General features: G+C 46.5%; 17 protein-coding genes, 2 long non-coding RNA genes and 1 other non-coding gene across 72 annotated transcripts; 10 read left to right on the top strand and 10 right to left on the bottom strand.

The window, feature by feature from the left end:
* Positions 1-1,004: 1,004 nt before the first annotated feature.
* NR1H3 (nuclear receptor subfamily 1 group H member 3) lies at positions 1,005-52,244 on the bottom strand. Of its 10 annotated transcripts, XM_067557700.1 has the most exons (13): positions 52,098-52,244; positions 49,177-49,338; positions 42,790-42,897; positions 38,496-38,581; positions 33,858-33,982; positions 28,937-29,180; positions 27,533-27,799; positions 21,003-21,211; positions 20,456-20,635; positions 19,924-20,023; positions 10,878-10,991; positions 9,959-10,053; positions 1,005-2,838 (listed from the first exon to the last, which is right to left on the bottom strand). In XM_067557700.1, exons 6-13 carry the CDS (start codon positions 29,082-29,084, stop codon positions 2,692-2,694), a joined length of 1,260 nt encoding a protein of 419 aa, XP_067413801.1. In that variant the 5' UTR covers positions 29,085-29,180; positions 33,858-33,982; positions 38,496-38,581; positions 42,790-42,897; positions 49,177-49,338; positions 52,098-52,244; the 3' UTR covers positions 1,005-2,691. The 10 variants fall into 10 exon arrangements, 8 of the variants coding, with proteins under 8 accessions (XP_067413801.1, XP_067413802.1, XP_067413803.1 ...); XM_067557701.1 differs by lacking the exons at positions 49,177-49,338; positions 52,098-52,244 and adding an exon at positions 48,207-48,435; XM_067557702.1 differs by lacking the exons at positions 33,858-33,982; positions 38,496-38,581; positions 49,177-49,338; positions 52,098-52,244 and adding an exon at positions 48,207-48,435.
* Positions 52,245-52,406: 162 nt separating this feature from the next.
* ACP2 (acid phosphatase 2, lysosomal) lies at positions 52,407-62,482 on the top strand. Of its 3 annotated transcripts, XM_067557696.1 has the most exons (11): positions 52,407-52,700; positions 52,896-52,991; positions 53,220-53,306; positions 56,958-57,110; positions 57,469-57,567; positions 57,741-57,830; positions 59,759-59,891; positions 59,992-60,080; positions 60,973-61,079; positions 61,385-61,560; positions 61,645-62,482. In XM_067557696.1, exons 1-11 carry the CDS (start codon positions 52,605-52,607, stop codon positions 61,779-61,781), a joined length of 1,263 nt encoding a protein of 420 aa, XP_067413797.1. In that variant the 5' UTR covers positions 52,407-52,604; the 3' UTR covers positions 61,782-62,482. The 3 variants fall into 3 exon arrangements, with proteins under 3 accessions (XP_067413797.1, XP_067413798.1, XP_067413799.1); XM_067557697.1 differs by lacking the exon at positions 53,220-53,306; XM_067557698.1 differs by lacking the exon at positions 52,896-52,991 and having other exon boundaries at positions 52,408-52,700.
* Positions 62,483-64,211: 1,729 nt separating this feature from the next.
* Positions 64,212-88,225, bottom strand: DDB2 (damage specific DNA binding protein 2). Of its 4 annotated transcripts, none has more exons than XM_067557695.1 (11): positions 88,107-88,225; positions 79,597-79,787; positions 76,420-76,550; positions 74,900-75,091; positions 71,901-72,067; positions 70,713-70,812; positions 68,945-69,122; positions 67,342-67,487; positions 66,924-67,088; positions 65,978-66,023; positions 64,212-65,141 (listed from the first exon to the last, which is right to left on the bottom strand). In XM_067557695.1, the coding sequence occupies exons 2-11, from the start codon at positions 79,772-79,774 to the stop codon at positions 64,897-64,899; spliced, it is 1,548 nt and encodes a 515-aa protein (XP_067413796.1). In that variant the 5' UTR covers positions 79,775-79,787; positions 88,107-88,225; the 3' UTR covers positions 64,212-64,896. The 4 variants fall into 4 exon arrangements, with proteins under 4 accessions (XP_067413796.1, XP_067413795.1, XP_067413793.1 ...); XM_067557694.1 differs by lacking the exons at positions 71,901-72,067; positions 88,107-88,225 and adding exons at positions 73,859-74,004; positions 81,620-82,039; XM_067557692.1 differs by lacking the exon at positions 88,107-88,225 and adding an exon at positions 81,620-82,039.
* On the top strand, positions 87,450-115,289 carry PACSIN3 (protein kinase C and casein kinase substrate in neurons 3). 9 transcript variants are annotated; one of them, XM_067557685.1, is made up of 12 exons: positions 87,450-87,605; positions 103,543-103,615; positions 105,126-105,226; positions 105,674-105,830; positions 106,802-107,037; positions 107,495-107,650; positions 108,356-108,531; positions 109,747-109,867; positions 110,379-110,512; positions 111,340-111,405; positions 111,938-112,098; positions 113,924-115,289. In XM_067557685.1, the coding sequence occupies exons 3-12, from the start codon at positions 105,173-105,175 to the stop codon at positions 114,037-114,039; spliced, it is 1,377 nt and encodes a 458-aa protein (XP_067413786.1). In that variant the 5' UTR covers positions 87,450-87,605; positions 103,543-103,615; positions 105,126-105,172; the 3' UTR covers positions 114,040-115,289. The 9 variants fall into 9 exon arrangements, with proteins under 9 accessions (XP_067413786.1, XP_067413787.1, XP_067413788.1 ...); XM_067557686.1 differs by having other exon boundaries at positions 103,543-103,736; XM_067557687.1 differs by lacking the exon at positions 103,543-103,615 and adding an exon at positions 103,616-103,736 and having other exon boundaries at positions 87,454-87,605.
* Positions 115,290-132,325: 17,036 nt separating this feature from the next.
* On the top strand, positions 132,326-147,943 carry ARFGAP2 (ADP ribosylation factor GTPase activating protein 2). Its single transcript, XM_067557680.1, has 16 exons — positions 132,326-132,413; positions 132,979-133,097; positions 135,625-135,697; positions 136,264-136,395; positions 136,480-136,560; positions 137,435-137,537; positions 138,260-138,316; positions 139,993-140,045; positions 140,630-140,766; positions 141,372-141,503; positions 142,038-142,166; positions 142,253-142,384; positions 144,245-144,371; positions 144,512-144,605; positions 144,777-144,895; positions 145,473-147,943. The coding sequence occupies exons 1-16, from the start codon at positions 132,336-132,338 to the stop codon at positions 145,491-145,493; spliced, it is 1,587 nt and encodes a 528-aa protein (XP_067413781.1). The 5' UTR covers positions 132,326-132,335; the 3' UTR covers positions 145,494-147,943.
* Positions 147,944-158,220: 10,277 nt separating this feature from the next.
* CSTPP1 (centriolar satellite-associated tubulin polyglutamylase complex regulator 1) lies at positions 158,221-279,185 on the bottom strand. Of its 4 annotated transcripts, XM_067557675.1 has the most exons (9): positions 279,096-279,185; positions 261,450-261,552; positions 231,917-232,047; positions 174,795-174,879; positions 167,479-167,564; positions 165,612-165,807; positions 164,376-164,485; positions 160,342-160,405; positions 158,221-159,565 (listed from the first exon to the last, which is right to left on the bottom strand). In XM_067557675.1, exons 1-9 carry the CDS (start codon positions 279,139-279,141, stop codon positions 159,388-159,390), a joined length of 999 nt encoding a protein of 332 aa, XP_067413776.1. In that variant the 5' UTR covers positions 279,142-279,185; the 3' UTR covers positions 158,221-159,387. The 4 variants fall into 4 exon arrangements, with proteins under 4 accessions (XP_067413776.1, XP_067413780.1, XP_067413779.1 ...); XM_067557679.1 differs by lacking the exons at positions 160,342-160,405; positions 279,096-279,185 and adding an exon at positions 273,952-274,006; XM_067557678.1 differs by lacking the exons at positions 160,342-160,405; positions 279,096-279,185 and adding an exon at positions 272,831-273,095.
* Positions 279,186-295,515: 16,330 nt separating this feature from the next.
* LRP4 (LDL receptor related protein 4) lies at positions 295,516-397,225 on the top strand. Its single transcript, XM_067558085.1, has 38 exons — positions 295,516-295,576; positions 343,130-343,276; positions 355,110-355,226; positions 357,489-357,602; positions 358,078-358,194; positions 360,565-360,693; positions 361,216-361,335; positions 361,465-361,590; positions 363,536-363,661; positions 364,112-364,246; positions 364,440-364,565; positions 365,559-365,789; positions 366,051-366,207; positions 366,657-366,874; positions 367,268-367,444; positions 368,074-368,199; positions 368,947-369,155; positions 369,877-369,958; positions 370,616-370,721; positions 371,868-372,069; positions 372,412-372,601; positions 372,840-372,971; positions 373,749-373,889; positions 374,943-375,029; positions 375,264-375,435; positions 375,534-375,696; positions 375,975-376,200; positions 377,903-378,206; positions 378,530-378,748; positions 379,134-379,268; positions 379,465-379,573; positions 379,917-380,061; positions 385,641-385,754; positions 386,097-386,220; positions 387,473-387,540; positions 388,129-388,216; positions 391,496-391,637; positions 393,607-397,225. The coding sequence occupies exons 1-38, from the start codon at positions 295,516-295,518 to the stop codon at positions 393,940-393,942; spliced, it is 5,721 nt and encodes a 1,906-aa protein (XP_067414186.1). The 3' UTR covers positions 393,943-397,225.
* A 3,705-nt stretch (positions 397,226-400,930) lies between these two features.
* Positions 400,931-501,327, top strand: CKAP5 (cytoskeleton associated protein 5). Of its 8 annotated transcripts, none has more exons than XM_067557665.1 (46): positions 400,935-400,990; positions 415,078-415,169; positions 417,210-417,403; positions 419,494-419,700; positions 427,714-427,885; positions 429,425-429,557; positions 429,866-429,969; positions 430,321-430,434; positions 438,635-438,739; positions 444,075-444,164; positions 444,286-444,450; positions 445,020-445,148; positions 446,036-446,218; positions 447,331-447,444; positions 456,643-456,753; positions 457,849-457,941; positions 459,288-459,473; positions 459,936-460,030; positions 465,639-465,696; positions 465,786-465,911; positions 468,618-468,757; positions 468,969-469,143; positions 469,739-469,852; positions 471,902-472,030; positions 472,636-472,830; positions 473,206-473,341; positions 474,694-474,782; positions 475,610-475,720; positions 476,011-476,136; positions 476,938-477,087; positions 477,738-477,941; positions 478,212-478,347; positions 478,816-479,009; positions 487,643-487,815; positions 489,017-489,190; positions 489,744-489,864; positions 490,639-490,818; positions 493,657-493,844; positions 494,982-495,057; positions 495,501-495,689; positions 495,769-495,906; positions 496,445-496,528; positions 496,627-496,786; positions 498,775-498,929; positions 499,190-499,237; positions 500,596-501,327. In XM_067557665.1, the coding sequence occupies exons 2-46, from the start codon at positions 415,113-415,115 to the stop codon at positions 500,848-500,850; spliced, it is 6,276 nt and encodes a 2,091-aa protein (XP_067413766.1). In that variant the 5' UTR covers positions 400,935-400,990; positions 415,078-415,112; the 3' UTR covers positions 500,851-501,327. The 8 variants fall into 8 exon arrangements, with proteins under 8 accessions (XP_067413774.1, XP_067413766.1, XP_067413772.1 ...); XM_067557667.1 differs by lacking the exon at positions 400,935-400,990 and adding an exon at positions 407,364-407,391; XM_067557666.1 differs by lacking the exon at positions 400,935-400,990 and adding an exon at positions 412,213-412,317.
* Positions 489,919-490,029, top strand: LOC137159746 (small nucleolar RNA SNORD67). The gene has a single exon (XR_010921729.1). It is a non-coding gene; the product is annotated as a small nucleolar RNA SNORD67 (small nucleolar RNA).
* Positions 501,328-503,437: 2,110 nt separating the features above from the next.
* Positions 503,438-517,220, bottom strand: F2 (coagulation factor II, thrombin). Its single transcript, XM_067557674.1, has 14 exons — positions 517,070-517,220; positions 515,688-515,851; positions 513,262-513,286; positions 513,017-513,067; positions 512,385-512,490; positions 512,118-512,254; positions 509,137-509,439; positions 508,541-508,642; positions 507,942-508,068; positions 507,197-507,364; positions 506,711-506,884; positions 506,306-506,484; positions 505,094-505,164; positions 503,438-504,655 (listed from the first exon to the last, which is right to left on the bottom strand). The coding sequence occupies exons 1-14, from the start codon at positions 517,146-517,148 to the stop codon at positions 504,512-504,514; spliced, it is 1,830 nt and encodes a 609-aa protein (XP_067413775.1). The 5' UTR covers positions 517,149-517,220; the 3' UTR covers positions 503,438-504,511.
* A 177-nt stretch (positions 517,221-517,397) lies between these two features.
* LOC137159416 (uncharacterized) lies at positions 517,398-521,157 on the bottom strand. The gene is made up of 4 exons (XR_010921625.1): positions 520,999-521,157; positions 519,139-519,191; positions 518,526-518,606; positions 517,398-517,506 (listed from the first exon to the last, which is right to left on the bottom strand). It is a non-coding gene; the product is annotated as an uncharacterized lncRNA (long non-coding RNA).
* Positions 521,158-533,861: 12,704 nt separating this feature from the next.
* On the bottom strand, positions 533,862-539,700 carry ZNF408 (zinc finger protein 408). Its single transcript, XM_067557660.1, has 5 exons — positions 539,348-539,700; positions 538,969-539,195; positions 538,429-538,490; positions 537,426-537,748; positions 533,862-535,904 (listed from the first exon to the last, which is right to left on the bottom strand). Exons 1-5 carry the CDS (start codon positions 539,664-539,666, stop codon positions 533,944-533,946), a joined length of 2,892 nt encoding a protein of 963 aa, XP_067413761.1. The 5' UTR covers positions 539,667-539,700; the 3' UTR covers positions 533,862-533,943.
* ARHGAP1 (Rho GTPase activating protein 1) lies at positions 539,693-573,487 on the top strand. 4 transcript variants are annotated; one of them, XM_067557663.1, is made up of 13 exons: positions 539,693-539,750; positions 545,993-546,175; positions 546,832-546,924; positions 561,242-561,329; positions 561,663-561,794; positions 562,395-562,481; positions 563,140-563,238; positions 564,053-564,160; positions 565,558-565,634; positions 565,987-566,064; positions 566,835-566,963; positions 567,332-567,435; positions 569,407-573,487. In XM_067557663.1, the coding sequence occupies exons 2-13, from the start codon at positions 546,037-546,039 to the stop codon at positions 569,584-569,586; spliced, it is 1,314 nt and encodes a 437-aa protein (XP_067413764.1). In that variant the 5' UTR covers positions 539,693-539,750; positions 545,993-546,036; the 3' UTR covers positions 569,587-573,487. The 4 variants fall into 4 exon arrangements, with proteins under 4 accessions (XP_067413764.1, XP_067413765.1, XP_067413763.1 ...); XM_067557664.1 differs by having other exon boundaries at positions 539,702-539,750; positions 546,005-546,175; XM_067557662.1 differs by having other exon boundaries at positions 539,730-539,810.
* Positions 573,488-575,594: 2,107 nt separating this feature from the next.
* ATG13 (autophagy related 13) lies at positions 575,595-622,170 on the bottom strand. 5 transcript variants are annotated; one of them, XM_067557656.1, is made up of 18 exons: positions 621,387-622,170; positions 613,747-613,828; positions 612,753-612,833; positions 608,770-608,889; positions 608,216-608,262; positions 607,019-607,159; positions 599,934-599,974; positions 598,863-598,959; positions 598,411-598,509; positions 597,415-597,508; positions 591,788-591,886; positions 584,286-584,396; positions 583,648-583,787; positions 582,206-582,323; positions 581,720-581,797; positions 581,298-581,414; positions 580,235-580,363; positions 575,595-578,892 (listed from the first exon to the last, which is right to left on the bottom strand). In XM_067557656.1, the coding sequence occupies exons 2-18, from the start codon at positions 613,813-613,815 to the stop codon at positions 578,815-578,817; spliced, it is 1,659 nt and encodes a 552-aa protein (XP_067413757.1). In that variant the 5' UTR covers positions 613,816-613,828; positions 621,387-622,170; the 3' UTR covers positions 575,595-578,814. The 5 variants fall into 5 exon arrangements, with proteins under 5 accessions (XP_067413757.1, XP_067413752.1, XP_067413753.1 ...); XM_067557651.1 differs by lacking the exon at positions 591,788-591,886 and having other exon boundaries at positions 621,387-622,168; XM_067557652.1 differs by lacking the exons at positions 591,788-591,886; positions 598,411-598,509 and having other exon boundaries at positions 621,387-622,168.
* Positions 622,171-622,274: 104 nt separating this feature from the next.
* Positions 622,275-629,080, top strand: HARBI1 (harbinger transposase derived 1). Of its 3 annotated transcripts, none has more exons than XM_067557659.1 (3): positions 622,275-622,523; positions 624,620-625,352; positions 626,317-629,080. In XM_067557659.1, exons 2-3 carry the CDS (start codon positions 624,683-624,685, stop codon positions 626,691-626,693), a joined length of 1,047 nt encoding a protein of 348 aa, XP_067413760.1. In that variant the 5' UTR covers positions 622,275-622,523; positions 624,620-624,682; the 3' UTR covers positions 626,694-629,080. The 3 variants fall into 3 exon arrangements, with proteins under 3 accessions (XP_067413760.1, XP_067413758.1, XP_067413759.1); XM_067557657.1 differs by having other exon boundaries at positions 624,536-625,352; XM_067557658.1 differs by lacking the exon at positions 622,275-622,523 and having other exon boundaries at positions 623,971-625,352.
* A 1,763-nt stretch (positions 629,081-630,843) lies between these two features.
* On the top strand, positions 630,844-821,293 carry AMBRA1 (autophagy and beclin 1 regulator 1). Of its 3 annotated transcripts, none has more exons than XM_067557649.1 (18): positions 630,844-631,045; positions 649,125-649,379; positions 649,668-649,726; positions 650,500-650,683; positions 651,433-651,605; positions 652,520-652,586; positions 656,185-657,644; positions 684,512-684,598; positions 694,927-695,109; positions 713,128-713,208; positions 713,860-713,960; positions 758,610-758,720; positions 767,654-767,842; positions 768,292-768,446; positions 783,402-783,541; positions 802,570-802,662; positions 804,551-804,744; positions 819,579-821,293. In XM_067557649.1, the coding sequence occupies exons 2-18, from the start codon at positions 649,245-649,247 to the stop codon at positions 820,067-820,069; spliced, it is 3,903 nt and encodes a 1,300-aa protein (XP_067413750.1). In that variant the 5' UTR covers positions 630,844-631,045; positions 649,125-649,244; the 3' UTR covers positions 820,070-821,293. The 3 variants fall into 3 exon arrangements, with proteins under 3 accessions (XP_067413750.1, XP_067413749.1, XP_067413751.1); XM_067557648.1 differs by having other exon boundaries at positions 713,125-713,208; XM_067557650.1 differs by lacking the exon at positions 694,927-695,109.
* Positions 821,294-870,949: 49,656 nt separating this feature from the next.
* Positions 870,950-874,805, bottom strand: LOC137159651 (uncharacterized). The gene is made up of 2 exons (XR_010921683.1): positions 874,693-874,805; positions 870,950-873,606 (listed from the first exon to the last, which is right to left on the bottom strand). It is a non-coding gene; the product is annotated as an uncharacterized lncRNA (long non-coding RNA).
* A 335-nt stretch (positions 874,806-875,140) lies between these two features.
* Positions 875,141-909,964, top strand: CHRM4 (cholinergic receptor muscarinic 4). Its single transcript, XM_067557645.1, has 3 exons — positions 875,141-875,382; positions 902,973-903,014; positions 905,882-909,964. Exon 3 carries the CDS (start codon positions 905,887-905,889, stop codon positions 907,348-907,350), a length of 1,464 nt encoding a protein of 487 aa, XP_067413746.1. The 5' UTR covers positions 875,141-875,382; positions 902,973-903,014; positions 905,882-905,886; the 3' UTR covers positions 907,351-909,964.
* Positions 909,965-911,158: 1,194 nt separating this feature from the next.
* MDK (midkine) lies at positions 911,159-926,131 on the bottom strand. Of its 2 annotated transcripts, none has more exons than XM_067557647.1 (5): positions 925,941-926,131; positions 915,969-916,048; positions 915,608-915,769; positions 914,353-914,514; positions 911,159-913,336 (listed from the first exon to the last, which is right to left on the bottom strand). In XM_067557647.1, the coding sequence occupies exons 2-5, from the start codon at positions 916,045-916,047 to the stop codon at positions 913,311-913,313; spliced, it is 429 nt and encodes a 142-aa protein (XP_067413748.1). In that variant the 5' UTR covers position 916,048; positions 925,941-926,131; the 3' UTR covers positions 911,159-913,310. The 2 variants fall into 2 exon arrangements, with proteins under 2 accessions (XP_067413748.1, XP_067413747.1); XM_067557646.1 differs by having other exon boundaries at positions 925,937-926,129.
* A 4,201-nt stretch (positions 926,132-930,332) lies between these two features.
* Positions 930,333-1,029,691, bottom strand: DGKZ (diacylglycerol kinase zeta). 9 transcript variants are annotated; one of them, XM_067557635.1, is made up of 33 exons: positions 1,018,767-1,019,056; positions 1,005,005-1,005,103; positions 978,802-978,910; positions 977,572-977,667; positions 971,070-971,147; positions 970,644-970,700; positions 967,457-967,525; positions 966,848-966,919; positions 966,405-966,521; positions 966,245-966,316; positions 965,583-965,678; positions 965,243-965,325; positions 964,556-964,616; positions 963,575-963,688; positions 962,662-962,802; positions 961,691-961,769; positions 961,175-961,230; positions 960,061-960,123; positions 959,682-959,755; positions 959,461-959,572; positions 958,618-958,817; positions 957,903-958,003; positions 957,463-957,542; positions 956,142-956,186; positions 955,745-955,814; positions 947,294-947,334; positions 944,466-944,656; positions 941,532-941,563; positions 939,861-939,904; positions 939,203-939,323; positions 938,287-938,323; positions 937,879-937,978; positions 930,333-933,902 (listed from the first exon to the last, which is right to left on the bottom strand). In XM_067557635.1, the coding sequence occupies exons 1-33, from the start codon at positions 1,018,922-1,018,924 to the stop codon at positions 933,786-933,788; spliced, it is 2,985 nt and encodes a 994-aa protein (XP_067413736.1). In that variant the 5' UTR covers positions 1,018,925-1,019,056; the 3' UTR covers positions 930,333-933,785. The 9 variants fall into 9 exon arrangements, with proteins under 9 accessions (XP_067413736.1, XP_067413737.1, XP_067413743.1 ...); XM_067557636.1 differs by having other exon boundaries at positions 971,070-971,144; XM_067557639.1 differs by lacking the exon at positions 930,333-933,902 and adding an exon at positions 936,063-936,519.
* Between the last annotated feature and the right edge of the window lie 20,998 nt (positions 1,029,692-1,050,689).

Genomic DNA, 1,050,689 nt, shown 5'->3' with positions numbered 1-1,050,689 from the left:
GCGCTGGCTACGTGTGCTAAGGCGGGCAAGCGCCTCAGTGAGCAGAGCCCAGCACAGGCTGCGGGCAGCCCGCAGCTCTCTGCGGGGGAGATGCGGGTCACTAAACTACGGATCCCGGCATGCAATTCTCCACCCTGACGATACCAATTAAGGTGCAATATGCATGGTGGGCCCTGTAGTCTCCACATGCTGCATTGGCCCCACTGAGCCACCTCTGGCACATATCACAGCGGTGTATAGAGGCCACAGAAAGATGCGTAGCAAGCTGAGGGCTCTCCTAGGAGATTCATCCAGCATGTGGAAAGGGTGAAGGAAGTTAAATTGGAGCCACACTGTCATTTTCTCAATCACTTCTTCATCCTCCCTATGCTGGGTTTGCCCCTTTTTAATAATTAGCTTGGGGTTTGAAGGAAAATAATTGTTTGCTTGACCACAGTTACTCCATTTTAGTTGTTTTAGTGTTCTGCTTTCTGTTGAAATCACCCACCCACTCCTCTTCAATATGTTTATGGTGCTTATCTCTGCCAAAGTAAAAAAAAAAAAGTTAACAAAAAAAATGAGGAGTCAGCCATAAGTAGTTTTTGCTTTCTCTTTAGTCTTGGGAAATAGACTATACAATTTTAATAAATAAGTTAAAATCTTCTGCCCTTATCTTTTATGTTATGCATATGTTTATAGTTAGAAGAGGTAGAAAGTGTAAAGTTAATAGCAATAATAATAATAATCTGAGTACCAATAAGCATTAAAAATTTATGCATATGTAATTTCTTTGTGTTTGTATAAATATGCAAAAGAGCATGCCTTCGGGGTCTCACACTGACCACTTGCTGGGAAGTGTCCGACCTCTGCAGAAATAAATCTTGGAGACTGCCCAACTACCTGCGTAAATCTCTTTTCTATCTGGTGCAGAGCTAACGAACCTCATTTGGAATATTTTTCCAACAGGTTCAAAAAAATACGACCTTATGCCACCTCTCATAGATGGTAAATCATAGCTAGCCAAATATTTTGTATTAGGCTTTATTCTTTTGTATAAACATTAACATTTCTCAAACAGATTAGTTAAAAATACAGATTTAAACAAGAAATTTTGCAACGAGTTATAAAAAAATGACAGATTATTTTACAGATTGTTACAAGTGCTTTACAAAGGTGCAGAATGAAGGCCAGAGGCAGGGGACCAACCTTGAGTGCAAAACAGACAAAAAGCCCTTGCAACAGGCATGGTGCTCACATACACAGCCCAAAACTACATGAGCCATATGAACTCAGGCTCTCGGATGCTCATTGGGAAGCAAATATACATCTATTAGAGAGAAAATACATGAGACCAGACAACTGGGGACTTGGTGTGTTAAATCTCTAGGATCAAATACAGTTGGTTGTTTCTTGCAGAACAAGGAACACATTTCGCAATGACACTTTTCTCTTTTGTCAAACAAATTATTATTCTAAATACTAAAATACTTATGGACCAAGAGGTGAGTGATTTTCACCATGCATAGGGTGGAGAAGAGAGGATTTAAGAAGAAGGGGGATACTCATCATACAGAGATAACTTCACATCCCATTAATCACTAACAAACAGCCATACATTTGGAAAGACTTTTAGCATAAGGGAGAAGACTTGGGCAGAGCTAGTTATGCTCAATATTCCTGCAGACAGGTTTCTGAGAGAGTTGTGCAGCCCATCAGTTAGGCAATGCCTGCTACTATGCTATAAATACAGTGCATTCTCTGTCCTCAGCTGATAATCTTCACTTTCCCTGGAACCCACTAAACATGCTAAAATTATGGTGATTCTTGATAGACTTCCACCACCTCTACTGCCCAGGCACTGATGCTTACATTCTTCTCTGTTCTCCCACACAAACCCAAACACAAAATCTATTCCATGTTTTTTTAAGTCTTTGCTTCCAGCTGCTAGCAAACTGAAAAATACTATAGTGACTGGCAACCTTATTAAAAAAAACAGCTAGATGATCCATGGTTTCTCTGTGGTACACAGAAGATGCTCCCTGCCCACAGAACAACTTTAAGTAAATGGCACTGCACATTCCAGAGATCTGCTTTCCAAAGAAGGCCCAGAATGAAAAGACAGCTCTAGAGATGAAGCTTCACAAAGAGGAAATGCCACCAATAGCCTCTTCTCTGGGAATCTTTGTGAAGGGCAGCACATAATAGAGACTTCAAATACATGGAATACAAAGAAACACCCAGCACATCCACATAAACTTCCCTGAGTTCCTCAAGTCCACATACACTGGGGACTCTGCCTCAAAAACCTTGGGGAAGCTTCTTGGGCTCTCAGTGAGGATTTAGCAAGTTCCTGCAAATTCACTTTCAGAATCAATGAGAAGGGAAGGATAGGTGGGTCAAATCCCCAGATCATGTACTTAGAAAAATGACAGACATTGAGGGAATATGTGGGTGGGATCTTCATCTTTACCATTCTGAGGTGTTTCACATGTTATCCCCATTCTGGGGGGCACTAAATCAAAGATTACAAAAACATCTGATTTATCCCAGCTGCCTTATGCACAGTCTCATCACATCAAAGAAACCACAGGCTCATCACTCTGCACTGCCCAGCCCACAATTCAGTGCTTTGGAGAGGAGAGGCTGGCTTCTTGTTAGCAAAGGATGGGAGATGGTGTTACTTCAGCAGGTCAATGCCCTGGGAGCACATAGTCACTCATGCACATCCCAGATTTCTGAAAGCAGGGGAGGGAGCTTCTTGTCCTGTAGTCGAAGGGCAAAAACCTGTTCGGAGTGGACACTGCTTAGAGTCCGAAGACTGACCAGTTTCATTAACATCCGTGGGAACATGAGGTGGTCCTGCAGGGTCACACAAATAGACAGTCAAAAGTAAATCCAGAATCTTGCTACAAGGCTAACCACCTACTGGATGCATTACAACACAAGCTAACATCCTTCAACACTAGCATCTCACAGTAGAGAATTGGATGGGAGTGCTCATGTGGAGAGTTCACAGCTACTCCAGATTCAGCCTTTCCAAGAGGGGGCTGCTGGGAGTGGTGCTGGATTATAGGCTGGGGGAGTCATAACTAGCGCTAAACAATAATTTATGTTTTAGTTTGGTGGTCAAAATTAAAAACTGGAAAAAAATCATTTTGGGTTGAATGAAAACATTTTGTTCAACCTGAAACAATTTTTGTTTCAGTTTTTTCATGTCTTTTAGAATCAATCTAACTAAATTTTGACTGAAACACTGTTTCAGAATGAAAAGTCAAAAAGTGTCTGCAGAGATTGTGTCAGCAGGAGGGCTTTGGTTTCCACAACCACGGAATGCTGTTCTGGAAAGGAGGACTGCTGGGAAGAGATAGGCTCCACCTGACAAAGAAGGGGAAGAGCATCTTTGGACATTGACTCGCTAACCAAGTGAGGGGTGATTTAAACTAGGTTCAAAGGGAGCAGGTAACATAAGCCTACAGGTAAGTGTAACAAAAGGCAATCTTAACAGAGAGCTAGATGTTGGGGATGAAGTGAAAAATTACAATAGGTTCATAGGAGGGGAAACAGTAAAGGAATCTGCTCGTCATCTTAAATATCTATATGCAAATTTAAGGAGTATAAGGAATAAACAGGAAGAAGTGGAAGTATTAGTACATAAGTCAAATTATTACTTAACTGTCATCACTGAGATTTGGTGGGATAAATCTCATGGCTGGAATATTAGTATAAAGGAGTATAGCTTGTTCAGGAAGGAAAAGAGGGAGGATATGTTGCATTATACATTAAAAATACACATGTTCTAAAGTCCAGAAGGAGGTGAGGGGCAGAGCAGTTGAAAGTCTCTGGGTGAAGATAAAAGGGGAAAACACAGTGGAAATGTCATAGCACTGGTCTACTATAGACCACCAAATCAGGAGGAGGAGGTATATGAGGTATTTCTAGAACAAATAATAGAAATAGTCAAAATGGAGACTTTAACTGCCCATACCTCTGTTGGAAAAGTAATACAGCAAAACATAAAATTTCCAATAGGTTCTTTGAATGAAATGGAGACAACTTCTTGTTTCAGAGGGTATAGAAAGTAAATAGCAGGACAGCCAATTTAGACTTGATTCTCACCAACAGGGAGGAGAAATTGGTTGAGAATCTGAAGGATGAAGGCGCCTTGAATGAAAGTAATCATGAAATGATAGAATCCGAAGACTGACCAATTTCATTAACATCTGTGGGAACATCAGATGGATGACAGGTGGAAATGATAGATTTCAAGATTCTAAGGACAGGACTGAGGAGTGAGAGCAGTAGAATAAAGACAATGGACTGCAAAAAAGCAGACTTTAACAAACTCAGAGAACTGATAGGAAAGGTCCCATGGGAAGAAGATCTAAGGCAAAATGGAAGCTCAGGAAAGCTCGCAGTTTCTCAGAGACAATATTAAAGGCACAATAGCATACTATCCCAATGCAAGGAAAGATAGAAAGACTAATAAGAAGCCATGACAGAGTGTGCCTGGCCCTTTAAGGCCCCCTGCTGAGGCCCTGTGGTCCTACCACACCCCGACTCAGGAAAGGAGTAGCAAAGGTGGGTCCTCCATGCCTGCCTACAAAGGCTGTGCAGAAGCAGCCAATCAGAATGAAGCAGGCTCATATAAAAGAAACTGCAGGAGCTGAACAAGTCAGTTCCTTGCTGGGAGCAGAGAGGAAAAGAAGGGGGTCTCTAGTCAGAGGCATTCAATGATCTGATTTACTAGCCCTGAGAACAAGAGGACCTGACTACTCTAACCCAAAGATAATGGGTGAAAAGAAAGAGCCTATGTGAAAAATGGCCCACAGAGAATAGCAGTAGCAAACTGGCGGCTGCAGTACATAGCTGCTGTTTACAGGGTCCCAGGGTTGGGACCTGGAGTAATGGGCAGGCCTGGGTTCACCCACTAGGAAAGTGACATAAGTCCTGAGAAGGGGACACTGAAGCCTCAGTGTTAAAGGGCCCAGAGACAGGGGTGACAGTGTGGTGAATGCCTTGTTGCCCCAGAAGGGGTTTGTTCGTTTATATTGACTGTGTGACTTGGCTGGATTGCTGAGCCACTGAAGACCCACCTAATGAGGTTGATAACCATGAGAAAACAGACTGCAGCACCACACCCAGCTGCCTAGAAGTGCTCAAGTTAGGTGAGTAGCCTCTGTCAGAGAGGCCAATATGGCTCAATCAGAAGCTCTCTGATGAACTTAAAATCAAAAAGGAATCCTACAAAATGTGTAAACATGGATAAATTGCTAAGGATGAGCAAAAAATAATGCAAGCATGTAGGAACAAAATCAGAAAGACTAAAGCACAAATGAGTTACGTATAGCAAAGAACATAAAAGGCAATAAAAAGAGGTTTTTATAAACTCCTCAAGAGAAAGGAAAGTGTAGGGCCACTACTTAGTGAGAAAGGAGAGCTAATAAAAATAAACTCAATAATAATAATGGGGGATTTCAACTATCCCCATATTGACTGGGGACATGTCACCTCAGGTTAGGGTGCAGAGAGAGAGTTTCTTGATCCCTTAACTGCTTCTTGGAGTAGCTACTCCTAGAACCCCCAAGAGGAGAGGCAATTCTTGATTTAGTCTTAAGTAGAGCACAGGATCTGGTCCAAGATGTGAACTGCTTGGTAATCGTGACCGTAACATAATAAAATTTAACATCCCGGGGGGAAGACAACGAAGCAGCCCACCATGGTAGCATTTAATTTCAGAAAGGGGAACTCCACTAAATGACAACATTAGTTAAACAGAAATTAAAAGGTACAGTGCCAGAAGTGAAACCCCTGTAAACTGCATAAAAACCTTTTAAAGACACCATAATAGAGGCTCAATTTAAATGTATGCCCTAATTTAAAAAACACAGTAAGAGGACCAAAAAAACAAATTAAAAGAAGCAGAGGCAAAAACACATCCTTTAAAAAGTAGAAGTTAAATCCTACAGAGGAAAATAGAAAAGAGCATAAACTCTGGCAAGTGAAGTGTAAAAATATAATTAGGAAGACCAAAAAAGGAATTTGAAGAACCGCTAGCAAAAGACTCAAAGTAACAGCAAAAAATGTTTAAGTACATCAGAAGCAGGAAGCCTGCTAAACAACAAGTGGTGCCACTAGACTATCAAGATGCTAAAGGAGCATTCAAGGAAGATAAGGCCATTGCAGAGAAACTAAATGAAATCTTTGCATCTTTCTTCACAGCTGAAGATGTGAGGGATATTCCCAAACTTGAGCCATTCTTTTTAGGTGACAAATCTGAGAAACTGTCCCAGACTGAGGTGGTGGTACAGAAAGTTTTGGAACACACTGATAAATAAAACAGTAATAGTCACCAGGACCAGATAATATTCACCCAAGAGTTCTGAAGGAACTCAGATGTGAAATTGCGGAACTACTCACTGTGGCATGTAACCTATCATTTTAAGTGAGTTTTTGTACCAGCTGACTGAAGAATAGCTAATGTGGTATCAATTTTTAAAAACATCTCCAGAGGTGATCCTTGCAATTACAGGCTGGTAAGCCTAACTTCAGTACTGGGTAAATTGCCTGAAACTATAGTAACTAACAGAATTATCAAATACTATAGTTTTTGTAAAGGGAAATCATGCCTCACCAGTCTACTAGAATTCTATGAGCGGGTCAACAAGCATGTGGACAAGTATGAGCCAGTGGATAAAGTGTACTTAGATTTTCAGAAAGTCTTTGACACGGTCCCTCATGAAAGGCTTTTAAGCAAATAAGCTGTCATGGGATAAGAGGGAAGGTCCTCTCCTGGATCAGCAACTGGTTAAAGAAAGGAAACAAAAGGTAGGACTAAATTGTCAGTTTTCAGAATGGAGAGAGGTAAATAGTGGTGTCCCCCAGGGGTCTGTACTGGGACCAGTACAGTTCAACATATTCATAAACGATCTGGAAAAAGGGATAACCAGTGAGGTGGCAAAACTTGCAGATCATACAAAACTACTCAAGATAGTCAAGTCCAAAGCAAACTGTGAAGAGTTACAAAGAATCTCACAACTGGGTGACTCTGCAACAAAATGGCAGATGAAATTCAATGTTGATAAATGCAAAGTAATGCACATTGGAAAACATCATCCTAACTATACATATAAAATGATGGGGTCTAAATTAGCTATTACCACTCAAGAAAGATCTTGGAAACCTTGTGGATAGTTCTCTGAAAACATCCACTTAATGTGCAGCGGAGTCAAAAAGCTAATATAAAGTTGGGAATCATTAGGAAAGGGATAAATAAGATACAGAAAATATCATATTGCCTTTTTATAAATCCATGGCACACCCACATCTTGACTACTACTTGAAGATTTGATCACTCCATCTCAAAAAACATATATTGGAATTGGAAAAGTTTCAGAAAAGGGCAACAAAAATTATTAGGGATATGAAAAAGCTTCCATATGAGGAGAAATTAATAAGACTGGGTGGGAAGTTTCAGCTTGGAAGAGAGACGACCAAGGGGGCATATGATAGAGGTCTATAAAATCATGACTGGTGTGGAGAAAGTAAATAAGGAAGTGTTATTTACTCCTAACACACAAACTAGGGGTCACCAGATGAAATTAATAGGCAGCAGGTTTAAAATGAACAAGAGGAAGTATTTCTTCACACAATGCACAGTCAACCTGTGGAACTCTTTGGCAGAGAATGTTGTGAAGGCCAAGACTATAACAGGGTTTAAAAAAAAAAAACTAGGTAAATTCATAGAGCATAGGTCATCTATCAATGGCAGGATGGGCAGAGATGCAAAACCATGCTCTGAAGTGTCTCTGGCCTCTAGTGTTTGCCAGAAGCTAGGAATGCACAATGGGATGGAGCACTTGATGATTACCTGTTCTGTTCATCTCTCTGAAGCACCTGGCATTGGCCATTGTCAGAAGGCAGAATACTGGGCTAGATGGACCAATGGTCCCACCCGGCATGGCCATTCTTATGTTCTTGTGCATCAAGAAGGCTGAAGTATTTAATGCCTATTTTGCTTCAGTCTTCACTAGAAAGATTAATGGTGACCAGATAATTAATACAATTATTAATAATAAGGTGAAAGAATACAAGTCAAGCCAAGACCAGAAAGAACAAGTCAAAGAATATTTAGATAAATTAGATGTATTAAAGGCAGCAGGGCCTGATGAAATTCAACATAGGCTACTTAAGGAACTAAGCAATCTTGTAACTGTTTGTGATTATCTTCAAGAATGCATGGATGACATGTGAGGTCCCAAAGGACCAAAGAAGGACAAACATAGTATCTACTTTTAAAAAGGGAAACTAAGAGAACCCAGGGAACAATATACCAGTCAGCCTCACTTTAATACTTGGAAAGATTACTGGAACAAATATTCAACCATCAGTTTGTAAGCACCTAAAGAATAATAGGGTAATAGCCAATATGGCTTTGTCAAGAACAAATCATGCCACACAATCTTAATTTCCTTCTCTGACAGGATTATTGACCAAGTGAATAGGGGGGAAGCTGTAGGTGTGATACACCTTGACTTTTAATAAGGTTTTTGACACAGTCCCACATTAGTCTCATAAGCAAACTAGGGAATTGTGGTCTAAATTAAATTAGTGTAAGGTGGACACAACTAATTGAAAGACCATACTCAGAGCAGTTATCAATGGTTTGCTGTCAAACTAGGAGAACGTATCTAATGTGGTCCCTCCAGGATATGTCCTGAGTTCAGTACTAGTCAATATTTCATTAGTGACTTGGATAATGGAATGAAGGGTATGATTATAAAATTTGAGGATGATACCAAACTGGGAGGGGTTACAAGCACTTTAGAGGACAGGATTAGAGTTCACAATGACCTGGAGAATTGGTCTGAAATTCAAAAAATGAAAGTCAGCAAAGACAAGTGCAAAGTACTACAGTTAGGAAGGAAAAAATCAAATGGACAACCATGAAAAGGAGAATAACTAACCATGCAGTAATACTGTTGAGAGGGATCTGGGGGTTACAGTGGATCACAAATTGAATATGAGATGTGATGGAGTTGTGGAAAAAGGCTAGTATTCTGGGGTGTATTAACAGGAGTGTTGTATGTCAGAAACAGTAGGTAACTTGTGGTTGGCACTGGTGAGGCCTCAGCTGGTGTACTGGGTCCAGTTCTGTGTACCACACTTTAGGAAAGATGTGGACAAACTGGAGAGAGTCCAGAGAGCAACAAAATATAAATGGTTTAGAATACCTGACCTGTGAGAAGGTTAAAAAAAACTTGGCATGTTTAATCTTGAAAAAGACAGAGTGGAGACCTGATAAGTCTTCAAATATGGTAAGGGCTGTTGTCTACTGAACCATGTCTGCTGAATGTAGGAAAAGTAGTAATGGGCTTAATCCTCAGGAAGGAAGATTTAGGTTAGATTTTAGGAAAAATTCTTAACTGAGGATAGCTAAGCAGTGGATTAGACTTCCAAGGGAGGTTGTGGAATCCCCCTCGCTGGATGTTTTTAAGAACAGAACAGGCTGAACAAACACCTGTCAGGGATAGTCTAGGTTTACTTGGTCCTGCCTCAGCACAGGGGACTAGACTAAATGATCAAGCAAGGTCCCTTCCAGCCCTACACTTCCATGATTTCATTAATCTATAATTTTTCCCAAAAAATTTGACCTAAACTATTTGCCAAATTTCACCCAAATCATGAAAAGTTTTGATTAACTGAAACTGCATTTTTTAACAAACTATTCATCCAAAAAATTTTGCCCACCTCTACTCACAACTCCTCTAGTTCCAGCCACTGCCAGTAGGAGACACTGTAGGGGAATAGCATGAGGGTGCCTGGCATAGGGGAATAACTAAAGGAAATGATGCATTACTTCTGACTGCAGAGGATTCATTCAGGGAGTGGGGAATTAGAGAGAGGAGAACTTCAATCATTAGTCATCTCTCACACATATACTTGAGTTCAATTAATTTTTAGGGCTCAGACAGGCACTTACATTTGGTCTGTGGATGCAAATGTAAGAATGAAGGGCCTCTACATAGGTGTGCTGCAGTCTCTCCACCAGGGACTGATCCTGCACATTCGGTCGGTCTGCCAAGAAGCAGGTTAGACATTAGTAGATAGCTGTAGGCAGCATGGCCAGTCTTGACATGGCATGCTAAATCTAATCCTAATCCCTGGACACGATGTACCCCTGAGCCTTGTCCAGCACTCTCCCTGTGAAATAGTATACAGCCAAGATGCCTCATGGAAGACAGCAGTTGTGAGAATCTGTTTCTCGTGTCTGTCTTTATCAGCCAAATTTAAAAAGGGTTAATGACTTGACTTTGTGGCAGGAGGCTATAGAGCTAAAGCAGCCTGGTCTAACTCACTGGGTATCACATTCCAGTTCCAATGGAGATGTGAGGGAGGGATAGGAGAAACTCCCCTGCAAGAGAGTCACTGGGAGAAATAATGAAAAATCAGAAAATACTGATCCTTCAGGGTGTAAATCAGAGCCAAGACTGATCCAACAACTTCTTTGTACAGCCCTTTAATGACTCAGAAGCTGTAACGGGCCCAGACTCCAAAATATCTTTCACTGACCAATAAATGTTGCTCCCGTGGGGTAGTAGTGACATGAACATTCCTCAGACAGTAAACTAATGGTTTCTAGAAGAGACAGACTACATTTCAGGTAATTGGGTGCAGGTCATGGAGCAGTGGAGAATTCCCCTCCTTATGGAGGGAACTCAGAAAGATTCTGAGTATGATTACTCAGAGCATATGTGGTACTGTTACTACAGCACCAATATTGGGCTCCTGACCCCTCTGCTATACCCTTGTCTCACCTCCTCAGCTTCTGACCCCACATCTTTCTCCTTCTTGTCCTTTGATTCTATGCTGCTGCTCCCAGCCCCCTTCCTTACTTTTACCTGCAGAGAAAATGTTGATGGCGATTAAAAGTGCATATTCAGCATCGTTGAGCTGTAGATCATTCATTCCCTTTGAAAACTCAAAGATGGGGTTAATGAACTCGAACTGCAGGCCTAGAGAAAACAGAAAAGAAAGGAATGGGAATTAGCACTGGCTGCTGCTCCCTGCCTCTCACCCTCAGGATGAGACTTCCAGTTTTCTTGCAGTGAATTACTGGAGGAGGGGGGAGGTCTGTGCCCATCCCTGCATTGCTGCAGAGTTCATGGGAGCAACTGCTCCCTTTTACCTCAGTATGTTCCAGGGCCAATGGCAAACTGGGTCCCTCCCTCACACTTCTCCACTATTGAGGAGTGTGTGTCAGACCCTGTGACAGAGTATTGAGGCTAGCACTAGAGCCAGCACGCTAATCACTATTAGTACTACTTACCTTCCCTGGAGAAGGTCTAATTGGACAGAGGTGTAGCTGAATACCAGGTCAGATTGGGGAGCCAACTAGTCCATTAAGAGGGAAGCTGTATAAAAGGGCATAGGAAGGTGTGCTTGGGATGGGAAAGAAAGAGTCTGACAAAGGGGGTCCTGTGAGTAGACCTCTTATCCCGCTCCTATTGGATAAGGGGTTAAAAAGTTGAAATATAGTGTGTAAAGGTGTGGAGACGCTGCTATGTATTGGTGGATGGATTAAAACACTGGAAAACTACACAGTGGTGTTGACAAGCAAGAATGTTTCAGTGTGGCCTGAGTTGGTGGAAGAGGTGGGGGTACGACATGCTGCTCTACCACAACTCAGGGCCTCATCCAGGATATTGTCTGTACCCATGTGAATGGAGAACCTGATGAAGAAGCTGGTGTAGATGTTTGACAGTCCAGGCAACGAATAAGCTTTATGTAAAGGATGCCTTCGGGACTTCATAATGGAATGGGCTCAGGGTTGATGAATAATTTCCCATCACTCCCAAAAGGAATAACTGGAGTTGTTAAATTCCATCCACAATATATTTAATAACATGGAAACTTTTTAAAGACACCATAATAGAGGCTCAATTTAAATGTATACCCCAAATTAAAAAACACAGGAGGACCAAAAAAGTGTAATACACTTATGAAATAAACAGCAGGATCTTATTCCGAGGACAAGGCAGTATGCCGCGTTTATCCACTGTGGATAAACAACAAAGTAAAAGAAGCAGAGGCAAAAAGACATCCTTTGAAAAGTGGAAGTTAAATTCTATTTAGGAAAACAGAAAGGAGCAAAACTCTTTAGTAAGTGAAGTATAAAAATATAATTAGGAAGGCCAAAAAAGAATTTGAAGAACAGCTAGTCAAAGACTCAAAAAGTAACAGCAAAATTTTTATAAGTACATCAGAAGCACGAAGCCTGCTAAACAACCAGTGGGCCACTAGACCAGTGTTTCCCAATTGGTGTGCTGTGGCACACTGCTGTGCAGTCAGGCCTGAATAGGTGTGCCACAGAATTTTTTGAAAAACTACTTGAAGAGTTCTGGATTGGCTCATGAATATTCATGAGCTCATTTGGAGACTAACTGGTGGTGTGCCTCAAAATAATTAAAGGTATCAAGGTGTGCCATGGCAGAGAAAAGGTTGGGAACCATTGCACTGGACAATCGAGATGCTAAAGGAGCACTCAAAGAAGATAAGGCTATTGTGGAGAAACTAACTGAATTCTTTACATCAGTCTTCACGGCTGAGGATGTGAGGGAGATTCCCAAACCTGAGCCATTCTTTTTAGATGACAAATCTGAGCAACTGTCCCAGATTGAGGTGGCATTAGAGGTGGTTTTGGAACAAATTGATAAATTAAACAGTATTAAATCACAAGAACCACATGGTATCTACTCCAAGAGTTCTGAAGGAACTCCATTGTGAAATTGCAGAACTACTAACTGGTATGTAACCTATCATTTAAATCAGCTTCTGTACCAGATGACTGGATGATAGCTAATGTGACACCAATTTTTTAAAAAGGCTCCAGAGGCAATCCTGGCAATTACAGATCAGTAAGCCTAACTTCAGTACCAGGCAAATTAGTTGAAACTATAGTAACTAACAGAATTAGCAAACAAATATATGAATACAATTTGTTGGGGAACAGTTACGGTTTTTGTAAAGGGAAATCAACCTACTAGAATTCCTTGAGAGGGTCAACAAGCATGTGGACAAGAGTGATATAGTGTACTTAGATTTTCAGAAAGCCTTTGACAAGGTCCCTCACCAAAGGCTCTTAAGCAAAGTAAGCTGTCATGGGATAAGAGGGAAGGTCCTCTCCTGGATCAGTAACTGGTTAAAGAAAGGAAACTAAGGATAGGACTAAATAGTCAGTTTTCAGAATGGAGAGAGGTAAATAGTGGTGTCCCCCAGGGGTCCATACTGGGACTAGTACTGTTCAACATATTCATAAATGATCTGGAAAAGGGGGTAAACAGTGTGGTGGCAAAACTTGCAGATGATACAAAACTACTCAAGACAGTTAAATGCAAAGCATACTATGAAGAGTTACAAAGGATCTCACAAAACTGGGTGACTGAGCAACAAAAAGGCAGATGAAATTCAATGCTGATAAATGCAAAGTAATGCACATTGGAAAACATAATCCTAATTATACATATAAAATGAAGGGGTCTTAATTAGCTGTTATCACTCAAAGATCTTGGCGTCATGGTGGATAGTTCTCTGAAAATATCCACTCAATGTGCAGCAGCAGTCAAAAAAGCTAACAGAATGTTGGGAATCATTAGGAAAGGGATAGATAAGACAGAAAATATCGTATTGCCTCTTTATAAATCCATGGTACACCCACATCTTGAATACTGCATGCAAATCTGGTCACATCATCTCAAAAAAGATATATCAGAATGGGAAAAGGTACAGAAAAGTGCAACAGAAATTATTAGGGGTATGGAAAAGCTTCCATATGAGGAGAGATCAATAAGATTGGGACTTTTCAGCTTGGAAGAGAGACGACCAAGGGGGCATATGATAGAGGTCTATAAAATCATTACTGGTGTGGAGAAAGTAAATAAGGAAGTGTTATTTACTCCTTCTCATAACACAAGAACTAGGAGTCACCAAATGAAACTAATAGGCAGCAGGTTTAAAACAAACAAAGTATTTCTTCACAGTCAATCTGTGGAACTCATTGCCAGAGGATGTTGTGAAGACCAAGATTATAATGGGGTTCAAAAAGAATTTCATGGAAGATAGGTTCATCAATGTCTATTAGCCAGGATAGGCAGGGATTGCTGTTTGCCAGAGGCTGGTAATGGCCGATGGGATAGATCACTTGATGATTATCTGTTCTATTTATTCCCTCTGAAGCACCTGGCATTGGCCACTGTCGAAAGATAGGATACTGGGCTGGATGGACCACTGGTCTGACCCAGTATGGATGTCATATGTTCTTAACCATAATATGATTAAGTTCAACATTGCCAGGTGAGGAATTTACCAAAAACTTAGCAGGGTGCCACTCACTTTTTAGAAAAAGGGATTTAAAAAATAGAAAAATGAAACAACTAAGTCAAACAGGCCCTAAAACCAACGTGAAAAAATTAAAATCCTTAGATTAAGTGGCTACTCAAGTGACAAAGTTCAAGAGGTTATTCCAGCTATTCAGCCTCTGGAAATGGAAATCCAACCCAAGTAAATCCAATAGAAAGGAACAAACTATGGTAATAAAATGGAAGATAGAAATTAGGAAGGAGTTGGCAGAGCAGATAGACAAAGACATAAAAACAAATACCAAAATAATTATTTAAGTGTCAGAAACAGGAAGTTTACAAGAAAACTAATATCTGCTGGACCACCACAGAGCAATGGGAACAACTAAAGTGCCCAAGGTCACTGAAAAGACGCTAGATTTCTCTACTTAGTCTTCACCACAGGGGAAGATACTCCTGGATCTACTCTTTCCAAGTAGTAAAGATGAGGCACACTCAGAGATTGAGGTGACAGAAAAGGAGGTGCTGGAACAAAACATCACCAGACCAGATGGCAGAGTGGGGTTAATGCATAGGCACTACATGCCCCTGCTTAGCACCCCAGCTTGTGGAGATCAGAATCTCAGCTTTCATTTAAAAAAAGGACATTTCAAGCCCTCACGGTCTCAAGGGAAAGCTTGATAACATCAATTGAGTGAGGATGATGTCCACCTGAGTGTTCAAATAGCCTGAAAAAATAACTCCAAGAGGTATGAACTAGACTTCTTCAGTACAGTATGTCAACAAAATAATAGATAAAGGAGAGTGCCAACTGATATAACTGACTTCCTCTTTCAAATCAGCCTTTGTCAAAGTCCCTCACAAGAGGTTATAAAGGAAACTAATTTGTCATGTGTTGAAAAGCAAAGTTATGTCATGGCTCAAACTAACTAAGATACAGAAAATAAAGAACAAGAATAAATGGGTCCTAACAAAGCTAGATAAAAACATAGTATGGTAGACGAAATGTAGCACTGACAAGTCCAAGTTGGAAAGAATTATCTGAATTACTCATACACACTACTAGATTCAGCGTGAACAGGTCAATGAAGACCTCTGATCAGTGTGCAACAGCCAAAAACACACAAATGTATGGCTGCATAAGGAGTGGAATAGAAAGTTGTACTGAAATTATTATAATAGCTTTATATATATATCAATGGTACACCCTTACCTAAAATATTGTGTTCCATTCTGGTTCTATACAAATGTAATCATGTTGGTATAAATGGGGGTACCACTGCAGGCAGTCCAGAGCAAAGAGATGGGTTTTGCATTTAGCACCGAATGCAAGGATAGTGGTCATTCTAATTGCATTTGGCAGTGAGTTCCATTGTCTCAGCCCAGCTCATATGAAAGTCCAGCTCACAAGCATAGTTTCATGCGATTTGACAACAGTTTCTTTGTTGTTCTGGTTGAACATATCTGGTGTGGGAGACTGTGGTCATGGAGGGACAGAGACTATCAGATAACCAGGGCTAATCCCATGCAGGCAGGACTGATAAAATTTATTATTTTTTCCCCAATCAAAATCAGATTCTTTCTAATTTAAATTAAATACAAGTTTAGTTTTAAAAAATAAAAGTATTTAAAATTAAATGTGAAATTGACACAAACATAATCTATTTATCCTTTAAAATGCATACAAAAATAATACAAAGCAGTACATATTTGCTACCAAATTTAAATAAAAGTCAAACCCGACTTGGTGGTAAGCACCCAGAATCAGTTTGGTCAATGCTAAACCAGCTTTTGACAGCAGCAGTTTCTTCTGCAAATGCAGAGAATATTTTCTTCACTTCAATTTACTCAGTTCATTCAGTTCAATGACTAGTTAAATTCAAAGTTAAGAAACCAATGGGCAGTTGAAAAATCATGAAAGCTTATTTTCCTCTTCCAATCTATGAACAAAAAGTAGATATGAGAGAATGAGATCTACTAATTCTAAAATCTTGAAGGACTTGGTGACCAGTAATAATTATTTCAATTCACTAACTACAGATAATATTTCCTTTGTTTAATTAGTTTTAAATGCAAAACATATTTTGATAAACTTTGATACACTTTTTTCTTATATTTACAGCATATTATTTTATTTTATTTTATTTTATTTAATAAACTAAACTTTTAAAATGTTGTTTTTGTGCATTCGTAATAGAATTTGAATGTCTATCCAAATAGAGCTAGACATAAATCACTGGAAAAAATTAATCCTCTAGTATAAAAGAAATGCACCATCCACCATTTTTCTAAAATAATGAAAAATGTAAACATTAAGAATCTAAATGTAAGTTAAGCTATATAATTGTTTAAATAAGTGTATACAGATATAGTGTATCCCTGTGGTTAGCAAGAAGCAGCACCAAATTTAGTATAAAGGCTATATTTAGTTGCAAATCAACTTCTTTAGGATAACTAAAAAGTACAAATGCAAAACATGATTAAAATCAATTAATTTAAACCAAGGTTTCCTGCTTGCTGATATAAATCCTAAATGAAATTGGTGACTTAAAATCACTCTGATTTAAATCAACCAACCCTGCACATAGGGCTTTGAAAATCAGGACACCAGAACTTGGTTTTATTGGGGTGCCAGTGCAGAGAGTGCAAACCAGGATTCTCTATTCCTGGCAAACTGTGTTGGCTGGGCAGGATCGCTGCTACACTCTGAATTGGCTAGATATTTTTCAGAGCATGTGTCTTTGTTGGTAGAAATAAAGAATTGCCCCATGGACCATTGAATCCAGAACTGACTCTGACAGGATTGGGCATAATCTTCTAGCCATTTGCAAATAAAGTGATGTGTTGGAAGGTGCTGGAGGGCAGGGGAGAGAAGATTTGTAGAGCCCTGCACAGACACAAATATGTGGATCTGCATCTGCTAGAATAAACTTGTATCCGACCCACAATCCGCACTCTGTCTTTTATGGGTATCTGCATCTGCAACCCTAGGGCCTCCAATCAGCTGTTTGGAGGCCAGTCCCACACCCCCCAGATGAGGATATCCATGGACCATTTTTTCCAGATTGCGCATTGGATGCGGATGGTTACAGAAGTCAGGATTCTGTGACTTTCCAGGACCTCCATGACTTCTTGGGACAGGGCTGGAGCAGCTGTCAGACCTGGACTGCTGCCACTGAACAACTGACAACTGCTCCAGCCCTGTTCCAGAAGTCTAAACAGATACCAGAAAGCCACAGAATCGGTGACCTCCATGACAATCTGCATCCAATCCACAATCCACAAAAAATGATCCATGGATATCCACATATGTGGATACCGTGGATATAAAAAGGATATTCGCAGATTTGCAGGACTCTAAAGATTTGCCAACATCAATGTTCAAGCAACACAACTTCCATCATATGCACTAGGAGATGATTCCTGATCAGAAGATGTATTACTCAGTGGAGTTTTCCTGACCTTCAGACTGCTTTTTCATTCTATTACTCCTAGTTATAGCCCAGGGTTTGAAATGAGCCACTTGGGAAACAGGAATGAATAGGGGGCAACAATCACTAGAGAATGGGAGGAAGAGGACAAAGGGCAATGAGGAAGGGACAGAGGAGGGGCAAGCAGGGCAGGAGCAGAAGTCCACAATATTCCTCGCACTGGGTGAGCCTAAGGACCTTCTTATTCAGAACCCTTAGAGAGTAAGGCCTTCAGACTCAAGACCTGTTACTTTTTTTAGTCTGGTCGTCATGTACATGGATGGGATTACAGAAAACATAATAAAATCCATCTCTGACAAGATGCTGCCGATAAACTGCTTTATATAGCCTCTCAGTGAATCTTGCAAGCACTGTGGTTTGCCTCTGGCAAACAGGCGGGAGTCCTCAGGGATGGGTTGGTTTAAAATCCCTAGAACCAACAGTCTTGCAGAGCTCCCCAAGAGCATAAAGGGAAATTCTTAGGCATGGTGAGGTGGGAACTTCCACATAAGGGCCTCTACAAGAGGCATAAGTTAAGGACAGATACTCCTGGGATACAAAATCAGCAGCTGGACAGCTGAAGCCTGAATTTTCAGAAGTGATTAGCACTCTAAGCTCCTACTGGCTTCAAAATGGAGTTAATGGTGCTCAGCATTTCTGAAAAATCTAGCCTTTAGAGTATTTAAAGCCACAGAATAACAATAACAGTTCTGTAGCACTTTGCAACTCGCACAGGTCTCCAAATGTCTCAAACTAAACCACAAATTACTACATAGAGTTCACTTCACCACCACCACCACTGGATAGCCATCATAGTGTCACCTCTCCTATAGCTCCCAGCCCGGGCCAATACAACACAGAATGTTCAAACAAACTAGCCCTACTAAAACCATGCCAGCTGTATCTCCCAACGAGGTCTTCCTGAGACATACAAGCATTGTGCAGCACAGCAGCCTTACACTCTAACAACTCAGCATTAGCTTCAAATAATAAGACAAATCATTAACCTGTGTTCCTTAGTCCTCCCCCCTCCTGCCCCCATCACATGCACAGGCCCTGCACCTGGATAATCAAGCCCCAGAGAGGATGCTGTGAACAGTTCACTGGTAGGTAAGTAACATGGATTTCCAAGCAGTCACAGCACCACACATTAGGTTTCTGAATCTCCAACTCTGCTCACTGAATCTAGGTGCCTTCTACTCAGTGACCATTAATGACAATGCCTGCCCTAAACCTGAGATTTGTAGTCCACAGGGAGGAACATCAGGTAAATCCTTCTCAAACCAGGTATGGCAGCTGAAAGCAGCCATATAACCTAGTAAGAGTTGAGAAAAAGTCCCCCTCATTATTCATTGGGGAGAATGGAGACAGCTGATCCTGTCTCCTACATTTCCCCAATATGGGGTTGGAAGGGGTTAGAAGATCATTAACTGCATCCCAGTTTCCTCTATGATCTTTGGGGCTAGTACCTGAATTGAACTGTGACTGCCTATTAAGTGGGAACTGAGGTCCCAGCAACATGTTGCCAAGTTCCTGTTCCAAACCATCTATACCTCATCCAAACCCCTAAACCCTATATTTGGGTCCAGAAGCCTACAATGGAAAGGGTGGGAGAGCATGGGACAGTGTCTACAACGTCACATCAGCCAGGAGTACCGATGCGCATCGGCAGAACCTTGCTCCTCATCCTCATGCTCTAGTCACCTGGCCAGTGACTATCATGAGCACCAAGAAGCTGGTAACTATGACATCTGGAAGATCCCTATGTATGTTTGTCTGTCTCCCTGTCTGTGTATGCCTGTCAGTCTGTGTGAGTGTGAATGAAAGCATCAATTGAAACATGTGTCTCTGTAATTGTAGTATTGATATAATGTTAATACTGTTTTCCTAGTGTTTACATTATTATTAATGCTATTTCACTAAGTAAAGCACAATATTAATGTTATTACAGTGTTGATACTTTTCTTTTTTTTAATACTATTTACCAAGTTTCTGTGTTCACAATAAATGTGGCTTGTTGCCTTATCCCCTAATAAGATCCTGTAATATTTGTTATTTGGGTAACAACAGAAGAAAGAAGGAAAAATCCTATCTGATGCACCAGCTGGGTTTCAGCTCACCTGCTTTGGCAAAGTCATCCCGATTATAGCTCAGGTCCTTCAGAAAGGTGATGCTTTCAGTCTCTGGATTGTAACGCCGGGATGTCTCCAACAGCATTACCTGAAAGACACAGACCCAGGGGGACACACTCAGAACCTGGTTGTGAATTCAGCAAAAATGTTACAGAAGCTACAGCTTGTCTTGGAGCCTCAGTGTAGAAACATCACCCATCCACTACCACTCTGTAGCCCTTTAAATTACAGAGTAAATCCTGCTCCATCTTCAGCAGTGCCTTCTGAAGAGAGAGGCTGCAACTGGAGTAGCTGGAAGCTCTCCAGAGCCAGCGCTCTTGCCCCATTCCCTACTGTACCCCATGCCCAGAGAGGATGGCAGTGGAATAGTGGTTCCATATCTGAGTTTCCCTCCATCTCTCTTCCCCAGTGCAATGGCTCAAACCTGGCCAGTATAAGCCAACGGAGAAAGGATTCAATCCACCAACCAGAGAGCCACTCTTCTCTACTGGTGTCAATGGTGATGGGGTTGGATTCTCACCTCTATGGTGGACGTCTTCAGCAGAGCAATCTGATCTTCCCTAGTTAGCTCCAGGAAGCCAGGCAGCTGTTTGGCAAAGTCCACAATCTCTTGCACAGAGATGATTGCAAGCTCAGTAAAATGAGCAAAACGTTGCTGCCGTGCCTCACGGTTATGAGGGTCTGGAGCTTGAGGCCATGGCTTGGTGGGAGAGAAGAGACATAAAGGGTGAGAAGGGACAATGAAAGAAAGGATACAAGAAAAACAACCCCCCAACCCTCTATCTCGGCACCCCCCACACATTTAGCACATGCCCTCCCAGCAGCCCCCCTAACCCTAATATATGGCCCCCACCCGTGACACCCCTACACTTAGCGCTCAGCCCCCATCCTCACATACACTTAGTGCATGGCCTTCCCCAACATCTTGAGCACATGGCCTCGGCCCCATGCCACTTCTCCCTACAGTTAGTGCATGGCTCCCCCATGTGCTGCTCCCCTACACTTTGCACACAGCCCCAGCCTCCCTTTTCCCTCCGTATTTTGGAGTCTGCTCTTGGAGCCTGTACCGTCACTTTGAGCCTGTCTGTAAATGAGCGCTGGTTACACTGCTGCTGAGCTGCCACAAGCTTTTCTATCATGCCCAACTGCTCAGATGTCAGTTTATGGGGGGTGTTGGGCGGAGATGGGGGGTTTGGGCGTAGAACCACTGTCCGAGCCTGATCATCCTCCTGTTTCTTGAGCTTTTTCAGCTGGATCTGCTCTTCGGACAAAACACCTAAAAGGGAGGGAGAGACAGAAGAGGCTGCAGTGAGAGAGCAAGCACTGATACACTGGTACACAGTGGACTCCACTGCCAGATACAGGGAAACACAGTGGACACAATCAATGGCAAAGATTACAGCTGCCTTTCTGCGACAACACGCCTGTATTTACATCCTAAATACGACTGTAATAATCTTTGTACAAAATATGCCTTTACAGTATCATTTGAAAACTAGTAACTCACTGTTCAATAATATCATGGTGAAATGTAGATAGCAACATTATATGTAACTTTATGATTTCCCCCTAAATGATGGTGGTGGAACATAACCCACATAACCCAGGTTAGGCAGAACTGGTTGTGACACCCTGTACCCCATGTTCACCACTTTTATGTGGTTATGATATATTTTGTACATTTCTGGGATGCAAGGCTGGGACTAAGAATTTGCAGGTGTCACCCTATAACTAGTTCATAAGTGGCTGGGAAAGCATTCCTGTAACTTTGCTGGGAGTGATTTTACATGCTAATGGCTGTGTGTGAACAGAGCCTGGAGAAGCAGCTTTTCACTAGCAGAGCAGTGTAAAAAGCACCCTGGGCTGGAAAGTTAAAAGGACATCACGGTTCAACAGTCCAGACTGTCCCTGGGGGATGTCACAGTGGTGCAGCAAGTAGGGTGATGTGTACAGCTTGTTGTTTTGAGTGAGGTTTACACTTCAAACGCTGGTGTGGTGATTTTAAGTGAAAATTTAAGTGTGGCGGTGGGAAACACTCAAGAAAAGGTCATAGTTTGTTGTTTTCCGTTTGCTTATTTTGGGAAAGGGAAACAGATACAGAAAAGCATAAAAACGGGCGAGAGCTGTAAAACAATTGCCAAGCTACACATGTTCAGGTTACAGGCATAGGAAAAAGAGAAAAAACACCAATGAGTCTTGGAGCTAAAGCAACTGGAGGCTGAGGAGAAGGAGAAAGAACAGAAACACCAACTGGGACTGTTAGAAAAGCAAAAAGAGATCCCCGTGCCACCAGCATCTCCCTTCACACCAAGAATCTACAACAGGGACCAGCTATGTGCTGCATACAAACAGCTGGCTGGTAACACGCAGAAAGCAGCTGAAAGGATGCTGCTGGGAACAGATACACATAGTCAGCAAGTAGATTCTCTTAACCAAGAGAACCCAGATCATAACCCTCCAGAAAAGGGGGTTGAGGAAGGACTTAATCTGGGGGTGAGAGCAACAGGTTAACCCCAAGAGAGGAAATTGGTTTTTTGCATATGCACAGCCCTGGGATTTGGAGACAGCTCTATAAAGGGCCTACCAATGCACAGGAGAAGTCTGCATCCTTACCTACCCTGAGATACCAAAGCCCCAGAAATATGATTGAATTAAGGATCCACATTGAAGGGAACACTTAAGTGAAAGAAAAGCCAGTAACGGAATACATTCAAAGGTTCAGGAAGGAGTTAGAAAACACAATGGGTATAGACCTAACCAACCTCAAAGACAGACTATTTAAACAAGGCATGGTATGACAAAAATACTTGTAAACATCCTTTTGTGATTAAAAAAACTTGATGTTAATATTAAATCCTGTGAAAAAGTTCAATATGCAAGATTTTTGGGAAGAGCCCTTTGAAATGATAGAAGTGGTAAGTAAGGACACATATCATGTTAAGAAGCCTCATGGTAATGCTGTTTCACAGCTAATACCTGTTTGTTGAGGAAAAATAAAGTCACACTGCTACATTTTAGAGTTGGATCGGGTGCAGCTTTAATTGTGACACACACACAATTACATAACCAGAGCTATGGGGAATACTATAGCCATAGGGAAAACCCAGGTGGCTATAGGGAAGTCAAGCAGCATGTCTGGATGCTGGGCAAATGTACTTCCCCTGGCTACCAGATACAAAAGACTTATAGAGGGGTTGCTTAGGTTCATTTACATGTTGATCATATAGTGGAATTTGATTAACAGTTCAGGAAAGACAATTATATGTACAATGGGATACACCAAATGTTTTCACAGGAAAGACCAAAGAGCCATTTGATTATACAATGTGTGTTCAGGTACCCTGGCTATCACCCGAAGATGGGTGGCTACACAATACATGTTAAAATGCTAATCTGTATGGAGTAAGTTCCTATGGGGCCAGGAAGACGGGGGGCATGTACCCCCAATACTTATCAGAACAGGAGATGTCTGTTCACAGACTTCAAAAGGGCTAGAGTTCACAAAAGGAGTTTGCATTTAAACTGTGGTCCTGAGACATCCTGTGGGATTTTAGCATCTTTATCTCAGTCTCAGTTTGGGGCATTCTGTCAATGATTTAACCTGAGGGCTTCCATCACAGTTCAGGCTACCCAGTTTCAGGCCAGGCCCTCTATAATCAATTCTATGATTAATTCTTTGATTCCACACTGTAAAAAGACTTAAAGCTTGTCACAGCAGAGAAACCATAGTAAACCTGGTTTACTTGTGTAGAAGGGGAAACTCAGGCATAACACTTCATTCATTTGATGCCTGAATGCCAAGATAACTACACTCTGGAAAGCATTAATATCTACACTGAGTTAATACCAGTTGAAAAGGCAGAAGTGTTATCAGTGCTACACAGATACAAAAAGAGTTGTTTTCTAACAAGTCAGGGAAAACACACTTGCTACCTCATGAGATCACTAGACTGGTCCACAAAGTGTTAAATGATATACAGAACTTTCCAAAAGCATATGTGGTTAACCTTATAATGTTTAGCAACACTTGGGAGTTATGTTGTCAAAACTCAAAAGGGCCTTAACACATACTGCCTATGTGTAAGCCATTGGCTGACACTCCTGCAGTCCCATAAGGGGGGAGCTGTGGCACCCTGTACCCCATATGATACCCTGTACCCCATGTTCACCACTTTTATATAGTAATGATATATTTTGTACAAAGTATATCTTGTAAGTTATCATTTGAAAACTCAATCTACTGAACGTCATTCTCCTGTTAAAATGTGTGCATCAACATTGTATGTGAAGCTATGAGATTTTACTTATGATTGTACCTGAAATATACTGTAGCTCTGGTAATGCCCTCAGATCATTTTCTCAAAGACAAAGGCACACTGGCATGCCACCTAGGTGCTAAAAGGGGTTTAATTCAACAGGTTTAAACTTGTTTAACTGAAGATTCATCAACAAGGGAGTTATAAACAAAGTATTTACAATTCACCTGAAGGACAGCTGGCAGAGCATGCAGCAATGGAACGGCTGATCCCATGACCCAGAAAGCACTTTTCCAGTGAAAAGGGTCAGGATATAAGAAGGGGAGGGAAGGCTTCCAGCCACCTGTCCTCCTCCATCTCTACTCACAGCAGCAAGATGGTTTGAAAGACAAAGAACCATCGATGAACTGTGGGGAGTGGTCCTAACTGGAAAGCTTTTCACAGCTAATGGACTGCTGAATGGACTGCTGAAAGCTTTTGGGCGAGAAACATCTTTTTGCTTTCAAATCTTATTTAACTTGGTAAAGTTTAGGAAATAGATTGTAATTTTCTCTCTTTAGTAACCAATTCTGACCTTTATGCCTCACCACTTGTAAATCACTTAAAATCTATCTTTCTCTACTTGATAAACTTGTATTGTTTTATCTAAATCAGCATGTTTGTTTGAAGTATTTGGGAAATCTCTATGCAGGTCAACAGGGCTGGTGCATATTCATTACCCTTTGTTGGTAAAATGAACTAATTTATGCGCTTGTACAGTCCAGCGGGCTACTGAACGATACAAGATGTACATTTCTGGGGTGCAAGGCTGGGACTAAGAATTTGCAGGTGTCACCCTATATGTAGTTCATGAGTGGCTGCAAAAGCACTCATGTAACTTTGCTGGGAGGGACTTTATATGCTAATGGTTGTGTATGAGCAGAACCTGGAGAGGCTGCTTTTCACTAGCATAGCAGTGTAAAGGGCACACTAGGCTGGAGAGTTAAAGGGACTCAGTGATTCAACAATCCAGATTGTACCCTGGGGGATGCCACACTGGTCAAGCAGGTCTTAAATAAAGAAATGTGTGTTTACCTCAGTTTACATATGAGGTGTAAACAGGATCCTCAGACAGCGGAGAGGGGGAAGACAGGAAACAAGGAAAATCTGCATTTCAGCAAACAGAGGACAAGAAGCAAACAAGAAACAGCGTGCAACCTCTTTCACCCCCACACACCATGTTGCCTTCTTTAGTTTGAATGAATTTTAACTAGGGTAACCATCAGGAAAATGCATTTCAAAGGATAACTGAACTATAAAAGTGAGGGGCAAAAACATCCAAGTTATCTCTCCCTGTCTATCTCTTTTCCACCTAAGAAGACAAAGAAAACAGCCAGATCTTGGCATGAAAGTTTGATCAGCAATGTACTGAAAACATGTGGCAAGGGACAACACCTTGAACCAACTCTGGTTTGTTAAGTTTAGAAAGTGTTTTATCTTTATTCTTCTTGTAACTGTTTCTGATGTTAATTTTTCGTTACTTGTACTCATCTCTCTTTGTAGTTAAATAAACTTGTTTTATTCTTTAGTTAAAACTAATCCAGTGTAGTGAATTGTTTGGGTAATTCCATTTAAGGTAGCAGACTGTTGTATGATGATCTCCTTACAGCGGCAACAGACCTAATATATCTGGACTGTCCAGGAGAGGGCTGGGTAGTACAGAACACATGCTGTTGGGGGAAAATCCGGGACTGGGAGTGTGTTGAGGTCACCCTGAAAGTAGTAACCAAGGCTGCTAGAAGCCAGAGTGTGACTGGTGTTTGCTGACAGGCTGCTGGAGTCACAGTTGCTGGACCAGGTCTGTGCCTACACATAGACTCTCAGGGTGTGACCTGCACGCTGTCTGGCTGTTTGTGAGGAGCCCAGTTTGGGAGCTACACAGCAAAGCATTGTGAGGCACCCCAGGTTGCAGGGCAAGTGATGACACAGGCCATCACTGGTCCGGATTGCACCCCGGAATGTCATACTTTCCACATGTATGTATACTGTAGATATATAGTATATTGTAACTTACATGATATAGGTTGTAAGCAATGGTAGAAAACATCCATTTGCACCTGTTCCCACTGCCTATTTCTTATAGTTCTGTCCTGCCAAAGGAGCCATGTGTTCCTGGGTTCAAGGGCAGGGCATCTTGCTACACCCTTGCACAATCCATGCAGATGTCATGGCTGGGGCTCACCAGCTTCCCCATGACCCACTGTCCAATATATTCTGGAATCCATTACTACAAGCACTGTCCCATTTGGGTGGCTCTGCATTTGGGGGTGGGGGAACGGGAGAATAGATGTTATTGTTGCTTTTTCTTTTCTTGATTTTGCTTTATGAGTAGTTTGTATGTGTTTCACTAAAGAATCCAGAGCCAGAAGTGAACTGGGCCCAGGTTTGGCAGGACAGTGCAGATGATGGGAGGAGATGCAACCTAGTTGTTTCTCCCAACTCAACAAGTAGGTGTTGAATCACCAGGAGGCAACGTGGGATTTACTTACTCTCAGGAGTGTGCATGATGGTGCTGAGGCAGAACACACAAGGCCACCCCAACTCCCAGTTCAATCTATACATTGATTTAGGGCATGGTTCTGTGTGTGGTGGATCACTATGCATCCTTCTTCACTGGTCTGGGGTATCGGGAAGAGGGAAACCAGGCAAGCTGAGTACCAACTTAGCTGCTCTTGGGCTTACATGCAGCCAAAAGGTGGCCTGACAGGTGACAGAGCTAGTTCTCTGAGCTATCACTGAAAGGTGGGCAGGAGCACTGAGGGATTGTGCCAGGTGGACTGAGCTCCCAGTCTACACTAGCACCGCAACAGAGCAGAGCAACCCAATGTAAGAAGTAAAACTGAGTGGCAAAACTGGGTGCATGCAAGTGCAGTTGCAACGGCATGGAGATGTTTGTGCACCTGTTACAACTTCTGTGTGTGGATGAAACATGTTATAAACATGGCAAGTGCTTGAAATAGTGCTGACTATGCAGACAACATAGTGACACTTCACACACTTGGAATCACAAGGCAGTCAGCTGGCCAAGAACTTCAGAGACTCAGCACACACACCAATAAAGGTTTTTTAAAATTGTTTCAGAGTAAAGGGTTCCCTCCCTTAGCCACATAGATACCAACCAGCATTGCCACTGTATGCAGGGTGGGCACCCGCAGCATCAACATCTCCGCTAACAGCCTCACCACTCCAGCAGAGTCCACAATGACTCTGCACACAAGTGGCGTCTGCATCCACACTGCTCCCCCATGTCCCCCTCCCCTGCACCCACACAGCATCAACATGTCCCGCTCCCCTGCACTCACACTGCTCCCGCATGCCTGCCTCCTGGCACTTGCGCAGCCGGCACTCCTGGCACTTGCGGCGCATGTACATGTCCATCTCACACTTGCCACCGTTCTTGCAGACATACTGGGCACCCTTGATGACGCTGCGGCGGAAGAAGCCCTTACAGCCCTCGCAGCTCAGCACGTTGTAGTGGAAGCCTGAGGCCTTGTCCCCACACACACTGCACACTTCATTTCCCAGCATCTTGGGGGCTGGACCTTTCTTCCGCTTCAGGGGTGGATTTTCTACACAGATGGACAAAGAGGAAAGAAAAGAGGAAGAATGAGAGAAGTGGTCAGAAATTCCCGTTCCCTAGAGAAGCCAGTGTCCTGGCTCAAATCCACTCCATGGCGGTACAGATGCACCCTGGGGATCAGAGTCAGTTCCAGTCCCAGATCTCTCTCAATGCCCATCTGGATGAGAACTCCTGCCCTTACCAAGAGCTATTACAGATGTCAACTGCTGCCCTAATCTGAGCACAACACTGCTCCCATTTTTATCCCAAATTCCAGGCTTCTGAGGGATGGAAATGGGGAGATGTAGCCCCTGCTGACTCCAACCCCAAGAGTTGTCTGATGCAGGCAGAAGAGTTAGATGTGTTCTGACTAGATCCCCTTTTGCACCTTCCCCTCTCTAGAAGTCTGATAAGGTGGGAGTGACCTTCAGTGGCATATGAAAGAGCTGCAGAAAGGTGATGTTCAAATCTAAAGCCAAATCGCAAACTCACCCTCAGAGACAACAACAGGCAACACTACACACAGGTGTCTGCAGCTTAAGACTTCAGCATCACATTACTTCAGAGAGACTCAAACCACGTAGAGATGATAGGGAAATATGGCTCAGCAGACCAAGAGTCACAGGAAAAGAGGGGCTGAAATTATGGTGTTACAGAAAACAGACTAAAGCAGACAACACCCATGAAGGGAAGCCTTGGAGAACCTGCCAAGAGGGAACATACTAAGTCTGTGGAAGTGGGGACCATGTGGCACTAATTCAACTAATCCTTGGACTCCTGAAGGACCACCTGCACATGCCACTCCATAAAACAACCCTCCTCAGCCAATCCTAAACTCAAAGATCTCCTATGGCTGACAGCAATGGGTCCCTTTTATTCCCTGTGGACTCAGCCACTAGAGGGCAACATCACACGCACATACACACACAAAGCCAGTACATTACAGCACGCCTGCTGTCACCATTTACATCCTGGAGAACCCCATCCTCTCCCCCACCAACTTCCAACCCTTCTTCTCCACCCTTATCCCATCAAGTGCCCTGAGTGTAATGGATCGTACCCTAGGATTTGCTAAGCAGGCATTGTGTGTGTGATTCAGTGAGCACCATGCCTTCACAGTGTGTGGATGTCACCAGGACTGCCTTACCTGTATGCTCAGGTGGGATCTCCGAGCCATGGAAGAGTGAAAACCCTTCCTCCTCCATCTCAAATACACTTGCCACCCTTTTCCCATGATCCTGTGCAGCAAGCTGTGTGGGACCCATGGGGGCTACACTGGAGAGACTCACTATCATCTCATCTCTGTAGTGTGGTTACCGCTGAGCGTGAGGCTGCAGAAGTCTTCAAGATTATTAGATTCTCTCTGCTGCTTAAACACTGACTGGAGATGTCTGTGGAGAAAAAAAGAAGCATAAGAGAAGAGAATTTAATTACAGGGGCTACCAAGCCAGATATATTTTGAGGCCTTGCTCCATCATTCACACAAAGAGATGATCAGCCTTGTTACCTGTTTATTTCCTTAAACCATTAAGTGAATGTGAAGAAAGTTACAAGATCAGCAGACCCGTGAGAATGAATCCTCTGTTTATCCCCAGAATAAGTACCACTGCAGGACAAGTTTTCCCCACCCCACACATCACCAGTGAACCTCGGCCCTGACCTGCAAGGACCTCTCCAGGTGTGTGAGAGGGATATTCCAATCTCCATACCCTTTCTTCTTTGTTCAAACTGCCAATAAGGTGCTGCTAATCCGTGCCAGCTCTGAGGGATTTTGTGGTGTTTATATTATAAAGAATGTAAGGTCTTTACAATTATATCACAAAAAAATCCTCATTGTGGTACTAACAGCTGCCCTGTGCTCAGGACCAATGCCATTTAGAGCACAGGTACATTAAATCCCTTCCCAAACTATAGCAGAAGATAAAACTCCTACATCAAATCTATGAGAAGTAGCTATAATGCCTTCTTCAGACAAATGCATTCACCACCAAAGATGCTGTCTGAAGAGCTCCCCTCTCAGACACCTGAGAAACGCAGTCTATATCCATAATGTAGCACTGTTTAACTCCACTAGCGGAGCAGGACTTCTACTCACCTTACAAGCCAGCAGGACATGTCACAGGAAGCCAATGTAAAGATTAGGGCTAAATTTTCAAAGTGTTGAGGATATGCCTTCCTTTTGTACCAGAAATCGGATAGTTAAGGGTTGTAAGAGCCCGGATTTGCACCTACAACTCAATTACAGCTGTAAAACTGTGAAGCTAATTGTACCTGCAAAAGGAAAACTTTATCTTCCTGATACATCCAGCTGTGATGCCCCACCTGTCTGTCCCAATTCCTGGTGCCAGTTCTGAAAACCAGACCTGCCAAAATGAGAAAAGACAGGGCAACCCCTCACTCCCAAATCCAGCATCTGGAACAGAGAAATCCACTGAGTGCAGCCTCCAATGAGGAAGTTGATCTAGGTGAAAGGCTGAGGGAAGCAGTTCTCCCACAGACTCAGTCATTCATGTCTCAGATCAAGACGCCAAGCACTTCCGAGATGTGCTGGCACCAGTTTCTGTCCCCCACCCCTCCTGGAGACAGCTGAACAACTCAGAGACCAAAAGTTCAGCACTTTGATAATCCTTGTGTTTCAAACTGTAGTCAAAGTACTCATAAAATATCATGATACAAGCCACAGCATTCAGCGTGTTCCCTTCAGTGAGTGCTCTCACCCTCCTACCCACAGAGCCCCTGCAGCCAACATTCCCACTCCTACAACCAGGGCTCCACTCCTGGCCCACACAGAAACTCTCTAACAGCCAGGGCTGTTATCCGTTCCTCCACAGGGACTAACCCCCACAGCGTGAGCTCCCACCCTATCCCACAGACAACAGTCCCATTCCAATTCCCAAGAGAACTTCCCCTCCATTCATTCATTCTGGAAATCTTCCATCTGATCGATAATCAACAGTCACAGCTGCCTTGTATATGTCTAAATTCTGTCCCCAGGCCACATAAGATACAAGTACAGGAGATGACCTTGGGAAGAGTGCAGTGTGTGCACAATAAAACAAGTAGCCCAAATGCAGTCATAATGACTTCTCTGCTAAGCATGACTGGTTTTTCTCTCGCCCCCAATCCCACTAACTCCTTTGTTCTTCCTGGAAGGACCAATGCATTCTGGGAGAAGCCCTGAGCCTCAGCAGCCGCAAGCCTTCCTCAGCAAATACAAATCAGCTTTTTACACACAGTCCCTCTTCAAGGCATGTGTTCCCCTAAAGAAAGCCTGGGAAAATGGTGCTGTAGACTGCAGAAGGAATGAAAGACAAGAGTCAGCAAGAGTTGGAAGAGCCTCTTCCTTCCTAGTAACAAATGCTCAGAGGAAGTGTTCAGGCCTTTTGGGAAGTTTGTGAAAATCTGTGGGGTGGTACAAAACATGGGTGCTGACCAGAACACTATGTCACTGCAGCACTAGCCAGCCACCTGCTGAAAGAGTGGGTGTATATGTGTGTGACAGAGGGACTGTGCCTGTACACCTGGGGCATATATGTGCATCCATCCATATGTCTGTTAGCATAAATGTGCCTGTATGCCTCTGCCTTTGTTAGGGGGATTATTCCTATGTGCATTCCTCTGTGTGCATGGACACTCTGTCAGAGATCTGTGTGTCTGTGCGCGTACATGTGTTAATGTGACTGTGCTCATAGGCATACTTCTTCCCATATGTCAGTGGAATTGTGCCTTTGTGCGTACTCCTGTGGAACAGCAGGACTTTGCTTTTGTGAATATGACCGAGTGAGTGAGTGTCTGATAGGCGGGCCTAGCTTTCAAATGTAGACACTTAAGACATGTGCCCAGATTTTGTATTTAGGCTCTTAAATGGGTTCAAATATGTAAAATACACATTTGGGCATGTAAGAGTTAATTTGATCCTAAGTCTGAAGCTGGGTACAAAAAGTTTCCTGAAATCTTATTTTACAATGGCTCAGCTATGACACCGTCATGTTCACAGAAAACTGGCAACAGGTCCAAACGACTGAGATAAACAGCAAAGCATTAAGTTGGGGTCTGCAGGGATAAGTGTTACAGCACTATACAGGAGCTTGCAGTGTGATAGGGCAGTATAAAAGGATACATAGGCAGACCCATTCTCTTCAGTCAGAAGAGTTGATGGTGCCCCAGTGACCTAGTCCTCTGATGAGCACCTTCTCTTTTATACTATCTAGCAGATTTTCACAAACTTCCTAAAAGGCCTTAGTACTTCCTCTATGCATGTCTCTGGAAGCAAGAGGTTCTTTCCAGCTCTCACTGGTTCGCTTGTTCCTCCTAGACTCTACAGCACCCTTTTCCCAGGCTCTGCTGGTAAAACCAATGTTAGGATTTGTCTGATTTAATATCATCATCAAGTGTCTGTTAAGAAGGTAAAGAGTATGTTAGTGACATACATAGGTTACACTAAATTGGAAGGAGTTACTAACACCCTGGCAGGACAGAGAAATAACCGGAAAGAACCTAGAGAAATTAGACATACAGGCAGAAAATAGAGAGAGAGACAGCCTGGAGAAACACAGCTAGTACTTCAGGGGAAAAATAACATGAAACCCAGATCCTCAATGGGAGGGGAAAACCTGGGAAGCTGTGATGCTCAGTGATAGTGGACCGCACACTGGATAGGTGTTCGCAATGCTGCACAGAGTAGCATAAAAGGCAACTCAGTTTTGAATTGTATAAATATTTGTGGAGCAGGGAAATACTCTCTCTCTGTACAGTTCTGGGGAAACAGAGATGAGCTCTGGGTCCAGGCCTAAGGTTCTGGAGCAGAGAAAGAATAGTGTCTCCTTATACAGCTCTCAGGAGACCCCATCTGAAATAATGTAGCAGTTTTGGCATCTCAGTCTAAGAGGGAGTACAGAGAAAAACAACAGAAGAAAAAGATTGAAACAACTAAATACATTTAAATCAATCTTGTGTTGTGGAGGACTGGAGTGGGGGTAGGGAGATATAACAGTGCACAAGTACTTGAAGGCTGTAAATACTAAGAGAGGAGGACTGACTTAGGGTAAGAGATAGGGTGAGTGAGATGAAACTAATGGGAAATTTAAGCTGAATATCAGGGAAGGGAAATATCTTAATGGTGAGATCTACTGGACTGTGCAGTAGTCACTCAAGGAAAGTGGGGAAGCATCATTACTGGACTTTGGCCACTAAAAAGTAGATTCACTAAAGCCCTGGAACTTTCCCTCACATGCGAACTAGATGAACTAATAGGACTCATTCCTGCCTTTAATACTGGTGAAAAAGAATTGCCCAGTTTCCCAACAGGCTGGTGCAGAGGATGCATCCTCTCCCCAGCCTCCATCAAATGCAGCAGCCTGTCATGGATCACAAAGCAAAGCGAGGGAAGAATGGGACTGTCAAGAAGAGAGTCAGGTTATTCCTCTGAATTTCCACAAACAGGTCTGGCCACTGCATTTGCCCCCTGATAAAGAGAGGTCCCGAGGTATGTATCAATACCCGTCTACTGAGCTGGTGTGAGTGAGAAGTCGCTGGCATGTTTGTTATACGATTATAAAGGGGCAATGAGAACAGATTTCAACCCAGTTTAATTTTATCTCAGCAGGAAGAAGTACAGAACTGAAGTAATAGAGATGGGACTGTTTCTTTGTTATGTTTGCACAGGTCCTAGCACAATGAGGCTGGGCCCTCTAGGCAGTACCACAATACAAATAATAAATATACTAATCCAGACCAGGCCAGGAACAGACTTGGGGCCTTTTCTCCATTCCACTTCCGTGCACAGGCTCACTACTGGCAGCTCCTGCACTTCTATCCCTGCAGGTGTCCCACCAACCATAGTATCTCACATATCCCAAATCTTTCAGTGAGCAGAGGACTCTTCCTCTCCAAGAGAGCCAATGGGCATCTCTGTTCTAGGAATGCTCATTCCCAAACTCCAAAGTAGACTGGATTCAGATGTGGCCAACTCCAATCCCACAACGAAACCCACAAGTCCCCAAAGAAAAAGAACTAAGCCATCCAAGCAACTGCCCTGCAAGCAGCAAACAATTCTCCAGCTCACCTACCTGGTCCTGCAGCAAAGCCTCCCTCCCGCCTGTCTCTCGTTAGTTACTTTTTTCCTTCAGTGCCAATGGCTGAGGTTTTGCCTTTGCCCTGATCTCCCACCCAGGACCTGGATGGCCTGAAGAGCCTGCAGCAGCACAAACAGCGAGAGAGAGAGAGAGTGAACGGGTGAGAGTACTTTCAGGCCTGTGAGTTCTCAGAATGGGCTGTGCTTTTCTGCTCCCTCCCTCCCTCTCCCCCTCTGGGCTGCCAGATGCCCTTGGTCCTGTAATTGAGAGAAAGAGAAAGGAATAAGGGGTTACTCCAGTTCATTCACACTGTACGCAGGGCTCCCTTTAGCCTCTTTTCCTGTTTGCCTATAAACGCCAGCTCCCCTGAATGAGAGTGAGCAAGTGATGACGAGAAAGGCTGATTTGTTCCCTATCACTCAGAGGTTGGGGGTGAGTTAGGGAATAGTGTCAGGATTTCACAGTCACATTTACTGGCCTGGACCTTCTCATCTGCCCAAACATCCCTAGACTCTGTCAGAGAGCTCAATCTAGGTCTGGACAATGGTTGCCTCTACAGGGCTTGTCTACATGAACATTTAGTTTACAGCAACCTGTAGTATCAATCTATCCTGCAATAGCTTGCAGTGCACTGTCCATGTGGACCCTGGTGACGTGCACTAACTGTTCCTTTGTGTGCTTTGATCTACCCCCACTTTGAAACAGGACTAGATCAAAATGCACTGAGGAACTGTTAGTGTGCATCAGAAGGGTCCCCATGAACAGTTAGTGCACAGCAGGTTAGTGCAGGGCAGATTCACACCCTAGCTTGCCACAAATTAAATGTTTGTGTAGACAAGCCCTAAGTTAACTCCAGACTATTCTATTCTAACTGGGTTTTTACTGTACTCATCATTTGGGGTTCTGAGCTTCAGGCAAATCTAGAGCATTACAACTCCAGGAAGAGCAGAAATCAAGGTATGTATGGGACTCAGGGAGAAAGATGTTATAGTGATGAACCCGACCCCTCCCACGCACACACATGTGATGCAATGGCAGTCACCCCTCATCACCTCTGTCTCCACAAGAGGAATTGCTTCCAAAGACATAATCCCAATTGGGTGGTAGAGTCCAGCTGCTGCTTAGAAGCTATATAGGTCCTTGCAGCACCTGCAAGGGAGAACAGCAGCAGAGCCTTATATTTTGAAGCTGAACTGCAGTAACCCTGGGAGCTTGGCTCTGACTTTAGCTCAGCATCGGTTTGACTTCAATATCAACACCGACTTTTGGATGGCAGGAAATGCAATCATGGCTTTGATTTTGACAGGGACTTCAAACAGGAAAAATCCCATCTGTGCTCCTCCCAGGAGGGAGAAGCAGAGAAAAAACAGCAATACACAGCAGAGAAACAAAGACAGGTCTTCTCGGTTGCTTGTGCAGGGAGGAGAGGAGGGGTGTTTAGTCTGGGGCCTTGTCTAACACTAGAAATGTATAGCAATATCAGCAAACCCTCCTAGTGGAGACACAACTTACACTATCAAAATATTTCTTTTGCCAGTAGAGTTTAATATCGGTTCCCCAAACAAAAAATGCTATATTGGCAAAAGGACTTTTTTGCTGGTATAACTGGCATAGCTATGTTGGTTGGGAGTCTGTGTGACTTTTTTCACACACACAACATAGCTATGCCAGCAAAACTTTTAAGTTTAGACCAGACCTAGGAAACCTACAGAAAAATTCTACTAGTAAACAGCCTGGTACAACCAAAATCCTGGTCTGAGAAACTAAAGCTGACCTACTAGGTTCAGTGACAGCTCACCCTGGCCAACTTGAAGGCTGAAAATGAGAACTAGCATCTGCCTCAGTTTTCTTGTAAATTCCATGAAAGAGAGAAAGAATTTGCATGCCCCACTGCTTTGCTAGATTCCTCCTCTAGCTCCATTCAGTCATTCATACCCATTCTACACAGAGGACACAGAGCTAATTATATGTGGCTACAAAACATTGTGACAATCAGTTTTTCTTTGAGGCATCAGTTCTAAGGTCTAGATTTTCCTTGGTCTGTTGTCAGAGAATATTACTTCAAAGGAGAGTGGTAGGAAAGGCTGGGGAAAATGCCCATATTCCAGAATGGTGCAATGGGACATGTAAACAGGCTGTATTGGGAGTTGTTGGCTAGCGACCAAAAACTGATCTCAACATGGGGCTTGCAGAGAAGTGCAAGATTGAGAGAAGATTCCTCATCCATTGTGAAGTGATGCAGACACACCACGTCTTGGGGCAAGGAGGAGACTACACCTAGGATCCTGCACTCACCCTTTCTGACCCTCAGTCCTAGAGGATTCACGTGCCTGCTCTGGGGACTAACAGTTCTGCTCCATAGGGATTTGGGAAAATGCCATCTCAGAACCAGAAAGATGTTCACAAATTGGAGAGAGGTCAGAGAAGAGCAAAGGTTGAATATCAGGAATAACTGCTTGATAGTGAAGTGCAAGGGAAACAGCGGAAACCCCATCCCTGCAGTAATTAGAAAACCAATTAAATAAAGCCCAGAAAAAGAGATTGCAAGGTCCAATCCTGCTCTGCTCCCTGTGGGAACAATGGGAAATGAAGCAGATAGTAACCAAGCTTATTAGTATTTTCATCTGCAAAGCCCTTTAGAAACAAGCAAATTAACCACCCCCCCAAAAAATCCTGGCAGGTAGGGGAGTACTATTATCATGATCATTGCCAGCCAAAGGCCTTCTATAGCCCAGCATTATTCAAGATGAGAAACAGGAGGAAGAATTACAAGAAAAAAATCAAAGATAACAGCATCCTCTGGACTCCCCAGGGTGACAGAGCCCAACTCCTTGGTATGAACTTCTAATTGTCACCTCTGGGAAGAGAGATGGCCCAACCTACCACCAGCTTTTAACAAATGATAGAAAATAAACAGAAACATTACCCCCAATGAAATAGAGACACAGAGAGGGCAAGTGAATTGCCCAAGGCCATCTGGTGAGTCAGCATCTGAGCCAGGAATAGAACTCAGGAGCTCCTGGCTCCTACTCCCATGCCCAGACCTCTCTCAATCAAACAGGTCTATTGCCTCTCTAATTTCTATGAAACTGGACACATTCTGGTGCCCCCAAGGGGTAAGGAATAGGAGGAAAACAGAAGAGAAAGGGATGGGGAGGAAGAGAGAGTGACAGTAATGCTTACTGTGCAATAACATGCTTGCATCTTTTTATCAATTCATCTTCCTTCACGCCCTTCCGCTATCTGTTTCATCAACTTGTGCATCTTAACCTAGATTGTATGCTCTTTGGAGTACAGACTTTTTACAGTGTGTCTGTCTAGCTCCTAACACCATGGGGCCCTGACAGATGTCTGTAGGTTCTGTTGTAATACAAATAAATAATAGTAATAAAGGAGGAGAGAGATTTGGTACTGGGTTGAGAAATGGGCAGGAAAATCATGAAGATTTCTAAGACCAGCAGAGAAATGCTTTTATTCCCATGAATAGAAACAACACCCTGTTTGCATATAGTAGCCAGGAAGGAAGGATGATACCATAGTAACATGGCCTACATAAAAACAAATTAGATAGATACTGGGACTGGGGTCTTCATTCACTAGATAGTCACTTCAAAAGAACTGAGCTCAGCTATTGCTATTGCACATCTTGGTCTAGTCTCCATATGTCCAAAAAACAAATATTTTGGCAGGATTTACTGTCTTTGCACTTAAGATAATGGAACAGTGGGGTGAAGACTGAGGTACAGCAATAGAGCTGGACTGGGGAACCCAGACCTGGATTATCAGGTGCTACCAGGAAGTATTTAGGGTATCAACAGAGCTGTGAAGGTGCAAGCAAACAGGACTGGAATAGGGGAAGGATACACAGCAGGTCAGGAGCAAGGACTTTAGGAGCTTTGTGTGAAGGAAGCTTGCACAACATGTGGCCATATTTTGCCAGGAGTTAGTCAGCATGACCAACCCACTTCTGCTATATGGGCCAAATTCAACTAAACGCTGAAGAGAAGAAGAAACTCCATGTGCTGCCAGAGCTTGTAAGGAAACTGAAAGTCTTCTGTAAAGCTGCATCATGAAAAATAATGGGTGGGGTGCATTAAAAGGTCTGTGCAACTGAGATAGGATCTTTGCGACAACAAGAGAGCATGAGAGATGGCGTGCAACAGACTGCGTTTGTAAATCTAATTCCCTCTGAAGCATTCATCCAAAGGTGGAGTTGAACTTTCTGCAGACTTTGTCCTGCCAAGTCATGTCCTTTCTCACAGCATCTGACATCACCACAAATGCTCAGCTAGAAAACAGTCCTGGAGTCAGGCTCAGTCTGCTGTTTCTGTGCCAGCCAGTGAAATGGCTGCATTCAGGGCACACCCACCAGATGGGAAGCAAGAGCATCCCATTCCAGCAGGATATCATTAAATACACAGGAGGTTTAGGTGCCCTCAAAGGCCCCATCCCTAACGCAACTCAGTCTAGCATGGGCCCCAAGGTCAATAACATTACATTTATCAGTCCTTCAGGAATTCCAGCCGAAATGAGCTCAAATTTCACATTTACATATTAGCAGAGGAACTGATTTGCGGACCAAGTAAATTAAGAACAATTACATCATGGGATCAAAGCAATAGGGAAATTTACCTGAATTTATGTAAAAATGTCTTTTCTTTTCTTTGAGTAATAAGTTCCACAGATCCATTACAATGTGTACTTCATCCTGCTTGCAGCTGGGGAGCAGAACCAGACCTGTCAGTCGCAGGCAGCAGAAGAATGCCCAATGCTTGAACTTCCCTTGAGTTGAGACAACTTCCACAGCCAGGATAATGCAGTTCTATTTTCCTAAATTATAGACGGTGCTAAACATATTCCAAAGGAAAACCAACAAACATTTCCCCTAATGAAATCTTTTAATGTCAATTTCCATCTCTATTCTGGATGATCCTTTTGTATCCAGGGTGCACTGGATCTGTGGCACTTATTAATTGAAGAAAGGAAATTTCCAGGCAAGTACAAATAAATGTTCCTGTTCTTCATCCTGCTAAGAGCCACAGAGCCATTGCAATGGGATTTTCACAGCAGTGTGTCTCTAGAGTAGGAAGTAGGATCATCCTTTAAATATAGACATCTAAAATATATTAAATTATCCTCTAGTCTTCTTTGAGCACTAAGATGTGCAGAAGATTGCTGAAAATTAATAATGGTTAAAGTCTGAATGACCAATATATAGAGTTTTGGTGAATGTATGCCTTGATAGACATGTGGCTGCCTAACAGATTTCATTACAGGAGACAAAACTTCTCTGACCTGAAATTGCTAGTGCTCCTAAAGACCAGATTGTATGCTTAACAGAAGAAGAATATTTCTTGAATTTTACTTGGGAATGAATCCTATAACAGTTGTGAAGGCTACCTGTCTGAATTAAAGCTACAATATTGGATCCCATCCAAAAAAGCTCCCTACTTCTAAAATTCATCTGATTGGCAATAATAGCTATTAAGAAATCTATTTAATGGGTAGGAAGTGTGATATCTGCAACAGATATCCCTTGGGGTAGGACTGCTAAGACCAGAATGAGGTTCCAGAGTGAGGCTCTATAATCTTGTCCGTCTGCCATCACAGTAGTTTACCCTAAGGAAGCATTTAACATCAAGATTTGTACAAAAACTTCCTTTTCTTGAACATATTGAGAACATTATAGTTCAGAGACTTGATCTTTAGCTTGGTCACTCTCATACACCCTCATTACAACCCTTCTGGAGGAAATTCAAGCTTATGCGTCACTTGTTTAATGTGGTAGTTAAACCATACATTTTGCTTCAACCAGTATACTAAATTTTACTTGTTGATGTTTTTCTGGGGTCTATGGGACTAATCACGTCATCCAAGTATCCACTTTGAACCTATCTGGTACTGGCGGGAGGACTGGTTTTTGCTATTGCAGACCTCCTTTGTGAGGTGGGGACATCAAAAAGTAACCATTTCCTCACAAATTGAAAGTCTAGCATCAATCAGGAGTCTATCTCTAGATAGGGTTGCTTGAGAGTCTTGCAGCTAGCTCTGGGACAAGTGAGAGTAGCTAATGACCTCACCCAGGTACCCTGGATTTGCAGTCACAGAATCAGAAATGTAGAGCTGGAAGGGACATCAAGAGATCATCTAGTTCAGCCCCATTCACCAAGACTGGACCAAGTATATGAGACCATCCCTGACAGGTGACACATTGGTACCATACTCTCCAACAATCGGGATTCCACAACCTCTCCTAGAAGCCTCTTCCAGAGCTTAACTATCCTCATAATTAGAAAGTTTTTCCTAATTTCTAACATAAATCTCCTTTGCTCAGACCATTCTTCTAGTCCCACCTTCAGTGGACATGGAAAACAATTGAACAGAAACCTCTTTATAACAGCCCTCAAATTAGTTGGAGACTTCTCAGGTTCCCCCTCAGTCTTCTTTCTTCAAGACTAAACATGTCAAGATTTTTTAACCTTTCCTCATACATCAGGTTTCCTAAACCTTTTATCATTTTTGTTGCTCTCCTTGGGACTCTCCAATTTGTCCACACCTTTCTTAAAGTGTGGAGCCCAAAACTGGACACTTTTCTCCAGATGAGTCCTCACACCAGTGCCAAGTACTGGGGGATAATTACCTACTGTTTCTTGCATACAACAATCCTGTTAATATATCCCAGAATTATATTAGTCTTTTTTAGCAACTGCATCACATTGCTGACTAATTAAATTTGTGATCCACTATAACTCCCAGATCCTTTTCAGCAGTACTACTGAATGGCTAGTTATTCTCCACTTCATTTTTCTTTCCGAACAGTAGTACTTTGCACTTGTCTTTACTGAATTTCATCTTGTGGATTTCAGACCTATTTTCCAATTTGAGAAGGTCATTGTAAATTCTAATCCAGCCCTCCAAAGTGCTAGCAACCCTCCCAATGTGGCATCATCTGCAAATTTTATAAGCACACTCTCCACTCTATTATCCAATTCATTAATGAATAAATTGAAGTACTGGACCCAGGACAGACCCCACTAGATATGTCCCCCCAGTCTGACAGGGAACCATTGATAATTATTCTTTGAGTACAGTCTTTCAACCAATCTTCCACCCACTTCATGGTAATTTCATCGAGATCACATATTCCCTCACATTTCTTATGAGAATGTCATGTAGGACAGTGTCAAAAGGCTTACCAGAATCAATATCTAATCACATCTACACTTTCCCCCTATGCACTAGGCCAGGAACCCTGTCAAAGAAGCAAATTAGGTTCGTCTGACAAGAAGTTCTTTGATTAAATTAAGTTCTAAAAAAGAATTTTTTTTAAATGCAAGATGCAATCAAAAAGGTAGACCACAACCTACATCAGGGCATTTTTGCTGGAATGCAAATATTTGACCATGGCCAAATAATAGGCGGTCGATTTTGACATTATTTGACCAGGCAATTGACTGGCTTGCCAAGCTTAGTTCCAACTACCACTTGTAAAATATTATCCTCCCTCTTCTTGTACTCTGAGGACTGCTTCACTGTGCCACATGATTTGTATTCTTTTCTATAGCGTCTGGAAGGGAAAAAAAATTATAAATCTACTTTATCCGTTATTCTGAAGTTTCAGCTTTCCGTAAGTTTCCCACTGTATCACTAAGAGAGCTGAGAACTGATCTGCCCATGCCCATGATGAAGGCCCCATATATGTACATGAAACAAATTTGTGTCTATCTTTTTCAGAGAGAAGCCCTTAGACTATGGGATTTTTAGGTTGAGGGGGATCATATTTGCAATAATGACCACACAGCTTAGCTTTGTTTGTGAAAGCATGTGGAGAATGTCAAATACATTTCACACTTTGATTTTTATTGTTCTTGAGCTGATGTTGACAGAGACCTTTCATGGCCACGAGACGGGGCTGAAGTGATGCTTGTCTAGAGTCACCTGCCTGTGATGGGCCTGTATAGCGAGGACATGCTTTCAGGTAAAAATCTCCCCAGTTAGAAATGCTGATTCCTGACCACCACAGAATACAGCCACATTTATCTTTGGAAGTGATACTAGGTTAAACTTGGATTGGAGCACACTGAAGAACTTTCTGGCCTTATAAAATGGAGACCAGAGTGCTAGAAAGAAACAGAAGATGGACCAAGATGCTCCTTACTGCCTGCTCATTCTTCCACATCTGGGCTTTTCCTTCACCTCTCATCACTCCATGGCCAGCTGCTAAGGGGAGGAGATGGAGGCAGTGGCAAGGCATGTCAACCTGCAGCAGCTAAGAACAATAACCTGGACATTAAAGTGTTGCAATCCACAGTGGTAGCCAAAGACAACAGCCAGATGATTAGGGCATTGTGACCCAGAGCAGTAACCCGATCCTTTCTTAATCTTTAGGTGAGGCAGGAAATCCTCATTCTTCTATTATGATATCTTCCCTAGGAACATACAGAGGGTTAAATAGCTATAGCATGTTTAGGGAAACCCCAGATCTCCTAAGCACAGTTTCTCAGTACTCCATACTCTGCCTGAAAAAGTCCATCCTCTGTTTTGTTTAATATATATATATATATATTTATTTTATTATTTTTATCCTCTAACTTCCATTCAGAGAATTGGCTTTTTTCTCCTAAGGAGAAAGAGTTGCCTGTGTGTGTGTGTGTGTGTGTGTGTGTGTGTGTGTGTGTGTACACGTACACCCACAGGAATCAAAAGAAGGATCCCTTCTGTCTCTCTCCGAAAAGGTCCTGGCCAGGGGCTGAAGAACGGACTCCTCAGAAAATCTAACCCTCTCTATTTATTACATGGGATCTAGATGGGCCAGATGGGTCTGTGTCTCACCTGGAAGTCCAGCCTGGGAAATCAGCAGGGATTGCTGGAGGCTTATTAGAGAGGTGGCAGCAGGAAAAGTGAACTGGACCCAAAGGCCTCTTACCATGCTTTATGGTGTTCATAAAGTAATCAATCCAAGGCCAGAAGGGACCATTGTGATCATCTAGTCCAGTGTTTCTCAACCTTTTTGTGCTGACGACCCCCTTTGGACCTTAAAAAAAAACAAAAACGTTTTTTGACCACCTACCTTAAGCTTGGAGCTCAGGCTTCACCCCCCATGGCTCAGGGCTTCTGACTAGTGCAAGATGGTATAGTTCTGGGGGTGCAAGGCTGGAGAGCTGGAGGAAATTGGCTAGAGCCTCCCTATTGTTGGTTCATGAGTGGCTGGGAGATCATTCATGTAACTCCCTGGGTGTATCTCTGCCTGTGGATGGCTGTGTAATTGCAGTGCCTATCACAGGTTTGTACCTGGACATCAGCATCACAGTGTGACAGGTAACCCGGATTCGGTGGGGCTCAGTGATCCCACAGTCCAGGTTGCACCCCAGAGACCCTGTCACACCCACTTAAACCTTTCTGGTAACCTCCCGGGAGAGGTTGAGAAACACTGATCTAGTCTGATCTGTATCACACAGGCCACAGAACTTCCCAAAATAATTCCTAGAAAAACATCCAATCTTGATTTTAAAAAATGTCAGTGATACAGAATCCACCATGATCCTTGGTAAATTGTTCTAAGGGTAATTACCCTCACTGCTAAAAATTTACACTTTATTTTCAGTCTGAACTTGCCTAGCTTTAACTTCCACCCATTGGATTGTGTTATACTTTCTCTGCTAGACTGAAGAGTCCATTATCAAATATTTGTTCCCCAGGTAGATACTTATAGACTGTAAACAAGTCACCCCTTAACATTTTCTTCTTAAAATAAATAGATTGAGCTCTTTGAATCTATCAGCATAAGGCATGTTTTCCAATCCTTTAATCATTCTCATGGCTTTTCTCTGAATCCTCTACAATTTATCAACATCTTGAATTGCAGACACTGAACTGGACATAGTATTCTAGCAGTAGTTACATCAGTGTCAAATACAGAAGTAAAATAACCTCTCTATTCCTACTCGAGATTCCTGTTTATGCATCCAAAGATTACATTAGTCCTTCTGGTCACAGCATCGCAGTGGGAGCTCACATTCAGCTGATTAACCATCATGACCCCCAAATCTTTTTCAGTCATGGCTTCCCAGGATAGAGTCCCCCATCCTATAAATATAGCCTTTGTTCCTAGAAGTATATATTTACATTTAGCCATATGAAAATGCATATTGTTTACTTGCGCCCAGCTTACCAAGCAACCCAGACCTCTCTGTATCAGTGACCTGTCCTCTTCATTATTTGCAACTCCCCTAATTTTTGTGTCATATACAAACTTCATCAGTGGTGATTTTAAGTTTTCTTCCATGTCACTGATAAAAACATTAAATAGCGTGGGGCCCAGAACTGATCCTTCCAGGACCCCACTAGAAACATACTTGCTCTATGATGATTCCCTATTTACAATTACATTTTGAGACCTATCAGTTAGCCAGTTTTCAATCCATTTAATGTGTGTCATGTTAATTTTATATTGTTCTGTTTTTTTAATTAAAATATTGTGCAATACCAAGTCAAACACCTTAAGAAGTCTAAATATACTCTATCAATACTATTATCTTTATGAACCAAACTTGTAATCTATCAAAAAATATATCAATTTTGACAAAATCTATCTTCCATATACCCATGTTGATTGGCATTAATAATATTACCCTCCAATAACTCTTTATTAATCGAGACCCGTATCAGCCACAACATTATGTTGCCTAGGATTGACATCAGACTGACAGGCCTATAATCACTCAGGTGATCCCATTTGCCCATTTTAAATATTGGCACATTAGCTTTCTTTCAGTATTCTGAAACTTCTCCTGTGTACAAAAAATTACTGATAATCAACATTAATGATCCAGCAAGCTCCTCAGCCAGCTCTTTTAAACTTCTTGGATGAAAGTTATCTGATCCTGCGGATTTAAAAATGTCTAACTGTAGTAGCTGCTGTTTAACATCCTCCTGAGATAATAGTGGAATGAAAGGAGTGACATCTTGTGGAATGACTGCATAATCTGTTTTTTCCCCCAAATACAGAATAGAAATATTTATTTAACGCGTCCGCCTTTTCTGCATTATCATGGATCATTTTGCCATTTTCATCTAGTAATGTACCAATACCATTGTTAGGATTCTTTTTGTTCCTAATATACTTTAAAAACTCCTACTTACTGTCCTTGACTCAGCTGGTCATAGATTTCTCCATGTGTCTCTTTACTTCCCTTATTAATTTTCTACAATTTCTAGTTTCTGATTTATATTAATTAGTATTGACCGCTTTCTTCCATTCCATTCTAGCTGCCTTCACTTCCACTCTAAACCACGTCATTTTTTTAAACCAGTACAGCCTTTTTCCTTGATTGAGGCTTTTTGGGCATCAATTACAGTGAGTGTTCTTGAGCAATTCCCAGTCATCATTCATATCCTCCCAGCTGATTTGGCTGACAATTGTTTTCAGCATTGTGTAACTGGCCTTTTTAATGCACCAAGTATATATATTACTGGTTTGAACTTCATTCTGTTTGCACATTATAAATGTGATCAAGTCATGATCACTTGTACCTAAGATACCATTAAGCAACCATGTGTTGACAATGTCCAGGCTGTGCCCAGTGCCTGAAGGGAGGAGGTGGCTGAGCTCTGCAGTCAGGAGTGTTGCTGCTGGTATTATTTTTGATCTTCTATATAGTGTGCTGCCCTTCTGACTTCACTCCCCTGATGCAGAGTGTGGAGGGGAAACTGCTTGCCCATGGAGCCAGTTTTCTGAATTCTATTTGGTTCTTTTCTTGCCTGGGGAAGAGATGCCAAGCCAATCCCACCCAGACTGGGCTGATGAGGGGAGCTGCACTCTGCCCATAGAATCAGCTGAGCTCCCCAACAAAACTCAGTCAGGGGATGAAGCAGGAGGCACAGACCCTTCTGCCTCTGGCTTTTCTTGGCCTAGCTCTTTTCTGGAAGCCTGCAGGGTCACCAGCTACTGCAAACACTGCATGAGGGGAAGCAGAGCTGAGATGAAAATCTTCCCAAAAGGCAAATGCAACCCCGAGACACAGCTGGGAATATGGAGACAAACTGTTAGTCAGAAATCTGAAATCAAGTCTGGAATTTCCCTCAGAAAAGTCCTGCAGCTGAGGCACCTGGTTGAGCAGCTGGTAACTGGGAAGACACAAAAAAATGGAGGGAACTGCATGGGCAAGGGCATTCCCCTGCTGCCAGTGACTGACAGGTCTGGTTCAGGCTAAAGTACCCATTGTGAACAACCTGCAGACCTTTGCACAACAAAGAGCAGGTCAAATCGGAGACATTATTGCAAATGTAGGTTAAAATGATCTTTTCTGACCACATATGAATCAGCCTGCAACCAACTCCCAGATGTGCAGACAGCCCATGCCCCACAGAATTCACAATCAAGGTTATGACAAGGTGTAACAGGTGGATGAGACAGACAAATGTTGAGTTCAGAGAAAAGGAGGACAAGGACACAATAAAGTGAACAAGTTATCATACGTTACGCAGAGGTATCTACTCCCCACCTGACTAGGCAGGCAGGGAGCAGAGATCTCTGCTTTGCTTAATGTATAACTAGCTAACTTTACCGATATCTCACCCTTAAACACCATTGCCTCTGACGTGTTTGTCACATTCACATGTTGTTTCTGGTCATAATCTATAGACTGTGAGCTCTTTAGACCAGGGATCATTGTTTATACCATGATGGTGCAACACCTAGCACTGATTCTTGATTGGCGCCTGCAATACAAATTAATAATGTTTTCAACTTTTCATTCAGACTAGGGGATATAATCCCTTTTATTTCACTGGGGACAGGTCTACACTAAAAAGATAAATTAACCCCTCCCCTGTCACTCGGAGTGTGAAAAATCTACATCCCTGAGTAGCATAGTTAAGTCGACCTAAACCCCAGTGTAGACAGGGCTAGATCGACAGAAGAATTCTTCTGTCAACCTAGCTACCACCTCTCAGGGGGATGGATTAACTATAGTGACAGAAGAACCTTTCCCATCGCTGTAGTGAGTGACTACACTGAAGTGGTACTGCAACTGTGCGGCTGTAGCGGTTTAAGCATAGACATTGCCTTAGAACGGAAACAGAAAGGATCCTATTTATAATAAAAGACATTGCAGGGGATTGGAGGGGAACCAGTGTTAGAGAGGTGGAAATTAAATCTGAAGACTTTCATCTCTAGGTCACCAGTTACAATCTGGCACAGGTTAGTAATGACTTGGAAGCTGTTTATATTGGATGATCCCTGTTTGAAATGAGTTGTGGTCTCAGTCAAGTTCCTAGTGAGACTGGTGTCCACGGCACAAAAAATGCTACTACAATTGGCATTATTTGGCACACTCAGAAGAGAGGCAAGGATTGGACAAGTCATGGCAGTGCCTCTACATGTGATCCCTCCAGATCAAAGATGAGGCATGTTTGACTGTGGTGTGAGGAAGATCACCTAGCACTGCCTGGGCTATACCTGTCATGGGATTAGAAGGACCTCCCTTCCTAATGGCTGTCAGTCTAGAACCTCTTACCAGCACAAATGCACATGAATAAATAAAAACTCCTTACAGAAAATAAAGGAGGGTTCAGGCAAGAGTCCAGCTACCCCCTGCCTTGAATAGAGAGTATGAATAAAGTACGGGAGTACAGCAACCATCATCGCAGATCAGAGTCTGTCACTTTCCCCCACCACTGGAGCAGCAGCAATACACTGAGGCAGGGCTGTTGGATCAATGGGGGCCAAGTTGATGTGATATCCCCCAAAAACACGAAGAGGTAGAGCTTGATCTAAGTCTGTAAGAGAGAAATCTTACAGAGTATCTCTTAAAGAAAGACCACAGCCTGGCTCAATGGACCCCCCCAAGCATTCTCCATTCCTGCATCCTACCACTGAAGACATGAGGAAATTGGTATCTTGCAGTTTGGCAATAAAATTACACTAAGTGGGTGCAAAAAGCACCCCCCTTTGACACCTTTCTCCCTCCACTTAATCTGCCCTCCCAACTGTCCCCACGTAGACAGAACAAGATGCATAATAGTCACATGAAAAGTTCAGCTCCTTCTTTATGCCAGAACACAATATGCCATGAAACAGGCCAGAATGGCTTTCTCACCACAGTACCCAGCTGCACATAGGGTGCACAGTCCACACCTATGCTCCAGCAATATATCAGGTTTTTTTCTCAGTCACCTCAAATCTCCTGGTGCCACCACAAACCCATAATACCAGCCACCCTGATGAGATTCCTGGGACAACATACAGACAGCATGGGGTAGGCACAGCCTTGTAGAGTCAGAACAAGAAGGTGCCTGCACATCCCAAGATTCCCCGGGACAGGGTGAAAAGAAAGAAGTTACCAGTGTGAGCCCCTGCAGCTCCTCCGTGGCACAGGAACGCCAGCAACCCCTGGAGTGGAGGTGCCCTGCTCAGTAAGAGAATAACACAGGCCACAGAAGAGGGAGTGACCCGTTCAGTGCAGCCCAGTCGCTCCCACGGGCACAGGAATGCCGGACTATCGAGGACTCAGGAGAGGGGGTGACCGGGTCAGCAGCATAGCCTAGCCGGCCCTCAATATTTACTTCTTGGAGCTGCTGCTGAACTTGCAGTGATGTAATGTGAGCAGCAGCAGCCTCAGAGTCACATGCTTGAGCTTTCCCCAACTCCACCCCCATGGCGTTCCTCCCCCCGCCAGTCCCCCTGACCTCTACATCCTGGCAGCATGGCTTGCTTGACAACACAAACAGAGAACCAGATCCTCCCACCTGGCCCCTGGCCAGAAAGGCTGGGACCTAGCTGAGCTCAGCCAGGGGAAAGAGAGCAGCAGCAAAACCACTGCAGCTTCTGAGCCTGAGCTCTAGTCAATATACTTAGTTTCCCTGCAAATATTTGGACCACCACCGCTGGAGGTCAGGAGCTCAGCACTGAGCCCACTGCTGTCCTCCTTGAGCTCTTCTTCTGAGATACAGGGACAGTTAGGAAGCAGAGTGCATGCCCTGTGCTGCACCTAGAAAAGTCTACAGATGTATTTATTTTTACATTTGGGGAGTATTTGATCTCCATTAAAGTAAAAGGCCAATAATACCAGGCACAGTGATGCTTCCCTTCCCCGCTAGTTCTCTTGATGGACCTCACTCCTGACCATCAGCACCTCCTGCTATTCTAAACATGCTCCCCACACATATCTCCTGAAGACCTTCAATCCTGGCCAGCAGCCCCCTGGCTATTCCAGTTGAATGCTGTCCCCATTGGCTATGCCAGGCCTGCCCCACCTCTCCTGCCAGCTCTGTAGATACGACAAGAAACAGATAATAAATGTGATTTACTCACTTCTTGCTTCACCTTCATTTTTGGTCTCCAACCACATCTTTTCCCTGACCTGCTGTCAGTCTATTGTCTGTCTCCCTTTCATTATGTTCTGTCTTGTTCCTTCGCAGTTCTCCTCGGCTCTCTTCCCCTTCCTCACTTAGGTCCCTCAAGTTCTCCCCATCCCTGAAATGAATGAGGAGAAAAGTTGATGAGCCAATCCCATAGCAGGTAATGCAGGAGGCAGAAAGGATCTCCTTCTATCTGTTTACCTTCAAAAGGATTTAAAAAAAAAAAAAAAAAAAATCAGCTGAAAATGGATCTCAGAGTTGCGGCCAAATCTGGGATCAATTGGTCCTTAGTTTAGACAGGACTCGGAAAACAGCAGAGGAAAAGGAAGGAGGAAATGGGGCTGTTTGTTTAGAGAGAGTCTGTAGGAAGATCTGGTTAGTTAGAATATAGGTGCTGGAAATCTCTAGCCACTACCACCACCTGAGCCCAAAAGAAACAACAGTTCCTTCTGAATGGCCTCACTGAAATCAGCCTCCTTCCACTCTCCAAGCAAGTATAGGATACCTCCAAGACCTTGTCAATACAGGAAAGTTGCACATGTTTAACTTAAATGAGTTTTTAAACCATTTTAGTTAAACTGGTACAATCCCTTGTGTGGACACATATTTCAGCTGAAGAGTGGCTTATTTCAGTTTAGTTTAACCAATTATTAATTGCCTTAAATGGAAATGAAATAAGCCAGGTTTAAACCAAAATAAGAGGATCCACACAGCTTTCTGCACCAGTTTGATTAAATTGGTTTAAACAAAAATCACTCCTTAAATTAGACTGATACAAATTGCTCAGACAGACAAGTTTCAGAGTCATATTAACCAGAAATGAAATGGTCCCTTTAGGACACACCCAATCCATTCTCCCCACCTTTCAAGAGCAGGGTGGGATTGCTCGCTAGTATATTATGAAGAGAGAGCAGCCTATCCATAGGTAAGGCTGCAACCAGTCCAGTTTTAGACATTCTATAATTTTCATTTGGAAAATTGGTTTGGCCTGAAAATTGCTAGCTTCACCCATAAGCCAAAGCAAATTCAAACAAACTGCTTTTGAGTTACAAGTCAGTAAAAAACAAACAAACAAAACCCACAGATTTGAAATGTAGATTTTGTCTAATGTTTCTTTGTGTCCCAGCATTGATCAATAAAAATCACATCACATCACAATATAAATACTATTTTCCCCACCAGTAATCTCAAAATAGAAATGCAGCCCAAAACCTCTCTGACAAAGAAACATAAAAAGTGTATGTACACAGCAACGATGTATATAGGCCTTGTCTGCAAAGAATTTTTAAGCAATTCTCCCACTACCATTGGCCTAGCACCAGTGAAATTAATAATACTAATATACAGATAACAATATATCTACAATACAATATTACATATTAAAAACCTATATTAAAATATTAACAGTGATTGACTAAACACACTTCTTCTTGTGTGGCATCTCCATTACTAGAGATGCAACCATGGTAACCCATTCTATACAATTCTCTGCTAATCTCTTTGTGGATTAATAGTCCTTTTGATCCACCCAGGATACCACATCATCCATCCATGATCTTCTTTTTCAGCCTTGTGTTCTTTTGCCATCAACTTTCCCTTCTAGTGCCTGTAAACATGTATCATCCACTGAGCTTCTTAAAATGTCCTGTGCAAATCAAATCTATATTTTCATCAAATCTCTAACTGGCGTTTGCTGAGTTGGTTCCAATCATCTCCAATACTTTTTCATTGGTTATGGGATTTAACCATGGTATTTTCAGAATTCTTCTATAACACCAAAACGCAAAGGACTGCAGCTTCTTTATTATCCATGTTTGATATCAGGTCTCAGCGCATGTTAATTGAGAAGTCTCACAGCTTAATTGAAGGGGCTGAGGTGCTGATTCTCATATAACACGGTCTTCAAATTTTTTCTTATTAATTGAAACAGTTGTTAACAACATTTTTAAACAAGTGACTACAAATCCCTTCATCTTTCATTTATTCAGCTTTCACTCTTAGCTATTGTAATATCATAATTTTACAGTTCTCTAGCCAGTAGAGTATACCAGGCTACACGAGAATAGACATTTTAATGTACAAAGCAAGCACCTTTTTTTTTTTTTAAATTCAGGCCTTCTTTATAAGTAATAAAAAAAAAGTGCACAATCCCAATTTTTTTCTTTTTCTTTCTTTCTTTTCTATAATGAGGGATAGAATTTTTTAGGTTTCTAGCAATTCTGTTTGAGCTCAGCAAAAAAAAGTTTACTGTATATGCTCAATATAGCAAATCATTCTAAATCAATTTTCTGACACTCCCAAAGACACTGGTTGCTCCACTGTGAGAGTTATGCCATGTCAAAGTTTAACTTTTTAAAGAACTGTTAAAAAAGTCAATGTCGTTTTTTTAAATGGGAAATATGTATATTCTCACACACACATATAATCTCATTCTCAAAAACAACAATCATTTTTTGCTAAAATTTTCAAACAGAGACAATGCCTGGGAATTTTCAGCCAAATTGATGAATGCACCAGAAAGTTATGCAAAGAACCAAAGAATGGAAAAGGGAATTTTAGGTAACCTTCACCATAGACATCACTACAAATTCCATGTTACTGGAGTCAGTCCGATACTGGTGTTAAATTCCTGCTCCCACTGTTGGAGCTAAGAGCATGCTGGATGCCAGCTCTCTAGGCTCAACAGTCTGTAATTTATTTGGCTGGACTTCAGCCAGTACTAGCTGCATCTGTCCACTGGTTTGGGGTAGCCATTAGAGCTGTCACACAGGTCTAGGATCCAATGGACGGCACATCCATGCAGGAATCCTGGCACACTTTTCAGACCTAGACTCCAGCTCATTGCTCTTCTAGGGAGATAAGCATGAGCAATACCTTGGCACCTGTATGTGACCCAAGCCAGCTAGACACTGGCCCAACCCGTCCATGGCCAGTCCCAATGGACACTAGGGTCCGCCTCCTGGGTGAATGCACACAGACTGGGAACCAGACAACCGCCAAGTGGGGGGGGGACCGGGAGCCTCTTGGAAAGAAGTTCCTGAGTCCCCTATGATGAAGGGTGACAGCCCATGAGCAGACACTCCCTCCCCCCCCCCACATACACACACACACACACACACACACACACACACACGGCACTTCTCTAACACTTCCGGTATGCTGGTGCTTCCTCCCTTTACTGATACTGTCCCATTGCTATGGTGCTTCCCCCTCTACCAAGATGGCGGATCTCTTTTTCCGGTGTGCCCTAGAATGTGTGTCCGGCGGCTCCTGCGGCCGGCAACGCCGGGGTTCCGGCCGGCGGACCGGGCCGGGCGAGCCAGGCGCAGCGTCACAGTTTCACACACACAGCGATAGGCTGCGGCTGGGTGGGGGAGAGCGATGGCGGCTCCTCTCGCGCTGCTGCTGTTGCTGGGCATCAGCCTCGCGCTGGCCCCGCCACTGGCCCAGGCCCGCAGCCTGCGCTTCGTTACCCTGGTGAGGGGCGGTGGGCGGAGAGCTCGGGCGGGGCTGGGTGCAGCGGCGGGGCTCGGCCCGGACTGGCAGCGCAGGGCGGCGGGGGCGCGGGGTGACGTGACGTGCCGTGCCGGGCCGCGGGGTGACTGGGGCGAGGCGGGGAGCGCGGGGCGGGGTTTGGGGCTCCAGGCAACTCCAAGGTGTCTCCTCTTGCAGCTGTACCGCCACGGGGACCGCTCCCCGGTGAAGGCCTATCCGCGGGACCCCCATCAGGAGAGCGCGTGGCCCCAGGGATTTGGGCAGCTCACCCAGGTGGGTCCCCCGGGAAGCAGCGTTGCACGGGGGGTGGCGCCTCACGAGGGGTCTGCTTTATCTGCTGCCATTTCCTACGAGCGAGTGGGTGCCAGCTGGGGGGGGGAGCCCAACCCCTCCTCTCCCCTCCCGCAGCCATTTTATGTGGCCTTTGACCCCAGGCTCCCCAGCGGCCTTTGCTGGGATTGGCCCAGAATAGGGGCAAATCCTGTTTTTTGGTGTGTGCAGGTTGGGATGTTGCAACAGTGGGATCTGGGCCAGTCTCTGCGGAAGCGTTATCATGGATTCTTGAATGCCTCATACAACAGGCAGGAGGTCAGTGCAACAGGACCCCACTCCCATAGGGTCATCACCCCCTAACCCTCTCCTGTAACCACTCTTTCTTCCTGTAAGGAGCAGCTGCACTGTCTTTGGGACCCCTTATGTCTTCCCTTTGTCATATTCATGCTATTGTGCCTTGACATATTAGAATATGATATGACCATAGTAAATAGCATCTTTTGTAGGCACTGTTATGATATCACTTGGGTTACTGTGAATACCAAAGAAATGCAGTTATGTAAAAGTGGAGGGAGAGAGTATGAGATAAAGGGCAAGAAGGAATGATGACTACATCTGGGCATGACAAGATATTATGCGAGAGGAGGCCTGAAGCCACTAAACAAAGGGAGGTAGAAAGGGTAATATAGAGACCTACAAAAACACCCATGACATCTGCTGAAATTCATCTGATCACTTCCCACTCCTGGTGAATACCAGGTGAATCAACAGGTCTCTGGTAAGCAGGCCTCAGGCCTCTGGAACTCAGGCTCCAAAGGAAATTAACTCAGCTAAATAAATAAATGCAGTTCCTCTATCTGGCATTCTTACTACTTTTTTGTTCCCCACACCAATCCTAGCATGCTTTTGCAGTTGAGCAAAGTGTTGGAGAGCAGATGTTCATGCAAGACTTTCTAGTACCTGGGGTTACAGAGACAGTACCTTTTTCATACTTAGTAGATTCTGCCTGGTTCCTCAAATATTCTAACACCTCAGAAACTGTCAGTCATAGTAAAGCTCTTAAGAAGTACCTTATCTGGATCTAGTTTCCTTGGCAGAGGATCCTGTTGCAACCTAGCTGAGTAAGACTTTGCTTGCTTTCTGGTTCTCTTCCATCATTGAATCCTGCATTGAGACAAAGACACCTGTCCTACTCCCAGCCCTTTATATTTTGTGGCAGATATCCCAGTCCTAAAGGGCTAGTAGGAGTGAGGAAAAAGCTAATATTAGTTCGCATAAATTCTCCCCATTAGATACCAGGACAGATTCAGCCCAGGGATAAGCAGAAGCAACACCATTATAAGAAAGTTAAATATCTGCTCTGAAATTGGTCCATGAATCACAGTTGGAATATAGCACTGAGTACCACTGCCCCGTATCAGAGAATCAAAGACTTGAGCCGTGGGAGATTAAAATGGTAGCTGATCTCCATAGGACAGGGATGCAGCCTGTGTTTGCCTTGCCCAGTCCCAGAGAAGACCAGTGACCAGCTCCAGGCACCATCTAATAAGAAGTTTACACATACACACACACATTATAGTCACTATCCAAGCTCTTCCTTTTTTTCTGTCAGTAAGGCACTGAGGATCTTGTCCCCAAGTAGCTATTTCCGTTTTCTTTGCAAGTTTGATGTTGCTACAGAAGTCTTCACCTTAGTTTCCGATTAGCTGTCTGGGAAGTTCTCTTGTTCAAAGTATGGAGGCATTCAGAAGCCATGTATACATAGAGGTGAAATGGGTTTCTAAAGGAGGGGGTGTGAGAAGTCTCCAAAAATACTTATTACTGTTCTTTGGACGGATTTGATTCAGCAGGAGCGAGAGTTTCAAGATGGAGGGAGTGTTATCTCAGGACTCCTGTCCTAGTCCTGATACTGACTCACAGCTGAGTCAGGCCTTTTAATATTAATGTGGTGCTGGATTGCCAGCTGACCTCTTCTGGTCAAGTGTCCACTGCCTCATTTCCCCTTTTTGGGCTCCCCAATAAATGCAAACTCATGTGGTTCAAGTAACATCCCCTTCTTGTGATTTAGCTTATTAACAAAACCTAACAGTTCAGCGTCAACTCAAATACAAATCTTCCAACCCTCCTACCCAAGCTTTGAGATTCCTTCGCACTTTTCTGTCTCTCCTAAAGCTTTTCCCAGCTGATGCTGCTGCTTCTCCTTTTTCCTGCAGTTGTCTGCCACCTGGCTAATGCAGAGAGCACTCTCCTACTTCCTGACCCTGATCTCCTCTGAGCAAGCTTCCTCTTACAGCAGTGGTGGGGAACCTTTTTTCTGTCAAGGGCCTGATGGTGACCCTGGCGGGGGGAGAGAATTCAGCAACGAGGGGAGGGGGGAATTCGGCAGCGGCGCGGTTTCACGGCGGCGGTGGGGTTCCGTGGGGGGTGGGGAGGAGTGCCCACCGCCAAAGTCCCCCTGCCGCCGAAAAGGGGCAAACGGTGGGGGGTTTCGGCAGGGGGGAGCAGTGCCCACCGCCAAAGTCCCCCTGCTGCCGAAAAGGGGCAAAGGGCGGCAGGGTTTCGGCAGCGGGCACTGCCCCCCCACACGGAACCCCACCGCCGCCGTGAAACTGCGCCGTCGCCGAATTCCCCCCCGCCGCCAGGGCCAGACCTAATGACATTCCCCACCCGTCTTACAGGAAGTACCAGCTCCAGACTGCCATTATGTGACTGTTGGTCACTTGACTCAGACACAGGCTACAGTCTTGTAAAAAGGTGCTGGGACATGAGTATATGCCCAAGGATAAGCAACCTGATATGGTGCTGTAGACTGTTCTTTCTTTATCCTATGTTAAGATACCTTGTATGTGTTTCTTTAGAGCATACCTTGGCTCCATCCTAGCTAATGGGGAAGGGTCTCTCTCTAGCCATGCATCCTGTCAGATGGGTGGAAATATTCAGAGTAAAGGCAGTGAGTAAACTTTGTTTTTTCCAAGAATAAGTTTTGAGGATATTGTTTGTATACAAGATGCTACATAAAGTAAAACTATTATGTTACCATTCACAACACAGGCTGTCTACATCCTCCCCTCCTCAGTCACTATCACCAAATCTCCTGATCTTGGTGTCTTTTTTGATCTCTCTCTTCCTGCTCTTGTTTTATCTGCTTCTTTTCTGATGTCTTCACTGCCAGGATATTTATCCCTGCGTTCAGAATCATCCATCTCAATCACTCAAGCTTTCTACACTCGTGTCTTTACCCTCCCCCAGTTTCTTCAGTACACAGATGCCAAGGTATCAAACTCCCCTCACATTGACCCTCCTTGAATCTCTGCAATTGCTCTTGCTCTTCCTCCCTATTAAGGTCAAGTTTTCCTCCTTCCCCAAGGTCTGGAATGATGATCATCCTCTGCCCCCTTCCCTCCAAAGACCAAAAAGTGCTTCATAGACATTAATAAATGAAATCTCTGCCACCCCTGCTAGCCACGTCACTATTGTCATAATTTTACAGATGAAAAAACTGAGGCCAGAGAGGGCAGATTCTTGTCACAGGTTGCACAGCAAGTCAGTGGAAGAGCTGAGGACTGAACAAAGGCATTCTGCTGTCAGTTCTGTGCTGTAACTACACTGTATTTTCTCTTTGTACCTATCTCTAGCTATATCTCTGGCCTTGTCTCGTACCTACTTGCTCCTTGTATTATTCTGCCTGAGCTCCTCCTTCATTTCTATTCTGTCTCCCTCTCCATGCTGTGTCCCACTATACTCCACATGGCTTAATAGCCTGCTCTGTGATATGCACTTTCTCTTTCCCCACTGTTTGTGAAGTGCTCAAGCTGTAATGGCCTGTGCACATTCCACGTACTCCCTGCCTAACACTTTTTGTATTTGTGGTGTCTGTATTCTGAATCCCTTGATCAGAGCCAAGGTATCCCCACTCCTGTGTACAATAGTGATATTCACAGAACAGGATCTCTATTACCTTGGCAGATCTTCGTCCGCAGCACAGATTACGACCGGACGCTGATGAGTGCAGAGACCAATCTGGCAGGACTGTACCCCCCACAAGGACAACAGATGTTCAACCCCAATGTTTCCTGGCAGCCAATCCCTGTACACACTGTGCCTGACTCTGGGGAGAGGGTGAGTCATTTTCAAGGATAAATAGTGGCAGCTCAGGCATGGGGTTCTCCTTATCTGCAAGAGCCTCCCTTTTCAGTATCCTCTCCCTTCAGTCCTGAGTTTACCCCATATCACTCCTTAGCCTGCCTGGCAGGGGGTTCCCGTGCTCCAGACCTTGAATTCTCCTCATGTCCCTTGTTGATTTAGTTGTTAGGGCAGCATCTTGCTGGAAGGGAGACCCTTCCTCAGAAGGAGATATATAGACCCTGTTTAAGGGTGCATTTTATCCAGGGGTGTGGGAGTGGTGGGGAGGAAGTACAGTCACTGCTGCTTCTCAGGAAGCTTCTCTGACCCAGCCTCTCCTTTTTTCTCTGCCCAGCTGCTGAAGTTTCCATTATCCCCTTGCCCACGGTATGAGCAGCTACAGAAAGAAACTCGGCACTCAGCAGAGTACATGAATAAAACCAGACAGAATTTGGTAAGTAAGAGTTTGTGTGAGAAAAGGTCTCCCTGAGCTTGTGACCAGGAAGAAGACACCTCTATATGATTGTAGGTGACTGGGAGGGATGGAAGATCTTCATTCCACAGAATTGAGGGTGCACTGTGTGATGGAAGAGCAGAAGGTTTGAGTTTCTGCCTTGTCCCCCGCAGGAGTTCTTAGAGATGGTGGCAAATCAGACAGGGATCCAGGATGTGTCACTGGAGTCTGTCTGGAATGTGTATGACACACTTTTTTGTGAGGTAAGTTAGTCTGAGCATCCCCCCAGAACAGTAGGGACCGGGGTCTTGGGATTAGGGATTTACTGGAATGGAGACAATTGCATTTGGTGGCAAATGGATTTGCCTGTTGTACAGCAACCTTCCACTTCTTCCTCCACATAGTTAGCACTAATCTTCAGATTTCAGAATTATAACCCTTCCCCCTCTCCAGAGGCACAATTTAGGAAATCTATCCACTCTAGCACCATAGATCCTGTAGCTGCATAACTCAGACATCATGCCAGAACTGAAAGAATGCCACAAGTGAAATAAGTGTCTCCTGAGAAAGGGATAGTTGTTCCAAAATCTTTACTACTGTTTGGTTTTAGTTAGTTAAAGCAGGAGTGAGATTTTTTTCAAGAGGAGGGAGTGTTCATCTAGTTTGAGCAAGGAAGAGGGAATCAAGTCTCCTGGGTACTATTCTTGACTCTCCCTTAGCTCTCAGTTAACTTGGACTAGTCACTTCCCTACTCTGTGTCTCAGTTTCCCTATTTGTAAATAATACATTCTTACAATCCAGAGGACTGTTAGTTTTTGTTTAGGAATTACTAAAATTACACCACTTTGCTCTTCTCTAGAGCCTTCCTGTGCCAGAGGACCTCAAAACATTTTACAAACAAGGAGAAATAAAACCTATGTTAAAGTGGAGTTAAGGCTGAAAGCACATATCAGTAATACAGGGTAAACATTATAGCTATATTGTAATTATCCCAAAACAAGCATTACAAACCCAAGTAATTTAGAGTTGAAGTTAAAATGAATCCAACATGTTAAATTATGGAAATGAACAGTTAGAACATCCAATAATTGTAACTCTGCACTGTAGTGACATGTTGTAGTAACAATACAATTACAATTCATGGGTTTTTTTAAGTCCCAGATGAGATTAAACTGATTTTTAAAGACAGATTTTTTTTCTTCATAATGTCACTATAGGGCAGAGTTAAACTTGTTTTCTTGGTCATTATTGCTAAGGGCAGCCTGTGGTCCCAGTCCCATTGAATACAATGGAAGATGGTAGCCATTTTGAAAGAGGGCAATTCTTTGATTTTTCTCTGAAGAAAATACTCCAGCCTCTGCAGAAAGTGAAACTTCCAGTTTTTAAGAATAATAGGAAAAGCGACCATTAATTCTAAACATTTCTTTTTCAAACCTACTCCTTGTACCAGGTCTATTCCAGATCCACATCTTTGCCTAAATTTGTGTTGATAGACAGTACCTGAACGGAGATCACTGGGGACAAAAATGGTGTCACACAGGATGTTACATTTCTTAGAACTCATTTTTAAAATGACTTTTAAAACATGAACTAATAGATTACTTTCAAATGCTCAGAAAATCCATTTAGCCCTCAGAGTTTGGCCTTATGTGCACACAGGCTTGCACTAGTTTAACCAATGGTGTGTTTTTAGAACTCTAGTTAAACCAATGCAAGCTCGTGTATAGATACTCTTATTTTGGTTTAGCTAAATCTGGTTTCCCTTGTATGGATGTGCTCTGCCTATAGCAAAAGCTTTGTCTGAATCTTCTTCCTGCTCTTTTGTCTTATGTTTTGATTTCTGGCTGGCTATGGTCTCAATGGGGCAGAATCATTTCTACACATAGCAGATGCCCCAGGATTATTGTATCTGCAACCTGAGCTAACATCACACTGTGGCTGTGTTTTTAGAAAAAAGTAGTTTCTAGTGTTTATTCTTACTATTCCTTAGTGCTTCTTATGCTGAGATTGCAGAATGCCTTACAAACATAATTCTGCAGATTTGGATGAGCCCAGATGAGAAAGGGAGTCAACCATGGTAACACAGTGAGCCCATGGCAGAGCCTGAACTAGATCCCAGGTCTCCTGACTCTCAGCCCTGTGATCTACCCCCTGACTCCCTTTGAATGACCTCTTCCTTTTGTCTTTTCAGCAAACACACAAGCTGCCTCTCCCACAATGGGTGACTCCAGATGTCATGACTCAGTTGAAGCAATTAAAAGACTTTGGCTTTGAATTCCTGTTTGGGATCCACCAGCGAGTAGAAAAAGCTCGTCTGCAGGGTGGTGAGTGAGTGGGGAAGGGAAGGCAGCTCAGGTCAGATGGGAGGTGTCTCATTCAGTCCTAATGATTTTTGGAATCTGATGACCCATTCTCTTTCCTCAGGGGTCCTGTTGGCTCAGATAAGGAAAAACCTGACCCTAGCAGCAAATGCCTCTTCACCTCAGCGTCTGAAATTACTTGCCTACTCAGCAGTAAGTTTGTATCTGGGAGCTGCCCTCCCACTCCATCTGCCATGGGGTTTGGGCCTTGGTGATGGCTCTGCCCCTTTCCATCCTCCTATGCAGTCCCTACGTACTGCATCCGGGATATGTCTCTACCCATGGCAGCATATACTCCACAGCACCTGGCATCATCCCTTCTGCATCCAAGGAAGTAAATTCTCAATCTGCCAATCCAGCAAGTGGCAGAGTCAGCAGGAGCAGATAGACAGACTTGGTGTTACTGCCCCTTCTGATAGATGGGGTCGTGCTGCCCCAATGTGATGTTTCAGCCGATGATAGATGCAGACAGTCGTTCCCTCTCCAGCATCCTGCTGAGTTACACTGTCCAGGATCTGTCCCAGAACTAACATAGAATGGGATCCCTCACAGTGTGTCTACACTGCAGTAAAACACTCACTGTTGGCCCGTCAGTTGACTCAGGCTTGGGCTCCGGAGCTATGAAATTGCTGTGTAGATGTCCAGGGTACAGAGCCTGGGCTCCAGTCCAAGCTTGGACATCTCCACTATAATTTTATAGCCCCATGAGCCTAAGTCAGCTGATCCAGGCCAGCCCAGGGGTATTTTATTGCAATGTAGACATACCTTTAGGGACTCCTAGACTGGTATAGTTCCCAGCAGTGTCTCCCTCTCCCCCTTCCCTGGCACAGTCCCAAGTCACCTTACCAGGATCTGCTTTCTCAGCTCCTCTAGTGAGTTCTCATAATCTATTTTCCCTTCTCTGGCATGTTCCTGGGTCCCTTCAGTGAGCTTCCTCTTGCCCAGCACGGTCCTTGGTCCTGTGCTGAGCACTGCCTTTATTGATGGGCCTAAGCATGCTGTCCTGTTCGTGAAGGTTAATTCATGTTCTCTCCCTCTTTCTCAGCATGACACAACGCTTGTGGCACTGCAGATGGCTCTGAATGTCTACAACGGGAGGCAAGCACCATATGCATCATGTCACATATTTGAGCTGTACCAAGACAATGACAGGTGAGGGCTACTGTAAGGGCATTTGGTGTGGCTTTGCTTCATGAGTTAAACATGTAGGCAAGATTCCAGTCTCAGGGCAGAGCCTCTTGCCCTTGCTCCCAAGGGGAGCACAACAGAACGAAGACCTTAATACAGAAGAGTGGGAAAGGGCTAGCTCTCAGAGCTGCACGCTAAGTGGGTGATAGAAACTGACAGCCACAGGATAGCTGGAGAGGGGGATGGTCCCAAGGGGAGAAATGGAAGAAGGTATATGCAATTACTGACTTCTTGGCATTCCTCTCTATTCACATCTGTTTTGTCCCCAGTAACTTTTCTGTGGAGATGTTCTTCCGCAACGAGAGTGGGAGGGAGCCTTTTCCACTGACACTGCCAGGCTGTGCCCAGCGCTGCCCCTTGGTGGATTTCCTGCAGCTCACTGATCCCATCATTCCCCAAGATTGGGAGCGTGAATGCCAGGTAGCAAGAGATGGTCAGGACACGGGTGAGTGCAGGCTGGGTTGGGCATTGGTGAGAGACAGTGGGAGTTGGATGTTACCACACTGAATGCTCACTTTCTCCCTTGCAGAACTGATTGTGGCTCTGGCCGTCTGTGGATCCATCCTCTTCCTCCTCATTATCCTCCTCCTGACTGTCCTTTTCCGCATACAGTCCCAGCCGCCTGGCTACCGGCATGTTTCCAACGAAGGAGAGGAGCAGCCATGACAATTGCTTTGACCCCTCCCGCTCCCCCCCAGGCAGCGAGAGGGAGCAGTGCTGCTTCTGGGCGTGGTTGGGTTGTCCTTCAGTAACTGAGCATTCTTCTGCTCTGGCCAGTGCACCCCACACAGAAGCTGGATTCTGATTTTGGAACTGATGTGACCAGACTCTGGCTGCTCCTAAGATGAGACATGACATTTGTGGGGGGTGAAATCCCAGGGCATTTGGAGCAAGCTGGGCTGACCTCCTGGAGGCAGTGCATTGCTGCCTTCAATTCCTTGTACTGTGTGGAATGCCTGCCTCTAATACATGACAATTCTGGGGCTCACCTTTTGCAGTCAGCTGCTCTCCAGAAAGAATCTTTCTCCTGTTAATGGTTGTAATTCTACCAATTATCCTAGCAGTAGCACAGGGGACTGGGCCTCTCCATGTAGTTGCCAGCAGCTGCTCAGTCAGTAACTGCCTTGTTCACTAAGATCAAAATGATTTGATTTTAGTGTGATTCCTAATCTGCTTTGAGCACTTTGTCTTGGACCATTGGGCTGATTACTGTGGGATGGCTGCAGCTGGGCTGGAGGCCCTAACTCACACAGCTGAGTAGGGACTGAATCCTCATCTGCTTTCCAAGATGGAGCTGCTGGAGATCACTGGCTTGTTAGGAATGAGGTTGAGGTCCCCTTGTCCTTGCTACTTAATTGCTGCTGGCAGCTGATCACTCCCCCTCCTCCCTCCCACTTCTGTTCTGAGAGGAAAAACTGGCCTTAAATCAGGTAGGATTGCAAACCTCTCATTGGACCCAGGTTTCAGTGCAAGGGTAGGTTGGAGAAGTCCCAGGTATCAACGGATTTTGCTACCTGGATTATCCCATATGATGCCCACTTCCTGATCCTTCAGAGTTATCATGTACCTAGGCTGTTGTGCAATGCTGTATAAAGGAGAAAGTACCCTGCCTGCTCCCTAAACTTGAATTCCATTCATAATCCTAACTTGAAGAGCTACAATTGATAGGTGTGGTTATGAAGTTGTGGATCACTCTCTAAAACTACAGCCTTGTGTTTTGATCACCCCCAGCTGTGAATGCCACAGGCTGCCTTTAGCTACAGCCCCTGCAGCACAGTGGATGCAGATGCTGGCTGTGGGCCAAGCAAATGTGCATGACTGGCAGAAAATTTTACACTGCAATTAAAGAGCACGTAGCATAACTGTTTACCTCCAAAACTGGGACAAGTGCCAACCTAGTTAGTTTTCTTCCCCATCCCCCACATTGATGTCATTTAAAAAACAAATGCTCAGCTTAATGGTGGAGGCATGGTGGTATTTCTGGACCACTATTTACCTGTCAGGGTGGGTCACCTGGATCTTCTAGATAAATCACTAAAGATGATTCCAGTTAGGCCACCTGGGTGGAGTTTGCAGACAGCTCCCTGCAGACTACAGCTGGTGCTGAGAATATTAATGCCTAGTAGTCATCACCTTCTGCCCGCCACTAGTGTCTGGTGAAGGGTGAGATTGCAGCAGCCACCAGAGGCTCTGGCTCCTCATATGGTGATGCTGCACATTCACTTCCCAGTTTTAGTTCCTTTTCTGGGCCAGTTCTCTTCCCTTCCTGGTAGCAGAGGCTACTACCAGGCTTCCTTTTCTTTTCCTCCACTTCACCATGGGGATTTTTACAGGCTTCTACCAATATGGGAACTCTAACAGCAGAAGCAGCCTGCTGCTCTCAGCAACTGCCTCACCTGTTTCTCACTTGGAGATATAACTGAGGTCTCCTGAAGGGCAAAACACAGTCACAAAGAACAAGCAGCTGCTCCTGAGAACAGGCCTGAAGAATGGTGTAGGGAAGTGCCTTCACAGAGGCCTGCATAGCTGGAGAAGGGGCTATTTTTAAAGGCAGCAAATTTTGCACACATGGAGGAAAGGCTTCTATAGTGATTTAGACTTTCTGACTGAATGAGTTTCTGTAATTCTGTTCCATACTTCTTGCCTTTTCTTCATTAAAATCAAATTGAAACCAGGCTCCTGTTACTTCTGATGTCTAGGTTCACAGGGGCCTAGGCCTGTTAACTTCCCCATGAATAGACAGAGCCTATTGCAACATTTACCTTTTCACAGGACAAAAATGGGGCAGGGGAGGCAACAAGATGAGAGGGAGAAATCCCCCTATGAACAACCATACCCACAGCAGGGTGAGAGTAGAAGTCATTTCCCTTAGGTTTATGATTTTCATAGTTTTGGCTCCTGCTACCCTGCAAAAAGCAAATACTTTAGTCTGTAAGTGAATTCATCTCATTTCACAAGAGCTTTTTGTAGGAGCAACATTAACACAAATACCCACCAGCAGTATTACTCCTACGGGGTAGGCTCAAGAGCCCCTCACAACAACAGGCAATTCAACAATACCCCTAAGGTGACCACTCTCCCAAGGAAGAAAACCTGTTATGTATAAAGCTTTATTAACACTTGAATATTGTAAACACCATGAAATGAACAAAGCCTCCCAGCAGGGCCTGAGCCTTAGCCCCAGCCAGCAGTTGGGGGGGAGGGTAGACCCTCCACCTATGCTCCAGTCATCTTTGTAAACAGGCTAACTTTTAAACAAAAACTTAACAGCAGACCTGAGATTGGGCTTTATGAAAAGAGTGTGTGGAAGACAATCCTCAGGTTCCACTCTGAACACCTCTCCCCACATTTTGGGGTACAAGACTGAAAATAGGGCTGGCTGATGCACTGCAGGAGAGAGACTAAAGCTCTGAAGATACAAACTGCAGCATCAGCAAGGGCCCAGCTCAGTTCTGGCTGCTCCCACACTGGCCTCACATCCCATGAGACAGATAATTAAAGAATAAGAATCACACATAAGCATAATGCTGCTCTTTGTGGTCCCATTAAACGGATACAAGCACAGGATATGCTGACATTCAGGCTCCTATAGTGCATGATAAAATGTCACACAGGAGGAGGAGCTGAGCAATGACACCACCCTTTAGAAGAGAAAGCAGAAGAGTACAAGCAGCAGCAACACACCCAGCAAGGAAGGACAAAGCAGAAGGCTGGTGCCCCTCAGGATAGACGTTGCCCACTGCCAGAACTGGCATGATCTAGAAAGCCAGGAGATGCCTGCTCAATCCTCCAGATCCTTCCGCTTCCTGCCCTGTGATTTGGGATCTTTGCCCTTTGTTTTAGTTCCCTCCAGTTCCAGAGCAAGCAGCTTGGTTTTGAGTTTGCTTGCCCCTTGGTTTGACTGCTTTTGCAGCCCACGCCTGGACACGCTCCTGTTTCCAATCCCCTGCTCTGTCATAGCTTTCAAGAGATGTTCCTGTTTCTTGGTCACCATCTCTTCCCGGCTCCAGATTAGAATGTTAAACCCTGTGGGGGAAAAAATTCAACACTCAGAAATTCTGCTGCAGACAGTTTCTAATGGGGGAATCTGTCTCTACCAATTAAATACAAAACTCAGCCACTGCCCTACAAGAGCAAGTAGTATTTTTCTAGCCATGTCCAATCACTAAGCATAGGGTACACCATTTTTTTCTGACATTGCCTCCACATAGTCCTGTTGTAGGAGTCAGTAGCTACTAGCCATGTGGTCATGGAAACTTTTTGAGCAGTAGCTGGCAATTAGGGCATGACCAATTAATTCCCTTACCTCACAATTTCCATAGAAAGAAGAGTTCTACCAAAGATTCTGCCATCAGTTCTAATCAGACCCCAATACGGCCTGCTTCCCAGATCCTTTGGGGCCCAAGAAGGGCAGGGCCTCTTTGGATATAAAGCATGTACAAATGCAGTAGCCCAAAAGAAGTCAGGAAAAGGCCTGTGAGACCAGCAGTAGAGGGCAAAGGGCAGGGACTTCTTTCATCTCCCTTCTCACATGTCAGCAGCACCGCGATACAGCCGACAGATGGCAGCAGCACCCTCTCCTGGAAGGCTGCTTCCCCTGGAAGCTAATCACCACACTTCATGTTTTAGTGGATGTTTTCAAAGCAGTTTATGAACCCTGGATTAATCCTGGGGTCACTAGGGATTTTACAGGAGAGGAAACAGCCTCAGTGAGTATCAACATCAGAACTAGGTTCAGAACTCAGGAGTACATCACTTTCAGCATGTGTCTGAAGAAGCCAATCTACCCTTTTCTGGGAGCAATACCCTATTCTGTCCAACCGCCTCAATAATAAAATAAGGAGAGCCAGAGGCCTACTTACCCATACCAGAGGCCAGTGTATCTCCCATAGGGTTAAACTTATTAAGCTGTAATGTAAACACATTGACAAACTATCAGCCTCATTGCTTATGTAACAGCATCAACTATTTGGGAACTAGAATGTTCCCTAAAGAACACCAGAGAAAGGCCCACAGCTGAACATGGAACTGTTTTGCACAGGTCAGCTGCCTTGGCTGGCATAACCTACACTGCTGCTGCTAAGAGCTATAGATGTCAGGCATTTGGCCAGCGTGACTTTACAATCCCACTCTGCTGCATGTTTGGAGTCAGCAGGCCTGATCCTCCTCTCATGTTGGTGTAAATCAGGGGTAACGCCACTGAAGTCAATGGAGTAATCAGTGTAACACTGGTGTAAATGTGAGGAGAATCAGGTCCAGTCTCCCCGCTTGGCTCAGCTTCTTCTCAGTGTGATCATGCAGGAGAGTCAGCCCTGTGTTTCGGAGCTCTGTGTGCTACTGTGACTGGAATGTCACTTTCTGCTCAAAAGCTGCTAGGGGTGGGGTGGGGGGACACCTGATGTGAGATCTGGCATCATGCTCAGAGAAGTTACTTCCTCTCTGTGGCATGGTTGTATTTCACAGCGACTCCTATGCACGTGGCCAGGAAATGACCAACTAACAGAGGGAGAAGCAACAACCGAGGTGACTTCTCACATGCCCCTGATCCTGGACTCTCTCTTAGGAGACTTCCCCCAGATGTTCAGACATATTAGTCGTCACAGCCAACCTCTCTGAGGCACTCTTTCCCATGGCCAGTATAGAGACTGTTCCCTGCAGCACACCTTGCCAGGATGCCTCCTCCAGTATGAGTTTGAGCCTGTGTCAGGAGATTTTGGGTCTTATTCCTATTGCCCGATTTCCCTGCTCCTCAGATCTTGGCTACAGTTAAGGCACAGTGGCCCTTTCAGCTCCAATGCCCAAGCTCACCGAGATAATGCCAGATGCATTTGGGTCGTGGAGCTGGCACACCATCTCCCCAGTGTTTCCATCAAATATATCAACAGTTCGCAGCTCGTCCACTGTGTATCCTGGGAACTTAGGGTCTGGGTAACGACCAGCCACAATCAGGTCATAACGAGGGTGCCATGTCGCCTAGACATAAAGCAGATGGATGATGGTAAGCAACTCCAAAGGAGCACAGCTAAAGCTGATATGAATCAGAAAGAGCTGGGACTCCGGCAGCGTGAGCATCCACACAACATTACCCACTCAATGTCCAGCTGGAACTCCAGCAATGTGAGCTTTCACACAGCAGTGCCCTATTCTGAAAAGAAATTGTACCAAAGCTTTTTCCAACTCACTGCTGGCATCTGCTGTGAGATCAGACTGCACTCTCCTAACTCACCTTGATAGGTGTGAGGTGCTGAAACTGCCTATGTGGATGTGGGATCAGATGCTGTGGTTTGGTCCAATCTGAAGAGGAGTAGACTCGGATCTCACTGTGCTGGTCTGTGGTCAGGAGCTTAGCACCATCCACTGGGCTGAAATAAGCTGGGAAAAGGGCAATAAAACATACAGAAGATCACAATCCTGCAGCCATCGACAAAGAAGAGGTAAACAACACATGCCACTAATTTGTAAAATCATTAAAACTTCCTAAATGGTTACTTAAAAAGAGCCATGGGCTCAAAGGAACAAGACTCTGCCATTTTCTAGCACCTTTCACTCAAGGAACTCAAAGATCTTTACAAATATTAAATTGAACCTGGGTGGCAGGGAAGTATCATCACCCCCATGATACAGGTGGGGAAAAAGACAATGTGTGTGAAAGGAAATCACTCAAAGTCACACAGCAAACCTGTGAAAGAACTGGAAACAGAACGCAGCAGTTCTGACTACTATTGCCCTGCTAGACCACATCCCTCCACTGTTGGGAATATAACCAAAGGAATCTGGATTCTTAGTCCCTGTTTTTACCACGGGGTAAAAGATCATCAGCGCAAGATGATCAGGAGTATCTGCCCCAACAAATTCCACTCTCTACCCTCAGCAACCTTCAGTGTTTTCACATTAAGCCTTTGAGGGCAGTTCCCCAAGAATTGCAGAGGACTGGGCCACTGAGAAGACATTTTATTAAACAGAAGGACAGTATATTTAAGTTAAATTAGAGAGGGTTCAGAGAAGAGCCATGAGAATGATTAAAAATTAGAAAACATATTTTATAGTGATATACTCAAGGAGCTCAATCTATTTATCTTAACAAAGAGAAGATTAAGGGGTGACTTTATTACAGTCTATAAGTACCTACATGGGGAACAAATATTTGATAATGGGCTCTTCAACCTAGCAAAGAAAGGCATAACTCAATCCAATGGTTGGAAGTCAAAGCTAGACAAACACAGACTGGAAATAAGGCATAATTTTTAACAGAATAATTAACCATTGGAACAGTTTACCAAGGGTGTAGTGATGGATTCTTCATCATTGGCAATTTTAAAATCATAATTGGATGTTTTTCTAAAAGCTATGCTCTAGGAATTATTTTGGGGAAGCTCTATGGCCTATTTTATACAGGCAGTCAGACTAGATGATCAGAATGGTCCCTTCTGCCCTTGGAATCAATGAATCTATAAGTGTCACTCTATCATCAGCAAGAGTTCAGCATGAATTAGCCAGAACCCAAGGAGAAGGTGTTAAGGGTGATACCAACACTTCCGCACAGGATTTTCAGATAAAGTTTATGCTCAGTGAACATAAACTGAACAATTTGAAACTGATCAAACTCAGGCTTGCACCAAAATGATGTCATATTTTAAGAGATATATACAGAAGGACATGAAAGAAACAGGATTGATACACATTTGTGGGAGGAAAAGTGGAGCACAGAGAACCTAAGAGGGATGGACACCGGTCACATAAAGACCAAAATGGACAGACAAACACACAGAATAGATGGGTAGATTGGTGGGAACACAGAGCAGAGAGATAACCCTACCTCACTGACCTACCAGCATTGACAGCTTTGTCATGAGGCAGCACATGAAGGAAACTTGACTTGTCTTTGATATTTCTCAGGTCCCAGATTTTGACCGTCTGGTCCACAGAAGCTGTGGCCAGGAGCCAATCACAGCGAGAGTTAAACTCCACATGATTCACTTTCTTCTTGTGTAATTTCAGCTTCCAAATCTGCAGTGGAGGAAACAGAAGGTGAGATGTGTGCGGCAGCTGCAGAGCAAGGAGGTGCAATACATAGCAGATGAAGAACTTTCCAGCACTGCTCTGGTACAGACAGCCTGGAAGATTTAGACATTAGAGCTCTGAGCACTCCTTAACTTGCATATTATACCACCCCATTTATCCAAAGATTTTGGAGGAGGCAGAAGAGCTGGTTAGCACTGCAAGCCTTAAACCTAGACTCTGCGGCCTAGAGCATGGTGCAGGTGCAGTCTCCATTGCAAACCCCACAGCACAAAGCCAAGACTCAGGGATATGAGGCTGCACTTGCAGTTTCTGACACAGCCCAAACACCTCTCTCTCTGAGACAGTTGCAATGGCCCAAGATCTTCTCCTTGTCCCTTTGCCAATTTCATCACAGAAAGATTCTCACTGTAGGGACATTACTGGGGGTGGGGATAGAGATTAATCTACTCCCAAGGAATTTATTAGGCATGTAACAAGGCACTGGGCCTTGGGAATATAAACACATCCCAGGGCAGCTCTTAAAGTCCTTGGGGCCTTTAAAAGTGAGAGCTGTAGTTGCAGGCACATGACTAGGAGCAAACGTGACCTACAGGAAGCCAGGCATGAGGCTGCCTGCCTCTTAGGCAGGGGCAGCAGACAGAAGAGACCAAAGGTCAGAGTAGCGCAAGTGTAGGTCTCTCCACAGTAGCCAGGAAAGGGTACCTAGGAAAGGATGTGTCCCCCAGAAGGTAGGAAAGGTCTCTGTTACAGAGTGCTTTGTATTATTCTGAACATTTTTGCATCTTCTGTATGTTAATGAACAGACCCAGAGGAAAGGGCAAGGAATTGAACTTGAGCATTTGGGCTTTATTTGGAGTGCCTCACCTAGCGACTCAGCCCACTGGTTTACATGGCCCCCATGCCTACAGCACCTGGGGTGGAAAGTGCCCAGTGCTGTCACCCCTGAGGTCAATGAAGTAATGACTTAGGATTGATTATAATAAAGCAGCAGCAAAAAAGTGGCTATTGATTGACAGGGCTCTCTTTTTGAGACGTTCCAGGCCCACCTTCTCCTAGGCAGCTTTCTTTTCTGTTTCAGGTCCTGGCACTAACGCTCTACCCCCTTGGACAGGATAGAAATGGTTCGTTTCTGTTCTTCTCCTAGCCTTTGCTGAGGTTGGGATTTGGAGCTGGGAATTCGAAGGACTTTGATCCTGCTCGCAACTAGCCCTCCCATTTTTCCAGAGAGGTTTCTGGAGTGTGTCCATTGCTTTCAGAATGTCACAACTGCCGCTCTCCCGAGTAATCAGACATTCTCAATGAAGGCAGATCCCATGATGTGGTCCTTAACTTGGAATCCCTCTTTGGTAATTACTGGAGTGTTCCTCATCTTGGGAGAAGGGCAGGGAATAGAACCTAGCAGATACTGGGTGGACTCACATCCCTTGAGATTCTGGATGCTTGTTCCTCTTTCTAAGGACCCTGCCCCCATCCTGCAGAGAGCCCCATCTAATCAGAGGTAGACAAGTACAAACCATGAGGGTCGCTGGAAAGGGGAAAGTGTGAGACAGGGAAGATGAGAGGAGCCATACAAACCTCTTCACCATCAGTGCTGAGCAGGACCACATTACCCACGTTATCACCCGTCACCACAGCCCGGCAGCTTGCAGATACATCAACACAGCAGTACCAGAAACTAGAGGAAAAGACACAGAGATCAGCACTGATTCCTGCAGACAGGTACTGGGAGGGGAATTCCTGAGTACAGCCTGTCCCTGCCTCTCTACAGAGCAAAATTGCAACAGACTCAGAACTGGGTCTCCCATGTGATGGAGTGGGACTTCCATCCTCAGTCTAGGGGCAGAGCCTACTCAGGTAGCTTTGGGTCAGTGACTGATGTGGCATCACTTCTGAGTTATTTGCCAAGTAAACTTTAGATAGCGGGAACATGCTGGGGCAGTCAGATGTAGCTGAGGCTGAATGATCACTTGGCACCTGCATACTGACACAGCTTGGGAAACATCAGGACCACACCAGAGACATTTACAATGTGCAGAAATGGATTTAAAATGAGTTTTCCCCACAAAGGGGTGAAGAAGCTGCAGGGAGTTGCTACAGACTCTGGACAGAAAATTTCAGGTCTAAAGCTCCCCAGTTACACCATGCCAGGAACTGAATCAAACACAAGCTGTTGGTGGACTCGTGTCCCAACCCAGGCTACGCTGGGTGGGAAGCAGGGTGAATTCTCTGACATCCAGGGACTTGTTTGCAAAGCTTCACCCTGCAGGGGATGTTCACACTAAAATTCCAAGCCCTGGAGTCAGGGTGTCAAGCCTGAAAACCCAAACCACAACCTCCAAAGGGGTAGCAGAGATATCACAATATCGTTACATATGTTTCTGCAGAAATGTTATTTGGTTTAGCCTAAGCTCTCCTATAAGCTTAGCCCAGCTCATGGCATAAAGGAGAATACTGGTCTGACTATCTAGTACCCTGCTCTTCTCCTCACCTGCGCCCTTTTAAAGAAAAAGTACACTCCAAGTACTGCTGCTGTCCAAAAGATGCCAAAAACTATATTACCTATCATGCACTGCAACAGCAGGAGTCTAATTATCCTGAGCTTGCCAAACCCTTGGAGCAGGACCATGTGCCTGCCCCTATGTCACACAACACTGAGCTCTCTGACAGCCCCAGCAAACAGTAAGAGTCTGTCCTAGTGACATCAAAGAGCAGGAGAGGGACGATAGTTTAAATAGATGCACAACCCTGCCTGCCCCTCCTCACCAAACATCATGGTACTCATGGCCACAGCCTGGGATGCGGGAGATCACCTGCGCCGCTCTGCCTTCCAGATGCTGCAGACTAAGGGTGCCATCCCCTGATGCCACATAAAGCTTCACTGCCTCAAACGGGCTGAACTTCATGCCTCCAAGAGAGTCTCCTGGCCCCTTCTGGAACACACAGACAAAGGGAAGGGGCATCAACGTTATTGGGGAAGGGAGGGATACGGTAGAGTGCTGACCACCTGGAAGTGAACCCCTCTCTCCATAGCTGAGCTACTCCAATTCCTGGAGTTTGTTTCCCAACAGGAGTGGCACTACGGAGCCACATTTTATTTAGTCTGTTTCTAAACTGAGTGTACCAACGTTTTGGGCTTGCAGGTTCGACCATCTGTCTTCCCGAACAAAGCAAAGTCTCCTCCAGCAGCACAGTTTTCTCTAGCTCAGACTACAGGGTGTGGCTGTGGTAACCACAGCTTGAACCATCCCCAGACCTGGGAGAACACAAGCAACATTCCATGCAGAAACTTAAGAAACCCCAAACAAATCCTGCACCACATTTTTTTTGCTAGGGTCTTCTTCCACAAAGTCCCTGCAGCTGCTTCCAGTGTGTCAAGTTTGGTCTTTCCCAAGGTGCCAGCAGGAAGGATGAGAACTTTGCAGGGAGAAATCCCCACTGCTGATTGAATGGCAAGGGAGGCAGAGGAATCTTGTTCCAGGAATCATCCCCAGCTGATCTCTACTGAGCCAGCAAGTGAAATCCTCACACACCAACCAAGAGAGAAAAGAGATGGGGCTAAACAGGAGACACAAAACCCTCTAACAGTCAGTGCACTTCACCTGCTGATCACAAAGTCACTTTGTACCAAGGCCTCATCCTCAGTATTGACTTCCAAGAAGCCCCTGAAAAAAACAAGTCCTCTCCAAAGACCCTGACCTGCCTCAAAGCAATGGAATTGGATAGGCCTCCCCTTCAGACCTAGTCATTTTCATCTTGATCAGTAGCAAATTTTACAGTAGGATGTGAGACTTTCCCACTCCAAGGGAAGAGCATGTCTTTTCCATCACCTGCTGATCTAGGGAGAATCACCTGAACACTACACCTGGATCTCCAGCATGGCAGAACCAAACTATCCCAATGGGCCTTTGTAATTTGGTTTTGTCCTCTTCCCCAAGAAGGGCTGCAGCTGGAGTAGACACTTTGGAAACTAGTGGGGAAACATGCTACTGGAAGGAAGCAGGCAGGGAAAGAAAATAACTAGGGCAAAGAGGAGCTGGCATGCTGATGCTACAGGCTCATTCCTAGGACTATCCTCTGACGTCCTAAGCCAACAGGGCTTGCAGAAGAAGTACTGCAGAAACTCCTCAGAAGGCTCTATAGCAGGGGTTCTCAAACTTTTTTTGCTGGGACCCCTTTGAAAATATTTCAGGCTGTGACGACCCCCCACAAAAGTGATGACCCCCATGCCATGCCATCCTTACCAGCATGCATGGGGGGCTGACTGCTCACAACCCCCCATAATAACCTCACAACCCCCCGAGGGGTCACAACCCCCAGTTTGAGAACCCCTGCCCTACAGAGACCCTGTGGCCAGTGGCAGCAGCATTGCTAACAGGCTCAGAGGTTAGTCAGTCACCGTGTGAAGGCTGTAAAGGGACAAAGTGGAGGAATTCCATTGGTGCCCTGCAACAATAACAGGAAGGAGTGAGAGTGAAGAAGAGTCCCTCCTTTAGGGAAAAAAGAAAAGTCAGTATTCTCTCCCCTCTCGCCACACCCTGAACAGGAAAAACAAAAGGAGAAACAGGCTTTCAAAAGACACAGGTTCCAGAATTGAGAGGAGGTGGATGTGGTGGGGAGCAGAGAGTCCAGCTCTCATGTTTCAGAAACAAGTAAAGCTTCCCCTCCCTGTACTGCCACTGCCAGCAGGAGGCAGAGCCCCAGAAAATTGCCATGTTTCTTACTCCCAGTCCTCGGTGCTGGTGAAGACCCGAAGTGTATTGCCAGTAAAATCCTGAAGGGTGGTAGTGCCGGCAATTGACGATGTGTACAGTTGACTAGGATTAAAAGGGTTAAACTTCATTCCTGTGATGGCCCCTCCAGCTCCCATCTACAATGAAGGGGATGAACAAAAAAGAAAAACCACTAAGTGATGGGGAAGGAAGAAAGTCCCTTGTGCAAATTTGCACTCACCACTGTGTTCCCAACATCAGCAGTGACACAAGCTTTGGCCGCCCGAGAGACAAAGGCACCCTTCATCTCTACAAGTCATGCCCTGGCTGAGCAGATGACCTCACCAGGAGAGAAGCTTACAGTTCATGCAGTTCCAGGGCAACACGATCCCTGGCTGGCAGTCATCATGCTATACAAAAAAGAGAACAAGGCAACCAGCAGTGGGACCTAGGAATCTTCAAAGGACAATCCTCCTCCTCCCAATTTGTATTCAGTTGTTAAGCTAAAGAGGCACAGGTGCTGATGTGAAGACTATGAGCCCATATAGAATTGGTGTGTACATGGATTGGCGTGTACATGGAATGAAATGGGCAAGCAAGCCATTCAAAGCTACAGGGAGTCACTCACTCTACTTCATTCCTTCACTTGCGCCCACTCAGAAAGGGGTTTCCTCATCTGACCCAGAATGAGAAGATGAAGAGGGGGAGATTCAAGCCTAGAATAAATAAACCCTCTCTGGACACTTCTTATAGATTTCCTTTCTTCTTCGTTATTGTCTCACTGAAGTGTCTCACCAAACCCCAACTAATCCTCGCCCCAAGCATACAATCTGAGGAAAGTTCACCATAACTTCTACAAACACACCTCAGTTCTGATCTGCCAGTTTGGGGCCTCACCACTGCATCTCAGTCCTGTCAGATCAGGATAGTACCTGCTGCTGTTCCAGTCCTGGACCCCTCACAGTTCTGATAATGCACCTCAATAATGAGCTGCAGCAATCGGTGCTATTCCAGTCCTACACTCCTGTCCACCCCACACACTTAGTGACTTACCCCTTTTATGAAACAGGTTTTATTCAATACTTCGTAGTCCCAAAGGATGATGTCTCCACCTTTGGAGCCCACAGCCACAGTGCTGGGGTGAGTTGGATGCCACTCCAGACACGTCACCCTCCTGTCAAAGGGACTCGCTGTTCGGAAGAGGCGGTATGAGGTAAGAGAACGCACAAAGGGCAGCTGGAGACACTGTTACAAAGAAAATGAGAGATTGGGATCTCTATAGAGCTGGAAGTAGGTCTCTGAATCTCTTCAAAAGCACTGACAGACTTTGTGTGCACACCCCTCTACAAAGCAAAGCAAGGCTGAACCCCAGGAATAGCAGGGAGAAACTCAGACCAGCTTTCTTCACTCTCACACACGGTGGAATTTTCAGCTAAATGGGCTGATCTGTAGGGTCGCTGTCTGTCTCAACTTGCAGGATAAACACAAGTCAATCTGGTAGCGAAGGGGTGCTGCAGATTTCTTTCCTGATCTGTATGGGCCCTGACTCCTACCCTTTAAAGCGTGAGTAGTTACCCTTGTATTAGCATGTTCACATCAAGAGGCTGCTTCCCCCTTTGGAATTAGCTGGGCAATGGGTGGGAGCACAAAGCACCAGGGGAGCCCCAGGCCACTCCAAACAAATGTGCCCAAGCCACAAATACTCAACCCCCAGTGACAAAGCAGTGGGAGAAAACACTCTCTAGATGCTGTAGGGGGAGCTGAGCTCTCTGGGGTGGCTAAGAGGGGAGGATACCTAGTATCATCACATTAACATGATAGCTGAACATGCTCCTCACCGGAAACAGACTCCAGCAACCATGCTGCCTCCTGTTATGTATTTACTGAGCACCCAAAAATGTTATGCTTCATCCATAGACATAAAGACACAGTCCTTCTCTTCCAAAGTGCTTACAATCCAAATGACACAATGAGACAAAGGGCTAACAGACATGGGGCTAGGCAGGAAAGCCAAGACTGTGATAAAATCATTTGGTTATTGAGCAAAAGCGTGTGTACAGACTGGATGAATTTTTAAATAAAAAATATATGAAATACATAAATGACCTAGAAAATAAAACTATCCTGGTTGATTCACTCCTCGTGGACATTACAGGAAAAGTTAATCCTTAAGGAAGGATTGAATGAGGGGAGAATTATGGCTTAGGTGGAAGCAATATTGTGCAGGGCATCAACTGCAAAAGCAAGCTTACCGTTGATGCCGGGGAGCAGAGAATTAGTAGAGGGATTCAAAGGTGGGGGGGTGATGTGTCAGACTGACAAACAAGAAAAATGATCTCAACAGTTGCATTTTGTATGGACTTAGGGAAGAAATATGACAGCGAATCAGACTATCAGCACATTATTGTAAGAGTTTTAGTCATTTAAAGATATGGAAACATTGAGCTCTGGATGGAGCTGGACCCCCAACCCTTTTAATCTCCCTCGTGTGTTCAAGCTTTTGCTGTAATTTTTTAAGGGAAACTCTGTTGGGAGCTCAGCTGTCCACTAGGATGAGAAGCAGATAACCTCACCTGCCTGAGCTGTGCTCGGATAGAGCCCCCCAGCATGTTCTGGTAGATGTAGTGGATGATGCTGCACTGCCTCTCCAACTGATGGAAGCGCACCCCTGCATTTCTGAACATGGAGCCACCTTCAGCCCAGCCTGCCAGACAGCAAAACAGAGAAACTTACTGACAGACAAGCCAAGGCAAGTCATGCTCATTCACTAAACAGTACTGGGGAGGGTAGCTGTATTTGGTGCTGAATCCAGAAGTGATCTCTAGCCACAAGAGAAAGGACCTCAAGCAGTTCCTATGAGTGTAAAGGGGCAACAGCCTCCTACAAAGCCCAAAGCATCCCACAACCTGACAAAACTTCATTTGCCTGGTTTCCTCTCAATATCTCTCTCCTTGTTAAAGGTTCATCCCAGAGCAAAGGAAAGGAGAGAGCTATAGTGAGTTTACAGGGAATGGCTCTCCTGAGCTTCCAGATGCCATACAGATAACCCTGATACAGTAGGACACACAGAGCCTGAAAACAAAACCTGGGGAGTGGGGATAATGGGAGAGAGGAATGAGCATCTCAACCACAGTGGCAGGGGAGAAATCAGATCTGGGACCAGCAGATAAGTGAGAGAAATTTAATAGTTACACCTGAAAACTCCCAAATTGTGAATTCTAAACCACTTCCCCTGCACCTGGATCAGAATATTCTACCAGAATATTGTTTGGTAGTTCATACAGCCTGCCTACAGCTCTATGTGTTTTATTTTTGATAAAAGACCTATTGGTAACTCATAGAAAAGCCTGAAAACCTTTCTTTTCAGGGAGAATCCTGTTGAGCGACACAGCATGTTTTTTATATTTTGCTAGTGCTCCACGTTTTATCATCAGGGACATCTATGTGAAAAGATAATTTGATCAACCCCATGTGTGTGACATAATCATCCCCACAGCAACAGACTGTAACATCCCAGCGGATCTAGGAATCAGATGGGGAAGCAGATAGCAGATGAATCTCTTAAGAAACAAAAATCTTATTTTCATGTAGGATCCCTATTAATAAAAAACAGAAGGAGAGAAACAGAGTATTATATATAACAAAAAAATATCCTTCCTTTGGAAATTAAGAAGTTAACACACCCACCGGCATTCATACACAATTACACCAGGTGCTCATCATACCTGCTGTAGTTATGGGTGCACAAGCATTTCCATTCTAACTCCCACTGTGAGAAAATTCTGACTTCGCTTTTTTAAGCAGAACAGCAGCAGAAGTAGGTTAAGTCTGAAGCATGGCCTAGATGGAGACCTTTTTGAGGACTCAACTTTACTTAGTTAGAGAGGAACATTTTTTAAAAAGTTCTAATGGATTGAAAAATCACTTCTGGGGATGCTCTGTGGCAGAAATTAAGCTTCATCCACTTCACAACACTGTGCTTTCTCCCAGCTTAGCCTGACTAGGAAGCTCAGGAAGGGACATGGCCTACTGCAAAGACAGCTGTAGTGCTATGTGGTTGCATAACTGCTCTGCAGCTCAGTTGATTTTAAACTCAACATTAGGGAAACACAAAATACCTACCAATGGCTCTAATCAGCTCTGCAGTGTATTGCATGCCTACATAATGAGTCAATTATGGAACTTCAAACTCATATTTTTACCATGCATGCACCAAACTCATTTAATTGTTTATATTGCTCAAAAAAGTGAATTATTCTGTCAGGACAATTACTCCTTTTTGGGGACTAATAGCACGTAGAGTCTCACATTTTAAAATTTAGATAATTTCTGAATTATCTATGCACCAAAAAGCATAATCTATTTTTAAAGCAGGAAAATTATTTCCCCACTGGGACTTTCTCCAAACTGGGTAAAAATTAGACTGGGTACAGAATGAAAAGGCTCAGCCTCAAAAAATGTTCACAAAAGCTGTAAGTGAAAATATGATTGGCCTCATTTTCCAAGGTACTGAATACATACAACGCTCACTGAAGCACATGGGAACTCCAGAGGTTCAGCAATTCTGAAAATCAGACCTGGAGTTATTAGGAAAGTCATGTGGTAACATTAGCTACAGGAGACTTGTTCACTACCCATTAACTCTGTAATAAACAGAATTCCTCTAAACAGGATGTTTTGCTTCAATTGCCACTGTTCACATTAGTGCCCGCTCCAACCTTTAGTCATACACCAAACAAACTAGAGCTTATGAAATATAGTATGCATATAGATGCATCTTCAGTGGCACCACTCTACAGATATTATGAGAACTGCCCATCTTCAACAGTTTCTGGGTCCTTAGAAGAGACATCTTCCAGAAGTACTATGAAAGGAAATAACTTTGGAGATCCCATAAGCAAAGTATGGGATTCAAAATGATACCCGTGGACATGAGGAGACACAGAGTCCTTATTCTAATTGTAAGCCTGCACAAGTTCCTTGATACTGGAAAGACTAATACCAGCCCATCTCCCCCATTAAAGGGAGAAAGTGAAACATCTCTTACCCAAAGTTACATATTGGAGGAAAAAATACACAAAGGAGAAATGACGAGTGAGAACACTATCCAGTCTGGAACAATTCACTGATTATAGCTAGAAAGGAACTAGCCCTAGTCTGCCTGAATATGGACACAACCTTACAGAAGATCAGCAGAAAGATTTACCATCTACCTAGAGCAGCCCTCCGGCTCCAACTTCTGTGACGCATCTTGCTAGTGGACACAACATAATCTCCAGAAGAAAATGCTGTTTTGAACTGCATGATGTATAATACTAACCTTCTAATTATGGAACAGCATGAAGAATTATATGATGTCACATGTTACCAGCATTGGTCTGTCCTACTTCAGAAATGAAGCAGAAGTTTAGAAATTCCACAAAGCTTAATTACTCTTCAATGAGCAGTGATGTACACTCTGCTGAGCCCAGTTTTAGGAGAGATAAGCAGTGACTTTCTTAAAAATGCTGCATATGCACACATGTATGCACATGCACACATGCAACTTCAAAACAGATAGCTGGAAAAAAAATGCCCCCACACATCTCCACCCTTCACTTAGAAACATAACCCAATCCAACAAGTCCTGTTTGAACAAGCTGTTGGTTCCTTCACATCTCCCCACCTCAGCTATCTGAAGGTTTGGTTTACGCCCTTCATTCTGGGCAGGCTTGGTCGGCCGAAAGAGTGAGAGTCTGAGGGATCATTACCAATTTTCTCTGAGGGCTTGGCTGCTTTTCTCAGAAACAATCTTTTTGCTAGTGGTTCATTCTCCAGTTGTCCATGTTCTCGTTTCCTTTTCCCAGTTGATTTTGCATCTTCCTCTGGCTGATGATGCCCATGCACCCTCACATGCTTCTTGCCCTTTGGCTGGTTCTCAGGGAACATTATTTCTGCCCCACTAAAAAAAAAAAAAAAAAAAACAGTAAGAAGGATTTGTCATTGCTTCTACCTAAAGACAGAAAGTTGGAGTGCAACATGCCCTGACAGCCTAAAAGTGAAGGACATGCTGTGCCACTCTTCATCTCTGTAATACTGGCTATTTTTGCTTGCACTGTTCTGGGGAGGGAGATAGGGGTTAATAAACTGTTCTTTATGCCTTCAAGAAAATGATGATTAGCTCCTAAAGCAATGGGGTATCTGCTCTGTTTCTATGGAATTCTCAACTTTGAAATCTACTGAGCTGCACAAAGTGCCACAGCTGTCTTTGCAGCAGCCCACACTGCTGGTCAGGTTCAGTGCTTTTTGAAGAGGACAGGGATTCATTAGGCTCCATCACAAAGAATGGTCAAAAATTATTTTTCAGTCAACTACTGACTTCCATGAATCAAGCTCCTAGATATTATAGTGATGGGCAAACTGAAAATCCTGGGCACTCTCTGCTTTTCCATGACATGCTCATACAGATTTTGGGACACAATACAATCTTAGTCCTATATTTTAATGTTCTATAGTCTATACTAAGAAATTAAACTCTTTCCCACCTCCCACTCAATCCAAAGTGAGAAGCCTTTTACTCAGTTTTCCTCCTTTGATCTAGGAGGTTGCAAAGTAGAATATTTCAGTGGTAGATTCCAAGGGGCCTCCATGAAAAAATATAATACAAGTTGATCCTTTGACAGTGACATATTTTATTTTTAGTTTATGAATAAATGTCACTGATGTCTGACTATAGCTAAATATAGTTAGGCAAGCAGTGTGCAAGCTTCCCCAAATAGCTCCCCAGTGCTGTCTTCCAGCACTCTGCTATTCCCATCCGGAAGCCCACACAGTTCTATCAATGCCCTGCCTCTCAGCCCCCTGCTATTCCAGTCCTGATCACCTACCCACCCAGCCCTGAAGTACGCATCCAAGAATTGGACTAGCTAGCAGCAATTCCATTCTGCATAATGGCCTGATTGTTTCCAGAACTGTCCCGCACACCACATTGTTGCCATTGGTGTCATATGACCTGGTTTAGGAAAGAGCTGAAATGTGAATCAGGCACTGTGAATGCCCAAGCACCACCATCCCTAACCCTAGTAGTAAGAGACATACATGTGAGGGAAAGTGTGAGGAGCACCACACCAGTGACTTTGGACTGTCTAAAGCCCCAGGTTGGCAGCATGGTGTGAATGGTCTTCCAAGACAGCTGCCTTATTGGTTGATACGGTTTATACTTGAAAGCAAGCCCTGCTGTGCTAGACAGAGCCTGTCTCCTGCGCCACCCTGGCACCCACCCTGGAGAAGGGAACATTGCAGGGGCAATGTTATGCAGAGGATACACCAGATACATACTGGGAAGTTTCCATGTGTTCTCCGCGCATACCAGAGAGGGACTGGGGACTGTCTACTGGTTGGGGGGGGACGAGAGGGGGACAGCAGCCAAGTCTCGTGGGTTCTATTCCTGACTCTCCCAGTGCCCCCAGGTGTGACCTGGGACGAGCCCTTCCCCCCCTCGGAACCTCAGTTTCCCCATCTGTCTCATGGCGAGGAGAGCGGCTCAGTCAGGACAGGTCAGCGGCGCGCAGCGGGCGCCAGCAAGAGGCCGAGCAGGAATCTTGTGCGTGACCCGGCCCGCCGCCGGGGGCCGCTGCTGCGGCGTGAGGCCCGCTCGCTGCGGGGGCGGTGCCGGTCCCCCGCCCGGCTGGGACGGCTCAGGGTCTTCGCGCTGGGGTTGGGGTGAGGGAGGCCTGGGGGCCGCTCGGCCGCTCAAGGAGGCCGGTAGGGGGGGTCAGGGGATCCCGATCTCACCGCCACGGAGAGTCACGGGGCCCGAGGGGCGCTTTCCTCCTCCTCATCTGGCTCCCGCGCCCTCCGTCCGCAGCCCGGCCTGGCCCAGCAGCCCCCCCGGCAGCCCAGCGCGCAGGGCGGGGGCGTGGCGGGCCCTCCCCGGCTGTTTCATAACCGGGGCGCGGCGTGCGGGTGGCGGTGCTCCGGGTCCGACTCCGACTCCACCACGGAAGGGGAAACCCAAGCGCGAGCTGCTGCCTCCCCGCCAGGGGCTCTCCCGGAGCCCTCCCGGGACGGAGGGAGGAGACACCCGTCCCCCCGTCCCCCCGGAAAGGGGGTGACCCACAGGCTGCCCCGCGGAGACCCCCGGGATACTTCCCCCACCTCAGATCTGGTGGCCCAGGAGCCACCTCAGAGCAGCGGGTCACCCACCAGTGCCACCCCCCGCCTCAAGGACTGGAGGAGGGGCCTCGCTCAGGGCTCCCTTGTGAAGAGTGGTGATGGCGAACTGTCTGATAGCGCTGTTCAGACACCTGCCTGGGGCTACACCAGCCACGGCCCAGCTTGGCTGGGCCTTTTCCTGCTACACCGCCAGCGCCGGCCCCTTACAGGCACTCTGCCGGGCAAACTATTAGAAAACTAGGCCTCAGGCCACCACCCCAGATCTTCAGCTTCCCAGACATGATCCCTAGTCTAATGTTGAAAGTAAGAGAAGTGAACTTGGAACAGTTCTTTTGGCTCATAGACCAGAAAGCGATTGTACATTTATAGATTCAACAATGCAAACTCCAGAAGTTAGGCTTTCTCAAACACCTGCAGTTACAGTTCTCTCTCCCCAGGAGGCTGGGCTAGGCAAACACAGGGCACCCAGTATCTGTCTGACTCTTATCAACACAGTTAGAGAGACACAGACAAATGTAAAGGACAATTACCAAGCTCTACGAGGGCTTGCATGATGCTGGAGCAGAGAAGTCACACATAACCTAGAATCACGATTCCCATTTTTTTGGGTAATCACAGGCAAACGTCCCCCAAAATCCCACAATCTCCCTGTTGTGGAAAGAATTCCAATGGAAAGTAACAACATACACGTTTAGTCTGCACCTTAGTAATCACCAACAAAATGGACACAAACAGCTTCACTCTCTTCTGCAATGGATGTGAGTAGACCTTTTACCACCCTGGGGGCTTATTTTGGACCTGTATATAGATCAGAACAGTCTACCACATAAAAGGTTACAGAAAGACTCTGACATATTTGATAACAACCTATCACATTGTTAGGCATAGGCCCCATAAACTTAATCTCTATCTATTGTATTCCTTTCTAGAGCACCAAACAGGTACAATGGAGCTGCATGGAGAGGTCCATAGTAGATTTTATAGCAACCAAGAATACTAGTACAAAATGTTAACATTCACATGTTATGGTTCATCAGAGAAAAACATGCTTTTAGGCTGAGACTAAAGAAAATACAAGATATAGAACAAATCACAGTTCAAATCTAAATCACAAAATCTGAGATCATTGGACCTTAGTTAATACTCTATTTAACAACATTCAAGAAATTAGGACAAAATAGTCTTGAGTTAAAATTACATTCCACTGCACCAGGTGAGGATATCAGCCTGCTATTCATATGCTGATAACCTTACAGAAAGGTTATACTCCAATCATCCACACAGTTATCTACAAACACAAGGCCTACAACATTTGTTTGTGCATCTCTCAATAAATAAAAATGCTGCAATGGACACCTAGGAATAGTCTTCTATGTAACCATACTATATTAAAAACAAACCATGCTTGTCTACTGGAATATAACAATGTTACTCCAACTGCTTACATACCAAAATTGTGTATAACAATGACATATCAAAAGAAACAAGTATCTATCTCTGTATAAACATACATATCAACCTTAGCACCTCATAATAAATTGTCGTCTTATATGTCTCTGCAAAATACCTACCACACATTTGGGCACTGTTTGTTTGTATAAATAAATAAATAATCTGAACTAGCACCTGCTCCTGCAAGTCATCTGCTCATAGAACACACACTGATGTCTTGAAGGCATGTAGAATTAGTTCTTTAGGAAAGGAAACTACAAGAAAATTATCCCCCAGCTCAAGGCAGGCAAGAAGAGTGAAGTCAACAGTATCTACAGATTCATAGAGATCACAAAAGAGGAGAGAAGGAGCCATGAGATTCAAATACTCTATGTCATTAACAGCCAGCAGAAAATTATAGTTTACATTACTTACATCTTAATCTCTGATGTTTTCCACTGAATTTTTAAAGTGTAAATTTTTAACCTTTTCCATTGGAAAACAGAGCCTGAATTAAACCCAATTGAAGTAGATGGAAAGACTCCTGTTGACTTCAGTGGCCCTGTAGTAAACTATGGTCCTATTACCTCAGCCTTGCAGAAAGTTCTCTCCAGCAAAGATGTGAATGCTCTCCCTATCCTATTCATCTCCCTGATGTGTTAACTTCAGTGCCCAGAGGAGATCACACATAGCAACCTATGGACCTTTCACTTAGCCAGAGTGGAAGTGATTAATAATTATTTCTTATCAAACACTAACACTGTACTTACTTTCACTCCAGAGACTCACAAGATTCCTTTGCAATTATTTTTACTTGCTAAGGACCAAGAATGCTAAATACTGTATAAAGAACAAGATAGAACTGACCCTGCTCCAGAGTTCTTAAAATCTAAAAGGCAGGGCCAGGAATGGATAAAACAGGATGCATTGGGCAATCCAGAGACAGGACTAACTTGAATATAATATTTTTGTTGTCTGTATTTACAATTCTCAGCCTCTCAGGACCCACTGACAGTACATATGCAACCAAGTATGGGGATCCAGTTATAATTTTGTAGCAATTTGTAGTGTGCATGGGATCTTATCCTTATTTTTCTATCTTTTCTAATTGAGCTATAAATCTTAACATGGTTAGGGTCTTTTCTGCTATGTAGTAATGAGATCAGGGGGAAAACATATTGTAACTGTGGCTCCTGACTTGGTGTTGTGGTATGCTTGATGGTATATGTAGTATGAATAGGCCTTTCGCTTCCCATGCCTGGATCTCTGCTATAAGAAATCCAAAGCTCCTACATTTGTCTGACTACATGCTCATACCATTTTAACAGACAATAACATCACAGCAACTTGATTTAGGTCAGTATATGGAAGCAAGTATGTATACCATTAGAAATAAAAGTTGTGTATGACTCTAGGGGAAAGAGACAGTAAGATAGCCATCTGACCTCTTCCTGTCCTAAGATTGAACCTACCAAGCTGCTCCTGTCCCAGGAAAATAAAATGTCAGAGATAATATCACATTCTCTGACCACCTCCTATACCAGGACACTCTGCTCCCATTGAGCCACTCCTGCTCCAGAGGAAAGAAAAAAGACAGCAGAGATAAAGATAGCGACATAGCATCATGTCACTGAATCAGAAATGGATAGTGTTGACAAATAGACACGGGACCAAACCCCAAACAGAAAATGAAATCTCATCCTGGACAAATACTGGATGTTCCCAAACATACTATATAATGGACAGATGCTGGATAAACTATACCCCTAACAATTACCCAAGGTTTATGTCCTTTTCACACTTTGGAAACACATATAGAGTAGGTAATTTGACTAAAATATTGGAATTTAATAGAGCCATGAGTGAGCATCACACTATACTGAAGAAAGTTGATCAAACCCTATTTTTTATGAAAAGGGAAATCCCATTTGCTACCTATTATTTCCCCTGGAGCTAATTTAAGGTTGTGTAAGGATTTTGAAACACTCTTTGTGGAAAGGATGTGCTTTATAACAGATCAGAAACCACAGATCCCATGTGTGGGACCCTTTCAGGGTGACAACTCAAGTTAAAAATAAACATCAAAGTAATGGAAACAAAAAGATGTCTTAGACATCCAATGATCTTTTCTAGAGCAAGGCTCTCAGGAGGCCCCATGATGCAGGAGTTACCATTCTAGCACCCAGGAAACCTGAAGCAACTGTTAATCAATCACTCAATCAATCCCAGGTATCCACAGACATCAGAACACCCAGCAAACAATCAGCACCAAATAACCCTGATTCCCAAGGTTCCTGGGGCTGGGATGTCAAGGGTAGGGATGCCCTTTCCTTCCAGCCATAAGGTCCTCAATTTTTTTCCTTTTACTTTTATTGAATGAACTACATTGTGAACCCATAGCTAGTCCTGCTGTTTGAGGCCCAAATAATTTAGTGAGAAACAAATTAGAGGAGATGGGGTAGTAAGGCTCAATAACCCCTGAAATGTAAAACCTGCCCTCAGAGCCAGTGCTAAGCATAAGCAGACTAAGAAATCATTTAGGGCACAAAGCAGGGGACCCCCCCATTAATAACGGGGGGTGGGGGGAGAGTTGGCCAAAATAATTCCTGCTTAGTGCCTCCAAAGGGCTAGCACCTGCCCGCCCTAAAACCTCATATCAAATCACAGCCAATTGCTTTGAGGGAGAGAAACTTTGATGGCTAAAGCTTGGCGGCTGCACAAGATTAGCCCCAGTTTAGGGACATAAAAGCACTAAAGGGGATTATCTGAATTATTCAGAAAGGAGTTGATGGCATTTTCAGATAAAATGAGAGAGAATGTTGCAGGCTCCTGATGGATTAGATAGAGCCAGGAGGTGGACAAACCAGGGATAGTATTGGTGAAACTATTCCTGTCTTCCTGTTCCTGTCCTAGGGAGAGACTAGAGTGAGAGCTAAAACATGGGAAGACGAAAGGGAATGGCTTCTCCACTTTTTTGGAGGGGATGGGAGCTGAGGGGAGAGAACACATGAGCTTCCTAGACCCGCCCTTGGTCTTCTGTCAGCCAGACAGATTGGTTCATTGCTCCTGCCAGCCAGCTAATTGGCTGAAACTAAGGGTTGCAATTTTGGTTGGAGGTATTCCTGGAGGCTTCATCCCATGACATAATCTTCAATTAAAGATTACTTTTTAATTCCTGAAGACTTCAGAACACCTCTGGAAGGTTGGCAACCCTACACATGTGAAAAACTGTTGAGTAGAACAGAGCCTCTTATTCCAGATTTTACCCCTAGACTCCAGAGATATGGTCTTCCGCCCAGTGGTGATGACCCACCAGGAGCCAGCTGGGATTCCAGCAATGTGAGCTTCTTCACAGCAGTGCCCCCAAAGCCCTGGGCCAGTTGAGACTTGGAGCACTGCTGTTTGCAGTGTCACCTCCTGCTCTCCCCAGCTCTTAAAAAATTTTAAAAAAAGTCAACTCCTAAACATTGTTTAAAAGTTACAGTTAACAATACACGTGGCTAAACACGTTCTGGTGCCAGTGACTCCTGAGCATAGAGTGCACCCTAAAGCCTCTCCTGGGAAAAGCAACCCCCCCTCCCTTGCCCACTCTGGGTGGACACGTGGTTTTGCTCCTAGGCAAAATGTCCCCCCATGTCTGCTCCTCAGTGTGGACAGCACAGCCCCACCTGCTGTCGGACAGGGCCAAGGCTCATCCCCCAGTGACAGACAACTAATTGGATCAAGAGCTCCAGGAACTAGGAGGAGGGGAAGGCGGTGAGAGCTGTCCTACTGCCTCCCTGCTCTCCCTTCCCGCTGTCCCAGCCGGCCTTAGCAGCAGCAGCAGCATCTACTCGCGTCTCCAGCCGCCACCAGCGCTGCGAGACTCCTCTGGAATCCCCGGGGCTGCTGGCTGGCTTGGGTCCGCCCAGCTGGGAGTGGGAGTGGGAGCGGGAGCTCCTCGCGCTGAGAGGCGGGGCGGGGCCCCCTGTGTCCTGCAGCCTGAAAGAAATAAGGGAGGGGGGGGGAGTTGGTGGAGGGCGAGGGGGCAGAGCCAGAGCGCTGTGAGACAATCCCATCGGCACCCCTCCCCCGGTAGGCAGGGCAGCCTGCCTGCCTCGGGAACGCTGCCGAGCGGGGCTCCCTTGCACAAGGGCTTGGAGCCGAACACGTCTCTAGAGTAGCAACTGGAGAGGTAAGACACAGTAACCTGCCTCCGGACTGCGCTGGGACAGGGGGTGGCCCTAGCGCGTGCGGTGCCGCGAGAGAGGGGGGGCCCCTGGCGGTGTGTTGCCTTGCCCTGGCGGAGGTCCCCTCGGCTCCCCTCCTCTAGGGGGGGTCTCGCCAGTCCGCGCCCCCGGGCTCTTTCCGGACCCGTTCCCCAGCAAAGATCGGAGCGGTGCTGGGGTAGTCCGGCCCGCCTGGGGGGAGCTGCGCTTGGCAAGTTGAGCTGGTGTCTTAAAGGTAAAAGTTTCCTAATGGAAAGGGGGGGGGGAGGAGGCGCTCCCTCTTCCCGGCCTCCATCCGGCTGCGGGGCGGGGGAGTAGGGGGTGCCGCCGGTCCGATCTGCATTGATGCCCCCCACCCTGGGCAGGGACTTCGCTCTCCCCGGCTCTGCTAGGCTGGGCCCTGGGCCGCGGGGGTGCGCGGCGCCGGCTGGCTGGTGATTGCTGCGCTCTAGGGAGTGAGGACCCACCATCGCCTCTGCGGGAGCGGGCTGTGCACGGTGCCCCGTTAGTGTCCGGGCCGCAGGGCTGCCCCTGTTAGCTGACAGGACGGAGGCTGGTAGGGGAGCGTTTGCCTTGGCGTTAGTTGGAGACCTCAGGCTGCTCAGCCCTTACAGCCCAGCTACTGAGGCCGCAGCCTCCCCCTCCTCCTGTCCCGGGATTCTCAGACACCGCCCCCCCCACGTCACCTCCCGGGCTCAGAACAAGCCCCTCAGCATTTGAACTTCCCTTACTGCCTGCGCTTCCACTTGGCCCTTTCTCCCCTTGTGACTCCTAGGGTGGTTTTCTGGGAGGACACCCCCTTCCCCCCGTTTGAAAGAGGCTTCTCTCCTTTACAGCCACAGAAGGGGCGGAGGAGAAACCAGGGACAGGGCCCCTTTGTGAAAGTTCCATGGGGAGCTGAGTGTCTTCCCACATTGAAACCGGAGCTGCAGGCCCTACTCTGGAGTCTGGCAGAGCCTCTATTAAAGGGCTAGGCACCCTTGGGCTGCCCGCTGCCAAGTGGACCGTGTGGAGGCAATATCATGGTACTGACACCTCTACCCTATCCAGCTATCTGCCTCTAGTCTCCTAAGACAAATGTATTTAAACAGCAGCAGACCACCTGAATCCAACCCAATCCTTAGCCCAACTCCCATTGGAGGGTCTGGGGAGGTGTTGATGGAAATAGGGTCTCCTACATCCATTCCCAAAACTAAAAGGCCTGTTCCATGTGCTAACCATTCCTGAGGTCCAGCTGGACAATTTGTTTTTCCTGTCCCTTCTTAGGCATTCTCCTCCCATCAGCTGGGGACATCTTGTATTGTAAATTCCTGACTCCCAGAGCTGAGGGTGACACGTTAGGCTATGTCTACATTACAGCCTATATCAGCAGAATTTGTTACTTAGGGGTGTGAATATTCCACCCCCTGAGCAACATAAGTTACACCAACATAAGCACTCATGTGCACAGCGCTATGTCAGCAGGAGAGCTTCTCCCATCGACGTAGCTTCTGCCACCCATGGACATTTTGTGTTTTGTTTGTTTTTGTTTTTTTTATGCCCAGGGGAGAGCTCTCTCCTGTTGGCATAGAGTGTCTTCACTAGATGTGCTGCAGTGACTCAGCTGCATCGGTACAGCTGTAGCGCTGTATATATAGACATGGCCTTAGAGTTCTGTGCTGCAGAAATTTTCACCACTACTGTCCTGGCTATTCTCACATCCCTTAAATATGGCTGCTGGTCTTGCCTTTGGGCTTTCTAGGGCTGAGGGGTGGGTATGTGGTGGTGGTGGTGAGGAGGCTGAAAAATATTTATTTTGGGAGAGTAAGAGGAGCAGTTCTTTTCAACCTACCTGGTTTTGCCATCTGGTAACTGCATAAAACCCCTAGGACTATAATCTCTTTAGCACATCATGGAGAAAGAAAGTAACACAAACATGGGATGTCGGTGTACTGGGTGCTCGCCACCAGGCTTTGTGTGTGCCTTGAGAGCACACACCTGTCTATGGTTTGTCCTTACCTGTGTCAGAAGAGGTCAGACTCCTCAGCAGAAACAGCAACAAGTACAGCTATCCTGGCCCAAATGCTTTAACCAGTTTGTCCACTTTCCATGCCAACTACGTAGTTTTTGCCTGTTGCACTTCCCCAAGTTCTGAACCCTTTAAGTTCGGGGAGGTTGGCAACAAATCACCTTTTAAATGTGAACTTTTGTACTTGTTCTCTAAAATTCCCTCCTCGGTCCTAAAAATAAATCCTTATCCCAAGCAGAGGTTTTCCGTCTTTCAAAACAGGAGGTGAACTAGAGACTCCATGAAGCTCCCTAGGAACTATTCTGCTGCCAGTCTAATAAAGATACTATTATAATAAGTTGCATACAAAACCCTAACATTCTCCCACCCCACTCTGGAATTAAAAAATGTAGTTGAAAAGTAGTTAAGTCGTACAAGAACTCAGGTGTGTGTGTGTGTAATAGGAGTAGCATTTGAAACTGCACTGCAGAGAGTCAAATGACTAGAGCTTTGAATCTTTCTGTCTCTGGGTGTGAGCTGATCTCTGGGTGGGGTCAAAATGGAATTTCCCCTAGTGCATTGCATAATTATGTACACCATGTGCTGGGGAAAGATAACCTGTCTATGTAGTATCAGATGTTCTTCACTGACAAACTACCACCTAGATGGACCAATAGTCTGTTTTGGTAACTCCTATGTTCCTAATGTCCACTTCGGCAGAAAAGATTTTGTTCCCTGAAGTATCCTCTTCCTCAAACATTAGCTTGGAAGAAGGCAAAAGGATAAATGTGGACTGGCCTGCTGTTCTCCACTCTCTGTGCCTTCTTAGTCTTTTACCTAAGAGTTTGCTCCTGTCTGTGGTTTGTCTGCATTTCTTCTTGTGAAGACTCTTCACTGCATAGGAGAGGAAGGAAACAGAGTCCTAACATCTCCATGGCAGCCAAGCATAGGGCTGAGATCTGTTGCCCATTTGGATCTCCCATTATGCAGTGCCAGTGAGTGAATGGTTTGACAGGATTTAACGTGGGATGGTCTATACAGGATTGTGAACTCTGTCACCGCAGTAGGGAACCCCGGGGCAGTTTGTTGGCAGGTGAGTGGCCAATAGTTTTATGTATCCAAGTCATACAGTCTGAAAACTTTGTTCTAAGTGAATGGAATCCCCTCATTGCACAATGTCATGTCTGGTGTTCCTAGCGAAGATTCAGAGCCCTGTGTGCAAGAACCTGCTAAAACTCTGCATGCTGGGTCTGGGCGGATATGGGCTCCAAAATCTACTTCCTTATTCAAAGTTATCATACCATATGATACTGTCTTCCTAGGAGAGGATTGCAAAATTGCATGGACCAGTGATCTTGAAGCAAGAGAAGACATTAGATAGGGCACCATAGTCTCATTTGCTCTGAAATCAAAGAGTCTGTTATGCTACTCTTAGGAGGTGTGCTCTGAGCTCCAGAGGCTTTTGTATATTCTATAAGAAACAATGGGTATTGCCCTGCTTGTCTGTCTCAGGGATTACAAAGTATTTGTTGCATGAGCAATCCCATTTGTGGTGAGTAGTGGCTGGCATCTTGGCCAACATACCATGGATTAAACTGGGGACTTCCAGAGCTAAAAGCGAAAAGCTCTACAACTTGAGCTAAAGAGCCAGACTGTCCAGCTGAGAATTGTAATAGACTGGCTGCATTTCCATCCTGTGTGGATTGGGAACCAAGGGCAATTGGTAACATGGGTTATATGCACATTGCAGGTGAGAACTTCTGGGATCTGCCTAGCCCTAAACAATAATGGCAATGAATAATCCTAGAAAGAAGGGCAAGGCAGGACTCTAGTATTTACAAAAGTGGAGCTTTCTGAACAGGCAAGTTATTTATCACTACTTACAGCATGGTGAATGTACATGGCACTGTAAAAGGGGAACTGTGCAGACAGATAAAGGCTGCCCCCAAAATCTTAGTCTAAAGGCCTTAACAGTAGGGTACAAATCTGAACAAGAAGAGCCTAATGAGTAACATGTCTGGAAGTCTTTATGAAAAATGTGAATTTAGGAGCTCTTTAGAGGAGAGGAGGGAGCCTGGTGTGCTTAAATTAGGAAGCTGTTGCAGGATGTCTCACTGCTTTCCACCCTGCTGCAGCACAGTTATTGTCCTAATCATGGACTGCCCCAAAGGCTGCCTGTCCAGTGTGTGTGAAGTTTCTGCACCATAAGGACTATCCCTTTGCTGGTGCAGTAAGTTTGGTGTGTCTGTTCCTGTGATTAGTCAGCTTTGTTTCACTGAATGGTACAATGGTTTCAAGCTCCCTAGAGCTGTGGACCAAGGCAGCATATGACTGGCCTCCTAATAATATTTTTGTCCTTTAATAGTTCCTTCTTTTCATTAATTATACTAATGGATTGAGCCGCCCAGACCTTTGGGAGGCGGAGTATTATCTAGTGCGTGCCATTGGGGCACTATATAATCTGTCCTAGGTGACCTGCGAGAGTACCTGAGAGTATTTAAAATCTCCGTTAACCTTAGAAACATCAAACATATCAAATCGGACTCCCTGGTTCCCTTGGTCTCCTTGGAGATCTCAGAGGCTATGTATTTTCAGTTCTTGCACCTTTGATTGAAGCTGTAGGAGTGTTTTGAATATCTCATAGATGTCCTTTTCCAAAGACTAGTCTTTGAAGCAGTTAATGAGCCACCTTCTTCTTCCCCCAACTGAAAAAAAATCCTTTCCCTGCACCTTTCAGTTGCTCAGTTTTGACTCTTGTGATGTCATTATTTCTCTAGTCCTCCAATCACCATAGAATCTTCAGGGCAGATGACTTGACTTTCTAACTTCTAAAAAAAAAAATATCAGGAATCTTCTGGGGCAAAAAAACTTCCCAGGCCACTTAATTGGTTAGAAAGAAGCAGAAAGGCACAGTCCCAATGTTCTCTTGCTCTGCAGGTCCTCTTTAATGCTTTTTGTGATGCCCATACTAACTGATGCTCTTCTGTATTTTTCCCTTAACTCTCTTGAGGTTTGGGGTTGTGCCTGAGAAACAGAACCAGCACTAGGCATAAGCAAACTAAGCAATTGCTTAAGGCCCTGAGCAGCTCAAGGGAGATACGTATTTGCTTTTTTAGTATGTGTTGTGGGGAAGAGCTCAAAAGTATTCCTGCGTAGGGCCCCCAATGAGCTAGCACCTCCTCTGCTGAGGAGAAAAGATCTGGGCATACGCCCAATTGAGCCCCAATCCAGAATAGATTAGAATGCCTGCATGGTCTCCCAGAGGAGAGTTTGTGCCTACTTTTTTTTTTTAAAAACCTCTAAAACTGGCTGTGCCTCATAACCAAGGTCCACTACAAACCCTTTTAAATTCACTGTTTGCATGCCATCATCATTACGTGTTCCCTTTGTAGTTGGCCTGTATCTTCCATAGTGGTACCTTCTTTTGCAGAGTAGACCCAGTCAGAGGTGATGCCAAACTCAACCTATTCCTTCCTTATGGGGCTCCTCAGAGGCCAACGCTGGATATCTGAGTGGATATCTCTGGCTATGGCACTCTCTCTCATTTTCATGTAGCCTCTCCACTAAGAGACTGCCACTAAGACAATGGCTTATCCATGTTCCTTGTCAAGATACTAAAATCATTGAGATCTGTTTCTACACTTCTGAGAAACTGAATATGCAGTAGAACTCCATGATACCAGTCAGCAGGGATCTGGCTTGATAGGCAACAGATGGAATAAGTGGGATCTTATGATGTCCCAGGCTCTCCTGGTGGATTCATTTGCTGGGAACCTATCTTAACTTTTCACCACCTCTAAGTAAACTTTCTAGCCTAGAGGATTAGAACAGCCAGCTGGGTCACTATAGGCAGCATAAAAAAATGATGGACTTCATAAATTGCCAGTCAACCACTAGCTGGCAGTGGTGACACCAATGGTCTTGAGCTTAATCCTGCCTCTGCCACTGATCTTTGTGACTTTGCCTGAGTCAAATCACTTCTCTGCTCAGCAGATGTAGATTGTGCTTGCTTTCCTCACAGGAGTGCTGTGGGTACTGGAAAAACTTGTATTCCACATTTACGGATGGCTGAACAACAGTGCTTAGCCACTTTTTAAATAGTTCTCTCTTCTAAAGCAGAGCCTTTCCTGTTGCTGTGCATGCCATTGCCTGGCTGTGTGGGGTCTGCAGAGCAGGGAGGGATGTGGCCCTTGCCCTGTAGAGCTCAGAGGTGTGGCTTTCTGCATGCTTTTTGGTAAGTGCATGGAGAGTTGGGAGATGAGTCACAGCACATTTCTCATTTAAAAAACAATTTGTTCTAGGCACTCCTGGATGCATTTCCATCCATATTTGGCCCTCTGGTATTTTCACTCAGCTCTTTGCTCTGTCCTTGCTACTTCTGGGCCTGTCCACAGGCTGCAAGGCCTGGGTGAAAGCCTGGTGTTGACTCTGAGTGAGCTGGGGTGTGCTGTGCCAGTGCCCACAGAGTCTCCTGTATATAGATCCTGTATACAGAACCTGTCTTGTTTGGCTCTGCTGTGTCACCTTCCAAATGGAGGTGTCTGGGCTCATGAACTGGACTAGTGATCAGAACTGTAAGCCTTCCCACTGAGGAAGCACTCTATTCATAATGAGAAGTAAGGAGAGTCAGGGTGGCTTTACCCCAAATGCAAATAGAAAACTGATCTCTCCAGCTGTGGGAGGGAGCCTTGTTCAGCAAGCCAAGCAAAAGGGCCTTGGATTGCACTAACGCTTCCCAGTGTCCTGCTAGCATGTCAGACTGGGCACTGAAAAGCAAGGGTAAAATTCTCTGCTGTGGGGCATGGGCTGCTGCAAGGGAAGAAGCCAGATTCCACTGATGTTAAACAGCTGAAATATCTTCCTGCAGTGTGTGCATCTCAGAGCTGTCTGTCCCATTCTCCTGTGTCTGTTTTGATAGTTAGGTATCTGTGGTGGATGGTAACATTTGGGTATAAGGCTCCTTTTAAATTAATGTTTGCCCTTTAGGCTGAAGACTCTATTTAAAAAAGATCAGTGAGCCACTATCCGTATTTAAAGGGAGAGGCAGGTTCTGTGCCTTGTTACACTCCCTCTGCAGTGTTCAAGCAGTGTGAAGGTAGCAAAAAGCACTTCTGAGCTTTGTGTAACAATCTTGGTGGTAGGACTGTGAGAGTTTTGAGTATTTAACAAATTAGTCCAGTTCCTAGTGGCTGCCCCAGCTCAACTCTGTTGCCTATGCACGCTTTAGGAAGTACAACCCTATAAATATTCTGAAAGGGCCAGTGAAGATCTCAAAGGGGAGAGCAGGGGTGAGGTAGTTAAATCTCTTCTCCTCATGGGACAGGAGATGTTATGAAAGCTTCTTGTTTGCTGGGTGTTCTTGGTCCCCCCTCCCTTAAACAAAATATGCTCCTTTTTGGCATGCATGACCTCCAAAGACACTATCAGTCCTGCAGAATAGTGCTGTGTGTAGCTGTTGGTCTATAGTCTTGCCTGTTTGTAAGGCTCTGAACTCTGTCTCACCCGGGCCACGGTTGCCTTTCATGTTATTTAGATTTTCCTCTCCAAGGAAGCAATTGGGTAAACTAGTTCTGCTGCCAAAAGTGTGAACAATGAACCTGCACATCATCAAAGCAGAGGAACTGACGGCAACATGTAGTAAAGACACCAAGGTTTGTGACCCCTCGCTCCCCTTTCATTCCCTCTCCCTGCTTATACCAGACCATATCGCCCCAGAATGAGATATCCCAGTTCTCAATCCTGTCTTGTGATCCTGCTTTTCTTTAGGGGGTTGTCTTGTGTTCCCTTAACTTTTCTCTAACCTGTAGAGGAGAAAATGGAACTCTTGAGTTGTGCAGGGAACCAGATGAACTTCAGGAAAACCTTGGTTTTTGACCTGTTTCTTCCAGGCTTTTGTCTCTATTGCATGAGTGTTTGAGAGAACGGTGCTTAAGTGAAAAACACATGGTTAGTAAAATCAGGTGGTGCCAGGCAAAGCCAATAGCCTCTCTGACGTAATTGCTGATAATAGGGGATGCAGTATGTAAAGGCTCTCTGAATTTGTCAGGGCATGACACAGTCACAGACTTGATCTGAACAACAAAGTAATCACTAATGACAAAACCTGCAAGTGGAAACTCAAGCTATAAGTCAGTGTAATGAGAAGCTAATGGAAATAGTTACTATTTGGAAGATGCAGTGGTGGTTACTTGTGTACATGGATGATATAAAACTGAGGGTGGATTAACATCAGTGAAATTTCCCCATTGAAGGAATGGGAAGAAAAGACTCATGAGTCATTTAAAGACCTGTGTGAAGTCTAATGAAAGAAGAAACCACCAAATGTCCAGGTCTAGAATGGGACTAACTGGGCAGTGGTTGTTGTGGAGGATTATTTGAATATAGTCTGTGTGCATAAGGCTTTTTGGTACATAAAGATGCAGTCCTTGCCTGGATGGTTTAGGAAGGTGACTCCATCTCAGTGGAACATTTGCTTTCTGTGATTAATAGGAGTTTCTAGTGTTTAAAAAAAAAAAAAAAATCCACAAATTATTCTGCTCTGCTTGGCACTCATCAGGCCTAGGCCAGAGCAGTCTGCTCAGTTTGGAGTCCCTCAGTTCATAAAATGACACGAACAAACTGGAGAGTTCAGAGAGGAGTAGCACAAATGATAAGCTTTTTATTCAAGGGCTGGATGGAAGCCTGGTGATCAGATGAGATCCCTTTACTGCTCACAGGCAGTTCTATTACAGCATGGGAAATCAGTCCATTCTCCTCACTCAGTGAGTGGAGACAAGCCCATGGATTTGTGCTGTAATAGGAGAAACGTAGGTTAAATATCGGGGGAACAATCTGGAGCAGAAGTAAGTCGCCAAGAGGGAGAGTGTGATAGCTTTCCCTGGAGCTAATTAGGGCTTGGTTTGACACTCGCCTCAGATAGTTGGGGGATGAAATCATTCCTGTCACAATACAGAGGGATGGACTGGATAACTCATTTGAGATCCCTTCCAGCCGAAATGAGTCTACAGGCTGACATGAATTCACTGACAAGTTTGATGCTAGTTGACCCTGATTGGGAGGGCTGGGAAATGCACAGGACAGATGCAAACAGCTAACTGAGCTATGGAGACAAACAGTAGGGTTTGCATGCACTGAGGCATGTATGAATGAAGTCCTCATAGCCAGAGAGGGGAAAACAGGTGTGTGTGGTGGGGGTGGCATCTGGGAAGCAGCATGATTGAGTGGGGCAGAAACTATGCTATTTATGGTGCTGTGAAAGTAGGGAGGTGATAGTGAAGCTCTTTGAAGTCTTAATGGCACAGAGCTGACTGAGCTCCACTTTGCAGATGCCCACCAGGCAACTGCATTTGGGACCGCACACTAGATCTGTGTGCTTCTAAGGTCCCCTCAGCCTGAGGAGGCTCCAGCCGTAGTCTTTGGCTCTGGCCTTGTGGGCGCGCTTTCCAGGCACAGACTCTGTCTGATACCACTTCTAGGAAATGAGAGCTCATGGTCCAGCTGCCTTAGTCCTCCAAGACATCCCAGTTGCTCAAGCACACTCTCCCCAGAGGTCCACTCTCCTGTATCCTCTGGTTTAGAAATTCCTCTGCAAAGTTTCCGTTACTGCATCAGCTGTCACATGTCCCCAAATGGTGAAACTATAAACCAATCATACTTATCTTATGGCCAAAGCACAAGAGATCTATGGAGAAGTAACAAACACCTGTACACAGTTCTGTCCCTCGATCCTCACCACCCTGGAGCATTCTTTGGTTTTGGTCAGTGCCTTCAGGGGCCTCAGATCCCTCCTGTTGGACCCCACTCTGGTCCAGTCTTTTCTTCCTGGTCATGGTCTCTCCCCTGACTCTTGTAGCAGGCCTTCTTTAGCTTGTTCAGGTTAGGCAGTCAAAAGACTTACTTGCTCAGTGAGCATGCCCGTTTGACAGCAACTTCTAGCACCCCTTGTCTTTTTTCCTTTTCTGCTGGGGATTTTCAATTGCTTCAACCTCATCCCCTCCAGACAGTTTGAGGAGGACTAGTTTTGCCCAGCCTCCAGCCATCCTGTTATTCTAGGGTGCTTTATGTGAATGGAAAACTCTTCAGGTTAATGACAGTTAATAGTTGCTGTTGCATCTCCCTAGACCAGGATGGGGAGGTACATAGCAAAAATGGTGTTAGCAAATGGCTGAATCAATATACACTGAGGCATTCAACGATAGAGCAATTTCAAAAAGTGAACCAGAATTTGTAAGTCTTACATAGACAAATTTCCCAAACTGACACACCTGACATAGCTGCCCCTGGAATAATCAGTGCAGATCTTGTCTCCACAACTCAGGAAAGCTGTGGAAATACCACAAGTACCACAAAGCCAACCCAAGGATAGGAAGAGAGATTGGGACTCATTTCTCTAAGAACAACAGACTTGGGAAAGGAGGGAGATAGTCTGGGCATGCCAAATAGCTTCTAAGTGAAGGAAAGGAACTCCTATATGAGGCTTGGTCTCTACTGAAAAATTATATCCACATCAGTAGGTTGGTCACGGGTGTGAAAAACCACACCCTGACCGACGTAACTATGTTGACGAAACCCCTGCTGTAGACACAGGTACACCAGTGGATGGGGGCTTCCATCGATATGACTAACTTTGTTCAGCATGATTGTATTCCTACACCAACATAAAAACTTCTGCATACATAAAAACGTAGCTACGTCTACGTTATGGGATTATGCCAATGTTGTCTCCGTAGTGTTGATATACCCTCAGACAATAGGAGAGAGAGCAGCAGCCTGAAGCAAAAGGAGTATTTGGACATGAGGAACAGCTTTTGGCAGTTGAGAGCAACTTGAGATGGGAATGAGGATTTCCAAGGCTCTGGGTGGTGCAGTCTCCCTGCTATGTTTCAGGATGCTGCCTCAGTCAGAGCTGTGGAGAACACCAACGTAAAGAGCTAAGCTAAGTCCCAACACACAGGAGAAGTTTGAGTTAGCTGCTTGGACCTGTGAATTTGTCCCTTAAGGTCACAGAACCTCCCAACTCTGAAAGAATGTGGGATTCCTTCTGATTCACTTCAAGCATTGAAATCTTCCTGGTGTGGATTTGTCTGACCCCTGCAGGGTGTCTCTCTCACTAGGAGGCTTCCATAAACTGGAGAACCCAGCTGAAACTCTTCTTTAAACTGGACAAGGCAGCTTTGATAGCCTCAGTTCCAAGGGAGCGGCTGGGAAATAGCTCCTTTCCCAGCCAAGTGACTCCAACAAGGGTGTGATCCCTGGATTGGGAAAGTGAAAGTTTGCCCTTGCCCAGCAACAGTCACTTAACATTCCCACTGCTTGTGGGATCTTTGCATTATCAGGCATGTGTACCAGGCTCCCAGCTGAACAGCTGCAAGCCAGAGGGGACCTGGGCATGCCGTGTTGGAAGTGGGTAAGTACTGTGGCAGTTACAGGAAGCTATTATAGAGTGGGAAGAGAGAGCACATCACTAGCTCATAGCAGATCCATGGTTACCACTGTGCTGGTGTCTTCTGGGACCAGCTGGTCCCTTCTGGCAATAGACTGATGAAAAAGATAAAGGGCTTTCTTGGCTGTTGTCTGTAGATAAGATGGCAGGGCAGGCATGGCTTTCACTGATGGCCCTTTATCGAGACTGCCTTAAATGTTTTCAATTAAACATTAATTTAACTATGGATGCTTGATCCTCAGCTTCTCTTGTATGTTTGACTGTTCACATGAAATGTCTGTTTAACTTCGGCTGGGAGTGCCATGGGGTAGGAACAGTGCCTTTGCCTCTCTCTTGTATAGGGCTGAGAGAACTATTTGGGGAACGAAACCATTCACAGAGGCCCTGTTCCCCTTGAAGTGGAACTGAACTAGTCCATAGTCATGGCCTGCTCCTGACAAACATCTGCTAGGCTTGGCTTCAGTGCCTGATGTGGAAATGATTTAAAAATGAGGCAAAACCATTCCATGTTAAAGATGTCTGGCTAAGGTGGGCAGACTAAAACCCCAGTTTCTAGATAGTCGTATTGCAACTACTTCCTGTGTCTGGCTGTAACGGGGGGCACAAAAGACCTAGTGTGGCAAAGGCCATGCTCTCCCATCTGTGCAAATTCACTTCAAAGGTGAAGCTCCTGCAGGGCTGAAGGCACCTGCCTTCCAGAATTAAGGGATTTGGGAGGTTCATTCTCCCCCTATTTCAGTGTGCCTCTTGCTGTACTGAATGGAAAAGTCCAGACCTTTCCACACAAGGATACAGGCATCCAAGGAGGCAATCCAAACAATATACCTAGACAGTGCCCTGGACACACAGAGGGTGGAAGTATCAAAGAGCGGTGCACAGGGAGGAAGCTTCCTCTGTTTGCCTTGGGTAAACACTCATGGTGGCTAAGGATTGCTGTTTCTTCCTGGAAGAAGGTATGCGTTGAAGTAGAAGATGGTCACCTGGTACCTCAGGTTGGAGAAGGACTTCATGCATGGGGGCTGCATGGATGAAGTCATGAAAATGGGTGGGAGAAAGATGCAAAAGCAGGGGATGGGGTCTGAGTGGAGTGAAGGGGCTATGGGCAGACTTGGTTACTGGGGTGTTGACCTGGAATGCATTTCAGAGTTTGGCTATTCTTTTCCTATGAGGGAGAGGAGGGGGCAATTCTCCAGTTAGTCTCCTTTGCTTACAGTACTCTAGTCTTTGCCTGTCCTTGGAGAGCAGACTGAACTTTCTAGGGTCAGTCAATCTTGGTGTAAACCCTATGGAGTCACTGGATTTAGAGGATTGAACTGGCTCGTGGTCTGATAATTAGAAGCTGGAAATGACCAAACACAGAAAAGAAATCTGCCCCGTTGTATTGACACAGGGTAGTCATGCTGGGGACCTTCCTGTCATTTCCCTGGGAAGAGCAGAGGGTGAGCTAGCAGCTCCTCAACAATCTTTTACCCCCATCACTGTGTCTCAGGTGCTGCTCTTTGCCCCTCAATTTGCTATGAAGGCAGGAGCTGCCCTGCCATAATGGATTCTCCAGTGCTGAGCTCTGCTTAGAGAATGCTGTTGGGTAGGTCATCATGATCTGAAGAAACCCTGACCCACTCTAGCACCTTCTCATAACTGAGAGTCTTCAAGCATTTTTAGCTAACTAGATGGTGAGAAGAGGGATATATTGCTCTGGCCACATTCTTGCTATGAGATCTTTCTGAAAGCCCTCTTGATTATGGGGTCTAACTCAGGTGTGGAAATCCGATATTTTTCTCCCCTCCCAACCAGCTGCTCTGCAGATAATTCCACTGAAGTCTCTGATGCCCCTGCATGTAGTTCTCCTGCTGCAGAATGAGATTGAGTCCTGGTCAGTCTAATTCTAGCGCTCTTGGAGCACCAGGCAAGGCAAGGCAATATGTGATCTCTTTCATTATTGGCTTGGAAGGGAGGTGTGGGGGAGACACTTCTTCTCCTGCCCCCGTCCCTCAATCCTGACCTGCCACATTCTCTGCTGTTCCAATACTGCTGTTACTTCTGCCAAGGAACCTTGGTTCTGACCAGCATATCACCTACTATTCTGGTATTGTGGCCTCTCCTGTGCAGCAGCTGCCAATCCTCTGCCATGTTAAAATGTCTACAAAGTACTCTGCTGAGACCACAAAACTAATGTCATTTGTGTCTTAAAGAAACTCCCTAACAGGATAGTCATCTCAGGCATTCAAAAATCACGTTTGGTTTTAAAATGTTTTTAAAATTGCATTTTAACCTTTTGTAGTGCACTTGGGTCATGGTTTTAAGCTTTTATCTCAGCAACTGTAAGGGCTGGGAACCCTTTAAAATGAAAGCTGAGAGTCTCATGTAATAATATTACTCCAGGACCTGCGGCTCTAAGAAAATACCAAATATTCCAAGACTTGCGATAAAGTGGCAGCACTATATCTTCCTTCTGCTTCCAGTTTGTCTCCTTCCCCACAAATTAACGCCCACCCACCAATCCTCAAAGCCACCCTAGGGATTCTCCTACTTGGAGTTTGGGCTGGCTTTGCCATTCCACCAGTCCCAGAGTGTGGTACAAAGAAATACAAAGAAAAGATTTATTTATTTTTGGCTAGTAAACTGTCATGTCCCTGCCCTCTAGCTCTTGGCAAGAGCAGATAGCACACATGATGCTGTAGGAATAACCAACTTGGAGGGCCAGCCTCTTGCTCTTCCTGAGGCTCAGAGTGGCAGCGGTAGCTGCCCTTCTCAGCGCTTGTGTTCATTATGAAGTGTATTCTCTGTCTGCATGTGGGGTCAGTGTGACCTGGTGACTGATGTGGATTCAGTGTGTAGGAGCGCTGGAAAGGGCTTGTACAAAATGGGTCCCTCATTTTCTGATTTTCTCCTACTGAAACAGACCTGCTGGACTCCTGTAGGGCCTATGCTGCTCCAGCTAATCAAAATGCCAGCTACTTTTGAGTTGCAAAGCCTATTATTTCTGGTGTTAAGGCATAGTCAGTCCAGCTGGCTTTGCCGCTCCAGGGTCAATTAATGGTTCTGGCAGCTAAAGAAACCATCTGTCTGACTCCTAAGTTGAACATGTTTGATGTAGAAACTGCAAAGAGAATCCACCTGGGTTCTCTGCGTGTCCTTTAGTCCCTTTTCTGACTGACTGCTCCCTAGGCAAGCATGGCTGCTTCCTAGCACATAGAACAATTTTCAGCCTCCACACCCAAACTCTCACGTGGGGTAGTCAGTCAGGACTGGAAGGCAGAGTCTGAAAACATGTCCGTGATTCATTGTTTCCTGGGTGGTAGGGGGAGGACTCAATACTCTGTTTAAAGGTGACCTGAGAAGGATTTTTTTTTTTAAATTGGGCTTGTGCCTCTTGCTTCTTTATGATGAAGAAATAAGGCCTGGAAGATGGGTTAAAGAGAGATGTTTTTAACTACGTGTGTGTTACCTTAGAGATTTCGGGAGTGTAAAATTTGGTGGTGTTTGGAGGATAACTACGAATTCTCAGGGATGTTTTTTGTGAGTTCAACACTTGTAATTGAAGGGCAGTGAGATGTCTCTTTAACAAACACTTTATTTCTCCAAAATATGACATGAGGAGCCACCACTCATCCCCTTCCTTCACTCCCCTCACCCCCCCAAAAAATCTGTTTTTTGACTAAAATTCCCCTCCTTTCTCAGGTGCTGCAGCTTCCATTCTGTTGACTGTTGCCTCAATTTAATTAATTATCAGCTGTCATAGCCTTCTAGCGTAAACAGAACTCCACTTTTAACACCGAAAAATCAGTCTGAACAAACAAAGCCAAACAGAACAAGGAATGTTATTACAGCTTGGAGTGCAAGCTCCTTGGGGCAGGGATTGTCTTATGTTTGTACCGTGCCTAGTACAATGTGGTCCTGGTCTCTGAACAGAGCTGCTACTGTAATAAATCACTTAGCTCTTTGGCCTAAAGGCACTAGAGAAGGCTTTTGCCTGTTGATTCTCCTGCACCTCATGATAGAGGGCACTAGGCGTAACCAAGAAACCAATTGCGAGCAGCAGTGCAGGAGGCTAGAGAAGAAATGTGGGCTGTACTGTGACGGAAGGGAGGACTGAGCCCAGTGCAGCTGTTGAGCCTGTGAAACCTCATTTAGTTCAGTTCATTCCAGCACTGGGCTGCTCCCTTTGCTCAGCTGTTGGAACAGCCCCTTTCCTGCACAATGCTGTCATGCTGTCCCACAGCTTCTATTTTAAATCTCTGGGACTGGATCTTGTGACACAGGGATTTGGCATCTCCCCTGCGTGCTGGAATGTGGCACCTTGAAAGATGGAGAGTGGCAGCAGCTGTTGTATCAGGGGTGCCCCTCCTTGCCTTGAGCACAGGGGGAGACGCAGGTTCCTATCCTAGCACTGTTACTTGTCAGAACAGCAGTGTCTCTGTGTCCAGAGCTGTGTCCAGGGTTGACTGTCTACTCTCTTCACCACTATGTTTAGAGGAGTTAGAAGAGCCCAAGAAATCACTGCAGGCAACTGGGAGCTCCAGAGTCTTCACTTTTCTGTCTTTCAGGTATGTAGTTACTTGGTTGCTGGGCACAGGAGTGGAACCAGCTGACTTGTGGCCATGCAAAGTTCTTTCACATGATAGTCATCAGGGCTCCTGGTGAGGGCTGGGTCCTTCTGCATTTAAGGTATCATGCACCTGAATCTCGTTTGGTATGACGACTTGCTCCTGTAACTATGGGTTTCCCGGAGGGCAGTGGGGTTGGGGAAATTGGAAATTTCTTGGGAAGCCAGGGGAATTTCATTAATACACCTCTCACACCCTTCATATTCTCCGAATATCCTGCTCAGGCAGATAGTACTTAACCCTCTCCTTGGTTCCCTTTGTGTGTCTTCTAAAGTCTTACCACGGGGCTCTTGTTATGTGGCTCATGATCCCAGAAAGCAGACGCTGAGAAGGACTTGGGAGACCTGGTCTCTTGGACTGATCTCGGGCTTTTTCTGATATGTGAGTTCTGCCGTGGGGCTGGCAGAGTGAGTGGATACCTTTCCAGGGTGTAAGGGAAGCTTTTTATAACTGGGAATGTGCAAGAGGAGAAGAGCAGCAGCGAAGCATATCAATCCTGTGTTAACCAAAACTTGCCTGGGACGTGCCTGTCTGTCCTCCTTACTCAGGCCCTTCTCCTGTCTCCTCGCCCCTCCCTTCCCAAAGGGTGGTAGTGCCAGGACCGAACTGGGCACCACAATCTGCGCAATCCTTGTTTTGGCAGCAGTGTAAAGGATTGTGCAAAAGCAGTGCCCTAGATACTCTGTGCCCAACACAGGAATGTGGTGACAGAGACTTCGGTGTAATATAAGCACCAATTACTCAGCTGGGATGTTCCCAGGAAGGTGGTGCTGCCCGGAAACCCAAGCACATGTTGGGACATCCCCAGATAGATGGCACTGGGGTGTGGCTATAGTTCCTTTCCTAGTCCTGCAGGCTGCACCCCATTCAGGACATGCCTTCCTGGTGACCATTGGATCTTGTTTTCTCTAATCAGTAACTGATGTAATCCCTTAGTCCTCCTCACTCTTATATTGGGAAGCTAAAGTCATCTTTCAACACAACTTATTTTAAGCGTTTCAAGGCTGAGCATACTCAGTAGTTTAATGTTTCTTCCTCTGTTGGCCCTGGTGCGAAAATGAGGAGCCTCTGCTGAGGCTAACAGTGCTGGTGAAAGGTGCTCAACTTCCCCATGTCTCCAGGACAGGTACAGCCTGGGTGGTGTCAGGGGCGGTTTCCTCCACAACATCCCTTCCAATGTGCCCCAGACCTGTCCTGGTTGGATCCCTTCTACCGGGGAGAGGAGTTGAGTCCGTATGGCCCATTCCATCCTGCATCTTTCTGCTGGAACTCAACAAGGGGGGTGGTCAGCGTCAGAGATGCTGTGATACGGATACTTGCCCACTCGCGACTAGAGTGAATCCACCCAACTCCCTTCCAAAAGTGTTTCTTTTGAGTTGTAGGGAGGGAGGGTGCATAGCTCAGTCCCTGACGGCGTCATGCTATGAACAGCTCTTCTCTCTCTTCCCAGCTGCACTGAAATCTGCAAAAATTCTCTGCTGCAAGGAAACCAGGGTAATGTCATCAGAAGATGATGTTGGTGGGGAGGCTCCTGGGGGCAGTTTTTGGGAGGTAAGGAGAGATCATTGGGAGGGAGGAAAATGTCTTTTACTTGCCACCCATAGAGTTAGGGGATGGGTATCAAACTCCCTGGAGGTGATGTGCTGTTCCCCTGGAGTGGAAGGGAGGGGGAGACATTATTGGTCTGTACTTCTCTGGAGGGGGAGTCCGCAGGGTGACCCCTTCCTTCCCAAAAGCTACTGAATAGTGACTCTGTTCTCTGCTGGTGCTGATTCAGGTCTAGAAGGATGTACAGCCAGAACATCATGCATTTTTAATCCTTCCACAACACATCCACTAACTCCTGTGAGAGCGCTGAGTGGGGTCCTAGCCAGGCTGCTGGTCTCAGCAGGACCTGCCCTCATTTTGTGGTGGCCTGACCTGCTGCCTCTAGCTCGGGTGGGTGGGTGGGTGTATGTGAAGTCAATGCAGTGGGACTGACACCATCTGCACTTTCAGGCTGGTAACTACAAGCGGACAGTGAAGCGTGTGGATGATGGGCACCGGCTCTGTAACGACCTCATCTCCTGCTTCCAGGAGCGAGCCAAGATTGAGAAGAACTATGCTCAGCAGCTAACAGACTGGTCCCGCAAATGGAGGACTGCAGTGGAGAAGGGTGAGGCAGGTGGGCTGGGGTGGGCCCAGGCTTCAGGAAAAGCTCTTTGCTCCTAGAGCGCCCTGAGTGTTGGGGCTGTCTGCAGGAGATGAGCACACAAATTGGGCAGCATAGAGCTTGATCTCTTGTATTTTTCTTTACTGGCTCAAGCCAAGTAGCTGTAGGACGGGTGCTCTGCAGTTCCTTTCTGGCCACCAGTTCTCTGTTTCCTTCAGGGAAGGAATGCTCCCCCGGTGTTTCCAGGTGCTCCATTGCAAAAACAGTTTGCCATGCTGGAGTGGGGGGAAGTGTCCCAGATTAGCGTTGGAGGATTCAGGGTTGATGGAGTGGTGTAGAAGGGAAAATATGTAGCCTGATTAAAGGATGACTTGGGAGGAGAGGATGGGGATACAACTGCCTGATAGAATCTAATGGCAGGTGATCAGAAGGTGGTGGAGCTTTAGAGTGTAACAAGGAATGAGGGGGTATTGGAACAAATGCCCCAGGGTGCCCATTAGCCTGTGAAACCAGCCCTAAACTCCAGCCAGGAGCTGCCATTGCTTTCCTTTTCTAAGCGCAGGTCAGACAAAGTTGCTGAGGAATATTTTGTAGGGACCCACTAAACCGATAGGGCTGCTTATTACTAATACCTGACTGCTAGCTGTAACACCCGGTCCTTCCTCTCTCTTTCTGATCTGTGGAGATAACAGTCCACATGGGCCTGTGGTGAGGGTGTCTTGTGTGATGAGGATAGGGATTGCTGGATGCTGGGAATGGCCGATGGGATGGATCACTTGATGATGATCTCCTTCTGTTCATTCCCTCTGAAGTACCTGGCATTGGCCATGGCTGGAAGACAGGAGACTGGGCTAAATGGACCAATGGTCCAACCCACTATGGCCGTTCTTATGAGGGAAGGCTGGTTCCTGAACTTGGCCCCTATATCCATGGGCATGGAATTGTAATGGCCACTCTCATGTTTGCTCCGCCAGGCCCTCAGTATGGCACGCTAGAGAAGACCTGGCACGCCTTCCTGACAGCTGCAGACAAGCTGAGCGAGATCCATCTAGAGGTGCGGAACCATCTTGCTGGTGAAGATGCAGACAAGATCAAGGCCTGGCAGAAGGAGGCCTACCATAAGCAGATGATGGGTGGCTTCAAGGAGACTAAAGAGGCAGAGGATGGATTCCGTAAGGCCCAGAAACCCTGGGTGAAGAAACTGAAAGATGTGAGCAAGGAGTGTGTGTGAGGAGGAGGAGGCTGGGATGCTGAGGCTAGACATTTTGCCTGGAGTACAATTAGTGTGGGTGCGCTTTGTTTAGAAGGCCTCTCCTTGTTTGTGGGGGTTGGTTCTGTCAAGTGTGGCTGGCTCCTTGCCCATGGCAGACTTGCAGCATTCCTTGGTGCAGAAATATCAGGTTGGTGGGCTGGGCCCTCCTGTATGGCAGCCTGTGACTTTAAGGGGGTGACTGGCTGTGTCATTCAGGGGAAGTCTTTCCCTTTGAGCATGGCAGACTGATGGCTGAGCTGGCCTCTCCTGCTGGAGATTGCTCCTCTGTAATGTTTGCTGCCTATAGCAAAGGCTGAAACACAACACCTGCCCACTCACCCCTAGTGACACGTAAAGGGTGGGGACGACTGTGCTGGGGCACATAGCTCCATTTTTACAGCACCACCTGTGTTAGGTGGAGACCTCTAAGAAGAACTACCACACAGCCCGGAAGGATGAGAAGACGGCACAGACACGGGAGAACCATGCCAAGGCAGATTCCTCCATCTCACAGGAACAAATGCGCAAGCTGCAGGAGCGTGTGGAGAAATGTGCACAAGAGGCTGAGAAGGTGCGTGCGTGCGCGCCCTGTGTGGACTCATACCATTAGGGGTCCCTATACTGGTGAGGCATCGAGAGAAACGACTTGCAATGAGTGTGCTGAAAGCAGGAGTCAACTTAATTCCTGGTCCTATAGGGTGCTGAGTAGCCTCACTGCCTGCTGACTTCAGTGGGAGGTGGGGGAGCTTAGTGTACCTTCTGGGACTGACCTGTAGCTAGTCAGGTCCTGGGGACGGACCAGGCAGCGCACCTGGTGCTGTATAACCAATAATTCCAGGCTGTTGCTCCAGAGGGCAGAAGATGCAGAGCAGAAGGCTCTGGCACAAGAGTGACCAGCATGCATGTCTGGAGGAATGCAGCGTTGTAGAGCTGTTCAATGGAGAAAATGGCTGGAGAGGGGTGTCTCTCTCTTCTGCCCCCTCCTTTGAGTGACGGCTGGGAAAGTCACTGCCATTGGAGAACTGGGGAAGATGTCAGAGGTAGAGAGGGGTGGACTGGGATCCTGGCTCTGGAGAGAAAGGGGCTTCCCTTGCCTGGGTTCCACTGATGTTCCCTTTACCCCACATCACACACACCCCCCCCTCCTCCCCCGATGGAGAGGAAAGCAGGAGCAGATGGAGAAGAAGCTCTTGGGTGCCAAGGGGGGGGGGGGGGAGCAGGGGACTGGTACCAGAGCTGGTTGGCTTATGTTTGTTCTCCCTCCTGGCTGCTGCAGTGTAAGGATCAGTATGAGAAGATGCTGGAGGAGCTAAACCGCTACAATCCCCGCTACATGGAGGACATGGAACAGGTGTTTGAGGGCTGCCAGGAGGCAGAGTGCAAGCGACTGTGCTTCTTCAAGGAGATGTTCCTGGATCTACACCAGCACCTCAACATTTCCACCAGTGATAGGTACCGGCCTGTTCACTGTGCCGTGGTCTGTGACAGGGGATGCCCACTCCGTGGCCCCTGGGAAAGGAGAGTGTCTGGTGTGGGGGGGCTTGTGTCCTATTACTTCCCCTGTTAATGTGTCTGAGTGAACATCTTCAGGCTGACCGCAGCTTGTCTCTGGTTTTATTCAGTGGCCATTTTCTCAGGGAAGGTTCCGCCTCGGTCTTTCTCTGAGCCTAGAGGATTCCACCACTCCTATCATCAAGCACCCATCTTGTGGGTGTGAGTCTTTACTTCAAAGCGAAGGATAGAGTAGATTAAAGGCTGTTGAATGCCTCCAAGGGTATGTCTAGGCTGCATCTAAGAGTGAGCCTCCCAGCCTTGGTCCACAGACTTGTACTAGCCAGGCTAGCACTAGTGCACTACAAATAGCTGTGTAGATGGTGCTTTGAAGTTGCGCTTCAGGCTGGTGCTTGGGCTCTGAAACCCATCCCCCCACTCCCAGGCTTCAGAGCCTGAGCCGCAATGTCTACACAGCTATTTTTAGCACTCAGATTCCACTGACACAAGTCTGTGGACCCAGGTTGGGAGGCTTGTTCCTAGATACGGTGTAGACATACCCCAACTCACTGCTCATAACCTTTGCCTGAGGGCCATTGCCATCCCATTCCCTCCAAAAGCTGGAGACACTTAACCTGTTTCCTCGGGTGTGGTGTGTGTTAGGAGATTGTCTTCTGTGGCAGAGATGGCCACAATCCCACATTACACTGTGCAGAGGCATGGGGGTAGCCATTGCAGCCTCCCAGGACAGTTTGTGTGTAGGGTCAGGGAACAGTACAAGTCAAACAACTCCTCTTCCTTGAGTCTCTTCATGGGCTTCTGCCAACTCTTTTCAAGCTCCAGGAGTTACAAGCATGTGTCGTGGAATGAAGATCAGCAGAAGGGCGTTCCCACACCAAACGGGCCCATCCTCAGCCATCCATCCCTTCCTGTGAGCCAGACCAACTAGCTCTCTGCCCCATCTCTGAGGCAATGGTGTTTCCATGGAGCTGGATGTGTGTGGCTTGTGAAATATTTTGGGGTTACAGTTGCTGGAGCACAGCCTCTATAATCTCCAATATTTCTCTAAGGAGGATGATGTGAGGTGAAAGAGAGAACCTTATGCACCTGACTCTACTCTGGGGATGGGGCTGCTCAGGACTTGCTCACTGCTGTTGGTTCTGTTCTTGATTGCAGCTTCCATGCACTGTACCGGGATCTATACCAGGGAATTGTGGCTGCAGATGACCAGGAGGACCTGAAATGGTGGCGCAACACCCATGGGCCAGGCATGGCCATGAACTGGCCACAGTTTGAGGTGACATGCATTTCCACAAATCCTTCCTCCGTGTCACAGGGCTGCTTTACTGAACACGTACTCTGTGGATTCCCAGCCATGTCCCTGCCCTCTAAGACTCTTCCTATTGGAAAGGCTAGGCCCCTGCTCACCTGGGATCATGATGTTTGGATCTTTTTTTTTTTTTCTTAGAGGGAATAGTACTGCAAGTTCCATCTCTGGCAGTTGGGGAGTGAGCATGCCAGCCAAACTGAACCATTCAGGCCCCTGTCCAGCTATGGTCAGGGGTTGAAGTACATGAGACATGCTGCTTCTCCCTTTAAATGCTGCATATTCTCTCCCTCCTCTCAATCCTTGCTGCCTCTGCAGGGCTCTTATTAATGGTACTCCATTGCATTGCTTGGCCATTAGTTAAATATGATGTTGTGTTCTTGTGCCTTGCCCCCTCCCCCAGTCTTCCTCTTTGGCACTAGAATAAACAGTGTAAAGCTCTCTGGACTCAGGGGATTGATGTGCCTTTCCTTCTGGACAGGAATGGGCCCTGGAAACACAGAGGCCAATCAGCAAGAAGGAGAAAAGCAGTAAAAGTGCTGAAGACGTGACACTGACCAGCATTGTGTCCACACGGGATGGTCTCTCTCAGACCCCTCCACCGACACGGCGAGGGTAAGGGCTGCGGCTTGGCACATCGTGCCCTGGGGCATGACCTTGCTGAGCTGATAGGAGTAACCTCATTTGTCTTTCTCTCCCTCTTGTTGCAGCCATTGGGCTGGAAACGGGCACGCCCCAAGCAATACCCTTGCCTGTGCAACTCTGAGATGAGTAGTACAGAGAAAGGGGCTTTCTTGGATCATTGGGGTGGGATAATGGGAGGATCTCCTCTGCTGTCACATGCAGTCTCCTGACGGTGCCAGTACTAAGCCCTTCTTCTCCTATTGGTCCTGCTCAGTGCTGGGGTCTCCTCTCTACCCCACCCTACATGGGTCTGCTTAGTCTGATTCACTGCCGAGCAAGATGCTGCGTGGGGAAGGGTGCTGGCAGGATTTTGCCTTCACCTGCTTTATATCTCTGGGAGATGGAAAAAGCCCATGGGGACTGAGAACTAGAAATCCTTCCCTAGGTAAACCAGCAGTCCTGGATGTTTGAACAAGACTCTTCCCTAGATATATTTATTTTCCATAGTTTGGGGTGGGTGGCACATGGTCAAAACTTGAAAGCCCAAGGATGGCAGCTTACCGAGTTAAGGTAGCTGCTTCTCCTTCTAGGATCTGTAGCAAATGAGTTTAAGAATGGGGAGGAGGCTTAAGAGATCAATGTCCTATGGTGTCCACTTCATTCCTGCCCCAGAAGATGACATCTCCTGCTGGCACAAATGAAGCTTATAGTTAGACAAGGGAGGGAAGGAATTGGAAGCTGAATGTGTGTGGAGCAGTCTCCAGGCTGCTATCCTTTCCCAGTTGGCTGGATTCAGGGCCCTGTTTGCCAATCCACAGGTTTTCCTACCAAGCGGAGCAGAACAGTTTCTTCTATGACACCCTGAGGGCATCAGCCCATGTGAAGTTAGTATGGAACACAACCTACCCAGGGGGTGTCTGGGCTCAAAATATCTGTCTTCTGCTCTTCCTGTCTCCTCTGCTGTGGCCCCTGAGTTAGGGACACCAGCATCCCAGCTGAGTCTGTCCTGGGGGGATGTGGCCTCCTTTCTCTTTCACGGGTTATTTCCAGCTGAGCATGTTTTGGAAGTACCTGGACTTCCTTGTGTTAGAACTGGCCTGTGCTGGGTGGGTGGGTGTGTCTGCTGAGTGGGGATGGGGGTGAGAGGGACAATGCTGTTTGGACCAGTTACCTGCACAGCCCCCTGGGATTCTGCAGTTTCCTGGTCTGCTTTCAGCCAAATCTAGCTTCTCCTGGTCTCTCTCCTTCCCATACACTTCTGCTGTCCTGTTGAGCCTCTCTATCTCCTCCTGGCTCAATAGCATAGTTGTCCCTAGGGCGGTGCATGATTCAGGAAATGGGGAGGCACCTCAGAGGGTCAGTTCTGAATTTGAGATGAGCCTGTGTCTGTTTTGTTTTTGCTTCCCCCACACATAGCGGAGGGAAAGAGGACATGTCAGAGTGGTCTGATGACGACACTCCCAAGAAGTGCCTGGATGGCAATGGGCATGAGGAGGACATAAAGGTACCAGGCGTGCCGGTGCAAGCACTATATGATTACACAGGACAGGAGGCTGATGAACTGAGCTTTAAAGCAGGTACAGAGGCACTAACCCCTTGCTACTACCACTTGGGCTGATGATTGAAAACCTCCCACTGAGAGATCTGGATAGCTCCTTGGGAACTGTTCATTGTCTTTGCATGCTGCTCCTGGAGAAGGGCGTATCACTGGGCAGGCCAGCACCCCATCCCACCACAGCTCATATTGTGGAGGAAGCACTTCATACTTAGTGAGGCATTCAAATGCTGAAAATGGAATGGCTTGGGTCCTGGCCACGGGGTTGGGGAAGAGCAGGCCCATAACCTGGTGGGTGTTTGTTTGGGGGAGGATGGGGACCTACCTGGTACGTGTGTCACAGGTAGAAACTCTAAAGACATGGTGGGGAGTCAAGCAGTCTTCCTGCTGCATGTCCTATGAGACTTTTTTAGCAAATGCTACTCCCTTGGACCAGAAGTGTGAAAATATCCTCTGAACCTTCCTCTAGGATCTTAAACGGAGAGAGTTTGGGTTGTCTTATAAAACGCATCTTGCCTTTATAAAAAGTGGCTAGGAGAGCTAGTTTTTTGGGGGGGATTATGTTCTTGGCCAATAAGCCAGTTAGGTTAGCAGAAGGAAGCTCCACAAGCTACTAAGGTGAGGGAGCTTCCTGAGACTGGAGCAGTTTGCTCCCAGTAGATGATGAGGCTAAGGAGAACCCTGGGACCTCTCTCTCCACCTTAGCTGCTTGTATTCCGCCTGCCCCTCCCCAATCTTCCAATGGGCCGTCTGGATCTTGGGAGTGTTTCTAATCTTGCTTGTATTGACTCGCTTGCAGAAACATGACTCTCTTTGCAGGTACTAAAGTCCCTGGCCCAACAAGGGCCTGTGCATGAGGTCAGCATCTGTGCTGCTGAGTCATCACTACTAGATTTCTTGGCACTAACTCACTCACTGGCTCAGTGCAACATCTTAAAGCAATCCCAGCAATAAGGTGGATCAGGATAGCTACCCAAGGGGCCTGCTGAGGGGTGGAGGGAGGGATACAATTTTTTTCCTGACCCCTGCTGGTTTGGGGGAGAGGAGAGGGAAGATAGCAGGCCCAAGGGCCCCACCCCACCCCAAAAGAAACGTCTCTAACTCAAGCCTGTCAGTCCCTTCAGTGCTGGGGTCAGCTCATTCCACCCAAATGCTGTTATGACCAGCATGCACCATTAGGGCTTGAGCTCCACCCAGCTTACAGGTGACTTTCCTTCCCAGTCTCTGGACAATTGCACAGTCCCACAATGGCAGTCAAATCTCTGTCAGGGTAGAGACAAAGGATTTCTGTTGGTAGGAAGAGATCCCCTTCCTTCCCTTTCCCAAAGTGCAGAGCTGGGGAAAAGAATGAGAGCTCTTCTTGGCTAATCTCGGTGGGAGGATTAGCCCATTCCATAGCTTGCTGACTGCCTGGGCTTTGGCCAATCATTGAATGACCCTCCTTGGGTCCTAACAGCTAGAGCTCAGCAGTTTCTCACTAGTCCTTCCCAACTGCTTCGGAGGAGCCTTGTGGCAGAGAGAACATGATGCAGAGTTCCAGCACTGCTGAGACTTGGTGAGCGCAGTTCTCCCCCATGGCCTTCTCTCAACATCTCAAAATCCTTCATGAGCAACACAGCCTCCTCCAAGAGCTCCCTCTGTCAAGTTGCATGCCTACAATACAGTCCCAGTCCAATGGGAAATGTTGTGATGACTTTAGACTTGTTTGCTACATTTCACCTGTATGGTGTTGGTACTTCTAAGAGGAGGGTCATGCCCATTTCCCTGTAGGGAGCTATCCAGATAATGGGAGGTGAGGGGCTCTTGACTTCTTTCCAGTGGCGAAGTTTGTGCTGTTTCCTCTTTAGGTGAAGAGCTCATGAAGATCAGTGAAGAGGATGAGCAGGGCTGGTGCAAGGGCCAGCTTCGCACTGGCCAGGTTGGACTGTATCCTGCTAACTATGTCAAGAGGGTGGGATCATGATTGCTACCCCAGCCTGAGGGGCGTCTCTCACATGTATACCAGCATCTGCTGCAGAGGTCACCAGGCCACTGCTGAGCTCATAACCCACATCACCAGCATGTGCAACAATTTCTGGACTCTGACTCTCTGGGGACATTTATTTCTTGTAATCAATGCTTCATTTTAAAATTCTAGAGCTGTAGGGATTTTCTAATAAATAAGCACAGATGAATGAAGACTTCTGCTGCCTCTGAGCACTGTAGGAAGTTGGGTGGAGGGAGGGATCTTAAGGGCCTGTGCTGGGGTGGGTCACTGGCACATACTGATATGTGGCCATTGGCGAACACCCTCTCACCTGCTTTCTATGCTTCTGCTTGTAAAAGCTAGCTGAGAGCTCTTGGGTCGACAGGTGGTTGTTGGCTGCTCAGTTACTAAGCTTCCCTCTCTAGGGAAGTTTTGAAGAGAAAATTGCTATGAGGAATCCTTGCTGTAGCTTCCTTTTTTAACCCTTTCAGGTTGGCCTGGGTATGGCTCTCCAGAAGCTTTGATGGTCTTGGCTCCCCTTCTCACAGTGACTGGCAAAAGGCATTGTCCATGATAATTCTTTCAGAGCTGCAGGCAGCTTTCAATACCATTCACCTCTTTGGTCTTATTGATTCCTCTGTAGACTGCAGCTGGAGTAGTTGGCATAGCTTGAGTGGCTGGATTCTAGTCTTTTCTCCTCCAAAGATCCAGTATAGTAGGGCTGTTGATTGCTCACCTGCCTGAAGGGCTATCCCATGTGGAGCATCTTGGGTTCAATTAAGTTTCCCATCCTAGTCAGTATATGCCAGCTACCTGAGGAAAGCAGTGAGACTATTGAGGCTGAGGGTATCACAAAACACAGTTAAGGTGTCATAAGACCAAGGATGGTGCATTGTTTCTACTTTCCCACAATCTGATTGGGACTGGGAAGTCGATGATCTACCTTTTTGGAGCCTCCAGCCAAGATGAAGTTAATATAGTGGGGATGAGGCTTGGTACCTACCCCACTCAGGTCCATGACACTTGGTTTCTAGTGGGTTTTTGGACCCTTGATAACTATAGCCCAAACTACCTCTTCCTTCTGTCTGTAAAAGCAATTATGAGCCCTTTTCACACATTTGAGACCCTCTCTCCCCCATGCTTCAGCCCCTTGACTTGCAGACTAGATGACTGTATTGTCAGCAGGGGGGTGGTGCTTGCAGACCACTTAGAAGCAATATATGGGGTAGAATGCACCTACTTGCTTTGCAACAGAAGCCACTTTACTCCAGTTCCACTAGCACTAGCTTCCCAATTATTTCCAGGTGCTATTCAGTGATGGTGATCTATAAAGCCTTTTATGGCCTAGGTCTTCTCTCCATCTGTTTCAGTGGGGAAACTGGGATTGGCTGAGGGGCTGAAGTTCATGGTGCTGGCACTCAAATGTCATATGGCTAGCCTAGGTCCTTGATTGTGGCCTACATGTGACATACAGAATGGATCCAGAAGCCCAAATAAATGTAACAGAAAGGAGATGGTTGAAGTATAAAGCTAAAGGTGAGATTGGAATTGATTCTTCACTGTAAGATTTTAATCCTGGGCCAGTGCATTAGTGAGATACAGAGGCAAGGCTGTAAAACAGAGCTTAGAATTTCACTGAGGAAGATAACTACATGTGGGTTTACACACACGAGATGCTTGGGCCATGAAAGGTGGTCAAGAAGACACGTGCCCTAGACTCAGAATAACTATTGAGAAACCTGGCCCAATCATGCAAGAGAGAACTGAATCACATGAAGATGTGATCACAGGAGCGGTGTCTCCGAGTGATCCTGATGCTATACAGACCAACAAAAAAGTTCCAAGACTAGAAAAAGAGCAACAAAACATAAGACATTCAAATGAGAGCCAACAGCCAGGTTTGCTCCTTTAACTGTAGAGACAAAAAAGCAGGCAGACTCAAAACTCTGTACTATCTGCTGAGATGGCAGGAACCAAATTCTTCATCAAACTGGCTGCAGGGGCAGGGTTTGGCAGCTATCCCTGGCCATAAAGCTTTGAGATTTACATTTTCAATGCACCAGTTGGCTGTTTCATGAGGTTGCCTTTCAGGATATACTTGGCACCAGGAAGTATTCTTCTGCACAATGTGCCAGGTGCAGGAAGGTGTCTCAGGAGTGAAAATGTACATTGATACCATCATAATGTGGAGCAGTTCTACTCCTGAACTTCATGAACAACTCTAGAGGGGACTGGAAACCACAAGAAGAAACAACCTTCAAGTGAATAAGGCCCAGGTATCCATTTTAAGTTACTCAAAGTGAGCAGAGATGACGACCACAAAAAGTGGCAGACTTAAGATTCAAGCACTAGTGAATATGCGGAGACCCAAAGCTAAAGGAATTCTGAGACTGCAAGGCATGTTTATTTAGGTCCGGAAGCTTGTACCCACCTATGCACCTCAAAGAACTTTCAATAAAACAGCTTCACAGACATACGGAATAGGGCTGGAGGGCAGAGTGTGTCAGAATTAAAGGATTAATAACATTTACTGACTGTAGCAATGCTTTGACACATGGGAAGAGTCTCTAAAGAGGTTTCAAAAGCAGTGGGCTTAAAGGCTGCCTATAACAAGTATGACTGGCAGAAAATGTCCAAATCAAAAGCTGCTAGACCTTCCATTTCACTATACAGTTTGACTAGAGAAAGTTATGAATCTTCAAAGCTGAAATGACCCATAACCACTGATTATGGTCCACAAAAGGACATGGAGAAGTGTAACCCAGGATGCAGCCATTCCTTTAAGTATCATGACCCTGAAGTTCCAGCAAGGGTATTGCTTAGAAATTGCATATGCTCCCTTCGCTGACCTGCAGGCAAATGGCCTAGAACAATAGTGATAGTACACATGAATATGATAGAAGTATCCTGAGCAGGAATATGAGATGAGCTAGTGGGGAAAATAGGCCAAGGATAAAACCCTACAAACCTTAACTATTGGTAATAAATGGAGAAATCTATTCTTCCAATCTACAGATTCCTAATTTATAAATGAGGTTTCATAATCATTCCCAGAAAAGACTGAAAAGGACAAATAATCCTTCCCATAGTGACAAGGAAATATTCAGACAAACATAGGAAGGGCAACTGAGAGTGCTGTCTACAGCTTTCCTTTTTAGAAATTGTATTCTGGCCAGAGCTGAACAGTGACACTGAAAAAAATGGAACATGGTGTGAGGTACAGAGAAGCATAGCAGAAATAACCTGCGATACAGAATGAACAACTTGCACCTCTAGAGGACAAAGTCTGACCAGGTTTTGTTTGTCCTGAGAAAACATGACCACCTGATCAGAATGGACTGTTTGCAACTTTTCAGAAATATCAATACTTAAACATACCACAGCTTGTGTGACCAGGTCCAGAAAATCAAGTTTGCACATCAGGAATGCCATTAATTGCCAAGGACTATAGTAATGGAGAGGGGACCACACATTAAGAATAGGGAGCGTTTCGAACTTACTGGCATCTGACTGTTGGTATGACAGTATGAACTATCTATAAACAAACAGATTAGCAGAATATGGAACCTATGTAGTGAAGAATTTACTTAAGAAACAAACCATCTATGCTTACATCTGCTGGTGATTTCCCCACAGTGCAGAACTCTGTACAAACATCTGTGTTTATACTTGTTTACCAGCACAATACAATTAGGTCTTGACAAACTTCTGATGTTGGTGGAGATCTGACCAATCAAAATGGATACAAAACTATAATGGAGTCAAATGACCTTTATCATAATTGGTTGATCCAGTTTGGGGCTGTTAGATTCCTAAAATGATTTCTGGTTTAAAACAGATACAGAAGCCTGTTGAAATGTTCAGACCTAAATGTTTGGATGATGTTAAACTACAGCCCTATAGTTGTTAGAACTTGTTCCAGCCCACAGCTGAATGGAATATGAGCTTTACTGTGCAGTTTCCCAAGGTCCTGCCCCTAATCAACACTGCCACACTTCGGGGTTGCATGTGATGCTCTAAAAGAGCCAAACAGGAACTAGTTGTAGACACAGATTTCAAATACAGCCAGATTAAACCACAACAGCACCGCCACTGTACTAACTACATTATTTCTTAAATATATGTTATTTGTCTATGCAAGTGTTTTCTATTACCCACACCCCCAATCATCACAGCATGTTAGTGCCTGCCACATGAAATCAATAACAATCGCAAAGCCCTTCTGGGAAAGCCTACTTTGGGTTAGTAGTGAACTATGGAGAAGGCTGCTGTATTCTGAGAACGGGGCAACCTGTGCTTGGCTGCGCTGGCTGGTCTGGGAGGCCCAGTGAGCCTGCTTGGAGGAAGTAGTTCAAGAGTCTGATGGTGATCATGTCTCTTAGCTACCACCTGAGCTGCCATGGTCCATGCCTCATAGTCTCGAGGGGTGAGAGTTGCTACTGTGGAACCCAGAGCCAGCTGGGAAAACTGTTTCCATCTATAGTGGGAGAGTGACAGGGGTAATCAACATACACCAACCATCCCATGGCTAATGTATCATGCCCAGGACTCTTCGTAGCACTTGGTGCTGTTGCTTGTTGCAGATGGGGCTTAAATTTACAACCCACCCCCTCTCTTTTCCCCATACTTTGTGCACTTGTACTTTTGTAGATCGATCAATAAAGTTGATGAGCAGCTGAGCACTTTCTTTTGGGTCTGTAGCAGGCCCAAGCAGGGCCCTATGGAACACTTGCTGCAGCTGGTGTCTGTGTGGCAGGGCTGCTTGACACTAGGATTGAAGCATCACGACAGGTGCAAGTGCATGGAAACCGTGACCCACACCCCAGCAAGCTGGCGCAACAAGCCATGTCTGCCCCTCGTCCCCTGCATTCCTGCTCAGTTTACTGACCTAGCCCAAGGCCATAGCCATTCAGTGCTGGACACTGCCTTTGTCTGACCAAAGGTCAGGCTGTGTTTTTAACTAGGGCTGCCTCAGCTATTTCTAGGACAGTTGGACTCTGCCCATGTGCAGAGGGGCAGCAGAAATCAAATGAACTGGCAGCCAGGTTAATGGGCAGAAGCTGTGCAGGTGAAGTTCTTTTTTTGCCAACAGCATCAGCTGCCCCAGGGCAGGCTGTAACGTGGACGGTGAGAGGTTGATCAGAGGCACTTCATGGAAGGGACTATGCCAAAGCTGGAACTAAAACCATGGTACAGGCCCCAGCGTCAGATCAGTGTGGCTGGGTAGAAAAATCCCTGGAGGGGGCAGCAAGGAGAGAAGAGTGGAGCAGGGATTAATCAAACCACAATGGGCTAGGAAAGGCAGCGAGCAGCAGGACAATAAACTGACAATAAAATAAGGGGGAAAACCTGCAAGCTGGGATTCAAGCCACCAACCCCCAATCACCCAAAAGATTTAAGTAGTGCATGTGAGCAAAGGAGCAACCCCAGTCCTAGTGCAGTGCTGCCATCAGGGAGAGGGGCTGGAGGACAGTCACGCAGCAAGAGACTCCATGTTTGTACCAGGCCACCCAGGCTCTGAGTGAGAGGCCAAGCAAAGGATGAATGGAAACGGTGTTTTCAGAACAGAGTGACCAGACACTTGCTGTTGGGAAGGGGACAGTGAAAGGAAATCAGGCATTTAGCGTGACATATCTTTAAGAGGTCTCTGAGCTAAGCAAAGTCTCTAATGAGCATTTCCTGGCCAAATTTCAGGCCCTTTATCCTTCTTGACCTCCCTGCCACTTTCAGTTCTGTCAACTGCAGCCTCTTTCAACCTTGGCTGGCCTCTACTGATTGTCCCCCTACCTCTGATTGTGTCACTGGGCCACCCTTTTCCCCACGGCATCTCTCACTGGATTTGCAGATTCATGTCTCCCTTTGTCAAAGCCTCCATCTCAGCCCATCTAGCACTCACCTCACTTTCCCTTTTCCACTAGCAACATTCCTGTCCCATCATTCTCCTTGTCATTTGGGGCCATAAATTGCCCTCTTCAATATCTCCCTCTCCCTGCACATCTAGGCTGTATCCAGATTCTGCTACTCTTTCCTCCAAGATCGCTCTGCATCCCATTTGTTGGAACTCTCATGCCAGCCCTTGTCATCTGCTACCTTGATTAGTGTAACTCCTTCCTTTGTGGATTCTGTGCCAGCCCCCATACAGAACATTGCCACCAAAATAATCTTCCTTGCCTATTACTCTGACCATATCATTTCCCCTGGTTTGAATCCTCCTGGCTGCGCCTTCTGCAACACAGAAAATTCAAGCTTGGTCCTGACCAATTCTATCCCTTCCTACCTATCTGCAGGTGCCTCTAATCTCAACATCCCATTTACTTGGTATGGAACATCCATAGATCTGTGAGGCTACTCTCTCCACTCAAATCACTCCTAAAGACCCACTTCTACACTGCTGCTTGCAAGAAACTAAAGGACTAATGATGGTGTACTTGGGGATAACATTTTAAAAGGTTAACTTTGTTATTAAAACATCTGTACATTTACTGCTTTCACCTTTTTACCTGTATGTTACATTCCTGCCCCCTGCTGCTTGCTCAGCCGTTGGGGTGGGCACTGTGCCTTCTTCCTTGTCTGGAAAGTACCTCACACACTGGCTGCTGCTGGAAAATGGGGTGGAGGGTAGATTTGGGGAACTTGGAAGGATGGGGAGATCTCTTTCCCCCTAATAAAAGATTTGGAAGGACTGAGTTTGAAAACAGATGATGGTCTTGTGGTTAGGCCACTAGGCAGATTCTCAGGAGCTCTGGGTTCCATCTTTGGCTCTGCCACAGTCCATATGACCTTGATCAAGTTACTTATTCCCTGTGCTGTAGTTCCCGTCTACACACAGAGATCACTTTACTTCCTGTGCTCCTGAGGGGAGGGGTATTGTGAAGCTCAACTACTAGGATGATGTGGACTACTGAAGTGCCTACGCAACCATATTGCTCTGGAGTTGCTGCATCCAGCTCTAGGAATTGAGTAGCCATTCTGGTTGAAGGAAAGAATCTCTGTACCTGCTCTCACAACAACCATCCTCTCCCCTCTAAAGCAGTTCATTTGATGTTGGCCTATTCCTCCAGTTCTGCAATTAAAGCCCCTGAACAAAGGAAGGTGGATACAAAAATTGTATTTAAAAGGCTGACAGTTTCTACAGGTCTTGTCAAACTCTGATGCTCATGATTCATAGACCAAACGGGATCTGGCCCAGGACTGCAGGCAGAAGTGCAGAGCCCATCCTGCCTCTCCTGCAGCTCAGACTGGCCTTTCTCCCCAAAGTCCAATCAACCTCCCTTCAAGGAGCATGAAACCATTGCTTGAGTCCAAGTGTGTGACAGAGCCAGTTCCTTTGTTGGCTGTTGGCACAGCCCATGCTCTGCTCATTGTTTGCCTCCTTGAAGTGAGTTACCCGAGTAGACTGTCCTGACTCTGGTCCCTGAGCTGCCCCCAACTGCCCTGAATGCAGCTCTAAGAAGATTCGCACAAGGCCCTGGAGGATAGTGACATAGTGATTGGAAACGAGCATGTTGCTTTCAAAGAGATGATCATGAAGGGATGGGAAAAGTCCTGGCTCCTCACTCACATCTGTTAAGATGGCCAGCTCTAGCACTAAGCCCCAACTCCGGTGCTGCCTGGAGTCTCCAAAGAATGGTGTGGAAAGACTAAAGATCTTCTCCGCCCTGCGGATCACCCTTCGAACAGACTCTGCAGGGAGGCACTGCCTTCCTCTGTTCTCCACGCACATTAGGGCACTGCCTGCAGGCTCCATCCCAGAAGGGGACATCAGAGCAGCTCGACATTCAGCGCAGGTGAGGAGTGGCAGCAGTTTCTGCACTACACAGCGGGAAACATAGGTGGTTGTGTCTTCCTCTAGCTGTGAAAGAAGGGATGGAGCTAGGTCTAGGGCACTGGAATCCTGCCTGAAGCCTGGCCACCAGTGATCCAGCCAGACTTGCCCCTTTCCCAGTGGCCAAGAGGCCTGAAGCTGGAGGCTGGCCCGTCTGCTCAAGGACACGTCCAGCAGATTAGGTGTATTGAGTCCCAGCCCAGCAAGACCCTTGCACAGGACATGTCTGTATGCGGACTGGAAAGCCTGTGCTGTGGTAGCCCCTCTTTCCCCACAACCCTGCCGAATGGCTCCCCAGCACCACTCCAGAGGGTCCAAGCTCCACCAGCCTGTGAGCAAATATGGCACAGGCCTGTCTTCTGCCACCAGATAAGTTTTTGCCATCCACTGCAAGCTGCGCAGGTTTATCAGGAAGCCCAGAAACCCCCAGCGATGCCTGCTCAGTCCTAGCAGCTCCCCAGTGCCATTGCGCAGCTTCCGTAGCAGGTTCTCATAATCGTTGCAGAGGTTATTGACCGAGTCATAACTGGCAAGGGACAGTGGTGCTTTGGGCCCTTTACCATGGATGCTCCGACTGCTGCACACATCAAACATTGCACTGAGCAGGGTGATAAAGTGCGATGTGACTTCGTGCCCCAGAAACTGGGACAACCCTAGGCTGGCTGCAAAGTGCAGGGCCCGGGCTGTGCTCTCACTGAAAAGTTGTGCAGCACCGTTCCCCCACACCCGCTGCCCATCCAGGCTGACCCCACCAACCTCACGGGCAGCCTGGAGCACTTCTTGCTCCTGCAGAGCCCCTAGGTGCAGGAGGTAGTCCCAGCAGATGGCCTTGCTGCACACCTGGAGGCTGCCATATGCCTGCAGTGTGTTATGAACCAGCGTGAGCAGGTGGCATGGGTCAAAGAAATATGCGATTTCCAGTGCAGGGTTTGCAGGGTGGAAAAACGTGGATTTTACAGAGACTCCATCCACGAGCACTCCCAACCGCTTAGCTGTGTCCACATTGGGGGCTGTGGCATCTGAAGTAACAGAGACCACCTGCAGGCCAATGCTGTAGAGTTTGAGGATACAGTGGCGCAGGAGCTGGGACTGCACGTCACCAGTGAGCGTGGCAAGGAGGAAATAGCCGAGAGGAGCCATCCAACGCCCCTGGAATCCTACTGCCACAAGCATGAGGGCTTCTCCTGCTGCTGGCACCTCATCTGCATCATAATTCCCAGCACCAAAGTCCACCAGCCCCTGCATGCTGTTGGTGCACTGGTCATACTGGATTCTCCTCTCCAATGGCATCGCACCAATGAGCAGAGAACAGGACTGGAAGTCTTTGTCCCTTGCCTGTGATCTCTCTGCCAATGCACTAAAGGCTTGCTGGCTGAACCCTGGCCTGTAATCTGGGTTTGAGAGCCACCTGCAATAGAGAACACAGGGGAAAATTACTGGGGAGGGAAGCTGCAAGGCCCATAGTGTGATAGGAATAGGACGTCCATTGGCAAGTGACATAGCTTTCAGAGAATTCAAAAGGTGAGGATGCTGCCACACAGGGGAGGGGATTCTTCCCATGGGATTTGAGGGGGAAGAGACATGAGCTGGTGTCTAAGGCAAACTCCCCCATCCTTGTCTTCCGCTCTGAAGACAGGAGAAGCAGAAGCAGCCTGATGCTAAGCTCTCTTCCTTCTCTCACTGGTATTCAGACACCAGGCATGATCCTCTCACGTGTTAAACCTCTTTCATTTAACCCTCCTTGGGCTCGCCTCATCTGTCCTGCCCTCTAATCCCTAGAACTGTCTTTCTGGTTTATTTGCCCTTTTTCTTTCCGTTCTCTTCTCAGGTGTGGGGCTGAGAGCTGCTCTTACTGTTCTGCCTGGCCCAGTGCTATGGAAAGTGGCACAGTAACTGCTTCAATATCAGATGCCATTTGCCTAGAGATGCATCTGAATGTAGCAGCACAGTATCCCAAAACATTTTCCACCCCACCCCATTGGTTCTTCAGGCTAGCCACACAGCCCCCTCCAGTTTATACCTGTGTGTCCTCTCCTCTCCCTGGGTGTAAGGATGTCTGTTATTCAGTCTGATGCATCTTGATGTCTTCAGCTAACACTATCCCAGCCTCTTCAGCTGTTTGCTCCCCCATCTTTCCTATGTATCTGCATCAGGATTGTCAGTAAATCTGATCCCACTTCAGCCTCTAGGTGATTAATGAAAACACTGGCTAGAAAGCCTGGCTCTGCTCCCTGCTGTTTCCCCTCTTTGCTACGGATCCCTTACTTACCTCACCACTTTGTGGCTCTCTATTGATCCCTGTGCAAAGCCCCACTGGTGTCTTGCAGCTCATTAATGGCACTTGGAGGCTGATAATCCCTCTTCTTATTAAGCCTAGTGTCTGCCCATTATTTATCCAAATGTTTCCATATCAACTCCCTGATCCTCAGCCTAAATAACTGGCTGGCAGGTTCCTGTTTCTCCCTTCTTGCCCCTCTTGGAGACTGAAACAATGGTTCTCTGGCCTCTAGCCCTGCCCTCTGGAATAGATGAAGATTGCTCTCATAACTCCTGCACCTTGTTCTCTTGGTTTTGTACGTGTTGCCTACTGCTGTAGGTTTGGCTTGATTTACCACACTCTCCCAGGAGTCCTGAAAGAGATTCCAGACCCCTCTGCAAGACAGCAGGGCCCAGTTCCAAGACCTGGCCTCTTGTTGCTGAGCTGGGAGGTGCTGGGACCTCCCTCCCTCAGCAGTCTTTTAATCACATCTTCCTAGCCTGCTCTGTGGATTAAGAGGATCAAGAGGCTCTGTAGACTTGAGCCCAGTGCTGGTGGAGGTTTCCTAATAGCTCTGTTCAGCAGTGGAGGGTATGATGCACGTAGGAGAAACGCACATGTGCAAGGTGGTGGGTTCTGGCAGCTGGAACGTCTTCCCCACACACTCGTAGGCCTTGGCTGAGAACAGGTGAAGCGAGACAGCAAAGTTGCGCATAGTGGCTGGGTAGCTCCCACGCTGGGTTCCTTCATAGCGCAAGTCGAGCTGCAAGTCTGCTAGAGCAAAGAGATGGGTATTGGGGATGGGGCAGAGAGTAGGGTGAAAGCCCCCTGGGCTGGGTCTGCAGAATGTAGGTACCCTTCCCTACTGCAGATCATGGCAGAGAACAGGGATGAGGCCCTTTCTTTGGGGTATACTCAGGGCCCTAGTAGGTACAAGAGCCTCTCCTTAGAACTCACAAGGGGGGGGGGGGCAAAGTGGGTACAAAAAACCCTCCTCTGAGTTCGCTGCCATTGATGGGGGAGGGACAACATCTAATGATCTATAGGAGAAGAAATGTGCTGTTCACAGGCTGGTACTTCCCAAGGCAGGAGCCAGGTCTCACCCCCTTCACTATGCTGACTCCCACTGTGAGCTGAGCGCTAGAGCAGGACAAGTCTTGTTATTTCACACATGGTCTCTGAAAGGACAGCGAGCTACTTGTCAGTATTCCCAACCCCTCAGTTACCGTCCCCCTTCTGTACCAGTAAACTGGGCTCTCAGCATGTGCTCCGTGTCCTCACGGAGGAGGTGTTGCTCCCGCAGGCTCTCCAAAACACTCCGCAGCTCCAGCCGATAGTAGGTGAGGCGCCGCTGGGCTGCATCCTGCTCCCGCTCGCTCCCTAGCATGGGACTTGGGGACAGAGGGGATTTTGTTCTGCCCTCCAGCAGGCTGTACTGGTGCTCAGCATGGATGAGCTCCACCTGCAGAGACCCAGAGGAGCATCAGTCACCCTTCCAGCATCTTACCTGTTCCTGTATTCCTGCTGGCCCAGCTTGTGGTCTTCCCATCCCAGTCACTTATGAGAGCCAAGGATATTTTCACATAGTTTGAGAACTTAATTTTTAAATCCATCATAATTGCCCATCATTCTCCTCTCCCCTCCCCAATTCCTGTTTTAGGCTGATTTCCTGCCAGAGGCCAGCCTGAGTGCTGAGATCTATGAAGCTGAGAGACAGGAAGCGTCCCTGTTACTGCCGTCTCCACCTCTGTCATACAAAAGTACACCCACGTCATGGGCAATAAGTACTGTCTTAACTGTATGCCCCATAGGATGGGAGCCCTAGGCGTGTGGCATCAAACCTGGCCCTGGCTCCCAGTGGCATTTCTACTTACCACTTTAGCTTGAGCTGGAGAGACATCTGCTGGTGGAACAGACTCACTAGCGCCTACTGTTGGTATATTGGCACCCATGGCTTTAAGGGATCTTTGTGGACGCTGCCCTCTGACTGATTTCTGTGTGGGGTAGAAGTTCGGATCATTCAAGCAGCAATAAATTCATGGCTAATAAACATGTGACCCATGGGCAGGGAACAGGGACTCTCAGGGTACATGGTTGACACTGATCTTAAGAGGCACAGGCAGGAGCGACAGACCTGGGAGGCTCAGCCATTGGGGAGGCCAATGCAGAGGAGGGACTCAGCCAACAGGGCCACAATCCCAATGCTATTCATAATTCTCTGCATTGCTGGAACACATCAATTCAGCCTCCCAACCCCCTGGAGATATTTATTACCCCCATTTTACAAACAGAGAAACTGAGGCTCAGAGAAGGAACGTGACTTGCCCAAGGGGTCCCACGCTGAGTGACTGGCAGAGCTGGGAACAGATCCCACAGGTCCTGACTCTCCTAGTCCTCTACTTTAGTCACAGAACCATCTTTTCTCCTTTACTCTGTAAATCCACTGTCAGCTGCCCTGGCCCAGGTTCTGGATACACCTAAAGAGTGATGTAGAAACCCCAGAGGGTTGTAAGCTGCTGGAAGGACAGGAGCCGTGCTGAAGAGGCGTTTGCTTGCCAGCAGGGCTAAGAATGATTAATAGGGAGACCAAAAATGATTGCTTGATCACCCAATAATCCCCCTCCACAATCATCCATTCTCCCTATAAACATCGGCCTTAGCCTGTTCTAAGATCTTTACAGTACTGAGCCTCACCTCCCTGATCCGCTGATCATTCCCCTAACATCCAGCCTAAAACTCTCTCTCCCTTGCTCTCATTCACATTCTCTCTCTCTCACACACACACACACTCCTTAGATGAAACAACAGCCTGAAGCTATCATCAGAGACTGGAGAGGCTGCTCCTGCCTCCAGCTAATCTCCTTCCAACACTACTTAAATGTCTCTCTTGTAGCTTTCTTCCAATACTTTAAGCAGCTTTGTTGCCATTCTCTGTTTTCTCTCTCTTCCCTGAGTTGCACTGGCTTTTTCCAGGGGCAGCTGCTCCAGGGCTTTGGTGAACAGCAGCATCTCAAGAGCTACCCACTTATTCTGCTTAGCTGGACAAAATCCTCTGACTAAGTGTTTTTGTAAGCTTGGGGTAGATTCCATCCCCATTCCTCCATTTCACCCTTTGCTCCTGGCCTCTGAAGCTATTGTCTCTGATTAATTCCCTGCTTCCTGCACAGGATTCTTGGATTTCCTCTTTACCAGTCATCTTTATAGTGGAATCTCAGCTCAAACACCTATTTACAGTGGAATTTTCATGCTGGGAAATGCCCCCAACCATATGTCAAGCTTCAAGAACAAACCTGGTCACCGTTCACTTGTTTTCCTTCATGTAATGGATACTGTTTGAGGCCATTGCTTCCTGAGCGGGGCTGGAAAACAGCAAGGAGAACTTAGACTGGGAAGCTAAAACTGGCTCATGATCTGCTTTAGTTGCAGTTTGGAAAGAGGTGGAGCTCTAAACACGGAGCAGAGACAGAAGCCAGATGCAATGCAGAGGGACCTGGAAGTCAGGGGCAAGGCACTATCTGTCAGTTTGGAGCTCAGAAACTTGTCATTGAGAGGCTGATCATCTGATCAGGCTGAGATGTGAAAGAAACAGCTGCAGGAAACCGAGAGCTGCTCAGTAATGCTGTGACACTGATCACTTCCAGGGAAGAGTCGTAGGCAAGAGATCTTTCCTCCACCAGTAAAGGGAACATAAAGGAGTTGAATATTTCTACTGCCAGCAACTCACTATTCCTGCTGCTTTCACGGAAAACCAGTAGGTAGGATCAGAAGGTATCACCCAGAGCAGAGAAACTTTGTCAAGAGCTGGGGTCATCAAGAGACAGGAAGCCTTGCAAGGAACTTGATGGAGAGAGACTGGTAAAGTTGTTCTTGTTGGAGCCTAGAGGCCCTGCTACTGCAGCATAGCCCGTGTGACCGCACAGTAAATCTAGGCTAGCCAAAGAGATTCAAGTGTGTAGTGCCTCCTTCCATACTCTCCTTGGGAATATGACATATGCAGTGGCAAAGTATGGCGCTGACTGGTGCTGGATAGTTGTTCTGCTTAAGTGAGCTTAGAAGGTATCAGTGCACTGTCATTTTATGCTGAGTTAGGAACGTACAAATTGTCACATTGGATCAGACCCCAGGTCCATCTAGTTCAGTATCCTGTCTCTGATAGTAGCTAGCACCATATACTTCTGAGGAAGGTGTAAGAACCCCGCAGAAGGCACATGTAGGGTAATACATACATCTGCCTCCCATGTCAGGTCTCACCGGATCCCTAATAGGCAGAGATTAGCTGAAGCCCAGAAGCATGAGGTTTAATATCTCTTCCAAAACTTTTATCATTAACTATAACTCTTGATATTCTTGTCATCCATATAAATGTCCAATCCCTTTTCGAATCTTGTTAAATTCCCGACTCAACTAACTCTTCTGTCAGTGAAATCCAGTCTAATTTACATGTTGTATGAAAAAGTATTTCCTCTTTTACTGGTTTTGAATTTCCCATCTTTTAAAGTTAATGGATTATCTCCTTGTTCTTGTGTTATGAGACAGGGAGAACAGAAGTTCTCAACTTGTCTTCTCTTGACCATTCATTATTTTATATACTTTTATGATGTTCCCTTTTATTCATCTTCTTTCTTAGTAAACAGCCCCAATCTCTCTTCATTGCAGAGATACTCCATGTCCTTGATCATTCTTGTTGCCCTTCTCTGAGCCCCCACTAGTTCAGCAATATTGTTTTTGAGATGGAGTAACCCCTACTGCACTCCCCATTTTATATAAAGGCATTATAATATTATTTCCTATCCCATTCCTTATTCCTTCTCATTATGATTTTCTATTCAAATAAATTCCCTTCAGTTTTCATAAGGAGGCTGGCAGACTCTGACCTTGACTCTATGGTTGGGCTAAATGAACAACTCCTAGGCCATTGCCCCCTGGTGTTGGCACAGGAGTGTTGTGGTGGCATCCCTGAGGATATGTCTACATTGCAATGTAAGCTGAGAGTTAGTAGAACTCGAGATAGCAGACCCTGGATTTGTTAACCTAGGGCTTGAGTGTCTACACTCATTTGTAACCCCAGATTAGGAATTGCTGAACCCTGGGTCGAGCCTGGGGCACCAGCATTTACATTGCATTATGCAGGCCCAAGTCCAACCATCCATATTGCAGACTTCCTAGTGCCCTCCCAAAATGTGGCCCCTCTAGCCCTTTGTTCACGCTGAATTTGTCTGTCCACCAAATTGGACTGTCCAGTGGGATTGTGAATATTTTGGCAGACTCCCAGAGTACAAGTCCAATGGGGCTGCATCCGAGAAGTGGCAGCAATGTCGACCAGGAGTTAGGTTGACCTAACTATGGCTCTCAAGGCATGACATTTTTCGTATCTCTGAGCAAGGTAGCTAAGTCTATCTAATTTTAAGTGCAGACCAGTGACAGCATCCACAAGAAGGCTAACTTACACACGTTGACTTCACACCTTTTTTTGATACACCTTACCTTTCCTGATTGTCCCTGTACAGATGTGACCTAAACCTGTTTCCACTTGCAATGTGCAAGTTTGCAAATGTGCAGATTGCAAACTTGCAATGACTCAAGCCTCTTTTCACCTTTATACCAGATACTGCAATGAAACCCCCCTTGCTGATGCCACTCAGCACTTCTAGCTAGTTCCAAATGTGTCTGCCCCGTAGATGGGGCAGAAGGGAGCATGTTACACCCAGTTTCCTGTAGTTGTTCTGGTGCCTGTGCACTGTCAGGTATTAAGTGACCTCCAGCGTCCTTTGCAATTTGGCTCCTAGGCACCAGACAGAGATCACTCCTTCTGATTCCAGAAGCTGAGACCAGCTGGGGTGCTTTTTTGCAGACCATTTTTAGATTTGAACACATGGGGGCTGCTGGCTGGGTGTTCTCAATGAGAGAGGTCATGCATGTACAGTGCTAATCTTGTTTGGAGTCCACAACCTGCAAGCTGGGTAAGATGATACTTCATTGATGTGATGTTTGGTGCTTCCATCACTATTTTGCATAATGCCCATTATGTGTGGGCTGTAAGGATAGAGTGTCAAGGGCAGTAGCTTCCTTCTATGCCATCAATTTTAAATAATCTCATTATTATAATCTGATCTCTAATCTAATCTGATCACCTGTGGAATGGAGGAATCAGTAGAAGTAATGACATAGACAGCACTCTCATCCCCCCACAATCACTGATGAATGCCTACAGCAGAAAGGAGAAAGAGAAGGAGGAGGACACATTGTATTAGTGTGAGCTCAGCCCCCCTGTGCCAGAATAAAAAACAGTCCTAGAAGAAACTCAGCAAGACGACATTACCTAGGATGAGATCAATGAAATGGTTTGCCTAGGATAATGTGCTGAGGATTGAAAACTGGCTGGTGCATCATAAAAAGGGTAATAAACATCAGGGGCTCAAGCTGCAGGGAGATGGTTAGTGCAGCACTGCAGGAAGCACAGTTAGATTTGATCTGGATCTGATACATCCAGTCAGACTTATACTGGGAGAGAGTACTGGGGCAAGTGATAACAGTTAACACAGCCTCAGGGAGGAAATGGATGGAAGGCCAAGTCTTAATTTGCAATGAAATATGGGGCTACATATTCAGAGACATCTTTCTCACTATACTTTGGCCTTTTCTAGCCTCATTCAACTGAGGATCTCCACACGCTTTCTCTGTATTCTCAGCACATAGGGAAGTATCACTTTCTCTGTGTTACAGACAGGGAAACCATGCCTCACAGACCTTGCTCAAGGTTCCACAGAAGACAGCAGCAGGCTCTGCAATGGAAGCCAGGAGTCCTATCCTTTAACCACACAATCCATCTTTTCTTCGTACTATGAGATTGATCAGGAAGGGAACAGTTGTTCTGCATCTAGTTTTGGTGCCAGTGCAGGCAGAATAAGTGATACCATCTCTTACTCTAAAACTGGACAACATCCCAGAGGACTGTATAGGTTGCAGGGAACACTCCTGCCCTGGGGAAAGGGGACAGATTGGTTGGGGACCTACTAACTAAAGCTCTGCCATTGCTGACTTAGTTTATAAAAACGAAGGAGAAATGCTAAAGCCACACACTGCAATCATCTGCAGGACTGAACATAGGACCATCAGCAAGCAAAGCACAAAGTCCTGTCATATGAGCACAAGTAGAAACTCTGTTAAGTGGGAGTACCAGCAGACTTTAATTGTTGGGGCCAGTTCCTAGGGTAGCCACGATTTCATTCACACTAAGGCCCATTATGCTGTTGCTGGATCTTAATCTGTGAAGGGCTACATGCACATATGGCTCCTCTCTAAGGTGGCTAGATCTGTGACCAGGACCATGCCCTATGCTGGCCACAATACCTTAAAGGAAAACACAGATGGGATCACGCCAGCCTTCAGCCGCTTCTGCCCTCCGTAAAGCTCAAACTCATCCTGAGTGAAGTGCTGTGAGCAGAGGCAGGCTCCAGCACCTGGGATCCACAGTCTCCTGGAACTGGGCTCAACGCGCTTCACAGCCAACATCCACCTCTTCCTCAGTTCATGGGCTTTGGGGAAGCTACAGGGAGACAGGTGAACACGGCCCATGATGGACATCATCCCGGTCCCCAGGGCCAGGCCTGCCCCCTGGCACCCACTGTCCTGCTGGCTATGAAGCCATAGCTATAACCATGGGGCAACTAGCCATAACCCTTCCCACAGTAGTAGTAGTAGCCAGGTCCCACGCCCAAAGTACTAGCCCCACCTCCAGGGATACTAGCCCCAGGAGACCCCGCCCCCAGCGATACTAACTCAGCCTTCAGGGATACTGTGTTCATGAGCCCCCCCTCCGGCATCAGGCCCCGCCCCCAGGGATACTAGCCCCCCGCCCCCCCAGTATCATCCCCGCCTCCAGGGATACTGCCCCTCCCCCCCCGGCTTCAGGCCCGGCCCCGCTCCGACCTGTGGAAGGAGAGGCCCCGGGCGCGGTTCTCCCGGGTGTCCCGGTTCGGACAGTTGATGGCGGAGCAGGCCTTGGGCATCGTCCCGCTGAGCCCCGGGGGCGCGACATCCGTCTCCCGTCCTGGCTACTGTGCCCCGGGTGTCATGGCGGCGGCGTTGGCGGCTGCGGTTGGCCCCGCCAGGCACCCGTCGTCAGTTCCGCCCCTGCGCGGATTGGACCCGGTGGGGACCCGTCGCCGCGCCGGCCGCGGTTTTCTCTGGGAAGGAGAGAGCGGAGAGACCATGGCGGCGGCGGCGGAGCCGAGCAAGGCGGAGATTCAGACCCTGTTCAAGCGGCTGCGGGCGGCGCCGGCCAACAAGGTACCGGGGCGACGCCGGGCCCGAGTTCTCCTGGTCGGGCCCCGGAGGAGCCGCCCGCTTCCTCCGCTCTCTCCTGCTTCCGGTGGCGCTGCGGGGCCCGGCCCCCGCCGGCCTCGGGTGCCTGCGGCCTGGCAGCGAGACAGGCCCGTTCTTCCCTGGGCCCCCAGCCCCGCTGCCAGGGCAGGGGTAGCTTCCCGGGTGGCGATGGGCAGGGAGGGGGCCGGGGGGCGGACGGGGCGCTGCTGCTGCTGATCTGCTCAAGTGCCCCACCACGGGCCCTCCGAGCGGTCCAGGGACGTCACAGCCGGGGCGGTGTGAGCGGGGGCTGGAAGCGGATCGGCGGCGGGGGGGCTGCCCAGCTGCAGGGTCCTTGGTTTTTTTCAGCATCAAATCCGCCAACTCCTCTTCTGCTGCTTTCGTGACAAAACGGGGATAAAACCCCACCCAACTCAGATCTCCATGTGGCTTCTCAAGCTGATGCTAGACCCACCCAGTTCAGGGGGGCTGGTTGGTATAGAGACCCTCTCTGACTTCCTTACTCTTCTGTGTTTTGATTTTCCTTTAGTCCTGCTTTGACTGTGGTGCTAAGAATCCAAGCTGGGCCAGTATTTCCTATGGCGTATTCCTGTGCATTGACTGCTCTGGAGTCCACAGGTCACTGGGTGTGCACCTAAGCTTCATCAGGTTTGTATGTCTAGCACAAGAGTGGAAGGGGGTGAAGGGAAATGTATTGTGGAGAAGGGAGAGATGTTGTGAGCTGAAGATCAAGGATGCATTCACTCACAATATTTGCTTACCTTGTCATTACTGGACTTGATTTAGGTTTGATTAGCAGGAGAGCTTCTGTCAAGCAGGAGGCACTGTATTTTCAAAAGCGCTCAATTTTTTGTGTATCTTGCTGAATGTGTAATCCTTTAAATTTGGGTCTCAGATCTTTTAACGTATGGAAGCTTAAGAAACTTAGTGAAGTAGTCCTCAGAGCACCAATGTGTTACGTTCATTAACCTCATGGGAATAGCATCTGGAGTATTCTGTGTAAGAGCTGGAAGGAAAATGCAGTGGGATACAAGCCTCATTGCTAAAGCAATGCTAATACTAGTGAAGATCTTCATCTTTTTTGGCGATATTAGTAAGAGGGGAAATGAAGGATGAAATTAGAGTTAAGGTGATAAATACCTGGCTGATGTGGATAAACATAAGTGGTTTAGTATGTGACAGGAAGATTAATAGAGAGAGTCTAAAAAACGATGGTCCATCCAGTTTTAATATATGGTGCTAAGTGTTGGGTAACAAAACAGAAAAATGAGCAAATGATCTGTTCCCCAGAAAAGTAAGTGTTAAGAAGGATGAGTTGTGTAAGGAACAAAGGCCATGTTAGGAATATGTGTGTTAGAGACTTACTCCGTGACCCTCACAAACAAAAGATTGAGGGAGTGCAGGCTCAGGTGGTTTGGTCATGTAAAGCGCAGTCCTGACAACTACAGTATGTGGGTAAGAGTCCAGTGGATCAAGACCAACCCAAAGAGTGGAGGGATGTCATAAAGGAAGACGCGTTAGCATGTGGTGTGCTAAAGGATATGGTATCGGACAGAGTGTCCAGAGCACTTTAGAGGGCGAGTGTTTGTAGTGCAGACTCCATTTGGTGGCATTAATGCAAGGATGAAGAAGAGTAAGAGATGGTGATGTATTGGGCCTATCCAGACCAAACCCAATGAGGTAGGTCATCACTGAATATTGTCTAGTATTTTGTTTGTGTCTCAAATGATCCGACTCTCCACCCTTGTAGAGATTATTTCTCAGCCTCACAAGTCATGCTGTCATATTTCTCATGATCTTTAAGCTCCTTCGGACAGGGACTGTCTTTTTGTTGAGTCGGTAGAGTGCCTAGTGCAATGGGGTCCTGGTCTATGATTGGGGTTTCTAGGCATGATTGAAATAGAAATGACTGTGAATTGGCCCAAATTTTCCCACTTCTTCCTGTTACTCTCTTTGCTGTTTACACCCTTTGTAAGTTTACAGGCTGGTCTCTCCTTGAGTCATCTCTTAACTAGACTAGACTGAGTTAGCTCTTAATCTTTCTTATAACTCAGACCTTGGATCACTATATTGCTCTTTTCTGATCTGCATCCAGTTTCTCTTTTTGGCACTTTAATGCTAGACCAGAAGGTAATATTTCAGGTGCAAGTGCACATGCAGTAGAGCCATGGAAAAAAGTTGTTCTCTCCCTACTCGATCATATGAAGCCTCTGCAACCTTTTTGGTTGCTATAGGGAGTGATACTCCTGTTGAACTTGCCATCTACTGTCTCCCTGAGAATTTCTACTTCCCAGGTTTCTCTCTCCATTTAGTATCTGTTCCAGCATGTGTTCCCTCAGATGTGTATTAGCTTCACTTTCAGAGCAGAGTCTTGTTTTATTTTTTTCTGCCCATGTTTGTAACCTTTTGTCTGTTTTTGTTGCACCTACTACTACCAATAGAAGTGTCTTAAACTTGTACTTGTTTCACTGGGCCCCAGGCTAATATCCAGATGCGCAGCGTGTGATCATTGCTGTCTCCAAAGCTTGTATGCTGTGCCCTTCGGGTGGACTTAACACTCATTTGCTGTGATGATTGAATAAGTGCCCTTTTGTGAGACCCACGTCTATCTGATGTCTGACTTTCTTCTAGTTGGGGCCCAAGGGTGTAGCTGATGTCTCTTTGCATACTGTGCTAACATGATGGGGATGTGGCTCTCTCTCCATTTTACTGCCAATGTTTCTGCCATTATGCAATGCCCAATATTTTGTATAGTGTCTTTCATGTGACTTGTATACCCATCCCTATGCTTTAAAACACAGAAGGATGGGCTGAATATATGTGTCTTCTGTGCCGTGATAGGATCAATTCCAGGAGAACGAGAGAGATGCTGGCTGGGATCTCCTAGTGTGAGAGTCACATCATCCTCTGAGTGCAATGCCAGTGAGAGACATTTTTATGCAGGCATTACGTATTCAGTGTGAGGAGCAAGCCAGTGAGATCAGTGATCATTACAAACTCCTCTGAACTCCAGTTATTGGGTGGGAAGTGAAGTAGAAAGGCTGCTGATGTTGCACAGGCCCCCAGAACTGTGTGACTAAATGACAGTGGAATGTCTGGCTCTGCTGGCTGATAACATGCTGCTGAATCCAAGACACCTACACCTTCTTGATATAGCTGATTTGTTCTTGTGCAGGTCTACAGAGCTGGATTCAAACTGGAGCTGGTTCCAGCTGAGGTGTATGCAAGTGGGCAGCAATGCCAACGCGGTGAGGAACCTCTATAGACATTCTGCTTGGTTTCCCTTTCAGTTGTGTGCCCAGCTCTTCCTGACATGGCTTTCCTGGTGCCTTGGATACCATTCTCCTCTCACTATCTCTGGAGACCTGCAGGAGAGAGAGATACTTTCATTTCCCATTTTCAGTTAAGGGATCAGAACAGTGACCCTGGTGGATATTAAAGACTACTGAAATATAGGTCTGTCATTTTCCTAGATCTCCCTTACTTGTGATCTGTGGCTTGTTTTTTTTTTTTTTTTTTAAATAAGAGAGTTCTTCTCAGATAGAGTCTAGAAGTCCCTGCCTCATGCTATGATTCAGAAGCACTTCTCCCTGGGAAGGGCTGGTAGTGTGTTCTTGAATCTATGGATCCTGGAACAGCAGGTCCCAGGTGAAGGCAGGGTTGAACAGTAGCCGGTGTATTTCTGTGGAAAAGCATTTGTTCTCTGGGAAATTCCCTCCTCCTGTTATTGCTGCTCTCAAGTTGGTTACTGATGTCTCATGCTTGTGTGAGTTTGACTTGGCTTCCTGTAGACTATTTATCTGCTTTTCCTCAGACTGCCTTCTTCCGCCAACATGGCTGCACCACCGCAGATGCTAATGCCAAGTATAATAGCAGAGCTGCCCAGATGTACAGAGAGAAGATCCGACAGCTGGCAAGTGCTGCCATGGCCAAGTATGGCACTAGTGTAAGTTCTGACAAGCCTGTACCATTCTGGGAAAGAAGTGTGATGCTGGTTGCTGAGTCCCATGTGATGTCTTCTTCCTTTCAGCTCCTGATAGATGGGCTCAGTGGAGCCCCAGGCCATTCCCCTGAGAAAAGTGATGCTGACTTCTTCATGGAGCACACACAGGTGAGACAACCAGCTAGATATGTGGCTCTCCCTGTTGAAGGCTGCCTTGTCAACTTGCTAGGAGCCTGTTTTCACATCTAGTTTGCATGAAACAAGGCTGATTGCAACTGCCCTCGGTACTCACATGGAGCTGCAGCCTGTGAAGACTTCGGTTCTCAGCCTACAGCAAGGTCAGGGAGTGCAGACTGGAACCTCTGCCAGCTGCCACTCTGCATTGTAGGTGAAGGATAGCTCCGAGAACTACCGGGAAACTCCCCATCAGCTCCTTTTGGCCCATAGGCCATGTTTTGGCCATCCCTTTACTACACAGGCTCTTTTTTAGGCTATTTGCTAGACACAGGTAGCCAGCAGGAGCTCAGGTACAAATCATCCCTGCTGTGTGGAGCCCCATGTCTGTTGATCTGGGCCACTGCTCATACGGTGCTGGTGAGTGGAGTAAACTGGGAACCAGACCTGAGGGGATAGCCAAGATAGACACCATTTCCAAAGAATCATCTTCTGCCCTCCCACAGCGAGTCAGATGGGGGGTTGTTCCCTCAAACATGGACAGTCCTTCATCTCTTAGTCTAAATTGTGATGGCATCCTCTGTTTTTCTCCCCTCTTGAATGAGACTCTTGTCCCTCCACCGCACTGCATCCAGCTCGGCTCCCTTCTCCTTGTACTGATGGTTTCTTGGAACTCCTGAGGAAAGGCTGACTGGTCCCTAACATTATCAGTGTCTCCGGAGGAGCTATGATGTGTGCGGTTTGGGTACATGTTACCCTCTTTCAATCTATAACTGGGTGGAGCCACTATTCACTTGGGGTGGGATTGGTAACTGTACTGGATCATTCAACTCTTTGAGGTTCATTGCAGCATGTTTCAACCTCTAAGCCTTCCAGTACCTGGGATGTGGCAGAGGCCAGTCAGAATCCAGCACTGTCCTTACTGGAATTGGAGAGAGCAGCAAAGCCATTGGAAACCAGCGAGTTGCCACGTGAGTTCCCTGCTGAACAGCTTCTCTTCCCCAGAATCTCACTGGGCTGGGGCTGGAAAGGCTCAGATTCTCCCTTGCTCTCTGCGTGGGTAATGCAACATAGTGCAGGAGTTCAGGTGAAATGGATATGTCTGGGAAACCAGTTCTGTTCCCAAATCAGATATTTTGCAGTTCTCTGCTCTCCCTGTAGCATGTGGAAGGAAACAGGATCTTTGACCCTGGGTTTGCCTGCCCTGTTTTCTTGGTCTCCACCTGCAGACCTCATAATCCTTTTTCCTACAGCCCTCTGCACTGTCCCTCGCAATAGATGGGGTCTACATATGGGGTGCCTGGAGCAGGGGCAGATGAACATTGAGTTACAGAGATCCTTTTTCCCGGCACGTTTCAGGGAGGGAAGGGAACCCCAGAGAATCAGGGATGTGGAAGATGTGCTGCTCCTTGAAAGAGTTTCATACGTTTCCCTGTAAACTGGTGGCTCTCAGTGGTTTCTTGACTCACTTAATGAAGAATCTTTTAGCTGGAGTAACTTGATGCATGGAGACCCTCCATCAGCTGCTGGGAAGAGTCAGCTGTGTTCTGGGGATGTTACAGCTTTCTGAGAAACATCTGGAATGCATCTGGTAGGGGGATTGTCAGTGCCCTGTCTGGGGTGGGGGGCAGAGACTGTAAATCTGTATACTTCTTTCCTTACTACAGTTTGACTGCTGATCTTGTCTCCATAGAGTCCAACCAAGGCCCATCTATTGACCTGTTGAGTACGTCTCCTAAAGCTCCTCTGGGTAAGTGAGAGAGCCTTCTGGTTTCTCCTACATCAGTGCCTCTCCTCTCCCTGTTATTCTGTCCCTGGGAGTGAACCATTCCTGTTGGGCTCTAGCTGGCTCTGAGTCTGGTGCAGTCAGGCACTATAGCCGTCTGTGCAGGTTTCCTCTAGTGAGATCAGTAGAGCTGGAACTGGCTTGAGCCCATTCTTAGTACTGTAGTAGGAATTTATCCACCTGTGGCGTGTGCCCTGGGGAATCTGTTGTTAGTTTTCCAATCACATTACACTCTTGGCTTTCGTTAGGTTACCAGAGGCCCGGGCTCTGCAGCCATTGATTCCCCTCTATGTATTGGAGACATCTTGCCCCATTCATCTCTCCCTCTTCCCCTCAAATTTAAACATGCATCTCATTCCCAACAGCTCGTTTACTTTCTAGGGTTTAGCACAGGTGCCTAGAGCTTGACTGCCCAGGGGCCACACTGGTAACTTCCTAGGAGCCCAGTGACAACATATAACTGGCATACAATCAGCTCACTTCAGTCTCCTCTTCGGTAGTGAGGTGTGGCCTACAGGGATGGCAGGTCCCCCATACTGTCCTCCACCTGGCTCTGTAGTTTGTGGCCGGAACCTTCATCTGTCTATTAGGAAGTGTGCGTGCTCCTGGCCAGCACTGTGTCCAGGCCTGATGTAAACCTTAGTCCTAGAGCAGTGGTTTTTAACCTGCAGCCCAATCAGCACACAGCTGTGGCCCATGTGGCATCCTCAGGGCCGTACAGGCAGCAGTACATATATATTGTATGGATGTGGCCCACAATGGTAAATAGGTCGAAAACCACTGTTCTAGAGTAACCCTTTCATTCCCCATGTTTGTTTCTCTCTCTCCCTCAGACGCATCCATGTGTCTGTCTGCACAAGGGCCTGCTCCTGCCAGAGGTAACTGGCTAACAAATAGCCTGCACTGGCTGCTTGTGGCACCTCAGCCTGTCCCCTTCTGTGATTCTGCCTTCAACCCTAATGTTGGCTTCCTGGGTGGCAGAGCACATCCAAACTTCTGGCCCCAAAGTGGCAGATTCCAGGTGTAAGTGGAGCTGCTGGCTGTCTCTGTGCCCCATTGGGCTTTCGGATCCATCCTGCAGCGTGGGATCTGCACAGCCAGCCTGCTGGGCACAGTTGGGTCAGTGCCCCTTCCAGATGTGCCCCTGGTTGCAGGGAGACAGCTTATGCTGCTTGCTGCTTGAACTCTTCTGGCTTTCTGGATAATTCTCCCAAGAGGCATCTGTGGTGGGTACTGACCCCTCTTCCCCCACCTCTCCTTGGTGCTGCCTTTCCTTTCTGAGACACTGCTGGAGCTCTCCCAACAGACAGATCAAGTCTTTGTCCATTGACCCCACCAGATGTAGGACACCAGCTGCATGACATGTCACTTATTGGTGCAGCCAGAACTTCCCCCCAGAGTGATACGCTCCCCTCTAGGCCCTCAACTTATGGCATTAATCAGCGTGATCTCAGTGCTTCAGTCTTGGCGGAGTGAAGTTACCCGGGCTGCTGCTGTAAAACTGCATGATATGCCCTGGACTCTGTTGCGGCTGGGCTGTGGATTTTTGTGTGTGGGCTGCTGCCCGGGCTGTTATGTACTAACCCCAGCTTGTTGAATGCTTTCACTCCTGCTCACTCCCTCCCTCCTTCCTGTTCCAGAACTAAAATCTTCTCTCATTGGAAAGAAGAAGCCAGGAGCTGCCAAGAAAGGGGTATGTCTGAACTCCTGTTTCAGGAGATTCTCCCTTGCACCTTATGCATCCCTGCTTTCCTTCTCCTGGCCAGTGCTTGTTCCCTGGCACCTCACTTTGCGACCCTTACTGAGGCTGCCTCTGAACCTGGGCCTCCTTCTCAGTGTCTGATGCCTGCTGATCAAATCTTTGCTTTCTGCCTCATTAGCCAATTGATGAGGCTCCACACTACCCGTTCTTCCCCCCTCCACACACACTCAATTCCTTGCTACACTGAAGGCAGTGAAACTATCAAACCTTGGGGTATTATGTGAGTACCGCGGATGGGCCCGGAAAGCACATAGCTAATCCCATACTGCATTGCACAAGTAGCTCAGTTCACTTTCTGTAGGTGCTCACTCGCTCTCTCTCTCTCCTCTGAAACATCAGTTACTTGCTAATTTATGGTGTGCGGCACTGAACTAGAAAGGCTGAAGGCCTGATGTGGCACTGCAGGAAGCAGGATCAGGCTGGATGGCTCAATGGCTTGCTCCACACTTCTGATGGACCCTGAACTCCCTTGGAAGTCCTAGGGAGAAATTCTCATTCTGATTTGTTTTATTCAGCTGGGTGCAAAAAAGGGTCTTGGAGCCCAGAAAGTGAGCAGCCAGAGCTTCAGTGAGATCGAGCGACAGGCCCAGGTGGCTGAGAAGCTGAAGGAGCAGCAGGTGGTGGAGTCGAGGAAACAAGCTGAGGAGTCCATGTGAGTATCAAGCTCTGAGGAAGCCACAGCTATGAGTTGAATTCTTGCTTGTCAGGGCAATGAAATTGGCGTGAGGCTGATGCTCTCTACCCTGAGAACTCAGCCTGTAGGTGCTGGACAAGCAGCAAGGTAGCTGTCTTGGCAGGAGCCGGAAGTAATCTGAAATAGGAGTCATCCCTACAGCAGGACAGAAGCTGCATTGCTGTGATTGTGTTTGAATTTTGTGCCTCTGAGAAGGCTTTGGGTGGGGAGATGTGGCAGTTCCCTGTTGTTATGTAGATCCTAGCTCTGTTCCCCTAATGCCATTTTTTGATCCAAAGACTGGGCTGGGATCAGGACCTGCTCTTTGTGCTCAGAGGCTTTGTACGCTAGTTAAAAATGTTTCTTTTACAAGAAAGCAAACATGATAGAAACCCTAGTGTAGATCAAACTACATCGAGAAAACTACAGCATACCCTTTCTACACTAGGATTTTACAATGTGATCACTTTATTGTTACATAAACCTACCTTTCCCCAGAGTGGTTTTTTTCCCCCTCCAATCCCTCTACAGTATCCATCTGTGGTGAGAGGTGACCTGGTATCCACTACTATTGTTTTCTTTAGAGTTACTTCAATGCGACTGGCCTATCAGGAATTGCAGATCGATCGGAAGAAGGAGGAGAAGAAATTTCAGAACCTGGAAGGGAAGAAACGTGAACAAGCTGAGAGACTGGGCATGGGATTGGTGTCCAGAAGGTATTTGGGTTGGGGATGCATGGGATGGTACTTTGCTGTAGGAAATACTATGTGGGGGTACTTTGCTCTGGCTTAGATTCCTGCGGGAGCCTGCTGCCATCTTAACAGATAAAGGTTTGAATTGTGATTCAGAATGCCTACATGGTGAGAGTCTCTCTCTGGAATCACTCCCATCTGTGGAGAGGATGAGGGCCCTGCACTCTATTCAAAGCCTGGCCCCTATAGGTCTCTGGCCCCTGGACCTTATTGGTGGCAGCTGCCATCCTGCAGCAACATTCGGCTATGGGAAGGGGAAAGAACACTTGGTCTCCCAGTCCAGCAGACTCCTAGGTGGAGTTGGTTTAGGCCAATTGCACCATGGGTTGGCACTTGAACCAGGCCCTGCTGGCTCAAGAGTCAGGACTCTGAGCACCCTCATCTTCTCAGGGTTGGCCAGTTCTAGTTGAAGCAGGCTTCTCTAGGGTTGGGTGGATGCTGCCACCCTCTCGTATGGGTCCCTGAAGCCAGAGCCTTGACTCCCTGTCTTATTGTTAGTTCTGTCTCTCACTCCGTGCTGTCTGAGATGCAAGTGATTGAACAGGAGACACCAGTGACTGCAAAATCTTCTCGCTCCCAACTGGACTTGTTTGAAGACGCTGGAGGCTTCACATCTGGACCCCCCAAGTAAGGCTGAGCCTCATTGTGGTCTTTGGCTTAGGTCAGACACAGGAAACCCAGGACTATCTGAGTACCATCTGCTTGGTCCCTAGGTACAAAGATAATCCCTTCTCACTGGGAGATGCCTTCAGCTCACGATGGGAAACAGACTCCTCCTGGGGTGTGGACAAAGGGGAGGAGGAGGCCGCGGTAACCATCTCCAGCATCCGGCCCATTGGCGAGAGGTAAAGGGCACCTTCTTGCTGCTGCTGGAGCTCAGACTCTGGGTCCAAGGGGTGGGTCTTGTAGCGAGGTGGTACTAGGTTGGTGTCCTTGGGCAGCTTGGCTAGTGATAGTGTCAGTGTCCAAACATAGATGAATAAACCCCAGCCCCACAAGCCTATTCTATGCCTTGTGCTATGAGCAGGATCTATGGACACCTCATCTCCATGGGTACAGCAACCAGAAACGAAGTAGGTCCCTCAGTGTGTGACACAGAGCAGTCCCTTGGGCTAGGTCACTGAGATAGGAAGTACCCAGTATCTGCACCGGCTCCCTGGTGAAAGGGACTCTAGCCTTTGACTCGCCTAACAAAGAAGCCCATGGCCTAATGACACAATGGGAATTCTTGTATGGGTCTTAAGACCAAAAGAGTTTAAAGGAGTTTTATAAACTTCAATGTCTAACGTTAAAACAGTGATATGTAAGTTTGGGGGCTCTTTCTACAGAGGCCGTGGTTTTATTTGGTTCCTTGGTAAACACCCAAAAGCATTCATTCCAGTGTTGTGTCTGATCCCTGAACTTTCAAGAAATTAAAACAAAAGCATTTATAGTGAAAGTGGAATTGTGTGATTATGCAAAACAAGCATGATTAAATCTATTAAAATCTTTCCTTTTGGAGGCAAAATAACAGAGCCTTTTTTTCAAAACAATCTTTTTTGATGAAGAAAGGGTTAATTTTACTCTATCATGAGGTGTAAAGGATATTCACTTCTGTTTCTAACAGATACGAGGGAATAGAAAAGGTGGGGGAAATACGGCTGTTTTTTGGAACACCGGATGGCTGGTGAATTATGAATAGATGCTTTGGCTGTTAGGCTGACCATGGCACCTATTGCTTGGACCCCAGTTCATGTTCCGATCAGGTTGGGTCTCGTCTTAGACCGGGCAGGACTGTCATCTCATCTTGCTGTGCTGATGCAGAGCAGTTGATTTTAGGATTTGATGAAAAGCAGAGATTGAGAGAAGGTAGGAGGAAGTAACAGAAAAGGAAGACAGGCAACACAGGATCTTATCCACCTATACAGTGCTGGTAATTAGGTATCCCCACTGGTGGGCTGAGGACTGGATGTCATGATTTTCAGGACTCAAATGAAAAACTAAGTTCCTTGAACAAGAATAAGGGGTTTAATGGCCTTCCTTTTAGGAAGAAAGTCTTCCAGTTTTTGGTCTGCTCCTTCCATCTGGGGGTCAGGGAAGATGAGGCAAGTTGGGACAGGAGAGTGACTTTTTTCCCCCAAAGTCTATTTTTAAGAACCCCGAAACTGGGTGCCAGGGTTCATTTTCCCCTTCCCCCCCATTATTTTGTCCACCAATTAGGTCTAGCACCCACCACACCAATTTGGGTTCATTAACTTCCAGCTCCACATCTTTTGTTTTTACCAAGTATAATTTCAAAAGTCTTTGAAGTATATCAGCAGGCCATTTTTGTTTTGGAGTAATCCAGTTTCTCTGTATGAGTCTCTTGTACTTTTTTATAACATCCATTATTGAAAACAACTTGATCTATTTTCCATGGTTCGCTTTCAAGCAGGCAAAAAGTTATGCTTTATTGTAACATTTTATGAACTAGCATGTACTTTCTACATCTGAGCTACAACTGGGATAATTTTTTAGGCCTACTAATCACAACAGAACTTCATGACCCTCAGTCAAACTCTGCTTTGCTAAACAGTCCTCCTGATGGGGGATCAGCATTGGCTGTTGCCTGTGGCTTTGTAGATTTGTTTTGAGCAGTGTCAGAAAAGCAGAGCTGATAAGCTGCCTTCCTTACTGCTTCAGTGAGTGAAAAGATTTAGTGAGGTCTCCTGTCTCCTCTCCCTCAGACCAACCAGTAGAAGAGAGGCAGAGAGCAGGACATCTGCAGTGGAATCAAATGAAGCTCGGCAGAAGTTCGCAGGGGCCAAAGCCATCTCCTCAGATATGTTCTTTGGGCGGGAAGCAGATGCTGAGGTATGTGCCACACTTATACCCTGCCCCTGCCTTTTCCTGTTGTACTTGTCCCCTGACCCTCTCCCATTCTGTCTCAAGCCCTGATTTCATCCCTGTCTGTTATAGCTGAGTCTGAGTCTTCTGCTTTCTCCTTTATGCAGTATGAAGCCAGGTCTCGATTGCAGCAGCTCTCTGGCAGCAGTGCCATCAGCTCCGCAGACCTCTTTGGGGAGGCTGAGAACTCGCACTCAGCAGGTTTGTTAGTACCTTGCTAAGAGAGGGGGGTGGGCAGGCAGTGGCAGGCTCCTGGATCTGAGCCCAGAAGGGTCATGGCTGAATCATAGTCCCTTACTTAGCAGGGCCTGCTGGGAGGGGACTGCACTTGCACTCAGGCCCCAACCCACCCTTTTTGCTGGCTTTTGGCAGGTGGTGTGTCCATTGGGAACGTGCTGCCTGCAGCTGACATCACCCAGTTCAAGCAAGGAGTAAAATCAGTTGCTGGCAAGATGGCCATTCTAGCTAATGGTGTGATGAACTCTCTCCAGGTGAGGCAGGGGTGTTCTGCACTGTGGCCAGGGATGGGGATCTGAGTGTCCTACACTCTATGCATGTTCAGATGAATGGCAGGGCAAGTAAGTTAAATTCACACCGTATGGATTTCAGCCTCCTAGCTCTTGCCTTGTCTGCAGGAAGCTGCCTTTCCTTGTCCTCTGCTTGGACTGTGCATATGCCCAGTGGGTTTGCAGAGACCAGTTCCTGTGAAGGCATTTCCATGCCACAATTAGTGACACCTGCCCTTCAGTAGCTGAGGCCATTCCATGCCACTGTAGTGATCAGTCTTTGGGCTGATTTCAGCACACCTTCTTACACTGCTGCAGAAGACCCTTTATTGCCCTAAGGGCTCCTTCCCCTCACAGTGCATCTCTGGGCAGGCCCTTCCAGGGTGGGACTGCTTTCCTCTGACCTGGCCTATGGCCTGGTGTCCTTAGTGTTTGTGATTAGCTGTGTGCTGGCTTCTTGGGTTGCTAGGAATGTTAAGCAGCTCAGGCTGTCCATATCTCCATCTGTCTCCCCGTAATGTGAGTAGTGGGACAGTGACTCAGGGTATATTTCCCTCCCCAGGATCGCTATGGCTCATATTGATGACTGCAGTTCAGACGAATGCCAGCGAGAGGCCCTAATCTCACCTTGGGTTGCCTGGTGTTACGCTGCGGGATTCTGTTTGTTTGTCTGGGGCAGGGTGGGTGAGGTCAGCAGAAACAGAAGGAGATGGGGAGATGGCCATGCCTAGCATCCTTTTCAAATAGCTCTGGAGTCTAGTCAGTATTGGAAACTGATATGCCCTCAAACCAAACCTTCCAGCCACTAGGATGGGAGGCCTTGTCTCAGAAACCCCACATTGCTCTGAACTGTGAGACAGGGAGGTGCAGGTAGCTCCAGCCCTCACTGGCCCATAGCTTGTAGTCTCAGCAAGTGACTGTGTCTAGGGAGTTCCCTTTTGCCCCCTGTCATCAGGTCCACAAGGAAGTGACCCCAGCCATGTGTCTTGTTCAATGCTGCCATCCCTTCCCCATGCACAGGCTAGTATGGCAGAACTAATGTGCTGGGGACGGAAGCTATATTTAGTCACCACGTGGCTGGAGCAGTAGGAAATGTTGTGAAAATAACATTGAGTTTCCCTAGGATCTGCAGGAATGTGTTTTGGTAGCATAGTAAGTGGGAGCATCCCCCTTCTGTAAATCAAGTCACTGTTACTGTCTCTGTAAATCAGCATAGACAGGGGCTTGCAACGCCAGCAAAGGAAGAATTTAGTCTTGTTACATCAGGCACACAAGCAGAGCCCACGCTTAGGCCTAGACTCTAGAGGGAGCTGAGCATTGCGAGGTATCTGCAGGCTAGGTGTAGAAGCCCAGCCTCCTGGTGTTTTGTTTCCCAGGCACACCTCTTGTTCAGCTTCTTTCAGTTCCTAGGGTTGCCAATTTTGGTTGGATGTATTCCTGGAGGTTTCATCACATGACAACTTTAATTAAAGATTAATTCCTGGAGACTCCAGGATAATCCTGGAGAGTTGACAAACCCTATCATGTCCTTGCTATGCTTGAGGAACAGCTTAGAGCCATGGGGATGGGGTGGTGGCATGGAAGAGAGAGGGGAATTGCATAATGTCTGTAGTTTCAAAGCACCTTACCTCCTGATGGCTCTCTACTGCTGACATGGAAGCGTCAACTGTGTTAACACCCGCATGTCTCCCCTAGAGTGGGCCCTTGAGGGCTGGGCTGCAGGCTCTTAGCAATGAAAAAAGGGCTTAACACTTCTACAAATGAAAACTAAAATTCTATGTGAAAGTGGAGGCTGCGGCCATTTGTTCTACTGGCCCGACTTCCACTCAGAGCAATCCAGCTAGTGTAGCTGTGCCCGGGGCCAAGTCTCCCAGCTGTGCTGGGCCTCCCAGACTGGTTTGCACTGACTTTTATTGTGCTTGAATTTCATGCCCTAGCCCCTTCTCTGGTTCCACTTGTTCTGTGCGCTCGGAGATGAAAAAGCTCTCAGTAACAGCACAGGCTGGACCCAGTTCCTCCCAGCACGGCGGCTCTGGGCTTTTCCTTTTTGAAGTCACGTTAGCTGAATAATTCTCTCTGGGGGTAGTAGAGGTAAAGGGCCTTCCTTTCCTTCCTAACAATGCTGCTTTGATGCCCGGATAGCAGGGGCATGGCACCAGCCATGAGCGTAGTGTAGAGTATGCAGCACTCCTACTTGGGAGCATCCTTCATGCTGTGCTCCTGAAGGGCAGGATCTCTTCATTTTGCTGAATTCTCCCTAATTTTAACTGGGGAGCTAAATTATTGTCCAATAAAGTTTTTGTTTTGTTTTGTTTTGTTTTTTCCTGAGTAATTGTTGGCAGAGGAATAGCTGTGGCCTGTCCTCACCTGGGCAGATTCTGCTGTGATTATCAGCCTGTAAAGGGTAGTAGCTCAGTGGCTACAAGTTGGACCGTGTAGGGGCAGTGAATGTCACTCTCTCACATTTTTGTGTTTTGGTGCCTAGATCTTACAGTGATGGGGAGATTTGCTGAAGGGAGGGAAAGCCTGGGGGAAGCTCTAACCATCTGACTTAAAGGCCTAGCAGGGTCTTACCCACCTTCCTTTCTGTGGTTGTTCATTGTATAGTTCAGCCACCCGACCTTCACTTGCACACTTGTACATCATACAGGATGTGAGTGTCTGCTTGCCAGGCCTTCCTGCAATTCTTCCCTTTCTCCCCTCTCCCCTGTATACCTCCTCCAGATCCTGCTCTGGGCTCTGAAATATGCACTGATGCTTACATTTTAACTATTAAAATTGTCTTGGAGCAAAGCAATGTCAGCCTCTCCAGCTACTCCCTGTCTGAGGGAGAAGATGGCAAAGGCTGCTGATGTGGTCTGGTGCTCCTTCTGCTCTGAGATGGGAAGGGATTTCTCTTCTCTGGATTGTTTGTATTGTTTAGGAGATAATGGTATTTAATGAGCTGTGTTTGTGGCCGGGATGGGGTCTCAGCCGTATGAGAGGAGTGGAACTCTTTCTCTCAACTAAATAAAATCAAACACCGGTATGTTCTCCAGCTTGTCTCTTTTTCCAGAGTGGGCCTGGGGTGCTGGGTGGGTTTGTACAGGGAGGAGGGAGAGGGAGCAGGCTTGAGCAAATGTGGGCAGCTCCCCCTTCTGCAACATGGGATACATGAGGAATGCTCTGTACTGGGCTAGGGCTGTGTTCTGATTTGGGTTCTCTCAAAATACTATCCACTCCCTTCTTATCTGATTCTTTCCTGCTGGTTTATGCCTTGGCCATTCAGCTAACTGGAATGAGGCAGCAGAGTGGTGAAGTGGGGGAGGGGGTACAGCAGTAACCACTTACTAGCAACCTTCCTCCCTTGCCATGGAGCTGAAGCTGGGGGTGATTGGTTTAGGCCAGCTCCTGTGTGTTACACACAAGTGGTGTAAATGGCAGCTGCACCAAGCCCAGGCTCTTTCAGTTAACTGCAACAAATGTGCATTCAACTCTTTCTGGATTCCCCCCTTACTCAGCATACCAGAGCTACCTAGATTCTGCCACATCAAGCCACCAGCTGGGGATGGTGATGCCCCACTGTTGGGGGTCCTAGAGAAACCAAGTTTAGGTGGAGCTAAGGTTGAGAGTATAGAGCAGTAGCTTACAATAAACTACATTAAAGGGATTTTGTAATTATCCCAAAACCAAGTGTGTTTATTTAAAAAAAAAAAAAAAAATCCAATCCTCTGACATTCTGAAGTTTAAGTTTAAGCATTAGATGAATTTCCTGGATTTATAATTCTTGTGGTTGAAATAATTACAACATCCCTATGATGTAGTTTAGGGTAAACTATTGCTCTATTCAACCTTACATTTATTGTACTTTTTTTGTGTGTGTTTTTGTTTTGGGCTATGAAACGTGGGGAAGTTCTGCTCCTTGGCTGAGCTTGCAGGATCTCGGCACTGAGTTATGCATTTCTCTGTGTAGAATGGGATGTAATGTGGTAATTTTTTAATGCTGCATTTGATCACTTCCAAAAGTGAGAGACTATTCCAGCTATCCAAGTGCAGAACTCTATTGGTTTTTTTGTTTGTTGTTTTGTTTTTTTGTGCAAATCAGTGAAGTGGAAGATGCATGGAGCTCCTGGCATCCGGCTAGTAGAGCCATTAGCTTCAACCAGGTGTATAATTGTCGACACATAACAGGAGCCTTTCAAAACCTTCCATCATACCAATATTTCCATCACAGCTCTGCCTGTCCTCCCTGAAGAAGGATAAGAATTTGAGGGGTAGGAGAGAATAGGGTGGGGCATACAGAGCCCCTGCCATCAGAGAAGGGGTGGGAGGTTGAAGGGAGTCCCTGAAACAGAGGAAGATAGGAGGCTGGCATGCAGGGAGCTTGTGGGGGGAATGGAGCAAGGAGCTGCTGATGTGTACAATGAGCTTGACCTATAGAAGCTATCACGTGAGCCACCCCCATGTAACATGAACACTGAACAAACTCAATGTTACTGTGGGATATTTCTAATCAATAGAAATGATGAAGTGTTAGCCTTAAATAATCATATTTTTATTTTTTAACTTTTATTCACTGGTACCCTCTGGAAGCAGCACAGCAGCTGCTTCAATTGCTTCAATTGCTTTGTTTTGCCAGAGCAATGCAAATAATCTGGACTCTTCATCCCACTTCTCCCTTCCTTGCTGTTCTCTCTATTTCCACGGTTTCTTGCACCTCTTTACACGCTTGTGTGCACACACCAATTTTCCCCTCCCTTCTCTTCTCCACTTGCCATATTACCCTACGCACATGCACACCCTAACTTCCCCCTCCCTCCTGCCCTATCTGTTGAGGGGATCAGATGCAGTGAAGATTCTTAGGCTCAGTGTCTATATTTGCTACTGTTTTCAAGAAAGGTCATCCTGCAGACCTGTCTTGTTTCAAGATGGCTGCCAGCTCCTAAGTTTTTCAATGGGACGGAAGCCACCGCTAACATCCAGGAACATTCTATTTGAGAACAATGAGCAATACTCAAAATGGCTACCAGCTGAGGGCAACAGTGGCTTGGGCCACTGAGAAGAATAGGAGACGGCAGTCATTTTGAAAAAGGGCAGTTCTTTGGAATTCCAATGGAGACCATTGTATGCTTCAGTTTCTGTTAAAGGAGAAACTTTCACCTGTGAAGAATAACGGGGGGGGGGGGGGATGACTGTTAATCCTAAAAGAAAATATTCAAATACAGCTGAGGTGCAAGTTTTCAGTGAGTTTTAACTATATGGGATGTTTGGAGAGTTTGTTACTCTGTGTCGGATTATTGGAGGCAAAAAAGTCTTGACTCTGCTAAATTTCTGAAGGACCCATTTTTAATTGACTTTAATTCCTAAGATACCGTATTTCCCCATGTATAAGATGCACCTTTTTTTTTGAAAAATTTGGGGTCTAAAAACTGGGTGTGTCTTATACAGTGGTTGTAGATTTTTTTACTTGCATTTATGATGAATAAAACTTGAGTTCAATAACATTTTTTTTTCAAATTTCGGGCCCCAAAATTAAGGTGCGTCTTATACATGGGAGCGTCTTATACATGGGGAAATACGGTAATTAAGTTTTACTTGTAAATTCTCAGGAAATTCATTTTTTACTCAAAGTGCTGTATTTTGGCATACAAAAAACAAAGATTGAATCCATTTTGAGTTGAATTTTGCATTTAAACTGAACTATAGATTTGTTACTAAGCTTATCCATAATTCGGGGGGAGGAGATCTATGTGATGTTGTGTTTAATGGTGCTCATGCTGCCAGTATAGAGGTTTCCAGTGATATGGTGTCACACTGAAGCCTGAGATTTGAACTCTCCAGAGTTCCTAAGTCTCTAGGGGTGTGACTGTCTACAAATATATTTGGTTTTCAGCAACATTGTTTCTTCCTCTAGTCACCAGGACATCAACTGAATATGTTAATATTTAATAGTGTGACCCCGGCACTCTAGAGCTGTAGGGGAGATGAGGAGCAGAATCCATTGCAGAACATGACAGAGAACCTAAGGCCATCCTGTCTTTAATTTGCCCTGCATGCCTCGTTTTGCCTCAGACACCAATTCTACCCCTTCCCGCCATACTCCAGGCTGAGTTCAGTTCTTATTGGGTTTGGATACTATGCACCATGCCGTTGTAGAATACACACTCACACAAATGTGAATGGGGAACTCTTCTGCCTCCATCTCAGCTAGCTGGAGAGCATAGCCAGCTGAGCATTGACCTATCAGAAAAGCACAGCAGAGACACAGCCTGAATTGGGCTGGATGACTCTTATAACTAAAGTCACATGTTTGTTGGGGAGGGAGTTGGGTAGAGCAGTGGTTTTCAACCGGGGTCCATGTATCCCTGGGGGTAAGCAGAAGTTTTCAAGGGTTTCAAGGTTTTAATCTAGATATTTGTAGTTTTACAACAGGCTACATAAAAAGCACTGGTGAAATCAGTACAAACTAAAATTTCATATAGACAATGATTTGTTTGTATTGCTCTATATACTATAAACTGAAATTTAAGCACAATATTTATATTCTAATTGATTTATTTTATAATTATATGGTAAAATGAGAAAGTAAGCAATTTTTCAGTAATAGTGTCCTGTGCCACTTTTGTATTTTTGTCTGATTTTTGGTAAGCAAGTAGTTTTTAAGTGAGGTGCAACTTGGAGGCATGGAAGACAAATCACACTCCTGAAAGGGGGATAGTAGTCTGGAAAGGTTGAGAGTCACGGGGCTAGAGCAAACTCCTAGGCCAGAGATCGAAGAAATGATGGATGGGCCAAAAGGAATCAGCCCTGGAGCCAATATAAGGCTCCCCTTAACTCCAGATCTTGATAAGAGATGCTGTTGCTCCTTAAGTTGTAACAAGAGGCAAGCAGAGGAAGCTGTATGGGAGGACGGTATACCTGGCAGTATCTGCAAACGAACCAAGGCCAGGATTTATTTTTAACTTGGGGCATAATTTTTAGAGGTGTACAGCACATTCAGCTCCAGTTTATTTCAGCTGGGTGCTGTGGCTGCTCTGTATCTCCAAGAACATAACAGCCTCTTTTTGTGTGTGGGAGTGCAAGGGCTAAGACTAGCGAGCTGGATACAGTCAAGCCTGTGAGGGAACAGTGACACTTCTCAGCATTCCACCTGTGCCAGGGATAAAGAGCCAAATCCATTGTAGCTACCCAGCACACCAACCTAAGGAGGGTGGTAGGTAGAAAAATCCCCTGCAACAGCTACACAAAGTAGAAGTTAGGCTGCTACTTCAGCAATTGCAGGACCTTGCTGTGCTAAGATAATTCTGAGGCTTGGTTGGGGTAGGTGGAGCTGCTGCCAGACTTATGGCTCTTGGCACACTGGATGAGGTAGGTGTTGAGCTGGCACTGGACTTAGTGGGGCAGTCCAATTCCTGTGCCAGCTAAGGTCCGGGCAAAGCTATTGAAGATCAAAATGAGGCATGTGGATGAAAACAAGCTTTGGAAAAGGTAGAGGCCCAAGCGGCTGATAGAGCACAAGGGTGTGGCACAGCTGGTTGGGCTTGGCCTCAGTGTGAGGGCAGGAGGAAGCAGTGGGCAAGTGGGGCTACTCAACCGTTTGCCCAAAGGAAAAGAAGGTTGGTTCTGGATGCTGGGAGGAGGGTGCTGGGAACTGTAGGAGGGCAGGTTACTGGGCCAGGGAGGAGGGTCACAGGCCAGCTGAAACTGAGGGTGGGGAAGGTGCGAAGTGGGGAGAATTACTGTCATTACAGACTCAGGGCTGGGCCTGCTTTGTTCTGGGAGGTTCAGGCTCCCCCCGCCGGGGCGCTCAGACCCGGGACCAGAGGGGCAGCTCTTCCCATTCCCACGGGGCGGCCTTTCCCAGGAGCCGCGCCGCGCGCTTCCTCCCGCAGAACTCCCGCCTGAGTCCCGCGCCTGGCGGCCTGCCCGGGGGGGGGGGGGGGGTCCCAATACATAACGCGCGCGCGCGCGCACTGCGGCTCTAGAAGCGATTAACGGCCCCGTGCATGCGCCATTGAGCCTGTTACGGCGCAGCAGCGCCTGGGCGGGAGTCGAGGGAAAGAGGTGGAGCGCGCGGCGCCCCGGCCTGCGCCCTCAGCGGGCGGGGCGGGGCTACGTTCTGTGGGGCGGGGCCGGCTGCTGCTGCCCGCCCGCAGAGCTCGCGCCTCCAGGCTCGCGGGGGGGCCGGGCGGTGCCCGGCGCTGCGCTGCCGTAGTCGGGCTGTGAGGCGGGCGGCAGGGGCAGTAACTGTGGCAAGTGGACGGGGGCGGGGAACCCTCCCGGCCCCGACTCCGAGAGCGGCAACAGGGAGATCCGTGGCCCAGGGGCCTCCACTGAGCGGTGGCCTAGCCCTAGGCAGGCCGCACTGCGCGTAAACAGCCCGCAGCCTCTTGCCTTGGAGCCAGGCTCAGGCTGTGGGGCTGCAAGTTGCAGCGTGAGCGGCGATTTCGACTGGAGCCTGGGTTCTGATACCCCCGCCCCTCCTGGGGTCTCAGAGCCTAGGCTGAGCCTGAACCTCCACACTAATTTTTAGCGCCCCCTCCCCCCCGCCGGAGTCACTTGACCTCAGCCACCCCGCAGTGCCTCGGGCTTTGACTGCCCTATAGACACACCCTAAAGGTACCGGGGTTGGTGGATTCCCAGTGGGTGGCTGTGCTGCAGTATAAACCCAGGGTGTGAATCAGGTGCTACCCTACATTCCCCCACTCACAGTTTACACTAACCCAGGGCTTGGACCCAGCAGTGGAAGGTCTGAGCCTGAGTCAAGTGGGAACCCAGGCTTTAAGCTCTATTGCTTTGCAGTGTTGGCACAGCCCTACTAGCCTAATGCTCTGGGCTGGGAGTGGGTGTCAGGCAAAAGTATCCACAATCCTATGGGCTCACTTCCTTTGTTTTCCAGACTGTCAAATTGGGGGGGAGGAGGGGCGCCCAGTCCCATTTTTCTCCACACTGCACCATGAGTGAAAAACTAGAGCAGCCACATTTTGGGAGGTCCCTAGAAAGTCTGGGATATAGATGGTTGAAGTCAGGTCCTTCCCATAATGCAATGTAGACACTGGAGCCCCAGGTTGGGATCCAGGGTTCAACAATTTCTCATCTGGGGTTAAAAAAGAATACAGAGGCTCAAGCCTTAGGTTAACAAACACAGGCTCTGCTAACTTGAGTTGTACTAGCCCTGAACATACATTGCTATGCAGACATACCCCCAGTGCATGAGTCCATTGGGGGGGGGGGCGGGTTCTGCATCTACACTGCAAAGCAATAAATCTTGAATGCTGGGTCCTGGCTTGACTCAGGCGTCAACCCTCCATCCCTATGGGGTCCTCAGATGCTCACTCTGAGCCCTGAGGTGGGGTTAGGCTTGGGCTTGAGTTTGACCCCTGGCTTTACACTGCAGTATAGACATACCCTAAAAAAAAAAAAATCCCATGGCTCTTCATGAATCTCTTTCCCTGCTGTGGCAGTGGTGGTGGGAGGGGAGGTTCGGAATGCCCAGGAAATCTATCTGAAGACTTTAGTACCTGCCTCACACCAACCCTGCTGATGAAACAATAATGAATCTCTCTCCCTGCCTGAGCCATCTGCCACTCTCCACATACTAAGGATTCAGCTCATGCTGTGTATGATGAGTTCCATCACAGTGCTGAAAAAAGGCAAAAGTTCGGGCCTTCCTGGGTATTTTAGCAGTTGCTCCTTTTGCGCCCTCCATGAGACCTAATGAGGCAGGGTGTCTCCTCACTGCAGAATTTTTTAAGTACATCAGAAGCAGGAAGCCTGCTAAACAACCAGTGGGGCGATACTGGATGATCAAGATGCTAAAGAAGCACTCAAGGAAGGTAAGACTATTGTGGAGAAACTAAATGAATTCTTTGCATCAGTATTCACAGCTGAGGGTGTGAGGGAGATTCCTAAACCTGAGCCATTTTTTTGGGTGACAAATCTGAGGAACTGTCCCAGATTGAGGTGTCATTAGAGGATGTTTTGGAACAAAATGATAAGCAGTAATAAGTCACCAGGACCAGCTGGTATCCACCCAAGAGTTCTGAAAGAACTCAAATGTGAAATTGCAAAACTACTAACTGTGGTATGCAACCTATTATTTAAATCAGCTTCTGTACCAAATGACTGGAGGATAGCTAATGTGATGCCAATTTTTAAAAAAGGCTCCAGAGATGATGTCAGCAATTACAGGCCAATATGCCTAACTTCAGAACAAGGCAAATTGATGGAAACTATAATAAAGAACAGAATTATCAGAATTATTATTTGAGGGGGGTCAACAAGCATGTGGACAAGGGTGAGCCAGTGGACATGATTTTCAGTAAGCCTTTGACAAGGTTTCTCCCCAAAAGCTCATAAGAGATAAGAGGGAAGGTCCTCTCTTGGATCAGTAACTGATTAAAAGATAGGAAACAAAGGGTAGGAATAAATGGTCAGTTTTCAGAATGGGGAGAGATAAATAGTAGTGCCCCCCATGGGTCTGTACTGGGACCTGTATGGAGTGTTGAACATATTCATAAATGATCTGGGAAAAAGGGGTAAACAGTGAGGTGGCAAAATTTGCAGATGATACAAAACTGCTCAAGACAGTTAAGTCCAAAGCAGATTGCGAAGGTTTACAAAGGGATCTCACAAAACTGGGTGACTGGGCAACAAAATGGTAGGTGAAATTCAGTGTTGATAAATGCAAAGTAATGTATACTGGAAAACATAATCCCAACTATACATATAAAATGATAGTTTCTAAATTAGTTGTTTCCACTCAAGAAAGAGATCTTGGTGTCATTGTTTTCTGAAAACATCCACTCAATGTGCAATGGCAGTCAAAAAAGCTAACAGAATGTTGGGAATCATTAAGAAAGGGATAGATAATACCACAGAAAATACCGCATTGCCTCTGTATAAATCCCTGGTACGCCCACATCTTGAATACTGCATGCAGATCTGGTTGCCCCATCTCAAAAAAGATTTAGTGGAATCGGAAAAGGTACAGAAAACGTCAACTAAAATTATTAGGGATATGGAAAAACTTCCATATGAGGAGAGATTAATGAGACTGGGATTTTTTAGCTTGGAAAAGAGACGACTATGGAGGGATATGATAGAGGTCTATAAAATCATGACTGATGTGGAGAAAGTAAATAAGGAAGTGTTATTTACTACTACTCAACACAAAATTTAGCGGTCACCAAATGAAATTAATAGGCAGCAAGTTTAAAATGAACTAAAGGAAGTATTTCTTTACACGACGCACAGGTAACCTGTTGAACTCCTTGCCAGAGGATGTTGTGAAGGCCAAGTCTATAATGAAGTTCGAAAAAGAACTAGAGAAGTTCATGGAGGATTGGTCCATCAATGGCTATTAGCCAGGATAGGCAGGAATTGCTGTTTGCCAGAGACTGGGAATGGCCAACGGGATGGATCACTTGATGGTTACCTGCTCTGTTCATTCCCTCTGAAGCACCAGGCATTGGCCACTGTTAGAAGACACAACACTAGGCTAGATGAACCATTGGTCTGACCCAGTATGGCTGTTCTTACACATCCCCATGATTTGAAGCAAAACAGAACTTGAGCCTAAGTTGAGAGAGGAAGCTGGATTCTGTGGCGTCTAGGTTACTAGAAACTTAAGCCCATGGACCAGCTTTAATGTGACCAATAGAGATAGGGTGTCCATTCCAGCTAGCCTGATTTGAGTGCTAGTACTGTACAACACTGTTGTTGTTACACTGTTCCCACAGTCTTTGCTACAGTTTAATAAAGCAGTGGTTTCTGGAAGCCTTCTGGGAACACAGAAAAATTGTGGGAAAAGGGATCAAACTCTAGGGAAACTCCCATAATTCCCAGAGCAAAGCACATTAAGCCCTAATGTACTAGCACCATTTCTTAGTGCTTCACGCCTCACCCCTAAATAGAGGCTAGAGTGAATGCTGAGCTCATGCTTGGCAAGAGAGGTTTCCTTTGGAGTTGCTGAAAAGCAGTCATGAAGTGTCTGAGGCAGCTGTGGTCAGGCAGGACAGAGTGTTCTGGCAGGATCAGTGGTGAGACAGACCAGCAGTTAATGGAGGTTTTGCTGGAATGGTCAGTGCATCATAACACAGGCCCAAAATTAGTCTTTCATTCGTGAGCTCTAAATATAACACATTGTGGACCCATTCTTAACATGAAACAAAAGGTTATGGGCCAGATTCATCCCTGCACCAATGCTGGGGCCAGTATAGGGACAGAGGGGAGGTTGCTTGTGTCTGTGCTTTTGCCCTAGAGCAATGATGAATCAGACCCTGTAGGTGTCTATATCAATGATGCAGCCTCCCTTAAATCTGTAGCTACCAAAGCCAAGTTAACAGCAATAAATACATTACAGTCACTCTGTAGGTCAGAGTTAAGGTTCTTGTGATGGACTATGCATCTTTTTGTGCTGGCTAAGAATCATGTGTTTAATATATGGAAGGTGTAAGACCCTTAATTATTCAAGCCCTTCCTTGCTTTTAAGTGTGTGCAGTTTATAAATGGTATGGTCGATAAGTAAATTGTTCTCACTCAAGAACTTTACCTGTTTTTTTAAACAAAGTTTTGGTATTCAGAATTATGCTTATCGAGCTCTGTCAGTGCACCCATCCTGTACAGAATATAGAGGAAGACACGGTCCCTCACTAGTCTAGAGCTGACACAGACAGGATAGTCCAGAGACTTTTCATTTCACAGCCAGAGAACTTGGACACCCTCCCATACTTCTGCTTTCCTTGCTCCTTTCATGCTCTCCACACCCCTTGGCTCGTTGATTTCAAGTTTGCAGGTTTCACACTATCACTTTGTGCTGATGCCTTCCTCCACTCAACAAACGCAGTGCAGTGATCTGCATTATCTAATGTGTTTGGGGGTGCTGACTCCTTAGGAGATGACACAACAAAGTGGGAGCCTCCAGATTTAGTATTCACCTTTCACTAAGTGCTTTATTCCCTAGATTGTGCAGTTACTTAAAGACAGGAGTGGTACAGCAGTTTAAATAAAATAAATTACAATACATAAATAATATGCCTCCCATCTCTTTTCAGCTGGGGCTGGTGCAGGGGTACAGGCTGGGAAGCATTTGAGCAAGATTATTTTTATAACAGATTGATCTGGGGCCAAGTCTATCCCCGTGCCATTAAACGGAGCCTGACTTTTGGGCTGCCCAATTTAGCCCCAACCCTCAGGTGAACTGCTCCTGCTGTTTTGCACCTCGCAGACTTTGTGAAGGGGAAGGGAGAAAGATTCCCTGAGAATCAGGTGGAGAGTGAAATCCTGGGAAGGTAACTGGACTGTGGGGCAGACCCAGACAAACTGTGAAATGCCAAACTCAGCTCCACCAGTTTTATCCATGGCAGTGGAGGCCAAACTGCTACAGATCTATAATCTGATTATTCAGAAATAATGCATAAAGGAAGACGGTTCATCCTTATAGGGGCAGAATCCAAATGATGTTGACTCCACTGTTGCTATATTGATGCCTGCACTCACACAACAGACAACTGAGGTTTAATCAAGATCACCACCACCCCTTCTCCCCCGTCTCCCAACACTCCATCCTGTGTAACATAGCAGCTAGGACACTATGTGGGCTGCAAAGTCTGTGGCCAGGGAATTTATATGCTGTGTCATCCTAAACACTGGATTGAAGATAATGGGTTTTTCTCCCTAGATGATGTAATTATAGGGAGGGTGGTCCCAGGGAGACAGGGTCTAAAGAGACCTTAGCGAAGATAATCTAGTACAACAGATGAGCAATACATCTGTAGTAGAACTACCATATGAGTACTACAATGGTGTAGTACTTATTAATTGAAACCTAGGCTCTAACTTTATTTTGGCATCTCTTGGACACTTCCTCTGAGGAGAAAACACAGATGGTGTGGAGAGGACAACAACTTGCTCTTTTGTAAATTTAGGAATGTATGAAACTGCTTCACAGGTGCAGCTCTGCCAGGAATAATTATAGCAGACGCACAAGTGGAGACCAGTTGCTAACCACCAAATTGTCAACACCAGATCTGAGCAGAGTTATACAACAAAACACCAGAAGCCAGTCTACATTAGCACTCCCACTGTTGCTAGCACCTGTCCAGTTGCATTGGTGTGAGATCAACAGTGGGAGAATTTCCTACCATTCTTTGAGTGAGGAAGATTGAATGGAGAGGTCTTCCCAGAGCATACTTCTGCTGGTTTGTCCTATTTGCCAGCAGATGGCAGCATAACTCTACAACTGGAAGTGGCTTCTGTTGTGCCTTTGGATGAGAAATTCCTCTGCTAATTTGGGAATAGGAGAATGGTGGTGTTTTGGCTGGGATACGATTGGTGGGCCTGATAATGGAGAAAAGGGTGGATGTAGCTGCACCTGAGATGCAGGTGCAGAACGGGTGGGATCCATCTTAAGAAGCAATGCCCATCACCTTTCAGCATCTGGGATGAGGTGCTGTTCCCCCACATCCCCATCACTTTGGCGGGAGCCCTGAGGGGGATTAGTTCTCAGAGGAGTCTGTTTCATCAGTGGAGCCATCACTCTCCGTATCCACTTTCTGGCGGTGGTGAGGTTTCCAAGGGGAGCTGATTTTGGGGGAGTTGTGGGTAGGTAGGTTGGCAATGTCCCCACTGGAGCTGGCAGGAGTGGAAATGGAAAGTCCCGAAACCTGAGATAATCTGAAAGAGAAAAGAGGAAACCCCAGGTGGCCTAGTCTGTCATATCCACCGCTCACTTAGCAGCAGGTCTGGGGCAAGCCAAGGACAGAATCACAGATCCAGGGCTGATAACACAGAACTAACCCCATAGCACAGAGGGAGGTGCTTACAGCAGACCAGGGAACACCCTGCAGTGGCAACTGGCAGATGGACCCTGTTTGGGTTTTGATTCTGTCACTCCTGCCTCATGTTTCAGTAGGTCAGCCCCATGCTTTGGGTGTCCCTACATCTCTGACTGCCAGAAGCTGGAACTGGACAGCAGGGGGATGGATCACTCGATAATTGCTCTGTTCTGTTCATTCCCTCTGAAGCATCTGTCACCTGCCACTGTTGGAAGACAGGATACTGAGCTAGATGGACCATTGGTCTGACCCAGTATGGCCTTTCTTAGGTTCCTCTCCCCAAGTCATAGCCTCTGCTTCTCCAACAGTCCTGCTGTTTTCACCATCGCATGAGACTTGAGCCTCCACAATAAAAGATTCTCTGCTGCCTCCATGTCTCCCTGGAGACAGCTCTCTTCTCTCTGTTTGATGATGACCATCTCAAGGATTTTGTCTGCTACACCTAGGAACACGCCACAAAAGGGCCTTTGCTACCCAGGCTGAAGGGCTGCCTCATCAACAGCTCCATTGTCTTAGGGCTGGGTGAGAGAAAAGGGGATAGCTCCCAACCCCAGGTTCCCATCATGCTGCTTTGGATCTGTCACCTTCCTTCCCACCGTGGACAACTGCACTTACAATTTCTCCAGTTCCTGATCCATGGATGGATCGAGAAGTAGATCTCCTTTATCTGGCAGAGCCCCTGGAAAACAGCAGCGAGAAAATGCTCAATGCAGCACTTGACCATGTGGAAACAGGCTCCACACACAATAGAGCTCAAGGACTCTATGCCAGAGAGCTATTCAGTATCAGATCTACAAAGGAGAGAAGGCCCTCGGTTCCACCTTGTCTATAGTTGTATACTGAGGGGCTACAAAAAGGCAAAGAATGGAGAGGACCAGGCTCTACATCCCTTATCTGGGTTGTTCAGTGACAGCCCAGCTCAGACTGAATGTAAGGCACTGTCTGCACTAAAGCATAGGAATTTTTGTGACCTGTGCATGGCACACTCTGCTGATGCTGCACAGCAGTGTTTTTCACAGTACAGCCATGTGTCAATTATGTTTGCACATCCACACGCATCAGTCTATCTGACTGTACAGGTATCAGAGCATTTTGAGAAAATCTAGACAGCTATACCATAGTACTACAGCAGGGGGCAGAACACCCAGAGGACATGCAGAGAGAGCAGTACTACCAACACATGGGGCAATGCTCTCTGGTTATCCTACCACATACAGAGCTGAAGAAAAGCAGACCAGCCAAATAGGTTATATGGGCATGTTTAGGGGGTCCCATCCACTCTGCAAAATAATAGTAAAAGGGTCTGGTTACAGGGAGGTAACCATGTGCCATCCTAGGCCACTGCCAAATGCAGCACACGGTTAGCAGCTATGGTTACTATCCAAGCATTAATCTCATGATGCTGTGTGGGCACAAACCAGCTTTAGAGCAAAGTGTGCCACTGAATGGTTACACATTCAATTAGCAGTTACAGCATACAGACGGCTGATGCTGAGACTCAGAAATTTGGGGCTAGGAGAGCAGACTGAAGCATCTGGGGACCCACATCAGTGCCACCTGCTCTGCTCGTGACAACGCTGAGCTCAGGCCTGCGACTGAACCATTCTGCACCCTAGACAGCACCTCTTCTGTATTCCCAGGGACAGGAAGGCAGTCGGGCCTAATCCTGGGTTTCTGAGGTCTGAGGCAGTGAAGATAAGTGGAGACTGCCAGGGTGAGAGCGGTATATGCCCAGTCGGGTGAGTCAGAGATCATTTCCCACATTTTCACTGTAAGATCAGGTATTGACTAGGGCATGTTACCTGGGGCTTGTATGTCCCTATTCAGGCTGAGGAATGTGCAGTGAGTTCAGGTGACTGTGCTTGTTGAAGCTGCAGGGTTCACTCTGAGTTACACTGGCAAGGAGAGCAGGAGCCTGTTAGGCAGTCCTTTCCATCTAAACCTGTGGTTAACTGCCCCCCCATACAGAGATCCAGGAAGGGTGTGGCCAAGCCAACACAAAGAGGATGGGAACTGCCTCGCCCTGGCCAGAAGAATGCCATGACAAAACCCCAGGTATGACCAAGGCTTCAGCACAATTGCAAAGCTCAACCAATGGCTCAGTGGGGAGTGCTCTGCTGTGCTGGAAATCTAGAAGGCAGCCACAGTCAGTGTCTTTGGTGTAAGTGCTTTATACTGCCATGTGGGAGACCTGGATTTGGTTCATGGCCTTGGTCTCTTGTTCCTCAGGCAGGTAGGGCCTGGGGATTCATGCACTCCTATATAGGAGATTTGACAGAGGCACTCAGCTACTGCAGTGATGGACATCAAATAAGAACCTACTCTGACAGAAAGCTGACCTTCAACTTATTTCAGTTTTGGGGCTCCCCCAATCACCCGAGAAGCCAGATGCTCTAGTGCGCTTGTTACCATGACAGAGAAGTCCACAAGCTGAACAGAGTGCTCCAGCCTGCTCCCTGCCATGAGCTCAATTAGAAGAATAATTCAGATAAAGCCTGGGTTTGTTTCTGCATTTGCAGAACATGCAGAGAGGTCTCTGGGGCACTTGAATTACTTGGGAGAGTTGCTAAATAACACTCAAAGGATTCGTGAATCAATATTGACACTGGAGTTAGGCTGCAGATTCCAATCTGCCTGACAAACTCATCAACGGTGCCCCACCCAGAACAAACCACTCTAATCCCCATCTCTATTCTACTAGCAGGGCAGCTGGCTTCGCAAGGCTCCACTCAGACTAGAGAACACAGGGCCCTGATTGAAAGCTCCTTTGCCTCTGAAGCTCTCGCCTGTAACTACCCTTGCTGCAGGGCACTGGGGAGCCTATGATCCCCTGCAGACCAAAGACTATTCAAATCATCCTGCAAGAAAGCTTAAAAGACAGTAGGAGAAGAATCCTTCTTTCTTGCCAAAATGCTTGCACCTGTTAGACTTGCGGCTACTGCCCCTCCCATGAGGGGCCTCAGCAGGAGGCTGGCAGGAGGCCAGGCCCAGGCCCACATTAATGGAAAGGAAAACCCACACACTTTGAACATGGTACAATGGAAGCTGTGGGCAGGACTTTCTCAGCCCATCTGGTTTTTTTCCACCTTATTGGAAGTGGATTTCATAGAGCTAGGGAAAAAAAGCCTAGCTTGGTGCAATCCAGGCATCATCTTCTCCAGTGAATACACTGTTTTCTAAGCCTGTTTGCAGAGGGGATTGCTGGGTTGTATTCATGTCCCTTTGATATATAATCTCTGTGTTGCTGGGTAAACAGCCCTGCCCCAGAGGAGTATTCACAGCTCAGAAATGGTCTGCAGAGGGTGGAGACTCAGTCAGGGAGAGGACAATTCTGCTCTGCCAAGACACACACCTGTGCAAAGGAGCAGGCGCTTCAGGCAGGGACAGCTTACCACAAAGGTTCTTCTTTGAAGTATGCGGACTACTGGAGACTCAGGCCTGGAACTAGAGGGAGAAACTGTCCAATAGGATGGAAGTCCTGTTGGTTGGATCTTAACATGTGCAGGCTAAGAGGTCAGAGCCCCGGGCTCCAGATATTCCTCCTAGGCCCTGAGACAGCCTTGAAGGATTCAGCCCTGCTAAACTCAGTCAACAACTGAGTTCTCTGCTTGCTTTTGCAGGAAGGGAAGGGTGAGCACAAGCAGGTCTTTATTCTGTGGTCTGCATGGAATAAAGGGTTTGAAGTGTGAAAATGAGGCACAGCCTTTGGACTCCTGGCAAGGGGCCAGTGCAGCACTCCAGTTCTCCTGCTCTTGGATAACACTGACCTGTGCAACAGAGGAATGGGACCGAACTGTGAGGGCCCATGTGCTCTGCATCAATCTGGGCCGACATTTTACAGCCAGCCCTCTGGGTTCCAAGGCAGTCTGGTACAGAATTCTGCAGCAGCTTCAAGTTTATTCACAATGGGAGGATGTGACCACATTAAATATGACCCTGACTAATCCAACCAGCTCAGTTTTCCTGGTGCCTTTTTCTGATATTAAATACCACTGACCCCAGATTTTCAATATGCCACAGGTTTTTGTGCTGACAACATATAACTGCCTTGGAGGGGTTATTTGGGAAAGCTGGAGGCTTAGGCAGTTGAGATCAGAGGCAATTGGGAAGGTCTGGGAGGAGTTCAGTGTTTGGCCCCAAGCAGGTATTGGGGATGGAGATGCATTTCCTTCTTCCTTTTCACTTGTAGCCAAAGACAGAGGTCACTTAACATTTGGGGACTTGAACTCAGTTCCCCGCCATAGCAACTTCTGAGAGCAATCAGCTGTCTTACTTGCCCCCGACACAATACCTGCTCCTTCCAACATTAATGGATAAACACATTAAATTAGATGGATATTTCTGTTAAAACGAACAGCAAATAAACAGTGAACAATATTGCTGTCATAGGTGTCAGAATCAACACCTCAGATCTCACTACCTCCCTAGACCTATTGTTTCAGGCATTCTGCAGACTCAGACAAATACTGCTGCATTGGACTATGTTTTCATTTGTTTCATAAGGTTTCATTTGTGACAATAAGGGAGGGAGACCTTTATTTTCAATGACAGTTTAAAATCTGCTGCATGATTCTAGAGCGAATTCCACAAAAATGTAGAATGAGGAAAAACCTAGGGCCATATCCGCAGGGCTCTCTTCCTCCCCTTACCTATAGCTCTGTTGATCCCATGATGCTTTGCAAGAGCCATAAGGAAGCCATAGAAGGTCAGTCTCTGTACACTGCTCAGCACCTCTTTGACAAGGGCAGATGGGGGGCAGCTAGATGGAGAAGAAGAAAGAGAAAAATGAAACCTGGCACAAATCACAGATCATCATCATCCTTCTAACTCCCTGATGTCTAACCCACCCTGAAGCAGGCCTATCTGTGCTCCCTGAATGTGTTCTCCTGGAATGGACTGGAGGAAGTAAACCTGCTTCCTACCTGTTGCCCTTTTGCTAAGCAAGACCATCAAGCTAGGGTAGATCCCCAAAAGAGCCATAATTGCCTCCAGTCTAGGGCAAGGAGAAAGCCTTCTAGCAGGGCACATTCCACCTACCTTGACATGTAGGAACCTGAGCAGATGAGGCTACAGAAATCTGTATCTGTAAGGCCTGGTGTTCTTCTGTGCTGTGCTGAAGGAAGGATAGCTTTGTTGATTGGGCACCGGACTTTGACTCTGGTGATCTAGGATTCTGTTACCGGCTCTAATAGACTCCCTTGGACAAGTCACTTTTTTTTCCGTGCCTGAATTCCTTATATCAGTACAATGGAGGTAATGATAGTCCCAAACTCCTGGGGTTGTTGTGAGAATAATTTCATTAATATCTGTGGGTGCTCAGATACCAAGACAATGGGTACCATTACTTTCCATAATTAAAGCATCCTTCTAACAGGCATCTTTGTGAGACCTGGCCCCTCCCTGTCATGCCTTTTGCTTCCCCATGAGTTGCCTGGTGTTATACTGTACAGTGCATCTTAGTGACTAGCTACTGAAACTATACAAACCTCTACAAACTACACTGATGATAAGAGGCCTTTCCTACCACTCCCACATCCAGGAAGCCAATAGTGTTTTGGTCATTCCCTTTTGTGAACACACTTTACCTGCTGAGCTTTTCCCATAGGCAAAGAGGTCTGGGCAGAAGGACAATCTCCAGAGGAAAGCATAGCCACATTGGGTATCATTTAACTCGAGGATCAACTAAACCCCCTCAATTCTTCTGTCTGTGAAATAATTTCTCTTTCTTTGTTAGGACTGTTACACAGAGTTCTTTTCCATCACACCCATTCAAGGAGGCTTACAGGGTTCCACAGCTGATCCAAAGCCCTGTAGTTCCTCAGAGCTCCACCCTTCCTAAGACAGTCTTCCAGGTACTGGCTGTGAGTCTGCCCCCCACTCCTTACCTGTATTTTGACCTATCACACAGGGACTCTAGGCACTGGTAGAACAGCGATGCCTCCACCCCATCAAGTGGGCTGCACTCACTCGGAGCCTGGCGTGAACGGTGCTGCCCAGAGGATGATGTTGGCACAATCACAGTGTTCGGATTCTTACCAGTCAACAGATCTTGATAAATGGCAGCAATACTCTCCAGGAACTCTGTGAAGCCAGAGGATGGCTTAGCACTCAGGGCTATGATAGGGATTGACAATTAGAGCATTCACCTGATCTACCAGGTTCCGGCCAGAGCTGGAACTAAACTGTCATTTCCTGCTTCTGCAGTTATATGTCAGACCAATATGACATGAACACATACACCACTGAGGCATCCTGCCTGTTTACATCACATACCATACGGGCCCATGTGCTGCACATAGGCATAAAAACTTCCATATAAACTGCTAGCTTGCAGAGCTGCAAGGGAAGGTACCCCAAGTTACTGCAGGTACGCACTCACTCTAATGTGATTCATCTAAGAGGGAAAGGAAGCTACACATGGGTAAAAAATTAGGGTGTGGGGGCTAAAGTTAATGCAACCCTATCAGCTTAGTTTCTAAACCACAAAAATCTCCCCTCTCCTTCCATTTCCACTGAATGAAACATCACCCAAGTTAGGAACTGAATGTTTGGAATTGCAGTAGGTGCTATGGGAGTGGGTTAACCAGGCTCCAGTCTGCATCCCAGCCTGCCTCAGCACTGCTCCAAAGTAAATACAACATGGGACCTAAAAGAAAGGCCAGGACAGGCCAGAGCTAGAGCTGGCAGAAAGTGCTTTCCTCAGGCTCCCAGTACTTGCCCACTGTTTACTGCAAGAGTCTAATTTTAAACAAGTTTGTTTATGGATGTGGTCAGGAGTTTACAAATCTAGATTCCACTTGGATTGATTTGCATGTGTGTGGGTTGGTGGGAGAGTGCGTGTGTACAGTGTGCATGTGCGAACAGAAATGGGGTGGTGTGTTTTGTGTGTGTATATGGGAGAGGGAATGTGTATGTAGTGCATGTGTGAATGAGAATGATATCATATGAGTGGGGAGGCAATGGAGTGACCTCTGAGGCTGTGCTGAGATATTCTATAGCTCACTGTGGAAATATCTGCTGTAACAAGGAAAGTTTTCCCAACCATATGCCATTTCCCAGACTTTTCCCATCCCAAGCTCAGGGCAATCCAAACCTGGTTCAGTCTGCCCCTCACAAAACTAGTAACCTGAGCTGCTTCACCTTGATGATGTGGTCATGGATAATGCTGGGATCCACAGAGGGGATTCACAGCAGGACAGACCTCATCAGTAAGTATGCAGAGAAGAAGTCTTGAGAAAGGCAAATGTTTGTACTATGGACTGGGGCTGAATCTAACTGCACAGCTAGGAATACAGGAATTGTCATGCTGCATCAGACTAGCAGCAGGCCGTCTAGTTCAGTATTCTGTCTCCAGCAGGGGCCAGTACCAGCTACTTCAGAAGAAGAACCCCTGCAATAGGCAGTTATAGGAAAATCTGTCCCCTAAGCCCCAATAGTTAGAAGCTGACATATGGCCCAAGGCTTGACAATTTATCTCTCTCATAAGGCTCTTTTAAATATATACATATTTACCATTATAACTCAGCATATTCTCTCCACATAAATGTCTAATTTCCTTTTGAATCCTGCCAACCTCCTGACTTCAGTGGTTTTCTGTGTCAGTGAGTTCCACAGACTGTGTGTTTTGAGTGAAAAATATTTTATTAGTTTTGAAAGAGTGCAAGAGGCACTTGGGGGCTCAGAAGCTGCATCAGAAAGAGACAAGCTAGAATAGATGGTGGAGGCACCAGCTTCCCAGAAGACTGGACTCACCTGAGTAGTAAAATTGTATCTGGAAGGCAAAGAGGAAATCAGAAAAAGACATCAAGCAATCCATGGCGTCATCCATGAGCACAATCCTGGGAGCAAGAGGAGGAGAGAGAGCTCAGCAAACACAAGGAGACAGCAGTCTGCTACCAACTCCTTTTCCTTAGAATAGGACAGAAAGTTCTGACCTTGGAAGAGAGTGGTCACTCAAGGGGCCCTATAAAACCCTGGACCTAGTGGGAAGAATCCCCTCAAGGGGAGTTGGGAACTCCCAGATCTGTGTGTGTGAGTCACATGAAAGGATGTGGAAATCCTCAGATGCTGCAGAGATGTCAGATGAGGAAAATTTGGTAACCCAGATTGAGGGGAAGGCCGTGTATTATATTTAGTAGCTCAGCCTCAGTGATAATGTGAACAGGGACTTTATCTCACAGAGCAGAATGAATACCAAGCAGCAATTGATTCAAATTGCATAACAGTACTATGGACATGGTGGAATGCACCTTGGCAACCACACGGTTTATAAAAATTGCAGGCCTGATTCTGATCTGAAACTAGTGTAAATCAGGAGTAACTGAACTAAGGACAATGAAATTACACTGGTGTAAAATTGGTGTAAGTGAAAGGAGCATCAGGCCCTGCATGTGTAAAGGAGTACTCCAAATTAGGCCATTTTCCATCTCATGGTAAACATGACAAGGATGAGTGACTCCCACTCCCAGGTCAAGCAAATCCCATTTCAGTAAAAAGGGAAATAGCATGAGGCACCTGGCACAAGCAGCCTCCTAACTGCACTGTGTGAAAACCTCCCTCCCTTCCTCATGCATTGGGGTGTTTCTCTCTGCATGTTGTCATGACAGGCCTTGTGGAGACTGAACTCCTCTTTAGGTAGGGACAATGTCTTCATTCTTTCTGTAAAGCCAGGCACAGCTATGGAGCTATATATATCACATGTTGAACCACGCATCATAAAAACAGGTAATATCAGCCAAGGCCATGGAGGCTGTAAGGATGAGGCTGAGGTGGCAGCAAAGTCAACTCCTTTTAGGGATACCTCCATTCTGGGGGAACCTCTGGACTCCAGAGTCATGCAAGAATAAAGGCAGCAGGGGCTCAGAGGTGAAACCCCAGGAACAATACTCAGACCACTAGTGCTATGGGAAGAGGAAGAGGCCAGAGGCTGAAGGGGGGAAGGTAGAGGTTGGGGTCTGACAAAGGAAAAGGAGGGAAACCTAAGCTGCAATACCCAGGTAGGCCTGGGAGCCCTCTAAGGGTGCTAAGGGGCTCTGGTGTTTATGGGCAAGTTCATGGAAGAGGCTCTAGGAAGCTGTGTGAGAGGCTGAGTTCAACAAGCTATAGGACCCATCTGTGCAAGAGGCTTCCCTCCCTGCCACTCGGACCAGCTCATTCACTGTGGCATAACAAGCACGCAGAGCAGCTTGAATTAATTACCTCAAAGAAGAAGCACTGGGGCTAAGAGGGCCCCAGGAGAAAAGCCACTGTTTCAAACAAAACCCTTTGAAGACGTCAGAGTGCTTCTGATTTATTTATTATATCCTAGAAACCTCCTCCCATCCAGAGCAGCAGCAGCTTCAGTTCTTAATTCTCACTAATAAGCATGTTCCTGAGATTGTCAGTGCCCACATCAAGGAGATGGCTTTGAAGCTGGCAATCAGAGCATCTTCATCTCCCAGGCAATGCAGCTCAGCCACTGGCATTTCAAACCACTCTTCAAGCACTGGAAATGCTAAAGGCCACATCACAGAAGTGGGACTCCCTCCCTTCACATCATGGTCTCCTCACCAGACACCCTAAATGCCCAGACTCCATAGCTTTTGCCAATACAATTCTCCTTCCTGGGGAAGCACAAGGGGAGCAATGGTAGGAGTATGCTATGCACCTTTTCTGTGGAGAGGGGATATTATATAACTTCTGTGACATCCAACTCATTTCACTTGTGAAATCTAAAGCTGCAGTGTCAGTGCCTTAGCCCGTGCAGCAGCAAGACTCTCTCCCCCACTAACAGAAGAGCAGCAGGGAGTTGGTATTAGTTTGGGAATTTGCTAAGATGTGTGTAGCTGTTAAATAAGGACAAAAAGCCAAGATAGAGAATTCTGCTGCCTGAATCTGAAAGGGGAAGTGTCTAACTGGAAGCAGGTGCACTCTGGTGCCAGGTTACTGACTCCAGTTGGCCATGGTATCTGCACTCCAGAGAGATTGAGAAATGTGTAAATCCAACACAATCACTCTAGCGGAGAGTGCATGCAGCTCTGCCATATCCACAAACAACCAGCTGACGACACAGCCAGGAAGATGGGAAAGCACCATATCCAACATTTCTGCGCATCTCACTGAAAGTGTTTGGTGAGAGCAGAATCCCAGCCACAAAGAGTCTGCAATCCAGGCAGCATGGCCTGAATTTAGGCCAAGGCTGACAGTCTGAAAAGGGACTCACAGGAGCCCTGTTGGGCACTATTTTATTCCCTCTTTCCTGTTGTCTGAATTAGACTGTAAACTTTTCAGGGCAGGGAGGTCTTTTTACATGTATGGGTAGTACTTTGCACTCAGGCCCAGATCCTCAGATGTTAGATGCCTCATTCCAATTGATTTCTATGGAAGTTAGAAACCTAAATAGCTTTGTGGAACTGGCCCTCAGTGAATAATAATAACCATAACAATGAAGATCAAGGGAACAAACACTTTGGAAAGGGATGAAGAAAAGTGCCTCCAACTGAGGGGCCCTGAGATGGGTGTACTAGCCCATCAAGGTTCCAGTGGGTTTGTTGGGTAGGAAAGCCTTGTTACTCTGCCAGTGAAGGAACCTTCTGACCTGCTGACTATGGCTAGGATCTCAGAAGCCCAGTCCAGCCAGAGTCCCCAGGAAGGGCTCTAGCCCAGACTAGTGGGAAGGAGGATTCCTCTCAGTTTTGACTGTGCACTTATCATTGCTGCTATTAAAGACTAACAGGCACGATAGGTTGGTCTACACCGCAGGGTAAGCTCAGGGTTCAAACTCAGGCTCATGCCTAACACCCCTTCCATCTACACAAAATTGTGCTAACCCAGGGCTTGGACCCAGCATTCCAAGACCTCATGGGAGTAGAGGGTCTGAGCCTGAGTCAAGCTGGGACCCAGGATTCAAGTGCTACTGCTTTGCAGTGTAAATGCAGCCCCACTGGACTCGTGCTCTGGCAGACCGCCTAAAGTATCACAAAATCCCGATTTTGGCCAGATTTTCTTTGTCCTCTAGACAGTCAAGTTTGGTGGACAGTCAAGATTTCCTACATTGCACCACAAACAATGGGCTAAAGTAGCCATATTTTGGAAGGGTACTAGGAACTCAAAGGGCATTGATATAGCTGTGCCACTGCACTGTGTCTGGTGAAGACGCTCTATGCTGATAGGAGAGAGTTCTCCCATTGGCATAATAAAACCACCTCTGGAAACGGCAGAAGTTATGTCGGCAGGAGAAGCTCTCCTGCTGACATAGCACTGTGCACATGAGTGCTTATATTCAGTGTAACTTATGTCGTTTGGGGAAATGATTTATTCATACCCCTGAGTGACATAAGTTATGCTGACATAAACTGTAGTGTAGACATAGTCTAAGATACGGGTGGTTGGACTCGGGTCTGAATAATGCAGTGTAGACGCTGGAACCCCAGGTTGGTGGACCCAGCGTTCAACAATTCCTAACCTGTGGTTCAAATGAATGTAGACACTCAAGTCCTAAGTTAACAAACCCAGGGTCTGCTAACTTGAGTTCTACTAACCCTGGACTCACACTGCAGTGTACACATACCAACTTTTTCTAAGGCAGAGAGGGCTTGGGTCTCCTGAGGTTAGGTTTGCTTTCTGCTGATAAGAATTTAAAATAAATAGTGCATCCTAAAATATAAAAACAACAATAAAAATAGCCTTTTTTCAAAATTAAGCATAAGATCTGGTATCTCTGTTTTGAGAGGGGAAGTGTGGGCTCAGATACAATCCTTGGCTCACAGTCTCAAACCTGAAAATCCCTCTCCTTCACACCCTTCTCCAAGTCAAAGACTCTGCAAACTAGACAACACCTCTGAAGATGAAACCCTTCAACTTCCCTGTGGCTAATGCCCTGATGAGCATTAGGGCATCTAAGGCAACTGACTAAGGTATGTAGCCACTAGTCTGGTTTCTCCTTGGATGTGCCAGAGGCACTTGTACTGCACCTAGAACAGAGAAGCTGCATTCCCTGTGTTTTGATGCCAATAAAACCTGTATTGTTGATGCCTCTGTTCTTCTGCCCTGACTTTTCCTGATCTCTTTCCCTTCCAGTGTTTGTTATCAGTGCATAGCAACAGCTCCTGGAAGAGCGGAGTGTACAGTGTCGTGAGATCACAGCTAAACAGCTGTGAGACTACCACAAGGGATAGTCTCTTACTAACTGCCTGTGATTTCAGTCCCCAGCTTTATTAGTGAGTGTTGCTGCTGCCACCACCACTGCTATATCCACTCCTCTTCTCAAAGCAAAGCAATCACAGAGCTGTCTGAGTGCTCAGACTGGGAATGGGGCCAGTCTCATAGGTCTGTATGTGACACCTGCACCCTGCATGGAATCAGTCAAATGGGATAGGAGAAATAACTACATTGACATTTGAATGCAGTGTAGTTGTAGATGTGTGGGTCCCAGAATATTAGAGAGACATGGTGGGTGAGGTAGTATTTTTTATTGGACTAACTGCTGTTGGTGAGAGAGACAAGCTTATTTAGCAGTGACACTCTGAATAAGGCCTGGTCTACACTGGCCACAGATTTTGGCGGCAGTCTACGGGAGATACACAAGCTATGTACAGTAACTTGCGTATCTCCCATCGACTTCCTAATGTCTACTTACTGCAGTGTCTCCACTGTGCTGTGCCGATGGGAAATGCCCTCCTGTCGATGCAGTGCTATGCTTCTTGCCAGGGTGGATTAACAGAGTTGACTTCTGGGTTCGATTGAGAGTCTTTACTGCTGCTCAATCGAATCCGGAAAATTGATCCTGCTCTGCTGGCGGTGTCGCCGGCAGTGTAGACATACCCTCAGTTTCTGAGACCTGAAGAAGAGCTCTGTGTAAGCGCAATAGCTTGTCTCTCACTAACAGAAGTTGATCCAATAAAAGATTTTACCTCATCCACCTTGTCCTATTGAAATTTGTCTTTTTTAATCATGGAAGCTAAAGGGGATAGTGGGTAGAGAGACGTAACTAGAGGAGAATTTAGACAGTGACAAAAAAGAAGGGACAGAGGGATGCAGATAGGGAGGAAAGAAGAAGTTAGTTTTAGATTTAAAACAAGTTTTATTACCCTCACTTAACTAGATTAGTGTGTAACAACAAAATAATATTAATGTGTGTGTTTGTAGTTCTCTAGCCAGGCAGGAAGTGAGGTCATCCCCACCTGAGCCTGGGTGCGTCAGACAGAGATCTCATTTCTCTTGCACACTTGTTCCAAAACCCCAGCCTGCCTGTCTCTAAAACACACACAAACGCACAACAGTGCAGTTGTGGGAAGCCTGCCCCTGAATGGGGCCTCTAGTTTACAATGGCCTTGCGGATTAAATTCCTTTTTGCAAACACACCAAAATCTCCCTTTTATGCCCTGTCCCAAATTCCTGCTTAGCTCAGCTGGAACCTGTATAATACAGGCCCATGCACAGGACAGTGCTTTTGCACCTCCATGAAAGGCAGCAGAATGTCCTTGCTCAAAGTTTAGCATTCCGTCTTGGTCTAATGCTGGAGGCCAGGGACCTATGTTAATAAGCTAGAGGGAGCAGTGCTGCTCTACCTCTAGTTTTACCTGGACTTAACACAGCATTACCTGCAGTTCAATTGTGACAGCAGCATCATGGGAGCCAGGGAGGCACACAAAAGAGCCCAGCAGTATGGAAATGCTGGCAGATAGAATTACATGATTCTTGCTCACTCTCTCTCTCTTTTTTGAATATATATTTTTCATGGCGATATGCTGGTGAAGGTGCTAGACTGATACATAGAGATTGAACATCTCTTCATCCACCGAGCAGGAACAACACAGGCTAGGGTGACCATACATCCCATTTTGGCGAGGGCAGTCCCTTTTTAAGCCGTGTCCCAGTCGTCCCGGCTTTTTTGGTGAATGTTGGCATTGATCAGTTGGCAAGAGCAAACAGGACAAATGCCACTTTTGTCAAAAAAGTAGGGTGCGAAAGAACATGTGGGGCAGGGGCCAGCAGTGATGGGGGTCGGGGCTCAAGCGAGTGGCTGGGACCAGCATCATGCAGGGGTTCAGGTGAGCAGCCCAGGCTAGCCCCACGTGGTGTCCTGTTTTTCCTTTGGGAAATATGGTCACCCTAACACAGGCAGCAGCCAGTGTCCTGCCAGTGTGCTTATAATCTGACCTGGAAGGGCTGGGAAGAGAATTCAGTCTCCCTGACCTCTCCTCTGTGACCGCCAACAAAGAGACCATTTCTCTCTTTGATCTTATTGTTGACATGTAGATATGCTCACTGGGACTGAACGCCCCTGCTTCTTTTCAACTACTGGCCATCTTTGCCATCAGATGTTAATAAACCAACCATTTGGGCTGGACTAAAACTAGTGACTGAGAGATGGAAGGCTCCATATCACATTGTCAATGTCCTGAGCTATCTTTCCTCTTTAAATCTTGTCTAGGCTAGGAAAATAAATTGTTTTAAAACAGATTGCCTAACATGTTTCTAACTAACATGATTTTAATCACTATTGCAGAGAAGGTCTAACATCTTTAAAATGTGTAGCTGGTTGTGATCAACCTTAGGTGGGGCAGAAACACATTTTAAACATCATCTAGAATAGAACTGAAATTGTGTTAGTTAAAAACGTGTTAGCTACCACTGCTTTATACACAACTTATTTTCTGAGTCTAGACAAAGCAACTGACTGCAATGTTGATATATTAGCATCATGCTGGTATATCATTCCCAATACTGTATATCATAATAGACCACTTCTTATTTGCAAAGGAAAGCCCCCCTTCTTAACCCCACATCTTCATGCCTCTCTGCCCTAAAATCATTCCGGCCTTATATCTCAGGATATGTCTACACTGCAGCTGGAGGTGTAATTTCATGCACTAGTTTAGATAGAACAAGTGTGCTAAAAATAGCAGTGTAGCTGTGGTGGCCTGGGCTATCTAGTGTGCTTCTAGTTGAGCTGGAAATTATACCTCCAGCCGGAGTGTAGACATACTCTAAATGTCTTCATTCACATTTTAACCCTTTCAGCACCAGGGACTAAAGTCAGTGTAGGGCTGATCTACCTTTCGAGAGAGGAATGAATGAAGACCCACCTTGCTGCCTTCTGAGTAAGTTCCATTGGGAAGTCAGGGCAGAGCAGCTGCAGCAGACAGTGGTACTCCTTCGCTGTCAGCAAATCTGCAGCAGAAACAGACAGGAGAGCATCAGAATCTTTTTTGAGGTTGTTCCTTCCCCTCCCTCTCTCCCTACCCAGGCAATAGGTCTGCTCTTATTCTCTTCAGGAGTTAGGGTTGGTACGGCTGGTATTAAGATCAGAACTGCCATTTTATTTGGAGAGATGCCTTTCAGATGGAGATTCCAGCAAAGCAGGCAGTCAGGAAGAGGCATGGCAAAAGGAGAGAGCTACTGAAGAGAATCCAGCAGACAGAACTGGTAACAGGTAGTGACCCAGGGTGAAAAAATGGTAATAAAGCAGGGGAAGCTCAAGTGTCATCCCAAGTTCATTTAACTTGTGTATAGCTATCGGAAAACAGGACCATTTCAAAGCTGCTTAAATTTGCTGAAATTCACTGGCATGGCAACATTCACCACAACATGCCTGGAAACCATCCACAGAACATCTGGCAGCAGTAACAAAGGTAAACAAGGTCTTGGGTTGCAGATGGAGGGCTATGGAGTATAAACCCACAGACATTATTATTTTGGCATCCAATAATGCAGCTGGATAGCTTCTTTTGGAATAGTGTGTACAAATCTGGTCACTGTATTATAGGAAGCACAGAACAAAGATCCAAAATATACAAGAAGGGCAACCAAATGACTCATGTTTTAGGGAACTGCTTTGAGAGAGACTGGTCAAAAATGGCCTCTGTGGTTCAGCAGCAGGAGATTGAGAGAGGTGAATCTCAGGGAGGTTTATAGGATCCCAAGGGAATGGAAACAGTGATGTCAAAAAGCTCTACATGATTGTATGTTCACAGTCCAAAAGGCTGTGGACTTAAGTTAAGGCGAGGACTAGCTGAACAACAGCAATTTTGCAGCATTTCTACTTACAGAAGTATGCAAAGTATGGAAGAAAGAGCCAGTGGTAGAATTAGAGCCAAGCAGCAGTCAGGAAGGGAATCCAAAGGGCAAAGACTTCAGCACTGTAGTATAGGGCTTGGGCTCTTTACCACAGTTAGCTGTTAGCCTTCCTTAGCTCACAAAACTTGTGAACCAAATATTCAACTGATGAACTTTCTAATAAATGGCCTCTTCCTTGTCCCTAGTGATGGCCCCAAGCTCCCGTATCAAAGGCTCCAGAAAGTCTGACAGCATCACAAGAGCAAGAGAGACAAAGGGAAAATATTGCCAATTCACTGGACATCAAAGAGGCAGATGTGGTTCACTGTAGTGCCTCAGGCAGCTGAATAGATATTTTCCTATGTTCAAGAATGACTAAAGACACATTTCTAGGGGACTCTCAGCAAAATCAGATCCCAGCATTTTTTCTTAGCACCCCTTACTGGGCTCGGGGGATTGTCCTAACTGGTCTCCCATTTTTCTTCTCAATTTAAGAATCTCTTTTTTGCTGAGAAAGCTGACTGATGCCATCAAAATTCCTCTGCTTCCACTATTGAGCGTCACTAGAGAGTCATGTTAAGTGCTGAATTTTCCCAGGCAAATCATGCGGTGCTCCCAGGGTGTACAGTCCTTCCTGTGTAGCATCCCAGAGAGGGCACCAGCTTCAGCTTCCTTCCACAAAGCAGCTCCTCTAGGTAGAGACACTTTCCATCTGTGACTGGGAGGGCCAGCTCCACAATCAGAGGTTTGCTGTGAGCCAAGAAAGGCAGCCGTTTGCTACCCTGGGATTGTGATACAGTTGTGAAGCTCAATGAAGCTATGACAGCACAGTGATATATATGTGAGAGTCTCTCTGTTCCCAATAGTACTAGGAATGCTGAGCTGAATGTAATGTATTCCTGGGGAATTGCTGTAGCCCATGCAGTTTGGGAAAGTGAGGAAGATGGCTGTGACTGCTTTTGTATAACCTGGATATACCCTACAGCAATTCCATAGGCTCCATTTGCAGCCCCAAGCCAGACACTGCTTGGTTCTTCAGTGAGAGAGTATTTCCGTGTGCAGGTTAATTGTAGCATTCAGTGGAATGGTTTGGATTTTCTACTGCTGTATTAGCCAATCAGCTCCATGAACTTCATCATGGAGGCAGTTCATGAGAATTGAGCATTTTCACAAAAGAATGTTGTTTGGAAAGATACCAGTTACTGGAGGGCATATTGCTTCCCTGCCCCTTCAGATCAGATCCAGCTCATTGCCTGTGTTCTGCGAACCACGACAGGGGGGCAAATTCTCAGCTGTTCCACTGACTTCACCGGAGCTGCATCCATTTACACCAGCAGAGAACTTGGCCGAAGGTTCACCAAGGCTTCATAAGATAATTTCCAGTAGGCTCAGCATACATGGCAGGGTGCAGGGAACCAAAGAAGTTAGATGTGGAAACATCTACTTCATCCTCCTTCCTAAGGGACCAGGCCAGGACTGGTTTCTAGAGTCTATTCCTAAGGACTTTCTCAGTCTAGTTTTAAATGACTCTGCTGAAGGAGTTCCCGCCCCTCCTCTGGAAATAATATTTCACAATCTAAATAGATTGCACTATCAGGAAGCTTTACCTGATATTCAACCTGAATTTTCCTTCACAGTTTCAAATTAATCTCATTTACACCCTTTTCTACCACTCTACATATTTTCTCTCACCCTCTGGTGTTTCTCCCTTTCAAATATTAGTAGGTCTTTATTATAACCCTGTCCCCTATACACACCTCAGGTTAGCCAAGCTATTAGCTCTTTTAATCTCTCCTCCTAAATCTCTCTTTCTGGCCCTGCTGCCCTTCTTTGAACTCCCTTCTGGTTTTGGTACTTAGATGCCAAGAGAGGAACACAGTACAAGATTTGTTCACAGCACACCTGTATATATACAAAGGGAAGATCACCTGCCAACCTTGGACAGGACACTTCTCCACATGCAAGCCAAAAATCTCTACTGGGGAGTCAGAGCAAAGCACCCCCATTTTGTAAATTCTGTATTTTTTACCAGTTTTTTCTTGCAAGTTCTGCCCAGAAGAGGAAGCTGGAATTTGTCCACCGCATCAATGATCCCCAGCCAAGGGAAGCCTGAGGGGCTGACAGAGCCCTAATTAGGCCTCAAGTGAGTCCTCTGACTTGCAGGAGTGAATGTTCTCCAGATTTTTAATAAGCTCATAATTTCTGCCCCTTTTTCTCCTGTTGCGGAGTGACAGCAGCTTTATCATTTCTGCATCACAAAACTATCAAGAACAATGTATAGCAACTGTGAATCTTTGTTCAGAAGAACCCTGAGAACATGCTGGCAAAAAAACTGAATTACTCTCATTCCAGGAGAAAAGATGAGATCAGGGCCATTCTTGGAGACCGCATTCCCAATGAGAAAAATTAACCTTTCCGTCTAGGAGCAAGTGGCCCATATAGGTCAGGGCTGCTTGCAATGAAGACTGCAGAGAAGCTCAGTGTCTGGGAAACAAAAAGACTGAATTCCCTCTAATGCCAGAAGAAGGAGCCCCCCAAAGCCAGCGATCGAAGTGGGGACCAGTATGAGCAGAGCCTTTTGGAATGCAATGCAGCTCAGCATTGGGACATCGCAGGGAACTGACCAACAGATCATATCACTTTCACTGACTTAGATTGGTATCCACTACACAGGAAAGGAATCACCACAGGCCTTAAGAGGTGTCTGAAGTTTGCTGTGATGACTGTTTTCCTATTCACTTTAATGGGGTCACTGAGTGCCATGTGGAAAAATGACACTTGACCATGCACCTATCCTGTCTGCCAAAAGCCGCTCAGAATAAACAAGGGCAGTTTTGGTCCATGACCACACTGCTCCTTCCTGTCTCCAGGGCACAAAGGCTCAAATCCAGGCCACAGCTGAGTAAATAGTCTTCATTGCTGTGCTATGAGGAAAGAAAGAGAAGATGGAAGGAAGGAAGGTACCAGTCAGAATGAATGAAAACTGAAATCCCCAAGGGCCACTTTTGGTTGGTACCACAAATTACTGTATCTAAAATTCCAGTGACAAACAAAGTACATCATGGACTTCAGTCCTGACCCCATAAACCAGGGCAGTCAGCCATATGCACTCTACCATAGCCCCCAAACTGATATGGTCTCTGAAATCCCAGGTGCCCAAGGAGAGAACAAGAGATGCTGGAGTTTGAGTGCTAACCATATTCATTTACAATGTAACACAATAACATTCCGGGGCTCTGGAACCAGGGGGAGCAAAGGATGGCTAGTGCTCCCACAATGGAAATATTGTGGGGCTCTGGCCTCACATAGACACACACATGCCCAAAGGGATAGTGGTGGTGAGATGGAAGCTTGGATTAGGAAGCATTGCATGCTGGGAGTTTCTGCAGGCCAACTTTCTGTAGTAAATCAGTGTTGCCAACCTCAGACACTCAAAAGTCATGAATCAAGCTCCAAAAAATCATGAGACTGTCTTAAAAATAACGAGATATTAAAAATAATTTAGGGTTTTTTTCTTTGCCATCTGAACCCTTTAGGGTGCACTTAAGTCATGGTTTCAGCTTTTCTTCACAACCATGAGGGCTAAAAACTTTTTTTTAATGAAAGATGAAGTATTCTTGTAACCAGCTGCCTCCAGAACCTGGGGCTTCAAGAAAGGCATCAATATTATGATAAAATGATAAGAGATGGTGTAACACTGGCAACTCCATGTGACACTTTTGGCCTGTGGGCTACACTTTGGACACATCTGCTTCACAGGAAGGCTGCAGCATGGCCTCCCCAGCCCTCTGTAACTTTAAAAATAAACAACAATATGAAAACCAAACATTCTAGAAGGAGACTCCATGTCTTAAACTTAAATAGCAAAACATATCTGTGTTTAAAAAAAAAGCTTTAATTTAAAAAAAGTTTAGGATTGATTCCCCCCCCCTTCGCTTTATTATTTATAAAGCTTTGTGTTGAAAGATTTTATGAGCTATCAGATGATAGAACTGTTTCTGTTATATGTATTTTTTAAAAATAAGAGCTCTAAAGAAAATAAAATCATATAAGTGTTCCTTCCTTGACTAATCTGCTTTTTCCACTCACAAGAAGAGTTATAAAATAAATAGAAACCAGAGCCAGAATGTGCATTTGTCTTACTTTAAAAATTGATCTTCCTCCTTTTCCAAACAAACAAAAACAGTAACTGCAGCTCACACAATTAGTCCCACCGTAGAGACTGAAGGTTACACAAACACAAACTAAAAAATTAAGAATAAACATCCACAGCTCTCCCTGGAAGTGTGTATGTGTGTGTGTGTCAGCATATATATACACATGGGTCCACTCTGAACTTGATGCTCACGCATGACGCCCACAATGGCTGGAAAGTAAACCTGAAAGTCTAGGGAAATGAGAAGGAAAACTGAAAAAAGCGAGAGGTGACAAGACCCCCAACTCTAGTTACATTTGAGTTATGGCTGATGCAAAAGTCCAACACTGTTTTCTGCTGCATTCGCTCAAAAACAGCTTTTCTGTTTAAAACAATAGGTCTTAGGTAAATAATTCACCTTGGGTAAAAGTTGACCCTGTGCCAGAGGCCAACACAAAGGCCTATGCAGCACATGGGGTCTTGGGTTTAAGTGGGCCTGAAGTGCTTCTAGTGGCCCTTGGCTCAGGTATAAATTTCACCCATTAAACATAAAAACAAAAGACAGTTTTATTTAGTTGTAATAACAGGATATATTTTCATCTATGCTTTCCTAAGACTTTTCATTCTGCACGTGGAGTACACATTGCACCAGTCACTGTAGTTGTCTGTGAGCTACCACGCTCTAAGTAGCACATCAAAGATCTGTACAGTAATAAGCGGGCTGGGTGCAAGAGCTTAACAGTCATTAGAGGCAACTGTGTGATACAACTCCTCCAGTCCTCAAAACTTTATCCACTAGTCTGGAATATTGCCTTTGGCTTAGAGAACAAACATGCAATCAAGGGGTCTTTAAACTGCACATTAGACAGAACAATATCTTCCTTTCTAACATTAAGAATGAGTGTGAGTTGAAGTCCATAAAAGTCAGGAAACTGCAAATTAAGGGTAGAGCTGTCACATCATCCTCACTCACCCTGCTGTACCTAGATATTGCATCACAATCTGCTGCACTAATGATATAAGACTGCTGCCTGACAGTACAAGTCACGGACACAAAGTAGTTTTTTCTGGCTTTGATAGGATTTTGCATCAGAACTTTAATGTTATTTGTTCACTTTTTTGGGGGTTTGTTTAATCCCTGTTTCAGAATAATTGTCAGAAATACTCCCATAATAACAGATGCCTGAGCAACTAGTTTATTCTTAGGTAAACACTAGTTCAGGCCAGGATACGAATGTGGACATCTCTCTCTGAAGGCAGCTCTTGCACACTGTGTGCGCTTCATCTTTCTCCCATATACTGAGACTGCTGGAAATGACCCTTCAAGTTAAATGACTATTTCCCATTGAATAAGAAATGCATCCAAACTATCCAAGTGGCCTAATTTTCCAATAACATGGTTCTGCCAGCCCAACCATCAGTGAAAATCTGGAGTGAAGTATGTCACCTATACTGAAAATTGCATGATAGCACCAAATGTTTCAAACACATTTTATCTCCCAGAGTCTCATTCAGTCACCTCCATACCTTCTTCTATATACCTAGTCAACGTACAATCTCATTGAGCTCATCTGCAAGGCCCCATCTTATCCATATTTAAGTCCCTTTTAATTATGCACTTCTGCTGTGCTGCCTATAGTGATTCAACTTAACTTGTATATAAAGTGCTTATTATTATTCCTCTTCCCCTGACCTCTGTCTGTCTGCTTGTTTGTCTTTAACCTGTGAGCTCCTCAGAGTAAGGAACATCCTCTTTAAGTGCTTATTAGAAAGTGGACATTATTACTAATTAAATAAAAAATAATAATTATTACTATTTTAACATTTCTGAAAAATCAGAAGTCTACCGAAATATAATCTTAGTATACTTCATGCACAGATTCATAGAGTTAAAACAAGAAAGGACCATTAGATTATCCAGTCTGACCTCCAGCATATCACAAGTCACTAAAGTTCACCCAGTTAACCCTTATTGAGGCAGATAACTTGTATCTGACTAAAGCATAACTTAAGTTTGACTAAAGCATGTCTTCCAGGAAGGCATCCAATCTTGATTAGAAGCCATCAAGAGATGGAGAATCCACCACTTCTCCTGGTAGTTTGTTCCGATGGTTAATCAACCTCAGTATTAAAAATGTGTGCCTAATTTCTTATTTGAATTTTTCTGGTTTCAGTTGCCAGTCATTTGTTCTTGTTTTGTCTTTCTCCACTAGATTAAAGAGCTCATTATTACTGAATATTTTCTCCCCAGGCAGGTATTTATACACTGTAACCAGGTCACCTCTTAATCTTTTTGATAAACCAAAGAGATTAAGCTCTTTAAGCCTCTCACTTTCTTTTCCGCAACCTCTCCAACTTTTCACCATCCTTTTTTAAAATGTGGACACCAGAACTGTATACAGTATTCCAGTTGTGGTCTCGCCAATGCTATATACAGAGGTAAAATCACTCCCTACTCCTGCTGTTAATAGGGTGATGACTAGAAGAGTTATTATTTTTATTCCCATAATATCTGAGTATTTAGCCACACATCTTTCATTAGAATTAATGACTCAAATCCTGCAGATTACTTTGAAAATCTCAACCTAAAGTGTTCAATGACTAAAAGGTTGTGACAGACCAATTCCAACAGCATCTAATATCCTCAAACTCCTTGGATCACACCCAGACCAGTTTTAGACCTGGGTATGACATGTAAACAGCATTAAGTGCAGTGATTGATGATCTTCTCGGGGCAATGAACAGAGACTAGACTTTTTTTTCTGAAACTACTAGATCTGTGGGTGGCCTGTAATTCTGCTAAACATGAGATGCTGCTGATATAACTGCAGTCCTGGAAAGAGTGGCCAAAATGTGGTTCCATTCATTTCTCTCAGTGCAGTCCCAATGGATGCTCCTCTTCCCCAAGGACTCTCAGCTGAAGAGTTACATGGGGTTGAATCTTTGCCACAGTTATCCATGCTTTGGACACTTTGAGACTGGTTCACTGCAACAGTCTGTCAGGCCCCAACCATGAAAGCTACTTAGAAGTCTTAGCTAGTAAAGAATAAGGGTCCCCACGTTCTGGATACGGAGGACCTATCATGCAGAACAGTGTCAAATGCCTTACTAAAATCATGGTATATCATGTCTACCGCTTCCCCACACTATCCACTAGGTCAGTAACCCTATCAAAGAAGAAAATTAAATTGGTTTGGCATGATTTGTTCTTGACAAATCCAAGCTGACTTCCTTATAACCCTATTATCCTCCAGGTGCTTACAAATTGATTGTTTAATAATGTGCTCCAGTATCTTTCCAGGTATTGAAGTTAGGTTGACTGGTCCCTGGGTCCTCCTTGTTCCCCTTTTTAAAGATAGGGTCACTAATAAATATTTGACCCTGAAAGTACAGAGAAAATATGTCGCCTCCCCCTACTACCACAAGCTTTGAACAGTTCAATGAAGTAGAACTGAAAGGAAAGAGCAAAGCTATTCAGCTGTTTCAGAGTTACAGAAGAGATTTTCTAGGCTGGCTCATTGGGCTATAGTTTCTGACTTCCTAGCCCAATGGAATGCTGAGATCCCAGGCTGGTAGGAATAGGGAGCCCTGAGGGCCAAAGCTGATGAGCAATGAACACTGAGGTAACAGTGTTGTGGTCTGAGGCTGGCATCAAGCCTGTCAGGTTATCTGCACTGCATAGAACACATTTGGAAAGTCACTTTCCATTGAATTAGATGTTTATTAGGAGAAAAAGAGATCTTCTCATTATTTACTTCTCCCCTTTCTTTTTAGGAGGAAGCTTTCTGGGGTTTGTCAATGAATAAACAGAGAGCTGGAGAGGAAAGTAGGCTGAAAGCCTGTGTGTATACAGCTCCTTTTCAATCTGTATACACAGCTGTGACTGTCTTGTATGCAACTAGGACAGCCTTTTGCTGTGTGGAGCCCAAAATACAAGCAGATGAGCTATCCCCAACCCCGTGCCAAGTGGTTAAAGCGCTCACCCAGGATGTGGGAGCCTAGATTCAAAGCCACCCTTCCTGATTCAGATCAGGGACTTGAATCCAGGTCTCCCACATCACAGCAAAGTGCCTGACCCACTGTATTATAGGGTATTCTAGAGTAGGACTATCTTTCAACATCACCAGTTGAAGCTGTTCCACTTTGTATAATAGACTACTAACTGGAGCAGGGATAGGAACACAGATCTCCCAAGTAAGTGTGCTAACTACTAGGCTCTGGGAGCAGGGATGAGGACAGGGCAGCAGCACCTCAAGAGAGGGCTGAGGTCACTTAGGCACTTAACTCCAGAAGAGTGTTCAAGGCTGTAAATCCCACATGAAGATAGGTGCCTTGCTTTAGCCTGGATTTAGGATATAATTCCTTCTGAGGGGCAGGACTTAGATTTCATTCCTCTTCTCAGCATTTCCTCCTGGCTAGCTTAAGCAGCTCCCAGCTCACCATACTGGTTTTTGTGAATCCCATTCTTAGGTCCCTAACTCTCCTCATGCATAGCACAGGGAGTCCAGGTGCTTACCTCAGGGGTGAGGTTTCTACTGGGGAGCAGGACGTCTAAAGTTAGGTGTTGCAATACTGAGCCTAAGTCCTCTTTATTGAGCTAACTCAGTCCTACCAGGGATCCAGGTGGAAGATAGAGTAGATATCTGGTAAGCAGGCATGTGGTAGGCTGCTTTATTGTTGCTAAGATCTATATTCCCTGAAATACTTTTGTACTAAGTAAATGATATTTTGTTTTAAGAAGGCTGTTTGATCACTGATTACCATTGTCAACGCTCCTGGACAGAAAAGATCCACAGAATCTGAGCCTAAATCAGACCTGCTGACATAGTCATGGTTGACTGTGATCTAGGGCCTGATCTGATAGAGTAAGAACAGTGCAGTTCTCCTCTGAGCCAGATGAACCTAGAGGCTTTAGACCTGAGAGATGGCATGCACTCAACAGGACTAGGAGGGATCAGAGGTGCAGTTAGCCTATAGTCTTATTGTCCCTTAGTGCCTAGCCAATTCTGCTGCCTTGCACATAGAGGGTAGAAGAGTTAAACTCCTCTTCTGACAACTTCCTCATGCATATTGTGTGTGCAGTCCCTTTTCTATTCCTCTGCACCCCAACCAGAATTAGAGCAGATCCTACATAGCTGAGTAGGCTGGGGATTGGAACTTACCTCCCCTTACTCCACTGCATGGCTATGCAGGGCCAGGGCACAACCTTGTCCTAGTTTTTTAAAGTAAAGTTTAAAAAAAAAGAACTCTGTCCTGAAGCCATGGAGCCCAGGTCCTGGATCACCAGTGTTCTTATGATTCATTTGCTCTGTGAATGACAATCTCATGGACCATTAACTAGGGCTAGACTAAATTTATTTTGTGAATCCCCACCCTTTGTATGAGAAACAGGGCTCTCTAGGAACTGGAAGGTTTGATTAGCTACCTTGCATTAACGAGGATACATCATCTGTAGAAGGCAAGCAGTGAGAGATGTGTTTACACAGAGATTCTAATGTGGGCATGAGGGAAGATGCACTGAGTGCCCTACATAGTTCCTGACTGTGCCAGTGTTGGGTATAACTGAATGGGTTTATGACTCAGCCAACTGTTACCAAAACATTTAATCAAAGCAACACCACTTTACAGAAAGTGTTGTTTTGCACGAGGTCTGTGCTTCTGCTTCACAGCACACCAAAGGCATGAGAGTATCAATTGTAGCTATGGACTTGGCTATGTGTTATTGCCTGTGAAGTATGAGCTATCCATGGGGCACAACTACACAGTCAGACACACCGTACACACAGACACTTAGGTTACAGGTCCATTCTCAAAATAGTGTTGAATTCTTTTCCTCTTCATCTCTTGTGCCAATTATCACTGAAAAGTTAATTGTGTGCTATCACTGACTGAACAGAGAAGAAACTATGCAATAAAAAGAAAGACTCCCAATGAGGAGTTCTGAGAAAATCATAAAGCACGGACACTAGTGGAACACCAAACAAAATCTCCTTTTTTTACAGTTGAATATTTTAATTTTTAAAATCATATGAGTTTCTATTCCAAGAAATAGACTAGAATAGAAAATTAGCATCCACTAGTGCTTGAACCCCCAAAAAGCTGTATAGGAGGACAGCCTTTAAATGATAGTGCATGCTGCTACATATAACCGTGCTCCTCTGCCAGTCCGCATAATGAGTGGAGGATGAAAAGCAACCATTTTTCTTCATGTGGAGCTCAATAAAGAGAGTTCCGGGCCTGCCACACAAAACTTCTTCAATAATGCAATCTAGTGCCTTTGATTAGAGGAACATGCTGAAGAATAAACAAACCTCTTGACTACAACTACTGTACTGAAATGCAAAGCTGCTTCTATCCCCACCATGCAGTTATTCACAGGGAAAAACACAGGAATGATGTTGATGTAGGCTGCTCTATCAGAACATACAATGCAAAGAACTCTGAACCAGGCTTTCTTGTGTTGCCATATGAAGGCACTTGGATGCAACCGGATACTCCTGCGGTAAATATGAGCAGTGCAATGTTACCCAGTAAAAAGCAAGAGCCACCAGGCCAGTCTGTTCTCAGTTTGTTGGCAGGGTCAGGGCTGAGGTAGCCAGTAGTAATTTTGTTTGCTTCACATTCTCAGATTCTTGCTTGTTTTGGGTGGGTTGATATGATCTGCAATTGAACTATATGACTAGTGCCCTGGTTGAGGATGTATGTAGACTATGCTGTAATTTTCACTACAGGCAGACATACCCACATTAGCTCTAGTTGAGCTAGTGTGCTAAAAATAGCAGTATAGCTGCAATTGCACACATAGGGAGCCAGGGCTAGCCATGCTGAGTACAATCCCATCCAAGACTTGTTGTGACTATTGGGCCTACAAAATTTACCCCTACTGTAATAAACTCAAACGTAAGAAGTGAGTGAAAGCTCATAAGATGTTACAATAACCTGTCATTTTTGCCTACTTGGAAATGAACTATGAAAAACAGGCTGAGTTGTTTTCAATTATAAACAGATAAAAGAGAACCAGACAAAGAAAATGGATTAGTCCATACAAAAAAGACTTACTGATATGATTCAAAGACTGTTGAAATCATCCTTGGTAAAAACAGAAAATGTGGAACCACAACGGACCAAAATTGGTGATTGATATTAGGCCTAATTGGACAAAATAATAAGGGGAATGAATTATACTGTCTGTTTTCCCTCTTTTGGGGTTTCTTAAAAAGAAACTCTGACATTTTTTTTTCATCTCTCTCTACTCTCCCAGCCGTCCTTGCATCTCAGCACATCTCATTGTCCGTAACTACAAGGTAGAAGGAGCAGACCAGACTGAAAGATTTTCTTCCCAGGAGAAAGTCCTTCTAGCCTTGCTCTTGTTTAAGGTACTTTATTTTAACCTGTGAGTGCTGAAAATCATGATATCCTCATAACATCCACACTCAGCCAGTCAGAGGGGATACCTAACTGCTAGCATCACAGAGTCACATACAATCCTGTTTTGCCTCCCTTCCCCTGTTGTATTACTTTCTTGGTTTTCATCAAATCCTAAAATCAACGCAATGCATCCACTCCACTCCTGTCTTGTCTAAGGAGAAAGAACCCAACCAGATGACATCAGTAAAAGACGGTTACTTACCTTGTAACTGTTGTTCTTCAAGATGTGTTGCTCATGTCCATTCCATCGTAGGTGTGTGCATGCCTCTGTGCATGGTTATCGGAACTTTTTTCCCTTTAGCACTACCTGTAGTGCCAGCTCTAGCATCCCCTGGATCCCCGTGCACATGCCGCAGTATATGAGGCTCTGCCGGCCCTACACCCCCTCAGTTCCTTCTTGCCGCGACTCTGGCAGCGGGGATGAGGGTGAGTCATGGAATGGACATGAGCAACACATCTTGAAGAACAACAGTTACAAGGTAAGTAACCGTCTTTCCTTCTTCAAGTGCTTGCTCACGTCCATCCTATTGTAGGTGATTCACAAGCAATACCTTGACAGTGGGCCGAAGTTACGGAAGAGCTGCCTGCAGCACCGCTCTGCTGATGCCCACATCCTCCCAAGCCTGCTGGATAATGGCATAGTGGGACATGAAGGTGTGTACAAACGACCAGGTGGCAGCCCTGCAGATGTCTTTTACAGGCACTCTTGCTAGGAAGCTGTGGACGAAGCTTGAGCTCTGGTTGAGTGGGCTGTAATTATCCCCGGAAGTGGCACCTTCACCAGCTCATAGCAGAATTTGATGCAGGAAGTTATCCACAATGAAATGCGTTGGGCGGAAACAGGTGAGCCTTTCATCTGATCAGCCACCACAATGAAGAGTTGCGTAGATCTCCAGAACAGTCTTGTGCATTCGATGTAGAATGCTAACGCTTGTCTAACATTTAGTGTGTGCCACCTCCTCTCCTCCTCCAAGCCATGGAGTTTGGGAAAAAACACAGGGAGAAAAATATCTTGGTTATAATAAAATTGGGAAACCACCTGAGGCAGGAAGGCTGGGTGTGGCTGCAACTGAACTTTGTTTTATATAACACAGTATAAGAAGGCTCCAAGGTCAGAGCCCTAATTACAGAGACCCTCCTTGCCGAAGTAATGGCCACCAGGAAGGCCACCTTCCATGACAGCAGCAGTAAAGGGCATGTAGCCATGGGCTCGAAGGGGGGGCCCTGTGATCTGCAAGAGGACCAGATTGAGATCCCAGGGAGGCACCGGGTCACAGACCTGCAGATAGAGCCTCTCCACCCCTTTCAGGAACCTAATTGTCATAGAGTGGGAGAAAACTGATCTCCCCTCCAAAGGTTGGTGGAATGCCGATATAGCTGCTAGGTGGACCTTCAGGGAGGCCACAACTAATCCCTGGAGTTTTAAGTGCAACAAGTACTCCAGGATCGCCTGTATCAGCGACAACCCTGGCGAAATTCCTTGAGACACTGCCCAACAGGTAAATCGCTTCCATTTTGCCCAATACGTGACCTGTATGAAAAGTTTCCTGCTACCCAGCAGGATTTGCTGAACTTGTGCTGAACAGGCTCGCTTGTCTGCCCTCAGCCATGGAGACCCATGCCATGAGATGCAAGGAGTCCAGGTCCAGGTGTAGCCTCCATGCCGTGAGATGCAGGGAGTCCAGGTCCAGGTGTAGCAAGCGACCTTGGTCCTGGGACAGGAGATCATGCTGTCTCCGTAGCTCCAGCAGGGGGGCAATCGATAGGTCCAGCAGCATGCTGAACCAGTACTCGCGTGGCCAGGCTGGTGCAATTAGGATAACATCCGCCTTGTTCCTCTTGATTTTCAGCAGGACTTTGTGAAGAAGAGGAATGGGCGGAAACACATACATGAAGCTCCCCGACCAGGGCAGAAGGAAGGCGTCAGAGAGCGACCTGGCCTCCAGACCACGAGGGAGCAGAACTGCGGGCATTTCCTTTTCCATACTGATGCAAACAGGTCCACCTGGGGAGAGCCCCATGGTTGGAAAATCATAGAGATCGCATCTGGATGAAGCGACCAGTCATGGCAGGATAAGAACGACCTGCTGAGGTGGTCCGCCTCATTGTTCCTTGCTCCAGGGAGGTGAGAGGCTATTATATGAAAATTGTGCCTCACCGTGAGGTCCCACAGACAAATTGCTTCCTTGCAGAGGGCTGAGGAACAGTCTCCCCTGTGTCTGTTGATGTAATACATGGCCGCTGTATTGTCTGTCAGTACCTGCACCACCTTGCCTGCAATAAAGTGGAGGAACACTCCACAGGCTAGGCGAATAGCCTGTAACTCTCTCACATTAACGTGCATGCGCCTCTCCTCCCTCGACCAGACCCCTTGTGTGCCGAGGTTGGTGCTGATGTGGGCCCCCCACCCTAAGTCCGAGGCGTCTGATACCAGAGTGACGGAGGGGACTAGCTCCTCGAACGGCACACCCCTCAACACTGCCCGGGGGCTCTGCCACCAGTCTAGTGAGGCCAGGATCTGGGGGGGACTGTGATCACCCGGTTCAGGGAATGTCTGCTCGGGGAATAAACTAAGGCAAGCCACGACCGAAGTGGTCTGAGTCTTAGCTGAGCCAGCCTCACCATGTAAGTAGTCGGGCAGAGGTGCAGGCAAGCACAGATTGTAGACATTGCCTCGAAGCGTGGCTGGGGCAGGAAAGCTCTGGCTTGGGAAGCGTCCAGGACCACCCCAATGAACTCTAGCCACTGCACCGGAGTTAATGTGGACTTCTGCTTCCTTCGTCCCAAACTGCTCTTTTTTCACAGTTTAGAAGAGCAAAGAGACCATAAAGTTGCCTTAACCAGCAGCTGAGGATTTCCAGTTTAGAGTTTGTGTAAAATACATGTTACATTATAATCAAAATCCCCCAAATTCCTGTTGTAAATTTTAACATACAGCTGATAGTTGGATGCAAATATAGAGACACAATATGCCTGAGAGGTTCAATTATTGATGGCCTATTGAATTTGTTGTAATGGGCTCTTGAAAAATTACATTGTTCTAGTAGTTTTAGGAAGAGCAGAGGATCCATAATTTGAGAGAGGCCGGGTTACCATATGTTCTGGTTTTCCTCTTTTTTGAGCCTTTGTCCTGGCAGATTTTTCAAATAGCAGGAAATGTCATGTATTTTTGCAGAGCAGATGCTTTAACTCAAAAAGAGCCAGATTAGGTCCCACCCCTGCATACGCAGCTGATTGGTCCATTCCTCCTACAGCCACAGCTGCTGGATCCCACCTACCCAGACCTGGGCTCCCAACACTGGGAGGGGGTCCCGCAGGGATGTGCTGACTTATGGCTGTTGCTGTGTCCTGGATTTGTGCCAGCCACACTGCCACCATATCAGGGCACAACACTGCTCACCCACCTTGAGAGTGAGGCCACAGGTACCCTCTTCAGCACCCCTCCCAGTATACACTCCCTTCCAGAACCACCCAATAACCCTCTCCAGCACCCCTCAAATACTCCCTCCACCTCTCCCTTCCTCTCCCCCCCCATCCTCTTTGGGAACCTGAAATATGCCAACCCTACTCATCATACAGCATTTTTTAACTACCTGTGAACTAAGAAGAACTGATAACACCTTGAAATGTATATAAAGTGCAGTGAAAGTCTCCCGTTGCTGAAATCAGTTTTATTCTCGATTGTTCCTTGAGCCGGTATGCTAGCTGTCTTTCTGCTTTGTCTTCTGCTTCCCAGTGTGATCGGTGGAGCCTAGTCAAGAGAAATTCCATTTGAGGTGACTGCAATTTTCTAAATTTGTAAACAGCAGGTACAAGGTTTATGTATTTTTTCTTGTGAATGGGAAGTGATTTCCATAGTTGGTGGGATGAAGAAATACTGCTGCTTTGGTTGACGTTTACTTCATATAATTTATGTTCTTATGTTTTTAAATATATACCAATGATGCTCTTTGGTGTGGAGTTCATACATGACCAAAATCTAAATAAAGAAACCTGATGGTTTTGTCTAACCCTTCAGTGAGTTTGCCCTGACAGACTCTCTTCTTCACTGAGTAAGCTATCTTCCCTGGAAAGTAGCTTGAATACTTCCCCTAGTGTGGTTTGAAGGTGTGCGTTTGAGCACTGGCTTCTAAATAAATGTGTCTTTCTGGTTGTAGAAATGGTTTTAAATAAAGACTCTGGGACACAGAGGCACCAACTCATCCATATTTAGTTTCTTTGTGTATTAGGGCAAGGTTATCAGAGCACGATGTGATGTTTTGATGGTTCCATTATATGTGACAACTGTCATAGCAAAAAAAACACAAAAAGCCATCTGAAATACAAGAATACTCCTAGCAATAGTGTTATGGACCAGTGAAAAGCAGGAAAAGTCAGTTTAACTGTCTGCTGGATCATGTAATCCTAAATCATTAAGGAGACAGTATTGGGCTATGGTGGCAAGAGAATTAGAGGAGTAAATCATTCCAAATATATCTAACAAAGGATCTACTCCAAGGGTAAAAACTTTAATAAAATTACTGAATGAATGCTCTATGCTTCTTATTATATAGCCAACCTGTGAAAGAATGCAGGGTCTTCTTAATTAAGGGTAAAGAAATTATCTTTGAATCATTCACTTTAACATTCAACAACAACAAACGACCTTTTGTATCTTTTGTAGGATCTGGAATCTGAGTTAATGTTTTTATTAAATAAATAGGAACACCACTTGCCCTTGGCAAAAAAAATCATTAGATCCAACCAGTCCCATCCTGTCTCTCTAAAGCGTTTGGGTTTCTGACTCGGAGAGGTGTGTCTCCTTCAAAAGGGCCATGTCTACTTTAAGGTTTTCTGAATGTGTCAAAATGTGATTTTGCGTAACAGCACCATTTATTCCTTTGAAGTTCCAAGAGAGGATTTAAAAAAAAAAAATTACTTATGATTAACAGGGAGTTGAAAAAATGCAATTAATTTTAAAATGACCAAATTCATGTATTCATAGTGTCCTAACAGGGTCCTTCCAGGCTCCAATACTGTTCAATATTTTCATTAATGACTTGGATGAAGAAGTGGTGAGTATGCTTATAAAGTTTTTGAATTACACCAATATTGATAATTAATAACCTAACTAATAATTTGCCAATAATCAGTAACCTATTAATTGATAACCAGTAAGATATTTTAATTGAGAATATATGTTTAGTTAGAGAGATTTTCTCAAATTTGGATTAGTTTAATAATACCAAAGACTCCAGATTCAAAGTGTGAGATCCACAGAAGTATTTAGATGCCTAAATCTTGGGTTTAGATAGCTAAGACCCAGCTCTGACACTACTGCAATCCACAAAACTACTGCCAAACTCTGTAGGCAACTAAACTCATTCGATGACTAAGTTTTTCAGAGAAAAAGTTTCCTAGGTACCTATCTTTCTGTGTCTAGCATGCACACTGCTGCCTCCCTATAGGTCTGGACACCTCCCTCCCACCTAAGCCCAAGAACAATTCATGAACCAGAGGAAGACACGTGTTCAACTGCCTAAATCGTGTCCGGGGCCAATTCAGTAGGCGTGCTCAGAGGTCACTTAGCAAATCAGAGCCCATTCAAAAACCGGCAGAGTAGGGGATGCTAGTCACTAGTCACCACCTTATAACTTTTAGCCCAGTGGCTAGACCACTTACCAGGGAGGAGTTCAATTCTCCACTCTCTGCTGAAGGGGGAGAAGGAGACCCCTGTTCAAATCCTACTTCTCAGGAGACTGCTCTAACCACCGAGCTATTAACCATCTACTCTAATAATGAATGGCTATTAGCCAGATGGGCAGGGATTGCTGTTTGCCAGAAGCTGGGAATGGGCGACAGAATGGTTCACTTGAAAACTACTTGTTTTGTTCATTTCCTCTGAAGCACCTGGAATTGGCTACTGTTGGAAGACAGGATACTAGGCTAGATGGACCATTGGTCTGACCCAGTATGGTCATTCTTATGTTTTTATAAGCTATGGGAATGCTAATCGTGTGTCAATATTTTAAAAAGGGAAATGGGAAGACCTGGTAATTATAGGCATGCCAGCCTAACATCAATCCTAGATAAAATAATGGAACACTGATACAGGATTCAAAGAATTAAAGGATGGTAATATAATCAATGCTAATTAACATGGGCTTATGCAAGATAGATCTTGTCAAACTAATCTAATACTTTTGATGGGATTATAAATTGGCAAAGGTAACAGTGCTGACATACTATACTTGGATTTCTATAAGGCATTTGATTTCATACCACATGACATTTTGATTAAGAAACTAGAATACAAATTAAACATGGCACATGCTAAATACATTAAAAACTGGCTAACAGATAGGTCCCAAAATGAAATTAAAAATGAGGAATCATCAATGAATGGGTTCATTTCTATTGGGTTCAGGCAGAAATCGGTTCTTGGCCCTATGTTATTTAGCATTTTTACAAATGTCTTGTATAATGACTATATAATCATTACTGATAGAGTTTGCAGATCACAAAAAGATTGGTGGAGTGGTAAATAATGAAAAGGGCAGGTTGCTGATACAGTGTGTTCTGGATGACTTGGTAAGCTGGGCAATACCAAACAATATTCATTTCAAATGTAAAGTCATATGGTAGGGACAAAGAATGTAGGACATATTTACAGAATGGGGGATTCTATCCTGGGAAGCAGTGACTTTTTTACTTGCAGGTCAAGGTGGACATTCAGCTGAACATGAGTTTCCAGTGCAATGCTGTGGCCAAAAGGGCTAATGAAATCCTTGGATTTATAAATAAGATAATCAAGTAGGAGTAGAGAAGACATTATCTCTATATGTATCATTAGTATGGCCACAACTGGAATACTGTGTCCACAATTCAAAAAAGAATTTGAAAAATTATAGACTGTTCAGAGAAGAGCAAAAAGAATTACTGGAAAACATTTCTTACAGTGATAGATTTAAGGCGCTCCATCTATTCAATTCAACAAAAGAGAAGGTTTAAGGGATTTGGAAAAATTGACCTATGAGGAAGGTAAACTCTAAAATAGGCTTCTAAATGAGGTTGTGGAATCTCCATCCTTAGACATTTTTAAGAACAGGTTGAACAAACACCTGTCAAGGATGGTCTAGGTTTAGTTGGTCCTGCCTCAGTGCAGGGGGCTGGACTTGACTTCTTAAGGCGCCTTCCATCCCTACATTTCTGATTCTATTATCATAGTCTAGAAGTACCTATATGGAGAAGAAAAATTTGATAATGGGCCCTTCAATCTAGCAGATAATGGTACATTATGACCCAATGTCTAGAAGCTGAAGCTAGACAAATTCAGACAGGAAATAAGACACACATTTTTAATAATGAGGGTAATTAACCATTAGAACAATTTAACAAGGTTTGTGATGGATTCTCCATCACTGGACAGTTTTAAATCAAAGTTGGATGTTTTTCTAAAAGATATGCTCTAATTCAAACAGGAATTAATTCAGAGAAGTCCTATGGCCTGTGTAAAGTAAGAGGTCAGATTAGATTATCCCTTCTGACTTTTAAACTTAGTCCACATTTTAAGAAGGTTGCTGAAAAAATCAAGAGGGTGCAGAAAAGAGCCACACCAAAAAACAAAAACAAACAAACAAAAAAAAAACACATTTGAGGGCTGGAGAAAATGCTTTACAGCAAGAGATTTAAAGAGCTCAATCTCCTTAGCTCATCGAAAAGAAGACTGAGAAGTGTACAAGTACCTTCACAGATGGAAAATGCTGAGTACTCATGGGTTCTATAATCTAGTGGAGAAAGACATAAAAAGAACCAATGGTGGAAACTGTTGCCAGACATATTCAAGTTAGAAGTGAGGCAAAAAATTGTTAACTGTGAGGGTGATTAATCATTGGAACAAACTACCAAAAGAAGTGGTGGATTCTCCATCTCTTTATGTCTTCAGATCAAGACTGGATGTTTTTCTGGAAGATGCACTTTAGCCAAATGCAAGTTATGCTTTAGTCAAACACAAACTGTTGGGCTCAGTACCAGGATAAGTGGGTGAAATTTAATACATCACTAGATGGTCTAATGGTCCTTTCTGGCCTTAAACTATTCAGACACACAACCCTGATAGTACTCTTCTATGGCTGGACATTGAATAAGCGGTTGTGTTTAGAGTCCTCCTCACTGACTGGGCCCCATGTATTTTAAGCTACTTTTGATCTGAGTAGGCTGCAAGTCTCTTCCCTTGGCCTTTGGGGCACATATCCTTTGCAAAGGGGTTCTGTCTGTTAATCCTTCATGGAAATGGAAGCAGAGAGTCCAGTAGCCCAGCCCTTGAGGATCAGTGCTTTCAGATTCCCCAGAAGCTTAGGTATGCTCTCTCCCAGAACTCCAACCATGAGTTCACAGTTTAACTCTTCAGGGGCATGAGACAGTGAAACAAACAGACAGATAAAGCTTTGCACAGGATTCTAAAACAAATTACTCTTTATTCAGTAGCACAAAAATATACAGATCTAGACAGAATCAACACATTGTCTCAATTTCCTCACCACTCTGGAGACTTCTTTGGGCTTACAACTGGTCAGGATCCCCCTCCTGGTGGTTTCTCTCCAGCATCATGGTATTTCTCTCTCTCTGACGTCCTCAGTCAGTGCCCTTCCACTTTCCTGCCCAAGCTTCCTCTGTTTCTCTGAGTCATCTTTAACCCCCTGCTTTGTCACCTCTATCCCTCTGTGCTACTACTGGGAATTTTCCATTCTCCATTTTCCCAACCTCCTGCAGAGAAACTTGGTTGAACTGGTTTCCCTAGTCTTCAGCCCAACCATTGTTCCAAAGTGCTTCCATCTGAATAGGTGAGCCACATCACACTGGTCTAGGAGAGATGTGCTACAGTCCTGAAAGCAGATGGCAGACTCCACACTCACACTGAGGCATTTCATGATCTAATTTCATAATAATTTAATATCAACGGGAATTCATAAACTGTACATAGATTCCCCAAATCACCAGATTCTCTTCAGAAGGGTTTAGAAGAAAATGTATGAATGTATTGTACTATGTGAGAAACATTATATGATGAAGTACTTAGAGACAGTGGGCCAAAGTCTCTGCTGATACACAGTATCTACCAGCACTCTCAATAGCAGGAGAGTCTGCCCCTTATCAGTTTGTCTACACTAGAGTTCTTACAAACAGCCTATTAATGTGATGTAGCTAACATGTTTATAAAGGTTCATCTGGACACTCCCCAAACGCATCTTACAGGCTACAACTGTTTGCAGTTTATCCTAGGGAGCAGCCTAAGAGAGGCTTCCTTGCCCTATCCAACCCTTATATCAGCTGGATGTACCAATAGGTAGCTTTCACTAATGTTAAACTGAAGCTTTTGCTTTGCAGAACTAGGAAAACAGAGGGCATTTCAGCTGATTACCCCAGGTGCTTTATAGCTAACCAAAAGTCAATAACCCACTTGGCCTTTTTTAACTAGCTGTACTCTTTTTTAAAAATAAACAAAAACAAGAAGTGGTCAGGAAAGAGAACAGGTCCCAGCGTGCAGTACTACATCCTGGTCTGAGCAGGTTATCCCCATTGCCTATTGGAATATATAATCTCCATGGTCTGCCCATCCATATGAAAGATGAGGTGGAGCCATAGGTAGAATCATAGGATAGAAGCAGTTACCCTTGATATTGAGTAACTTCTCTGGTCATCCCACAACCTTCTTCCATCTGTTGAGACAAACCCAGTAATCTGAGAACATTAGAAGCATTGCCACATTCTAGGATCAAGCAACAAATACTCCAGTGGGCCTAGGAATTAATTCTTGCTGTCTAATAGCAGGGTCACTAGTAAATCTTCTCCCACATACAACAGTGCAGCACCTTTCCCAGCCAACAGTAGCTTTTTGAAGAGACTATTAATATGAATACTATGCTGCACTCTACGCTATTTGAAGTTTATTTACAACCATTCTTCTCATATGCTAATGAGTGACACCAGATCTTCAAAGACAGGGGAGAGAATTCAGTTCTCTTGCCAGGATACCCTTGGCAAACCCTGTCCCTTGAAACAGAAGTTTTCAGTGAGGGATTGCAGCCAAAGAAAGGGAATGCTGGAGAATGATGTGAAAAGAATGTCTGCAATTTTATAGGGAGAGGGACCAAGCTGCTAGTAATTCAGAGTTCTTATGTTTTACCCAATATGTTGTTATTTCATCAAACAAACCATAAGGGTGGATGGTTAGGCACTCAAATGCCAGAAAATGCCAGGATAAAAAGGTAGCACTTTCCACCCTTGACCCTGCCCCCTTGTATTTTGATATTATTTCTTTAATTACATCAAGAAATAATGCAATACGCTATGCTTTTTTCTACAACTTAAACAGGTATAACATCTCCAACTACTGTGTATTAAAATTAGTCTGTATGCCAGACAAAGACAATCCTACATTTGATCTTAGCCAAAAGTCCAAGAAGCAATTAAAACAAAGAAAATGCAAATAATTTATTTACAACAAGACTCCTCAGCCTGCAAGATACTTCTGGAAGATGATCACATTGCCCAGGCTGAGAAACAAAACAAACAAACAAACAAAAATAGAACTAAGAGAAATCTAAAGTCCTGGCAGGATACAGAGAGCCAAAAAAGGTGAGCAAAGTAGTGTTTCCCCATCTACTGCCTCTGCTCCACCCCTTTACCAATTCAACTGCATCTTTCAGCCCTTCCTTTCTATCTCGTATTAATAGGCACTGTTCAAAGCAAATGGGTTCTATATTCTAATTCTTCTGGGACAAATGAGGTTAATGAGTGTGCCACAGATATACCACAATGAAATTTGTGTACAATAGAGTCCTTGAGAAATTAAATGATCTATTTTACTGTCCTAATCTCCCAGCAGCAGGTATTTCCTAGAGCTTCTGGCATGGAACTATGAAAGGCACATCCTAGGATAGGATAAAGAAAGAGAATAGATCCTTTATGAAGAAAATAGTAAGTTAAGCAAAAGGCAATGTTGCAGAACACACCCTCAAAAGGCTCCTGAATTCACTGGCATGTCTAATTTATGGCAGGGTGGATAAAAATCAATGATTTTTTTAATAAATTTTTTTTAAAAATTGGATTCTTTTTTTTTTTTTTTTTTTAAATCAATACTAAATTTCTCTCATTTAAAAAATAACAGTTACAATTAAAACTCATCACAAACCTAAACCTACACTTAAAGTATCATAAAATGAATTAATGGCTCTAGTCTGTCTAGCCTAACCACTGTCTAGCTCTTGCTTTTTGAAAGTTCTGGGCTTTCAGTTTCTGTTTCCCAGCAGACTAAAGTCACATGTGCAAAGAAAGACACAGGCTGTTGTTCTGTTCTTATGTGATGGTGGAGCTGGGCCAAGCAAGGCAGAGAAGGTAATTAAGACACTGTCTTAAAGACAGAGACACAAAGGACGGAGGCAGAGTAGAAAGGAACAGTGGAGTAGACTGCTATATTCCCCCCCACTTTTGCCACAGAAAAACTGTCATGGCTTCTGGGCGTAAGAGAGACCCTATCTGGGAATATTTTGAAGACATTCCTTCCCTTCCCTGGGTAAAAAAGGAAAACGTGTCAAGTGTAAGCAGTGCAAGAAGATGATGCAGGGACTAGCTGAAAGAATGAAACATCATAATGAAAACTGCTTATTGGGAGAAAATGATGTGGATGAAGAACAATGCGGATCAACTGCTTAGTAACTGAAATAATTCACTTTGCAATGCATAATTCTTCAAGATTCTCTCTATGCCTTTCAGTATAAGTGTGATTTAACAAGTAAATTCCCAAGCTGTTTGCTATGTTGGATGTTGCTAGAAAAAAAGTTTAGCTTAACTAATTAAACAAGCCATAAGGATTAGCTAACTAGGTTTAGAATCTATCACCCAAGTATATGGTACAGAAAGCTGCAGTAAGAGAAATCTAGAGTTGCCAGTTGCCACTGGGTGTCATTTTCTTATTTTATATTACATAATACATGCCCCTTATTTTGGAACATCGTGGCCACTGACCATAATGGTGATGCCATAAGTCTGTTCCCTATTTTACTTCAGCATAACTCAGTTTTTCCAAGGGAACCCCATCCTACACTTATTTTCTCAAAAAACCGAAGTGCCAGTGAGTTCTATGGGGCTTACTCCAAAATTAAGTGCACTCTAAGTGCAGTCAGTCTTAGCTTTTTTGGTCATTTGGAATCGGATCACATTCTTGCTGAAAAAAATGTAAAAGATTAACTGAATAATAATGTGAGAAGAACTGAGAAGAACGACTATTCAAAATCATTTTTGAATTTTGTTTCAGGATTCTATTTAAACATAAGAGACTTTGACTGTGAATGTCTATCTGCAACAACTTCAGAGTCATCTGTTGGTACTTTTAGCAGCACTGCTGCAACTTAATGTATTTCAGACAACAAGCAAAAGATTTCAATCATCCAGAAAAACCACCACCATGGATGGGTTTGTAGTAAGGACCAGCAAATACCAACAAGACATCATATATGAAAAGATTGCTCAGTTCATTTATGCCACAATTTCTCCTTTTCGCACTAACAATAAATACTTCATTGACATGGTGGAGTCCTTACATCCAGGCTATCCTCCACCTGGTAGAGCAGACATTGGTGGAAGGTTGGCTAGATACAGTGTCTGAAAAGGAACTTTGAACAATGTGCAAGAAATACTGAGAGGAAATTTGCCAGTTTAAGTCTTGATGGGTGGAGCAATGTACACAATGATCCAGTAACGTGTGCCTGTGTGACAACTGAAGATGGGGTTGCATATCTTTCAGAATCAATAGATACATTGGGAAATGCCCACACAACAGAATATTTAAAAGAAATGGCAGTGAAAGCTGTAATAAACTGTGAACAAAAATTCAACTGTCATGTGCACAGTTTTGTCACAGACAATGCTGCAAATGTGGCAAAGATGAGAAAATACTTAGAAGAAGAAATGGAAGGATGCTCCTTAACAACATATGGTTGCAGTGCCATTTAATGCATCTTTTAGCCAAAGACTTACGTATGTCTTCTCCAGGAATAAAAGAAAATGTTGAAGTCGCAAGATATGTCGGTAACAACCATTTTGTTTCAGCTTACTGAAGACAGCAGTAGGATCCAAATTAATTCTCCCTCAAGATGTTGGATGGAATTCTGGGGTTGATTGTTTTGAACAATTTATTAAGAACTGGCTTATTTTCATAAAACTTTGTGAAGAAAACTGTGATAAAATAGATGGAAGTATCTCATCCAAAGTATCTAACATTGGATTGTAGAGGATATGCTCAGTATACTGAAACCTATATTCATAGCCTTAAACAAACTTCAGAGAAATTGTTGCTGCATTGCTGATGCTGTCAAAATTTGGAAGGCACTTCAAGAGACATTGAAGAAAGAAATACCTCACTAGAAAGTTAAACTGCAGGCAATAAAAAAGCGAATGGTCAAGCATTAATTCCACCTCATTTTCTTGCAAACATTCTCGACCCCAGATATAAAGGTAGATGCCTAACTTCTAAAGAAGATGTTGCTGCCATGGCATGGGCATCTCAAAATCACTCCTCAGTTATGCCAGTCATAATAAATTTATCAACTGTAATGATATTCAAAGGTGGTGGGCACCTACAGCTCTCATTGATGTTGGAGGGATTTGGGGATGCTCAGTGCCTTTGAAACTCAGACCACATGAAATTGTAGATAACAAACGCCTCGTGGTCAGCTATCCACCAGCCTTGATTTTGCAGAAAATGATCCAACAGACCCTGATCTAATATCCACAGAAGGCAATGGCAGCCTTTCCCTTTATTTCAATGGGTGCTGGATCAGGGCTTTGATGCAGAAGAAACACATTCACACCACTAATCTTTATAAATCCATGGTATGCCCACACCTTGAATACTGCATGCAGTTCTGGGCGCCCTATCTCAAAAAATATATATTAGAATTGGAAAGATATAGAGAAGGGTAACCAAAATTATTAGGAGTCTGGAACAGCATCCACATGGGGAGAAATTAAAAAGACTGGGACTTTTCAGCTTAGACAAGAGATGACTAAGGGGGCATATAATAGGGGTCTATAAAATCATGAATAGTGTAGAGAAAGTAAGTGTTATTTATCCTTTCACATAACACAAGAACCAGGCCTAAATTAATAGGCAGCAGGTTTCAAACAAACAAAAGGAAGTACTATCTTACACCACGCACAGTCAACCTGTAGAACTCATTGCCAGGGGATGTTGTGAAGGCCCAAACTATAACTGGATTAAAAAAAGAATTGGATAAATTCATGGAGGATAGGTCCATCAATGGCTACAAGCCATGATGATCAGGGATGCAACTCCAGGCTCTGGGTGTCCTAAGCCTCTAACTATCAGAAGCTGGGAGTGGACAACGGGATGGATCACTTAGTAACGACCCTGTTCTGTTCATTCCCTCTGACGCATCTGGCACTGGCCACTGTCAGAAGACAGGATTCTAGGCAACATGGACCACTGGTCTGACCCAGTATGGAGTTCTTATGTTGCGTGACATTTTTAGTGGAAAGAATCCAACATAGGAGCTCATTCCTTCTTAGGGTCCACCAAAAGTCCAAGTCTGGGGAACCACAGGGCAAAATGAAGTTTTCTTTTTTGCAATTAATGAGAATTCAACATTGCAAAACAGTCAAGAAAATTTAGCACCTGATGCATAGGATCTACTTGCCTACTCTTTATTACACTCATGATTGTAATTCATAGATTAGAAACAAGGCCAGAAGGGACCATTGTGATAGTCTAATCTGACCTCCTGCATGACACAGGCAATAGAACTTCCTTAAATTAATTCTCCTTTCAACTAGACTAAATCTTTTAGGAAAACATCCAAACTTAATTTTAAAATTGCCAGTGATGGAGAATCCATCACAAATGTTCCCATGGTTAATTACTCACTGTTAAAAAAGTGAGCCTTATTTCTGGTCTGAATTTGTTGTCTAGTTTCAATTTTCAGCAGGGTATACATTGATTCATATAAAAAACTTTAATCATGATTTAAATAATCAATTTTAATCTGGTTTTGCATTTGTATTTTATTTTCCTACAAAATGGTTGATTCTCATTGGTTGGTATCCAATTAAAACATGTTGATTTGTACCTAGAGATAGCCTTTACCCCAATTTGATGCTTCTTTTTGTTCACCAGAAGGACACACTATAGCTATACACATTCATACCCAATTATATAGCTTAAATTTATTCACATTCTTAAATTTTTACTTTTTTATTATGCTAGGAAATTATGAATTACGCATTTCTTATTTTCTAGACACTGATTAATTTTTATTTGTGATTCGTGTCAAGCACTAGTTGAATGGAAATTGAAATTCAAATAAAAATGGACAAAACATTTTTAAATGGTATTTTTATTAGTTAAATAAAACAAAGCTTAATGTGTTGCATATATAAGGGAAAATGTATCTAAACATGTTTTGCATTTAAAACTAAGTGATTTATTAAAACAAAGTTAGTGAACTAAACTGATTATTTCTGGTTACCATGTAATTCAAGATTTTAGAACTAATAAATCTCATTCTCTCATACCTCATTTTAATTCATAGACTGGAAAAGGAAAATGAGTTTTCCTGCTTTTTCAATTCCCAATTGATTTCTCAATTCTGAATGAACTAGGCATTGAACTGAACTAATTGAATACACTGAAATGAAGGAAATATTCTTTGCACTTGAAGAAGAGGCTACTGCTGTCATCAAAAGCTGGTTTAGCATTCCACAAACTCTGGTTGTAGGTGCTTAGCCAGTGACTCCTTTATAACTTTGCAAACAAACATGTACTGCTTAATAGTTTAATTAAAGTTATTTTTATAGATTTTAGTAATTGGAGGCCTTAACATAGATAGTCTTAATTTCAAGTTTTATTTAAAAACAGTATTAATTTAAATAAAAAATCCAATTTAAATAAAGCTTTTTAAAAATCTTAAATTTTTATTCACTCTGACTTCCACCCATTGGATCTTATTATATCTTTGCCTTCTAGACAGAAGAGCCCACTGTCAAATTTGTATTCTCCATATAGGTACTTGTAAACTACGATCAAGTCACCCCTTAACCTTCTCTTTAAATTAAATAGATTAAGCTTCTTGAGTCTATTGCTATAAATTATGTTTTCTAATCCTTTAATCATTCTTGAGACTCTTCACCAAACCCAAGGATTACATTAATGCTTTCGGACACAGCATCTCACTGAGAGCTCAGTTTTCTTCAAATGTTCCAATAATTTTTTTTAAAATCCTCTTTGTTTTGCAAACATAAAAGACATTTCAGCCTATTTTTTTTTTTCAAAAATCTGTAATAATGTGAAAGTAGGAGCTTAGAAAAGATGTGGTTCCACAGTTCCAAAACCACTACTCTTATCGAGAGAAAATGCATCACATAAATCAGAGGTGGAAGAGACCTAATAAGTAATTGAATTCATTTACTGCCAAATTCAAGATTTCCTCCTACAGCTCATTTATTGGTGCAATCTAGTTTTAAACTGACCATTATTGAATGATACTGTATTTTAATATAAAGTACCTTTTGCCACCTTTGACTCATTGTGTTTCTTGTTGCTGTATTACATGCAAATGGGAGTTCACAGGTATAATAAGCACTTTCTTAAGATGAACTAACTTGGCAGCATGTGAAGTGTCCAATAAGTTTGATATTGTTGTAAATATGATATAGGTAAGTGCTAAATATTCTCTGTTTTCCCATTTTCAAAGCAGTTTACAAACATTAACTAATCTGTCAGCACAACATTCCTAAGAGATGGCAGTGTGCTGAGGCCTGTACTCTAGGGACTCTAGGGACGCTTGTCTCTACTTACAGATGTGTTTTGATTAGTTAATTTTGATGGAAGGAGGTTACAAAACCATTACAGGCCCCCTTTACAGCATCACATCTCATTCACTCCATCCTGTGTTCCAAAAATATGAAGACACAAAGCATCCCTTATTTCTCTGGCATGCCTGGACCCAGCCCCAGTGATGACAGGTGAACTTTCTGGATTGTTGGTATTGGACCTGTAAACCAGCAAGGTCTTAAGACCTCTCCATGGAAAAATACTCACCTTTAGCCTGCAGATGTTGTGCAGGGTGCAGCAGCAGCCCACAATCACACAGACCGCATTGGCCACAGTGTCATCTAAATGGTTCAGCAGGCAGTGACATCTTGCTGGCCAAATGTGCGCTCCACTACCATCCTGCAATTTTCAAGTGTGTAACTAAACACTGTCTTGCTAGGCCCTTTGATGTCAGGGCATGGATTCATGAGCCATGGCAGGAGTGCATAGGTGGGGGGTCCCATAAAACAACAGTGGACACTAACACCCCATTGATAATGTCATTAGGAGGAAATAAAGTCCTTGCTTCTCCCAGCAGATACACCAGATCTCCTCAGCACCTTGGCCTCATGCACCTTGCCAGTACATCTCATGTTGGTGTTCATGAACCTGCTGTTGGTTGATCAAGAACCAGGGAGTACTACCCTTTATGGCTGACAATCATTTGCTGCTTCTGGCAGGCAAATTATGGGTACATGTATGCTATCAATGGCCCCAGCATAGTTTGGGAATACAATCCTCTGAAAGCCAGTAATTACTTCATGCACATTTTTAATACTCACCATCCAGGGGTACCCCATAATGTTAACTGCCTCATAAACCTCCATTACCACAGCCCCAACAGTTATCTTTCCAACACCAAAATGTTTACAGCAGACCTGTAGCTGTCCAAGGTAGCCAGCTTCCAGAGGGAAATTTCAAATGCTTCTGTACTGGTAAAGCCTCCCTTACTTGAATATTCTGGTACCAGAGGGTCAAGGCAAGCACCTCACTAAACTCCATGAAGGGCTGCTTCCTTTTTTGGAAGTTCTGGAGCCACTGCTGGTCTTCCCAGGTCTGTGTGATGATGTGTCCCCCCTTGCTGTACTAGTTGTCCTACACCCCACACATCAGTCAACATAGAAATTGCAGCATTCATCATGGCTGTCCATTCTGCCACAAAGGAACCCTTCTGAGTCCCCCTCGCATGCAGCTCTGCAGTGTAGACTAGTGGAGAGAGGCTTTCCTCATGTGTGACCCAGGATGTGGGTACACACTGCAATGTAGTCATAGTCTAAGTGACTTGCTCATGGTGTTCCTGAAATGCTGTCCAGCATCTTGCTGAACACCTACTCTGGTATGTATAAAACATTCACCCACAAGCAGAAGCAGTTCATCTGATGGATCCATGGCTTGTCCCCCAGCTGGAAGGAACTGAAGTGAGGAGCATGCAGAATCAGAAGTGCTCAGCTTAAATGTGGTGGGCTAAAACCACTTCTGCACAGGGGTATGGTAAGGATAGACAAGTTCTCCCACAACACACCACAAAGCAATTCCTAGAGCAATTCAAGCTGGTGAGGCACTAAGAATCCTGGGATATGTCGCCAGAAATCCTAGCATTAAATATGTATAGTTGCAATGTCAGTATGAATGAGTATATTGTGTATGGCATGTGTGTGGCTCTGCAGTGTAGACTAGCACAGACAGGTTTGCTAACACGTGACCCAGGATGTGGGTACACACTGCAATGCAGTCATAGCCTAAGTGACTTGCCCAACATCACACAGGAAGTAGCAGAAGCACAGGAGTTCAGGTTCTATTCCAAGTCCCAAGCTATGGTCCTAACCAGTGGACCATCCCTCCTTTTTCACTTCTGCACCAGAGCTACCCTGGATTTTAACATGTGATCTCTGGCATCGTGATAGAGAGTCAGGCCCCTAGCAAAACCTGATTACTTCTCTCCCTTATGTGTTAATTTTCTCCCCCACCTTAATTCTCTCTCTCTTTTTGCCTTTGTCTTATAAGAGTTCAGCTTAGCCAGCTAGGACAAGTTTCTCCTTCCAATACTGCTTTAAAAAGAAAACACCCCTCCCCCCACTGGTTGACCCCAGTTCTGGTAAACTTTGCAGCCTGGGTCTACAGATTTGGGCTGTGTAGCTGTTCGGGCTCAGGCTCTGAAGTCTAGGGACAGGAGTGAGCAGTGTAGACATACCCAGAGTGGCTAATAAGACTGTATAATATAACTGCAATTTTCCTGCAACCGAGCTGCAAGTAATAGACAGAAGCTGTATTTTCATATCTTTGTCTATTCTGGTTTGGTTAGTTTTGACTTAAAAAGAAACAGGATCGGACCTCAAGAACTATTATTTATAACTGACTTTCCTTTGCCAAAAGTGCTTTTAATACTATCTAAATAACTGTTAAAGTTAGGGATTTTCCCTTTAAATGACTAATCCAAAATAAGTAAAATTTAATTAAATCATTTTCCATAGCTTTTTACATTTCAAATGCTTTAGTTGTTTCCCCTCTCTTTTTGTATGTATTTAATAAAGGGTTAAAATATTTTTATGGAGGCAAGCCAGCTGAAGCTTTGTGCAAATCCCTAGCTACAATTGTTTTATGTTGTGACAGTAAAACAGGGTTTTTATTAGCACATTGGCCCTTTGGGGGCCAACTTATGGTTTTTAACTCCTCCTGTTTAATGTGGAACAGTGAAGCATTCCCTTTTGTTTCCTCTGGTAAATTGCTATTGTAAAACTGTAAAATGGAGGAAAGTTCAGCGGGGAAGAAAGTCATCTTAGTCAGCAATGTCTCTTGCTCAAGATTTATTCAGCTTTGGCCTTCTGAGCCAAAATTGTGGGTTCAGAGCCCATCTGGTTCAACACAGTGGGCAAGTATCCTCCCCAGCTTACGCATGGAGAGGCCAACACATGTCAAGTTTAAGTGACTTGCACAAAGCTGCAGAAAGTATTAGGATTAAAATACAGGAGTTCCCAAATTCCACTCCTTTGCTCATTCCACATTTTATCATCCGGTGGCCACAAAGAGTGGAAAATTTGACATCTTCGGCTTCTCATAAATGAAAATCTGTGTCATACACTAGGCACCAGCTCTCTGCACTTTATCTCACTTCACATGGACTGAATTTATCCAATTTATGTCCTCATTGAAAACAGATATACTACTCAGAGCATGCAATTTCAAGTCTACTTTAATTTGAATTCTCCCGCACTATACCACCACCACCACCAACCATAGTGAGTTAGCAACACAGATAACAAGCATCATTCTTCCAATAAGGAGAGGCCAAGGGAAAGGAAAGAATAACCTTACTTTTTAGTGCAGATACATACCACAGAGGGACTGTTTCCCTTAGTAACCATGACTAATTGCTGCATCTGCTAAAGTTGGCAGTGTTCATTATCTGAGAAATAGCTGGATAGCATTTAACTGGAATTTTTCCCATAACATTAGTTCTGCAAGCTTTCTGCAGATGTCTTAACTGGGTTTCTAAAGGAAATAGCTCAAGAGATTATAACTTGATCTTAACACCTATCTACTGATGGTTTTTAACTCCTCCTGTTTAATGTAGAACAATGAGGCATTCCCGTTTGTTTCCTCTGGTAAATTGCTATTGTAAAACTGTAAAATGGAGGAAAGTTCAGCGGGGAAGAAAGTCATCTAAGTCAGCAATGTCTCTTGCTCAAGATTTATTCATGAGGTCTATAGGCGGAATACAAAAAGAAAAGAATTTAGCATCATCAGAAAGACTTTCCCTGGTGGGGGTTCAGTGCTATACTATGAATCTGGGGGATAAAGCCCAACTTTCCAAAAGGTACTCTCCCCCCCTCTGTTTCCCAGGTAGTCATTCTTATATAGACTTTCCCCGAGCACCTGTCCCTGGGGAAGGGGAGCTGGAATAAGTACCTTGTTCTCCAAATTATGTCCCTACCTCTTGTCAGAAACACTTTTCCAGTAGTTCAGAAGAGTTGCCAACAGCGCATGGTATCCACAACTGCTTTTTGTTAGCTGTTTCAGTGCAGCTGCTCTGCCAACAATGAAAGTCTCTTTACAGTGGGCTCCAAAATCCCATCTCACCAGGCTTGAGACCAAAAGCTTAGCCTTAAACCTGCTTTTCCAAGTAAGCAGTGCTGCATTGCACTACAAACCCAGTTTAGGCTCTAGGCTTTCTACCTCTTGTGACTTAAGAAAAATAGCTCAGAAGATAGCTATTTAGGGAACTGACCTGCTTAGGAATCCTTTGCCTAGTACAGAGGTCTTCAATATGTGGGACATGCCCCCCTATAGGGTGCAGAGAAACGTTCGGGGGAGGCATGGCCAAGCCCAGGCCTGCCTCCACTAGGGGTAGGGAGGGAGCGCCTGTGACATTCCCCTAGTGCAATGTGGACTGGTGTATTGCATGTCACCCAAATCCCTCATTCTTGAAGCCCATCTTACTCTGCTCTGCTGTGAGAACCCCCCACTCCTGGGTTGTTCATGCACAGCCCCCAGCAAGCAAGCTGATCTGAACTGAGTCAGTGAGTGCTTCTAGTCAGCCACTCTTTGGATTATGCAACAGAATGTCCCCAGGCAGTACCCCCAATCCCAGATGCAACCCTAGGAACTTCTGTTTTACAACGTTAAGTGCTGCCCATTGAACACTGCAAGCTCATACAGTTCGTCAATTTAACAAAGAAATTGATATGCACCAGCCTTGTTACTTCAAATGGTGCCTCCAACACACCTTAAACCAAATGCACTGCTTCAGGTAAAATAAACAAACAAATGTATTAACTATAGAAGGATTTTAAGTGATTATAAGTCAAAGGAAAGTAAATCATATTTGGTCAAAATAAACGAGAGCAAAATGCATTCTAAACTTAGCTTAACACTTTCAGCAACCTTGCAAACTCAGATAATTCTCACCACAGGCTGGCTGGTTTCCTTTCAGCCAGGCTCTCCTCTTTATTTAGCACTTCAGTTGCTTGGTAGTGTTTGTAGATAGTGGTGGAAGAGAGAGACAGCATGGCAAAATGTCTCCCCTTTTTAAAATATTTCTTCTTCCCTCTGGGGCTTTGCATCTCTCCCCCTTCGGGATCAGGTAACAAACAATGTCTTTGTATGGTTTCATTGATGTCCTGAATCAGTGAGCATCCTTTTACTGTGGTTTCTTTGTTGCTGCCTAGGCCAGTCCTTTGTTCCTGGAACACTGAGCTGGGTTGTTATATATATGGCTTAATGAGGTGCAAACTGTCCCTCTGCTCCTAGAGTTTTGCCTGGATATGTTTTAAGCTACGAGGACACATTTTTGGGAGTATTACATAGTGAAACCCCATAACTTTAACAATAACGTTCAGTGCGTCATGACCATTCCAAAAACACCTTACACGACATACTCTGCATTAAATGATACACGACTCTGTAAAGGTGACCATGGGGGTGCAGGGTGTCAAAGCTCCACTCAATCTTGCTTTGCCCTGAGCTCTGCTCCTGGCCTGACCACAGCCTTGGCAACCGCTTGGACCTCCCCAGCTTCAGCACCTGGCCTGGGTCCCCACTACTGGGCTCCGACTCCCAGCCGCAGCAGCCAGCCTTGCGTGCACGCACATACATAGCCTGTATATGTTCTGCAGGTGAATTATATGACTAGTGCCCTGGCTAACTGAGGATGTGTACACTAGTGCTGTAATTTTCACTATGGGCAGACATACCCACATTAGCTCTAGTTGAGCTAGTGTGCTAAAAATAGCAGCGTAGCTGCAATTGCACAGGTAGGGGAACAGGGCTAGCCACACTGAGTACAATCCCATCCAAGACCTGTTGTAACTATTGGCCCTACAAAATTTACCCCACTATAGGCTCAAATGTAAGAAATGAGTGAACGTTCATAAGATGTTACACTAACCTGTAATTTTTTTTGCCTACTTGGAAATTAACCATGAAAAATAGGTTGAGCTGATTTCAATCAATTATAAACAAGTGCAAGAGAACAAGACAAAGAAAATGGATTAGTCCATACGAAAAAAGACCTACGAATATGATTCAAAGACTGCTGAAATCATGCTTGGTAAAAACAGAATATATGGAACCACAATGGACCAAAATTGGTGAGACAGATATTAGGCCTATGTGACACCAGGCCCGAAAAAGCCAAGCAACTTTGCAAATTGCATGGCCCAAATCTGACCTTTAAAGATATACAATGGTAGTGAGGGTCATTCCTCATAAGTAGACTAGAGCTTTGATATGCAAGTGTATTGTCGGTAGTTATTTGATGTTGTTTATATATCTCTTGTTAGACGTTAGCAGTGTAGATAAACTGCTTTCTTGTCCGTCACTGTTCTATTGATTAAGAGTTCCAAAGGGACATATGAACATTTAGATGGAACTTTGAATGTAACAATACTATTGTTTGTATTTCTCTTTGAAGTTTAAGTAGTAAATAACTGTAAATGGTTGTAAATGGCCAATTACCTTGTGCTAATGTAACTAGTTACCAGTGTGCACAGGACATAGGAGAGGATACTTCAGAGTCCTCAGAAATTATCTATTAATTGTTCAAGCAGGCACCTGCTGTCAAGAAAATATCGGTCAGCCTGCATGGATCTATAAAAGACTCTAATGGACTGATCCTTTTTGTCTCAAATCTGTCAAAGCTCATCAGGGAAAGTTTGGATCGCAAGACTGAGACCCCAGCACCAGCCTGGAATCACCCTGCTAATTCCCATGGGAAAATTTGAACAAACTCTGCACATGGACTATTTAGTCTTCATTTCTCTGGACTGGATTTCTAACAAAGAAGCTCTAAACAAGGACTGGTGACCCCCAAACTGTTTGGGTAATTTCAGAGATTTTGCAATTTAAGAACTTTGCAATTCAGTTATCATCTCTACTTTGAAACTGACCTAAGAGATTTATTTTCATCTGTGTATGTATACTGACCTTTTAACCGTTACTCTTTCCTTTTAAAAAAACATAAATGTTAGTTTAGTTAATAAGCATTGGCTTTAAGTGTGTATTTGGGTAAGATCGGAACTATTCATTGACCTGTGTGGGAATGTGTCTGATCTTTTGGGATTGGTAGAACTTTTTTACATATGATGGATAAAGATTTTCAGTAATCCCCATCATATTTGACTTGGCTGTCTGGGAGCTAGCCAAAGAGCTGGATAGTTCTAAGGGAACTGTGTTTTGTCTGCTGAATGACCAGTGAAGTCATCAGAACCTGTTTGTTACTGGCTTGGTATGTCTTATGGAAGAAAAACCAGCAGTATTTAGGGCTTTGCCTGCGCAATTTTTTGCAGTTTGCCCTGTTTAAGCTCTCTCAGCATAGCTCCCCTGGAGGCCAACGTCACAGCCTAATTGGACAAAATAATAAAGGGAATGAACTACACTGTCCAATTTTCCCCTTTTGGGGTTTCTTTAAAAAAAATCTCTGAAAAAGACATTTTCATCTTTCTCTACCCTCCCAGCCATCCCTGCATCACAGCCCATCTCATTGTCCGTGACCCCAAGATAGAAGGAGTAGATCAGACTGAAAGACTTTCTTCCAGGAGAAGTCCTTCTGGCCTTGCTCTTGTTTAAGGTACTTTATTTTTACCTGTAAGTTTTGAAAATCATCATATCCTCATAACACCCAGTCCTCAGCCAATCAGTGGCGATACCTAACTGCAAGCATCAGAGTCATATACAATCCTGTTTTGCCTTCCTTCTCCTGTTGTGTTACTTTCTGCCTCAGTATTTCTTTCCTCCTATCCTATCCCTCTCTCTTGGCTTTCCATCGAATTTTAAAATCAACTCAATGGCATCCACTCAAGCTTGCCTTGTCTAAGGAGAAAGAACCCAACCAGATGACATCACTAACTAGAATGTGAATCAGGGTACAAGGGGGTCCAAGCAATAGCTGTTGTGGTCAACTTGCCAACCAAAACATCCATTCATGGTTCATCAGTGAAAAGCTATTTCCCCCACTTTTTCTATCCTCTCTCCTCCACCTGGTGTCAGTCTGTTAGAAACGGATGTAGTTAATACCCTTTACACATCAGGACTGAGAATAAAATTAGCCCTTTCCTCTTCATCAGAAAAAGGTTGTTTTGAAAATAAAAGAGTGATATTTTGCTTTCAAAAGGAGAGAGGCTTTACAGGTTTTGTTTGTTTGTTTTGAATAATAAATCTATTTCAGTAACAGAGTAAGTCTTGTTTTATTTTCTTGTTCTTTTTTGTGTTTGATCAATACACTTCCAATTCTGGAATAAATGCTTTTGGGTGTTTGCTAGGAAAGCAAGTAAACCAAGGTCATTGTACAAAGAAACCCCAGACCTCTTTGTATCGCTGTTTTTATGTTGGACGATGAAAGAGTTTAACATCTTTAACTCTTTTGTACCTGTGTGTAGGACCGCGTCCGGTGCGGCCTGGGCATTGCAGCCCTTCCTCAGGCCCAGGCTCAGAGGAAGGCCCCTGCACCTTCCAAAAAGGGGAATGTTAGTATCTCACACAAGCCTTAGTCCTGGCCCCCCGACAGGGCAGACTATCAAGTATTCTATTGCCCAGCCCTCAGGCAGGGCGGGTGAGCAAGCAGCCAGTTGCCCCGGCCTTTGGCAAGATGGGCGAGCAAGCAGCCAGTTGCCCCGGCTCTTAGGCAAGGCGGGCGGGCAAGCAGTGTCCTCTGGTCGGTAGAGCAGGGGACAGTAATCACTCCCTGGGTGGCGAGGACAAGAGGAAGGGGAGGGGAGGGGGGACGCAGGCCCACCCAACTCCACTGCGTCCCAGCCCAGGGCCCTAGCAGTGGCAAAGGCGTTGCCAACTGAGTTGGCGGGGCTCCCGCCGCAACACACTGATGGGGACTTGCCCCTGTCTCAGCCACGGCTATGGCTGTCCCCGGGCCACTTCTTCCTCCCCGTATCCCCAGGTACCTGTATCGGCCGGGTCCTCAGGGTCGCTGGGGTACACGGCCCGTGGCAGGCTCAGTCCCCCCTCATCTACCGGCGGCAAGGCGGGAAGCTCCTCAGCGGAGGGCAACTCCTCCGGGTCACAGGGCTCCGGGGTCTCAGCGTCTGGAAGCTCCTCCAGGTCAAGACCAGCCTCTGAGGGTATCTTCCAGCCCTCAGTCCAGTCGCTGGGGTCCAGAGGTCCTGGCCAGTCTAGGGGGCCCGGAGGCCCTACCCAGTCCTTAGGGCTCAGTCACTTGGGCCATTCCTGGGGCCTCTGCTCCGGGAGGCACTTGCTTGGGGCAGCGGCCTGGCTGGGTTCAGGCCTTCTGTGCAGCCAGCGGGACGGCATGTCTGCCTCCGGCAGCTGCCTTCCCCCGACTGAGCTGCGGGGCCTGTTTTTTGTACTCCCAGCCCTGGCAGAGGTTCCTCCCCGCTTTTGCCGGATTGGCCAGCTGGCATGGCCTATCACTAGCCGGCTCCCTGGTTGCTGGGCAGACTGGCCTGCCAGCCCTTCCACCGTCCGCTCGGGTCCTTGCGGCCCTTCCTCGGGCCCAGGCTTGGAGGAAGGCCACTGCACCATCCTACACCTTGAAATTAATAAAACTGACCCTACATGCACACTCAGCGCACCTAGCCCTTCTCACCACCTGTGCAACTTCAGCTATGCTGCCATTTTTAGCACAATAGCTCAATCAGAATTAGCATGGATATGCCTACCCTCAGGCCCCCCTGGGGCCGCAACACCCAGCCCCCAGGGCCTGCTGTAGCCCCCGGCCACAGTGGTCCCTGGAGTCCCTATGGACAGACATGGCCCCTGGGCCCAACCACAGCCTCCCCGACATTGGCCCAGCTACAAGCTGCAGCCCTGGCCAGTCTGTAGCCCTGCTCCCTTGCCCTGGCTGGAGGGGTGGGGACAGGGGAGCACAGGGGACAAAAGTTTGAGGACCACTGCCCTAGTCCCTAAATTAAGTGAAAAACAGCAAGTGGGCTGGCTCCAATGGGAGGGGAAAACAGTGTTTCGTAAGGTTGTCTCTTGAGGACAGTTATGCTTCACTAAGACTATGCTGAAACTAAGGCAAAGAATATGAAAACAAGCATTTCACAAAAGGAATTGTTCTGGTTTTACAAAGAAGGAAGCGGCATAAACAATCAGGTAGTCAAGCATATATAGTATTTGCTATTTTGGGCTCCTTCAAAAAGGAGACTATCACCAGTCTTGTGTTAGAAGGCAGGGAGTGTACTAATCTGAGGGACCACCTTTAGTAGAGGAAACTTTATGAGTAACTTATAGAATCATACAAAAGTAGGGCTGGAGAGGTCATCAAATCAAGCCTCCTGTGCTGAGGCAGGACCAAGTGAACCGAGACCTCCCTGACAGGTGTTTGTCTAACACTTTAACCTGTTCTTAAAAACCTTCAATGATGGAGATTCCAAAATTGCCCTTTATAAACTGTTCCAGAGCTTAATTATCCTTACAGTGAGAAACTTTTCCCCAATATCTAACCTAAATCTCCCTTGCTGCAGATTAAACTGATTATATATTGTCCTACCTTCAGCAGACATGGAAAACAATCGATCACTTAACAGCCCTTAATATATTTGAAGACTGTTATTGGGTCCCACCTCAATCTTCTTTTCTCAAAGTTAAACAAGTGCAGTTTAACCTTTCCTCACAGGTCATATTTTCTAACTTTTTATTGTTTTTGTTGCTCTCTTCTGGACTCCCTCCAATTTGTCCATATCTTTTTTAAAGTGTGGTGTCTAGAGCTGGACACAGCATTCCAGCTGAGGCCTCAGGGCCAAGCAGAATAAGACAATTACTTCCCATGTCTCACATAAGACACTCCTGTTAATGCAACTCAGAATGATATTCATCTTTTTAGCAACTGCATCACATTGTTGACGCATTAAATTTGTGATCAAGTATAACCTCCAGATCTTTTTCAGCAGTATTACTGTCTCGCTAGTTATTTCCCATTTTGTAGTTGTTTCTAAGTGTAGGACTTTACACTTGTCTTTATTGAATTTCATCTTGTTGATTTCAGACCATTTGTCAAGATAATTTTGAATTCTAATCCTGCCCTCCAAAGTGCCTGCAACTCCTTCCAATTTAGTGTTATCTCCCAAATTTTATAAGTATACTCTGCACTCTATTATTCAAGTCATTAACAAAAATATTGATTCAGACCCAGGTAAGACCTCTGCAGAACCCCACTAGATACATCCCACACATTTGACAGTGAACCACTGATAACTAATTCTGTGAGTAGTCTTTCAACCAGTTCTGCACCCCGTTGTAGTAATTTCAACTAGACCATATTAGTGTTAGTTGATAAAGACAGTCTTGATCCAAGGCACCTTTAGAAATGGAAAGGGCTTATATCACTAATCCATTGCTGCATGGCAAAGAATTCCCATATATATGGGGGGGAGGTATACAAAGGAAGGGAGGGTCTTTATTATTAATTTGGTATGGACTGACAATGTAGGGCTGCTGGAGAGAGAGCAAACTTGGGGACATATGACAGATATCCTAACTTGTGCCTTGTTTGGAAGATGGAGATTTTTAATTCCCAGCACAGCAGATGGTAAATGTGTTAGAATGTCAAAGGGACTAAAATTAGAACAGGAAAATTCTGAGTAACTTTGAGATTAACTTTGTACAAGTTTGCTTCCTCACCACAGCCAAAACACATATTACATCATTCTATCCAGATCACGCACAACCATCTGCAAATCTTAGTGAGCTAAGGATCACTTGAAAGCTTTTTAAAAGGAAGAAAAAGGAGTGGGCATCTAAAGTCCTTAAATAATTTAATCTTTGCAATATTGCTTAACAGTAACGTGTGTTTTTCTACTTGTCTAATAGCAAAGACAACTTACATTAGTAGGTAAAGTACGGTTTGTTGCTAACACACAGGACCAGAAGCCCAGAGAGCTATCTTTTACTTTAGGCTTTGTGTGATCTTAAGCAAGTCACTTCATCTCTTCAGGTTCCCAAAATGTACAACAGGAATAAATAATGATAGGAGTTTGAGACATAATTCCTTAATATTTATAAAATGCTTTGAGATTTTTGGACGGCAGATGCTAGAGAAGGAAAGGTATTATTATTATTCTTCAGAGTTTTGAAGTTAGAACGGGGCTCACACTTGAGATTCTGTATGATACAAGTCCTCAACCCCTTTAAGCCTTAAAGATTATTACCCTGGATTAGTCATTTCAAGAGTTATAAAAGACTTTTCTGATCACAGCAGAAAGCAAAATTAAATTATTTCAGGAAAAAGCTTTAGTATTAACTTTTCATTATCTTAATCATGCTGTCTACTATGTGCTTTGCATGGCAGTTTCCTACAAGGCAGAGATGAAAAACTACATGCTAGTAAGTAAACAAAAAAAGTAAACTCTCTGTGCCTAACAGAAACAAATTAATGATGCAGAGAGTGTGTCATACCAGATTGTTGGTGGCTTGACTTAACTGCTGCTAAGCTGATGTGAAAGGAGTCCTGGAGATAGGGAAGGGGAGATGTGGCTAGAAGGTGAAAAGGAGAGCTAGGGGGTGAGCAACAGAAGACACCTGGGGGGCTGAAAGGGGGAGGAGAAGACAAAGACATGGTACACTAACTAGCTCTACGTCGGATGAAAACAAATGTATGAGGAAAAAAAATGACAAAAATCAAAGGACACATATGGACAGAAAACCCAGAAGGATGATGTCAGGAAGAGGAGAGCAAGTAATAGGATAGGCACTCGAAAGCGAGTGATGAGGAAGAAAACGAAAAAGGAGTGGAGTGTATGTGGCACAGGATGAAGCATGCACTATAAGAGCAGGGGCTAGCCATTCATATAGCCTCCACAAAAACAAGTATGCTCATATAAGCCTTCTGAGGTCTCTCCACCTTTCTCCCCACACTCATGTACCACTCAACCAAAAACAAGGTTACTTACCAGTAACTGATGTTCTTCGAGATGTGTTGCTCATGTCCATTCCTCTACAGGTATGTGTACATCTCTGTGTACTGTTACCCAGAACTCTTCTCCCCCTTAGTAGATTCCCGTAGGGCCGGCTCCGGCACCCCCTGGAGCCCCGCGCACATGCTGCCGTATATGAGGTGCTGCCGGCCCTACGTCCCCTCAGTCCCTTCTTTCTGCCAACACCAGCAGTGGGGATGGAGGGTGAGTTGTGGAATGGACATGGGCAACACATCTCAAAGAATATCAGTTACTGGTAAGTAACCTTGTTTTCTTCTTCGAGTGCTTGCTCATGTCCATTCCACGATAGGTGACGAACAACCAATACCTTTGGAGGTGGGTCGGAGTTACCGGTGAGCTGCCTTCAGCACTACTCTGCCAAATCCCACATCCTCTCTCGCCTGCTGGACGATGGCGTAGTGAGACATGAAGATATGCACCAACGACCAGGCGGCAGCTTTGCAGATGTCCTGCAGGGGCACTCTCTTCAGGAAGGCTGTAGACGAGGCTTGAGCTCTGGTTGAGTGCGCTGTGATGATTCCTGGAAGCGGCACCCTTGCCTGCTTGTAGCAGAACTTGATGCATGATGTAATCCACGAGGAGATGCGCTGGGTGGAGACAGGTGAGTCTTTCATTCAGTCTGCCACTGTGATGAAGAGCTGCGTTGATTTCCGGAACGGCTTTGTATGCTCAATGAAGGCGGCCAAGGCTCATCTCACGCCCAGCAAGTGCCATCTCCTCTCCTACTTCGAACTGTGAGGTTTGGGAAAAAACACGGGGAGAAAAATATCCTGATTACAATGCAATTGGGAAAGCACCTTTGGCAGGAAGGCCAGATGCGGCCTCAACTGAACCTTGCCCTTATAGAACACTGTATAAGGGGGCTCTGAGGTCAAGGCCCTAATCTCGGAGACCCTCCTAGCTGAGGTAATGGCCACCAGGAAGGCTACCTTCCAGGAAAGCATGAGCAGAGGGCATGAAGCCATGGGTTCAAAGTGGGGCCCCGTGAGTCTCAAGAAGACCAGGTTGAGATGCCAGGGAGGCACCGGGTCATGGACCTGCGGATAAAGCCTCTTCACCCCCTTGAGGAACCTGATTGATATGGGATGGGAGAACAGCAATCTCCCCTCTAGCGGCTGATGGAAGGCCAAAACAGCTGCCAGGTGAACCTTCAACGAGGCCAGCGCCAGACCTTGGAGCTTTAGCTGGAGCAAGTACTCCAGGATTGCCTGCATAGGTGAGAGGCTGGGCGGGATACTCCAGGACTCTGCCCAACTGGTAAACCGCCTCTACTTAGCCCGATACACGACCTGTATAGAAGGCTTCCTGCACCAAGCAGGCTTTCCCTCCATCCGTCAGCCACAGAGCCTCCAGGCCATGAGGTGCAGGGAGTCCAGGTGCAACAGGCAACCATGTCCTGGGACAGAAGGTCATGCCCCCTCGGGAGCTCCAGGGGTGGGGCGACCAAAAGGTCCAGCAGCGTGCTGAACCAGTGCTGCCTCGGCCAGGTTGGAGTAATGAGTATAATGTCTGCTCTGTCCCTCTTTATTTTCAGCAGGACCTTGAGCAGGAGCGAAATGGGCGGGAACGCGTACATGAGATTCCCTGTCCAGTCCATGAGGAATGCGTCAGAAATCGACCCGGTCTCACGAGCCCGGAGCGAGCAGAACCTCAGACACCTTTTGTTCCAGGCCGACACAAATAGGTCCACTTGGGGAACGCCCCACTTCCGGAAGATCATAGCCACCACCTCTGGGTGTAGTGACCAGTCGTGGCGGGGTAGAAATGACCTGCTGAGGCGATCCACCTCGTTGTTCTTCACTCCTGGAAGGTGAGAGGCAGTCAGGTGGAAATCGTGCCTCATGGCAAGGTCCCACAGATGGATAGCTTCCTCGCAGAAGGCTGAGGAGCACACTCCCTCCTGCCTGTTTATGTAAAACATGGCTGCGGTGTTGTCCATCAGCACCTGCACCATCCTGCCTGTCAGGAATCAGAGGAACACCCTGCACGCTAGGCGAATGGCCTCAGCTCCTTCACATTCATGTGCAGGCGCCTCTCCTCCCCCGACCAGAGCCCCTGAGTGCCTAGGTTGGCACTGAGGTGGGCTCCCAAACCTACGTCCGAAGTGTCGAAAATTAGGGTGACCGACGGGACCAGTTCCTCAAATAGAACACCCTTCATCACTGCCCGGGGAGTCTGCCACCAGTCTAGGGAGGCTAGGACGGGTGGGGGAACTGTGACCACCTGGTCCAGTGGGTGTCTGCTCAGAACATATACCGAGGCTAACCATGCCTGAAGCAGTCTGAGCCTCAGGCAAGCTAGTTTCACTACGTACGTGCAGGCCGCCATGTGGCCTAACAGCTGTAGGCAGTGCCTGGCTGTTGTCATGGGACATCAGTGCAGCTGGGAGATGATAGAGACCATCGCCTCAAAACATGGCTGAGGCAGGAAGGCTCTAGCCTGGGAAGCATCCAAAGTAGCCCCAATGCATTCTATGCGTTGCACTGGGGTTAATGTTGACTTCTGTTCGTTTATGAGTAGCCCCAGCATGCGGCACAGGGAGCAAGTGAGGGTCATGCTTTCCTGCTCTTGGGGCCTGCCTCTGATCAGCCAATCGTTTAAGTAAGGAAAAATGTGCACACCTTTTCATCTCAGATGGACAGCCACTACCACCATGCACTTCGTAATCACCCTGGGAGCCGAAGATAGGCCAAAGGGCAGGGTTGTAAACTGGTAGTGGGAGCCAGCCACCATGAAGTGAAGAAAGCGCCTGTGGCTGGAGAGGATAGACACATGAAAGTATGCGTCCTTGAGATCAAGGGCGGCATACCAGACTCCTGGATCCAGGGAAGGGATTGTGGAAGCTAGGATGACCATGAGAAACCTGAGTCATCTGACATATCGAACTGTTTGAGGGAATCCCACAGGTTGAAATTATACCTGCCCAGGAGAGCCTGCTGGTTGGCAATCCTAAACTGAAGGCTTGCCATGGAATAAATCTCTCTCCCAAACAAGTCCAGCTTCTTATTGTCCTTGTTCTTGGGAGTTGACCCTGGCTGACCTTGCCTATCCTGCTGGTTCGCAGCGTCTACTACCAGGGTTCCCGGAGTGGGGTGTGAGAACAAATACTCAATGGCCGGGACATAATATTTCTTCTCAGCCGCCTTTGACATCGGGGCAACTGAGAAAGGGTTTGCCACAGGGCCCTCACGATCTTAAGGATCCCTTCGTGGACTGGGAGGGCCACTAGAGCTGGGGCAGCCGCCGCCAGCACATTGAAGAGGCTATCTGCGGCCTCTTTTAGCTCCTCCACCTCCAGCCCCAAGTTGGAGGCAACCCTCTTGAGCAGCTCCTGGTGCGCCTGAAATCATCCAGTGGCACAGAGTGGCCCTGGGAGACTGCCTCGTCAGGAGAGGAGGAGGAGGATTGCAGTGGTGCAGCCTGCGAGTGTGCCCCCTCCTGGTGAAGGGTTGTACCCACTGAAGTTCTCTCCTGGCGGTCCGACTCCTTGTCCGAGGAGTGATACCGATGGGCCTTCTCCTGTACAGGAGGCACGGACTGCACCCCTGACGATTTAATGGATTGGGGCTCAGGTCCCACCTGGAGGCCAAATAAGGCCATTGTTGCAGCCACTGTCCCTGGGGCCAGCCTGGGGCTAACTGCTCCACGGGCTCTGGCACTTTATGGGGGTGTCGACTTGCCCCATGACTGCCCCCCGGGAGACTCCAAGGCATCATCGGAGTCAGAGGCCCTGCAGTACTGTGTTTGTCCACAGTCACAGGCACCCTTCCGTGCCAGGGACCGCCCCCTCGACGCCTCCGACCTGGAGGATGAGGAGGACTGCCTCCATCGCCATGAGCGGTGCCGACGAACGGGATCACGCTCCAAAGAGCTAGAGGTACTGGAGCGTCGTCTCGGTACTGACGATTTCCGACGCCGCTTGCCTTGTGGCTCTGTGGAAGCCTTCGATGACTGAGGTCAGCATGGCACCAAGCCAGACTCTGGCAACCAGGTTCTGCGCTGTGAACTCTGCGGTGCCAGGTCTTCCTCCGACAACCGGGTTCCGCGCCACTTTGGTGTGGGAGTACGCATCGGTGCCAGGGAGCAGGAACGGGAGCTGTCCGAGCGCTGCCTGGCATACCTTGACTGGTGCCGCCCCCTGGCTTGTGCTGCCTCTGGTGTCGGGGATCAATGTCAGCACTGAGAGGAAGACTCCACGTCCTATGCCGGTGCAGGTCGGCTTGACGACACCGACCTGGAGCGACTGCTAGGGAACAGCTCTGCTCTACCCTCAGTGACCGTCCGGCAGGAGATCTTCCTCCCCGTACTGGGCATCTCCTCCACCATTCAGGGAGACCCAACGTGGGTTTCCCCTGTGACACTGGCCCCTTCTCCCTCAGCAGAGGGGGGGTGCAGAGGTGGCATAGACAAGGCCAACAAGGCTCTGGCTGCCTGAAAAGCCTCCCGTGTCAACAGCGTCGGCAGGAGCACTCTCCCACACCCAGGAGTCAGGGGAGGCTCTCTGACCGGAGATACAGGCACCGGAGAAAGAGTTTCGATGGGTCGAGTTCGGTGCATCTCTGCACTCGACCCTGCCCATACCGCCGGCGCAGCGGAGTGTCTGCGCTCCGTGCCCTGCTTTTTGTTCTTCAGTACCGGTGATGTTGTGTGGTGCTGAGTCGAGGGCAGCGCCGATGGTGCACTCTGTACCGAAGCCACACTCAGTACCGAGATGGAGCGGGTCGGATCGGACGCCAGGCGGAGCGCTGCCTCCATCAACAGGGCTTTCAACCAGATTTCCTGGTACTTTTGAGTCCTCGGTTTGAAAGCCCTGCAGATTTTGCACTTGTCCTTTCTGTGGGCTTCCCCCAGGCACTTAAGGCAGCAGTTGTGCTGCTCACGGAGCAGGAAGGCCTTCCCGCAGGAGGCACACGGCTTGAAGCCCAGCGACCGGGGTATGGCCCGGCCGCACGAAGTCCCAGCAGAGACTGTCTCATCTTTGACTACACTTAACAACTACTTAACTAAAACTAAACTCAGAATACAAAACAAGTCCAAACAAGGGGAATAGTACTTGCTGAGAGCAAGGCCAGTTCCAGCAATCGTCACAGGCGGAAAGAAGGAATTGAAGGGGCGTAGGGCCGGCAGCGCCGCAATTACCATGACATGTACATAGGGCTCCAAGGAGCGCCGGAGCCAGCCCTACGGAATCTGCTAAGAGGAAGAAAGTTCCAGGTAACCGTGCACGGAGGAGTGCACACACCTATAGTGGAATGGACATGAGCAATCATTCAAAGAAGAACCAAATGGTTCCCTTCAACCACCCCTCATTCTCAGCTAAAAAGGTTGGCTCTCCTTATGAGTATTGTGCAATCAGCTTTCTCTGACCAAGTGTTCCCTAGGACCCATGGTGACTCCCCTTCCCTCCAATACTTTCCTTCCTGCATGAAAGCAGCACTATGCCCCACTGCCACTACTGATATGCCACTAATTCCACATCTGAAGGTCTGGCAGTTTGTTGGGTCTGCAACTGTCAAGTTTCCCAGGCTCCAGGGCCTAGATCTGAGGTTTGTTTTGCATTCTGGGACTTTCTAATCCAGGGAAGCCTCACAGTGCACAAGATTTTAAAACAGTAGCCAGTCTAGCAGAAACGCACAGACTTGCTGAGCCCCTGCAATAGATTTTGCTGGAGACCACCAAAAGACAGGGAAACCTGCTAAGGATTTTGTAGGAAAATAGGGGGATAAGGGGGTGTTACTTATTCCAGGGAGATTCATACCTTAGCAAAAGTTTGTTTTTTTGTTGGGTTTTTTTGTTTGGTTGGTTTTTTGTTGTTGTTGGGGAATTTTTTTAGGGTTTTGTTTTGTTTTTTTTGTTTGTTTTTTCCTCATACTCATTCCTACCCCAATTCCCTTGGCTTTAATTTTTTAAAAAAGTAAATAAACCATGTTCTGTTCCTCCTAATATATACATAAGCAAAAGGGATGAGGTGGAAAATATCATGCCATAATTAAATAAATCATATAGTGCTGTAACACCAAGATTTTTTTCAGGGAAGAAAGGAGAGCTCCTATCCCACCCAGAGTGGGGAGAAGATTCCCTAACGGAAAGTTTTATTAATATACAAGAATAGAGGGGTTTAGATGTTATAGTCCACAGGTAGTTTAAATGTCTGAGATTTTATGTCATGCTCAGTGTTCCTATTGAGTGAGACTTAAATCAATTTGCTCCAAATTCAGAGAATGAACACATTTTATCATGCTAATTAGAGATTCCCCTCTGCCTGAACAGAAGCTGTTTTTTAAAAAATTATTATTTACACTAAGTACATTTTAGTTTGCTGCTCTGGTCTGTTCAAGTTCTTCTGTTGCTCTCATCAATGTGGTATCTGAATGCCTTCTGCTTGCTAAGCAAACTTATTTCCTTATTTCTCTTTACTTTCAGCTTCACTTCCACAGCCTTCAGGGTGAAACCACTCAAATGCATTGGAAGCTCCAGGGATTCTCCTTATCCCCACCCTTTGCCACTTTTGTGAATGAAATGCAGCAGTCAGAGCAACAGAAAAATAAGGTTGATAGAATATATCTTTGACTGAATTGAACTTGGGACTTATGCTACAGATTTAAAAAAAGGATTTCAGGTAACCACTAATTTCCTACTGAGCACCTTTAACACCAATATCTAAAGAACAATTTTGTAACAGAAGACTGATCCTGAAGATCTCATGGCCTAGCAGGTCTGTACCCTTAGTGCATACATTCACTTCCCTGCTAGACTGCGTGGTGTCCTTCACATATAAAATGTCAGATATTTTCTAGGAGATCTACTATATTCAGTGTATGTAAAAGTTGTTATGTTTGTGTATGCTGAAATGAAACTGAAAAATTAAAAACAGAAGGAAAAAGTAATAATTTCGTTATAACCAGGTCTGGTAGCACTGCCTATTGCTCAGGTTGTGCCACACTTCCCATTATAAGACCCTGTTTTCAATTGCAATATAAACATTTATAAACTAGCTAAATCTATGACAAGATTCTTTGGGGGTGAAGGTGATCTTACTGGTCTGGCAGAAATGTTTCATAGGAAGCAGACCTTTCCTTACTTCTTTGACTCTCTAGATTATATTCTAGATTGATGAGCAACATATTAGGAAAGCCAACATCTTTTGCATTGCCAGCAAAGATCCACATGTGGGCCGCAGCACTTTATAAACTGTATACAGGAATAAGCAATGACAGAAGTACAGTCATCTCTGAGGAGAAATGTAACACTTTTTACTGAAGTCTGCAGTGGTTCAAAACAGAAAATGAAAAAATACCACAAGAAACCACAAGAGAATTTTAGATAGGTATAATGTAAATTAGTGACCCATGACAAGTCACCTAACTTCAATGTACCCATTTACCAACCTTTAAACTTAGGGTAATCAATGCCCATTATATTTCCCAAGTGAAGTATAGGAGTGAAGGTAGGAAATTCTGTTTGCAAAGTTCTTTGAGATCTTCAAAGGAAAAGGCTAAAGAATGACAAAATACTACCATTATTATTATTGTACTGTAGTATATTAATAATAATAATTATAGTATAGTACTGTATACTATAACTCTCAGTGGAATTTGACATGGGCATCAAGCTTAACATCAGACACTCTCCACTCTCAGCTTCCGAGGCCTGGTCTATACATAAAAGCTACCCCTGGTCAAATTAAAAATGTGATGGTCCACTGATTAATTTAAACCCAATATAGCATTGTTTATGGAGATCTTTATCTGTTTAAACCTAGCTTATAGAAGTTTAGCTTATACCTGCAATTTACAGGTATAAGCACCGAACCAATACAAGCCAAGTATAGAGACTCCATACACAAAGTCACACAGCATGAGGTGCAACTTCTGCGTGCAGACAAGCTCTTAACCATAAAATGTACAGCAAAAGATGTAGCAAAGGGCTAAAACATGCAACACTATATCTAGGTTTGCCAGTAACAGCTATACCAGCAAACCCTCATAGTGGAGTTGCAGCTTATATCAGCCAAAGAGTTCTTTGCCATTATAGCTTATACCAGGTTCCCTGAACATGCTGCATTTTTGTGAGGCTCTGGAGAGGTCAGTTGACTCTTTATAAAAAGAGCATGATGGGACAGGACTATGAAAGATGTCTTCTCCAGCAACACAGCACCTTCTGCACTATGCTTAAGAACTGGTTCAATATAAACAAGGAGAAGTAAAATATTAGCTAATGAACATCAATACTCTTTTTCACTATCTAGGTTTTCCATGGTGACCACCTATTGCAATGCTAATCAATCCCAACCCTTCTTAGTTTATGAGAGCTGGCACCATCACAGCCCAAAGTGGCACAGTTGCAAGTGTAAATAGAAAAGGAGATGCAGCAATTAATCAAGAATAAGAACTGTGTTTTCTGCTACTGTTAACCTGTTAAGTGTTCCTCATCAACCTAAGGCAACATGGTCTCTGTGCTGTGGTGTATGAACCCCAGCTACAGACAAAATGTACTAAAAGGCGAGTATAGTATCAGCTGGGAGAGGAATATAGTATCTCCTTCATGTTGCAGAAGATGGCCTTCCCTCCTGCCTCCTTCCTTTCCTAATTTCAACTTCAGAAGAGATTCTCTGCAGAAAATCATGGAACAGCAGAAAATACAACTTCACTGTTTACGACACCTTCCATACAAACAACACGAAAAGGATTGCCAGACTTAAATAATGCCATACACCAGACAGCAATGATATAAATTACAAAAAGCAGGGATGTAAGAAGGTAACGTATAAATTAAGGTGTTAGGTCATAAGGTCAACAGCAAGGAAGAAAAAGACACAGAGCCATTAGAATGGGGGAAATAGATTTTAAGACAAGATATGAAGAGAAATAATGATAATTCTCTCCTCAGCACTCACACATCACCAAAGCAGTTTAGATCCTAAATATGTCTTGAAAAGGACAGAGAGACTTGCGCTTTACAGCGAACCTTTTCTCTTACAACTCTTCAAAAGGACAAAGTATAGTGAAGGAAGGGAACAGCTCTTATGTTTCTTTTCCTTCTCCTCCATGTCTGTTGACAGGTCTGCTGCTGCAGAGGTAGGTCTGGCCCATCAAAAAAAGGATGCTGACGTTCCATACTAATTAGTGCAGCTAATTCTTCAATAATCTCCACTAGATGGTTTCATATATGCAACTAATGTGTACATTACCCACAATGCCTTCCTACAGGCAGGGGAAGATGTCTGCTGAGAACATTCAGTGAGATATGGAGCTTTCAGATTACACAATCCAGAATATATTTTACTCCAAGGAATTTCTCCACATTTTGGATGTACTAACTCTCCAGACCACCAGACCACAACCCAGTGGTTTAATGCTGTGTCTCAGGAATCTTTAACTGAAGAATTAATTCCAATGGGTTTGAATAAGAATGCTGTCATGGGGATTAGAGACTGGCCAAAAAACCGCAAAACAAAGGATAACAAACAGCTATTGAATGTTGGGGAAGTGCCTACTGGAGTATCACTGCAGTGATCAGTATCAGAGCTAGTCTTATTTAACAGTTTCAGTATAACTGGAAGAGGAAGTAAAGAGCACACTAATATAATTAATAGATGATACTAAATTGGGAAAATTGTGAATACCAATAAGGATAGAGAAATATAAAAAAAACCAAACAACTCCAACAGAGGCTAGAAACACAGGCAGAAAAAAAAGATACCAGTTTTGGAACAATGCAGCTAATACACCTGAAGAAAATAATTCAATACAAAAAGTATTCAATGGGAGGAAAACATTTAGAAAGCAAGTGTGACACACCTAGGAATGAGAACGGACAGCAAACTAAACTTGAGTTTGCAATGAGATATGAGTGCCAAAAAAAGGAAGAATTTAATTTTGGGGATGCATATGCAAAGGAATCAGTCCAGATTATGGAGCAGGGACCCTACTGGGATATTGTGCTCAAATTCTGCGTACTACATAACCATAAAAGTACTGATAAATTGCAGTTTGGATGAGGACCTGGTCACAATGATCAAGTCACCAACTCCAGACTAGATCACCTTAACTCACCCTACATAGATGCAATGCAGAAGCTCCAGTTTGTACAGAATGCCTCTGTACATTCTTTAATGGAAGGGGCCATAGTAAACCCATAATCCCATGCTTCAATCCCTTCACTGGTTCTCCATTTGCTTCAGTTGCTAGTTCAATCCCTTTGTTCTGATCTTCAAAAGCTATAAGTGAGTCAAGAACTAGCTTCATCAATTATCACATTTCAATCCATGCTCCACCAGGGCAGCTGTACTTCTCTGAGACAACACAGCTCACAGAGTGCGTGAGAGATGGAAATCAAGTATTCTCAGCTGAGAGGGTTTGGTCGTGGAATGAGCTTCCAAAAGAGATTATACTAAATCCAGAGTCTAACCACCTTTAGGGCATGCTGTAAAACCCTGCCTTTTGAAAAAACTTTCCCACAAGAACTAGAATGATATTAAAAACAAACTATAAATATAAAGCCTAAATAGATCTTGTAATCAGAGAAGGGGGAAAGCAGAAGACTCTAGGACAGTGTTTCTCAAATAGTGTTCCACGGAACCCTGGGGTTCCACGGGCTGAGTTGAAGGGTTCCATGAAAAAGCGGAACCGCACCACCAAAATCAACACAAATCGCGTGCCGCCGAACAGCCGCGAGCGCGCCACCGAACAGCTGATCGTGCCGCCGAAAACTGCTTACAGAGCGTGCCGCCGAAACCAGCCTACACTGTGCCGCCGAAAAGGGGAAGATTTCCTGGACTTGTCGGTGGAAGGTATCGCATGGCCGCGCATGGGTGCCACGGCAAAATATAATTGAGAAACACTGCTCTAGGATATCCACAAGGTCCTCACCATAGAGCTCTAATGTACCTAGGAAGTGCCTAGATGCTATGGTGATGGGTGCTATAGAACACCAATTAATTAGACAAATTAGATATATAGTTCAGAAAAAAGCAATATAAATTATCATAGATTAGAGGGACTCACTTGAGGAATCACAAAAAGCTAAATAGGTATATCCTGATTAAGCAACAAGTATATGGGATACGGTAAGAGTCTACATGTATTTGAAGACGTAAATAGAGAGAAGAATTTAGTTTAGTAAACAGATATAATTGGAGATAATGGCATGAAAATAAAAAAAGCAAATGTTGGCTGAACTGCAAGAAAACCTTGCCAGTGAAATGTATTTGGCTGTGAAAGTCTTCCCAGGAGAAGTTACGGGAGTGAGATGGTCTTTTCAATCTAACTTTTCTGAATCATACAGACCTGCTGCTGCCCTAGATTTTTTTTTTTTTTTTTTTTTTTTAAATATTCTAGTCTTCTTTGGGTTCTGTGTAATCAAGCAGAACTGTCCACAGCCCACAAACAGCCCTTCTCCATAGGTCAATCCATATATCAAGATCATTATAGAGGTGATGTGCTTAATCTAGGGATGCGAACAAAGCAACCCACCCCCTTCCTCCCCCTCGCCCACCAGCAGTTCCAAAGGCAGTTAGGCTTTTGCCTTTCCAGCTGGAAGTAAGGAAGCATGAGGTGGTCATTGCACAAAATGGGGAATCTGAAAGAATTAAAAAGGGGATATAAAATTATTATTCCTAAAATAAAGAGATGGGCAAAAGTCCATACTGCATTCGTGTGTGTGTACACACACATGTGGAAAGATGGGGAAGGGGAGGACTGAAAGGTAGGGGGAACAGTTACCAAACAAAACAGAAAACTTTTCCTCATGCTTACAGTAGTTTCCTGTTTCAGCGGCTGCAAGCATCTAAAGTAAAAAATTGCCCCACCTGTCTGGAATGACAGCATCCTACATCTAGTTTTGAACATCTACAGAGGTATGTCAAGAAGATCAGGCAATTTCTATCTTCACTGGAGGCAATTTCACATTGCAGGAACAGCAGCTGCTGAAAAACTCTAAAAAGACTGGGGTCTCTGGAAGGACAGAGTTTGGCTCTGCACCTTTCCATGTATGTATGCTGATGGCCCTGACTGAGCCTGCCTCCTCCACACATGCTGAGCCTGAAGCAGATTCCTCAGAGCAAAATGCCTTTAATTGGATGGAGAGCATGTGAAGATTAAAAAAACCTCTTTAATTAAAACCAGAGTCACCAAAATGTGAGAGTCATGGGGGTTGAGAGAGGCACATGCTGACCTTATGAAACTTCACAGCAGACAGCTGCAAGGGCTGTTTATACTGAGAAAGGACAGTTTTAATTAAAGAATCCTAGGGAACAAATAAACACAAGGAGTAGGTTACCTAGATTCCAAAAGCTCAATGTAAGTGTATGTAGAGGAGAGACAAGATTCTTGCTTACTCTACCTTCCTTTGGGAGAGCTGTTAACATACTATTAATACATAGTTTCTGTGTACAATACTTCTCAGCATGTGAGCCAGACACCCACTTTGAGAGATGCTGTGTGTATTTAACTGGTAATTTAATGGTGCTCTACTGACCCCTCACACTGCACAGTACAATACTAACTAAATCTGGCTGGTAAGTGCTTAAGGGAAGGAGGAACTCTACCAAGGCATAGGCCACTTGACTTTCCCGATCTTAGAATCATAGAAGATTAGGGTTGGAAGGGAGCTCAGGAGGCCATCTAGTCCAATCCCCTGCTCAAAGCAGGACCAACCCCAACTAAATCATCCCACCCAGCACCGTCAAGCTGCACCTTAGAAACCTCTAAGGATGGGGATTCCACGCCCCTGCCCAAATAACCCTTTCCAGTGCTTCACAACCCTCCTAATGAAAAAGTTTTTCCTAATATCCAACCTAGACCTCCTCTACTGCAACTTGAGACCACTGCTCTTTGTTTTGTCATCTATATCTGATGCTGTTGCTAGATCGCAGACTTAAATAAACCCTGTCGCATTTCCTTTAATGTGTGGAATTCTAGATTTATGCACACTTGCATATAAAACTGCACCTTAGCAAAAAATTTTTAAAGATAGTTGGAAGTCCCATACCAAACATACCCAGTAAATCACTGTCAAACAAAACCCCTTTTTGATTGGTTCACAGTTTACCATCTGGAGAGGTTTTGGCTCCTAACAGATCACCTGTTGCTAGCCTCTCTTTCATATCACTTTAAGAAATGTGGCCCACCCAAAAGCCACCAATTCCAGAGCAAGAGGAGGTATGAAGGGCAATATAACCCATAACTGGCAATCAGTAATGTTTTTCATGATGACATTAAATAACAAAGTAAAAGCAGCTGCTTGGGTCTAACCAACTTCACCTCTGCACAAAACCTAACAAGCCAAACAGGCAATAAAGTCAAGAGGATAGGAAACTCAGTGAGAAGATGGTGCCTGCAGCATTTTCCCAAGAGAAATCTTATTGCACCTATTACTTTCTGTCCATAAATACACAACGTTGTACAAAAGTTTCACCTAAGTCCCAACCAGTGGGAGATTCCTCCCTTGCTTGCGATACATGCAGCTTTCTGAATGCATGGCTGCGTATGTCTATTGTTGAGCTAGGAAAGGTCAGCGTGAAGTACATGCATTCTCCAAGTCACAGCATGTTTATTACAAGATTGACAAACAAACAAACAGCAAATATCACTGGGGTTTTTTTTCTGTATACAGTGGGAGCTGCTGGCAGGCTGATTAAACTGATGATTCAGTCCTTCACTGAGATTTTAGAAGCTCAGTGGAAACCCCACTTCCTGTACAAGGATAGCTACTGTTCTTAAATCCCAATAAAAACACAAACAAAATCTTTTTCTGATCTCCTAAAATTTGTGTTTGCATAAATTTAGGAACGACATTATCCTGTATCTATGACCTTCATTCTTCCTCACCTCACCTTTCCATGGTGTATGTTGTATATATTCTCATTTGTTTGTCGAGTCCATTACTGACAGAGAAGGGAATATTATTTGTTATGTAGTTTCTCAGAGGCACCTACCACATTTGTGAGTGCTACAAAATAATAACCGCTCAACTCCCAGATAGAAATGCACAGACTGAATGGAATATAAAATTGAGAGCACTGACTACCAGAAAAGAGTTCACTGCCAAAGAGCAGTCAGGCAACAGCATCAAGGACATAGAGCAAAGAGAGAATGCAGTCCTGATCTAGGAAAGGCTGAGAATAGCATGGCGATCCTGTGCTGAGTGAGACCTAGGACAAGGCACTGAACCATAGAGTAGAGCCCTGCCCCAATAGAAACCCAGGAGAGGGAGCAAAACTAGAGGAATGGAATCCTGGTCTAGACAACGAAGCACATATCCTTTCCCAAGTCTGCATGCGGAATTACTGCTCAAATGAACAAAGAATTCCATGCACAAATCTAAAGGAGATTATACTTTCACCCACCCATTACAAAAGCACCAAACCTGCACAGACAGATCCTCCCTCTGGGTTCCAGTGAATTTCCACACTCAAAGGGTAGTGATGGGCACCTGAGCCTCTACCACTCATTCACTCAAAGCACCACAGGAATTTATTCTCTTCCCTGATCTATTCAATATTTACATGCAGCTGCTAGGAGTAAAGTGAGATTTCATGAGCTTGAATGACAACATTATTTAGATAACACTACACTATTCTTTACAACCTACAACACCACAACTATCAAACAGCTATTCCAGTGTCTGGAGATCAGCTTGTGGATAAGGAACTGCTAGCAGAAGTTAAACTCCAACAATATGGAGATTATGCCACTTTGCTGTTGTTTTCATTGATGGAGGACATATGTCCACAAAGCATGAAGGCAGTCTGCAATGTAGGGCTGCTTTAATGCTGTACTGACACAAGGCTCTCACAATGATGGATTTTGGAATGCTTACCTCCATTTTTACCCACTGTTCGGAAGCATCTCCAGAAGGTCCGTAGGAAGGATGCCCTGTTGTGCGGTGTGGCTTGAATGAAACTGAACTCTCGGAACAAAATGTGAGTTCCTTGACGCACACTGTTAAAACTGCAGAGAGAAAGTGAAAACGACAGTCAGATATAGTATTAGGAAACTGAACCCAATATGGAAACCTGGGGCCAGCTGTTATAAACAACAAGGAAATCAATCACAGGCAAAGTTACACTTTGTGAAACAAATCTCTAAACTGTATCACAGTTCATATCCATAAGTTTCTAGACAGAAGTCTAGTTGCATGAATTGGCTCTCAAATCTCTAATTTGTGATTCAAGAGCTCTTGAAATTCAGATAAATTCATTCTAAAACATCCACAGATCCTAGGTGCCCAAAAGTCACTGGAAGGTTTGAAAGACTGAATAATCCTTCTCTTTGCCCACTGGGAAACGGGTAAGTTTTATAGTTGCCTGTTTCTTCAGAAAATACATCTCCCTCTAGCTCATTTTGAATTGCACTTCCTCTCCTACCACAATTCTCCCTGCAGCCACCCAAGACCCAACTTAATGGATGATCTAGGATTTTCATTTCCAGGTTAATGGAAATTGCATATATTATGGATATGGAATCTATCTAAGTGGCAATTCATGGAGTGATATTGACACCAGCACTAAGGAGGAAGCATAATTATATTCCATTTTTAAGCCAAATATAAGCCTACATGACAGGTAGTCAGTTTTTCTTAAAGATTCTTATACTCAAGTGCAAGATTCCAACATTTACGTTGTAAACCCTATAGGACATCTATTGGTTTAACTAACTATTCTCATTTAGTCTGCTCCTCTTTTTTTCCTTTTAGATTTTTTAAGAAACATTTTTATTGACCCCAGTTTTGTGAAGATTTGGAAATCCCCCTGTAAGATATAATAAAGATCAACACATATAGGACAAAGAAACATAAATACAAACAACATTAAAGCCAAAGTCACAATGATAGGGTCTCCTCAAATGAAAAGAGTTATCCAAGCATTTTGCTGTGCTTCTCGCAAGCAGGGCAAAGATTTCACACACTCCAAAGAGATCATTAAGTGACTCCCCCAGGACAGAAGCTTAGTCCATCTCCTGCAGAAGAGTTAATGAAAAGATTCAAAGTTTCTTCTTCATCCCGGCAGAGCTTCTCCACAGGTTAACTTCCCACAAGAGCCAAAATCCACTGGTCAGGAAGCTACTGGCCTCTTAGTTACTTAGCTATATTTAAAAACATAGCCTGCATTATAACTTGATATTCAAGTCACTTGATTACAGATAAAATTCCCTTCAACGGACAGGGAAGGATCTTTTTGTGACACAAAGGCAGTCAATCAACCAGACATTCAGAGCTCTTTTGTAGAACAGCAATGGCATGTCACTTTTTAAAAATGAAAAATAAGAATTACATTTCTGCTATAGGAGTAGGAAGCTTCTGTTTGGGTATAGAGTAGGCTTGTACTATCATGATCTTCAGAATAAAGTTCATTAGATTTCTTTAGTTTTACTACTTTATTGGTATAATTTTAATTAACTCTAGCAATACATTAAGTAACAATGCCATCAGGAGATTTCTAAGCATAAAATTTAGAAATATTTAGGCACATAAGCATATAATATGATTAGTTACCTAGGACTTTAGCTGTGTTGACAAATCTCAATTTTATTGCAAGTCTCACAATAGTTGGTCTTTTTCTTAATGCATTAGGTTCCTAGAGGCATATGAATGGCATGGGAATCTTAGATTTCACTAAAATAAAAAAATTATTTTATAATCCTCATGGGCATAGGGAAAAGCTTAAAAATGTGACTCAAAAGTGTCCTCCAAAGATTCAAAAAACAGAAGGCAAATTAAAGGAACCCAAAATGTAGTTTTTTTAAAATCTCATGATTTTGGGGACCTGATTCATGATTTTTGAACTCTTAAGGTTGCCAATACTGTTTCTGCAAACCTTACAGGCCTAATCATTATTACATATTTATTGAGCACTGCCAGCAGGGGTGCTGGAACAAATTGTATAGTAGGGGTGCTGAAAGCCATTGAACCAAACTGTAAACCCTGTATATAATGGAAACCACTTCAAGCCAGGGGGTGCCACCACGCTGCAAGCACCTGTAGTTCCAGCAGTTATGATTACCAGTGTACTCAGTGCTGTACTAATCAGATGAAGACCTGGTCACTATTCCAAGGAGCTTATAAGCACAAAAGACAATTAAAAAGAGAAAAAGATAATGCATCAGGGGTTTGATCCACTGATTTCACAGGACTTTGGTTCATGCTTTAGGTGACTAAAGATGGATTCACAAAGTATTGCAGCTCTGTTTTGATTTTAAATTATAAATAAATACATTGACTGAGGCAGCTGAGCACTAAAACAATAAGAATTTCAGTTATTTCATTAACATTTGTAATATATGTTGAGATCCTCAGATGGCAATCTAGGCCCCATTGTGCTAGGCACTATACAAACGTCTTAAATAGCAGTCCCTTCCCCCAAAAATTTACAATTTAAGAAAACCCAAAGATATAACAGGTGGATGAAACCAGTATGATCATCCTGGATCCCAGCACCATTTGGAACTTTGGCCATAGTTAAGATGCCTCTCTTTTAGCCAGCCCAATTTATAAATACATATATATTCTCTCATGGGAAATGTTTGGTTTGACCACAAAGAAATCAGTTTTCTTATCAGATGTGGAGCTTGCCAAACCAATCTGCGGCAGCCTCATAACAGTGAAGAGCAGAGCCCTCAGACAGCCATGAAATCTCAGGGCAATCGTCAGTGATGTGACACTGCCTGTCTTTGCCCACAGCCACATCTGGGATCCAATCACTGGTCCCAAGCATAAAGGTTGGCTGCACGTTCACCCTGGTCCATTTGAAATCAGTTCAGAAGGCCTTATGAGAGGCATGGAAATCTAAGCTGGGTACACGCGTGGTCATATCAGCTATAAGAGAATTTTTTTACATCAGCTGCAGACCATTCTTCACACCACATTGATGTTGCAGAGAAATCTGGGCAGGGTAAACTGGCCCATAATGGGTGTCTTGATGACAAACATGGTCTTGGGTGGATGAAGAAGTCTGTGTATAGTGGTAGGCTCATGTTTGCCCTGGTATTCTCAATCATTCTGGCTGTAGCACACTCATGACAGATGTGTAGAGGAGCAACTCTGCTTAACACAGGGAGCCACGGTAATGGTGTGGGTTGAATCATCCCAGACATGACACACATGGTTGTGTGTAGTTTTGTGTCAACTAACTTGACATGAGATTAATGGAGCCAGATAGGAGCATGGTATTCTGCAGAATAGAGTGCTAAACCAGATGATCAGACAGTTAGAGTATTTGCTGCCCATGACGTGCCAGTCAATTTGCTTAGAAGATTGTTACGTGACCTCACTTTAGCTGCAGTTTTCCTCGGGTGGTTAAGATATGCAAAAGATCTATCTAGGGTTACTTTAAGGAAGACCAGGTGGGACTTGTGTTTGAAGCAATGTACATTGAGAAAGATGTTCAGTTCTTGGGCTGTTCTGGCATTGTAAAGATGGAACACACTCAAAACTGTCTTGGTCACGCTTGTTGTAAAATGTCACCAACTACATGTAGTATTCGGCATTTAGAGAGGTATGAAGCCCTGGGAATGACCAAGTTGGATGCCTAAATGTCACCTGGATATGTGAGTCTGCAAGACTGAGTAAGCGGAAGGTCTTCTGTGTACAGGTTGAAAATCGTCAGTGCAAGCCCAGAGCCGTGGGGTTGACTGTTCATTTCTTTTCCACTTGCTAACTCTGTTTCCCATGCACACACAAATGTCTGTTGCAGAGGAGAAGGTCATTGACTACCCAGGTTGAGAGTGCTCTTGAAAATTTGCGTAAGAGCTCTGTGTGCTAGAATGTGTCACATGCTGCTGTTGGGTCCAGAAATATAGCTCCCATCTTCAGGTTTTTCTGGAAACTATTTTTGATGACCATTGTCAAAGCCAGCACTTGATCACAGGTGCTCTGACCTCGCCGAAAACCTGCTTGCTTGATGCTGAGTATTGACACCATTTCTAGGGAGATGCACTGAAGAATAAGATGCTCCAGCACCTTGAATGGCACAAACAACAGGGATGTCAGTCAACGGCTTGCAACATTATGCCGGTGTTTCCCTAGTTTCAGGAGAGCTATGACTTCTGACATTTGCCACGTCTTCGGAAATCACACTTTGTTGACCACTCACATGAAAAGCTATGCCAACCACTGATGCGCACAAGTCCCAAGGTGCTTCAAGAACTCTGGTGACATGTTGTCATAGCCAGTAACAGCACAACTCCTAATATCACCCACAATTTTGTCTAACTCTGTGGCTGTGAATGCCTGGGTGCTGCTAAGTGGCATTTCTCCAATGGAACGGATGCCATTTATCATGGACTTGTTGTTTGACATGCTTCTTATTTGGGCCCACTGACACATTCAGCAGATGGCTGGCAGTTTAGTTTGGCATACAAACTGGACGGTAGCTACATGGTATAGTTCTGCAGGTCGTTTTGACAATGGTTCCTCAGAATTGACTGAAAGCTTCATCGACTGGGATGATCTATGCTAGCATGGAGATGACTTTTTTCTAGAACATCTGTGTACTTCTTCCAGTCTGCCTTCCTGAAGTTTTATTTTGGTCTGTTAAAGGATTTAATGACTGAGAGTTGTAGGCCAATGTGGATAATGGAAGGCTTGTGTTGGCTGCATGGGAAGTCTTCCAAGACCAGACAGGATGCAGGTTGGGAGTGACCAAAGAAACCAGTGGTCTGTTCCAGTGTGGAATGAAGATACCCAGGACTCTAATCACTAATATACAAGAATGTCTATCCTCAGATAGGATCAAAAGTACTAGAGGAGAGAGACAAGAATGTTTAGGTTCCACTGTGTTTTCAAATTCCTTCTTATAGGGTAAAGAAGATAGCAGTAAAGAAATAACTAGGATAATTCTACATGCTTCAAAACCACTGATTTCAGACACAGCAAGAAGCTCAAAGTTGCTTGGTTCTCTTAAAAAAATTCACCCACACTCAGTGGAGGCAGGCAAATTAGCACATTAACTGAAGTTACCATGGTTGCGATTCCTGATTTGTCTGGTTGCACAGAAATTAAAACTACAGCCCTCATTAGTTCATTCTAATATACTGTAAGCACTTGTGCTTCACCCCAAAGTTTTGTTAGGTAAATGAGTAATCCTTGCATTAGCAAAGCTGCCTTTCCCACCACTGCAATGAGTGAGCTGGGCACAGGAGGGAAAAATAAACCCCAGGATCTTGGCTGGCTCCAGAAACTGTAAAAGGCCTTTGCAGTGAGGACTTCAGCAGAGATCTGTGCATTTTCACTCCTTGTCTTTCCGTGCCTCAGAGCAGCCAAACTGCAGAAAGGAATCTCCTTAAAATGTCAGTGTTGAGAATGATGCATCTTGCAGCGCACTCACTCTATGCCTGTGAGGTGGGCATGTGGACATGCACAAGAGAGGAAGGAAGGGGTTCATGGGGACATGTTGATAACACAGGCAAAGCTCTCAGAAAAGGCTGTGCTGGGAACTTGAGCACTCAGGTGCTGCTTTTCTGAACAGAAGCAGCTTTCAATGGGGCTTTGTCTTTTGTGTAATTACATTTCGGCATCCTGCCAGAGTTCAGAAACTTTCAAGCACTCTTTTCAAACCTTTGGACTTCTAAATAGATTGTAAGTGTCCCGGGATGCTATGGTAACATCCCAATAGAAACCCACCACGCTGGTTACCCTCTGCCTTCTGGAAACAGGCAAAGCCAAAATACACTAAGCAAAGAGAACCTCATGTCCTAGAGAAGGACAGAAGAGCTTGGCAGGACCCTCCTGGCCCCCAAGCAGGTGGCCCCCTTTGGTTACTAATGTAAAGCACTGAATTAATTCACAGTACCCCTCCCCTATCAAAAGGGAAGCCTGGCAAATGGAATGTGGCTCCCTGACTCTCAGATCATTACATTCATTTTCACAGAGAGCACGAAGCAAAGAAGGTGAGCTCTCTCTAAAAGGAAACTCCAGTATAAGATGAAAGATTAATCACTATACCTAATTATAAAGCACAGTAAATCATTAAAACAAAATTAAGAGTCAAACAGAAAGAATCAAGTAGGAAGCGTCCATTTTGATGATGAAAGGTATGACAGAACTAGCTCTGCTAATAGCAAGCATTGGAATCTCAAGTTTCAAAACATGGGCATGTTCTGCCATTTAAAAAAAAAAGTGTATGTAGTTAACAACTGTTAACCACACACACACACACCAAGAATATCACAACATTCTTCTATCAACACACACTTCTTATTAGGGCCCCAATCCTACAGCTGTTAGTAACAATATATTTAGTTCTAATGCTTTAGGTAAGCAATCACTGGAATGTTCATTTAGTTACCTACCTCTGAGGAAGAGAGGTGGCATGTTCCCAACCACTCAGTAGAAAACTGCTACATCAGGTGCATTTTTTCCTTCAGCATCCCACATGACTTAAGACAATGAAGTCAGCCTCAAGAAAGAATGACATCTCCCTTTACTGCAATTAACACATTTTGAGGAATTCCCCTGAAACTCATTAGCATGTTAAGATGAAACAGTTGTTATGGACTTATTTCTCACAATTAGCTTTAACAAAAGAGAAATCCTTACTAAACAGTGGGTAGATGTAAGGTGACAATTACCACTGAATATCCTGACATGGTTGGAGCACATACTATTGCAACTGCAGAGATAAGGCTTCAAAAGATTTTTCCTTGTTTCACCTACCCACAAGTTTATTTCATCTGAAAATGGACAACTTGAAAAGTAAAGAATCTTGGGCTCAGGATAAGGTTTGACTCTGCAGAGAGGACACAGTTGGCATGGAGATGATCCCCAAGTAACATTTCAAGAGGAAATTTTAACCACCAGCACCTGTGCACTGCACAGAGTAGGCAGTAAGCCAGCTTCCTGATGTTGCTTTTTAGTAGAGGGAGTCCTCCAAAGCAAGGTTATGGCTTCTAAAAAAGGGGAGGATGAAAAAAAAAAAAAAAAAGTCTCCTTCTCCCCTGCCTTTCCTATGCTAGGTCAGTAATTTAACATCCTGGGCTCTCAAATCAAAGCCTGCAATGACCTTGCTGTGTTAAATTATTAGCCCAGGGTATTATAAAAAAAGAAAAAGAAAAAAAACCTCTAAAAACAACAGAAGTCTTTTGACCACAGCACCATACTGCAGCTCGCTGTAACTCAAGCTGGCCAGTCTTATATGGCAGGAATTAAGGACTCCCCGCACCAGGCAGGACCCTATTAAAAGACAATAGCTGTTTGAAAAGGGTAAGCAAGCCAATATGGATATAATAGACCACATATGGGGGACCCTTTTCACTCTGAAATAAAGCCTCTTCTAAGAGGTATGAGCTGGGAAATCCAGTATTCAGGGAGATGGGAGGGGAGGTATAATAGAAAAGGGTGAGTAGCCATGCAGAAATGTTTAAAGGTACTTAAGGAAAAGGGAAGGGAGCTTCAGAGATAAGCATCAATCATTAAACACTAGTGCTTTCAGACTGATCAGGTGCAATTCCAGACCATGTGGTAATCCAATGACAGACCAGAAGGGACTGGCTGGCACAGTCACACAGGATTTAAAAAAAAAAAATAAAGCGAGTAACAAAGAATTGAGATTCAGTGGTAAATCACCCAAAAAAGAAAGGGCCACTTAAGTACTGGTGCACACAGTTCATGGTGCTCACTGCAAGTTACCGGCCAACTGTCCCCAAAATAACTTACATGCTCCTTCCTCCTCTTCAGAAAAAACATCAGCCTGACTAATAAAAAGAGAGGGTTACTCACCTTGTGCAGTAACTGAAGTTCTTCAAGATGTGTCCCCTCATGGGTGCGTCACTGTAGGTGTGGCAGCGTCTCTGCATCTGGATTCGGAGAATTTCAATAGCAGTGCCCATTGGACCGCACATGCGCACCTCCCCTGCCTTGCACAGGTAGTATATCTATATAGCACTGTGCAGTTTGAGTACCTTCAGTTCCTTCTCTGCCACAAAGCCCACATTATGCTCCAAAGCGGAGGGGAGGAGGCCGGGTAGTGGAGCAACCATGAGAGGACACATCTAGAAGAACCTCAGTTACTGCACAAGGTGAGTAACCCTCTCTTTTTATTAGTCAGGCTGATGTTTTATGAAGAGGAGGAAGGAGAATGTAAGTTATTTTGGGGACAGTTGGCCAGTAACTTGCAGTGAGCACCATGAACTGTGTTACTGCACAAGTACTTGTAACTCTCTCTTATTCGAGTGGTGTCCCCATAGGTGCTCCACTGTAGGTGACTACAAAGCAGTGCCCCTACCTGGAAGGTGGGGGCTTCAGAGCGGCTTGTATAGCCAAGGATAGGACTGTACGTACAAGGATGGTGTCTGCAGAGGAATCATGCATAATGGTGTAGTGTTGGGTGAATGTATCTGAGGAAGCTCATGTGGCCACTTTGCACATATCAATAATAGGAATACTGTTAAGAAATGCAATGGAGGCTGACAGTGCTCATGTGGAATGTGTTCTTGTTGAGATAGGCGCTTATTCATTAGAGATGCATACGCATTGCAAAATCGATTTAGAAAGGCGGTGTTTCGATATAGCATCATCCTTGGACCTCTCAGTGGTGGATATGAACAGACGTGATCAGTGTCATACCGGGGGGAGCACTGGATTGGCTTTTCATCACACGCAGGAGGCTCTGAGGGGCACCCCCAGCGCCGTCTCCTGCACATCATGAAGGGCTGGCATCACTGCCTCTCTCCCCTCCCCCCCACTGGGGGGGGGGGTAGGTGAGGCTACCCCTCCAAGCCAGCACTGGGCTGGAGCGGTGAGTAAGTGAGGGGGGAGGAGAAGAAGGAGGGCACTGAGGGGTGCCTGCATTTGCGACCCCCCTCCCAGCCTCACCCCCAACCCCCACCTCCTCCTCCCCCCGCAGGTACAGATCTCCCTCCCCCTGGCAGCTGCGGGGGCAGGACCGGGACTCCTCCTGCCCTGCACGGGGGGGGGGGCGGTGCCACAAATGTAGCCCCGGGGATCCTCAGTATGCCACTGGACGTGGTGATTTTCTGCATGGTCTAGTTCTACCCAAGTAGAATGATAATACATTCATGTCCAGTGTGTGGAGAGCTGCATCTCGCTGGTTACTATGTGGTTTGGGAAAAAAGGTGCATCGGTTGATTCAAATGAAAAGATATGACTTAGTGTAGGAATTTGGGATGTGAACGAAGTGTCGCTTTGTCTTAAAGAAACAGTATATGGTGGGTGTGCCCTGAGGGCTGAGATTTCTCCCACCCATCGGGCCGAGGTGATGGCATCAAGAAAGGCTGAAAGGTAGTACTTTGTACTGGAAGTGATTGTTGCCTACCGTGAATTGTAGGAAGTGTTTGAGCAGGATGTATGGTGATATGGAACTACGTATCCCGTAAATCAAAGACTTAGAACCAGTCCCCCTGTTCCAGTGCTGATATGATGGTGGAAAGGGTTGTAAATCTGACAAACTTGTTTAGGTGATGAAGGTCCAGAATAGGATGCCAACTGCTGGATTTCTTCCGAAGCAGGAAGTAGTGGGAGTAGAATCCTTGTCCCCTGTGTTGTACAGGGACTGGTTCTATAGCTCCAAGTTGCAAAAGATCATTTACTTCCTCCCTACGGATGGGCTCATGAGAGGGGTCCCTCAAGGAGGACAGGGAAAGGTGGCACCAGAGAGTTTTTTGGAGTCAATAGCATACCGGCAGTTGAGGTCGGTGCCAAGGTCTTGGTCAGTGCAGAAGTCTTCATCGGTGCCAGCAGCTTTCTCAGAGTCAATGTTGGTGCCATCAGCTGCTTTGGAGTCACAAAAGGTCTCGGAACTGTGGATGAGGTTGAGGGCTCACTTCGGTCACCTCAAATAGAGGATGGAGCTGATAGCTGGTGATGTGCCATAGTATGGTCTTTCAAACTTCAACTTGTCTTAGAGGCTGAGAAACTCGATTTCTTTGCAGCGCCCTGCCCCTCATCAGAAGTCTTTGACACCATGGATCTAGCTGGGGACAGCATTCTTGGGGTTTGTGCCTCAAGAGCTGAAGAGGGGGCCACTCTTCTTAACCTTGGCCCAGTTAGAGGAGGTTTTTTTCTTACTCGGGCATGGCAAGTGAGGGTTGGTAGTTGATCTTGATGATCGTGAGGGCCTCTCCAAGGAGGATTGTGAACTGGGGTCAGAGGCTGGACGAAAGGACTTCTCCATTAGGAGCAATTTAAGTCTGATGTCCCTGTCCTTTCTTGCTCTGGGTTTCAAATCCAGGCAGTGGGAGCACTTCTGAGGAATGTGTTCCTCTCCCAAACAATGAATGCATTCTGCATGGCCATCCATTATCGGGAAAGTGGCCCCGCAAGAGACGCACCTCTTAAACCCAGAGGAACCAGGTATAAGGGTGCGATAATACCTTCCAGACTGGGAAGGGAAGGAAGTGGGAAAAACGGAAACCTAAACTATACTAAAGATGCAGGGTCGTAAAAAATAAAAAAATATAATAGGAAAAAATTAATACTAATGAATATTTTTTTGAAGGAAGAAAGGGAAAAAATGAAGACTTATTTAAGGGAGAGTTTACTATAGAATTATCTAGCGAGAAGATGAAAATGGGCTCTGCTAATGGTTCCATTCCAGATTGCAGATAGTAGAGAAGGAACAGAGCAGTCGGACTGCACAGCGCTACATATACTTCCCATGCATTGCGCGAGGCAGGGAAAGTGCACATATGTGGTCTGATGGGCACTGCTATTGAAGATCTCTGATTCCAGATGCAAAGGTGCTGCCGCACCTACAGTGGAGCATGCATGGGGACATCACTTGAAGAAGAACTTGTCATTGTACTGCACACAGCGGAGGCTTCTTACTCTCACCTACCAGGTATCTGATGCTTTGTTGAATATACAGGCATGACTGGGCACACTGGAAAGAGAAGACAGTTTCTACTTCAGCTGTTCTGTGACTTTCTCTGTCTGTGGATACTCTTGTGGTTGAGGCACAAGGTTGGGAGGTTCAAGTCCTCGCTGCACATCTTTAGACAAGTCACAGCCTTTGTACCTCAGTTTCTTTATCTATAAAATGACGAGGAGACTGACTGGCGTTGCACGATGTTACGAGGATGTGTTTGCAACATGCTCAGAAACTATGATGAGCTCCATAAAAATGCCTATTAAAAAAATAAACATTATAGAATGGCTTTCTGCTTCCCTTCAGTCAGGTGACCCAGGGAACAAACTCCTCCTCCTTACATAGACTCTCCTGCTGTTCTCTGGCCTAGCCTGTAAAACTCCCAGTGAGCCAAAAATAATTCAGCATAGGTGAAATTCCACCATGTTGTTATTTCAAAATATAGAACTTTTGAAATTGAATGAGTAAGTCTTTGGTACTGAACACTAGATTTCATCTAGAAGAGTCCAGGAAACAAAGTTCTCTTTTCCGTTTCCTGTTTTTTTGGCTATATCATGGCAACAAAATGGTAGATTTCTTGGAATCTGGTGAACATGTCTATTTTTCAGTCATGAACCCCTTGTCTGATACATTTCAAATTTGGAAGAAAAATTCTACCTTGGGCCTCAGACATCATCTATTAATTAATTTTTTGGCAGATGACTTATGGATTTTAGAACGGAGAGGTGGTATAAAATTGGGCCTAACAGAAACCCTGTTGCAGCTTGATAGGAAGTGGCTATTGCCATTCAATAACACAATACAGTTGTTTAGGTTCTAACAATATACCAGGGCACTCCTGCACATTGGGTAATGTCAACTGGAAAGAGACTGATGAACAGAAGGAAAGTAAACTTAAAGGAACTCCAGCTTTTATATACTGAGATACTAGGGTATTTCTTAAACTACTTATTCCTCTCCATTCCAGCATTACAAGTTGCCCTAAATCTGTGGCTGTCCTTCATTAGTCTGCATTGCACACATTAATCTGAGGAGTGCTACAAAAAGTAGAGTTTGGGTTAGGATAAGAGCTCTTGAAACAGGGAGAAATTATGTTTTTAACATAGCATACTTTAAACAAAAGGATCAGAAGATACTTTCCAGGTCCTCTCTTTAAACCACATTGTTTTTAAATAGTGCCTTAGAATCCTACTTCCATGATCAGAACAGGCTTGGTCTGCCATGGAATTCTAGCAGGTGTACACACCAGCACTCATGGCCAGCACTTATTCTCCAAGGGTGGGAATGCCATGGGTAGCTACTGATTACTGGGAAGAGGAAGAATGCAGCCAAACAGGGGGAAACCACAGCCAGAAAAAAAATACTTCAATAACATTTTGAAACCTAATTTTACTAAAAATGCGTATCTGTGGAACTGATAATGAGTGACAATACCAAAACATGAATGTCTCACAGAAACAAGAGCAAACAGCTTGGTTCAGAAAACAAAGATGGTTGAATAACTGCATCTACTGTGTGAGCTGGCAGGGAAAAACTATTAGGATGAAAAAGTGGTGCTGGGTAAAAAGCAAATTAATCCACAACTGCTCCATAAAAAGAAAGGAACCGGTGTATTCCCAAGAGCAATGACTTGTATGCTTAGTCTCATCTTGTACTGAGTATCCATTGTCCTCTGATAATGAGATAGAGCACTCAAGGCTGGGATGTCAAGTTTTAACAGTTAGGAACTTATTAATCAGCATAAACTGTACCAGCCTGGTTGCACCATGATTTGGGTGATCTAGGCACTACTGCAATACAAATAATAACTATCACCATGATGAGACAAGACTGAACTCTGTACTGACAGATATGTTGCATCCACACTTGCACTTCTCAGCCTTGTTTAGGGAATTTAAGCAAAAAATTCCACCTTTCAGCTCTTGGTGTTTTTATCATCAACTGACACTTGCTAAAATTCCATGGTATAGAATCTATACTGTATCTATACTATTGATACAGCCCTCATTGCTAATGTTAATGCTAACAATTCATTGGGAGAAATGTATTTGGCTAAGATCCTGTAAACTCACTACTGCTTCCTGGTTTCTGTTTTGAACAGGTGACAGTTATCCCATCTACTTGGAAGGAGATGCAGCAGGATGAGCAATCAAGTTTTCTTTCAGCCACATGCAGCATGCGAGATTATTGCTGGAGCCAGGGGACAGCATCTTCCTGGTTCAGCACGGTTTTGGGGACACTAAGCAGAAAGCCTCCAGGTCTTTGGGGTTTCAGCTTTCCAAGAACTAGACAAGGAAACATGTTTAAAGAATGATGCAAAACCCAAAGTGAAAAACCATCATTTTCAAGACAAGCCAGAATTAAAGGACATTTCAGAAGCCTGCTATTCATGTTGCTAGGGAAACAGTCATGGAAATAAACACCTGGGATCTTATCTGCATGTCATCTCAAAAGTGATACATTTGCTGATGCTATGTCTTCAGCACATCCACATTTTTCAGACTTTGAAGAGATTCCAAATTCTTTGGTCCCATCCATACTGGCATCAAACCCATTAGCAGCCCAGTTAAAAGTATTTGCAAAAATATACCATGACTTTGCAACACTCTGCAGTTAAAGGATAAATGTCAAACTTCCTCTAAAGGAACAAAACCAAGAAAACCCCCAAAACTGTTCCAGCAACTCTTAACGAGCTTCCTGGATAAGGAGAGAAATCATCCTTAACAAACCACATTTTATTCCAACACAACGCAAGCTCTAGAACCTAGAAAGGCTGGAAATGAAGGCCAATCACTCTTCACAAGTCAGCAATCTGAGCTGCTATTCGGACACAGCAGAACAGATTCAGGTTTAATCCAACATATTCCCTACTCTATCATATCCCAAAATGTGTTTTTAAAAACAGAGTTAGAATAGATGCTAAGAAGGCAGGGGAATATGCAAATGCAGGAATTATGATGTATTCAACAATGGTCTCTCACAGCTCTGGACAACAATCTTTTTTATGACAGAGTTTTTCTCTCTCTCTCCAATGTATTCCACAATATCTCCTTCCCAGAAAACAACAACAACAAAAAACATGTTCTAAAGAACCATGCAAAAGCCATCCTGAACACATGATAAAAAACTATGAAATTACCTCCTACTTTTTCATATGCAGTACTGCTGATTTGAATGTACCTTTGTTGGCTTATTGGCAAAGTCCTCTTCAGAACATACATACAATAGTCGCAGAAAATCCACTCCATACAACGTGAGCGAGTGTGATCTAGGAACCTCTTGATGCCAACTGGCAGACGGCACAGAGGTGCATATAGATTTACTGGGATCCCCCGGATAATGTATTTTATGCATAATAATTTACTAAAGAGTGGCATGTGAAGTCTCTACTGAGAGCCAGTGACATACTGGTCATCATAACCATTATGAAATGTATGTAAGGATAGTATTTAAGGAGTTATGTACCTTTACTGGAAATTGTGTTCTCAAAGTCTGAGAGTTAAAGCAGGTCACCAGAAGGTAACAAAACATGTTCCTTTCAGGTAGAAGACACTTACCTCTTTGGTTACATGCAACCAAATATTGTGTATTTCACAATGGATACCTATCTGAATGCTAAACCACTAGCTAATCAAGATAGAGTAATTAACAAGAGACTGTAAAACTACAGGAAGGAACATAGCAGGAAGATATCCAGTTTATGAACAAAGATCAAAGGACTCTGTTGATATATTAGGGGCTGCAAAGGGTCACCCTCATATCTTTCACTAAGGAAGTAAGCGGTCAGTGGACTTGCTTCATGAATGGAAGATCACAGCCAATCTTGCCTGTAATACACAGGAAGGATTTGGGATCAGTTTATGCTCTTATGACAATGTCCTATTAATTAAGTTTAGGCTCTATTACGTGTGTTATGATTTTATTTTTTATGTAACTTTGTGTTTTTAGTATTTCTGCTTACTACCATTTGAATTTTTAATTTTTTTGGTTAAATAAACTTACATTTGCTTTCTCTATAGAAAAATCTAAGTGCTGTTAGTTAGGCAGAGTAGTGTTCTATGGTATAACTGGTAACCTGTACTATTCCTTTGGGAATAGAGGATCTGGAGTTCTGTGAATGCCCAGTGGATCACGGGATCGTTACTCCAGGGAAATGCTCAAAGGACTTGGGGTTGGAGTGTGCCTATCACTAACCTGCAAAGGAACAGCAGAGCTCATGTGGGCTGAGAGGCAAATGCTTGTGCTGCATGTGGCTGGTGATGTCAGGGAGCTGACCGCTGGCTGGCACAGACAAGGCTGTCATGTTAAGGGCAGATGGTAGGGATGTGCCCCACAACCCTGAGAAGTGGCACAGTGGTTTAGGTCAGTAGATGCTACACCCAAATTTGCTGGTTAGCTAAGGGTCACATCCCAGGCACTTTTATACCAGATAACACAGATACTGAGAAATTCACAAGGGAGAAGGTTGGAAACAAATAAAGCAAAAGGTTTATTACTGTTTATTATTTTCTGTTTATTTCAGAAAAGGGAAACAGAACAAAAGGAGGCAAGGATCAGTAAACCAAAGACATATGCTAAACTTAAGACAGTATTTAGAAAGACTGTGCACAGATCATGGCTTGAATGCTGCAGGGAGAAACATGGATGGATGAGATCTCTACTCATGGAACATAAGCAGCAAGGAGATCTGAATGATCCATCGACAGGGCCTGAGACCAAGGGAAGTGCAGCTAAAAAACCAGCCTGGCACCTATTCCAGTGAGGCAGCCATAAATCTTTAACTGGTCAAGTTAGAGATCCAAAAGCTGCAGATAGCAGCAAGGGCCAAAAGACTGGAAATAGCAGAGAGCAAAAAGGAGTGGGAGGCCCATGAAACACAATAAGCATGCAAAGGGAAAATTATTGCTTTATACTCAGTAGTACAGATTGTGTGTCAAAGGCTGTAAAATATTCCCACCACATCTGGTAAGAGATGTGTTTCTATTTATTTTTTTGCCATGTGGCTTTTAGGGTGACTAGATATCCCAATTTTATAAGGATAGTCCCAATTATCGGGCTTTGTCTTATATAGGTGCCTATTAACCGTCACCCCTCATCCCAATTTCTCACACTTGCTATTTGGTCACCCTATTTTTCTATGCATTTCATTAGTACAGAAGATAGAGTTTGGCTCAGTGAGCAGAGATAAATGGCTTACCAGAGTGAGCTGCCAGCATGGAGGTATGTTGCTGAGCAATGACCTCACTGTAGAATGTCTTTTTTGCTTTGTTTTGCATTATGATGAGGTCCTCACTATACTTCTTCAATGGAGGGAAGACAATTGAGATAGCTGCAAAACACCAACTCTGGCCCAAGAGCTCCTTCACTTCTCTAACATCACAAATTGAACTAAAGCAGAGCTTCAGTCAGAATTGCAAGACAGAGAAACAATCCTCCAAACACACAGATATCGAGGACCAGGATATTCACAAAGACAGTAATGAAACAAACATCCAATTTAAATACAAAAGAGACACGATACTCATCTATTAAATGTTTGACTCTGTCCATCTCTGAAATAAGTCACTGCAGAAATGTGACCACAAAGAGATTTACATGCAAGGGGCACCAAGAGAATGTCTTTGGGAAGGGCAGCAGATCACATAGACATATTATTCCAGTGCCAGTTATGAACAATAGAAAATTTTGTATCACAAGTACACCACATACCAAGTGAAGAATGAAGAAAAATTGGTTCTATGGAGAAGGATATAGGGACTAAGTATTTATGGCAAACAATTTTTTTAAATTAATTTTGGCCCTTTTTTCCTGTTTATGAATTATTGAAATTGAATTTGCAATTTACAAGTTTGTTCCTGGAACAAAGGCTCTTGCAGGGATCTGATTGTACCCTTCCAACTCGGATGGCACACATACACCCACACCCTCATTAGTAATGTATGATGATAATTGTAATGATCGGTGATAAAAAATAGGAGAGCAGTAGATACAATAAATACATTTGGTAGACTGAAACATGAAATATTGCTATATATGTGATGGAACACAGTGCTTAACTGTATATAGGATATTGTTCCTGAAACCCAAGGCCAAAATCATGTAATTAAGGCAGTTAAATGAGATGGAAGAGGTTATATGACTTTACCATGTGTAAGATCTCTGGCCAGGGGTGTTGGGAACATTTCAGACAGCTCAGGCCTGTTCTGCACTACTGCCTTTTTTTGACCAAAGGCAGCTTTTTGCACCAAAACAGTGGTGGTGTACACACTGCAATCCCCCCCGCCGACCCAACTTCCCTGATTTTGCGACAAAATAAAACCATCTCAATGAGAGGCGTAGAGCTTTTTGCACCAAACTTTTAGCAACAAAGCATCAGTCTAGACACCACACTTGTCTATGTCGCACTAAATGGCTTCCAGGAAGTGTCCCACAATGCCCATCCTGACCACTCTGGCCATCAGCCATCCAACCTTCCCCCTTTAAAGTCCCAGGAATTTTTTAAATTCCACTTCCTACTTGGTCGGCATGGAGAACTCATATCTCATCTTCCCAGCTGACCATGGTGGCTCCACGCATCAAACGCTCTCCTACTTGGAGCACACTAGAGCTTCTGAATCTGATCAGCATTTGGGGAGTGGAGGCGGTACAGTCCCAGCTCCATTCCAGCTGAAGGAACTTGGATACATATGGTCAAATTTCTTGTTTAATGGCAGAGAAGGGCTATGAATGGGACACACTGCTGTGCTGTGTGAAAAATCAAAGAGCTGCGGCAGGGGTACCAAAAAACTGATTAGCGACCAAATGGTAGCAGACACAGCAATCGCCATGCACTTCTCCACTAAGAGGGCAGCTCTCAGTCTGGTGTCCTTGCACCACAGGGCAGGGACAAGATCCGCCCAGAGTTCCATGAAGGTGGCTTTGCGCATTTGAAAGTTCTGCAGCCACTGCTCATCATCCCAGATCTGCAAAACAATGTGATCCCACCACTCAATGCTTGTTTCATGCGCCCAAAAGCAGCAGTGCACCATGTACAGATGCTCCATGAATGGAAACAGTAATCCGGCGTTGTTTGTTTCCTCTTCCAACTGGGAGCTCATGATATACTGCATGACCTTCCAGGAAGTGTTCAGAACACTGATAACAGTGGCGAGCAGTGCAGGATCCATCCTTTCAGATGGAAATGGCGAGCGCACAGAAAACTGGGGTCCTTGAAAAATGCGAAACACAGTCGGAAACCCATGGCATGATGGGACAAAAAATCATTGCATCATGGACATTGAGCCTGCACCCATGATGCGCTGCGATCCTCTCCGCCTTCCCACAATTCCTAGAGACAAGATGGCGAGTTGCATAGTGGGATAGCTGCCCACAGTGCACTGCTCTCACTGTCGATAGTAGAGCACCAACTGAGGATGCACTTCGGTGACACAATGAGTGCTGTGTGGACAGGCACAAGCGTTGTAATTACAGTGCTTTTTGATCAATCGCTGTAACTTGCGTCAACAACACTTTCTAATGTAGACAATGCCTCAGCCTCTTTCTGTAGTGTTAATTAAAAGCATTGTCTACTTACAACTGCCTTTAATGATCATCAGCACACACAAAACTTAAGACATAGCAGTTAGAGGACAAGAATCTACCAAAGGACATATTTAGGCGCCAAAACAAAAAACAGGAACCCTAACCCCAGGCACTATTAAAATAGGTAGGATTCCACAACTTGACTCTTCTACTATTGGCAGACCAGTGATCTGCTCCACAGAAATATCAATCTATTTCCCACACTTCACCTGGGAAAAGTTGGCAACCACCCATAACGTCTCCACTTTTTAATTATGGTTTTGTTTTCTGTCTTATTAAAATGTACCTGGTCAATTGTAGTAGAGATTGAACCCTGTAAGGACCCAGCCAAGAGAAAAATGTGTAATTAAAGAACTGAGGGTTTTATAAATCTCTGCCTATTTTTTAAATGTTTAAAACTCCACTTACTATAACAAAACAAACAAAATTAGTAGCTATCCAAAACCGTTCTGTTATTGAAAAAAATTATGTGTAATGATGGAGACAAGTTGTTCTCTTTTGCTACAGAGGGCAGGACAAGAGGCAATGGGTTCAAACTGCAGCATAGCAGATTTAGATTTAATCTCATGAAAAACTTCCTAATTCTAAAACAATGGAGCAGACTGCTTAGGGAGGTTGTGGAAGCTCCTTCACCGGAGATTTTCAAAAAGGAGGTTGGACAGCCATCTGTCTTGGATGGTTTAGATACAACGGAATCCTGCATCTTGGCAAGGGGTTGACTAGATGACCCTTGCAGTCCCTTCTAACCTTATGATTCTATGTCATTAGAGACTATCATAATGCATATGCACACAGGGGCAAATTAAGATTGCACAGGCAACTGGAAAATTCTGATATTTTCTAACTTTTGAGGACTTGATTTTGCAACTTTAACATTTGTTTAAGGTAACAGTTTTATATAATTTCTCACATATTTTAAAAGCAAAAATTCCATCCTGTGGAACTATATTGACCCCAACATCAATCACCACCAGCCCTGGGATCTTTTGATCCACAGCACAGTCCTCAACCACTTCCACTAACTGAATAATTGGTAGTAGTAGAAGCTGTTATCTTCTACGTGTACCTCGCACTAGAGGGGATGGAGACCTATACTTTGCCTGTTGGTTTCACAGATATTTGCTAGACAGAAGAGGAAAACTGAGGCCTGGACTACACTACACAGTTAGATCAACAAAAGGCAGCTTACATCAACCTAATTAAGTCAATGTCTACAGTAGAGCCTTGCTCCGGCCACTATAATTGCCCTACTACACCAACATAACTCCAACTCCAAAAGAGGCATAGGATTTATGTCAGTGTAGTTAGGGCAACGCACTGTCTATGTAGACACTGTGTTACTTACATATACTGTTGGCTCGCTTGTCAATTTCACAGCAGGAGCCCTGAAATTAACAAACAAGTGGACAGCTACAGCCCAGCTGCCCCCCTCTTGCTTGGAGAGCTGGGCTTTGGGAGCCTGCTCCCAACTGGGAGCCAGGGTGCGAAGAAGCCCAGGTGGTGGGACCCGGCTTCTGGCTCTGGCAGGATGCAAATGCCTTACCAGGAACACTAAGAATGGAGATTCCTCTGTAGCTCTTGCAATCATACAGATCTTCTCTGTTTTTATACATTATGATGTTGACATCCTTATGTCTTATGTTATCCCTTCTTCCATTCAGCAAGCAAGCAAGCAAGCAAGACACTGTGCAGATGTTTAAGCACAACCTGTCCTACTTTGTTTCAGTACATTAGCTGGAACTCTATCTTCTCCTGTAGCCTTTTGTGGTGTTAGGGAGGCTTTTGCCTTTTCAAGCTCATTTATAGATAGTTCTATATCAAACACTTTGACAGTCTGGAGCATGGGAATCGCATTTACCAGTTTCTGATGCAGTGCTTTCACGTGAATAGTTTGCAATAGTGTTCCACCCAGTATTGCATCTGTTTGCTTCTGGTCAATGATGATGTCTCCATTAAATGATGAGCGGGACAGCCTTCATGGCTGAAGGACCTATTTCTTTCTTGATTTCATCATCCATATCTCTTAGATCTCCATTTTCAAAGGATGTTTGTTTTCTCATACAGACTGAGCCCATATGATTGATCACATTGCCTTGATGTTTGTGGCAATCTGAGGTTACCACACATCTCAGAAGAGGGGTATGTAGTGGTGGAGATATACTATGCATTTTGCTTCAACAATTAGAAGCATTTCTTCAGAGTATTCTGCAAACCAGTCTTTATCTTGTACAGATCTTTTACCAAGAGTTAAGGTTGCAGTATGTGAATATTCATTCTGTATGTATTCCATGCTCATCAGCATTCAGGGGAGATGCAAATAGATGAATTGATAATGAATTGGAGAGACCTTCCTTGATCTTTTGTGTTGTTGCTGTTAATGCAAGGGCAACGGTTCTGTTTGGTATGATGAATTTCCATAGTGGAAGGCTTATTTGCAGCATATAAGCATATGGTCTGTGTCACAGTCTGCACTGTGAAAACAGAGTATATAGAACATTCTGCAGTTTTTTTTATAGGTGACAATTAAATATAGTTGGTGCCTATGTTACTTTCTGGTGATGACCACCTTGGAAGTAGGTGTTGATAATAAACAGTCCTAGGTGGGTGCAGAGCTCCTGGAGTCTTTGCCCCTTGTCATTAATTTTTCCTACTTCATGGTGGCCAATGATCTGAGCTGACTCTACTACTGAAATCTCCTAATAGATGGAGTTGCTCTCTCAGGGCTAGCTGATGACACTGTCAAGTTGCTGACAGAACAATCTTCAGATATGGAGAAGACTGGGGCATATGTACTGATGATGATGGCAAAGCCATCTGTGGTAGATATTCTTAGTGAGAGGGTATGTTCTGATGCTGCAAGGGGACATTCAGCCATACATGCTAAAAAAATTTTGACGCAGAACCTAACCAATGATCATGGTGGTCTTGTCTGCTCTCTTCATACCAGAAAAAGGTGTAAATGCATCCTGCTTAGAGAGTCTTTGTCAGCTAGCCTGGTTTCAGAGACAGCAGGTATGCTGATGACAAGCTTCTCCAGCTCTCTGTCAATAAAGGCAGAATTCCTAGGTCACTGACCTCCTCTAGATCATTTGACATACATTGTAGCCTCTTTCCATAGATTACTGGAGAGTGAAGGGTGGCATATTCCTAGCAGCGCACACTCCTTCCCAGTGCCCTTGGGGAGCAGGGACTCCAGCTAACACAGCAGCAGACCTGTCAAGAATCAGCAGCATGCAATCCCAGTGGAGATTTCTAGCCAAAAGGCTCATTTCACAGCCAGCTTGGTGACAGCAGTAGCTTCACATCTGTCATATGGCTCACTGTGGCCAGGCAATGCCTGTGTCATAACCCTGTCATTTCCTCACTAGAGCAGAAGAGATGCAGGGAGCTGGTGGGTGGTTTGAGCAGCTGAATGAACATTGTTGTCTTTGCAATAGTGGAAGATATTATATTTGAGAGAGCAAAGGAAGAAAGAACTGGGAGTATATACTTTGGGGCTCCCTGGCATAAACCACGCAGAATAAATTCAAGAGCCTCATCAACCCCTGAAAATGAGAATCCAAATTTAAAACAAAGCTTCCAATCTCATTAAATAGTTTTAATTAATACAGCAATCAGGCTGTTTAGCTATGAGGGTTTCTCTTTCCCACTCAAAGTCTGGTGGATTGTCAGTGACCCGAAGATTTCACACCACCACAATTGTTTTTAATTATCTGTAATGCAGTAGCACACACAATCCTCATCAGGATTGAGGCCCCAACATGTTTGGTGCTGAAAAGCACCAAAGAAGGCACAGTCTTTGCCCTGAAAAGCTTACAATCTAATCTCAAACAAACCAGAAGACATCAGTGAGGGAAGGGGGAGGGAAGACAGTGACAGTTATAAGAACACATGGTTATATCGGTTAATGACATGCTGACTGATGGTTCCAAGTCAGCTGAAAGCACTTTCTTTTTTCTTTTTATAAATAAATAGAAGGTTCATTGGAAGGAAAAACAAACAAGCAGTCTGACAAAATGGCACATCAGTTCTCTTTATGCTCCAAGATATTGAGTTCCTTATTAAGCTGACTGGCTTGGCAGAGGGTATGTCTGCTCTGCAATTGTGAGGTGTGATTGCAGCACATATAGATTTAACAGGAGAAACAGGTGAGACTGGGGAACCAGAATGAGTTATTTTCCCATGATAGGCAGTTCCCTACTCTGCTGATATCTAGGTCCCTTCTTCTGGTCAATTATTCTCCACTTTAAAGGAGCAGTCTCTCCACATTTCATATGTTCTACATTGAGAGCTTTCACAACAATCAGAATTACTTAGCATACTTCTGTTCTGATATTGGGGCACTGGCTATGGCTTGCTGCTCTCCGGCCTTAGCGTAAGCCATAAGACAATAACAATGGCACATTCTATTTTAATTACCAAAAAGTGACAGAAGTATTTGATGACAGTTTCTGTAGGAGAGGAAGACGTTAACAGCTCTATGGAGTACTCAACATGAACACAGAAGCCCTTTAGTATGTCATTTCCCCTTTTCAGGAGCATCAGGGGGACATGATCTCAATTCAGGGCATCTCAGTCTTTCAGAGCTGCATATGCTGGCAAACATTCATATTTTACAGTGGCTTCACATTTACAGGAACAAACCAGATTTGTTTGAAAATACCAAGAACCAAGAGAGTACCGTAGGCAAGGGTGGGACAGGAGCAGAATGAGAGGAGATGAGAGGAGCTGGGCAGCAGGACCCAGCATGAAAAAATACTGCAGAAAAATGTTCTAAGAGCAGTTTCAAAGAGGTAGGGAGGAGCTCTTTCATCATCATTTAATTTTTAAGTTACCTATAATCAGAAGTTTAAAAAGGCCCCAAGGAGTGAACTTGAAAGAAGGTGCAAACCAAATCTGCTCTGGAGGGGTGCCTGAATAGTGCCAGCTGGATGTGTCATAGCCTCCTCACCCTCAACCCTGGCAAAACAAATCTGGTTGATAGTTGGAGGTCATAGATTTGCTCACTCTCTTTTCCTTCAAGTCCTTGCTTATTGAGGGAACTTGTTCAGAGTTGATGAGGAAAGTTAATCTGAACATCACTTTTCACAGAAAGCTATATGCAGCAGACACTGTATGGTGCCTCCTAGCTGTGTCATTTGCACAGGCTGAACATTCATGTCTCCCAATAACCTTATGACATAGATCCACTAAACCTGTGTTCTTAAAGTATGTAAAACAGGCCTCCAGAAGGTGGTAAACAGATTCTGTTCGGACAAGGGATAGGAGACACTTCTTTCCTTGGCTGACTGTAGTCTATTTAGAAGACTATTTACATGTGAAATCACCAGCTAATCAAGACTGCAAAGTCAACAAGAGATCACAAAATCCACAGGAGGGAACAGCAGGAGGATGTCCAATTCATGACTAAGATCCAAGAATTAGTCCTCATACCTGGAGGAGGCAAGGAGAAACTCCAGATCCCCCACCTAGAAGGTGAACTGACATTGTGTTTGCTTCATGAAAAAAGGATCACAGCCAAGCTTGGCTGAAAACACTGGGAAGACTTTAAGGTGAACTAAACTTAGACAACAGGCATCTTGGTTGTTAAGATTAGCTTCTAGTATGCACGCTGTGATTTTATTTTATACCTATCCTATTTCCAATATTTCTTTCTGTCATTTGAATCTCTGTTCTTTGTTAAATAAACTTATTCTTGTTCTCTCTATAAACGTATCTAGGGGCTGTGTGTTAAGTGGCGCTCTGTTCTAGGGTGTAACTGGTAAGCTGCGATGTTTTGTTCCTCTGGAAACAGTGGGTCTGGTAACAGTGTCCAGTGATCAGGGTCTGGACACTGCAGAGGGATGCTCAGAGGACTCAAGGGTTGGAGTGTGCCTATTGCTAGCCAGAAAGGAGAGGGTGGGGCCTGCAGGGGACATGGAGGGAAGTGCTTGTGTTGCTAGTAGCCAGTAAGTCAGGGAGCTGACAGATCACAGGCACAGACAAGGCTTCCTCACACTAAGAGCAGGTAGGTGCCTCACAATCTTGGGTATCCATGGGAAGCAGCACACTTCCATCAAGGCAACTTGTTCAGGACACAGAAGTACACGGTGCTATAACATGACAGGGGTATTTTTATACTGTTCATACAGGGGGACTATTTTTAGGTTTAAACCCAGCAGAGATAAAGAGCATCAACCCCTTTTCACTAAATCAAAATTCAGAATCAGGGTCAAGCATGGAGGGGAAAGAAAAGAAAAAAAAAAAAAAAAAAAAAAAAAGACATTCCTCAGAAGTCTAGGCACAACCTAGCCACACCCTAAATAAAAAGGCCAGTGGCTCAAATTTTCATTGCCTTCAGTCAATCTGCCAGTCAGAGGCCTTTAAGTGGCCACTAAAGACTCACTGCCATCTAACAATGAAGGAGCTGTTGGAGCTCCAGTCACTGCAAACAGCACTTGTTTGTTAAAACGCAGAATGGTGATGACCAGGACACATTCAAGACTTCCTTGTTGAACTTCATCCTGAAGAATCTCTGTGCTCTGGTACCAGCTGTCTTTTAGGGACCCCACTGTAACATCTTGGGTCAGCAAGAAACTGGACATTAACTGAGGGTCTGAATCCCTCCTCCAGACATTTCTTATTCTCTCCTCCACACTCCACAGCATGAAATCTTCTTTCTTAGGTGTCTTTAGTATGTGCCATGTTGATTCCATATTTATATATTCCCTGTATATCTTTGTCCCCTTTAAACTTGCATTTTGATCCATCTCAGTTTTTCTTGAATTTTTAGAAGATGGACTTTCAAGGATTACCTATATTTTTATTGAATTTTATATTGTTTTTATATATAGGCTGCCTGGGTAGAGTGCTTTATAATCATTGCTAGTAGGATGACAGTCTGCAATGAGTGTATAATCTACCTGCAGAACTCATTGCCAGTAGATATCAATGAAGCTATGAGCTAAATATAATTCCAGAGAGGGCTGGAAAGCTACATGGATAAGGAGACCATCCACAGTTATGTTAAGAAAAATAATTTTTATAAAGCTACGTAAGTCCATATGCTTCAGAGCATAAACCAACTACAAGATGATATGGGTTAGAAAAAATTTACCCTACAGGCAGGTTATTCCATAATAATCCACTGTGTAGTATTTTAGATTTTTATCTGATGCATCTGGTGTTGGACAATGTCTGAGATAGAGGAGCTCCAAGGCCTGGTCTACACTGGTGGTTTAATTCGTTAAAGTCCCTTAATTCGAATTAATTACTCCCGCGTCTACACTTGCACATCGTTAATTCGAATTAAGGAGCCTTTAAAATCGAATTAATAAAACCACCTCTGCAAGTGGATTAGCGCCTGAAGCGCATCAGTTAATTCGCATTAGTGTGAGTGTGGACGCAATGGGACTTAATTCGAATTAATTGGCCTCCAGACTGTATCCCATGATGCCCCATTTCAGTACCCTCCCCCAAAGCAGCCCCGGGAAGATTTAAATCTTCATTTCCTGCAGTGAATGGGTTTAAAATCCAAGCTGCGATCACCCCCCCACACACACACACAACAAGCCCTTTGCAGTTTGTAAGGGTTTGAAAATTTCACCCCCTCTCCCCCCGCATGGTGAATGCGTTTTAACTGCCCAGCAAGCCCTTTGCAGTTTATCCCTTTAAGATTTGTCCCTTTGAAAGTTTAGCCCTTTAAAGTTTGATCCTTTGAAAGATTTCACCACCCACCTCCCTCCCCTGTGGTGAAGGAAATTCTTTGCTACAGTGGCCACTGAAACAATCATGGAAATTGATACTTTCTTAAGCGTTTATTCACAGTGCTACATGTGGATACATTATATCATGCTTTCCATCAGTGAAATGGAAACATTTGTATCACTGTATTAATATACTAACTGACTGTTGTTATTTATCTTACATTCTACAGACATCTGTAGAATCAAAGTCAAAGGCAAGCAATATACAGTGGGTAGTAGGAGGAGCATAAAAGGCAAACAGCATACAGGTGGGGGGATTCATCTGGTGAAGGGAAAAATCAAAGGCAAGCAATATACAGAGGGTAGTGGGGGGAGCATAAAAGGCAAACAGCATACAGTTCTAAAGTAATCCAGGATAAGCTGCAATGTATTTGTCACGGTCAAAATGAGAGCATAGTTCAGCTGGCTCCATGTGCCTGCAGTAATGGCGATCGGGGGAGTAAAAAAACAGCATGAAAATCTTTTTCCTGTTTGTTTGGGGGTGGGGAAAGAGGGTGGGGGAAGCAGCGCTGCATCCTGGGATGATGACACTCGTCACAACAGCCTCTATAGTTAGTTGCACTGTGGGATAGCTTCCCACATTGCACTGCTTTCTAATTTGAATTAAGGCTGGCCGGTGTGGATGCAAGAAACCAGCACAAACACTGTAGTGTGGATAGTCTGCAGCGCTTTCTATAAATCGCTTTCTGTAATTCGAATTAAGCTAATTCGAATTAATGCTGCAGTGTAGACATAGCCCAAGACAAGGCTGCCGTCCAAATCAATGATGTGATTTTGGATGAGGTTTCTGAATTGATACTGATCTTGAGCAAAACAAGGAAGATTCACAGATGCTCTTAGCCGCTGTCTAGCCAATCAGAACACAGTTCACAGTGATGTGTACCTTCAGGACATATTAGACTATACCACAGGGAGGCATCCCAATAAACCAAACCCACATTTGTATTGTGGTTTTGTGGGATGTGTGTTTGAAACAGTTCGTACAAAATATTCTCTACAGAATAAAGCTGTTGTTGTTTGAAAGGTGAATGTTCTACAAACGCAGAGATTTTGTTGCGCCCCTCATCTTCTTCCTCCCAGTCTGAGTTTCTGGGGTCTTGAGATCAGTGTTCATCACCATTGTGGCTATGCTGAGCCATATATAACAGTTATTGAGTCTAGAAGGGCCAGGCAACAGCATGCTGAGCAAATAAAGGGAGCTTTTCAAGAACTAGACTGTAACAGTCCTCACTTGGAGATTGATTGATAGCATTACCTAGTGATCAGGGCTTAGGCCCATGACTTGTAGGGGGATTGTTAGTAGGCAAGCCAGAGCCTTCCCACTCTACGAGGCTCCGACCCAGGGCCCTTTGAGGGCTATCAATGATCTGACAGCCAGGGACTGCTGAAGGCTGCCCTCCCTATCACACCCTGCCCCCAGCAATTGTCCCAAAATCACTGTCTGGGTTTAGGTGGCATGAAGGGTATCCACTCACAACAAGGCACCTTCTGGTGGCTGTGTGTAGTATGATAGCTCTCTTCCTCTCTCAGGCAGCAAATGCCTCTTTCTGCAGTATGGCCCACCCTCCTGGACCAGCTTAGTCCTAGAGATTTCCCCTGCTGGGGTAGTCCAAACAAAGTACAGGGGAATTAACAAAACTCAGAGTCCACATAAAAGGGAAAAGGAGAGGGCAATGCTTCCCCCGCAGACTGTCTTTGTAGCAAGTCCTCCTTTCCCTCAGGGAGGGACTTTTGGGCAGTTGTCTTGGGGAGAGATTCTGCTTTTCCCTTGCCTCTCCTCTGCTGGGGCTGCAGGTCTGCTCTCTTCCCTGGTCTGCCACCAAATGAGATGCTTCTCTGCTCCAACTGGAGGAGAAGTTAAAAGGCATTTCCTACAAGTATGGCAGGGCTGCCTGAGCTCAGAGCATTTCCTTAACCCCTTGGCTGCCCAGAATGGGGTTTGCATACCCCTTCACACAGACAAAAACGAACAGCTGGGACAAGACTGAATATCACCATGGATAATTCAGAGAGAGGAAGATAAAGTGAGCACATTAGTAAGGACACTGATGGGAATGAGAGGGATGAGGTACCATAAGGAACCAGTCCTCTTGCCACACAGCCACTTACTAAAGAGAGCTACTGTACACAGAGGTCTTGAAATATGTTCTCTCTCCTATGTGAGACTATGAAAAGGAAGAGGGGCCTGGAGACCTGGCTACCTGGCCTGGCAGCTCAGCAAGAACCAGTCTCAAGATATTAAAATGCAACCTTCCTTTCTCTGCCCAACCCATTTTCTTTCAGGACATCTGTCCAGTTTCAGTAATCTTTAGTGGGGAAAAAAAAAGGCAAGAACTTGACTAATTTCAACAGTGAAAGTCTTGGAAACGTTGCCTGGGTGCCTAGAAATTTGCATGGCATACCAATGACTATTTGAGATCTGAAGTTACAACACAATTTGTTCAGTCAGTTGTCATTCAACTTAGTAAGCCAGGAACCTATCTGATCTCCAATGAGATCTGAGAAGGGAAAAAAAAATCCTCTAAGGATAGTCACTTAAGGATTGCACTTACTCCAGTGTTTTAAGTCCTTCCTCCATTGCTGTAGTACAGGGAACATTGTATAAAGCCTTCTATATTGGTGGTGTAAAAATAAGGTCCCTGAGTTATTACTATTTAATAACTGCCCAGGCATCATAGCTTTTTAGAAAATATAGAACAGAGGACTAAGAATAAAAACCCATGGTATAATGACTAGATTTCTTCAATAGTCTGAGGAAACTCACAGTTGCTGCAGCCTTTCACAAGAGTATACTGCTGGCGCAACTAGAAACTTCCCCTTTTTCCTGGTCTGTGAATGAATGAATGAATGAATTTAAAAAAATAAATCATCATCAAAGGTGGATATTATATGTTGTCCCAGATACAGTAGTAAAACGGAGAACAGCAGCACTATCTGGGCCAAATTCAGCCTCAGAATAAGCCAGCACAACTGCTAGTGAAGCCAATAAGAATCACCCTGCTTTTAAATCAGGTCTGAATTTGACCCATTGTCTTGAATAAGCACGTCTCTGAAACATGCTCAGGCAGCCCTTGGCTAACCTACTCAAATCCAACATTCACTGCCACAACATAATCAGCATGTGTCCAGTTCCATTCTCCATGTACCCTGCCTGCTTCCAAGAGCCTCCCTCAGGGTGGTCCTGTTGGCAGACTCCTGATGTACTTACTATTCAGTGAAGAATCTGGCAATGCCATACTGACTAATATCGTCTCTGTTCTCCAGCAACTGGCTCACTGCATCCTCCATGTACGTGAGGACATGTCTCTGAACTGCGAACAAAAGAGCAAGAAAGAGATTAGAATACAAGGGGCTTGCAAAGCCCAAAGCCAGGCCAGGCTATTAGTGTATATCCTTGCCTGGCTATTAGCACTTGGTCTCTCCATGTAGAGAGACACAAGTAAAGGATTTCATTCTGCCAAATATGGTTGGTGAAATATCTGACCTAAATTCTGTTTCCTCCCCCTTGCTACACAGAGTTATTCATTTATGCACTGGTGACCCTTCTTTAATCTCTCTAGGTTTTGGAGATGAAGGGGGCAGATGAGGGATGCACAGTTTCAAAACTGGCAGTACTGCACCATTAAATGCCAGATAGGGGCCCTCTTGAAGCCCCTGAATTCCTTTTCTCTGCCTTGTATTGCAAGAACCTTCCCTACAAGATTATTAATACCATACTGGTAGGGCTCTGATGGGGTTGCCGCAGAGCTTACCAATGTCCTCCCAGCTCACCTTTCAGAGGCTGTGAGTTGTTTTAAATGCTGGTTTGTAGAAATTTATTTATGGAAAACACAAATCAAAGCACTTCTGTCCCCCTGAAAGCACCAAAAGGGATGTTCTCAGAGTGTTAGGGGAATTGGGTGCAGTGCTGTACAGCCTGACAGGAGTGCTAGGTCTGTCATTATCTAACAAAAGAATGCTACTTCTCTGTGATAAACTTTGGGCGCAGGGACAACTTGGAACAATACATTAACCATCTCACTGCTTCTACCAAGGGCAGGGATAACACAAGCAGTGCAGGTACCAAAGGAAAATGGCATGGATCTGTCACTCAGCCTCTTTGATGCTGTCTAGAAGTGAGCCAGAGCAGCAGACAGTGTGGGCTCATGCTCCAACTAACAAGGGCGGACTTGCCAAATCCATAAGTTCAACAATCAGGAGACAAACCACAACAAACCAAGGAGAACCATTCCCAATCTGAAGCACACACGAACCCTGCTCCCAATGCACACGCCCCATCCCAAACAAGTACATTATATCACCACTGCAAGTAGCAGCGTGCCCTGAAAGAGAGCAGGTAAATACCCTGAGGCCAGGAATGGCAGAGGCTGTGCTTGCTCTTTACGAATCTGTTCCAGACTCAACAGCATCACTCCTTCACCAGCAATCAATCTGCTTTAGAACCAAATCAGAGTTTTGCAATCCATTTTAATTTGTGTCTAACCCTCTGGTAAGCATAAAGCATGACCCACCCATACTTGGTACATTTATCTTGGTGTGGGGTAGAGGAGAGCAGGTGGACCTCAAAAGAGGCCTGGAAAACATTATCTCCAATGGGTACAATAATTAAAAGGTCACGTGAGCACTGATTGCTGCCAGGGGATTTCTCTGCCTATAATACTTTCCAGATTCAGTCCAATGGCAGAATTGGTTAAGCGTACCCTGAAAAATACCTTGCAGCTGATAGCAAGATGGTGAGCCAAAGGTTCAAAGATATTATCTGGCAATAAAAGATATAGGGCGTAACTTTATTTAGTTATTTTAATACAAAGGAACACATTTTAATTTATGAGAGTGATTAAAAAAAATAGTTCTGCGCACCTGTGTCCCCTGAGGGGGGAATGAGTCCATGCAGCTCAGTCATACTCTTAAGAGAAGAGCAAATGCAAAGAGACTGTTTTTCATTCTATGAGTCCCATGCTGTGCTCAGAGACCATCTTCCCAGCACTACTGTACAAATATTAGTTAATTACCACTATCCATACCCAACCCTTCATGAGATTTGTAGGTATTATCAGGGCCCCTTATACTTCACAGTGCAATGAGACCAAGTTCCATAATAAGCAGCTCTACAGTTTATGGCAACAACCTCTAAATTCCAGGTGAAAGTTAATTTAGTGTATCAACATGAAATGCCTCCATTCCCATCTCCTCACCCTCTCACAGACACACACAGCTACCAATGGCTCAACGTTGGGAACAGTCACTAACATAAAATTAATCAGTGATCATTTTTGAAGAGGAGATTTTTTTGCCTGCTTCTCAAGTGGTTTTGCTCCCAGAATGTTGTCTAAATGCCCTGGCACAGAACCTCCTTTTCCCCATGTGTGCCACGGAAGGGAATAGAGGTAGCTTGTGGTCTGCTTTTGAGATTTGTTTCCCTGACTCCCCAATTGCTGTGCTCTTCTCCAGGTAGCCCAGTTCACCAGCCCATGCTATCGTTTCCCATGATTTTCTGGCTGCAAACTGGATTTAGCTCTGGCTCCCTGACCCGCTGCTGCCTGGCTCTATGGAACAATGCAGGGAGCTTGCACTGTATTTCAATTAATTCCTTGTGGGTGAAAAGCTGGGGAGCAAGATACAATTACAGGCAGGTCCTACCAGGACAGGAAATAAAACAAAATGCCATGGCAGTAACGAAACAGTGAATTCCATGTTAAAATTGCTGAATTTTCCATCTTGAAGGTTCACCAGTTTCTACAAGCACAGGATTATGGAGTCCCATGATTCTAAGGCCCTGTTTGAGATGAATGGGACAGTTCACACCTCTTAGAACTGTGGTTTCAGGCTCTTTGAAAAATCAGAGAGGTGACACTGTACCAGTTTATACTACTCACATTTTCAAAGTTCTCTCTGCAACCACAAGGGCTAGAAATATATATACATATTGACAAATTAAAAGTTTCTGGAGCATAATTCTGTAGCAAGGAGAGAAAATTTCATAGTTACAGAATACATTGGGCCTAGGTATCCCTGCTCTGGATGAAGAAACTGAACCACAGACAGGTTTAGTAATGTAAAGTCAGATAGTGAGTCAATGGCAGAGTCAGTGTTTAATGCGAGAAGGGACCACCAGGTCATCTAGTTTGGTCTCCTGTGCATCACATGCCGCCGCCACCAACATCCAGAACCTGCAAAGTAAACCCAACAACCAAAACATTACCACTCATAGGAGACTAGACTATTATGTGCCACAGGCAGAGAACAGAAGGGACTGATGTGCAGCAATATCCGAGGCCTTTGTGATGGCAGATCAATGATTCAATGAGATATACCCAGATAATCCTGGCAAGTGACCCGCACCCACACACAGATTGCAGAGGAAGATGAAAAAAAACCCAAGGTCACTGCCAATTCCTTCCCAATCCCATGTGATAATGATAAGTTAGACCCCAAGCACATGAGCAAGAACCAGCCAGCCAAGTACCTGAGAGAGAATGCTTAGTACTATTTCAGAGCACTGGCCTTCCCTTGCCAATATTCCATCTCTACCTATGGCCATCCCTGATGATTCAGAGGAAGGTGATTTAAAAAACAAAAAACATAATACACTGGGAGGGTAGGAAGGGGGCAGAGAAAATCCCTTCCTGACCATCCAAGTAGCTGTCTTAACTCTGAAGCATGTGCTTTTAAGAGCATAAGACAAACTGGAAGTGAGCCCCCCCAATCACAAGCAACCCTGTCATAACAAGTACTCTCATAAATTGATTCAGATCTTCAGAAATTTTTCCAGATTAGAATTCATAGACCCAGTGCTCAGTTCACTAGACTATGCTATTTTGCTACCACTATCCTCAGAGACTCATTTCCTCCCTGGTGGAACTCTAACACCCTTCAGCTTCCAAGCAGGAGGTATACTGGCTGGTTTTCTTCCCTCACCCATAATACTAAGTCTTTCATTGTTTGAGGGCATCAAGCAATTTGGGGAAAACATTTTAGCATCCCCAATATCCCTGTGATTGTCCTAAGAACATTCCCCATTTTTCCCTTCAATCACCCTCAGGACCCCATTGCAGTCACCTCCCTTCTATCCAAAAGATAGCAAAATAGGGTTTCCAGACAGCACACTGCAGAGTAACATGAGGAACTCTCTACACCCCTGCCTCCCAGAGCCAGAATGCATTCTGCGCTCACATGTCCGACCCAATAACCCAGGGAAAGAGACCAGGATCACAGAACCAAACCCAATCCACAGGCTCTCTGGTTGTAACAAGCACTAACAGACATGGCCTACATCCTTCCTCTTTGAAAGGCACACAGTATCCAACACACATCCACATGCCTCAACACCCCATCATATTTTGTTATCTAGAATCTGTCCCTTTACTCCTCACAGTCTGGGGAGAGTTACAAATCCACTTTATTGAGAATCTGCCCACCTTCATCTGGTCTACAAACTGAACTTAATATCCCTCTTAACAAAAAGAGGGAGTGAATTAAGGACCATCAGTGGGCTAAAAACATACCAGGTTGATAAGGGTCAGCAAAATAGCATCAGAGAGAAGGAGATTATGGAGGAAAACCATTGCCAAACCAATGTTACTCAAACCAAAGCTATGCAACTCGGATCCCCCATTTAGACAAAGCCTGCCAAAGCTGATAGTTAATAGTTCAATTTGTTCCTCAAAACATTGTGTAAGCTGCTTTTGGACAGTTACATGATGTCCCTGTATGCCTCATGTAGCAGGTGTTGCTGAGCACTTGGTCACACTCACAAGCTACTGGACAGCTTTGGTGGAAAGAGGAAGCTTTGATGGGTCAAGGCAATTTTAAACTGGAGTCGTCTGGATCCAAATATGAAACAGCTGAAGTCCAGATGTTAAGCTTAAGATATACTTATTAGTCACATTCTTGACAACTTTGCACAAAGAATCTTAACAGAAACTAACAGCAGTGTGACACTGTAGTGGGTTAGCGGTCATCCCTCCCTCTCTGGCTCAGTGGGCGGCCACTTTGCCTCATTATGTCCCTGAAGCACTACCCACTATTAGGGAATTAGCTAATCAAGTTCCAAGGCCTCTTTGACGGCATAGGGCATGGCAACAAAGCAATATAGGTAGCTCAGGCCCTCAGGCAGGGCGGCGCAACAAAACAGTCTTTCACCTGAGGTCCTGACGTAGGCAGATGGTAAACAAATGCAGGCCTCTTATCTTAGAAGGAGTAGGTGGCCACTCCAGGAGTAGGAGGCCACATGGGAGTAGGAAGATCTGGGCCCATCCTACTGCACTGGGTTCTAGCCCAGGGCCCTGATAGTGGCGTACCTCTCCGCCACTTGGTCATCAGGGATCCCACCACAACATGCTGACTCAAGTTCTGACAGCAGAACGAGATCAGAGTCTGGTTTCCCTGGGCTACATCCTACCAGAGTCTGGGCGAGGGGTTCTGTAGTCCAAATGTCCTCTGTCTCATCAGGGTATTCAGCCACCAGCAATTCTAGGCGCTCCTCCTGTTCTCGGCCTCCTCTGGAGTCAGGGCGCTCCTTATCTTGGTAGCAGAATCAAGGGCCTGCAACAGGCTGGGGACATCTGTCTCCTTCCCTGGCCCGGCTCCCACTGAGCTAGAGGCCCCACCTCATACTTCCTGTTCCGTTCCTTAGCTTCTGGCAGTAAGGGTGGGCCTGGTTGGCTCTGCCCACCAGGGATCAGAGAGTGGCTCCTCCCCATCTGGCTCAGTGGGAGGCCACTCCACCTCATTAAAGACACATTCACATCAATATACAAGTTCTGTACAAGCATTAGCACTATACATAATACTGATCCTCCAAATTCAACTTTCTTTCTTTCTCCTCCCAAGGAGGATGGCTTTATATACTGAATATACTTTATATACTGAATATGATGTTATTAGTGCCAGGCTCACATGCCTAGCCTCTACATGCCCTGGTGTGTGCGCCCCTTAGGGGCTATGAGCAAAAACACTGGCACTAATGCACTTATGGCTCCCAACCAACTCAAAGTTTAGCAATATCTGTTGAATTTAGGGGTAGCCAAGCCAGGTTACAACAGTTTGGGCAGTCTGCAAATACAGCATTTAATTGGATTATTACAGTTAAAAAGATAATGGTTAGTCCTGGTCTCTACTCCATGGTGGATTTTTACCTGATTATAACAGTTTAGCCTTTTCGACAGAGGCTGCACCAAACTGAGCTAACTCTTCTTACCCACAACTCCAGTTGATCACTTTCATTTGTGTAGACAAAGCCCTAAAAATATTGCTGTTAAAACAAATGGAAGCTGTATTTCAGTCCCACTATGTTAGGTGTCAATGCTGAGATCTGTGGGGTTGGTTTTTAATTGTAAAAGGAAAATTTGATATTTGAGCAACTTGGAAAGAAAGGGATAATCAATGCAAAAAAATACATATGTTATGAAACAGCATGACTGAGAATTTAAATGCGTGAAAAGTCAAGAAATTCAGAAGATTTGCACAGCACTTTTCACTTGGCCACATTGCACACACAGTATTTTCTATTAGTAGGCAGTCACGTACTATGGTGACAACGGGTATGTAAGTATCCAGACAGGACTGTTAAAATACCTTAGGATATATATGTAGGCAATGTGACCAAGTTAACCATGCTGCCAGAATTAATTTTCTGATTTTTATGCATTTAAATACACAATCTTCGTGCTGCATTAACATGGAGTGTCTCTTTCTGCACTGAAATTTAAAAAAAAGACAAAAGGGAAACAAATGAGAGAGAGACCTTTCTTGGCAGCTGGTCCACTACAGCATCGCAAGAGGTGCTGAGAGTCAGGAGTGAGCTGCACTGGATAATAAGACTGATCCTTGTTCATTATGTGTCACATTATTAACTAAAGTGTTCAGAATATAAATATTTGATGCAGAGTAAGATAACTTGCTCTATCTTCTGTTTCAACTAGCAGGAGTTAGTTAATGTTAGAAGTACTGCAAAGTGGACCAAAAAAAAAAAAAAAAAAAAATCCCTCCAAAATAAACTAGAGGTGGGAGAACATATACCTAGGAAGCGATGTAAGCCCCATTTTAGAACAAAGTGTTGAAAGGGTAACAAAGGCTCTGTTGCAGTATCACACAGAAGAGCCACAGCAATAGGAGCACACATGCACACACTTTACAGACTATGTGAGCAGAACTGTTACCAGGATGGACTGATTTAAAATCAGTGCAATTTTAACCATTATTTAAATCACAAAAAGCAGGAAACCTTGATTTAAATAATTTTAATTGTGCTTTGCATTTGTACTTTTAGTTATTTTCCTAAAGAAAGGAAAAATCTCGTTAGTTGGCATCCATTAAAACACGTTGATTTGCAATTAAATATAGTCACACTAAATGTGGTGTTTCTTATTGCTAACCAGAACAATACACTATATCTATACACATTAATTTAAGAAATTATACAGCTTAATTTAATATTTATTCAGATTCTTAATTTTTTATATTTTGCGTTATGTTAGAAGATGGTGACTGATGCATTTCTTATTTACTAAATGATTATTCATTTTTTATTTGTGATTTGTGTCAAGCTCTATTATAAACTCCCAATTGGTTTCTTCACTTTTAACGAACTCATCATTGAATTAAACAAGTTGAATAAACTGAAATGAAAAAAAATATTCTCTCTGCACCTGCAGAATAGGTTACTGCTGTCAAAAGCTGGTTTAGCACCTCTACAAACTCTAGCCAATGACTTCTACCAGTTCAATGGTTTGACTTTCTTTAAAACTGGACAAACGTACTGCTTAATAGTTTTAGTATTTAATTTTAATTGATTATAGTAAGTTTAGACCTTAACAAAGATTGTCATTTTCAAATTTAATTTTAAATAGATCCATTTTTAAAAAACAATTGTTTAATTTACATAAAAGTTCAATTTAAACTTTTTAAAATGGGGCTTTTTACTGTTGGTTTTTTAAATATTGATTTTTATCCACTGATTGTCTCTGCATGTAGTTTTTCCAACAGCAGTGGATCTTTCAAGATATCTTTTTAACTTTTCAAGATACCTTTTTAACTACTTTAAACATCACTATAGAGCAGCCTAAACAAGACAGACATTCTTTAAACCAAAAGTTAAACTATTGTCCATATAGCACCACTCAGAGCCCTGCATGATTTTTTGACAATGTAATTTTGATTAACCCTAATAACATTTACTGTGCCCTACCATGTGGCACAATGTGTCAGTGAAAGGTGTCATACCACAGATAACATTACAATACAAGGCATGTGCTGCTGCTGCTGCTGCTGCTGCTTTGGGAGATGTACTGAGGGGCTACACAATCTAACAGTGAAATATTTTTAACACTCAGGATTTCAAAGCCCCTTGAGACAAACAGTCTAAATTAAGAATCAAAACATTTCTTAGTCTTATGGACAACTGAGAACAAACACTCCTACAATAAGCCAGCATAACGATTACAGAGTACAGCATTTACTCTATTCCAAACCTGCATAGTTTGGCCTCAGTGTCTTCCTAGTTTAGTGTTTCATGCTCTCCAATAGGCTACCTCTGATGTAGCACAGCAGCTGGCAGTGGTGAGACTCCACTGAAGTACTCTGCTATGTCAAAGCACTATCAATATTAGTCCATTCCCTTAAGAAGCAGCACACTGAAGACTACCCTCTTATACACCCGCCAGGAGAACAAGCTGGAGGTGAGGTTTACTGGTACAATGGATTAATGCCATGCACTCTTCAGCCATAGAGATGTGAGAAAAGACATACATCACACAAGTTTGATCCTCTCACTCAAGACCCCGACAAATGTCCGTCCACATCACAAAGCCAGTGCGTGATTTGACAAAACTGACAGTTTTTGCTCAGAAGAACAAGGACAGCAAGAGATCAGAAGTGGGTACACAGCCAGCAGGTCAAGGTTGGCATGCACTGGGAAAGTTGTGATTTAAAACATGCAGAAAGCCTGCCTACATTTATTGATTGATTTTGGCAACCCCAGGCTATCCAGTCCCTCACTTTTACAATCACAAATAATACTCAAGACATCAATTTGTACTGCTGATAAATGTAGAGTACTAGTTGAACTTCCTCACTAATATTGCTCATTCATACTAACAGACAAAAGGACTGTTCAGCCTTCTTCGCTAACTAGCTTGAGTTGGTTGGTATTTGTTTGTTTGTTTTTAAAAGGGACACCGTCAACATGAAATCTAGCCAATTATGTTTTCCTATTTTAAAAAATTTCCTTCCACATTGCTATGTGAAAATCCAGCACAAACAAAAGGGAAAGTCACTAACCATGCCAAGGAAAAAGAACTAACTTTAAACAAAGTGCAGTCAAATGTATAAACAAATGGGTTGAAAAATGGAGAAAAAAAATCTTATTTTCCCTTAACCTCTTTCATTTATAGTAATATTAAATGTTACAAGTAACAATAGAAGGTAAATAATTTTCATACAAACGTGAATTTTAAGGTAAATTTTCCTTTAACAGAAAATTCCCTCTCAGGAATCAGTCCCTACAGAGCGGTAATCCCAAACTCACTGAATTAAAACATGGCATGGTATTTTAGTTTTTACTGAGCAGCACAGTGACAGGATTTGAAAAGTAGAGGCAGACATTAAATACTAAGATGACAGGAGCCTTAGACATAAGTAAACTAGAGTAGTTATCTAACAAAGCAGTCAGGTTCTTTTGGCTTGGCCTGCTCCAGAATTGTAGCAGTGCTGCAGGAAGCAAAAACCCAAGACACCAGGCTCACAACAGTATTCCTAGAACGTGGGAAGAGTAGCAAACTGGGCTTACCTTCTCACAGGGGAAGATTTCTTGTTTTATTTTATCAAGATGACAGAAAGACTCCTCTTATTTCATTCATATGATATTTAGCACATACTCGCATGACAGTCATATTTATGTTCACATGCTCTTAGTTGAGGAGCCCCTTTTATTTGGCTGTTATTTCTGCTTCCTGTATAGGGTTTCTCACCACAATGTAATAGAGATCCTATTATCGTTGATCTTTTACCTTAAATAGTTCAATTTCTGTAGAACTATCAATTTTTTTAAGGAATTCTGATTCCAGTTTGTTTTATATAAAGAGAACTGTGTTCTCATGACATATTTCAAATGTGCCTGTCTCCTATCTGCATACATTCAAATTATAATGAAAGAGCGCCATTACTCTCCAGACTCCCACATTTCCCTACAAAAGTAGGATGAATAAGACAGGGCAGGCACAGGGAAAGAGAAAGAGAAGTGCTCACTAAAATGCAAACATCTCTTTCTCATTCTGAAAATACGGAACTAATTTATCCACTCACTCCAACCTCATGGTAACAGCTATAGTCAGGGTTCTCTTGATACCTTTCCAGGTGGTCCGGTAGCTCCAGTAATACAATACTGCAGCTCTGAGATGAAAGATGGTCTTGTGGTTAAAGCACTGGACTGGGACTCAGGAGAGCCGATTCAATTCCTAACTCCATCATAGATTTCCTATGAATGTTGGACAAGTCACTTACTCTTTGCATTTCAGGTTCCCATCTGTAAAATGGGGTAATACTTCTTTTCTCCCACCCTTTGTCTGTCTTTTCTATTTAGACTGTAAGCACTTCCAGACAGGGACCATCTTTTATTATACATTTATACAGTGAATAAATAGTACAATAGGGTCCTCATCTCATCTGAGGCCTCTAGCTGCTTCTGTAACAAATATTATTATCTAAATATTTCAGTTAAAGAAAATAATTATACCTACATCCCTCAACCAAATACTCCAAAGACTGTGCAGAAGGGAGGGGGAGCCCTGGCTGTCAGAAAACACTCCACACAACTGCAATATTCCCGAGAGCTCATTTCGGTGCTGCAAGAGTCAGGGGGCTCTCTGGCTGCCAAGAGCAGAAAGATTCTCACTTATCACTCCTGGGTTCTCTTTCCTCACCACTCCTTTGTCATGTGAGGTCTGTGTGTCTAGTACTAAACAGGTCCATTTTTTACAAAGTGAAGAGTCTCCCTGGCACAGGGTTCATGTTCTCACATGTCTGCAGCGGAGAAAGGATGAAGGGAAAAATCTTTGAGGGCAGGGGGAGGGAGAACGAATAGAAAAAAATATAACTCAAAGTTCTACAATCCATTAAATCTCCTTTATAATAAAAAAGTATGCCTTCCACTACAGTACACTGAAGCTGCAGTGCACAGTTCTCTAAACGTCTCATCATCTTCCTCAGACATTGGGGCATGCTTTATCAACTATAAACAAAACAACCATCAGTCACAGAACCATAAAAGTTAGGTTTGGAAGGGACTATTTAGATCTTTCTACTATGGTTACTACCTCTATGGCTTCCCAGAGTGTCAGCCCTCCAGAATGTCACTGAATGTTTTCTCTCTCTCTCTCTCTCTCTCTCTCACACACTCACACACACACCCCCACCCCCACTCCATACACTTCAATTTGCTTCTCGTTGACTGCTGGATCTAGTTAAAAATAATGTCCTACTTATTATAAAATTCACCATAGACTCATTTACACTAAACTTAAGGCCTCATCCCTCTAAATCCCTCCCCATTAATTGAGCTCTGGCCTCCTCTGCTCCCCTACACAAACTCACCGCCACTGGAGCAAGGGCCCTCTGCAGCTCTGCCATCTGGGACTGTCTCCCTGGAACTGTCTGACTCATGAATCCTCTTTATTTCAAATCATTTTTCTCTATACCAAATGCCTAATTTCTTTTTCCTTGTTACTTTCTATTCAACTCTGAGCAGCTTGTATGAAACAAAGTTGTATTGTGATATACTTCTCTTTAGAATATACATTTAAACAGTACTGCTCTTAGCACGTGAGCTGGACATGGTAGAATGATCTTCAATATGAAAAAAATTGTGACACCAAAGACCTGGCACATAATGCTACTCTGGGCACCCATATGACCTGCCAGGCTTCTGTTTGCATTGGGGGCAGGTTGCCTATCCCAGATGAGATAAAGCACAGCAGGCTGATCTCAGGTTCTCTTCAGAAGAACACCTGATAGGGCTGTCTGGGGCAACACAGACTTCTGAATAAGATTAGAGAAACCTAATCTTGTTTGGTTTTGTTTGTTTGTTTTTAATCACAATCACCTATAATCTCACAACCAGATAATGGTATTAACAAAACCTTGACACACAATAGGGCTGGAGAAAGGTTATCATCTCTAAAGAATCGGGCTTTTACACAGCTAGGTCAATGAAAAAAAAAAGAAAGAAAGAAAAAAAAAAAAAAAAAAGAGAAAAAGGCTCAGAAGTGCTTTCTAAAGCATTATTTACTTGTATTGGGTTTCTACTAAGCAAACAAAACTCAGTCAAAAGCTTTTGTGAAAAGCATATTTGGTAATTTCAGAAATAATTGGTTTGTTTTAAAAAAGTAGTATTTCATTTTCAAGTGCCCCTTAAAGGCACCTATTCTAAACCCTAGTCTTACACCATTTTTTGTTGTTGCATTTTTAAAGCATGCATCCTATGCAAAATCCAGCTGGTTTAGTTAACTTGAAACTATTATTATTAATTTTCTTAACTACACTTGTCCAACAGAAACCCTCATTAAAAATATTAAATTAAAGCCAACTAGCCCATTTAATAAAAATCTGTTCTCTAAATTTCATCTTATAATTCTACTTCAAAGAGTTGTTCTAAACCCTCTCCAAAAGGACTCAGATTGAAAATGTTGAAATGACACAAAAGCAAAATGACCAACCAGCTATCTAGCTGCAGGGGCACAATGAGCTTCCATGTGAGGTGGAATCAGCATTTAGTCACTTCCTCTCAGACCTGAAGAGATTCCAAATGCTGTAGAGATAACATGTGCGTATCCAAATGAGAGGAGGAAGCACCACACATCACGCTAGTGCAGGGGTAGTCAATAATAGAACGGCAGGCCAAATCCAGATTGCCAGATGCTTTGAATGGACATCTTATTTAATTATCATCATCGCGCCGGGGGGGGGGGGGGGGGGGGGGGTGGTGGTGTTTATTATTTTTCTCTGAAGTCTGGACCTTGACCATACCTTAAGCAAGAAATTTGAACCTTGACAAAAAATAATTAACTCCCCCTGCTCTAGGAATCCCTCCAGATGAAAGACAGGCTGTAGGAGCTACATCCATGTTTCTTTGGCCAAAGAGAGGGCCACCTCTGCTGCAGCACTAAGCCTTTGAAAGGGAGGAGAGCTACATCAGAAGATTTCTCCCCTCCCCCCAAAAAAATCCCCAAACAATCTATGGAACACAATTGAGCCAATGTTACATGGGAAACATATCTGTCTGTGCTTAAGTGCACAGCCAATAGGACTGAAATAACCAAGTACTGAAAGACATATTCAGCCAAAATAATGGGCCAGCTATATTTGCTCCTCCAGTGCCAATAGTGTATTGTTAAATTGAGGAATTAAAGACTTTTCTGGGGGGAGGTGGTACATTATCTTGTAAATGAGGTTAACAGAGCTAAATACAAGTGCTAACATAACTGGAAAAATTAAATGAGATAAGACCTGGGTAACTCTAGGTCTTTTAGCCTGATATCAAACCCATGCAAAATAATGGAAAAGCTGATATTGGATTCAACTGATAAAGAATTAAAAGGTCAGAACTATAATTATTGCAAGTCAACATGATTTTTGGAAAACAGATCTTTTCAAACAAGATTGATATTTGACGAGATTACAAATTTGGTTAATAAAAAAAGTAATATTTAGACTTTTGTTGGGCGTCTGTCTTAGTAATACATCTTTCTGATTAAATAATAAGAACTATACAATGTAAACAGAGCACATATTAAATGGGTTAAGAACTGGATAGCTGACAGAGCTCAAAAAAAGTAGTTGTCTATGGGGAACCATCACTGAATGGAAGTGCTTCTAGTGGGGTTCTGCAGGGATTGGTACTAGACCCAGTGCTATTCAACATTTTCATCAATGACTTGGAAATAAATATAAAATCATTGCTGATTAATTTGCAGATGACACAAAGACTGATTGGAAAAGTGGTAAATAATGAGGAGGACAGGGCAGTCATACATTGTGATCTGGATTGCTTGGTAAACTGGGCCCATTCAAACAAAATGTGTTTTAATACAGTCACATGCAAAGACAAACATCTAGGTAGATAGATAAGGTATGCAAGCCATATCTACAGAATGGAGGACTGTGTCTGAAAAGTAGTGACTTGAAAAGGATTTAGGAGTCATAGCAGAAAAGATACTCAGTGAGCTCCCCATGCAATGCTGCGGCATAAATGGCTAAATTAAGGATCCTTGTTTGTATAGAGGAGATTTGCGAACAGGGAGTGATTTTACCTCTGTATACGGTGTCCGTGAGACTGTAACTAGAATACCATGTAGAGTTCTGGTATCGATTTCTTAAAAAGCATGTTAAAAAATTGGAGGTGTAGAAAAGAGACTCAAAATGATTTGAAAGCTAGAAAAGAAGCTTTCCAGTGATAGACTTAAAGAGTTCAATCAAAAAGAAGATTGAGAGGTTACTTGATTACAGTGTAAAAGTGCTTTCAAGGGAAGAAAATATCCAGCACTAAAGGACTGATTTAGTGGACAAAAACATAACAAGAACCAATGACTAGATGCTGAAGCTAGACAAAAATTAAGTTAGAAGTTAGGTACAAATTTTTAACAATGAGGATGATTAACCATTGGAACAAACTACCAAGGCAAGAGGTGGATTCTCCATCTCTTGAGATCTTCCAATCAAGATTGGATTCTTTCTGGAAGAAATGCTTTAGCCAAACACAAGTTATTGGACCCCACACAGACACAACTGGGAGAAATGTAATAGCATATGGTATGCAGGAGGTCAGATTAGATGATCTAATGGTCCCTTTTCCTTAAACTCTATGTATCTATTAATTATAAATATTAAAAATCCAGAAAAAGGAGTGAGCAGTGAGTTGGCAAAATTTGCAGAAGACAAAATTATTTAGGTTAAATCAAGTGCAAAGAGGACTGTGAGGAACTTCAAAAGGACCTAATCAAGGAAGGTGAATGGGTGACACAATGGTAGAAGAAATTAAATGTTGATAAAATGCCAAGTAACATACATTAGAGAGAAAAAACTAGAGCTACTTGTTCACCTCACAAATTTCTAAATTAACTATAAATTACTCAGGGAAAACACCCATGCATTGCTGTAGCCAACTCAACAAAGACCTCTGCTTAATGCGCAGCTGCGGTCAAAAAAGCAAACAAAATGTTAGGGTACAAAAGGAATGGTTTGGTGTTTACTATGGAAAATATTTTAATATAAATCAATGGAGCAGACTCATCTGAAACACTGTTTTTGGTACTAGTCACCTCAGCTCAAAAAAGCTACTGCCACATTAGAAGGAGTTCAGAGACTAGCAACGAGAATGATTAGAGGCATGGAAAACATTTCAAGTGAAAAAAGATTGGGACTGTTCACTTTAGGGAGATGACATAAGAAAGGACAAGGTAAAGTATCTAAAACTAATGAATGATGTTTAGAACATACATCAGGAACTTCTATTCACCCTCTTGCATAATAAAAAAAAGCAAAGGGACATTCAATTAAACTAAAAAGTGGCACATTCAAAACTGACAAAGGAAATACTTTTTTATACAACATACAATTAGACTTTGGCATTCACAGCCACAGAAAATTGAGGCTAAGTATTTAGCAAGATTCAAGTAAGGATTGGATAATTATATATAACAAGACTATAGAATTTACTTTCATAACTCTATAAAAAAGTTTTTGAAAGGCTATAAAACTTCATGTTTCGGGGGTTACATCCATCTCTTATTATTAGAGGTTAGAAAGAAAGAAAGATTCATCCAGAGTGAGAGAAGTGATTTTAAGTCCTAAAAATTACCTGCCTGCTTTCCTCCCAGTTCAGTTCCAACACAATTTTAGCAGTTGCTACCTCCGGAACTGCTAGAGATAGAATCCAATTCATACTATGTGAATGTTTGGCACACTAGTGGTTAGTGGGACACAGACTGCTAAAATCACGTCAGAATGGATTTGTTTGTTTGTTTTTTAAGACAAGATGATGATAAGGTCCAAAAACTTGTGACTTGCCAGACCTGGGAATATGATGATGGGTCTAGTGGTCAAAGCAAAATCACTCTGATTCTTGCCCATTTGTATAAGATAACTCTCTGCACTTTGGAGAAACAAGCAAACTAGTTACTTATACACAAGTAACCCTGACTTCATAACAGCCCTAACCATCTGGGGGCAGCAAGCTAAGGAGTTTGAATGTAAAAGTTGTAAGGGATTCAAATATTAGGCAACGTTTTTCAACCTCCTTTTGTCCCGCTCAGCCTAGATTCTCTCTAATAATTAAATGAAGTAATACATTGGCTTTATTTTATCATAGTTATTTCCATTACACACAGTGATCCCAGAACCCTTTGCTCTTCAGTCCACCGAAGCACTGAGCAGTAGCACAGACCATACTGTGCTCAGTCTAGAGAGGACCAACACCCACAGCTGGAGAAAAGAAAAAAAAAAAGCAGTTCCTTAGGGTGCTGCTGCAGGAGATTTGTAAGCTTTGTTATAACTGACATGGGAGAATCATAGAAGAATGTTACTGAATCTTGTTTCAGTGGCGGATGAAAGTTTCTTTCAAGCCATGTCTCCCAACTCCTGCAGCTCCCACTTCAGTGTGAAGACACCTGAATCAACAATGAGCAAAGGAAGGGAATCTGTATGCAGAGTAGATAATGAAATACAATAGGCTGTATGGATTTTATGTTCCACCTTGTCACAGTATGAAAGCAGTACAAAACATTTGTTACTGATCACACAATATAAATAACTGAATTGAGAGATGAGGAGCTCACACTTTCCTTAACTGTGACCTGCAGCGGCATCCTGCCAGGAACCCAAGGGTTACACCCAATGGCACAGAAATGTACATACTTTTAAAAATAAAAAATAAATGCCCAGAGCCATAATTTGCTCCTTCTTGACTCTTCCCTGACAGATTGATAGAAACTGGTTGTTTTACTTTCCAAGCAATAAAACCTTCAGTTACTCAATCTTGTCACCCAGCAAGTAAGTATTCTCACATGGATAAAGCAATATTTGATTCTTGAGCACCCCTGGTTTCAAGGAACATTCAAGAAATGGCAACAGAGGGACCATCAAGTTATCTAGAGTACACTTCTGTAGATAAATCAACTATATACTTCAAACACACATCCACTGGATCTCTAGTCTCTTCCCAAGATGGAGGCAGCAGGCACAAGGGAGGGAGTCAGGGACTCCTGGCTTGGACAACAGCATGGACCTTTAGAGAAATGCCAGTTACATCTCCACCCAGCTTGTGAACTCCACAGAGTCTCCTTTCACTGATCATTTCTTACATTTTTCTAAAAAAACCAAAAAGGAAAGTGCTAGGGAAAAAAAAAACAAAAAAAAAAAAAACAAGGTTAGCTGGAGAGAAAGTGGTGACTATCGAGCAAAATCTTGCGGATCACTCATCATTTACACATACAGAAAACACAGATGCTAGAAAGCCTGGCGTTAGGTTGCTTTGCCGAACGTAAAGTGACGCACAACCAAGGTCACCTTAACGCGACCCCTCCAGCTCCAGACTAGGAAGCCACAAAACAAAACCCCGGGACAGAGACCCCTCGGCAGCCCCGTGCCCGCTCCTGACACCCCAAAGCCACCGCGCCGGGCCCCCGGGAGCAGAGCGCTGAAGGGAAGACTGAGCTCGGCTAGAGCCCATCGCACGAGCACAAGGAGCCCGGCCCAGAGGCACCGAGGCTGGGGCTCCCGTGGGGCCTGTACCCGGGAGGCTGGTTCCCTCCCGCTCTGCACCGAGGGGAGCAGCGTGGGGCAGCCTAGCCGTCACCGTCTTTACCCAGGTACTCGGGCCCCGGCAGGGAAAGGCGTTCGGGGCTCAGCATCTCCACGCCGCGTCTGTCCTTCCCGGCCTCCGTCCGTTTCCAGGACGCCGTCGCCAGCCGCCGTCGCTGGGTAGGGGAAGAGGAGAGACGTAAAACTGTCTCCCGCCGGAAACACATACCGTCACACCAGAGGTTCCGCGGGGAGGGAAAGGCAGCAGTGTCACACCAGGCAACTCCCTCCCCCCCCCCACCAGGGTCCTCTCCCTGCCCCGCCCCAGGGCCCTCTGCCAATCCCGGCGGCAGCCCCGCCCCCCAGCCCCGGGCCGGCCGGGACTGGGGTAGGTACACATGCGCACACAGGGCCACGGGGCTTGAGGAGCGAAGGGCGAGCTGCGCTCCGTGCCCATTGGTTGAGAGGCACGAGATGCACGTGCCCTGCTGAAAGCTCTGCGGGGAGCCAGAGCCGCGGCGCGGGCTCAGCAAAGCCCCTGGTCGGTGGGGAGACGCGGGGAGGGGAGGCCCGTTGAACAGTGTGCTCTGCTCAGCTCAGCTCTCTGGCCACTCCTGGGGCGCCTGCGCTGCAGCCAGGGCCCAGCGGGGCGATGAGGGGCAGGGAGGGGTGGTTGAAGAGAATGGCACTGCCTGCCTGCTATAGCGGCCAATGGGGGGCATGATGAGGGTAGGTACCATCGCGTCGGATGTAGAGAGAGGAGAGCAGGAACCCTTAGTCACCCCCTCCTAATACAGGAACAGGAGACAGTCTGCCAAGTTGAAAGGCAGCACATTTCTAAGAACACTTAGGTAGGACAGTGCCAGTTAGCTTGTGGAACTCACTGCCACAAGAGATCATTGAGGCCAGGAGTTCAGCCCAGTTTTAAAAAGGATCAGATATTTATATGGATAATGAGAACATACAGAATTGCGTTAATGTTAATTAAAACAAAACAAAAAAAGCCAGACATTTGGAAGGAATGTAAACTCTTATTCTTCAGGACACACACCACTTATCTAACTGATGTGGGGGGAGGGGGGTAAATATAATTTTTCCTTATGAGTAATTTCTTCCATAACTGCCCACTTTGGGGTTTCCTGCATCTTCCTCTGAAGTATCTGGTACTGGCTACAGTTGGGATACTGGGTGAAAAGGACCCCTAGTCTGATCTGATCTAGCAGTTCCTATGGTCTTAAAACTGGCAAAGATTTCTACTTTCAAGAACAGCTAAAATGATCTGCCACCAAGGGCCAGGCAATTTAGCCGCTGTTGAAAAACCAAATCTGAAAGACTTGCCTCCCCTCAGCTGCCAATAAACTAGGCCAGGAGAAAACTTACATGGGTATACACTGCTCCTTTGGTTGGTTATTCTCTGTAAACCACAATCTCTCCTCTGTCAAAATCTGGAGCCCTCATTTACAAGAGGCCTTTTAAGTCCAGTTTTAAATGTTACGTTCTAATATTTCTCTAATTATTTGGGATTCTTCTGTTGTTACTTTTTGGGCTCTGTGAATTGATTTTTTTTTCTTTCTTTTTTTAACCAGCTAAGGAAATAAATCTTCTTTTTGGACACTAAGAACATTTGTGGTTGTAATAATGATATGTTTCAGCATGAGTGGCGCCTGACTGTTAATGACTCAAAGAAAACTAAATAAAAACAAGATGTCATTTCTGGAGCCATTCACAGAGTTTCTCTTGAGTACTATCACTTGCCCCTTGGCCTGCTGGAGCCTGGATTGGGTGACCTACAGGACCAGCTGTAGGACCAGCCCTTGTCCCAGGCTTGTCTGGTGAGGGGGGAGAGTTACTGAAATGGAGCTTGTTTTTAGAGCTGGGGGTGTTTGGAGCTGGTTTGGGGTTGGAATGTCATTGGAACCTGTTCCTTTATTAATGTGATTTTAACTTTGTGCTGAGCTTGGAGAGCTCTGATGGGCTCAAATTGAAACAAAGGTCAATAAATAAACACAAAGATCCCTCTCCATACAGCAACTATTGGGACCTTCACTTGTAACAGTTATATTGAGGGAATTTGTAATAGACTCCAGTGGAGTAGCAGGAGACTTAAACCGTTCTGGAGAATCAACAGCTTTATAAAGAGGAATCCGTTGTGCTTCAACACTACTTTGTAGACACTCCTGCACGCCTCAATTCTTGTGTTTCTTTGCTGTCACTGTATTTAAGGAATTAGGAGTCATAATAATTTCTGTTCATTAATAATTCTGCTACACTGAATCTAGTCCCATGCAGAGACAAGATGACAGAGAATCTCAGCGATAAGAGGATTCTGGGAGTTGTAATTTGGTTTCTATTTGTAGTGTCACAGACATTAAAGGATGAAAAGACCTTTGGATCACACAGTCCATCTCCCTGGCAGGGTGGGTGTGATAATCAGGGTTCAGACACAACAGAGAGAACAAGGGGTCTGAACCCCCAAAAAATAATCAACTGAATCAACTGGTTGTATATAATGGTACTGTGTATACAAATATATCAAGTAATTCTTTTATGAAAGCTTGTAGTGTTCTGAACTTGATGGTCATCATGAGATATGTATACAGACTGTGGTTGTGAATTTATGTATTTGTGTAGATATAAAGCTGTGCTCAATTAGCACTGCAAAATTCAGCTCCCCCTCACATCAGGGAGGTGGTCAGCCAGGTTGGGAGGGGCTGCCTCCCCAACCAGACAAGACTAACTCTGAGAATCTAGCATTTTACAATGCAGGAAAAGATGAATGATGGACCTTTACAGTTAATGGAAAGACATTGAAACTGAAAAGAAAACCCCAGTCTTGGAAAACTAAGAAAGGGGGAATTTTCCCCACTCTGAATAGCCATGAGTCATCATGCCAGATCTCTGTTATGCAAACTGTGAGGAGTGTGTGTTGCAAAGAAAACTCATAACTGGCAAGCAGGTTTTACTCCTTCAAGGGTGACGAATTAGAGGGGAAAAGTCCAAGCATCTTTTAGTCAAGAACTCAGGGTAGATGGATTTGGAGTGAGTTGGGACTGGAAGGGCTGTTGAAGGTCACCCTGTAAGGAAGATTGAGGCTGGTGGAATATAGGTTGGCTACTCGTGTCAAGGCTCTGAGCTATTGCAACATAGCATTAAGGCACCCAAAATTATAAAACAGGCGGTAAGAGAACCCTTCACTGGTATGGGAGATCCCCTAAACATCACAGTAGGATTGTTCCGGTTAGAATATAGTCAGTCTCCAGTCCAGCTTTGTCTCTAACTTCTATTAAATTATGGTAAACTAGGTTCACAAGAAACTTTGGGAACCAGTCTCTTGCCTCTAATCTGACCTTTTAACCCTCTCTCTGACGAGCATAGCTACATTTTTGTTGGTGGCTTCCCATCCAAGTATTGACCCACTTCTGCTTAGCATGTGAGATTTAGCAAGGTCACAGAACAAAGTGGTACAGTTGCAGGGATAAATAAATGATTATTGTAGGTAACCCACCAATGAAATATATCTCCCTCCTTCTGCCACTATTCCCCCATATTCAGTGTGATGCTGTCTGGATTAGGGATGACCATTCATAATATTATTTAATACGAATATGACAAAATTGTAATGATTCTTATAAAATATGCCATGTCAGGTACTATTTGAAAGATTATAATTTGCTAAGTATAATAATATTGTTTATGTGTATTTATTGTCTTTGTACTGTAAATTATGGATACATGTGATATATCTGTATCCAAAAACTTATGCTGTGCTACTGGGTTACACCTCCCAGGCAGATGAGTGTCAGCATTGATAAGTCATTAAGGGTTATCACCTATACAATGAGCCCAGGGAGAGAAGCCAGGGCTGCACCTATGAGTCATCAGGACATGCCTGTGGTCAGGGGAACTGCAATGGCTTTTCCCTGCCCATATGCTGTGAACTTGTGTTTGGGACAAGCTACATGGCAGAAACTATAAAAGGCTGCTGCACCATCTCCAACTTGTCTTCATTCCGCCTTCTATTCTATTCTACATCTGAAAGTGTGAAACAAAAGACTGACAAACATCCAGATGCTATATGTACTCCAGAGGAACTGTACAAGCCTGCAAACTCCAATACCGCTAAGAATAAGATATATATGGACTTTGAAGTCATTTATATGTATCTGATTGCTTTGACCATTTAACATCTCTCTTCTTGTTTGTTTCTTTCCTTTTATAATAAACCTTTAGTTTTAGTTACTAAAGGATTGGTTGGCAGAGGGGTATTTTGGGTAAGATCTAAACCAATATTGATATGGTAATGGGGCTGACCCTTTGGGAATCATGAGAACATTTTGATAAAGGGACTAGAGTTTAAATAATTTATCTCTTTACTAGACCTAGTTACCGATTGGGAGATAGAGACTGGAATACAATAAAAGGAGCTGTGTATTTCTTCTTGTAGCGTCTTGATAATCAGTGTGGGAAATCAGGAGCACTGCTTGTGACTGGTCAGGGAATCTAATGGCAGTGTTACCCACCAGTTCTGGGAGAACCTGCTTTCCATTTGCAGCCTGCCCTGGCCTTGGCATTTTCAGGTGGGATACCCTAGGTATGGATGGGTCACACTCAACATTTGCCACATCAGGAAATTATTCTTCTTTTGTAATCCTTTAAAATCCCAGTCAAAAGGCTGAGCTGCATCACAGTGATCTGCATTATGAGTGATCTTGAAAAGGCATCTGGCTGCTCATAAATGCAGATATGAAGGGCCCCATAACCGTTGAGAGCCACTGGACTGGAACATTCACAGAATTAGGGCTTTTCAGCTCTTTGATGATTTTTATTGGGTTGTTTGGGCACATACATGTATGTTTAATATTTATTATTATTATTATTAAACATTATTTATCTGGATTTTTGCTGCTTTGACCCAAGCAATTAGCAAACATTTGGCATCTTGGATTGTTTCCATCAGGAGAGAAGATGATGACAAGAGTCAGGTATTTCTTTGGTACAATCCGTTTATTTACAAAAAATGTACATAAAGTCGTGTTTCTCTAAACATAATAGCAATGAACAAATGGAGGTGGCTTCTTTGTTGAGAAATCCAAGTGTGCTTTCCCAGCGAGTACTGTGCCCAAAAAGAGTTCTGTCTCTTGGCTGCTTCCCAGGGCCACACTTACCACTGTTTCTCTGGCTGTCTCCTGGGTTTCTCAGACACCCTGACACACACACAGCTGCAACCCCCATGTTTACAATCAGTCCCCAAGGAAACCCCTCAGCCTACATGGTTTAGTTTCTGCTCAAACCTTGCCATGCTGGTCAGTACCTCGGATGAAATGGCTTGTGTTGTTTCAGCTATCTCTATGCAAAGGAGCATGTAATTGCTTCTTCTGTTTAGCCTGATAGAAAGGTACTTAGTACACCCATCAGCTTTAACCAGGTCTGTGACTGATAGCAGTCATTAACATCATCGAGCATAACAATATTCTGGTACAACAGACACGGTGCTAGGCACTGTCCACACACACAAGAAAAAACAGTCCCTGTTCCAGACAGCTTCCAGTCTAAGAATGCAAACAGACAAAGAGTGGGTAAGAGGAGTGAAACACAATCCATTTTTTAAAAAATCAATTAACTTTATTAGTTGTTTATTCTTTTAGTCTTTGCAACAGATAAATCTTGAGGAGAGATATGAAGGAACAGAGAATAGTGGCTTTACAAACTATTTGTGATTTGTATTACAGTGTGTTACAGATAGATAGGTAGATAGCTTAAATTTTGATTATTGGTGGTTTAGTCTTAGCTGGCAACAATAAAATAGTGCAAAAGGAATAGTCAAGCTTGATTGCCTTTATGAATAAAGTTGCTTTTATTCTTTAACAATAGCACATAATAAGAATAGATAAACAATACTCAATACTTACAGAACCAAAGCTTGCAGCCAATGATAGTCTGTTCCCAGTCCTATCTGGTTCAACCAGTAACTCAAACTTATAGTTATTTATAGACGGATTGTTGACAGCCTATAAATTATTTTTTTTAAAACACATGAGAGGTATACATACCCCCTTTGTCTGTTATGTTGAAGATTTCCAAGCACATACTGAAATATCATCCATACTTTCTATATTAATGTGGTTAGTGCATTTGTAATTAACAACACTTATTCTGATAAACAGGATATTATACTAAACATTAGAAGTGGAAAGTTTAGTTGCTTAATAACAGTTAAACAACTCATGATTAAAGTTATTCCCAAATAACTTAATTAAAATTATTAACTTAATTAAAATTATTAAAATTAAAATTACTTAATTAAAAGTATTAAAATAATTAAAATTATTCCCAAAGCTTCCTAGAGGTTTGACTCACTTAACAATAGGTCTTTACTTAAGCCTTTTGGCTTAATGGTCAGCAAGTGGTACCTAGAAGGTTCAAATGAAATCAGGGTCCCATTGTTCTGTGCACTGTAGAAATACATACTAGCTGAGGCAGGGTGATAAATTTATGAGAGGGCATTGTGGAAATGGCCTAGAAACCCTTGTGGAATTACTGATTTAATTATTGAAATTATAAATATTCTTACTAAACTCTTTAAACACATTCAGTAAATAATAAGATGAGCAAATTGACTTCATGGCAGTTAAAGGATTTAACCAAAAACCCAGTGAAATGACTTTATGAAAATCCCTACCCTGTACAATTAATGAGCTCTCACGAGACAGATTGGTTGCAGAGAAAGCCTGATACTTTTTATTAACTACTTCACTCAACTCAGTCTGAGTCTGCTCAAGCTGTAGGAAACGTCTAGATAATATTGGACACAACCCTTATCTTAGTCATTCCTATGCTAGTAGTTTGATGCAAGTCCTTAAATATTCCTTCAAAAGAAACCTCATCCACCTCAACTCATCCACTCAGGAAAATGCTTGGCAAACAGATAGGCCTTGCAGTGTGCTCTGAAGATCATCAAACTTCAGGGCAGTAATGGTTAGAGTCAAAAGCCTTTCACAGCCAACATCCTGCCAGAAGTTATAATCTGGAGGCTGTTAGCACATGCATTTTAGGGATTCTCAACTCATGGGATTGGTCAAAGAGATGCAGGTCTCTGAAGCAGCCAAGACTCACCATAAAGTGCTTCAAATTTAACACCTGTGCTCACATCTAGAACTCTTATGTCAAGTGCCTATTTCACTGCTAATGTAGCAGAAGCAAATAGGAATTTGCAATGGTCCTAAGTGTCCATTTTTACTTACTCACCTGGATTCTTTTATGGATTGGTAAGAATTTTATTTTGCCTCCTTGGGCTGGTGAATAGAAGGAATGTAAATGGAGATCTGGTCTGCCCATGAACAAAGTGTTCTCATTTGGAAGTCTTTATAGGTTGCTGGAACCCTACATTCATAAGACCTTAGACTTAATATTGCTCCTAGAACCTTACATTCAAAATGTAAATTGCTAAAAACAAATCCTGAAACATTTTTCCTTGCCTCAGATCATAGATACAGCTTTTAAAATCTGTGTTATCTGCTTAGGTCAGGAGAGAACATTGGATGCTGGGGAATGTAGCTTGCACAGGCTCCGTCTTCATATCAGAGTCATGAGGGGCTACACGTTGCATTACAGACCTCTAGAAAGCACAGAGCCCAACCATTAGCCATCCTGAGTTCAAGCCTTAGCAAAGAAAGTTGGCTTTTTCTATGACAGCAAACTGGAGGATAGTCTCTCAATAGTTTCTGTTCACATTATCTCGTCATAAAGGAAAAGGCAACATCTTTAAAAGTGCTTAAGTACCAAGTGAGTAACCCTTCTCTGCTGGAATGCTGCCCTGTTAATGATGCAGAGAAGAAAAACAGCCATTTCTGGCAGAGTTTACAGGATCTCTCATGCCAAACAAAAAAGTCTAAAATTCCTGGTAAAAATAAATATTGCTTGGAAATTCTGGCATGGGAAACATTTCTGATGGCCAAGGCTTAGCTCATCCTGGGGGGTAACCCAAGAAGGCCTGTGCTTTTCATTCTTCATTCCTGACTGTTGAATATTCCCTGTAACCCTCAGCAGCCAGGACTGTGTCTATCTGCTGTATATGTGTGTGTGAGTGTGCACACAAAAAAGATACAAACAGAGTGTGAGTGTGACTGTGTATGTGAGAAATGCAGCCTCTTGAGCTGTAGTCAGGCAATAATTCTGATGGATTATGCAGGCTGTCATGGAAAAGAAGCATGTTTTCTGTATACAGAATGGAGACTCCTTAACAATGTAAAGGGGACAAAGTAAGGAATGTTTATTGCCTCTCCTGTTGGTTACACAGCACCTGAGACATTTTCAAGAGTAACAGTATTTGTAGTGCTATATGGAGAGAAAGTGGGAGCCAGAAAGTTTCGTAGTAGTATGTTAGTTAGAAAAGAGAAACTGAGCTGCACATGCAAGAAAGAAGAGGTGGTAGATAAATCAGTTACTGAGAAGAGAAACCACAGTCAGAAGGAAGGAAGCAAAGAAATAGAGACCCTGGCAAATAATTCTAAAATGGAAGGTGAAAAGCAGATTTTCCAGAATGAAATAGTCAGAGAAATGTTTTAAGGCCTATTTACAATGAAAACGAAAAGTTTGGGAGATTGTATTTAAATTTCTCTTTATGGTTTGTGAACTCAACTACACCATTGGGCTAAATCCTAAAACACAGACAATGAAATTGACCAGTACAATCCCTTACACAAATTGAGAGTGAAATGCAAAATAGTAGAAAAACCTCCTTGGGGTGAAAAGTCAATTAAAAGTTTATGTCTTTCTGTGTTAAGTCTCATACGATGTTAAGGACAGAGGTAAGAATTATTATTCCTTAATGAGGAACCCTGACCTTTGGGAGAAGTTCAGATCTAGATCTAAACTTTATGACTTGAGTCCATTTCTATGACTACTGAGTTTAGCTGATCAGCAGTCCCAGTTCTAGCCCACTGGGGACTCTAAACAGGAATATTCCCCCTCAGACACATACATACAACACATACTAATAATTAATGGAGAGCCCCTTGAGCTGTTCAGGGCCCTAAGCAATTGCTTAGTCTGCTTATGCCTAACTCCAGCTATGCTGATCAGTATCTCTGGAGTTGTGCTGAACAGAGAAGATACTGTCTCTGCCTTGAGAACTGACAGTTTGCATTAAGGGCTTGTGCACGCTAAAGCCAATGGTAAAGCTCCCACTGACTTCACTGGTTTAGGATCAGGCTCTAAACAAACAATGCAGCACACACACATACGCTCCCTCAGACTTTCAGAATTTTAATATATGTTTTAAATTATGCAGCTTTCATCCCATCAGACATTTCACAAAAAGTTGTACAAAAATTATAATGGGAAGAATGATTTTTTCACTCTCCTCATTCTCAAAAGCAGATCTATCATTGCTTAAACTATCCAGAAAATTCATCTTTGAGCAGAGACCAAATCTGGAAAATTTCAACACAAAAGGTGAATATTTTGCAGATATATCAGTACCTAAAATAGGGCTTTATAATGGAAACCATTTTGTATCCTTAACTATAATGGTTGCTGCCTCTCCAACTTTGAGTTTTAAAGTGACAGGATTTATGTGGATGATGCAGAGGCCAGGAAAACTTCATAGCCACAGAGAACATGCCAGAAACGCAGAAGAAAGAGTTCAGATTTGTTAGTATTACCCCTCACCATAATAGTTTTATTGGCATTTACTGGCAATGGGATCCTTAGTCTTTCACCCCAGGCCACCAGTTCAAATTTATCCTAGGTCAGCAATAACCAAAAGTAATCCGTGTCCAGTGGCTGTATGAGATAAATGATGGGGGCAGGAGGAAAGATTCCCACTGGACTGGTAGCCAAATCACAAAATCTTACCATTACAATCAACATTTTAGCCCTTCTGTTGCAGAGACAAATGAGCTATGGAGACTGGATTTTTTCTTCCCCCATTAGACATGGGCCCTTTCTCTTTCAGGGTTTAGGTACACGGTAGGAAAGGATGTGAGAAAACATGCACTACTGCTACTGCCTTTTCTGTAGATAAGCAGATGATTCCATCTCTAGGACTACCCAGATGGTGCCTTGCATGATCACTAAACTCAAGTATAATATTTTAAATAATAACAATCATACCTTTTAATATTAAAAAGCCCAGTGGTCTAATGTTTGTGTGAAATGAAGTCCCAGCTCTGCAGCGACCTGTGTGAATATATTGGATGCAGGTATATGGCTATATGGCTGGGAGGGAGGTTAGATGTGTGTGGGTGGGTGGCTGATCTCAGACACGTGTGGAGACACGGGGGTGGGGTGCAGTTGTGTAATCTCATCTATGCCTTCATGCGCAGCTCCAATTTAAAGCAGGCAAGAAGCAATCAGTTTGTTCCAATCTTCCCTCAACCACTTTTATCAAGAGCTAACATGAGAAATGGGAGAGGTGTGAAGAGGCATCTCTGAATCAGCCATCTGATAGGGAGGCAGAAGCTTGACATGCTATATCTCTGTCAGACAGACCCTAGGGTTCTGTCTTTTACATGCCAGCAGCTCTTGCCTAGCCTACCACACCAATAAAGTAAAAGGACTTAATCATCTCCAAGAAAGCAAACACTCCCATCTTTCTGTCTACATTTTTACATGTCCCTCATCACCATAGTAGCTGAGCAATTGCTAACAAGAGAACCATCTCTCTTTTTTTTTTTTTGGAAGTTGAGGGGGCCGTTTTATCGAGGTTAAAGGTTCAGACCAAAATGCTGTATTGCTTCAGGATGTAGATGTACCTGGTGATCTTGCCTTTGATGTTGTCTTACAGAGAAGGTTTGTGGGGCTGAGAGAATGATATGTTTGTGCCATGAGGATTTTTGGAGCAACAGCTTCCCTCTGAGACCCAATTCATACACACCAGTATTTCAGGAAAGGGGAGCCTTGTCTCATCAGGCACGAGAGCTTGCTTAGGATAAAACAACCCCTCCTCTCTATGTAATGTCATTGAATTCCACCATTTAGCCCCTCAGCCTAACACTGTAACATTTACAAACTAAATCAGTAACCTGAAATCAAAGAGACGTTTTGGTGCTCAGAGCCTTAGAAAAATCAAGCCACTTCTTTAGGTGCTCAACAGTGGATTTTGGAGACCAACTTTATACCCATACATTTGAATGCATAAGTCTGGGAGGTGAGAGGCAATTGGACTTCCATCCTTCAAACTAAGTTCTCAGAGTGCCATTGCTAGCTCTTAAAGGGACATCTCCCTTGTTTACTCTTTCCTTTTTGCCAGGCTCAAGGCAGTCAATTGTGCTGTTTATAAGGTTAATTGCAGGCTACCTTTGCGACTTTGGCTCTGTGAAGAGCCTGAGCAATCACCATTTCACTGCATGGAGGAGTCTCACCAACTATACAAGAGGGTTATATTTAGTTTATTTTTCATAAAGGATTTAAGGGAACAGGAGAAGGAGAAGAGAAGAGAAGGAGCTAGAAGGAGAAGAGAACCAGCCTGGAGAGGACACCCAAGAAAACTTGCTGCCTAGAAAAAAAAGCAAGGGAAGGATTTTTGTATTTGTAACAGTCAATCTGTTTTAGTTCTTCATTTATGGGGACCAATGGGTGAGTGGACTGGCCCAAGTCTCATCTTTCCATACTGTAACACGGGGGTTAATTCAAATGAATTCTACCATTTGGTTATTAAGCTACAAAGCTAGTTCCACAAGATTTATCATATCTCAGTGAATAAAGCACTTAATATATATTTGGTTTTGCAGATCTGCAGTGTAAAACATAGCATTGATGGTTGAAAGCAGCATACAGGAAAGCAGTAGAGTTTAACTGACATCCATAATCATCTCTGGATAAGGTAAAAAACATCTGTGGTTAGAAAACTTCAGGGAAAGCAACCAAGGGAATAGATGAATCCACAGTATAAAGTATTCACATGAAGATGCCAGAGTCAGGTATATGAAATACATTTCACATACTCCTGGAGATGTGGAACTAGAACCTTGTCTTTTCAGTTCCAAAACGTTAGGCCACTCAAGCGACAATCTGTTTAGGTCACTAGAGATGTCAGAGGCAGAGGAGCTTAGATGCATGTTGTAGTAATGCAATAATTATGAATAATAATGGTGATAAAGTAATGCAGGAAATCCTTCATTTTGATTGGTCAATTGCCAAATCTCTCTTGACCCAACAGCCTTGTGTGGAGCAACTTGTTTCTTTCTTCATAGTTCCAGTTTAGTCAATACTCCACCCATTGGGGAACTGCTCCTGACCAGTCACAATGCAACATTTCCTAATAGCCTTTCTAATTAGTTATATATAAATTAGATATTATTAACATTCCAGGGAAAGCTTGTGCACATATCCCATGGTGGGAGCTGTAAAAACATTTTGATAGATTAAACCCCCTATAACCATTTTTTTTTTTTTACCTACTCCAGCTCTTCTTTCCTGCTTCTCCTGAAGGTTTCTTTGTAAAATAATTATTTATTTAACAGTGTGTTTTTCCAGGTGCCCTCATTTCCCAGGTGGCCTCACCTGCTTATGTCTCTTTTCTTGCTTCTCAACCACAGGCGTTTACCCTCTTGATTCCAACATTCCCAGTAGAGAGCTGGAATTTAAGATAGCTTTGCGAAGTCTGGTGCTAATTTCTAACACTGTTTATTAGTAGCTATTGTTTTTTCTAGCTGGATTGTTTTTTTCCCTAATGCATCCAGTTTTAGTTGCTGACACCAGGAATTCTCTTTTAGGATTTTAAAAAAATGTTTCAAATTGCTTCTTTATCAGAGATGTCCACTGTTGAAGCAGTCAGCCCATGCATTTGATCTCCCTTTTATAATAATGTCTCCTTTTGGACTCAGTATTTTATTTGTTTTATATTTTTAACTATTGGTTATAATTTAACTAAGCGGACCCTTGGCAGAGTGCTTTATAAATATAATTGTTCTTCTTGGTTGTGGGCAGAGGTGGACTCATTTGAAGAAAACAGTTCCAAATGAGTTATACAGTGACATTTGCATGTTCTGTCATCAAAGTTATTGGATTCTCTGAATCCAAAGTCATGGGCACATGGCTCATTTTATAATAGGCATTACTTAGTGACTCCCCTCCTTTTTTACATCAGCAAACTGCTGTTTTAAAATGTACATGTTATTACTATTTGTTATATGCATCCAGAGACCCCAACCAGAATCAGAGTCCTGTTCAATTTAGGCACTGTATCAACAAAGAGGTAGACACGGTCCCTTATCTGAGGAGTTTATAATCTAAAATTTCATCATCACGATCACTACCAATTTATGAGGCTAACGGGGAAGTTAGTTTCTACTGGTGAAGACAGACATCCTAACACTTTGCACTTCACTAGTGTTTTCACCAGAGAATCTCAAAATTATTTACAAAGCAGAATAAGGATAATTATCCCCACTGTACAAATGGGGAACCTGAGTTGTGGACAGGGGAAGTATCTTGCCCAATGTCATGCATAGAATCAGGAATAGAACCCAGGTCATCTGACTGCCACAATCCTGGTCTAATCATGCTAACCATGCTAGCTCAGTAGATGTCCTCTTCTTTTTATAGCATACCTTTGTAAAACAACACAACCGAATAGAAGGGAATAATAAATTTCCCAGGAGAGAGGAGGGGACAAAAATTAGCAGGCTTATGTATTTATTAAATGTCATGACACAGTATTTCTCAAAAGGATTTGGTTTCACACACAGGAAAATGCTTCCATCTCAACACTTGGGAAATTATTATATAGCCTGATGCATGTCACCATCAGGAAGTTCTATGTCCAATGTATGTATTTTTACCATATTCAGCACTGGTGCATTTGAACACCTTACAAACTTCTGTGGACCCGATCATGGAAGTCAACAGAGCTATGTTGATTTACCAGCTGAGGATCTCACCCTATATCTCCTGCAGGGAGTCTAAACATAAATGAACTTTGGGTCTGTTCCCCTTTCCACAAGTAGTTAGAAGTGTTTTTGTTATTGTGGGAAGCTATGGGTCTAATTTTATTCTAAAGCTGAGAAGGTTTCTGGCTAAATTCAACCAACATGTTCTAAATTTCATCCCATTACCTGTAGTTCTACCCTTTGTTTCAGCATAAACTATACCTCTTCTGCCTTGGAGTTACACTGTTCAAATACTTCCATGCTCTTCATGTCCCTCCATTACCTCAGATGTTGCTTAGCCATAGTAAGCATATCTAGCCTTTTTCATCTCTCCTCATACATCACTTCTTTTAGCTATCTGATAATTTTTATTGCTCTTTTTTGAACTTCCTCTAATTCATTCATATATCTCTGGTCATGAAGTGACCAGAAATCAATTCAATTTTCCAGGTGCAGTTATAGTAGACCCATATAGAGGGAGTATTTTCCCTTCCTGTTCAGAGGCATGATGCTTTTATGTAGCTAGCTAAAAACTGTGTGGACACACACCAAATTTAAAACTTCTGTCTGATTTGCTGCTTACTGTGTCTCTTGGCCACTGCTGCACCTCAGGTTTCTCCTTTCCATTGGGAATCTGTTTCAGATTAAGTCTTTCTAGATGCATTAGCTTAATTTGACCAGAATGAGTCTATTCTTTTTTTTTCTGACTCATTTTCTGATAACATTCTTTGTCCTTACTGTTTTGTTTTTTTTAAAATTCCTTCTAATTTAGCATAATTGGCACATTTCACTGATGTGCTGGCAGATCATTAGGTCTTGATTCTTAGAGAAGTTGTGCGTCTGCATCTCCCACTGAATTGAAAATGTTAAATAAGGCCATTCCTACCTCTGACCCTGTGGTACCAATTTGACACAACTCTCACCTCAGCCTGCAGTTCAGACCCTTTGTTTAGGGTCTTTTAACCAGTTATTCATTCATATAAATGTCTTAAAGACAACTGTGATTGATTTTTCAACTAAAGTTTCTAGTATTGCCAACCCTAAGTGTTCAAAAATCCTGAGTCAGGACCAAAAAATAATGAGATTGTCTTAAAAAGTATGAGTTTACCAAAAATATTATTTATTTTCCTTCTGGTTTTTGAGTCTTTAGGGGGCACGTGGATCATTTTTTCAAGTGTTTCTCCACAACTGTGAGGGCTAGAAACATACTTACTTATTTTTAATGAAAGAGAAAATTCTCACCTAATCAACTGTCTCTAGGATCTGGGGCTTTAAGAAAGACACTGAATATCGTGACACTCAGAATAAAATAAGAGTTGGCAACACTGAGTTTCTTTAAACACAGCATCAGATACTTCCCATTAGGACATTGGAGCATACACTGGGCATAGGATTCAGGAATGGGATGCACCAGGAAGGGCTGAAGATAAGTATTCACTGTGTAAATGTCATAAAGCTTTGTGAGATGCACTGGGCAAATGGGGATGCTAGAGGGAAAACGGTCAGGCCTTTAAGAGACACCCCAGATAGAGTGTTCAAGAGTACTGGGATAAACTATGCAGGGATCCCAAAGCATTGGGGAATTGTATAGGTCTCTGAGGGATGGAGATCAGGCACTGCACTCAGTGCACTCAGCAAACCAAAGAGGTCCCCCTGAAGATCCAGTTAGTAGGATGGGCTGCCTAGACTGTATTAAGCAAAGAGCTCGGTGCTCTGGAGGACTGGGATTGCCCTGAGGCACTGCTGGGGGACTAACGGCAATAGGAATAAACTAGGCAGAGAGCTGTTGAGGACCGGAAACAATCCAGGAGAATGGGGAAGTGAGGATTAAGAAATGGGGTTTTGCAGGGTAGAGGTGGGAGCTGCCCCGGCTAGGGACTAGGCTATACCAATACCTCACGTTGGGAGGTGTGATGGGGAGTGTCTTGGAGGCTAAAGCCTGTTGCTCTGGTGGGGGGACCAGGGCTGGCTGTGAAGCGCCCTGGTGGGAGCAGTGGTGGAGCTGCCCTTTTGGCTGAGCACAGGGTGCTGATGAGGACGCTGGCTGGGGGCACACTAGGAGTGTAACGGGGCACCGGGGGCTGCCTCGGAGGGGGGCAGGCGTGGCCCCAGTTCCACTTCCAGGGGGATGACTGGAAGGTGTCTGGAGACAAGGTGATGCGGGATGCTGGGGGTTCGCCGGTGGTGCCGCTGCCTGGGGACTCCAGCTCCCGCTAGGAAACGGCAAGTTTATGAAGTTTCCCTAGCGCTGAAGCCCTGGGGCTCCGGTTGGGGAGAGCGGGGCGGGGGCTGCCCCGGCAGGGCTCCTCCTCCGAGGGCTGGGCCTGGGCCGGGGGCGGGCTGAGCGGGGAACCCGAGCCCCCAGCCCCAGAGACTCCCTCCCTCCCTCGGCTGCGGTGGCGCTGGAGGAAGCTGCACGAGCGAATGCAGCCGGGACCGAGACACTGAGCCACCCCCAGCCCCGGTGCATGGTCCCAGCGGAGCTCGGCCAGCCAGGGCTGCAGCGAGCGCCCAGCCCGCAGGAGGAGCGGCCGCCGCTGCGGGGCGACCCGGAGAACTTTCTCTGCCCCGGAGCTTGGTGCAGGGCTGCAGCTGCGGCGCGGGGCTGCCAGCATGAGGCGGCTCGGGGGCTCCCTCCTGCCGCTGTTGCTGGGAGCCCTGCTCTGCGCCCGAGGTAAGCGCTCGCCTCGGATCGTCTCTCCTCCGGGCAGTCCCTTTTTCTAACCCCCTGCCGTGCTCTGGAGGCCCCTGGCGGGGGCAGCAGCGCCCTTCCAGCGCTGTCGGGGTGCGGGACTCCCCCTGCGGGGCAGCGCAGGTGCACGACCCCCGTCCCCCGCTTCTCGGGCCGGGGTGAGCTGTAGCTCGCCCGGCTGAGAGCCGGGGGCAGCTGCTGCGCCTTCCCCCCAATACCCATGTGCCCGGAGCCCCCAGCAGCTGCTCGGACTCTGTGGCCCCTTTCCCTGCAAACCGCGTCCCGAGCGTGGGGCGATTCCCTCCCTAGCTTTGTCAGGTACCGCGCACCTGGGCTGGCTCCCCCGTGGGGGTGCGGAGCGGCGCCGGGGCGGAAATCGCTTCCTCTGAGCGCGGCGTGCTAGGCGCCCCGGGAAGGGGGCGCGCTGCCTGGCGGTATCTGTTGATTTACAGGAGTAGTTGGCTGGAGGTGGCTGTGAGTTTGCCTCGCTCGAGCCAGGACCATCCTGCGGGGTTAGATACCTGGGCAACCTCGCCGCCTTCTCGCCACTTGGGCTTTGTCTGTGTCCTCACCCCAACCCTCCACTCCTGGGTGCTCGTTTTTCCCCTTGGTTCAGAGACGGGCTGGATGATGAGGCGGGAGGGGGTCCAGGGAGCCCTGGGATTCCTGAAGATCACTGAGCAACTTTCAGAGTAGCTAATGCTGCAGCAATCAAGAAGCCACAGAAAAGGAGCCCAGCTCCCTTGATCTATTCTTGCCATGATTCATGGTTTTCCAAAGGGCCCCTTCCCTTCGGCTGCACATGCAGCCTCCTCCTCTCTCAGGAGTTTGGTCGCTAATGGATTTAGTTCTTTGTTTCTGCTGTGGCCTCGGTTTGTTTCCTCTGCTCTGTGTTTTGAGAGACTGTGATATACAGGGTGAATTCTGTGCTAGAGACGGTTGTGTGTATGCAGGTTATTTCCAGCCTCTCCTGCATGTTGGGACAGCAGTCCTCCTGAGCAGGAATGTAGCTGCTCATCCTATTAGACTGCCCCTTAAAGGTACAGTTCTGCTTTGGTGAAACTTCTCCTCACTTACCTTAATTCCTTCAAAAACAGAGAGGGCATTTTTCTCCCCCCATGCCTTCTTGGAATTCCCTGAGATGGAAATGTCAAGAGAGGGGAGAGAATAAAATGCCATCCTCTGTATTAAGAGGCTGTGGAGCAGCTTGAGAACTAGTTATGAAAATTTTGTCCTCCTATTTGCTCCGTTTAAGTCCAGTCTAGCAAACAGAAGGACACAATTCTCCTGACTAGCTCCTACCCCTGTACAGTGATGTATTTAAAAAAAAAATTAGGGTGGTGCTAGTGGTGGAGGAGGAAAAGGACTTTGTTGAGCATCTTTCAATACTGTTTACACAGAGGTTTAAATTTTGTAGAGTAGAGGTTATGGTAGAGGGAAAGCATCTTACCTCATTTCTCTTCCTCCACCCTTTTGACTGCTACTGTGTAACTTCACTCCTCATTTTTCTCAGATGCTGGGTTGAAGTTGCAGGGATTTTTTGCACAGATCTCCATAATTCTGCAAGCATTGTCCCTGGGGTACAGTCAGGTTGTGTTTAGTTTTCAAGCAGTGTTATTCCCTTTCTGTTAAGAATAGTTTTTGCACACTATTTTGAGAAAGGTGCTAAAATGGTTTGAAAATGCTAGGTAAACAGGGCTGTAGCTTTAGATTTCAGAGAATCTGGCATTAGTAATCGGAGGAGATAGAAGTTCCACGGGCTAGCCATACAGGTGTTTAATTGGAATCCAGCAGGAGTGGGAAGAATTTTAACCATAAAGACTTGTGTAGGTATAAAACTGGATGGCATTTTATTTTGGCTGTTACCAAGGTGCTCCTAGTTAATGTGTGTTGGCCGTTAATGGCATGTGGTGGATGTTTTACTGTAAAGTGCAGGTCAATTGCTTTGTTTGCTTTAAGCGGTAGTACACTGATGTCTGTGGGAAGCTTTTTTTATGGCAGTTTGTCTCTGTACAAAATAGCGTCTATGCCTGAGGTTCCACGCCAGCGTTTATTCCTGGGTCTCCCTATGCAGGGGTTTATGATGGGTGTGCCAACTGTCATTACGGGATATTGTATCCTCTTTACTTCACAAATGTAGACCAGATTTGTTTCAATAAGAAAATAATTCCCAAATAACTTTTCTCCCCCTTTTAGGGCTGGATGTCAAGGCAGGTGCAAATGCCTACTTTTCAGGGGTCTGCCCTGTTGCTTCTGCGGTCTCTCTCCAGCACTGCATTTTAGCAGTGTCTGTATGGAAGGTCTAGGATTTAATCATTTTATTTACAGAGAATCTACACCCAAGGCACTCAGGATGCCACCTAGTTAAAAGTATAACAGCCATTAAAACAGCATATTTACTACTGTGTCTCAGCTCAGGGACAGGAATAGGGGCTCTTATCCAAACAACAAGCATGTCAGATTGAACTTTGACCTTCTATTAATGGAGAGCGGCTGTGGAAGCTTGGAAAGTTTGTGCCAAAGAAGTGTGTGTACCTATGTTTGGTCCACATATGGAGAGGTGCCTTGCAGGTTAGGACAGGCAGAGACTTTTGCAAGTTAATTTCATTCATTGAAGGTGTTGGTGGGGAAGGAAGGGTCTGATGGAGCCATGGTCTATTTGTGTTTGTCTGCAATGTCACAGAATCTTTCTTAGTATTGTGCCTGTAGGTTTATCTTTGGGATCTTTGCCAGTAAAATAACGTCTTTATTTAAAAGTTTTACTTTACAAACCCACTGATAACATTTTTAGAGCTCCAAACGAAAATGAAACTTTCCTTTAGAGGAAATCTGGACATGGAACTGGAAGTCAGGATCCCTGAGTTCCGTTCCTGGCTCTGCTATTGACTTGTGTGATCCTGGGAAAGTCACTGAACACTTCTCTACTTGCCTACCTCACAGGGTGTGCTATGAGTCCACAGGATTACTGCTGATCACATTACCTTGGCACTGGAGGTTGTGAGATGTTTATAAAGGCTGATGTGGGATACTGGCTCCTTCTTTCTTGTTAGAGTAATGAAGAAGTTGCAGGTATAATGAAACTAATTCTACCCCAGATCTTTCCTAATGATGCAAGAAGATCAGGCCAGTAGTAGCAAAGAAACTTAGATTTCCATGGTGAAAGGAATATGGTGGGTCAGTTAATACAGAGACAACAGCCTGAATACATTCAACTTTTTTAACTGGATTTTGTTTGTACCTTCACTAGCATTTTCTGCAATGGAGACTCCCCTTTCTCTGGGCTAATACCATGGGGATGAGGGTGCATACTGTAGCTCTGAAAAAAGTACTTTATAGATACTAAGTATTTTCATCTTAAAAGGGGGACTGGACTGGCAGGTGAAATCAGGCCCCAAACTAGATTCTATAAAAAGAAAGCTTTACAAAACCTGAAGAGTGATGTAAGTGTTTCCATGAAATCTCTTGGAAATTTAAAAAGAAAAGCATTCTCCAGTTGTATCTGCAGCTCAAACCAGCAAGGTGCTAGTGCAAAATAACTAGAAGGGAGGACTGACTACACATTAACTAGAAACAAAAGTGAAAAACACTATAATCTATTTTAACTTCTCAAAATTTGCATTTCACTGGCTTGGAAAATCAGCATTAATTGTGAAAAATAAATTAGATTTTAAAAGATAATTTCAGTTTAATACAGATAAGGAAACTTTATAAGAATGATCTTTAGCTGATACTTCTCTCCTGAATCCTCATAAATACCTTTGTGAGGTAGGCAAATAATATCTTCATTTTACAGATGGGGAAATGAGGCAGAAAGTGTCTTGCCCAAGGCCACTTCCAGGTTGCTTTAATGCAAATTACCATGCCACACAGTGGGATATATGCTTTATAACATGTTACAAATACTTATAAAGATATGTTATCATCTTGAAATCTAGTCAAGTGTTTAAAATGGGTTAAAAGTAGGAGCAGGTCCTACACCTGCTCTGAGTCCCTCTGAAACTTCTTGTGGTTTTACAACCACAAATTTTTAATTATTTTTTAAAAGAATATTTTATTTCCCCCCTTGATGTGTAAAAGAGCCATGAAAGAGGAAAACTGACTGTACTGGGGAAACAGTGAACCAGAGTATACTGAAAGTGACTGTCAACTACAGAAAGTAATTAGATTGCAAAAATAGATAATTTATTTCTCCAATTTTCTGTTATCTTTTTCTTAGAGTTGTAGCATTAGTAAGTAATTCATTTTCAGATAGATGTTTTTGGTTGTTTTTTTTTTAAGTTGATGGCCTCCCTTTAAAGTGTTTTCACTTTACCTGGTTTTAGAATCTAGAGCAGGAGTTCTGACATGAAGCAAACCCACTGCATTAATTGGCATACTGTATTTAGTGGCTGTCTGTATTTTACATGGATCATTGCAAAGAACACTAAATTCATGGATGGCAGCTATGATTAATGTGCTTAACAGTTAGGCTCTTAGAATTGGGTCTGCAGTGGCTTTGGTTCTTTGACACAGCTGTTATGCTAGGTGTCACTCTCCAATGGAATTTTGTTGTCTGCACTGGCCAGAGACTAGTTGCAGTAATATTTCTTTAATCACTTCTTTTTGTCCCTTCCTCAGGGAATTGGATTTACCAATACTGAAATGCAAAAATGAAGAAAATTTGTAGGTTAGGGAATTCTTTCAATCCCATAGGATAGTGGGTTTATTCATTCTGTGAGTCTGGTGGTTCAGGGTCCGGTTTATGTTGCGGGTGATTGATTGCCACCTTGATGTGGATTAGTCTACACTGAGCTTTTGCGTACATTCTCTCTACTTCAATCCTTTTAAAAATATTACAAATCCAGATGCAAGGAAGTTCCATGCACTGGGCATGAAGAGAAAATTTAATAGACACTTCACCAGTATCAAATGAAACTGGTGCATTTTTATTCTGTTCTTGCAATATTTCAGGTGGTTGCAATTCTCCAAATGCGACTGATTATTTTCTAGCAACATCGGGATTTCTGAACTGACATGAGCCTACTTTTAAATGGGACGTTATGTCATGGGGCAGACATAGGCCTGCACCAGGGGTTTGAATGAGAGTGCAACCTTAAGGTTCTGATAAATAGTATTGGAAATTTTAAATTTCTGTTCCATGTAGGGCTGTCAGTTCTCAGATATTTGATTTTGTGGGTTTTATGGGTAACCAGGAGACCCATAGTCTGATGGTGTTAATTTAATGGTTAGCATTGTATATTTGTATTAAATGTTTGGATTGTAAATTGCAATCTAGTTGGATTAAAAAGTAGATGTTTTATGCTTTTGCTCCACAAATGCTCCTACGGTGCTCCCTGACGCATCACCTCTGATGGTAATACTTGGGGCTAAGTGAAGTGTCCAGCTGTCTCACACTCACATCCTGAGTTACGCAGTGGATTTTTTCCCTCTCCTCCCTGAGCTGTGGTAATAGGACATTTCCCAAAATAAGGCCTCTGCTAGAAGCTGTGCTGAGGCAACAAGCTTGCATGAAACCAAATTCCAGGTGCTATAGCAATTGGCTGGAGTCTTGTCCCGGAGATTAAAGTTATCAGCAATGAGGAATTTCTGGGACTGTAGGGAGACCCCTCTCCTGGTTACTAGTGCAGTGATTTCCTTAGTATGCCCAAGCAGGGCATAATTTTCTGTGTCCTTTTGTGACTGCCTGACAGCCCCTCCTGGCTCCTGGAGCTTTCTGTCCTTATTGCATTGCAGCAGTTCTTTAATAAAAAATCTTGTTTGTATTCAGGGATAATTGATCCAACTCTTTCGTAGGGGGTGGGTGCCTCCTTCTCATACTTGCAACCCCCATTTTGACCCCTGTTGTCTCTTTGTTTTCCCTGGTTAAGTTTGTGCCAGTGATGTGGTGTGTGTGCTGTTTTTCCAAGCAGCCTGAAGTTGGCTGTAACCAAGAGCAGCAGTTAAATAGAGCCCGATTTCCTCGCTCCCTGGAGTTCAGTTGTTTGACTCCATTTTCTGGTCTTCTGTGTTTTTGATTTACAGAGCAGCAAACCTCCTTGTTGCCCGTGGGCATCTCTTAAATCCATTAGAACAAACTCCATTATTTCCCTGTGCTTAGAAATCCCCCTCTTTAGTCCCAGCATCTATCAAAATAATGTATCCTGTGTAAGACCTTCTGAAAAATGTTTAATGGGACCTTTTCAAAATCAAGGACAGTTCCAGGTTGGAAGGGGGAGGGGAGTCAAGAGCCAGCCTAATGGAAGGTCTGACTGTGACTTGCAGTGAGTCCTGACTTGGCCTGTGTCAGCTCCTTCACTCCATGCAGAGGGAGTGGTGAACCGAGCAGATCCAAAGCTGGGATCAAAGCTGGAAACAAAAGACTTCAGGAGAAAAATTTCCCACCTGGCCAAGAGGCAGCTGCACAAAGGTGCTGCATAATGTATCACGCAGGGTGTTTCTGCTGTGCTTCTTCTGGAAGGACAGAAAAAGTGACTCTGGTTACTGCTGTCTTTTTAGAGGGAAAAGTGGTGGCTGCAGCACTGCTACTGGGAGCTGGGGAAGCACAAGGGAAAAAAATCCTATTTAAAAAGTCCAATCTCTCCATCGTTCTCCTTTTCCCACCCATGCGGTCTTCTCTTACAAGGGAAACTGCCTTTGGCAGGGAACCCATTTTTGTATTTTGCACTTACCGGAAGAGCCTGTTACTTTACCTTCTCCACCCATCCCCCAAACCTGGTGATCAGAGTGAAACTGGTCTTGGCAAAGCACGAGTTGTTTGGGTCTCTTGTACATTTTTCTCACCCCACAGATGGGGCTGAGTGCCGTGGCACTGCACAATACAGTGGAAGATGCTTTGTCAGCCCAAAAGCGGTTGTGTTCTAAATTAGAGAGATGATACAGATCACATGCATAGGATGCTGATGGGGCAGATAAGGTCCAATATTAAAATAGCACAGCCCTCTAATTAATTTTTCTCTGGGTTTTGGATTAATGAGAGCCATGTTCTAGGGAGGGATTGGAATTAAAAGAGGGTGTTCAGTTGTGGAACAAGGCGAGGGAGGTGATTCCAAGGGTAAGAGATGGCATGGAATTGGAAAATGGTGCAAAACTGAGAGTGGAAGAAGTAGATAAATGGAGGTTTTTGTTAGGAAGCAGGCTTAGGTCACGGTGCAGCATAAGCAATGAGAAGAGTTCTAGATGGGAACAAAAGTGGAAGGGCAGGCAATGGCCAGGATGTGTGCAGTCTTGAAAGTGAGGGCCCGAAACTTGAGCGTGATGAGGAATGAAGTGGGAAGTCAGTCAAGGAGATCTAACCTTGGGGAGGTAAAGGGCTCTGTGTGGCAGAAGGAGGAAGTGATTTAGCCACAGCATTTTGAAGGATTATATGGGAGTGAGGTTGGAGATGGAGGACAAAGAGGAGGAGGTTGCAAGGTGAGAAGTGACTGAGATGTGGCTATTAACTGTTGGGATGGAGGGAAAGAGCTGATTTTAGCAATGCTTTAAAGGAAAGTGACAGAGCATGGCAACCTGGCAGGGAATGCATCTTTATACCTGTTTGTGCAGCACCTAGGACAGTGGAGCCCTGATCCTGATTGGGGCTTTGGGTGGTACTGTAAAATAAGCATTAAGAGCTTGACAGTGGAGATGGAAGGGGAAACAGATGTTGGATATGGCACTGAAGGTATGAGTCTGTGTGATGGAGAGGATGGTGGAATTATCTACCAAGGGGGAGTGAGGAAGGCTTGGCAGGGACAATGAGGAGCTGAGTCTCAGCTATGTAGTGTTAGGGCTGGTGGCAGGATGTCCATTTAGGAGGTGTTTGGAGGACACTTCCATCTCTAAGACTGAGAGGGGAGAGGTAGACTTCTGGGGTGAGGGGAGGCTGGATATGGCCATTTGGGGAAAGATGTAGAGAGGGGAAAAGAAGAGAGGGCTGCAGAATAGTGTGGGTGTAGAAGAGAATTTGGAAACTGGATGTAGGAATGGCAGGACTGAAGTGGTAGTGGTGATAAACAGTCTTGTGCAGAAGGAGGCTGCTTCTCTCCAACCCCACCATTTGGAAACATAAGAGGGAATAAACAGGAGAGGGGACTACTGTGGGAGGAATGTGGTTTGCTACCGGGTTTGCAATGGCACCAACAGTGCCGGGCCCACACTCGGAAGGGGCCCATTATGGACCCATCTAACCCATCCACACGGCTAGGTCTGGCTCCTTGCCCGGGGCAATCCATTGCCCAGGCCTTGCTTGTGAACAGCTCCCAGCCAGCAGATCCTGCTTGCCGTCAGGCTGGGTTTGCTCTTGGGGATCATGTCCCAGGGGTCTCCCCTCCCAACACAGCTCAGGCTCTAAGGATTCTCTGCTGTCTGCCACCTGCGGAGCCCCGCCTGCCTCCTGAGGGCCAAGCCGCCTGGGACTTGTGTAGAGGCCAGGTCGATCTCGGCCAGAGCGGACTGGGGGCAGTGTGGAGGGCTTGGCAGGGCCCTGTCAGGCAAGTGGGTCCTTATAGAGCCCGGCCGGGGCAGACCCTGTTCCTGCCTGGCTGAATTTTGCGTCTCCTGAAAGGCTGGATCAATCCCGGCCCCAGGACTGGCCCCAGTCGTGCTTCTTGCTCAGCCCAACCGATACAGTCACCTCCCAGCGGGGCTGGTAAGTGTGGCTGGGGTGGGCAGAGTGCAGAGGAGTGGGTCTCTAAGGGATTTGGGGGTGGTGCTGGGCAGTGAGGGGGTGAGGAGTGCTGGGCAGTGGAGATGTTTGTGTGTTTTGGGGAGGTAGGCATAGGGGGGTTTGTGTGGGGGCATTGAGCAGTGGTGGGTGGGGGAGGTCTGTGAGTGTGGGCTATGGGCAGTGGGGGTTCTGTGTGGGGTGCTGTGCAGTTATGGTGGTGGGGCTGTGGGCGGCGGTGCTGGGCAGTGGGGGGGGGGTCTGTGGGCGGGGCTGGGCATAGGGATCTGGGAGGGTCTCAGTGCAGGGGTGCTGGGCATAGGAGTCTGTGGAGGTGCAGAGCATGGAGTTGGGGAGTTCTGGGCAGGGGTGCACCGTGGTACATGGCGCAGGCCCACCCCCAAGGGGAAGAGGGCCGCTGGAAATGCAGGGTTGGGTGGGCCAGTGTGTGTCTGGCAGCTGCCAGTTTGTACACAGTGCCCTCACACTGGGCTGGGCTCCGCACCGTGCCTCACCCCCCACCCTCCCCGGCACCATGCCTCACTTAGGGGACTGTCCTCTGTCCCCCCGCACCATGCCTCATTGCCCTCATGGGGGCCCACAAATATGCTTGGCGCCAGGCCTGAAAAAGGTTAATCCAGCCCTGCTCTCAGCCTAGCTTTGTAAAAGGGTCATAGGCAGCAGTGTGTGTGAATATGCAGGGGAGTCAGAGAGAGAGATGTGCAGCCTGCTTTCCAAGCCTGAATCTCCAGTTCTGTTAGTTCATTTGGTTTGGTGACAGCTGATAGTGCCCAGGAGATCGTTGCCCCTGCCCTAGCCATCAGCCATGCTAGATCTTTGTCTCCTGGGAGTTAGGGTTAGAATAAAACACACACACATCTTCATTCTCTCTTTCCTGCTTCTGCCCAGTTTTAGTAACTGGTGAACAGCCTAATCCTTTCTTTTCATTGCAACTCTGTTGTGGGGAAGTGAGACAAGTCTCAGGATAACCATTATTCTGACCCTCCTGAGGCAATTTAAAGCGGTGGCTGCATTAAAGATGGTGCTTTCTCAACCTTGTCTGTCCTTTCCTTCATGGTTTTGTGTCCCTTGGATGGAGCTGGCTGTGACCTGTCCCCTCATTGTTCATCATAACCATTTGTAATTGCAGGTCATGTGTTGTGGGGTTTGCCTTCTCTCAGCAGACCCTTCCCTCTAGCTAGATGTCAGCCTGGTTTGCCTTCCTAGACTTTGTTGCATACAAGGAGGACTATGTGGCTCTGGGGAAGAAGAATAAAGGAGTTTGAAGTGCAAGTGGTGTTCTCATCCATCCTCCCTGTTGAAGGAAAAGGCCCAGGTAGGGACTGTTGTCTTGCGGAAGTAAATGCGTGGTTACGCAGGTGGTGTTGGAGAGAGGGCTTTGTATTCTTCGATCATGGGATGTTGTTCCAGGAAGAAGGATTACTAGGAAGAGATGGGATTCACCTAACGAAGAGAGGGAAGAGTATCTTCGCAGATAGGCTGGCTAACCTAGTGAAGAGGGCTTTAAACTAGGTTCGATGGGGGATGGAGACCTAAGCCCGAAGGTAAGTGGGGAAGTGGGACACCACAAGGAAGCAGAAGGAGGAGGATGCAGCAGGGGAGGCCTCCTGATTCACACTGAGAAAGTAGGGCAATCTGAAGTGCCTAGTTATCTGAAGTGCCTATACACAAATGCAAGAAGCCTGGGAAACAAGCAGGAGTAATTAGAAGTCCTGGCACAGTCAAGAAACTATGACATGATTGGAATAACTGAGACTTGGTGGAGTAACTCGCACGACTGGAGCACTGTCATGGATGGGTATAAACTGTTCAGGAAGGACAAGCAGGGGCGAAAGGGTGGAGGAGTTGCACTGTATGTAAGAGAGCACTATGATTGCTCTGAGCTCCAGTATGAAACTGGAGATAAGCCAGTTGAGAGTCTCTGGGTTAAGCTTAGAAGCAAGAACAATAAGGGTGATGTTGTGGTGGGTGTCTGTTATAGACCACCAGACCAGGAGGACGAGGTAGATGAGGCTTTCTTTGGTCAACTTGGGAAAGTTTCCAGTTCACAGGACCTGATTCTCACGGGGGACTTCAATCACCCTGACATCTGCTGGAAGAGCAATTCAGCAGAGCACAAACAATCCAGGAAGTTTTTGGATAGTGTTGCAGACAACTTTCTGGTGCAAGTGCTGGAGCAACCAACTAGGGGCCGTGTTTCTCTTGACCTGCTGCTCACAAACAGGGAAGATTTGGTAGGGGAAGTAGAAGTGGGTGGCAACCTAGGCGGCAATGACCATGAGATGGTCGAGTTCAGGATCCTGACAAAAGGAAGAAAGGAGAACAGCAGGATACAGACCATGGACTTCAGAAAAGCAGACTTTGACTCCCTCAGGGAGCTGATGGGCAGGATCCCCTGGGAGGCTAATAGGGGGAAAGGAATCCAAGAGAACTGGCTGTATTTTAAAGAAACCTTATTGAGGGCACAGGAACAAATCATCCCGATGTGCAGAAAGAATAGCAAATATGGTAGGTGTCCAGTTTGGCTTAAAAAATAAGTCTTTGGTGAACTTAAACACAAAAAAGAAGCTTACAAGAAGTGGAGGCTTGGTCAGATGACTAGGGAGGATTATAAAACTACTGCTCGAACATGCAGGAATTAAATCAGGAAGGCCAAAGCACAATTGGAGTTGCAGCTAACAAGGGATGTGAAGGGGAACAAGAAAGGTTTCTACAGGTATGTTACCAACAAGAGGAAGATTAGGGAAAGTGTGGGCCCCTTACAGAATGGGGGAGGCAACCTAGTGACAGAGGATGTGGAGAAAGCTGAGGTACTCAATGCCTTTTTTGCCTCTGTCTTCACAGACAAGGTCAGCTCCCAGACTACTGCACTGGGCGGCACAGAATGGGAAGGAGGTGAACATCCCGCAGTGCTGAAGGAACAGGTCCAAGACTATTTAGAAAGATTGGACATACACAAGTCCATGGGGCCAGATGCAATGCATCTGAGGGTGCTGAGGGAGTTGGCTGATGTGATTTCAGAGCCTTTAGCTATTATCTTTGAAAGCTCGTGGCAATTGGGGGAGGTCCCTGATGACTGGAAAAAAGCAAATATAGTGTTCATCTTCAAGAAAGGGAGGAAAGAGGATCCAGGGAACTACAGACTGGTCAGCCTCACCCCAATCCCTGGAAAAATCATGGAGCAGGTCCTCAAGGAATCCATTTTAAGGCACTTAGAAGAGAGGAAGGTGATCAGGAACAGTCAACATGGATTCACCAAGAGCAAGTCATGCCTGACCAATCTGATTGCTTTCTATGAAGAAGTGACTGGCTTTGTGGATGTGGGGAAAGCGGTGGACGTGATATACCTTAACTTTAGCAAATCTTTTGATATGGTCTCTCACAGTATTCTTATCAGCAAGTTAAAGAAATATGGGTTGGATGAATGGACTATAAAATGGATAGAGAGCTGGCTAGATCATCAGGCTCAACGGGTAGTGATCAATGGCTCCATGTCTAGCTGGCAGCCAGTCACAAGCGGAGTGCCCCAGGGGTCGGTCCTGGGGCCGGTTTTGTTCAACATCTTCATTAATGATCTGGAGGATGGGGTAGATTGCACTCTCAGCAGGTTTGCAGATGACACTAGCTAGGGGGGGTGGTAGATACCCTGGAAGGTAGGGATAGGATACAGGACCTAAACAAACTGGAGGATTGGGCCAAAAGAAATCTGATGAGGTTCAACAAGGACAAGTGTAGAGTCCTGCACTTAGGATGGAAGAATCCCATGCACAGCTACAGACTGGGGACTGATGAGCTAGGCAGCAGTTCTGCAGAAAAGGACCTGGGGGTAACAGTGGATAAGAAGCTGGATATGAGTCAGCAGTGTGCCCTGATTGCCAAGAAGGCTAATAGCATATTGGATTGCATTAATAGGAGCATTGCCAGCAGATTGTGGGAAGTGATTATTCCCCTCTATTCGGCATTGGTGAGGCCGCATTTGGAGTATTGTGTCCAGTTTTGGGCCCCCCACTACAAAAAGGATGTGGAGAAGTTGGAGAGAGTCCAACGGAGGGCAACAAAAATGATTAGGGGGCTGGAGCACAAGACTTATGAGGAGAGGCTGAGGGAACTAGGCTTGTTTAGTCTGCGGAAGAGAAGAATGAGGGGGGATTTGATAGCAGCCTTTAGCTACCTGAAAGGGGATTCCAGGGAGGATGGAGCTAGGCTGTTCTCAGTGGTGGCAGATGACAGAACAAGGAGCAACGGTCTCAAGTTGCAGTTGGGGAGGTCTAGGTTGGACATTAGGAAAAAGTTTTTCACTAGGAGGGTGGTGAAGCACTGGAATGGGTTACGTAGGGAGGTGGTGGAATCTCCATCTTCAGAGGTTTTTAAGATGCAGCTTGGCAAAGCCCTGGCTGGGATTATTTAGCTGAGGTTAGTCCTGGTTGGTCCTGCTCTGAGTAGGGGGTTGGACTAGATGACCTCCTGAGGTCCCTTCCAACTCTATGATTCTATGAAATATATGGGTGGCCTCACATTTTCTGTTCCTCTAATTCTGGTCTTGGTATCTGCTGTTTCCTGGTCTTAGGATGCCTGAGTGCATCTTTACTTCTTTGAGGGCATCCCCCAAACCTGTTTCTCCTAGGTATTTTTAGGGTGCCTATCACCTTAAACCCTAAGCATCAATATGATGAGAGCCTAGGCTCCCCTGGCCAGGACAGAAGTGTGAACAGTTTGGAAGTAGTATGAAGGGTGCCATAACTCGGACTAGAATCTGAAACTTTGGGTAGGTGCAAAAGTATAAATTTGGGCACGTAGCAATGCCAACAAACTGTGCTTAGATTATGGCCATGGATCCTAAGCCAAGTGATGAATCTGTGGAACTCCTTGGACCTGTACAGTGGGAGTGGGTAGGTAGGAGGTTATTCAGAGTTTGAAGTGGCCCTCTATGAGCACTGGCCCTACTCCTCTCTGGGCTGCCTGCCTGAACAAGGGCATGTAGGAATACTTATTACTCTCAGACAAAAGCATCTGTGCCCCCCTCTCCATTGCATTGCTGTTGTGCTTTGTGCCCTTTCTCTGTGTTGATTGGGTGCTCACTAAGGCTTGGTCTACACTTACCCCAGGGATTCAGCAGCAGTTGACGGGAGTTATGCAAAATATGCAAAAAACTTGCGTAACTCCTGTCGACTGCTGTGCTTCTCTTCTGCGCGCCGTCTTCACTGCACTGTGCCGACGGGAGCCATGTTCCTATCAACGCAGTGCTACGCCACTTGCGGGGATGGATTAATAGCGTCGACTTCTGGATCGACTGAGTCGGTCTTCACTGACCGCTCAGTCAATCCAGATAAGTCAATGTGACGGCGGTGACTTTGAGAGAAGGAAATTCACTCAGAGGTGTGAATCTTCTGATGAAGCCAATTAATGGTCTTGCTGCTCTGAGCAGACCAGAGTTTAATGGTGTGAAGTGAAGGGCTTGCACTTGAGGAAGAAAAGGAGCAAGGCCAGAGCAGGAGCTGGTCTAGGCAGTGCAGAGCTCATGGGAGAGGATTTTTCATTCAGCTTCTGTTTTCTGCTTGTCTGGCTCTTAGTTTGTTCTTTTTGCTACTTTGGGACTTTGGTCTGTGCTGTAGCTCATGATGCTGCACCTTCTAGTCAGTGTTCTTTAGCAAATGTTTACTCTCCACTCCAACCAATTTGAATGGTCCTATCTGTAGCCATAACTCTCCTGGACTTTCATCTACAGTGCTTTCTGATATTGGAGCAAGCGTTCATTAGATTAGGGTAAAGTCACCACAAAACATGATATTGACTTGAGTATACCCTCCTCTGGCATTAGCTGGTTCTGATGTAGGAATGGATAGATGGTATCGGTGGTGCTAGTGCTGTGGATGGGAGAGAGGAAGCTCAGGAGTCTTCTTGCTGATAAATGAATCCTGACCAAATCTTTATGTTTTAGATGCTCATTAACAGACGTGTGTGTGTGGTGGTGGGAGAAAGGGGAATCATGACCATGAAAGATATTGGCGTTTGGACTTTAAAAAAACCTATTTGACGCAGTGTGGCTCCCAGGATTGGACCTTACCATGCTACAGAAAGAAACTGCTGGGAAACCATGGCACAATTAAATCCATGTACCAATCCATCAAATGTAGGATACAAATAAATAATATGCAAACAGAGGTTTTCAAGTAAGAAGGGGGGAGTGAGACACGGATAACATCTTTAGTATTTACATCATGACTTCTCTTCTTTAGTGAACCAGCCTTTGAGCTGAGGACTCATGTTAAATGACTGACCACTGCTAAAACACCTGCATTTGGTAGAAGTGATATATTTGAGAAGAAGCCCAAAACAAAATCAATTGATATCATAGCTCCATATTCTACATCCTACATTCCAGGGCTTTAAAATAAATGTGGTGTGGAGTTTCAAATTGTCTATTAAAATATTACTAGGGAAAGAAGGCCCTCCAAGCCATGAAATAACAACTATATGAATACAGCACACTGATAATCCTGTTATAGCTATTTGATAGTATAATTCAACCCATTCCCCTGTATGGGAGTGATGTCTGGGGCCTAATATATTGGCCATCTACACTTATTGGGGCAAAATTCTGTACTTACAGTTCTGGGGGGGAAATCAGTATATGTATGTATTTCAATTACAATTGCTGCAGAACAGAACTGGGATGATTCCCTTTCCTGATGATTGCATAAAGAAGGGATTTGTTTCTGGTATTATCTGAACCAGTGCAGCAAATACTCCCTCCACCTAAAAATACTTGAGGAGTACAAACTAAAATGAAATGAAAAGGTAATCCGCCTCTCTTATATAAACATTATACGTGGGATTTAGCACACCTCTCCAGATCAATGGAGCAAGCAACTTCATCCAAAATCATACGATGCTTAATAAGACGCTAGACTAAGCCTACCCCTGTAAATGAGTAGCTGTGAGGAGCAGCTCAAAACCAATAGCCAACTAGACTGTGAAAAATTCTTATACAAAAATCACCCTGTGCACAACCAAGGGAGTCTCTCATCAAATACAAAACTGGCCATTGTAAATTAGAATTGGAAGCTGGGGGTAGCTTCATAAAACTAGCAAAAAATGACTGTGCAACTGAAATGACAGAGAAGAGATTGAGGTGGAGAGAGACTTTCTATTCCTGTGTTCAAAATATGAATAGGCATGACGGTGAGAGAGATTTCCTTACCTTATCAGAAACAAGACTTTTTTCTTTATCCTAGACTGGGTTCTGGACAGTGTTTCCTTATCACATTTTAATGGAGAATGCCGTCCTGTTATCTAGCTTCCTGTCACCAAAGCCCCAATCACATTGGAGCACTGTCCTGGGCAGATGCTCCATGTATTGAATTTGTCTCTTGACAGAATCCTGGGGTTCTGTTTTTTACACATGGGCAGCACTTGTATAGCTTGTCATGCCAATAAAATACCTTTGAATGGAGTTTGGTGGGAAGGGGTGCAAGTTCTGACACAGTGTGAGAGTCTTGGTGAGAGGGAGTTTTGATGAGAGTTTTTTTCAAAAATTACTGGAGGTTTTATTCTTATCATAGTAGTGGCTCTTCCCCTTTCTCTGGGCACCCTCCCTTCCCCAGGTCCTGTGTTTCATGGTTTATCCTTTAAATGACATGTTTTCCTTCTTTTAAGGAAATTTGATTTATCCTTGAAAGCCAGAACTTCTTCCCTTCCTCTAAGAGGGCACTAGTAATGATTATCTGTCTGCCTTCCTTCAGGCCCCATTTCTTTCAGGGACACTAGGAGAAATGACCTACAGATCATGAATCACACCTGTGCTCTCCCCCATCCCTTGATCTCTGCCTACTTGAGCCCCCTTCCTGGTGTTGTCTTGTTAGTTACACTTTAAAAAAAGTCTAGTATATAATCTTCAAAGGGGTTTATTTGGAGGTTTCATTGTGGGGGGTGGGGTTTGGTCTTTATCTATTGAGTTGCCTACCTCATACCTTATTGTTGCTGCTCAAGTAATTATGGAATTAAATTGCAAATGACTTGTGTGACTGACTGCTAACAAGGGCACAAAGTCTAACTGGAACATCACAACTGGGGTTTTGTGCAATCTAGGCTATGGCTGATTTATTTAAAAAATGCACATCTAGAATAGCACAAGCCCCACGTTTTGGGACCCAGTGATGGAAGCACTATCCTATTTTCCCTACAAAATACTGGATGATTGTCTCTACATTTAAAAAAAGTGAACTTCTTGTTGTTGAGGGGCCAGGTTGACTTTGCAGAGGACTGTTCTCTTTATCCCAGGAATATATATAGCATGGTCAATAGCGATGCAAACTTCCTCAACTGACTGTGACCTTAACCTGAAAGGACTCCCTCTACTGAGGGGGGAATTCAGTCACCATGGCCTACATATTGGCCTTTCACTACTATTTATATATAGGAGGGGAAAAGAGCTGCTATCTTATTGATGGTATTCTGCTGTTCCTCTGAGAAATCTCATGGACCCTTATATTTTTTTGTTTTCTGCCAGTATGTTCATTAACTTATTGGCATTGACAATTGCCTGTAATGGGCATTCGGTCTGTGAATCTAGTTCACTGCTAAGTTCTCTTTGCTGGTTGCAGTGGTTCTGGTAGATTGGATTGTGGATGGGCAGGAAATTGAGAGTGGAGGCTAAATTGTCTGACTTGCTTGGTGGACTTCAAGTGTTAGGTCTAACTTGGAATCTTCTAGTTTCAGCAAACTTCAAACAATACCATTAAATGTCCCCTTCAATTCTTTGTAGCATTAAACTAAATTTCTACTTTAGATCTCGGTAAATGTGTGATTGGCCTTAGCAGCCATATTTACTCAATAACTTAGGTGCCTTTCTCTGGAGTTTCTTGCGCAAGACCTATTTTGAGAGTGCTCTGTTTGCAGATTTTTGACTTGATGGCCCTCTAGGGCTGTTGGCTCAGTGATGCTGTGAATGGGTTTATGCCTAGCTTCCCCAAGCTGTTTAGTCTCTTCCCTGCATACAGGGAGGCAGAAAGCTTTATTTGGGAGGATACTGGAGTTTCTCCCAGTCAGAGATAAAGAATTGCAGAGCTGAAATTGGTTACTTTCCTCAAAGCTCTTTATTCATGTACTGAAGTTGGTGATATATTCCCAGATTAAAAGCTTAAATTTTTAAACATTTACTGTAAATGTAAATGAAGTATAGAATGAAGTAATTCACAGTGTTTGTTCCTCTTCATAGTAATATATGGCTCTATAGCACACACCCCCTTTCCTCAAAGGCACGAACACTTGGTGAACAGAATATAAGAAACAAAATAGCTCTTGGGTCGTTGCAGAAAAACAACTGTGAAAGCCTGGACAGGAAATGACCCTCTGCTCATTGTCCTGGCACTTGGTTTCTGCATAAAGTGCTGCTCCCTGACAGCCCCCTCCCCCCTCAGTTTAAACACTGTGGTTTTTTGGTGACCTGAGAACTATTTTGTCACTTAGGCACATTCAAATCAAGGTTACACTGGTGCATGAGGTAGGAAATAGGCAGGTTTGTCATGGAACAATATCTTGCACAGAAGCCAAATGCTGGGATATGGAGTAAAGAGTAGAGGATTGTTGCTTGTGCACAGAAAATGTCTGCACAGTTTTGGTAACCTGAGACCTAATTTGTCTCCTATATTTGTTCAAATCCCAGTTAATTTTTCAAATTACTGAGCATTTGTACATTGTTTGGGGGGGAGGGAGGATGTGAAGTGTGGGGACTCAATTTCCAGACAGCGTTAGGAATTAGTTTGTATAATTCAGTATCGTTTTAGTACTTGCATTTAGAAAAAATAAATACAATTTAGAATCAGGGAAAAATTGCTTGAATTCAGCCAGTATGAAGGAATATGTGCCACAACTTGAAGAAAGGGGAGATAACATAACCCAACTTGTGTCTAGTTTAGTGGCATTCCTCTGCTTCATTAGGTTTGACCCTGACCTCACAAGGTTCACTTCCTAGAAGTCCAGCCATTGCACATGTTCTTCTACAACAGAAGGCGCTAGGCTTACTTATTCTCAGAACATTTCTATTGTGAATTAGTTTCTAAATATATTGCATTAACTAGAACCCATCACACTCTGGAATGAGAGGAGCTGCATTTATGTAGCACCAAAAACGTCAGGGACTTAACTGAGATGTGAACTATACATAGGGGTCTCTGTGCCACCATGGAAATACTGCTGCCTCTAAGTGAAACAAAATAGCTATTTTAACAGCTACACCACAGTCTTAAGAGTGGAAGCGAAGAAGAATCCATATCCAATTGAAAAAGCAAGAAAGATTTAAAGAGACAGAATCTGATTACTGGAGTTGGAATTTTGCCAGGACGAGAGTTAACACCCCAGCTAGAAGAGGGAAAAGTTCCACGGGGTCTCTAATGACCGCAAGTCATTTTCATTTCCTTTCAAAGATGGTACATCCAAGAGTACAGTGCCCCTTGGGTCATTCTTGACTCAGTGACAGGAGTGCATTCTGTTAAATCACCAGCACCACCTTTTGTAGCACTTTTGGTTTCTTGAAGGCTTTCTACTCAAGTATTGACTTAGACAGACTCAGTCTAATGTATGGGGTGTGAAAGAATTGTAGCACAAGGTGGTATGTCTGCAGATACGGATGACCTCTATTTTTTCTGAAAAGGTTTGTAACTAGAAGATATTAAATAGCTTAGTATAGTAAATGTGAAGAAAATTATTCTCTGGGGCTGGATCCATTGAAGTTAATTGGAATCTTAACATGGATTTAAATAGGCTTTGGATTAGGCCCCTGGTTCTTTAAAAGATTCCAACTATAGTGATATTGGCCTTCACTAGGGGTGCTTGCCTGTACTTTGATACTCAGGTTTGAAAGATGAAGGATTTGAGGGATACATGGGATGCTTCTAGATTCCCATGTAGCAATCGTAGCCCAGAACACTGTCTACCATCTGAGCGTGGCAGGTAAGCTAGTCCTCTGTCACCATGAGACTGTATACTGTAATGTGCTCTAAAAGGGCTCCACTTTAAGACCTCTGCTGTTCCAATTACAAAAAGCTAAACTGGCTGCTGGTTTGTTTCCAGGTGAAATGTAAGATGTTTGATTTTTAATCTGTAAATCTCTAATCGGGTTGGATCCTATATGTCTATTTAAATGCTTACACTGTTCTCATCACTGTGTTATCTGAGGTACCTGGTCACCTTAGTCTTTCCAAATGATACTGTGGCCGTTGAGACCACCTGAGTCACTGGATCTAACATTCCCCTGATTTAATTGGGAGAGGGCTGAAGGCAGGGTGCTCTCTTCCTTTCTGGAGTTTGAATTGGTTGATCTTTGGGGGTCACTGTACAAGGCCTGCCTCTCTCAGCCTTTTTCTGGGTAGGAGAGAGACTGATTCAGAGGTTTTGTAGGGGGAAATGGGAATGTTTTTCTCTTCCCTCCTCCACCCTAAACACTGAGCCTATATGGTGATCTGTAGTTTTCAGACTGTGCATGGGATCAGGGTATTAGATGAGCACATTTTGAAACCAAATCTAAGGTGGTCTTCCCTGAACACCTAGTGAGTGTTCCAGTTTCAAAAGGCTGTGAAGCGTTGTCATTATTCATAATTGATTTGCTGTATTGTACTTTGGCACAGGGTACCACTGGTTTTCCTCAAGTCATCATCTGCATCTGGTGTTGTACAGGCTGCTGGTCTATTGCTCTTCACAATGTAGTGGTGTGACCCCTTCAGGGTCTCTCTGTTGCTTTTGGAATTCACTTTCCAGGCTTGGTGCTTCATTAGAATCTCTTATTTGTTTAATACTGTGAGAAAAGGTCCTTCTGAAAGCAGAAGAATTAACTCTCAGCAGCATCTGCTTGGAGAAGGAAGTGTGTTTGTGTGTAAATAGAGAAGAATTAAAAGGCTTCTGCTATTGGCAAAGGAGCAGTTGTTGTGGAATTTTTAAAGGAATATTGTTGTATTGAGTTGGCACTCAGAGGCCCTTTGGAAACAAGGGGCTGAAGAATTCCTATCTGCTTTTGCTTGATCGGAGAGGGCCTGTGCTCTCATGAGCTGCTGTGCTGTCCTTTTGAACCATTGTCTCCTCTCCCCTGCCTGGGTTGCAGAATAGTCACTCTTTTCTCTAACAAACAACAACAAAAAAGAAACATTCCAGATTTTTCGACCTTTACATTCTGTACGTTTCTCTTTTTGTTGTGCTTCTCCCCCGTCGAGCATTGTGGGAGAATCTTCCCCTCTGCAGGGGATTGTGGGAACGGTTCTGGCCTCACTTGTCACCAGTGACAAATCAATGGAAGCCTTCAGAAAGCTGGCCCCCAGGATTCCAGCTCAGCCTAGCCCTGGAGCAGTGGGAGGTTTCCCTGGTGGATAAAGGACTCCTTGCAGCTCTGACTTGTTGCCTTAAATCTAACTGAGGAAACCTTTTCTCTCTCTTTAGAAGCAGCCCCCTCCCATCTCGATTTATTTTGAGGAAGGTGGCAGCTGGCGGGTGGGAGATACTAAGGGGGGAAACCTGAGGGGGGCAGCGTTTGAGGTTTGTAATGGTTTTTCTGTTTGTTTCCCTTTCACAATAGTTTGGCCAGTGCATGCAGAGCTGGGCTCACAAAGCCTCCCCGAAGCCGCTGGAGTCCCGCAGTGCTCCTCACAGTGCAAGTTTGTTGTGTGTATTCCCACCAACAATGCAGCCGGGCCCAGCAACGGGCTCCAGCATTGGGCAAATATTTCTACAGCTTTTCCTTAATCACCCTTGAAGTGGAGGGAGTAGGGAGGGGAGAGAAGATTTGTGTGGCGGGTGGGGGGAGGAGAAGATGGGGATGAGTGGAGAGGCTTATCCCCACCCTTTTGTAGATAAGGGCTTCTAAAGGGGGCTTTAGTCAGCACTTAGCTTCAGTGTTGAAGCTAGAGGATCTGCATTCAATGTTGATTTTGGGGGAGTGAGTGAGTGAGCGAGCCTTTAGGACATGGGGGCTCTGGGTCAGCCTGTCTTCTAGGTCTGCAAGGGTGCATTAGCTGAGGTGCCCTGTGGTCTGAGCAGTTTGGACAGAAGGGCTGTGTATGTTCTAATGTCAAAGCCTGCTCTCCTGATAGAGAACCATGTAAGCCTCACTTCTACGATGCTGGTGTGAGCTCACTTCTTCCAACTTCCCTCTACTGCCTCCTCTACTCCTAGTTAATTGTCTTTCAATTCCTGGTTTTTTCCGTCTTCATGTCCCAGCTCCAGAGGCTGAAGAAACAATGAAGGTGGTGATATGTTTAAACTAAAGCAAATGGTTCCAGTGTGGCTGTAAACTGCTGAGGTTTATACTTTACTGTGGTATTGATACTCAGCTACCCTGGAGTGGTTCTGGCCCATTTGAGAGAAATTCTGTGGCCTTTGTAGCCTAACTCTCTTCCTCCACCTCATTACCACATTCTTGCAATAGTCATATAAGCACCTTCCTCAGAGGTGGGATATAACTAACACAAAGGATTCCTGCTGGCTAGTCTGTGAACACGAACTGCCATTGCCTTATGTCCTCATCCGAGGGCTGAAGCTTCTAAGCTGGACTCTTGCTGCCACAAAACCTCCATGTTAGCCCTTCTCTTCCCGGCATCTCCAAAGAAGCTAATGGGCTAACATTTGGATGGCCTCTTCGGAGCATGCTATTGAGCCAGGCTGTAGGGCTAGTAACAAGCTAGGTATAGAAATGATATTGGGCTAGATTTTAACTTTGGCTACCCAGTATGGCAGTGGTTCTCAACTGGGGGTCCATGAGCAGGTTTCAGGAGGTCTGCCAAGCAGGGCTGTCATTAGACTGGCTGGGGTCCAGGGCAGAAAGCCGAAGCCTGAACTCTACTGTGGTGGGGCTGAAAAACAGTTGTTCCAAGTGGGCGGTGGCGTTTTTATAGCATGTTGGGGAGGGCCTCAGAAAGAAAAACCTTGAGAACCCCTCCCTGTTGTATGGCATCTTCTATGAGCTGTGTATTACAGATTAAAATGTCTCTTTAAATTGTTTCTTGGAACCTGGTGGGATTGACGCAAGAAGGCTTATTTCCACTCTGACCTATCTTACCAAACCTGAGCAGGAGACACTTACCTGACCAGTGTTGCTAGCGGAGAGGGTTCTGTTGCATATGGACACTTCCTCTCTAACAGGTCACTGTTGTTGATTTCCTGCTTAGACCTAAAGACTCAAATTTTCGGCATTGTAACTAGATTTTTAAAAAAACCCAAACATCTTTCTAACCCTGGGTGTCTGTTGTGGTCAGATAAACTAACATGCATTGATACTAAGCTGATGGACACTTTAGAAATATCAGAGAGAGGATGTCAAGTTTGTGACTTTTGGGCAGGCTTGAATCCCAGACCATCAAAATGCATCCTGTCCCTGAAGCTTTGATACCTAGAAACACATTTGTTGTGGGATATGGGAATCCTTATCCTTTTCCATTACCAAACAGCCCAGGAATTGCTGACAAGCAGCCTGTACATAACAAGGAGCTGTGCATATGAGTGCCATGTTCTTCCATCCAGGCCCTGGGAGGTGCTTTACAGGGATCAGTATCTGCAGTTGCTTGGAATGTGAAGTTTGATGCTTTGTGCATGTGTGACTGAGCTGGTGCGGAGGGAGTCTCTGGAAGGAAGCTGAGTTGGTGGTTTGAAATGGATTGGAGGGGGGAGGTCTGTGAGGAAAATGCCTATACCCTTTCTCTCTCACATTCCATTTCATCCTGGGGGAAATATGCTAAGGAAGCAATGAAAAAGAACTTTGACAATTGATGTGTTGGAGAGTCTGAGTTTGTGAATTGAGACTTGAGCCCAAATATGAAGGGCGAGGTGTATTGTATTACTTAGATTGTAAGATCCTCAGGGCAGAGACTTTCTTTCTGTGTTTGTACGGTGTCTCACACATCGGGGCCTGGACTATGATTGGGGTCCCTGGGTGCTACCATAGTACAAATAATGCTAGAGAAATATTTTGCAAATACTCAGGTGCTCTTTCTGCCTCTTTCTCTTGGAGTGCTGTAAACAATGCATTTGTTTTCTGGATCACTCCCATGGACAGAAGCATGCTGCCTGCCTTCTTTTATCGTGCCCCGGAATAGTCACTGAGCAAAGAGACTTGTTCAGCTACTGCCCTGGTTAATGGATCCCCTGGTGGAGGAGAGGAGCAAATTCGCTTCATTTGGTGTGGTTTAAAATGTGCTTGCAGTTTTGCTGCCAAGCCCTTCAGAAGCTTGGGTTGCTTTGGGGGATGTGCGAGGAGGCAGGTTTGGTACCTTGGTGGCTGATGTGTGCAGGTGCAGAGAGAACAGTGGTATAGTAAGACTGCCAGTGAAGTTCTGTCTAGGCTAGATGCATCTGTGCAACTTCCTTTAAAAATCTCTCCATTTATAACTGGTTTCTGTGAGGGAAGCTGCTGCCTCTGATCAGGAGATGTGAATGCTAGGGAGAGAATACAATTATCCCAGAAAGGAGATGGATTCTGGGGAAGCCCAAATGTTGAACCTACCTATGTAGATTCTTTTAACACCCTCATCACTGTAGTATGAGTGCCTTCCTGAAATGTTGTGAGAGCCTTCCCCTTCTTGTGACTTCCTTAGTTATACATTATAGGCAGAACTTGCAGCAATACCAAGGTAAGGTTGTCTAACACTTTCTATTATAAGCCCTTCTTTTCAGTTACTTATAACTTTAGCAAACTAACCATTCATGCTGAAATTTTCCACGCTGCTTCTTCGTATGGCATTGGTTTGATTTGCAATGATCAGTTTATTGGTCAACATCCAGGTTTGAAATCCAGTTCTTTGCATCGGGGATGAGTCGGTCAATGTCAGTGAGGCTATCCTTAAACAAAGGTTTAGGGGAGGAGAAGTATATGTGTTCCATGGTTTGAGGCACTGGTCCACAATCCCAGTCCGGGCTGCAGCACTTCCATGCTGAGTATCTGCTTCAGGTTGAATCTTTCTGGAAAGTTTCAGCTGAAAATAGTTCAATCATTTCTGAGGACAAGGTTAGAGGAAAATATATTTAGTCCATGTTAAAATCTTACAGCTGTTTCACTGAGAAACTCTAGAACTTCCATGCTTTGCAGGGACTTGAAAAAGGCAGAGGGTCCCCTTTAGGTTAAGGAGGCTGTTCTTGCTGCCCTTGTGAAAATTCACACATTTGGCCAAGTTATAAACATCTGAAAATCACCATTTGCATATGCTCCGTAGAAGTTTGTTAGAGGCTGGCAGCAAAAATCTCCAGGAATTCTGTCTGCACTGAGCATGCTCCAGGTTAGGGCTTCAGGGTTGAATGAGACTTCTGTGACAATTGTTTGTTCAGGTAGGCTGCTATGGCATCATGTACTAGAACTGAGAGCTAGGAGGCTTTCTCTCCTGTGCTGAATCTTCTGCACCCAGGCAGCCTAAAAGAAGAGGAGGAAGCAGCCTGACTTGAATTCAGAGGAGAGAGCAGTGAGGGGACAGGGTAGAGACAGAGGGGATAGGAACAATGGAGTACAGTGACAGGGTTGGGGAAGCAGGGAAACAAGGAACAGGGCAAAAATTGGCTAGGCTGTGGTTGATGAGTAGAATGGTAATGAGCAGCAGGTGCAGAATGGGGGAGGCCATCTCATGCTCTTCCACCTCTTCCATTTCTCCTTCTCTTCTCCCCTAACGCTTCCAGGCTCTCTCCCACAGTCTGCCCCTGTTTCCCACTAGCTTTTCCAGGCTCCCCAGTACCCCTGCTTATGCATGGAACTAGGTTTGTGCCTGCTCTCACATCTTTCCCACTGCGCTGGGGCATCCTGGGGTGGGGAGGAATAAGTGATCGATTTCTTATTGGTGAGAAACATCACATACAAACCTTTTTGTTTCCTTTTTTCTAACAAACTTGACAGCCATGCAGCATGAGCTGTGTAGAGCCTGGGTTTTTTCCAGAGTACTTAGTACTTTTATGGCACTCTATCTGTTCACAGCACAGCTCACATGCCTTCTGTTGCAGTTCTGAGTGTTCAGCATTTATGCAAATCACTTGGCTTTAATCTCTTTGTGCCTCAGTTCCCCTCCTGTAGACTAGGGATAATAATACTTCCCTATCTCACGGGGCTATTGTGAAGATAAATCCATAATGTTTGTGGACCACTCAGATTTGGAAAAGCTCAGGGGAAGATTTAATAATTTGGTATTTATTGTCAGGGTTGGGTGGGATGCAGTAGATACGGCATGAGGTTGTATATTGAATGATTAGGCTAAAAAGAAATATTCAATGCCTATTCATTCTGTGACCACTTTCTGTCCTATGTACTGAATAAGGCTGTATTGGAGTCCAGTGAAAACATAATATATGATACAGTCTAATGACATGATCACAATGCGTACACACACAAGAAAGCCAATGAAGGCTGCACAGGTTGCACAGGCAACCTTAATTGTATCATTTCTTAACTTCTGAATTCTTGACTTTGCAGCCTTAATGTTCTTTTGTATGTAACTTTATATATACTTCATTATCAATAGCAGTTTCTTTAACTTTGCTCTGAAGCATGCCATACAAGAGACCAGACTAGCTAGATTATAACTCAGTCCTGCTGTGGCAATTTCTATGTACTAAAGAGCAGCACTTCTAATTCTCACCTATGAAAAATTATTCTAAAATCTAATGAGCTCTTTAGCCAGCACTTCAAGACTGGTTGTTTTTCTTCTGCTGGGAGAGGCTTGTATTGGGGAGCTCACAGCTGCTCCACAGCCAGTTACTCTACTCTGTTCCCTACAGTGCCATCTCCATGGTCTGGGTGATTAACTTACCATGCCTGTTCTAGTGGAGCAATGCTTGGTGCCTGATTGTTACACTGACAGCTCCTATCCTGATGGCTGGAGGTGGGGTGTGTGTTGTTTCTCAGGATCCTGTTTGTTGTTTTTCCTTTTCCATTTTTGCATTGTCCTGCAGCAACTGCCTCCTATTTTTGCTGCTTTAAGGGGTAGAGAATGTTATGAATCTTCACTAACTCTGTGCTCCCCTCCTACTTCCCCTTCTCTGATCTGAGGTCTGGTGAATGAGAGAGGGGGAAGCTTAAAGGCTACATGCCTGCACATGAAATACACAGAGAACATGAGTTGGGATCCATATGGATTTCCAGCAGGAAACTGCCTTTCTGCAATTATAGCTCCAACTTCCTAAAGAAGAAAGGGGTTTTGTCCCCTAGCCCCCTTCAAATCTGGTGCTCCCTGCAGTAGGCAAACCAGACGTGCAATGGAGTAGGTCAGCTGGGGCCTGAGAACTTTTGCGTTTTGTGTCTTCACTGTGCTACACTGTGGAAGGGAGCCTGTTCTCTTTTCTCCAACCTCCCTTCCCCCCAAATCCAAAAATAAATACGATTTTATTTTGTTGTATTGCTGAACTGCTGTTGCTTTTCATACCCAAAAAAAAAAAAAAAGGTGGAAGGGGCAAGGAGGAACGAAAGAGTCTGGCGACAGGGGGAGATGAATTGCTGGAGAATGACACTGGCAGGGACTATTGTTCATTTTAACGCTGGAGCAGGGGCAGAGAGAAACGTTCACACGCCATTCTTGGGCATCCTGCTGGGCAGGCTAGGAAAGGGGCATTCCAGCTGGTCATGAGATTTGGCCAGCTGGATTGAATTGGACTGAATAGAGTGCTGGCCGTTTATTTTATTTTTTAAAAAGCAGCTCGCTGATTAACTGCAATGGAACCTGATTAAAGGGAGACTCTGAAACCCACATAGACCATTGCAGACATAAAACTGTCAGCCTACCAGCATGTGATAACCAGGCATTAACTCTGTGCAGGCTGAGGAGGTTGCTATGAGAGCCAGCATTGCACAAGTTGGGGAGGGGGGAGAAGAGGGGGCTAGGAAGTGAAAATGGGGCAGAGGGCTGCTGCACAGAATAAAGGCTCCTTTGGGTCACTTGAAGGCTGCAAATCATAACCAAACTCCCCCTGTGGTGGTGATTGCTGAGAACTTGTTCAAATGTTGCTGGCCATGTTTCAGTAGCTGTGCTGCAGTCTGGGCCCATATCTGTCTCCTCCTCCGTAGATTGATTCCTGAACCCTACAAATGCAAAAGGTAAGAATCCATAGACAGATTTGGAAAAAATTCCCTCTTTGATACCTGAGGACCAGTACAGGATTCATCTCTACGTGACCTCGGATACTACCACGATGTGTTTAGCATAAAAACTTGGATAGACAGGACACTAGTATCTTGTAAGGGTGCCTGGTCAAATATTTGTATGTGTGTTCTCAGATGAAAAAAAAATAAAGAAAGCAAGCTGCACTCTAACTAAACCTCCTGGTTGGGGGTGTGTGTGTGTGTGTGTGTGTGTGTGTGTGTGTGTGTGTGTGTGTGTGTGTGTTTGTGTTTGGGGGGGGGGGGGAGGGAGGTGACTGCAGAAGGGCCACTTGAAACACAGCTTCCTGCCTCTGGGAACAAGTGTCTAGGTTGTCAGAAGGTTTGGCTCTTCAGTTATGGGATTGAGCTCTAGGGGTATGTATATGTTGCAATTAAATACCTGTGGCTGGTCTGTGGCAGCTGGCTTGGGCTATGGGGCTGTTCAATTGTGGTGTAGACGTTCGGGCTCGGGGGGAGGGTCCCAGAGTTTGGGCTCCAGCCTGAGCCCTAAAATCTACACTGCAATTAAATAGCCCCATAGCCGAGGTCCACGAGCCCAAGTCAACTGACAAGGGCCAGCCGTGGGTGTTTAATTGCAGTGTAGACATACCCTAGGGCTCGCCAAGCAGCCATTTGGAACTCGATGGCTTCTCTGTCCTGCCAGAGTTCGGACCCTTGGGAATTTGGACTAATGCTTGTTGAACTTTTTCCCCCTATAGTCTGAACTCAGATAGGAAAAGTTAGCCATAAGAATAGTTCTGGGACTTTTGCTTGTCCTGTTACCCCTTGAGTGATGTATTTGGTGGTACTTCTCCCTGAACCATCCGTTAGTGAGCTGATGCAGTGTCTGGAGACGGCCTGATCTGTGCTGTCTGCTCACCTTATTGCTTCTTCAATGTCATGCATTCTTTTGTGCTGTTGAGCAGTGCAGCTGATGTACTCAGACAGACTCCCAGAGCCTTGAAAGGGGTCTCCATGCTCTGGTGTGGGGATGGGAGGGAGAGAGAAGGGCCATTCTTGCTCCCCCAGCACTGCCCAGCTTCCAGTATGAAGAAGGTGGGTGGTAGGGATTGGGAGTGTAGAAACTCTGAGTAAGTTCTCCAGCCATTTCCCCTTCCCCTAGCACACTCCTCCATGTGTGCCCACTGGCTCGGAAATGTTTCTGTGGTGAGCTGAAAGGAGTGGGAACAACTGGGATGAGAACAAGGGGGACCCTTTGTGAACATGCTCAAGGGGTTGCTTTTTAGTGTCCAGTACGCCTCACTTGGGGAGGGGAAGTGGATACAGTCAGGAGGGGGATGGTGGTTTCTGAAGTAGGTGCTGTTCTTTCCATCCTCTACTTGCCCCTTCTGCTTTTGCCCGTCCAAAGCCAGTGACGCAGCTTGCTCCTGCTCTGGCTGGTTCCACAGGAGGCAGCTGTCTAGCACTAAGCCTCTTTTACTAAGCTTTTTTTTCTAGTGGGAGAAGGAAAGAATGTCTAGGGTGGATAGAAGAATTGTCTTCCTGCCTGCCCCTCCTCTTCACCCCCTTTGCTGTGTGTTGGACCTGGCACTTCCTGTAAGGTGTCTGCATGCTGTGGGGAGGGTCCTGGGCAGAGAGGCCCCCTGGGTCAGTTAATCTGATCAGTAGGTTGGAGAATGGCACGGCGAGAATGTGTTCTGGGAGAGAATGGCCTCTCGTTTCCCCCAGTCCTTGGAAGAGACTGTTCTGTATAGCTCATTGCAGGTGCGTTCCAAGAGAAATGTCCTTGCTAATGGGTGCCCAGGAGCCAGAACTGGGCTCCTGATAACACAGTGTCTGTATGGCTAAGGACTTAGGAATAATACAGTTTACTCTGACTTCTGTCCCGCCTTCATGGCAAATGTGGAGAGAGGTGGGTGATAGAGATCCATATAAACATAGCCAGCTACAAGAGAACCTGGTCTGGGATGTCCTGATCCCCCAGTGTTGCTCCTTTCCGTTCCTTTTCTCCAATGCAGACCTGCTTATCAGTCCCAACACAGAGGTTTCCCTACCTGGCAATAGCTATCCTCATTTCTGATAGCTGGTTTCCTTCCCCCACTACCTCCCCACACACCCAGTAGTCCCCTCCTGAAGCTCTGTTAACATTTAACAAATTTCCCTCCAGTTTCCATGTTTCTTTTGGCTGTGGATCAACGCAAACTCCCTAGATCCAAAACCAATTTAGGGCTCTGAGCAACAGTAGCATTTAAGTGTTGGCTTTGTGCCAGCAGGCCAGACAGCCTTTTCACTGAGAAGAAATCTAATTCCAGTGTTTATTAGATCAACAAAGGCTTCAGGGCTGGGCTTGCTTTAATGTTAGATTTTTAATAATTATAAGGCTAGTATAGGAACTTGGGATCCCCAGGAGTGTCTCAAGTCTAACTCTGGCCAGCCTTTGGGGTGGCAGGATGCAGATCCCGTTTCATTTGGATCAAATGGCATAAGGGGAGAGGAGTAGTTGCACTTCAATGGCTGAAGTGGAGCAGGAGGCTTTATTTTGACTTCCCGAATGGAGTGTGTAAATCCTATCATGAGTGCATGACAGTGATTTGTTTTCCAGAGAGTTTGGGTTTTAATGAATCGTTTAGGGGCAGGGACCTACATGTGTGAGACGGATGGTCTTGTGGTTAAGGCACTGGACTGGAACTTGGGAGGATCTGGGCTAATTTCCTAGCTCTGGCACAGACTCCTTGTGTGTCATTGAGCAAGTCACCTAAGACTTGAGTTGCAGAGGCTTTGAGCACCTCCAATGAGATGTGGGTACTCAGCAATCCTAAAAATCAGACCCCAAACCGCTTTGCCTCCATTCCCTGTCCGTAAAGTGGTGATAATACTTCCCTAACTCCCAAAAGTATTGAGGATAGATTCATTAATATATGTGAGGCCCTCTGATATTATAGTGATGGGAGCCATAGAAGTACCTAGGATATAGACCCCTAGTCAAATTTTGGATCTCTAACCGGGCAGCCTTTTTTCTTCCATCTCTGTTGTTCTTTCTCCTCAGGTTGATGTGAAACCCAGTTTCTGGGCACGGATATGAGGAGTGTGATATGACCTTTTGGGGGTGCCCTGATGCTCCTTAGTAACATTGCAAGTGGTTCTGAGGTGTGAATGAGAATGAACCAGAGAGTTTGCAGGTGCGTAGACACAGAGATCTGGGAGAGGCCAGAGAGATTTGCTTCCTTCAGCCAAAGCTGAAGAATTTAATAATGCCTTTCTAAATACTGCAAAGGAGGCTGAAGCCCAGGTGCAGTGGGAGTCTCAGGACGGTGGTTCATGAGTTGCCTAAACAGCAGGCAAGTGCACTCAGATGGGCTGAATAGGGGCTGGTATCTTCTGCTAAGAGTAGGATGCAAGGCATGGACGCCCTGCAGTAACCCGACTGCCGAGGTTCTTGGTTTTTCCTGCTGGCAGTTCTGTTGGAAAGAGCTGGTGCTATCTGAGCCCGTAAAACATATTGTGTTTGAATATTTTTTTAACTGGTCATGGTTTCTTTTTACTTTTAAGTTAATTTTTTCCAGTTTTCTGGTAAGCAGCAGGATTGCTGTGATGTCTTTGTGGCTCTGAGGTACTGTTCCTGCCAGGCCCAGTCCGGCTCTGCCATCGCCAGCTCAATGTGGGCAGTTAATAATTGCCCCCTTGCCGCTCACCCTCTGAGGGTAACATCATACCAAGTGTTTGCTTTTTTTTTTTTTTTTTTTTTTAAAGCTTTATAGAAAACTCTCTCTCCCAAGATAGCTCCATTTATCTTGTGGTTCTTGCTTTTGAAGTCCCTCTGCCTGTGGGATTACAAAAATGAGTTTCTGCCTCCTTCTCACCATAAAACCACACTGCGTATCCTATCCCTTCCCTAGAGAACTCTTCTGCTAAGCTGGGCCATTGTGGTTTGTGTCTTAGTCTCTAGTGTGGTAGAGAGCTGGGGAACTACACAGCTCAGATACTCCACTACCAACATGATGGCTTCTTCAGAGAGGACCAAAATAACCCCCTTAAACCAACCCTCTAAGAGAACAGTCTCTGTCCTGTCCCGGGAGCCTGGCCTCTCTCTGTCATACCATAATGATGGGAAAAGTCTGACTGCAACCCACAAAAGCCAAAATAGGCCGTTTTAAGACAGAGCCCCTGTCCTCTCCTCACCCTGTGGTGCTTAGGCATTGCAGTCCTGCTTGTGTGTAAGATCACCCACTACTGAGGGTCCTGTAATACTGATGAGCTTTATTATTTATTAAGGAGGTGTGACTGCTGCGATGTTGACTCTGTGTGTGTGCGTGTGTGTGCGTGCGTGTGTGTGCGTGTGTGTGCGTGTGTGTGCGTGTGTGTGCGTGTGTGTGCGTGTGTGTGCGTGCGTGTGCGTGCGTGTGTGTGTGAGAGAGAGAGAGAGAAGTGGAACTAGATTTGGGGCATGAATGGGGTAAATCAGCAATGAATGTGGGAAAGGACAGTCACATGTCCTGAAAGAGAAGACAGAAATTTTTAACAGCAGCCCAATGCCTGGGAACACCCTCCCAAAATAAATCAGAGAGAGACCTACCTTAACTACTGTCAGCTCACTGTACGATCTATCTACCTATTTATTTTTCCTTTTTTCTTTCTTTGACTTAGCATTCCCCAAGGAACCAGTTTTCACAGATCCCCGGGATGGGTGCTACACCCCCAGCTTTGGAACAGATTCTTGGAGGAACCCCTTCAGTGTGCCAGACCCACAAAGGGTCTCATTCTTCTTTCAGGGTGGGCCACGCGGCCTCACTGCCTCCTAAGACTGAACCTCTGGAGCTTCAGCACTCGTGCTTCACACCGTGAGCTCTGTTCAGCGAGTCCAGCTGAGACAGATTGCTGGGAGAGACATGTGTGCCCTTCAGGGATAAATGCACCTCACCAAGTATTTGCAGTCACTCAAACAGCATTGTCAAAAGCGGGAGAGGGGGTGTTATTAGTCAGCTGGAACAAAGCATAGGAAATCCTTAGGTTAACATAGAGAAATGAAGGTTCATGCATAGTCCAGTCCCATTCTGGCTAGCCCAGAACCCAGCCTAGCTGTAGCAAACTCCATGTTCAGGTTCTGTCTCTCTCTCAGGGTGTGTCTACGTATGGACAAGTACAGCGCACTGAAGTAGTGCTTCAGTGTAGTCACTACCTATGCCAGCGGGAGGGATTCTCCCATTGGTGTAGGTACTCCATCTCCCCACGAGGCGGTACTAGGTCAATGGAAGAATTCTTCTGTCAATCTAGTGCTGTCTACTCCGGAGGTTAGGTCAGCTTAACTGCATCTCTTAGGGGTGTGGATTTTTCACACTCCTAAGTGACATAGTTATACTGACCTAATTTCCTAGTATAGACCAGACCTTAATCTGACCACCTTGGTCAGTTCCCAGGTGAGAGTCCATTCTCCTTCCAGCAGCCAACTCTTACCCCCACACTTCATACCTTCCTAGTTCTTTGTTCTCAAGTTGGGATCTTTGCACAGATTCCCTGCTCTGATGTGGGGAAATCCAGATCCCTCTGGGTCATTGGCTGCTAGGTGTCAATGTCCTGGTGATTGGGTTATCCATTGTCTTCATGGATTTTCCACTGATATGGGATTGACCTCAGGCAGTCTTTTTTAGTGACTCATTCAGGCTCAGCCAGCTAAGTGACATTCATACCTATGTCTTCCAGCCTGCCTTGAGAGTAACTAGTCCTTGGGTAGCCATACAAAATATAGGGAAAGTCGAGGCACACATAGGATTCATAAAAATAGTACATAAAATTTCCACTTCGTCATACCAATGTAGCAGGAAGCTTGATAGCCTGATCAAAAATAACACCCCATGCCCTTATAACTTATAGATGCTTTTTAAATGCAAATCGAGAGGTGTGATGGCCTGAATACCTTAAATGTAAGATGCTCTTCCTTTGTTGAGGAGACCCTCAGGAATGTGCCAACAAGCACTGATGGACTGGATATGGGATGAACAGAACAGCGTGGAGATTTGGGCAGTGGGCAGAGGAAAGTGAGAGAAGCCTGTGAACCTGAAGAGAATGGAACCAATTTCTTCAGAGAAAATGTGATAAGGAATTGTTGGCAAATGGAATGAAGGACTGAGGGAGTTGAGAATCAGCTATGTGCTAGAGATATTAGGGTGTTGATTTCCCTGCTGGTGTGTGCTTTATTATCCAAAAGGTGATGTGGGATCATGGGTGATGTGGGATGTGACATAGAAAAAGAGCCAATTCAACTTGATTAAAGTTAAGGTAGAAAATGACTGTACTGGCAGCACCTTCATTCTCATAATAGTAGGAGACAATCTGCAAAAAGATCTCCAGGAACCAAATTATGTTATCATACTTAATCCTGGCAACCCACAGCCAGAGGAGACTCCTCCAAAGGCTTGAGAGCTAAGAGAAACTTCAACTTTGAGCCTAGTCAGACTGAGAGTGCTGTAGTAGATGTATACATTCTGAGATGACAGGTGTGCCTCCCAACTGCTGACCAAGGTGATTTGTGAATTCCAGAGAGAGACTGGCAGCTTGGAAAAGACACGCCAGGGATATTTGGGAAAGAATGTTTGTCCCTATATTCCGTCAATAGGGCATGTAAAAGGATGATGATAATATTGCCATTATAGGGGGAAGTTCTAGAACAGTTCTGGAAGTTTCAGCTTGCTCTGAAAGTTAATGCTTGAGTGATTGAAACAAAGAGAGCTTGAGATAGGAGGGGGAGGAATTAATATATGTCACTCAAACTGCCAGTCTCCTATGTTACTGGCATGGGTGACATATGTCAAAGGGTTTTTTGTTAGATGTTGTACCCTTCCTTGCATTCAGCTCCTAAACCTCATGCTAAACAGTGGTAGGGCAGAGCTCTAAAGTTTCCTGACTTGTGAAATAATTCTGAGGCTCTGATTCTGAAAGGATCCAAGAAATGACTCAGTAATGGATGGAGGAGGGAGTGACTGCTGGTTTGTCTCTTGGGTTATGAGAAAATAGCTGCTGCTGGGGTAAGTTTTTAGTCCCTGGATGGATAACAGAAAGATCAGTGAAATCCTTTGTGAAAAATCAGTGAAAACCAGGACCCTTTTTGTCAGTGCCATAATAAGGAAGTAATTCTCTAACTGTTTGGTTTATAGTCTGTTTGACCTGTGGGGGTCTGCAGAGCCCTTTCTGAATGAAACATTGAGAATCAGGTAGTGGGGTTTTGAGGTCTGGAAGTAGGGAGGAGTTGGGTCTCTCATAGGACCTGCCATATTTAATTAGACTAATGGCCCATCTCATCCAATATTCTGTCTCTGAGAGTGGCCAGTATCAAATGCTACAGAGGAAGTTTCTTCTTAATCCTGGGCGGTTAGTGGTTGGCTTATGCCCTGACTCATGAGGTTTCTCAAACTCTTCATTATGTCGACCTCAACAGAGATGCTCAGGGATACCTCTGGCCCCCTCTTCTCCTATTGGTGATCTCATAACCCTCCCTTTAGCAACCACAGCAATTGTTTACAGAGGGAATAAATATTGAAAAAGTCTTTAATATTTTTAGTGTCTTCTAATATAGTTTGGCAACTGGGATCTAGGAGGAGACCACACCATGTGGCTAGCCACTGATTCACCCAACACAACTGGAGAACCATCTCCCTGAATCCTGAAAGCCTATGTCCTTTATGGAGTTGTCTGGAATGGAAAGGTTGGAGGAATCCCTCTGCCTATGGATTAGGGGAAATATCTCTCTGAAAGGTAGATAATTGGAAAGTTCCTAGGAGTGAAACCTTGGCACCATGAATCCTGTAACTGGGGAAGCATTTGGGATGGAGCAAAGTGCTGCCAATATTCTGCGGGGATGGATTAGGAGTTGTAAAGCAAGAAGGGGGATCCTTGGTTGAATGCTCAACAAATTTCATTCCCTATGGAAGGTGATTATTGAAATTCATTAGGACACTCCACACTGCAGGGTGTGAAATACATCTCAAATACCTCCTAGCTCTGGGTCTTCTGTTAAAACAAAATATTGCTCCTCTTGCCCAGTCATCTAGCAGGGACTTAGCAGTTGTCCAGTGTTTGATAAGGTTGCCTAGTAGTGGAAAGGGGAAGAATGGTTAACTGTTTAACTTTCCTGTGTCATTTCATGAATGGGAATGAGCAGCGAATGGCTTTATTTGCTGTCCCATGCTGGTTGGGAGGCTGTGAGAAAACTGCATCTGAGTGAAAGAGATGGATGGTCACTTGTCTCATGTTGCTGAGGTTACCTTGAGAAGTTACCTTGCTAACTTTTGCAAGGTATTTAGTACTGGGTTAGAGTTATGAAGCATTCAGCTGTGTTAGAATTTTTAGGGATTGAATCGTTTACATTCTGTCTTGAAGGTGATGTCCTAACTATGAGTTCTCTGACTAGTGTTTTCAGAGTTTGGTGGTGGCAGCTCTGGACCACATTATACAGGAGCAACATATTCATGTTTACCTCTTTCTGATTGGTGGCTCATTGCCATTTAATGCGCCTGAGTGGAGTGGTCTTGTGTGACAGTCATTTATCATTTTGGGTAGACACTTTAGATTTATCCCTAAGATGTTTCATTGTAACTCTGTATTTCTGTGGTAGGAAATAGCTACTGGTTGCATTTCATAGGAGTTTGTAACTAAGCAAGACAAAGCCACTCAAGGCTAAAAGCAAAAGGGATTTCTCTACAGTATCCTTCAAGAGTCGCTGAGCGCTTTATAACATAGCTCGTACAAAATGGTCTATGCTTAAGAGAAGGCAAAAGCTGCAGCAAACCAAATGGCAAGACAGAAAATATGTCTAATAGCAATCGGAAGTACATTCTACAAGGAGAAGGCATTATGCCCTTCCTCTCTGGAGCTGTGAGGATGTAAACTGCCTTTCTCAGGATCTAATGATATCAGAAACTCTTGTGAAGAGAGTGGCAAAAGTGCAACCTTGAAGACTAAGCCATTCCAAATCCTTCTCTGAAGGATAGAGGTTCTGGTATTAGAACAAAAATATGCTCACTGATATTGTCATTGGGTTTTTAACCCCCAAGCTCATGATGCTTGAAGACTGGTTCAAGAGGCTGGTATCATGTTGGATTGCTTGGATTAGGAGTATCCCTTGGCAAGCACTTGGAGCCATCTAAAAAGACCTGGGTTGTGATTCGTGTGACGTTGTATTTGGCACTATTAGAGTGACAGTGGAGGCCTTTTAACTGGGTCGAAGTGAGATGTCTTGATAACCCCCATATAACAGTGTGAATCCTGTTATCCAATGGCAACCAAATGCAGAGAAAATATCACTGAAGTGTACAAACCTAAGGCAAGAGAATCTGGGATTTAAAGAATGAAGGCGTTTTTCTTGTTTCTTTTAGTCTAGTCCAGACCCTTGGATATAGCTCATTCCAGGCAACGTGTGGAGATGGCACTGTTTGAACTTTTGAGTGACTTTATTTTCCTTTAAATAAATGGGCCTTGCCACACCAGTTATTCGGAGCAACAGATTTAGCAGTTGCCTAGCTGATATGGAAAACTTCTTACCTGACATTGGAACTAGGGTTTAGGCTATGAGACCGGTTGTAACTGAGACAATTTGTTTTATATTTGATAGCCTGATGTTTTGGCCTCTGAAGGGCTCCTGTTTCCATACTGAGAGTTTATGGGTGGCCCTAGCTTGGCAGATAACCACAGATGGATGAGGGTCTCCTCCTAAACCAGGAGGGAAAAGTGCCCATTTGCAAGATTCTTACTCAGGCCGTTGCATCAGGCTTCTTCTGCCTCACCTTCAGGGCAAGGTGGTAGGAAGGGAAAACAGAACTGTGATCCAACCTCAGAATTGGGGAGCGGTGTCCTCTGGCCAGGAAATGCTTGGAAGAAATAGATATGGGCTTGGAGCACATGGATGGCTCTCTTCAGCCGCCCAGGCTAACAAACCTTCTCTTTTTGCCTCAGCTCAGTGCTCTCCCACCCTAGACCCAGATCCATGCCCTACTATACTAGACATGCAGTAAGCCCTGCTGTGGAGCATGCAGCTAATTTTCACTCCCACACCACTTCTGCTCCATCACAGCATCTGTGAGAGCTGCTTGTTCAGGCTCAAGATAGTAGAATCTGCTCCATTTAGGCTTCCCTTAAGCAGTTCTCATATATAGACATAGTCACTAAAGCTGAGAAAATCTTATTGGTTTTTATATAGTCCATCCCCTTTTCACACTCCACACCTCCCTGTGAGCCATTGCAAGGCAAGATTGTTTTCTACAGTCTGTTCTCCAGGTACTTTGTCCAGTTTTGTGTTAAGTGGTTCAAGTGATGGGGCTTCCATGCTTTCCCTAGGGAGACAATACCACAACCTAATACATCTTACAGTGAGGATTGAAATGTTGATGGTCAGCCTAAATGTTTCCTTTCTTCATTGCACTTCATTACTCATAATTTTACCCCTGTGGTCACCCTGAATAATCCCTCTCCTTTATTGGTATTTAATTACCCCTTCAGATATTCATAGGTGGTTATTGCTGTGTCTTCCCTTAGTTGTCACTTATTCAGGTATATACTATGTTAATTTTTCCTCTTAAATCCCTTCAGCATCCTGATTAATCTTGTTGTTCTCAGAATTCCCTCTATTTTCTCTGTTTTTCTGATACTGAGGTACCTAAAATTGAATGTTTTATTTCAGATCTATTTACGGAGGGACCTCTCAGTTTCATGATGCCAGGCCTCTGCATATGTAGCCCATACCTATCTTTTTGGTTGCAATATTGTGCTGTAAACCCATGTCTAACTTTTCTGTTGTCGCGCATTAGTTTCTCTAAGCATTGCTGCTTCCTAGATTTTTACTTCCTTCAGAGTATTTGAGAGTCTGTTTCCAATTATTTTCCACCAGATGCATTAGCTGCATTTTTCTAGGTTGAATCTTAATTTCCTGCCCAAGTTTCTAATCTTTTAAAGTCCCTTTTGTATTACTTTTCTGCCCTCAGTGGTGTTTGCAGCATGTCCTATTTTGGTATCATCTGCAGACTTCTTTAACATGCCATTTACTCTCCTTCAGATTACTAATGAATCTAACACTGTTCCCAGCGGTATCTACTAGCACCTCCACCCCGCCACAGCTTGACATATTGCCACTTCTCATTACCCTTTGTTTATGGTCCTTTAGCCAGAGTTTGATCATGTGTTCATAACGAAGACAAGTTGAATTAGTTTTGTAAGTAGCAAGATTTTATGATGATAATATTCTGCCCTTCTGTAGTAGGCAGAGATACCAAACCACTTTGCCAGCATGCAGTAAGCCTTAAGGCAGGCATCCTGCTGAAGTAGTACATTTTACAGATGAAAAGAAATAACTTGCCCAAGATATTGCAGTGAGTCAGTGGTAGAAGAGGGACTAGAATTTAGAAATCTTGCGTTCCAGTGTTCTCTCACACAAGGTGTGAGTATATAACTTAAAGGGAGAGGAAAGTAGCTCTAAGGCATCTCTACTTCCTGAGCATCCAGTTCTTGAGGCTTATATTCCATTTTCCAAATATTGCCGTATCAGTTGTTTACGAATAACTCTTTCTATAAGCTCTTCATTATTTGCTAAATGCTGGCTCTGGCTTCTGATGAAGTTGGTGACAATTCAATGAAAGCAGGATTTGGCCCTAAGTGTCCAAACTTCTTTATTTTTAAGATCTATTTTTAAAAAGCCTCCTGTGTCTTGTCCCCTTTAGTTATTAATTCTAGTCTCTCCCGTCTTTTACCAATTTTTCTTATATTTGTTTACCCTCCACTTTCCCTGAATCCCATTTGCTAGCATTAATTCATATGTTCTTCGCTGCCTTAAAATCTTAATTGACTGTAATCTTTTTGCACTTGTCTTCCTTATGGTATAACCCAGATCTACTGAATTTGCTGGACTTGGCCCTGTAAGCACAAATGTGACCTCTATTGAGTACAAACTTCTTTCAGACTCCTCCACATGCATACATATGTCACTGTTATAGAATGAGTTGGAGGGTTGGGCTGCTTGCAATCTGAGGAAAAAGAAAAGGCCAGACTTGGGCTAGATTATGCTCTCTGAAGGTGATGAGCCCTCTAAATCAATTGTAATAAACTTGAATTTAGAGGAAGCTGAACATCTACTCTAGTTTACCAATCCCCCCTCACAGGGCTTTACCTGGACACATGTTTGATTAAGAAATGGCTGGTTCTCAGGAGTGTGGTAGCCTTCTTTTACAGATTAAGAGTAATAGAACCTCAAGACACAAAGAGTTAGAATCCTTATTGGGAAACCCCAAAATAGACACCTCAAAACCTGTCTCACAAGGGAAACTGTCTTTCTAGCGGGAATGTCTGTGACACTTCCCCCAGAACACAAAATTGAGGGAGCGGTGCTGAAACCTTAGATACTATTGGCCTGTCCGTACAAGTGGTACCTTAAGAAGTTTGTATAACTTGCATCCTAATCAGATGTCAAATCTCTGGAGGCCAGGGTATACCCAGGACAAGTTAGTTCAGTTTCTCCCACTATTGGTGGCCTTTATCAGTGAACAGTGCCCTTTGTGACATCAGAATGTGTTGGTTTAATGTTCCTTCTCCAGTGTCTGCTGGTAGAGCTCTCTGTTTAAACAATGGTCAGCAAATCCCTCTTCTAAAGCTGGATTAACTGTACTCTTCTTCAGTGGAAAACTGCTATTTGGGGAAGAGAGGAAAAATCCAAAATCTTCAGTCTCCCTCAAGATAAACAAGCAAAGAAAGTGTAGCCATTTGCTATAGAAACTGATTCAGGGAAGCAACATCCTACACACCAGAAAGGGAATTTTATTCCAGCCTAACTATGCTCAGGGCAATTCTAAGCTCAGGGAACTGCCCTAAACCTCAAGAGACGACATGATGCAAAATCAAGCTCAGCTCTTAAGAGGGTATAGCTACAAAACTGTTCTGTGGTTACAAGGCGTATTCCAGGTCAGTGGGTGCTACAAACACTGTTACAGGGGCATGCTACAGAATTTGCCCCAAACCTTACTGAAAACATGAATTCTAACCCATGCCTCAAACAAACTGTCAAGCACTTGTGCGGTCCTGGAGTAGAGAGATGAAAAAGGCCTTTTTGAGTATCTTCTAGGGCGGCAGCAGAACTTTTCTGGTGTCTTGTCCAGTGTAATTTTTATATACCCCCAGCAGTGAGGTTTCCGCACCTTCCCTAGGGAAGCTATTTCACAGCCGCACAAGTTTCACTATCAGAACTCTATTTTATTTATGTAATCAAAAAAACGCTGCCTAAATTTTTCCATTATCTTCATCCCATTAATCCTAGTTCACCTGTTGTACAATCTTAAAATAGTACTCTCTATTATTGGGGTTCAGATCCTTCAAATATTTTAGAGTATTAGTTCACACCCATGTGCCTCCACATGGTGAGCACAGCACTGCAGTTGTTCTGCCTCAGTTTCCCTGATGATGTCACCAGCCTTCTCTGGTGGCTTACCCTCTGGCCAGGTCACTACAAGCATTCAGCCCCCTTTCAGGGTAGCAGAATCCAAAGTCACAGTCCAAAACAAGTATGAAATAAAGGACTCTTTGTCTCAGTTGGACTAGGCTTAATAATTGCCATTTGATCTCTAGCCTATCAGGATCAATGGGAGGAGGGGGTTTCATCCATCACAAGCAAGGATGGATGCATCCATCACAAGCAAGACTGGGCCTGACTGTCCTTAAAGGGTCAGCCAGCTGTGACACACCCCCACATTCTTCCAAAGACTTTATACATATTGAGGAAAAACTTCCTAACTGTCAGGGTAGTTAAGCACTGGAATAAATTGCCTTGGCAAGTTGTGGAATCTCCATTATTGGAGATTTTAAGAACAGGTTAGACAAACAGCTGTCAGGGATGGTCTAGATAATACTTAACCCTGCCAGAAGTGCAGGGGACTGGACTAGATGACCTCTCGAGATCCCTTCCAGTCCTATGATTTACCTTCCTCCCCCTGCCTCCCGCATAATCTTTCCTTTTAGCTTCCCTCCAGTTTGTTGGTGTCTTTCTAGCAATGAAATGCATAGGGTTGCCACCTTTCTAAATGCTAATGACCGGATGCCAAGGCCCTTCCCTCTGCCCCACCTCTTCCCCTGAGGCCCCACCCCGGCTCCACCTCTTCCCCACTGCTGCTCCTCTCTCCCCACAGCACACTGGATCACCTCAAGGAGCCTGCCTGCATGTAGGAGGTGGCCTTGGCTGAGCAGGGGCTAGCATGGGTTAATGACCCAGCACCTTCCCCTGCCTTGCAGTAATTGGACTTTTGGTTCGGGTGCCATTTAAGGTTGCCAGGTCCCAACAACTGGACACCTGGCAACCCTCAATGGCACCCAGACACAGAAGCCAAAAAATAGACTTTCCAGGTAAAACTCGGACAAATGGCAACCCTACCCTATCTCGTTCTCTTCCCCAGGCCCTACCCAGCCTCCCTCCTTCCTTTTGCCCTGCACCCTGGGCACTCACTATTGTACAGAAACAGGACGCAGCACATGGAGAAGAGGATATTGACAGGCACTAGGACCCAGGAGGCAGTGTCCCGGAGCTGCCAGCCTCAGCCAGGGAGAGGGGCCCATGAGCCTGCGCAGCCTGTGAAGGACAGAGCCCCCCTCCTCCCTGACAGGTTGAGCAGAGCAAATCTTGCTTGGCCCTTGCAGAAATTGGGGGTGAGGGCACATTTGGCGGGGGAAGGGGGGGAAGGAGGCAATGCTGTCCCAAACTAAGCCCATGGCTGGAGTGGGTTGATAGCCTGGTGCCTCCCCCCACCTGTGGTAACCAGACACTGCCATATTCCCTTTTTGACTGGACTTTCTGGTAAAAAAACGAACACCCGGCAACCCTGCATCAACTGCATTAACTACCCCTATAGTTAAAAAGATTTTTCTAATATCTAAACCAAATTTCTTTTGTTGCAGATTAAGCCCCTTACTACTTGTCCTACCTTCAGTGGACATGGAGAACAATGGATCACCCTCTAGTTTATAACTTTCCTTAACATATTTGAAGACTGGAGACAGGCTCCCCCTAAGTCTTCTTTTCTCAAGACTAAACATGCCCATTTTTTGTAACCTTCCTTCACAGATTTCTAAACCTTTTATTATTGTTGCTTTCCTCTGGACTCTTTCTCCAATTTGTCCATACCTTTGCTAAAATGTGGTACCTGGAATTGGACTCAGTATTTCAGCTGAGGCCTTTCCAGTGCTGAGTAGAGCACAACAATTACCTCCCGTGTCTTACATATTACAGTCCTGTTAATAACTCACATAATGATATTAGCCTTTTTTTCAGTGCATCACATTGTTGGTTGGTACTCATTTTGTCATCCATTACAATCCCCAGATCCTTTTCAGCAGTGCTATCACATAGCCAGTTATTTCCCACTTTGTAGTTGTACATTTGATTTTTTCCTTCTCAAATGAAGTAAAGATAGGTACTATGTTTGCCCTTCTCCAGTCTTCTGGGACTTCACCCATCCTCTAGGAATTGTCGAACATAATTGCTACTGGTTCTGAGATTGCTTCAACTAGTTCCTTAAGTACCCTAGGATGAATTTCATCAAGCCCTGCCAGCCTGAATACATCTAACTTATCTCAATAGTCTTTAACCTGTTCTTTCTCTATTTTGGCTTGCATTCCTTCTCCCTTGTCATTAATATTGTGTTGAGTATCTGGTCACTAATCAGTTTTTTAGTGCAGACTTAAGCAAAATAGGCATTAAATACCTCAGCATTCTTGAAGCCATCAGTTATTAGCTCCTTTCCCATTAAGTAGAGGCCTACACTTTTCTTGATCTTTTTTCTTGCTCCTACTGTATTTACTGCCTTTTATGTCCCTTGCTATGTGTAACTCATGTTGTGCCTTAGCCTTTCTGATTTTGTCCCTACATGCTTGTGCTATTGTTTTGTATTACTCCTTAGCATTTCATCCGTATTTCCACTTTTTGTAGGTTTCTTTTTTGATTTTCAGGTCATTAAAGAGCTCCTGACGGTCCCCTGTTGGCTTCTTACTGTTCTTCCCATCTTTCCTTTGCATCAGGATAGTTTTCAGTGGTGCCTTTAATATTGTCTCCCTGAGAAATTGCTAGATCTCCTGAACTCCTTTTCACCTTAAATTTTCTTCCCATGGATCCTTACCTACCATTCTCTGAATTTGTTAAAGTCTTCTCTTTAGATGGTAAACCCTACGTAGATAGGCTTGCATATAAGTTGTTTGTTTGTTTGTTTGTTTTAAGATCTGTTTTCTCTATAATGCTTTTGTCCTAAATAAATAAAATTTTGCTTTAAGAAGGCTGTTCTGGTTACTGGACACTCCTGTGATTGGTGTGAGAGGGAACAGAACTGCAGGCACTGAAGAGAAGTCAGTCCTGCTGAGATAATTGTGGTTGATCACAGGGACAGCAGCCCAGAGCCTGGTCTGAGAGTGGGAAAGTTGTGTGAGTCCCCCTCTAGAGAGGAGATAGTTTGAGGCCCAAGACCTGAGGTGGTGTTCTCAAAAAGAGCAGGAAGGGTCAGAGGTGCTGTTAACCCACTAACTGTGTCAATATTCTTACTATCTCCCTGTGCCTAGGGGTTTCTATGCACTGTTAAACAGCTTCCATTTTGCTTCAGAGACAGGTGAAGTGATTGCTACATATAGAATTGATAGAGTATCTTGGTTTCCTTCACAGTGAATGGCTCTAGATAAATGTTTAGCAAAGTCAAGATTGGGGATCCCAGTGTGTGTTCCTGTATTAAAGGAGTCTGCAGTAGTCCAAGTGAGTGACATTCTAATGTGGTTATAAGGAGACATTTCTGCCTTGCTGATTTAATTGCCTGGAGGGGAGACACCCTGACTTCCGGCCCATTTCCAGATTCCTTTAGCTGACTGGGATTGAAACGTGAGACAGTTCCACACGGATGGGCACTTGGTTAGTTTCCGATCACACATGCCCTATTTTTAGAGAGAGCGCTCAAGAGCAAAGAATGAAGCTTCATTGAGTCTCCTCACACACACTGCACTCTTTTCCACTTTCCTTCAAGGTAATTCAGTGCTCTGGGGGGAACAGTCTTCTAATCTTTAGTCTTCTGGGTGTCTCCTTTTATAGACAGGGAGTATCAATAAAGTTCTGAGTATGCTATCTGTGAGAGAATAGAGCAAATTGTTGGATGCTGAGACTGAAATCCTGCCTCATTGAAATCAAGGGCAAAACTCTCATTGACTTCAATGGGGGTGCGATTTTACCCTTTATATTTGTAGAAGAGAGATACTGTTCTTCTGTGATTAGTTCTTTGCCACAAATTGTTTATTGCATAAATATAACTTGTATATAAAAATTCAAGCCTATTTCTCAGTGTTGGGGGGAGGGATTGTAGTATCTGTACAGCAGTGCAGCATCCTCTGCTTGTAGGGTTGCCTGGGTAAATCAGGGTTTATAAAATGCACTATTAGAAATAACCACAAAGCCAGTAAAACTAAAAATCACAAACCACAAAGTATGAAACCACTGAAGATCATAAAAGGCATGTGGGTTAACAATTTTATGTATCAATTTAGGCCAAATAAAATAGGTCTAGGTATATGTTGTCCACATAGGGCTGGACTTGATGACTTCTTGTGGTCCTTCCCAGCCCTACATTTCTATGATTCTATTATTTATGCAACTGTAGAACAGACTCTAATGCATAGGGCAGAGTGATGGCATCTGGGTAACATTCTGACTTGCCAGCTCACAACCGTGAATGCAGTGTGACCAGAGAGAGTGCTGACATGGCAGTTATACTGGGGTGGGAGGAATATTTTCAAACTAAAGTCATCAGTTGCAGCACACAGAGTGAATTCTTAATATTACTAGACAGCTGCAGTTATTCAGTTCTCTAAGCCCCACCATCATCCTGATATTTGGCAGCAAAACTAACTCCCCATAAAAATATACTTCTAATTTGCCATTCATCTAAAAAATAATTTGTAAAAGTTTTCCCCCAAGTTTGGGAGTTGACTGTCTTGGCACTTGACCTCTTGTTATTGGCAGATGCTACCTCAAATTGGCTGGCTCAAACTTGCTCTGGGCCCAATCCTGTGTTTTTATATTTGTATTCTGGTTTTTTTGTGGGAAGGGGACAACACTGAAACTGTAATGTCCCAACCACTTTACTTTATCTCCCAGATTGTTGCTTTATGGGAAGAGGTATCTTTTCCTTTGGAGCACAGTCAGAATTCAAACTAGCTGAGATGTGTTACCAGGTACTGTTGGGCATTATGGTAGAGTAATTGGTGCTTGATGAGGGGGTGACCATAGAAAGGGGTTAGGATAAGGACAACTTGAGAGTATGGAGATATAATGCAGTAGGCCTTTCTAGGCAGTGGTAGGCTCCCAGCAGAAGATTGTTTGCCCTCCCTTTCCCCTCACAGCCTCCTACCCATCGCATTCTCCTTGTCTGCCATACTGTGTTCCCCTAAACACACCCCTCAGTCTCCTCCTGCTCCCCACATTCCCCTCACTCCACAGTTTCCTGTCACATTTCCAGTATCGCCAAACCCAAATGTTCAAAATCCTGAGCCAGGCACCTAAAGATCATGAGATTGAAAAAAAAATGTTTTATTTTTATTTTCCTCCTGGTTTGTGAGCCCTTAGGATGCACTTGGGTCATGTGTGAACGCTTTTCTCCCTATGAGACTAGAAACTTCCTTTAAAATATCCCCAAGCTGAGATACTCGTGTAATTGCAGGACTCCAGGAGGACTTTAAGTAAAACGTCAACTATCATAAGAGTAGGCAACATTCTGTTACCTAACAGATTCACCCTGTCTGCTGTCACTATAGTTTCATTTACGGCCCTTCTGCATTCTCCTGGGAGTAGTGATTATCTTTGCTGGGGACAGCCTCACTTTCACTTGCAAAGATTAAAGGGACATGGTGGCCAACTTGCTGAGGGCAGTCTGTGGTTTCATCTCCCATCTTTATCAGTGAGACAGGTAACCATTTTGAATATGAATAAAACTTCACAAGATTGAAGGCAGAAATCTGAAAATCATGTGAGTGTTTAGCATCCCCAACAATGTTGTGAGACTTGGGATAAAATTGGAAGAGTTCTTGATTTGTGAATCAGAGAAATTAAAGATGCAAATGCCTAGTAAGACATCTTGTCCATCCATTCCTAAGGGACTAGTGGTGGAATATTCCCCATAGTCTGTTCTCTATGGCCTTTGTCCTCCTTTTTGTTGTTCTAGATGATGGGGCTCCCACCTGACCCCTTGGAAGTTGATGCCACAGCCACACCCATCTCACTGTTACAAATCTTCCCGAAGATTCAGCCCACATTTACTTTTGTTCAGTTTCATCTTGGATGGGTCCTGTGTTCTTCTCTTGTTTCCATGAGCTCCACCACCATGTGCACAAGGCAATGCGACAGCAACTGTCAGGAGTTGAGTTCAGATCACAGTTTTAGAGTCTGGAGGGGTCTGCTCTTATAGGAACCAGACTCAAGTAAAGAACAAAGATGTGCTGGTGACAAGGTGGCAATTACAATTACATTTAAGGAAGCCCAAATATTTCGTGCATTGCTCATCCCTAGGCCTCTTCCTGGCTGCTTGCTTTGTGCTGTTACCTCCATCCGGATAGCTTCACTCCAAGAATCTGGGCACATCTTTAGACCCCTTGGCTCAGCATTGTAAGGATGGAGGGTGTTTTTCTTTTTGCAATGGGTTGTATATATGTATGTGCATGTGTGTTGTGTATGGGGGGGAGGGAGGATAATTGTGATGTTGTGATGATGTTTCACTTTCTTTAAAACAATGGGGTCCCTTCTTCCTCTCTCTGATCATTTGATTATTTTCTTTCTCTCTCTCTGCAGGTGTAACAAGCAGCACAGACTGTTCCTGTGGACGCAGTCACTTTACTTGTGCAGTCAGTGCCTTTGGCGAGTGCACGTGCATCCCTGCTCAGTGGCAGTGTGATGGTGACAATGACTGTGGGGACCACAGCGATGAAGATGGCTGCAGTAAGGAAATAACTCCTTTTGTGTAGGCGTGTGAGTGCGCATGCTTGCGGTCATGTGCAGGCATGAGGGGTCGTGTGTGTGTGTGTGTGTGTGTGTGTGTGTCAAGGCGGAATATGAAGGTTTTAACTTTCCTTTACAGACCTGAGGACTCTGTCTGATTTAGAAGTTACAATGAGTTTGCCTTGATCTGTTTCCCACATGCTATCTGTCCTTTTTGACTGATTGTTTCTGCTTGGGAGAGGCCTATTTCTGGAATAGTAGGGAGCTACTGGTCAGAACAGAGGTACACTTGCAGAGCTATGCGTACAGGTAGCCCAGGATGGGAACAGCAGAGGCAGCTGTAAGTCAGAGTGGAGATCAAGGATGAGGCTTGCTCTGTGCTATGCCCATGTTCAGTCCCCAGCATGCTTTTTTTTTTTTTTTTTTTTTAATAAACTTGATTTAATCCTGTTTGAGCTAGTGAAAATAGTTTTAAACTAAAATTTAAAACCTGTGACCAAACAGACACACTAAATGAGCTGACCTCTCTGCTCTACCTTCCCTTCAAACCAATTGCCCTTGGTGTCTCCTTTGTCCCCTTGTACATTTTTGGGAGCCCCAGTGGCCCTGACTATATGAGACACTTTTACATTTTATCATCACAACAGCTGAGGTTCACTAAAGTGCTTGAGCTGACAGTCCCCATATTTCAGAACTGGGGAGCTAGTAGCTGGGGGGCTCTTGACTCTAAGACACCCATGGCCCCTGGTTTGACAGAGCTAGAATCCACTGACTCAGGACATTGTGCAAGGCCCATTCTTGCTTTCAGGACTGGTTGGGGGCAGGTGTGACGAATTGTGTGTTTCTTTTAGGGGAAGAGAATGTCTTCTTCCTCATGTGAAAGGGGCAGCTGCCCTGTAAATTGATTTGCGTTGTTGAGCTATATAGGTGGAGAAAATAAACAAATGTTCTGTGTGAGTGAGTATGTTCTGGATTAGTGTGCCCTCCCCCCATTTTAGGGGCTGCAGTTTTACCTACCCTGGGTGCTCTGTAAGGGGTGGGGAAAGCAGCCCTTCTAAGCTGCACTCCTGCCATTCATTCACCTGTTGCTATGGATTCCTGTGAGTGAGATCATCTGACAGCTGATGTCAGTGTCCATTTAGCTGTGTGCACAGATGAGAACTGATGAAAAGCTGGGCTCCCAGTGGACCTAGCAGAAAGAAAAGAATTAGAATGCAGAAATCTTTTCCCTAGGACCACAAGGAAATGCAGCTGCTTCCTTTACTCACCTCCTGGGGTTTCATAGATTCCATTGGGGGATAAAAGCTCAACTTGAAAGAATGACTTTTCTTCAAATGCCCTTGCACCCAAAGGGAATCCAGGCCTCTCCCTAATGGAGGAGGGGAAATCTTTCTCCATTCAGATGTGTGTCCCCACCTGACCTCCCCCTGGTTCCCACTGTTTTGACATCTATGTGGGAGAAAATTTCACCCCCCTGGTGGAATGGAATATTGGGGAATAACACTGATATTTCTCTGGCCCCTTTCTCTTCTCTGCTTAGGTGTAGGAGAATCCTGTGCTGCTGTTGGGAAGTTCCTTTCCTTCCCAATCTTGGTTCCTGCATCTCTGGACAGAATATTTAGAAAGATGGAAAACTCACAGGGGGCCCTAGCAATATGAGGGGAGCAGGATTCTGACATAAAGGTGACTAGTGAGAAGAGAACCAGAAAACCCTGTGCAGGAAGCAGGGAAATAATCAGAGACAATATTTGGAGAGTCCAGAAACAAACGAGGAGCAACAGGGATAGAATCTGCCCAGACCTGCAGGACTGGGCCCAAGGATGAAAAGCACAAAACCTCCAAGAAGAACCTTTATGTGCTGCAGGGGTGGGGATGGATGCCTGGGAGCCAGGGAAAATCTTGATACCTGAAAAGGGTGGGAAGAGAGAAGCAGGAACCCACCAGTTGTCTGTCTCAGGCTGAGTGTGGGGGAGTTGAGGCAGGAATATTTGGGGAAAAGGATCTGATAATCAAGCACCCTGGGCTGATTTTGAAAATTGGTCTTGCTGGCCTCCAGTGCACTTACTGAGCCATCAGGGAAATAAAGGAGAGAGGGTCTACTTGGGCTTCACACAAGTGAGTGGGAAGCCACTTAAATTGGGGAGGGGTGGAAAATTGATCTGTGATCAGATTGGCTGACCTCCATATGATTGGGAAGAAGAAGAAATACACAGAGCAGAAGCAGAGAACCAAATGACCTAGAAAGCCTGGGAATTTTAAGCACCAACATGAATCGGTCTGAGTGACTGACCCTTTACATCCAGGGATGGGAGATAACACAGCTGCAAACTGGGGGGCAGCTGTCATGAAAACAGCAAGTCTGAGACAGGAATGATTAGACCCCCTGCTGCTAGACTATTGTGTGTAGTTTTGGTCTCCACCATTTAGAAGGAGAGAGAGAAACTGCTAGAGCATGCAAAGAAGGGTAACAAAACATAAAATGGGAGAGGAGGTGGAAGGAGCTAAATTTATACAGGGTAGAAAAGTGACTTGAGGGGAGGGGTTTGGAAAATGAGCTGTCTCTATAAATACCTATAAGGTAACAGGATAAATAAAGGAAAATAATTCTTCTGGCACTATCCCGACTGTGAGCTGGAGCAATGATCTGGAGGGAAGGAAGGCAAAGCAGATGCTAGATGCTGGAGCTGAGGAGTTGGTGACTGTCAGAAAGGACTTTAAAAGAACCCTCCAAGCCCAGGACTATGTGACCATTCCCAGTAGCCAGGCTTAGAGAGGCACTCAGAACACTTCTACCTCATTAAGGCTGCTGTGTTGTATGAGAGGCTGTAGAACATGCATCATGCTGTGTGATATTACCAGCCTATAAGGGCCAGGACAGCCTTGTGTAGTGGGGTGCAGATGACTGGTATCTTTATTAATCTCCCACTCTGCCTGCCAATGATGGGGCCTGAAAATTCCCTGCTAAAGCCAATCATGCTGAATTTCTCTCCGAGCCTGGCTATTAGAGTTTTCCCAGAGACGTCTGACATTGTTGAGTTCTCACAAGCCCTTTGCAAAGCGCCTTTAGGAGCAGTGCCATCACAGCCCAACCCTTTCTTTGCTTAACTCTTCTCACTGCTCATTCAGCTTCTTCAACATCCATATGTTGTCCCAGTTAGAGTTCCAGCTATTGCCTCCTCCCCCTGTTGGATCCTGTGTGCTTCCAGCTCTCCTCACTCATTCTAGACTTGCCCTGTTTTCTGTCTGCTCATTTTCACCACGTCTAGAGCTCCTGAATTCTCAGGTAGCTTTTACTGGCATAAGTATCAGGCCGTAGGGTAGGATTGCACACCTCCCTTGCAGAAGTTAAAGGCACCATTGCCCAGTTAAGGCACCATTGAGATTCCTTGCCCAGTTAAGGCACCACTGAGATTCCTTGAAAACCATGGAGCTAGGATTCAAACTGGAATGAGTCATATGATCTATTCTGGCCCATGAATCTAATTCTGCGTAGCCACTTTATATTCCCACCTGAGACGGAAAAGAAAGTGCAGAGAGGATCCTTCAGCAATGTATGGTGCTCTAGCTCCTCCTCTGGCCAAGCAATGAAGTAATGTTTATGAGCTGGTGAGACAACCATGGCCACCTCCTGGGAGGAAGGGGATTGTGGGGACTTTAGAACTCAAAACCCCAAAGGCAGACAGTGACCCAGACCCAAGGTCTCTACTCTTTAAGGCAGGGCCTGTGTCTGAGTCTGTGTCCATAAAGTGGTGTATATGCTGGAGTAATTGAGCTAGCTAATTGCTGTTAACTAATTCTACATTAGTGCCATTTGTCCACTCCTTTGAAGTGGTGAAATTCTAATTGTCATGTGGGGAGGGCTTGAAATGGAAGGCAAACAAGAGAGCAACACATGCAACAATGAAAGCCGATGCGCCAGCCCAAAGTGGATGCAGGAGAGGGACACACAGAGAAGAACACTTCTTCCTTTAAGAGTGGGGAATATCTCAGGTTTTCAGCTCCCAGTCTAACCATGGTGGCTACCAACCTCCTCTGTCAAATCTTCTCCCAGAAGCGGGAAATCTCACTCCCACCCCAAATGAAAGTGTGCATGTGGGTGTATAGAGTTTTTCCTCTATATTTGGAGAAGGAATGCTCCAGTGAGTAAAGGCCTTGGAGTAGCCTCTAAATCTCCATTGCCAGCTATGAAGCAAGTTTGCATGGTTTCTGGTCAGTCACCCTCCCTATGTCTCCATGTTGTTACCCTCCTTCTTTTGCTCCAGCCCCTACCAGGCTTCCCAGAGGACTTGCTCAGTTTTATTGCATCAGAGTGTATCTGACTTGCACAGGGTCTTCCCCTGGCCCTCAGGATTATCAGTAATGGCCGGGGCAAGGAGAAACTTCCCTCTGCCAGCATATGTATTCTCTGCCTACCTCTCTGTGGCAGGGACTGCTTCCCTCCCAAAGCTGAACCCCTGCTATTATGGGAGCCATTTAATCCATATCATGTTTGCTTCCTACTCTGGATCATGTTTACAAGCCAAAGTGCTGTAGTAATATTAGTAATAAGCACCCTCGCAGCTGTCATGCTAGCTTCATAGACTTTCGGGTGTCAGCTCTTTGGCTCCATGAAAGCATCTGTTTTGGAACCACTTGCTACACGAGCCAGAGCAGCTCAGCTGCCTACACACCTTGTGCCAACAGAGCTGCCTGGGATTGTCCCTAACCAAAGCAGAGCATAGGCAGAAGACAGATCTTCATGTCTGCATTCACTTGCAAGTGCACCTGGCCCTTTTCCAGTCACTGGGAATGTTAATGTCTGTCTTTATAGATGTGGGTCCCACTTATGAGGCAGGGATGGGAGGACAACTGAGTAGATTCAGCCTCTGCTTTGACAAACTGGCCTTTCCCCAAAAGATTTGCCTTGCTCCATCCCAGCTGTCCCCTTTTGCATGGAGTCTTCCTGCTCTGATGAACATACTCCACCTGTTCTTGTATTGGCCCTGTTCTGCCTTTGAACCGTTGGCTCTTTGGGACAGGGACTTACTTGCTTGGCCTGGCATCCTATTGTGCAACATTTTCTGGACTTAAGGGGAGTGGGGGACTGGTTACTCTTTTGTCCAAGGTTACTGAAAGTGGGATAAAAGTCCACGGCTCTGAACCCAGTAGGAAGTGCAGACAGCTTCTCTTGAGCCACATGAGTGTGAACACATTTTGTTTGAGACATTCTCCTGGGCTCTGTATCTCTTCTCACCTATCACAACTGGGCTGTGTGTGAAACTGTTAAATTAATCTGTCCCAGATCAAAATTGTGAGGTGATGCTAAGGGTAAAAATCCTCACAGGAGCCTTTTGCTGTAGTTAGTGAAAATAAAAAAAACAAACACTCCACAAACCACATAACCATCACTCAAAAGTCAGGAATTTAAGAGTTCAGGTTAAACTTAAAAGAAACCCCAATCTTTGAAAGTCTGGAAATTCAGCTTAAAGTCCACAACCTACATTAACTCTGCCCCTGAAGAGATACCAGTCCCTCATCTGCCCTACTTTGCGGATTTTGGCTTTGAAGTTGGTTTAATTCATATCTATGAAACTATGAGACAAACCACATCATAGAAGATACGGTGCTCCTAGGCACCAGTCCTTGCCACTTCAGGCTCACAAAGAATTTGGTGCTGGTTGCAGGTGGTGGTCCCTTTCTATTTCTCTCTGACCTTTGCACAGCTCATGGGGGAGTCCAGATTTTCTGACAGTACATTTGAACGTAGAATTCAGTGATACCGCTGGAAGGAGTGTTTTCTATTTTGGCTTCTGGAGAAACAATAGTAAAATGCAGTGGCCCTTGCTGAGCAACCTGATTTCTCCTCAAGGCTGGATTAAGGGACTCCACCCTCTATTTTGGGCCTCCTGCACATTCTGCTGGTTTCCTTTAGCTAGGTAAGCATCAGCAACTAACAAAGGCCATGTCCCTGGCCTCTGCCTGTGGAACAGACCTGTGTGAAGTACTCTCAGCTGGAAAACAGCATGGTGAGTTGTTTGTGAGGCTCAAACCCAGCCTGGTGATAGTGTTAAGAAGTGTTAATGTAGAGTCTGTGAAGAATATAAAGAGGAATCTCTTGTTCTTGGTGTCACCCCAAACACCCTGGGGTCTGGTAAGGGTTGCGAGGCACTTGCTTTCCTGGGTGCCAGACGATCTCTGCCACAGCACACAGCAGGGCTGGAATGTTCCAAGGACTGTGGGACATGATTCAGGCTGTTCATCTTTCGTGACTTTTTTCCCCCGTGACCATAAAAAGTAGCTCTGGTAGTGGGTACAAGCAGGCCTATGGTAGACAGAGCTCTGCTGAAATCTTGGATGTTTTCCTGTGTGATTGTGCAATAAGGAAAAGTACAAGGAAGTGGTCAGTAGTTCAAAGGGCTTTTTTCTCTTCGTCAGGGCAGTAGACAGATTGTGCTCTTCTTGTGTTTGATCCTTGGCCAGTTTAGTTCCTCTCTGAGAGCCCCATCCTAACCCTTGTTTCCTACTAGGTATCTCTTCTCTTAACTAGGGGTCAGGAGCTGGTCCACTCTCCTCAATCCCCTGCACTTGTTACTGTTGCATCCTGCATCTCCCCTTCTGCTACCTCACTCTTTGTTCTTCTCAGCATTAAACACACTAGGAAAATGTAAGAGGATTTTCTGTGCTTGTATCACCAGTAATGGAAGGGCATGGGTAGATTGGGTTTAGGTATGTTTACTACCATGTTATTTACCTGCTATGAATAGGTGGTGAAAATATTTGTCCTGTCTTCGTTAGTTTCCAGAGCCCTGCAAATCCGTGGATATCCACTTGGTAGCCACAAACCATTTTTGCAGATTGCGAATGGATGCAGATCCAAATTTTATATTTAAAACCCTGCAAATCTGCGGATATCTGCGGATCATTTTTGCGGATCGCGGATGCGATGTAGATACAAAATTTGTATCCATGCAGAGCTCTATCCACTGGTGCAGAAAAATGTCTATAAATGTTCCTATTTAAACCTTGCACCTCCCAGGGGTGGGTAAATATCATCTATCATTTCACAGGTGGGGAAACCGAGATACATAGAAGTGAGAGACTCTCCCAAGGTCACATAACAGTCAGTGTCAAAGCTGGGAAGGCAAGCCAGGGATCCCGATTTTCAGTCCTCTAACCACTATCCCACTGTGCCTTGGTGACTCTCTCTGCCAGTAGGAGGGTTTAGAGGGGATTTGTTGCTGTTTATCCTGGATTGTCCTGTACCCTCATCTGAGTGGAAAAGGTTTCATGAAACTGTCTAACAGGAGGGTAGGTTAGTGAGGAAACTAATAACATGGACTATGACAGAGGTATTGTAGAGGTGCCAGCTGCAGCTGCATGCTTATGTACAAGTTGAGTTTTACACTTAAAGCTGGAATTAGCTCTTGATTATGTATAAAGAACGCAGTGTACCCTCCCCAAAACGAGAGCACTTTCTCTAGGAGTACAGAATGAATTTTTTACAGAGTAAATCCATTTGTTTGAGTTAAAATTAATTAAAAATGAGTCCTCTGAGACAATGGTTCTCAACCAAGGGTATGGATACCCCTGGGGGTATGCAGAGGTCTTTCAGGAGGTACATCAACTCATCTAGATAGTTGCATAGTTTTACAACAGGCTACATAAAAAGTACTAGTGAAATCAGCACAAACTAAAATTTCATACAGACAATGACTTGTTTATACTGCTCTACATACTAAACACTGAAATGTTAGTACAATATTCATATTCCAGTTGCTTTATTTTATAATGATATGATAAAAATGAGAAAGTAAGCAATTTTTGAGTAATAGTGTGCTGTGACACTTCTGTATTTTTATGTCTGAATTTGTTAGCAAGTAGTTTTTAAGTGAGATGTAACTTGGGGGTATGCAAGACAAATCAGACTCCTGAAAGTGGTACAGTAGTCTGGAAAAGTTGAGAGCCAGTGCTTTAAGAAGTAGTGCCTTTTTGTCCAGAATTGTCTTAACAATGGAATAACACTCTAAAATAAACTTTAACTGTATGGAAAGTTTGAAATGCAGAGGCTATATTTGGGGGAAAAAAAAAAGTGTTCTTAACTTGGGTTAGCTAGCTAGTATTAGTGTTGGCTAACTCAGGTTAAAAGAGCGCTGAAGATATGGCAACTCCGTTTTTAGGCTTGCACTCAAGCTGCTAACCTGAGTGAAAAGTTGAGTTGCAGTGTCTTCGCTGCTGTTTGAAATCCAAGTTAGCTAATGTGGGTTAGCTAAGCCCCCCCCCAGCCCAGGGTACTGGACTAGCTGGACACTAGCGGTCTGGTCTGGGCAGGCAATTCCTATGTTCTGTGAAACTTCAGCCTTCATTCATCAGCCTCATTTTGGGTTTCTTTACAGGGGGCTCTTGTGGAAGAGGGGATTCTATCTGCACCCTGCTGTCGTCTGGACTGGCAGACACCCTTGTTTGCTGGGGCAGCAGTGGGTCCTTCTTTGCATGTAGCAGTTTCTCTGTGTGTCATTTTTTCTCTTTCCTTGTTCCTGAAGCTTATTTTTCATATTTAAGGAGAGTATGAAATTGGCTGAACTGTTCCTTGTAGGGGTGGAATTTCATTTTGTGCAGTTACCTCATGGAGTTCAATGGGATGTTGGTATCAGATCTGAACCAGTGCTAATGGCCTAAACCTCTGGGAGCCTGAAAATTCTTCCCTGGAGATTCAGTATGCAAATTCCCTTCCAGGCGGCTCCTGCACAGCCCTTTGGTGATTAGTCATGCTGGGATTGGGGAGCGCAGACAGTAATGCACATGCTGTGTGTGTGTGTGTGGGGAGGGGGGATGTTTTTAGTCTTGAGACTGCAGCTGAGGCCAGGAAGGGTCTGGTCTGTGTGCAGTCTACAGAGGCTGCACTGAGGGGAGAGAGGGCAGAGCTATGCGCTTGTCTTGTCTCTCTAGTTCCAAGAACTTGCACTTCCTGTTTGGTGTGTTTGGAAGTAAAGTTTGGGGAGGAGGATGTGGCCCCTCGTTCCTGCCCTGGGTCAGGAGGGGAAATCCAGTCTCCATGTTCATTCGGCATTGGGATCCTCTAGGAGGAGGCTGGTGCAGGTGCGCACCCTCTCTCGAGGGAGCACATGCTCTAAGAAAATGAACCAGCAGCTAGAAACCTGCTCCTCTGTTGAGTCTCTGATGTGTGACCTTAGAGTCATGTGTGCATGCCTTCATCTCCTTCCAGGCCTCAGACAGGTGGGAGGGTACGTCCACACAGAGAGCGGCAACCAGCGGCAGTAAGACTCAGAGCTTGGGTCAATAGACTCGGATTTGTGCTACGGTGCTAAAAATAGCTGTGAAGACATTAGGGCTCGGAATCCTTGGGAGAGGGGTGGGCTTCAGTGCCTGGGCTGAGCCACCACGTTTACACAGCTATTTTTCATTCCATAGCCTGAGTCCTGGACTCTGAGACTCATTGCTGTGGGCTGTGTAGATGTAGTCAAAAGGGCTCAGTGTGATTTGAACACAGGTCTTTATAGAGTCCTAGGCAGTAAAAATGGAAAAGGCCTTTTGGATCCTCCAGTCTGTCTCCCTCGGGCCACTGTAGGATTCTATAGGGATTTATCCAATGCTGTTTTAAATGCTCTGTGTGGTGGGGCATCTGCTCCTTCTCTGGGGAGAATGTTCTACACCCGGAGACATCTCATTGCCAGGAAGTTTTTCTTCATATTTGGCCTACTTCTACCCTTTTAATTTCAGCTGATTGCACCTACTTATATCTGTATGCATCACTCTAAATAGGTGGATGAAATATTAATTCTGAAAGTTCTTGTGTCTTGTTTTGAGTCCCCTAAACTTCTGTAAAATTGTATTGTACCTTACAACCTTTGTTTAGTTACAAAGGATCTTTAAGACCAGTCATTGGCTGTGGCAGGATTAGAGTTCATGTCCTCTTGGCTTCCAGCCCTTTGCCTCGCCAGCCATCTCATGTAGCTTTTGCTATGATGGGAGGGGGAACTGTTCATTTCGGTTTCCTCCTTGGAATGGCACTATCCGCTGGAAGAGCTAGAATTGCAGTATATGATGATGATGAAAGGTAAAACCGTGTTGTAATGATTACCTCGTTTAAGAGAGTAAGAGTGGGATGGAAAGTGGGAGCCCCAAATGGGAGTCAAAGAACCACACTCAGCACTTAAATGGTGCTAGGTGCCTTAGAATACCTTAGCTACAAAAGGGTGACAAACAGGCTGAGATGCAAAGGGACTACACACTGAGGAACTGGGGAGGGGTTTAGAGGTGCCCTGTGTTAGGAGATGAGTCCTCTCCCAGGGTGCACGAAGCAGAGAAAAAACCCAGCAAAAGGACTTGAAGTTGCCCTTAGGAAGGGGGAACTGTGTGTCTGTGTGTGAGGCGGAGCAGGCCCTAGGCCTCTTGCATCTTTGTGCTGTCAACTTGGGAGCTCTCTGGGACTGGCACTTGGTTCTTTGCCATTTTCCACCTACAGCACAGAGCCATGCACACTTCTGGGCCGAGGTCCCTAATATCCTGGCTGAGAAGGAAGAATGCTGGGTCTTAGAGAGAGGCCTTTTAGGAGGGTTAGTGAAGCTAGTGGAACCAGGGGTGCAGGCACTTTCTCTGCGGGTTCTGTGAAGCTCCAGGAGGTGCTGTCCCATGCTGAGTTGAATCCTGTTATGGTCCCAAGTAGGTCATATTAAGTAGGAATGCCCTTGGGGTGCCTCGGTCTAATCTGCACAGGGTACACAGGATGTTGGCAGCAATTCTGAGCTGTGGGGGACCGGAGGATTGAGGGGGCTGGGAAAGTGGAAAGTGTGGCCATCCAGTATGTTCTCTTTAGCCCACAGGGAAATATGCCCCTTCCCTTGTCTATTGTGTTGCTGCCATATTCACCCCACCACCCAACCTGTTAGGCGGGGGAGGGGCAATGAGCCTAGTAGAGCAGCACTGGCCTGGTTGCTGACAGCTGGGACATGCTATCAGCAGGCTGGGCTGGGATGAAAGCATTTGAGACCCAGCCTTTCCCTTCTTTGCTCCTCTTTGTATCATTAAGGTAACATTGTTCTTTGGAGAACACCTGTCAGGAGCAGAGCCCTGTGCTGCCTCCTTCCCACAGCAGCTGGCAGCACTTGAAAGCATGAATCTCCCAGGGCTGAGTGTTCCTCTCATCTGCGAGGGTAGGGCAGGGTTGGGCTTATGCTCTCCCTCAAATTCCAGCCTTGTGGATGCTCACAGGCCCCTTTGAAGCCACAGTCCAGCAGCTCCCCTTTGTTGCTACTCACTGTACTCATAAAGGAGTCCCCTCCATTCTCCTGCTCCTTCCTACAATGCCTGGATTCTGCCATATACTGTGTCTGGGACAGAGTGGAGTGTCTTCAGCCAGTGTGCTGCTGCCTTCAGCTCCTTCTTATGAGCCCTTGAAACAACACCCCATTGGGAGAGTTCCCTTATCCCCCACGCACTATGAGAGGCTGGACAGGTGCCTCATAAACCCCACTACTCAACAGCATCACTTCTGACAGCTGCTGTCCTGAACAGCTTGCAGTGTAATGGACAAGGGAGGACAGGAGGACCTGAGGGAAGATTTGAGATACATTTTTATGTTGCTAACTCTCTTTTGAACATCAGGAAGGAAATGAAACTACAGGGAGGGGACCAGGCTGGGGAGAGTTGCCTTGAGTAGGAGATGGGAAAGGGAGAAGGAGCTGAATGGGGCGTTGTGACTGGGCCCCAGTATTGGGATGGTCGGTGCTCCTGTGATGATGCAGCACCCCTCAGTGCTAGTGGGAATGGGGAAATGGTTGTTACGGGAACTCTACTGCAGGCACATAGTGAGTTGTCTCCTTTCTCCTGTGTTCAGTGCTGCCTACTTGCTCGTCCTTGGATTTCCATTGTGACAATGGGAAGTGTATCCGGCGCTCCTGGGTCTGTGATGGAGACAATGATTGTGAAGATGATTCTGATGAACAGGACTGCCGTAAGTTAACCCTTCCAGGGGAGAGTGAGTTGCTGCTGAAAGGATAGGTGCCACATTGGCTTTCTAGGCCTCTGGGAAGCTAGCACCCAAACAGTTAACCAGTGTTAACTTGGTTGACATGGGAGTTTTTCTCCTCAATCAGACCCATGGCCCACATAATTCCGCATGCTGCATCTAGCAGAGGCCAGTACCTGATGCCTTAGATGAGGGTGACCCTCCCCCACTGCACCTGGCCAGTCAGTTGTGTGGCTCTTTATCCTGGGGGAGGGGATGCTTCCCGGTCCCAGCTGGAGAACAGTTTATGCCCTGCAGCCTGCTAGTTAATGTCCCATGAAGCACTTCCCCAAGCTTCACAGTGAGCCGAGCTGCTCACGTGCTCCTTGTTCATGGAAATGCCTAACCCCTGCTAAATCCCACTAAACTGTTTGTCTGGCTGATTTCCTGTGGCCTCAGGTTCCACTGTCTGACTCCGCTGCTGTGTGGGGCCATCCTCAGGGTCCTCTCCCTGCAAACAGCTTCTCCGAGGAGAGTTTTGCAGGGACATTGGCTTGGCCAGTAGCCCCGTTGCCCTGAGACATGGCAACCTGGCACCACATGAGAGAGCCTTAGACCAGCCTCAAAAGAGCCCTGCCTGTACCACACTAGATCTGGCAGCACCTACAGCTGGTGTCATGCCAGTAACGTCGTCCATGGAATTTGAATGGAAACATACCTGATCCCTTGCAGCTCCGCCCTCTCCCTTCTGTGCTGGGGACAGGGGTTACTTGGGGAAGTCTTTTGTAAGTAAAAGCTGTCAGTGATTGAAGTGCCCCTCCCTCTCCATGGTTGCCTCATTGCTCCCATCTCAGTGACTGTTCGCATGTGCCAGAGATCCAGCTTTTCCTGCAGCGCACATCAACAATGGCTCTCTGGAGCTGCACCTGACATTAGGGCTGGTGCCAGAAGCTAAACCATGTGCTGCCTGGCCAGTGCTCTCAACTACTTGACGCACATTTCTCCCTGGGCACGCTGAATGAAGGAGGAGTGTGCAGGGTGCTCCATGTGTATGTGCTCTTGAGCCCACTCCCCGAGCTCTTGGTGACCTCCTTCCACCACCCAAACAACTGCAGAGCTTAACTCATGCCCACGTAGTGCCATTTTCAGCCCCCGCAATGCTCACCAGGGGACTCTAGCTATTTAATGAGGGCTACACCCTAATCTCTGCCCCTTATATAGACTGGGGTGGGTGGGGAATTAGGCTCTGTGGGTTGAAGATTTTGTGTGACAGTTTGGATGGGAGAACTAAGCCTAGCTTTCAATGTTCTTTTCCATGCCTTTCTCAATCCATAAAGCTCATTAATCAGGGCCAGCTCACATGGACATTCCTCTGGGCAGAGATTGGGATGTCCATAGATTTGGGGTGCAGGTGTTTGGTCATTTAAGGCAGTATTTTCCAGATCCATTCCCTAACCCACCTTGGGACAGCAGAGCGGCAAGGCAGGGGTGGCAATTTTAATGGGAAATCTGAGCCCAAATTTGGTGTTGCTGAGAGGGACCCTTCCTCATGACTGTTACATATCAGCAAATCTAGGGGAAACAGGAGACCTAGCAAACCAATATTATGTGCAGGACCCAGCAGCAAGCTTCTGCTCCTGTATGGGGATAACACACAAGAGGGAAGTATTGGTGAGAAGCAGCCTTATCCCCTGCAGAGCAGAATGCTGATGTGACACAGGACTGGCTTCTCTGGCACCTGAAGCCAAGACCGTGCTTGAGCATGTGTGCTTTGATGCTTAGGGTTGCTTTTTCTCCTGCTTCCCCTCAGCATCTCCCCTCCTGAGAGGGCAGGTTTGGCATGGCCATGGCAGGGACGTAAAGCTGCAGTTTGAGCAATGTGTGCCTGTTTTCATAGTGATGAAACTTATTTATTCCTTTAGAAAGGAGCCAGTGTTGCCTTTTGTCCAGGCAGGGATCATTCGAGCCTGCTGTTGGGCTGGGAAACAGCCTTAACACAGGGTGGGCATGTTCTCGGGGCTGCAGAGTTTGGGATTCAGTGCCCAGGCTTGGCATGGAGGAGATTCTCTTCTGGAACACTGTGCTGACTTTGGCTCTCTCTAACCCCCACCGCATATTGCCCTGTGGTGGTGGGGGACAAGTGCCCCATCGTGGTGGCACCCCCTTGGAGGGCATTGTTCCAAAGGGCCCTTTTGTGCTGGGCCAAAGACTTGGCTCTGTAAGGCAAATCTGCTTGTCTTCATCTCACTCTCAGCTGTATCCTTGTAGCACCACGAGAGTGTGAGGAGGATGAGTTCTCGTGTCAGAATGGATATTGCATCCGCAGCCTGTGGCACTGTGACGGTGACAACGACTGTGGTGACAACAGCGATGAGCAGTGTGGTGAGTGGCATGACCGTGTGAATGCCATTAATGGGGTGCCTGCGTGGTCGGCCTTGGACAGCTACTTACCAAGAGGCTTGCATACGCTCCAATCCACTGGGTGCTAGTGATCTCCTAAAGCATGGTAATGCCACACACTTGGCTTGCCTGAGATGGGCAGCTAGGGAGATGCTTACCAGGATTACTGTTTGGGATCTGAGGCTGTGGGCTTCTTTTCCAAGCAGCAGCTCAGCCTGCTGTCATTTGCCCATCATTTGCTGGGACCTGTTGTTTCTTGACACAGAGCTCTGAATTCTTGAGGATTCCTTTTTAATCCAACACTCAGTGCTAATAAGAATGAGCACTGATGGTGTGCCCAGGCACCAGAGGGCATGGGTGTGTTTGGATGCCCTGGGGGATTCAGTGGGTGGCACAGGCATCTTTGGGTGCCCTGGGGGACCTGGGCTTTGATGGTACTGCTGTCTCTGGCCTGCAGACATGAGGAAATGTTCGGAGAAGGAATTCCGCTGCAGTGATGGCAGCTGCATAGCTGAGCACTGGTTCTGTGACGGCGATACGGACTGCAAAGATGGCTCGGATGAGGAGAGTTGCCGTAAGTACCTCCTTCCTTTGTAGCCATGGGAGCTGGCCCCTTGGCACTGCTGCCAACCTGGCGTCCAGTGTGCCTTCTGTAATAGATGTTGGAAATGGACAGGCCCTGTTTGTGCTAGCAGCTTCACTGTGTTCAATCCCTGATGCTGGGGACCATCCCCAACCCCATGGTGCAACAAATACCGTACAGCTCTCTGTCTGATTGGTAACCTGGACTGGCTGCTGCTCCCTTCCGCTCCCAGGCTTGTGTGACCTTGAGTGAGAGCCAGAGATCCTGTGCACCACAAAGTGGCCAAGTAGTGAAGTGGGGAAGGAGAGGAAGGATTCCTCCCCTCCTTCCCCTCCTGCTTTGATTCCAGGGAGAATGCTAATGGCGGCGCCAGCCCACTGGGAGCCTCCGAGCCTGCACACCCTTTGGGTGCCACCTGAGCTCTTCACTTGCATATTTTGTTGAAAATGTTGTCCAGTATTAGCTAAGTGTATAAAAGAGCTGGGAGCCGATCTGCAGCCGTGGGGGAGCCAGGAGCAGCTGTCCCCCTTCTACAGGCCTGTGGCGACATGGGCAGGATCCTGTTACTTCCCCCCACCCCCTTCCTCTTGAGTCTCTAAGCAGCAGTTAGTGTCTATGGAAGTTGCAGAGCTCCCCTCCCCCACCCCACTCTCAAGGGCATTTCGCAGAATTTGTTCTAGATAGGAGGAAACTTCAAAAGGCTCTGGGAGGGGGATCAGGGCCGCCAGCTCCTGAAGGGCGGGAGGGTGTGTGGGGGAGGGGGAGTTGTCTTTTATCTCTCCAGATAATGAGAGCTGGCAGGGAGCCAGCCAGGGCTGCAAAGATTTCTGAGCCGGGAAAGGGCTCTGAGAGGAAGCCAGCCTCCCTCCCACTTTCCAGCTCCCCTGCCTGTCCCTTCTCTGCTGGCCATGGACAGGCCCTGGGGAAGGGAGAGGGAGACATTCCAACCTTCCGCTGCATGGCGGGGTGGGGTAGAAATGGTATCCACTCCGCTCAGGCTTGGTGTGTGTTTCCCAAAGCCTGTCTAGTCCCTTTTCCTACTCTATAACTATTTTATTTTTATTTGGATAGCACAGTCTGTCTCCTACTCTCTTTTTACCCCCTCTCTGTGGCTGCCAGCTACCCTCTCTTCCCCAACCCCACTGCCTGCCTTTCATCTCTGTAGAAGAGCACCTGGAGCCAGTCAGCTGGGCTCCTATTCAGCATCTGGACATCAGACACTGGCATGAAGTAAAGCTCTTATTGGGTATCTGTTACCTTTGCTCACCGTTCCCAGCAGTGCAGTTCTGAGGGCCGGTTCTGTATGAATCTTGGCAGGGGCAGCTTTCGGCCCAGTCCCCATCCTAAAGCCTCGCCGTGATTCCATAGATCACCAAGTTATTAGCTGGGTTCGTCAGCCTGAGTTCCATGTGTTTGAATGTTGCCGTTCCATCTCTGGCCAGTGTTGCACAGCTCCCTGCCCAGGTGAGGGAGGAATTCAGTTTCCGTTGCATTGAGCTCTCCAGGAATTGCTGGGTGAGGGCACCTTCCTGTACAGCACACTGCTGTCCCAGAGCAGGGCAGCGGGCAAACTCTCGGCTAAGAATGTGCCAGGTTCTGCACAAAGTCAGAGTCTGCTGGGAAGGATCTCAGTGATTAGGAGCAGTTTGTTTTGGCAGTACGTCAGGAAGAAGCGACACTTCAAAGGCCTGGTGCAGACCCGGGCACCTTGCTGCTCCACTCTTTACCTCCCGATCAGATTTCTGAGTCCTTAAAGGAACAGTCCTATACTTCAGCCCTGAGTCTCCAACCTCAGTAAGGTGAGGTTCAGTGCACCCCAAAGGTTGACTTTATTTTAAGGGATATAGGTTTAAGTCAGAAGGTGAGGACACCCTCATTTCTGTCATGGCTTGTTGCTTTGAGTCCACCCCTCCACCCCCAAAGTAATATATTAGCCTTTTTTTATAGGACAATATGACCTAGTGCTCGGAGTACAGGACGAGGGAGTCAGTACTCCTAGGTTCAGTGCCTGGCTTTCGCTCTGTCGCTTCCCCTCTCCATGCCTCAGTTTCACCATCTGTACCTCAGAGATAATATTATGGCTCTTGTGAGGGTTAATTTCTGCAGGATGGATCCTTGTGTGGTGTTGAGTGGGTTGGTTCCACTGCATGCAGCTGTCAACAACTTCCCAGTGAAGTGTTTGAGTCCATGTCAGTGCTGTGCAGACGCTGAGGGCTGGAGGGAGGGAGCTATATACCTGTGCACATGCACTACACCTGCTGCAGTGTGTGCCTGCCAGGTCCCTCTTGTTCCCACCAGCATGAGCATAAACTGGCTCAGTCCCTGTCCTTAGCCTTTCTTTCCCCTTGGTTTTCTTGTTAGCGTCAGATGTTCCAGCCACAACCTGTAGCCTGGAGGAGTTCCAGTGTGCCTACGGACGCTGCATCCTGGACATCTACCACTGTGACGGGGACGATGACTGTGGGGACTGGTCTGATGAGTCTGACTGCTGTGAGTCAGCAGCAGGGAGAGTAATCCACAGGGTCCAGGCAGTTGGCTTATTGATCCAAACGAGAGGAGTTGGCTGGAGCAGGGGAAGGTGCCTTCAGTGCAGGAGCCTTGAGTGGCATTGGTGGGGAGGAACACTGCCTAGAGGGAAAGCTCCTATTGGTGGAGCCCAAGCTGGTATTGTCGGCCTGGGTGGCAGGGTCGTTGTCTAGCCAGGAGCCCTAGATACAGCGGCTGAAGCATTCCTGAGTGGGTCATTTACATAAGAATGGCCATACTGGGTCAGACCAATGGTCCAACTAGCCCAGTATCCTGTCTCCTGACAGAGGCCAGTACCAGAGTGTCAGGGGGAGTGTACAAAGTAGGGCAGTTGGAGTGATCCACCCATGTTCCCTTCCTGGCTTCTGGCAGTGCCGGTTTAGAGTTGCCCTGAACATGGGGTCCAGACTCTTGCCAGTTCAACATGAGGATGGCTCTGAGGGATTTGGAATGCCCTGGTACTAACGTGCTGTTCCCTCTTTGCAGCATCTCACCAACCATGCCGCTCCGGGGAATTCATGTGCAACAGTGGCTTGTGTATCAACGCAGGCTGGCGGTGTGATGGCGACTTTGATTGTGACGACCAGTCAGATGAGAAGAATTGCAGTGAGTGTCTGGGATGTGAGGCAGACACCTGGTCTGTGTCCATGATTGGAGTGGAAGGGAATAAGGATATCAGGCTGGTGTGTTGGATTATACTTGCTCTGTCTAGTTGTTTTTCCTTTGTTTCCCCAGCCACATCCATGTGCACAGCTGACCAGTTCCGCTGTAAATCTGGGCGCTGTGTCCGTCTGTCATGGCGTTGTGATGGAGAAGACGACTGTTCTGACAACAGTGATGAGGAGAGCTGTGAGAACACCGGTAGGTCTTGGCTGGGGGCAGCTACACTGTTCTGAATTAGACATCATAAATAGCTAAGCATTGATTTCCCTCCTCCCGCCATTTAGCAAGAGCTTCTGGTATGGAGATTACACTTACTGCATTAATGACCTCCCTGTGGATATTCACTGAAGGTCAAGTGTCCATGCTGATCATTTTAGATCTATCAGCTGTTGTAGGTACCTTTGTGCAGGAGATATTAATTGCACATGTAATCACAACTAAAAGTAGTCTGATACCTTCATTACTGAGGTGAGGACCAGTGGTGTTATCTAAACAAAAAGTCCTAGGAATGACCAAGAAACCAAACCAAAACTGCAGTATCCCTGAAATAAAATACTGGGGTTGGGATGAATTGATACATCAAATACTATAACAAAGCCAACAGTCTCTCTCAGGAGAATCTTCATTAAACAGCCAAGACCTACCATAAATATGGTGAGGGACAGCTGGTAAAAGTTAACTGAGGGGATCCAATACCCACTCTCTGTAAAATGCCTGAGGACTTGTCTGGCCAGGAATGTTACCTAATGTACAGTGACTTATAGTAAAGTTGACATTTAAGAGTCTAAAGCTGGTGCTGAAGTTTGGCTTAGTGGAGAATTACAATCTTACCAGCTATGAAAAAAAATATAGGACTTAACCACCTTCCAGATACATAATTGCCAGTGAGACAAAGCTGATCATTTGTTTTAGTGGTGGTGTTTTAGTTTTAGTCTGTCTAATATATTTGAAATCACAAATCCAGAAATAATATGGCATCTTTCTGTTGGTTATATTGAACAACTTTCAGATGTCAAAATGGCTCATTTAAACTGTGGCTCTGCTCTGAAAAGTGACTCTGTAAATATATTGTTGGATTCCAGGTTTGTATGTTTATCTTGGTTTTATATTGGTGCCCATCACCATTGTCTCTTGATTTTTCTTCTCACACACCACTTGTAATAAAGGTTCTGCAGGCCAAATTATTCCATCACTGACACCTGTAGAGCCCCATTGCCTTTCATGGGTTTGTGCAAGTGTTACTATAACCAATTCTGCTGATGATTCACAAGAAGGAATAACTTCTCACTCCCTTGGCTCTGCAAGGCTGACAGGAATAAAGAGCAGTCAAAACATATTTTAGTGACTCAGGTCATCAGATCTGACTCCGATGATTAAGATGATCCCATTTTATGAAGTGACCCTTTACGTAAAAATTAATTTCAAAACAAATAAAAGTAGAAATAAAGGTCCTGGGTAAAACTGTACACTACAGCATGTCCCTGCCATCAGAAGAAACTGAAGTGTGTGTATCTCACTTGTGAAATCCTTTCACAGCTGAATTTTCAACGCTGTATGTAAATTCTATTCCAAATCCACCCAAGAGCTTCCCATCTAGAACAGGGCAAAACTCTGTTTTTGACAAACGTAAGATTGCATTGGAGTGACAGCTCAGATGGTTAAAGTAAGAGGAAGTGTCCAGGCTAGCTCCTCTGACACATGTTGCGAAGGGGCCCAAGAAGCTGGTGGAATCTGGCACCAACAGGAATTAAACCATGATCCTGCACTCAATCTGAGAGAAATAAAATATCTGGGCTTCTTCATAGAGTAACACTTGGCACAGCCTGGAGGGGAATCTGAGGTCCTCACACAACACAAAGGAAGAGGCAGTCGTGGGGAGTGTAAGGTGAACACAAGTTGCTTTCCCAGGATCCAAGGACATACAAAATAATAGGTTCAATCTAATCCCAAAAGAGAGGACTGTAATGAATGTGAGGGAGATGCAGTAACCTAGCACTGCCAGAGGGTGAGGGTAACACTGCCTGGTGCTATGCGCTCCTCTTCTCTCTACCCTCCGATTTGCTGTCCTGTGCACCAACCGCTGCTGGGCTGTTCTTCTTTGAATCCTAATTCTGGGTATGTAACTTAGCTTCTGCCCCCGCAGGGAGTCCCCAGTGTGCCCCTGACCAGTTCCTTTGTGGGAATGGACGCTGCATTGGCCAGAGGAAGCTGTGCAACAGCGCCAACGACTGTGGAGATGGCAGCGACGAGAGTCCCCACCAAAACTGCCGTAAGTCTCCCCATTTCCAGCGCCTCGTGGCTGGGCTGGATAAGGTGGGAGTCAGCCCCAGCGATGTTATTGGGAGCCATGTGCCTAGGGAAAGCAGTGATCTTAATAGGAGTTGTTATGAGGAAGATACCCCAGCAATGGTGGTGTGGGGGAGCAATGGGAAGATCAATCCCGTGCTGTCAAACACTTGAATATTTTTGCAGAGAGTGAATCCCAAAGGATCCTGTTCCAACCTCCAGTGCACAGATCGTAGGAGGAGTTGTTACCCTTTATCTGAGGCCAGCTGGGACTGTTGCTACCACCTGAGGGGATGCAGCCTTCTGCAAGTGGTGTCTCTTCCCCTCAGGGCCAGCCTCCTCCACAGGGTTGCTGCTGTCTTAACAGCAGCTGAGCACAATTGCAGCTTTCTTGTCTCATCTCTGTCCTCTTTACATGTTGCTGCCACCACAGGTCCACGGACAGGTGAGGAGAACTGCAACCTCAACAATGGGGGCTGTTCCCAGAAGTGCCAGATGGCACGAGGGACGGTGCAGTGTACCTGCCACACAGGTTACAGGCTGCTGGAGGATGGCCAGTCATGTCAAGGTGAGCAGTCAGGGTTACAGTCATTCCATCTCTCCTCACTGCTGCAGTAATGTACTCGCAGCTGGAGGTCTATGACGGGTGCATGTTGGTGCATGGACATAGAGACAGACCAGCAAGGAGATGTGGACAGCTCCTGGTAGGGTTGGGATCATGCTGATCTAATTGTAACTTTCTTCCCTTTGCCCTGTTGTAGACATGAATGAATGTGCTGAGGAAGGTTACTGCAGCCAGGGCTGCACCAACAGTGAGGGTGGCTTCCAGTGCTGGTGTGAGCAAGGCTATGAACTTCGCCCGGACAAGCGCAGCTGCAAAGCTCTGGGTAAGAAGGAACTGTCCGCTCTAGTGTGCATGCATGCGTGTGTGTGCACACTGGTAACTCAGTTCAGTAATGCTTTGCTAGCCTGGCTAGGTGGATAAGTGCTGCCAACATGTAAGAGAGGTGGGTTCTCAGGTCTTTGTCAGAGATGGTATGATCTGCCTAGGACAGAGCTTCCCCCTCTGTTGGGTTTACTGCCCTCTGGTAGGTGCCTGTGTAGTGCCATGACTCTCCCTCCCCCTCCTCTCCTTCTGGCTCCCTTGTGTCCCAGACCCTGCAGCAGAAAGAGTTTCCCTGTCATGCTGGTTTCATAGTTGCTCGTCAATGGGTTTGGACTGTGCTTTGTAACCAGAAATGGAAACAAACTCAAAATCATTGATTCTGTATTGGCAAGACTTTTTTATGTTTGCATGTTCCATTCTCTGTGTGGGACACCATGTACGTTTAAAGACATGTATATTTTCATCTTAGCTCTTCTGATGTAGCATAGCTCAGCAAGTGCTGTTACACACCGACTTACAAGACCCAAAAAAAAAAAAAAAAAAAAAAAAAGGCTGCCCCTCTCTAGGGTGACTAGGATAGACTGTAACTGTTGTCTCATCTGTCCTTTCAGAGGGTGAGCTGTGTGAGGAGCTATGTTGTAGATGGGGAGGGTGGAGCACACCATATGCTTGTATGCATATGTGTGGAGTGTGACGCCAGCATGCCATGGGCAAGTGCTTGTGTCTGGGGGAATGGCTGCTGGTGCTGATGTGAGAAACTCAGGCAAGGGATGAGGGTGATCAGCTCTTGGTGTGCGTTTACAAAGTGCTTTGACGCTGCCCATCACAGGGTCGGACTGAGCATCATTAATGTGAACACTCATCTTGTCTCCTCTTCCAAGTGCTTTACACTCATGAGTTGGCTCTCTGGTGCCAGCGTAATTCATTGATGACCTTGGGCTCAGGGGGAGACCATGCCAGGTTCCCCTCATGTTCTCTTCTGTGTGTCCCTCAGGGCCAGAGCCAGTGCTGCTCTTTGCCAATCGGATTGACATCCGGCAGGTGCTGCCTCACCGCTCAGAGTACACGTTGCTCCTGAACAACCTGGAGAATGCCATTGCCCTCGACTTCCACCACAGCAAGGAGCTGGTGTTCTGGTCTGATGTCACGCTTGACCGCATCATGAGGGCCAACCTCAATGGCAGCAATGTGGAGGAGGTGGTATCCACAGGGCTGGAGAGCCCAGGTGTGTGGCCAGCAATCAGGGCAAAGGTGTGGGAAGCTGATCAGCACACACAGTGTGGGAATAAAGGATGAGAGACATAGCTGGGACGTGTCTCCTGTGTGTGGCTCTCATTGGATATGGATGGTGGAGGGTACTCTCCTCCAGGAGTTTATCTAGAGGCTGGGCCTCTATAGAGAAATTGAGGGGGAAGGGGAATTGTTCCTAGCAGCATAATTTGCTCTTCTTGGTTTTGGTCTGTGATTAATTCTCCCCCTTGGTTAGGAGGTCTCGCCATTGACTGGATCCATGACAAGCTGTACTGGACGGACTCTGGGACGTCTCGGATTGAAGTGGCAAATCTGGATGGCACCCACAGAAAGGTGCTTCTGTGGGAGAACCTGGAGAAGCCACGAGCAATTGCGCTCCACCCCATGGAGGGGTGAGTGGGGGGAAGGGGCTCCCTTAACTCCTCTTTTGGCCCTTATTGGGGGTACCCTTGAAATACATGGGACTGAGCAGGGAGGGCCCAATCCTTGGCCTAGACTTCTCCTTATTTCCTGTCCCAGGGCCTGCTCTGTGCACACAGTATTGCCTTTGATCACAGGGTTAGAGAGCCTTATGAAGCAGGAGGCTGCAGGCCAGGATGCATCCATGGATGTAAATGTACCCATGGAGGTGCTTGCCCTTCCCTTCGGTCACCGCAACTTGAATCCAAAGAGTGTTGCATGTCAGGCTGGGGCTGCTCTTGCCTCCTCTGTGACTGTGATCCAGTCCCATGGCTTGAGGTTACAGAGCCAGCTTGTCCTCTCCCTTGCTGTGAAGTGATGCCTGGTTCCATTCTTAGGGCCTCAATTTTCTAGTCTTCAGGTCTCTCCCTTCCTTCTCTAGCACCATCTACTGGACAGATTGGGGCAACACACCTCGCATTGAATACTCCAGCATGGATGGCTCCAATCGGCGCATCATTGCTGATACACACCTCTTCTGGCCCAACGGGCTAACCATTGACTATGCCGGGCACCGGATGTACTGGGTGGACGCCAAGCACCATGTCATTGAGAGGGCTGACTTGGATGGGCGGAACAGGAAGGCTGTTATCAGCCAAGGTGAGAAGTAGGCTTCAGGTGTGGGGAGAGCTATGCTGCATCAGGAAAGATGTAGCAGCACAGAATGAGCTTTGGAGCAACCTGTATGAGGGCTGCTACATTTACTTTCCATTCCCCCAACTTTCCGAACACCACATGGGGTGAGCTCTGCCATACTTCTCCCACTCCTTGGGTACAAGCTCTGCCCCTGTCCTCCTAGCCCTTGAAGAGAAGCAATGTTCTTTTTGGTGTGTGCTGGATTTGGCTCTGCTGAGTCTGTCAGGGTCAGAGACGCCTGGGTGTGGAGGAGCGCCCCGGAGGGACATGGTCAGGCGCTTTCCTCTGCTTTTCTGCTAGTCTAGCTTTCCTGGAGTCTGGATTAACCTGTATGTCTCTGATGGACTCTTGCTGCAGGCCTCCCACACCCCTTTGCTATCACAGTGTTTGAGGATAGCCTGTACTGGACGGACTGGCACACCAAGAGCATCAACAGTGCCAACAAATTTACTGGCAAGAACCAGGAGATCATCCGCAACAAGCTTCACTTCCCTATGGACATCCACACACTGCACCCTCAGCGTCAGCCAGCAGGTAACTGCAGAGGGGGCAGGGAGACACATCTGCAGGGGGAAAGCAACCAGCTGGGGACCTGTCACTGCCCAGCCTCTATGGCAGGGAGAGTCCAGGCCTGGGCCTCAGGGATAGTGTTTTATCCACTACTCAGCTTCTCCTCCACCCAGGCCCATGCACCTCCCCAAGTTTACCTCTGCTACCAGAGTCCAGCACAGATTTCTCCATCCAGCAACTTTTGGTTTGATGTTATTTCAAGGTTCTCATCGTCAGTTGTTGGATGGGTGTACCACAGCTCCTCCTGCTGGCACTGGGGGGGCAGTTGCTTTCTGTTAGTGAACCGTTAGTGCTTGTCTACTTACAAGTTATTGTGAAATAGTTACACCACTTTAAATTCACTCCCTACCTTATTCCAGAATAATTTCTCTATGTAGATAAGCCTTTAGTGCCCATGTTGCTGTGGGGCTGGTATACCTGAATGGGCAGGAGGTCCAAATAGCTACCCTAGAGTAGAACCTTTCCCAGCTCTTGCGTGTGTGCACATGCATGCTCTCTCTCTGCCCTTCCCATCTGCCCTCGCCCCCACAACATCTCTTGCTCTCTTGACTGGTTGCCTTATGTGTGGTTGTTTTTGTTTTTGGCTACTTGAGCAGGGAGAAACCGCTGTGGGGCCAACAATGGGGGCTGCACTCACCTGTGCCTGCCAAACAGCAAGGATTACACCTGTGCCTGCCCCACAGGCTTCCGCAAGACTAGCAGCTACACCTGTGCTCAGAGTAAGTGGGGTGGGATCGGAGCCTGCATGCCCCAGTCCCAAATGCTCCCAGTCTCAGATGTGCTCACGCAGTCCCATGTGTAGAAGTTGGTCAGAAATCTGAGTAAGCAGCATCTGTGTCACTTCCAGGCATGGAGTGAGGGGTGCAGCAGAAAAAGCCTTCAGAGGAGAGTAGGGTGACACAGGGGGCCTACTGTAAGCTCTCATCATCCTTTTGCACCCCCCACTGAGCACCAAGTTGGTGCAAAGTGCATGCTGGCTTTGCATACCCATTCCAGCCTGCTCACACCTGAGGTGGTGCTAATGCCACCGTGTGTGTCACAGCTGAATTTGGCCTGGAGACTCTGACACGAGCTGCACCCTTTTGACCCTTGTGAGGAATGAATAGCTTAATTGCATCGACTACAGGGGAGTTACTCCTGATTTAGGGTGGGCTCAATAACAGGAGAATTAGCCTGCTTGTCTCCTGGAATCACAGAAGATGGCAAAGTTACCTGCTTTAAGCCAGATCTGTGCCATCCTTTGAGGGCCATGGTGGGCTTGTTCAGGAAACAGTTTCCCAGCACTATGTTCTCCATCTTCGCCTCCTCCCCCCACACTAGTCCCAGCAGTGAGGGCCTGGCATGTGAATCAGCATTGAGTGGTGTGTATGCAGTGGAGCTCCGATGTAACAGGAGAATTGTCTGTGTCTGTCACTATGTTGTTGAACTTAGAGAAATTAAAAGAAGACCTTTCGACCTTTGATCAGGTCTTGACAAGTTCCTGCTTTTTGCCCGAAGGATGGACATCCGTCGGATCAGCTTCGACACAGAAGACCTGTCAGATGATGTCATCCCCCTGGCTGATGTGCGCAGTGCCGTGGCTCTGGACTGGGACTCAAAGGACGACTATGTCTACTGGACAGATGTCAGCACCGACTCCATTAGCAGGGCAAAATGGGACGGATCAGGCCAGGAGGTACAGTATTCCATGTATGTGGGGATAGCAGGCCAAGCAGTTTCTGGGGATCTGAGCCTTCTGTATTGTGTATCTGGCTTGAGGTGTCTGTATGAGCCATTGGGGCTATGTCAGCCTTCTGGGGAATCTGCTGTTCTAGTCCTGCCCATGTTAGTTTTGGCTTACGTTAGTCGCTGGGGATCCAAGGTGAGCTCTCAAACCCTCGTGTGTGCTATGTGCACTTCCTTGTCTGGAACCCCTTGCAATTAGGGCAAGAGAAAACATCGATTTGTAAATACCCAGCTCCAGCTTTGATTTTTCCCAGGTGGCGTCTCAATAAAACACAAATGAACAAGTACTAAAGCCCCTTTTCCCTGGCTCAGCAGGAACTGAGAACAAGGCAGGGACAACGCTTTCCCTTGAGCTACATTCTAGGCATCCCCTTTGGCTTATGGTCGGGCTGCCATTGACAGACCCAAAGGACAGTTGACAGAGCTCAAGAGTTTGGTGGTTGTGGGATGAAATAAAGGCAGAAAATGGGGATGTCCAACATCCATTCTTTGAAAGACATGTTTGAATTCTGAGGTCCTAAATGCTTTTTCTCATGTGGATTTTTTCATTCTTGGATTTTGTCAACGTGGGTTGTTTGTGTTGCTGATGGCGGACAGGCAGAGAGCTAGGCTCTAGGACTTCTCTCACTGGAGTTTCTTGTTTGGTGACCTTTGTTTTGGTTCTTGCTCAGGTTGTGGTGGACACCAGCTTGGAAAGCCCGGCTGGACTGGCTATCGATTGGGTCACCAACAAGCTGTACTGGACTGATGCAGGTACTGAGAACTTCTGCTCTCTACAGGGTGTAATCTTCACTATTCATAAAAACTCAGTGTCAGCTGGGCAGCCTGATCTCTATCCCTCTCAGATTTGTCTTTCTCCATTTGGCAAACATGGGTTCTCCTTCCCCATATTTCTAATGAAGCAGGAACCAACTTGACTTCCTGTGTTACCTCTGTTGGGGCGCCATTGCTGATATCTACTGGAATGTGTAAGTCCGAGGACAACATCTATTAGATGGTCACTGCAGCGTCTGCAGGGGGCTTTCACTTGTGTTTCCAACCATGTATCTCAGGGACAGAAGGGTTAGAATTTGGAGGATATTCCTGCCAGAGAATTAGAATTCTGAGGTATGTCAGGAAGCTGTCTCCCTAGATATCCACTGGGGCCGAGCCAGATGCCTTTGATGGACTGGCAGAGCATGTCTTCCCAGCTGCGCAGGGTTTCAGCGCTTGCTGGGGCTGGGAAGTTGAACATGAGAGTTGTCTGCTAAGTAAGTCAGTTCCACACTCACTTCAGGCCTTCCAGGTCGGGTGAGGAGACGAAGGGTGGGGAGACTGAACCAGTGTATGAATGTTTCTGTCTTCTGTCTCCTGTGGTTGCAGAGGTCTTTGATTTTTCTTTCCCCCCTTCATCTCTTATGATCTCTGTAGGAACAGACCGGATAGAGGTCTCCAAAACAGATGGGACCATGAGGACTGTACTGATCTGGGAGAACCTAGACAGACCAAGAGATATTGTGGTGGATCCTGTTGGAGGGTGAGAACTTCTTTTCTCTAGTGATTATATGGCTGTAACTTCTGTGTATCTGAATTGTTTGGGTTTGCTTCATTGTGCCATTGCCCTTATATTGGACAGCTTGGAACTTTAGAGAGATCCACACTTACACTGGCTTCTGTAACTGGTCTATCAAGATCTGAAAAGAAGGGCCTGGCTTGTGGATGCTGATGGCATCGACAGACAAGCAGCAGGCACTTCTAGAATATGCAGCTCAAAGTGATAGTTGTTGTTTGGGGCCTCATTTCGCTCTCACGCAGTGTAAATCAGGAGTAACTCACTGAAGTCCATACAGTTACACCAGTGTAAAATGAGTTTGAGAAGAGAATGAGGGCTTTTGTTTATTGTGTGTATGTGTGCACGCATGTGTGCATGCACGCTTCATTCCACATCTATGATGAGTTCTTGCGAGGGCCCTGCAATCTACTTGGCCATCAGGTTAATCTGAAGCCAGAAGTGAATTACAGCAGAATATCACCAGCTAAATCAGTGCAAACATTATAGGTCCCAAGTGAGCTGCAGAATTAATGGGCCCTAGGCCCAGGAATATCCTATCCAATGAGAGTCTCCAAGGTTTCACTCTTCCACCGAAAGCAAATCTCAGCATAGCAGGTTTGTAGGAAGTGAACTGTTGTAATAAAAGCTTCTGCCTTTGAGCCACAGGACCTTGCAAAGCCAAGCATCAGGCTAGGTTGGAGTGGCTGGGCACAATCCCGGCAGCTCTTGCTTCCCAAGTGCTGGAAGGCTGGAATAGATCTGCACTGTTCTCTTCTTAGATGTTTACTGGGAGGCTGGTACAGAGCAGCTCTGCTTCCATCTCATGATTGCAGAGGTTTGAAGACAACTAAGAAATACCTTCTAAAGGCAACAATAAGTCAACTTCAGTCTTGTCATCTCCCTCCTCCTTGCCAGGCTCTTGGCAGAGAAGGAGATATGAATTCTGGACCAGGACAATGTATACAAAAAGGTGGCAGGCCCATGGGGAAGGACATACAAATTATGTCAGCCTGTTTCATACTGGCTGCTGAAGACACCGAGCCACTTGGCTTCTCTGGTCTTAACAGTGAGCAGCTGTGGGAGCAGGGGTAAGAGTGCAGGAGCTCATTTCCCTTTGGGCCCTGTCTTCAGATTCATGTACTGGACCGACTGGGGGGCCAGCCCAAAGATTGAGCGTGCCGGTATGGATGCCTCTAGCCGCCTGGTGATCATCTCCTCTAACCTGACTTGGCCCAATGGGCTGGCCATTGACTACGAGTCTCAGCGCCTGTATTGGGCAGATGCTGGCATGAAGACCATTGAATATGCAAACCTGGATGGCAGTGAGAGGAAGGTAAGAGAACCAGCCCAGAGCAGAGGGGAGGCTGGGACGCTGAGTGCCTGTCCTAGAGGGCAAAGTTCTGCCAGGAAAGAATGGCGTGGACCAAATGGAAGTAAAGTTCCCAAATAAGACACTCTCAGCTACTTGCAGCGAGAAAAGAGCCCTCTTTATGAGTGTAAAGTACGTGGGCAGCCATCTCTCCCACACCAGCCTTTCCTTACCTTGATGCTGTCAGGCCATTTATGTATCCCCTTTGTTGTTCTCCAAGCCCATCCATTCTAGGGGATACTTGGAGGGGAGAGTGGAAGTACCACCATGTGATTTCCTGGGGACTTTTGTTTTGGGGGCTGGCAGGTGCTGATTGGAAGCAATCTGCCCCACCCATTTGGACTTACTCTTTATGGTGAGCGAATTTACTGGACAGACTGGCAGGCCAAGAGCATCCAGAGTGCGGACAGAAAGACAGGACAGGCTCGCGAAACACTGCAGGATAACTTGGAGAACCTCATGGACATCCATGTTTTCCACCGGCACAGACCTCCAGGTACAGAGCCAGCCTTGCTGCCCTATACATCTGGAGGGAGGGAGGGAGGGAGAGAGAGAGAGAGAGAGAGAGAGTGTGTGTGTGTGTGTGGTCTCTTAAACGGGGTGTGCTCCCCCACCCCCAGCCTGCATCTCTACAGCTGTTGCCCCCTTTGTTAGTGACCTTCCCTCCAGGAGCCCAATGTGGAGCTCTCAGGAGTGTGCCTGTGACTCATGATTTTCTCCTTTCCCCCTTCCAGTACACACAGCATGTGGAGTTAATAATGGTGGCTGCAGCCACCTGTGCCTCCTGGCTCCTCTCCCTAAAGGTTATAGCTGTACCTGCCCCACTGGTATCAACCTCCAACCTGATGGCAAGACCTGCTCACCTGGTAAGTTTCCTCTGTCGGGTCCCCATTGCAGTTGGATCTCAGGCCCCACGTTCCATTCCTGACCCCTTGGCACTAGTTACTGGAACCCACTGCTCATGGGACCTGGGTGTGACTCCACTATCTCTGCCTCTTGGGAAGCCCTTATGTTTCTGCTTGTGCCCTCAGGACTGGTGGTGAAAGTCTGTGGGTTGGCTTGGGGTGCCCTGAGAGGGATGTGGGGAGATTAAATTGTCCAAAGGAAAAACTTCACTGACATCATGCCATGTGGTTCACCTGTATGTCAGGCCCATAGATCTGTTTTGAGTTTTCAGGGGGCTCAGTCCCTTCTGGGAAAGGTGCTGTACTCTATAGTAGGGCTTCATAGAGCCTGCCTCTTCCTCACAGTCACCTTTCCTTTCAGGACCATGAAGGGTCTGGGCTTCAGGCCTTTGAAGTAATAGCTCTGCCTGACTCTCATCTTGTTCACCTCAGTAGGAAAACTAGTTCCCACTCCCCTCCATTCCCAGTGTGTTAGCATGATGATTAACACTTCTATGCGGGCTTTCCCCGCCCCACCCCCCAGGTAAAAAGAGAATTGTTTTGTGTTACTCAGTAGAGCTCTTAGTTGGACAGTCTTTCTGCTTATGGTATTCAGATCTAAGACCTTCCCTCCTCCTTTAAGCCTGAAGCTGACTCTTGGGTGGCTCAAGGAGGTGATTCAGCAGATGGTGCCCTGGAATAATTGGCTCAACCTCCTCCCTGCGCCTCACTGACTCTGTTTGCCCCAATTCTCTGCAGGGATGACCAGCTTCCTGATCTTTGCCAGAAGGACGGACATCCGCATGGTCTCCTTGGACATCCCGTATTTTGCAGACGTTGTTGTCTCAGTCAATGTCACAATGAAAAACACCATTGCCATTGGGGTGGATCCCCAGGAAGGTCTGAACTGCCTGTATATCTAACCACATACAGCACCGATTGTTGCAGAGCTGTCACTGACAATCAGTGGTATATCCCTGAGAGAAGGCACTGCCAGTAGTTTACTCAGTGTCATAGACGTGGATAGATGTAGGCTCCTTTTCTCCTATGCATGCTGCATAGATTACCTGCGTTCACTACTGTTGTAGTTCTGAGACAGGCTCCGGGTTCCCGTTGGCTGATATGCAGGGCTGCAACCCCAACTAATTGGAATAAGCTGCCTGGTCCATTGAGCTAGGCTCACATAGAGTCTGAATTTAAAAATAATTTGCTCTCCTATCTAAGTCTTGTTAATGTAAAGAGAGTGAGCTGGTGTCAGTTGGTTTACACTGAGGGCCTGTGTACACTCAGAACACTACAGCGGCACAGCTGCAGCTGCACTGCTGCAGCATTTCAAGTGTAGACATCACTTACAGTGATGGGAAGTGTTCTCCCATCTGCACAATTAACCCATCTCCCTGAGAGGCAGTAGCTAGGTTGACAGAAGAATTCTATCCGAGTCACTCAAGGCTGTGGATTTTTCACACCCTGAGCAATGTAATTGGGTTGATTTAACTTTTGAGTGTTGACCTCGCCTGAGTATCTGGCATTATATGTTCATCTTGCAACACCATTTTGTATGGTGAGTTAGAAGGTCTGACTATTGTTCTCTGGAACCCTCCTGAAAACCTGATGTGGGTTTCATTACACTGGTCAGTAGCATTTTAAATAATAAACTGCACCATTCTGTACAGGGACCCTTTCAAGTGCAGCTATGAGCTCCCCAGAGCCGGTGCTCCCTCACCATTCTCTACAGCACCTCCTGGGAGGGGCTGGAACTGGAGGAGCTGCGGCTTTTCTATCCCTCTAACTGAATTACAGAGGCTCTGTCTCCTGTGGTGTTGGAATGACAGACTTCTGGTTTGCATGACCCTGCTGCTCATCAGAGTAATGCAGGTGCCTATAATCTCAAGGAGACCTGGGGCTGCTTGACGGCATTTGCTGATTTTTTAATTGTTCCTGTTTCCCTACCAGGAAAGGTTTACTGGTCAGACAGCACACTGCGGAAAATCAGCAGGGCTGCCCTGGATGGTTCACAGTATGAGGACATCATCACCACAGGTGAGGGATGCTTTGTCTAAGTGCATCATGTCTTCATGTGGCAGCCTGGAGGAGGATTCCTCAGGTTTCATGGCAGAGGAACTTCCAGTTCTTTGTGGGGTCAGGGGTGGAAGTCCTATAGGTACTGCAGAGGGAGAGCTCCCAGACCTGAGTGGTGAGCAGGGGTAATCCCCAGGGTTATCTGACCGGTCTTGAAGGATGAGAAGTTACCTGGGTACAATTCTGCTTTCCCAGGTCTGTTGACCACGGATGGGCTGGCAGTGGATGCTACTGGCCGCAAGGTGTATTGGACAGACACAGGAACCAATCGGATTGAAGTGGGCAACCTGGATGGATCAATGAGGAAGGTTTTGGTCTGGCAGAACTTGGACAGCCCAAGGGCAATTGCATTGTATCACGAGATGGGGTTAGTGCTGGCAGGGAATGTTTAGAGGGAGGAGGCCTGGAGGTATTCACCTCTTTGCTGTTTCTCTGATACGTTCTTGGCTTTCCCCCTTTCCCTAGATACATGTATTGGACAGACTGGGGTGAGAATGCCAAGCTGGAGCGCTCTGGCATGGATGGCTCAGGACGCCTCGTGCTGATTAGCAACAACCTGGGTTGGCCCAATGGGCTGGCAGTGGATAAGGCTGGATCGCAGCTGCTGTGGGCCGATGCACACACTGAGGTTGGTGTCTTCTTTTTAATGATTCATGTGGGATTAGTGTTGGAGTCCTGGTATCCTAGAGGCTGTTTCTGAAGCCCTAGACAAAGTGTCAGAAGAGAAAGGGATTGTGTGGAAGCAACTCTGGGGCTTCCTGTGGGCTCAGGCTGTTGGGGATGGTGGACTGGAGCCATGTTGCTTGCTTGGACTCCAGTCCCAGCTTCACACACAGTTGTTTTTGCTCAGGACATTACCTAAGGGGAAGGGACTGAGCAGGGCGTTCCTTCTTGCCCCTTCTCTAGCGCATCGAGGCTGCAGACCTGAATGGTGCAAACCGCCACACCCTGCTGTCCCCAGTGCAGCACCCCTATGGCCTCACCCTGCTGGACTCCTACATCTACTGGACTGACTGGCAAACCCGCAGTATTCACAGGGCAGACAAGGACACCGGTGCCAATGTCATCCTGGTGAGGGCAAACCTGCCTGGTCTGATGGACATTCAAGCTGTTGACAGGACACGGCCCCTTGGTGAGTTTTTACATGGGAATTTTTACATTTAGTTTTTACATGGGAGTAGTCAGATTTCTTTATTATTAAGTCTATATATATTTAGTATGAGGGAGAAAAGTCCAGCAGGGGCAAGGGGAAAGGCAACAGGGATGGGACAAGGGGGGGATCAGGGCTGGAGCAAACATGAGGGAGTGGGAGTGGGGCCAGGAGGCTGACCAAAAGCAGCAGGTCTTGAGGAAGGAGTGGGGTTGCATAGTGCTGCATTCAAGCTGTCATTGAGGGGGCTCTTCTGGAGTTACATTGGGAGATCATGCATGGCAGATAAGAAGTTCCTTCTCCAATCCCAGCCCCTGCTCCCCACCCTCTCCCTCAGTAACTGACTGTTTCCACCACCTGCCCAGTGACCCAGGTGCAGAGTCTTGATGTCATTTGTGACTCCTGTCTCCCCTGCTCTCCTTATCTTGAGACTGTCACTCAGTCCAGCCCATTTTCAGATGCAGCAAAACGACTCGTGTGGAGTACTGAGTGAGCCACACTCATTAGGGTCCCAGAGAAATGTATTGGTGTGAGAAGAGACGTTTATGGTAATAAAAACCCTTGCCTTTTCTGTCTCCAAAATCTGTCCCTTCCCCTCTGTCCTGGCCACTAGAACCTTGGTCCAAGCCTTGGTCATGTCTTGTCTCAGCTACTGCAGCTTTTACTTCCCTGCTTCCCACCTCTCACCACTCAAGTCTACTGCTGCGAAAACCCTTTTCCTTATCTGCTGTTTCATCACATCACCCTCCTCCAAACTCTCCTTGGCAGTGTAAAATTCCTTACCCTGCTCTTCTGGGGCCTGCACAGCCATGCCTTGTCTCCAACTCATTTTCCATCCTCGCCGTTCCATCACTCTACTGGCTTGGTTCACCGGAATGAGCCTCATTACTTCCTCCTACAGGCAGTTCTTGGACTCTTCTCATAAGGCTCCCTATGGCTGGAACATCCTCCCTAATGCTGTGCACTATGCAACCACACTCCTTCCTCGAGACCTGCTGCTTTTAGTCAGCCTCCTGGCTCCACTCCCTCATGTGTGCTCCAGCCCTGATCCACCCCTTGTCCCATCCCTGTTGCCTTTCCCCTTGCCCCTGCTGGACTTTGCTCCTTCATACTAAATATATATAAACTTATTAATAAAGAAGTCTGACTACTCCCATGTAAAAATTAAATATACAAACCCACCGAGAAGCCCTTTGCTTAATGTGGGCCTACCTGTTACCCTTGCCAACCTCTCACTCCTGCTGCATATGTCTAACTTAGAATGGGAGCTCCTTGGCTAGACTGGCTAAGGGTGGCTTATTATGCCACTTCTGCACCCCTCCCAGCTGGGGTCTTGTTGCTGCTATTGCAAATAACAGAGCTAAACTGGAATCGTATCGTCCTAAGCTGGCCAATGGAAACCAGCCGTTTGCTGTTTCTTCCATTGGGAGGTTCTATATCAAGAGGTACAGGCCATGGGGCTGCCCCTACTGGAGTCCCATGTCCACCGATTCCTATAGAGGGCAGTTGAACCTTTGGGTAAGTGTCTCTTTGTGGTGACCTACAATCTAATCCTAGAAAGGTTGTGGCTGGAATTAAATCAGATGCCAGAGAGCTGTCTGTCCATGCCCTGTAAAAAGATGATAGGCTCAGGTCTCTAGAAACTTGGAGTCAGATTGACTTTTCCTCTCTCTTCTTCCCAAAGGCTTTAACAAGTGTGGCATAAGGAATGGTGGCTGCTCCCATCTTTGCCTGCCCCACCCTGCTGGCTTCTCCTGTGCATGCCCCACCGGCATCCAGCTGAAGAACGATGAGCAGACCTGTGACCCCTCTCCGGAGACCTACCTGCTCTTCTCCAGCCGCGGCTCCATCCGGCGCATCTCGCTGGACACAAGTGATCACACTGATGTGCATGTCCCTGTCCCAGAGCTGAACAATGTCATCTCTCTAGACTATGACAGTGTGGACGGCAAGATTTACTACACAGATGTCTTCCTTGATGTCATCAGGTAGGTGGCTGCTGGGCACCCAGCCTCTCATGCTGAGTTTGTCTTTGCACTGCTGGCTGCTCTTAGAGATTAGAGTTTTCCAGCCGGTTGAGGTGGTTTCTGCCTGAAGGGCTGGGAATATAGCGATGCGATACCGACAGCACACAGCACAATTTGTGTTACTGACTTAATTGCCGGAGAGACATTTAGCCTTAATGGGAACTGGGGGTAGGGGCTGGTGCTAATGATGGGGTCCCACTGACTGAGAGGAGTGGCACAGGGAGACTCGAAGGCTCACGAGGAGCCCTCTTATGTCTTACTGTGTTTGGCACTGATTTCCCCAGGCGGGCAGACCTGAATGGCAGTAGCATGGAGACTGTCATTGGTCACGGGCTGAAGACAACGGATGGTTTGGCAGTGGACTGGGTTGCCAGGAACCTGTACTGGACGGACACAGGTCGCAACACCATTGAAGTGGCCAGACTAGATGGCAGCTGTAGAAAAGTGCTTATTAATAACAGCCTGGATGAACCCCGAGCAATTGCTGCCTTTCCCAAGAAGGGGTAGGTCTAGGGCCAACTGGAGGGGAAGATGGGGGATGTCAAGTTGTACAAGGCCTGTTCGGAGGGAGGGAGATCTGGGAGGAAGAAAGGAGGTGTGGTGTGAGTCTGGCAGGGTCCTGGAGACTGGGCGGCTGGTGGGTGGAGTGGGATGATGTTAGCGATTAGGGAAGAGTTAGGGCCATCTGGGAGTGATGGGGACCAAGATCGGGAAGATGGGTGCAATAGGTGAATAAAACTGAAACCTTTAATGGAAAATGTAGGCTCAGCTGTTTTGGGCCACCAGTAAAGCTTTCAGTGGACTTAATAATGAAAGGTCTCATGCCTGTCCTTCTCTATCCCCTGGGGGCTTGCCCCTTTCTCTTGCATCTACCCTGTCTCTGTTTAGGTACCTCTTCTGGACGGACTGGGGTCACATTGCTAAAATTGAGCGGGCAAACTTGGATGGCTCTGAGCGCAAAATCCTAATCAACACCGACCTGGGTTGGCCCAATGGACTGACATTAGACTATGACACTAGAAGGTCAGTGATGCTGTCACACGCAGGAGAACTGAGTAAGATATGTAGTGAACCTGAGCCTTTTTAGCTCAATCCTCTGAAGTGTTTTGCCTGGTCTGAGGCAGCTTGGGCTAGTGAATGACCAAGAAGTGAGGAGTATGAGTATGGATGGAAGGCTAACAGTGGGGCTTGGTCTCACCTCTCTTCCTTGTCCCTACAGGATTTACTGGGTGGATGCACATCTTGACCGCATAGAGAGTGCTGATCTCAATGGGAAACTACGCCAGGTGCTGGTCAGCCAGGTGTCACACCCTTTTGCCTTGACACAGGTAAAGTGGAGCCCATGGGTGGTGGTGAATGCAGGGACTGCTATACAGCCAGGCTCCCTGGGGGATATTATCGACTGCTTGGGTGTATATGGAGAAATGGGGGATCTGGTGTGTGCCTCTCTGGTTTGGGATTTTCCTAGGACTGTTCCTAGAAAAAGAGTTTGGCTAAGCAACTCGGGGAGGAAAGGGGGTGGGAGGAGCTCCTGTTTTATATTGAGAAGAGGGAAGTGAAGCTGGGAAGGGGCTTTGTCTGGAGCACTAAGTCCTGTGAATACTCTTCTGTGCAGTTCCTGTATGTACATGGCCAAGGGCTCTAATGCCTTTGATTTTTCCCTCTGAGCAGCAGGACAGGTGGATCTACTGGACTGACTGGCAAACCAAATCTATCCAGCGAGTGGACAAATACTCTGGCCGGAACAAGGAGACTGTCCTGGCCAACGTTGAAGGGCTAATGGATATCATTGTGGTCTCCCCACAGAGGCAGACAGGTATATGGGATGATCTTAATTGCTGCATCTATTAACTGGAGCCAAGCAAGCTGCAGGTACCCTAGGCCCATCAGGACTATTGGACATGTTTAATGAATGCAGAGTCTCACCAGAGAGCCCTTGCCCTCCACCCACACATATCTGTGTGTCCTACAAACTGTGACCCATCCCTCAGTCTTGTTGGGGCACATTCTCTGCTTCTCTGAAATTTCAGATGAGGAAGTCTATGTTATAAGTTTCTTATAACTGCCTGTCTTTCCTCATTCAGGAAGGGCAGGCAGGGAAAAAAGGGAGGAGGAGTTGCATTGTACATTAAGAATATATATTCTTGTTCTGAGGTCCAGAAGGAGGTGAGAGGAAGGCCAGTTGAAAGTCTCTGGGTGAAGATAAAAGGGGGAAAAACCCAGGAGCAACGTCATGGTAGGAGATTACTATAGACTGCCAAAGTAGGAGGAGGAGGAGGAGGATGAAGCATGTCTAGAATAAATAACAGAAATACCCAAAACACAACACCTGGTAATAATGGGAGACTTGGACTATCTTGATATCTGTTGGAAAAGTAACACATAATGTCCACTAAGTTCATGGAATGTGTTGGGGACAACTTCTTGTTTCAGAAGATGGAGGAATTAACCAGGGGGGACAGCAAGTTTAGATTTGATTCTTACTAATGGAGGAATTGGTTGCAAATCTGAAGTTGGAAGGCAACTGGGGTGAAAACGATCATGAAATGATAGATTTCATGAGTCTAAGGAAAGGAAGAAGTGAAACCAGCAGAATAAGGATGATAAACTTCAAAAAAATCAGACTTTAACAGACTAAGAGAACTGGTAGGTGAGGTCCCATGGGAAGAAACTCTAAGAGAAAAAGGAGTTTAGGAGAGCTGGTAGTTTCTCAAAGAGACAATATTAAAGAAGCAACAGCAAACTATCTCAGTGTGAAGGAAAGATAGGAAGAATAGTAAAAGGCCATTATGGCTCCATCAGAAGTTCTTTAAAGACCTGAAAATCAAAAAAGAAACTTACAAAAAATGGAAAAATGGACAAATTGCTAAGGATGATTACAAAAGAATAGCATGAGCATGTAGGAACTAAATCGGAAAGGCTAAGGAATAAAAAGAGTTACACCAAGCAAGAGGCAATAAGAAGAGGTTCTATAAATAAATTAGGAGCAAGAGAAATGTGAAGGAAAATGTAGACCAGATGCTTCACACAATTAATATTAACAACAAGAGGGAAGGAATGCAAGCCAAAATAGAGAAAGATCAAGTTAAAGAACTTCTAGATAAAGTTATAGATGTATTCAAGTTGTCTAGAGCTGATGAAATCCATCCTAGTGCCTTTAAGGAATTAGCTGAAGCAATTTGGGAACTGTTAGCAATTATCTCTGAGAACTCATGGAAGACAGGTGATATCCCAGAGGACAGGAGAAGAGCAAATATGGTATCTATCTTTAAAAAGGAGAACAAAGAGGACTCGGGGAATTATAGACCAGTCAGCCTAACTTTGATACCTGGAAAAGATACTGGAACAAATTATTTAACAATCACTGTAGACTCATAGACTTTAAGGCCAGAAGGGATCATCATGATCATGTAATCTGACCTCCTGCAAATCCCAGGCCACAGAACTTCACCCACCCACTCCTGTAATAGACCCTTAATGTAAGACAGAATTATTGAAGTCCTCAATCTTGATTTAAAGACTTCAAGTTACAGAGAATCCACCATTTACTCTAGGTCAAACCAGCAAGTGGCCTGTGACCCATGTTGCAGAGGAAGGCAAAAAACCCGTAGGTTGCTGCCAATCTGTCCTGGGCATTGCTTCTCAACCTCAAATATGGCGATCAGTTAGACCCTGAACATGTGGACAAGACCCACCAATCAGACACCTGGGAAATAATTCTCTGTAGTAGCACAGAGCCTTCCCCATCTGGTGTCCCAACTCTGGCCATTGGAGATATTTGCTAATAGCAGTCATGGATGGGCCATGTGCCATTGTAGACAAACTCTTCATACCATCCCCTCCACACACTGAGCAAGTTCAGTCTTAAAGTTAGGTTTTTTGACCCCACTGCTCCCCTGGGAAGGCTGTTCCAGAACATCCCTCTGATGGTTAGAAACCTTCGTCTAATTTCAAGCTTGAACTTGTTGATGACCAGTTTATATCCATTTGTTCTTATGCCAACATTGGCCCTTAACTTTAATAACTCCTCTTCCCTCTGATTTATTTATACAGAGCAATCATAACTCCTCTCAGTCTTCATTTTGTTAGGCTAAGCAAGTCAAGCTTCTTAAGTCTCCTCTTACACAGCAGGTTCTCCATTCCTCTGATCCTCCTACTAGCCCTTCTCTGCACCTGTTCCAGTGTGAATTTATCTTTCTTAAACATAGGAGACCAGAACTGCACAGAGTATTCCAGATGAGGTCTGACCAGTGCCTTGTATAATGGTAATAACACTTCCCCTATTTCTACTGGAAATACCTTGCCTGAGGCATCCTAGGATTACATTAGTCTTTTTTCAGAGCTGCATCACAGTGGCATCTCAGAGTCATTATGCAATTGACCAGAACACCCAGGTCTTTCTCCTCCTCTGTTACTACCAATTGATACATCCCCAGCTTATAGCAAAAATTCTTGTTGTTAGTCCTTAAGTGCACTTTACACTATTAAACTTAATATCATTTCTATTATTCCAGTTTTCAAGGTCATCCAAATCTTCTTGTGTGATATACCAGTCCTCCTCTCTATTGGCAATACTGCCAACTTTGTGTCATCTGCGAATTTTCTTTGCACACTCCTATTTTTTGTGCCAAGGTCATTAATAAAAATGTTAAATAAGATTAGTTCCAAGACCTATCCTTGAGGAACTCCACTGGTAACCTCCTTCCAGCCTGACAGTTCACCTTTCAGTATAACCCATTGCAGTTGCCACTTTAACCAGTTCATTACCCACCTTTTGATTCTCATATTAATCCCCATCTTCTCCAATTTAACTAATAATTTCCCATGTGGAACTGTGTCAAATGTTTTACTGAAATCTATGTAGGTTAGATCTACTGCATTTCCTTTGTCTAGAAAATTGGTGGTTTTCTCAAAGAGAGAGCTCAGATTGATCTGGCACGCCTATCTTTTGTAAAATATATATTGTATTTTATCCCAATTACCCTCTGTCTTTGATTACTCTCTCTTTCAAAATTTGTTCTGAGACCTTGCATACAATTGAGGTCAAACAAACAGGTCTGTAGATTACTGGATCACTTTTTTTCCTTTCTTAAATATATGTATTATATTTTCAATTGTTTAGTCATAGGGTATGACCCCTAAGTTTACAGATTCATGAAAAATTCTTGCTATTGGGCCTTTCATGTTTTCATGGTAATTTCATGTGCCTGCTCCTTTAATATTCTTGGATGGAGGTTATCTGGGCCCCCTGATTTGGTTCCATTAAGCTGTTAAGTTTGGCTTCCAGCTCAGAAGTGGTAATTTCTATGTCCCTATCCTCATTCCCATTAGCCACCCTGCCACTAGTCCCAAGCTCCTCATTACCCTTATGAAAAACTGAGGCACAGTATTCGTTTAGGTGTTGGGCCATGCTTATATTATCTTTAATCTCCACCCTGTCTTCAGTGCTTAGTGGTCCCACTTCTTTCCTTGTTTTCTTTTTATTTATATAGCTAAAGAACCTTTTACTATTGGTTTTAGTTTCCTTTGCAAGTTCCAGCTCTGCTTGGCTTTTGGCAGGTTTCCACTCTATCCTCACTTTCTGACCTCCAATAGGTAGCTTATCTTGCTGATATATCCTTTCTTCCATTCCTTGTAGGCTTACTGCTTTCTCTGAATAACCTGTTTGAGATGCTTGTTCATCCAGTTTGGTCAATAACTCTTTCCTACAGGTCTCTTCTCCCTTGCTTGGGATGCAGGTTAGCACCTAGCAAGATAATAGGGAAGCACCTGAAGTATAACAGGGTTATAAGGAATAGACAGCATGGATTTGTCAAGAAGAAATCATGCCAAACCAACCAAATTTCCTTTTTGACAGGGTTACTGGCCTAGTGGATGGGGGAAAGCAGTTCACATGATATACCTTGATTTTAATAAGGGTTTTGACACAGTCCAACATGACATTCCCATAAGAAAACTAGAGAAATGTGCTCTAGATTAAATGACTATAAGGTGGATGCACAACTGCTTGAAAGAATGTAATCAAAGGATAGTTGTCAATGGTTCACATGCTCCCACAGTTTGACTATCTAGTGGGGTCCTGGAGTGGTCTGTCCGGGGTCTGGAACTATTCAATATTTCATTAGTGACTTGGAATAATGGAGTGGAAAGTATGCTTATAAAATTTGAGGATGATACCAAGGTGGAAGGGATTGTGAGCACTTTAGAGGACAGGATCAAAAGAGCCTTGACAAATTAGTGAGTTGGCCTGAAATCAACAAGATGAAATGCAGAAAAGACAAGTGCAAAGTACTATACTTAGGAAGGAAAAAAAATCAAATGTACAAGTACAAAATGGAGAATAACTGACTAGGCAGTAGTATTGCAGAAAGGGATTTGCAGTTATAATGGATCACAGATTGAATGTGAGCCAATAATGTGATGCAGTGTAAAAAAGGTTAAATGTTAATGTTACATGTGACAGGAGTGTCCTGTGTTAAACATGGGAGATAATTTTTCTGCTCTACTTGGTACTGATAAGGCCTCAACTGAAGTACTGTGTCCAGTTTTGGGCACAACACTTTAAGAAAGATAGGGACAAATTGGACAGAGTCTAGAGGAGAGCAACAAAAATGGTAAAAAGTTTAGAAAACCTGACCTCTGAGGAAAGGTTGCAAAAACTGGGCATGTTTAGTCCTGAGAAAAAGATTGAGAAAGGAATCTGATAATAGTCTTCAAATATGTTAAGGCTCGTGTAAAGAGAGTGGTGCTCAATTGTTCTCTATGCCCATGGAATACAGGACAAGAAGTCATGGCTTTAATCAGCAGCAAAGGAAGATATAGGTTAGATATTATTAAATAATTTCTAACTATAAGGACAATTAAGCACTGAAACAAGTTATCCAGGGAGGTTTTGGAACCCCGTCATTGGAAGCTTTCAAGACAGGTTAGACAAACACCTGTCAGGGATGGTCTAAGTTTACTTGGTCCTGCCTCAGTGCAGGGGGCTGAACTAGAGGAACTCTCGAGGTCCCTTTAAACCCCTATGATTCTGTTAAAGCTGCTGATTGAGGTCATTCTGTAAGTGCAGTGACAAGGCAGGAGAGTGAGAGTTTATTCCTAAAACCTATCTGTTTGGCTGCATTGGCTGGGCTCCTCTCTCTGCTGATGCCTAGAACATTCTAGCCCCTTTTTGACATGGTGACTGTAATCCAATGGTGCTTGGCTCTCTCCATCATTCTCTCAGCACTGGGAGGGGGTGGGGGTGGTTCCTGTGGCACACAGATTCCTTGGCCTTCTGGGCAGTGTATCTTGATTGAGAGGGAAGTGAGGCTCCTGCTGTTGTGTACTGAACTCTATCAAGGTCTCGCCTCATCACCTGCTCCAGGTTTAATGCCTTGGTTATCTCTCCTTCAGGTACTAATGCCTGTGGAGTGAATAACGGAGGCTGCAGCCATCTCTGCTTTGCCAGGATTTCTGACTTCGTTTGTGCATGTCCAGATGAACCAGACGGGCGGCCCTGCTCCACTGGTGAGTTCAGAGAGGTTCTCTGGGGTAATAGCATCTGAATAGGAACCACAGCCAGCACACCTACGCTGGATTTTAGCATCTCCCATCGAGGACAGGAGTATCTGGGAGATCTCCACAGCCTACAGAAGTCCCTACAATGTTCTATACTGCAAGTGAAGCAGCTGTGAGTTGCAAATACTTTTCTTATATTGCTTCTTGCTGGAGAGGATGGGCTTGGGGTGTCTAAGTTCTGTACACAAATTCTTGGTCTCCCTATTTAGGAAGTGATCTGGAGAAGCAGCCTTCTCCATTTGTCTCACAAAGCCAGGCTCCTGTTTATTTTTTTTTTTCTGTATTGTGTAGTTCCTGGCATGGTGCTCCCTGTTCCTGAAACAACCAGTGTGAGTGAGAGGAGCCAGACCTCACCTGGCAGATCAGGCTCCTCAACGACCAAACCCCACACATCCCTGGAAGCAACAGAAAGAAAGTGAGTGGCTTTGTAGCTTGCAATCTGGACTTGAGAGTCAAATGCAGGATATGCATGTTCCCTCCATCACACCATCACAGATCCCCAGGGTAGAGTGAGACCATCTGAGCTCTAGCCACCCAGTAAATAGCCACACAGAAGACCCTGTCTATGAAGGGAAAGGCCAGCACTCTCTGGAGCTGGCTTGGGCTGCATAGGCCTTGCTGCCCACTTCATTCAAATGTGCCTGCTAGCCTAGTTGGCTGTGCAAGGTGCTGGAATCCTCTTGGCCCTGCCCAAGGGTACCCCGTGCTTCACATGTATGATTGCTGAACTCTTTAACTTGGAGAATTGTCTCCTAGGGGATGGGATGGGAGCTTTTTTGTTTTGATCGTTTTAAACTAGAGTGGGCACAGCCCTGGAAGCAGTCCCGTCCTAGCCCTGAAGGGATGGCTGAGATGGGACCAAACAGGGTGTCTGCAGGCCAACTTTTATGATTCAATGCATAGAAAGTATTTTCTGCCATACTCCCTTGGCCCACTTCTTTCGCTGCCCAGCAGGGAGAGCTCTTCCATCGCATAGTGGGGTGTTAACTACAAGCAAAGATAGACTTTTTTCTCTTTGCTGGGAATGAAAACCCTTGCAGAAAACAACGAGAGTTCTGTAGCACTTTAAAGACTAACAAATTTCTGCAGGCATAAGCTTTCGTGGGCTGCAACCCACTTTGTCACAAAAAGCTTATGCCTACAGAAATTTGTTAGTCTTTAAAGTGCTACAGGACTCTCGTTGTTTTTGCTGTATATAGACTAACACAGCTACCCCTCTGAAACTTTTCACCTTGCAGAAAAGCTTTTCGCTGAAAGGCTGGCTTTTCTCCTGTCCCTTTCCTAAGAGGTTAGTGATATGTCTAGGTAGCCTCACTGCAGAGGGAAGGGGAAGAGTGACTGCTCAGCGCTAATGCCCTTTCTTGAATGTGTCCTGTGCACAATGGGTCCAAAGATCCCAGCTTCACTTGTAGTGATACTGAAGAGTGTGGACCCTCTAGGATCTATCGAGTTAGGTCCAAAGAAACCTCTTGCATCTGGGCAGAAGGGGGTTCTTAAGAAGGCTAAGGAAGCTCTTGTCATGGTGCCCCTTCCCTCCCCTTCCCCCCACTTTCCCTCCATTCCCAGCTCCAGCCTTCCATATCCTGCATGGCTCCATCCATACCCAGAGGATGACTGGCTGCTCTGTGCAGTGAGATGCTAACTCTTTGTGTCCTTGTGCCCTCCAGCTGCTCTGACAAAGATGCTGGCCAAGGCCTGTGCACCCGGAAGAATGAGGCAGTTCTGGCAACCACAGGTGAGTTGTTCTTCCTTACCCTCTGCTAGCTGGGCCCTTCTTCCAGGTCATGCCAGGGCCTTTCACTCCAAGGTATTCAGGACTCAAATGTGACCTTCCTTAATCTCATTCTGAGCAGGACAAGGAGTGTCCCAAGGATGAAAATCAGTCATGCTCCGTGTCAGCCCCAGAGGGCCTTCCCCAGGCAGCCAGAGGAGAGGATTTCAGTTTGAAGGACACCAGCATTCCCCAATCCCCATGTTCATCACTTGGGTGAAACAAGCTTAGCGCTTGTAGGGTGCTTTCCCCTCTAGTCTGGTTGGTGAGGAAGTCTGACTCCGTAGCTGAGAGTAACCTGGGAGCAGAAGGGACTGAACTCACCCCTGTCTTTGAGAAATAGTATCACCCCTTCTTCAAAAGTCTTCTTCAGATTCCCTGAGGGGGAGAGAATGGGCTCAAGCTGTGCCAACCAAAGCTTCACCCTAGAGTTGGGCTGCTAATACCCCAGTACATAGATGTGTACACGCATGTACACACAGTTGCACTAGAATTGAACATAGTCCAGTGGCACAGAAAGGTCCTCCTCTCAACCTTGCTGTTCTTTTTCAGGAGAAGGGCTGCATGTCAGCTACATTATTGGAGGCCTCCTCAGCGTCTTGGTCATTCTGCTGCTTATTGCTGCTCTAATTATATACAGGTATCTGATCCCCACTTCCCATTCTGTCCCCTTCTTCCCTGTCACTGGTGAATGGAGTCTTGTGGTTGAAGACTTTCAACAAAGGTCTAGTCCTTCATCACTGAGGCTACAAGCATCTTATTATCTGGAAATCGTATTTGCTGTTGTCTATAATACTGACTTCATTTTATTTACAAAGCCCCTTGCTCCTGCTGGGGAGCTTAGGTAGCAGACTGAGCTGTTCAGGAGCTCTAAAGTTCTCCTCCTCCCTATGAAGAGCATGTGGGAAGAGCCCTCCTTCTTCCCCTCTGCAAAATCCTGTTTGGCTCTATTTTATAGAGTCTGGACAATCTCGTGCAAGAGTGCAATGGCATTTGTATCACCCTGGCATTGGACTTCCTCTAGTAAATCTGTGAATTCCATACAATTTCAGCCAGCTGTTCCAACAAGCTCTTCCAGGGCTTGACCTTCTCCCAAGGAGGGACTTGTTTCTTTCTACTGATCTCTGTCTCTGTAAAGCTCACGGATCTGATTCTGCTCTCATGGATTTTACACGAATGTGATTCCATTGCCTTCAATGGAGTCACCTCTGATTTGTACTAGTATAAGCGAGAGGCAACTCAGCTGCATTGCACTGGTGCATGGTGGCTGTACAGGCAGCTGATGGGGACACTTGTACCTGAGGAAAAAGGCTCTTTTCTGGCCTGATGGAACAAGCAGATCATTGGAGCTTTCTGCTCACTGGGTTGGGGCCTTGCCTGTAGAATGGGACCCTTTGCAGTGGGACTCTATTTCTCTACTGATAGAATCATAGAAATGCAGGATGGGATCTCAAGAGGTCATCTAGTTCAGCTCCCTGCACTGAGGCAGGACCAAATAAACCTAGACCATCCCTGACAGGTGGTTTTTAAGAACAGGTTTGACAAATTCCAATGATTGGGTTCCACAACCTCCTTTGATAACCTGTTCCAGAGCTTAATTATTCTTAGAGTTAGAAAGGTTTTATTTTCTCATATCTAACTTAAATCTCCCTTGCTGTAGATTAAGCCCATTATTTCTTCACCTACACTCAATGGACATGGAGAACAATCAATCACAGTCCTCTTTGTAACAACCCGAAACATATATGAAGATTGTTACCAGGTGCTCCTCCTCAGTCTTCTTTTCTCAAGACTAAACATACTCAAGTTTTTTAAACCTTTCCGCACAGGTTAGGTTTTATCATTTTTGTTGCTTTGATCTGGACGCTTTCCAATCTATCCATATCTTTCTTAAAGTGTGGCACCCAAAACTGGACACAGTATTCCTGGTGAGGTCTCACCAGTGCCAAGTTGAGCAGAACAATTACCCCATGTCTTACACATGACACTCCACTTAATACAACCCAGAATGATATTAATGTTTTTCGCAGTGTATCACATTATTGGCTTATATTCAATTAGTGATTCACTACATTCCCCCCATCCTATTCAGTAAGACAGTTATTCCCCTTATTACCTTATCAGTTATTCCTCATTTTGTAGTTGTGCATTTAATTTTACCTTCCTGAATGTAGTACTTTGCACTTGTCTTTTACTGAACTTCATTTTGTTTATTTCAGATCAATTCTCCGATTTGTCACAGTCATTTTGAATTCTAACCTTGTTCTCCAAAGTGCTTGCAACCCCTCCCAACTTGGTGTCATCCTCAGATTTTATAAACATACTCTCAACTCCATTATGAGAGTCGTTAATTAAAATATTGAATAGTACCAGACCCAGGACAATATTACCCATATGGGATCCCATTAGATAGGTCCCCTAGTCTGACAGTGAACCATTGATAACTACTATTTGAGTATGGTCTTTCAACAATTTGTGTACCTTATAGTAATTTAATCACATTTCCTTAGTTTGCTTATGGGGAATATCATGTGGGACTATGTCAAAAGCCTCACTGAAATCAAGATATGTTACGTGTACTGCTTCCCCTCCATCCACTAGACCAGAAACTCTGTCAAAAAGGAAATTAGGTTGGTTTGGCATGATTTGTTTTTGACAAATCCATGTTAACTATTCCTTATAATCCTGTTATATCCTAGGGGTTTACAAATTGATAGTTTAATAATTTGTTCCAGTATCTTTCCAGGTATCCAAGTTAGGCTGACTGGTCTATAATTCTCCAGGTCCTCCGTGTTTCCTCTTTTTAAATATAGGTACCATGTTTGCCCTTCTCCAGTCTTCTGGGACCTCATCTGTCCTCCATGAATTCTCAAAGATAATTGCCAATAGTTCTGAGATTGCTTCAGATAGTTCCTTAAGGACACTAGGGTGAATTTCATCAGGTCTAGGCGACTTGAATACATCTAATTTATCTAAATATTAAAGAATATTTATATTTGTTCTTTCTCTGTTTTGGAGTGTGTTCCTTCCTCCTTGTTGTTTGATATCAATTCTGTTATGCATCTGGCAACAGTTAACCTTTTTAGTGAAAACTGAAGCAAAGTAAGCATTAAACACCTCAGTTTTATGGAGTTGTCTGTTGCTAGGTCTCCTTCCTCACAAAGTAGAGGACCTACGCTTTCATTTGTCTTTCTGTTGCTCTTAGTGTATTTATAGAACCTCTTCTTATTGCCTTATGTCCCTTTCTTAGGTGTAACTCATTTTGTGTCTTAGCCTTTCTGACTTTGTCTCAGCATGCTTGTGCTATTCTGTGTATTCCTTCTTGGCAATTGGTCCATATTTCCATTTTTTGTGGATTTCTTTTTTGATTTTCAAGTAATTAAAGGGCTCCTGATGAGGCCATACTGTCCTCTTACTATTCTTCCTCTCTTTCCTTCACATCAGCAGAGTTCACTTTTGTGCCTTTAAAATTGTCTCTTTGAGAAACTACCAGCTCTCCTGAACTCCTTTTTCTCTTAGAGTTTCTTCCCATGGGACCTCACCTACCAGTTCTCTGAGTTGGTAAAAGTCTGATTTTTGAAGTCCATCATCCTTATTCTGCTGGTTTCACTTCTTCCTTTCCTTTGAATCATGAAGCCTATCATTTCATGATCACTTTCATCCAAGTTGCCTTTCAATTTCAGATTAGCAACCAAAACATTCCTGTTAGTTAGAATCAAGTCTAAACCAGCTGTCCCTCTAGTTACTTACTCCACGTTCTGAAACAAGTTGTCCCCAACACATTCCAAGAACTTACTGGACATTGTATTACCTTTCTAACAGATATCTGTGTAGTTAGTCTCCAATTACTACCAGGTTGTGTGTTTTGGATATTTATGTTATTTATTCATTCACCTCCTCCTGATTTCTCCTCCTACAGGCACAAGAAGTCTAAATTCACAGACCCTGGCTTGGGGAACCTGACTTACAGTAACCCCTCATACCGGACATCTACCCAGGAGGTGAAGATTGAAACTATTCCTAAGCTGGCCTTGTACAACCAGCTGTGCTATAAGAAAGAGGTAAGAGCTGCTATTAGAGGCCTCAGGAACCAATTTCAAATTGTCCTAACATTACAAATCTATGTAAAAAGCGAGAGTGAATTATGCTTGGCTCTTGGCAGGTGCCTGAACCCCGAAGATGTCCCCATACCCACAGCTCTCCACCATCTGCCCCAGGAAGATCCCTGGGATGGATGAGGGCAGCTGCAGTAAACTGCAAAGCAAGACTCAGAGGGGTTAATTAGCAGCATCTCTCAATTCCTCATTGTGTCCCAGTTGCACAGACCTGCCTTAGGCTCCAACTTTCCCCTCCATTCCTGTAATCTCCTGTGTCCCTTTACAGCGTTGCTGGCCACCACAGTATTGGGGTTTAAAGGGAAAATTCTTCCTTTGGACCCAGGTTCTTTGGTTGAGCCCTTTTCTTCCCCACTCACCCTAACACTGCCCTGGGCAGTCAGAGGGAACCAAGCACCAGGAAGAGGCTGACTATAAAGGATGCATCTCTATGCACAATGTGGAGGGGCAGGGTGGAGAGAAAAACTGACAATTCTGATGACTAGGGCCCTTATATAGGCCTGGGTCTAGTTTGATCTCTTATACCACTTAGTTTCTCCTCTTTATTTCCTCCTCAGCAACTTTCTCATCCCCCTGATAGCTTCTCATCTTTCTTCTTCTGATTTCCGCTCACATCCTAACGTCAGGTATCACTGCTTTGTGTGTGCGTGTGTGTTTCAGTGTGTGTGAGAACCCCCACCTCCCTCACTCCTGCAGCACTGAGAGGCTCTAATACTGTCATGTACTAATTGCTGCTTGGCTGGATTTCCCATGTGTCCTTGTTGTGGCTTTGGACTAGCTCAACTACCTCCCTGTGCTGGGTATGCGGAGGCTATTTTCTAACACAGGTCCTTTGATCATGGCTAAAGGTCTGCAATTTATGCTACTTAAAGAAAATAATTTATCTGGAGCCATTTGTTATGATTCTTGTAGACCTTGGAGATGGACAAGGCCTGTAATACCATTGACACCCTTTCCCAGGGGCCAGGGCAGGATTGTTCTAGATAGGACAATTTTTAGTGGTTGTTTTAAATGCCCCAAGAAATAAATTTCCCAACCTTTCCTCTGTATTTCACAACCTTCAGTGCCTTGCTGTCTGAATGGTTGCCGTGAGATTCACTCTAAATCTTTCCCATTTTTTTCTTTGTCCCATTGCTTAGATATACTCGTGTCACTTATATAATTCTTCTCTCTCCTGGGGGTTTGCAAACACTTATCAGATAACTACACCCATGCGCCCTTAGTCATCACGGAGCCACGCTAGATAGAATTCACTCTTTTAATCTCTGCTCATAACTCTGTGTCTCTAGCCCTCTGATAATTTCTGTTGATCTCTATACTTTCTCCATTATTTTCATTGTAGTGAGGGGCTCAAACCCAACACAGCAACCCAGGTGGGCTGTCTCAAGATTTGTACAGAGGGCAAGTTGCCCCTCCCTGCTCTGGGATATTAAGTCTCTGCATATGTAGCCCCCAAACTGATTAACCTTTTTAGCAGCCCTTTCCTACTGCAAACTCCTACCTGATTCCCTGCCTACTCCTGTCCTTGAGTCTTTCTTGGCTGTTCCTGCTTCTCAGGTTTCCCTTTCCTATTCAGGCTCTGGCATTATTCCTGCCCACAAATGGTATTGGCTTCATTTGTCCAGGAGAAGCAGAAGAGCCATCTTCCCCTCACCCTTTTTCCATGGATTGAAGGAACCTGGAGCTTGGAATGGTTGTTCCTTTGGGGAGGGCTTGGGTGTGCTGGGCTGAGCATTGTGAGGGGAAGCCTAGAATGAACTCTGCTGCCCTGATGGCAGCAACCAGTTACTCTTTTCATTGAGAGCTAGCCCTTTGCTTGTTTCTTTGCCTGTCCTCATTCCAGCCTCTGCTTTGTTCTTTGGCTAGAAGTGACTGATCCTCTGTGGGTATTTTCATTCTGTTTTCTCCCTGCTAGGCTGGTCATGATCATAGCTACACCAAGGAAAAGATCAAGATTGTGGAAGGGATATGCCTCTTGTCCAGTGACGAGTCTGAGTGGGATGACCTCAAGCAGATACGGAGCTCCCGGGGAGGGATACTCCGGGACCACGTCTGCATGAAGACAGATACGGTCTCTATCCAGGCCAGCTCTGGGTCACTGGATGACACCGAAACTGAGCAGCTGCTGCAGGAGGAGCAGTCTGAAAGCAGTAGTGTCAACACAGCAGCAGCCACCCCTGAACGGCGTGGCTCACTGCCAGATACAGGCTGGAAACAGCAATGCAAGCCCTCCACAGAGAGTGAGGTCTAAAGCACGCACTACCTTGGAGATGCCCAGCTCCTCCCCAGCCCCTGCTCCATATGAATGAGACAGGACTCATTCTGCTATGCAACGAGAAGCCCAGAGACTAGCCTCTCTGTTGTAAGGAGTCCAGAGACTGTGACTGCCTTTTGGCAAAGAGCCGGGGCCAGATTGTGCCCTCATGGTAGGGGGATGGATGGACCCCAGAGACCTTTTTGGCTCATTCTCACTGTTTGTGGTTTATTTATATGTTCCCTTTTCCTGGAAGCTGCCATGTTAATTTCTGCAGTGACTCCTCTGGGTTGAGTCTAGTTCAGATTTTGTCCCCTCTAGCAATTTGCGAATCCTGCACTGTACAGCTCATAATTCATGCCTCTGGGAGAGCAGAGCTTCTCCACTGCCAGTTTCTGATCAGGCTTAGTACCTGTTGCTCCTTATTCATGCAGAGGCCAGCTCTGCTCTCTCTATTTGGGGAAATTGGTTGAGTCAGGTGGAGGGTGAGTTTCAGGGCTGAAAGAAGAGCAATGTAGCAGCAGGTCATTTCTAAGAGGATAAAGAGAGCAACTGCAGCTGCTGTTTCTTGTGACTGATGTCATTAGAATTTCACTGCTTCTTTCCCAACCTTCTGGCAAAACTCTACAGGTGTGATGAAGCCTGGTGCTGGAGCACTGTGTCTGTTGCTGGCAATGGACATTGCTCCTATTCACCTTGTCACTCTCACCCACTCTGAAAAGTGCAGATAGGACCCTCCTAACTGATTCCAGCGTATATTGGAGTAAGAGCTGTCATATCTGGGGACAAATTATATTTTTACTGCTCTTGGCTCCACAGACCTACTGAGAGGACACTCAGCTCAGAGAGTGTCTGAAGTCTATTCCTCCTTTTACATCATCAAGAAAACTGTTTACTAAGTACCAATCAGAAGGTCAGCCAGTTACACCTGTGCAAACCTATGGAAGGCTATGGGGCTGCCTAGGTGTTATTGAGGGTCTGTTTGTTACTAAGTGATGTGTGAAATGGGATGATTCAGGAAACAATTCTATTAGTAAACTGAGTCCATTTGACATGGAATCAGAGGCAATAACCATGGCGCTTTAGGGGCCATTTTTGAATAGTCACTTATCAATTAGAACTGTGCTTTAAGCTCCTTTTTACTGGCAAATAATTCTTTTTGCAGAGGTCTATGTTCTTCCCCTCAGCTGGTTGAAGACCCCATTCTGTTCTAGCTCTGCAGCCTGTGAGGGTTTTTCCTTACACCAGGCTCCCATACACCGTGCATGGTTGCTTTCCTGCTGGGCCTTAGTAGCTTTGGGGGGTGTTTGGGCCTGGGTGCTGTGTGGTGTCCCAGGTGTGGCATAGGCAGTAGACACCCATATGGAATAGAGCTCATGGGAACCCACAGACAAACCACATTTGAATGAGTCTCTGCAAGTCCCCATTTTTTAGGAGGGGAGAGCAGGGAAGGCAGAGGGTGGAAAACCCACATATCTAATTACTTGAGTTTCAAGAGAGAGATACCTGGCAGCATTTGAAGTCTTAGCCCCCTCTGGGCCTAATACCCCTCTTTTCATGGTCTCTTGACTTGCCGCATCTGAGGGGGAAAAAAGAAAAACTCTCCCCCTTCCAAAAGGGGGTTTAGTCCCCACCTTTCCTTCCTAGGAATTTTATCTAAGGTAAAAAATAAAATCCCAGGTCAGGTGTTTGGAAACAGAACTGTCCCGAGGAAGGATCCCTGCAACAATCCCAGCCTTATCTCCTGTTGTGGAAAGGCCATGTGCATTTCCAGACATGGTGCAGGGCGGACACAGCTGGCGCTAGGGATGCTGCATGGGGTGGTGGTTTGGATGGGATATCAGGCAATATTTGTCCATTTAGTGAACAGCGGAGAGTCCCTTCTGCTCCTCTTTAGCCTTGTTCAAATCCCAGAAGTCCTGGTACTGCCCAGAGAAAGCGGCAGTTTACCAACAGGTTGGCAATACTATTTATACCCAGAGATGCTTCTGCAGTTAAGGGGAGGTTTCAGCTGAAACTTGCAAGCCAGGCCTGAAACTCTATCTATAAACTGCACCATTAGGCATGGCTGGTGTGTACTCCTGTGGGAAGTGGGTTAGAGCTGGGGCTTGGGAATTTCCATTTGTTAATAGGGGACTTTTCCCTGCTCCCAGAGAGAACATTTTAAAATTTGCTTTTCATGTATTTGATGGGCTCCATGCTGGGAGGAGTTGGTCCAGCTGCCACCATTGCTTTGTGTGGTATTAGCTGCAGAGGCACTTTGGGACTGAGGCCCTAAGGCCTGGACTTCATGGGGAGCTAAAGGAAGAGCAGCAGGAGCCAGAGCTTTGACAGCTCACTAACAAGGACTTAGGGGAGCTAGGCTGCCTTACACTGGGGCAAGAGCAAGAGTTCAGGTGGGAGGAAGAGTCCAATTGGGAGGGAGCCTGTGTGTAGGTATTGGGGGAGAGAGGGCAAGTAGAAGCAGGGTTGGGGATTAGTCTATGTGGGAAAAGGCTCTGACATCCTGGGAGAACAGCCCTACTTCTCTTCTATATGCTTCAAGTTATGTGAATGTATCACTCTGCACAGCACATTAAAAACCCAGGTATGCGGGGAAGAGTGACTAGAAACATTCACCCATTCCCCTTCCTGGGGACTCACTGGACCTATGGAAATAATAGCTGCTTGAGCTGAGAATGCAGAATAAAAGGGAAAGCTCAATCAGTCTTTCCAACAGCTACTGGTGCTCAAACTCTGCCTGAAATGACCCCTGTTCCTACTCCTAGGAAGGAAACGTGCACATTCAGCCCCAAGACCATTGATACAGCTACTGTCTAGAACTTCCCCTGTCCCTTACCCTTCAGCCTCAACAGAGATCATATGTCTGCTACAGGGGGGAGATGGAGCAGTGAAATCTAGAGCCTTAGTTCTACTACTGAGGGCAGCAGAGATAGGATTCCTTTCCCCAATGTGAGCAAATAGCCCTTGTGAGATGCTGCCTAGGGGGTGCATTGTATTTCCCCATGCTGGGGAGGAGAAGGCCTTCATTGCATGTGGGTTGTACAGAATGTAGAAAGGCCAGAACTGAGGGATGATCTTTTGAGCACTGATTTACTATGTAAAAAGCAAACTTCTCTCTCCTGTCTGTCCTGAGCTAATGGCAGTGACTCCCCTGCATTCCTGTGTAATGATTTTAACGTTACTCACTGGAGAGATTGGACTTTCTGGAGTTATTTAACCACTATGTTCAGTATTTTAGGGGTTGATAATTTAATATAAATTTAGCTTTTCTTAATCACTCTGCCTGGCTTTGAGTTATGAATCATGCATGCTATGCTGGCTCCCTCTGGAGGATGAGGAGCTCCAGGCCATCTGCTCCCTGAGCATTTCAGTTGGAGGGAGTGAGAAGATGGAAATAGAAGTGGTGGTCTGTGGATAATCCAGCCGACTGTGACACACACATTCTCCCGCAGTAAAGCTTGAACTAACACCTACTGCCAAGAAAGAGACAGCTGTGGCTCAAATGAAGTGAGCTCATCTTCAGTCACACTCAGCTTGACATGGCAGCAGGGGCTAGTGGCCTAGTCTACCTGGAAAACATTGTGACCAAAGTGGTGGAAGCCATATATGGAAGGGGTTGTCTTTTCTATAGCTGCTGCAGGAACCCTTACTTCATCTGTGCCTTTTCTTAATGGAGTGAGATGCTTTAAAGTAGTTCTTGGGATAGGGGATGTGTAGCAGCAGAGTTGAGAACAGAATCAAAGTCTCTAGCCACATGGCTTCCCGCTCTAACCACTGGACAGGATTGACTCTCACACAGTTTACTGAGAGAAGTGGTATATGCTCTTTTGAATAACATTTTAAAACTGAAAGCATTGGATACTCAAGCTTGTCTATACAGAGATCTCATCTCTATACCATCCCCAGCTTGATATTCAAGCAACAAGAAGAGCAGAGAAGGCTGGTCTTCCAAAACAGACCACAACTGGGTAATTCAGTGTGGGCATGACAGCTGTGTGCTCCTGAGCCCTCACTTTTTAATATTTTAAACATTGCAGTGGCACTTGTCTGGGTATATGTGCTCCAGTTTCTGAAGCAGGTTATCTGTACTGCCAAGACTCAGAGAGCCTGGCCCAATTCAAACTCATTTCCTAAGCAGGCAGGATTTGGGAACTATGCAGAGAATGCATCTGATAGCTCAGGAGACAAACCTCTTGTCACACGTGTAGGAGTTACTGCATAAGGAGGCCTGAAAGAATATCCACTCCTCTTTGACAAAAGGAGGGTAAACTCAAGGGCCATAGTGCTAAAGGGAGTCAAATATTCTTTCAAGGTTTTGACAGATGATCCTAGAAGGGGGAGTACAGCAGAAGTCACCAACTGACTAACAAAAACCCTGTTCTGGAGGATTTTGTACCCCCTAAAGTTAGTGGAGTGATGAACAAGCCTGAGCTGGGACTGCCCTGAAGCTCCAAAACACATGCAGGGAATAGTGAGCGATCCTGACCCAGCAGGATTGATTTTCTCTTAGGCATATTGGGGGGAAGTGAGATTCATTCTTGGAAAGAAGGTTGAATAGCAGCAACACACTGACTCCCTTTTGTTATAATGTTGGTGGGTAACAACTCCCTACTTATTTGGATTCCATGTTTACATGCTTGTTCCTTTCCAACACATTAATAGAGAGTTTGAGCCCCTACTGTCATGGACTCTGCCCTCAGGTTTTATTCTCTCTGTAAGTCCCTGTAACAAATTGTCTGAGGAGCTGGATTTGTCCTGCGGAGGTTTGAGAGTTGCATGTGTATACCACACCTCATACATGTACTCAATTAGATCAACAGGACAAAGTGGGTTCTGTTTCCTCATTTTACATTTCTATTTTCTTAAAACAAAAATAGGGAAGTTAAGTGCAAAAATTGTAAGTTAATTTAATCTTAGTGTTATGGCTTTGAACAGTAAGAAGTCACAATACAGAAGGCTCACATTGTCATGCTAACTTGTTGCATTGCATAGTATATCTTAAAAGTTTCATTTAACAGTCTTATCTACTGCTTCAATATATGCTGCTCTAATATCCTCTGATGAATACAGTAGAACCTAGACTGACTGTAGTAGGAGTTGCAGTCCACGGATGACTGTGAGAATTAAATATGGTCACATTACATATACACACAAGGGAATTAGTTACCATGGGAAACTTAACTTTTGCATTTCTTTACTTAGGAACATTTAAACTCATATCATAACCATCTCCATTAAACTAGATGTCTGCATTTAATACTGCAATGCAATTAGAAAGTGGTCAGAAAGCCATTGGAAAACCACTTCTAGTTTACAACATTAGGCTCCCTCATGAGACAAGTGATAGACCTTAGATGCTTGAACACAGCCCTGCTGAGTACAGTATAAACACCTAGATTATCAATTCCTGTCTAGGAATTTATACTGTGCTTGGCACTGAGATTTCTGAGCGCCTTTCCTGAAAAGTAAATACAAAAAAAGCCCCCCTTTCCAACGCTGCCATCAGAAACAAGTTTAAAAGTTGTTGCAATTTTTAAATATTCAAAATGTAAGGATGCTGATGTTTGAGAGGGTTTTTGTGAGAAAACTAAGTTAAAGAGGTGGAGTTGGCTTTTGCATTTAGTTCCAACTGCAGCAAGGTTAGTAGTCATTCTTATTTACTCTTAAATTCCAGTGTCTTGATCCAACTCCTGTGAAAGTTCCATCTCCTGCAGGTCTTCCTCATTTGTTGACAGGTTCATTTTAGAGATTTGTTTTTAGTCTGTTTTCCTACTACGACAGCTAAGCAGGCAAGCCATCAGCAAGTGAACATATTCTGCACTCCAAGGCTGGACATTTAAATCCCTGGCTGGGGACCACCCTACACAGGGCTATTTGCATCCCACATCTACCTTTCATGGACTCATCTCAATGCAAGTCTCCATGAACAGGCATATTTAAAGAAGAGAGGAGTCAGTTACTTTCTATATTTTCCTTGCTTATACTTCAGCTGTTGTTTCCCTTAAAGGTTTTGTATCTTTCTTGACATATCTAAGCAATAATGCACTCCACAGGGGAGCATGTCGTGAGGGTTAATAGCTGACTGCAGAAACTAAAAGCCTCAGGGGACGCTATATTCCTTTTTCATGACTCTAGATAGGAATTGTGGTACAAGTTCAGACCAGGGGTCCATCACATTCAATATCTTGTCTCTGTCAGAGGAAGATGTATGAAAACATGAAGCGGGCAATTACAGAACGAGCTTTTTCTTAACACCTCTTCCCCCCACCATTAGCAATGGGCTCCCCTCCTGCAGGGGCAGTCCATACCTCCCCTACATACTTTTGTCATCTCTAATGACAACTGAATGTTCAGTAGCCAGCGAACTAGCATCCATGTCTCGAATCCTGTTAAGCTGCGGCCCGCGGCGTCTCGTGGCAGCGAGTTCCACAGACCCATCGGTGTCCTATCAGGAGTAGCATCAGTAGCACCTGTTCCCTTGCCGGCGCGGCGCACTCGCACTCGCCCCCATAGAAGCGATACAGCAGAGAGAGGAGGACTCGGGGCGGTGCGCCCCTCCCTTGACCCCCGACCCCCACCGCCGCACCCGCCTTACACCGTCCGAGCCACCCGCGGCCTGGCTCTCCGGGGGCTGTGTCAGGCGCGCTGACTCCGGCTCGCTAGCAGGGCGCAGTTCGCCTCCCGCACCAGCTCCCCCGGCACCCGCGGACAGTGAGGCGGGAGGGGTCTTGCCCGGCACTGGCCGGGTCAGCAGGAGTTAGGCCCTTAGGGCACTGGCCGGACGGAGCGCCTCAGAGTCCCACCGAGGCCCGGCGCCGGGTAGCTGTGGGCTGCCCCGGCCCCCTTAAAGGACCGGGGACACGGTACGTGACGCTAGCGGATTCAAACTACCCAATGAAGTGCCGGGTTGAGGGCATGGGCGGGGCCGACAGCGACCAATGGGGGCTCAGGACACTGCGAGGTGCGGGGGCGTTAGTGATTTCAAACCCGGCTGAGGAGCGGCCTGGGGGGGGGTTCAATATTGCCCCGGCCTCCTGCTCAGGTAAGCGTCCCCCAGCCAGCACCCCGCACCCCCTCCCCAGACTTGCGTGCCCGGGGCCTTCCCGCCCGCCCGCGTCATCACGAGTCCCCCGCTCGGGGGCGGCGTTCCCTCCTCCCCCCGCCCAACGGGATCGCGGGGGAAGCCAGGGGGCAGTTTAACGTCCTGCCGGGCCCAGCGCGGGTTCTCGAGGCCCCTCCACCCCCGCAGCTGCCCCTGGCCCGGCTCTGGGGCGTGGGTGGGGGCCTTGGCGAGAACAAACCCGTCCCCAAGTGGGACTCTCCCGCGAGCCGGCGCTCGGGCCCTGCTTGCGCGACCCGACGCTGCGGCGAGCGGGCTGCGGAGCTACCGTAGGCTGGGAACGGGTTGCCGGGCTGCGATGCGAGCCAAGCGCCCCGGCCAGGCGAGCAGCCCCTAGTGCCTTCGCCTCGGCTGCTGATTCGAAGGCGATTCCGTCCAGGCGACGCGCCCGTGGGGAGTGTAAGGCACCCGCATTAGGTAACGGCCAACACTAGATGGGGCCACGCGTGTGATCTGCAGAGACAAGCGTTTCCAGCTCTGAAATCCCCGTGCTCCCTTTCCTTGTACTAGCATCTCTCTGCGTTAGTCGCGCTAATGGCTGAAATATGCCCCTCTGTTTGAAAGCCCTTTCCGTGAGCTGTCAGTGCAGGGCTCAGTTGGCACGTTGGGCACTCAGAGCTAAGGTGTAGAGTAGTGGTTCCCCGTCTTTTTTCTGCCGTGGCACACCTTGATACCTTTAATTATTTTGAGGTGCACCACCATATAGTCTCCAAATGAATCCTATGAATATTCATGAGCCAATCCAGAACTCTTCAAGTAGTTTTTTTCAAAAAAATTTTGTGGCACACCTGCTCAGACCTGATGACACAGCAGTATGCCATGGCATACCAGCACACTGGTTGGGAAACTGTTGTAGAGCATTGGGCTCTTGTTATCTGGCACCATTAAAGGTATTTAACTGCACTGCGACCCACAATCAGCTACCCCAGCATGCTGAACTTCACTTGCACCTGACATAGACTTCCTAACAACTAACTCGGAAAACGACCACCTGACTTTTCTCTTTAGAATTTAGATCAGACCAAACTTTCTAGGTGGAAAACTGTTTATGTGATACTTGCCAAATCCTGCCTTCAGAAGCAATTTATAAAAACTGGTGTCCTGTGAGCTGAGTTCTATCTTGAAGCATTACTCAATTGATTCTTTGCAGCGCTTGATACTTGGACTTAAGATGTGTCTTGCATTCTGGTGATCTAGCTTAAAAATGAGTTTCCTACAGATTTTTCTGTGGTATGGGTCACAAGATAGAATATTATTTTTAGTGGCTAATTTCTGTCAAATCTTTTGGGATTCTTGCTGAGTAGAAAGATGTTTTGTGACCCTTATCACAGCACCAGACTGCCGTTACCTTTTGTAAGTTTTACTTTGCTGAATCTGGCTCTCTGTGACAGTCTTAAAATGCAGTGCAGCTTTGAGACTATGCAGCAGGAGAGGATAGGGAATGTAAATTAGGCTGTGTGTGAGTAACATAAGTTAAAACTGGATATTACCCCTGCAAACAAATCATTCTGCCATATATTTTATTTCTTATGGAGTGTGTTTACAGTGCTAGATTGGAGCATTTTTTTTAATCCATGTGTAGGCTGCCTCATTATGCTACATTCTCGCCCTTCTTGACTCTGATTTTTATTTTGTACACAGAGGTGCTGACAGGATTTGAAATGAGCTGTGACTGGAGGTGGTGCCCTGTTTCTCTTGTTAAAATGTGGCTTGTTCCCACAATTGCATACTCTATAGCACTGCAAAGGTCGAGCAAAACATTTTTGTTGTTAGCTATCTAATGTTCAGAAGAAAAATGAAACTTTGAATGTTGGATTTGTCTGCTATAGGAGAACTTCATGAGAGAAAGTGAGATCACATGGTATCACCTCTACTAACTCCAATTTAGGATACTTGTCTTAGCTGGCCATGGAACATTACCTGCTGGTGTCCTTTTAAATATGCCTCTCTAATCTAGACCCAATGTTTAGATCTAAAAAACTATAGAATCTAATATTGGATGTAATTTTAACTTTATTTTGAATTGCAAATGGTCAGGCCAGGAAGATGGAGATGCAATGCAGTGAGTGTAAGCACTGTCCTTGCAGCATCAGCTCCTCACTGTCCAACACTGGAGCAGCTGAGCATGTAAATTCAAAAGGTGATGTAATTGTCCTATTTCTCTGCCTCCTACCACATCCTTTTTCCTTCCAGGTTTGACTGCCTTTGGGGGTTTTTATCCTTTCAGCGCAGGTGGCTCCCTTCCTTAAAATTGGCAAACATTTTCAAAAAATGCATGGAGTTGTAATGAAATTAAAACACTTACATTCCATTCAGAGAGCATGTTATATTGAGGAAAATGCCAGCAAAAGTAGCAGTTCAGAGCCATATTAGTTCAATGAACAGAGGAGCTTAAATTTGCAATTAGTAGCTTATTCGTGAGAATTCTCAGCAAGGCAGGAAGTTTGGAACAGTAGATGGGAGTTCTGACATGAACAGCTCTGTGTGTATGTGGGAGAAAGAGATGCCTATGTGTGCACACAATTCAGGTTAAACTTGAAGAGCTGGATTTCTGAAGTATGGAAAATAAGAGAAAGTTGTCAAACTACTTCCCTATAGAGATTCAAGCATCCTATCTTTCCTTTTTGTTTGAACAACAAATATGTACGCCAGAGAACATCATTCTTAACTTTTTTCATATGTACATGTCTCATATTTTAAATGTGATTTATTTCCATGCTAATTCTTGCTGTCTTCCTGATGTGCTATAACTTCATGATCTGGGCACATGATATGTTTGTGAAGACATGCTGGTTCTGTGCCTGAGGGTGGAAGAGGGGAAGTTGGATGGAACAAACAGCACTCAATCCTTTGAGGTACTGAGTAGCTTCTAGGATTTGGTCTTGTAATGAAGAGTGGAGAACAATTGGCTCCTGTGTTAACCATCTCACAAAAATTTGTACGATTCGGTATATGATGTCTGACTAAAGAGCAATAAAGAAGTGGCACAATCATATATAGTTAAGGAACTCAAAGTTATGGTCAGTCTAAAATAAAACCGTCTATTATGGATAGATACGGTTTCAGTATGCTTCTGATTCACTCCTCCTTTGGGGCTAACTGGAGATTTGGGGTAATTTGGGTTTTTTTCCTCTGAATTTCCTGCGTTCCTAACTTTATAGAACATTAGATTTTAATTTATTTTAAACATTCAAACAACAGATGTACTATGACTCTGGTTTATGGATTTTATGCAGGGTTGGGAGAAAATTGAGTTCCTACTACAAGTCCTGTTACATCCTTAAGGATAGAATGGCTGTCCTCCTTCCACAGTAGAATGATACTAATTAGGTTTGCATCATCTTTGCAGGAATTGTATATTGTAGGAGGATCAGTGCAAGTGTGATCTCCCCCAGGATATTTTCCCAAAAGCAGGGGTAGCAGTGGGTCCAGATGTGTGCTGCAGGAAAATCTAGTATGTTTGCATCTAAAATTAACCCTGTTTAGACCATATGTTATAAGTAAGGCCCTACTTGACTTGTGGAAATTGCGGATTCAACAATATTAGGCTTCCACTGCAATTTTGATGGCAGGAGCCCTGCCGTGCATGGTACTGCAGTGGGAACCGTGGCTGCTCTGGGGCTGAGAGTGGGAGTGGTCGCTGTCAGACCTGGGCAGGTGGCCAACAGCAGAAAATCGTGGAAAAGTAATAATGGACTTATTACCACAAATAATAAGGTCCTTTATTTTTCTGTGGCTTGTCTGCAACTCAGCAGCAATTTTTTGACAATTATCCTGCAATTTGAGTAGGGCCTTTGTGATAAGGCAATGTTGCTGTGGTTGTTAATCCAATTTAAGAAGTCTCTTGAAGTGAGTTGTTGCAAAGATTCTTGCCTTTTGAGTTGGGATTGTGAGCTTTGAAGCAAAGTATCATAGAAACTATTACTTCTGCAGCTTGGTTACAGTGAATGACAAACATTCAACAGAAAAAATTGTTGTGTGCTGTTGATTCCTCATGAGGGAGCTGTGACAATGGAAAGGTATCTTCAGATACCAGTTTTGTGAGCATAGTTGATACTCCAGTGCCTAGGGCAGTCTTATTTCTTAGGTTAGCTGAGCAGAAGGTTAAACAGACAGAGCATTGCTTGTTTCAGTACTTTTCTCAAGAGGATGCTCTTCACCCTGGCTTTCACTATACCAGGCTTTGACATAAATTGCAATTTGTCATTCTAGAACATGCATCTCAAAATGTCAGGCAACAAATTAGAAGTGTTACAGATGAATCAGCCCCACATGATAACTGTAATTGCATGTCTTGTACTAGAGCACTAGCTGAAAGTATGGTCTTCTCACAGGTTACTGCATCACACCCCTTTTAGGTCCCACACCTCCAGCCTTTCACTGCCTTCCCTGTTCCTTCTCTATAGCCACAGATGAATTATAAATAAAAAGAGAAAACTGAGGGGGGAGCCTGATAAGTTTTCAAGTATGTAAAAGTTTGTTATAAAGAGGATGGTGATAAATTGTGTTCCTTATCCACTGAGGACAGGACAAAAAGTAATGGGCTTATGTTGCAGCAAGGGACACTTAGGTTAGATATTAGGAAAAACTTCCTAACTGTAAACTCCAGTTAAGCACTGGAGCAAATTACCTAGGGAGATTGTGGAATCTCTATCATTGTCTAACCTGTTCTTAAAAATCTCCAAACACCTGTCAGGGATGGTCTAGGTCAGTATTGCCCAACCTTAGTACACAGGAGGGCCACATTGGACCACACAAGGTTGTGCTTAGATTTAACAGATTTTGCATACTTCCTTGTGTAAACTAAAATGATATAAACATGATGACAAAATGCTCATGAATTGACCATTAGTATATTCTGTTGAAGCAGACCACGGGCCTTATGAAATGCTCTGGTGGGCCACAGGTTGGGGACCCCTGGTCTAGATAATATTTAATCCTGCTTCAGTGCAGGGGACTGAACTAGATGACTTATCAAGGTCCCTTCCAGTCATACATTTCTATGATTAAACACTTCCTGTTAGTACATGGGTTTTCAATTTTTTTTCCTGGGACCCCCTTTGAAAATATTTCAGCTGTGATGACTTCCACCCCCAAAAGTGATGACCCCCCTCATGCTATATGCCACCCCCGCATACCATGCTACACAACCCTTCTGTGCTGCTGCTGTGCGCAGCGGTGCCTTCACAGCACCTGGCCAGCAGCTTCTGCCCTCTGGCCACCCAGCTCTGAAGGGCTCTGGCTGACAGCCACAGCCATGGCATGTGTGGGGGCTGACTGCTTGTGGATCATCCCCCCCCCATAACCTTGTGACCCCTTGAGAGGTCCCGAGCCCCAGTTTGAGAACCCCTGTGTTAGTACATGCTACAAAATCACTTTTGAGAGAGAGACTGTCTACTATGCCTGTGACCATTGTACGCAAGTGCTTTAAAAAAAAAAAAAAAAAAAGCCTAAATATTACAATAAGTAGTCATTGGGCCAGGGTCCTGCAGATAAAATGCTGTGATTTGGTGTCAGAATTCAGCAGTAATGGACTGGGACTCAGGAGACCTGCCTTCTCTTTCCAACGTTGCCACTGGTTTGTTGTGTAACCTTGGGCAGGTCACTTCACCACTCATTCCCATATCTGTAAAATGGGGATGCTTACCTCTTTGTAAAGTGCTTTGAGATCTGCTGAGCAAAAGTACTCTATAGGAACTAGGTATTCTTATTACCCAGGAAAATAATGCATCCCAGATCTGGTGGCTCACTTGCTGCATGTTGTTACTGCTTATCTACTTCAGTGACTGGCTTAGAAACTCCTTAAGTGTTCAAGGTGTCTGGCTACCAAAGGAGGCAAGTGGCTTGGAGCAGCATAACCTCTCTCACAGGAGCCAAGCCTCTGCTCTTCAATTTTGGAGCAGAGGAATCCAGGCCTCTCAAGGGAGACAGGTCAGTTGGTGCCTCAGAAAGGAAGTGGATCTCCATGAAGAGTTGGAGGAGACCTGGAGCTGTGGGTCCATGTGCTCTGGAAAGGGGAGGAGGTTTGCTCGGGTGTAGAGAGGCTGGACCCCATGGGGCCGCAGGCGACCCCGCTAACCTCTTAGGACGTTGGGAAAAGAGGGCACAGAATGGGCCCCGGAGGTCTATGAGCTGAGCGCCTTTGTCTGGCACATGGAAGGGGTTGGGTGCCTCCCTCCCAGGCGTGAGGGGAGGGTCAGGCGGGGACTGGTGGCGCCGGCTGCAGCGTTCCGCGCCCCGCCTTTGGAGGAGGTGCCTGCTTCCCGGCCGGAGATGTAGCTCGCCTCTCGCTATTGCAGCTGAGCCGGGTCGCGGCCGCTCGGGTAAGTGTCTGGCTTGATCTGCCCTGAACAAGGAAAGCTGAGAGGCTGGTTGCCCGGCCCGGCGTGATGGTGAGGCTGAGGCTGTCGGGGCCTAGCGTCCAGGAGGAGGGAGGGGGCGGAGGAGACTGCGAGGATAAACAATGCCGGGCCGGCGGCCTTCTCAGCTCTATTTGGCCTCGGAGCCAAGCTTCAGGGACTGCACCGAGGCGCAGCTCCGGGCCCGGGGTCTTTTCGGCCGTGGAACGCTTTGTTTTGGCTGCAGGGGAATTGCTTGTAAAATGTCTCCGAGCTGCGGCATCTGGGGGAAGAGAGGCCCTGCTGAGGGATTTGGGAGGGAGGGTGTTTGTGGCCCCGTGTGTGTTTAAGCAGGGGGAATCTGGCTGGGAAATGAGTTGTTTGATGGCTGGGGGGGGAGGTTATTTAGGCAGAAGGATCTGGCAGAGTTTGAGAGAGAGCTTGCTGGCAGGCCTGGGTGAGAGGGGGGGTTAAGCAAGAAGTCTTGCTCTGTGACAGGTCCAGTTGTAGGAACGGTGTGCCGGAGCTAGGCTGAGGTTGGAGGGTGTCTCCATATGGAGGCGACGTGGCTGGTGATTTAGGGGTTCTTGATAAGGGTGACTCCTGTCTGATTGACCTGCTGGTGAAGGAAGGATTCAGTCCCCTCAGCAGAACATTTTTTTTTATTTTTTTTTTGGCCCTTAGCTTTGTAAACACTGGGGTGGGGGGTGGGGGGGAGGCAGTTTGTAAGCAGTGACCCATCAGCATTTGTAGATCTCATATCTAGCATTACAATTTAGCTTAGTTGTTCCAAAGTTGACCACATTTTGTCCTTCCTTTTTCCCTCCCCCCTCCTTCCATTTGTTTCTAATGTTGGCCTTGTTTCAGGTTTTATTCTTACAGCACAGGTCACTCTTGCTGTCTTAGCCATGATGGAAGGTCAGTTTGCTTTCGCTCACCTCCGTAAACTTGCAGACATTCTTCCTAGAGTACATCTAAATTGCATTCAAAGAGCACATTCTGAATGAAATTCCAGAAAATATAGCTGTCCATGTTTTCATTATCCTTGGTATACAGCTGTAATGTGATTAAATTTACATTTGCTCTGTTTTTTGGTGAGTTCTCATCAAGACAGATATAGAACAGAGTTACTGAATACTAGAGAGGAGTCTTAATAAGAACACTTTACTGCTAGACAACTTAGTATATAGCTATCTTGCCTTTTCAGCGTAGAGAAACAGTCATATTCAGCAGTTGATACCATCTTGTTTGGAGTTCATTTCTCCCTAACTCCTTTTTTCTGTTTGCTTCCTTCCACTGAGGATTTGTACTGCAGGTTTCCATCATCTTTTTGGCCAGAATTTCCTTCAGGATGTGGGTCCTTCAACACTGTCATCCTGCAGACTATTTAATAAGATTCTCTCTACCCTCCCAAAACAGTACCCACCCCTCTTCCATTGGTTGGTACTTAACATTGTAGTCTTTTGACCACCAGCAAAAACTCTGTGGGAACCATTGGGGGTCTATATATCACAGCTGGGGAATCGTTGATTTAAAGCCTGCCAGTATTTCTCTTTAATCATCCTGAGAGATTGCTACTGAGAGACATGCTTAAAGTTCTTCTCATTTCTTATTGCTTCTCTTGTAGGAATCAAGAGATCAGGACTGGTAACTGACTCCAGTTTCTTGCTTAGTAGTGTAGAACCTGCTAGACCAGTCCGGAGAGTTATAACTAGGTATTATTTATTACTCGTTTGATTGGACAGACTATAGTTCTTGGATTAGGCAGATCTTGCACACAATAATTTTTTGTTGCATATTTGTGGGTTGTAAAATAAAATCTGGATATCTGTTGTTTTGAACGCTTGGGTTTTCTGAAGAACTTTTCTATCTGGTTATTTTATTATGTTCATATCTTAGGTGTAACTTGGGGTGCTCAGATGCCCTAGTGATGAAATTCAAATATTGTAAAAGTGATAAATTTTAATCTAGTTTGAAGTAAACTTGATATTTTCAGAACCATAAATGAAACATGACTTGAAACTACTATGAAACAAGTACATTTGGACAGATAATCCTGTCTGTCTTGAAGGGATGACTGTACCTGCATTGAAGTAAAACTTGATATTTTCAGAACCATAAATGAAACATGACTTGAAACTACTATGAAACAAGTACATTTGGACAGATAATCCTGTCTGTCTTGAAGGGATGACTGTACCTGCATTGACAGAAGAGAATAACCTGAACTGGCAGGTCTAATCTCAGCTGGTCCATTCAACTAATATTACAGCTTTCTTTGTAGTGGTCAAATGAAATTGACTTGATGTGACCAGTTTCTCAGAACTTGACACTTTTAAATGATCTAGAAAAGTTTGCTTTTAACTGGTAAGAGTATAACAGAGTTGAAACAGTAGGCATCTACCTTTTTAGAACAATATTGCTTTGATACTAAAGTGGTGTGGAGCTGTATAAATACTGAGTTAGAAGCAGCAGACATCAGTTTTAATAATATGTCTACTCTAGCTTAGAACAAACTAGTCTTGTTGCTATTTGTACTTGTTATGGAGAGGTCATCTGGAAGCTGAAACATTACTGCTTTTGCTGAATAAGTACTATGTTTCTAAACATCTCAAAACCAAATGTCTTCAGTGTTTACATCTTCAAGTTTTTGAGAGCTGGATTTAGGTAACAGAACTAAGGCTCTGGCTACACTGCAGACTTCTGCTGTGATCCCTGACCAATGTAGCTATGTGGGCAAAAATACTTGATGTAGATACAGCAATACCAGTAAAGTGCAACTTTGCCATTATAGTTGCATCCAAACTAGGAGCACTTTGGCAGTATAGTATAATGGTAAAGCACTCCTAGTGTAGACATGGCCTAAGTTTCTAGTTAAACTTGGCAACCAACTGTTGCTTGTCAGTGATACTCCAAACTTTCACTTGTTAGCCATCTTCACCATTATTTCACAACAAACTTTGGCCAGGTTGTCCCCAGCTTAATCCTATTTTCTCAGCACTTCCCACTTTTTATTAACTTTCTTATGTCTCTTGGAATCCTCCAAGTGTTAGCCTTGTGTCATGGAGTCACAGGGTCTGGTCTGTGTCCCAGCCTATAACTAGTCTCCTGGGAGTGGCCCATTTAGTGTGCCGGGCCCCAAAGACCCACACAGTTTCACAGTGGTAGGCCTGAGGTCTCCAGGACTCTGAGACTAGGCCTTTGGCACCAGCTATCCCTATCTTTCTTCAAGGCTCCCTGCAGTGAATCCAGCCAAGCCAGTGTCCTGCAGGAGGCTTGTACTATACCTTTCAGGGCACGATGCTCTCATTGAGTATTTACAGTGAAACAGGCAGCCTTTTCAAAACAAGGTAACCATATATTAGTCACTTGGCACACAGAAGCTGAAAGTCCTCAGCTTAGCACAGAGAGGCAGAAGTTAAGCCATAGTCCATCCTGGTCTATGCCATGATGAGCCAGCCAAGCTGTGTTGGATTCCATCTCTTGCTCTCTGTCTCCACTTTAACTGTCTCTCCAGGGTTTTCTGCTATTTCTGCTATTAGGTGTTGATGGTTCAGTTGTTGGGCGTCTCTTTGTCTTGCAGGTTGCTCTGATTCAGGGTCAATTTCAGCCAGTTGTTTTATGACTCTGTTATTTCTGTCCAGACAGCCAGGTGACATCCCTGCATCATGCCTCCTATGCTGTCTGAGCAGGAAATGTGAACTTTTTTTACAATGTGAAGTACAGAGGGAAACTGAGGCACACACAGGCATCATAAAACATTACAGAAAATTCCTACTTGGTCACACCTTTCCTTCCCACTCTTGCCTATAAATTCCCTATGAGGTCTGTAGACATACCCTTTTCCTTGGCATCCTTTATATACTAACTGCTCCATATTATAGGAGCTTGTCCAACCAAGAGTTGCTGGTGGGAGTTGCCTTTCATCTCTGCATATGAATCTGAGGTTTTACAGTTATAAATGTCTTATTGATCAAGCCAAAAACAAACTAATTTTGCAAAACTTTCTTTGGTTGATCAGTGGGTTTTCATTTTCTGGATAGTGCTACATTGTAAGAATTGGTATTGAAAGAACTAGAATCTGTTCTTTATTTGAACTTCTTTCAACCTAGTTACTAGTGAAACTGGTATGAAAAGTTCTAGAGATAAAACACTTCAGTGTTGCGCATCTATTAGTAATAAAGCAGTCTTAATATAGCATGCATTGTCACTTACACAGGCTAATTGCTATTTAGATGTTAGAAAGTAATGGAGTGGCATTCACATGCCTTCAGATAATAAAAGTAGAACCTTGCTTGCAAATGAGGCCATGGACTACCCCACAAGACTTGAAAAATTGGAGAGGCGTATAGAACTCATTAAAGGGTCTTAATATATGCCTCAAGATTATTTTACACTTTCATTTTTAAGGCATTTTGATAGAAGAAAAATTCAAACTATGTAAGATGTTAAGAATAAGGATGATGTGGGGCAGTAATTAAGCCTAAAAAGATGTGATCTTTAAGACACCAATTCTCCAGCTGTGGTCCATTGAGTGTTTGCTGCTGATCCTCAGAGAAGTGGTTCCTTATAGGGTACTAGTTGACTTTCATTACTTCTGTGTTTGATTTAGCATCTGGAAAACAGATTAAAATTAACTATTTTCCTATTGCATTAGTTGCCACAGATGTTATATGATTGTGAGTGGGAGAAAAGGTAGTCTACAGAGACATAGATGTTGAAGAATGGGTAGGAAGGTGTGTGGGGGATTGATTTTCTGTCACATTGTGGTCCCCATTGTGAAAAAGCTTGAAAACCCCTATTTTAGGGCTGGCCTTACTTTTGGTCATGAGATCATTCCTAGGATACACAAAGCAATGGATTTCAACTTTGGTGGAAGCTTCAATACTGAATTAATACACAGACTCAGAGGTAAGATACCTTGAACAACAGAGAAGTCCACTTTGCCCAGTGTAATGTTAACTGTTCACTAGAAAGCTACTAACTTTCACTGTTGCTGTGTTGATCCTAATGTTAGAAGCAACTCTGATGGGACTAGTGTGGTCATTTGTCCTATATCAGGCCTTTACTTTGTGCTTAGCACTGGAAGACTTTGGAGAGAAGCAAAACCCTTTTACTCCAGCAGTAGTGAGTTCATATTGCTGATCTTTTTTCTTGAGTTAATTGGACACAGATGAGGGTTTGCCTTGAACAGCCTCCGTGTCAAACTTTTTGTTGCAGTGCTTGGGACATTGCTTGCAGGTACCTTCATTGTAATGCCTGTCCCTGTCTTTTCTAGGCTTTCTCCTTGTGAATAACTCAAGACCTTGTGTCTGCTGCTCCTTATAGACTTCCTCAGGAACATGAAATAAACAAGTGACAATTTCATTGCTGCACCCAGGATTCTGAGTAGGAGCCATAAAACTATCCAATGTCTTGTAAACTTCACTCTCTTGCTGCTTGACAAAGCAATGAATAGCAGACAGTGGAGCTGTCTGCAGACAGGTGAAGACAATACTGCATCTGTTTACATGTGGTTCCCTTCCGGAAGGTTATTTTCACAATTATAAGGGCTAGAAACAATCCCCCTCTCCACCCCTTCCACATTATGGGAAGCTTCCCACTTGCTACTGGTAAATGTATTTTTCAATCCTGTGGAAAAGGTGGATCTTTGGGAGTGATTTGAAGAAGACAAGTGCTTTGAATATTAAGTGGGAGGCTGTTCAAAGATAGTGCTTGACATGTCTCACTCTTTTAGGAGTAGGTGAAAGAGAGAGAAGGTAGTTCAGTTAGGTTTTGATGGAACGGGGACATCAGTATAAGGTGTAGGAAGAAAAGAGGTCAGGTATGTTGGTGCAAATTCAGTTGATCTGGATTGAAATGGGGGTTTTATACCAGAAGGTGCAGTAATTAAACTGATCCTATTGTTCTACCTCTGCGGAGTGTGTGTGGGTATTTTTATGGTGCCTATTCTATGGAGTGTGGTTTTTAATAGTACTTCTTTAAAACACACCTCAAGGGTTTAATTCTGCCTTTTGGTTTCAGAGTACCTTTTTGTGTTGAAGATGCCTTGTCCTACTTGTGTACCAAGGGAAGAATTTGGCTGGTAGGCCAAAATTAAGCTGTGGTATAAATGGGTGAAATGCCCATTTAAATTGATGGGAGTTGTATCCAGTTAAAGGCTAAATTTGGCCCATAATCTAAAATAAATTTATGAAAGGAAGTAGTAAGCCCAGCCATTTTGGTCTTTCCTCCCTCTTGTACATAGAATCTCAGAATAATCTGGGGATCACCGCTTTATTATTACCTTATTCACTTAAAAACAATATTATGATAAGACCCCATTTTTGTTGGCACCTTAAGTTTGATTTCTCTTTTTGCTGCTGCAAAAACAAACTTGCCCTATTTTCAGCACCACTTAAGTAACTGTGCTGTTGATGAAAAGGAAGAAAACAACCACATCAGTGTTTGCAAAATGGGAAAGACAAATTACATAGTTACGCTTTAGAATAGGTTTGATACTTTGTACTCTCTCTCTTGCACATAGGCCTAATGTTGATTCTTTTGCTGTGAAGACTGTTCGTGCAAATTAGCTGGTTTATGCATCCATGGTGAGAATAATCTTGAAAATATATGTAGAAACTGAGAATATTTGAATAGATCTTCCTAATTTAAAAAAAAAAGTCTGAGGTTATGAAGTAACACTAGAAGATGGCCCATATAGTATTCCTATTATTAATCTTAGTGTTTTGCACATCCTAGTCACTATTCTGGATTCTTTGTAACCACTCAAGTTGCTCCGTTTCCAGATTCACTTCATTTGTTTGTATACAGAGCCCTGGGAACTCTTCCCTTCCTGCTGTTGAATTTTTCATTCTAATTTTTTCTGCCTTGTAGCAGTATTCTCGGTGTATTTGCTGAGCAGTCAGATTAGTCATGTAATACATCCAGTATGGGTATTGGGTCTGGATTGTCTGATGTGACCCATTCCTATTTGATTTAAGAAACTTGTAGAAATTTTAAATGGATGTGAATTTGTAGCCCTGATTACAGTAAGAAATTGATCTCCTGCTGACAACTGTCAGCACTGAGTCCCTCTGAACCAGTGATAAAACTGATTTGACTGTTAGCATAAATGGATCTGTCCCTTTTTCAGTACTGTTCAACTCAATCATGCTTTTTTATAAAGTTCCTAGAAATAGCTGCCTGTCTTATACTAGCAAGTCAAACTGTTTTCAGGGTTCCTGTTGCTGACAATACTTGTCAGCAGTGAGTCAGCTTGCTAGTGTAGATGGGCACCCAGTCCTTTTAGGCTTTGTTTAAACTTGCTGGAGAACTCACTACAGTACACAGTCTGATTTCTGCATGTCTTATTTCCAGTTTGAAACTTCCCCAGACTGAGGCTTCAGTCCCACGGAATATAACCAATTATAGCACCAATGCTCTTTAATCTGTAACTGTTCAGTTGTCTCTTTCCAAGGCTAGAAGAATACCACGGTCTTAGTGGTGGGTACCTAAATGTAAAGGCTAGCTTATTTGTCTTTTGTAGCCCTAACTACAGGGATTAGAATATTTTTTACATACTACTGAATTCCCACTTGTATTTCTGTTGTTATAATAAACTATAACCAGATATAGCACTGTGAAATTGCCTGACTTATTGGAGTTAACTGTTTTTTTCCCTCTCCCCAGGAATTACTTTAACTATACGGAGAACCTAAGGCACAATGGGAGACGATAGCGAGTGGATGAAACTGTCCATTGACCAGAAATGTGAACACAAGGTAGGGGAACTTGTCCCTGGGAGCTGCCTTGCTCCATATACTTGGTGTGGGTGGTTCAGTGCAGCTGCTGTACCTACTAATTACAGCAAAGTGGGTAGAGTCGGGACAATCCCATGTTAAAGCATGCAACTTAATTTGAAACTGCATCAGTTCTGTTAACAAAAAAGGGAACTGAAAGTTGAGTAGGATTTTTAGAGTAGAATTTAGTTGTGATGACCTGTTCTGAATAGATCAGTCTAAGTGTAGTGTCCAACATGTTAATATTCCACACATGCAATAGTTGGCCATGTCCGATCCTCTGTAGTTGAACTGCTGATAGGGTTCTTGAGGAGGAATGGGAAGAACTGATAGCAACTTGTGGTGATCAGTTTTTACCAAGAAGAAAAATAGGTATATTATCTCCTTGTCCACCTTCAAGTAATGATTGGAGAGAAATCTTGAGGTTGCCAACACAGTGGATGTCTTGATCTGTAGAGGAAAAATAAAACTTTCAGAATTTAAATTCAGTTTGGTTTATTGGATACTTTAGCCTATCAGGGGTTCAGTATGTTCGAGGTGTATGAGATTAGGTGTGCTTGTAATTTTGTGCATATGTACATTCTGTGGATTTTATTCCCACTTCAATCTCCTGACAAATTTTACATGGTTCTGTTTGGCTGGCAAGTACAGCTGAGCTGGGAGGTCCTTAAGGCCAAAGTGCATTGTACTCAACCTGTGAACTTGAGGAGCTTTTGCATCCTTTCACTCCATCTTCCTGAACAAACTGGAAGAAAGGTAACCAAACACTTATGAGCAAATACTAGTGGTAATCAACTCATTTTTAAAAGAAACATTTAATAATTTCCTTAAACTGCGTCTTCCATGCTTTCTAATTGTGAAAAGCTTTCCTACCTTATAGAAAAGATGCACTGGAATATAAAATGCTTTCCAGATTCTCAACCCAGGTAAACTGGGCATAGAATCACAAATTGGAGATGGAAAAGACCTATTAGAATCACCTCCCCTGTAATCCAGGATTAGTCGCTGCAGATAGGACTGTTTAATTTTTATGTAATATAATTTAGAAGCTGGTTTCTCATGAATTAACGACCTGTATTACTGTAAGAATCATGGAGATTTCCACGGTTACAAGACTTACCCAAAAAATTGGGAGCATTTTTGGTTGAGTATAAGAAACCAGATGATCTAGCATCTAAAGATTTGTATATGTCCTGGTTCCCTCCTCCCCCATTGGGAATTTTCAAACTCCATCTCAGACATCCTGTTTTGATGAGCGTCATCAAGTTGCATGCATTTTATGTTGAGATAATCACTGGAATGAGTGCCTCAGGATTACTTAGCTGCCCTGTTCATACAGATGCAGAAATATTAAAGTATATTTTCAAATATTTTTAAATACTGCTCCAAAACGTTCTTGTTTAGTTTGCATATTCTAAATAATCTTGGCTGTATTCATTTAAGGTAGCAATTTTTTTTTTTTTTTTTTTAATCACAAATGTAACCTACTACGTACTCTTCAGGGCATACTATTTATTCTGCCTTAGCTTGTATCTGTAACTGAATAAATGTATTAATCCTAGCTCTTGACATGATCAAAATTAAACCAATTATACAAAGGTAGTACATTACATAATGTTAGAATACACTTAGGACCTGAATCTGTATAGAATTCCTATTGAGGGCAATAAGAATTCTGCACATAGAGTACTTGCAGGATTAAACCCTTTTTCAAAGCCTCAGTTCAATACAAAGCACTAATGCCAGTGTGGGTGAAAATGACTATTACATGAACTTAATGTTTCTTAGTGGAGTATAGGCAGGCTAACTGCAGCTAGTGAGTCTACACAAATTTCATTCACAAGTGATCTTCTACATGCTTGCTATTCTTATCCTGTGCTTCCTTTTGATTAGGGACAACCATTCAAGCTATGTAGTGTAGTGACTTTAATGAGAAGGACAGATCTACATAAGAAGTTATGAAAGTTAAATGGAAAGCTATTTAACTAAACGCAATACCTAACTTGTGACTTCTTGTCCTAGTTGTGGAAAGCCAGAGTGAATGGCTACGAAGAAGCTCTGAAGCTTTTTCAAAAAATAGAAGATGAGAAAAGCCCTGAATGGTCCAAATATCTGGGACTAATAAAGAAATTTGTGACAGACTCCAATGCGGTGGCTCAGTTGAAAGGATTAGAAGCGGCACTTGCCTATGTTGAAAATGCTCATGTAGCAGGAAAGTACGTCCTTTCTCCTTCTAATATTATGTTTTTGCAGTAGCTCTTCCTAGGAAGGTCATGTTAACTATACTGCCCCATGCAGCTACCACTTATAGCATTTCTGTCTGGTTGTGCATTTACTCCGTGATCTGAAGACATTGTTTACTGGATGGCCAGTTGCTAATGACTGTACTGTGCTGTTACTGTAATTCCTTGTATTCATAATCTCTGTGATGAAACAGAGTGTTTAGTATTCTGAATCCTAGAAAAAGTTCTGTTTCAGAAACAGGAAAGACAAGTAAAATGCAATTATGAACTGAAGGAATGGGTGCCATAATCTGGGATTCCTTTTCTCATTTGACCATGATATGTTAAGCAATCTTATAACTTGAGAAGGGTGGAAGTGGAATAAAAAGTTCAAAGGTAAAACTTTCATATGAAACTGAACTCCTCCTCATTAGACATAAATGGAGTGAGTAGGACAAATAGTTAGCTTTGGAGTCTAATCATAGAAGACATAGACAGGATTATGTATGGTAAAAATACTGTGTGTTTAGTTTTAACATACAAAATCCCAGCTAACAGACCATCTTTGTGGATCATTGTGGTTGTCAAACCATATATATATGAAAACTCATTCATATGTGTTGAGTGATCTGGTCTCATCCAGTATAGCGTACAGTGCAAGGCTACAAGAAATCAGGGGCTGCTGTGTACATAGGAGCTGCTTCAAATAAACAGTTTCTAATACTTGAGCAGGTTTGAAGAAACAGCCTTTTGGGTTAACTTTTTTCCTCCTGGCAGCTACTAAATTCTTGTATCCTGATATCAAAGGGTATTTACTTTGTTTCCATAGAAAAGTAGATGAATTAACTATGAATACCTCTCTCTATCTTGGTTATACTCAGTTTGAAGTTGCCTCTTTTTTGTGCATTTCACTACATGTGGTGATAAGCTTGCAGGGAACCTCCTCCCCCCACCCACCCCACCTCACCACCACCTCCACCACCCTGCAAGGTCATAGAGCTTGGGCTCTAGTCCAAGCCCGGAAATCTACATAGCAGTGAAATAGCCCCACAGCCTAAGCCCTGTGAGCCAGAGTTGGCTGGCATGGGCCAGATGTGGTTTTTCTTTGCTGTGTAGAGTACCTTCAGAGTACAGACTAAAGTGTTGCCCACTTTACATTCAGCTCAATGAAGAAACCAAATTTTTACTCTATATTTCAGATGATAGAATCAAAGATGCAAAATGTTAGCACGTAAGAAAGGGATTATATAAAAAAAAATCTGTCAAATCATTTCAAAACTATAGCATATGCTGTAATTAACTGCTAAAGTCAAACATTTAGAATCTCTATCTTGATTGTGCATACCAGCATACTTTTGCTTATTCTCTTCCAAATTCTTATTCCCTCCTTGAATCAATCTCTTCTTCCTCATCCCTCTTTTCTGCCAATTTCCTATATTATCAAAAGATTTGAAAAGAAGCTAAAGGCCCTAATGTGTAATTCCATAACATATGAACCTCTCTCCTTCCCTGGTATCTAAACTTACTTATGCCCAAGGAACTTGCAACCTGGATTAGCATCTTTATTTTCTATGTGAAGCAATGTATCCCTAGTTGGGGCACAGTGTACATATTCTCCTTCTTCACTTTTGGTAGGTGCCTTGGAACTCTGAAATGTAATCTCCTAGGGAGACATGCTGTTCTGCATGTATTTGAAAATTATTGCACTTATATATATTTGTTAGTGGTCCCCAGTGGGATGGGTCCTGCTGTGGTAGTACTGTGTAGTCCCTGCTATGAAAAGCTTACAATCTTAGACAAGACACAACAGGCACATGAAACAAACGCAGAGGTGGGGAATGCTCTTTAGTTAGTAAAGTGCATGTGTAGAGCCCAACGAAGTTCAATAACCTAGTGGAGCAAGCCTTTAGATCCTATTTAGATTAATCATGGTGGTAATGTTCCCTAGTTTCCAGAAAGTGAGGCTTGCTTAGTTTTATCAGTATTCTGGGTATTTACTATGTGTGCATATGCGTCATGAGTGGTAGAGCTAATTATATTCGCTGTTCCATCTGCTGAAAACTAAAGATGTTATCTATTTTCAGGACAACAGGAGAAGTGATTTCTGGAGTTGTAAACAAAGTGTTCAATCAGCCTAAAGCCAGAGCAAAAGAGTTGGGTATAGATATATGTCTAATGTATATAGAAATTGAGAAAGGGGAACCTGTACAAGAAGAGCTGCTAAAAGGTCTGGACAACAAGAACCCTAAGATCATAGTAGCATGTATAGAGACATCGAGAAAAGCACTGAGGTAAGTTCTCTTGTTTAAACTCTACATGCTGTTAACCAAAGCATAATTTATGTAAGGCTGTAGAGGGGCTCTGGCATTGCTGAATCTTCTGAATTGTAATATAACACCATGAATTGACATTTTTTTAATGGCAGCATTTGCCCTGAGAAGTACAGTGTAGTGATTAGTCAGATGTGAGTGTTTTTCTCTGCAATTACTGGTCTTGTATCTCGATCGGTTTCAATCTTGGCAATCTGTTTGTCAGACTTTGTTTAATGAAAACACTTTCTTGAATGATAAGAACAGGGTTATTGCCCAGCTGAACTGTTGATTTCAGGCTTGGGAACTTGCATCTTCTGAACAGATTAGACAAGCTTGTTGAATAAACTAAAACAATTGTAAATAAATATCTCTTTGAGTTTTAAAATAAAAGTGTAGCTTATGTCCTGCCCACAAATGCTCTCCCTGTTGGCTGATAGTGGATAAAGTAATGCAATCTATTAGTGTGGTAGTGATGAAGTAACAGTCGTCACCTGGGGTAGTCACCACTTCCACTCAAGAATTTGATTTTGTTCAGGCCATTCCTAAAGCAAATTTTAAATGTCTTTAATTGAGTGCGCACCATGCCAAAGTAAGAGTGCATCTTGTATTGTGCAATAAGTTTTTTTATTTTAAAACTAGAACTGATGAAAAATGGAATTTGTATTTCTGGCATAGTCTAGGAGTTCTCCTTCGAGTGCTTACTCATGGCCATTCCGATATAGGTGAGTGCACACCACCGTGCACGGGTTCCCGGAACATTTTTTCCCCTTAGCAGACCCCGTAGGGTCGGCTCTGGTGCTCCCTGGAGTGCCATGTGCATGCTGCGGTATATGAGGCACCACTGACCCTACAGCCCCTCAGTTCGTTCTTTCCACCTGTGACGGTTACTGGAACGTCTCTTGCTTCTCGCAAGTACCATTCCCCTTGTTGAACTTTGTTCTTGCATAGTTAGTTAAGTGTTTAAGTACTGTTAAGTAGAGTAGTTTAGTAATAGAATTAGAAGCCCTCAAGGGCTTAGGGTGGCCAGGCCATGCACGGGTCACCTGGCTTTAAGCCTTGCACCTCCTGCGGGAAGACTTTTCCACTTAGTGACCCTCACGATCGCTGCCTCAAGTGCCTGGGAGAGCAGCACCGGAGGGAAAAGTGTAAAATTTGTAAGGCTTTCAAGCCAAGGACCCAGAAAGACCGGGACATTAGGCTAAAAGCCATTCTAATGGAATTAGCACTCCGCCCGGCCTGCAAGCCACCTCGATCCAACTCGGCTCTGAGCGTCTCCTCAATGCAGAGCACGCCAGCACTGGAGCCTACTCGGCGCAGAGAGGCATCTCCAGTGCTGAAGAAGAGAAAGAGGCAGCGCACGGATCATGCACACTCCCCTGCACCACCGGTATGGGTGGGGTCGAGTGCAGAGGTGCACCAGCCACGGCCTGTAGAGCTTGCTCGAGTGTCTGCATCTCCGAGCAGGGAGCCTCCCCTGATTCCTGGGAGTGGGGGAGTGCCCCTGCAGATGCCGTCGATACCGGAGGCTTGTTAGGTGGCAAGATCCCTGATGGCCTTGCCCACACCTCTGCCCCCCTCCTCCGCCGAGGGAGAGAGGGCTGGTGTCCCAGGGGAAGCCCGCGCTGGGTCCCCCCGAAGGCTGGTTGAGACCCCCGGCTGGGGTGGAAAAGTCTCCCGCCGGACGGCTACTGAGGGTGAAGCGTGGAGGCTCCCCTCCCAGCAGCTTTGAGTCTAACTCATCGAGCTGATCCTCCCCGTGGCACCGAAGTCGGTCCCTGACGCCGGAGGCAACGCAAACAAGACAGCGCCACTCAAGGGCCACCTCGCGGTACAGGGACAGTTCGCATTCCCAGTCCCTGGTACTGAGCCGTTCGTCCACGACTAGGCAGCACCAGAACCGGTCACCGATGGGGAGCCTGACACCGAAGGGCTCGCCCACTGCAGCGCAACGCAGATCCTGGTTGTCGGAGTCAGGTTCGGCACCGTGAGGCTCCCGGCGGCACTGCTTCCTGTCCCCTAGAGCAGCGGTTCTCAACCTTTTTTTCCCCGAGTACCACTCGGGCCAGGTACAGTCGGGTCAAGTACCACTTGACCCGACTGTACCCGACCCGAGTACCACTCGGGGAAAAAAAAGGGAGGGGATTTCCAGCGGGGTTTCGCGGCGGCGGCGGGAGGGATTTCCAGCGGGGTTTCGCGGCGGCGGGGAGAGACGGGCGGCGGGGTTTCGTGGCGGAAACAATACCCACCGCCGAAACCCTTCCGCCGTTTCCCCATTTTCGGCAGCAGAGTGTCATAAGGGTGGGTGGGAGGGCCCATCCGGCGGCGGATTCAGCGCCGCGCGTACCACCCAGCCCTCCGGTAAGTACCACCGGTGGTGTACTGGTTGAGAACCGCTGCCCTAGAGGCAAACGGCACTGGAAGTCGTTGGTGCCGAGGCGACAGGCATCCACATCAAGCTCCTCGGAGCGCGCCTCTGCTTGTCTGCACTGCTCGAGGAGGCAGAGGCGATCCTCGTCCGGCACCTCAGAGTCATCAAGAGGACAGTTCCTGGCACAGAGTGGCACCAAGGGCTGGAGATGAGCTCAGCGCCACTGCTCCAGTGACTCGGGACCTCGAAAAAGCAGGGACGCTCAGGGGACCAGCTGACGCCACAACGAGGCTCCTCAGCCAGTGCCGATGCCAGCCCTGGGTTGGCCCCAGGGTCAATGGGGAGTTCAAATGGGGCAGGGAACTGTCTGTCCCATCATCAGGGGTCCAGTCGGTGCCCCCCGCACTGGACAAATCCCGTAAAGGCCATTCCTCAGATAAGGAATTAGACCCAAGGGAGGGATCCACGGGGGCACCCCGTCACCAGGGGGATGAGCGGCTGCAGTCGTTGTCGTCCTCCCCAGATGAAGCAGCCTCCAGGGACCACAGGGCGCCACTGAGGGACTTCAGGGCGCACCAGGAGCTGCTTAAGAGGGTGGCCTCTAACTTAAACCTTGAGGTCAAGGAGCTAGTAGAGGAAGATACCCTCTTCAATGTACTGGGGTCAGAGGGCCCATCAAGGGTAGCCCTGCCAGTTCATGACAGGATCCTTAAACTTGCCAAGGTTCTGTGGCAAACCCCTGCCTCGGTCGCTCCTACATCCAAGGGGGCCGAGAAAAAAATACTACGTCCTGGCTGAGGGGTTTGAGTTCCTCTTCACCCACCCGGCCCCCAGAACACTGGTGGTGGATGTGGCCAATCAGCAGGACAGACAGGTATCAAGGATCCACTCCCAAAAACAAGAACAACAAAAAACTGGACTTGTTTGGGGGGAAGGTTTATTCGACTACGGCACTGCAATTTCGAATTGCTAACCACCAGGTGTTGCTGGGCAGATACAACTTTAACCTACGGAACTCCCTCAGGCGGTTTGCTGAGGCATTGCCCCAAGACCAGGCCGCAGACTTTGCCACGGCCCTCGATGAGGGGATCACAGTGGCTGGGGAAACGCTTCAAACCGCCAGTGATGCTGCAGACTCTGCGAGCAAGGCTATGGCCTCTGCCATCGCCATGAGGTGGTGCATGTGGCTGCAATCCTCAGGGCTCTCCCAGGAGGTGCAACAGTCGTTCCAGGACCTCCCCTTTGATGGATCGGGCCTGTTTTCCATCAAAACTGATGCAAAGCTGCACGGCCTTAAAGACTCAAGGGCCACACTTTGCTCCTTGGGCCTGTATACACCCCAGGCTTCTAGGTGGCAGTTGCGGCCCCAGGTTCAGCAACAACCTAGGCCACCACCTAGGCCCTTTCAGCCCAATGGGGGCAGGGACAGAAACGGGGTTCGAAAGGTGAAATTGGCCCCCAACTCATCTCCAGCCTCCCAGCAAGGGCCCCCCAAAGGCTCGGGCAATAGAAGGGGACAGTTTTGATGGTGTGCCCAAGGGTGGCACCCCTACCATCTTGCTGGATCCCTTCCCCCCTCCCCCCCGGTCCTTTCTTGGACAGATTAAGGCCCTTCTACAGGGAATGGGCAAACATTACATCGGACCGTTGGGTCCTCAGAATAGTTCTCTGGGGATATGCCCTGCAATTCACATCCCCCTCCCCCCACAACCTCACCCTCTATCCTTCTTCAGAGACCCCTCTCATGAGCAACTCCTCTTGCAGGAGATAGTCACCCTCCTCGAGCTGGGGGTGGTGGAAATAAAGAAGGGAGAGGATTCTGTTCCAGGTGTTTCCTCATTCCAAGACGAAGGGGGGTCTGAGACCCATATTAGACCTGTGCCGTCTAAACAAATACATTAGGCGATTCAGGTTTCACATGGTCTCCCTAGCCTCCATTATCCCTGCTTTGGGTCCAGGAGATTGGTATGCCGCCCTCGACATAAAGGATGCATGCTTCCATGTATCTATCCTTCCCAGCCACAGGCGCTTCCTTCAATTTATGGTGGCTGGTTCCCATTACCAATTTGTGGCCCTACCCTTTGGCCTCTCGTCAGCTCCCAGGGTATTCACCAAGTGCATGATGGTAGTGGCTGCCCACCTGAGGTGCAGAGGTGTGCAGATTTTTCCCCTACCTGGATGACTGGTTAATCAAGGGCAGGTCCAGCTCCCACGTACAGGACAGTGTGACCCTCACCTGTGGCACATGCAGCTCATAAATGAGCAGAAATTGACTCTAACCCCGGTGCAGTGCATAGAGTTCAGTGGGGCCCCTCTGGACACTTCCCAAGCCAGAGCCTTCCTCCTGCAACCTTGGTTTGAGGCTCTGGCTGCTATTATCACCCAGCTGCACCGGTGCCCCATGACAATAGCCAGGCACTGCCTACAGCTGTTAGGACACATGGCAGCCTGCACGTACATAGTGCGGCTAGCTCACCTCAAATTCAGGCTGCTCCAGGCATGGTTGGCGTCGGCGTACGTGCTGAGCAGACACCCCTTGAACAGGGTGGTCACGGTCCCCCCGTCCGTCCTAGCCTCCCTGAACTGGTGGAGGACCCCTGGGGCAGTGTTGAGGGGTGTCCTTTTCAGGGATCTGGCCCCATCGGTCACCCTGATCTCCGATGCCTCGGATGTGGGATGGGGAGCCCACATCAGAGCCAACCTGGGCACTCAGAGGCTCTGGACAGGGGAGGAGAGGCGCCTGCACATCAATGTAAAAGAGCTCAGGGCCACTAGCGTGCAAGGTGTTTCTCAGGTTCCTGAAGGGCAGAGTGGTGCAGGTGCTGACGGACAACATCACAGCCATGTTTTATATCAACAGGCTGGGGGTGCATGCTCTTCGGCCCTCTGCCAGGAAGCCACTTGCCTGTGGGACTTTGCAGTGAGGCATGACTTTCACTTGTCTGCTCCTCTCCTCCCGGGGGTGAGGAACGATGAAGCGGATTGCCTCAGCAGGTCGTTTCTACCCCGCCCGACTGGTCGTTGCACCCAGAGGTAGTGACTTCCATCTTCCACAAATGGGGTGTTCCCCAACTGGACTTGTTCCAAGACAACACGAACAAGAGGTGCCCGAGGTTTTGCTTGCTCTGGGGCCACAAGCCGGTCTCGATATCCGACGTGTTCCTCATTGAATGGACGGGTGCCCTCATGTACGTGTCATTGTTGTTCTTTGAGATGTGTTGCTTATGTCCATTCCACACTCATCTTCCGTCCCCGCTGTCGGAGTTGGTGGAAAGAAGGGACTGAGGGGGCCGTAGGGTCGGCAGTGCCTCATATACCCGGCATGCTTGCAGCACTCCAGGGGGCACCAGAGTTGACCCTATGGGGTCTGCTACGGGGAAAAAAGTTCCAGGAACCCGTGCTTGATGGCGTGCACTCACCTGTATTGGAATGGCTATGAGCAACACATCTCGAAGAACAACGGTTACTGGTAAGAAACCTTATTTTTCTTTAGGAGGAAACACTGTAACATACTGTTGAAACATCTCAGAAGCCCAATCAATATAACAAGTTACATTTAATAATTTACAGCTTATTTTTGGGCACAAATGTCATATGAAGTGTCTTACATGTGTTAAATCTTCAATAAAGGAATTTTGCTTATAGCAGTTCCTGAATACTTCTATGTTTTTGCACTTTCAGAGTTTTCATTCAGGAGTTCGTGTAGTATCAGTTACTTATCTGTCCCCTTGATTTGTAGACTGACTTTTAAAAATATTCTCTTGAAAGTCTCTAATTTCGACAGTCTATGGAATTTGCCAAATCCCTATAGTATTTCTCTTTTTGCTAAACAGGCTTGTTATCGTTTCCCCCTTCTCTCCTCCCTTCTTCTCACACTCTAAATATCTCTAAATTTGCCGTATTTGATGTTTGTATCTGATCCATGATCTTGTCAGTATTTGGCATGTGGAATAGAAACTTTATAGAAGCATAGGAATCTCTAGAACAGATATAAATTGCCAATATTGGGCCCTTCTGAAGAGGGCAACCCCCTAGTAATCAGCTAATGCCATGAAGCATGAGGATAGATGGCCTTTGTTGTCATCCCATCTAGTGTTACTGCAGATGTTGTCCTGTGTTTAAAGCCTGTTTTTAATTCTAAGATATTTGTCTCAATTCTGTAGTGGTGTCCCAGACTTAAAAGAGTAATTATCAGTTATAAATTGCCTTATTTAATCACCTTCTTGCTCTATAGAACAGTGTAATTTGGAACCTTGATGTGACTTTTTTACCACTCATCATTTCTCAGCTCTAGCTCCTTCCATAGATAATTGTTAGATTCTTTAAACTAGTGTATAAAATGCTTTTATATCCTTCAGAGATGAGATTGTAAAACAAAATTAATTACTCTGTGGGTACACAACATGGACCCATAGGACTAGACTGTTTTTTTGCCTTTTTGCGGTATTAATGTAAGACTAGAGATCTTTGTCTTTTGTGGCCCATCCTGTGTCTTGAGCAGGCATCTTTGAGCTGTCTGCATTGGCACCTAGATTTGTTGAGAGTGTAACCAATTAGAGCCCCATTTGTTTTAATTATAAAACGTTCCTTCAATGTGCATTATCTCATACTTCTTCTCAGGCTTTATTCTGCTACTGTTGCCCTATTAACTAGTTAAATTCTTCCATAGTTACTCGCAATTGTCCCTAGTCTTGACATAACCTATGTTGTAGGCTAATATAGGGACCAACATTGGCCCTAGCATGCTTCCCTGGGAAACCCTGGTATACATTAACTTTTCCTTGTACAGGATTGGTGACTCACTTGTATTCTGTATCTTAATCCATGACTGGAATGTTCTTCCTGCAGTTAATATGCTTCTTATAAAGCTTCTTGTAAACATCTGATAGCATAAGAGTATGATAGCTTCTGACCAGCTTCTTATTAGCTGAGTATGGAAAGAGTATGGATGTGCTCCCGTTCAATAGTGATTGAAAATTGAGACTTTGTTGCACACCAGCAATTCCAGAATCTGCTGCCAAAGGGTAGATGACCAGTTGTAGGGAGTGTGAGTGAGTGAGTGAGAGAGAAAACACGCATGCTTTTTGTGAGATGACCCGTGGCTCACTAATCTGATCTAACAAGTAGCAAAATGACAAATGCTCTACTGCAGTTTGTCTCTAAAGATAGTCAGAGGAGATATTAGTGTGATCAGAAAAATAGGTCACACACACTCCAGTCTAAGGAGATTTCTTGTTCTCTGGCAAGGGGACAGATTTAAGGAGCAGGTTGGATTACATGCTTTGAAGTGGTTTCAAAAGCCTAATTTTATTATTCAAAAGTAGGTGCAGGAAGGAAGGAATTGTGATCAAGCAAATGTTCTTTAACACAACAAATAAGTAGTTTTCAGTATTGTAAATAGTGGCAATGAATGTTAATACGTAGAGCCGTTGCTGATAGTGTGTATTATGACATAACCTTCTGTACAGGCCACAGTTTATGAAAAGCATCAGCTAGACAAGTAGCTCTGTCTAGGATCCCAGCTGTATTAAGATAACTAATTAATATTGATGCTCTTTGTGACTGAATTTCTGTTGGATTTTATGCTTTGCCATCAATACCTGTATATATTCTTTGACTTTCAGTGAATTTGGTTCAAAAATAATCTCACTGAAGCCAATTATCAAAGTGTTGCCAAAACTCTTTGAGTCTCGAGAGAAAGCTGTTCGAGATGAAGCCAAACTCCTTGCTGTAGAAATCTACCGCTGGATAAGGGATGCTCTGAGACCACCATTACAGAACATAAACTCGGTTCAGGTAGGCTATATAGGATGCCTCTCAGTCTGAGCAAAGTTTTATGAACCTTAGTTTATAAATATTCCAGTGTTCAAACTCATTCTTACAAACCCCTTTGCTCTATAATGGTATGGGATATTTTTGCCTGAGTGTGTATTTTCTTGAGCCCTTTTTGTCTTAGAGAAAACTGTTACTGTCTAGCAAAAACACTTTTAGCTTTGTGTGTCTAAAATTTGTTTTGCACTTCTGTAGCTTTAAAAATGATAACTAAGCATCATTTAGTTAAAGATGCATAGCAAGCTTGTTCACTACTTCTAGGGTGGGTTAGAAGTGGAAAAATACAATATCCAGTTGCAATTAGAGGGGGAATTTAGGTGGGCAGAATGGAATTACTTTGTTAGATGATCTTCCCCTCTTCCGGGCAACTACTCTTACCACCCTTTAATGACTAGGTTTTTAGAGTCACCATTCTCTCATGGCAAAGAGAGAATTTACAATGTATTATAACAGAAATAAATACATTCTGGCAATGTCCAGTATTTGATATACATTGTTCATGCACAGGAAGATCTTAGTGTAATAACATGGTGTTAACTAAGTATTCAATATTCCGTGCTTTTCAAATGGCCATATATCCATTCCCCTGTTTTAATTGAGTATTGTAGTTAGATGGGAGGTAGTAGTTTTAAACAGTAATATATAAGGCCCTACTTGAATCACGGATGATTGTCCAATAATTGCCGTTGAGTTGTGGACAAGCCATGGAAAATTGTGGAAAAGTAATAATAGACCTTCTTACCACAAATAATAAGGTCCATTATTACTTTTCCATGATTTTCTGCTGTCAGCTGCCCTCAGAATTGCGGTGGAAGCATAATGTTGTGGGATCCAAAATTTCCACAATATCGTGAATTAAGTAGGGGCTTAGTAATATCTCTGGTATAAAGAAATATTTTAAAAGATGTTCCTTTCCCTGAAAATCTGAATCACCAGTACTGCTCTTTACAAGTAGGTATTCCAAGTTGACTTGGCTCAACCCTGCTTATCTAGTGACTTTATTAATCTCTGTGCATATGATGGCATGGCTGTAGCACAAAGACTTCCATATACTCAACCAGCAATTCTTCCTTTTTATTTAGGTTGTAACCTCTTCATAAAATCCAAAAATAACTTTTTCCCACTGTTCCTGCCAGTTTCTGTTTTACTGAATATTTCCCTCCTCCTGGTAATATATTAATGTGGCATAGATGTAACTAGTCAAAATCCTAAACAGTGAGTTTACCATACCTTTGGGAGGCGAGAAGTTAGCTTTGTTGCCTCTGGCCATCCCTACAATAGGACTAATGTATTGTAGGATTATAATATAACATCACTGCAAGTGAACAGAAAGGATAGCCCAAACAGATTGTATTTAGAGCCCAAAGAAGAAAATTCCTAACAATTGGGGAAAACACCACTGCTTTTAATAAGGTGGGAGCTTGCCTGGAGTCATCCTGTATCAGTGGATGGAATGTTAAGTTTCATGCTTTAGGCCTTGAATTATTCCTGTGATTTTTACAGCTAAAAGAACTGGAGGAAGAATGGGTCAAGCTACCACCAGCAGCTCCCAAACAAACCAGGTTCCTGCGTTCCCAACAAGAGCTGAAAGCAAAGTTTGAGCAGCAGCAGGCAGCTGGAGGGGATGCAGATGGAGGTAACTTATGTGATCTTGGTGTTCTACTTGGAAACACATAAGAAATAGAACAGACCAAAAAGGTGCATTCAATTTAAATGTGTGTAAAGCAAGTGGGGCACACCATCCTATCAACAAGACCTAGTTGGAGGAGAAAATAGTAGCAAACAACATCCTAGTTCCAAAGTAGCAAAAATGGTACCCTTCATACTTCACTTCCCCTCCTGTCTTTGATGAATAGAGCATGAGGACATGTAAGAATTAAATTTGAGTCTGACATGACAAGCCTCTCTGCTATTGCTTGGGATCTTTCCTCTCTTGGCCTGCAGGAGGAGATGATGGGGATGAGGTTGTCCCACAGGTGGATGCTTATGAGCTACTGGAAGCTGTGGAGATTCTTTCCAAACTCCCCAAGGACTTCTATGACAAAATAGTAAGTATAAATTATAAATTGCTAACACCATAACACTGAGGGCTGGTGGACTTTAAGACTGACCCTGCATCCTGCAAATAAAGGTATTGTTATTGAATAATAGGGAGCTGGCTTGCAAGATATAGACTGTCTAATCTGCAAAAATAGCTCTAAAATCAAAAAAGCAAGATGGAAACTGAAATGAGTGCATTCCAGAGGTTAGCTGTAACCACCAAGCTTAGAGTATATGAGGATACTAAAAGTGCCTGAATTTCTTGGGACAAAGTTAGGTTCCGGGATCTATCTAGAGTAAGCTTTCCTAGAGCTGTTAGGTGTTTGGTGTACACAAATATAAAATGCTTTGCTTTGCAGGAAGCCAAAAAGTGGCAAGAGAGGAAAGAAGCTTTGGAAGCTGTTGAAATGCTAGTGAAGAACCCCAAACTAGAAGCAGGGGATTATGCAGACTTGGTGAAAGTTCTTAAGAAGGTAAAAATCTCTGTACTGGCTGTATGTATTTTGTATTGTTATATTGCAGTAGCTAACTGATTAATTCCAGAAGATTAGATTTTAATGCCTGAAAGGCCACCCACTGATCATCAGACCAAATACTGGCACTATACCTGCGTCCAAGTTACTCTTAACATTACACCTTGGACTGACCAGATCCACTAGGGTGGTGCTTAAATTATTTTGGCTTGCTTCTCTTCTATAGAACATTGGGACCTGTAGCCTTCTCAAATAGTATGAGAATCTATTCTGAAACTGACCTTTCCTCCGCTCGTACATTTGGGTATGTACCTTTTCCTGCAGATATTTGAGGGCACTTTAGAAAAAATGGAATGGAGAAAAATACTGAAGATATGATTATATAAATAACTGGTATGTTCTTCTTTGAGTGTTGTCCCTGGGGTGGTCCACTTCAAGTGTCAGTGCATCCTGGAGCCTTCGATAGGAGAGTTGTGCAGTAGTGCTTGTATGGGCCGCGCATGCGCGGGTGGTGTCTCGCAACACTGTTGGCACCCTAACCACCGCTCGCACAGCCTGACCCCCTCCGTTCCTTCTCAACTGTCCCCCGCCTGAGACGGAGCTCCTCAGCACTCCTTTCTCCTTAAGACAAATCATAAAAATTGGTGAATTCAGGCATAATTTAATCATAGTTTGTCATAACACGTGTTAGTTAAGATAGATGAGTTTCATAGTTAGTGGGTTTTGTTTTTTATGTTAAATCATTAAATTTTAGCATTAGTTTACATAGTGGGGGAGTATCATCTTCCCAAAAACTTCAAAATGTCAGGATCACCAGGATTTAAAAGGTGTGATTTCCCACAGAGAAGCAATGCCAGTTTCGGATGGGCATGCTTTCTGTGTAAGGTGCTTAGGAGAGGGTCATATCCCTGCCAAGTGTAGGCACTGCTCTAAGCTTAAGGTGTGAACCCGAAGAGATTAGAGACCTCCGCCTTAAACTTATTCTAATGGAGAAGTCCCTACAGCCTACCTTCGAGTCAGAGGCTGGAGAAAGAGCCAACGCTACAGTTCAGATTTCCAATGTGAAAAGGAAGAGAGCCATGGCCTCGCCTATTAGAGATGTGCCAAAATCTAAGCAGTCTCCAGCCAGGACTTTACCTCCTGTACCTTCAACTTCAAGGGAGAGTTCAACTACGGCACCTACCTCTGTTGTCACCTCCAGAACCAAGTCCTCATCAGCACTGAGCCAAAAACGGCACCAGCCGTGGCACTGTCAACCCCAGCCAAATTGGTGCCGAAAGCTGCACCGACACGCATGTCACCGCCCTCGGCACCAACAAAGGAGAGACTGAAAACCCTGGCACCGATAATCACACTGAGGGAGCACTCCACCTCAGCAGCTGCAACATGCTCTCGGCACTGCACACAGGTGGACACGCCTCCTTCTCACTCCCCGCTCTACGGCTCCGATAGATTGCTTTGTATGCAGGCATCACAATCTTCTGTATCTCCCATTCTTACACCACTATCCAGTGACCATGAAGAAGGCTTACATGAGGGAGTCTTCTCTCCATATCAGTCTTCCCCAGACAGAAGAGAATCCTATGGCCTCTCTAAAATCACTGGCTCAGACTGAAAGAACTATGAGGGAATGGATTGAGCAAATGAAGATTCTCTGAGATGTTCCCACTCACACCGCACACAAGATCCGTGCACATTCCACAGTACTTAACATCACATGCCGTCAACATCAGCCACTACCTTAGACAAATCTGCTCCTCCATCACCTACCCATGACAAAGGCCTGGAGAAATCCGATAATGGAATTCAGGAAGAGAATTCCCCTCTCCACAACTGATCCTCACCTGATGAAACAGTAATGCCTCCTCCTCCGACCGCAGCAGATGACTTCAAACAGTTTCAAGACATTATTCAAATGTGTGGCAATATCACAAGATATACCTTTACAGGAAGTTGAAGAGACCCAACACAAATACTTCAAATACTGCACACTTCAGCCAATACCAAAATAGTCTTGCCATTGAACAATGCCATAATGCTGCCTGTTGATACCATCTGGCAAACACCAGTGTCCGTCCCTCCAACCTGTAAGAGGGCTGACAGGAAATACTATGTGTCATCAAAGACTATGGAGTTTTCATTCACGCATTCTCTTCCCAATTCTCTGGTGGTGGATGGAGTGCATGTTAACTCTCAGACTGGGATCTGCTATTAGTGTGCTCTGGAATTGACACGACTCTCGTTCGATAATGACAGGCTTTAATTACTATACTTATAAACATATAAAATGAGCCTCCAAACCAAAAGTCCAGTATATTTTAGCTGCAAAAGCAATTATATTTCAATGCAGGCAAGAGGCGGCGATGGTTTCTTAGCAGCTTCCTCCGAGAGCCTGGATTTGTGTTCTCAGAAGACAGCTGGGCAAGATGGCAGGTCTTGTCAGTTTCTTGGCCAGAGTGATTCTTCACTCTTGAAGCTTGCTTGCCTTTTTCCAGTTCCATTGCTTCTCTTATATATTTTTAAATTCAATGTTTTTCAAAGCATTTTGGTAATTTACATGAGTGTAAACAGGAATTTCAGAAAAGGATACAAGAGGGAGAGACCCATGTGCTTTACTTAGTTAAAAGGTGCTAGCCACCTAGATGTGTTGTTTAGTTTCAGTGTTCCACCCTTCAAACAAAGGAGTATTGAGGTTGTGATTAAATTGAGCAATACCTGGGGTGGCATCCAGCCATGGGCTTTGATCATAAGGTATTTTGAGAGGTCTGGAGCCATGGATGTCTAGCACGCCCTGTATTTAACACATTTCTGTTTACTGCATAGATGAGTTACTCCCAGAGGAGAAGTTCATTAGGGAAGATGATCCAGACAAGAGATGCAATTAATAAACGGTTATCTTAATGAAATACCAGACATACTTTGAGAATGGAAAGACCGCATGGGTGTGTTGCAATGAGAAACGATCACCCCTTTCCAAAAGGAACTCCAGCCACCATTTCACATACTCTGCAATATGCATCTTATTAATATTTGGTAGCTTAATTTTATAAGTAGGCCCAGGCTAGCTGAAATTTCATGGTCTACAGTGCATCACAGGACCAAACAAGCCCGGCCTAAATCTACTCCAGGCAACAAGGACAGTAAACGCCTGGACCTATTTGGATGCAAAGTATATTGCTTCGCAACCTTGCAATTTAGAGTGGCCAACTATAACGCCTTGCTGACCAAATATGACCATGATAACTATGGCAAAATCAACGAGTTAAAGCAATGCTTACCCGAGGATAAGCAGATGCAATTAAAATCCTTAGTAGATGAGGGAGAGCTGATCGCATGGACAGCTCTGCGGGCAGCTCTAGACGTAGCCGATACAGCAGCTTGCACAACAGCCACAGCCGTTTGCTATGCACCGTGCCTCCTGGCTTCAGTTGTCCAGCATCCCAAAAGATCTGCGAACAAAAGTCGAAGACTTACCCTTTGATAAAGACAAATTATTTTCAAAGAAGATGGATGAGACGTTACACTCTGAAGGACTCCAGAATGACCCTTAGAACCATGGGCATATATACACCATCCTTCAAACAGCAGTGATACCAGCCTTCCCAACTGAGAGACTTCGCATCCAATCACCAACAAAGGCTCTGAGAACTGTAGGCAAAAACAGCGTCCACAGAGAAGAAGGCAAACATCTAACCAGTCCGCCTCTTCTCACCCAAATCAGCCTAAACCATCAGTTTGAGGGTTTGCTCAAGGGTCTGACACACACCTCGCTGGCAGGAACACGGACCATTTTTGGACACCGATTGCACCCTTTTTTTCACCAGGTGGGCAGCATTCACCACAGACAGATGGGCCCTAGAAATCATCCACACGGGTCACTCCATCCTCTTCACATCCACCCCACCCACTCACCTTCCCCATCCCTCTTCAGGGACCCCTTCTACGAGCAACAACTGCAGTAGGAAGTGCTACGTTTACTACAGCTAGGAGAAATAGAGGGGGTTCTGCTTCAATACAGGGGTAGGGGATTCTACTCCCAATATTTCCTCACAAAGAAGAAAAACGGGGGGTGGAGACCAATTCTAGATCTCAGATCGCTCAACAAGTACATTCGTGTTCAAAATGGTCTCATTAGCAATGATCATCCCTACATTGGAATGAGAAGATTGGTTCTCCGCCCTCGACCTAAAGGACACTTACTTTCATATTACCATACACCCGTCTCATCGATGGTTCCTTTTGGTTTACAATAGGGTCAGAACATTACCAATATATGGTGTTACCCTTTGGCCTATCCACTGCACCACGAGTGCAACTTATTCACAGGCACACCATTCCAAAAGCTGATACCATCAGTCATAATCACTATGGACGCCTCATTGATAGGATGGGGCGCACACATGCAAGGCCTCACTGTCCAGGGTCAATGGACTCAGGTAGAGGCACAATTACACATCAACTTTCTCAAACTAAGAGCAATACACAAAGCATGCGCCCACTTCCTGCCACAAATAAAACACAAATCATCCAGAACATGAAAGACAGGTAAGGGGGCGCCCGCTCTCATTCAGTTTGCACCGAAGCCATAAATTGGTGCATAAGGCAAGATATAGACATATCTGCTTCATACGTCCCAGGATGCATGAACAGAACAGCCGACATATTGAGCAGGAAATTTTGGGCTGGAACACGAATGGGAGATCAGTAACACAGTCCTATGCAAAATTTTTCAGTGATGGGGCACACCATCAATGGATCTCTTTGCGACGAGGAAGAACCGCAACCAGTTTTGCTCCAGAGCGGGTCACAGCGTTTCCAAGAGATGGTAACCATCTTAATCAAGTGGAAGGTTGTGCTACTCTATGCATTCCCACCAATCCCTTTGCTACACGAGTAATAAACAAGATACGACGGGATCGCTCCTTGATCATACTCATAGCTCCAGCATGGCCCAGACAATCATGGTACCCATATCTGACAAAAATGTCTGTCTGCACCCCGATAAGATTCCTGATGGAGAGAGACCACTTAACACACAATGGCGGCAGGACTACTCACCCCAATCTGGGCATGCTCCATCTGACAGCCTGAAGGCTCCTTGGTTCCAACTGATAGAGAGAATCTGTTTGTTACAGGTCCAAAATGTACTGCTTAACAGTAGGAAACCATCCACTCGCAAGACGTATCTACAAAAATGGAAAAGATTTACAATATGGTGCCACTCCAAAAACATAACAGCGATAGCAGCACCTCTACCACTGATCCATGACTACCTACTACAATTTAAAGATGGTGGGATTATCTCTATCAAAGTTCACTTGCCAGCCATTAGTGCATTCCACCAAAGTGGGCAAGCCTCACCTATTTTTTTCACACCCACTCATGAAGATCTTCTTGACAGGACTCCAAAATTTATACCCAGAAATACGCAAGCCTACATCAGCCTGGGACTTAACCATGGTATTAAGGGGACTCACACGTCCTCCTTTGAATCTCTTGCCACCTGTTCTCTCCTCCATCTGTCGATGAAAGTGCCATTCCTAGTTGCCATTATCTTGGCAAGAAGAAGAATAGGAGAGCTAGAGGCATTCATGGCGTACCCCCCATACTATTTTTCACAAAGTGTCACTGAGACCACATCCAAAATTCATACCGAAGGTATCCTCCTCTTTCCATATTAACCAGGCCATATATCTACCAACATTTTACCCCAAGCCACACAAAAATCAATCCGAGGCTTGTTGACACACACTAGATGTGTGCAGAGCACTGTTATTCTACCTCAGCAGAACTAAAGACTTTCGCAAATCAACGAGACTTTCCATGACAGAACGTTCAAAAGGTAACATAATATCCACTCAAAAACTATCTAGATGCATATCAGGGTGTATTCATCTATGTTACAAACCGTCAGGGTCAAAGCCTCCATCCTGTATTCGAGCCCACTCTGCTAGAGCAATGGCAACCTCTGTTGCCTTCCTCAATGTCCCTATTTCTGAAATGTGCAGGGTGACTATGTGGACTTCCGAGCACACATTTATAAGACATTACGCTATCACAGATATCGCTGATATGGATGCTCTATTGGGATCCACAGTTCTATCATTGGTTACTGAGTCTGTTCCGAAGTCCCCCTGCCAATAGCGGGACACTGGTCTGTAGTCACCTGAAGTGGAGCACCCACAGGGACAACACTTGAGTAATTTTCTGTTCTTCACCTCTGCCGTAACTGAGGTTCTTTGGGATCTGTTTCCCTGGGGGTGCTCCACTACCCCTTCTCCTCCCCTCTACTTCGGAGTATTTATTCAGAAGTATATCTACTTTTGGTAGAGAAAGAACTGAGGGGGTTGGGCTGAGGGGGTTGCGCAAGTGGCAGTTAAGATGCCAACAGTGTCATGAGACCCCACCCGTGCATGCGCGGACCATACAGGCACTGCTGCACAAATATCCGAGTGGCGGCACCGGGAGGCAGTGGCACCGGGATGCACCGACATCTGAAGTGGAGCACCCACAGGAACACGCATCTCACTGAACCTCGATTACTGCACGAGGTGAGTAACTTTCTCTTCTCACCTTGAATACTATGTTCAATTCTGGTCACCCTTCCTCAGAAAGAATATAGCAGAATTAGAGGAGATTTGGAGATTATAAATGATTAATCATGGAAAACATCCCTATGAAGAATGGAAGAAATTTTGGAGTGTTTACATTTGAAGCAAATAAGAGGGAATAGAAGAAAGATATTCAAAATAACATGAGAACAACAAGAGAAGATAGATTGGATGCTATTATTTTAATAAGAACAGGGGGTTCTCAGTGACATTGAAAGATAGCAAACTTTTTTACACAACACACAATTAGCCTGAAGAATACATTGTTATGTAATATCAGAGGCCAAGAGCTTAACTAGATTTGGAAAAAGATTGGATGGTTATACAAATAACAGTATTCAAGGTTCTTATAGTAAAGATTTAAAAGAAGATATGGAAGGGCTATAAACCCCATTCGTCAGAGAAAAAGGGAACCTCTAATGGGGGTTAGAAAGAAACTTCCCCTCTGTCCTATAACACTCTGGGCAGGTTATTGCACAACATCCTACTGTGTGGCTTCTTGGACCTTTCTTTGACATAGGTGGAGTGGCACCTACAGTTGGAGATGGATCAGACCAGTAGTCTATAGCCTAGTATGGCAATTCCTTGTTCACAAGTCTGTAGGGATTGGTCATATTCTTTTTACCTTCAGACCAAATAGTCTGCTTATGAAGGTGCAAAAATAGTGGCAATTTAATGCTTACATTTGATTTATTACAATCCTAACTTTCAAATCTGATTTTTGGGGGCAGCAGGGTGCAAAATCCTTTCCCTGCTCAACTCTCCCTTAGGGGACTGAAGTTTTTTAGGGCTTTGGCTGCCTGTTTGGGATTAAGCAGCAGACTTCTTCTTTCTGCTTGTCTGGAATTGCACAAGTACAAGTAGATATTGGGGAAGTCTTGTCTTATCCAGCCCTTGACTTACTCTTCCATCAGAAAGCCATACAGCTTCCTGACTGTGACTTTTAAATTTGCCAGTAACAAAGTGTGCCTCACTAAATACATCCATTTAAAGGTTGTCCTGAAATGAACCTTTTTGAGATCAGCCACTATTAAAAAATCTTTTTTTCCAGGACACACATTCAGTTGGTGCAGATTCAGTTGGAGAGAGTAGAATTCTTTGTGGAAAGATCAAGAATCTCATCTCTGATTGCCTTTGAGCTTGGATCTATCATGCACTCTGTAAAGTGTGTACATGTGTGTATTGAGTGTTAGGCCTATCATAGAAGCAACCAAACAAAATGTCTCTTAAGTCCTTGCAAGTCATACCTTGTATCTGAACATCCTAAAGTTTTCTGAGCAGAAAGTGGTAGTTACAAACTGTGATAGCATGTGATGGGAACTTCATTGACTGGCCAGGACTACTGCAGTTCACTGAATGATAAATGTTGCTTCAGTAGTATCCTTCTGGGATTGAATGAAATTATGGCCCAGTTAGAGTTGGTATTCCAAGTACCTGTTTGACTCTTAACTTTGGGTAAGTGCACTCACAGTTGCAGCTTGTATAGCCGCTTTGGCCATCCTTTCAATGCCAGTAGTCTTCTGCCTAAACTTCTCCTGACTCTCTGAAATCTGGCCCTGTTAACCTGTAATGCTGTCCTTCCTTTGCAGGTTGTTGGAAAGGACACAAATGTCATGTTGGTTGCTTTGGCTGCCAAATGCCTTGCTGGACTGGCTACAGGCCTCAGGAAGAAATTTGGACAATATGCAGGACAAGTAAGTAGTATTTATTTCATTCTGCATTTCCTCCTTGATGTGGTGAGAATAATAAAACTGCTTTAAAAAACTACTCCTTTTAATGACTACCAGGGTGTGGCATTTCTGTTTTTAAACAAAGTAAACTTGATATGCACATGTTTCTTCTACTGTTTTGATACTTGCTGGATTAAGGGGTGAAAGTTGTAGTATTAAGTTATAAGGTCCTTGTTTGTTTCCTGTTCTTCACTGCTGAGCATGAGCAGGGTTCAGCATCATTGCAGAAATAATTCTTAAATTCCATGGCAATATTTAATTTGTTCTACTGGCCTCAAATACCCTTTATTCCTATTCCCTCATCACGAGAGAAACACCCACAGAAAAACAGTTCAGTAGCTCAGAAGAAAATATTCACTGACCTAAAATGCCAGTTGATGGGAAAGAAGGGGAGCTTGTAGTAGACTTGAATGGCTTATCTCCCTGATTTCTCAGGTCTCAGCTGATATTCTCTTCTCTAGGCAGTCAAACTTGCCAGACTAAGATTCTGGCTCCCCCTGCTCTCTGGCTGCAAGCTAGGCTCCAATTTTGGCTGTCTGGACCATTGTTAACTGGCTCTGAGGTGCAGTGCAGGGAGTATGCACTATAATTCAATTTATACTCTTGTGGAGAATAAGTGGGAGCTGAAGGTAGGGCCTAGCGGGGTAGAAGAGAGACCTGAGGTGCATGGCTGTAGCAGAATGGCAAATTCAGTTGTAAAAATGCTGAGTTCTTGGACATTGGGAAAATGCTAAATCCTCTCTGCTGCGGAATCACTTGAGTTTAGAGGGCCCAGATTGAGATGAATGGGACATTGTCTAAGCTTGTGTTTCAGGGAGACACAAGCAAGCATCATTGCCTCTGTTTACACTTGGTTTGTGTTCTAAAAGTTGGCCCTTATAGCTGCAGAGATAGTAACATAATTTTAAAAAGCTGAGATTCTGCAGCTAAATTCTGAGGCGAGGATACATGTCATAGTTGTGAAATAGGTGGAGTGGTGGAATTGTTCTGAGCCTATGCTTTGTTCAGTACTATAATATGCATCTGACTTGCACAAACTTTGTATACAGCCATTTTCTAGAACTTTGGTTTGGCCAGTTTTTCTAAGAAATTAGACTTTTCCTGTGAGTTGTTGGCCAATATTTAGTTTAAGGATTAATGGTTGCTATGCTATGTACATAGTATGAGCACTTACGGAGTCAAATACATTGATATTCTATTGAAGTTTGATTTAATCAGTTTGATTGTGTTGAAGTCACTCTACATAAAAATCTGTTCTTGATCCTAGCTGGGTGCATTTGAACCCAGGGGTTGGTAATATGATAGAAATTTTATCTTAAGCCAGTTTACACTAGGCTGTACATTAGCTTTCACTTAAACAACTCTGACTTCAGTTAGTAAGAATCTCATTGCAGATAACATAGAACCTGCTGAGTTCCACATACTAGGAAGGTGGGTGGGAAGGAGATTTCACAAGTGAATTTCTTCTTGCTGTCTGCCCAACTTCCCTAGTTACTTCAGCCCTAAATTTTGGGACTTTCTCATCTATGAATTGAATGTCCATACATTTAGCCCTTTCCTGAGGTACCAATAGCACAATAGGATTATTAACTCCCTGTCTTTATTTCTGTTCTATGTCAGTTATACTGCACTCATCACTGGTGTATGAGCACTTTCCAGTAGTGCATTAAAAGCAATGTGACATACTTCTGTCACATGTTAGTCATTCTCTCCCTAAGGGAAGAAGTGTGCACAATGAAATGTCTCATTTTGGTAGGTTTTAGGTATGTGTACATTCATGTAAAAATATACTCCAAGTATTGCAAAATGTTAATAAAAACAGGTCAAAGAAATATGCCTTGCACTTGGGACAGCAGGTGGTAAGGTTCATAATAGTCCTTAGTTCCTGGGGAGTTCAATCCACAGTCTCAGGTTGGCCCCTGAGAAAGCACTGTCTGCTACACAGACAAGTTTTACCTTATCATGGAGTGTTCAATTGTGCCAGTGGAGTAAAGTTGTTGATCTGTCTTGGTCTGGGAGCTTTAGAGGGTCTTTTAGATATCCAGGGTGCAGGTCATGAAGTGCTTTGAAGGCAAAGAAAGAGATATTGAACTTTGGTTTGGCGTTCTATGGTCAGTCAGTGTAGAGAGTAGAGGACAGATTTCATGAGTTCACAGTAGCCTGCATTGCTGGGGGAGAGATTTCAGTGTTCTGTACTAGTTGGGGTTTCCTAAATCGTGAAAGCTGCATTGCCAGGCATACTGCATTACTGTAGTCCAGCCAAGAAGTGATGACAACATGAGTAACTGTGACCAGGTCATCATTGGCCAGGATGGGCTGGAGTCTCCTATCATTCTCTCATGGCTAGAAAGCATTACTCGTGGATACTGCTATGTGAGAGCTCAATGTCAGTGAGGGGTCAAAGAGTGCAGCTAAGGTATAGACTGAATTAATCCATTGTGGGTGTGTGCCTTCAACCAAAGGAAACTGCACTATGGCAGCAAACTCTTAAATGCTTTCCTCTGCCCACGAGCATCACCCATCTTGCTCAAGTTCAGCTTCAACCTGTTTTTCCATCTGAGAGCTAATCTCATGCAAGCCATGTTGGTGATATTGCTATGGTCTCGTGATGAAGGATAGATAGAATTGTTTCATCTGCATTTTGCTGGCATTTGAGTCCATGTCATTGACCTAGTTGACCTACTTGACCTAGTGTTGCATGTATATGTTGAATAGGATTGGAGAGAGAATTGATCTGTCGGACTCCCCAGTGAATGGTCTGGTGGTGGAGGTGCAGTTTCCCATCACCACTCTTCCAATGTGTCCCTCCAGGAAGGGCTCAAACCATTTTTAGTGCATTTCCTGTGATGCCTGCAACTTCTTTCAGGTGAGGCTGCAATATTTTTATGGCCAACAACATCAAATTCTACAGAGGTCCAGAGAATGATGTTTGTCCTCTAGCCAATGACAATAGGAAATCGTCCATCAGTGCTACTGAAGTGGTTTCAATTCCCTGTCGTGGCCTGAATCCAGACTGTGCTGGGTCTAGAATATTAGCTTCAATTAGTTGAGCTTGAACTCAGCCTTTGGCTAGCTTGTCTCAGAGCTTGCTCAGTAATGGGAGGCTTGACGCTTGGTATTAGTTAGCTAAAACAGACATTTGTGAGTTTCTTCAGTGTTGGCCAGACTGTTGCTTGTTTGAAAGATTCCTTCCCTGAATAACATGTTGGCTATTTTGGCCAGGAGTGGTATCCATTGCTCATAACTCTTTCAAAAGCCAAGAAGGGCATGGGTCAAGACACCCTAGAGAGTGTCCAGCACCTTTTTTGCTGAGTGAATGTATTGAACTCCAGGAATGCACACAGGGCTGTAGATTAGTAGGTATAGGCTGGACAGATCTAGATATTTTGGGAAACCTTCTTGAATGTGCATAATCTTTTCAGCCAAATAGGATGACAGTTCTTCACAGCACTTAGCCAGCATCAGAATTGAGCACCATCAGTAAAGCCCAGCAAATCTGCTTTATGTCCATGGATGTGGACCATGTTTGTGGATCGTGGATGGATGTGGATCCATGTTTGTGGATCGTGGATCCAAATTTTATATCTAGAGTCCTGCAAATTTGCAGATAATTGCTTTATATCCTCAGGCCATGTTTACAAATTTTATATCTGCACAGGGCTCTAGCTATCGGCATTTAGGATTGAAGCAGTTTACTGCCTTGGATAGCTCCTTTAGGGGGGTGGTATTTGGTGGATTCAGTGGAGGCTGATAGGAATGTTCTCTTGGCCTCCACAGCCGCCTCATAGGCTTGGAGGAATTCATTGTTTCATCCAGTTTGTATCAATCTGTTTTCTGCTGCTGGTGCTAGTTTCCACCCTCTTTGTTCATTTGAGGCAGAGTTTCAGAAAACCAAGTAGATCAGTCCAGGTGATAGGCGTAAGGGGCCTTTACAAGGCCAGCATGTTGACGTTCCAAGCTAGAATACAGTGATTCACAAAATCTTCAATTCCTGGTCTTGAGTGTGACTGTCCTTTCATTTTCCTTTCATTTACCTTGGGATTTGTTGGAATCCAGGAGTCTTTTTGTGGTCAAATTGGGATAAGTCTTATTGCCTGGAAGCTGGAAGATCCCTGATGGCTGTCTTGATGACGTGGTGATCTGTTAAAGACAGTTGCTGGATTGTGATGACTGTGATACTAATATTGAGGCTGAAGATGAGGTTCAGGGTATGAGCAGCTCTATGGGTTGGCCTGGAGATCATCTGTGAGAAGATGTTTCAGAGCTTTTGCATCTGTAGTCTTTCAACACGCATATTGAACTCTCCCATTTTTTTTATTTTGCTTTGTGCTGTCTGCTTCCCGCTCATTCCTTGGTAGTGGTCCTCTGCAGGTATTCTGTAGGTATTAAATGTCTGGAATCTGGTTTCTTATGTCTACTCTATTGATTATTTTGCAGTTCCTCTCTTTCTGTCTGGACTGTGATAAGTGAAATGGGCCATAGAATGATCAGAGTGGAGGAACTAGTTGTGTGGGTTGCTAAATGCCGTAGGAAAGACATCCTTTTAGCAACTGTCATCTGGCTGAGTCGTGGGAATAAGTGATGCTGGAGCAGTGTGTTCCTGGAGTATTTGTAGGGGTGCTAGAACCATGGTGGCATAACAAGGGAGATGATGATGGTGATAAGCCCAACAAAAAAGAGGTGTTGATGGTATCAGGCATCCATTTCCTTGACACACACTTTCAGATCTCATGATGTCCCTGTTGCTCTTATCTGCTTTGGAGAGGAGATGGAGTGGAGAGAAGAGAAAAGGGGTGACTAATTCAGCCTAAAAATAAGTACTACAGCTGTAAAGTGGCTTTCTGACCAACCGGTGGCAGCAGAGGCTGGAGGAGCAGGACTAGGGCTCAGGGCTGCTTCTTCAGAGCGCAGAGCCCTTTGGCAGCCTTGTTCCTGTGGTGGTGGCTCTTGTGCTGGAGGGAGGTGTTAAGAAAAGTGTCTCCACCTCACTAACATTTAAAAACAAATGAGATTTTTTTCCTAAAATTCTCATAAATGCATGAAGGCCAGTCCCCTGCTTCTTCCAGTGGTATTGGTGGCATGTGGGGCCAGCAGGAGCTGGTTCCTGATACTGTTCTGTCGCTGTGACAGGGGAGGGAGGAGAGTTGGGTCCTTAACTACTTGCATGTGCTCATGAATCATGAGGGAACGAAGTATCTCATTGGGGTGGGTGTTGACATGAAGGGTGGATTTTTGTTGGATTTTTTTGCAGTTAGGCAATTGATGTATTATGTTTTTTTTAAAAAACAAAACAAAACAGGTTGTCCCAACTATCCTGGAGAAGTTTAAAGAGAAGAAACCTCAGGTTGTGCAGGCCCTGCAGGAAGCCATTGATGCAATCTTCCTTACGGTAAGGACAAGTGTATAAACTCTGTGCTGTGCTACTGAGAATCGGTCACGCTGGTTATTTCAGCAGACTCTTCTCTTATCCCTCTGCTGAAGCTAACCAGTTCACATGCCCAACCTTTTAGACTACATTGCAGAACATAAGTGAGGATATTTTGGCTGTGATGGACAACAAAAACCCAACAATCAAGCAGCAGACATCCCTGTTCATTGCAAGAAGCTTTCGTCACTGCACACCTTCTACCCTGCCAAAGAGCCTGCTAAAACCCTTCTGTGCTGCTCTTCTCAAGGTAAAACAGGATGGATTATTCTTCTCTGGGAAGCAGTGTGTTATGATGAAAGCATTGGATTGGGTGAGATGAGAAGCCTTTCTGATAGGGAGTACCACGTAGCGAAGCTTTATGTACTCTGGTGCACCAAGTAGAGTAATTGGGAAGGTTGGCGGCAGCAGTGGAGGCTAGTTTCCTTTATTCCAGTGCAATAACGTTCTTTGTCCTGTTTAGTTTCTTGAATACAGAAGGACTCTTCCCTAGGGAACAGGTGGAGTTTTAAGACAAAGTCTGGAAATCACTGACTCCAGAGAGACTCCTGGTGACGAGGCCTACTCATGATATTATAATAGCATATTCCACCAAACTAAACTTCTACACCACTCTGTCATAAAATGAAATTGAAGGGGCCCGAAGCTTTAGAATAACTACTAGCCAGTGGACTAGTCTAATACCTTCTCCCTTTGATATGTCTTCATACAATCCACTCTTTACCAGAAGTATTTAAAGTAAAAATAGGACATTGCTATTATAATTTATAACAGTACTTAATACTCACCTTGTTCTTTACAAATGAATCCTCTCAACAGCATATCAATGATTCTGCCCCTGAAGTTAGAGATGCTGCATTTGAAGCATTAGGCACGGCCCTGAAGGTGGCTGGAGAGAAAGCTGTGAACCCTTTCCTAGCAGACGTGGACAAACTCAAACTTGATCGGGTGAGCTTATGGATTTGGACAGGAAGCTGTTTATATAGTGGCTAGTGAAGGGCTTTCAGACCTCTGCAGTGTCTAGTGTGGTGTGGGTAACAAACTTATTAAAACCCATGTAGGGAATAATCAGTCATCAAGGTGTATTCTCTCAGGTTTTATGTGGACTAGTATTTAAAGGTGTGATGTTCACTTCTTCTCTTCCCTCACCTGCCAGCTGTAACTTGGTCAGTTTAGGATTGTTAAAGGCACTGACTTCTAAAACTTGTTAGCATATGTTAGTTAACATTGCACCTTAAATCCTGATCTAGATACAAGGCCTCTTATTGGCTTGGAGGTTGTGGTGTCTGTAATATAGAAGTCTATCTTCTCTCCTTTTTACAAGATGGGGTTTGGGACTGTGTCATATGGCTATGGCCCTAGTTAAACTTCAAATCCTTTATAACACCATGTATAGACCTTGTCCTTTCAGAGTGAGGTATTCACCCATGTAGCTGCTGACAGGCTTTTGTTAAATAAGCTTAAAACTGTATGAAGTGTCATTCAGTAATACCTGCTGTAAAGACTGACTTTTCCTTTTAACTGCCTTAATTCTCTTGAGGAAAATTCTCAAAGGCCTTCCTCTCTGTATACATATCTTCCACTTGCATCAATGGAAGTTGTATATACACACATTGAGACTGTACTGCATGGACTAGAAGTTCAGATTGATGCCATTGTCCTGATAACATTGCTAAATGCTGCTTTAAATAGCATTAGCTTTTTGATAGTAAAACAACTTGTATGCTTTTCATGGAGCTGCAGCGGTTCAAGGCTTGCTCTGTATTGGTAGCTTTGGCTGGTTAGATGCTGCAACTGTACTTAAATGGCTTTGATCTCTTAACATTGCTCCTTAGATTAAAGAGTGTGCTGAAAAGGTGGAGCTGGCTTATGGTAAGAACACAGGTGGAGCAGCTGATAAAAAGGAATGCAAACCTGCTGCTGGAAAGACCTCAGTTCTTTCAGGGGCTGCTGGGGACAAAGATACAAAAGACACTTCAGCCAAATCAGGACCTCTGAAAAAGGCACCTGCTGCCAAGGTAAGTGGAATATAGACAGTCTGCCTTGCACATGATGGCCCAAGATAGTTACTGCTTGAAAATCCAAAGTTGGCCTGTTAAATTTCCTCCAGTTGCAGCCCTTTGGGAACCTAGTCCACAAGTTAATCAGAACAAATCTTTTCTTCTGTTCCTGTTCTACCTCTTGGGTAGGAGTAGTTGATATGCAGTAACAGGCTTCAAAAGGATGCATCCTATACTCTTTTTTTTTAAAAACCTGGTATAAAATTGAGAACTCTGCCATCTTTATCTGTCCTCTAAATGATTCCTTGCTTGTGTTTTAATGCTAAATCCTGATGATGTGACACTGCAGGGCAGCCCACTGAATACCTTCAAAGGGCTCTGAACTGTGTAAGCAATAACACATTTGGGCACGCTAGTGTAGTAGTAACACATACTGAAGTCAGAACACTCTTAAAGCCAAAGTGTTGCTCTTGCAATAAACATACTCTGGAGTGTTGTTATATCTTCCTGATTATCAAATGTTGTTGTGTAAATCACCACTGGATTTAAAAAAAAAAAAAAATCAGTGTGATAATTAAATTTAAAAAAAAGGCTTTAAGCAGCATGTTGTCTTAGCACCCTTCCTTCACCTTTGCTTGGCCAAACAGTTGTTAAGGAATGCAGAAGTGAATATTCAAACTGATCAGGAATCTCGGACATCTGCTTAGTACGACAGTGAAAAACTTAACTTTATTTTTCCAGACTGCCAGCCACACTATACCTGACTGCAATCTCAAAGGAAATTAATTTATTGTTCTTTAACCCTTTTCAAATGAACAATGTACCCTTCTATTTTCACTGCCTTCAACCTCACTACTATTCTACCCAATTCCTGAAGTTTACTATCCTGGAAATAAGATGTCTGATTTGAGCTAGCTCATTTATCTCCCTGCCTGTTGCACTCTACTACAATTAAAATTAACAACTTGTTTGTCCAATCACATTGTTATGGAAGACTCAAGTCTCCTTAATTGTATATTTGGAAGTAGAGTATGGAATGTTGGAAAGCAAGACTCTTTGATTTTATATATTGATTCTGAACTCTGGTGAATTAAGAGTTTGATCCTTGTTAACTTTTGTTTTCTTTTTAGTCCGGGGGCCCTCCCAAGAAAGGCAAGCCAACTGCAGTAGCTGGTGCAGGAGGTGCTGGAACTAAAGGCAAGAAAGGATCTGAGACCAAAGAGATATTTGAACCTGAACTCTCGGTAGGTATTGTACTATGTTCTGAAATGGAAAGTGCAGTGCTAGTTAGGTTATTCTTTTGATTTTGTAGAATTAATAGCCCTGAAGTTGGGATTGACATGCCTGAAGCAGGGGAAAGCAGCTGGGACAATGTGTGAAGAACTGTTCATAACTGTTAATCTTAACTATGAAGCCTCTAGTAAACACCCAATCAAGTTATTTTCTGTACAATCCAGTATGCAGATATTAGTTGGGACTTTCATGAACTTGTCTGTAGTCCAAGTGTGAGTCTTTTTGCCTCTCAACTGAACTGTGCACTTAGAAGGAGCGGGGAGGTAAGATGTAATTTCTGTGGAAGTACTCTTAAAGTACCATGTGTGTAACTAAGTTGTATTCTCTGGAGTTAAAGCTTTGGAAACCTAAGAATATCCTGGAGCTTGCCTCTGAAAGTCTGAAGTACAGTAGTAGATAGTCCAGTGACTTATTCAGGCCTACCTCTTGTATGGAGAGTCCTAAAATGAGAATTTTCCTAATCAAAATAAACATTGATGCTACTGTTGTAAAAACTGTACATGTCTGACAGGTTGTTTAAATATGCAGCCTTCAAGGGAGATGCAAGTACTAGGGAAGAACCTAGTGGGAATGAATGAATGAGAAAAGCTCCCGTCCTGTGGATAATGCACTAAAATAACATTTAAGTGCTACCCATCCATTCTCCTAGAATGGACATGCAAAATATCATTTGTTTTTGTCCCATTATCAGTCCTACTGGTGATTGACTTTGTGCCTGCCTGGCTAAATATTGTATTTGCAAAGCTGCACTAAAATTTGTTTAACCCTAAAACTAAGAGCAGACAGCACAAGATTACTCTTTGCTCTCCTTCTAGTATGCCTGATTAACTTTTTCTGATCATTCTGCTTCAATTCTTCTTCGAGTAGTGTCCATATGGGTGCTCCACTGTAGGTGTCTACATTCCTGCACTACTGATCAGAGAACTTTTGGTAGCAGTCCGTCCAACACTCACATACACTGCTCCCCACCTTCCATGAGGACAGCCAGCATGTGCTGGTATTCCCTCCTCAGTTCCTTCTCAACTGCCTGGGCTAGAAACAATGCTCAGAGCTGTCCGTTCACAGATTAATTCCCTTTAGTTTTGTTAATTTTAGCTTCCCTCGAAGCTATTTTCCTTTGTTAGCTTGTTTTGGTTTTTTGTTGGCTATGCCAAAAAAAAAAAAAAAAACAACTCATCAGGATTCCTGGAGTTGAAGGATCAACTCCATGAAATCTTAACCACTCTCACCACAGATGCCTTGCTCGTGGGCTGGGGCACCCATCTAGAGGATCGCATGGCCCAGGGCCTATGGTCCCCCAGGGAGGCACTGATGCACATCAACATCCTGGAACTGCGGGTTGTCCTTTAGAACTGGTGCCTCTGGCACGGAATCACACTCCATACTGTCCATCTTCTGGGCACCAGCTACTCCCTTGTGGACATGCTCAGCAACTCCTTCCACAACAATCATGAGTGGAAGCTGCACAACCCCACTCTATATGCTCTATTTTCCATCGATGCAAGTATCTCTGTAGTGACATTCGCCACCGGTACTGATGCTATCTGCACTGCCAGATTTCTGATGTGTGATGGATCTTTGTGTCCGATGCACTGGACTTGCCCTTACTCAGTACCGGGGCCCCAACACCAAGTTTTCCCAGAGCATTGGACTTCCTGACATCTTCCTGCCGCACACTGCCTTTCTCATCATCAGTGTCAGAAAGTGAGCAAGAGGACTTGGGTTCCCACTGTTCTTCTTATCTGCCATGTGGGACCCAATGTCACTATGGATACCAGGCACCCAACCCTCTGCTTCTGTGGTTTGGCCACCCATGGTACCAGCCTCCTGCCCTCAGTGACTGTACTGGGACTCTTGGCAGGCTCAGAGGTAGCAAGCTTCCCAGGCCCCTAGCATGGCATGCCAAAAGGCAAGGAGGCACCCTCCTTCAGATGTGTCTTCGAGAGCTTTGGAACCCCGTGAACAGCCAGGGGAGGCAATTGGGCAGAGATGGAGGAAGACACTTCTCAAGCTCATTTCTTGTCGTCCTCACCAGACAAGGTGGTGATGTCCCCTCTGCCATCCATGACTGATGGATTTTAAATCATTCCAGGAACTAGCTCAAAGGGTGGCAAAGTCCTGGAAGTACAGGACTTTGCAGGAAGTGACTGAGTCTCACCACAAATTGGTGGATATTTTACACTCTTCCACTTCTGCCAGAGTGGCCTTCTGGTTAATGAGGCACTCCTGGATCCTGCCAAAGTCATATATGGCAGGCCCCTGTGTCCATCCCGCCAATACGCAAGCAGACAGACAAAAAGTATTATGTGCCAGTAAAGGACACTGAATTTCTATTTTCTCATCCGCCTCCCAATTTCATCATTGTGGATGTGGTTAGTTCTAGGGGGCCACCAGCACCAATCTAAATCCATCTGTAAGACCAAAATTGGAAGCTTCTGGATCTATTTGGAAGGGAGGCATATTCATTAGCCATCCTCCAGTTCTGTGTAGCAAATTACCAAACCTTGCTTGCAAAATAAGACTACCAGAATTATATTAAACTCACTCCCTTTACTGGACTCCCATAAAGACCAATTCAAGGCCATAACCAGTGAGGGCTAGCTGATGGCTAAAACTTCTTTTCAGTACACATTAGATGTGGCCAACACAGCAGCATGTTTGATTTTCATGGCTGTTATTGTGTGACTGGCTGCGTGGCTGCATTCGTCTGACTTCCATAAAGAGGTCCAAACTATGGTGAAGGACCTCTCTTCTCAAGAGACGGAAGTTTTTCATCGAAAAGACTGATACATCTCTTGACATGTTAAAGGATTCATGGGCAACTTTTGATCACTATGGATATACGTGTCAGCCTACAAGAGAAAATACAGCCCTCAGCCACCATTTAAGCCCCAGTCATCACAATACATGTCTCAGTGCTCATCAGAAAAAGCTTACAAGCTATAGAGGAAGAAACAGAGGTTCCCTAGGTGAAAGCAACTGGGGACCCCAACCAACTGCGTCTCAGCCCTCCACCTCAAAGCATCAGTTTTGACAGGGTGGTCAAGGTGCCAGCAGAACGCTTTTCTTGCAACCACATACTGGAAGACCTCGCCTGTCGTTTTGGAGACTGCCTTTATCCCATTCTGCAGCACCTGGGAATGGATAATCTCCAACAAGTGGGTACCAGATGTTATCCAGAATGGATATGCCATCCATTTTCTCCTCCCTCCTCCTCCTAACATCCTTCTCTGTCCCTCTGCAGGGACTCTTCTCACAAGAATCTAATACATTGAGAGGTAAACCATCTCCTCAGTGTAGGCGCTATAGAACCTGTGCCCTTATATCTCTGAGGCAAAGGCTTCTACCCTCGCTACTTCCTGATACCAAAGAAAAAGGGAGATTGGAGACCCATACTGGACCTCAGGGCGCTTAACAAATATGTCAAAGCACAGAAATTCAAGATGGTTACCTTATCAACAATTATTCCAGCATTAGAGGAAGGAGATTGGTTCTTGGCCCTCGACCTTCAAGATGCATACTTCCGCATTTCCATCATATTGAGTCACAGGCATTACCCCAGATTCACGCTGGGCTAGGACCACTAGCAGTACCTCTCATCAGCTCCCAAAGTAGTCTCCAAGGTCCTTTCGGCAGTGGTGGCCCATTTACACGCTCAAGGCATAATTATTTATCCTTACCTGGACGATTGCCTTCTCAGGGCATGGTCCTTCGCAGATGCCCAACAAGGCATTCAGGCCACACGGGATCTGTTTCTGAATCTGGACCTACAGATCAGTGAACAAAAATTGACCATAACACTGGTATAGAGGCTAGAATTCATAGGAACGAACCTTGAATCCACTCAAGCAAAAGTACTCCTACCACATCAGATTTCTCAGTCTCTCCTCGTTGATAGAGACAATGCAATCCAGCCCACAAATTTCAGCCAGATGTTGCCTTCAGCTTCTGGGGCATATGACTGCAGGCACATAAATTATTGCTCGTGCCAGATTACGCATGAGATGCCTCCAGGCATGGTTCAGTTTGTTTTACAGGCCTAATAGAGACCATATAAACAAACTTCTATCAATGCCTGCCAGACTCAAGTGATCCTTGGACTGGTGGAAGGACCCAGCAAACGTCCATATGGGAATTCCATTTGCTCAGTCTTCCCCATCTCTACTTCTGACCACCAGTGCATCCCTCCTAGGATGGCATGTGCATCTCCGTGGTCAAACAACACAGGGCAAATGGTCCCCCAACAAATAGATGCCTTCACATCAACCTGCTTGAATTCAGAGTGGTCAGAAATACATGTGCTCACTTCGTCCCGCTGATCAAAGACACGCACACAAGGGTCATGACAGACAACATGGCCAGCATGTATGATTACATAAACCAACAAGGAGGTACTTGGTCTCATTCCATGTGCATAGAGGCTCTAAAACTATGGATCTGGTGCATCTCCCACAACGTCCTAATATTCGTGATCTACCTACTGGGAATACACAACACGACAGTCTCAGCCACAAATTCCCACATGACCACAAATGGGAGATAGTTGGTGATGCTACACTACATATTCCAACATTGGGGGATGCCAGTAATAGACCTGTTTGCTACTTACCAGAACAAGAAATGTCCACAGTACTGCTCCAGAGCAGGGATTGGACAACACTTCATGGGAGATGCTCTCTTCCTTCCTTGGGACAAGGGCCTTGTTTATGCCTTTTCTTCATTCCCTCTATTACTGAAGGTCCTGTTGAAAATAAGAAGTGAAAGCAAACATCATAGTGATTATTCGCACCTGGCTCAGCAAGATGTGGTACCCTTACCTGTCACAGCTGTCATTATGTCCACTGATGACTCTACTGATCGCTCCTTACCTTAGAACAAGAGAGTCTCTGGGTATGACTACATTGCCAAGTGAAGTCTACTTACTTAGTCAACTTTCATCCACCGATTTTTAAGTCGGTGTAGCGTGTACACACTGTGCTGTTTGTGCAGGTCTCGTGCATCCACACTCACCACAGTTGTTTCGACATTCAAAGCAGTGCACTGTAGGTTGCTATCCCACAGTGCAGCTAGCTGCAGTGGCTGTTTGGAGAAGTTTCATCGTCGCATGATGCAACGCTTCTTCCCCCAAACAAACAGGAAACCTATTTTCGCGGTTTCTTTTCCCTGTGCACTCGGTATTGCTGCGGGGACATGGAGCCAGCTCAACTCTGCCCTGTTACCATTGTGAGCGTCACAAATACATTGTGGCTTATCGAGTATTTTTGAAGTAGAGCAAGACTGTAAAGCACAGGCAACAGCGATGCCACCGAGGCTGCCCTGCTAAAAGCCATCGAGCAGAACAATTCCCAATTGCTGCAGGCTGTAGTGTGTCATCTGTGGAGGCAGAAAGACTGGCCACCAATTATGAGCAGCCAGATGCCAGCAGTACGCTGAGAGCTAACTGCAGAGCGCTTTGCATTAGGGAAGCTTTGAAAACCAAGTTCTGCAATGAGATTCAGGACTGACTTCTATTCCTATATGTTGTTTGCCTTTGCTAAATACCCCCCTCCCCAATCCATATCTGTACGCTCCAAATCCCTCCAGAACAAGATATGATTTATTAAAGAAACATGTTGAAATGATGCAAACTTTTACTTGTGAACATTCAAGTCATGGAGGAAGGGGGAAAGTGTTCATTCACAGTCTCAAGGGGTAGTGTGGTTGCCTGCTGGCCAGCTGTTAGTGGGTCTGCCACTGCTTTCTGCTCGCCTCCACTGAGGCAAGCACATACTGCAGCTTGGCCATTCTCCTCCGAGATCTCTTGGGGGTGGGGGATAGGCAGGGCAGCAAAGCCCTAGGTCAGCGGTTCTCAACCTTTTTTTCCCCAAGTACCACTCGGGGAAAAAGGGGGGGGGGGACTTGCGGCAGCAGGGTTACATGGGAGGAACAATGCCCTCCGCCAAAACCCTGCCGCCGTTTGCCCCTTTTCGGCAGCAGGGTTTCGCAGGGGTGGGTGGGTGGGAGGAGCTTTCGGCGGTGGCGGGGTTTCGCGGGGGGGGAGGGGACTTTTGGTGGCGGATTCGAAGAAGGCTGAGTGGTACGCGAGCTGTGCCATACTGCGCCGCCGAAGTACCACCGGTGGTACGCATACCACCGGTTGAGAACCGCTGCCCTAGGTGGAGGAGCATTATGGAGGGGCTGCAGCAGGACTCTGTCCTGCCTCCGTTCCTCCTGAAGCTCCACAAGCCACTGGAGCATGTCTGCTTGGTTGCGCATGATTCGCAGCTTCTCCTGCTTGGTACTGCGATCATGCTCCTGCATTTCTCTGCGACTCTCCCTGTCCATGTCCATATTCTGGGACAAGATCAGCCGCCTCACTCTGAGTTCTGTATCTGCGGCCATGGGGCGTTCATGAGCTCGCCAAACATGTCATCTCTTGGGGGTTCCCCCCCCTTTTTAATCTGTGATAGTCATTCCGCAGCATTTCTTGAGGGTTGGGCCAAGGCCAAGGTGTCTACAGAATGAAGAAAAATTCACAAGGTAGCCATTGTTAGCAGACTGAAGAAAATGATACAACTGCAACAATGTAGACAATACTCCCCATGCAGTGCACAGGGCAAACACAGACCCTCATTCCATTCCTAACATCCCAGAAGGGTCGGCAAGCTGTGCCCCTACAGAGATGGTAGCAAGGGGCTCTGCGGACAGCGCGGGGTGGGGGGGTATATAGTCTCTGCTTAAACCAAATAAAAGTAATCAAAGTGACTTGGTAGGACACTACAATGGGGAATACAGAGGTACAGGGCATCTGCTGTATAGCTCAGGTATTTTTAACATGCGCCGTCTTCCCTAGGTGACTATGAGCGATATCAATCACCTGAGGGTCACACACGAGGAAAGGGAAGGTTTGCAGCAGGGTACCAGCTGTGTTCCACTATGATGCAGGCTCCCTTAATTGCAGCATGGCGCGGCAAAGTATCCTACCATGGAGGGGGGAACAAGGCAGCCCTTCCCAGAAAACTTTTGCAAAGGATAACAGATTACCTACATGAAAGATATCATGAAAGGATAACAGATTACCTACATGAAAGTTTCTACATGAAAGATATCAACTGATCATTATCGGAGCATATCTCATCACATAAATAATCTGTTCCGTGGGTAACCCCCCAGTACGGTCACCTAAACGCCTGAAATCTTCTTCCTGTGGGGGTCCCCCTCCCACCCACCCCTCGCCACACCTAATGTAAAAGGACAGAACTGCTAAGAAGAGAAAAAACTCACCAGATGTGCCTTCCCCAGGATCATTAGTGCTGTCCTCTGTGCTTCTGGACTGCTCTGGGGTCAGGAATAGGTCCTGACTTTCTGGGAGAATGGACACCCCGCTCTCCTGCACCCTGCTCTCCTCAGCCTTCTCCTCCTCCACGGGTTTCTCATTATTGTCCGTGGACTGTGACCTAGCGGAGGTATCGATGCTGCGGCGTGGTACCATGGTGGGATTGCCACCAAGAATTGCACGTACCTCATTGTAGAAGCGGCATGTTTTGGGTGAGAAGCCAGAACAGCTGTTAGCTTCCCTGGCTTTCTGATATGACTGACGCAGCTCCTTGATCTTCACGCAGCGCTGCTGCACGTCCCTTTTGTGTCCTTTCTCCAACATGCCCTGGGATATCTTCCCCTAAATGTCCAAATTCCTTTTGCTGGCTCTGAACTAAGCCAGAATGGACTCCTTGCCCCACAGACCAATGAGATCTAAGACCTCTGGTCGACTCCATGTTGGAGAGCGTTTGGGCTTTACAGTAGCCATGAGGAGTACAGCGACAAAGCTCTCTCCACACTGGCTGCACAGGAACTGAAAATTCAAATTTGCCCGGGGTATGAGGGGAGAGGACATTTCCGGGTAGTGTTACCATGTTACAGTTGAGCATGAATGTCCAGAGCGGTCACATCGGGGTATTGTGGAATACCTCCCGAAGGCCAATAACGTCAATTTAAGTTCAGTTCTTTCTACACTGATGCTAAACCGAATCAATAAATTTGAAGTAGGCGCTACGCCACTTGCGGAGGTGGTTTTATTAAGTCGATTTTTGCCGCGATGTAAGTCGACGGAACTGCAGTGCCAGTGTAGACGTGGGGTTTCAGAGATTGACGTAAGTGACATTACGTCGACCTCCGTCGCCAATGTAGACCAGGCTTCTCTCCATCCCAATTTGTGGATTCTGTGACTCCAAGCATGGCTCCTTCATGGTTCCAGCACATAGAGACATCTTGCTCTGAGGAGGTACAGGAGGTGCTGTTTCATAGTATAAAGGGAACTACTCATTGTACCTACCTTCAGAAATGGAAGAGGTTCCAGATCTGTGCCAGCCCAAGCTTATCACCCCTACTGCAGCCTCCCTACCTGTTGTCTTAGACTACTTGTTGTCTTTAAACAAGTTGGGACTCCTCTATTAGTTTGCTGAAGGTTCATCTGGCAGCAATTGCAATCTTCCACAAGTAGGTCAAAAGATACTCAATGTTCTCTCACTTGACTACAAAGAGGTTTCTTAAGGGCAAAACAAATGTCTCCCCAGTTCGCAATAGGATTTCAACCTAGTGTTAAAAGGACTGACTAGACCACCATTTGAATCCATGGACACTTGTTCACTAACTCACCTTTCCATGAAGATGGCGTTCCTTATTGCCATTACCTCTGCCAGAAGGATACAGGAGATAGGAGCTTTGGTGCAACCCCATTTTTACTGTGTTCTACCCAGACAAGGTCACGCTTGGACGGGAGGGAGTACTACCAAAGTTCTTTGATTAGCAGCACAAGGCACAGACACCTACAATGGAGCACCCATAGGGGGACACATCTCAAAGAATCATCATTACTGCACAAGTTCAGTAACTTCCTCTTAAGCTCCCCTATCACAATGCACTGGTATTTTTTCTCATAACTTAAATGTCTCCTGAATACCACTTCCACAAGCATTAACTCACATCCACTGTCTTAACTAAGGAAAAAATTGTTCCTCCTCTGGATCTCCAGTGGAGATTTACTAATTGGTAGTAAGTGCCTTGGGGCAGAGTTATCTCTATGCCCCCTCTGCACTTTAATAATCAGACTACTGCCTGGCATACAAGAGAGCATTTGGTCAGTTATTAACCTTCTTGTAATCTGTCTGCAGATAGAAGTGTGTGAAGAGAGAGCTTCAGCTGTCCTCCCAGCCTCTTGCATACAGCAGCTAGATAGCGGTAACTGGAAGGAGAGGCTTGCCTGCATGGAGGAGTTTCAGAAGGTAAGTATGCAATGGATAGTAAGAGGATTACTTTTAGAAGGAAACATGAAAAACTGAAATTAAGAACTTTCTGCTGCTGTTTAGTCTCAACCTGTTACCCTGACTACTGCAAATGTCTGCCACAATCTACCAAAATCCCTGCTGGATCCACACTAGACAGCAATTAAATTACAAAATGCTGGCTTGCAAAATTCTACTGTTTCAAATGCCAGCTGATTATTACACCCTATTACATCAGCCTTTACAGCTGGGAATATGAGGAATCTCCATTGTCTCCTGTAGAGAGACAGACTAAGCATTGTGAGTTAGCTCACTCCACACTGAATAGAGCGGTGTTTCTATCTTCCCTTAAAGCATCCCTACCATGTGACCCTTTTGGACTGAGTCTCACTTTAAAAGGCAGCTATTTCACATCTGCAAATATTTCACATTCTATTGCAACTGCTGTTGAGCTTCAGTTCTTGGCATAAAAACAGGCTTAAGTGTAGTAGTGCATCTCCTTTTAGCACAAAGGGCTGCACTTCATAGTTTGATGGGGTCTGGAGCAGCATCTAGCCTCTACCCAAGCATTAAGTAGTCAAGTTTTCACTGGGATGCAACTTCCCCTCTTGGAATAGATTAAAGAGCAGCTTTAAAAGCTACAAAGTAAACTCTTAAGTCCCAGATGTCTAGACTCCATTCTTATGAGTTGTCTGGTGCAACTTCTGTTTAAATTGAAACAGTATTGGGTATGTGATGCAACTCAATAATTACTGGATTTTTTTTGGGGGGGGGGGATGCTGTGTTTGGCAAAGATGATGCCATTTAAAAAAAAAACAAAAAAACCAGACTTCTTGAGCATGGTTGTCCATGTGTCAGGAGTTTTATGTGGGCGCATATTAAATAAAGCAAAGGAAATAAATACCAATGCATTAAAAAGGCGTTTTGTCTAAGGGACACAACACCTTATAGGCCCCCATTGATGTAAAATGGAATCCAGACTAGTCCTGTTATCTTCCAGAGAAGCCAAAATTGCAAATCTCACTCCCAACGGTCTTGAATTTTGTTTTGCATGTTTTGAACATCTAATGGTTAATTTGATTTTTGACTCTTTAGGCTGTAGAACTGATGGAAAGAAGTGAAATGCCTTGCCAGGCTCTGGTGAGGATGTTGGCCAAGAAACCTGGGTGGAAGGAAACCAACTTTCAGGTAAACCACTATCTTTTTATATCTATAATGGATTGCAGTCTCTTGCTACTGCAATAATCTGTGTTACTCATTGTTCACCCTTTTACCTGCTAAAAGAAGTACAGATCTTTGGCTATAAAAATGCAACTGCTGTTGGTCAGTTACTTCATTGCTTAGTCAATAAATACATTCTGATTTGAACATGTCTTTCCGCTTTAGGATTCTTAGTGAGGCACTTCATTCCAAGTAACTTGTTTTTCCTTCATGCCTTAGTAATAGGGGAGCAATATAAAGGCCTTCATATTTAGAGACCTTCTTTCTTTAAACAAACACTGTTAGTTTCATTTAGGCCCAAACTTGGGTTTTGTAGAAAATATTTTTGATACCCAATATAAATATCTTTTTTTTTCCCCCCAGTTGATTTCAGTTAATATGTTTTGGGGATTTTAACATAGCAGTAGCATAATGCTCCTTTATCAGATAAAACAGTGGCTGAAGGCACAAGAGTTTTTAGTGTAAGCATTAATAGAAGTGTTTCACTTTTAATAGTAGTTCTAGAAGTCCATCAGTTCTTGTGTAAAATATGAAGAGCCTTATTTCTGCAAGAGAAGAAAATTGAGTTTCACCTGCATAACAATGAGATGATGATCCATATAACTTGAAAATACTGCCCAAAGGATGTATGTGGATTTTAAGTAGTGGTATTCCATGAAAAGAAGCCTGTAGAATGCTCTAGAGAATCATTACACTTCTGTTTGATCTGTATTTTTAATGATGGAGCACCTTTCTTCACAACACTGGCATGGCTAAATTTTAAAGCATTTAACAGTGAAACCCCAGGACTTGCAGTAAATTTATGCTTTCTTATAAGTTTGAATAAGACAGGGCAGTCCAATAGCTAGGGCACCAGACTGGAAGTCTGCAGACGTGATGCTGCCATTGACTTGCTGATTGACTGCTGGTAAATTGCAACCTCCCTATACTTACTGTTTCTATCTGTACCCTTCTTTGTAAAGCACTTTGGAATATACTGATGAAAATTAAGACCTTCTTGTTCCAAAAATTAATCTGACTATCTTGCTGTCCAAGCTGAGTGATTTACAGAATCTTAATACAGTAGGTCATAAGATTTTAAAACACTTCCAGTGTTACTGTAAGGTGTTGGTCTAGTTACTAGTATCCTGCTAGTTACTAATGACTTCCATAGTGTTTGTAAGCTATTTATTATTCTACTTCTACTGGGGTCTCCTGAGATTCTGTTTGACAGGCTAATCTGAATTGCATTGTGGTCCAGGCTAGAACATATAGCAGCACACAAGTTTATTTACTTTCCTGGTTGTTATGGCTATGCTGTTTGTCCCTCCCAGGTAATGCAAATGAAGCTTCATATAGTTGCCCTGATTGCTCAGAAGGGGAACTTTTCCAAAACATCAGCACAAATCGTGTTGGATGGTCTCGTGGACAAGATTGGTGATGTGAAATGTGGGAGTAATGCAAAAGAAGCAATGACGGCAATAGCGGAAGCATGTCTGTTGCCATGGACTGCTGAACAGGTCAGTAAGGAGTGAAGGTGCTTTTCCAGTAGGATAAAGAAAATTATTGCTGTGCACACCAAGTTTTTATACTTGAGAACCATATAATCTCATTGTCATGTTTCCATATTGCTTGGAATACTCCTTTGTCTTTTGTTTCTTAAACATCCAGTGAGGCAGCAATTAGATGGAAGTCTATTCCAAAAGGAAGTAACTTTAATAATAGATTAGTGATTGGTGAGGTGTCCTTCAAGAAATTATAGTATATTGGATGTTACACTAAGCAGCCAGCGATAAGTCATGTCTCATTGCAACCATCCTCTCCTTACAGTAGAGCATTAATTATCTGTTGTGCATCTCTTTATCCATCTTGGTTTAAATGCATTGCAAAGTCTTAGCAGATGTCAGAACTCTTCTGTTATGAGGGTCTTCCATGTGATCCATCAGTGGGGGTAAAGATTTGAATTTTCCTTTCTGTTCCAGGTTATGTCCATGGCTTTCTCTCAAAAGAATCCTAAAAACCAGTCGGAAACCCTGAATTGGCTCTCAAATGCAATTAAAGAGTTTGGCTTTTTTGGGTAAGTTTTAGGATAAAGTATTAAATAGAAAAATAAGGATGCAAGTTTTCAGTGTAGGTAAAACTGATTCTCCTTCTTTACAGAACTCAGTGTGGGTCTGTATTGTTCTTTGAAAGACTGCTGAAACAAGTGCATCTAAGCCTTTGTTCCTAGAGCTCTTAGACATTAGGATTTAATTAGGAGCTTGGAAAAGCATCTAAACATGTAAATAAGTGCATCTGGCACAGAAAACCTACAAAGAAGAATACTGGCCTATTCTCTTTATAGAACCCTGGAGTATGCTAGGCATTTCACAGCAAGAAAGCTTGCAGCCTAAACTTTAGATGTGAGGTGAGTGAAGACCAGATTAACAGCAGTACAGTATCAGTTACTCAGGCATATGGGCATCTTGATGGTCCAGGTTAAATGTTTAATTTCTCCCTGTAGTAAAAATAAGGGAGTCATGAATGAAAACTGATTAGCTTACTGTCAGCATTACAGTTTTTGGGAGGGATTTTGATGAGGATGGTGACTTGGCAGACCCCAGAGTAGGGAGGCTGTTTTTCATGTGTATGAGTATATAGAATTAAAAATGGACCATGTAGTCAGATCCAGAATAGCATTTCGTGGTTGAACTTCTATTCTTTTATAGAAGAATCCAGGCAAGTACATTTGATAAATCAGTGTATTGTTTCTTCATGCTCTTTCACAATAAAACATACATTTCTTGAAAGACAGAATTTCACAGTATAAAAATAAAGGGCTAGTTGAAGTCTGAATATTTGTGTGGCTTGCTCTGACCTGTCCTGTGAGGTGGTTATCTTGCTGTTTTCAGGATAAATGGGGCCAGGAAGAAAATCCATATAGATTCAGCAGGAGAAACAAAACCAAAATTAAATTTGTTTTAGAGGGAAAAAATAAACCTATAGAGAGAAGACTAGTCCAGACTGCAAACCCAAGTACTGTTTCTCTAGTAGGCCCAAACAATCTTTTGAGAATATCTATGGATCCCACGCTACGCACTCATGTGCAAGATCAGATTTTTTGAGTAACTGGGTCTGGTGCTGCATGTTTGTCCCATGCCTCCTTGTGCTCTTGTGTGAGGACATAAAGGGTAGAGCAGCCATAACGCGCTCTCAGTTCCTTCTTTTAGCACCAGTGGCAGCAAGACAGAACCAGGGTTGTTAATTGTTGCAGCAGTACAAGGAAAATCTAAGTTGACGAAAGACTCATTCAAAGACAAGGACATTATTTACTACATACTGTTTCCTGAGGTGGGAGAAGGTGACACTCTTTTTGCCTGATTGCCTCACACGTGAGCTGAAGGAAAGTGTTAAAGAAGACCAGAGAGTTTCCAGGGCAGCCTTAAGGCAGCCATGGATGTCTCTGGCCATTCTCAGTCAGCTTCTCCTTCTAGGAAGCAGTTCTGACACTTCTGCCATCAATCACTGGATTTCCTGTTTGTGCAATATTCCTCTCTTTGGAGCTCGAATGTCTCCCTACATACCTGCCTGAGAATTCCTTACCTCTGACAAGTGGATACTGGAAGTCATAGTGGGTTATCTATGCACTTCCACTCTACCCCTCCATCCGACCCTCTTCATGTCCCTCTTTAGGGACACCCTCACGAAAGCCTCTTAGGGCAAACCTCTACTGCCCCCCAGAAGACTGGGTCCAAAAGAATTCATTAGGAAAGGATTCTATACCTCCTAATTCCCAAGAGAGATGGAGGGTGGAGACTAGTCCTCAACCTCAGGAATTTGAACAGCTATGTTCTAGTTCAATGCTTCAGAATGGTGACACTAGTTATCATTCTCCCATCCTTGGATCCAGGAGACTGGTTTGTTGCCCTTCATCTGCAGGATGTGTGATGTTGGATAGCTACATGAAAGTAGACAAGTGGTTCCTGTGCCTTGTAACAGGAACAGACCACAATCAATATAGAATTCTTCTCTTCAGATTCTCCACAACTCGGAGGATGTTTACAGAGGTCTCTTTGGTAGTGGCAGCTCACCTCAATCAATGGGGAAAATCTCTGTATTCCCATGTTTGGAGGTCTTGTTGATCAGGACTCGATCATACGGAGAGATCCAGTCAGCTACAACCAAGGTATTAACCTTGTTCCAATCACTAGGACTTCATAGCAATCATACAAAATGTATACTAATGCCAATGCAAAGGATAAACTTTGTAAGAGACATTTTGGACTCCACAACAGCAAAAGCCTATTTAAACAGGGAGAGAGGTTTTTTTCCCCCCCACCCATTTTACCTAATCTGAACACTATCGTGCAGCCCACAAACAACTGTGAGGGCTTGTCTTCAGCTCTTTTGGTTCATATATTTGCCTCTTATGTTCATGGCTCTCTACTCAAGACTACACCTCAGATGTCTTCAGACAAGAACAGTATATAACCCAAACCAGACACCACACCTCCAAACGGGTCACAGTGCCTTAAATGATGTTGGATTCTGTTACATGGTGGAAGAACCCACAGAGGGGCTGTGTGGGAAACCCCATTCTCGCATCCCACACTGTCAAAAATCCTCAACCGATACTTTTCTGTTAGTATGGGGGGAGCCCACTTGCAGGGAAGTACAGCTCATGGCTAATGCTCTGCATGAGAGTCACCACTTCACCTCAACATTCTGGAGCTGAGAGCAGTTCGCTAAGCTTTTTACTGCTTTCTTCATGATATACAAGGCCACTTGGTCAGAGTAATGCTAGACAACAGGGTAGTGATGTATTACATCAACCGCCAAGGCAGAATAAGATCCCAGTCTTTATACCAGTTCCAGAATCTTAGCGACCATGTATTTCTAATTGAATAGGCATATCATCAATCTGTCTATCGGGCCTTCAGAATACAATTGCAAACTTCCATAGCAGATGCTTTTGGCAAGACCACAAATGGGAGCTCAGACTCTTTTTTTTTTTTTTTTTCAGTATCTCAGACCTGGGGTCTACCTTTGAGTAAATCTCTCTCCTTGCCACCCCGAACAACTCCAAATGTTGTTTGTTTTGCTCCAAGGGAGGTTACAGATTGTTTTCTCAGGTCTGGCCTACACTGCCATGCTGGGTCCACATGAGAGATGTAACTGGCAAATCTCATGTCGATGTACTTACATCTGTGCAACATGACGTCTCTCTCCAGTGCAGCTGCTCTGCCATCGACACTACCCTCCACCTTTCTGGGAGGTGGACTAATTCAGTCAAGGGGAGAGTGCTGTCCTATCGACTGAGCAGGCCTACACAGACCCAATCAGTCGATGCCGCTGCATTGATATCTGCCATCACGGCAATGTAGATGTGCTGAAATCTCCATGGTCTTGTGCTCTGCTTTATGCTTACCCACTGATACAGTTAATCCTCAAGACTCTGTACCCCAGTTATGCACAGAAAGAGAGCTATTCTCATTACACCAGCCTGACCAAGACAGGTGTAGAACTCAAACCTCATCCACCCCTTGGAGGTGGCACCCTTGTGATTACCTACCACAGAGAACCTATTGACACACAGCTTGGGGTTCCCTCATCCACCCCAACCCTTCTTTTCTGAACCTCAGAATGTGGCTCCTAAATGGGTCTCAACCCTGGAATTGACTTGTTTAGATGCAGTTCAGTTGGTTCTTTTGTCCAGTAGTAGAAAGCCCAATATCTGGAATACATACCTCTGGAAGTGGAAATGCTTTCATTCTTGGTGCTCTCTTCAGTCTTCCCAAGCCTCAGAAGTTCTGCTTCCCAAGATACTGGATTATCTATTGGAATTAAAAGTGAGAAGAGTCTCAATGAGCTCTGTGAGGATACAGTTGGCTGCTATCACAGATTTCCTCTTACCCATCCAGGGATGGTTTGATTTTTTTGCCTTCCCTGTTATAGCCAGATTTCTCAAAAGTCTATAGAACTTGTATCCTCCTGTCTGGGACCCAGCCCCCCAGTGGAACGTTAGCCTGGTGCTTAATGCTCTACGTACAGCCCCTTTTGAACCTTTTGTTACCTGCTCTCTCCTCCACCTCTCCTTTAAAACTTCATTTCTGGTCACCATTACTTAAGCAAGAAGAGTGGGAAAGCTGGGGCACTTACGGCTGACCCACCATAGTACAACCATATTCCTATAAAAGGTGGTATAAGTATATATCCTTGTTTTCTCCCCAAAATCTGATCAGCATATTCCATTAACCAAGAGATTTGCCTTCCTATATACAACCCAAAATCTCATACCTCCTAGGGAGGGAATCGAGCCTTCATTCACTGGATGTTAGACCTTGTCTTCTATTTAGATAGGGCTAAGTCCTTTAGATCCTCTCCAAAGCCATTTGTATCATTTGCAGAAAGAATGAAGGGCCAACATATTTCTATGCAGCAGTTATCTAAGTGGATTTCAAGTCGTATTTTGACCTACAATGAAAGAACTGGGATATAGCCTCTTCACAGTGTGACAGCATATTCCACTAGAGTGCAATCCATGTCTGTGGCTCTACAAAAAGACATTCTCATAGCAGAAATCTGCAGGATTGTGACTTGTTCTTCAATTCATACCTTTTGTCAAGTATTATGCCATCTTAATGGCTTCCAGAGATCGTACTGTCTTTGGTGATGCAGTTCTCCACGCAGTTCTTGACCTGCCTCCTCAGCATCCACTTCTCTTTGAATTACTGCTTGGGAGTCTCCTACGGTGGAGCACCCGTGGGGGCATATACTTGAAGGGGAGGTTACTTATCTTAGAGACTCAAATTCTTAATGTTTTTGTCAATATGGCAGCTCCCTCTGCTTTGAAATGTCTGGCTTCTTGGCTATGAAGGAATTGAGCGGCCACAGGCTTGTGCCTATCTACATCCCCTCATTTGGAACACAAGGTGCTGTTCCACACAAGATCATGAACTCTTTGCCATCTCTGATCAAGAGTGCATGAGCACGTGCTTATCCTACAGTGGAGCACCCATAGGGACAAAAGCATCTTGAACTCAAATTACTGTAAGGTAAGTAACCTCTCCTTTACCTACACTGCGTGTGGTTCTTCCATATGTTTTCAGTGTGGATCCTATGTCACCACTTTTCAGAGTCCTCTGCTACCATCAACTTCAAATTCTGAAGAAACTGAGAGGTGGTCACAGCCACTCTGTCCTTTATGCCCTCACACAGGATCACACAGACATCCATGGTACACGCAGGTTCCCAGTGGACGCTGCTATAAAAAGAAAAACCAAAAAAACCCCCACAAACTTATCTTAGGTGTGTGGAGCATGTGTATACTGACAGTGGGAACCATACTGACAACATCTAGAAAAAGAGTTACTGCAATATATGTAACTGTTTTTTTTTCTTCATGGACTAGCTTTTCAGGCAATAAAAGGGCTGCCTTCATATTTGCATTAAACTGGTATTAGGCAGTATTTTACTGCAAAAGATTACGCAACTTTGGAAATAGTTTTCTGTTAGCTTACACTATCTTAAGGTTTATCTCCATATGTAAAATGTCAGATGCTTTGGGGAGTTTTGTTGGTAATTATATACCAACAGGTTAAAAGTTACTTAATTACGGAAGACAAACTGTAGCTGCCTTATATCTTGCTGATGCCTTCTGCATGTGTCTTTGTAGGCTATTTCATGATATTCATGTTCTCTCTCAGGTTGAACGTTAAGGCTTTCATCAGCAACGTAAAGACAGCTCTTGCTGCCACTAACCCAGTGAGTAAATGTGGATTAATTCTGAAACTTTTAACACTGTCTGTTTTTAGTCTAAGGTCTGTTAAGTGCTTTCTGTCCTATTTTGGTAGGCTGTACGGATTGCTGCTATTACCTTGTTGGGCGTCATGTATCTCTACGTTGGACCCCCTCTGCGAATGTTCTTTGAGGATGAGAAGCCAGCCCTTCTCTCCCAGATAGATGCAGAATTTGAAAAGGTAAGAAGTCTGCAAGCCTTAATTCTCTTATTAAATAGCTGAAAATGCTAACTTCAATGCAGTGCCATTTTTGCAGATTGAGAACTTTCAGTAGGCTGGCTCTTTGCTAGTGTTTCAGGATGACGGATTTGTATTGTTCAAGACCATCAGGCTTTGGCGGGTGTTTAGCCACACAAGTGGGGTCATGGCTGTTTTGGCTTTGAATAAGGAGCAGTTCTTTTTGGGATTGTCCCTATGTGTAGCCTGCACATGAGATACACATGCTCACCATGTGCCTGAGTCCATAACTTCTTTCATGCAGTGTCTCTTGGTCCACACATGTTCCATAGCTCTCCTTGTGCTCGTAACCCAGGGCAAAAAAGGTGTTGTGGGCTAACAACTCTCCAGTTCCGCCATATCGCTGCATGGTCTGAGTCAGACTTTTCGGTGTCCTCAGCTCATTTTAGTGTCATTCCTGTAAGAATTCTTTATAGTTGGTTTTAGTAGTTTTTATAACATAGATGGATGTCTGACTGACTGTCTGACTGTCCCCCAAAAAAGGGATCCAACTCTGACCCCGTCTGAGTCAGGGAACTAATATGCACAAGCTCTAAGATTTTAGGCCCAACTAAATCTTTTCGGAAAGAGGAAGGCACACAAGCATATCAATCGAACAGTTCTGACACTGGCTTTGATGGTGGAAACATGGAGTTAGACAACTCCTGATGTTTTCATCCACTTTGGCAACCGAGGCAGTATCAATAACATGCTTCCAGAGGGAGCAGACAACCACTGTGACCAGAGAGGCTCTGGCTTTTCCAAGGGACTCTCCTCATACTCTGGGACAGTTAGGGACACGTATGTCCCAGGAAGACATCGATACTCTCCTCTATCAGCATTTACCACTATCATCAGGTCCATCAACTTTCTGGGACATTGCATTGGAGGAGGAGTCTATCACAAGAAGACGGAAGTTGATGCGTGGAATGGGGGAGCAATCCCAAGTGCAGCTGTTCTTATAGATAGTTCCTCTTGGGCCAAGACCATTATCAATCCAGAGTTTTCCCTTTTGGTCTGGCCACAGCACCCAGGGTGTTCTGTAAAAGATTTTTCAGTGGTGGCTGCTTGGATGAGAAGAGAAGGGTAGGGTAACCCATGTTCTGCTCAACTGTTTACCTTCCCCAGGTATCTTTGTGAATCATGAAAAATCCATGTTGATACCCACAAGGTGCACACACTTTGTATGGGTGACATTAGACTATACTACAGCAAGAGCATATCTATCTCTGGAAAGATTTCAAGCCATGAGCACTGTCATATACTATGTCAATGTCAGATACAGGACATCAGTCAGAACTTGCCTTACCCTCTTTGGCAACATGGCTTCATGCACACACAACACCATTTACCAAAGTATATCTGTGATGCCTATAAGCCTGGCTTTTCTTAATGTACTCACCAGAGAAGGGCACCATAAATGAATAGGTCACAATTCCACCCAAGGTATTAGGCTCTTTTCTGGCAAACTGGAGCAAGTTTGGGTAAGTATCCCTTTCCACACACACCCAAGGCAAACGATTTGTTACCAACGCCTGCCTAGTGGATTGGGGTATGCCATCATATGTCATAGAGCAACAGTTCCCAATTTCGTGTGTGGGACCTCCTTGGGGAGCTGCCAAAGATTACAGGGGGTCCATGAGGCTTCAGTAATATTGAGGTTATTTAGTGCCCCATGCCAGCCAGGCACAGTAGCCTCAAGCCCTTTGCCGGCCGGAGCAAAGGAGCAGCCCCGAGCTCCATGCTGGCTGGAGTGGAAAAGCAGTCCCCTCCAGTCCCAAACAGGCCGAGCACCTGACCAAAGTGAAGCAGCCCTGGCCAGCCCACCAGCACCTCACCACCTATATTTCCCTCAGTCCATGAGGTGAAGTTACATCTCAGTGGGACCTCAATTTTGTTCTATTGTCTCTCACTAAGGCTGTGTATACACTACAGCTTAAGTTGATGTAAGTGTGTCGCTCAGGGGTGTGAATAAGCCACCTTCTGAGTGACGTACGTTACCCTGATATAAGCGCCATGCAGAAGACACGCCTGCATTCCTAAAGGAAAATACAAGAAATTGTCTTTTACAGAAGTCTGTATAATAGAGCATTAAAATAGCATCCACCCCCTGTTTGACTACTGCTTGTTAATCTCCCACGTGTGAAATACACATATCACGCTTAAAGAAATGGAGGTTACTTGCCTGTAACTGGACATTCTTTTGAGAAGTGTGGTTCCAATCTGTATTCCACTACCTGCCCTCTGTCCCCTCTGCTGCTGATCCGTTACACTGTAGTAAGAATGGGAAATTAGAGAGGCATCGGCCTCCACTGCCCTTTATGCCTTTGGCTGGGAGCCCAAAGAGAGCTGTGGCCCATATGCAGGCAAAAGGACACTGCTTGCAAGAAAATCCAGACTCATGCACATGTGTATCCCATTTGCGGAATACAGATAGGGACCACACATTTTGAAGAACCTCCAGTTACAGGTAAGTAACATCTATTTCTGGGTTTGTGATGAACTTCAGGAGCTACTGCTTTTTGTAGCAACACTTTATGTTGATAAGGCATTGCTCTGGGCCGCATGACTGAGTGAGAACAGCCTCAAATAAAGATACTTAAATATCTAACTTCTTCCATTATGCACTCATCTTACTTGTGCTTGCGTGCGTGTGTGTCATGTTTGCAGATGCAAGGGCAGTCTGCGCCTGCTCCAACTCGAGGCACTGCAAGGCACAGCGGGGGCAGTGGAGATGATGGTGAAGAAGGAGATGAGCAAGAGGATATAGGGAATGATGTTGTGGATCTCCTGCCAAGAACAGAGATCAGGTGGGTTTAGAGTCGTCAAACTAAGGGCTTTTTTTTTTTTTCCTGCTACATATTCTAAAATCAGCAACTTTGTATCCTAAGTCCTTTTCTCTCTCTTGGTTTACCATGGGTTTTGATTGGCATTCACAGAGAAGTGTCTGGTTCATATGTTGTATTCCTCTAATACAAAATGATGCTAAATGTCAGAGATTGCTTTGCTTTCCTTCTACAGTGATAAGATCACAGCTGAATTGGTGTCTAAGATCGGGGACAAAAACTGGAAGATCCGAAAGGAGGGTCTGGATGAAGTGACAAGCATCATTAATGATGCCAAATTCATACAACCAAATATAGGAGAACTTCCAGCTGCCTTGAAGTTTCGTCTCAATGACTCCAATAAAATCTTGGTATGCTAAAAATACTAATGTCTGAAGCAAATTCCTGTTGCAGTCACTTCAGACTATATTATTCAACCCATTTCAGTTCCTTCATAGTTTGAGTGGGGCTTGAAAAATGGGTTTGTCTTTCTTCCATGAAATAAATTGTCTTTTACTGAAGTCTGTATAATAGAGCATTAAAATAGACATCTAGTCAGTTAATGAAGTGAGTAGCTCCAGATCCTACATCTCCCACTTTCCATATTTCTTGGGTGATTTTTTTTTCCTTCCCATTGCTGTGTAGAAGTCCCCACAAACTGGAAGGACGATGCAGCTCTCTGGTTTATTTTTTAATATATAAACTTTTATTTTCAATAACTCATAGCAATAAATGGAACACCAGAAAATTGTCACTTATGCCTGAAAATGGTTTTTAAATTCTTGTCCCTTTAAATCTACATACAGCAAGCAATAGCTGCACCTATAAACTAATAGGCATAAACTAATGCAGGAATAGACAGCCCTTCAAGAGGCAAAGTCTAGATAAGCCATAATAGCAACATAATGTTGCTACTCAGTTTGTTTGTATAACTAGTTCATTAAAATGTTTTTCTTTCTCATCCAGGTTCAACAAACACTGAGCATCCTCCAGCAGCTAGCCATGGCAATGGGCCCAAACATCAGGCAACATGTGAAAAACCTGGGAATTCCCATCATCACAGTTCTTGGGGACAGTAAGGTAGGCCATCATGCCTTATATTTTCCTTTAGGAATGCAGGCTCGTCTTCTGCATGCTTTGCGTTACACTGTCTAGGGAGCAATCTTCAGTGTTTGACTTAAATTGGCCAGCTGTTCAGAGGCAGGTGAATGTTTAGACTAGTTTCAGAAGCTCTTTGAATGCTGCTCAGAGTTCTGTCTTCCAAATTACTGCAGTTTGCCTATCTGCAGATATGAATACTGTCTGTGCTGTGGTTAAGCTGGTGGCTTTCTTGTTCAATGTCTGTGATGTACAGTAAAGTCCACTTATGCACTGTGTCCAGCTCTTCATCTTAAACTGATTTTCATAGGCCCTGCTTCTCAATGTAGAAGATACAGCCTAGGTTAGCAGTACTAGAGTAGTAAGTTGGTTTGCTGTGCAGAGATCAGTGCCAGGCCTACCTCTCTGGGTAGAGTGAGCACTTATGCTGCTCCCAGTGACTACCCCCCAGCTGATACGTAGCTTTCTGTCCAGTCTTTAGCTGTGAAAATCATGCTAACATGGGCCCTCTGAGACCGTCTGGAAAAATAAAGTATCCTGGAGATCCTAAACATGATTCTATTGGGGTAGTATCACAAAGGAGAGATTCGTTTCTTTTTGTTGGGTTGGACTTTATTTTTGACATGGCTATGATTTAATTTCTACTTTTTGCTTAGAGTAATAGGTGCATTGTGGTAGATTGAAGTAAATAAGAGCTAAGTAGTCAGAATTTACCAGTACTGAGGTGTCATAATGTTGCCTATAAACCTCAATTCCATGTAGTCTGGCATCCTCGGAACAGTGGTGTAAACTAGCTGATTCAGAGCAGACTGTTGCCCTTCCCTTTTTAGGTGTCACTGGGCAGTATTGGGTCACCCTGCGAGTGTGTAGGAGTAGAGTAGCATTCCTCTTGACCTCGTCTGATGATCAGTTTATGTCCCGAAGCAGAAGTACTTGGGTTTTGGTAGTTCATAGAAATATAGGGCTGGAATGGACCTTAAGAGCTCCTCTAGTCTAGCCACTTGTGTTGAGGCAGAACTAAGTAAACCTAGACCATTCCTGACAGTTATTTTTCTAACCTGTTCTTAAACGCCTCCAATGATTGTGATTTCACAACCTTCCTTGGAAGCCTGATCCAGTGTTTAACTATCCTTATAGTTAGATTTTCCTAATTATGTAATCTTAATCTGCAACAAGGAAGATTTAGCCCATTACCTCTTTCTTACCTTCAGTGGACATGGAAAACAATCCACTGTCCTCTTTATAACAGCCCTTAACGTATTTGAAGACTGTCATCGGGTCCCTCACTCAGTCCTCTGTTTTCCTCAAAACTAAATATAGCTAGTTTTTTAACCTTTCCTCATAGGTCAGGTTTTCTAAACCTTTATCATTTTTATTGCTATCCTCCAGACTCCCTCCAGTTTGTCCAGATCTTTCTTAAACTGTGCCACTCAGAACTGAACACAGTGCTTCAGCTGAGGCCTCACCTGTGCCAAGTAGAGTGAGACTGTTACCTCCCATGTCTTATACAAGACACTCCTTTTAATACACCCCAGAATGATATTTGCCTTTTTCACAACTACATATTATTGGTCACCTTCAGTTTGCGATCTACTATAACCCCCAGATCCTTTTCAGTAACCCAGTTATCGCCTGATCTTGCCTGGATTCCTAAATATGCTAAACTATTTTAACCTTTATATAAATAATTTGCCTCATTCTTTAGCCCTCACGAGTTGTGGATTTGAGATTATACTCTTCATTAGGGAGGGGCAGCAGACAAAATTCTTTCAATGATGCTCCCACTCCTTTTCTGTGTCAGCTGTGCCTGACTAGTGTATTATGTCTACTTTTCAGAGACTTCTCCATATCTAATAGAATGAGCTGCATTTTGTCATGCTGGGACTTCTTTTTCCCAACAACGAACAAAAATGTGAGCCCTTGGTGCAGGATGATTTAACCTTTGAAGGAAAGGGTGATCCCAGAACCTCCCCATCTTAATCTTCTGACCCCTATCAGGATTATCCTTTGTAAATTTTGCTCTTGCTACAGAACAATGTACGTGCTGCTGCACTGGCTACTGTGAATGCCTGGACAGAACAGACTGGCATGAAAGAATGGTTGGAAGGAGAGGACCTGTCTGAGGAGCTCAAAAAAGAAAACCCTTTCTTAAGACAAGAGGTAAGACTGGTACTCTATACATGAGTTTGTTCATTATACCTTTGGACTGCTTTTTAGCCACAGTTTGAGTGCAACTGTAGAAATAAAGGGGTGAGGCTAGTGCAGACTGCAGTGACTGAGCACTGTATCATGAGGGTAAGAAGTGTGCAATTCAGTTTTTGTACTGACTGGTAACAGTAAAAAGTAAAATTTAACAAGGATGGTTAGGAGTTGTTCTCCATGATGATGCTGAAATTCAAACTTCAGTGTTGCTCAAATTAAATCTTTTGAAAAGACGAATCATAAATAGTGCTGCTTCCCTCAAATGAGTCTTCCTTTATGCACAGTGCTTAAGAGTAGAGCTGAGGTTTTGGAATGTTGCCTGAGCCAGGGGCACCCAAAATGCAACTCACTGACCAAAAGTAATGCACAATTATGAAATGCTGCCCTCATCTTTAACTTGGAGCAGCAGCCATAATGAAGATGGCCACTTAAGTCACTTATTTGTATACCGGGATCTACAGTCTCTGTGGGCTGCACTTTTAGACACCTTATTACAATGCATATTTCAGACATTCGTTATATTCTGAAGAGTAAAGCTAACCTGTGCTGCTATCTCCTTCCAGCTTCTGGGTTGGTTGGCTGACAAGCTGCCTACCCTCCGTTCTGTTCCTTCTGACTTGCTTTTATGTGTGCCTCACCTGTACTCCTGCCTAGAAGATCGAAATGGAGATGTGCGTAAAAAGGCACAGGATGCTCTGCCGTTCTTTATGATGCATCTCGGTTTTGAGAAGATGGCCAAAGCCACTGGCAAGCTGAAGGTATAGTAGTTAGATTCTTACCTGAAGAAGAAAGCATAGTATGAATGAGCCTGGGTGAAAGTGAGTGTAATGTCTATGACAAATGTCTGTGACTTTTTCTGGAAAGTTACCTTGTGACATGTTTTGAGCAGTGTAAACACTCAGGAATCACTGCTGACTTCTGGTGTGAAATACTTGACCTTCAATGGGTGTGATTGAAATTAGTTACATGTCTGAACCACTTTACCCCTTTTAATTCTCAAAGTACTGTCCCTTTGACTAAACTACTTTCCACTTAGCCTCTTGCACACTGCACTTTTAAACTACAGCCATTTATCTCATCTTCATAGCCTATGGAATATCTGTTCTTCTGTACATGCATCTCTTTCTCTCTAGCCAACTTCCAAAGATCAGGTATTGGTCATGCTCGAGAAAGCCAAAGCCATCATGCCAGCCAAACCTGCTGCTCCTGCTAAGGCATCTTCCAGAGTGGTAGGAGGAACAGCTCCAGCCAAATTCCAGTCTGCATCAGGTAATCTAGATCATAATGCTGTGAAATGTGTGGGAAAGAATTTCCTTGGAAAAGGCTAAATTGAAGAGAAATGCTAAAATTTCAATGTTCAGTCATCCTAGTTGGAAAAGCTGATGTCTGTAAGACACAGATCCTATGGGGAAGGCCTTGTTTACAGAAGCAGAGTATAGGGATTTATAGGGTATAAGAACTAGTCTGTAATGTCTTTCACAGACATTCAACCCACCATCCTGACAGGAGACAAGTTTCATTTTCGGGGGGAAGGGGCGTTTATTGGACTACAGAGGCAAGCCAGTTAATCACAGGGTCTTGGTGTGATGCTGGTAAATCACAGGAAAGTTCAGTCATTAAAATTACTACTGTGGAGTTAGTCGCTTTTGAGGATAACTTTTAGAAACCCCCATTTGACTTCCTTGGTGCTGGAGCTGCAGGTTCCCAGGGTTGGTGTCTATATCTTAATATGCAAATGTTCTTATATGCAGAGAATCTCTGGTTTGGAGAACGTGCCTGTTGGATTAACCAAACCACAGGAGCACAGAGGCAAAGTTCTTCGTGCTTGAACAGTTGCCACATGTCAGCATTGAAAGGGTGTTGCAACCTTCTTCTGCTGCCTCTGTGTGGCATTCTGTGTAGCTTTGTTCTTAGCTCTCTGGGGAGGCTGCAGACCATTGGGTTTTGGCAAATGTCTTTTCTTGATGTGTCATCTGTTTGTTCCTAGTCCTATCCCAAATCTCTCTGCTTCTCCTTGGCACTTCCAAACTCAGGTACAGGAGAATTTGGGCACAGTCCATTTTGAGAACTGCAGCAAGCCAGCAACAGTAACTTCTGACAGTGGTGCACTGGTCTTATCCTACCTTCTGGTCTTGTTAGTCAAGCACCAACCTGGGAAATCCCTCACTCTGAGTGGTAGGGTCTATGCCTGCCCGTCTCTTTCGAGTGCATGTGTGGCAAAGCTATTGAGCAACTTGAGTTTACTTTTCAGCGGCACCCACATAAACAAAAATGAACAGTCCTTGTTAAGCTTGCCATCTAACACCAGCAACATATTAAAATTGAGGAAATAGGAAGATCAAAATATGTATTTTTTTTATACACACTTAGATACGAGAGGTTAGTTTCTTGGTGTTGACCTAGTCTGTAAATACCTAACTGTTAATGCACAGTGTAAAAGCTGAGCAAGCTTCCTTTGTGCATCTGAAATCCCTCACTTTCCTTGTGATGAAGGGTTTTGTTGTCTCCATGAGCAGATCTCCTTATGTGCAGTGAAATTAAAGAACAGGGCTGAGCTGAATGTGCTGTTTCTGAATGGGCTCGTTCTTTGTTACATGAGTTTGAAATCTTTTGTTTCCAAGCACCTGCTGAAGATTCAGGATCCAGCACCATGGAGCCCAAGCCTGACCCCAAAAAGGCCAAAGCAGGAGGAGCTGCCTCTAAAGCTAAGGTACAGTGATACCAATGCACAAGACTAATGAGCTGAGTTCCAGATGGGGATTGTAATAGTTTGTTGAGGTAGTCTGTGCAAGCTTACCAGTCTCAAGGCTCTTAAGTGAAAGATGCTCTTCATATCTGTTGTTCTAGTGGTGCTGCTATTATTGTTTTTGCTCAGTCCTACTTAACGGGCTTGCCACTGCGTCAGAAATTCAAATCACTGGGTCTTGAACTTCCCTTCTTGTAAACCTGGTATGTTTCTTTTATCTAAGATGGTCTGTATTTAAAATGTAGTTTAATAAACTCAGAATCTAGTATTCAGCTCTAATACTGTAAAATCTAGTTTTGAACAGCAATTCTGAATCCACACACCAGTGAAATTCCTGTTGTTAATCCACTGCATCTAAGGGGTAAAGCTTTCTCTCAGCACAGTGCACAAAGGGATGACTTAAGAATGCAATAGCAGCTTCAGCTGACTACCTGAACTGTTGAGTTAAAGTTGTACTCCCATTAGTATATTTTTTTTTTTAATTTCCTCACTTTGCTATTGAACTTACCAGATAAGTGAGGCAGAAACTTCACAACTGCTGTTCTGCATGCTGGGTGCCACTGTAACTATAGCAGTCCACCTTGGCACAGATTTGGGATAAGAAAAACATCACAGATTAAGGATCTCTAAACCTGCCTGCAGCCACTGTATTCCTTCATCTAAACTCTCAAATAAACTAGAATTAATGCTGTTGAGTGCACAGCAGGTTTGGGGGCTTCAGGGTCTAATGGTGATTTAGAGGTTCATGTTGAATTCTCTAACCACCAAGCTTTTTCTGTGGCTTATTGCAGCAGTCTGATGGTAATAACAGTATGTCCAAGGGCAATACCAGCCTGTCCCATGCTAATACGAGCCTCACCAAAGGCAATACCAGTCTGACAAAGAACAAACCCATCAAACAGGTACCAAGTTACGGTTTAGATATCTGTAGGTGACTGGTGCACTGCCCGTGTCTGAAGTGTCCTATCTCACAAGAGGCTATTGCACACTTTGCCATGGGTTTTGCTTCCACACCACCAAAGCACATACCTCCGGATTCTAACCTATTGCCAGCTTCTACTTGGGTCTCATGCACTTGGCTAGCATGAGGTTGGGGGTTAATGTCTGGTGTTTGGCATCACTTGGAATTAGGGGGTTGTATGTATAGGTTTTGCAGTGCTTTCTGCTCAGTACCACTTTTTTGCATTTTCAGGGTGCACAAGGAAAGAAGGTACCAAGCAAGCCCAACCTGAAAGAAGATGATGACAAATCAGGTCCTATTTTTATCATAGTTCCAAATGGGAAAGAGCAGAGAATGAAAGATGAGAAAGGATTGAAGGTGAGAGGGAATTTGATAGAGCTTTAGGCACTAAAGGAAGTACATTCTATTTACCTGTGAGCCTAGTGTTACACTGTGGATAGCATTGGAATCAGTCTTCATCTGTTGTCTTGATACCTCAGAACAACAGACCAGTCTCCATAAATAGCCTATAAGAGCTGAAGACCTTGTAGAGTGTGTAAGAAAGAAACAGTCTCTGAAGAGAAGTAGCCGAAGCCCCATTGGTTAAGAGCACTCTTAAAACTAAATTGGATCAAATGCTAGGAAAAGTCCAATACATAACAAGCCTGGCCAAGCCCTGTGGGGTGGACAAGGTGACCAAATAGGTCTTTTCCATCTCTAAGCCCTAGGATTCTGAGAGACTCCAGAGGTTTTTTTATTTTAACCAGCACCTGTTGCAAAACTTGGCTTTCGTAGGAAATCTTAATTTGGAGGCTCCTCTTACTCTGAAATGTACAATTCCTTGGTTATCTGATAATAGTTGGGCTCCTAGGTGGCTAAATGGGCACACATCTGTAGACATGACTTAAAGATGAGGTATTTGACCTACAGGTGACCAACTGTGTTAACACTAGTATACTAGCAAACACACTGAGAAGTATTGGCGCTTCCATTCTTATGGTTGCATTAGAGCAGAACTCTAAACCTGAATTTTTTTTTGATGGCAGAAGGGAGTTTGCTATTCTTTGAGCCTATTCTGTTAGCTGTGCACTGTGGGTCTTGAATATATAAGCTCAGTAATGAGTAGTATAATGCTGCCCTAGGGTTCTGAGTATTCTATTTTTGTTTCTTGTTTTGTAGGTGCTGAAATGGAACTTCACTACTCCCCGTGATGAATATATCGAGCAGCTGAAGACTCAGATGTCCAGCTGTGTTGCCAGATGGCTACAAGATGAGATGTTTCATACAGACTTTCAGCACCACAACAAGGCATTGGCTGTGATGGTTGAGGTAAGTTTGGGCTTGTCTACATTCGTGCTTATGCCGGTAAAATGTATGTCACTCAGCGTGGTGGTTTTTTCACACCTCTGAGCAACAGGTTTTGCCAGCGTAAGTGCAAGTGTAGACAAGCCCTTAAGGACCTATGGCAGACAACAGTGGAACATGGAGTGTCCTTTGCCACTCCCAAACACTGCAGAAGTGAAATATCAGCCTAGTTTTTCTAAATGGCAGTAGGTTTGGAGACTTCATGGTGCTAGCCTGGCCACACAATTCTCATGTTATAGGCCTAAATGAGCACTTTCAGAGGGACAAAGTATTAATCTCCCTTGCTGAGCAAGAGGGTCAGTTGGTTTATTTATTCAGAGCAGTAGCCAAAATCATCTTTAATGAAATCTAGTAGTAGGTGCCAGTTGCTACCAGACAAAGTGAGACGGTTGCTTACTCTAATAGTTGAGGGGGTCACACTAAGGCTTAAAACCTAAGAACCTCTTCTGTGAATGTCTACAACAGGAAACCACCACCTGTAAATGCATTTTACTGGATCAGACATGGCTTTTGATTTATACTTTTGTCCTTTCCTCACCTTTCTCTCCATGGACCATACCATTTATGTATATGATCTTGTACAAACTCATGTGTTTTCTTCCCTTCATCTCAAGCACTTGGAGAGCGAAAAAGATGGAGTCATCAGCTGCCTGGATCTGATCTTGAAGTGGCTCACTCTGCGGTTCTTTGATACCAACACAAGTGTTTTGATGAAGGCCCTTGAGTACCTTAAATTGCTTTTCACCTTGCTGAGCCAGGAGGAGTACCACCTTACAGAGAATGAGGCATCCTCTTTTATCCCATATCTTATCCTGAAGGTACCACAAACTGAGAGGAAATTAATGTAATGACTTGCCCCTGGACACTACCAGGGCAACAGCAAATGCAGTAGATAATCTGTTCACTTTGTTGTTTTGCTACATAATTGCCTTTGAATAGCATGTGGGTGGGTGAGTGTTTTTGGGTTTTTCTGAGTGTAAGCACGGTATCATTCAGACTAACTGGCAAAGTATGCTGATGGGGGTGTGGAATATTGAAAACTATCTGTCATGTTTCTTTTCTCTCTCTAATCCTCTCTTTCTCTCCAGGTTGGGGAATCAAAAGACGTTATCCGCAAGGATGTGCGTGCAATTCTGAATAGGATGTGCCTAATCTATCCAGCCAGCAAGATGTTCACTTTCATCATGGAGGGGACAAAGTCCAAAAACTCCAAACAGCGGTCAGGTAGGGAATAGAAAACCTTCAGAAAATAACTAATGCAAGGTTGTGTTCCAGAGTCTGCCAACAGCCTGAAACAGCTCTGTTTGAACTGTCCCTATTTATCTCTATGAGGTATTAACTAATCATTACATTACAGTTAAATGTTGGCATGAATTATTTCATTGCTGCTCGTTTAGCAAAAACACTAAGCTAATGTGCTTATGGATTGTAATATTTGGGTGAGGGGCTGTGGGGTAACTGGCTACTGATTGCTGGATGGCAAATTTTAAAAAAAACTAAGTCACCTCTAACCCTGCCCACAAAGTGAAGGGAGTTTTCAGTTTGTTACCAAATTAAGCACTACCATGCCACAGATACCAGAGGCATTGTCACATAGGTTCAGGTAACTGCAGAGTATATTGGAGTGGAACACTTGTCTATTTAACAATCTTGATTGTTTCAATTCACAAATATTGATTTCTGATCCCTTAGAGTGCCTGGAAGAACTGGGGTGTCTTGTCGAGTCATATGGCATGAATGTGTGCCAGCCAACTCCTGGCAAAGCATTAAAGGAAATGGCGATTCACATTGGCGACAGGGACAACACTGTCCGCAATGCTGCACTCAACACCATCGTGACTGTCTACAATGTGCATGGGGACCAGGTGTTCAAGCTGATTGGAAACGTGAGTGATTGGAAATGGGCAGGGATAGCCTAAACCAGCTTTTAATCTTATGTAAGGGAACCATTCACACTGAAGTGGTAATGATCAATCATGACACATCCTACTACTGACAGTGGGATAGATGCCAAGAGCTCTGCTTATGGTGTCAGAGTTAATCTAACATCCTTTAAAACACATCCTCTGAAAATTAATTCCAGATTGAGACCTCTAATCTTCAGTAACCACAGGTGGCAAACTAAAATATGGAAGGATCAAGTAAATGCTGACTGATTCCTTCATAGGGGACTGTATTTTTTGTAAATAGTAACTTGCTTTAGAATGATGTTGTGATGCCTCTGGTTATTTGGGAGGAACCTTGGATGAAGTTCCAAATCCTTTTGTATACTCCAGTCATGAAGTGTAAAACCAGCTGCAGCAATTCTTGTCTTGCTGGTTTGTTTCCTTCAAATGGGAATTCATTTAATCCAACCTTCCACTCCAGCACTTCTATTTATCTGCTGATGTAAGACTACTTCAAGTTTCCTTGACGCCTTAGGTCTGGACCAATTTATTCAATTGATTTAAATACTTTCAATGGACAATTTTTTGGTTGGCATCTCTTGCTCTTCCAGTACCTAGGGCCTCTCACAGTTCTGTCAGTGCACCTCAGTCCTGACTTGCATTATATGTTGCATGGGGAGGTTTTCTCTCTCATGCTTCAGGTTACTGTAACCATGTAAAAAAATTGTCATTTAAAAGAACCATTATACAAATTCCACTGTAACAAATGTAGGATGAAATTTCAGAATTGTGCCTCTTTTGGAGAGAACAGCAAATGGAACTTGGAAAATCTGGGCTCTGTTCCCAGCTCTGCCACTGGCTTGCTGGGTAACTTTGGCCAAGTCACTTCACATTTCTGTGCCTCAGTTTCACCATCTGTAGTGGGAATAATATTTCCCTTATGAAGATCTGCTGATGAAAAGAACTGTAAGAGTTAAGTGGTAAAGACACCAAGGAAATTTGCTGACAAAGAACTTAATTAAAGCAGAGTTAAGGTTGCTGTGGTATAGTGTGCTCTTCCAGAAAGTAGAGTTCAGCAAAACGTGGTCATGTGAAAACCAGAGAATAGTTAAGGTGTATGTTGATGCAACCTTAATTCTGCCCTTTTCAAGTGATGCCCCAGAATGCCCATAACACATGAGCACTGTACTAAACAGGACCTCTCTACACTTGAACTCTTCACCTACTTTACAGAGCAAACACCACATTTGCTAAATTTTGTAACCCCTTCATTCTTATGTGCATGATGCCATCTAAGGTTATACTTTCATTTACCCTTCATTAAACTCAGTTCACACTAATCTCCCACTGAACTGCTGGCAAAACCATGGCAAGAAGACCTCTGTGCGCCAATCTTCTTTGAGTGTTTGCTCATGTCAATTCCAAGTAGATGTGTGCACACTGTGTGCACAGTCACTGGAAGGTTTTTCCCCTAGTGATATCCATAGGGTTGGCTCTGGAGCCCCCTGGGATCATGCCTTCATGGCACCATTTATAGAGCCCTGCCAAGCCCTCCTGCCTCTTCAGTTTCTTCTTACTGCACGTGACTGTCATTGGAAAATAGATCTTCTCTTGCTCTGCAAGCATTTTCCTGGTGGTTGTTTGAACTAATATTTACCTGTCAATTAGTTTGTTAGTTTGTAGTTTATAGTTACGGTTTTACTTAGTTAGGACCCAACTTAACAAGGTAACCTCCCCTTCCCCGGGGTCAGGCATGCCTCGTTCCCCCCAGCATTAAACCATGTGGGGCTTGCGAAAAGCCCATTCCCAGAAGCGATCCCCATACCACTTGTCTAAAGTGTCTCAGGGAGACCCATTAGAGGGATCACTGTAAGATCTGCAGGGGATTCCACCCTAGGATAAAAAAGGAGAGGAATCCAAGATTTAAGTTCATCCTAATGGAGGCTGGTCTCTGACCACACTCAGTGCCGAGACAACACTTAATACGTTGCCTTCGGTGCGAAGCACACTTGCCTCTGTAAGAGAGATGGTGCCGAGGAAGGACTCTACACCTAGAGGTCTCCATCACAGATCACCAGCACCAAGACACACCTCATAGACACAGCACCGCTCACAATCCTCTGTACCATGTAAGAAGCAAAGGAAGATGGGCAGGGAGCTCATAGGGAGCACGGTGCCGCTGTTCCCTCAGGCGCAAATATGTTCCGAACACCAGACCACTGGTGCCGAAAAAGCACCCAGTGCTGTCCAGGGGAAAGCCAGCTATGATGTTGCGGTTACCATCGCCCCGGCACCGCTCTCTTGCACTGTCAGGAACCACACCACCCTGATCCCCACAAAGTGAGTTATCTGGCTCCGATTCTGAAGCGGAGTTCTACTTCTGTAGAAGAAGCCAGCACGAGTCAGAGAGGTGGCACTAGAGGGTTGAGGCTGGTCAGCCCTTCCCCGTGCCTTGGCCGCTGCAGAGGTAAATGCCAGCTTAGTGGCCCTTTTGGACTCCCTGAGCATTTCACCTGTCTCAAGGATTGGAATTGGGTGGTTGCTCTCACTTGCCTGTAGGAACAGACATCACCCAACTCAATCAGGTGACATGCTACTGCCTGGTACCTGAACCAGCACCAAATACAACGCCGAGTCTGGCACCAAATATGACATTGACCCCAGCACTGGTTTGAGAAACCGGAACTGTGGGAAACCTTGGAAACAGAAGGTCAAGAGACTGCCCCGGTCAGAGCATCATCATCTTTGTCCCCAGATGAAGCAGTAGCAGGGTCCTCAGAGGCACAGATTGTGAATAACAGCAGGGCTCATCAGGAGCTCTTGCGGATGGTGGCACAGAATTTGGGGCTCCAGATTGAGGGACTTGCTGACAACGCAGACCCTATGGTAGATATTTTAGCCCTTGTGGATCCATCCAAGATGTCATGGCCACTAACACAGACCAATCATGTGACAACAAAGTCAGTATGCAGTTGGAGACAGAGAAACAGGAGTCTGCCAAAGAGGGTAGAGAGAAAATATTTTGTACCTTCCAAGGACCACAAATATCTATGTACTCAACCCCACTAGGGTCTCTCATAGTAGCAGCGGCCAGTGAGTGTGAGAAGCAAGGTCCCACGCCAAAGGCAAAGGATGCTTAAAAAATTGGACCTCTTCAGTAGAAAGGTATATTCTACGGGGGGCGGGGGGAGGGAAGGAGAGGCGTTCCTGCGAACAAGTAGGTGGTTTTTGAGCAGCTACAATTTCAACTCTTGGATGTCTATGTCAAAGTTCTTGGAGTCTATACCATCAGACTCTCGGGCGGAGTTCACAGCCCTAATAGAGGAAGGCAAGGTGGTTGTAAAGGCCTCATTTCAGGCAGCGCTGGATGCTGCAGCTTGCACCATGTCATCGGCAGTAGTGATGCATTGGAACGCATGGCTACAAGCCTCGGGCCTCCCTCACAAGGTCCAGCAGATGATCCAGGACGTTCCCTTGGAGGGTCCGGCACTGTTCTCTGAGTAGACAGACTGGAAACTGCACAGCCTTAAGGACTCTCGGGCTACTTTAAAGTCCTTAGGCCTCCACGCTTCAGTGCCACAGAGGAGTCATTTCAAACCTCAAACCCCTACCTTGGTTCTGCCAATCCTAACCCAGGCAGGAGTAGAGGGGTAAGAGGGGTAGGAATTACAGGAGGGGACCCTGTCAGCCTTGTACCAGCCAAGGTCCTAGACAGGCAAGGCCATCCTCTGGTTCCAAACAACTTCTGAGTGTGTGTCGTAAAGCAGTGTACCAGTTCAGGACTCTGATCCTTCACTCCTATACAGACCGGCTATCCCACTTCTACCATGGTGGAACCAGATCACGTCAAATCACTGGGTGCTACACACAGTAGAACTGGAATTCTTCCTTCAATTCAGTTCCCACCCCCACCCCTCCATCCCTCTTCAGGAACTGGTTTTACGAGCAACTTCTAATCCTAGAACTGCAGGCGCTTCTAAGGATAAGAGTGGCGGAGGAATTTCCTTGAGAGTTTAGGGGCAAAGGGTTCTATTCGTGCTATTTCCTAATCCCCAAAGCCAAAGATGGTTTCAGACCCATTCTGGACCAACTAAACCTCAACAGATTCATGAATCTGAAGTTCTGAATCATCTTTGATCTCGATTATTCTCTTCTTTAGATCCAGGGGATTGGTATGCTGCCCTTGACCTGAAGGATATGTATTTTCATGTGTCAATCATTCCACTCGGCCTTTTTGTGGCCCCTCAAGTGTTTACCAAGTGTATGGCAGTCATTACCACATTCTTGAGGAAGCGGAAAGTACAAGTCTATCCGTACCTTGACGACTGGTTAGTCAAAGGTTGCACCAAGGCACAGGGGAAAGCAGATGCATAATTGATATGGTCAACTTTTGAAAAATTGGGCCTCCTGGTCAATGTGCAGAAATCAACCTTGACTCCTACTCAGCGGATAGAATTTATAACTGCAGTGCTAGAGTCAAACCAGGGCAGGGCTTTTCTTCTGGAATCTCGATTCCAGACAATGGGCTCCATCATAGAAGAGTTAAAATAGTACCTCACCACCACGACTTGAAACTGCCGGGGCACTTAGTGGCATGCACATGTCATTCAGCATGCCAGACTACATCTCAGACCAATCCAAGCTTGGCTGGCCTCAATGTATCCCTGTCCTGAGAGCACATAAACAGGGTAGTCTCACTTCCTCCCTCTGTGTTTGAGCCATCTGTGGAGGGTTTCTGTCTGCAGTCTGTCTGTGCAGGAATCCCCTTCTCCGTGCCTTACCCCTTGCTGTTCCTCATCGATGGGCTTGGGAGTTCATCTGGGGGGCTCTGGACCCAAGGCCTCTGGACTTAGGCAGAGCTTACAGTCCATATCAATGCAAGAGAACTGAGGGCAGTACACTTGGCCTGTGAGACCTTCCAAGCCCACCTGGAATGCAAATGTGTGTCTGTCATGACAGACAATTCAACAGTGATACTCTGTGTAAACAGACAGGGTGGCACACGCTCCTCTCTCCTGCGCTAGGAAGCCCTCAAACTGTGGGACTTCTGCATAGCCCACTTGATTCACTTTGAGGCATTTTACCTGCCCGGGTCTCCGAACAAGTTGGCGGACCACTTCAACAGGTCTTTCTCCAACTACGAGTGGTCTCTCCGCCCAGATGTGGTGAATGACATCTTCCAACAGTGAGGAGTTCCCACACACAGATTTGTTTGCGACGAGACGCAATAGGAAGTGCATGCGGTTCTGCTGCTTCCAGAATCAGAGCCTGGGATCAATTGCGGACACATTCCTTATCCCTTGGAACGGCAATCTGTTCTACATGTTTCTGCCAATCCTACTCACTCACAAGGTCCTACTGAAGGTCAGGAAGGAAAGGTCTTCCATAATTTTGGTAGCCCCAGCATGGCCACACCACACTCCTCAATCTCTCAGTGGAAACTTCTATCAGTCTGCCGCTGGTTCCAGACTTGAAGGCGGCAGCCATGGTCCTGAGTGATCATCACCCCAATCTAGAGTCTCTCCCTCACAGTGTGGAAGCTATATGGCTGAATCCTATAGAACTAGTGGTCAGAACCAGTGTGAGGTCCTCCTTGGCAGCAGAAAATCTTACACCAGGGTCGCTTACCTAGAGGTTCTCCATCTGGTCAATGCAGAAGGGTGCTCCGCCCACGCTGTCATCAATACCTTTCATCTTAGACTATCTGCTACATCTCAAACAGCAGGGGCTGTCGTTATCAATCGAGGTCCACCTGGCCACTATCTTTGTGTTTCATCCCTGGGTTGCAGGCCATTCATTCTTCACCAACTCCAGGTGAGGTGTTTCTTAAAAGTCTAGGCAGATTATACCCTCAAACATGTCTGCCAGTTCCCCAATGGGATATCAGCCTTGTACTGTCAAGACTAATGGATCCTCCGTTTGAACCTCTAGCGACATACTCGCTTCTCTAGCTATCCTGGAAGGTAGCTTTTATAGTGGCCATAACTTTGGCCAGGAGAGTCTTGGAACTCAGAGCTCTCACATCTGAGCCTCCTTATATGTTTTTCTTCAAAGACAAGGTTCACCTGTGCCCTCATCCAGTTTTCCTTCCAAAGGTGGTGTATCTATTCCATTCAACCCAGGATACATTCCTTCCATTTTTCTACCCAAAGCCACACAACAACAGCTGAGAGCGGAGGCTGCATACTCAGGATGTTAAATGGGTTTTGGGTTTTGTTTTGGTTTTTTTAATATTGAGAGGACTAAACCCTTTAGAAAAACAGCATGCCTCTTTGTAGCAATAGCAGACAGGATGAAAGGCCGCCTAGTATCATCAGAGAATCTCACATCAGGGCAAGTTATGACTTGAAGAAAATACCGACCCCAGCATGGACAGCTCACTTCACAAGGGCACAGGCGTCCTCTGCAGCATTGCCCACTCAGATCCTGATCCAAGACTCAGGAAGAGCCGCAATGTGGTTGTCTGTTCACACATTTGCAGCACACTATGCTAGTATGCAATAAGCCAGAGATGATGCTGCATTTGGTAGAGTTGTACTGGAATCCGCAAGTCATTGACCTCTGACCCCTCCTCCTTTGGATCTGTACTTAGAATTGACATGAGCAAGCACTCAAAGAGAAAACCGTTACTAACCTTCCATAACTGTTGTTCTTTAAGATATGTTGCTCATGTCCATTCCAAGATCCACCTGCCTACCCTTCTGTCGGAGCCAGCCAACTAGAAGGAACAGAAGAGGCGAGGGGTTGGCAGGGTCCTGTATATGGCGCCAAGAAGATATGACTCCAGGGGGCTCCATAGCCAACCCTACGGGATACCATTAGGAGAAAAACCTTTTGGTGACTCTGCATGTAGCACACATACACTTACTTGGAATCAACATGAGCAACACAGCTTGAAGAACAATCGTTACGGAAGGTTAGTAACAGTTTTTTTACTGATGCAGCCTATGTATTTCGGCATTGAAATTAGATATAGTGTATCCCTCAAGGTACATATGCATCTCTTCCTTCTGATCACACATGGGTCAGAAAGGCGCTCCTATACACACCCAAAGAGTCACAACCCCTCCAATCATCTATCCAGGTTGCTCTAACTGATTCTTCCATTGTTCAGTGCATTTACACAGTGAATGCAGCTGGAGGATATGCAGATAATTCCCAATGGCTGTTCCCAGCTCCATGGGAGGGAAGGTGCATAGTTACTCTTTCCTGGGCGTGCAACTTAACTCTTCATTTCCTAGTTTTCACAAGTTCAGGTTTTGCTTAACTTGATGCTCTGGAAGGGTACGAAATACTACCAGGCAAGTTTGACTATTCAGTAAATATTTTGTCAGTGAATTTTAAGGCTTTTCCCATTCGGTGTAACTAAAAAGGTTTGTGGTTTGGCAGTGAGATCTTTCCCTATCCCATTATCCTCTTCTAATTGGCTAGCTCTCTGAGCTGGTATTTCTAATAGTGCTTGAAATTAACAGAGAGTTTATTGTGTACATGCCTTAGTGTTTGCACTTCTTAGTAGTGAACTACAACAGTAATCAGAGTGTGCACAAGTGTTTGGGGGTCCTACATGAAAAATGTTATGAGATAAAAACCAAGGTTGCTGCTACCTTGTCCCCTTTTTTTTTCTCTCAAGGAAGTAATAGAAGGTATTGGAATGAATCTACTTTGCTTCAGTCACTTATTCCTTGTAATTTTGCTCCCTGTGTGGAGCAGCCCTACCTACGTTCTCTCATTTCTTTTGTCTTGCTTGTCCATTAGTGTTTAGGACTACTCATCAGAATGAGCAGTTAGTGTGACTATGCAGAAGTAATATTCAGTCTTCCATTCATCTCTTCTTTCTTAAAAGTTCTGTTCTCGGAACACCAGGATTTAGCAGAAAGGACGAAATAGCCTCCCAGCCTCTTATAACCTTGGCTTTGCATGGTTGATGCCTTAAGGTGGCTACTTTTGCAATCCCAAAAGGCCCTGCATTTCTAGAAGGTTCCAAAGTTCAGTGGAATGGAGAGCACATCCAACAAGTGTAAATATACAGAGGCAACACTCAATCAGATTACAGTTCCCAGTAAGTAACCTCTTTTCTTGAATCCTTTTGGTAAGTTTATAAACTTACCTCTTTTCACTAGAAGAGATGGGAGCCCTGCTCCTTTAATCTAACCTCAATTTAGATTATTCACACCTGATAACATCTTCTCTGCAACCTCTCAAAGGTAAGAGGGCACCTATCTTCTTTATAAGGAGGCATCAGCACTGCCTGTACTCTGTCTGGGGTCTTGAATGTGCTCTTATAATTCTCCACCTTGTCTTTCAGATGTAGCCTTTTGCTAATACAGCACAAGTAAGGGTATTAAGTAGACTAGCTGTAATTTCTCAACCAAGAAGACTTTAGAATCTGAAGGACACTTCCCACAGATTCTAACCATTCCAAGGTTAATCCGATTTAGGGCCTTCGCTTGATGGTCTGGTTAGCTTCCTTTCTCTGGAGAAGCAAATGTTGATCTCTACTTTTTACCCCATAGCACTATAAAGTAACTGCAGACTGCTGGAGTAGGATCGTGTATCTCATAGGTGGCAGCTGCAATTCCTAAAATGTGCACAAAGTTTGCATGCTGAACTAAAGAGTTGCCTTTCTCTCACAGCTTTCTGAGAAAGACATGAGCATGCTGGAGGAGAGAATAAAGCGGTCTGCTAAGAGACCAGCTGCTGCTCCAGTAAGGCAGGCAGAGGAGAAACCTCAGCGTGCTCAGAGCACAAATGCCAATGCTAGCATGCTGCGGAAGGGACCAGCTGAGGACATGTCTTCCAGACTCAAGTATGTAATAAGATAATTATGTTCTTCTATGCTTCTGCGGTGTATGTGCTAAGAACATTTTCTGCAGTGTTACCTTAGTTCTTTGTAGTCATTGTCTGTTGTGAAAACTGTCTGGGTAAATATTGTAAAACAGTGTTTGAACCTCTCGTCATTGTTTTGTCTTGTCTGTCTTGAATCCTTTCTAAATGGTCTTGTGCCTTCTTTCACTGCTTCTCCATGGACAGAATTATGTATCGCACTTATAGGATGTAAGTACTGCCCACTAACTCCTTGGTAGCAGGGCTCTTGTATCTTTCTAACTACTGCCTTAGTCATCTCCTTTCAGAGTGACTGACTTATGCTGGCCAATTCTGTTTGCAAATAATTTTGACAAAAACTACAAGAATAGAGGGCCTCTACCAAGAGCAACTACAACCCAAACTGCTAGCAGACATGGCACTTCCATGCTGGGCAGCTGCTGGAAATATTGGGAGAACTCATTCCCACATGTTGCATTAAACTTGGTATTGACTGGACTCCATTCTTAATCGGATAGGGCTAGTATACAGTGGCCAGCTGGATGAGCTTTGTGAATCTGAGCTTGGGAGATACCCGTAGCACAAACGAAGTTCAGTAACAGTACCTTGCACCACATGTCAATGTATTTTAGATCATTTTGATTTTTGGAGACAAGGCCCTTGGTGAAACTTGCATATAGAATTTTCGACCTGAAGGGAATCTAATCTCTAACATGCTGAACTGCAAGTGTCTCAGGACTCTAGGGGAGTCCTGGATGCTGACTGGCTTGTGAAGTTACTAATTCAGTCAGTATACCTTCTCTTCCCCATGGGAAAGAAGACCTGAGCTTCAGTAAGATGTCCCATCAATGCCATCTTAGGTGGTGCTGGATCTCAGTCATGGGCAGAGAAGTGCATGCCTGTCACAACTTCACTGTAGCTTATAGTAGGCTGGAGGAGAAACCAGCAGCTTCTCAAGTGAACTTATGAAAGCAAGTAATTGAGAGCTACTCTCCTGGCTTGCATAAGCCTTTACTGCTAACAGCTGGGGGGAACTGCAAAGGGTTCAATTAGAGGAATGAATAAAATCAAATCTGCAAAATCACTACCTTGATATGAGAGCTTTTGGACTACCAGGATGCTAGTGTTACTATGCTGGCTTAATGCATGTAGACAAAAAAACTCTCTCTCCTGGTTTCCCATAGCCAAGCCCGCAACATGAGTGGCCATTCGGAGACAACACATACAGTTCCACGGGAATTCCAGCTGGATCTGGATGAAATTGAGAATGACAATAGCACAGTCCGATGTGAGATGCCAGCACTTGTACAGCACAAACTAGATGACATCTTTGAGCCAGTCCTGATCCCTGAACCCAAGTGAGTTTAGATGTACTCCTACTTAGTTTCAATTGACTTTCACCTATCTAGAATAATCCTGAGCCAACTGCATATAAAGACTAGCATGTGTAAGTTAAGATCTAGAGTCTGACTACTGTGAAGAGTCAGACTATCAAGGTACTGGTCTGTTTGTGGTTATTCTATAGGATATGAGTGGAATAGACATGTTGGTAAGCTGCTATGAATAATTACTATCTTTATGGGGGGTGGAGATGCTGTGGGGGAAGGCTGCCCATGAGCTTACTACACAGGGGAAAAGGAAGCCTGATCTTGTGATTAATGTATGGTCCAACTGAGATAAGGTTATACTCTTAGCTCTGTCTCAGATGGCTTGCGTGACTAAGACAAATCACTTAACATCTCTCTTCCATTCTCTGTAAATGGGAATGAAACTCTCCTCACAGGGATGTCTGTGAGGATGAATCCTGATTTAAGTGTCTTTTGAGAGCTGACTGGAAGGCACCAGTGAAGTACAGGGTAGAGTTGTCTTTCTATGGAGAGTCATAAGTCCTTTCCCTTCCCAACTGTCTAGGATCCGTGCTGTGTCCCCACACTTCGATGACATGCACAGTAATACAGCTTCCACCATCAATTTTGTCATCTCCCAGGTAGCCAGTGGTGACATAAATACTAGTATCCAGGCTCTGGCACAGGTAAGTGGAACTTTTAGTTGGCAGCTACACTGCATTGAGCTCTAGCCAGTCACCTGCGAGAGTGATGAGTTGCACACTGGTGGAGTTGCCATGTCAGGTGATGTGGGCACCACTCAGAATCTCCCTGATGACAAAGCCAAGTGCACAGGGGCCATCTGACTCGCTAATTCCATAAGTTTTCCATTAGACAGAATGTAGGACAGGTTCTGTAGGTGGGAATTTGCACTAGATCATCATTCCTATAGACTAGCTCTGAGCTGGTGATATCAGGTGGTAGTGGTGTCTTATCCCTCTTCCTATTTCTAAATCACTTTGCTTTTATCCTGATCTACATTCAAGTTACTGGATGTCTCACTTCCACATTGTGCCAGTGGGGATTACTTTTTATGAAAGTGCCTTGCAGATCCCAAGTGTAGGAGTTGCATGCTCTGCCTCATAAGCCTTGAACCATTCTAACTGTTAGGGAGTGCTATGCCCAGAAAATTGCACAGACTAATAATTACAGAATCCATAACATAACCGCTTGCGCTCTTAAAATTTTGTACAGTTCAGTGGATATAGGATACAAATCATAACTAAGCAAAAGGGATCACTAATGCCATTGAATGTACTGGGATTAGTTGTACAAGTCAAAAGTCACTAACTTTTAGATAGTTTTAGGAAGCAGATGACTTGACTAATGGAATAGTAAGTGTGGTGGAAGCAAAGTTATCATTCTTCCTGTACTGTTTGCAGAGGATCAATTTTAATGTGTCTGGGGTGTTTTGCTCTTAGATTGATGAGGTCCTCAGACAGGAGGACAAAGCAGAAGCCATGTCTGGCCACATTGACCAGTTCCTAATAGCTACATTCATGCAGCTTCGACTGATCTACAACACACACATGGCAGATGAGAAACTGGACAAGGATGAGATAGTCAAGCTCTACAGCTGCATTATCGGGAACATGATCTCGGTAAGACCACTACCTGGCAGGGAGAAAAGGGAACAAGCCTTGTGCAGATGAGAATGTGTGTCCTGCACTGGCCTTGCCTTCTAGTGAATTTAAGAAGACTTGTTCCTAGCTGTTCTCTAAAACTGCTTGTTCGGAGCTAGTCTAGAACAGCGCAAATCAGATTGGAGACAAGTACATGAGGCATTTGGGGAGTGGTGCTTCATGTCTGCTCCAACTAATGCTCAGATTGGTTGCAAGCATCCTGGGACAACAGGGGTTGGGGAACCTTATTCCAGAGAGGAATAAAGTGAGACCCGCCCTTTGGATGGGTTATTGTGGCGTATAAATTGAACTTCGTGTCTAGTACTGTGCAGAACATACATGCTGTCACTGTTTTATGGAGCTTGCTGATAAATGGTAGCCCATTCCAAAAAATATTTATACATGAGATATTCATTGAATGGTGAACTTTCATTCTGCCATGAATACCGCAGCTGAATGATTAGTGGTTGCTACAGTTTGGGTTATGAAAAGTCTGGTTAAGTGAATTGCCTAGCATCACATAAGAACTCTGGCAGGGGATATAATTCAGTTTTCCTTGCAGCATTCATCTGCCTTAACCATGAGACTATCCTTTCTCTTCCTGCAATCCTCTGCTTCATTTATTATACATCTTTCAGTTTTTGCAACAAATGAAGCAGGGGCCCTATAGACCAGTGTTTCTCAATGACCAGTCCGTGGACCATTACCAGTCCCTGAGAGCTCCCTCACAGTTTAGGGAAGGCAGCAAGCCGGTCTTTGGTATAAAAAAAAGGTTGAGAAACACTGCTATAGAAAACAGCCTCCTTTACCACACAACCCTTATTCATCCTCAGAGCCCATCCATCCTGTGGAGAAAAAAGTATTGTGATCATAGTTCAGGCCCCTTTTGCATATGCATTAAGGTTGTATGGGCATTCTTAATTCTGGCTTCTCTTAACTAGTGATTAGATCTGGGCAAAGAATGGATTTTGTTTGGTTTGCTGGCAAATCTGAAAAATCAAATAAATGTTTTCTGTTTTCGGGTTGAATTGAAACCAATACTATTTTTAAATCTTAAAGACAATTGGAGTCAAAACTAAATTTCAAAACAAAATTTCATTTCAGCCTAAAGACATTTGTTTAGATATTCAGTCATTTTTGACAAAAGAAAAGGAAAACTAGATTCACAAAAGGGCATGCAGAGGGTGCCTTCATTTATAATCTTTAGCCCAATGGTTAGGATGTGGGAGATCTGGGTTCAGTATCCCCCACCCCACCCCCTTTTTTTTTTTTTTTTTTTTTTTTTTTTTTTTTTTGTTTTTGGCCTGATGTGGAGGTGGGATTTCAACTTTGGTCTTACCCTAGCTGCTGGGATATACTCTCATCTTGAAGCTGATCTACTTTATTTATAAATAGAGTAATTGGAGCAGGGACTTGAACCTGTGTCTCCTTCATCATGGGTAGGTGCCCTGTCTACTGGACTGTAGAGTCATTCTCTCACTTTACTTGGCCCAATTACTACCCATTGTCATCTTGAATATGAATGACAATAGTGGAGGAATGGTGAGACTTGAAAGTGTTTTAGATTCTATCCAGGCTCTAGAAGGGAATGTTCTCTGGTGGGCACAGGCTCTTCTGCCCCAACTACTACCTGTTCTATCTTGTCTCTTCCTCATCCTTGGCTTCTTGCCCAAGCCCCAGTTGCTCCACCTAGACACTCCTAGCCTTCACTCCTCAAGCTTCCCATCATAGCAAGTTCTAATCTCACCACTCTGGGCTCCTGGTCACAGTCTCTTCTTGCCCAGCCAGTCCCCCCTATTTTTTCTCTAGCTTTGTTCTTGGAAACATCTGAACCATTTTGACTGGAATTTTCCAAAAAAGATCCTTATCTTGAGGCTGATCGCTGGTATGGAAATCTTCAGCCAAAACAGGTACAATTTGGCGAAAGTGCAACTGAAAACAGGTTCTTCTAATGGGAAGTATTGGGTAACTTTAAGTGGTGATACCAGGTCCACCTGTGACTTTCATAGATTCTTTGGCATGCATGGTAGTACTGCATGTATATCTAAAGTTGAAGGAAAAATAGCATATTGCATTATCTAAAAATAATGTAATAATGTATCTTTAATGCATACACCTAAGGAAACATAATTAAAGTGCAGTTCTTTTTTGAAGTGACTGAAAATGGCATCTTGGTTGTCTTTTTAAATAAAAAATGGCTCAGTTTACAAGCAAAAATGTGGGGGGGGGGGGGGTTTGAGGGCAGGGTTAATTACCATCACTGCAAACCTTAGCTGATGCTGTCTATCTGTTTCTTGCATCGCCTCCAGCAGTAAAAATTCTGCAAGTCAAACTACCGTCTGTGTCCAGTGCAGCCTTTTATTTTCCTTTGTCATGGGTTTGCACAGGTAACAGGGTTGCTTTATTTTAACTATTCTTGAAGTGATGAATCTTACTTTTCTCTCTGAACTGGGTTGGCTCAGGAGGGACAAGGGTAGGAAATGTAGTGAATCTCCATTTTAGTCACAGAAATCAGTCGCTCTGATGGATACACACATGGGGAGTAAATCTTTGGGGTACGAAACCATTTTACATATTCTGTTTTCAAAACAAAACCAACTAAGGTTTACATGTACAGTCTTAACTTTTTGGTATTTCCTGCTTTTGGATGGTTAACTACAATATTAATGTTCTTCCCATAAGTTTTAATAGAATGTATAAAAACCTTTTGAAAGAGATGCATTTTTTAAGAGGGATTTGAAAGTGGAATCCCAGACGAGTCCCTAATCTAAAATGATGCATGCTGAAGAAATTTCTAATCCTGGCTTTGATTGGCAGCTATTCCAGATGGAGAGCCTGGCCCGGGAGGCCTCCACAGGGGTGCTGAAGGACTTAATGCATGGCCTCATTACATTAATGCTGGATTCACGGGTTGAAGACCTTGAGGAAGGGCAGCAGGTCATCCGATCAGTCAACCTCTTGGTGGTGAAGGTTCTGGAGAAGTCTGACCAGACCAACATCTTGAGGTAAGTTAGTCTTTGCTGGAATCAGAGAAGACACAAATTCTCTCCCTCTATATCGGTCCTGTACCACAGATGAAATGTCACTTTGTGAGTGTGAGAGATTTCAGAGAACATGGCTATCCAGCCATTATACCAGTCTGCCCTTATCATTTGTTAATCACTATCTCATTGAGTCCTCTTGCAAGATAATGGCCTGTCAAGCAACGTGCTGAGCAAAGCTGGCTGTGGCATAGTTCAGTTGGCTACTGAAAAAACAACCATGTTAGGGCAGGAACTTCAGCTTCTGGTCCTGAATCTAAGGGAATGGCTATGTAGTAGCTAGGAATATGCCTCCCAGTGCAGGTAGCCATGCTAAAAATAGCAGTGTGCCTACCACCACTAAAAGTATTTCTTCACTGCTGCCGTCTGTGAAGACTCGCTCAATCGATCTGGAAGTCAGTGCGTTAAAACCACTCCCTCAAGTGGCGTAGCATTGCGTCAACGGGAAGGCATTTCCCATCGGCGCAGTGCAGTGAAGACGCTGTGTAGAAAAGGAGTTATGAAGTCGACGGGAGTTATGCAAGCTACTCTGTGTAGCTTGCATAACTCCCGTCAACTGCCGCTGAATTTCAAGGTAAGTGTAGACCAGACCTTACACTAGCCACCTGAATACAAACCTATTAGACTTCTCTGAGAATGTACTTAGGTGGCTAGTTTGAGTTGCTATCTGTGTTGCTGCAGCCATGCTGCTGTTTATGTGAACTAGCTCAAGCATGTGCGTGCATGAGTATCTCTCTGCATCCCCCACCCCGTCCCCTGAGTATGCTCTCAGCTGCTGTTTGACATATCTAATACCACAGTTATGACTACATCACTGCCCAATCTGTATAGTTGGGGTAAAGTGTTCTATAATCTAAAATTGTAGTCTCTGTCATTGGACTATCAGTTGACCAATATTGACCTGGTATGCCCTGCAGAGGTTCAGCTCTCCATTTTTATGGAGCAGATAGTAAGATACTGGGGACAGGGAAGGAGATGCACAGTACTGTGGGAAAGTTCAACTAGTCCTGGCCTGTAGCCTCTTGTGTGGTGGTCAGTAGGGCTTTGCAACTCCACTCCTTTTGTAGCGTTTGTCCGTCTAATGCTACTTGTTCTCTCTAGTGCCCTGCTTGTTCTGCTTCAGGACAGTCTGCTAGCAACAGCCAGCTCTCCCAAGTTCTCTGAGCTTGTCATGAAGGTGAGCCTATAATGGGGGTTGTGTACTCACTTGGTCCTCTGAAGTGTCTGTTCCTAATCCAGACTGTTGGTTCAAATAGAAACAAGGTGTTAAGTTTTAGATATAACATGTTAAGATAAAACTTGGCCCATCTACGCTAAGGTTCTAAAACATGCCAGTTAAAATGTTGCTGTTAAATGCTCCTTATCCTAATTTAGACATACCATTAATGCATCAAGCAGGCCCAGTGCAGTGTGTGAGAAGAATTTGCAGCAACTCATGGTAATTTACATACACTAATCACTCACTCAATCTCCTGATCTTGGTAATGGAATCAACACCAGCTCTCATCCTTCTGGGCGTCTAGCTCCAGATACTGACACCATGGGTACAGCAAAACTTGCAGCAGGAACTCCCCTCTGTGAAAAGCTGTTGGCTTTTCATAATTTTTTGTTTCTCTCCAGTGTCTTTGGAGAATGGTGCGACTTCTTCCTGAAACCATCAATAGCATCAACCTGGACCGAATCCTCCTGGACATCCACATTTTCATGAAAGTGTTTCCCAAGGAGAAGCTGAAGCAGTGTAAAAGTGAATTCCCCATAAGGACACTTAAGACTCTGCTTCACACCCTGTGCAAGTTGAAAGGGCCCAAGGTGAGAGCAGACACCAGCTATATGCTTTAATTTAAGATGCTCAAGCTGTCTTTAAAGTTCTTTATTATGTCTTTCTCAGATCTTGGACCATTTAACAATGATAGAAAACAAGAATGAATCTGAACTGGAGGCTCACCTGTGTCGAGTAATGAAGCACTCAATGGACCAAACTGGAAGCAAGGCTGATAAAGACACGGAAAAAGGGGCTTCTCGCATAGTAAGTTGCATGATATTAAAGGTGGAGGGAGAAATGGCAAATGGACTCTGTTCCAAGAAACAAGTTCCTAATTAGCTCCAGTCAGGTGTGAAGTTAAGTTGTCCACTGGAACATGTGAATAGTGTCTGAAATTGGTCTCGCTAATGCTGTGCCTCTGTGTTGCGTTAAGGATCAATAGTACCCTTCTTGCTTGCTGAACGTGAGCTCTGATAATGGCTAGTCCACTAAACTTTAACTGTGACCAAAACAGGCTTTAAACACAGGTCTCCCAAGATTAGACTTCTAGTCCACTGTGCCATCCAGCGATGTCCTCGTTCTCTGTACCTGACATCTGTATAAACCCCAGTCTTGTAAAAGACAGTTCCTTTGACCCAGCTAGCCTGTGCTGTTGTAGATGTGTGTCTGTCCCTGAATCTCCACAGGCAGCTGGTAGGTCCTTGGCACTTCAGTGTATTGTACATTGTTGAGCTAAGTACCTCTAATTTTGGGGGATGCCTCTTTAAACAGTCTTGTTCAAGAGTCTCAATTTCTTATTTAGGATGAAAAGTCTTCAAAGGCCAAAGTAAATGATATTTTAGCAGAGATATTTAAGAAGATTGGCTCCAAGGAGAACACTAAAGAGGTGAGTGCTTTCTTACTATAGGAAGAAGGGGAAGATGGCACATGAGATGATGTATACTGCAGTGTGGATAACACATGGGAATTTTCCTTCGTCCCCAGGGTCTGGCAGAGTTGTATGAATACAAAAAGAAGTATTCTGATGCAGACATTGAGCCCTTCCTGAAAAACTCATCTCAGTTCTTCCAGAGCTATGTGGAACGAGGACTTCGGCTCATTGAGATGGAAAGGGAGGGTAAAGGACGCATTCCTTCTTCTACAGGTACAGAGCAACACAAGTAAATTGGCCTGGGGATTTGGCATGCTGAATCTTACTATAATGGGGCAGTTGCAGCTGCTCCCTTAAGTGCCACTATGTTTGACACCCTTATGGGCTTCCAAAGTGACCCTTATATTCTGAGCACTTGTTAATGGCATATTAATGAAGTCACTCTGGTACCTGGTGCAAAGATCACATAGGCTTTGTCACTCACAGGGAAAGTGCTGTGGTTACCTTACAGAACTAGGTGGGAAGGAATTAGAGGTAAAGATCAGAAAGGACTTCAGTGGAGATCATTCTGGTCAGAGTTAGAGAAGTGCCCCTCTAAAAGAAAATTCAAAAACTTTTACTCTATCTAATGGGGTGTAATGCTCTGGAGTCCTATGTTGAAGGCCTGACAAGCAAGTGATTCTTGTTGCAGCTAGTAATTTAGTATGAAGTTCTTCCTGTCCTAAGCTAGGCTTCCTTGGTGAAGCGTCCTATCAGGACACTACAGTGGCAGCTGCAAAATTGTCTCTTCTTCTTTTAGGGCCATTAATTATTTAGGGCCATTAGTGTCATAGGATCTTTGCATGAAACTGTCAGACTGAAGCAAGACATAAACTTTGTAGATTTCACATCAACATAGCAGACATAAGATATAGCTTTTCTTCTAATTTCCCCACTGTTGACTAGGAATAACCTGGCAACCCTTAATAGGAGCAGTGTCACGTAAGCTGTAAGCCATCCTGTTAACTTCTCAGGAAGTCAAGGCATAGTCACACTTCTCCATTCAGAGCTCAGTCACCACAGAGGCCTGCTTAACAGGTTGTTGTATTTACTAGGTCTTTGCTCCCATAAATTCTGAATTTAAGGTGTCTCAACTTGCTCAGCAAAGTGTTTTTCAATAGAACAGAACTAATAAATGTGCACACTCCAGTAATTAAGAAAATGCAGTATAATAAAATTACAGATCCCATTGGGAATCATTAAACATAGCAGTAGAATAGCTACTAGCAGTAAGGGGCACATAGTCTGCCACTTACTGCGCTTGTCCTTCTGCTCCTAGAAGAGCCAACTCTGTACTCATTGAGGTCTTTTCTTTTCTCCCTAACTCCTCTCCCCACCCCCCAAAGTAATTTTGTCACAAGTTACTTTGGCAGAAGAAATGACTGAGAGTCTCTATGACTCTGAGAGTCAAATGACTGAGAGTGTTAGCTAGCACCTCTGCCTTCCAACTGTATTCATCACATTGCTTTGCTTCATTCAAAGGCCAAAAGGAATCATTCTAGCCTTACTGTGTTTATTTCCTATGGATTGAGAGCATATAAAACTCTCTCTTTTAAAGGTCCCCACAAGACATGCATAAAAACACACCCAAAGCCACCACCTGCCTCAGTTTCTTTTCTTAGTTTCTCCATTCTGTCAAGAAAGAGGCTTTATCTAAGTAATGAAAAGAGCTTTTTCTCATATGTGGATGCTAGAGGGAAAGGGGATCTTTGGAGGCTTTCTCTCTCAGCTTTCCATTACATGAAAAGAAATTGAGAGAAGCAGTGCCTTTAAGCTTCCTGAACAAGAACCCTGGGTGGGTTTAGGTCAATTGAGGAATACCTCAGTCCTCTCAGGGTTACTCTTAACTCAGCTTGCTGTGCTCAAGAGCAAAGGATAATCTTCAAAGCCTTTCCCTCATGTAAGTGTCACATTACCATTTGGCTTTAATGGCAACCCATGACGCGCAGTAGCCTCTTCAATTGTTGCAACTAATGGTTAGACCACACTGGCTTTTGGAGCTGCTTTGCTGCTCACTTATGGTGGCTTGACTTCTTTCAAGAAATGGACTGCTCAGTGTCAGCCCTGTCAACCCCATTGCCCTACCAGTAACTAAAATTATAATTAATGGGATTTCCAAGAGCATAGTGTGGGCTGATATAGTATCAAACTCTAGATTGTTCTGTTGGATACTTCATGTGGCTGACTAAGATGCTTAGACATGTTGTTTTTCCCTTTCCTAGGAATTTCTCCTCAAACAGAGGTAGCATGTGTCCCCACTTCCACCAACACTGTGTCTTCATCCATAGGAAACACAAATGGGGAGGAGGTGGGGCCTTCAGTCTACCTGGAAAGGCTAAAAATCCTCAGGCAGCGTTGTGGCCTTGACAATGCAAAGGTATTGTACTTCTGAAGACCCCTATAAACACCACAAGGGAAGTGGCCCACTTGGGTTGAGGCCAGTCATTTGGAGAACTGCTGTGCAGTGTCCAGGCTGTGATCCCAATGAGTGCAGACGGTACTCTGATTCTCACTGCATGTTCTTGCCATCTCATTACATGTCCCCTTTCCTGGTATAAATGGCTTTAAAGCTGTTACCTGGCTGAGTAGACTCTTTATTTGTGCTTTAACTCCCTTTTGTCTGCTGCACTGATGTAGACCCTACTTGTTTCCACAACTCTGGAGTCTGGAATCTTCTCTTGCCAGGTAATTAATTGTGAGTTTCAGGGAAAGGCTAAATGATTTATCTTTAAGTGGTGGTCTCTAAAGAGTAATGCCTATATTATGTCATGCTCCTTGGTCACATGACATTAAGTGTACTAAACTTCTGTATCCTCCCACTCTACAAGGACTGAAAGCTGTGTGAATGGAGGGTTGTGTGGTTGGGGTACATGGGATTTTTGAGACAGCAGTAATGCTGATTTGCTCAGTACGTTACATCAGGATCCTGTGGAATGTGTCAAACCTTCAATACATCCAGTGCTTTCTGCTTTGGGAATCTTAGTTACTCACTGAAAGATGGTTATTTCCAGTTATGTCAGACCCACTGGTGACTCCAGGAATAGCCACTAAGCTTAGGTGGTATGGATATATGTACAATGCTACCCTGACCTCCACATCACAGGTAGGACATGCACATCACAATTGAGCACAAAGTGGCATGTAGTGCGGATGTAAACTTGACTCACTGACTTCTGATGCTGCAGATTCCCAGGAGAGCAGTGACTTGACACTCTGAAGCATCTGATGGCAGAAGAATCCTGTCAGGCAATCCCAAGTTTTCTGTCTGCTCAGTTACTTCAGAATTCTTCATTCAGTCCTCATGATGCCATGCCTGGGAGGAGCCTCTGCCTACACTGAGAATTTAAATAGAGTGGGAAACTCGCACGATCACAGCAGGCCTTCCCAATGAAATGGGAACCAATTTTTACTATCTCTGAAGAGGATGAGAGCTGGTGTGTGAAGATGGGCTTTACTTTAGTTCCTAAGTAATAGAGAGTAGTACAAAAACTATTGGTGTACTCAATGGTGCAGACCCTTTGTCTCCTTTAGAACAGGACATCTCTTTAATCAAGATGAGAAACAGAAGGTCTAGCTTGCAGATGAGTGATAACCAAATGTGGGTAGTGTGAATAAGCAAAGTTTAAGGCTCTAAGGCAGGTAGGCCCAAGCCTGTGGAAAGCTTGTCACACACACAATTAATCCAGAAGATTCATGCTTAATGCAAGTGGTCATGAGAAATAAGTGATTCACTCTGGTCACTGCTAATTTAAAATGGTGACCATCTGGTTCCAAGTAGCTAATGCACCAGGGCAATAGCCTACATATAATTCTGTCCTGGGAATGGAGAAGTTGGACTGTATATGTTGTTTAGTCTTGTCTGGTTCTGACTATTGATAATAGGCTCAAAAAAGCTTACTTGTCACTTCTCATGTTGGACTTCTCCTTTTCTTCTTCTGTTCAATATGTTCCCCATGAGGGTGAGGAGCCATCCATTATGGTGTGGACTTCTTGCACAGCTTTCGCCTTCCAATGTCTTAACATCTTTTTTCCCTACCCCATAGCAGGAGGACAGACCACCACTGACGTCACTGCTCTCCAAACCAGCAGCCCCTACAGTTGCATCCTCCACGGATATGCTCCACAGTAAGCTCTCACAGCTGCGTGAGTCACGGGAGCACTATCAGCATTTGGACCTAGACTCCAATCAGACTCACTCCTCTGGCCTTGGAACCACCACCTCTTCCTCCTCTTCTACAGCAGCCAATATTGATGACTTGAAAAAAAGACTGGAGAGAATAAAAAGCAGTCGCAAATGAAGCTGCTTGAGACAGAGCATGGCTGCTGCTTAGCTGTCTTCAGCTTTAGTTTACTAAACTAGAAGTCTTCATAGTTAAAGGGGCCTCATTTAGGCCTAGTGTATACAAACTCGTTTATGTATAATACAGTGGATTTTGGGGGATGATCTGAGTCATTGTGGCACAAGTATTTGTACATACTCTGCTTCTCAGTAAGCATCTCTTGACAATAGAAGACTGTCTGTGTATTAGTTGTAGTGTACAGACCTCTAAACAGCCATTCTCCAGCTCAGACTAGCTTCTCATAACTTGGTTTATTTGTAAAATTGTCTTAAGATCTTTTCCTAGCTTTTAATTCTTAGAAGCTCTTTAGTGGTTTCACTTTTAATTTTGTGAATTCTTCTCCATGTAATCCTTGAACTGTTGAGTCTGTATGGACGCATGGCATGAAGTAACTAATTTAAGTGTCTTTTGTAAATAAAGTTTGCATTAACTATACCAGTCCCTGAACAGCAGCAGTGACTGTCCCTGGGAATAGAAGCCCACTGTGTATTCTTAGATGCTACTGAATGGGTATTTCTGAGCTGAAACCAGATGCTCTTGAGCTGAATACAGCAATGGACTGCCCTGGGCTGCTGCTACTACTATCCATGGACGGGAACCCTAGACCTTTCAGCCTTTTATTTCTACCAGCCGCGTTGTTGCTGTTGATATGGCTGCCTGTCAACTTCTTCCTAAGAACATCCAGGAAGCAGAAAGGAATTATTTAGACTCTCAAATGTCTAGCAACTTTAAGTTATAGGCCTTGTGAAGTCACTACAGAAGAGCAAGCATAGTCCCTACTATAAGTGCAGTGACATCATGGTCCCCTTCAAGAGACGTTACTGAGCGATAGAAATGTTCCTACATAACAGGTAAGCGGTATCCCCTGTTCAAAATACTCTCAGCCAGGAGTCCAAGCTCATGTGGTTTGCCTTATGTAGTTGTTCACATACAAGTGGATCCCAGCATACAGAGCCACTATTGTAATTATAAGTATGTGTTCAGGATAACTATGATTTTAGCAAGCCAGCACACTCACTAATGTCTCTACAAGTTCTGTGGTTATAGCAGTTTTTGAAAATTTTTGCCATTGAGTGTGATCAGTAAAAGGACATTTCCTATGGTTACTATTTAAAAAAAAAAAAAAAAAATCCTTTACACATGAAATTTTGACCTCTACTGCCATTGCCTGCTTGCTATTTAATGTGATAGTTGTCTTCACCATTCATCACAGTTACTATGGAATACACTTGCACATCTGTTTGAGCTGTATTCTGTGTTACTCATAGAGGGTTTCTGTAGCATATTCTTGCCCTAGGTTGATCTCTGCTCTCTGAAAAGTTGCTGCTTCATGGACTACTCCAGGGATAGTCAAGCAGCAGCACGTGAGCCACATTCAGCTTTTTTATAGTTAAAGTGCAGCTTGTGGAGCTCCCTAGGCACCCCCTGCCCCATTCTCTGCCTAATAGACTGGGAGGTGGCAGGGGGAGCGTGGGGCTTCTGCCCCACAGGAGGTTCCTGCTGGGGCTCAGCTTCAGCAAGAGGGGGGCTGAAGCCCCAGCAGGCATGCCCTGTGGGGCAGAAGCCCCAAAGCCCAGCAGTCTGTGGCCCAGCTCTTGAACTTCTGAAGATTGTGGTATGTGGCTTGGAAGGTCAGCAAGTTTGACCACCCCTGCTCTATTCTCTTAAGTCAGCAAGCAGCTCCTGGCATTGAACTAATCTTGGCTGAATTTTAAGGCATCTGTGAAGAATATAGATTAAATCAGTACCTTCTGTACATGCATTGTGTGCTGCAGGTTCTGCAACGGACTGTTTCTTTCTACAGAAATGGAACTGGAGTTCTTGTGAGGCAATAACTTGATACTTGGTGGCTGTTGAGTCTATGGAGTGGGGAGAGTGACTGATCTAGAGGGAATCCCCATCTTACATTACACTGGCCAGCTGCTGTCCATCATTTCCTAATCCTAGTCTGTTCCAACTTTCTGTCCAGGTCTTCTGAAAACAATTCAAGGCATAAGTAGGTCTCATAACCTTTTGAATGGAATAGACCTCTGACTGCAATAAAACTGCAGCTGGGGCTGTGCATCTACAGAGCAAAGCTGGATAGTTCGTTGGCAGTGGAGCCACTGCTATCACTACTCATTTAGTGCTGGGTGTTGCAATGATAAATTGCCAGTTACTTTCTGGGTTCTGGTTTGCTTTTTGCACAAAGTCTCAGAAATGTAACAGCAAAACTGAGTCTCACTCAGCTACTTTCAATCTGTTGCAAAATGCTGCATCCTTTGTGTTTATAATCGCTAATCGTATCAAGAGATGGTGCAGTAGTGAGTGGAGTAAAAGGAATGCCTGTAAACAAGTTAGTTTGGAAGTTAAGTTCAGAAGCAATTAGGAAAAAGTGGTTTCTTAAGTGATACTTAAGGTTTTTCCCCTAGGCTGTTTCTGCGGAATAGCTTATTCTAGTCTAATGGTGCATGGTTGGCCTCAGGCATTGATAGGTCAAATTTAGGCTGTTAAAAACATTTCAAAACATGTAACAAGTTAGCACTTTAAAGTGACTGTACCAGACATTAAACTAGTCTTTCCTCCTCATTTTCCCCACAAAGTACATTAAAACTGACTAATAATGGAAGGTCAGGACACTTCAAATCGCACACCATTAACAAAAGCAGCAGATCCCCCTTTAAATTTTTTTGTGGAACTTGACCATTTTAGAGTTTTTTCCCTTGTTACACCAGTGCACATGGGACATCTATGCTGCTGTAGGAATGGCTTTTAAATTGCCAAGTAGGGGACAGGGAGCTGAGCCTACAGAGCCATTGGTCTGATGCTTTTAATAATTAATCCCAGCAGTTCAGAAAAACTAATTACCTTTTTATTGACCTACTACCCCATTCTTTTAAAAAAAATAGTCTTTCCCTTGCAGCACAATGAGCTGTTTACACTGACTGTCGTAGTCTTCCCCCAGGCCCTGCCACCACTATGACAATGAGATAGAGAACAAGGCATTTAGGGGCAGTATGTGCTGGGGTGCAAAGATTGGTTCTGAAGCAGCTGCTTTCTCTATCCAAGAGCCTGAGCTTGAGCCCTCACTCAAAGACCTAAAAAACATTAGACTGGGTATCTTCCACTCATAAGATATCCTTTCCTTTCCGGGACAATATGCTGTAGGTGGGCCATTGCTTTCCTCTTGCTGAGGGTGAGTTTTTCTGGAGTAGCATTTTAATAACCTCTTACAGTAGTTTAGTGTTTTACCTTCACTATAGGCTCAGTCCAGTTTCTAGAAGCTGATTCTTTTCAACAGAGAAGGAGCACACGATCAAATCTCTTAAGCATCATCCCTGTTTTGGAAGTGATGTGACTTCCTTATCTCTGCTGGGAGATAGTGTGTTTAAAACACTAATGGTCAGATGCTATCCTGCTTGGGCTACTAATTACACAGATTGGAGTTAGATGAAACCCAGTCCTGTTCTCTAAGCACTGCCACCATACAAAGCAGGTACAATCCTTGTTACAACCATTTTATTGGCAATGTTTCCAGAGAATGTTTTATGCCTCTTGCCATTTTACTTCAGGTTCTTTAGGGTTCATATGGCTAAAAATCAAAGCAGATGTAAGAGTCGAGAAGTGGCAGGTGCTTCCTTTATTGCCCATATTTGTTGATGGTTTTTAGCATCCATTTCTTCAAACGGAATACGTGTGTATAAAATCCGTATTTACCATCACGATCACAACCTTCTCCCCAGGAGACGATCCCCACCTGATACCAGCGGTTATCTTTTGGGCTCTTACAGAGACAGACAGAAAAGTAAATTAGTACTCTACACAACGAGTGCTGGCCACAAGAGCAACAACTGCAGTGAGATGGGGTCTAGATCTCCAGCTGGGCTAGGAAGAGGGTAAATAGTAATAGCTGTAGACCCACTGCATAGGAGCACTCAGAATCATCTCCCAGCTTGCATATGTACTTACATCAGGGGGGTAGCCAGCCATCCCTTACTAAAATTCTTTACAGGTGGTCTCAATGTAGAATGTGGCTGGATTCTTTCAGCATTTCTCTTCAAGGGTTCAAAGTTCAGACTCACAAAGGGAGCTGCTGTTTGGATAATTGCATCTGTAGCTATTTGGAAGATGTGCCCTTCCCAAGGCTTTAGTAGTTCAACTGAGATCCCCTGCTAAAGTCTCCCATGAGCAAAGGCACTGTTCTGGTGCTTGTTGCACATACCTTCATGACGAAAGGGCCGCCACTGTCTCCCTCACAGGCATCCCCTCTCTTGGAGTCTTCAGGACTGTACCCTGCAGGAGAAGAGGTAAAGTTTCAGATAGAGAGGGGCTATTCTTTTCTCTACCTTTTTACCTCTATCTCCTCTCAATACCTTTAATGTTAGTACCATTTCCCAGACTTACACTGATGCTAACTGCATGTCCCTTCCAAACAGCCCCTTACTCACCTGTGCTGTGTGTCATAAGAAGGGAACAGGCTTGCTTGATTAGTTTCTTCCCATTGAAAAAGCTCAAAAACAAAGGTGCTTCCTCACAGCCATCCCCACCTTCTGTTTCCCTTGATCATCTCAGCAACATTCTCTAATGCGAGTGCTGCCTTAATTCCATCTCCTCTCCCCTGGGTTAGTACACCTCCCCAGACTCCCCTTTGGGATTCCCCACCCTATCCCCTACAGCTTTGGCCTTGGATATTGCAGGTCTCTCCGCCAAGCCCTAGTTCTCTGAGCAGAATCCACAGTCACAGAGTATTTAGTACAGGAGCCCGTTGCCTTATTTAAGATCATACCTAGACTTGCTTTACTCGATCCCCTAAGGACTGTCTTTGCTATTCTCACTTGATTTCTTCCTATAGTATCACCACTGCTGTGGTGAGAGCTCTCTGCTGCAGCTCTGGAACAGTCTCCCTCTATTTTCATTACCTGAAACTCTGTTTCCTTGTCCCTATATGGTGCAGTCTCTGCTCTCAGCTGGTGCTATTTAACTGCTTTCAGGAATGCAGCTGGATGAAGCACCATGTAAAACAGTACTGTATTGTAAGCTGGCTCTGGCAGACACTCCATAACACTCAATATGCTGGTCAGAGTAGTGGTCAACCACCAATGCGTCAGAATCCCCCCATACTGAACTCTGCTAATTCTGTACATTTACAGGGTCAGGTGATACCCAACAGCAGGAACTGGGATTGTACTTTGTCAGTGTCTTTGCACAGAATTACAAACTTTATTCACAGCCCTAAATTCTTCATTCCCTACCTAGGTTGGGAATTCCAGAGGCTCATTCGTGCCCTAGACACACACTTTAGCACTACTCTAAGTTTATTGGGCAATAACTAGACTGAGTGAGTCCCTGTTCTCATGTTATGGCACATGGTACCAAGAGAGCAGTTTTGCCCCCTACCCCATCCATCACTGCTCCCATGTGCAGCAGCACTTACCTGCGCAGAACATGTTGTCGGTGAGTTTGATGTTAGTGGATGCCCTGCAGGTATCCTGGCTGACTATGGGGAGGTTCACCTGTTGCAGAATCGAGGGCAGGGAGCCTGCGCCAGAGCTCCAGGTCTCATACAAATTTCCCCATCCAGATACTCGCCCTTTGAATCCTGTTAACATCAGACTGCAGGAAGAAGCAAGGTTAAAGCACATGGCAATATATGCCACCCATAGCACTGCCCAGACTCTGGGGGCACCTCACCAACTGGCTCCCCTATTGCAAACCAGCATAGTAGATGCATCCTGCTTTTTGCTAGGGCTTTCCTGATTCTTCATGTAGACCCAAAGGAGACAATTGCAGCCCTTCTCCAGGGGGTTCTGGTGCTGCTTTCTCCCTCCAGCCTCCTCACCTCTGCACCAGTTCCCTGGTTGGGAGGCAGACAGGGTGGATGTGGTCGCTCAAGCCTACAGGTTTCTTCAGGAGCATCAGTGCAATGTCACGGTCCAGGTTCTCTTTCCAGTTGTACTTGGGATGGATGATTATTTTATCCAGCTGGGCTATTTTCTCTGTGTTCCGCTCATATCTGAAACCAGTCCAAGGGAAGGAGAGAAGTGACTATGCAGCAGCAGCTCTGGGAGCTGCTGGCTGTCTGGATGGCTTGCAGCACCATCCCTCTAATGACAAGGAAGAGTGGTCCTGAGAGGGGTGCAAACTGCCTTCCCCTTCACTCTAGGGTCTAGGATCAGCGGTGAGTGGCATGGGAACCCACTGTAACCAGAAGCATATAGCGGTCTGGGTCGCCAGGGGGGTACCCATACCGCCAGATGACATCCTTTCCAGACCCCACCCTCATTCTCTCACTAAACTTGTGGGAGACTCCCATTCAAGTTCTTACTTTGTTCTCTGGTGCTTCCCAATCCGCACCAAGATGTCATCTGCAGTGAAGTTCTTGTCCCAGGGTGGGTAAAAGAGGCAGTGGGCAGCAGTCAGGATCCAGCGGTCACTGATAAGGCTGGCACCACACAGTAGCTCCTGCGGACTCCTCCTGAAAAGCATCACCTGCCTGGGAAGGAAGAGAAGGAGGAGAGGGATTTACCCATAGCACTGGCTCAGCTGGCTGCATGTTCCTACGTGCCTTGCAGGGAGAGCAGTTTGGCATGAGCAGGGAGACCTGCCTGCACTGCCCCAGGAGACCACAACAGCATCTCCCTGGCATGAGTCAGGTCTAGTCCTGAGGACTCTGGGCCCTGGAACTGTGGATGAGTATTCTTGCAGTCATATCTGAAGGGTACTTTTCACCTACCGCTTTTTGCATCTAGCTAGCCTTCTAATCCCTGCCCTGGCCACCAACAGACACATGTACCTGCAGGACTGGAACAAGTAGGATGAGGATGAAACAAAAACTCTTCAGAGTGCTTCCCTTTCCATGGCTGCCATGCACTTGACTCCAAAAGGAGAGACGGAGTCTCCCTCCGGTAAAAGCGCGGTCAAGTCAGCCCTCAGAAAGGGCTATGAGCAGAGGTGGTGCTGGCTGCATGCCCTATGCCAGGTGACAGACTTCTGATTTCCCCTGGTCTAAAAGGGAAGGCTGTGTGGTTCCAAAGAAAATAGTGTAAAGAAACTGCAGCAATGGTACTTACCAAGGAGCACTGCCAACTTCTGCATCTTCCCCCTTTACAACCCGGCCCCCAACATAGGAGTCCAGCAGCTCCTGCTCACTCTTATCAGAAATCTTTTTCTTCTCAAACAGGGGACGGATGCCACAATCTGAAAAACCAAGCAGTTCAACTCTGATTTGCAATGCAGGGGACCTGATCTACAGACATGCTTGACTAGGAGTAGTTGGTAGCTGAGTGCTCAGCCATTGTTCCTGCCTCATTCTCTATTGTGCTCTTTGCTGGGAGAGGCTGGGACTGGAAGATCCCCCAAAGCCAGCACTCTTGCACCTTCTCCTATAGCACTTCTTGCTCTGAACAAGGGCTGAAGTAGCAGGGATATCCCCTATGGCACTTCCTGCTGGGGAAAGCTGGGACTGTAAGGGCTGTGAGCTTCCTCCCAACTGGAGGCCTAACCTTCGATGATCTTTTTAGACAGAACCTAAAGTAGCTTTAACATTCACCTCTGCTTTCAGTAGTTGGCATTTAACAGGCTTGTTGTTTTGAGGAACATTGTGGGAAGTAGCTGCAGCCTCTGCAGCATCTTTGGTGCTATGTTTGTACCTCCTGGGTCCTTTGCTCACCTGTTTCACCTGAACCAAAAGTCTTAACATCAAAGAAGGTTTGGTGCTGTTCAGTAATGGTCCGTCCTGCTATTACCTCGTCCACCTCCTCCAGAGACTTCTCTGAGAGAGGGAGAGAGATGTTGAGAGGCAAGGTTCCAGCATTTCATGTAGGACTTCATAAGAGGCACTGTCTCTTCCCACTTAGATTGGGGCTGGTGGAAGTATCGCTTTTTAAAGCGAGACCCATTTGTTAATTCTCCTTCCCAACCTCTGGCCAACAGGTGAACTAATAAGGAGCATCCAGTTGGCTGGAAGACGGGGGACATATTTGAGCGGGGTGGGGGGAATGGGGTTGTCAGTGAGTAAAGGGACCCTTCTAAACTCAGGCAGAACCCTACATGTGTGCACATATACTGTGTAACCCTCACATGCATGACTTCATGTAAGCACATGAATCCCATACCTATAGCCTACTGTGAGCCCTTGTGACCCACCCAATCCTCACCACAGGGTCCCTTCACAACAGTACTGTATCCTCCTGGGTATTGTGAATTGCTCCCACTCTGCAGGCCCAAGATCCCCATTGCAGATCCATAACCATCAACGTGCCTCACCACAATAGTGCAGGTCACAGTACTCAAAGGTGATATTTGGATGATCCACATAACACCAGACACCTTCGTCATCCCCATCAGGATTCCGGCAATAATTCTTCACCAGCTTCACTTCTTTGATAAAAGTAGTTCCACGGCTTAGCTCCTTTGCCTTGTCAGAGGCCCATGGCAAACACTTGGCCCCAGAGACGGTGACAGAGAGAGTCCCACTGTAATACAGCCCCTGGTCCATTTCACATGGCTGCTGTGTAACGTCTGCTGGAGGGGCCCGTGGACTAAATGGAACTGTGGTCTTCTCCTGACCTGAAAGAGAAGGCACAAGACAGCGATTATCAGACTCATGACCCTGCAGTGGGAAGTTCTGGTGTCTGGCTACATCAGGCCCCAGAGCACTTCACTATGTCCCATCACTCCACCATGCCTGGGAGACCCCACACTGCATCACATGGGATACCCTTCCCCCAGACCCCAGAAGTCCCTCCCTCACCATTGAGGCACCTGGGAGTGCTGCTTCAGTCAAAATAAAATGAAGCAGCCCTTCATCCCATTTCTCTATGCCATTCCCAGCTGTTAATGGAAATGCATTGTTTTTGTATTTTCAGTGGCAGGCTCCCTTCAGGGCAGTTACATAGGTGCCCCAGACTGAAACACGTACACACACTGGGGACTCCACAGCAGAAACAAGCACCTCTCTGCAGTCCTACATTCAGGCAGCAGACTCAGGGGCACCTTCGTTAACAAGTTTATGGAGGGTTACCCAAGAACCCACCTACAATTCTGAGCTAGAGCTACCACTGCCCTCTACTCCTTTGGTCACATCGGCGGCGAGGAGGGTGGAAAGCCCTTTGCAGTGATGTGCTGCCAGCTTCCAAACCAGAGTCCCCCTCAAAATGTTTCTGCCTCAGTCAATGAGGCACAAACTATTCTTCACAGCCCCAACATCCATTAGTTTTAGACTCTTCTGCCCACAGGTCTCACCTGGCGGCAAGTTGTGGGGGGCAGGGCTCCAGTTTTCCTGGGCAGGCAGGCAGCCACCAGGAGAGGCACTGTGCAGCAGTAGCTTGGCCTCACCCTCCTTTCTTTCTCCTTGTGTAGGACAGGAGCCCCTGTGGCAGCTCCTGTGATGAGAGCAAGCACCTCCATGATACGGTAGCTACCTAAGTGAGCAGCAGCAGGGTCAAGCCTAGCTTCCGAGAGGCTGCCCCTCCCCGGTGTAGCGGATTCTTGCCCTGCATGGGCACCCTGTGCACCATCTGTGCAGGGAAAGGGCGCCTCTCTAATGTGCTCGCTGAGTGTGCAAGCAAGATAATGGCTATGGGAGAGTCAGCTGGTAAAAGCCTCTGCCATGGGTCAGAAACTGGCTAAGGAGCTGAGCATGGCATAGGGACAAGTGAGCAAGTCTCCCCCTGGCAAAGGGGAGCAGTGGCCTGTGGACGTGAGGCTGCTCCTAGCGAGATGGCTACCATGTTCAATGAGACTGAGGCCAGGCTGCTCTCAAGGAAGATGGCTGCCACTCGAGGGAGCTGGAGAGCGAGGCTGGGCTAATGAGGTGCAGGGGGCTGCAGCCTGGCCTGGGAGAAGCTGAGGGGATGTCTGGGGGGGGGGTATAGCAGTCTGTAGGAGAGGAGGGGGGCAGCTGCCGAGCCTGCCAAGCTAGGGAGGGGCCGGACCAGCGCTGCCAAGGCTGGAGAGTGTTTGCGGCTTTGGCCCAGGCTGGAAGTTGCCCCGCCCTGCCCCAAGGGAGAGCGAAGCACGTCCGGTGAAAACATGACCAACCCCACCCAATTTTTTTATCCACAAGGAAGATGGTGGATTATGCATTTCCCGTTCCAGCCACGTGGTGCCAAAAGCCGAAATTCCAGAAGCGACCAGGCCCAAAACTCGGCGAAAGGACCCGGACGTGGGGCTGCAGCAAACCTGCTGCGAACAGGCCCCCCAAAAGAGCGATCCGCGGCGCTGAAATGACAACAAGTGCCTGGCTTGCAAAGGGGCCCGAATCAGCTGACTTGGCACGGCTTTCAGCGTTGCCTGAGGTAAATCCCTCTCTGACTGGCTGCCTGCCCCATTGTCCCACCTCCTGGGGAAGTGCAACCTGTCAGAGCAGCCGCAGGAAGCAGGCAGAGCTGTCCCCTCGGGAGCCCACGCCAGCCAGTCTCACAGGAGGGGCGCAGGAGAAGCCCAGCAGCTCTGCTCCCTGCTCCCCTCCTGGGAACAACAGGCTTCCTCTGCTCCTCCCCCTCCACACAACACCTGGCCTGGGAAGACAGAGGCAGCGAGGAATCCCTGGAGTTGCAGGAACAGAGGGTGGGCAGGTGTGGGGGTGAGAGTTCCTGCAGCAGGGTGCCAAAATCACTTTAATCAATTTGAGACCATTGACACCACTAAGTGTCACACCTCCACCCTGGAGGGGGGCAGGAGTTTCAAAAAATAACCCAAAGATCTATTTTGGCCTCTTTCTGTATTCAAAATAACTTATTTCGGGGGCTGAATTTTGAACCAGAGATGATCACACACAAACGGGGGATGGGTGGTTTTGCCATTAAGATTACATAAAAACAGAAAGCAGGCCAAAAAAAAGTGATTGATTTTTTTTTTTTTTTTTTTTAAAAACAACTCCTTGATTTTGGAGGAGTCTGACTCATGATTTACGAATGCCTGGGGTTGGCAGTATTGATGCGGCTGTCCCAAGACTGTAGAGGGCAGGACATTATTTAGAAGTACTGAAGAACAGTAAAGATTAAGGACTTCAGAGGGATCTACCAAGCTAGGTGAATGGACAGCACAATGGTGAGCCCCCTCCAGCTCATCAGTGTGCCTTTGCCTTCCAAGACATAGCACCTCCACCCATTCCCACAAGACCCCTCCCTCCCGCATCTTCTCTCCACAGACCCTCCCCTTGCTTGAGGTCCTTTGTGTCAATGTTAGAGCAAATTCTTCCTTCCCAGGGAGGGTGGTAATCTCAGGGCCATGTAGAGACTCACCACACACTGGAAGAGCACACTCCTCCCTTCTCACTGTTGGGTCTCGGGTGTAGCACCAGGGTCCACTTGGGTGGTCATCTGGGTTCCTGCAGTAATTCTTGATGAGATTGGCATTCGGATGGGTGGTATTGCTAAACCTACGAGAAAGGAGTGGTGAGGTACATAGCAGTCGAGAGACCCTTCCAGTCAGGGTTGTGGCCTCCCCCACAACCTGGCTCCTCCAACCAGTGCTGGGATTTAGTGCAGGGAAGAGGGATTCAGACTTACTCAGGCCTGTGAGGGAATTTGCTTGACCAGAACTGACATTCAATCCCCGACTTGGTGACAGAAACTGTCCCCTGATAATTCTTTCCCTGGCCTGCAACACAGTTTCCTGCCAAAGTGCAAACAGAGGACAAGTCAGACCCATGGGGAAATCAGAGGCATTAGTTTCATGGAGTCCATAGGTACCAGCCTACAAATCCCTGACTTGGGTTCTCACATATATGCATAGACACACTTAACACACATTAAACAAACTTTACTCCAAGCTCATCCTTATGGACTTCACACCTGTATCTCAATGCCTGGAGCTGGGGGCAGCTGGAAATAGTGGAGAGGGGCTGACTGAGGGCAGCTGGGCTGCATTGTATTCTAGGGTCAAGTATATCTATCCTGTGCTATTCCAAGGAGGATTCCAGGGTTTTCAGGATGTAATGAAAAGTGTTTGTGGGGGATCAATATGGCAGGGGGAAGTCTAGGGAGCCCTGACTCACCCTGTAAGTGCTGTTCTTCCCCCTGATATTGCCCATCTGGTGGGCTCCCAACTTCTTTAGAATTTCCTTCCAAATTCTGCCAGATGCAGGTTTCTGGGAACTCACCATCACCAGAGGCTCACAAGGTCTCCATGCCCCTCTTACCTTTCAGACACTCATCCAGAGCTGTTCTGGGTGTCCTCTGGGATTCACATGCTAACAAACAAGAGCAAGAAACCTGTCAAGTCAAAGGGACTTCAATGGGCAGTGTAGCTCAAGTCAGCATAACATCTGAGGGGACAGAGCCCTGGGGAGTGAGCCCTGCTAACAGAGCTAGGGAGCCAGCTCTCTTGAGTGCAACTGTACACCCTTGGGACATCCAAGCATTTGCAGGACTCGAACCAACTTACCAGTGTAGTTCCTCCAGAATTCATTCTGCAAAACAAATGCAAACACTTAGGAGCTGAGTAATGGAGCCCCAGCCCTGCCTTAACTTCTGCAATTCAAACCAAAGGCAGTCACGATCTCAGTGAGAGAATGTCCCTTCTTGGCAAACAGGGAGCAAACTCTGGCCCTGCTGAGATCAAAGATTCTGGAGCACAACAGAGAGAAAGTGACCTTGAGTCATATTCTTTCCTGTCAAAGACTGGAGCTCTCTCTCTTATCACAGCCCTGCCCAAATAGAGGCAGTTTGAAAGCAGCCCATTGCATTTCTGGTTAACCTATCTCAGCATCACTACAGTTTGCAGCGGTCAGATCCTCTTGAAGCAGAATGCTGCCTTGAGAACTACACACATTTGGGAGTCCCTGTCCCCAGGGGACTGGAGACAAAGCAATTCAGGTGGGGAACGCTGGCAGTAATGGCCCTTCCTATGGTCAGCTGCCTTCCTTCTCCATTTTGGGCTTGGGGCCCCTCAGCTACGCATTTACAGGAGTTTACAAACTCCTCTCTGTTTCCATCTCTGCAATGTCAGGCACCAGTGGTGGGCATCAGTTCTATGATTTATAACACAGTAGTATCCCAAATGTGCTGGGTGTCTAGACAGATAGGAAGGGATAATCCCTGGTGTAAAGATCTAAATTGGAAAGACAAAAAACAGACAAAGCTTGGGGACAAGGGCTACGTCATAAAAGAGTTGGGATGACATGTAGTGTGTAGATTGGAACCACAGTCCTCAGTAGAAGGGTATAAATTCTAGTGCACACTAGTGTGTTGCACACTAACTGGCTTGTGTGGACCCTGCTGGTATGTACTACAAGTTCTTTAGTGTGCGTTAATGTAGTCCTGTTTCAAAGGTGCACTAGGGAATGTCAGTGCGCACCATCAGGATCCACATGGGCCAGTTAGTGTGCAACATGCTAGTTCTCACTAGAATTTACTCCCTTCTTGTGTGGGCTAGTGCACCTTGTAGGCAAGCCTGTAGTTTCACTTATTTCAAATATATATAAACCATCCCCAGCTATGGCATAACTAGACATTTTTAGGCCTGTTTTCTTCTGCTAAATGCCCCTTATTCACAATTTAAAAGCAAATGAAAGAGAGTTGACCAAGCTTAGTTTAACTCAGTGGTTCTCAACCTTTCCAAACTACTGTACCCATTTCAGGAGTCTGATTTGTCTTGAGTACCCCAAGTTTCACCTCACTTAAAAACTACTTGCTTACAAAATCAGACATAAAAATACAGACGTGTCACAGCACAGTTACTGAAATATTGCTTACTTTCTCATTTTTACCATTAATTATAAAATAAATCAATTTGGAATATAAGTATCATACTTAAATTTCAGTGTGTACAATAAACAAGTCATTGTCTGTATGAAATTTTAGTTTGTACTGACTTCGCTAGTGCTTTTTATGTAGCCTGTTGTAAAAGTAGGCAAATGTCTATGAAGTACCCTTTGGAAGACCTCTGTGTGCCCCCAGGGCTACACGTACCCCCCTAGTTGAGAACCACTGGTTTAACTGATGTAAAAATGGGAAGTAGGCCCAGATTCTCACAACATGCATGCACTCCATTGGGACGAGCGGGAGCTGAGAAGTAAGCATGTGCCATGTTTTCAGGATGGGGACTATGGCTGTTTTGAAGTCTTGCTTCTATATTAATCCTTACTTGCTTAGTTATTTAGATTTTTTTAAATCTCTGCCATTTTTTTATTTGAGGTCCCCAGCTTGCAGTCAGACCTGCTAACACCAAGTCCTGTGGCTCTGCACAGATTGCACTTTAACCTAGGCCTAGTTCCTGTGCATTCTTACCAGTTTTCAAGAAATTTTTTATTTTTAGAATATTTTCCTCTTCCCTGTGTCAACTAAGATTTATTTCCTTGTACAAACCTTTCCCAGATGTCTTACACCCCACCCCCAACACACACTGATTTACACACATTGGGATGTTTGTGTGTTTTTTATTAAAGTTACAACTAAACATTCCCATTTTCCCCCATAGGCAAATTAACCTCTTACCCCCAACATCCACCAAATTGCATCCCCCCAGAGACATAGATGGGGCTTGTCAGTCACCTCCCTATAGTTTGCCCTTTCCCTCTGCAAAAGTGAGGGCTCGTCAGAGAGGATGGCTCCCAGGACTGCGAGGGTGCTGCCACCAGAACCTCTCTCTGACTTTCCAGGATCGGGGGGGAGTTCCTGCCCCATGTAGGAAACATGCCATAGAACCAGAGTCATTCCTGGGAGGAGGTCTGGACTCTCCTTATGGAGCAAACCTCTGGGCCTCACCTTGGCAGCCCCTGGATGAACCCTTGAAAGCTATGATCCTTGACTATCTGGTCTCTCATCATGGTCGTCTATGAGGGAACATTTCCTGGGAGTGGCTGTACATACCGTGCGAATGGTAGACTCAAGGGCTTCATAGGCCTCCTCATAGCTACATTTTTCCTCAAGACACTCCCGTTCCAGGTTGCCTTTGAGCAGCTCTTCAAGGAATCCCTTGTTGGCACGTCGCGGGCGCTTGAACAGGGAAAGCGCCTGCTGCCGCCCAAGGAAAACTACCAAACCAGAACACCGACCAGTCACTTGACGCAGAGCTGGGAGAGCCCCATTCCCTTTGCAGGTTCTATATGCCCGGTCACGGGTCTGAATCAGTGAACACACACAGCTAGTGAGCCTCTCCTACTGCCTGACCTCTAGTGAAACACACGGGATGGAAGAGGCCCAGCAGGACTGATCCAGTCTACAGCTGAGTTAATCTCCCTGCAGTCCATTAGCTAAGGCTGTGACTAGTCCTAGATGCCCCAATGGATGGGGCCTCCGCCCCTTCCCTGTACATTTCCTTTGGCAAAGCTGCTCTGCTAGTTCACTACTGGGCCAAAACCTGTCTGCTTGGAGCATCAGCTCTCACTGTCTTTGTAGTGCCACATATTGGCAGCTGTTGTTCTCATTCTGGTGTGTGCCTTTTTACAAGCCCAGCTCAGTGGGTTAGGCTAGGAAATCACTTCCATCTGCATGTTCAGAGACCCTGACTTCCAACCTAGCTTCTGCAAGAGAAACCTAGCTTCAGCCTTCTCCCATTCCTCTGCATAGCAGTGGGGCACAGAAGACAGACAGGAGGTCCTGTGTGACGGGACCTTGCCCCCACATCAGGGGGAGACAGGAAGGAGGGAGCATAAGCCCTAATGGGGAATGAAGAGGAGCAACCAGGCACAGGGACACCGCATGTTGCTTATGCCTGGGAGTGAGATAATGCCTAGCTTGTACGATATGTGCTGCTCTGACAGCCAGAGGGGTGAAGGCAAAGTGGAGAACAGCAGCTCCCCATAGATAAAGCAGTTCACCAGGAAAAAGTGTCCCTGGACCAGGAAACTCCACGTGTGGCCTGTATAAGGTACAGGACTGATTAAAATGCCCCCTACCCCAGATTCATTCATGCTCCAAGACAGGGGAGCTTTGAAATATACAGTTGGAATTACTCCACACAATCCTCTGAGCTGTAGTGCCCACCCTACCCCATCCAGCCCTTCTCCCAGAACCCAGGGACTGCTGCTTTTCCCTACATAGCAATAGGGAAGCCCTATGCTCTCTCACCCCACTCCTTAGCATGCTAACTCCTACTGTCTAGCTAAAACAACCCCCCGGACACTTCAGGGACCTTCAGCCCCTCACAGAGGCTTTCCCTTCCAGCTGCAGCTTGGGCATGAACAGTCCTGTTTATTTTCCTCAGACTTCCCATCACCCCTGCCTTTCCCTTGATACCAATGAGCCCTTACCCCTGTCATGGCTCAGTGCGAGGTGCAGGAGGCAGAGAAGGAGCAAGCTGACCAGCACTCTGACTCTGCTGTGCCTCATGGTGTATTCCCCAGCTGCAGGGGAAATGAAGAGGGAGCAGGACAAGAGAAGTCCCAGCCCCGCCCGGGTTAATGTTGAACCAGCATGAAGAAATAGGACCCAGCAGGTCACAGTGTTTCAGGGACAGCAGGGCTGAGGCTCCTGCTGTCCCTCCTCTGCTTGGCTTCTCTCCCTCCCCTTCATGCATTTTCACTTTCAACCATTTTACTGGTCTGAGCAGCACAATAAAATAATAAACCATAACACTACCTTGCTCTGATACAGCGCTTGTCATCACCACCACCACACTGGGCAGGTCAAACACTTCAAAGACAAGTGACTGCAGCCTCGCAACTGCCAGGAGGCCAGGGTCAGCATCCTGTCACAGATGGGGAAATGGAAGCAGAGAGAGAGGAAAGGATGCTCCCAGGCCACCCAGTGACCCGACAGCAGAGCCAGGAGAGCCCAGCCCACCTTGGTGAGGTTGCTGCCAGCTCAACTGAAAACAACTCAACTCAGCTGAAACAGCTCCTTATTTTTCTCCCAAGCCATCTTTGCTCCCACCTTGTTCCAATTCTGTTGGCCCCACCACCTCCCTGTCACTTAGGCCATGTCTACCCTACGAGCTAGGGGTGTGATTCCCACTCACATACACCTACTCAAGTTAGCTCAATGAGAGCTAATGAGTGTATGAATAGCAGGGTAGCCATGGTAGCAGCAGCAGCAGCTCTCAGCCATGCTGAGTACTTGCCCACAGGGTTCAGACAGATTTCTACTCAGCCCGGCTAAGCCACAGGTGTATGTGATCTGGGAATCACCTGCCTAGCTCAGCATGTAGATGTAGCCCTAGACTCATCTTTGAGTCCTCCCCTCACATCTAAGTCTCTAAGTCTCCCTGTTCCTTCCTCTCTGCTCTGTCCATCACACGTGTCAACGCCCTGGTCATCTTTGATTGCTGCAGCTGCCTCCTCTCTGGCCTCCCCAGTACTCACCGCCCCCCCACACTTCCATGCCATCTTAAAATGCAACTGCGAGGATTATCTTCCTTACTCACTAGTCCCAAACACATCTTTCCCCTCTTGGATTCCCTCCACTAGCTCCCCATTACCCTGACATCAAGGTTAAACTTCTCTTCCCTGCCTCCAAGGCCCTACACAAGCCCACCATCATCTACATGCTGGATCTTGTTTCCTAGGATCTCCCATTAGCCCCTTGCTTCACCAAGGATGCCGACATCATCACCCCCTTCATTTCCTGGGCCTACACTCACTCTCCTCCATATGGCCCTTTACACATGAAGCAACTTCCCAGTCCTTGTGTGTGCCACTTCCCCCCCCACTCTCCTCCTACAAACTCACTATGGTCACAAAGAGTGATGTCAGGACACAGACAACCTACCCCATGCTTGCCCTCTCCTCTGAGCTTGTTGGGCGTTGCATCCCGCCTGCGTTTGAATCTGCTCAGAGCAGGGACTGGTCCCTATAGAAATGGAACACAGTCAGTGCTTTAAGGAAGTGAACTTTCTCCTAGCACCACCCCATTGCTTAGCCACAAGCCTACCATTCAGGAGTCAACCATCTTTTCTCCTTTCATGACTCTAGTGAGTTCAGCCCCATGCTCTCTGAGCACCATAGCAGGTGATCTGCCAGGGAACCAGCTCTTCTCCTCTCCCCCCACTGCCAAGGAGCACAAGGGGTGGCAGCTGTTAGTTTAATAAAGCAGTTCCTGATGCACACTTTTCTCCAGATTACACCCGCTTGGGGGCAAAGGGGGCAGCGCTGGAGGCCCCTTTTATCCTACACTAGTGGGAAAGTGGGCATGTACTACAGGGGGCCCAAAAAAGAAAGGAAATGAAACGGTTCTGTCAAGCAAGAAGCTAGTCAGGTGTACAGATTAGCCTTGGAGATACAAGGGAAGAGACTGCTGAGAACAGGGAGGCAGGATTAACCTGGGAGCTGTGAAATCAAAACAACCAATGAACCCAAGAAAGATCTAATGCTGCATAGAGCACCTTAGAGAATGGCAGTATGACCTTCGCCAATGTGAGCGTCCTGAGAGCAGGGTCTGTAAAAGTAACATGGAACAGGTTCAGAGCACAGAACACGGAGCTGCCAGACCCTGGGGGACAGTGGCTCAGTACGAAGCTCCTTGTTACATCCCTCTGCACGCACCGAGTATTTTTCATGCTGCCTGTCTGTGCATTAGATACATCTTCTAACTAGTGTTTACCTCCATGGAGGGAGTGCAAATATTAGCATTAGGGCAGCCGAGAAATGACTCTTCGGCCACTAGTTCAAAGAGCAGTTACACAGGCTCCCTCCCCCACCCAAGAACAGGGATTCAGAGAAGAAGCGAGTCACATACCCTGAGGTGTTTGGAGAAACACCCTAGGACTCCCTTAGGGAAGAGCTCAGATGCCCTGGGTCAGGAAGGTTATAGGATGGGTCAGAGATCAGCCTGGAAACAACCTGCGTTACCTAGAGAGCATGAGCAAAATATCCCAAGAGAGAAACGCAGAGGGGCTGGGGATGAGAGGAGGGTGCAGGCAAAGGAGCACACGCACCATTGGGACAGGACAGCTGGGAAAACGGCTGTGCACCTGTGTACTGCTGCAGCCCGAGCCTCTTGAGATGGTGGGGGAGGTGTGATAACATTAGCACACAGTACTTTCCAAGTCCCAGCTTGGGGCAGGAGGGCCTTGCCCAGCTGATTAACAGCCATCGGGGGAGCAGAGGACACCGGTAGGGCTTGGTCTCAAGCCTTGTGCTCCTCTGCAGTCTCTACCTTGACAAGTCAGAGCTCCTTTCCCTGCAGCAGGATGGTTTAGCCAGCCTGGGTGGGAAAGCAGAGCCCACAGGCTATCACCTCACACCAACAAGCCCAAGCGCTGGAGGAAGGCTGAGGTGTTTGTGTATTCCAGCTAGCCCATCCACAGGAGTCTTGTTTATTCACTCCTGCCTTACCAGAGGAAAGCAGGCAGTTTGGGATCAGTGTTTGGAGCAAGAGCCTGAACAGCAAGGGAAAGGGAGATTTTAGGCACCCCTGCAACTGTACCTCACTCCCCAGGAACTATGGCAGAGGACAGATGCCTGGATCGTACATGGTGATCTCTGTTTCATTAAGGTCACTTTGCAACTGTGTCAATATTTGACAAATGCAGAGAGCTGGGCCAGTCACCTGGAGTTAGAGGAGCAGGAACAACATAGCTCTGTACTAATCATTCTAGCTTCAAAAACACGCCCCCCCCCTACAGTTTATCATCAGCACGGGGCCTATCTGCACCCTATTTTCATAGAGATAACTGAATAAGGGTGCACCCAGCAGTGACAGGACGGCAGTAAAGCATCTGAGATGGGCTCTCCTATCATCTTAATCAACATGAATTCAAACTGGCTTGGATCTGGCACCGTTGCCTGGCATCATAACTGGCTAAAAGCCCCCAAATCAAAGAGAATGATACATGACAACAGAATGAGGTACAGCGAAAGGTGCCAGGGGGAGCCACAGAAAGCAGGATTCAGTCTGGTCCTGCTACTGCCTTAATAACATTCCAGAATGGAGAGTAAAAACACTAATGACATTCCCAGGTGACACTAAATAGGGAGGAGCCGGACACCTATGAGGACAGACAAATAATCCGAAAGACCCGTAAATGGGCAGGGCCTGCTTTGAAGTGCCACCAACTAGCCAAGCATGGCTCTGGGGCACCTTGCCTCAGGTTCCCTTCACTGTCTCACAGGAGCAATCCACAAGCACTTCTGTCCAGTAACAAACGCTCTTCCTGGGATCTGGTTTAATGTAAAACAAACCACAGTAAGGACTCTTCCACCCCAGTCCCCACTGGGTAGAACGCCTCATCTCTAAGGTCCACCTGGTGCCAACCTCTCGGCGAGGTAGTTCTCAGAGTTATCAGTCCTTTCCAGGCTCTACTCAGTCTTTCCCTTGAAGCCAGGAGGTCATAAAAGCCCCCTTCTTGGGCCTGTGTTTGCTGGATTTTCAGGCTGTTCCTCCAGCAGCTTCCTTCCTAAGGCTCCTTAGCAACTCTCTAACAGCCCTCCCAGTGACTTCGCCAGCTGTTATCTCCCCTTTTTATGGACCAGGTGCCTTCCCTTAAGCCCAAAAGGGCAGTAGGTAATAAATCACAGGTGCAGTGGAGCCTGCTTTCCCAGGAGACTCAGCCTGGGGAAAATTAATCAAACAGGTCCTCAGACAGGAGGAAATCTGGGCAGAAAGGATGGCTGAGACTGAAGGCCACCAACAAGACAGGCATTTGTAATGAGACGTGGAAGCCAAACAAGCCATTGCAGATTTGGGCCATATATACAGAGACATCAAGTCCTACAGGAGGGAGGGGATGATCCTCCCTCCAAAATGCTGTGTTGAGTTGGCCCCTGGAATTGGATGTTTCCCTACCAGGAAGGGACTGACAAACTGGAGAGAGTTCAGAGAAAATAATAAAAAACGATGAGGCTATTGGAGGGACTGACTTTGGAAGAGCAATTAGCCAAGTGATAAATATACCTATTCTAAGGCCTGGTCTATACTACAAAGTTAGGTTGATGGAAGCTGCTTTGTGTTGACCTAGTTGTGCATGTGCCTACGTTTAAATGTCTCTCACTGATGTAAGTGCCCGGTTACAGCAACACAATAACTACCTCCCTGAGTAGCATTGACCCATGGTCAGCGTACTGAGGTTGATGCAGCGCAAGTTTAGACACTGTATTACCTATGTCACTGCTAACAGTCCTCCAGCAGCTATCCCATAATGCCCAACTCTGACCGCTGAGCTGAACTCTACTGCTCAGGGTCATGCAGAGAAGAGGGCCTGCTTCCCCTTTAAACCTCTGCTGATTTTTGAAATGCCTTTTCCTGATTGTCCAGCGTGGCAAGCACACTTAACAGCTCTCCATTGCTGTGTGCAAGTGCCCAAGTGACCATGCCGGCTACATGCTCCAGACACGCTTCATCCTGGAGTAGACGAGATATTGGATCTCCTGGGTCTGTGGAAAGAAGAGGCTCTGAAAGCACAGCTAAGGACCAGCTGTAGAAACACTGACATCTATGAGCAGATTGCACGGAAGAGGCAGAAGGGGCATGAAAGAGATTAGCAACAGTGTCACGTGAAAGCAAAGAACTACATCAGGCATATCAGAAGGCCAGGGAAGCCAACAGTCGATCCGGTACCAAGCCAAAGACCTGCCACTTCCATAAAGTGCTGCAGGCCATATTTGGCAGAGACACCACCACCACTCCACGCTCCACCATGGATACCTCCAAAAAGCCCAAGCCACAGGCTCCTGGCATGAACAAGGATGAGGAGGATGGGCAACGGGCAACCTAGGAGTGGGGAGGTGTGTGTCCAGCTATGCTGTGAGCCAGGACCTGTTTGAGACTCCGCTGCAGTCCTGTCAGTTGAGCATGGGCAAGCTCAATGCAGGGAAAGTGTGTAAATTTGTTTCCCATTCCTATGCTGTACTGATGGCACCTGCAATTTAACAGGGCACACCATTGACTTTTCATTAATTCATTCATATTAGAAAAGTAGCAGTACAACAAAAAGAGGTAGCACTGTTATGTGATTTTCATTCCCCAGTAAAGCTAGGCCAGGGGGTCCCTGCGGAGCAGTTTGTTTATGAATACAGGGATGTCCCTTGAGCCCTCCTGAGAGATCTTGATGAAACTTGCCTGGAGGCACTCTGCAATTCTCTCCTGAAGGTTTCTAGGGATGGCAGCTTCATTTCTTCCTCTGCAGTAGGACACTTTCCCATTCAGGTCAGTGATAACTTTGGCCGGCAGCATTGCAGTAGACAGGCTTGCAGCACAGGGGTGGCCAGGGTGGCTTCGGGACACCAGCAGCAGCTGTGCTTTCTGGGCCTGTGTTATGCTCAGGAGTGAGATATCAGCTAAAACCACTGCCTGTGGAAAGTGCCACCAGTACTCAGTGCCAGAGCCCTGTACTCATAGTTTCATGCAACTGAGCAATTCCCTCCTCATTTCCCTCATCCCAGCACCCTGCACTCACCATAGCTGCTGCTGGAAGTGGTGCAGTGCACAAGGATTCCCAGTAGAAGTGTTAACAAGCATGTCTTGTGTAAACATTATGCGGAGCAAGAGAGGGGAGTTCTGAATCTTAAGTTTTGCTTCCTGTTGTGACTATACTGACCATGGTACCCCTGGATGTTTTATCTGCAGCTGCTGCTGTTGCGGCCTCGAGGGGTTCCTTCTTCACACCCACAGAATGCCCACGCCAGATAAGGAAGAGAGAAAGAAAAGGACTCGGGATAACACGTTCAGTGAGATCCTGCAAGTCAGGGCTGCATTAGACCATTGGCACAAGGCCTGGAAGGCGAACACTGCAGACAGCCTGGAGAAGGAAAGAGTGGAGAGAAGAAAGGCCCAGGAGTCCCAGCTGGAAAAGGAGAGGGAGATGTACCAGGACATAATAGGGCTTCTCCGGCAACAAACAGCTGCTGGAGGCTCTTATGGACCTATAAATTCAGCCTCTATGGGCTCACCTCCCTTTCCAGTCCATGGAGAACTCCATTATAGAACCTCCCTTCACCCTCTGCAAAATGCCATGTGGTAGCAGGGGGCACATCCCTACCCCTGCCACTCAACCCCAGGGACATTAAGGACAACCACTGCTTCACATACACTGACCTGTGAACACCGTAGTTGCTGTATGCGTAGGTAAGATGGACAGGAATGTTCTTTCTCCTGTTTCATTAATGTATTAAGTTTTTTAAGAATTTGCTTTTAAATTGCACAGATTTTTCTTTGCATTGGTTTGGTTAGAGTAAAATTCTATTATTTGGAAAACAAATCCAACAAATTACAACATATGCTGCAGAGTGCCTAGCAGTTCTGAAAGCACCCACTTACTCGTTACTGTACTGTGTGACATCTCACTGGATCAGTGACTGACACTGTAATAAGCATAAATGTACACCAAGAACCACAAAGGGTAGCCGTGTTAGTCTGTATACAGCAAACACAACGAGAGTCCTGTAGCACCTTAAAGACTAACAACTTAAATTTCTGTAGGCATAAGCTTTTGTGGGCTGCAACCCACTTTGTCAGATGCAAGAAATAGAAATTTTGCCTACAGAAATTAAATCTGTTAGTCTTTAAAGTGCTACAGGACCCTCGTTGTTCTCCTTCGAGTGCTTGCTCATGTCCATTCCAATATAGGTGAGGGCACGCCACCGTACACGGGTTCCCGGACCTTTTTTCCCCTCAGCAGCCCCCCTAGGGTCAGCTTTGCTGCCCCCTGGAGTGCTGCATGCATGTCACGGTATATGAGGCACCTCCGATCCCACGGCCCCTCAGTTCCTGCTTTCCGCCCAGGAGGGTTGCTGGAACCTCTCTTGCTTTTCGCAAGTACCATTCCCCTTGTTGAACTTCATTGTTGTTGCATAGTTAAGTTGGGTGTTAAGTACTGTTAAGTAGAGTAGTTTAGTAATAGAATTAGAAGCCCTCAAGGGCTTAGGGTGGCCAGGCCATGCCCGGGTCACCTGCTTTAAGCCTTGCGACGCTTGCGGTAAGGCTTTTCAACTTAGTGACCCTCACGATCGCTGCCTCAAGTGCCTGGGAGAGCAGCACCAGAGGGAAAAGTGTAAAATTGTAAGGCTTTCAAGCCTAGGACTCAGAAAGAGCGGGACATTAGGCTGAAAGCTATTTTGATGGAAGCGACACTCCTACCGGCATCCAAGCTGCCTCGATCCACAGAGCGCACCACCGACACTGGAGTTAACTCGGCGCAGAGAGGCGTCTCCGCTGCTGAAGAAAAAGAGGCAGCAGCGCATGGAGCGCACACACTCCCCTGCACCACCGGTATGGGTGGGGTCGAGTGCGGAGGTGCACCAGCCACAGCCCGTAGAGCTTGCTCTGGTGCCTGCATCTCCGAGCAGGGAGTCTCCCCCGACTCCTGGGGGTGGGGGAGTGCCCCTGCAGGTGCCGTTGATGGCCTTGCCAACGCCTCCGCCCCACCCCCTGCCGTGGGAGAGAGGACCGGTGACCCGGGGCAAGCCCGTGCTGGGTCCACCCGAAGGTGAGTTGAGACCCCCAGCAGGGGTGGAAAAGTCTCCCGCCGGATGGTCACCGAGGGTAAAGCATAGAAGCTCCCCTCTCAGCTCCGAGTCCTGCTCGTCGAGCAGATCCTCCCCACGGTACCGAGGTCGGTCCCCGACGCCGGAAGCAACGCGAACAAGGTGGCGCCGCTTGAGGGCCACCTCGTGGCACATGGACAGTTCGCGCTCCCAGTCCCTGGCACCAAGCCATTCGTCCAGGCGGCACCGGAACCGGTCACCAGCGGGGAGTCTGGCACCGAAGGGCTTGCCAACCCCAGCGCATCTCAGATCCTGGTCTTCGGAGTTGGGTTCAGCACCGCAAGGCTCCCGACGGCACTGCTCCCAGTCCCATAGGGGCAAGCGGCACTGGAAGTCATCAGTGCCAAGACGGGCATCCTCATCGAGCTCCTCGGAGCATGCCGCCTCACGTTGGCACCGTTCAAGGAGACAGTGGTGATCCTCATCTGGCTCCTCGGGGTCATTGAGGGGTTGGTCCCCAGCACAGAGTGGCACCAAGGGCCAGAGATGGGCTCGACACCACTGCTCCAGTGGCTCCAGGTCCTGCAAAAGCAAGGACGCTCAGGGGTCCAGCCGACACCACCAGGAGGCTCATCAGCCGGTGCCCATGCCAGCCCTGGGTTGGCCCCAGGGTCCCTGGCAATGGCCCTATTGGGGCCCATGGGGAGTTCATATGGGACAGGGGACAGTGTCCGTCCCATCCTTAGGGGTGCAGTCGGTGCCCCCCGCCCCAGACAAAGAATGTAAGGGCCATTCCTCGGACAAGGAATTGGAGCCAGGGAAGGACCCTCCACAAGGGCACCCCATCACCAGGGGGACAAGCGACCATAATCCTCCTCCCCCTCCCCAGATGAAGCAGCCTCCAGGGACCACAGGGCACCACTGAGGGATTTCAGGGTGCACCAGGAGCTGCTTAAGAGGGTGGCCTCTAACTTAAACCTTGAGGTCAAGGAGCTAGTAGAGGAAGATACCCTCTTCAACGTACTGGAGGCAGAGGGCCCATCAAGGGTTGCCCTGCCAATTCACGACCCGGTCCTTAAGCTTGCTAAGGCCCTGTGGCAAACCCCTGCCTCGGTCGCTCCTACATCCAAGGGGGCCAAAAAGAAATATTATGTCCCAGTTGAGGGGTTTGAGTTCCTCTTTACACACCCGGCCCCGGGAACCCTGGTGGTGGACGTGGCCAATCAGAGGGACAGGCAGGCGTATCAAGGTTCCACTCCCAAGAACAAGGACAACAAAAATTGGACTTGTTTGGGAGAAAAGTTTATTCAACTGCGGCACTGCAGGTTAGAATTTCAAACCACCAGGCCCTGCTGGGCAGGTATAACTTTAACCTCAGGGACTCCCTCAGGCGGTTTGCTGAGGCATTGCCCCAAGAGCAGGCAGCGGACTTCACCACGGTCCTCGACGAGGGGATCACGATGGCTGGGGCGGCGCTTCAAACCGCCAGTGACGCTGCAGACAAGGTAAGAGGTTTATGGCCTCTGCCATCACCATGAGGCGGTGTTCGTGGCTGCCCTCCTCAGGGCTCTCCCAGGAAGTGCAGCAGTCAATTCAGGACCTCCCCTTTGATGGGTTGGGCCTGTTTTCGGACAAAACTGATGAAAAGCTGCATGGCCTTAAGGATTCATGGGCCACGCTTCCTTCCTTGGGCCTGTATACATCCCAGGCTTCGAGGTGACAGTCGCAGCCCCAGGCACAGCAACAACCTAGGCCGCCGCCTTTCAGCCCAATAGGGGCAGAGACAGAAACAGGGGGATCGGACAGCGTAACCAGCCTCCTAGCTCGTCCCCAGCCTCCCAGCAAGGGCCCCCCAAAGGTTCGGGCAATAGAAAGGGGCAACTTTGATGGTGCGCCCAAGGGTGGCAACCCTACCATCTCGCTGGATCCCCCCCGTCCTTTCTTAGACAGGCTAAAGCCCTTCTACAGAGAATGGGCAAACATTACATCAGACCGTTGGGTCCTCAGAGTAGTTCTCCGAGGATATGCCCTACAGTTCACATCGCGCCCCACAAACAACCCTCCTCCCTGTCCCTCTTCAGGGACCCCTCTCACGAGCAACTCCTCTTACAGTAGGTAATCACCCTCCTCGACCTGGGAGTGGTGGAAACAGTTCCCCAGAACAAAAAAGGGAGAGGATTCTATTCCAGATACTTCCTCATCCCCAAGGCGAAGGGGGGCCTGAGGCCCATATTAGACCTGCGCCGTCTAAACAAATTCATCAAGAGACTCAGGTTCCACATGGTCTCCCTAGCCTCCATTATCCCTGCTTTGGATCCAGGAGATTGGTATGCCGCCCTTGACCTGAAGGGTGCATACTTCCATGTATCAATCCTTCCCAGCCACAGGCACTTTCTTTGTGGCTGATTCCCATCATCAATTTGTGGCCCTGCCCTTTGGCCTCTTGTCTGCCCCCGGGGTATTCACCAAGTGCATGGTGGTAGTGGCTGCCCACCTGAGGTGCAGATTTTCCCTTACCTGGACGACTGGTTAATCAGAGGCAGGTCCAGGTCCCACGTACAGGATAGTGTGTTCCTCAGCTGTGCCACATGCAGCAGTTGGGTCTACTCACAAATGAGCAGAAATCGACTAACCCCGGTGCAGCGCATAGAGTTCAGTGGGGCCACTCTGGACACTTCCCAGGCCCGAGCCTTCCTCCCGCAACCTCGGTTCGAGGCTGTGGCTGCAATTATCACCCAGCTGCACTGGTGCCCCATAACAATAGCCAGGCACTGCCTACAGCTGTTAGGGCACATGGCAGCCTGCAAGTACGTGGTGCGGCTAGCTCGCCTCAAGCTCAGGCCGCTCCAGGCATGGTTGGCCTCGGCGTATGTGCCGAGCAGACACCCCTTGAACAGGGTGGTCCTGGTCCCCCCATCAGTCCTAGCCTCCCTGAACTGGTGGAGAACCCCCAGGGTAGTGTTGAGGGGCATCCCCTTCAGGGATCTGGCCCCGTCGGTCACCCTGATCTCCGATGCCTCGGATGTGGGATGGGGAGCCCACATCAGTGCCAACCTGAGCACTCAGGGGCTCTGGTCAGAGGAGGAGAGACACCTCCACATCAATGTAAAAGAACTCAGAGTCGTCAGACTGGCATGCAAGGTGTTCTTCAGGTTCCTGAGGGGCAAGGTGGTGCAGGTGCTGACGGACAACACCGCAGCCATGTTATATATCAACAGGCAAGGGGGGGGCATGCTCCTCGGCCCTCTGCCAGGAGGCCATTTGCCTGTGGGACTTTGCAGCGAGGCACGACTTCCACTTGTCTGTCTCTTACCTCCCGGGGGTGAGGAACGATGAGGCGGATCACCTCAGCAGGTCGTTTCTACCCTGCCACGACTGGTTGTTGCACCCAGAGGTAGTGACTTCCATCTTCTACAAGTGGGGTGTTCCCCAACTGGACCTGTTTGCGTCGTCCTGGAACAAAAAGTGCCCGAAGTTTTGCTTGCTCCGGGGTTGCGAGCCAGGCTCTATATCTGACACATTCCTCATCGAGTGGAAGGGGACCCTCATGTATGCATTCCCCCACATTCCGCTCCTGCCCAAGGTCCTCTTGAAAATCAAGAGGGACAGGGCGGACATGGTACTCATCGCCCCGGCCTGGCCAAGACAGCATTGGTTCAGTATCAATCGCCCCACCAGTCAATTGCCCCACCAGTGGAGCTCCCGAGGTGGCACGATTTGCTTTCCCAGGATCATGGTTGCCTGCTCCACCCGGACCTGGACTCCCTGCACCTCACGGCCTGGAGGCTCTGTGGCTGACAGAGAAGGAGAGAGCTGATTGGCGCAGGTCCAACAAGTTCTGCTGGGCAGGAGAAAACCTTCAACACAGGTTGTGTATCAGGCAAAGTGGAGGCTGGGTTTACCTGCTGGGCAGAGTCCTGGGGTATTCTGCTAAGCATCTCTCCTATCCAGGAGATCCTGGATTACCTGCTCCAATTAAAACTCCAGGGTCTGGCGCTGGTCTTCCTGAAGGTTCACCTGGCGGCCATCTCGGCTTTCCATCAGTCGATGGAGGGGAGATCCCTGTTCTCCCAGCTCATGCCAGTCAGGTTCCTTAAGGGGGTGGAGAGGCTTTATCCACAGGTCCGTGACCTGGTGCCTCCCTGGGATCACAACCTGGTCCTCTCTAGACTTACGGGACCCCCCTTTGAGCCCATGGTTTCATCCCTCTTCTCATCCTTTCATGGAAGGTAGCCTTCCTGGTGGCCATTACGTCGGCTAGGAAGGTTTCCAAGATTAGAACTTTGACCTCGGAGCCCCCTTATACAGCATTCTATAAGGATACGGTGCAATTGAGACCTCATCCAGCCTTCCTGCCCAAGGTGGTCTCCCAGTTTCATTATAACCAAGATATTTTCCGCCCCGTGTTTTTTCCCAAACCACATGGTTCGGAGGAGGAGTGGAGATGGCACTCGCTGGATGTGAGACGAGCCCTGGCCTACTACATCGATAGGATGAGGCCCTTCCGGAAAATGACGCAGCTCTTCGTCGCAGTGGCAACCGGATGAAAGGATCACCTGTCTCCTCCCAGCGCATCTCCACATGGATCACCTCCTGCATCAAGTGCTGCTATGAGCAGGTGAAGGTGCTGCTTCCTGGTGTCATCACAGCGGACTCAACCAGAGCTCAGGCCTTGTCTGCAGCCTTCCTGGAATGGGTGCCCCTGCAGGACATCTGCAAAGCCGCCACCTGGTCGTTGGTGCACACCTTCACGTCCCACTATGCCATTGTTCAGCAGGCGAGAGAGGACACGGGATTCAGCAGATTCATGCTGAGGACTGCTCACCGGTAACTCCTACCCACCTCCAAGGTATTGCTTTTTAATCACCTATAATGGAATGGACATGAGGAACACATCTCGAAGAACAACAGTTACTGGTAAATAACCCTGTTTTTTTGCAAAATTAATTGGTGCCTTGACAGTGTTATATATGCAGAGATGTACAGCAACCACACGCAGTTCCTAACAGGCCCTAGAACATCAGGGACAGGTAGAGCAGAGAACACTAAAATGAATGACTGTGGCTCACTGTAAAAGAGCTCTTTCAAAGCCTCGCTGAGCCACATAGTCCTGCACTGAGCTCTTCCACTAGCCCTTGAGTCTGGCTGTTCAAACCCAGCAGACAGCAGCTCCACCCCGGACCTCCGCCACGGTGGCAACTTTTCCTCCTTGGCTTCACAGATCTTATGCAGGACACAGCAGGCAGCTATAACTGTTAGGATTTTTTTTTCACTGAAATCGAATCTTGTGAGTACACAATGCCAGCATCCCTTCAGTCTATCAAAAGCACATTCAACAGGCGTTCTGCACCCACTTGGGTGCTAAATGAGTCTTTCCTTGGTGCTGTTGAGGTGTCTGATGTACAGCTTCAAGAGCCAAGAGAGCAGGGGAGACTGGGCCCCCCCCAGATAGCTAATGGCATTTCAACGTTACCAATGGTAATCCGCCAGTTAGGAAAGTCCCTGCTTGTCACTTTCTGAAAAGTCCTGTGTTCTTAAAGATATGATGTCATTTGCCTTCCCTCACCAGCTCACCTTGATGTTGGTGAAGCATCCCTAGTGATCCACCAATGCTTCCATAACCACAGAAAAGTAGCCCTCTCTGTTGATGTATTCTGTGGCAGTGGCCAGGTGTAAAAATAGGGACATGAATACCATCTATTGCTACATCACAGTTTGGGAACCCCCTTGCTTCTAATCCATTCTCTATGTTTTACACATGGCTGAGAGTCACAGTCCTGCATAGCAAATGATACGTGGCCCTGCACACTTGCCGACAAAGGCCCATGCAGTGAGTTTTCCAACTCCAAAATGATTTCCCACTGACTGGTAACAATCCGACGTTGCAAGTGTCCACAGTGTGGAACTCACTTCTTCACTGTCAGTGCAGGTCTCATTTTCATGTCCCCGCTCTGGAGGACTTGGTTGGGGCTCAGTGCACAGATTCAGGAACATAGCCTTGTGCATCCAAAAGTTCTGCAGCCACAGCTCATCACCCCAAGCCTGCATTATGATGTGATCCCACCAGTCAGTGCTCATTTCTTGGGCCCAGAAGCAGCGCTCCACCATATGCAGCTGCTCTGCAAACACCACCAGCACCCTTGTATTAGTTCCCAGCAATCTGTCCTCCAAGAATCTGTCATGTTTCCCACTGATTCAGTTCTTCTTACAGCTCTGCAAATATCTGAGGATTGTGTGTCCTGTGTTTGCAATGCTTATGACAACAGTGCAGAGCTGTGCAGGCTCCATGCTTCTATCAGAGATGGCAGACAGTGAGGAGGACTGCACAGGTATGTGGGATTTTTAACAAGGTGCCAAAATTATGGGTTACAGAAGACATTATGGGAAGGAAACAGTTGTATGCTGGGAGTTTGATCCCTTGCTCCCAGTTACCTCTGCATAACTTCCTGAAAACACTATCCTGGACAGTGGCAGGTTGAACACTGGGACACCTACCCATGGTGCACTGTGCTGTGCATTGAGCCAAGTGCTCCTGGTGAGTACGCACAGCACTAACGCAAGAAGCCAAGTGTGCACGCACACAAGCAACATACTAACTGTGGTGGCTTTATCGTGACATCACTTGAGTTGACTGAAGTTTGTATTGTGGACGTGGCCTAAATAACACTAAGCAATATGCATGAAAGGATGCATGCTCCAGTCAGAGAGGAGGATGTACCCAAGGGGGTAGAACTCAGGAACGGGACAGATTCAAAGAGAGAAACACTGTCCAAATACAAGACAAATGATCCTGAGAGGTAAAGCGTATGAAGCTGTGGAATCCTCTCTCCAGGAAATGGCTGGAAGCTCCATCACTGGCGACCGTGAGAATTAGACTAGACCATTCTGTCCCTGCCCTGGCTTCAGGAATGAGGCTGGATGGAGCCTAGCACAACTTTTTCATATCTAAGACTCTATGTCCCCTAGTGCTCAAAGTGCTCAGTGCAGGGGGATGGATGATCTATGGGAATGAACACAGAAAGCCAGCAATGGCCAATGAGCATTTACTAAAAAAGCTCTGCTCTGACCTAAGCATCTAATAACAGCAACTAACCAAGACTGGCTTCCAAAAGCTCTTTGCTCTCAGTTCCCTTCACAGCAAAGGGAGGTGGGTGCAGTTCAGTAACAGCCAAGTCCGAGGCTGAACTCTGCCCTCTGCAACGGCATCTACGTGGCCTCTGCTTGGATTTGAGGCTGGGACTACATGACAGCTAGCACTGGCCTGGGGGCTAGAAAAGGTAAGTACTGCCCCCTTGTTCACAGGTGCCAGGAGTTCAAACACTAGATTCACAGACATGGCTTTGGCTCAGCTGAAATAAAGCCACATCACTCTGGGGAAAAGCCCATTTGTAGCTGTCTTTCACCGGCAGAAATCTTGGTGTAAGGCTATGGGAGACACCAGGAGCTCAGTTCTCCCATGACTGATGGCGTGAGATGCAAAGCCTTTACACAGCAAAGGGAAAAGGAGCTCCTTTGAGACCAGAGCCCTTTAACAAACAAGAGTTACTGCGCAATGCAGTCGAACTGCCCTCAGTGGGGCAGAAGAGATTCAGCCCATAGAAACTGAACATGCAGTGTTCAGGGTCTCATTTGCAACGGAGAATTCCAGCTTTCTGCAATGCAGGGCTGGCCCAGTCACTACTGGAGGCGAAGGAGGTGCTGAAGCATAGCCTGCAGGGAAGAAGTCAAGAGGGAAAGCCCAGGTAGCAGCTACGAAACACCCTTGAATTATTATATACAAGTCTATAAAACACCAGGCAAAACACAGACTGTACGGAGAAGCATCCTGCTCTGGCCTCTTGGAGAATGGGATGGAGCTTTGCTTGCTCTAATTGTAAAGGGTAATCTTCAAAACAAGAGCTTTGTAAACTCCTTAGTAACTGACTCTGCATCTCTCCAGCTGTGCGTGATGCTACGATTACCCTCAGGGGACAGGAGATGCTGCTGCTTCAGACTGGAACAACCCAAGGGGAAGAAATAATTGAAATACAGCAGTTCAACTGTGGAATGAAGCGAAAGCAAGGAGAGGAGGGGTGGATAAAAGTTGATTCAACAGCTGCTTGTTTGTGCTCATCCTTGCCATCACCATAAAGCGAACGCTGCAGCACAGTGGTGCTCATCTAACCCTTAAGCAGACTGGGGACAGGACAGCAGTGGCTGTCTTTTGCATTAACTATGAATGGGATCTCCTCTGTAATGAGGTTCTCACCCCATCAGCTAATGCTCTCCTTTCACCAGGCCCAGCACACATTACCCATAGATTTCCAAGAGAGAGGTGCAGCTGCCAAAGAGATCTGGTTAGGGCTTGTCTACACTTAAAACACTGCAGTGGCACAACTTCGGTGTAGTTCTTTGGTGAAGACACTAACTATGCTGATGGAAGAGGCTCTCACATTGATGTAGGTAATCCACTTCCCCAAGAGGCAGTAGCTAGATCAACACTAGAATCCTCCTATCAACCTAGCACTGTCTACGCTAGATTTTTCACTCCCCTGAGTGATGTAGTTATACCGACCTAATTTCCTAGTGTAGACCAGGTCTTATATCATACCTTCCTGACCTCTCCATGAACAGGTGCAAAGCACTGCTGGCCTCTCATCCTGCTAGGTAGAGTCCGGGGCGCCCAACAACACAAAGACACAACACACAAGCTAAAAAATAGACTTTATATTCTGTATAGATGTAGAAAAGTCAAACAGGTCAGGCAGGGATTGGGAAGAGGCTAGGTGTCAGGTCCCTGTCTCCACCTCCACCACCTCTGCCACAGCACCGAAGCCCACGCCCTCCTGGATGATGACCATGTCACTGGGGGAGCCCTCGTCCTGCATGATGATACATTTGTGCTCGTGCTCAGAGATAGTGATCTCAATGATGTCTTTGTTCATTTGCAGGTGCTCAGTAGGGGTCACATTGTCCAGCACCCTACACACCCCGGCCTCGAGAGGGCTGCCTGGGCGCTGGTAAGTGGCAATGTAATGCCTGTTGGCAGTTATCAAGAGCTCTGTCTCGTTTTCTGGTGCTGGCATCTCCACCGACTGCACCATGAGCACCGCAGGCTCCTCGGTCCCCTCCTCTTGAGGGACCTTCCTCTTGAGCCTCTTCCTCGTAGCCTTTGGTGTGTCCATGCCCAGCAAGAGCGCAGCGTCTACCAGCTTAATGGAGTTGCTGGCCCCCTTGTGAATGACCTTGTGGCGCTTGAGGCTCTGCAGGAGGGTGTAGCCCATACCACAGACATCGCACTTGTAGGGCATGCCCTCCAGGTGGGATTTCAGGTGCCGGCGCAGCTTGGTAGCCAGCGTGTAGGCCCTGCCACAATGTTCACACTTGAAAGGGCGCTCGCCAGTATGGAGGCGCTCATGGGCTCGCAGCGTGTGGGGGTCCTTCAGCGCCTTGCCGCATACTGTGCACAGGTGGGCCTCCCCAGTGTGGGAGATGAGGTGCCGCCGCAGCTCCGGCAGCTGGGGAAAGGCGTCCCCACAGAAGCGGCACTTGTATGGCTTCTCGCCAGTGTGGAGCCGCAGGTGGCCTCGCAGGTTGCCTTGCTGCCGGAAGTCCTTGCTGCAGTAGGGGCAGATGTAGGGCTTCTCCCCCGTGTGCAGGCGCATGTGGTTGCGCAGGGAGCCAGGATTGGCCAGGTAACGCTCACAGATGACACACTTGCACACCTTGGGGTTGGCTAGGCTGAGATCCTTCATGAGGTGGATCTTCCTGTGGATGCGGAGGGAGGGCCGCCGGGCGAACGTCTTGCCGCACTCTTCGCAGGCAAAGGGCCGCTCACCCGTGTGCAGCACCTCGTGCTCCCTGAGGTCCCGCTTGGTGCCGTAGGCCTTGTCGCACTGCTTGCACTGGAAGGGGCGCACACCCCGATGGAAGAGCACGTGGGCCTTGAAGCTCTCCTCAGAGCTGTAGCTCTTGCCACATTCAGTGCACAAGAAGGGCTTGTAGCCAGTGTGGGTGAACCTGTGTTTCTTGAGGTGGCAGAGCTGAAGGAAGGCCTTGCCACACTCCCCACAGCGATACCTGCGCTCACCAGCCTCATCCCCATGTGGCAGGGACTTCTGCTGAGATACACCCGGGCACCCAGAAGGCCCCTCCTCCAGTGCAATACTGACCTCCAGCTCTGGGTACTTGTCCTGCTCCTCAGGACCATGAGACAGGCCCTTCTTCCTGTGCTCCAGTTTGGAATGGTTTTCGGAAACCTGACTGGCTTTCTTGAAGGTCTCTGTACCACCTCCCTCGGAAGTGCTGTGCCTCTTGGTTTCCTGCCCAGACACCCTGGCACTGCACTCCTGCAGGCACTTCTGGAACTGGCCAGCCAGGGCATGCACCTTGTGTGGCTTCCCAGCCAAGCGAGCGCTGAGTCGAACCCCGTTTGAGGGAGACAATGGCAGATGGGGAGTTGAAAGAGGCATATCCTGGGAAGCACCATCTGCTCTCTCTGCCTTGGGCTGGGGGTCCATCCTCTTGACGGAGTCCTCTTTGCATCTGCTGCTAGTCTTAGTTGCTGAGGTGCCCTCAAGGTGCTGATTCTGTTTCCACTGCACCTTGGCTTCCCCAGACTCACGTCTAGGGGTCATCCTTTCCTTCTCCTTCCTGCTGTTGTCCTGCAGCCTGCCGGAACATTTGACTGGCTGCCGCCTACCTTCAGCTCTAGTTTCATTCTCCATCATCTTGGAGTTATCAGGATCGTCTGCACAGACAAAAAACAGGGAGAAAATCAACACTGGCTGCTGCAAGACAATAGGCTTGTTACTGGAACGCAGAGTAGGGAGGAACTCAGAGACAGACACTACTACTCCCCCCCCCCCCCCCCCACTGGCTGCACAGAGGTGGGAGACCATCCTGCAACTACTTTCCCCAGGACACAGACCCTGCAGTGTGGCTGCATCCAACCCTGACACAGCGCAAGGGCTGGGCCGGCCCTGCCTCTCCACGCCAGGTACACCAAGATAGCAAGTGAGAGGGACAGAGACTCGCACGCCCAGTCCTGGCCCACAATCCAGGTATGGAGCAAGCAAGCTCAGCTTGGCAGGATCCAAGGGTGGAGGGGCTTAGTTTGGGGTGAGAGAGTCCTTTGTGGGGCAATCTGGGTGCAGGCAGCTCCGAGGGGGGTCTGGATGTGGGGGGGATCTGGATGCACAGGGGCTTGTTTGGGGGTTCTAGGTGCAGGAGAATGGGACACTGAAGAGGGGTCCAGGTGAAGGTGGTTGGGGCTTAGGGGGGGAGGAGAGGTGTGGGGAGAATTGGGTTTGGCGGGAGTCCGGATGCAGTTGGTTTGGGCTCAGTGGAGTGGGAGTCTGAATGTGGGGGCTCATCAGGGCGGTCCATGTGCAGGAGGGTGGGGGTTTGAGTGCAGGGGACTCAGTGTGGTGGGGGTCCAGATGCAGAGGGCTCTGCAGGGTTCTAGATGTGAGAGGGGCTCAGTGGGGAAGGGTCTAGGAGCAGGGGGTCCTGAAGGAGGGTTCTGGGTGTGGGGAGGGGTGAGGCTTGGCAGGTGGTTCTGGGTGCAAGAGGGCTGAGGCTTGGTGGGGGAGAATCCAGATGCACAGGGGTTGGGCAGACGGGGGGAGGGGGGGGCAGCTCCCTATACAGTGACCCCTCTCCCCACAGCTGAGGAGGGATAGGGGCAAGAAATGCGTGTGGGGGTGTGGAGCTTCCTGCAGCCGAGCGGGGTGTTCTGGGATCTGACCTGGCGCTGGCTGCTCCTTGCAGGGAAAGAGGAAGTCCCATCCTTCCTTGCCCCTCCCAGCCCAGTTGTGACCAGCAGCTGAGCCTGGCACAGGGTAGGAGCCACTGACTGCGTTATCTCCAGCCCCCTGTGGCGATTTTACCTCTCTGCTAGCTGCTCTGGGCTCCCAAAATGGCACAGCTGTACTGTTGGGGAGGGACACATGACTCCTTTTCAGCTTCCCTTTGCTTCCCCATCAGAAGTCATTTTTCTGGAGGAAAGCAAAGAACTCTGTGGCGGACATGAATTCTGTATGCACGCAGTGGTGCAGAATTCTCCCAGGAGTAATTTCTTTTTGGATTTACAGGCCTTTCTAAATTCACTCCCACAAGGGGTTCACAGTCCCAAGAGCTTGCATTATTCTGGGACTGAACCAATGCTCTAAGCTTTGAAGACACTGGTTATGGGGTTTCCAGAATCATATAGTCATGGCCTTTTCATAAGAAGAGAACAAGGTTTGCATGTCCTGTGAAACGAACGTACCTGCAAAGGGCTCTGATGCATTCCCACGTGGGGAGGCCCCTTCCCTTTGCACCACAGCTTCTACCTTTGGAGTGGTTGTCTCCGTCACAGCTGCCACTGCCAGCTGTCCCTTCAGCTTCTCCTCACCAGGAACAGCTATCCCCTCCGATGCACGCAGGAGCATTCTTCCCTCCACCTGGGCAGGACCAGCTTGGGCCTCTGTAGGCCAGTACAGCAACTCAGTGCCTGTGGCGATAGGGCGCCGCACTCGGATGTGGAGCCTTCCACTGATCCACACCAAAGCCACATTTGACTCATCCTCCCCCCGGCCTCGCTTCACCAAGCTGCAAGACACCAAGCTCAATGTCAGCACACACTTAGGGGTCAGTCTCTCTCTCGTGGACATCCTATTGGCTTCAGTGGGAGATCCAGGCTCTGAAAGCCTTCAGGATCAAACCTTAGTCAACTGAGAAGAGTCCTCCTAGGAAATAATCTTTTAATTGTCACTAGCTCCAGAATAAAGCTCTCTACAACTCCTTAAACACTCTTCACTACCCCAGGTCTCCATATCACTAGCTTTCCAGATGGGTCACTGGGAGGCCTGCTACAGAAACAAGCTCCCTCCACATTGAGAGCCAAGGATCCATCTTTCCCCTTACATACACAAGGAAAGAATTACATAGCATCTTTCATCCCAAAGAAGCCCAGATACAAACTGGACAGCCAGGGAGCATTTCACTCACCCCTGAAATGCAGCCAGCTCTGGGGTAGAACATGGAAGATGGCACCTTCCAGCAGCACAATTGTCAACTAGGACACAGAACCGACAAATGAAAAATACCCCATGACGAGTTACCAACACCATATTCTGAAGCACCTTGGCTATTTCTTGGAAGTCTGCCATCCATGAATACTTCTTAGCGAGACCACCCCACAAAATGTAACAGTGGCTACAAATCCTCTCTTCACACGGACAGTATGTCCCAAAGGGAACCCCCATGCCATTCCACACAGGGCTACTAACCTCCTCCAGCTGGGGCTCCTCTCACCAATGGACTCATCACTCCAGCAGCCAGGCACAATTGCCTGAAAATCAAAATGAATTCAGAATAGACCTACAAGCCCAGTGGCTGCCCCTTCACTGGGAGCTTGCTGATGCTCCTGGCACTTCCTGTTACCAGTCTCTCTATAGCAACTCAGGCACTCAGATATCATAGTGAGGGGCAGACAAATAAGGCCTGACACCTGGTGAGGGGTGTTTGCAGACTCCCTCTGCTATAGTGGAAATGCTGAGGCAAATGCTGCACATGGGAGCCAGCCACTGGGCAGCAGAGAACAAAGAGCTTTGGCTGAGGGCTGACAGCTGGATGGACATCTGGGCTCTCTAGCAGGGCAGCTCCAGGGCTGGGCACCCGCGGGGGGAGCTGGGACCTAGCGGGGAATTTCCGACCTCGCGCCGCGTCTCCCTCTGAGCCGGCAGCGTCAGCAGCTGCCTCGCTGCCCCGGAGACCCCGCGTCCGCCAGCCCAGCCCGGCACCCCGCCTCCGGCCGGGCCGGCCCGTACCTCCGGGGGCGCCGTCTCTGCCGCACAGTCCAAGTCCTCAGCCCCGGGCCCGAGGAGCGCTCCCGGCGGCAGGGCTCTCCCCACGCACCAGACGCCCATGCCCGGTTCCTGAGCCAGGGAGGGCCCCAGGGCCAGTCCCGGAGGGAGGCTCCGCAGGACTCCGCAGGGCTGCGCTGCCGGGTCCCGGATCCGCCCCGGGGGGCCGCGGACGGGGCGCTGCTCACGGCCTGCGGGGAGACAAGGGAGCGGCGGCGTTACACGGCCCGGCCCGACCCGGCCCGGCCAGCGGGGAGGCGCAGGCCCCAGCGCACGGTCCCACCGGGGGCTCGCACCAGCCCCCGCTTTCCCGTCCAGCACCGTGACCGTCCCGGACACTCACCGAGGCGGCCCCCGTCCATGCCCGCCCCGTCCCGGCCGCGCCCCCCGCCCGGATCCTGCAGCTTCACCGGAAAGGCGCGCGCCGGCCCGGTTCCGCTCGGGAGCGGCCGGCCCCGAGAACAGGGGGCCTCGGGCTCAGACCCGCACGCGCCGTCCCGGCTCCCGGCTGCTGCTGCTGCTGCCCCGTTGAGGGCGGAAGCGGAACCCTCCGCCGAGCCACTCGCGGCCCCGCCCGGACGACTTTCGCTAGGGGACCCAGCTTGAAGCGGGCGGGGACCGGAAGTGGAGCGTGGGGGTGGAGGGTGGGCCGGCGTTTCCATGGAGAGGGGATTCCTCTTCCGGTTCGGAGGCGGATGTTTGTGACTTGTGAGTGAGCGGGGCTGACAGGCGGGAGCCTCCGGCTGGTGAGAGGGGCGGAAGCGGCGGTCGCGGTCTCGCGGGGGGGGCCGGACTGCGGGGCTCGGGTGAGTCTGGGGCGGCCTGGTGGGTGGGTGGAGCAGGCCGCCGGCCACCAGGACTCCTGGGTTCGGCCCCTGGCTTGGCCCGTGCCCGCGCCTCCTCGCCGCGCTGTCGGGGGAGGAGGGGATCCTGGCCCTCGCCCCCTAAGACGGGGGGTCAGTGAGCTGACACCTGCAGAGCAGCAGCAGGCGGCGGAGGGAGGGAGGAGAGGTGATGAAGGCGGGGCGGGGCGGGGCTGTCAGGTAGCATTTTGGCCGGTGGCGGGAGATGATTGTATCTCGGGGGGGGCTTGGTGGAGGATTGGGAGCTCGGGTTGGTTTTGTTCCTCTGTGCTTGGGAGGACTGGACTGTGTGTGGGGCTTGGCAGGCCGGGTGCTCAGCTGAGGAGCTGTCTGCTGGGCACTGGGACTGCAGACCGCTGCTCGGGTCCACCCGCATCCTTCTGGGTAGGAGCGAGGCCTTTAGTTCGCTTTTTAAAAACAAGGCAATTCCCAGACAAAATGTTGTTGTTCAGGCTGTAAATAGAGTCTCCCTAGTTTGCGTTGCTAGTCTCGGAATGTTGTTAAATTAAAAAAAAAAAGAAGTTTGGAAGTGAGGCAGGTTTGAAGGTAAGTGGTCAGCCCCAAGCGGAAACCAGCCATTGTACGCTTTGGATGGGCTGTACTCAAAATACTCACTGGGCACCTCTTTTTAGAGAGATGAGGCTGGAAAATGCTTTTTCTGTAGTCCCTTTGGCTTTCCAGACATTGTGCCTATGCCTGGCTTCCTTTGCACTTTCAGAGTTTGTGTCTAGATGGCCTCCTAGAAGAACACCCCTCCCACTTGAGGCTAGCCCTATGTGTTTGTATTGGAAGAGGGTGGAGTGCTTGGGAAGTTAGAGAGCTAGAGTACATACAGAATGGGAGCAGAACTGCTTCAGATAAGGCAGTCAGCACTTAAAATGCTCAGGGCCCCAAGACTGGCTAATGCCCAGGTTCACAGTGCTAAAGGGAATTGAAGGACTTTTAATGGATCCTTTATGATTCAGGAGAATCCTTTTGGATTCAAGAGCGTTTCCTGAGGTTTGGACAGACTAAAATCTACTATTTAACAGAGCCAGGAGGCAAGCAGGTGAGTGCAAACCAGTGAGTCTAGAGGGCAGAAGCACTAGAATCCCAATCTGATGGAGGGGGAGCCTGATGGGCTGGGTGGGGGAGTTTGGGTTTAAGGGTGTGCTGGAGTTCTCTAAGGAGAAGACTTTTTCCTGTGTGGAACAGAAGCAAAGATCAGGAGCTGTAATATGCTTCAGTTTTTCCCAAAGCATTTATCAAATTTGTCCATATTCACAATTAACATCTGAGACACAAGATAGACTAGGGCACTGGGGAGAAAACAGGAAATTAAGGAATCCTGAGAGGGTAATGTCTCCTCTGAATCAGGTGCCTCAGAGGTCACTTTATATTATTGTTCATAGCATCTATGGGATTTGAAAATAGAGGATCAAATGCAGCCATGGTGCAAAGTCAGGCTGCTTTTTTGAAATCTGTGAAGATACACTGCTTTCTGTAGTGCTGAATTTGGAACATAGACATTGTCTTAGTGAAGCAGACCTGAGGTCCATCTAGTCCAATATTCTGTCTCCGTCAGTGGCCAGTGCCAAATGTTTCAGATGCAGGTGTAAGAACTCTGCAGTAGGCAGATGTGGTACAATTCTCCCTCCCTCCCCCCCATTTAGGTCTCACCCTGAACTCTAATGGTTAGATTTTCTTAAGCTCTGAAGCATGAGGTTTGATATCCTCTCCAATTTTTGTTAGCAATAACAGTTAGAATTCTTGATATTCTTGTTATCCTTATAGATGTCCAGTCCCTTTTTGAATCTCGTTGCCTGAATCTTGAGTTTGGCTCAAGGATCCAGGTTTGCAGAGCAGGCTGGGCTAAAAGGGGGCTCAGTGGGAGCAGGCCAAAGGGAATTTGTTTGTGGCTGGCAGGAAAGATGTATTGTGTGTTCAGGGCTGTCACATGACTCTAGTTCCTCAGAAGTTCAGCAAAACTCCTGTGGTGGGTGGGTCTGGAGTGGAACAGATAAGCAGCTTGTGCTGGGACTTCAAGGGAGGAACCTGAGATCAGCTTTTCAGCTTTCTTCCTTGTCCTCTGCTAAGCTAGAGGTAGGTTTGCGGTGACTGTGGTGCCTGGCTTTTGGCAAAGCATTTGAGACTGGAAAAGAAATTCCATTGGACTCAGCTGTTACTGCAACACTGAAGGACCAAAGTGTTGCAACAAGCAGCAGTGTATCCATATTGAGTTAGTGGGGTCATTAACGATCTGGAAGAAGGAGGTTTGGCTCTTTACATCTCTCTTTCAGGATGATACCTCGGCATATGCAATCAGCTGAGTCATTTGAGCTAATAGCTCCCGGGGTTGGGGGGTTGGGCAGCATTGTCACAGAGGCATCATGGGACTCATTCTGGCCACACCTGAGTTGGTTGATTTCAAGGCATATCTGTTTTTCCAGGTACTTTCTGAAGGGCTGGGCTAATGTGGTGAGTTATAAGTCCTGATGTGTTGAATGGGCTGTGAGAGTGGTGTTGACACTGAACTGGGCAAAAACAATTTGTATAAAAATTAGTAACACTTGAGCTCAGAGTAAAGAGCAGAGGCTTTCTCTGATTTGTAAGGCAAAAGAATTATGTATGCAGAAGAGACTAAAATGGCAGGAGTTGCGGACACCAGCAAGAACAGAGAAATAATTCAGAGAGCCCCAGAATTTTGATCCATATTGAGTCTGGCAGTTGCTGATTAGTATGAGATGTGGTTGAGGAAGGGGAATTGCTACTTTGCTTGATGATATATTTCTTCTTTAATGTGTTTAAATATACATCAAGGGCAGTTGGTGATGTGGATGGGCGTTCTTTGTGTGGAGTATTACATCTAAATAAATAATGCTACTGGGAGAAGAATGACCAAACCCCAGATGCAGTTGGAGGAGGAAGCCTTGGGAGCTGAGAACCTGGAGGGGAGAGGCAGCAAATGAGACAAGTTCATGATTCAATAGTGCTGCAAAAAAAGCTAGTGTCAGAGGCTACATATGCATAGACTTCAGAGGACAGAGGGATTATTCCCTGGGGAGACCCCACCTGGGATCCTGCATTCAGTTCTGGGCCCCTCAATCCCAGAGGTTTCCTTTTCCAAAGCAGGAAGAGAGTGGGGGTTGGGTGCCCTGCTTTGGAAAGACTTTCCTTGGGGTACTGCATTCAGTTCTGGGTACCTCAGTATTGGAAGGAATTCTGAAAAGAGCCTCAGAAATTCTCAGAGGGCAGGAGGGATTAACTCACAGAGATGTAGCAGATTTAGCTTGCAACTCCTTGCATCCCCCTGGCAAGGGCTTCTCTGTCACAAGGAGCCTGAACCCAATATCAGGCTGGGGGAGCTGCCTGCATGTGTAAAGGGCCAGGAAGTCCTGGACCAAAGGCTGGAAAGGGCTCTTTTGGGTGAGAATGCCAGCTGTCACTCAGGGCACTGTGGCCCTCTTTTACTGCAGACCTATAAAGACCCTCCAGATTACTGCACTCTGTGCTGTGTGATGCCAACATTGGAGACCCAACCAGTGAAAGGAGCCTGCTAATGTGGAATCCCCTTGATGTTGGCCTTTAAACCAATAACTCGGGCCTGTGGCTCAGTGTTGCAAGCTGTTCCTGAAGCCAGGTTTTGGCTTTCCCTGTGGTGAGGACTAAGGGAACCCAGCTCCTTGGTGGTGCTGGTCCAGGGACTTGTAGAATTTGGACTTATCCCTTAGCTCTTCAAGACACTGCTTTGCAAACTGCTGCTGGTGAGCAGCAATGAGAGTCAGATGTAGAGGACTCTGATCAAAGGCTTCCCACTGATCAAGGGGGTGGCAGCAGTTAGGATGGAACCTGAATTCCCTCCATTCCTATTGAAGTTGGTGTGAGTTAAGATAGCACCTTGCAAGGATCTAGGGTCTGAAATGGGACCAGCTGAGGGCAGTTTGCATGCAACCTCCCGCGGTTATCAGACTTCACATCCGAGTGTCTGCTGAATTATTGGGGAAGTTACCTTTGGGCTGTGGATTCTATAATCAGACTGAATCACTGCAAAAGCTAGCTGCAGTTGCTATAGAAACTGAATCTGTTGTTGCTAGGTGTAGGGGGCTATTGTCTCTTGGCTGCAGCTGCTGCATAGTTCCAGCATTAGCTCATGGTCCAGAAGAGCACACTGTCCTGCTCCATGTCCCCACTGAGATCCGAGGAAAAATCAGACAGCTCTTCCAGCTCTCAGGAGGGGGGGCAGGGAATAGTTTTGCTTGGCTCTTGAGCTGACTGCAGATCCGTCAGGCCCTGCATACTTTCTGATTCGCCTCGAAGATCCTCTGCCCATATATGTCTGTCTCGCTTGGGTTATGGGAATCTGACTTGACTTGCTATAGCTCCCAGACATCGGGGAGCCAAGGACAAGTTAAAGACTGTCTCTGAGTTGCTGAGGAAGAGATAATGAAGGGTCAGAGCCCCCAACTACCCCATGATGCTCAAGAGGGAAGGGAAAAACCCTCAAGGTTCCAACTAGTATCCTGGCAAAATCTCTGCCTGATCTCAGACCTGGCAATTGGTGTAGCCCCAAGCATACAAGCAAGACTCTGTGGTGTCTAATCTTGTTCACACTCCAAAATTTCTTTGGTGCTCTTGATAACTGTTCATAGGCTTCTTGCATCTTTGGATCTCACAAGCAGCTGTAGGAACTCAGAATTTAAAACACCAAACTCCCCTCCCCCACTTCCTTGCACTCCAGGAAAAAGCCACATTGGGTGTATAACCACAGCTGCTTCTGTTAGTTTTGAGGCAAGGTCATGTGTTCTGCTGCTTCCTAGTTCCCAGCTGCTGCAATCCTCTTCTGGGCATTCACACACAAACTAGGCAGTATCCCACTTCTACAGCCTGCACATGCCTGAGCTCCCCTCTGAACCATCCCCAGAACATGAGCATCCCCGTGAATGGTAGGTGCAGGACTCCAAAGCTATGTCCTGTGACGTGTCCCCTTTGGGATGCCTGTTGGCCTCTGAGTTCCCATCTTCATATTGGTGTTAACATTAGTTCCTGAGAACAGGGTCTGTACCTTGCTCCTGTCCATCAGCCTCCTTCATATCACAAGGGCATCAGCATTAAACTCAATCTGTTTCCTAGAGGGCTCCCCTTAGAAATGGGAATCTCCTGAAGATTGCTGTCTGCTGCTTTAGTTCAGTTTTGGGGTGGCAAATGTTCTGAGATTGAGAGAAACTCTCAGCAGCAGCGATTGAGTCTTGTGCCCTGGAATCTCCAAACTCTCTAGCCTCCTCAGCATCATGGCACAGCCTATATAGTGCTGCCTGCATCCAGTTATTGTGCTATGGAAATAACATAGGGTGTATCCTAACATTTTGCCCTACATGCTGGGATGGGGGAGAGAGGTGTTGCTGTGTGTGATGCTAAACGGAGAATGTTTGTGGGGCGGGGGGGAGTGTTGGCATTCTCCCTGCATTTTAGTCTAGTCAGTAACATTTTGGTCCAGTCAAGCTGCCCCCAGCAGGATTTAGTTTCTAATGCACGGAAGCACCCATGTGTGCCAGTGCAGAGAGCTTTTGAGAACCTCCCGATCCTCCCTGATAGCTGGGGGACATGAAATCTGGGAAAGCTTCCAGACCAGGGCCCTGCTGTGCAAACAACTGGGCCCAATGCCAACTCCATCTGGAGGGTGAGTGGGGGGTGCTGTGTGGAAATAATGGCTGGAACAGTCAGTGTGTTAGGCAGGGACTGGTATAGCCTGTCACCTTCCCTTGTATTTCAGTGTCTCTCCCAATCTGAGTATTCTGGGGGGAGAACAGTCAGGCCACAGTTGGACTCAGGACAGAGACACACTGGAAGGGGTAATTAGGGCTCTTCCCCTTCTCCCCCCTCACAATAGGAGATAGAAGAGAAGGGTCTACTGTCAGGGTGTTCATGGGTGTAAGTAGAAAGGGTCTCTGGGTGGGCTTTTGGGGGAGAGAAGGTTTCGGGGTAGGGCAAGGGTGTGAGCAGTCTTTGGGAAGTCAGGAGAAGGGGTAGGAAGTCAGTGGATGGGCCAAGCGGTAAGGGAGGAGTGGGAAGGGAAAGGAGAGCTTCTGGATAGGCTATGGGAATAGAGTTGTGGGACCTGTGTGTGTCTGACTTAGGAATCTCTGTAGTTTTCCTTCTAGGCTCTTCAGGCAAGCAGCTGAGTTTGGGGGCCATGGCCATGGACCCGCTCTCGGAGTTGCAGGATGACTTGACCCTAGAGGACACCAACGAATCCCTGAACCAGCTCAAACTGGCCTCTTTAGATGATAAGAACTGGCCAGCAGATGAAGTGCCTGTTTTTCCCAAGTCAGGTGGGCATCCCTGCTGGGGCCAGCAGATATTTGGGTGTAGGGCTGGGTTTGAGGCCAAGAGATATCCCAGGGAACCCTGTGGCTTGGCCTGTTGCAGGGAACTCTGACTTTCTCACACTCTGAGTCCCATCTGGGATGTGAGGATTGGGAAATGGAGATGTGTGAATCATTTTGTGTCCAAAACTCATGGAGCAGGGCCTGGCTGGGTCCTCGTGGGCTGTGATGCCCAGAGAGAGCAGCTGAGTTGGCCAAAAGCATACAGGGTAGGCAGCAAGGTATGTGCAGAGGCCCCTGTGCTGTGAGCAGCCCTGATAATGCCCTTGGCTCCTTCCTCTCATACATGCTGGTTGAATTTTCATGCTCACAAGAGTCCTGAGCAGAAGCTGACTGACTGGACGCTATTCTGAGCTGTGGGGTTTAGGACACACACAGCTGCCTTCCCAGGACAAGGCTGAAACTTGACAACACTCGCTTCTCCTGTGACCAAATCAAGATTTCAAAAGCAGGTTTTCAGGAAGGCCAGTCTAGTGCATTAACTTCTCCCCATGTCACTGAGCCTCCTGCCCTCATCCCTGTGTCTCCAGGCCCCTCCCCGAGCTGCTCAAAGTCCGTTTCTGCTTTCGCGCTAATTGCTGGTTTCCTGTTTTTCTGTGCAGAGGACTCCAACCGCTCCCCTGAGCCCATCACTCACCTGCGCTGGGATGATCCATACTATGATATTGCTAGGCACCAGATTGTGGAAGTAGCAGGTAATGACTCATTCTCCCCACTCCGTCCAGTGTTGCCTCTGCAGCGGGATCAGATGTGGCTTTGTTACTTGGAATGGAAAGGGGCCTGCCCTGTGCCACACACCAGTGGCAGACAACAGAGACAGCTGGCATCTGGGGAGCCTTTGGAATGTCTGTGGCAGTTCTTATTTTCCATTGTCCTTGGTTTGACTCAGATTCATTCCCAGCTCTGCTGAGATGCATTCAGTGCAGCCCTGAGGCATGCTGCATCACGTCCTAGCTGAACACACCAGACTTGCCACCTCCCCCTGGTTCTTCAGGGCAGTTGCTAACATCAAAGTTGTCTGAGCAATCGGCACATAAACTGGTGGGGGACTATACAGTTTGCATAGTCAAAGCTTGTGGCCTTGTTCCTATGCAACACCCTTTACACTAGCTGGACTGTGGGGGCTGCCTTTGCTGGGTGTGTCTGCTATAGGGAGCAGCAGGGAAGGGTTAACATTGTTATTTCTGTGATAATTAGGCTGCAGCGCTAACATTCCTGATTCCCTCCCTGTTTCACAAACATCCTTTTAAATATGTTAACTCTTGGAGCATTGCAAACACCCTTTGCCATTACAGCTGGAATCTCTGTGGTAGGAGTTTTTTGAAGGTGTTGGGAGTACAGTGCTAAAGCTGGGAGAGGGAATGCAGGTGAGATTTTGGTCTGGAACCAAATCCAGCTTACCTCAGTTCTCCTGCTGCCAGAAACCCTCCCCAGTCCACCACAACTTGATTCTCCCATTTCTTCAGCTTGCATTATTCATGCACCCTTCCACCAGTCCTGCACCCTGGTTTGTGTTCCACATGTGAAAAGAAATTGAGTTTTGGGGAGGGGGAAAGAATCGCAGGCCTGAAGAATAGCAGATTCCTTGACAAAATGAAAGTTGTATTGCTATTATCTCTTTCTCTAGGCTTTTTGGGACATATGGCTGGGGTATAGCTCATTTCTTCTCTTCAGTGATGCCACTCCAGCTCTTCGGAGAGTCTCACTGTTGTTCTGTCCCTCTAAATCTATGGCTTTTTCCAGGCTACTAAAACTAAGGCTTTTTTCAGGCTACTTTGTGCCTTGGGAGCCTTGGCTGCTCAGGATAAGAATGGAATAATTTAGTCCCTGGCCAAAGTGTCTCTGAGGGTATGTCTACATTGTGATAAAAGACCTATGGCACATCTGCAGCTGGCCTGGGTCAGTTGGTGTGGGCTCAGGCTGTGGTGCTATAAAATTGCTGTGCAGATATTTAGGCTTAGGCTGGAGCTTGGTCTCTGAGACTCTGCGAGGGAGGAGGGTCCCAGAGCCCAGGCTTTAGCTCAACCCCGAAGGTCTACATTGCAGTTCTATAGCCCTGCATGCTGAGCTCCACGAGCCCAAGTCAACTGACATGGGCCAGCTGTGGGTCTTTTATTGCAGTGTATTCATACCTTCAAAGTCTTCTTCACAGTGTACTGATTTGCCAGTGGTTCCTGATCCAGCTGCCAGGGACTAAAGTTCCAAGCACGGGGGCTGTCCCAGATCACCATACTGTTCTCCATAATGCTGTGGTTGGGGTGGAAGAGTGCAGGTTTATGCTGTTTAATGCTTCAGTGACAGAAGCTTGGCTATTTGCTGTTGTGGATATTTGCTAAGACAGAGCAGGCAGGTGTTTCTAAACACCAGGAGTAGAAGAGTTAAATGACACTCTGAGTCACTTCAGACAAAGCCCACGGTACTTAACTGAGTGGTTAAATCAGAGCCATCAAGAACCACAGAGCTATGGGCCCAAACCCCGGGTATCCTCTGTCGTGTTTGTGCTGATATAATCTCCAATGTTTCTGTGGCACTTTTATCCCAAGGGACCCCAATGTTGTTTTACAAACTGCATGAATTGACGTCACTGAAATCCAGCCAGCTCAGAGGCAGGGCACAAATCTACATAATAGGATGCAAAGTGAAGAATTCCATATCTAACTGAAATGGCAGGTGGGATTTCAGGAGGCTCTCATGGTGGCAGGATGACTGACTGGAGTGTGTGCCTGGGCTGTGAAATGAATCTCCTGCCCCACTGTGGGTAGGTTTACACCATTGGGGTAATTATCTATCTACCTTAATTTCTCGCATGCCTGTCCCTGTGATCTCAGAAGCCTTTCTCTGAAGCTTCTGCCATTGGCTGCTGTTGGAGTTATGTTAGCAGACCAGCTGGGCTGACAGCCTGCTACATTTGTCCAGTTCCTGTGTTCTGTGATCATCTCAGGTCCAATGTGAAGGGCACTGACTTGCCTCATTCTGGGCTGGTGATTTCCTCCCCATTGCATATAGTCCCCCGCTTGCCACTCTCCCACCCAGCAACCATGTGCCCTGGGCATGCTCAGTGCCTGTTATTCAGCTTTGAATTCCATCAGCTGATGTCATGGAACCTATGTTGAAAAGATTCAGATCTGATCACTGAAGACCCAGAAAGCCCAATGTGACACTGTTTGGACTCCCTGTGTCTATAGGAACCAGGAGGGAGAGCACGGCAGTTGTAGAACTAGTCGGTGAATGGAGGGCAGGCTAGTACTCAATGCAAAGGGAGGTGGCCTCAGTCCAGACAGAAACATCACTACACCCACTAGCAGTTGGCACTAATTAGCTTGTTGGCAATTTCAGTGGAGAAGCCCAGGACTGAATGTATCATGGAAACGGAATTCCATTTTGACCCCCTAAAAAGGGGCATGGTCTGTCTAGGGCTGGGCTGAAGCACATTGGCAGCAGCTGGTGGGGGAAAGCTCACCCTGCTGCTGCCCCAGCTGAACTTGTTCTGAGAGTGGAGGCTGTAGCCAGAGATGTCAATCTGGGATCCTTCACCAGCAACCAGTGGTGTATTTGTCTTGGGTGGGGAGGAGTTGGCAGTGTAGCTCCAGTCAGTGGGTTAACTGAGATGTTGTCCAGAGGCTCCCTGACGTGTTCAGCTCCTGGCAGTGGGCCCTGTTGATTAGAGGGGCTGCCTGAGTCTCCGTGACAGGGCTGTTTATTCAGCCCTTAGTCAATAATTAATAAGGTGACTGAAACAATATTCAAAACATCACAACACAGCCCAGACCTCAGAATCACAGGATCACATTCCCAGGACTGCAGTGGGACATGTGCAGTCTAGGAGGGTCTGAACTGGTGCCGTTGGGCAGGGCCCACATTAATGATTTCGGAGGTGGAGAACGCACTGTGTCAGTGCTGCAATAAAGCACTAAGGGAGCCTCTTTCAGACTAGGAAGAATCTGATTAGAAAATAGCCTTTGGCAGCTGAAACCTTGGGCTGGAGAATTAAAACTGAACTGCTTCTGGCTCACCAGACAAGCTGCTGATTTGCACTTAAGCCTTCTAGGCAGTGACAGCTCACCATGGCCAGCCTAAGAGAATCAGTTCATGCCTCATTTTTCTTTCAATCATTACCAAATGGCTGCAGAGATTGAGGTTTTGCCCATCCTGCTGCTTCAATAGATTCCTCCTGTGGCTCTGCTCAGTCACCCATGCCCTGTCCTGCACTTCAGGACAGAGGACAAGTGGCTAATTCAGTCCATCTCTTCCTGAAGTGCATTCTGGGGCATCAGTGCTATGCTGAGACAAGGAAACAGAAGCTGAAGTCTAGTTCTCATCCTCAGGCTGAGCTTGTTGCACCCAGGGTTGTCATGTGAGATTAGAGCAGCAGCTCCTTCTTGATGGAAGGATGCACAATGTTTGTACAACACAGCTTAGTATTACAAAAACAATTATGGCTACAAAATAATTGGGACAGTCATTATATGGCTGCTGCTAATTTGTGATCTGGGTAGCCCTCTGGGCCCCCAAGTTGTCTCGGCCCTAAGAGGGAGGATTTGAACTCTAAAAGTGTGAAGTAGAACTGGTTGGAAAAACAGTATTTTGGTGATTGTCCCGTTTCCCCACTACCACCACAGAAAATGTTGGCTTTTTAGTGAAATATAAAAAACTAAAAATTTTTGATTCACAGTGGTTCTGAGTTGCCCCATGGGGCTTTTACTTGTGGGACATTATGCTCCCATTCTCTATGGGTCAAGCTCTCTGCAGGAATATATTTTCTCCTATGATGCACCATTTTCCCATCCTTGATAAAGTGAGGGTGCATGTTTGATGAGTCCCTAGCTGTGGTGCATCATGGGAAATGTAGTTCTGCTAGAGAGCCCAGCCCATAGAGGGGAATAGAGGTGTAAGGCATCTGAACTACAACTCCCATGAGGCCCTGTGACACCATTTTGAATCAGAATAGTTTAAATTTTGGCTAAATTATTTTGTTTTCTGAGTGTTTAATTTTTTTTGATGAAACATTGACATTTCCATGGAAAACAGACATATTTTGTGAAAAATTGTGTTTCTTCAGAAAACAGTTTTGTCAGAAAATTTTCAATCAGCCCTAGGGTAGAGATTTCTGGTGCATCCAGCATGCATTCCTTGTTTCTGGGTTCCTTTTCTTCTTGTCAGTGGAATTCCTGCTCTGTAGCAGTTAAATTCCTTAATCACTTGTGCAGAAACTCTAGCAAAGGCCGCTTGGCACCTCAGCCCTAACCGCTTCTGCAATGTAAGATTTGGGAGAAAGCACAACATGCAGCATTTGGAGAAGAGCTTGCTATCCTATGCTCTGAGCACCTTGTTGGAACCTCTCCAGACTCAGGCTCATCCCCTGGGCCGCCTCTCCAACCATCCGTATTTTGTTAGTAACTTCTAAAAGACCTAGGAGTCATTTCTGACACCTTGGGCAAAGACAAACTGAGATACAGTAGAATCCTGGCCCCAAATTACAGATGAAAGTGAATCCAGCGAACATGACTAATGGTTAGGGGCCATCAAGGAGGTGAGAGTAGGATCCAGAGAATGCAAATCCCCCTGGAATTTGGGGAAAACCGAGAATCTTAGAGTTGCTATAAAGCAATGTATTCCCTGCTCATCCTCCTGCCCTGTTTGATTGCATTCTAGAGGCTACGTAATGGTGAAGGAGACAAGGAAGCTGCCTTTACCCACTTATGCCTGTCTCCCAAACCTGCAGCTGCAAGATGCATTATAATCTCTGCTTTTCCCCCAAATAATTGGCTTTCTCCCACTTGGCACAAGGAAGTTAGAGCCCTATATGTGATTGCCTGTGAATAATCTGCTTCTGTGGAGGGTGGAAGATGCTGGCAAAGGCCTGGAGAGTGAGCAGCTGCTGCCTTCCTTCCCTTCAGCAGTGTAGCCTCTGTTCAATAGGCCTCTTCCCAATCCCTGAAATTTGAGGTTTGTTTCTGTTGTTTGTTATTGGTGAGAAGCAGTAGATTTCAAGCAGTAACTGTTAGCTTACTGGACTGCCCTTGCAGAACAGGCTTAGTGTTGGTGTGTAGCACAGCCTGCTGTGGCAGTGGAAAGCTTCCATCCCTGCAAGGGGAGAGGAATTCCAGTCCTGCTGCAGGCAGGGCAAAGGGCAGATCACTGCCCGTTGCTGTACCTTACTGTGTTGTACTTTGATGACAGATCCAGGAGCGAGACTGACTCCATCTGACCTTTGAACACATCTCTGAGTTCCTGCAGCTGCCATTTCAAGGGGATATTTTAATGTGCAATGGCAGTGACTGTCTGCAGAGCTTGTATTGGAGCTGTGTGTTGCAGTGTGTTGTGCTGGTGGCAGCAGGGCTTAAGCATAATTTTGTTGGGCCCAGTACAAACTTGTAAAATGGTCCCTCTCCCACACACATACCACAATCCCTCATCCCATACATATAATCTCATGAACCATGAAATTTTTTTTCCTCATGGTAATAGGGGTTGCAGTCTGGGCTGGGCCCCCTAGGGCCTCTGGGTCCCAGTAGGTGTACCCTTTCCCCACCCCCCCATATGGGGGCCCTGGGCAGCATCTGTGCTCAGCAGAGCTCCTGCATTGCCTTCCATCAGTGATAACAATAGTCCTTCCCCCTCTAGTGCAGTGTGTTTTCGTTGCTGTTCTCTGGACAGGAATCCATTCCCCTCTGCACTCAGGAGTATTTATGTGCTGGCTTTGGTAATGTTCCTTTGGGATATTGACATGGTGCAAAGTGATGAGCTCCCTCTGCAGAACTGACTTTTGGGACCTGCCAAGGAAGGCCCAGTTCCTGCCTCAAAATTTTGACATGTGACTGTGGCATGTGAGATTGGGAGGATGGGGTGGCTTCTAAGGGTAGCTGTGCTCTTGCCAGCCCCCTAAAGCTGGTTTAGTATCTGTGTTGGAGCCTGCCCTCTGAACTTGTTGAAGAGAGATGGAAATGGGTGGAGGTGGCATGAGATCTTTCAGAGATACAGATCCCTACCTAAGAGCTACTCTCTTTCACTTATTGGTAGGCAATAATATTAAGGGTTCACAAAATGTCATGGAAGCATCTGGAGTATAAATAGTCCCCAACTGTTGCTTCTTAAGTGAACTCCGGCTTATTGCAAAGTAGGCTGTGTGACCCGTCAGTGCCTAGAGTAGATCACCTGAAAATGCCAAGGTCCGGGCAGGCTGTAAAAGGAGAGCAGATTCTCTCAGCACTGGTGGGTAACACTGAAGTTAGACTCCCCAGCTAGCCACAAAAAATGCTTCTGATCCCCCACAATGGTTATCAAGAAGCTACACAGCCCCCTTATTGCATTTCAGTCTCAGACTCCCAATCAGCCACTAGGTCCAGTAAAGAGAGAAGTTATAAAAACGCTATTTCCTTTACCAGAAAGGTTCTCCTCATCCCCAAAGGGTCAGCCACGTTGCCTGATCAATATAAATTTGGATCTTACCCAAAATACCACACTGCCAGCCAATCCTTTAGTAACTAAAACTAAAGGTTTATTATAAAAGGAAAGAAACAAGTAATAAGAGAGATGTTAAATTGGTCAAAGCAATTAGATGCATACAAATGACTGTAAGGTCATATATCAGATTCTCAGTAGAATTGTGGCATTTTCAGGTCTGGTTTGCAGGTAGTCCCTCTGGTGTACATCAGTACCTGGATGGATCTCAGTCCTTTGTTTCACAGCTTCAGTTGCAAATGAGTTAATCCAGAGATAGGAAGCAGAAATGAAGACAGAAGACAATATGGTTGTGGGGTGCAGCTGCCTTTTATGGTCATTTGCTATGCTTGTGGAAATTTACAGAAACATGATGGAGTCCAGGGTCACCTGGGCAAGTCCTGGTGACTCACAAAGGTGTAGTCCTGGCTTCTCTCCCTGGACTCATTGTCTAGGGACTCAGGTGGAGCGCACAGGGCTACAGGATGCATGTGGTTTCTCTGCTGTAGCCAGAGGGACGGGAGATCAGCAAGGAACTCCTTCTATCTGGCTGCAAGGGGGGGAGGGGGAGTTGCTGCTGCTGGCAGAGGCTGGTGGCCCTTCAGGGTTGTAAAAATGATATCTGTGGCCCTTGAGCCAAAAAGGTTGGGAACCATTGCCCTAGTGTGTAGGGGAGTACTGGTATCCCAGTTTCACATATGGGGAAACTGAAGCACATAATAGGGAAATGACTCGACCAAGGTTACACACTGACTCAGTAAAAGAACCAGGAAAAGGCGCAAGAGTAAGACCCAGGAGTCCTGACTTTCAGTCCTCTCCTTTAACCGCTAGGTGACATTGCTTTTCATAGGAACATGGGAAAAGGGTAAGAGAGAACTCTGATCTCTGCAGCAGAACAGAGTATGAGTGAGGGTGATTGCCTGTTCAGACTCTGGAATTCGGTCCTTAAGATTATTCCTGTAAGGAGGCTTCAGACTTGGCTTGTTGTAACTTTGTTTCTGTTCCTCCAGGGCAGGGTGCATTTGATGGGGCCCAGTCAGGTAGGTAGAGTGACTGGTTCTCATGTCATTGGCACTGGATGCTCTGGATCATGGTATTCCTTTAGCATGATTGTGACCTGTAGCTGGGTTATCTCAGGGGAGCCCAAACTTTGCCCAGCCTAGGGCTGCGTCGGCAACTTGCCAGAACTGTGAAGGCTGCATGTAATGTGCACTAAACTAAGTAAATTGCAGCCACCGTCCTCTTCTTTAATGTGGAGGTGCAGCTAACTGGGATTGTCATCTCTGTGGACTGCACATCCGGCTCCATGTTAGACATGGTAGAACTCTCTGAGCTGAGTTTAGCCTGCAGACTTCATGCTGGGCACCCTTGGGTTCTCAGGTGTTGGCATGAGTTCTGTTTCTCCTCTTGCGTGGTGATGGTTTCTTTGGGCCAACTTAGCTTGGAGCCAGCTTCATCTTATTGTGGCGTGTGCTTCAGGCATCCGTGCTGAGACTGCTTCCCTTCCTCTTATCCACTGTTGCAATCAGGAAATAGACTTGCTATGCTGGCGCTTTGATTGGCCACTCTACTGTGAAATCCTTAAGGGGCAATTTTTTTCTGCTGGCAGCTGCTGGCAGGACATCATGTTATGGTTGTGTGTCCCCCCATGCTACCCTGAATCTGTGTTAGATGGTTCTGTGTGCTTGCTGAGGAAGGTGATCACATTTATTAACATTCTCTGGAGTCTATCCCCAAATGTCAGGAGCTTGGCTGTTAAAATGCCATTGGACTGATCAATGCAGAGGAGCTCTGTTCTGGTGCTAGGAACTCTTTCCACCATCTTTGAACTTTCAGCTGGCTGAGCCCTTTATTCAGGCCCTGGAATTGCTGATAAATGCCACTGTTTTTTACAGAGACAAGGTGGGTGAAGTAATATCTTTTGTTGGGCCAACTTCTGTTGGTGAAAGAGAGAAGCTTTTGAGCTGGCAGAGGTCTTCCTCAGGTTTGTTTTCCATGACTGCCTTAGTTCAGTTCTTTCTCTGTGGGTGTTCCCCACTGCCTTATCTCTCTGTTCCCCAATCTGTCATGCCCTCATAATCCTCCCATTTTACATATTTTACGCGGTCCTTCTGCAACAGTTTAATAGTTTTAAGTACAAATAAAGCATTAAATAGGTATGATATATTTGTCCTTCACCCTGGAGTCACTTAGTTGGAGTCAGGAGTTTCCCAATGTAACCTTGAAACACAGCATCTTGCTAACTTCAACTCCGTCTCACTAGCTTCCTCAGATACCCTCTCTTGGTTCTCCCCCAAACCTACAAAGGATGCAGGCTCTGGACTCTTCATATGTCTTTATAATTCTGGTAGTGCTCAGGTACCTTGGTGATGAGTGTGTAAGAAATACCTAGACAAAGAGAGACTGGATGCTAGGACACCTAGTAACTATGCCTGCAAATTATAGGATTTGCTTCCTGTCTGCCTGAAATGCTCAATCTGCTTCAACATTAAAGTGAACCTAAAATATGTTAGGGACATCTGACCACCTGTGTCACCAACTTGCCTGGAGCCTGAAATTGCATTAGAGTAGTTCTGTTGCTGACTTCTGCTCCAATAAAGGTCCCAGCATGCAGTCCTTGAGGTTGGTCAGGTAGTCTTGCATTCTGAGACCTGTAGTCTCTGTGAACTTGGCTGAGGCCCAGATATTTGAGCTCTGCTAGTTGATACTTGTCCTTGAATGCTGTATCTTTGGAGTATTTTGTAACATTAGCGCTTTGGTGGCAGATCCTGACTAACTGCATTCTGTTGATATCTAAATACTGGTGTATTGAGATTTGCATAGGATACCCGGCTGAGTGTACCTAGGGAGATTAGGAATAATCAGCGTTCCTGGACTGGTTCTAGTTAATGGCATAATCATGCAACAGACTCAAATCATGGCACACATCTCAAGTGACCTGGGCAGTGTTTCCCAGGTGAAGTACACCTGGAAATGTTTAGGGAGTTTTGCAGACAGTTAACCAAATACTTCCCCTAATGGCTTTATGGCTTTCCATTTAATGTAGAGTGGTCTTATTAGGACCATATAGCTCTGAGATCACAGCCTGAGATGTCCTGGCTTTGTCAAAAGCACAAGCTATATCAAACATTTAAATGGCAGCCCTCTAAGAAAAAGCAAGGTATTGTGTTGACGATTTAGCAAGTGGCATAATTCCTTTTGTCCCAATGCCCCAGTATGGTATTTGGAAGTGTGTTCTGTACTGGAGGTGCTGCCCTCTGGGTGAGGGAGAAAATGGAAGTGCTAACCACTTGATCCTTAAAAACAACTTGTACTTTACAGGGTGTTTACCTTGGGTCCTGGTCAAATTCTAATTTGAGTAATTAAGTTGTTTCCCCCTAAATTAACACTGTAGTTTCAATCCTCTAGAAGGGTGTTGAAAAATTGGAGAGGTACTACTGTGCTGCACTTCAGTATTGGATGAAGAGATTCCTTGTGTGTCTGGACATCTACGTGTAGTGTTTGTTGTGTACTTTGGACTCTGAGTTCTGTATAATCACTTCTTGCTGGTTGTTTGCTAATTGTTATTTCTGAGCACACCCCATTTGGGAGAGGAACAGAACAAATGAACAGTAGAATCATTAGCTCATGGTCTGTGGTTGAGTTTAGTGGGAGCAATAGCTATTTGCACTGCCAATAAGTGGCTGAAATGTAGAGGCTTAGAAATAAAGATTAATATTACATTTTCAAAACCAAACAGCATAAGGAATGAACCATATGTCAGAGATCAAACATAGTAATGATTTGCTCTCTCCAAGGTAGAGAGGCCACCTGGAAGCAATTTTCTCAGACAGCCAAAAGCTTGTAGAATTGGCTGCAGTTGCTTTTTTTAATAAATGGGAACCAATGATGATTCAAAACCCCCTGAATGCTTGGGAGCTGGCTTTGCCTTGGCTGGAAGGACCAATTTGATGTGAGATGACAGATGGAAATTGGATTTGAAGCAGTTGGTTTCAGGTGGCTTATATGTTAACTGACTAAGCTCAGTACAGTCAAGCTAAGGAGAAGCCCAGGCACTTGTGGGTATGTTGGTCTCACAGTATATTTCTCCAACTGCCTTCCTTAAATGCCCTTACATAATGTACTATCCTCCTGATTTGGAAGGCAAATCTAGCCATGTTTCTGGAGCTCTTTTGAGTGATTCGATGCCCATTTCTGTTTGTTTTCCTCTGGCAAATATCCAAGAGAATTTGCCTTCCTCTCTAAGGCTGGTGCAGGGATTGTACCTTAGTCCTGGATTCATAGATTCTAAGTCCAGAAGGGACCATTGTGATCATCTCATGTGACCTCCTGTATAACACAGGCCGCAGAACTGACAGCACCAGGCATCCTCGCCAGGGCTGTGTACCAAGCAAGGTTACTGGGCCCTCAGCATTGTCTTTCATGTTACTCCAGTGGCAGGTGTCCTGGTAGTTTGATTTGGCCTTAAAGGCTATGTGCTTCAGTTCGTCTATGTCTAGAGATCTTCCAAGCTCAGGAATCAGTTTCTCAAGGATCTCAGCGCAGAACTCGGCGATTCTGGGATATTGCATCAGTGCAGAGTGTTCTAGCATGGCAAGTTCATGCCTTTATTATGGACTCCACTCCCGACTCCTTTTGCACAAACTAGCCTTTCTTGAAAGACAGCCCCTGGGTTAAATGAGGACCATGCTGCTATTAATATGGAGGGGTGGCCTGGAGAGAATGCAGTTCCCAACATACAGCACCTTTCCACATTGCATACTGGGACCTGGAGTCTTTTCATATTCTTATCTGGGCTCCCATTATCACAATGCCTGAGAGCATCACAGACTTAAACCGATTTATCCTCCCAACATCCTGTGAAGTCAGGAAGTATCCCCGGTGTACAGACAAGGAACTGAGGCTTAAAGAGGCTGAATGACCTATCCACATTGGGAAGCTGTAATAGTGCCTTATCCACAAGCCCATGACTTTGCAGATGACACTTTCATTTTCAATATAAGGGCAGCTGCAAGGTAGCCCATTTTTGCATAGTGGGTGTATGGCAAGTTGCCGAGAAGCTTCTTGGTTAGACAGAGTTTGGGCTCCGATGGGATAAGCTGTTTGATGTTGATCTTGTGACCTGGCTGTGGCTGTGTACAGTTGTTCCGGATGGTTTCTGCATCACCCTCTCCTAGTGTTGTGTATCTGCTGGATACCACGTCCTCTCTCAGTGCTTCCTACCTCAGCATGCATTCATTGTGTTCATGTGATGGTTGATCACCCCCTCATGGCCTATACCCAGAGCTGCCCCCTACTGCCTCAGTTGTCTCCCTAACTATTGTACAGGGACCGGATTGATTATATTGGAGAACTCCACCTCCTCTTGTATTGTCTGGTGAGTTACAATAAGGTATCAGTGGAAAGGGAGAGTGAGAGACAGGTGAGGAAATCTGCTCTTAGGGCCAGGACTATGTGGGTGGGGTTAAGGACTGCTGGTCCCTGAGAGGTAATGCTTTCTTGGGTGTTGTGGCTGCAGCTCTCACACATGCAGACCTGCAGCTGCTTTTGGCATCAACGACCACTTGCCTCAGCACAGGCAGGCTTTATTTCCATAATCTATGGAATTGGCCCTTGTTTGTTAGACATGATAACCTACTTTGCTGTGTTTTGACTAAGGATCTCAGCTGCTGATGTTGATTGTAATAAGGGCAGTTGGAGGTCCAACATCCCAGTGCAGGGATGTGAAGACAAGTGGCTGTATGCCCTGTGAGAGATGAGTTTGAATTGGGAACTGGAGAAGTGAGGGGACTCAGTGTTGTGAATGATGCTGGGAAACTACAGTTTGAAATGGGGAAAAGTTTCTGCTTCTTCTCCATGTGGCCGCTTTTGTGGTGGTGTTGGTGCCATTTAGGACATTCTGTATTCCTCCTCCTCCTCTCACTGGGCAGGGCCACGCTGCACTGGCTCTCCATGATACTTGGGCTCTCAGGGCAAGATTTGCTCTTTGTTGTCCTGGTGGTGGAAGGTCACAGTTTCTCAAGGGAAGCTGTTCCCAACCTTCCTTGGGATTTGAAAATAAGCCATCCTGATGGAAATGGATGGGGGCTCCTTCATTCAGGTGCTGTGTCTGTGGGTGTTCCACTGAAGCTCTGTATAACCATCTGCTTAGTGAATCAGTACAAAAGAGAAAAGCTCAACATCAGATAGAGGGCAATTCCCTCTATCCCCTCAGTTGAACTCTCCCCTCATCTCCATACTAGGGCTTCATTCATGGGACCACATTCTCTATTGGTAGAAGTCCACTGAAGTCATAACAGTTATGTCAGGTGGCCCATGGTGGGACAACAGGAGAGGCTCAGGGACCATCTCCCTAGGGTGGAGTTCCTTTGGTGTGATGGGAGCTGTTCTTTGCTGGACTTCAAGCTGGGTAGGGTTGTCCCCATGCTGAGTTTGGTAGGATCACACTGGCTTTGCCAGGTGATCTCCCTAGAATAATGTTAGGGTATGTCTACGTAGCAGCTACACAACTGTGGCTGGCCTGTGCCAGCCAGCTCAGGCTGCGGGGCTGTTTTATTGCTGTGGAGACATCTGGGCTTGGGCTGGAGCCCAGGCTCTAGGACCCTGCAAGATGGGAAGATCCCAGAACTCAGGTTCTAGCCCGAGCCCAGAAGTCTACACAGCAATGAGACAGCCCCTGAGCCTGAACCCCGTGAGCCTGCATCAACTGGCACAGGCCAGCCACAGGTTTTTCTTTGCTGGGTAGACATACCTTTAAACTGCCACGATGTTGTTGAGGCCAGGAAACAAACAACATTGTTCTGCCAGAAACTTCAGAGGCTAATGGCACCAATTCCTACTTCTCTAGAATAGGCTATGGGGAGGAGTGGGGTGGGACCACCTGGTGGATCCTGCCTCTCTTCCCCTGGCTCTGCTCTGCTCCGCTCCACTGTGCCCAGAGACAGCCTGTCCTTTGTGCAGCTTTTGCCTCTGCCTTTGGTTGATTTAGAGTGTGATCCGATTTCAATGTGAATGCAGGAGCAAACTTCAGTTGAGACAAGAGCAAATACACCAGGAGAGAAGCATAGCACATAGCCTGGGCCCATGCTCTGGAAATGGGGAAGGGGCAGCCTCTGTGTCTGAGGGAAAGGTCTCCCTTCTACTAGGGGTGCTCACATCTCTGTAGCAATGCACACAGCCATAGTGCTGCAGGTGCCCAACTTTGGGCAATCTCTGTTCCACTGTTGCTATCTGAGGCCATTATGTGGAGGACAGTGGACATGTGGAGCTCCAGGACATCCTAGCCCCACCTTCTGCCCTTTCACGCTGGGCTGTGTGGCATCCGCTCCACACTGTCAGACATCTTTCACATTACCTGCCCTTAGGGCCCTGGGTGCTTTCAGATCACTGCCTCTCCCAGCTATGGGCCAGGTGGGCTCTGCTAAGGCAGAGGTCAGGCAAGCTGTGTTGGTTGCCGTGACATCCCAGGCTTTTGCCCCATGGTGGAGGGACTCCTGCTCCATTGCAAATGTGCTGCTGGGAGCCCAATGTTGTCCCTGAATCTCCCTGTGATCGCTGGCATTTCATTCCCAGGTGATGACAAGTATGGACGGAAAGTCATTTTGTTCAGTGCCTGCCGGATGCCGCCCAGCCATCAACTTGACCATGTGAAACTGCTAGAGTGAGTACTGCCTTGGGGGTCTGCTGCTCCTCTGATAGCCTGGATCTGAGAGAGTCCCTGAGCTCTGGGTCCATGTGGGCCAGATCTATAGGCAGCAGCTGTGCACTCAATTACAATCTCCTACTAGGTGGGGGTTGCCCCACACACAGCCAGCCAATCCCCTGGCCAGGGACTGCCCTCCTGTATGCTTCTCTCCTCCCTCACCTAGGGCACAAGTGCCTCCATTTCTGCAGTATGGAAGAACTTTCCTTATGCCAACGGAGGCCAATAGGAAGCAAGTTTATATACATGCCAGTGCATGCTGTGTGTTCAGGAATTCCTGCATCTCCCCAGGTACCTTAAGTTCACACTGGACCAGTATGTGGAGAGTGACTACACATTGGTGTATCTGCACCATGGCCTCACCAGTGAGAACAAGCCGTCCCTGAGCTGGCTGCGGGATGCCTACCGGGAATTTGACCGCAAGTGAGTGGGTGTGGCCAATGGGACAGGACTCCTGAGTTCTCTTTTACAGTCTGACTCCCTGTGTGGTCCTCTTTCATTCTAAAGCATGTCCTAGGCAAGTCCTTTTCCCCGTCTGTAACCTGGGAATCATAATCCCTCCCATGTCTCTGCCTGCTGGGAGGTGGTGGGGATGAACTGTTGTTTGTCAAATGCTCTGAAGATCGTTCTATAGACAGACTGAGTTAGGGGTACCGACTACCCCTGCAGAATGTTCTCCAAGTCAGCAGAAGGCTAGCAAAGGCAAGAGTCAGTGCGAGTGTCGAGGCTTCGTGGCAGCTCATCCCCTCCTGAGACAGTGCCTCCACAGTGGAGTTGTGGGTTGGCAAAGAGCAAGGGTTGAGGTTGCTGGGTGGTTGAGGGCTAGGAAATGTGGGGAGAAGGGAGATACAGAAGGCTGGAGAATGGGGATTACACAGGGAGCCCCAAGGAAGGGCATAGTGCATTGAGGGTTTGGAGCATGGGACTTGGAGCACAAGGGAGACATCTGAAGCTTTGAGCTCCTGGAGATGCCCAGCTCCCCACCCAAGGCACAACTCTTCCTCACTCGGCTTCCTTTGGCAGGTACAAGAAGAACATCAAAGCGCTGTACATTGTGCACCCAACGATGTTCATCAAGACACTGCTGATTCTCTTCAAGCCTCTGATCAGGTAGGGGGCAGCGGAGGCTGGCTCAGCAGGCTGAGGGGAGCACAGGCTCCCAGCTCTTCCTGTGCTGGTGACTCCTGCTGCATTAACCTCTCAGGGGCTATGCCTCCCATTATTTCTGTGCTCAGAAAGATCCAGCCAAAACTGCTGGGTGCCTGGGGAGCTCAGCCCCCTCCAAATGTCACATTTCCCAGGCTTCAGCTCCAGGACAGAAGGGGAGGAGGAGAATGAAACTCAAAGTGACACTGAGTTCAGTGTGTCACCAGTGAACCTCTCAGCCCTCTGTGCTACAACTGAAAAGAGGAGCTGTCTCCAGCCTGCTGCAGAGCTCGGGGAGGGGCAGTGCTGGGCTGTACAGAGCCCATCTTTGCCTGGCTTTGAGCCAGGCTGTGGCGGAGCCTTAGCATTGCCTCACTGAAGATGTGGGTTGAGAGGGAACTGCAGTGCATGGTACCCCTACTGCTTACCCTGTCCTGCCCCTAGCACTGCCAAGGCTCCTCAATTCTGCCCTGCAGGCCCCATGATCTTCCAGCCCTTGGTTTCTCAGGCAGTTCTGCTAATGTCCCCTCACTTCTGCTGCTCCTGCCCTGTGCTCCCTCTGACTCTGCTGATGCTAGTCACTCCTGAACCCTCATGGACCTGCTTGCCCTCTGTTTTGCAGCTTCAAGTTTGGACGGAAGATTTTTTATGTGAACTTCCTGAGCGATCTGGAGGAGCATGTGAAGCTGGAGCAACTGGGGATCCCAAGCCAGGTGCTAAAGTGAGAGCGTGCTGCCTGCCTACCCACTCACTCGGCTCCATCAGAGGAGGGAAGATGGGCAGCGGGGAGAGACAGTGGAAAGGAGGAAGGAAGTGATGGGGAGGGGCCTTATTTTGCTCCCAAGTGATGATGGAGCTGAGGTAGCCGTGCCATGGTGTCTCAGAGAGGAGGCTCTTCCTAGCTTCCCTTCCTGCCTGTCCCCAGCATCAATGCCTGACTTTGTCCCACTAGGCCCCTTTGCTGCCTCTGTCTCCTCTGCCTCCTGGTCTCCTCTCAGGCAAGTGACCTTACCCCCTGTGTGTGTCTCTGCTGCCCCTCTCTGTCCGCTGCTGCCTGTGCACCCATTCTGCTCAATAGCGCAGTGGGGCCTTGGCACTTCAGCTTTCCTCTGGCCTCTCACAGGTGCATCAACTGCAACCCCAGCTTGTTTGGATTCCTCTGGCTCTACCTCTCTCATACACGTCCCTCCTTGCCATCCAACAAACCTGCCCTGACTACCTCACTGTACAATCCTTTGCCCTGTCTTTTCCCCATCCATCCCAGTCAGCTGCTCTCTCTGTACAGACCCCTCCTGGCTCCCTCTTCTCTGCTGGAGGCTTAGGCCTCTGGTCTTGCTGCCTCAGCACCCCTGAGCTGTCTGCCCTTGCCTCTCTGCTGTGTGTGGGGTCAGCACATGCTAGGTTGGCACTGTCTTTGGGGCAGTTCCCAATGAGTGTCCATAGGGCATGGGTATGGTGCTGGGTGTGAGATTGCAGGTGCTGGTTGGTGGTGTGAGATGGGCTGGTTCCCCACCAATCTGTCTCTCTCACTGCAGATATGATGAGTACCTGAAATCACTGCAGAAACCCTCTCAAGTGCCCCAGAAGCAGACCCCCCCGCGCCCTCCCCTGCCAAACCAGCAGTTTGGGGTGTCTCTGCAGCAGTGAGTATCTCGGAGTTGCGTTGCTTTGGCTGCTGAGCCAGCTAATGCCAGGGCCCTGAGTATAATGCAATAGGGCAGCTGCAGAAATGGCAGCAAAATTGCCCATTTCTTGAACTTGCCGCAGAGCCTGAGTTGTCATTTGAAAACCTCAGTTCTCTAGCCCAGATCCTGAGCTACCCTCTGTCCACCTCAGACCCTGGCCTGCCTGCTTGCTGGGCCAGTTCTTGGTGTAAGCTAGAGGCACTTCAGGGTTTCTGTAACGTGCTGACAGCTAACAGCCCCCAAGGGGTGTTTCAGGAACTGAGGAGTTCACTGGGACACAAGGACATGCCAGCTACACCCCTTGTGCTTGGGGCTAGGGCTGGGAAGGGCGGGAGTATGAGCCATGCCATTGGAGGATTCCTCAAGTTGGAGGAATCCTCAAGGGGCCAGTTAAAATGGCATTATTTTGTTGGAGCAGGGCAGAGGATTTGACCCACAACTTTTTCCATAGCTTAGATGCTGTTTTTAATAGAGGGATTCTCAGGGACACATCCTCTCCCATTCATCCTTGCCTGACTGCCTCCCCACCCTTTCCTGGTCATATCACATCCCTGTGGCAGCTTCAGAATTGCTGACGTGGGAAAGTGACATTGGCAAAGTATTATTTAATGTATCTTTAGCTTTGAATGCAATTTGGCCACTGGAAATGAAGGGGAACCAGCTCCCTGTGCTCCGGGATTTCCCCATGGAGCAGTTTGGGAAGTGATTGTATAACCTTATGGCTGCAGTGAAAGCTTTCCAAAAACATGACCTCAGTGTAACCAGTGGCAGTGACCACTGGCTGAGTTTACAGGCATCCTGAAACGGTATTTTTGAGAGGGGTGATTTGGCCCATTCTTTGCAATGGGGTGTTGACTCTGAAACCAAGTGGTGATAATGTACATGTCGATATTTCATTACTGATCATCTTAACTGAACCATCCAGCATTTGTCATTGCCGTGGAGTGATGCACAGCAGCTAGCTGCTGTCTAGGTGCACTCCTGTACTTCCCTTCCCTGCATTTAAACTCCCCTCTGTCCTTGTCTAAAAAAGGAGAAAGGAAAAAGGAGCTGCATCCTACAGAGCCACTTGAATTGTTTCCTGGCCCCTTCTCAGCAATCAAAGCCTCCAGATGGGTCCCTGGTGCTGTCTGTAATGCAGTCATTGCTCCTCAACACACAGATCAGCAGTAGAAGGCAGCGTAACATACGTGTCTTGTAGTGTCAAAGAGATGAGGGATGCTGCATTGATTGGACTGGGCTGGGGACAGGTTTGTGGGGGAGAGAGATCCCTGCTACGTACATATAGCAGATGTGATGAGCTGCAGGTGGGAGAGAGGTAACTGGCATTATCTAACCTTCTCCTCTCCCCACAGCCTAAGGGAGAAGAGCTCTGATCAGGCCACCATCCCGCTGGTGGTCACAGAGACCATTGCCCATCTGCGGGAGCATGGTGAGTGCTTAGGTGAAAACCTCAACCCATCCTAGTCCCATGCAGATGCCTTCTCTTCCCCACCCTAATGCCAATCAGATCTTGATGAAATAGAAGGAAAATGATGGTAGAACAATTTGGAGCCCAAACGTGAGTGTTTGAGCCAGGAAAAGAGATCCTGCCATGCCCTCCTTCCTGCAGAGCATCTGGGCTTGGGTGATGCTCTGTCCACAGCTGTGCTCAAAAGAGCCCTGTGCACGTGGGAGAAGCTGGTGTTCTGACAGCCTTGCTGTGGCTGGATGGGAAGGGTCGGAGAGCTCCAGTGTGTGACAGGCCTGTTGTGAACTCTCCCTTCCCTTCTCTGTCTGCCCAGCTCTGACCACGGAGGGGATTTTCCGGAGATCAGCAAACACACAGGTTGTCAAAGAGGTCCAGCAAAAATACAACATGGGTAAGTGTCCCTCCTCAGGAGAATCCTGCACTCCCCCACTCCCACCTCCAAGTGAGAGTTCTCTGGTCCTCACCAGTCCTGACCCTCAGTGTTTCCCCCTCTCCACTGTTCCCGTCCTTGGGCTCTGCTCTCATCAAGCTTCTTGCACTGCACCCGGTGCTGGGGAGTTTGATCTCCTTTGAATGCTACACAGGCGTTCTGTTGTGTGGACAAATACCTCTTTGGCTCTAGGCTGGAATCCAACCAACTCATTGCACTCTGATCTTAAAGCATCTTTGAATCCTGCTCTCCATCTTGCTGGCCAAGGAGGACTGAACTTTTTCGTTAATTTGCCAGGAGAATTGTGTTTTGAGCAGTGCAAAGTGCGCACCCTCCATCCCTGTTTCTTGAGCGCCTCATCTCCCTCTTCCCAGCTGCTCCCTGAGGAGACTCTTCTGTTTCCCAGGGCTTGGCTTTCCTACCTTCCCATTGTCGCCCTGGAGTGAGACCAAGATCAGGAAAGACCCCTGTTTTGGGGTGATGAACCTTGGGGACATGGGGCTGGAATTGGCAGAGCTGTTGCTTCTGTCTTCTGGGCGAGTAAGTTACCTCCATTTCAAGTGAGTCTTGCGCCATGCTCCTCCTTAGGGTGCTTCTGCTGCAGCGCTGGGCTTCGGCCCCATGACCTGCTCTGTTGATCTGGAGCGAGTCCTGCTCGTTGCCCCCCTCGATGCAGTGTGCTCCTACTCTGGTCGATGGGCTCTGAGCCTCTGCCTGCTCTCTGTCCTCAGGGATGCTGGTGGATTTCCAACAATATGAGGATGTTCACCTCCCTGCTGTGATCCTCAAGACATTCCTGCGGGAGCTGCCGGAGCCCCTGCTCACCTTTGGCCTCTACAGCCACGTTGTCAACTTCTGCAGTGAGTTGGGGGCAAGAGGGTGGAAGGCAAACAACTGAAGCCTGAAATCCCTGAAGGCAGGGATCTCCTCCACGCTACCCCAGATACACAGCTACACTCCCAGGCTGTGGCTCTGGTGCCTTTCTGAGGAATCTAGGCAGCAGAGATGAGCCCCCATTGCCAAGGGCATCTCCATGGCATGGAGAGGAGAGGGAGTCTTTCCGGGGGTACCTGTCCGTTGTGAGCTGGGTTCCTATCAGTGGAGCCTCCCAATGTGAGTCAGGCTCCCCCTGTTGCCTGGTGAGAGCTGGAGGTTCCCCCCTTTGTTGCCTGGGTGTGAGCTAAGGTCTTGCTCACCTACTCACGTGCCCCATTTGTTTCCCTTTCAGACGTGGAGGAGTCGAACCGCATCGATGTTGTTCGCAAAACCCTCCAGACTCTGCCCGAGGAAAACTACCAAGTGCTCTGTTTGCTGATGGCCTTCCTGGCAGAGGTGAGCTGCTCCATCTGGCTCCGAGGGAGGCTCTTCTCTTCTCAGCTCACTGCATCTGGCCCCAGCTCTGTTACTGTGCAGGCCCTCCCTCCCCAACACACATGCTGCCCAGCTGAGAGGGAGTGAGGTTTGGACCAGGAAACCACCTTACTTGATCCCCCATACCCAAGGATAGGAAACAGTCTGACTTATCAGGCTCAGCTAGTTGCTCCCGTTGGGGGGGAGGGGAGGCAGGACAGCAACTGAGACAGAGGGTGAAATCTCCCAGGGGAGCAGATAAAGGGCCAAGAAACAGATGTGTAGTGAGAGCGGGATAGAAAATGAGCTCTGGATCCTGCCCTATTGGACTTGCAGGGAGCTTCCCACTGCTGTGGAAGCTGCTCCCCTGAGCCAAGTCTATCCCCAGCAAGAGGGGTGGGGACACTTAGGCCCCGTGGTACTCTTGGCTGTAGCAGTGCTTTGGACGTGTTGGACGACAGTACCCCCTGGGTCAAGGTATCTCTGTATGGCCTGGAGAATGAGATGCCAGTTGGTGCAGAACGTGGCAAGGTGTCACTTGCTATCTCAAAAGCCCTGCATGCTTCGGGCCCTGCTTATCACCCATGCCATCCCTCCCTGACAGTTCCTAGGGACCAGTAAGGGACCCTGGACTCTATTTGCTGTCTCCCACCATACTTCCAGGTCTATCAGTCTCCTCCAGCTTTTCCAGAGTAGGGGAGGGTTTGGGTAATTTAGGGTTGTGTCCACATTAAGTAAGCTGATTTGGCCTAGGCTGAGAAATTGTTGAGGAGCTTTAAGTGCAAACTGAACGGCAGAGGATGATTAGAAAACAGGCCTGGGCTCCTGGCTGCTGGAATCCTTCTCTTGCTCTGCCTCTTTGTCATCATCTGTATTGCAGTTCCTCCTAGAGAGCCAGGCTCAGGGGTTGTAAAACACACCGCAAGAGATGTCCCTGCCACAGACACAAGACTAACAGTGGGAGAAAGGAAGGACTGTCACCATTTCACTGGTGGGAAACTGAGACACAGAGACCAAGTGACTTGCCTGTGAGACTCTGGGCAGTCTGTGACAGAGCTGGGAATTGAACCCATAGACTATAAGGTCAGGTGGGACCATTATCATCATCTAGTCTGACCTCCTGCACAACACAGGCCACAGAACCTCACCCACCCACTCTTCTAATAGATCCCTAACCTAAGACTGTGTTATTGAAGTCCTCAAATGATTTAAAGACTTCAAGGTACAGAGAATTCACCAGCAACTGACCCATACCCCATGCTACAGAGGAAGATGAGAAATCCCCAGGGCCAATGCCAATCTGCCCTGGGGGAAAATTCCCTCCTGACCCCAAATATGGCGATCAGCTAAACCCTGAGCATGTGGGCAAGACTCACCAGCCAGAAAGAATTCTCTGTCGTAACTCAGAACCCACCCCATGTAACATCCCTTCACAGGCCATTGGGCATATTTATCGCTAGTAATCTAGGATCAGTCAATTGCCATATTAGGCTGTCCCATCGTACCATCCCCCTCCATTAACTTATCGAGCTCAGTCTTGAAGCCAGCTAGGTTCCTTGCCCCCACTGCTCCCCTTGGAAGGCTGTTCACTCCCCTGATGGTTAGACACCTTCATCTAATTTCAAGTCTAAACTTCCTGATGACCAGTTTATATCCATTTGTTCTTGTGTCCAGATTGGCACTGAACTTAAATATCTCCTCTCCCTCCCTGGTATTTATCCCTCTGATGTATTTATGTATGGGACCCAGATCCCCTGAATCCCAGTCAAGTGTCTTCATTGCAAGCCCACCTCTCCTTCCCAGATGCACTATATTGTGTCCCGTGCCTCAGTTTCCCCCTGTAGGTTAGGCTCCTGAGCCCCCACCCTTGGATTGTGAGGCACCAAGGAGGACGGAGCGCTGATGCTGTTTTTTCTCTTTGTCATTGGGGTGTCCTCTCTCCCTCCCATGTAGGTCTCTGCTCACAGCGGCGTAAACAAGATGACAAACACCAACTTGGCTGTGGTTTTTGGCCCAAACCTGCTGTGGGCTAAGGATGCAGCCATCACCCTCAAGGCCATCAACCCCATCAACACCTTTACCAAGTTCCTGCTGGACCACCAGAGGGCGCTGTTCCAGGACATGGAGGCCTGAGCCAGGGCCAGCCCACACCAGCACACTGTGCCCACCTTCCCCCTCCCTCTTCCTACCTTGTTGTGGAGCCGTGGCCAGGAGCCTCCCGCACAGAGGGTCCCTTGGAGCTGCGGGCGCTGAGCAGAGTGAGGGCTTGGAGATGGTGTGAGAGTGAGTAAGCAGGTGACCATTTGCCAGAGGTGGGGGAGGGGAGCTGGTCTCCCCATTCCTGGGAGTGGAGTCTTGTCCCCAGACCATTCTGTGCAGCTCCTCCAGGGCTTGTCCCTGGCCACGCTGTCCCATTAGGGGCCATTCCCTCCTTCCTTCCCTTCACGGGTTTCCTTCTGCCCTCCTCTCCGTCTCCCAGCAGCCCCTCTTCTCTGCAGTGCCCCAAGATCCCAGCTCATTCCTCCTACCTGCAGCAGCTGGGCTAGCACAGCCAGGGAGGGCTAGGCTGCAGTTATGTGGCGGGAGGCTCCCCGTGCCTGCCCATCCTCTCAGGAGCTGAGTGCAGTGTCCTGGCTCCCCATCCCCCCCCAGAGCAGGGCAGGTAAGCCTTGTGCTTCAGGTGTTGGGGAGGACCGCACCAGCTGCTCCTGGGCTAATACCAACCCTGCCCTTGACTTGCAGCAGGTGAGTGAAGGAGAAACTGACTCTCAGGGGGACCAGGGCGTTTGTTTTTTAGAGAGACCGTGACTGAGGAGAGTTGGTTTAGCCCTGCCTCTGCTGGCACTGCCCCCTCCCGCAAGGGAGCTAGTAATGCCTCTCCAGGGGGCCCTAGCACCCACTGCAGGTGCTGTTCACCTTCACTAACAGGACTGGTGTGCATAGGGTGTGTGGTAGCCCATGACTACTCAGCCCTGGCTCTAATGGTCCCCTTGGCTTTGTCCCCGGCTCCTGGTGGGAGGGTTTCACTCCAGACCCAGCGGGCATGTGCTGTCCCCTCTAATGCTCTGTGATCAGGAAGCTTGTTGGAATCATGCAGGGGACAAGTGACCTGGTGCCATTTGACTCCCCACTGCCAAACCCCACAATTGACTTTACCCTTCCACATGGCTGCAGGGCAGGGGCACGCCTGGGTTCCGTTTACACGTGTATCTGCTGGCCAGCATGGGCACCTCTGCCCCCAGCCCTGACTGCTGCTTGGCTCTGGGTGAATGGGATTTTATCCAGCATAAATGTAACTCAGAACGTGGTCTGAAGGGAAGGGCCGGTGCACTGAGGCCAAACCTTAGCCAGAGGTGCAAGGCCTGGGTTGCAGGAACTGGCCTAGGTGCTGAACTCGCATGTGCCAAAGCTGCCAGGGGCAGCCTGTGCCATATAGGGTGCCCCTAGCCCGGCTCCTCATTGCCCCCTATGTCTGTTCCACCCCTTCAGGGGAGCTGGTTTCATGCACCCCTTGTGTGCTAGGTGCTGGCTTTCTACAGGCCAGGCTCAGGAACAGAGTGGGGCAGATCCGTGTCTTAGGCAGGCGCACTGCAGTCACAGTTCAGTGTCGGTTTTAGCGCAGGGGGATCCCCTCTAAAGTAACGGGGAGCCAGTGTTTCCTCTCCTTGGTCAGGGAGACGGGCTGCCACAGTGGAGCCAGACTCTGTTTCTAGCCTCACTCCCCAAGACCCGTTGGTCTTGTGGCCTGCTCCCCCAGGCTAGTCCTGGTCCCATCTGCACCATAGCACAGGGGAAACATTTGGACCAAGCAGAGCTCGTTTTATAGTGGCAGTTTGCTATTGGACACTAAGTTGATCTGCTTTTAATAGGATTTTAACCTGCCCTAGAATCTGACTGAAGGACACCCTGATTTAAAAATACGACACTGCTGATGAGCATCAGCAACAGCAATGGGGTCTCCTCTGCCAGGCCTAGGAGCAGGGACCCCAGATTGGCAAGAACTCGATCAGTCCTGCACTGCCGGCCAGGCCCAGCTTGGTGGCTCGAGTGGTTGCCAATTCAACAGCTGTGCTTGGGGTGACCCACAACAGGGTGAGATAGGCAAGTAGAGGAGGGGAGAATTCGGAGTAGGGCTGGAGAACAGACTGTGCATGGTTTGGGGCTGCCCCATCCTGCACAGAGTAAATCTCTCTCTGGGAGGCTGAAAGGCCTGTGGTGGGGAAGGGCCTGGAGCTGGACACATTGCTGTGTGCGAGGTGAATTTCTTCCTGCCTGTTTGGCTGGGACACGAATGCCCTTTGCTGTGAGTGAGTCTGGTCAAAATCCACTAGGGATGGTGTGGGTGGGTCACCAAGGGCTTCAGGGTCACCTTGACTTCTGCTAGACCCAGCACCGAGGGTAGCTCTGCCATGGGAAAGCTGGAGGGGCTCAGTACTCCCATTCAGGTTGGGGGGTGGGGCCCTTCTCTTGCCCCCTAAGTTTTGTTAGGCCCTGCTTAGTAGGACACTTGCTGTTGTTCGTTTTTGTGACCCCATATCACAGCTTTTGTCTTCTCCCTCTTGAGGGAGAATCGCCTCTTGCACGTATTTGAGTGGCTGGGCGTGCTAACATTGTCTGGGCCACAGCGAAATGTTGGTTGGCCTAGTTTAAATCTCCCCTGAGGAAGGGACAAACCAGCTGGTCTCCTTGGGATCAAACAGACCCTGAAGGCCAGTAGCCCAGAACAGAAAGTGCCCAGGGGCTGGGGCCCAAGGGCCTGGCTGCAGGCTGAGCCGCTGCTTCCTGGGGAGGGCAGCGAGTTCCAGCCCCCTGCACATACAGCTGGTAGCACTGAATGTGAGCCTGCTTAGCGTTGAGCAAAATTGAAGCTGTACTGGGGGCATGTATTTCCTTAGCCTTCCAGCTAGATTTTTTTCCCAAAAGTGTATGTAGTTAAAATTCCTGTGTAGAACAGGACCCACAGCAAATCTCTGCACGGGGAAGGGAGGGCTTGGAGGAAGGTCAGGTTGCTGGTATTGCACATGATGGGAATGGGCTTACAAGGTCTTGGAAGCAATCCAGTGTAAATATTTCCATTCCTTTACACACCCACCCCCACTCCTGCCTGCCCCCCAGTGCTGCCAAGAGACCTGGAACAGGCACAGCAGTAATGGCTACTTTGCTTCTGCATCTTTTTCTCCTGGATGCCTAGGATGAAAATACTACTCGTGGCTTCCGGGTAGGGCTGTGACCTGGGCCCGCCTGCAGCCTTTGGCTTGCCACAGTGGGTGGCAGGTGGGGACTTCGTCCATGTTTCTGCCAAATAGCTCTGGCCTGAATTGCCTTCCTAATGTGGCTGCCTGCTGGGGTGCATGGTCTGAGGCAGAGCTGGGGGGAGGCACCATGCAGGTAGTTGAAGTGGCTAGAGAACCAGTCTAGGCCCCAGGGAGTCTAGGCTCTAGGGCCTGTAAGAGGGGGTTGGTAGCAGGTTAGGAGCCCATGGTTACTCTGTACTTGTCTCCTGTACTGTGTCCTCATCCTGGGTACAGCTGCCCAAGAGCCCGTGCTCTAGTGTGGCTTCCATATTAAGTATTGGCCACAATGGCCCTGTGGGGGTGACGTGTCTCCTCTCTGTGCCCTGCTCTGCAGCACCCAACTCCACTACTCCCCTCATTCCAGTGGTGTCTGAGCAGCCTGTGAGCACACGCTGTATGCCTGGCCCCAGCCCGCTCTCTCTTCTGGAAACAGAGCCTTTGGCTGACACAGGCAAGGCCAATTTGATGCCTTATGGTAATGTCTCTGCTGATGCAGCAGGGACCTCTGAGGGCCAAACTAGCCCCTTGCTCTTTCAGGCACTGGGGCCCTAGTGCAATTTACAGCTTGGCTTTTTGTTGCTGGTGTTCCCTGCCTTCTCTCCAGTTGATGTTCACCAGGCACAGGGCTGGGGTTTTTACTGTGATATTAATTCACGTCCCTCTTTATTTCCATCTACTCTGCACCAATCTTGTATTTCACAGTTTGCACTTTTTGTATTTCAATAAAAACCAAAACCCAGTCCCGAGCATGGTGTATTTGTCCTAGCTGCAGCCTCTGGGGCTGAGCTACAAGAGAGATGGTTACTCACCCCTCTACAAGGGGGAGCAGAGCTGTGCAGGGTGCATCCTCCTTCTGCCTATGCATGTCCACCCACGTGTGGACAGCACTTCGTCCCACACTCAATGGGCAGCAGCCCTGGGCTAGGGCATGTGGGGCTAGAGCCACAACGAGGATGTAAGCACGGCACTGCAACACCTAACTGTAGGCACCCTCTGGCCCCTGGTGCAAGGGGAGCGTTAGGTGCCTAAGACCAGGATTCACAAAAGTCCCAGGGCTGAGAAGGGAGCCAGTAGAAAATAGCAAGGAAAAGGACAGGGCCTCAATGTGCCTTCCTCCCCAGGCACATTTTAGAGGTTAGGATTTTTGCTCCTGAGCTGCCAAGTCAGGGAGCTAGGATAGCAGCAGATACATTAGTCCCCAAAACAGAGAAATCCAAGCACGGGGAAGAATCTTAACAGCCCCAATTGCTCTTTAACTCAGCCCTCTCCCCTCACCTTTAGCACTCTGCCTGGGACAGAAAACTCCAGGCTTGGCCCACAGTAGTGGAGGCTAACTCATACTGGTCTGATATGGGGAGGAGCCATGCCATAGGAATACAGCTCTTGTAAGGACTCTGAGGGTGACCCGCCCTCCCTACTCATGTGTGATCCACACACCTGCCCTCCCAGGAGCATTCACACTCTCTAACCTAGTCAAGGCTGGTGAAGGTTTTGCCCCAGGTCTCTCCATTTCTGTAGAAGTCAGTTCTTGGGGCACCCTGAACCTGACTGTAGAGACAGCTGTCTTCTCCTAGAAGGGCTCCATCTAGTCCAGCTGCTAGAGCATCTCCTTGCAGGCGAGGCCCTGGCTCTTGTGATCATGGCATTAGCAGCAAGAAAGCAACAGGTCATGCTCGTTACACTGCAGCCAGCCCATTGGCACACGACTTTTCTGCAGGCTGGGCCCGTGCTCAGGTCATTGTGTGTCCTGGGCAGAGCATAACAGTTATTACAGTACTGCCTAAGGACCAAGCGCGGGAGGGGAAGCTTACAAATGGTAGCAGCCAGTCCCTGCCCTGAAAAGCTTATAATCAAAACAGACAAGAGACCCAATGGGGGAAGGGAGAGAACACATGCAGTGTGAACAGTACACTGGCAGCAATAGTTGGGCTAGGACCTTGAAAGCAAACAAACAGACACCCAGCTAGTGGCTGTTAACACCAAACCATGCTTGTTGGACTCCCATCCAAGTTGTTTACCAGGAGAGAGAGAGGGAGGAGGTTCCTGCTCCTGGCAGCCCTATGGAGCAATCTGCCCAGCAGTGTAGAACAGCTGGCTCAAGGCTATTCTGCTTGGCACACCATGAATGCAGTTGCCAGCTCTAGTCTGATTGCAGAATCTGTGGTGCTGCTGGTGAGAGAAGCAGGCTACACTCAGCTTGATTTTCTACTGCCTGCTAGAACTTGAAGTGCTGCCAGTCAAGCTTTTGTTTATAAAGAAGTCACAGCTAGAGAATCAAGATAACATCCTTCCACCCCTAGCCGGCCTGGGAATTAATTATTCAACTGTAAGCATGTCACTAAAAGGAATTTACAAGGATCAGGGGCAGTCTTCCTTTGTCCAGTTCTAGCTCTAGAGTTCTGTTCACCTATCCTACCCCCAGCTGTGCAACATGGGATGAAGCTGGCACCAGGACACTGCTTCTGTTCACACTGGCAGAATGAACAGTGCAGTCTGCATGAGATGCTGAGTCATTGCACAAACAAGAAAAAGCAGCCCCTTTTCCCTCTAATTTAGATTCTCATTTCACTTCACTAACACCTCTCTGCTGAGGCACCAATGGTGCCTGCTCATTACCAACTCTACCCCTTTGCTCTCCCAGTCCTGTTCCATAACTTTCTTCGTTGCATCCCATTCCACCTTTCAAAACAGCAGCTTGTCCGCATTAGCACTGCTTCTTCCCGCAGCTTTACCAACTTCTGCTGTTAAAATCTGGCCATTAGAAAGGAAAGCCATAAAGATGGGAACATCCCAGCGCAGGAACCTGTAGAGTAATTCACAGAAGAACTGAATCAGCATGGCAAACAGTTGAGAGTTGTTTACATAAAAGTTTTATTGGAAATCTTTGAATACATGAAGTGCAATGGAGACTATTTCCAAAACAATGCAATTTAGGACCCTTCATCCAAAGCATCTGTAGGTCATCAGCTATGTACAAGCTGCCTTGACATAGTATAGGACTGAGCAGATGGCTATTAAAATTATGACACTAACTGAAGTCTACAGCAGGCCACAGCCTCAGCAATTAGGTCCCTCTTGCAGAACTGTTGTGGGCCAATAACGTCTAACGCATCGATTAGACAGCACTGAGTGCTTAGATAGTGGAATGCAGAAGGTATCATCAAAATTCTCAGGATTGTCCAGGAATAAGCACATATCTCATCCCAAGAAAAACCCTTTATTGCTGTGGCTATCCAGCTATATCCTATCAACCCAGGCGGGCAGATTTCCCCTGGGTGGCATTACAGAAACATGGTTGCTGCACAGAAGTTCTGCCTTGTGAGTTGTAGGAGCTGTGACCTTGTTAAAGTCACATGAAAATGACTGAACATAGACCCTAGGCCCTGGAGGCTTTCTGGACAGAAATAGTAATGATGGCTTGCCTTCTGTGGATACCACAGCATTTCAGCGTGGAGATGAGGAGGAACAGAGGCAATGCTGCCTAGGGAAGGATCGCCACCAGGATGGTCTATTCTATTCTTCCTAGCAGGCACAACAATGCATGCCAGTAGTTTACTAACCTCTACAAAGAACGTGACAGGAGCTCACCCAGGCGTAGGCTGCACGTCAAAGGTCAGGGTGCCAGAGCATGTCCGCATGCAACTTATTACAAGACTCTGGCGAACGAGCAGCTGATCGGGGGACGTTAGGAGATCCGGGTTCTAGTGCTGACTGTCATTTACTCACTGTGTGGCCTTGGACAAGTTACCTGACCCCCTATGTACTGTGGGGATGCCGCTTACTTCTCTCCCTCACAGGCGGGTTGTAAGGATTAAGTATTTGTCAAGTGCTTTTGAGGTGAATCCCTCTAAGTCGATGTTATTAACTGGTAGGGAGAGTGGGATATTCACCTCCAGCATTTCCAGTTCACTGGGAGGCCGTTTAGAACTGGTGCAGATAGGTGAAGAGATTGGATTACTCCTCACACAACAGCGATCAATTCCTTCTGCATGGGAGTTAGTTGGAGTGGGTGGGCTGGGAGAGGGGAATTTGATGCTTCAAGTAGTTATAATACCCTATTACCCGGTGCTTTAGAGCGTACACTAAAACACCGCCACTGACCATGCACAGCAAACGCCGCCCAACTCAAGGTCTGGTAAAGCAAAAGAACAACATGTTACTATACTGGGAATCAATTCAGGTCCTGAGTTCAATTCCCTGCTCTTGCAGCAGCACAGGGTGGAGGGCTGCAGAGGCCACATGGTAACCTAAGGCCTTGTGTGCCCCATTCTCTAGCAATGCTCCTTTTCAAAGTAAGGAATTGTCTTGAGCTCTGGAGAAAGCCACATCGAGCTTTTCTTGACAAAAAGGCCAGTTATTCCACCGGTGGGAAAGAAACTAGCAAGGATCCTTAGTAGAGAGAACTCCCCCTGTCCAACAGAAATAGTATCTGAGTATAGCAAGAGGGACACACAAGAGTCTCTTCAGTTACTCAGCCCAGTTACAGATGGCTGAAGGATGGAGGGAGTTGCACAAAGTCCTACTCTGAGTTCCTGCTTACTGCCATTACACATCTCCTCCCTTCCTCACACGAGACAAAGGACACACAACAACCAGACCAAACAGAGCACTGCCAGCCAATCACACCGCTTAGTGACTAGTTCATTACAAAAATAAACTTTTAGCTAATCATAAGCCAGCTGATTAAAAAGAGTACCATAAACTTTCCAAAAGTGTGCTTCTGTGAATAAGCTACCTCCCAAATGGCTGAATGGAACAAGTCCATTTCCCAAGCCTATCAGAACATAGCTCTTCAGGAAGTCCCTGCCACTCTGCTGCACCAACATGTGCATGTTGTTATATCAATGCCCCTGACTGGGAGTATGGAAATAACATCCCCAGAATAGAACACTGTATTCCAGTAAATAACTGTCTCCGAAAATAAATATCTTGGATTTTCCCCACCAAAGATAGACTTCTCATGGAGCAGGGTTCCATAGTACAACTGCTGTCTGCAGTGACAGGACAGAATGACCTGCACTAGTACGTGAAAACATTTTTAATATAGGTTTCTTTAAAAGCAATAAATAGTTCCTGTTTCTTATATATTAACCATAAAGCAGCAAGGTTTGTAGGGAAAGAGGAAAGAACCTTGAACTAAGAGACTCCTAGTTACATAACCCTGGAGAAATAGAATTCCTATTTGTATTTACAACTGCATTTTAAGAGCAGCAACTACAAATTTAACATACTCCCAGATGCCACTTGCAGACGCACCAGCACAATCACAGGCTGGGACGTTGGCATGGTGGTTTCAATACACTCAAGAAAATGTGGAAAGCCCTTCTGCATAGCTTCTGTAGTTTCACACCTGTGATTTGGACAGACAGGTGCAGCACAGGGCCCTAGAGAAAAAATCTGTTCAAAGACCCAGTTCCTTGGAAGCAGAAAGTGAAGACCTCTGGTACAGCACAGTAAGAGCATGAGGTGGAATTCTGCCTCATCCCCTTGTGCTCTGCAGTCCATGTGCTCACACTGAAGTCAGGATGAAATGCCCCATTTCTAAGAGCTGAAGTCCTGCACTTAAGCCAGCTGAGTCTGCCCATGCACAGACCCTTTGTTCTGAACCAAGGCTGTCTATGCTCCAGATGCGATTGCAGACCCAAGGAAAAGATGGTCTGTGCTCCAGAAGCTAAATCTTGGGAAATTATGATGCAGGAAGCTTTGCAGGGAGCATTTCTGGCAGCTTTCCATAAAACCCTCTCCATACACACAACAAAGACTGATGAAAGATGGAAGGACAAATGGGTTTCTACAACAAAGCTTGACTTCTTTTGTCCCTATTGTAGTGTTACAGATAAGAACCCAAATGCCAGTAGGAAGAGGAGTCCAAAACTATCCTGTGACCTGGCTGAGGAGACACTAACAGTTGAATCTGTACCCAATATTGAGGGAGGTGATCCAACAAAGCCCACAAGATGCAAGGGGAAAAAATGGGACACAAAAAGAGAGAGTGGCAGACAGACATTGTGGGCTTCTTCCTCCAGCTACTCAAGAAGGGCACTGCTGCTGCAATAAGAAAACAGCTTTACTGCAAAGTCTCTACAAAGGCATCAAACTCTTTGACGTTTTTCTCATGGACTGCCAGCTTCTCCGGTAACGAGTCCTGTGAAGGCAAAGAAAAACTCAGATAAGGACTCATTTAAGGTGCATCAGGCTAATCAAAAGGAAGCTATAAAACAATGGAAACATATAGAGTGAACACTTTGCTCTGAAATCATGCAAAAAAGAACTCTTCTCTGATCTGTGCTCTCACTCCCACTACACGCAGTACTCCTGTCAGAAACAGGATATCAGACAGGATCCAGCACGTGAACCTGAGAAGGGCAGTTTGCCCAGTTTGTTTTACTACAGAAGCAGCAGGTGTACCATAACTTGGCCTTCTGCGGTTCCCTTCAGCAGCTGCAGCACAATTACTTTGTCAGACTGGGTGAATAAAGTCACTCAGCCGTTAGCATTTGACATGATGGGTTTTTTTAAAGGTGAAACCCTGTCCCTTAATAGGTTACAAAGGTGGTGGGCCTGACACTGCATTCATCCAAGCAACATTCTCACTGACTTCCTCAGGAGCTTTATCTAAGTGAGGACTGCAGAATGAAGTCCAGTGTGCCACTAAACCAGATGTGGCAGAGGCAGCATTCAGTTCCTAGATTTGGATTCACCACTTGAACTATGGCAAGATGCTCCAGGTAACTGGCAATAGCACTCAGCTGGGAGATGAAACAGATGTTTCAGAGCTGCCACAGAGACTGTCATTTAATGGGAAGGTGAAGTAAAGGATTCACAAAATGCAGCATATACAGTAAAAAAAAAGGTGGCACATTTCAGGTTACTCCTATTTTAGGCTCCAGGCTAACAGCTCTCACACACCAGTTAGGGCGGGACAGGGCTGGAATTAAGGCAGTATGTTTTCTCCCCAGAACCTTAGAGCATGGATTATGCTCTTCTCCCAGTCCTTACCAAATTGCTCTAGAAGAGCAGAACTGACCTCCCAAATTACTCCTTTGCTGTGGCTGCTCCTAGTTTGTAGAGCCCTGAGCTTAACAGATGCAGGAATAATTAGGGGGGGAAGGGAGTACAATACTATTATAGTAGAGGATGGTTTTGGACAGTGGAAAAGTCCTGCAGCCTCAATGGTCTCTGGGAAGAGGATACCCAACGTATCCACATTGTTCCACACACATGTAGCACATAACAATTCATGTATTTCCATGACAGCTGTACACATGCACAGAGGAGGAATAAGACTGGCAAGGTCTCCCATCTGCTTCCTTCCAAAGATTTCAGGTTCTGAGATGTACAGGATGTTCAGCATATTGACAATGGACCCCTCTGGTAGGTGCCTCTGCCCTCTTATGGGATGTTGATTTGTTCAGGGAGATAGGAAAAGGAGGAGAGCATTGTGAGAACATATGTCCCTCAAACACCGAAATCTCATTTTCCCATACCAGGTCCTCTGCCATGGACTGAGCCCCAATGTCAATGGAGAGGCTGCTGAGCTGAGGGGGGTTCTGAAATTCGCGGTAGAATGTCCCCAAGTCCATCGGGAGAATGTCGTCTTTTGAGAATGCTGGTTTCTAGAATTAAAGGTACAAACAATCCCCATTTCGAGAGTTCTGTCAGATTTCCCCCTTTGGTCTAGTCACAGACAGACAACTCAACATTACAGCAATGTCGCAGCAAGTCAAATAATTGAACATTGGCATCACCCAGGGCCATCCCTAAACCAAATGGCACTTCAGTGTCCCCTCTCCCTCCCCCAATCCATTTGTTAAACTTTTGAATATCTGATTTTTTTATTGCATTTGTAGCTCATTTCACGACTTTGATGCACGATTTGCATGCATGATTTATCCCTGTCATCTGAGTCGTCATGCAAGGCCCCGCCCCTTATATACCCGTGAGGGGATGGCAGACAACATTCTAGGAGTTTCAAGGAAAATGAAGTTCTCAGAAAGGTTCCATGAGATTCTACAAAGGTCCAGAACATTCTAGGTTAGTGAAAAAATGAATCCACATATGGAATACCTGAAACATTTTACTTCAAACACTCTGTTTTCCCTTTTGTTGCTAATAACAAAAACAGCACCCCAAACCCAGTGCCCCCCAAGCCTGGCACCTCAGGTGGTCACCTGCCCCTAAATCCAGCTCTAGCATCACCTATATCCCTTGCCATCACCTGAATTAGTGTTTCCCTGATGATTTCATGAGCACCTAAAGCAAAGCATTTCTCTAGAATCCGCACTCTGCTTTAGATGTTTGGGACACCAGGAAAACACAAAAACCTGAACCCAGGCCATGGTGGATAAGTGGAAGAGGAAATAATTTCCCCGAGTTGTGGGTTTACAAATGTCAATGTCTTTACCATTTTTAATGGGAGCACGATGAGCCCTTGTTGAGAGAAATTCATCTATTTTCATTCGTCACCACACCAACCCCTGCAGCCCACCCTGGATGCAGGTGCTCTGTGATAGCACTAGCTTGGGCTTATAAAGGACTGCGTGGACTTACAAAATCAACCATGACAAAGTCGTCGTGTGTGTTCCCGGTGCTGCTGCCACTGGAGCCTTCTGAATGCAAGCTGCCCTGCAGAGGAGACTCAACGTCTGGGGAATCAGGAGGATTCACCTGCCCAAGAAATCAGTCCATCAGTTTGAAATCCTGTCACTGAGCCCATCTGTGTGTTGTGACAGCATGGGAAGAAGCACAGTGAAGTGACATTTCAAGGGCGCACAGACTGTAAGCACAGACTAGCTGGGGCTCTCTAGGAAAGCCAAACTCTGCCATAGAGGATGTTATTAGAAACCAAGCTGACGCAAGTAGCTAGTTCTTTCATCAAAAACAAAGTGCATGCAAGGCTGAGGTCAGGAAGGACACACCTGTCCTGCATGAGCCATACCTGAAATGCACAGCTGGCTCTGGGGATATCTTACCATGGGGTCGTTATCCTCCAGCTCAACATTCTTGGGAGCAAACATGGCAAAAGGAATGTCCAAGCTGGCCATGGTCACCTGGAGAGATTCAACAGACAGAAGCTCAGCACTTCATTAAGATGCTCTGCTTACCCCATGGCAAGGCTTTATGTCAGGATCTGCTGAACTTTTCCCAACCAAAGTCACATTGGCATCTTGACAGAAACCCAAGGCTACACTGAGAGAGCATAACATAGGACAGTTTGTAATCAACTTCCTCTTTAATACACAGGTGTGGCCCATAAAGTTTACAGGCCCCAGTATACAATAAAGCACAGCATGTGGAGACCTATAGTCCTTGTAAAAGTCTGGCCCCCCATTTCCTCTGGCTGCCCTAGTGATGCAGTGCCTTACCCCTCTCTGTCCAGCAATGAAAATGAGAAACAAACAGTCTCATGAGGAAAAAGTGCATCACAAGTGCACTTCAGAATGATTGCTGCAAGTTACCTGATTAATGGGTTTGTTGACAAAGGCCCCTGCCTTCCGCACAAAGATGGTCTCCAAGAGGTCATGTGGGGACCCACTCTTCCCTTCACTGCTGTTTGACACTGTTTCTGTGTCCTCACTGGGGGAGAAGAGAAGAGTTGACAGCTCATTGCACATAAACAATTTAGACAAAACTACATTCTTTTGCCAAGATTCCCTTGTTTTTCTAAGCCCTGTCCTAGCGCTGGGAGGAAGAGGAGAGAGAAGAACAAAGCATCTCATGTCTTCCCCTTAGTCATCAGCATGAAATAGAGACTGCAAGGCTGTGGAGTAGCTTTCTGCTTGGCTCTGCGAGGCAACCATCCTAATCAGTATGACAGAAAACAAAGGAAAGGCTGATCAGAAGAGGGGGATGGGAGTGGGGAGTTAATTTTAGAAACTGCAATGAAGCCTGAGCAACTCTTGCCAAATCACTGTCACTCTTTGAGAGCACAGAATTCTTGGATATCTTCCCTGGCAGGGACAGGGACAGGATCAGAATCTGAACCTGAACACGATACATCTTCCTGCCCGGTGAAGGCAGAGTAGTCCAATATTACAGCAGCCAATGGTAATATGATTAATTTTCACTGGATGCCTATTAATTATATTCTCAAAACCTGATTTTCAGAGGTGGTCAGCAGCTCTAAAAATCTGGTCCTCAGTCTTCTGGCAGGCTTTAGCCATTTGATGATGACTGGTTAGCCAAGGAGCACAGGACAGCGCATTCGAGTTTTTTTTTATGGAGCAGAAAACCAAGATGTTGGTTAAGATATTTTCTATAGCAACTTTTCAATGGCCATAAGAGAAGATGGAACCACAGGGGGCAGTTATGACAAGACAAGGAGATCTGGACACACAAACAGGAAGATCCAACTGGCTGAGAGGGAGTTAGGATTTCATGCAATTTGGAGTTTAAAGTTGCATTGTTTCCTGTTACACAAGGACTCTTGCCCCCAAATTTTCTTAATATAGCAGGTAAATAGCTCTTTTCTATTACTAAAAGTCTATCACTATGTCCTATGACAATTCAGATGAAACTTTTTTTTGGGGGGAGAGGGGGTGTGAGGAGAGAGAAGAGGGTTAAAGTTTAATATTGAAGCCACTTCATCTTGCTGTTCATGAATAAGAAAAACGATCCAGAAGTAGTGTTTTGGTATTGAAATGACACAAGGTGCTTAGTTACTATGAAGGCCACAAAAGTATAAGCAGATTGTCTATGGGGCGTTTTTCAGCTTCTCTGTGCTCAGACTGAAAGCTGCTGGCTTTTTCAAGGCAGAGCAGCCAATCTAGTATTATTGATAAATTTAAAACAACAACTGCCCTGCAAATACTTAAAAGAAAAGTCAATTTTTAAATTTGATTCAACTTTATACAGTAACAGATGAACTATAAGAAGCATTGCACCTCCTACTAAAACCTACCTACTGGAAGGAGTAGCTGCTGAGTAGAGGGCTCCATCCAAAGGGGTGCACATTACCATCCTCTCATGGTCAGCCTGAGTGCCATGTGCTGGCTGGCTAGGAACTGGGGGCACCCCACCCTCCTTCCCTGGAATCATCAGCTAAGGTGGAAAGGAATGATCGAGTTAGAGATCTTAAGACTGATTCAGCAACACACTACAGGACTAGAGTGGATTCTCTCATGCCGGAAATAAGTTATTTTTGGCTCCCCATGGGTATGCTCTGACTACAGTCCTGCTAGAACAAAGCAGCCACTATCTGACAGGGAGCAACAGAGAGGGGAAGGGGAGGGGACTTTCACATTGAGAACATTCATATCACTTCCTTCCTAATTCTCTCTGCCTCAGATTCAGTGCCATTTCTCCAGATGCAGACAGCTCTGGCCCTTACCCTGTTCTCAGGGAAGTGTTTCCAGTCTACCCAATAGAAAAAAATCCTTTAATTAAAAAGTCCAACTTCAGGAGAAACCAAGAGCATTGTGGAGTCATTTCCTGGTTTATTTGCTAGCTCACTGTTCTTTTAATTACTCTATAAAGGATGTCTTAGCTGTGTGACACTTAGTGGCTGGAGTGCAAGTCACATTTGTTCTCCCAGAGTACCTGATAAGGATGTACAGCATTCAAACCACCAGCAAAGATTACTGGATACCCCATGTCAGCTGATCCAACTCCCAGGGCAGCAGGCTGATAAGAAAGACGAGAGCTGGAAAGCTAAGAAACAAGAGAAAAAATACAAAGAGGGGCAAAGGTAGAGGAGAGAGAAAGGGGAGAGGGAAAGCCCCACAGTCTGAATAGTTATCAGAATCACTGGAGAAAGAACAGGAGACATCACAGAGGCACATCACATGCATTGCTCCAGGCTAGCAGAGTGCCTCAAAGATTTACATGGGAACCAACTCCAAAAGTTTGATTTAAATATTTTTTTAAAAATCAGCCTAACAACAGAAAAAGGATGTAGGTTTGGCCTTAAAACAAGCCTGGTTTCTAGCAGTGAACAGGCAGGCAACCTCACAGAGTTTGAGTGGGAGAGATAATGTAGGGAAAGCCTGCACTACACCTCTTGCATCACATATTGGAGAAAGGACCAGTGCAACCACTTCAAAATTCACTGAAAAGCCATATAAACGCTGGCATTTTAAAACTACCTCATCAAGGATTCAAGCTCTCAGAATAGTTACTGGGAAAAAAAAGGGGGGGGGAGGGGGTGATGTAACAGGAATGGACATCCCAACCTATCCAAAGGAAACAAATCTTGGCCATAGGACTTACAGACACTCAAAACCTTGCTAGCTAAAAAGAAAAGCAGTGGGCTAAGCCCCAAAATATTTCCTCCCAGTATCCCAAACCCAACCAGAAGGATGAGCACCAGGAAATGCTCCCCATCTTCAGCCACCTCCTCTCAATCGTAGTTAGAAACAAAGCTAGTGGGATCAGTAGGAATCCCATTTGTTCTTTTGACCTCAGAAGAAGCAACCTGTTAGAAGCCATGTATCATATGACATCCTCAACTGAGACAAGGTGGAGGAGGTAATATATTTTATTGGATCAACTTCTGCTGGTGAAGGAGACAAGCTTTCAAGCTTACACAGAGCTATTCTTCAGGTCTGGGAAAGGTACTCAGAGTGTCACAACTAAATACAAGGTGGAACAGATTGTTTAGCATAAGCAATTAGCACATATTCTAAGGGAACATTCCAAGTGAAGTGACTAGTTAATGTCCATGCAGTCATAGGACAAAAAAGGTGGTAGTGGGTTACAGATTGTTGTAATTTAAAAATAAAATAAAAAAAAAAATGCTGAATTTATGGCTTAAGACCATGATTTTTTAGAGTCTAGCAAAGTTATGAATTTAAGCTCCCAGGCTCATCTTTGGAAGGTGTTGTGCAGGTTTCTTTTGACAACGAGGATTGAGAGGTCAGATACGGAGTGATCATTTTGTGAAAAGTGTGCACCCACCAGTGACAGAGTGTGTGTGTCTTTTATCCTTTCCCTGTCAGAGTTCATTCGAGAACGTAGTGATTGCCTGGTTTCACCCACATAGCTGTTATTGGGGCATTTAGTGTACTGGATGAGGTATACCACCTGTTGTGATAGGCACTGCAGGACCTGTGGATCTTGAATGGTGTGTTATGGAGGGTACTGATCTTTGTAGCAGTGGAGAAATGTATGCCGGTTTTGCATCTGTTGTGTTGGCAGGGTGTGGTGCCACTTTGAGTTGGTGTGTCCTGGCCTGTGGGGAGCTTGGTTTTGATGAGGTTGGCAAGGCTGGGAGGTTGTTGAAAGCCAGAAGAGGAGGTTTGGGAAAGATTTCTTTCAGGATGTGGCCCCCAATGACTATGGGTTGTAATTGTTTAATGATATCCCACATGGGTTCTAGGGTGAGGTGGTAGGTGAGAACTAGGGGTGTGCGGAAAGTTGTTTTCCCCCTGTATTGAAGCAGGTTCTTTTAGGGTGTATGGGTGGCCCATTCCATGATGTGATCTACTTCTCTGGTGGAGATTCCTTGTTTGTTGAAGGTGTGTGTCCCAAAAACTTTCTCCTCAGAGCATATTCTGTGGTATATTGGGCCTGGCTGTAGATAACTGATTTCTTGGTGTGTTTGGGGTGGTTACTGTGAAGATAAGTGGGGTGATCTGTGAGTTTATTGTATATAGTTGACTGTTAGAGCTGATCGTGGTGTCCAGGAAGTTGGTGTTGGTGCGGGCGTGTTCTAGAGAGAGTTTGATGGGTGATGGCTGTAGAAGTTGTGGTAGAAATCTATAAGGGGCAGGTCCTATGCAGGCCTATCACAACATGTGGTGTACTTAATCTGGTGCACTAAATGCCCCAACAACAGGGGTTTCATGGGTGCTCTGTACATCCAGAAGGGGTCGCCCAGGTTTACCCAGTTTGAGATTCCTACACCATGTCACACAATCATTTAGATTCCCTGCTGAGTCAAGCAATCATAATCAGAGGCTCCGGCCTCCAGGGCAGGATGAAGCAAACAAATGGTCTCTGGACTCTTGGCCTCCTGACAGGGGCAAACAATGGCAGTCTGGGGGCTCCGACCCACTGGGAAGGGTGAAGCAAACAAACAGTCTGTAACAAGGATCCCCGGCGGCAATATCTAGTGGCAAGTGTGGGGTGGGGATGGAGATGGTAAACTCCCTAATAAGGGTTCAAGGTATTGATTCCCATCACATTCCCTACGTCATTTCTTATCCTTAAGACCACCTTGGACCTCTCCTCAGTTGGCAGTGGCTTAGCGTCCCTGTCAGTCTTAGTGGTTCCCTGGTCCTCCGCAGCGCAGTCAGGGTCCACAGCCTCGGCAGTCTGGAAAAGTGACAGTTCTTCTGCAGAAGACAGCAACGCACGTCCTTCCTCCTCCTCAGCCAACCCAGTCTGCGCAGACCAGTTGCCTTTTATCTGTTCCCTTCACAGGGAACGTGCAGAAAGGGTTAGTGGCCTCCTCAGCCAAAAGGGATTGGTAAACCCTGGTTTGCTCAGTGCATGGTTTATATACCTGATCAAACACTCTCCTCCTTAATTTGGGGTCCAATGGCTGCCCTCCCTCTTCTTCCTCCCCTCCCACTCAGGAGAAGAAGTCAGTGTTCACGTGAGCCCTGTCCGGACGATGAAGCACCTGGAATTCTTAGGGTTGGAGTGTGAGGTACCACCTCATTATCTGGATGTTGGTGTCTTTCCTGGAGTTAATCCATCAAATGAGTGCGTGGTTGGTGATGAGTTGGAAAGGGCTCCCAGCAGATAATACTGTAGGACTTCAGCTGCCCACTTGACTCTTAGAGCCACTTTTTCTACTGTAGAATACTTCGTTTTACAGGGAAACAACTTCCTGCTTAAGTAAAGTACAACGTGGTCCTCTCCCACCAGCTCCTGAGATAGCACCACTCTGAGGATCACTTGCAAGGCTGGAATATAAACTGTTTTGAGAAGTCTGGGTGGAACAGGACTAGTTCCTGAATTAATTGGTCTTTCAGGGCCTGGAAGGTCTGTTCACACTCACTTGACCACTGTACTGTCCGTGGCTAGGAGTTTTTTGAGAGATCTGTAAGGGGCGTGGCTAGGGTAGCAAACTCGGGCACAAAGTGCCTGTAGTAGCTGGCTAACACAAGGAACTGCCTCACCTACCTCCTGGTTGGGGGCATGGCTTGGTTCTGGTCCACGTAGACATAAAACCGACCCCATCCCACTGTGTACCCTAGGTTCATCAATTCCCTTTGCCATAGGTGACATTTAGCCAGGTTTGCAATTAGCCCGGCTTCCCCGAGTGCTTGCAGCACAGCAGTAAGGTGTCGTAAGTGGTCCTCCCAGCTGGCACTATAAATTACAATATCATCAATATAACCTGCTGCCTACTGGTTATGAGGCCACAACAGCTGGTCCATTAGCCTCTGGAAGGAAGCAGTGGCCCCACACAGTCTGAATGGCATGGTGATAAACTGGAAAAGACCGAACGGCGTGGCAAAGGCTGTTTTCTCCAGCGATGCCGGGGTTAAGGGAATTTGCCAGTAACACCTTCCTCAAGTCGAGCATGGATACAAATTCAGGAGTTCCCCAGGTGTTCAAGCAATTCGTCCATTTGGGGCTTTGGGTAAGCATCGAAGCACGAGATAGCACTGACTTTCTGGAAGTCAATGCAGAATCTCATTGACTGGTCGGGCTTTGGAGAATAGGGCTCCTCCCACTCACTTTGAGACTCCTCCACAACTCCTAGGGCCAGCATTGCGTCAAGCTACCCTCGGAAGATACCCCAGATCTTTTTGGGTAGTGGCCGATGATGGTCGCGGATCTTCTGCCCCAGGCTGATGACTATGTGATGATGAGTCAGGTTCGTCCATCTGGGGTGGGACGACAGCGCTGCCGGAAAAGCCTGGACCAGTTGCAGCTGTCTGTTGCTGGGCTGCCTGCCACTGCTGGCTTTCCAGCATCCATTTTAGTAATTTTTCCGTATCCATGATGGCAGTGGGGTTTTTTTTGTTGGTTGTACTCCCTTTGGTTCTCTCAGCAAGATCTGATCAATGCCTGCATTCCCCACTAAATGTCACGGGGGTTCTATGCATCTGGGTAGGGGTCACCCCTGTTTACCAAGGCCTGGTCTACACTTACCTGGCGATTCAGTGGCAGACGATGGGAGTTACACAAGCTACGCAGAGTAGCTTGCATAACTCCCATCAACTGCTGTGCTTCTCTTCTGCACGGCGTCTTCACTGCACTGAGCTGATGGGAACAGTGTTTCCATTGACGCAGCACTACGCGCTTGATGGAGTGGTTTTACAGTGTCGACTTCTGGATCAATTGAGCGGGTCTTTACTGACCGCTCAAATTGATTCAGAAAGGTCGATCTGATGGCGGCGACTTTGCTGCCATCAGTATAGACATACCCCCAGTGTGAGATTTATCCCATCACACAGTCATCTAGATTTCCTGCTTAGTCAAGCAGTTACAATTAGGGGCTCCTACCTCCAGGGCAAGGCAGAGTAAATAAATGGTCTCTGGCCCCTCGGCCTCCTGATGGGGCAAACAATGGCAGTCTAGTGGCTCTGATCCTCTGGGCAGGGTGAAGCAAACAGTCTGTAGCAATGACCCTTATGGCAATGCTTAGTGGCAAGTGGGGAAACCAGGCCCACCCTACATCACTGGGTTACAACCCAGGGCCCTATGGAGTTGATAAACTCCCTATTAAGGGTTCAAGGTATCAACGCCCATTGCATTCCTTGGGTCACTTCCTACTCTTAAGCCTGCCTCGGACATCTCCTTGGCTGGCAGCAGTTCAGCATCCCGTCAGTCTCTGTAGTCGGCTGGTCCTCCACAGTGGAGTCAGGGTCCACAACCTTGGCAGTCTGAAGAGGCAGCAGTTCTTCTGCCCAGGAGCCTGCAGTGCACATCCTTCTTCCTCTGCAGCCAGCCCAGTGCCCAGACTGAGCTGAGCAGTTGCCTTTTATCAGTTCCCTGCACAGAAAGCATATGCAGCAAGGGTGGGGGGTGTGGTCTCCTCGACCACAAAGGATTGGTTAACCCAATGCAGGGTTTATATACCCCGTCACTGGGGGTGAAACCAGACACTCACTGTACGCTCAATTGAATTCGCACAGAAAAACGACAAAAACACCCTATCACCTATGGGTGAACGCTTTTCACAAAACGATCACTGCATATTTGACCTGCGGGACATGAAGGGTATTCTCACGGGGAGGTGGAGTACCTACACCTAACAGGTAGCTAGGTCGATGGAAGGAAGAGGAGCTTTGTGTAATTTGAAAGCTTGTCTCTTTCACCAACAAAAGTTAGTCCAATAAAAGATATCCTGTCTCTCTACTGCACTGGGACCAACATGATTACAACACTGCAATCCACAAGTGAGTCAGCGCTCTCAGTGCTGACAATTTTGAAGTGGGGTCCTGACAATTTAAGGGCCATCCACAAATATCAGGCTTGGCTCCTTCTAGAGTCTGGGTTAAACTGGATGGAGTGGTCTCTTCTCACAAGCCAGGCTGGCCCTGTTTCAAGAACTCTTTATTTTGCTAGGAGTATCATCTGATGCTACTCTGACTTTCTTAGGGCTTTCCATTTCCCAGAGAGCCCCCAACCCAGGGAACTCCAGGGGCCATTCCCCATTGAACTGGCCCAACATTCTCTTTATTTGATAAGACCCCCAACTCACACAGACATCCCTTCCCATCACTACACTGTGATTTACTGTCAGTTAAGACATATAGCCCCTCTTAACCAGACACTGTCAACTTGGGAATTAGGAACTTCAGTCTTTCACTTGCCGTTGAGACCCCCAGCAATTTTTGTGGTTTTATAATAAAAAGATCCTATTTCATAAAACGATTATCCCCCCGGTGTTGTGTGAAAGATCCACCCTTACAGGGGAAACCAACCTCACTAGTCAGGGAGACAGAGAAACTGACCACACGAAGTGCTGTGAGATGCACAAAATAAACAAACAAACAAAATAGAGAACAGACATTTTTCCAGTCCTCTTAGGTGTTACTTGTAACAACCAGAGATAAAACATTTTCAGACAGAGTGGGATTTTTTCAAGCTAACTGTGTTTCAACTTTAACACTCTTAGAACAAGTGCCAACTTATTGGAGGTGCAGGTTTTAGAGCCAGAGGCTACTCACAAGAGAACACTTTAAGCACTGATGCCTTGTTGTGTCATAAGAGTAACAGATGATGGTCTCTGAGTTCCTGCAATTGGAATACATGAGTAACAAGCAGACATCCTGACTAGGCCAAGATCCTCAAGAGGTATTTAGGCACTTAACTCTCATTGATTTCAGTGAGAGTTAGGGACCTAAACACTTTTAGCCCTAGAGACCACAGCTGAAACCCTGTCTCCACAGACGTTACTGGCAAAACTCCCATTGGACTTCAGTGGGGTCAGGATTTCACCCTAAACGTTTGAACTGAAATGCTTGAAAGGACATTGTCAAGATGGGGCATTCAATTCATTTTTGCCTTCCAAAACCCTCTAAGATTTTTGCCACCCCCTTCTTTCTTTACTCCCTGCCTACCCCTCAAGGAAAGCTGAATAAAGCTCCTCTACAGCTTCTCAACATCAGGCCTTGTGTCTGTTAGGTGGTCTCTGGTATCACAGGATCTCTGGTAGCACTGGGCCTCCCTCCCTGCAGAGGTGAGAAATGCTGTTTCTTTCCCAAGTCTCTGCCAGCAGACAAAGCACTGTGCACATTCCTAAATTAATTTCTTCTACCACTACAGTTAAGACCCTTTGAAACCTTGACAAGACACTCTCCCCCCTTGACCTATTAAATTGCATGCACCGGTTGCTTCCTATAGGGCTGCTGCTCAGCGCTACACTGCAAGTGGTTTTTATTTTAAAAAGCACTAGAGCACTGGTTTGAACAAACAAAAAACCCCACTATATAAAGAATCACATATTTTGCAAACAGATCTAAGTACAACAAATAAAAACCCTATCCGTAAAAAGCTGAACTGACCAGATTCTTCAGTATAAGGAAGCAGCAAACATATTTATCTTCCCGTGTACACTTTGGCTAGCCAAACTTGTATCTTCCTGCATTTTTAAAATACTATCAGGCCATAGATATTGTATTCTATTGTGAACTCACTTGATGTGAAAAGGCCAGTCCCATCATAGGGACCTTCAAGGTGTCCATCACCACAGGAGGAGGGGTCTGAAAATATGCCTTAGTGACAGTAAAAACAAACTGTGCACGGACACAGACACACAGAGGAAACAAGGAAGGAAGAAAGAAAAGGACTTGAGAGAAGAACTGAAAAGAGTTGGATGAACTGAACAATAATGAGGAGAGTCTATGTCCAGAGCAGCCAGAAAGCTTCATGCATGGTAAAATTCTCAGGACTGCCAGAAACTCAATTTGTAAAGGAGCCAGTCAGTCTTGCAGTGAGCCACACCCCAACACAACCAGCACTAGAGACACTCAGACATAAAGCAATTGCCAAAATCTCCATTCCATAGTTTACAAGGACTGCTAGTCAGTTCGGGAAGGCTAGGCTAAGGGACTATCAGGAACAGCTGAGATGGATATTGATTTGAACAGATCTGAGTTGTATATATTTTGATGGTTTCCCCTTCATATGTAGCTAATCTTCCAAAACGAAATTCTGAGGGGCAAGGCGTGACTGTGCAGCAACCAATCCATGGGACCCTGACCCACATTGAGGCCTCTGGGCACTATCATGTTCCAAATCATTTTTATACCAGAATAGAACAATTGGAGTAGTGTCTTAAGTGGAAAATGGCAAACTGTAGCATTAAAAATGGTCTAGCAAAGGGTGCCTGATGTGAGAGGGCTGGGCATGGGGATCCCCTGTGCCTCTGCACCAGCTCTGGCTCCCAGCTCCCTGGCAGCACAGTTCCACCAATCCTGTGTCTACCCCCTCCCACTCACCCACACAGGTCTCTGCATATGCCTAGCTGAGATTCAGCATCAAAGGGTGTCTGGGTGTCCCTTCCACTCAGTAGGGATGTGGGATGCAGCTGTAGGGAGGACACAATCTGTATGTAGAGGGTCCACTGCGCACACAGATCTCAGTACATCATCTGGGCCATTAGGTGTTTATATAAACATATATAAAGAGGGTTTGTCTTTTTTCAATATATGTTTTCCCTAATAGTGCCTTTTTAAATGCTGCCTTTGGTCAGGAAGGTTGACAATTGCTTTACCTCTGATCATATTGTGTAAATGATAAATCGTGGAGCAGTGTTAGTCACCAATCCTCAAAGCACTGATGGTTTCATAGAGTTTTCCTCCAAGATTAGAAAGCTTCATGCCCTCCAGAAAGATGCCAGGTGGCAATTTATTTATCACCATAGTTATGTAATTAACTCTGGCTATGAGCAGACTGACAGAGGGAGCAGTGGAAATTTCCTCATGTGTATTAAAGTGTATATGTATTAACACCATGTATTGAAAGGCAGAGAGGATGGGGCTCAGGCCACAAATAATTCTCTTGTGCTGGACATCAAACAACCAACAGCTTTACTCAGACTTACCGTGAGCACTCCCTGGCTGATTCAACGCTGCTGGGTGCACCAGTCATCAAAATATCAGTGAGGCACAAGAGAGGCCTCCTGAGAAGGTTTTATTGCTAAATTTATCAAATTAAATACATTTACTAATAGTTTATCAAATTGATCCTCTTGAGGCAATACATGACTCCAAAGCAAACTCATTCCAGTGAGTACAACATTCTCAAACTGCATGTCACTGTCACCCACAGTAACACAGACACAAGATCTCTAGTCCCTTTTTTAAAGTTCACCACAGCTACTCGATTATAGACTCAGACTCTAAGGTCAGAAGGGACCAATATGATCTAGTCTGATCTCCTGCACAATGCAGGCCACAGAACCTCACCCACCCACTCTTGTAAGAAACCTCTAACCTACGACTGAGTTATTAAAGTCCTCAAATCATAGTTTAAAGACTTTAAGGTATAGAGAATCCACCAGCAAGTGAGCCATGTCCTCATGCTACAGAGGAAGATGAAAACCCCCCAGAATCTTTGCCATATTTGGGGCCGGGAAGGAATTTTCCCCGAGGGCAGATTGGCAATCAGTTAAACCCTGAGCATGTGGGCAAGACTCACTAGCCAGACACCCAAGAAAGAATTCTCTTTAATAACTCAGAATCCACCCCATCTAACATCCCTTCACAGGCCATTGGCATATCTACCACTAGTAGTCAAAGATCAGTCAATTGCCAGACTAGGCTGTCCCATCATACCATCCCCTCCATACATTTGTCAAGCTCAGTTTTGAAGCCAACTAGGTTTTTTGCCCCCACTGCTCCCCTGGGAAGGCTATTCCAGAATTTCACTCCTCTGATGGTTAGAAACCTGAGTCTAATTTCAAGTCTAAACTTCCTGATGGCCAGTTTATATCATTGGTTCTTGTGTCCTCATTGGCACTGAACTTAAATATCTCCTCTCCCTTCCTGGTATTTATCCCTCTGATGTATTTATAGGCAGTAGTCGTATCTCCCCTCAACCTTCTTTTGATTAGGCTAAACAAGCCAAGCTCTTTGAGTCTCCTCTCATAAGGCAGGTTTTCCATTCCGCGGTTGATCCTAGTAGCCCTTCTCTGCACCTGTTCCAGTTTGAATTCATCTTTCTTAAACATGGGAGATCAGAACTGCACACAGTATTCCAGATGAGGTTTCACCAGCACCTTGTATAACAGTACTAACACCTCCCTATCTCTACTGGAAATACATAGTCTGATGCATCCAAGGACCGCATTAACTTTTTTCACGATCACATCACATTGGCGGCTTATAGTCATCCTGTGATCAATCAATATGCCCAAGTCCTTCTCCTCCTTTGTCACTTCCAACTGATGCATCCCCAGCTTATAGCTGTTAGCCCCTAAATGCACGACCTTGCACTTTCCACTATTAAATTTCATCCTATTTCTATTACTCCAATTTACAAGGTCACCAGATCTTCCTTGTATGATATTGTGATCCTTCTCTGTATTGACAATACATCCCAACTTTGTGTCATCCGCAAACTTTATTAGCACATTCCCATTTTTTGTGCCAAGGTCAGTAATAAAAAGCTTAAATAAGATTGGTCCCAAGACTGATCTCTGAGGAACTCCACTAGTAACCTGCCTCTAGCCTGATAGTTCACCTTTCAGTATGACCTTTTGTAGTCTCCCCTTTAACCAGTTCTTTATCCACCTTTCAATTTTCATATTAATCCCCATCTTTTCCAATTTAACTAATAATTTCCCATGTGGAATTGTATCAAATGCCTTAGTGAAATCTAGGTAAATTAGATCCACTGTATTCCCTTTGTCTAAAAAATCTGTTATCTTCTCAAAAAAGGAGATCAAGTTGGTCTGGCATGCTCTACCTTTTGTAAAGCCATGTTGTATTTTATCCCAATTACCATATCGATATCCTTAACTACTTTCTCTTTCAAGATATTTCCCAAAACCTTGCATACTACTGAGGTCAAACTAACAGGCCTGTAGTTATCCAGATCACCTTTCCCCCCCCTTTCTTAAAAATATGAACTATGTTAGCAATTCTCCAGTCATATGGTACATCCCCCGAGTTTATACATTCATTAAAAATCCTTGCTAATGGGCTTGCAATTTCATGTGCTAGTTCCTTTAATATTCTTGGGAGGCCGGATAATCTCCATCCGATTTAGTCCCATTAAGCTGTTCAAGTTTGGTTTCTACCTTGGATGTGGTAATTTCTACCTCCATAGCCTCATTCCCATTAGCCACCCTACCACTATCCCCAAGAGGATCATTAGCCTCACTAAAAACAGAGGCAAAGTATTTGTTGAGATATTCAGCCATGCCTAGATCATCTTTAACCTCCACCCCATCCTCAGTGCTTAGCGGTCCCACTTCTTTCCTTCTATTTATATGGCTATAGAACCTTTTACTAGTGGTTTTAATTCCCTTTGCAAGGTCCAACTCTACTTGGCTTTTGGCCTTTCTCACTTTCTCTCTACATGTTCTGACCTCCAAGATGTAGCTTTCCTTGGTGATCGCTCCCATCTGCACTCCGTGTAGGCTTTCTGCTTTCTCTTAATCACCTATCTGAGATGCTTACTCATCCAGCTTGGTCTACAACTCTTACCTATTAATTTTTTCCCCTTCCTTTGGATGCAGGCTTCAGATAGTTCCCACAACTTTGACTTGAAGTAATTCCAAGCCTCCTCCACCTTTTAGATCCATGAGTTCTTTCAGTCCAGTCCACTTCCCCAACTAATTCCCTTAATTTTTTAAAGTTAGCCCATTTGAAGTCAAAGACCTTAGTCACAGATCTATTTTTCTTTATCCTTCCATTTAGTTTGAACTGAATTAGCTCATGGTCGCTCAAACCAAGGTTGTCTCCTACATCCAGTTCTTCTATGGAGGTCCTCACTACTCACCAACACCAAATCTAAAATGGCATCCCCTCCTGTTGGTTCAGTAACAATTTGGTGAAGGAATCTGTCAGCTATCACATCCAGGAAAATCTGGTCCCTATTATTACTACTAGCACTTGTCCTCCAGTCTATATCTGAGAAGTTAAAGTGTCCCATAATCACAGTTCCCAGTAGTATTTACTTCATTTAAAGCCTTAAAGAGATCTCTATCCATGTCCAAATCAGATCCCGGTGGTCTCTCGCACACCACAAGCACTATCCCAGGGTAAACTCTAGTAGTTTTCTTCCCCATGTGGACAATTAAACTGAATGTTCTTGAATTTTTTAAGTTACAGAAGAACAGATAATCTGACCAAGCTTTAATTAGAGAGCTATAGAAATTAGAGACAGAAAAAAGAGTGAAATTAGTTGAAAAGGAGGAAGAAGACTATGCAAGAAATGTTGACGTTGTTTCCATGTGCAGGGTTCAAAAAGGACCCATTTTCCATTTTTTGCATAGTTTCCAGAGATATTTTAAATGAAAAATTTCACGCAAGTTTTTCCATGTATTGAAAACTGTGTTTGTGGTAAGAAAACGCAGATTTCAATAAACAAAATGGATAAAAAATTTTAAAGGTCTCAGAAAATTTTGCAAAACAAAAGTTTAATAGATATTTTTCATGAATACTTTAAAACATGATGAAATTTTCTACTCACTACAAGGTTTTTTCAACTAGCTCTAGAAAAGACCTACTAGGTCCCATATAATTCATACCAAGGATCAATGCAGAACTGTTCCCCATCAGGTAGTTGCTAATGTTTGTTCAGTCTAGTTTTAAATGCTCCTAGTATTAGAATTTTCATCCCTTTCCTGGAATAGATCCACAGCCTAGGAAGCTGCAGACAAGGTAAGCACTCTCCTGACATTCCTGAGTGTTCTCCTCCTAATTCCAACTTATTATACTGCCTAGCCTTCTGAGTTCATTCATCTTTGTGGTGTTTAGCCCCTGAACATATCTGTAGACTGCTGTGTTCCCCTTCAATCATCGCTTAGCCCAGCTACATGATCTAGTTCTTTGAATCTTTCCTCATAAATCAGTCCCTTCTGTTCCCTGGAGTCTTGTTGGAATTAGCATTCACCTGGATTTTACAAAGAGAGGAGCAATATCTGGGCAATACATTTGTGTAAGTAAACAAATTTTAATTACAGAGACGGAACACACAGTACACTGCTGTTAAACTGCTCACCTACTACGTCAGAGGACATGTATTGAGTTGCACTAAAGGGAATTAATTGTTCAACTTGCCTTTGGGGCTGAAGGAGCCCATTTTCTCCTACCTGGGATGGAGGGGAGGTGGAGAAAGAGGTTGTGCACACTTCCTGGGAGTCTTCCACTGATGGGTATGCTGCCCCATTGTCCTCACCGGTCGTTCTAGAGCAGCAAGAAGAGATAAAAAAATAATGAAAAGTATTAATAGATTCCAAGGCTAGAAGGGACCTTTGTGATCATCCAGCTTATTGAGTGAGACTCAGATGTTGCAGGAGGACCAAATGTTTTTGGGTGGAGTTGAAAGAAGAATTACGAAGGAGCTCTGACACTTTCTTTGGCAGGGCTGAAGAGAACACTGTCAGAAGTTTTAAGTCCTTCTGGCTTTGAACTTTTCAAAGGTTCTCCCTGGAGAAGAAAGAGGTATTTCGTCCGCCATCTGGTTTCTTTTTCCAAGAGAAAAAAAGTTTTGACATATGGACCAAACACACGCAGCTTTGGTGTTGGCAGAACCACTGGTACCAATACCAAATATTATGCCATTTCTCTTTAGATTATCATCACTGGAATTTTAGAGAAGGCAAACTTCATGCATTTATTTAATCCATTCTTACTTACACATGTACCTTACTGTTTATGGAAAATCTCTACCCTGTGGGCTTTCCCACACAGACACCCACCTATGCAAATTCCTATAGATGCATGCTTCCACGACACCAAGTTGTGTACCAAGTGTCTTGCATGATAACAGATACACTTTTCATTCTGTACAATATGTAATCAGATAACTTCATCACTGACACAAAGGAGATTGCACCTTGACTGCTAAATAACCCAGAATGCTACAGCAAGGAGTTAGGACCACTGAGAATCCTCTGCAGCTACTTGCACTCAAACCTCTAAACCTGAGGGAGGTGCCTTTCCTCATGTGCTCCATTTCTAATAAAAGTGACACTGGTCCTACAGTCCTCCTCTACGCCCAGTCAGCAGGTGCTACAGAAGGCTCTGTACTTGGGCATAAGAATGCCTTCATTTACAGCCTGTGACCATACACACGGTTTCCTCACCTGTAATTGCAGGGGTGCATGGGTGAGGAGCTGGGGTAGGGACGGTCCACAAAGTGATCAATGATAATCCCCATGATAGGTGGGGTCCTCTCAAACTGCCTGTAATGCAACAAGCAAATGGAGTTATTGGTAATACTGGCTTGCCCTCTCTACTGCGTCCCCACTCACTGCACCGAAAGAGTCCCTTATATCTGTTAATGGGGACCAGAGCATCGCCACAATCCAACCCTGCAATTCCAAGCATGAACCAGTGACACGATGTTCTGGAATTTGGCTCAGGGCTACCAAATACTCCCCCTCTGCAATACCTTGGGGATCCATTTGGATGTTTAATTTGGAAATACATAAACTGGAATGAGGAAATGTAAGGGAGAGATTTAATGGCTTTGGGAATGAGTGAGGGAATGTTGTTTTCTTGGAAAATGCTTTTTGGGCTGACCACATTTCCTCACCTGGTTGACATGAAGGCCAGGTTGATTCTGTAAGCACATGACAGAGTGATGGTGCCCAATGGGGTACCCACTGTCCCAACACGAACTGTCTGGAAACCTAAAGGGATAGAAAAGTAGTTATCAGTTTCACTAACTTCTTATGATGGTCATAAAGGTTGAGTATTTCTATTCCATATACCCAGTCTGGATTACATCTTTCTGAACTCTGTTTCATTAATCCTTCCATTACGAGCTCTGAACAAACACTAACAGGAAAGGGAAACAGCAGCTATATGCTGTCTTACGATAGATGACTTACTGTCACCCTCATCAGCTGTGCCCCCTGCTATTCCAGTCCTAGTCCCACAAAGATTTTTGCTGATGCCCCTCTGTCCTGAATGGCATCACCAGCTGCTTTTCCAGTCCTAAATTTTACAGATTTACCTCAGTTCTGCTATTTCAGTCCTGGACTGCTAGAATAGAAGTGACCATTACTGTGAACTCCATCAGAGTTCTACGGGTAGGCCTCTCTGGACAGTTATGGCGTAAGTCACTCGGGCTCCTCATGCAAGGGTTAGGGTTACCATACGTAGGGGGTCCACGGGCTGTACATAAAAGCCTCAGGCTGGTAGGATTCCCTGGGCAAGGGTTAATGATAGGCCTCTCCAGGCCAGAGTTAGGCCTGGTGTCAATAGGGCTTCCCAGCCTAGGGTTAGTGTTTCTAAGGGTAGGGATCAACAGGCTAGGATTATGCCTAGAGTCAGTAGGTCTTGCTGGACTAGGATTAAGGTTATTAAGGGTAGGCCTCTCCAGGCTAGGCTTATGGCCTAGGGTTTACAGTTTAGGGCTTTCTGTCATAGGGTTAGCGTTACTAATGGTAGGGCTTTGAACTCTGGGCTAGTAAGGATTCTCGGGCTAGGGTTAGCGTTACTAGGGCATAGCCGTCATTTTATAACATCCCATATAGATAAAGCATTATAGAAATCACATGTGAACTACAGGCCTAGTCTCCTTATAACAGTAGGATACTATTACAAGACTTGTCAATTTGGAAGAGAGCCCAGCTAGTTTATGTCCATTGCCCATCCATACCTTCTCCCAAGCCGCTCAGCTGAACTTCCCCAAAGTATATCCTATGGGGGAAAGAAGAGAGACAGTATATCAGACACAATCTCTCAGGAGGCATAAAACTAAATAAATTTATGCTCCTTATTAAAGCTACAAGGAGTGGAAGGATCAGAGCCATCTTTCCTCTTTAGAAGAAGGTACATTGCACTTGGTAAATTGTGTTAGGAATGGCCAGAAAGCCTGTTCCCAAAGAGTCCACCAGCCAAATGGCTAATTACATCCCCTCAGAAGGGCACAAACCATATTGTCTGAGGAAGGAAAAGGAAAAGACAGCAGCAACATCAGTTGTAAGCTGGGAGAGGAAAGAACAGATACTTAGACATATCAGAATCCCATTTCCTATTTAAAACAGGATTTCTTTTTTTAAAAATTCCCACCACCTGGCTCAGAGACAAGTCTACAGATCCATGCAAAAGTGCGACTCAGAACTGATTTGGGATTCCAGACAGGGGTAGCTACCTATTCTGAGTCCTAGCATTGGTGCTTATCTTGCTAATATACAGGATACTAACTTGGTGTGATGGGGTGTTCACACCACACGAGCCCTGAAGAGGTTAAGGTGGCTCAGAAGGGGCCAATTAACCTTACTAGCTGCACCTGGAGAGATAATCAAGCTTGACTGATAAGCACTAATTGAAGTTGAAGCCCATCTGAGCAGAAGCAGGTGGGGCTTGTAAAAAGCCATGAAACTGAAGGGGGCTAGGTGGGCCAGCCGGCTGGCCAGCCAGCCAGCATCTGGCAGAAGACCGTAAGCTTGGGCTGCAGAAGCAGTCTGGGCAGAGGGCTGTGGGTGTCCTTGGTCCCTAGCTGAAAGGAGGCTGAATATTGAAACTGACAATGGAAATAGAGGGAGAAAAAGAGAATATCTCCTTGGACTATGAAAAAGAAGCAGTAGGAGACAAAAAATAGTCTCAGAATAGGAAACAGAAAAAAAGACTTGATATATCAAGATTTAAGAGGGAATGCACAGAAATGAAAAACAAAAGCAGGATAAAAGTCAACATTTCATAATTGTCAAATCAGTGACAGGAAATGCTAACCCCCTGAAAATGGTGAAATGGATAAAGAAAAGTGTTGGTGACATATAAAGAGCTAAAAGAATTCAGGGTGGAGAGCTATTAACCGAATGTACACATAAGGAACAAGCTGCAAAATTTTTAAAATCTGTAACCATAGAGAAAATGAAAATTACTTCTCAATTGCCTAAATTCTTGACAGAAGCAAGAGGGGTTATGTAGGGAGCGCCCCAGGACTGTCTGAGGATGATATAAAAAAAGAGTACGGGCAAAGACAAAAAGTTTGGTTTGTTAAACAGCTACTTACTAGAAGAGAGGGAGAAAATGGGCCATCTATGGCTCTGTGCATAATACTTAAAGTGGGACACTTCTGGAGAGGATCCAAATGGGGGAATCAATATTTCTGGATTAAACCATATATTTTCTCCCTGGCCATGAGGTGCTATAATTGTTAAAGGTTTGAACATGTGGCAGCCATTTCTAAAGGAACAACGAGGGACAGTAAAGTGAAGGAAATCACTCGAATGATAACTGTGTAGAAGGAACAGAACCTAAATGCAACAATTGCAAGGGAAAACACAGTGCAGAATATAACAGATGTGCAATAGCAAAACAAGTTAGCGAAATACAAATAATTAAAATAATTAAAAAAGCATCATATGTGCAAGCTATGAAAAAAGATACCCAAATGCAGAAAATAGAAAAAGAAAAATACTCATGTAAGAGAGAAGATGTGCGGGGCAGCAGAACACATCTCTGGTCAGGAGGAGAATAGGAGAGGAATGAAAGATGATGTATTGCTTGTTTATAGCATTCATTATAGAAATAATTGCATCTTGCTGATTGGGGGGTAAAATAAAAAGATTAAAGTCATAGCAAAAGCAGCAGAAAAATAAGATAGACAACCTCTTAATTGATTGCATTCTTGCAATTTTAAATGAAGGCAATAATTCAACTGAAATAACATGGTTTTAATGATCCTTAGTAGGAATGTGTATAGGTTAATAATGCATGGACAGGAATTTAAGAAAGCCATCTTTGAAATGGGATAAAACCTGATGTAATGTGTGTGCAAGAAATGTGGGTAATAAAATAAAAGCGTTCAATCTACCAAGGTATGATATATGCCAGAGGGATCAAAAGGCTATCAGCGGAGGAGGGGTCTGTATATTTATAAAAGAGGGACTTAATTACATCAAAATGGATATGCAGAAACCAAGGTTTGAATATACAGTAATGCTATAGAGATTCCCATGCAGAACAGAAGCGCTTACATACAGAATTGTTTCTAATCCATATAAAAAATTAGTTATTTTAGAATTAGAAAAAACTAGTCAATGTCAAAAAAACATTCATAATTTGCAGAGATTGACCGTCACTCTGAGCACACAGAAGTAATAAAACTGACCTAAACGGTAAATGCTTAGAATAATTTGATGTGCATAACGTGGTAGTATCGAATACAGGAACACCTACTACATTTAACTCAATGGATGGATCCTTTTTGGTTTTAGATTTGTGAACTATAACAAATACATAGCTATTAAATGCAATTGGGAAATTCATAAAGATGACAGAACGGGAAGTGATCACTTCTGTATGCTTACTGAGTACCAAAGCCAAGGAAATGTAGAAACCACACACACACAAAAAGAGCTCCTACCTGGAATTTCCAAAAACCTAATTGGGGCCTTTTCAAATGCAATGAATATTTATGTAGTAACTGAACAAGTGACAATTTAGGAGAATTGAATAACTTAATAAAAGGAATTACAGCAGCAACTGATCTGGCCATCATTGTCCCGACCCAGAAATCCGGATCGCTGGTGTAATGAAGATTGCAAATTAGCAATCGAAGAAAAAAATAAGGCATACAAGCAAGCAAAACACACAATGAATAGTAAAAGATGAAAAAAAATTGGAGAAATTTCTATGGGAAATTGAACAAAGATTCAAAGCTTTCAGAAATATATAAGCAAATGTAAAGAAAGAATGGAATTCAAAGTAAATGTATACCTGATTTTATTGTAAACAATGAAATTGAGGACTCCAACTTAGCAAAGGCAGAGATTTTAGCAAAAGAATTCCAATAGATCAGTAGTGATATGAATCAAAGCAATGAGTTTTGTAAGGAAAAAGGAGGTTTACTAAGGAAAATTGAACAATTAAATGGCTGGAGAGAATATAATGAATGATATGTTAATAAAAATTTTTAGTATGCAGGAGCTTATTGCAGCCATTAGAGAAATGAAAAATACAGCTCCAGGTAAAGATAATGTAAGTAATGAAATGCTCCCACACTTGTCAGAAGGGAGTTTGGAGATTCTATTGTAGTTATATAATGACAAATGGGGAAAAGGACTGCTGCCATTATAATGGAAACAAGCATTGAGGACACTAGTTAGGAAACCAGGCAAGGTATATACAAAACCTAATACTTATGGGTCTATTGCCCTCATATTATGTGTGGGGAAAATAATGGAAAAACTGATAAACTTAAGACTAGTGGAATACTTGGAGAAAATGATGATAGAATTGAGGTACAAAGTAGTTTCAGCACAGGAAGATGTACAGTTGACCAAATAGGTGAGACTAGAACTGGAGGTATAAAAACTCTATAACAGTCTTCCTGGACACTGAATAAGCACATGATATGCTATGAAGGGAATGCCTCATATATAGAAATAGCCAAAATTGGAATAAAACAAAAACAAAAAAAACCCTTTTGATGGATAAAGGACTTTTTAAGGGACAAACCAAGACAAGTGAAAGTGGGAAAAGCTTTATCCAAAACCTAGAAGCTTACAAATGGAACTCCACAAGGATTATTATTAGCCTATTTTGTTTTCCATTATGGTAAGTGACCTCCTGGGAAGTGTGCAGATGGAAATAGGTATTTCAGACAACTGTGCTATATGGACTAAGCATAAAAGACTTAATGTAGTCATTGAAAAGAAAAATGAGGCACTCCAGAGAATTTCCAAGTGGGGAAAATAATTGGGGATTTAAATTCTCACATTAAAAAAAACTAAGGAAATGCTTTTAATCTGGAAGAAAATTAAGGAAGACGGACTTCTTTATGGTGAAAAAAATCAGTTAGTTCAAAAGTTTATGTTCCTAGGAGTAGTGTTTGATAATAAATTAACTGGGAAAGGTCACATAGATATCATACAAAAATGTAAAAGTAGGATGAACTTATTAAAAAGCATAGCTGGAAACAAATGGGACACAGATAAGAAAGTAACGACGATAATGTATAGAGTATTGGTAAGGCGGATGCCAAGCTTTTGGTTCAGCCTCAAAAACAACTCTCAAACGCCTGCAACTATTCCAGGCCTAAGCTCTGCGATTGGCATGTGGTGCACTGACAATCTCAGTTTGTGCTGCAAATAGCCACTGCAGAAGCACTTATAAATCTAAGCATGACACTATTAGATCTAACTTTTGGGGCAAAGGTAAAAGGGAATCATGAAGACAGAAGTATATGTCAGATTTATGGAGGATTGCTGGGACCTTAGCAGACAAAATTATATGGATTGCCACAGACTTCCTCATACTATCAGAGTCCAAATGGGTAAAGGAGATATGTAAAAAAAATAAAAGAAAAATTGAGAGAACTAAACATTTTTAATCATGAGAAATCAAATTACAGCTGAACAGTTATTCCCTATTTGTGGATTTGGAATTCTATGAAAAAAAACCTGAGAGAATAAACCCCCCTACACATTATGACCAATTAAATTTCTGAATTTATGAAAAATGGGGCCAGCTTTGCCAAGTTGATACAGACGGATCAAAAGATGACAGTATATGCAGAAAGGAAACAGCCTTCTGCATTCCTAGTTCTGGAATCCAGAAATCTAAAAGGCAGTCAAATTATGTGACCATTCTGACAGCTGAATTAATGGGGATAATGTTGGCACTGGCCTGGATAGGAGATGCGTGACCGGCTGCAGCTGCAATTTTATCTGATACCTTGTCAGGCATTGTGACAATCAGAACAGAGACTTTGGAAAACAGAAGTGACACAGTAAGTGAAATAAAGTTCTTAACTATGGAAATAGTGCAAGCAGATCTCTGTGTAACAATAGCATGGATTCTGATGCAAATCAAAATACCTGGAAATGAGATGGCTGACAGAGCAGCAAAACAAGCTTTAAAAATGAGGAAGCAGATATTAAAAAACCCTTAAGTAGATGAGAATTTAAAAGTGTGGTCATGAAGGAGCTTGCAAAGGAATGGCAAAAACTATGGGTCAAGGAAACAAAAGGACAAAGGTTTTTAAAAAAAAAAAAAAAAAAAAAAAATCAAAGATAATACTATACTCCATAGTCATGATAAAGTGGAGAAGTCATTTTTAGAGTGTTAGCAGGTCATTGTGCCTTAAATAATAAGTTAACCTTATTAAAAAGGCAAAGACGGGCTGTGTAATGTGGGAAAACCAAAGAAACTATAGATCACGTTCCATGGCATTGTGGGCAATATTCTATGGAAAACGTTTCTTCATGAAAATTGAGTTGGCTTGGAATCAAAGATTTTGCTCTAAAGGGACTAGTGAGAATGCCAGGGAAACGGAAGAGTGCACGCACGCACGCACGTACGCACGCAGTTTTCTTAAGGCTACTAGACTGAATGAAAGAATACGGGGTGGAGGGTGGCTAAAATGAATGAAGAAAGTGGCAGTCATAGCCTTGTATGATGAGGCTCCTGTGCAAAAAACAAAGACAAAGAAGGGGGCCGCAGGGAGAGAGTCTACAGTTGCTCTCTGGGCACAGAGAGATCTGTAGGAGGAAACCTGTAAGAGAGAGAAAGCCCTGGGATCCTGTCCCTGATGGAAGGGGTTTACCCAGAGGAGTTGTGGGGAAGAAAGCCTGTGGAAGGCAGAGTAGAAAGCATCCCAGGGAAAGAGCAGTGAGGGTTGAGACTGTGTAGACCTCAGCTGCTGATTACAGGGTCCCTACACTGAAACCTGGAGTAGTGTGTGGGCCCGGGGTTCCCCTACTAGCCACTGGGAAGTGGCAAAGGACTGGTGATGGTGGCATCTGGACATTTGGTGCAGCGAAATGCTGGTACATCGGAAGGAGAAAACTATACAGTGACCTGGCTGGAGGGCTGAGTCACAAAGAAAGAACACCCTAAGTCCTGGAAAATGAGAGGGGCTGCAGGGCAAGTGAGTGGCAGAAGGGAGCACTAGATCAGAGGAGAGCCAATCCCCAGACCCAACCACAAGAAGGCACCCCTAGAGATGAGTGAACAGCGTTACATATGGGTTGTGAAGACAGCCACTCTGTTAGCTGCACATTAGAGAAACAAGCAATATGGGCAAGAAATTGAGAAGAGATGGGAATTTTATTAAACCTCACACTTTCTGTGTCAATCATGATAACAAACCTGGGACTTTGCAGTAGCTTCAACTCATCATCCCACTCTATACCAACCACTTCCTGAGGTTAAAGAGAATGGGATTAGGCTAGCAACCATTCTACCTCAAGCTGTGAGCCCATAAGATAAGCAGGGTTGAGTCTGATTAGTATTTGGGTGGGAGACCTACAGAAAAATCCTAGGAAGTGGCATAGGAAGTCATCTTCCACAACTAGCTTTTAAAATTGTTTTCAGCATGAATGTATTTGAGTTCCTAATTGGGTATGCATTTACTGTGATTGTATACATGTATCTGGTAATTGTGTTTGCCAAAATGACCAGTTATGCATCTAACTGTCCAACTGAATTTACAATTACTGTGACTGTTTGTCCAAGTCACAAAAGCAATTACACACATTTTTAAAATCCATTCCCCAATATCCCAGGCTGGTTTAGGAGGTGAGCTGCAGCTAGAGGTGCTGTCCTACAAATGAGATAGAACACTGTAATCCTGACCATTTGGGATTATTAATTATCTCTTGGCACTTTTTGCAAGGGTTACAGATGTTGACTCTGCTGTTCTGGCCAAATTCCAAGTGGGTAGCTCCATTTTGTGGGCCTAAAAGTCTCCTACTGATTCAGTTCCAAACATGGCATATCAGTCTACATTACCTGTACAGTATTACGTATTCATGGCCCTGTTTCCTTGAAAGTCTGTAGGCTGGTGTCACCCTGGTTATAGCAAGCAAAGACTTCAGCAGCAGAGACAGCCTATTGTACACAGTGTAGGAAACTTTGATTTCTTTGTCACACCTAGAGAGCACATAGAAGCAGTTAGTCCAATGTTTCCAGCCAAGCAATACAAATTTACACCAAAAGGGGATTGGGCCAATAATCTAATACTTGCTTTAGAGTGACACAGACAGACATGAAATAAAGCATAAGGATAGAAATCTGTATCTGAACCAGGAGGGCAAGATTCATATTCCAGCCCAGGAGAGTAAATAGTCACTCTGTAGAACTCACTGCTGCAGAAGGCATGGGAGCCCAGTACTAGAGAGGGGTAACTTTAGCATGATTAAGATGATCGTTCCTGTGTAATTGAATCTTATGCTTGAGGGCACACTCTGATTGCCACAAGGGACCAAGAAAGAATTATTTTCTAATCCTCTTCCCTGCAATAGTGCTGAACAGCAGCAGAAGTGCATTGTGTACGGGGGAAGGGCTTTGCCTCTGAAGCATCAGGAGTGGTATACCTGACTCAAAGGACCAATGATCCAATATGGTCAAGCATATCTTTCATTCCTTTGTTAATTCTGTTTTGGAGAGGCTGGGAGAAATGAATACAAAAAGCAAAAGCTATGAAAAAGCAGATGATAGTGTTTCCCTTCAGGTGAACTGATGGAAAACACAAAAGCAGGACTGAATGCCAACTTTGCCTCCAAATTCCTTTACACACAGATCTTGAGAATCAGTGTTGAGTACATAATATACTGGGATGCTAAAGGGCTTATTACAAATCTCGCTGCACTTGAGAGATAATGTTTTGTCTCTTTGCTCTCTCTCTATGGTCTCTCCATTCCCTCAAGGCTGTTGCTCGCTATAATGTACGTGTCCGGATGCATGCCAGACACACAGGACATTGCAGGAGAGTTTGCCAGTTCCAATTGCTGGTCAAAGTCCCTGCACGTGAGCCTGTTTGGAATGCCTTCTGATCTGATCTGCCACTGGCAATGTCTTGGAATGCTGTTGATCTCTTTCCTTCAGCTTTTCCAGTTGCAGGTCAGGTCCCCTGTGTGCTCAATCACTCAGCCATCCAGGAAAGATTTGCTCATTTGATTTTTAAAAACCCTAGGAACACACACTTACTTTTCATTCATTTCCAGACACCAGATTTCCAGCTCCATGGAATCTCCCTGTATTAGAGAAAGGATCAGGAACACAAGCTCATTTAAAACAAACAAGCTCTTTCACATCTCATTAAGAATCAGTAACAGCAATGTAGCTCTAAGGGAATATATTTTTCCTGGCTCTCGCTTCTTTGTAAACAGATGGTCGTTACTTCCTCATTAGATGCATGTGCTAAGAAGGGTGCGACCCTAAGAAGTCTTACTGTGGGACAAGGGAGCCCCATAAAAAGAAGGATGGAAGCTGTACTCTTGACCTGCTTACTCAGAATGGCTTAGCTTCCAAGGTGAGATAATAAGCTGATTTTGCTGCTCTCCCACTCCTAAATGTTTGGCCTCACCAATTTGCAATGAGATTTCTCTTTCATTGTTAAACATGTTAATTTTCAGTGGCATACTAGCACACTGCAGGACTAGAGAGGTTTTTAAATGGCCTTGGGCAAGAGAATAAGAACTTAGGCAGGTAATTAAAGGTACAAGTCAGCAAATGGTGATGTATCTTGACTCCGTTCTTACCTCAGAGGTTTTGAGAGAGATCTCCACACACATTGACCGTCCAACAGCAGGTAGCTGTCCTGCCAGGGCTTTCTTTGCTTCATGAGTAACCTCTGGTATATCTTTGATTGCCAAGTTGAACTGCAAAATGAAAACTTATTTTATTTGTCAGATTCCTTTGGCAAACCTGTCCAGAGGCAGAGCCTTTAGGAGCTGTCCTAAGGGACAGGGAGCGGTCTGCTGGCTGGAACTGCTTCCTCCAGCCCCAATAGGGATACTCGGTCTCCTCCCATTCATCCAGGATTCTTACCCACTTTACTTGGATGCATGGGGATGCCTCAGTGTATTATCAGCTATAGGAGGCATCCATAAATAAGATTTGCTCGATAGTGGAGAGTGTCTCTTTAATATCTAGATTTCAGGTGGGGTATGCAACACAACAGTGTATTATCATGACAGGGCAAGAAGCCATTTGCTTGCTTACTACGCCCTTAGTTGTCACGGTAGGCAGCTTTTCTGTAACTCATGCTCTTGTGGCCCATGATTCTCAAGAAACTGCAGGCACAGCTACAAAAGTGCTAAGCTGAAAAATGAATAGAAGAGGCGCAGAGATAAACTTAAAACTGCAGAATACATTGGCTAAAAATTGTGTCACTCTGGGCAAAAAGATAAAGTTTACAATCCAGAATTTAGTAGCTAATGAGGCCTTAGGAAATGTCCTATTTTACAATGAAAAACTGAAGCTGAGTGATTTAAGAAAAAACAATGAAGTGAAAAGGAGTTTTGCACAACTCTAAGAACACTGCAGAAGTAGGAAGGGACTAGACAACTGGGGGTAATGACAGTGTTAAAAAAAATCGTGTTAAAGAGAATATTGATTTTTTTAAAAAGTGTGAGGGAAATACCTACTATGCTCAATAAGAAAAAATGAACAACACAGCAGCTAACATAGTGTAAGCGTAGCAGCAGAAGTATGAATATCTAAGTTGGCCGAGACTCAGAAAAAGAATAATGATATCAAAGCGGCAATAAAACAGAATGCTGCTTTAAAAAAACAAACAAACAAACAAACAAACAAACAAACCAGAGCCCCGGCTCCTCCCTCCCCCCCCCCCCAAAAAAAAAAAAAAAAAGTCTCATCTGTAAACAAATGTGTTCAAAACTGAAAATATAAAAATAAAATATGAGCTGCTTAATTTCAGAGAAGCTCAGTGAAAAATGAAAATATATTTTATGGCCAAGCTTCTGGCAAGGAGTATGAAGTGGGAGATCAGATTCTATGCAATAGGTCTCAGATAAAAAGCCCTTTCCAAAAGCCGATTGCGAGGATCCCTGCTATTTAATGGACAAGGCTAGTCCATCAGTATATCTGATTCAGATAAAAGATGAAAAAGGGGCAGTGAATTGATGGTTGCATGCTATGCAGCCGAAACCATACAGGGAAAAGGACCGAAGTGAAATTACTAATGTAAACAGAGGTGAGAATATTTGTTTTCTCTCTCAGATGTTGATCATCATTGGGGTCATGGAATTCATGATGTAGCAGAAGGTGGCAGCGCATGAGAAGGAGAATGCCTTATGGTTCCTAGGTAATCATACAGGAAAGCCTGCAGTGTTCTGATACAGACTGGATCACATCCTGCAGCACAAGCAACTCTCAGGAGCAGAGACTTCACTGGGTGACCTAGGTGTGGGTGGTGTGTTTAAATGGGATGGTAATGGGTAACCTAAAAATTCATGGCACACAGTTAACATGTAGGAAATATTACTTTTGCTGATCATCAAACTACTGCCCATGTGTCTACCTGCCATGCCAGGAGAGTGACTGAGTCTTTGACCTTCTCTCTGAATGTGATTAAGGGTGGCCAAAGTACCATTATCACTTCTGACCATACTAGAGTAGCAATGCTTCCTACTCCAGAATTGAAACAAGATGATGAACCATGCTCAGAAACAGAAGCAGGACCTGACAATGGACTAGTGATAAATCGTGATCAGATTATGTATAGTAACATACAGTACCAAATGAGACCTTTAATATTGAATTTAACCAATTTTACTTTACCACAGTAGCACTGTCATGCAAAATATGTGCGCTTCTATAAGCAATTGATAGCAAAAGTGGTGCAAAATTTCAGACAATCAATGGACGGGGTGGAACTGGAGGAAATTTGGTGGCCTGAGAAGGGAAAGAGATAAAAAGATACAGAAACAGTAATAGGAGTTGGGGCATTGGGAACATCAGCATGGAATCATATGGATATCACAGTATTGTGGGAGAAAAAAAAAATCAGAAAATAAGAGTTCAATTACAAAACTTTTTGAAGTTAAATAAACAAGACAATGAGGATATGGGGAGGATTTAAAGGATATTCAGGATGATAGGATAAAAGAACAAGTGTTTAGGTCAATGAAATGGAAAAACCCATGAACCATCCTAATATACCTGTTCATGGTATGGCAGTTTCCTAATACAGGAACTACAGGGAGAACTAAAGGAAATTCAGTGTGTGGGAGTGCCTAGTTCATAACAAATAAGATTCTGGAACAATGGACAAAAGTAAAATGAATATATTGGTTCAGGGCTAGGTGCTACTCAAGGGTCTATTATGCTGAGAAAAGGTGAAAGCTTGAGGAAACATTGACACTTCCTATGGTACTAGCAGTACCAGTGGCCACAGGACTAAGTGAGGCACTGAGATAATATAGTGTCCAGTCCACAGGTATGTTGGAACCTACCATGGCAAGTTACATCCTCAGATGCTGGTAAGGATGGGTGGGGGATTCTGGAAAACTCCAGATACTTCAGACTTCCAAGAGCCATGGCTCCTGATTGTGTCATTGTGATGTACTGCAGAGTGCATTCTGGCATGTGGGTTCACCTTGGATGAAAAGACCTGAAATCTTACAGTACAACTGAGGCAACAGGGACAAGGTCAAGCCAAGATTGCAAAAGCTGGAGAAGGCAAATATTGTGTAACCACATGGGTCAGATGCTTCCAATATGGAACACAAACATGTTATGAATGGCCAATGTTCTCCTTAGTTCCAAAAAAGGTTACCCAAATAGTGGCCGAGATAATTTTTCCAGTTCCCCAGCATGAGATCCATAATGTATCCATGACAACGCCCCTTTGACTGATGCTATCCTAGACCCTGTGGTACAGCTAAGCCAAGCCATACCACCATTGCATTTAAAATGTGCAGGCCTTAATGAGTAGGCACCCAAAACATCTGTTGACCTTTAGACAGGAGAGTTGAAATATTCAAAGCAATATAGATACACTGGGAAATGCCCCATGGTGCGAACTAGCATACAATACTGGAGAACATCTGTGGATATATATGGACTTCGTAATTGTTCAAGCCATGCTAGTAGTGATGTTAATTGCATTGATTTAGAAGGTTAGGAGCTTGGGTAGGCAGTTGGGAAAGAGAAGAGAGGTATATTCAACACAAGCTTTGATGATGAAGCCTTAGGAAGGATTCTGTGGCTTCATGGTAAGGAGTGATGGGGGCAAAGTAACTGATCACCATTTGCTGAATGTTTTGCTTTCATAAGGCTTTATAAAACCCAACTGCTGAGTAAGTGAATCTCAGTCCAACCCAGGCAAATCCCAGAGTGGCTCAATTTTTTCATATTTACTAATAAACATTTGTTTTGGCTCTAATTGTATTTTTGTATATTGGCAAAATGCACTCCTCTCTCCATACTTGGTTCTTGTATGCATCCATGGAAAATCCAGAAACCCCCCCATTAACCTTAGTTCAACTCTTATGAGGTCCTGAGTCACAATCACAAACCTCTGAACTAGCTGGTGAGCATCACAAACCTCTCCTCAGCCCTGGAAGAGATCAGGCTGGCACTGTACATGCGGAGATGTAAAAATCAACATAATTGTACAGTACTGTTTTTATATCCTACTTGAAAGCATTCCTCATATTATCAACATGATAAAGTAGATGAGAGAGATATGGGATTGCTGTAAGTAACATGACTTTACCCAGTCAGAGCCTGTTGGGGAGGATGATGATCGAGTACAGATTTTCTCTCCAAGTCGGGCCTGGACAATCACTTGTACAGTCTGAAAGAGAAAGTCAAAGATGCTCACTGATTTCTAGAGCACTCTAGGACACTCAGCCTGAACTGTGGGCCAATTCAGGGCAGCTGGACACCAGTTATTATGGCTTCACTACAGAAAGGATTAAGCAGAGTTTAGAACTCAGGATCAGTGGGGTTTGCTAATTTCCTTCCACTATAGTCACCTAAGGTGTTACTTATAACAGCAGCAGGTAAACATGCTTTTAAGTTGATCATGTTCCTGCAACAATAATAAAGGATCACTGAACTCATTTCATAATCAGTGGTGTTGGAATTTGAATAAATTCCACCAAAAACTATGGAACTTCACCTTGGAGCTGGAGATTCATAAAGAGGTGACCTGGGTCTATCAGCTGATGCATTTATAGCACACCTATCACTGCAATGTCTACCTACCTAATCAGGACAGGGAACTACTTAGAGTTGGGAGTTTCTATTATCTATGAAAGTGTGACAAAAATCATGTTGATATTATAATTTTGGGTACTGCATAAGAATCTAGATGGACAGAAAGAGAAGATCAGGACTCAGCAAGAAATACTACTTAAGTGAATGAAGACTTCAGCTTGTCCAGGCAGCTTGATGAAGTCAAGCTTAGTCAATTTCATATGGAGAAAGTGGCACACAGCTAACAATGGCATTCAGGGCTCACAATTGGGCTTTACAGCAGGACAATTTTGCTGAAAAACAGCAAAATTATTTTCTGGCAAATAAACATGAAAAATAGAATTCTATTATCTACATTTACTTTCAGTTCTTCTCAGTTTGGTTATTAACAGACATACAGGCCTGTAGATTTACCCATGGGGAGTTGTGGTTTAACTTCAGTATAAAATAAGGTGAATACAGAGGAGAGGGTTTCTACCCGTGTCCCAATAACAAGACAAAGAAATTACCTTCAGAGCAAAAAATTTGATGAACTTGTCCAGGTCCTTCTTGTCCTGGGAGCTGAGATCGGTGTCCATTGCACATGGAAATCTGAAACACAGAACAGACATAGAAATAAAACTTTCACACTTGGATCTTGGGATTTGGAGCAGCTGCTTCAAAACTTTGGGCCACGTGATGGGGTATAAAGGGAAGCACAGTAGCTCACTGTCAAGCAGATAGTGGAAGTGAGCCGATACACACACTGAAATCCTGGGAAGAAGTACCACAGGCGCTCTTGCTGCCTGAAGCCTGCCTATGGTGCGCTGACCAAGCCTGCCAAGAGGGGAACTGGTGATTCTGAAGGTCTGAAATGTTTATCTTTATGCTCAATCCTTTCCTTTATCCTGCAGCAAGAGAGAGGATGGGTCGGGAGCGATCCAGGGAGGCAGTTGTATAGCACCGCAGGATGCAGCACTTAACTGCCCACCACTGGACGCAAGTGGAGAGGATGGGCTTGGCTCCCCTACTAATCCCTAAAGAGGCACAACTGCAGGAGTCTATCCTGGCGAGAAGGCTGAATCTCTAAAAGGCCAGACAACCACAGGGTGGAGCAGCAATGGAAAAGGAATGCCAGAAAGAAGTCAACCTGCCACACCCCCAACCAACCACTAGGCAGCAATGGCGGTAAGTGTTCCCCTTCACAGGCCTTTGGAGACCAACATAAGAACTCATAAGCATCAAAGGCCAGCCACTGCCTGCCAGAAGTCTGACACAAAGGACTTGTGGGGGTTCAAATCATAGGAGTAACAGATTTGGTCCTATATAGAGGGTGTTCAGTTGTGACAGAGACTAGATTTCAGATCACACACCACTTAAGCTGTTAAACGTGGTAGCATTGAGATAATTAGCCAGGTTTGCTGGTACTGGGATCCTGGAGCCTCAAATGTCTCAGCTCCATTAGCAGGTACTGAGGTCATACAGAATATGTAAAAGCAGCTCTGCCTCTGGAGAAAATGGAGTCTGGCTACACTACTAGCCACTTGCTTAGACTGAGACTGAACATGGCTTCCATCGATTTATTAGTAACGTTCACTAGGCTTCAGGTTCAATTACAACTAACTGTAGGATATATTTTACCAAGGAGAGGATAAAATCCCTCAAATCCTAAGTTCCCTTGTGTGATAGGGTGTATAAATTCCGCACCAGAGAGGCAGAGGTTAAAAATTGCATTGAGCTCAGCACTCTGAAAAAGTGCAAAGTACTACTTCTGTAAAATACCCTTGCATTTCTGTAACTCCTTTTATCCAAGAAAAGCTTATCAGACAAATAATATTTATGGACCACCTTGACCATCAATGAAATGTAGCCACCTCCGGGGTGAGGCACATGGGCAGTTTAAGAGCACACAGCAACACTGCACAAAAATTTAGAACCAGAAGAATATTATCTGATTGATACTACATTGGGAGGGTGTGGGAGAAGAACATAATAACACAAATTAAAGTTTGACTAGGGCATAGGAGATAACCATCCTGCTCACACAGGAAGTGCTGCATGATCTTAATGACCACAAGTGGCCACAATCTTCACCGTAATCTCAACTTCATAACAATAGTAAGCAAATACTTTAGTTAGTACTCTACAAACGTCAATTGAAAAGAGGCCACTCCAGCACTACACTGCCCCATGCTGGGGCAGCGGGTCAGCACTCACTTAGGCCATGTCTACATCACTCACGTTGGCAAAACTTATGCCACTCAGGGATGTGAAAAAAATATACACGAGATACATAAATTTCACCAGCATAAGTGGCAATGTGCACAGCCCTTCCCCCGCCAACCTACCGCTGCTTGTTGAGGTGATTTTATGATGTCGACAGGACAGCTCTCTCCCGTCGGCATAAGAGCGGATACACAAGCGATCTTACAGTGACGCAGCAGCATTAGTACAGCTGTGCTGCTGTCAGCTCGCTAGAGTAGACATGGTCTTAATATAAGCCTACCTTGCAATTTAATGTGTAGTTGTAGTGTGGGTAGGCAGACTTGTGCAACCTTAAAACTAGCCAGAACAGGCAACATACATTAGCATTGAAGACATGGTGGCATGGGCCCCCATGTGGGCTAGGAACTTGAACATATACCCAGGGACAGCGGCAGACTTGTACTCGGGCACTAGCCACACTGAAGCTCATGTCATATTTTCACTGCTACTGTTACCCATGTGAACTAGATTAAAACTAGCAGACAGGTATGCCTACTGCAGTACAACTACAGATCTTACTCTTCAGTGTGGAGGGAAGAGAACCGTCTACTGAATGACCAGAGAGGAAAAGGAAGGTCAAATTTGTATTCGTCTTCCACCTGAGCATAGCACTGTTCTAATACTTAATGAGCGAATATGAAAACAATTGGTATAAATCAGTTAGCATTAACTAGAGAGCAGTGACCTATTCCTTCAGAAGTTACTAATTCCACTCCCAGAAGAACTAGATTCTCTCTTCCCCTCTGACCCAGTCAGGCTGGACTTGGAATCCCATCCCTGTAGTGCAGGAAAGAATGTGAAAGAAAACCTGGCATCTGAGCCAAATCCTTTCTGGCCCCTAAACATCAGATCAATACAGGAATCTATGATTTTTGAAAACGTAACTCTTTATTCTAGCCACTTTCCCCACTGCTTACTGCAGCATTAGAGGAATAATAAGTCAACCATTAATATCCTTTTGTCTAAAATGAGCAAAACCCTGCCCCCATTTGCAGAGCTCTCATGTTCTGGTAGGAACTGGGAGTGCTTCAGAAATACCATAAAACACCCCCAGGAGTGGGAACAGGAATGCTCAGCATAACTCAAGAATGACCTCTCTGGCCAATTAAAGAGCAGTATAGATGGGCTCCAAGAAGGAAGTCTTTGCTCAGCAAGAAGGGTGGTGACACTCAGATTATCAAAATGAGAAGCACTTTTATATATAATCGAGATAAATTAGAAAGATTGACTTTGAAGGCAGAGGGAAATGAAGGGCTCTGGTGAAATGCTTTAGAGGTGGGACGTACCCCTTTCAGATAGCTCTCATAACACTTAAAATAACCCCTGGGGGGTGGGGGAATGGACCTTCTGACACTAGAAAGTAGGTATCGTTCCCAATGCAGTGTGTGCTGCTGCTACAGCAGCAGTATGACCCTGGCCTCAAAACATGTGGTGATTTTTGACATGCAAAATTTTCCTAAAGTACACAAGTGAGAGAAAGGAAATGGCAATTTTTAATACTTTATAGCTCAGCCAAATCTGAATAGTATCTCATGGGATAAATGCACTTCTGTAGCCAGAGGGAATCTCCCCTGCCAAATATCAAAGACCTACTGGAAACAATGGAGGCAAGAGTTTCTCAAAGAAAAAGGTCCCAATAATCCTTTGCAATAGAAACGGCTAGGCAACCTACATATAGGGATCACTACCAGCCCCCATATTACATGAGGTGGTTGAAAATGGAATGTTAATCTGTTTATTTTGTTGTTTTCTTAGCCTGAGACTCTGTCTCAAATATCTTATCAGGAGGGTTAAGAGCAAAGTAGAGGCTATTCCTTTATTCGGTTTGGATTGCGGGGTAGTATCATTGTTACCTGTGTAAGGACAGAACTGACGATTATATAAGGAATGTCATGTGTTACTAAACTCAGCTGCCAACAAGAGCAAAAGTGTGTGGCTCACCACTTTACTGTGTGATCACCCCAAAATACAGCCACTACTGAGACAGGCCTAGGTACGCTGGGAAGGAACCTAAACAGATACAAGTATTGTGCCTGCGTAGAGGCTCTTATTTCAGTAGAAGAGGGTCTTTTATGTTACTTGGCAAGTATTTAAGATAAACTGGAGGAGGGAAAAAAACCCAACCCCATCCTTATGCTGGAATAAATGTCCACACAGGATTTATGCCAGTACAACTAGAACGATATAGCTGGTAAAACTTTCCATAAACAGGGCCTTAAATGCCAGCAACACAGCATTCATATGGTATGTAGGTATGTCATCCATGAATGTGTGATCATGTTTGGTCACAACTTCTTTTCAGTGCTCTATTTACTGAAAGAGGCGCGCAAGTGTCTGAATTTTCTTAGTAGTGAATGAGCAGCTGTATTGCTCTGTAAAGCCAGGGATTCATGACTCAGAGTCGGTTGAATCAGAGCCTCTTGAAATATTCAGATTTACAGATGTAAAGTCCAGCTGTGTTCTGAACTTTCCTGCAAACTCTTCACTTTATTTTTCCAGTGACAAATTTCTTCTTCAAAAAACCCACAACAAACTCTCATTTATGCTACTTGCACTTCAACTATATCCCATAGCAAACAGTTTGAATTACTAGAGGCATTTCAGCATAAACTAAACTCTCTCCCTTCCCCTCCACCAGCCCTGATAGTTTGCTAAAATTAATTAGCTCCCACCCAATTTCATCTTTTCTGAAATGATCTGTTGTAGATTTCATATATTTTCATTCTGTTCCACATGGCAATCATTAATATCTATCTAGCTCCCCCCATCTAATCTTATTCAGCTCCATTGACTTCTGTTACAATAATCCCTCAAGCAGGATGAACTAAAAAGTAAGGGGTACTAATAATAAACGCTACGTGCCTTCATGACACCATGTAAATAAAGTACTTCCTTGTTCACTATTTGGCAGTTATTAGTTTAAAAAAAAGATGCTATCAAATTCATGATAGCCTCTTGCTCCAGCAGATGCCCCCTTTCATCTACCTTAATAAACAGTAAAGAATCCTGACTCAGAAAAAGAATCCTGACTCAGAGCCCAAGTCATTCACAAGGTGTATGTGTCACTCACAAAACACTTGAAAATCCATTCCTCCTTTACTTACCTGCCAAGTACGGAGTGCAGGCTCCTGTTCTCTATGCAACAGTTGATGTCACAAGCTTTTAAAGTGGAGCAAGGCGCACAGGACAATGCTTCATGTTAGGAGCTTATAACTTTAGGGGAAACACTGATCCCAGAAGTTGGGTCCTGGCAAGTCTAAAGCATGTTATTTGACAATTAGCATCTCTCCACTTAAGTAGGGAGCATCTGACCATTAGCTCATGCCTGCTGAGACTTTGCTATACGAAGATGAGTAACTTTGTTCCATTTTTAAAATGAATTCTCTGATGGTAAAAAGTGCCAGAAAGACAGCACTAGAGACTGAGGTCATCTGTTTAGTCACAGAAGTTACCTTGCTTCCTCACAATGGGTGCCTGACCAGACTTGAAGGGAACCCCTCTAAAAGTGGAAAGGAAGATTGGCCTCACCATGCCCATTCAGTTCTTGACCCCTGTAGTTCAAATGCCTACAAGGGCTCCCAGTTAAGTGCCTGTTATGATAGATTTTGCAATAGGGTCAGCTATTGTGATAGGAATGAGACCACCAATTGACTTCACTGAGGCTACTGAACAGCCAACAGATGGTAGTAACTTTTAGTCACTACTGATCTGAGTCACATCTGAAACAGAGACCTACAAGGGAAAGATTCCAGATTCTATTACAAATCCCCAAAGCCAGGTAGTCCCCTACAAATCAGTAGGCCAGGTCTACATTACAGACTTATATCGGTATAACTATGTCACTCAGGGGTATGAAAAATCCACACCTCCCAGGGGTGGCCAAACTGTGGCTCATGAGCTGCATGCAGCTCTTTTACAGTTAAAGTGCAGCTCAAGGAGTCCTTTATGCCCCCCCTTCTCCACCTATCAGACTGGTGTGGGGAGTTTCTGCCCTGGGGAAGAGTGGTGGGGCTAAAGGATTTTGCTCAGCAGGAAGGCGGGTTCAGCAAGTTTGGCCACCCTTGAGTTATACACACCACACCCTAGGTGGAGACAATGCTATGTCAGTGGGAGAGCTTCCACCTTTGACATGTTAATCCACCTCCATGAGAGGTGGTAGCTTACACTGATGGGAGAAGGCCTGCCATCGGCATACGGGCATCTTCACTTAAGCGCTGCATCGGTGCAGCTGCGCCACTGCAGCATGTATGTGTAGATCTGCCCTTACTGTCTTTTAACATCAGTGATATAAGTAGTGTTCATACCTTATGTTTTTACCTGCAAATGACTTTTCTGCCCCCCCTTACAAATATCCATGTTCACCCAATTGTGGTAATTCAAGTCTTTCTCTCCTTGCCTCCAACTAACAGATGTCAAAAGCAGGTGTTCAAAGAAGCTCCACACCCTGCTTCTCCGGCTAAAGCCGTGCCCTTTCTTATGAGGGCTCTAATGAAATGGATAGAGCTAAAACAATATTAGGACGTACCCAACAGTTTGGCATCTAAACATTTTTTCATATATATGTCAGAGATGCCTAAAAACTGTTCAACAAAGGCCCTTGTTGGTAATCTGACGAAGAGACTGTTGCACCCAATATGCGTAAACTATAAATCCCAGCATACCATGCTCTATTTTGATTCAAGCAGCCTGGTTGAATGCCAATACCTGTAATCTGCGTGTAATGTGGCTGCACATTAATATAGAAGGTGTCCACAGGCAGCACTGTTAAATTGCACAGGTCACATTTTCAGCATAAATTCTCATTTATGGTTGAGGCTCATATAAAGAAAGTAAATAGAAAAAGAGTTTTAAAGCCTGGCGTGTAATGAGAATTACTACAGCTGAATGCGTAAGAAATAAAAGGTAGGTAGGCCTTTTTACACTCCTGCACTCTTGGTTTACAACTGCAACTCAGTGCAGCTCCCCAGCATTTACACTTGCAATACCACTATTTAATTTTGTTATACTATGTGACTAGTTGACATCTTAAAACCATACAGAAGAGGCAAGAGAGGCTCTCACTGCAGGAAGGGAACCCTGAACAGCTCTCGCCCCAAGTAAAAGCCCTGAACTCTTGTAGATATAAACCTGCCCCAATAACTAGATTCCCAGCTCCAAATACTCACAGACCTCTGAGCATATATCTATACTGAATAAACTCCCTTAGCTGGCCCATGTCACCTGACTCAGGCTCACCAGGCTCAGGCTAAGGGACTGTTTGATTGCAGTGTTGACATTCATGCTCTGGCAAGTTAATCATTCAAGTAAACAAAAAGCATCTGACAGTTTCACCATCTTTCAATAAATCTGTTTAGCTGCCAGTGAGTTACCAAACTTACCAAAGAAGTCACTTCTGGAGTGACCAAGCAGAAATTTCAGCCCAAACAACAAACATCTTAAGCATGTTAATAAGCAACTGAAGATAGATTTAAAAATGGAAGTGATTTCCTATACCACAACTATAGTATTGCTGTCTGAAGGCTAGACTACTGATTTAAGTCACTTAGGGCTTTACGCTAAATGCTCTGAAATCTTTTCATCACTTTAAGTTGTAAGTGCATAAAAATGTATCTGTAAAATTATTTTCAACACATGAAGACTCACTTGTACCACTATGTAATAAAGAGAGTTCTGAAGCAACATCTTCATGAGCTGAAGGAGACCTGGATCTCCCTCCATCCCCATCCAAGAGTTAGTCTGAGGTCCCATACCATGATTCCTCCCAATCCCATCTGCTCCAGTACACGGGATGCCTCCAAGCTCAAAACAGACTGACACTCTGGTCAGAAATGCCACACAGACTGGGTGCAGTGGGACTGTCGGCCACCGAATCTACCTTTTGTACTTTCCTCCATTCCCACCCTACCTGTGAGGAGGAGGCAGAGGTGATTGCTCTGGGTCTCATGCCGGGGGGCCAGGGGCAGGCACCGGGCTGGCTGAGCCTAGTCTCTCTGCATGGCCAAACCCAGTTGGACCTCAGGGATAGGGATCTTCTTCACTGGTCTTCTTGTTGCGTCAGGGGACCAAGTAATGGCTCAGTTGTAGGGTCTCCTCAATTCTCAGCTCGTGGAGTCTTCTAGCATCTCTTCTCTTCCGGGCCAGGCCTGGCAGGGTTTTGGTCCCACTCTTTATGCCTAGCCCAAGGAGGACTCTCCCCGGGGCCCAGCTCTAGGTATGCGGCTCCAGAAGGCTCCTCGCAACGCAGCCCGTGAAGTCTCCGTCCCGATCTCACTGCGGGGCGCCGGTGCCCAGCCGGGCCCAGTCAGCGCGGGTCGGGGGCTCTCACTCAGAAGGAGCCAGTCGCGGCGCCCGTCTCGGGGGGAGGCTCAATCCGGGGCGGGCTCTTGGTCCTAGACAGCCCCCGGCCGGCGAGCGGTTGCCCACTTGCCTCAGCCTTTTAGCCCCGGGAAGGAGCGTTGGTGCCTGGGGGGCCGCTACCCGCCCACCGGGGGGTCCCCGAGGCGCCCGGCCGTGCCGTGCCGTGCCTAGGGGATCTCGGGGCCCTGGTGCGGCGCTTTCCACGCCTGGGGGACGTCAGTGCCCTGGGGGCCCCACTGTCCGGGCCAGGGGGTCCCCGGTGTTCGAGCCCCGGGATGGGGGATGACTCGGTCTCCTAGGGCCCCGGGCTCCCCCTCGCTGCAGCCGCCGCCGCCGCCGCCATCGCTGCTGTTTGTTTTCATCTGCTCCGGCCGGGGGGGAGGAGCGTAGCCTGCGCATCCGCCGCGGCACTTTCCGCACGGAGCCGGAGCGGCCCCTCTCCCATCCTCGTTCCCGCCTGGGCCGTCGGCCGTGCTAGTGTGTGCGGGGACCGCGGCCCAGAGGCCTCCGGCCGGTGAATGAGCGGAGGCCGGCTTCGTGGGGAATCTGCTGCTGGGAACGGGCAGCCTCCGCGCCGTGCGGGCTGGCGGGACGGGTCCGGGCTCCGCCGCCTCACCTCACACAGAGCCGGGCGGGGACCTGGCGCTGGGGACACGGGGGAGCAACGCTGCCCCCGCACCGCGGGGTAAATCTCGGGCCAGGCCGCGGGAGGGAGGGCAGAGCTCGGGGAGGGGAGGGGAGGGGAGGGAATCCGCCCCCTGCCCTTAGCTCAGCCGAGGAGCGTCCTTCCGCCACCAGCCTCATCTACCATCTCGTCCGTCCCTCCCTCGACCCCTTCAGCCCTCCACCTGCCTTCCCATCTACCCCCCTTGCCTCTGTATCTACACCTATGGCCTCCCCATCTACACCTATAGCCTCCCTCCCACCAAGGACTCTCACCCACTCTCACAATCTTACTTTAATTCCCATCCATCTCTACATCCCCCGCCCTTATCCAGCCACCAAGCCTCTGGTAACAGGAGGGGCCTCTTGAGGCAGCTGCTTGAGGGATTAACTCCCCCACATGGGGATCCATATCAGGGGACCTGGTTCTAATCTAACACATTAGTTCCCTAACAGTTAACACCCCAGTTCTGTCTTTTGGCATAGATGGGACCCTATCTGTGGCACTGAACTGTGAAATGCCCTTGGACAGAGCTAAACTGTAGCATGCTTAGGAGACGTGGCTAAAATCAATTATTTTCCAGCTACACTAAAAGACAGAGCCATGTATTAAACTAACATGGATATTATTATAGTTGAGCCCTGAGTGGAATCTGCTCACTTCCTCCTCCTCCCAACAAAAGGAAGGGGCCTTAGCTGTTTCACAGCTAATTTGTTTGTGTATTAATGACCACACTGAGAACACGTCAGATAAAGTAAAAATGAATTAATGCTTCAGGACATTAAAGCAATCACTAACTGATTACGGCCAGAAAGAAACTTCCCTAGTGGGCATAGTGTAGTGTTTAGTCCTCCCTTATGGGAGTCTTAACATAGTTCTCTGAACCATCTGGAACTGGCCAGACAGGATAGACTATTGGTCTGAGCAGGTCTGGCAGTTCCCATTGTTCCAAGATGCAGAGGGGAAAGGAGAAGACTATCTCCTGTACTTCATCCGATCAGCAGTGGAGGATGGACTCTTTCTGTTGCTTCTGCAGCTCCTCCATGCAGCAAGCCCCCAGAAAGTGTGTGTGCGTGCATGGTGCACTGGGTTTCTCAGCAAGGTCTGCCTCAGCACCCCTAGAGGACCTTTAGTTTTCATGTTGGTCTCTGGCTAGAATGGGTATAGTACATTTTAAAGCCCTGGATATATATGATAGAATATCAATTACATTTGCCATTGATCCCTTTGGAAATTCGGGTGCTATCCTGAAGTTCACTTTGCTGCACATGCGTCATATATAAAAATGTATTTGCATTTAGCTAGTATTTAATGCTCCCACAGTAGCATCTGATGTGATCTGGCATAGTCAAAGGGGACTCCAACAGACCCATAGACTCACACTCTGAGACTTGTGACTTTGAGTTTGAAGGGCAGGTTTTATTTCTACAAGTTTCTGGTGATGATAACTCTTGGATTTTGCTGTTCTAATAAGCCACATAAACTGCATGCCTGATATGGCCAATTTAGGTTAAGCACAAATAAACTAGCTCAGAAAGAAACAACACACATATAACTTGCTTAACTGGTTCAGTGACAGAGCAGAAATAAGATAATTGCCTGTGGATTATGTAGTTTCAGGTTGCTGATTGGAATAAGACCTAAACTGGTAGTGACTGAAAATGGTTACTATGTATGTGAGATTAGTTTGTTGTGATTTTAACAACTTTCCACTAAGAACTGGACTGCCATTACTAGCCCCATTTTTGGCATTTGTAGCAGAAGACCCAAGGAGATTGAACTCCCCTCTCATTCCTGCAGAAAGTCCCTTCCGCTAAGGGTTTAGACACTGCTGAGTCGGTAGGGAAGCTCACACTGCTGTTCTGCACATACTGTGGACTGACTGCTTCAATTTCTTGAGCATCTTTCATCTGCCACTAAAATTGATCCCAAAATTTAAAAAACAATTAAAAAAAATTTTTTTTTAAACAAAGAGATTATCTGTACTAGTTTCTCTTATGTGTGTGTTTCTTACTCTGCTGTTATGTAACCAGGGCAGAATGAAGATGGCAATAGGACTGAAAGGCTGAAATTCCTAAACTAAGTTCTGAGTCTCCATCCAATTCACTTCAATGCAGGTGACAGCACTGGGGAAAGATTTGCAACAAGAGCTGGTCCAAGGACTCACCTAGGGTTTGGCTATGGCTGTACCCATAGCGATTCTTGATTGTGACCTCTTGCTTTATGGCCGAGGACACCGGACACTAGATCGCTTCAAGCTGGAGGATGTCACCGATGAGTACCTCGTGTCCATGTATGGCTTCCCCCGACAATTCATTTACTATCTGGTGGATCTGCTGGGAGCCAGCCTCTCTCGTCCTACACAGCGGTCCAGAGCCATCAGTCCAGAGACACAGATTCTTGCTGCATTAGGTTTCTACACTTCTGGCTCCTTCCAGACTCGCATGGGGGATGCCATTGGCATCAGCCAGGCCTCCATGAGCCGCTGTGTTGCCAATGTCACTGAAGCACTGGTGGAGAGAGCCTCACAATTCATTCATTTTCCAGAGGATGAAGCCTCTGTGCAGAGTCTGAAGGATGACTTCTATGGGCTGGCAGGGATGCCTGGAGTGCTAGGGGTGATTGACTGCACCCATGTGGCAATCAAAGCACCCAATGCCGAGGACCTATCTTATGTGAATCGAAAGGGTCTACATTCTTTAAACTGCCTGATGGTGTGCGATGCTAGAGGAGCACTGCTGAGTGCAGAAACTCATTGGCCAGGCAGCCTGCAGGACTGCACTGTGCTGCAGCAAGCAGCTCTTAGCAGCCAGTTTGAAGCTGGAATGCACAAAGATGGCTGGCTACTTGGTAAGTTAACTCCAGTTGCTGTCCCCTCTAAGAGTCTCTTGTACTTTGGCTGCTTTGTGATTGACTTAAAGGCAGCAAAACAGACTCTTCATGTGAAAATCCCTGACATATTTGCTTTTTTAAAACAAACAACCAAACTGGTTTTCATCTAAGTCATTCTTGGTTCCACTGGCAAATAAGACATTAAGTATTTCTAATTTGTCTTACTAAATCCATATAAATGAACATCTATCCAAATGTACTTATCTGATAACAGTGATTTAGGATCATGTTCCATGGAAAATGTGTGAGAGGGAGGGTTTAAAATGTGGTTCTACTCTGATAATAACTTTTCAAAAATGTCCACCTGGGGTTCCATTGTTATCATCTCTCTAACACCAAACCAGCTGACCTTAGTTTACAAGTGAAAATGCTTTTTCTAACTACAGTCATGCAAACTCAACCTGGGATCTGAGAGTCAAGGTGGGCTCTTGGCTCACAAAGGACTGGAAAAGCAGTGATTTCTTGCTCTGTGTTTCATACAGTGTAATTACTGAGGGTGTATACATTTGACCTTCTGTTTTGTCCTTGTCATTACCCTATTTTTTCTAGGTTGGATTGCACAAACTCTCTATTCTGCCCTTTATACTGGCACAAATGTCTGAATTTCATTGCCTAAGTGTATTGATTGGACTCTCCTAAAACTCCCTTTCCATACTTTTACAGAATTTACTCTGGTGAAATGGAATATCTTGATTTTTCTCCTTGTTGATTTCATTTGTAAATCTAACTAAATTCCTGTCACTCTTACTTGGATTCTCCCGTATTCTGTATTTATAGCCAATGAAGTCAGCCTGTACCCAGCATGCAAGGAAGCTGACTACCAATAGGTGCCTAAAATTACTCTTCCCAGTTTGGGGATGAGGAGCAGAAATCTTTGTTGTTGCTACTGGTTTGTGAGCTCTCTCATTTTTTCCTTTGACAGGTGACAGCTCCTTTTTTCTCCGCACATGGCTGATGACCCCTTTGCATATCCCTGAGACCACTGCAGAGTACCGTTATAACCTGGCACATTCTGCCACTCACAATGTCATTGAGCAGACATTCAGGACCATTCGATCCAGGTTCCGTTGCCTGGATGGATCCAAAGGCACCCTCCAGTATTCTCCAGAGAAGTCTAGCCACATCATTTTGGCCTGCTGTGTCCTTCATAACATTTCGCTTGAACATGGGCTAGATGTGTGGTCTTCCCCAGCAATAGGACAGATGGAGCAACCAGAGGAGGAATATGAGCAAATGGAATCGCTGGACTCTGAAGCCTGTCGTATACGCCGTGAGCTTTTGCTTACTCATTTTAGCTAATACATTGAGGGAAGGAGACCTTCACAGATGGACCTGAGGAAAATATGGGAGCAAATACACTCTCCTCTTCTTTAAGTTAGTAAAGAGAAAAACTAAAATAGGCATGGGAGTTGGGGAAGAAGGGGAAACATTCACACTGTTTTAGGGGATATTTTACATCTGCCAGACTCTTGATTCCTTTGTAAATGTTGTTTTGAGCCCTGAATTCTCAATGCCCTAATGTGTGCAGATCCCACCTTGTCTAGAGGACAGTTGAGCAGGGACAGTAATATGGGATCATTTCCCCCTAAAATCACCTCTTCCAATCTTCTGACATTTTTAAAATGTCTGTAAATATTACAAAAAATAATATGAGAACTACAAAACTGTCACTTTGTGAGTATTACAGTGGCCTGTAGCATACATCATTAATCAGTTTCAAACATTTTTTCAAGCCCTGTAAAATAAATTTCCAGCTGGGCACTTACCCAGCATCTGCTTGTGCATATGCAAAAGTATGTATGCATTTACATGTATCTGCAATTTGCAGATGCAAACACTTGCTTAATATCCTTGCTAAATGTCTGTGCACATCTTTTCATTATTCTGACACCAGTACCCACACAAGTGTTAAAATTTGTATTCACAAAACCCATTGGCCCCAGATTTTTTCAGGGTACTTAAAGGTGTTTGCAGGTGCCCAAGTGGCAGCTGAGATCTGAAAATCCATCCCGTCAGGAACATAAATCTAATATGGCAAATTGGGGAAAAGTTAGGCCATAACTGGTTGCATCAGGTACTTGGTAGTTTTTGAGAAATAAGTTGGTATGTCTAAGTCTTGTTCCACTGGACAGTCATCTACCACTATCACAGTTGCCTAGCAGAGATTGACTGGGCCACATAAATTGCACCACCAGCGGTAATCTCTGTAGGTCAGTATTGAGGCATGGGATGGGAAGATTGTCATTATCCTTGGAGTATCTGTCCTGTAGATAAACAGAGTACTTCAATGTATAGGACTTTCATGGGCACGTGATACCTTTTAAAAAGGAGTTGAAGTTTCAAGTGTCCCAATAGTGTTCTTTCTTTCCTTTGGATTCATGTAAAGTAAATTCTTTTCCAAGACTTTTGCTGAACATCAGTGTGACAACGTAGTCTTGGGAAGCTTATTTCTGGAAGATGTTCTATCCTTTAGCAGGGTAGTGATTTTAATTTCATTTATGCAATGTTCTAATGAAATTTGGTGACTCCTGCAAAGATTTTGACACAATGGTAGCACAGCCATCTCTCAGATCAGATCTCGGAATTCTTAGTTTGGTGGAGTCTGAGTTTGAGGCTACAGAAGTCAATGTCAATGCCCATCGTGGCTAGGGAAAATGAAAAGATTTTGTATTACCCACTAGACCATTGCTTTTTATTAGGAGACATGTCTTGGTGAGCTGTCCTCTAGTTCCAAGATGCTGGATCTCTCTAACTTAACATATAATTAATAAAATTCCATCTACAACACTGTCTATGAGTTTTATCTTAAAAATATCTCTTTAAAGAATCTCTGATTGCATCCCTTCTCTCCCACTCTACTAGTGATGCTAGCCTTGAGGCCCTCTTCATCTTCTACTCTTATTCTAGTCTTTGAGTATTTCCACACTGATCCATATGCATGGAAAATCCTCCTCAACCTAGTGTGCCAAGTTACTTTCCTTCCTATGTTCAGTTCCTCTTGAGACTCACTTCCTCAGATATCCACAGATGAGTTAAGATTAAAAAAAAAAATCTATATTATTGCTTCCTCTGGGCCCCCAATGCATCCTGACTTCTCTGTTTTTATCTTCCTCTTCAGAGCTGACATTTGTGTTTTATAGAGCACCAAGCACATTGTCTGTGACTAATAAATTATAAATAATTAATAATAAAGTTTTTTTGCTTCTCTAAATTAAATTAATCCTCATTTTAATTAACTCTCCTATGATGCTATCTTTATCTGCACTTTAATCTTTCTGTTTCCTTCTGTTAGCTTATTTATTTAATAATTTCTTTTCCTTTCCATATCAATCTTTAGGCCACCAGGGTAAAAGAGGGAAGTTTGGAAAACATGCCTGATAGTGAGAGATTTAAGAAGTTGTATTTATTTAGTTTACTCAAGAGAAGGTATAAGTAGAAGATTTCTGATAGTAATTCTGTAATCTAACAGACAAAGGCATAATGAGATCCAATGATGAAGCTGAAGCTAAATCAAGTCAGACTAGAAATGAGGCACATATTTTTAATTTAAAGTAATGAACCATTAGAAAGGTGTGGAGTTATGTTCCTTTCACTGCTGAGAGAAGAGGCTACCAACCCATTTCTCTGGTAGCACCACCTAATGGGGAACTTGATTGAGCCACAGGAATGTCCTGGGAGACTCATGTCTCTTTGGACAGTTTCAGAGCCTTATCCTGATTTTCAGGTGCTTCTGAAGTTGCAATGATCCAGTTTGTGACATTCTACCTGGATGCTATTGCTATAACACCCACTGCAGTGTCACCCACTATAAAGATTGTAGCTGCAGGTGGGGGAAGACTGCAGCGGAAAACAAGTGAACTCTTAAGAAATCAAATTCCTGTTTATAGGTGGGTAGTCTTAATGATAAGGAGTGAAAGTGCAAAATTCCAAGAACAGGATCATAGAAGATTATGATTGGAAGGGACCGCAGGTCATCTAATCCAATCCCCTGCATGTCCTGGAAGGTCATTAAGAAAGAAAATTTCCAAAAGGTACAAGCAATAGCATGTTTTTATAGCCAATATAGCTGGATAAATGACCCCAGAAGCAACAACAACAACCAATTGGATATTATGGAGAGGTTTGATGGATTTTATCTGTGGGTTTGGGAATAGAAATGTTTACTGAGAAGTCTGAGGGATTGGAATTGCAGTGTGGTGAGATATGGGGAACTTTGGTAAATTGGAATGGCCAGAAGAGATGATAGGAACACTGGATAGATCTGAATCTCTGGGGCTTGGTAATAAAGGGATTGGATGGTTCTGAATTGCTGGATGATTGAGAGGGAGGCTAGATGGAGCTGAATATTGGTTGTGGGGGGAGACAGATAATAGGAAGTTGGATAGATTTTATTAATCGGTGTGCTTGGAGTTATTGCTTTAGTAATTATACTTTATTCAGACCATTCAGCAAAAGCACTTTGTAAATAAGCACATATATGTGGCAAGCAATGGGCACACAGACAGTGATCCACCATATAGCAACCACACTGCCAGAAATAACAACAAAACAAGTAAGTGTGATTATTAATGTAAGAACCCTAGACAAGGCTCAGGTCCCCATTGTACTAGGCACTGTACAGAAACATAACAAAGGAGACAGTCTCTGTCCCAGGGAGTTTACAATTCAGGGTCCCCATTCTGCAATGGCCTGTGTGCATGTATAACTTTATCTGAGTGGTCCCACTGATGTACAGGACACTAGTCACATGCATAGTTATGTACATGCTTAAAGGTATTAGGTAGTGACTTCACAAATTTTTATAGGAAATGTTCCGTATGCACAATGGAATATGGAGAAAGCACATCAGAGAAAGTGCCATTCATACTTCAGATACTTGACTGTATCTGCTGGCTGAGAAGAGGGAGTGACTTCTGGGCTAGGGCCTTCCCTCCCTTGCTTTACAGAGTGTCATCAACACTTTGAATTGTACCGGGAAGCAACTGAAAGATCAGTACCAGGCTCCCTCCACATCCACACACACAGTGGGTGGCCAATGACCCCTTGCCACCCCACTCCTTTGCACAGGCTCCAGGCATGTGTCCTGTGGGTGACCAAGCTTGGCATGTTGGGTCCTGGATCCTAGCAATGATTTCTGCAGGGCTCAGGGCAGCCACAGCCTCTAGCACAACCTGGCGTCTCTGCCCTGGCCTTCGCACATTCCAATGGCTAACCCAACCAGGGACTCGGGAGCTGGGCCTCCAGCCATCCTCATATCCGGGCTCCATTGCTCTACCCTAACCCAAGCTGCGCCGGGCGCCCTGGATTTTCCTGTTTATATAACTCCGGAGAATCGTTCGTCGTTCAGCTAGTAGAGCCTGGCGCGGCTAATCTAGATTCGGCTGTTAGGGCCTGGCTCGGGCTCTGTTGCTCGGCTGCTGGGGCCTGGCTCGGTTGCTTGGCACTCATCTACCCGCCCTGGCGGAGGTTCTCTCGGAGCTGGCGGCGGCGGCAGGACTGAGGGAGGCGGCCGGCGGAGGAGAAGAGCGAGCAGCTCGGCCTAGTCCCCCGAGGCCAGGTCCCGCCGCGCCTGGGACCCCCCGCCCCGCCGCGACCCCGCCCCGCCGCCTCGGGCTACGCGGCGAGCCAGGCCCCGGCCCTTCCTGTACCAGGTAGGCTCCGGGCCTAGGCACTCGGCCCGGCCTGGCTGAGCACGGCCTGTCCGGCCCCGCCTGGCACCGGCCACGGGAGCGACCCGCTGGGGGCGGCGGGTGTCGGGGCTGGGAGGCACCAGCGGGTCCCTCCGGGTGCTGGGGCGAAGCGGGCCCGGGGCCGGTTGCGGGGGCGCTGCCCTCAACCTGGGATCCGGGGAGGTGATAACTTGGTCTCCGGGTGCCCCGGGGAGTCTCCCCAGACCAGGAGCAGCGCCTGGGCTTCCCGCTGCTCCGGAGAACAGGCTGGCTGGCTCCGCTTGCCCTAGCTGGGGACAGGCCTGGAAAATGCCATCGTCCGGCAGCCCCAGGCAACGAAAATCCGAGTCACCGTGAGTGAAAGTGAATGGCTTCCTGCTCGTCGGAGGAGGCTCCGATCTGCGTTTCCACTGCCGCGTTAAACCGGAGACTGGACTAGTCACTGGCCTGGGAAACGTCGCTAAATAGCAGCAGCAAGGGAGGAGTGGCCTGTCCTGTGCTCCTTTGCTACGCTTTTCTGTTGCCAGCTCCGTTCAGTCATCGCACCTTTCCTTACACTCCAGGGTAGAAAGGATGGGGTTAATTCTGTTTTCACTTTTCTGGCTGGGGTATAACTGCTATTCTGCAGCAAGTGTATGGAAACAGAAGCAGGAGGACAGTGTTTATCTCCAAGTTGAATATATCATGACCACACTGTACATGCAACAAGACTTAATATTTAAAAGCAATAAACAAAATGTACTGAGCTACCAAAAATTAAGACAGCCGAGTTTAATTAAACATAAATTGCCGGTTGTCCTTGAAAACTTGTCTTACAAAATGATTCCTATAGTGGTCAGTGGTGTTGTGAAATGTGAGCGTAGGAGAGAAGGTTATTTTATCACTATAGTTTTGGGATAGAATATGTTTTGTAATGCCACTTACTATACAGTCTGCTCTTAGGAAAGAGAGTAATTTGTTATGAGTACACTGTTCAGTACACATTAGCCTGGTGATGTGGAAGTAAAGTATCTTGGTCTTTGGCAGCCATGTGGTGTTACAAAGCAGTTATGAGAGAAGATTAGGTATTTCAGTTTCTCATTGACTTTGAGTTCCTATTCTTAGAGGTAAGGTCTAGATTTACACAGCTTTCCATGCTAGTAAGGTCTCAATTGTTCATTCAAGAGGGCCAGGAGTTGGGGTCATTGTGGAAAATCGTTAAAATCATTGATGGTTTAAATTCATATATCTTAGTACTATCCTGCACAGGGAGGCTCTGGTACAAACTCCTCCAGCTGCTGAATGAGTTAGAGTATAAGGTGAAGTCAGGCACAGGCTTTCCCTGTGGAGGTGGAAGAACAAATCTCCAAAAGGGCAGGGAGGCCATTCACAGAGAAGAGGAGGTGCAAGTGAATTGCTTAATTGTAGGGTGTAGATTTTTAAAGGGATATTTTCATCTTAAAAATCATGTCTCTCTTTGAAGATTGTTTGTTTGCCTAATCTTGTTATGGTTTATAGTTCAGATTGTATAGGTAAGAATTGAGACACTGGAGGAGAAAACTTTTTTTCAGTTTACTTTGTTCTTTTGACAGCACTGTTTTCCCCATGCAGTCGGCTTCCATGTGGGAGTGTGTCCCAGTAATATGGGGGAGAGAGAAACAACCTGCGTGGGTGTGTGTGGTTTTTATTTTTTAAATAAAACGGCAAAAACTGGCAGATGGACTCAGGCAGGTGTAGGGCCTGAGTATGGAGAAGGTCATGGCCTTGCAGATATGCTTAAGGAGAATGTTCTCTGCTGCCTGACCAAGTGGCAGAGGGCTTACAGATGTTTGTGTGAGAACCATAGTATTTTCATTCATTCATAGTATTTATCATTTTTTATAATTCTCCCAATTCGGATATGCAAATTTCATTATGCTTTTTACTCCCTTCTTTCCAATTTGCTGATCTTAAAATGGGACCTAACAGTGAACCTGTAGCAGCATACAGTATGTGCCAGTCCAGTACATTGCTGTTAAACTAAATTAAATATTGATATTATTCCGCTAGTTCTCAATACATTTGAGAGGGCCATAGCTAAGAACATTTGAATTAATTTTGAGTGAGACATCATAGGATCCTGTCTGAGACTTTTTGCTAAAATTCAAATATAACATCCACTCTGTTCATCCACGATTAATTAGTAATTGTTAATTATAAATCCGCCAATCCTGCTTGTTGATAGTAGTTTTATTACCCACTATCACTGTGAATCAGTGATTTAAAAAAAATAGTTTTTAGAAGGTAGGCAAAAAGCAAATGAGGTTTTAGGTACCAGTCTTTTGATACCTGGAATGTTTTCATTGCTCTCTAGAAATAATTGTTAATGGGTTGGTATGCTGCTTGACTATAGTTTTTCATTCTAGGGTGAATATCATCCAAACATCCTGATTTGTAAATTCAAACTCACCTATTCCTTATCAATAGCTATTTTATGATGTCTTTATATTTTTACTTTGAAGGCAGACTTTAAAATGCGGTCCCACATTGCATTGTCATCTTTACTTAATAATGGACCTGCTTTCTCTCTAATACTGCTTTCACTCCCTTCTTCCTTCCCCCCCGCCCCCCTCGCTCCATTTATATTCCTTGGCACTACTTTTTTCTGCTGTTTTCTCTGAAAGCTGCAATTGACCTGAGTGTTTGCATTCCCACTTTTCCATTTCCTATACAGGTTTCTTAACTTCAGATATTTGAGCACTCACTTATGCATCTGAATCAACTAGCAATTACTTGCATTCTTTGTAAAGAAATTGTAGTGCAGCAGCCCCCAAACTGGATTGGTTTCACTACCATTATCTTTATTTAAAAAAAAAAAAAAAGTTGTGATGTGAAACATCAAGCTCGTGTACCACCAGTGATACATATGTACAGTGTAGGAATCCCTGTTGTAGACTGTTGTGTCTTTTAGGATTTCCCAACTGCCTTCACAAGTGTACATTTGAATACTTTCTTGTATTGCTTTCTTTACTCATTAGTATTTATTTTTCTCAAAACTTTTTTCCTGATACTTCATATACTTTTAATGCAGTGATTAGTGAACTTACTGAATTCAGGGCACTCCTAATCACTGGTACTATGCATGTCCTGTTACTCCTGTATTTTCACTGAGGTTACGTTATTGGAAGTCTGGGTGTGACATTTTGAAGAGGGGACATTGCAGGGTAACAGGATATCTGGTATGAAGAATCTGTTTGATTCTTACTACATATTCATTAACCCAGTTTACCAGGGAGAGTGATTGAATTAAATATTGAGTTCAAAATAAGGGGGTTGGAGAGGAATAGTGTAGAATGGCCCACAAGGAAGTAACCATATGAAATTGTGTAGAGGAGAAGGCAGGAATATAAGAAAAACTTACTAATGGTGAGATCTATTAAACGGTGGAATAGTGTCCCAATGGAAGAGGTGGAAGCCCCATTGCTTGGGACATTTAAAACAGGAGTGGATAAAGGCCCAGGGAATAGACGAGAACAATCTTGCCTTGACACCCAACAAAGTGGAGCATAAATGTGACCTAATAAGCCTTTATCTCTAATTTTTATGATCTGTTCTCTGGAACAGAACCCTCTAGAGGGACTGGGATCTTGCGGGTCCTACAGGACCCGCTGTCATAATAGTAGGAATGTGTAAAATGTACTTTGTTGCAAGCGGGATTGGGTGGGCAAAAAAAACTAGACTGCGGGTATTTGCAGGAAAACACTTCAAAACTTTTCATACTTAAATTTAAGCGAGGGATAGAAAGAGATTTGATGTCTATTGTAACAGGAATTCAAGTGGTGGTGTGTTTTTTTTTTTTTTTTTTTACATGACTTAAGCAGGATTTGTTTTATTCTTATAGTGGTAAAAATTGTCTGAATTCAGTGTTTTTATATATACATAAAAATTACTGGTGTGTGTGTGTGTGGGGTGGGGGGGTTTCCCCAGTAGCATGGGGGAATCTCTCTGTCTTGTGGGATCTTAGGTTTTTGTAGATGGAAGCAGGATAAAAATGTAAGAAACAATTCAGGAATGGTTGGATGTGGTGGCTATTGTAGGGTGGGCCGGGAGTGGCATTTAAAAAAAAAATAGTCTCGTGCAGGGCTCTACTCTGAAGCCTCCAAGTGGGGTTGGATGTTGTGATTGGGTGTAGAGGAGAATTGTCTGAATCCATGTGCTGGCAGAGCTCATCTTTTTACTTCCATGAAGAACCTTCACATGCGGTTTTGAGTGCACATCCAATAAATAGTACAGCTGAGTTATCACACCCTGTTGGCAGATGTGATAACCCGGGTACCACATTCTTGGTCTTACAGAAGTTGTTAGACATGAGCATGTAACATTTATCCTGCATCTTGTGCAATTTATAATTCCCACAAGCTTCTATCTCATCCTTCCTCTCTGATTCCCTTGAACATTTCCAAGAAATTTTTCTTTTGGATTGAGGCTGGGCGTATGAAATTCCAGGCCAATAAGAGACTTATTGGCATAAGTTAGAAGGGGAAAGGAATAAGTGTTGAAATTAACATGTCTTGTTAACCATCCTGTCACTTAAAAAAACAAATGTTCCTGCCTCTCTGTTTTCCTGCTGTATTGGTGATAGTCTGTCCAAGTAGAACTTGATGTACATCCTGGTCAAAAGCCCAAACATTTTACTCCCATCTCTTCTTTAGATGGTCTTCATTCAGAAATGCTTCAGCACTTGGCCAAGTCACACCTGCTCTCAGTTGCCTTTTTTGTATACCTGCCTGCTTCTGTAAATTAGGGAATCACACACAGAACTCTCTGTGTTTTGGTGTGGTGCTTGCTTCCAGTTCCTTTTTCCCAGTACTGGTTTTGGGGGCACATACCCTCAAGCTCAACCTGAATCTGTAAAAGATCTAATTCTGCCCATTGTTAGCAGCAAATCTGTTTACAGGGTTAGGCCCCCAGTTCTGTAAAAACTTGCACACATACTGCTTTGAGTAGTTCCACTGAAATCAGTGGACCACATCTGGTTTTAGTCCCTGTCAGAGACAGGTTACTGGGCTAGATGAACCTGGGGTCTGATTCCATATGGCATTTACTGTGTTCCTGTATGTTTGCCTTACCTTGGGCCTTTAGATTGTAGGATTGTTACCTCTCTATCCCAAAAGAGCTAATTTATTTGGGGGGGGGTGTTAATTTACACTTTGTTCCCCATTCCTCTTCATACTATACTTTTGAGAGAGAGGCACAGTCTAAGAATATTGGACTGGGAACTAGGAACTCTAGTGTTCTGATCTCAGTTGTGCCACTGATTCACATTTTGGCTTTGAGCAAATCACTTCTCTTTTCTGTGCATTTCCTCATTTGTTGCTTGGGGCTAATATGCAGCTCCCATGGAGTTGTGAAGTTTGTTTGGAAATGAAAATTGCTATACATGTGCTAAGTCTGAGCTGTAGATGATAGAGCTAGAGAAGACCAGTTGGGTTGACCAATCTGACCACCTACATTTTGAAGGAAATTTTCCCCATAAATGTCTCTCTGAACCTATTTGTCAGTCTTTGCAGTGTTGGTACCTCTCAGCTTTTCCTTGGCACTTCCTCTTGTGATCTTGTTGTCAATAACTAACCTAAATCTTTTGTCAGCTTAGTTTTTCTGTTTCTCTATCAATTGAAGAGTTCTCTTCTTTAACTATTTTATCATGAAAACCATCTCCTTAAGTCTTCTGTCTTCTCGGCACCATATTTTAATCCCTGTTGTCTCTTTCAGTTTTGGTATCAGTTGATCTTTTTATGTTATCTATCTTTTCTATATTTCATGCAAAAACTCATCATTATGACTGGGGAATTTAAACACAGAAGTCAGGACATTCCAATTTAGGTGCTCCTGGCAACTAACTCCTTGGTGTACTTGCACAATATTTTATATTGATGAGAGTGCTGTTTGATGTCTGTGCAAAGTGGTTGTTAGTATCACTGCAGCAACACTAACTTGAATATCCTGACTTGTGTTTACATTCTCAAATATAATTAGTTTAACACATTTTTGGCACTGAATTTCCCTTTTGTAGAATTAAAACAATTCAAAGTAATTTCGCATTGAAAGAGTTTTTCTTTTTTGATGAGAAATTGAAATATGCCAGGTTGAAGATGCATATTCCTTTTGAGCAGTACACTTTGCATTTAAAATCCCAGTAGAAGATCACAGCATGGAATTCTTACTATCCCATTATGTCTAAACCAGGTATTTTCAAACAGACAAAAGGTTTTCTCTCTCATTGAGAACTTGGTCCATGGCAAGTATGGAGATCTTTAAATTGAACCTTTTTAAAATTTAAGGATGCAAAAAGTGTGAATGAATGGATTATTCTTTTTCAATATCTCAATACTGGCATGTTTGGTAGTTTTTATTCTGCCAAGTCTCCCTGGGCTGAGAACCTTCAGCCCACAGGGTAATAGTTTGAGACAGTTAAAGTCTAAAAACACAGCCTTAAATGAAAGTGCCTCCTCATCCCTAACTCTGGGCCCAGTTATATAGTCTTCACACAAGTTGACTTTCCATTGACTTCAGTGAGAGCTTTCTGTACAAAGATTAGAAGGTCAAACCTCTAATGTTGCTGAAATCCCTCTTGCACAATGGTGAACATGTCCTATCTATCCTTTTCTATCTTATCTCATGGGGTTCTCAGACTCAAAGGCAATGGCCAAAATAGTTTCAGGCAACTACTGTTTCCAGTGAAGTCTACAGTGCAGATTTTTCATGAGCAAGTCAGGAGTCAGTGACGGCCAAAAAGTAGAATTTCATGAATGCATCCTGTGCTACAAGACACAGGTCACCAGCAACAGCAGACCATTACATGAATGTTTAAAATAATAAATGGTAGAACATTTCAAATTTGGGTAGGAATTTTTTTCTTTATTGTAGTGCACTGTAGTGGGAACTTACATAGACTAATGCATGAAACTATATCTCAGATGGTATAATCAAGTACCAGGGAACAGTGTAGGCTTGTGGTTAGAGCAGAGTACTGAGTATTGGGATTCTGCAGTTCTAGTTTAGTTCTGCCACTGTTCTGGTGTGTCATGCTTAATAAGTAATTCTATCTCCTTATTCCTCAGTTTACCTAGCTATACCCATTTTATAATGCCTGTGTCATAGGAATGAAAGGTGTTGGGTTTAACACTGCATGAAGTGCTCTGAAATCCTTATTTAAGTTTTGCATGATAACATACTTTGTCTCCACTGCATATTTGTTAAACTTCCTTGCAGCTGTCTTCAAACCCCAGAAAGAAGTATTTCTTTAAAGTTTGAATAAAAGCAGGAAGAACAGGAGCTATGTGGTTATGATGATATGGTTCATGGATGACATGCAACAAATGAAGTTCTAAAGCAGAGGATTAGAGTCACTAGACAGAAGACTAGGTGTGAAGCTGATGGACTACAGCTTCAGAAATTCGTATGGTCTTATGCCACTACAGAGAAGAATGCTGAGAGGGCCTTTTCTTCTGCTATAACCTTGTAAAGGTTAGAGGAGTGGAACTGTTTTGAATAGAGGGCCATGTTATTCTCAACTGCCTTTTCATAGTTCAGATTCCAGTACTTCATGCTGCAAGGAGTTATCAGACTACTTTGTGGAAAATGATTCTTTGGTTTGCTCACTCTCCAGTACCGTGGCTATAGAGCCAGTGCAGGAATGGGAAATCAACCTTGCCTGTCTTGAAAATAGAGGTTTTGAAAGTGTTGGAATTCCTTGCCACCTCCTGGGCATTGATTCAATTCACTATTTAATTAGTGAAATCTGGTGGGAGAATTAGGGTCCCTTTCTGAACAAGGTAATTTTTAGCTATTTTAGTGCTTTTCATAGTATTTTACATCTAAGAGAGCAGGATCATTATCCCCATTTTGCAAATGGGAAAACTGAGGCACAGAGAGGAAAATGACTTGCATGGCTTCACCTAGCCTGGCTAGTGACAGAGCTGAAAATTGAAACCAGGTCTCCTGAGTCTCAGTCCATTACTCTGTCTACTGTTTTTTCCCCAACATCTCTAAGGCTATGTTCAGACTGACGGCGGCAAAATCGCCACCGCCAGATCGATCTTTCTTGATCGATTGAGCGGTCAATGAGACCTGCTCAATTGATCAGGAAGTTGTAGTTCCCGTTGGCTCAGCGCAGTGAGAACAGCGTGCAGAAGGGAAGCAGAGCAGTCGACCTCAGTTACGCAAACTACGCAAAGTAGTTTGCATAACTCCCGTCAACTGCCGCCGAATTGCGTGGTCAGTGTGAACCAGCCCTAAAACACGTTGGTCCTGCCAATGTTGGTTAAATCTGCTCCTGAGGCTAATGACCTTGCCAACACCTGCCCCTCCTCCCAGTCTTTCTCAGGTAAGGTCAGCTAAGACTATGGAATGCTACCTTTGGCAGCATCTCTTCACCTATGAGATTCTAGACTCCTTTCAGTCTGGATTCAGTTTAGTAGATGGTACAGAAAAGATGCTGGTTGTGTTAATGGGTGGAATGTTTTGGGAGTATTGTTCCTGTGTGCTGGACCTAGCAGAAATGGACAGAATTATGTTAAGCTTGTTTTGCTCTTGCTTTTTGCTTAGGTTCCAACGGGTTGTGATGGGCATCTGCTTCTCCTCCTTGGAGGGCCTTTACCTGTGGGTCTCAGAGAGTTCAGTCTTATCACCTCTCCAGTTGTAAAGTTTTGGGGAACTGCATGGACAGTAAGCTGACACCAAACTCTGTTGTAAGTGTGTACAGTGCTCTCTTCTCAGCTATTAAAAGAAATAGGTGTCTTGAAAATCTGTCTCAAGATCAATCCCAAGTAAAATGAAGGGGAAGTTGATTGATTGGCAGGAGGAAGCACTTTGAGAAATTAGCAGCACTTATTGTAGCATCCGCAGTAGAAAGCACCTGTCTTCTGGATGTCAAGGTGGGGTGTACTATTGGAGACCAAATAAGTTTTTTATGCCCGACTGGCCAGGAGGCACTAGTCTCACAGTGATCCATTGTATTCTATCTTTGGGATGGCTAGGGCTGTGCCATGAGCCTGGGACAGTTTACAAAGTGTTAGTGTCTGATGTGTAGGTTTTCCTTTGGTGGTGGTGGTGGGTTTCCTCTCCGGGCAACAGCACATCACTTAACTCTTCCCGCAGTCTTCTCCAACTTCATTTTGGGTTGTGATTGCACTCCCCGCACATTGGGAGAGGGCACTGGGGAATGTATCAACTTAATTGTTAAAACAAATATACACAGTCCTAGAATTCTTAAATTCTGTGGCCAAACTCGAGTTCAGGAGCCAACAGTGCAGCTCTCTCCTTTTGAGACAGTGGCACTTTCCCGAGCAGGTTTCTTTGCAAGTTCTCTTGCTTGCTTTCTGTTGCCCTTCAGATTGCATAAGCAGAGGCAACTTTTATATTTCACTTGATGTTGCCTTCGTCAGTCACATAGGACTTTTTCGGGCAGGAGGGAGGCTGAAAGAACGTGGATGTATTTGTAAGGAGGCTGTGTGCAGAAGATGTACAACGTTTGCTGTTTTCAGCCTTTTTACTGGTAGAACTGGTGCTAGCCCTTTCATATGCGCTTATCAGAGAAGGCTTTCAGTGGTTGGCTTGGCACATGACCAACCAATCCATGGCAGTACTAGAACGATGAGATTCTTATTTTAAGAGCCTATAAAGCCATAACAGATTCCTTCCCAGTATCTTTAGTGGATAATTCACTTATGCCAACACCGAGTTCGGAAATCCTCCCCTGCATCAAAACCAGCTGTACTCCCTGAGAAACTTTCCAGGAACTGATAGCAATCAGGGTAATGGGAAAGGAAAGATGGGGAGACTCCTAATCTCTGCAACATGGTAGAGTTCTCCAGTTACTCATTGTCAGTTACAGAACACCTGATGAATGTTCCAAAATGATATATTCTTGTCTGACCTTCCTGCTATGGGCAGATTTCTGTTTGGACTGCCTCTGGGGCAGGTGAGTTCCTGTCAGGTCCGTTCAGTGCGCTTCCCACTGACCTTTTGTCATGATGATCCTTCACCCTATAGTTTTCTGGTGTACTGTAATTATCACTGTCTCCTGTTCTGCATTCATTCTGGGATTACTAGAGGCCTCCTTTATGGCTTCTGAACAATTACAGTTGGACTTGTGTAGCTCATTCAGGGACTGGGAATTCTCAAGACTCTTTTGAGAACAGCTGTTGTGGAGCAGCATTTAGGGAGACTTGGGTCTGGGCTCGGTAATTCCACACTTGTGAATGGCCTAACATGCATTTTGTAGTGTTCTGAAATACCCTGAAGGAAAAACTATTAAAGAAAATAAAGCCACCAGTTTTAGAAAACCTTCTGGCTTTCCACTTGTAGAGATTTCCTGGTGCAGTGGGCTGTTTTTCAGGTCTTTAATGACTCTCTGCTAATTAATCTTCCAGTTGTCTGGAAAAACTTGTCTTCCCCTAGAGCAGGAGAGTCAAGGAAATACTGCTCCTCACTCTGATTTTTAACTTTCAGGTGTGATATTTAATGTTGGGTATAATGAATCAAGGGTGCTACTGCTGAGACAGTGAGCTAGATGGGTCTGATCCAGTGACCTGCACCTTCTGTCTATGCTGAGGCCAGAATGTAGACCATTCCAAGCCTTTGGGTCAGGTAGCTGATGTAATATCAGTTGCATTCTGTATCATATCTGGCAATAATATTTAACCACAAAGTATGTGCCATATGCTGCTTTTCTTCCTCAGACAAACAGTTTTGAAGCTGATAGGGAATTCTGGCAAGAATCACAGGATTTGGCTCAATGTAAGAAAATCATTAAGAGAATCCATTATTAAGACTGTGAAAGGTTTCTTGCCTTTTAAAGTGAAGCCAGTAAATATAGCTGGTACCCACACCTAAATTGGATACAGCAAAACAAAACCTACAAACAGGGAACAAATGCAATCTGAAATACTTTCAGAGCACATCTTCCCCACTGAGGCTACCCCCGCCACAACATTCAGGCCACCATTAAGCTGGAAAAGGATGTACCTCTGGCTTTTGTGAGGTCTAATTGGGTTAGCCCCAGACAGGATTCAGGAGAGGCCCTATAATCTAGCCTTCATTCAAGACTTCTTTATAGTCTCTTGAGAAGGATGGGGGAGGGTGTTCCAGATCTGCTCTAATGTGGTCAGTGTGTTAGCCCTACAGTAAGTTATAGAAAGCTGGACAGCTCAGCGGCTTATCACGTAGGTGCTGTCTACATCCCTTCAAACAAGAGAAAATCCCCATGGTGGTGGTAGCAAGCTCCACAAGGATCATGATCCAAAGTATCTGTTCTGTATAAACTAGAACCTCAGTCCAAAAAGCAATGAATTTGGGACCAGAACACAATAGGTGGAGCAAATACTGTTCTCTTGGAGAACCTTCTCCAACACAAATTGAGCTGGTGTGAACAGGTCTGAGTGTAGTATCTTCTAGAGATCAGTTCATACTAAGTTTCAGCTGGGGATGGGTTCAGAGAACACTTGTTTTGCATTCGGTATAATCCTTTTCCCCATGCTCAACCTTCAGGTTCTTAGATTTAAGGCTTTTTTCCTGAAGCAGCAGGATATGAGACCAGATAATTAATTGAGATAAAATTAAAGTTTTTCACCTCCCCCTGAGCAGTTGGCATCAAGCTGTCTAATGACCCCGTGTCATTTATACATGCTGTAAAGATTTAGGCAGAATGACTTAAGATAGCAATGTGAAAATGAACCTAAGAGGACTTGTCATTTCCATGTAGTGAATATCCATGGTTGAGTAAGCACAATTGTAAATGTTAATGTAGTGAGCAAGCTTGTTACTGTAAAGCAACAAACATCTTAATGCGCTGTTGTTGTAGCCATGTTGGTCCCCGGATATTAGAGATCCAAGGTGAGTGAGGTAATATCTTTTATTGGGCCAACGTCTGTTGATGAGAGAGACAAGCTTTGGAGCTTACACAGAGATTTTCTTCAAGACCTGACCTGAGGAAGAGCTCTGTGTATGCTCCAAAGCTTGACTCTTACCAACAGGAATTGGTCCAATAAAAGATATTACCTCACTCACCTTGTCACTCGAACATCTTAATGTTTTGTAATATCTTCTCTTCCTGGTCATTTTTTTTTATCTGATGTCCTGGAATTCCAAAGAATCGAAGCTAACGTTTTGAAAACAGGATGGTATGGTTTAGCAGGTCCTGAAGTTCTGCACAATACCCCACTTCTGGCAATGTCTTCTCCTCTTTCCCTTTTTGCTTCTTGGGGATTCTTCACCTGCACAGTTGGCTTCAGAGAGTCTTTCTGAGATGTGGCTTTTGTGGTTCTGTCTTGCTTTACAGTGAAGCGTTTCCTTAGCAGAGGGTCTAATTGTTGTCAGCTGAAGACAAACAGACTTCAGAATAGATTCTAGATTGAGGACTTGTCTACACTAGGGACTTCTGCACTGGGATTTTAGTTACCTTAATCTAGACAAGGCTAAGCTCTTCCTACTGTCATTACTCTTAAATGCCACTGAAAGTTCCCAGTGAATAACATCTTGGATTGAATTTAGTTCCCTTTTTTTTTTTTTAGCTAGAAAAGAGAAGCATTTCTTTTAGATGGCTGCCTTCAGGATTCACCATGTTAACTTCCTTTTTATATTTTTACAAAGGAAAATGCTCTCCTTTAGATTGGGTTGTCAGGCTTGAAATCTTCAGACAAGTTCCTCCTTGCAAGTGATTACTGTCTTGGATTAGCAAGTTAGAAGCTTTTTTCCATAAAGTGAGGTTTTTAGTGAGAATTCCCAGCTTCGTACTTTGGCCATCTAGTTTTTCTTGTCCGCATGGCTGTCCCTTATTTCTGCTATATTTGTAGTAATATTTACTTTTTCCTCCATTGAGAATTGACAGTATTTTCAGTGCTGTAAAATCAGAGTGCACAAAGGCATTGCCTTCCAGCAGTTTACTTTCTAAGTAGAGATGATTCAACAGTACCCTACCTGCAGTGATCAAAAGGTGGTAGTATCATGTGGAGTGTTTATTTGGACAGTCTGGAGAGTCACTCGCATGTGGAAAGATTTGGATAACAACCCGGATCTGTGGCAACCAAACAGCCCATTTAAACAGTTTGAGCTATCAGGTGGTCACAATGTCTGATATTTCAAGTGACCACAAAAACACTTTCTCCCTCTCCTCCCTCCAAAGAAGCACCTTCTACTAACAATGCTTAGCCCTTAAATGGCACTTAACATTTTAATAGATTTGACAAGCACTAACCCTTGCAATTCCCTATTACCTAGGCCTGAGCTACACTACGAAGTGAGGCTTATGCAAATCTCCTTGCATTAACATATTTGTGAATGTGTCCATGCTCAAGTTTGTCTCCAGCCAATATAAGTGCCTTGTTACAGTGACATAGTAAAACCACTTCCCTGAATGGCATGGAGCTGTCCAACCTACTGAGGTTAATGCAGTGCAAGTGTAGACACTGTGCAAACTGTATCAATCGGAACAGTCCTCCAACAGCTGTCTCACAATGCCCCATTCCCTGCGACAGTGACTGCTCTAGTCACAATTGTAAACTTCACTGTGCAGGGGTCACAGAGACTGGAAGCCTCACATATTCCTTTGAAGCCTCCTGCATGTTTTTTTTTTTTTTTTTTAAATGCCTTTCCTGACTGTCCTCCTTGGTGAGCACACCTAGCTGCACTTCTTTGCATGCTGCTGCCCAACTGACCATGCCAGCTCCATGCTCTAGAGGCTCTTCTGCCTGGACAAGACAGGAGGTATTTGGTCTCTTGGGCCTGTGAGAAGAAGAGGCTGTGCAGGCCTGGGAACGGATCAGCTGTAGAAACGTGGACATGTATGAACAGATTGCACGGGATGCAGGCAAAGGGGTACGACAGGGATCAGCAGCAGTGCTGCATGAAAGTGAAGGAACTGTGGCAGGCATATTACGAGGCCAGGGAGGCCAACAATAGATCTGGTGCCGAGCCACAGACTTGCCAGGCAGCATGCCATACTTGGCTGAGACCACCACCAGTAGCACCCTGCAGACCACCATGGATATCTTAGAGGAGCCCAGAGACCCTTACAGTAAACAAGAGACAGCAGGGGGGCTCCAGCCATGCCATGCCATGAGCCAGGACCTGTTCACGGTTCTGCCACAGTCTAGCCGGACCAGCCAGGCAAGCACTGATGAGCCTGATGAAGGAGAAGGGAACTTGGGTAAGTGTGTGCATGCATTTTTTCCTTAGTGTTTAAATTTACAGATGGCCCTTGGCCCCCCTCTAAGTTAACGAGACACAGGTGTAGACTTTTCATTGTTTTACTCATACAAGCAGAGGTAGAGGTGCCATCTGCTTTTCATTGCCCCTTTTGGGGTAAGTGGGTGGGAGCATGCAAAGCACTCTCCTCAAGGTTTCTAGGAATGGCAGCCTTATTTCTTCCTCCATGGTAGGACACTTTCCCATGCCACTCCACAATGACTTTGGCTGGCACCACTGTAATAAAGGGGCTAGCGGCATACGGGCCTGAATAGCTTTGGGCCACCTGTAGCAGTTATGTTCTCTGTGTCTTTGTTACCCTCAGGAGTGAAAGATCTGCTAAAAACCACCACTGCCTGTTGAAAATAGTGACAGTATTCAGTGCCATTGCCCTATACTCATTCATGAAATAGGAACCAATATTTATTTGCTCTTCTTGTTACAGAAAATCCTATCTCCCCATCCCCACCTCTTTAGGCCATTCTCACCATGTCTGGGGCTAGAGAGAAGTGCTGTGCTAAGGCACACCAAAGCTGAAGTGTCAAAAAGCATTTCTTATTAAAAATGTTTCTGGGAATAAGGGAAAGGAGTTTTGAAAGGTATCTTTGGCTTTCCATTGAGACTGTAAATCCAATGGTACATGTCTTTTTATTTTTTTTAATTTTAATTTTTTTTATCAGCAGCTTCTGGCCTGGTAGTTTTTGAAGGGTGTCCCCTCCACACCTGCCTAAAGCCTACCCTAGGAGAAGAAAGAAGAGGACAAGGAAGGATGTGTTCTGGGAGATCCTGCAAACCAGTGCTGCATTCGACCATGAACAAAAGGCTTGGATGTTGACCAACAGCAGGGAGAAGGAAAGAAGACAGGAGAAAGTCCCAGCAAGACCGGGAGAAGGAAATGCAGCAGGGCATAAGAAATCATCTTAGGCAGCAAATCGAAATACTGCAGAGCCAGGTCCACCTACAGGTCCAAAAATCCCAGAATCCCCACCATTTGCTGTCCTTGGAGAACTCTGATTGATTGCTTCTCTGTACAACTGCTCTTGCTGGCCCCCTCCCCCGCCCCAACATATCCCATGCCATCACAAGCCACATCCTTCTCATGCCACTCTACAGCAAGGAAAACCATAGCTTCCCATATGTTGACCTGTGAGAACCATGGCTGGTATATATGTAGCCCCACTGGATTACATTTATGCACTGAAATGAACAGAAACATTTACTGCATTTCCAATTTTAAAGTTCCACTCTGATAAATTGTTAAATTATATTATGTTTCCTGTGTGTTTTTTGCACTTTGCTTTTCCTACTCATAGTTATATTTTTGGAGAATAAAATTATCTTCATTAGTTCACAACATATTGCAGAATTCACAGTGTTACTCAAAGCAAAAGATGCTTGTAAGTGTACAGCAGTACTTAATCCATAGGTTCAGGAAAACACCTTGTCATGTTTTTAAATGTACAGCACACACTACACATTTCTTAGGAGCACCCAAAGTTCTCAGCCTAGAGATTATGCCAGCCCAGAATGCTATTGTGGCTGACTGTTGGAAAGAACACTAAGTCTCTGTCAGCTGCATTGCTCCACATTGGGCTCTTGTACTGGCCCTTGTGGCTGGCTGCTCAAAGTCAGCAGACAGCCACTCCATCTCCCCATTCTATCCTGGTGGCAGCTTTTCCCCCTTTGCCTCACAGATATTATGGAGGGCACACTAGTCAGCTATAACCATTGTGCTCACTGAGATCTATTGTAGTAAGTAAACATCTCTAGTGTCCCTTCAGTCTGCCTAAAGAGCACAGTCAACAATCATTCTGCACCTGCTGAACCAGTAGATGAATCTTTCCTTGGTGCTATTGAAATGGATATGTACAGCTTCACAAGCCAGGGGAGCAGGGGCTAGGGTGAGTCTCCCAGAATCACTATTGGCACTTCAACATCACCCCTGGTGATCCACCAGTTCGGAAAGAATGTGCTTGCTTCCAGCTTTCTGAACAGGCCTATGTTCTTAAAGATGTGTGTCAGACATCTCCCCTAACCAGCCCATATTGATACTGGTGAAGTGTCCCCTGTGATCCATCAATGCTTGCATAACCATGGAAAACTGGCCCTTTCTACAGATGCACTCTGTGGCTAGGTAGGCTGGTGCCGAAACGAGGATATGTGTGTTGTATATGGCCCCAATACCATTCAGGAACCCCATTGCTACAAATCATCCACTACAACTTGCACATTGCCAAGGATAACAGTTTTACATTGCAGGAGACAATTAATGGCCTTACGTATTTGCATGGCAATGACATCACACTGGATTTTCCAGCTCCAAAATGATTTCTCACTGATTGGTAGCAATCTGGTGGTGCAAGCTTCCAGAGTGCGATTGCCACTCGCTTCTCCATTGTCAGTGGCAGTGCAGCTCTCATTCTGATGGCCATGCTCTGAATGGCTGGGGCAAGTTTGGTGCACACATCCAGGCATGTGGCCTTTCACATCAGAAAGTTCTGTGGTTGCTGCTTGTCTCTTGAACCTTCATTATGATGCAGTCCCACCAGGTAGTGCTCATTTCTTAGGCCCTGAAGTGGCACTACACTGTCTGCAGCTGCTCTGTGAATGCCACCAACAACCTGGAGTTATTTTTTTTGCTGACTTCAGCAAACAAATCCTGTTCCCTGCTGTTGTGGTGCTTCCTGTGTATCTGAAAATACAGCATAATCATGCATCCTGTGTTTGCAATGTTCATGTGAATAGTGCAGAGCTCTGCTGGCTCCATGCTTTGGTCAAAGATGGCAGACACTGTAAAGTGCCATGTGGGTTTGTGGGATTTTTAATAAAGTATGAAAATTATGGGATATGGATGGCATTATGGGATGGAGAAAGATGTATGATGGGAACTTGATGCCTAACACATCCCACATTTTCAAAAGGCATTGTCTGGACACTGGCAGGTGGGATATTGGGTTACCTACCTGTGGCACATTGTACTTTGTGTTGACATAAGCTCTCCTGTTGAGTATGTGCAGTGCTGATGCAAGCAGCTAAGTATGCATCTGCTCCAGCAACATACAAACTTCAGTGGCTGTACTCTGACATAATCTGCATCAACCAAAGTTTGTAGTGTAGACATGTCCTTCATTGCTTCTTTTTGATACATAAAGAAGGCCAAAAAGGCTTTTTAAAGGTTTTTTTCTGCTTCATTTTAAACTTAAAGGTATCAGGAACACAAAGGCTGGTCTTCCCTGTTTTGTCGGAGTACCTGAGGGAGGGCAAAGAGAAAGTTCATAAGTTTTGATATGTAACTAAAGTCACTGAGTATTTAACAAAGACTTCTTGTATTTAAAATGTTAATTGGTCAGAGCTGAATCTGTATTCACAAAAATCAGTTTGACAAAAAAATTCCTTCCCCTCAACAGGTGAACTGTCACTCTTGGTGCTTACAGTGTTGTCATTTATACAGTACTAGTTTTCTAGCTATCATCAAGTCATCTAGCCTAGTCAGGACCTGAATTTTTAATTTTTTTTAAAGGCAGAAAAAGTGTTTTTTGAGAACCTTTCAGGTCTTCTTTCTATATCCCATTTGAAGAAAAGCAAAAATTGGGTGCAAGTCTAATTTTCTTTCCTTTGCAGGTCACCTTTAGAAAAGACAAAAGTTTAGATTCTGGGCTATAACTGTGCACCAAGAGGAGAATTCTTCAAATCTTGAGCTGTAGAATCATGGAATATGCAGGGTCTTGATAATGGAAGAAAGGAAATGGGGGTGGTAGTTGAGGGTAGTTCAGTCTTAAAACTAATGGATGGGATCTTGAAGCCTCTCTCTTTCCACCCAAGGAAAGCTGCCTTTGACATAGTTCTCTTCCCTTTCTAGAGTTTCATGAGGCAACCTCTTGAAATGTGGATGGCCTGCCTGTAGCTTCTTGGCTGTTGTGATCTGGAACCTGCTGGTGTATCATCCCAGTCTCTAGTGTAACAGTGGCTGCTGAGAGCCATGAAGGTTGTACCAGAGAAGAATGCTGTGCGGATCCTGTGGGGCAGAGAACGTGGCACCCAAGCCCTGGGTGCTCAGCGGCTTCTGCAGGAGCTGGTGGAGGATAAAACCCGATGGATGAAATGGGAGGGCAAGGTAAGGTGATGGGGCAGAAGGACACATCTGGTGGGTGGGTTTGTCCCAATGTAGTGGCTAGGTTTGGATGTGGAGATATTTAATATTTGTATTTTTGTGGTATGTTCCACTTTGAGTAAGATAAGGCCCGTACATATGCTGTATCTGACCCATCCAGGTTCCTGGGTGGTGTGGCTGGGTTTGGGTTGTACGTTCCTTTGGGGCCCCCTATGTTGTCTGTGCTTGGATAAGAGTTAAGGGAATGCGATTATATGGCACTCACTTTTCCTGCTCCGTTGGCTTTTTCAGAAAGTTGAGCTACCAGACAGCCCACGTTCCACCTTCTTGCTGGCATTCAGCCCAGATAGGTAACTGACTTCTATTTTGTTACATTTATAAACTTTTTGTTATGCCAACAAAGACTGTGAAAGCTCGTGCCCCTTGAGAGACCAAGAGCTGGCCTCAGATATGAGGCTGCAAGTCTCTGAGCTGTAGAGATGAAGCACATAGGTCACCTATCCAGCTATGCAGCCCAAGATACACAGCACTTAATTTCTGAGTGTGCCTCAGGGTTGCATAATGTTCAGGGAAGAAGCTCTGCCCAACTGTTCTGGGAGTTAGGAGGAGGGGCTGGGCAGCAAAGGGTGTCACCAAAAAAAATTATGTAGTGGCAATAAGGTACAATAGTACCAGCGCACTGAGTCAAATCTCGGACTTCCTGCCTAAAGGAATTGACAGTCTAAAAGCAGGAAAGATGATGCAGGTTTAATGTCTTTGAAGTAGGGATGATTGGGGAGGGGGTGGGCACGGCAGTGAGTGGGATGAATTGGAAAATGAGGGAAAGAAGCCCAATATCATTTGCCCTGAGCAAATGAGAGAGCTGGGGGAGAGAGAGGAAGGATTTGGTTGTGTGCCCTGGCTCTGAGCTTTATCCCTAATATATTTGTAGGTTTCACTCAGTAACAGAGAATTGAGGGCCAGATTTCTAAAATGTGGATGTACCTGAGTCAAGGCTGTGCCTGCATATTCTTACTACCAATAATAATAGTACTGTTGGAGCAGGTTGAGTTAGCTCATCATGTTGTTTTTGTACCTCTCCTCCACCCTCCCCAGTATTAATGCTACCCTTTCCTTTTCCCAGGACCCTCATGGCTTCCACCCATGTGAATCACAATATCTACATCACAGAGGTGAAAACGGGCAAGTGTGTCCATTCTTTGGTTGGACATCGGCGCACACCATGGTGTGTGACATTTCACCCTACTATCCCGGGACTCATTGCTTCTGGGTGCCTAGATGGTGAGGTTAGAATCTGGGATTTACATGTAAGTCTCTTCTGAAACACGTAAGCATTTAGTATTTGTTGTGCAGCAGTTTTGTCTGCACTTGAGGGAACCAAACTTTGCCCAGCTAAGAACTGCTCCGGCAGCATTCTGGGAGCTGCACCAAATGTGCACAACAGAGCAGATTGCAGGCACATTCCTGCCTAATATGGAGATGAAACTCCCAGAGACCACAACGTTTCAACAACCTCTTTATTTGATTTAAACACCCAGGCCACATGGCATGCTGGCAGTTGTCTCCTTCCCAGGCCATATCTCTGTACTGATGAGTGGTGTAGGGCATATGTCAGTGTTCCATAAGGCTCTGATTGGAGCACCCCATCTGAGTTCGTATTTAAAAAAAAAATTTGCTTTTCTATTGCTGGTCTCAGAGGGGATAATTTGCACTCTGTCCTAGGAGAAGTGCCATACCATTACTTTTGTTTTCTTCACTGATGACTTGACCAGTAGTTGTCTAGCAGAGTGCTCTGGAATATGATGGTGTTACTGGCTACCTGAAACACACCTATCTATAGACACATCTGTTGCCAGGAGTGCTATGTTTTGGCTGTAGAGTCTGATGACAATGTAAAATGAAAGTAGATGATGACTTTTGTTGCAACAGAAGTACAACACTTCCATGCTATGTGTAGGGTTTTGGAGCTGGTTTGGGGGTGTGGCATTAGAGAAACCTTGTTGCCTAAAATTGTTGTGTGTGAAGGTGGCTGCTGATTCTTCCTTTCCCCTTCCAGGGTGGAAGCGAGAGCTGGTTCACAGATAGCAACAATGCCATTGCGTCTTTGGCTTTCCATCCTACGGCTCAGCTTCTGCTAATTGCAACAGCCAATGAGATCCATTTCTGGGACTGGAGTCGTCGAGAACCTTTTGCAGTGGTGAAGACAGCCAGTGAGATGGAACGAGTCCGGTGAGTGCCCATTCCCAGGGGAGTAGAAGACTTGTACTTCCAGCATGTGAAATGGCATTTGTAGGGCAATATGTAGCAGTCTCTCTGGGTCATAGGATACTCAGAAGGTTAACTGCCCCTCCACCCCAATTTCGACTACTTGGGGCATCATCTTGCCTCATTCTCAGTGCTTCTGCTCAGTTGGTGCAGTAGTGACTGTGGACAGTAAAACTTAAAGGAAGAAGATTAGATCAGAAATATGAACAAATATGTTAGGCTGCTGTGTGCTATGGAATCCTTCCCAACTCTGCCATGGGGCTGGCATTTGTAAGACTGATCTTCAGATTTCACCAGCGACACAGGGTTTAAGTATGGTTGTTACTAGGACGAGAGAGCTTGGATGCTGCTGGAAAAGGGTTTCCTCCCCTTGGAGTCCATTCTGAACCCATACTTCAACATGATGCTAAAAGGTGCTGGAGGTTCATTTTTTTAATGCCTAAAAAACAAGGTCCTGACTGAAATCCATGATCATTAAAGATCCCCAAGCACTTTCACAAGAGGTGTTAGTACCTCTCTTTCCTGGCCAAATTCTAGGGTATTTATTTTATGTTGCTCTAAATTTCCCTAACAGTTTCAGTTGGATACAGGAACTCTCACTTCCCCTTAAACTGTTGTGTAGGATTGCTGCATGCCGTTAAACAGCTGCAGTCTTCACTTTGGAGATAACTATGTTTCAGGGGTGGGTGAATATTTCTTAATACATGAAATATTTGAAGGACTTTGGGATACTTCAGAATGAAAGTTGCTACTATAGAACTGTAAAACTTCCTACTTAATAAACCCATGTGTGAAGTCTATTCCCTGAAATGTCTTTTTTTTCTGTCAATGTGAAATGCCAACTGACAACTGAGCCTCCGACTCTGTTCTTGTTTCAGGCTGGTACGGTTCGATCCCTTGGGACACTACTTGTTAACAGCGATTGTCAATCCTTCCAACCAACAGGTGAGAATAATATCAATGCCTGCATTGATTACAAGGTGCTCTGTGTTAACCAGAACCTGTTGCTAGACAGCCTGATGCTTTGCTTAAAGTTGGACGCCTTCTTGAGTTCAAAGTTCTGTTTCTCATCTAAATCGGTCACATGGATACTGTTCTGTTACACTCATAACATACACATGTGACATTAATAACCAGAGGCTGGGAGACTAAGGATATAGACAGTGACTTCCATCTTGACGCTGCTGCAGGTTGAGGGGCTCTCTGGAGCCATCCCTGCTACACCTGCAAAGGCCTCCTTAGCACTTTTCATGGCATCATGGTGAAGAATTTTTCTGCAACTTCGCTGCTCTTGATTAGACTGTAGAACTGTTAGCCGGAGCCCCAAAGTGACTGAACCTGCCAAGTGCTGACTTCCCTTTTGGTGTGGCTGACTTATTGTGGAACTGCAAGGTGTGGGATTTATTAGGGTCCATACAAGGCTTCCTTATGGATTTAAGAGCTAGATGGCTTTGTGCCACCCAAGGTTAGTGTCCTTTGCTTTCCTCTTTGAAGAAGTTTATTGTGTCCTTATCTGTCTTTGGGCAGGACCTGGCTTCCCTTTGTTTACTTGGGTATATAAAATCATAAAAATGTAGGCCTGGAAGGGACCTTGAGAGTTCATTAAGTTCAGCCCCCTACACTGAGGCAGGATCAAGTAAACCTAGACCATCCTTGACAGGTGTTTGTCTAACCTGTTCTTAAAAACCTTCCATGAGGGGATTCCACAACCTCCCTTGGAAGCTTATTCCAAATTTAACTGTCCTTCTAGTGAGAAGTTTTTCCTTATATCTAACCTAAAACTCCCTTGCTGCAGATTAAGTCCATTACTACTTCTCCTACCTTTAGTGGGCATGGAGAACAGTTGCTCACCGTGCTTGTTAGAACAGCTCTTAACATATTTGTCAGGCTTCTTTTGTCAAGTCTAAACATGCCTAATTTTTAACCTTTCCTCACAGGTCAAGATTTCTAAATCTTTTTTCACTTTTGTTGCTCTCCTTTGGGTTCTTTCCAATTTGTCCATATCTTTTCTGAAGTGTGGCACCCAGAATTGGACACAGTACTTCAGCTGAGGCCTCACTAGTGCCAAGTGAAGTCAGAAAGTTACCTGCCATGTCTTATATACAACACCTCTGTTAAAGCACCTCAGAATTATATAGGGTTGTTTTATTTATTTTATTTATTTTTTTTGCAAATGCATCATATTCAATTGGTGGTCCTCTATAACCCCCAAATCCTTCTCAGCAGTACTACCAACTAGCCAGCTATTCCCCATTTTGTAGTTTGTGTATTGAATTTGTTTCTCCCTAAATGCAGTATTTTGCACTTTTCTTTATTGAATTTCATCTTCTTGATGTCAGACCAATTCTCCAATTTGTAAAGGTTTCTTTGAATTTTAATCCTGTCCTTGTAACACCCCCCAACTTGGTGTTACCTGCAAATTTTATAAGCATACTCTCCACTGTCTTATCTAAATCATTAATGAAAATACTTAATAGAACCGGACTCAGGATTAACCCCTGTGGGACCCTATTAGATATCCATTCCCAGTTTGACAGCAGATTATTGATAACTGCTCGAGTACAGTTGTCCAACCTGTTGTGCACCCATCTCATAGTAATTTAATCTACACCATGTTTCCCTAGTTTGCTTATGAGAAAGTCCCACATGACAATGTCAAAAGCATTACTTAAATCAAGATATATCACATTTACTGCTTTTCCCTGTCCACAATGGAAAGCAACCCTGTCAAAGAAGGAAATTAGGTTGGTTTGTCATGATTTGTTTCTTGAGAAATCCATTCTGACTCTTCCTTTATAACCCTTTTATTCTATAAATTAATGATTTAATAATTTTGTTCCAGTATCTTTCCAGGTATTGGAGTTAGGCTGACTGGTCTATAATTCCCTGAATCCTCCTTGTTTCCCTTTTTAATGATAGATACTATGTTTGTCATTCTCCAGTCCTGTGGAACCTCACTTGTTCTCCATGAGTTCTTGAAGATAATTGCTAATAGTTCTGAGATTGCTTCAGCAAGGTCCTTAAGGACCCTAGGATGAATTTCAACAGGCCCTGCAGACTTGAATACATCTAACTTATCTAAATATTCTTTTACATGTTTCCCTATTTTAGCTTGTGTTTCTTCCCCTTGTTGTTCAGAATCTGGTTGCCTTTAACTTTTTTAGTGCAGACTGAAGCAAAGTAGGCATTAAATACCTTAGTCTTCTTAAGGTTATCAGTTATTAGCTCTCCTTTCAGTTAAGTAGTGGACCTACACTTTCCTTCATCTTTCTCTTGGGCCTAATTTATTTAAAGAATCTTGCATTGCCTTTTATGTCCCTTGCTAGGTATAACTCATATTGTGCCTTAGTCTTTCTGATTTTTCCCTGTATGCTTGTTGTATTATTTTTTACTCCACTTTAGCAATTCATCCATGTTTCCACTTTTTGTAAGATTCTTTTTTGATTTCCAAGTCATTAAAGAGCTCCTGATGGCTCCATATTAGCCTCTTTCTGTTCTTTCTATTTTTCCTTCATGTTGGGATAGTTTGCAGTAGTGCCTTTAATATTGTCGCCTTGAGAAACTGCCAGCTCTCCTGAACTACTTTATCCCTTACATTTTCTTCTCATAGGACTTTACCTACCAGTTCTGATTTTTTTTTAAAGTCTGCTCTTTTTTAAAAGTTCATTGTCCTTATTCTTCTGCTGTCACTTCTTTCTTTCCTTAGAATCATGAAATCTATCATTTCATGATCACTTTGACCCAAGTTGCCTTCCATCTTCAGATTCACAACTGGTTCCTCCCTGCTGATCAGAATCAAGTCTAAATTGACTGTTCTCCTGGTTATTTCCTTCACTTTCTAAAACAAGAAATTGTCCCTGGTACATTCCAAGAACTTACTGGAAGTGTTGTATTTTGCCATATTAGTTTTCAAACAGCTGTCTGGGTAGTTAAAATCCCCCATTACTATCAGTTCTTGTGTTTTGGATATTTCTGTTGTTTGTTCTAGAAATGCCTTTTCCACCTCTTCCTCTTGATTTGGTGGTCTATGTACACCCCCTACCATGATGTTACCCTTTATTTTTTTTCCCCTTTTACCTTTATCCAGAGACTTTCAACTAGTCTGCCTCTCACCTCCTTCTGGACCTTAGAACAAATGTATATATTCATGATGTATACTGCAATACCTCCTCCTTTTTTCCCTGCCTGTTCTTCTTGAACAGGCTATACTACTTTATTCAATATTCTAGTCATGAAATTTACCCCATCAAGTCTCCTCAGTTTATCCAGTTTAGTCATAATTTATCTTATGTACTAATACTTCCAGTTCTTCCTGTTTGTTACCCATACTGCTTGCATTTGTGTTTAGACATCTAAGATGTTGAGCAGATTCCCCGACTGATTTCTGTCTTGTTGCTCTTATGATTCTATTGTAATTTTCCTTGTCCCCCGCAACATCTAGTCCTTTTTTATGCCTATCTATGGGCTTTTGTCCCCTATACCCTTTGACCCTAGTATGGGGTTCTGCTGTGAGGTGATTGAGCTCTGGTGATTTTCCTTGCAGAGTGATGAGGAGGTGGAGATCCCTGTGGATAGCACAGATATGCCACATTATCGCCAGCGCTCTATTCTCCAGTCTCAGCCTGTGAGGCGTACACCCCTTCTCCACAACTTCCTGCACATGCTGTCCTCACGCTCCTCTGGCATCCAGGTGGGAGAGCAAAACACCGTGCAAGATTCTGCCACCTCATCCCCGCCACCTCCACCACCACCGCCACCACCACTGCCTCCAGCCAGTGAGAACACCAGAGCATCAGCCTACACCAGGCTCCGTGAGCGTGTCAGTTACCCCACAACAGAGTGCTGTCAGCACCTGGGGATGTTGTGCCTTTGCAGTCGATGCTCTAGTGCAAGACTTCCTTCTTCTCTCTTCCCGCACCAGGAAAATGCCCCCTCCACTTCCTCTGGGGCCACTGGCACTTCCTTTTCCTCTGTGCAGACAGAGCCGTATCAACCCCCAGAGCAGGCGTCCACAGCACAGCAGGAGCAGGGTCTGCTTAACAGGCCTTCTGCTTTCAGCACTGTTCAGAGCAGCACTGCTGGCAACACCCTACGTAACCTTAGCTTGGGCCCCACTCGCAGATCCCTTAGTGGGCCCTTGTCAGGCCATCCATCCAGGTACCAGTCTGCAAGAGAGATGGCATCTGGCTTAGGAGGGTCCGACTGGACTAGAACAGTGCTGAACATGGGCTCCCGCTCAGAGCTGGAAGCCATGCCTCCGCCTAGAACCAGTGCCTCTTCAGTGAGTTTGCTGTCCGTGCTCAGACAGCAGGAGGGAGGTTCCCAGTCCTCTGTGTATACATCTGCTACAGAAGGGAGGGGCTTCCTGGCACCAGGGGCTGAAGCAGATAGCAGTGGTAGTGCTGGCCCAAACAATCCAGCCAGCATCCGCAATGAGCTCCAATGCGACTTGAGACGGTTCTTCTTGGAGTACGACCGACTTCAAGAGCTAGATCAAGGGATTGGTGGGGAGCCCAGCCAGTCGCAACAAGCTCAAGAAATGCTCAACAACAACATTGAACCTGATAGGCCAGGTCCCTCCCACCAGCAGACTCCACATAGCAGTGAAAACAATTCCAATTTGTCACGAGGCCACCTAAACCGCTGTCGCGCCTGTCACAACCTGCTGACTTTTAACAATGACACACTGCGCTGGGAAAGAAGCACACCCAGCTATTCATCGGGGCAGGGCCAAAACACATTTGACAGCGTGCCACCAAGCAGCAGCCAGGCACAGCCTGCAGAGAGAACCGAGGGCAGAGCTCCTACCTCTAGCAGGCTGCAGCTGGGAAGCTCTTCCAACCCACAGGAGGAAAGGACCGTGGGAGTGGTCTTTAACCAGGAGACAGGGCACTGGGAGAGAGTTTACAGCCAATCAGCTTCGAGCAGACCTGGGAATGTATCACAGGAGGCCTTAAACCAGGAAATGCCTGAGGAAAGTTCGGAGGAGGATTCGCTCAGGAGGTAAGACACATTTTCCATTGCATTCCTCTTCAGTCTGTTCTTAAACCCTTCTTATCTAGTCTGAGCTTCCTGAGTAGACCCTTTCCTGATGTAGTCATCTCTTTGGCCATTGTCCTCTCAAAAATGAGCTGTCCCCAACCCTCTATCTTCAGTAGGCATTATTGCTGCATCCAGGGTAGCTTCTGAAGGTGTGTCTGTGGAAAGGGGTGAGGGAGGAGAACCTGCCCATTAAAAGGAAGGATGGACTGTCCAGAGGGTGGAGCAGGGAGAGAAAGGATGTTAGATAGTATTTCTGTGGGGCAAACTATGGTCTCTGGAGTTGTTTGACTGACACTGCTTGGAATCTGGGCATAGAATGTATTACAATGTCCACTTTACACCATGCAACCAATGTACTGTGGTGACTGCAGTACAAGCAGTACCCACCCTGAGGACTGGCACAGAGCAATCATGAGTAACAGCAGTGATGATTTATTTCCTTGGAGTAGTGTGTCCTGTGAAGTGTGGTCCCAGAGACTGCAACCAAAGGGATGGGAAGGTGAAGGAACTTCATCTTGGAGCTACATCAGGGTGGGCTGTGCAGCTGCCTATCTTATCTGAAAGGGAAAGGGCTACACTTTCAGTTTGATTTTTGAATACATAAATACATATTAAACCTATGCAGTTCATGTTCCCACCATGACAAAACCTGCTTCTTGTGGCATTAAGCAGGTAGGTGACTGAAAACCATTTTCAGAGCCTGAGCCTTTGCAGAACCCATTATGCTGAATCTGGGTAGGAGGGTCATCTTAATCACCTCCAACTTTAATATTTGCAGTATTTAGAAAGTAAGTCTCTTCCAGACTTCAGATGTGGCAAGTGGAGCAGAGCAGCTCAACTGACTCTGCACTTCTAACAGTGTCTGTGCTGGCTCAGGCTGTTGGTCCAGCCACTCTGATATATTACACAGCAGTTGCCATATTGGAATAGAGCGGTGGTCCATCTAGTTTGGCATCCTGCCTATCAGTGGCTTGTACCAGACACTTCAGAGGAAGTTTGCCTAATCCTTTCTCTGACAATGGCCATTGCCTGATGCTTTAGAGGAAGATGAAATCTCTTACTTTGATACATATAACTAGCTGAGCAGTGTTGTTCGTGGGGTGTTCGATGGAAGGGGGTCCTCTTCTCTTCCTTCTCTCTGCAGGTAATCATCTTATTCTCAGAAGCCGGAGCAGTGATTATCTTGATTGTTATTTATCTGCATAGCAGGTGGTAGTGGTAATGAAATTATTCTGCTCTTTCTAAATCCCTACTCCAGTTTTTGACAGTCTATATCCGTGAATCCCACAAGCTGACTGCATGATGAGAATTACTTTCTTTCTTGGTCCTAAATTTATATGCTGTTGATTTTAATTAAATATCTGCTGGTCTCATATTATAGGACACAGGGAAAAAAAAAGAAGGAATTGACTAGTTTTCATGATAACTTTGCACCCTACTGTCATGTATTTTACTCATCTCCTTTCTTAGCTAAATAATTCCTCTCTCATAATATCTCTACTGTACAGCTAACTATTTTAGTATCTGTTCCCTGGGCCAATTCAGTGGTGTCACTAGAAGTAATGAGATGAAATTAAAAAAAAAAAAAGAAAAGAAAAACTGAGATAAGCTCTCAGAACACTGTGGCAATGAGATGTAATAGGTTCTGCATAGTTTTCCAAGGGGAAGAATTGGGAGCCTCCTTATGTGTCACTTAAAACTGAACTGGAGCATATGCCACAGAGAGCAATCCTGCTCTGGTTCCCAGGGGATGAATTAGTTGTGATCTAATAAATCTTTTTCATATCTGATTCCTATGATTCAATCTGGACCGTTTTAGCTGTCACAGATGGTTATGTTACTGTCGCACTGTGGCTGTAGCAGCTGTGCACAGTGAGTCACCCAGTCAATCATCCACCTGTGCAAACAGATGCTTCTTGCTAAGGTAAGTGAATTTGGAGCAAGCAGTCTAATGCTTGGGCTTGCTTTGGAATTCATTTCATGGGGTTTCCTCTGGCAAGGAGCCCTGGCAGAGTTCATGTTAGAAGGCACTGCGAAGAAGCCATACTAGGTACCATGCTTTCTTGTATGTCCCCATCTCTTGCGTCTGTCATGAGACTCTTTCCCTTCAGGACTGTTCTTGTGGGTTCATTCACTTCCTTCCTAACAGGAAGTGAATATGAACTGTAAAACGGGGGCCAGAGGACTGGATTGGCTAAACAGTGGATGTAAATCAGCATTAAATGCTTTATGCAGTTATGCAGGAACAAGCAATTTGGCTATTTTTAAATCAGGGAAGCTTCATAAAATCTCGTTACCAAAAAAAAAGGGGGGGACACCCCAGAGTGGTATGGGCATCCTACAAACACCCAGTCCCTCCTCCTTCCCCTGCCCCCCCCCCCCACACACACTCATTCACCATCCTCAAACTAACAAATATATTCCTGTTTAGAACAGTGGCAAGCCAGCTAATGCTCACCCACTAGTCTGTATGACCTGGCATATGATGGCCCCTCACCCAGCCTCCCTTCTCCCAGGTCTGGTGAACACCAGAGTCCAAGAACAGGGAGCACTAATTCAAGTTCTCTAGAACTGAATTCTAGGTACCCTTTCATTAATGTTTGCCATTGCAAATGGCACCTCAAAGACAATGACAGATTCCTGCACAGAAGCTGGAGCAATCTAAACTATGTAATCTAGTGAGCAGTGAGGAAAAAACAAAAGAAATGGAAATGGAGTTGGGAGGAGATGGAGATGAGGACTGAAACAGCGAGATAACAGCATATACATAACAATCACCCTGTTCTCTCGAAATAAATGGGGTTGGGTTTGTGGCTAGGGACCACACAATGTCACAGTGAAAATTAGGGTTAGAAGAAATCCCTGTGCTAGCTAGTGGTTGGTTGGTTTCTCATAAACTGGTTCACTTCCTTGTTTCTCCAGCAGCTGTCACTGTTGGGCAGTAGAGCTCCATATTCAAACTTAATCTGGAAAGGTAGAATAAAGCAGAACCTGAAGGTGGTGTGTGTTTCATTCATCATCTGTGGATGGGATCGATTTTCTTGACCTGGCTTGTCTGGCACAGAAGCAACTTGCTGGGGAAGTTGTTGCTGCAGAGGGTCAATTAAGTTAATGAGTAGTTAATAAAGATTGCCCCTTTCTGGGTTCTGTTGCTGCACTTGTGCCAGGTGGGGAGTGAAACGTTCTGCTTTTTCTGATGGTTAGCTAATTAACTTGGGCTAATAATGAGGCATTAATAAGCATCTCATGAGGTTTTTCCTCACTGACAGGCCTGGCATCATTTGTTAACAGAACTGCATATAGCACAGTGTATTGACTCTCTAATTTGGCTTGGTATGACAGGACAGGACAGGACAGGACAGGACAGGCAGCCTGACTGCTGCATGCAGCTTTCACTTTCCAAGTGAGTTGATGGGGGGCCTTCTGTCAGGGTTAAGATCTGCACTCTTGGCTGCTGTATGATGAGCTCAGTGGTATGATAAGAATTTGGAAAAAGAAAGAATTCTGGAGAAGAGAATAGAGAGAGTCATTGACTGCCCTAAACAGCAGTGGGTGACATCTGGGCTTCAATTTTTCAAGTATTCTCCAAGTCAGTGCATTTGAAGGATAATATCTTTGTTATAGGTACTTCCACCAGGTATATTCTCTGCCTATCCTGGATATCAAGGTGGTAGGAGCCTTAAAAGTATCTGAGTGCTGATATGTGAAGTGTTACTGCATCCAGGGATAAAGGAGGCTATTGGCAAAATCTGAATGAAGGGGAAATAATTGAGCAACAGATGACTTTGTGAGTTTGTTCTGCTTTAACTTCCTGATACCACTGAAGATAAGCCTGTTTGTTCTATAATCAGTAGAGATTGAAAAGTCAGTTTAAATTCTATTGAAGCCATCCCTATTGCACAGGCCAGTGGAGGATTGTTACATAGGAACTGCAATAGTGGATCAGAGAGTTGGTCCATCTAGTTCAATAGCTTTTCTCTGAGAGTTGCCAGTATAAAATTTTTCAGAGAAAGGTGCATGAAATCCCTGAAGTGGACTGTTATGGAAGTTTCTTCCCAACTCTCATTAGTGGTTGTCTTTTATTCCCTGAAGCAAAAGGGTTTATATTCCTCCTTATTTTTTGTTGGATGTAATTGATGATCTTGCTGTTTATATAATTGTCTAATCCTTCTTTGAATCTGATAGATCTGTGGCTGTACTGAAATGTCCCTTTTGGTCTCATCTTCAGAGTTTTGTATACTATAGTTTTGGTTGAAGTTTGTATGTGAATTTGGTGATGATGCAAGGTGCTGGCTTGATCACCTCCAAGACCAAAATCTGCTTGCCCTGCTGCATCTGCTCTAGGAAAAGCTTCTGCCATGTGCTGTCCCCTGCTATTTTACCTCAAACTTGACCCACTGAGACTATTCCTAAGAGTAAAAAACAAACAAAACCCCCCCTCAGTCTCCATAGCTCATCCAGTCCTTGGCTACTCCTGACATTGCCAACAGAGGGGCTGACTCTGATAATGGTGTATCTGTTGTGGCTGGATTTGGACTAGCAACCTATAGATGAAAGGGGTGCTTTATCCCATTATCAATGACCTGAGCCAGCCAGTCCAGTTTGAGATGACTCCTTGACTCCTGTGTTGGTGCTTCCATTACTTCCATGAGGAAACTTTTTTCATTGTCTAGATCCCACCATTAAGAAACTTAGCCTGTTATTTAGCCCAAGTTTCTTTCCCACTCCTAGTAGTTGTGCCCCCTCACACCTTGACCCAATTAATTTCTTTCTGTGTGTTAAAAGAGGGAGCATGCATACATTTTCCCTCACTCAGCTGTTAGGTTTGGTGAGTAGGGAGATGGAAGGGGCAGTAGACTGGAGATTCTAGAAAGAGAAAATAGGAGGTGCCATGAGGATAATGGGTTGTCAGATCTATCTAAACCCCCAGCAGTTCAGCCATGCACTGTGATGGTTTGTGACCCCGGGAGGGAGGGGGAGGGGGGATGTCTATTCAACCTCTTCCCAGCTATTCTTGAGGCTTGTATCCTGGGTTTATGTTTTAGAGAAGCCAGCGATAGGTGACATCTCAGTGCTCTTGTATAAAATAATCCACCTTCTTAGACTGCATAGCTGACCAGATTGACATGGGAGTGGGAGGGAGAGACTTGCTTGTATCTGTGGACATTGTGTATGAAGGTAACTGCAACTCTGGAGAGATCTCAAGCAGTGGGGTTTAGGCAGGGTGGATACAAATTTTTAAAAATTGGATTTCTAAAAAATTAATCTTTTGAAAAATAAACTTATTTGAAATTGTCATCCTATGTTAAATTCTGCATTTTACATTTTTATTGAAATCACTTGAATTAAATTAAAAATATTCAAGCAGTACATATTTGTTTGCTTAAGTTTTAAAGAAAGTCAAACCACTGAATTAGTAGAAGTCACTCGCTAAAAACCTGGAACCAGAGTTTATTGAAGTGCTAAACCAGCTCTTGCTGACACAGTAGTTTCTGCAGATGCAGAATATTTTTTTCAACTAGTTCAGTTCAGTGACTAGCTTATTCAAAATTGAGAAATCAAATAATTGTCAGTTGAAGCAGGAAAGCTTGTTTTCCTCTTGCAATTGTAATAAACACCAGGTGTGAGAGGATAAGATCTACTAGTTCTAAATTTCGAAGTACATGGTGACCAAAACCAATCGTTCATTTCACTTACTACAGATAATGCAGTGGAACCCCGTTTATCCATTCTAATTGTGACTGAGGCCAGATCAGGTAATCAACAAATTTGGATAATCCAGAGAACGGGCAAAGAGCTTCAACCCGGGGCAGTGGGATCAGGCTGTCGGCTCTGAGCGGTGGGGCTTCAGCTGAAGCCTGAGCCCCACTATCTAGGGCTTGAGCTGCCAGCCCCGGTTCAGTTAATATGGAGAGTTGGATAATTTGTTTAATAAATAGTTGGTTTTAAATGCAAAACGTGTTTAAGGTAGTTTTGTTTCACTAAAAAACAACTTGCTAGTTTTGTGCATTCTTGATTTAATTCAGATTTTCAAATGCAGTTTGACACTGATCATGAGTAAAAAAGAAGATAATAATCTAGTAAATAAGAAATGTCATTCACCATTTTCTAACAAAAAATGTAAAAATTAAGAATATGAATAAATGTGTGTAAAGCTATATAATTACTTAAATAAGTGAGTATAGATATAGCGTAGCCTACTGGTTAGCGAAAAGAAATACCAAATTATGCCAACCAATGAGAATGAATTTTCTTTAGGAAACTAAAGTACAAATGCAAAACAAGATTAAAATTGATTATTTAAACCTAGACTTCCTGCCTGCTGATTTATGTCATGATTAAAATTGGTGGTTTAAATCACTTTGGTTTAAATCAGTCCACCTGGGTTTTGGGTAAGATTTTGTGCTATCCATTTGGCCAGTGCTTGTCTGAACATTTAGGTAGCTATGGTCTGGATTGTGGCACCAATGCTGCTTGAGCTCAGATGAGAAAGTAAATATGAACATGAAGTTCAGTTCATTAACTGCCTGCACTCCTCACAGGTGTTTTGCCAATGTGTCTCTCTCCCTTTTTGTAGGACAGCTGTGAATGCTTTTCCTGTTGCTGCTGGGAGATGATGCCAAATCTGACTAAGTTTTGTCTATTGCTTCTGGCTTTGCTGTGCAGAGCTCAGGAGCAGTGTTGGGACATGAGATGGTGTGGGAACAAGATAGAGAGACGTGTGCTGGCTAGATAGTACTGACCCTTCTGCCCATGTCTCCAATTCCCATGTGTTCCTGTTCCCCTCAGCAACATGCAGATTCCTGTCTACAAACCGTTTTTATGCCTTGCGTCCTGCAAAGAAACATCCCCTCCTGCAATCCTTTAGGTTTCCCTAACTTCACTCCATTTCCATGTTGCCTTCCTACCACAAGGGGGTAATGTTGCTGCTGTTCACTGCTTTCCTGCAACCATTACAGTACCCAAATGTCTCTTTGAATACCTATAGAACAGAAAACAGTGTGGTTTGAGACTCCTTTTCCCCTGAGTCCTATATTACAGCTTCTGTTCTCAGTTACTATGGGTCTGCAAGTGTTTCTATTACAGTAGGGAAAAACATCTGGGGAAGATGTCTGTGTCATGAATAGGGAGTGGGAAAGAAGCATGTGGTTTTGGCGTGTGTGAGGTGGGGTGAAGGCTCTGTAGGAGTACAAGGAAGAAACAGGTGCTTTGTTTTTCTGATGAAAGTGGTCTCATAGAATCATGTGAATCAGCTACAAAAACCCCATCCCATCTAATTTGTTCCATACTAGTGACCCTGAGGTTAGAGCAGGATTGTCCCTGTAGTCTGTATTCTCTAGGGCTTTGCTCACTTTAAATAGCTTTCACTCCTTCCCTAGGAGACTGCTCTATAATCCATGTGATATTTTTTCCTCTCGTGTCTGAGGAATGCCTGGCAGCTCATGGTAGAGGCTGGCTGGTCACCTTTTAAACTGAGTTGTAAATATTCTCTTTGCCAAGGCTGTCTTGAACAATTACCTAGATCTGTAGGCATGCCTCTTATGTCTCTAGCCTCACGGTACATTTATGTTAAAAAAAAAAAAAGGCAAGCAATTATTCCTCATCACTTCTCAAGTCCAAGCTGCAGATAAAGCAATGATTGTCTCAGGCTAGGAACAGTCTGGTGTTTAAGCCAGATTGATGGAGTAGGAGCAATCCTGTTTTTATCCAACCACGGGTAACTATTATACATAAAATGGAGCAGAATATAGTCACTCTTTTACAGCTTGATATGGCGGCAAAGCCAATGGAGCCTGAGTCCCGTCATGTAATGCTCCACTTTGATTCAAATCACCAGACCACTCAGATCAAACAGGCTTGCAGTCAACACCTCTGTATTAAATATCCATTTATGTACACAAGTCTCAACTGATGTCAGGGCACCACTGTGCTAAATGCCTTGTGCTGTACAAACACCTAGTAAAAGCTTACAGTCTGAATAGTCAAGACAGACAAAGGGTGGAAGAAAGGAAGTACTATTATCCTCATTTTATAGATGGGGAACTGAGACACAGAGACTTAAGTGACTTGCCCGAGATCACACAGGAAAATAGATCCATATCTTCAGAGTTCCATTCCAGTGCCTTATTCAGAAGATCAGACTTTCTCACATTTTTGATTAGCTGTTTCTGGAATGATCAGGCAAACCATAAGTACTACAGCCTACTGTTCTGTCTCCAGCAGTGCCCAATACAGAATGCTTCAAAAAAGGCAAAACCTACCAGTTGTGCAAAATTATAATATGGAGCTAGGTGGCACTTCAAGTTTAGGCCCTTTGCCTTGTGACCTTAGTGGGGAAGGAGGAACAGCAGTGTGCATTGCTGTCTGCTATGTGTGTGAGTTGTCACTTTTGTAAACATTTTCCACTCCAAGTTTAAAACTACCTGTGCAGTAATGGAGATGGAGTTAGTGTACCCCTATACTTGAACCCTTTTTTGTTGGGGCCCTGAGCACAGAATGTTAGGGGTATCTCCTTGCTTTTGCCTTGGCTTCTCACTTTGCTAAACTGGTGGTGAATGGACACTGTCTCCCTGCTTTGATACTGATGCCTTGAAAGCATCCCCCGATGGTGTGCAGCTGAGCATTCCGCTTATTCTGTCTCTGGAAGACCCTGCCTTGATTTGACTTGGTTTAGACAGTCTACTCTTTGTTTTCCTTTCTTCTTTTTTCCTTCTGTAACATTAATTATTTGTAGTACAATAGCTTCTAGGATCCTCAGTCATGGACCAGGACTCCATTGTGCTAGGTGTTGTAAAGTTTGCAGTCTAAGCATAAGACAAAAGGTAAACATGGCACTATAAGGAAACCATAAGAGAATACAGTAGAAACCCTGTTTATCTGAGCATCCGTTATCCGGCTCTACGTATTAACCAAACAACCAGCGCACACAGGTCCAGAATTGGGTTATATCTTCTGTGGCCACTGGATGGCGCAGCAGTCTTTCACTTTCCCATTCTTCAGTTTATCTGAATTTGTGATTGTCGGATCTGGACCTGGTCCCAGTTAGATATGGTAAATGGGGTTCTGCTGTATAATCAACCTGGTAGGCAGTGGTGAGTGGTCACCGCACACTACAGGCCTAACTGCTTTGATGCTTACAAAAAACTTGACAACTAAGGATAGTTTTTAGGAGGGATTCGAACTAGGATAGGTAGCTTTGTGGATATTTATGGGAAGTTTCTCTCAAATGTGAGGGGCAGCGTGGGAAAAGCCATGAAGGTGCTTGTTGGAAACATTTAATGGAAATGATGGAGGCTGGCATCATGAGCCGATTGGAGGCAGGAATTGACAGTTCGATGGTGAATGAGAGGATAAGTCATGAAGGGCTCCCTTGAAAGTGAAGGCCGTTTGTCTGATGTGACAGAGAAGGAGGAGCCAGTGGAGAGATTCTAAGAGAGGGATGACATGGTCAAAGTGTTAAACTAGGAAAACTATCTTCGAAGCAGCATTCTGAGTGGATATGAGCAGGACAAGATTGCATTTGTCAAGGGCAGAGAGAAGGATGTTGCAATAATCGAGATAGAGAGAGCCTGCATAAGTTTTAGCTGTTTGGATGGATAGGGAAGGCCATATCTTAGAGATGTTATGCAGAAAGAATCACTAAGATTTAGATGTAGCCTGGATGTGAGGACCTAGACAGAGGTCTAAATCGATGATGCTCAGGTTACAGGCAGGATGGTGGTGGTGTTCTCAGTGATTAAGAATGGAGACAAGGAGAAAGGTTGGAGGTGAATATCAAGAGCTCTGTTTTAGCTATGTTGAGTTTAAGCTAGATATGGGATGAGGAGATATGAGAGAGACAGGGCAAGATTTTAGCTTGGACAGTTGGCAGTAGAGAGTTAGGTCCGCGAGTTGTCAGCATAAAGATAGTAGATGAATTTGTTTGTGGATGAGATTACTCAGAGATAAGGTGTAGAGGAAGAGAGAAGAGGACCAAGGACAGAGCCCTGTGGAACCTCCACAGAAAGTTGGAGGAGGGATGAGGCAGATTCACTTTCCCTTCCTCTCAGGTTCTGCCTGCCCTCCCCTTTGGTGTGGGATCATTTTAATTTCCCACTGCCTTTCCCCTCTTCAGCTTTTGTCTTTCAACTAAGGCCATTTCTATACTACACAACTAAGTGGACCTATGTTAGGTCGACTTACAGCCACCGCAGTAATTATTGTGGTTTTTCATGTCCACGCTACCCTCCTACTGTCGATAGTACACGCCCTCACCAGGAGCACTTGCACGGACTTAAGAGGGGCAGTGTGGGGGGCTGAGAGCCCAGGCCTCCACACGGGGAGAAGGGAGCTTTTCTGCAGGGAGCTGAGAGCTCAGCTGGCAGTGCTGCTGGGGCTTTCAGCTGGAACACCCATGCCCCCAATTTCAAAACAGGGACCCTACCAGCAGGGAAATTGACAATGAAATTGACAGCTCCTGCTGTCAGCCACCCTGACAACCAACAGGTGATGCAAGTAAGACAGGCACTGCATTGCCCAAATAACATCGATCTAAACCTTATGCCTCTTGTCAAGGTGGATTTACTAGGTTGGCGTAGTGGGTGAGTTACAGCAGTGAGAGGAACAGTGTGGTGTGTATGCTTACCTAGTTAGGTCGACATAAGTTGTTTTATGTCAGCTTAGGGCATGTCTACACTACAATGTTAAGTCTTTCTCCTCCCTTCAGTTCTCCATTTTTAATTTCCTCTGTACCCCTCCTCTTCCCTGAGCTGCTGCAATTCTCTTTGGCTATTTTACTCTTTATTGGTTAACTTCCCTCCCCTGCCTTTTTCTGCTTTAGTTTTTCCTTGGATGATGGTAATACAAATAATAAATAACAGTAGTTAGTAGTACTGTAGTACTACTAGCCCCTTTCCTTATAGTAAGCAACTTCCTGAAATGGCCAGCCCCTGGATGCCTGTATGGTGCACTCTGGACTCTTGCGCTACCCACTGTCACCACAGCCCATTCCAGGGATGTTTTGCCGAAAGGAGCCTAGAGTTCTGAGCCCCAAATGTTACTTATGAATTTGTATTTTCATCAGATTTGGTGGAGAAGTTCTACCTTGGCCTTGCTCTAATTTACACTTCAGATGCTGATATTGTTATGGATTTGGAAAAAGTAGGGCCAAAATTGGGTTTTTACTGGAACTTTGGTTGCAACTCAACTATGGGGAAGTTATTGTCACTCTAAAATGCTGATGTTTAAATGGCCCTTAGGCTTCAGAGTCAACATCCTACTTAGAGGAATGGAGGCATTCACACCACTCAGAGCTGTTGATGGCTATTTCCAAACGGACAGTGCTGATTTAGGTCATATTTGGAAGATTTTTGTTTGCATGAGTACTAGAACCTTAACTTACTAAGGATGCATATATATGAGTGTGTTCATGGAGGGCCATAGTAAACAATACAAAAATAAAACAGATCCCTGCCTCTAAGAGCTTGCGTTCTAAATAGACAAGAGATGGGCAAGATAGGAGGAGAGAGAACACAATATTTTGAAGTCCTAGCCTAATCAGCAGTCACAATGTTCATGACCCTTTCCAGCTTTGTGTCCATTTCACTATCATAGTATACTCTTATTTAGTTACACCTTTGTTTTAACTCTGTCATTTTAACCATATTTCCAACCTACAACCTTCCCCCACCTCCAGATTTCCTCATGCTTAAAAGTAACCTGTTTCCCAAGCCACTGGAGCTGTTGAAGCCCTGCATTGCCTCAGTTCACCAGGCTCCCTGGAACAATCCAGAGTCCCTGCTCATGAGATGTCAGGTGCCAAAGTTAGCAATTCTGTGAATGCGACTGCCAAAGAAATGCCAGCATGTTCCACGAGCCAGTCTACCCCAACTGTGTTGTGGCATCATTGCTGATAGGAAAAACGAGAGTCCTGTAGCACCTTAAAGACTAACAAATTTCTGTGGGCATAAGCTTTCGTGGGCTGCAACCTACTTCGTCAGACATGAATCCCACGAAGTGGGTTGCAGCCCACGAAAACTTATACCTGCAGAAATTTGTTAGTCTTTAAGGTGCTACAGGACTCTCGTTGTTTTTGCTGTATACAGACTAACACGGCTACCCCTCTGGAACATTGCTGATAGGGAGAGAGCAGATCTGCCTCTCTCCCAATTGTTTCATTTTTGACTCACCCTTCTGAGGGAAACTGTTTCTTACGCAAGCTTCCTTGCACCCACTGTACGTTCCTATTTTAGGAATAAACTAATGCTGCTGCTGCCCTTTACTTTGATTCTTTATTATTCAGGGTTGGTGGGAAAAAATGATGCTCCCTCCCTCCCATAGTGACTAATAGGGGTTACTCTCTGTTCCTACTGCAGAGCTGCTCTTGTATGTCTAAAAGCTGGGCTTGTTTCCATGTACACTCTTGTTTCCAGATTTCTGAGGAAGCTCAGTCTCACTCACACTGGCTCTTCCCCCTTCTCCCCTTTGTTCTGCTAGGGCTGGCTTCCTCAATAGACCTCAGTTATGACAATCTTCCTCTGTCAGCTCTTGCAGTGAGTGGAGGAATAAGCTCAAGCTGTCAAGATTGCCCCTTTGATTTAATGAGAAACCTGGACTTTCCAACCTCTTGTGATTAGCAGGTACCTCCTCCCCCACTTGAGGCCAAATTAATACATTATAAACTGAGCCAGATTGCTCCCATTATCCCTCTTGAATGGAGGGCAGATTTTGATGTGTTTCGTTTATGCACTGAATTTGAAAAGGTCTGTCTGTCTGCCATCCCGATGGTAGTAATCTTTGGGGTTTACTCTCTGATCTGGGTCAACTCTGTTCATGTAATATATAATATCAGCCCCACCACCATACTGTCGTCTTAAATCTCTAGCATCCCCTTCCCATTCAAAGGACAAGAGGTGCATGAGGTTGATGAGCAAATGGAACCTTCCCCAAATTATGTACTTAGAAATACGTGAATTTGGAAAAAGTAGCTTGTAACCTGCTCCCTAGCGCTAGTCTCCGCCTGGATCTTTCAGCTTCTCCCCTCATATTTGCCTGGCTGTAGTCTGTTGGCAATACAGGTCACTTGGACTGGAAGCCTCTGTCCAAGCCCTTTGATTAAGATTGAGAGGGGATGTAGGTTCCAGAAAATCTGTGCAGCTCTGCAAACCCATCAGCACCTCTCCTTTGAGATTATGGGTCCTCTTCTCCTTGAGGATGTTACCCATACAACAATAATCTTAAAAACCAGATTCATTAAAGTTGGAAGGACAATTGAATAAAACGCATGACTTGCTTAATGTATCCAGATTTACATTTCTTGTAAAATAATCTAGATAATCCATTCTCATCTAAATTATAAAGAGAGAAAAGGAAAGGCAAATAGCTTGTATCTCTTGAAAGCAATACCCTGATTCCTTTAGACTGGCTGCCTCTCTTGCTGTCCAGATAACTGCTCTTTTTGCTGTCCCCAGGACCAATTTATCAAGCCCCTGCATTTGGGTTAGCTTGTGCATTCACACGTACCTCCCTTGATCCAGGGCAACTACTCTTGCTTTTCCAGTTTTCTTCAGTTACCTACATATGAGCAGGTCCTCAGATCCACTGTCATATGTCCATTTGCTTATCTACCCCATCTCCCCACTGTAGCACTTTCAAAGAGATGGGGATGTTGGAGGCTTAAGAAGGCAGCAGAAGGTGGTAGCGTTTATGTACGTTATGGATATTTATGATTGTTCCAATCTCTTCATCATTAAGCATGTGGTGTCCACATGCATGCACTCACCCACGTTCTCTCTCTGTTTCTATATGAACACACACAGCAAAGTGTGCTTGGGGACAAAGCTGCCCTGATTCAATTAGTCACTTTAATACAGAATTTCTGGCGGAAGAAGTTATAGCCAAGCACTGATTCCCCAGGGCCTTGAGCCCAGGAGGGCTCTGGGCCTGTGCGAATGGAGAGAGATCTCAATAATGTGAGTTTAACCAAAATAACGATGACTCTGCTTTCTCCAGTTGAATCGTTCTGGTTTGTTGAGTAGCTAACATGCATTTTAAAGATTTTTTTTCACATACATATTTAACTGTTTGCTCAAAATGGCTGCCTTTGCATTGATGTAATTGACCCACCCACCCCCGCTTTTCTTGAGAAAGCACCTGCTGGAACTGAAGTCTAGGGAGCAAGCAGGGTTTATCATCTGCCAAGAAAGTGATTAATTTTTTTGTTTTCAGTTGTATCTAATTGAAATCCCCTTCCGGGGAAAGCTGGGTAAGTGGCATAGATGCTGTCAGATAAGCCATAGGGCTGTTTTTTATTTATAAAATGTGTCTGATGGGACTGAATTCAGACAAGGCCAGGGCTCTGGGCACACATTGATATGGGCCCCGAGCCGCTATCCCACAGCTCTGGAACCCCTTAGGAGCAACAGCGGAGCCCCCCTCCCCCTCAGGAAAGGCAGTTCTTCCTCCATTACCATTCAGAGAGGTAGGAAGCCTCCAGTGTCTGCCCCAGAATCTGAGGTGTATCTGCTTGGGTAGGCAGACAGAGCCTTGCTGAACTCTTCTGCTACTCCACACAGTCCTCTGTGGATGGTGGTAGTGGGACCTCCGAGAGCCGTGGGTCTTGAAGCTGACACCCCAGTGAGAAGTATGGAGATGTTCACAGCTTTGAGGGCTGCTGTTTCAGGCTCTCTGTACGCTCGAGTAGACATCACTGTGTTGGTTACATTCTGGTCACATTTTCAAGCTTTTCTTCACAATCATGAGAGCTAGAAAGTTTTATTTATTTAAAAGTGAAAAGCTGAGTTTCTGATATAACCACGTTACTCCAGGCACAGGCTTATAGTGCCTATGTCTTTAATCTGGCTCTGGTGCTTTTCCAGATCTCTGAGTACAAAACTACAAACATGGAGTAAATAGAAAGCGTAATAATCAGGCTGACTCAGTGTTAGTTACTTTGTTTTTCCTCTCTTCCCTCCACCCAATCCTAAAAGAACTCTAGCAGAGTGGAAGGTCTCTCACTTGTGTAGTTGCCATCTTTACAGAGTCCTTCCCAAACTAAACAGTGTGTTCTCAGCTCTGTTCTCAGCACTTAGTGTGTCCATCCCAGATGCATGCTTCCCTTCACTTGCAAACCAGTCCGTTAATCACTCTCCGGGTGCCATATGATGAGGGACCTCTGCATAATGCTCCCTCATCTCCTCTTCTGATTTATGACCTTTGTCAGCAAGCGAAGTAACGGATTGATTATGAGTGTGACCTTGGGGCCACTTGAGGAATTAATCACTTTCCCTGGTGCCCTCAGCACTCACCGGGGAGACGATGAGCTCCACCAAAGATGCTGCTTGGCTTTTGTGGCATCAGACAGTAAATGGAGGTTAAAGTCTGAGCCGGAGAGCAGAACTGCTGTAGGGATGAAGTTGAACAATCAACACATCAGTTCACTTAACAAAACCCGATGAATTATCGAGCATTAGCCCTGTTTCTCTCAGAGAAGGGAGGAAGGGATTTTTGTGTCCCTCTTCTCTGTCTCCCCCCTCCCCTCCCCCCCCCCCAATATTTTCATAAGGATAATTCAAATCCAAGGATCTATATCTCTGCAGACTTAAATACATTTTTCTAAATGTTGTAGTCCACAAATCAGTCCTCTGCTTCTTGTCAGTGTGCTCTTTTTTCCTTTCTCTGGGTCTGGGACTTTATGCCATCCTGTCGGAAGGTCAGGTGTTCTTTCATCTCCTCTTGAGTAGGAAGTTCTTAAAGATTGGTTCCTCTAGGCCTCTTTTTTGGCAGTACCATTCCTCATAAGACTACGTTTTTGTACTGGTGCAAATGCATTCTGCAGTCTCTTCTTTCCCATAACCAACCCATTCTTCTGATTGGGGACTGGATTCTGCTAGTATGTGTGGAATGGCAAAGGGTAATTAGGGAGGTGTTCCTCTCCCCGCAAATCCTACCATACCATACCATTCCAGTGCTGTTGAGTGTGAAGCCCTCCCTGGAATGATGGTCTAGAAAGGTTGAAGCCTGAATTTGGAAAGCCTGCTTGATTGCGTACTGGTCTCTCATTATCCTGTTTCTGCCTACCCCCTTGAACAAGAGAAACCTTTATTTCAGAAAGGTGCACTGTGTACACAACCTGATAGATGGAATACAGAATGCCCAGGCAGGAGTTGGGGAAAAACAACCATCAATCCTTGTTAGAAGGTGAGAAGAAGTCAAAGGGCTATGGTGCAACAGAGAAAATGTTAACTCTGAGAATTGCTGTCACACATACATCCCTGGTAAAGCTCCCTCTGCTGGATACTACCTAAGCTTGCCTGTGTGGGACATGTGCTTTAAACTTCTCTTGATCTGAGTAGGCTGCTACACCATTTCTCCCTTGGCTTCTCAGGCACATTTCCTGAGCACAGCCATTCTGTCTGTTATACCTTCACAAAAACGGGACCATGTAGTCTAGCTGATTCCCCAATAGTTTAAGCACACCCTCTCCCAGAACTTAATTGTCCTTGGGTCAGTGGTGTGCATCCTCATCAGGAACGCTTTCACTGACTTAAGAGGGGCAAAGTGGGGCTCGCTGGAGGATGCCCAGCTGCCCCATAGGCTCCTGGGCTCCGGATGGGCTGTCCCCCGCCCCCACTCTCTGTTCCCTACTGGGAGCTGAGGAAGCTGCCCGGGGCTTCTCCCCTCCCCATTCCCTGCCAGGGGCTGGAGGAAGCCATCTGAGCTTCTTGCCCTGCACCCAGACTAGAGTGGGGTCTAGATGACAGCTAGCAGCTGATGTAAGGAATGCAGTGTCTACACTGACACTGCGTTGCCCTAACTAAGCCAACATAAGCCTTACACCTCTTGTTGAGGTGGCTTTATTAAGATGGCAGAGCAGGGGAAGTTACATTGGTGGGAGGAACGTTTCAATATGTACACCTCCATTGTTTTGTCGACAAAAGCTGATTTTTGTCGACAAAACTCTGTAGTGTAGACCAGCCCTGAGTCTCCCTGACCCACCCAACCTCTGTGGTTTTTTAAAGCTAGTATCAATACCTTAGGGCTTGTCTACACTAGAGAGTTTGTTGTTGTTGTTGACAGAAGGCAGGTTTCCATCACTAGATAGCTAAGACTGCATATTCACCTACTGGAGGTGATTTAGGACTAGTAAAATCAAGCATGCTGTTCTGCACTGGATGTCTCTTCCTACTCTTCTGACCCTGCTTGCTTATGTCTGAGCAGTACTGTTAAGTACTAATCCAGTCCAGATGCCAGTTACAGACTTGGGCTTAAACCATGCAAAAACTGAAATAAACTAGAACAGGGTTTCTCAACCTGTGGGTCACAACCCAAAATTGGGTTGCCAGGATGTGTCAGAGGATTGTGTGGTAAACCCTGGTGGGGGAGGAGAGAGAGGGTCGGGTCCTGCCTCTGGGGTGGTGGTGGAAAGCCCAGCCGGGGAGGCCCTGGAGGGATTGTAGAGCCTGCCCCCCATTTGCTCCAGGATGGTACCTCTGGTCCTGTGCGTCTAGCTGGGCTCAGCTCCCCACTCTGGATGTTGCAACCTGGAACATGAGGTTGCAGCACTACTCAGATTTGGCCCAGCCACCCCTCTGTCATGAAGATGGGGGATCAGCCGGGCCAAATTTGAATGAGGGGTGCTGCAACTCCATGCACTAGATTGCAATGCCACTCAAACAAATTGGCCAAACCTGAGTGGCACTGTGACCCTGGAGGTCACAGTGACCCCAGCAGGGAGATGAGCCCAGCCAGCCCCATGCGGCAGGACAGGAGCTGTCACTATGGCACGCACAGTGTACTTAAAAGTGTATATTTGTATATCATTAGTAAGAAATATTTAGTAAGCCAGATGTTTTTTGTACTAAAGCTATTTACTGGGTTGTGACAGGCCATCAAAGTTTACAGATGGGCCCTGAGCTCAAAAAGGTCGAGAACCCCAGGATTTAGAAGAGTAAAGATTCTGAAATGTTATCTTTCAGGTTCCTGAATACTGAAGTGGGGCTGATAAGGGTTCCACCAACGATAATCTTCAAAATTTAGGTCCTTTTCAAGGAACCTGTAAAGTTGTGTACTAGCTCTTCTTTCTTTGAGCTTGAATAGGTAATGTCTGATCCAAGAGAGCTACAAAATTTCACTTCTTCCCAAGACCTGTACAATCTGGCTAGCTACAAAGAGAAAAGAGGAGGTGGTTCAAGATACCTGTTTGCTTGCGTGGCTATAGACAACTGGGGTGAGACCCTGAAATCTGCTCTGTGAAGTGAAGAGACTAAAATGTGAAGATTTTTTATTAAAAAAATGCTGCCTGCCCTTGAGGAGATCAGATGGACTGGATGAAATTATGGCCTGACATAGCCATTCATGGCGTAATGCTGGTCTCCAGGTCCATGAGAATTAATTATGAAACCCCCTTTAAATACCTGGGCACAGCATTTAAGGATGAGCGGGAGAGGATGTTGAACAGCTCTTGATGCCTTACTTACTGTGGTGATTCAACTTTTCTTTGTTACCTTTCTGGGTTAAGCCTCACTTTTGTAGTGGGAAGAACATTGAATACTGTTTAATTCTGCATAGGATTTGTATATAGAGCTGTATGTGTGCATGGTGCTCTGCATCCACAGTGGCCAGAATCCAAGAGCTCTGACAGATAGATAGCTGTGAGCTGAGAGGAATGGGGGGATACAATCCATGATCCTGCTTCAATTCCACCTCTACTAGGTTTCTTGAACCATACTGTCCTTGTGGGAAGATGCAAGACTGAATGCTGGGAAGAACAGTAAAGAAGTTGGTAGCGTGGTCATCTCTTTGAAGTTGAAGCATCTTGACAATGAATTCCACCCCCATTACATTTGGAGGTGGACTGAGGGTGTGATTATGCAGGGCTAGGGAAGCTGTTAGCCATCCTTATGAGACACTGCTTCAGTTTAGTTGCCGTTTTTGCCTGACTACTTAGCAGCTTCTGGAGGGTGGGGATGGAGGCTGGCTGGGCAGTAGCAAGCATGCTTGGGGATGCACACTTGTCACATGCACAAAGTGCTTGAGTTGCTTTTTTAAAAGCTATCCTTTTGATCAGTCCTCCCTTTTTCAGAGGGGAGGGAAGCCATTAACTTGGTACAGTTGGATAGCTTAGTTATTTACTGTTGTGTGTGCTGTGTTGCTGGGTTTGAGACTCCATTGGGCTAGAAGGTTTTAGGAATCCTGTATCCTTGGAAACTGATCCCAAGAAGCTAAACTTGCTGCATTTGAATACTTCCTGAGAACCTTTATGGATGAATCAATCATTCTGTCCCAAGCGGCCTGGGTGATGAAGTCTTGCTGCCAGTGGGGAGAGCATGGGGATAGTAGGGAGGAATTAATCCACTAGTTCCTCTTATAACATGAGGGGATTGTCCTGATTTTTTTTTTAAAGCTATGGCTTCTGGCATTCAGCTGTACCATGCTAGAAAAACTCACCAGTGCTCTGGTGGCTGCTGAGAATCAAAACTGCTCAGAGGGTTGGAGGCATTGAAACATTCTTGGGATGCATGGCTGCCCTGCGGCTCCCATTTTCCTTCTCCTCCCCATTTTCTTTTCTGTTCTTTGTAGTGGCCCGTTCCTCTTTTGATCAGTGTGCTTCCAAATGGAGAGCAGTTTGAGGAAAAGCTACTTCCTGCCTTGTCCCTCTCTCCCTTTTATTTTGTTTAAATTGTGTTGCCCTATAACTTGGATTTCTAGTTCTCTTTTTCCTCTTCTTAACTACTGCTTCTGTTTGCGGTCCCAGAGTAATATTGTGCGGGGTAAAATGGCAGTTCCAAAATCTTTTCCTCAGGTACTGATGTCTGGCAGGCAGGCGGTCCGTTGAGATCACAAGAGAGAGAGCTGCTGAACAGAAGGCAATTTATATCGCCTTGTAGTAAAAAAAAAAAATAGCCTATTTTAGCAAGCTGGGCTTGAAGCATCCCCCAGTGTGCGCAGAGTTAATCTTCATCACTGAGGCATTGATTGACAATCTGGAGGATGTTAATGTGTGATTCTCCCAGTGAGCGGGGGAGGAGAGTGGAAATTGCAGTTTCTTTGCTAATTGTACTTTAGATGTCATTTGTGACAATTTCATGTTGTCTAGACAGAGATTGTGGAGCAATTTCTTCAACAGAGCCTAGTGTTAGCCTGCTATGGATCTGGGCAGCACCGAGGGGGAAGGGAGCTTAGTGTGCCAAAAGGGACACTTGAATCACGCATTGCCAAGTGAAGGGTTTCAAGAGGAAGTGCAACCTGAATTTTTTGTGAAAATGTCATGGGTTATTTATTTAGTGGCAAGCACTTGTTGCAGCTGCTGTTCCTTCATGGATCATCTTTTCCTACCTATAACAGAATTACTAGTAACTGTATTAGCACTGACAGTACATCGGACTGCTTTGGCCCCTCTGTTAATAATGAAGATAAACCCAGTCTTTGTTGCCTCCTAGATTAGGTATCTCTGGCTGGGGCAGCTGTTTCTGACCAGGGACCATTGATTTCTGCTTGCAGGTTCCCAGTGTTGGGCATATTCTGAATGGGGGGTGAGTGATCCATTAGCCCATTATATGGATTTAAGATCTGGGATTTGAAGCCTGAAGAGCATGAAAGTGTATCATTTTAAAAGCAGGCACCACCATATCCTTGAGGATTAGAGGTAACAATGTCAGTGTCACAGAACATGGAGGCATTATTGATGATTATAACAGTATCTCAATTATTGAACCCATTGATTCCGCTATGAAAATGAACACAGAGCTGCAACTTGGTCCTCCGAGCCTTAGCTTGGAACAAATTATTTTAACTAATAAAACGTATCTCATTGGCATTAGTGGTTTTAGGTGCAGGTCATCTCTGCCATTCTCTGGAACAGTAAGTAGAAAATGCCCCTCTGGATCCCCCATGATCACATCTTGCTGTTTTTGTTTTGTTCCTGACACCTTATTTACATTGATATCTGATATCCAGAGCACACTTTCATCACTCTTGATACTCTGAGAGGACAAGGTTACAAGGTAACCAAAAAGCGGCACTGAGGCTTAAAATCAACCATTGTTTGTGACAACTGAATTTTTATGCCTGGCATTTGGATGTGGCCTTAGAGTGCATGTAGGGAAGGCAGGTGGGCATGAGACATGATGGTGACCAAGGTGGTTTTGCTGTCCCTAAATTCAGAAGGCTTTACCCATTGGAGGAACATGCTGGTACTTGATGACTGCTCTTTGAATTAATCCATGTGGATAATTTCCAAGAGATTACCACAGAGTCTCTGAGAATGCTCGGTCAAGTGCATGTGACATTCCTTACAGGGCGTGGGGGGAAAAGCCAGAGGTTAAGGCTTTTTGTGTGGAGACGGGGAATGCTACTGTGCTCAGGGGTGACACCATGCAGCAGTGGCAGGAATTGTGGCTTCTTTGGGAAGTGCTCTTCAGGAGAAATCACAGCTCTTGAATCTCTGTAAAAGTAACCCAGTGCCTAGGTAACTCAGCAGTAACCCCTGTCTGTGAAATCTCTGATTCTGTTGGATTTCTCTGATAATTTAAAGCAAAGAGGTCAATTTTCAAACTATAATAGAGGTTTGGTTTGAGAACACAATTATCTTGAAGAGCTTAAGTGTTTAGCTTAATCGCTATCAAGCCTAGGCAGGCAGCAAGGCAACAGGAAATCTGCCATGCTGTGCAGATTCAGTGAAGTTTACGCTGCAACATCTTTCTCTGTCTTTTCTATAGTTGATAGAACATAGAGCCACTGGTACTCGCTAATACTAGCTAGTCCTGTATGGTAAATGGACAGTTTCCAGCCAATAAGCTATTTCCTGATCCATGCTATGACCAGGCAGTGCTGCATTCGGGAGAGTCATTGTCTCAGGTTTCATTGTCTCAGCTTTTCCATCAGGGTTGATTGGAGGCTGCTGGTTTTGGGGAGTTCTCGGTAAGCAAAATGTTTGGTGGGTGGTTTGTGGTGTGTTTTTTTTTTTTTTTTTTTTTTTAAAGAACACAAAAAAACTTTTAAGCACATACTAGTGTGGGGTTTCTGGTCTCCTGTGGTCTGATCACCAAGCAAGAGGGTTGATGAGGGGCCGTAAACAAACATTGTTGAGATCAACAGCATCTTCCAGCCCTGGTGGCTTTTCTTTCAACTCTGGGGAGTGGCTTGGTTAATGCACTTTTACTTTTGGAGAGCTAGATTCAAATGCTGGTCACAAGACAGTGAGCCTTGGTCCACATCACAAAACCACTGCATATCTTATAGTGATAATCTAATTGTTTCTGCCTGTGACATAGTGATGCCTATGATTGGAACAGCAAAAAGGGTGCTGTGAGTCAGGATTGAGGGACATTGATAGCTCAGTAGGGAGCCCAGAACTCAGGGCTTGCTGTGAGTCACGACTAAGACATAGGAGGGCTGTGTTAGGGAAGCTTACACAGTGCCTTTCTGCATTGTAAGGTGCTATTGCTCCCCTCACATTCCTGAGCTCTAAATTCAGCTTTAAACGTTTGAAAGAGCCAATTGCCATCCCCTCTTCCTCTCTCTCCCCTTTTCCCTTCTTAAAAAAGACAAATGGTTGACAAGCAACTTCTTACCAGAGAGATTCTTCAGCTCTGCAGAAGGGCAACAGATCTTATCCTGGAAGACATTTCACTTCATGGCTATGACCTTTGTTTGTCCAGGTAACCAGGACATGGTGGTAAAGGAATCTCTTTCAGTTGTCTGTATTCCAGGTTTAAAGTATAGCACTGGCTCTGAGAGTCATTTTTGTTCCTCTTATGAAACTCTGATTGGTTTAGAAGGGGAAACTTTTGAAGAAATGTCATTTGTTGTGTAGAGTGGAATATAGACAGCTTCGGACATCATGCAGGAAATGTTCTGCTGGCCTGTGTTTCTAGCTTGTCTATGTTTAGTATTAAAACTGGCTGGAAAGGAATGTTTTGAGAGATGAGTGTCACCATCCCCAGTTCCATCTAGTGTCAGATGCTTATTGGATTTGGAAGCTAAGGGACATCTTCAGCATTGTATTGCATCCCTGATCATCTTGACTAGTAGCCATTGATGAACCTATCGTCCATGAACTTATCTAACTCTCTTTTGTTTTTTATATTCATTTGTACCCAGTTATACTTTTGGTCTTCACAACATCCCATGGCAATGAGTTCCACAGGTTAACTGCGTGTTGTGTGAAGAAGTACTTCCTTTTGCTTGTTTTAAATGTGCTACCTATTAATTTCATTGGGTGACCCAGGGTTCTTGTGTTTATGTGAAAGGGTAAATAACACTTCCCTATTCACTTTCTTCATACCATTAATGATTTTATAGACCTTTATCAGATCCCTCCTATCCCAGTCATCTGTTTTCTAAGATGAACAGTCCCAGTCTTTTTAATCTGTCCTCATCTGAAAGCTGTTCCATTCTCATAATAGTTTTCATTGCCTTTCTCTTCACCTTTCACAATTCTTACAGATCTTTTTTAAGATGGGATGACCTGAACTGCACGCAGTATTCAAGGTGTGAGCATACCATGGATTTATATAAAAGCATTATGATATTTTCTATCTTATATCTATCCCTTTCCTAATATTTCCTAACATTCTGTTAGTTTTTTTAACTGCTGCTGCATGTTGAGCAGATGTTTTCATAGAGCTATCCATGCTGACTCCAAGATCTTTCTTGAGTGGGAACAGTTAACATAATTTTGTATGCATAGTTAAAATTATTTTTTCCATATGCATTGCTTTGCTCTTATCAACACTGAATTTCATCTGCCATGTTGTTGCCCAGTCATCTAGTTTTGTGAAATCCCTAACTCTTCACATTCAGCTTTGGACCTAACTATCTTGGGTAATTTTATATCGGGCAAATTTTGTCACCTCACTGTTCACCCCCTTTTCCAGCTTATTTATGAATATGTTGAACAGCACAGATCCTTGGGGGACCCCGCTATTTACCTCTCTCCATTGTGAAAACTGTCCATGTATTTTTACTATTTGTTTCCTATCCATGAGATGACCTCCCCTCTTATCCCATGACTGCTTAGTTTGCTTAAGAGACTTTGGAGAGGGACCTTATCAAAGGCTTTCTGAAAGTCCAAGTACACCATATTGACTGGATTACCCTTGTCCACTTGTTTGTTGACTTCCTCTGAGAATTCTAACATATTGGTGAGGCATGATTTCCCTTTACAAAAGCCATGCTGACTCTTCACGAACCTATCATGTTTATCTGTGTGTCTGATAATTTTGTTCTTTGCTATAGTTTCAACCAGTTTGCCTGGTACTGAAGTTAGGTTTACCAGCCTCTAATTATGCGGATCAACCTCCGGAGCCTTTTTAAAAATGAGCATTATATTAGCTATGTTCCAGTTATCTAGTACAGAGGCTGATTTAAGCAATCAGTTACATACCACAGTTAGTAGTTCTGCAATTTCATATTTGAGTTTCTTCAGAACTCTTGGGTGAATAACATCTGGTCCTTATGATTTATTACTGTTGTTTATCAATTTTGACACCTTAATCTGAGAGAGTTCCTCAGATTTGTTATCTAAAAGAATGGCTTGGTGTGGGGCTCTCCCCCACATCCTCTGCAGTGAAGACCAATGCAAAAAATTCATGTAGCTTCCCCACGACAGCTTTGTCGTCCTTGAGTGTTCTTTTAGCACTTTCATTGTCCAGTAGCCCCACTGATTTTTTTGGCAGGCTTCCTGCTTCTGATGTGCTTAAATTTTTTTTTCTGTTAATTTTTGTGTCCTTAACTAGTTGCTCTTCAAATTCTTTCATGCCCTGCCTTATTATACTTTTACACTTGACTTGCCAGAGTTTATGCTCCTTTCTATCGTCCTCACTAGGATTTGGCTTCCAATTTTTAAAGGATGCCTTTTTGCCTCTAACTGCTTTTATTTTGCTGTTCAGAAATGGTGGCATTTTTTGCGTCCTCTTTATTTATTTATTTTTATTTGAGGTATACATTTAGTTCAAACCTCTATTATGGTGTTTCTAAATAGTCTCCATGCACTTGGCAAGCATTTCACCCTTGTGACTGTTCCTTTTCATTTCCGTTTAGCTAGCTTCCTCATTTTTGTGTAGTTTCCCTTTTTGAAGTTAAATGCTACTTTGATAAGTTTCTTTGGAATTCCCCTCTTCCTTCTCCATAAGTGTGTTAAATGTATTGCATTATGGGCATTATTTCTGAGTGGTTCAGCTGTATTCACCTTCTGGACCAGGTTCTATGCTCCACTTACGACTAAATAAAGAATTGCTTCTCCCCTTGAGGAGTTCAGAACAAGCTGCTCCAAGAAGCATGTTTATGTTTATGCTTTATGGTGTCTGGAAATTTTATCTCTGCATCCCTTCTTGAGGTGACATACCCAATCAATATAAGGATATGAAATCCCTCATTAGTATTGCATTTTTTGCCTTTTTCAGCCTCTCTAATCACCCCAAGCATTTCACAATTACTGTCACCATCCTGGTCAGGTGGTTGGTATTATATTCCTACTGTTATCCTCTTAGTGTTCAAGCACGGAATTTCTGTCTACAGAGATTCTGTGGTTCAGTTTGATTAATTTAAGATTTTTACTTTATGTGAAAGAAAGAAATATAGTGCCACTCCCCACCAGCATGACCTACTGGGTCATTCCTATATACTTTGTACCCTGGTATTACCATGTCCCATGATAACCCTCATTCTACCAAGTTTCTGCTCAGCCTGTTGTATCAAAAGCCTCATTTAATGCCAGGCACTCTAGTTCACCCATCTTAATATTTAGACTTCTGATTTTTATATATAAGCACATGTATATTTTGCCACAGGCACAATGTGTCACAGACAGCAAGGACTCTGAAAGGGCTGTTTGGCCAAGTTTTCTGGGAGGCCTCAGAATTTTTTAAAGCTTTTTCGGTTGAATTTTCAAGCATACCTCTTTATGGAAGCTGGAGTATAATGGCAACAATAGGCTTGAATGAGTGTGTTTTAGACCTGCCAGGCTTTGTTTATGACAGGAGGATCAGGGGTTACTTATGGTGGCCATGCAATATGGATGCTGGGGTTGATCACGTGCAGCTGCATATGACTTGCTTTCAGTCAGTCCCATAACTTTTTGTGATTCACAGACTGATCCTTGGCTCTTCAAACAGTCTCTCTGGTTGCTGTGCCATACGCCTAGATTTTGTGTGGATGTTCCAGTCTCTGCTTCTCTCTGTGACTTACTTAACAGAGTGAGAGAGACTGGACTTGTTCTATCCTGAGAGCCTGTTTCTTTCACTGAACCTCAAGGCTAAGATGGGGATGTTTTCCAGTAAACCTAAGTTGTGACTCTGTGCTCATTCAGTAGCAGTGTGTGCTGAAACTCAGTCCTGATTGGAAATACTGTATATTGTATTCAGAAAACAGAATTCAAACCAGAGGAGAAGCTATCCTGTAATACAAATATGAAATGACATTCCTCATTCCATGCTCCTTGACATATTCTCTGTATACACCTCTTAGAGTATGATGGCAGAAATTCCTGACAGACTGCTAATTCAGCATCAGTGATTACAGGCCTGGCTACTTTGGACTGCTTGCCCCAAGGGAAAAACAGCCATCTGCAGCTCTCTTGGGATGTCCATGTAGGAGTCTGATTCCATTTGGGAGTTCTTCCATCCATATAATGAGGCTCTTTATATGCTTTGAATCTTGATATGGCAAGAATTTGTGCCAGCTATCACTGGCCCTGTTTGTCTGTACAGTGCCATGCATGTCTATAGCAATTAATCAATAATAGCAAATCATCTCAGGAGATGTAAGGAAGCAGGAGACATGGGGCTGCTGTTGTGTGACCTCTCAGCTGGTCACTTATAGACATTAACATTTTTGTTTTTTATTTCTAGGAGGTTGCTGGAGTCTTCCCTCATTTCGTTATCACGCTATGATGGAGCAGGATCCCGGGAGCACCCAATCTACCCAGATCCAGCCAGGTAAGGACTAAGTGCAGTCCAGATTCAGTCCAGTTTCACAGTCAGAGGCATTACTGCTGTGGCAGTAACATACTGAACCCTTGAGAATAATGCTGGTATATGATCGATCTCACCTTTTATGGCACATCTATGAGATGACCATAGTGTTGGGTTTGGAGAGTCTCATACCCTTTGGTCCCATGCCCTTTTGACGAGCCCCTTCCACACTACCCTTCATTTAAATCAAAAGGCTTATGCAATAACAGTGAGACAAAAGAGAGTAGAAAGATAATGAAGTACAAAGAGCCTGTTACTCTGTGTGGGTCTTGGTCAAGGTTGAATTTAGCCCCATTTGGGGAAAGGAACTCTTCCTTCTCTCTGACTACATCTGTGTGTCAGATGAATCGAGTGGAGGGAAAGACTCTGTACAACTGAACACAGTTCATCTGAGGTTCCTAGGGAACTTGGAGGATGACCTTCTGATCCAGAAAGCAGAGCATTCAAACCAGAGAAGAAGCCACCCTGAATCTGCTGCTTTACTAATAGGAAGGGATCAAATGAGGATGTGAAAATAATAGGGCAGGTTAGAGCCAATGATAGCAACCTATTTGGATGCAACTTTGCAAGGAGAGGAGCTACAGAGAGTGCAGAGGGAGATGATGATACTGGATTTCAGGAAAGTAAATGTTTGGGAAATTAAAAAGCTAAGAAATTAAGTAAAGGTGATGGAAGTATTGTAATGCATGAATGTAGGAGGAGGCTGGAGAATCCTTAGATGCCACAGAATACAATGGCTCTGAAAAACAAAAATTCAGACAATAAGGAGACCAGTGTGACTTTGAGGACATAGCCCAAAGATGTGAGTGTGAAGAAACCTAACAAAATATGAAATAAAGGACAATATGTGCTCAAGTGTTGGAGGGAAATAATAAAGGCAGCCAAAAGGAAGAATGAGTTAATGCTGCTGAAGTGGGTAAGAGTCTTAATAAGGGATCTTACAAACATTATATTGAGGGGGAAATACTACAGAGCAGGCTCATCAATAAATGAATGTGAAATCAATGATAAATCTGTTAAATCTGTGTCTCCACAAGAAAAAAGAAAAAAAGAGAAAAGGCCTATTCTGAGGTCATGAGAGCCTTGTAAATGTAACTATTGATGGAAGCAGTTGAGAGAATACTTTTTTTAAAAAAAATAACCTATCCACATGTGAGTCTGAATGGCATGACGTAGGGTGTTAAGCATGTTAGCTAACAAACTGCAAACCACTGAAAATTATTTCTGAAAAGTCCTGAAACATTGACATTAGAGACCAAAGCACTTGTAGTGCTATTTAGCACACGGAGAAGTTGGTAGGTGAGGCTGTTTCAGAGAACTAAAAAAAAATCAAATGTGACAGAATTATCAAAACTAGAAAGGGAGTCATTTCTGCCCTTACTGCTTAGTATATCAAGAAAGCAACAGATGGGGTAGTGTGACCTACAGAGAGAATCTGACAGAAGAGGGTAATGGAACCATGAGCAATATGCAGCACTGGAGGTTTATAAAGATGAAATCGTGACAAATGTGATCTCTTTTGGAAAGAATTAGCAAAGCTAATGAATGAGAATTCAGCAGATATAAAATCAATTGGTATAGTTACCCATGAAACCTTTGACGCCGTCGTGTGAGTTGAAGTCGGGTGAAAGGGACCGTACCCAAAGATAAACCATCAGTGGGAATGTACTGAGGTTAAGTGTCCAGTGAGTTGCTGCAGGAATTGGGTTTAATGTTAGTATTTTAATGATCTTGAAGAGAGATTTAATCTGCATGTTGTTACCACAGATGATGCTAGCTTGGAGGTTCAGCAGTCCCGAGTGAAGAGAGTAGCATAAGCTAAATTGAAAAAAAGCAGTGTCCATACAAAGAGTTATACCAGTATAATACCAGTACAATTACAATGATAAATCTGTGTGTGTAGACAAGCCCATAAAGGTTAGTAGTATGGGTAAAGAATTTAAAAAATACATATCTTATCCCAGAAAAATATAAGCATATTAATCCATCTCTGGGAAGCTAATTTGAAACCCCAGCATTCAGTGGGAGGGAGCTGCTGAGGAAAGACTCTAAGTTAAAAATGGCAGTAAATGATTATAAGTTTACAATTCAACATGGTGTCAAAAATGTGATGGAGTCTACTGCCCCGAAATGTTAAAAAATGTGATGGAGTCTACCGAAACCTAATGAAATGTGACCTTGTATTCTGGAGCTGGGGGCTAGTGTTTCTCTATAAGGCTCTGAATGACCCACATAGAATGCTGCTATCACTCTTGGGCGACTGAAAACTAGAAAGATGCTGACTAATGTATCAAATGTATGTTAGAGGGTTGATGAAAGAAACTAAAGTGTGGGCTAGAGGGATTTATTTATAAGGAAAGATTAAAATTAAATGTTAGAAATACATGGGGAAACAGAAAACATAATCGGACTGTGGCAATTTCCCAACTGTGAGAGCCATTATGGGTAAAGTAGAAGACACCCCACTGACTAAAACAACTAAATCCAGAGTGGATTAAATTCTGAAGAATAGACTGCAAGGATCAGTCCTGGCCTGACCCTCTGGAAGATGTCTAATTGATCTCTTCCATGTTGAATTCCTGTAACATGTGACAGTAACAAGTTCATGCTCTCACCACATGGAACTTTGAGGGCTGTAAGGTGTGGTGGGAGTTTTAACTGTGAGTATTGGGATTATAAGGATCTACTGGAGGGAAAGGTCAATATTGTGAATCTTTTTAAAGAGCTTTAATCTGTGTTAGATTTAATACACTTTGTTCTCCCCTACAGAGGGTTAGGTACATGGATCAATCAACTGGAGCTGAAAGTTTGAGTGGGGTAAGGGTATGATCATTGCACAGCTTCACTCCTGTTTATTGGTTATGCTGGACCAGAGGGCATCCTTGAAGATGATAGGATCTTTCCAATTTTCCCTAGACCTTTCTAGAAATTTAGCGGAAGCTGTTATTTCCATTGATCGTAGTTGAGTGTGCTGCAGAATCATCTGATATTGCAACAAGAAATCTGAGCCTACCAGATATCTCCTAGAAAACACAGTGGAAAAATTACTTGAAACAGAGATGGAATTAAATAATCTTTTAAAAAAGATCAAGCTGTGCCTTCTCTGTAGTGGAGCTTTAAAGACTTCAGCCACAGCTTAAAGAATTTCAATTCAAGGTGATTTTATTTGATCTAGATTTTTCTGTTGCACCCACCACTTGTTGTATGAGGAGTGGTACTTAGTTTGAATGAATAGCATAGGATATGGAATAGGCAAGGAAAATGTAGATCACTTTGAAGCTGTGTTTCAACTCCATCATAAGATTCCTGGGAATTTTGAAAGGGCATGTCCTCTCTCTAGTCTAGATGGTTTCATTGGTTGGACTTCTTCGAGGTCAGTCCTTTCCCTTGACTTCCAGATATTACTAAGACAATAGAAAAGAAAAGTAAAGCAGCAAGGGAATTGCTGTCCTAGCATGGTGCTCTTTGATGGCAGCTATGTTAGTACAGCTTGAAATAAGGATGTTCATATTAATATCCCAGCTAGACAGTTTCACCTGGACTCCATCTCTGCAAGCAATGACATGTCTGACTGCATCTAGTAGAAAAGTCTCCAAGAAAATCTAAGTTGCTGCGGTAATTACGATGGGTAGGACTGTGGCGTTGTCTACTCAGCAGGTCTGATCAGTTGATGGCTTACATGCAATATGTTCTACTCGGCTCAGGAAGCATTGCAGACACAAGAGCAGCAGTTTGTGCCTGGTACCCAGCTTTGCCTCAGTTTGAATGGGTGGGCATGCATCTGAGGCACAATTTCCAAGATAACTGGCAATATGGGAGATCACTAGAATGAGTACTCTGTGGTTTCTAACTTTGCAGGCATTCTTTATTACCAAGACTGAAGAGGCCTCCTGGTTTCCTTGTCCTTCAGTCATCTTTCACTCTGTTCCCTTAAGCAGGGAGTAAACATGGAATGAAAGGGTTATGTGGAAGATCTGCTGCTTGTGAGGAGTGTTCCTACTTTCCCGTTGTAGACTGGTATCCCACACTACCATCTTGCAATGAGGTTGACCTTGGGAACAACCATGAGCGTCTGTTGGTGTCCATGTGCATGTGCGTCTTCACTGAGATCTTCATTGCCCATTTACCTACATGGCCAGGCTGGTTAGATTTCTGTGGGTTGTAACAGGACTTTGTATTGCCTAGTAATCCATTTCTGTATGCCCCCCTCTTGATCCAGGGAGCAGTATGTTTGAACTTTTGCTTTAGAGCCAACAAAAGCAAGTGTTTGAATGCTGCCTTTCAGCTCCTCCCCCTCTAGGTTCCTCATCAGTCAGCCAAGACTAGCTGCTCAGCAGCAGCACCCTCACTCCATACTGTAGTCTTTGTTAGACTGCATTGTTTGGTGCTGGATTCTGCACTGCTGGCATTGGCCCCTGGGTTTGCAGTCAGCAGCTTGAACGGTTGTTGTCACACTTCCAGCAATGCATGTGTCTCAGTCTGTGCCATCTGTGTTGGTAATTGGATTCCATTCACTGCAAGCATCTGTGTGATCCATACGCACTGCCATGTACTGAGTTAATTTGGATCATGTGATGTCAAAAGTAGTCTACTGTCTTGTGGATTACAGCAAAGTTTGTGTGTGGCTGAGGGGCTGTGACAGAATACACCCCTTTACTCACACCCTACCACTATTGTAATAATCTTTGTATAAAGTACGCGTTGTAAGGTATCATTTGAAAACTCATAATTTTCTGGTCATTATTGTCCCGGTAAAATATGTGTGGCAACATTGTAGTTATAAGATTCCCCTTTATAGTGTTATTAACACATGTTCCAAATCCCTCTGCCCTTCCGCAGCAGAAGTTGGCAAACTGTCTGTCCTAAACAAAGGAATGTGTGCTGTGCTTAATTTGCATTTAAGCAGTAAACAGAATCATCAAGCAGGAAGGGAAGACAGAGAAAGTGTACAAACAGGTGAAAAAACCAGCAGGGAATATCCTTCCACATAGACTCTTTGGCTCTTGGTTATTGGTTGGAAATGTTTTTCAAGCAGGAGACTGAAACTATAAAAAGGATGACAAACACCCCCAGAGACCCCCTTTCTCTCTCCCTGCTCATCACATCCCTGCACTTAAAGAGCCAAAGAAACTAGGCATTAGACTCTGGGGAAGGTGTCCTAACCTGAGAGTTTGGTCAGTAATCTGCTGGAGCATGTGATAAGAAATTTTGCTTGAATCTAATATAGTTTGTTGAGTTAGGCATTAGTAAACATTTTATCTTTATTTTTCTTCTAACCATTTCTGACTTTTATGCCTCATTACTTGTACTGGCTTAAAATCTCTCTTTGTAGTTAATCAATTTATTTTATTGCTTTATGTAGTCCGGTGTGTTCAAGTTGAAGTATCTGGGTAACAAGTTGTGTGCATATTATTTTCCTAAAGGAATAGCAGTCTTAATATATTGGTACTGTCCAAGACAGAGCAGGTTTCTATGTCTCTGGGGGAAAATCTGGGACTGGGAGTGTGTTGGGGTCACCCTGTGTTAATTTTCAAGGCTGGTAAGAGCCAAGGTGTGGCTGGGTGGCTGCAGCACACAACACAGACATAGCTGGGAGTGACTTCCATGTAGCGGCTGTTTGTGAGCAGCAAGGCATTGTAAAGGGCACCCCAGGTTACAGGGCAGGGGTGACATAGCTACAGGATTGTATTCTCGTATGTCATGGGCTCAATCTATGTTTTGTCACTATCCTATTAGAGATACAGGTGAGGAACACAGAAATGAACTAATGTGTAGCTTGCATTTGAACTGGCTTAGGTAAAGCCCTGGCTGAGTCTAGTAACCAGGGTGTCTTAAGAGGCATATATTAGAGAAGATAGGATAAAAGAGAGCAGTTGTTGCCTCACTAGCATATTGTTTCTAATTTTTTCTGCACTGAGGACTTGTAGAACAAAGACAAACAGGGAAGCCCACCAGTAACATTGTGAGGTTTTGTTAAAAAATTGTTCATTTTAGATATATTTTAAGATTAAAACTCAGTAATTTTTCAGTTTAGCTCAGTTTTTTGCTGTTGGCTGAGTAATCTTGGTGTCAGTGGTCTTGGGATCGTAGCAGGAGTGGGGCCTGGTGGATCAGTGCTTTCGGTTCCCCACGGACGTGTGTCTCTTTGAATTGAGATTTCTTTGGGAGCAGTTGCTACCAGGCAGCGAGGCAGATTACCTGGGCTGTGTAAGGGTGAGGTGTTTTCTTGAAGAGATGCACTTTTGCCACAGTGGGGGAGCTCTCTGACAAAGAGCTATAGCAATCTATTTCTCAAAATCATCTCAAATGTGGTTCTACTCTGAATTGTGGCTTTGTAGGCTGGGGACAGAGACACTGTAACAGATCTGTTCCCTGTGTTGTTTGCTGCTGGTGATAGCAGAAAGGACTGTAGAGGTCTGAAAATGTAATTGTAAATGGAATCATTGTCAAGCTGGTGTATTTCAGGGAGGAGGGGGTCTCACAGGGATCAATTCTTGGCCCTATGCTGTTCAATGTTTTTATCAAATGACGTGGGGGAAAAACACAAAAACATCACTGATAAAATTACAAATGACCCAAAAATTAGGAAAATGGTAAATAAAGAAGAGGACAGGTCACTGATACAGAGCGGTCTGGATCACTTGGAAAGCTGGGTTCAAGCAAACTATGCATTTTAATATATCTAAATGGAAACATTCATCTAGGAGCAAAGATTGTAGGCTATGCTTACAGGATGAGGGACTCTGTCCTGAGATGCAGTGACTGAAGAAGATTGGGGGGTTGTGGTAGATGATCAGCTGAACATAAGCGGCCAGTTCAGAGAGGTGACCAAAAGGGCTAATGCAATCCTTGGCTACATAAAAGAGGAATCTTGAGTAGGAGTAGAGGTTATTTTACCTCTTCATTTGCCACTGACGCGACTGCTGCTGGAATACCATGTCCAGTTTGGTGTCCACAATTCAAGAAGGATGTTGATAAACAGGAGAGAGTTCAGGGAAGAGCCACAAGAATGATTAAAGGATTAGAAAACATGTCTTATAGTGATAGACCCGGAGTTCAATATGTTTAGCTTACCAAAGAGAATGTTAAAGAATGACTTGATTACAGTCTGTAAGTACCTACATGGGGAACAAATATTTGATGAGAGGCTTTTCGTCTAGCAGAGAAGGGTACAACTCAATCCAGTGACTGGAAGTTGAAGTTAGACAAACTCTGAATGGAGATAAGGTGTGACTTTTTAGCAGTGAAGGTAATTGAACAATGGAACAGGTCGTGGTAGACCCTGCATCACTGTCAATTTTAAAATCAAGATTGGATGTTTTTCTTACAAGATACATGTTTTGGAAATTTTTGGGGTGGGAAAGTTCTCTGGTCTGTGTTATATAGGAGTCAGACTAGATCATTGGTTTTCAACCTGGCATACGTGAGCTCTCATCAGGGGATATGTGAGAAAAATCCTGTAATGGAGGACAACACATTTTATTTAGTAAGACTAGGCAATCTAATCATAGATATATTATGATCCTATCTCAGATGGGGGTACGCGGTAGATTACATTATTTGGAAAGGGGTATGCAACCTAAAATATTTGAAAACCACTGGACTAGATGATCACAATGGTTTCTTGGCCTTGTAACCTAGGAATAAAATTTAATGAGAATTATTCATATCAGAACCTGCACAGCCCTGGGAGAGTGAGCTGCAATTTGTTGTGGTCTGTTTGTGTATCAATAACAAAATTGTAAATTAACTTCTGATTGCAGAGTCGCATTTTGCTTTTGGTTGCACCTGTACAGTCCCCATACAGAACATAATAGGGCTGAGCAGTGTAATTTGAGGCAGAGTTTGACTTGCAGAATTTTATTACTGGAGGGGTTGCCTATCCCTGGAAGAGCCTAGCATAACTCTGATCTTGTGGTGAATGTGTAGTTTTAGCAGTTAGATAGTCCAATTTTGTACTTGTAAACTGAGTACAGTTGATATAGAGACAGAAACAATAAGCATGGAGCCCCAGGGGAGTATTTTAAAAATCTTTTTCAGAGTGGAAGTGCACTTTAGTCTGCACTGTAACATTAGAGCTGTTATCTCAATTTTCCTTCTCCTACTTCTAGTGCATCTGCACTGGAAATGAGGTTTTTACCGCCTCACCTGATTAAAATAAATACATTCCAATAGGTTCATGAGGATTTTTCCCTCCATGATTTAGTGGAATGGGAGAGGCTGGAAGTCCAAAGTGAGCTTTAAGGGGATAGGAGACACTTTTGAATTCCACTAGTTAGAAATCTGAGCACAATTCTGTCAGGGCAGCCAGTGCAGACCAGGCAGAGTGAGAATCCAATCCCAAATAGTCAGAGTTCAATTCTAATCCTAAATAAGCATTTTCATAAACAACATGCTAGGGAGATGGTTATTTAAGTATTTGGGGTGTCCAGATTTTGTATCCCTAGTAAATCTTTGTACTAGAAAAGTCAAATGTACATGTGCATGCATGCATACAAATGCGCAGGGAGAGAAGAGAGCGTATCTTTCACCATCAAGGAATTAGAGGATATTGGTGCATAATTGTTGATGCAGATTAAGGCCAAGATACAGATTAGCAGAAATTAAGGTACAAATCCTTGCCATGTAATGATTACTGTTTTGTTTCTAATCGTTACAACAGTGAGCTTTTGTTTAAAGAGACATACTGGAATATAGTCATCATTACAACACACAAAGCTTCTTAACATTGAGACCTCCATCTGAGATGGTAAATGTAGTGGTTACCTGATGAGATTGCTTCCGCTGAGTGAAATCTCAGCCCTTCTGTTTGCAAAGTGAGACAGAGCTATTGAGCTTTGACTCAATTTGGCACTCGTGTGAACGTCATGTTTTTTGGTGAATGGTACTGTTCATCTATTTTGTGCTCAGGCTGTGGGCTCTGAAGTGAACCTTCTGCTACAACAATGATTTAGTAAATTCACCGTCTCTTCTGGATCAAGTGCTACAGGAAGAAATCTGGAATATTACTGTTTGATTACGGATATTGAATGACCTACTTTGGCCACTAAAAGTTGTGTTTTCTTGGCCTCCTGAGATTGTCTAATCAAACATATGTAGAGAGAACAGCAGATTGGTAACAAGTAGGGCATGTTGGAGAATACAGGTCACTAGAAACTAGTCTGTCATCTGGAAGAGTGATTCAAGACCCAGTTGTCTTACTGGTCTTCCAAGTGAAAAGAGAATTCCATTGCTAGCCTCAGTTAAATGAGAGTATACTATGTACTTGTGTCATCTCAAGAAGAGGTTCCTTCTGGCCAGCTCTTAGTATGGTCTTGACTACTAGGATGTAGATAGTCATTTCCCCGTCCTCCTGTAACAGGTGCTGATTATATGTAGAACAGGGGAAGCAGATATGTGTGCTCAGGATTTATGGTATGGCAGTGGGAGGAGCTGCTAGATGAAAGCCACAGGTGAACAGAACTTGGTTTTCCATTACTTCTTTCATACTCTCCAGTATCCCAACATGCTTTACAATAACAAGAATTTGTATCCCAGGAGTGTAGCAACTCAACTCCCATTAATCTCCACCTACAGACTGTGCACAACCTGGGTTGATAAACCTGTTTTATTAGCAGAGATATTGACCATGTCATTAGAATGTAGTCCCTTGGGACTAAATTTTCAAAGGGACCTCAACCAAGTCTTTGTTTTGTGGCTCTTTATGAAAATTTCTCCTGTACCTTATATTGTAGAGACCAGCAGCAGGGACAGACTTCTGTTTAATGTCTCATTTGAAGCTTGCTGCTGCCTTCCCCCTTGAACTGCATAGTAGGGTCCATATTGTGAATGGCCTTGGTTCTTGGTGGTTGTGCAGAGCCCTCTGCTGGAATTAGTTGACTGAGGTGGTGATGAAAGAGTATGTTCCAAAGAGTCTGAAGAAACAAACTTCTCTGCTTGTATGCTTTGGATCAGTGGCTGCTAACTCTCAATGGTGCTATCTGCAGATACTGTTGTATGTCTGTTTCCCCAGCAGGAGAATGAGACGGAAGACTTATATTTAAAGGGGAAGTTTCCTTGCACTCTTCTCCATTGCACTTTCCCTATTTTTGTTTGCCTCTGTACCTCCATTTCCCAGCTGCCTCCCACCTACAAGATGAGGCCCTTGTGTATGGGGCTTTGTCCCTTTGCCCCTTGGTCGCTGGATGCTCAGATTTCAACAGGAAGAGTAGGATTGCACTCCCATTCTTTGCTCCTTTGGGTCCTCAGGTTATAGGTTAATAAGTATTTCTGTCTGTCTCTTCCTGTTTCAGGTTGTCTCCTGCAGCATATTATGCCCAGAGAATGATCCAGTATCTTTCCCGGAGGGACAGTATTCGCCAACGCTCTATGCGTTACCAACAGAATCGTCTTCGCTCTTCCTCTTCTTCTTCTTCCACCTCAGAGAACCAAGGCCCATCTGTAGAGGGAAATGATCTGGAGTTTGAAGACTTTGAGTAAGTGTGTGCACCCTGCCTCTTCCCACTCCATAACACTGTCTAACCAGTGGCTGCTCAGCAAGCAAAGTTGTCTCAAGCTTCCTATAGGGGAGCAGACTTGTTTAGGCCATTTGCTCAGGAATTAGAGCAGCATCTGTCACTAGTCAGTCCCCTGCACTTTTATAACAAATAAATGGAGAAACAAATGGAGCTGCCAACTTCACTTCATGATGCCTCTAGCTGACTTGCAGTTGGAGGACTGGTTATGCAGGACTCTATCCTGCCCTTCATGTCAAGGGCAAAATCCCAAGGAGGGATGTGAACTCAAAGCTGTAGTAGAGTAGGAACAAGGAAGATCTTGCAGCGGACAGTGGTGCTTCATTGGGCTGAGGAGAGGGAGAGCAGAATCAGCATGTGTTTCCATTCTCTGTTCAATATAGCTACGAAGATACCTTTAGTAGGCTGGTCAGTGCTTTTGGGTAGCTCCCTTCTCACAGGGGTTGTACCCTGGTTGAACCCTGACTTCAGCATAGATGCTAAATGGACCAGTGCGTGGCAGAAAGATTCCTCCAGTCAGAGATGAGGAAAGCATACCTCTGTTTCTTTCACATGCTGTTTCTGTTGAGTAGTTTCCCTCTGAGACAAGGCCTTCCTCTATTCTCAAGCTCCTGTGCTGGTTCCATGCTAGCCTCTGCTTGGAACTGTGTAGTTTGAGTATGCCGTGTTGTGGTCCTGACAAACTGACTTGCAGCAAGTTCTTTCCGCTGTGTGGAAGAATGAGGTTCTTCACCTAGCCATCTGATCAAATGTCCTGCCACCCAGTGGTGGGTTGCCCAAAGACCTTGGGCATCAATAACTCTGAGGCATTTAGATAAGAAAGGTCCATCTTGCGTTACCTGCCTTGCTGATTGTGACCTTTCCATTCATTCGTTATTTGTTCCATTTCTAAGTGGAATTTTCCTAGCTATTGCAAGCACTCACTTTTATTTCGATCCTTATTACACTTATGTTCTCAAAGCACAGGATACCCACACACAACAATCTACTCAGGGGTATTGGGACTGTGGGAACTGTGAGAACCTCAATGGCTTGGGCTTCTAGACTGTCTTCAACAGTGTCTTCTCCTGGCATCAGAAGGATTATGGCCTCTCCCATTGCCAGAGGTCCTACCCTCACTTCCTACAGTGCCACCTGCTGTGGTAGCAGCATACTAGCCCCCATGTCATTAGCTTCAAGGACAGTATTGAACCTAGCACCTCCCAAAGTAGCAGCAGATAAATCCCTTTCCTGGTGAGGATTAAAGGGGTGGCAGAATTATTCTGAAATGCTATTCTGTGCAGCTGTCATTTCATGCTCCAGCAATTAAATACTCGAAAGGGCAGGGGGAAGTGCCTGCATCTTTCCTTTTCATTGTGGCCTTGTTTGTGTAAGATGTAAATGAGGGGAGATATGCAGAAGTGTCAGACGCTTAATAGCTTTCCCTAAGTAGCTCTGCAGGCTGGAAGAGTATCAGTGTGGCAGCCTCCTGGGCCCATTGTGTCAGGGGAGAGCCCAGCAAACACAGCCCTTAGTATTTCCGTTATTGCTTCCCATTCATCTTCTGAGGAAGGTGGTTCTGCTTAAAAATGGTAAAAATGGATGGTATATTCTTCATTCACGCAGCAAAGCCAGATACCTGTAGAGAAATGTGTTCCCTTGCAGATAATATTAACGCAGCGCCAGGGCCCAGTCAGGAAAGCAATTCAGTCAGCCACATTGAGGCTGCCTTTCATTTCCTACTGAGGGGAAAGGAGTCTTTCTTCCCTCTGTGCTAACCAAGCTTTTTGGGAATGAATGTTCTATAGTGAATGCTGCCCCTCTGCATCTTAAGGACATTCCCTCTCCTTCCTGTGTTTCATTATCTCCTCTGGCCGATAACAAAGAGCTACGTGAGGGCCTTTGTGCTGGAACTTGCCTTGTGACTCATCTTTGAGTTTTGTCCACTGACATCTCACAGTGAAGCCTTTTTCTTTAAAGTTCATTCTTCTCTCTTGCTTCTTCATTCCTTCCACCTTTCCAACCATCCCTTCTTTTCTTTCCTTTTCCTAAGCTGATTCGTCTTTCCCTTTTCTGCGCCTATTGAGCTGATCTAGCTTCCATGTCTTTCCAGCTCTGTGTGATGGGTGGGAAAGTTGGGGATGGGTCAGTACTTTCATCGCTTTCCTGCCTTTCCCTCACCACCATGCTTTTCAGCTCCCAGTGGCTTACTTTTGCTTCTGGAATCCTAGAGAGCATTCGCAGTTTCCTGAAGTGCCAGAAAACTGCCTTAGTTTCTTGTCTTTCTATTCTGGGTGAGACAGATTGTGAAATTCTCTCTCTTCTTTAGTCTTTGTTTAGGGATCCTGAGGAAGGAGGCATATGTGATGGTTAGTATCCATGTGCTCTACTGTACGTGGCCTCTGGACAGACAATGACAGTTGCTTCATCCCTCACCCTTTCCATATTTGCACAAGGCCTTGGAGGCCCAGGCCTAGCTCTGACCCTTCACTTTTTTTTGCAGGGTTTTAAGTTTTTAGGGTGTATTATTGTGTTATTTCAGATTTGCTGGCCCATGGACACAAGAAACTTTTTCCCCAGCACTGCTAAGTTTACACTGTTGTGGCCTGTAGCATTGCCACCACTGCTCACCCTCTGCTCCCTGCCCCAAACTCCCGTCTGTCCTGTACAGCCTGTTGGGATTTTCTGCTAAGACTGATTCTTTTCATTTCCCACTCACTCATACCCACCCACTAATATATGTTTAACCTCTCAACTTCAAGATCCTTTTCCATATTAAGTACAACTGACAACTGTAAGCTCAGGGCTTGTCTGCACAGGAAGGTTATGCCAGTATAAAGGAAGATGTGAATTTAAACAGATATAGTTTATCTCCCCATGCAGACACACACTCTTTCTGGAATAAGAGTGTCCATGTGGGACCTTATATTGGTATAATTGTCTAACTACACTGATATAATTATATCGGTATAGCTGGTAAACGTTTTCCCTGTACACAAGCCCTCATCCATCTTGGGCTTCCTAATGCCCCAGCCTTGTTTGCACTCCTGCAGCACACTTGGAATGAGGAGCATGCTTTGGTACGTTTAATGATTGGAAGATGGCCTTGTTGATTTCAATAAATCCTGCAGGCTTAAAAAATCCCTTAAATTGACTTGCACTACCAGCCGGTCTCTTTTAGCGTTTTCCTTTGACCTGGAGCAGTTCTGACACTGGAGTCATCCTTACAGTAGTCAATGCTCTTGGGGTTTCTTGGGCACCAGCAGGTTAAAATCTTTGTATGTCATGCAGATAGCTTGCCATATTCATATGCAGAAATATTTCATGTCCTGAATTTCTGCCATCTATCTTCCTGTCTCTGTCTGCAGCAAGCATGGGAGAGAATGCAGATTTACTGTGTTTGTCAAAGAGAGAGGCAAATATTTAGGACAGTATGTTGCTCTGCTGTCTGAAAACCTTCACGGAAATGCTTCACCACAGTTTCATAAAGGGTTTCAAGCCAAGGCTAAAGGTGTGATTGTGGCTGTGACTCCCTCTGCCTGCCTTCAAAAATAGGCTGCCTGGTAGAATATAGATTGGGAAGAGCTCAGGAATTATACTTGTTTAGTGTTTGTACCTTCTCCCCTTTATATGCGTGCTGTCTCTCCCATTCTCTACTCTGACTCTGGTACCATTCGTCCCATTGGAAGAGGTTACTGTTGTACCAGCACTCCTCACTGTTAGCTCTATTTATTCTCTCCCACGTCCTGTAAGTTGGACTGTAAGGCTGAACAATTCCCATCAGTACTGGGAAAGATCGCTTCTGGTCTGTAACTGTGACACACATGAGCAGTCCTTGGCAGTATTGCCTGTGCACAAGGGGAGGGAGTGGGTTCTTTGACCTGAGGTCCCATCTTGGTATTTAGGCTTTTCAGTTCAATGCAAGTGCACTAGAAATGCCTAGATAGAGATCTATGATCAGAGTATGAGCACTGTAGGAGTGAGTCTTTGGCAGCCCCAGTTGGTAAGACTATGGGTTCATGACAGCCACCTATTGACTTGCACTTATTGACTTGCAGGATGGTGGTTGAGCCGTCTTCAGAATGTTCACTTGCTTCAGAGCACCAAGGATTACTTGGTTCTCTTCTATAATGAGGCCAGCTGTGGAATATTCTGTTCCCAGACCTATGGTTTTCTTAGCAAATTATCTTGCAGGGGGTTTAAAGTAAACACTATAGGTATGGTAGGATAAGCCATGTCTCTTCCATTCAACAAAGACCTCCAACTTCCTACCGACCTTTTCTTCACTATTCTTGACAGCCTCACTGCCTCTCACACTACGCTCCAAAGGAGTCATCTCAAAGTTCTTCCAACAACTGTCATCTTTTCATAAAGAAACAGAAGGCTTTAGGATCTGTGTGTTGCACCCTCTGACCTTCATTTTACAAGGCAGAGAACTGGCTTACATTCAGTTCCCTTCTCTCCTGTGCTACATGGTGATGTCCTGTGATTCTAAGATTTCCAGTGTCCTTGAGAATATGAATTTATATGCACTGACAGAGGTATGAGGTAGTTTCTTCAGTGAACAGCACAGCAGACCATTACTCTCTTGTCCTCAGGAAAAGGTGTTTGGTTTGGGAGCCCTTATTTTTCCATGTTATGGAATATTGTCATATCCTTGTCATGGATATTTTACCTTGACAGCCTGAAAGTAAAGCTTGTGAAGTTGGCTTGGTCTACTTATTTACACATATACAAAGGGGAAAGATGTCTGGCTGGGTAAACCTTCAGCCAAGAAGTGCAAGAGATCCCCTCTTTCTGGAGTGTCAGTCATGCCAGGTCAATTCCTTCCACTAAGAGTTCAACCATCTTTTGACTCATCAAAACTCTTTTATATCTTACGTTGATTAATATTGGTACTAGAACTGGGCTGAAATTTTCTACCAAAACTTTTTTCATCAGAAAATGCTGTTTGTTTTCTAAACTGAAGTTTCATGGACATACTCAGGTTTCAACTAACTTCTATCAAAACATAGAAACCTGCCTGGTTTTCCACTAACTCACCTGGTGTGGGTTTCTGGGCTTCTGGGTCTGTGGCTCAGGGGCAGCCCCCATCATGCTGACTGCCTCAGAGTCAAGGACCTTAGAGCTTTTAGGGTCCCTGTTGCAGAGTTGGGAGTTTAGGAGCCATGGCTGGTTCAATTTCCTTGCCCTTCCCCCAAATTTTGAAACTTCAAAGTTTTTATTCCAAACAGAAAGGAAAACTTGCTTGAAACAAAGTTTCAACTGGCTCTAATTGGTACCTGCCCCAGGGCATGCACGGTCTAATTGTATTGTGATTCAGCGAGAGGCGTGCAGATAAAGGGGATTATAGGAGAGGAAGAACAAGAGCAACAGCAACGTTGCATTGTTAGTCAGTAAGATGTGAACATCTGGATGGCTTAGTTCCTTTGTTACCTATCCTTTCCCTTGCTTGTCATAGGTGAAATGGCAGAAATGAGTTTTTAGGAGGAGGTATTTGAATGTGACAAGCGAGGTGAAGGGGGCAGGCTAGCTAAAGGTGAGTGTGGAAGGAGGTGATGTAGATATTTGTGTCAGAGAAGGTGAAAAGGGGATGATGCTGATGTTTCTTGATCATGGATGACTCCTGTACTGTGGATGGGGAGGACGTTCATGCTCCTACTTCTCAGCCTATCTTCAGCATTTAATGCTGTTGGCGATGAAATGTTACATTCCTGCCTGAGAAGTAGAACAATTTAACAAAAAGCACTAAAATGGTTCTGATCCTTTCTTTCTAGTTATTACTAGCGTGGTGAGCAACTTCGGCATTAGTGAGACCTCAGTGATGTAGACTCAGACTATAAGGTCAGATGGGACCATTACGATCATCTAGTCTGACCTCCTGCACAATGCAGGCCACAGAACCTCACCCACCTACTCCTGTAATAGACCCCTAACCTAAGACTGAGTTATTGAAGTCCTCAAATAATGATTTAAAGATTTCAAGGTACAGCGAATCCACCAGCAAGTGACCTGTGCCCCATGCTACAGAGTAAGGTGAAAAACTCAAAGGGCCCATGCCAATCTGCCCTGGGGGAAAATTTCCTCCTGATCCCAAATATGGCGATGAGCTAAAGCCTGAGCATGTGGGCAAGACTCACCAACCAGACACCCAGAAAGAATTATCTGTAGTAACTCAGAACCCACCCCATCTAATATCCCTTCACAGGCCATTGAGCATATTTACCGCTAGTAATCTAAGATCAGTCAATTGCCATATTAGGCTGTCCCATCATACCATCCCCCTCCATAAATTTATCAAGCTCAGTCTTGAAGCCAGTTAGGTTTCTTGCCCCCACTGCTCCCCTTGGAAGGCTGTTCCAGAACTTCACTGTGTCCAATTCTGGGTGCTGCACTTTAAGGAAGATAAAGGCAAAAAGGAGAGAAAGTCCAGAGGAGAGCAATGAAAATGATAATAGGTTTAGAGAATCTGACCTATAAGGAAAGGTTACAAACTGGGCATGCTCAGTCTTGATAAAAGAAGACTAAGGAGTGCTAGGGGGGGCTGATAGGACTTGAAGTATGTTAAGGGCATAAAAAAGACAGTGATTGATTGTTCTCCATGCACACTGAAGGTAGGACAAAAAGTAATGGGCTTAAATAGCAGCAAGGGAGATTTAGGTTAGATATTAGGAAAAGACTTTCTAACTATAAAGATAGTTAAGCACTGGAACAGGTTACTAAGGAAGGCTGTGGAACTCCCTTACTGGAGGGTCTAAAAACCAGGTTAGTCAATGCCAGGTGCTTCAGAGGGAATGAACAGAACAGGCAGTCATCGAGTGATCCATCCCCTGTTGTTCAGTCCCAACTTCTGGCAATCAGAGGCTAGGGACACTCAGAGCATGGGCTTGTATCCCTGACCATCTTGGCTAATAGCCACTCTGGTCCTAGCCTTTTTAACTTATCTAATTATTTTTTGAACTCCATTATAGTTTTGACCTTCACAACATCCTCTGGCAGCAAGTTCCACAGGCTGACTGTGCACTGTGTGAAGTACTTCCTTTTTGTTTGTTTTAAACTTGGTACCGGTTAATTTCATTGCGTGACCTCTGGTTCTTGTGTTATGTGAAGGAGTAAATAACACTTCTTTATTCACTTTCTTCACACCCGTCACGATTTTATAGACCTATATCATATATCCTTTTAGTAGTCTCTTTTCCAATCTGCAAAGTCCAAGTCCTTTTAATCTCTCCTCATATAGAAGCTGTTCCATACCCTTAATCATTTTTGAAGCCCTTCTCTCTACCGTTTCCGATTCTAATATCTTTTTTTGAGATGAGGTGACCAGTAATTCATGCAGTATTCAAGGTGTGGGCTCACCGTGGATTTATATAGTGGCATTATGATATCTTCTGTCTTATTATCTATTCCTTTCCTAATGGTTCCTAACTGCTTCTCTCTCTGTCTCTCTGCAGGAGACTTAGATGTGACAATTGCAAATTTTCCATGATCCCTTTTACTGGCATAACTATACTGAATATTCTTCTGAGTGATGGTTTCTTGTCACTGGAGTCCAGATAGAGCTGTTAAAAGCAGGAGCTCTAAATTTTCATGTGCTTGATTTTATTGTTTCATTTTCTTCCCATTTTTCTCTGTTGCTCTGCATTTAAGGAGGCAGCATATTGGAGTAATGATTTAAATTTACTCCTACCCCACATTGCTTTCCTTCCCAGGGTTTGATGAAGAGGGGCATTCTCAGAAGCAGTTTTTTAAGTAGAAAGGGATCACCACCTAGGACTTGGTGGTGGTATTTGTTTGCATTCTGTTTCTTTCTACTAAAGATCTTTGAATAGGGACACTTAGCACTGGGATATCACTACCAAACATGCAACAATTTATATTAATTATGTTCATCTTCTTGAAAATAGTTACAGATAAAGAACACAACAAGGTCTGGATGAATGGAAATGATACTGAGTCTACACTTTTAACTTTGCTTACTAGTACTTGGGAAGTGTCTTATTTTGCCCTATGATCTTCTCATTATAGGCCACATCTGTCTTCCCTGATTTTTTGCATTTATTTTAACTCTTTTGCACCCCTCTTCTCAGTCTTAATGCACAATGACAATGCCTAGATGTAGTGATAGTTCAAGACTTCTTCCTTGCAGTGGGACTACTATTAGCAGGACATTGCTGGCTTCTGCAGAATAATATCCTGTTACCATGAATGCTGACTCCCACAAGTTAAGCTTCTCCATAGCAGGATGTTGCTAGGATGAGTGTCTACGTACCAGTGCCCACTGAGACTGCAGTAGTATGAGCTTTCTTGCAGTAATGCTCTCTGCAGCACTGATGGCTCAAGCTTTCTGAGCAATTCCGATGACTCCCAGCAAGATGGGCACTTCTAAAACAACGTCCTTTTCTAATAGTAGCTCCAGCTAGTAACCATCTGTCTTTGTTCCACCATTGCTTCCTGTGACTCCCACACACAATGGCATTGCCTTCCACTTGCTTTGAGTTTGTATCTGGTGAAATTGTGATGAGCAGAAATGACCAAACATGGTTGATGAGGAGTGAGGGAACAACTTGGGAGAGGAGGAGGAAGGGAGAATCATTGCTTGCATCTGATTGGCCATTCAGGGCTTTGGTGTTAAGTGCTGTTTGATCTTCCGCAAGGTCATGGTCCGAACCAAGTAGCACCTGCACTTTCAACTCTTTCCCCTGCATCACCTGTTTGGTGAGAATCCAGGAGTCTGTTAATGGTTCAGTATGTAGAGAAGTGGCTTTTTGTTAATTTTGACCCCCTAAGTCCAGTATGGATATTGAAAATCCACAGTGAGCAGCCAATATATGTTGCATGGCTGTGGACTGCTTGCAGAGTAGCACCAATTGCCGTGAGTGTTCTTGCTTTTAGGGATAGACATGGTGTGGATGGATGGGAAGGAAGTCAAAAGGACTGATAAATGTTGGGAACTTTGCCTCGGCTAATGCAGTTGTCATATCACTGGAAGGAGGATGATTTTAGAGTGGTGAGCCCTGTTTGTGCAGGAAGAGCCCGAGTGATATTCCAGACAGAACCTGCCTGGTTGTGGTGGTTTTATATTAATTCTCTATTTACAGCCAGTTTCAGTCTGTCCCATGAAGTTTTCAAGCGCTAATGACCCACTGCAGCCACCAGTCAAAAGGTGATGGTGGATTTCTAATCATGTGTCAGTATGACAGGTGAGATTTGAGAAGACATCTTGTTTCCTAGTCAAAACCTATATGATAGGCCTTTGAGTTTGTTTCAGTGTGCTTTCAAATTGGTCTTTTTTTTAAGTGATCAGCAGTTAACAGGGAGCAGCTGCTGTGTTTCTCTTTTGACCAGGTGATGAATCCTCTTGTATGTGGTGCTTGTCAGAGTACTTGATCTTCTGAAGTGCATTTTTTTAATTTTGTAAAAGTCATTTTATTTCTCCTTGAATAGCCCTCAGAGAGGTAATCAAGGCTGTGTTCTTTTTGGCGGTCAGGAGAGCTGTTAATAAACCCAGCTATCTATAATCCTGCTAGTTTAAGGAAGATTTAGCTGATGATCATATTTAGCACTCGGAAGAAAGGTGAAATACTGGGAAGTCTACTTTTACTAACTTTACCTGACTACCATCTCAGTTGTTACATACACTAGAGATGAAAAAGACCTATTCTGCTAGTTCCCCTCTCTTCAGTTGGGACAGGATTGTTTCCTGCATTCTGTCTCTACTGCTTTATCACCCAGTTTTATTGGGCTTCCACTGCTACTTTTGGGAGATTATTTCACAGTCATAATACATCTCTGTCTGTAAAGAGAGCTTTTTGGTGTCGCCTAAATTTTTACTTTGCTTAATTTTTCTCCCTTCCTTCTACTTACATCCCTGTGTTTCACCTTGAATATTTCTCCTTCCTTCATGCTTATTACATCCTTCAAATACTTGTAGATGTTTGATCCCTGTTTACTCATTTCTTATCAAATTATGCATGTATAATTGTGATTTTTTACTTATAAATCAGTCCTTTCAACCTGTAAGACTGTCTTCATTTGCCACCTTCAGATCAACTTATCTGGATCAACTGAGCAGTCCGTGAAGACCTGCTCAGTTGATCCAGAAATCGACGTATTAAGACTACCTTCTCAAGTGGCGTAGCGCTGCGTCGATGGGAATGCAGTTCCCGTCAGCGCAGTGCAGTGAAGATGGCGCGCAGAAGAGGAGCAGAGAAGTCGACAGGAGTTACGCAAGTTTTTTGCCTAGTTTGCGTAACTCTGGTCGACTGCCGCCAAATCTCTGAGGTAAGTGTAGATAAGCCCTAACATAGTTTGACTCACCATCTTGGCACCTCCTGCTGGCTATCTGGAGAATCAGTTCTCAGCCAGGCAGACGCCCCTCTCTGTGGGGTCTTGCCATCCATCCTGTCTCCTTCATTGGACCTTCCTTCTTGTGACTCGGCTCTCTGGCAGATTCACAATCCATGTCCCCCCTTCCGGGGGATTCTGAAGTCCGTCCTTACCACTTCTTCTTGTGGCCACTGCAGTCATGCCACCACTCCTATGGCGATTGGGGGTGGGGGCAGGGGAGAGAACTGGGCTCACCCACTACTCTGGGTTGTGGCCCAGGGACTCTGTATGTAGCAGCCTTTCATGGTGTCTAACCACAACTCCTCCGCAGATTTCCTTGGGCAACTTCCTCCCAGCCCCAGTGCTTTCTCTGCCCTTGCTTCAGGGCATTCGATCCTGTTGAGTCCCAGCAGCCAGCCACTGCTCTGTCCATGGTGCTGACAGTTCTCCCTCTTTGAGCTCCTAGAAGTCACTATGGCGCACAGCACCCTTTTATACTGGCCTCCTGGGCCCTGATTGCCTGCCCCACAGCCCCTTCCAATTAGCTACCTTTCATGCAGCCTCTCCAAAGGCCCTCTTAACCCTTTCCAGGCCAGGCCAGTGCAGGGCAGGCATCCTGCCACACAGCCTTTAACCTAGTATGGGTATTAGTTATTTCTGTTTTGTAATGTCTAGGTGCTCTGCACACACGCGTACACACATCCTTCCTGCCCCAAAGAAATCACAATCTGTTTTTTTGAATTCTCTTTGGTTTGTAAACATCTTCCTGGTAATGAGACATCCAGAATTAAGTGCAGTATTTCGGGAAGGGTGTCCCTGTGCCCAAAACTGTGTCAAGGGTGATTGCTGCCTTTCAGCTCTGGGACATGTGGCCTCTGAAATTGAGGGGCTGGGAGTAGAGTGCAGTAATCTCAGGTAAGGTCTCCCAGAGAGGGATTACCTATCACTGCTCCAGGAAGTGGCTTTTTTGCTGTCTTATTGAATTGCATACTTTGTTTCAATTTGCTGCCTATGTTCATACCTTGTCACGTCTCTGCATTCTGCTTCCTAGTTATCTCCCTTTCATTTAATGTTTGGGATTATTTTTTCCCAGATGTGTTATTGGTTTCCATTTTTCGTTTTTATTTACTGTTCATATTTCTCTTCGCCTCCCTATTCAGGGCAAAATTGGCAGTTAATTTGCCTTCTGTAATCACACCCGTTACTCATCAGTATGCGTATGTCAGGGATTACAGGGTGTGCTATGCCTTGCACCCCTCTGTAGTCTCTTTTGACTACACCCTTCCTAGTAATAGATCTTGAACCTTCACTCAAGGGGGAGTCCTGACTCTTTCACTGGGTCTCCAGGCTTCAGCATTTCTGTCTCTTTCCATGACTCCTTTAGCAGGGCCAGTTTGGTTTGATGGCTTGCAGGAGTCTTCTCTCTTGGGAGATTTGTGCCAGAAATGTATATGGGGTCACTGATTTGAAAAGGCTGAACTAAGTACTACTTAGTTAACAGGAACACAGTAGTGGAGAAATTTGTTAAAACAACAAAGCAGTCTTACATCTATGAATCTTACTGAAACTTCATTCTTTCCTTGAAAATTTTGGGTAAGTTGTATGCACCCTAGACACAGTTCTGGATTGAGACAGGCAGACAGCCCTTGAAGCATACTCTGTGTCTCACTGCCAGAGAGTCTCCTCCAGCTGCTGCTGCTCACTCACACCCTCTTTTTTCTTTAGGCAGAAGTCTTCAAAAATTGTTCAACAATTCAAAGTCTTCAACAATTCAAAAAAATGTCCCGTTGATCCTAGGCTTGGGCCTAGGAAAAATAAACCTGCTGTGGGTATTTCCCAGTTAATAGTTCTGCCATGGTTCTGTAAGGTTCTTTTGCGAGGTATCTTGACTTATCTCTATCACTGATTTGGTTCCCCCTCCAAAAGACTTTGATTTTACTCCATGCAGTCATACAGAATAATACCAAATAGGTAAACTGAGGCACCTATAGCCATAGAAATACATACATTTCTCACATGCTCCACAGTGTAACCAAACATGGTAAAACCAAACCCAACCTCTGCAACATCCCCATTAGATGCCTTCTTCACCAATTATTTATCACTTCTCTTTTACTTTCCTACCTATTGAAATTTAAATATGATTACTGTAAAGGACCCCTGTTGAGGGCAGGTCCGGTGGCCCTTCCTCACTGTCAATCTGAGGGAGGGCACACCTCCTGGCTCCTGCGCCCTGTGGGGAGTCCTGACAAAGAGGGGACAGTCTCCAGCCCATAATAGGGAGAGCCCAGATTCCAGGCCCGGCCTTGTGGGCCAAGCAAGCAGGGAAGTAGTCTCTGGCCCTTAGTAGGATGCACATGCTGTCCAAGGCCCCGACCCTTAGGCAGGGCGGGCCGGCAAACTGCTACAGTTTCTAGCCCTCTGTAAGATGAGCACACAGTGTAAGGTCGGTCCTTAGGCAGGGCAGGCCAAGCAGACTAAAACAGTCTCTAGCCCTTCGTAGGGCGAGTAAGCAGTTCTGAGCCCCGGCCCTTAGGCAGGGCAGGGCAGGCAGAAAGGAAACTGTCTCTAGCCCTCAGAGGGGCGAGGAAATAGTCCAAGGTTCAGCGCTCAGGCAGGACAGGCAGGCAGTGAGGAAAACAGTCTTTGGCCCCCAGCGGGGTGAGCAAGCACTCTCAGAGCCCTGGCCTTTAGGCACAGCGGGGCAGACAGTGGGGAACAGGCTCTGGCCCTTAGCGGGTGATCACCCCTAGGTCAAGGTAGGAAGGATCACTGGGTCAGCAGGGCTCCAGCCGAAACGTGCTGACTTGGTGCGAGCTGCTATAGTCAGCTGCTCCGGGCTACTTTCTCCCACCCTCTCCTTAGAGTACCTGACCCTTGAATTGCACCCCATCTCCTCAGGGTACTCTGCCAAAGGGAAGTTCCAGAATCCCTCAGCCTCATTATTCAACAGCTGGTCCAGGAACTCTTCGGAATCGTCCGTGGAGGGCAGCTCCTCTAGGTCACAGGGTCCTGGGGTCTCTTCTGGCTCACAGAGTGTTGGCAGCTTGGGTAGCTCCTCCGGGTCACAAGGCGCAGGGGTCTCCTCCGGCTCGCCAGGCTCAGGTAGCTCCTCCAGGTCCTCAGGGCCCCAGACAGTGGGCAGCTCTGGCAGCCTCTTCTCCGAGTGCAGGCCTGGGCCCCAGCCCCAAGGGAGAGATATCCTTCTCCCTCAGCTGTCTTCCCCTTACTGAGCAGGAAGGCTTGCCTTTTATATCCTTGCTCCGCCTACCTGATTCCAGTCAGGTGGTGCTGTACTCCCGGGCTCCGCCCCCCAGAGGGAGTTTAACTTTCCCTGGCCGTCAGTCTCTGAGGGAGGCCACACCTCCCGGCTACAATTACTTTATAAACTGATTTGCTCTAACTTTAAATTAGATTTTGTGAAACACTGTATAAAATGCTCTAAATAAAGGTTTTAGTTAGTACCTCTGCCACATTGTCTTGATCTGCTAATTTAGTAATTCTTTAAAAAGCAATCAGGTTTGTCTGGCATGATTTGATATTTATAAACCTGTTCTGCTTACCGTTTATACCTCTAATATACTTACATGGGATTTTCAGAAGTGCTTGGTATTGATCTAACTCAAGTCCCATTGTAGTCAAGGGAAGCAGTTAGACCAACACAGAGTGTTTTTGTCAATCCCATCTTAAATGGGATCTTAAATGGACTTTTTTCTGATTCATTATTTTGTTAAGATGTGCAATTAAACATGCAGGATGGTAAGTACCAGGATCATATCATCTTCCCTTTCCTGAAGATCTCTACTACATTTTGCTTTTCTTCAGTCTCTCTGTAACTGCTCAGTTCTTAATTCTTTTTAAAAAATGACCTGGCTTGGTAAATTAACTAATTTTCTTCCTTACTTCATGGTGTATGGATCTGCAGTTCGTTTTTTCAAATCTGCTTTTACCTATCTATATCAGTCACTATTTAAAAGGTTATCATTACCCCCTCGTTGTATTCATCTCTATTTATCTTGTTAACTTAAAAAAAAAGAAAAAGAAAAAGACAGTTTTTGGTTTCTTAGTCAGTTTTTAGAATAATCTATTTCATCTCTCTCCATTATTAATATGACCTCATTTCCCCTTGCACATCCTTGATTATATTTGTAAATTTTCTTCTCTTTTGCTCTTATGCCCTTTGGCAGTATTAGTTTTCATATAAATTATCTGATTCTTTATACTGCTGTTTGATTCCCCACATTTTATAACCAGAACAAATTAGTTATTTTTAACCTCAGCTTTTTGAGACAATCCCTCATGTAGCCATTTTGGCCATTGCTTTCTTGCATTTTTTCTTTTCAGAGGAATTAATCTATGCCCCAATTATGGTGCTTCAAGGTTCCCCTGCCGCCTTTCATGCTCATGATTTTTTATTCTTCTTCAGTGTAACTCACTCAGTGGATTTTTTTTAATTCTTAGAATTTTCTTTTTTTCTCTCTGCACAAATCTCCTTTTGCTTCTTGCATTGTTTGTTGACATGGATAACAATAATCAGGGATTCTTTAGGATACTCTGGCCTTGTTATAGACCAGATCCTGACACTGAGGAAGGCAGCATCTTCCTGTTTCCTTTCTTTTGTCTCTTCTGCAGGGAAGATACTGGGTTGATTTTAGGTGGATAGCTGTTTTTTATAGAAGGGATCCACTTGTTCAAGTTGTGCGTTTTGCTATGAAACTGCACACTGTAAATCTTCTTGCTGTTCAGCCATGGTAGCTGGTGAGTCTAATAAGTAGCTGACATGAAGACAGAAAATTTGAAGTTGAGACAGAACCCAAGTTACTGGTATGGAGTATAAAATCCCACTAGTACTTTGGAAACTTGTTTCATTCCTTGAAGCACTACTTCGTGTTGGCACTGCAGTCATGTTATCATCTGCTCTCCTCACTCTGTAAGCAGAGTTTATATGGTACAGAAATAACACAGAAAGCACCACCCATCTTTACCAATCGCTTGGGTTTTTTATTTCCTTTGTAGAAGGTGCAGGAATAATCTCCAGCTAGCATCAGGGTAACATCAGCTGCTCCAGCTTTTCAGCAGTAGATGAAGGTGTTTGGGGTAACACAGAGCTCTCAATATGTCATGATGAGCATGGGATTAGGTAGAGTCTCTGTAAATTAGTAGATCTAACTAGATGGTGTCTGCTTGTATTATGCCTCTTCCTTCCTCTCCACCTACGCTGTCCATCTCATCCTTTAATCATCTTGTTCTTTTTCATCAGGGACTACAATAAATGGGAATCTCCAGCATTCTTTGAGATACAATTGGCTTTTCTTCTTTATTATCCCATATCCTGTTATCTGGAGTCAGGGTACACATGGGGCAGGTGGTTTGAAACCGTAGGATTTGCTTCACCTGCCAATTCACTAGAACTTGCCTCTGTTTACCTTCAGGCCATATTACAAGGCATATCTCTTCTCTCAAGCTATTCCTGGAAGGAGGGAGGAAGGAGAGAAGAATGAATAGGTTGATGTGGTATAGTAGGAGAGCTCTGAGATATCTGGTTGGATTTTGAAGAGTTTGTGTTTAAGACACTGAATTATTGAAACTTTTATGATATTTGTATGGGTGCCAACAGCATTCAGTAGGTGCATTTTAAAAATCAGAATGAGTAATTATTAGTCACTGTGGTTCTTTAGATTTCTGAACTTGCTTGGAGAGGTGGCTATGGGCATTTGCATCCTTTTTTCTCCCTTTGTTTCTGCCAGCCTGAATTAATTTCTTGTTCCTTTAAAACTTGCTATAGAAATACTTTTAGTTGCAGAGTTTTGCAAGGGGCAGCCTGCTGATTTCCCTCTTGCTGGATTCTCCTCTGCCAAAAGCAACTTGTAACTCCAGTGGATGCCTCCATGTTGCTGATCTAAGGGGTTCTCTCTGGACCAGTTTTGTCTCTCTTCTCTCATCACCAAGCACCCAACCTGGTTTGAGGCCTGTTAAAAAGGACTTTTTTAAAAAGTGGATTATTTGTCTTAGCTTTTTACTAGCTTTAGCTCTACGTAGTGGTCTTAGTGCATATCACTCCGTTCCTCAACAGCTGCTTCCTCTCCAACTCCCTGCATAGTGAGACAAGACTGGAGAGTGGTGCGGATGGTGGTGGGAGAATAGCTGGGTTTTTTTCTCTTTGGCAAGAGAGTGAAGTTGAGTGCTTACATCCATCATCTTTGATGAAGAAACTCCACAGTGTTCTTTCTACTGTTGATCTGCTTCTTAATGGGCAAGAGGCCTCTTATTCAATGGGAAACAAGAACGGCAACTTGTTTTCCTTTGCAGACTTCAGGCCTATAACCCATAGGCCCATGGGCTGAGATCCAGCTATGTGGCCAAATACTAAAACTGCAGCCTGTTTAGGCAGATGGGGAGAGAAATGGATGGGTTTAATTTTCTGTGCTTTGTTTTAGATTTGATTTTGATGAAGTAAAGTTTAAGATGCTAATGAGCTATGGAGTGCAACCTCTGGTCTTCTGTTCCTGGTTCTTCAGATGTGTGGAAAACAGCCATGTAATGGACCCTACTTCTCAGTCCATGTTTCCATGCTTACTGTTAAAAACAAACTACATGCATAGTATAGCTGTGTAGTTGCTGGAGTGGGTTAGGAATTTGCTGCTACTAGGTTTGTTGCATCAGAAAGAGACTTAGTATTCCAAAGACTATAGTAATGAGGATGTGTAGCCCTTGAAACTTCTTGACTTCAAAGTGTTCTGCAAATATTAGCTTATCTTCACAACTCACTGGGAGATAGCCAAGTATTATCCCCATTTATTGATTGGGATCTGGGACCCAGGGCAAAGAACAGACTTACCCAAGGTCGTTCAACAAGTCAGTCTCAGAATTGGGAATAGAATTATCCCAGTAGCTCATTTCAAAGCAGACTTTGGTAGGGACGTCCCTGGGGGGGCTCAGCGCCTGGGGTGAAGCTAGAACCCTGGCGCCAGCTGCCTGCCCGTTCCTGGCACACAGCCGGGAGGCAAGCTGCAGCCACCCACCTCCTGTCCAGTCCTGGCATGAAGTGCAGGACCCCCCCCAAAGCGCTGGGCCTGGGGCAGCCGCCCTGATTTGCTGTACCCTAGGATCGGCTCTGGACTTTGGTGTCAGAGATGGAATCCAGGTCCTTTTGTGACACTTCACTATCATCCTTGTCATATTAAATCAATACATTAAGCTGTGTGGCTTAATAGAGTGGTGAGGAAAAGGGGGATTGTTTGCTCATTCATCAAGGAAGACTTGAAGCCCTCCCTTCACCCTGCAAGTAGTAGTAAGTTATTTTGATAAGGGGTGAATTCCTAGCTGGGATTGTTTCTAGTATCTGTCTTTTCTGGAAAAACTTACTGTGGGCTATGGAATCATTTAAAATTGACTTTTATAAAACAGTGAACTGCAGAGAACAGTCCTGTACTAGCACCTCTGGAGATGAACTAAGACATAAGAAGCCCAATATGAATCACTTTGAGATTGTTGGTGAAAGGTGCATTTGGAATGCAGAATGTTAGAGGCAGATAGCTTGAGTTGATGGTACCTCTGGAGCTCTCTGGCATTACACAAGGTGGCACATTAAGGTTGCAGGTGCTTCTTTTTTTTTGGCCTTTTCTTACCATTTGGATATTTTACTGTACAATGTTTTTTGTTTTACTGAAGGGACAATGGAGACAGATCAAGACACCGAGCTCCCCGGAATGCCCGTATGTCTGCACCGTCGCTTGGGCGCTTCGTTCCCAGGTGAGAGCTGCACACCCAGCTGGAGAATGGGATAAAAGCTTGGCATTGCCACTTACCGTAGATCTCCCTGCTTCCATGTCAGAGGCTCAGCTTCAGTTCATTGCACGGGTCTGTTGTGCACTAGGTTATCAGTGGCTAGATTATCAGTGCCCAGCCCTTGTATTGGAGAGAGTGAGATTAGTGTGATTAGCTTTTGTAACCACATTCCCAAGAACCCTGTCCTGATCTTTCTTAACTGGAAATTGGTGGCTGTAGTGTGAAACCAAAATGGAAGGGAGGAGAAAATCTTATAGGGATTCTCAGTGAAGCATACTGGGTCAAAGATGAAGGTGTAGGGAAGAAGAGGAGATAGGGATTAGATTGCTGGTATAGCTCAGCAGGTCTTCAATGCCATCTTGGCTGGATGGAGCATGTGTGGGTGGAGGGATTGTGATCCTGAGCTATGGCCTACCATTTTTCTGCTGGATGGAGCACTCAGGTGACTGGGTTCTTGTCTTTGGCCACCCTTCCCCCGTTAGCGTCCCAGAGCCCAGTACTGCTCCCACAAAGTAGATGGGATTCCTGGACCATGGCCTCAGTTTCCTGATAACACATTGGGGGTTTTTCTGAGCGTGCGGGGAGTTTCTCACAGTGTGCGCTCTCTTTCTTTAGGCGTTTCTTGCTGCCAGAGTACTTACCTTATGCTGGGATTTTCCACGAACGCGGACAGCCAGGCTTGGCCACCCACTCTTCTGTTAACCGAGTCTTGGCAGGTAAAGAAATACCCCTACTGTGCCTAAGTGGGATTCTCTCCATCTAGTGGGTCATCTTGGAAGAAGAATTTATGAGAAATCTGTGTCCAACCTGGTATATAAACCTCCTGAACCAGAAGAGGATGTGGAACTAAATATTAAAGTGATGGGGCTTATTCAAGTGCCTAGAAGTTGCAGATTCCATACTTTGAGTGCATATTAAGGGAGCCTCAGCACAGAGCCTAAGGCAGGGGGGAATTTAATGATTCTTCCTACATTTAACTCCCTCCCCAATCTGAAATGTCTTTCTTTAAAAAAAAAAAAAAAAAAAAAAATCTGACAGCCTAATGATCAGCTTGCTGCAGGTCCTTCTAATTGAATTATAGGGTGCCTTGTTCATGTTCCGGCTGGCAAGCCGCGGGATTCAATTAGGATCCTAATAAGTGCGTATTAAAACCTTGGCTGCCACCACATACAGCACACAGGCATTTGGGAGCCTTAAAGGGCAGGCGGGGGTGGAGGGGAAGAGGAGTGGGGTTTTGGCAGCCTGTGAATGAAACAGTTTTATATGATAGATGGCATAATTTTTTGGGTGCTTCTTGGTGGAGCCTAAACTGCTTTGTGATCAGTACCAGTGTTGGGGAGGCTTTCTTTGGATAAGGGGAAGGTGGATATCAACATACCTACACAATTGAACAGCAGATGGAGAACCCGTGCCTGCTGCTACTACTGCCAATGGGGCATGTGCAGGAAAGGCATAAACCCCCCTGGAAGGAGTATGGTCTCCCATGTATTCTTTTTCTTTCTCTGGGGAGTGCTCAGACAGAGGCTATGTGCTGTAATTTGCGTGGCCATATAGATGTGCCAGTGTAGCCTTTTAAAATCTCATTGTCAACTGTAAAATCTGGAAACATCTCCTGGATCTTTATATCTCACTTGGACACTCAGCTGAGACAATACTTGCCTCCTCCTCATCCTGTTGCAGCAACTGCAAGAGTAGCCAAAGGCAAGGCTGCAGAGCATCTCCATGTTGCGACCTGATGAGCGGGGGGTCAGCCTGTAGCCGTTTGCTGATGCACATGCTTTCCTCATGACTCTTGCTTGTGTGGAATTTGGCTGTCAGCTTCTGGAAACAGCTCACTGGCAGATAATTACTTGCTGCCAGGCAACACTGCAGAACTCTTGTGTAGCTGGGCTTTGTTGGAAACATCTGCCTTCAACCCTCCCAGCACAGCACCTCTTTCCCAGCAGCTGAGGAGATTCTATCTTTTCCTGGCATTTTAGCTTTAAGATCAGTAGTCAGTTTGCTCTTGGCTTCCAGCAATTCCTTTTATTATTCTGCTTCCTCTTCCCTCACAGTGTTCTGATGGAGAGTAACCCAATGCAACAGCCCAAGCCTCTCTCAGTGCAGAAAACTTAACCCCCCACAATTCATATGTAAAAGGTTCTGCACCCTACCACAGAGACTTCATTAAACAAAGCAAGCAAAGTATTTACAGCTCCACCATTAAATCTCCAAATGACCAAGGTCTATCCCAGTCTACTCCATGGCAAGATGGTCTTAAATTTTTTGGCAAAGCTCCTTGTTTCTGCAGCATTCCAGTGCATCAGACTGGAAATTGTGCTGCAACTCCAGGTAACTTCCACAGTGGAGGTTTTTTATTGAAATGATACATCCCATCAGTGGAGCGGCCCCTTGTGTTTGTTTTAATATTGAATTCAGTTTATTTTACTTCCTCCGCATTTTCAGTTATTGATGTGCCACAGATTTAAGTGATAACAAGTAACTGCATTATAGAAATCAGTGGAGGTAGAGACTTAGCTGCATGGAGGGCATGTGGGGCTTTTGGATCTGGAGGTGCTTGGAATTGTGGAATAAGAACATTCAGATTATTTTTGCTAAAATAATTAGCAGTGAGATGACTGAGCGTTAACACAATAAAGTACTAGGTCTGAAATTTAATATTTGTGATAAAAGGCCATTTCACACTGCTCAGAGCTATTATATCAGGATGCCTGCTGACTGGGAAGACCATACTGCATGGTTTGTAGTTGAATCAAGTATGGAAGGCTAGGAGCATACTTTTTTGGGAAAACCCTGAAATTTATATTCTGAAACACAGTTCTATGAAGTAGATTCTGTGTCAGATTTCCTGGCCAGACAATACCCAGGGCCCTGTCTATGTTTGTTGTTTGTATTACTGTAGCATCTAGAAGCCCTAGTCAAAGTCCAGGACCCCATTGTGCTAGGCACTGTACAAACAAAGAACAAAAAGACTGTATTCAAAGGGAACATCTACACTAGAATAAAAGAATAAAAGATCCTTCCCTCTCACAGGTCCAAGAGCTTGGACTCCAGCCTGAGCCCAGATGTCTGCACAGCAGTTTCACAGACGTGCAGCTTGAACCCTGTGAGCCCAAGTCAGCCGACCTGGGCCAACCACACGTGTTTAATTGCTGTGTAGACATACCCAAAGAGTTTACAATCTACCAGGCAAGGCAAGAGGCCACAGATGGCTATAGACAGACTGAAAAATCAAGGAAACAATGAGACAGTATTGGTCAGCATGATAGGCAGTGGTCTCAGTGCACCAGCTGCCTATCTGTTGTCAAGTTTTTTGTGGGTGTCACAGCAGAGGAGAGTTTGAAGGAGGATAATGAGGTAGCTTTGTGGATGTTTATGGGGGGGCCTCCCACGTGTGAGGGGCAGCATGGGAGAAAGCACAAAGGTGCCTGTTTGTAACAAGTGTGGGATGGTGGTGGGCTTCATAGGACAATCAGAAGCAGGAGTCTACATTTCAATAGCGAGCGAGAGATAAGTAGGGTGGGGTTTGACTATGAACAGCTTTGAAAGTGAAGACAAGCGGTTTATGTTTGATATGATAGAAAAGAAAGATCCGGAGGAGGGATACAGAAAGAGGGGTGACATGGTCAAAGCGACAGGGTAAGAGAATGATCTTTGCAGCAGCATTGTGAATGCATATGAGTGTGGTAAGCTTGCATTTATCAAGACTAGAGAAAAGAGTGTTGCAGTAATTGAGATGTGAGGTGATGCCTGTACAGGAGAGTTAGCGTTGTGGATAGACAGGAGAGGCTGTATCTTAGAGGTCTGATGCAGAAAGAATTCACAAGATTTAGACATTGCCTGGGTGTGAGAACCTAGAGTGAGGTCCAAGTTCAAGGTAACACCCATGTTATGGGCCTGAGTGACAGACAGTGTGGTGGTGGTGTCCATTGTGATTGGGAATGGGAGTAGTGGGACGGGCTTGGAGGGGAAGGACAATTTTAGCCATATTTAGCTTGAGCTGATGGATAGACATCCACAAAATGACAGATTTTAGTTAGAACAGAAGGAGATTAGTCTGCAGTAGAGAGGCAGATCTGTGAATGATCAGCATAACCATGGTAGTTTAATTTGTTTGTGGATGAGATAACTTAGAGATAAGGTATAGAGGGAGACGAGAAGGGCTCCGTCATTGATCCTCTGTGGAGCCCCCACAGAAAGTTGAAGAGGGGATGAGGAGAATCCTATGGAGGACATGCTGAAGGACTAATTAGAGAGGTAGGGGGAGAATCAGTAGAGGGCAGAGTCATGAAAGCCAAGGGAGGATAAGTTTTTAAGAAAAGTATAATCATCTGTGTTAAAGGCAGACGACGGTCAATAAGGGTGAGGATGGAGTACAGGTTCTTAGCTTTGACTAGGAAGAGGTTGTTAGAGACTTTGGTGACAGTGGTTTCAGTGGGGCACAAGGGGAAGAAGTCAGATAGGAGAGGGTCTAGGATGGAGTTGGAGGAGAGGAGCTCCTATCTGCAAATTGAATGAGTTTAGAGATGAAAGGGAAGAGGGAGATGGAGTTATTAATCCCTAAATCCTTCAGATGTTTATGCCCCTGTGTATGGAAATCTTTTGGAAAGCCAATCCCCCACAGAATTGCCTCTGATCTTCTGGGTAGGAAAGGCCTGTGCAGTTCTATGCTTTCTCCATTGTCAACCATTTCAGAAGGCAAACACCTTCTGAATGAGACATGCCATTTGGTCACTGAAAACCCTTTAAATATCAGTGCCGAACCAGTTTGGGAGCTTTACCTGGCTTGCCTTGCAGCAGTCTGGAAAAAAGATTCTCATAGAATATAAACCCAGAAGGGACTATTATGGTCTAGTCTGATCTTCTGTATAACATAGGCTATAGAACTTCCTTGGATTCATTCCTTTTTGAACTAGAGAATATCTTTTAGTAAAACATCCTATCGTAATTTAATCATTTAAGTGATGGGCAATCCACCATAACATTTGGTAAATTGTTCAAAAGGTTAATTACCTTCACTATTAAAAATTTGCATTTTATTTCTAGTCTGAATTTGTCTAGCTTCAACTTCCAGCCATAGGATCTTTTATATCATTGTCAGCTACACTAAGGAGCCCTGTATTATCAAACTTCTGTTTCCTATGTAGATACCTACAGACTGATTTAAGTCACGCTTTAGCAAAGGAAAGGTTAAGCTAAAGAGTGAGCTATTTGTCTTTTTTTGTAAGGTATATTTTCCAATCTTTTAATCATTCTCATGGCTCTTCTCTGAACCCTCTCCAATTTATCAACATCCTTCTTGAATTGTGGACACCAGAACTGGACACCGCATTTCAGAAGTGGTCATACCAGTGCCAAATGCAGAGGTAGAACAACCTCCGTACTCCTGCTCGATATAGGCCCCTATTTATGCAGTCAAGGATCACATTATCTTTTTTGGCCACAGTTTTGAACTGGGAACTCATGTTCAGCTGATTATCTGCCATCACACCAAGTCTTTTTCAGAGTCTTGATTTCCCAAGACAGAGTCCCCATCATGTAACTATGGCCTACATTCTTTGTTCCTAAATCCATGGTTTTCAACCTGTGGTCTGCAGATTCCTGGGAGTCTGCAGGCTATGTCTAAGATTTCCAAAGAAGTCTGTACTTTCATTTGAAATTTTTTAGGGGTCCACAAATGAAAAAAGGTTGAAAACCACTGTCCTAGATATAGGACTAAATTTGGCCCTATTAAAACACACATTTGTTTGAGCCTAGGTCTCCAGGTGATGAAGATTGCTCTGTATCAATGACCTGTTCCCTTTATTACTTACCATTTCCCTAATATCTGCAGACTTTATCAGTGATGGTTTTATATCTCTTTTTTCATGTCACTGATAAAAGTGTTAAATAGCATAGTGCCAATAATCGATCCCTGCAGGACCCCACTAGAAACACCCATTTAATGACGATTTCCTATTCACAGTTATGTTTTGAGAGCTATCAGCCAGTTTTTAATCCATTGTTTTGTATCATTCTAGTTTCTTAAAATGTCATGCATTACCAAGTCAAATGCCTTCCAGAAGTCTAAGGGCATATCCACAGGGTGGGATAATGTACACGATGGGGGTGTGATTTCTAAAGTGCACTAATGTGTTTTGCATTAATTGGCTGGTGTAGACCAGCAGTGTAGAATACATTATAGTGCACTAGGGAACATTTAGTGCGCACCAGCAGGGTCTATATGAACCAGTTAATATGTAATACATTCATGCACTTTAGAAATCACACCCCCCCATAGTGCACATTACCTCACACTGTAAGCTTGCTCTGAGCATATTGTATCAATACTGTTACCTTTATCAACTAAATTTGTAATCTCATTAAAAAAGATATCAAGTTAGTTTGACAAGATCTATCTTCCATAAACCCTTATTTGAGGGCATTAATTATATCCTCTTTTAATTCTTTATTAATAAAGTCCTGTATCAGCTGATCCATTATTTTGCTCAGGATAGATGTCAGGTTGATAGGTCTATAATTACTTGGGTTGTCCTGTTTACCTTTTTAAAATATTGGCACATTAGCTTTCTTTCAGTTCACTACATCTTCCTAGTGTTCCAAAACTTATTGAAAATACTAATTTATGGTCCAAGAGTGCTCCTCAGTCAGCTCTTTTAAAACTTTTGGCAGGAGTTGAAGGATCTCACTGGCCCTCTGGACTCTAGTTCTTCCCTGTCCGACCAATATGCATAGGAGAATCAGCATGAACTGTGAGCTCATGGTGGGAACTGTGCCTCTGAGGAAAAGCCTGTAAAGTGAATCCTGTGGCACATGGGAGCAGTCCAGCTAGGCAGATTTCTTAGATCAGTGCACCTTGAAATGAGAGCAGTTGGTTTCTATTTCCATACTCTCCTCAACCCATTTGTAGTGTTCTTTGTGGCACAAGGATGTTGGGCTTCTCACAATACTATTTCCAATCCTCTGCCCCAGCCAGCAGGCATTCATCTCAACATGTTCATGTTCCTCAAGTGAGGAGTTGCTGTATGGGTTGAAGGGAAACGTCATCTCTCTCAAAGAGAGCAGCCAGCGAAATAGTGCAGTGACTTAACATGGTCTGTCTTGTCTCAATCACAAGTGTTAGCACTCCTCCCTGGAGTTCGTAGAGTTAGTCTTATACTGCCTGTTTGCTCCTCTCTCTGCCCCTAGGTCCTCTTGGTCTGATCACTTCTCACCATCTGCTTTCTTTGCAGAGCCTTCCTCATATATAGTCAAAACTTGAACAGCATGCTATCAAGTAGGTGGGGGACAAACTGAATTCTTTGCATCTGGTGGGAAACAATTGTAGGTTCCAAATATCCATTTAAAAATCAATAAATACCTAGAAAAATCTAACACCTGCCACCAAACACTTAAAGCCCCATGTTCACCTGTGTGAACTCTCCACACCAGCACTTTGGCAATTACATGAGAATTCTGTTCTTTGAGCTGGGCAGGGAGATATTGACAAAGAAACAGAACAAAAAAACACTTTAGTTTCATTTCAGTGAAAACTCCTGGAGAAAAGAAATCATTGTTTGCCAAATAGCATAGGATCCTGTGTGTTTTCTCAGCTTCTCACTGTCTTGAAATCTTGAAAGGTAACACCAGCTTGTTGACAGTCCTGTTACTCAACAAGGGATCCACGTGTAGAGTCCACCAGCTGAAAGCACAAGAACCCACATAAGCCTTGTCTTTTATCTTAATGAGCAACTGCCCTGTCATGTGTGCAGTTCAATGAATTTAACTATTTTCCTTGGGTGAAAACAAACAGCTTATGTTAGTTTGTGAGACCCTGCTTGCAGGGTTAGTCTGTATCCCTGTACTCTGAACCCTGGTCTTAGTGGAGAGCTTGGTCCCGGCATGGCTTCCAATTGAGTGGTGCGACATAAATATTTGAGCGAAGTTAGCGCTGGTAAAGCATGCTAGATTTACAACCCCAGACACTGATCAGCTCTGCTTATCCCAAGAGCAAGCAGTGGTAGTGCAAGCTTGTCTCATTCCCCAACTCTACTATCGAGTGGGGCTTGCTCTTGGGATGAAAATAAGTCAGTGCTTGGCATCTCTGCTGAGGTTGCCAACAAGTCTGCTGTTTAATGCTCATTGTGGTGGCTTTATGTGAATCCTGGCCCATTGAGAACTGGACTGAAATCCCACTCACTTCCCTCAGGAAGGTCTCTGTTAGTAATGACTTTTGGTCACTGTCAGCCTGTGCTTGATTGGAATCAGTGACCCTGATCAAAGTGAAAGGTGCAATATCTATTCAATTACCATAACCCAGACCATGTACCATACCCCATTTTACAGCCTGGCTCACAGAGGCAATTCCAGATCATTTGCCCAGGGCCATAAAGTGAGTCAGCAGGTTACCTTTGAGTTGAATCCTTTTAGCTTCCACTCCTTTGCCTGTATCTATGTAGAGTTTTTAATCTGTAAATCTTAAAGTTCTCTACAAAAGTGAGTAAGTGTTGCTATCTCCATGTTACAGATAGGAAAACTGAGGCATGCAGAGAGGAAGGGACTTACTCAAGGTCTCACAGTGTGTGAATGATACGACTAGAACACAGGTCTTCTATATCCAAATCATATGTACTGGACTATACCTGTTAGACATGCTGCCTCCTTATTTCTAACTCTCTTATAACTTATAGATCTCAGAGTGCTTCACAGTATTCCCATTGCTTGTTCACTTACCTTATGCTGTTCTCAGGCATATTTGGGCAGGTGTGTGTGACTAAGTGGTACATTCCAGTCCAGTGCCACTTCAATTGACTATTTATAAGCCCCTGATAAATGGACAATTAGTGGTAGTGCTCTGGCTAGTGCTGCTTTCATAATTAACCCAATTACTTTTCACTTCTGCTGTAGTGATGAAAGTGAGCATGATAACAGGCTGGCTTGGTTGCCCTAGAAACAGTATTCTAGGAAACTACTCCAGCTTCACTAACATGGGGAGTCTGGCTTCTTCCTGGTTGCAGGCCCCCTGGATTGATTCTTTTTCTGTTGCTGCCATCATCTCCCAGTGATTTGTAGGCTATGTCCTGTGACTCCCTGAATCTGCTTGTGTAACACACAATTACTTAAAATAGGGTTGGGTTTGAAACACTGAACATCGCTAAGGCTGTCTTCAAATAAAGTCTCCCAGAAGCATCTTGACCACCTGACCCTACAATAAGTGGGTCCTCTTTATTATGATTGACTTTGGGGAGTCCGTTCTTCCAGAATCTCAGGGGGATACTCCCGCTTCCCAACTCTTCTCCAGGAACCTTGTCTTGCTACCAGCAGCGATATGCCCACTTCCTCTGAAGTGGTCTCTTCACACACCTGCTGACTTGATGCTACTGCTGAGACCTTTCTCTCAGCAGTATTAGTCCAGCACTGGAGCTTGGCTTAGTATTTGGATTGTGAAATGGGGAGGAACGTCTATATATAAAGATAACTCTAGGCTTTCTGAAGCTAATGTTAATTGAATGTTCTGTACCCTGGGCTGACAGATGTTTAGGAGAGTATGATCTGCGCTCCATGGAAGTATACACAATTGGGTGGGGAAATGGAATCCTCATTTGCCCTCATCTCCCAGGCAATGATATGACCTTAAACTGACACATGTCTGGGAAGATTTCCTAGATAGATACCCTTTTCTCCACTCATGTGAGTCTACGGAGTATCAGTTTGGGTTCCTGGCTTCAGTTGCCTCTTCCTGATTTTAGAAGCCAATTTAGTTTTGCCCTTTGGACTGTGGATGCCACCATAAGGTTTGGTAGTGTCCTACCTCCAGAGCCTCCTTTCCACCCTGAGCAGATCTGCAAGGTAACCCACCCCAAAGGGGAGTGTAGCTTGTCTGTGCAGTGTATTTTAATGCAGCTGCAATGGGTCTCAGGGCACTTCTTTGTGCAGAAGGATGTGAACTCTTTAGAAACACTGCGTTCCCTGCAAGGCCTTGAGCCTTTCAGTCAATCCTTCTCACAGGGTCAGAGCAGCCTCCTTCCCTCCATGCTATCTCCATTATCATGAGTAAGCAGTTGCTAAACCTTGCAGTAAGCTACAACTTGCCTTGCCAGTCCTCATATGCTTCTTAGAGAGTCTCTTCCCTTTCTCCAGAGTTTTAGGGCAGAAATATAGATATCTGTAACCCACATATGTCCACTTCCCCAAACCCCACAGTTTAGCTGCTTTCTAGAATCTATTTTATAGGAGTGGGGAGGACTTCTAGTGCTCATTAAATAGTGTATATTGTATGATTCAAGTAGTCACTTGTGCAAAAGTTCCTTACACATTCTATTAACGTTCCTTCATCCTGACCTGCTGCACTCCATGGACTCTCACATGCCTCTGCTGGTGCACCTCAGTCCTCTTATTTCCCCTCTCTTCTGCCATTATTCCAATCTGGAGTGTCTGCTAAGCAAAGTCTCTTAGTTGTTGTGGAAGCATGTGGTGCGGAGGGATGAAATCACATGCTGCCATTTAACTTGTGATCTCAGCATCAGTTCTATTTTGTAGATACTCTAGTTCTAGTGGTTAGATACTTCCCATAAGAACCAGATAATCCTGAATGACCGAGTAATAAACTGAGATTCTTAAGCACATTAACAAACTTTAGAAACGAAATTATAGAAGGAAAATGGTTTCACCCATCATGTTACACAGTGAATTAGAAACCCCCAGGTAGTCAGCTGTAATTTGCAGCAGCTGTAGGTGCTCACATAGCTGATCCTAAGATGCCTGCTTCTTCCCAGCAGTGTCACCTTTACTGTGCTGTGACAGTTACCATTCACTGAGTTTGAGAGACCAGTGAACTTACCTTCTTCCCTGATTCTTTTGGTAATTGATTGCCCAGCCACCTCTTCTCTTGTTGTGACCTGTATCATGCTGTTGCCCTGTAGCCTGGTGTAATGAAGACCATAAGGAAGATGGTGCAGTTAGCATTTGAAAGAGCTACAGGTATCTTTCCTTGAAACATCCGTCACGGATAGAGATCTCCAATAGGTTTCTTTCTGCCTGCCATAGTTACAGGGGAGAAAAATGGTTCTCCTTTTAGACTAAACGTCTCTTGATCTTTCTGCCTGCCATAGTTACAGGGGAGAAAAATGATCCAAATGGGAGGATGCATGTGGCAAAATATTTTATTGGGTGGAATGTAAGCCCTGGTCATGCAGGGCTGCTGTCTGAAGAGGCCAGAGGAGTCTACTTGGCATAGCCAGTAGGTGGCCGGAATGGGAAGTGCCCTAGTCTGGCTGCCTGGTTACAATGTCCTGTCTATTCTGTCTCTTGTTCATTCGTTCTTTCACTTCTGCAATAGAAAGTGCTCTCTGGGTGTGTTACCTAGGATTCCTTGACCCAATAACTTTTAGTCTCTGCAAGTTGGTATCAGGAAATAAACCAAAGGAAACGCAGTTCTTCCACCTGCTATATGGCTAGCACAGACAAATCCAAACCAAGTGCTTTAACTTAAAAGCTTTACTTAATGTCTCCCGCAGTACCCATTGGGAGCATTTACCACAGTCTCTACTTATTAATCTTAAGCACATACATATACAATAGGTGATTAGAGTACTTAAAAGTTACCTCTACTAGTCTGAGGCCGTCTTCGGGCAGTCTTTGGGTGAATCAGTCACAGATTTCCAGATGGCCAGTCCTTCCATCTGTGCCTGGAGATCCTTCCAAATGTGTCCATGAAGCTATCCATCAGACTCAGTCTTGCTACTTCCTTCTTACATCCCAAAAGTTACAGAGATGTCAATCAAAAGAATGTTACATAGCTGACCAAACAAATAAATTACTGGGCAGAGGCAGGAGCTACAGAGACATGTCACTAAAAATATTGTTAAGCAAGCAGTTTTAAGCTGTTAGTCTGACAGCTAAATTTTCCCATACTGACAATTCTAAAATATATCCAGACGTCCTGTTTTTCACAGACATCTACCCCAGCATGTTCAGAGAGAGAATGCAGAGAGCCAGGCTCACTTCACATGTTCACTGTCTATGCTGCTCTCCTGGTTTGCCTAGTTATGTTAAGTTCCTGCAGAGGCCTGAAAATGGCTAAAAGCAGCAAGCAGAATAATTGATAGTCCATCACAATAATTAGCAGTGGGTTGGGTACCTGACTGGTTGCTAAAATGCCCTTGTACAGATCTCAGAGTTTCCAGCTAGAAGCAGATTTGTCATCAGATTTTATTGGATTGTGTTTAAATCCATAGAAAAAGATAAAGGGGAGACTGAGCATAAAGCAACAGGGAGTATACACATACATCAACTTACATTAAAACAAAAAGCTTAGAGGCCTGTTGTGAGAGAGAGAGAAGAGCAGCCATCAGGACCTGTGACTGAGGAATGGTGACTCTGGGCAATGATCAAGGCTGCTTTAGATATTAGCCGCCTAAATACGAGAGCCTCTCATGCAGCTTCAGGTCCCTTAAATAAACTTGAGTTAATATCATAGATGCACATCCTCATGTAGAAGGATATGGCTCTTCACACCTCTGAGCAGGAGATACTCAAAGTATTTGCTTCATGCCTCTCAGGGTGTGGTAAAAGGTGCAGCAGCATAGCATTATTGGGGCACCTTAAAGGCTGCATAGTCTCTCTTCATTGCCATCATTTGTCTGCAGTCTATCTACAGTTCAGCTCAACTTACTATTCCTGAAGTTGTTACTGAGAGGGAAACCAGATCCCACATATCTGTGTACTAAGAGTGGAGTGCAGAGAACTTGATATATAGGACAGGAGTCACAGAGCACAGGGGAGGAAAATGACAGTGGCAAGGCAGAGATGGTATAAGGGGCATAGGGAGAGGAAGCTCTAAAAGTGGAAAAAGCAACAGCAATTCTACCTTTGCAAGTGGTCCCTCGTCCTGGAAGCAAATGCTCCTTGGCAATAAACAGAATGGCAGTTCCAGGGTAACACAGAGCTAGTGTGCAGCTCCTTGCTGAGTGCTGTAATATCCCGCTCCCACTCACCAGCTCATTATGCACTTAATTCCTTCATTATTAGATACCAGGGTAGTGATGCTGGACCCATTAAGCTGCACCCCGATTTCAGAAAAAAACCCAAGTTATGTGATTGTTGTTTGTTGATTTCCCCTCTTCGTTCTTTCGTTTCTTTAATGCTGCCTGATTTATTCTGAGTTGGGCTGTAAATGTCACTGAATATGTTTGAGATGGGATAGACAACACTTAGAATCATAGAGTTGGAAGGGACCTCAGGAGGTCATCTAGTCCAACCCCCTGCTCAAAGCAGGACTAAACTCAGTTAAATAATCCCAGCGAAGGTTTTGTCAAGCCGCAGCTTAAAAACTTCTAAAGATGGAGATTCCACCACCTCCCTAGGTAACCCATTCCAGTGCTTCACCACCCTCCTAGTGAAAAACTTTTCCTAATGTCCAACCGAGCCCTCCCCCCTGCAACTTGAGACCGTTGCTCCTTGTTCTGTCATCTGCCACCACTGAGAACAGCCTAGCTCCATCCTCCCTGGAACCCCCTTTCAGGTAGTTAAAGGCTGCTATCAAATCCCCCCTCATTCTTCTCTTCTGCAGGCTAAACAAGCCTAGTTCCCTCAGCCTCTCCTCATACGTCTTGTGCTCCAGCCCCTAATCATTTTTGTTGCCCTCCGCTGGACTCTCTCCAACTTCTCCACATCCTTTTTGTAGTGGGGGGCCAAAAACTGGACACAGTACTCCAAATGCGGCCTCATCAATGCCGAATAGAGGGGAATAATCATTTCCCATGATCTGTTGGCAATGCTCCTACTAATGCAGCCGAATATGCCATTAGCCTTCTTGGCAACCAGGGCGCTTCTGGCTCATATCCAGCTTTTTATCCACTGTTACCCCCAAGTCCTTTTCTGCAGAACTGCTGCCTAGCTCGTCGGTCCCCAGTCTGTAGCTGTGCATCGGATTCTTCCGTCCTAAGTGCAGGACTCTGCACTTGTCCTTGTTGAACCTCATCAGATTTCTTTTCACTTACTTAACTCTCCATTCAAGACAAGCAAGACCCGTGCATATGAATTTCCTCCTGTTTCCACCTGTGTGAAAATGACGTTGCCATTGATGTAATGGGCAGCTCTATTGCAAATGGAATCTTGATGTAAACTTTATGGAATTTTCCGTTCTCTTTGATTATGCTGGCTCTACAGCCAGCTATAGAGACCCTTAAAACATGTTCTGGGTGATGGAAGCTGACTGTACAGCAAAGTGTGGCTGTTGCAGTTTGGTTGCATGCTGTTATCCTTGGCCGTCTGCTAGTTGGGAGCAGAGCCAGACAGTTATTTATAAGCAAATATTCCGTCCAGTGCGCATCAACTAATATGTTATTAGAAGCTACACAGGAGATTACATAAGCTTAGAACATAGTCAATATGCTGTTAACTGGCTCATTGCTAACTTGCAGTAACTGATTAATAAAATCTTATTCACATACAACTTCAGAGTGATTTTTAAGGAGACAGAATGTAATCACCCATTTTGAAATTTACCAGGACACCTGGTCTGTTGCCTCTTGTGAATGTGCCTTGTGTCCTTTAATGATCACAGTTACTCAGGCCTGGTCTACACCAGAAAATTAAGTTGTCTTAACTTTGTTGCTCAGAGGTATGAAAAATCCATGCTCCTGAGTGGTGTAGTTAAGCTGACCTAACCGCCAGTGTAAACAGCACTAGGTCGACGGAAGAATTCTTCCCATTGACCTAATTAACGCCCCTTGGGGAGGTGAGTTGCTTACGTTGACGGGAGAATGTCTATGCTCAAGTGCTATAGTGGTGCAGCTGCAGCGGTGTGGTTGTGCCACTGTAGCATTTCAAGTGTAGACAAGCCCTCCGGATTTAGGTTTTGAGGTGCTTCCTGAAAGATGATTTCTCCAACATAACAGTGCTCCTAGCACCAACTGGAGCACTGGCAAGTCACCACTGACTTGGAGATGAGTGAATTTCTGCAACTTTGGGATTTTCTTTGTAGACCTTCTGTCATGCGTTACTCTGCTTAAATTCTGAGACCTGCTGAGATTGCAGCCCCTGGTGTTTTGGGGGCAGATTCTTGCCGTTTGAATGCTAAGTGGGAAATGGAGTTTTTGTCTGAAGTTTTGTACACGTTGTGTTAGAGCACTGGGGGGGGGGTGTGCGTGCGTGCGCGCGTGCGCGCAATCCATTGTTTATGGAAACCCCTCAGGATCTGATTGCAGAGCATTGTCACATCTCTGTGTGTTGGCCACAATTAACATGGTTACAGGCAGCTCTGTTATAGAACATGCTGGATGACTGAACACACCATGAAGTGTCTGAGGATTTTGTTAGGATCTGACAATGCAGCAGAAGTGAGATTGGATATGGTGCTTACTGGGTGGATCTGCCTAAACTTTGTTACCATTCACGGGTGCAGCCCCAGTCAATGACTCTGGGTGTATTTTAAGAGTTATGGAAATGTTCACAGCACTCCGGCCCAGTTGTGCTAACACTTGGGAGGAGTTGCTGCTAAGTGTGTGCATACATTGCTCTTCCTTTTTCCCCCACAGAAGAGGACCCTAGAAAAGGATTATCATTCCCAAAGAAAGAGCCCTGAGGAGCTAAAGGATGGGGTGATGATTACATTTCTAGAAAGAGTTGTGAAAGTGTAATTGCACGGTGTTACTCTTCTAAGCTCTGGTAAAAGCAGGCCTCTAGCCTCTCTACCCATTTGTGAGAATATAGTTGAGCTAGGAACAGAGCAGTACTCAGTTTAAAGTCCTGAGCAAGACCAAGTGTTCAGCAAGCCAAGAGGATTTTGCAGCTGTTTTAACGGAGTGATTCTCTGGGCCAAAGTAACACATGTTTCAGGCTGAGCCAGTTAGAGGCATTTTTTATTTAGAATTTAGGTGACTTTGAGTCAGTACTTTCATGGAAGGTAGAGCTTGGAGATTCAGTGGAAACTCACTTCTGTGGCCTGGGCCACCATCTGGAGACAGTGATATGGCTTGTGGAGTACAACAGTTGCCATCTCAGCCCATTGATTGCAATGGGGGAGGTCTCTCCCTAAGTCCTATTTCCTCACCCATGCTGGTCCTAGTATCGGAACATGAGGCTGAATGCGTTTTATTACAATCAAATGCAAAGTCATGCATCTAGGAACAAGGAGTGAAGGTTACACAGGCTATCGGGAACTATATTCTGGAGAGCAGTGAGTTTGAAAAGGACTCGGGTCATTGTGGATAGTCTACTGAAGATGATCTTAGCCATTTCATCATGATGGGAGCTCAAATGTGATCCTTTGATGTATTCATGGGGATATTGAGAAGTATGGAGGCGGCATTACTTTTGTATATGGCATTAGTGAGACTGTTCCTGGAATAATATGTCTTGTGTTGGTGTCAACACTTTCAGAAGAATGTTGAAAAACTGGAAAGATCAGAAAAGAGTTACAAGAATGATTCAGGTTCTGGATGATGATACAAAATTATTCAAGATAGTTGAGTCAAAAACTGACTGCAAAGAGTTAGAGGAATCTTACAAAACTGGGTGACCTGTCAACAAAATGGCAGATGAAATTCACCACTGATAAATACAATAATGGGGTCTGAATAGCTGTTACCACTCAAGAAATATCTTTGAGTCATCCTGAGTAGTTATCTGAAAACTTTAGCTCAATGCGCAGCAGTGGTCAAAAAAGCTAACAGAATGTTAGGAGCTGTTAGGAAAGGAATAGAAAACAAGACAGACAGAAAATATCATAATTCCACTATATATATTAATGGTGCACCCAAACATAGAATACTGTGTCCAGTCCCCCACATCAAAAAGAATATAGTGGAAGTGGAAAAGGTTCAGAGAAGGGCAACAAAGATGAGCAAAGATATGGAATAGCTTCCATACAAGGAGAGGCTAAAAAAATTAGAGCCGTTCAGCTTACAAAAGAGACGACTATGGGGGGATATGATGGAGGTCTATAAAACCATGAATAGTGTGGAAAAAGTGAATAGAGAACTGTTATTTACGCAGGGGTCACCGAGTGAAATAATAGGCAGCAGGTTTAAAACAAACAAGAGGAATTACTTTTTCTCACAAAGCACAATTAACCTGTGTAACTCATGCCCAGGGGATGTACCGAGGTTCAAAAGAGAACTAGATAAGTTTATGGAGTATAGAAGCATTAGTGGCTATTAGCCAAGGTGGTCAGGGATGTAACCCCATGCTTGGGACAGCCCTAAACCTCTGACTGCCAGAAGCTAGGAGGGGAAGATTAGGTGGATCACTCCAACTGCTCTGTTCTGTACATTCCCCCTGAAACTCTTGCACTGGCCAGTGTTGCAGACAGAATTTTGGGTTAGATAGACCATTGGTCTGATCCAGTATGGCAGTTCTTACATTCTTAAAACCTTGGTTAAGTCACTCTGTAAGTCTTCTCTTTAATTAGCTAAATACATTGAGCTTCTTAAGAAGTGACTTGAACAATATATAAATATCAACCTGGGGAGAAAATTTCTGATAGAGAGCATTCTTTAATTTAAAAGGCAAAAATCATAAGATCCAGTGGCTGGAAACTGAAGCTAGACAAATTCAGCCTAAAAATAAGGTGTATGTTTTTGAGTGGTGGTGCTGACTCCTTGTATTATGGAAGGACAGAGGGGGCTCAGTTATGGATCAGGGTCTCATTGTGCTAGGCATTGTACACACATCTTGGTATCTTACCATTGGAACAAATTACCTGTGGACATAGCGGATTCTTGGTCACTTGCAATCTTTAAATCAAAATTGGATGTCTTTCTAAAGGATATGCTACAGCACAACCACAAGTTCTTCTTCGAGTACTTGCTCATGTCCATTCTATGTCAGGTGTGTGTGTATGCACCACATGCTCCAGTGCCAGAGATTTTTCCCTCAGTGGTATCTGTAGAGCCAGCTCTAATGCCCTCTGCAGAGGCATGCATATGTGCCAATATAAGGAGCATTGCCAGGCCTCCCTCCCTCTCAGTTCCTTCTTACTGCCATTGACGGTGCTGGAATGTCCTTGCCTTGGCAAGTCATTTCATCTCTTGATTTAGTGTACATAGTTTGTTAGATAAGTTAATTAGTTAGAATTAGTAGTTAGATATAATTGTAGTTAGTTCTGTGGGGACATAGCCCCAGGGATGGGACATGCCCTGGTCCCCGGGCTTCAAACCATGTGCTTCATGTAAGAAGCCCATGCCCATAAATGATCCTCACTTGAACTGCTTAAAGTGCCTGGTGATATCCATGTTCGAAATAAGTGCAGGATCTGCAGAAACTTCACACCCTGCACTAAAAAGGACTGAGACATCAGGTTAAAAGCACTCCTGGTGGAGTCTGCTCCCAGAACGGACTCTGAGCCCAGCTGCTCAGACTCCGCGCACAGCACATGGGCGCAGAGTCTCGCTCCTTGTGCTGCCCACTCCTCTGGTGGATAGAAATCCGTGCTGACACCATGGGCTGGAGCTGCTGGCCAACAGTGTGTCCAGGGGCAAGCCCATAATGGGGGCCCCACATAGATCTCTGACACCTTGACACTGCTGTCCGACCCCTCGTCAGTCACTGATGCCCCAGCAGCGGTCACCAGGACTCCATTACCGGTCCCAAAAGCATCACTGCTGACAGCTAGACTCCCGCTACCAGTCCCCAAAGCCTCGATACTGATCCCCCGAGTCTCGATGCAGGTCACCAGGGTCCCAGCACCAATCCCTGATGCCACAGCTTTGGTCTCCAGAGTGCTGCTACTGGTTGCTACCATCATCGATCCCCAGATTCTTGGCACTGATGGACAGAGTCCTGCCACTGTTCCCCGCTACCGGGATACCTGCATCTACCGATGCACTAAAGAGGTGGAGACCAGGTCGGCACTGCTATGGTCCCCGGAAGAGGACACTTCGGATTCAGAGGGGGCGGAGACCCATTGTCCACAGGTCAAGTAAACCCAGCCACGGCTGAAGGTTTCCCCCTGGGGTTACCACCTGATTCATGGCCACTGATACAATGGCCCAGACCAATGCAGTTCTGGAACCTGTGGGGATTCCCTTCTGCCTCAGGGTCACAGGTGCAACAGTTGATCTCGGGAACATCTGAGACGCTCAGTGACAGTGTTGTGCCCACCCCAGACTTGGATAAGGAACCAGACCAAGCTGCGAGGGCTTCACCAGTACCCCTGTAAGAGGCTACCTTGGCTGCAGAAGAACAGTCGCTCACTCCACCCTTACCTGCCTCATCATCAATCACCTGATGAGGTGGTAGCAGGTGCTTCTGCGACTTTAGACTTTAGGGTGACTTTAGAGTGCACGAGGAGCTACTCAAGAGGATAGCTGCGAATTCGGGCTTGGAGGTGGAGGAGCTGAAAGAGTCTGCTGATGCACTCTTTGACATTTTGGCAACAGCAGCCCCTTCTAGAGTGGCCCTTCCTGTCCATGAGGGAGTTGTCAAATCTATCAAGACTTTATGGCGGTCCCTCTCCCCTCTGCTCCCTACATCTAAAAATATTATGTGCCTGGGTCATTGGTGGTGTCAGCCACCAACAAAAGAGACAGGCAGGAACAGTCAAGCTCAACCCCCAAGAACAAAGATGCAAAGAAGATTGACCTCTTTGGCAGAGAGATTTATTTGACTGCTAGCCTCCAGCTCCACATATCAAACCAGCAGGCACTGCTGGAGAAATATGACTGTAATATATGGCATTCCATGGCCAAATTCGCCGACTCCTTGTCCCAGGAGTCTAAGCAGGAGTTTGTGGCTATTTTGGAGGAGGAAGAATCAGTGGCCTGAGCTTCCCTCCAGGTGGCCTCTGACGCAGCCAACTCAGCAGCCAGAACAATGGTGGCAGCTGTCTCTATGCTGAGGGCCTCATGGCTACAGTCATTCACCTGTCTGCAGAGGTCCAACAGTCCATCCAGGACCTCCCCTTTGATGGTGCGGTGCTGTTTTCTGACCAAACAGATGCCAGGGTGCATGCTCTAAAGAATTCCAGGGCCACACTATGCTCCTTCAGCCTATATACTCCATCTGCTTCCAGGGAGAATTTCAGGCCCCAGCAACTGCAGTGGTTCATGGGCCAGGCCCAGGTAGGCAAGTCCTACAAGAAAAAGAACAGGGACTATAAGTGCCATCAAGGACAGCCCCCTGCCGACACTTCCCAGTTGGGCTCAAGTTGCTACCAACAAGGTGGCAGGTAGGCCTTTTGAGGGTGTGCCTGGGGGCGGCCTAGCAGATGTAACCCCAGATCCAAACCTTCCCTTCTTCTCAAACTGCCTTTCACCCTGCCTCCCTGTATGGGTAGCTATAACATAGGACCAGTGGGTGCTAAGCACCATTGCAGTAAGGTACAGCCTGCAGTTTATTTCTATCTCTCCTTCTCACCACCATCCCTGTCCCTTTTCTGGGACCCTTGTCATGAGGAATGTCTTGTCCAGGAGGTGCAAGCTCTCCTATGGGTAGGGGCCATAGAGGAAATTCCCCTACAATTGAAAGGGAAAGAGTTCTACTCCCATTACTTTCTAATCCCAAAGGCCAAAGGAGGCATTTGGCCAGTATTGGACCTACGTTGTCTCAACAAATATCTCAAAAAGCTGAGATTCCATATGGTCTCCCTGGCCTCGGTCATTCCTTTCCTGGAGACTGGTACACCACCCTCAACCTAAAGGACACATACTTCCATTTGTGGATGGCTACCGACGGTTCTTACAATTCGTGGTGGGAGACAATCACTACCAATTCATGGCCCTCCCATTTGGCCTATCAACAGTGCCAAGAGTGTTCACAAAATATATGGTGGTAGTCGTAGCCTACCTCAGATGTCGGGGAACACAGATTTACCTTTACCTTGATGACTGGCTCATCAAGGGTCGCTCGGAAGCTCAGGTTCATCACAGTATCACGATACTATGGGTCACTTGCCAAGAACTGGGCCTCTTGATAAATGAACAGAAATCTACATTAGTACTGGTGCAAAGGATAGAGATCATCAGGGCAGTTCTCAACTCTACCCGAGTCAGAGCATTTCTACCACAAGCCAGACTTCAGACCATGTCAGAGCTGATCACCCAGGTCACAGCTCACCCTCTCCCCAAAGCTAGAGTTTGCCTCAGACTGCAGGGTCACATGGCAGCACGTATATATGTGGTACAATACGCAAGACTGCACCTCAGATCCCTTCAGATATGGCTGGCATCAGTTTACTTCCAGACAAGACACAGCTTGGACATGATCCTTACGATCCTGCCTCAAGTACTTGCCTCATTGGTATGGTGGACAAACCCTGCCCACATAGCAACAGGGGTTCCCTTTGCGGTCCCTTGCCTGACACTCTCCTTGGTATCGGATGCCTCAGACCTAGGGTGGGGAGCCCATCTCATTTCCCTCAGGATCCAAGGTCTCTAGTTTTCAGAGGACCTGACATTACACATAAATGTCAGAGAGCTCAGGGCAATCCGTCTAGCCTGGGAAGTGTTCCTTCCCCAGACGTCAGGAAAGATAGTGCAGGTGTTGACAGACAATATGGCATCAATGTATTATGTCACTGTAGAGGGTTTGGTTGGCCCCCTCTGGCAATCTGAGAGGGAGGCCACACGCCCTCTCTACCCTGCCTCAGCAGGGGTAGTCCCAGCTCGGGGGCTGGGGGAACAGTCCCCGAGCTTTACTTAGTTCAAGGCCCTTTTGGCGGGGCAGTAAGCCGTCTGTAGGCCCCCAGCGGGGTGGCAAGCAGTCTAGCTCCCCAGGCAGGTAGCACACAGTTCAAAGGCCCCAGTGGGGCAGCAAGCAGTCTAGTTCCCCAGGCGGGGTAGCACACCGTTGAAAGGCCCCAGGCAGGGCAGCAAAATAGTCTAAGGGTGCAGTCGGGGAAGGGGGAGGGGGATGCAGGCTCACCCGACTCCACTGCGTCCCAGCCCAGGTCCCTAGCTGTAGCTCAGGGGTATGCCACGGGGTCCGTGGGGTAAGCTGCAGGGTCAGCGGGGTCCCAACCGCAACACGCTGACTCACCGTCCGGCTCCCCAGCTCCTGGACCGTGTGGCCCCTCCCCTGGGCTACTTCCTGCCCCCTTTCCCTCAGGTACCTGGGGTTCCGGTGTCCAGTCACCCTCGTCGGGGTCGGTGCCCAGAGGCAGATTGTAGAACCCCTCGATCTTGTCGGGGGGTGGCAGGTCGGGCAGCTCTTCAGGGCCGTCAGCGGGGGGTAGCTCCTCCATGTCGGGCCCAGTCAGGGCCCACGCCTCACCATCGTCCCCTTGCCCTTCCAGGGGCAGCTCCTCCAAGTCCGGCCCCAGTAGGGCCACTTCCTCCACGTCAGCATCGGGCAACTCCTCCAAGTCCTCGCCCCTCAGAATCCCCTGGTCCAACGGAGTAGGGGGATCCGGGAGTACCGCGGGGCCCCAGGCCTCGCGCTGCTCCTTCGCCTACTCCCGGACGCCGGCCCTGGTCCGCTTCCCTGGGTACCTGGTCTCGGTCGGCTCACCTGGGTACCTGGTCTCAGTCAGCTCACCTGGGTACCAGGCTGCCGGCAACCCTGGAGGGCCAGGAGGGACGTCCTTCCCCTCCAGGAGCTGGGCTCCAGCTGAGCTCCTGGGTTTCTCCTTTATACTTCCTGCCTGTCCCCTCTCTTCCGGGTTGGTAGAGAGGCAGGCTTTAGCTCCGCCCCCACTGGCCCGGTCTGATTCTCTCTGGCAATCTAGGAGGGAGGCCACATCCCCTCACTACAGTCACCAAGCAAGGAGGAGTGAGATCCTCAGCCCTCTGCCAAGAGACACTCCGTCTATGGGACTTTTGTGTGGAACATGTGATCCACCTCGAAGCCTTACACCTCCCGGGGGTTACAAACACATTGGCAGATCACCTCAGCAGGTCCTTTTCTTCTTGCCATGAGTGTTCCCTGCACCCAGAGGTAGTCAAGGTTATCTTCCAGAGCTCCCCAGGTGGACTTATACATAACCAAACAAAACAGGAAATGTCACTGTTTCTGTTCCCTGCAAGGACCTGACAGCTCCTTGCTTCACAACGCATTCCTCCTACAGTGGTCAGGAGGCCTGATGTACACTTTTCCACTGATTTTTCTCATCCACAAAGTCTTCATAAAGATCAAGAAGAACATAGAGGGTCATAATGATCTCTCCAGCATGGCCCCGTCAGCACTTGTTTGGCATGTTGCTGGACCTGGCAGAAGCAGCCCCTTGGACACTCCTGGACCATCGAGACTTGATTTCACAAGATCACAATCGGCTGTTACATCTGGACCTCGCCTCCTTACATCTGATGGCGTGGATGCTGCATGATTAAGCCTCGAGGAGCAGGCTTGCTCCACTCAGGTTCAGAAAGTCCTGCTGGAAAGCAGAAAATCCTCTGCTAGAGCTATTTGCCTGGTGAAGTGGAAGTACTTCTCCTGCTGGGTGGCAGAACAAAACCTCTCCCCGATCCAGGGTACTATTGCAGTCTATTCTGGAGTGCTTATTCCACTTGAAACATCAAGGCCTGGTGTTATCATCAATCAGAGTACACCTCACAGCCATCTTGGCCTTTCACCCACATAGCCAGGGCAGATAGGTCTTCTCCCATGAGATGACGGTCGGATTCATGAAAGGCTTGGAAAGGCTCTTTCTGCAGGTCATAGACCGGTTCCCTCATGGGACCTCAACCTTGTCCAGACTTACTGGCCCTCCTTTTGAGCTCATGGCATCCTGTTAGTTTCTTCACTAGTTGTGGAAAGTTGCCTTTCTAGTGGCAATTACATCGGCGAGGCAAATCTCTGAAATCAAGGCTCTAACATTGGAACCTCCCTATAGTGTGTTTTACAAAGATAAAGTTCAGCTGCGCCTTCACCCCACATTTCGACCAAAGGTGGTATCGCAATTTCATGTCAACCAGGATATCTTCCAACAGTCTTTTTTCCAAAGCCTCACAGCTCTAGCAAAGAGAGACACATACACACTTTGGACATCAGGTGAGCACTGGCTTTCTACATTGAAAGAGCTACTCTCTTCCAAAAATCCATGCAGCTCTTCATTGCAGTCGCCAAGTGAATGAAGGGTTTGCCAGTCTCATCACACAGGATTTCCTCCTGTATCACCACCTGCATCCAAACTTGTTACAAGCAGGCAAAAGTCATGCCTCCTCACACTCTGACAGGCCCATTCAACAAGAACACAGGCTTTGTCAAAGGCTTTCTTAACTCAGGTTCCAATACAGGACATTTGCAGGGCCATGACTTGGTCTTCTGTTCATACCTTCACGTCCCACTATGCCCTCACATAACAGGCCCAGAACGATGCAGGCTTTGGCAAAGTGGTATTGCAGTCGGCACATCTGTGAACTCTTAGCCCACCTCCAGAGGTACTGATTGTGAGTCACCTGACATGGAATGGACATGAGCAAGCACTTGAAGTAAAAACAGTTACTAACCTTTTGTAACTGTTGTTCTTTGAGATATGTTGCTCATGTCCATCCCATGATCCACCCTCCTTCCCCTCTGTCACAATTCCAGCAAGAAGGAACTGAGGGGTGGGGGCCAGCAGCGCCCTTTATACTGGCACATATGTATGCCACTGCAGAGGGCACTAGAGCCGGCCCTATGGATATCACTGAGGGAAAAATCTCCGGCATTGGTGCATGTGGTGCACACGTGACATGGAATGGACCTGAGCAACACATCTCAAAGAGCAATAGTTACGGAGGGTTAGTAGCCATTTTTTGTGAGGTTGACGCAGGAGTTCCTGGTGAGATTCTATGGCCTGTTATGCGGAATGTCCGACTAGATGATCATAGTGGTCTCATCGGACCATAAAAATCTATGAATTAGATGAGTTATATAGTAATCACTTTTTTGTGGTAGAAAATATAAGAGTCCCCAAGTCTGAAATGAAGCTGCATGTACTCTGTAGAATATGCAGATTAAAGGAGAAGTTTGGGTCCTGAGCAGAAGAGTTGGGTTTCTTACATTGAGATAGCGGGTGGTTAAATTATTCTGCCACGGTCCTCAATCAGAGGGCAGTTAAAAGGAGAGGTATATGAACAAAAGTGAAACATTTGTCACAGAGTGAAGCAAACTTGCAAAGTGAGCTCAACCCAGGAGAGGCCCAAGTGGCTTTCTACAGCATGTTGCAACCTTCAGGCTGGCTTGATTTCCCCACTGTGAAAGGTGGCTAGGGAAGCTGATGAGGCCTGTGTGCTGTATATGCACAAATGAGTAGTTTCACAGAAGCATGCCCTGACTTGGTGCTGGCCTCAGATTCACACGGCAAGACATGAAGCCTGAAGAGATTAAAATGTTCTCGAGTGAAGGGCTTTGGCTTATGGCTTGTTGTTTCTCTGTGCATTGTTAAAGTGATGTATTCTTAGATATCAGTATGCTAGAAGGGGTAACGTTTTGCAGCAATGCTTGTCTCTCTGTGGGCGGTGAGGGTCCCTTTGGGCCATGTGTCTCTTTCCGTGGGTGGTAAAGCTCACTTAGTCAGCCATAAATGTACTTTCTCATAGTGTACTGGGTCTTTTTTAAAGACATCACCCACAATCTTCAGCTTTCATAGGAGGAGGAGCAGTGTGGAATCCCCTGGAAGATAGTGTGCAAAGAGGCTGTGAATTCTGACAGTGGGCTTTAGGCTTTTGGCAACATGCTATAGATGTGTAGCCAGAAGAGACTAGTCAAAATTTATATTCCAACATTAATTTAAGAACCTCTGAACCAGATTTACATAAGGACTGAGGGTCCAGTCTGAGGCAGCCCAAGACGGATTTCCCAGCCAGCGTGGAATCAAAATGCAGGACGTCACCAAACCTCTACTGCTATACAGTGGCCACACTGGTGTGCTGTGGGATTCTGAGTGTTGATTATAGACCCTTTCTTGTGTAAATTTTGGTGTATAGAACACCATATTTTTGACTGCAGTCCTGGAGTTTGTTTTTAAACATTAGAGGAATTAAGTGAGTGAAAAGGCGTGTCATTAGCCATCAGCTCATGCATTTCTAAGCCACCAAGACAATAAACTGAGCAGTCAAGGGGAAGTATGGTTCTGGGCTTCAGCATGATGCCTGCATCTTTCCAGTCATTTAATTTACAGTTCAACTCATCCCAGATACTGTGTATGTTACTGTACCCTAATCTGGAAGGCAACCACTCTTATTCATGGATTATAAAGTCAGAAGAGTGTTGTGTTAAAAGCTTACCAAAAGAAGTTGATCTCATAAAAGATATTACCTTACCCACCTTGTATCTTTAATATCCTGAGACCAACATGACTACAACAACACTGCAGACAAGTCCTGGAATGCGTCACTTGTAAGATCACCCTTTAAGTTTAGAGGCTGGAGTTGTTTGGGAAAAGACTTTGGCAAGGGCAGAGTCAAGGAGTAAATCCATGATCAAGCTCCTTCCAAAACACAAATGAAAGGATGCATCTATCTGTATTAAAACTGCTGCAGGTAATGGGTATCTAGCACTAAGGAGGGGAACTTAATGTTCCATCTAAATGAGGCCCCAGAACACCATCTTTATTTATCTGTATTGCCATAGCATCGAGGCCCTAGTTAGACTCTGGATCCCATTATGCTGAACTCTCTATGAACACCTCATTGCCTCAAGCAGTTGACAATCTTCAGGTTAGGAAAAAGGCTTAGAATAGCTGTTGCTGAATTGCTATTCCACACTTAACTCCCCATGTGGATGCACTTATTTATAACTAAGGGCTAGTCTACACACAAAACTTGCTGTGATACAGTTATATTGATATAGCTGTGCTGTTGTAAGAGCGCTTTTATAGCCATGTTATGTTGGCGGAAAAGCATCTCCCACTGACATAGTGCTGTCCACACAAGTGCTTATTCTGGCAAAACTTAGGTTGCTCAAGGGGGTGTTTTTTTCACACCCCTGAGCAACAGAAGTTTTGCCAGAATAAGTGCTAGTGTAGACAAGGCCTAAACATGCCTTTGTGCTGTTTAAATTAATCCACTTCCAAAGCAGATTAATTTAAACCATACAAAGGCATGGAAGTGAGGAATAAGCATGTCCACACAGATAGCTAGTGCAGAATAGCTGTCATGCTTTAAATTCACACCGTAACTATTTTGCACTAACTTCTCCTTGAATTCCCTGAGTAGATTAGCCCTAAGATGAGCTAGATGGGGGAAAGAGATTCAAATACGTTTTTTTTACACTTAAAATTACATATAGTGATACCTTTTCAGCTGCACCAGACTTCCTCTCAACCCATCTTTTCTTGAAGACATTATGGCAGGTATTTGTGTTAAGGAGAGATTTGAAGGGTTGGGCTGAAGCATTATAGATCAGATCAAGTGTGGCATTCTGTGCACAGAGGACAATATGGTAGAAGTTGAGAAGATGATTGTGGGTAAAGCAGACAAATGGGCAGTCAAGGCCATCGTCACTGGAGGAGGAAGTGGGGGGCAATGTATTAAAAAATGTGAGCAGATGAGTAGAGGGACAAAACTGCAGCTAATTCAACTATTGCTATTTTATTGCTGTTAGTATTATAGTATGATGGTAGTGAGAGTACTTCAGATTGATCTTTGTCTTAACTGATGGAGAGAAACGGAGAGAGCTTTCATGTGTAGGTGAAGTTGGACAGTGGGTCCTCGGCATTTCAGTATGCAGGCCCATGTAAGTTTTCTTGCTAAAGCAGAACAAATGAAACAACCCCAGCAGTTAATTAACATCTCAAGAAAGCTACACTAGATCTCTTCACAAGTGTATTTACAATGACCCAGGGACAGTGGAAGATGAGAGCAGGGGCATTATAGTGCATACTTTGCTAGTTAAATGGCTAATTGAAACTGGATATATCAATATATTTCTGCAAGGTGTGCTCAGTGTGCATACATTTTCTGTAATGATAGCTCACTGGCTGTGGGGAGCTATCAGCTACTGCAGGCCCAGCCTATTCCAGCGGGGAGTACTATAGAGAATAATGCAGGTGCTAATAGCCACAGCAATAGGAAAGCTCAGAACTGTAGTAGAAGAATGTAAAGGAGGCTGTGTTGTTATTTTCAGTTCTAGTTATGATGGAAAATGTGCTGCTTTATAGTTAGCTAATGATCATTCTCTTTCCACCCATCAGTTGTGCATCCTATTTCATTCACCCTTTCCCCACCCTTGTGCATCCATATAGTGATTTCTTGTCTTTGGGTGTCTCACATTTCTCACATCTAGTGAGATATGGACCGTCTCTGCTGCCCTGCAAACTCTGAGGCCTGGTAGGAGAATCATCCTGTGAGGATGAGAGTTCATGTACAGCTCCAGGAATATGAGGCTCACTTGAGCCAGTGCTTATCATCCATTGGTCCACACCAGCACTGGTACTTGGGTGACAAGATACTCTAGATCAGAGGTTTTCAACCAGGGGTGTACCCCTGGGGGTACTTCAGAGTATCGTAGGGGGCACGCAAGAGAAACAGGGTGACTGCCCCGGGCCCTGCACTTTGGGGGGCCCAGCTCCAGACCCAGTGGGAGGCTGCAGCCCTGCTTCCCGGTTGCGCGCTGGACTGGGTGGGAGGCGGGCAGTCGCATACCGAGGGGGCCAGGCCCCCAGGCGCCGGCCCGTGGTGTGGCGCCAGGCCACCCCTTCATGATGTGTAGCTGAGAACCTCCTGCACTGCCTGTCCCCGTTGCGCATCATGAAGGGCCGGCCCAGTGCCCCCCCAGGCCGGGGAGTGAGTCCCCCCTAGCCAAGCCGGCTGCGGGGTTGGAGCGGGAGAGCCAGGTGCCGTGCGGCAGGTATCTGGGGGTGTTTGGGTGAGTGTGAGTCACAGGAGGAGGTAAGGGGCACGTTCCCTCCCCCCCCCCCCCCCCCCCGCAGGTACAGACCCCTTCTTCCCCGGGGCAGCTGGGGGACAGCGCCATCTTGTGGGAGCTTGGGACCCCTCCTGCCCTGCTTGGAGGGGGGCACATGAGGCTTGCGAGGGGCCAAATGCAGGCTTGACCCCCCCCAAGTGCTGGAGACCCAGGGTATGCCACTGGAGTCAGGCGGGAAAACCATGACGTGGTACTTCAGGTAAAACCTTGAGACTGTAGGGGTATAGTTTTGAAAAAAGGTTGAAAACCCCTGCTCTCGATTTTGCTGTTGTCAGCATGGGGTCCTGGTGCACTGCTGTGGTCTCCCATTTACTTGTGAGGCTCTTATCCTCCATGAAGTTCAGCCTCCTCCAAACCCCAGTCTCGTATAATTTAATGGATTCAGTTGTGAGTCAACAAACTGATCACCCCATTTCTCCTGTCTCAATTGCCGTCCACTCCTGATTGAAGATTTGTCTGGGTTCAGCTGCTGGGTAGCAGCAGATGGTGCTATGTAACAGCTTTCTCGGTCACTTCAACTTAGCGTCCTTTGAAATATGATGAACTAATTCAAGTTAGATTAAGGTCAAATCTGCCCTAAAAAGAAATTGAACCTATCTGAAATATCTGTCCCTCTCTGAGCCCAGGGCATGCATGCTGACTAGCTGAGCTGCTCTTCTGATACCCTGAGCTCAGGTTTCAGTTTTTTTGTCAGTTGAGTTTTTGACTTTTAACTTAATTTGAAATAAAGAAAAAAAGCACCTGAGTCTTTTTTGCTCTTGTTGATGTTTTTGTAATGTTCGTATATTGGACCCCACTGGGCTGCATTTTGCTGTGGCACTTGTTGCATGTAGAGAGAACTTAAATATTATCTGCTCAGTGGAACTCCTTCCTGGACTCCTGCATTCTACTGTGAGCTTGGACACCAAATATTTAACGCCTTAATGCCACCCTATTCCTCACCTGACTATCAGTCTTGGGACCTACAGCTCTAGCCTTTTATTGTCTCATGACCACATCAGTCTCCCTTAGTCCTGTGCTGCTCACTCAGATACCCAGGTCACCCCTGGGAATACTAATTAAGCTGCTGAGACACTGGCCCTATGAGGGGGAGTTTGCTCTTCACTGGGATATGGAAGGCTGCTTTGTGTTCCAGACTGTCTTCCCTGCCCTCCACCAAAAAGAGGAGGAATTGGCTACATGTTTCCTTTTGAATATCTTAATCTGTGCTGCTACCTTGAGCCTGGGTAGTCCATTTAACCTGTCTCCCTTTCATCTTCCTCTTCTCATCCAGTCTGAACAAACCTCTCTTCATTGGATGCTCTTCCAGCCTCTGTTGCAATCTCCTTCTTCCTTATCATTGTCTGTAGTTTTACCTTCTTTCCGTTAACTGCATTATCACTAGCTTTTTCTTTGACATACTCTATGCTGTTCTTCTCACGATCTCCTTGTTTCTCTTCATCCCACGCAGGAAACAGCTCACTTGACCCTGCTCACTCTCTAACTGCTGCACTGGCTTCTTTCCCTTTCTTTATAGAGCTTTGGGGAGGATTCAGAAATTGCTCCCTCAGGTGTGCTGTCCTTCCAGCTCTGTGTTTCCTAGACAAGCTTTCCTTACAGATACAGTGACTGCACTGTGTGTATGTCCTTAATGAGCGCAGTACTCTCTCAAAATGTATTCCATGAACACTATCTGTCAGCTCTTTATTTCCCCCAGGACGCTGTTAGTTTACAGTATGAGGTGTATTAACGTTGTCAGGACTTGAATTCTTATTATTGAAATTACATTTCCCTTGAGGACACATGACTTAGCCTTAACCTTCCCTTACATGTGTGCATATTTAGTGCCAGCAAACATCTCCTTAGCAAAGCTCTCCTGTTCAGGATATTATAACTGTGAAATGTAATTGACCATTGTGTGGGTTTAGCCCAATACTGTGTGTTGGCACACAGCGATGACAGCTCTGCTCTCCTATTGTTAGACTGACACAGCATTTTTATTATAGACCTGGTTTCTCAAGGGGTTACTTTATAAACTAGGCTTGAAAATGTGTTCTGGTATGAAAGTACAGTAGAACCTCAAAGATATGAACACCTCGGGAATGGAAGTTGTTCGTAACTCTGAAATGTTTGTAACTCTGAACAAAACATTATGGCACAATACTCTGCAGTCTTCCAGCTGAGGCTGGGAGAGGTCTCTGCAAAGGTGGCACCTGGCAGCACTATCTGGTTTGCAAGCAGCTCCCTGCCCTATTCCTGTTTCTTGTCTTTAGGCTGAAGTGAGCAGGGGAGGGGGACTGCCCCCATCCTTGGCACTACAAGCCCCAGCCCTCAGCCGCCTCTCCCCAGGGCTCACTCTGCTCTGTGCACTGCTTGCCAGGCTCCAGAGGCAGCACGTGGCAGGGGGTTGGTGCCAGCCTGCTGCCAGCACCGCTCCCTCCCCTGCCCCTTGCATTCCCAGAGGTGCTGGCAGAATCCAGGAGTGCAGCCACAGGCAATGCTTGGGTTGCATCCGTACACAGGCTGTGGCCCTTTAAAACATCTCCAGAGCGCAGTGTGTAGGCAGCAGCTCTGAGCCTCAGACTCTGGCTCCAGCTCCAGGCCAGATTTTGTCTGCAACAGCAACAGCTCAGTAGCTCCCTGTGGCAGCTTCTTTCCTGGACTGCTTGTCCCCCTCCTAACTGCGGGGGGTGTGTGTGTGTGTGTGTGAAAACAGCTTCCCCCTCCCAGTGGGATAGGATGGCAGGGGTGTGAAACAGTACCCTTGGCTTACAGGAAACAGCGCAGACCCCAGGCTGCTTCTGTCCTGTATGCTGACCTTTAAGATGTAATACAGGCACAGTATAGTATTTACTTTTTATCTCCCCCCCCCCCCCCCCCCCCCCCCCCCCCCCAATTGCTGCCTGATTGCTTACTTCCGGTTCCACATGGTATTCGTTTGACCTGTCTATTGGTAACTCTGGTGTTCGTATCTTTGAGGTTCTACTGTAAGTTTGTCTGACTCTCTCTCTTGTCTGCCTGGAAAGAGAAGGGAATGGTTTTGATAAAAGACAGTTAACATGGAAGAGGAATTGTGTAGAGTGGACCATGGTAGTGTAGCTAATCTAGGAATAATGGAATGGAGTTGAGCAATGAATGGAGTTGAGCAAAGGAAGATATAGATAGAATATCAGGATACATTTTATAGGCTTGTGGGACTGTGAAATAGCTTCCCAGGGAAGGAATGGAAGCCCCGTTTGAATGGTTTAAAACTAGTTTGGAAAAAGCCTTGTAGTTTTGATACCTACCTTCTTTTCTCCATTGACCCCCAAGATGGGAATGGACTAGATGGGGCCTAGCAGGTGCTATTGCTAGGCTGACCGTTCCTGTCTGCAAGGTAGCACCAGCCTCAGGAGGTGAAGGACCTTGTGATCTGGGGACTGAGAGCCAGGACTGGAGAGGCTACTCTGAGTGTGGGAAGAAACTATGGTGAACCAGGAAGTAGATTAACTGACATGCTGTAGTAGAGGAGAATGAGATGTTGATACCACTGTTGTTCCAAGCCAGTTTAGTAAATAACCTAGAAAGAACCTTGTATTTAGTGCCCCCAATCACAGGTAACAATGAAAGAAGAAGGTTCAGAGGCTGTTCCCAGGAATTGCTGGCATCCTAGAAACAGCAGCAGCAGGGCTGGCAACAGAGGCCAGGAAATGAATCTGCAGAGTTCTTTCCTTGCTGAGGAAGGCAAGGGTTTCTTTGATGTTTCTAGTTGATCCACTAAAAGATATTACTTCACCCACCTTGTGTGTCTGTGATATTTCTAAATCATACAGAAAAGCTAAATCTCAGATTTTTGTTTTTGCACAAGGCACTCTGATGATTCTTGACTACAAGAACAGATCTTCTGGAATATATTAACTAATCTATTGGCCTATATATAGGGAGAAAAGGAAACGACTCCAGAAAGAATGACTTTCCTTGTACGATGTAGCTTTATGCAGCTGACTAAGGAATAAACTAGGAGAAGTTTGTGCAACAGGACAGGGAAGCTCTCTGGAGCCCCACAGTTGGTGAGAAGCAGAGGATGGTGTGCAGGCACTGTGCAGGGTTACACTAACTAGTGAAAGGCTGCCCTGCCCCCTTTGTCTTGCCTTTGCAAGGCTCACCATCTGAAGCAATTAGGATTAGTAGGCACATTTCATGCTCTGAAAAGTCAGAAAGGGAAAGGAAAAGGGAGTTTTACAAAAGGAAATGCCTGCCAGGCACATATTTCACTCTGGTTTTGTGCAAAGGATAAACACAGATGTGGAGGTTAAAAAGCAGATTTCTACCAGTATTTAATGAAGGGTTTGGAAATGATGCAAGAGACCCAGCAGTAAGATAAAGTGGAGGCACTGCAAAGGACAGAATTGGCACTGGGAGGAGCCCGATTGATACATAGCACAGATTAGCTATTGAGGGCCCACTAGTTCAAGTTCGCAGGGATTTCACAAAACAGAGAGAGAGCTGTGGCAGGAGTGTTTGGCATTTGGATTTTAAAAGTCACCTCCCACTTCTGGAAAGCTGCAAAGAGAGGCTGTGAACTTCCTTTTGTGTTTGGATTCAAATGAAATTAAGCAAAGAAAATCTGTTTTTCTTAGCATTCTTGAAAGTGCAGTCCACTGTGCCTCCTCATCCAGCACTGTGAGTCCAGGCCATGTGTATGTGTCCTGTCGAACCCCCTGTCCCATTACCACCTCCCCATCCCCCCAAAATAGTCATTCTGAAGAATGCTTCCCTGCTGCCAGGTCAGATGTCTGGGAGAGAATGGTCTCTGATATAGTGTTCATTGTTCATTTCAGTGGATCCGTTCTTCCTCCCAGACTTAGAAATGAGTGTATTTCACCTGATCCTTACTTCTCCTCACGTTGACAAAGGAAAGCTACTAGTCATACATATCCCCCATTTGAGCCAGAGATACAGGAGAGCCCTGTCTCCCATAATCAAACAGGCATTGATGCCTCTTACAACTGAATCCCTTTCTGCTAGATGGTGGATTTTTTGTCACACAAAATCATAGAATTTAGAAAGAGACAAAGCCTGTCAGGTCCCATCTACCCATTCTCTTACAATAAAAGCTAAAGGATACATGAAGAATCCACAGAAAACAAAAACAGCCTAAAAAGGCAGAGAGTTTTCAGAAAAGGCTGAAACAATTTAAACAATGAAACAAAATGCAGATAAAACAAACAATGTTTAACATAAAACATTCACCAGAGCAATTCCAAATCTACAATTTCCTCATGAAACAGAACATGTTGTACCACTCAAATTATATGGCAGCATGAAGCAAATTCCCAGCACAAATTACTGCCACATGTAAATAGAGAAATGGTCTCTCAGAGTACCTCTACACTGCCATTTAACATGTAATTGCGGTGTGGGTAGGCATACCTACGCTAGCTCTAATCTAGCAATCACAGGTAACAATAGTAATGAAGATGCGGTAGCACCAGCTAGCTACCTGACTACAAGCCTGCCACAGACTCTGTGTATGTGGGTTGGTAGCCCATGCGGGGGTACATGTCTTTACTGCTGCTGTTAATGCACCAGCAAGTTTAAAACTAGCATAGATATGCTTACCTGTGCTTCTTTTACACCTTAAATAGCAGTGAAGACATACCCCAAGAAAAGAGCCCAGGCAGCAGCATCTATAGAAATAGTACAGCCATCCTGGGAAGCATCAACCTGTCAAGAAGATTCCAGCCCTAGATTCTATTTCCCAACAAATTCCACAAATCCTAAACCCAAAATGTATCTTGGTAATGGCATAGCCATAAATGATATAGGGTAACTACTTTAATGACCCCAGGAGTGGTATGTGCAATTGGAGGCAATGTCTCCTTCCCATGGAATTTGTTCCTTCTGAGACAAAAGTGTCCCAAATGACAGTTGCTCATAGATTTGAAGCTGCAAACAGGGAGCCTCTAATAGCCATTTCCAGTAATGTTTAAAAAAAGCACCAGCCACATCTTCTGAGCCCCAGTAACCTTGCAGAAATAGAAGAACAAAAACAACACAGTCAATCCCCACAGCCCCCCTACCTACGCAGGCAAAGTACATGATGCTTCTCTTCGCTCATTTATATTTGTTACCCCCCAATAAATGTGTCTAAACCATTCAAACTAATTGTCTTCTCAGAGGTGGAAACACACTAAATAATTACACATCAATAATAAATACAGTTTAATCAGTTGTATCCAATCTACCACAGTCATGCTCTCTTTTGTCCCCCTAACAACTCATTGCTGGCAAACCGTCATCTCTTTATCCCAATTTATTACACAGTGAAGCCTGATTAAAAGCCTCCCCAGTATGTCCACAATGCTGATGGGATTGCTCATTAGCTGTATTCCCTTGATATCATAGAAGACAATTTCTCTCAGGCCTTGTCTACACTAGCACATGTGGTGGCAAAACTTTTGTCGCTTAGGGGTGTGAAAAAAACCACATCCCTGAGCAACATAAGTTTTGTCAGCATAAGTGCTTGAGAGCATCTCCTGCCGACATAGCTACCACTGCTCATTTAGGTGGCTTAATTATGTCAGCAGGAGAGCTCTCTCCTGTTGATATAGCACTGTCCACACAAGTGCTTATGTGAGCAAAACTTACGTCGCTCGCGGAGAGTGGGGGTGTTTTTTCACACCCCTGAACGACAAACATTTTGCCAGCATAAGTGCTAGTGTAGACAAGACCTAAAGCTCCGTGCTCTGTCTGTAACACAGGTTTAAAAACTTTGGGGTTGGAACCAGAGGAAACTGAACAATCTATTCCTCCCTGTTAATTCTGTTTAGGATGAGAATGGCTGGCATTGCTTTCTAGGGGATAGCACTTGGTGTGTGTATTTGGTCTGAAGGATTCTGCTTCGGATGCCAGTGTCCTATGGGGCAGTCATGGTGGTTTGTTTTAGAAATTGCAGTTTTTCTAATGGACTTTCCTAATTGAGTTCCCCCACTCTGCAGGCCTGTCTGAGCAGTGGCATTTCAGTGAGGATGTACTCAGATATTCTGGGCAGCTGGATTTTTTCTCCTAGGGAGAACAATTAGCAGCTTGAATGTGCCTCTTCACAGAGGTGAAACACAAACAGTTCTGACAAGAAGGGAAGCGTTTGAAAGGGATCTTAACCTCTTCAAGCTTTCCTTAGGGAAACCCATCCTACCATTAAAGCGAGATGTGCCGCAGGCATTTTTTATCTAATTATCTGACAACCTGACAATAAAAATAAGCCCTTCCCCTGTCTTCAAGGTAAGATGTCAAGGAGCCATCAAGGCAACATCAGAGATGGAGGCTTTGAGCTGGTCAGTTGTTCATTCATCACCTGTGTTTCTTGCAAGCCAATTGATCTTTTAAATCTTCTGAAGCTTGTGGCAACTACATTCCCCTTTCTGTGTGACGTTTATAATGTCTGCCACATAGAGATCTCTAGACCCTTAACTCTGAAGTCGTTTCAAGATGGTAGAGCATTCATAGTCTGGAGTTGGGGTCTACCACTCTCTTCACTGACTCCTGAGCTGTGAAACCATATCCCAGTTTTGAAAAGAGATTTTATAATAGAAATAAATATGGCTTAGGGAATTGCAGCTCTCCTTACCACAGCACCTCTGGTGTGGGGAAGAAAACATGTCTCTTAAGAGCCACCCTTCAGAGCCCACACAGCTTTGCCAGTGTTTCTTCATTAACATTGCACAGAGCCTAACGTCTTCCTCTGCTTAGCATACATGGAACTAGGTTTCCACTTCCTGCATTTATGAATGTGAATTGTTACTGAAATGGTAAGAATTCTGGCAGGAGATGCACTGTGCCTGCTTCTGTACACTTGCTGGTATGCTGGACAATGGTACCCTAGATTGGCCGCATGTCATGAGTGAGCTGCCTGAATGACAGCTGTCTGCACTTGATTGTGCTAACTCAGAAGCCATGCCCTGCTGGTAGCCTGGAACAGAGATTTTCATTATCTCCTGGGATGCATCTGACCATTTACTGTGGCCAGAGGTGATCCCAGGAACAAGGCTGTCCTGTAAAACCCCTGGCTTCCTGCTCAAGCCTGATTGTGATCTGTATACGAGCCACCTCACCTGGTTTCCATGGGCAATGTTAATATCTAAATTGAATTTCATTAAACTGTTTCAGAATTATCTGTGTGAGATGTATGCCTCACCCTAGGACCTTCCAGATCACTATGTGGAGCAGAATGAGCCGATCCATTTTCAGTGAAAGCTTCTTTGTCTGCACTTATTGTTCGAGAGACCCCACTGCTCTGGTCAGTTTTGGTGGCTGTCTGATGTTGCAGACCACCTGGCTGTTGGTCTATGCTATGTCTAGCTCGCAAGGCTAGCGAGGTGTAGAACCCAATAGTTTGCTGAGTCCCCATTGTAAATGCAGAGAATGGCGGGAAGCGTCAAAGGAGAGTCTCATTGTCCGCAGCAACACAGAGACATATGGGACTTTACAAAGGGGCCAAGGGCCAAATTTTCAAAGGTCTTTAGGCACCTAAAGATGCAAATAAATGCGTAGTGGGATTTACACAATGTCTCAGCACTTTTTCAATGGGAGTTAGGCACCTAATCTGTTTAGGAATTTTGTAAATCCCATGAGATACCTATCCTGCATCTTTTGGCACGTAAATACCTTTTAAATGTGGCCCTAAGTTTCTAGCATCTTGTAGGCCAGCCGTGCTTCTGAATAAGGGATTTGCTCTTATGCCACGCTCTGGAAGAACTTGAACTATTGCTTCTGTTAGATGTTCCTATTGGCCTCATTGATGTACAGCAAGGGACAAGACTGCTGGAGCACTTAGCTGCTCCCCATTCCTGACACTTAAGCAGCAAAACCTGTATAGAGATGATGAGAATGTCACTAATTCATCCAGAAAAAGTCTGGAAAATACAGCAGGTATCCCACTCTTCAGTGAAGGAACATTAAAGTACTCTAGAGACAAGTTCTGTGCTGTTTCTTCCTGGGCCCCCTTCTGAGCTCAGATATTGGGCTTGCATGGCTTGATTCACAAATGAACAGTTGATTCCTCCATGTGTCTGAGATGAATTGGACCCTCTGAGTGGATTGAGGCTGATGGGTGGGTAATTGTTACATATAGGTGGCTTGTAAGGAAATCTTTAACCATATCTTTATTTAAAGGATGATGTTTTTAAAATTCTCTCTCTTGTCATGTGTTAAGTGGGGGTGGGCAGAGACGGGGGGGGGGGGGAAGAGGGGGGAGGTGCTGCTGAAAGCCTTTATCTTCATTTCTGCCATCACTTAGTGTTTATTACCCAGTGATAGACAGACGCAGGAAAGCTGCCAATCAAACCCACGTTCACTGCATTTCAATTGCCCTTCACTTCAGATTTCAGTATTGTGAAATCTACATCTTTGTAGAAAAAGGTTGATTTGCTCATGGTGATGACAAGCCCAAGACTCTCGGGTACCTGCTCTAGTCACTTGTGATTTCACCAAACAATGGAAGCTCCAGAAGTCAGAACAGTCTGTCAAGTGACTGGTGAGAACTGTTCCTTGGAAGAGTTGATCTACTACTGCAGAATTGTAAATAGGGAATTGTCATCAAGTGGGTGTGTTTCTAGTGGGGTCCCATAGGGATTTCTTCTTGGCTCTAGGTGCTAATTAACACTTTTATCAGTGACCTAATAAAATCATGATTGATAGTTTTCAAATAACACAAAAATTGGGGGTGTGGTTAATAATGAGGAGGACAAGTCACTGATACAGAGCGATCTGGATTGCTTGGTAAGATGGGCACAAGCAAACTATGCCTTTTAATACAGATGGATGTAAATATGTACATCTAGGAAAAAAGAATGTAGACTCCCCAGACTGGGGGACTCTATCCTGGGATGCAGTCACTCTGAAAAAGGTTTTTGGGCTTCTGGTGGATAATCAGCTAAACATGAGCTCCCAATAAGATTCTGTGGTTGGAAGGGCTAATGCAGTTCTTGATTGCATAAATGGGAATTATGAGTAGGAGTTCATCTTAAATGGTCCCTTGAAATATGCGTTAACAACTTACGCTAAACAATCTTGTATTTAGCAGTGACATTCTGAGTTAGTTGGTTTCCCAGATCTGAAGAAGATCTCTCTGTAAACTCGATAGCTTGTCTCTCTCACCAACAGAGGTTGGTTCAATAAAAGATATTGCCTCACCCACCTCCTCTCTCCTAGGTGTAGAGAGGTAATTTTACCTCTGTATTTGGCACTGGTGTGACCACTGTTGGAATGCTGTGTCCAGTTCTGCTGTCCACAATTCAAGAAAAATGTTGATAAATTTGAGACGATTCAGAAAAGAGCCATGAGAATGATTAAAGGATTAGGAAACCTGCCTTATAGTGAAAGATTCAAGAAGTTCAATCTAGTTAGCTTAACGAAGAGAAGAATAAGGTTTGACTTGATTACTATATTGGTACCTACATGGGGAACAAATGAGTTCTTTAATCTTTCAGAGAAAGTTATAACATGATTCAATGGCTGGGCATTGAAGTGAGACAAATTCAGACTGAAAATAGGGTGTAACTTTTTAACGAGGGTAATTAACCACTGGAACAATTTACCAAGGATCATGGTGGATTCGCCGTCACTGACCATTTTTAAATCAAGACTGAATGTTTTCTTAGAGCTGTGCTCTAGGAATTATTTTGGGGAAATTCTCTTGCCTGTGTTATACAGGAGGTCAGACTAGATGATCATACTGGTCCCTTCTGGCCTTGAAGTCTATAAAGAAGCTGAAGTGTTCTCAGGGTACATCTACACAGGAAAAAAAGACCAGAGACATGGCTGCATCTGACCCAGGTCAGTTGACTCATGGTGTGGGGCTGAAAATTGCTGTGTAGGTGGTGGGGCTGGAGCCTGAGCTCTGGGACCCTCCACTCTGGTAGGATCCCAGAGCATGGCTCCAGCCCAAGCCCAAACATTTACGCAACAGCTTTTCCAGCCCTGAGCCCAAGTCCTGCAAGCCCACGGCAGCTGACCTGGCCAGCCCAAGTTTTTATCCCTGTGTAGATGTACCCTCAGTGTCTGCAAGCTGCACCAGAGTTTGAGACGTCAGCACCTGTACCTGTATCAGTACCTTGTTAAAACTCTGCTTTGGCAAAGCCAGCAGTGAGAGCGAGTCCCTGAAACTTTTCATTGTGTGGAAACTCTGCTGAGCAATGGGAAAGTGGGGATTATAACTTTCTTCCTAAATTGTTCACCTTCCTGTCTCCTCTTCCATTGGAGAGACAGATTGAAATAATTAGGGCAGTGCTGTGTGGGCCCAGTGTAATGAGGAGCACACATGAAAGTATATTTTCCCCCCTGTCCAACTGAGAGTCCGGGATTTGATTTCTCACTCTGAGTTGTCTTTATTGTAGGGTGATGCATGCATGCATGTGAGATTACGGGATGGATTTGAGAGACAAAACTGAATGACATTAATTACATGTAACTAGAGCTAATTTAATAATTACACTTCTCAATTACATAATTACTGTAAATGCAGGTAATTACTTAATGAAAGCATGTAAATTACAGGATAGGCATTAATGTGGGGTGAACCGCTTTGGATCCTTTGAGAAATGGCCAGAATCCTTTTGCCCATGGACATCCATGCACAGCTGACCCTTTCTAGGTTTGATCCCTTTGTCCAGTTCTCTCTGCTTAGGGATGACATTTTCTTGCTTGGGCTAGCTGTGGTAGTAACACTCATCTATTGTGTTAGCTTCTGCCAGGCTCTGGGAGGGTTTGTGGGCTGCCATATGAGTGAAAGAGCAGAAGGCTGCTTTCACCCTTTCTTGGAGCAACAGAGGAAGATCTGCTTTTTACCCTTTGAGAGAGAGCCTGGGACCTCAAGCAAAAGGAAGAAAAGGGGTAGCAAATGAACACCATTATCCTTTGGAAAGGCCCCTGGCCAAACCAGTAGGTCTTGAGGAAAATCTCAGGAAATGTTTGCTAATGATGTGCTGTCGATTAGTGTTTGTAGCAATAGATACAGTTGTGTCACAAAGCCAAACAAACTGACATGTTGCAGTTTTGACTGAGGGGGGAATGGCCTCTGTATAGTATGCCAGCACACTGTTGTATGATAAAAATATAACCATGTATAACATTGTTGCTATCACTGTTATACAGTTACAACTAAACTAATGCAATGTATGTCATGTAAGGTATCAATGGAATAGTTATGATTTGCTGAGTATGACTATCCTGTTTATATGCATATATCATTTTGTATCTGGAATACAGATTTTATGTCTGAAGTTGTAGATATTGACTGTGTACTGGCATCCTGCATATATACTGCATTCTTGAGTCACACCCACCAGGTAAAATCTACACTGAAGCCAGACAACCCTTTGTAAATGCACTGGGCAAGCTAGTGGCCCATTTACGGACACTTAGCTCACACAATAGACCATAGAAGACTGTCCCCACCCAATGGTTCTCTGGGTGAATGTTTCAGCCAGAGCGTGGACAGTGGCTCCTATGACTCAGCAAAGCATCCAAGGACATATGACTTGCTCATGTGACCCTGGACTCCATTTTGGGCTTGTAATTTTCCACAAACTAACTGAGAGACGGAAGGCACCCACCTACCTGGGAGAAGGTATATAAGGCAGTTGCACCATCTCCATCTTGTCTTCACCTTTGAGTCCACTCCTGCTTCATTTCTCTGGACTGGATTTCTAACAAGGAATCTTTAAACAAGAACTGATACCCCCAGGCTGGGTAATTTCCAGAAACTTTGCAAATCAGCAGTTTATTTCACTACTTCTAAAACCTGACTCAAGAACTTTGCAGAAATTGTATATACGTGATTCTTTGACCGTTTTAACTCTCCTTTCTTTTTCCCTAAGAAGAAACCTTTATAAAGGATTGGCAGGACTATAATTATTGGGTAAGATCTGAGTTATATATTGGCCTGGATGTGTGGCTGATCTCTTGGGATTGGAAGGACCCTTTGTTTGATTAAATTGATTTTAAATAACCACTCATCATAAAGTCTAGTGTCTGAGTAGTGAAACAAGGGCTGAGATGTCTAAGGAGACTGCTTTTCTGACTTCTTGTTAACCAGTGTGCTAAGACAGAAGTTTACTTTCATTGCTGGCTTGATATATCTTATAGAAAGAATAATCACCAGTCTGGTGTGTATTTTGCCCTATTTCTCTGCAGTTTGTCCTGAATCTGATATCCTTAACGGTGACCCACTGTGGCACGGTGACATAGGCCTAGGAAAGCATACACGGTTAAGAATACTGGAAAGCTTTTCTTGTCCCAGAGGTTGAGAGGGCTTCATGGACAGAAGTGCCCTCCCCCTTTCATACATTCATTCATACAAAGCGGTACATGGATTTTGGAAGGGAGACTGCAGTTTGTGGCATAACTAGGGGGCTTGTTAGGTTTCTCTTTGGGAGCCAAAGAACATGTAAAGATCTTCACAGTGGTGCAGACATGGCCTGCTGTGCCCACAAAACTCATCCTCCTCATAAGCCAGGAAAGGCTTGTGTCTTGCTGTCTTACGGCAGCCAGGCTGATACAGGAGTAAGTGCCCTGCATGGTAGGTGTGCTTCCCTTCCTAGCTGCAGTATCTTTGTAGAAGAGAAACCCTTTTGTGACTCAGTCTTATAGGGCAATTACTGTAACTAATCATTATAGTTTTCATTACTTCTCCCACCCTGCCGGTTCCATCACTATGCCTTTTGTACAGAGACTTCTGTTTCCTTTTCTTCTCCTCTTGCTCTGGGGCAGCACAGGAGGAAGCTGCAGTTATGTGCCCACGGCAGGCTTGAAAGCAGCAGACTTTGCTGCACCTAGGAGCATAGAGTTTAAACCTACCGATCTGTCTTCCTTTCTGTACCCCAGATACGGGCTTGCTGATGGACATTAACTCCTGGGTGCAGAATTCATTCACACTGAATCCTATTTATCATCAGCTTTCTCCAGCACAATCTCCTGTTCTCAGAGGAACCCTGTGCATGGGGGCACGGATACAGAGGGAAAGCCCTGGGCATTTATGCAGTGATAGAAAATGTTCTCATTTCTGCTTTCCAAGCTGTCTGCGAGTGTATCTGAAAGAGGCAGATAGAGAGGCTGAGCGGAGCACAATGGAGGACTGTCAGTCGCTGGAGGCCTGTCATAGCTGAGTACACAATATAAAGCTCTGACTGCTCAGAAATCTCATCCTGGGCATATTTTCTGAGCTTTCACTGGAACTACAAACCAGGGCCTAGGACGGCTTATCTATATAAAGGGGACCAGTAGCTGCTTTTTCAGCATCTTCCTCTTTGTTCATCATGATTGTTCTTGAGTTTGCTTTTCACCCTTGTTCTCACTTCTCTTTTATTTGTAGACCAGCATAAGCCTTCTTCAGTGTGTTTTCAGACCATCTTTATTTTGCTTCCCTGAGCTTTCTGCTAGGATTTGATAAGGCAGGAGTGAAGGGAGAATGAAAGAATCTGGGAAGCTTGGCCTGCTCACCTTGCATGCCTTTGTGCCAACTGGACTTAGCAAACTCCTAGCCCTCTGCCAGGGCAGTTGGTCTGTCTGAATTGTCCAAGAAATTCCATCTCAGCCAATACAGCTGCTGCAGCACCCTGTGCAGACTTTCTGGGAGAACTTGGCTACTAACAGTCTAATCTTTTCATCATTACTGCCAAGAATGCTCCAGCTAAACAAATTCCCTTAAATTCTGGGGTCTGCACTCTTCCTCATTTGAAATTGGCTTGTCTTCCTTTCCATGACCAAATTCTTTTGTCTTGGACTTTTGTCTGTGTGCGCCTGTGTGCCCACAGCACTAAGTCTGCTTGCATCTGGAGGTTGTGCAGGAATATGAAATCTCCAGATACATTGTTGCTGGGTGGGCACTGTCTCTCTTCTCCTCCACAGCCCCAGGAGTTGAGCACAATGCCTCTGAGCTACTCTGTTTTGATGTGCCAGCGTGATTCCTTTGTTCCCAATCCAGTGTGCTTAGAACTTTTATTTTCTGGCCACATCTCTTCTAGATATGAGTTTCCAGGGCATTTGACTTAAACTAATGCCCATTGTCAGTGCCTTGTGGCAGGGTTTGCTGGAGTTGGGAATGGCATCTAGCCTGGCAAAGGGAAATTTGAGTTTCTGACTGCCTATGTGGCAGTAATCATGACCAGCCAGAACAGGGTTGCTACGGAAAGAAGAGAACTAAGCAGACAGCTGTGTTGAGCCTCCTTTCTCCCTACCAGCAGGAGATCAGAGTGAATTAAGAAATAGAAGGAGGTTTTCTAAGTTTCTCTTAGTGCGGAGGCCGCATATTACATCTGTTTCATAACCGATAAAATGTGACTTTACCAAAGAACCACCTCTGTGAGGCTACAAAAACACTGCATACACAGGGGTCATTTTAAAGGGCCAAGGAGGGCACACATGTGACTCAACAGCATAAATCAGTCAGAAATAGTGGACGGATTACATTTTTATTAGTAAATGTCGATAAACGTCGATGTATACACACAAATGATGAGAAAGTATTTCCATTGATGATCTAAATTTACAGCTAAACAAAGTAAGAAAAATGCTGCTTGAGAACTTTTTTGTTTGTTTTAAGGATAGTTACTTTTTGTATATTTTGACATCTGAAGTTAATTTCTCCCTCCCCCCCCATTTCCCTGAATTATGAAAATTTAAACCAATAAAAATCTTTTTAAAAGCTTATGAATAAACATTATCATCCATGAAAATTATTTAAAAAAATAAAAACATTAATTCTGCCAATCGTAGTCATCAAGTTCACCTGCATTTTAGCATAATTATCATTGTGCTATTTATATAGTACCATTTCTTTATATTGTGCTTTAGAGAGAGAGATTCTCTGCCCTGAAAAGCTTACGGCCGAGACAAATATGGCACATGAAATTAATGGGAAAAACAAAACGAAGGCAAGGGCATGGATTAAAACAAAGGGATCATATGTGTTTGCCATTCTGTGACTGCTTGGAACGTATCTTTCTGTCCTGTCCTCTCTGATTTTTCCACTGTGGGAGTGACCCCTTATGGATCAGCTCAAATATTGTCTGTTAATGGGAGTAGATATTAAAATAAATAAAATATCGATTGTTAATAGGAGTAACCCCCACATAGGTAGCTATCAATACAGGAATAAATTCATTCTGAGAGAGCCTTTTTAAAGGCCACAGCTCTTTGTTTCTTTGCATACATTTGTCTGCCTTACAAATTATATAAGAAATTAGGGAGTCGTTGACATGTGCCTTGTGGAGGTGTCAATAAAATAAGATAAATCTGGAATAAATAAATAAGACTAGGTAGGAATAAATTAAACCGCCTTTGTATTTGGGTAAATATTTTTGTGTAACCATCTTATATTCTCTCCCTCCTTCCCCAGAATATGTTTCAAGGATGTTGTGCCTTTTTCTCCATTTCCTCTGTTCAGTGGTTTATTTATGACTTGTTGCTATTTCTGCAAATGTTGCTTGGTTCCTTTTGTTTAGGAACCTAGAGAGAGGCCTTTATGCAGTGGACGCTATAAATTTTTTTCTATTGATTCATCTTCTGCACTGAAATTTTCAGATGATCTGTTAGGGAAAGCAAAATGGTCAAGTTGCTGATTGTTTTCTCCTCCCCTCCAGGGGCTGTGATTGGAGATGGACAGTCAGCTGTGGCCAGCAACATTGCCAATACCACCTACCGGCTCCAGTGGTGGGACTTCACCAAGTTTGACCTGCCTGAAATCAGCAATGGTAAGCTGGAAAGGGAACTAGTGCTCCATTAGCGTGCTGGATTTCCTGATGTGATTGTCACTTCAACTGAAGGCATAAAATCATTAGCAGACTTGTTGGAATCCTATGGGATGCTCTTACCACTCTCTTTTTGCCACATACGCCTTGTTGACTGCATTTAGAGTTCTTTGCATGGATCAGTTTCTGTGGGTGTCTCCTCAAATCAGTGAACATTCCTTTGAGTGCTGGAGATCTTCATGGTAATGTTCTAGTCTGTCCTATATCTCCTCATCCTCTTGCAAACAGAGAGTGGAAGGGCTGGCTGGGTTAGAGTTTGTGGTAGATACTTGGTCTCTTGTGTACTATACTGACATATGCCCGGAATTGTAACTGTAACTTCCAGTGATCCTCGGGATTTATGGTATTTGGGATCTCAGAGGGAGCCACACATCCAGCTGTCTGGCTGGAGGGTAGAGGATTAAAGAACTATCACTGGACTTTCCCTTTCCGCACCCCCACCCATGAAACAATTGAGGAGTAGAGCAGTGTTGCTCAACCTTTTCAATACCAGGAGCCCTCTTCTTTCTCAGGTAAGTATGTGTAGCCCATCCTAGGAATAAAGGCAGCTACTGCATAGATAGGGATAAGAGTGCTAGTTGTACAGTGCTTAGAGAGGGAGTTGCCTTGCTTCCTTTTTTCTGTCTCTCTTGCCCCTCCCCCAGAAATTTATAGAACGATGTTTCAAGGGTTACACCCCTGCTGAAAAGGAGAGACCCATTTCTTAAAAGTTGCTTCTTAATAATGCATGGAAAAGCTAATTAAATGGACTTTGTTTATCTAAGGGGCATTATATCTCTTGGTGGGGGGGCGGGGCGGGGCGGGGAGGGCGGGTGGGTAGGGGTGGTAGCAGGTAGCATCCTCTCAGGCATTGTGAGAACTGTAAAGTACCTACTCGTCACCCTTGAATTACCAGGTACCAAATCAGTGACTGGATTAATTTGTAATCCTAATCTGGGTTTTTAACAAGAGGAGCAGAGCTGTGCCCAAGGGCAGGTTTCTGCCTTGTTGACCACGAGAAGTATTCCTTTCCCAGTTAGCGACACAAGGATAAAACTGCGATCAGAGAGGAGAAAACTTTGCTGCTGGTTTAAAATCCTTTGTGCTTCTCCACAAGCTTTTAATACATTTGAAATGTGTTTCAGCTGCTAATAGCTCTTCTGGGCTCATCCAGTTGCCCTGGAGCAGGCTGCTGTTAAATTTTTGTACAGGGCGTTTGTTTATAATTTATGGAATCCCATAGAAAGGCAGAACCATCTGCTCCTCGAGGCATCAATATTTCAAACTCCTCCCTCTCCCCTGCTAGGACACTTCCATTCAGAGATCATTTATAATTAGCAGATTATTGGAGTAGAATATTTTTGTCTTCAGTTGCCATCATGCATATCCTCTGTCTGTCTGCAGCCTTGGTCCTTGCTTCAAGCCTATCCTGTGCCCATCTGACTCCCCACTCTGTGCCTGATCTGAGCCTGGCTCCAGGCCTACTTACTTCATTTATTTTAATTTTAAAATATTTAGGTATTTTGTTCTCCCTTTCTTTCCCACTCTTCACTTGCTACACCCAACTCTGGCACTTCATACATCTTACAGCAGTGGTTTTCAGCCTGTGACCCATGGACCCCTGGGGATCAGCAGACTATTTTAAAAGTGGTCCGCACCTTCATTTGACATTTTTAGGGGTCTGCAGATGAAAAAAGGTTGAAAACCACTGTCTTAACAACCATAGTTATCTCTGCTAGGCTCTGGGTGGGAAGTAAAGATGGAGCAACTGGTCTCATTCTAAAACAGGCACTTGCTAAACCTGCTTTGGCACCAAACCAAGGCTAGCTGCTTGTTGGTCAACCCAGTAGAGTACTAAGGAGCCTCTAGATGACTGGGGCTGCTGCTCTTCTCAGTTCAGTGACCAGAATTACTCCAGAGCTGCACTTGAAACCTGAGACCTAATGCTGGGGCACAGAGGAAAGAGAACAGTACTGGGAGCCAGTAACTCCTGAACTATGATTGTTTGTTTGTTACTGAACCCTGATGTGACCTTGAGCAGTTCCTTTCCCCTCACTTTCACTTCTTTTCTTTAGTCACACAAGTTGCACCAATTTAACCAAAATCAGTTTGAAAACAACATCTCTGTCAGACATATTTTTTTATTGAAGCTCTCTATATTGCTTTAGCTTGTACCTGTAAATTTCCTGACAGATGCTAAAGCAATATGAGAAGAGATTAAATTGAAGTAAGCATGTCCACAAAGGGTTTTGGTCTGTTTAACTTTGCCTTTGTCTGTATGCAAATTTGCACCATTTTAATTAGAGATGCATTTTTCAACTGACTTTAGTGAAACCTATGGAAGTTTGTGTGCAGATACTTGTATTTCGGTTTGAGTGGCTTGGTTCCGTTTATGTTAATTTGTTTTAGGCTTTTTTGTAGGATTATGCTAAACCAAAAAGCCAATTTTAAACCCATGTAAGAGTGTCTACATACAGACTTATTCTGGTTTCACTAAATCAGTTGAATTGAACTGGGTGGGCCTTAATGGGTAGACAGGCCTACCTCTGCTTCTGATGTGTTTCTGTATTTCTAATGCATCCACCACTATAAACTCTAGGTGTGAAGTGCAAAAGTAAGAATCACACCACTCCTTGTTTCAGCTGCTGTTGTACTGGGAGTATCCATGAGAAACTTCTCCAGGCTGTTCTCCTCACACCATTAGTGAAGGAAGACTTGGCCTCTTTTCCCCTGAAGGGAAGTAAGGAGGATCAGACCTGCCTGGCATGGATTGGCCTGTAGCCTAATTACGTTGAGCTGTGATCTTGTTAGTACCTCAGTTGGACACCTTCAAGGAATATCCAGATGCTGTAAAGAGGCAGTGATGAGGCGTTCTGTAGGAGTGCTTTTTCCTTTGTGTCAGTGCTGAGCCCAGTGCCCTGTTATGGTGCTGGGGGCATTGTGCTATTGGCGATACCATCTTTCATGTGAGATGTGAGTCTGTAAGATGATGTCATAAACAAAATGCAGTTAGATAAGACATTCTTCATCCAACCATCTCCCAATGCACAGGCAGCTATCCTAACACTTCAGGCATGAAATTCATGGGAAGATGCTGTGACCTGTCCATGCGTAGGGTAGCCCATCTGAAAATGCCAAGGTCAGGGCAGGCTGCAAAAAGGAGAACAGATTCTCCCAAACTGGTGGGTAACGCTGAAGTTATATTCCCAAACCAGTCACAAGCAGTGCTCCTGATTTCCCACAATGCTTATCAAAAAGCTACAACAAAAAATACCCAGCCCTTTACTGCAGCTCAGTCTCTGGCTCCCAGGGAGCAACTAGGTCCAGTAAAGAGAAAAGTTATTTAAAACTCTATTCCCTTTACCAAAATATTCTCCTGACCCCAAAACGTCAGCCATATTGCCAGATCAATGTAGGTTCAGATCTTACCCAGAATATGATGCTGCCAGCCAATCCTTTAGTAACTAAAACTAAAGGATTATTATAAAAGGAAAGAAACAAATGAAAAGAGAATTATTAAATGATCAAAGCAATCAGATACATACAAATGATTTTAAGTCCACATATATCAGATTCTCAGTAGAATTGTCGAGTTTGCAGACTAGTACTGTCTCTCTGGTATTCATCCAGTACCTGGATGGGTCTCAATCCTTTGTTTCACAGTTTCAGTTGCAGATCCAGAGGTAAGAAGCAGGAATGAAAATAAAGTATGACTGTAGATGGTTTTCAGGCCTTATATCCCTTCTGCCCCATGGGTGCATACTCTTTTTCTAACTAAGCTCGTGGAAATTCACAGAAAGGAGATGGAGTCCCAGGCCACCTGAGCAAATCACCTGTCCTTGCATGCTTTGTTGAGTCATAGAAGCAGCCATTGTTACCTGGCTAAAGGGTCCACAGGAACGCTTACTGGTGGGAACAAACTCCTTTATGGCTCATTGTGATAGCTAAGTATCCTTTGATGGGCCATCAACTGGCATTGTCCATTCACAAACTAGCTAGTCTGGATACAATTACTTCAGGAGTAAACACATTTGAAATCCAGATGGACAGTCTTATCTATAACTTCAGATACACAGTTGTTACATGCACATAAACATTATTATATGTAGCACATTATAACCTTTCCAATACTACCTGACATGGGATATCATCTACAAATTATTGTAATTTTGCAATATTGATATTAAATAACATTAACTGGTTACCCCTAATCCAGACAGTGTCACAGGTGCTATGAAGCTTACCACGTCATAAAGAATGTCTGGGCTGGGGAGGGAGGAGGAATTCTCTCTAAACAGTCTTATGCTGAAAAACTGAATTTCTGAGAATGTGACTCAGCTTCACGTGTGTGGCCCTGGTTATTTTTTCACTCCTGATCACTTCCCATTGCTATCTGGGAAGCTGTTGTTTGAGGTGGATCTTGTCCATTTGCAGGAAGATGTTGATGTGTCTAAGTAAATTCTGGAAAGCAAAAGTGGTTTGGATTTAAGGTTGACACAGTGATACATCCCAAATTTGGGATTGCTTGCAGGGTCCACTTCCCATCAAAAGGAAGGTGATATTTCAAGCCCTGCAAATCCATGGACATCTGCTTTATATTTACGGATATCCGCGGACCATGTTTGCGGATTGTGGATGGATGCATATCCAAATTTTATATCTGGAGCCCTGCAAATCTACAGATATCTGCATCTATGGCCTGTGTTTGTGGATCGCAGATTGGATGTGGATACAGATTTTTTTATCTGCACAGACCTCTAGTGATGTGGCCAACAGCATCTCAAAGCAGCACTTCCTGTCACAATTAAACTAAGAAAAAAAGAGTTTGAAATAAGGATGTTTGGTGGCAATGGTCTTGTTGATTAGTTACATTGTTTGTGACCTCAGTTATGTGGCAGGAGCACCTGTCAGAAAATCAAGCCAAGTTGATGTGATTCAATATTCATCTCAACAGCAGATCTTACTAAAAGCAGAGGATGGGTGTGAGAGAGAGAAAAAGTGATTATTTTGTGAAGCCTTGGGCATTATAGATTTGGGCACTCTATAAACTAAAATCCCATATATTTTATTTCTTTTTCTCTCCCTTCCCCCACCTTTCTTTTAATGACTCCAAAATGAATGTTACCCTTTGTTTTCCTTGTGGCAGAGCCATGATCATTAAGATTAAGATTTTTGTCACTGGTTATTTTCAGTAAAAGTCATGGACTGGTCACGGGCAATAAATAAAAATTCACAGAAGCCTGTGACCTATCCATGACTTTTACTAAAAATAACCAGGGAAGAGGGACTGATTGCTCCTGGGGAATTAACAGCCTGAGCCTTGCTACAGAGTCCCGCCATGGGGTGGACAGCTCCAGCCGTGTGGAGGGGTGGGGAAGAAAGCCCTAGCTGCTGACTGCTCCAGCCATAGCTAGGGGGTGGAGTGGGGGGCAGGAGACAGTTCCAGCTCACAGCCGCTGTAGCGGCGCTGAAGCCGAAGAAGTCACAGAATCCGTGACCTCCATGACTAAATCGTATCCTTGATGTTTAACCATGTCAGCAGTGGAATAGGAAGCCCGTTTGGTGGCAGAAGCAGAGCCAACTCTACTCATTTATTGTGTTTTTTTCTAATGAGTGTTGCTTATTTTTTGTCTTAGTAACAAGCTAGTGATGTGCAGTAAATGGATTAAAAAATTTTGAACACCCTTCTCCAGATTATATAAATTAAAGAAAGTGAAACTCTGAGCATAAATCTCTGGCTTGTCACCCTTTTAATTATAGTCTCTCTTCTTATGCTGCTGAGTGCTCACTATTTTGATTTCTAACTACCTTGGGCAAACTGGTCTCGTTCCACCGCACTTAGACACAAACCAGAAATCTATTCTCCTATATAACATTGGCCATGTCTCAAGGTGGGAGACAGTCAATACCCACTGATTTGTAAGCCCTCTCCCCCACCAGTGTGTGGCACAAGATATTGTAATAAATAAAGTCTATGAGAAACAATATACAGCCCATGAAGCAGATCTTCTGAAGATGAGCACTGAAGGTGGCTGGGAATGGGCAGAATATTATGGCTACTGCTATTCTCCAAGTTACCTGTAGCAAAGAGAATGCTCCTCTTGCTTGCATTCCAAGCCTTCCTTGGTTCTGAGCGTAATTGTGCTATTGGTGTAATGCTCTCCAATTTGGCACAACAGCTCAATTTGTTTTCTGATGTTGCTTTTGTTCTGTTCTGTCAGCATGGTGGCTGCATTAACAATGTGAAAAAAAACAGGAGATGAAAGGGCAGCCTTGTCACAAAGATTTTTACTGAAATAGCAAACATTTTCCTAAAAACACCTGTACTGGCTGTTCTATATAGAGCAGGTCCCAAAGAGTAACTAGCTAGAATCTTGTGCGGTGTATAGAGATCTCCACCCACCAGGACTTGGAAAGTCCTGAAATCCCTGTTCCCTGAGAGTAATTACTTATACCAAAAACCTGCTGATGTTGTTGAGATCCCCACTTCTTGAGTCAAAACTTTCCCTGCTGACACACTGGCATCTCTCAACCCTATATGGCAGTGATACCTCTGCCCTTACCCTATGTAAATAGGGCGAGAGAGAAGCACCTTCACAAAGTCAGTGTGAATAAGATCTGAAAGGATTGAAATGTAGGATGCTCTCCCTGTACAGTGCAGCCGGCATCTGTGATGTTGCTCATATTCCAGGCACACACCAAGTTGGGTAGATTGCTCACTTCTGGCAGGGAGGCTAACAATCTGTCTTGTTAAAAAGACTTCACTATATGCAGCAAATTTAAAAAGGAACAATACTCAAAATCCTGTTGGGTGTCATTGTGGACAGCTCAATGAAAACCTCTGCCCAATGTGCAGCAGCAGTCAAAAAACACAAACAAAATGTTAGGCTGTATAAGACGTGGGATATAAAATAATATGTAAATATTCTATTTGATACATATACCTTCGTCTGAAGTACCATGTTCATTTTAGGTACCCTGTCTCAAAAAGGATGTAGGAGAAATAGAGGGGTTGATAGGTGGGTGAGGAAAATATTAGAGACCTGGAAAGACTGAACAGATTGAGATTGTTTTGTTTAGAGAGGAGACATGATAGCAGTACATACACTAAATAAATGGTACTGAAAAGGTAAATCAGATTCTTTTATTTACCCTTTCTCATAATATAAGAGCCAGGGAACAGCCAATAAAATTGAAAGGCAGCAAAGTTAAGCCTGATAAAATGAAATCTTTTTTACACCACACACAAATAAAGAAAAAAGAAACCCTCAAAACTAAGAAGGGCACCAGGGCACAATCAATGACTAACTGTGGGATTTAGGAAGAAACTTTCCCTTTAGGCAGGTTTCAATAACTGCTGGTTGCAGGGTTTCTTGCATCTTCATCTGAAGCATTTGGTTACCAACCACTGTGAGACACAAGATATTGGACTAAATGGACCCCTGATTTGATATAGTGCAGTAGTTCTCACCTTCTATGTTTGATTTGCCTCCTGGACTGTTGTTGGTGTTCGTCAGCCCTGGGAAGACTAGAAGACATCCTGGCCTTGAGAGAGAAGGTTTATGGGGCACAATTGGCACTGTGTTGTGGAACAAGTAATTCCACCTATTTAGTGTCCAGCAGCAGTGGTTTGGAGATGGCAGAGTCATCTCCCTGGGACTCGGAAATGGGCTTTGGCCTTAATCGTATCTCTTTTTCATTAGCTGGAGGGTAACCAGAGATTATTTGGAGTTGGTGTTTGTGTGCTAACAGTTGTAAATGTCTCTTCAGATACTCCATTGTCCTTTCCCATGTAACGTGTGCTGTTGCTTTATGTCTACTCCCTTGCCCTACTCTCCTCTTAAGGACTGATGCAACTACCAGCCTCAGACTTTACTTTCTGATATCACCTCAAATTGGCCCTGTCTCAGGCTAGTTTGTAAATTGCCATTTCCTTTCCTTCTACAATCTTCTATGTTGTGCAGAGCATTCCAGAAGAAATGATCTCTAGCCATTCTATTCTGTACTGTATCCACTCACGCATCTTTAGATTGTACGCTCCCTGGAATTGGTGTTTCGTCCTCTTTTGGGCAGCTATATATAGTTTGAAGTGCCCAGTATATTTATGGAGTTTTTCTACAGAAGCAGACTTCTGTAGTTGATTAGGATTGTTTACCAGTTTCTATGGAACTCCTTGTTTTCAGTATCATCACGTTCTAACACTTTTACGGGCTGAAACTCATGGATTCTAAGATTCCAAGGGCAGAAGTGACTGTTGTGATCATCTAATCTCACCTCCTGTATAACAAAGGCCATAGAAATTCCCCCAAAATAATTCCTAGAGAACTGGATTTTTTTAAAAGCTATCTCGGTTTAAAAATTGTCAGTGATGGAGAATCCACCATCTCCTTGGTAAATTGTTCCAGTGGTTAATTACTCTCACCATTAAAAATGTATCTTATTTCCAGTCTGAATTTATCTAGCTTTAGCTTCCAGCCATTGGATTGTGTTTATACCTTCTCTGCATTTTAAGTACAAGAAGAGTATTTTTGGTGGAGAGTGGAATTAATTTGTTCATTATTAAAGCCTGTAACTATTTTTTATCTCTTTTTAGGTGAAATAGCAGAAATTGAAATTTGAAATTGGGCAGGGCACCAGCCTTCAGGAAAAATACCTTTTGGAACAGAAAAAATTGGGCTTGATTTGAGTTTGGGCCTTTCAAAATTATATATCAGGCATTTTGGAATAGATTGTAGTCCAGTAGGTCAGTGAATATTTTGGGACCTTTTCAAGGAGGCCAAAGATCTGCAGCTTTTTTGCATGAAGGGAATCCCTATCTCTGGCACTAGGCTTGAGCTTCAATTCCTCCTTACCTCCAACTTTACTTCTTTAACCCCTGTTTTTGTTTTCCTTTGCAGCCTCTGTGAACGTGCTTGTTCAGAACTGCAAGATTTACAATGATGCTAGCTGCGATATCTCTGCAGATGGGCAGCTTCTGGCAGCCTTCATTCCCAGCAGTCAGCGGGGCTTTCCTGATGAAGGCATATTGGCTGTATATTCCCTGGCACCCCACAACCTGGGCGAGATGCTATACACGAAGAGATTTGGTAAGAATGCATCATGGGGAAGGGACGGGAGAGGTCTCAGGACTGCTACCTCAGCAGCGTGCTCTTGGCATTGAAATGTCCTCATCTGAAGATCACAATGATGTAGCACGCCACTGCTGCGAGGGAGATCATGTCACTGATGTTCTGACCAGGCACTGACGTGACACTATGGTGGTGAAGCTCCTGTTGCTGAAGTCCTGGCTGTTGATGGGAGCACTTCTGTGAAGAGGTTGCACTACTTACTAGAATCCTAGTTACTAATGGGAGGGCACTGCTGAGAGTTCTAACTGGCAGTGGTAGGGCTCTCCTTGTTCAGTGGACACTGCAAGTCTGAGCTCATTATGTAGTGGATTATAAGGCAGATGAGGGAGCAGACAGTTAATGAAGACAAGGGCCAGTGGCTCTGCAATCCCTCAAGGGAAATGTCATCTGTTGTGTTCTATCCCCAGGTCCCAATGCCATTTCCGTGAGCCTGTCTCCGATGGGCAGGTATGTGATGGTGGGACTGGCCTCCCGGCGCATCCTGCTTCACCCTTCCACAGAACACATGGTGGCTCAGGTCTTCAGGCTGCAGCAGCCACATGGTGGAGAAACATCCATGAGGGTGAGTATTCCCCTGCTCCTACAGAGCTTTGTCTTCACGTTGGCATCTTGTTTAGCTGGCTGTGTGGCTCAATGCTGTGGTTTCCTATCTAGCTTAACACAAGTGCTTGAGCTGGTATGAATGAGCCATTGTCTTAGGGCTGGGAGGAGGTTTGTTTGTGCTTGTGCTGTGTGGAAGAACCAGGCTGTCAGCCCAAAAGTTTGATATTTGTGGAGCTCATTTATTTCCTCCCGAAACAATGGACAAACATAACAAAATGTGCACAGTGATCCCATCAACCACCAGTGAAATGTAACTACTCCTGTAAAACCTGTAGTGCTACACAACATTTTAGATTAGGAAATGAGGATGAAAACCATGCCTAGTTGAAACTGCAGAAGGAGTGCTAAGGAGGCAGAATGATGTAATTAGCAGAATCAAACTTTGGACAGGATACTGGAGTTTATTCACATACACTTGAAGACAGTGTCATGTCTTTTTTCATTACCACAGGAGCTCCAGATTGTATCTTTACATCTTTGAAATATGCCTACAGTTAATGCATGTCTTTTTTATCAGTAATTATCCTGTAGGTGTCCTAAGTCGTGAGCTATGGCTGCAACGCGATGTGGATTAGTGTGTATGCCTGACTGGCTAAGGTTTTGAACCTTCTCATTTTTAATGTTGGTAGCTTGACACAGTGAAATAGCTTCCATAATGTCTGTTCCATGACTGTTGCAACAAAGCCACAAACAGCATTTTTCTCTGAATGTTATCTCTGATTTATGGCAGTGCTTTCCCAGAGTGTGAAAGTTGCTTTGAGATTTCCCTCAATAAGAATGCAGGGGAAACACTCCGCCTCTCTGTTGGGATAAATTGCTTGGCTCTGCTGCATGACTCTGTAGTCAGTCTCCAAACTGCTCATGATACAGAGAGAGGGACACCACAGCATAGATCTATGGTCAGCTGGGGTGGAGGCCTGAATATGAATGTGACAAGTGTCTAGTGTGAAGACTGCACTTTTCACTGGTACTAAAATGTTAAATTTTCTATCTCCAGCTGTTTAAGGATCCCTCTAACCTGCCCATGTTTTTAACCTCTAGGGCCTTTTTTGTGTATTTTTCTACACTGATGTTTAATACTCCTTTCAGTTTAACAGAATCTGCTAATTTCACTAATAAGCTGTTATTTCCATTTCCCAGCTCGTTAATGAAGATGTTAAATGTAGCAGGACCTAACCCCATTCTCTGTGGTCCTCACTAAATGCCTCCTTCCTCACCTTGCTTGTTAATCACAATTCTTTAGTCTTTCAATCAGTTTTCAGTCCAAGTGACAGTGTTCATAGCCAGATCAATTTGAATGAATTTTGCAAGCAAGATTTCATGTGGCACTGTGTCAAATGCTGTACTAAAGTTGAGCTGTGCTGCATTTACTGCCTTCTCTCATGCATTTCCTTTGTAATCAAGACCTAAAAAATAAATGGGAGGCGCAGTAAAGCTGCAGTTGATATTTTACATGTTATCTCATCATCTAGTTATACAAATTGTTGATTCGTTTTTACAGATTATCTTTGGGATTTGCAATAAGGCTGTTATATTGCTTTGTACATGCTTCCGAGAGCATGTAAAATAAAACCACAGCCTCAATTAAGATGTTTTATAATAGTCATAGCACACTCCGTACTGCCTAGTGGCTGCTGTATTCATATTCAATTGGGTAAAAGACTGTCTGCAGGTTGGCAAATGTGTATTAGAAAAAGGTATTTTTTAAAAAGCACCCATTAAAGCTTCTATTCTTTGCTTTGTAATTTAAAACAAGTACAGTGCAGATAAAGACTCAGTAATCATCCATATTGCCAGTGTGCTGACATAATTTGTGACAAAAGAAATACTGTTTAACATTTCCTTTTATTCTATTTAAAAGTCACGGCCATGCTGTAAACCAGTGCTCTTGGCACATGTGCAAATAATGTAAAATTAGAACAACTCCTGAGACCAAAGTCCAACAGAAACAGTATTCCAATTTCCATTGAATCCCTCAGAAAGCTCTCCCATCACCCTATGCAGATATTCTCCACCCTGACATTGGAAAAAAGCCTGGGAGAACAAATAAGCCTTGCAACATGACCTGAAGGTCACCAAATTCCTAACAGGGGAATAGAATTTCACAGTTCTGTCCCCTCCCAGTTATAACAGAAGCACCCTGCCTTCATCCCCCTCACGATTAAGCCAAGGATGATAGTTCTGTTGCTTCAGATTGTTAGGGTGCGCAAGACTTTGTAACGCGAAATCAGTATAGTTTGATAAAAGCAAGGCCCTAAAAGCAATGCTAAGCTAGAAAAGCAAGGGTCAAGACCTCTCGGGAGCAGAGCCCAGGCGCTGCCCTCTGTCCGACCTCAGGCCGGGGGAGGAAGTGTCTTGGGGTCTGGAGTCTTCTGAGACGACCACAGACATTTGCTAATGCTTGATAAGCTAAAAAGTCTCTATTTTAGTAATAAGAAAGGAGAAGTAAGACTGCGGTTAAGTCTTACTTGAAGTAAACAACTAACGTTACCTCATTCCAGGAAGTCCCCAACTAACCACCAATAGACTAATAGCAACTAAGTGTTAAGGCCCAATCCCTAACTGGGATTGAGATACACGTCATGTATCACTGGGTAAGGCTTGCTGCAAGGCGAGGGGGAAAAGGGTATATCAGTCCCCCGGGAGCCCCCCCACAGGGAGACTCCCCGAGACTCCGTGGAAGCCACAGCGGATGCCTCGGCCAGGACGGTTCCCCGGACGCCACTCGCTCATCAGGACGAAGTATGGGTCTCCTCGTCCTTGTGTTGGTGAGCGCCCCTCTACCCGTTTAGCTAGATCTCTTCCTATTATATTAATGGCCCCCCAGGAGTACATTGCAATAGGCATCCTCTTGGCGGGTCTCTTCCTGGCTTTATGGTTCACTTCTCTATGCACTAACTGCCTCTGCTGCTGCGGTCGCTCAGCTCAGGATATTAATAACAATGCATAGGCGGGGGCACTTCCCTTTATAATATGCCCATGCAGATTTGTAAGTTGCTGTTCTATATTTTTGTGGTTGATTGTATCTTCATTGTACTCTTCACCTCGAGACGGGTGCTGGAGCTCCTGTTCCTGTATGGTGAAGGGCTTCCTCTTCTGTCTTTTTTACGCTATTTCATATAATAAACAAACACTATAGAAAGCATTCTGTCAGTGTGCTCCATCCCGAACCCGAGACAAAAATACCGAACACTACACAGATGATCTCAACAGCCACAGTATCAAATGGGGGAGAGGATACTAATGTTATCAGGATCCAACTCATTAGGGATTCATACATTAAAGCGAACATCTTTGGTTGCATCTAAAAGCCAACTGTCAGCCAGCATAGCTCGTGGAACCAGGAGTAATGTATTTCCTATAAAAGTGCAACGCTCCTGAATTGCTTTAACACGCAGCCTGTGTAGAGTACACTGCAGTATCCACACTTCTGTTTACAGTGAGTCCGGGGTTTAATATTTGGGAGAGATTGAATGGAGTTGTGCTGGTCAGGATTGAAGTGAATTGGCAGAGGTGCACTGGCAAAGAGTGTGGGCACAGAAATTGAATAGCAGAGGTGTGAAGTTAAGTATAACATGCGTAAGAGGTGTGTGTGAACACAAGACTGGGTGTTTAAGATCTATCAGGTTCTTTCCATCACATGCCCCTGAAGTTGACCTGCTTGACAATTGGAATGAAAGTCTTCAGTCAAAAGCACGTTTCTTTTTCAAATCCAGATTTAATAAAACCTGCTGGCAGTGTTTACTTTTTGTAGAACATAGAGTGTACTGGCCTCAGACTCAGTTTTACATTAGCAAAGGTTTTTTTGTTTTGTTTTTTCCAGCTAAAATGATTCTCCCATTTGCAAGAATGAGATTTTAAAAACATTCTTCATTGTTTCATTGAGAAGTTCTAGCCGAGTTATAAGCCTGTAAAAATGGTAGTTTGTACATACCTAGAGACTCTCTAGTTTGACATCTGCATCTCAAAGCTTCATGTGACTAGCCTGGACTGTGCATTATCTATCCTAGGGCTGTAACGACTTTCCTAGCAATTGCTCCTTGTGACTGCCAGGAGCTGCTGTGATACCAACCATAGGACCTGAGAGCAGAGAAACTCTCTCCTATGCTCTCTGTGCTCCTGCTGCTGGTGCCCAGGCAACCTATAGGAGGAGGAGGAAGCAGATTGATTTGAATGCAGAGGGGTGGGGAATGTCTGGGGGGGGGGGGGGGGGGGGGCGGCGAGATGGGTAGATAGGAGCCTGGGGGCGATGAGAGCAAAAAGGTTTGTAGTCACTAGAAGGCACTCTCCTACAGAATCTGGAACCCATTATTCCAGGTCTCAGCATTCCTTTACTGTCTAGCAAATAGCTGTGAAACCCACTTACAAAGTATCTCCATCCCTCTAGTGGCAGGTCCACATAGAAGATAACAGCCTTCAACTGCTCTCAGGCCATATCTTCACTACCATTTATGCCAGCAAAATTTATGTAATTCGGGGTGTGAAGAAAACACCCCCCTGAGTGACGTAAGTTTTGATAACGTAAGTGGCAGTGTGCACAGTGCTTCTCCCACCAACATAACTATCGCAGCTCATTGAGGTGTTTTTATTATGTCAACAGGAGAGCTGTCCCCTATCGGCAAACAGTGGCTATATATGCAATCTTAGAGTGGTGCAGCTGCATCAGTACAGCTGTGCCAGTGTAAGCTTGCTAGTGTAGACATGGCCTCAGTTACTCCATTACCTCAAATGGTAGAGGACTGCACTCTGGCTCTAAAGATCTCAACCCTGCTCGTGACTCCTATATGGGGTCAGGATGGTTCCACAGAATGAAATTTTTGCTGTTCGATTTTTAAGGTGTTAAAAAACTTAAATTATATGTTTTTTAAAAACTACATTAAAAGACCATTAAGTCAAACGATCTAAAGTTAGGAAATACCCGAAGGAATGTTGCCCATGCAACCTTATCTCAGCCCCCTTGTGCCTTGCACAATCTTTAATTATATGATCACATGCTGCTTTTTTCCACTGCTTTGACAGTGGAGTTATCACATAACCAAAACCTCTAGACTAGACAGGGCCATAGAAATGTCTGTTCCAGGCCAGGGCTGAGACATTTGTAGTGGAGTGGGGCATTGTAAGAAATTTGCACTGCTGCTGCCCATTCTGTATTGTTTTGTGGATAACCAAAGGGCTTTGTTGTCTATGGCCCTAGGACTGGCACACTGTAAGAGTTAAGAGAAACATCTTCAGCTGGGAAGCACATGTGCTGTAAATATTTTGCTCTATCCACTGGGGCCCACACCTGTACAAAAGTCAGGAAACTCCAAACTCAGAGTAAGTATTACAAAGGTCTTAAAACTCCTGCAAGATCTGTTTCTAGTGCACCAATGATGGTATTAAGCACCAAATACAATAATTAAATGTATCTCTTCCAAGTAGGAATATCAGTTTTATCACATCATTTGTGTGCTGAAGAGAGAGAGAGGGTATCTAAGATAGTCAGCCCCAACCCATTAAGGGCTTTGAAGATGAGGACCAGGACCTTAAAATGGATCTGCTATTGAACAGGGAAACAGCATGCAGACCACTGGAGTGATATGATCCAGTCTGCGTGTTCTGTTGAGGACATGAAGAGCTCTTGCACTCTGTAGTAGACACAATCTGCAGTTGGTTCCGTCAGCCTCAGGGAGAATTGTGGTATCCCAGCCTTGAAATAATAAAAGTAAACATCACTATGACCTTGTCTGAGGAGTTGGGTGCAGTCATCTTGTCAATCAGAGGTGGAGAAATATATTTCTGGAACCTGCTCGTCCAAGCATAAAGCTGAATGGAGTGTGACTTCAAGATTTGCACCAGTCTGACTATTGACTGAGGAGTTGGTCATGATTTCTTAAAGATTTTTCAAAGTATTTCCTCATGTTTTACTTGGGTTAAGTTTAAGCCAACTGTTTCTTCTATTCATTTCAGACATTTAGGCAACTAACTGACAGCATCTTCTGATCCAGATGAGGGTACATATAGTTTTTTTGTCAGCATATTGTTGACACTTGATCTCATTTACTGTTCCACTGAAACCCAATAGGTTGAGAGCAGGATGGAATAGAAGCTGTATGTGAATCCTTTGTTTTTGTCATTATGACTTTACGATACTGTAAATTTTGCTTTCATTCTCTCAGCATGACATTTAATAGGCAACTCGAAGGTGTTGTTTTTGGTTTACTGGCTGAATAAAAGCTAAAAATTAGCAGAGGAACATAGAAATGGCCATAATTTTGCTAGAATGTTGCAGCATTGGCAGATGTCAGAGTAATTCGCTAGAGATCAGCAGTAGCTTAGGGCACAGTGTTGTTTGTACAGCATTCACATCTGCATTGACATACACTTATCTGTTTTCTCATGCTGACGGCCAGCTTTTCAACATTCCTGCTGTTTCTGTTCTTTGATCTGCTTCTCCTCTAAAGGACAGGGCTTGTTTGTTTAGTTCTATTTGCTGTGTCCTCTGCTTTGGGGTTCAGATCTAGTATTGGACAGTACCCTCTGGTTTTTGAGGCATTGGGTTTCTTTGCCCTTTTTTATGGCCTTTGGGAGAAACTAGCAGGAAAAGAAGGAAAGTAATGAGGCACTTTGCTGAAAATGCAATATTTTGCTGAGCAAGAGGTGGCATTTTTGCCTGAGATGATTAACGCCTTCCTAAGATTCAGTCCTTGTTAATTTTCTTCAACCCATCTGCTAGTTGATTATTAAAAGAAGCTTCCTAGGCAATTATGCCATGGTAGGCTTCTGAGATCGGATACCAGGCTACAACACCAAGAACTCCTTTGAAGAAAGGAAGAGTTGGTTGTGCTCTAATGAGACCTGCACTGGTTTAAGGGATGACAATAAGCTACGTGATCAAGAGCAATCAGTAAGGCCTCGTCTACACTTAAAAAATAAGTCTACCTAACATAGGTCCCTTTTTAGGAGCACTTCCATCAACCTATGGGGCAGTGTGGGGAGCTGAGAGTCCCAGACTTCTCGCTCCAGCTCCCAACCGGGATTGGGAACTAGTCCCCTGGGCTTGCAGCAGCCTGGGCTTTTTGCCCCACTCCCAGCTGGGGGCAGGAAGTCCCGGGCTTGTAGCAGCCCAGGCTTAGACTCTCTTGTCAATGGTGAAATTGAAAAGAATGACAGTCCCACCACCAATGTAAGGGGACTCGGTGTTTACACTGACACTGCATTGCCCTAACTAAGCTAACAAAAGCTCTACACACCTCTTGTCAAAGTGGTTTTATTTTGTTGGGAAAACGGCAGTTTTGTCAGCGGGGGGGGATTGCAATGTGTATATCACCTCTGTTTTGACGACCATAGCTGACTTTGGTTGACAAAACTCTCTAGTGTAGACCAGGCCTAAGAAAGTGGCAGTGTTTTATCTTTGTGTAGTTTCTTCTTCCCCACAGCCTCTTGTCCTGCTCATCCATTTCAGGAGATAGGCCAGGTATCCTTCTTCATAAAGTCTATCAACATTAGGAGTTGGGGGTTAGATCCCAGTTGAATCAGTGTGCCCTGAAAGGTGAAACTAGGATCTTCTTCAGCTCTGTTGGAGTTGGAGACAAAACTGATTAAAAAAGCAACATACAGATTTGTTGTTTCTGTAGAGTGAAAAATTAACTTAGAAAACACATGATCCTGTCACATCTGGGGAAAATAAACACAGTTCAAAGAAACTCCTGTCGTCTTGTGCATGGCAAAATTTAGGGTGAGAGAAATCCATTCCAAGAGAGTAAAAAAGATGAGCAAGAACAGATTGACTTATCCCATTATGGCTAGTGGGAAGAAACATCCATTGAGTTGACAGAGCTGAATTGCAGGAAAGGTACAAACTAACCTATCTGAGCAGGGGTGAACCAATGAAAGAAGGGGCAAGATATGTCCTGAAAGATTCAGGGCCATGACTAGCTCCTATTTGTGCCTTAATTTAGGGAAATCCTTACCAAACTGGAAACCCCTAGAAAGATTTGCCAAAAATCCTTACTCACAAAAGGTGCATTGATCACAATGTTTATATATAAAATAAATGAGTTATTCACACCCAGTCATTGTGTTCACATGCACTCAAGGCCCTGTGTGCTCCATGGCAAGCTAGACCTAAACTTTGCCGCAAGATTGTTGGAAGGTTCAGCATTGCAGCTTACTGACATTCAACAACTTCATTACCATTTTTAAAAATAGGAGATTGCGGTCTGAATAAATATGGAAATGAGTGACAATCAGTACAGGAAGACCATAGTACACTGATAAGTTATTGGCTTTATGATGTACATACATTTTCAGCTGTCAAGTATGCCATAGATTTTGTATTAACTGACTAACTGCATCCATAGACGATGGTACTGAAACTGTAGATTCTGGCAATTATTAAAGGACACATGGGGCTTGCAGCACCTGAGGAAGAGTGGGAAGCAGCTTGGGATGTAGGATAAGCACATGTAGGGAATGATTCTGCTAAAATAATCAACAGTGAATTAGTTAATGTTGAAATTGAAATGGTCACCTTTAGACTTCCAAGTTAACACCATGCTGAGATGAATGAGGCAAGAAAACATTGCATCAGTTATAAACAGTTCACACTTTCACTGTAGTGTTTGCAACGAAAGACCTAAGATATTTTTTTAAATGCATGTTGAGGCCATGTCTACACTACCACTTATGTTGGCAAAACTTGTGTCGCTCAGAGGTGTGAAAAAAACACCCTCCTGAGCAACATACGTTTTGCTGGCGTTAAGTGAGAGTGTGCACAGCGCATTATTATGTCGACAGGAGAGTTCTCTCCCATCGGCATAGTATGGGCTACATGAGTGATCTTACAGTGGTGCAGCTGCATTGGTACAGCTGTGCCACTGTAAGCTTGCTAGTGTAGACATGGCCTGAGATTCCAGAGCAGAATTCTGCAGCAAGGAGTGAATTCTACAGCTGGGGAATTGCAAAATACACAGAGCCCTGATAATATTACTTTTCCTTCATCCTTCCTCAGGTTATCCCCTCCCTACTATTATCCTCACTCACCGTCAGGTATTGACAAGCTCCATATTCGTTTCTGTTAAAGCACTCTGCACGCATCTGGACATTGTATAAATAATTTAAAAGGCTCTGATCTGCTAGCCAGGGAAGGATGTATGTGGATTTACCCTTGGGATAAGTTCCCATTGAATAGGGCAGTGTCTGTCTGTCGAGTTGATTCTGCTCCTAAGGCCAGATCCATGCTATAAACTTTTTTGGACATAGCTTTGTCACTCAGGGGTGTGATGAGATATGATCTCTGACCAGCATAGCTGTTCCAGCAAAAGCTCCAGTGTAGACACAGTTATATCAGCAAAACTGTGCTTTTGCCAGTATAGGTTATTTTGCTGGGGGAAACCTATACTGATAAAAGTGCAGTTTTGCCAGTATAAACTGTGGACACATGAGGAGTACTTTGCTGGTGTAGTATAATAGTATAGCTATATCCATAACGCCTTCCAAATGTAGACCTGGCCTAATTTACAATGCACAGGTATGCTGCAACTGACCAGACTGAGGAAGAGTCCTGGTTTCCCTGCAGCTCAGGGGTGGCTAGCTCCCATGAAAGCTTTTTGCATTACAGGTTTTATCTATACCAGGAAGATTCTAAAACTTTGGATGTAGAGTGTCAGTCGCAGAAATGAAGAGGCATGGAAAAGACCAGTGGAGAAAGTAGGGTGAGATGATTGAAGGACCTCCAGAATGAGCGCAAGGGCCTTCACACACTTGCACCGTTTGTTAGCTCATAAGCCTGAGGAAGAGCGCAGTTCCTCCTTAGGGATCCTACAGTGAAGCTTAATGTCTCCCTGCTACCTTAGGGTGGAGTGTTTTCAGTTTTGAACATAAAGGTCAGCTGTCTCTCAGCATCAGATCCCCATTGACTGCCCAAGGAGCAGTTGCCCTCTCATTCTAATGCTGTTTGTTCAGTAGACTCCCTTAAAAATATGCCTCCGTAAACACAAGTTGATACTCTCGAGGCACCTGCCATTCTTAGGCTCTGATCCATTTCCATGGCTTCCTGTACTCCAGCCATTTTCTGCTGTCTGAGCCTCCTCCTTGCCCAGCTCCCTCCCCAGTGACTTTGCACACTTCAGTTTTTCATGCTTTCTCTTTACAAAGTGATGGGAGCGTGCGTTCTATTTAAAACTAATAATAATAATGTGTAACTGTAGCCTAGTGCCCGTGAAATCCTCCTGTCCCATTCCAGCCACTTCTCTCCCCCCCCAACCCACGTGGTTGGAGCTTTACAGATGACAAGATTTTTCCCCATGTAAACAAGTTAACTGCTGTGCATTTTTATTTGTCTAGTCCCTCTTATCAAGACTGATCTAGCAGCCCCATTTGTTTCTAGGGCTAAGTAAAGATAATGGCCTGAGATTTATCGGCATCTCACAAGGAGATGTGCCTCACTGAGAGCAGAAATGCCTCTCTATTAAATTTAAAAAGGAAGAAAAGCAAGAGCTCCACTGAGCTTCACCGTGCCTGTGTCGTCAGCACAGCGTATGGCTACTTTCTCCTCTTTTCCAGCTTCAAAACATGCCTATTTTCCTTTGGTGCCTGAGTGAAGAAGGAAGGTTCCCCCCTTCCCATTACCAAGAATATAGGAATCTCCCTCTGCTTTCCTTCACTATCTTCAGAGCTAGGAAGCCATTGGTCAGATGTTTTTGTTGGCACATGAGCTGTGCCTGAGGTGTGATGCTGCTGGAACCGAGGCAGCGGCAACTATAGCAGCAGTGCCTGTTGGAAATTGTAATATAGGCTTGAGGGCAATCTGCTGCCTTCTTGGTGTGTAGCAGTGTCCCAGGTATGGGAGCTTCCTCTTCAACCTAGGATGGGGCAGCTGAAGGAGCAACACAAGGTAGATAACCAACACTTTGCAGAGGTAGGCTATTTGAAGGCAAAAAAACCCAACCCCAAAACATATTCCGTGGAGTAAGAACAATTTAGCACCGGGGGGGGTGTGTGTGTGTGTGTGTGTGTGTGTGTGTGTGTACGTACACATACTGGGATCTGAGCTCTCTTAAGCTCACCCATTTACAGCAGCGTGGTAGGGACCATCAGGAAAGATTCCTTGAGGCTGCTGATAATAATGAATCCTTTCCTGGCTTCCAGCCATCAAAATATTTAGTTTAATATCCAGACATTGGATGTGACAGGTGCCAGAGTGGTGATGCTCCAGCACTGCTGAGATGAAGGGTGAATGGCAGCAGAGTTTGGCAGCCTTCACTTGCTCCATGTGTAATGTGTGCAAAACATTTCTGGGGTATTCAACCTCTGGCCACCCATTTCCCCCCTGCTTTATACCCCTCTTTCCTCAAAGCCTTATGTCATGGACTAATCACCTCAGAGTTGCTCCTTGATTAGATATGAAGGTGGCTGTACGGTGATGGGGTGTGCTTCTATGTTCATGGAGAATGAAATAGATACTCTCTCCCAACCTGAACCAAAGATATAAGTGGCTGCTTTAAAGTAAATCTTTGTGAGACATCTGAAAATGTAAAAGCACAGTAACAAATGACTCAGCTGAGTCTTTCCCCACCCTTCAGACGCAGGGTTGTAAAATGGAAACAGACGTGTATTATCCTCTCTTTAGCAGAAACTGCGTTCTTTGATACCACTCATGTACGATGGTATAAGAACCTAGCTAGATGCTGCTGAGATGTGTCTAGAGCAAATCTCTTTCCCTTTCCACACTCCTGGATTCGATGACTCCTCTCTCTTCCTTTGGTCCCCTAGGTTCGGATTCTTGTACAGCATCCCTGAGATTCAGTGACCTGCCCACGGTAAAAGGGTTTTCTGGAAGCACATCTCTTAGTTGATGAAAAGGCATTTTCTGATTGACTGTAGCATGCCCCTTTTTCTGGGTTGTCATGTTCCAGCTGAAGAAGGAAATTATATGTTACCTTTGCATCACCTGTTGGATTCCAAGCCTCAGTTGGATGCTCTTAAGTATCTTGTTAGGCAGCTTCCCAACTCCCATTCTCCTAAAATTTCCCAGCACTGGTATCAAATTTTTTCAGGATCTCATGCGCAGACACTGGTTTGATAACAAGTGAAACATGGAGTGGATAGTGGGTAACTTACTGAGATAATGAGGTATCCGGGCTTAGAAGTATCTCTGGTCATGGAATGTTGAGTCAGTAACCCAGTTATGGTAGGCTGGGCTTGAATGTGGTAATAAATGATCCTCTTTGTCGGCCAGTAGATGGTAGAACTTGGAAATGTGCCATTCCTGCTGGAAATTGCAAATTGCATAGGTGAAATTGTTGCCTGTGTTTAATGAAGTTCTCACCCCTCCAAGTCTGAAATATGTGGAGATTTATGAAAGTACAGCTGGCCCGTAGCCCTTTGGCTGAAGTGGAGAAGAGTGAACATTAAGTGACTTCTCTGATCTTATGAATGCTGTACTTAGAAGTATATAGCTGGAAAAGCACCTTTCCCGGCTAGTTGGTATTGGTCCCTCAGTGAATTTTCCAGCCTGCATGCATGTTTGGTTGAAGTATTTTAATTAATTTTTCAGAAGACTGTTAGTGTTGCAATGAGACGGAAAGAAGCAGGATCCTTGTTTAGTAGCTTTCTGAGTGTCTTCTAGGCCAGGGCACCTGCACACATGAAAGGGGCCTGGTATTCTTGTGCGTAGGTGAAGGGTCTTACTAATGGATACAGTTGCAGCAGCTCATCTGTATGACTACATCAGACTGATTAGCTGGGTCCTGGTTACTGCTGTGAGTAGTGATTATGCCAGTGCAGCTGCTTGCGCTCTCTCCTTGTATCTGCTAATTACCACACACATGGATGTCATCACCTCTTAACAGTGCATGGCATCATCCCATTAGCAAGGGATGTGGAAAGCAGGAGGGGAGGGAACTCTTTGGAGCTACTGGCTATTTAGCAGTGAATGGAGAAGTGGGTTGAATGAAGCAGGTATCCCTAGGCAGAATTTCAAATTGTTTTTACCTTTGAGATTCTTTCTGCCTTTAGCTGTCACTTTCACAGCATGGCAGAGCTGGGCACTTGCCATCACATTCCACTGGGTGCCTCTTACTGAGAAACACCTAGACTTCAAACTGTAGTTAACAAACCCTGGGCCTCCAAGTGCCTGATCCTTGAGTGTGCAGGGCAGCAGCTGAACAAATGGGCTCCATTCCTTTGATGAGAAGCAGTCTAGTTCAGAAATCCAGTTTCACCAGCTGTGTTTCCTCAGGAGGCAGCATGCTAGGAGGAAAGGGAGATCGTTTACTCCGTGACTTGTGGAAAAATAGGTGTGCAACAGAATCCTCTTGTGGCTTTTCTGTGACATTTAAAATGTTTATCGTTTTCCAAATTAATGCTTTCTGCTCTTATAAGCCACTTTCTCCCTATCCATCAAAATCCACACTCCCCATCTTGGAGAGTGCACTACAATCTCCATGACAACGGGTGCTAGTAGTGTGCATGTGATTTTTTGCTAGCTAGTCAAGCAGGAGCAGAAAATGGGCTGGACATACTCGAAGAGTGGGGGCTTGTGGAAAGTATTTAACAAAACACCAGGGACCTGTTCCTTCCACTGTGACCCTTACCTTCTGTGAACACCACTGACTACCAAATGATGCCAAGGGCAAAGATTGTGACTGGCTTCTACCTTGCAGAGAGATCCTAAAGGACTCATTTGCTATTGTAAATGTGGCCTACGGAGAAATTGAAAGTTGCCTGTAGCTAGAAATAATGTGGCACATAGCTCTTCTGATCTATTTATTTGTCTCAGTGGCCAAGATGGGGTCCCCAGCACTTAGGCATTCTGTAAACATGTACTAAAATAGTCCCTGCCTCAAAGACCTCACAGTCTAAATAGACAAGACAGACAAGGATGGGATAGGGAATGGAGCCACAGAGAAGTAAAGAGACTTGTCCAGCATCTCACAGCAGGTCAGTGCTAGTACTAGAGTAGAACTCGCATCTCCTGGGTCCCAGTCCAGTGATTTAATAAAAACAGATCATGTTGCCCTTGGATCCTGAGTTGCTGCTATTCCAGCAAGTCCTAGGTTCCCTCCCTCACTCCCTCCCACCACCAAGCTGGCTATTGGGCCTCTTCTGAGCAAAGATTGTCGAGTTTGGCCAAACTTATATAGAGGTGAGTTTGGAGGGCAGAGGCCTTGCTAAGGGAAGAAAATTAATTGGGTGAAGGGGGTTGTGTTGGGAGGCAACCTGAATTCAGAGGCTGTATGTCACTTCTGTGCTTGTGCGTCTCCTGGGTAAACTCTGGACTCAGCTTTTCCTTCAGAGCTCTGCAGCATGAGAGGAAGGGGAGGGGAAGTTAGTCAGTTGCTGAAGGATATTCCGGAAGCTGTTAAACATGGATGAGATCCCGTATCATTTGTACATAGGGCTCAGGTTTATTTAATAGCTAAACTGGGTAGCTGTTTGGGCCATTGCTGGTAGAAGCCAGTACATTTCCTGGCTAGCACAGCTCCTCTAGTTGTATGATGGTGAGAGCATAAGGTTGGGAAGTGGGACTAATTAAGGGCCAGAAAATTCCCAGTTGTGCTGCTCTCCAGCTTGATGTGAATATATGAGCAGCTCCCAGCTTTCTTGTTAATTAAGTGCCAGTGAAGGGACTGTGTAGCTATGTAACCCACTATCTGAGTGAAGATCAGGTTGTTCTGGTGATGGAGCATCTGTCCTGCTCCACAACTGTCTGCTGAGTGCTCTGTTAAACATTTGTGGATGTATGTATCTGTTGCTATCAGATGCTTACTCTCACTGACAGGGTAGTTGTTTCTCTGAACAGCCTGTAAATAAGTGACTAGCCTCCCTGAACAGCTGTGCTGCCACAGGAGATTCAAGTGTTTGAGCCTCCTTGGCAACTCTTGATTTTTATTGCCCTTTCAAATAATCCTTTTCTGTGGGTTTTTTTCAGAGAGTTTTCAATGTCCTGTACCCGATGCCTGCTGACCAGAGGAGACACGTCAGCATAAACTCTGCTCGTTGGCTACCCGAACCTGGTCTGGGATTGGCATATGGCACTAACAAGGGGGACCTGGTGATTTGCCGACCAGAGTAAGTGGCATGACTTAGAACCTGTGGGAAATCTTAACCTTTCTGCTCTTTTACAGGGAATCAGGTCAGGGTGGCTTCTCATCATCTAGGGTTGTGTTAGGGAGCAAGGAATCTGAGTCTCTTTTTTGAGCAGTTGTGGAGTTTACTTCAGTATTTAAAAATTAAAGTAACAATCTGCCCTGACAATGAAACCTGTGAGGCAGTGCAGGGAGGAGATATCTCACATGTCTTATTTCTGACTGCTGTAGTCTTCACAGTCCTTCCAGATGCTCTAGCGCTCATATATGCCCAGACATCTTTGATTCTCCCTAAAATATTCAAGGTGAGATTATATTAGCCAGAACATTTTGTATGGGCTGTTAGAGCAATTCATTGAATTGTTGTGGCCCTAGCATGAAAGGCCATTGGTCTGAACCAGTCTGACAGTTCTATTTATTATGTATGCAGCACCATAAGATTTATAGATTTACAAGCAGACACAATCTAATTTAGAAATTATACAATACAGGAAGAGATAATGATAGGCAAGGGAGGTCCTGGTAGTGGAGTGCTTGCTTACACACTTCACTTGTAGTCTGAGAGGTTCATCAAGGGGACTTTGGGACCAAACATTAGGGCTGAGGTCCCTTCCTCCACTGGTTAGTCCATGTGTTCTTTGTAGCTCCTTTTGAAATGCAGGACATTTCTTAGATATTGCTGCATTAGTAATTTCCTGTTGCTGCTCTTGTTTTGGGTTATATTTTACTTGCTGAGATTCCTGAGGAGTTAAGTTGCTCTCTGTAGATGATGCAGCTGAAATCCTGCAGCAGATGAGTACATTGGAAATACTACAGCATGGAAGCAGATTTCCTTTGGCTCTGCATGCGATTGAACCATGTGGTACTTGTAAAGTGTCATAGTCAGCATAAAACTCATTGAGTTAGGGCAAATATGTGCTATTTTGATAATCACTAATTCGACAGAGAGCCTTAGGTGAAACTGCAACCAGAACTTGAATTGAGCCGATATGCAGTGGCACAGCATACCAGCATCTCTTTCAAACTACTTGCTGGTTCTCCAGAATCTCAGCTTTCATTAGAGCCTTTTCTACATGGGGAGATTGACTGGTTTAGCTATTGTGGAGTAAAGTACTCTGGAATAGTTCCCCATATAGAGGCTCTGCTATGGAATGAAAGTGATTTAATTCTGGAATAATTACTCTGCTCACAAAGTGGAGTCATTATTCCAGATTAAAATCACTTTTATTCTGGAGTAGACTAGCTACCTGGGGAAATTATTCTGGAATAGCCATACTGGTCAATGTCCCCGTGAAGACAAGATCGAAAAAAAATGTCTATAGTTGTTATGGTTATGTCAAGGTGGACAGCGTAACCAATATAGCAAAGTCTGAGTTTGCAACAGCCGAGTACAGTAGCTCTGAGAGATGTGAACTGCCCTATTCATCTCAGTGGGTGCTGACTCAAATGCCCGGTGATAATACTTTAAATATCAAACATTCTTAACTATTTTACTGCTATCAACGCAATAAGAAAGTAGAGGGGAGATGATAATGTGAAGATCTTCACAATATATTATAAATGGAACCACAAGTGGGTGGGTTTGGAAGAGTGTCGCCACTTTTTGCCCCCCATCAATAAAGAGCCACACTCAAGTAGTTTAGCAAAGCAAAGCATCTGAGCCTCACATAAGGGGACCAAAACCTAGTGGGGCTTTGAAGCCCCAGGGAGGGGAAGCCAGGCTGAGGAACCAACTAGATTCTTTGAGTATATTTGGACCCCATGTGTGAGGGGAGAGACAAAGTCCAAGGAGCCCAGTAGAGCCCTGAGAGCATGTAGACATGCTTAGTAGGATCTCGTAAAAGGGATTTATTTTGTGAGCACTGCTTGGAAGAGTACTCCTACAATTTTTAACCCTAATCCCTGCTTCCACCCCCCATCAACTCCTGTCTGCAACAAAGCAGGCAGATATTCCCTCCATTGTATGCCAAGGAGACAAACAACTGGTTTAGCACAGCTGGGATCTGGCACTAACTGCCTAGCATCTGGTCCAAAATTGAATGAAATGGAAAACATTCTGCTTTATAAGATGGAAGCAGCACATGAGTCCTCTGGACAGACAGAAAAAAGGCAGTGATCTGGGTGGCCTCTGATCAGTCTCCATATGTGTGAGAAGGAAAGGTATAAATTATTTACATAGCATCATTGGTTCTCTCTGTACTGGACAGATGAGAGGACACTGACTGTTCATTTGGGGCAGAGACCTGCAATCTAAGATAGACCTCACAGACACATGCACACTCTGTCTCTCATCCCTGTGGCTAACCATCATGAGTGGGGAGAAAATGGGAAGGGAATCCAATTCTTGGAGATAGTCTTTTGCAAAGGAAGCAGGCAGTAAAAGCAATTTGTTTCTCATGTCTTGATCCAGGTGAATGTTTTGCTCTGTTTTGTTTATAAATTATCAGATGCCACAGTAGAACTAGAATGCTTCATAGAGAGATGATTGGCAGAGAGTTTTGAGGGAGAACACTTAAGGCACAGGTAGAGGCCGACATTTTCTGCAAGGGAGAAGCATGAAAAAGGCACTCCCAGAGGAACAGGCAGAATATGGTGTATAGGGAGGAGTGGATGGGAATGAGATTGGAGATATAGGCAATGGTTTTAGCCCATGTAGAGTGCAGTGTCCTCAGAGTAAACTCCTGGTGACTGTCTTCCAGTGTAAATAAGAACAGGAATCACTGTTTAAACAAGTGAGGCTGTCTCATTACAATGCAGAGACCAGACCCATTAACAATCTTACTGTGCAGCAGGAGAAACTTTCCCTAGGGGGAGCACTGGAATTTCTGAAGTTGTCCCAAGCCCCAATTGATGCTCACCTGATCGATGCCTCATAATCTTTCCACACTATAATGTCCCATCAAGACCTCTCACATTCATCAGAAATGACCTGCAGTCCCATCCTATGAAACAAAATGAGCTGGCGAGCACAGACAGCTATGCTGCCCAGTGCCCACTCTGGCTTCTCCTGGAGAAAGCTATGCACTATTCTCTATGTTCTTCCATCCTCAGTCTGTGCTCTCCAGAAACAGTTTTAGGTGGAATTTACTGCCCAGGTCTTTTGGAAACATTGATTCCAAAACCTCAACATGCTTTGAGTATTCCAAAACTATGAGCTGCAAATGCCTTTTCCAGGCCCAGCTACACAGTGTAGGCAGAGATGAGGAATCATCCTTCTGCGGATAGAGAGCCTCTGGTAACAAATTAATATATCATCTGAAGATATGTCTTGGTTCTGAAACAGAGAGGATCCAGTGGAATCCTCTTATAGGGAAGTAGGTAGAGAGTCCCAGATTAATTCAGTGTTATGCTGTGCACTTATTGCAATTCTGTTTGCAGTGCAATGTTTTGTGAAAATTGACTTCACTATATAAGGCTTCCATGCTTTATCACTGAGACTGTCTGCCTATGCCAGTCCAGTTCCTTCTTTGAGAATTGCATATCATCTAATCGAGCCATGGGGACAGCATGCCTTCATCCGGTTATTAGTGCTAGTAGAGAGATGGCAATCTATCCCGCTGTCTACATCCGTCATGTCTTTGTGCTGGCCGATCCCATTTATCAGCCTGTTCAGCTATTAGCAGAGATGCCTCCCAGCAACATAAGCCCTAATGCATAGTTTGCCTTTTAAGAGTAATCTCAGTGGGCTCAGGGTGAATGGAGAGAGAAATAGGAGCTACAGAGTTCTCCTTCCTGTGTAATTGAAGTATGTTAGATGGTATCTCTCCCAGGCACTCAGAGTATATCTTCATTGCAGACTTAACACAAGTGATTGGCACCTGATTCTGCACACCCAGGTCTGAGCAGCCACACTGCAAAGTCATACCCAAGTTACTGTGTCATCAGCGATGCTGCATTCCCCACATTTGTCACTAAGACTCCTATGGGAATAACTCATGGTTCTTTGTGCTTCAGTAAGCTGAGATCCTCTGATTCTTTCCCAGTGAATTGTGGGAGAATTTCTGTCCTTCAGGGCACACGGGAATTGTGGGAAGGCATTGGAGGACTATCAGCACTTAAGTGATTTAGCCTGTGTCCATGCTATAGTGTGGACAGGTTACCAGCCTGAATGAAACCCTATATCCCAAGCCGTGTCAGCTAGCCCAATTGAAAGCACCACAAAACTCAGGTGAGAGGGTTTTATATGTGGATGAAAGGGGGACGAGGGGAACCGCTCAAGTTAACTCTGCAGTGAAGACATACCCTCAGAGGCTGGCCCCTCTAGGTTAGGAGTTCCTGGGGTCACAGACATCTTGGGAGTGGAAATTTGACTTAACTTGTTTTTTAATTGACTGTGGGATTTCGACTCAGGAGTGTTCTTTGCTAAGCTTTGAGACCTAGTCATTGTGAACACATCAGCATCTCGGGATATGTCGACACTGCAATTAAAAACCCACAGCTGGCCCATCTCAGGCTGTAAGGGGCTGTTTAATGGGGTGTATACGTTTGGGTTCAGGCTGGAGCCTGAGTTCTGGGACACTCCCCCCTAGCAGGGTCCCAGAGCCCTGGCTCCAGCCTGAGCCCGAATGTCTGTAGCACAATTAAACAGCCCGTTACCCGGAACCCTATGAGCCCAAGTCAGCTGACTCAGGCAAGCCAATGGATTTTAGTTCCAGTGTAAACATACCCTCAGTGGCAAAATGGAGATTGGCTTTGAACAGTGTCTCCCTTCCGACATCATGCTTCCTGAGAGCTGAGTCTGAATTGGGTGTCAGTTGAAAGATGTCATTTAGAAGGAGGATGCTCTAGCCTCTGCCAACTCTGCTTAGCTCATCTGTGTCACTACTGCATGCTAGTTTTGAGGATCAGATTATTTAACACTCTGTCTCTGTGTGTCATGTGTGAGTGGGTTCCTTCTGTCTCCCAAGATATGCTAAAGTACTGACTAATGTGACTAGTAGTTTGCTGCTTGAGAGCTTGGATCATGTGTCTGGATTTAATTGAGGAAGTATGTGGACAGCTGAGCAGTCTAGTCTGTATAAGGCAAATCAGCCTACCTAAGTGTGCCTAGTTTTATAAAGCTCAACCTCTTGTTTTGCAAACTTTGATCTTTTCTTTAGGTCACGTAAAGTTGATACTAATAAAGCCTAAAAGAGCCATTTGCTCAGGAATAACCTTTCACCCCATTTAGGTTATGCAGACCTCTTAGTTCCCCAGTCTTTACCAGTAAAAATCCCCTTATATTTTTAAAAGTGCTAAAAGGATATAAAGTATGATTGGAAGTATAAGTAATGTAAAAAGTCCTCAAGCTAATAGATTAAAAATATTCTGCTAAATGGATATCCCGTGCCTAAAACTCAAAAGAAACACAAACCATCTGTAGCTGGTACCTCCTAGGAGGATGCCCAAAATCACATCTGTGCAGTTATCTGCTGATGCCACATCTCCAGAACATCAGTTGCAGTTGGTGACAGAACTGTCAGTTAGAGTCAGTACTTTTCAAACTATTAAAATGGTTCAGGGGGCCATTCTCTCAACCCAGATTGAACCATGTTTCAGGGTGCAAGATTTGTAATCCCCTGATTTGCTGGACAACCTCAGGGAAGGTGCCACTGAGTGATGCCAACTGAAATCACAAGGTAAGCGGGGAGGAAAATGTAATCCTCTGGGCCACTATTTGTACCAAAAAGAGCAGCTGCTCCTCCTTCTCCAAGGAAACAGGAGACCCAAGACAGCTACAGATTGTGGTGCCAAAACCAAAAACAACTGCACATCGTCTCCTAAAGTGCAAATCCTTAACTCTGAAGCTCACCAAACCAACAGGTCAGAGAAATCCGTCTTTTTCTCTGAGTAACCATCTTCTTTTTAAATAACTTTTCACTTTTTGTAATTTACTTGGGAAAAAGCATGTGCTTATCCTACCTTTACGGTGAATACTGCTTGAAATCACTCAAGTCACTTTGGGCTGGATAAAGCATAGCTGTGTAACACAATCTGCCTCAAAGGAGAGTTATGGTTGTTAATTGTTCTGTATTATAAAAAAAAATTAGTTAACTGCAAAAGTCATTCAGTAAGTAGCCTCTTTGAAGGAAAAGCCAAAAACTACATCCATGCCTCCCTAACTTTCCAGGCTGAAATATGTACAAAAATTAATTGAGTTAATGTTAATTTCATTCCATATTATCAATTTAATTTATTAAATCAATTCCAATTTTAATTTAATTGTGCTATTCAAACATTAGTTGAATAAAAAATATAATTATTTTAAGTAAAAGGTAAGTTTAAGTAAGCTTTTTATTAATTTATAATAAACTCCATAAAATTATAAACTTGATTCTTCTTCCAAAACTGCAGTGGAATCATAAAATCCTAACCCATGTTAAAGGTCAGAGATCAAAAAAGCAATTTAAAAAATATTTCATAGCTATTGTCTCTGTCCTTATATTAAAACCTTTATGCCTCTCATCTGTTTGCCATCTGGTGCATAAACTCATTGGGCCTTTGTAGTAACCTTTTTGCAGTTCTTCAGACAGTTTTCAGTCCAGGTGGCAGTGTTTATGTCCAAGCTGGTAGAAATATATTTTGAATAAAATTTGTGCGAGACACCATAAGTCATTAAAATCCAAGTAAATCACATCTACCTTTCCTTTCATTCACTAATTTTGTAATTCAGTCAAGAAAAGCCATAGTTTATTGAACAAAAAATTCTCTATAACCCCCCAAAATGCTGCTTATTGCTCATTCTTTTATTCCCTTCAGGATATTCAGTGAATTATTATTCTGTCTTTGTTTTATATAGCGGGGAAGGGGTTAGGTTGAGGAGAGAGAGTAATTGCCAAATTAAATTGGTCTTTCCTCTTTAAAGATCGATGCTACGTTGGTTTTCTTTGTTCTTCTGGTACCTCCCCAGTTTTATGTAACTTGTCAAAAATAGTCACTAGTTGCACAGAAGTTCATTTGGTAATTTTCTTTCTATCCTAGTGTGCATATTGTACAACCACAGATTCTATTCTGTGTAGGTTCTTATACCATACTCTTCATTGTAGTATCTGATTGTCTTCAATACTGCATTAAAAGTGATGTGACTAACATCTGTGTTTTATCCTGTCCCTAGAGGAGAGAGGCATGTGCAGTGGAGTGTCTTGTTTGGGTAGAATTCTGTTTTGTTTAACATACATGTTGCTATGTGTTTATGTTAAATAAGGTAAGGTCAAAGAAGAAGATGAGAATGGATGTCTGGCCTCTGTCTATTGACAGGAGCAGATTATCCATCAGTGCCACTAACCGGTTTCAGATCCATATTCTGGCCTGAATCCAGATTATTCTGGGTTTAAAAAATATTAATTTCAGTTAGATGAGTTTGTAGCTGGCCTTTGGCAGGTTTGACACTGATTAATAGTTGGCTAGAACTGATGTATCCAGGGTGCGTTTTTTCAGTGTTTGTCCGTTATAAGTTTGAAGGAGGAAAGAAAGATTCCTTCTGACTGAAACAGCCAGTGCTTCAGAAGAGTCACGCCTGTTGCACATGACACTTTTGCAAGCCAGGAAGGGCATAGGTAGAATTCACAAGGCTTAGGTCAAGACTCTTTTAGGGTGCCCTGAACTTGTTGGTGGGTGAATGCATTGAACTCTGGGAATGGAGGCGTGCTAGTGGTTGGTGGGTATAGGCAGAAAGATCCATGTTTTTGGGAGAGCTTCCCAAATGATTGTGAACTTTTCAGCAAAGTAGGATGAGAGTTCTTCACTGCATTTGGTGCTCTGTGCTAGGCACTCAGGATTAAAGAAGCAGTGTGGATAGCTTCTTGTTGTGGGATTTGGCAGTGTCAGTGACAACTGTTAGGAAGGTTCTCTTGGTTTGTAGTACAGCCTTAGCATAGGCTTGGAAGAATTCATTATGTTTCATCCTGTCTGTATCAGCCTTTGTATACTGCCGTCAGCACTCAGGTTTCCACCCCTCTCTCTTCAACCTGTGCAGAGTTTAGAAAACCAAGGAGATCTGTGGAGGTGATGGGAAGGAAGAGGTCTTATTGGGGCCAGCATATCAATGGTTGAGGCTAGTGTACAATGAAAATGATTCACCAGGACCTCAGCTCCTTGTCATTTGGTTGGGGTACTGTTGTCCTTTAGCAGGCTTTTGGAATTTATTGGAGTCCATGAAGTCTGCATGGTTGAATTGGGATCATGGATCTGTCTTGTTGCCTGAGAGCTCTGACCACTGCCTTAATGAAATGATGGTCTGTCCCAGACAATGGCTTGGGTTGCAGTGTCTTTGAACTTGACTATTAGGTTAGAGATCAGGTCCAACATGTGACCAGCTGTGTGATTTGGACCAGAGCTGACTTGTGAAAGTCCTGCAGAGGCAAGTGAGAAGATGAGTTTTTGAGCTTTTGCATATGTGGCCTTTTTGGTGGGTGTTGAACTCTCCCAGGATGTCAATCTCTCTTAAACAGTTTGCATTTTTTCCAAATTTTCTGTTACCCGCTCTTTGTCAAGAACTCCTTTTAAAAGATCTTTCTTGCTCCTAATTGGTTTAATTTTTTCTTGATTTTCTTTTTTGAATGCAGCTTTCAAAAGAGCAGTTCAGGATCTCAGCCACTTTGACACATCATTAATTTCATCCCTTTCTTCACTGATGAATGGTCCTTCTTTATTTTTATTACTTCTTGCTACCTGATAATTTTAGAAAACCCCTTGTTTTCCCCACTGGACAGCAATAACTCATTCTCCTTTGTTGCAGCATTCATCATTTCCCTGCAAGCCTTAACTGACTATCCTTGTTTGCTTGCTTCCAGTACAGTTTTGTTTTATCTTCAGAACTTTGATGCAGTCCATTATGGAGTGATCTTCCCTGTTCCTTACCAGCTGTTTTTTTGACAGAAGGATTGTAGTGGTTTGTGCAAGTATTGTCGTGAGCTTAGGTAGATCCCACAATAGTCAAGGTTGAGTTCTTGCTTCCCTTTTACCTGTTCTTTCTTTCAGTTGTTCATAACTTTCAGGCATTCTTATGGTTTGAAATGCTCCATGTTTGATCTCCATTCAGATATTATCCTCTATGGAAAGTAATTGGTGGAGCATTTTGTTTTCCATTATTGGAACTGGAAAAAATATATGCTATTCCTCCCCCCACTCTCCATATGTTCCAAATAGAAGTTTTTTGACTTGGCTAATTTCAAAGCTGCTGAGACTAGAAATATATCAAACTTGGCTTAGTTTGTGGATCTCTCCAAGACTTCAGTTAAATCAAGATTTTGATTCTGTAGCTGGTGAATGTTTGAGTGGCAGCTTTATGCATGCTTATTAAAATGCTCTATCTGAAAACTTTTGTTATGCTTTCTAGCCTTAAATGTTCAGAACTTTAGAAGCAACTACCTCCCACTTGAAGCCATTTTACCCGGTTTGGCTTGATTATTCTCTATATGATCTACAAAACAAGCCCACATTGAACTGATTGTATGTTAACAGCTGCTAAATCATTGTAAGAATTTAAAGTAGATTAAACAGTTTATTTGGCTCGAAGGGTTTATTGCAGTTTAAGATGTTTAATCCCTTAGAGGGTTTAATCAGTTTGAACTGCCCTAAAGATTTAAAGCATCTTAAGTAGTTTAAGACACTATAAATCCTGACAGGCTGTAAACATTTTATTAAGATAATAAAAGGGATCAAAGCATCTTTTAGCAGCGTTAGTCTAAGTCCATGATCATTTTAAGCAGTTGAAGCCACACTAAGTGCTTGGAGTGGTCTAAGCATTTTATTCATTTCATGAAGCTTGGTTTAAGGAGATCTAAAACCAAATAGGTATAGTTCAAGGAACTTACAAACTCCACATTGCAGATAGCTCCAATGGAGAGAATTTGTCAGTGGAGCTTATACATTCCCTACATTGAATGGCTTCACTTTTTTTTTAGGGGAGGTTTGCAGATTGGTTGGCGGGAATTAAACAAAGAAAGCTCCCCAGCATTAGTATATTGTTAAAGGTGAGGAATCAGCCTGTGAAAATTCAGGAAATTCCCGAAGTAAAGACTACTTCTGCTTCATTAACTTTGCTACATTCCATGTGGGTTGTATGTTCTGTTCTGTATTTTTCTGTTGCAAGTAAACAAAGAGTGATAGATTCATGATATTAAACTATCCCATAAAACATTCATGATGTGCAAGAGCCCTGTCAATATTGTGGGAACAACTTTAAATTTCTTGTCTTGATTCCCTCAACTCTCACTATTGCATTTAATTATGGCCTCCGAGTGCCACTCAGACTGGGCTTTTCTGTGGTTGGCAGTCTAGTGGAAAGATATGTGACACAGGAGTCCAAGTTCAGGACAAAGACAGATCCCTTGTCGCTTTCTGGAGAGCCTGGAATATCTCCTTGTGTCTGAAGCTCAGAGTAGCATGGACAAGCTCAGGAGGGAACTGCACCTAACCCTCTTCATTGTAAGGAGAGTCACTACAGTTCAGGCAAAAAAAGATGGTGAGGTCATGGGGGCTCTCCATGAGAAAGAATCCTCTAGCCCTTGTTCTCAGGACAGAGGAAAGCGTGGTTCTGCTCTGTAGCTTCTCTGTTCCTCAGGCTATGCACGAGGCACTCTCCCAGTCACAGCACTCCTAGTCATGCCCCAGGACGGCCTTACTGACACTCTTGCATGCTAAACTCCCCGCTTTTGCTGTCACTATACCAGTGTTTAGTCTCCATTTTCAGGAACTGCCAGGAGCCCTAGAAAGGTCAGGTTTTTAATTTAGATACTTCATCCCAGGAGGGTCAGAGGTGAATTCCGCTTACAGACCATTTCCTCTTACATGTGTCTGTCATGCCAGTCATAAGCCAATAGACCTATCACACGTTGCTTAAAAGAGATTGAAGGTGCAAAAGATGTTAGAGCCTATACACTTCCTGGGTCTTAGTCAGTTACCTAGTAGACAGCTGAAACCATTCTACTTGTGTATCTTTCCTTGAGTGAGGGTGTCCTGTGTGTGATTTTAAGGGCTGACTCTTTAATGAAATCCCTCCTATAACCTGGCTGGCAGATGCAACATCCTGATTAAAGCAGAGTGACCATGCTGGCCTGGGAAAGAGACAGACTGAGATGTGTTTTTGTTGACAAAGCTGGGTTCTTTTTCTGTAGCTGCAAACCACTGGACAAGAGCCAGCTTTGATGCCTAGAGCTGGGCAGAACAGGCTCACATAATACTATGCCTGCTGACAGGCCTTGTCTACACTCGTGGTTATGCCGGCAAAATTTTGTCGCTCAGGGGTGTGAAAAGAAACACACACACCCCGAGCAATATAAGTTTTGTCGGCATAAGCATGAGTGTAGTCGCGTTATGTTGGCGGAAAAGAGCTCTCTCCCACCAACATAATAAAACCACCTAAACGAGCAGTGGCCATTCAGTAGTCAGTTACTGGGTCAGTTGTCTAACAGTAGTGTTATGAGTTGAGTTAGCCTCTTCTCTAAAGCAGGCATAGGGCTACCCTAAAGCAGGCATAGGGCTTCTCTAAAGCAGGCATAGGCTTTCTGCTTTCCTGCTTCCTAACCACATAGTGACTAGACTGGAGCTTCTTCACTTCAAGGAGAGCAGCAGGATGCCCTTTTCTGCATCACACCAAGCTGCACTAACTTACTGAGTTCTTTGGGATGTAGGGTTTGGAGGAAAAGGAACTGCTTGGCAGTGTAGGAATTTGCACGCTTACAAATGCATTTGCTACCCAGTCAACCGAGGGGTGGCCTTCCTCTAGCTACTGTAATTGGGGTGAACAGGGTAACCTCCAAGCTAGCATTGTTACTTAAATACAGATGTGTTTTAAATCTCAAACTGAAAACCTCAATCTCCACAAGAATTACCTTGTTAGAAATCCTCTTATTTTGCCTCCAAATTTGCAACAGATTAACGAGTTCCACAGGTTGATTGTGCGTTGTGTGAAGAAGTACTACCTTTTGTTTGTTTTAAACCTGCTGCCTATTAATTTCATTGGGTGACCTCTGATTCTTGTGTTATGTGAGGGGGTAAATAACACATCCTTATTCATTTTCTCGACACCATTCATGATTTTATAGACCTCTGTCATATCCTCCTTAGTCATCTCTTTTCCAAGCTGAAAAGTCCCAGTCTTTTTAATCTCTCCTCATATGGAAGCTGTTCTATATCCTTAATCATTTTTGTTGCCCTTCTCTATACTTTCAGTATGTGAGATCCCTTTGTAACTCTTCGTGGTTGGCTTTGGACTTAACTATCTTGAGTAATTTTGTATTGTCTGCAAACTCTGCTGCCTCACTGTTTACCCCTTTTCCCAGACCATTTATGAATATGTTGAACAGCAGTGATCCCTGGGGGACACGACTACTTGCCTCTCTCTCCATTCTGAGAACTGACCCTTTATTCCTACCCTTTTTTCCTTGTCTTTTAACCAATTAGTGATCCAGGAAAGGACTTTCCCTCTTATCCCATGACTGCTTACTTTGCTTAAAAGCCTTTGGTGAAGGACCTTGGATTTGTCACTTTCTCTGTACATGATCCATCTCCTGCACAGGGAACTGAATTTTATTGACATAAGGACTAAAAATGCCAGTGTTTCCTTGTCTGGGCAGCTGCTGAGAGATCCAAACCTCTCAAGTAAATAAAGCTGCACTGTCCAGCTATTCATAGGAAGAAGCATATGATTACTACACTGAAATGAGGTCCCTTACTCATCCCCTCTGTAGGCAGGAGATAAAAGCTGTTCATGTGGAGTGCAGCTGGGAGCTGGGGAGAGCTTTGAATGGGGTACCAGACAAGCAGGTTCTGTTGTTTCAGCCTTTCCAAACAAGAGCAACGAAATCCTGGTTGACTGGTGCAATTTCACTTGGTGCTCATTCCTTCACCCTGGCAGGAAGGGAGCCAGGGATACTAGCATTTTCACAATAAGAGGGGAGACGGTATTTTTTGTGTTGGAAAATGCAAACCATTTAATAAATTATCCAAACATTTACAGAATGACCCACGGTGATGATGGCACTTGAATTGATGCTAGATTTCTGAAACTGGCTTAAAAATTGATATTTTTGTGGCAAGAGAGGAGCTTTTGCAGTGTGAAAGTCAGATGTTTCACCCAGCTCTGTTCTATATATAGTTTGGGTTTACCGTTAGTCCACCTTTGTCGGGTCTTTTCAGATCTCACAAGCCAAGTAGCTTCATGATTGCTCGGTATTTAGATGAGGAGACCTCCTGAGGCTGCAGGAAGTGGTGGTGGAGGCCCGTAATCAACTGAACACAGTGCCCCAGCTCTGTTCCATGGAATACTGCTCTGTGTTTGTTCTGGGTTTGAGTAGGGAGTGAGGTTACCCCTGACCATTGCTTGTATTTCACTTTAAGATGTTTGGGCTGGTTTAAATTGAAAGATTATATAAGCATTATCTCGAGTTTTCATAGGCTGAGCTGTTTGAAACATGATTCACCTTGCCAGGCATGCTTAGCCCACTGCAAGATGAAGGCCTCTTCAAAACTGCTCCTGCAGTCATCACACTGATTGGCCTCACTGCATCTGGCAAAGCTTCAGCATTGTTGGCCTAGTCCTGCTTCCCCTCAAGGCTGGGAGCACTACCTCTCTTTCTCTGCTAGACTGAAGAGTCTATTATCAAATATTTGTTCCCCATGTAGGTACTCACAGACTGTGATCAAGCCACCCCTTAACTTTTGCTTTGTTAAATTAAATAAATTGAGCTCGTCTCATTTGCTTTAAAAGAATTTAACAAGAGAACTGACCCAATAAGAGAGCTGACCCAGGATAAGTCCAACATCAATCCCTTAGTGAGGCCATCAGGGATAAAAACTTCCAGCAGGCAGTAGGGATTGATGTTGGACTTGCCCTGGGTTAGCTCTCTTGTAAATTCTTTTTAAGCCAGTGTGTAAGTACCTACATAGGGAACAGGTATTTGATAATGGACTCTTCAGTCTAGCAGAGAAAAGTATAACATGATCCAATGACTGGATGTTGAAGCTAGATTTCAGATTGAAGTTTTAGGACTTGTGTACACAAGAAAGTTGCACTGTCTTTTTTTAAAAACTGATTTAGTTAAACCAGTGCAAACCCCTGTGTGGACAATCTTATGTTCGTTCAAGAGTGGCTTATTTTGGTTTATCTTATACCAGTGGTTCTTAATCAGGAGTACACATACCTCTGGGGGTACGTAGAGGTCTTACTGGGGGTACATCAACTCACCTAGATATTTGCCTAGTTTTACAACAGGCTACATAAAAAGCACTAGTGAAGTCAGTACAAACTAAAATTTCATAGAGACAATGAAGTGAGGTGAAACTTGGGATATGCAAGACAAATCAGACTCCTGAAAGGGGGATGGTAGTCTGGAAAGGTTGAGAGCCACTGTCTTAAATTAATTCTTCAGTTGTCTTAAGCAAAAACAAAATAAAGTTGGTTTAAACCAAAACAAATGTCCACACAAAAGGTTGCACCAGTTTGACTAAACTGGCTTAAAAATCACACCTTAAGTTAAACTAGCGTAAGTTTCTTAGGTAGACAAAAACTTAATAATAGGAGCCCTCACTATAGCAGCATCTCTGTGGTTACAGCTTTGGGTATGCGTACACTGCACGGTTAACTTGATTTTTAGCTCACCATCTTCCCTTCTCATCCCCCCCATCCATGCAAACAGAAAAACCTCTGATGCAGGCCCAACGATGCTTTCATCCCAGGCTAGCTTACTGGCTTGGGTGAGTTAAAACCCAGGCTCTGCTTCAACCCTGGTTTGAACTCACCCACTTCGTGGTGAGGACACAAGCTAAATCACTTAAATGCTGATAATGCCAGACCCTTATTCCCCTCAAAGAACAGACCAATTCTCCTATAATTGCCTGAGAAAGAATTGTAGAGGATCTCCTCACAAAATCATGAGATATACCTCTAGACATGCATGATCTGATACAGAATTAGTGAAGACACAAGAACACCGGGTAGGGCTTTGCAGTGGGATGCTCACACCCTGGCTAGGCTAACCTGGGTGCCAGTCACCTGGGTTAATTGTGCAGTGAGACATAGCCTAAGCTGGTCAGGACAAGACAGGTAGCCCCTTTGTGTGAGAATGGTAGTGCCCAGATTAGTGCCATTTTTCTGCACCTGGACAAGGATAGCTGAGGTTCCCACATAGATCCCTGTGTGCCTGTCCCTGTGTGTGATCTGGAGGCCCTTTGTGCTCTAATTTGAGTCCACAAAGGCTGAAGGATTACTTGTTGTTTTTTCAATAATATAACACCATACTTTTCATAGCACTGTGGAGGGAGAGGAGTCAGCCCCTGCCCTGATGAGTGTCTGTGTGTGCCGGAGACTGTACAGAGGGTTGGGAAGGGCCTGGTGAGGGATGGAACAAAGATTGTGTCAGATGACTCCAGAACTCTGATACTTCTTAAAATAAGCAGTTGGGGTTAGATGGAGGAGTAGGTAGCCCAGCAGGGCAAAGGGAGGACAGTTAGGATGCTTGGCACATTGAATTAAAGTAGATGGATGGCACTCACCAGGCTCCTGGCATCCCGTTGGCACTCCAAGTGTGAAAAATAGAAACCAGGTCAGAGCAGGTCCTGATTGAATGAAGAGGGAAAAGAGCATCCCATTTCCACAGCTAATGAAATCAAATGGACTCTGCTTTGTCCTGTCTGTCAGAATTCCCAGAGCTAGCGATGAATTTAACAGCTGATGCTTCCAAACCGGCTCCTCTCCCAAGAGAATGAAAGCAAAAGGCCGCAGCCCTCTGGCAGTTAATGAGTAGTTAATAGGAGCATGGCAGCGGGAGCTTAGTTGATAAATGCAACCATGTAAGGCCTGCATGTGAAGTAATGTATTCAGTGCCTATTGATTTCTCTGTCCAGGGAAAGGGGCAAGCTGACAACGTGGAGTTAGAATGGACCTTCCCATCCAACAAAAGGGGAGCAGGAAGAGGGAGCAGCAGCAGGAGCTCTGACTGAAGGACGAGTAGGAGTGGGGGTGAGAGTTGTAATCCTGGTTTCTCTGAAATCTGCAGGGCACACAACCTGGCTATGATGTTGCTCTTATAGCAGTGAGCTTGATTAGACCCTCCCCAAGAAGGGAGCACGCAATGAGTAGGGAGCCACATTCACTGTGCAGCATGGAAAGTGACCATCTGGCATGGGGAGTGGAGTGTGTGGGGTGTAACCACCCCAGAACCTGCACTGGGAGCAACAACACTCAAGTCATCTAGTTGCTTGGAAATGATGAAGGCAGTTGGCATGCATCCCTAATGAAGAATCGCAGCAGCCTGGGCTGCTGTGGGGATTGTGTGCTCTAGGGGCCAGAGGGAGCTTCAGAGGCAGGTGGGAGGTTGGGCTCAACAGTCTCGAAGGCCACAGCAGCTAGGCGCTTTCTGGAGAATTTCACTCCTGGAGCTGAAAGGCTTTCATTCCCAGGGAGTGTCACTGCCTTGTAGGCTTAGCTTGTCACATTTTGCTCTGTCAGTGCATCAGGCAGAGCACTGAGGGGGATTGGTGAGTTTCTAGTGATGGGTTGCCATCTGTCAACGAATTCTGAAGAGTTTGTAAATCGTTGTCTCCTTGGCAGCTGCTTTTTCACATGGGGATAATGCAGTAGGACTAGCTCAGTGAAAAATGTGATGACCGATCACATTTTGCAGACTTTGTGTTGACCTATTTTCTTCCTTTTTGGCTTTTGCATTTGCTCCTGAACTAGAGTCACTCATGCTTTGCCAATCCAGGTCCTCCAACAGGCATAGCTCTGCCACTACTTCTCAGACCTGCCCTGCAGCAATTCTGCTATTCTAGTCCTGGGCTTCCTGTACTACTCTGCTGATGCACTTCGCTCCTGACCCACAGCCCCTCTCACTAACCCAGTACGGGGCCACGACTATCACAGTCGCATGTACATAAAGCTTTGTCACTACACTTGAGAACTCATTGGTTATATCCCATTTATCATGAGCCTCTCCCCGACTAGACTTCCCCAGACTTTGGCCTGGACAAATATCTACTCTGGACTAGATTGAGACTGTTTGTTTCTAATGTGATCTATATTAGATGTAAACCCAGGTGTGCAGATGTAACCCTGATTCTTCCTCTCTCAGACTCCTAGTGTTAACAAGCTGGATTCTCCTGCTGGGCCGTGGTCATCTATGTGATTTACAGTAGCTTGGCACCTCCTGGCCCTTTGTTTCATGTGTCACTAGATCAGTGTATTTACATTGTCTGTCCCTTTAAAAGCCTTTCTGCCCTTACTCGGCTCACCACACTCCACACAGTCTCCCATGCAACTTGCTTACTGAGCTTGGCTGCCTCTCAGAGCTCTGGGGAGCAGTGCATTTCCCGGCTCTGTGCTTCCCTTCATGGGACGTGTGAGGCTCAGCTGCTCCCTGCTTCTACAGCACATATTCCGGGGTGACTGGGTCTCATGTGTTTGTACCTTTTGAGACATTTTTCTCACTTTGTACCCAGTGTCTGCAGGACAGAGCAGCACCTGAGGCCTCTTCCCTAAGTCTGCTAACTGGACTTAACAAGAACAGCATTTTGTGACATTCCTAGACATACCAGTAACCAGCCTAAATCCCTGGAAGGCACCAGTGCTGTATACAGCTTGCCTAAGCTCCAGATAAGGAACCCACTTGCACTGCTCCAGACCCTGAGTGACTAGTGGAGCAGCGTGGATGATCATTTCAGCATACACAGGCACATCCCTCCCTGGGTCCTCTTGTGCCCCTTCACAGAAGTTAGACAAAGGCCTATTAGATCCTGTCTAATGCGTGCCCTAAGGCCAGGGCTGGTCTGTCTGTCAAACCTATTCTGTGGGTAGGGCCAAGTGTCGTTTGTGATCTAAGAACCTGCGCTACACCCATCTTTATTCCACAGAAGACCTTCCAGTGCCAGTGAGATGTTTGTGCTGAGATTTATGAGTAGAATGAAAGACCCTTGTATAGTAACTCAGACCCTGTCTACACTTACCTCCGGGATTCGGCGGCAGTCGATGGGTGTTACGCAAGCTACGCAAAAAACTTGCATAACTCCCATTGAGTTCTGGGCTCCTCTTCTGCATGCCGTCTTCACTGCACTGCGCCAACGGGAACCACGTTCCTGTTGACGCAGCGCTATGCCACTTGCGAAGGTGGTCTTAGTAGGTCAATTTCTGGACCGAGTGAGTGGGTCTTCACTGACCACTCAGTCGATCCAGAGCAATCGATCTGACTGCGGCGCCTGTGCCGCCGTCAGCGTAGCCGTAGCCTAAATGTTTAGTATTGAGTAATTGTTAGCATTATTCAGTGGATAAAATGCTACCAGACACCTTTAAGGTAAGTGCTTTTCCTGCCCTTTGTGCATTTGGCCACTTGGATGTACAATCACCTGATTTGCAAGCACAGTTGTGGTAAATGCATGTGCAACTGCATGCCTACATTACTTGGAAGTCTGGCCTGTAGTGTTGTGCTTCAGAGATAACATCCTGCTGAAATAAATGGGGCAGTTAACTACTCCCTGGCTCAGGCAGGGTACATCTGCGCTGCAGCTGAAGGTGTAATGTCCAGCTCGGATAGACGTACTTGAGCTAGCTTATCTGTAGCTAATGCACCAAAAATAGCAGTGTAGGCATTGCAGCACAGGTGGAGGGCTACCCGTCCAAATATTTAGGTAGGGTCTCTGACAGGACTATATACAGGCAGCCAACTCATGCTTACACTACTATTTTTAGTGCGCTTGCTCAAAGTTAGTGCATGAACATCTCCCTGAGCTGGAAATTACACCTTCAGTTCAGAGTATAGTGGTGCCCCAAAACAGCACTCCATGCTTGGGAGACTCCTTGCAGCGATGCGCCCTAGAAATGTTCATTTAAATTGTGCAGGATGTGAACCTGTCCTGGGGGCCCATTGAACACCTTTTGTGCATCAGGAGTAGACACCCTTATTGCAGACAATTATGCCTCCTCAGCCAAGCTGGGTGGGCAGAGTAGATGAGTACTGAATATTGTTGTGGAGGGCAAGCAGTATGGAGCTTATGTGGAGCAGTCTCCCCTCCTAATGTTTTCTCCCTTTGGCATTTCAGGGCCTTAAACTCTGGAGTTGAATACTACTGGGACCAGCTGAATGAGACTGTCTTCACTGTGCATTCCAATAGCAGGAGCACGGAGCGGCCTGGGTGAGTCGCCAGGGGTGGGTTAGAGGCATCCAATCAGAGTCCTCCCTGTCTTGTTTCTTCCTGTTGGGTTTACTACAGCTGGCAGTGCTGCATGCCTGTACTTTCATCCTGTCCCCTTTCCTACTGGCATCATTAGATACACAATTCTCTCTTACCAACGCCCAGCCAATGCCAGCTGGCACACCACTAGCAGTAATATTCAGTGCCCAGTGGTGCAGGCCGTGATATTGGTGTACATCTATCTCTTATGGCTCCTTCTGCCATCAATAGCACCCTTAAGTGAACCAGTGGGGAGCCATGTGTGGCTCACTGTATGAAAATTGCTGTGTAAAATGGGCCGTATAAAATAAATGGCACTGAGGAAGGTACCCAGAGGATAATGGGTCAGCTACAGGCAAAGACAAATCCATTAAACAGCTCCAGTGACCGGGAATCTAAGGTCAGTGCTAATGACTTTAATCCTGGTATTCTTGGTCATAGGACAAGTTTTTCCTTTGTAACAAATTCTAAAAGCAGAGCTAGATTCCCCCAAAATTCCAAAGGGTATTTCATAGGCAGTGAGGATCAGTGGGGGATCCCAGTCCCTCCTCTCCAGTGATGCACACAATACCCTAAACATGGGAATGAGGCCCTCTCTTGCTTTCTGCCCCAGAGAGGGGCACTCCCTTCTAAATACAGGAGTTCCCAGAGACCCAGATCTGAACTCCAGAATCCCAAAGAAATTAGAGCTCAGAGTGTGGTTCTGTCCAAGCTCCCCCTTTCCCTCCCCAGCATAGTCCTAAGTTCCCAGTCAGACTGCCGGGTGAGAGAACAGAGATACTGTCCCTTTTCAGTAGGGTGTCATCCTCTCCAACTAGGTGGAGCTCTTTCCCCTCCTCAGTCATCACATATATCTCCTTGTGTCTTAGTTTTGCAGGAGTATGATGTGCTGGTAAGCAGCAGCATGGTGGGAAAATCCAGACTTCCTCTTTCTGTCTCCAGAGGGGTTTGGATGCCAGAGGCAGGAGGACAGCTTTGAGAACCCTCTGGTACCTGTTGGAGGGCAGGGGATCTTGGTGGGTTCAGAACATCAAAAGATTACAGAGCATTAAACGAAAGAATATGAGCTATGTGATGAGATGATCTCTTGAGGCCCTTTCAGCATTCCCAGGACAAGCAGCCAGAGGCCAGTTCAGGGAAGAGTCCCTTTCCACTCCAAATGCTCCCCACCTGTAAAGCTCATACGTATCAGTTACTTGTTTCTGAAGATAAAATAATAAGCCTCATGTCCAGTCCTACTGGAATTTGCACTGGAGAGAGGGGAATTGGCTGGCCCAGATATCACATACCAGAGGAGAGCTAGTGTGTGATGCTAACAAACCAAGAGGATAAGGCGAGGGAAGAGATGCAGATCATACACTCAGGAGCAGAAACACTGCTTTGCCAGATCATTCTGTAATCCAGACCCTTCTCCTGAGCCAGAGGAAGGTTCCATAAATGTCTGTTCCTGAGCTGCTTGCTGCAATTCCTGCTCAATCTAGTAACTCCAAAGGCCTAAACTTTGTTATACAGACTTGGTGGCATTGCTGGTATGTTCGTGCCTGTCAAACAGCCATGCAGCCTCTGGGGAGGAAGTACTGGTAGAGGACCCTATGACAGGGCCCATGTGTAATTAACCATCAAGCAGAAAGTCCTGTGAGCAGCAAACCAAGTAAGGAGATGGAATTCCTAGCATGACATAAGAGCCATTCCTCACTGCCTGCAAAGCAGTTAGATTAGACTAGCAGATGCCTGGTTGGGCTGGAGAGAGAGGAGTGAGCTGGATGCTGTTGTGTTCCCTGGGACATGGGAGACTGAGATATCAGGCCCCCCATTGCTCCTGGCTTTATTTGTTTCTCTTTCTATTCAGAACAAGCAGAGCCACATGGAGGACGGACAGAGACATGGGCCTAATGAATGCCATAGGCCTGCAGCCCAGGAACCCCACTACTTCGGTGACATCACAGGGTACCCAGACTCTGGCTCCTTTGCTGCAGAATGCAGAGACTCAGACTGAGAGGGAGGTACAGGAGCCAGGTGCTGCCTCCTCAGGAACCGGAGAAGGTAGGAGCTTGGGCAGTAACCTCTCCTTGACAGAGCTCTTCTCTGTTTGCAAGCTGAGTGGCAGGGACACACAGCACTCTGGTGACCCATGAATCTCTTGTGATGCCGATATTCCTAGCATCTATCTGCAAAGAGGCCTCTCCAGCCTGAGTTGTCCTCTGCGGTGAGGTCCTGGTGAGGTGGAACCTGGATCCAAACCTGGACTCTTATAAGGTTCTCATTTAACTGGGGGTTTCCACCAAGGATTGTTCTACCTAGCTGGGCATAGCATTTTTCTTCCTCATGGCTCTCGCTTGCCAGCTCTGTGCAATAGCTGTGGCCTCCACTTTAAAGTTCAGAAAGAAGCTTTCTCTAGAACATTGTTCCCTGTAAATCTGTTCCTCATGGTGCGGCTTCTGCATACATCTCCCTGCTCCATTCCTGGAATGGAAGACTCGGCAGCATTAGGATTTTTCACCATTCCTTCCCCTACCAGAGCTGTCTCTTACCCCAGGATTCAAAGGCTGATTATACTTTCTGATGTCGTCCTGTCACCAGGGCAGGACACCGCAAACCCTCTGCTTCCATTTTATAATCACAGCTCCAAGAGTAGGCTTGTGTATCTGCCTTGGTTTTTAGTTGAACAGGAGCTGTGGTTGTATTGATGCCTCAGTGAGAACCCAGCTGCTCAAGGGGTTTGCTTTTTCCCAGATAAGGAAGGGACACCTTGGAGTGTGTGACAAAGCCAGGGATGGAAGCTTCCAAGGTGCAGTTCCCCATGATAAAGAACATGCCTCAAAGCTCTTCCTAGTACCTCTGGCGTCAGGGCTAGCTTACCTGTTCCCAGCTTCTAGTTTGGGAACTAGACTTGAGTCTAGCTCCTATCAGAAAAGCAGCAGTGTGATTCAAAGGAGGCAATTCTGAGCATGTTTGAGTTCATAATGAAATCTGGGCTGTGGGAACTGGCTCTGTGAACTATTCCTGCTTGTTCTGCAGCTGAGCTAACAGCCTGTTCTGTGGCTGTGGTCCCTCCACTGTTCCTGCTACTGTAACCAGCAGTCAGTGTGCGAAATACAGATTTGCACTGCTCTGGTCCTGACATTTCAGTTCAGAATCAATTAAGTGGGAAATGCCCTCCTGATCTGCGAGTGGCTTCCCGTCGGCCTGTCTCAGTGTTAGTCTCAGAATTAACCTCTTGGGAGACTTAGTGCAGTTGAGGGCATGAGAACCATCCTGGAAGCCACATTGGCTGGGCAAATGCCAAACTCCTGGGAAGGATAATCCTGTTCCCTTCGCTGTACCTGGCATGGTGCCTGAGAACAGCGAGTAGCAGGAAAACTTTTGATACACAGAAAAGTGAAGGTTGGTGGGTGTGCAGGTTGTGGGACCCTTAGCACCTCAAGGCAGTGATTTGGGATATGAGGCTGGTTTGGGTGTCCCCTGTCGTCCTTTCTCCATGAAACCAGTACCTTTCCCCACCCTCCTCTCCCTTGCTGCTGTTCCAGCTGAGGGCTTGATTTTATTTCCATTTTTAAACAGCTTTGCAGTCTCCAGGTACAGGGAGTAGTTCGTGACCAGCCCCTAACCAGTCTGGGAAATAATTCTCTTCACCAGAGCCTTGGGTGCACTAACTCTAGAGACTGGACATACTGAGCTGGCTCAGTGGGGAGCACTGGAAAACAGTGCTAAGGTGGTGAGTGCAGGAGAGAGCTTGCCCTAGATATGTCTGTCTCTGTGCATGGGAGAGGAGGGTTCTGGGAGTCGTATCCTCTCTCCAGCAGTTCAGGCTGTCTGTTTGCAGGTCCCAGACAGGTGGGCAGGTTGGTTGGAAGAGTCCAGTTAGAAATTTTCACGTGGCTTCATGTACACTAGCACCTGGGGCAGGCACAGGTCATCAGTAAAGCTGAAATGCTGGTTGTGCTGAGAGCCTGAGCCCGTGAAACGAGGGCCTGAGCCCCTCCTCATATTCATGTGGCATCATCTTGCAATGCTAGTTCTCAGGGTGCCTCAAATCTGGCACTTTGAGAAGAGAGGAGTCTTTGTAAAATGCCTCCTCCCGTCCCCTCTGCTTTTTGTGGACTGGCAGCATGGCCTTGTGAGCTTTGTTGCTGGCTCAGCCATTGGCTCACCTTGGGCAAATCACTTCACCTGCAAAATGAACTAACACCTGCCAAGGGGGTTCTGAGAGGAATAAATTAATTGTTTGTAGCGTGGAAGGAGGCACTAGAGATGGGCAGAGCATTATTATTCTTCAGTGGATCTTATTGGTTCGTTGCTTCTGCCCATCAGCAGAAGCATACAAAAGCCCAAAAGCAGCTCAGAATATAGGAACTACTTAACTATAAGTCCATCAGAGCATAAGACCCTAAAAAGCTGAAATTCAGCAGGATAGGGCTATTGCAAGGAAACCTATTCTTTTCCCACATGCTGGTGGTCCAGACTCCTCTGAAGTGAGAAGGATGGTTCGGATAGACTGGCTCCTCTGTGGCTGGCATCCCAACCATTTAGCACTGTTACGTTCTGGGGTGCAATCCCTACCGGTGAGGTGATGTGTCACTGTCAGCTCTGTAACCCTGAGTGTCTCACAGTGTCTGCTGCTGTAGCTCTCTTCCAGCCAGCATACAAGCATGCTCTGAATGTCTGTATGTTAAGCAGCCCTGCTTTAGTGCTCTGATTCCAGCAGCCTGCTTGTTATACCACTGCCACACTCTGGTATCCACCAGCCTTGCTTAAACATGGCAAGAAGACCCCAACATCCCCAGCCCCAGATTTTCCCAAAACTCTGTGCTCTGCAATGTCCAGCCCTCTCCTGAGAGGCATTAAGGTTTGTTTGTTCCTTTAAAGATACGATACCCAGCAGCTTGCCACAGTAACTGGAGTTAACATCAATTTTAAGTCAAACCCAGCACTGGGTTGGTTTAAATTAAGAGTAAAACAAGTTTATTAACGAAAGAGAGTGGATTTTAAGTGAGTTCAAGTATAAAGGATAGAATTAGAAGTGGTTACAAGCAAACAAATGTGAAACATGCTTTTGAAAGACTAAGACTTAACAAAATAAGCTACAGTTTTTGTTCAAGGTAAGATTCTCTCACATACCTTCCAACAAAATGGCTGACCAATCCCTCTGGTCAGGATCTCCCACAAAGTCTGACGCGTTCTGTTCCTTTGTCATATTAGGTGAAAGATCACTTGAGGTCTCTCTTTATAGTCCAGTAAATCTTTGAAATGGATTCTTCCCCAAATAAAGTTCATTCGAGCTGTGAGAAAGGTGACATAGAGTTTCCTGCTGAAGGAATTTTCATGCTGGTGTTTGCTAAAATGCAGATTGATCTGTTCCTGCAATTTCTTCCCCCTGCCATGATGCTGAGTAATTATCTCCTCCCCCGTTGGTTTGATAGTCCTGTTTATCTTCTGCATAAATTACAGTGCTATTGTCTCTTAATGTACCTTGGAACCTTTGAGGTGGCAGAACCATATTCCTTTGGCTAGGGTGAGGTAACATTAGCCTTGTCTGGCACACACTTTGATAACATAATTTCCAGTATGTTTGTAATTTTGAATTTGTCCTCCTTACATAGATAATATTAATGATCTTAATGATCCATATGGTATTAGCATTCTATTGATATCTTACATGACAACTTTTGAATTGAGGTTAGATATTAGTGAGTTGGGGTACATTCAGCTTATCAAGCCAACTGAAACTCACTACCAGATACCAGTAAGCCGCTTTCCCTCTTGCACTGGGGTTATGTTAGGATCAGAGGATTTGGATAAACTGGATCCTCTGGGACTGGCATCCCAGCCAATTAGCCAGCACACTTCCATCACTGACCTGCTCCTTCCAAGAACCAGTTAGCAGCACTTTGCTCTAACGTAGCCTGAGCCATTTGGTGATCTTCAGAGTCTGCCCAGTGATTGTGTGAAATTAGCTGTACTGTCCATGATTTTAAACAGTCTGTTTGTCTATAGTAAACAGGGAACATTGCTAGGTTGTTGGTAGTTGCCTTTGGTAGAAGATTCAGAAGTGGGTAATGATGAGGCAACTTACTCTCTAGGGCTGCATCTATGCTGAAGATCCTGTGATTGTTGTAACGCTATCATAGTTCCATTTGTGCTGGAAATATTGGGAGCACTGGTGTAAAGTGGCTGCCAGTTTTATCAGACTGTCATCTAACCCTGCTCAGAGCAGGGTCAGGCTGTCATCAGCCAGTCCACGTTCGTGCTTTCACCATGTCTGGCACTAGCAGAATTGCACATTACACTAGGCTGTTCAAATGCCTCACTGCCTTTTTGATGGATTGCTTGTTTTCTGCACCTGCCAAAATTTTCAACCATATTGAGCTTCTGCTGCCATTTTAAAAGGGAAACAGCATTGTCTAATAGTAAGATCACAGGACTAGCCGCCAGGAACTCCTAAACATGAATCCCAGTGCTACCACTAACTCAGTGTGTGACATTGGGCATGTTATTTAATCTGTCTGTAAAATGGGGACAGACCTTCCCTGTAGTACATCCCAGTGCGGGTGTGAGTATTAATTCATGTTTTGTATAGAGCTCTGAAGATGTAAAACACTATATAAGGATTTAGTAGTATTACTGGAAACACTCAGCAGGATGGATGAAACAGATGTGTCTGGCCAGCGCCAAGGGAAGTGTTTAGTGACCAGTTTCGTAATGAGAAAGAAGAAAGCAAGTGTACATTGCAGCTCCTTTGGAAACAAGGGCGTGGCTTTCTGAAACACCTGCTGCCCACTCTCCTGGTGTGGGGAATTCCATGTCAGGGCACCTCTCACATGTATACTTTCTATGGAAAGAAATATGCAATGTATCATCAAAAATCTAATTAAGTTCTCTCTGTGTTTAAATACAGTTTCCTTCTCTCCATGATAAGCTCTGCAGAGACTTTTGTCTTTGTGCCTGCTTTGGAAGAATGAATGTACAGGGAGTGAATTTATTAGAAGCAAATCCCTCTAGTGCACATGTTGCATTTTTCGTTAGTTAATCACTGCCTTGTGAACTGTATCGCCTGTGAAGCATGCATAAGCCAAAGAGACCTGGGTTTGGGTGAAAAGCTGTGAGAAAGGCACTAAGAAATATTTGAAAATTGTTTTGGCTCCTGAAAAATTTGTCTGGCTCCTGCTTCCTTTTAAATTAACAGATGTAGGGGCAATTGTGAGTGGGCTCTAACACAGAGTCTTAAATAAAAGCACCCAGTTGGAATTTGCATTGCTCAATTTCCCTGGAAATTAAGAGATGCAGTGGGGAGGGTCTTGCTTGCCTAACGGCCAAATTAAATCTCACTTAGAAACAAGGAGGATGTCTCAACAACAACGTGAGTTCTAATCCAGACCATGACAGAAGGGACATGGATTTGATGGCTTCCACTGTAGTCTCTAATTGACATTTGTACACATCACTAAATCAACACAATTTGGCTGAACTGGCGGTATTTATCAGGAGAAGTCAAGGACTGGAATATTAAAGGAGAGGTGCTGTAGGTTAAGATTGAGGAGTGTTGGCAGAGCTGAGTGAAGAAAGCTTGTGCAACAGTCTGCCTGCCCTATCAATATATATCAGTCCCTCTCTTTTATTATCACTAAATTAACTTAAAACAAATAAAACAAAACACACCCCTGATGGGTGACTGGTGACTGGCATTTATCATCCCAACTCCCAGCATCTGCCTGTGCTTGCGGTGGGTTGTAATCCAGACACTTTAATACCTATTGAGCAGATAAGTGCGGTATGAGTGTATAGAATCCTAGAAATGAGAAGATCTGTTGTCAGTAGGTCACCTTGTCTGTCTTTTGGGAGACGAGGATGACTATTCTCATGAATGTGCAGCTTCTGGTTTCTCTAACTTGATTGTAATCAGTCCAGCCTGTTTTACAGTCCAGTACAAATAGCCATGTGACCTGGGCGCTTAGAGGTGTTGTTTCTCTGACTTAATTAATTGGATGCTTACAACTGGAAAGAGGTTCTAAAACTAAAGCCAGGAAATTGCACTTGGGCTAGTATATGCTGAGCCTTACAAGCTGCAAGTAGCCAGGAGATGTCCTGTATGCGTGAAACATACAGGACCCTGGATCCTGATGTAAGTGAAACACCCTGTGAAGACCTCAGCAATGCTCACTGAGCAAACACACACCTAATGCCATGTCTAGCACTACAGCTATGCCACTGTAGCACCATAATGTAGATGCTTCCTATATTGACAGAAGAGGTTTTTCCATTGATGTAGGTAATCCACCACCCCAAGCAGTGGTGGAATTCTTGTGTCAACCTAGCCACTGCTACACTGGGAGTTAGGTCCACTTAACTACGTTACTCAGGGCTTTGTGAATTTTTCTCACCCCTGAGTGATGAAGCTAGGTTCATCTAAATGTTAATTGTATACCAGGCCTAAGTGTGCTCCTGGTACCCATGGACGTGTAGCTTTTTCTTGTATAGCAGATAGGATAGAGTGCTGCAGGGCATAGAATGGGGAGTTATGCAGCACTACCACCAGCTGAGACTGAATGCTAAATAGGAAATGGACACAGCATTCTGATAATGCTGTATAGGTTCTTTCCATGCCATTGACGTGTAATAATCAGAGCAAAAGACTCTTGGGTTCTATTTCCAGATCTGCCACTGACTTTCAAAGTAGAAGCATAGACAAATCATTTAACTTTTCAGTGCCACAGGTTGTCCTCTCTAAAATATGCACGGTAATCCATGTGGTGTTGTGAATTCAGCTACTGTCTGTAAGAGATCCTCTGATGAAAAGGATTAGCTAGAGAGGATAGATCATTTATGAGTGGCATATACCATGGGATCCTTTGTGATTCCCTTTCAAGTTCCTTCCTCTTCAGAGGTCAAATTGTGGATGAGAAATGGTGGTGATACTCTAAGATCTTCCCGCAAAATAAATTCCACCCACGTGTCTCATTTTGGCGATTCACTACTGAGTAGTTTGTGCTAATGTTCAAAAGGATTGTGCCTACTCTCTGAGCTCCCCAGGGCTCCTGGAGCTTAGTTGCCCCTCAGTGGGGCTTGCATATGGCCATGGGTTCTGCTAGAATCAATGTATAGATTCCAAGGCAAGATGGGGACCATTGTGATCATCATAGAAGATTAGGATTGGGAGGGAGGAGGTCATCTAATCCAACCCCAACTAAATCATCATCTAATCTGACCTCCTGTATAGCACAGGTCACAGAATTTCCCCAAAATAATTCCTAACACATAGCTTTTAGAAAAGCTTCCAATATGGATTTAAATCCTTGGCATTGGTTGCTTGATTGTGGAAAAAATAAGTCGAGATATCCTGTGTGTCAACAAAATGAGACATAACTCACAGTAGATTGTGCAGAACTGTGACCCTCCTGTTCCTTCCTTACATGAGGTATGAAATAGTTAACAGTGTTGACATTTGAATTATCCTTGAGTGTCCAAGTTAATGGGGCAGTTCAATCACACCTCTGAGCTATTGTTCTACATTCTACATTCTCACATAATAGACATCTCTCCATCATTTATACTTGATTCCTGTTTTTGATGCTCACAACCATAACAGCTAAAGACTGACTTTTTTTTAAAAAAAAAGGAAGTTGATATTTTGGAGAACAAAATACACATAGGAGGGAAGTGCCAATATGCCATACTACCACAAATCAGACCAATCCAAGCCCTGCTGCCCGTTGGGTCCATGCTAATCATGTGTTACGTTGCTATCCCTGCATCAGGAACATAAACATCACCCCCTTTCTTTGTCCCATGGAAAGTCCTTTATTTCCTCTGCTAGCTTAAAGTTCCTGCCCGATATCTCTCAGCTTTATTGGAATCATTATAAATTTCCTCTTTGTAATCTTGCTACTCCATACAAAATTCTCCTGTTCCTAGAGCAGCTTAGCAGAGGACATCTGAGTTGGTTTCCAACAACTAGGGAAGATGATTCTGTCATACTTCCTAATATGGTATTGGGGCCTGCTGCACAGACTGATCGAATCCCCTACTCTTTGGGATAAGTATTCATAAGCTCTGCCTATGGCTTTGCATTTGTTTTGGAATAGGAATACGAATCTTTTGGACTCTTGGGAAGTGCCTTATAACTTTGATGCTATGGGAAACGCTGTTTAATATTTGCATTCCTCAAAGGAGCCCCAGCCTGCTGGCTTTGGGCTATTTGCTGGACTCAGCGATCCTGTTCAGTGCCTGACAGAGTGGAGCTGGTTTATCCCTATCTCAGGTGAAAGGCAAAGCAGTTCAGGTGTTTCAAGGTCAGTTTCTGCTGCGAGATGAATTCTGACATAGGAGCAACCCAGGTGGAAGATGAGCAGCTGTTCCTTCTCCCTGTGATAGGTCCACATTCACATTCCACTCAGTGCCCTCACTTGTGGAGCTGACTGCCTGCTAATCTGAATTCTGCCTCTGGTGTGCTGTGAGGTCTTTGCTGCTTTCCTGGCTCACCAAAGAATTGCCATTGTCTCTTGGCCTAGACCATGTTGCTGCAGTGTGAGCATTACCTAAAGCCATCTGCTGTGCCAGTTGTCCTCATAGCTCTGTCACTCTTATCTCTGCTCATTGCTATTAATTCTGGGGAGCTGCTAGGAAAAAACACTGTATTCCACAAGAAAGTGCTTGGGATCATGCAGAGATTTTTCTCAGGAGCTGCTTAGCACTATGGAAAATTCTCCAGCAGTCAAGAAAGTGGTGTTCCCAAAACCTAGGGCAGCAGAAACCATTTCAGAAAGACCCACCTTTGGGGAGTCACGGGGTCATGCCCCATCCAGAAACAAAAGGGAGTTACTTGTTACTTGGGCATGTCATACAAATAGCCGTGAAAAAGCCTCACACTACTGAGCAGGCTGACTCAGCCCTCTTAAGAAAGGCAATGCAGGGGCAGCTGGGCAAGGCAAACCTCCGGACTGCCCTCTGTGCAGTGTGTAGGAGAGGGCTTTGCAGGGTCTGGGAGGTCCCAACACACTTGTTGAGCTTTAAGGTGAGGAGAGATTGAATATCTTCTTAATGGAAAAGTGAAATGAACTGTCGCTTAGCTCATTCCCCTTATACTAGCCGTCTTCTTACATTGAGTACCAGGCAAAACCTCAGTAGAGTCTGAAAGATATGGAAGACCTGCAGTGAGACACTCAGTCACCAGCCCAGCTTTTCCTCCTCCTTGTCCTGATCTTATCCAACTGATGGGACAGGCTGTGTGAGACAGTGTCTCTGCTGCCTTGTAGCTGAGGCAATTGCTGTAAACTTGAGAGGAGGGGGAAAGAAAAGGAATAAAATGCACCAAGGAAAAGCAAGATGCGTTGCTTAGCTGTATGTGGGTAAGGGACTGGAGTGACCAAGCCAGTGGGTGCAGCAATGATATTGCAGGCCAGTCCTCTGTGGCCTTTTTCTAGAAGCTCTCACTCATTTCTCTGCACTTTCGGGTTTCTTAATCTGGTGGCTCCTGACATGATAAATTGTTGAGCAGCAGGCCCTGCTGTTGTGGAATCAGCACTTGCTTTCCTGAGCAGGCAACGGCCTCAAACCCTGGAATTCCACTCCAGGCACAGCTTAGTAAAGCGCGTGATCTGAATTAAGGGGTAGGGGAGAGTTAAGGATGGTGTGGCATGATCTGCCTGAAGGCTTCTTACAGGGAATGCTTATATTCAGCGTGTGCTCTTAATCTCGGGGGCAGAAGCACCAGATGAAAATTTTGGCTGACTTGTAACCCCAGGGCATATGCATGGCCGGGGGCGGGGTGTGAAGAGAGCGGGGAGATACCTGGCAGGTATTCACAGCCTCTAAAGTTAGGAACTGGTTTGCATGCCCCGGGCCTAGCTAATACTGTGAGCTCTGGATTTCTAATGCTTTCTATTTCTAGCGTTGCCAGATACTTAGTAACAAAGGACTTAGTTATTCACATGCGGCAGTACAGTCTGAATTGTGATCAATATGCTACGGATGTTCTCACCAAAGCCGTTCTGTCTCTGTCTAGCAGAGGATGAGATGCTGACCGAAGCTCAACCTCTGAAAGATGGGGGTATTGCCCAGAGAAGGGGGAAATGTCTGGAGGAATTAGCTTGTTCAGTGAATGTTGTCCCTTTGCAGTTTGCCCCAGGCAGCGTGGTGCATGCTGTGGGAATGGCCACCAGGAGCTGAACATAGAATCTTACGTCTTGGCGGTGCTTAGAAGAAGCTTTCTTCACTTGGGATTTAAACTTTCTTGAAGATACCAACTGCACTGTGCGGACCTGCACCCCTTCAATCTAGGCTAGATTAGAGCAATGCACTTTACGCGTGGCTGCCCTTGAAAAGCAATTGTATGCAGCAGCTAGTGCTGAAGGCAGCAGCATGACTGCTGTGAGTGGTAGACCTGTGACCTGCACTCTGCTTTGACTGCTGCTGGTTCCAAGAGTACGCACTGTGGTAGAATATACTCCCTTCTGCTACCCTGTATAGGGTCCTGTCAGGATAGGAAGAAGGACCTTCTCTCCTGAGGGCCTGCATCTTTGCTTCACCTAGCCCCATATACACTAGTGCTCCAGTGCACCCTCTGAGCAGGCCATGTTGTGTTTTTATTGCCTCTTTAGTGGTTATGGGGCTGGTTTATTAGGGGCTCCTTATAGTAGCTGTTCTGGGATCCTGGTCACTGGGCCGGACTGGTCCAAAGAGTCTTGTTTTCAGTTGGGCTGATGTCGTTTAGCTCCCACGAGCACTTCAGAAGTATAAATGTATAATTCTCTCAACCAAAATAAACTCTGCCCCAGAATGTTCTGCCCTTTTACAGCACCTCAGCTTTCCATGGTCCTGGAGAGCATTTCCTGGACCAATGGTTTTCAGCCTGTTGTCCATGGACCCCTGGGGGTCCACAGACTATATCTAAAGTTTACAAAGGGGTCCACATCTTCATTTGAAATCTTTTAGAGGTCTGCAAAAGAAAAAAGGTTGCAAACCTCTGTCTTGGACAGATGGTGGCTGTTACCATCCAGGCCAGTCCATGGGATTTCTGAATTTCACCATCCATGCCCTCAAAAGTCAAACAGCCATGTTGCAACAGCAAGGTTTGCATCTCCCTCAGCCGGCCCTTGGACTCTCCTGGCTTTAACTTGCCTCAAGAAAGGAGGAATTCAGTGCACCTGCTTCAACTCAGCCCCAACATGTATTTCATTTCTGGAGTTAGTGTAGTCCTATAGGGCTCTTGTCCGCACACACACGTCTCACCTATCCTGTCATTCCCCAGTGACTGCAGGAGGAGAGGTTAATGCACAGATGAAGTAACCAGCATCTCTGACCTGTGAGCCTGGGTTTCCATTGTAAGGTTCTTCCTGGTGACATTCTGCCCAGCAAGCTCAAGCCTCGGCTTTATTCTCACCTCTCTCTCCCACCTGATGCTGTCTCTAAATCCTGCCCTTCTTCCTACGCAGCAGCTCCAAAAATCACTTTCTCATCTGTGTCCCCATGGCTAAACCCCTTGTGGAGTCCCTGACTGTTGTGGCTGCCTCCTCTCTGGCCTCCCAGATGCTCAACCCACATGTTCCCCAGAATTCTGCCACAAAGATGTTCTTCCTTGCCACTGCTCTTACCACATCTGGCCCTTTTAATCCCAGCACTAGTTCCCAACAGCTAAGTATCATGTGCAAGCTCCTCCTCCTTTTCTTCATTGCCCTGCACAGCCTGTCTGCCTGTCTGCGCTTGATTCTTCCTCATCCAAATGTTCTGAATTGATGTCCTTATTGTCATCCTCATACTCGATGGTCTCTACACCTTCCTCCATGCAGCCACCTATCTGTGTCCTCCAGGTATCCACCCTCTCGTCCACAAACCAGACCTTCCTTCTCAGGGTAATGTCAGTAAATGATGGTATCCATGCCTCCATAATGAAAGCTCCAAACCAAGCCAGGCGCTCAGTCTGCCATCCAGTCCTGCGTCTCACTTCATCCCATCCCCCACTATTTTGGTCTGTGCATTGTCTAGTTAATATAAGCTCCATGGGGCAGGGACCTGGTAATTGTTTCTGTCTATGAGGTGCCCAGCCCACTGTTGGTGCCAGGAATAATAAACTCTTGAAAGTGAAGGTTGAGTGCCCAGAACTGCACTGTGGAACTGCAGTCCTGTAATTCACAGCAGGCCTGTTCTTCTTCTTATACTTCTGATTACTACCCCACCAAAGTTACGAAGCAAATCATCCTCTCCTCTCACCAGGGCTGACGAATCTGAGGGTGCTGTGGCGGTTAGTGGAGAAGAGCAGTGCTGACAGTGGAGTGCTGTAGGTCAGGATTGAAGTGTGGTGGCAAAGCTATGTGCCGGGTACCCATGCTGAAATAGGTGCTGTAAGCCAACACTGAAAATATTACCAAAGCTGCATGGAAAGCCCAGAGCTAGAATGGTAGGGGAAACTGTAAGGCAAGATTGAGAAACGTTGGCAGAAGTGGGAGGGGGAAGCTTACAGAACCTCTGCTTTCTTCGTCTGCGTAACTAGTCCCCCTTTTGTAGATTTTAAGACCAGAAAAGGGATCATTATGATGATCTAAACTGATTTCCTGTATCACATAGGCCACGGAATTTCACCAATGATTCCTGCATCAAGCCCAGAACTTGTGGTTGAGCTAAGCATATTATTTAAAAAGCCATCTAATCTTGATTAAAACACTTGACATGAGGGAAAATCCACTCTGCCCCTTGGTATGTTGTTCCAGTGTTGAATTACCTATGCGTTAACATTTTCTGCCATATTTCTACTTGTGAGCATTAAATTCACCCCTAATATTTGTAGTATTTCTACAGCAGGGAAGAGTACTGAAGGGCTCATCTACATACACAATTTGAACCTCTCCAGTGTGGATGCAGTTCTGTCAGCATAAAGGTGTTTTATACCAGTACAGCTCTTCCCCTACAGGAAAGGGAGTAACCGACACCAGTATGGTTGCGTCTACCCCGGGAGCTGTAAGAGTGTAATTTATGGGTTTTTTTAAAAAAGTTCTCATCAAAATAGTTATACTGATACAAAAATTGTTTGGACCAGGCAAAATACCTCTCGGCTTCCTCATCACAGCCATGTTATCCATACCACTGCCATAGCAGTATCAATTTTGCCCTCCAGTTCAGTGTTTTATTGGTTTTTAAACACCAGCCCTCCACACATACACATTCCCCATAGTCTTGCTCATACTTGTGTTCTTTCCCCTGTTGCCAGAGAAGCTGGCTCCTTTCTCTTCTGTGCTAATCAGCGCTGATGGCTTTGTGGAGCTGGGAGTGAGATTTATCTCTTTAATAAGAATCAGGTAGGCTACTGCTTCCCTCTGCGGAATGATTGCAACACATTCCAGTGAATAAGAACCTTTCCCTGAACAGGCTGGATGAGGTTTACTGCTAATGGAGTATGTGGATGAGGGGCCAGACCTGTCTGCTCTGGTGACTTGTTCTTCCTTTAGCTAGGCTTTATTTCTTGTAGTATTTTGCTCTCCATAGGGGCGCATATACTTAGACTCTTGAGTCTTCTCCACTGGTGATGTGCGGGCGCAAATCTTGCTCTAAGGTTACTCTGTGTACACACACATCGCTATCCACTCCAAACCTGGCCTCTCCCTCTGATCAGAGGGGGACCCCTTCTGGGAGAGTCTCTGTAGGGTAACGGAGGAAGGGCTCTGGAGGTGAGTTCTGGGCCCCTCTTACCACATGGCACAGTGTTTGGTTTATTGCAATGCATGCTGAGCTGTGCTCTTCCCCTGTGGGCTCACTGACCTTTCTTATAGCTGGGAAGAAACTCTCTGTCTGTGACCTTTTCACTCCACACTTGCATGGCTTGATAAGAGCTTCCTCCCAGACTCTGCTGTGTGTCTTAGGGATGCCATTTCTCTTTCCTAGACCTGAGGGAGCCCAGGATGGGTGTGAATGTGTGGCAGGGAGGGGTCTCCAGGACTGGCCGAGGGTGCATCTTTTATTATTCTTCCTTGCCATCCCAGTCTGTGACCTGTGCTGTTGCCTCTCTCTTTCTTTTGGCAATTGCTCCTGTGCTGCAGCTAGTGCAGAATGTAGCGGCTCGAGGTGAGGTTGTGCTGTGCTTAGCAGCCTAATGGCCAGCAGACGTGCTGCACAGTCTGTCTTTTGATCTGTAAGGCCTTAGAGTGGGCGGGGTCTGCTGGAGGGGGCCTGTCTGTTGGCCGTGTGAGCTCAGGGCTAGTGCTGCTGACCCTTAAGAGATAGGGCATGCCACTATGGGATATTTTCTGGATTAGGTGGGGCATAATAGGGGCGTGCAACTCTCAGTGCTCTGGGAGATGGTGACTGCTCCCCTCCCCTGGTGTGGTGGGGGAGAGGAGTAGCATGTGCAGGTAGTGGGTTATTGAGGATGGTTTGTCACTTTGGCTGTGTGGTGTTGGCTGTTTTCTGTTGGAGAGCCTGGCTTTCATGGACACTCTCTCACCTGTGGTTGTTTGAGGAGCTTTACCTAGTGCCCAGCAATTACACCACAGCAAATGTCAAGCCTCAGGGCCCGTTAGACTGGGCAACATTACCCACCCCTGATGCTGGCTGGCAGGGATTGTTCAATCCTCTGTCCTATGAACTGGCAGCTTTCTTGTGGCTTGGGCAGATGTTCTTTGCTGCAGGATGTGTCCCCTCAGAGTTGAATTCCTCTAGTTTGGCACTTTAATAAAAGTTAAACAAAATATACTCAAACTCCAGGTTCTGTCTGGCAAAAACCCTGCACATCTGCAGAGGAGATAGTGTGCCTTGTAGCTGATCTGTCCTAGTCCATGTGCACCACGCTACATCTGACCATCCTGCTTTCTCCTTTCTACCTGGTCAATGTGATTTTCTTTGTCCCTTAGTTGTGTCTTGTGCACTAAGGCCACTTCGTATGTTCTCTCCTCCAGGTGAAGGTCCAGAATATGGGGCCGGTGGGGACGACGCCCTCAGCAGGATTCAGAGGCTGATGGCTGAAGGTGGCATGACTGCTGTGGTCCAGCGGGAGCAGAGCACCACTATGGCCTCCATGGGTGGCTTTGGCAACAACATCATTGTGAGTCACCGGATTCACCGCAGCTCTCAGACTGGTGTGGAATCCATGGGAGCTGATGGTGCCTTGATGCAGCAGTCCACCTCACATGAGTTGGCAGCTGAGCTAGAGGGACGGATCCTTTCAGAGTCTATGCAGCTGGCAGAGCATGGCCTGAGCCCACAGGCAGCTTCTGGCAGGAGTGAAGGACAAGGAACCGATAGACTGGATCTGCCAGAGCAGTCCCAGTCCTCTATGGACACTGAGGGACCAATTGAATACAGTGACCTAACTAATAATAACCATCTTCCTGACAATACCAACTACTATAGTAACGACAGCACCAGTGGGGAGTCGCGGAACAGGTAGAGATGAATTGTGTCTTGGTGCTACCCTTGTACTGCTAAGCAGAGACCTGTACCTCACAGTTGATCAGGAGCTGGAAGAGTGGGGTATTGTGGCTCTGATAGGATAATAGTAATTGAGGGGGCATCTGTACTTGTGGGGAGAGGGAGGAAATGGAAGGGAAGTCATCAGATCTATAGGACCCCATGAGGAAGAAGCTTTATTTTATCTTAGCTTCCAGCACCCATGTTGCTGCACAGTTTCTACAAGAACATTAACAATCTCTAACAATGCTCATCTGAGCCTTGTGCAAATTTCCCAGTTCACTGGGAATCCCCTGGGCATATCCCCAAACCTGCACTGCTGTAAATGTTACCCTTTGTAAAATGAGTGCTTTCCCCCTCCTTGCCCGCAGCCCCAAGGATTGAGCAGAAGAACAACTATCAGGGAAGGGGGCCCTGCAGTGTCCTCCAGAGACAAGCAACCCTATTGGGCATATCCTGTATTTGATGCCCCAGCTCTTCTGTTGGAGTGGAGGAGTCTTCTAGGCCAGAGTACCATGCTATGGCATGGCCCTAGTGCCCCTTGGAGGGTGGAGGGGTGGAGCATTTTGGTGACTAGAAAGAACATGATTCCTGTCCAGTCTGCAGTCTTCACAGGAACAGAGCTGGGGTGAGAAGAGCCAGGCTTAGGTTTCACCATCCTTTATATGCCCAGGAGCCTCTCGGAAGTGGGGACCTTTTCTTTGAGTGTCAGCTTAGCACCGAGCTGCTATAGACGAAGGGAGAGAATGGGGGCAAATGCAAGGTGTGGGAGTGAGGTGGGCATGGCTCCTCCTGGTAGGGTGCAGTTTGCACAAGGATACTCCAGTATCTTCACACCCCAGCTGTGCCAATATTAACATGAATGCACCATCTTGGCAAAGCCTGCCAGTATCATGGCACCATTGGTGGGCTGCATTTCCCGTGGGGGGAGGGGGGCAGGGAAGCTTTCCAGCTCCAGGTCAGGGCATGAGGTATGGGTCTGTGACGTAAGGTGTTGCATGTGAAATCTTGACCTTGTACATGTAGTTTCTAGTGGAGAAATCAAGGCTCTGATAATATTTTGTTTTTAGTCTAAAATGTGATTTTCCTTTTCGTTTGTAACTCTCCATCCCAGCAAGCTTGTGGCGGGAGGGTAGGGGGAGAGTCTGAGTGCTAACGAGGGAAACACCAAAGATCAACGTCATTAAAATATGACAAACCCTTCTCTAGCCTGCTGTCTTCTCTTGTGCGCTGGGGGAGTGGGTGTTGGAGTGCTTGGCCCTGCCTTAGCACCCACAGCCAAGGAGCTCCAAGTGCTTCATAAACATTAACCTCACATTCCCTCATCCCCCAGAAGGGGAAGGGGGTATAATCACCTCTGTGTTAGAGAGACCCAAGGTGTAACAGCAAGTCACTGGCAGAGCTGGGAATAGAGCTCAGGAGTCCAGCTTCCAAGTACCTCGCTCTAATCATTAGACAGCTGGGTACGTTCCTCCCTGGTTTTCCCATCACTCTCCCCGACACCTCCTAAGGTAAGGAGCAAATAGCTGTATCCGCCATATTCAGCTAAAAGAACGGGGGCACAGCTGTCTACTCCAAGAGAGCCAGGAAATGTCCTTCCTGTGCAGCCAACTACCCCAAGAGAGCCAGGAGACATCTGCCCACCTGCTTCCTGGGAAGAGGAGGAGAGGCAGCGACTGGCCTGTTTCAGAGAAGGGACAGTGCTTGGAAGTCCCTGGGGGATAGGAGCGATAAGCATTATGGTGTGAGGTGCACTTCCCCCACTGTGTAATTGTCTCCCAGCACATGCCTGACCCCCCTCAACACTGCGAGAACATCCCAGTAAATAAGGCCATCATTAAGCTGCACTCAAGCTCCCAGTAAGAAGTGTCTGTTAAAGAACATTAAGCAAATCTTCCCTTAAATCACAGCCTGGAAATGAACCTTAAATCAAATCAGCCACTGCCATGCCTCATCGCAGGGTGTTAATGAGGCACTAAAACCTGCCCTGTGCCAGTCACATCTCTGAGCTGACACGCCTGATAATGGGATTCCCTTCTGTGGAGATGATGGCTTCACACATCTTGCCCCTGCTTCTGTGCAGGCTCCATGGGAATGTGCCAACTGGCTGAGCCAGAGGGGCTATGTTCCTACTATGGCAGAGTCTTGCCCAGGGCAGCCTCTGGCTTGGATATACCCAGTGCTTATGGGTCTACTTACAGCTCCCCTTGGAAATGAAAAGGAGCAGAGCCTGGTAAAAGATGCCAATGCACCAGACTGGCACGTCCCCATTCCTTGCAGCAGTTGAGCCAGGCCACTGTGCTGCAGCTGTGAACAGACATGAATTACCGTCGTCAGCTGTTTTGGGCACACTCCCTCAATCCCCACATTAAGGTCCTTCTCCCACTGAAGGTGATGGTAGAAATCCCATGAACTCCGGTGGGAACAGGAGCAAGCCCTAACGTCTCCATTCAGTCTAAACTCACTCTCTCTTCAGTACTGAAGTAGGTCTTTGTTTGGAGAAGGCTCAAGTGAAGCCTTCCTGGAGATGCTGAGGACTGTGGTGCCCAACAGTGATAGGATGTCAGGCCCATCAAAAAGGCTCTTCTCCACTTCCCTCTCAAGTCTGCTTGGCAAATAGAGCTTTGTGCAGAGACTGAGATCACAGTTGCAGTTGATTTATGTACAAATGTTTGGAGGGAAGGTAGTGGGGGAAGATGGACAAACCAGTTCTCCAGGCCAGAGCCTGCTCCACCCTCACTCACTCTTCTTCAGAAGCTTCACTGGGAATAGAAATAAGGCGGCTGTTGGGAAAGTGGGTTCTAGGGTTGAAAGCCCAGGCCTTTTGCTGAACGAACAGCAGGTGCTCTTTGGTGCAAGGAGTTGGTGGGCTCGAGCCTACAGAGGCAACAGAAGTTCATTGTAGCTGCTGCAGGCAGAGAATATGCACAACTCAACAGTCTACCCTTAGAACTGGCCCAGAGTCCCTGAGGGAGCAGAGAGAAGGGAGGATGATCTGGATTGACTTGGGGAGCTCAGGACAAAGAGGTGAGTAGATTCACTCCTGCTCAGGTCGTCTCTCTCCAGCTCCCTTCTCCTTGGGACTGACAGCGCCCCCTTCCTCAGTCACTGCCGATGTACAGTTTCTCCCACACCCCCAAGCCCTTAGGACTGGTACTAGCTCTCACTAGGACGTCAGTCGGGGAAGAGACGTCCAACAACGTTTTCCTCACATTAAGCTTTGAACAGAGGCTGTGTTAACAAGTCCTGTGCTCTCAAGGCTGGGGAAAGCAGTGAATCTGAGGCCAGCATGCTTGGACTGATCTCGAGCTCCAATGCCAACACCCTTCCATGAGTGTGGGCGAGGCAGCCCCTCATGCCCGCAATCCCAGCATTTTAACGAGCAGCCTGAGGAAGCCATGCCATGGCCCCACGCCGTTCCAGGGCCCCATTCAGCAGGGAAAATGAACAGACATGTTCTTGGGAACAGGAAATCTGAGAATCCAAGGCTTTTCTTGGTGCGCTAACCTGTCAGACGCCTTTAAAGGAGCTCACAGAAGCATGGAGAAAGGAGAACCTGAGGGATAGAATTTCTTTAATTTTCAAAAGGCTTTTGATAAAGTCCCTCACAAGAAGCTATTAATGAAACATAGTCACCTTAGGGGTGAGAGGTAAAGTTCTCTTGTCGATGGAAACTGTTTGAGTTAGGAGGCAGTGTTAGGAATAAATGGCCAATTCTCAGCGGGGAAAGAGGTTAATAGTGGGTTGGCCTAAGGATCAGCACAAGGCCCCATGTTCTAGAAATAATTTAATGAGTTGGAAAAGGAGGGGAAATAGCCAGGTGGCAAAATTTGCTGGAGATGCAAAATTATTTAGGTTAGTGAAGAGGAGGGAAGGAACCAGCAAAGCTGGGTCACTGGGAAAGTGATGGCAGGTGCAGCTCATTGGAGAGGGGGATGGGTGCTAGAAGGGCAGCTTGAAATTAATCAGACACACTGATAGGACTCAACTAGTGCTAACCTAGGAGGATGCTACAGCAATGGGTGTGTTGGAGGGAGGAGAAAGCTGGAGGTGCCATGGGGACCGCTCGCAGAAGTTAAATTAACTAGTGACAATCAGCAGCTAAGGCCATGATTCCCAGCTGGTTTCTGCGGGCAGCCCCTGGGGTGGATGGACAGATGAGTGTCACCCCATTGTCTCACCCACGCTATGACCTGACAGTTGCCTCATTTCTCACCTCTTTTCCATTTTCTGTTCTTTTCTTCCTTGTCTTTCTCTCTCATATTTTTTCCTCCTTTTGCCTGCCCCTTGGTAGCTCCACTTCCCCGCACTCACCCTAAGGCTACAAGCAGCGGGGGAGGGGGTGTCTGGAGTCCCCACAATGCTGAGCTGAGCTTGTGGGAGGTTTTCCCCCTTCCTCTGAAGTGTCCAGTGCTGGTGGCTGTCAGCACCAGGATAGCGGAGTAGTTAAACCCATCAGTCTAAGCCCAGGTAATGAGTCCTGTGCATTTGCTTGTCTCCTCCCATAGCCTAATCCCAGGTGGGGCTGTCCCCCACCTGCTGCTAGTATTGCCCTCTCCTTGCCTGGCTTCACCCCTCTCTCTAGCTGCTTGTGGGGGCTGTTTGGGGGAGACAGAAAGGAGTGAAGGGGAGACTGGAGTGGTGGGATTCCATCGTGCTGAGCCCCAGAGAAATGCTGGCAAATAAATAAGCGGAGTTTTGAGGGCATGTGCGTTAGATTCACACCTACAGCTGACTTGCGACTTGCCTGCTCCCACTGCCGGTCAACTCTGCCCTCATCCACGGGTGTCATTTTAGCCACGGTGAAGGCCCAGAGCTAGCTTCTCTGCCCTCAGCTTGAGCTGACGGAAGAGGCAGCTTGTCTGGGATCAGCCACCCTCCCCGCATGGTCCCAATCTGTCAGCAAAGCTGTTCTTCAACAGGAAAAGGCAAATGGATTAAAGCGTGCCATGTGACAATCTGTCCTGGCTTTAATTGGGATCTCAGCGCATGATGTGTAAATGTCGTTCTGCTCTGTGCAGAGGGCACTCGGCACATGAGGGGAGATGGCCTTTGATTTCCAGCCAGCGCCCTCTGTGCAAAACTAGTCAATTCATGTCTAGTGCCCCTTCCTCTCTTCCCCCAAAGAGGGATGGGCCTCTCTCCTCCCCCTCCTGCTGTGGTGGGAACAGGTGGGAGGCTCGTTAAAACATGCTTGCCACTTTGCAGCAAAGGCATTTATTTGTTTCCCCACAGCGTCCCCGGCAGAGGCACATCTCATCTGTTCTTGGTTAGCTCCTGTGCTAAGGTTTGTTTTTCTTTCATGCGATTGTTGCGTGTGTACAGCAGGCAGGAGATAGCAGCGCCCAGTCTGTACCCGCCAGTAACCCAGCTCCCTCACAGCAGTGCCCAGTTAGTGCCAGCTGGGCCTCTGGCAGTGAGGGCTTCCTCCGAGCAGTCCCCAGTTGGTGGGTGTGCGGACTGCTGTGCGCCTGGAGATTTCAGACTGAAACCATATGGTGCCCCCTGTGAACAGTCCCTGCTTTCTCCGCTTCATCCCCAAAGCTCCCCCACTAAGAGGAGTAGCAGGAAGGATCTGGCTTGTAGGTTCTTAAACCAGCAGATGATGGACTGGTGGCGACTGGGAAGATGCCCCCCATCCCCAATCTATCGTGCAGTATCCTTAACCCTGACCAGAAGTAATGCTAAGCCCCTCCCCACTACCTCTCGCATTCCTCCTCATTCTGAAAACCCACCATTGTGTCCTCTACCCTCACCCCTCCCCTTGCTGGATCTCCAGCCCCAGCCTCTGAGGGGCGCCGGGTTGAGCAGGCTAGGTCACATGCAGAGCAGAGTATTTGTGGCTCAAGGAGATGCGATGGAAGGGAGATAGGGTGGTGTGAAGAAGAGAAAAGGTGCTGTAGCTGCCGCTTTGTTTCTGTTCTCCGCATTGTTAATGTGCTTTTGAGGCAGGCCAGGTTGTGGGGCACAAACCTTGGAAGGGAGAAGGCTGAACAGCAGCAGCACTACTGAAGATAAAACTAAATGAAGGGTGGGATGAGGAAGTTGAGACAGAGTTGTCCTCTGACCAGGGCCACTGGTGGCTCCTCCTCCTCCCTCTCTGACCTGTTAGTGGCCTTTGATATAATGGACAAAATACCACCGTGCTGAGAGGAGATTCTGGGCACTACAATGACCACGATGGAGCTGAATAGGTGGAAAAGGCTAGAGCTAAAATGGAGGTAGCAGCAATGGCATGGGCTAAAGACACTGGTCTGAAGCGAGGCCTGTGTGTTGACCTCAGCATCCCACGGAGGGAGGGCCAAAGACATCAGGGTTCTCAGAGCCAGGTTTCCCAGGTTTGCTAGACTTTGTTGAAATAGCTGGATGCTGCGAGGATACGTTTGCAGGTCTAACTGGGCCTTGCTCTTGAAGAGGACCTATGTTCGCTCATGTTGTTCCCAGCTGCGGTGCCAAGGAAATGAGAGATGCACTAGGAGGCCAAACGTCAACTACTGCAATTTTCTCAATTACTCGTGCCGTGGTTGGGGGAGGGAGGAGGCAGGTAGATGGGCACATCCCCCAGCAAGGGCCCCTTACCACCACACTGAGGCACCTGACAGGAGTGCAAGCTCTTGAGTCACACAGCATTTCTTGCAGCCTGTGAGGTTTCTGTTTAGGGCTCCAAGTACTGAACAAGCTTGCCCCTGCTTGCCTGGTGGGTTCTGACTGCTGGACTTACGCTTGCTCAGACTGGGTGATACAGCAGGGCTCTGCAGGTTTGCCATTGGGTCTAAGATTAGAAGTAAGGTGCCCAGGTTCTGTAGAGCTGGACATCATGAAGGGCCTGTACAAACACACGCGATTCTACTGGTCATTATATGGGGCCAGAGGTTCTTTCCTTAGCTTAGAGCTCAGGCTCTGACTAACGCTTTCTCCCCCACCCTGAACACATAGTATGGCCCTCTTCAGGTATCCTAAACACCCTGTTCTTCTTTGTACATTTTGTTTATGCCTTGAAGGTCCCAGTACAAGGTCAAATAAAGCCGATGGCACGCTCATACTAAACTGCCGCTGCAGCTGTATCTGCCCCTCCCTTCTCGTGCAGAAGCACTCGTGGCCATTTGAATCTCGTGGCTGGAGAGGAAGCAAGAACGCGAGAGCAGATGAAAGTGGCTGCTCCATGGAACTAGCAGCCAGGATCCTTTGCCGGAGAGGCTGTACTGGAGAGAGGGGGTTTCATCCCTTTGAGTCACCATCTACACTGAAAGAAATCAAGGGCAATGTGAGCGAAGCTGATTGGTAAGGGACCCTCTCTCTAGTGCCCCTGTGTTTGTATCGTGGGGTCTGAGCCTTTCTGCCCATTGCAAAAGGTCCCAAGGAAACTCTGCCAGAAGCTCTGTGGCACCCAATAAAGTGCTCGGCACAAGTGCACACAAGCAGGCATGGTTCCCAGCCCACGGTGCCCATCAGGGGGTGGCACTCCTTGCCAGAGGCTGAGGGAGAAAATCTTTGTGCAGGGAGGGAAGGCTGACAATGGGGATGGGCCTTGCAGTGCTCCCAAGGGAAGCAGTTTCATTCATCTCTCCCCCGCAATCCTGACTTCTCACTACTATTTGAGTGATATGGATGGGCCAGCCTGGGGCAATGCCGTGGTGAAGAGCTGAGGTGAGAGGGCTCTGCCTGCTGTGACTGTCCTGTGCCATTCTGCTGAGGCAGCAACTCCCGTCAAGCTCCTCCTGTCAGACGGGCTAATCCAGAGTCCACGCCAGTGGAGGACTAGCAATTAGCTGGGTGATGAGGGAGAAGGAGAAGCTCTCAGATGGTTGAAACTGGGGGTTGGATAAGTTCTGACACTCAGAGTTTAAAGCAAGGGACCCTTAGATTATCCAGTCTGACCTCCTGCACATTACAGGCTGCTAAATTTCATCCAGTTATGGCTGTATAACTTGTGATTTGCTAATGCATCTCTTCCAGAGGCAGCCAGTCTTGATTAGAAGACATGAAGAAATGGAGAATCCACCACTTCCCTTGGGAGTTTGTTCCAATGGAAAATCACCCTCACTATTGATTCTTCTTATGTCTTTCTCCTCTAAGTGAAAGAGCCCATTAGTACTGAGTATTTTCTCCCCATGAAGGTACTTACATACTGTAATCTAGCCATCTCTGTCGTCTTTTTGATAAACTAAAGACAATGAGTTCCTTAAATCTCCCTGTAAGGCATCTTCTCCAGTCCTCTAATGGTTGTGGCTCTTTTCTGCACCCTCTCCGACTTTTCAACATGTTTTTAAAAAGGTGGCCACCAAACTGGACACAGTATTCCAGTAATGATCTCACCAGTGCTATATACAGAGGTGAAATCACTCCATACTCTTACTTGCTAATCACTTTGGCCCGCTATGTCACAGCATTGCACTAGGAGCTCTGATGGAGTTGCTTGTCCACTATGACCCCTAAACCTTTTTCAGAGTCACCGCTTTCTAGGATACAGGCCTGTAAATATGAGTTGTTCAGAAAATGTGTGGCCAACTTCCATGTCCAGCTCAGCCTGATTCCTGTCCATCCATCCACCCACTCCCCACCCCTGCAAGCATTCTCTGTGCCTGAACTAAAATGCAGTCTCCCTGAGGCAGGATCAGGGATGTTTGTGATGCTCCCAGCACACGGTTGGTGCCTGATAAATAATACAGTTGTATTGGCTCCCATTGATGGGTTTTGTGTATAAATCTGGGGCAGAGGTAAAAATACTTTTACCCTCAAGAATTCTGTGCCTTGCAATTGTTGGCTTGCAGCAGAGAAAGCACTAGAAGTCATGGTCTTCCCTGGAGTTTAATGCTAGACAGCTGATAAGATCGTAGCTATTAAAATAGTTTTCTCAATTCCCAGTTCAGTAATACTGTAATACCCTGATAGGATCATGGATTGGCTCTGATCAAATTGGCTCTAATCTCTCTTTCAGAACAGAGCACAGGGCAAAGTGGCCGTCTTGCAGAGACATTTTAATGGGCAGATTATTTATTTTTGTGGCTGACTTCAGACCCAGTTGGGGCTAAGCAAGTTCCTGTTATCGGCACAGCATTCTCTGAGTGCTGACCAGCTATTCTGCAGCAATTCAGAGCAGGCTATTGGGCTCCAAAGCACTTTGACATGTGGCTTCTAAAACCCAACTTTCTGTTCTTCCACTCACCCTAGCAAAGTTTCCCATCTCTGCTAATGTCATTCCCTGGCAGGGACGCTGCCATTGACTAAGAGCCTTACAAAGACGATGTTTAGTAGTCTGCAATAGACACCTGAGTGGAGGATGACCAGGGACCATTACTCATGGATTTTTCTAAACTCCTCCCAGATTAGGGCCCAACTGAAAAGGAGGGATCCCCTGTCCTTGGGGCTGGAGTCAGCAAAGTGACTCAACCAGCAAAGCAGGAAAAGTTCAGCGTGGCACGTGCGCCTTCCAACAGAACTGGGTCATGGGTTGGAATGACCAACACGAAGCAACGTAATTGCAGGCAAGACACAGGAGTAACACAAAAAGCCTGGGCTCTTTCCACCTCCCTTCTCAAGATCAATTTTTGCTGTGATCTGAATCTGAATCCTTTCATAAATCACCCCACCCGCAGTGGCTAAGGGCCTGACCCGGTCAGCTGACTTTACTTATTGGGTTCAGGAAAATATCAGTTGTGTTGGAACCCTCAAGTTGTCTACATTGCTAACCTGTGTAACTGCATGACCTTATTAGACCCCCTCAGCCCCTTCCCTCCCGTGGTTTGCTACACTCACTTGTGGCATCTTGTTTTTAAAATTGCATTGTAGGCTCTTCAGAGCTGGGAATGCTCATACTATGTGATTGCCCAGCACGATGGTCCTGACTGGGACCTCTGGGTGCGATGACAATGTAAATAATGATAGAATAGCCATTATTCCACTGCTCCACACACCCCTTCCCCATACAGTAGGTCAGATGCAGCTCTTGTTCAGTGATATCGGGTAGCTAGAGTGTGCAGGTTATTAGAGAGGGAACTGGAATGGCTTTTTTCTGTCAGGAAGACGACATGGTTTTGCTCATGAACTTGATCTTGTTGAAACAGTTACGGCCTCCGTGCAGCGACTGCCACCGTGCATCCGATGGGTTCAGTCACAGACATATTTAGAAGAGACTCCAATGGCCTAATGAAGACTGACTGGCAGCTCGTAGGGAGGTGACATTAAAGTGTTTAAATGCTATGGCAGTACAAAGGGCCGCACTTATCTGTCTGCCTACTGCAAAAGTTCCCACAGAAACTCTGCTAGCAGCCCTGTGCTAATCATCTCCATCAGAGCAAATGCTAATTAAAACAATTATTAAAGGAGGAAAGGAGGCTGGTTGGCTTTTTGGTTTTTCTCTGAGTGATCAAACGCAGCCACTAAATAGCAGCTTTCGGGCACTGCTTTGAGCAGGGGGTTGGACTAGATGATCTCCTGAGGTCCTTCCCAACTCTAATCTTCTATGATTCACTGGGAAGGGGCGTAGCCACGATGACCAGTAGAATTATCAAGGAAAATTCCATGTTTTGTAATGGGAAATGAACGCTCCGGGTGCAGAGCCTGCCCTATGCTGAGTGGTCTTGACACGGAAATCTGAGGCCGGGTTTGCGAAGGCCGCCGCAGCCATTACCTTCCTCCCCTGGTTCTCTCTCACTCAGAGCTGCAGTGTTCTCTGGGCAGGCTGCAATGTGCCTCAGACAGAAGCCTGAGCTAAGAAGACCGCCATGTTCAGCATGACATAGAAAGTCAGTATTGTTTATTTAGCCCTTTGTATCTGCCATGCTGCTTGCCCAAGGGAGACCAACATGACATCCCATGGTGTTCTTCCGCAGAGAGATTTCGGTCTCTGTTTTCATTCAGTCCTGGGCTTCTCTTCATTTCCTTCGCTATTGCCCTTGCTTTCCCTTCACTCAGGGCTATGCCAGTGTATGTCCTTTGTCCTCTACATTCATTCAGCTTTTGGGCTGCACTTTTGCACATGCCAGCAATAGAATAGGAGTTACACCCTGTCCTGTAGTGTGACCTGCACTCAGTCTTCAGGTCCAGCCCAGGCTACGCTTCTTGTCTAGGCTCAACCTGAGCTGTGCTTGGTGGAGCACAGAGTCCACCTTTTCTTGACCTGGGACTAGGAATATCCAGTGTGTACTTCATTTCCAGGTCACATAAGTCTTCTCTTAAGGCCCCATTGGACTCTGCCAACATTTATAATGAATTCCAGCTCAGGAATCAAAGGGCAAAGGTGTTCTTCCTTTGTAACCCCCATTCTCCAGCTGTTCTCCAGAAGGGAGCTTGAACTAATGTTCTACCAGCCTTTCAGGAGTTTGAAGCTACAGGTTCTAAATGCACATTCTTCCCAAAGTGAAAGGCTAAAAACTCTCAGCTAATGACCCAATGAGAGCCTTGAAGATGGATTTGTTACAAAAAGATCTGGGGAAAAACAAACATGATAACACTTTGTGATCAGATCACACGTTTGGTCAACAAGGTGACGGTTGGCATAATATATTTAGTCTTCTGTAAGGCATTTGACTTAGTACTGCATGACATTTTGATTAAAAATAAATTGCACTATGCGGCATTAGAGTGTTTTATACAGCTAAATGCAAGGTCACACATTTAGGAACTATGAATGTAGGTCACATTAATAGGATGGGGGACTATATTTTAGACTCAAAAAAGGACTTAGGAATCATGGTGAATACCAAGAGAACATGAGATCCAAGTATGATGTGGTGACTAAAAGCTAATGCAATCCTTGGATGCATAAGTAGGAGAATATTGAGTAGATGTAGGGAGGTGTTTTGCCACTGTATATGGCATTAGTGAGGCCATGACTAAAGAGTGTGTCCGGTTCTGGTGTCCACACTTTAATAAGGATATTGACAAACTGGCAAATGATTTAAGATCTGGGAAACCTGCCTTACAGAGAAAAACTAAAGAAACTTAATTGATTTAGCTTTAGTTTAACAAAGAGAAGGCTAAGAGGTGACTTGATCATGGTCCACATGGGGAGAAGCTTTCTTATAGAAGAGCACTCTTTAATTTTACAAACACAGATCTAACAAGAAACAGTGGCTGGACGCTGAAGCTAGACAAACCCAGACTAGAAATAAGGTGAAATTTTTTAATAGTGAGGGTCATTAACTATTGGAACAATTTATGCTAGAGACATGGTGGATTGTCCATCTCCTGAAGTCTCAGACTCATGACTGCATGTCTTTCTAAACGATCTGCAATAACTCTAACAGAAATTATGAGCTTGCTAGAGGAGTTGCTGGTGAAATTCTATGGCAAGCCGTCGGACAAGCTGATCATAGTGGTGCTTTCTGGCCTTAAAAATCTATGAATATATGACAACCAGTTAGAGGAAAGACAGAAAACAAGGCTAGATCAAAAAGAGGGTGGGAGTTTTTCAACGTGGAACTGAAGATAAAAGATCCAGCGGGCAAAACCTGGAGTGCTACCCTAATCCTCTTTGGACGGGGAGTGGGGAGAGAGTATGCCCTGAATTTCACTATGATTAAACTGACACTCCAAGAGCAGGTGGTTTTCCCCACCATGTCAGATGTATGAACATTGTTGCTGCCTTCCATTTTCCCAGCTTGAGATCAGCATGTAATGGAAGATCAGTATAACCCCCTGGTCAGCTGGTATTGGAGCTATACCCATCTGGACTAGTCACCACAGTGGCTGATGTTCCTTAACTGCAGCTGTATCACTCCTATCTGCTGCTTTCCATCTGAGGATCTCAAACCACTTGGCAAATATTAATTTCACAGCACAGCTGTCCCATAAGTTGGGTAAATATCATTCTCTGAAAGATGCCATCTGTGCAGGGTTCTCACACCTGGCACTTGGCTTCATTGCATGAGACTAGCAGAACTCCAAACTCTTAAGGTTTAGTGAGTCTGGAAAACATTCAAAGGATGAAGCATGAGCTGTCACTCTTGGCCAGCATATGTCAATCCCTGCTGGGTATAAGTGCTGTCCTCAAAAGTGAGGTCAGTGAAGGAGTCCCTTGCAGGTGATGGCACCTCACCAGCCACTGTTCCAGCTTCTCCCCACATCTCAGGGGCACCTATTCCAATGTTCTTCTGTCTCTAAACCCTGCCTTCTCATCCGCTTCAGCTGTTTGTCTGACATTGGTTGAGGCTTTTGGATGGCTGCATTTCCTTTTGCTGTGGCCTGAGTGGCCCAAAATGAAAAGGCCCAGTCAGAGGCAAGGCTGACACTATACACATCTGCAAAGCAGCTGCATTGCCCCTTCTCTGCACGCTTACCCAGCATTACTGCTTAGCTTCATCCTCCAAGAGGGAACCCTCTGTTCCAGGCTTTCCCTGCTTCAGAACTTGTTTGGCCTCCCCTATATTGGAAACTCCTCCACACCCAAAATAAATGTGTTTTATTTCTGAAAGACTCTCTTTTTCAGTTGGCCTATTTCTTTAAGCATTCTTTTTCTTTGTGTTCTCTCTCTCACTCTCCATATTTTTATGGTCCTCAGCAGCATAATGTCTGAGCACCTCACGGTTCTTAACAGACTTTAGTCTCACGCCCCTGTGAGGTAGGGAAGTGTTATCTCCATGTACAAATGGCCGGGGTAGGCACAGGGTAAATGAAGGGACTCAGAGCTGTCCCTAGGGGTGTGCGGGGCCCAGGCAAAGCTGGGACCCTGGCGGCAGCCGCCCATCTCCTGCCCGGTCCCAGCTGGTCCTGACGCGAAACCACAACCCTGGTAGCAACTGCCCACCTCCCGCCCGGTCCTGGCACAAAGTGCAGGGCCCTCCAAAGCGCGGGCCCCTATTCGCTGTACCCTAGGGATGGCTCTGAAGGGACTTGCCCAAGGTCATATAGCAACTCTGTGGCAGAGCAAAGAATTGAACCCAGGTCTCCTGGGTCAGTTGAGTGAAAGGGGTGCTCACTCTCCAGGCTTGTGTTGTTCCTGAGGTTGAATTTGAGAGGTGCCTTAGCACCGTCTCCTTCTTCTCTCCTCCCATTCACGCTGTTGGCATGGGCCTTGTTGCTGCTACCTGTTTGAAGCTTTGCTCTCCTTTTGGGAGACGCCTTGAACTCCTGGGAGACACCTGCACCGCTGGAATCTGTAGAGAAAGGGAAATTCCTCGCCTTGTTGTTGTGCTTCTCTGAAGAGCTCCTCTGGCGGAGTTATCACTCTCCCTCCTTTTGGACGTTACCTCTTTCTGCAGGTGTTTTTCTCTTGCACCTTGTTGTTGATTTTTCTCTCAGGCACATTATTTATCTTATGCTGATCCATTGAATTGGCTTTTCCTGCTGGGATCCTTGCCTCCCACGCAGTCCAAGCAACCAACCAAAGGGGAACATTCAGAGGCTGCATTTATATTCAGCGGGGGAGGAGTGTGATGGCCAGTAGGGGGGCTTGGCTTGCACTCTACCCAGCTGCTGTGGGTAAGGGTCAAAAACCCCTCAGAGCTAGCAGACTCAAGCCACAGGGGAGAGGCTCCTGAACAGACGACGCTCCCAGAGATGCAGAACTACAGGTACATTAATTTTCCCTTAAGCAGGTAGGAAAACTGAGGTCCTGGGACTTGCTCAAAGTGATGCAGGAACAGAACCCAGGTCTCCTGTGCTCTAATGAATGACCAGCACTGCCTGCGTAGATTGTCTCTCCCTTCTTGACACACTGGGCAGTATTCTGCTGTACTGCCTGTGTGCTCTCCTATTTGTCTAATCCTGGTAACAAGGTCTCAGCACATACAGGTGGCTGATGAAGGACATACAGTCTGTTCTGTTAGCCCCTCTGTCTGTCCCCTGTGCCAGGAGGGAGAGGCTGCTGTTTGCAGTGGTCAGGGCTAAGTGGGAGGTAGGGGGGTCAGAGTGGCACAGCTGGCAAGGCAGCCGAGTTCCTAGTCTGCCTAAACTGGGGCAGGTACCCACCAGGGTTGGGAGCCGCTTTCCCTGTCCTCCCACTTCAGCCCATCCTCTTGGTGCTTTGCAAATGGTTTTGCAGCCTCTGTATTTTTCCTGCCCAGAGCAATTGCAGCTTCTTGTCTGAGGTATAATAAACGAGAGAATAAATTAGCTCTCCCCCAGGGAAGGCCCTTCTAACAAATTCCTCTTAATGCGGCTGATAGCGTATTATCCAGTCGTTGCCTACACAGCCATCCCCTCCCGTTTGGTTTTTTTGCTTTGGTTTTGTTCTGGCTCAACAATGCCTGAGTGAAGCTCGAATCCATTTAGATTCCAATTGTTTCTCACAGCTCCTGTGCTTTCTTTTCATCTCACTAAATGCCTACTTTCATCTCCATGTGGAGCTGCCTGTGCCAGCCCAGCACACCATGGGGGTGCTGAGTGCAGGTGCCTGGACGGTTGCCACACCGGGATGCTCGAAGGGAATTAAGGCTTGAACTAGGTTGGCTCACCTCATCTGTCCTGTACCCATTGATTTCACCCCTCATCAAACCCCCGCCACACACACACACACAGCCCCTTCCCCTACCTCCACATTCATTCATCACTCTGGCATCTGAATTAGAAAAAAAAATCCATGTCCCCTGAGCCCCCTTCTTCTGGCTGCTCCTGGTGTCGAGGGAAGGGGACCGTGTGTGAAAGACTGGGGATCTGTGCAGCAGCATCGAACTCCTGCCCCCGAGGAAGGTTTCCATGTGTGGCTGTGGCCGCCCTTTTGCTGAGAGCTGCCTGTTCCACAGCACCGGCTGCAGATTCGTGGCATCGGCTGGGCTACCGGAGGGAGAGCAGAGCAGTGTCCCTCACCCTGTTTGTCTTTTCCCGGGGGTGGAGGGGAGAAGCGAGAGGCCCCTGGTGTGGGCAGGAGGAAGAGTTTGCCACGAGCCAGCCCGAACAGGGGCCTGGTTCCCCTGCTAGGAAATGTGGAGGCACTTAGTGCTGGGCTGACTCACTACCCAAATCTGGCACTGACAGTCTGCAGAGGAGAGCCGCTCCAGAAGGGATGATGGAGACTCTACCAGAGCCCCTTGCAAGGTTACAGTTCCGGTATCCTCCAGCCTGGCTTGTGCCTGGGGAAGGGCTCTTGGGGCTGTGCCCTGTGGTGGGGGAGCTTGGAAACCGGCACTCATGCTATATCCATCTCCAGCGCTTCGTCTCCCCAAGCCCCTTCTCCCACACAGCCCACCTCACGCTCTCTGGTCCTCGCTTCTTGGTTCTGGGCCACATGAGACCTGAACCCAGGGCTCCCCAGGGCCAGCAGAGAGCACTGAGCCCTGGGCCGCAGCGCTGCCTGAGTGCAGCTACGGGGGGAGCCCAAGGGGAATGCTTGCTCACAACAAATTCTCTGTTTGTCTCGAAGGGCAAAGGTTCCTCCCCCTTTCGCAGGCCTCCTTCCCATCCTCCCTGGCTGCCTCCCCCTATTTCGGCTGTCAGTGTCCCCCATGGAGGAGTGCACCTGGACAGTCTTGGTCACCCAGAAGATGAGGGGTCCGGGACTGGCAATCTGAAAGCAGGGAGGGCAGAATCCATGGGGTCCTGTCCCCCTGCCGAAAGCAAATCTCTTCTCACAATAAGTGGGGGAGGGAAGCAGCTGGCCGCTTCAGGCCACTCCTAGGCCCTTCCTGGCTGCTGACACACGTCCCTATCCCCAGATCACTCCATTCAAATGTTTCGTTTAGGATGGCAAATGGACTGAAGCTGCTGAGATCCCTTTCCCTTTAAGCAGCCCCTGCTCCATCACGATTAAGGCTGTTTAAATCCATCTAGATGGCCTAATGGGCCTCATAAAAATACAATTTGTGTCACAGTTCAGAGCTGTTTGAAGAATCCCAGCTCGATAATGATGGTAACATTTCAGCTGTACCTGTCACACATCCATCTCTATTGATCAGGAAGATGAATAACAGAGGCTCCCTGACCTGGGATGCTGAGGCAGTGGAGGTTCCTGCAGGGAGGTATATTCACATGCTGCAGGCTGTTCAGATCCCACTGTGGTGGTGCTGGGGTGGCTTATTTCCCAAACCTTTGGGGACCTGCTGCGCCGCTGGAGACAGAGTTGCATTCGCAACAAGTCAAATCCTTTTAGGAACCAGCTGGAGCACAGAAATCACCTTCAAGCCCTTGCAAACACACAGCGCCAATGAAGACAGCCCTTCCACCTGCATTGCCTTCACGCCTCACCGTTCTGCCTCTCCAACCACGGTACGATACCGTCCTTGCCTGGGGCAAGCTGCTCTCCGCTAGGAGAGGCTGAGAGTGCCAGAGCTGTGACCTCTAGTAACAGCCAGTACGCCGCCATGCATCATTCCTTAAGGCGTCTGCTGCTGGCAGAGTCATGGACTGGTGTATCAGGTGCTTCACAGCCGGTGCTCCCGCACATTCCCTATACTGCCTCCTGCTGGCCTGGCAAAGCTGATGACACGATGCAGATCCTCGGCTTTCAGCCACTGCCCCTGAGACCATGTGAGTTCCTCTGGGTTCAGTCATCAGTGAGGGAAGCTGCTTCCTAAACCACCGCTTACTCTGGCTCTTACTCCAGAGACTGGTGATTGCTGCATTGCCACACTTGTAGGTTCTTCTCTCTTAGGGGAGTGGAGACAATGCGCTCCCCCCCCCCCCCCACTGCTGCTGCTGCTGGGGAAGGAGCTCTGAGACCTGAGAGCATCCTGCAATTGCTCAGAGACTGCGCTGCCCTTGCCTCTGCCATGGTCTGAGATGCCATATTGCCTTGGCACCAAGAAGCCCATTTTTCTAGCATATATGTGCATTGTCCACATAGCTAGTTAAACACCTCCTTAGCAGATGGTGCCTCCTCTCCCAGTGAAGACTGGGCCCCCTGCATTGTCCTGGTACTTGCTGTGCTGACGTGTTTTCAGGGTGTGCTGAGCTGCGGAAGATGCAGGGCCTGGCCCGTCTAGTGTACCCATCAATACAGTCACGAGGCACCAGTCGCTAAGAGCAGGAAATGCCGACATTCAGTTTAAGCCACTGTGAGGAGATTAGAGGCTGAGAGACTGAGGTTTAGGCAGCCCTGTGTGGTGCTGTCGTCTTGGGGAGGAAGGGTGGCTTGAACATTAAGGCACCAGACTTGGAATCAGGCGCCTTGGGCACAGTAGCCAGCTTGGCCACAGACTCCAGCTGTGACTTGGCCAAATCACTCCGCTCGAGATTTTCAAAAGTGGTCACTGACTTGGGGGTGTGTCCTGCTTGTGGGCGCCCAACAGAAGCCAGCCGGGGGCTCACTTTAGGGCCTCTGACAACAGGGTCTCAAGTCGGGCACCAATAACTTGAGGCCCCCGGCAGCTGTCGCCCCCTTTTGAAAAAGTTGGTCCCAATTTCTCTGTGCTAAACTCCTTGTCTGTAAAATGGGGATCATGATACTTCTGGTCCCCCTGGGTGCTGGAAGGATGAATTTCGGCGTGTTGGGGAGGGGCTCAGATACTCCACTGATGGGACCATAGAAATGCTTATAAACTACGCTTCTGCTTGTAAGAATGCTGTGTGGGCTGCATGCCCCACGCCCAGGCCCGTGGCTTCCTTGGTGCCTTTCTCCTAGCAACATGTGCCACCACATCTTCCCATTGCTCAGGAAGGAGCTGCAGGCCAAGTCTCTGAGAGAGCCCCTCACTCTCCTACTGGCTGGGTGGCTGCCTGGCAGCTCCCCTGAGCTCACTGAGATGTTTGGGTGCATGTCTCCTTTGTTCGCCATCCCATTTCTCTTTCAGGCTCTGTCAGCCCCCAGATGAAATGTTCTGGGTCAGCTCACAGGCCCAATTCCTAGCTAAGCAAAGCGATGCTGTGTGTGAGCCTCTTGTGTACCAGTGCCTGCAGCCTGCAGATAGTGACAAGGCTGCTTTCAACAGCGCAGGCCAGGAGAGAGAGGAACAACAAAAGGCTGGTGTCACAGATGCGCAGACTGGGAAGGGAAGAGGAGAGGACACACTCCATGAGGGATATGAACAAAGCACTCTGGAGCAGATCAGTTTCTGACAGCTAGCTCTCCTCCATCCAGAGTGAGGGCCATGCCCACAACACACACTACAGCTTTCAACACCCCCGGGGGGCAGGGGAAAAGCCTGGGTTGGAGAAGAGAAGGCAAAAAGATTCAATAATCCTTCTCAGACAGCAGCACTTGTGCTTCAGGCTAACAAATCAGAGGCAGGGCTGCCACAGGCTTCCTCCCTCTCCTCTCCCTTCTATACCTGTCACACACAAGTACAGGTTCCTGTGGCCTCGAGCCCGCTGCCCTGCTTGAGCTGATCCCACAAGAACCCTACAATCTGGGAAATGACCTTGTCTGCTCCTTGCAGCATTTGGATGGGGTGAAGCTCCCCCTGTTGCTTTTATATCCAATCCCCTGTAAATCCTCTCCCTTGAGCCCCTCCTCCCCGATCAGAAAGAACACCCCAGAGCCATTGAGCATGTGGCGAGCCAAGCTGGGTAAATAACTGATTTTTCAGTTCACTGGCTGTTCTGAAACATGGAGAAAGAAATGGCTCCACCCAAAATCTGGAATATTCTTTGGTGAATCAGAAACATTTGTTTTGGATCAAACAAAATGTGTGGTTTGATCTGAAATGTTTTGTTTCTGGGCATTTTTAAAGAGCTAGATTTCACAAAAGCAATGGGGGTAGGAGGAGGGGGCAGGTGCACACCTGGTAACTTTTAGCTCAGCTGTTAGAGCATGCCCACTGAAAGGCAGAGACCAAGTGCCTGCTCCACAGTGAGGATTCAAACTCGTGTCCCCGAGATCCCAGCGTTCTAGCCACGGGGCTAAAAGTTATAAGATGACCACCCCTCCTCATCCTCCTCCAGTTGGTTTGTGAATCTAGCTAGATTTTTTTTCTTTTGTGGCCAAAACTATTTGTCCAATTTGTGACAAACTCGCAAATAGTTTCAGGTCAACCAAAACTGTATTTTCGAGCTCCTTTACTATTTATCCAAAAAACGTCACCTAGCTCTGAGAGGGTGAGAAAGGACAGTGGAAAGGTCAGCTGGCTTTTGGTTCTCTGGGAGAGAAGGCGTGACATAGACAGTTACAGCTGAATGGCTGTAGTGGTATGATCCCGCTGGGCTATCTGGTTCAGTGCTGTCACTTCAGATTCCCTCATTTCAGGCTTGGGGACAGCTACTCTAGGCTCCCCCTCCCACCCTGAGCAAGGAGGGATCTCTGCTGCGCCCCATGTATCACTGCTGCTGCTGCCCATATCCCATCCCATTCAGGGTAGGGATGCACTAACCAGACCGGCTCTGTGACAGGTCAAGGGATGGGGCCTATGCGCCTGCAGCTGCCATTTTGTCTGAGCTCAGTTAGCCCTTGGCAGAGTGGAAAACCAAGGGGCTCCATATGTTGAGCCGGGGACCAATTCAGATCCATTCATGTGCCCATAGCTGGGCACCCAGTGACCGTGCCAGTGAAGACCAAAAAGTCAATATCTTCAATGCAGAGCTATTGTTTATTGAAAAGCAGATACCACAGACAAATAGAAAGGACCATACAATGCCTCTGCTTAGTAAGCCTCAGTTTCCCAAGCATAAACCCTCAGTAACTATGCTGGCCTCACACAGTATCCTGATCAGTATCTAGGCTTGTTTAGTCTGCAGAAGAGATGAATGAGGGGGGGATTTGATAGCAGCCTTTAACTACCTGAAAGGGGGTTCCAGGGAGGATGGAGCAAGGCTGTTCTCAGTGGTGGCAGATGACAGAACAAGGAGCAACGGTCTCAAGTTGCAGGGGGGGAGGACTAGGTTGGACATTAGGAAAAAGTTTTTCACTAGGAGGGTGGTGAAGCACTGAAATGGGTTACCTAGGGAGGTGGTGGAAACTCCATCTTTAGAGGTTTTTAAGCTGCGTCTTGACAAGACCCTCGCTAGGATGATTTAGCTGAGGTTAGTCCTGCTTTGAGCAGGGGGTTGGACTAGATGACCTCCTGAGGTCCCTTCCAACTCTATGATTCTATGATTGGTAAGCAAAGCGGGATAGCTACCACTCCTAGGTGATGACTGTCTCTTCCTCCTTCAGGTTCCCTCAGGACCTTGGTCTATTTTCTGAGTCCCTTGTAGTGGGGTCTTGGCTACCCCAAGGCCCTCTGATCTATGATCCCTTAGAGCAGGGTCTAGGTTACCCTGAGGCCCTCTGGTCTTAATCCTTCTTCTGTCCGACAGTATCACTGGCCCCCTTGGATATATGAGAGATAGATAGAAAAGCTAGATACCATGTGGTCTTCCCAGTACTTCTACCCTCTTCCCAAAGAAGTCACATGTCCCCAAAATATGCTTTGCCAGGGTATTATGTGGCTTATCCCAATTAATTCATAATTTGGACGGGAGCTGCAGGGATTGGCTGATATTCACTTATCATGGACTACTCCCCTCCAGGCACCTGATGTCATGTCATTCTATAGGGTCAGTTGACCCAGGTTCGCCTCCAGATTCACCATTACACGCCTCCACATGTACACACCAGGCGAACTGGCCATTGGCTGACCGTGCCCATTGGTCTTCCACATCAGCATAGATGCTTACACAGGATCTGGACAAACATTTGTGACACATATTGATGGCAAGTGCAAGTTTGGCCTTTTCAGTGATTTTCCACAGTCTAGTGCTATGCGGCTCTGCTCCCAGAATCCTCTAGCACTCAGGCTCACCAGACTTGTCCATTGCGATGCTATATAGTGATTCAGCACTGTCCCAACGCCACGCACTGTGAGACTGTGGTTCCTTCTGCAGTTCTTCCACTCTGCCCCTCTTTCTTTGCTGAGCACAGATGGTTTGTGGCAGTGAGAGCATTCTCATTGTGGTTTTTCTGGACACACAGACTTCAGCAAAGTAGCTAGCATGTGTTTGAGTTTCAATGGGGGATGCGGGGAGCCTGCTGATGGTTCATTGGTTGTGGTACAACTAGGGGAGCTAAACTTCAGTTTGCAGAGCCACTCACTCAAGTTTTGCCCAGCCACCCTAGGCATTTGCCTATAGCTAGAGCAGTCCCTGGCCCAGACTGCTAGGGAAACCATTCAGCACAAAGGAAGTGTTAATGCCAGTGGTCCCTGTGTATCTCCAAATTCCCAGGCGCCATAACACCTGCGGTCAGCCCTACCCACATAGCACTGGTGAATGTGAGGTCCTGCTAGAAGCAGGCTTTCCTGACTCCCAGCTACTGAACAGGAGAGAGGCAGGTGGAAGGAAAAAATGGAGATGAAGGGTGAAACGGCTTCATTGTTTCCTACTCCTGCCATTTCCATGGTCCACTGTGGGGCCTCCAGTCTCTGCCCAGGGCCCATAATGCCAAAGACCCAGTAAGCTCCCAGAGCCAGATTTGCTGGCAGCTCTGTGTGCTGGGCGTTAGAAGCCCCTGCTGTCAGGGGAGTTGCTAATGCGCACGGCGTTGGCTGTCAGACAAATAGCATCTTTAGTGGCTGAGCTGACCTCTCTGCTCCCTACATGAGGGGGAGCCCTAATGAGGGGTTTCCTGATTAAATTATCTGGTCATGAGTCTGCTGCTGCTTCACGGGTGAAATCCCCATGCACAACAGCACCTAGCTCTGTGACTTTAACCTCTGCAGCAGGCACTGTGCTGCCGACAGGGTGTCTCATTGGCCAGGCTCTGAATCACCTACCAGAACGGCCGCCTGAGGCTGTAAGTGTGCAGGGGTCACCTCACCTATCGGTGTCACCTTGCGATGCAGCCCCTGGTGCAGTTCAGGCAGCCCTTTTGCTGTGTTTGTACGATGCCAGGTGTGCAGTCAGCACTCCGTATATAATGCCGATAATCCCGTCTCTATGCCAACAGCAGGGTGTGGGGAGAGGCGGAACTGGATCCGTCACGGCTCAACCTGAAATCTCTCTTCCCAGCACCCCCGGAAAGGCCGATGAATCAGAGCATGCGAGGGTGGCGTCAGGAAAGGGAACAAAGCAAGAGACCTGCCTTGGATGTAGTGTTGTTATTTGAGATGTACAGTGCCGTAGACATAAAGCCTCAACCCGGTCAGCCCCATTGTGCTAAATGTTTCGCAGGCATGTCCAGCATGGCAGCCCCCGCCCCAGAGGGCCGGGACCGGAGCTAAAGGCCACCCCTTGCTCTGTTGTAGGCACTGAAGGTACCTTGGGAAGTGCTCAATGGTCGGGGGGAGCTGAGCACTGTACAGGATCGGGCCCTTCGGCTCTGTGCGGTGAGCCCTTCTCTCTTGGGGCTCCCCTATACTTCTTACTGTGTAAGCCTGCCTCCGTGGCTCAGTGCTTTGCTCTCCTCTTGGTCTGGTGGTGCTGTCTCCAGTCCCCACTCAATAAGCTGTCAGAGAGTTTTGCTGCATTCAGACGTAATGGTCTCTGTGATACAGCTGTGAGGAGGAGGAGGAGGCAATTTTGCAAATGTTTGTTGTTTCCTTCATGCTCATTAAGAAGCTGAGCAGAGCTGCTAAGGGCCCATCTGGCTAGCCCAAAATGACAGACTCTGAAACCCAACCATTTGTTTCTCCACCTTCAGCCATCCTTGGGCCTTGTGTGAGATCAGATTGGGGATGCTGCTGCTGCTGCCCAGGAATCTGTTCCAGTTTCACATGGCTAGGCAGCTTGTAGCCTGTGCTCCACTGCCCCGAGAGCCGACTCTAGTGATTCCTGTGCAGTTCTGCCCATGCAAAGGGCGGGATGAAGTTTGCTGGGGCCTGGGGGCTCTCTGAACGTTTTGCCATACAAGTGGCAGCAAACCATCCCTGCCAAGTGGCAACAAACCATCGTTGGGGGCATAAACTCAGCTCATTTAGAAAGCTGATTTGTTTTGGTCAGGCTTTCCAGACAGGCCTTATAGGTCTCTGTGTTGTAAGGGCCAGTTAGCAGATGCCCTGTAATGGTGCAGAGCTTCCACTGCTGGAAATGTGCCCCCTCCCCATGCTATGGCTGGTGCAGGGGATCTGGGCTGTGACTCACTGAAGGGTATCCCTGCAGAAAGTTACTGAGCAGCATTTCAGCAGAGGAGACAGAAGCACTTTGCAGTAATAAGAATGAAACTAGACAATCTTTCAATCCATTTACAAAAGTGCCTGCAGCTACCCTTTCAAAGCCGGGGAAACCAACATCCGACAGATGTCGGCAAACTGGAGGGAGTTCAGAGAAGAGCAACACAAACAATGAACAACTGAAGGGATTGATTTCTGAGGGAAAATTAAAAGCACTGAATATGTAAAGCGTGACTAAGCCGTAACTAAGGGGAGACGTAAGAAATACCTGTGTGTGTGGAAGGGTGTGAACACTAAGCAGGGAGAGAGAGAGTGTGGTGCATGTGGTGCATGGGGGCATTAGTGCTGGGAGGAACAGGCGGGGGAAGGGGAAGATGGAGGTACACTAGCAGGAGAACTGTCCTGACAGTGAGATGTATGAGGGCTGGACCTTCCCCAGCAAGAGAGAGGCTTTGAGATTTGCCTGGGCAAAGCATGGCGAATGGCCATGTGAGAGATGATCCCATGGTTGGGTGTGACGAAGTCTCCTCTAGCTCTGACTATCGGCATGCTAAGGAATGCTTGCTGTATATATGATCTGGCGAGCCACGAACGCTCAGCCATGAACTCCTTTCTGGCTGGCAGGAGTTGTGGGCTGGGCTGTGCGACATCCCTTAGATTGGCAGTAAGGGCTCAGATTTGGCCCTGCCTCTCATAATAATTCGTCCCTCCTTAGAAAACCACTTCCTTTGACAGACACCTCCACTGTCGATAAACACCAAGCAACACCAGAGCGCCTGCATTCTGGAGTCTGTACCCAGCGAGAGGATGGAAGGGGAGCAGCTTTGAATTCGTCACACTCGGGCTCCCTATACACACGTGGCAAAACTGGCCTTTGTTAGGGTCTTGCAACAGAACCCCTGACCTGCATAGTCATGCCTTTGGCACATATTTGGCCCAGAGCTGGAGACAGGCACAGTGGTAGTAATGTTAACACCTAGGGAATAGCTTAGGTACCTCTAGGTAACCCTGAGCTGGGCCTCGCCTGCTGTGATGTTTAGTGGGTCTGGTAAAACTGAAGGCCTTGATCTCATTAACATTGATACAGGAGAGTAACTTTAGGCACGTGAGGGTTGCCGTTGAGTTCGCTGGGACTATTGATATGTGTAAAATTACTCTTGGGCAAAAATATTTGCAGGATTGGGCCTTAGGTCATTTATATGCAGGGTCTCAAACCAGTTTTGGATAGCCTGTGACGCTATGCAGAACCTCGGGAGTACTGCCTGGGAACTGGGATACACAGAGCCCTCTGCCTGACCAGCTTGGGCTCCCTCTCACTCTGTGATCCTGTGACAAGCCACAAACCCAGGCAGCAGGTATTGTGCTTACACAGCCCTCCACAGGCAGTTACCACACCCAGCTCAGCTCAATGAATGCTTTATATATATATATACCCCCATCCGATTTCTGTTTCTTGCAGCTGACGAAGTGGGTTGCAGCCCATGAAAGCTTATGCCTGCAGAAATTAAATTTGGTAGTCTTTAAAGTGCTACAGGACTCTCCTTGTTTTTGCTTTTATAGTCTGTTTCAGCTTGCTAGAACAGTCCATGCATGTGACGTGACAGCTGCTTCCCATTGGTCAAGCAACCCCATTGTGAACATGCTTCCTACAGCAAAGTCTTCACTGTAAACAATTCCTGTGAGTAGAATCTATTCTTGAATGAGTGAGGGAGAGCCATTAACACTGTCTGGCCACCCCATTGCTGTGCCTGAAAGGCTGTTTGTGGGAGTTTCCCACCTTGCAACATGTTCTAGTGGTATTTACAACAATATTTTAGAACTTCACATACTATGGCAGCACGTACAATCCAACAGGATATTAATGTTGAGCAGATCAAGACTTTTAAAATAATACCAAATAAGGCATACTTTGTACAGAACATATCATAATTATATGACAGTGGTGAATACGGGATTTTTGGGGGGGTTATTTTCAGACACAGGGTGTCACAATCCCCTAATTGATCACTGGTGTTAATATTGCTGCTACTTCAAAATCCCTTGTTTTGAGTGAGGCAATTACACGTGTTTGATTTTACTCGCTTTCATTAGTCTGCATTGGTTGCTTCTCTCTTCTCTCTTACTGATTGCTGTGCAGCACATGAATGCCTTTGCATTTGTTCTCCTTTCAAACAGGGCTGTCAGCTCTCAGTCAGATGGTCTGAGCCTTTCTCTAGCTGGCCTCCTGGTTTCGCATTCATTCCTCTACAGTCCTATCGCTTCCATTCTCTGCTCATTGTCTCCAGGCTCTTGGGCTAGATCCCAGCACTGCTCCTCATCTCCGAGATGCTGGAAATTAAGTCCCATCACCGGCTCTTTTTTTTTTTTTACTAAAAACAGAAAAAGGTTTTTATTTTTCTGATGTGTTTGTTTCCCTCTCTGCTCTGCGCCCACTGGGGAGCAGACACTAAGGTGGGTGTTCCCCAGTTGGCGGCAGCTGCTATCTGTGCTAATGCAGCTAGGGTTCTTACTGGACCCTCGTAGAGCCCATGGCTTTCAATAGCTGAACAGTCTTTAGTGCACAGGAAGCGAGTCCCCGGTGTGTGCCAGCAGTATCTCAGTGGGGGGTGACAAGGCCCATAGGTCAGAGCTCCTGTTTCTCATTCTCTTCTCTCTTTCCATTGCTGTTTATGTCTTCCTCCTTATTTTCTCTCTCTCTCGGTTTTTCTCCTCTCCCTAGTTCTCTCCATTCCCCCTTATTTCCTTTCTTTTCCGCATTCTCTCCCATTGTGTTTAAGCCCCTCCGTCTGACTTGGTGCAGTGATGTCACGTTCTCAGTCACCAACAGGGCTCCTGGCTGGGGATGAGCTGTCTGAGATGCAACCCACTGAGGTGAGCTGTTGCATGGGGTAAGCGATGAGGAGATTTGACAAAGGGTTTGCTGTCTCCCTGCCTGCCATGTATGGGACAGTGGACCCCAGCTCCCTCTGCATGCCCAGGCAGCAGCACTGGCCAAGAATCCACCCTTGACATCTGTTTTTATTCTGTGGATGTCAGGCCTTTGCCACAGTTCCCCAGGCCTCACGTTTGGATCCGTGCAATGCGCACATCATTTGGTGCAGAATGGGGCTGGAGTGAGCCCCTCAGAATGTGCAATATCCTGGTCTCTGGCAGCTGCACTGGCAGACAGATCATTCCCAGGTGCAATTTAAAGCTTTGATTCCAGTCTAGAAAGCCCTTACTGGTTTGGTCCCTGGTTACCTTGGAGCTGCACTTCATGTGATGCTGCAGTAACTGAGATAGCCCACGCATGGGAGCTGACAGTCCCTTAGTTTAACACTGTGGGCATGGAACCTGCCTTCGCCCCTGGGTCTGGCAGAGCCTGGTGATCCGCTGCATGGCCTGTCTGTTCTGGGCAAGGAAGGGGGATAGTGGGCTCAGGGCCATTGGTGTTTCTGACTCTAGAGAGTCTGCTGGGGAGAGAAGAGCTCACACTGTGCTGTTGGTTTGTCTGTAAGGTTTGTTGCATTTTGAGTCCATGAGCCCCGGATGGGATGGGAGACTCTGACAAACTCCAGAGGAATAAATAAAATCACTAGTGCAGGAGCGTGGTGGAATCTGGCTCAGGCTCCTCCCATGCTGTTAGTGACATGGGGCACTGTAGAAGTGAGGATTGCTGGTGACTCTGGGGTGGGAAAGCCGTTGCAATTACAGAGAGGCAGAGGAGTTCCCTCCCTCCCCTCCTGAAGCCTTGGAGAGGGAGCACAGTCATTTTCCTGCATGTGGGGGGCAGCCCACTGGCTGGGCCAGTCAGAGCAGGGGGCCGGACTGGGGATTCACACACCTACCTCCTGTTAGGGGCTGGCTGAGCATCAGAGGATGGGAAGGACTCACAATTTAGCCTATGTGGGTGTGAGTTGCCTGTCTCTGGTGATGCGAGCCCTGTTTGTGGGGAGGGTGGGGAATGTTCCCAAAAGCCCTTGCTGGACTCCTTGCCTGCATAGCTCTCATGGTGAAGCTGAGGAGAAGACCCTGGGCTGTGCTCCTCCTAACCTCCAGTGAGCACGACTGACATCACTGCAAACTGGCCTGAGAGGCACTGTCCCCCCGCCCACTATGACATGGGCAGCAGCCGTGACCTGGCACTTGTTGGGGTGAGAGGGTCTCCAGGCAAAGCCACCACTGAAAGGCTGGGGAACAAAACAGCCTGTGCTTTGCGTTCTGCCAAGCAAGTGTTTGTAAACAGAATAAGCTGGGCTACGAAACCGAATCCACGGCTCTGGGCCTGGCGTAGGTCCCACTGTGTGGGGCGAGAAGCGGAGCTGCCCGCCTGCAGCTGTGGCAATTAGGCGTCGTGGGGGCGGAGGAGAGACTTGCAGCTTGAAAGAATCAGCCATATGGCTCTCCGCTCCCAGGATGACATGAAAAAGCAAGAAGTGTTGGGGACGGCTGGCTGGGCGCGGCTGGCCTCCTCACCCTCCGCTCACTACACTTTCTGCTCTGAGCCTTATTTAAATAAATGATGCAATTACTGGGAATTAAGAGGAGGTGAGGGATTGGTGCCAAAGCAAAGGCTTCCAATTTTCAGCTTCACTGGATCCTCGGGATTTTTCTTCACTCGTTTTAAAAATAATTTTTTTCTTCCTAGTGCAGTCTTCTGAGAGATCTCAGCCCTGGGGCAATGGAGAGCCCCTATGGCTGGTGCTCCTGCACTGTTCCCCATAGTGACTCTTGCAGGAAGACACCGGGACTGAAGGAGCTGGCAGCCCCCACGCAGCTGGTGCTCCTGCACTGTTCCATATAGTGCCCCCTGCTGGGACTGGAAGAGCTGAGAGCCCCAGTCAGCACTCCTGCACCATTCCATTAAGCACTGTTTCCGGGAGACACCAGCATTAGAGTAGCTGTGAACTCCATACAATCGTCCCTCTGGCCCCGCCTCTACACTATACCTTGCTGAGAGAGTCCAGGATTGGAGTACCTGGGAACTCCTTTCAGCCACTGCACCTGCCCTTTTCCCTGCAGCACCTCCTGTTGGGACAGAAAAGAACCTCAGTAGCTGGGTGTTCTCACCACATCCACTCCTACTTTCCCATTCCTACAGAGCCACCTGCTGGGAGGGGCCAAAACAGGAGCTGATATTAAATCTCGCCTAGCCAGGGCTTGTATGGTGGGCCATTAAGCTTCCAACAAACAGATTAGAATAAGTGGCTTCCTGGAGCTTTGGGGAGCCCTGGAGGGGAATTTTGCCTCCCCGGCCTATTAAAATAGCTGAACTGCCCTAATCTGGCCCTGCCCCATAGAATTTCTGGGTGCCCTGGGATGATGCTGATGGTTGAATTTTAGTATTGAACCATCCTTCCAGGATTAGTCTTGTTTTCAGCTTGGTGCCTCCATTGGCCTTTATCTCTACTGTGATACAAAGTCACCATACAAAGCAAATGGCATGCCTCTGGCTTCATGCTTGGTTTCTTCTGAGTACAGGGCTGCTGCCTGCTTTATCTATGTAATGTGCTTCCATGGTTCTCATTTACTGCACCTCCCAGCCATTGGTGTATTTATCCCCACCACACTCCTGTGGAGGGAAGTGCTATTTCCCTCATTTTACAGAAGGAAAAATGAGGAACAGCCTTAATAATGATGAGCCCATGTCAGACCAGCATAGACTTGAATCCAGGACTCCTAATGCCTGGGCTAGTGCCCTAACCACTGGGCCGTTTTTTCCTCTGCCTCATAAGCTTAGTAATGGCTGGATGAAGAAGATGTGCTGATGAACGCAGCACAGTGTTCTAAAATTACACCACGTGGGCTCCTAGCAAACACAGGCAAGGCCTTAGCTGCTTTAACGCAGCTGAGAACACCACCACACTGTCCGGGGCTGCAGCACGATTCAGGGGAGAGATGAAAAGAATGACTGTCTCGTCCCCAGTCCACTTTGCAATGGGGTGCTGCTGCCATTGCTACTGGCTTGCTTGTCCCAGTCTTCATTGCTCAGTTGTAGCTCACAAGCATTGTAAGTACTTTTGATGTATGTCTTTATTTCTACTCCCCTTCCCCTTTAGTTGTCTTAACAAGCAGAGGAAAGGATTGTTAAGAGGAGTGCACAGGGGATGTGTGTGATGTAGTGGGGCTGTGTAGCACACCAAGTGAGCCCCTTTCCCAAGTTCCTCTTGTAGTGCCCCACAGAAAATGCATCACAGTGTCCGTCAGTAAGCATCCAGAGCCAAGCAGCAGGGCAAGGATGGCCAGTGGCTGTGTGCCTAGTTCTGAAAACAAACAAGTAGCCATAGCAGAGCGGCTGGGGGCAGGCTGTCCTGTACCTGTGTGTGAGGCATGTAGCTAATGTGGCTGGCCATCTGTATATTTGTGTAAGGGGATGGCTTTATGGTCTTAGTCTCAGGTTTGAAACCCAGAGACCCAAATCTCCCCTTTCCTTGTTGCTCCTTTGTTCTGCACCCCAGAGGTGGCTGCATTTCAGCAAAGTGCCTTAGGATCCTTTCTAGAGACAGGGCCATAGAACAACCCATAAACACAGGCTTTCCTGGGTCAGGCACGTTGATCTATTCCTCCAGAGGGAAAAGTGCTGAAGGCATGACACCCTCCCCAGCTGAGAACTGGAGCTAGGTCTGACAGGGGGACAGTGCTGCTGCTTTTCCCCAGTCAGCAGATTATCATAATGCTCCCCACCAAACCAGGAGCAGGATTTATGCTGATAAAGCTAAAGAGACAGCATATCAAAAACCCAGCCCATAATTGAATAGAAGGTTATTAGCCTGGCCGGCAGAGACCAGAGCCCTCATCCTGCCGCCTGCGTCTCCACCCTCCCTGGCTCCTCCTTGAGAAATGGGCTCTTGCTTCTTGCAGTAGCTCCTTAGTAAGGCTTATTCTTGGCTCTGCCTTTGCACAACAGTGGCCCTTGAATGCAGCTTGCTGGGTAGTGGGGGCTGTGGAGGTGCACAGGCTGCTCTGAACGTAGGGGATAGTAGAAGGTCAGGACTAAGCATTGGTCAAATAAGCTAATAGCAAATGACACCTGCGGCACTTTAGGGGTCCAGGTTACACTGGCTGCAGAGCTGGTCTGATTCTCTTACAGCATATGGGGCTGCTCAGGAAACTGCCCCCCAACCATGAAGCCCAGACCCATGCACAAGCTGGGATCTGACCAGCTGAGCATGGCTGCTAGCCCTCCTCAATGCTGCTGCTGTGTCCCCTCTTTGTATACTGCCCGTCTCCCGTACTCCAGCACTCCACCTCAGCGGGCCTCCTGCAGCGTGTGTGGCGGCAAGACCCAGGATACAGCACCCCAGGAATAGGAGGCCATGAGGGAAGGGAGAGGTGGAAGGTCCAGGGAGAGAGAGAAGGAGGGAGAGACAGTGGTGCCTGGAATGGAACTCTTGGGAAGGAGGAGAGAAAAAGGAAACTGCAGCAGAGTAAGGGGAGAATTGGAAAGGGAGAGCAAAGGGCCAGGGAGAAGTTGGAAGAGAACAGGAACGAGCCAGGAAGAGGAGAGAAAGATGTGAACAGAACTAAAAGTGAGACAGATGGAGAGAATGGAGGGTGGGGGGAGGGTTTAAAGAAAAGTACCAGAACTAGAAGGAGGGTGGGAGAGAAAAGGACAGCAAGAGAAGGAGAGATGGAAATGGGACGAAGGGGAAACCAGCAAGCAAATCCAGGAACCTTTTGGCTTTGTAAAGTCACTGTGGACACTCTGCAACAAGCAGATCTGTGAGACTGTGGAGCCTTGTCTGGAGGGGAGAGGTGGACGGCCCATCGCTGGGATCTTGTAAAACTAGACTGGACACAGCCCTGATGAATAGACAAGCACAATTCTGCTCCGGCTGGGTTGGCTGGGGCCAGCTGGGTTTTTTCTGCCTCTTCTTTCTGATTTCGCCGGTTCTCACACACCCACATGCCAGGTGAAGGATATTTGGCCCTGTACTACCACCCTTCATCTAGCTGGCTAGCTAACATCCTGGGCTAGCCAACCAGTGCTACGGTAATGGCTGAAATATAATAGCCACGAGCACAGTGTCAGTATAACGAACCCAGGTACAAGGCCCGGGAAAGCGGGGAGAAGATTCCTTATTATGGCACCTACATGCTCAGGAATCCCACTTTCCTCAGCCTCCCTTTGCTTCAAGTAGATGCCTCCTTAGAAGAGAAGCAGCAGATCACAGGGAGACAATGGATGTATTTTTGATATGTTAATGATGTTGCAGATGAGCCCTGATGAGCTGGGTTTAAAAGGGAAAGCACCTTCACCAACTAACTGCTTTGCCTGGGTCTGCACTTCCAGCATGACCCCCTGCCAAGGAGAGGCACAAAGCTTCTCCTCAGTGCACTTAGTTAGCAAACTGGAGAGACACAGAGCTGCGGTTTGGAAGCATGTTGTCATCCTGGGAGCAGGTCAGACTAGAGCAGGTACAAGAGCCCAGAGCCCAGTGTCTGGGCTCAGGGGTTAGGCATTACTCGGGAAAGAGCCTAATCTTGTCTTCCACTGCAGCCGCCCCAACCTCTGCAACAGATCCAGGATGAGTGCATGCCTTTGAGCTAGTCGCTCTCCAGAGGGCAGGTGCCACAGGCTGCAGGGGCCTTCATAGGGAGCCAGAGGCTTAGAGTTCAGCCCGTGTTTGCACGTCTCTTCTCTTGCACACGCCACCACATACAATGATGCATGTGAACAAGCTGTGCATTGTGGGCCTGAAGCCATCCCTGTGCTCCTCTTCCTCTAGCCAGTCACCTCTCCTCAGTTATAGACATTGCATGTATGTGAATGGGGGAGGGAACCAATTCTAATGGGGTTTAATGGTCTAATGGGAGAAGGACAAAGGAGTACCATCAAGGGCCACCAGATGTGGGCTTCATCCCTTTCCCAAAATCTGGATTCCAACACCCAACCTCTGAGACCAGCAGTAGAATCAGGCAGCGCTCTCAGGCGCTTTAATCTAACCCAAGCCATTCTGCATATCACTGGGAGAAAGTGATTGAGAAGGCTGCAAGCATCACCTCTCAGAAAAATAATCTAGGGGCTCTGATTTGTACTCGGGTAAGCTAATGGTGGCCAGTGAGGCCCCTCTAGTCTTTATAGAGAGATGTAAACCACAGAAAGGACAGGTGGCAGCACACGGTGCCCTGTCGGGATCTGAGTGCCTGGCTGCATTGCATGCGGGGACTTGTAGTCTCTTTGAGCTGCACCTTCATGATGCAAATGAGGGTGGCTCCTTTTTTAGAGGCAGCCCTTAGGTTCACAGTCAATTGGCTGAGTGCCTCTTGGGATACGCACTGAACCCTGGCCCAAACCCCAGTGGCTCCTTACATGTCTAGCAGTAATTATCCTGGAGAAGCTTATGTCAACTGCCACCCAGCCATTGGCACATAGACTCAATATCTGATTGCATAGGATCTGTTCACTAACATCCTATGACTAGAGTAGGGGAAGCCTTGCCTGCAGGCTAGTGGATCCCAGGCTTGGAATCAGACAGTGATGGGTTTGCTACTTTTTGGTGCCATAAGCTAGGGGCTGAGTTCAAGGTGACCGATTCCCTTTGCAAGGGGGCAGATGGGGCAAGGCAGGTGGCAAGACTCATCTGGCTGGTCTAGAGTTATAAATTCATACAAACTCTCCCATAAAGGGGCTGCAAATACTAGAGCGTGCATTTCCTCAAGAGAAGAAATTACAAGCTTTACTCTGCCTGTATTAAATTCTATATTGACATAGCAATTGCCTACTGTTTTTTAACTGCTGTGGTTTTTGCACACTTGCACAAAAGATCAGGTTAATGCTTCATGGGCTTTAAGCAGCAGTGTGCCTCCTGGTTTGATTCCCTTTGAACAGGTCTGTGGTTGGCATTAATATTAATGAGGTAAATTTAGGTAAATATGTGCGTGGGTGGCTGAAATCCTGTCCAAATGCTAGGGCTGAGGAGAGCTGCCTGGGGTGAGACATGCACCATTCATTGTCCCCAAGCAACAATGACAATTATATCAAGCAGAGAGAAACTTTCCTCTTCTTGTTAATAGAAATATTAACAATGGGTGCATTAAGGCAAATATTTATTAGGCTGCATGCTTATTACAAACCAAGCTTTACCAAGCTTCCTAGTGAATTAAATACAAACAAGAGAGGTGGAAAAGGAACATGACTGCTAGTTCACTTACTAATGCTTCCCGATTACAGGTGATGCTTCTACATTCTCTGTCCAGGGTGCTGCAAACAAGTGCAACAGCTAATGCCATGACTTTGGAAATTCACATCCTGTGCAGAGAGCTAACACAATGCCTATGCACAACGTAGGTCCCATGTATGCTTTCCAAATAAGCTTGAGTGGCATTCAGGTGGTGCATAGGTCTTGTGTTAGCCCCCTGCCTGGGATGCATTTCCTCCACAGAGTACAGCAGCCTGCACCGTGGTTCTTTGGGTCAATGGGGCCTAACTGCTGGCCCATGCACAGTGCTGGTACTGAAGGCTTGTGTGATGGGTACGCTAGGTTCCCCTTCCCTGCTTGAATAATAAGCTTCTGGGCTGAGCTCTGATGCACTGCTACTACCTGGCCCCATGTAATTGCTTGTTCTCTAGACTTCCTCCTGCCCCCAGAGGAGCGTGGGCCTCTTGAAATTCAGCTTAGGGCTTGAAGCAGCACAAACAGGACAGTGGATGTGCTACTGACAGTGAGCTAGCAGGTCTTGGCTGGTGCAGCTGAGTTCTTGATCTGCTAAACTGGTACAATTGCCTGTGAAGTTTGGGACCCTGCTCTGGGTCATTCTCAGCCTATTTTATGTCACTACCCCACAGATCCCCACTGTTGGCTTTTACCATCAAACAGCTCTTGGGGCAAAATCTTCAGCTGGTGCAGAGCGCTGTCACTCCACTGACTGCAGTGCATGGACTTCAATGGAACTAGGTCAGTTTATTCCTGTCATTGAGATGCATGTTATTTCTGGCCAGACAATAACTATGGTGCAGTTGTATAGGATCTGTGCCCTTTCCCTAGAATAAGGGGAATTTTCTTCTACCTCCGCCTTCCTTCCAGAGTTTCCCAAGGTGTGTGGCACAGTTGGGCTGATGATCACTAAAGTGAGGTCACATTCCAGGCACATAATATTGCCAAGGTTTGTTTTGTAGTTAGAAGCATGTGTAACCACTTGTTTTTCATTGTTATCAGAGATGGAACTTTATTGGAAATGTGAAGTTTTTTCCCCCAAGGTGAATTATGTTCCCCATTCACTCCCCTGGTTCCCAAGCACTGTGCAGCTGATTACTTGATTAGATTTCTGAGAAACTCTCCCATAAGGACCTGCTTTTGCCTGTATTGACATTACTGTGTACACTGTAATTATGCTCACACTGCTTCAAATCAGCAGAGTCCAGACTTTGGCTGATGCTGAATGCGGGCACTGTGCCAAAACTGTTGTTGCATGATTGTGGTTGTGAATGAGAATTCGTTGTCATTGTAGCCTAAGCAATGTTTTTGTCTTCCCATCTCGGCTCACATAGGCTCTAGAACATTGCTTCTTTGCTTTTTGTGAATGCTGCTGTACGCTCCACCTCCCTGCTTTAATGATAAGCCTCCAGGCAGGGCTTCACTGATGCCCAGTAACCATTCACTTTTGTATGCTCCTAACCCTCAATGGATCTTATGATTGCTGGACTGGGGTTTGGAACTTAGAATGGGCACTGGCTGGTGCAGTCAAGGTTTTAATCTGGTGGACTGGTACAGCCGACTGAGGAAGTTGGGACCCACTCAATTTGATCTGGTGTTCCCTCCGATGCTGATGGGCATTAATGTCCCTAAGTGAAGCTGTACCTGACCCAACATTTCATAGATTATGAGGGAGTTCTGATTCTTTCTCTGCTATGGCGTGGGAAGCTGCACGTTAGTGGCATACCAACGAAGCAGCCCCAGCATACATTTTGAGGTGCTGGGTTTTTTTTGAACAATAAGTATAAAAGGAATGATTCAGCGTCACTTAACCCCTCCATTAACCAGAAAAAAAGAAGAGTTGCAATAAAGGAGAATGCAACAGAACAATTATATTGAAATAGTCTAAGTCGTGCTTACATGGTAAATGTGACAAAATTGAGAGCAACCTTAAAATAGCAGCAGCAGTCTTTTAAAATCCAAAAAGGAGATGATTATTGACTGAGGAGAATGCAGTGCATCAGGATCAGAGGGTGGTGGAATATTGTATTTAACTCTAACAGGAGGGACAGATCCCCTTTGTAGCTCACTTAAAGACTCATTAGTCATGAATTCATGGCCACCAGTCCTATTTTGACAAGGAGGAAATGCTTGCATGGTCCTGGGGCTCAGTGTGAAATGCCACTTCTTTGGCCTTGGAGAAGCGCTCCTCAGGAAATGGATCAGCTGATTTGCTAATACTGACAGATCAGGGGAGAGCAAGGGCTACACCATTCTGGACTGAATTCAGAGTGGGTCTCTAAAAGCTTCTAAATCAGATCAAGAAAGATTCAGCTATTTTTCTTTTTCTGGCCAGTCTTTGCCATGTATCCAGAAATGGAAACTCTGAACAGTATCAGAGAAGGGCACTTTAAATGTAACAAGGCCTAACATTTCATCTGCTGTTTTGCTTAGAAAGCTGTTGTCTATACAATTCCCCAGTCGTGCTCTAAAAATGTTTCCATGTTCCTTTGTCTGACTGATAAATAAATAGCTGCTAGTTCTCTAACATTGACAAACCCTAAAATTACAAGCCAGGCCTATTTTCCAAACTTGGGTGCCTACGTATTAAAAGCCCAAGTCTATATGCAGGCATCTAAATCAGCCTAGAACTTGAAATGTGATAATTAAACCCCTGATTTTAGACACCCCCATGTGCCAACAGGGCCCCTCGAATGCACAACTCTGGGGTTCCCTATACAATCTTTTACAACAGCAAAGGTCTTCTGCCTGGTATTCCTGTAGCCCTACAAGAACCACCAAACAAGCATTGTTCCCATTTTATGGCTGCTCTGTGGCTTATGTGAATTGTATTATGTGAATTGTATTAGTAGATAAATTTCCACATCACTCTCAAAAATCCCCTTCCTAGGCAATTGGCCTCTCCGTTGGCAACTTTAGCAGAGAAATCAAGGACTGAATGAGCCAACTCTCTCCTCTCCCCTCCCCACTGCCCTTGGCCCTCAGGCCGGATTGGGGAGGGCTCTTGGTGAGGTGGTGTACAGGCTTGCATGGCTGCTGTTGCAGCTGCACCTGCTCTGTGGCTAAACGTAGGAGCCCATTCCCTGGGGCTGTCTGTCTGGCATCTTTCACCAGCACTAAAATGACATATTACAAACGAGTGAAACAACCCGTTCATTTTCTTGTCTTTACAAGCAGCCTGGGAGGCTGGGAACAGCTGAGCTCCAAGCGATCTGCCTAAGTACAGCGTTTTAAATATTTAGGCTTCTGTGCTCCCGCTGCAAGGACGTCATAAACCATGCTAGCCCGTGGCTGGGCAAGGACCACTGGCTGGGCGAGGACCACTGCCCCTCGGGGGTGCTGGGCCAAAGCTGCAGAGTCAAACCCTTCCCTCTCCTCTAGCAGTGCAGCCACTCTGCTCCCACCTCCCTTCCGGGAGTGGGTCCTAAAGGATCCATTCAGGGGTCGGATTCTCCTTGCACCGACCCCTGGCGTGATGACATCGGCTGCAGTGGAGCGGCCCCTGCTTTAGACCCAAATAAGCAGATCCCCCAGCCGTCAGGACTCCTTTCTGGAGAGCTAATGAGGGCGGCAGCTGGGTGCCAATGGGTTGGGAAGCAGGGCTCTGCTCCCGGGCTCAGGGAGGCGGCAGCCTTTGCCCTGCTAGGGAGTCTACGCAGATGCTGCCTAAGGGCTCCTTTTATTTCAGCCCTGTTTTCCCAGCCAGGCAAATCCTTTTGTAAATATCCCCACAGCTGCAGCCATGCTCCCTCCCACTCCCTGGTTCTCAGGAGAGAGGCAGGTGTTGCCCAAGCAGGCGACTTGCCATTTCCCTCCCCCAGCCCAGCAAGGCGGCACCCAGGCTGGCCTAGGGCCCTGGCCCGGAGGAGGCACTGCTCCCCGTGTCCTAGGGCAGGGGGCTCCCTCTCACTTGAGGATGCAGGCAAGGCCCAAGCATAATTTTTTCAGGCCCAGTACAAACTTGTAACACGGCCCCCCTCCCACACACACACACACACCCATGGGAGTTGCAGCCTGGGCTGGGCCCCCCAGAGCCTCCAGGCCGGTAAAGTGTACCCTTCCCCCACCCCCATGTGGGGACCCTGGATGCAGGGAGCTGGGCTTGCAACACCCAGCCGGCAGGTACCGTGCCAGAGCCTCCCCCGCCCCTAGGGAGGGCCAGAGCGCGGGGTGCAGGACAGAGCCAGCCGGGCAGGTGGCGCCACCTGTCGGCTCTAGGGCGGAGCCAGCCGAACCGCGCGGGCTTGGCTGCGGGCTCCGGCGGCTTGTGTATTTAAACAGCTGCCTCCGCCCGCGGGCGCGGGCCGGCTGGTGACTAGCGATCCATCCATCCATCGCCCAGGCCCGCCCTCCGCCGGGCTCCGCTCAGCGCTGGTCCCCTGCTCGCTTCTCCCCTCCCAGCCCGGGACTCGCTGCACGTGCGTGGCGCTGCTCGGAGCCACGCTGGCACGTGGAGAGGCAGCGGGCCCGGAGGGGACCAGCGCCCCCGCTGTGTGATCCGGGGACCGGGGCCAGGGCCGGCTGCAGGGCAGAGGGCAGCTCCAGAGAGCCGCTGGGCCGGGCCGGGCTCTCTCTCGCTCTCCCTCCCGCACAGCTGGCGGGGCTCCCAGCTTGTCTCCTTCCCTTTGCCTGGCAGCAGCTGAGCGGGGCTGTTGTTCCTGGCACACAGCTGCCTCTGGCTCTAGCCTCCCTGGTGGCCGGGTGCCGCTCTCCTCCCTGGCAGGGCTGGGTCCTCCCCCCCCGCCCCTCGTTTGCCGGCTGATGGAAGGATTTAGCCTTGCTCGCCGCGGGTTAGTGCGAGCGATTTGCGATGTAAACACCTTTTCTGCACGGCCGGCCGGCTCGGGATATGAAATTGGACTTGCGGCTTGCTCCCGCCGGCGCGGTGCGTGTGTGGCCTGAGCAGGGCCGTGTGGGGGGCCTAGACCCCTGCCTCCCCAGTCACCCCGTCTCTGCCTTTGCATCCCCCATGGCGCCTCCCAGCCACCACCCCTGCGCCGGCCGCTTTGGCAGCAGAACCAGGCTCTCCCCAGACGGGCGCAGCTGCGCATCAGGGGCCACGTCTGAGCAGGAGATGTCACTGCGGAGAAAGGACGGCTCGGAGCTGAGTAGCTCTAACAGGAGCGAGGAGCCTGGGGTGGCTTGGGCAGGGGCAGCTGCCAAGGCAATGAGAGGGATGCCAGCCAGCCAGGAGGGGGGAGGCAGGGCTGTTTTAGGCAGGTGAGCAATGACAGTTATGAATGGCCACTAATTACACACACTAATTACTTCATTATCTCCCTGAAATGGCTTTGGTTGTTTAAATCAGGAGCGTGATGGATGATGTTTCTTCCCGTTGTAAGGACTCTCACTAGGAAGCAGGCCGTGACACCTGTGGGAAGTTACCATGCCAAGGGAAGCTGGGCAGTGGTTGTCACCGAAAGCTCTGTGTAAACTCCTCAGCAGCTGAGGGCTGGTGTATGGTTAGGAGGGCTGTTTATTTGTGTTACCGTAGCATCTAGAGACCCCGGCCAAGTTCAGGGGCCCATTGTGCTCTATTCCTTACCCTTACATACCCATAGTGGGAGAGGGAGTCCCTGGCCAGAAGAGCTTGCAATCAGACTGACAGAGGGCGTGAGAAAGGAATGAGTCTCTTCATTGCACTCATGAGGAACTGAGGCACAGACAGATTTTAGCTCACACAGGGAATGTGCACCAGCGCTGGGAACTGAACTAAGGCTGAAAGTCTGTCTAGAAGCTATGTGTTAATACACTCACTGGCTTTTATGCAGGAAGTACAGGGTGAAATTCAATGGTCTGTGTTGTGGTGGAGGTCCAATAAATGATCATAATGGTCTCTCCTAGTTTTAAAACCTATTCATCTTTTGATTAAGCCCAGTTCAATGCCTTAACCACAAGACCATCCATCTTCACAAGAGGTGATTATGGATGGCAAGTGGCAATGAAGAAACAGCATCAAAATGTGGTCATCTGCCTTTTGGCCCACTTAACACCAGCATCTTCAGGAACCTATATATCACTGGTTTGAATGCTAAGGGTTCAAAGGGTGGATGGATTTGTAGATTTGCAGCAGTATAAAATGATTTGGGAACAGGAGATTTAGAGCAAGAGAATCCTGGTGGATTCTTGCCAACAGATAATGGAGAAAAAGAAATCACTAATCAGACAGAATTATAGTGAACCTTATGGGAAAGGCTGTAAAGGGAAGCCATCTGAAAATAGATTATAGAAATGTGATAGTGAAGAAAGAGCAGAGACACCAGTTACATGAAACACAGCCAGCTCCATGACTACCTCCTAGTCTTTCTTCCTTAGGATTCTAAATGTTCTTTCTTTAACTGTAAGATCAGTGATCTGTCAGGCACAGTTGTGTAAATCAACCAGGATGGCCAGTGGCTGGGCATGTTACAAGTCTTTGTTTTCTAGGGCATATAATTCTCCTTCCACAGAGGTATTTAGTCTAAAGTGAAACCAGTCATCAATGACCTGAGTTTTAGAAATAAGTACATAAGTAGAGGGAGAAAATTGGCAAGTTCAGAACAAGGCTCCAGAGACTGAACAGCAAGCAGAGTCTGGGAGCTGTGAAGATAATTATTGGTATTTGTTATATCATTTTTATAGCACTGAATTACAAACTAATAAAGAGCCAAGAACCCTGCCTCAAGTAGATTAAACATTAAGGCCCTATGCAATTGACTACAAAACCTGGACTAAGTAAAACTTCTGATATGCTGCCATCCCAATTTACAACACAAAAATGGTCCCACCCAGGAGATCTACAAACTCAGCAAATGAGTGTGGTCTTGATAAATGTAAGAGGCATCTGTTCTGTCTTGGAAAAGCTACATAAAAACAGAAAAGATGCGTGTAAGTCAGTATCCCACAATTAGCACCTGTGGATCTATAAACTCCATCATTCAATTGGCCTGTGTAGCCACTATATTTCCACAGTGTTTTCTTGGCTCTAGGATTCAGTTCTACTTAAGTCAGTGGATGTGGCAAAATATTAATGTTTCAGGAATGTCTTAGCATCTAGGGGACATCTACATCCCACATTGCCAGGAGCTTGGGAGAGAGAGATGTAGTTAATCATCACTTCTTGATGGCCACTTCATCCGTGTAAATGGCTTATGAGAGAGAGAAATGTCATTTTCTATTCTGAGTGAAGAAGCATGTGACCAGGAGAACTTACTAACAGGTGGTGAACCAGCAACAAGTACATTAACATTCCCAAGAAAGTGAAGCAACAGTCATTTTCTACTCAGATTACACATGGGGAGACCTTCACTTTTGCAAACCTGAGCTCTTTTGACTAATGAGTTTGAATAAAACTAGTATGGGCATTAAAAGCTTAAAAGTGCAAGCGTTTCCTTCTAATTTGATTAAACTTTTTGATCATGGTGGTTTATCAACTCTGGAAGAAGTCTACTTGATGCTCATTACTGTCATATCTATCCATGGGGAGCCTAGGCTTTAACCAGGAGCCCAGTCAAGTAACACAGCTCCAGTGTAATCAAATTGTCTTTGAAGCAGAACATGTTGAGCTAGCCCCTCAGCTTGCTGCCTTCCTCCTAGATAGAGTTTTTGTTGATGTGGGGAGGAGGAAATTGATTGACTGGAGACTTTGGTGACATGTGAAGTGCTGGTGGGGTGTCAGGATATAGTGTAACTGTTAGTCAGTGGATTTTCTTTGCCATACAAACCTATAGCATTCCCAGTCCTTTGCACAGTCCTATACTACAATCAGGCTGTGTAGAAATGTAATTATTCCAGGTAAACAGGGCATGCTATCTGCCACTTGGCTGGCTTCCCCAGTGACCTGCCTTGACTGAATCTCTTGACCTCATCTCATCCCACAAACAATCCATCCTCAGAGACACATTGCCTCTGTCACATGGCTTATAATAGAGCTTCCTTCTCAAAGGTGTTTAACTCTTGCAATTTGCTCATGTTAATCTAATCATTTATGTATTGCTGAGCCCGAGACCTGGTCTATACTATAAAGTTAGGTCAATGTAAGCTGCATTGCATCAGCCTAAGTGTTCATGTGTCTACACTTCAATTTGTCTCCCATGGATGTAAGCAACCTGTTATGCTGACATAGTAACACCACATCCCTGAGCAGCATTGTGCCATGGTCAGTGTACTGAGGTCAATGCAGCACAAGTATAGACACTGCATTACCTCTGTCAACCCTAACAGTCCTCGAGCAGCTGTCCCACAATGCCCGCCACTGAGCGCTCTGGTCACAGTTGTGAACTCCACTGCCTTGGGGGGGGGGGGGGGGGGGTCACAGAGACTGCAAGGCCCCTCCTCCCCTTTAAAGCTCCGTGAACTTTTGGAATGCTTTCCCCGATTATGAGTTTGGAGAGCACACTTAACAGCTGTCCACTGTTGTGTGCAATGGCCCAGCTGACCATGCCAGCAATACGCTCCAGCTGTGCTCTGGCTTGGATATTGGATATTGGATCTCCTGGGCCAGTGGGGAGAAGAGGCTGTGCAAGCCCAGCTACAGACCAGCCATCATACAGTTGACAATGATGAGCAGATTGCATGGGAGATACAGAAGGAAATGGCAGGGATCAGCAGCAGTGCTGCATGAAAGCAAAGGACCTGCTGCAGGCATACCAGAAGGCCAGGCAGGCCAACACTCAATCTGGGGCTCACCCGCAGACATGCTGCTTTTGCAAAGAGCTGCATGCCATACTTGGCAGAGACACCATCACCACCCCGCAGACCATTGTTGCTACCTCCAAGGAGCCCACGCCACAGGCCTCTGGCTTGAACAGTGAGGATGAATGGAGGTGGAGGGGAAAGAGGAAGAGGATAGGGAAACATGTGACCAGGAGGTCCAGCTATGCTGCAAACCAGGACCTGTGTGAGACTCCACTGCAGTGGAGTCAGTCCTGACAGTCAAGCACGGATGAGTCCGATACAGGGAAAGGATCCTCCGGTAAGTGTGTACATTTATTTCCCATTACAGTGATGGCACCTCCCAACTTAAAAGGATTCAGCCACTGACTTGTCATTAATTTACTCCTACTAGAAGAGATAGTGATACAACAAAGAGAGGTAGCATTGCTAACTGTTTTTCTTTGCCTTGTAGAGTTAGACAAGGGGGTCCATGCGGAGCAGTTTGTTTATGAACACAGGGATGTCCCTTGAACCATCCTGAGAGATCTTGATGAAACTTTCCTGGAGGCACTCTGCAGTTCTCTCCTGAAGGTTTCTAGGGATGACAGCTTTATGTCTTCCTCTGCAGTAGGACACTTTCCCACTCTGATCAGTGATAACTTTGGTTGGCACCATGGCAGTAGACAGGCTTGCAGCACAGGGGCCAGGGTGGCTTTGGGACATCTGCAGCAGCTGTGCTCACTGGGCCTGTGTTATGCTCAGGAATGAGAGATCAGCTAAAATCACTGCCTGTGGAAAGTGCCACCAGTACTCAGTGCCAGAGCCCTATATTCATAGTTTCATGCAACCGAGCAATTCCCCCATTTCCCTCACCCTGGCGGCCCATACGCACCATGGCTGCTGCTGAGAGTGGTGCAGTGCACAAGGACTCCTAAGCAAAAGTGTCAACTGGCGTGTCTTGTGTAAAAGTTATGGGGGACAAGGGAGGGCAGTTCTGAATCTTAAGTTTTGCTTACCTCTGCGTGTTTTATCTGCTGATGATGATGATGCGGCCTTGAAGGGTTCCCTCTCCACACTGTGGAATGCCTGAGGGATTCCACATAAGGAGGGAAAGAAGAGGACTCAGGATAATGTGTTCCATGAGATTCTGCAAGCCAGGGCTGCATCAGACCGTGAGCACTGAGGGTGAATACTGCAGACAGCCTGGAGAAGGAAAGAGTGGAAAAGAGAAAGGCCCAGGAGTCCCAGCCAGAAAAGGAGAGGGAAATGGGGAGATAAAGGAGATGGGGAGATAAAGGAGAGGGAGATGAGAGAATGGGGCTTCTCCTGCAGCAAACACAGATGCTGGAGGCTCTTGTGGACCTACAGGTTCAACAATCCCAGGCTTGCCTTGCTTTGCAGTCCATGGAGGACTCCATTCCAGCAGCTCCCTATTTCCCCCCACCCCCAATATTCCATGTGGCATCAGAGCCTCTGACCTATCACTCCAGGGACATTAAAGACAACCATAGTTTCACATATATCGACCTGTGAAAGCCACGGTTGGTGTATGTGTAGCTAAAATGGACATGAATGTTCTTTCCCCTTCAAACATTTCTATTAATGTAACAAGTTTTTAATATTTGCTTTAAAATTGCCAGAATTTTTCTTTTCACTGATTTTTGTTACTGAATAAAATTATATTATTTGGAACATAATTCATCTTTATTAGTTCACAACATATGCTGCAGAATGCCTAGCAGTTTTGAAAGCAACCAATTACTTGTTACTGTACAATGTGACACAACTCATAGGAGCAGTAATAAACAGTGAAATGACGATAAATGTAGAGCAAGCACTATAAAATTAGTAGGTGCATTGATGGTGTTATAGTCATAGATGTACACCAAGCACCACACAGTTTCTAAATGGCCCCAAAACAGCAGGGCTCTTTGCAAGCCTCCCTGAGCGGCATAGCTCTCTATTGAGTTCTTCTAATACCCCTTGTGTCTGGCTGTTCAAATGCAGTTGACAGCCACTTCACCCCAGCAGAAACGTTCCCCCCTTTGCCTCACAGATATTATGCAGGACACAGCAGGCACCTGTCATTGTGGGGATATTTTTCTCATTCAGATCCAACTTTGCGAGTCAACAATTCCAGAATCCGTTCAATCTTCCAAAAGCACATTCACCTGTCATTCTGCACCTGCTGAGTGGGTAGTTGAATCTTTCCTTGGTGATGTCAAGTTGGCCACTGTACAGCTTCTTGAGCCAGGGGATCAGTAGATAGGCTGGGTCCCACAGGATCACTATTGGCATTTCAACATTGCTTGCATAATCAGAGAAGAGAAGAGAAGCCCTTTCTGTTGATGTATTCTGTGGCAAGGTGGGCTGGTGTCAAAGTAGGAATATGTGTGTTGTCTGTCACCCCAATGCCATTCAGGAACCACATTATCCTGCATATTGTCAAGAGTCACAGTCCTGTGTAGCAGGAGGTGATTAACTTTCACACTTTTGCACACTTTCATGCCCGTGGCCCCTGCAGTGAATTTTCCAGCTTCAAAATGATTCCCCACTGACTGCTCGCTTCCACAGTGCGATCACCACTGTCAGTGCAGCTCTCGTTTTGGTGTCCCAGCACTCTAGGGATGGGGTGAGCTTAGTTCACAGATTCAGGAATGTGGCCTTGTGCGTCCAAAAGTTCTGCAGCCACTGCTAATCATCCCAACCCTGCATTACAATGCAATCTCTCCAGTCAGTGCTCATTTCTTGGGCCCAGAAGTGGCACTCTGCATCTCCAGCTCCTTCATGAATGCCACCAACAACACTGAATTGGTTCTTGCTATGGCCCACAGTAATTAGTCCACCAAGAAATTGTCATGTTCCACACTGATCTGGGTCTTCTTGAGGTTCTGCCAATACAAGAGAATTGTGCATCCTGTGCTTGCAATGCTTATGACAACGGTGCAGAGCTGTACAGGCTCCATGCTTCTGTCATAGGTGGCAGACAGCCAGGAGGGCTGTGTGGGTTTGTGGGATTTTGAAAAAAGGTGTGAAAATTCTGGGGTATAGCTGACTTTATAGGCTGGAGACAGTTGCGCACTGGGAAGTTGACCCCTTTTTCCCAGTCACGCCTGCACAGCTTGTTTTGGCCTCACTATGCGTTGCCAAAACTTCCCAAAAGACAGTACACTGGATGGTAGCAGGTTTCACACTGGGCTACCAACCTATGGTGCACTGCACTGTGCATCAACACAAGCGCTCCTGCTGCACATGTGCAATGCTGACACAAGGAGTCCAGTACACATGCACACAAGCAACTTACTGTGGTAGCTATCTGCCAGTGAAACTTGCATTGACCAGTTTGTAGTGTAGATGTGGTCTGAGACCCTGCTGGACAAAGCATGGCTGGGCAAACCCTGACAATTTGTCTTCCTTTCAGCAATCCCACCACTCACTACAATAGGCTAATGTGCTGTATGTCCCCTTAGCTGGGTGTGGGTTATTTGTGTGTGTGTGGGAGGGGGTATTTGTAGGGGGCACTTTTTGACACAAACTCAAAAACTGTGGGCCAGCTCTTTAGCATGTAAATCAGCATATTCCCCTGAAGTTGATGCACTGAAGTCAAAGGAGCTATGCTGGTTTGCACCAGCTGAGAATCTGACCCTGCTAATTCTATTCTGATAACTCCAGAAAAGACAGTCTTGGAACTGCTACTAACTGAGTAGTGCCAGGGACTGGCCTGTGGTGAGCTTGTCAGTAGCCAGCTGAAGTGGATCCTCTTGGTGTTGATGGGGAGCAGCACAATGGGAATTTATGCAAGTGACTTGCCTGCTTGACCTTTTCAGGATGCCAGTGATACATCTGAAACTTCCAGCCTTGGAACTGTGTCAGCAGAGAAAATTGCCTAAATTACAATAAAACATTATCTTTGCCATGACTCACAAATCTCTCCCCTTCTCAAGGCAGGAGATTCCAGGGAGGGGGGCGCTTGCAGGCTCGGCCTCTGTTTCTCCTGCAAGCCTGCGACTAGGAAATACTGCCAATATTTTAACAAAGGATTTCCACAGAATGGTCTCCCTTAGCCTGTGATACCTCCTCTGTCCCAAAGGTAAGTGGAGGTGTGTGCATAAGGGAGAAGGGAGCGGAAAAGGAAGGGGTGTACGCAGAGAGGAGGAAGCGTGTGTGTGTGGGAGGGATGGTACTTGAGCGGGGAAGGTTATGTGTGGAGAGGAGGGCGAGCCTGAGAAATCTTTTTTGTTTTTCCTTCCTAACAAAACCGCTTTTTTGTAACTACAAGCGAGAAGCAGCACCATGGGGTAAATCAGATGTTATGTTAGGAAACTGCGTTTTGTTGCTTTGCCCCTGGGAAAATATAGGCGTGTTTGAAAGCGAGCGTCTGAGGGTTCAAGAAAAGAGTTATCATTGACAATTTTTCTTTCTTTTCTTCCCCCGGAAATGTTTTTGAAAAGCCCCTTCCATCGTGCCCAGCCTGGTCCATTTCAAAGGCAGACCTCTTGTTCGCTGGATTTGAATAAATCCTCTGTGGCAGTGCTGATTTATCAGTATCCAGAGAGCAGAATGGACTCCAGCAGAGGAAATAAACCTAACCCAGCCCTCTCCCCTTTTTAGCAGTGGAATATGAATCCGGGGACTCCCAGGCGTTCACTGTAGCCCATCCCTAATGGGGGAGATAAGCAGGCCCTCCTTCTCACATGCACCCTAGGATGGAGAATACTAGCGCTATTTGAAATGAAAACTGCATCGCTCAGTTTGATTGTATGAAGTTCTTTTTAAAGAGCTGGAGGCTTCAGGAATTGGAGTGGATTTCCAAGATCTCCAATGGCTAAACTGGGGATCACGGGGTAGTCTATGATCTCTAGGCCTCTTCCCCTGGAGCTTCTTCACCAGTGAAGTGTCGGGCCCTAAGCTAGACACACTAAGCGCACCCCCCCCCATGCCTCTTGTCCGTGGTGCTGAACTGCGGGTGGGAGCAGTCTGCAGCCAAACTAGAGGGGAGATGGAGAATTGACTTTGACGACCCCTGAATAACTTATTTTAAAACATCCAAGAAAATTGTTGACTTTAGAATAGAATCTTTTTTTGGGGGGGGAGGGGGACACTTTTCACTGATATTTTCTGAAATGGAAGGCAAAGTGGGGAGCGGGGAGGAGACAATTCCCCATAAATATTTGAATGAGCGTCAGGTGAAATTACAGGGTTTCAAATCATTGTGTCAGCTGCTGAAATGTGAACATCTGCTTCTTTTGTGGTTTCTTTTCTTCCTCTGTGCTTTTTTTATGATTATTATAGCATCACTGATCTCTCTGCTGCCTGATCTGTTACACTGACGGAGCATTTGAGGAATCAGCCCCGGAGTGCATAAGCTAGCCTGGTGCTGAGAAAAGCAATGATTTAAAAAGAACGTGACACTACATTCTCGGAGCAGGGGTTTTGTTGGTGGGCAGGGCTAGGGCGAGAGGTTCTGGTGTAGCGGTGGGGTTCTGGTGCAGGGCAAGGATGTTTTGCAGGGCTCTGCTGGAACAGGAGGGGTCTGGTGCAGCGCAGGTATCTCGGGCAGTTCTGTTGCGGTGCTTGGGTGGGGTTCTGTGGCAGTGGAGGGTTTTCTACAGGAGCTTCTCTCGGGATGGGGGTTCTAGTGCAGTCCAGGCGTCCTACGGGAGGTTCTCTTGCCGAGCAGAGGTTCCGTGCAGGGTTCTCTTGGGGCGCAGAGGTTCTCTGCGGGGCTCCCTTGCAGTGCTTGAATTCTCTATAGGGTCCCGGTGCAGTTCCAGTGGGGCTCCATCGGCTTCCCAAGCTCCGTGATGCATCCCAGCTTGGGGGAGGAAATGTCCACCTGTGTTGCTCAATGAAACGCTGCTGGAAATGATTCCGAATCTCCCAGTCTTTTCTCCACCTGCATATTTCCCCTGCATATTTTAGCAGAGCCCCGGCATGGCTGGATAGAGAAGGGGAGCTGGTGGAGAAATTAGAAAGCCCTCACTGGACTTTCTCCCCTGACCTGGAGAGACCGGGTTCATGGCTCTACACTGTGTAGCAGAGTCGGGTTTCCATTCCCTAAACCCGTCGATATGGCGTGGAGGCGCATTCAGGTCCAAGCAGCCGGGCACGCTTCCCAGCTATTGGAGCAGAATGGGCGTTGGGGGAGCGGTGGCATCGGACGAGATGTTCAACTCATCGAGTCCCGGTTGTGCGCGTCGCTTCGTTGTGCGCCGCCAGTTTGTGCATCTCGGCGCCTCGGAGCCTCTGGCTCGGGGAGAGCGATCCCGGAGCAGACTGTGGAGTCTGCCAGGAGTCACTTCACTCATGGAAACCCAGCCGCAGGCGAGGGTACCTCCGTCCCCTGTAAATGTGCTCGGGGCTGAGGGTGGGGCGCGGGGCAGGGGGGATCAGGCAGGACAGAGGCTGCCCCTGGAGCTGCTTCCTCGGTTCAGGGCGCTGAGAAGCCCAGTGCCACCAGAGTCCACTCCCCTGCCTCCCCCCGTGCCCCTCCGGAAATGGCTCCGCTTCCCCCTCACGTGCCGGGTGGCTCTGTCGGCCCAGCCAGCAGCAGTCGGGGTATGGAGCTGGGACATGTCAACCGGACACTCCCCACCCCGGAGCGGAGGAGATCCCACTTGGAGCCCGGGCTCCCGTGTCCCGCTCTCTCAGGGGGGCACCTAGCGCCTAGCCCTGGCCGCTGGGAGGCCCCCAGGAGCAGGGGTTAGTTCGCCCCTGAACGTGGTCCGGGCTAGCCCAGTCTGCCTGAGCCACGGCCTGCGCGCTGGGCCCCCCATTCATGCCCCGAGAGCTGCGCAGCGAGAGGCCGAGCCGAGCTCACTGTCCCAAGGCGGCCGAGACTCGATTAATCTTTAGTCAGGGAGCTAATCTCGTTACCCCTAGGCCAGATGTCTCCGCGATGGAGCCCAAGCCCGCTGCGAGGGGGGAGGCCAGGCTGTCTCTCTCCCGCATCAGGGAGAGCCGCTCCCACCCCACCCGTGTCTGGTCCGCCTCCACCCCCAGCAGGGCGAGGCAGATCCCGTCCCCTCCACACCCCTGGCCGGGCCGCCGCTCTCCCGGCAACCTGTGGGCAGCGCACACAGTCCTCGGGTGCCGCTCCGTCAGCTCCCAGACCCGAGCCTCAGGCTCGGCGCTTGGAAAGGCCGGTCCCCCACCTGGGCGCTGAGATCGGTGCCGCTCGCCCTAGTTTGTCCCTCCCACAGATCCCGCCTGCACCCGAGCCCGCCGCCCCCCCCTGCCCCGGAGCTGTCCGGTGCTGAAACCCGGCCCGACAGCTGGTGGCTGCGAGAAGGACCCTCCGTGTGGTGGGAAGCGCACAGAGCCCCGCAGCTGCAGGCAGGCTGGCGGTGCGCCCGGCTCGCGGGGCTCGTGCGGAGAGGCGCCTGCTCCCGCCCCTCCGCTGTGTTGCTGGCCACGGGGCTCGTGCAAAGGGCCCGGCTGAGAACACAGAAGCTCCCGCTTCCCCGACATTTAGCAGGCTCCTCTCGCCCCGCGGGGAGCAGACCTAGCCCCCTCCCCGGCCACACCTGGGGCCGCCGCTTCCCCCCACCCCACCCCACCCCACCCCACCCCCAGGCCGTTCAGACTGAAGCCCAGAGCCAGGCGCCCTGCGTCCTGCCCCGAGGCGAACACCTGCGTCTTGGCTTCTGGGCCGGGGGCGGGATCTGGGCCTCAGACAAAGCCACGTAATGGAGGGACTGGGGCGGGTGGGGCACGACCCTGCGCTCCCTCCTGCTCCCCTCCCCCCTCCCGCTCCGCACCCCAGCCCGGCGGGCATCTGCCAGCGGCCAGCCACCGTCCCCAGGCTGGGTGCGAGGCGAAAGTAGCGCTCGCAGCCCCGCGCTGATTGGCGGAGGCTCCATTACATCACGGTTCCCGGGCTGCCTCGCTGCTTTTTTTTTTTTTTTTTGCACCGGGGGAGAAAAGTGTGTGCGGCGCGCGCTAGTTAGCGCGAGGGGGAGGCACATCTGGGGAGGGCTGGGCTGGGCGCGGGGCGGCCCCGGCACGAGCGCTGGCCATGCCACGGCGGCCTCCCCTTCGCCTGCCCGTCACAGCTCCAGCTGCCGAGAGAGGAGCCAGCCAGGGGTGGCAGGGAAATGCCCGAGGGAGCCTCCCATGAAGCGGACTCCGGCGTCCGGGCGTCGCTCGCTCTCCGCTGACAGGCACCATCCCTGCAGCCTCGAGCACTTCCCGGAGTGCAGGACGATGCATCATGGGCTTTGACAACAGCACCGGCGCCGGGGCGCTACCGGCGTGCGGGGCGCCCGGTAAGTGATCTCCTCTCCCCGGAATGCGCGCAGCGATGCCCCCGGCTGTGGCTGAGCTTTGCACCGGGCAAGGGGCAGCCGGCAGGTGAAAGCCTGTGTCACACTGCAGCCAGGGACCCCGCTGCCACAGCGCCGGGAAAGGGGGGAGTGGTCATCTCCGCGCCCGGCTACGCTTCCCACAGTGAGTGACCCGTCTCCAGCCCTTGGCCAAGGAGTTTGCAGAAGTGGGGGTCGGGAAGGGGGTTGCGCAGATTGGATAATGGGGCATGGCTCCTTCACCCTTCTCTCTTTCCTCCATCAACCCCCCCAAACCCCAAGCGCCCTCTGCTCCTCAGCACAGAGGTGCCAGCTCCGTTGGGGGTGCACTTAGATGGAAAGCAGGCAGGAGCGGTGGGGGAGGCGACTGTGCCGAGGTGCAGGATCACCCAGGGCCAAGGGGTGGTCTGGTCAGCCGGAGGAAGGGATGGTGTCTCCCCCGCTCCCCGGTGAGGGGTCTCTGCCCCCGGCCCCATCCCTGCACACAGCGGCGATTCTCGGGGCCGTTGGCAGCCTCCGGGTCTGGCATTTCCCCGCTTTTCTGCGCTCGCCCCAAGGAAGACGGGGACTGTGGCTCCGGGCTCGGGTACGGGGCGGACTAGGACGCTCTGTCTCTCCACCAACTTTCGTGGACTCCATTTGCCTAAAAACGGCTTTTCTTTGCTTCTCTCTCGCCTGTTGTGGAGCTGTCACTTAGTTGGCCGCTAGATCCCTCCCTCTTCTGCCTCCCCCTGACCTCCCAGATGCAGCGCTAACAGCTGCAGCTGCTGGAAGGGGCAAGGGGGGAGGGAAGCAGCTAACCCGGATTCCACCAGCTGGGACCGCCGCTCGGGGCAGCGCCCACATGGCCCCAGGAGAGTGAGAGCCAGCTCAGGGCGACTCGGATCGCCCTTGGAAGCGACTTTCAGGAGAGAGCCATCATCTGTAGCACTTAATTCGGATCCAGTCTACAGCCACATCAGACTGGTACCCAGAGCAGGAGGCGGCTCCTATCCCCATTGCCGCCTAGGGGACCCCACACTCCTTGCCCAGCTTCTGGGACTGGTCCCCTCGCCTTCCCTACCTTCTGCTCCCTCCCGGGAAATCAGGCCACTAGCACCCCAGCAAATCACGTGGCACTCACCGGGACCCCGAGTCCCGGATCCTTCTGGGGGCGAGCTCTGGGGACACGGGGCCGCTCCCCCCCTCCAGCACTAGGGCCTAGTCAGCCTTGGGCTTGGCACAGAACTGCTGCTGGCCGCGGGGGACCTAAGGACCAGTCTGCGCTGTGGAGCCGGCTCCCTGACTCCGCTACAATTAGCGAAGGACTCGGGGGGCACATCTGTCCTAGGGCATAAATCAGGGTCGGGACACGGGGCTGTGTCATTATCAAGCAAACCCAGGATCGTTCCTGTTCCCTAAACCAGAGCGCTGGCGCCACAGGACACAGCTTTGTTACAGTGAGCTGGAGGCTGCACCAAATGGGGGGACACGGTCGCTGTCCGGGAGAGCGAGACTTACTGGACAAAATAGAGATGGGAGGAGGGAAGGGGAGCGACAAACAAATACAAAGGCCTAGGTGGGGACCGGCCAAAGGGTTTAACGATGCGGAGCGGTGGGTGGTTTGTGTGTGTGTGTGTGTGTGTGTGTGTACGTGTACAAAGACACCTGTTGGGCGGCGGTAAGGGATGTGTAGCCAGGGGCTGGGTGGATCATGCTCATTCTGTGTCTCTGGTATGATATTAAAGGGCAGCGTGGTGTGAATTTACCACTGAAGTACTGTAGAAATGACAGCGGGGAAATCTGTATCAGATACCATCTAGTCCCACTCCCCGCTCCCTTGTCGGGCACGGATTGTTCCTTAAAGTCTGTTCTCCCGGGCTTTGATTATCCAGTTTTAAATGTTCCCACGGAGAGGCTGACATTCCTCTTCTTACCAGATGACCCCAGTCTTTCCCAGAGCTCCCAGTTTGGCTCCCTCGTCCCCATTCACTTCACGTTTCTTTTGCTTATTTTCACCCCATACTTCAATTATACCCTTCGGGACCACGCTAGGTAATTCCTGCTTTCCTTGGGTTTACTCAGTGAAGGGTAAAGTAAATCAATCGGGATCGGGGGGGGGGGGGGAGGGGGCGCGGGGTGTTGACTGACAAGGTGAGACTATGTGTGAATGGGAATTGGTTGGAATTCTCATTCGCGGTCACTTTAAACGATGGATTCATTTCTTGTACTGTTCACATGGTTCTTTTCAAACACATCTCACCAGGGCACTGTTGAAGTGGGTGATGACATCCGAATGGGCACCAGTAGGCGTTGTGACATCGGAGCAGGCACTCTGCTTCCGGGAGATATTGTTGGATTTGATGCTTCCATTTGTAAGAAAGACTTGTTTTCCCAACAAGAAACTGTCTAAAAAGAGACTCCGTTTAAAATGAAAACGGCTCCCTCAGATTTCCTAGCAGAGGGTTGATACACATAGCAAGTGCGATCTTCTGCTCAGGAGAAGGGAAGGGGTGCGGTTCCTTTCAATCCATGTCCATGCAAAAGAACCTTTCACTCTTCTTGGCACATCTGAGGGTTAAAAGCAATGATTTAGCAGAAAGTGATGGACATGGACAAGGCAATCTCCTAGCTGATCTCTCTCCATTCCAATAATTCAGGGTTCTCCTATCTTTTCAGGCTACACCTTAAGTGAGAGATTGTCTCATGGATGTCTCTCCCATCTTCCCTTCCCACCTCCTGTTCCTTTCACAGCTGTGCTGATCCCACCTCCCCGCCTGTTCACTAGGGTTCAGAGCATCTGTCTTCCCATTGGTGACCAGATAGCTGCCCTGTGGCACTGGCCTGTGGCATGAATGAATTCAGTAATGGCAACCCCCAATGAAAAAAAATCATGAATCAGACCACCCTCCAGCATGAGACTGGTTTAAAATCAGGCCATTAGACTGAGAGTTTGGAGAGCTGGGCTCAAGCCCCTGCTCTTCCACAGATTGCCAGTGTGACCATGTCAAGTCATTTAGGCCCAGCTCCATAAGGGTATTTAGGCTCCTAACTTTCATTGAAATCAGTGGAAGCTAGGAGTCTAAACACCCGTGTGGAGCTGGGCCTTAGCCTCTCCCTCTCTGCCAGTGTTCCCTATTTGCAAAATGGGGATAACAGTACTTACTGGAGGTGTTATTAGGATAAATACATTAGAAATTGCAAGGTGCTTGGATACTATGGTGATAGGGGCCATATAAGTATTTAAGGGTATGTCCAACATCTGCAGCCGGCCCGCATCAGTTGACTTTGGCTTGCAGGGCTCTGGCTGTGGGGCTATAAAATGGTAATATAGACATTTGGGCTTGGACTGAAGCCTGAGCTTTGGCACTCCACGGGGTCCCAGCACTTGTGCTCCTGCTGTAGCCCAAACATCTATTCTGTAATTTAATAGCCCTTCAGTCTGAGCCCTGTTAGCTTGACTCAGCTGCCGTGGGCTGGACATTGGTGTTTTATTTCAGTGTAGACATACCTTAAGATAGCTAGAGAGTTTCCTGGAGCTGGGGGTTTAAATAAATACCAAATATTGGAAGACTCATAATAAATTGCAAGAGTTGGCAACCATATGTTAGCTTTTTATGTAATTTTGGCAGCTGCAAACAAGGACCCAGTACCCACCTGCTCTCCACAATCCAATCTGGGAACCTCTTCAGTTATGCATTGTTCTTTCTAACTTGACCAGTGGCACACGCAGACAGAGGCTTCCCCCAGCATGCACTAGAAGTCACCACCTGTGCTTTCGCCAAAAATCCAGAAAACTACATTGTTGTTTTCATTGGCACAATTCACCTTAGCGCAACACCAACTAAAGACATTTATTCCCAGAGAACCAGCTAATACCAGTTCCTGCATGGGGGAGACACACCCATTCCCAGAGAACCTGTGAGGTGATGAGTCATCCCTGAGCTACAGCCTGATTAAGCCTCATGCAGTGTTGAATCATTTCTGTGCTCGGCTTCAGCCAATCCACAAGTCAGGAGCTGGTCTGGTGACTCTCAGAACAGGTATATAAGCCTCACAGGAGACAAAATACCAGTTCAGTCTGCCTACTTCAGGTGGTGGAAGGAATGGTTACTTTATGGAGTGTGGTGACAGATACCTGCCTGAGCTTGTTCCAGCCCTATGCTTGCCTTGTTCTGCTCTTGACTCCTGATTCTAGCTTTGACCACTGGCTCTGGATTCTGGCCTACTGCTGCTGCACCAATTACTAGGCCTGATCATCTGTTTCTGGCAGAACCAGACAATAGTTGTTCTGGCAGGTGGAGACATGCCTGTTTCCAGAGAACCAGCCAATATCAGATCATGCATGTATGTATTCAGTTGTATGAGACAGATATATTTAAAAGTGAAAGATGTTTTGGGCATGTAGTTAGACATTCCAACAGAATGCTGTATATGTGCTAGCATCATATACTCCATCTTATGTAGAGTGTGACTGGTATCCCAGTTAAACATACTACCTGAAAGGGTGCTTTCAACTACATCCGTACCACTCCTCTTCCCAGGTAACATCAGTCTAGATAATCTGCCTCAGGGAGTAGAATTTGCAGGACATATATTCTGCCTTCGTGGAAAGCTGACCACAAGGTAGAGCAATTTTCTCTGACCAAATTTTTTTATGCAATGTTAAGGTTACATGTTTAGATACAGAAAATCAGTAGTGAAGAAATTAAAGTTCTCACAAGGCCTGGTTCAGCAGTGTACCTAAGCACTGGCTTGAAGTCATGACACACGTATGTGCTTGGCTAAATCAAAGCCCTAGTAACATTACCTTGCTCACACTATATAGATTTAGGTGACATTTAATAGCATAACAATTAATCAAAGTATTATGTGGAAGGAGGGTAAGTTAATATTACTATGAAAAACTTAACTTTTGCATTCCAGTATTATTTCATGGTGCACAAAGGCATGATAGGGACTCTACAGAACTCATAGGAAATTACTGTTCAGGTTTGAAAGAGAATGCAATGCAAATCTTAGATGAGTGGGTTGTGTGGGAAACGGGGAGGGAGGATGGAGGGGAAGGATAAAGATTATCACAAGGGGATAATTTGTTTTCTCACGTTAGGCATGTGACTATCTCCATGGATTAGTTTGTTTTTTTAATACAAGAGAGCTTACCAGAAATGATTTAATACTGACATAATTCATTTATTATGGGCACTGCACAAGAGGTGGCGTGTTTGTATTTAAACCTGTCCTCACAAGATTCTAGTAATATATAGCATTGAGAACCAAATAAGTACCTGAGAGAGTTTTTGCTGCTTTATTAAAAAGAAGGAAATGAAATGCAAACACCTTTATCCCCTCCTCTCCCAAAATGTGAGAGATACAAAATACCTCTGCATGTGCACACTGAAATTGCACTAACTATGCTCTGGAGTTCCTCTCTCATTGAGATGTCTGGAGTTCTTGGGAGCAGTGATCCAGGTTAACTGAAGTGAATGGGATTGGCAAATCCCTGCTATTTTTTCTGCCAGGTTGGGTTAACAGGAAAGCAGATGAGAGCCTATGTTTCTGTCTACTCCTGTTGCTGATGCTATGATTGAAATGGGCCCTGCATCCTGCCAGATTTCCCCGCTCCCCCCCTGTAATTTTGAGCTTGCATATGGGTAAATTATGCCAAGGTAGCCACATGCATATACACAATAGGATTTTCTTTTGCATGGCCAACTGGTACCTTTACCCAGGAGCTGAAAACTGGGGCCTTACTATGCATCTTTTGGAGAATGATGTTGTGATGATGTTGCATGCATTAATTTGCTTCACCAGCTTTTCCCTAAAGAAACCTGGGAGTAGCAACTTCTTGGGAAAAACAGGTGGGAGTCCCAGCATTGGGATGTCAGAGTGGGTGGGGTGTTATTAGGTTGCTGCTATAACCTTAGCAGGTCTTTAAGGGAGTATGCTTAGAAGTGATTTTTTTTTTTTTTTTGGAATCACTTATGACTTTCTGAGGGTTAACTCCTCTCCCTCCTCCATGATTCCTCCATAAAGTTCTGAGAATGTAAATATGGATAATGAAAGATCCTATCATGGAAACAGTGGAGTGGTTATAGAGTTCCTGGTCCTCAACAGTTACCAGAGAGGATCAGGATAATACAGAGAGAGTTCTCCAGTTATTGCTAAAGGCATGGCTCTTGGTGCTTACCTTCTCACACCATAGAGGCTAGAATCAAAGCATGCAGATCCCTCTACTTCTCCAGTTTTCTAGCAGATACATCAAGCATTTCCTTCATCCTGACGTGTCTGCACTTAAACTGTCACAACACTCACTGGCTGTATCGAGCTTTCTGCGTTCCAAGTACTGTACAAGCATTAATGAATCTGTCTTTACATCTCACCTGTGAGCTTGGTGCGTAGGCCCAGATCCTCAAAGGGATTTAGAGGAAATCAATGGGAGTTAGGTGCTTAAACCCCTTTAAGGATCTGGGCCTCAATTCCTGTTCTGGCTTGAAGAATCACAAATCAACTAATTGGTGTTTCTCCAAAACTGGTAACTTCCATAGAGTTCAGACAACCAGTTGAGAAATAGCAGGCATCCTCAAACTGCTCTGGACAGGTTGCTATCCAGGTGCAGGTTACAAGATTATAGTAGTATTACTTATTTAGCTAATTAATGTATTAATTAGTTGCAACAGAGTATCACCCCTGACCAGTTCTGGGCATTTCTCGCCTATGGGAACACATATGAACTCCATTTAAACCGTTAGTTAGAGGATTAATTCACTGTGCATACTGCCTCTCATTTGCATTTGCCATCCTGCATATGTTCAGAGTAATTCATTTATGGAATTTACAAGCCAGGGTTTAGGCATTTCATAGGCATGGCGTATTTGGCCATCTCCCATGACTCTGGGCCAGGCACTTGGTGACAAGTGGTAGCAGACTATACTGCTGCTCCATGCCATGATTTTGCTCATGGCAGAATGGAAGGATAATTTGACATTAAGGTGGCCATGTAAGGCAGTGCATCCTCTCCTGAAAAGTCCCCAGTGAATCTCATCTCAGTTTCCCTGCCCTACTGCCTCCTGTGGGAGTTCTGCCTCTCATGTTGAGAAAGGAGGAATGACAGCTGAAGGTAACGTGATGGTTTTGGCAACAAACACACAACCCGGCAACAGTCATCACTTGCCCACATAGCTACACCCATACATCATATACATAAGGCCTCTCTTCCCCCAGACACCATGTATACACACACCCTTCAGTTTGTCACATCTGTGTTATTGATCATAGGTCACAGAGTTAATTTGTGAAAGATGTTAATAGAGCCCAGGCTCATTTAAAATAGTGACCTTTAGAGAATAGTTCTCTGTAAGGAGCCTATGGTGGAGAAATTTGCACTCAGTGCCCTTTGCTTCTCATTGTTATGGGTTTTCTGCCACCGTTTACACCTGTAATGGTAGCATATTACACCCACTTGAACTCTATCATAGCTCAGAGTCTTACACCTTATCTCATTTTACTTTACCAGGAAGATGAAGTAAACTGTATTGTTAAAGTCCCCTAAATGGTGCTGCTATAGATACAAAGTCCTATTGCTATGACAATTCAGAGGTCACTAATGGAGGTCCTGCAAATAAGAGTCATGTTAGCAATGTATTTACTCCTTACCTATACTCCGTGACTCCATCCTCTCCTATTCTGCTTTGCTTGATTCAACTCTTCTCTTCAAATTGTGCAGCCACACAGAGATCAGAGACTACCCCTCCATCTGTCTGGGTGAAATTTGCACCATGCAAAGGACCTGTGCACTTAAACTTTCCAAATAGGGTGTGAGACTTAAGTTGTGCATTAGTTTTTTGCTTGTCCTCTGCACAAATTTCCTCCTATGTAAGATGGAGATATGGTGATTCTCAGGGTACCAACAACTGAGAGTCACTTTGTTGGCCCTCTGTCTCGAGCGTGAGGGACACTTGTTTATGCTTAGTTGGGTGTCATCTCCCTGGCACCACCAGCTTGTTACTTATCCAAGCACTCTCCTCTGAGCAATGCTAGCCCTTTCTTTGCAAGTTAACTATAGGGGTACCCCAGTCCCTGAGTCCCTTTGAAGCATTCCCTTGAAGTGTCCAGTCCCTTATCCACTGAACACTCGCAAAAATGCCAGGTATGCTGTCCTCAAGGGAATAATGTAAACACCAGCTTATATGATTCAACTCAAGATCAGCCCCTTGCTGAATATCACAGCACTTCGATATATTTATAGTGAAAGCAAGGATATGTTTATAACCAAGGAATCAAGAGAGCGTGAGTAAGAATAATGGAAACAAAAGGTTCCATATGAAACAAAATCATAACTTACTTTCTGGAGACTAAACAGGCTAATCTCCCGTCTAAAGAAATTTACCTCACCCCCGCAAAATCCTCTGCAGTGTTTCAAGCAACGTTGGCTGAAAGCTCATTTGTAAATGCCCGGCTCATTTACTTCCTGGTGCAGGATAAAGGGGTGTCTTCTTTGCCTTTTACTTATATCCCCAGTTCATTGTCTGAACTCGGTCAGTATAAGCACCCGGGGCTTATTTTCCTGTGTGCTGCTTCCCTGTTGATTTCACATCTCCCTGTTAACTTCGCATGTACATGGATATCCATTGTGTTAACTTACAATATTTAAGCTGCATCTTGACAGAGAGACAGGTGAATAAACATTCCTTGCCTGAAAGAAAACCTGTTTGTCCGTTCTCTCTTGATAACAGACTTTAAACTATATTTTCAATATTATATATTTAACTCCTTACAAAGTATCCCTACATACATTTCACAGTGATATTGACCAGTGTGCGATCTTGGCTTTCATTTAAAACCTCACATGATATTCTTTGGTGACCAAAATGTACATACCAGAAACAGGACATTCCTGTAATCCCCTTGCTAGTTGGTATTAAGGGGATATCTTGGGTCAAAGGGAACATGAAGAAATTATTCTGCAGAGTTTGTACTTTAAGGCAGCCCCCTGTGTAGGCCATGGCAAGCTGAATTTGAAGTCCTTGGATAACATGGCACTCTGGTGCAAGAGAGTGGAAATTCTGTGGCAGCTTCATGTACATTACAAAATTAAGTTTTTTTTTAAATTAAATTCAATATGATAATGAATAATCCAGCCAGAACAGTGAGCTGTGTGTTATCAATATTGATATTAAATTCAATTTATTTGACATCCCCACATTTGAAGTGTCCAATTGCAGCAGAGTTTTGTATTGACATGCCTAACTGTACAATAAAAGCTGTCAAAAAAGGGTTTGGTAGCTGGATATAGAATAATTGGGTCTTTTGGCACAGGGGGTGGGTGGGAGGCAGTTTAGATTTGTAAGATAAACGTTTAGATTTTTTGCAAACATGATCACCAGTGAAATAGTTAATGTAATCTTTAGGTTCAAGAGTTAATGCTCCATTGATATGACCATGGCAGTTCATATTTCTTGGAGTATTATTTCAGGCTCTCTGGAAACACAGGCAAATTTTAATGCGTTGGTTACACTATTGGACATTTTCAAGGTTTTCTCTGCAACCATAAATTAATAAATTAAAAAAATGAAACCCAGATACAGGAGTACTATTCTGGGTCAGGGTGTATCTCACTGCCAATTCTGCAGGTGTTTATTTGTGGAAACATGGGGCCTTGCTTTAAAGCACACTTGGAAAATGACTGGTTGATATTGTTTGGATCATCTGCACTGGTAATGAGAATGTTTTGACTCTAGGTGGGACCAATCCATTTTTACTATCTGTACAGAAAACATGACTGAGATTTAGAGGAACATGGTGTATATCATGATCACTGGGGTGGTGCTGAAAACAATTTGACCCCATACCTATTAGCAGTTTGTGCGGGAGGGAGGAAATGGGGAAATCCTGTTGTTGACAACCACTGGTTAGCAAGCGATCATTTTCCAGTGTAGAGTGCCTGAAACCTTTTAGTTCTAGGTCCATCTTTTTGTTAGGTGTGTGTTCAGTGCCTAGCAGAAGGATACCCTGATCCCTGACTGGGCTACCTTGGAATTACCATAAAGCAAATAATAAATAAGTAATTCCAGTTTTTGTGGTCAAGAATAAGAAACAGCTTCACAGCTAATACATTAACTCATAACAGGAACTAGTTGGATCTCCAGATGAGAAAAGCTGCTGAATCCTGGAGAGGCTCAAGACCAGAGACCTGAAGTGTCTCATTCAGCCGTCTCTAGAGTCTGCCAAACAGCTGAAAAACCAGGAAAAATAAGCCAGGGGGAAGCAGGATCTCTTTATTTTAAAAAAAGCAAGCAACTTTATGTTACTAAGTAATGATAGAGCTGGGAATATTCACAACTATTTTCTTTTGTGCTTCTGCTGGCAATTTGGCATCGCGTTATTATCTCACTTCCATGCTAGCTGCTACTAGGGTGCACCATTGTGGGAACGTTATTGTTCGTGCTGCCTAGCAATAGGGTTCCCAGCACAAGTAAGCTGTTGCTGCTGAGGCTCCTGGAATCTGTGCCAGCATGCCCACAGTGCCTGTTAACAGAGAGCTCAAAAGAATGGACCATAAAGGCAAAACAATAAAGAAGTATAGATTTCATAATCACAAATGTAAAGTGATTCCTTTTCAGACAGAATGCTATCAAACAAGTTTTCTTTAAACATCTTAAGATCTGTTTCTTTATCTGGTGATGGTGGGTACTATTAGGACAGGAATGCCGCCTTAGCAGCCCGATATGACGTTATTTTGATATAATTTTAAGGCCATAACTACACTAACACTTATGCCGGCAGAACTTTCCTTGCTCAGATGTGAAAAAAAAAACACTCCCCAGAGCAACATAAGTTTTGCTGGCATAAGCTCTCATGTGCATTGCGCTATGTCGATTGGAGACCATCTCCCTCCGACATAGCTACCGCTGCTCATTGAACTGGTTTTATTATGTTGATGGGAGAGCGCTCTCTCCTGTTGGCATAACGCAGCTACATGAGCGCTCTGACAACAGCACAGCTGTATCGGCACAGCTGTGCTGCTGTAAGCTTGTGAGTGTAAACGTGGCCGTAGATGGAAGGAGAGGATGTGCCTTCCTGCTTCTTAGCTCATGGCTGCTGCTTGTCCTTACGTGACTGGTGTTGCTTACTGTAGAAAAAGGCCTCAGACCTTACACCAAGGGATACAACTAGATATTTGCTTAGTTGTACAACAGGCTACATAAAAAGCACTAGTGAAGTTGGTACAAACTAAAATTTCATACAGACAAAATGAGAAAGTAAGCAGTTTTTCAGTAATAGTGTGCTCTGACAGCTTGGTATTTTTCTCTCTGATTTTGTAAACAAGTAGTTTTTAAGTGAGGTGAAACTTGGGGTACACAGGACAAATCAACCTCCTGAAAGAGGTATAGTAGTCTGGAAGGGTTGAGAACCACTGCACTAGGGAACGAAACAGAATCCTATTTGCAGGAAATTACTTTTGGTGATTCTTTTCCCCCTCAAATCTGTAAAACTTCTGGGGATTCTTCTGCAGCAGCTATTTGCTGTTCTAGAATCTTTCTGGCTGAATAGCCTGAGAGTTCAATATCTTTGTGATAACCCTCTAGAAAAGGAGGAAGTTGGTATTTAATGTTTTGATATTATTAACGGGCATATTTTTGCAGGACCCATTTTGAAGTTATAATTATCCAGAAGAGCCCAGCATCTAGAGGATGAAATGAGTTTTCTGATGTCAAGCCCCATGTTTCTTTGTATCGTGTTAAAGGAAAGAAATTGCCTGCCTGATCCTAACAAAGGCAACACAAAAAACAGCTGCTCTTCATGGCTTGAAGTTTATGCATTCACTAAATTGTCACACTATCCTTGAGGACCACTTGGAAGCAGCTACAGCTGGTGCAGAATGTAACCTCTTGATGCTAGGCATAAGGAAGCATGTTGCTCAAGTGCTTCAGTGATGGCACTGGCTTCTTCTTTGATCTATGTTGAATTCAGAGAGTTGGCTCTGACCACTGAAGCACTGTTTTGTTTGGGTCTTTGCATCCTGTGTCCATATTTCCTGCTATATGCACAGATGTGAGAGCTGGGATCAGATGTGCCAAAAGCCGTGCTTAGACTGGAATGTCTGTGTGCTGTGGCAGAGTATTTAGGGGGAGATCATGGAATGGGCTCTGGAATTTGCTTTGCCAAAGGTCAAACAGGGTCCCAGTTTCATAGACTTATAGAAGTGTAAGACTGGAAGGGACCTGACTAGGTCATCTAGTCCAGCATCCTGCACTCAAGGCAGGACTAAGTAATAACTAGACCATTCTTGACAGGTGTTTGTCTAACCTGTTCTTAAAAACCGCCAATGATGGAGATTCCACAACCTCCCCCAGGCAATTTGTTCCAGTGATCAAGTACCCTGACAGGAAGTTTTTTTCATGTCCAACCTAAACTTCCCTTGATGCAGTTTAAGTCCATTGCTTCTTGTCCTTTCCTCAGAGGTTAAGGGGAATAATTTTTCATCCTCTTCTTTGTAACAACCTTTTACATATTGGAGAACTATTATCATGTCTCCCCCATCCCACCCAGCCACCTCTGTCTTCTCTTCTCCAGACTGAACAAACCTAATTTTTAAAATCTTTTCTTATAGGTCATGTTTTCTAGACCTTGAATCATTTTTGTTGCTCTTCTCTGGACTTCCTTCAATTTGCCCACAACTTTCCTGAAATGTAGTGTTCAGAACTGGACATGATACTCCAGCTCAGGCCTTATCAACGTGCAGTAGAGCGGAAGAATTACCTTTTGTGTCTTGCTTACAACACTCCTGCTGAGACATCCCAGAATATTTGCTTTTTTTGCAAGAGTGTTACACTGTTGACTCATATTTAGCTTGTGATCCACTAACCCCCAGATTCCTTTCCACAGTACTGCTTCCTAGGCAGTCATTTCCCATTTTCTATGCATGCACTTCCTAAATGGAATGCTGTGCATTTGGCCATATTGAAATTCATCTTATTTACTTCAGACCATTTCTCCAGTTTGTCCAGATCATTTTGAATTTTAATCCTATTCCCCAAAGCACTTGCATCCCCTCCAGCTTAGTATTGTCCACCCACTTTATAAGTGTACTCTCTATGCCATTATCTAAATCATTTATGAAGATACTGAAGATATAGAACTGGACTAGGGCTGATCCCCAATATACCTTTCCAGCTTGACTGTGAACCACTGATAACTACTCTCTGGGAACGGTTTTCCAACCAGTTAAGCGTCCACCTTATAGTAGCTCCATCTAGGTTGTATTTCCCTGTTTTGTTTATGAGATGGTCATGCAAAACAGTATCAAAAGCCTTACTAAAGTCAAAATATACCACATCTAATGTTTCCCCACATTCACAAGGCTTGTGATGCTGTCAAAGAAAGCTATTAGGTTGATTTGACATGATTTGTTCTTGACAAATCCATGTTGACTGTTACTTATCACCTTATTATCTTGTAGATGTTTGCAAATTGATTGCTTAATTATTTGCTTCATTATCTTTCGGGGTACTGAAGTTAAACTGACTGGTCTGGAATTCCCCGGGTTGTCCTTGTTCCCCTTTTTATAGATGGGCACTAGATTTGCCCTTTTCCAGTCCTCTGGGATCTCTCCTGTCATTCATGAGTTTTTGAAGATAATCGCTAATCCTTTGTTGCCTTTCTTGGCTCAGCAAAAGGCCATGAGTTCAGTCTTTACATGAGGGTAAGGTTATTTATTCTGTTTAAGGATGACTGTGTTTGTGGCACCGCTTACATTTGGAAAGCCCTCCCATTTATCATTCACAGGCCACATTCGAATTCCTCCTCCAGGTTCATTTCTGTTTATAATCTCAAGTACTAACTACTGGGAACTGAAGCTCCATGCAGGGAGCATGACTAATGCAAGTTACCGCATGACCTTGTTGCTGTCATTCTCAGCCCTCATCCTTCCTTGCCCCGCCCCCCCCTCCCCGAAAGCCCTTCAAGGCAGAGACCTGTTGTATGTTCTAGGCTGCTGCTTAGAGAGGCTGAGCTATTTTTGCTGAGCTGCCGTAGAGCAGGTGGTCCTATTACCTTCAACCCAGGAATATAAAAGAATTTGAGGTTCTCTCTGAGGCTGAGAGAACTAGTCCAGAGACAGAAGAAGTTCTTCAGGGAAAACAGGTAAGTTCTAAAGAAAGGTTAGGCTAAGGTTTATATTTTGTTGCTGTTTAAGTTAAATCACGCTTTATATTAAGGTTCCATTTATAAGTACTGTAGGTTACAAAGGCTTAATAAATTAATAATAGATGTTTTAATAGCTGGCCAATCAATTATTATCGATTATATGGTCCAGCAGCCTGATAAATTATTTGTAACAGTGGCTTGTGACCCAATACCTTGTTGTGCTTGTTAACCATCTCTAATGCAGGCTGCTCATGTCTCTAACACTCTTATTGTTCGAAATAACCAAACAGGTTGTCCTGGAGGCGGATTGGGGAGACAGGACCCTTTATTGCCTGCTCGTTCCACTTCCACGCCGGGAGTGAGCAACGAGGGGGTTACTTTACAATTCTTTTATCCATAACAGTGTGTAAATGTGTACATTTCCAGCAACTCCCCATAAACCCTTATTTGGTTACATTGACACCTGTAAAATGAATATTAACTACATAATGAATATAATTATACCCGCCCCTGTTTGTTGTTTACAGGATTACCATACAGAGGACAGGCACATCACCTTAAAACCTATAAATTTTACACTAACATTCTTTGAAGTAAAGGCATGCCAGGGGGAGAAGGAAGATGCTTTCTTTCCACCAAAAGACCTTGCACAGGAATGCCAATAAACTTATCCCCTGCGCAGATGGCCAGGAAGGGAGGAGGAGAAGAGAGATTACAGACTCTAACTAAAATTCACAGAAACAAGATTTGCCCTTGCCTTGACCCTATTCCCTGTGATTTAGGCCTGACTACTTGTCCAGCTTTTAACTCTTTACTCTCCTACACTTATAACTATAATATCTATAAATGACCTATTGCCCCTTTATAAACCATTTATTAATGGAACCTTAATACACAGGGTGACCAAGTTAGTCACAAAGGCAAATTCAGTCAGGAGAGGAGGTTAGGAACAAACCTGGTGTGTGTGTGTGTGTGTGTGTGTGTAATCGTTGCTGCCCATTTTTGACTCAAGTGGTTAACCAAAGTTTGAGGCCCTGTGGGTGTTCCAGAGGGGCATAAAAATTGGTGATAATCAGGTATTTCTTTGACGCAGTTGTGTTTATTTACACAATGCACAACGTCCTGTGTCTCTGAGTGCAGAGGGAATCAAATAGCAGGAAACAACTTATTTTAGTCACAGCAGTAAAAGCACTCTTTTAGTCTGCTCTCCTGACCCAAAAATCTCTTCCCAGGTTTCATCCAGGGTCAATCACCATGCTTTCAGATGCTCCTTCAGGCTGTCTGTCTGTCGGTCTCTCTCTGCTTGTTCTCAGTTTCTGTGTGATCTTTCTTCCCACACAAGCCTACCCAAAATAATACGGTGTCAAGAGCTCCTGAATGGGTTCACACATATTTTAGGTGAAGGTTTATGCTTACAATTATGTTAATTGAAGAGTGAGTTCACACACCTGTTTATCTTAATGGGGTTCTAACTCAACCCATAACAAGATTTTCACCCAGTTCACAACAACACCCCCTATTTCAGTGTTGCTCATGATCCCGATGAGGTGGAAAATAGTGACACCCTACAATCCAACCCAAACAGATAGAAAAGAAATAATTTAACAAATGAAAAATAATCTGAGGTTACATATTTACATATGTACAGTGTCTCTGTTTCTGCCAGGATAGTTTCACATCACTAACATAAACAATTTCTGAGCTATTTCTGTCTGAGGCATCATCTAGTAAATCTACCCATTCTGTCTGAGGCCCTGTCTACACTTACCTGTGAGATTCGGCAGCAATCAATGGGAGTTACGCAAAGTAAGCAAAAAACCTGAGTAGCTCCCATCAACTGCTGAGCTTCTCTTCTGGGCTCCGCCTGCACTGCGTTGTGCCTACAGGAACAGCGTTCCCGTCGACGCAGCGCTACGCTAGTTTTGTAGCTGGTCTTAGTACGTCGATTTCTGGATCGATTGAGCGGGTCTGCACTGACTGCTCAGTCGATCCAGAAAAATTGATCTGACGGCAGCAAATCTGCTGCTGTCAGTGTAGCCGTAGCCTGAATGGGGGATTCATCTCTGAAGCAGCTTCTCTAGCCTCAACTTCCACAGCTCTAGTCTTAGACTGGAGGGCAGCCTTGCTGACATTCTGTTACCTGACTGCAAACACTGCCTCTGTGTCCAATGGAAAAAGGTTTTGAAACATGGTTAGGCCAAGAGAGATTAAGTCACAAGAGACTTTTTCACCTATGAAAATGCTAAATCACACCCTGCTGACCATTGAAATGGTTTCCCCTCTTTTACTATTTGCTGCCTGTCAGTGACATTCAGCCCAGGAACAGGCATTTATTCCTGATTCAGACCCACAAGACCTTTAGCAGCTAATTCCCCCAAGACCTTGGATCTCAAAACAGGTTTCAACCACTTGCCATATTTCCCTTGCTGGAAAGCTACCCAGCAGGTAGCTATTATAATGGTTTCTGCCCCTGGGGTCAGGTCAATTTGTTCACTGCAAACCAATTACCTACAAACCATTGTCTCACCTGGGCCATATCTTTCAAGGGAATTTCCACAGACAGTATTTGTAAGACACCTTTCCTAGAATTGATTGCACAGTTAATTAGCTATAATAAAACCCAAGCCAGTTATTAGCTCATCCGTTATTTCAGCCACCCAGACTTCTTGAATTTCAGAGGTTCAATTTTCAAACCCAATTTTCCCAGTTTTTGGATGGGTGCTCTTGCCCCAGTCGCTGTCTTCATTTCAGAATAATTAGGTGGTTCAGTTTTGGATCTCCTATTCCCTAGCCTTTTTAGTGTATCTGATCTCATAATTATTACGTTAGAGCCAGCATCAACATCTCCATAGGCATCCCACATCCGTACTCAATAGCCAAACTCCAGTTGTTGTTGTTGTTTAGCTGCCCAGATTGAAACAAAAGCTGTGGGGCTGATCCTTGTATGTATCTCTGCCAAGTTTTGCCTCTTCAGCTTTCAGTATTCCTCCATTTCCTGATCTTGGAGAGACGCTTTAACTAGACACTTATGACAGTTTTGGCCTGACTTAAATTTATTACAATCCTTTTTGTGGCCAGTTTTGTTACAGTACCAGCATTTAACTGATTTGTTTCCTTTAATTTTTGCATTATCCCCCATTTCCCTTGTTTTACAAACCAAACTGATCATTTGTTCTAATCATTCAATAGGGTTATGAACCTGATTATAATCCTTTCTATCATACATATTAGACACAGAGCTGTACTTACAGGCGTCATGGCAATCCACTTCCATCATCCTCACTACTAGCTGCTTTCTCTTCTTGTGCACAGCTGCAAGGAAAGATTCAAGTACTGTGACAAATTCCACAGCCTCTTGGACTGTTTTTGGCCTCCTTTCGCTGATCTTGATCTGTTAGTCCAAGTGCAGCTGAACATCCATCAATTGGTCCATTGCCAGCCCATCCTGCAGGGCCTTGGTTGTAGGATATGCCAAGAGCACACAAGTCTCTGCAGGTCCTCTGCCAGTTCGGAAGGGGTTTCTTCTTTTCTTCTCCTCCTAGCTCTCAGCTGTGCCCTGGCCAGCGTAGCTACAAACCACATGTTCAGGACTCATACCAGGTCTGGTGAACTCAGTCCCTTTTCTGGGGGTAAGTTTTGCAGCACCATCAGAGCTGGGCCACCAAAGTTGGCAACTAGTAACCCCTCTTTCTGTCCCTTCTCTCAGCCATTGATTTGAGCTGTAATGTTGAACTGAGCCAAATAAGCCTCCCGGAGAATTTTTCCCACCAAGATAGTGGAGCTTTTTCATTATTTGAGCTGGGACAGCCCCATCTCTCCCCTCTTGACCTCTCTAGGTTACAAATGGGGAAGAAAACTGTTGTAAGTGTCCGGTCTTACCCAAGTCCCCTGGTTGGCTCAATTTCTCATCCTAGTGCTGCATTCCTGGTGTTCTGTGACTGACCCTTTCATTTCCGCCTGGAGCTGAATTTTCAGTTCTTTAGTCCTTGCTGCAGCTCATCTCTGACAGCAAGTTCCAAGTTAGGTACAGCTAGCTTGTTTGGTCTCCAGTATTTTATGGAAAAATGTCTGGTCTCTGGCAGTCAGGTAACAACTGGCAGGTCACCACTTTGATCTGTCTGGCTATTCAAGCCTGCGAGGTTTGCAACTGGGCTTCCCAACCTGTCTGGACACTTCACAGTAGTTGCTCCAACAGAGATTTGACCTCTGCCTTCAAGACAATCCTCAGCCCTTTCTGGGGTCCTCCAGATGCAGTTTTAGTTCCTCTGTAAAGCCTCCAGGCTTTGCTTTAAACCCTTTTGTGATATGTCTGGCTCCTGTTTTAGGGTTTGTTGGAAATCCTACGGGGCCTTTGTGATTTCTTTGTTCCCATTATTTGTTCCATCTTGGGTCAATGGGATCGCAGCACAGAATCTCTCTCCTTGGAAACCAGATCCTGTGGCGAGCAGCTAGTAAAAATTCGGCACCCTGGGGATGTTCCAGTTGGAAGTAAACATTGATGGAGTTTCGTATTTTGTTTGATGCCATCTTGTTTATTTACAGGAATGTACAAAGCCCTGTGAAATCCCTACAAGCTGCATGGAAACTTTTTAAAGACACCATAGTATAGGCTCAGTTTAAATGTATACCCCAAATTAAAAAACATAGTAAAAGGACCAAAAAAGTGCTTCCGTGGCTAAACAACAAAGTAAAACAAGCAGTTAGAGGCAAAAAGGCATCCTTTACAATTAATCTTTAATTTAATCCTATTGAGGAAAAGAGAAAGGAGTATAAACTCTGGCAAGTGAAGTGTAATAATATAATTAGGAAGGCCAAAAAAGAATTTGAAGAACAGTCAGCCAAAGACTCAAAAAAATAACAACAAATTTTTTTTTAAGTCCTCCAGAAGCAGGAAGCTTGCTAAACAACCAATGGGGCCATTGGACAATTGAGATGCTAAAGGAGCTCTTATGGAAGATAAGGCTATTTTGGAGAAACTAAATGAATTCTTGCCTCGGTCTTCACAGCTGAGGATGTGAGGAAGATTCTCAAACCTGAGGCATTCTTTTTAGATGACAAATCTGCAGAACTGTCCCAGGTTCAGATGTCATTAGAGGAGGTTTTGGAACAAATTGATCAAATAAATAGTAATAAGTCACCAGAACCAGATGGCATTCACCCAAGAGTTCTGAAGGAACTCAAATGTGAAATTGCAGAACTATTAGCTGTGGTATGTAACTTATCATTTAAATCAGTTTCTAAACCAGATGACTGGAGGATAGCTAATGTGATGTCAATTTTTAAAAAAAGACTCCATAGGCAATTCTGGCAATTACAGGCCAGTAAGCCTAACTTCACTACCAGGCAAATTGGTTGAAACTATAATAAAGAACAGAATTATCAGACACATAGATGAATACAATTTGTTGGGGAAGAGTCAAAGTGTTTTTTGTAAAGGGAAATTATACCTTTACCAATCTATTAGAATTTTTTGAGAGGATCAACAAACAGGTGGACTAGAGTGATCCACTGGATATAGTGTACTTAGATTTTGAGAGAGCCTTTGACAAGGTCCCCAACCAAAGGCTCTTAAGCAAAGTAAGCTGTCATGGGATAAGAGGGCAGGTCCTCTCCTGGATCAGTAACTGGTTAAAAGATCGGAAACAAAGGGTAGGAATAAATGGTCAGTTTTCTGAATCGAAAAAAGTAAATAGTGATGTCCACCCAAAGGTCTATGCTGGGGCGGAATATGTTCAACATATTCATAAATGATCTGGAAAAAGGAGTAAACAGTGAGGGGGCAAAATTTGCAGATGATACAAAACTACTCAAGATAGTTAAGTCCAAATCAGACTGCGAAGAGTTACAAAGGGATCTCACAAAACTGGGTGACTGGGCAACAAAATGACAGATGAAATTCAGTGTTGATAAATGCAAAGTAATGCCCATTGGAATACATAATCCCAACTATGCATATAAAATGATGGGGTCTAAATTAGCTGTTACCACTCAAGAAAGATTTTGGAGTCATTGTGGATAGTTCTCTGAAAACATCTGCTCAGTGTGCAGCAGTGGTCAGAAAAGCTAATAGAATGTTGGGAATCAGTAGGAAAGGGATAGATGATAAGACAGAAAATATCATATTGCCTCTTTATAAATCCATGGTACGCCCACATCTTAAATGCTGCATGCAGATCTGGTCACCCCATCTCAAAAAAGATATATCAGAATGGGAAAAGGTACAGAAAAGGGCAACAAAAATGATTAAGAGTATGGAAAAGCTTCCATATGAGAAGAGATTAATAAGACTGGGACTTTTCAGCTTGGAAAAGTAATGACTAAGGGGGGATACAATAGAAGTCTATGAAATCATGACTGACATGGAAAAAGTAAATAAGGAAGTGTTATTTACTCCTCAAAACACAAGAACTAGGAGTCACCAAATGAAATTAATAGGCAGCAGGTTTAAAACGAACAAAAGGAAATGTTTCTTCACACAATGCACAGTCAACCTGTGGACCTCTTTCCCAGAGGATGTTGTGAAGGCCAACACTATAATGGGATTCAAAAAAGAACTAGATAAGTTCATGGAAGATTGGTCCATCAATGGCTATTAGCCAGGATAGGCAGGGATTGCTGTTTGCCAGAAGCTGGGAATGGCCAACGGGATGGATCACTTGATGATTACCTGTTCTATTCATTCCCTCTGAAGCACCTGGCATCGGCCACTGTCAGAAGAGAGGATACTGGGCAGGTGAACCATATGTCTGACCAATTCTTCTGTTCAGTGTCTCTGATGCAGAAGGAACCAAGAAGAAAAGGAACAGTTTCTTAGCTTACAGCCTGCAAGCCCCTTAGCCAACACAAGACCCAAAAGGTCTCTCTCCAGCTTTTTCCAGGGTCACACTGTACTTACAGGCTCCTGCTTGGCTTTCTTGCCCCTCTCTCTCTCTCTCTCTATTCCTCCCACTCCTGTACTCAGCCAAGAGCTCCTGAGTGGGTTCATACACACTTTTGTCTTAGGTAGTAGTTTATACTTAATTATATTAATTGAAGGGTGAGTTCACACATATCAATCTTAATGGGGGTTTAATTCAACCCCTAATAAAGTTTCACCCAGCTCATAACACTGTGTGAGGAGCAGGATGGGAAAGCCATCTGCTTAGAGGATCATGCCTGTTGACTTGTACAGTGAGGTGCCGAGTGCTGTTCTGGAATACATGAATACTAATTTATTTGCTTTGATTGATTAATTTGATATGATTTTAACTAACATGCTGAATTGTAGCCAGCAGGCAACTTTCATGGACGCATTTTTAGAAACTGAAAAATAAACAACTCAAGTAGAACTGTGATTCTCAACCCCCTGCCCTGCCACCGTTCAACCCATCTTCCTAGTCAGCCACCACTGACCTGCCTTGCTGCTTCCCCAAAATCAGACCTGCCAATCAGTCGAACACTTGGTGTTGCCCATGTGGCTTGTAGGAGTGGGACTCTTAAGGACTGATGATAAATAGCATGTTTGTGTATTGCTCCAGGTAATACTGTCAGAGACTTTCAGCTCAGTCATGGTAGTGTAGTATTTTGTTTTCTCTTACCAGAATTGATTGTATAAATAGGAAAAAATCATGAATAATTTACTCAATGAAAAAAATGCCCAAACCCATCCTATAAATTATTTGCAATGAGTAATTCCACCAACTCTGTTGGTGATCTATTGTTTATAGCTAGCTAATGAGTTAAAAGGAATGTCACACCTTCCAGTGTGAAACTGCCAAATCCCTAGTGCAGCCTGTGGAGGGCATTCCTGGCAGTGCAAGGTGAGTGACTGCATTTAAATGATCAAATACAATCAAATGCTTATGCACTATTGATTCACCTTTTCCGTTTCCTTTCTGTTTTTCCACTTATTTCAACATGCTAATTATCCAGAGATCATTGGGTCCTGTGTCTGACACCATCAAGCACTGAACCCTCCCTGCCTGTGTCAAACCCCGGACAATTCACTGTGCTAGGAATAGAATCACATTCTTTATTCTTTCTGTCTATCTATCATATTGCCAAGGTGCCTATTACTGGTATCTAAGAGCTACATTTTCACACTCTCTGAGGGGTGTGAATCTGTCAACTAGAACAATCGCTCACTAAATGTAAAGCAGTGCCATGACTCAGTAACTAATTAGCGACTATTAGATAAAGCTATTATCACTACAAACCATCAACCAGTTCAGTCTCTCTCTTTCTCTCTCTCTCTCACACACACACACACACACACACACCATAAACATAAATACCCATTTGTCATGCTCTCTTCCCCCTCACTCTTTCTTACTTTCTACTTTTCTCCCTCCCCCTTCCCCACGCTCTCTTTCCTCAGAGCTTAGTTATCTGCCTGTGCTAATGCTAAAACCTGCATTGCATTTGCAGTTTAACATGACAGAACTAATCCCATTAGATTTTTACCCTCTCGGCACTTTTAGGAGAGCAGAGATAAACAACAAAAGGCTGGGAACCAGGGTGAAATGACTCTGGCTGAAGCCTTTACAGCTCTGGGCAAATTCCTTTGCCGCTGTCTCTAACCAAAATATTAAACCTGATTTGTTCTGACCTTTCACTAACCCCTGACCTTTAACCCTCAATACCATAGCAGCAACAACACTTTCTTCAGCTGCACATGTTGGAGTCAGTGTCCCAGGCACTCTGGCTTTGTCGTCATTGCTAACTAAGGTGTATTCTCACAGTGGGCTCAAAAATGTGGATTAGCTATCCCACTGCAAAATCCTAGTGGAGATAAGGCATGGGTAGCTTTTACCTTGAGGTAGTTAGGCGAGATCAGCACTATCCCTCCTACCTGTGGTGGACGTTGCCTAGCTACATTATTGTAAAAACTACTTTCCAATGCCCTGGTGATGAGTGGTGTAGAAAAGTTTACATAGAGAAATAGCTGGCTAGATTCTCCCGCGGCCTCTCTCTCACACATGCTGTGCCAGATGGCTCAGGGGAAGCCATAAAGTGCCTCAACACTGTGGGAAAAGTGCAGGTTCTTTCTCCTCATCACCAGACCAGAATATCTCAACAGCAAACCCAAAATCTACACTGCAATTAAAAAGCAATGGCTGGCCTGGGCCAGCTGACTCCGGCTCACGGGGCTCGGGCTAAGGGCAGTTTAATTGCGGTGTTGCCATTCAGGCTCGGGCTGGAGCCTGTTGGACCCTGTGAGGTGGGAGGGTCTCAGAGCTAAGGCTGCAGCCTGAACCTGAACATCTGCAATTAAACAACCCCTTAGCCTGAGCCCCGTGAGTCCACGTCAGCTGGCCCGTTTTTAATGTGGGTTTTTAATTGCAGTTTATACATACCCTAAGGGGCTTAGTCTGTAGCTTTCCTGGATCCAGTTGGGGCAGAGCTCTAGCAGTGCCACACTAATCAGATCAGAGCCACCGCAGATTAGAACCATGCTGACCTGACCAGACCAGAGCTGCTGACCCAACCCCACGGTTTAATCCTACTTTATCCGGGACAGCGAGGGGATTTTTGTCAGAACCAAGAGTGCCATCTAGTGGCTTCTGAATCTAGTGCCATCAGGGTGTTACACTGACCAAAGAAGGACATGCTGGATCCAGGCTCCTAAGGAAAGGCGATCCCTGGAATCATCCCCATGGTTAGATGGACATGGGATAATTGGGACCAATGGCGGACAATGAATCCCAGAGCTGTGTTCCCTCTGGAGATCCCAGGCTATGGTCTGAGGAAGGGATGTGCAAGGACACAGCCTGGTGTGGCGGATGTCAGAGCAAGGGTTCCCTAAGGAGATTTCTGATGATCTATCCCAACCTCAGATTCTTAGGAAAAGGTTCCACCTGGAGTTCTATTGGACAGTCACACAGTCTATTTGCAAAGGCCCAAACCTGTGAGCAGCCTTAATCGTGTGGCTGCACCTTTCTGTTGCCAGACTGGAGTGGGGGGAAGTTGGACATTGAAAGAGGCTGCTGGCTAGCCTCTGGGATCTGGGCTGGCTCCCAGAGGATTTCTGGGTGGAATTGAAGATGCCATTTTCACTTAGAAAGCACTGCATTATTGGAGACCTGGATTCCTGAGAGATGTCCTTTTTCTCCATGAAGTTCTGCAAAATCCACAATTCCCAGAGGGCTGTGGTGTAATTGGGGGGGGGCTGGAGCTGAAATTGTTCTTGGCTAGGGGTCCAGGGCTCTGGTATTTATTTGCTCCCTGCTTTGATTTGCCGTAAGCCATATTTAGTGCCTCTCGGACTGTGTTGCAAGACTTAGGCCTTGTCTACACTACAAAGATAAGTCAACCGTTACATTAATTACTGTGGTGGCTGATGTCCACACTGCCCTCCTTGGGTCGGTGATATGTGTGTGTGTCCTCACCAGGAGCCCTTCCACCGACTGAACAGGGGCAGACTTGTGGGGAGCTGAGAGTCCGGTCTCCCAGCTTGGCTGGCAGCTCCCTGCTGGGAGCCTGATTGCCTCGCAGGCTCCCAGGCTTCTGGCGGGCTGCCACACCCCCACTCCCTGTTTCCCTCTGGGAGCTGGGGGGAGCTGCCTGGACTTCTTGACCCATTCCCAGCTGGGAGGGGGCTCTCCATGGGAGCAAGGGGCAGCTGGGATTCTAGCTGCTTGGATTTCTTGTCAACTTCACAGCTCTAGCATAGCTTGACAAGAATGACAGCCAACAGCCGATGTAAGTAATGCAGTGTCTGCACTGACACTGCATCACCCTAACTACCTCGACATCAGCCCTCATTGAGGTGGTTTTATTATGTTGGCATAGCAGGGGAGTTACATCGGTGGGAGGAGCCTGTCAGTGTGTACGCCTCCGTCCACTGTTTTGTTGACAAAACTCTGCGGTGTAGACCAGCCCTTACCTGTTCTTCCAGGATTTCCTGGAGGGATGGAGTGGCCATACAGGAGAGTTTTCTGTGACTCGGAATGTTATCAGGGTGGCTGCTTCTTAAGCTTTCTGACATACAGGAAGGTTTGTGTTTTTATCACATGTGATATACTTGGAGATTCAGATCAGTATATCTGAATTGTAAACAAATAACTACATCAGCCCCTCCACAGTTGGGGAGGAAGAAGTCCATAGGGCTCAGTGTCTTTTCAAGCTCTGCTCTTCCTTTATAGGTCTTGATTTAATAAGCACAGATCAGAAGCCGATCTCCTCTGAGAGGGGATTACACGCATATGCCTTTGAGAAATTAATTGGTTTATCTAATTCATGTCATTCCCAGATGTACGTGTTCCGCCAACAAACTTATTAGTTTTTGTCTTTATTTCTGGTGATGATTCTTGTTGAGCAGATATTTCCACTTAATATATATTTTGTCTGTGTGCTTGCTGTACACCTTCAGGGACTTTGCTTCATATCCTTTGTTGATCAAAAATGAATGTGTCTCCACTTAGCCTCAAAACAAAGCCACCACGCAGTCTAGCAGAACTGTTTGTCTCCGGTCAGAAGAAAGCAGGACTGGAATTGCAGCGGGGATGTGGATCAGGGTTGAGGTGCATTGGGCAGAGTTGAATGTGAGGGAGCCCCAGGACTGGACTAGGAGGTGGTTCTACAAATAGGGATTGAGATGTGTGCAATGTTCAGGGGCAGGGCTGTAATAGCAGAGGAGCTGTGAGTCAGATTGAGGGGCATTGGCAGAGTTGAGTGTGGATTGGCCCAGGACTACAGTAACAAAAGGGGGCCACAGGGTTGGACTCTTTTCTCTAGTGCCTTCTTAGCCTGTGGCTACATGATATCAGGGCTGGATTTTAGCAATACTTTGAGGGAAGGCAGCTTTGTCTAGTGGTTAGAAGTGTTCTGCACATCAGATGTCTTGGGTTCTAGCAGGGTGGTAACCAGGGTGGGGTGAGTGGGGCAGCCACCCAGGGCAAAAAGCAAGTGGGGATGGAAAAATGGGATGGACAATAAAAAAAAAAAAAGATAGGGGGACTGCATGGGGACTGGGATCCTGTGGGAATAAAAAGACATAGTCCCTGGTGTAGAGAGTTTATTATAATCTAAACTCCTTGAGTAAGTGACCATTTCTCTGTGCTTCAGTTCTCCATCTGTAAAATGGGGATAACAGTGCTTCCCTGCTAGGACATACTCACCAGTGTCTGTGAGGTGCTCATGGACTGTGGTGGTGGGAGCCACAGAAAGTCCTAGATGGATCTTATCTGCAGGATCATCATAGTAGTGGGACAGTAGAAAAAACAACCCATAAATCACAGTTAAAAAACCAAGAGCGGCATGAGGACAGAAATTGAATTTGTTCCAGCTTGTTGGTGAAAGTGAGTCTGTGAGAGCATCCGCTGAGTGCACCAGATGAGTGAGGGGAGTGCAGGGAGCAAATCCAATTGGCATAGAAGTTGATGGCTCCTGATGGTTGTCGTCCCCATGAACCCTTTCAAAATGTCATTTGGTCTGAGCCAAGGCTGCATCGTCCCTCTGACTCCTGTGTTAATTAGTGAGCAAGGAGGAGGCATCAGACAGAGGAGAGGCTGGAAAGAGAGAGAGAGAGAGATGGAGACAGAGAATAAGCCTGGAGGAAAGAAGGAAAAAATGAAAGGCAGTGCGGGGAGGGGGGAGCGGGAGGGAGAGAAAAATGCAAATGAGAGGGGGCGGAGTAGGACAAAGGGTGAGCTAAGGGCAAGAAAAAGTGTAGGATGCGGGGAGAGCCAGGAGTGGGTGGAAGTAATTCAAGAAGGAAGAGATACTAAGTTTAGGAGTCAACACGACCTGAGGGAAAGGAGCGTTTCCCTTTAACACCGACAGGGATCCTGCCACACACAGGGGAAGCAGGCCCACTCCAGTCCCCACCCCGGTCTCCATGCTCCCTCCCCAGCATTGACTAGCCAGCCAGAGTCAGGTTTTTGAGGCTTGTTCAAACAAAACCTTACATCTCCATCGAGGGAGTGTCTCAGGCATGACTCCCCCCTAGTCATCGGGCCGGCCCCCATCTCTCCTCTCCACAGGCCATTTGCCATCCCCCAGCCCAGATCTCCTTTCAGTCGCACCTTCCACACGAAGGTGTCTGAGACTTTCAAACCGAAAGAAATTGTCCACCTTTGAAGTGAATCTCAGCTGGGAGAGTTGGAATGTGGGGGCCCGGTGCCCCCCAGCTGGCACATCCTGAGCCTCCAAGCTTTTCAGGGGGCTTTAAGCCAGCACAGGTGGTGATTCAGGGTGATGTGTCAGAGGGCAGCGGCCAGTCAAGGTGCAGAGGCGGGCACAGCATCCCATCCCAAATGTCATGCTCACAACTTGAGAAAAGGATAGCGGGCAGCAGTGCGGTATGTGCTGGGTCATGGGGATTGAGCCGTGACATTGGAGACACCCAGTAAGTAGCGATCCCGGCTCCGGGGAGTGGAGCGGAACGGAATAGTGAAGTACTCCTGTTTGTGGGTATTGTGGCTCCGGGGAGCAGCCCAGGCACTGACTCTCCCATCTGCTGACCTCAGACTTCTTATCCAGGGGGAGGATCACAGGGAGAGAAGGAGAAAGAATGGGCCAAATTCTGTTCTGTCACACTGCTGTAAATCCACAATAACGCCACTGAGTTAAATGGAGTCACTCTGGATCACCGAGGCATCCCTGAGAGCAGAAGAGGACAGGACCCAGGTGGCAACATTTTCTTTCCTCTTTTTGCTTGTACACCACCAGCAGCTCTGATGGTGTGTTCTGCCTGGCTGCTAATCAGCCCAGAGACGCTCACACATATTCGTGTGGACTCACCTAAAGACTGGCTTTGGTTTGAAGCTTTACCCAAGGAACTGGCAACCCTCCTTCCACTCCTTGAGGAAAGGAGCCGGACTCCTGTCTCCCAGGGCAGTGCGTTAACCACTAGACAGCTGAGGCCATTCTGTGGAGTTAAGAAGAGAAGGATAAAGGGAACGTGTTAGACAGTCTAAAGCAAAGCAGAGGCCCACAGGGCAGCCAGGGCCCCCACAGGGATGTCAACATAAACCAGCAAACTCTGCCTGATTTGTATTTCCTTTGGGCTGGAACTGAAGCTGCTCAAATGATCAGCGGCAGAAGGGGTCCAGGCGGGGGCTGGCTTGAGGGTGTGTTTGAGGAAGGAACCACAGAGCTGGGGGTCTTCAAATAGTGAGCCCAGGCACGATAACCCCCCCTGTCCCGTGAACTGAGCTTAGGAGGGAGCTCAGTTAGGGTCTTTGTAACTTGTTGGGCCTGTGTGGTACCCCGGGTGACTCTGCCTGAGCCCAGGGGACTTGTCTGCAGGGCTGTAATGGGCTGTAATGGAGCCTAACAAGCACCAGGCCTGCAGAAGCTGTGTGCGCCGCTTCCTTGACACTTCAGAGAGCATCATCCAGCCACAGGGAGGGCCTGCTCCAGTGCCCCCTCCCCTGTCCTGGGACTGGGAAGGGAGAGGCGGCCAGCAGGGAGTGGAGATTTTGCCCTCCCTATTCCTTTTGACTCTAGGTGCTCTCTGTATTCCTGTGCCCCAAAGTTCCTTCAAGTGACAGCCCAGGGGCTTTGTGACTCCTGGTCTCAGTGGTTTGAGTTCCCAACCCCCCACACTGAAGACAGCATCTGAATCTGATTTTCTGCTTTGCATTGGGAAGGCTCCTGTAAAACCTTGTTTTATTTGTCTGCAATTCAGGTCAGATCTCATGGGGCTGCCCCTCTCCCTTGGCTCCCTTTCTTCCCTCCCTTGCCTTGCTCTCTCTAGTGTCTGACTGGAATATCGGGATCCTGTTGTGGCAATGACACTGAGGCTTTTCTGTCCCAGTGCATAGTTAGTGCCCCCGGATCTAGGGCCCCATTCTCTCCCTGCAGGTTCCCAGCAGCACCCAGTGGGCTCCTGTCCTGCAGCCTGAGAAGCAGGCCTTTAAGAGGAAACGGGTTTAATGTGTGGGAGTGCCTCTGGGGCACGTTAGGTGAGTTTCAGTTGGGGTGGTTCGAGCTTCCATCAGCTACATGGGGAGAAGGCACCAAAGATTCTGCTGCTTGAATGAGCTCTCCAGAGTTTGTGGCTCTGTAGAACTGGGCTAGAAATGCTGTGAGAGGAGATGGCTTCTCGGTGCACGGTGTCTGGCCTGGGCTGCAGCCTAGAAGTACTGAAGTTTTTGGCCAAGGGCAGGCCAGAGTGTGAGAGTCACTGAGTGCAGCAGACCGGGCTGGGGTGTGACTCAGACAGGAACTGTTTCCTTTGACAGGATTTGCAGGTCATACAGTCACTCCTTTCCCTCAGGTCCCCAAACTCACTGTGTGGTAAGCACCTAGAGAATCTGCCACTGCCAGGCCTCTTTGCATGGAGTCTCCTGATCTTAACTGGCTGTTGTGTGTGGGCTGTGGCATCCCAGGGCTGGCTGCTTTCTCAGGCGGGCCTCAAAGAGTCAAGCTTGTCCCTGTTTTATTCATGCAGGAATTGTGGGGCTCTTGATGGCTCAGTGAAGAAGATGGAAATAGCTCCAGGTTGTCAGTGCCCTTCCTCTTTCCTGCTAGTACCAAGCTGGCATAATGAGACCTGATGGCTCAGTGGCTCCCCAGGGGATGGGGGCAAGGGCTGCTCAGGGAGTTAAAGGTGCCAGGGATTTTTTTTATTTCATTAACATCCTGTAATAGCTGCCTATAGCCGAACTAAATAATTGTAGCTACAGGCTGACAATGTGACCCAGAAAGCAGAGCCACTTCTAGTGAGTGATCCGCAAGTCCCAGATTTCACCATTGCCTTAGGGTGTGCGTGTGTGTTTGTTTGCTGAGGTAGGGATAATCCCTGTGCTGGAAGCCTGCCCAGTGGGGGACTATAATAATCCCTCTTTCTATTGTTGGAGGGAATGGGGGGTCTTGACACCACGCTGTGGGCTGCAGCCCCCTGCTACTATTTTAGGCTAACTGCTGCTGGAGAATCTGAGCCCTGAGCTTGGAGCTTGGCAGATAAAACTCCCTCCATCGCCTCCCTCGACTACCCTGCACGTCTTGGTCATGCTGAAATCACCTTGTGGACTGCAGTGATGGTTTGGGTTTGCAAAGCTGGCTCCAGTGCATTGCCTCTCCAACTCGTTGTGGAGTGTAACGGGCCAGCACTCCCAGTGCTGGGTGGGGTGAGAGGCCATCAGTCCCAGCCCTGGGTGAATCTTGGTTGGGTTAATCGGACCACAGCGGATCCACTCCTTAGTGAAATGTTTATCGGGTGCAGCTCTGAGCCAGTCACTAATAGTATGTGTACACGGCAATTAAAAACCCGCATGTCAGCTGACAGGGGCTAGCAGAGCTCGGGCTAAGAGACTATTTAATAGCAGACTTGCAGGAAATGGAGCTTTAGCACCTTGCAAGGTGGGAGGATCCCAAAGCTCAGGCTGCAGCCAGAGCTCCAGGAGCCACAGTCAGCTGGCATGGGCCAGCCAGAGGGGTCTAACTGCAGTGGCTGGTGCATTATTTCTATTTGCTCATGAGCCTCTGAAAATCAGAAATCAAGCAAGATGCTGTGCCAGGGCCAGTGTGTTAAACGTAACTCTCCCCAAGGTGCAGCCACTGTCCCTGGGCCTGGCTTTCTCCTGGGGGGACAGGGAGTGCAGTTTGGGAGTGAAAGGCCCCTGCTGTATACGGCAGGTGCCCTGTGTTGGTGCGTGAGAGGATTGGGGGGCTGCGGGGAGAGCAGCGGTACAGCCCCCTCCTTGGCTGGGGCTCTGCATGCTTCATGCATGTTGCAAGAGCACAAAGGGGCTTGTGGGGCGGCATCTTGTCAGACTTTGTCTTGTGTTGGGACTGAAGGCGCTTGTGGAGGTCAGAAGGTTCAGGGGGTCACTTCGCATGAAGGGCAAGAGCTATGGGGGAGACCTGACATAGGGGAGCAGCTTCTGGGGGAGTCTTGACGAGAGGGGCTCAGGCAGCACATGGGGTGATGTGCTATGCGGAGGGGGATGGGGCAGATGATCAAGGAGCACTTGTACTTCTAGCATGAGACAGGCAGAAACTCTCCAACTCGCCCAGGCTTTAGACCTTTGGGCACAGGCTGGTGGGTGCGTCTCACACTCAGACCAGTCTGGCCTGTCACTCCCGTGCTGAGCATGCTGCATGGCCTAGGCAGCACTGTGACTAACCCTCCTTGGGCATGGCTGCCCAGCAGATGGGAGGGTGCCTGCCCGCGCAGGCAGCCAGACGTGTTAGTTCTGCTCAAGCTAATAGGCTAAGAATAGCACTAGCCCAGCCACCACCTCGGTGCTAGTTCTAGTGCACTTGACCGGTGTCTGTCTGTCCGCGCTGGGAAGCACCTTCCCAGCTGCAGTGTAGACCTGTCCTTTGGTGTGATGCTCACACCTCTTTATGCCATTAGCTGGGCCCAGAGAATCAGTGGGAATGCCAGCACTCCGGCCCCCTCTGTACTGCTCCCACCCTGCCCTGCCTCAGGGAGGTGAAGGAGCCATCTCAGGAGGCTTTACACCTGCATTAAGGGCTTTAATTAACACCTTTTTATGACTGACTTTAAACAATCTCTCAGCTAAGCCCTGCAGCCTCCCCCTACTGAGCCCTTTGGGCAGGAAACTGCCTGTGGACAGTGGCTCCAGGAATCCCTTGCCCAGCAGGCCTCCTCCCTCTGCCTTGCTCGCGTATAGACTCAGCATGTAGAGCAGCCTCCTCTCTGACCACCCTGCTGCCTGGGTGCACGTAGGAGGGGCGGGTGCGCAGCCAAATGTCTGAACAGTGACTATTGTTGGATACACGCTGACCTTCAGAGCCTGCCGCAGACACGCTATCTCCTAGAGGGTTTCTCAGTGCTGCAGGTCACTCTCTCATTACAGTACCTGATCAGGGACCGGCTCTTCTCTCTCTTCCAGATCTTGCTGTCCAGAAGGAGCCGTTTGCTGTTGGAGACCCAGGTGAGTTCTCCCCATACCTGAGCACAACCTTTCCCAGGATACCAGGCCCTGGTGTAGCCCGTTATTGGGGTCACAAAGGCCTAGTGATCTTTCTCTTCCTTGCACACCCCTCCTCTGCTGTTCCACACGCGACTGGGATACAACTGAGGCAGTGACACATGCACGATAGCCCAGCTCTCCCCATTGCCCTGGCCGGGGAGCTGGTTTCAGGCCACTAGAATTGTTACAGTGAACAGGGTTGTGCGACCCCCGGGGCTGGCACCTCCCCTGAGGCTGACCAGTCCTCTGGGTTGTGTGATCCATGGGCTGTGACCACCCCAATACTGCATCCTCCCTCTTCCGCTGGATGTCACTGCTCTGTATGACACGCTCAGATCGCATTGATGAGAGTGCTACAGACCCTGTGACAGACAGGCGGCCCGCTGCCAGGCAGGTGAAGGAGATGATCACTTGTAATTTAGTGCAGCCACAATTATTCTTTCTTTGAAGAGCAGCAAAAGTCACATCAACGGAGAGGCCAAGAGGCTGGAGCATCGCAGTAGGATTATCCCCCCTGCTGCAGCCTCTGGGCTGGCATGTCATTCCCTTCCTCTCACGGGCCCCCCAAGAGGAACACCAGCAAAGATGGCACTGCAGTGAGCAAGGGTTGCTGTGCATGCACTCCCATGGCCTCACCTAGCCATGACTGATCACCGAGACCACCTTCCAGCCCATGCTACCAGGGACCCAGAACCTCTCTGCTGTGACGTGAAAGGAGAAAAGGGGGCTACAGAGTGCACTGGTGAAGCAGCAGTTGAGCTGATGGCCCCTGTAGTGTTGCTCATCTGGGTGTTGTGTGAGGAGATGGAGACGGTTGGGGGCTGGTCTCACTGTTGTGCTCCAGCTGTCTCCCTAGGTGCACTGACTTTCTCACTTGACACTTATTCCTATGTTCTACTGATCCCTTGACCCGATGGTACACACCTAATGGTCTAGCTGCTGTTTGACAAAGATGGCAGGTCACAATTTGAACAGCTGGAGGAGCAGAGAGTTAAACTAATGGATTGCTGAGCCAAACTGGGAACTCCAGGTGGAGAGAGACCGTGATGGGGATGTGAAGGAGGTGGGCACCAGGCAGCTGGGGAAAGAGGGACATGGAGATTTTTACCCTTAGGTCACTGGTTCAAAACTGGCCTGCGTAGCTAATGACTGAAAGCCACACCCCTCGGGTGGCTGTGAAGTAGCTTGTGGAATGAATTTGGGGTCTCAGTCCTGTACCTGTGTGTCCCCTTCACAAACTATGGCCACCACAGATGGCCCCTTGGCACCTTCAGCAGAGAGGCTGAGGGCTGAATGCTCCTGTGCCCTAGAGGTGCTCCTTCTAAGGGAGGGTTGAGGGCTAGTGGGGAGATGGAGAGGAAGGGTGCTCAGCTGCTGCCCATGCTGGTACTGTCCTTTAGATAAACAGATGTGTTCATCTCCACAGCTGTTGGTTGGCCACTGTCACTAGCACCCAACTCGCTTTTAAAATCTTGGGCTGAATGGTAGGGGGCTGTTCAGAGGGAAGGCCAAACTTGGCATTTCCTGCATTCACCAGCAGTTTCCAACACTCTCGAGATCTGGTGAAACACCTGCTGAGAATGGCATTTCAACAGGGCACAAGGGAGACCTGACCTTGCTGCTTTGCATGGCCAAAGAGGAAGAGCCACTGCAGCGTACCAGCCCACCAAGCCATTCTCTCTTTGCTCCATTTCCCCAAGGAATCTATGAAGCCCCATCGGGGTCTTCCACGGAGCAGGGGCCCTGTTCATGTGTCAGTCAGCACAGTACAAGAAACAGACAGCAGAGGGCAGGATTTCCATAGCAAATGCCTTGAGCATAGGCTGGGAGGTCTGTTAGATGGACCCTTCCTTTGGCTTCACTCTTTAGAGCTTCCCTTTGGAGTTTTTTGTGTCTCCATAATCTCATGCAATAATTAAAAACAAAACCAAGAAATGCTTCCAAGCCTATTCTGCTCTGGAACACAAACTGCTGCCATGAACAGCTCCTGGGGAGAGGGCAGCAGGGGCAGATGGTACAACACAATGAGATTTTCAAGCATTAGCTAAAGACAACATTGGCTTGGGAAAACACTAAGGTTTAAAGAGACACGACCGCTCTCCCTTTGCTCTCTCACTGTGGCTGTTTTGTCAGCTACAGCTTTAGTTATGGGGAGGCAACAAGGGTTTTTTTTCCAGGTTGTGAGAGAGGGGAGGAGGACTGAATTAACTCCATTCCTCTGGGTGCAGAATGCAAGAAGGGGACTCCATTAAAAAGAGATTGGACCTGTTCTGCTGCTAGTTACATCGGTACCATCCCAGTAAAGCCAATGGAGTGTAAGGGGTGTAAATGAGCAAAATTTGGCCTCCTCTTAACTTAAGTCTGCATCATTTCCCCTGCTCATTAATTGGGATGTAATAAGAAGAAAGGCCTATGAAAACCAAGATGCCCTGTCTACACTGCTCAGTCCTGACCTATTGCCCACCCCATCCCACCCCACCCAACTATTCTACCCCCCTATTCCAGCCCTGGATTCCTCCTACACAGCTCTGCTGATGAATCTCCATTATTTTTAAAAGCCCAATACTCAGGGCTAAAGAAACAGTTGAGTAGAGTGAATAGGAAGAGGTATGGTGTGGTGATGGGAGAGTGAAAATTAGGGAGTAGATGATAAAGCTGTCAGATCCTTTTTTGCAAAACCAGCAACAACATGCAGAGAAAAATGTGGGTAAACTCTTGGGAAACTTGGTTAAAGGAGCCCACAACCAGAGAGGCAGGAGATGCAGAGGGCGGAAGGGAGAAGGGTGCCTATGTGTAATATTCTTCCTTTCTTTCCCTCCCCATTGCAGAATCCATGTATAATCTCTCTGCTCAGCTCTGGCAGATGAAGATGGCCAACCTTACCTATGACAACTTCACCAATGGCAACCAATCTGCTATGCAACATTCTTCCAACCAGTACAAGACAGTGGAGCTGGTCTTCATTGCCACAGTAACCGGCTCTCTCAGCCTCGTCACTGTGGTGGGGAACATCCTGGTCATGCTGTCCATCAAAGTGAACCGCCAGCTCCAGACTGTCAACAACTACTTCCTTTTCAGCCTGGCCTGTGCCGACCTGATAATTGGGGTCTTCTCCATGAACCTCTACACTGTCTATATCATCAAAGGCTATTGGCCGCTGGGGGCTGTGGTGTGTGACCTTTGGCTGGCTCTGGACTATGTGGTGAGCAACGCCTCTGTCATGAACTTACTCATCATCAGTTTTGACCGGTACTTCTGTGTCACCAAGCCTCTGACCTACCCGGCCCGAAGGACCACCAAGATGGCAGGGCTGATGATTGCAGCAGCTTGGTTATTGTCCTTTGTTCTCTGGGCACCTGCCATCTTGTTCTGGCAGTTCATCGTTGGGAAGAGGACAGTCCCGGAGCGGGCATGCTACATCCAGTTCCTATCTAATCCAGCCGTGACCTTTGGCACGGCCATCGCTGCTTTCTACCTCCCCGTGGTCATCATGACCGTGCTGTACATTCACATCTCGCTGGCCAGCAGGAGCAGAGTGAGGAGGCACAAGCCTGAGAGCAAGAAGGAGAAGACTAAGCCCCTCAGCTTCTTTAAGAGCCCACTAATCAAGCAGAACAACAACAACTCTCCCACGAAGGCGGTGGAGGTGGAGGAGGTGAGGAATGGGAAAGTGGATGATCAACCCTTGGCACAGACAGAGCCTGCAGGTCAGCAAGACGAGAAGGAGACCTCCAATGAATCCAGCACAGTCAGCATCACCCAGACCACAAAAGAGAAGCAAGTGGCAGAAATCTTACCAGCTGGGCAAGGGCAGAGCCCATCCCGCCCGCAGGTTAACCCAGCCTCCAAGTGGTCCAAGATTAAGATTGTCACCAAGCAAACTGGTACTGAATGTGTCACTGCCATTGAGATTGTCCCAGCTAAGACAGCGGCCTCTGCCCACAACTCCCTGCCCAACAGTCGCCCAGCCAATGTCGCCAGGAAGTTTGCCAGCATCGCCAGGAGTCAGGTGCGGAAGAAGCGCCAGATGGCCGCCCGGGAGAAAAAAGTCACGAGAACCATATTTGCCATCTTGCTTGCCTTCATTGTCACATGGACTCCTTACAACGTGATGGTACTTATTAACACCTTCTGTGAGACCTGTGTACCCGACACAGTGTGGTCTATTGGGTACTGGCTCTGCTATGTCAACAGCACCATCAACCCAGCCTGCTATGCCCTTTGTAATGCTACTTTCAAGAAAACCTTTAAGCACCTTCTCATGTGCCAGTACAGGAACATTGGCACAGCTCGATAAACTGGCACTGAGGGACAACTTGGCAGGATTACAAAGACTCACTCCTTTGCCTCTTCTTTTAGGGAGTTCTCTACACCCCACTCATAAAAGATGCAGACTGTTCAAAAATTCCACATGATGCCCTTCTCCCAACGCTGAAGAAAATCCAAAGCAGCTGTAAGATGCAGCTCTTTTAATCATTCTCAGCCTGGGGAATTACCTAAGGAGCCCTCAGACATACATACATCAAAGAGCACCTCCTCCACCTACCCAACCCTTGACTCTGCACTGGAAGAAAACAAGGAAGAGGGAAAACCAGAGGAGTGTCACCACCAATAGGTTCCATGGTTACCTCGAACCCCATGTAGCTCACCACTCATGAGATGTTGGCTGAACTGGCGTCAATCTTTGTGCTCTAGATAAAACCACGGCATTTCTAAATGGGTTTCCTACTGATTACACCTACGTGCTGGGTGAAGTGTCACTGTGCAATGAGACACGACGTAACCGAAATCCCTTCTTTCACTGATTGATCAGCCTGATGGCTTTGCAATGTGTGTGCGTGGAGAGAAGGTTCCTGACTTCATGAGGGGTTCAACAGAGTCTTAAACCACATACAACCCACGAGAAAAAGGAACCTAGAACAGCCACTTTGTTGTACATCAGGTGTCAGCTGATTCTTTTTGGACCAGCCTGGCCTGGATGGAAAAGGCCTGTGAGACTACTCAGACCATCTGCCTAGGGCCAGGAAAGGATTGTTTCTTACCATGCATTCGCTAATGACTTTAAACATCCCAAGGGATGGATGGGGCTCTCACCCCTTCCCTCTGGGAAGGTAACTCCACAGCCTGACCTGTCTGGGGTTCAGCTTCAGTGTTCCCTTCCTGAACCCCATCCTATCCCTGTGGGGGAGGGACAGAGAGATGGATGAAGTGAGACTCTTGTTTCTAGGCGATAAGAGTGAAACCCAATGTCCTCCTGAAAAACAAAAGAACTTAATACAGCAAAGAAAAAAAAATGTGTGAGATATTTATCTCCACAGCCTTGAGGGGATGTAACCTCTGAGAACCAGGTCTGGCAGGTGGCAGCGTTAAAACTAACTGTCCTTGGAGAGGATGCGCTGCTCAGAGGACAGCAGAGCATCCCATAGAAAGGAGATGTTGTTGCCAAGGATCATCTAGAAGGGAGGGGGGAAGAGGCTTTGGAGTCTGGAGGTTGTGTGGGCCACAATGTGAGTTCCCCTGGCTGCCTGTGTGTGTAGAAGGGACACTTCACCTCTGGGTTTCTGGATCTGGGGGAAGGGGAGAGGAAGGCGTGACAATGTGGACCTCCTCAACTGCTACTGGCCGGGGTGCAGACAAGCACCCAGGGGTGTGAGAAGGAGATGGCCACTGAGCTTTGTAAATGGATGTAATCCTCTCGTCAGTGTTGTCATGGAGTCCTCAGCATGTGGGGTTCAGTGTAAATGTACAGCCCAAACCCTAGAGTGTTTGTGTGCAGGCCAAACCAATTAATGCTTCTCCCAAAGTCAAATGCTGTCCACCCCTCTCTGGCCCGGCCAGACAGCGGTGTGGGGCTCAGGTGATGTCCTGTATGGGGGGTTACACAGGTGTGCAGTCTCTGTCAGTGGCTGGGAGGGGGGATTACTGTGTGTCTATAACTGGGGGCTCTCCCCTCCCAGGGCATGCTGTGCAACGTAGACAATGGCTGACGCTTTGCCCGGCCAGGGCGTCAGCCTTACGGCCACTGCCTTTAGGATAATTTGCATAGTGTTACCCAAAATGCCTTGCGTTTTTTTTTAATTGTTACACATACAGTGGAACCCACATAACTGAATAAAGGAATCAAACCTGAAGCCAAAGGCCTTTCAGTGAGTACATCGTTCTTCAGCCTCCAGCCACAAGGACCCTGGGGGCTGAGGACATCAATTAGGCCGGGCCCACTGGCCTCTCCAGTGAAGCCTTCTGCAACTTGCTGTCGGTGACGCATGTGAAGGGTTGAAAGAGAAACATGCAGCGGGAGGTTGTGCTGCTCCCTACACAAGGGGCTCTGTGGCCACCCCTGTAGCAGGTGTGACGGCGGCTGTCAAACTTCTGCACTCTATGGCAAGGGCTTTCCCAGGTTTCAGCGCCTGCTGCCTGGAACGGAGACTGGGCTCCTTCCAGCCGTGCCTCCTGCTGGCCAGGCTAGATCTGGCATCTCCCCTGTGTGTCTTTCTCTGCTGCCCTGCAATGCCCCCTGTTGTTCCCGCTTTCCTCTTTGTTTCATGCACACCTTTTGCAGGGGCTGGGAAGGTTTGCCTGTGAGGCTGGCCCGAGCGTGCAGGGACATGGCGGGGGAGGAGATGTTGCTGGTCTAGCAGGCTGTGCCACAGCTGCAGCAATTCAGGCTAGTGCATTGGGACTGAGGCAGGCTTTGCAATTGGATTATGGGCCCTTGGGGGGGGCCTGCCCAGCCAACCAGAGGAGTCAGTGGGCTGCAGTAGGTCATTGCCCTGGCTGGATGGCTCTGCTGACATAGGGACGAGCTGCTCCATGAAGGCACCTGAATGTAAGTTGGTTCAGTTATGTTTGTCTTGTCCTGATTCAGTGGGTTGTGATCAGGATCTTTCTGGGGCCTCTCAGTCACAGGGCGTGACACCCCAAGATGGGCAGTGCCGGTCTGAGCTCAGCGCCACAAAGGTGGTCCCCCTGGAACACAGAGGGGCTTGTGCGGCCAGCCCACACTCTGCCTGGGGGCTGCCTTACACAGCATAGGCCCAAATGCCTTCTCATTGCTCTTGGGTCTGGTTTCACTCATCGCCATCCCTGTGCTGGCCTGGAAGCGATTGTCCTGTGATAGCTGAGGACAGTCAGGAGCACAGGTGCCTGGGGCTGGGATTTTTTCCCTGGAAGGGGAAGGTTTGGTGGGGACGCAGGCAGCTGCTCTTCCGTGAAAAGTCGGAAAGCTAACGTGAGGCTTTTCTGGCTAGAGGGATGAGGGACCCTGCCCCAGTGATCCCTACCCACATGTGGGCCACTAGACTGGTGCAGAGGCTTCAGCTAACCCTGTGGCTGACTCCCCCAGCTTCTGCAGCAGGGCAGCATAATTGCTACCAGATTCACACTGGGCTGGGAACGTGGTGGGTGGATTTAAAGGATACTTGAGCAAGAAGGGCAAGGTCTCTTATTACATCGGTACCAATGGCCCTCTGGTTTTCCTCACCCCCTCTTGTGGGGGAGGGTAGATGCAGACTGATATGGTGAGGAGCAGGTTCTTGTCCTGTACCTCTGAGTTCACTGAGAGGCTGAAGGCAGATCAGACAACTGCAGGGAAGATGCTGGTGGCATTTAACTCACTGTTCTCTTAAGATGGAATCCACGTTCTGCCTGACCAAAGGCCATGTTGGCAGCTTGCTGGGTATCTGAAAGCCAGACCCCACATGATAGAGCAGATTGGAGGCTGCGCCGCCTGGGGCAGTTGGCACTAGGCAGCGGGAGGTCTCAGTCTCCTTGGGTGGCAGTATGAGACAGGAGGGCCAGGAGCACCAGCTATGACCTGCTATGGGGTTCAGCAAGCCTAGAGAAGAGCCGGGAAGTTGGATAAACAGCCCCTACTACTGGCTGGGCCATATGTCAAGTCCTTGGCGGGACTCCCTCTGCCTTGTGACACACACAGGCTAACACAGGCCTCAGGGGAAGGGGGGGAGAGTTGCCCTGTAACACCCTTGCCCTGCCAGAGCCTTTAACTATGAACAGCTGATATCTCGCTGGAGGTTGACGCCATCTCATTAAGGCTCTTGTGGCAGCCTACCTCTATTTGCATCCTCAGCTTGCCTCCAGTGTCTGCATGGACTAATCCTCAGCACAGCCTGTCTTCCTCAATCCACGTACAGCAGCCACTAGAACAAGTCAGCCAGCAAGTCCCGCCCAGCTGCGCTGATCATGCTCCTTCAGCTGGGAGTGGCTAAGACTGGAAGAGCCACGGCTTTCTCCCAGCAGGGATCCCACCCCACCCACTGCAGCCCCTCTGGCTTTGTGGCAGTGCCCTGTTCCATGCAGCAGAGTTTCTGGGTGACTGTTCCCTTGTAGGGCTCAGAGTGCTGGCTAGAATAACACCTGGTGGGAGAGGCTGGCACTGGAATGGCCGTGAGCTCCTCCACAGCGAGTGCTCCTGCCCTATTTGCTAAAGCGCCGCCTGCTGTGAGAGGCTGTGACTAGATTATCTAGTAGTGGCCTCTGGCTTGTGGTTAAGGGCCCTAACTCATCACCTGCAGGACTGGGGAGGTGGGAGTCCAGCATTGGAAACCATCCAGCTGTAACATGGGTTAGACAATCAGAGCAGGGACTTTACTGTGCCATGTGCCTGTGAAAAGCCACTCTGAAGCCTGGACCTTCTCCTGTCTGGTTACAGGGCTAAGGGCCAATGCCAAGGTGCAGGGAGGATACCAGCTTTTGCACAAAGCTCAGACAGAATTCCTGTGCAAATGCATCTCAGGGCCAACTACAGCCTGCACATGCTTCTCCCCAAGTAGGGGATTTGTTCCAATGCTTAGCCAAGCCAGGAAACATCCTTTCAAATACAAACCCTTTTCCAGTGTAAGTAGTAATCGACTGGGGGCATAAACTGCAACCAAGCAGCCTCTTCCCCAAGACCACCTCTCTTGGTAACGCCCTGGTTTCCACACCCTTCCTGACACAAGTTTAACCTCATATAGGAGCTTTCTCCAGCCTGCCTTTCACATGGGGTAAAGACCAGGAGCTGCAGTGCGCTGCCTGATGGCTGCATACCTGTAACTCTTGTTCTGCTTTCCCTTTCCTACCCCTGTTGTTTGCTTATTCCCTGCAACTAACTCACCCTGGGTTTAACAGAGTCCTGGCCCAACTACCCCCAGTGGAGCCCCGGCTAATCCTCCAGGCTAGGCAGCTGCCATTAGACTGATCTAGCAGGAACCTTCACTGCAGCTGGTCTGTCACAGCCTCTGCTAGCTGTTCAGAGTTCCCAGCACAGAAGCAGGATGTGGGAATAGAGGTGCGTTTGTTTTTTAAAGGCTTTTATTGGAAAAGAAAAAAAATATCCCAAAGTGGCGAGGGCTGGCCCAACACCTGTGTGAGAGCGGAAAGTGTGGGGAGGGGGCCACAGCGTGCCGGCACAGACATAGATTAGAAGAAACAGAGGAAAAGGAAGAGGAAAGAGAGAGGCCAGTGAACCTGGGGGAGATTCTTTTCTGGTTGCTGCAGGAATCTGGGGGTTTGCGCCTGCTGGTGGAAAACTAGGCAACAGGGAGGGGTCACGCTGACCGCAGAGGCCGATCCTTGGGTGAACACCTTGTGAGCAAATGCAGGTGGAGGCAAGCTGCACACCCACAGTGCACCACTGACAGGAGGCACATATTTTGCCTCGTGCAAAGTCAAGGAAACCAGAAATACTGAGACACGTCTCCAAATTTTTCCATTGCACGTGAGCCCAGACAGGTGCTGGGGCTCCTCCCTTCCTGCTCTTATTACACCTGCCCTCGGTAGTGGGATCACTTGCCAATTCAGTGTTTAGCTTTTCTTTTGCCTGAAAGCACCCTTGTCAGACAGGTCGTGGGCTTTCCACAGATGTGCCACAGGCCACTGAGCTCCAACAAAGGGTCCAAAATGTGAAGGGCTCCAGCTGCTCCCAGCCCAGAGTGCCCCACGCGCATCACATTGAGTATCTGAAAACAGAAGCCAAGATAGGAACACGGGGGGGTCCAAATAAAGGTGCCAGACAGTGGCACAGAGAGGGTACAGGGAAGATAAACAGCACCTCCTGCAGGTGAGGACAGATTTGATCTCTACATGAGTGATTAGAAAAGGCATCTCAGTTAAGGATGAAGTTGGGGAGGAGAAAGAAATGGAATTTGGCAAAACATTGCCGAGCGAGGGGGGGGGGCATCATGCTGCAGCTCCGAGTGGTGTGTGTCCAGATGGGTTCAGGCACTGCGTCTGGGAGACAGGACGGTTGTCCTAGCCCCTTTAGTCCTTCCCCTTCCCTTTCCTGGCTGTTTGAAACAATGGAACAAGACATGAGTTAGTGCATCTGTGAAACACTCCCCAGCTGCTGCCTTACAGACACAAAGGTCAGTTCAGCAAGGCCGTAGCGCACCTGGTACAAAGCCTCCTGCAGGCCACTGGCGTGGGTTCTGGCTGCAGTGGCACATAGGCCAGGCAACCGTGGTGAAGCCGGTCAGGGCCAAGGGAGAGTGAACCCCGCTAGGCAGTGCAGTTGCCTTTGACATCCCTGCTAAGTGGGTACAATTGCCGGCCCATGTGGTACTACAGCTTTGACTCCAGTGGCCCAAGCAAACTGTATCAAGAGTCCTTTGATGACCAGCCGCAAGAGTGGATTGGGGCCTTTCATACCTTGCAGGATCCCAAAATGCCCCACAGGCTGTATAGGCAGAAACTGATAGCCCCATTGAAATGCAGCACATGGTGCGCCGTGACGCGATACACTGCTTACAGGCAGCGCACCGGTTAAAGTAAGGGAGAGAAAGAGGGTGAAATCCTAGCGCTATTGAAGTCAATGGGAGTTTTGCCAGTGGAGACAGGATTTCACCTAGAGATGCCTGTAGCCATTTGAAACAGCAGTAGGATTTTTAGCCCTGTGGAATGTAATTCTCCAAAGAGGAATTTCACCAGGCTAGAGTTAACAACCCCGCTCTTGGGAAAAGAACCAGGGTCTTAATGAGCCCAGGTATTCAGGACCTCAGTGTTTTGTTTCCTTCAAAAGATTGCTCTTGCAGCTGCAGAGCTCCACAGCGGCATGCCAGGACATAGGGTCAATGCTAACACAGAGGGAAGAGCACTTCCTAATGAAGCACCAGCACTACTCTGCAGTGGTAGGGCAGTCCTTGGAAGTACAATCCAGACTGACCCAGCTTAGCTGGTGAGATCCCACAGGATCACATCCCCAGCTGGCATGGGCTGCATTCCTCTTGAACGTGTCATGCACCCAACATACAACGGCTCTTCCCACAGAGAGATGGGAGAAGGACGTCTAGTGGTGTGGACTGACCTTTGGATTTTGACTTGGTCTTGGGAGAGCAGGGCTTGGTCACTTGAATAGTCTCCTGACACTCGGCATTGTACAGGGCTTTCTTCAGAGTGCCTGAACGGGCCTTCAGACCTGTGGCAGCATCACACCCACCCCAGCTCTCAAACTTGTACTTGCAGTCGGCTGGAAGAGAAGTAGGAGCCATTAGTTCTATGCAGTGCCGAGAGTAAATGACAGTCCCTTGGGAGCCCCAGGAACAAAGACTGGGCTGGCGGGCAAACAATGTTCATGCTGCTCTATCGGACAGCCTTGTATTGCATTCACATCACCCCAGGTAGCAGCCACGCTGCCTCTTCAGGCGCTGGAAGGCACTGGGGTCATCCCACTTGACTGAACTGCAGCATGTGGTGCCAGTACTGCCCTCTGTGTCACACGGCTATAGCATCCTGATAGCATCTGTCTATCACTCAGACTCCCTCTGCAGGGCTTGACACCTAAACGCTGTTCTTCATGGGTCTGTCTCAATGAACAGGCCATTCCAAAAGCCCTGACACCCAAATGGTGAGGCACAGATACGCAGCTGGAGGGCAACGGCAGATGAGGCTATGCTGCTCAGTCCCCATCTGCCAGCTCAAGTTTTGAAGATAGCAGCACCCACTAGTATAATTTCAGAGGGGGCTGGCAACAAGAACCACCCAGTCAGTTCTGTGTTGGCCACGTGCCCTACCTTGTCTGGGAAGCTGAGAGCGCAGCAAGGGCTATTGCGCCTATGGCAGAGCTAACATGACCCATGTCTAGCCTTTCATACATTGTACTGTACCTAAGATGCATTGCTCTTCTCCCTTTGGAAGGGGAAGAGCCCCTTTCTCACAGGAGATGTTCTGAACCCAAGAGTGCCCACTGTGCAGCTCATGGCCATCCCAGCCTTCAACAGAGGTGTGGTCTGCAGAAACTACATGTCCCACCATGCAATCCTCTGCCATGATCTAAGTGACCAGGTCAGACATTGCATTCTGGGACATGCAGGCTCTATCTGGCACACATATACATCAAGAGACTGGGTACAAGGCAGTGGAAGGCCAGGTCCTAGGTGCACACTTGGGAGCCTGGCTAGCTGCTTATATGATCCAGAGAAGGGTAATGTTGGGGCTCCCATATTTTAAAGGGACACCCACAAAGGCTCCAGATTTTGGACAAACGTCCTGCCGGTTTCCCACGGCCCCCTGGCTGCCCTCTGAGCCTGGTGAGTCTCTCTGAGATGGGATTGGGCACTCACCTCCAAACTCCTTCTTCCAGTTGCAGGGGATCTTGCATTTGAGTCTCTTAGTCTCCTCCTTGCAGGTGCCCTCGCGATAGCCCACACCACAGTCTTTGCTGTTGGGGGTGCAAGGCCCCCAGCGCCAATCCTCACACTCAGAGCCGTTCTTCTTCACCTTGTCTGCAGCGCAGAGGAGGGAGCAGGCAGTCACGCCGAAGGATACTGAGCAGCAGCTGGTCCCATAGACAGGGGCTCTGCCCTCCCCCACTCGCAGCCAGGGAAATGGACATCCCCTTCCCCCACCCACAGCCAGCCCCAAGGAGTAAAGGCCATGGGGTGAGGTCTTCTCGGCCTAAGCAGCCATGAGTTTGCCTCTCACCTTTCTTGTTTTTACCAGCCTCAGCAGCTGCAGCCATGAGGATCAGCGCCAAGAGGAGGAAGAGCCCACGGACCTGCATGCTGTGTGGGAGAAGGAAGACATGTCAGCCCAGAGAACAAAGCCTGGGGGAGGACCCAGGTGAAAGGGATGGCACGTGTGAGGAGACAGATAGGCGCCTGGTGGCGGGGAGGGAACGAGGGTTCTGGAGACGATGGACAGGACTGCGTGGGCTCAGGGGAAGGTGTCTGGGTCACTCTCTTCAGGGATTAAGGTGACCCAGGTCCCTTGGATTTCAGTCCCTCCTGCTTGGGGCTGTGCTGCCCCCTCTGCACTCTCCTCACAACCCCAGCGTGTCCCTCTGCAGGATGGCATCAGGGCAATGGTGAGCTGGCACCACGGGCAGCCCCAGGGATAGGGCAAACTCTGAGCTGAGAGCTTTCTTCCCTAGGTGATACCCAGGGCTCCAGGAGGGATCTAGGACAGGAAATGGGGGAGAGGCTGTGAGCACCACCAGCCCTAACGCTTGGCCTGGCCTGGCAGGAGGGAGACAGGGCCCTTTCTAAGGCTCGGTCTGTCAAGTGGGAGCCTCACCTCGCCACAGGAATGTGGGGCTCTGAGCCAGGCTGGGGGACAGGGCTGGGACACAGACAGCAATGGGAGTCAGACTGGCTCCCCTGCCAGCGAGCCCAACCAACAGGGAGTCTGACAGGGCCAGACTCCACAGCCTGTGTGTGGGATCATCCTCTGCGCTCCCAACTTCCAAGCTCTCCAGGCTGTAGGACAGTCAGACATAGACAGAGGCTGCAGAGGGTCCCTGGTGCAATCCAGCTCCCAGCCCCACCTTCGAAGCTGGATGGTCAGTGATCCCAGGGGGCTGGCTGCAACCACATTTAAATAGACACTGCCTCGGGTTACAGAGGCTCACGAAGGAAGAAGGGGTGAGTCCTTCCTACTCCATAGTGAGGGATGGATAAGATGAACCAAGAAACCCCTTCCAGTCCAGCCTGCTAGCTGGGTGTGTAAGGAGGAAGAGTCCCCCCCCAATAATGAGCTCCCCAGTGACTCAGGTGTTCCAGCAGCTCAGCCCCTTTTATCCTGCTGCTGTCCTCAATACCCGCCTTCAGGGATGAGTCAGTGGGTCCAGCCTGCATTTCCCTACCTCATAACCATCTGCCACTCCCCCTGGGAACTCGGTATAGTCTAAATGCTGCCCTCCAGCCCCAGTCCCACCTTGACCAGGCCCAGGTGGCCTGAGGGGATTTGGATGTTCAGGGCTCCACAGACAGGAACACAGAGGAGTCAGCTCCTAATGGAGAAGGGCCTGAGGCAGGGGGTGTGAGCAGAGGGGCGGGGAGGGCCTTCATCTACTAACTGCAGACAAACCATTGGGAACTCCAAGGTCTCGCCCACTTCAAAAGGCAGTCACCTCCTCCCTGCATCAGCCAGGAAGGCAGGAACATCTGGATGGGCATGTCAGCGGCCAGATGTGAGGAAAATTCTCTGGTTTCCAGGTGAAGGAAACCTAAGAGTGAAAAGGAGGGAGCCGCCAAAGGGAGCAGCCAGGTCTTGTCAGCACCAGCCTGGAGAGGCGGCAACTCATGGCCACAGGCACAGAGCCCACGCTGAGAGGATCCCAGATGACCACAAAGCCGTAACTATCTTCATGTGCCTCTGTGTCTGGAGGCCAGGTTTCTCTGTGGAAGTGGCCAGGCGCCTAGCCTCTTCTCCTGGGCTCTACAAGCTATGCTGTGGCCACATGACAAACCAGGCCCTGTGTGCCACGTGGAGCAGGGACTTAGCACTGCACAGCACGTGGGACTGATCCTCTCACGCACATCCCCAACGCCCACAGACGTATGGTGGCAGGGAGAATGCAGGATTTGGGCCTTTCATTTCAGCACCTCTCAAGTCACCTTCTCTGTCGCCCTCAGCTGGTGGGACCCCTACGGGTGAAGGACTCAGGCCTCCTGTTACAGGGTGTGGTGGGCACATTAACATCACAATTCCCCCCCCCCCACTCTCCCTCCAACTTCAAACCAGAAGCAGCCAGGCGGAGGCTGGGAAAGCCCCTCTGCCTGAGGGTGGGATTTGTGCCGCTCCTGCCCTTGGAAAGCTGCTGCCAGGAATGGGGCCCCGCTCCCCCGTGATTCTGCGGCCCCCTTCCATGCCCCCGTTTCCCAGTGTCTCTTTTATCTTGTGCCCAGCAGGCCACCTCGCCTGTGCCAAAGAGCCCCAACGTTGGAGGGGACTGCAGCTGCCATGGAACCTTTATCCAGCGCCGAAAGAATCCAGGGCAGAGGAAAACCACGACCATCGGTTTTTGAAAACTAAAACAGAAGATTAAAAAAAACCCCACACAATGTGGAGCTCATGCAGAGCTTTAGAAGTGAAGCTGCTCCCCCTGCTGGCTCCCTTAATGTCAGCCCATTACCATATCCCCACAAAGGGGCCATGGATGCAGAAGGCCAGTCTGTGCATGTGTGATGGGGGAGGAGACGGAAGACATGGAAGTAGGCGTTGTGTTTGACTGTGCAAGAGGGGAACTTGTGCATGGGTGTGTGTGTGTGCGTGCGCATATCTGTGTGTGCATGATGGGGGAGTGTGTAGGTGTATGCACTGAGTATGCCAGGGAGGGCATGAACACTGTGGGACAGTGCATGTGTTTGCACCACTGGGCAGTGGGTACATTTGTTAAGTTGACTGAGTTTCTCCCTGAGCTGCTGACTCTTCTGAGAGGGCCCCTGTCCAGGGCTGCAGTCAGAGGCTCAGTGTCCCTGTGGGGGCACCTCAGTGACTCGACGCTCCTCCCACTGTGTACACCCCATTAGTTTCCAGTAAAGAAGGTGGCTAGAAATAGTTCCAACCCCAAATCAGAGACCTGGAGGATGGGATAGAGAATCCAGGCTCAGCATTCCCCAGCTCACCTGTTTCTACTGTAAGCTGAACCCTAAACCCAGATGCTTCTGCATCTGATTGGTTTGAAATCTGGCTCTGTGGGTTGTTCTGCAGGAAGCTGTCCCTTCTTTGGTGAGATCTGAGCTGCTGCTGACATCAACACATCTGCCCCCTTCTTGTAGCTCCAGGAGATCTCGCAACACTGCAGCTGTGAACAAAGGGCACTAGCAGAACAGTGCCCTGGTCCTGGCAGCGGGGGATGGACAACAGCTTTTCACCTGCTTTTCCCATGATCAATGAGAATCCTCTCAAGTTTTCCCCACTGGTGGTAGTTCAATGACGCACAGTAACAGACACAGACACCCCCTTTGTGTTATGCTGAGCTGGTACACCCAGTGACCATGCCAACGTCTTCCATACCCACCAAGGGCCTCCACCAAGGGGATGATGGGCGGCAATGCCAGAAGGTAACATGCACACTGCATTAAATAAACAGCTACAGCTTCACCACCTGGGGGGAGACACACAGTTTGCAAGTGTGGCCCAGGCTCAGATCAAGGCAGCAGGGACCACACTAAGCTATTGCCCATGTGGCATCTTTAGCTTGAGTCCTCATTCTGAGTTTTAAGAGTGAGGGTGAGGGGGAAGAGAGCGTCAAGCAGAGGTAGCCCTGGAAATGATGTCATTAATAGCCCCATTTTCCAAAGTGGCACCTGATTCTTAGAGGTGCTGCTGAGCCAGCAGCAGCAGCTCCCTCTGGCTTCAGCTAGATTTGTGGGTGCTTCTCGCCACTGTAACTTGGGTCCACAGTGTCTCAAACAGCAGCGATCAAGGGGGAGAGGACCATAGCTCCCCCACCAGGCTTTGTACCAGCTAGGAAAGCCCAGGCCCCAGTCTGTCCGTTACAAATCCCGCCCACCTCACTCAGGCTTAGAGCTTAAACAAGAGGGACTTGGCCCAGGCAGCATGCGAAGAAGATGGAGAAAAACCCCACACAGTGAATGGCAACTGCCAACCCAGGGAGCAGGTGAAATCCGGGGATTAGACTAGCTAAGATTTAAGGTTATGGCTGCTTGGTGCTGGTTCCCCTGAGCCATGGCGTTTGATGGACCTGATGCTTCCCCCTAGGTCCATATGCAGGGGGCACCGCTCAGCCTGGCTTCATCATCTGCTTTGCACCAAGTGCATTTCCAGGCTGTTCACCCACACTTGTCAGCCCCTTTCCCCCACCAACGAGCTCTGGTAGACCCCTTCCCATTGTTGCTTATGACTAGGCAGCTCACAAGTGTGATGGCAGCACACCCATCCCAGCTCCAGCTAATCGGCTGCCCTATCCTGCCCCTGCTGTGCGAGACCCTCCCTGCGGACCTGTTATGGGGTGGGACAGGACATACCGTGTGCAGTGTGCGGGGGGGGGAGAAGAGGGGGAGAGAGAGATGCTGGGGCACCATTCGCTCCCTTCCCCCACACGGTCACCCTGGCAGCACGCTGGAGGAAGCAGCTCCGTTCGTTATTCAGGCTCCAGCGCACTCACCTTTTGTGCGTCGGTTGCTGTGAAGCTCCCGGCTTCACTCTGAATTGAACTGTCACACAGAATTACACAGCCCGGCTGGCTGAAGGCAAAGCCGAGGGGACAAGCGCGCCACCTTCCCCACCTCAGCTGGGAATTATCCCGGGGAGCCCAGCGCCAGCCAGAACACAGCTCAAGCCTCTTCCCACCAAACTCTCCTCAAAGAGGCTGCAACCAAAGAGCTCAGCATTGAGAATGAGCCAGAACAGACCACCTTCCGGAGGGAGAGGCTGGGACTGGAGGAGCTGGGAGCTCGCTACCGCCAAGCCTTCTGCCCTGCTCGCTACATCACCGCCTGCTGGGAGTGGAAGGGACTAAAGTAATTGAGAGCTGCCCCAGAGATAGTGTTCCTATCTCAGCCTTCACAGCAGCATCTTCAAACTCTTCCTTCTCCTCCTTTTACTCAGACTCTCCCATTCACCTCCACTCTGTAACCTCTGCTTCTGCCTTGGCCCTGGGCTGGTCTTTGCCCACCTCTGCATTGTGGCCTTGTGTAACACAGCCTCGAGTCTGTTTAAGGTGATATTCCCATCTCCTCTGGCCTGGGATAATGCCGCTCCCTCCTCTCCATCCTCTAACCCTTGCAGACTCCTCACTGGCTCCTCAGTGCAAACTGGCTGCCTTTACTTTTAAAACTCTCCGTGGATTCAGTCCATTCTACATCATGGACTTTATCTCCCTGCTTCTTCTGCTCTTCTAGTACCAGCCCCCTTTTCTGCTATGTCCCTCGACTTCTCCCCAGTATGGGAGCCTTCTCCTCTTCAGCTCCCGCTCTCTGGGACACCACCCAGGCACGACTGCCCTCCCTGGTGCACAGCAAGCATGTCCTCCAACTTCTGGAGGCAGAATGCACCATCCTGTCCCCTGCCTCTGAGCACAAACCCCAAGAAACAGTTCCAAAACCAAAACAAGAGTCCTCATGTCAGTGTGACTGACCAAAGCACTGTGTGTGAGCTCCCTCTGCAGCGGCGGCAGCTAAACAGTAGTTTCAGAGCGCTGTCCCACTGATGGACACATGTAGGACAGTCACGTAAAACAGGGTCGGGTGGGTATGCAGCCTTGGCTAAAGCACTGGCCTGGAGAGCAAGGAGTCCTGGCTTCTATTCCAAGCTCTTACTGAGTTGCCATGCAAATCGCTTTCCAGCCCTGGGCCTGAGTCAGGAAGAAACATAAATAAAACCCTTGGAGATAGAATGAACGATGACCGGAGTTTCATTGTATTCCATGGCAAAAAGGAGACAGGGAAGGAATGACTAAAATATCAAAAATGTTCAGAATAGTTTCAGCCCCCCCTACATGGTTCCAATTCTGAATCAAAACGACTTCGGATATGTTTGCAAAACTGTTGATCCTTTTTGCAAGTGGCTCTGCCTGCCCCCTTGCCGGCTGGTTACATTTGTTCACAGTCTGGCTCCTCAGCTGTTCAAATTCAGGGCGTCTCTCCCCCCAAACAGGCTGCAAACATGCTGAGCTGTGATTTTAGACAGATTTTGGCAGCATCTCCCTTTGCCAAGGATTTCACGCACTTTGGCTCAAATCCTTGGGTGACATTGGAATGGGATCTAAAATGCCAAATATAATAATGAGGGGTCTTGGGGCCCCATCTGATCTGCACTCTGAGCCAGGCAATTGCTGCAGTTGCCACTCCTGAAGCAGGCGCAGCTGCATACTTCCCTACCCCAATACCCGACTGCTTCTTCTGCAACCACTAGCCCTCTGGTTCCGGTTGTTGCTGCCTGGAAAGGCCCTGAGAGACCCTAAGGAGTGAGGAGCATCGCTTTGCTGCTAATCCTATCTGCACCCCTTGTTTTCAATACAGGGACCCACCCCTCTGCTTGCCTCAAATTGCAGCTGGGTCAGAGAGCAGAGTCTCCTTGAGCCTGTGAAGTACAGGGCATGGAGAGGAGGGGGTTAACTCCCCTCTCCCCCACCTTAGTGCTTTCCCTAGAGCTAAACAGTCTTAATCCCCAGGGACTGGAGCAGCACATTCCCCCCTGCCAGGATCTCAGTACAGGATGGAGCCAGGGGAGGGGATGCTAAACCTTCCCCATTCACTTGTTATTTGCAACAAGGGATTGGTACCCTAATATCATGGGAAAGCAGGACTGCCTGGCATTAGTGAGCTTTTTCCATGGACCATGATAACCTGCTCTTCCTGGTAGGTAAAAGCTCCTGTCCTGAAGGGGGAGGGACTGCCTGTTCCCCCCTCCACCAGGGATGAGCTGATTCATTCCAGCCCTTCCTCATTCCCCAGACTCCCCTTCAATCCTGGCTTGCAGGAGCCTGGAGGGTGCCTGTGATTAAAGCTGCAGCAGGGAGGGAGACTGGGGAGGCTGACTTCCTACCCAGCCATCACATGGACCACAGTGGTTCTCAACCCCTTCATAGAATCATAGAAGATTAGGGTTGGAAGGTACCACAGGAGGTCATTTAGTCAAACCAATGGAAATCACATCAGCCAACTCTCTCAGCACCCTCAGATCCATTGTATCCGGTGGCCCGGCCCCATGGACTTGTCCATGTCCAGCCTTTCTAAATAGTCCTGAACCTGCCTTTCACCACTGAGGGCTGCTCACCTCCTCCCCGCACACTACTGCCCAGTGCAGTAGTCTGGGAGCTGACCTTGTCTGTGAATGCTTTTTTTGCCTCTGTCTTGAGTACCTCAGCTTTTTCCATATCCTCTGTCACTAAGTTGCCTCCCCTATTCAGTGAGGGGCCCACACTTTCCCTGACCTTCTTCTCATTGCTAACATACTTGTAGAATCCCTTTTGTGCCCCCTGGTTCTTACTCCCCCATTACCTCCTGCTAAATCTGCCCTGTCCAGCTGCTCCTTGCTTATGGCCCTTTCAGGGAAGGCCACTGACCTTCTCTACCACACTGAGACCAGCCCCCTGCTCTGACACCATCTGTCCCCACCCTACCCTCCCAGATGTCCCTCCCCCTGAGCAGTCATATCCTTCTGGGTGCCTCCAAGCCATTCTTCTCCTCTGAGCACCTCCCTGCCCTCTTCCTCCACACCCACTCAGGTTTGTTGCCTTGACCCCTCCTTCCTCCTCACTGAGTGTCTCCTTGGATTTCATGCTCACTAGGGTCTTCAGTGTCTCCTTGGCTTTGACCCTCTCTGCCCCTGACTTCCTTCTGCCCTCTGCCCCATGGGGTCAGACCCCTGCTCTCAGCAGCTCCTCCTCTCCTATAATGGTCCTGGCAGGGTGAGTGCAGATGTTGTTTTCGTAGAGTGGTTCTCAACCTTTTTACCATTGTGGGCTGCATCTGCAGCTCTCTGTGTTATGTGGGCTGCATCCACACAATATATATACTACCTGTATGGCCTTCTCTTTATCTGTCTGGACCCAGTTCACAAGGGCACCTACAAACAGCACCTCCTCTTCCAGCACAGCCAGCTCACTGGCCCATCACCCCTTCCCTCTTGTGCCCGTTGGTACTTGCTCCCCCATTACTGCCGGGGTGGACAGTCCTTGCCCCCAGACCTTTCCCAGCTTTCTCCATTCTGCTGCTCCTCACTCTCTGCTCTTCCTCTTCTCAGCAAAGTGCAGGAGCAAGCAGCACTCTCCATCACCCAACACTTCCTGGGCCATTTCTGCCTGAGCTTCACCATCCAAATGCCTCCCTCCCCCTTTACCTGCTCCCTCCTCATGCTCCCTGACCTTGCTGCAGCTTCCACACCCGGGGTCTATATCTCCCCCACCCCTCCAGCTTCTGATCCTGCCTTACAGGACTCCTGTGCTGGGGCATGCCAGGAGGCTGAGTTCTTAGCCCTCTCCTCTTCTCCACTTACCTTTCACCTAGGCGTCTACTGGGAGACTGCACAGATCTCTGGGCACAGCTAACACTCTCCAGGGATCCATCCCACCCTGGGGTGGGGTGTTGCCAGAGTGGGAGCTAGGAGAGGCCATGAGGGGAGGCTGCTTCCGGGTGGCAGGAGGGGCAGAGGAGGCTCTTGCACCAGCCATGGTGAGTGGGTGAAGGGACCGAGGAGGGGAGGCCTGTGCTAGAGGAGCACAAGGAGGGAGAGGGGAGGAGAGAGGCAAGGTCTGCCTGGTTGGCTGGAGCCATCCATGGGCGGTTTCAAGGAGGCGATTTGTAACTGGCCCAAGGAATGGCTGGGGAGCCAGCGGAGGGGTAGGACTCAGGAGAGGGAGGCGCGGCGCTGCACTGGCTGAGAACTGGGCTGAGCAAGCGGGACTCCAGCGGGCTCCCCTCCCACTCGGCCAGAGCTCGGGGGGCCCCACTCCCGCAGCCCTCCACGAGCAGCCTCAGCCCAGCAAGGGCGGAAAGGGGAGCGCCCTGAGGGCCGGCCCGATCTCCCGCTCCCCCGCCCCCGGCCCTTCACGTGGTAGGTTAGCACGCAGGAGCGCCCCAGCCACCCCTGAGCTTGCGGGGTCGGGGACTCACAGCGGGGGAGGAGTCCCGAGACCCAGCCAGGATGCTGGAGAGTTCGGGGGTCCCAGCAGGGCAGGAGGGGAAGCCCTGGTGTGCCGGAGTCACGGCTCTAGCGCTGCCCCCCTCCTCCCGCAGCAGGGCAGCGCAGCGGGCCGGATTCAGACGGAGCTGCCCCGCCAGCGCTGCGGGGCAAGAGCCTCGCTTCCTCGGCAGGCTGGAGAGGGGCCAAGAGCGAGAACCGGGGACGAGCCGCCGGGGGACTCGGGGTGCCCGGATCCGAGCGACGCCCCCCGTCGGGAATGTGCTCGGTGGGTCCTAGCCACGGGATCGGGCCGGGCAGAGGGGCTGGGGGCACCAGCGGGAGGCCGGTTCTGCCTGTCCTTTCCTCGCCCTGGCAGCCCAGGAGCTCAAAGCACTTCCCAGCCTCTTCCCCTCTCTCCCCCTGAGGGCAGTCCCGCGAGCCGTTGGTAGGGGCGGGGAAACTGAGGCACGGAGCAGGGCCGGGGCTTCCCAGCCAGGGCCCAGCGGGAGGCAGGGGCAGAGCTCTGCCTTCCTACGGCACGGGGCGCTGGGCAGGTGCCCGTCAGGGTGGGGTCTTGGCGGCCAGGCGTGCGCGGCTGGCAGGACAGGAGGGGCACCGGGCACCGTGTAGAGTCTCTCTCCAGATGCCTCTTCTCTGGGCGGCCGGTTACAAACGCCCCCCTGCCCCAAGGCAGCCCGCGTCCCTCGCCGAACCGCGGCTCCTCGCCAGCCCCGCGGGCCGGCCAGGAAGGGGGTCCCCGCTTGCCCGGGGTGAACCGCTGGCTGGGAGAGGCTCTGCCTGCCCCCCGTTATGCGGCCCCCAGCCCGCAGAGCAACTGTGCGCTCCCCTTGCTGGGGCGGGGACACTCCGGAGCAGGCTCGCCCCGCATTCCGGGCTGTGCGGGCCCGCTGCCCACGCGGGACGCTGGCGGGGAGCGGCAGCGGCTTTGCATCGCCCCGGGCGTTCTCCATCCACAGGAGCGAGGCGCCCGGGCTGGGCTGGGCTGGGCTGGCCGCCGGCAGCCGGGAAGCTCCTATCTCCGTGCCGTGCCCTGCCCTGCCCTGCGGCTCGGCACTTACTCGCCTGGTGCTGAGTGGGGTTTGCTCCCTCGCGTGGTCTCCGTGCCTCTCCCGGGGGTTAATCCGCTCCGCTCCGCTCGCTGCCTCGCTCCGTCCTTATCTCCTTCCCTTTGTGTCTTCAGAACTAGTTTCAGCTGGTCACATGTGGACACCACCTCGCAGTGCACTGCACAGCGGCCCCTGACGTCGCTCCCACTCCCAGCCCAGCTGACAATAGGTAGTTTTAGCCCAAACTTCGCAGGCTCCTCCCCCTACTTCGGGGAGAAGCTGGGACTGGAACAAAAGCAGGAGCCCAGCAGCCCGGCTCCAGCGGCAAATCCTGCCCCCCGGCGCTGCCTGGGCTTGGGGACGAGGGGCCCCGGCTCTGCAGCCCTCTGAGTCACCCACCTCGATCGGCCTGAGTGTGTTCCAGGCCATTCAGCACTTGGGCCCTACTTGGAAATTGCCCCTGTCTCTCCCTGGCTTGCTCCCTGCCCCTTTCCTCCTAGCCCCGGGCCTGCTGGCTTGAACCGAATTACAAGACCTGTGGTGCTGGTAAAGACACTAGGCCACCTCCCGAGGAGAGGCAGTGCTGGGGTCATTTACACCTTCCCAGCCCCTCAGCAAATAAGGTAAGCAGACAAAGCACAGTTCGATCCCAGTGCCGAAGGACAATGCAACCAGCATGCCTGGGAGAGACCTGGACTAGGAGACCCTTTCTACGCCAGTGTCAGGGGGGAGTCAGAAGAAGACCCCCTCAAAGGATCAGGCATCATAAAAGTCATCTGACCAGAAAGCAAAGAAGAAAAACTGTGACCCAGCTGAGGAGTTAGTAGAGATGGCATCACCCCCTCAGCAACCTGCCACCAGATCAGGCATGGGCAGCAGTGACCCAGAGACACAGGGAGTGAACACCAAACTCAGTTTGTGACCTTATCCTGCGTGGCTTATATCCACCTCAGACAGAGACTTGAGGGGTCTGTTTCTTTGTTGCCTTTTTGCAATGCTGCTCTAGCTGGTCATGCCAGTAAAGTCTATTGGGTTGAAGTGAATTGACTTGGGGCAGATTCAAGGGGGACGTGGCCGGGTAGGTCACATATCAAAGAGTGGCTCAAAGGTGTCACCCACTGAGGGGACCTGAGACAAGGGGTCAATTCCATCACTTAGACCCACCTTTGAATCTGGCCCAGTGGCTCCGAGTCCTATTTGGAGACAATTTCTGGTGGGATCTCTGGGGCACGATGGAGTTCTAGGAATTGCACAGTGATTTCAGTGACTCCTGGGGCTCCACTGACAGTTTCTTAGGCTCCAGGCACTGACTGACCCACAGCCTGCCAGTGCTGAGCCAGCCTCCCTCTGATGTGTCATCCTCCACACATGCCTCTTTCTCATGGGCTATGGCACCAACGCTGTTCCTGATGGAGGTGCACTCTCCTCCCCGTTGCACAGACAGTCCCTGCATGCTGCCCCACACTGCCCTGTTTACTCCCTCATGCCACAACATAGCCTATTCATGCACTCATACAGTACCCTGTCTAGGCTGACATGACCCCATGCATGACCACCTCTGAATCTGGTCCAGTGACTCTACAACCTCCACCTTTTGGTGTGCATCTCCTGGATCTCTTACACCAGGCACAAACCCCCCAAAAATCTCTTCAGGGAAATAAAAGCACACTGGTGACAGTGATTCTTCCCCCAAACACCCTCCATCTCCAGTGAGGAAGGGCCAAGCCAGCTCTCCTGCTTTGCTGCCCAGCAGACTGTGGGACTGGTGTCATGTCTAAGGAATGGGGTTGTGGTGGGGAATGAAGTCATTTTTCCACCAACCCCTCTGGAAGGATGTTGCAGAGAGAGCTGAAAAGCCACAGATTTTATGAACTGCTTCAGAATCCAAAATCTCTTTCCAAGAGTTCCCACTTTTAACTCACGCATTGCTGGCACTTTCCTGAATGACTGTGCAGGATGGCACGTGTGTGTGTGCTTGTGTGTAAGCACAAGCTCATGTAGCTAAGGTCTGGACTAGGCTTCCAAGAGAGGTTGTGGAATCCCCATCATTGGAGGTTTTTAAAAACAGGTTGGACAAACACCTGTCAGGGATGGTCTAGAGGTTTACTTGGTCCTGCCTCAGCACAGGCGGCTGGAGTAGGTGACTTCCCAAGGTCCCTTCCACCCTTACATTTTTATGATTCTGGAATGATATCTATAGCATACAGGGGTTGAGAGAGCTGCCACAGGAGAGCAAGGAGCACATTCCCTTTGCATTGTCTCCTCTTTGCCCATTACCCAGATTCTAGTGGGCAAACAGAAGCTCCATGATCCATCATAATCAGCTGCCCCTTTCCCGATGCGTTCAGTTATCTCAGGCCCAGCTCCATGATGCTGAAGGTCAATAGTACCTTTACCCCCTGCCACTCCCTCTCCTCTCTATTTCTACTCCTCCCTTTGGGGACCAAGGGGATATAAACCCAAGGGCATTTCCCTGCAGCTGTGTGGATATCTGTAACAAAAATCACATGCAGAGATCATCCACAGCCTGTTGATTTGATTTTTAAGATGCCCTGTAAAATCATGGCACAGATCCTTTGGGAAGGTGGCACTGCCTGGGTATAGCTCTGCCCTTATAAGAACACAACATGGGTCCTCTGGAATGGTAGCTTTGTTGAGTTTGTACTTGGGCTAGAGGCAAGAGGGTAGCTGGTGAGGGTAATGATTAGCATGGTCCGTCTGTGCACTCTCCGACTCCCAGCACAAGGACTGGTTACCAAGGACTGTGTGTGTGTGTGTACATTCCGTGACATACATATGCTGGCCATGCACGCATCTGGCATTCACTCACATACCCCTGACATACACGGACATGCATTTGCACACCAATGTACTCTAGCATACACCTCCAACACACCCACTTCCATCACACACCCACAGGATTCCATAGGAACCTCTGCGGGCCCAGGGGAGTTTCAGGAATCCTATACCCTTTGAATGGAACTGCACAATTCTCCCCCTCCCCCGCCCCCCATCACAGGGAGATGGAGGCAGTGTCATTAAAAACCTCCCAGCAGAGCAACTGGATTTTTGAATTCTTTCCCTCCTCTCCCTTCCTCCCCCTCTCCCCCCAAAAAAGACACCAAGGCAGCTGGAAATCTCTGGTCTCTGTGCTTAGGACAGTTGTTGCTGGGGAGAAATGGTCCAAATGCCGAGGGGTCTGGGCACTGAATTGGAACTGGCCCCTCCCTGAAATCCCAGCATGTATGTCTGCTCCCTGGGCACAGAACCAGGATTGGGGTAATTTAGCATGCATTATACCAGCCACAGGATCCTGCCATTAGTTTCTAGGGGCTGTTAGTAACACAAGGCTCCTCCAGGGTGGGAGTGAACGTGTGTTGGGAGAAGAGGTGAAGCTTAAAAACCCCCGATAGTCTAAAGAATGTAGTGGTGTGAAGCAAGGAAGATTATTAAGCAACCCTCATGGTTCTAAATTTGAGGTGTGAGTAAATTTCCCAGTCCCTCACCCCACCTCATTAATGAGCAAGATGCTGTGTCCATCTCCCACACCCTCATGGGTGCAGGACAGAACAGTGTGGGGTAGATCAGGATTATTATCTCTATTTTACAGAGGGAAACACACACAGATGGAAAGTGAATTGCTCAGTCATATGAATGAGTCAATATCCGAGCTGGAACTAGAACCCAAGAGTCCTGGCTCCTAGCCCTCTGCTCCACTGACCACCCCACATTCCCCTCCTGGAGGTGGGAATACCATGTAGGAAGCCTGATTTCCAATCCCCTGCTCTAACTACTAGAACATACCCACCTCCCAGAACTGGGAAAAGAACCCAGGAACCCCGGGTCCCCATACTTGCTCTGACCACCCCTTCCTAGTGACATGGCCTCTCTTGTTACTATCAATGCTACAAATGCTCTTTGGGAATAATTCATACAAAAAGAAACATTTCAAATAAAATCAATTGCAAATTATAACAAACTGTTCCGCTGCAAAGGGCAAGGGAGTTCCAGTTCTGGGGACACAAGCTCCCAGAAGCCTGACCCCAGAAGAAAGAACAAGATACTCAAAACAACAAGCAGCAAATTGGGAGCTCACAGTTTATGCTTCAATCATGCTGGTCATCAGGGCTAGGGGGAGAATCTTCCCCATGCTTCACGTTACACTGCACTAATGGATCATTGACCAAGTGTACAGAAGAGGGTGGAGCGGTCCTCTGATAAGAAAGGCACTGGGCCTAAGTAGGAAGGATCTGATCCAGCAGGGAAACCCAACACTACCTGAGCACCTGGCCAGGGTTTAGAATGAAAGCGCTGTCACTGAAGGGGGACCTTAGCTTTACACAGGAGGCAGGGCTAATTCATTCCTGTAGCATCTATCATCCTTGCAGGCTGAGAGAAACGGGAAGCAAAAGGTTCATCTTTTTATTTTAATGGCAAGAAACTACAACATCCAAACTGTCAAAGTTGAAAAGTGATGGGAGCACAGGCTGCTGCCCAGGCACTTGGCCTGCCAGAGCTGCAGTCCAACAGAGTTACAAATATACAGTCCTAATACAGAGTCTAGGAGACAGGAACCATTGCACAGAATCTCCACCCTCCAGTATTACAAAATGCTCCCCTCCTCGCATAAAAACAAGCCAGGCTTGGAATTGCACAGCAACTCAGCTCATGAACACACACATATGGGGAAAGGGGCCAGCGTGTGTTTGAATTACCTGTACAAAGACTAAGAGAGCATATAAAACAGGAAACAAGAGGATGGGCTCAGGGTGTAAATGCTTCCAGGCCAGCCTCAGTGCCCCAGCAGAGAGCAGTTTGTGCAATTAAAAAGACATAGTGTCTGTCCTGCTGTCGGCTAGCGAGCAGCCACAGCTGAAGGATGAGGACCTTTACCCTGACCCTCTGCACAGGTGTGAGATGGACATGGAGATCCATCCATCAGGCAGCATCCTCCAGTGGGGACCAGCATATGACCAACAGCCTAAACTGGTTCAGAACCACCTTCTTCTTTAATGCAAATGGGCAAGTCCATGATGACCTACCTGATCCAAGCAGCTTGCCCACCGTTGTATGCTCAGGTTCATAGTTCCCAAGGTCTGCTGTGCTACCGCATAGTGGGGCAGCACTCATCTTATGGGAGTTGTGTGCAGGCTTGGTAAATTTACAGCATCTGGACAGACGAGTCACTCTCCCTGGGGCACACCTGGATGCTAGGAAGTCCCCAACCCCCAACAGAACATGGGCTGGTTGGTTGAGTTCTGGGCTGGCGTCCACACATCTCCTGCAGGTCTGACTCCCTCTTTTGCCTCAGACCCTGGCACATCAGGATTGCAACTCATGGAGGATTGTACTGGTTTTCACTGCCTGGTTCTGTCTTCATCCGGGGGTGTAAGGGTGTGGGAATGTGCAGCAAGGCCACACAGAGGATGTGCACACACAGCAAAGGAGGGGGAATCCCTGACAGCAGCAGAGACCCAACACCCTTGTCACCACAGTACTGATACAGCAGGTTCATCAAAATAGCCCCAAGGGCAGATCACAGCAACCAGCTATGCGCAAGAGCAGCTCCCAACGATGTAAGCTCCACCCCAACAGGAATAATGGGGGGAAAGACTCTATGGCCTTCCTGGCCCCAATCCCACTACCCTTCCACCCATGCCGGGAACAATTTACTACTGAAAACTAACTAAAAAGCAGGTTCCCCCTCTCCCCAGCTCTATGAACAAAAATACAGGGGTCCTAAAGAACATTAAATACCCCACTCTCTCCCAGCACAGGCTCCCATGGCTCCCCAGAGTCCCAATGGCCCAAGACCTGTGTGGCAAGTGGAGCTTCCCGGTGCCCTGTTTCTCAGAGCCATCCAGGAACTCAAGGCTGAGATGAACTGGGTGCAAGGCACTCAACCTCCTGGCCGTTTCAAGGCCCAAGATGGCCTCACTGGACCTTCATGTTTCACTGCTTGTGCCCCTCATCAGAGATTCACCCCCAAATGACTCAACTTCTGCTCTGGACGGGCCTGGTACTAGCCTGACCTCGCCTTAGCCAGCTCCCAGCCACCATGTGCCGGCTGGGTCAGACACTTGTGCAGCATGGAGGGACATGCCCACGACCATCTAAGGCTGCTGCTCCCACCCCAGCATGAAGGCCAGCTGGCTACCTGTTTGGTACGTCTCCCACAGCCCCGCACAGAGCTTCCCTATATTATTTCTTTCTTTTTAAATAAGGCAAATGAAGTGACTAAGACGACAATGGGGAAGATGCTGGGTGAACACGGCACTCCAAGCAGCTATGGGCAGACAGGAGCGGACACGCATGGAGAACGTGGGGCCCCAGTGCAGACAGGGGGAACCTGCTCTGAGTGAAGGGCATGAGAGCCAAGGAGCAACAGGTGGAATTATGCAGTGATAAGCAAAGAGTGAAGTGCGGGAGTAAGGAGAGCTGAGCAAAGGGACAGAGTCAGAGGCTGCATCTCATGCACCCTGCTGATAGGGGTCTGGGATGGGAGTCCCATTGCTTGGGCAAACTCCGGGAAATGGACTGTAGGGACTAATTCTGCCCTGGCCATGGAGCCTCTTCTATCCCTTACCCGTAGGAGCTGTAGCTCTTAGACCCTGGGTGCTCGTACCAGATGCTGAGTCTGGCTCTCTGTCTCTGCGCGGGAGTATCTTGTCCACGGCCCAGTCCAAACCCAAGGGGCCTTCCCAGCTGCACATTCAAAGGGTACGGGGCAAGTGCTTCCAGTACTGGTGCTGGGGGCAGGAACCCTGTACTGAGGTTAGATACAAGCTCCCTCCTCAGCCTGGCAACCGCCCTACTGCATAAACAGCACATTTTTTTACCCACACTTCAGGCCTGCTGGTGTTCAGCAAATTAGAAACACATGTGAAAGGAAAGGGAGGCAGCAGAGGAGCTTGGGGAAAGAGGGGGAGGGTGGTAGAAGGAGGAAGCATGGAAGACCCAGGCACATTGCTGAAATTTTGTTGCGGCACCAGGCTTCAATCTCAACAAGGGGGCAGTTTGCTTGGAACACAGAGATTTATGGGCATGGTACCACTGGACATGCCAGGGGTTCCCTCCAGCTGTCAGGGGTCTCTTATGCAGTTGCATGAGTCTCAGGGCAAAGAGAGGAAACAGAAGTAGGAGGTGGTATGTCGGTGGGCTGTCAGTGGGGGGACGGGGATGAGATTCACTTGGGTTCACATTTATATGGCTAGATGAACTGGGTAGCACGTAACCTCTCTCAGGCCCACAAGCGTCCCCAACTAGTCTGCAGTCTGGACAGCAGAACTAGGGCCAACTGCAGGAGCAGGGCTACCCTCTGGGGACCCCTGTGGTTGTCCCAGGAATGGTGTGGGCAGGTCCTGGGGGTAGGCTCCCATGGGGGGAGCAGTACGAGTGACGAGTCCAGTGCAAAGGCAGTCCATGGAACCATGACTGTAGCAGGGAGGTGGGGGCTGAATAACAAGAGCCCACAACGGCTACTGAGTCTGTTGAGGGGGCACCACCCATCACTCCCATCTACAGGGGCAGCACAGAGGCTCCCTCTCTCCCCCCGGCTGCGGAAATGGCTCCCATAGGACATGGGGTGGGAGAGCTGCCGGAGCAGAGTCCATCCAGTGCAGGGTGCATGGAATGTGGGGGGAGACGGGGGTGGCAGCGACCCAGGCTCTGAGTCCCAAATGTCCTCCATACAAATAAATACAGCCTCAGCCAGGCCCGGGACAGAGCTGCTGCTGCCTCTTCCCCCTCCTCCTGGGTCCAAGCAGAGATCCGGAAAGGGCTGGGCTGGACCCACAGCATGGTGGTCGCCCTCCTGTCCTGCCCACATTGGCAGGACCATGGGGGTAAGGCACACTGCGCACTACACAGCCGTCTCCTGGTCCTCCCGCTGGATCATCTGGTAGTGCTGTCGGTTTTCGAGGTAGGCAGCCAGGTCAGGGTCATTGGCCTTCTCGGCTCTGTGCTTTGGGGTGTCTCCCTGTGCAGAGGACAAGGAAGCAAAAGCAAAGGTGAAACTTCCAAAACACAGAGCCACAGGAGATCCCTCCCCACAGCCTGCACCCAGTAACCTTGCGTGTGTCACAGGGGCGCCTCTGTGCCCAATCTGCAGAGGACGTGAATCTGTTACAGCCCTAAACACAGAGCACTGAGCCTATAACTCCAGCAGCAGCAGCTTGTGCTTTTAGCTCTGGAGGTCTCCAGTTCAGCCCCTGGTGTGGTGCCCAAGATGTTGGCCGTCCCACGTGCACTCCTTTCTGCCTCCCGCATGAAGTCCTGCTGGGCTGAAAATGTGCTGTCACGGCGTGTGGTGGGCCATCTTACGGCATGGGGCGAGCTCTGCGGACAGCCTCTGCTCAGCCTGGGCTCTTAGAGAAGAGCTGCGGCAACACCTCTAGTATTATACTGCTTCTACCAGACACCTGAGTCCCCGTCCCTCCCTGGCCTCCGCAGCTACTCCCCAGTGGCTTCCCCTTTCACGGCTGTGTCCTTCGTAGCCTAGTGCACTGGTTTCCAAACTGTGGGGCACACCCAGCTGGAGGCGGGAGGTGCGAGGACCAGACGGGTTCAGAATTTTTTCTCGTTTCTTCAAAATATTGTTGATAAAATAAGAATTCCTCGCACTAGCTGAGTCCCCTGTTCCAGCCGCTACTGCCAGGCTGAAGACCAAGGAGGAAGGTGAAAGGAGGGGCCTCTCCCTGCACAGGACGTTGGGGGCGGGGGTGTTTACAGCTCACTAGCCTCTCCTGAGACTGATGCGCAAAGCCCCCCCCCAGGGACATAGGTCTTCCCTGCCCCACTGGCTCTTGTGCATGAGTGCTGGGGATTGCACCGGAGCCAGAGGAGCTGGGGTGTGGGAGCTCAGCCTAGCCAGGCACCCCACTGCCCCCCCCCCCAGCCCATGAGCATCATTTGCCTGAGATGTATTCCAGGCAGGTGGCCCCAGTAGGACACAGACAGGTGCGCTGCACCCCTCTCCCTAGGCCCCTGCCCAGAATAACATTCAGGCCACAGCAGGCATCTGTGGAAACACAGTTTCTTCGAAAGAGGGGGGTGGCTCGTGGGACATGAATCTCTGAAGGGGGGTGCAGCAAAAGAGTCTGGGAACTTCTGGCCTAGCAGAAGTGCTGCTTTCCCCCATAGCCAAAGGCTGGGAGGAGGGGCTCTAGGAAGAGGGCAGAGCCCAGGATCAAACTGCAGCTGTACATACTTGGTTCCCTGCAGGGCACGTGGCTGAGATGTGCAGGGCACAGTGTCTGGTGGTGACAGGTTTGCCATACAGGGAGGCGGAGGGGAAGCATGACTAGAAGATATAGGGGCATGCTGGAAAGGATACTTAGATTTTGCTAACTGGATAGTGTCAGTTAGATAAATCCCCGTCAAGTCCATTTGCACCTCCTGCTGGCTGGGACTGAGACTGTCCTGTCCCATGTATTCTCCACCTCAGACACTGCATATAAAGATGACCAAGACTGGTCTCTGTGACCCTCGAGACTCCTTACCTGCTTCTTTCTCAGTTCTGTGGAAGGCAGGCTAGAACGAGGGGGGGCGAGCTGCGGGAGCTGCTGAGGGGAGGAGTGAGGTGCATGTCTGGGAGAGCCTTGAAACACCATCCCCCCATTCCCCTCCCTCCCTCTCTCCCCCTCCAAGCAATGCTCCTGCTCCCCAAGGAGGCTCACATTTCACCAGCTTATTGCAGCCATCTGGACTGTGTCCACTAATGAACTCCCGCACTCCATAAAAAGCAAATCTGTTAACAGCTTTCAGCTATGTCTCCTCTCTCCTCCCTTCCCCCTCCTGCTCATTAACTGCCCCTGCTCTTCCTCTGCTAAGCAGGGCCAAGGAAACCTGGCACTCTGCCTCTTCCATTGAAAACCATCTCTCAAAGGAGAGCGCAACTCACCCACACACTGGCCCCCAGAGCTCAGTGGGGCAAAGGCAGCTAGAGCAAGGAGGAAGGGACCCCAGCCTCTGGGACCATCCACATCTATATTTCATTTGGGCAAACAATGCTCAGACATGCAAGGGTCTCAGACACAGATGCAGCTGTAGATGCAGTCACAAGCCCACACACACACGAACACAGACGCACAAAGGCTGATAGATGCAAGGCGCGCGCGCGCGCACACACACACACACACACACACACACACACACGCGCGCGCGCGCGCGATCTCACAGGGATCTCCCCCCGCAGAGCTGGAGCCAGTGCGTTTTGCTTCATTGCCCAGGGCTCTTCCCTGAGTCTCCTCTCAGTATGCAGAATCTAAATGCTCATTTAGCAAAAGAAAATATTGTGTTTCCCTCCTGACTGCATGAGCCCTGTTGCAGCGCTGCCTGCCTGAGTCTGCAGAGAGGAAGCCTGAAACAAGAGCTGCCGGGGGCCCTCCACACAGCCTGGCCAACTGATTAATGTAACACGATGAGGCCCAGCCCCGCTCTACCATGGTTTGCTCTGCCTGAGGTGTAGGGGACCAAACTGCATTGTGTACACAGTACCAGATTTTATTACGGGTTCACATACAGCACTCAGAACATGGTTCTTGTCCATACAGGCAACTTCTAAGCAGTCAATGCTGTGGAGGTGGCAGGATTTCCTAGAGAGTCACAAACCCACACATGCATTTATACAAACACACCCCCCCCAGCCAGGCAGTCAGTCATTCCTGAAACATATTCCCTTCAGCACTGCCTCTGGGGGGGGCCCACTTGCCTCCTCCAACTAAGGGTTGGACAGACATCCGGCCAGTCTCACTTCAAAAGAGAGGATTCCATGACCAGAGACCTTCTGGAGGGACCTCAGCAAAGCCGCTCTACCAAAATCTTCCCAGCCCCCCTCCCAGTCCTCCGCTCCTACCTCACTTGGTCCCTTTTCTCCTTTGTTTCTATGGCCACTCAGTGTTCCCCCAGCAAAGCCATTCCTGACCGGGGCACATCACAAGGCCTGAGCCATTCTCTGGAAGTTAGAACAGCAGGGCAGCTGCCAGGGATTGTTTGTAAAACATCTCCCTGTGCTGGCAAAGGGCTGGATTGCCGTCTAAAGCCTTCAAAAGCTTTTATAGCCTCATTGGGTTTAGCTCCCCAGGTGAGCTCCTCTACTGTACCCCAGCCCCTGGGAACCTCTGGCACCAAGACATGACTGCATCTCTTGGCCCAGCACTGAGATGCTATTATGCTATATCCCAACACCCACAGACACGACTGCTTCCCTGCTGCTATATGCCAGCCCTTGGGAACTTTGGTATCAAAACATAACCTTGCCCTCTTCACTACAACTCCTCTGGCAGAGACATGACTCCATCCTAACCACTATGTCTTGGTCTTCATGAGCCACTGGCACCAAGACACAACTAAATTTATTCTGCACACAAGTGACACTGTCTGACCCACTTGCTGACACTCTCTGTGGGGCTGGCTATTCAACAGCACACTCTGCCCTTGCATCTCTCAGAGCTCCTTCCTTCCCCATTCCCGCAGGCAGGAGAGCTGACAGTCTGTTGCTGGGAGGGGAACTCTCTGGAGAGACTGTCCTTGCAATGACCTCAGAGGGTGGGAAAGGGGGAAAAGAAACATTCCACCCCTTTGCCACTGATTTAGAAAAACCACATGGGCAGCAGAGACGAGCGAGGAGGAGACGTATTTAACCATTTGTGCAGCTGCAGGGTTCTTCTGCTCAGTGAGTGGGAAGAGCTAGCTGAGACTTTGTGCTCCATGCTGAGCTACTGGAGAAGACCCAGAGACCCCAGCCTCACTCAGACTGTATTCCAGGGACCCCCTTCACAAAGGAACATGTGGTGGCATATTTGGCTGGGCTCAAAGCTAATGCTCTCACGTTCCCTTCACTGCCCCTCTGCTGATCGAGCTGGCTAACACCTTCTGAATCTCTGCTCCAGAGCCCCATGTACGCTCTTGCTCCTAGCACTCCCACCTCCCATTCCCAGCCCATCTGACTTTACCTGCAGGTCTGTTTTCATGAGTGAAGCCCCAGCCTCCACAATGTAGTGGCAGATAGTGCGCTGGCGCAGGGCAGCAGCCTGGTGCAAGCTGGTCTCACCACTTGGGAGAAGAGACAAGAGGAAGGAGTGAGATCCCCAGGCAAAGTAAAAGAGGGCAAGTGACATACACAGTGGCTGCAGCAAGGGACCCAGCCCTGCAAGGGAGGCCCGGGATGGGAGGGGAATTCAGTCTGGGTCACACTGTTTCTCCAGCGGACCCCGCTCCTGGGTGGGAGGAGAATTCAGTCCCTGGGATTGTTCAGTCCAAGCCTGGTACGGAAGTGGTGGCTGGAGGTCACAGAGAAGGCAGCTGGGTACAGAAAATAGAGGATCTGAGCAATGAATAATACAAACCAGCAAGCAACTTACTTCTCTTCTTCTGTTGCATCAAGGATCTCTGCAGGGGCTGAGGAGAGAAAGGCAATGAGGGGCAATGAGACCAGCCTGCTTGACAGAGACCTTCTTGCGTGCTCCCAAACAATGCAAAGCACAGTCTCTTCTCACACACCTGCTGTCTCCTGCATAACACTGCAGAGGCATCAGCTGATAACCGAGAGGGACCCAAGCAGTCTAGGGATGTAACTGCCTGGGAACAGTGGTGGAATCTGGCTGTTAGGATTTGGGAAGAGGAGTTGCCTCTAGACCCAAATACAGAGAAATGTAAAAGAAAAACCAGCCCTCATTCTGGTGAGACCCACCAAAAGCCAAGCTGTGAGCTGCCCCTGCTGGCAAAAGCCGGTAACTAGCAAACAGGCTTCCCTGAGAGGTGTTAGTATCAGCAGGGATATTGCAGTGCATAGACAGGCGAACTAAGCATCAATACTTGAAATGCACCAAAATACACCAGGCCATCTTCTAGCCTCATAGAATCATAGTGGATTAGGGTTGGAAGGGACCTCAGGAGGTCATCAAGACCAACCCCCGGCTCAAAGCAGGACCAACCCTAGCTAACTCAGCCTCAGTTACCCGTGTGATCTCACCAAAGCCAGAGGCATCACGCAAAGGTCTAACTGAGGCTGAACCTGGCCTTGTGTTTGCCAGCAAGAATATGTCCAACAAGGAAGGAGAGAAGGGACACTTTCCAAGCCTCGCAGGAGGAGAGAGGTTGCAATAAACACAGCAAGGCAGAGAGAATGCCATCTGCACACTAGTAGCAGCCCCTTCGAGCAGAGACTCATAGGGAGGCTCAGTGAATTTGGCCTCCATCCCTATATGCCAGCTCTAGGGGACACGGCACCCCCATCCCAGCGCTGTTCCAACAGCTGGATGCAGGCTCCCAGCTTACCATTCTCAATGATGTATTTGACAATCTCCTTGCTCCCCGATTTGACGGCATGGTGCAGCACAGTCTGACCTGAGGAGTCTCGCCTCATCAGGTCCCCTCCTGCCCGGTGCAGCTCTCGGAACTACAGGAACACAAGTCAGCTCTGGATTAGCTTTTCCTTCTCAGGCCTCCTCTAAACTCTAGGCACCAGCACCAGCTGTGCATGTGGAAAAACCCTTCCTATTCGCACCCCGCAGGGCTGGCTGTCATCAGCAGAACCTGCAGCAAGATGACCAGAGTATTCTTCACCGGGTAGGGACCTGAACCTCTCTCCAAGCTCAGACAGCAAGGCTACAGCTGCCTTCATCTAATGCAGCATGTGTCACCCCTTCCAGAATAGGATTTCTTCTTGTGAGCCTCTTGGGACCCCAGCCGGCACTGAAAGGGCACTGCTCAGAGGCGGCTCACACCGCTAAGGACTCTCCACGCACTGCTGTGAGGAAGGAGTCACAGCTGGGGCCGGCAGGGCAATGACAGAGGCTGGCTAGTAGAACCCAACAAGGTGCTGGAGAAGGGAGGCTCACACCACACTGGGTTCCTAGCTAGCTAGCTGCTGTGGGGAAAGGCACAGCACACCCTCAGCTCTATGGCTGGGTTCATGGCACACGGCAGCTCTTACCTTCTGGAAATCATTACTCTTGGCAGCATCTATCAAAGCGTTATCTGCAAAGAGGAGACGCTGGTCAGACACAAGCAGGAGATGGGAAGAGGAAGGGCTTGGGCGTGTGGGACTCTCTTTCCCTGTATGTGCATGCACGCATGGGCGTGCTTACTGAGGGCTGAGCTGCTGTGTGTCCTGCAATGGGGCAGGTGGAAACACCAAGGAGGTGCAGGTGGGAGGCAGCCTCTTTTTCCCAGGCTTCCTTCCATGCCAGTCTCTCCTGGGGGTAGCCAAGGTGTAAGAGGCAGTTTCAATGGCAGAGTGGCGTGGTGCTTGCCCCAGGCCGGTACATATCATGCACTTCTGGAGCTGCCTTGGGATACTGCTCGGAGCCTGTTAGTGCCTGTGCAATGGGAGCTGCAGGAGGTATGTTACTCCTGTGCTGGTGACTTCCTCTCTGTGGGGGAGTGGGGCTAAAGTCTCCCCTCCCTCCACAGCTGCTGGACACAGCTGGGTGCTTCCTGCTGACAGTCCCTGAATATCAGGGAGCTGCTGGCAGGGCATCCCTGGGCCTGGAATTCACATGAGCCCAATCCCCTCGCTTGAGGCTTGGGAAGAGAGGAGTTCGGAGATCAGCTGACACTGGCTAGGCTGGTTTTGCTTGGAACAATGCATGCCCCAGAGGGCTAGTGGGGACCTCAGTTTTATAATGCTGGGTGCACAGGGATGGGGAAGAGGTAAGGAGAAAATGTGAGCAGCCCAGGGGATGGGGGCATGAGGGGGAGGAACTAGACCACACTCCCAGGGGCAAGGCCAGGCCCCAGCTTTGGCAAGTCTAGAAGGAACTTTTTCAAGACCATGGGAAAAGTAACTCCTGACGTGGAGGGGAAGAGCAGGGCGAAGGGCAAACGTGGGGGTCCCCAGGGAGCCAGCCAGCTGGGATGCCTCTCACCAGTGACTCACTCACACTTCCAGGAACTGGCTCTGTTCAAGCTCCGGGAAACTCTTTCCATTTGCTCAGCTGAGGGAGGCCCCTGACCTTGTGCTCCCACCCCCCAGAGCCCATGCCGGCGCCTGGCAGAGACAAACCCCAGCCCCCACCCCCAGCAACACAGCTCAAGGCGGGGCTCTGCAGGTGGGAGATTAACCTCACCACCCTGTCATTTCCTGCCCTCCCCAACTGGGAGCTCCACACTTCACAAGCAGGCTGGGAAAGTGGCTCCCTGGGCTGCTCCACTGTGCCAACGAACGGCTGTCAGGTCTCTCCAGCCACTCACTTATGCTGCCCCCCTCAGGACACTTCCCCAGCATTCTCAGCTCCTGCCACATGAGGGAAGGAGAACCTGAGCTCCAATCCCCCCGAAATGGCAGTGCACCGTGCAGTCACTATAGCCCCAGCTGTGACCCACTCCTTCCTCGCCACCTAGGCTGTGCAGAGTTCAGGGTTGGGCCTGGATCCCAGACAGCGTGGTGCCATGTCACACCACCAGAGGCTGGGCTCTCCAGACATTCCCATTACCCCGTTTTTCACCCGAGTCTCTGAGATGACCGACGATAGTGTTTGGTTTGTGGGCAAGCACAGAATCAGGGTGGGGACTCAGGGGCATCCGCTAGTGTAACCCTACGTGAGACAGGGGCATGGCAGCCTGAGACATGCCAGAGGCCTGCAGCACAGGTTGAAGGACTCACCTTCACGGCAGGGGCAGCCCCCTGCTTCTGAGCTGGAAGGTAAGAGAGGGAGAGATTTAGAACTGACACTGTCAAATGCCATGATAAGCAAATCGCCAGCAGCAAATTCCTTCCCCCGCCCTCCTCTCTATGATCCCCACAGACAGCGCCCCCGTCATCCCTTGCTGGGAAAGGCAAGGCCTGGATTAGTTGGGAAATCCTTGTGATGAAGTGGCAATTTTCTGCAATATTTTGAGTCTTGTTTGTGCCTCAGTTTCCTTTACATGCTGCACTGTTACGGGGGGAGGGGGGCGCTGAGGGGGAGGGAGAGCTCTTTGCACAAGGCAGATGAAGAGACGTACATATGGATGTCGCCTAAATGTCTGGGGCTTGGTCCCCATATCAATGGAGCCTCTGAAAAGACAATAGCAAATCCAATTGCCCCAACATTGATACCTCGCAATCAAAGACCCAGAGAGATATAGACTTCCCTGCCTCTCACCGGGGGGCTGAGCAGCATTTCCCCAGCTTGGGAACCAAGGATAAGCGCTGGCTGCTGGAGGCAGTCAGGGAGACTCTCACCTGGAGTCTGACCAGAGATGGAGAGACTGAGCTTGAACAATGGGGTTCGCGATAACTTGGCTGGGCTCTGTGCTAAGCAGAATGGACTATGCTTTAACCTTCATTCCTCTCTGTTAACCTAAGGACTTCCTATGCTCCGTTCCAGATGACTTATAAAGCCTGCTGTTTTGACAACGTTGTGTGCGTGTCACTGCACATGCTTGGCGAGGTGCATGACGCCGCACAGAGCGTACAAATCTCCACAATGGGTCTGTCTCGGCTGGACTTGCTGAACGGAGCTCATGGCGTGAAGCAGGAGTGCTGCAGGCCCATAGGTCCAGTCTAAGGAGGTGGTGAAGCTACGTGGCTTACTGCGGAGGAAGTGGGACACCCCTTGCGAGTGTGGCACGGTAAAGTCCCTCTAGAGACTGTTCCAAAGCTGGGGCCGAAGCACGGATCCTCCTGTGGATCTGTGACACTCCCCCATTGCTGGGGCCCTGCCTGAGGGCTAGTTAAGCTGGAGCTGTGTGAGCAGCAGAAATGTCCTGTGTGCTAATCTGCCACACAGTGCACCGTCACTGGAGAGAGACTGCTACTGAGAGGCTGGCTGGGACAGGACAGGAAAAAGGAATCTCAGCATCATAGAAATGTAGGGCTGGGTAAGACCTTGAGAGGTCATCTAGTCCAGTCCCCTGCTCTGAGGCAGGACCAAATAAACCTAGCCCACCCCTGACAGCTGTTTGTCCAATCTGGTCTTAAAAACCTCCAATAACAGGGATTCCACAACCTCCTTTGGAAGTCTATTCCAGAGCCTAACTACGCTCACAGCTAGCTAGCTTTTCCTAGTATCTAACCCAGACCTCCCTTGCTGCAGATTCAGCCCATTACATCTTGTCCTACCTTCAGTGGACATGGAGAACAACTGATCACCTCCTCTTTCTAAAAGCCCTTAGCATATTTGAAGACCATTATGTGCCCCCTCAGTCTTCTTTTCTCAAGACTGAACATGTCCCCCCCCCCCCCCTTTTTTTTTTTTTAAACCTTTCCTCATAGGTCAGGTTTTCTAAACCTTTAATCATTTTTGCTGCTCTCCTCTGGACTCTTTCCAATTTGTCCACATTTATCCTAAAGTGTGGTGCCAGATACCCCAGAAAGACATTAGCCATTTTCACAACTGTATCATATGGTTACTCACATCTAATTTGAGATTCCACTATAACCCCCAGATCCTTTTCAGCAGCTCTACCACCAAGCCAGTTAATCCCCATTTTGTAGTTGTGCATCTGATTTTTTTCTTCCTAGTGAAGTACTCTGCATTTGTTTTTACTGAATTTCATCTTACTGATTTCAGACCAATTCTCTAATTGATCAAGGTTGTTTTGAATTCTCATCCTATTCCCCAAAGAGCTTCCAACCCCACCCAGCTTGGTCATCTGCAAATTTTATAAGAATACTTTCCACTTTGTTATCCAAGTCACCAATGAAAATATTGAATAGTGCCAGGCACAGGAATGACCCCTGCGGGACAGTGAACCATTGATAACTACTGTTTGAGTTCAGTTTTTCAACCAGTTGTGCATCCACCTTACAGTAATTTCATCTAGATGACATTTCCCTAGTCTGCTTTTGAGAACGCCATGTGGGACTGTGCCAAACGTCTTACTAAAATCAAGATATATCATGTCTATTGCTTCCCCCAACCACTACGCCAGTAACCCTGACAAAGAAGGAAATTAGGTTCATTTGGCATGATTTGTTCTTGACAAATCCATACTGCTTATTCCTTATAACCCTATTAACTTCCAGGTGCTAACAAACTGAAAGACTGAGGGAATTAACTTTGCCTCAGCAATGACAGCTGTCCCTTCCCTGACTTTCCTTTCTTCCTTCCTCTGGCCCATCTCCACCACTAATTTCTCCCCTTTCCAGCTCTGTCAGTGACACCTATCCTTATCCCAGCTCTGTGTGTTTTGGGCCCCCCAGAGAAGCATCTCCTTTTGCCATGAGCATTAGCGCTACGGAACAAGTTCTGGAGTCTGAGTCAGCCCTGGGCTGATGCAGCTAAACTACAGCCATGGGTGCAAACCCCCAGTACAGACCCACTGCCCCAGAGTCACACCTTCCTAGGGCGGAATATGCATAGGGGAGGAAGGGCAAGATTGTGGGTTTCCACAGAGAGCAGCCTTGCTGTCTTTTGGAGGCAAAAGCTGCAGACACAATTCTTACTCGTTTCACACACAGCTGCTCTTTCACTTCAGAGCTCAGGATTCACAGCTGCTAAGCCAGTGCCAGTCCTCCCAAGCCCAGGCTGGTCCTCCTTCCACTCCTCCTTCAGACCCTTCTCCCCACCCCACAAGGCCATTCTCACCTACAGACCAGAGTAGTCCGTCTCACCTGAGGGCTGTTGAGGAGGGTTGAGAGGATGAGGAAGAGGGGAAAGCAAAATGGTGCACTGTGGGCACGGAGGAGGAGTCAACGAGGTCAGGCACGGCGGGCGAGGTGCCCACGTTTTGGGTGATCACTAGCTCCGGGTCCAGCACAAAGAGCTCGTCCTGGGAGATCTCTGTCACGTAGTTGAGGTGCTCCTGGAAGGAAGAGTTCAGCCCTTCAGAGAGGGGATCCAGCCACCCCAGGCCAGTCACCGTGGATAAACAACCCCCGCCTAATGGCCAGAGCAGCACTCAGTGGTGTGATGACCCCAGAGCAGCTCAAAGGGGCTGGCAGTGGAGTGGAGTGGAGTTGGGCCCTGGGACTGGCCCCTGGGGGAAGTGCCCATGGTTAGAGTCCTGCGTGGACACACAAATATGGATCCGCATCCACCCCAATCAGCTCACCTCCAACCGCCATCTGCAGTGCAGTGATCTGCATCTGCACACACCTGCAGCTCTGGGACCCCCAATCACTTGTTTCGAGGCCGTCCCCGCTACAGCCTCCCCCACTGAACAGCTATTTGAGGGCCAGCCCCTCCAGGCAGCTGCCCAACAGCTGATCAGCGGCCAGCAGGGGAGCCCCGTGGAACAGCTGATCGGCAGCCAGCCCCCACCTCCATTTCAAAGGTGGGGAAGCAGCCTCTAAGGCTGAGCTGCAGACAGCTGCTTCCCCGCCTTCGAGATCCGCATCCAATCCACTATCCATAAAAAAAATGATCTGCGGATTTGCAGGGCTCTACCCACAGTGGCTTAGCAAGGGCAGTCCCAGCCTGCCACATGGCTTTTTAGATGGATCACCACGACCATGGCCAGGTCAGACACTGCTGAACAACAATTGCTGTGTGGAGCCCCTCTGAGCAATTAGAGGCGGAAAAGCCCTATTGGAGCTGGGAAGGTTGTTTCTACACTCGTCTCCAGCAGAGCATAGGTTGTGTCCAGTCTACTTTTAAACTGTCGCCCCTTTCCTGGAAAACTCCTCCACAACCTCACACACCTCACTGCCAGGACAGCTCCAGAGATTCACCTGGAACATCCCCTCTCCAAACCCCAGCTCACACCTCTCATTACGGCTTTATGTAATTCCTTTCCACCATCAGCAGTTACCCCAATGATGTTTGCAGACTGTTAGCACATGCGAAGTGCCCCTTGGCCAAGCTAGACAGATTCAACTTCTTTAATCTCTTCCCGCAAGCCCTAGTTGTCTCCTGTTGTCCTCCTCTAATACCTGCAATCTCCCTCTGCAAGGGACCCAGAGCTGAATATCACATGCCAGGTGAGTGCACTAGAACTGTGCAGGCAGGGATGATCTCCCTGCACCTTGACGTGAGACTTCTCAGATTGGGAGACCCAGAGCTAACTCTAGGTGAGGTCTCTCCAGAGCCATAGATGGAGGAACCGGCCCCTTCTGACTCTGGGACTGAGGACTTGCCATACATAGCTCCCAGAACATCCATGGTGTTTTGCAGACATCTCCCTGTAAAGTCTGCTGCTTCCCCCTCTCCTCCCAGAGTCTGCCTCAGCCATTCCGGCTCTCTGGGTTCCCTCCCACTGAGGGTTGAGGTTTCGGGTTATTTTTCCCCAGGCTGACTCTCACTTAGCTGTTTCCTGCCCGTGTGTCTGACCTCTCTGGGGCCCTTTGGATTGTAGGTTTACAACTCCTCCCATTTCAGGGTAACCTGTTAGTTGCCTCATGCTCCTGTTTGCCTTTTTTCTAGATCATGAATTTAATAACACTTCAGTTCTCACCTGAGATCAACCCCTGCAGGACCTCATGGACGCCTTCCTCAACGAATACACTGCCATTTATCACAACCTTTTGTTTCAGGTCCTTCAGGCACTTGCCAAGACAACTTGCATTCATTTTTCAAGTAAGACTGTGAGATGTTGATCCTATATCAGGCCTATGTCCCAGCCCCTTTACCTCATTCCAGCAGCATAGTGGGCCCAGTGCCCAGCCAGATCTCCCTACCTGGAACAACCCAGTATAAGGTGGATTTCCCAGTGAGCAGGGCCAGCAGCATGACCCTCTGCTATTCCCAGAGTGAAGGACAGGATGTGTTTGGTGATGCTCTAAGTTCTAGCTATTCTGGGATCCCAGATAGTCCCTTAGGGACTGCTGTTTCTAGGGTGCAAGTTAGAGCAGTCCCTGGGGGCTGAATTAGCTCCCAGCAGCCTCAGAATCAAAGTAGACCAGAAGTGGCTAAAGTCACCTTTGCCCCCATGTCCTGGGCTGCGTGCCACTCAGTTCAGCCAGAACCCAGAACTGGGGTCACAGTCTGAAATCCTTCACTTGCATCCAGTTATATCCATCTACTGCATGGCCCCCATCCTCTAACTTGTGATATCATCAAACTAATCTCACTAATCCTCAGCTCTGCCTATTGTTCCCTGAGTCATTATCCTCCAGCCCTTGCCTCAGTTTTTTCCTCTCAATATTTCTTCCATTAATTAACTAGGGACAAAGGTTGAAGGAGTTTGCGAGGCACCTGTAGCATCCAATACCAGATGATCCCAGGAGTGCCTGACTGCAGAAGGCAGAGCACGGCTATTTCCAGGGGTTTACAACCTGCCCAGGAAACTGTATCCCCTTGTCCATAATGTAATCACAGGACTTGGGCAGCATGGCGACAAAGCATACTAAGCAGTGGCCCTTGTGCATGCATGTGTCTGCATGTCTGAACCCTCGTGTGCTTCTGGTCAAGTGTAGATGCACAACATACAGCATACAACTGTACGCACTCTCCATACAGCATCTCGGTCCACACAGTCTCCGGGGAACAAGGCTGCACTCACCTGTGCACGGTCTATCCTGTAAAACCGATCAGCTGTAGTTGCTGTGAGAAAGAGCGAGAGAAACAGAGTGATTCCTGCCCCCAGAATCTGGCAAGAGACAAGGGGGCATTCCACCCCTCAGTAAGATGAAACCGTTCAGGTCACCTTACAACCCCTTGAATGAGTGCACCCACGAAACAGCAGGGAAAACAGTTAACTCTTGACCAGGGATGGTCCATCAGCTTCCACAATGAGCCCTGAAGACGCATCTGTTCTCTTCACAGACAACAGGGACTACAGATCGCAGCATGCAATGTTCCAGCTTGACTGAGCAACCCACCCTTGCTCTTGGCCCTGATCAGCATTAGGAGCAGGCAGAAGGAGCTCGGCCAAGCAGAACATACCTGGCTGCCTTCAGGAACTCCAGCTTTCTGGGATTTTCAGGCCCTCAGAGCTGCCTCCTGGGTCTCAGGATTTTTGGTGAGCTGCTGTGACACTGACATTGTACAGAGCAGAGCCTTGCCTGAACAGGCTGTGGAGACGACAGCCCACCGCTGTCAGGACGTGCTTAGATCAGGGAAGAGATTATTCCTCTGACTTAAAAACACTCATGGTCACTTTTATTGCTACAGAATAACTGTGGGAACATGGAGCAGCCAAGATGGAGAGCTCCGGACTTTCTGTTCTCCATTCTCAGGGACTTGGTGCCACTACGTTTACATTATTGACCAGGGCTCCAGGTCTTATGTATTGTCACTGTCCGTGGCAGAGCACACTTCCTCAATGGTGCATGGGATGGACATTAGTTCCTGTCCCCCAGGGTGGCAGCACAGTTTAAAACCAGCACTTAACATCCACTCTCCCAGTGGTGGCTAAGAATTGTACCCAAGTGGCTCTGTCCTGAGATGCTTGTTGTTCTTTCCTGAGCACCTGCTCAAGGGACAGTAAAGCCCCACCCATATGCTGGGGCAAGAGGAGCAGAGCAGACTGGGGAAGCACTTTGCAAGTTTGGGATGCAGCTGGTAACTATGAAAATCAGAATCAAAACTCCAGCGAGACGAAGTGACCGGTGATGGAATGGGGGCTCCTGAGCCTTGTTTCAATGTGGTGGGGAGGGCAGGGCAAGTTGGAGCAGAGACAGGCCAGGGTTAGCAGGCTCCAATGCTTTGTGGACATTTTCTCCATGGGCTCTGTGCTCCCCACAGGGCTGAGGACTGCTGCCCAGGCTGGGGTTGCTATGGCTGGGCCCTAAACGATCTGGGGAATTCTCACTAGGAAAAAAACAGGAATGGGGGACGGGGGGAGGGGTGTCCGTGACACAAGCCAGAGCAGATTAGAGGAGTGAAAGAGTCCTGTTTATCCTGTCCCTGTTAGAGATTTACAACCACGGAGCTGCTGATGAAGGTCTGTAATTCAGCTACTTTAATGAGCCTGCGTCACCCTTGAATGCAGTTCCAGTCTCTTTCCTGACACATTTTCCTCAGTTCTGAACCTGCTGCTGGGAAACCAGCAAATGGAGGAAATAATCCACAGCAGCAATATCTGGGAGTAGGGACAATGTGAGTGGCGCATGCTGTGGGGTGTCTGTCCCACCCGCACTGGGTGGGACTCCACAAACCCAGGAGCAAAGGGAAGGCACCCCTCTCACTGGAACGAGCCTCACTTGGCATAGATCCCCACCATCCCCCAAATTCAGAGGGCAATGTCTGCACACTTGATGGGGACTACTCCTAGCACCCCTCTCCCGCATAGGGTGATGTAGCAATGATAGGGTCAAGATGTGCTCCTGAAATCAGAGATTTGGTGGGGAAACTGGAGGGAGGCACAGCAAGATGGAAACGAACACAAAGAAAACAGGGAGAACAGCAGAAACTCCAGAAACTAGATAGGAAAGATCAATTCATCCCCACAAGGCCTGGAGCAAGGCTCTGGCTTTTTCATTCCCCTGGTTCCTCCAGTGGCTCCCCCGGGGTGCGGCCAAATGTTGGTGGTCTCCCCATCAATTCCCAGCTTGTCTATCTGAAGTCAGGCAACTCAGATTGTGTGGCCGATGCCCAGTGAGGGCCTGATGCAGGCCTGCTGGCTCTGAGGTTCAGTGCAGTGAGACAGGCCTGCCTGGCTTGGTGCCCCTGCGTGAGCTTCTCCCTGTGTGTTTGGGAACTCGCTCCAGGACCATTACGAGGGCACAATAGCTCCTATTGTCCCAGGCTGTGGGGGATTCCCAGAGAATTGCTCAAACCAGAAACAGAGACACCAAAAATATGCTAGTAAAAAGGAAAGTGCAGCCTGGAGCTTTGAGAACAAAGTGTCGACCTCAGACGGGGGCGGAAAGGGGAGAAGGGGCTGAGAAAGGAGCGGGAACAAAGCAATGTTTGTAAACAAGTCCCACTGCTTTGCTCGAGTACTGGAGGGCTCCTGCAAACACAGCCGGCGGGGTCACAGGCTCAGCACAACAGGCACTCTCCCCCTCCTTCTCCACAAGGCACCAATGAACAGCCTATAAGTGAATTAGAGGTACAAAGGCATCTCTCACTGCAGCAGCTGATGCTGATTCAGAGAGCACCTCCTGCTGGAGAAGGCTGCCACTGCAGCAGCTCCCTCATGACCAAAGCTCCTACACTATTCTCCTGCTGGGAGAATCTGGCACCAGCTCTCAGTTTTCACCTTTCCTCTTCCCCTGTCCACGTCCCCTCTGGCCCACACTGACTTCTCATTATCGCACTGGGTTTTTATTTTCCAGGAGCCGGTCCCCTAATTCAGTTCTTTGCTCCAAACATTTTGTGAGTGAGGCTAGCCACACTCATCTGCTCTATTAAAGAGCACAGTGCTATTTGTAGTTCGGAAACTCCCCTTGGAAGTCATGGAGATGGAGCGCCACTAGCAGTCCTTTCCCACATACTGAGGGAGAATAATGGGTCCTTCTGACTGGGGTAGCACCACGAGTGCTGGGGGAGAGAAGGCTGTTTGCACGCAAAGGCCAGTTGATGTCAGCCAGGAACAGAATCTAGCCAAATGGCTGCACCCAGAGCCCACTTTAGATGGGCACAGAAGATTCTTCAATGCCTCACGGAAGATGAGTTCCCAGCTGGAGGGAGCCCCCTGTCCATCAGACACAGGCATAGCATCTCAACCCAGTCCTGGAGAGCCTGCATCATGCACAAGCCAGGAGTAAGGACTTGAGGCCAGGTGTGCTGTTAGCAAATACTCCATGCCTGGGAGTCTCTGCTGGAGTCACATGACCAGTGGCATTGGCCACAGCTCTTGCTCTGGGGATCAGGGGGCCATGTGCCCCTCAGCTCAGAGCTGCAGCACTCAAGCACCTAAACAAACTGAGCGAAAGGTAACAAGGCAACTGCCTGACTCTGCTGGAGAGCCACATGCAGACAGCACCACAATGATAGAAATGCTGCCATGGGGTGACCTGGTCAGCATGTCCCAGCCAGGGAAAGGATGGTTACTAACCTTTCTGTAACTGTTGCTCTTTGAGATGTGTTGCTCATGTCCATTCCAATGTAGATGCATGCGCGTGGGGTGCACCATTGCTGGAAGCTTTTTCCCCAGTGGTATCGTCTGGGTCAGCTCTGGTGCCCCCTGCAGTGGCGCCTTCATAGTGCAGTATATAGGGAACCACCGTATCGCCACCCCCCAGTTCCTTCTTGCCGGCAACTCCGACAGAGGGGTAAGGTGGGCGGGTACTTGGAATGGACATGAGCAACACACCTCAAAGAACAAGTTACAGAAGGTTAGTAACTGTCTTATCTTCTTTGAGTGCTTGCTCATGTCCATTCTAATGTAGGTGATTCCCAAGCAGTAAAATAGGTGGGACCGGAGTTTCGTGGCAGTCCTGACTGGAGGACTGCGTGGACAAAGGCTGCATCATTTCTCGCTGCGTTATCGCATAGTGAGAACATATGTTCAAATGCTCAGGTTGCCATTTTACAGATGTCTAGAATTGGGACCTGTGCCACAAAGGCAGCCGATGAAGCTTGTGACCTCGTAGAGTGCGCTGTCAACTGTGGAGGTGGCACCTTTTGCTAGATTGTAGCACATTCGGATGCAAGACGTGATTCAGGAGGAGCGCCTCTTAGTAGAAACTGGTTCATCTCTCATCCTATCTGCAATGGCAACGAAGAGTTGGCTGAACTTCCGGAATGGCCTGGTCCTCTCTATGTAGAAGGCCAGTGCACGTCTGACGTCCAAAGAGTGGAGCCTCTTCTTTTCTCTGGAAGCATGAGGCTCTGGGTGAAATACAGGGAGAAATATATCCTGGGTATTGTGACAATGCGAGACCACCTTCAGGAGGAAGGATGGGTGTGGCCAAAGTCGTACCTTGTTCTTAAAGAAGACTGTGTATGGTGGTTTGGAAATGAGGGCCCAAATCTCTGAGACCCTCCTGGCCAAAGTGATGGTCACCAAGACCACCTTCACGACATAAAGCAGGGAGCACGTCGCCATTGGCTCAAATGGGGGGGGTCCATGAGTTTTGATAACACTAAGTTAAGGTCCCACAGCATCAACGGTTGGCATACCTGTGGTACAGGTGTTCTAGTCCCGTCAGGAACTGTGAACTAATTGGGTTTGGGGAAACCGAACGGCCATTCACTGGAGGGTGAAAAGCTTAGATCGCGGCCAGGTGAACCTTTATGGATGAAACCGTGAGACCTTCCATCTTTAGTTGAAGTAGGTAGTCTAGAATCAGCGGTAGAGGCACTTCACCTGGCGGGAGACCCCTCTGTGCTGACCATAGTATGAACCTTTTCCATTTAGCCAGGTATGCTGTTCTGCTTGATTGCTTCCTACTACCCATAAGTATGGCTCGTACATCCATCGAGCACATTCATTCCAACTCAGTCAGCCAAAGAACCTCCATGCCATCAGGTGGATGGATGCGAGGTTTGGGTGAAGTAAGCAGCTGAGCTCCTGACAGATCATGACCGGAAGTAATGGCAGGCTGATTGGTTCCTCCACCGAAAGGTTCACCAGTGTTGTGAACCAATGTTAGCGTGGCCATGCCGGGGCTATGAGAATCATCTGGGCTTTGTTCCTTCTGGCCTTGTGCAACACACTGTGAATCAGCGCCATAGGGGGAAAGGCATAAAGCAGCTTCCCCTCCCCCCAGGGAAGTAGGAAAGCATCTGGGAGAGAGCTTTGGCCATGAGCCAGGTACAAGCTACACTGGGGACATTTCTTGTTGAACTTGGTCGCAAACAGGTCCACTTGAGGAAATACCCACTTCTAGAAAACAACATTCAGAATGTCCAGGTGAATGGACCATTTGTGATGTCTGACAAAGGACCTGCTCAGACGATCTCGCTAGGTGTTTTGGGAGCCTGGCAGGGACTTCCAGGTGATTAGACTGGACTATGCAAAACTCCCACAGGTTCAGTGCTTCCTGACATAAGGGTGAAGAATGAGCCCCTCCTTGCATGTTTATGTAGAACATTGCCGTGGTATTGTCCGTGACTCCGGAGATGCACTTCCCCCGTAGGGTGGGTTGGAACACCTGACAAGCCAGACGTACTGTCCATAACTCTGATGTTGATATGGAGGGTCAGTTCCTCCACTGATCACTGACCTTTAGTTTTGAAGGGTCCCAAGCGCACTCCCCAACCCATGTCCAAGGTGTTGGTGACCAGTGACATCAACAGGCTGGGCCTTGTAAAGGGGACCCCCCCCACCTCGCATACTGTGACTGGGTCCAACCACCACTGGCAGAAGCGAATCACCATAGACGGGATTGTCACTACCTTGTCCAGTGAGCGATGGCTTGGTATGTACACCGACGCCAACCAAATCTGAAGAGGTCTCATCCTGAGATGGGCGAGTTGTACCAGATAGGGGCAAGAAGCCATGTAGCCCCAAAGTTTCAGACAGGTTCTCACCGTGGTAAGTAGGCTATGTCCTCAGACTGAGCACGAGTGCATCTATGGCTCTGAACTGACTCTCTGGAAGGGAGGTCCTGGCTCGAATCGAGTCGAGCACAGCTCCTATAAACTCTATCTGTTCGTTTACAGGAGGCCCAAGTATCTGAAAAATAGACTGAGCGAACCTCATGTGCTCTTCCACCAGCTCCTTGGATCGTCCTTTGATGAGCCAGTTGTCCAGGTACTCCCATTTTTCTGAGGAAGACCGCCACTACCGACAAGCATTTTGTAAAAACTCTTGGGGGAGCTGCCAACAATCCGAAGGGTAGCACTGTGAACTGGTAGTGGTGGTGGCCTATTACAAAACGTAGGTATTTCCTGTGGTTTTCGAAGATCCTTATGTGGAAGGATATGTCCTTCAAGTCGAGGGTGGCATGCCAGTCCCCTGGATCCAAGGAAGGGATGATTGATGAGAGAGAGACTATGTGGAACTTCAGCTTCTTCATGAACCTGTTGAGGTTTCGCAGGTCCAGGATAGACCCGAGGTACCCACTGGACTTTGGGATCAGGAAGTAACGAGAATAAAAACTCGTGTGTCTTAAGCTTGCAGGGACTTCTTCCACAGCTCCCACTCTTAGGAGTGACTGCACCTCCTGTGATAGAAGTCTCTTGTGAGAAGGGTCCCTGAAGAGGGACTGACGGGGTGGGGGTGGGAGGGAGTTGAACTGGAGTACATATTCCACTTGTACTATGAGGAGTACCCATTGGTCTGATATGATGCTGGCGCAGGCACAGCAAAAATGGGGTAAGCGGTCCCCAAACATAAGGCTAGGATACAGGTTGTTGGCTGGTGCGCTGTCCTTGGGAGCATCTTCAAAAGTTCTGTCTGGGCCCTGATGGTTGTCTCACGGGCACAGATGTAGAGGCCGATGAGGAGTTGTGAAGTTGCCTCCTCCTAAACCCCTTGTTCCGCCGCCTGCCAAAATCGTGCCTGTGTTGGTATTGTGGCAGGTAGAACCAGCCCATGGCTTGAGGCTTAAAATGTTTTCTAGATGGGGCCAGAGTACGGAGGCCTAGCGATTTCCGAGTTGCGTGAGAGTCTTTCAGGCTCTGGAGCTATGCATCTGTGATCGGAGAAAAAGGTAGGACCTTGCTGGAGATCTGGAGTCTGAGGACCTGCTCCTGGGCAACCATGGGGGTGCTGTTCCCCTTGGTGCTGCGCTCTGGCGCTGTGAAGTTGAGCGGTGCCGCCATGGTGGGCAGTATCGAGGGAAGCACCGATGTCAGGCCGCACAGCGGTGCCCTGACCCAGTGCGGAGCCCTAATGGTCATCGGTGCTATGGTTGTGATCGGGGCCAGGGCCTTGATCAGTGCCAGGACTGTGATCTTGATCGGTACTGTGGTGTTGAGCCCTTGGATGCGTCCCAGGATGGGGGCAGGCACCTTGCCAATGCTGCAGGCTTCCCCACGGTCGGAACCTGCCTCAGCACGGTCAGGTCCTGCGATGTCTGGGTCAGTCCCTCAGGCCCACAGCCCCGGGGAGGTAGAAGCACTCGGAGGGTTAACAAACTCCTTGCTGCCTCATATGCCTCTGGAGTTGTTGGAGGTGCCAGGGTCAAGTCTCCTGCATGGCTCACCTCTCTAGGGGTGTCCATGTGCACCGGACTTGATGGCTCTTTGCTCAGAGCCAGGGTCATCAGTGCCAGCTGAGAGGTCCCTGACTGTGGGTGGTCCAGTGTGGATCTCACCTGTTGGGTCGTCTTTTTCGGGGGGCATCCCCGGTTCTCCTTCTTGTGGAGCACCAACGATGGTGAGCGGTGCTGTTCCATCGGTGTTGAGCAGCAGTCGGCGCTGGGGAGGCCTGCCCTGCACTGGGGCTCTCTTACTGAGGGCGGGGCGCTCCAGACTGAGGAGGTGCAGGGTGCTGAATCCGGCTGATGTTTGGACGTGGGACAAAGCACCATCTCCATTAGGAGGAATTTTAGTCTGCTATCTTGCTCCTTTTTGGTCCTCGGCATGAAGTTCTTGCAGACGCGGCACTTAGTAGGGGCGTGTCCTTCCCCAAGTCACTTCAAGCAATTTTCCTGTGGGTCACTCACTGGTATCTTCTTGGGGGCAAGACGCACACTGCTTAAAGCCTTGGGAGCGAGGCACGCCCCGGGCCTTACGGGTAGCCCTGCAGGGCGGGGAGTCTAATTACTCTAATTACTAACACTAATGACTGTCTAAACGACCATTAACACCATCTACAATTATTTACAGGTAAACCACTAAGGTAAACCACCAAGAAGGCAACAGCATTCCAGCAACCACCACAGACGGAAAGAAGGAACTGAGGGGGCGGCAGGCAGCAGTTCCCTGTTCGCCATGCCATGAACACCAGAGCCGACCCAGACGATACCACTGGGGAAGAAGCTTCCAGCAACAGTGCACACGACGTGCATACGCCTACATTGAAATGGACCTGAGCAATGTCGTGAAGAAGAACAAGCATTCCAAGGTGGCATTATTGGTTTGGGACTTCTGCGACATCCCTGGAGGAGATCAGAGCTCCTCCATCACCCCACGGGAGACCAGCGCTACTGTACTGTATGGAAAGGATACTCACAGTCTAAGAAACACCACTTGGGAGACAGCTTCTGGGATGACAGCATCTTTAATTTGGCTCCGTCCCCTTCCTGCACGAAGAGAAGAGAGTGACATTTCCTAGCTCCTCTCCGTTCCACATCCCCCCAACCTTTCCTGGCTTCATTCCTGCACTAGGAGTTCAGACAGGCTCAGATTTAGGACCTTTTGACAGAGGCCGTTTGCCCCCAGGCACAGCACGGAGACAGCGGGGCACACAGGGACATGGCACAAGGGGCCAAGCACACAGGCATGGCACGGGGTGCAGCTGGAGACAAATACACCAAACTCAGTGGGAAGGTGTCATAACAAGCCCACAGGACTGGCACCATGTACACGACAGAGACCCCCAGAAGGGGAGGGAGGCGGGTGATACACACCTGAAGGAGCAGGCACTGTAAAGCAGAGGGGCATGGAAGAAAATCCTGTGAAGAGGGAAGGGGGTGGGTTACCACCTTCATTCAGCTGCCCCCTTCTGTCTTGGCAGAGCCTGTCCTGTGATCCCACTCCTGTATGAGGAGTCAGCCCAGCCTATGCACTCCCAGTACCGAGCCCTCATTCCCCCGAGGCCCAGGGGCATGCAGCTGGGTTCCGAGTTTAGTGATGACATGCTCCAGACAGAAAGAGAAGGAGCTGAAACTGAGAACTACATGTCCCAAGCTGCCCAGCTTCTATGAGCTCACACATGTCATCAAAAGCATCACCCAGGAAAGGGGCCAGGCCACTCTCCTGGAAAACTCCACCCCTTCCAGCTGCAGGAACTTCCCCATGTAGTAGCCATAGTTGCTTCCCATGACTTTATGAGAGGGATGAGACTGGGTAAGGACTGAGATGCTAGGCCCTCACCAAACCCATCACCACGAGTGCCCAGCCACCTGCCTGAGTGTCCCCCTTCCTGGACAGGGAAGGGTACATTAGAAATATAGACAAGAGAGAGAGGGATAGGCAGGTCCCTGCATACCAGCCTGCATAATGTGCTCTGTAATTGAAGAGGTTACTCCGCTCTCTGTGGTCATTAACTCAAACCAGACAGGGATCCTGCAGGGTTTCGTAGGCCACAAGGAGCCCACTTTCAGGCTGTGCAGGGTCCCTCCAGACAAGGCCAAATGCCTTCCAGGAGGTAGAGAAGAAAGAAAGCAGGGTTCTGGGCTAGTGCAGTGTCGTCGGGCACATCACCCGGAGCTCACCAGTCTGTGTGTGAGACAGGAGAGCTGGGCAGGGGAAAAGCATAAATTCACAGGCACGGGGCAGAGGCAGAACTCTCTGCCCCGCAGAGGTTAGGGCTGAGAAGGAGCTCATTCTAGTGCAAGAGGGAAGAGAAAGGGGCTCCCAACACAGGGGAGACTGACTCTGCAGTGCACCCAGGTTTGGGGGAAGGACTAAGATCTTGTGGAACATCACTGCAGGGCAAAAGCTCTCTCTTTCCATCTGCCTAACAGCCCCTCCTTGCCCAAGACCCCGGGGAGGACTAGAGGGCAGAATGGAGAAAAGGGAATCAGTGAGGCTGACACACAAGAGCTGTCAGACTCAACAGACCAATGGTCCATCCAGCCCGGGATCCTGTCTCTATCAAAGGCCAACGCTGGATGATCAGAACACCAACTGTGTGAGGCTACAATAACCAGGGGGTCAGGAGAGCCCTCCTCTGAGCCTTCCTCCCCTCAATGATCAGTTCACCCCATATCCCATGCAGTGCCTCACCTCCTGCAGCCTCTCGATGTGGGTCCGGCAGAGCTCCAGGTCACTATCTCCCGGAACCACAATGATCCCCAGCGGCACGGCTGAAAGCGAAGCACACAGACACCTCAGGGAGCTACCAGTCCTCCTGCACAGTAACTGAGCCCCTGAGACAGCATGGCCACTGCCCAGCTGAGGACAGCACCAGACACATGCTGAGAACTGGCAGGTCATGGCCACTTTGTATAAAATGGGGCTGATCACAGCCACTCATGAAAATAACAGTTCAAGCATGCAACACTCCATCTCCGGACCACGCGGCTTTGACACGGCAGAGCTGCGGCCCCTGAGAGATGCCCCAAATGGCCCCGTGGTCCAAAGTGCTCAAGGAGGCCTCGCCCATCACCCCCTGTGATGGCACACTCTCAAAGCCCCAGCACCCCGAGGCTACAGAGGTCACTCACAGGCTTCCTTGAGCTTCTCCTTGTCGTAGTGAAGTGCCTCATAGTCGTGCATGCTGATGCGGTTCACCCGGATTCGCAGCCGCTCAGGTACTGGTTGCTGGCTGCATGCAGGCAGGAGGAAAAGGGAAGGGGTTAGAAAGGAGGCCCTATAGGTGTAGGCACTACACTAGCCCAGCCTCCTCCAGCAAGAGGCAATTTAGAAAGCTAGGCAAGAGCACTGGCTTAGGGAGCCGATTTAGGGAGCTCCCAGCTACTCAGTACTTGTCTCTCCCAGCAAGTGGTGCTGTAAGCCGAATGGAAGGCACTCTGGCGGGGCAGGCTAGGGACGTGGGGTGGCGCTCCCAGCTACTCCACTCCCCCAGCAAGTGGTGCTGTAGACAGCATGACAGAACTTGCTAACCCAGTCCCAGAGGCGGGGGATAAGAGTTAAGGCTTCATTTTCTGCAGCTGATGGCTGGCATAACTCAAGCCTCTTCTCACTCTCCTTCCAGTGTTGCGCAGAGATCCTCTGGAAGGCTCCCTGCTCACACCTCTTGCAGTCAACTGTGAAGTCTGAAGAACCAGGAGAGGCCACCCAGAATAACCGGGTGAATGACGCCCCCTTGGACTGGTACCACCCCCATGCCCTACTGCCGTGGAGCAGAGGAACCGATCCAGATTGGACAAGTTGCTGGGTTTGGGGTCCCCGAGGTTCCCCTGCACCAGGCGAACGTACTCATTGAGCAGGGGCATGGAGTTGCGTCGCTTGGTCTTCTGCACCATATTGGCCTGGTTGCGCAGGGTGATGTTAATACAGGAGGCTGCCAGCTTGCATGGCTCCCCATCTACCTGCATAGGAATGGCCTTGGATGTGGTGAGCATCACCTCCCGGCACTGGTGCAGCCGTTCTCCATGTCCGCCCACCTGCAAGGCAGCCTGCAAACAGAAGCAGGGTTACAGCAGGGTTGCCTGGGGGGAAAAGGCTCACTGGCCATACCTCGGAGCAGCAGCATCCAACACCACCAACAGGAGTCACAAGCACACAGACCAGCACACACTGGAGTCCTAACCGCTGTCTCAGCGCTGTAGAGACCTTGGATGGGGAGGCAGGAGAGAGGCACCCAAAGACCCCAGGAAACAGGACTTATGGTGTTTGCAGTTCTCTCCCACCACTAGCCACACTGGCACAGGGTGCAGGCTGGGGAGTGTTCAAGGGAGGGCTGCTCTGCTGTCCTGCACACAAGGGCTCCTCTGTTCCTGGCAGAGGTCCCCCAAAGCTATACCTGGGGGGTGTGTGTGTGTGTGTGTGTGTGTGTGTGTGTGTGTGTGTGTGTGTGCGTGCGTGCACCTCCAGGGTCCTACTCCTGACTACACTGAGCCATGCTGGCTGCAGCTTGGAATGTCCCACTGGCTCAGAGGATGGGTGCTGCCTGGAGCTCTCAGGCACAGCAGGATTTCAAGTCGGGGTCAGAGGGTGGGTGGTGGGAGATATAGGGCAGACAGGGTGTGGTCTCCTGCAGGGCAACGGGGCCAGAACCTGCAGCTCCATTGCCTGCTGCCAGTGGCTGAGCAAATTTACCAGTGATGTCATGGTGAAGCCGATGACCTCAATGTAGCCATCGTCATGGCGCTGGGGCTCGAAGTCATGGTGCTCCCCTGGGTTGCCCCAGGGCATGGTGCCTGCGCAGTACCTGCAGAGACACAACAGGAGCAGATTACCGCCAGGGACCACCGGGGGCTCCTCAAACGCCAGCCAGGGAGCCCAGGCTGCTCAGTGCCCCAGGCCTGGGTGCCACTCACCTTGGAATGTTCAGAAAGACGAGGCACTGGGGCTTCAGGTCCTGGATCTTGGGGGTCAGGTCTGTCCCGTCGCACTGAAAAAAACAGACGGACAGTCAGACACCTAGGCAGGCTGCACGAGAAGGGCCCAGCCCAGCGCATGCACCCTCAGGGAATGACCTCCCCACTGCTTTCTGTGCCTCATGGTGCCAGGTCCTCAGACCCATGGGGAGTGGTCACCCTGCAGCTCCCAAGGAATGTCTCTCCAAGTGCAACAGCTGCCTCAGCCCTGCGGCACCAGGTATTGTTACCCTCATGCCCCTGAAGGAACAATGCCCCAGATTCACCAATCCCCACAGACCCCAGGAGAACGGTCCCAACCCCTCCCCTTGACACTCACCACCACTTTGACGTGCTTCGCTAAGTCTTTGGAGCTGCCCGTGAGAAAGTCGGAAAATGCCGTCTGCTGACACAAGAGACCAGGTTAATGCCCGGAGACCACATCCTTGAACAGCTGCTGGATCACATGCACCCTTCAGACTTTACTGAGTCTCACCTCAAGCCCCACCCCCAGGCTGCTGAGATCAGGCACTGCGTCTTTGGCAGATTCCCCATCCTGACACGGGGTTGCAGATGCCCCTCACTCCTGACCTGCCGTCCCGTGATAACTCAAGTCTTGGAACACCTCATAGCTCTGACAATGGACTTCAGTCCTAGCTCGCAGCCCCCCCCAGTGTCCAGGCCAGGCCTCTAGGAGCAGCTGTGATCTAGGGCTAGGTATCTCTTCTCCAAGTGGGAAGCAGTGCTGGGGGCATGGAATGCAAATTCATTCTCTGGCTGTGAGAAAATATGGCCAAACAAAAGTTATTGGGCCCAATACAGGAGTAGGGTGAAATTCTATTATACAGGAGGTGAGACTAGACGATCTAATGGTCTCTTCTGGCCTTAAACTCTATGAATGTGCAGCAAGACACCAACTTTCTCAGTGCGAGGCAGTTACGAGATGGCATGAAACAACATGACACGCAGCCTAGGGTAACACAGCTAACTCCCCAAACCCAGATCCTCGATGGGAGGGACAGATCTGGGAAGCAGAAGCAGCCAAGACTCAAGGAGAAGACCCGGTGCTGCAGATATACCCCACTCCTGACCAGGCTGCTACATTGCGACAGCGCTGGAAAAAGGCTAATGGAACCTGGGGACTGTAGACGCAGAGACCTCGTCCCAGGGCAGGGAGTGGATACTCGCAGGTCTGGGGAGGTCCTGTCTAGGATACTGTGTTTAAGCTTGGGCCTCTCAGTACAAGAACACTAGTTGGAAGAGTTCAAAGAAGAGCTAGAACAATTATAATGGGGCTAGAGGGACAGAGTGACAAGGGGGAGATTAAAAGAGCTGCATCCCTATCTTCAGATGCTCCATTTGTAGCTACCCAGAGAAAGCAGCTTTGGAAATATCTAAGAGTAGCTGGAGCTCAGACAGACAGCGCCCGTCTCCAAGGAATCCCACACACTCACCCCAGCATAGAACATTTTATTCCGAAACCGGCTGTTAAATTTCTCTGGATTGGCCTCTAGGGAAAGAAATGAAGAGAAGTTAGTGTCATTTACTCGCTGTCAGGAACAACTCAGCCGCCTGCCTGCCTCGCTCTCCCAGGCTGTCACCAGCCTGCCCCCACCACTCACTCTCCAGCTGCTTCTTCCACTCTCCTTGGTTTTCTCCTTCCCCTCCCATTCACTGGCACACTCTCCTCTCCCTTCTCTGGTTGTTCCCACCTCTTCCTGGTCAGTCCCCTCCCCCCATCAATCCCTCCGCAACCCTTCCCCAGTTGGTTCTCCCTTTGCCACACTCCTGGCCATCTCCCTGTCACAAAGTGTTTCAACTGACCAAGCTGGGGGCACCCCCAGGTTACAAACCTGCTTCCCTCCTGCTTACCCCTCCCTCCAAATCCTGAGATTCTCCCACTCTGCGGCCTGGTCCTGCAGTTCTGCACAGAAGGTACCAGCCAGCCCTTCTCCGGCCCCCCCACCTACCTCGAGATTCGTGGAACTCCAGTGTCACTCGAGCATCAAAGCCAAGGCTGAAATAGTTATTGAAGACATCAAGGGGAAGCTGAAAAGGGAAGGAGAGGATACTGAGACTGGGAACCATGGTGCCAGGGACATGGGGATAGGAATGCGGGGTTACTGCAAGGGAGACCACACTTGACTAGCCACCCACTAGCCACGTACAGGGGCTCTTGCCAGCAGACTGAGGCAGAGGCAGTAACTGAGACAGAGGTGGCTATTGGTCTGAAAGCGGGATATACTGACAGGGATGGAGTAGCCCTTTCTGCTGCCCTGAGCACAACATCCGTGCAGGCTCAACGTGAGTCCTGGGGCTCGGCCATCCGCCCAGGCTCAGTGCCCACACAGGCAACGGGGATGCAGTGACCAGCCCAGATCAGCACCCAGGATGGAACGGGGTGGCAACTGCAGCAGTAGATACTTTCCCTGTGCCAAATGAATCGGGGTAGGGGGCCTGTTGGCCAATCGGAGGGGAGTCAAGAGAGGGTTGTCCAAGGAAGCAGCATGCCCTGTCCCAGCTGCTCAGTCCCTCTTCTTAAAGGATCACTGCTGGCTCACCAAGCAGAGAGGGACTCAGGAGTCAGACGATCTCTGCCCTCTGAGATGCTCACTATTCTCAGGGTCTCTGTGCCAAGGGAATGGTCTTCTGGCAATCTGCCTTTTGCTTACGGCGAGTCTTCAATGCCTCGCGCAAACCTGCAACTTTGGGCCAGCTCTGGCTGCCGCTCCCCGGTAGCCCATGGGCCAGCTTCCCCCAGATGGGAGGGGTATCTGAGCCATGAGGAGAGAGCGCGGAAACGAGGTACGCCAGCCAGCACTGTGCCGCATCCCTTGGGAGCCAAGTGCTGCGTGAGCTGCAGACAGATGGAGAAAGCTGGGCCCTGGTGTCTAAGCTCTGAGCGTCACCCAGGAGAGGAGTGTGTACACGCGAGTCTCACCTTTTCTGTGGCCGTCTCGTCCTTTTCTTCAGGGTTCACCTCAGAGTTTGGCTCCACATGGAGATTCCAGCGGTCGAGCTGCACAATGTTTCCCTCCTCCACGTGTGAGAGGATCTTTGACAAGGGCTCATCCGTGTAACCCTATGAGCCAAAGCAGAGTACGGTGAGCCGCCCAACCTGACTCCCATGGGCTGGGACCCTCCCTGGAGAGAGGAGGTGTAGGGCCAGGGGCCCCAGAGCAAAAAGTGGGGGAACATGGGGAAGTAGAGGTGGGATTTGTTGCTGAGTAAGTAACCTGCATCTTCCCAGGTTCTGTCTCTGTGGCCAGGGGTTGTTTGCCAACCACAGTGACTCCCATCCCACTGCAGCAGCTTGCCAGGTGGCACAGACAGTTACTTGCCCCAAGGGGGTGGGATACCTGTTTACAGCTGATGTCACTGGTGGGGTCAAAGATGATCTAGGGCGAGACCAGGCCTTTGGGTGATCCATACACCACAGGGATCCCCACGGGCCAGTCCCAGCCCTCGGACATCTATGCCACATCTCCAGTATGTGGCCCTTATCGCGTCCAGCAACACCTGCCCCACGCTGCGCTCACCTCCTCTGCTAGGAGCTCTTGGACACACTGTGCATGGCTCCGAGATGGCAGAACATGGAGTGCAAGTGGGAAAGCTCCTCACGCCAGAGAAAAGAGCTCACAGCTCCCCCCAGCAACACTGACCCTGAGGCTCAGCTCACCTTCCCCAACCATCGCACTCTGCCAACAGAGCTCAGATCCCTCCTCCCCTCCAAAAACCCATGCTCACGCTAGGCAGCCAGCAGTGCCAGGGAGCAGTTCTGGCTACTGAGTGTCCTATGCGCCCTCCCCCACCCTGTGCGCCTCTCTGCCTGCCCCCTCCCCAGAGTCACTTACCCCGCCCCAGTTCAGAGTCCTGGCCAGGTCATTCCCTGTCCCCAGAGGGAGGATGGCTACAGGAGGATGGGAATTCAGGCGTAACTGGTCCAGGATGGAGAGGATCCACCCCACCTGGCCAAGCAGGGAAGACATCAAAGAGGCAACTGGTTACTTCAGAGCCCTATGAGGTGATCAGCTTGAGGGGGCAGAGAGTGTTACCAAGAGCCAGAGACGAGGAGGACATGGAGCTTGGGGCCTCTCCACTCCCCAGCCATTACAGGAGATGCTCAGCCAATACCCCTCAATGCTGCCGACTGAGGGGACAAGCCCCACCACCCTACCCAGCGTTCCAGGGAAATACCTGCCCTACCGCCAATGGCAAGTGGTATGAGTCTGAGCATGTGAGTGAGGCTCCCCAGAGGTGGCATCTCACGCAGTTCACAGCCCATTGGTGCCCTAGTAGGTCATAGCCCCTGTACTATAGATTCTGCCAAGACTCCGGGGGCAGAGAATCCCCAGTGCTGTTTGCACCAGAGGCTGATCAGCCCCATTCTACACCTAACCTACACTGGGAGCATGGGAGTTCATCTTCCAGGAGTGCTGCAGACACAGCTTACATGGGGGAAGCCTAAACTCACTCTGGCTCCCAAACTTTGCCCAGCTGATGGCTGTGTCAGCAACTGGTCAGGGGCTCGAGGGCTGCACCTAAATGGCATCAAAAAGAGACCATTACAGCCACCTTTATCTCTAGTACAAAGACTACTGGCCCCAGCATACCATGGAGCTAGCCCCAGAGATGAAGATGGAGCATGGCATGCTGGGACCTGTAGTCTCTGGGGGCTGAGAGCCGTATTGTAGAACTTGGGGGACATGTTTTGCCCACTTCTGAATTAAAGCAAGGAAGCCGCCACCTCCCCTGGAAGGGCAAGGGAACTGGATCAAGGCACCAGCCACGTCCTTCGATAGCTCAGTGAAAGCTGAGAAGTCAGGGTCACTCACCGTGCCGTCCCCCCCACATGCCAGGATCTGCAGGTTGTGTACTTTCCGATACATCTCCAGCCTGCAGGGCAGCAGAAAGAGAAGGGGATCAGGGAGAGACAGGAGAGTCACAGAGATGCTTCAAACTGCAGCTCTGGAAATGTACTGGTCAGTGTCTGCAATGGGTTCTTCTCGCATGCTATCCATTGGAGGAGTCACAATCCTGTGCCTGTCTCCGGACCCCACTCTTCACCCTACAGCCCCATGGCATTTGACACTGTAATGAATTTATCTTCATGGGCCCCTGGGAAGGGGAGCTAGGATCATTACCCCATTGTATAGATGGAGAAACTCAGATACAAAGAGGGAATGGGACTGACCCCATGTCACAAAACAGGCTAGTGCCAGAGCTGGGAATAAAACCTAGGAGATCGGGCTCCCAGCCCTGAGCCTTAACCATTAAGCCATCCTACCTCCTGGAAACACAAGGGAGCCAGGACTGACTGGAAGGTGAAATTGGATCAGTCCCCAGATACATTTCCCATGCTTTGAACCTGCACTGGGTGTCCAGCCACACAGAACTTCAAGGGCCTTTCCCAGAGTGTCAGTCCCTCAACTAGCTACCAGCTGGAAGAGAAGGGGCCAAGGCTCTTGTTCGGAGACTCTGTGGGGAAAAGGGGATGGGGGGCTCCCTGAGTCAGTACTCACGCCTCCTTGGGGCTGCCTTGGCTGAGGTCAAAGACTTGCCGTGGGTTGAGATACCACATGAAGGATTGGATGATCTTGGCTCCCTGAAAGGATGAAAGACTTCAGGAAATAGAAAATCCCAACTGGGTGACGGGGGGCAGGGAGGAAGCATGGAATCTCGGACAGAGGTGATGGGAATCTGCAGTCCTGGGCAGTTAGGCAAGGGCTGGCCTCAAGAGGAGATGCCAGGGAGTAAGTTGGCACCACACAGACATCACCGAACATGCTGGATTCTCAGCAGTTGCGATGTGAGGCCTCCATGGAGCTAGCTTCCCAGGAACACATAGGAAAATGTCCCTACCTGATTCCCACCACTCTTGGGGTTCACAAACACCAGCAGGGGCTTCATGAGTGGGGCTGGCATGGGCTTGATGACAAAGGGTTTCCATCGCCCCTCCTGCAAGAGACACCACAAACACCATCAACAAAAATGGGGAAATAAGTTCTCGCCTGTGACTGAAATGTGAAGTCACTAAGGTCTGAAGTCAGAGATAAAATACTGAACATTCCAGCCATCCCCCGGGCCCTAGCACTGGGATCCACCCTCCCAGCCCCCCAGGCCAGCTGCAAGGGATCCACCCCCATGAACCTAGCACTGGGATCCATCCTCCCGGGCCCCCTAGGGCAGCCACAGGATCTACTCTAGGGCCCTAGCACCAGGATCCACCTCCCACCCCCCGAGGTCAGCTGCAGGATCCACTCCCAGGTCCTAGCAGGCAGGGACCTAGCACTGAGATTCACCCTCCTAGCTCCAGAGTGGAGGGGGATCCACATGCCAGCCTCTCTGTTCTCTTTTTAGCACTGAGATCTCTTACAATTGCAAATGACCCTCATATCCCAGCACCTTCCCTCCACCTCATTCTTCTCAGCTCCATGTCTCATCCCCAGTGCCCTGTGATCCTCCCTTCTTCAACACCCATTTCCACCCCCAATTCCTAGACAATGCAGGCCTCCTTCTCTGACCTCGGCCCCCTTTTTGCTGGATTTCCGCTTGAACGACGCCCTCTTCTTTTTCTTACTGGACTTCAGTGGATTCTAGCGAAGGAGAAAAACCATGTCAGCAGCTGCCAGTTGAACAGGAGTCGCTGATTAAACAGGAGCCAAACTTGAGGGAGCGACTCACCTGGGGGCGCCGGACCCGCAGGATCCAGGTGGGCGGGACGACGACAGCAGCATGAGCCCCCAGCGAGCATGGCTCCTCAATGTGTTGCAGCATGAAGCACGATACCTTACTGTGATACTGGGAGGGAGAGAGAATGCAGCGCTCACTTGCTCAAGCCTGGCCTGGGGAGCCCAGCTCTTAACACCCCCAGCACCTTCACCCCCAGCACGGGGTGCTGTAGGGAATGCTGCAGGAGCCTAGCAATTCAGGTCCCAACAGGAGGCATTGTAGGGAAAGGGCAGGAGCTCTCACTGTGAGAGGAGTTCCCTGCTGCTCCAATCCCAGTAAGAGGCACTGCAGGGAACGGGGCAGGAGCTCTCAGCATGAACTGAAGTTTCCCCAGCTACCAGAGGTCAACAGGCCATTAACCCGGCTGATGTAACACCGGGTAGGGCTGCACTCACCGCTTGCTTACACCAGGAACAGCTGATGGCTACAATCTCCTTGCTGTGAAAGGCAAACTTCTGCTGGAAACCCTGCAGAGGGAAGGAGGAGAGTCTTGTGAAGCTCCTGACAGCTCTCCACAATGCAGTGAGGGGCCCATGGGAAGGGGAATAGTGGCTCCTCAGCAGGGCAGATGTTAGCCACAAGAGTCCTTCTGCAGCCAGTGCACCTCAGGTCTCAGTCAGACAGTTCCCCACCCCCGGCCATGGCATCAGGGAACTCAGCATGCTCTGGACAAGCATCACTGGAAGCAAGGAAAGGACCCAGCCAATGGTGTGTGTGTGGGGGTGGGGGATCCCTCCAGAACTGACTGGATCTACTGGGAGATCAGTTTGTGTGGAAATCCTATGACTGGATGAACATGGGAACTGAGAGAGAGCTGTCTGTAGGCAGCAATATAGGGAACGGTGGGATTACTGGCTGTGACGGAGCTGGGAGCTGCCCCTTCCCAGCAGGCGTTGTGTGCTTCCTGCACCAAGTGGTTCTTCTCAATGTTTCCCAGACCTACCACCTTCCCCGCCTGACCTCAGCTTTTCTTCAGCTGAGGGAGCAGCAGGAACCCTTCTCACCTTACCGCACTGCCGGCACTTCCCCTCCTGGCGTCTCCGGTGCACCCAGTGATGCCGAACGACTATGGGCTAAACAGAAACACAAGGGGCCAGGTTCAAAGAAAATGCAGAAAAAGGTACAGACATGATCCTGTTAGTACATTCTTTGGTTGGGATCCACACTGGCCTGGCCTCCTTTCTGGTCCATACGGAGTGGAATCCTCCTTTGCATTCTCTTTAGCACTGAGAGGACACTGCAGAAGCCCCTGGGAACATCTCAACCCAGATACTGGAAAGGTTCAGAGGCACAAGCCCTCTGCTCTAGGAGACGCAAGGGAGACAAGAGCCCAGACACAGGGTACCTGACTGAGATGTCAGGGGCCTTATCCCCCAATGCTGCTCTCAGTAACCCCCAGAAGAAACCCAGTGGGGAGGGGAGGAGGAAACCCTATTGTGAGGTGCATGCCAAAGGTTTGTTCTGGTATATTTGGGGGGGGGGGCAAAGAAGACATCCAGGCATCTTTCACCTAAACAGACAGCAAGTTTGCATCATGAAAAAGGGATCTCAGCCAGGCTTGGTTGAAAATGCTGGAGAGAACTTTGGGTGAGATAAGCTTCTTTAGACAGGAGGTAACTTGTTAGTTACGTTTCATCTCTAGAAAGCAGGTTATGGTTTTGTATTGTATGTAACCATTTGTTTCCAATATTCTTACTCACAATCATGTGAATCTCTGGTCTTCGATAATAAATATATAATAAATGTATTCTTGTTTTCACAATAAATACATCTGTGTTTAGCAGAGCTGTGTTTTACGGTACAGCTTGTAAGCTGGTGTGTACTGTTCCTTTGGGACAGCATGCCCAGGGAGTGCCCAGTGGAGCAGGGGGCTGGACTCCGCAGGGAATGCTCGAAGGACTGGAGGGTTGGGGTGTGCCTATTGCTAACCTGCAGAGAGAAAACGAGGCCTGTGGAGGCTTGGAGGGGAGTGTTTGTGTGGCTGGAGCCTGATGTAGTCAGGGAGGTGACACGGAGCAGGCAGAGACAAGACTTCCTCACGCTAAGGGCAGGTGACAGTGAGGCTCCTCACAACCCTGGGCACCCCTGAAGTGTCACAAGTATGATGAATATTCAAAAAACAGATACGGTGAATCCGCACTGCTTCCGCCACAGCAAACCATGTTTCAGCCAAAGGCCTAACGGAAAACAGATGCCCCCCCCAGCTCACTATCACAGCAGACACATCAGCGATACCTGCAACCCTGAACAACAGATGAAGGCAAAGAGCTGAAATTGCTGAGCTCCAGACCACAGCAGTCACTGAGGAGAGAAATTAAGTTCCTCTGAACTCCCTCAGTGCACCCCTTCTCCCAGCCCTCCGACTTTATCATGAGTGGAGATAAATCCACACACCTGCAGTCAGCTAGCACATGCTGCCTGGACTGGTGCCTCCTCACCCTAACAACGACAGGGTCATTCAAACACATCTATTTTCTCTGTGTCCGTGCCTGAGCCTGGGAGCCCCATGGGGCAGAGGCGGCTCATTCTGTGATAGGGCACAGCCAAGTACAGCACCAGTGCCTAACCGCTACAGGGCTGGCACTTCCACCTTCCCCAGCCAGGGGAGTAATTTTAGGGAGAGACGGAAGCAGCACGCAGTATATTCCTCTCAGCTTTTACTGCAGGGTGAGGAGGGCAGGGTGCCTGTGTGTTTAAAACACAGTGTTTCTTCTCTCTTTCCCCCCAATTTTAAGCCTCCATCTGGAGGGGGGAAGAAAGGGAGACATCAGAGTGGGGAGCATAGGGGAGTCCGAAGTTGTTGCTTAGTGCAAGAGCACTCTCTGTCCCCCTTCCTGCTGAATAGCCACTGCGCACGAGTCTACGTTTGTTTTTTCCTCCTTCTCTAGGTTCTGTTTCCTATTGTAAAGTGGTTCAGTGGTTAGAATGAAATTCTGGAGGGTGCTTTCCTTATCGCAACCTCAGGGTCTAGGTTCTAATCCCTATTTTCTGGTTAAAGCTGGTAAGGTAAATATGAGGGATAAGGGAGCCCAGATACCATAAAGATGGGCACCTTGGAAACAGACTAGATTAGGTTCTCTATGGAGACCACAAAGGGGAGATCCCTGGTCATGCTTCTAGTTTAAAAGTTAGTGCAGTGGCTGTTCAGGTAAATCCTAGTGTGCGTTCCCCATGGAGATCCCTGGCCTACTGAAAACTCCTCCAGATATGTCTGCTGGTGTGGAACTGCCCTGTGACTAGTTTGTATGGATACCCTCCACCCCCTTCTTTCAGCACCATGGAGAGCTCCACTTCCCTAGGGAAGTAAGAGGGTGCTGTTGCTGGTCACACCCTGGCAGCACAGAGGTTTGCAGCATTATTGTGTTTCTCCTGAAAGTGGTGCTAGGCAGCCATTTACTCCTTCCTGGGTGGCACTGTAAAGCACACCAGAGAGAGATGGCAGCAAGAGGCAACCCAAGTGAAACGGTTTAAAGTGCTACAGTGCACATTTAACCTGGACTGGGCGCAGCCTTGCAGTACAGATTATAGGGGACAATCCTGCCCTGGCTGGGAGAGATGGAGTGGACAGGACCTAAAAGGGCATACAGCCAGAGTCCTCAGGGGCAAGGGGTGCACAGGGGTTAACCAGAGGCAAGTTCAGGTACCTGTGGCATTAAGTGCTGTTAATCTGGGCTGGGCAGTAAAGCAAAAACCCAGCTCTTCCCCCCAGTCTCCACACAACCTGCCAGCATGCTTGAAAAGGTTCATCTATTTGCCCATGTTCTCTTTCATCCTCCCATGGCCAGCGCCCAATGGGCTGAAATTCCTCCTGGGAAAGGCCATCCTTGAGATGTCTCTGGCCCAGCCTGGCAGGCCCAGAAAGTTCTGAGAATGCAGATCAGAAGCTGACTGGGAGTGGATCTGCCCCTGAATGATCTGCAATCCACCCAACACTAGCACCAAACCCGCGCAAGTGCATTTTGAAGACCTCATAGGATGGATGGATCATGCCCCTTCAGTGCCCAGAGGTTTCGCAGGTAGCACAAACTCAGGGGCACCAGCCACGCTTGAAAATGGCCAGACTTTCTGCTGCTTCCACAGTGAACCAAGCTAAGCCCCCTCCCTGGAACCCTGAGCCTTCCGCCACCAAACTAGAAGGGGACCGGACTTCCTTACGGCAAACGCGGCCAGCAGCCCAGCTGAGCCTCTCACCTCCCGAACGTTCCTTGATCCCGACTCTCTGAAGGAAGGTTTGCAGCGGAAATTTATCTGCAGATTTAACAGACACACACACAAGAAAGGAATCCGTGAAACCATCACTTAAAGGAAGCCTGCTGGAGTCGAGTTCAATGTGGCAGGCCTGGGAGCTTCCTTCCTGGGACATTAGGTGCTTATGTGGGACCCTCATCCCACCTCCCACCCAAGGAACCATTCACCATGACTTGGGGCTGAATGGCCAGGAGATCTGCTAACAGTCTGTTTCCCCACTAGACTGTCTCCTCAGGAGGCACCTGCCTGTAATGACACTGGTCAGCCAGTGCAGATGGGGATCAGCGCTAGTCCCATGCTGAATGTTGCCCAGGTAAGGGGGAACCAGCTCTTCAGGCCCAGGTGTGGCCTGTGCTGGGCTTTACTCACTTTCTCCAGCTGTTCTATGCAGGGTGTATGCACTATGATTTTGCAGGCTGCACACTTGCGTCTGGACAGAGGTCTCTGCTGGAAAAAAAAGGGGGGCGGGGGGAAGCACCTATGTTAACATCAATATTTATTTACACTCGGAAAGCATTGGAGCTCCCCTCACTCCTCCTCCACTCGCAGGCAGGTGCTCCTGAGTGTGAGCACCTCAGTATTCTGCAGGATAAGAAGCTGTAAGAAAAACAGGGTTACTTACCAGTAACTGATGTTCTTCGAGATGTGTTGCTCATGTCCATTCCACTATAGGTGAGTGCATGCCTCCATGCACGGTTCCCAGAACTTTTTCCCCCTTAGCAGATCCCATAGGGCTGGCTCTGGTGCCCCCTGGAGTCCCGCGCACATGCCGTGGAATATGAGGTGCTGCCGGCTCTATGCTCCCGCAGTCCCTTCTTTCTGCCAACTCTGGCAGCGGGGACCGGGGGTGGGTTGTGGAATGGACATGAGCAACACATCTCGAAGAACATCAGTTACTGGTAAGTAACCTTGTTTTCTTCTTTGAGTGCTTGCTCATGTCCATTCCACTAGAGGTGACTAACAAGCAACACCTTGGAGGTGGGTAGGAGTTACCGTTGAGCTGCCCTAAGCACCGTTCTGCCGAATCCTGCGTCCTCTCTCGCCTGCTGGACGACGGCATAGTGGGATGTGAAGGTGTGCACCGACAACCAGGTGGCAGCTTTGTAGATGTCCTGCAGGGGCACTCTCTCCAGGAAGGCTGTAGACAAGGCTTGAGCTCTGGTTGAGTGCGCTTTGATGGTTTCCGGAAGTGGCACCCTCGCCTGCTTGTAGCAGAACCTGATGCATGATGTAATCCAGGAGGAGATGCGCTGGGTGGAGCCTGGTGAGCCTTTCATCCGGTCAGCCACTGAGACGAAGAGATGCATTGATTTCTGGAACGGCTTTGTACATTCAATGTAGAAAGCCAGGGCTCGTCTCATGTCCAGCGAATGCCATCTCCACTCATCCTCCGAACCGTGCAGTTTGGGAAAAAATACGGGGAGAAAAATATCTTGGTTACAATGCAATTGGGAAACCACCTTGGGCAGGAAAGCTGGGTGCGGCCTCAACTGCACTTTATCCTTATAGAACACTGTATAAGGGGGCTCCGAGGTCAAGGCCCTAATCTTGGAGACCCTCCTAGCTGAGGTAATGGCCACCAGAAAGGCTACCTTCCAGGAAAGCATGAGCAGAGGGCATGAAGCCATGGGTTCAAAGGGGGGCCCCATGAGTCTTGAGAGGACCAGGTTGAGATCCCAGGGAGTCACCAGGTCATGGACCTGCGGATAAGCCTCTCCGCCCCCTTGAGGAACCTGACCGACATGGGATGGGAGAACAGGGATCTCCCCTCTAGCAGCTGATGGAAGGCCGAAATGGCCACCAGGTGAACCTTCAATGAGGCCAGCACCAGACCCTGGAGCTTTAGCTGGAGCAGCTACTCCAGGATCACCTGTATAGGCGAGAGGCTGGGCGGAATACCCCGGGACTCCACCCAACAGGTAAACCACCTCCACTTAGCCCGATACACAACCTGTGTGGAAGGTTTCCTGCTGCCAAGCAGGACTTGTTGGACCTGTGCTGAGCAGGCTCTCTCCCCCTCTGTCAGCCACAGAGCCTCCAGGCCGTGAGGTGTAGGGAGTCCAGGTCCGGGTGCAACAGGCGACCATGGTCCTGGGAGAGAAGGTCGTGTCGCCTCGGGAGCTCCAGGGGTGGGGCAATCGAAAGGTCCAGCAGCATACTGAACCAGTGTTGTCTCGGCCAGGCTGGAGAGATGAATATAACATCCGCCCTGTCCCTTTTTTTTTTTTTTGGTCAATCGATGAGGAACGCTTCGGAAATCAACCCAGTCTTGCGACCTCGGAGCAAGCAGAACCTCGGACACTTCGTGTTCCAGGTCAATGTGAATAAGCCCAGTTGGGGAACACCCCACTTCTGGTAGATCAGTCACAACCTCCGGGTACAATGACCAGTCGTGGCCGAGTAGAAACGACCTGCTGAGGCAATCCACCTCGTCATTCCTCACTTCCAGGAGGTGAGATGCAGTCAAGTGGAAATCGTGCCTCACGGGAAAGTCCCACAGACAGGTAACTTCCTCGCAGAGAGCCGAGGAGCGTGCTCCCCCCTGCCTGTTTATGTAAAACATGGTTGCGGTGTTGTCCGTCAGCACCTGCACCATTCTGCCTGTCAGGAATCGGAGGAACACCCTGCACGCTAGGCGAATGGCCCTCAGCTCCTTCACGTTGATGTGCAGGCGCCTCTCCTCCCCCAACCAGAGCCCCTGTGTGCCTAGGCTGGTGCTGATGTGGGCTCCTCATCCCACATCCAAGGCGTCGGAGATCAGGGAACTGGTTCCGTCGGTCACCCTAAACAGGATGCCCTTCATCACTGCCCTGGGAGTCCGCCACCAGTTTAGGGAAGCTAGGACGAGCGGGGGAACTGTGACCACCCGATGCAGTGGGTGTCTACTTAGCACATATACCGAGGCCAACCATGCCTGGGGCGGTCTGAGCTCAGGCGAGCTAGTTTCACTACATACGTGCAGGCCGCCATGTGGCTTAACAGCTGTAGGCAGTGCCTGGCTGTTGTCGTGGGGCATCAGTGCAGCTGGGAAATGATATAGACCATTGCCTCGAAACGTGGCTGAGGCAGGAGGGCTCTTGCCTGGGAAGCGTCCAGGGTGGCCCCAATGAATTCTATGCGTTGCACTGGGGTTAGTGTGGACTTCTGCTCGTTTATGAGCAGTCCCAGCCTGCTGCACGTGGAGCAAGTGAGAGTCATGCTCACCTGCACTTGGGACCTAGACCTGCCCCTGATCAGCCAATCATTCAGGTAGGGAAAAATTTGCACACCCTTTCGTCTCAGGTGGGCAGCCACTACCGCCATGCACTTGGTGAACACCCTTGGAGCCGAAGATAGGCCAAAGGGTAGGGCTGTAAATTGGTAGTGGGAGCCAGCCACCGTGAAATGGAGGAAATGCCTGTGGCTGGGGAGGCTAGACACATGAAAGAATGCGTCCCTGAGGTCGAGGGCGGCATACCAGTCTCCTGGATCCAGGGAAGGGATTATGGAGGCTAGGGGAGACCATGTAAAACCTGAGTCATTTGATATATTTGTTTAGATGAAGTAGGTCTAATATGGGTCTCAGCCCCCCCCTTCGCCTTGGGGATGAGGAAGTACTTCGGATAGAACCCCTTCCGCCTTGAGGGACCATTTCCACCGCTCCTATGTTGAGGAGTGTGTCCACTTCCTGCAAGAGGAGTTGCTCGTGAGAGGGACCCCTGAAGAGGGACGTAGGGGGAGGGTTGATGGGGGTTGGGGGGTAGATGTAAACTGTAGGGCATAACCCCCTGAGACTATCCCAAGGATCCAACGGTTCGAAGTGATCTTTGCCCATTTGGGATAGAAGGGCCTTAACCTGTTTAGGAAGGGGCAGGGCATATCCAGGAGAGCAGTAGGGGCACCACCCTTGGGCGCACCATCAAAACTGCCTCCTCTGATTGCTGGGGCGGCTGCTGAGGGGCTGAGGACGAGCTGGGGGGCAGGTTTCTCCTTCTAAACCCCTATTCCTATCCCTATTCCTATAGGGTTGAAAAGGCCTGGGCCAAGGCCTTGGCTGCTGCTGCGCCTGGAAAACTGGGGCATGTACAGGCCCAGGGAGCACAGTGTGGCCCTGGAGTCCTTCAGGCCGTGCAGCTTTGCATTGGTCTGGTTGGAGAACAGGGCCGACCATCAAAGGGGAGGTCCTTAATAGATTGCTGCACCTCCTGGGACAGGTCCGAGGATTGCAGCCACGAGCACCTTCTCATGGAAATGGCGGCGGCTATGGCCCTACTCGCCGAGTCAGCAGCGTCAGTGGACATCTGGAGTGCTGCCCTGGCCACCGTGATTCCTTCATCCAGGATGGTGGTAAAGTCTGCAGCCTGGTCCTGGGCAGGGCCTCAGTGAACCACCTGAGGGAGTCACACAAGCTAAAATTATATCTACCCAGGAGGGCCTGATGGTTGGCAATCCTCAATTGCAGGGCTGCCGTGGAATAAATCTTTCTCCCAAACAAATCCAGCTTTTTGTTGTCTTTGTTCTTGGGAGTGGAACCTGGCTGACCTTGCCTATCTTGCTGGTTGGCTGCGTCTACCACCAGGGTTCCCAGGGCCGGGTGAGTGAATAGATACTCGAACCCTGCGGCCGGGACATACTTTCTCTCGGCCACCTTTGACGTAGGAGCGATCAAGGAAGGGGTTTGCCACAGGGCCTTTACAATTTTGAGGATCCTCTCGTGGACTGGTAGGGCCACTCTGGCTGGGGCAGCCGCCGCCAGCACATTGAAGAGGCTATCATCAGCCTCTTCTAACTCCTTCACCTCTAGCTCCAAGTTAGAGGCCACCCTCTTGAGCAGCTCCTGGTGCGCCCTGAAATCCTCCAGTGGCGCTGAGTGGTCCCGGGAGACTGCCTTGTCCGGTGAGGAGGAAGAGGACTGCCGAGGCGCGTCCTGCAGGTGCTCCCCCTCCTGACGAAGGGTTGCGCCCGTAGAGGGTCCCTCCATGAGGTCCGACTCCTCGTCCAAGGAGTGGTGTCTATGGGCCTTCTCCTGTGCCGGAGGCACGGACTGCACCCCCGATGACAGGATGGATTGAGGCCCCGGCCCCATCTGGATTCCCCATGGGGCCCAATAAGGCCATTGTTGTGGCCATTGACCCTGGGGCCAACCTGGGGCTGACTGCGCCACAGGCTGTGATGCTTTGTGGAGGCGTCAGCTCTCCTAACGACTGTCCCCCCGGGAGACCCCGAGCCACTGGACCAGCAGTGCCATGCATGTCCTCGGTCCCGGGCGCCCTTCCATGCTGGGGATCGCTCTATCGACGTCTCTGACCTGGAAGACGATGAGGACCACCTCAGTCACCATGAGCGGTGCCAGCGAGCAGAGGTGCACTCCAAAGAGCTCGAGGTACTGGAGCGTCATCTCGGTACCAAAGACGTCCGGTGCCGCTTGCCCTTCGGTGACGGAGACCAGCGTCGCTCGGAACTCCGCGGTGCCAGGTCCTCCGACGGTGATCAGGTTCTGCGCCGCCTCGGTGTGGGCAAACTCCTCGGTGCCGGGGATCTGGAGCGGGAGCTGTCTGAGCACCATCTGGTGGACCTCAACCGGTGCCGGGGACCGATGTTGGCACCGAGAGGGAGACTCCTTGTCCTGAGTTGAAGCAGGTCAACTCGACGCTGTCGACCTGTTGCGACTGCTGGGGGAGCGTCCTTGCTCTACCCCCGGTGGCTGTCCGGCAGGAGATCTTCCCCCCCGTACCGGGGATCTCCACCGCCCTTCAGGGAGACCCAACGCAGGTTTGTTTATCTAACTACACTTAACAACTACTTAAAACTAACTAAACTACTTAGAACAACAACAGTTCAAAGAAGGGGACTAGAACTTGCTGAGAGCAAGGCTAATTCCAGCAACCGTCACGGGTGGAAAGAAGGGACTGAGGGGGCGTAGGGCCGGCAGTGCCTCATATACCACGGCATGTGCGCGGGACTCCAGGGGGTACCAGAGCCGGCCATATGGGATCTGCTATGGGGAAAAAAGTTCCGGGAACCATGCACGGAGGCGTGCACTCACCTATAGTGGAATGGACATGAGCAAGCACTCGACGAAGAAAAACATGCCCCCAGGATCACAACAAGTAGAAGCCTTCTCTCTGATCTGAGTGCCCCACCCCCAGCCTGCCTCAGCCCTGCCCTGGGGCAAGAGGAAAAGGCACTCTTCTTTGGCCAATCAACCCTTGACGTCTTCTGACACTGGCATCAGACAGCCAATCACTGCCACCTGTGGCAACATGGATGAGCCCATCAGACCGAGACCCCAAGCTCATTTCACACAGACCAATGAACAGCCATTGGATGGGCACCATCCTCGGTTGCCAGCACTCAAGTCTGGATTCAGCCTGCACTTAGAGAGGGATGGCTGGAGAATCTCTGAGGGGGTCGCACCTGTGGGCGGCCCAGCCTGCAATCACACAACTTGCAGGGCTTGGGCTTCCATTTCTTGGTTTTTCCTTTTATTTTAAGATCCTTCCTAGAAAGTTCTGGAATCAAATACTCTCTTGGGGCATCGGAGGTTGCTATAGCCCCTCACAGAAACTCTGTATCAACTCAGCCAGCTGGACCCTAGCCACACAGATACCTAGAGGCCCTGCCGCCGGGTGCCAGATCAGACGCAGCAACTTTCCAGACTCAAGCAGCCTTAGCAGCAGCAGAGTTTGGAGCAGAACATTTTCCATCTCCCTAACTGGCCACACAAGTGTTAACCCCTTCTTTGCTGGACCCCAGCGTGCCTGAGAAGTTCCTCTAATCCCAAACTACTGAGTGCAGAAACAGATCCCCAGGTTTCTCCACTAGGTGGCAGTTCAGTCTTGTACCTAAAAACCAAGCCGAGCTGATGAGAGGGTCGCTATGTCCGACTTACCAGCATCTTGGCCACACAGTTCTGTTCCCCCACATAGCAGAAGTCCCCGGAGATGTTGGTCTCAAACCAGATGTGCTCCCCGTAGATGGCAGTCTCCTGGAAGGCACAAGATAACGTTGCACTTCTCTGATGAGCCTCAAAAGTCCCACACTGCTCAGGGCCTGGCCTTCAATCCCAGCAGTCACCTCCAACATGATGAATGACAGCTGACCATTTCAGACCCCCAAATACATTGTGCTACATTACAGTCAGCTGGAGGAGGCCTATGGAGAATCGCTGAGATTGCAGACTGCACAGAGACCCCACCCTCCAGAGAGAGGGCACACCTAGGAGACCTGCCCAAAGCTCCTACCGTTGCCCAGATATTTTAGAAATGGAAAAGCAAAGCCTTAGGATGTTATCCAGTCTAGCTGTAAAAGATTCCAAACAATGGGGCTGTCTGGGAGAGGATTCTCCTGGGTAAATTCACCTCATTGCTAGGGAGTTTTCCTGAGATTCAGCCTACATTTTCCCCCACTTCACATCACCCACGCTTCCCCAGTGTCCCACTTGGATGTGTGCACCCCTCAGTTACTAGCAGACTGTCACATCTCCACTCACTCACTGCTGAGCTGAAATGGACAGGTCTCTCCTCACAGATCAATCCCTCCAGCCCCTTGACTGTTTCTGAACTTCTCTGAACACCCTCCACAGTGTCCCAGGTGGGAACCATCTCATCTCTGCTTCCCAACACAAGGCCTCTGGAGATGAGGGCACCAGAGCAGAACACAGCGAGGTCTCCCCAGAGCGGTATAGAGGGACTGTCCCCGCACCAGGACACAAGGCCTCTGAGGATGCAACTCACAACTGGTTCAGCTTTGCCTGTGCACAACAGGAGGTGGAGTAGAGCTGCCTGTGCATCTCCAACAAGGAGTGCAGTGCCTCCCGCTACTCCCCATAGAAGCCACAAGCGTCTCCATTCCCAGGATGCAAAATAGATGGCTATGTAGTAGTAGTGGGGAATGAGGGTGAACACACCGTCGGTTTTCCCCAGCATTCAGGGGTCTTTACTCAGCAACATCAGAAAGTCATAGCCTTGTAGCTAGCAGCTGATCCTGTGTCAAAGCAGGAGCCGCCCGGTACAGCCTTATACCCCTTCTGCCCTCCTCATGGGAACAGCCAAAAGCAGAGTGCAGCTGTTGTAACATCAGAGTCCCTTCCAAAGCACCAGGAAAATTAAAGGCTACTTACACTCCAGTCCACGGTGTTGCGGATCTGCCTCTCTGATTCACTCCTCAGGGCTAGTGCAGGGTTTGGCTGGGCTACCATGTGCTGGAGGCCGGACTTGGCGATGGCTTTCCTGGAAGAAAAGGAGGGGTGGCTATAAAAACAGGTGAGAACATAAATGCACACAAGGCAATGTGAGCTCTTCAGAAGAAAGGGAACACTGAAGAAGGGCAGATCATTATTTATTAATATCACTCAAAGCCAGCAACCTGGGACGAGGCTGAATTCACCATTATCAAAGCCTGGGCAATTCCCACCCTCTCTGCAACCCATCAGCAGATGCCATAGGGATGAGCTAGTGAAGGGTTCCCCCCAGTGGTGAGATCTAGGGTTCCACAATCCAAACCTATGCAGTATGCCCCTGACCACAGAGCAGTTTGTGAGTCCGCTAGAGCAGTGGCTCTCAGCCTTTCCAGACTACCGGACCCCTTTCATAATAAGTCTGATTCGTCTTGCATTCCCCCAAGTTTCACCTCACTTAAAAACTACTTGCATACAAAAATCAGACAAAAATACAAAAGTGTCACAGCACTCTTATTGAAAAATTGCTTACTTTCTCATTTTTTACCATTTAATTATAAAATAAATCAATTGGAATATAAATATTGTACTTATTTTTCAGTGCATAGCATATAGAGCAGTATAAAAAGTCATTGTCTGCATGAAATTTTAGTTTGTACTGACTTCACTAGTGCTTTTTCTGTAGCCTGTTGTAAAACTAGGCAAATATCTAGATGAGCTGATGTCCCCACTGGAAGACTTTTGTGTACCCCTGGTTGAGAACCACTGTGCTAGAGTTTTTGAGCTAACAGAACTGGGTTTTGCCCAAGCAGCAGATATCCATGCTTTTAGATCTAGAGACCCCAGGGTTGATGCCCCACTCAGGGGGCATCACATTACACACAATAAGCTTCGGACTTGACCTAGTGGGAGTAGCTCCTCTTCCCAAAGATGGGTGAAGGTCACAGGGAGGACTCTTCCTGAAAACACTGGGACATCCTAGATATACCCCCTCTCACTTGAATGTCACAAATGGACAGAGAATCTAGAGCCAATGGAAGTGGGGCTGAGAGAGAAGAAAGGGGAAGCAGCTCATAGCCCTTGCTCACAAGAGGCTCTCACTGCCTCCTGTTCAGCAGCTGTTCATCTGCAACCAAAAGACTCTGATCCCTCTAGCCACTTCCAGTAGCTGCCAGGCAGGGTGCTAGGCAGGCTCCGAGCTCACAGCCAGTGGAGACGGGCACAGCAAGCCAACTGGAGAAACTGGACACCTCCTTCTCCCATCTCAGAAACATCCCCTCTTCCAAAACCCCTCTTCTGATCCCCTCTTCTCACCTTCTTCCTAGCCTTAACCTGGCACCAGCATCTGGAGAAGCCAGCAAGCACAGGGGTACCGCAAGCAGGCTGGAAACACACTCAGCAGCCGTTCAAACACACAGATAGACAAAAGGCTGATTTGGCCTTTGATCCTCATTCCAGAGGAGAGGGAAATGGAGACACTGGCTCCTGGCCTCTTCTAGTGCACAGATACCATTTGCCATACTGCATCCACACACACACTGGGAGATGACTCCACTGAGCAAGTAGGTGGGAGCTGCAGCTAGGCCAGGCGTTTGTCCTGTGCTAGCCCCTTCCTTCATCCTACCCACTGTAATCCAGACGAGCCTGAGGCTCCACACAGACCCTCTAGCTCCTTCTCCCCACGCACTCCGCTCACCCTGCTCCAGACGGGTTTGATACTCCATGCCAAAGTGTCAGCCGCGCCCCCACCTTCCCCACCCCACAGCAGATAAGCTAGCAGCTCTATGCCAATCTCCACTCCCTTCAATACTGTCCCAACCATGGCCTAGACATCCCTCCGAATCCCCCCTCACTTCGGAACACCATACATACAGCAGCAGGGGGCTCCAGGCTTCCGGGGAGGCATTGGCATAGTTGCCATAGGTGGGCTCCATTCTCAAGCATTCATATATGGTTGCCGATGGCCGCCTGGCTCCAGGAGGAACCTTCCATCTCTTGGCAGCCAGCCGCGCTCTGCATGGTGGGAGCAGAGCTCCTGGCCTGGAGAGCTCATCCGAGAGCCTTGGCTGGCTGAGGCGTCGGTAGCACCCTTGCAGCCCATAGGAGGCCTTGCTGTACACAAACTCTGCAGGCAGGAGGTGGGAGGAGCGGCGGCGGCGGCGGCGCAGGCAGCACGGGGTTGGCAGGAGAGGCCTCATTCGGATGGGGTGTAGTGCAGGGGGCCTACTCCTTGGGGGAAGCTTAGCCTGCAGCTCACACTGATCTAACCTGGCTCCTGAAGCAACATTCTCCTTCCTGCCACCGCCCTCCTCTTTTAGCTCCTCCCAGGGCGGCTCGAATCCAGAGCCTTCGGCACGGTGCGTCCGCCTCCCTTCCTCTTCCTCGCTCACTTGGATGAGGCTGGCCAGCAGAATGGAGGGGCCCATGAGTTGGGCATCGATGGTGTGCGCCTGGCCCCCGCGCTTCTTCTGGACAGCAAACCTGGGGCTGAGGTGGGGCGGGGTGGTGCTGGAGCGTCGCCGGGGGCTCAGGCTGCCCGCCTCTGGGGAGCCCAGGCAGGAAAGGCTCCGCAGCTGGGTACTGCACCTGCGGCGGCGCTGTGCCAAGGAGGCCGAGGGCAGGCCCACCGTGGAGCGCCGCCTGGCTTTGCCAGTGGGCACTGACACAACGCTGGCACGCTGGGAACCCGACGACGACACCTTCCTCCTGAAGTGCCTTTTAAAAAAGGTTTCCATAGGGACTGGGGGTGTCCCGAGTAGTGGCTGTTAACACAGAAACCAGCGATTAAAGGGGGAGGGGTTCACGCCAAACCTCCTACCAAGTCTGCGAGCCCCACAACGCTCTGGAAGAGCAGGGAAGGAGGAGCTGGCAGAAGGCTGCTGTGAGGAAGCTCGAGCAGGGACTCAAGGGGTACTGCTGCGAGGGGCATCAGAGAGAAAGAGGAGGGAAGGGGACACAGGGGAAATATACATGGGGCACTGCTGCCAGGAGACCTATACTGGATACTGTGACTTTAGGGGCCAATGCAGGACAAGGAAATCCCCATGCAGGGCAAAAAGGAGAAGTGGGATGGTGAGAGGCCTGAAGGGCTTGTCGTCTGGTGGCTCAGGAATTGGCCATGAGTGATGAGGCAGAACACCTGGATTTGGAGACTTCACATACCAGAGCAGCTGGCAGATAGGTGCAGGGTTGGGACTGGTCTGTAGAGGACGGCTAGGGGCAAGTCTCTCCATGCAGGAGACACCAGCGTGGATTTGCAGTCAGCATCTGCCTTCCAAAGCAGCTGGGGGTGGGAATGCTGTGGAGGCACCATATTCAGGTCCTCTGAGGGGTGCACAAAATTGCTCCCTATCTGCCAATATATGGCACCCTCAAGGATACTCCAATTTCATCCCCCCTCCTAGGGTTGCCACCCATGGCCAGGACAGGAGAGAGGGAAAGGTGTTGGGTATGATCAGGCCTCCAGCTGGTGCACAGGGTCCCTGCAGAGGTGAGTGGCCTGTCAAAGTGCCTTCCAATCTCCCCTAGAAGAGCTGGGACAAACGAAGAGGCAAAGCTCCAGCCCTATGGTCCAGTTCTGGGAAGGGGTCAGGACTGCATATTCCAGCCCTTCCATTGAGCAGTGAATGGATCCTAAGCCCCTGCTTGTCTTGACTAGTAAAGAAAGTACATGTCTGATAGTGCTGGAAAAGGGCATAAGGAGGAAAGGGCCTGCACAGGGGACCCCTACTTCAACCCAATCTCCTGGTTAATAAAAGCGCAACAGTGAATGTTCCCGCAGCAGCCTTCCACACAGTGAGACCCACAGTACTCCAACCTCTGTCCTAGAGTCACGGACATGCCGGGAGAGTCTGGGCCTGGGTGCAAACTCAATCCACCACTTGCTGGTTAAAAAGACAGCTGGGAGCCGTTGCGCAATGATGGAGCCAACAGCCTCAGGGACAGTCACGGTGCCACTCTGCAGACCAAGTGCTTTTCTTTGGCCCAGTCCACGTTACTTAGAAGTTGGCTCGACATAGCTACAGTACTCAGGGCTGCAAAAAATTCCTACCCCTGAGCACTGTAGCTACTCTAACCTAACCCCCGATGCAGATGCTCTAGGTTAATAGAAGAATGCTTCTGTTGCCCTAGCCACCGCCACTCGAGGAGAGGGATTCCCTACAGTGCCAGAAAGACCCCCTCCATCGCTCTAAGTGTCTACTCTATGGCACTACAGCAACATAGCTATAGCACCATAGTGCCCGCAGTGTAGACATGGCCTAAAAGAGATGCAGCCATAAAACGCCACTCACCTCTTGGCTTAGGAACCGAACAAACACCGCGGTGGTTTCTGTGCTTTTCCCAGCATGCGGAGCTGGGCAGGGTTACTCTCTGTTGCTAGTTCCCTCTGCATCTCACCTCCATCACCATGGGAGCTGAGTGCCCCTCTCCTTATTCTCTCTCGTGCTCTAGTTTTCCCTTTCTATTTTTCAGGGACTAGCCCAGGCTGCTGCTGATCTCCTGGTTCCCAGCACTGGAGGGAGCTGAAGAATTTCATTTTTTAAACACAAATGCCCTGTCAGCACTGAGTTTGCAGACAGTTCCTAGAGCCATTTCTCTGCAGAGAACTTTAGGTAAAAAAGTGAATTAACATTTTTTAAAGCAAGGTGTAAATGTTGGACTTAGGGCTGCCGAGAGGCGATTCCCTTTAAGCCAAACTGACATTCGCCTACAGTCTCACTTCAGGTAACATGCTGAGCAAGATGGGACACAGCATATGATGCTTTAAATGCGGGCATCTGAGATTTCCCTGTTCCAGTTAAACAGTGAATCCTGCTGGATTTCCCAAAGCTCCCCTCCTGTGCACCTCCCAAGGGTGCATGATGACAGCTCCCCTCCTGTGGATCTTGGAAAGACCCCCTCTTTGCCCACTGCCCTCTGTTATTCAATTTCCTCCCCCTACTCACACCCCATCAAGTTTTCTACTCAAATACTAAGCACTAACATTTCAGACATGCAGAACTCTAGACATATTAAATTTAAATACTCAGAGTTTACAACTAGAAACTGACAGTGCAGTAAAAGTGGGGCCTGCCTAGGAATTGAAGAGAATGGAGTCTGGCTAAGAGACGTGGAGAAGGGCTGGGAAAATACTCCTATCTGCTCTGCTCAAAACTTCACTCGTCTGGTGGAGAGACCTTAAATGACTCTCAAGCTTTTTTTGCCCAGTGCTCAAAGCTTGACAGGTTGCCAAGATATTGCAGCTCCAGGAGAAAAGCTTTCAGCAGCTGATGGAGAAGGTTTCAGCACTGGTTAAAGCACTCATCGGTGGGCAAAGTTTTAAATGGAGGAGATATTATTTCACCAACTTATGCTCCCATTATTCTCCAGTTAGCTCTTCTCTCCTGCCTCTTTTAGCCTTAGTCCCTGCTATGTAAGGTTGGCTTTTTGAGCCCTCCTTCTGCATTCTGTCTTGACGCAGTTCCTCAGCTATGCTTCAGCTAATCAAATCCTTTTGTATCCATCCACCTACTTTTAGGTCTTCCAACCCTTCTCTTACCTTCCACTTCTAAGTTTAACACCTTTTCCTATACAGTCTTCCAATCTTCTTTTTGCATGCCCTAACCATCCAAGCCACAACCCCCTCAGCTTTTCTATAAGTGGGACCACTTTCACGCTTCCCCTTAATTTGTTCGTTCCAAACATGGTCCAGCCTTATAACTCCAAGCATCCACCTTAAGATTTTAATATCCACTGTATTCAAGATCTGCCTGTCTCTTCTTCAGCCCCCAGCATTCACAGCCATACAAAAGTGCAGGCCTAATTACTATCTTGTAGATCTTATTTTTCAATGCGATAGGCATTCTCCTACCACAAATCACTCCACTCCCTTTTCTCCAGTTAGTCCATACCATTCCTGTTCTGCTTCTAAATTCATTGTTGAGTTCACTATTATTCTGTACTATCCAACCTAGGTACTTGAACTTCTGTACCTTTGACAGCGGCTGGTCCCCCCAGAGACTTACTGTCTCATTGTCTTCCTTTAAGGTATAATCAAATCTACAGATCATGCACTCAGTTTTATTTCTGCTAATTTTCATGTCATTTCTTTCAAGTACACATCTCCATCTCTAAATTCTTCCACTTTCCCTTTGCTCTTCCCAACAAGCACTACATCAGCTGCAAAAACATGCACCTGGATGTTTTCTGTAAGCACACAGAGCATCAAGATAAACAAAAAGGTGCTCCGTGATAAGCCTTAATGTACTTCAACTCTTACTAGAACTGTTCAGTTTCTTCACATGGCCTCCTAACTGTGGTAACAGCACCCTCATAAATGCCCTGTACAAGTCTGAGAGAGTCTTCAAGTATCTGTTTCATTCTCATACACCACCAGACAACATCTCTGAAAACGTGGTCATGAGCCTTCTTACGATCCATGAATACCGTGTGCAACGTTTTCCTCTTTTTTCTATATTTTTCCACAAGCAATCTTAGCATCCACTGGTGACTTGCCTGTCACGAATCTAAACTGCTGGTCACTGACCTTTACTTTTCGGCTCTTAACAATAACTTTCTTCCTTGTGTGGCTCATGAATTTAATGCTGTGGTAGTTACCACAGTCTTGTATGTCTCCTTTCCTATTAAATATTGGTATTAATGTACTCTTTCTGAAAAGCATCAAGCATATAGAAGGAGTTTGCATTCTTGGTAAGTAAGAGATCGTGAGCATGTGATTAACTCTTCTTTTCCCCTCTGCCTGGCATTTGGTATGTGAAAATCCTCAGATGGTGATTTTAGTATCATTATATTTCATAATATAATTTCATTATATTACTGTAGCGCAGTGCTGGAAGGTGGGAGGCATGACTGTGTATTATAGAGGTCTCCGCAGTTTTAGGAGGGGTGTCTTGTGGGCACAATCCTGCTATATTGAAAATGAATATGAAGGGCCACGGCTGCACACAGCTGGTTTTCTGATATTCCCCTGCCCTCACTCGAGCATCATCCCAATTAGCAACGGTGGCTGGGCTAGCATAAACTGGCCAGCAGAATTTTAACCACCACATCATCTAGAGCAGCTCTGAGCAGCCTTACATCAATAGGATAGTACCTCTGTGTGGTCACACTCAGGGTCATGATAGTGGTCGGCTAATGTCTGGAGATTGCTACAGTGGTGGGCAGGAATGACTTGTCTGAACACGATTTCCTTCCTTTTTCAGGTTTACATTCTTGAGAGCAAATATACTTGAGCAACCTGAACTCTAAGCTAAAGAGCTTTGTATGGTACTTTACTATGGCTCCTTCTATCTGGAAGGATCCCAAAGTGCTACAGCCAGTACATACAAGAATCATGTCACTCACTGTCGCGGTGGGACGCACTCGGCAACTACTTAACAGCTGCACAGCAACACTACACGACAGCTTAGATCAAAGAGGGCAGAAGAATCTCGCGTCCAATGGAAACTGCAGGGAATTTTACAGCAGGTTGGCAGAATGGAAGAAATTTCCAGATCATGTCATGGGATTTTTTAGGGCCTGCTTGGGTTTGTCTACACAGCATTTTGGAGCCTGCGGGAGCGAGCCCCCAGCCCAGGCTGACAGACGTAGGCTGATGTAGTCAGAGCTTTGGAGTTGGGGCTTGGGCTGGGGCTCAGGCTGAAGCCCACCCCCATCACTAGGCTTTGGAGCCCAAGCTCCAGGTTAGTTTTAGATTACTAGTGAGAGCCCTGCTAGCCCAAATCCACCAGCCGAGGCTTGGAGGCTGGCTCCAAAATACGTAGACATACTCCCGAGGACCAGAATTGACATGCCTTGCCAGAGCTGGATGTGGGGAGGGACTGAAACTGGATTAGCAAGTAGGGGGTTGTCGCCCAGGACTATGGGACAGAGCTGTGTGCTGGGCCCAGGAGTCGAGGAGGACTGTGTGTTGGGAGTGAGGGGCATTAACAGAGCTGCATGAGAGACCCCGACAGCCATCACTGGTCTCACCCTTGCAGATTTCTATGATCTTGCTGTGGTTTGGGAGTGTTTTAAAAATATTCTTTGATGGTAAGATGGAAAGGAACATTCAGTGCCTGTTACTCTGCCACAGGGAGCATCACACGGGGATATGTTGGATAAAGAGGCCTGAAAGAGACAATCTGACATTCATGAGGGTGGGGAAAGAGAAATAATGTCGCATACTCCAGAGCACTGGCTCTTGTCATAAGCAGCTTTGCATTATCATTATAATCCCTCTGTGCTAACAACGTGGTGGCTTTGATCTGCTAATGATCTGCAATCAGGGTCGTGATGAGCATTCCTAATGGGAACTATATCACTCTGACAAAGGGCAGGTGGGGCCCCAGCATAATAAACAGGCTGGCGAAGTCACACAGGCTCCTATAGCCCAGAGGTGGCCTGACTTAATGACCCCAAGACCACTCTCCCGGCTGGGCAGAATCCTCTAGCCCCACCATCCCACTACAGGGCAGAAGCTCCGAGCTCCCCACCCCAGTCTGGTTGGTGGGTAATGGGGAGGGCGCACAAAGGGCTCTGCGAGCCGCACATTAACTGTATAAGAGCCACATGCGGCTCATGAGCCACAGTTTGGCCACCCCTGCTATAGCCTGGAGGGAACATGATTAAAGTAATCTTGGAAAGAGACTTTTCTCCCCCAAGGCAACACGTCTTCATGGCCCCAGCCTTGTGAGTTTCCTGCCCAGGTTTAGTTTGCACAAAGAGAGATAGCTGCAGAGTCGGGGCCTCACTACACACAGTCCTGGCACCGACCCTGCAGGACAGCACTGTCGGCCAGGAGAGCCGCTGGAGGGGCACACAAGGCTGCCTAGGCACTAGGAGGAAAATAAGGAAAGACTTCAGGGATGCAAACCATTAACCTACTGCAGGGTTACAATTGGGGATTCCCTGACAATAATGCGACGGAGGGAGTCCAATGGAGCGGTCATCAGTTGCTGACCTACAACTCCTCTGTGACCAAAGCAAATGCCAAATTTTCACAGTAGCAAATGGGCCACAGGTTCTTCACCCGACATCACCTTTTCATCTTCTAGGCAAATGCTGCCAATGGCCATACAGCAGAAGGTGCCTGAAGCTTTTCCCAAAGTCTCTGCATCGGACACCTTTGATCACCACAGGCCTACGGCTATGACAACAAATGGCTTACACAAAGCCCAGTGGGATGTTTTTGGCAATTAAGCTCTACCAGGAATTAAAATCAGCTGGTGACAGCCAGGAAGCTGTTAATAAGAGCAAGAAACTCATTCGACTGCTGGATCAAACCAGACACGATCGATGGTGAGAGAGAGTCACTGATATTGACTTTACTCCTTCTAGCCGGCTAGCCTGGCAAATTGTGAAAAGACTTTCTGGAGAGTCTATCCTTTGCAAAAAGGAGTTTCCAGTCTCCACAAATGCATCCCAGCTAGTGGCCATGCACAGAACTTGGATAAGTCCTCAGCCATGCAGTCAAAATTGAGCTTACAGAGCAGTGGCAGGCTCCTTGTGTGGGTTCAAACCTCATGGCTCCTTTTTCAGACAAAGAACTGGACCAGGCCATAAAACTTATGAAACCAAGAAAGGCTCAAGGAGAATAACCACGGAGTTCCTACTTCACCTAGGCCCAAAAGCTGGCTGCTTCATTCAACCGATGTTTCCAGGATAACTGCATCCCAAAATCTGGTGCAGGGCAAAGGTTGTACCTAATTCCAAAAACCCGGAAAACCACTGGAAGATCTCAAAAGCAATTGACCCATCTCTCTCCTTTGTGTCACATGCAAGCTTATTGTAAGAGTGACTCTGATGTGCACCAGCGAGGTTATTGAACTACAACTGCCCTTTGTTCAGGCTGGCTTCAGACAAGGACAGTGTGTGACGCTGGTTAGATTTTGTGTGTGTGGGAGGGGGAGGGAGATTTGTCATATTGGTTAACATCAGTGTGTCAAAATCATAATAATTCATGTGAGATATGCCATGTCAGGTACTGTTAGAGAGGTTATAATGTGCTAAGTAAGATGACAATACTTATGTTCATGTGTTATATCTGTAGTGGAAGTTATGGACATATTTGATGTTCCTGTATTTCAAATTGTGCTGGCTGGGATACACCCCAGACGGAGCGGCGGCAGGACAATAGCCCGCTTAATGGCCCATCAAAAACTTTACAGAAGCAAAGGGCCCAGGAAGAAACTAAAGGCATACCTGAAGAATTACCAGGATTGGCCCATGTGACTCTGGACTCCATTTTAGCTCCTATAAGTTTCCACAGGCCGCATGGCCAGAGACAGAGGGTATATAAGATCAAACCACAGAAACCATTTTGCCTTTGTTCCTGTTCAGTTACTGATATATACCTGCCTCTGGATTAATTCACTTGCAACTGAACCAAAGGACTAAGACCCATCCAGGTGTTGGATGTATACCAGAGGGACTATACAAGCTTGCAACTCAAAATTCTCCTAGAAACCTGATGTATATGGACTTTCAATCATTTGTACATATCTGATTGCTCTAATCCTTTAACATGTCTCTCATGGTTTATTTCTTTCTTTTTACAATAAACCTTTAGTTTGAGTTACTAAAGGATTGGCTGGCAATGTGGTATTTTAGGTAAGATCCAAACTTATATTGATCTGGTGCTGTGGCTGACCCCTTGGGGTCAGAGGGGACCTTTTTAGTAAAGAGCATAGAGTTTAAACAACTGGTCTCTTTACTGGACCTAGTGCTGATTTGGGAGCCAGAAGCTGAAATGCAGTAAAGGGGGCTCTGAGTATTTGTGTACTGTCTTCTGTGGGGATTCAGAAGTGCAGTTTGTGGCTGGTTGGGAAGTCTGGCTTCAGTGCCACCCACCAGTGTTGGGAGAATCTGCTCTCCATTTGCAGCCTGCCCTGACCTTGGCATTTTCAGGTGGTTACCCTGGGCACCGGACAGGTCATACAGTGCATCCAAGGTCAAGTCATTCACTTAACACAAGACATCAAAGATGCTTTCAGGAAGGGTATAAGCAGAGATGGAAAGGGCCTGGGAAACCAGCCACTCCACCTCCTGGAGCCCAGGCAGGATGGGTCCCTCCCGCACATTTTCCAGGGCTTTGCGCATCTTTCTGTCAGGAAGTGCTTTCTAAGATTCAGCCTAGGGTTCCATGACTCCTAGCTACATCCCTGTGTCTCAAACTGAACGATCCCTTTTACACCTTGCTCCGACTGCAGACTGCTATTTTGCTCACCCTTTAGCTGTCCCTCTAGCATTACTTGAGTTTCCTGTTATTCTTTGAGCTCCCTCCACTTACTTGGTCTCTTCCTGGCACTGAGGTGCCCAGAACTGAATGAGATTCCAATGTGGCACTCCATGTTACACACCCTGCCAAGTTCTGACACCCCATCTCCCACCGCCAACTCTCTAGGCTGCCAGGAAGGCATCGCTCCAGAGGCTCAGACCAGCAGCATCCATGACCTGCTCTTGACTTTGGACAGTGGGTGGGCTCCTGTGGCCTCCTCCCTGCTCTTTAGTGACTTGGCAGGAATTTGTTTCAACCGGGGGCAGGGGCAGGCAAGAGACCACAGGAATTCCCCCTCCCCCCCACTGTCCAAAGCCAAGAGCATGGCATATGGATGTTGCTGATGTGAGCACCTGTGGCAATGCCCTCTTAGCAGCCAGCTGATTTGAAAATGGGGTGCCAAGGTTGGCAGGCTGTGTAAAAGGCCCTTTCCGGTTTGCCAGATGGGGTTTTTCCTCCTACGAGGGCTGCCAACCTCCTCAGCTTAGGAAAACACAGCAAGTACAAGTGCTATTAATAGGGCCTCACTGCATGACACGGAGACTTTCTGGGTTCTGCTGTCTCCTTGCCATAAGGATGCGGAGGAGTCCAGGGAGTGTACTCTGACTTCCGCTCAGTTCACATACCATAGCTTTCCTTCAGTTTCTGTTTCCATAGAACTCTCCTACTCCCCCGTCCCCTTATCACAACAGGACTTAATGTTCCCATGTACGATGCTGCCTCAACTCCCCTTTGCTGAGATCCTTCCCCTTCCCAGCCTGGGCTATTGCAGCTCTCTCCTCCATGACTTCCCCAGCCCCACATGTAACACTGCACAACCGGCCAGGGGCATTGAGGGAGATTTCTTTTCCTCTCAAATACCAGGCACTGGCCCACTGCCAGAGGCCAGATCAGATGAGCCAACACTCTGATGTGGTGCAGGAAAGCCGGCGTGCCTGTGGTCCTACTGGTGGGAGTGTGCGCAGTTTTCAGGGAGACCCCAAGCACTCTGTGGTTTATTGCTAGGGAAAATCTCTGGTAAAAATAATCTGTCATACATCATCCAGTTAAACAGAGTCAGAAGCTGCCAGAGGGGGAAGTTCAGTCAGAACAAAGGCCCTAAGGCTGCAGAATCTGAGAATAATCTGAGTATCAACTGACGTTTCTATACAGCTCCTGTCACCCAGGGAACACAAACACTAACTTTATACTGAGGGCACAGGAGTCACTCCACGCAGCACTGAAATGCACACACCTCTGGGGTAGGATGTAGCAGCAATTTAATCAAAGAGCAACACTCCACAATGGTTTCAGGACAGCAGATGAATATCTCCGGGCTACCGGATTCTTCAACAATTTTCATAGCGGGACCAAAATTAGCAGAGAGCTTGCCTCATGTACACCTGCTCTCCCACTTGCTGTAGCCCATCCCCTGCTACCCCTCCCATTCGCCATCACAGACAGTGCATGAATAAGACAACAGACATAGCCCCTGGTCACGAGAGCAAGACGACAGGCCCAATACTGGGAGGTGCATGGTTCCCCTTGAAGCTCTGACTGCTCAACACTTTGATAAGGGCATTCAGTCAGGCCCTTAATGAGACAACTGCCACTCCTCATCTGCCATTTGACCCAAGGGGAAGAGCTGCTAGGACAGGGAGGGCTCTGGAATACACTGGAACTGATGGCACAGAGCCTCTACGCCTCTGAGCTTCAGGCCTCTACAACTGAGATGCTCAATTACGGTGCAGGGAGAAGCTGCTGAGGGAGCTGGCTCCTGGATGTGGTTGTTTTCTATTTTAAGCTTCATTCAGTTGATGAACTGCAACAAGTGCCAACGTCTGTGTGAGGAACAGGTGCAGCTGCTCACCTTCAGGCACACTGGCTAGCAACAGAGTGCCATTAACACACGATATATAGAAGGCTTTTGCTAGCCCTGAGACCAGCTGTGGCCAGGTCACTTCAGTGGTATGATCCCCCTCTTTCCTATGAGAGGAAGGGAGTAAGGAAGATCCTCTAGACAATCCTCACTTCTAGTCGGTTTGATCCAGGAGACTCTGAAAACACATAACGGGATGGGGCCCCCAGCATGCAGGTGAGGTGCCTAGGCACAGACTGGCTATTTACAATGCAGTTTGTAGCAAATGACTTCCCTGCAGCTCACAGTACCCTGTGAAGGCCTCTCTGTGGGTGGCACCTCTGAGAGCATGTCTACACCAGTTCCGCTGCGTCAGGCTCCACAGATCGACGAAGAGGGATCGATTGAGCAGCCAGTAGAGACCCGCTCTATCGATCCCGGAAATGCTCCCCGTTGGGAGCAGTAACTCCACCCCCTGGAAAAGAGTAACGCTGTGTCGACTGGAAGGCATTTCCCATTGGCGCAGCACAGTGAAGGGAGCGTAAGTAAGTTGACAGAAGATACGCATTCTACAGTACGTAGCTTGCATATGTCCCATCGACCCAGCATGGCAGTGTAGACTGGGCCTGAGACACCCAGCTGTAACCACTGAGACCAACTCCATCACACATCAACATGCTAGCCACCTTCATCAGGAGCGCCTCCCTGCTACAGAGTCTAGACAACATTTCACCGGACACGGGAACCATCCTCTCTTGCTAATCATATGTAGCCAACAGTCCATGGCTGCAGATGCTGGTCATCTGCTGCATGCAGAGCACTAAACACAAGACATTCAGGTTATTTCTGAAACAAAAATGCACGTGCTCTGGATTCACTCCTCATTAGTCACTGTCACTACATTGGACATGACAGTCAGAGCCAGACAGAAAGGAAGTCTCTTTCTTCCCATCCTTCCTTATTCCCCTTATTCTTTTCCATCTTTCTCTTTCTTTCTTCTTTTCCCCTAGTGACCTGGGTCCATCTCACTCCCCTTCTAGCTCCTGTTTGCTGCTCCACTTAGTAAGGTAGAAGAAGCACAGTAACAATGACACGCTCCTGAGATAGGGAGTCAAGTGACCGTGACAAGATGGTCTGGCTCCCACCAAGAATGGAACAGATGGGAGAGCAGTGGGATGCCATGTCAGTACAGAGGCTGCTAAGCCACATACTTTACTTCATAGGCGAGAAATTTCATGGCACACCCAGTGGCCAACGCAGCCAACGGCAGCCCAATTCAGCAAAAAGGTTATATTGCAGAATTACTTCTGACTCCCAAGCTCAGGGCAGCTTACATAGGGGTAAAGAACCAGAAACAAGACAACTCTGCTGACAGCCTGCTATCCCAGATCCTCATGCACCTTTATATTTTTTGTGCCAAATGGCAGCATGCAAACTCTCAGGACAAAAGGTGCAAACAACCAAGTAACCCTTCTACCACCGAGAAAGACATGGTCATTACAAAATTTCCCTCCAGACCCACCTAGAGGACAGGTGGCTACCTCCTTTCCCAGCAAACATGGAATTGACAAAGCCTCCTTCCATCTGACAAATTCCTGGCCATTTGATTCTTGCTTGAATATGTTTATGCTGCCTGCCTCACCCACCTCTCTGCCTGAAGTCATTATATTAAATAATCAATCTCTCCTCCAGTTCTTATAAAGAGCCTCTCTCAATACAAGCCCAGATCCCCCAGCTTTGGCCTGCCAAGCACCCTCACATCTTCAAGCTTCATGTTATAATGACTCAGCTAATGCTGATTCCTCACTGAGGCCACCTCTTAGTTATTCCACAGAAATCACCTTTTGACCTATGAAATATACCATTGTAGGGTTGGGGACAGGATAGGACTCCTGAAAAGAGAGCCAGGAAAACCTCAGAGCCTGGGGGGAAAATGAGCATCCTTCCATGCTTTCTTTGAGGCGGGAAAAACAGAGGTCAGATTGGTCTCTTAGAATCCCCCAGAGCACAAAAGACCAATGGATAGGACACTGGATTAGGACTCAGGAGGTCTGGGTTCTATTCCTGGTTCTGCCAATGGCGTGCTGGTGACCCTGAACAACTCACTTCACCTCCCTGCACCTCAGTTTTCCTATCTGTAAAAGGGGGATGGTGATACCAACCTCCTTTGTCAACTGCTTTGAGATCTACAGATGACAAGAGCTTGGTATTGTTATTGTCTCCTACACACTGCATTTGTGACTATGTTCCATGGATCAGGGTCCCATTTCTGACATCTAGATCTGGCAGAAGACCATCTCCTCCCCCTTCCAGACTAAGCAAAGGTGTTTGTTTAAAGAATGTTTGCCAACACATTTTAATAGGAGCTGCTGAAAAACACATTAACTGGCCGGTTGTAACCAGGGGACAGCCTAGGGTTAACACGATCAGCTAACAAACACCCTTTTCCTAATAAAGACAAGGCCTGAAGAGAAGCTGAGCAAACACCACCCACCTCCCCTGGCCCTTTTCAGACACCCATCATGGCACCACCCAGATCTGCAGACTCTTCTGACAGGCTCCCTCTTGCTTTCATGCAGTAAAGATCTGGCTCACAAGAGTGCTGGTAAGACCTGCCCCTTAACTCCCCCGACCCCTGCCAACCTCCACAACCCTACATTCCCCCAAAGCCTGCTGGCCATGAATTCACTGGTAAAAGAGGTGTATTTTTACACTGAGACAGCTCTTGCGATGTAAAATCCCAGTGGAGACAAGGCACGGGTAGCTTTTACCTGGATATAGCCAGTGAAGTCAACTACAGGTGTGTGGGGGTGGGTGGTAGTGGGGAGATTGTACAGGGTTTACCTCCACTATCTACATCAAAATAAAACCACTTGTGCCTTGTCTGTACCGCAATTTTACACCGAGAGGCCTGACTCCCTGTAAAAAAAACACTTTTTTTTTTTTTTTAAAACCGGTGAACACAAAGTCACACATTTTTCTGGCAAGTATAAGAAAACAACGGTTGGCTACAACAAAAATGTGGGGAGCTGAAGGTGACAGCGAGACTATGACGGCTGGAATAATAAACAGCGGTCACAGCACACTGACTGCCTAGTCATTGACTGTTTTGTAGGTGTCACATGTTCTGTAGGCATCACGGCAGAAGTTAGTTTTACGGAGGGTAATACAGTGGCTTTGTGGTTCTTTACACGGCACTCCTTCTACGGGCAGCATGGAAGTAAGTGTAATGAGAATAGGTTACTGCTGAGTGTGTGATTTCTCTCCCTCATCACAATGAAGACCTGGGTATTATCAACGCTCTTTGGCCACAGGCAAAATGTCTAGATGAAGCAAAGGACGACAACTCTCCCCACTACCTTTCCCAGGAACTAACTCTTTCAGGGTTCTGTTTGTAGGACAGTGGGAGGGGGAGAGTCAGAAACAAGCTGGGAATTTTACTGACACCTCTTGCCCCTGTCAATCTGCACAGTGGTGTGCCTGAGCCTCTACAGGTCATCTTCTCCATTGTACTACAAACACATACCTAAACCCAGCCATCCTGACCAACTTCAGCACATGCTCCTGTAAAGAGTTACCAAATAAGAGCTTCCTAGCTCTTCTCTTCCTAGATGTCCCATCTGCAATGGAAGCCTCGGGCTATCACCAAAGAGCAGAGCATTCCACAATTCCCACATAGAGCTATACACCAACCCCAGATGATACAGCTCAGACAGTACAGACTACCTCAGCCTCTCAGTGCACTCCTCCCCTTATCAGCTACACTCTTTTCACCACTAGCACAAAGTCAGCTCTCAGCCTGTTTGAAGGGATCCCATCAAGTTGACTTAGGCCCTACATTTAAGTTTTGTAAAATGAAGGATTTGCCAACCCTAAAACCAGCGGAAACATTCCTGTACAATATTGGATATATTTTTTAACAAAGTCCAAAGATAAGAGTGTTGTGTTTGGATTTAAACTATCCCCTGTTGTGTTTGTGACATTGCAGCCTGTGCTAAAGTGTGAGATCCAGACAGCAAGAATGAAGCGCAAAAACTGAGCAGGCAGCATCAGTGGGGGGAGGAGTTCATTTGGTTTTTGTTTTAATCATCTTACGGCAGTGGTTTTCAGCCTGTGGTCTGCAGACCCCTTGGGGCTATGTTTAAGATTTCCAAAGGGGTCTGCAACTGCATTTGAAACTTTTTAGGGGTCTGCAAATGAAAGAAGGTTGAAAACCTCTGTCTTAGGGGTTACTAGAGACTCAAAGGGAAAGACAGTTTTCCTTCGCTATCCAAGAGCCCTCTGCAGAATTCCATACATAAGAGCAAAGTAAAACATGGTGGGAATTAAACTGGCTCCCTTGGTACACTGGGTGCACTGGGAGAGCCAAGATCCAAGGCATAAAGAAGCTAAACTGGTCCTGAGCATGATGTTCTGTAGCAGACTTGTGTCATCCCTCAGGGCGAGCCCATCTTACAGCACATACAGCTGTGGCTCACACCATGGGGTTTCGACAGACTTGACCCAAGAGGGACACTGTCTACAAAAAGTCTGTCCAACAGCCCAGCTGTTTGATTCACAGCTCCCAGCCTGGGTTCCAGTGTTTTCCCCCAGTCGGACAGGAGCAAGAGAGAGAAATTCCTGGCAGGGCTCTATTCGAAGGGCTGGTCTACACACAGCATTTGTACTACTATGACAACTGACTAGTATAAATGCAGTGAAACAGGATAAAGGTGCTCAGAACAGTATAGCTTTGCCCATAAGGTTATAGTTGGACAAAGGCCGTGTGTAAACAAGCGTAAGTGCTTCCCAGCGGGGAATCTGGAAAGACTAGCTGAAAGCTTGCAGGAAAGGCAGCAGAGCCCTACTCACTCAGCTACAGGCTCATGGGCAGCTGAAAACACAGACACACAACAGCCACAGGCCTCCCTGTGACATGGCGTGGGGAGAGCCCATGCTACAGCTCTCGGAAGAACCACAGTGCAAGGAAACTACTCACTAATGCCCGAGAGAGGGGAGCTTCAGAGAGCCCAGGAGTCTTTGTCCTGCCCTCCCAAACTATTAGAGGATGAATTCCTGGTGAGATTATCAGTTCTACAGGGCAGGGTCTGGGTCAGGGACTTTTCCTGAGAACAAGAGTCCTGGCTGCAAAGAATGACTTTCACTTTGTTATTTCAAGAGCCCCTGTAGGGTGCTGGGTGTGCTGATGGCACACAGTCAATAATAAAGCAATAGGCAAGTTGTGCAGCTGGAGACTCTCCCCTCCCTTCCTCTCTCACACTTGTGTGCAGCAGCAAGGTGGCATTGTGACTAAAGTTGCGTGCACCACAGGCCTCGACTCCAGGACCCTTCATGTCAACATTCGGGAAATTTCAGTAGCGCAACAGGACAGCTCTGACCTGCTCCACTCCCCAGCAAAATGCACTCAGCGAGGATTAGGCTGAAGGGCTCAGAGTTCACCCTGGAAGCTGGTTATCTCCCCCTGCCTATGGCCCATCCTCCCTGCCTTTTAACCAGTGTGGTGGGGTGAGGTACCTGCTCAGACTACACCCACTGAGCCAGAGATTCACTCCTTTCCCCAAAGCCCTCACTTCCTCCCTTCCCCCCACCCCTGCCACAACAACAAACAAACGGGAGACACGAAACTAGGGGAGAGGCGGAGGAATGGGAAAGGGTGGGAAAAACCCCTGTGACCTGATCCGATGCAGAGAGGAGCCGAGTTCCTGCAGCTGAAGAGCCGGAGGCAGTGGCAGCGGAGGAGCAGAGCCAGCCCTGCACAGATTAAGTCCTAGTTTGGAGAGCGAGGGCTCTGTTTATCCCTCCGCCTCCTCCCCACGCTGCAAACAGTGACAGCGCTTGTTAAAATAACTGACAGCACTTCCTCTTTGAGCAGCCCCGAAGGCAGGCTCAGGCTCTCCTGGGGGAGGGGGGAGAAGAAAGACTCTCGCTGCCTTTCAACTCACAGACCCCCCACTGCCCCCCAAAACACACAGCTGAGTGCAATACTTCATTGGTCTGACAAGCTCAAGTGTAAGAGAATGAGCTCCCAGCTGCTTTGTGTCTGAGGAGGGGACAATCTGCCGGGGACAGGATTTCACCCTGTGTTCAAGATTCTCCCCATCCATGTCCAGTGTCATCAGTGTCTATTCCTGACTCAACGGCAGGTTTCCACGTGCTCCAAACATCCCCTCCAAACACACACGGACACAGCAAAAGGTTACAGACAGCCCAGTACCTCCTTGGATTACTGTCCTCATTATCCCAGTAAACCCTCAGCTCTCCTCCCACATGTCCCCACCACTCAGCCAGAGCAATGACATGTCTGTACCCTGTCACTCCAGTAAAGGTCACCCACCCAGCTCATTCGCTTCCCTTCGTTAACAGCTTCTCTAGTTAAGCAGACTTAGTCACAGCGGCTAACAGGGACACTCCATTCACTGGGAGGGATCCTACCTGGGCACACAGTGACATGCTGCCTTCCCTGTGGTGTAATGAACTTGCTGTTGCATTCAGATGTGATTTCACAGGGTAACCCCAACACTTCCCTCAGGTACCACCCTGGGCTGGAGGCTGGCCAAGAGCAGGGAAATCCTGTTGGACAGTTCCTGTGTGACCTCCCTGTGATGATGCAGTGAGAAGCACATGCCCTGTACGGTCCTTTCACAACCTATTCACTTCTGCAACTACATCTGTACAGGAGGCAACAGTTTCTTCTTGAGCCCAGGCAGTGAGACAGAGAGGTGGAGGCTGGGGTGGTTTCCTGCTCACTTTGGATTTAATATTTTTTTAAAAGTAAATAGTAAACTTTGTGCTCCTGAAAGGTGATGAATTGACAGCCCCGGAGACTAAGGCCTCCGTTTTTCCACAGGTCAGGTACAACATGCCTCATCCCCACCTGAGATCCCCCCCTTTGGGGCAAGAGGCCTCCATGACTCATTCAGGTCTTGGCCTCCCTGCTAGTCTCCCAACAAGGAGAGAGAACAGTGTCCAGGCTAGGGTTGGTATGTGTGCTGTGGATACCAGCCCACTAGGATCTATATTGAGGCCTATCAAATCATTTCACACAGCGGCAAAAGAACAGTATCAGATCAGATGGGAACAACCTTTGGTCACTACTGACGTGCTGGACTGGAACCAGTGTCCTAGAGCCAAAAGGATCCATGTATCCCATTCACCAGTTCCCCTGAGCCTGCCAGTCCCCTGGATCAGGGTCCATATTGGAATCAGTGCCCTAGAGGGTTACAGCCCTGCATCAATCAGCATTCACTTGAGCTGTCAGTCCCTTAGGATTCTCTCTTGTGACCTGTAGTAGTGTTATCATGCTTTGCCTAAGTGCTGAGTATGTCCACCCACAACATCCAGAAAGTACTCTGGGGCGAGTGTGTGAAGAATGCAGGGGTTGGGGGCTGGAGGGTAGCATCTGCTACTGAAATGATGTACTCCTGATGCAAATTTTTTCATAATGCCTTCTACCCACAGGGCTCCCTCCCCATTCTCATCTGACCAGCCAGCAGAGCAGTGACTGACACACACAAGAAACAGATCTGTGGAGTAAGAAGGGGCCATTTCTGCAGTCATTTTGCAGAGCAGAGAGGCACTGAAGACTCACTCTTCCCATGATACCCCATAAGAAATGAGTCAGTGGTTATTGTTATTTAAGAAAATAACACTTGTACTTCGACCCTCTGGAAACATACACCGCTGTACTGAGTCACTGTGCGATCTTACTGCTGAGACCTTGTCCTTTCTCACCTTGTCTCCTCTGATGGTTTGTTCCCCTCTCTCACCATGTTGCATCTAAAATTAGATAGGGAGATCTCTGTGTTTGTTTGGACAGCACCCAGCACTCTTTATGGGCTGGTGAGAGACTACAGTAAATTAATAATAACCAAATGTCAAAGGTTCTCTCTACCAGAGCCACACAGTCAGACAAACACACGGCCAGCTGCCTTGCTGCTGATGGGTATCTAGAAAGCAACTCACAGGAAACCATTAACCAGAGGAGAGCCAGGGCTCAAAGACTGAGCAGTAGTTACCGTTAAATGCAGCTATATCCTGAGAAGATCTTTGTCACTGCACAGGGAACAAACAGTCTTAGCAAAGCAGCAGCGGGAGATGCTGGTAGGAGGGACATTAGCAATTCTTAAACCTTGCAGCACAGAGCTGCCGCTTTTGCAGCTAATGCAGCTGTTTTCGGCCCTGTTTGTGCATTGCTAGCGGGGAAGGGAAACAGAAGAGTCCTGCAGATGCCCAAGTAGAGGCAGCAAGCTAATGTTTCCTGCTGAGGCCCCTGCTCAGCTCCCTCTCCAGTAAAGCCCAGCTCACACACAAGGGAGGAATGTGTCCTTGTTCTACTCCCTGCATAAACACAATCACTTGCATCTCCCCTTCTGATGCCAAAACGCATTTGCAGAGAGGTCCTGCAGGGAGGGGCCTAGCAGAGAGCAGGCCTTATCATGCACAATGTGCCACTCCACCCCTTACACCACCCCTTTTCTTGCCAGCTTGCTGCCCCCACTTCATTCCAGGCTCTGGGCCATTTCCTGCCCCAAGCACTTATTCATAGCTAGAAGGGACAACAACAGCCATTCGCTTTACATGTTGTGCCAAAGGAGCCTACAGGATTTGGAGGGCGTGGGGATTTCTTGGGCATGCAAGTGTGCCTTCACAGTCCCAGAGTTGTTAGGGTGCTAGCTACAACAAGCATGGGTGTGACGTTGAAAAGAGGGAGGTAGAGATTGTAGATGGGCTGCCCAGAAGGTGGTTCCCTGAGCCTATCATCCTCATCCAGATTCACTCAGGGGGACTGAGGGATTATTTTTCCCATTTATTTTTTTAAGACATAAAAATTGAGATGTATTTGGCCTCCACTATTTTCAAGTGTCAGTGAAACACTGGGTCAGGGCGACTGGGAACATCAGCACTAGTACAGCAGCACAGATCTTTCTAGATCCCCCTTTAGAGAGTGACATTCACCCTTCAGAGACCAGCCAGAGGCATTTGCACCCCACTAATGCACTCTGCATCCCCAGGCCCCCTGGCTCTGATAGCCTTTGGAAAGAACAGAGGCCCCTTTTGACATCACTTCCTGTTTCTCAACTATGTCACAAGCAGACTTCCTGTTTTGGCCTTGCAGGAGATGGGCATGCAAGTGAAAATACCAACACCCCAAGAGGGGGTACTCAGCTCCATGTAGATTCTGGTCACACCCTGAAAAGCCTTTTGTAATCCTGCATTAAGAACAAGCAATGCTCCACTTCCAAAGTGCTAGGAAAAGGCAAAGCAGCCAAAGGCCACTCCCTGGAGCCATTTAGTCCTCCAAAGTCCCTTCTGTCAGAAGACCGTTCAGAGGCCAGTGTGGAATAAATTGAGGGTCTTGTCCAGTTCCCAGTACCTGGATGACAATCACAGCACAGAGTCTAGGGACTGAATGGGACACAGAAGCTGAACTCCCCTCTCTTCCCAAATGGGCTGATATCCCCTCCCATTAGAAAGGAAAGAGAGAGAACTCTTGCACTGAATCAACAATGCAAATCTCATTCTGACTAACCCCCATGTGCAGTTTGGATGGGGAAACTGAAGAGCTCCCTCGCCTTCTATGTTGCTGTCACCAGTTTCAGTCTGATGCATTCAAGCAGAAACCACAGCTCTCAGAAGCGATCTTCCGAAGGGCTGTTCCCCCTGAGCCACCACCAAACAGCCTTGAGTCAGGATTTCCAAGCAACTGAGCTTGGGCTCCATTCCGGGAAATGCACCTGTAACTAAAGAGCAAGCAGCAGTTCTTGCAGGTGCCCAGCCAGCTAGCAGAGTCTGTATTAAAGAGGAGAGAGAGGACTTGGAGGGCTAGAAATCAATGGCACCTCTGAAACTCAGGCCCAAAGTGACTTGCCCAAAGTCATGCAGGAAGTCCAAGGCAGAGCCAGGAAATGAAACCCAGACTTAAAGAGTACCAGTCCAGTGCTTTAATCACAAGACCAAGAACAGCATGTTTTGGCCCATGCCCAGGAGGAATGTTTCCATCCTAGCTAATGTAACTGTGGACCTTATTATTCATGTAAGTATCTAATCCTGTTTTAAATCTTTAGTGTCACTTATGCTTTATGACAGTGAGTTCCACGGATTAATCATGCCTTATGTAAACAGGAATTCCTTTTAGGAGTTTTAAATTTGCTGCCTTTCTGTTTCACAAAATGTCCACTTGTTTTTGTTTATGAGAAAGGGTAAACAGGAGCAATTTACTTCCTCCAGATCACTCATTATTCTGTGTACCTCTGTCACGTCCCCTCTTATTTTCCCCCTCTCTAAATTTATCATTCCCAGTCTCTCTTCATGTGAAAGTCTCTCCAGGCCACTCATCTTTTTCACAGACTCTCTCTCTGGCCTGTTTCTTTTTCTGTGCTGTCCTTTTGGAGACAATGTAACCAAAACTCCAGGTGAGGAGGTAACATTCACTTGTAGAAAAGGCATAACATTCACGCCTGTCTTTTATATATGAGCTAGCAGTCCCAGGCATTGTCTGGCCTCAGTCCCTGCCATGCTGCATCATGTACTTTTGTCTCTTTGAAAGGGCAAACATGTAATGGAGACTCCACAAAAGGGATGCTCCAGAATTTGCCTTCTGAGGCTCAGAAAGTTCTCCTGCCCTATAGTTAAGGGCCATCAGGGGATGAAGAGAGCAGCAACACAGAAAAAGGCATTTGACCGCTGGCCAGATTTCCGCCTATTACTCATGGACACTGCCTTTGCATACAGTAAGATGACTCTGCTACTGGCCCCCAATCCCAGACTACTGCATTTGCTCACTCGCTTCCAGCACTGCTGGGGAAAGCACTCTGAGAGCCCCAATACAGGACAGCAATCCAAAACACCAAGCATCAGTGTCTCACAAGGGCGGGTGGATGCTGAAGGCATGGGCACTAAAGTGTTAACAAACACATTAGGACCCAAGAATTGCTATCAGCACAGAAGCCAGTTAGCTGGCTAATGGCTTCCCTTGGCTACGTATTTGCCCCTGAGGGGGCGGGCCTGAGTGTCAGGGGAACCAGGGCCAGAGATAATGTGTAAATGCTATTGATCTTACTTATTCCACTCCATGCCAGAACTAAATAAGCCCTGTGTGCAGACTCTGCTGAGCTTCCTCTCAGAGGAGCCATTTTAAAAAGCTAAATAATCTGCCTCTCTAACTGGGCTAATGTGCATGTGTGTCAAAGCAGCCTTCACATATTTGGAGGGGTCAATTCCAAAGGAGGGAGATGACTTACTTAAAGAGAAACTTGGGGCAGAACTTAGAGCATGAGATGAAGTTACAATGGGTTGGCTTTGATTTTTATTGGTAAACGTCAATTTCACCCATACACACACAAACCGACCAAAAATATTTCCACTGATAATAATCAAAATGTAGAAGCAAAGTAAGAAAAACTCTGCATGAGAACTTAGAGTTTTATTTAAGGCTAAAATGTGGACATATGCCGTGGACAGTTTGTGTTTTAATGGTAACACAGCTTTAACTTTCTGAATCTCAATATCTACTACCATTAAATAATTACTGCCTGACACCCTCGCCCCATCGTCTGATCCACAACTCTGAAAATTAAAAATCAATAAAAATGGGAGGAAAATGCTTAAAAATAAATATCAACATTGTCCATCAAAATGATTTAAAAAAATTTAATTCACCAACCCTACTAATGGGACAACAAGCTGAGTTCAGGAGAGATGTCTCAATAGCAAGATGGATGAGGCTGGTGGGAGTCCCATCACAGGGGATGGTTAAAGCCAGGCTGGACAAAGCACCAGAAAACTGTGCTGTTGCGCTATCCCTTCACTGAGGAGGCTGGGAGAGCTTTCCTACATCTCAAACCCCTCTCAGAGTACAACACAGAAGAGCGCCCACGCCCTCTGGCGTTTAACCTGCAGCACTTTATTTCCTTCCAAATCTCTTCATTCCACCTCCCACACTTCATTGTTCCCCAGGGTGCGACACAAAGATGAAAGGTCCAAACCACACTGTCTCCACCCAAAAGACTTCCAAGAAGCCCCAGACTGAGCAGAGAACAGCTTACATTTGTGACTGATTAAGTCTTTTGTGTCTAACAAAGGAGGGACACTGGACTGGGGACCACAAAGGGACTTGGACTGGAAGGCATTGCTCCCCATTGACCTGCCACCTGCCACGCAAGGCACTGGGGGGAAAAGCAGGAAACATGGAAACACTGGATACTGTGCAGAGAGGGTGGCACAGACACATTAAACAGAAACAAGGAAACGAAGATCTTCAGAGCAGGCATTACACACTCGTGAGAGTCTATGCAGAACCCAGCACAGTAGGCACAATGGGAGCCCATGAGTGCTACCATAATACAAAGAATAAAAATGAGAGTTTGAGACCAGGAGCTGGAACACCCCGACAGCTCACCCTAAGGAATCTGCCCTAGGTCCTGCCCCACTTTATTGAAGAGTGATGGTCTGAAGTCTGACTCCTGGAGCACAACATGTCTAACACCAGATACGGCCTGACCAAAGGGGTTTCCATCCTTACTCTACCATGTCTGGCATGCTCAGACTCTGCTGAAGCTTGGCTTCATGTCCTGGTCCGACCCGAATGCCCTCCCTCAACCCCTTTGACTGCCTTGTTTAGCTCATCTTAGGTCTTTATAGAGCTCCAGTCATCATGGTTCTGGGCACTACTATATCACACATCCAGGGCTTTTAGGAAGTGGGGGGGGGGAGCCACCAGCTGCTCCACTGTCCCCCACCTCTGCAGGCAGCAGAAATGCTCATGGATGAGGACACAAGAGACATAAGAGCACAAGCGTTACTATAACAGAATAACCAGGCCAGGCTGCCACATTAGCAGACTAAAGTCCAGCACTGAGTGCTGCCCTCAGAGACAAGGTTAGTGACACACAAGAGGGGCAAGAAGCCTGGCCCTCAGCAGCCTTGTTTAGTGTAGACATGAGACGGTGACATTAGGTGAGACGGGGTGGAGGGGCGGAGAGCTCTCAATCAGCGATGCTGCTGCAGCTGCTGAAACTACAGAGCTTGGGCAAGCTAATAAAAATGCCACATACTTATACACTGCTGGCCTGTGCTTTATCCTCCTGGATCCCCAACGGCTGGGCTGGATGCCCTGGAGGCAAGGGAGGACGCCTTTGTGGGGCAGGTGGAGTCTAGGGACACAAAGAGAATGGTCAGCAAGCTCCACATAGCCCCACCTGCCAGCACCATGACACACACAGCCTCCCCTCCCACCAAGTCCTGTCACCCCCGTCCTCAATACCCAGCACGCTCAGGCCCCCCATCTTGGTTCCTCTCCCCCCCAGTGCCTGCATCACCACTCCTGCTATCACCAGAGTCACGGAGGATTCTCCATCACTGACAATTTTTAAATCAAGTTTGGATGTTCCTCTAAAAGCTAGGCTCTAGGAATTATTTGGGGGAAGTTCTGTGACCTGTGTTACACAGAAGGTCAGACCAGACAGAGGATCACAATGGCCCCTTCTGACCTGGGAATCTACGAATCACTCCAGCAGCTCAATGCCAGCAACATGCCATTGGAGCCCATAACAATATCCTGGCTGTCGGCCATCCCATGGTGGGAAGGAAAAGGCCTACATTTCCATTTTAGAGCCAGGAAGCACCAAACACAGCACTCAGGCCTTTAGTGCCATCAACCAAGACTATCCTGGTAAGTGCGGGCAGCAAAGCCGCATTGTGACATACTCAACCAAGCCACCAAACCCAAAGCATACGGGGCAAAGCCTGAAAATGTGCACTACTGACTCTGCATGGGATCCCTCAGCCTCTGGCCAAGAGGGTAGGACACCCTTCAGGTCACATCTAAACTCCTGCACCCCTGGAAATACAGTGGGGACCTCAGGCATGGGGGGGAAAATAGACTCTCTCTCCTCCACATCCTCTTTTCATAGATTCATAGCACCTGTAGGCCCAACTGAGAGACAACAGAATAGCTGCTGCAGGTGACTTTCACCACCAGGTGGCAGCACTTCCCACCAAGCAGCAAGAGTGCGTGGGTCTGTGTCAATGCGCTTCAAACCACTGCAATGTGTGTGACCCAGATACTTGTCAGCAAGGCTGAGGGAGGAGAGTCAGGTAGTTGATCTAACAGCAGGAACTGTGCTCCCCTCCCCCCCATTGCACCACAGTGGCTCCTGTCCGTTGGCAGCCCTGACTCCCAGCACCTTGGCTGCTGGTCACAGCTATTGATTTGAATTTCAAATAAATGATAAAAGGCACCTGACAAACTTTGCATGAACCAGAACAAAGTCTGTAGTCAGGGCAGCGGAAAAAGCAGGAGCCAAGATCTTCGCACCCAAATTCTGCCACTGCTCACCCGCTAGACACCAGCCCCGGGGAAAAGAGTTGCATTACTGACCAACTCCAGGAGCAGTGGGAATAATTTACTGAGGTCAGCAGCTCAAATCCAAATCAAGTGAGCAGCCGGTGTGTGACGTGAGTTAGTCAGTCATCACAGAAACCAGAGAGGGGAAAGCCCTCCTAGGTCCCATTATCCTGCTGCCTGCTCCCCACAGCATTCAAATGACAGTCAAAGTTCTCAGGCAGGTGACGGCATCACTTCAGGCACCTGTACAACTGCGTCCTTGCTGGCAGGTTCAGCCAACCAGTGTGATGTCCCCCTAGCCCTCCTTTTCTTCCCACAGGGGATGTACAAGACTGGGGCATACACAGCACCAAAGTCACCACTGAAGAACGGTCTATAAAAAGCCCCGACATGATCGACAACTCTGATTCCAAGCTCTAGCCTGAACGACATATCCTTGAAAGCCAGGGTTATAAGATAACCTCAAGCCCAGCCTCCGAGGGTCACAGGACCGCAGTGCTGCCCACCTTAAATGCAAACCTTTAATTGCTCTGCTGCTCCTGGAAAACCCATCAGCTCCTCTACACGTACCACACAGACCAGCCCAATGATACATCCCAACCTCTCTTGGGCAGCCCACTAGCCCCCACCGCAGAGCACAACCAGTTCCTGGGGCCTGCACCCTGCCTGTCCTACAGAGGCTCCAGGGTAAGGGAGCATCTGTGTGCCTCTCCCACTGATCTGATACCCACATTAGCAACTATCTGATGGCACTGTGCCTTCCACACCCCCTATTGAAAGGGCCAAGGGGATGTTCATGGGGAAGAGTGCAAGAAATAAGCCCTTGCCACATTGCACCTGGAAAACACAGGACAGCAAGAGAAGGTGTGTGGTTTTGGATGGTGGGGGGGTGAGGGGGAGACATTACTGCAGTTACAAGGACTATGCACTGTAAGTATCTAAGTAGGTAGAAAGGCAGACGGATTTACAAGTGGAGTTAGCAGAGTCTGGAGTAGCAGTGACACCTGCAGGCCTATGGCAGACATGGCACAAGGTCACAACAGCGAGAAACCAGCCCAGCAAGTTCGTCTGAGCCCTTGGCCCAACCCCTGCTGTCCCCTACACTGGATGGATCTACTGCTCCACAGAGAGGCAGGATGCTGGATGTTATCTCCTCCCTGAACCTGCAACCAAGGCAGCTACTGGCCCTGACTTGGACCTGGCTGAGAGGGGTGCTACTGTGTGAACACCCTGCAAGCCCCAGTAAGACAGATTTCAGTTCAATGCTCAGAGAAAGTCACTGCGGGGCCCCATGCCAATGGAGCAGCCCCTTAATCCTGCCGTCTGCCAGGCCCTAAGGGGGGCAAAATCCAAGGAGACCCTCCCATGTTTTAACAGAGCCAGCTGGCTGCCGAGTGCCTGCAGCAATGCTCCCGTGGGTGATGTGCTTTTTAATGGTGACCCCAGGTTTTGCAGTAAGAGGCTTAGCGTGGAATCAGGGCAGCTCTAGCCACTGCTCACCGATGGCACTGACTAGAAGAGAAGATACAAATAATCCAATTGCGAGAACTTTCACACAGAGCAGCCAGCACGTGACCCAGCACATTCCCCTCCCCCTAAGGGCTACAGGTGGAAGGTGGGTCCCAACCAGCATCTGCAGGGACCCTTGCCTCCCCCTCGAGCACTTCAGGGCTGATGTTTAGTTAGGCTCAAGATTCTTCAACCCACCAATGGAGTCAGGCCACCTCCCCTCGGTGGAGAGGAGAATTCAGCTCGAGACTCCCCTGGCCTCCTGACTCAGACTTTGGGAGAAAGGGGGGAGGAGATGTGGCCTGGGGGGAGGCGGGGAGGAAGACTCCAAGAGCTGGAGTATCCAGTAGCGTGGATGCACACCATGGAACTGCACCTGGGCCATCTGTCACACTAGCGCTCCAGCAGCGGGTGAACGACAGGCTGTTTGTGGCACCAGCACTTCCTGTGGAGTCAAGCTCCACCACACTGGGGGAAACCCCTTTGCAGTGAGGTGTTTTGTTAGCTTCCTGGGACAGAAGCCCCTGGAGTCATGTGACTTCCAGCACAGACTCGGTTTCCAAGCCCAATACTGCCCCCAAATAGCTGTCCCAAGAAGAGATGAACCTAGGCTAGCATCCTGAGCCCCTTGAAATGGAGCTGATGTGAAGCCCCTCGAGTGTGTGTGTGGGGGGGGGAGGGGGGAAGGAGGAGGAGGAATGAACCTGGATTGGATTTCTGTGCCCCCAAGGGATGGCCTGAGGCAGCATTTATTGGAACACACCCAAATGTGGGGCTGTGACTAAAGTCTGCCATTTGCTGCAGCTCCATGAGTAGTTTAAATAGAGCTGCATTAGCAGCTCAGCTGTGACCATTAGTGACAGCAGGGAATGGTCTGTAGGACACACAGAAGACGGTTTCAGTAGCCTTTGTAAGCATGGTGGGGCAGGAATAAGCATGCACAAGCAACTGCACGAGACAGCTGGTGGGGGTTCATCTGGGATGTTTGACTAAATTCAAACAAAACCACACTCCAGTCCTACAGCATCACAGCCAGGTCTCGCCTCCCAACCAGGAGGGCCTACAACCTCCCCCAAAGCTGAATGATGCTCAAGGCACTAGATCAACATCCAAATCATAGGGATGGACAAAAAGCTACAGATCCCGCACTCTCCCCAGCAGATCCCCCATTGCAGGGAGATGTGAAAACCTAGTGCAGACACTCGTCAAATGCAGAACCAGTGATCACAAAGCAGAGGTGGAAAGAGAGTCACAAAGCACATTCCAAACCTAGCAAGGAGCAATGGCACCAGCACGACAGGCCCCGTCTGCTCCAGCATCCGCACATGAGGGAGGCAGGAGGAAAGTCCCCAGATGATCAGGGACCAGAAAAGACTTTTAATCATAAAGCAACAAGGAGGAGATGGGCCTGGGTGAGGGAGAGTTGTGGAGTTCGCACTGAGCTACAGAGCTACCTACCACTGAGCATTAACCCCCAACGGAGCTGAAGCCCTGCCCTCTGTGGCACAGACCTGAGAGCCCCACCTCTCTTCCACACGGGCAGTGTTTGTATAGCTGGCTGCTTGGAAGCAGAACTAAACTGAATGGAGGCATTTCACATCAGTGTCTCACTGCATTTAACCAGTGCTGGGAGCCAAGGGAGAGAAAAGCCTTCCTGCTCCTTTCTGCCCCTCTGGGCACACCTGACACTGGCTTTCAGTTCCCCTGGGTGAGGCAGTGGACACCTGCACAGCCCAACCAGGCAGAATTTAACATTTTTTGTAGCTGAATTTTGGCCTGGTGAAAGGTGCCTGACAGAACCCAGGAGATGGAGGCCTCTATTTTTCCGCAGACTGGGGACAGCCTGGGAAGCAAACTTCCCATACACCCAACTTTCCCCTTAGCCAGCTCTGAACTCTGCAGCAAGATCCCCAGATCGTTCAGTGGAAAGTCCCAGATTTTACAGCTACTTCCGGTCCATGCTGAGAAGTGTAAACGTGTCCAACAATAAGGGCAGCAGTCCATGCTGCTTGTTTTGACATTGAATTCAGTATAATTTACACTGTCCCAACATTTTCAGTAGGCCACAGCCTCATCTTGCTATATCAGAGTTACAGTCCTATCACAGAGTGGTTGGCCCCTGTAAAGGAAGCAGGTTCAGCCCTCCTCTTCCAAAACAGGTGCTCCCAGTTTGGACAATTAAGAGGGTGGGGTAGCATCTGGGGGCTAAAAACAGTCAGGAGCCACAGGTGACGAATCAGAGCAAACAAAGTGAGGAGACTGGAGGAGGTCTCTAGGGAAAGCAGCAGCAGGAGATGCATGCTGGCTCTTGGAGCCAGACAGCTGGACCCAGAGGACTCAGGGAAGGGCCAGGGGGAATAAGGGAGAATGCTCCCAGGGTTCCTTCTGGGAATATCAGGGCTGTACTCCACTTGGAAGGGAGTGGGGGGGACCATCCTCATACGAGGACAGGAGAGGACTAACATAGTCCAGGCATGGTTGAAGGCACTAGTGTGTGGTATGTGGAGCGATGAGGGACAAGATGTCCTGAGTTTTAATGACTGCTTGTACCAGGGTGAGAAACAGCGTGTGTTTGGGACTTTTGTTATGGACTACTTGGACTAAATTGTTGTAATAAGCCAACCCCATGGAGGTGTAGCATTGAGATAAAAAAAGCCTGAAGTGAAGTTATTGGCCCACCTTAAAGGGGGAAACTGAGGCAGGCATACCTGTCATGCAATGCCACCCTACAACAAGCCCATTAGATGAAAGAGCAGTTCAGTCCTCTCAGAGCTATTGTTTCAGGTCCTCTACCAGCTCAGGAAGACATTACTGTATTGGTTACTCTGGGTTCACTTTTCTGAGGTTTCCTTCACAACCACAAGGGCTAGAAACTATTTCTTTATTTAAAAGCTGAGATTCCGGGACACTATTTTGTGGCAAAGGGTGAATTTGATGGCCACAGAATTGTGGGATACACAGAATCCTGCCAATGGGCCTCAGTCATGCCCTGGAAGGGCCAGCTATAGGGCTGAGAATAGCATTCAAGTCCCAAAACCTATTTGGTTTCTTTGCTAAGACTCTGGACTGGGTCTATTCAGTCCCACCAGAAGTGCTGAAGGGGGCAATGCAGAGACCTACGCACATGAGGCTGGACTGAGAGCCTGACAGTGTCAAACCGCAAGGAGGTTCAGTGACCTGGACTACATTGGAATCAACCTTGAGGAGGTAACAGGCTCCTGAGTGTCAGCTCAAAGGATGACCTGGAAACAGCAGCAAATGAAACCAGAGCGCCAAGAAAAGCAGAGCTGGAAGCTATATTTAGAATCTTCAGCAGGTCTCCAGAGAGACCGTGTGCTCCTCTGCATTACACCACAAGAGACTCAGTGTGTCTGCCCTGCTTCCAGAGCCATATCACCTCCGACTGCCAGCACATCTGTTCTCCTCACCTGACAGGGCCCATCCAGCCCCCCACAACTCAACGCCTTTACTTCCTGACCAATTCACACCTCACCACCTGCACCTGACCTCACTACTGTCCCCAGAGCTTCTGCCCTCGTGTCCCCACTCCGCTGATTACAAGCACTTTTGCCCCACTTGCTAGAGGCTGTGCCCACATTGCTAATCCTCCCTCTGCTGGGGCCGGCATCCACTCCACCAACACCCAGAACTGCTCCCATCCCTCCCTCCTCCCCCAATATTGTCAATACCACCCATGCCCAATGCCTATCCACCGCCTTCCCGACCATCCAAGGACTCAATCACTCTACCAATTCCTGTTTCCTGGCACTTCTGCGCCCCCCTCCCCCCATCAGGCACCTGCCCTCCTTGCCAGTTCACAGCACCTCTGCCCCTGTTGCTAGGGCGCACCCCTGCCCTAACACTCAGAACTTCTGTCCCGACAGGGCCTACTGCCCAGCACCCCCGTTCCTTACAGAGACACATACACCTGGCCTGCACCAACCCAAGTGCCTTTAGCCCCCAGAAAGGGCCTGTACCCTATGCCCACATCACCAATATCCATTGTCCGTGGAATGAGGAAGAGGCCCAGGCAGAAATGTTCCCCTCTGCACACTAGTGAAGGGACCACTCTGCAGGGACAAAGGGGTTTGCTGCCTTCCCCTTAGTCTCTTGTCCCCTTAATCCGATTAAAGAGTTTCCTGGAAGGAGTACTCTGGCCCCTCATCAGATTATGAGACCTGCCACCTTCTCCACACTGGTGAGCATGGAGACACAGGGAGTCCATTGCTCTGACCTCTGCAGGGCAGCGAAAGCAGGAGCTTGTCTCCTCCCACCGCCCAGCCTCCCTCACGATCAAATAGAAGTGTCGGCATGAGAGGAGCAGCTGCCTGAAACTCCTGCAGGTGCAGCTCAGCTCAGGAGCCCAGGCACTGGCTCCTGCACAGGCAAGGCAAGAGCAAGACTGACTGGCTGGGGTTTCCCTCCTTCCCTTTTCCCTGCCCATGCTATGTTCATTAAGTGAAAGGAAAAGGAAGAACCAGAGGGTTGGAGATCTCACCACTGGAGGCTTCTTGGACCCCAGCTAGCAGGTGTATGTGGGTGAGGGTGTCTTTTTCCATCCCCTGCTCAAGAGCTCATCCAGGACCAGCTCTCTCTGAAATCCCTGGTGGGACCTCTGCTTTGCATTCCGCTTGAAGTGAGCTCTGCTTGGATCACAGCAGTTGGTAGGCTTCAATTTTTAAATTCAAGATCATCCCCATGGCTGTCTGGTCTTCGTACAGGGTCTCTTGGTTCCTGGACTCAGTCCACTGCTAGGCCTCTGCACCATTAGCTGCTTCTCCCTGGCAACGGCATGGACATATATACAAGGCCCCAGGTACTACACAGCAAACTGGGCCCATACTCTGTGACAAGGTCCCTTGGTTTGTGGCACAAAACCAACAGACTGAAAATTCTGCAGCGGATTTAGATGAGTTCACATATAAAAGGGTAGTCAAAGAGGACAGCGAACAACACAGTTAGTGCAATGGCAACCGGGGAAGAAGGAGACAGCCCAGCAGAATACAGGCAACTGCACATGAGGGCTGCAGAAACTCCTCTCACCCACCTCTGCACACACATTGCATAAAACAAAGAGACATCAAGTCCCCATGAGTTACACCTCAGAGAGGCGTAGGTGGGAACTCACTTTGGTTTCACGTTTGCCGGCATGCTGCCTCACCCCCACACCTTCCCTAGAGTAACTGCTCCTCTCTCAACCCTGTCCCAGGCTCAGAGTGACAGCACAATGCTAAGGGAGGTCAGCCAGATTCAAACCACAAGCTAGCTGGCAGCTCCATCCTACAAGCCCGGGGGGGCTCGTACCCCCATCACCGTGGATCATTTAAATCACCAAGGTTTATAACCCTCAGTGTTTGATCTGATCACCCTATTTACCTCCTCTCATGAGGATCCCATTATGCTCCATGGATGGGCCCTATTTCAACTGCTCACCTATAGGGCAAGGAAGGATAAGAAACTATTTAATCCCCATCACGAGTCCCACCCCCTACTGGGTGGGAGTCCATTCTGACTGCCCACTTACAGCATGAGGAGTTGGGTGGCCAGAAAGGTGGTGAGGGTTAAATTCCTTATCACCCGATCAGCTCCAATCTCTTCATCAGCCCAATTAAAAGAATTGGGCATCTGGGGCCCAGATGCATGCACTGTGTGCTTGTCTCCATCAAATCTGGAGCCAATTACTCCACCCTCTTTTTAAGGCCATTACAAGGTACAGAAATATGCCTGTTCTCAGAACGCAGGAACCTAACTTGCTGCAGTTGCGGCTTTCAGAGAAAACTGGTGCCTCCACCTCTTCCTCCTAACAGGCCCATTCCCCGCTCTCCAGGGAGAGCCGGGAACACTTTATTAGAGATGGCACCAGGTTCACAGGCATCACGTGTCACTGGGGCCCACTTCAGATCCCAGAGAAACGCAATGGGAAATAGGGGGAATGCCATCACAGTTTGGATTTGTTGCCCCTCCTGCAACACCTCATTTTTCTGAGAGCTCAGAGTGGGCTTGCAAGCAGCGTGCACTATGCTGCAATCCACCCGCAGGATTCCATTGCAATGAGGTAGTAATGACACATCAGGTATCAGCTATTTGGGTGGGCGGGTATCTGGGGCATACATTGCTGGCGATGGCACATGCCAGGCAAGGGGGGAAGGGGAGCTTTGGCATTAGCTCAGTCTCTCTGACACAGTATTGCCCACAGTTCCATGTACTCATTGCTTACCTGACTGTGTCACCTGAAGCTATGAACCCATTAGCTCAAGCTAGAGTGAGCAGCGCCAGGTCTGGGCAGTGTGAGCATAGGAGACTTTCAAGGAGCAATCAGATGCTTCAGAATGGTGTGGGTGACTCAGCAGAGGGCACCCTCCCATCTAGGTGAGGACTGATGCAAATGCTGGGGGGCACTGTGCTACTGGAGGGGACATCCTTCAGACAGGACATAAACACAAATTTCTGATCACTTGTGGTCATCAAAGATCCCTATGGAATGAACCCCCATGTGCTGGCCACATTCCAGCCTAAAGGAGGGGTACGCTTCTCAATCAACCACTGTCAGGAGGAAGACATCCCAGGGATAAGGACCATGGCAGCAGTCTCCTCCCCAAAACATTGTCTCAATACACCAAACGCCAGCCCCACCTCACTCCCAATCAGGTGGAACTCAAAGCCACCTGCCACTCTGACATTCAGATGAGAGCCATTTGCATAGCAGCTGAAGCAGCTCACAGCTGATGTCCTACATGGCGCTCTGCCTCCTTCCACACACCCATATTCCCCATCACCAAGGGGACTGCACACAGACATACCCCCCAGTTCTCTCTGTACAGATAATGCTGCACTTACAACTGCAGTATATATACTAACGGACATGCATTCCCTGGGGGAGGAGAGGAGAGACACTAGCTGATCTTGGGAGAAGGACAGAGATGGCATTGTGCGCTGTGGCAGCCTTTGCCGCCAAATCTGAAACCTGAGCAGAAGGAAGCAGCTCCCACTTTGCCCCTCAGCCTCTGCTTAGAGCCACACTGGTGATGGAGTCACCTTAGCAACACATCACACCTGTTCATACCAGTATAAGGGCTAGAACGGGAGAGAGAGCAAAGAGGGGGACTGGAGCATGTGCATCACAGAATGTGTGTCCCCCTCTTTGCCCCTCACTCACATGGGCACAGAACATCAGCCTGAGGCACTGCCGGGGGATGGGAATCAAACAGTCTCCGGAGCCCTGAAGAATGAGCTACTGCCCCAGACCACTAAGGCTGAGGAGGAATGGGGCAAACACTCGGAGTCTGCAGGCAAGGAAAATGAGGTAAGAGCAAGCAACACCACAGCCTCGCAGCCCAGGGCATATCAAGATTAGGGCCTGAAGCGCCTGCTGTGCAGGTTACTGCTCTGCAGGGGGCAGATGGCACTTGTTTCCCATGTGCCTCCCAGGGACTGCAGGAATGTTCTGAGTCCCAGCCAGAGAGGAAAGGAGATGTTACTCAGGCAGCTCTGAGAGTGCAGAAACAATTCAGAGAAGTCAGAGGGGGGTGATTCCCTGTTTCCCTTTACTCAATTTACTTTCAGTGATTCAAAGGAAACAGTGCTCAGCAAGATCCCAAACACACATCCCCCCCCCCCCCCCCCCCCAAATCACCCTTGTGTCCAGCTCACCCCCAGGCCATTTCACAGCTTAGCCAGGCTCTTAATCTCACAGGTTCACCATCTGCCTCCAAACTCCTGATGTTACCAGGAAGACTAACCCTCACCTAATCCTCTTCACGCAGGCAGCAGTTTCTGTTGTGGAGATGGTCTAATGCTGGAATAGTAGGGGGGGAATATGTCAGCATCAAGGGGGCATTGTCACTGTTACCCACACACTAGGGCACCCCACCTTTACCCCAATCCATAGAGCTCAGGGCATAAACCCGTTAAAGCACCTCACCCTTTCCCAATCCCTAAGACTCCGGGGGAAAGGCACCTACCATTATCCAATTCACACTCTAGGGCTCAGGATCACACATTCCCAGTCTGTAGGGCTCTGGGCATAACCTGGTTCACTTAAGTACCCACCCTTTCCCAATTTGTAGGGCTCTAGGCATAATTTTCTGCAGGCTTGTGGGGTCTTTTACCAGTAAAGGAGCCTTACACAGTAACAGAGCACAATGCCAGGACTGGAATAGCAGAGCAGGAGCAAGGTGCATTTGCCGCACACTAATCATCCACATACACTGGTTTGCAATGTGCAAACAGACAGGCAACAGCTTCTTATAACACTCACACTACAGGTGACATTTCCTTGATAAACCCAGAGCACAGCGCAGCCTCCACACCAACCAGTGTGATTACACATTGATCCAACCAGCTGCCACCACCACATCATCTAGCCCAGTCCTTTATCATTGCATATTGTTCACTGCCTAATCAGACACCAGGCCACTGCCTTGTGGGCAGGAGTCTCTAATTACATCTTTGGGACTGAAATTACTGCCTGCTCCTACCCACACCATCAGCCTCCCACACTGAGCTCCCTGCTCAGCCCAGCGAGGGTACACCTGCGAAACACAGACTCAGAGAGTCCAAGGACAGCAGCCTGATCCTGCTTGCCAACTGCAGAGACCCACACAGCCCCTTTTCACACTCCCCATCAGAGCAAGCGATACTGACACCACTGCTCAAAGAGGAAGCGGAGAGCTCAAATATCTTTTTCCGAGTTCCAGAGGGGTAACCGTGTTAGTCTGTATACAGCAAAAACAATGAGATTTCTGCAGCACTTTAAATTTGTTAGTCTTTAAAGTGCTACAGAAATCTCATTGTTTTTTCCAAAGAGCAGTTCCTCAGTCGAAGGAGAAAGGAGTACAAGATACAAAGATGTTTCCTGCTCCTATGGGTACCAGCTACACTGCAAAGAACAAAACAAAACAAAAAACCTAACACAACTCACAGCAGCAAGTCTCAGAACCTGGGTCATCTGACTCAGGCTCACACTATGGGGCTCAAAATAGCAGTATAGCATCTATACAGTGCCATTTTGAGCCCTATTGCGTGAGCCCGAATCAATTGACCCAAGCTCTGAGACTTGTTGCTGTGAGTTGGTTTTTTCCCCCGCAATGCAGACACACCCTAAGCAACCCAACCCTTCCTGATCTGGAAGTCCCCCTGTCCCACAAGCACTAAGTAAAGACACAAATACTGGAGCAACAGGGAACTTAAAAGAAAAAGCTCCTTCTGGTCACCGGTCCCTGTAGCCCAACACAGCTGATATGCCTCTCTATCCATCTGGGATCCATGCTGTCCCTAATACTAACCCTGGGATGTCACTCCCAAACACATTTGATAGCCAAGCTCTGTCTCAGCTCCAGCCATGCTTTTATCTCTAATTACATAAGAGACTGGAAATAATTATTCTTACTATTAAAAATGTATGCCTTAATGACTGAAACAATTTAACAAGGGTCGTGGTGCATTCTCCATCACTGACCATTTTAAAATCAAGACTGGAATTTTTTCTAAAAGCTATGCTCCAGGAGTTATTTTGGGAATATTCTATGGCCTGTATTTTACAACAGATCCAATAGATGGTCACAATGGTCCCTTCTGGCCTTACAATGTATGACTCTATGAACAGTCCTGCCTCCTCGGCAGGCTGATCCAGTGCAAAAATAGGAAGGAACTCCTTTTGCATTTCAGGAGAGGATAGGACAGGGGCTTTGTATCTAGGAGCTGTTAGACTCTCCACATAAATACACTGAATTTCTTCCACTGGTTTTATGGGGAGAATTCCCAACCTGATTATTCTGTATTTCTATTATATTAGCACCCAGAGGCCCCAGTCAGGATTGGATCCCCATTGTGGTTGGGAATGTACATACACAAACAGCACAATGACCTGGTCTCTGACCAAAGAGCTTACAGTGTAAATTCTACAGAAATATGCAAACAGCAGGAAGTGGGAACCCCCACAATGCTGCTCAAGTTCTCTCACCAGAAGGTGAACAGTCCCATCTGATACTCCTGGGAGCAAGGGAAAGGTGTGTCTAGGGGAAATGGACTGGGTATGGACTATAGGGAGTCTCGAGTCATATCATCACTCTAACTCCAGCAGAACAGACCAATGATCCATCTAGAATCTCGATCGATCTGACTGTTGGAAATAGAAGAGGACGGATCGTCTAGAAGCTAATTTTATGACACTGTACCTTAAAATTTCTTGCTGACCCCACATAGTGATCAACTTATGCCCTGAAGTAGACGGATCAATACCCCTTGTGCTTGTACAAAAGCTAGTGTCACTGCTGCTGTTATGCTCGTGGGTCTTTTCCTTTCCTGATCCTTTCCAAGGTTTAACCATATGGTAAGTTGCAAAATAAAGGAGTGCAATGAACAGCACATGGGAAGGAGAAATGATGTTGGGCCTCGACTTGTGAAGTTCTTTGGATATGTTAAACTGGAGCTGGGAGAAAACAGATGAACTCTACACACCTCCCACCCTGCAAGTTGCAGCATCAAGAATATGACAGTAACGACTCAGGCCTTGTCTACACTAGAAAGCCATAGCTATGTAGGCAAATCCACCTAGAGGAGATGCAGCTTACACCAGCAAAAGAATTATTTTGCCAGTATAGCTCATGCCAGTCCCCCAAATGGAATAAGCTATACTGGCAAAAGAACATTTTTTGCTAGTATAACTTGGCTAGGGCTTTGGCCAGCATCACTGCACTGGTTAGGGGTCGATTTATTTCCCCTCCTAAGCGATACAGCTATACCCACAAAACTTTTCAGTGTAGATCAGCTCTTGGAAGGAGCAAGCTGTGGGCACGAGCAGAGCAGGCGCCTGTGTCAGGGCACACCAGGCGAGGGTGCCCTCAGGATCCTGAGCCAGAGCTCACATTAAGAGACAGCAGCCAAACAGCCCCGGAGCAGCGCCCTGGCTGCCCGCCCCAGGCCCGATTCCCACAGGGGCACGCTGCCCCCTGGCCCCTCACCTGCGGCCGAAGATCTTGAGCCCCGTGAACCTCTTGTTGCTGTGCCTTCGCCCCAGCGCGGGGCCCTTCTCCGGCTCCACCGAGATCTCCGAGCTAGTGGAGGAGCGGGAGCTAGAGGCGCTGGCCGCCGCGCCCCCCTCCTGCTCCTGCGGCTCCATGACCCGCGGCGGACCCGGCCTAGGGGCTCTGCTCTCAGCTGCCGCCGGGAGCCCCCGTCATACCCCTGGGTGCCGGCGCTCAGCGGGGGCCACCTGCCCATGCGGTGCCGCGGCGGGCACGTGCCGGAGACACCCCGCCGAGGGGCTCGGAAAGCACGGCCCGCTCCCGCCGGCAAGCGGGCTCATGCCCCGCGCGGCCCCCGCCCACTCCCCGGAGCACGAGCCAGCCGCGGGCGCGTCCCAGCGAGCAGCCGGAGCCAGGCAGGAAGAGTCCGCGCCAGCGAAGCGAGCGGCAGCGCCAGGTAAGGCCCGAGGACCCCGATAGCTGCCCGCACGGCTGCCTCCGCACGGCTCCGCCAGGCGGGCAGCCCCATCTGCCGTCCGCGCCCCACACTGCAGGCAGCCGGCCGGGCCCGGGCCCGGGCCAGGCTCAGGCTCAGCCCGCGGGGCAGCCCGCTGCTGCCTCCTCCGCCTCCAGGCGGGACGGGGCTGCCAAGGGGGGCGGGGGGCAGCCGGTGCAGAGCCCTCGCCTCCCCGCGCCGGATCGCTGCCTGTCAGGCAGACCAGCCCCGGAACTGCCCGGGGGCTCTGCACCGCTCGCGGCCCGCCCTGCTGCTGCGGGTCCACGCTGGACACTTCCCCGGGGCACCGTGCATCCTGCTCTGGGGTGCAGCAGCGCACACCAACAGCCTAGGGCAGTAAGGGAAGGACAGAAACTGCAGGGGGGAGTTAAGGAGCTCAAGGGGATCTGACTGAAACCCTGGGGAACAAGCTCTGGGGGATCCTTCCTGACCACAGGTGGGCAGGGCCTCACTGCTATGGTCATCCACAGTATACCTTCTGCAGGGCACAGTGCTCTTTCACGCAGTGCAGGGGGATTAGTTTGGTGCTGACTGTGCCAATAGTGCCACCTGCTGAAGCACCACCACCACCACTAGTGGGATGGTCCTTGGAGGTCTACCATCAAAAGGCTGACCAGAACTGACCCTCTTTAGCTTGAATTAGGATTCTACTGCTGAGAGTTTCCTCAGAACAGTGCTTTGCTGGTGCCAGCACAAAAGATCTGCAGCAAAGCCACATCCTGCCAGCCCTTTCACTTTCATGCAATTGTCTCAACATCTTATTTGTCTTAGCGCTTTAAAGAAGCCTTGCTTTATCTGACACTAAATCAACCTCACATGAAAACAGTTAACACCTCTTAGCCAAGAGATTGCCTCACAGGGACAAAACTGGCTGCCACTAATCCACAATAGATCAAGGATGATGTCATTCGGATTAAGTAAGAGTTAACTAGGATGCCAATAGCATGAGCTTCCACACAGCACTTCCAGTCAGTGCCATCTATGACTCTAGCTGTGTGAACTTCCTTGCAGCAGTACCCTATTTATATACTAGATTTCAGGCCAGCTGCTCACCATCAGGCCAAGCAAGTCACAGGCTGAGCTCCAATCTCATCCATTCTCTGTCTGTAAATGCCTCCTTGGCTTCAGCTGGCTGTCCATGTCCCAGAACTGCCTTAGCAAGGCCTCCTCATTTAGTAGGCAGGAAGAAAGTGTTATCCAGGGAGAGTCTTCAATTCCATAGACTCGGTTCCTAAGGGGGAAGCTGGTGCTGCTCACCTTTGGATCAGTGTAGTCTGCAAGCAACTCACACAGCAAGAAGCTTTTAGCCACACTGGTAGATGCTTGAGTGGTGAAGCCGTGGTAGAATAGGAGCTTTGAAATGAACCCATTCCAGCTCACAGCATACTTCCAGGGGCAAGGATGTTTCAGGACCTGTCCCAAGTGACACCCCATGCCTGACTCCAGTACTGTTATTGGCTTTTAGGCCAGAGCAAGGTGTGTGGAGGCCCCAAGTGTTTACACAGCAAAGGCAGAAGGACTAGTTATCCTGTACTTCTGTGATGGGGTGTTCATCCCACACCACCCCTGAAGGAGTTAAAATGGCTCAGAAGGAGCTACCTGAGAGGACGGGCTGCACCTGAGTGAGGTATAGGCTGGATATACAGCCCTAATTGAAGCTAAAGTCCAGGTAGGCAGAAAGAGGAGAGAGTCAGCAGTCATTCTCAGGGTTGAGAGAAAGTAGTAGGAAGAAGCCTAGGGAAAACAATAGCAAGGGTGAGACTGCCTGGATCTTAGCTGCTGATTGTGAGGTCCTTAGGCTGGAACCCAGCATAGAAGGTGGGCCTAGGTTCCCTACCAATCACTGGGGCACTGGCACAGATGGGGCACTGGACTTGGAAGACTGCCTGCCTGCCTGAGGCAGTTTGTTGTAGAGAGACTGATACCCCAAAAGGGGGAAAACTATCGTGACCTGGCCAGAGGGTCAACCAACAAAGAAGGAAGCACTGCAGCTTGTGGCACATAAAAGAGGCCCCAGAGTGAAAGACTGGGACAAAGGGCAGAGAAAATCACAAGAGGAGATGTCAAACCAGGGGTGAGCTAATCCCCAGATGAGCCACAACGAGATGCCCTAGAAGTGAGTGGAGTGATCCCTGTGACAACCACCTATTGCTAAAATTCTCCACAGACACCAACTCCTGAAGCCTCACAACCCCATAGCCAAGAGGACCAGGACCATGTCCCCCATGTTACAGATGGGAAAACAGAGGCAGAGAGGGGGATGGAACTGCCCAAGGTCACATAGGGCACCACTGTCAGAACCAGAATTAAAATTCAGGAGATCCAGGCCCCCAACTCTGTGTTCATGCTTTGCAGTGCAGGGGCCTGTGTGCGCTGAGCCCCCGCCCAGTTCAGCCAGTCAATTCAGGAGGTAAAGCAGTGTCCTCACATTCCATCTCTTGGGCTGCTGCCCAACCTCAAAAACAAGAGAGCTTCACGGCCCCTCTTTTGTTACACTCACAGTAGCGTCCAGTTTTAAATTGGACCGTGAACCCTTCTGGGCAAGCAGTGGCATACCATGGGTCTCCGGCAGCCGGGGGCCAATACTTTCTCTTGCAGCCCCCCCTGTCGGCGGCAGCACCCCGTGCAGAGAGGGAGGAGTCTGTAGGCCCATTTCCCGCTCTCCCTCACTCCCCCGCCCCACTGTGGGGGCGGCTGGGAGTGAGAGTGACAGAGACAGATGCCCCGGGGCTGCCCGGCGGCGGGGGACATAATGGGTTCTGGTTCCCGCAGCTCCCTCGTGCCCAGTGTGGGGGCAGAGGGGTCGGGAGGACACTTGCTCCCACACAGCAGGAGCGCTCGGCCGCCAGCAGGCCTGAGCTGGGGTCAGTGCAACCACCAGGCCCCAGCCGCCTGTGATGGTGGAGGCGGCTCCTCCAAGGAGAGCTCAACTGGCGTCCTCCTATCCCCAGGCTGGGTGCCCAGGGGCATGGCCCCTCCTCGGTACACCACTGTGGGCAAGGTTATGTCAATGCAGTGTCCAGCTCAATGGCGCCCAGTCCTGAGCAGGACCTCTGGCTGCTACCACAACACAGATAATGATGATAATAAAATCAAAGCAAAGGAAAAGTGAGGCCAGACCCTTGACTGTTTGTCTCCCCAGAGGAAACATCTGAATTTTCCCTAGATGTGTCCCCAACAGCTGTTTAGGCCCTAGAATCAGCTCCTTTGGTGCACATCAATTCAGGAAAGCCCTAGAGACCTAGCAGGGACTGTCCAGCAGTTTTCAAGTTCCTCTCCTTGAAAATTACCCCATGCTCCTCATCCACTTCTCTCTTCATCCCCCTGGTGAATCAGAGCCCTGGACACATTAGTTCTTGAGCTCCTCAGCAGAGGGATGATTCCAACAAAGGCAGAAGCTAGCTAGCTCAGATGGGTCACTTATCTCCCTGCACAAACCACCGCAGAGGAAGCACCAGCAATAAATTCCTGTGACAAACTGTGAGCTCTGCACCTGCACCCTCAGTATTCTCCAGTCTAGCAGCATGTTGTGGCCATATCATACTAGCCAAATGGTGAGATCTTTGCAACAAGCATGAAGCTGTAAAATTATATCACTCACTCTGCTCTCCTACATTATTTCACCCCTTTGCACCAAGCTCCAGCAATATCCTGTGCACAAAGATCTGAACTGCAGGGTTTCCTGTTCTGTGTTGCTAGAAAGACCTCTTAAGTCACCTACTCCAGCCTTGAGTATGCAGGATTGTTACCTGCTGCTTGGCCCGCCCTAGCCACAGGCTCCTGTTTTCTGTAGCAGAAAGGGCAGCAATACCACACACACAGGATGGGCTAGTAGCCAACCAGGCTTCCTCCCGTTCTGCACTTGAGCTTGTGGAAGCAGGCTCTCAGGGCAGTCCAGGAGCTTGCTGGAAACTCCCCTCACTACATTCTCCGTCAGGGTGGATAAAAATCAATTTTTTTTCTTTTTTTTAAATCTGATCTTTTTGATTTTTTTAAAAAAATCAATAAAATACTAAATTTCTCTCTCATTTAAAAATTAACAGTTACAATTAAATCTCATCACAAACATGCTAAACCTACACTTACAGTCTCATTAAAATGACTCAATGACTCTAGTCTGTCCAGTCTAACTACCAACTCTTGCTTTTTGAAAGTTCTGGGCTTTCAGTTTCTGTTTCCGTTTCTCATCAGACTAAAGTCACATGTGCAAAGAAAGACACAGGCTGGATAGGATTGTTGTTCTGTGCTTATGTGATGGTGGAGCTGTGTCAAGTAAGAGCGAGGAGTTAATTGACACTGTCTTAAAGACAGAGAGGCAAAGGAGGAGGCAGAGTAGAAAGGAACAGGGGAGTGGACTGGAAAGAAAAAGGGAAGACATTATTCACTACACACACAGCTTCCTATTGTACCCCACACTTTTGCCACAGAAAAACTGTCATGGCTTCTGGGTGTAAGAGAGACCCTATCAGTAAATATTTTGAAGAAATTCCTTCCCTGGGTAAAAAAGGAAAATGTGTCAAGTGTAAGCAATGCAAGGAGATGCAGGGCCTAGCTGAAAGAATGAAACATCATAATGAAAACTGCTTATTGGGAGAAAATGATGTGGATGAAGATGTGGATATGTCTGAAGGACAATGTGGATCAACTGCTTAGTAACTTAAATAATTCACTTTGCAATGCATCATTCTTCAAGACTCTCTTGTTGCCTTTTAGTATAAGTGTGATTTAACAAGTAAATTCCCAAGCTGTTTGCTATGTTTGATGTTGCTAGAAAAGAAAGTTTAGCTTAGCTAAACCTTATGGCTTGTTTAATTAGTTAACTAGGTTTAGAATCTATCACCCAAGTATACGGTACAGAAAGCTGCAGTAAGAGAAATCTAGAGTTGCCAGAGGGTGCCATTTTCTTATTTTATGTTACATAATACATGTCCCTTATTTTGGAATATCATGGCCACAGACCATAATGGTGATGCCATAAGTCTATTCCCTATTTTACTTCAGCATAACTCAGCTTTCCCAAGGGAACCCCAACCTATACTTGTTTTCTCAAAAAAACAGACATGCCAGTGAGTTCTATGGGGCTTACTCCAAAATTAAGTGCACTCAAAGTGCAGTCAGTCTTAGCTTTTTTGGTAATTTGGAATTGGATCTGCATCGTTGATGAAAAAAAGGTAAATGATTAACTGAATAATAGAGTGAGAAGAACAACTATTCAAAATCATTTTTGAATTTTGTTTCAGGATTCCATTTAAGCATAAGAGACTGACTGTGACTATATCTGCAACAACTTCAGAGTCATCTGTTGGTACTTTTAGCAGCAGTGCTGCAACTTAAGGTATTTCAGGCAACAATGTATCAGTAGCAAACAAAAGTTTTCAATCATCCAGTAAAACCCACACCATGGATGGGTTTGTAGTAAGGACCAGCAAATATCAACAAGACACCATAGGTGAAAAGATTGCTCAGTTCACTTATGCCACAAATTCTCCTTTTCGCACTGTTAACAATAAACACTTCATCAATATGATTGAGTCCTTACGACCAGGCTACACTCGACCTGGTAGAGCAGACATTGGCGGAAGGTTGGCTAGATACAGTGTATGAGAAGAAATTTCAAGTGTGCAAGAAATACTGAGGGGAAATTTGCCAGTTTAAGCCTTGATGGGTGGAGCAATGTACACAATGATCTAGTAATATGTGCCTGTGTGACAACAGAAGATGGGGTCGCATATCTTTCAGAAACAATAGATACATCGGGAAATGCCCACACAACAGAATATTTAAAAGAAGTGGCAGTGAAAACTGTAATAAACCGAACAAATATTAAATTGTCATGTGCGCAGTTTTGTCACAGACAATGCTGCAAACGTGGCAAAGATGAGAAGATACTTAGAAGAAGAAATGGAAGGATGCTTCTTAATAACATATGGCTGCAGTGCCATTTAATGTATCTTTTAGCCAAAGACTTAAGTATGTCTTCTCCAGGAACAAAAGAAAATGTTGTTGAAGTCGCAAAATACTTCCATAACAACCATTTTGCTCCAGCTTCACTGAAGACAGCAGTAGGATCCAAACTAATTCTCCCACAAGATGTTTGATGGAATTCTGGGGTTGATTGTTTTGAACAATTTATTAAGAACTGGCCTATTCTCATAAAACTTTGTAAAGAAAACCATGATAAAATAGATGGAAGTATCTCATCCAAAGTATCTAACACTGAATTAAAGAGGAATGTAGAGGATATGCTCAGTATACTGAAGCCTATATCCATAGCCTTAAGCAAACTTCAGAGAAATTGTTGCTGCATTGCTGATGCTGTCAAAATTTGGAAGGCACTTCAAGAAACATTGAAGAAAGAAATACCACACCAGAAAGTTAAACTGCAGGCAATAAAGAAGCGAATGGATCCAGCACTAACTCCACCTCATTTTCTTGAGAACATTCTCCACCCCAGATATAAAGGTAGACGCCTAACTTCTTAAGAAGATGCTGCTGCCATGGCATGGGCATCTCAATCTCAAAATCACTCCTCAGTTATGCCAGTCATAATAAATATCAGGGCTGGAGTGGAACCATTTAAACAGTACATGTTTACTGATGATGTTTTGAACAAAGTCACTACACTGAATTGGTGGAAATCATTAGCCAGGCACCTTGAAACAGAGTTCCTTCAGTTGCTAAGCCAACTTTTCACAGCAGTAGCTTCCTCTGCAGGCACAGAGAGAATATTTTCATCATTTAGTATTATTCACTCAGCTAAGAAATCAACTGGGAGTTGAAAAAGCAGGAAAACTCATATTTCTGTTTCAGTCTATGAATAAAAATGACAGTGGGAGTGGGGAAGATAAGAGCTAGTTGTAGAAGTTTTAAGAACAGCGTAAGTTTAGTGTTGTGATGACATGTCTGTTAGAGTTAAAAAATTTGAATATTAAAAAAATAAAAAAAGTTTAAGGACAGGAATCAGCCGGCAACTCAGGAGACTGCTGCAATTGCAAATGTGAAACATTTATGTAACATTTAAGATTTAGTTTAATAAAATATAAGTGCTATTGTGTTTAGGAATGGTAAAAACTAAATCACACATACAATGTACTGCTGCTGCATCTGCAGTTTGATACAGGTAATGAGTATTATGTACTATTTCCTAAATTATTAAAAATCAAGTTATCTAAAAATTACACAAAGTATAGCCTCCTAGATGTTGTAAAATGCTGTATTGAGTTGTAAATTAACATGTTTTAGTGATCAGATTTGCACCATTGTGAAGAAGTATCAGTGGGAAACTTGATTTAAATCAATGATTTTCTCTTGGTGATTTAAATCATGATTTAAATCAATCCACCCTGTTCATTATTACTGACTTCAGTCACTGCATTTTGTTCAGAGTCAAAATCTCACCCCATCCCCTTGGTGGCTGGGAATGAGAGATCAGCCCAGCTAATGCATATCACAGGGAGAGACATGGGCTGAGCCAGCCCATCTAGTATAGCTGCCTCAGAAACTACCATTCTCTCAGACCAACCTCTCCCAGCTGCTCCTTCCCCACAACCTCTCAGGCCCCAAGCCCCTTCCCTTCCCTCACTCATACACCCACAATTCAAGCCTATAACACTCAATTGACAGGGCAAGCAGTAGGAGTGCTACTAAAGGGTCAGATGCAGACCACTGGGGTTGCTACAGAGATGAAAACAGCATCACTCCAGGACAGGGCTGCACTGTGGATTTGGGGTTTAATCCCTTCTCTCCGTTCCCAAGTCAGTGTCAAGCTTATTCGACACTTTGAAGGTCTCTCTACTTTTTTCCAGTTGCTCAAGTGTTTGCCTCAGTGACATTGAAGTAGAAAGCTTTGCACGTGCCGGCTTGCTCCACAAAGCAACATCCCAGCGGATACACAGACAGTTTTATAGCTACATTTAATAAGGAAGAGGTTGATTTCACCAAGGAAACCTGTTCCCTGGCGATGAGAGCTGCCAATCGTTTTTGCACAGAAAGAAAATTACTTTGGGCGTGAGGAAGGGCCCTGTAAGCTCAGCTCTCTGAACCAGGCAGAATCAGGTCGAGGGCTCAGTGTATAAAGACTGGAAGGGGAAGATCCCCTGCTAGAGATCATTGTGAGCCAGGCACTCCAGGAAATGCTCAGTTCTGGGAGTCCCCACAGCGTCTTCTAGGCAGGAGTGAAGGAGCCTCATCCACAACCCATTTCCAGCAGACTCAGGGGAGGGGCAGACCCACCTCATCTTTCCTTAGCAGAACACTCACACTCTCCATGCGCTAACGGAATTCAGGAGCAAACTGGCTACCTACACAGACACCCATTGAGGGTTAGAGCCAGGAAAGCTCAATACCCTACCACAGGCAATGAGATAAGGCAAGGAGCTAGGAGCACAGGAAGCCCCAAAGAAACCTTCCCCCTCAAGGTGGTAAGATATAAGTGGCTGCTGTCAGCACTAGAAGCAGAGGGCATCAGCCCAGCAAGCAAGAGATAACTAGGAGAGACCCAGCACAGTAGGTACCTTGTTTCTGTGACCTTTGGTATGCTCTGGGGGACGTCCCATGACTGGTGCCACCACATCTGCTGTAGTGCAAGCAGGTGCTCCTCACTGCACTCTGAGTCCGCTCTCCTGCTTCCCCCTGTGGCTGAGTTTTGGAGTCATTTCCAGGGCAGGTCCTCGCCAGCTCTGTCATCAGAATTGGAGGGGGCTAGTGGCTTTGTTCATTCTCTTTACCTACTTCCTCTTTCTGCACTTCCTGACAGCACAGACCTTGCTAAACAGTGCTTTAGCCCTGGACAACCCACACCACAAGCCAAGCTACTTTGCAGGGCTGGGCTGCTCAGAAGCCTTTCCAGAGAAGCCTCTGTTCCAGGTTAGGCAAGAGGGAACAAGCCCGGGTGCATAGGACTCTGGGACAGAGAAACCACTCCCCCAAGGGCAAAGCACTTCAGATTAGCCTGACACCCAAAAAGAGGCAGTCTCAGCAGCAAATACACTGAATGGCACCCAATGCCTGCCTGGTTTCAGCATTGAGTCAGACACAGCAAGAAGCACACAATACATGCCATAGGAACAGTTGTATTCCCCTTGCTTGGGAACGTTTCATGTATCCAGGTTCTTATATTGCACCCATCAGGAGGATCCCCGCACCCTTCAGATCCAGTAACTTTCATCACAGATTAAGGGAACAACCAACCAAAGAAAGCACAAAAGTAAAGTCTTCCCCCTCCCTGTCATCCTATAGTCACATAAAATGGCAGCTGCTCAAGACAAGCAGAGAGAGTCCTGAGATATTTAAAGGGGCAGAACAGAAAAACTCATAGCTGTCACATAGCTACATACATCAGAGCTACTCAGTCCATCTTATTGCAGCTGACCCATTCTCACTCAAAAACAGCACCAAGTAGCTCTGAGCCAGTCTCTGGTAGTGGCAGTACAGAAGGCAGCTGGGTAAACAAGCTTGTGGAAATGGCAAAAGTACTTTCTGTTCTGAGGACATGTCTGAAGGTGTCTATTATGAGGACTGAACATATCTGAAACTCAGAGCCACACCTGGGTCAGCAGGGAAAAGCCTGAGGCTGCACTATGTAATATGGAGGGAGCTAGACAAATGTCAGCACTTTTACAACCATATGGATACCCATCTGAATCTGCTCAGGCTTCAGGAAACCTTTAGATCTCATCAGGCACACTCAGAGGCTCAACACAGCTCACGGTTGCTGAATACAGTTACAAGGTGGAAGAGCCAAGCACTGCATGTCAGTCTCTTACCCAGAATTTGGGATGATAATTCCCCATTACAGACATTATCCAAGGAACACTGGCCCTCTGACTCCAGTTCCACCTTTGAGATGTTCACTTTGCTGTAACCCTTCCCTCCCATTTCCCCTCCTTCATTACAAAATCAGCAGATAGGACCAACACAAGCCAACTTTCCCCACACATTTTATAGCCTCCAGCAGCTCCTACTTACTTAGGCCTCATAATTCCAAGGAAATGCTGGGCACTTTGGGGACCTGTTTGTCACTACTGTACTGTGTCCAAGTTAATGGAGACACAGATGCTCCCCAGAACCCTCTCTGTATCCCTTTCACACTGCATGTGTATCCACCCAAGAAAGAAAGTTCAGAGAGTCTAAGTCCTGCCCCAGCATACACTGGGCGTAGTATAAAACCTAGAATGGAGTCTGGGGCCTGGGCCAGTCTCTGCTCCATTTCTAAGTCCTGGTCAGGAATCCAGAAGGAGCATTGCATGTTAGTGCAGGTTTGCAAATACAGATTCTGAGCCCGTGTATGCATAGGGCTATTTGCTCTACTGCATCGCCAATGGCTCAGGACAAACACTCTCATGGGAACTTACCTTGTCCGCCAGGCTCCGGTCTGCGCAGGGCAGGTTCTCATAGAGTGCCCACCTCCCCCATCACAATAATTCTCATCCAGCAGCAGGAAGTACTGGTGTTGTGTCTGCACTGGGTACCCCCTAGAGAACAACACAGGATGCGGCAAGCTGGTCAGTCTGAGTTTGCAGGTTTCAGGAAATCTAGATGACACCAGGCACACCCAGAGGCTTAACACAGCCCAGACTTGCTGAAAATGAGGCTTGCAGTGTGAAAGAGCCAGGCATTGCACACCAGCCAACCTCTGACCCGGGATTTGGCATGATCACTGCCCCTGTCACACCCTCACAGACAGGCCCGAAATGCCAGGGCAGTTCACATTAGCCCTGAGACCCGAGCTTCTCAAGCCTTTCCCCCGGCGCTCCCCGTGGTTCTGCAGCGCACGAAGTCGGCCAGCAGATGGCGCAGCGTTCTCCGCCGCGGTGCGCCCGTACTGAGCGTGCGCAGCAAATGTTACAGGGAGGGGGGCGGAGAGGGGATAGACATTGGAACGGCACGTGCCTGCCTGGCCTCTGCGCAGCCAGGTTCGGTCCCAGCGCTGCATCTCCAGCTGGGAGCTGAGCCCCTGGAGGCTCTAGAGCAAGCGCCAAGCCCCAGGCAGGGTAGAGCCTGGTGGGAAGGGGGATCGCCCATGAAAATCCAGCAGCCCCCTCACGCCCCGGCTGCAGAGCGGATGGTGCTGCTGGAAAGAGACCTCCCACCACGGACAGTCTGACCCTACACCGCACCGCCTCTTGTCAGGCTGGACCCGCCGCGCTCCCGAAGCTGGGCTGCACAGTGACCAGCAGCAGGGCGGACTGAGGGCAGGGGAGTCAACATTTGCCAACCGTAGGGAGCTCTTTGCATCACACCGGCCTCCTAGAGCAACTGAACCCGCCCTTCCCACGCTACGGCCTGGGCTACGCTCAGTGTCAAACAGCCTGCAACTAACTGGAGGAAGTGGGGCTGTCAGTTCCCACTCCATGCATGTGGGAGCAGGGGCCTCATTTCCTGTGAGGGGGAGGGAGTTGATCTCCACCAGATTTTTCATAGGTCTAGATGCTCCATCAGATCTTCCCCCTCCCACACCCCAACTTTTCAGGATGCAACAATCACATATGTTCTATATTCTGACACAGCTTTGCCACCCTCCTGCCCCATGAATTTTTTTCTGATGCCCCTACCTGGGAGCTCTCAAAAGGCTGAGCCCAGGAAGCCATGCTTGCCTAGCGTGTGCAGCTCCAGAGAGAGGAACAAACTTGGGCAAAAGCTGACAGTTCGAGAGCAGAAGTGGCAGTGCCAGTAAGTGTGCCCAGCTGAGTCCCTGACACATAGCACATGCTGGATTTTTTTCAGCTTCCTCAGTCCCAGGGACAGGATTCCAGCTACAGCAGGGCAGGTGGAAAGAGAACACATTTGCAAGTGAATTCTACTCGTTACTCATGTGGAACAAGGGAAACAGAAGGACACCTCCCCAAATTCTTCAGAGATCTGAATTACAAGGAGCAAACCGTTTACCTCGGACTTCCTGTCTGAGCACAGCTGAAACTCTGGCGGTCTGAGCTTCCCCCCAGCAGTGCCCAGCTGAGACTCCAGATGCGTGAGCTTTGTCACCACCGTGTCTGTGAGTGTCACTTTCTTGCAGCAGCACTCCCATGCTCTCAGTTGCACAGAGGGAAGCTGAGATGGATGGCTCTGTCAAAGAGTTGCAGGCACAGCTTGGTGGGAATAATTGGGAATATGATTATATGGCTCTGTGCAGGCTGCTTAATGTGATTAAAAGGCTAGCAGACAGGATTCAAAGGAAAGGCTGAAGTGGAAGAAGTGTTCACCACTTCTGCCCACAGCGCCCTTGCTAGGAGCTGGTGCATTTGATGTACTCTTGGCCCTCATTTCCTCACACCCACATTCAATGACAGCAGGTCCAGGATTGTGCTCCATGTTGAGCTACTCAGGACTTCACGACAGTCCAGGAGCTGCCCAACAAGACCACTCAGACTCTCACAGAGCAGCAGGGACAGAGCTCAGGGACTCCTGCTCCATAAGTCACATGGGCTAAAGCAGGCACTCCATTACCTGCTTAGCAGTGCAGGACCTATGACATACAACTAAGCAGTGATATTTCCATCCACAAGAAGGCAGTGGCGTGTACCCCATTAGCCAGATGGCAATTATATTATGTTACTAATGTAGCCAACAGAGTCAAGGAGAGAGATTTAGACCACCTTGTAATTGATGAGGAAGGGAGTTCATTGGGCTCACTGTAAACATGGGACAGTTTATAAAGGGTCAAATTCTGCTGACTTTAATCTTGTGAATTAATAAAATCCAATCCTACCTGCTCCATGTGCTTATAACAGAGAATGGTCTAGATAAACCTTTACCAGCCTGTTACCCATTTGAGGAGCAGTAATACCACATGCTAGCTGAGGCTACAGGAACTAGTGCATTTGACTATGCAGATACAGCTCCCATTCTGATTTCAGCCCAGGCCTTCCTTCAGATCAGGAGGAAATGTCCTTTCCAGAAACAGATGGCGCCACCTACACGTACACAGCATCTGGTATGAGTTTGTCTGACTGTTGGCACATTTAGGCTGTTACTCAGCCTGGTATGGGGCAGATGGGGGGCGCTTTGGCTATCTCTTTTGGGGCTGCCTGGGGCCCTAACTTCTGCCCAGGTACCTGCGTAGCTTGCAGCATCTTGGGCGAATCCAGGGTGCAAGAAACTCCAGCCACACTTCCTGCTGTCACCAGCCCAACCCCGTTCCCAGGGGCTCTTGCAGAGGCATATAACCAGCTCTGCATCTCCTGCCGAAGGTCTTGTCCTCCTGAGGGGCACAGCTTCTCATCAGAGTACTGAACACAGGAATCAGGCTGCCTACTCTGGGATTTGGATGCCTTTGCTTTATCCAATAGCTTTTCCCTGCAGCGTAGGAAGCAGAGCTGCTAATGAACAAATTGGAACCCCTGGGCTGCACAGGGGGGGGGGGGAGCAGCACAGGAGCCTCAGAGCCCAGGCACAACTGAATGAGAGCAGGAGGAGAAATTAGCAAAGAGGTGTGGATGAAACCCGCTCCCCTGGCTATCCAATTTCCTCTCCTCTGTCGGTCTTGCTGGCTCTCCCTGGCTCCAACCCGCCCTTTGCATGTGAGGCAGGCTGTGACAGAGCTCTCTCCCCCGCCTCACTATTTACATTGCAAAGCAGCCCCCTCCTGTTGCTTTGAGTTATATTTAACTCCCTGGCACAGGCTGTGAGAAGCATCAAGTGCACCCTGCCTGCCACCCCCGTGGCCCTGCTGAGGAGCATGATGCTGTAGGCCCAGCTCTCATTAGTGGTCCATGATTCGCCTTGGGGTCTCATTCTCTGCAAAGCAGGCAGAGAAGCTGACACGCTGCGGCACTGCCAGTCTCTGTGTGAGGCTAAGGCCATGCTGGAGATGAGAACTCATCTTTGGGCCACTGCTGGCAATAAGCATGAGGCTGCTGCAGCAGGCCCTGCTATGCCTCCAGAGGAGCAGCATGGGGCTATCAGCAGAGAGCGTCGGGATAGGACAGAGACTGATTGCCCCAGGCAGCACTAGAGGAGCAGCCCTGGCAGGGCAAGAATGAGATTGCCCCAGCCTTGCTAGAGCAAATGAGGGCCAAGAGCGAGGGAGTCCTGGTGTGCTGTGCTGTGCTGTGCTGGAGCCGGCTGCTGCCTTTGGGGAAGTCTCCCAGAGTCAGGTGGAGCCTTGCTGATTGGGAATGAAACAGGAGATGGTCTCACTCCCTGCTGCTCTCCTGCCCTTACAGGAGCCATAGCACATTCCCTGTCCTGAGCATATGAGCAATAAGCCCAAGGAATAGGGACAGTTTAGCTTCAGGCTGCCACACTGTCCAATCTCTGTATCCCTGCTATTTGCTTTCTGGGGCCCATCTGCAGAGGCATTGTTTGACTTCTATATTTGGGAGGGCAAGGGGCTTAATACTATTAGTAATAGGTAGACGTATAACTTCTGGATTTATCAACTGTTCTGTAAGGTCTGAGGCCTCGTTTTTTGGCTAAACTTAGGCTTTGTTCTTGGGCTATGCAGTAGCAGTCATATTAGGAGAGGCAGCAGCCCTAAACTAAGAAGCATGCAGTCACATCTTCACATTCCTGAAACTACTTCAAGACAATGTAATATCAGGCTGTTAAGAGGGTCCTAATAGTACCTACCATCACCAGATAAAGAAACAGATCTTAAGATGCTTAAAGAAAACTTTTTTTTGATAGCATTTTGTCTGGAAAGGAATCACCAACAGTTGCGGTTGTAAAATCTACACTTCTTATTGTTTTGCCTTTATGGTACCCAATTCTCTCTTGTTTATCTGAAAGATTTCTGTCTGGTTATTCAATTGTTTCTGTCAGTTCCATAAGTAAGTGTGCACTATTTAAATCAATTAAGGTGGTGGGATATGATTGGTTAAAGGACTGTTTCGTATTGGGCTAGGATTGGTGTTTTGTAGCACTTTAGTTTAAAATGATTGGTTAAAGTACAGCTAAGCAAGACCCAAGTTTTACTTATATAAACTAAGATCCCAAAGGAAGTTCTTTGGAACCTAACTCCAGGATGCAGCCCAGAGTTGCCAGACCGCAATGCCCTGCCAATCATGCTATGCAGAAGCTGGAGTCCCCAGATAATCTGATCCTGATTGGCCACCAGGAAAAGTTTGTCTTTCTTATTGGGAGTGGTGAGCATTGTATGCTTAGCATGTGTATTCTGTTTTGATAATTGTTAATAAATAGAGAATAAGGATATTATTGTGTAAGGCTCCTTCACTGTAAAAGAGCCTGCAAACCTGCAGAGAATTACACCCGGGAGCCCTACGAATTGGGAAAGGGTGGGTACTTCAATTAACCAGGTTACACCCGGAGCCCTACGGCCTGGGAATGAGTGACCCAGAGCCCTAGAGTGTGAACTGGGTAAGGGTAGGTGCCTTTCCCTACGGATTGGGAAAGGGTGAGGGTGCCTTAACCAGGTTATGCCTTGAGTCCTACGGAGTGGTGTAAAGGTGGGGTGCCCTAATGTGCGGGTAACAGTTAGTGGTACTTAAATTACATGTACTTGAAATCACAAATACAGTTTACATTCATTATTTAATCACCCTTAATTTTGTTTTAACTTAATTATGTGCCATGTTTACCAGCTACCGCTTAAAAATCAATATTAGCATAAAAACAAGTTCTTGAATAAACAGAACTGAGCACTTTCATGTAACTTTTTGTTAACCTTACTAAATTGAAATGAAATCCTTATATGACATATGTCAAAATATAAGTCTTTCAGAAAGATCGGTAGATCAAATTTTCTATTTTACTAGGTTACCTTTTTAGAAAGAAATACACCCTGTTCTCCTGGGATGGGAGGGTTATCATCTTTTGTTGTTGTTCAATAAAACAAGTGTAAGTTATCTGCTCAGTGCAAAACAGACCCTGTCTAATAACTATGATTTTCTTTAGCACATGCAGTGCACACAAACAAATCCATCATTAAACCTGTCCCCTTTGCCCATTTGCCTAGGCACATCCCACTCACATTTAACCTTTGCTGTTCACTCTGTCACTCGCCTGGGCTTGACACAGCCAATGCTATATACAGCACAGATCTTATGGTCACTTGCTACAATGTTACTGATCCTGATTAGAATGTGGCCCTCACCTCTAGATGCCTGTGTTTCTGGGGCAAGTCTCTTATTGTATAGGCTAGTCAAACGGAAACAGCTCCAAGCTGAAGCTCTGTGGTGAGGGTCAAGAGCAGCTTGGAGCTGTTTCCGTTTGACTAGCCTATACAATAAGAGACTGCTCTCCTCTTCAGGTGGGCTCCTCTCCTGACCTCCCCTTACACAGCCCACATGAGGAAACTGACCTGGATGCATGCGGTGCCAGGAGTCACTGCTTGCCGCCCTGCATGTTCGTGTGTGTGGAGGAAGCAGGGTCAATAGAAGGGAGAAACCTGGGCTCCCCCCACATATCTCTGATGTATCCAGTGAGGGGGCAATGCCCCCTGTGCTTCCTCAATCTCTGCCCATGCGCCTGCACAGCCCAGAGAGTTGGGAGCTGTGGTGGTGAAGGGAGGTTGATGCTGCCCCCCAAAGAGCAGCAGGGAACCTCGGGGTAGGTGCCAAAGACAAGGGAGCCCCAAACTGCTGAGATCCCTGAAGCTGTAGCAGGGACAGGTCCAAACCCAGCCATGCAGCCACCAGATTGCTGCTGGGGAAAAGGAGAGGATGCCCCACTGCAGGCAGCCAGGGGCTTTGTCGCTTGCCATGTGTATTCTGCGGGAGTCTCTGGTTCTTGTACCAGGTGCCTCGGTGGTTAGTGACTCAGCCAAAGTAATGGATGAGTCTGAATGTGTTACTTCCTGGGCAGGCTATCTGGGCAGGTGAGCCAGGGAGGGTTCCCCTTTGGGAGCTCGTCTGGGTGTGAGTGCAGGACAGAGTATGGCCCAAAATATTCAACCTTACAGGCCTAAAATGAGGCACCTCAACCCAGTAAATGGCCTGCTTCTCACAGCTGCTGAGCACCCTTGACTGCTGCTACCAGGCCTGGGAGTTGCAGGTGCCTAGCACCTTGGAAAACCATCCCACTGCAGTATAGGTGCCGAAATAAAAGGGGATTTGAGCCAAACTTTACACCCCTTACTTGGACCATTTTGGCCTAAGTCACTGTCAGAGTCAGGCATTAAAACCTGGCACCTGCTCAGTCTCTTATCACAGTGGTAGAAGGAGCAGGCATTGCAGGTACTTCAGAGGCATCTCCCCAATGGGGCAGTTGTCCCTGAGTCAGTGAGTTTGTGGCACAATTCAGTATCATTAGCAGGCTTGGCACAAACCTACTTCTGGAAGCACTAAATATAATCTGTGCACTGAGCCCCATCCCAGCACTCGATACGCCTCCATGCACCACAGCAGCTATTTCTGGAAGGCACTAAATATCCATAGGCTTAAAATATCAGTTCTGCTCATTTCAAACCCTTTATATAATGACTGACGTCACCAATCCCTCGTGATGGCTATTGGGGCCACAGCAGGAGCTGGGCAGGCTAGTGATGCCAGTGGCTAGGGGCTCAGAAAACCCCATTTATTCTGCTGGCCAGTGAGCCTTTACCTAGCATGAACTCTGCTTCGGTCTGTGTACCCCATGGAGGAGACTGTGCTGTATAACAGTGTCCACTCTCAGCAGCTACCCCAGGGACCTTCTGCAGCCTCCCACATCTAAAGCCTTAGGTAAGCACCTGCCAAGTTCGATACCACGAGCAATGGTCAAAGGGGGTGCTGAACTGCAACACGCAGGCCCCCCTTGTCCAGAGCTGAGCATACGGGAAAAGAGAGCAAGGGAGCGAGGGCTCGATGGGGCCTGCAGCTCTCCACCCCTCCAGCAGCCACAGGATCCATCTGGAGAATCATGTCCCCGACTCCACCCAGTGCTGACCTCTTCATCCACTGTATCATCATGGAATAAATATCCAGGCCCGTTCCACGCTGTGCCGAGGGAGGAGCCAGGCCTGGTAGCTTTACAAGACCAGACCAGGGCATAGTCCTGCTGTGAGACGCTTTCCCTCCACAGCACCCACATCCCACTTTTGCTTGGATGCCAGCAATTGATGATTGTATAAATAAGCAGCTCATCCTAACCTCCTATGCAGGAGAGGCAGTAACACCCTGGAAGCTGGGTTCAAAGCCCAATCAGGGTACAAGTGAGATCTCCCTAGTTCCGAATGCCCAGTCACAGAAACACCACATAATTAAGTACCATGAACAGAGTCTCTTCCAGAGCGACCTGGTGCTAGAGATCAGGATGAGGGGCATCAGCAGAGTGGTGTGGCACCCAGGACTGGAAGAGCAGCAGGAACTCTGCAGATCAGAATTGAGGAGCATTGGTAGAGCTGTGAGTGGGGAGGGAGGAGAAACCAGGGCTGGAATAGCAGGATGAAAGTGACCCCCAAAAATATTAGAGCTGGAACGAGTCCAGGCTGATTGTTAGGTTGCAGTATGTTCCATTCCTCACCTGCGGAGTTTGGGGTAATTGCAGTCGGCTAATCCATTCATGCACAGCTAAGAAAGGAAAATCCTGCTCTGCACCCGTCCAGTGCGCATGATAAGCCCTCACTCTTGCTGATGGCAAGGCAAGAACATTTTAAGGCAGCTGACAATGGACCACACTAAGGCAAATCATTCCCATGGTCCAAACTATGCAGCCTGAGCCAGAATAGAGCATGCAGGATTCAGGGGGATCTGTTATCCAAGCTAGCCCACAAGAAAGCAAGAGCTGCCCCCATCTTTTCTCCTCTTGACCCAATCCCACAGCACCTAAGCATCCCAAAGTCCGTATTGTATGTGCTCCCTCCTACACTGGGCAAGCAGTGCTAGACCCTGCATCTCCTCTCACCCCAGTAAGACTGAGAAGCGACTCCATAGAGGTCAGTGTAGTTACACCAGGGTTCAAATAGTGCAAGGAGACAATCAAGTCCCAGCCCGTATTTCACCTCTTGGAAGGAGAGAGAACGGAGTCTGAGCTACTGGAGGCACTGTGACATGAGCAAAACCCTGGACAGGTGGCTGGAGCTACTCCAGAATTAAAGCTCAGATAGGTATCCAGACGGGATGTGTATGGTATGGCTCACAGAAGTGGACAGTCTTCAGGGGGCCATGAAGAGTAGCAAGAATACCTGCTCCCAGACGCCCTCCCCCTGAATAACTTTTCTTGGATGCAGAAGGATGGAAGAGTTGGGGGCAGAGCAAACTCAGTGGAAGTGCTGTGCATGGAGCAAATAATTCAACATTGGATCCCTTTGCAACAACAAGCCCCAGAATGTTTCCCAGCCTAATACTAGAGAACCAGCATCAGCCGCCTCGGCGACCTATCACTGCTCAGCCACCCTAGAAGCTCAAAACTCCTGGAGCTGAGGGCCATTGACCTTGAGGGATACAAGGGAGAGAGGAAGAATAATTTCTCTATCTCAGACCAGGAGAGCAGTGATGGCCCAACAATGAGGAAAAGGAAGAAAATGCCATCACAGAAGATAAAGCAAGCCTGGACCTCAGCCCCTGCCGGGGCCAGGCCAGTGTCCTCAGGAGGCAGCTGTGCACAGATGTGTGGGAGCTACCCTGCTGTGGAAGATCCTGGGAATGCCATAGCCCCATGGACAGGGAAGAGGAGAAGTAGGAGGCAGTAGTGGGAGAAGGGGGAGAATGGCTGTGGTGATGGTAGCAGGATGAGGGTGGTGGAGGGAGGGTTATTTCCCTGGGCAGAGGGTGTGTGTGGAGGGTCACTTATTTGTTCTGTACCTCCCAGGATTGTTGGGGTCAGACAGACAGAGGCCACCGGGGACAGAGTGAGGGGGAAATTTAAAATGACAGGCATGATGGAGAAAGGAGCCGAAAGGATCATGGTCAACATGAGACTACAGACTACCAGCTTCTGAACCAAGAGACACCCCTCCCCATCCTCTCTCTCTGCTGTTGCAGCTACTGCCCCCACTGGTGACTCTGCCCACACACTGCAATTTGGAAAAAGGTCCCAGAACGGGTACACTGGGGCTCAGCTCCCACAGCCAATATTGTATAAAATAACCTCACACAGACATAGGGCAGTGAGGGGGGACAGCAGGTGCCCTCCCAGACTCATGCCCATTGTATATCCCTCACCATGTAGTCATGGTACAGGCACATCTCCCAGCTACCCCTGGGGATGACCTCAGGAAATCTGGGATGGGAAAAAGAAGCTTCTGTTGTGTGGAAGGTCCCACATGCTCCTGCAGTGAAGGGCTGACATGGTTTTGCAACTCTCTCAGGGCAGGGGCAGGGGAGCCGTGAAGGGTCCCAGAACCGGCGGGAAAGCTTCCATCATTGTGTTTGCACTAGCCCCAAAGTGGGGCAGTCGGGGAGGTTCCTACCTGTAGGACACCTGCTTTCGGATGGTCAGGTTCAGGAACTGCTCCTCCACCTGTGCCCTTGCAGCTGGGCTGGCTTCTCTCATCTCATCCTGTTGAGGGTCCAAGTCCTGGTCCAGTTGGAGGCTTACAGGCTGCATTAGTCCCATGCTCCCTTCTCTTGTCCCCTCTTCTTTCGCTGCCCCTTGGGGGTTTCCCTTTGTCCCCCCATCCTCTCTGGCTGGCACACAGCCTTTCCAGCTCCTGGAAGCTTCAGCCATTCCCAGCGAGGATATGACTCTTCGCCCGGACAGGAATCTGCCACCTGCCCAGCAGGATCCTGCTCCCTCTGTGCACACTGCCGGGTAAGCTCAGCCCAGCCACACAGCACTGCGCCCAACTTGCCTTTCTAAAGCCCCAGCGAGGTTCCTGGGGTGGCTTGAGTTTCCTGGGAAGAAAAACAGTCCAACTTTTTTCCAGTCTTATTTATCGGCTTCCCGGCTGGATGGTTCATGCAGCTCAGAATCTCCTCTGCCCCTTGGAGGGTGGTCAGCAAAAGGCACAGGAACAATTTGGATGGGGATGACCCAGACACAGCTGAGCTCCTTGGCTGAAATCTGCCTGTCCCAGAAGGGGCAGGAGGCTGACGGGAATGAGGGTGAATAAGAAACAGTCCTGGTCGGAAACAGGGATCCAGGGAGGCAACAAGCCTGTGAAGAGCACAGCTCCCACCAGGAGAGGGGCAGCCCAGCTCTTCCACTGCTGGGAGAAGGGGTCAGGACCGAGTCACCAGGAACCAAATGCTTCACCTCGGTGTCTCCTCCAGCAGCAGCCAAGCTCAGACGCAAAAAGAGAGCAAGGCAACGAGCAAGGTGCCTGTGCACAGATCCCGCAGCAGAAACAACAGCCAGAAGACAACGCACAGAGAGAGGCTGTGCCAGCGCTACACCGAGTGCAGTGTCACCTTAGAGACACTCCGAAACTGGTACTTAACCCTTTGGAGCCCAGAGAGGTGCAGAGACCTGGGAACGCTGCACAGCCCTCGCCGCTCTCAGCCTGGGCTCTCGCTGACGGATGTATACCACTCTGGCTCCAGCTCTCCTCATCGAGCTAACCGCCCAGTCAAGTTAACAAGGCATGCACATTCAAATGCAGTGAGATTTTATTGGCCTGAAAAGTGGCACAAGGCTGCCAACGAGTTACAAAGAGATGCAGTGCTCCAGTCTCTGACTGGGGGTGGGATGGGGCTGTGCAGCGTGCCCGGAGCAGGGCATCACCCTGTGCTGGAGGTGAATGCCCAGCGGTAGGTAGCTCTAGACTCAGTGACTCACCCAGCCCAGCCCCAGCCCCTCCTTGGCCCTTTTTGATGAAAAATCGTTTCTCGTCCCTGTTCATTTGGGGACTTTCCTTCTGGCTCCCTCGTATCCAGACCCTGGAGCGGACAGGGCCTCCCTGGCCAGTCTCTCCCTGCCATGCTCCTCGCTGCCCTCCCTGCTGCCACCTACCCCAGTTAGCGCTCCACTCACTCCCCATCAGCCCTCAGGTGGTGCCCAAGCCAGCCCTGCTGCAACAGCACAGGAATCAGCCCACATCTGTCTCTCACCACCTGCTGTGCCAAGGCTCTTTCAAATCCCAGGAGTTCCGACCCTGGCCTTTTCCCTCCCTCAATCCCACTGGCTCCACTGTCTTTCCAGCCAAGGGGGGTTGGACAGAGCTCCCTGCAGAGCTCACCAGCAGGTGTCTGAGAAGGGTTGCTGGAGCGTGATATGAGGTGCTCCCACGCCCACTCTTGGTCAAAACACAGATGAAGATCACACAAAGAAGAGCTAGAAAAGCCCATCCCCATCCTCAGGGACCAGGAAAGGGCCTGGACCCTCTAGTCTAGTTACCAGCACTTCATCCAGCCTTATGTGTCACGGGTGACATTTCCCCCTTGTTCTTTCCCTCCCTGGGGTCTGCACCTTTCAGATGCTGTAGCATGATCAAGCCCAGCCCCGCCCACTTAGTCGTGACTTGTCACATAGCCACACTCCCAACGTGCAGCTTTTCTCTCTCTGTGCATGAGTCAGCTCCGCCAACCCCCAGATAGATTTTGTTCCTCTTCTCTGGATTCCCTCCAGTGTATCACCATCTTTTCTTAAGCTGCACGCTCTGGGTGGAATTAACGCCTCAAAGTCTCATACATTCTCTGTCACTCACACAGTCAGTGGATTTTTTGTTTGCCAGAGCGGACTATGTGCTGCTTGCATTGATGTGTGATTATGTTTTATTGCTCCGCACAAGAAGCTTTGAAATAAAGAGTACTGGAGCACAATGAAAGGACAGGACATTTTTCTGGTACGAAGGTCCCCAGGGATGAACATGGCATCTGAGGTGAAGTGTCTTCAGAGAGGGACAAACCCCTCCTTGCTCTGGGACTGAAACCTTTTGAGTACCCAGATTGAGAATGTCACTGCTGTTTTGTAGCCATCTCATTGCAAACTCTTGTCCCATTTGCTGCCCTCCACCCTGTCTTTCTTGGCCATGCCTGCCCCCTGTATCCCTCCTTTTTAGGATCTAGGTTTCAGGATATTTTCCTCCAGCTGCATTACCCCAGGCTGAGTCTCTCATTCGCCCCTGGGTGCTTTGCATTATTTCTGTCTTCACTGGAGTTCATGTCTCCTCCCAGGTTGATATAATCTATCCTGTTCACCCATCATCTTTCAGATCAGTCAGGAAGAGGCTCAGTTATAGTGGACTTGACCTTGGGCTTACTCTCAGCTTCACACATTACCCTTTGCTTATGTGGCATTGGAGACTGCCCTTCATGGCTGATCTTCCGTGACTGAGAGTCTATATGGTTGTTGTTATGCAGTCAGCCAGCGAGAATCAGACCCAGAGCAAAGCAGCTCTCTGCAAGCATCATAAGCGCTTTGTGATCACTGACCACCACATGGGACCAGGTGTAGAAAGGAACTAAGGAATACGCTGAGTGGAAAAATGGTGAGGCTTTGAACTGCTCCAGAACTGAAATTCTCTGAGTATGTGGAAAACAACTGCAGAAGGTTTAAACTTCCCCTCACTCTGTATCTGCGAGCAATGGGTGCCAGCAAAAAGGGAGACAAATCAAATAATCGCCTCATTCCCAACAATAGCTGGTTCTGAAGCGCAGATCACGTGATGGGTTTAACAGTTGGTTCTCAGTGAACTATGAAAAGTGCGTTACAGAGATTTGATCCGTTCTGCACTTCATGCAAGACGGAAATGCAAGAGGGGTTTCAAGCAGAGCATAAAAAGGAAGTGAAATCGCAGATGAGTTTGTGACTGATCCAAGGCTGAAGAGCCAATCTTGCAAGTTTAGGATGCAGAATCCCTGATAAGGCATCAGATTGTGATTGGAATCTGGGAAAGATATAGAACAGCGAGAGACTTATCGGCAGCCCCAAAATTCACCCTTGACAAAGCAAAGCAACCAGAATTTGCCAAGCAAAGGAAGTCACCCAGTCCAGAATGAAACTTATGCAGGTTGGGCAGTGCTCCGACAGTGGAGACATGATAAAGGATCCAAAACGCTACAAGAAAAGAGACACGAGGCAGAAGGGCATGGAGAGCTAAAGTTGGAGCTCAGCAAAAAACAGTACAAGCATCCAACACAAATGCCTGTAGGCTGTAACAAGCTGCACTTCTCCCTCACTGCTACACCCCCCGTCTCTTTCAGGCAGGTTTATGGTCTGTCAAACAAACCAACTAGTTTCTCAATGCACCCCTTACATTTTAGGTTCTCATTTTCTCCAGCTTCCAGGCCCTCTCTCTCAGCTAGCTTCCCAACTCTTTATAGCCTCAGGTGCTCCATTGGTCCAACTGGGAGCCCCTGTTCTGGTACAGGGGAGCTGGACTTACTTGAGTTAGGCTCTTGCTCAGCAACATAACGTGGCCACACAAGTGCTCTTACAGCAACACAGCTGTACTGATAAAGCTGTGCCACTGTAAGGTTTAAATGTAGACTAGGCCTTAGAGGAGTGACATACCTCCCCACCCTTTTCAGGAAAAGCTGCCACTTTAACAGGCACTTATTTCCGACCTGCAAGGCCTCATCTGGACTGCTGTCACCCCCTAGCCCAAAAGACAAAAACTCCATACCAATTCATACACATCAGTGTTCCCCAGGTTCCTCACAATCCTTAAAGCCAGCCTTACAGTCCAGGCCATGTCATTCAATCTGCCGTAGGGGTTCCAGTTGTCTGCACGCTGAGTCTCTAATTCTCCAGGTCACTGCTTTTTTCCTTGCTGAATCATCTGTAGCTTGCGTTCTGCAGCTACCATTTCTTCTGGCAGGTCCCCCCTCTTCATAAGGCAACCCATAAAACAGGTGTCCTCTGCCTCTTCTCCAATAAAAGACTGCTGCTTTCACCCCTGGCCTCTTATCTGGGTCCTGGCAAGCTGATGAGTTAGTTGTTACACCTTTCACTGAGATGTCTGAGATGTATTGCAAACACCTGCTCACAGCATGTAGGCATCTTGTCTGTGCCCACCAGCGAAAGTTCCCCTTAAACTACTGGGTGCAGGCAACAAAAGCACTCCTCTCTGGGCTCCACAAGCCCTACTCTTTCCCTCTGGAGGATAGCAGTTTACACACCCTACCTAGTTACACTGGAGTGCCCAGTCCCCTATCTTCTGGACACCCACTTTGTACACCGTTCTGCTGCCTCCATGGAGATGGTGCACCCCAGTTTACTGGCTTCACCTCACTTCAGCACTCTGCTTAGCCCAAGGCATATTTATAGTAGACATATTTATAGTAAAACCAAAGTGAAGTGTATTTAACAGAGCTTGAGTTTAAGAGTCAAATAAAAGGGTTTGGAAACATAAGGTTACAGGTAAAAGAAAAACAGAACATGTAATCTATAGTCTATACTTATTAAGAAGTTATTTTTCTGTCTAATAAAGTATTTATTTCTCACCCAATGATCACTTCGTACCTCACATGTCCAGTCCAGAGAGCTGGGATCCACTTTTCATGAGACATTCACACTGGCAGTGTCTCCTACATAACAGATAACATTTTGTGCTCTTTTTCCTTCTCTTATACAGTCCTAGACTTTTGTCTCATTTCATCAGGGCGTCTCATTAACTTCAGCTCAGCCCTGATGGTCCCTTATTGAGAGTCTTTCTTTGGGGTTCTTACATCTTTGTCAATACTCAAGCCCACATCTGTTCCAGACTGTAAACATGGGGTTGGATTGGGTCTCTGGATGTCAATTGTTCTCTGCGTTGACTGAGTCAGCTCTGAGACCCACCCTGGTGTCTCAGGTGATATTTTTCACCTCCAGCAGTTTTGGAACCTAATATTCTACAAATTACATAACTCTAAAGATATTTCTTATACAATATCTGACACTAACGATGACAATGAGCTAGTTCTTGGCTTTGGAGAGATCCGACAAGACCCCCTACAATGGAATATTGGTTGGACACAGTTATAATATTCCTCTCTGGGCCTGTCTGGGTCACAGGACTCTCTAGGTCTCCCTATATCCTGATCCATCTCTGCCATCATCACCTTTTGTTCTCTGGCCCCCTTCTCTATCTGGAGCCCAGCCAACTCCTGTTCCAGCATTAATCATTGCTGCTTCCCACTCTCTGCCTCTGTCTTATCCTGGACTAATTTCTGTTCCTGTTCTATCAGCAGATAGATAATCTTCTGCTGGGAGATGCTGACATTTTGTTCAACAGAAAGCTGAAAACAAGAATGCCTGCACTGTTAGAAACTGATGCCAGAGTCACTGGGGACTTGCAGACATATGAAGAGACAGATGAGGCAAAACAAAAAATATCAATATAATTTGGGGTCACTGGAGGCGCCACCACTTCATAAAAATGACACTGTGCATCTCTATGATGGGAAACATTGGTCACAAACAAAAGTGGGGTCACAAGAGGTTGCCCTGCAGTCATATGAGCCTGTCCCCCCAGACAGACACATACCGAAGAGGAATAGGTGACACCATGTCCAAGTCCCAGAAGGGAGGGAGATAAGGGGCACTGAGTCTGCTGTTGTTCCCAAGAGGCTCTCTGACAGGTAACAACCACACCAGGTTAAGACAACGGCACCCCAGGACATGGAAGAACCAGAACAAGTGACAACAGTAGTGTGCCAGGGGATCCCCAGTGATCCAAACGGCAGCACAGGGCAGCTGAAAGACTAATTGAACGTGTTTAGTTATTAGGTTGGTTATAAGTATTTTTGAAATTTTGTGTTATATTTACGTTGGCTATTTTAAGTGTTACCCAGTTTGACTTGAAAGGGAAGTTGTGGTACTGGGGGGTTGTGCCTTTAAGAGCTCCGTGTCCCAGGCAGAGAGTCTGTGAGTCTCTTGTTATACATTGTCAGAACCAGACACAGAATAAAGCAGATCTCTTGCAAGCACTATGTGATCACAGAACACCACAGTTTATGTTCTCTCAGTTGGTTTTCAATATATAGGAGAGAGTCATACACAAGCCAAGTGGAGTTAATATGTTGCTAAGAAACTAACTCTCACTGACACCAAGTCAATTAAACTTTCCATTTATCCCCTCTGCTTGAGATTTTATCAAAGCAAGTAATTGAGTTTATCAAGCATGGACTGTGTTTTGTTCCATGGCATACAACAGAGAAGGTAGATAAAAACATAAATACTTTTGCTGGAAGGTAACAATGCAACACTACTTTCTTTCTTTGAGTTCAGAATAACATACAAGAAACCCAAAACAGAGAGAGAGAAAACAGGCTGCTCGCTAAGATAGCAAGGTGCAACACTTCCCCTGCCCACCCCGCTATTTTATTTGGCTCTTTCCAGACTAGCTAGCTGCTGACAGACTCAAATCACATGATTTCTCTCAGAGCTCACTAGACTGCGAGCAGGAGCAGGAAACGATAGCTTGCGTTTTGAACCTGTTCCCAATACATCACACTTTGTTCCTCATAACTTCACAATAACGATAGCTCCTGGCTCCATCACGCTCCAGAAAGCCTCACCATATGCTAACACATGCCTTGCTACAGACTGTCAGAGCAGCACTGTCACCCAGGGCAGAGCGTGGCAGAGCTGCCCTAGGTTTCAAAGTTACCCACGGCGGAGGCTGTGCTGTTTGGATTTTGACCTGTTTTTCCTGTAGGATGAATGACATGGTTGTAGTGTGTGAGGTCATGAGCCATTATTCCTGTGACAGCTGGGAGAAGGGCAGCTAGCGCTCATAGCATGCTGGTCAAAAGTGAACTTGAGAGGCTCTAGCAGTCCTTAAAGGGTCTGGCTCGGATTCAGCGCTGTGTTCAGTTTCAGGCATTTTCCTGCCACTTCCAAAACAAGCTGGGGCTAATCCCATCAGACTGCCCAAGTGAGCCCCAGCTATGCTCTTTGTCTCCCCCATCACCCCCCAACACTGGTAAGTTAGCACCAAGGCCTCTGGCTGCTCTGTAAGGAGAGATGGATGGACAGATGTACGGTAGTTCATGGCTGAGATGCCAGTAGATGGTGCTAAGTAAGATGCAGCATTGTTCCTGTGTTTTATAAGCCCAATATAACTTCTTCTCGTGTGCACTGCAAATGGCTTTGGGGGTGCAGTTCTCGACACTGGCCACAGGAAAAGGTGCAGGAGGTCTAGGGGTGAGCACCTTTAGTCCTGGTCTTTCCCAGCAGAGGGCACTTTAGGGAACAGGGCAGGAAGACTGGCAGAGGAGAAGGTCTGAGTTACCCCAAACCCAGCCAATCTTAGGGTGCAAAGAGCATTTGCTGTGTGGGAACTCACAGACGCTGCAGCCCTGACCTCTTGCAGCAGGAGGTGCTGTAGGCATTTACAGTTTCACTATTTACTAACCCCTGGGGCTATTTCATTAGTGACTTTTGTGCTGTGACATTTCCTCTAACACCTGCATTTGACACCTTGGGCTAATTAGATGAGTCATCTGCAGTGATTGAGGGGAGGGGAGGGTGATTTCCATTCTGCCTGGGAGAACTGAATCAGCATTAGCTGCGGGTGGCTCCTTATGACATTTTTCTCTTATTGGTGATGAACGATGATTATATCGAAGCCGTGGCTGCCAGCAGGAGGGCTTGGGGAAGGCCTGTACTATGAGGTCTCCTGAGTTATGTGGTGCACCTGTTCCCAGAATGTGGCATGCCAGCTGCAGGGTGTTGTTCCAGGAGCTGCTGCTAATAAATATCCTGGCAAGGGCGAGAGGAGCAGGAGGACGAATATTTCTGTCTTTCTCCTTTCATGTCCATTGCTGCTGTCATCCTGGTTTTGCAGGGGAGGGCTTCACGCTTTCTGTACGTTGTGATTCTTTTTCAGGCAAGCCACTGGGCTCTTTGCCTGCATATAGTGCCCATGTCTGGCCCCTGTGCACCTGAAGGGAAAAGATGGGATAGCAGAGAAAGGGCAAGTAGTATCATACCCAGGGCTGGCACTGAGCAAAGAGAGAGGGAGGAGTCTTTGGACCTCTGCAGGGCTGGGACAACTGCAGCTCTCCCCTGCCAATCTCCTCAGCTGCAGGAGGACAGGTCAGGGTGTGGCACTGGAGTTTGCAGGGATTCTGCTGCATACAGTTGTTGATTCTGCCTCTGAGGGGAGCAATCCTAGCTCACCCTTCAGCTAGGAGCAGCGCTGATGTGTGGCTCCCCAAGGGGGTGGTCTCTGGGGGCAGCCAGCAGCTGCTGCTGGGGGAATGGATGGACTCTGAAGTGGGGCTGGAAGGAGGTCCTCGGGAACTCTTCTCAACTCTCCCGCTTCCCCATTTAGTAAAGGCATTTTCTAATTTGAGGGTGGTTCTCTGCAAGGTAGCAGCTGCTGTTTCTCTGTGGGGAAGGGTGGGAATGGGCAGGGACAGCCCATCTTTGAAGCACAGACCCCATCTGAGCATTTCCTGCCACGAGCCTATGACTGGCTACCTGGTTGGAAGAATAAAATGGGCTTTTAACAGATGCCTGAAGATTTAGGCTGAAGGTGGGTCTTTTGGGCTGGATGCCATGGAATGGGGGCCTGCAAGGTGACCTTCATTATTGACTAACACTAAGCAACACAGGACAACTTGTATGGGACCTTTAAGAATTGTGAGTGCTATCTGGTTACTGCACTTTTAAGGTCTGGAACATTCTCAGTGGCAGAGTTTGAAGCACTTGTCAGCTGGAGTTTGTAGGAAACTGAGCTGAGCAATTAAGTGAGGCTGGAGGTGGCGTGTAAAGGGACTCGGGGTGGGCTCCATGACTTAGGCTGAGCATCGCGGCCCCTAGAAAATCACAGGAACAACACTGGGATCCACAAAGCCTGGGCTGCCTATACAAGAAATGGGGAGAATGAGGCGCCTTAGAATGGGATCCACAAAAGCCAGCATGCAAGGCAGGGAGCCCCCTCAGCTAGCCAGTGGGAGATGCTGACGGGAGGCGTGTGACCTCTCAGAGATAAGAATCTCCTTGCAGCCCAGCCCCAGGCACGCTGGCTTAGTGATCCATGAACCAGCCAGTGTTTCTTGCAGGAATGAGTTGGGGGCCTGCCTCGCTTCACATAAAACAGCTGCAGGAAGACATGCTGTCCAGCTTGTAACCCAGTGACTAGCACACACACCTGGGATGTTAGAGATGCAGGTTCAATTCCTTTCTCCTCCCCACCACCACCTCCTTCTTAAGGGGGAGAAAGGATTGGAACTGGGGTCTCCCACCACTCCAGAGATTGCTCTAACCACTGAGCTCTGGGAGCTTCTGATGCGGAGGGGAGCTGCCCTCAATTTCTCCTGTTGCAGCTGTTCCACTGTGGCAAAATAATGAAAGTGATTGGAGCAGGGAGGGGACTGGACCCTGGGTCTCCTACTTTCTAGGTGGGTGTCTTTACCACAAGGTTAAAGAGTCCTTCTTACTGTCCAATCCAATGACCATTTAAGTATTTGTCCACAGTGATGGAAGAGTCTTTTTGTCAGAGAGAGGGAAAATGACTCTGTAGTGCAGTATTAGGGCACCCACCTGGGAGATGGGAGGCCCAGGGTCCAGTCCCTGCTCTGCTGATGCTTTCGTTATTTATTCACAGTGGCACAACTTCAACAGGAGAGCCTGAGGGAGCCCCACATTGGAATATCCCATTGCTCAGTGGTTACTGCAACATCCTGAAAAGCAGGAGAGCCCTGTTCCAATCCTTTCTCCCACTCCAGCAGAGAGGGGGAAATTGAACCTGGGCATGCCACAACACAGAGGAGGGTTCCCACCACTGGGCTAAAAGCCATAAGCTAGGCAACACAGTGATGTTACCTTTGCTCAGATTTTGAACGGGTCCTGCTCTGGTAAGCAGCCTCTGAGCTCACCTACCAGATGGGGACCCACACGGACATAGGTGGCCAAACACCTGTCTTCTGCTGCTTCATGGCTCACTCTGGGGCTGAGGGAGGAGACAGGTGTCTGAGCACGTCGAGGGAGGCAGGCGCACACATGCCCTGAAACATAGGCACCTAGGGAACTTTTATTGTGCAAACTTACGCACCAAGTTTAGGTGCCTACAGGGTTCGGCAGGAATTTAGTGGCTGTCAGTGGAGCCAGAACTGGGACTTAGCTGCCTAAACTCAAAATTTAGGCACCTAAACCCCAGATTTAGGCTCTAAGTACCTTTATGAATCTAGGCCCTTCTTCCTGTGCTAACTCTTTTGCCAGTTAGTTTTTTGGTTGTTCTGATCCAGTTAGTCACTGTAGTTAAACTGATAAGTGTGACTGTCGGGGGGTTACAGCAATGATCAAAGGCGCCTAAAATGACTATTTTGAACAGCTCCATAATTTAGCTTGGGGGCTGTGATAGCAGGAGTATGTTTCAAGACGATGAAGGGAAATGGCTACTGTCAGCTAGGAGGCTTGGTCTTCTCAGCATACATCAGTTTTAAAGGGCTGGAGACTTCAGAACACTTCCTTTTGAAAGCACCATTCCTGGGTCACGTTCCCTTGTTAGCCCAGAATGTGTGGGAATAGCAAAGGAAAATACGCTAGAGCCCTTATCTGTGTGATGCCCTCAGGGAGGCTTCACAGAGAAAATAAAAAGGAGGGCTCTCTCCTGCTGGAGCTTCCAGTGCTGGAGAACGAAGCGATCACAAGATACAGGAAGAGACAACATTGCACAATGGGGAGAGCTGGAGTCTTGTGCACTGTCACAG

Source organism: Emydura macquarii, unplaced genomic scaffold, assembly GCF_026122565.2.
Source record: "Emydura macquarii macquarii isolate MOO-44397 ecotype Brisbane River unplaced genomic scaffold, CSIRO-AGI_Emac_v2 contig_1876, whole genome shotgun sequence".
Taxonomy (NCBI): Eukaryota; Metazoa; Chordata; order Testudines; family Chelidae; genus Emydura; species Emydura macquarii.
This window is presented reverse-complemented; position numbering and strand designations above follow the sequence as displayed.

Bases quoted from the DNA above. Each gene is read 5' to 3' on its own strand.
- DGKZ (XM_067557635.1), bottom strand. From the start codon at position 1,018,924: ATGGAGCCGCAGGAGCAGGAGGGGGGCGCGGCGGCCAGCGCCTCTAGC. The intron at 977,668-978,801 runs GTAAGTAGCCTT...TGTGCCTTCCAG, and splicing joins GCAACACCGTGGACTGGAGT to GAGACTGCCATCTACGGGGA. The intron at 962,803-963,574 runs GTAAGTGACTCT...TTTGGCTCATAG, and splicing joins GGACTCTGAACTGGGGCGGG to GGTTACACGGATGAGCCCTT.
- F2 (XM_067557674.1), bottom strand. From the start codon at position 517,148: ATGAGGCACAGCAGAGTCAGAGTGCTGGTCAGCTTGCTCCTTCTCTGC. The intron at 508,643-509,136 runs GTGAGGCACGTT...TCCCTCTCTCAG, and splicing joins CTGTGACCTGCACTATTGTG to AGAAGTCTCTGGAGGAGGTG. The intron at 508,069-508,540 runs GTGAGCAAAGGA...TTGGTTTTTCAG, and splicing joins TTTTGGTTCAGGTGAAACAG to ATTGTGGCATCCGTCCCCTG.
- HARBI1 (XM_067557659.1), top strand. From the start codon at position 624,683: ATGGCTGTACCCATAGCGATTCTTGATTGTGACCTCTTGCTTTATGGC. The intron at 625,353-626,316 runs GTAAGTTAACTC...TTCCTTTGACAG, and splicing joins CAAAGATGGCTGGCTACTTG to GTGACAGCTCCTTTTTTCTC.
- CKAP5 (XM_067557665.1), top strand. From the start codon at position 415,113: ATGGGAGACGATAGCGAGTGGATGAAACTGTCCATTGACCAGAAATGT. The intron at 465,697-465,785 runs GTGAGTAAATGT...CTATTTTGGTAG, and splicing joins CTCTTGCTGCCACTAACCCA to GCTGTACGGATTGCTGCTAT. The intron at 479,010-487,642 runs GTGAGTGATTGG...TTTCTCTCACAG, and splicing joins TGTTCAAGCTGATTGGAAAC to CTTTCTGAGAAAGACATGAG.
- AMBRA1 (XM_067557648.1), top strand. From the start codon at position 649,245: ATGAAGGTTGTACCAGAGAAGAATGCTGTGCGGATCCTGTGGGGCAGA. The intron at 657,645-684,511 runs GTAAGACACATT...TTTTATTTCTAG, and splicing joins GAGGAGGATTCGCTCAGGAG to GAGGTTGCTGGAGTCTTCCC. The intron at 802,663-804,550 runs GTGAGTCGCCAG...CTTTCTATTCAG, and splicing joins AGGAGCACGGAGCGGCCTGG to AACAAGCAGAGCCACATGGA.
- ZNF408 (XM_067557660.1), bottom strand. From the start codon at position 539,666: ATGGAAACGCCGGCCCACCCTCCACCCCCACGCTCCACTTCCGGTCCC. The intron at 537,749-538,428 runs GTTAGTAGCCCT...GGTGTCTTGCAG, and splicing joins AGGAGCCCCAGCTGGAGGAG to CTTGGTGAAGCGAGGCCGGG. The intron at 535,905-537,425 runs GTACGTTCGTTT...TTGTCTGTGCAG, and splicing joins TGCATCAGAGCCCTTTGCAG to ACGATCCTGATAACTCCAAG.
- CSTPP1 (XM_067557675.1), bottom strand. From the start codon at position 279,141: ATGCTGAGCCCCGAACGCCTTTCCCTGCCGGGGCCCGAGTACCTGG. The intron at 167,565-174,794 runs GTGGGTCTTCAT...TCTTGCTCCCAG, and splicing joins CTTACTCAGAAGGCAGCAAG to GATTGTGCTCATGGATGACG. The intron at 160,406-164,375 runs GTAAGGGGAGGA...GCTGTTTTCCAG, and splicing joins TGGGATCAACAGAGCTATAG to GGGCTCTGCCAGATAAAGGA.
- LRP4 (XM_067558085.1), top strand. From the start codon at position 295,516: ATGAGGCGGCTCGGGGGCTCCCTCCTGCCGCTGTTGCTGGGAGCCCTG. The intron at 343,277-355,109 runs GTAAGGAAATAA...TCCTGTGTTCAG, and splicing joins CAGCGATGAAGATGGCTGCA to TGCTGCCTACTTGCTCGTCC. The intron at 361,591-363,535 runs GTAGGTCTTGGC...CTGCCCCCGCAG, and splicing joins GGAGAGCTGTGAGAACACCG to GGAGTCCCCAGTGTGCCCCT.
- DDB2 (XM_067557692.1), bottom strand. From the start codon at position 81,666: ATGAGGAGGAGGAAAGCGCCCCTCGGGCCCCGTGACTCTCCGTGGCG. The intron at 72,068-74,899 runs GTAAGTCACTAA...TGTGTGTTCCAG, and splicing joins AAACCTGTTTCATAAAAGGG to AAGGGGCCAGGAGACTCTCT. The intron at 67,488-68,944 runs GTAGGTCAGTGA...CCCTTTTCCCAG, and splicing joins TGACAAAGCTGTCAATGCTG to CTTATTTCAGCCCAGTGGAT.
- PACSIN3 (XM_067557682.1), top strand. From the start codon at position 104,852: ATGTGCCCCAGACCTGTCCTGGTTGGATCCCTTCTACCGGGGAGAGGA. The intron at 105,831-106,801 runs GTGAGGCAGGTG...TTGCTCCGCCAG, and splicing joins GAGGACTGCAGTGGAGAAGG to GCCCTCAGTATGGCACGCTA. The intron at 109,868-110,378 runs GTGACATGCATT...CCTTCTGGACAG, and splicing joins TGAACTGGCCACAGTTTGAG to GAATGGGCCCTGGAAACACA.
- ARFGAP2 (XM_067557680.1), top strand. From the start codon at position 132,336: ATGGCGGCGGCGGCGGAGCCGAGCAAGGCGGAGATTCAGACCCTGTTC. The intron at 140,767-141,371 runs GTGAGTATCAAG...TGTTTTCTTTAG, and splicing joins AAACAAGCTGAGGAGTCCAT to AGTTACTTCAATGCGACTGG. The intron at 142,385-144,244 runs GTAAAGGGCACC...CCTCTCCCTCAG, and splicing joins ATCCGGCCCATTGGCGAGAG to ACCAACCAGTAGAAGAGAGG.
- ARHGAP1 (XM_067557661.1), top strand. From the start codon at position 545,941: ATGGGAATAGAGTTGTGGGACCTGTGTGTGTCTGACTTAGGAATCTCT. The intron at 564,161-565,557 runs GTGAGTATCTCG...CTCTCCCCACAG, and splicing joins TTTGGGGTGTCTCTGCAGCA to CCTAAGGGAGAAGAGCTCTG. The intron at 567,436-569,406 runs GTGAGCTGCTCC...CCTCCCATGTAG, and splicing joins TGATGGCCTTCCTGGCAGAG to GTCTCTGCTCACAGCGGCGT.
- NR1H3 (XM_067557699.1), bottom strand. From the start codon at position 30,296: ATGACTGAGTCTGTGGGAGAACTGCTTCCCTCAGCCTTTCACCTAGAT. The intron at 20,636-21,002 runs GTACAGGCTCCA...TCTCCCACCAAG, and splicing joins CAGACAGGCTCAAAGTGACG to CCATGGCCTCAAGCTCCAGA. The intron at 2,839-9,958 runs GTAAGTGCCTGT...GTGACCCTGCAG, and splicing joins TTTGCATCCACAGACCAAAT to GACCACCTCATGTTCCCACG.
- ATG13 (XM_067557656.1), bottom strand. From the start codon at position 613,815: ATGGACACCGATCTCAGCTCCCAGGACAAGAAGGACCTGGACAAGTTC. The intron at 581,798-582,205 runs GTAACTTGCAGC...GAATCTCTCCAG, and splicing joins TCAACAAACCCATTAATCAG to GTGACCATGGCCAGCTTGGA. The intron at 581,415-581,719 runs GTAAGATATCCC...TTTCTTGGGCAG, and splicing joins TGGAGGATAACGACCCCATG to GTGAATCCTCCTGATTCCCC.
- MDK (XM_067557647.1), bottom strand. From the start codon at position 916,047: ATGCAGGTCCGTGGGCTCTTCCTCCTCTTGGCGCTGATCCTCATGGCT. The intron at 914,515-915,607 runs GTGAGTGCCCAA...CTTCTCTTCCAG, and splicing joins CTGGAAGAAGGAGTTTGGAG to CCGACTGCAAGTACAAGTTT. The intron at 913,337-914,352 runs GTCAGTCCACAC...TGTTTCAAACAG, and splicing joins GACCAAGTCAAAATCCAAAG to CCAGGAAAGGGAAGGGGAAG.
- CHRM4 (XM_067557645.1), top strand. From the start codon at position 905,887: ATGTATAATCTCTCTGCTCAGCTCTGGCAGATGAAGATGGCCAACCTT.
- ACP2 (XM_067557696.1), top strand. From the start codon at position 52,605: ATGGCGGCTCCTCTCGCGCTGCTGCTGTTGCTGGGCATCAGCCTCGCG. The intron at 52,701-52,895 runs GTGAGGGGCGGT...CTCCTCTTGCAG, and splicing joins GCCTGCGCTTCGTTACCCTG to CTGTACCGCCACGGGGACCG. The intron at 61,080-61,384 runs GTGAGGGCTACT...TTTTGTCCCCAG, and splicing joins CTGTACCAAGACAATGACAG to TAACTTTTCTGTGGAGATGT.